We start from the raw sequence: 1,153,433 nt of genomic DNA, 5'->3' as shown, positions 1-1,153,433 counted from the left end.
TTGCAAATCATTCAATGTGATGCATCAAATCAATAAGAGAAAGGATAAAAACCATAAGGTTATTTCAATAGATGCAGAAAAAAGCATTTGACAAAGTACAACAACATCCATTCATGATAAAAAGCCTCAACAAAGTAGGTTTATAGGGAATGTACCTCAACATAATAAAGGCCATAAAAACTCACAGCTAAGATCATATTCAACGGTAAAAACTGAGAACTTTTTCCGTATAAGGTTAAGAACAAGACAAGGATGTCCATGCTCACCACTTTCATTGACCATAGTACTTAAAGTCCTAACCACAGCAATCATACAAGAAAAAGTAATAAAAGGCATCCAAATCAGTAAGGAAGAAGTAATTTTCATTATTCGTAGATGACATGATACTGTATGTTGAAAACCCTAAGGGGATCCCTGGGTGGCGCACCAGTTTGGCACCTGCCTTCGGCCCAGGGCACAATCCTGGAGACCTAGGATCGAGTCCCACGTCGGGCTCCCTGCATGGAGACTGCTTCTACCTCTGCCTGTGTCTCTGCCCACCCCCCCTCTCTGTGTCTCTCGTGAATAAATAAATAAAATCTTTAAAAAAGAAAGAAAACCCTAAGGACTCCCAAAAAACTGCTAGAACTGATAAAATAATTATATAGTCAATTAATCTTTGACAAAAGAGGCAAGGCTATGCAGTGGGGAAAACAAATTGCACTGAGATAACTGGACAGCTACATGCAAAAGAATGAAGCTAGACCACTTTATTACACCATTCACAAAAATAAACTCAAAATGGATTAAAGACCTAAATGTGACACCTGAAATCATAAAATCTAGAAGACTGCATAGGCAGTAATTTCTCTGACATTGGCCATAGCAACATGTTTCTAGGTATGTCCCAGGAGGCAAGGGAAACAAAAGCAAAAAGTAACCATTAGGAGTACTTCAAACAAAAAAGCTTATGCAGAGCAGAGGAAACAATCAACAAAACTAAAAGATTATCTACTGAATGGGAAAAGATATTTGCAAATGACATATCCAATAAAAGGTTAGTGTCCAAAAGATATAAAGAATTTACACAACACCAAAAAACTAAATCATCCAATTACAAATGAGTGGAAGATATGAAGAGACATTTCTCTAAAGAAGACATACAGATGGTCAACAAACACGTAAAAAGATGTTCAACTTCACTAATAATCAGGGAAATGCATATCAAAACCACAATGAAAAAAAAACCACAATGAGATTATCACCTCATTCCTGTCAGAATGGCTACAATCAAAAACATAAGAAACAAGTGTTGGTGAGGGTGTAGAGAAAATGGAAATCTTACGCACTGGTGATGGAAATAAGAACTGGTGCAGCCACTGTGGAAAACAGTATGGAGGTTCCTTAAAAACTTAAAAATAGAATTACCATATGATCCAGTAATTCCACTACTGGGTATTTACCCAAAGAATACAAAAACACTAATTCAAAAAGATATATGCGGGGGGGAGGAGCAAGATGGCGGAAGAGTAGGGTCTCCAAATCACCTGTCTCCACCAAATTACCTAGAAAACCTTCCAATCATCCTGAAAATCTATGAATTCGGCCTGAGAATTAAAGAGAGAACACCTGGAATGCAACAGTGAGGAGAGTTCGCGCTTCTATCAAGGTAGGAAGACGGGGGAAAAAGAAGTAAAGAAACAAAGGCCTCCAAGGGGGAGGGGCCCCGCGAGGAGCCGGGCTGAGGCCCGGGCGAGGGTCCCCAGGACAGGAGAGCCCCGTCCCGGAGACGCAGGAGCTGCACCGACCTTCCCGGGCAGAAAGGGGCCACAGGGAGTTGGAGCAGGACCCAGGAGGGCGGGGATGCCCTCGGGTTCCCTGAGACAGTAACAGAGCAACTGCGCGCCCAGGAGAGTGCGCCGAGCTCCCTAAGGGCTGCAGCGCGCACGGCGGGACCCGGAGCAGCTCGGAGGGGCTCGGGCAGAGGAAGAGGCTCCGTGCGGAGGGGGCTGCATGGTTCCAGGAGCAGCTCGGAGTGGCTCGGGCGGCGGCGGCTCCGCGGAGGGGGTTGCGCGGCTCGGGAGCGCGAATCCAACAGCGCAGGCTCCGGAGCACAGGGCGCCGGGACACAGCCCAGGATCCCGCCTCCCCCCGGGACAGGCAGAGGCCGGGAGGGCCCAGGACAGCAAGGACGCTCCTGCCGCGAGCTGAGCAGATCAGCGGCCCCGCCCCGGAGCCTCCAGGCCCTGCAGACGGAGAGCTCCGGAGTTCCAGCGGGGGCTGAATCCAGGTTTCCTGAGCTGGCCCCGCCACTGGGGTTGTTGCTCCTGCGGTAAAGAACCCCCACTGAGCCCTGCACCAGGCAGGGGCACAGCAGCTCCCCCAACTGCTGACACCTGAAAATCAGCACAACAGGCCCCTCCCCCAGAACACCAGCTAGACTGACAACTTCCAGGAGAAGCCAAGGGACTTAAAGTACACAGAATCAGAAGATACTCCCCGGTGGTTCTTTTTGTTTTGTTTTGTTTTGTTTTGTTTTGTTTTGTTTTGTTTTGCTTTTTGATTTGTTTCCTTCCCCCACCCCCTTTTTTTTCTCCTTTCTTTTTCTTTCTCTTTTTCTTCTTTTTTTTTTTTTCGTTTTTTTTTTTCTTCCCTTTTTATTCTCTTTCTCTTTTCTTTCCTTCTTTCTCTCCTCTCTTTTTCTCTTTTTCCCAATACAACTTGCTTTTGGCCACTCTGCACTGAGCAAAATGACTAGAAGGAAAACCTCACCTCAAAAGAAAGAATCAGAAACAGTCCTCTCTCGCACAGAGTTACAAAATCTGGATTACAATTCAATGTCAGAAAGCCAATTCAGAAGCACTATTATACAGCTACTGGTGGCTCTAGAAAAAAGTATAAAGGACTCAAGAGACTTCATGACTGCAGAATTTAGAGCTAATCAGGCAGAAATTAAAAATCAATTGAATGAGATGCAATCCAAACTAGAAGTCCTAACGACGAGGGTTAACGAGGTGGAAGAACGAGTGAGTGACATAGAAGACAAGTTGATGGCAAAAAGGGAAAGTGAGGAAAAAACAGACAATTAAAAGACCATGAAGATAGATTAAGGGAAATAAACGACAGCCTGAGAAAGAAAAACCTACGTTTAATTGGGGTTCCCGGGGGCGCCGAAAGGGACAGAGGGCCAGAATATGTATTTGAACAAATTCTAGCTGAAAACTTTCCGAATCTGGGAAGGGAAACAGGCATTCAGATCCAGGAAATAGAGAGATCCCCCCCTAAAATCAATAAAAACCGTTCAACACCTCGACATTTAATAGTGAAGCTTGCAAATTCCAAAGATAAAGAGAAGATCCTTAAAGCAGCAAGAGACAAGAAATCCCTGACTTTTATGGGGAGGAGTATTAGGGTAACAGCAGACCTCTCCACAGAGACCTGGCAGGCCAGAAAGGGCTGGCAGGATATATTCAGGGTCCTAAAGGAGAAGAACATGCAACCAAGAATACTTTATCCAGCAAGGCTCTCATTCAAAATGGAAGGAGAGATAAAGAGCTTCCAAGACAGGCAGCAACTAAAAGAATATGTGACCTCCAAACCAGCTCTGCAAGAAATTTTAAGGGGGACTCTTAAAATTCCCCTTTAAGAAGAAGTTCAGTGGAACAGTCCACAAAAACAAGGACTGAATAGATATCATGATGACACTAAACTCATATCTCTCAATAGTAACTCTGAATGTGAACGGGCTTAATGACCCCATCAAAAGGCGCAGGGTTTCAGACTGGATAAAAAAGCAGGACCCATCTATTTGCTGTCTACAAGAGACTCATTTTAGACAGAAGGACACCTACAGCCTGAAAATAAAAGGTTGGAGAACCATTTACCATTCGAATGGTCCTCAAAAGAAAGCAGGGGTAGCCATCCTTATATCAGATAAACTAAAATTTACCCCAAAGACTGTAGTGAGAGATGAAGAGGGACACTATATCATACTTAAAGGATCTATTCAACAAGAGGACTTAACAATCCTCAATATATATGCCCCGAATGTGGGAGCTGCCAAATATATCAATCAATTATTAACCAAAGTGAAGAAATACTTAGATAATAATACACTTATACTTGGTGACTTCAATCTAGCTCTTTCTACCCTCGATAGGTCTTCTAAGCACAACATCTCCAAAGAAACGAGAGCTTTAAATGATACACTGGACCAGATGGATTTCACAGATATCTACAGAACTTTACATCCAAACTCAACTGAATACACATTCTTCTCAAGCGCACATGGAACTTTCTCCAGAATAGACCACATATTGGGTCACAAATCGGGTCTGAACCGATACCAAAAGATTGGGATTGTCCCCTGCATATTCTCAGACCATAATGCCTTGAAATTAGAACTAAATCACAACAAGAAGTTTGGAAGGACCTCAAACACGTGGAGGTTAAGGACCATCCTGCTAAAAGATAAAAGGGTCAACCAGGAAATTAAGGAAGAATTAAAAAGATTCGTGGAAACTAATGAGAATGAAGATACAACCGTTCAAAATCTTTGGGATGCTGCAAAAGCAGTCCTAAGGGGGAAATACAACGCAATACAAGCATCCATTCAAAAACTGGAAAGAACTCAAATACAGAAGCTAACCTTACACATAAAGGAGCTAGAGAAAAAACAGCAAATAGATCCTACACCCAAGAGAAGAAGGGAGTTAATAAAGATTCGAGCAGAACTCAACGAAATCGAGACCAGAAGAACTGTGGAACAGATCAACAAAACCAGGAGTTGGTTCTTTGAAAGAATTAATAAGATAGATAAACCATTAGCCAGCCTTATTAAAAAGAAGAGAGAGAAGACTCAAATTAATAAAATCATGAATGAGAAAGGAGAGATCACTACCAACACCAAGGAAATACAAACAATTTTAAAAACATATTATGAACAGCTATACGCCAATAAATTAGGCAATCTAGAAGAAATGGACGCATTCCTGGAGAGCCACAAACTACCAAAACTGGAACAGGAAGAAATAGAAAAACTGAACAGGCCAATAACCAGGGAGGAAATTGAAGCAGTCATCAAAAACCTCCCAAGACACAAGAGTCCAGGGCCAGATGGCTTCCCAGGGGAATTTTATCAAACGTTTAAAGAAGAAACCATACCTATTCTCCTAAAGCTGTTTGGAAAGATAGAAAGAGATGGAGTACTTCCAAATTCGTTCTATGAGGCCAGCATCACCTTAATTCCAAAACCAGACAAAGACCCCACCAAAAAGGAGAATTACAGACCAATATCCCTGATGAACATGGATGCAAAAATTCTCAACAAGATACTGGCCAATAGGATCCAACAGTACATTAAAAAAATTATTCACCATGACCAAGTAGGATTTATCCCCGGGACACAAGGCTGGTTCAACACCCGTAAAACAATCAATGTGATTCATCATATCAGCAAGAGAAAAACCAAGAACCATATGATCCTCTCATTAGATGCAGAGAAAGCATTTGACAAAATACAGCATCCATTCCTGATCAAAACTCTTCAGAGTGTAGGCATAGAGGGAACATTCCTCGACATCTTAAAAGCCATCTATGAAAAGCCCACAGCAAATATCATTCTCAATGGGGAAGCACTGGGAGCCTTTCCCCTAAGATCAGGAACAAGACAGGGATGTCCACTCTCACCACTGCTGTTCAACATAGTACTGGAAGTCCTAGCCTCAGCAATCAGACAACAAAAAGACATTAAAGGCATTCAAATTGGCAAAGAAGAAGTCAAACTCTCCCTCTTCGCCGATGACATGATACTCTACATAGAAAACCCAAAAGTCTCCACCCCAAGATTGCTGGAACTCATACAGCAATTCGGTAGCGTGGCAGGATACAAAATCAATGCCCAGTAGTCAGTGGCATTTCTATACACTAACAATGAGACTGAAGAAAGAGAAATTAAGGAGTCAATCCCATTTACAATTGCACCCAAAAGCATAAGATACCTAGGAATAAACCTAACCAAAGAGGTAAAGGATCTATACCCTCAAAACTATAGAACACTTCTGAAAGAAATTGAGGAAGACACAAAGAGATGGAAAAATATTCCATGCTCATGGATTGGCAGAATTAATATTGTGAAAATGTCAATGTTACCCAGGGCAATTTACACGTTTAATGCAATCCCTATCAAAATACCATGGACTTTCTTCAGAGAGTTAGAACAAATTATTTTAAGATTTGTGTGGAATCAGAAAAGACCCCGAATAGCCAGGGGAATTTTAAAAAAGAAAACCATATCTGGGGGCATCACAATGCCAGATTTCAGGTTGTACTACAAAGCTGTGGTCATCAAGACAGTGTGGTACTGGCACAAAAACAGACACATAGATCAGTGGAACAGAATAGAGAATCCAGAAATGGACCCTGAACTTTATGGGCAACTAATATTCGATAAAGGAGGAAAGACTATCCATTGGAAGAAAGACAGTCTTTTCAATAAATGGTGCTGGGAAAATTGGACATCCACATGCAGAAGAATGAAACTAGACCACTCTCTTTCACCATACACAAAGATAAACTCAAAATGGATGAAAGATCTAAATGTGAGACAAGATTCCATCAAAATCCTAGAGAAGAACACAGGCAACACCCTTTTTGAACTCGGCCATAGTAACTTCTTGCAAGATACATCCACGAAGGCAAAAGAAACAAAAGCAAAAATGAACTATTGGGACTTCATCAAGATAAGAAGCTTTTGCACAGCAAAGGATACAGTCAACAAAATTCAAAGACAACCTACAGAATGGGAGAAGATATTTGCAAATGACATATCAGATAAAGGGCTAGTTTCCAAGATCTATAAAGAACTTATCAAACTCAACACCAAAGAAACAAACAATCCAATCATGAAATGGGCAAAAGACATGAACAGAAATCTCACAGAGGAAGACATAGACATGGCCAACACGCACATGAGAAAATGCTCTGCATCACTTGCCATCAGGGAAATACAAATCAAAACCACAATGAGATACCACCTCACACCAGTGAGAATGGGGAAAATTAACAAGGCAGGAAACAACAAATGTTGGAGAGGATGCGGAGAAAAGGGAACCCTCATACACTGTTGGTGGGAATGTGAACTGGTGCAGCCACTCTGGAAAACTGTGTGGAGGTTCCTCAAACAGTTAAAAATAGACCTGCCCTACGACCCAGCAATTGCACTGTTGGGGATTTACCCCAAAGATACAAATGCAATGAAACGCCGGGACACCTGCACCCCGATGTTTCTAGCAGCAATGGCCACGATAGCCACACTGTGGAAGGAGCCTCGGTGTCCATCGAAAGAGGAATGGATCAAGAAGATGTGGTTTATGTATACAATGGAATATTACTCAGCTATTAGAAATGACAAATACCCACCATTTGCTTCAACGTGGATGGAACTGGAGGGTATCATGCTGAGTGAAGTAAGCCAGTCGGAGAAGGACAAACATTATATGTTCTCATTCATTTGGGGAATATAAATAATAGTGAAAGGGAATATAAGGGAAGGGGGAAGAAATGTGTGGGAAATATCAGAAAGGGAGACAGAACGTAAAGACTGCTAACTCTGGGAAACGAACTAGGGGTGGTGGAAGGGGAGGAGGGCGGGGGGTGGGAGTGAATGGGTGACGGGCACTGGGGGTTATTCTGTATGTTAGTAAATTGAACACCAATAAAAAATAAATTAAAAAAAAGATATATGCACCATTATGTTTATTTTAGTATTATTTACAATAACTAAATTACCGAAGCAACCCAAGTGTCTCTCAATAAATGAATGGATAAAGGAGAAGTGGTATATATATATATATTCAGCCACAAAAAAAAAAGGATGAAATCTTGCCATTTGCAACAACATGGATGGAGCTAGAGAGTATTATGCTAAGTGAAATAACTCAGTCAGAGAAAGCCAAATATCATATGATATCACTCATATATGGAATTTAAGAAACAAAACAAAGAAAAAAAGGACACACCAAAAACCAGACTCTTAAATAGAATAAACTGATGGTTACCAAAGAGGAAGTGGATGGGAGGATGGGAGAAATAGGTAAAGTGTACGTTTATCATGATGAGCACTGAGTAATGTATAGAACTATTTAATGAGTATATTGTACACCTGAAACTAATATAACACAGTATCTTAACTATGCTGGAATTAAAATTTTAAACCCACACACAAGGAAAAAATGACTGGCAGAGGGGGGCTAAAGAAATATTTGGAGACACAATGACTCTCATTTTTTTAATTTGTTGGAAACTATAGAACAACATTTTCAAGAAGCTCAACAAATCCCAAACTCCAGAAACACAACAAAAAGAACATCAAGGCATATTCCAAATTCCTGAAAGGAAGAAACAGTCTTAAAAGTAGCCAGAGATTTTAAAAAAAAAAAGACACATTACTTAAAGGGGGAAAAAAATAAAAGGGGGAAAAATAAAGATTACTGTACACTTATCACTGGGAACAATGTAAGGTAAAAGACAGTGAAGTTCTGAAAGTAAAAACTAATTAACTATGTATTTATTTATTTAAAGTAATCTCTACACCCAACACTTGGATCTATGATAAGACTTCTTAACCTGGGTTTATGGATGGGCACATGTGCTTTATTGTGTGTATGTTTGGAAATTCTAAACAGTAGCTCTCCTTGGATTCTCAAAGGGATCTATCACACTATGAAGATAGGAATCAATGAATACTAACTAGATAAACTCAATGAATACTAATTAGATAAAGCATTGGCCATGGCAGATTTTAATTACTGAAAAGTTTCTGCGTGAGCTCCTCGGTGCTAAGAACCATTCCCTACCAATCATTATGTCCTCAATATCTAGCATGCTGCTTGACACCTTATCAGAGTTTAATAATTGTTGGCTAAAAAATAAATACAAACATTCTTAAGCAGGTGTAAAAGGTAACTTAAAGTCTGAGGAATCTCTGACTACTTTCTTTCCCATGTTCCTTCTGCCCATTCCCAAATCCAATAAGTCAACTCTCCAAAATCTGTTCTAATGATAGCAGTTACATCAGTCAACTCTGTTGGTTCCAAGTGCCTTAGTCCAGATCTTCAAAGTATCACTGACATTTCTACTTGGTTCTCTTTAGTCACACCTCTGAAAATACTGCTTTGCAAATATCTTCATGCTCAACAGTTTCCTGCTGGTCAGGTTAAAGAACCTAAGTCAGACATTCAAGATCTTTCACAATCTAGCCTCCATTTGCTCCCCTTTAGGAACTTTCCAATCCAATCAAACAGATCTAGCTGTGGTCTCCTAAACATACCTCATGCATTCCCTTGTCCAGGGTTTTGTTCACCACGCTCCTTCCATCTACAAGGAGACGAAATCTCCTACCACCTCCTCTTAAATCAGCTATATTTATCTCCTATGGTTCAAGCTCAAGTCCCACCTCCGTGAAATCTTTGTTCACTCTACAATTCATTGCAAACTTCTATCTCCCATCAACTGCTGGTATAACTTATTGAAAGTTTCATTCAGGACACCTGGGTGGCTCAGTCAGTTAAGCATCTGCCTTTTGCTTGGGTCATGGTCCTGGGGTCCTGGGACCAAGCCCCCACATCAGGCTCCCTGCTCAGTAGGGAGGCTGCTTCTCCCTCTCCCCACATCTGTTCATGCTTGCCTCTCACTCACTATCTTTCTCTCTCTCAAATAAATTTTAAAAATCTTTTTAAAAAAGTTTCATTCATTTAAATCATAACAAGTCACACTGTTACTTCATTTCTATATGCTCTGTCTTTCCAACTAGATTGTCAGCTCTTGAGAGCCAGTACATAATGCCTTAAGCTTCTTTGTATTCCCAAGACATTAATTACTTTACACAGTGGATCCTAAATAAGTGACTGTTGATGATGATCATGATAATGATGACAATGATATTTAGGATCTTTTCTTCTTTGTGTTTGCCAACTTTGAAAAAACAGTTTGTTTTTTTTACTTGTATGTAATGTAGGAAAACCATTCATATAATTCCTCCTGCAAAGATGACCTAGTGTTAAACAGAAAGGGGAACATTAATGCCAAAGAGATCAGTTATGTTCTATAAAAGGAGAGTGTGGATGAATATGCTACATACAGGCTGAGCGAGACCTAGGAACATGAATTTATTTTTATTTCATCTTGTTTAGACAGGGAGTTAGAAGGGGGTCCCTGATGTCAGTCCATATTGTAAAGATTCAGTATAAGACCGGCACAACTTTTATAACACCGCCTACAGCTGGCAACCCTGTAATATAAGATAACTAGGGCTGACTAACCTGTCTAATTTTCTGTGCTCATGACTAAAGGTTACATTTTTTCATGATAGGAAATCCTGAAACTTCGGTATCCAAGTTTTAATTATGTTGCTTTTGAACCATCTCCATGATTACAGAGTGGATTGTACTACATTGTCTCATTGACACAGATGCTGTCATCATTGCTATGGTACCAATTTGACTAGCGGACTTAGGGACAGAGAGCAAGATGCCCAATATTAGAAAATGAAATTGCTATGGGAAACCAAGCCTTCTCATTGACCATCAAATTCACTGAGATTCCTTTCACATCTGCTCAGCAACTCTCTGCTTGTTGTCTAAACCAAGTGGGGAGCATCACAACAAAAACAGTTGCCTCTCACCTTTGAAATATATGCAGAGTGCCATAATTAGAAATTTATTGTTCATCAAATTATGCCTCCATGTAGGCAGGTTTGTGTGTGTGTGTGTGTGTGTGTTTAGGTTTTATTTATTTATTTGAGAGACATAAAGAGAGCATGAGGAGGGAGGAGGGGCAGAGGAGCAGGGAGCCTGACACAGGGCTCGATCCCAAAACCCTTAGATCATGACCTGAGCTGAAGACAGACACTTAATCGACTGAGCCACCCAGGCGCCCCCATGTAGACAATTTTAATGCATTTTAGAGAGTTATGTCCTGCCTGTTTTTCAGTAACTTTTTCTGTTTCCTAGGGCCACTGTAACAAAGTATCACAAATTGGGTGGCTTAAAGTAACAGAAATTTAATCTCCTCAGTAATGGAAGCTTGAAGTCTGAAATCAAGATGTTGGCAGGGTCATCTTCCTTCTGAACCTTCTAATGGAGACCCCTTCCTTGGCTCTTCCACTTTTTGGTACCCCCAGGCATTCTTTGGTTTGCAGAAGCATAACTCCAATCTCTATCTTTGCATAGCCATCTTCTGTGTGTGTCAGGGTCCCTTCTCTCCTTATAAAAAAAGCAGTCATATTAGATAAAAGCCCATTGTACTCCAGTAGGACTTCATCTTAACTTGGTTACATATGAAAAGACCTTATTCTCCAAATAAGGTTATATTCACAGGTACTGGAGGTTTGGACTTCAGTGTATCTTTTTGAGGGACACAGTTTAACCCATAACTGTAGTTATATATACATAGTTATATATATCCTCACCACTCTTTGCTGAGAAAAGTACATCACAGTTCTATAACCTGATTCTTATTTAACATAGTATTTTTCTTCAGACCTCTGAGAGGAATACTTTTGCATATGTCAAACAACTTGGACTCCTTAGAAGTGTTTTATAACTGCAATCAAGTGCCACATAACTGCACAGAAATACAGTCCCAGGACCTACCCAGCTTACTAAGAAAACACTTCTCAGATAGAGGCTAGTACATAGTAAGCAGGAAAACAACCCCCAAAATAAGAACACTTCATGAGTTCTTCAGTTTTCAAAGTCCCAGTGCTTGTTGCCAAATAAATTCTAATAATATATGTTTTTTCACAATAAATGCTTTTCCCCTGGCATAACACTTTTTACAGGTTAGTCAAATAAGATTTTTTAAAAAGGCAAAAAAAGTGATGATTCCAGAAATGAAAGTGTTTGCAGAATGATTTTTTTATGGAAGCTGTAATGTCTACAGCAATATCTTTGATTTCCAAGTAGTACCAATAGGTGTTTGACATGAAGTTACTTTCTCTTAGACCAGATGAATATGAGCAGTGTCCTTAAAAATCCATTTTATAAGCCCAAGGGATAAGAGATCTGACAAATTTATCCTCCTCATTCTTTATAATTTGTCTTTCTACTTATATCCACAACATATACCTGGAAGAGATTCTAAAAAGTAGAGCTACATTGCAACTATACCAACTGCTTTTCCAAATCTTCCTTACCAATGAATACAATTTCCCCATCACAGTAATGTCATTTAAGACTTAAAACTAAATATCCACTGCATTTCATTGCAATGTTAAGAGGTAGCCAACAGCAAGATTTGTTAGTAAGCTTTGAAAGTCAGATCAGACATCAAAAAATTACACAGGCTTATAACAGAGTAACCCTGCAGGCACATACATGTTAAATGAAGAAAAGTCATTAGAGAAAAAAGGTTAAGAATGAATTTAATTAGTTAGAAGCAACGTTGTTAACTGTAAACACACAAGTAGGTCTCTATAGGAATTAAGTCAGGATTCACTACAAGTATTTGTTAAATGAAACATAGACAAATACACGTGTGTCAGACCAAAGGCAAGGGCTTTACCCAGCAGAATGAGGGAAACTGCAATCCGAACATTGTTCCTCCAAACTAAAGCAATGTTTTTTTGAGCAGTAATGTTCTAACTGGTGGATTATGAGTTCCAGAAATAATATTCCAATAGAAAACTAACTAAAGGGCAGCCTAGGTGGCTCAGCAGGTTAGTGCCGCCTTTGGCCCAGAGCATGATCCTGGAGTCCCAGGATCAAGTCCCGCGTCGGGCTCCCTGCAGGGAGCCTGCTTCTCCCTCTGCTTGTGTCTCTGCCTCTTTCTGTGCCTCTCATGAATAAATAAATAAAAAATCTTTAAAGAAAAAAAAAAGAAAACTGATTAAATGTACCCTCTGAGCACTCATTTATTGCTCTGATAACTGGAAAGCAAGAAAATACTCATATTTTGCAGATGCCCCAGAATGCTAATGTCAGCAAGATAAAACCCTTGGTGTTTGTGCATAACAGGCTGAAAGGGTGAGTTCTCATATATGAGGAAAGGAGCTATGATCTGAATCTAAAGGAGTTAATGTCCTCTCCTCTCCTTGCTGAACACATGAAAAAAAAAAGAGTCAAGGGAAAGAATGAAGCCAAAATACAATGAAGAATAAAGAGACTATCTGGATCTGCTGAATGCTCTTATAACTTCTACATTCAGAAAATCTATTGCTTAATCTGTGAACTCAGTGAATTCAGCTCTACACATTTGAGTGCCTACAGTGCCCAGTACTGCTAACATATATCAGAAAAGTCCAAGTAGAGGTAAACTGCAGGTACCACAGTTAAGAGTGTGTCTGTCATATTTGAGAAATAGTGAAGAACAGGAATAGGAAGCCGGCATAGAATGATCGAGGAAAAAGAAAAGCAGATGATGAAGTTAAAAGAGACAAGGAACCAGATCCTGTATAGCCTTGTGGGTCACATATACCACTGTAGAGTTTTGAGTAAAGAAATGCACTAGTAAAGCAATCACTCTGAGAAAAGACTATAAGGGGCAGCATGGAAGAAGGGAGAACAGTGGGGAACTTAATGCAATAAATGCAAATAATAGATGATGGTGGCTTGGACTGGGATGATAGTGATAGAGAGAAAAAGTCAGATTCCAGAATGAAAGAAAAAAAGGAAGAAAGAAAGGGGGGAGGGGAGGGGGAGAAAAAAATCAATCAATTGGGGGTAAAGTCAACAGAATTCTCTGATGGACTGGATATAGTGTATAAGAGGATATGAGGCAGAGAAGAATCAAGGTGAACTCCAAGGTTTTTGGCCTGACCTAATAAAAAGGAAGTATGGAGTTGGTATTAAATTATATGCAGAAGACTGTTAATGGAGCAGGTATGAGGAATGGGTGGTGATCAGGAGTCCTATTTGCAGCATATTAGTTTTGAGATGGTTATTAGATATCCAAGTAAGTATGTCAAGTAGGAAGTTGGATATACAAGCATGGAGTTTAATGAAGAGATTCAGACAAGAGATACACACTTGGTAGATGAAAGCACATGTAAGGTATTTAAATCCATGAGACTGGATAAGACTATCAAGGGAGTAAGTATAAATAAAGAAAAAGAATCCAAGGACTAAGCTTTAGTCATGCCAAAGTCAAGAAGTCAGAGGATGATATGGAACAACTAAAGGAGACTAAGAAAGAGTGGCTAGTAAAGTAGGAGGAAAACAAAAAAGGTGGACTCTATTGTTATAGAAGCTGAGTGAATAAAGTGTTTACAAGCAGAAGAGATACTGAATTTGTGGCAAACGCTGCTAATAGATCAAGTGAAATGAAGACTGAGAATAAAACACTGAGTTTGAAAGAAAGAGGTCATTACCATCTTGTGAAGGACAATTTAATGGAATGGTAGGAGTGAGAGCCTTTCTGGAGTGGGCTCAAGAGAGAAAGGGAAGAGATGAATGGAAGACAGCTAATGTAGACAACTGTATGAATTCTTATGTAAACAGGAGATGGAAAATGGGATGGTAAGTGGGGTCAACAGAAGACTATTTTTTAAAAGATTTTTAAAGTAATCTCTGTACCAAATGTGGGACTAGTACTTGCAACGCCGAGATCAAGAATTGTACGTTCTACCAACTGAGCCAGCCAGCCAGCCAGCCACCCTGGAAGACAGTGTTTTTAAAGTAAGCTCCATGCCCAACATGCAGCTTGAACTCATGCCCCAGGAGTCTATTTTAAACTCAGAGGACTAAACCATGTCTGTTGCTGAAACCATGTTTATGTTGCTGAAACTGATCTAGAAGAAAAGAAAAAATACACGAGGGAGAAAGAATTGCTAGAGATGTCCCTGAGTAGGTAAGAGGGGCGATAGAATCTAATGCAGAGATGGAATGGTTGGCTTTTAAAGCAATGGAAATTCATCTTTAGTAACTAGAAGGCAGAAAATATGAGTACACATGAATGTATGTGGGTAGATGTTTTGGTAGAAGTCTGCAGAAGTTTTCTTCTGATCGCTTCAATTTTCTCAGTGGAGAAGGAAACATGAACATTATCTGAGAGGGAACTTAAGGGAGGAGGTGTTGGGTGTTTGAGGAGAGAGGAGAATGTGTGAACAGTCATCTGGGAGAGTGGGTGCACAAATGGACTAGAGAAAAGTAGTGAGATTGTTAGGTGGCACTAAGGACCCACTTGAGGTTCATGAAACCAGTCAGCAAGGCTATGTGTTTATCCAGCCATGTTCAGCCACAGGTGAATGCGCAGAGAGGGCAGCATTGCATTTAGCCAGTATTATGGTTTTGCCATGTGAGAGATGGATGCAAGTGATTTCAGGGTATCTACAAGGACCAAGAAAATGATTCAGCATGTAAATTAAGGTGGGAAAGGCAGGAGGAAAAGATATGAGATAGGTAAGGGATAGTGAACCTTAGCAGAGCATACCCTCACTGGACTCCTGATCCCAATCCCACATCTCAGAAACAGAACTGAAGAAAGGGAAGACGAGTCAAATAAATCATGAGAGTTTTATAAATGACCTTCAACTTATAGAGAAATGGAATGAAGTGGCACACTGGTCCCCATGGGACGTCAGCAATGACAGCAAAAACCATCAGGATTCATCACCTTTTCCAAAGCAGTCTGTTGAGATGAGGAAACAGGTCAAAGCCCACACTAGTGAAATACATCCCTGAGTGGATAGGGGGGCCCTAACATGTTTAACAAGATCCTAAAAGAGAAAGTCCTCACCACAGGTTTTTCTGCAAATACTGCACCAGCCAAGCTCTCCACCAGTAAACACCACCTCAGCTAAAGAAACTTTCCTCTGGCACTGAGGCTACAGAAACCACTATCCAGAGCTATACCTTAGCATGGGACTGAGGTTTAAAAGATGGACCTAGGTAACGCAGGAATGGCATCAAAGACCACCATCACTTCCTACTGCAGAGTAAATAAAAGGTTTAGACAAAGTTGCCAATAATAAAAAAGAGTGAGATGTAAAATTACAAAGCAACTATGCAAGAAAACTCTGCAGAAAATGAGAAAAGAAAGGGAAGAAGGGGGACTGGAATGGAAAAAAAAACTCAGCAAATTTGTAGGAAAACAAAACTTAAAAAACCAAAGCAGTGTTTTTATTTTTTCTGGAAATACTTCATGCTAATAAAAAAAGGGAGGGCATAAAACAAGAATTAAAATATAAGACAGAGGAGGAGGGGCAAGATGGCGGAAGAGTAGGGTCCCCAAATCACCTGTCCCCACCAAATTACCTAGATAACCTTCAAATCATCCTGAAAATCTACGAATTCAGCCTGAGATTTAAAGAGAGAACAGCTGACACGCTACAGTGAGAAGAGTTCGTGCTTCTATCAAGGTAGGAAGACAGGGAAAAAGAAATAAAGAAACAAAAGTCCTCCAAGAGGGAGGGGCCCGCGAGAAGCCGGGCTGAGGCCGGGGCGAGTGTCCCCAGGACAGGAGAGCCACGTCCCGGAGAAGCAGGAGCTGCACCAACCTTCCCGGGAGGAAAGGGGCTCCAGGGAGTTGGAGCAGGACCCCAGGAGGGCGGGGATGCCCTCGGGCTCCCTGGGACACTAACAGACACCTGCGCCCCAGGAGAGTGCGCCGAGCTCCCTAAGGGCTGCAGCGCGCACGGCGGGACCGGCGGGACCGGAGCAGCTCGGAGGGGCTCCGGCGGCGGCTCCGCGGAGGGGGTTGCGCGGCCGGGAGCGCGAATCCAACAGCGCAGGGCCCGGAGCACTGGGCGCCGGGACACAGCCCAGGATCCGGCCTCCCCCGGGACAGGCAGAGGCCGGGAGGGCCCAGGACAGCAAGGACGCTCCTGCCCCGAGCTGAGCAGATCAGCGGCTCCGCCCCGGAGCCTCCAGGCCCTGCAGACGGAGAAGCTCAGTAGTTACTGTGGGAGTTGAATCCAGGGCTCCAGAGCTGGCCCCGCCACTGCGGTTGTTCCTCCTGCTGCCTCCCAGGGTAAACAATCCCCACTGAGCCCTGCACCAGGCAGGGGCAGAGCAGCTCCCCCAAGTGCTAACACCTGAAAATCAGCACAACAGGCCCTTCCCCCAGAACACCAGCTAGACGGACAAGTTCCAGGGGAAGTCAAGGGACGTAAAGTATACAGAATCAGAAGATACTCCCCTGTGGTGTTTTTTTTTTTTTTCTTTTTTTTTTCTTTTTGATTTCTGTTTGCTTCCCCCACCCTTTTTTTCACCTTTCTTTCTTTTTCTTTCTCTTTTTCTTCTCTTTTTTCCTTTTTTTTCTTCCTTTTTTCTTTTTTCTTTTTCTCTTTTCTTTCCGTCTCTCTCTCTCTCTCTCTTTTTCTCCTTTTCCCAATACAACTTGTTTTTGGCCACTATGCACTGAGAAAAATGACTAGAAGGAAAACCTCACTTCAAAAGAAAGAACCAGAAACAGTCCTCTCTCCCACAGAGTTACAAAATCTGGATTACAATTCAATGTCAGAAAGCCAATTCAGAAGCACTATTATACAGCTACTGGTGGCTCTAGAAAAAAGCATAAAGGACTCAAGAGACTTCATGACTGCAGGATTTAGATCCAATCAGGCAGAAATTAAAAATCAATTGAATGAGATGCAATCCAAACTAGAAGTCCTAACGACGAGGGTTAACGAGGTGGAAGAATGAGTGAGTGACATAGAAGACAAGTTGATGGCAAAGAAGGAAACTGAGGAAAAAAGAGACAGACAATTAAAAGACCATGAAGACAGATTAAGGGAAATAAACGACGGCCTGAGGAAGAAAAACCTACGTTTAATTGGGGTTCCCGAGGGTGCCGAAAGGGACAGAGGGCCAGAATATGTATTTGAACAAATCCTAGGTGAAAACTTTCCTAATCTGGGAAGGGAAACAGGCATTCATATCCAGGAAATAGAGAGATCCCCCCCTAAAATCAATAAAAACCGTTCAACACCTCGACATTTAATAGTGAAGCTTGCAAATTCCAAAGATAAAGAGAAGATCCTTAAAGCGGCAAGAGACAAGAAATCCCTGACTTTTATGGGGAGGAATATTAGGGTAACAGCAGACCTCTCCACAGAGACCTGGCAGGCCAGAAAGGGCTGGCAGGATATATTCAGGGTCCTAAATGAGAAGAACATGCAACCAAGAATACTTTATCCAGCAAGGCTCTCATTCAAAATGGAAGGAGAGATAAAGAGCTTCCAAGACAGGCAGGAACTGAAACAATATGTGACCTCCAAACCAGCTCTGCAAGAAATTTTAAGGGGGACTCTTAAAATTCCCCTTTAAGAAGAAGTTCAGTGGAACAATCCACAAAAACAAGGACTGAATAGATATCATGATGGGACTAAACTCATATCAATAGTAACTCTGAATGTGAACGGGCTTAATGACCCCATCAAAGGCGCAGGGTTTCAGACTGGATAAAAAAGCAGGACCCATCTATTTGCTGTCTACAAGAGACTCATTTTAGACAGAAGGACACCTACAGCCTGAAAATAAAAGGTTGGAGAACCATTTACCATTCAAATGGTCCTCAAAAGAAAGCAGGGGTAGCCATCCTTATATCAGATAAACTAAAATTTACCCCGAAGACTGTAGTGAGGGATGAAGAGGGACATTATCTCATACTTAAAGGATCTATCCAACAAGAGGACTTAACAATCCTCAATATATATGCCCCGAATGTGGGAGCTGCCAAATATTTAAACCAATTAATAACCAAAGTCAAGAAATACTTAGATAATAATACACTTATACTTGGTGACTTCAATCTAGCTCTTTCTACCCTCGATAGGTCTTCTAAGCACATCTCCAAAGAAACGAGAGCTTTAAATGATACACTGGACCAGATGGATTTCACAGATATTTACAGAACTTTACATCCAAACTCAACTGAATACACATTCTTCTCAAGTGCACATGGAACTTTCTCCAGAGTAGACCACATACTGGGTCACAAATCGGGTCTGAACCGATACCAAAAGACTGGGATCCTCCCCCGCATATTCTCAGACCATAATATCTTGAAATTAGAACTAAATCACAACAAGAAGTTTGGAAGGACCTCAAACACGTGGAGGTTAAGGACCATCCTGCTAAAAGATAAAAGGGTCAACCAGGAAATTAAGGAAGAATTAAAAAGATTCATGGAAACTAATGAGAATGAAGATACAACCGTTCAAACTCTTTGGGATGCAGCAAAAGCAGTCCTAAGGGGGAAATACATCGCAATACAAACATCCATTCAAATACTGGAAAGAACTCAAATACAGAAGCTAACCTTACACATAAAGGAGCTAGAGAAAAAACAACAGATGGATCCCACGCCCAGCAGAAGAAGAGAGTTAATTAAAATTCGAGCAGAACTCAACGAAATCGAGACCAGAAGAACTGTGGAACAGATCAACAGAACCAGGAGTTGGATCTTTGAAAGAATTAATAAGATAGATAAACAATTAGCCAACCTTATTAAAAAGAAGAGAGAGGAGACTCAAATTAATATAATCATGAATGAGAAAGGAGAGATCACTACCAACACCAAGGAAATACAAACGATTTTAAAAACATATAATGAACAGCTATATGCCAATAAATTAGGCAATCTAGAAGAAATGGACGCATTCCTGGAGAGCCACAAACTACCAAAACTGGAACAGGAAGAAATAGAAAACCTGAACAGGCCAATAACCAGGGAGGAAATTGAAGCAGTCATCAAAAACCTCCCAAGACACAAGAGTCCAGGGCCAGATGGCTTACCAGGGCAATTCTATCAAATGTTTAAAGAAGAAATCATACCTATACTACTAAAGCTGTTTGGAAAGATAGAAAGAGATGGAGTACTTCCAAATTCGTTCTATGAGGCCAGCATCACCTTAATTCCAAAACCAGACAAAGACCCCACCAAAAAGGAGAATTACAGACCAATATCCCTGATGAACATGGATGCAAAAATTCTCAACAAGATACTGGCCAATAGGATCCAATAGCACATTAAGAAAATTATTCACCATGACCAAGTAGGATTTATCCCCGGGACACAAGGCTGGTTCAACACTCATAAAACAATCAGTGTGATTAATCATATCAGCAAGAGAAAAACCAAGAACCATATGATCCTCTCATTAGATGCAGAGAAAGCATTTGACAAAATACAGCATCCATTCTTGATCAAAACTCTTCAGAGGGTAGGGATAGAGGGAACTTTCCTCGACATCTTAAAAGCCATCTACGAAAAGCCCACAGCAAATATCATTCTCAATGGGGAAACACTGGGAGCCTTTCCCCTAAAATCAGGAACAAGACAGGGATGTCCACTCTCACCACTGCTATTCAACATAGTATTGGAAGTCCTAGCCTCAGCAATCAGACAACAAAAAGACATTAAAGGCATTCAAATTGGCAAAGAAGAAGTCAAACTCTCCCTCTTCGCCGATGACATGATACTCTACATAGAAAACCCAAAGCCTCCACCCCAAGATTGCTAGAACTCATACAGCAATTCGGTAGCGTGGCAGGATACAAAATCAATGCCCAGAAGTCAGTGGCATTTCTATACACTAACAATGAGACTGAAGAAAGAGAAATTAAGGAGTCAATCCCATTTACAATTGCACCCAAAAGCATAAGATACCTAGGAATAAACCTAACCAAAGAGGTAAAGGATCTATACCCTAAAAACTACAGAACACTTCTGAAAGAAATTGAGGAAGACACAAAGAGATGGAAAAATATTCCATGCTCATGGATTGGCAGAATTAATATTGTGAAAATGTCAGTGTTACCCAGGGCAATTTACACGTTTAATGCAATCCCTATCAAAATACCATGGACTTTCTTCAGAGAGTTAGAACAAATTATTTTAAGATTTGTGTGGAATCAGAAAAGACCCCGAATAGCCAGGGGAATTTTAAAAAAGAAAACCATATCTGGGTGCATCACAATGCCAGATTTCAGGTTGTACTACAAAGCTGTGGTCATCAAGACAGTGTGGTACTGGCACAAAAACAGACACATAGATCAATGGAACAGAATAGAGAACCCAGAAGTGGACCCTCAACTTTATGGTCAACTAATATTCGATAAAGGAGGAAAGACTATCCATTGGGAGAAAGACAGTCTCTTCAATAAATGGTGCTGGGAAAATTGGACATCCACATGCAGAAGAATGAAACTAGACCACTCTCTTACACCATACACCAAGATAAACTCAAAATGGATGAAAGATCTAAATGTGAGACAAGATTCCATCAAAATCCTAGAGGAGAACACAGGCAACACCCTTTTTTGAACTCAGCCACAGTAACTTCTTGCAAGATACATCCACGAAGGCAAAAGAAACAAAAGCAAAAATAAACTATTGGGACTTCATCAAGATAAGAACTTTTGCACAGGAAAGGATACAGTCAACAAAATTCAAAGACAACCTACAGAATGGGAGAAGATATTTGCAAATGACGTATCAGATAAAGGGCTAGTTTCCAAGATCTATAAAGAACTTCTTAAACTCAACACCAAAGAAACAATCAATCCAATCATGAAATGGGCAAAAGACATGAAGAGAAATCTCACAAAGGAAGACATAGACATGGCCAACATGCACATGAGAAAATGCTCCGCATCACTTGCCATCAGGGAAATACAAATCAAAACCACGATGAGATACCACCTCACACCAGTGAGAATGGGGAACATTAACAAGGCAGGAAACAACAAATGTTGGAGAGGATGCGGAGAAAGGGAACCCTCTTACACTGTTGGTGGGAATGTGAACTGGTGCAGCCACTCTGGAAAACTGTGTGGAGGTTCCTCAAAGAGTTAAAAATAGACCTGCCCAGCAATTGCACTGTTGGGGATTTACCCCAAGGATTCAGATGCAATGAAATGCCGGGACACCTGCACCCCGATGTTTATAGCAGGAATGTCCACAATAGCCAAACTGTGGAAGGAGCCTCGGTGTCCATCGAAAGATGAATGGATAAAGAAGATGTGGTTTATGTATACAATGGAATATTACTCAGCCATTAGAAACGACAAATACCCACCATTTGCTTCATCGTGGATGGAACTAGAGGGTATTATGCTGAGGGAAATAAGTCAATCAGAGAAGGACAAACAGTGTATGTTCTCATTCATTTGGGGAATATAAATAATAGTGAAAGGGAATATAGGGAAGGGAGAAGAAATGTGTGGGAAATATCAGAAAGGGTGACAGAACATAAAGACTCCTAACTCTGGGAAACCAACTAAGGGTGATGGAAGGGGAGGAGGGCCGGGGGTGGGGGTGAGTGGGTGATGGGCACTGAGGGGGACACTTGATGGGATGAGCACTGGGTGTTATTCTGTGTGTTGGTAAATTGAACGCCAATAAAAAATTATTTTATTTAAAAATAAAATATAAGACAAAAACAGAGAAGATAAACAGAGGAACCAAGAAAATAAAAATTAAAATGGTCCTAATACAGATTATAAAAAATAAATAGGAAATGACAAGAAAACAGAATCAATTGCTGGAGGAAAGATTTGAGATTAATGAAAGTGGGTAACTGTCCAGATCCCAATTCCAATACATGGGCAGGAGGGGTTTCCTAACCACCACCAAACAATTCTCCTAACACTGAGTATCCTGCAATTCAACTTAATTCTGACATTATCTCCCCAAAGAGAGCATCAGATTCCACAGGTTAAAGGCTCCATCCTACAAGATTGTTCTCATTCCCACTACTTCAGATGCCAGTTGCCAGTCCAGGTTGTTATCTGTACTTCTGATCCAGTCGCTATAAAGCAGAGGTTCCCACAACTTCCTCCTTTGGGTAGGTTAGTTTGCTAAAGCATCTCACAGAACTCAGAAACATTTTACTTACTAGATTACTGATTTATTACAAAAGGACAAAGATCAGGAATGGCCAGATGGAAGAAATGTATCGGGAAAAGTATGTGGGAAAGGACATAGAGCTTCCAACCCACCTGGGAGCATAATTCTCCCCAAATTCCCTCATGTTCACCAATGCAGAAGCTTTCTGAATCTGGTTATTCTGGGGTTTTATGGAAGCTTCATTACACAGCCATGACCAATTAAATCATTAATTGGCAAATGATTCAACCTCCAGCCCCTCTCCATGCCCCAACATCAGCAGGGGTGGGACTGAAGATTCCAGCCCTCTAATTACCAGGTTGGTTCCTCTGGTTGTCAGCCTCCATTCTTAGGTAATCTATGGGGATTCCAAAAGTCACTATTAATTTAACCATAACACACCCTTATAACTCTTTTCACTTAAGAAATTCCAAGGGTTTTAGGAGCTTTGTGCTCCAAACTGGACAAAGACCAAATATATATATTTCTTATTATTGTTAAAAAAAACACACACACACACAATAGGCCCAAGGTGGAGTCACTTGCCTCTAGGACAGCAAACCAAGACTTAATTACAGTTCAACTTCTCCAGGAGTACAATTCTAAGTTAATCAGTCTGGAATTTTCTGACCAACACCAATAAGATCATCTGTCATATGGGCCCTCTCCACTCCCCAAAGATGAAGTATTGACATGGTAAGACCCATTGCGATGCCCCCTAAGGTAAGGTGACCTTGCCAGATACAATCCTTTCTCTTTTTTTTTTCTAATAACTGCTTGCCCCACCCTTCTTCTTAATAAAACCTTCAATTTTGTACAACTCAGAGCATCACTCTACTTGCTTGGTGGAAAGCTGCCTAATTTATCAATCATTTAATAAAGCCAACTAGATCTTCAAATTTACTTGGTTGAATTTTGTTTTTTAACATTATAAATCATGATATCACAGTGTAGGTATGGGAAAAATACATTAAACAACTAAAGAAAAGATAATAGATATGAAGGACAAATAAAGATGGCCCAACAATTGAGTCTTTGAAATAAGACATATTTCCCAGATAGAAAAACCGGATTTTCCAGCCAAAAGGGTACATTATATACCAAGAAACTCTGACACAATGCAACCAGCATCAAAACATATTCCGGTGAAAGTAATAAAACTCAACTATGAAAGGGGTACCTTGTTGGCTCAGTTGGTAGAGCATGAGACTCTTGATCTTGGGGTTGTAAGTTTGAGCCCCATGTTGGGTATAGAAATTACTTACAAATAAAATATTTTTTTAAAAATCTGGGACACCTGGGTGGCTCAGTGATTAAGCATCTGTCTTCAGCCCAGGGCGTGATCTTAGAGTCCTGGGATTGGGTCCCACATCGGGCTCCCTCCATGGAGCCTGCTTCTCTCTCTGCATGTGTCTCTGTCTCTCTTTCTCTCTTTCATGAATAAATAAATAAAATCTTTTTTAAAAAATCTGAACTATGAAGAAAAACTATTTAGGTGTCCAGGCAGAAAAAAACAAGTTATCTACAAGGAGGGTAGGGAGCAGTGGAGGAGTGGGATTCTTTCTGGTCTTGGACTCTTCCCTGGAAACTTTCAGTGCTAGTAGAAGACAATCCTAAAGAAAAGTACATAGGACTCCAAAATGCCTACCCCAGACCAACTGTTCAAGTATAAAAACAACAGGCAGATATTCTCAAATATGAATAAATTAAAAACTTGGGAAATGTAGCCCTAATGAGCTCCTCTCAAAAGAAGTACTATTTGATAATGAAATTCACCCCATCAAGGAGGGAACCTAATGAAGATCACACAACCAGATAAGGTAATGGGACAGTAAGCATTGAATCCAATTAAACATAAAATTTAAACTACTGGGGTCCCTGGGTGGCGCAGCGGTTTGGCGCCTGCCTTGGGCCCAGGGCATGATCCTGGAGACCCGGGATCGAATCCCACGTCGGGCTCCCGGTGCATGGAGCCTGCTTCTCCCTCTGCCTATGTCTCTGCCTCTCTCTCTCTCTCTCTCTCTGACTATCATGAATAAATAAAAAACAAATTAAAAAAAATGTAAACTGAGGGAATTGTGACTTTAAAAGAACATGTAAACATTTATAAGCCTTGATGACATAAAACCAATACAAGCAGCAAAACAGATGTGGAGGGAAGGAAGTGAGATAAGTGGTAAGAGAACTAAATATTGGGATGCCTGGGTGGCTCAGCGGTTGAGCATCTGCCTTTGGCTTAGGTTGTGATACCAGGATCTGGGATAGAGTCTTGCATCTGGCTCCTTGCAGAGAGCCTGCTTCTCCCTCTGCCTATATCTCTGCTTCTCTCTGTGTCTCTCATGAATAAACAAATGAAATCTTTAAAAAGAGAAAGAGAGAGAGAACTAAATATCTAGTCTTTTAAGGTGGTAAGCTCATTCATACTGTTAAAATTAAAATATAGAGTCCTATAACAAATAATTACATCAATCTCCTAATGATCTTTAAAATCTATTTTAACCTTAAAGGGATCTTTTGGGAACCAAGATCTCATATGGCAAAGAAAGTTTTATCTCACGTTCAGCAATTTCTTCAGCTCTATTTTATTTTTCTTGTGTTAAATTCAGGAAAATAAAATCTAATATTTTTTATTATTAAAATAATGACATGCTTCTATATGACCCAATTCTTTTAAATTTGTTTCTATCTGCACACCTACACATCCATTCATACTTCTATCTTTATAGAGAGAACTATCTATAATAATGGCTACAAAGTGTGATAATATCATTCATTTCTGAGCACTGAGATTGCAGATTTTTTTAAAATATATTCTTTATATTTTTTTATATTGCTTGAATTTTTATAGCTAGCCTATGTCATTTTTATATTATATTCATTCCTATTAAAATGAATTAGAGGGTCAATCTATGATAAAATGGAAAGGGAGAAAGACAGCCAAATATTTATTTTTGACCCTAAAATGAGGCTTTCACTGCAAGTCTTCCATGTCAGAACAGTTTTACAGGGTCATCACTTAGGGCAATTTCCAATTGATTTAAGTTATTGAACATGTGCTGCCTGTACTGTTCCAACATGTAATTCTTTCTCCTCCTCCTTGTGGTAAAACAAACTGTGGCCAAGAGAACACTTGACAGAAGACATAAACTATCTGGTGAGTTAAAGGGGCAACCAAGGCTTTTATTGTTTGCAACAGTGGTTTAGGAGCTATTCATAGATAGAAAGCAAAAGGATCCTAGTGGCAATAGCTCTGCAAAACTCTTGCAGTCTGCTAGAAACTATGGTAACTGTCCTGGCCTTTTACCATTCAACATACAAGAGCATACCATGTGTCATTAAATATAGCCCAAAGTAGAGCCTGAGAGAAACAACACCTATTTAGATGCAGGCAGAAACAGCATAGTTCTGAGGTTCTAGGTCAAGTGATACAAGATCATTTTTACTTACAGACTTACAAATCCAGAGATTACTAACCCATTGAAAATATAATAAGTCTGTGTGTCCTATGGAAATATTCACCAGACTCGGAATCAAGTTCCTCCCCTTGAAAACCAGTCAAGTCTTGCTCTCAGGATGGGACCAGAGATCTTTAGAAAAGAATTTTCCTTATAGATCTTGGATACTAGCCCTTTACCTGATAGGTCATTTGCAAATATCTTCTCCCATTCTATAGGTTGTCTTTGAGTTTTGTTGACTGTTATCTTTTGCTGTGCAGAAGCTTCTTATCTTGATAAAGTCCCAATAGTTCATTTTTGCTTTTGTTTCTCTTGCCTTCATGGATGTATCTTGCAAAAAGTTACTGTGGCCAAGTTCAAAAAGGGTGTTGCCTGTGTTCTCCTTAGGATTTCGATGGAATCTTGTCTCACATTTAGATCTTTCATCCATTTTGAGTTTATCTTTGTGTATGGTGAAAGAGAGTGGTCTAGTTTCATTCTTCTGCATGTGGATGTCCAATTTTCCCAGCACCATTTATTGAAGAGACTGTCTTTCTCCCAGTGGATAGTCTTTCCTCCTTTATCGAATATTAGTTGACCATAAAGTTGAGGGTCCACTTCTGGATTCTCTATTCTGTTCCATTGATCTATGTGTCTGTTTTTGTGCCAGTACCACACTGTCTTGATGACCACAGCTTTGTAGTACAACCTGATCTATAAAGAACTTATTAAATTCAACAGCAAAGAAACAAACAATCCAATCATGAAATGGGCAAAAGACATGAACAGAAATCTCACAGAGGAAGACATAGACATGGCCAACAAGCACATGAGGAAATGCTCCACATCACTTGCCATCAGGGAAATACAAATCAAAACCACAATGAGATACCACCTCACACTAGTGAGAATGGGGAAAATTAACAAGGCAGGAAACCACAAATGTTGGAGAGGATGTGGAGAAAGGCGAACCCTCCTGCACTTTTGGTGGGAATGTGAACGTGCAGCCACTCTGGAAAACTGTGTGGAGGTTCCTCAAAGAGTTAAAAATAGACCTGCCCTATGACCCAGCAATTGCACTGCTGGGGATTTACCCCAAAGATACAGATGCAATGAAACGCCGGGACACCTGCACCCCGATGTTTATAGCAGCAATGTCCACAATAGCCAAACTGTGGAAGGAGCCTCGGTGTCCATCGAAAGATGAATGGATAAAGAAGATGTGGTTCATGTATACAATGGAATATTCCTCAGCCATTAGAAACAACAAATACCCACCATTTGCTTCGACGTGGATGGAACTGGAGGGTATTATGCTGAAGGAAATAAGTCAATCAGAGAAGGACAAACATTATATGGTCTCATTCATTTGGGGAATATAAAAAATAGTGAAAGGGGATTAAGGGGAAAGGAGAAAAATGAGTGGGAAATATCAGAGAGGGAGACAGAACATGAGAGACTCCTAACTCTGGGAAATGAACTAGGCGTGGTGGAAGGGGAGGTGGGCCGGGGGTGGGGGTGACTGGGTGATGGGCACTGAGAGGGGCACTTGATGGGATGAGTACTGGCTGTTATTCTATATGTTGGCAAATTGAACACCAATAAAAAATAAATTTATAAAAAATAATAATAATAAAATAAAATCATGAAAGATGTAAAAAAGAAGCTATAAAAATAACAGAATTAGCCAGTAAAAAAATTGAAGAAAGATTAAAAGGTAACAGAATGAAGTAATGAAATAGGAAACAAACAATATAGAGAATTGGGGAAAAAAAAGAATTAAAAAAGAAAAGAATTTTCCCAACCAAAAACCTGCAGAAACCATAGAGAGTTCAGATCTACCCTTTATCTAGGTTCCTCTAATGTTAACATCTTGCATAACCACAGTATAATCATCAAAACCAGGAAATTAAGATTAATGAGATACTATTAACTACATGCTGTATTCAAGTTGCACTACTTTGTTCACTAATGTCCTTTTTCTGTTCTAGGATCCCACCTTGCATTCAGTTGTTATTTCTCTTCGTTCATCTCCAATCTACAACAATTCTTCAGTCTTCATTTGTCCCTCATGACCTGGACACTTCCAAAGACAACTAAACAATTATTTTGCAGAATGAGCCTCCATTTGGGTTTGTCCGATTTTCCTCATGGCCAGGTTAAGGTTACGTGGTGGTGGCATGAATGCCACAGAAGTCATGTTGTGCCTTTCTTAGTGCTCGTATCAGGTACATCATGCCCATGTGTCTCATTAGCTGATGTTAATGCTGAGTACTTGGTGTAGGTGGCTTTTGATTGGTTTCTCTACTGTCAAGTTAATATATTTTTCCCTTTGCAATTGATAAACACCTCTGGGATATTTTGAGACTATACACCAATATCTTTCCTCAAACTTTCACCTACTGATTTCTTTGAATCCATCAGTGGATCATACAATAAATAATTATCACTATGGTGTTTACCTAATGGTGGTTTTGTATTTTGCTCATTCACTCTACATGTATTAACTGGAATTCTTCTATAAAGAAGAATTATCCATTCTTTTCTGTTATGCACTGGTTGCTTGTGTTCCTCTAAAATTCATGTATTGAAATCTATCCTCCAATGTAATGATATCAGGAAGTAAAGCCATAGGGAAGTAAATAGACTGAGATGAGTCATGAGGAGTTAGTGCTCTTTAAAGAGTCAAGAGAGAGCTTGCTGCTCTCTTTCTGCCATGTGAGGAGACAAGTTAGAAGTTTGCAAACCGACCCCCCGGCCCGCCCTGCAAAAAAAGGAGTTTGCAACCCAAAAGAGGTTACCAGAACTTATCAGAACTGGACCATCTTGGCATTCTGGCTTTGAGTTTTCACTCTCCAGAAAGGTAAGAAATCAGTTTCTGCTGTTTATAAGCCGTACACTTTATGGTACTTTGTTATAGCAGCTCAAGGAGACTGAGAGACCTACCATTTATTCATTTAATCATTTATTTATATCAGTATGGACAAATGGATATTTTTATATTTGGGACCAGACCCAGCCCACAACAAGAAGTGCACCATTGCAGATAATTGGACTGAAGGAAAACATGGCTCAACCACAAGGCACATGCAACATACACATAGGAGACATCCCTGAAGCATCAGGTTCTGGTAACAGGGGATGTTGTGCACTGCAGGGCACTACAAGACCTCTTCATAAGGCCACTACTTTCAAGAGCAAGAGACGTAGCTAATTTCCTGAACACATAGAAATAGACACATAGACACATAGACAAAAATGAGGAGACAGAAGAATATGTCCCAAATGAAAGACCAGGTCAAAATCACAGCAAGAAGCTAAATAAAAGATAGATAAGTAATACGTTTGACAGCGAATTTAAAGTAATGGCCACAAAGATACTTACTGGAGTTTAAAAAAAAAAGAGTGGAGGACTTTGGTGAGACCCTCAACAAGCAGATGCAAAACCAAAAAAAAAAAAAAAAAGAACAAGTCAGAGGATGAAGAACTAGATAACTGAAATTAAAAATACAATAGATGGGGACACCTGGGTGGATCAGTCAGTTAAGCATCCCACTCTTGATTTCAGCTCAGGTAATGATCTCAGGGTAGTGAGATCAAGGCCTACATCAGTCTCTGCACTAGGCATGGAGCCTGCCTGAGATTCTCTCTTTCGTTCTCCCTCTGACCCTCCCCCTGCTTCTCTCTATCTTAAAAAAAAGAGTAAGCAAGAAAGAAAGGGTGCTTAAGACTGACGCTCCTGTCTTTTTGTACTCTAATTTCAAAAGTGACATCCCATCACCTCTGCCACATTCTTTTCACCAGAAACAATCACTACATCTCGTCCATCTCAAGAAGAGATTACACAGAGTCACCTGGCTGGCTTAGTGGGTGAAGCATGCAACTCTTGATCTCAGGGTCCTGAGTTTGAACCCTACATTGGGCATAGAGTTTTCTTAAAAAAAAAAAAAAGGAAGGGATTGCACAAGGGATGTAAAGCCAGGAGGCAGGGATCACTGGGGGCCATCTTGGAGACTAGTAACAGGTCAGTTCTCTTCTCACCATACCCTTCAGTGTGGTTATATTATTCATTTAAAATATGGTTAGGTTCATTTGTTACTACTTGTATTCCACCAATTGGGTTCTCCCTCCCACCCATCTTGGTTGATTTTAATTATCACTCATTTTGGGCTGGGTATGCTGAACATTTCCACCATTCTAAGAATCAGAGCCATACAAAAAGATAAACTCTAAGAAGTGTCACTGCCTCCTCATATCTACTGCCTCATTTCCATTCTTCTCTTCATTCCATCGTTTTCTCATCCAGACCCTATCTCTTTAGTTTCTGATCTATCCTTCCTATATCCATTGTACAAAGGAGTAGGTCTCTGTACATTTTCTTATATCTCTTTCTTCCTTACATGATGGATAGCATAGAAGGATAGATTTCTGTGCTTTGTTTTTTCACTTAAGCACCTGGGTGGCTCAGTCAGTTGGCTATCCAACTCTTGATTTTGGCTCAGGTCATGATCTCAGGTCATGGGATCAAGCTCAGCATTGGCCTCAGTGCTGAGCATGGAACTTGGGACTCTCTTTCTCCCTCTCCCACTATCCCTCTCCCAACCTTCTATTGTGCTCCTGTGTGAATTTTGTCTCTCTTAAAAAGGGGGGGAAGATACAGCCTTGAAATGATTCCAAATCACTTTATGACAAATCTCCCTCATTTTTTATAGCTGCATAATATTCCATTGTATGGATGTGCCACAGTTCATTCAACCACTTGGGAAGAAGAATTTTTCACTATCCCTTTCTGACCAAGAAACATTCCACAAATATTTATTACTTAATTTTTAAGTAATAGCTAGGGAATAGACTGTAGATCAGAAAAGCAAAGTTTTAATTCTCAGTGCCTGATAAGGCTCAAAAGCAACTAGAATCTCCACACTCTGCTGACAGTGTTTTCTGAAAACAGAAACACTATTTTGAAAGCAGGATAAAAATATGTAAGAACTATCTTCTTTGACTCACTAATTCAACTTATAAGAATTTACTTTAAGAAAATGATTTAACAGGGATAAACATTGAAGCAGAAGAATATTCACAGAAAATGTACAATTCTCAGAACCAGAAAAATAAATGTCCAATAAGAAATGGCCTAAGTTGTTATGATTCATCAATAGAATATAATTGCACTAAAAATAATCAATCAAACCATGCAAATAGGAAAGGTTTTAATATATTAAGTGAAAAGGTAAAATACACAATAATTATAAGTGCAATGTTGCCAAATTGAATACAGTAGCTGCATGCAGCCACACCAAAGTAAGTTGATGCTGGGAAGAGACTGCCCGGTGAGTACATTTCCCAGTTCCTCTTGCATCCTTGTAGAGCCATGTGGTTGAGTTCTAGCCAATTGACCTGTGTAGAATTTATGCCAGTGGCCCCCCTGCTTGGTCCACACACATGTCCCATGTGGTTTCTTTCCTTGTCTGCCAGCTGCATGTCAGTAACAAGACATCATGTATTGAAGATGGCAGATTCTGTGAGAGTCCCTGAGTATGAGACAGAGCCTCATCCCTACCATTAACAATTAGGCTTTAATAATCAAGGAACAAATATCTACTGTAATAAGTCAGTGAGCTATCAGAGTCTGATTTGAAATTTTCCTTAATGCTAATATTTTACCATCTGTTATAATAAAAAAAAAATAACATACCTCTCCAATCTGTAGGAAAAAAACTTAAAAAAAAGAAAGTGAATCATCAGTATTCCTTCCTATAGTAGTTCACCAGGAAGATGGTCAACAGAAGCCAAATGCCCACTGTACAGCTGGTTATACTCAGCAGAATCTCAGAACACTCCCAGATAAGGGCTAGGAAGTGTATTTATGTTACTCTGGCTCTCAAAAGGCTGCACTCACAGGGCTGCCACAGCCAGCAGGAATACAATCATCTAGGAAGCCAAGAATGTCAGAGTTTGGGGGCTATAAAAGATGACTAGCAATATATCAAAACATCACCTTAATCCAATTGTTCAAGCAAAGATGTATTAGACAGAACAGCTGCCTGGGGCCTGTCGGAGATCAGCTGACCCAGACCTCCAGACCCTGACAAAAGAAGGCCACGGGGCTGTATATCATCAACCTTAATATTTGCAACCACATCTAAGAACAGCTTTGCTTTTCATGTTAGAAGTCCTGCTACCAGTTTGCCTCTTGTGATTTTGTGCTGACTGTGCTGGTGGCTTACTAGACATTCAGAAGTCAAAATGTGGATAAGCCAAAGTAAATTTTAAATATTTTAAATTTCCTATTTATTATGGTGTTTTGACAGCCTAAAAAACCTTTCTTGCTGGAAAAAATGGTCGGCCCCTCCTAGACTAGCTAATTCTTAGAGATAATAAAGGGCCAGCCAGAAGCATGCCTTTGATATGCAAACCAACTAATGTAGAGCCATTTCTCCTCTGTCTGGTCCCTACACCCCAGGAAACAATATTCCTGTGCCTTAATCACCCCACAGTAAGTGGCCAGACAGCTAGAGATCATCTCTACTGCTCAAAGCCCATGAAAGATATTCAAATGAGCCAGTCCTAAACTGTTCACCCTTCCTTGCCTTTCCCTCAGAAACCCAATAAAGGCCTCACATAAAACTTCCCTCAACTCCCACTTTCTGCCTTCTGACTACCTGGTGTCCTCATGTGGCCCTATGTGGTGAGTGGTGACTCCTGTCTCTAGCACATATAAGCATAAAAAATTTTATTTCCAAAAAAATATATATTTCCCTGAGCATCCCCTCCGCCTCCCCTTTTGACCACCTGACTGACCATTTCATAACAGAATACAAACAAGGAGCCTATGTCCTTTAAAAGCCCAGATGAAAGCCCACTCCCTTCAGAATACCATCCCCCACCTCCAACCCACAACTATAGCAAGGGGGAAAACCCCTGACACCTGTGAGCTCTTAGAATTTATTTAGTGTGTATTATGCTGGTTATAGTGACATAAGTATCCATCTCGTAGCCCTTCTTGCAAGTTCCTTCAGAGCAGGGACAATATATGTTTTATTTATCACTCATCCCTCTACCTTCTCATCTCATGGCCTAGAAAAGGGCCACACAAGTTCTCTGTGCTTATTCATTGCATTTGAAATAGATTTGCAAACACCCAATAGTTGATACATTTCAACTAGAAAATGCTGTCACTTTAGTAAGCCACTAATCTCAAGATGCTGGTGTGTTGATAAACACAACAAATTAGGGGCACCTGGGTTGCTTAGTTAAGCGTCTGCCTTTGGCTCAGATCATGATCCCAGGGTCCTAGGGTTGAGCCCCACGTTGGGGCTCCCTGCTCAGCAAGGAGTCTGCTCCCTCTCCTCTCCACTTGTGCTCTATCTCTGTTGCTATCCCTGTCTCTGTCTCAAATAAATAAATAAAATCTCTAAAAATAAAACAAACAAAAAAACAATAAATTATTCATTTGTCTTAACTTAGGGAAATTTCCACACAAATGTCTCTCCTGATTAAAATGGCTATACGAGTCAATTCTAGACTAATTAGAAGTATCTAATAATATATTTCTTTTGCATTTAATACCAAATAGCTGATTTGCCTGCTTTTTTCCCCTGAGGTAACCAGTTGTGCACATAAACAGTTATTCAGCCTTTCCCCCTGCCTTATATCAGTATAAGAAGAACTCTCCTTGGGGATCTCTGGGTAGCTCAGTAGTTTGGCCCCTGCCTTCCACCCAGGGTGTGATCCTGGAGTCCCGGGATCGAGTCCCACACTGGGCTCCCTGCATGGAGCCTGCTTCTCCCTCTGCCTGTCTCTGCCTCTCTCTGTGTCTCTCATGAATAAATAAATAAAATCTTAAAAAAAAAGAAAAGAAAAGAAGAACTCTCCTTTATTGTATCTATTATAACATTGGTAACCTGTAAAGTGTTGCTAAACTCTCAACTTACATAGTTGTGGGGGAGCAAATTTTGCCACCCTAAAGATACACCTTTTTGGCATATTGATTATGTTAAGCAGCTAATTTTTTAAAAACAGCAGACACAGCAGAAGCTCTGAAAACTGAGAAGTTACCTCTTTTATAGAGGACATTTATATGTATAAGGGAAATCTCCATTTGTAAGGATGTATCAGGGAGAGGGGAATGATTCAATTTCTCTCTTCAGTCATCAAGAGAGAAGGCAATGACTTAAATCTGCCTAACAACCTTACCCTTGTTTTCTGTGCTTTTCCAGGTCACTTTTCATAACTGACTCCCCACCCCAACAACTTCTTTTGTTTTTACCTGGAGATGGTATTTAAGGTGATGGCTTCAGCCATTTTGGGGAGTTACTCAGTTTTCATGGGTCCCAACCATGTATACAGGACGTACACATGTTATTAAGCTTCGTTCACTTTTCTCCTAGTAATCTGTCTCATGTCAATTTCATTCTTAGACTAGCCAGAAGAATCCTGAAGGATAAAGGTAAAATTTTCCTCTCCAAGATAGTCTTCCTTAAAACTTAGATAATGATTTTATGTCCATTTTGCAGATAGAAAAATTCAGGCTCAAAGAAGTCAATTGATTTTTTTTTCTATTCCACGTGGTAAGTAAACGACAGTACTAGGATCTGAACTCAATTCCATCCAATTCCAAAACCCACTAGGCCAAGACTTGTACAGGGAGAAAACAAACCAAACCTGTATCTCAGTGGTTTCTTTGTGTGGAGCAGGTCCTCTCCTTTAAAAGTAGCAGCTGGAACTGCAGGGAACACAGTCCAGTAGGCTGGAATTTAAATGGGCATTAAGTCTGATGGAGTCATTGAATAGAGAGGGAAGGGACCTCATTAGTCTCTAGGAAAGGCACAAATAGTGTATGTTGGGAGACTTCCAGTTGTGGTGAACTGAACCCATACATGGTTCCATCCTAAACACCATAAAATGAGAATAAAAGACTAACTATAGTATATGTGTACAAGACACAATGCTATTTTAAAAAGGAACATTCAGAAAACAAAATACATTCCTATGGATTAAATATTAATAGCAGAATTTGTTTTAAACACCACAGAAAGGTTGGAAGCTAAAGTTATATAATCTGATATCCTTAATTGAAGATTGGCTGGCAAGGTAGGCCAAGGGCAGGGGGGAGGCTTAAAATGGTTCATCTTTAAAAATAGCAGAAGCACTCAAGTAGTTGTCAAAACAAATGACCACTGTCATAGGCCTCTCCTGACTGGTAGCACAAGAGTCTCTAGAGAGCAATACTATCTTATCTCTATGTCCACAGTGTCTAACATTGTTCTGTCAATTCCCCAGACACAAAAACAGATATTCAAAAAGATGATCTCTCTTCTCCTGGCTCTAATACCTGGCCTTACTTTGACTCGCTCAGTTTAACCACTGTCCTAATGACTTGATCTTAGTGAAGAACTTCTCAAGGCACGGACCAGCAATCTCTGGCACCACTAATTGTCTCACCCAGGTAAAACACAAATCCATTTTCCTACAAGAAACCTATCCCTATAAGATGGAGACCTAAAACCCCAATATAACACTAGCCTTGAAGGAAAGCATTGATATCAGTTTCAATACAGAATTGTTGTATCTGGAGTGTGTGCTTGGGCCAGCAATATAACTGAACCTATGTTATAGAAAGGTTGGGTGTCACAGAGTTTGTCTATAACAGAATACTATAGATTTTTTTAAAGATTTTATTTATTCATTCATGAAAGACACAGAGAGAGAGAGGCAGAGACATAGGCAGAGGGAGAAGCAGGCTCCCCATGGGGATCCCGGGACTCCAGGATCACACCCTGAGCTGAAGGCAGACTCTCAACTGCTGAGCCACCCAGGCGTCCACAGAATACCATAGATCGAACAGCTTAAGAAACAAACATTATTTCTCACAGTTCTGGAAGTTTGGAAGTCCAAGATCTAGATGCTGGCAGATTTGGTTCTTTCTACCTTATAGACAGCCACCTTCTTTTCTCACTGTATCTACACAGGGCGGAGAGAGAAAGCTCTGGTACTTCTTCCTTTACTTATAAGAGCACTAATCCTATCATTGGGGTTCTACCCTCATGACTTCAGTTTATCATAATTACATCCCAAAGGCCCACCTCCCAATATCATCACATTGGGAGTTGGGGCTTCAATATATGAATTTTGAGGAGACACAAACTTTAATTCCATAAGAGAGTACTCCTTCATTTACTCTATGCAGAGGCAAGAAAATCTCATCCTTTACTCTCCTTCTAGGATAGAGAGAAGACAAATTTTTTATGTTTATTTATTTATTTAGTAACCTCTATACCCAATGTGCGATCAAGAATTGTACGCTCTTCTAACTAAGCCAGACAGGTGCCTGGAGAACAGTAGATAAATTTACAGTCAAGACATTTTAATTCTAAGAGCTTGGGTTAGACTAAAATTATTTTTGGAGAGTATTCCACACTATATCTCATACAGATCACCTTATTCAAGGAAGATTTATCTTTCTCCCCTCTTAATGCAATTATAACCAAGCTCTCAAATTAAAATGCATAAGAATATGGATGACAGTTCAAGAATTTAATGCTTGAGTGAGATTGTCCTCATTGATCTTGCTTTGCAATGTAATAATGGGGTCAGACCATGTACATAAGAGACCACACATAAAGTTCATGTTGAATCATGGTTCGTAACAGTCTCTGACTTCTCTCCTAAAATCTCAACCAGAGAATAGATAGTTAAGAAGGTTGTGGAAGTTATTTGTTGTTTTTTGCTTGTGGTGAGATACATTTTATCTCTTAGAAAATGAAAAAATTCCAATTGGTGTCAATGCTGTCTTCCCTCTCTGTAAAAAAAAGATGCTTCCCAAGGACCACAGCAGCTGCATTCACCAATACTGCCCTGAACAGAGCTATTTGAGGGAGGAACTCACAGAGTAAAAAGAGGATTAATAAAGATTTTATTATCAACTTATAGTTTCTGGAAATCTTCTTTTTGAGGTTTCAGCGTTCAAACACAGTTGGCCATTTTGGTTTTGTCTTCCACTGTAACATAGGAAATAAATGAGTCCCCTTAGTTTTTTTTTTTGTTGTTGTTGTTGTTGTTGTTGTTGTTGTTGTTGTTTGGTTTTTTTTAGAGATTTTATTTATTTATTCATGAGAGACACAGAGAGAGGCAGAGACATAGACAAAGGAAGCCCAATGTGGGACTTGATACCAGAATTCTGGAGGCAAAGGCAGACAGACACTCAACTGCTGAGCCACCTAGGCGTCCTTAGTCCCCTTAGTTTTTATTTGACTGGAATCAGATGTAATATTAAAAATATTTAACAATCTGTATCCTACAAACACTCAACAATCAGAAAAGATGTGGGCTTGAGGGCTAGACTTAGGTGGTACTCGATGTTCCTTGCTTCACTAGAACTTAACTCCTTAATTGCTAGATGGGAGAGAGGGGGCAATGGTTGAGAAGGTTTGTCCTGCTCTTGGAAAACAGCTGAATATAGCCCTGACTGGAACTAGAAGTTAAAGTACTCAAATTGACCTGGCCGACTTCAGCACAGCTAGAGTGTACAGAATTACCATCTCTACTGGTGGAAGGTAAGGCATGGCCATAGCAGTGGCAGTAGTAATAATTCTAGTAGTAACAAAAACAGCAGCAACAGCAATTAAGCTGCTTAAGCAATTGAGCAATTAGGCAAGTAAGAGCCGGGCTTATCTATTATCTCTAATCATCAAAATAAACTTCTAAGACAGGTATTACCTATAGTCTATAAATAAGGACACAATGCTTCAGACACTTTAAGTAACTTGCTCCAACTCACATAGCTAGTTGCATAACAAAGCCAAGATTTGTGGCCCAGGATTCTCAAGCCTATGTTACTGGCTCCTCCTATGAAAAAAAGAAAAGACTGAGGCTATCCACCGGAAGGCTCACATTTCACAACACTTCTGACACGTGCTTATACAACTTATTATTCTATAATAAGTTTCTGCTATGAAAAAGCAAAACTATAGTTCGACATGGAAAGGTTTATCTGTAAGGATTAGAAAGTTTCACCAGTAAAATTTTAGAGAAGGAAAAAATGATAAAACAATTTTTTGGATGCTAAGTCATTCTATTTTTTTTTTCATTTAAAGATACAGGATTCAACCACTTTAAGGCAGCCAAAGTTCCCCCTTTCTACTAGCCTCTAGTAATTTCCACAAGAATGGGTAGATGGTGGACTTGATTGACAGGTATTCTAACATTTTTCTCATAAGTAATTCATGCTCATTTTTAAACTTTGGAAAACACAGAAAAATATAAAGACTGAGAGTGGATCCCTGGGTGGCGCAGCGGTTTGGCGCCTGCCTTTGCCCCAGGGCGCAATCCTGGAGACCCGGGATCGAATCCCACGTCGGGCTCCCGGTGCATGGAGCCTGCTTCTCCCTCTGCCTGTGTCTCTGCCTCTCTCTCTCTCTCTCTCTCTCTCTGTGTGACTATCATAAATAAATAAAAATTAAAAAAATAAAATAAAAAAAATAAAGACTGAGAGTCACCCACAATCTCACTGCCCAAGGATAACCACAGTTGACATTTTGATATATTTTCTTCCAATCTTTTTTGCTATACATGCATACACACATACACACACACACACACACACACACACACAAAAATTGAGATCACTTCTATATATATTTAAAAACTAATTATTATATTATGAGCATTTTCTTACGGCCATTAAAAATTCTGAGAAACAAAATTTAAAGCTTTCTTAATACACCAACCTACAGATGAAGCATAATTTATTTAACCATTGCCCTATCTTTGGAGAACAGCAGGCCTTGTAGGAAATAAATGGTTATGTAAATAACAGGACCTGAATTAAGTGCAGAAGATTAAGAACCCCAGGTTATTCCTTGGTCCCTGCAAGTTAATAGAATCCAGGGAGGCAGGACAATCAAATGCAGTATTTTCAGCCTTTAGAAGGATCCATTCATATGTGTATACATTCAGCCTTTTTTCTGCTGATGTGTTATGCTGACAGGTGACCCCAGAGCAAAGTGTTTAAGACAGAGGCTCCTTACCAAAATGTGAGAGTCACTCTTATACATGTGTCAGAAACTGCTACCAGAGAATACAACTTATGGGACTTAACTGGGCCCATCAACACCCAGCTTCTGTCTGAGAAAGCAAATCAAGGTTTTATTCCCCAAATTCATGATATTTAACAAATATAAAAATTTGAGCTGAAATCATTGTCAATTATTGATTTTGTTATTTTTATCCTCTGAGTGATGGTCCAATTTTAAAAGAGTTTTCTGGCTCCAGAATGCATAAATGATGATGCAGTTATACATACAAAGAGGCACCCATTCTTCTCAAGATATATTATTTAAATTCAAAGAAAGGATTGCATTTCCAGTGGTTTTGACTTGTGGAAGATTTTGTGATTACCCATAGATCAGCTGGATTACAAACAGAACAGCTCACTTAGGAACCAAAATAGAGCTGAAACACTCTCATGGAACAATGTTTTCAAAGGATGGTAAAAGAGAAACAGCCAGCAGCACACCAAAGTGCACTGTTGTCATTGGAAAGGAACTGTCCAGCCAAGGACTACATTTCCTAGTCCTTGCATCTATGTGGGGCCATGTGACTAGTTCTGGCCAATGGAATGAAAGCAGAAGTAGAGTATGAACCACGTCTGGACCGTCAAGCATTCCACCCTTGCACTTTCTTTCCCTAATCCAGTAACCATGGAGGTTCATATTGAAGATGACAGCCTCACAAGGTGGAAGGAGACTGAAGAAGGCTGCCTATGACAACGGATTTGCCTGGAACATCAACATTAGATTTTGTATGACCAAGAAATAAACATTTATTGTGTTAAGCCACTGTGATTTGAAAATTGTTTGTTAATGACTTGATCTGGGAGAGACAGAGCATGGAAAAAAAATAACATTTGGCTGAAGCATCTTCTTTCCAGACACATATCCAAAGGCAAGAGAAACAAAAGCAAAAGTGAACTATTGGGACTTCATCAAGATAAAAAGAGAAGGAGAAAGAAACAGTCAACAAAACTAAAAGGCAACCTATGGAATGGGAGAAGATATCTGCAAATGAAAAATCAGATAAAGAGCTAGCATCGAAGATCTACAAAGAACTTACCAAACTCAACACCCAAAAAACAAATAACCCAGTCAAGAAATGGGCAGAAGAAATGAACAGAGATTTCTCCAAAGAAGACATACAAATTGCCAACAGACACATGAAAAAATGCTCCACATCACTCATCATCAGGGAAGTACAAATCAAAACCACAATGAGATACCACCTCACACCAGTCACAATGGCTAAAATTAACAAGTCAGGAAACAACAAATGTTGGCAAGGATGTGGAGAAAGGGGATCCCTCCTACACTGTTGGTAGGAAAGCAAGCTGGTATAGCCACTCTGGAAAACAGTATGGAGATTCCTCAAGAAGTTAAAAATAAAGCTACTCTACCCCCCAGCAATTGCACTATTAGGGATTTACCCCAAAGATACAAATGTAGTGATCCAAAGGGGCACCTGCAACCCAATGTTTATAGCAGCAATGTCCACAATAGCGAAACTGTGGAAAGAACCGAGATGTCCACCAGTAGAGGCAATGTGATGTGTACGTACACACACACACACACACACACACACACACACACACACTGGAATATTACCCAGACATCAGAAAGGATGAATACCTACCATTTACATGGACATGGATGGAACTGGAGGGTATTATGCTAAGTGAAATAAGTCAACCAGAGAAAGACAACTATCATATAGTTTCACTCATATGTGGAATATAAGAAACAGAGCAGAGGATCACAGGGGAAGGAAGGGAAAATTGAATGGAAAGTAATCAGAGAAGGAGACAAACCATGAGAGACTCTTAACTCTAGGAAACAAACCAAGAGTAGCTGGGGGAAAGATGGGTAGAAGAATGGGGTAATTGGGTGATGGGCATTAAAGAGGGCACGTGATATGATAAGCACTGGGTGTTATATGCAACTGATGAATTACTGAACTCTACATGTGAAACTAAGGATGTACTATATGTTGGCTAATTAAATTAATTAATTAATTATTTTTTTAAATGAAAAAAATGGAGACTATTATCTCTCAATAAAACTTAGGGGGGAAAAGATGGAGAAGACCACAAATGGGGGATTAAGGCAAGGAGTCAACAAAGCACCAAGGATCATAGAGAATAAGCTGAAGTTCCAGAAAATCAAGATGGTAGAGGGAAGTCTAAAATCAAATTTCATTTTAATATGACACAGGATTTTGATTTGTTCTGTGGCCTTCATGACCAATGAAACAATAGTTACAAACATATATTTCTGTCAACAAGCACTGCTTCTTTGGTATTCAAACCATTTCTGTTCCCCAAATAATCTTCTTTTTTGATTGATGAATCTTTGCTCTTGATTTTAGGTCACATTCTAATTCATTGGGTTCTCTTGAGATTTTGGTTACTGAAGCAATAAAGGCATAAAAAATAGTTTGAGATTTCATTACACAGATTAAACATGTTAATGAAAGCTTTTTGATTCTAAGCAAGATTATTCAGGGATTTTTAGTCAGCTATAGATTTTTCATAGCTCTGAAAACATTTGCAGTGACAAGAAGCTGCACCAATCTGTTTACTGTTATCTTGAGTGTTAAATGCTCCTTGCATAACTCTTCAAGGATGAAAGTGTGTTTAATTGCTATAAACTGTTAAGCCCTTGCCTTCTGTAACCCACCTCTGCTGGAATTGCTGAGCTTCATTTCAGCCCACATATGTATCTATCTGTTTCTTTCCATCTATCCATCCATCCACCTACACATTTTAAGCTACCTACTTATCTATAAATTTTCAATCTATCTTTAGGTCCTAAGTGTGATAATGAGCTAAGCAGGGAATATGCTAAACGTTAAAACAAATCCTGACTAGGACTCAGTCATATGGGAGCCCCAGCTACACCAAAAGATGGGATCAAGACTGTGTCTTGCTGCCCTCATATGATCCCAGGTCAGCCTGGTACATACTATATCCACTGGCCTCTCAGTTCCATACAATCTATGGGCATTATATATCCTCAATACCTGGCTCAGAATCTGGCACATTGTAAGTGCTTGGTAAATGTACATTGAGTAGAACTAAGTTCTGAAATGCCCAGTTATAATTTTCTAAGAATGTTTTCTGAATTGGTAGTCTTTTTGCATGGGCTTCTGTCCCAGTTTCCTACTAGGCCTTAATATCACCTCTGTAAACCAGCCATACCATACCTATAACTTATCAGGCCTTTCCTATAAGATTTTAAACCCTGTCCTCAGTGGATCCATCTATTGCTTGAGGACCTTCTCCAAAAGAACCAAAACATATTCTCTACTTGATTTAAAAGCATCACCCAATCCTGCCACATGCCCCCCTCCAACCCACATATGTTCAGCTGGAATTTTAAAGATTTCCATATAACCTTTGGCTAAAGAAGAATTCACCCCACCCCATGAGATACTGCACTTGCCTTTGCTGGATAGCCATACCTTAGGAACGTAGCTTATAACTCTGGTTTGTCTCTTAACTTCCCCTACTATTTCCAATGCTTCTCCCTCAATATCTGCTCACTGAGAAGGGTCTAGTAAGTCCCTCAACATAGTCCTTTCATTCCCCTAACCCCAAGGTATTGCCTAAAGCTGGCTGAATAAACCTTTCACATGACTTCTGCTACTTATCAGAACGGAGGTTTGTCATATATAATAAACTACACACATAATTAGAAACTATCAGAAAGAGAAAACAAGAAAACAATCTTATTTATATTTGCATCAAAAGGAATAAAATATTGGGATTAAATTTAACAAAGGAGGTGAAAGGCCTATACACTGAAAAATATAAGACACTGATAAAGTAAAAACAGAAAAATAGTAGAAAGATATTTCATGTTCACAGATTGGAAAATGCTATTAAAATGTTCATACTACCCAAAGCAAGCTAAAGATTCAATGCAATCCCTATCAAAATTCCAATGACATGGGACTCCTGGGTGGCTCAGTGGTTGAGCATCTGCCTTCGGCTCAGGGCACAATCCTGGGTCTAGGGATCAAGTCCCTCATTGGGCTCCCTGTAAGGAGCCTGCTTCTCCCTCTGCCTATGTCTCTGCCTCTGTCTCTCTCTCTCTCTCTCTCTCTCTCTCTCTCTGTTTCTCATGAATAAATAGAATCTTTAAAAAAAATTCTAATGGCATATTTCACAGAACTAGAATAATGCTAACATTTATATGGGACCTACATAAAAAATCCTGAATAGCCAAAGCAATCATGAGAAAGAAGAACAAAGCTCGCTATAGCACACTCTCTGATTTCAAACTATACTACAAAGCTACGGTAATCAAAACACAATGGTACTGGCATAGGAACAGATATACAGATCAATGGAACATTAAATGAGAGCCCAGAAATAAACTTATGCATACAAAAACAATTAATTTATGACAAAGGAGCCCAGAACATACAACAGAAAAGGGACAGTCTCTTCAGGAAATGATGTTAGGAAAACTGGCCAGCTACATGCAAAAGAAAGAAACTAGACTACCATTTCATACCATACACAAAAATTAATACAGAATGGATTAAATACTTGAATATAAGACCCAAACCATAAAATTCCTAGAAGAAAACATGGGCAAGAAGCTCCTTGACATTGGTCTTAGTGACGTTTTTGTGGTTCACACTCCAAAGGCAAAAGAAACAAAAGCAAAAATAGACAAGACTACATCAAACTAAAACCCTTCTGCACAGTGAAGGACCCATCATCAAAACAAAAAGGCAACCTACTGAATGGGGAAAGATATTTACAAATCATGCATCTGATAAGAGATTAATATCCAAAACATATAAAGAACTTATACAACTCAACAACAAAGAACTCAAAAAATAGGCAGAAGCTCTAAATAGACATTTTTCTAAAGAAGACCTACAGATGGCCAATGGGCACATAGAAAGATTTTCCACATCACTAATTGTTAGGGAAATGCAAATCAAAACCACAGTGAGATCCCACCTCACCTGTCAGATGACCATTATCAAAAAGACAAGAAATAACAAATGTTGGAGAGGATATGGAAAAAAGAGATCCTTGTATATTATTCATAGGATTGTAAGTTGGTGCAGCCACTATGGAAAACAGTATGGATATCCCTCAAAAAATTAAAAGTAGAATTCCCAGGGCTCCTGGGTGGCTCAGTGAGTTAAAAGTCTGACTCTTGGTTTCCACTTAGGTCATGATCTCAGGATTGTGAAATTGAGCCCCACAGTGCAGAGCCTGCTTGAGATTCTTTCTCTCCTTCAGCTCCTCCCTCTGCTCACATGCAGTCATTCTCTCTAAATAAGTAAATAAAATCTTCAGGGCACCTGTGGCTCAGTTGGTTAAGCACCTGACTTTGGCTCGGGTCATAATCTCAGGGTCCTGGGATCAAGCTCCATGTTGGGCTCTGCACTCAGCATGGAGTCTGCTTGTCTCTCTCCCTTTGTCCCACCCACTGCTTGTGCTTTCTCTCTCTCTCTCTCTCTCTCTCTCTCTCTCTCTCTCTCTCTCTCTCAAATTAATAAATAAAATGTTAAAAATAGAATTCCCATATTATTCAGCTATGCCATTACTAGGTAATTATCTGAAGAATATGAAAATGCCAATTTGAAAAGATACATGCATGCCTGTGCCCACTGAGGCATTATTTACAACATCCAAGATAGGGAAGCAACCTAAATGTCCATCAATGGAAGACTGGATAAAGAAGATGTGGTGTATCTATACCTTGGAATAAAACTCGGCCATAAAAAAAAAAAAATCTTGCCATGTGTGACAACACACATAGAGCTTGAGAGCTTTATGCTATGAATTAAGTCAAAAGGAGAAAGACAAATACTGCATGATATTACTTAGATGTGGAATCTAAAAAACAAACATACCAACAAAAGAAAAGAAAAACAAACTCACAGATATAAAGAAGAGATCAGTGGTTACCAGAAGGGATAGGTGCTGGGAAGGTGGGCAAAAGGGATGAAGGAGGTCAATTTGTAGGGTGATGGATGGTAATGACACTTTAGAGGATGATCACTTTGTAGCATATTCAAGTGTCAAATTTTAATGTCCAACTGAAACTTATATAACTTTTTAAAACTCTCAGACAGCCCGGGTGGCTCAGCAGTTTAGCGCTGCCTTTGGCCCAGGGCATGATCCTGGAGACCCAGGAGCGAGTCCCACGTCAGGCTCCATGCAGGAGCCTGTGTCTCTGCCTCTCTCTCCCCCTCTGCCTCTCATGAATAAATAAATAAATAATCTTAAAAATAAATAAATATATAAACTCATGTACACATGCAGAACGATAAACTTTAGCTGAAAATAACTAAATTGATTTGGGGATAAGGAAAATTTTGATAAGAGACAAGGGCAAATAGAAAAAATATATCAGAACTTTCTAAAACTCATCAAGACATGAACCATTGAATGTCTGGCAATAATACAACCAAAACCCCCCAGAACAAAACATTTCATCATTTCAGTTTCCACACTGTGCATGCCACAGTGAGATCTAGAGGTGTAAAGATCTAGAGGTGTCTTTCCTTTCTATCACATTCTTTTTTTTTCTATCACATTCCATTTAGAAGTCTAGCATATGAATTAGCAAAATGAATCTCTCATTCTCTGTTATAAATCATATAAGATAGTCCATGATTAAAAATTGAGATGTGTGATAACCAGAAAAGTAGTGTTAGGCTGTACCTCGAAAGTCAACTAAATAAATCCATAACATTAATTCTGAACTCTTCTTGACAATTGCAACATAAACCAAATTATTAATGATATTATTGCTGATATGCTACAGTTCCCTGGTTAGTGACACTAAGTCATACTCCTCACATGTACATTCACCAGGAAATAGTCATAATGACTTTTAGTACAGCCCTGAGTTATCATTAGTGATAATCATGATGACTGCATTCAATGTTATTGACTACATGAATGATACTACTATTATCAAATTAGACTGAAGGTCTAATGGGGAGAAGGAAAATCCTTTCAGTGAGAGGCCCAGAGCTACTTACAGGTTGCCAGTACCTCCTATAAATTCTGATCCTATGAGGTGGATAACCTAAGAGGTGATAAGTATCCAATTCCACAGACACTCAGGCCCCTGGTCTGAGTGAGAATGAAGAATAGCCTAGTACTTCCCATATGCATTAATTAGCCAAAGCTTCCAACTTCCTGGAGAGAGACCCAAGAGAGCTGGCACAGGAGGTACCCAATAAACTGGTAAAGATCCAAGTCTTCAAGTCAATGTTACTAGAATAGAGATCTTGCCAGAAATTCCAAGTCACAGGCTGTCAGAACAGGAAGAGCTTGTGCTCATGCAACTGAAATCATCCATCAAAGCCAGGGTGGGGCCAGGTTGAGAAGTCATACTCATCTTCACCAGAACACAGCCAAGGACAAGCATGTGCCCATTTCCTTTTTTCCATCCCCACACCGAAAGCCTTCACTTATTTTTTTATCTTATACTGTTTTATTACATCACTTCAAAATCCTTTTTTGGATAAAGCAGAAATGAAAGGACTAAAATAATGGTCAATAATTCACTGGCTTTGCTTGCTGGTGATTCTTGGTGCTGTTAAAGGCCTCCATCAGCCTTCCTTCATGGTGACACCTTGGCTATCTAAAAGAAGCTTAAGTGAGTCACCATTAATCAATCATTGATTTGCACATGGACATTTCTGGAGAACTGTTCTGATCAGAACACAAGCCATCTGATCCCAGCTAGCAGTGGTCTCTGAAGAGAGAGATGTCCTGCTTAGAGAACTACCCCTGTGCTCCTGGTTCCCAAAGACAGTCTCAGATTGTAAGAGCTGACCTGGACCAAGAAGCACCCCTACCATTATATGTCTATTAGGTACTTCTATCTTTTTAAGTAACTTAAACTAGAATCATTGAATATTTGAATGCTACCTATTTCCAAAAGGATTAAGCACATTCAACACCTGTGTCTAATTGCAGATAAAAGTGGATGGGGGAAAGAAAGGTTAGTGGTTTTTGGAATTTTCTCTTAAAGCCCTGTCAACACATGCAGAAAGGTAAAGAAACTTCAGCTGAAAATGACTGAATTAATTTAATGAGAAGGAAAAAGAAGATTCCTCCACACTCTTAACCACATCATGCACTGTACCCTATGCCAACACAGAATATCTACCAGTCCATAGACATACTCTTCATTTTCTAACTCCACGCTTCTATGATGTTATTCCTTCAGATTCACAATTTTTTGAGCACTTTGTACCATCTCATCTAATCTTCGTAACTAATCTGTCAAGGAATTGGTATCATCACCCCTATTTCATACATGAGAAACTGAGCCTTTGAGAACTTTAGTGACTTGCCCAAGGACACATTCCAGTAAGTGGCAGAGCTTGAATTTGAACTCAAATCTTCTGGTTCGGAGTCCTGTATTCTTCCCACTACACCATATAGCCTTCCTTGGATACGAAGTCCCTTCAACTGCACCCCATTCCAAATTTTCACCTGAAAACTGAAAATATCTTTTGAATATCTTTTTAAACTTATTTTTAAGTGAGTTCCACACCGAGCAGGAGCCCAATGTGGGGCTGGAGGCTCACAACCCTGAGATCAAGACCTGAGCTGAGATCAAGAGTCAGCCACCCAACCAATTGAGGCACCCAGGGGCCCCACAAACATCTTTTTTAAGTGTCTGTTTCAAAGACCATCTCTTCCATAAAGTCTTCAATGATCATCCAATCCAAAAATTAGCTCCCCTTGCTCTGAGTTCTTTAGTATGTTTTCTGTGAATTCAGTCATTAACAACTGAGCAGCTACTGTGTGCTATCTTCTATGGCAGATGCTAAAGAAATAGCACTGAGTGACATAAAGAATACTAATCTCATGGGTCATACATTTTTATAGTATTTATCCTAAAATCATTGAATGGTTACTTTAAATTTCATGTCATCTAAGCCCTTATTTTACAGGGATGCCTAGCTGACTTCGTTGGTAGAGTATGTGACCCTCGATCTTGGAGTTGTGAGTTCAAGTCCCATATATGGTGTAGAGTTTACTTCAAAACATTTTTTTAATTAAAAAAAAGCTCTTATTAAAAAAAAAAAAGCTCTTATTTTACAGATGAGTAAACTCATACACATGAAGCCCAGTGTCATGCCTTTATAAGCAAGGCCCAGACTATAGGTCTCCATCCATGCTTGTCATCAACACTGTGTCCATAGCTTCTTTTCCCTAATAGGCTGTCATCAACTTGAGGGTACTATATCTTAATCACCTCTATATGTCCTGTAGCATTAGCATAGGCAATCCAAAAATGGGTCGAATGTGTGATAATGGTAGCAAACAAGAAAAATGTATTATGTACACCATTAGATCTCAAATGGACAAAAGGGCTAGATATTTAACAGTTCTAAAGTACATTACAATTAAAAGTATCCCCCCAATCATTCCTCAGCACAGGAGCTTTCATAAATGACAGATGCACACTGCAGAGCTAAGCTTATGGAAAGGATCACATATTTTTAGAAAACATTTTCTATTATGATAACCTGTAATGTTTTCATTGTTTCCTCTCTTAATTTCATCCCCAGAATTACAAATAGGATACTAATTTCTAACTTTTCTAAAGCCTACATACCAATCAACTTCAACCATGAAGAAGTTACCTAAAATAAAAAAGCAGAAAATTCCTTGAAACAGCCAACATAAATTTTATAAAGTATAGACACTAGAGAAATACACTGCATTAATTCTGTAATGTTTGTTCATTCCATAGTTACTGAGTGTTCGTGCCTTCTCTGTGCCAGCAAACAGAAGGTGGAAAAGGTCAGCCAGAAGTAGGTGTAGGGGCTGCTTTTAAGCACTAGGCTTGAGCAATTGCAACTTGCATGAGGCAAAAGGGCCCACAGTGATCACTGAGTGAATGCAAACGGGCTCATTAAGCAACCTAACCTGAAACAGCCATAGGTCCTAACTGACAAATTACAACCAGCCATAGTTCCTAAGATTACCAATACAGGGAAAATTCCATCCATTCCCATACTCGCTCATTCCACCCTATAACTGTGGTCCCTCACCACTGCCTCATTACAGACAGTCTCTCCTTTGCTGTCCTGCCCACTGCTCCTTTGTGGTATATTCAATAAACTTCTATCTCTTGTGTTCTGCCTTAGGTGAATTCTTTTACCTCCCACACGGCTGGGCCTCCCCACCCAAGCAGGTCACCCCACAGTAAGCTATTCCATCCCATCTCATTGACCCCTGGAATTCCAACAGCCACAAGCATACATATGTCATAAATGCCAAAGAACACACACAGTGTTGATCTATGGATTATGGTACTTCATGACATTTGTGAAATGTGTCATATATAAATACACTGTGCAAGAAAACCCAGGCTCCTTTGTAGCAGCAGCTAGGTAATGATCAGGTAATGGAGGGTGAAAGAAATATTCATTAATCTTTCTGTATTTAAAAGGCAAAAGCATTACCTTTGTGTGAGTGAAGGCATTTTGTTACCATGACACTCAAATTACCTCCCCTTAAATTTTCAGCCTCTGAACAGAATGTTTGTGGATTATTTTTCACCACCAGGGGGAGGTTAAGACAAGGAAGTCCTAAAAATGTCCAAGTCTTCCCCAGAGGGGCTGAGTCTTTTTGCAGAATGACTGATTGGCTCCCTTTAGCAGCATGGTCTAATTTCGAAAGGTCAGGAAGTAGTGTTTTGCATTTAGTGAAGCAACAAAGTTGGGAAAAACAAAAGTGACAAGAAAGAAACCCTTTCAGCTGGACTGGCCCTTGCAAAATGGCTTCACGGTGAAGAGCTGAGGGAGAAACAGCAATTTCTGCACCATTGCACATTGACAAGAAATATTGGAGGGGGGACTAGCTGGCTCAGTCTGTGGAGTGTGTGACTCCTGAGCTCAGAGGCGTTGAGTTCAAGCTACACAGTGGGTAAAGAGCTTACTTAAAAACATATTTTTTTCTTGCCATGAAATCACACTGGGCATATATTTGCAATGAGAAGACATCTACACTTCAACTCAGAGCTGAGTGCTTACTCTTCCTTGCAATGAAAGTGATGATGTAAATGCATCTGTCATTTTTTTAAAGGTTTTATTTATTTTTTCATGAGAGACACACACAAAGAGAGAGAGAGAGAGGCAGAGACACAGACAGAGGGAGAAGCTCCATGCAGGGAGCCCGACGTGGGACCTGATTCCGGGACTCCAGGATCACACCCTGGGCTGAAGGCAGGCGCTAAACTGCTGAGCCACCCAGAGATCCCTTCATTTTTGTTTTTATGTGAAAATCATCATGGATAAATCCAACTCTTTGGCAGAACCAGGAGGATAAGTGGAGGGTGGCCAACAACCCCAGGGCACCTGCCACTGAGGTCCAACAGAGATGGGCACAGGAGGCCTAGGAAGGAACATACCACTTAAGATTCTCCCGGGGAGGCTGAGTAGCACACTGTGAAGCTTCCCTTCCCCTTAGCACTACACAGAAGAACCACCAGACAAAATCACAACCAAGGGGAGAGAGGGTACTTCTTTGAAAAAAGCAAATCCTGCCAAATCATTTGCATCTCCTGAAAGACAAGAATAGGCCCTGCAAAATCCAGGGAAGTCTAAGTTCTAACATGAACTTGTGTGACCTTGAACAAATCACATCCACCTCCTCCCCACTCCCAATTGGTCAGTTCCTCTATCTGCAAATTGAGGAAGGAGTATGGCCTAGGCAATCTCTAAAATAATCTCCCTCGGTCCTAACACCCTGAGCTCAATGATTCAATTGTCAGATTGAAAATGCAGAAGTGCCATTATCTTCCCCAACTAAGGTTAGCACATTTATTTGTTTATTCATCATAAGAAAGATGGGCCAACTATTATAACAATGATGCGTCAACCCTCCCTCATGAACTCTGCTCAGTGTCTGACTACACAACTATATTGAAGAACAGGGACACTTTGGACTTCAAGCTGGCTGCAGGATGCCTCTCTAGGAGAGAACTGTTGTTCATTTAATTCATAAAACATGCTTGGTTATGACCATGAGCTCCTAGGCAGAGCCTGAATGGTCTAGGCTGAGACCAGCTTAACAGCTAAACTGTTCTCCATAAGAAACAACAACAAAAAAATGAGGTGGTTAGAAAAAAAAGGCCCTGGAGAGGGAGAGAGAAGGGGCAGAGGCCGAGCAACACAACGGACAACTGAATCACAAACATAAGTGAGGTCTGAAGAGTGTCTCACAGAGGCAAGGGTTGCAGATCAAATTTAACTGGACCTTATATTTTAATTTCAGGTGAACATGGAATAACTTTTAGTATAAATACATCCCAAATGTTGTCTGGGACATACTTAAAAAAATTCATGGTTTATCTGAAGTTCAAATTTCACTGGGTGCTCTATATTTTTAGTTGCTAAATGTGGCAATCTGACCAGAGCAGAAATGATAAATATTTTAAGAATTTCAGTTTGAGGTTGTTTAGCTGTACTAAGAGTGTTAATCCTTCTCTGGGCTGTCACTAATCCATACCAAACATTTGAGTTATCTAGAGAAAGGTACCACTTCCTCCCAGGACCCAGCTGGAGCACAGGGCTTGGTGAGTCGCTCATGGGCTGAATTTCAGTCCCCACTCGCCCCTCAATCCTGCCTCCTTTCCAGGTCTTCAAACCTTCAGAAAAGCATACTCCACACAGCTCTAAGTCAAAGGTTTGGGATGTAGTGAAGCCCTCCCCCAACCCAGTGCAGAATTTTCATGGAGAAATATCAGAAAAGAGAAGCAGGTTTACTGCAGGAGATAAACCTCAGGGCAAAGAGCAAAGATTCGGTGGCCGTCAGAGAAGGATTCAGGGACACCTTAGTAAAACAGTCCTCGGCCCTCACCAAGAATCCCCAGAGACAGCGGAGGTGCTCTAGGCTACCCATTTGTATTGGGTGGGATCAGAGTCCGCCACAGGGATAGGGTGAAACCTGAAGATGGGAAGATTTGGGCCTATGAATGTGACTCTGTAACTAAAGATTAGGGAAGTCGAGTTCACGAGGATTTATAGACCACAGAGAGAGAGAAACCCCAACTCAGACTTTAAGACTGAGGTCAACTGTTACCAGCTGTGTGAAGCTTTTCCTGATGGCTCTGGGCAAATTTATTCCTTCTTTGTGCTCCACTGTTCTGCACCTACCACTGTTAAGCCACAGGAAAAGAAACCACCAGAATATACCGTGTGACTCTCTCCAACTAGACTATGAGTTTGAAGGGGAGCAGAATGTGTCACCCCAAAAGATGTTTCTTTGGCATTATGGATTATCTTGAACTGGTTATTTTTAAGAAACAACAGACATTGGATAAGCTATGAAAACCTGCGGAAGTGACCCTTTTGTGAAAGGATTTTACATTTATAAGAGAAATCTCCATTTGTAAGAGTGTCTCCCCCTCTCAGTACCTGGAAGAGGAAGAAGACTAAATCTCTAGAAACTCTTACCAAAATAGAGAAGGCAGGACTTAAATCTGCATAACAACAGACATAACATAATCTGTTATGTTGTTATGTTGTTATGTTGCCCTCCTTTACTGTGCTTTGCCTGAAAATTTCCCACATCTGGCTCCCCTCCCCACTCCCAACGCCTTTTGTCTTTAGTTGGACGTGGTATTTAAAGTGATAGTTTGGGCTCTCTGGGGGAGTTATTCAGTTATCCTGGCAATCTCCCATGTATACAGTGTGGTGTTAAAATGGGGTATCTGTCCGATTGGTTGGGGGCCCCCAAATGCAGAGCGATGATCATATAGAAGCTAATGGTGGGGGATCCCTGGGTGGCTCAGCGGTTTAGCACCTGCCTTTGACCCAGGGCATGATCCCGGGGTCCTGGGATCGAGTCCCACATCGGGCTCCCTGCTGCTCCCTCTGCCTGTGTCTCTGCCTCTCTCTGTGTGCCTCTCACGAATAAATAAAGAAAATCTTTTTTAAAAAATAAAAAAAGAAGTTAATGGTGCAGAAGATTGAAAGGATTCACCGGAGGCAGACCAAAGGGGATAGAAGTTTATCGCATACACTACAAGGAAGCTGTGGACAGGCCAGCAGAGGAGAGGCTGTCTGCCACCAGGCAGGGGGTGGGGGCTGTATTTTAAAGGAGGAAGATGAGGACATATGACAACATATGGAATTGTCCCTTTTTTTGGGTAACTGTGCCTGGTTGTAAGTAGCCCATTGCTCAGTTAGGGTCTATGGATATCTTGAGATGGGTCATCTGATGGGCTTTTTCGACATTCCATTGCTCAAGCTTGTTTGCCTGAAAGCAGCCTCTATATACTGGAGGTGTAGATGGCATTAAACTTTTTCTTCAGGGATGGGGGGATCAGGGTCTCAGCCAACAACCTAGAGGCGTGCAGGGAAAATTATTTTTCCTCCCCTACAAGTTCTGTGAAAACAGACTGATTTATCCTCTCATTAATTTTATAGCCCCAGTAACTGGCACATATTAGCCACTTGATATACTTGTGGTAAAGAGAAAAGATATTCTGAGTTTGAAATTAAGACTGTAAAGACAAAATAATAATGGTCTTCATATATATAAAGGCTTGTACAGTTGTTTTCCATGTCCATAGAGGATGAAACAAGACAACAGACATTTCAAATGCAAGATGAGTGTACTAGGTGGTAAAGAAGCAACTGGATAATCAGCCACTGATGTGGGCTTTTAAAAATAGAAAAATTGTTTTTAATTTATTTAGTCAGTTTAGTATGGTCCTATCTCATCATCTCCTGCAGATCTAGAATCCTGTTGCTCATAACTCTGAATTGGAAGTACAGTGGAAACAACAGCATTATGGTTTCCATAACCCAGTAGGGTAATTCAGTATTCAAATTGTAACAATATGCTAATGACCAGGAGAGCTGACACTCTGGAAACTCAAACAAGACAATGTAACCCAAAAAGGAAAACAGGGGAGGAGCAAGATGGCGGAAGAGTAGGGTCTCCAAATCACCTGTCTCCACCAAATTACCTAGAAAACCTTCAAATTATCCTGAAAATCTATCAATTCGGCCTGAGATTTAAAGAGAGAACAGCTGGAATGCTACAGTGAGAGGAGTTCGCGCATCTATCAAGGTAGGAAGACTGGGAAAAAGAAATAAAGGAACAAAGGCCTCCAAGGGGGAGGGGCCCCGCGAGGAGCCGGGCTGAGGCCGGGGTGAGTGTCCCCAGGACAGGAGAGCCCCGTCCCGGAGGAGCAGGAGCTGCACCAACCTTCACGGGCGGAAAGGGGCTCGCAGGGAGTTGGAGCAGGACCCAGAAGGGCGAGGATGCCCTCGGGTTCCCTGGGACAGTAACAGACACCTGCGCCCTGGGAGAGCCCCACACCCCGCGGCCGAGCTCCCTAAGGGCTGCAGCGCGCACGGCGGGACCCGGAGCAGCTGGAGGGGCTCGGGCAGCGGCTCCGCGGAGGGGGCTGCGCGGCCCCGGGAGCAGCTCGGAGAGGCTCGGGCAGAGGAAGAGGCTCCGTGCGGAGGGGGCTGCGCGGTTCCAGGAGCAGCTCGGGGGGGGGGCTCGGGCGGCAGCTCCGCGGAAAGGGTTGCGCGGCCCGGGAGCGCGAATCCACCAGCACAGGCTCCGGAGCACAGGGCGCCGAGACACAGCCCAGGATCCCGCCTCCCCCCGGGACAGGCAGAGGCCGGGAGGGCCCAGGACAGCAAGGACGCTCCTGCCCCGAGCTGAGCAGATCAGCGGCCCCGCCCCAGAGCCTCCAGGCCCTGCAGACGGAGTTCCTGCCAGAGCTGAATCCAGGTTTCCAGAGCTGGCCCCGCCACTGGGGCTGTTCCTCCTGCGGCCTCACGGGGTAAACAACCCCCACTGAGCCCTGCACCAGGCAGGGGCACAGCAGCTCCCCCAACTGCTAACACCTGAAAATCAGCACAACAGGCCCCTCCCCCAGAACACCAGCTAGACTGACAACTTCCAGGAGAAGCCAAGGGACTTAAAGTACACAGAATCAGAAGATACTCCCCGGTGGTTCTTTTTTTTTTTTTTTTCTTTTTGTATGTTTCCTTCCCCCACCCCCTTTTTTTTCTCCTTTCTATTTCTTTCTCTTTTTCTTCTTTTTTTTTTGTTTTTTTTTCTTCCCTTTTTATTCTCTTTCTCTTTTCTTTCCTTCTTTCTCTCCTCTCTTTTTCTCTTTTTCCCAATACAACTTGCTTTTGGCCACTCTGCACTGAGCAAAATGACTAGAAGGAAAACCTCACCTCAAAAGAAAGAATCAGAAACAGTCCTCTCTCGCACAGAGTTACAAAATCTGGATTACAATTCAATGTCAGAAAGCCAATTCAGAAGCACTATTATACAGCTACTGGTGGCTCTAGAAAAAAGTATAAAGGACTCAAGAGACTTCATGACTGCAGAATTTAGAGCTAATCAGGCAGAAATTAAAAATCAATTGAATGAGATGCAATCCAAACTAGAAGTCCTAACGACGAGGGTTAACGAGGTGGAAGAACGAGTGAGTGACATAGAAGACAAGTTGATAGCAAAGAGGGAAACTGAGGAAAAAAGAGACAAACAATTAAAAGACCATGAAGATAGATTAAGGGAAATAAACGACAGCCTGAGAAAGAAAAACCTACGTTTAATTGGGGTTCCCGGGGGCGCCGAAAGGGACAGAGGGCCAGAATATGTATTTGAACAAATTCTAGCTGAAAACTTTCCTAATCTGGGAAGGGAAACAGGCATTCAGATCCAGGAAATAGAGAGATCCCCCCCTAAAATCAATAAAAACCGTTCAACACCTCGACATTTAATAGTGAAGCTTGCAAATTCCAAAGATAAGGAGAAGATCCTTAAAGCAGCAAGAGACAAGAAATCCCTGACTTTTATGGGGAGGAGTATTAGGGTAACAGCAGACCTCTCCACAGAGACCTGGCAGGCCAGAAAGGGCTGGCAGGATATATTCAGGGTCCTAAAGGAGAAGAACATGCAACCAAGAATACTTTATCCGGCAAGGCTCTCATTCAAAATGGAAGGAGAGATAAAGAGCTTCCAAGACAGGCAGCAACTAAAAGAATATGTGACCTCCAAACCAGCTCTGCAAGAAATTTTAAGGGGGACTCTTAAAATTCCCCTTTAAGAAGAAGTTCAGTGGAACAATCCACAAAAACAAGGACTGAATAGATATCATGATGACACTAAACTCATATCTCTCAATAGTAACTCTGAATGTGAACGGGCTTAATGACCCCATCAAAAGGCGCAGGGTTTCAGACTGGATAAAAAAGCAGGACCCATCTATTTGCTGTCTACAAGAGACTCATTTTAGACAGAAGGACACCTACAGCCTGAAAATAAAAGGTTGGAGAACCATTTACCATTCAAATGGTCCTCAAAAGAAAGCAGGGGTAGCCATCCTTATATCAGATAAACTAAAATTTACCCCAAAGACTGTAGTGAGAGATGAAGAGGGACACTATATCATACTTAAAGGATCTATTCAACAAGAGGACTTAACAATCCTCAATATATATGCCCCGAATGTGGGAGCTGCCAAATATATCAATCAATTATTAACCAAAGTGAAGAAATACTTAGATAATAATACACTTATACTTGGTGACTTCAATCTAGCTCTTTCTATACTCGATAGGTCTTCTAAGCACAACATCTCCAAAGAAACGAGAGCTTTAAATGATACACTGGACCAGATGGATTTCACAGATATCTACAGAACTTTACATCCAAACTCAACTGAATACACATTCTTCTCAAGCGCACATGGAACTTTCTCCAGAATAGACCACATATTGGGTCACAAATCGGGTCTGAACCGATACCAAAAGATTGGGATTGTCCCCTGCATATTCTCAGACCGTAATGCCTTGAAATTAGAACTAAATCACAACAAGAAGTTTGGAAGGACCTCAAACACGTGGAGGTTAAGGACCATCCTGCTAAAAGATAAAAGGGTCAACCAGGAAATTAAGGAAGAATTAAAAAGATTCATGGAAACTAATGAGAATGAAGATACAACCGTTCAAAATCTTTGGGATGCTGCAAAAGCAGTCCTAAGGGGGAAATACATCGCAATACAAGCATCCATTCAAAAACTGGAAAGAACTCAAATACAAAAGCTAACCTTACACATAAAGGAGCTAGAGAAAAAACAGCAAATAGATCCTACACCCAAGAGAAGAAGGGAGTTAATAAAGATTCGAGCAGAACTCAACGAAATCGAGACCAGAAGAACTTGGAACAGATCAACAAAACCAGGAGTTGGTTCTTTGAAAGAATTAATAAGATAGATAAACCATTAGCCAGCCTTATTAAAAAGAAGAGAGAGAAGACTCAAATTAATAAAATCATGAATGAGAAAGGAGAGATCACTACCAACACCAAGGAAATACAAACAATTTTAAAAACATATTATGAACAGCTATACGCCAATAAATTAGGCAATCTAGAAGAAATGGACGCATTCCTGGAAAGCCACAAACTACCAAAACTGGAACAGGAAGAAATAGAAAACCTGAACAGGCCAATAACCAGGGAGGAAATTGAAGCAGTCATCAAAAACCTCCCAAGACACAAGAGTCCAGGGCCAGATGGCTTCCCAGGGGAATTTTATCAAACGTTTAAAGAAGAAACCATACCTATTCTCCTAAAGCTGTTTGGAAAGATAGAAAGAGATGGAGTACTTCCAAATTCGTTCTATGAGGCCAGCATCACCTTAATTCCAAAACCAGACAAAGACCCCACCAAAAAGGAGAATTACAGACCAATATCCCTGATGAACATGGATGCAAAAATTCTCAACAATATACTGGCCGATAGGATCCAACAATACATTAAAAAAATTATTCACCATGACCAAGTAGGATTTATCCCCGGGACACAAGGCTGGTTCAACACCCGTAAAACAATCAATGTGATTCATCATATCAGCAAGAGAAAAACCAAGAACCATATGATCCTCTCATTGGATGCAGAGAAAGCATTTGACAAAATACAGCATCCATTCCTGATCAAAACTCTTCAGAGTGTAGGGATAGAGGGAACATTCCTCGACATCTTAAAAGCCATCTATGAAAAGCCCACAGCAAATATCATTCTCAATGGGGAAGCACTGGGAGCCTTTCCCCTAAGATCAGGAACAAGACAGGGATGTCCACTCTCACCACTGCTGTTCAACATAGTACTGGAAGTCCTAGCCTCAGCAATCAGACAACAAAAAGACATTAAAGGCATTCAAATGGGCAAAGAAGAAGTCAAACTCTCCCTCTTCGCCGATGACATGATACTCTACATAGAAAACCCAAAAGTCTCCACCCCAAGATTGCTGGAACTCATACAGCAATTCGGTAGCGTGGCAGGATACAAAATCAATGCCCAGAAGTCAGTGGCATTTCTATACACTAACAATGAGACTGAAGAAAGAGAAATTAAGGAGTCAATCCCATTTACAATTGCACCCAAAAGCATAAGATACCTAGGAATAAACCTAACCAAAGATGTAAAGGATCTATACCCTCAAAACTATAGAACACTTCTGAAAGAAATTGAGGAAGACACAAAGAGATGGAAAAATATTCCATGCTCATGGATTGGCAGAATTAATATAGTGAAAATGTCAATGTTACCCAGGGCAATATACATGTTTAATGCAATCCCTATCAAAATACCATGGACTTTCTTCAGAGAGTTAGAACAAATTATTTGTGTGGAATCAGAAAAGACCCCGAATAGCCAGGGGAATTTTAAAAAAGAAAACCATACCTGGGGGCATCACAATGCCAGATTTCAGGTTGTACTACAAAGCTGTGGTCATCAAGACAGTGTGATACTGGCACAAAAACAGACACATAGATCAGTGGAACAGAATAGAGAATCCAGAAATGGACCCTGAACTTTATGGGCAACTAATATTCGATAAAGGAGGAAAGACTATCCATTGGAAGAAAGACAGTCTCTTCAATAAATGGTGCTGGGAAAATTGGACATCCACATGCAGAAGAATGAAACTAGACCACTCTCTTTCACCATACACAAAGATAAACTCAAAATGGATGAAAGATCTAAATGTGAGACAAGATTCCATCAAAATCCTAGAGAAGAACACAGGCAACACCCTTTTTGAACTCGGCCAGAGTAACTTCTTGCAAGATACATCCACGAAGGCAAAAGAAACAAAAGCAAAAATGAACTATTGGGACTTCATCAAGATAAGAAGCTTTTGCACAGCAAAGGATACAGTCAACAAAACTCAAAGACAACCTACAGAATGGGAGAAGATATTTGCAAATGACATATCAGATAAAGGGCTAGTTTCCAAGATCTATAAAGAACTCATTAAACTCAACACCAAAGAAACAAACAATCCAATCATGAAATGGGCAAAAGACATGAACAGAAATCTCACAGAGGAAGACATAGACATGGCCAACATGCATATGAGAAAATGCTCTGCATCACTTGCCATCAGGGAAATACAAATCAAAACCACAATGAGATACCACCTCACACCAGTGAGAATGGGGAAAATTAACAAGGCAGGAAACAACAAATGTTGGAGAGGATGCGGAGAAAAGGGAACCCTCATACACTGTTGGTGGGAATGTGAACTGGTGCAGCCACTCTGGAAAACTGTGTGGAGGTTCCTCAAACAGTTAAAAATATACCTGCCCTACGACCCAGCAATTGCACTGTTGGGGATTTACCTCAAAGATACAAATGCAATGAAACGCCGGGACACCTGCACCCCGATGTTTCTAGCAGCAATGGCCACGATAGCCAAACTGTGGAAGGAGCCTCGGTGTCCAACGAAAGATGAATGGATAAAGAAGATGTGGTTTATGTATACAATGGAATATTACTCAGCTATTAGAAATGACAAATACCCACCATTTGCTTCAACGTGGATGGAACTGGAGTGTATTATGCTGAGTGAAGTAAGTCAGTCGGAGAAGGACAAACATTATATGTTCTCATTCATTTGGGGAATATAAATAATAGTCAAAGGGAATATAAGAGAAGGGAGAAGAAATGTGTGGGAAATATCAGAAAGGGAGACAGAACGTAAAGACTGCTAACTCTGGGAAACGAACTAGGTGTGGTAGAAGGGGAGGAGGGCGGGGGCTGGGAGTGAATGGGTGACGGGCACTGGGGGTTATTCTGTATGTTAGTAAATTGAACACCAATAAAAAATAAATTAAAAAAAAAGGATAAAGGAAAACATCAAACTGCCACTCAATAAGCGACTCTAAGTATCTACTTTGATTCAACTCTGAACTTCACCTTTAAGATGAGAGAGATGCAATGGACTCTTGAAATGCCCCGCTAATTTAGTCCTGTTGACTAATCGTCTTGGGTTAATTTTGGAAATGCTGGAACTGTCTGAACTCTCATATGAAAAAATTGCGAATAGAAAACTAGAAAGGAGAAAGGAAGGACAGGTCAATTCTCAGAATAATATTGCTAATGGTGATGATGAGAATTTGTGTGCCCTACAAAAGCTCACAGGCCTCATTCTCCCTCTTTCGTTCACATTTGACGCTAAAGAAGAAACACAACAAGGCTATGCCCATCCTAAGTGGGGCTTTTGTGCCCATCCCTCTTCTAGGACTTTATCCTATTAATTCTCCCTTTTCCTCACCCTCCTTCTTTCCCCTTTCAAATCCTCCTCCTCTGGCACCCTTCCCTTGGCCTACACCCATGCTCAGTTCCCTCCCAGGCTAAACTACTCTTCTCTGCATCTTCCAAGCAAATCTGACTCATCCTCACCAATATCCGTTTCTCCTCTTTACTTCTGACTCCCATGCAGCCAGGTAAACTCCTGTGGTTAGTTCTGGCCAATGAATTGTGAATGGAAGCAACATGTCATTTTGGGACATACGCTTAGAAGAGCAGTGTAAAATGTTCATGCACCTTTTCCTTGAAGCAGCAACGAAAGAGACATCATGTTCCATAAGGCAGAGTAAGATTACGGAAGCTTCTGTCAGCCCAAGTCAAACAGAGACCTCTCCCCTGGCTTATGATGGTACAGTATGAGTGAGAAATCAGCATTTCTGAGAAATGGGCTAAAAAACACTGAAATTTAGGGTTTATTTAGTGTAATATTACCCAGCTAATCCTGATGAATACATATACATGTCTGCCTCTATGTCCAAATTTCCCCTTTTTATAAGGACACCAGTCATATTGGGTTAGGACCATTCCTACTGACCTCATTTTAACTTGACTACCTCTGTAAAGACCCCATCTCCAAATAAGGTCACACTCTGAGGCACTGGATGTTATCACTTTAACACAGGAATGTTGGGAAGACAGTTCAACTAAGAATACTTCCACAGTGATTTCTTTCATCTATTCGGTGGCTTGAAGGATCACTTCTGTGAATATAACCCATCAATCTTGGCCTTGACCTCTCTCCCAATCGCTAGTTCCCTGATTTAAAACAAACAAACAGGGATCCCTGGGTGGCGCAGCGGTTTGGCGCCTGCCTTTGGCCCAGGGCGCGATCCTGGAGGCCTGGGATCGAATCCCACGTCGGGCTCCCGGTGCATGAAGCCTGCTTCTCCCTCTGCCTGTGTCTCTGCCTCTCTCTCTCTCTCTGTATGACTATCATAAATAAATTTAAAAAAAAAATGTTTAAAAAAAAAAATAAATAAAACAAACAAACAAAAAAACAATATTGTGAACCTATGATTTCTCAGGTACATGTTGAGCAAGCCAAGTCCATCTCTACTCAAAGCTAACACAAACTCGTTACACATCTAGCTACAAGGGGAGGTAGCGAGTGTAGAGACAGGGAGTTACTATGGCCGAGTTAAAAAAGGGTGTTGCCTGTGTTCTTCTCTAGGATTTTGATGGAATCTTGTCTCACATTGAGATCTTTCATCCATTTTGAGTTTATCTTTGTGTATGGTGAAAGAGAGTGGTCTAGTTTCATTCTTCTGCATGTGGATGTCCAATTTTCCCAGCACCATTTATTGAAGAGACTGTCTTTCTTCCAATGGATAGTCTTTCCTCCTTTATCGAATATTAGTTGCCCATAAAGTTCAGGGTCCACTTCTGGATTCTCTATTCTGTTCCACTGATCTATGTGTCTGTTTTTGTGCCAGTACCACACTGTCTTGATGACCACAGCTTTGTAATACAACCTGAAATCTGGCATTGTGATGCCCCCAGATATGGTTTTCTTTTTTAAAATTCCCCTGGCTATTCGGGGTCTTTTCTGATTCCACACAAATCTTAAAATAATTTGTTCTAACTCTCTGAAGAAAGTCCATGGTATTTTGATAGGGATTGCATTAAACGTGTATATTGCCCTGGGTAACATTGACATTTTCACAATATTAATTCTGCCAATCCATGAGCATGGAATATTTTTCCATCTCTTTGTGTCTTCCTCAATTGAAGGCAAAAGAAACAAAAGCAAAAATGAACTATTGGGACTTCATCAAGATAAGAAGCTTTTGCACAGCAAAGGATACAGTCAACAAAACTCAAAGACAACCTACAGAATGGGAGAAGATATTTGCAAATGACATATCAGATAAAGGGCTAGTTTCCAAGATCTATAAAGAACTTATTAAACTCAACACCAAAGAAACAAACAATCCAATCATGAAATGGGCAAAAGACATGAACAGAAATCTCACAGAGGAAGACATAGACATGGCCAACATGCATATGAGAAAATGCTCTGCATCACTTGCCATCAGGGAAATACAAATCAAAACTACAATGAGATACCACCTCACACCAGTGAGAATGGGGAAAATTAACAAGGCAGGAAACAACAAATGTTGGAGAGGATGCGGAGAAAAGGGAACCCTCTTACACTGTTGGTGGGAATGTGAACTGGTGCAGCCACTCTGGAAAACTGTGTGGAGGTTCCTCAAACAGTTAAAAATATACCTGCCCTACGACCCAGCAATTGCACTGTTGGGGATTTACCCCAAAGATACAAATGCAATGAAACGCCGGGACACCTGCACCCCGATGTTTCTAGCAGCAATGGCCACGATAGCCAAACTGTGGAAGGAGCCTCGGTGTCCAACGAAAGATGAATGGATAAAGAAGATGTGGTTTATGTATACAATGGAATATTACTCAGCTATTAGAAATGACAAATACCCACCATTTGCTTCAACGTGGATGGAACTGGAGGGTATTATGCTGAGTGAAGTAAGTCAGTCGGAGAAGGACAAACATTATATGTTCTCATTCATTTGGGGAATATAAATAATAGTGAAAGGGAAAAGAAGGGAAGGGGGAAGAAATGTGTGGGAAATATCAGAAAGGGAGACAGAACGTAAAGACTGCTAACTCTGGGAAACGAACTAGGGGTGGTAGAAGGGGAGGAGGGCGGGGGGTGGGAGTGAATGGGTGACGGGCACTGGGTGTTAGTAAATTGAACACCAATAAAAAAATTAAAAAAAAAGTGTAGAGACAGGGAAAGTACACATATCTATGGGAACCTATGGCAGTGGGATCTACCCTAGTCTTGCTCCACATTTCTGACTGCCATTTGGAGATCTCTGTTTACATGTTCAAAGCCAGGCAAATCTCCTTTTTCAAATGAATGACTGCAGTTTATTTGTCTATTCCTATGAGTGACCCTACTCATCTAGTCACCCAGGCCTACAAATGTGCTGTCATCTGTTGCTTCTCGGCCTTATTTGCAAAAATCACAAGTCAAAGGTAATTTAGCTTCCCAATACGTCTATAAGTCCTGCCTCCTCTAGTCTACTGCTACTGCCACCAGAGTAAGTCAGCCCCACTTCCTCTCTTAGACTACTGTAGTAGCCAGCTGCCTTCCACACTTCCAAGATATTCTATACACTATCATCCAACTAGCATTATGAGTAATAGCTAATCTGGCCAGCAAATGGAGTTTACCCCAACCTATTGTTCCAGCTTCATTCCCTGTCACACCCCTCCTTTACCTGGCACTCTACCTGGAAAGTGACTAATGCTTTCTAATAGCTTTCCCTGCTTTTATTATCTGCGACACTATATTTACTGAGAACATGGAATGTAATACCCATTTCCATACTTTCCTTACTCTACTTGGAGTGTCCTGCACTCAATACATACAGCTCAGTAAATACTTCAAGTGTGTGATGTTCTATGTTTTACAAAGGATATCATATCATTAATCCTCAAATTAACCCTTCAACCTAAGCACTGCATTTGGCAGGAGTCTCCTAATCCCAGAGCACCCCAAAACATACAATTTCTGATGCTTGTCAGCCCTGGGCTAACCTAACTGGGCCAGGAAGAGAGGAAAGACTGTGATTCTAGAGCTTTAGGAGCATACCCCTCACCAGTGAAGCATACCAGGCCACGCAGAAGGCAGCTATGTCCATGGAATGACCTGTGACACCTGTCTCAGCAGCCTGCAGTTTGCTCTCTCTGCCTGCTCCTTTATGCTTATCTGGCTTCTAGCTAACAATGCCCTTCCAGCATAGTGACCTCTTTGGTCAATTTTGTGGCTCTTGATTATCCTGCTTTCTTTCCCAGCTATACATTTTTTTAAGATTTTATTTATTCATGAGACACACAGAGAGAGATAGGCAGAGACAGGCAGAAGGAGAAGCAGGCTCCATGCAGGCAATCTGACGTGGGACTCGATCCCGGGACTGCACGATCACACCCTGGGCCGAAGGCAGGTGCCAAACTGCTGAGCCACCCAGGGATCCCCTGCCAGCTATAAATTACCTTCACCTTCCAGGATCAGAACTTCCTGAGACTCAGTTCCAAGATACCATTTGGCTTGGCCCGAGGACCCTTTAACTGGGAATCATAGTTCTTCTATCCCATTCCAGAAAGCTCATACAACTGTGTGCTTGGGTCTGAGCAATAACTGAAAAACAGCTCCCATCTTGTTTTAGCATGAGTAGTATAGCTTGAAAATGCCTGGGTGCACCACTTTCTATCAATCATTCCTAAAATCTTGGGTCCTATTTTGGAGGGATGTCAGGACCTGAAGTTGATTAGTCTCTTAGCAAAATTCCCATGTTTATTGACCACAGAGGGACTATGAATGGATTCCCCCACTGTGTGTGGTGTCCTTACCGCCCTCCCAGCATAAAGCTCCTTGCTGGTACTTTTTCTAGGCTGAAAAGGGAAAGTATAATCTGTTTTTCCCCATTCTCACCTGCTAAAAATCCTGTCATGCTTTCGTGCTTCTCAGATGGGTGATAGGAAGGTCTTGTCTAAAGGGCTTCGGAACACTAATCCAGACAAATGGCAGATCTGGTACCAAATTGTTTGCTCTGTTTCTCCCCTCAGTTCCTGAACAAAAAGCACAGGACCATGAGGATACTATTTTCTCTTTTATTCCATAAATAAGGATATCTCCCAACTCTGCACTAAGTGCAGGGATTCCAGAGGTTGCCATGCTCAAGTACCTCACAGTACAGTAGAAAAGAGCCAAACAGAGCCTTTTTTATTATGATCATTCAAAGCAGGCATTTTCTTACATTTGGGAGAAATGTAATGTAAGCCCCTGCTCAACTTTTTCTCATCAGCTTCTCCTTTTTTTTTTTTTTTCTTTTTTTACAAGAGAAAATGAGAGTTTTGTTTAGGGAATTTTGCGTATAGATCTGGTGGGCAGAAGATAAAAGATTTTTATGGCAGTGGTTTATTATAGCCTTTTCTTTGCAGAGATTATTCAGCCATACACAATATCCCATTCACAGGAAAGTTTGCTTAATTTTCTCTTTCCTTTGTCTTGTGGAAACCGTATCATCAGGTAACATGAATGTGAAAATGTCCCACCTCCACAAAGAGATCACTTCCACACACTGTGCTTAGAGCAGAATTAGAGGTGAGATCATGCTAGAGAAGGAGCACAAAAGGCCAGGCCTAGTATCTGGCCCAGGCTGAGAAGCTGAGGTCACAAAAGATTTCTTAGACGTGATGCTTGAGCCAAAGCTGAACAATTAGGAGAAAGGGAGGGGAGTGAGTTAGGCTAAGAGAACCATGGTGGAGGAGGGCCTCATTTCAGGTAGAGCAGAGTGGGAGCAGTGTGATACGGGGGTAAGGCACAGAGCACCTAAAGATTATTATTAGCAAGGGATGGGAGATAAAGCTGCATGGTCTACTGAGTCAAGTCACTAATGATCTATCTTTACTTCCTTGGCAAACAGGAACAACAACATATCTACAAATTATCTACATCTGAGGTCTTCAGTGACACCAGGGAATATTTTTCCTCATACTGCTATAAAGAATTTCTCTTTCTCCACTAAGAGAATAATAATATATCCCAAGTATGCTAATATCATTTGGGAGCCGCTTTAAACAAATATTTTATTTTATTTTATTTTATTTTATTTTATTTTATTCTTTCTTTCTTTCTTTCTTTCTTTCTTTCATTATTTATTTATTTTTATTGGAGTTTAATTTGCCAACATATAGCATAACACCCAGTGCTCATCCCATCAAGTGCCCCCCTCAGGGCCCATCACCCAGTCACCCCCACCCCCCACCCACCTCCTCCTCCACCACCCCTAGTTCGTTTCCCAGGGTTAGGAGTCTCTCATGTTCCGTCTCCCTCTCTGATATTTTCACTCATTTTCTCTCCTTTCCCCTTTATTCCCTTTCACTATTTTTATATTCCCCAAATGAATGAGACCATATAATGTTTGTCCTTCTCTGATTGACTTATTTCACTCAGCATAATATCCTCCAGTTCCATCCACCTCGAAGCAAATGGTGGGTATTTGTCATTTCTAATGGCTAAGGAATATTCCATTGTATACATATTTTAAAGGGTAGTGACAGTCAGTGGGTCTCCTTTGAAAATGCAGAGGCCCTAGTCAGTCATTAAAATCCTTACAAATTAAAAAAAATAAATAAATAAAATAAATAAAATCCTTACAAATTAAAACAAAAAGAAAGCAAAACCCTTAAAAATCAAAACCATGATAAAATACCACCTCGCACTGATCAGAATGGCTAAAATTAACAACGCAAGAAACAACACATGTTGGCGAGGATAAGAAGAAAGGGCAACTCTTGCACTGTTGCTTGGAATGCAAACTGGTGCCGCCATTCTGGACAACAGTATGGAGGTTCCTCAGAAAGTTAAAAATAGAACTGCCCTATGATCCAGCAATTGCACTACTAGGTATTTACCCAAAGGATACAAAATTACAGATCCAAAGGGGTATGGGTACCCCGATGTTTATAGCAACATCATCAACAATAGCCAAACTATAGAGAGAACCCAAATGTCCATCAGCTGATGAATGGATAAGGAAGAGGTAGTGTGTGTGTGTATATATAGCCCACCAGGATAATCCAGAACAATCTCATCTCCAGATCCTTAATTTAATTATATCTGTAAAGACATTTTTCCAAATAATGACATGTTCGCAGGTTCTAGGGGTTAGGGCATGGACATATATTTGAGGGGTCTACCATTCAACCCACTATAATAGTGTTTACCAGAAGTGGTATCCTCTCTTTTTCTTTTCCTGATTGTGAAGTTGATATCTGTTCATTACCAAAAGTATAGAAAATATTTTAAAAGGCACAAAAATAAAACCCATCTTTATTTCTACAACCCAGAGGTAGCCAGCGTTAACAATTTGAAAAATTACATTCCAGACTTCTGTGAATGTATGTACATATTTTACTAGGCTCCTACCATACTTATGATTGTGTGATTTGCTTTTTTCCTAATTACTAATGTATGGTGAACATCATCCCATGCCATTCAATTTCTTTTTATAAAGATTTTTATCAGCTATATAACATAAAATCATATGGCTATATCATAGTTTAGTTCTGTACTCTTTGACATTTGAGCTGTTCCTATTTTTTCAGTGTTATAAGTAACACTAATATGAGAACATACATGCCAAGGTATTTAAAAGAAGATCTAGGTTATATGATACAAAAGGATATTGATTATGTATGCTGTACACTGAGCTTTAGAGTAGTGTACACTGGACTTGCACTCAATGAAGTCAGAGTTAGGCCAAGGATCTGGCCTGGAGCTGGGAAGCAATCTACTCCTCTTTCTTGAAAAAAATGCCTCATTGTTCAGCTTCATTTCCTGCCACTCCCTACCTTACAGGGTTTTTTTTTTTAATGTAAATTTTGTTAGTTAACATAAAGTGCAATATTAGTTTCTGGAGTAGAGTTCTGTGATTCATCACTTACATACAACACCCAGTGCTCCTCACAACAAGTGCCCTATTTAATGCCCGTGCCCCACCTAGCCCATCCCTCACCCACCTCCCTCCCAGCAACCCTGTTTGTTCTCTACCGTAAAAGTCACTTATGGCTTGTTTCCCTCTCTCCTTGTTTTCTTTTTCCCCTTCCCATGTGTTCCCTTATTTTGTTTCTTAAACTCCACATGAGTGAAATCATATGGAATCTGTCTTTCACTGACTTATCTCACTTAGTATAATACATTCTAGCCCCACTCACATCATTGCAAATGGCAACATTTAATTCTTTTTTTTAAAGATTTATTTATTTGAGAGAGATTGTGTGAGCAGAGGGAAGGGGACACAATGAGGGAGAAAATCTCTAGCGGACTCTCCGCTGAGCATGGAGCCTGATGCAGAGCTCTGACTCTGAGATCATGACCTGACCTGAGCCAAAATTAAGAGTTGGATGCTTAACCAACTGAACCACCCCAGCACCCACAGATTTCATCCTTTCTGATGGCTGAATAATATTCCATTGTATGTATATACCACTTCATCCATTCATCAGTTGGTGGACATTTGGGTTCTCTCCATAGTTGGGCTATTATCAATACTGCTGCTATAAACATCGGGGTACACAGACCCCTTTGAATCTGTAATTTTGTATCCTTTGGGTGAATACCTAGTAGTGCAATTGCTGGATCACAGGGCAGTTCTATTTTTAACTTTCTGAGGAACCTCCATACTGTTCTCCAGAGTGGTTGTACCAGTTTGCATTCCAAGTGATACAGGAGAGCTTGGTTCTTGTCTCGCGGAGTCAAAGAATGAATCCTGCAGAAACAGGACAGTGAGTAAAGGGATAGAAATTTATTAAGCAAAGATACAGAGAAAGCTCTCAGGAGTGAGAGGGGTCCTAACAGGGGTGCCACTGAGGGCTTGTAGTGGCAGTCTTTTATTGAGAGCCTAATCAGGGAACCTAAATCCTTTTAACATAACTATTGATATCACCATTGAGTAAGGACTAGGGATAACATCTTTAATGTCTTTTAGACATCTTTTGGAGTCTGATGATTTTTTTTTATTGGTTACAAGTAGCTATTATAACAAGACACCCTCCCCACATACACCTTAGGGCAGGGTGGTCTGGTTTGTTCCCTTATCTCTGGTTTCCTTATCTACATCAGCATTTTGGGGATTTTTGTGAGCCTGCTTCCTTGGCCTCCTACCTAGTCCTGCCTAGCCCCCTTTGTCCCTAACTCACAAGCAACAATGCAAGAGTTCCCCTTTCTCCTTATCCTCGCCAACATGTTATCTCTTATGTTGTTAATTTTAACCATTCTGATCAGTGTGAAGTGGTATCTCATTGTGATTTTAGTTTGCATTTCCCTGATGATGAGTGATGTTGAGCATATTTTCACGTATCTGTAAGCCATCTGGAGGTCTTCTTTGGAAAAATATCTATTCATGTCTTCTGCCCATTTCTTAACCAGATTATTTTTGGGGGGTGTCAAGTTTGGTAAGTTCTTTATAGATTTTGGATACTAACCCTTTATCAGATATGTATGTCATTTGCAAATATCTTCTCCCATTTTGTAGACTGCCTTTTAGTTTTGTTGATTGTTTCCTTCTCCGTGCAGAAGCTTTTTATCTTGATGAAGTCCCAATAGTTCATTTCTGCTTTTGTTTCCCTTGCCTCAGGAGACCTATCTAGTAAGAAGTTGCTATGGCCAAGGTCAAAGAGGTTGCCGCCTCTGTTCTCTTCTAGGATTTTGATGGTTTCCAGACTCACATTTAGGTCTTTCATCCGTTTTGAATTTATTTTTGTGTATGGTATAAGAAAATGATCCAGGTTCATTCTTCTGTATGACATTGTCCAGTTTTTTCAACACCATTTGTTGAAGAGACTGTCTTTTTCCATTGGATATTCATTCTTGCTTTGTCAAAGACCATAGAGTTGTGGGTGGTTTTTATTTTCAAGGGCGGGGGTAATACAACCATTGCCTCTTTTTAAATCTTATTAATATTTTATTAATGCTTACTTTTTTATAATGCTTACTATCTTATCCAGCCATGCAAACCTTCTTAGTGAAGTAGAAATACTGCTTCTTAAGCTCCATAATAAAGCCTGAAATGAACAGCACTAGAAAAATCTACCATGATTTTTTAATTTCCATATTTGAGTGGAGAAATATTTGTACCTAGAATAGAATAAATGGAGGGTAGGAGAGGGGCTGTGGGTAAAATGAGCAAATACTGAAGTGTTTGAAAAGCTATTTAGATGTCTGAATAACTAGAAAAGAGCCCTCAGATTGACGTGAAAGGAAACCCTTATGTTTGAATTACAAGAAATCAATGCAAGCCTATCTCAGAGTCTCATGTAATAAGGAATACAAAAAGCCTCCAGACTGTTCATTAAGGAAAATGAGTATTGGCTGCAGAAGTCCATTCTTGTGCACAGTCAGCCTACTTTTTGAGGTGACAGAGGAACTACTAAGTTCCAATCCACTCATATTCATAATTTCTAGGATTACTGTCATAGAATTTAAGCCCATAAATTGACTGCTCTTTCTGGTTTGGCATTCTGCACTTTTAAAGTGAGAAACTGCTTTTAAAAAAAAAGTAAAAGGTGAATCTTGATGTTATCTCTGCATCTGAGTGGCACAAGTGGACAAATCTGATGAACTCACAGAAGTGACAGTGACACACTAGCATACACAATTTCAAAAACTATGTTGAAAGTTCATTTTCATCACTCAGATTGACTACAATAATAATTTACCAAAAATAATTTTTAAAAATCCAATCCTTGCTAAGAGACTTGCTAAGAACTTCAGGAAAACACATTTTAATCCAAACGATCAATTTATTAACAGCAGCTTCTATTATCATGCAGACTCATACAGCTCACTACTTTCAACACTGAGTGTGGACACAACAGTATGAGCACGTAGCCCTTGGACTGGCCAAGAATGCTCTGTTAGATTTGTTCCATTCAGTGCTTTCTTCATTCATCAAATATTTGCTATGTCCACTACCAATGACCTCAAAATCTAATAAGAAAGGAAACACACAAATTAAAGTATCCAGCCTGCTAGGCACAGTGAGAATGGTAGGAGCATAGAAGAAGAGCAAATACCAACCCTGGCTAAAGCACCACCAAGAGGCTCACTTCCAGGGTCTTACCATTTGACATGTCATCTCAGCTCCTCAGTGTCTAGGTCCTTCCCAGCTTGGCTACAGAGCTACATTTAGTTTTTATTTATATTGTGCTTATTGGAAAACATGTATTTTTCATGCACTAGCTCATGTAATCCTCACAACCACTATTTGAGGTAGATACAAATTCCATTTAATGGATGTAGAGAAGTTGAATTAAATGACCCAGCTTGGCCTAACCCCAGAGCTCTGATTTATGCCACTTCACCATGCTGTCTCTCGAATTTTAAAAGGGAGGTGGCTAATAGGGCTAAAAGGTACAGAGAGGTTGACCAGAATAAGAAAGGGCCTTTGAATTTAATTATTAGGAAGCCATAGTTGTGCCCATTGTACTAGTGTGTTAGGGCTCATAACAATAGTACCAACACTGGGTGGCTTAAACAACAGAAATGTATTGTCTCACAGTTCCAGAAGCTAGAGTTCCAAGATCAAGGTATTGACAGGGATGGTTCTTTCTGAGAACTGTGAGTAAGAATCTGTTCCTTGTTACTCTCCAACCTTCTAGTAGTCTCCAGTGTTTCTTGGCCTATAGATGGTCTTCCCTCTGTACATGTCTGCCTGTGTCCAAAATTTCCCCTTTTTATGTGGACGGCAATCACATTGGGTTAGGGCCCACCTTAAAGATATCATTTTAGGGCACCTGGGTGGCTCAGTTGAGCATCTGCCTTCAGCTCAGGTCATGATCCCAGGGTCCTGGGATTGAGACCCACATCAGGCTCCCTGCTCTGTGGGGAGCCTGCCTCTCCATCTGCCTCCCTCTCTCTCTCATGAATAAATAAAATCTTTTTTTTTGAAGAATGTGTCATTTTAACTGGATTACCTCTATATAGATTATTTCTAGTCACAATCTGAGGTACTGGGGGTTAGGACTTCAACATGCCTATTTTGAGGGAACACAATTCAATCCACAACACCCACTGAAGGAGCACTCTCAGCTCAGTAGCAAGTACAGAAAGCAGACTAAAAGCAGATAAGATCTGGGATGTGTTATGGTCACAGGCATTGGCTGGGGTCCAGTGGCAGCTAGAGAATGTTTTCCAGGTAAGAGAAAGGCCCCAGAAGAAAAAGAAAACTTCAAGAACTATGAAGAGAAGGTACAAGATAGAAAAGAGTCCTGAAGGGAATGGGAGGAGGTGGGAGTTGTCAGAAAGAAGGGAGGATTCGATTTGCCAACATATAGAACACCCCCCCACCAAAAAAAAGAAAGAAAGAAAGAAGGGAGGACACCACGTCTGAAACAAATGAGAAGGGGAGAGAAGATCTGGACAAGTGATAGTTATGTGCATTTCTGAAGACGGCTTCATCACCTATGCCCAAATCTTATCCCAGATTCTCCAGAAGCCTGCCTATTTCTTCGGTAACTTGCAATTATAGCTTTATAACTTTTTAAAAGTTTTATCTACCCCTTGATAATTCTCAGGTACTACTTACCACTTGATACAAAGTATCACAGGATGTTTCCCTTAGTTTCTTAAAAAAAAAATGTTTGAATGATTGAGTGATGGATCTAAAGAGAAGGAGACTAAATAACCAGGCCTTGTCTCTACTTAAATCTGAACTCCACACACTATTCTGCATGGCTGAGGTTAAACAGGAGGCAAAGGCCAGTGCAGACAGACAGACAAGGAGAGAGCACTGAACAACAGTGTCAACAAAGCCAAAACCTGAGTCAAGGCATGTGACAAAGACGAGTCCTCCATTTGCAGCTGTGCATACTCCAATCAATAAGAGGACACTCAGAGAAAACAGCGGCAACCCCCACCCCATCCTCCTTTCCTGCTATGGCAAGCAGGAGTTAATTAAGCGTGGGACCTCAATAATACCTCATCAGATAAAGAGAAATTATAATTAATGAAAAGGATGTCTTATTGCCTAAAACTGCAGTATTTCAACCTAGTTGTCAAAATTGGAAGTGACTAGATGAAGTGCAAGCATGCGATGGGCATTTTTGAAAATGGATGTTTTGGACACAGTGGTGACTGACCTGCCACCAGGGCTCCAGAGATTCTAGTGGTGCTTTATGGAGTCAGCCCTGGTGCTGCTAACCTAGAACTTGGTAAAGTCTGGCTCTTGCCACATCTTAGCATATTCATTTCGACAAATTGAGAAAGCTATTAGAGAAACTTGAAGTGCTTTCCCCAGGATCTTTTTAGCAAGGCAGTGCAAGGGCACAGAGTGTGACCCAAAAGCCCCCTGGGTGCCATGCTTGCCTTGTAACCAGGAACAACAGTGGCCTCAAGAATACAACACAGAGGCACTCTTAGTACTTCTCTCTTCCATCACAATTTCTCTTGGATTCATACACATAGTACATATTTATGGAAAGAGTTTATATATAGCTTACCTGCCTAAGAGCATGAGTCATTCCATATAAAATGTGGTATCTTATAATTGAGCACATACCCTATACTCTTTATTCTTTCACTAATTTGACAGTTCTCATTTGAAATTAAAAGCTCTCTACCAGCACCTTTTGTTTCTGTGTGTGCATGCATGTGTAATAACCAAGAGAATATTTCAGTATTTAAATCAAAAAGAGCCCTAATTCCGTAAGTCTATCTCAAAAAGAAAATGAAGGTTTCAGGAGCACCTGGGTAGCTCAGCGGTTGAGCATCTGCCTTTGGCTAAGGTCGTGATCCCAGGGTCCTGAGATCGAATCCCACATCAGGCTCCCCACAGGGAGCCTGCTTCTCCCTCTGCCTAGGTCTCTGCCTCTCTCTGCGTGTCTCTCATGAATAAATAAATAAAATCTTTTTTAAAAAATGAAGGTTTCAGAAAATCTGACACGCTCAAATATTAAGCCCTGTCACTACCAGGTATAATCCACAGAAACAGATTTTTGAAGCTTTATATCAAATTATAAAAATTGTTATGTAGTCCAACGGCTATACTATCTGTTTATAATTCAAGTATTTTATTTTCAAAGTAGGGTTCACAAGAAGAAACAAATCCAAGAGACAATGCCTGTGGACTAATTCAATCAGACCATTCACTGCTTTGCTTTCTTTTTTCCCCTCTCCTCTTCTCCTTTTGGGAACTAAGAGGCAATTAGTGCTGTCTCTATGCGCTCTGGTTAACCATGGAAGAACTCAATTCAGAAAGTCCAACTGTTGCTCACTCACGCCAATTAAAGGGCTCTGTGCTTAAATCTGCTCCAGGCCATCTTTTAGAAATGAGTCTTTCGGACCAAAATTCTCAGATGGGAAAAGGCACTGAAAATTAATTAGTACTATTCCTAGGTACCAGCAAGGATGCTGCAGTGCCACTGTGCTTTAGGGAAGCTCACCTGGGACTTAAAGGTATTCTCAGAATTTGCACCTGCTCACTGATTTTCTAAATTGATTCTTACAATTGACAGATACTGGCAGGCAAGTTGAGGGAAGGTAAAATTCAAAGAGCAAAGAACCAAAAGTGGGGCTGAGTGTTCAATTCGTAATACACATGGCCTTGACCTTCTGCTTCAGAAGACATTTGTATATCAAGGATAGCTCTTCAAACAAACAGGAATATGGAATCAGCCTCCATGCTGTCACTGATGACATGACATTTAATGGTGGCAGACAGGAAAAACAGCTTTTGGGTCCTCTTCTGTGTAACCTGTTGTTGAATGTCAGAATAAACGATGTCAAATGTCCAAATGGTTAGTCTCTCTTGCTTCATGCTGACCTTTACATCCCTATCCTACCCCAGTCTATCCCCAAATTGAAAAAAAAAATTGGCAAAGTACTAAATTGACCTGTCATGATGATGGAATGCAACAATGTCTTAATTAAAACACACTGCATTTACTAGAACAAAAAGCGGTTCCATTACAATAGTTGTTTTGACACAGTCTGTCATTGCCCACTATCTTTGCCATCTTGTAACCAAATTATCAGGGGATTATCTTCCTCCAAACTTGAAAAATAAGTGAGAGTCCCTTTATACGTAGTACACTCTGAAGTCCCTCCACCAAAGACTGAATAGAGTGATGGACTCCCGGAACCACATTTTGTTCTGCATTTACTCTGTCAGGACACACTTTGGGTTTCTAAGATCACCTCACTGTCATCTCTATTTTAGTCACCTTTGCCAGCTCTTCCCCATCTCCCTGACCTTTAAATAATAGAGGGCCCTAGGGCCCAGTCATTGGACATCTCCCCTTCTCTACACTTAACTCTCTTGGTAATCTCATCTGTCTCATGTCTTTATTCTATCTATCTTTAGACAACTCCCAAACATATATATTTTTTCTGAAGCCCAGATATGTGTATCCAGCTGCCTCAATAGTTCCACCTGAATATTGAACAGGCATCTCAAATCTAACATGTCTAAAACCAAAACAAGAATTTCCCCTAAAACTTGTCCCTCTTCAATTTTCCCATCTACATTAATAACAATCCCATCCTTCCTGTTGTTTAAGCCAAAACCTTAGAGTCATCCTGACTCCTCTCATTTTCTTACACCCATACTTCATGTATAAGAAAAGCCTACTGGCAATACCTTCAGAATACATGTAGAAGTCCATCATTTCTCACTCCCTCCGTGGTTACCACCCTGGTATCGCCACCATCATCTCTGCTCTTAACTGCTATAAAAGCCTTCTCAGGGTTGCCTGGGTGGCTCAGCGGTTGAGTGTCTGCCTTTGCCCAGGGCATAATCCCGGAGTCCCAGGATCGAGTCCCACATCAGGCTCCCTGCATGAAGCCTGTTTCTCTCTCTTCCTATATCTCTGCCTCTCTCTCTCTCTCTGTCTCTCATGAATAAATAAATTTTAAAAAAAGAGCCTCCTCAATGAGCTGTTATAGCCCATGCTTCCTGACATGTTTTCAATACAGCAGGCCGAGTGATCTAGGTAACACATGTCATATCATACCCCTTTTCTGTGCAAACTCTGGCGTTGGTTCCCAACTTCTTCCAGAATCTAGGTTCAAATCCTTGCAATGGATTATAAAACCCTCCATGATCCTGGACCTCCATGTGATCTATGATTTTGTCTCCTACAATGTTCCACCTCCCTCACTCAGCTCCAGTCACCTGGCATTTCATATAACTGTCTATATGTAGGCCTAGCTCAGAGTCTTTGCACTTGCTATTCTCCCTCTGCCTGGAATGTTCTTTCTCCCAGGGGTCTGCATGCATCACTCCCTCAACTACTGTAAATCTTTATTCAAATGGCACCTTATCAGGGAGGCCTTCCTTGGTCACCCAATTCCAAATGTCACCTTCTCCTATATACCACAGGTATACTCCCTGTCCCTCTATGTTCCTTTATTTTACTTCATGGCACTTTTCACCAACATACTGTATGTTTTATTTACTGTTTTATTCTGTCTCCCTTGACACTTGAATGTATATTTTTTTTTTTTTTTAATTTTTATTTATTTATGATAGTCACAGAGAGAGAGAGAGAGGCAGAGACACAGGCAGAGGAAGAAGCAGGCTCCATGCACCGGGAGCCCGACGTGGGACTCGATCCCAGGTCTCCAGGATCGCGCCCTGGGCCAAAGGCAGGCGCCAAACCGCTGCGCCACCCAGGGATCCCTTGAATGTATATTTTATGAGATCAGAGAATTATTCCTATCCTACTTTTTCTTTACCTCTAGGTCCTAGAATAGTACCTACTGCATAGTGAGTGCTCAATAAACACTACATGAATAAATGAATTTAAATCCCAAGGCAATAGTAAATTCAGAATAAAATAAGGCTATTAAAGTAGCTATACACTGAATAAAAGGTTCACTCAGCCAATTATTTGGGGAACACACACACACACACACACACACACACACACACCTTATACCAGTCAGCAATGAAGCAACAGAGACAAGAAAGGGTATGAGGTGGCTGAGAAGAGGTGTTTCCAGTTCTGAGGTCACTACTAGGGAAAAGGCAATTTTGTAGGCCTAATGGTTTATAAAAATAACTTGCAACACTTATGATGAAGCAGTATTGACAATTCAATTAACCATACAAAAAAGGCAGATTCAAGGGCCTCTGGGTGGCTCAGTCAGTTAAGTGTCTGACTCTTGATTTTGGCTTAGGTCATGATCTCAGGGTTGTAGGGTTGAGCCCCATGTCAGGCTCTGAGCTCAGCCCAGAGTCTACTTGAAATTCTGTCTCCCTCTTCTTCTGCCATTATTCCCACCTTAAAAAAAAAAAAGAAAGTCACCCAACCTCTGGCTGAAAACTTTTCATTTTGCTACATCAAATGAATATAATCAGTTATAAACAGTTACCAAGCCTGATTATTTTTTCATCTGATAGTTCATCATCAACAGAAAAACAGATGAGATTCAATAGAAGGAAAATGATCAATGCTACAGGAGGGAAATGTGGTTTACTAATGAATTAATAATCATGTTTGTCATTTCTACTATAAAGCCTTGCCTTTCTCAGTACTCACTTCTGTCATTTGAGTGGGAAAGCTATTGTTGCAAGAATTTTTCTTTAAATCAAGCATTTCATCTCAACCTGCATTTTTTTTTACTTTTTGATATTTTTCTTTCTAGACCTATTTTACTGTGTCAGGACCTCTCAGATGAAAGCAGAGTTCAAGGTCAGTTGCTATATACAAGTCTAATTAAATATTTGAGAAAAAGGTCTTTTGATCCAGCAAGATTTCATGTTCATTTCCTATCTAATATACTAAAAAGTGAAATGTGGGGGCTTAAAATGGCTGAACTAAGCTTGTCCACATAAACCCAGCTTCTTGGATGGCACTATAGGATAAAGGCAAGAACATTAGCTGGGACTCAAAGTCTTGGTTTCCATACCTGTAAGACAGATAGTTACTCTTTCCCCTACCTCAAAAGATTACTATGAGATCCAAAAAGAAATGAATGGGAGTGAGCTCTGTAAATTTAACAACGCTGTCCATATATAAGCCAAACTACTGGGAGAACTAGGAGAAACTTATTTTAACTTGATTCTCAAGATGGAGGAGCAAATGGAATTGTTAAAATGTAGAAACTTTTGACTCCCCTTCCCAGAATAAAGTGCTTTAAAAAGCAAAAGAACATCATTGTGTTGAATCACTAAAAAATTCCTTTTATGTTTCATCTGCTATGATGTATTATCTTTGGAAGCAATATGATGCTTCTCTTCTAAAAATGTCACAACTTTGAGGATAATAATTTAAGAATTTTAGACAAGCCAATGAATGTCTCTTAGAACATCCTTTCTGAAAAATTATCAAGTACAAATCCTTTACCCTCAATCATGTCATAACAATTGATAAACCAGAGTGGTTGGCTGCCTTATAATTGGCTATATCCTACCAATGCGGTTCTTGATTCTAGAACGCAGGGAGGCAGCAGCTACTTTTACAAGGATCTGAGATAGATATTGAAAGCCAGCTACTTATACAGCACTATTTTCTTATATGTCAAAAACTTTATTATCTAACTTAGATAGAATGGGGTCCTCTCTGCTCCTTTTATCCACATAGTCACATTATGCACCTCATTTTCCCCAGGCTCCTTTGCTCATTTGCAGATTCTTACACAGAGAAGATGCTAAATGATTATCATTGCATCCTCCAGCTTGAATTCATAAATAGATAAAGTACAACTAAACACATTTCTGCAGCTGAAATAGGAGAGTAGTTACTTCACAAATCATTCAGTACTGCAATCCAAGTCTCAAAACCATAAAATGAAAAAGGCCAATCCTCATGCTCTCAGTTACTGAACTCCAGCAAACCCATAAGTAAGGTTAGTCAGTTGTACCTCAACATCCCAGCTCTGCAGCCTTCCTTGATGTCTTTACTTGCTCTACTCAAATAGAATATTCAATTATTAGTAGTATCTATTAATAAGTATTCCATTCCATTCTCTTTGCCCTCTACTTATCATCAGGCAAAAATAATTGATAATAGGTGCAGATTTTAGTCCCCACCCTAGTATGATATGTAATGGACAGGAATGAAGGAGTTAGGATAGAGAAGCACCATTTATTTTATCAAGTACCTACCAACTGACCAGCAGTTTACAGACATTATCTCACTTATTCATATTCATTAATTTATTTCCAAGTAACTTATAAATGTCAGACAACCCAAAATAAACACACCAGTCAACATTCCTACCTCCATGCAGGATACAATCAAGTTTAAGAAACAGACATTTAGGGGTGCCTAGCTGGCTCAGTTGGTAGAGCATATGACTCTTGATCTTGAGGTTGTAAGTTTAGGCCCCACATAGGGCATAGAGCTTACTTTTTTAAAAAAGTGGTCTTGGGATGCCTGGCTGGCTCAGTCAGTGGACCATTGACTCTTGATCTCAGGGTCATGAGTTCAAGCTCCATGCTGGGTGTGGAGTCTACTAAAAAAAAAAAAAACAGATGTTGAGAATAATCTCACAACTTCTGCATCCGGGTAGAATACAATAAATCACAGTAAATAAATACTCTTGCTGTAACAACTAATTAAATATGGATACATTACAAAAATCATATTTAAATGTCTGAGAGAGTTTCAGTTACTATTGGACTAGATGACTCTAAAAGCATATCGAAAATGTATATAACCATTTCAAGCCCCTACACAAAATAAATAAGGGGAGTCCTTGACACAGAAGAAAAGGATCCCAAAAGGAATGTGGAAACACAGGAAGGAATAAAGAACACAAGAATGGACTAATATGTGGGTAAATATTGACTTCACAAAGTAATAATAACACTGCCTTGTAGAATTCACATTGAATATCATCAAGAATATTAATAACAAAATGACAACAATAACAGAAGTAAATAGAATTTACAGGCTCTAAGGTTATGTGGATTATGCAAAATAAAAATTTGTATTCCAATGAAATAATTCATAAATGCATGTTATAATCTTTAGACTAACCATTAAGAGAATTACAAAAATATATATACTGCAAATTATAAGAAAAAACCAGCACAATATATTTTTATGTTAACCCAAAAGAAAGTAAGAAAGGGTAATAAAGAGATGCCTGGGTGGCTCAGTCAGTTAAGCATCTGCCCTTGGCTCAGGTTGTGATCCTGGAGTCCCAGGATCGAGACCCATGGTCAGGCTCTCCGCTCAGTGGGAAGTCTGCTTCTCCCTCTGCCCCTCACCTCTCTCATGCTCTCTCTCTTCTCTCTCTCTTTCTCTCAAATAAATAAAATATTTTTTATAAAGGGTAATAAAAAGAATATAAAATGGATGGGTCAAGATGGAAATGAACAATAACATGATATATATAAACTCAGTCACATCAGTAATTACAATAAATGTAAAGGGGCTAACTGTTCCAAGTAAAAGACTAAGATTATAAAACCAGACAAAACAAACAAAAACAAAAACACAATTATACACACTGTTACTAAAACCAGATAAAGACATCACAAGAAAATAAGGCTACAAACCAATATATCTTATGAATATGGATGCCAAAATTCTCAATGAAGTACTAGCAAAGTAAATTCAGCACATATAGAAAGGACTATTGGGGCAGCCCAGGTGGCTCAGCGGTTTAGCGCCGCCTTTGGCCCAGGGCCTGATCCTGGAGACCTGGGATCGAGTCCCACATTGGGCTCTCTGCATGGAGCCTGATTCTCCCTCTGCCTGTGTCTCTGCCTCTCTCTCTGTGAGTGTCTCTCATGAATAAATAAATAAAAGCTTTAAAATTAATTAATTAATTAATTAATTTTTTAAAAAGGACTATACACCATGACCATAAGAGATTTATCTCAGGAATTCTAGGCAATTGAATTTTGAAAACTACACAGGGTGATGTATGGAAGTGCTGAATCACTATATTGTACACCTAAAACTAACATAATACTGTATATTAACTAACTGGAATTAAAATAAGAACTTAATTTAAAAAATAAAAGTTAATGTAATAAGCCATATTAATGTATTAATATAAGGGACAAAAATCACCTGATCATCTCAATAGATGCAAAAAAAAGCATCTGACAAAATCTGATAAAAACACTCAACGCATTAGGAACAGAAGACAACTTTCTCAACCTGAAAAAGGACATCTATGAACACCTACAGGTAACATCATATTCACCAGTGAAAAAAATATAAATGCTGTCCCCCTAACATCATGAACAAGACAACGACATATGCTCTCATTTCTTTTATTCAACATTTTGCTGGAGATTTAGCCATGGCAATTAGGCGGAAAAAAAAAAAAAGAAAGAAACAAAAGGTACCAAGTTGAAAAAGAAAATATAAAACTATCTATTCACAGATGACGTAATCATATAAACCCAAAATCCTAAGAAATCCTGCCCCTTCCCCCCAAAAAACCTATTAGGGCATCTGGGTGGCTCAGTCAATTAAGCAGCCAACTCTTGATTTCAGTTCAGATCATGATATCAGGGTCCTGGGGTTGAGCCTCACATTGGGCTCCACACTCAGCAGGGAGTCTGCATGAGGATTCTCTCTCCCTCTGCCTCTCCTTCCACTTGTGTATAAGTGTGCACATTCTCTCTCTCTCTCTAAAATAAATAAATGTGTTTTTTAAAAACTGTTAGAATATAAGTTCAGCTAAGTTGCAGGTTAAAGATTACTATACAAAAATCAGTTGTGTTTCTATATACTATCAATGTACATTCTGAAATTAAGAGAACAATTTCATTTATAATAGTAGCAAAAAGAATAAAATGCTTAGGCATAAATCTGTCAAAAGGAGTGCAATACTTGTACACTGAAAACTACAGAACATTGTTGAACGAAATTAAGGAAGACCTGAATAACTGGAAAAATTTCCCAAGGTCATGGACTGGATAAATTAACATTGTCAAGATGGCAATACTCTAATCGGAGAAGGACGAACAGTGTATGTTCTCATTCATTTGGGGAATATAAATAATAGTGAAAGGGAATATAAGGGAAGGGAGAAGAAATGTGTGGGAAATATCAGAAAGGGAGACAGAACATAAAGACTCCTAACTCTGGGAAACGAACTAGGGGTGGTGGAAGGGGAGGAGGGCGGGGGGTGGGGGTGAGTGGGTGACGGGCACTGAGGGGGACACTTGACGGGATGAGCACTGGGTGTTATTCTGTACATTGGCAAATTGAACACCAATAAAAAATAAATTTATTTAAAAAAATAAAAAGAAACTGTAAAAAAATAAAAATAAAAAAAGGAATTAAAAAGTGAATCATAATATACTTTATCTTCTTTTAAGATTTTATTTATTTATTCATGACACAGAGAGAGAGGCAGAGAGAGAAGCAGGCTCCGTGCAGGGAGCCCCATGTGGGATTCAATCCCGGCACTCCAGGATCACACCCTGGCCTGAAGGCAGATGCTCAACCGCTTAGCCACCCAGGCATCCCAACATGATAGATTTTAAATACCAGGCAATAAAATATTTAAGTTTAAGGCAGGGGGAGGAGAACAAAATATAAATAAGTACCAAATTTCTTATAGTATCTGGGAGTAGGATAGAAGTTTTGATTCACTTTAGACTTTGATAAGTTATTCATGTATGTCATAATTTATAGGCTAATAGCTAAATGGACAGAAAGAGTACGTAACTTTCTAACTGGTAAAGGGAAAATGACAGAAAAAATAAAAAATAATTGAAAGACGAAGAAAAGGTCCCAAAAATACTATACGATAAAATGAAAATTTTAATCCCAAATATATTCATAAATACATTACATATGAGTGGTCTAAATGTTACAGTTAATAGACAAAAACCGTCATATTGGATTTTTAAAAAACCAATAGTGCAGGGGTAGTAGTATTTTGATGAGATTGAGAGTCAAAGAGATTCAGAGAGAATTTGCCCAAGTTCATCTAGCCATTAAATAGCAAGGCTGAGATTTGAACCCAGGTCGTCTAACTCTAAAGTCCATGCTCTTTTCACACCTACATGCTGCCTCCTCAAACTTTGGCTGCAATCAAATCCATAATCTTTGATTTTCTATGCACCAAGTCACAAGCCTACATCTCAAGCTAAGATATGAAACTCCACTATTTGTCTTATAAGTACCAGTCAGTTGATGGTCAGACTTTTTGGTCACTAGATGGGCTGATACCTTGATGCATTTCTTCACATGTAATAAACAGTTTATAAAGTTCTTTTTTTTAAAAAAAATAGTGATCCTAATACAGGATCTACTTTTCATTATATATATTTTAAAGATTTTATTCATTTATTCATGAGACACAGAAAGACAGAAGCAGAGACACAGGCAGGGAAGCAGGCTCCATGCAGGAAGCCCGATGTGGGACTCGATCCCAGGACTCTGGGATCACACCCTGAGCCGAAGGCAGACACTCAACCGCTGAGCCACTCAGTTATCCTAGTTTATGAAGTTCTATTCATTCACAAGGTTCTCTTCCACGGATAAAGAGCAGTTCACAAAACATTTTCACATCCAATCTTTCATTAATCTCATCACTATTATGAGGTATATATAGCAATAATCACCACCATTTTTATAGATGAGGAACCTAGGATACAATAGAGTGATGAATCTTTCCTAAGGTCCTACACAATTAATAAGAGTTGCAACTTGAATCCATGTCTGTTGTCCCAACTGTCTGCCTTGATCTCCTGAACACACCCAAAATTATGAGACCTGTCAGTAAATGGTATGTAAGAGAAGCTATTCCAACTCACATGAAAGGTCTTTGAAGAAAAAGATAGTTGCTACCTATAATTAGAAAAATTACTCTTTTCCTGTTCTTTCCATGATACTAAAATGCCTCCATCATATCACAGAGATGGTCAAGTATCCATCTATGCACAATGATCTAAAAGCAGTGCAAGTTCAGACAGGGGCCATACAGGTCCTCTACAGTGAGCTAGAGGAGTGGAGAAGAAAGCTTGAATAGGCAAAGGTCTGGTCTCTGAATAAGTGGCCAACAGTCCACTACATATAACTCAAAGGCTCATGGGGCTCTAGGACTCTTAAGAGGGGCCAGCTTCGACAGGCCAAGGCAGCTGGCAGCACTCATCAGCACTGCAGAACTGGAAACTGAGCAGCTGAGATTGTTCTTAGCTAAAAGACTGAGAAGTGATGAGCAGCTGAGATTATAAAGGCTAACTCCAGGCTCCAGGGAAAGAATGGGTAAAGGAGAACACAGCCTAGTTTATGACAGTGGAGAACTGGTGGGTCAGGTGGAGAAAAACTAGGCAATAGCCCAGTCATATCACCTAACTGGGGGAGAGGGGTTTCACCTCAGGCATAGTGAACGTAAAGCTGTAGCAAAAGTAGGTCCAGGCCTCACCTGATGGTAGGGATGGAACTTTTTTTTTTTAATTCATGAGAGAGAGAGAGAGAGAGAGAGAGAGAGAGAGAGAGGCAGAGACACAGGCAGAGGGAAAAGCAGGCCCCATGCAAGGAGCCTGATGCGGGACTCAATCCCGGGACTCCAGGATCACACTCTGGGCTGAAGGCAGGTGCTAAACCACCGAGCCACCCAGGGATTCCCCAGGATGGAACTTCTTAACCTCTTTTCTGCCTCAGGGCTGGTTGGGACGGAGTCCATAGGCTGGAGGCTGGGGAAGGCAGAGCATGGCAACCAGAGCCATCTCTGGGCTGAGAGAATTCTCAGTAGTTCCTTGAATAGAGGAAAATAATATGGTTTCCCTACAGAATTTGATATATGGAAATGGAACAATTCCATTCCCACTGTTATGCCCTGTAACATAAACTCATCTTTAAAAATCATGCAATGATTTCTAGGACATACCTCCATCATTTCTTGGGGCTGTTTCTCTTGGAGAAATGCAAGAGAGTGTTTTGCTGAGACATAATGCTAGAAGCTTTCTTTCCTTGAGCTAGGCAAGACCCAGAGAGAAGTGAAAAGGATGAGATGAAATTGTTCCAGCAAAGCCCCCTAAAGATTATCATTCTTGGCATGAGATTCTCTTGCCCAGCTCTGCACAGGTGAGCTCTTTGGGATTTTATCTTCTGGGTATGCTGGCTTGGCTTGCTAACCAAGAGGTCATTTGACAGCAATAATTATTTCCCAGATATACTGCAGCATGAGGGTTACTTGTTTTGTGGATGGCTAAGCAAATCTGGAGAAGTCTAACACATCTCTTCCTAATAACTCAGTTGTTCCAATACCATTTTCAGTAATTGCTTTTTCAACCTCAAAAATACAGAGTAATTTGTTAACTTTAGTATTCTTTGTATATTTAATCATCATTCTCATTCCATAGGCTTTGGTGAAGAAAAGTAAACTGTTTATATTCAAAAGCTCTTCTTTATGAATTAATTAGAACTGTTCCCCTTTCACAGCCCTCACTATTCAAGCCTCTGAGCTATCTTGCCCAGGAAAGTGTATTGTGGGAATTTCTCAGGACCACCCTTTGATGTATTCCTTTGAGCCATAAGCATGCTCTGAGAACTGGGTCTGCATTGAATTCTGAGCCATCCTCTGATCCCATTTTGAAGCCACAGAGATCAGAACTGGTGGCTGACAAAGACTTTAATCAGAGCTTTTAACACGCGCAGATTTCTTCCAACTGATTATGTCACATTATAGAAAAACTGAACAAATCCGTTTCCATAGAAGTTATTATGGTCCTTGCAAATTTGTGATCACAACCAAACTGTCTTTAGTGGGATCTTTGAATGGATCCACATAAATTATGGCCTAGTGAGTGGAGGGTATTATTTCTACAGTACAACATGTGGGTGAGGTTCAGAAATAACCTCAGTAATTTTGTCTTAACAATCACAGAGAGGCATGAAGGTGGAGCACAGAAAGCATAGATTTGGGAATCAGACAAACCTGGACCCAAGTTCTGATTCTGCCGTTTCCTAGGTTTAACTTTTTTTTTAATTTAAGTTCAATTTGCCAACACTTAGTATAACACCTACAGTTCGTCACATCACATGCCCTCCTTAATGCCTGTCATCCAGTTACCCTACCCTCCCACCCACCTCCCCTTCAGCACCTAGGTTTAACTTTAAGCAAATTAACTCATCTCTCTCAGGCTCAGTCTCCCTTCTGTAAAGTAGAGAGAGCAAAACTACCAACTCTACAATGTTGTCAGGATGGAAAGAGAATAAGAATGTGAAAAAGGCTCTGGTATAAAGCTCATATTTAGCGCATTGCTGATACATTTTTTAAAAGATTTTATTTATTTATTCACGAGAGACACAGAGAGAGAGGCAGAGACACAGGCAGAGGGAGAAGCAGGCTCCCCGTGGGGAGCCCAATGTGGGACTCGATCCCGGAACCCCAGGATCACTAACCAAGCCAAAGGCAGACACTCAACCACCGAGCCACCCAGGAGCCCCAGCATTGCTGATACATTAAATATATCTTAATGATTCAGACTCTGTAGTGAGTTATTCACACAGCCTGTATTTTAGCCAATCCCAACTACCTGGGAGGCAGAAATAGTGGTAGTGGTACCAACAGCAGTTGCCTTTTATTGAGTTATTTATGTAATTCATGTATATTGCTCTGCTAAATACCTTACACTCGTTATTTTATTTAATCCTGACAACTCTAAGAGGTAGGTGTCAACAGAGTAGCTTATCACAAGGATTCTGAAATGAGAAAATTCTAGATTTGAATTGTGGCTCCCCCAATAACATTTGTGTGCACTGGACAAGCAATAGAACCTAATTACAAACTGTCAATTTCTCTCACCTGTCACAAACATATCATTCCTACTTCATGGGGCTGTTGCTAGGATTTAAGGGGTTAGCGTATATAAAGATCCTGACACCTAACAGGTGTTCAACATTAGGCTTCCTTCTTGCTTTATAATTTAATAAGGCATGGGCAAAAGAAGTGTTTATATTACCTTATCCTTAAATTTAAAAATTAAATCAAGATTTGTAAAAAGCAATATAGTAGAGAAAAAAAAGAAAAATCAAGCCATCTCAGAAAGAAATCAGAGGTTTTTAGCTTAGCTTTTTCCAATATTAGTCCTGAAAAAGTGCTAATTTTATTTGAATGTGGTATTATTTCTCAATTTTATTCACTTGACAACAGCAGCTGCTTCAAAATTCTTCTCTGGGGTCGCGGTTACTGGAAGAAAGTGTATTGTGACATTTAAACAAACCATTTTTAGAGGCTCCATTTTGTCCAAAAAGAGACAATATAGATGTCAGGCAAGTAGAGTTAGACATTAATTTAATGGCAAACTCCATCTTAATGGTAACATGTCACAACTATCAATTCCCAGAAAAATTTTAATTGGCCTTTTCCTAGGAGGAAAATAGGGTACAGCTCTTAATAGCAGTTTAACAAGCTGCCTCTGCCACAATCTGACACATTCCCAATGTGCACAAACTCATTTCCTCAGCTACTCACCCTTGCTTACTCCATACCTTTTTCCTCTCTCTGACTTCTTTCATCCGCTCGCCCCTGACCTTTCTAACTTCAAATCACCCTCAGCTGGACAGATAATCTCATCCATCCAAACTGTAAGCCTTGGCTTCCCTTCTGGCCAAATGTTTCTTTTTTTTTTTTTTTTAATTTTTATTTATTTATGATAGTCACACACACACAGAGAGAGAGGCAGAGACACAGGCAGAGGGAGAAGCAGGCTCCATGCACCGAGAGCCCGATGTGGGACTCGATCCCGGGTCTCCAGGATTGCGCCCTGGGCCAAAGGCAGGCGCCAAACCGCTGCGCCACCCAGGGATCCCCTGGCCAAATGTTTCTATCCTCTCCCTGTGTGGCATAGGCTGATAGCAACCTGCAGGATAGTACCCTTCTTCAATTCATCTGGCTACATAGAAAAGTCTGCCCATATACTGGCCCTGTGCACGACTTCTCAAACCTGTTCTACGATAGCTTGCAAACAGCCTTGGATTGACAAGGATGATTACAAGAGGGGGACTAGCAACTCAAGAATCATCCCTTCAAAGAAGCCTGAATTTGAGGGCAAATAAGATTCTTAAGGAATAAACCATCCTCTTAGGGTTCCTCCATCTCTCTATTTTTACCACTCCTCCTTGCATTGTACCAGTTCTTGTTTAAGATCAGTCCCCGAGTTAGGTGTCTCTCATGTTTTGTCACCCTCATTGATATTTTCACTCATTTTCTCACCTAACTCTGGGAAATGAACAAGCGGTAGTGGAAGGGGAGGTGGGCGGGGGGTTGGGGTGACTGGGTGATGGGCACTGAGGGGGGCACTTGGCGGGATGAGCATTGAGTGTTATGCTAAATGTTGGCAAATTGAACTCCAATAAAAAAAATTAAAAATAAAAAGATCAGTCCCCACTACCACCCCAACCTAATGCCTCCTAACTCTTCAGCACCTAGCCATTTGCATTAGTACTCCCATTAGCCAAGGCAAGTGACTGCCACAAAGGAATGATCTTTCTGACTCACTACCGAACATTTCGGTAGCTTTTGTGGGTTCAAATAGTTCAGCACAACATCTACCCTTCCATTTAAGAAAAATGCTTTGGCTTCTATGGTCACAGCTGCAATGTTCACTTTGAGACTTCTATAGAATTCAAACAAGTTGTTTATATCCCTCCTTGTTAAGGACTTAAGGTAGCTTACTATATGTACAATATGATATACTGTATTTCATGATAAAATAAAAATTATAAATAAAAGGTCAGGAAATCAGGGCAAGGTTTTTTTTTAAAGGTAGAAAGGTAAAAACAAGGCCAGGAGTAAAGTTAGTACACAAAATGTCTACTGAAAGTCTGGAAAACTTGCTAACAGCAAGCCACAAAATTGGTCAGCGTGAAGGAGGAAAAGGAGTTACATGATTTACAGTGCCTTCGGGAAATAAGCCAAACAAGAGAAGTACAAGTAGTCCTGGTGTTGAGACCAGACATTACATTACACCCTCTACAGCAACACATTTCACAGTGCTTTTTCCTATAGTATCACTCGCTATAGGCTGATGATTTCAGGCCAAAGCACAACCCTGCCAAAGCACTTCTACAGGGAGGCAGAGTGATTGGACTCAGGTAAGCAGATCTATGAAGGTCTGGCTTAGAGAAAGATTGTAGAATTTCTAGAGGAATGGCCAAAAATGACATAATATTTAGGTAATTCTCCGTAAATATGGTTCCTACAACAGATTTGGTTTTTAGCATTAGCAAGTCCTAGGAAATGTTCCCTGACAAGTCACTGAAATGGAGCTCTTTTAGACTACCAATTAGGCACAGAATCATGTGCTTTAGCAGTGAGTCTAGCTATAGTAAATCAAATACTCATGTCAGTTATTTAAAAATATATATATAAAATAATCATAAAATCTCTAACCTAGAACAGCATAAATTCCTGATATATACTTTAAGATGAATCACAAAGTGTGGCTGATCAATAAATCCTAAGGATCCCCATGATGCCCTCCTCCTAGTATCCACCTTCTTGTATAACACCTTCACCCAGAGTGTGGGTGGAACCTTGACTTGTGTCTAAGTGATACAAATGACCAAAGTGATGGGATGTTACTCCTGTGATTAGGTTACATTGTACAGACTTCATTTTGTTAGCAGCCTGGCTTTAGAGACTCCTTGCTGGCTTGATGAAGTAAATGGCCATCCTGGGAAAACCCACATAGCAAGAAACTGTGGGCAGCCTCTAGGAACTGTGGGTGGCCTCTAGGACTTGAGGGCAGCTGGCAGTCAATATGAAGCCAGGGGGCCATCTGTCTTCAAAACCTCAAAGAAATGAATTCTGTCAATCAGCTAAGTGAACCCAGAAGCAGATTCTTCCCCCAGTTAAGTCTCCAAATGACTACATAGCCTGGTTGGGACCTTGACTATCACCTTGTAAAACCCTAAGAAGAGGACCCAGCTAAGGTACACCTAGACTACTGACCCACAAAAACTTTAAAATAATAAATGTGTGCTGTTTTAAGCCATTAAGTTTGTGGTAATTTGTTGCACAAAAATAAGTATACATAATATAAGATAGACTTACTCTAGAATGTATGCCAAAACAGCAGTTCATTTGTTAATTGTAAGACAGTTAGATGATGAGGACTACCTGCCAAAAATAAAAATTTTGGTTTTAGAATAAAATACAGAAAATCTTTCTGGCTACAAATAGATAGCATGGTTAGTTGATTAAAGTGTTTCCTGGTTTCTGCCAATATAACCATTTCATTTTCTATTGGCTGTGTCCCGCTGGACGCAAAGCACCATTACTGGGTTCTAGGAGAGCAATAACAGGAATAAAAGCCAAGATCCCATGCCCTTGAAAAACTCACAAGCTGCTCAGGGACACCAAACATATAAAATGAAACAACTTACAAATACCAAATAATATATCACTACTAAAGCAAATTAATGAAGATGTAGAGAATTTAATCAGAAAAATAAGAGGCATTTTAAAATTTGTTTCCATTCAGCTTTAGGTATTTCGGGTGCTTACATCTGATTGTGGATAAGCTGTTCTAAGGGTTTTGTCCTTGTCCTCAAACAAGAACACTACGCTGTGCCCATTATCCCCCAATTCTTCCAATGCACTCTAGAAAAGAAGCTGGCTCATTTTGTCATATCAATGATGCAAAGTTTGTCTTCCCTCACACTTGCTCCAGAGCAGAGGCAATAGGGGAAAAGCTGAGGTTTTATGGACCTTTTTACTTCTTAAGCACCACTATATCTGAGTACATAAGCTTTCGAAGTTTTATTCCTAAGAAAAATCCATGCTCGTTACAAAAAATTAAATTATAAACAAGGAAAAAGGGAAAATAAAAACCTGTAGCCTAGCTTAAGAAAAACACACTTTGAAAACTTTGGGGTACTCTACTTCCAGAGAATATGGCTGAATAGGAGGATCCTAAGCTCACCTTGTCCCAAAAATACACTAGATAACACGCACATCAGAATAAATAACCCAGAAAACAACCCAAAGAATGGCAGAAGAGAGTCTCCATAACTAAATGTATAGAAGAGGCAACATTGAAGAGGGTAGGAAGGGCAGAGATGCAGTTGGAAGCTAAAAGGACCCACAGGACTGTCCATGGGAGGGAGGGACATGGCAGGTACAGAAAGGGTAGAGAAACAGATCCTCACACCAGGTACCCCAGGTGTAGGGAACCCACACAAGGAAGACGAAGCCCCATAATATCTGGCTTTGAAAACCAGAGGGACATAATTTCACAAATTCTTACAATCAGCAGAACTTAACACCTGGAACTTTGAAAAACAGGAAGGCAAGAGGATACTGAGTCCTCACTCTTAAAGAGAGCACAACAAACAGCTCCACTGAGATACAGCATAGCAGCAGCAATTTGAGAAACACACAGGGTATGTCAGAGGGAGACTTATTTACTCATCTCAGAGAATGTGCTGGAGGGGCAAGGATCTTTAGGAGACTTGTTCAGGAACAAAGGAGCCAGCAGGTACCATTTCCCTCCCTGTCCCCCAAGCCTAGACACATGGACACGTGCAGGAACCAGCACAGTATGAAGACTCTCTACCTAACCTGCCAACAGCACACCCTATCCCTCTACTCTCCTATAGATCTGCCCCCTCCAATATGCTTTTCACCAGAGCCCATCCAAAAATGGTGCCCAGGTCCGGCAGTGTGCAAGCAGCCCCAGCAGGGGCCAGCCTCACTCTAAAGTGATTTTGGCTCCAGGGAGAGGGAAAAATAACCACACACACCAGTCCTACTGTAGCCCCAGCAGTGGGCTGGGGGCAGATATCAGGTCAGACTGCAGGCCTGACTCACCAATGAAAGATCCACAGGAGACAACACAGAGAAAGAACCCTGCAGTTCAATGCTACTGCATCTCTGGCAATGATTATAAGCAGGCAATTTACCAAAGAAGAAACCCAAAAGTCTGAAAAGCATAAAAAGATATGTTCTAATTCATAGTAATAAGGCAAACATCAATTAAAACAGTAAGATAGCACTTTCTCTTTTAAACTATCAAAAATTATAAAGGATGATAATGCTAAGAATTGGCATGAATGCGCAGTATAGAAATCTACATGCACTACCAGTGGGACTGTAGATTGGTGCAGCCAATCTGAAAAAAAATCTGGCAGCATTTAGACAGATTAGGAATATGAATATCCTAAGATCCAAACATTCTGCCCCTGAATATACATCCCAAGTAAATTATTACATTATTCCAGAGGGTACTCATAAGACAGTGTCCATTGTGGCAGTATCTGGAAGCAAGGTGTTTTGAGCAACCCAGATGTCAATAACTGGGAGATTAGGGGGAAAAAACTGGTATATGCACACCATGCATCAGTTAGAAGCATTAGACTAGGTGACTGCATAGCAATAAAAAATGAATCTTAATATGAAGGCACTAAATTTTAAAATGTAAGAAATACAATGATATATGTAATACACACCCATTTGTATAAATTCAAATATATGCAAACAGAATAGGGTGTTCAATAATAAACTCATGTGTACAGAGTCCACTGATTTTTTAACAAAGATAGCCAGGTAATATGTGGGGGAAAAGATAGTCCTATCAATCAATAGTACTGGAACAAAATCCGTATTTGTAAAGAACAAAGGATTAATCTTAAATATTAACCTCACTTCATACTCAAAATTTATTCAAGATATATCATAGGAGCACCTGGCTGACTCAGTCAGGAAAGTATGCAACTCTTAATTTTGGTATTATGAATTCAAGCCCCACATTGGGCGTGCAGATTACTTAAAAATAAAATCTTTAGGAAAAAGAGATGTATCATAGACTAAAAAATGAGCTAAAACTTGATAGCTTTTATAAATTCAAATTAATGTTCTCAAAATGGAACGTTTACCCTCCCAGAGGTACCAACAGTTCAAAAAGAACTTCATGAGAAAGCAACGTTTATCACAAATGAAACAAATGGAGTGTTAGTTTTCTATTGTCACAAAACAAGCTGCTATAAACTTAGTGGCTTAAAAGAATATCTCTTTATTATATCACAGTTCAGTAAACAGAAGTGCAAGCAATCTCAAGTCTCACATGGCCAAAGCCAAGGTGTCAGCCAATCAAGCTCCTATCTGGAGGTTCTAGGGAATAATCCACTTTCAGACTCATTAAACTTGTTGACAGAATTAAACTTCATTTGGCTATAGTACTGAATTCCTTGATTTCTTGCTGGCTCTCAGCCAGAAATGGCTCTCAGCTCCTAGAGAACACTCCTTGGTCCTTCCACGTGCTCTCCTCCCCAACCCCAAATCTTCAAAGCTACCAATGCTTCCCTGAATCTGTCGTGTACTTTGAATTTAACTTCTTTTGCTAGCAACTAGAGAAACCTCTCTGCTTTTAAAGGATATACCTAATTGGGTCAGGGCCACCCAGATAATCTCGAGTCATAACATCAACTGATTTGGAACTTCAATTACCAAAATACTAGTACAAAGGATCTGAAAGCTAAATTGGAATTGGAATCACAGTCCAGAAAAATTAACCAGAACATGCACGCTAGGCCTAACAGCTGACTGCCTGCTAAATAGGACCCAGAGTCTACTAACATACTAGATAAAAAGTCCAGGAAACAATGGAAAATTATTCATTATACAAAGAACCAGGGAAATCACAACTTGAATAAGATAATCCAGTGACACCAACACTGAAATGAATCAAATGTTGAAATTGCTGTCATCATAAGAACATTTCAACAATCAATCACAGATTAGGTTAAAAATTTTTGAAAGAGTAGAAAACCTCAGCAAAAATGTACAGGTTATAAAAAGAAGAAGAAAATGGAAATTATAAAGCTGAAAAAAAAAACAAAAAAACTCCAGCTCTCTAGATGGGTTCAAAAGTGGAGTGGAGATGACAGAAGATAAAATCAGCAAACTTCAAGAGAATGCAATAGAACTCACCAGTGAACAGAATTTACTTGATAAAAGAGAAAATACAGACTAATAAAAAGAGACTCAGAAACCTTCTGGACAATAAAATAGATGGAAGATTCATATCATCAGAATCCCAGATGCAGAGGAGAAAGAAAGTTGCGCCAAAGATATAATAGCTGAAAATTTCCCAACTTTGGCAAAAGAAACAAACTTACAGATTCAAAACATCATATAAATCCCAAACAGTATAAAGCCAAAGGAATCCATGCCAAAATGCATCATAACTAAACTTCTGAGAACTAAAGACAAAGAAAAAAATCTTGATAGCTGCCAAATATATTTGATACATTACCTAGAAGAGGAGCAGTTTGAATGACAGTAGACTTCTTATCTGAAACCATGGAGGCCAGGAAAAAATGGCACAACATTTTTCAAGTCCTGGAAAAAGAAAACTGTCAACCATAAACTCTATATCTGTATCTACAGTCTATATTCTATATAGTGAGACTAATGTTTAGGAAAGGAGAAATAGGGACACCCGGGTGGCTCAGCAGTTGAGCATCTGCCTTTGGCTCAGAGTGTGATCCGAGGATCCGGGATTGAGTCCCACATCAGGCTCCTTGCATGGAGCCTGCTCCTCCCTCTGCCTGTGTCTCTGCTGCTCTCGTTCTCGCTCACTCTCTCTCTTCCTGTGTCTCTTAGGAATAAATAATAAAATCTTTTTAAAAAGGAGAAATAAAGGTATTTTCAGACAAAGGAAAATGGAAAGACTTTGCTCTTAGGAGACCTATCCTTAAAAAAGGGCTAAAGGAAGTTTTCATTTTATTTTACCTTTTTAAGATTTTATGTATTTATTCATGAGAAACACAGAGAAAGAGGCAGAGACAGAGGCAGAGGGAGAAGCATATAAGCATGTATATGTATGTATATATACACACACATATATTCATGAGGCTATCCCTCTCCTCATGAGTTTCATAAATCATATATGATAATTAAAAAATAATGCCATCTGGTTATCAATACAGTGACATTTAAAAGTGGGGAAAGTTAAGGAACCAAAATCAAGGTAAGGTTTGAAAGAAATCAAACCTTATTTCTGTGACTGTGATAAGTCACATACATATATTGTAAAACCTAGAACAACAGCTATAAAATGACACAATAAGATACACTTGAAAATTATAAATAAATCAAGATGGAATTCTAAAAATGTTTCAAGTAACCATAAAAAGCAAAAAAAAGAGAAGGAATGACAACCAGGGTTGGAGTGGAGAATACAAATCATAAAATGGCAGACTTAAGCACTAACATATCAATAATAATCTTTAGTATAAATGGTCTAAATACACCAAAAGGCAGAAATTGGCAGAGTGGTTAAAAAAACATAACCCAACTAGATGTTGTTTATAAGACACATGTTTCAAATTCAACATATGTAGAAAAAAGTAAAAGAAGAAACATACTTTATACAATTATTAATGATAAAAACAAGCACGAGTGGCTACATTAATATCAAAGTAAAAATCAGGGGTGCCTTGCTGGCTCAGTTGGTAGAGCATGTGACTCTTGATCTCAGGATTGTGAGTTCAAGTCCCACACTGGGGGCAGAGCTTACTTAAGAAAAAAAAAAGTAAATACCAGAGCAAAGAAAAAAAAAGTGATGAAGAGGGACATAGAATGCTAAAAGGATTAATCTACCGGGAAATCATGAAGATCCTAAATGTATATACCAAAAAGCAGAGCCTCAACACACATGAAACTAAAACTGATCAAGCTGACAAGATTTAACAGCCAAATCCCAAATTACAGTTAAGGACTTCAACACCCCACTCTCAGCAACTGAGAGAATTGCTAGACAAAAAATTAGTAACACAGATCATTTGAACAACACAATCAACACTCTACCCAGCAGCAGGATGCCATCTTTTGTTCAAGAGCCATGGAATACTCACAAATATAGATCATATTCTGGGCCATAAGACAAATTTAAAAAACTTAAAATATACAGTGTATTCTCTGACAATAATGGAATCAAACTAGAAGTCAATAACAGAAAGACAACAGGAAAATATCTAAATATATGAAAACCAAACAACTACCTTTTAAATAAGCCATGTGTCAAAGAGGAAGCCTCAAGGGAAATCCAAAAATACTTCAAACTGAATAAAAATATACATTAATTTTGAGGCATACAGCTGAAGAAGTGCCAAGAAAGAAATTTATAGCAGTAATGATTACTTTAGAATGAAAAAAGATTTCAAATAAACAATCTACATTACTATCTCAAGAAAGCACAAGAAAAGAAACCAGAGCAAGCAGAAAGAAGGAAATACTAAATATCAGAGCAGAAATCAATGAAATTAATAGAAAAACAGCAGAGAAAATTAAACAAAAAGGTGGATCTTTGGGGGAAAAAATCGATAAAATTGGTAAATGTTTAACAATACTGACAAGAAAAAAAGAGAAGAAACAAATCACCAATATCAGGAATAAAATAGAGACGATTGCTACAGATCCTACAACCATCCAATATAAGGGAATACAAAACTACAAACAAGTTTATACTCATAAATTCAACAACTTAGAAGAATAGACAAATTCCTTGAAGACAACAAACCGGCAAAGCTCAAACAAGATGAATAAGTTGAATAGCCCCACAACCATGAAAGAAATTGAATTTGTAATTAAAAAGTTCCCCCAAAAGAAGTCTTCAGAACCACATTGTTTCACTGGAGAATTCTACCAAACATACAAAGAATTCACTTCAACTTTACATAAACGGTTCCAGAACATACAAATGAAGGAGCATTTCCCACCTCATTTTAGGAGGCTGTTATTACCATATACCAAAAACAGGTAACAAAAGAGAAAAGAAGACCAATATTACTAATGAAATTACATGAAAAAATCCTCAACAAAACAATAGCCAACTAAATCTAATGATGTGTAAGTATGTATATACCATGACCAAGTGGGATTTTCCTAGGTATGCAGACCTGGTTTGGCATTTGCTAGTCAATTATGATAATCTACTATATCAAGAAGTTAAAAAAGGAAAATGCTATGATCATATCAATCGATGAAGGAAAAGCATGACAAAATCCAGTATCCATTCATGACTTTTAAAAAATCTTGGCTCGGCAAAGAGGAGTATTACCCTCAACTCAGTAAAGAACATCTAGAAAAAGCCTACATCTAACATTGTACTTAGTGTAAAAGACTGAATACTTTCCCCACTAAGACCAGGAACAAGACAAGGATTTTTTTAATTAAGTTCTTTCATTTTAATTCCAGTATAGCTGACATAAAGTGTTATATTAGTTTCAGGTGTACAATGTAGAGATTCAACAATTCTGTACATTACTCAGTGCTCATCATGATAAGTGTACTCTTTAATCCCCATCACCTAGTCCATCACCCCATCCTCCTCCCCACTAGTAACCATCAGTTTGTTTTCTATAGTTAAGAATCTGTTTCTTGGTTTAAGACAAGGATTTTTTTTATCTCACCACTATGATTCAACATAGTACTGAGAATTCTAACAATTACAGTAGGATATATATACATATGTGTGTGTGTGTGTGTGTGTATAGCATACACATTGGAAATGAAGAAATAAAACTATACCTATTTGCAAATAATTGAAATTGCAGATTTCATCATGAAAACCTCAAGCAGTCTGCAAAAAAGAAAAATAAACTCCTAGAACTAGAAGTGATTTCATCAAGGTCAGAAGATACAAAATTAATGTGTAAAAATTAGCTGCATTCTTATTTACTAAGAAATAATATGTGAAAACAAATTAAAAACTATTTATGGGACGCCTGGGTGGCTCAGTGGTTGAGCATCTGCCTTCAGCTCAGGTCATGATCCCGGAGTCCTGGGATCGAGTCCCAAGTCAGGCTCCCTGCATGGAGCCTGCTTCTCCTTCTGCCTTGTCTCTGCCTCTCTGTGTGTCTCTCATAAATAAATAAATAAAATCCTTTTTAAAAACACAGTATTTAAAATTACTCCAAAGAAGATGAAATAGCTAGATATACACCTACCAAAGCATATACAGTTCACCCTTGACAACCCCTAGGTGACAACCCCTAGGGGTTGGTACCCCTAAGCAGTTGAAAATCCCTGTATACCTTTTGAGTCCCCCCAAATTTAAATGGCCAATAGGTTACTTCTGACTGGAAGCCTTACAAACAACATAAACAGTTGATTGACACATATTCTGTATGTTACTTTTCATATGCTATATTCTTACAATAAAATAAGCTAAAGAAACGAAGAAAATCACAAGAAAACATACATTTACAGTAAAGAATCCATGTATATAATAACAAAGTAGCAGAAAGAGAAACTAATACCATTTAAAAGTGCATAAAAAATAATAAAATACCTGGGAATAAACTTAACCAAAAAGGTGAAAGACTTATACTCTGAAAACTATTAAACAGTTGTAAAAGAAACTGAAGATGACACAAACAAATGGAAAGGTATTCCATCATGGATTGGAAGAATTAATACTGTTAATTGTTAAAATATCCATGTTACCCAAACCAATCTACAGTCAATGCAATCATTATCAAAACACCAACAGCATTTTTCACAAACCTAGAAAAAAAATACCAAATTTTGTATGGAACCACGAAAGACCCAAAATAACCAAAGCAATCTTGAGAAAGAAGAACAAAGCTAGAGATATTACAATCCCAGATTTTAAGACATACTACAAAAGCTGTAGTAATCAAAATAGTATGGTACTGGCACAAGACAGACACAGAGGTCAATGGAAAAGAATAAAGAGTCCAAAAATAAACCCACAATTATACGGTCAATTAATCTATGACAGAGAAGGCAAGAATATACAATGGGGAGGAGACAGTCTCTTCAATAAACTGTGCTGGGAAAACTAGACAGCTACATGTAAAAGAATGAAACTGAATCCCCTATTAACACTATACACAAAAATAAACTAAATAGATTAAAGCCCTAAATGTGAGACCTGAAACCATAAGAATCCTATAAGAGAACAGTCAGTAATTTCTCTGACACTGGCCATAGCAACATTTTTTCTACCTGTGTCTCCCAAGGCAACAAAAACAAAAGCAAAAAGTTATTACTGGGTCTACTTCAAAAGAAAAAGCTTCTGCATAGCAAAGGAAACCACTGAGAAGACAAAAAAAAAAACCTACTGAATGGGAGAGGATATTTGCAAATGATATATCTGACAAGGGGTAATATATACAATGTATAAAGAACTCATACAACTCAACACCAAAAAAAAAAAAAACAATCTGATTAAAAAATGGGCAGAGGACTTGAATAGACATTTTTGCAAAGAAGACACCCAGATGGCAAATAGACACATGAAGAGATGCTCAACATCACTCACCATTAGGGAAATGCAAACCAAAACCACAAGAAGACATCACTTCACACCTCGTAGAACAGCCAAAATCAAAAAGACAAGAAACAACAAGTGCTGGCAAGGATATGAAGAAAACTGAATTGTTTATGGGAATGTACATTGGTAGAGTAACTGTGGATAACAGTATGGAGAGTCCTCAAAAAAGAGTCCTTAAAACAGAAATACTATAGGAATCAGTAATTCCACTATTGGGTATTTCCCCAAAGATGACAAAAACACTAATTTGAAAAGATATATGTACCTCTATGTTTATTGAAGCATTATTTACAATATCCAAGATACGGAAGCAACCTCAGTATCCTTCAATAGACAAATGGAAGGGGGCGGGCAAGCTGGCGGAGGAGTAGGGTCCCCAAGTCACTTGACCCACCAACTGACCTAGATAACTTTCAAATCATCCTGAAAACCTAAGAATTTGACCTAAGATTTAAAGAGAGAACAGCTGGAACACAACAGAGAGAAGAGTTTGTACTTCTAACAATATAGGAAGGCGGGGGAAAAAATAAAAAAGAATCTAGTGGGGGAGGGGCCCCTGAGGAGCTTGGCTAAAGGCGGGGGGGGGGGGCAGGAGCCTCGGGACAGGGGAGCCCCACCTGGGGAAGTGGGAACTTTAAATCTGCACTGGATTCTTCCCAGAGGGAAAGGTGCTCGCAGGGAAACCAGGCAGAATCCAGGAGGGGTGCTGGAGCCCCCAGGTTCCCGGGGTCACTAACAGGAGAAGCGCCCCAGGGAGAGCACCCACCCGGTGGGCTGAGCACTGTAAAGGGCTGGAGCGCACCCAGCGTGGCCCTGGGAGCAGCTCAGCGGCGGCTCTGCATGGAGGGGGCTGTGCCACACGGGAGCGGGATTCCAGCAGTGCAGGCCCCGGAGCCCAGAGCAACGGGGGACACGGCCCAAGATCTAGCGCTCCCCCTGGGACAGGCAGAGGCCGGGAGGGCCCAGGACAGCGAGAATGCTCCTGCCACCGGGAAGCCCTGAGCTGTGCATGTCAGCACCCCCACCCCCAGAGCATTCAGGCCCCTGCGGACTGGGAGCTGTGGGAGTTACTGCTGGAGCTGGCTCCAGGGCTGGGGAGCTGGCCGCCTCCAGGGGATTTGTTCCTCCTTGTGTCACCCTGTCCCTGGGGTGGAGCGGGGCCACCAGGGAACAGGGGCCTCAGGGGACAAAGAGCTCCCCCTGAGCCATGCACCTGGCAGGGGCCGGGGCAGCTCCCCCAGGTGCGCATACCTGAGAGTCAGCACAGCAGGCCCCTCCCCTAGAGACCAGCTGGAAGGACAGGGGAAGAGCAAGTTCTTTACCAAGCAGTGCTAGAAAGCTCTAGGGGAAGTCGAGGGGCTTACAGTGTATAGAACCAGAGGGTACCCCTCCTTTTTTTTCCTTCCTTTTCCCAGTACAACTCATTTTTATATCAGACTGTAAATTTCCTATTTTTTTCCCACCTTAACTACAATATTTTACCACCTCTTCATTTTTAAGATTCTTCCTTTTTGACTTTCATATTTCTACAATTACAGGTCTTAGATATATTTTCCACTTCTAGATTCCCTTCAACACACTCAACTTAATTTGGGGAGATATACAAGATATGTATTTTTGTTTTGTTTTGTGTTTTCTGTTTTCTCTGCCTCATTTTGTTCTACAATGGTGGAAGTTAATACCTTCTAAAACATGACCAGCATGCACCTGAACCAAGTGGTATACCGTGCTGTTCATTCTGTGAGATTCCTCATTCCCATTCTGCCCCCCTCTTTTATCTCATTTATGTTTTGGTGGTCAATGGTGCCCTCTACAAGTATTTCTGGTTTACCTAAATTTAGGACAAATCATCTTCTAACATACATAATTTAATATACTCAGAAACAAGAGGATCACCCTCTAGAACCCCTCAGGTACACTACATTCTCTCTCCACTACAACTTCTTCACCACCACCATCTCCCAGTTCCCCCCCTTTTTTTTCTTCTGCTCTTTCTTTTTTTTTTTTTTTTCTCCTCTTCTTTAGGATTCCTGGCCTTTCATTTTTTACTAATTTTTCTTAAATTTGTTTTTCACTTTAGTGGTCCTTTTATTTCATTCTGATCTTTGTTTTCAATTTCTGGGCTCTGACCTCGGCAGAATCATCTAGAGTGAAATTCACTTAGGTCGTGATTGATATTCTTGACTCAGCCTGCTCATACAGCCACTCTGCACTGAGAAAAATGACTAGAAAGAACTCACCACAAAAGAATCAGAAACAGTACTCTCTGCCACAGAGTTACAGAATTTGGATTACAATTTGATGCAAGAAAGCCAATTTAGAAGCATAATTATAAAGCTACTGGTGGCTCTGGAAAAAAGCACAAAGGATTCAAGAGACTTCATGACTGCAGAATTTAGATTGAATCAGGCCGAAAGTAAAAATCAATTAAATGAGATGCAATCCAAACTGGAGGTCCTAACGATGAGGGTTAATGAGGTAGAAGAACAAGTGAGTGACATAAAAGACAAGTTGATGGCAAAAGAAGGAAGCTGAGGAAAAAAGAGAAAAACAATTAAAAGACCATGAGGAAAGGTTAAGGGAAATAAATTACAGCCTCAGAAGGAAAAATCTACATATAATTGGGGTTCCAGAGATTGCCAAGAGGGACAGAAGGCCAGAAAGCATATTTAAACAAATCATTGCCGAGAACTTCTCTAATTTGGGGAGGGAAACTGGCATTCAGATCCAGGTGATAGATCCCCCATAAAATAAAAAACACATTCAACACCCCGACATTTAATAGTGAAACTTACAAATTCCAAAGATAAAGAGAAGATCCTTAAAGCAGCAAGAGTCAAGAGATCCCTAACTTATATGGGGATAAATATTAGGTTAACAGCAGACCTCTCCACAGAGACCAGACAAGGTAGAAAGGGCTGGCACGATATATTCAGGGTCCTAAATGAGAAGAACCTGCAGCCAGTAATACTCTATCCAGCAAGGCTGTCATTCAGAATAGAAGGAAAGAGAGAGTTTCCAAGATAGGCAGAAACTGAAAGAACATGTGACCACCAAACCAGCTCTGCAAGAAATATTAAGGGGGAAGCCTGTAAAAGAAAAAGGAAGCCCAAAGAATGACATGATGACACTAAATTCATATCTTTCAATAGTAACTCTGAACGTGAATGGGCTTAATGAACCTTTAAAAGACTCAGGGTTTCAGACTGCATAAAAAAAGACCCATCTATTCTCTGTTTACAAGAGACTCATTTTAGAACTAAGGACACCCACAGCCTGAAAATGAAAGGTTGGAGAACCATTTACCATTCGAATGGTCCTCAAAAGAAAGCTGGGTTAGCCATCCTCATATTAGGTAAATTAAAGTTTACCCGAAAGACTGTAGTAAGAGATGAAGAGAGACACTATATCATACTTCAAGGATCTATCCAACAAGAGGAGCTAACAATCATGAATATTTATGCCCCGAATGTGGGAGCTGCCAAGTATATCAATCAATTAATAACCAAAGTAAAGACATACTTAGATAATAATATATTTATACTGGGAGACTTCAACACAGCGCTTTCTGCAAATGACAGGACTTCTAAGCACAACATCTCCAAAGAAACAAGGGCTTTAAATGATATACTGGACCAGATGGATTTCACAGAAATTTACATAACTTTACATCCAAACGCAACTGAATACACATTCTTCTCAAGTGCACATGGAACTTTCTCCAGAATAGACCACATACTGGGTCACAAATCAGGTCTCAACCGATACCAAAAGACTGGGATTATCCCCTGCATATTTTCAGACCATAATGCTTTGAAACTTGAACTCAATCACAAGAAGAAATTTGGAAGAAACTCAAACCAGTGGAGGTTAAAGAGCATCCTGCTAAAAGATGAAAAGGTCAACCAGGAAATTAGAGAAGAATTAAAAAGATTCATGGAAACTAATGAGATTGAAGATACAACTGTTCAAAATCTTTGGGATACAGCAAAAGCAGTCCTGAGGGGGAAATACATCGCAATACAAGCATCCCTCACACAATTGGAAAAAACTCAAATACACAAGCTAACCTTGCACCTAAAGGAACTGGAGAAAGAACAGCAAATAAAACGTACACCCAGCAAAGGAAGAAAGTTAATAAAGATTTGAGCAGAACTCAACAAAATAGAGACCAGAAGAACTGAAGAACAGATTAACAAAACCAGGAGTAGGTTCTTTGAAAGAACTAATAAGATAGATAAACCATTAGTCAGCCTTATTTAAAACAAAAGAAAAAAGACTCAAATTAATAAAATCACAAATGAAAAAGAAGAGATCACAACGAAACCAAGGAAATACAAACGATTTTAAAACATATCATGAGCAGCTATATGCCAATAAATTAGGCAATCTAGAAGAAATGGACATATTTCTGGAAAACCACAAACTACCAAAACTGGAACAGGAAGAAATAGAAAACCTGAACAGGCCAATAACCAGGGAAGAAATTGGAGCAGTCATCAAAAACCTCCCAAGAGCCGGGATGGAGCCTGCTTCTCCCTCTGCCTGTGTCTGTCTGTCTGACTCTCTCTCTCTCTCTCTCTCTCTCCCTCTGTCTCTATGAATAAATAAATAAAATCTTAACAAAAAAATAAAACCTCCCAAGACACAAAAGTCCAGGGCCTGATGGCTTCCCAGGGGAATTCTAGCAAATGTTTAAAGAAGAAACAATACCTATTCTATCTTTAGATAATTATCTAAAGAAAGATAGAAAGGGTTGGAATACTTCCAAACTCGTTCTCTGAGGCCAGCATCACCTTAATTCCAAAACCAGAAAAAGACCCCACCAAAAAGGAGAATTATAGACCAATATCCCTGATTAACATGGATGCAAAAATTCTCAACAAGATACTAGCCAATAGGATCCAACAGTACATTAAGAAGATTATTCACCATGACCAAGTGGGATTTATTCCCGGGATGCAAGGCTGGTTCAACACTCGTAAAGCAATCAATGTGATGGATCATATCAACAAGAGAAAAAACAAGAACCATATGATCCTCTCCATAGATGCAGAGAAAGCATTTGACAAAATACAGCATCCATTCCTGATCAAAACTCTTCAGAGTGTAGGGATAGAGGGAACATTCCTCAGCATCTTAAAAGCCATCCATGAAAAGCCCACGGCAAATATCATTCTCAATGGGGAAACACTGGGAACCTTTCCCCTAAGATCAGGAACACAACAGGGATGTCCATTCTTACCACTGCTATTCAACATAGTCCTAGAAGTCCTAGCCTCAGCAATCAGGCAACAAACAGAAATAAAAGACATTCAAATTGGCAAAGAAGTCAAACTCTCCCTCTTTGCCAATGACATAATACTGTACAGTGAAAACCCAAAAGATTCAACCCCAAGATCACTAGAACTCATACAGCAATTCGGCAGTGTGGCAGGATACAAAATCAATACCCAGAAATCAGTGGCATTTCTATACACTAACAATGAGACTGAATAAAGAGAAATTAAGGAGTCAATCCCATTTACAATTGCACCCAAAAGCGTAAGATGCCTGGGAATAAACCTAACCAAAGAGGTAAAGGATCTATACCCTAGAAACGACAGAACACTTCTGAAAGACATTGAGGAAGACACAAAGAGATGGAAAAATATTCCATGCTCATGGATTAGAAGAATTAATATTGTGAAAATGTCAATGCTACCCAGGGCAATTTACACATTCAGTGCAATCCCTATCAAAATACCATGGACTTTCTTCAATTAAAAAAAAATATACAAAAAAATAGACAAATGGATAAGGAAGCTGTCACACAAAGGAGTATTAGGCAACCATAAAAAAGGATGAGGCTGTACCGTTTGAGACAACATGGATGGACTGAGAGGGTATTATACCAAGTGAGATAAGTCAGACTGAGAAAGACAAATGCCATATGATTTCGCTCATAAGTAGAATCCAAAAAAAATAAAATAAAATAAACAGAAAGGAAATCAAACCTATAAGTACAGAGAACAGACTGATGGTGGCCAGAGAGGAGGGGGTTTGGGGTTGGGTAAAATGGGTAAAGGGGAGTGGGAGATACAGGCTACCAGTTATGGAATAAATAAGTCACGGGAATAAAAGGCACAGCGTAAGGAATACAGTCAGTGATACTCTAATAGTGTAATAGTGATGTACCAGGACAGATGGTAGCCTCACTTACAGTGAACATAGCATAATGTATAAATGTGTCAGGTTTCTATGCTGTACACCTGCAACTAATGTAACATTGTGTGTCAACTACATTAAAATAAATAGTTCACAGGGGCTCCTGAGTGGCTCAGTCAGTTAAGCATCTGACTACAGCTCAGGTCATGATCTCAGGGTCCTGGGATCAAGCCCCAGGTCAGCTCCCCGCTCAGCGAGGAGTCTGCTTCTCCTTTTGCCTTCCATTCTGCCCTCCCCTCCCCACACTCACACTCACACTCACGCTGTCTCAAATAAATAAAATAATTTTAAAAATCTGCATGTAAGTGGACCTGTGCAGTTCAAACCTGTCTTGTTCAAGGATCAACTATATAAAATCTGCATGCTAAAAATTACAAAATGCTGATGAACTAAATCAAAGACCTAAATAAATGGACATACATGTTCATACCACATCCATCAGCTTGAAAACTCAACACAGTGAAGATGTCAATTCCCGCAAATTGACATGCAGGTTTAATGTAATCCCTATCAAAACTCTGGCAAAAGTTTTTGTAGTTACAGGTAAGATTATTATTAAATTCACATATAAAATGTCATGTGAATATGTTATGTAAATAACTAATGTAGTTATGTAAATAACTAATTTTGCCACAGAATATTGAGTCTCCAACAAGACTCACCACAGCTTCCTGCTTCAGTGGTGCTTGCATAGAAATCAGGGCTCATCCCCCACCCTGGCAGCTGTTCAGAGCCAGCCCTCCCCTATCTCCTCACAGAGCCAACAGCTGGTCCCAAAGCCCCTGTTGCCACTGCAGCACCATGCAGCCACAGCTGCCAGCCACTGCCTCTCCTCAGCAGCTGCCATAATGACTGCACCCCCCTTGCAGGTGCACCAAAACTACCATGAGGACTCAGAGGCCACCCGCAACCACCAGGTCAACCTGGAGCGCTTTGCCTCCTAGGTCTACCTGCCCGTGTCTTACTACTTTGACCACAAAGATGTGGCTTCAAAGAACTTTGCCAACTATTTTCTTTGCCAATCTCATGAGGAGAGGGATCATGTGAGAAACTGATGAAGCTGCAGAACCAACAAGGTGGCCAAATCTTCTTTCAGGATACCAAGAGGCCAGATGGTGATTACTGGGAAAATGGGCTGAACGCAATGCAATGTGCATTACACTTGGAAAAGAGGGTGAATCAGTCACTACTGGAACTGTACAAACTGGTCACTTAATAAAAATGACCCCATTTGTATGACTTCATTGAGACTCATTATCTGATGAATAGGTGAAATTCATCAAAGAACTGGATGACCATGTAACCAATCTGTGCAAGATGGGGGCTCCTGAATCTGGAGAGTATCTCTCTGACAAGCACACCTTGGGAAACAGTGATAATGAGACCTAAGCCCTACGCTGTTTTCCCACAGCCTCGAGAGTGAATTCCTTGGTCAGCAAGGCAGTGCATGCATGTTGGTGTTATGTTTACCTTTTGTAGAAGTCATACCAAAACATCTACTCAACTTCTTTCATTTGTACCATTCCTCCAAAATAAAGTAATTCGGTATTCCCACCAAATAATCTTGCCATGCAATATTCAAGTGGGAGAAATCACTCTACCAGATATAAAAGCTTACTATGTAGCTATAGTAATCAAAACAGTGTGGTGTTGGCAGAGGGATAAACAATGGAACAGAATAGGAAACCCAGAAATATACCCAAAACAATGGAACAGAATAGAAAACTAGAAATATACCCAAATCAATATAGTTAACTGAGTTGTGAAAAAAAACTGCATAAGCAATTGAACAGAGCACGGATGATCTTTTTAACAAATGGTGCTGGAGGAATCAAACATCCACAGGAAAAAAAAATCAACCTAAACTTGACATCTTATAAAAACGAACTCAAAACAGAGCACCAGAATAAATCTAAAACCTAAAATTATAAAATAGTTTATAAATGGGAAAGATTAGCAGAAGAGTTCTAAATGTGGACACTAAGGGAAGATCCATTAAAAAATGATACTGAGGGGTACCTGGGTGGCTCAGTGAGTTAAGTGTCTGACTCCTGATTTAGACTCAGGTTATGATCTTGGGGTCATGAGATCAAGCCCTGTATCAGGCTCAGTGTTCAGCAAGGAGTCTGCTTGAGATTCTCTCCATCTCCCTCTGCCCCTCCCCCAACTCATATATGCTCTCTCTAAATAAATAAATAAAATTTGTTTTAAAAAGATAAATTGAATTTCATTAAAATCTAAAACTTTGGCTATGTGACTCAGTTATGAGGATGAAAAGGTAAGCTATGGTCTTAGAGACAGTATTTGCAAACCATGTATCTGAGAAAGGACCCGTATCTTTATCTTTTTTAAATTCTAAATTTGAACAGTAAAATATCAGTCTCATTGGGAAATAGGCAAAAAAATGAACATATGGGCAGCCCCAGTGGCACAGCGGTTTAGTGCCGCCTGCAGCCTGGGGTGTAATCCTGGAGACCTGGGATCGAGTCCCATGTCAGGCTTTCTGTATGGAGTCTGCTCTTCCTCTGCCTGTGTCTCTGCCCCCTCTCTGTGTCTCTATGAATAAATATTTTTTTTAAAAAATGAACATACATTTCACTGAAGAGGACATATTTATAGTAAGTAAATTATAAAGTGTTTAACATCATTAGTCTTGGGGAAATACAAATTAAAACACAACGAGCTAGCACAACACACCTATCAAAGTGTCTAAAGTAAAAAACAGTGACAATATGAAATGTGGCAAAGATGCCAAGAAACTGGATCATTCACTCATTTCTGGTGAGAATACAAAGTGATACATCCATTTTGGAAAACAGTTTGGCACTTGATTAAATGTTAAACAACCAGGGCTGCCCAACCAAATTGCTTTTTGAAAATGAAGGTAAAATAGTTATAGTTTCAAATACAAGTTGAGAAAATTCATAAGAAGACCTATGCTATCAAAATAATTAAAGAAAATTATTCAGAGTGATGAAAAATTATAACAGATTGAAATTTGGATTTACACAAAGAAATGAAGAATATCGGGCAGCCCCAGTGGCTCAGCGGTTAGCACCGCCTTCAGTCCAGGGTGTGATCCTGGAGACCCAGGATCGAGTCCCACGTCGGGCTCCCTGCATGGAGCCTGCTTCTCCCTCTGCCTGTGTCTCTGCCTCTCTGTGTGTGTGTGTGTCTCATGAATAAATAAAATCTTTAAAACACACACACACACACAGTTCTTAAATATTTAAATTTAAAAAAAAGATTTATTTATTTATGAGACACACATGAGAGACACACAGGTCTCTCTTATGAGAGACACAGAGAGAGAGAGAGAGAGAGAGAGAGAGAGAGAGAATCGCAGAGGCATAGGCAGAGGGAGAAGCAGGCTCCACACAAGGAGTCCGATGGGGTACTAGATCGTATGTCTCCAGGATCACACCCTGGGCTGCAGGTGGCGCTAAACTGCTGAGCCACCAGGGCTGCCCACATACATATGTTCTGAGACAGGGTCCTCATATTTCATATATGAGTACATGGCACAACAAAACTGATCAACTCATTATGAGGAAGAACATAAAGGATTCACCAGGTGACTGGGAATGTAAGCACTGGAGTGTTTTAAGGTAGATAACCAAATGACTTTGTGACTTTGTTCTCTCTCTTTTTTTTAAGGTTTATTTATTTATTTGAGAGAGGGGGAGCGTGTAGAGGGGAGGGGCAGAGGGAGAAAGAGAGAATCTCAAGCAGACTCTACATTTAGCTTGGGGCCCAACATGGGGCTCCCTCCCGCGACCCTGAGATCACGACCTGAGCCAAAACCAAAAGCCGGGCACTTAAGCAACCAAACCATTCAGGAGCCCGTCCCTTTAAACTACATGACGTTAGTGCTCCTGGACAAGGATAAAGACGGATCCAACGGGTGAATTTTGCTGCCACAGCAACCGTAGCCATTATATCCCACCTTGTTCCGAGGATGTGTCACTTCCGGCTTCAGCCTCCAATCAGCCACAGTGACAGAAGCCCACAGAATCAGAGGCGAGCTTTAAAGATGAACACTGCCTACACTCTTAACCCAAGAGGCCACTGGAAATAGCCCAAAGACCCACTGAGGGAGATGGACACTGTTTCCCAGAAGTAAATACAGCTCAACTTGTACTTTGGAACAACTGGTCAACCTTGCTCCTTGCACAATTCATCAGCAAAGGTTAGGCAGCGCCTGAATAGGATCATGGCAGAAGCATCGGGCCTCGTCACCGTCTGCCTTTTAGGATATCTACTCAGTGCCGAATGTGCAGGTTGGTTTCCTTTTTAAAGATACATTGAGTATGCTTGTCTTCTAGCTGTAGAAATGCCTGGTGCTATCTTCTCCACTAACTAACGGTTACAGAGTTTGACAGCAACGTTTAAGATTCTAGTCGTCAGCATGTGGGTTGGTAAGTACTGGTTCTCTGGTAGCTGTGCCTTCTTTATTGCTAAAACTAAACAGATTTACAATGCTTACGATATCTTTCCTTTTTTTTTTTTAAATGGACACTGTTAGGCAACGTGATCCTGCTTGGAAAACAATCTCCTTGGTTAAAGAACACTAAGAGTGGGGAAAATGTCTTAACCAGGAAACAGCAGCATGTGAGGAACTCATTAAGTCTGTCGTTTTGGGTTAACCTACCACTTTGAGATCAAAATGGCGTGTGTCACATTACAGCCACCAACATCGGTTTTATTTACACAGTTTGATTTTAAGATATCTGATGTGTTTCTAAATTTTAGAACTGAACCTCTAATTTTAACAAGCCTCTAAATTTAAATAGCCATAAAATCATATACCTACGATTTTAAGTTTTACTTAAAATGAGTTTTTCATTATGAAGCTGTTACTTATTCCTAAAGTTTTTCATGAATTGGGAAAAAAATTATTTTCTCTCTGATTCGAAACATCTCAGAGAAAAAAAAAAAAGAAACATCTCAGAGTTAATACACAGGGAAACCCAATACTCACTTGAGCAAAACAAGTCCAAAAATTGACACAAGCAGTAGGAACTTAGTTAATGCAATAATGCACTTGTTTTTTTCACTTCAGTGACTTTATGCACTTCCCAAAGGAAGGCACCCAGGGAAGAAATTACCCCATTTAGGCAAACAGTGTGTTCTCACAGGAAGCATTTATCACCCTTACTTGTCAACCTACTATAATCAAATCTAGTAGCTGACAGTGCCAGGATCAGGGGTGCCAACCCTAAGGGTCCCCGGAAAGCAGACTGGCTCCGTATTGCCCACTCCAGACATGATGTCAGACTGAAATGCAGAAATGATGATATGAGAATGCAAAGGTTAAATCAAAGTGGCCAAGTGGGTAGAGTGAAGAAATAAAGAAATGTAGCTGGAAAATTCACAAAGTAGGACATAAAGCTAAGTCTTTACACATATCTCATCAGTGTGAGATCTAGGAGGACAAAAGATCCAAGCCCTTCCTTCAGGATAAGTGGTGAGATAATGGACATTTCAAGAGGGCTACTGCTCCCCTGAAGACCTCACATGTTGAAAAAAAGTATACATATGGCAGGCGGTGGGGGCGGGGGGGGACTAGGATTTCAGCACTGGGGAAATAATGGCTAGAAGAGATAAACCCCGAAGAGAGGCTAAATATACGACCCTCAGACAATACTGAGGCGAAAGGCAGTCTGATTCTGGAGTCACTGTAGTCAGAGATAACAGGCCCTTGAGGAGAAAGCCAGGGGAATTTCCCAAAGGATGGCCAGTACTAATGCAGCACTCTCTTCTGCTCTTCAGCTGTCACTGGCTTCTAAAAGCTGTTTCTGTGAATGACTTACAGAGATGTTACATTTTCATGACTGCTGCCCTTAGGTATTACTTGCATTGGTTTAGAATTTTGAAATCAAAATTTCTGTGAAACCAATTCAGTTTTATAAGGTGTATGGGCTGAAGAGGTCTTTCATTCAGAATGAAGACATGAAATGAATGAATGAAAGACAGCTTCAGTCCATACGCTTTACAAAACTTCACAAAACTGAGCAACTACTATGGTGCCAGGTACCGGGGTGAGATATTAGGGGCACAGGGATAATCCAGATTCCCTCTTTGACCCAAAGCACCATGAAGTCAGGGGAGAGATTTCAATGTAATAGGACAAAGTGTGAGCCAGGTACTAAAGGACCATAGAGAGAGCAATACATTAACTGGGAAAACACTTGACAGAGAGTATCTTTGGTTGGATCTTAAAAGATGAATAGGTTCACTCTTCTTAAATGTCTGATCTAGGGCATTCTATGCAAAGAGAATCACATGTGTGATCCACAAAGAATGTGAGGTCTTTCAGGAACTCAGGATGTTTGGAATATTAAATATGACAGGTGAGGTAGGATAGCTGACAGGGTCAGGTCACCAGATAATGAAGCTCTGAAATGGAGGAATCTGGACCACAGAACCCAATTATTGAGTCATCAGAAGTGTAGGGGCACCTGGGTGGCTCGGTTGGTTAAGCCTCTGCCTTCGGCTCAGGTCATGATCCCAGGGTCCTGAGATCAAGCCCCAAGTTGGGCTCCCTGTTCGGGCTCCCTGCCTGGCTGGGAGCCTGCTTCTCCCTCTCCTTCTGCCATTCTCCTGCTCGTACTCTCTCACACATGCTCTCTTTCTCCCGAATAAATAAATAAAATCTTTTTAAAAAGAAGTGTGAATGGGAATAGCACTGATGGCTGATCTAGAATGCTCAGTCTGACAACATTCTCTTTTTTTTTACTATTTCTTATTAAGTTTTTTATTTCAATTCCAGTATGGGTAGCATACAGTATTATATTAGTTTCAGGTGTACAACAGAGTGACTCAACAGTTGTATACATTATGCAGTGCTCATCCTGGTAAGTGTACTCTTTAGTCCCCCCCCCCCCATTACCTATCAGCAGTCTGGCAACATTCTAATGAACCATTTGAGGAAATGATGGCAAGACTTGGGAGACTGTTCTGAAACCACTACAATCATCTGGGGAAGGCATGAGGGCCTGAGCCTGGCCATTAGCTTCTCTGTGCAGACAGAGAAGAGGAAAAGGAATTCAAGTGACATTAAGGAAGTAGAAATGATGACTTAGCCATCTGGCCATGGAAGGGTAACAGGTTCAGAGAAGCGTGGAGAGTACGTCTTGGGCATCTAACGTGATCACAGGACACGGCATAGTACCTACAAGCACGGGCTATGCCATCTGACTGCCCAAAGTCTAAATCCTGGCTCTGACACTTGAGTATGTTACCTGGGCCAAGTTACTTAACCTCTCTGAAGTCCCATTTTTCTCACTTACAATGAGAGGACAGGATCTATCTCATGGGACCGCCGTGAGGATGGAATGAAATAATGGCCACAAAGCACTGGGCATGGTGTCCAGCACTTCAGAAGCAGTAGATAAACATCAGCTCTGATTAGTTGCAGGACAATATACAGTTAGGGAGCTAGAAAGAGGATCTGGAACTCAGAAGATGTATCTGACCAGAGATGGGTATTTGGAACCCACTGTTGTAGAAAGAGCAGTTCCAGCCACGTGTGTGAGGGTGCAGGGAGTGAGCACGGATAACGTGGTGGCTAGTGCTGGGCTGACTGTGGTGAGGGCTCAGAAAATGGTGTTGAGAGATTCAGGGCTGGACCAGGGGGAGGCAAGCAAAGTACATGGAGCATGAATGTACCTGCCTGTGCACGCTGAGAGACAGTGTCTCTTTACGTTTTGTGCCCTAGATGCCTCGTTTACCTTGCCCCAGTCCTGGCCCTGGTAAAGACGTATGGCATGAACAGGCTGAGGCAGGACCCTGAGAGCACTCTGAACATTTAAGGGGAGGGGCATACAACTAGGAAAGCATTGGTTCAAGCAGTGGATGAATAACAAGAGTTAGAGCAAAGGGAAGAGCCAGCAGAATGACTTCATGGGAAGAGCACCCTGGAAAGAGAGAGAGAGAGAGATCAAGCATTAGAAATGTTTCAGAGCGGAGGCAGGACCCTGAGGGCACTCTGAACATTTAAGGGGGAGGCGTACAACTAGGAATGCATTGGTTCAAGCAGTGGATGAATAACAAGAGTTAGAGCAAAGGGAAGAGCCAGCGGAATGACCTCATGGGAAGAGCATCCTAGAGAGAGAGAGAGAGAGAGAGAGAGAGAGAGATCCAGCATTAGAAATGTTTCAGAGCAGTTGAGAAGTAGTACATAAACTCAAAACTATCCTTTAGGAAGTCATTGCTGATCCTGACAATAGTCATTTCATTATATGGACGGGAGTGAAGAAGGGAAAGAGCTACAGAAAAGTGCATTAAGGCGCTAAAGGGAATTGAGAAACGGGAAGGCAGGCCAGCATGAGACAAGCAGGGGGGGAGAGAGGACCAGTGTACACCACATACCATGTACACATATTATCCCACCACTCCTATATCAACAACATTGGGAGGTAGATTTTCTTATCATACCACTGTTTTTGCATTTGATCAAGTTAAGCTTCCGAGATTATGTCACTTGCCTAACGTCTCACGGCCAACAGGTGGTAGATAGATTGTACAAATCCGGGTGTGTCTGACTGCAAACCCCTGTTTTTCCACCCAGCTGCACTGTAACTGGATGCAAACGTAGATGCTATAGGCAGGGAGCCCAGGGCCAAGCAAACAAATTGCCAAGCAGAGGGGAGGGCCTGGCGGGGAGGCGGGAGGCATCACGGTGTGATGGGCCCACCTGCAGCCTGGTGATTTTCTCTCACAGCGCTCAGCTGCCTCGGGAGGGCAGACAGGCAGATGGCTGCACTGATCTAGTGCTTGGAGTTGCAGGGTATCGCAGCACAGAGGAAGAAGTGTAGGGAATTGAGAACATTGGCAAGAGTTGAAGAGAAAAAGTCTAAGCTAAATTCAGGAGGAAAAAAGAGTGAAGTCCAAGGAGACTCGCAGACCAAGAGAAAAGTGAGGTTTGTCAGGGGACTCGAAGTCTCCACAAAGTGAACAGCTGCAATGAAAATAAGGGAATATGATTTAGTTCTTCTTCTCCTTCTCCCCTTCCCCTCCTCTTTCTCTTCCTCCTCTTCCTCCTGCTTTTTTGAATTCATGAGAAAGCAGGCCCAAAATGCCTGGAAAGTTCATCTTTTTTTTTTTAAGACTTTATTTATTTGATAGAGAGAGAGAGAGCACAAGCAGGGGAAGCTGCAGAGGGAGAGGGAGAAGCAGGCTCTCCATCGAGGGAGCCCAACATAGAGCTCGATCCCAAGACCCCAGGATCATGACCTGAGCCGAAGGCAGACGCTTAACTGACTGAGCCACCCAGGAGCCTGTGGAAAGTTCATCTTATAAGCACTCTGTCCTGTTGAGATGGTAGCAGATAGTCCCTTGAAGAAAGGAACAACTCCAGCAACTTCTTGGGTTCCTGCTATTAATTATAGATACAGATATGTTTTCTAGATCTATCTAGAGAGACATACGCAGAGACAGAGAGTGAGCTTTGAATGTGGGGAGAGAGGGAGGGAAGGAGAGAATGAGGTTAGAGACCTCAATCCTCCAGAGTTGGGAGTGTCCCCAAAGGCTAGGCAGTCACAGCCTAAGTCAGTCACATTCCTGAATCCCAGAGAAAGACTTACGTCATTGGAATTCCCCTAACACATGCCAACCAAAGGTGTTGTGAGTCTGAAAATAAATTAATGCAGTGGTTTTTCTTTAACATCCAGTGAGAGACACTGGGGTTGCATTTGCAGCTGGACTACAATTATGCTTCCGTTCTTCCAAGAGAAATTTGTTGCAGAGTCATTTGGGCAACCACATCGTGCGAACACAGCCCAGCCAGGGTGATGGATCACCCTGCAAGGATCTGCAATTAGCTATTTTCAAATGATGACAAAGTGTGAAGTTAACTGCTTATTTGAGAACTTTCTTTTTCATCCAAAGTAAATTCAAATGCGATTGAAAATCTGACCTTTCATTACTGGAGCTCTCTTGACTAAAAGCCAAATTGAATTTTAATTCCTAAATCTCCATGTGTATACAGTACCATGAAGACATCACAGATTTTGGCTCTGTGCCCTGAAGATAAATTGGCTTTGGGATTACTTGGATTAAAAACAAAGCCTTTCTTAAGAGATGTATTTAATTTTCATGATGTTTTCTTTTTCCTAAAGCTAAAGAATAGTTCTTTTGAATTTCAGTTTTTCTTGATCGTGAAAATGCCACCAAAATTCTGAGTCGGCCAAAGAGGTATAATTCAGGTAAACTGGAAGAGTTTGTTCGAGGGAACCTTGAGAGAGAATGTATAGAAGAAAAGTGCAGTTTTGAAGAAGCACGGGAAGTTTTTGAAAACACTGAAAAAACCGTGAGTATTTGTGCGTAATGTTCTTCAGATGCAAAGTACAGAAAACTGAAAAAAGAAACTTCTCTTTGGAATTTTAAGATATCTATCCATATATATGTATTATAAATATTATAAAAGGCAAGGAATTAAATCCAAAATATTTTATTTTTTTTCAGATCCAAAATATTTTAGATACTACCACTAACTTGTCCTCTTTTTCTTTACAGACTGAATTTTGGAAGCAATATGTTGGTAAGCAATTAATTTTTTCCTCTAGCTGGTATAGGAAACATTTGAGAATTAGGTATCTTTTCTCTGTGTAAACATACAATATATTAAACTCTGTCAAAAGAGTTGGACTCTTTTACCCAAGACTCGATGGTGATATATGACAGGTTTATGCCAGCATGGGCGATACCTGCTGGCACATCAGCCGACTCCTCCCTAGGGCTTCAAAGAGACATTGCTGCAGCCCAAGCAGCTGGAAGAAAGAAACTAGATGACTGTATCTGGGGACTGAGTGAGAGTTTGTGTCCTCGGTTGAGAATGTGAAAATGCTGACCAACTTAAGTGTTTATTGCTTAGAAGTCTTCCTCCTTTATGATGGCCTACACAGCCCCCCATGATTGTCCTGGCCCTCAGACCCTCTCCTCTGCACACGTGGATGGGGAGGAGGGGGCCAGCCATCCTGGCCTCCCAGCTGCTCCCTGCACACTCCAGAATGCTTCTGCTTTGGTCTCGGATCTGACTGTTCATTGAACATGGGATCTCTTTTGCCAGGTTCCCCCCTAGGCTCACTCCCCCACCTCTTTACCCAAACGTCACCATCTCCATGAAGCCTACCCTGATCATCTCTTAATACTTCCACCTGCCACCCTGTAACCCCATCACCTAGGCACTGCAACCTCCTCTACTATTTTTCACAGCACTTTTCACCATCTGAGGTAACATTTAATGAATGCTCTTACTTATACTATTTATTATCTGTTTTCCCTGCCTCATCAGAATGCAGGTTTCATACTGGCAGTGGCGCTCAAGTGTTTTGTTTATTGATGTATTCCCGGTATGTTGAATACAGAAGCGCTGAGTAAATATTTGTTGAATGAATTGACCAAAAGGAGGAAAAGTAAAAACTTTCATGAGAACTAAGCTTTAAAACGAATGTAAAATCCAGCAGCAGGATTTTGAGGCAGCAGAAGTTCCACAGGTTGACTTATCCAAGACCATCCACAGGGACAGATCCTGGACAGCAAATCCACTGAGTTTCAGCAATTTGAGATCTAGTTCTATTTTCCAGTTGCTATTCTGGAACACTATTAGACTTGTCCACACTTGAGAAACTCATAACTTCTCCACTTTTCTTTTTAAATCCTAAGGGAGAATGAGGGCCTCTCCATTACATTTACTTTCTCTGACTTTCCTTATTGGTAGTAATGAATCCTACCATGTCAGTTCTCTACTCTGGTATTCCCCCTCAGTTAGTCCAAATGAATCTTTTTATTTTCTATTTCTATTATATTTAAAACTTTACATCTTGTGATATATATTTTTTAAGATTTTATTTTTTAATTGATCTCTACTCCCAACATGGGGTTTGAACCCACAACCCCAAGATCAAGAGTCACACACTCCACTGACTGGGGCCAGCCAGGTGCCCCTTGTGATATATTTTTAAAAGCCATTCAATTTCTACTCCCGCACCCCCAAAAAGATCCTGGCTGTATTTAAGTTCCCATGACTTCCTGATTGTCCCCCCTCCCAGCAGGGGTTGGTCAGGACCCTGTAAGAACCATATTTTGAAGGTAAGCCTCCTGCCTTCTAGGTCACAGGCCACATTGTTTACTGTACGTGGGGCAAAGATATCTCAGGGACATCAGGGGCAGGATTCTTTTACTACTGCTTCATCCACCAAAAATTGAGAACAAAAAAGCAAAATAAAAATAACTCCATGCCTCTTTTCACTTGCAGCCAAGATTCCTAACCACCACCACCCCCCGCAAATAACCGATGCTATTTCTTACTGTATGGGCTGTCACACTCTGCATGGTGCAGGCCCGTCATGCCTGCCTTATTCTCTACTATCAACAAGGACAGAGTCTAGTTGAAGAAGAAAGATCGTCCAAGTACATTAGCCAGCATCTGTCCAGCACTTTACAGTTTACAGAGTGCTTATCATATTTAATCCTCACACCAACCCTGTGAGAAAAGCATTATGTACCTCATTTTACAGAGGATGCTGAGGCTCAGGGAGGCTACAAGACTTGCCAAAGGTCACCCAGCTGGGGAGTCACGGGGCCCAGGAGAGAACCCAACTTCTCCAACGGGCAAGCCCTTGCTTCTCACTATCACTCCTCCCGGCCTTCAGAGCCAGATGCAGTGATTCATTAAACAGCCACCCAACAGCCTTAAACAGGAATCTCTCGCTTGGCAAGGGCTTGTCCCTTGATGTCTTTGACCCCTACTGTCTGTAGCTTTGCCTGAGCCCAAAGTACACACAGACAAGCACCCAAAGGAGGGCTATATGCAGCTAAAATGATACTCATTTTAAAGATATGTCTCAGCAAATGAGTTGCTGTGTAGCTGGCTGCAAGCCCAGACCCTTTCAGTGAAACATCCTAAATAATTCAGATATGTTGGTCTATAATATAAAGTGCAAATGTGGCTCGTTTTTTAGACCAGTTTGAACATCAATAATAATAAACCAGAGATAACGTATTTTGTTTTCACAGAATTGGAACAAATTGAACTATCTGTGCAAAAGCACACTGGATCAAGGGGCAGAGGGGACAAGGTCTAATCTTTCTAGCAAGCAGATTTTCCAGAGAGGGACTATTTCTGAGAAAGGGATGTGAGCCCTTAGTCAATGGGACCGGGACGCGTACTGCTGACCAAGAGTATGACAGATGAGCTAATCCTCTCTGTAGGGCAGCCACATCGACACACTAGATGGCACGGAGTTTTGCTCTAAAGTTGGACTAATAATTAGAAATTCCTCTTTCATCATCCCCTTCTTCCTTTTTCGTTCATTCTTATGTCATCCTTACCTCTTCTTCTTGCTGACCTAGCTCTTATTTTTCCTTTAGGGCTGTTTCTCTTAGCTCAAAGTGTGTACCAGTCTCCCTTCTGGTTCTATTCATCCCTTTCTCCTGAAGCTTCCTTAGAAGTATGGATTGAGCCAGAGCTTTCAGAAACCAGACTTAAAGGTTCCCTTCTCATCCTGACCCTTCCCCGCTTGCCTATTCCTTTGTCCTGTTTTCTTATCATCAGTGTCTTCAAAGGCTCTCAAGAGCACTGTAAACGTACAAACTTCAGGAAAGGTAGAAAGGAAACACAGCCAATCTATATATAAATAAAGCGTATCTTCAGAACCTTCTCGTTTTTTATTCTTTGTGGTAAAGGCTGTTTCTCACCCGAAACTAATATAACACTGTATGTCGACTAACTGGAATTAATTTTAAAGAACTAAAAAAAAATTTTTAAATAAAACTTAAAAAAAATCTCTTAAATAAAAGTTGCTTCTCACTTTACCATACCATTTGGGACCTAACTCATAGACAGCAGACTATCTTCAAGCAGTGAGAGATGCTTTTGGCATCTCTTCTATTGTTCTGAACCATTGCTACATACTATACTTTATAGAATTAAATGATACCAGAAAGAAGTAGATGCATTTGCTACAAGTTTAAACTGCCAGTTCCTTGAGTGGAAGTACCATATGCTATCCAGCTCCGCATGCTCTGCAAGACCTGCCATAGCAGGCTCTGGTAGGACATAGTGATAATCATCGTTAGAGTCATGTGATTTGATTCAGAACTAACCTGTCGTCATTCTAGAAGAAAGGAATGAAAACCCTTCTCCCCCTGTGCTCATATAGTACATTTCTAACCTCTGACATTCTTCTCAGTCTTCCTCTTCCCTTGGGTTGCATAAACTACATGCATGCCTTCCTCAGAGCAATTTCCTAGGATAGTAGCCTAAGAACCTCTGTTTGGGTTGCTCTTAGAAACTCTGGAAGAGGGGACCCCTGGGTGGCTCAGAGGTTTAGTGCCTGCCTGCCTTCGGCCCAGGGCATGGTCCTGGAGGCCTGGGATCAAGTCCCACATGGGGCTCCCTGTGTGGAGTCTGCTTCTCCCTCTGCCTATGTCTCAGCACGCCCCCTCCGTCTCTCATGAATAAATAAATAAAATCTTAAAAAAAAAAAGAAACTCTGGAAGACAGGGGCATCCCATAATCAACAGCGTCAGCAGTTCTGACCCTAAAATCAGGCTCCCCTCCCCAGGAATCTGCACACAGAGGCATTCTAAGCAGTTTATTTGCTAATTCAACTTCTTAACCTATTTCAAAGATGGAGATCAATGTGAATCCAATCCATGTTTAAATGACGGTGTATGCAAGGATGACATTAATTCCTATGAATGTTGGTGTCGAGCTGGATTTGAAGGAAAGAACTGTGAATTAGGTAAGTGGTCATTTTTTGATTACTCATGGTTCCATGTTTCCCTGTGAAACTGGATGAAACTGGAAAATGCAGTATTTATATATCATAATTTTCTCTTAAAAACATATTCTTATTGTGGTAAGGAACACTTAATGGAAGATCTATACTCTTAACAAATTTGGAAGTGTACAATACAGTATTGGTCACTCTAGGCACTGTGTTGTACAGCACATCTCTAGAACTCCTTCATCCTGCATAACTGAACCCATATACCCACTAAACGGCAGCTCCCCCTTTCCCCTTCCCTCAGCCCCTGGCAAGCACAATTATATTCTCTGTTTCTATGTGTCTGCCTATTGCAGACACTGACTCAAATAAGTAGAATCATGCAGGATTTGTCCTTCTATGACTGACTCATCACTTAGCATCATGTCCTCCAGGTTCATCTGTGTTGTTGCATATGACAGGATTTCCTTTTTTAAAAGGCTGAATAATATTCCATCGTATAAAGCACATACTTTCAAAGCTTATAAACATTCATCTGGTCTGTGGTCATAGTTTCTGGGATGAGTTCAAGAAACTACAGTAGGAGCAATAATATTTGGTTGCTAATATCAGTTGGTAATGATGCTCCCCTCACTTATTAATCCTCAATACAACCGTATGTGGTCAGTACCATTATTATCCTCATCCTATTCAGATGAGGAAACTGTAGCTCAGACAGGCCAGAAGCACAGAGGCAGTAAATGATGGAGTCAGAACTTGAACTTCAGCTTGACCAAAGCCCACACTTCTCCATTCACAAAATGCAAAGAAAATCGAACCCATACAATTGTCTGAACTCATGACTAAATCATTATCAACATAGGCAGTGGATGTCAATGAAATACAGAACTGAGATATGAGGAGGCCAGTTCTCCATAAAACAGGCACTTCTCTGCACATACTAACCACTTCTCATGTTAAATTTGTTAACAAAACTCAGAGCTCACTCCTGAATTTGACTTATATGGATTACATTGAAAGAGTTACACAGCAAATCTAGGAGCACTGTACATCTTTTCTCTCATAGCCTAGAATATTCCCCCCCTGGGATTTTTGGCAATTGGAGCAGTAAATCCTAAGTTCTTCTCCTACTTGCTTATTATCTCTGGATGCAAGATTACTGGTATTATGTTTGTGAAAGGCACACCATGCTAATGACAGATTCTCTCTCCCCTCTGAAATTCCAAAAGAATGGAGATGCAATCCTAGGGAAAGAATTCAATAGCACAGGCTACCTGACTAAGGGCAAAGAGTAGAAAATTAGCAGGACTCTATTAATACTAGCAATTCATCTGACATACAGATGAAAAAGGCATAAAACAAAATGAAACTCAGCGGCTGTACTTGTCCTATAGAGAAAGGAAGAAAAGTCACCCGTAATGTTCAGAAATCTTTTCGGTACTAAAGAGAGCTCCACTGATCATCTTCCTTTGAGATCCAAAAGATAAAAAAGAATAGAAGATAAGAAAAGGAAAAGCAGCAGGGCAAAAACATTTAAAAAGAAAGAAAAGAGTGGATGCAGGTGGATGAACTGGTACCCCTGGCTTGAATTCCCATTCCCTTAGATTTCCCAGCATGGGGGCAAACCAATGCCTGGGTTACCTTTCTTGTGGGTGTGGTAATTCGCTGAAGATCTCTGCAGTGCTACTTTCATCTGAAAGGTTCTAATTTCAAATTTAGACTTACGTAGATAAATCTGATCCTGCTATTATGGAAACCTACAGAAATCTTTGGAGTAGTTACTCATTATCAGCTTAACTAATATAACCATTGGAGCTGAGGGAATGAATAACTCAATTAATCTCAGTTAAAAACGTAGGCCACATTGTAGAATTGAAAATAACATTTAGTGAGCCTGCTCGGCTCAGTCAGCAGAGTATACAACTCTGGATCTTGGGGTTGTGAGTTCAAGCCCCCTTTTGGGCATAGGGCTTACTTTAAAAAAATAAAATAAAATTAGGAGCAATTAAAAAAATAGTGTTTAGCATTAAATATTCCTAAATGTCTTTAGTTTAAAATAAAGACACTTTAATGAAGGAGAATTACCCTGAGGAAGGTAAATACAAACACAGAGGTTTTGCTACTCACGTGAAGCTATGGGCCACACAGCAGAAGTGGTAAGTCTACAGCTGCCACCACCTCAGGCCTCAGATTCCCCACATTTTGGTTTGGTAAGGGGCTCTGCAGTTGAACTGCATCTACCATCACATCTGGCCTCTAGGAAACATTCATCTCCCCCAGCCTCCCAGATCAAAGTCTAGAAACATCCCCTTGGTGCAAGTCAGAGACAAAGCGGGAATGCTCTCAAAATTCTTTTTATCTCAGACACTAGAGGAAAGCAAAAGCATATACAAACTCCCACTTAAGCTGTTGCTTCAAATTGATCTACAGATTGACCTCAAAGGCTACTAGATAGCAGTTCATAGAACACTGAAGCCCCAAGCTTCTTGCCTCACCTTTGTCTTGGGGGAAAAAACAGGGAGATTTCCAGTGTTAAGATCTTGTTATTTTCCTTTGCCCTTGCTCATCAGGCTCTTCTCCAGGAGAAAGAGGTACAAACATTCAGGGCATGCTTTCTAGTTAAAAGAATAACAACTAATTGGCTATTGTGTCCCTTTGGTTAGAATAATGACCACTGTATGTCCCCATTTACACATCACATCTGAGGCCTTTCCAGACATAACAAGATCTGTAAGGACTTGGGTCATTCTGTCACCTCTAAAGAGTACAAGAGGCATCTACCCACAGTAAAATAGGATAGAGAGGGAAAAAAAATCACAAGTACATAAGCACTTTTTCCGCTTTGGTAACACTCCGTAAACACCACACTCCTATTGACTGAATATTTCTGTGGACTGGAGAAAAGAAAATATCTTGAGTTTAGCTGAATACCAGCATATTCTATGGTAAGCTTGTTAAATAGAACATCTCTTGTCCAAGCTTTGGTTTTCACATCACTGAATACAGGAGGGAAGATGAAGAAGGCAAAGTAAAATAAACAGAACAGGATAACTTTGGTAGTAGGCATGAGTGGAATTACAAAAAAGTGTCTGGGCTAACATAAAGGGAAAAGAACAGATGCTTTGAGAGGCTCAACAGATATTCTAGGCACAGAGACTGGCCCCAGGACCAAGGAGAACCCATACCCAACACAGTGCCTGACATCTAACTGCTCAATAAAGCATGAGTCCCATAGTGACTGTTCCTTAGATCCTAGACTAAGGACCTCTCCACTGGAATTCCCTGTGCTATTATTTTATTTCCAGAATCCTGAGTCCTTTATCTGAGAGAAAAAGACTGCCAATTTGGACAGCAGTATTTCCCACTGCACACACAACCCAAGCCATAAAGAAAAGTGACAAATGAGGAAAATGGTGGACAGGTCTAGTTCCTTTAGCCAAAGACACAGAATCAGAATTGGGAAAGCCACACTGAGTTTATTCATTCCCATTGTGCATGCCCTGAACCAAACCAAGCTGTACCTACCACCTACCTCTGTTAACTTACCACAATCTCATATTGACTGAACACTCTCTACAGGTGGTATTTGATTTGGCTGAACACTTCAGTATTGCTTTGTAACAACAAAATGATAACCAATAACATGAAAAGAGCCAGGGATGTTATCACCATGAGTAAGGAGAAAGGTCTTTTAAAAAATAAATACGAAGGACCAAGTGCCATCTTTTTGGCTCATGCACTTAGAGGATTACTGGAAGCAAAGGTTAAAGCTCAGGCTGGTTCCTTTGCCTACCTGGCAAAAGTTGATTTGCCTCCCCTCAATTCCTAAAGTGTCAGTAAGGAACATGAGCAAATTATTACATTAACCTATGCTAGCCTATATAAAATAGAATTAGAAAATTTAGATCTGACACTCAAGAATCTATAATATACTCCAAAACCATATAGTCACACGGTTAGCCTGGATCCCCTCCCCCCTACACACACACACACACACACACACGAGTCTGTGACTCGAGCTCATTTAGTAGGGTGCGTAAACCTAGGGAGCAAGAGTAAGGGACAAGAGAGTGAGAGCAGAAAGGAGAACTCATAGAAAGAGTCCTCTCTCCTCATCTGCAACTGATTGCTAGGTCTCCTGGGACTGTTTTCCAAGGAGCCATAGGAATTGGCCTCGGACTGTCCATCTGCAAGGGGAGAAGGGTGAAAGAATTTGTCCATCAGCATCTGTCTCCCAGTGGTTGAAAGTTTAGCCAAGGGGCTGTTAACTCCCCCCACATCTCCAGGTTGTACTCACTGGGGCATCCGGAGGGGTGATACGGCATCCCATGCCTCAGCATCAACAGGGAAGTGCCACATAGTGAGTGGGGCTCATAGTGCAGATAGGAGCCAAGGCAATCTAAGGTTACACCTGTATGAGGTCAGGAGAAGTCGATGCAGAGCTGATGGCCACAGTGCTGGCACAGACACTCCATGAGGCTGAGAGAAACTAAGGTGGCACGTAGGAGGTGTCTAATAGTCACTCATTTTCAAACTTTCCATGTTCTCATTATACCAACAAGTGAGCATTTCTGTTGTTGAACAGGTAGGTAAGGGGTAAGGTATCTCCTATTCATAGTGTTCCTGTGCTGCTCTAGAGACAGAAATAGGTCCAAGGGCAGAGCCTATTTCTCTTAACTCAACAGGTCTCAGCTGGCCAGCCCTGAACCATGCTACTTCCTGTTATTGAGACTGCATAGGAGAAGCAAAGGGAAAGCACAGTAATCAAAAAAATACAAAATAAGATGGCAGGAATAAGCCAAATATATCAGAAATCAGAATTAATGTAAATTGAGATTAATGGCAATTTTCAGTCTGGAGTTAAAAATCGAATTGTAGGGATACCTGGGTGGCTCAGTGGTTAAGTGTCTGCCTTTGGCTCAGGGTGTGATCCTGGAGTTCCAGGATTGAGTCCTGCATCGGGCTCCCTGCGTGGAGCCTGCTTCTCCCTCTGCCTCTGCCTCTCTCTGTGTCTCTCATGAATGAATAAATAAATAAAATCTTTTTCAAAAAATCAAATTGTATGCTGTTCACAAAAGAGATACCTAAAATAAAATTACACCAGGAGGCTAAAATTAAGGGATATAAAAAAATTTTCAGGTAAAAGGTAACAAAAAGAAACTGGTGAAGCAATCTTAATATCAGACAAAATAGAATCCAAGACAAAAAGCATTACAAGAGACAAAGAACAACACTTCATATTAATAAGGGAGATTATATAGGAAAGTACAGAAAATGTGAGCCACTAATGCTCATCATTGCCCACACATAATGTCTTTGGCATTTAGCCACCTTAAAGGACCTGATTTCATTCTCTTGTGTGGATATATACCCATATCAGCCAGCTTCAAGTGTGTTTAGATAAACTGGATTATATTAAAATTATGAATTTTGGTGGGGCACCTGAGTGGCTCAATTCATTAAGCGTCCGACTCTTGATTTCAGTTCAGGTCATGATCTCAGGGTCATGAGATCAAAACATGCATCAGGCTCCACACTCAGCAGGGAGTCTGCTTGAGATTCTTTCTCTCCCTGTCCCTCTGCACACCCTCCCGCCACTTGCTCACTCTCTCTAAAATGAATCTTAAAAAAAAAAAAAAAGCTATGAACTTCTATTCAGCAAAATATACTATTTTAGGACAAAAAGGCAAGTCAGAGTGGGAGAAGAAACCTGCAATACATATGTCCAAGAACTGGAACTCTCACACACTGATGGTGGGAATTTAAATATGTACAATTATTTCAGAAAACTGCTTGGCAATATCTACTAAACCTGAACATATGATCCATAATTGCACTCATAAGCACATACCCAGTATTCATGCATATGCTACCAAAAGATACGTATTAAGAATGTTCATTAGAGCATTATATCTAAGAGCCAAAAACTGGAAACTCAACTATTCATCAGCAGTAAAATGCATACAGACAGTAATAGTCGCACAATGGAACACTACACAGCATGCAAATGAACCACTGTTGTTTACAAATAACACGGATGAATCTCACAAAGGGTTAAATGAAAGACACAGAGGAGTGTGAGCTGCTATTTATATAAAGTTCAACGACAGGCAAATTCACTCTCAGGATTTGGTAATGGATGGCAAGTTTGGAACAGAGGGCTAGTGTGTAGTGGTGGAGGGGGCATTGGGGGAGCTTCTGGGATGTGGATAATGACCTATGCATTGATCCGTTTAGTGTTTAAACAGGTGCACACACTTTGTAAAAATTCACCCTGAAGCTTTGGGGACTTCTCTGAATATATCCTATCCTCTCATAAACAGTGTCTTAAAATTGCAGTCTAAGATTTAGTGAAAGTAGAAGACCCAAACCTTCAGTTTATGCCAAACCAAACATATTACTGCCATTTTTATACCTTATTAAGATTTTTTTAAGATTTTATTTATTTATTCATGAGAGACAGAGAGAGAGAGAGAGAGGCAGAGACACAGGCAGAGGGAGGAGCAGGCTCCATGCAGGGAGCCCGACGTGGGACTCGATCCCGGGTCTCCAGGATCACGCCCTGGGCTGAAGGCAGGCACTAAACCACTGAGCCATCCAGGGATCCCCCCAAGAATTTTATCTTTCTTTCTACTCTCAGCTCAAGGCTCCCAAGCCTCTTTCCATGAATGCCCCCTGCTTACACTTGACCTATACATGAGTCACTGGTTTCATGTACTCTTGAGAAATGCATGTGAAATGATGCTGTTACTGTTGATTTTGCTTTCTTTCAGATGTAACATGCAACATTAAGAATGGCAGATGCAAGCAGTTTTGTAAATTGGGCCCCGATAACAAGGTGGTTTGTTCCTGTACTACGGGATACCAACTTGCGGAAGACCAAAGGTCCTGTGAACCAGCAGGTCAGAATCTAATAAAGTTTTTTTAACACTCTCCAAACCTATATTTGAACCTTCAGTATTTTAACTAGTTCACATACTTTCATAAACCCTGTTTGTTTCTACTTCCTTTTAAAATCATAGAACAGATTAGTAGCTTGAATTGGACAATTTTTCAAATTGCATCATCATTTTATTTATTTATTTATTTATTTATTTATTTATCATCATCATTTTAAATAGAAGTTCTGTAATTGTTCTCAGTCTGAATTCTTTTCCGTGTCCTTTTTTTTTCTTTTAGACCATGAAGCAATCAATTTATGAGACCTCTGTATATTTGTAATTCATCAAGTCAAATTACTATAGTAGTCGCAGACCATAAAAGACACATAAATGATTGACTGATAGGCTTCTAGTACAAGGAATGGCAAATGTTAAGCATGATTGTGTCAGGGTGTGACTGGCTTACCCTGACAAAGTTATTTCCTATCCTTGGGTCTCGGGCTGAGTTTACACACTTGGCATCAGAACAGTTCTGACAATCATCTGTTTCAAGTTGTGCCAGGCTGACCAACACAGTCCATACAGCAGTGGACAAAACAATGTTTCCCAGTCATGTCAACCAGGCTACCGTGTTGACAGCTGACTAGTATATTCAGAACATCTCCACTCCACGCTCCTATTGCTCTTCTCTGAAATGAAGCAATAGAAACTTTGATTAAAAAAATTTTTTTAAAGTAGTCTCCGCAGGATCAATTATATTTGATAAATGAGGGGCCCTTTTGAAGCAAACTAGATATAATTTCTTTTGCATTTTCAAAGCCTGATATTAAATTGGTACATTAAATCATGCACCATTCCTCTGTAACTGGGTTCGATACCTATCTCACCAAAGCACCCGGCAGAGGAAATTAAAGAAAGGACAGAAGCCAAGAGTGTACATGCTATTTCAACTAAAATGAAGAGACTCTAATGCTTCAGGGACCTAGCCACCCATCCTTCTGCCTAGTTCTTCACATACACTGCTTCACAGCTTGCCCAGCTCCGGAGAAAAAGATCTATATGTTTTAACCTTCAAAATCTAACTTCCAGTGTAGACAGATGGCATAGTAGCTAAACCCTTATGAGCCCTTCTATGTTAGATAGGAAAAAAAAAAGAACTGAGAACCACCTCCAACTATTAAGTGTTATATTTGAATATAGCTTTATCTTTAGCAGAGTAAGTAGGCCAAACCTAAAATAAACTTTCTTGCCTTTCAATAGTAATGGTCCCTTTTCTCCAGCCATTGTTGATGATGTATATTTATACATAAGTATTTTGAACTAATTTCCTGTTTTCCAACCACATGCTGTCTTCATGATACTTTGCTGCAGCTGGTTGCTATAGAAATGTCTGTTATAAGGAATGTGACTAGAAGGAAAGTGAGAAATGAAAATGAAATGTGAGGTGACTTTGCTTGACTACAAATTTCCATTCTGGTTGTCCCCAATGTATCAGTAGACAATTTCTTGTCTTTAGGAAATAAACTGACCCAAGGTTAAAAAAGGTGGCCAGTTCCCATGTGGATGTGGCTGTGATAATCATATTAGTAATTTCTTTGGTTAAAGGGTTTTTTTTTAAGTTTAGTAATCCCTACACTCAAAGTGGGGCTCAAACTCATGACCCCCATATCAAGAGCCACATGCTCTTCCAACTGAGCCAGCTAGGCACCTCAACAATTTATTCAGTTAATACTTAACCAAATGAAATAATTAAATCATGATTTCTTCCCAGCATATCCCTAAACCCACCTTGGAGTCTAGAAAGCATTCTAGTCTACAAAAGAAAGCCTGGCTCACAATGAACCACAGAAGTCCCATTTACCTAGTTCTAAAGTTAAAGTTACAGGGCAACAGTCATCAGAATACCATTTAAGGACAGTACTTGGGAGTAAGACTTTTTAGTAAAGAAACAAAACAAAGTCATTAGACTTTATAAAACTCTTACAAAATTTGATTCTGGAACACCTATTCTATTTCCGTGAAGATGATGGATTCCTGAGCCAAATGTTCTTTTCATGAAGGGTTTGAAAACTTTCCATGAAAATAATGCAATTAACCTTTTAGTTTGAGACTATATTCATTGATTAGATTTTAAAAATATTGATGGGCCTGCTTCTCAGAAGTGACAAGGATAGGCCTCATTCTCGATTTCTGTAATACACGTTCCGCTTGCCAATGAAAAATATCAGAATACTAAATTTTTTCCCCATCTTTCTAGTGCCATTTCCATGTGGAAGAGTTTCTGTCCCTCACATTTCTATGACACGCACCCGTGCTGAAACTCTTTTTTCCAATATGGACTATGAAAATTCAACTGAAGTGGAAAAAATTTTGGATAACGTCACCCAACCGCTTAACGACTTCACTCGAGTTGTTGGTGGAAAAGATGCCAAACCAGGTCAATTCCCTTGGCAGGTACTCTATATTAATGGTGTGTCAAAACTGGAGCCCAGAGGGCAAGGGACAGGCCAGGTGGGGGCTGAGTCTAGGGCACCAGACAGACCTATTGGGGCGAGGGAAGTGTTTAGGCAAGTTTGAGCACTAGGCAATATGAAGAAGCCCTCAGTGGTGGAGAGCGAGTGAACCAGAAGTCTGGGGACAGCTACCAGACAGGGTCAAGGAGAGTCTGACACCAAGAAAAGCATAGCAGGATTCCAGACATGCAATTGGGAAGTCTAGAAGTGAGGTCACAGATACTGGGGTTCAGGGTACTACTTCAGCTTGTGGGAGAACTGGTGAGAGAAAATCTCCAGGTCCAGAGAAACTGGATTATTTTGAAGGGATTTTTAAAAGGACTCACATAGGAGTAAAACAAGAACTGGGTTACTGGAACTAGGGTCTGAAATAGGGGCTTGACCCAAGGCTCAAAGTGTGCTAGCATCAGAATCACCTGAAAACTTGTTAGCAATGCAAATTTTCCTGCCATACCCCAGATCTACAGAAGCCCAATCTCTGGGGGGATGGCAACTCGTGTGCTAGTTAACAAGCCCTTCCGGTGATGCACACTACAATTTGAAACCAAAGGAACCAAACCATAAACTCATGGTACCTAGTCCCACATTTCTCCAGGTGTGATCTGCAAACAACCCACATGAGAATCAACTGTGCACATGTCTGAGGCAACAACCAAGAGCTAGATCTGTAGCAAAATTTGTAATTGACCTACAGCTAACGTTTAAGTGATTCCACCTGAGAGAAGTGGGGCCCAGAGGCAAGGAGCCAGGCTGGTCCTTATATAAAGTGGTGCCATCCAATAACGTAACTACCAACCACATGTAGCTATTTAGATCTAAATAACTACCCTTAAGTAAAATTAAAAATGTATCTCAGTCACACCTGCCACATTTCAAGTGCACAAAAGCCACATATGGCTGGTGGCTATGGTACTAGACAGCACAGATACGGAACATTTCCCTCATTGCAGAAAGTTCTATTGGACAGTGCTTATAATAGTTTAGTCTAACTAAAAACTCCCTAGTAGCCACAATCATATATTTTGTGACTATTTCAAGATGCTTCACTCCAAAATATTTTCTCTACTGAGGTCTGAACTTTTGCCACCAGGAACCAGTAGCTTCGAAGATTTTTTAATCATCCAACCAGTAACGATTTAAGGCAGGATCAGGTAAATGTCCCAGGTTTAACACCACTGGAATTCTCTGACACTATGTATCTACTCAGGATTCTTGAGAATGCCTGACATTTTCCAATATAATGGATAAGATACTGAACATGTACCTGGGGTAGGGCTTGGCACAGACACGGTAGAGAACGGTACTGAAGGGAGATAGACCATCACAACCAAGACTTTCCTTTCCATTCTCTTACCTTAGCTCTGCTTTTAGGAATATTTGTCGGACTTGATCTTACAGCCAATAAAATACACTGTGTGTTTCTTTATACCTCCTCTCTCTTCTATTTAGGCATCCTACCAGCGCTGCTTCCTTCATCCACATCTTTATTCTCTCTCATGACTCTTCATAAGACTGACCTTCTCCACTGACCTTTCCTTGAACAATTGCTGCTGGATACAGCCACTCTAATTATGCTTTCATTCTATTTAACATCCATGTATCTAATTCTATCAAATTTTACTATTTGTGTTCTTGTGCACTCTCATTCATTATGTATCCAACTTCCATGGATAGGTGGTTGGAAAAGATCCTACTTTTTAATAATTATCTTCCTTGTGACTGTGGGACATAAAGTAGTCCCCAGAGTGGAGGATCCACTAACCCAGGGGTGTTTTATTAGCTAAAAGATGACTCCTCTTTAAAAAAAAAAAAGCCCCAGGATTAAAAAAATATATATATCCCAGGATGCACACATTGCGGGCTTAGCATTGTCCCCTTGTCAACCCAGAAACGAAATTGGCAAAAATACTTCAATAAGAGCTAAAAGGCGATGAGGGTAATAAAGTCTCAATTGAGTCACATAATCTTTCCATTCTCCACCCACCCCCGTTAAGCCAGATGCTTGCCAATATTTTAACAACACAAGTCTTTCCTAATAGGAATTTCAGTTACTCTAGCAAGCTTTTTTTTTTTATTTTAAGCAGAAGAGACCATTAGATGATGGTTGCAGTTGCAGCAGTAAGGAAGAGGATAAAAATGATACACATCATTCCAAATCCTTTCATGTCCCCCTCATTGCACACTTATACAGTTAGTATACCTATTGACTCTTTCCCATCAAGCCTAGTTAAGATCATCTAGAATGTTCAAGACCACTCATGCACATGTTCACTCCCTATTTCATCCACATAAAGTAGGCACAAAGCACTAAGTTTTAGTCTTTTCCAAAGGTGAAGAGCTGAACTACTTTCTAGTGTACTTGAGGAAGACCCTGTCATACTTCTGCACTGTTTCCTTCCCGCCCAAGAGCTGTCTCTCCACACCCACCTCTACCCACTTTCTCACAAAAGGTTCCTGATTTTCAAAACCAGGAGATAAACTGAGTGTACAAAAGTCACTTTCAAAGATGAAACAGGAAATGAAACAAGCCAGAATCTGTCATTTGTGGATGAGCCAGCTCCACATCCCGGCTTATCCGCAAGGTTTGATACTTGACTTGATTTATACTGGATTTGATTGCAGGCAAAGCATCAAGAGAAAGCAAGCAACAGCTGGGGTTTCCATGGCCAAACAGTAATTTATGGCTCGGAAATATGGAACAGCTTAGGAATATTACCCAGATAGGATTCCAAATTTCCATGCTTCCCATAAGGGTGGGGGGCAGGAGATAAAGCAACCACCTGCATGAACAAATCGCGGGAAGGACAAAGGGAGGTCACTTTCATCAGGAGTAATGAATGGCATCAAGCTGGAAAGGTTTAGGGCGCTAAGGAAAAGGTCTAAGTCAGCTGTTTGCGAGAGCCAAGGGGCCACAGGGGAAGGGACAAGGCGACTTTTGCTTTGAGGGCTTATGGGTCAAAGTTGCAGGCAGGCAGATCCTGGCTCCGGATAACAAAGCCACAGTGACTGTGGGGGGCTGGGCAGCTTTGGGAGGAAACTTTGAACAAATGTTTGGTGAACTGTTAACTTGAAGAGCTGGGGACAGCACGGGCCTGATAAACCCGTGGGGAGAGCGTCCACGGCCTTGGTTCGTCTGGTAGGAGATTAGAGCAGGCCAGAGGACCACCGCCCCCCCACCCAGGTTTGAGACCCTAAGGAGTGAGGTTCGCCTTCCCCGAGCTCGAGGGTGGCCATGGCCACGTTCAAGCCTTACCTTATATTCGAGGACTTTCAGCTTGCGGGCTGGAGGTGAAGCCGCACTGGGCCTACCCCCCCATCTTCCCATCTCCCCCCCACTCCCAGGTCAGGCCAGGCCCTGACGTGTCCCATAACCCCTTGGCCACGCCCCCACGCCTGGATCCCTAAGGCTGCAGGCACGCAGGTGGACTCACCTGACCTCTAACCTCCCTGCAGTAGTGGAGGCCTGGTGGAGGCCAGGAGGCCAGATGAGGGCGGAGGGCTCAGAGCCCCTGGAGAGTGCAAGGAAGAGGGCGCAGGGACTCTGCACGGACATTTGAGGATCCTGGAAAGGAAGCCCCAGGGCAAAGTGCACTACATAAGGACACAGGATATTTCCTAGAGTGACCACCTCCTTAGAGTGCAATACTAAAGCCGGACTCCAATTTCATACAATTACGTAGGGAAGCCATGAAAACCTTTGAACCTTAGAAATAAAAGCAAAATCAAAACACCTGTACTACCAGATCACCTTCATCAACAGTCTGAAAGAGAGATTTGAGAAAGCAACACCCCCGTCCTGGACTTTCTAAAGCTTTAATTTGGTTTTGGGCCTTTGCCCTTGACCCTGTCAGCCCACAATTCTGAGCACGCAGAAACTTGCCCCAAGAGGTCTCCCACCTCTTCTGTTTTGGGGTTGGATCTGTCTGGCCTTGAATGTGAAGTATTTTCTGGTCTTTCTATTTTCTATTTTACCATGGGCTTCAGCTGTGTATTAGCCATAGTTATTCTGCATTTAATAATTTGGAGATCATTCTAACAGATTGAAAAAATGGAATGCAATGGAAGCCAAGTGGTGAAGCTTTCCTTAACCTGTGTATTAGGTTGTATCACATACAATTGCCAATATTCAACTGTTTTAACCAGAAAATTGTCAGAAGAAGTAGTCTGTGTATTCCTAATTCTGTTCTTGGCCTAAACAATCTTTATTTTTTTTATTTTATAAATTTATTTTTTATTGGTGTTCAATTTGCCAACATATAGTAACACCCAGTGCTCATCCCGTCAAGTGCCCCCCTCAGTGCCCGTCACCCAGTCACCCCATTCCCCCACCCACCTCCCCTTCCACCACCCCTAGTTTGTTTCCCAGAGTTAGGAGTCTCTCATGTTCTGTCTCCCTTTCTGATATTTCCCACTCATTTTTTCTCCTTTCCCCTTTATTCCCTTTCACTATTTTTTATATTCCCCAAATGAATGAGACCATATAATCCTAAACATCTTTAAAACATCTCAACATCTTCCCCAGTCTCAGCTTTTCTCAGCTTTGGTCTGAAGCTATCAGTAAACATACCCGAGCTTTTGACCTGTACAGCTACCCCAACACACCCAATCCTTTCCATTGATTAGGACACACCCCTATGGCAAACAGCAGGCAGTTACCATATGTATGAATCAGAACTTTTTCTTTCTTTCTTTTTTTTTTCTGTAAAGGGGGAAGGATTGGGAGAAAGATTTTATATGAAGGGCCTAAGACTGTAGACATGTCCTTACTTGGAAAAAGTAACCCTCAAATGATGAAGTTTCAATTAAGAGAAATAAAAACATGACATATGTACTCTCACTTGGCCCCACACAGCTATTTTGGACAGAACATTTAGATTATTATTCTCTAGGATGGTTTGATGAAATCTCTTTAATGAATAGTCTAGTTAACCATTAAAAATCGAAAATGGAAAAAAAAAGAAAGAAAAGAAAGAAAGAAAGAAAGAAAGAAAGAAAGAAAGAAAGAAAGAAAGAAAGAAGATGAGCATCTCTTCTGTGCCCAGAAAAATGAAATCGGGCCAATGGCTGGGTGAATCACACCTGTGGGCATAACAACCTGTATATCATGCAGAAACAGTTTTGCTTTTTTTTTAATTTTCTTTTTTTAAGATTTCATTTATTTATTCATGAGAAACACAGAGAGAGAGGGGCAGAGACACAGGCAGAGGGAGAAGCAGACCATATGCAGGGAGCCCGATGTGGGACTCAATCCCAGGTCTCCAGGATCACGCCCTGGGCTGAAGGCGGCGCTAAACCGTTGAGCCAACCGGGGCTGCCCAGTTTTGCTTTTTATATGAGAGAGAACTAGTATGCAAACAGGAAAAAAATTGTTGTTTTTTTTTTACTGTAAAATTGGAGGTGACTACGTAGAGAGAAAAGAGTTTATTGAAATCACAGGGGAAGGCCAAATTCAAGTTAAAGGTTAGGAAGAGAACCAACAGGGCAACAGCTACTACTCTGGGCTGGCATTATCAATGAGCACCATCAGAAGAGCTATGTGAATGTGTATTTTGTAGATGGATGTGGGTGTTTGCTGTGCATCTGTGTATGTGTCTGAAAGAGAGAAAGCAGGCTCCTATTAGGATAGACAAACATGAAAAGGGTTGACAGATCAGAACTTGGATGCCTTGCTCAGAACATATGCTTTCCCATTTTTCCCTTCATTTTCCAAAGTGATGTCTTACAAGAGCTTGTCCTCGGCCAAGCTAACAGCTCATCCCCAAATAGCTCATATTTAGATAGCTGTGATCCTGTGGTAGCCAAGCAAACATTCCAAAATCTAGTCATTTGTAATATCTTTAAATGCAAATATATGTTAGGGCTTTTTCTTGGCAAAGATGTTTGCTAAAATTTCTAATACCAATCAGGGATTGGCGGGGGGCGGAGGGGGGAATGCTCTCAGGCTTAAAAGAACACAATCATATTTCTCAGCCATCCACCAGAAAGGAGTAGAAGCTCCAGGCAGCAAGTCTTTGGCAGGAGTCAGACTAGCTACATCATAGTCTCTGTGCCCAGGGGCTATGGATATCATTCAGTCTGGCCTAACCAACCCATTAAGCTGAGAGATGTCCAGGCACCTCTAATACAGAAGAAAAGCACCGTTCTCTCATGCATGTGAGTTTGTAACTCCAGTTACCCGAATGGATGCTTTCAGATGTGACCATCAGGACCCATATAGGACAGCGCTACCCAAACTTACTGAGTGATTAAAAATCACTTGGGGTCAGGGCCAGCTTCATGAGCTTGTAACCAGCGCACCTGCATGAGGCCTTGTTTTTGGAAGGGTCCCAAATTTGGAGTTTAATGCTTTGTGTTTTGGAACTCAAGTCTGATGAGACAATGGAGCAGCCATGCCCTGGAAGCTTGGAACCTCTCCCCTACCTCCTAGGGATGGATTCTTGACTTCCTACTCCCTTGTCCCCCGGTTCCCTGGCTGGGCCTGCCTCTTCCTCCCCATACCTGCCCAGTGACTACTGCCACCCTCAACCCAGGGCACGTAACATACTCCCCTCCTCGTCCCCAACAGCTATCACAGGTGCAGGGAGGGCTGAGGTTGGGTGTACACAGTCTATGCCATTTTGGGAGGGGACATGGCCACAGAACATCTCAGGACCAAAAGTTTGTCACAGTTCATTTGGAGAATGAATGGTGGGGGCAAGCCTCTTGCCCACCTCCGTTTTAAGTACTGAGCACATCCTGGTATGGATGTTGTAATCCCTTGGGAATCATGCCTCCACAATTAATTACTGCAGCAGGCCAGTGAGAAGGGAAGACTGACTTACCTTCCTCCATGCGGCATGGGGCTGGTGGGAGAGGGGACCTGGCAGCCAAGGGCCTTTGTGCCAGCCTGCCAAATCACAGGGTGCAGCTCCTGGGCACTCTCCCAGCAAATATCCCCCATGCCTGAGGAAGCATGACATTAAGTAGTAAAATTTAAAACTCAGTCAGTTAAGCATCTGACTCTTGATCTCAGCTCAAGTCTTGATCTCAGGGTCATGGGTTCAAGCCCCATGTTGGGCTCCACACTGGGCATGGAGCCTACTTAAAAAAATTAAATTAAAAAAAAATTAAATTAAAAGAACACCCATGGTAGATTGCAAGAGACCACAGAAGAAAGGAAAAAAATTGTATTGAAGGATTTTCAATGGCATGTTTCTTCCCAGCTTTTGAACAAGGGGTCTCGCCTTTTCATTTTGCACTGAACCCCACAAATTATGTAGCCAGCTTTGTGTGGACTGAGCACTTTTAAAATGTAAAGTCACCAAGCCTTGGAAATTCTGAACCATAATTTCTCAGACTTAATTATGCATAAGGATTTTCTGGAGCTCTTCATTTCCTTTAGTCACACCCACCAAATATTCTATTTAAGTTCGGGCAGGAGTGCCCTCAAATGATTTTATAAGCATCCCAGATGATTCTATTGCAATTAATTGGTCCACCAACCACACTTATGAGCATAGGTTCTCAAGCCAGGCAGACTAAGGTTTGCATCCTAGCTTCACCACTGACCTTAGGGGAGTTCATGTACCTATCTAAACTTCGGTTTGCTCATCTGTAAATGGATATATTAATATCACCCCACATTATTAAATGTACATAAAACACTTAGCATAATGATTAGTGCATAGTAAGCAATCAATAAATGTCCAAAACCATTAAGAAGACTGTTGAGTCTGGAGGGTGGCTACATGGGTGTTTATTATATTATTATGTGAGATTTCCTACATTTTTACGACTTTTTGAAATAGGCAGCAACTAGAATGAGAAAGAAAGCTAAAGTGTGGAAAAAGGGGTCAGAGGCTTGCAGTGAGTCGACCCCAGAGGTCTCCTGGTAGGAGGCCAATGCTTCAGTGTCTAGGACTTAGCAGACATTCAGTAAATTGAATTCAGGACAAGGGTGGCTCAGTTGGTTAAGTGTCTGCCTTCAGCTCAGATCATGATCTCAGGGTCCTGGGATCAAGCCCAACATCTTGCTCCCTGCTCAATGGGAAACCTGCTTCTCCCTCTACCCCCTGTTTGTGCTCGCTCTCTCGCTCTCTCTCTCTCACTCTCGCTGTCTCTTGTTCTCAAATAAATAAAATCTTTCTAAAAAATTGAATTCAGGACAAAAAGAATCTTCACTAGAACATGCCCCTAGGACCTTCTCAAATTCACACTTAAGGGCATTGACCATTCTCTTTCCTTAGTTTAGAAATGGATTTATGTCTGAGACTAGGTGTGCTTTAGTCAAAGGGCAGGAGTTCCTAAGAGCCAGTCGGCTCCTGCGTAGGGTTTACCAAATGTTCAGTGCGCCCTCTGGTGTCCATACTTCTCAACTTTCTTCCTGAAGAGGCAGCCCAGAGCCTCGGGTACACTGGAAGTGAAAATCTCCAAGCTGATCTAGATAGGTGGTAAAAAATATTCATTGTCCACTCTGCTCATACAATAGATGTACATGGGGGTGACTGGGTTACGGGCACTGAGGGGGGCATTTGATGGGATGAGCACTGGGTGTTATTCTATATGTTGGCAAATTGAACACCAATAAAAAATAAATTTATATTAAAAAAAACAATAGATGTACAGATGAAAGAATGGATTGGCCTCTTCTTTAAGAATGCCCAGGCTCAGACGCCTCTGTCCACTTTGCCCGAGCAGCTAAGTGGTCCTCACTGCCCGGAGGCCCGTCAGCACGGCTCTTATGGGGGGCAGTGGTCTCAATTCATAGTTTGAAAAGGGCTTTAAGAAGACCTCAGTGGACAATCAATACTTTTTCTCTTCCAACTCACCCTGTGGCAATATTTCCCCACGCAGGGACAGAAGACTCAATAATAACTCTGGATCTAGAGGAGTCAAGTCAGTGTGTTTCGGAATTTACCTGCCATATTCCCATGAAACAATGTGTGCCCTCAGACAATCTGACTCACCTGGAAAAGGAATCCAAGGGCCCCAAATCACCAAAAGAAGCCATTCCCTCCTATCTGCCTCCTCTAGAGCTCCCCCTGGCTCTCATTGCCCATCCTCCTCAAAATAGTTACAGAAATGGCTTTTTTGATCACGCTCCAGAAACACTAACTCATGTGCAAAGCTGACACTTTCCAGAAACACTCCGGTCTGCCAGCACCTAGAGTCCAATCCCCACCCCCACCCCCCCCCCCACACACACACACCCCTGCCTATCAACAGCACCTGTATTTATTTTGTTCAGGATCAAACACATTATGTAAGAAGTTTCATAATCTTGTTTCCACAGGTCCTTTTGAATGGGAAAGTTGATGCATTCTGCGGAGGTTCCATCATCAATGAAAAATGGGTGGTAACTGCAGCCCACTGTATTGAGCCTGATGTTAAAATTACCATAGTTGCAGGTAAATAAACCAAAAAAAGGATAGGAATCTGCAGTATTTACTAGGTCTTCTGTATGATTGGCACATCATAGTTTCCTGAGGTCTACTAAGTTGGGCTAATGCTAGAGGAGCCATATTTCCAGAACCTAACTTCTTCCATCCTCCAAGCCCCCTGTAGTTCTGTTGGTGTGCCTATATCAACACTCATCTCACGGGGGTACAATTATGTATGCTGTGTGCATTTCCCCACCAGACTGAGCCTTCCCCAAAGCCATGTCCTATCATTCACCTTTGTATCTCTAGTGCCTGGCACAACCTTTGAATGAATGGCCAAATGAATATATGATCTGTGCTCAAAAAAAGTGGTCAAAATACTTGATATTAAGAATGTCTAGGGTAATTCATGACAGGTAGATTCATTACCACTTGAACAATGTAAGATTTGCAACGGCATGGGAGACCAAACCAGCTCCATGATGGTCCCAAATGGTTTTTTGGTCTGAAATGTATGCATTGGCCCTCATTACATTTTACCAAGATTGCGCTTGTGGACACTTGGCTGCCAGTTAATTCAGTGATACCAAAAACCTTGGCAAATACGTTTATGTGTAAGTCTACCTGTGACTGAAGAGAAATTTATTTTCCATAGGTGAGCATAACACCGAGAAGAGGGAACATACAGAGCAGAAGCGAAACGTGATTCGCACTATTCTTCACCACAGCTATAATGCAACTATTAATAAGTACAACCATGACATCGCCCTTCTGGAACTGGATGAGCCCTTAACGCTGAACAGCTATGTAACACCTATTTGCATTGCTGACAGGGAATACTCGAACATCTTCCTCAAATTTGGGTCTGGCTATGTGAGTGGCTGGGGGAGAGTCTTCAACAAAGGGCGATCGGCTTCAATTCTTCAATACCTTAAAGTTCCACTTGTTGACCGAGCCACGTGCCTTCGGTCCACGAAGTTCACCATTTATAACAACATGTTCTGTGCTGGCTTCCATGAGGGAGGTAAAGATTCATGCCAGGGCGATAGTGGGGGACCCCATGTCACCGAAGTAGAAGGCATAAGTTTCTTAACTGGGATTATTAGCTGGGGTGAAGAGTGTGCGATGAAAGGGAAGTATGGAATATATACCAAGGTGTCCCGGTATGTCAACTGGATTAAAGAAAAGACGAAGCTCACCTAAAGAATAATGTATTTCCAAGGTTGACACGTTTAGGGTAGAAAATGGACAAGGTCCTTTACTAACTAATCACTTTTTTTATCTCTTTAGATTTGACTATATACATTCTCTGAATACTGCTTTTTCTCTTTCTGGGGAGAAATCTATCTAGAATTCCTATTTTACTAGACTAAGTGAATTAGAAAATGTAATCACTACGGGAATGTACTGTGATGGGAACTTGTGACCACTCCCACAGGTCTAGCCCTTGGCACCATTGTGAGGTTAGGTTATTCCTCCTGCCCGTCAGGTGTTAAGTTTCTCCACTGGGGCAACTCTCTGATTCTCCCTCCTTGGCAGCATTCCATGTTCCAGACCTTTCTTACCTTTCCCATGGAAATCATCAAAATGTGTTAGATCTACATCCAGGATATTTGATCTAGTTCATAACAAGTCTAACACCTCACTTGTTAAGGAAGAACACAGGAGCAACTGACAGGTTGCAACTCACCAGAAAACACTATTTCCTTTTCTGTATGCTTATTCCTGCTTCCTTTATCTCTTCTGTTTCCTAATCCTGAAATCAGTGTCTCTCTTTCTCTTTCTCTCTCTCTTTTTCCTACAGAGGTTTAAAGGAGGGAAGGGACACATCATGCTGTTTTACTACTGTCCACAGTTATACATGTCTATCAAACCCAGACTTGCTTTCAGTTTGGTCTTTGACTTGCTTTTCGGAGCATAGGGATGAAGCCAGGTGCCTGAAGCACTTGCAGGAAAATTTGTCTGAAAGAGTCATGTTACTGAAATACATGCATCGTGGAAGGAATGACCGACCCATCAGAATACGTCCAATAAGCATTTGTAATTGTGTTGTGATAGAGGTAACTAAGAAGAGTGACATCAACTCCTGCGTCTCATCCCCCATGTGAAAAAACTGTGAACTAAAAGAGAACAGCCAGTGTGCAACGTAGAACTAGTAGAGTCTTCAAGGAAGAATTCATTGGTGGGTCTCCAGTACTGGCCGGAGCTAAGGAAGAAGTTGCCCTAGACCAAAGAACATGAGCACCCTGTCTCTTAAACTAGCATGTCCCCACAGTGGAGAAGGATGTACTGGTGGCTTAAAGGCATGAGTCAGGGGTGTCTGGGTGGCTCAGTGGTTGAGCCTTTGGCTCAGGGCATGATCCCAGCGTCCTGGGATTGAGTCCCGCATCAGGCTTCCTGCAGGGGGCCTGCTTCTCCCTCTGCTTATGTCTCTGCTTCTCTGTGTGTGTGTGTGTGTGTCTCTCATGAAAAAAATAAATAAAATCTTTAAAAAAAAAAAAAAGGTATGAGTCATTCCAGTGAGCCATCTCACTCCCCCTTTTCTGGTTTCAGGTTCTCTAGGCAACCTTTTGATTATAATTAGGCCTTCCATATTGAATTTTCTAAAGAGTTGCTGACCAACCTCTGCATGTACTTTAGTGTGTTAGGCTGGCTCCCTTTATGAATTAATAAACTGTTGTTCTGGTTGATACTGTAGCTTTTTGTGAATGTGGCTGATGTGAATCAGTCATCCCACATGTTGTTATATATGAGACTACTGACAAAATCATGTTTGGGACCACTTTGACCTGACCAAGCTGCTGCCTTCACCTCACCCCCAGCCAGGCATTTACTTTAGTCCTTCAAATATTAAGTACCAATAAATGTCTTTTCAAATTTCTCACTGTTTCTCGTTGAATCACTCACAGAGAAGTATCGCAAACATTACGTTCAGCAGGACACTGAGCATAACACGTCCAAGTGCAACACGACACATCAGAGTTCTGATGCTCTGCTGTCACCTGGCCTTCCTATGAGGCACTGTGTCCTGTGCCCGGCAGAGGACAGTGGTCTGGATCCACCTACGACAGAACTGAGTTTAAATAGCCATGGATACGGCCTCGGATAAATCACTCCACATTTGGGGCTCTAATTTCTCTGTTTGTACAATGAAGGAGTTTGACAGGATGCTCTCCAAAGGGCCTGGTTGACCTGAACAGTCTGTGATTTCATGATCTTTCATTCCTTCACCCAGCAAATATTCAAGGACTGATAACTGTGTGCCAACTGCCAATGTGCTCGTGAAATTTGAATCCACACTTATGTATTTTGTGAGTTAACTAAGATAATGTATATAAATTGCATTGTCTGTGCGTGCTACATTACTACCCAGAAGAGGCTCAACAGACGTTAGCTGAATCTGAACCTGTGTTTATTCCGGAGTAGGAATTAGTCTTGTATTATCATGAAGAGAGGCCATAATAAATAACAATAATGAGTGGGATTGAGGTTTCCCGAACAAACAAAGAAATCAGTTCTGCTATTGTGAGCTAAAGGAGAGAAAGAGGAGACAGGACAATTGTCAGCCTTAGGTTTGAGGAGGATACTGATTCATGCATGAAAACCCGTTACTTCAAATATGAATGACTAAAGGTCTCCAGCCCCAGCACTCCCATAGTTGGTAAAAGTGAGCCATTGTGGCCTGGTTGCCATGGAGATCACCCCTTACAAAGGCAACAATGGGGAGTGGCTGTACACCTCCTGTGATTGGTCTTCCCTGTGGCAGAGAAAAAAGATCCTGGCCCCATAGAGATCCGAGCCACACTTCTCCTTTCTCCCATGAGCTCAGAAATAACAATTCACCACGAGCCACCACTACACGTGTGAGACCCTCCAGCCCACCTGAGAGCCAGGGACTTCAGAGCCAGGGCCTTGCTAGACTCTACCTAGGGCATTTGCAGGCGCCATGGAAGAATCATTAGTGCTTTCAAAATCACTGTAGCTACTTAACCTAAATGGGCAGAAACACGCTGCTGCAATATTGGAAGTGACAGTTGAAAATAGAGCTCTTGCTGAGGGAAGAAAAGCGTGTTAATGCAGTGCAGTCATTGTAACTTGCTGCTTAAGTAGCACTGGTTTTGGTTCTTCTGAAGATCAGTTGTTTTGTGATGGTAGGAACAGAGTCCCATCCAATTTGCTCTGTCAAGAGAAAAAGAAAGGGTTTTCTCCCCTACTCTTCTAAACCCTGAAAGACCAGCTCACAAAGTCATTTTATTATCACCTCTAAACTTCTGAAGGCTTGCAGTCCAACTGAAGGACGTCAGAGCTGCAAGGGCCCTCAGTCACCGTCAAAATCACTCTGCCCATTTAACACATGGGGAGATGGAGGCCAAGAGAAGGCCTGGCCCGGAGTGACATAATGGCAGAATCAGGACTAGAACTCGAGTCTCCCACCCTGAACCATGAGGGAATACAGCGCTTCCAGTTGGAGCACTGCCCATTTTCAGGGCAACTGGGGTCTTCCGCACTGGTGGCCATCCTTTCAGCAAACCCGAGACTGCAAATCGCCTAGAATTCCTACTAGTGATGCTCTAACTGACCAGCAGGTGGACCAACTCAAGACCAACAGGTAGTCTGGGAGGCACAGTGGCAGGCAAATAAGACCGTGGAGCGGCAGCCACCGGCTCCTAGCAGGCACTCGGTAGCACATGTGGAACAAACATGCAGAGCCGGGGTCTGGCTTTGAGCCCAGCTGTGAGCACTGGGCCTGCCAGATGTGACACTTGACTTCCAGGGCAAGTCTGTCAGTGTCATGTGGCGCCCAGGCGTGCCGGCAACATTTCAAGGCGGTTCACTGCAGCTGGGCCGGCTAAGACATGTGGCACCCGGGGACAGCAGGCCACTCCAGAAGCTAAGCATGCGGCGCAGCCGTGGCAGGGTCAGGAAGCCGAGCTCAGCTGCTGGCAGGCCTGTCTGGGCAAAGCACTCAGGAACCACGGCTCTTCCTGAATCGGAAGCTAACGCCATCCCGAGATCTCATGGTTAAAAGCCACAAAAATCAATATGTTCTGCAAACTCTGGAGGCTGTGGGAGGAGTCGTGGGAGGCAAAAGACTGTGGAATCCCTGCCCTTTCAACCTGTCCAGGGACACAGACCACTCTACTCATTTTCTCCAACAGTACTTTCAAGGCAGACCTTTTTTTACCCTATGCTGGAAGTTAAGGCTTGTCTGGAGATTCCCAGAGTTATCCTAACCTCTAGCAGAAAGGAAGAACAGCAGATTTTCTTATATATGGATGAAGAAGCAATGGCTCCTGGAACTGGGCCAAAGCATTTTCTCCACAACCTCACAGAATGACACTAGTAAGTTATAACAATTTAAAAACTCTGCGCGGAGAAAAGGGAACCCTCTTACACTGTTGGTGGGAATGTGAACTGGTGCAGCCACTCTGGAAAACTGTGTGGAGGTTCCTCAAACAGTTAAAAATATACCTGCCCTACGACCCAGCAATTGCACTGTTGGGGATTTACCCCAAAGATACAAATGCAATGAAACGCCGGGACACCTGCACCCCGATGTTTCTAGCAGCAATGGCCACTATAGCCAAACTGTGGAAGGAGCCTCGGTGTCCAACGAAAGATGAATGGATAAAGAAGATGTGGTTTATGTATACAATGGAATATTACTCAGCTATTAGAAATGACAAATACCCACCATTTGCTTCAACGTGGATGGAACTGGAGGGTATTATGCTGAGTGAAGTAAGTCAGTCGGAGAAGGACAAACATTATATGTTCTCATTCATTTGGGGAATATAAATAATAGTGAAAGGGAAAATAAGGGAAGGGAGAAGAAATGTGTGGGAAATATCAGAAAGGGAGACAGAACGTAAAGACTGCTAACTCTGGGAAACGAACTAGGGGTGGTAGAAGGGGAGGAGGGCGGGGGGTGGGAGTGAATGGGTGATGGGCATTGGGTGTTATTCTGTATGTTAGTAAATTGAACACCAATAAAAAAAATATCATTATAAAAACTCTGCCCTACAAAATTTGTTTGGCTTAAACGTCAAAGCCGTGACAATTTGTTCTTTGATGTGATTGTATTTCCAATTTCTTGTTCATGTAAGATTTCAATAAAACTAAAAAATCTATTCAAAAAAAAAAAAAGAATGACACTAGTATTTCGAACTCCCGGCCAGATCACTTTGCTCTGGTAGGACTTTCCCTCTTGATCAAGGGAAGGATGGAAATGGGAGCAGAGATATTCCTGAATCCAAAGACGTCTTTTCCAAAGGCTGCTTTAGGGGCACCTGGGTGGTTCAGTCGTGGGTTAAGCATCTGCCTTAGGCTCAGGTCATGATCCTGGAATCCTGGGATCGACTCCTGGGATGGAGTCCTGGGATCAATCCCTGCATCGAGCTCCCTGCTCAGAGGGGAGTCTGCTTCTCCCTCTGCTCCTCACCCCAACTCATGCTCTCTCTTGAACTCTCTCTCTTAAGTAAGTAAAATCTTTAAAAAAAAAAAAGTTGCTTCAGCACAGCATTAAATATGAGATCTTAATCTATAAAAATTTGCTGATACAGTAAATCTCCTGAATGCTGCCATTCGTGAACTTTTAGAAATGCTGTGAAGTGGCTTAAGCACCGACCTCATAAAGATAAAGGGATCCCATGATTTACACGTTACATGCTTTGGTGAACATTTATATGTAAAAATCTATTTTCCTCTTGGGATATATGACAAAAATAAGCGTGCGTTTTCATGATATTAAAATCAGCTCTAAAAGAAGCCAAATTAAGATTGCAACAAGTCTCTGAGAAACAGCACATGCTTGTTAAATGAATGAACCAATATATGAATGAAATGGGAGGAAAAAAAGCTACTACTGACCACATCAATGCAAAACTCAGGCATCCAAGGAAAGAATGAGATCATCATCCTGACCGCATAAGGGATTATGCTGTAGCAAGGAAGCCAGACCCACACAGACCTTCTACAACCATTTCCTTCCAAGGATATAGAATTAACACTAACTTCTAGAAAATGTAAAAAAGATTAACCTAGAAGACTATGCTTATAGCCCTGGCCTGTTCTCCTGTTAACATTTCTTGCTGTTCTCCAGAAGCTGGCCTTACCCTTCATCTGTGCTTTGTATCCTCATTTAGGTAGGTATTTTGTCGTTGTATCTTGTTTCTATAGAGCCAGCTCTGGGCTTTAATTTGGATTTTAAAGTATTATATCCGAATCAAACTTTTGCTCTTGGCCATAAGGGTTTCATTTCTCCCAATTAAAATACGCCTCCTATATTGCTCATTGTCCAAACACGCTTCCATATACTGTTTCTAGTCCTAGATGATCTTGCTTCAGATCAGAATCTCTGTTTCCTTAGTTTAGAAAATGTAAATTTGCGTCGTAGATATCCTAAAAGAACAGCTACACATTACATAAGGAAATCTTATGAAATCTTAGCATGTTCTCGTAAGAAATTTTACTGAGCACTTGCTGTGAGCCTAGCACTGTGTTTCATCAAAATATCAGTGGTATGCTGGAACTTGCATACTCACAAATGCCAATTTTGCATATCTCTTTCCAACTCCCAGTACAGTGACCTCATGTCAGGGGCTTGATATCTGCCAGGGTAGGGATATTCACACCAGAGATATTAACAAATAATACAAATACATTTGTTTTTGTTTTTTTCCGTGAGAGAAAGAGAGCACACATGTCAGTAGGGAAGGACAGGAGAGGGAGAGAGAATCCCAAGCAGGCTCCATGCCCAGCACAGAGCCTGATGTGGGGCTGGATCTCCTGACCCTGAGATCATGACCTGAGCTGAGATCAAGAGTCACATGCTCGGACAGCCCGGAGGTCTCAGGGGTTTAGCGCCGCCTTCAGCCCAGGGTGTGATCCTGTAGACCCGGGATCGAGTCCCACGTCAGGCTCCCTGCATGGAGCCTGCTTCTCCCTCTGCCTGTGTCTCTGCATCTCTCTCTCTCTCTCTCTCTCTCTCTGTCTCATGAATAAATAAATAAAACCTTAAAAAAAAAGTCACATGCTCTTCCAACTGAGCCAGCCAGGCACCCCATTTTGTTTTTTAAAGAGACTCAGTTGTTTAACATTTACTAACATACCAAGGGGCACATTCTAATTATTTGACTAAAAAGTCTTCAGTTTTACAGTCCTGCTACTCATTTATTGCCATGAGTGAGCACTGAATAACACTGTGAATTAAAATATAAAAGTTATTTAAGGAAGGATAGTGTTCACAAGTCAGAAATATTTTTAAAAAATCAGGTGATTAAAGTTGTTCTCAGATAGTAACAGGCAGTTATTTTATGTTGTAGAATAAAACATTTCTGTTTTTAAGATTGTATTTATTCATTTGACATAAAGGAATTCAGAGGGAGAGAGAGCATGAGCGGAGGGAGAGAAAGAGGGAAGGGAAGCAGTGTCCCCACCGAGCCAGGAGCCCGATGTCAGGCTTGATCCCCGGATCCAGAGACCATGACCTGAGCCTAACCATCTGAGCCTTCCATGTGCCCCCAAAATAAAACACTTCTTAAATGCAAATATTTCTCCTATAGAACACATTCACACATTAGGTCGACCAAGTTTTATTCTATGGTAGCTTCCGGCTGGCATGTTAGTTCATAGTAATTTGTTAAGATATTTACAAAGACTGTGGAAAAGGGTTCTTGACTGTTATTTTCAGCCAGTATGTAATATGAAAAAATATTCCCAGAGATGTATGGATTTCTATAACTTTGGTGCAGGGCTTCACTACATTTCAATCACCAGGGGATAAGACATTATATTGTACTTTTTCAGTACTGAATTAAAGTCAGCATAGTTTTCTACAGTATAAAATGTTTAGGAAAAAAAATGTTTAGGACACATAAAAATGTATAGAGATTAATATCATGAACTCCCAAGTATGAACACCCATCCACTCCTCTCTCTCTCTCCCCCTACTTTCAGAGATACTACCATCCTTAATTCGATGTTCATCATAATCTAGCATATACTTTTAAATTATCCATTAAAAGTATGCATTTTGCATATTTTAAAACTTTATATGAATGCTGTATCTATCCCACAGTCAGTTTCCTGTGAGAGTCATTGATGTTGATAGCAGAGCTCTAGATCTTCACCCCCTCCCCAGGTCTTTCATCTTAACTTCTACAGTATTTTGTTGTAGAATATTCCATAATATTCCATTCTTCTGTTCGTGGTCATTCCTGTCGTCTCCAAATTTTTTACAATGCTGCTATGAACATCCCAGCACACGTGTCCTTGAGCATGTATGTGTAGGTTTCTTCAGGGTAGATGTTTAGCAATGGGACTGCTAAGCTATGCAGTATTCATTTCAACTTCACTTAGTATTAGGAAATTGTTCGCCACTGGTGCAGCCACTCTGGAAAACTGTGTGGAGGTTCCTCAAAGAGCTAAAAATAGATCTGCCCTATGACCCAGCAATTGCACTGCTGGGGATTTACCCCCAAGATACAAATGCAGTGAAATGGCAGGACACCTGCACCCCAATGTTTATAGCACCAATGTCCACAAAAGCCAAACTGTGGAAGGAGCCTCGGTGTCCATCGAAAGATGAATGGATAAAGAAGATGTGGTCTATGTATACAATGGAATATTACTCAGCCATTAGAAGCGACAAATACCCACCATTTGCTTCGACGTGGATGGAACTGGAGGGTATTATGCTGAGTGAAATAAGTCAATCGGAGAAGGACAAACATTATATGGTCTCATTCATTTGGGGAATATAAAAAATAGTGAAAGGGAATAAAGGGGAAAGGAGAAAAAAATGAGTGGGAAATATCAGAAAGGGAGACAGAACATGGAAGACTCCTAACTCTGGGAAACGAACTAGGGGTGGTGGAAGGGGAGGTGGGCGGGGGGTGGGGGTGACTGGGTGACGGGCACTGAGGGGGGCACTTGATGGGATGAGCACTGGGTGTTATTCTATATGTTGGCAAGTTGAACACCAATAAAAAATAAATTTATAAAAAAAAGAAACCCAATAAAATGTATTGGATTAAAAAAAAATTGTTCGCCAAAGCACTGCACCAATGTATGCTCCCAGGAACAAGAATTTTTCTTGCTTCATCTCCTCCCCAACACTTGGTATTTTCAGAAATATTGGCAGATTTTTAAGTTACTAATATTTGTATGTAAAATGGCTGCTTTGCACTGAATTCGGGTATTCTGAAACTAATTGTAAATATATAGATAGGTATAGTACTGTATCCTCCCCTGTGGTCAGTAAAGAGATCATTTTAGCTTCTTTTCTTTTTTAAAGATTGTATTTATTTATTCATGAGAGACACATAGAGAGAGGCAGAGACACAAGCAGGCTCCATGCAAGGAGCCCAATATGGGACTTGATCCAGGGACTCCAGGATCACGCCTTGGGCCCAAGGCAGATCTGTTCAACCGCTGAGCCACCCAGGCACCCTCATTTTAGCTTTAATGACAGACTCCAAAATGTCCACTCTGGTCAAAGAGTTGCAGTTTACTTAGTTAAAAAGATTTTTGTGGTTCTCATTTGATTTCTCATAGTCATGTGAAAGAGCGTATTCACTATCAAAGTGAGATTAAAACTTAACTGGAGTAATACTGGGCACATCAAGGTTTTTTTCAAGCTTCAAATCTTTAAAAGATTTTATTTATTTATTCATGAGAGACGCAGAGAGAGAGAGAAGCAGAGAGACGGGCAGAGGGAGAAGCAGGCCCCATGCAGGGAGCCCAATGTGGGACTCGACCCGGGGTCTCCAGGATCAGGCCCTGGGCTGAAGGCAGCACCAAACCGCTGAGCTACCCTTGCTGCCCGCCCCCCCCCCATTTTTTAGAAGAAACAGACATATTTTATTGCATTATTACATTCAAAGCTTCAAATATTTGACTTTCTCTTCAGCTCCACTGTGGTATTTTAAGATTCCATTTATTTTTTTTTTTTGAGAAAGAGAAATAGAAAGAGAGAGCTAGAGAGAGAGAGCACGAGTGGGATGAGGGGGGAGGGAGAAGCAGGATCCTCGCTGAGCAGGGAGCCTGACATGGGGCTCGATCCTGGAACCCCAGGATCATGACCTGAGCCAAAGCAGACGCTTCACCAACTGGGCCACACAGCTTCCCCCCTCCCTCCATTGTGGTATTTTAATTTGTTCCCCAGCCTATTGTTCTTGTTTGCTTATTTTGGTAGTAATCACATTAGTGAGTCTATCTCACAAATATGTAGATGAAATATATCTTTGAGACGGTGTATATTTGATTTTGTTGGGTTTGAGGAACGTTTCATTTAGCTTAAGGAGTATATCTTCCTGAAGTTCAACTTCCTTGGCTGCTCTCAATATACATAATAGTCGGGACACCCGGGTGGCTCAGTGGTTTGGCATCTGCCTTCAGCCCAGGGCGTGATCCTGGAGTCCTGGGATCGAATCCCATGTCAGGCTCCCTGCATGGAGCCTGCTTGTGTCTCTGCCCCTCTCTGTGTGTCTCTCATGAATAAATAAATTAAAAATCTTGGGATCCTTGGGTGGCGCAGCGGTTTAGCGCCTGCCTTTGGCCCAGGGCGTGATCCTGGAGACCCGGGATTGAATCCCACGTCGGGCTCCCGGTGCATGGAGCCTGCTTCTCCCTCTGCCTATGTCTCTGCCTCTCTCTCTCTCTCTCTCTCTCTGTGTGACTATCATAAATTTAAAAAAATAAATAAATTAAAAATCTTTCAAAAAATTTTTTAAAGTAAAAATAAAAATAAAAAATCTTTTTTAAAAAGTTATGTAATAGTCTTATTTGGTGGACATATGCTGAAACTATCTCCTCAGAATGTAATGTGCTAATTCGTACATATGAAATGAGGTGATCAACAAATATCAGGTAGGCCCTCACTAAATGTCAAGGAGAACTTAAGACTTGAATACGTCATGAGCTTTAATATGTAAGATACATTTTGAACTAAAAAGAAAAGCATGTTTTCTTTTGAACAATATAAAGGATTTAGGTTTTCTCTTTAACGCTGGTTTGTTCCTAAGTATTTTGCTGTCCTTGGGCAAGCTGCATGAAACCAACTGCAAACTGACCATTCCAAATCAATGTACAGAAGTGTACTAAAATGTAATGAAAATAACTTGCTTTCACAATTACTTGCTTGCGACTTGATTCATTAAGTACTCTCGAGTCCACAGCCCCCATGGGAAGCAGGTTCCTGTGTTCTAATACCTATTAATAATAAGCATTTTTATTCAGAGAATGTCTATTGAGTGAAACTGGATTGATTTCTGACTAAGCCCCAAACAAAGTCACTAATTTCTCTTCAAGTGGAGCATTTCTTATACTCCATTACACTAACAAAAAATATACTCAGAGAAGTTCTTTCTGCTTAAGAGAACACTGTAGCCCAGATGTCAGGGTAGCTTTCCTAACAACTCTCTAGCATGATTTGGACACAGTTTTGGAAATGTCAACATTAACATTTCACTGGAATACATATTTTAATTTTCAAGAAGCTCTTTGGAGATAGATTAACTTATTAACTAGTTCACTGATGACACTTCCTCAAAAGAACTCAGAATAAATGTAAGACAAAAGAAATATTTAATTCTGCTATGGGATGCTCATTGACACATCTGAAACATTCTGTTTTTAAAAAAATGGAAGATTGAGTCAAACCGACTTGATAGATTTTTGTTCCTTTTCTATATTAAGCCCCAAATTCTAGCTCCCTCACAGGCTGTGTAAGAGATGAAGTCTGGCAACCAAACAACGAGTCCTTTGCAAAAGTAAGCAATGGTTCAGAATACAACCGCAGATACAGAGGTGCTTTCCAGGTTTCCTTGGGCTCCATCATATGGAAGCAGACTGTTTTTCAATGTGTAGAAATATCCACTCATAAATATAGCTATCCATTCAACCCCTGAAACCTCATTTACTGTTATCCTACAAATTTGGGTGAAGAAAATTTTGAGCAAAACATTTTACCTTAGTTCTAGTTAGATCTCCGTCTGTCTCTCAAGAGAATCCTGAAGGATGGCTGAAGGTAAATATCTAATTTTTTCCAATTTTGCTAGCATCATTTATTAAACAGTCCCCAGTTCCCCAACACATAATGCTACATTCAATATCGCAGCAGATTCCATATATGTAAGATTCTGTTTCCGGTTTCTCCTCTGTTCCACTGTATTTGACTATCATTGAGCTCATTCTCATTGTTTTATTTATGATGGCATTATGACGAACCTGAAGGTAAACATTTAACTCAAAATACTTATGTGCCTTTAGGGTGTCACTAATGAATGAGAGAAAAGGAGGTTTCAATGTATAATTGATACTAAGCTGAAAAAAAACACACGAATAAATTTAAGGTTGAATATTTTTAATGTGGAATTAACACAAGTACATTTACATTGTAAGTACATTTACAACGTAATTAAATTTTGAAGACATAAAAGGAAATTGCTGCTATGTTTTATAGTAACACACATTTATAGCCCAATAAAATTAATACAGTGCGGTTCCATATACAAATACATATACAAATGTAGCATTCATTGTACAGTGATTAAGACATTAAAAGACTATAACTGTATGTTTGAATCCATAGAACTCAGTATTGGCTTAAAGGATTAAAATCTCTAGTTTGATATCATAAAATTGAAACATTTTGTGCAGAGGGGCATCATCAATCAAACATTTTATCTCCTAATTCTGTCTTCTAACCACAGGATCAGCACGCAAAAGAAAATGTTCTTTAATGCCATTTTGTTGTTGTTGTTGTCATAGAAGCATTAAGTGAACTATCAAATATATGGACATTTTCATGAGTGAGTTATAAATCAACCATCATAAATTCAGCAAATTGGACATAAGAAGAGTTATAATTTGCAGGTACCATTGGATAAAATACAATTAGTTTGCCATACAAACTGTTACATCAAATGATACCACTGGCATAAACTATGATCTTGACATGACACACAAACCCATTTAAAAGATAAATTTATGTATAATATAGTGTTGTTTATTTTAAAACCAATAATCAAAAGACATGCGCCTAATATGCCAACTTGACAGTAAAACTCACAATCCATGATTCAAAAGGCAGCAATTTCAAACCATTGTCTTCAGTGGTCCATAATATAAAATACTCCAAGCATAAATTCAACGCTGCATGCAACAACTTGTCCTGTGCTTTAAAACAAGTGATCACACTTTTTACATACTTAAAGGAAAGACATCTATACACGTATTATCAAAGAAAAACCCTAGGAAGAGACACAATATAACTTAAAAACACCTCTGCCAGAATAGGTTTTTCTAGAAAAGGCAAAAGCAACTCAAGACACCGGAAAGTAGAGCTTTGTTACAGGAACACCTCTTGTGTAAATATGAATATTTAACTTAAAGCTGTGATAGGTGTATCTAAATTTCGATGCATAAAATGTAAACTTCAACACATCCTAACTACAGGATTTTTGGCTTTGGATCTTTCCAGAACCATAAACAGCTCTGAAAACCCTAAATACCAGTCAAAGTGCAAAAGAGGTCCTTCAGAACATATATCCCTTTGGTACATTATAGTCCCGTAGATAACAGAAGTATATAATAGAAGAAACTATCAACCAACAAAGGGTTTAAAAATCTCTGATTATCTCTTTTCTCTCTTTGGATTTTTCTTTTGTTTTGTTAGTGAAAAGTCATGCAAAAATATCACAGGTAAAGCTTTTTACCTGTAAATGTTCAAAATAATTGATTTCTGGTTTTGAGTTGGAATCTGAATGCATGCCATGAAAAACCCTACTGGGAAACGGGAAACAAAGTTAACACTGCACTTTTCACCTGAGGGGAACAGAAGGTGTGAAGGTGGATCTTGAAAGAATGAGACAAACTGTGAATGACGAAGTCCTCCTCAGTCCTGAGGAAATTCTGTGAGTGTCATGGGCAGCATAGATCATCCTGACTCTTGTGCTGTTTATCTGTAACACTTTTAAGAAATATAATCTAGTTCACACCTCCAAAGGAAATTTTATTTTTAAAAGTCTATTCATTCTCCTTTAATTCAAGGGGAACTTAGTTTCCTTGTGTTACTCAGAGCAGCATCTACAAAATAATGAAGAATGATGTTAATACTCAGGTGACTTTTAAGGCCCAAACTGTTGGTGCTAGGATTTCTAACACTAACACTAATGGGGGGATTCAAAAGGTTCATCCTAAATTCAAAGGTGACGTCTTTTGGTTATTTGACTATGAAAGTCATCATTCTGTTACAAAATTATTTCTTAAAGACATCTATTTCATGGAAGCAAAATAAACAATTCACATCTACAATTGGATTTCATAAATGTTATATGACTTATGTTGCGTGTGTATAGAGAACAGGAAACTTGGTAAGCACGTAAGTATCAGAGAGACTTTTACACCGTATTTGCCAGTTTTCAAATAAGATAGTCTGATATCTATTTTTAAACCTAAATGCTACTGACAGTTGCATATGGGGTCAACTGTAATTTCCTAATCCACTAATTGGCACCATTCTAGTTTTGTGGGAACCACAATATCCTATTTTGCTCTATGCAGTGTATGAGAGTAGATCTCAATCAAGACCACTTGATATTATAGCATCCAACAAAAATCTAACAATAAGATTAATTTGTCAAATGACTTGAGTCATAAATGCAATAAAGGGATTGTATACTTTTAAAAGATCTTAAGTCAGAACGTTCTAGAGAACAGGAACCAAGGGGACCTAGCCCTTGATCTAGTAGCATTGCCACGCTGAGAGTAATAAATGCTTTTGATGCTGATGATCTATTAATACATTATATTTCTACCCTCCCAATAGCACTGAAAAAAAAGGATCTTGAAACACAGTACTGGTGGGAGAAAATAAAAATGACTACAGAAGAATAATGTGGGTTTTTTTCCCAACAAAAGTGGATATGTTAACAAATATATAGTAAGTTCTTCTCCGCCTGAAACATAAGCATGGGCCCAAAGCAGAGTTAAGTTGTTGTTTTGACATGCGCTTTTCAAGGGGTAGTGATACACAATCTACTGTGACTGGTTGCAGTAATGGAATCGCTTCCAATTAAAACTAATCAAATATGTAATTCTACATGCCCCACATTACAGTTAGCTAAAATATAATGTAATTAACTTTGTCCTGAATTAAGCAGGAAGACATCTGGCTCTACGTTTACATGACAGTACAAGTTATGGAAAACCTACAGAGTCTTCCTATATTATCTAGAAGTTAGATGAATACACTTGGTGTTTTCAGTTTTGAATCTTGGAGACCTGGGCACAAGAAAGGCCATTATTTTCTAGTACACACATGGCTCTGTTGGTTTTTTTAATTGCTTCATAAAAAACCATTTATATACGTTAATTTAAACAGCTTCTTGAACACATACTTTAAGTGACTCACACATTTCTTCTCTGTCATTAATCATTTAACTAAGCATAAAGCAGTTAGCAGAAAGCTGGCCATGTTTACTTTCAAACTTCACTTTTCAATGTAGAAAATGAAATCTGAGGGAAAATGTGATTCGTTACAACTATTTAACTTCTGAAAGCATTCATAGTGTTACTATCTTAGATTTTATCTTATTCTAGCAGATATAATTTTTTTTTAGAGAGGGAAGCGGGGAGGGGAAGAGGGAGAGAGAGAGAGAATCTCAAGCAGGCTCCACGCCCAGTGTGGAGCCTGACATGAGGCTCGATCTCACCACCCTGAGATCATGACCTGAGCCAAAATCAAGAGTCGGACGCTTAACCCACTACACCACCTAGGCGCCCCCAAAAAGTTATAAATTTTTAAAGCTGTAAATTGCTCAATTCAGCATGTGCAAAATTTCTATTTGCCTGACACTCTCCATTTAGAGTTAGTGCTTTTTCAACCTTATATAATACAAGAAAGAAATTGTTAGCTGCTCAAAGTAATGAAGGGATTGTCCTGCGCTTTTAGAAGTTTTGACTCTAGGTTTTATGTTTAGGTCTATGATCCAACTCAAATCACTTTTTGTATATGGAATGAGATGTAGGGATGAAGGTTCATTTCTTTTTCCATCTGGATACCCAATTGCTGGAGCACCATTTGTTAAAACCACCTTCCTTTCCCCATCCAACCGACTTGGTACCTTGATTGAACATTCATCGATTATGTATATGTGGATCTATTTTAGAAATCCCTAGAGTTTTCCATATTTACTCCCATAGCACATTGCATTCATTGCTGTAGCCTTATAGTAAGTCTTGAAATCCGGTATGTAAGTACTCCAGATTTTTGAGATTCCTCTGTTCTGGATTTTTTGCCTTTCCATATACATTTTAGAATAAACCTGTATTCCTTTTTCCAGAAGGGGCTGCTCAGATTGCATGTACTCTAGAGGTCGATTTGGGGACAATGGATTTCTTAACAACACTGAGATTTCCAATACTTAAACATAGTCTCTCTCTCCCTTTTTTAGGTCCTGTTAAATGTATCTCAGCAGTGATTTGTGATTGTTAGTACAGAAGCCTTAGACATCTACTGTTAGATTTATTCCTATTTATTTTACAGTTTGTAATACTAATGTAAATGGTATTAATTTTTGAAATTACAGGGTTTTTTTCAGTTCTTTGTGGCCAGGATATAGAATTACACTTTATTTTGTATAATTATTTTATATACTATGGCCTTATACAGTTTACTTATTACTTCTAGTAGGGTTTTTTTGTGTACAGATTTCTTATGGTTTTGTACATATATGTGATTTGCTAAGCATGACAGTGTTGCCTCTTCTTTTCATTTTGTTTTCTCTCTTTATCTTGAGCTAATGGCACTGGCTATAATAGAAATGGTGACAGTGAGTATCCCTGGCTTGTTCCCAATTTCAGGGCAAGAGCCTCCAATATTTCACAATTAAGTATCATATTAGTTGTGAGTTTTCATGAGTATACATCATCAGATTGAGGAAATTCCCTTCGTTCCTCATTTGGTGAGAATTTTTATCATGGAGGGGTATGGAGTTTCATCAAGCGTTTTCATGCATCTATTGAAATAATGACATCATTTCCCCCTCTGCTATGTTAATATGGTAAACCACACTGATTTTTAAGCATGTAATACAAGTATTTAAACATCCAAAGTGAAATAATTCAAATTTATCTTGTGCTTTTTTTGTCCCACGTGTTCTTTGGAGGTATGTCATTTAACAGCCTGATATCTACAGATAACAATTTCTTTTTTTTTAAGTAGGTTCTGCACCCAATGTGAGGCTTGAACTCATGACCCTGAGATCAAGAGTCACATGCTCTACTGAGTGAATCAGATACCCCCAAATATCAATTTCTACTATAATACTTATTTTTAAGACTTTATACAATTGCAATCTTCTGAAATGTATTGAGACTTATTTTAACGACACAGCATATGATCTACCTTGGTGAATGTTCTGGGCTTTTTTTAATTGCTTCATAAAAAACTATTAAAAGTAATAGTTTATTCTGCAGTTGTCGGGTGTAGGTTTTAAGTAAATGTCAAGTAGTTCAGACATGTCAGACTCTTCTGATTACTAATTATCTAAATAATTCAGCAGTTCAATAATTAAGTAATTCAAAACTGGGGTTCCTGGGTGGGCTCAGTCAGTAAAGCATCTGACTTCTGATCGTGGCTCAAGTCTTGATCTCAGGGTTGTGAGTTCAAGCCCCACATTAGGCTCCACACTGAGCAGATGCTTACTTTAAAAAATAATAATTCGGGACACCTGGGTGGCTCAGCGGTTGGGCGTCTGCCTTTGGCTCGGGGCGTGATTCCGGATTCCCGGGTTCGAGTCCTGCATCGGGCTCCTTGCACGAAGCCTGCTTTTCCCTCTGCCCGTGTCTCTGCCTCTCTCTCTCTCTGTGTCTCATGGATGAATAAATAAAATCTTTTAAAAAATAAATAATAATAATAATTCAACAACTAGTGTAGAAAAACTTTGAAAGGTAGTCCAGATTTAGGGTTGACCCTATTTGTGGGGTTCCATGTGTCCGGATATTTATATTGAGCCCTGTCACCTGTGGATTTCATTTCATGTCATAAATGAAATTCAAAACCAAAAAGGTTACTTTTGGTATATTAGATTCATTTCAACACAGTGTACCATTACCCAGACTTTTAATACAAGTAATACAAGTCTAAAACTAGGAATTCAAAGGAAATATGTGCACATGATAATAATCTTGTTCACAAGTCTATTTTGGTTTTGTTTTTTTTTGTGATACCTTTTTATAGATAGCTCAATATTACTTATGGGGAAAATGTCCAAGAATACTGCTTTATTTCAAAATACAGAAATTTTATGTATTAAGGGCTGGGTTAATAGAAAAAAATATTAGGTTAGCACTCATTGCTTCATACTACCTTCATACATTAAGCCTTGGACATAGACAAGGGTGTGTGTGTGTGTGTGTGTGTGTGTGTGTGTGTGGTGTGTGTGTGCACACGCATGCATAGCTGAAAGCTACCCTAAGGAAATAACGTGCTCTTAGAACTGGCTGAAAACACACTGGTAAAGCATTCTGAGACATTAAGGCTGGTACCTTAAAAGCCTATCATCAGTATTCAGTTCTGAAGGATCTCTTACAAGACACCACCATATCTGACACTCTCTTCCATAACTATCAGCCTTGTAGGGAAAAGTTTAACATGTTTTAAAAATCTTTCTTCATTAATTTAAAACTATTAAAGGAAAATATTCAATCCTAGCAAACATAATAGGCTTGCAGTTCTATTTCTAAGCGCTGAGAAGTTCTTACCCCATGCCAATTGCATCCTTGGTGGAGCTTTAAAATTTTTAGCCTTTAAACAAAGAGTATACAGTCTGTTCATATTATACCTGTAACTTTAGCATTCCGAAACCTATAGTCACCAATTAAAATCTGCGAAGTGTTCCCTGGAATCAGACCTTCTTTTCTTCTGTTTAGATTTTTCACCAACCTAAATAATAAATGAATTAGTAGCCAACAATGGTAATATAAGATTATAAAAACAAATACACTGCATTGCAGTTCAAATTTTCACAAAGCTATCGCATGTATTCAATGACCTTCATGACATTGTTCTTGAGTCCTTTGAGTAACCTACAAAGGACTTAGGTTACTAGCAAAAATGGTTATTACTTTAATGATCCGTCATTACTTTTCACCCTATGTGTACTCTTTCACCCTTTGGGTCAAAGTACACGGTCACTGTAGCACTTCACTTAAAGTTATTGACACAATGAAGCCAGAATTATTTCATATAAAAATTCCAAAAGATTTATGGAAGCTTTATTCAGTCCTCTTCCCAACAATATTTCCTTCCTGCTTTGGGTCCTCTATAATTACGTAGTATATTTGGCAGAACCATCTTTGCAATTGGTGCTGCATGAAGTCAAATGCACAAGAATAGAATGGTAAGACTAAAATGTCAATATTTGAATTGATAAAGAGAAGGGTGGCTATGTTATAAAGTAGCAAAGCATGGTTCCTGGCACATAGTAGGCATTCGTTAAAAATGTGATGAATTAATGAATGACTTAAATGATCAAATGTAGTATGATCTGTAGCCATTACAAAGCCAGATCTATTCGCTGAAATGTCTGAGCCAAAGGTAAACCACAAGAGCATGCAGACCCATAGCATTTCATTCTTTCAAAGCATTTTTCACTCACCAAAGGTTAACATCCCTTTCAGTGAGCTATATAGGCATAGCTGAAGCAATGAAAATGAAACATTGATAAGAAATGTGATATTTCTGCTTCTTGAGACTGTATAACAAAGATACAAGTAAAGCAGAACATTTGATTAGATATCCACGTGCCCCCGGCGGAGGTCAGCATAAGCACTGAGAACACACCTACCATTGACCTTCAGCATCTTCATGGAGAAATTGAATGACATCTCCATTTCTAATCAGGAGGTCTTCTGGGCCTCTCTTCCTACAATCTGCTAGGGCTTTGTATTTGCCTGGAGACTGTAAGGTTGTTTTGAAAAATGACATTACAAATTTGATCGTAAAACAACTTGCATAACTGCATGCTCTGTGACATGAAGAATTTACTCTTGACTTCAACGGTAATAGTGGTGGCTATAGCAGCTTAGGGGAGAACAAGCAAACATGGAGCAGTTTGTGACCGGGGAAAAAAACAGAACATGTGTTTATTTAACCTGAAGAATTCATTTTTATTTGTTAAAAGAGAATTACACAAAAAATGACAGAGCACGACTAATCTAACTTATATGAATTATACGCATAAACCCAGAAAAAATCCAGTATGAAAATAATTTTTAAATACTGTTATTTGTAAACTGCTCTCATGGAAAATTTATCTAGGCACATATCAAAGGCAGGGCCCTAAAACAAAGACCGAGTAATGCCCTCAAAAGGATTTCTGGGATTTGTATCAAATTTTGCACAGGTAAAAATAATAAACACAAAAGCTTTGCAATGAAATGCAATCAGAGAAGAAATAATAATGTTCAAATCCAAAAATATATTTTCAAAGATTTTATGTTTTTTTGATCTTTTTAAAAGTAAATTTAAATTTAAAAAAATGTTCTTCAAATCCTTGTGTCGAGGGCTGACTTTGAATAGACTGCAGCGAGGGAGATGCTCTGCTAGGTACGAAACCCCTGACCCAGAAGCAGGTCCTCTACCCATGGTTAGCACCAGGTTCCCCACCAACATGTGTTGCCCGACCTGCGAGGGGGCTGCCCCCTTGCCACTTCCCCCTTTACCGGGATGAGGGGCTCTCCACAGGGGACTGGACCGGTCCTCATGCGACTTGGGGCACTTCATGCCATGCAGGTCGCACCTGCAGCCAGACCACCAGCTAGACTGCAAGACCAGTCACGTGAGGCCAGCCCAGGCCAGCCCAGGCACTGCAGCACTTCTGTATCCTTCCTCTTGGGCGGGATTCTTAACATTTTATTTTTAAGTGATCTCTACACCCAACATGGGGCTAGAACTTACAACCCTGAGATCAAGAGCCGCATGCTCCACCAGCTGTGCCAGCCAGGTGCCCCAAGTCCAAAAGTATTCTGAGATGAGTTTTTTTTGTTTGTTTGTTTTTTAGCACAGTATCTTACGCATTAAATACATGAGCTTAAAAAGAGTACCATAGCTGGGCACTGAGGAGAGCACGTGATGGGATGAGCACTGGGTGTTATATTGTATGTTGGCAAATTGAATTTAAATTTAAAAATGTAATAAAAAATAAAGAGTACCATAACTAAAAATATTTTAAAAGAAAGAATTACGTAACGTCGATTCCGTGCACATGCAAAGGAATTAGTCTGAAAACAATATGCACATCACTTGGGCTTAAAGGACTTTTGAGCAGTACTTGTATGAAATGGGCTGAGGAGCAGGCTGGGAAGAGCTACTTGCCATTTAACTTCGCAGCTTCATCAAATTAGGAGAGCCATCTCTGACACAGGACTCTCCAAGGAAGGCAGCACCCACTCTTTCTTAGTTTTTGACTTGATAAAAATGAGGCTAAAAGAGCAGCTCATTCCAACCTGTTTTGCTTTTTTGTTTTGGGGGTACCCTGGGGGGTGGTAGGGGTGGTAGTATATAGAACGCACTGTGTTGCTTTTTTTTAAGACTTTATTTATTTATTCATGAGAGACACAGAGAGAGAGAGAGAGAGGCAGAGATACAGGCAGGGGGAGAAGCAGGCTCCATGCAGGGAGCCTGATGTGGGCCTCGATCCCAGGTCTCCAGGATCACACCCTGGGCCAAAGGCAGATGCTCACCCGGGTGTTGCTCCTCTGTATGTTTTCTTTAGCAGCACAAGTCAGGGAATGATTGTGAGAGGAGAGAGTTTATGGGGTTTTCTACATTCCCATCCCCTATGATTAAAGCCATCAGTTCTGCATATTTGCATTATTTTCTGACACCATAGCTGGGAAAATGCTTACTTAAGACCTTGCCGAAAACATTTAAACCCAAACTGGCTTCCTCTGATTTTTTTTGGCTCACATCCGAACAACTACCTCTCCCATCCTCAGATAATATTCATTAAAGACACTGCCAAATACATATCACGGTCACTGTATTATTAAGAGAAAGAATATTCTGTTACTTTTTAAAAAGAAGCATTCCAGAATGGATACTACATGCCATCACTTCCTAACGCCAACATCAGAGCTGCCAAACTGAATTTGTTCCGCTGAAGGGCACCAAAGAGCATTCCCTTGCAAAGCAACATTCCCTTGCAAAGCAGCATTCCCACCCTCCAAGCTGCCGACTTCAAAAAATTGTAGATACTCCCTAAGAACCTACTGGGCTCCTAACCACACTGCGCACGATTTCTTCTGTAAGTTACTTTTACTCTAAAGCAAACCCCTTTAGTCGTATGGGGTGCTCCCTTGCTCTGTTCTGCTGATTTGGTGTCATTAACACATGTTCTGGAAGCCCACAAAAATACATTCTCAAGACGTGATCCAATAGTTTCATACCTGTAAAGTTTATTCCCTAGCTTTTCCCATCTGGAATCTAAACTGATTCTTAAAGTATATCTGACTCTCCTTTGTTCTCTGACTTTAACTCCTATGCTTAGATTGGAAACACAGTGGTGAAGTTGAACTAAAGATCAAACTGGTCGATGTGTGGAGAGACTTGGCGTGATGGACCATTTGTCTCCACTTCGGGAGAAGCACCATGTATAGACAGCTCAAACCAGTTCTACCTACAGAGAGAAGCGGTAAGACTGGTTTCAAATCTTTTGACTATGAAATCTACCTAATGATCTCAAGGGTATGGACAGAAGATTGCCCCCGCGTGCCTCCCTACTGTGTCCATAATATGGCCCCAAGAGTTCTTATTTACTTATTTGAACTCGCCATTACTAACCATTAGGGGCCTTTCTTCTTCTTCATTGTCATCATAAGAAGCATAGAAATAGCTGCTGGGCCATTCCTCGGGGTCTTCAGAGATCTCTGCAGGTGATGACATCTGCGCCCAGACTACAAGAAAAACATGGAGCAGGGCAGTTACTTAATGGTGCTGGTCCATCTCAGGGAGAGAAGTAAAACTAACTGTTAACAATCAAGGCTGAAACCATCAATGGTCCAAGAACAGTATCTTTATACAATAAAACCTCTGACTAGCCTGTACTAGTTTAGAATTTCTGATATTTCAGAAAGGGCCCAGAATGTCATATACCCTTTTTACTTTTTAGGATGGTTTCAGGTTGGAGTTGATGGGACAATTATTAAAAATAATAAGTTAAATAATGTTCCAGGGAATATTTACCCTTTCTTTTTTTAAATGATTTTATTTATTTATTTATTTATTTATTTATTTATTTATTTATTTGAGACAGATTGAGAGAGAGGCAGAGCCACAGGCAGAGGGAGAAGCAGGCTCCTCTCAGGGAGCCCCATGCGGGACTCGATCCTGGGACCCCGGGATCATGCCCCGAGCTGAAGGCGGCGCTAAACCACTGAGCTACCCAGGTGCCCCTATTTACCCTTTCTTAAAGAAAATAATTCCTTCCCCAAAATTTTTTCAAGGGCATTTTTATTACTCAAATAGCACTTAGCACACTCTACCAGATAATATTATTTTTGACTTGTCTTAACTCTCTTATTAGGCAGAGACCATGTGTTATGCTTTGTATGTCCTCTAAGAGCCTAATGCATAACAGGTGCTTAATTCATAAAATATATTGAATTGATAGAGATTAAGCAGTCTAACCTAAGCAGAAAATTAACAGACTCTCATCTTGGCCACACTAAACTATTCGGGTTATCTTCAAAAGTCATGTCAACTTTCCCTGACTTGGTTTCCTAATCTGTCAAATGAAGACATTGGTACTAGGCTCTCTCCTGACTGCTCAGGAGGCCACAGCATAGGTGACCCGAGGGAAGTGGATTTCAGCTGAACAAGATTGTCATTACTTGTTTCTCTTCCACTAGTAGAGAAGTATGGACCGTCCTATCTAAGTATCGAGTATCAGGCATCTGTTGAGCATTTCTGGTACACATTTCTCTAGGAAAGTCTGTGCTGTTTATCCAGAGCTGTTTAGGTGCTTCTACAGCACCTCGCACTTCTCTGTTATAACACTTACCATATTTAATTTTAATCGCTTGTTGAATTATCCTTCTACCCTCCTGGTTTCATATGGATGGCAGCTGAGTGTATCTTAATTACACTGTATGCCCAAAGCTTTGCACAATTCCAGGCACACAGGCCATGATATATTTGCTGACTTAAAAAACTTGTTTGAAATCAGCTTAAATGAGATAATTTGCAAAAGAAAACTAAATATTCCAGCTGTAAATGACTCTTCTCTATGCATTACAGCTATGGCATATGTGTTTTATTCATCTCTGTACTATGTAGAAGGAGTTCCCACACTTGAGCATGCATCAGAAAGAATCACTTGGAAAACATGTGAAATCACAAATGGCTGGGTCTCACTCCCAGAGGTTTTTGTTTTTGTTTTAAGATTTTTCATTTGTTCGTTTGAGAGAAAGAGCACATGAGCAGGGGGTAGGGGCAGAGGGAGAAGCAGACTCCCCACTGAGTGGTGAGCCCACTGCAGGGCTCCATCCCAGAATCCTGGCATCATGACCTGAGCCAAAGGCAGATGCTTAACTGACTGAGCCACCCAGGTGTCCTCCTCCCCGAGTTTCTGACTCAGAAGGTCTGGGGCAGACACAGAGAATCTGCCTTCCTTAAAAGTTCCCATGTGATGCTGATGCTACTCGCCCAGGTACTGCTTTGACAACCAGCCACCTGCAGTACCCACCAGAATATCTTGCATATGCATCAGGGAAATACAAATCAAAACCACAAGGAGATACCACCTCACACCAGTGAGAATGGGGAAAATTAACAAGGCAGGAAACCACAAATGTTGGAGAGGATGTGGAGAAAGGGGAACCCTCTTGCACTGTTGGTGGGAATGTGAACTGGTGCAGCCACTCTGGAAAACTGTGTGGAGATTCCTCAGAGTTAAAAATAGATCTGCCCTATGACCCAGCAATTGCACTGCTGGGGATTTACCCCAAAGATACAGATGCAGTGAAACGCCGGGACACCTGCACCCCGATGCTATAGCAGCAATGTCCACAATAGCCAAACTGTGGAAGGAGCCTCGGTGTCCATCGAAAGATGAATGGATAAAGAAGCTGTGGTATATGTATACAGTGGAATATTCCTCAGCCATTAGAAACGACAAATACCCACCATTTGCTTCGATGTGGATGGAACTGGAGGGTATTATGCTGAGTGAAGTAAGTCAATCGGAGAAGGACAAACATTATATGGTCTCATTCATTTGGGGAATATAAAAAATAGTGAAAGGGAATAAAGGGGAAAGGAGAAAAATGAGTGGGAAATATCAGAAAGGGAGACAGAACATGAGAGACTCCTAACTCTGGGAAACAAACTAGGGGTGGTGGAAGGGGAGGTGGGTGGGGGGATGGGGGGATGGGGTGACTGGATGTCGGGCACTGAGGGGGGCACTTGACGGGATGAGCACTGGGTGTTATTCTGTATGTTGGCAAATTGAACACCAATAAAAAATAAATTTATTAAAAAAATAAAAATAAAATAAAAAATAAAATTAAAAAAATAATATCTTGCATATGGAAAACAAAAGAGCCTTATAAAAATGGATTAACTCTGTTTTCTTTATACGAAGGTAATAGGTAGATTTTCCAAGTTAACAGTGGGAGAAAACAATGTGCACAGCCACGAGTCTCACGTCCCTAGGACCGTTACACATACCTGTATTGGCTTCAGCCTGAACCGATGCAATTGCCTCCCGGACCTCCACCATAGTGCCACTGTGTTCCGATTCAGTTTCTTCGGCACCCATAAAAGATCCATGCTGCCTCCTGAAACAGTAAATGTGTAAAAATAAGTGAGCTTTTATCCAGTTTAAGAATAACAAAAAATTAAAAATGGCATTTTTCCACTGATTACCGGGGTTAAGAACATGCTCTGAGAATCATTCAAACAGAGCTGATTTCCCCCTTAAGTCTGTAGAATGATAGTTCATGATATAACAAAAGCTTAAATTCTAGGATCCAAGCCAGCAAGGTCTCTTTTTAATATGCAAGGAGAAAATTACTGCCTTCTGGACCCACAGCAGGTATATTGTTTAAAATTCCTATTGTGTGCTGTATTATATACTTGAAATTTGCTAAGAGGTAGATCTTAAGTGTTCTCACCACACACAACACACACAAAAGGATGGTTGGGATTAATAACTCACAATGCATACATGGATCATATCAAGTTTTACTCTTTAAATATCTACAAATTTGGGGATGCGTGGGTAGCTCAGTGGTTGAGCGTCTGCCTTCAGCTCAAGACATGATCCCGGGATCCGGGATCGAGTCCCATATCAGGCTGCTTGCAGAAAGCCTGCTTCTTCCTCTGCCTGTGTCTCTGCCTCTCTCTCTCTGTGTATCTCTCATGAATAAATAAATAAAATCTTTAAAAACAAATATCTATGAATTTTAAGTGTCAACTGTAATTCCATACAGTTGGAAAAATGTAAACAAAAAAATCCCATAAAAAGAGGAATTTATTGGTTCATGCAACAGAGTCTAAGGACTAATGCTGAATACATACAGATCCAGGTGCTTAAGCAACGTCATCAGGAATCTATTTCAGCATTGCTTTTCCACTGTGTTCGTTCCCGTTCCCTGCTGCCCTGTTTCCCCCAGTCACGTGTGTAAGGAGAAGTGGCCCTAGTAAACCTAAGCTCATAGGCTTAATAGAACTTTTCATTTCAAAGGAAAAAAATATTAGGAAAAAAAATATTGGAAAAAAAAACTATTCCTTCCCAATAGCTCCCATAAAAGTTCTGGCGATGGCCATCACGGCCTCTGTTGGTCTCCCATCTCCATCCCTGAACTAGGAGAATATCCATACCTCCTCTCTGATTGTCATATGGGCTGAACAGAACAGAGGAGGTTCTTTAAGGGAAAGTCAGAAAAATATTTAAAAAATCCCTGCTGCTTGCCAGATGATCTTTTAACCTCAGTGTATTAGGTAAGGTGTATATAAATGATACTGAAATTTTAATTTGATTAATACTGTTGGGTTGTTTCATCTACTATAAAGTCAATTACTATAGGAAATCTAAAGACTTTCTTTCCATAATCTATCACAAAAGATTGAGTATTGTGACTCTGGAAGATAAAGACTTCCACTGGGACTTTTAAATGATTTTCCTAAAGCCCCAGATGAACCAGCACTTTGATCTTGGTTTTTAGCTACCTTTAAAAGATAATATGCAACAAAGAGAAAAAGAGCATTTTTATTATATTTTAAATTTTATAAAAGATTATATTTATCTATTTCAGAGAGAAAGCGAGCATGAGCTGAGGGGACAAGCAGAGGAAGAGGGAGAGAGAGAGGGAGAAGCAGACTCTCCACTAAGCAGGGGGCCCTACTCAGGGCTCGATCCCAGGACCCTGGGACCATGACCTGAGCCAAAGGCAGACATTTAACTGACTGAACCAGCCAGACATCCCTTTATTTAAAAAAATTTTTTAAAGAATATTTTCGGGTCACCTGGGTGACTCAGTTGGTTAAGTATCCAACTCTTGATTCTGGCTCAGGTCACGACCTTAGTGTCATGAGATTGAGCCCCATGCCGCTCACCACAGAGTTAGCTTAAGACTTTCTCCCTCTTTCACCCTATCCCTCCCCTTTCCCTCTCTCCCTCCATCCCTCTCAGAAAAAAAATATTTAATTATTTTTAATAAACCATTCAATGATCCTTGTATCATGCAGATGACACTGTATGGTGAATTTCTGTGCAAAGGCTTTGGAATCAGTGTGGGGATTCTTTCTGCATATATGCACGTGTTCTATGGGCAGCTCTGCCTTTTAGGATTCCTAGAGGCAAATATGAAGACATCTCCAAACCAGCAGCAGTGCTACCATTTAGGACTGCTACCTTCCTCAAAGACTTCATGGTTGTATGCAGGCACAGTTCCCTCCCCAGACCCATACCTCCTCTCTGATCCATACATAGAAAGAGAAGCCAAGTTGCCAGCCAGCTGTCTCCATCTAGGGACTATGGAGCTGTGGGCCAGCAGTGCCTGCCAGTCCTTCATCATTCTTACAACTCTCTTTCTCCAATCAGATTGAAGGTGACCAAAAATATTTTGAAGAGAAAACCAGGAGTGCAGCCACTTTTCACCTACACATCACTCCCCCTCAGAATATACCGAGAACAAAGCATTTGTAATCATGCTTAAAAATTAGCCCAAACTCTCATATTATTTTTAACATCAAGGAGAACAATGGGATAACTGTTGAGGACTGTCAGGCTCCAAGTGTAAGGATAGAGCTGAGAAGATGATGTGTTTAAGGAATTTGATGAGTAATTGCTAAAAGGGAGGGTAGTTTCTGTCTCTGAAATACTTGATCATGACACTGTCTCCTGTACATACAAAACCCAGAAGATTGCAGGAGTGATATTTCTTCAAGAATAATCACTTACTCATCATTCTGCTGAGAAGAAAGCTGATCCTGTTCCATTAAGGGATTATGCTGCTTTCGTTTTTTAACTGTGGATTAAAACAAAGCTTATGGAAGCATCATTGAGAAGCCACACTTCTTCCTTGGAAACCAATGTCCTTCACACATGCAAGTGCCCCCACACACACACACACACATAAACAACATTCCCATGAGAATTAACCTTCAAACGTGTGAGGTAACCAGAGGAAAGGCTGGTCTGGATTTAAAATATGGAAAAGGACTGAAGTATGTAATATTTTATCCAGAAATTCAAGTTTATAACTATAAACATCATCATTCCAACACCACCAAGCAGTGACGCCTTAAGGTCTTTGGTAGAGTTGACTCCTGAGAAGGGTTCAGAATTAATTTAACGCAGTTCGTTTGCTATAGTACTTTGCAACTGCTTCTCAAGCACCAGAGTTCACTTTCTAGTGTAAAGTTCATTCTCCAAAAGAGTTTAAACAACCCCTTGAATATTGACTTTCTACTAATTAGTTTAACAAACCCTTTCGTTATAGTCTAAAGTAAATATCGGCCCCATTCCCTGTACCAACTATCACAAAACCTAAGTCAATGATCTGTCACTGTACTTATTCTGAAATTACCTGTCATAAGTTCCTGTTGCTTCAACAAAATACTTCTTATTTCTTTTAACCATGTCATCTTCACATCTACGTTCGGAGCCTAAGGATGTTTGAAAGGGGGGAGGGGGAGACATGTTTCCTTTGAAAAAGAACCCTTTCTAATGAAACAAATGCAACTATATATATCAAGCATGATCCACATCCTAAACCAGTATATTCAAACTGTACCATTTTGCTTCTGAAAACTTCTAAGAAGCAAGTTAAGTAGCTATCAGTGAGATGACGTAAGAGTCAAAACCAAAAACAAAAAACAAAAAACAAAAAACAAAAAAAAAGTCAAAACCATTTTGAACCCTTAAAAAACAATGCTCAGAGAAAAACTGGAACATAACCTAACTTCATTTTCCTTTGTAGGAGGGTCCTTTTATTTATTTATGTATTTATTTAATTTGGTGGGTCCTTTTTAAAACTATAAATGCTTTTATGTTTAATTTCAGTAAAATAAAACAAGTTCTGTTTCAGAAAAGACAATCTGCTATAATCTTGATAACTTACAAGTTTGTAGAAGGATAGCAAGAAGTCCTACATCTAAATCAAGCCAAGAAAATATATTTTTATGGATTCTAATCACCTAATGCAGAATTACAACAAAGAAAAAACACAGAGTACTCTGGACGTTCACATTGTCACAAGTCATGATACAAATACAAATTTTCTCATTCCTCTCCTCTTCTCTGAAACAGGTTGGGCCCTTATAGCACATTAAGCCAGAGCTTTAAGCATATTCTTATTTTGATCTTTTTCATAAGATTAAGTGTACTGTTGAGGCTATTTTTCAGAGACAATGATCAAATGTGACCTGTTATATCCCTGTGTCTCACAATCAGAATGCCAAGCGCAAGAGGCACTCAGAACCATTATAAACCTGTAACTCCAGAAACTTGATGGGGACAGAGATGCACCTGGCATGTTCTTGGCTACTAGCTAGAGTTGGTAAGTATCCTGGTGTGGTTGTAAAAATTCAAAGCCCTAGAAAACCTCAGCGGCACATCTCAAGTTAGAGAAACCACGTGCAACTGAAAACTGAATACCTGTGTCACAAAGAATATTAAATAGTATTTAAGTGACCTGCAGGAAAGGAGTGAGAACTTTTATAATAATGTAACCAAAATTATGCATGTTTGCAAAACTTAGACTTTCATGTCTTAATGCACATTACGGTTTCTAAAATAACATTTCAATGGCAGGGACACCTAGGTGGCTCAGTGGTTGAGCGTCTGCCTTTGGCTCAGGGCGTGATCCTGGAGACCCGGGATCGAGTCCTGCATCGGGCTCCCTGCATGGAGCCTGCTTCTCCCTCTGCCTATGTCTCTGCCTCTCTCTGTGTGTTTCTCATGGATAAATAAATAAAATCTTTTAAAAAAATATTTCAATGACCAACCTGGACAATATAAACTTCTTCCTTGCCAGCATACCAGATTTCAAATTTGCGATTATCTCCTTTTACATATTCGGTGATGCCAACTTCATCCATCTGTAATAGGTCAAAATTTTCATGAGCATTTTATTTGGAATATGCAATTACATTAAATCCACCCCTGTCATATTCTAAGTGAGCCAGAATTTCTCACTTGGCAAAATGCACATTTTAGATTCAAAGAATATGAAATTATAAATATAATCACAGACCTATTTAACTGTTTTCACTGAACCATGCACTTACAGTATAAGTTACATGCTCCATTCCAGTGATTGAAACATATGTTACGAATCTGAACATCCAGCTACTCCCCCTAAGATTGAATCCTGTTATAAATTAACTGCACACTATTAAAACAAATTATCATGTCAGACACAGGACTAAAAATAATTAGACACCAATAAAAAAGCGCATACAAAATTGAGTTAAATCACTGCTTTTAAAAATCATTTGTCAGATAAGTTTATCTTAGAGATCATTACTTATCTCTATAGAAGTTTTATAAGTGAGAAACATCCAATTTATGTGGTGGAGGGGAAACCAGCGGGGTACACAAGGCTCCCCTCTATTTCCACCAACCTCTCAGCTTCCCTAGAAAACAAATGATCTGACATAGGAGAGTGAGATGTTCTTGAAGCCAGTGAAATTTTTATATGCGATATCTCTTCCTTACCACGATTTTTCTTTTCCATATGATTATGCAGAACACAAACTCTTCCATTTGTGCTGTGCTGCTCATAGCTTGGTTAATTCCATTTTGAGCAATTTCCCTCCCTCAAACACACATTCTCTTTCAGTCTTCTCCTGCCTTGTCTTTTTGTTCAATTCCAGTCTAATTATCTAAAGGAATATCTCACTCTCTGTTCCATTTACAAGTCCCCCAAACGGCCCTAACTAGAGCAGATAAGCACTACAAGTACTGCTAGTGAGATCACATATCAAGAGAAAGAAAAGGGATTGTGCTCAGAAATGAAATGAGATCTATACTCACAAGAATCTCTGACACCTACCCTGCATGTAGTCAGCAGTGACTTCCAGAATCTCCAAAAATATCTTCATATTCCTACTCAACCGCTCTAGCTAAACCTACTTTTGCTCAAGCATCAGGATTTAAGATAAATAATAATCTCATGTTCAATCTCTATTTCAACACACACTTTTCCTTCAATATCGTAAGCTGGATGGCGTGTGGAGCTCGAGTCTGAGAGGCCTGGGAACTCCATCTCTGCCTATTAGGAGCTCTGTGTTCTGGTGCAAAGTGTTTAACCTTTTTGAACTGCATTTTTTTTCAACTATAAAATGGGAAGAATACCTACTTCACAGAGTTGATTAAAGGACTAAATAGCTTGCATTAAATGCCTAGATCATATAATGAGTTTTTTCTAAGTATATGACTTTGTTTTCTAAACTTTCCCTTATTTGAACCACAAAACAGTTTTGTGATTTTTTTTCATTGCATACATATAGCACATCATTATGGATTAAATGAACTTTTATGAGTTACCCTGGAAACCTAACCATGATGTCTATCAGACAATATTGTCCTGAGTTCCAAGCAACTCACACTTAGTTCTACTTGAATACAATCCATTTGTATTTTGTGGATGTATATATTTTCTCAAATAACAAATGATAAGGGTTTTATTGAAAGGCTTTTAAACATTATTAAATGTTACTATTCAATGAAATGTTTACTATATCATGAAATTCAGTTTTCTAAAAATATATATTTTATTTATTTATTCATGAGAGACACAGAGAGAGAGGCAGAGACACAGGCAGAGGGAGAAGCAGGCTCCATGCAGGGACCCCGATGCGGGACTCGATCCCGGGACCCCAGGATCACACCCTGGGCCGAAGGCAGGTGCTAAACTGCTGAGCCACCCAGGGATCCCCCTGAAATTCAGTTTTAGACTCTAGAGGTAGTTGAAGGTCTAACTATATGAGTATAGTTATGTAATATAGTATATAATACATATTATATATAAGAAAATAACAAGGCTGATTCTATAGTCATATCCTAATGGTAGCCTCTGCCACATTTCACATTTTCATTCATATTTGTGGTAGCTATGAGTCTCAATGTGTCAAGGGTTGAGGACTCCAACTTTCAGTCTAATTTTTTGTCATCAAGGCAGTGTAAAGATGTCAAATGCCTTGTTAAAAGTCACCTGGTGACTCAACAACTCTGGGATTATGACCAACAACTACCAATCTGAAGACTTTTATTTATATCTCTGGAATAGAGTCTACTTCCTTCTTGGGTCAGTATCATTTTAAAAATTGATCTTGAATCACACTAACAAAAAATATAGCTAAAGAAACTAAAGTGCTATGAAGCAGTTAGAAGCAAGATACTGGGTATAAACCAGTAATGTGGCTATATCTTAAAAACAGTTTCAGAGACAAGAATAGAAAGAAAAAAGAGGATTATATCAGCATATGATTTATGAAAATTGAACTAGATGTGCACACAGAACATGAATATACATTTAACCAAAACATACAAACTGAAGGATATACATCAAGTAAATTAGAATGGTTGTTACAGGGGTAGAGAGGAAATTAAGTGTGGAGAATAATGAAGGAAGGAAGGAATAAAAGAAGGAACAAATGAAACACAAGGCCTTCCAGCATGGCACAGTCATTAAGGGCATGGACTCTGGAACCATCTGCCTTGGTTTGAATCTGTGCTGCACAGCATGTCTACATGCTCTTAGACAAATTACGCACTTCTCTGGAACTTGGCTTTCCCATCTTCAAAATGGGGTTAATAATAGTTCCTACTTCATATAAGGTTGCTATGTGGGTTAAATGAGTTGACATTGCTATTTATAAACATAGGACAGTTTCTAGCAAACAGTAAGCACTATATGTATGTTTATTAAGTCAAAAAAAAGATGATGATAATGCATGAACTGAGGAATGTGAAGAACTCAAATCTCTGCATCTGACTGTGACCTTCGGGCCTTTCCTTTGCATAGAAGTGGCTGACTTAAAATATAGCACACAATCATCAGGCCATGGGGATCTAGCCTCATAGGATGAAGTCAAGACAACAGTCCAGTAAAAGTGACAGGGAAGTGGCTCAGCGGTGGAAAGCATTCTGCATCCATCCTCTCAAGCAAGGAGAAGACTCTGAAACCAGTAACCCCAATGCTCATGTCACACACTGACTAGTATTGCTAGCCATGATTTAATCCTGGAATCTCACAGTAGGAAAGCAAGAGGGTCAGCAGAGTGAGGCTCAAGAAATAGCCAAATTTCCATCTTTCTCTGTCAGCAGGATCACCATTTTCCTGGTACCCCTGGTCTAAATCTTTGCAGGCATCACTGAATAATCTTTTTATTAAAAATGCTAGGCCATTCAAATGGTAAATGGTTCTCCAACCTTTTATTTTCAGGCTGTAGGTGTCCTTCTGTCTAAAATGAGTCTCTTGTAGACAGCAAATAGATGGGTCCTGCTTTTTTATCCAGTCTGAAACCCTGCGCCTTTTGATGGGGTTCACATTCAGAGTTACTATTGAGAGATATGAGTTTAGTGTCATCATGATATCTATTCAGTCCTTGTTTTTGTGGAATGTTCCACTGAACTTCTTCTTAAAGGGGAATTTTAAGAGTCCCCCTTAAAATTTCTTGCAGAGCTGGTTTGGAAAACTGTGTGGAGGTTCCTCAAAGAGTTAAAAATAGACCTGCCCTATGACCCAGCAATTGCACTGTTGGGGATTTACCCCAAAGATACAAATGCAATGAAACACCGGGACACCTGCACCCCGATGTTTATAGCAGCAATGGCCACGACAGCCAAACTGTGGAAGGAGCCTCGGTGTCCATCGAAAGATGAATGGATAAAGAAGAGGTGGTCTATGTATACAATGGAATATTACTCAGCCATTAGAAATGACAAATACCCACCATTTGCCTCGACGTGGATGGGACTGGAGGGTATTATGCTGAGTGAAGTAAGTCAGTCGGAGAAGGACAAACATTATATGGTCTCATTCATGTGGGGAATATAAATAATAGTGAAAGGGAATATAAGGGAAGGGAGAAGAAATGTGTGGGAAATATCAGAAAGGGAGACAGAACGTAAAGACTGCTAACTCTGGGAAACAAACTAGGGGTGGTAGAAGGGGAGGAGGGCGGGGGGTGGGAGTGAATGGGTGACGGGCACTGGGGGTTATTCTGTATGTTAGTAAATTGAACACCAATAAAAAATAAATTTAAAAAAAATGCTAGGCATGGGGCACCTGGGTAGCTCAGTCAGTTAAGCATCAGCCTTTGGCTCAGGTCATAATCTCAGGGTCCCGGGATCAAGTCCTGCGTCAGGCTCCCTGCTCAGTAGAGGGGGATCTGCTTTGCCCCCCTCCCTCTGCTCTGCCCCTCACTCATGCTCTCTCTCTCAAATAAATAAATCTTTTTTTTTTTTAATGCTAGGCATTATTGGGAAACCAAAGGAAACAAATCAGACTGATTTTTGTTCCTTCAAATGTCAGGTATTGTTTCTTTCCTGTGTCTAATAAGTCACCAAGCCTGTCTGCCTACCTTCCACAGAAATGTTTCTTGCATCTATCCTACCGTTGCCACAGTAACCATTATAGTTTGAATTCTCATGACTTGGTCCCATCATACCAGTCCCTCTTTAATGTACTTTAGAAGCATTCTGTTGCCCATTATTGTGACAAATTAAAGGTAAAAAAAAATCAATACACACCAGAGATACTACATCAGGTATTGACTAGGTCACTCCACAAATAAAAAGTTAACCAAATGCATTTGGGTCCAACATGCCTGTGGAGATCAAGTCTCTTCCCCAGAAATAGATACACGGACAGCAAGCGATCTAAACCCCAGATGAGGTCAGCTATACAATCGTGGTTCTCAGTCAATGCTTACTAGAGATATACAAGACCAATGGAGATTTTGGGGATGTGGAGGTGGGTTGCTAAGAGCAAAGGAGCAACTGGGTATTTGTTGTAAAAACAGCAAGTTTTAAGGAAACGTTGTGACAGCAGGGAAAGTTGGCAGTAGAGAAAGAAGTCCAATACATAACTCTGGGCAGGAACTTTATTATGAACAGCATCGGACTGTTGACCTTCTGGGAGAATTAAAAGCAGGGCCTGCTTATCTGGTAGACTCCTGAGTCAAACACCTCAGAACACATTGCTTGTCCTCTTTATCACTGCTGCTGAAAACATTAGCAATCCTCAAATGGTTTGCTAACCTTTTTTTATGAAATGCTCATAAAAAATGACTCAAATGATAGTAGTTGGGGAATTGACATGCTAGTTTTCTCTACTCTCCAATTTTGCTATAACCAGTATTATACTGCCTTTACACTTTATTTTTTATTAAAGATTTTGTTTTTAAGTAATCTTTACACCCAATGTGAGGCTCAAACTCACAACCCCAAGATTGAGAGTCTTGTGCTCTACCGACCGAGTCAACCAGGTGCCCCCTGCTTTTACAACTTGAAACTTGAAAGGTAAAATTACCTAGGTGTAAAAACTAAAACTACCAAACTCACCAACTACAGGCTTGTATGAACTGGAAGTTCCTCTTGTCAAATGTCAAAACCAGCTGGGAATATCACTGGACTGCCAGTGACTCCCTCAAACAATACTGACCTCATTGTAATACCAAGCTGTATTTAGGACAAAAGGACGGTTTGGTTATAGAAGAAAGTGATTTCAAAGGACAGGATGGATGTGGGCAAGATTCTGCTGTGGGTGGCTTTGGACACTCAGGAGGGCAAGGGGTAAGGAATAAAGGAGGGATAGAAAAAGAAAGGTGGAGAAAGGTGGGAATATGCTAAGCACAAAAGTTACCCACTTAAAAAAAAGTTACCCACTTTAAATTGCATTGGGGAAAAAGACCAAACTCTTTCCTCATCTCTCCTGTACAGTAAAGGCTCCCTGCTACCAAGACCATCAACTCTACCCAGTACCACTGGTAAAAGAGTACTCATGGGGTTATGGGTAACATCCCATAACTTCAGACTGTGCTCTGCAGGACACTAGGAAGCTGCCTTGGGGACTGCTTGGTATTGGAATGAGAGAGGAAAGGAAGGAGGTAAAGCTCTGCCTTCCCTCACTCTTATTTCAAAAGTTATGTGTTGCCTGATTTCAATATAACACCTCTACTTAAGATTTTGGACAGCCCCAGTGGCGCAGCAGTTTAGCGCCGCCTGCGGCCCAGGGCCTGATCCTGAAGACTCAGGATCGAGTCCCGCATCGGGCTCCCTGCATGGAGCCTGCTTCTCCCTCTGCCTCTTTGTCTCTCTCTGGGTCTCTGTGAATAGATAAATAAATTCTTTAAATTAAAAAAAAAAAGATTTTGTGGGCTGGAGGTGGATAAAGCAGGTGAAGGGGATTCCAGGGTACAAATTTCCAGGTATAAAATAAGTCCTGGAGATGTAATGTGCAGCATGGTGACTGTCACTAACAGTACTCTATTGCATATGTGAAAGCTGCTAAAAGAATAGATCTTAAAAGCTCTTATCACAAGGAAAAAAACTGTAACTGGGTGTGGTGATGGATGTTAACTAGATTTACTGCAGTGATATATATTTTGCAATATATACAAATATCACAGCATAATGCTGGACACCTAAAATGAATATGATGTTGTATGTCAATGACACCTCAACAAAAAGATTTCATTTAAAAAAAAGGATGTGAAAAAAATAAAAATTAAATAAATAAAAATAAAAATAAAAAAAGGGATGTGCAATCAAAGTATAAAACCCACTCATCTCACTTGAAAGGGTGTACCAACTTTTACATTATATATATATATGTGTGTGTGTGTGTGTGTAAAATAACATTACATTACACAATTTAAATGATCTTACTTTCAAACAGTGCTTAAAACTGTATGACGGGTATCTATCAGAGCCTTCTCCACTTTCAACACGCCTCTTACAGAAAACAATGGCTTTTTCGTACAGGAAGAGATGCCGCTGCATTGGTTTGAATCTAGCAAAATCCTTCATTTTTGTAGCACCTTTCTTGTGTCCAATCCAAACACTGAAAGCACCCTGCATTACCATCTTGCCCAGTTCATTTAAGTTTCCCTACAAAGGAAAATCGACAGTCATCAGTACAAGGCACAGCTACATTCAGACCCCTGACATCAACATTAGACTGGGTGGCTTGAGCTGCTAAAGCCCTGAAATGCAATTTGTACAGTTTCTAGAATTTTATTTATCAGAACTTTTTACATTAGAACAGGCCATGTGTCACACAGGCACAAAATTACGGCGTGAGCAAGAGACAGGAGAGACCTCCTTTTCCCTGGCTCCTGTCTTCCTGCAGAGGTCTTTCAACTAGGGTAGCTCCCCCCATCTTCTCAATCTGCCTGGCGACTGGTGTCTCCCAGTGCAAGCATTACTTTACTCTAAAGACTTGATTTTTTTTCTTCTGAATTTGTCTCAGACTAAGGCAAGCAGCAATTCTAGGACAACACATCTCCTTAGAAGACCCAAACATTTCCTTCAAGCAGGAAATCCCAAGGTTGGAGTTGGGTGTAGGCTCACAAGGACAAGGGGAATATCACAAACTCATTCGGCTGCTGACCTCAAGCCAATTCTCCATTTAGCACTGTCAGTAATAATGCTGACATTTGGATCTCCATTTTCCTCTTTTTATTTCTCAATTGGTTCCAGGAGACAAAGAAAGAAGATCTTGACATGCTTGCCCACAAAAACTGCAACGATCACTAAAATTTACTCACAATATAGCCATTTATTGCAATCTGATGCATAGAGTCATTAACCGACTTCAGTAAATCCAGCATTGTGTCAAGCGCTTCCTTTAATTGTTCAAACCCAGGGCAGCCTTTGCTATATTTCAGTAGCTCCTGTAATTACAAGTCAAGAATTAAAATTAATATCAAGCAGATATTAACAGCTGAAGAAAATGAATACATTTTTGGCTAACATGCTCTCAAGGAGGAATCCAAAGATAATGCCACTTCTCGAGTAGTATCTTTCATTTGCTATTTGTCATAGTAAGAAGACTCTATTTTAAAAACTGTGTCAAAAAATTTGGGAAGATTAAAAAAATTTTTTTTTAAATTGGGAAGAAATGGAATAAGGACTAACACTATCAGGTAAAGGGCACTCAGTGTTCTTGGAACTGCAGAAAAACAGCTATTAGGACACATGAGAGGTTGATTTTTAAGGTAGTCACACATGCAACAATTTGGTTTTCTCATTTTGCAGAGGCCACAAGACATTGTGCTGATACTTAACGTGACATTGTAGTAACCCTTTCACTGGACATGAGAGGTGTGCCACCTTCGGCTTTCATTGAAAGGGCACTTTTGGAAATATAGTCACAAACTCCAAGAAATATTTGTTTGGTTCTTCTTAACGATAGTAAGAGTTCTGCACTCATTACACATGCATCAATGTAACCTGAATCAGCACAGTAAGGCGAAGGAGCATAATAGTGCCAGGTCCAGCCTTCCTGCTCACCTCCTACCTCCTCGCCAGCCGCTTCCTTTTTAATGGCTCTGCTACCTCTGACCCACAGAAGTAAGTAAAGAGAGAAACAAATGCTTCATGTAATTACCTTTAACAGTAACTGATATTTAGTGATTCGCTGCACGGGTTTGAGTAAATACGAATCCAGACCAAGTCTGTGCTTTAATTTTCTTTGACATTCCTGTCATTGAAATACAATTATCAATAAATTTAAATTAAGACATGTACCTGTGAAAATGGCAAGTGTTCACTGATTAGACCCAATGCATGCAGGTTTCTTACAAATCAAGGAAAATCAACCAGGAAAACCGCTACTTCCATACGGCGTGGAAATTGTAAGCGGCCGTGAATATAAAAAAAAAAAATATTGTAAACGTTATTTCAAGGGATTGGAGTGGTAGAAAGGGCAAAAATTTCAAATATGTTAAGTTTTTACATAAAAATGTACACTGATGTGGAAGGGTTAAAAGACAAGAAAACAATGAATGGCCAGAGATGAACATGAGTAACAAAACATGACTGCAAATCTAAGAAAATGAACAAAAGGTTCAGCTCTGCAGGCCGAGGCCCAGAAAAGAAACAGGTTGTACTGAATATAAATCAAACTGGGCATGAGAAGGAGTTTTTTTTTAATATCACAAGAAAAATATAGACCTCATCAACCGATGCTATATTTCATCTGATTATGGGCTCACTGCCACGATAAATAGAAGGGTCATGACTTTGGGTCCTGGGAACGTTCTAGGGTTCATAGCAACAGCAAGATGGGGACGATTAGGATGAAATGTGCGTGTAAGAAATACAGAACACAAAGAGAGTAGGAGAGGATGTACATGTGTAAGATCCAGGACCTGCCTCTGCCTAGGGGAGTAAAAACTGCTATCCAATCTGATTCAAACAGAGGGGGCACCAGGATGGCTCAGTCAGTGGAGAATATGACTCTTGATCTCAGGGATGTGAGTTTGAGCCCCACACTGGGGGTAAAGATTCCTTTTAAAAATCAAATCTTTAAAGAAAATTCAAAAAGCAACGTGTGGTTAACGATTTTGGAGTGATACATGCATTTAGCTCTCCTTATTCATGAAACCCAACTATAAATGAGATTTAAAAGTTATTTTTGCAAGACAAAACTGAAAGTTACCAAGATGGGAGAGGAAAAACCATCAACCAAATATGAAAAGTGAAAACCAAACTGACAAGGGATAAACAACTGCGCACACCAGAGAAAAGTCAGTCTCAAGATGGCAGAGGGAAAAGCCAAGGAACAATTCAGTTTATTTTATAGAATCGTGTCCCCCTCCTCTCCACAAAGACTCCAGAACGACAGACGTCAAGTACCTCTGAAAGTGGGAGATGAAGGTGGGTTTGAAAAAATACGGTTGTTTAAAGTCTGTCCAAGAGGTAGATACTGGGATGGGGGTGGGGGGCGCCCGGGTAGCTCGGTCAGTTAAGCATCTGCCTTCAGCTCAGGTCATGATTCGGGGGTCCTGGGATAGAGCCTCATTTGGGGCTCCCTGCTCCATGAGGAGCCTGCTTCTCCCTCCCACTCTGCCCCTATCTCCCACTCATGCTCTCTCTCTCTCTCTCTCTCAGATAAATAAATAAATCTTTAAAAAAAGAAGTAGATAACAGGGGCAGTGCGGGGAAGAAGTAAGTAGATACTAACAAGTGTTGGTGAGAGTGTAGAGCAATCAAGACACCCTCATTCACTGCCAGCAGGAATGTAAAATGGTGCAGCAACTTTGGAAAACAATCTCACAGTTCTTCAGAAAGTTACAGAGAGTTACCAAATGACCCAGCAATCTCACACCCAGGTATGTGGCCAAGAGAAATGAAAACATATGTCCGAGAAAAACTTGTATACAAGAGGTGGAAAAGAATCAAATTACCATCCATTGATGAATGGGCAAATAGAACATCAAACACCCATACAATGGAATGAAGAATTGATCCATGCTACAACATGGATGAACTGCGAAAACATGATGCTAAGTGAAATCCACAAAACACAAAAGATCACATATTTTATGCATCTATTTATATGAAAGTTCAGAACAGGCAAATCCAGAAAGATAAAAAGCTTACTAATTGCAGAAGGCTGAAGGGGTTGGGGGCATATGGTAGATGATTACTAAAAGGTATGCATGGGGTTTTTTTGGAGTATGAAATCGTTCTTAAATTGGCTGCAGTAATGGTTGCACAACATTGTGGACACAGTAAAACCACTTAACTGCACATTTGAAAAGGGCGAATTATATGGTATTTTAACTACATCTCAATAAAGCTGTTACAAAAAAATTAAATGGGCTAAGAGTTTTTTTTTTTAAAGAGAGAGAAAAAAGAAGGGAGAGAAAGAAGGCACCTGGTGGCTCAGTTGGTGAAGCATGCAACTCTTGATTTTGACTCAGGTCATGATCTCAGGATTGTGGGATCAAGCCCCATAACAAGCTCCATGCTCAGTATGGAGTCTGCTAGAGATTGCCTCCCCCTCTGTGCCTCCCACGCCCCACTCACATACTAAATAAATAAATCTTTATAAAATGTTTACAATGGCATATTAAAAAAAAAGTAGAGAAGGCTCTCAAAAATCCACACTACTATGCACAACTATGTGGCTGCCTCTCCCTCTGGATAGCAGAACAGATGTGTATCTAAAAAGAGTAAAACATAAGGCCTTTGAACTAGGGAATACCAGATCCAGTTGAAGACAGAGTACCATACTGAAAGCAAAGAGATTACTTGAATATTTATGTATCAAATTAAAGACTCTCACCCTTTTCCCCCAACTTGGCTACCAGAACATTGACAACCAGATCCTTATTCACCAGGTAGCAGACTGGGGAATCTGACCAGCCTGAGAAAGAATATCTAAAGATATAGATGTGGGGATTCCACCAAGGAAACACCTTGACATAATCACTCAACAGTGAGAACCATGGTCAATTAATCCACAAGTGCACAAGATACTTCCAATGAACTTTTTATTCTAGTGCTTTCTCTTAAGATAAGTGGACAAACAAATATCACTAGACATTTGAGGAAAGTATCTAACATGAGTGACAGGAACAAAACAAAGAAAAAGAAAACACAAAACCAATCTAAAGACAACAGAAATCATGCAAGAAGGAAAAAATTATACTTAAAAGGAAAATCTATTATTATTACTCTCATATAAATAAGTGAAGATACTGAATTCATGAAACAAAAACAGGGATCTACTGAAAGGAACATGGAGAGAACAAAAAAGGGTACAGGCTCTTCAAATTGAAAAACTTAATGGTGGAAACAAAACCCTCATTAAAAGGACTGAAAGATGAATTCCAGAAAACAGAACAGGACAAAAAGCCAGAAAATAGGAAAGATAAGAGAATTAGAGGACTGGTCAAGGACATCAAACATCTCTACAATAGGAATTCCAGAAAGAGAGAATAGAAAAAATACTGGAGAAAACCAAAGAAAAAAATCCAACTAAGTTTGGACAAGAGTTTCCAAATTCAAAGGGATCACCATAAGGCTAACATAATAGATGAAAATAGTGCCAACGTCATGGCACAGCGCTGAAATTTCAGAACCCTAAGGATAAAAATGTTCCCATAAGCTTTCAGAGAGAGGACAAAAATGGGTTACACAAAGGATTAAAAATCAAAATGGCATCAGATTTCTTTTTTTTTTAATTTTTATTTATTTATGATAGTCACAGAGAGAGAGAGAGAGGCAGAGACACAGGCAGAGGGAGAAGCAGGCTCCATGCACCGGGAGCCCGACGTGGGATTCGATCCCGGGTCTCCAGGATCGCGCCCTGGGCCAAAGGCAGGCGCCAAACCGCTGCACCACCCAGGGATCCCTGGCATCAGATTTCTTAACAGCAACACTGGAAGCCAGAAGACAAATTCTAGGAAAATGGTTTCTTATATAGAATTCTATACCCAGCCAAGCTAGCAATCAAGTGTTAGGGTAGACTTTTGTACACATGGAAGCTCTCAAAACTTTTACCTATCAGGCACACTTTCTCAGCAGACCTACTGGAGAATATGTTCCATAAAATAAGTAAGTGAAATAAGGAAAAAAAATATGACACCAAGGAAACAGGAGAGCCTATCCCAAAAGTTATATTCATCAAGATCCCAGGTTGTGGGACCTGTGCAACAGGTCTAGTGAGTCTCAATGAACAGATCAGAAAAATCCAAGAGAGATTAATTCAAAATAAAATTCAGAGAAAAGGGAGTATGTTTAATACACTAAGAAGAGATTTATGTAACTCTCATTACTAGGAGAGTTTAGAGTACATTAGGGGAAAGTACCTAAAAAATTAAGTGAAGGGCGCCTGGGTGGCTTAGGTGGTTAAGTACTCAACTCTTGATTTCAGCTCAGGTCATGATCATAAGGTTGTGAGATCCAGCGGTCCATGCTCAGTGCAGAGTCTGCTTCTCTCCCCCTGCCCCTCCCCCCACTCATGCACATGCTGTCTCTCAAAAGTCATTAAAAATAAACAAAATTTTAAAAAATTAAAAATTAAGTGAGTAAAAATGATAATTACAAGAAAAACAAAAAGGATGGAAATGCAACCATCTTATATCACAGGATTCATCTGAGCAGAGGAATTACATAGTCTTAATAATTTAACCTGTATATCTATACAACTAAACTTATAAACATACTGAATGTTTTGGAGGAAAAGGAGTATATGTATGTATCCAGTGGTGAGACGGGGCAGTGAAGAGGGCTAAAGCAGCAATATAAATATGTTATTTGGAAACACGGAGGTAAACAGCAAAGGAAGTCACTAGCATCTGTGAAGCAGCATATATATTTTTGTACATGTGCATATGTGTGCGCACATGTGTGTTTTGTGGCAGGGTCAAATTGTTCTCTGATATGTATTATATATAACTTAGAATAGAAAATGAATTTTTAAGAAATATCCCAGTATATTCTAGAAGGACTATATACAATACCTGAATATACTATACCTGGAAAAAGGCGCATTCTGAATACTTCTTCCAAATTGCCTCTGATCTGGGTTTATTCTGACAGTATTTTGCATACATCTGAAAATTATCTTTCTGTGATAAAAAGCAAATTCAAATGTATTACCAATTTGTGAACATATACTTTTCTTACCAAGAAAGGCTGAGCAAAAAAAAAGAAAGAAAGAAAGAAAGAAAGAAAGAAAGAAAGAAAGAAAGAAAGAAAGAAAGGCAGGCTGAGCAAGAATGAGTGCAGCCAAGCATTATAGGGAATGTGGCCTAAAGGCACTGGCAGCTGGGCAGGATCCCCCTTTGTACTCCAAGAAAAGCATGCCCACCAGACTGAGTAGAGGGGCATAAATTATCCCAGTAATTTCATAACTTTTACTTACTCAGTCTTAAAGAGAGAGAAAAGCCTTCTCTGACTGAATCATAAAAACAGATGAATTTTTCTCATAAGTATGAGCTAATAGGGTACAAAGAAACATGCTCTTTCCATGTTATTATTCTCTCATTTCCCTAGTGAATGAACTTGGAGCTAACTTCCAAGGTCCTTGGTTCATCACTGGGATATCATCATCATATCATAACCCTGCTAGGCATCTGCCCATGTTATTCTCTCTGCTTGGAATCATCTCTCTTTGACTCTTTAACATGCTTCTCATGAGTCATCTCTTCTAGAAAGCCATCATTTATACCTCCTATCTACATAAGATGCCCCTCTTCTCAGCTCCTACAGGATTCTTTGTATCTCCTTGATATAGTACAACTCACACTCTATACAATGATTTTTCCCTCTTTTTCTATGGTCTTGGTCTTGCTATCCACATTGCCTAGCACAGTGCTTGATGTATAGTAAGGGTTCAGTAGATGGGTACTGAATGAATGAACATATTGACAGGCATTTATTAAACCAATACTGGTTGCCAATAAACTCTGCTCACCTTATAAGAGATACAAAGATATATAGGATATGGACCTTGCCTCAAAGAGTTTTACATCTAGTTGGAGACAGAATTCATAAATATGTGTAAATGTATAGCAAATGTAAAATCCCCAATGAGTAGCAAAGACATGAAGTACTACAAGAGTCCAAAGGAAAGAGACTGATGTTGCTTACGGAAGTCAGGGAAGAATCTGGCTATCATTCAAATGTGTTTAAAATCAGAATATACTGGGAAAGGTAATGACAAACAATTTTTTCTTAACCTTATATTCTGAGTCCATTAACGCTCTGTGGGATAAGACATCTATTCGGAAGCTTTCAATGATCACCATTATCAAATTGATTCTCAAATCAACATGGAACTGATTTTTCAGGAAGAGGAAGTAGATAAGCAAAGAATATTCTAAGAAAAAATTCTAATGGAGGAGAGTATGATTATAAAGCCTGGGAAGTCAATTGTTCTAAGCCTTCTCTTGAGACATGGAGAAACGAGCCTCCCTGAATGATCTCGTAGAATAAAAAGAACAGACAGCCCTCTGTTTCACAAAGTTCCTGTGACAGATACTCTGGTGTCTGAAAGTCAGACCACATTTGATTCTGACTTTACATGCATTAAAGGGGAATTCCATGGCATCTTGGAGGCTAAAAATTAACCAAACCAAGAATGGTTGTGTGAAGATGATTCCGAGTCTCACATCTTCCTAGCCAGAATGGTCCCTGGACTCCTGGGATCATCCAAAGGTCAGTGGTCACAAGCTGAGCCATTGAAGCATTTGATACCACAGAAGACAATGGCCATTTGCATGCTCTAGATACTCCACTGCAACAACTTCTATAACAAAACTTGGTTTAACATTAAAGACTTGCTGGAGTGATGTGTCTCTTCCAAAAACATAAAGACATAAAAAACAATACCTAAAAAAAAAAAAATACCTACTTTGTCTTGAAATCTGGTCCTATAAAATAAGCTGCTATTTTAGTGGCCCATATTTATATATTTTAAAATAATAATTAACAAACCCTTTCCAGGAAACAAGGTCCCACTCTTTCTGGAGCATCAACGCAATCTTCCAGACTGTTCAAGAAAATGCTGTGAAAATTTCAAAGAAAAAAATAATTTTATGTGAAATATAAGCCATTGGTCAATAACCATTTAAATAATATGATGAAAAAGAAAATTCAATTCAGTAATTACATACTTGTTATGGAATTCATATATTTCTGCCATATTTCCAAAGAGAATATCTTTTTTATTTCTCAGAAGAGGTGGCATAAGATCAAACATCTCAGGATTATCCATCTCGGCTCTATAGCCCTACCCAAAAGAAATACATTTATTCATTAAAAAAAATATTCACATTATCATTTGTTTGGGCCACCAAACTACAGATACAGCAGAATGTATAGGGGATGAGTGGGTAAAGCTGTTGGTAACTTTAACAATCAAATCTTCCAGTACCCAAAGTTATCCATTTTTTTATATTTTATGTTTTTATTTTTAGAAAGCAAGACAAGGGAATCATGGTTTCCCACTCAACAGATAGAATAAAAGTGATTCTCTGGCCTTAGGGATAGCTTATAATGTAGGGAAACAAAATAGAAACCAAGCATGAAAAATTATATTACAGGTCATTAACCTCTCCTTAAACTGGCAATAAGTGTTTAGGTTTTTCAGACCAAATTAATATTATGACCTTTGTATCAAATGAATGTTTTTCTCCTACTTTTAGTTCTTTACATCACAATCTCTAAATAGCACCCTGGGAATAATTATAACAATCTGCTGGATCTGGATCTCTAAGAAGATAGCTTATCTCGTCTATAATAAAATCTGAGTTCCACAATTCTCACTACTCCAGGAGAACCTGAATTTGCACATTTCACACGCATGCAGCCTCAAACAATGGGAGAAATATCGCTGCTGGCTTGTGACAATCAGGGAAAAAGGCAGAAAGAGAAGACTCAAGACCTCCTAATGAATGTAACAGGAGAACATTTGGGCCAAGATGGGAAAATATATTTTGAGTCACTTACCAACAAAACAGTAAACAGCTCACGAACATACACCCTCTCTGTCTGTATCAGCTCATTCAGGACATGGCTAAAGTGAAAAGGCAATATTTAAATCAGTTATTTTTTGCTTTAGAATTGTATTGTGACCTTTCAAATCATTCTCATTATAAATAGTCTAAGGCAAAAATTGTTAATGCGTAGGAACTACCAATGGTTTTGGTTTTATCATCAAAATACAAAATTAATTATATGGTTTCTAGAATAAGTACCACCCACAAGACTCTTTAAAATACATTTAGAAGAAAGGAAAAGGGCTCAGGACTTATTTTTAAATAAAAAAGCAACCCACTTTATTTCTATCTGACTAAGCTTAAGAATCAATTTACTGGATGCCTGGGTGGCTCAGTGTGTTAAGCATCTGCCTTTGGCTCAGGTCATGTTCCTGGGGTCCTGGGATCGAGCCCCACATCGGGCTGTCCTGTTCAGTGGGGAGTCTGCTTCTCCCTCCTCCTCTGCCCCCTGCTCCAGCCCCCAGCTCGTGCTTGCACTCTCAAAGAAATTTTTTTAAAATATTTTTTTAAAAAAAGAATCAATTTACTGAAAACTCAAAAGTGTATTCTTAAAAGTTTGGTAAATTTTTTTGTAGGTCAGTGGGGGAGAGCACAGTTTCTCTAGCTCTCTCTCTCTCAAAAAAATAATGACATTAACATCTTAGGCCCAATTTTCCCTTTTTCCAGTAATGTTCTGAAATTTTCCAAGACATGAAATGGATTTATTATACTGGTTTCCCTAAATATAGCTCATACCTATACTCCTGTAGTAATTACTTTATGGTCTCTTTAAAATAAAATACATTTCCTTCCAACGTGATTTCTAATTGACATCGTATTTAAAATTCATCTCCTCACTCTCCAATATGGGTAACTCATTTAATTTAACGTCTACCTTTATCCTCCTTTTATTTTTACATTTTTAGGCATTAACATTATTTGAATATCTATCTCCATACAACTCTAGGATATAAAATTTTAAAGGTGGATATTCTTGGGACGTCTAAGGGGCTCAGTTGGTGAAGTATCCAATTCTTGGTTTCAGCTCAGGTCATGATCTCAGGGTCCTGGGATCAAGCCCTGCCTCAGGTTTCATGCTCAACAGGGAGTTTGTTTCTCCCACTTCCTCTACCCCTCCCCTCGCTCATTCTCTCTATATATCTCAAATAATTTTTTTTAATTTGTGGGGGTTTTTTTTGTTCTTACCATTGAGTTGTAAGAGTTCTTTTTAAAAATTTATTTATTTACTTACTTACTTCTTTATTTGACAGAGAGAGAGGGAGAAAGCAAGCAAGCAAGCAGGGGAAGGGGCAGAGGGAATCTCAAGTAGAATCTCAAACAGATTCCATGCTGAGCACAGAGCCGGATGCGAGGGTAGATCTCACAACCTTGAGATCATGACCTGAGCCAAAATCGTGAGTCAGTCACTTAACTGACTGAGCCACCCAGGCACCCCAAATAAAATCTTTAAAAAAAAAAAGATGAAGATTCTTATGTCTAGAATAGAAACATAATTTTATAAAAGTAAACAAAACAATGATTACTGTTAACATTTATAAAATAACATTGGATATCAACCCTTGTAGTTTTTGAAACACTGTCTCATGCACTTTTACAAAAGAGGAAATGAAGATTCTGGAAAACTCTAGTTAATTTTCAAGTCACACAAACAAAGCATAGGTTAGCCAGGCCTAATTCCAGGACTTCTAACACCTCATCTAGTGTTCTTTTCATCCCACCTAACAGAACCCCATTTTGTGATTTCAAAATACAAGCACATTCGCCTTTAACACTGAATCAGAGATTCCTACTGGTAGACGTGTATATGAGTGTATGTCAATAAAGAAAAATACTTCTGTAAAACATCCAAGCTATTGTCATTGTCCAAACTGGAGGATTGACCAGAACTTCTCTTCTCCCGACAATCATGCACCACTTCAATCTGAAATGATGAAAATAAAAGTTAAATTAGCATCTATGTAGGTATAGTTCTTCTTGAAGGAAATCTAGGTCAAATTAAGTTTTCTCTAGGTCCTGTGTAGATAACTTGAAAAATAACCCTAGGATTATTTTTTTAGAAATACCTTTGATATGTACTCATAAAAAATTATTTGAGTTCCCAAAGAGGACAGACTTAAGGTACTAATTCAAATTTATTTTACGCTTGGGTGACTCAGTCAGTTAAGCATCTGACTCTTGATCTTGGTTCAGATCATGATCTCAGGGTCATGAGATGGAGCCCCAAGTCGTGCTCCACACTAGGCTGGAGTCTGCTTAAGATTCTCTCTCTCCCTCTCCTTCTGCCTCTCCCACCACACCCCACCACCACCCCACCACCCCTGCTTTAGAGCACACTCTAAGAAAAAAAAAGAATTTATTTTACATATTAAGTAATTTCTCATTTATTTGGCATTTGGGGGGAGTGAGGTTAATTTATAAAAAGTTTAATTTCTAGATAACTAAAGCTTATTCATTGAAGAAAAAAACCCAGCTTTTTAACCTTAATGATTTTTAATGGAAATTTTCTAGGAAATATTACATGATTCCTTGAGTTCTCTAACCAAGGCTACACAACATCACTGACCCTCTTTCTAATGATTCAGTGGTATCATCAGGAACATGAATGATGTGATAAAATCTTTTTTTTTTGATGTGATAAAATCTAATAACTTGTAGGTAACTGTCTATTCTTTCTTAAAATGGCTGTAACCTGTTGATGTCATCTCTGCTCTCTGCCACATGTTGGCTTTTGCTACAAGTGACTTCCTAGATCCTAACCCACCATCTTATTTTTTTTATTATTTTTTTTTATTTTGAAGACTCTACAGGAATTGGACTGGCCTACTGAGTCAGCTACATGAGATCCGTGATGGTTATTTGTTCTTCAGAAGCCTTAGAAGTATCTTCTAGGGATCCTGGCTGTATTGGACTTTGGAGACTACAAAATGCCTGAACTCCAAGTAAATGTAGCATTACTATGTAGAGCCCAAAATGAAGTACAGGATCTGTCAGCTAAAAAGCATTTCCACAAAACATCACAAACACATCATGTGGAAAGGCACAAACATTAATTGACTACTTCCTATATATTATGCGGGCACAATTATAGGTACTTAACACGGATCATAGTATCCAACCTTCCCAGCAATTTAGCAAGCTATGGCATACTTATCCTCACTTTATATATGGGAAATCAGAGGCTCAGAGAAGTTTAGCAACTGGACCAAGGTCACATACCTAATAAGTGATGAAACACAGTCAAGCTCATGGTGGCCACCATTATGCTCCCTCCTTAAGAATATGTTTTGATTTGCTCTATCTGAATGTACCAACAGTTATCATTTTAATACTATAACACAGGTTGATAATGCTGCATAGTTTTTCACTCATCAGATAAGTATGCATCATTTACTCCTAGCAAGTTTCTGAAATACAAGTTTGGAAAGTTTCGAAACATAAATATTTATGTTTAAATGCCTAAGGATTGTGCAAATTGACTTGAAGTGGAAGAATGTGTGCATTTTGGAACTGGGTTCACCAGCTAGAAATCTCCCCAAGAAAATGTACAGACCCACAGCCTATTTTTCCCCTGGGATATGCAAATGGAATAAATCCACGTAGAGGAATGTTAAGGTGTCATGAGTGGAAACTGGAACCGAAAGACCTGTTAAGACTAGGGATAGGACACTTGGGTGGCTCAGTGGTTGGGTGCTTGCCTTTGGCTCAGGGCATGGTCCTGTGGGTCCCAGATTGAGTCCTGCATCCGGCTCCCTGTGAGGAGCCTGCTTCTCCCTCTGCCTGTATCTCTGCCTCTCTCTCTGTGTCTCTCATGAATAAATAATAAACTCTTTAAAAAAAAGACTATGGAATTTGGTACTCAGCCTATTTCCTTCTTGAAAACAGAAGTTGTAGCTGGACAACATGATAACCAGGCATGATATATATCAGTATAGGTCACTCACTAGCCTGCCAATCATGATATACAACACTTAGAATGCCACCATATGCCCCGCTTTATTTGAAAATGCTTCCCAAATATAATCTTATTTTTATACTAACTCTATGATGAGGGTGTTCTGTTATTATCCTCATTTTGTAGATAAGGAAGTGGAGTTCCAGAGAACTTACCCAAGATTATATGCCCAGTAACTGACGGAGTTGGGATTAAAAGCCAGGTAGTCTCTACAGTTGCTCAACAATCTCTATCACTGCTATACTACCTCTTGGATATCTACCTTCTTGTCCTTAGTTACCATCAAGAAGACACAAGGAAAATGTAGGGCCCTACAGCTGTGATGGCTACTCTGCAGATATCAGAATATCATGGAAAACTGAGAAGGAGACTGGTATCTATCAAGAAACTAATAGATGTCTTTTTTGAGCCCAGAGTACGGACCATTGGAACCTGTCCTTCGTCCATGTTTCATACTTGCAGGAATGTAATCAATTATGAAAGAAATCTTTTGTAGAAAGGTGAAATACTTATTTAAGTTTATTGAGGTGGGGTGGAGGAAAGAGAAGCTGGGACGTATAGATGTTTTAGAGAAATTAATTCTGAACTTGAGCCAAGACTTAAGAAACTGCTCATGCACCTGGGGATATGCCAGCACTGCAATTAGACCCTGCGCAGCAGCAGCTTTTTCTTTTAGATTAAATAGGCTTTCGAACACACAATGTTGGTTTAGTGGATTAAAAATATGGTTGAGGCCTCCATACCAATTCTGCAACTACAGCAATAAACTCAATTTTGAATTAATTAATGGTATTTACTTTTAAGTTGCTCTGATTTTGTCTCCAAGTCTTCTTTCCTAGTAGAAAAATATGAAAGAGGAATTTCAAACCAGAATTAAAATCAACACTTTTAATTAAAATGCATGCATGTTTATTAAATAGAGAGCTATGAATATTCTAACATATTTATATTAGTATTTTTAAATCACACCATACAAAACAGTTGAGTGGTTAGTTTCATCTATATGATTTCAACTTCTTATTGAGCACCATTTTGCCATGTATTCACCCATTCTCTGACTCATCAAACATTCACTTGATTGCCAAGCAAGCACGAAGGTTAAGTGTTAGTATTCATAATTATTTGTAGATTTAGTATTCATTTTGACATATAAGCATTTAATCAGACTGTAGCTCACAGACTAACTATATCAAAAAGAGTTCTAAAAAATCTGAATGTAACTAATAATTAGAGCATCTAACATTTATTTGGCACCTACTACATGCCAGACAGCTCTAAGCCCTACACATCCATTTTGGTTTTTCATCCTCAAATCAACATTAACACATAAGTACTATTTCCATTCCCATTTTATAGATAAGTAAGTGAGGTTAGTATCTTGTCCAAGAAGCAGAGGCAGTGTTCAAATCTGCGTAGTCTACTGTCAGAATATGCGCTTCTAACAACTATATAAAACAATTCCGAGGCATATTAAAATGCTAAAAACAAAACAACTTCATCAGAATTCCAAGCTTTAATCTTTCTGTTCTTCCTGTTTAATCTCTCCTTTTCTTTTTTTTAACATGTTGAAAGTGAAGTTACCTGTCTTTTTTGTAAGTTTGTTTGTTTTTAGTAATCTCTACATCCAATGGGGGGCTCAAGCTTACGACCTGATATCAAGAATTGTAGGCTCTTCTGACTGACCCAGCCAGACACCCCTCCTTTTCTTTGTTTAATCTTTTCTGTTCTGTTTACAATGGGTGAGCCCCTATATTATTAAGGAAGGAGTTGAATGTCCCTACAAACCCCAGGGCATGGTCCAGTGTAAGACTAGGTCATTCACATTCCTTATTTTCAGAGTTGCTAAAAAGGCTGCCACTCACACAGGCTGCACAGGTCTCATCTCTCTATGCAAGAAATACACTTTTTGCCCTTTCCTCCTTGGTAGGAACTGCTGCAAGGCACAGTCAGGGAAAGGCTATGCTGTTATGTGCTCTAAATTTTATACTTCACTTTAATTATTTAAAAATATATTTTAGGGTTGCCCAGATGGTTCGGTCAGTTAAGCATCTGCCTTCAGCTCAGATCATAATCCTGGGGTTCTGGGATCAAGCCTGGTGTCAGGCTCCCTGCTCGGTGGGAAGGCTGTTTCTCCCTCTCCCTCTGCCCTCTCCCCTGCTTGTGCACACACTCTCTCTCTCTGTCAAATCAATCAATAAAATCTTTTAATATGTATATTTTAGGGGCCCTTGGCTCGCTCATCAGAAGAGCATGCAACTCTTGATCTTGTCAGGCCCCACGTTGGGTGTAGAGATTACTTAAATAAATAAACTTTAAAAAACTTTTTTAAAAGAGTGAAAATAAAAATATATTTCACAGGGGCTCACACTGGCCCAGTTAGTAGCATATGCAACTCTTGATCTAAGAGTCATGAGTTCAAGCCCCATGCTGGGTGTGGAGCCTACTTAAAATACATACATACATACATACATATATATGTATGTATTTTAAGTACCGAATATAGCATAATGTATAGAGATATTGAATCACTACGTTGTACATCTGAAACTAAAGTAACCTTGGTGTCAACTACACTCAAATTTTAAAATTTTTTAAAATATTTTATATCCAAGTTTTATGTTATAAATCATATGTGTAAATATATAAGTTAGACTTAGTGGCATTTACCACATAAAATCAATTTCTCACTAAAAACTGATGTTTACCACTTTAAAGACACCTGATACACAGAGCTCCAAACTTATTTATAAAGGTAACTGAGGGAGCCTTACTAATTAGCTTTACTCATTAATTATTTGCAACTCTATTAAGAGCTGAAAAAGGAACATATGCACAACTCATGAGGAACGCAGCTTTTTCTGAAAAGCAAGGTAGAGAAATTCATTCTTTGAATGACATAGAGATATCTACAATTATGGAGCACCTGTACTATATGCGAAGCTCTGTGTTTGGTGCTGGGACAAAAACATGAACTGCACACAGTCCCTGTCCTAGTGGAGTTTACAGTCTACCAAAAGAGATGGCTTGTTACCACACAGCATGATCACTCAACCAAAAGGGGCGCCCAGGAGTGGCCAAGGTGGGCGAGCTTACCTGAAGCAGGTGGACTAGGGACAAGAAATGTGATGGAGGAAAAGAAGCCAGCAGAGGGGAGAGGGAGAGGGAAGGGAATAGTGTCCCAGAGAGAGATCGGTATGGTAAAGTCCAACAGGTAAGATGAGGCATTTGAAACAGAAAAGTAGGGAACCGGGGAGACAGCTGCAGTTGTCAAGGCAACAGGTGACATTAGCCTGGATGAAGGTAGTGGCAGCGAGCAGCAGCGGTGAGGATGGAAAGAGGTGGATTCTGTGACTGATTAAGGGGGGGGGGGCATTTGTGCAAAGGGGAAGCCAGTGTCCCAGGCGGAGACGAGCGGGGGCATGACAGTACTATTCACTGGGATAAGGAACCCAGGAGGAGTTTGCAGGAGAGGCTATCAGGTGGGGGTACGTGTGCAGTCTGCGCTGCGGTAAGAAATTCAAGGCCGCAGATGGTAAACGCAGGTCTGAAGCTTATGAGAAAGATGCAGACTAGAGCTAGTTTTGGGAGTTCAAACTACACTTTACCCCCCACAATGTTCTTCACTAACTTCCCTCTGTAGTAAATATTACTTCGGATGTTAAGTGGCCAACTCTTGATGTTGGCTCAGGTCCTGATCTCAGGATGGTGAGATGGAGCCCCGAGGGAGGTTAGGGTTCTGTGCTCAGCGTGGCGTCTGTTTGAGATTCTTTCCCTCGGCCCCTCCCTCTGCTCCTCCCTCTGGTTGCACCCCACCTCTCAAAAACAAAATAAAATCTTTTTAAAATATAATTCAACAAATATTTACTGTTTCCTGCTAGTTGCCAGGCACTGTGGTAGGTACAGGATTCTGTTTGATGTAAATTAATAAAAATAAACAAACAAAAACAAACAAAACAAGTTTGACTTATTGTAATGAAGATTAACACAATTTGATTTGACCAAATCTTATATATTTGGCCTAGCAATTAGAAGTCTTAAAGAACTATTTAGAGCTGATTGTTATAATCCCCATTACTCACAGAGCAATAGGGTAACATAAACAATGCAGCATAAATGATGCTTTGATTTAATTTAAAAATGATGCTTTTAAGTTATATAAATGATGGAAAATCATTTATCCATCCACATCATTTATTCAGTCAGCTGCCTTCTTCCACATAAATACATTAGGCCATCTTAAATTGAAGAAAATTCAAGCTACTCCCAACAAGTAGTTGTGTGTGGATGACACAAGAGTCCCTAAAATGAAAGAAAGCTTCATTTTTAACATTGCGAATTGTTTTTCTTGGTTTCTTTTTATGAGTGATCATTTGATGAGATTGAGTTTAGAACCATAAGCTACTTTTCACTAGCTTGTCATTTTCCAAGGTAAGTTTAACGATGAGAGAATATGGATGATTGTTATGAAAAAAGGGAGAAAGTTAATTATAGGCAAAATTCAAGAATGAATTGCTGCTGCTTTTTGGATGTCAAACTGGTTTTTCGCATGTACACGAACTCAGAAAATGTACCGAAGAAAAGTAATAAAGATGGGTACCTCTGGAAAAAAGTTTACATGCTTGAAAGAAAGAGTATCCAACTCCCACTGCAGAAAAAAAGTGTAATGCCATTAAATAAGAATATCAGAAAGGAAAAAAATAAAACAAAATGTACTTCTCGTGATTAATGCCTTCAGAGGAGCTGAGCTTTTTAGAGGACTACAGACCAAGAAACCTTTGTCAGATGGGTGGTCTAGTTTATGCAATACTTCTTATACTTAATAAGCTTTTTTTCTTTTGGTCTTCACAGCAACACTTTCAAGTCAGTAGGAATAGTTATTCTTATTTGACAAACAAGGAAACTAGGCTAAAAGAGGCTAAGTGAACCGTCCCAGCTCACACAGCCAATAAACAGAGCCAAACATCTAACTGAGGTCTGTCTGCTGCTAAGGAATAGAAACCTATCCTATTTTTATTCTCAGAGCTGTTGGTTTGTATTCCCTTATTGGTTTGGGGGGGTTTGTTTTATTCTTTTGCCCAGTATCTTCTTGGTCAATATTCTCCACTTAGGGCACTGTTCATAGTTTTACTTGTGAGTCTATTTTTATTTAAATAACTGTTAACTACCTAATGTTTAGTGTCCCAGCTTAGTGACATGCTTTCGTCACCTCGTTTTCGTGACCCAGGCTGGGCCTGACTGAGGTTTTTATGCTCCTTATGCTTGGTTCAAGCTTTCTCTGAATTTCAAAGCACTTCCCACACATTAATGAAGTCTCTGATCCTCTCAGATCAGATAGACCAAATGCGTCCCAGGTCCACTCGCTCAACTAACTTAGTGCCCCAGAAGCCAAATTAATCTTCCCTAAGAGGCCCTGGCCCCAGACACAGCTCAAGGGCAACTTTGGGCAATAGAATCATCTTACTTCCAGATTAGTTCACCACCACATGCAGGAGAGTTATTTTATCCTACAGAATGTAGAATGGAAATGGATATCACATGGTTAAGGCAGGTCTACAGAGATTAAAACAAAATAAGTGGACTCTAACAGTTAATTACTAGCAAAATTATTCTGTTGACCCACACTTACTTAGAAAAGGCAATCCATTCTATTATCTAAGCCACTCACTTACTAGAAGCGAATAAGAACCAAATAATAATTTATCCACGTAAGTTATAAATATGTGTGTGCATATGCATGCATGTGCCCATGTGTACCAAATTCATACACTTTTCTCCACCTTCTGAAGAAAGGGGTGGGTTTGATGCTTGTAAAATGTTCACACTCATTGCATGGTTCACAGTCTTCAGTCCAGATTTTCTTCATTCTCTACTACACTATATTACTACTATGTTTTACTATTGTATGATAATCTGGACCATGACTCATGCCTCGTTTAACAGTTTAAATGGGACCAAAGATGCTTAAAGATGCTAAAGACTGAAGAATGCATTAGGTATTTACATCAAGAGGAATGATCAACAGCAGAAAAAGAAGACTTTTAAAAAGTGAATGTAAGATACTTTACCATGTTTAGGTGAAAACAGTGATGTTCTAGATCTGATCAAATTGTCGGAAGCAGGCACCACAAACTGGACTGGCTTCACGTGCTTATCTGTCAGGTTCCTGAAACCAGCTTGTTGGTTCTCAAATACACTTCGGATGTGCTCCAGCTTGAGTTGTACGGTCTGCATTTGAACCTGCGGATTGCATGAGACTCCTGAGAAATATTTTCTGAATTGGGGTCATGACAAATCTTATTACATTTCTCAGACTCAGACGGTCAAAAAAGTAATTTAGAGCTTAACGTATAACTAGAAAACATTAGGAAAGCAACAGAAAACAGATTAATGTGCTATCTTCCCACAGTCATAAACCCAGAAGATCTCAACCTAAACAGCTTGAAGAAATTTCTCAAGTAGTCATGAAATAGGTCACTGTGTAAAGTGCTTTATTTACCCTGCATGGCTGGAAGGCATAACGGCTGGAAAAGAAGGCATGTTTAGCACAAGAAAGCCACCAGTTAAGCCCCATTACAGATGTTTGTTACGTGTTAGCCTGCAGGACACTCTATCTTTCCGGGTCGTAAAAAGCTCCTCCTAGACCCTCCTAGATGATTTGAGGCAGTTAGAGATTAGCTTGGTTGCTTCCAGAGAAATCACTTAGTTATTGCTCTGGCCACGTTTCTGATTTTCTGCGGCATCCCCTAAGATCTGCAGCTAAGCATGGTTTTAGATGCTGTTCCAAACTTAAGAGTCAACTACACATTTTGGCAATAAATAGCATCACAAAAGCTCTTAACTACAATGTGGGGAGAGTGCTTCATGACATCTCCAACACGGTGGATCTGAACTGACCCACAGATCTCTCTACCTTGTTAATACCAATGTCTGCTTGCACCCCTCCCCCAAGAAGCCTGAAATCATTTCTTTATCCCTTCATTCTCAAACTGAGTAGGAAAGCCAGATCTGTGTCCACACAGCATCTGTTGGTTGTAACTGCAGCAGGAAGACAAGACATTTGGAGTAGAACGCTCTTGACACAGGCCCAGTATTCTCCTAGAATAGCTTTAGCCCTTTCTCTAAGGATGCGCAAAACAATGTATGTGAGATCTCCTAGTATGTTGAAAAGAGTTGAAAAATAATGGAGTCACAGCTCAAAAAGAACTTATTCTTCATTATGTAGCAAGCATAAAGCCTTGGGGGGGAAAAAAGCCTTGGGATGCTTTTTTTTAAAAGTCTATCCATTTAGTCATTTTTAAGTAATCTACACCCAATGTGGGGCTTAAACCAGTAACCTTGACATCAAGAGGCACATGCTCTACCAACCGAAGCAGCCAGGCGCTCCAAGCCTTTGGATTCTTGGATGCTTCACAGGGGTACTAATATCACCCCTCATCCTTAAGAGAAGCATGTAACTGCAATTTGACATAAAGTTAGCTGTGAAGTAGTAATACTCTTGCCAACACTACTGGAATTACAGTTTTAAAAATATATTCATTTGAAAAAAAAACAGCCTCTTACCTTGAGTTCAGGAGATAAAATTACATCAAATTCATACTGTAGGGTATCAGGATCATAATTTATAAATGGCAAAGCCATTTCAAGAAAATTTTCAATGTCTCGGAGGGCTTTCTGAGCATCTTCTTTAGACTGAAACTTATCTATTTCCTGATTAGCTAGAAGGCATTCTCCTTCATCACAGCACTGACGAGCCTGATGAGCAAATCACACACACACATACACAAAACCATGAATGAATAAATAGAAATATGTTTGTCCTTTTAGGAGTGTTTACCAGCCCTGGCTTCTGTGAATCAGAGTTGTTTTCAGAGTTGTTAAAAATAAAGATATCTGGGTTCTGCCCCCAGAAATTCTGATTCAGTAGCTCTGGGCCTTAAGCCAGGCATTTAGATTTCTGCAGAGCTCCACAGGTATTTCTGATGCACAGCCAAGGTTGGGAAGCACTGTATTTATTTCATAACAAGGAATTCATTCTGCAGTAAAGAGTCTGACCGTACTCGCAACACTAACACTTCAGCTGCATGCTATTTTCCAAAAATCAATAAGTGAAATATGAAAACGCCTCGCAAAACACAAAGTGTAATATAAATGCATAGTGATTGCCAAGGACAAGGATAAAAGTTTCCTTGCCAAAGAAGGAGATGAACTGATTAAAATGTTCATGTTCAGATACAATGTCTATAAATGATATCCTCATTTTACATTCCACTTCCAAGGCCAGATCTCCCCTTCGCTGCCTAATTCTGAAAGGGGCCAGATCTACAAGCCACGGAGGAGTATCTTCCAGTCACTGTTTAATTTCTTATTGCGGTAACTATGAAATGTGGAAGGAGTTCTGGCTTTAGCAAAATGCCTCTAGGGCTTTGAAAGGTGCTCTGACTGCAAACTATCACCAGAGGAGAGGATTCAGGGATGTGCCCAAAATAGAAAGGAAGCCATCACAACTGTGATCTCAATATTCAGAAAAGAAGCCAGAATGCTTATAATACTAGACTTGCCATGGATACTGCAAAGGTACCCGGACTAAATAAACATCATCAAAGTCAATGCTTCAACGTCTTACAAATTTAATTCCAAAGCTATCCCAGGCAGACCTTTATCCTATAACCTTAAAAAAAATTATCTTCCTATTCAGAAATGTACCAGGTCTCATGACACTACCTGCTGCAGCAGCTTATGCATTTTGAAGATCCTGCTGAGCTGTATCCTTTTGGCTTTGATCTCATTAACCAAAATATCAGAAAGGTAACGTAGCTCATTGCACCTCTGGCAGATCAAATCAAGTGCGTAATGGTGATTTGCAGCAAGTCTGTGTCCGTGTAATATCACAAACCGGGCCTTTGCTAACAGATCCTAATTGTGAGAAAGAAGTAAAATAAGAACCGTATGATATCTGTTCAGAGAGAGGAGGGGAAACAAGAAAGCGATTGAGAAGCAAATTGGTTTAGCGAGGCAGAGAGAATGCCAAAAATATGATTTGATGTCATACTTGTGCAGGCTGCAAGAAAGCTTACAGTTACAGTCATTAGCTAGAGCAGTGACGCCACGTATTCCTGGTAACAGAAAAAGAAAATTAACTGGCCTGCTCAGAGTGTGGATGAGGTTGGCTTCTCCTGGTAGGTACAGATTGAGAACAGAACTGCATATATCCAAAGAGGAACACGGGAGACAAATGAAAACTCATGGGTTTCCTACCATCTCAGCTTTGGAAACGTCATGAGTCATCGTCTACCTGGCTGCTTTACATACACGAAGGGGTCTCCGAGTCAAAGGTGATCTCAGCAGCCTTGCCTCCATTCTATCAACTACTGGCATCCCCCCCTCCACCCTGGTCCCCCACTTGCTTCCCGACGCAGTGCCTGAAGCAGTAGGTGGTCAGAAAATATCTGTGGAAGTAAAATAAGAAAATCTAAAGCCCATAATGATGAAGTGCCCAGCCTGCCTGACTGGAGGGAAACCCAGAGTTAAAGTAGGGAATTTTCATTGTTTGGTTTTTGTTTTTTTACATTTACCCTGCCATGAATTCTTAAGGACTGGGTTCCAGGAGCTCAGGCTCCTTTCCTTTGGTTCTCACAAAGTGTGCTCCTCTGGGTGGGCAGGCTGGCACTTCAGTTGAACCCAAGTCCCTTTCTCTTTAGCTTCCTTCTTTAAAAAAAAAAGATTTTATTTATTTATTCATGAGACACAGAGAGAGAGAGAGGTAGAGACACAGGCCAAGGGAGAAACAGGCTCCCTGCAAGGAGCCCAATGTGGGACTTGATCTCAGGACCCCTGGATCACGACCTGAGCCAAAGGCAGACACTCAACCACTGAGCCACCCAGGAGTCCCAGGGAGTTACATTTTTAAAATAGGTATAGTTTCAGATTTGCAAAATGAAAAAGTTCTGGCAATCTATTGCACAACAATATGACTATAGTTGACACTACTGAAATGTACACTTTAAAATGGTTAAGATGGGGGATGCCTGAGTGGCTCAGTCCATTACACGTCCAACTCTTGGTTTTAACTCAGGTCATGATCTCAGGGTTGTGAGATCCAGCCCCACGTGGGGCTCTGTGCTGAGTGTTGGAGCCTGCTTGAGATATTCTCTCTCTCCCTCTGCCCCTTGCTCCAGCTCCCTTTCACTTTCATTCTCTCTCAAAAAAAAAAAATTTCTTTTGAATGGTTAAGATGATAAATTTCATGTTATGTGGGGTTTTTTTTGCCACAATTAAACCTAAAAAAAATTTAAAAACAAAACAAAAATAGCAAACAAAAACCTCCAAGCTTCCTTGTTTCCAAGCCAGTTTGCCTTCTCTTTCTACTATGCCACAGAGGTTTATAAACTGCCCCCAAATCACAACGACCTACAAGCATAATTCTAGAGCTGTTCACCACAACTGCTGCCTCTCACATATTGTTTTTATTTTTAAAAAAGATTTTATTTTTATTTATTTGAGAGAGAGAGCATGAGCAGAGTGGAGAGGCAGAGGGAGAGGAAGAAGCAGACTCTCCGCTGAGCAGGGAGCCAGACATGAGGCTCGATCCCAGAACCCTGAGATCCTGACTGGAGCCAAAGGCAGAAGCTTAACCAACTAAGTCACCCAGGCTAGGTTCCTTTCCCTCAAATTTTAGATGGTTACAGTATTCTCATAAATCTGTTTGCAGGGAATGCACCTTAAAAAACGATGGCCTTGTTCTCACATACAAGACAGAAGAGCAAAGGTGGTTTGTTAACTATTAAAGCCATGAGTCCAAGCCTTTAAGACCAGTAAAATGAAAATTGTTGGCTGTTTTGATTACTTATATAATCAGATATCCCAGGTACTGTGCTAAGTGTTTAACCTACAACATCTAAAAGAATCCTCATAATCATTCTGCAAAGTAAGTCACTTCATCCCCAACTTAGAGATAAAGACATTGAGGCTTAGAAAATTTAACCAATATACCCCAAGATCACACAGCTAAGTAAGACTAAGCAGATTTATCTATCTGAATCTATGTTTGGTTCAACTGTACAGCCACATGATAGATATTTAAGGAATTATGCTCTTGTATATTTCCATAATTTCCAAGTACCAAATAGCATTTTTTAAAGATTGTATTTATTTATTTGAGAGAGAGAGAGAGCACGAGCAGGGGGGACAAAAGGAGAGAGAGACAAGCAGATTCCTCGCTGAGTGGGGAGCCTGATGTAGGGCTCAATCCCAGGACTCTAAGATCATGACTTGAGCCAAAGTCAGATGCTTAACCAACTGAGGCATAGAGTGACCCCCAAATGGCATTTTTGATAGACATTTTTCTAGCTTCTTCAAAAGGATTTATGCCATTGTTCCTAATGGTGGACCTGAAACCATTCACATCATGATCTCTGAGGCTACCTATTATAACCACTTGCCACATCTGCAGTGTCACTTCTGGCTCACACTGATCAGAAAAGAATACAGACCAGTATTAATACACCAATTATACAGACTATTGCTATGAAAGGTGGATCATAAGGGTTGATACTACTGAAAAACCTTAAGATGTAACTACTAGAATAAAGAACATCTGATATGTAATCTTACCTGAGAATTTTCATCTAAGTTTTCCAACTTTTTTATTTTTTGTTTTACTTGACCTATGTTCCCGGTTATATCTGCCAATTCTGCTTGTTGGTTTAACATAAGTTCGACTTCACTCACAAGCTATGAATAGGAAAAAAAAAAAAAAAACAACACACAAGTCTTAAAAGCATATATATGTCACCATGAGATACAGATCACATCAGTGAAATTCCAATCCAAGACAAACAACAATACTGATTAGAGGCTACAATGATTTGAAGAAACAATATAACTACAGGACAAGAATTTAGTATGGGTGCAAATTAACATATAAGTGCAGGCACAATGTTCAGGAAGAGTGTTATTTTTGCATGTATGCATTGGGGAGGAGGGAAAGACAAATATCTGGAAGGGCCAAGAGCAACTCGGCCTATTCTTTCTTTAAGGAAGATCTCACGGAGAGCATCACATTTCAAAATCTGTTTGAATCACAAGACAGAAAGGGTTGGTGGTCCCTGAGCCCCATGTCCAGAGCAAATGAAACACCAAGCAAGTAAGGAAGTCATGGGTGGAAAACAAGCTGGCCACATGCAAGAGAAAAAAGTAGTGAGTTTCCCTTGGACCTGGTAAAGTACTATGAAAGAGACTGCAGGGAGCTTGACCATGTGTGAGTTATTTCCCAGAAGCATCCAACTAGAAGGTACTTTTTTAAATCTTGAAAATAATGTATAATTAAACATGATTTCACTTCATGTATCAGGCTTTTCATAGAAATAAATTACTAGATCGGAAAAGAAAGGTTTTTGTTAGATCGTATTAACTATGGTCAGTATAGGTATATGGTATTTAAAAAAAAATCAAGAAGGAAGAGGGTATTATTTCCTTGGAAAGCTAACCCATAGTCTGAAAGCATTTTATATGTAAAATAAATTACAATAATAAACATCAGGGTGAATGGCAACTTAGTGCTAACTTCTATGTTAGCACTTAAGTGCTTTCTCATAGGAAATTAGTAAGCAAGAAAGACATCTTGGGGAGGTGAGTGGGGGGATGGGGTAACTGGGTGATGGGCATTAAGGAGGGCACATGATGAGTACTGGGTGCTATATGCAACTGATGAATCACTAAATTCTACCCTTGAAACTAACCATATACGGTATGTTAACGAAATTGAATCTAAATAAAAAATTTTTAAAAAGAAAGACATTTTGGCAGGGTTCACTCACATTGGCCCCCTTTTCATCTCTCTCTGGGTATAAATGGGCACCTCGTGAAACTCTATTTCTGGTGATCAAGGAGTAAGAACCTCTGGCATAAAGAAAAAAAATATATAGAAAGGAATGTTTTAACTGACCTCTTGAAAATCCTGCTCAAACTTCCATAGTTGCAAATACTGCTCCATTTTTAGTTGGTGTTTTTCCCAAAATCCATCAAAAGCTATCTCCATATCATGTACTTGAGTCAGCAATCTTAACAAAGAAAAGTCGTTAGAATTCCTTCACAACAACGATTTGTTTTGTAAGTTTGTATATAAACCTGGTCTGGACATTAAGACTTATAGGAAAAAAAAAAGACTTATAGGCAAAGTCAGAGGCCATGACACGTGGCCCATGAAGAGACCGTAGATATCCACAGAAGCTCTTTTACAAACAAGCTAATCTGTGACACAAGTAGGGAAGGTGGTCTCAGATTCCCAGAAGTCCCGGAATATTTTCCACGCTTAACTGACTGCAGCAAAATGCATAATTCCCTTTCAAAAGTATAAAATAAATAACTCTAAACCAAAAGGAGAATACTCACTTATTAACAGTTTGCCAGTCACCATTTATTTGGTGGTGGTGTTCAAGCCTTGAACTGGCAGCGTCTTCAATGCCAGGCACTTCCAGACTTGTGAGGAGGATTTTTCCTTCTTTGGTTACAGCTGTAATATCATTCTATAAAAAGGCACAATGGGATGAATTAGCCTGCTACTACCCTAATCTGAGTGACCTAAAGAGAAGGAAGCATACACCCACAGCATGCAGAAGAGAAACAGCAGTTCTAGAACGTCCTTGACTAAGTACATCAGTACCACAGAACCCAAAACCCATGAGGATCTCCAAGAAGCCTCTGCCTGTTGAGGTAGATGTTGCAACCACTATTTTTATAAGGTCTTTATAGGCAGAAGTACCTCATGCTCTATCTGTAGTCTCCTTCTCTTACTGATAGAAAGTTCTAATTTATTCTATTCTACTAATATTTTTTAATGTGCTCCAATCAAGCAGTAGTAGCATAATGAGAAAGCATACAGTTAAAATAATATTTAGTGCCTTTTCAGATATAGTCAGATGTCTTTCCTACTAATTCTTAATTAATTGTTACCAATCACTGCCTGCCATGAGGATTATGTTACTTCATGTTTGGATTAATTAATTTGTCATGAAGCATATGTTTCTTTCTATTCAGAAGGTCTTAACCTTGGTGGGTAGATTCTTCAGGCATCTAAGAGTGATCTATGACTTCCTTCAGGAGATCCAAGGATCCTCTGAAATGTTAAGCAAAAAATTCAGGTGTACGTGTATTTGTCTGGGAATGGGTTCCAAGACACCACCACCGATATGAATGAGAACACAGGCGTTAAGAGCGAATGTTTATGAAGTACCAACTACATGCCAAACACTGTTGTACAGACATCACATACTCCATTTCATCCTCACAGCGACCCTGCAAGGTATGAATGTATCAACATCAACCTCACTGTGCATGTAAGGTAACTCCAACTCAGAGAGAGAGTAAGCTAGTTCTCCAATCACACAGCTCAGGAGGGACAGAGCTTTCTTTCCTGGAACAGTTTTACTTTTGGATTATGATTCCAAATATCAGTTTCTGTCCTCTTCTTTCTTTGAAAATGTCACCTCAAAAAAAAAACTAAAATAAAAAGTCACCTCTACATAGAGCTTGTGTCTGTGAGTGCCCCCCACAAGCCTATCATCATGTGAAGGACATGGATTATTATTTTTTAAGATTTTATTTATTTCTTTGAGAGAGAGAGCATGAGAGAGAGCGAGCATGAGCAGGGGGGGTGGCAGAGGGAGAGGGAGAAGGAGACTCCCCACTGAGCAGGGAGCCCAATGTGGGGCTTAAACTCAGGACCCCAGGATCATGACCTAAACTGAAGGCAGAGGCTTAAGAGACTAAGCCACCCAGGTGCCCCTGAAGGACAGGAATTATTATATAGGGTTGCCTGGTACTTCTTTAGATCCTTCTTTCTTCTTTCTTCCTTCTTCCTTCTTCCTTCTTCCTTCTTCCTTCTTCCTTCTTCCTTCTTCCTTCTTCCTTCTTTCTTCTTCTTCTTCTTCTTCTTCTTCTTCTTCTTCTTCTTCTTCTTCTTCTGTCATTCTTAAGCTTTCTGGGGAAGGTGAATCCCAAAGTACTTGGTGATTGTCTGAAGTGTGACGGAATCCTTCACAAGCCAACACTCCAGACCTAGGGGCAGGAGGGCAAAACCAACTTGCCACCTAAGGTCTACTGTACAAAACATCAAAAACTAGTACTCTGGCTGGTGCCTGGCTGGCTCAGTTGGCAAAGTGTGCAACTCTTGGTCTTGGAGTCATTGAGTTCTCTCTAGCTTTCCAAATGAGAGGGTCTTCTGAGAAGATGAAGAATATGCGTTGACAACGAGGACTATGGATTTCTTCTTCTTAGGCACTCACAAACTATTCTATCAGCAAGGAAAGAACTTTTCAAGATAACGTACCGTTTGCAAAGAGGGCATTTACTTCCAACATGTCCAGGATATCCTCCCCTTTTGTCTCCCTACCCACCAAGCAGTGTGAAATGGACAAGCACTGAACTAACCTCTCTAGAAAAACAAAGGCCATGGATGACTTTTCTGTGTTGACTCTATCAGACGTACCTTTAACATGTGATACCTTTCAGCACGAATGGCAAGAATTTCTTCTATTGAGGGAATATCATCTGGTAGTTCTGTCTCAGCCAGTTCAGTTCCAAAGGACTGTAACATCTGAGCCATTTCTTTCACTGTGAGAGCAAAATTTTCTATAGCCTGCAAAGAGCCAGTGATCCTTTTAGTTCCATGGAAACTGCCAGTACACCAATACCTGGATCAGTAATTGGATTTACTTTTACTTAGCTTTGACAACACACATATACTATGACCTTTCTTCTGCTAAGGAAAGTTGGCATTGCTCTTGGCCATCAACTCTAATTTTGCACCTAAGCCTCTATGAAACGAATGTGAGGTGAAGAGTCTTCTTGAATGTCTTTTATCCAAACTTCTGTACTTATTTCTTGAACAACCTTGAAAATGATTTTTTTTAAGTTTATTTATTTTTTCTAGTAATCTCTACAGCCAAGGTGGGGCTTGAACTCATGACCTTGAGATCAAGAGTTGCAGGCTCCTCCAACTAAGCCAGCCAGGCCCCTGAAAACAATTTCTTAAAGATGTCATGTACTGAGAAATTTGTTTTCTGCCTCTGTTTACACCTATCCCATTAAACTCTGCAACTGTTAAACTTTATACTAACTTTATACTAACTTTACTTCTAAAGAGGTGACAACATGGAACCCACTCAACATTCCTTTATTATAGCTTATGAGCAAGCATTAGCACTCCAAACACAGCAATGGACAAAGGTGATGGAGCAACATAACTAGTCACAACAATTCATTCAGGCAGAAGATTAAGACTCTGTTGCCCTCAAGTGTCAAGTAAGGTTGTGCTGTTGATTGTTTCCAAAATAAATTACTCAAAAAAATGGGGGGGGGCAACATGTAGAGACCATATAACCCCTATGTGTACCATGTAGCTCAAGGTTATCTGCTCTTTTATTTACAGTTTCATAAGTTACTGAAGGCTAGACACCACTAATTTTGACAATACACTTTCATGTGAGTGAACAGAACTGCTGAATGACAAATAAAAATGAGGAAAATAGAATCCTGATTTAATTAAATGTCATTTCATTCAGAAGGGTTCCCTAATCTCCGGGATTTGGAATGAAGATTCTTATACCATAAATTCACACCTTGAGGCACAGGACCCTTGCCTGTTTGTAAATTTCTAGAACAGAAGAAATCTCTGCTACAAATCTAACTGCCTCAGAAGCATCACTAGAATGAGATTCATAATAGCACTTGCATTTTTTGAGGGCTTCTGATCTCATTTAATCTTCCAAATATCCCTGTGAGCTCAAGTACTATTGTTTCCACTTTACAGTTGGGAAAACTGAGTCAGGAAGGTTAGGTAACTTTTTAAGGTTAGACAGCAAAAAATCAGCAGTGCTAAGATCTAAACACAAACTCTTTGTTTCTTGGAGTTACTAGATGGCCACGGGAGGGGGTGGGCAGAGCATGGTCTCCTTACTCCCTAGGCCTCTCCTTCAATTGTCATCCTCTGTGATTCATCATCAGTTCTAGATATTTCCTATGAAAGAAAGTCAAGATGTTGAATTATATGTGCTTGAAACCTAGGAGCCCCAGAAATCTGTTTTTCCCAAAGAGGAAAAAAATTCTAGAACTAGATTTAAAGGCTAATATGAACTATATAGGCTCTACAGTAAGGGCAAAAGCAACATACATTTCTGAAGATGATCCATTCACTGTGGCAGTACTGCAAGGTGCCGCCTAACTCAGGGGTTAATTGCTTGTCATCAATGTATGTCAGCAAATCACTAACTGAGCTCAGCATAACCACCTATATAAATAAGCAAGAAAGATACTGTTAACTGCCCTTCATGGCACCCCTCCATTCAACTGTACAGTGAACTTTAGCATTCATTAGCACAAAGTAGCTCTTATAAATGGTTCTAACAATTCTCTCCTGTACATCCCCCCCACACACACGTATGCACTACCTCCTTTAAGTAATAACAGTTTTCATTTACAAAACATTTCTCTCCAAAGCAAAATTAATCTACATAGAAACCCAAATACCTAAATCTCCTTGATCTAACATTTTGCACTATTAATGGTCAACCTTCTGAAAGAAGAATGTTATGCCTACAACAAAGCAAGAGCGCTTTATGTAGTAAGCTATAACTTTGGGGGAGGGAATGATCTTTGCAAAAGCATCAGAATTTCTGAGGACTCTCTTCTTAACCCTAAAAATGCATAAAAATAGCTTTTTAAAAGAAGGTCATGGTACTATGAACTAGTTCAGGATGTAAGTTCATGGGAGTCAAACACATAAAACACACACTCCATTTTTTTTTCTAAAAATAAAATGTCTGGAGGGTATTATGCTGAGTGAAGTAAGTCAGTCGGAGAAGGACAAACATTATATGTTCTCATTCATGTGGGGAATATAAATAATAGTGAAAGGGAATATAAGGGAAGGGGGAAGAAATGTGTGGGAAATATCAGAAAGGGAGACAGAACGTAAAGACTGCTAACTCTGGGAAACGAACTAGGGGTGGTAGAAGGGGAGGAGGGCGGGGGGTGGGAGTGAATGGGTGACGGGCACTGGGGGTTATTCTGTATGTTAGTAAATTGAACACCAATAAAAAATAAATTAAAAAAAATAAATATAAGAACAGAAAAAAAATAAAATAAAATAAAAATAAAATGTCCAGATTTTGTACACACACACACACACACACACACATATAACACATGCCATGTCTCTTTTTCAAAATGAATTGCTTGTTACAAACTGATGAGACTATTCCTTTCTTTTAACAACAGAAGCAGAAGACTTTCAGGCATTTCAAGTTTATAGTCTGGGAAGACAAATTCTTTTTCTTTTAAATGCTTTGTGAGCACAGGTAAAACATCAACAGTGTGGTACAAAGCCTTCATGAAAATTAAAGAGATAAAACGTTTAAATAATATACTCTTACTGGTAATTTGAGCATGAAGTCTTCCTGGCTAAATCGAAATCCAATGTCTGTGAAAGTTCGTTGAAGAAAACTGGTAGGACGCAGAACCAAAACTAGGTGCAAGTTCCCAGGAAAGGAAACCTACAGAAAGAAGCAACACGGGAAAGAAAGGAAAAATTGTCAAAACGTGGACTCAACTGAGCATGTAGGCAAAAATATGTAAAGGAAACTCTGAAAGTAATAAAGGCCACCAAAGGGACAAAACTTTAAAAATGGGTATTGATACAATCTAAAAACATGGAAACAGAAATAAAAACTAATGTAAGGTCATCAGATCAGACCCTTGCGATGTCCATGGCATGGCATTTTCTCACACGAAAGTAATTCCTGAGTTACAAAGAATTCTAATTCTTAAGCTTCATTTTAAAGTTAGTCATTTGCACTGGAATTGCACTTATTCCCTGGGAAACAGAATTAGGAGGCAGGCTCCTAGGATAACTCTAAAAGCCAAATGAAGCTTCAACACTGCATGCTTGCACTAAACAAAGGAAGAAACCTGTGCTGTGGAATCATATTTTTATTTTCATCCTAGCAACGTTCACGGAGTTACCGTCTACTTGTTCACTCCATGTGTTTAAGTGCATGATTATCATGCACTGTTAGCATTCGGTGTACCCAGATTAATAAGATGTAGTCCCTACCCAGCTTGCAAGAAAGTGACAGCGTAATAGTGCAATCCATTAGTATCATTAACTCTATAGCCCAGGTTGATCAGTGAAGCAAAGGAATTAGAATAATATGCAACAGTAAGTGGGAGTACAGAGCATCCTACACCTAGGAAGGTTGAAATGGTCTCTTTGAAGCATAAAAAGGAATTAATAGCATTAGAATGTCATTCTGATGCACCAATGTTTCCCCAGTTTCTAGAATACTGACATGCAGTAGGTGGTCAAGAAATAATTGCTAAACGATGAGGAGAGTGCTATGCAAAATTAGTGAGACCTAGAACAGTATGGCCCAATATTAATAATAAACCACCACATATCAAATGTGTACTGTGTCCAGTATTTTGCCAACATAATCATAGTTCCTCTTCATAATAATCCTATGAAGCAATTAGGCTACCCTCTTTTACAAAATAAAGAAAAAAAGAAAAAAAGAAAAAAAAAAGGCTCAGAGAGTTTAAGTATGATTTGCCCCAGCTGGTGAAGTCTTAATCTGCACCTGGGGTCTGTGTTCTTACTCAATGTACACTACCCCCATCTCTTCCAGGCATCACAGTCAGGAAAGGTAGAGGAAAATGAAGCTGGGGAGTGTAAAAATGAGACTTGGTGCTAGAAAGATGGGCAGGAACCAGATCAGGAAAGTCCTTGGGTTTTTCCCTGGAGGCAAGGGGGAGACTCTAAGAGGCTTTAGGCAGCAGAGCAATATAATCAGATATATGCGTTTTAGAAGGATCACTTTGGTTCTAGGAAAGGACTGGATTTGGACAAGAGTGGAGACAGATGAGTTAGGAAGCTGGTACAGTAATCCCGACCAGGGATGAAGAGTTTCTGAACTGCAGGAAAAGCTGCAGCTATGAGGGTAGGATTTAGGAGGTGCAATGTGCAAGATATGATGATATAATATGTCTGGTAAGAAAGGAGAGGCTGGACCAGTCGCTCGAGTAGCTGGGTGCATGGCACGACCCTTGCTGACAAGGGGAACATGGGAGAGGCAGGGTTTTTTTTTTTAATTTATTAAATTTTTTTTAGTAATCTCTACACCCAACATGGGGCTCAAACTCATGACCCTGAGATAAAGAGTCGCATGCTCTTCAAACTGAGCCAGCCAGGCGCCCCAAGAGAAGCAGGTGTTATGGAGGGGGGTAAGATTCCCCATTCCTGGACCCATTGGGCTGGAAGGGTCAGCAGGAGATCCAGATGATGTCCATCAGACAGACGTGTGTACGAGTCCAGAGGGAAACAAGTCTGGCCTGGAAATGTTGGGTTGGAAGTCATCAGCCCCCCAACAGCCGACTAAAACATAACAAAGACAAACATGACAAGAATGCTTAAAATAAAGCCACTGTTCAGGCATGCTAGACTACTAATAATGGAACAAAACTATAAAAGAAAAATTAATAAGATACGGTGGAGATGGGATATGAGGGAACTCTGCACTTTCTGTGCTCAATTTAGCAAAGAAAATCTACTCTAAAAAAAAAAATCTATTGAGGTCCCTGGGTGGCTCAGTCAGTTAAGCGTCTGCCTTTGGGTCAGGTCATGATCCTAGGGTCCTGGGGTTGAGCCCCACATTGAGCCCCACATCGGGCCCCCTGCTCAGCGGGGAGTCTGCCTCTCCCTGTGCCTCTGCCCCTCCCCCTGCTTGTGCTCTCTCTCTCTCAAATAAATAAAATCTTAAAAAAAAAAAAAGTCCATTGACAAAAAGTAACTTTCATTCAGGTATAAAACCTAGATTCTCAGGAAAAACACATTTAAAGCTGGGGGTGGGGGTCGCCTGGGTGGCTCAGTCAGTTAAGCCTCCAACTCTTGATTTCAGCTCAGGTCATGATCTCAGGGTCTTGGGATGGAGCCTCGTGTTGGGCTCTGTACTCAGTGGGGAGTCGCTTCTCTCCTTCTTCCTCTCTCTCTGCTCTTCCTGCTCTCTCTCTAAAATAAATCTTTTTTTTTAAATAGGGATTTTTTTTCTCTCTAAAAAAAAGTCAGGAGGGGGAGTGCTTGGGTGACTCAGTTGAATCAAGCCTCTGACTCTTAATTTCAAATCATGATCATGGTCATGATCTGAGGGTCGTGAGATCAAGCCTCGAGTAGGGCTCTGCACTGGGCGTGAAGCCTGCTTAAGATCCTCTCTCCCCCTCTGCTCCCACTCTCCACTTGCTCACGCTCTCTCTCAGAAGTAAATAAATCAATTAAAACAAAACCGGAGATTTTTTTTAAGATTTTATTTATTTATTCATGAGAGACACAGAGAGAGAGAGAGAGTGAGGCAGAGACACAGGCAGAGGGAGAAGCAGGCTCCATGCAGAGATCTCAATGTGGGACTCGATCCTGGGACTCCAGGATCACGCCCTGGGCCAAAGGCAGCCGCTCAACTGCTGAGCCACCCAGGGATCCCCCAAAACTGGAGATTTTTAAAATTCAATTTGAAGGGGGCACTTGGGTGGCACAGTCAGTTAGTTAAGGGACCAATTCTCAATTTCAGCTCAGGTCATGATCTCAAGGTCATGGAATCAAGCCCTTCACCGGGCTACACACACACACAGTCTGCTTGGGATTCTCTCTCCTTCTCCCTCTGCCCCTCCTGTTTGTTCTCTCTCTCTAAATAAATAATTTAAAAAATCAATCTGGGGTGGCTCAGTTGGTTAAGTATCTGTCTTCAGCTCAGGTCATGATCCCACGGTCCTGAGATAGAGCCCCACATTGGGCTCCCTGCTCAGCAGGGAGTCTGCTTCTCCCGTGCCCTCTGTCCCTTCCCTCGTTCATGTTCTCACTCTCTTTCTCATTCTCTCTCTCTCTCAAATTAACAAGTAAAACCCTTCTAATATTTTTCAATTAAAAAAAGATTCAATTTGATGGGTGCCTGGCTGGCTCAGGCTCTTTAAAATCAGTTTGAGTTGGTAATAAAACATCAACAGCTAAGTGGCAATGAGAACCAGAGCAGGAAAAAGGACTGAGTGGGAGACTCACAAATAGGTGAAAGAAAAGAGGTTAAATTTAAATCACTAAATTAATCAATGATTGTAAATAGACACAATTGAGGATGGGATGCCCTCATAAAAGAGACCCTAGAGAGATCCCTCACCCCTCTGCCATGTGAAGACACAGAGAAAAGACAGCCGTATATGAACCGGGAAGCAGGCTCTCACCAGACACCAAATCTGCCAGCACCCTGATCTTGGACTCCCAGCCTCTAGAACTGTGAGAAATAAGTATCTGTTGTTTAGAAGCTAGGCTGTGGTACTGTTATCGCGGCCCAAACAGAGATAGACTCTTATTAGTGTTAAGATTGGCTCCAAATGCGTGATCCTGGAGACCCGGGATAGAGTCCCACGTCGGGCTCCCTGCATGGGGCCTGCTTCTCCCTCTACCTGTGTCTCTGCCTCTCTCTCTCTCTCTCTGTGTCTCTCATGAATAAATGAATAAAATCTTAAAAAAAAAAAAGATTGGTTCCAAATGAGAACTGTTATCTTTCTACATGACCTTGCCCTCCCAACACACAGTGATGAGTAGTGGGATGAAAAACTGATGCAAGTAGGACCAAAGTCCTGCCCTGGGATTTTTCAGACTAGTGCTGATGGATAGAAACTTTGAGGGTGCACTTCCAGAGCTACTGGCAGCTGTGACCCCTGCTGCTGGAGGAAGCTCATCTCAAAGAACAAACCCAACATGGATAGAGACTTGGAAGTAGAGACAGAGAGTGCCTCTGCTATGTAACTAACGTGGATCTTATTGTATGTTGAACGTGAGATATACCTACTATAGTTACTGTATGAATGAAAATAATGAATATAAAGACATTCCGTAAACTCTAAAAAAAATAAGACAGTTTTTAAATTTTACCTTGGATTCTTGGATCTAAAGGCAAGTGGGTTTAGGTAGAAAACCTTTGGGATGTCGATAAAGGCTTGCTTGGGGGAGACTCTGACTGAGACTTGTAAGAACCCTGGACGTATTTTTAGATTGAGAGCATAGATTCTACTTCTACCCCATTCACTTGAGGAGTTAACCTTTCCTTCTTCTTCTTCCAACAGGTAAATTCCCAGAATCATTATTATACTTACCTGTCTTGACCCAGCTTGCCTTTTCACTTTTTTATCCTCTTCAATGAAAGTACCCTACCTTCGCCGACACTTCGAGCAAAATTTGTTTTATTCTTTCATAGACTCTAGGTTGACCTGGTCTCATCATCTCTTTCTCTGTGATTTTCCTTAACGTCCTATTCTCTGGTATCGTATAGGAAATCTCTAGATCCAAGGCCTAGGGCTGATCAACTTAAAGCCTGGAATACTCACCCACCTCCCAAATTGTCAGGGGGTACAGAGCAAAAAGCAGGGGGAGGATACTATTAAAACAGAGAAGGCCATGTGGCAACTCTCTGCCTGAGGTAGGGTCCTGGTCTCTAGCCTGCCATTCCTAGAAGAGCTAGGTTGTCCCAGCAGCGAGGTCCAAGGACAACTGGTTACATAGCAGGGAACAAAGTAGAGAGGAAAGAAAAGTAGAACCACTGTCCACAGAATCCACAGGAAAGCAAGTACAGGCAGGGTTTGGGGGTATTCAGCTGCTTATAAGTCAGAGATTTTTATGTTAACTATTTTTTTTAACATTTTAACCATTTTATTTACTTTTTAAAGGTTTTATTTATTCATTTATTTTGAAGTAATCTCTTACATCCAACGTAGTGCTCGAACTCACGACCATGATATCAAGAGCCACACACTCTTCTGACTGAGCCAGCCGGGCACCCCTGTTAGCTGTTTATTAAATCAACTATTGCCTATGCGATCGATGCCTGGGTGGCTGAGTCAGTTAAGCGCCTGCCTTCTGTTCAGGTCATGATCCCAGAGTCTTGGGATTGAGCCCAGCATCAGGCTCCACACTCAGTGGTAAGTCGGCCTGTCCCTATCCCTCGCCCTTCCTGCTCTCGCTCGCGTGCTCTCTCTCTCTCTCAAATAAATAAAATCAGTTATTGCCTATATTTGATAAAGTGGTTTATCCCAAACATTAACACCTGTAAAAAATTCTTCTAAAGATAATTCTAAATTCTAATCAGATCATTCTTAAGGAAAATTTCCTGATTATTTTATCATACATTCTCCCTCCTTAATTCCTTCAAAATGTTTAGTGATTCGCTTGTCACAAAAAGCCCAGAAAAATTAGCATTTTTAAAGAAAATGCATTATCAAGGATGAAAACTTCAGTTATTGCCTGTATAATTACATTTACAATGTTTTTCATTACACGATAATTTTAGAATCTTTATTTTGCTACCATGCAGATCTTCCTAGAACACATGAGCTCTGTTAAACTAATAGCTACTCTCAAATTTAATAGCCATTTGGAGCGATAAATACCTTGTAGGCAATAGCTATGCAACCACCAAACAGCTGGGTAGCACTCAAACAACTTCACCTGATTGGTCAGTTATTTTTTTTTAGAAAATGAAGTCATACAGTTCAGACCAGGTATATGGTTTCTATCCCTCACACCCATTAAACACCATGTGCGAATATAGTGGATTTTTCACCCTCAGCCCCATTTACTTATCCCAAACCTAAACAAGTGCTTGCCATATTGTATAGTTCCAGCAAATCTACAACCTCGCATGAATGACTATATTCATAGCTTTCTCTAGCAAAAAAAAAAAACAAAACTACACAGATGCAGCACAGGGAATACAGAAAATGATATTATATAGTTATATGGTGACAGACAGTAGCTACACTTGTGGTAAGCACAGCATAACCCAAAAAGTATCAAATCACTATGTTGTACACCCGAAACGAACGTAACAATGTGTGTCAACTATACTCAAAAACAATATTTTTGGGACACCTGGGTGGCTCAGCAGTTGAGCGCCTGCCTTTGGCCCAGGGCGTGATCCTGGAGTCCCAGGATCGAGTCCCACATTGGGCTTCCTGCATGGAGCCTGCTTCTCCCTCTGCCTGTGTCTCTGCCTCTCTCCCTCTCTGTGTCTCTCATGAATAAATAAATAAAATCTTAAAAAAAAAAAGAGAGTGAAAAGAGAGTAGAATTTCTGGTTTTGAAAGCTGCAACACTGCAAAGCAAATATCCACAGGCTTGGAAATAGAAATCATATATATAGATCATATTTCACAGAAAAGAATAGTATTTCCATATGAAGACTTGGATCTTGATGTTTCTGTTTCTCTGGTTGAACAGTGAAGAATACAATGATCTCTGGGGAAAAGCCAAAAAGTCTAAGTATTTCCAGAAAGAAGATACTAAGATAATGAAAGGTCTAGACTGGTGCTGAACAATAGTATTTTTGGCAAAGATAACGATGATGGAAACGTTCTCTTAATCAGTGCTTTCTAGTACAGTAGCTACTAGCCATGTGTGGCTATTGAGCTCTTGAAATGTGGCTAATACGACTGAAAAGTAAATATTTTAAATTTTAATTTAAATAGCTACATATGGCGAGTGGCTAATGTAATGGACAACAAAGATCTAGACACCATGACATATAGAAATTTCCTGAAAAAGAAGAAATGCTTACTTTGGATAAGAGAGACTTGAGGAGGGATCCCTGGGTGGCTCAGCGGTTTAGTGTCTGCCTTTGTCCCAGGGCGTGATCCTGGAGTCCCCTGCATGGAGCCTGCTTCTCCTTCTGCCTCTCTCTCTCTCTCTCTCTCTCTCTCATGAATAAATAAATAAATTATTTTTTAAAAAAACAATACTTTTAAAGTTGTTTTTTAAAGATTTTCTTTATCAGTAATCTCTGTTCTACCGTGGGGCCTGAACTCACAACCCAAGATCAAGAGTCATATGCTCAAAAAAAAAAAAAAAAAAAAAAAAAAGAGTCCTATGCTCTTCCAACTGAGCCAGCCAGGTACCCCAAATACAGAATTTTTAAAACACACACACACACACACACACACACATTTATATATACTCAGGATCTCTCCAAGACTTATGGTAGGGGAAAGGAGACTGGCTAGACAGCCAAGGGTGAGAATGTTGCTTTTTATTGAAAGCCCTATTATGAGAATTATGAACATGAGCATTATTATGACATTGTGCTAAGTACTTTACATACATTAGGCTCCATTTTTATCCTCATTTCACAACTAGGGAAATTGAGTGTGGTAGGCAAAATAATGATGTCCACGTCTGAATCCCTGGAGCTTATAAATATGTTACTTTATAAGGCAAAGGGGACTTTGTAAATATGATTAAGGATCTTGAGATGGGGAGATAGTCTCGGCTTATTGGGGTGGGAATAATGTAATCACAAAGATCCTTATTAAGCAAAGAGGGAGGCAGGAGAGTCAGATAAGATGTGACAACAGAAGCAGAGGTCAGTGATGCAGGGCCATGAGCCAAGGAATCCGGGCAGCCACTAAAAGCTGGAAAAGTAAAAAAAAAAAAAAAAAAAAAAAAAAAAAAAAAAAGGATTATCCTTTAGAGCTTCCAAAAGGAACACTAACTGCCCTGCTAACACATTTCTTTTAGCCCAGTGAGACTAATTTTGGACTTCTGATCCCAGAACTGTTAATAGGATACATCTGTGCTGTTTTGAGCTGCTAAGTAAGCTTGTAGTTAAGTTGTTATAGCAGCAATAGGAAACCAATACACTGAGAACTTCTAGCTTGTGAGAGCCAGACTCTTTCATGGGCTAGGATTGAAAAATAAAAATATGAATTTTTTCATTTCAGCTTCCCTTCCCCTGGAGAAACTCCTAATAGATAGAAAAAGGTGCAACAGGAAGAATTTGGAGAAGCATGAGCAAAGATGGTACAAGGATCAGGTTCAAGGTCAAGAGTCTAAACCTGAAACCTACAGCAAAGGTAACAAACATGAATGCCTACCGTGTGTTAGGGGGATGGCATAAACACGTACAGTAGGCAGGGTGTAATCACAAGACAGCCTGAATGAGGTAGAAAATGACAACTCACACTCTTCCCAGGTGATGAGGAATAATAGGAAATGGGGGGGATGCTGGCGAACTGGAAAGCATCGGGGGTTGGGAGAGGGAGGGCCCTCACTAGCCAGTTTTGGCTAAATGTGAGATGGAAAGGTGGGCTTTGTCAAATCACTGATTTCTCAAAAGAAGCCAGAAATCCAAACTTATGTGAAACCTCAGGATTTTTAAAGAAGGTAAACAAGTTCAAAGTTCCTTAAAAACAAACAAAACACATGTTTGTGTTTAAACACATTTGTCTAGGGGATGCCTGAGTGGCTCAGTGGTTGAGTGTCTGCCTTCGGCCCAGGGCCTGATCCTGGAGTCCCAGGATCAAGTCCCACATCGGGCTCCCTGCATGGAGCCTGCTTCTCCCTCTGCCTGTGTCTCTGCCTCTCTCTCTCTCTCTCTCTCTCTTTCTCTCTGTCATGAATAAATAAAATATTTTTAAAAAGAACAGATTGCATGTACTTGAGTGCGCATACACATAGGTATACAGAGGGCCTTTTTTCTATATGCAGATATTTGTCTACAAGTTTCAAGACAACCCATTTTAAAACTGGTGTTTAAATGAACAAACAGCCTATCGCCTATCATAAGGAGTATCAGATGCACATATCTCATAGCAAAGATAACTCAAGACCACTGAGCTTTTCCATTTCAGTTTGGGGATACAGTGTTTCTAAATTCTTTGGTATGCTGCTTTAAGAATCTCTAATCTGTATGGTTATATAAACATGAAAAGGCACAATTTCTATTTTCTCCAAAATCAAACCCTGCATATTTAAGACCATAAATCGCTTTTGAGAACCTGTCAAAAGAGCAAAAGGATGTGGGCAAAGGTCAGCCTTATTTTATTTTTATTTTTATATTTAAAAAAAGCATGAGAGAGGAAACAGCATTGCTTTTAGCTTCTTGCAGGCATTTTTTTGGGGGAGTTTCAACATGTGACTGCTTAAAGGCATCTCAGTAAAATGAGTATGCTTCCCATCTTCACGGGGCTCAGAGCTATTTCTGCAGTCACGGTGCATGGCCCCATCCCAGCCCTCCCCACCACTCCGCAGCGGCTCTTATCGGGTCTTCAAGTGAATGGACACAGAATTAGCTATCTGTCCCCTTTTCCGCCTGGAGAAGATTTATTCCCTTCCCAAGCCTACCCTCACATTCTCCAGTTACATGGCCCTTATAGCAGAAGGACAGCAATCACAACAAAAGGCATAAACCCAATGCATTATTTCACTACAAAAGTCTGGAAATTAACCTCATTTAACTCCTTTGTGTCATATCTAAGGGAAGCAACTCATATGCCCTACACACACTTGTCCGTTATTCTAGTTATTTCTTTCAAAATGTTTTATACGTCATAATAAAAGTTCAGTTCCTTTACTATAAAACAACTTATATGACCACAGACTTTTTCTTTCTTTCTTTCTTTTTTCTTTCTTTTTTCTTTCTTTCTTTTCTTCTTTCTTTCTTTCTTTCTTTCTTTCTTTCTTTCTTTCTTTATCTTTAGGGCAAGAAAATGCAGTAACAGTCAGAGGGAACCATTGACGGAAAGCCTAGGGCATACGTGCCAGGCTTGGGATGTATATTATCCTACGTAGCCTTGGTAACATTGCAGTGAGGTAGGTATTTGTGGTCTTTTTACACATGAGCAAAGTGAAGTATGGAGTGGGGCAGGAACCAATATTTGAGCTAGTGAGTTGTGGCCCTCAGGCCTACGTGAATCCTAAGGGAAAGCCCTTTCCAAGACATGTCACACTTTCCGGGACAGGTACTTAACGTAGATTGAATGCACACTCAGACTTGCTGCCTCACATTTAGGAATGACCGGACCTTAACATCTACAAAATGGGACAAATGTTAATGGTCAAAACCAATGGCTGGAAACAATTTAGCATCGTCGAGCCCACTGAACAGAGAGCCCACTGAACATAATCCAATATGGCAAGAGAAAGAATGTTGAGTTGTAGGCATGGGATTGATCTTGATAAGGTCCAAGCTCCTCAGAATACACTGGGGAAAATCCCATGACCTCAAACCAATGTCATGAACTACTTCCACACTCCTCCCATACCCCACCCTTAAAGAGTACAGGAGGTAGGAGTTACCCCACAGACCACCCAACAACTTGCCCCGTGACCTCAGGGGCAGAACAGGCCTGGGCAATACTCCTTCCTTGAGGTTTGCCCTTCTTGTCACGTATCTGTTCTCATCCCCTCCCTCCCAATGGCCACAGTCATTGCAATTTCCACCAAGTAACGGGTTTAGTTCTCTCTTGGGACTTTAAATCCACTGTCTCATCCTCTCAGGTGCTACCTATCATAGTCCCCAAATCAGTCCAACTCCAGAGACCCCGCAAGGTCAAACCACTGCATCACCAGTGAGTTTCATATTTTTCACTCTGGTCAAGCCTACCCATGTAAACAGAACAAATGTATCTTCCACTATAGTTCTGGGCTGTGGACTTAATCCAATAAATTCCATTTTAAGGTATGTATTCTTAGGGGCCACTTAAAGTAATTCACTTAAGAGAAAAATGGAGGACAGAAACAAAGAAATGTAACACAAACATATGATCTTGCTTCGGGTCCAAACCAATGTGGTCTTCGTGAAGACTTCTTCACCACCTAGAACTTCTTTCATAAGAGTTATTTACGAACATGTCCTACCTTCTCAAACTAGATTGAGAGCCCTTTCAGCTCAGGAGCCATGCCATGGTGACCTTTGTAATCTATACTGTGTGCAGCACACACAGTAGTAGACTAGATGGGTATATTCAGTGAGTACTTGTGTGCTGTATTTATTTGTGTGTATATTAACATATGTGCATATAGATGAAACTGAGTTTGGCCCTGAGAGACCTATGTGTATAAAAGAATTAGGAACTTTCAGAAAGCATATATCAGTTACTTTTGACAACAAAAGTACCAATGCCAGCTGCACCTAATACCGCAACGCACAGACACAGGCATTTCTTGTGCACTATAAATTGCCTGCTAAAAGTCTGAAACTATTTGTTCCTATAGTACAAAATCATGCATAGAGCTGCAGGTACAATTCTGTCAAAATAAAAAGATCCATACCCTAAACTGTAATCTCAAAAATATGATTCTGTCCTAAAAGCTTTATTAGAAAATAAATTGTTTACTCACCCATTGATGCCAACCCTCATTCAACAACAAGAAACTCTTAACTGGTTTAGCTCCCTTATCATTTTTCATTCCAAATGTCATTTTTTTCCTAAGGCTGATTTTTACTTTCTTATGTTTGTGTCTGTTGTCTCGATTTTTTTTTAATGAGCAAGTATTATGTTTTAAATCATAACATCAATAACGGTAACTTAAGTTCTCAAAGAAAAAGAGTGGCATTTAAATCCTTGTTGATGACCAGTCGTTAAATTAGCTAGTGTTCTTTCACATGTCCCCCAAATATATCTAAATATCACTTTAGAAATTTGCTGAGAATTGAGTATACATGTGAGCCAATGAAGAGAAAATTTAGCTAGAAAAGTGTTTGAGGGGCACCTGGGTGGCTCAGATGGTTAAGTGTCTTCCCTTCTGGCAGCCCGGGAGGCTCAGTGGTTTAACACCGCCTTCAGCCCAGGGCCTGATCCTGGAGACCCAGGATCAAGTCCCATGTCAGGCTCCCTGCATGGAGCCTGCTTCTTCCTCTGCCTGTCTCTGCCTCTCTCTCTCTCTCTCTCTCTCTCTCTCTCTCATGAATAAATAAAATTTTTTTTAAAAAGTGTCTTCCCTTTGGCTCAGGTCATGATCCCAGGGTCCTGGAATCAAGCACCGCATGGGGGGGGGGGTCCCTGCTCAGCGGGGAGTCTGCTTCTCCCTCTCCCTCTGCCCCTCCTCCCACTCATGCTCTCTCCCTGTCTCTGTCTAATGAAAACAAAAATCTTTCTTTAAAAAAAGTATCTGAGGGGATCCCTGGGTGGCTCAGCGGTTTGGCGCCTGCCTTTGGCCCAGGGCGTGATCCTGGAGTCAGGAAGTCCCGGGATCGAGTCCCACGTCGGGCTCCCTGCATGGAGCCTGCTTCTCCCTCTGCCTGTGTCTCTGCCTCTGTCTCTGTGTGTGTGTGTGCGTTTTTCATGAATAAATAAATAAATTGTTTTAAAAAGTGTCTGAAATCTATCTGAAAGAAGAGATCTCTAAATTCTAGTCTATAATGAAAAAGCGGGTCACTTCCCCCCCTCCTTAAAAAAAAGTTGTCAACAGGCTAGAATTCTGCATCTTTAAAGTTTGAATCTGGAGAACAAATGAAATCCGGAAGATTTCAAATCATCCCACTTAAAATGTTTCACTTGAACACCCAGGAACACCCAGGAAGGGCTGCCTTTTCAGATTCTGATGAAGTCGCCTCCAGACCTGTCCATGATCTCATACCCTACTTGACCATGGTGAAAGAAAGCAGGCGTCTCTTTGTTAGAGATTATTTTCGCTGGTGGCTTAAAGCTGCTCTGCCAAACGATTCAAGACTGTTCATATGGTCTTAAACAAATAACAGGGCTAAAGAGGCTTCCTCATCCACCCGACCACATTTAGATTCCGAGATCACATTCAACCTCCTTGACTCCTTTACGTTTCCCGGTCAATACCACAGTCATCGCATCAATGCAATTCATGCAAATACCAGTCTCCATTCCCTCCATCTGTCCTTAAAAGCCCCGTGCAGCATCGGTGTGCGCTATAGCACCATATGCTGCAGCATCCCTGCACTTGAACTTGGGGATGTCGGCTTTCCAGGACTGCAGGCAGAGCCCTTACCGCATTCCTCCTGAACCTCATCTTGCCTCTCGGGGGAGTTGCCTCTGCCATCTCGCCTATACACAAGAACACTCTTCTTTTCCAATTGTCAACGCGACATTGATGAAATACGAGCTGCTTCTTGGGTCGTATCTAAAAGCGGCAGCCAAAAATCTCTATCAAACAAAGCTCCCGGAGCTGCTTCCATTACCACCGTGGCAGCGCTGCAAAAACCCCACTCTCCCTGATTAGTCAGCTGACCGAGCCTTCCCGGCTGCTCATTGTCATTCAGACTTGACACGGTCCCCCGACTGCTTAGCCAGATTGCACCTTGGAGACTAGCTCGTGCTGGGCTGCTGGAGAGAAGATCCAGAAGATCGGCCCGTCCTAAGAGTGAAGGAAGGAAAAGGAACACACACACACACACACACACACACACACACACACAAAGACTCTCCTCCTAGGGGCTTGATGGGACTGGCTTTCTCCTCTGTGCAGTTTGATTTTTAAGGTGGAATGCTGAGAATCTTTGTGAAGGTAGTATTAACCCATATCTTTATTCTGGTCCCACCCCGATCGGGAACTTAAAATTCACTTCAGGATTTGGTTTGGGTTTTTTTTTGTGTGTGTGGTTGTTAATTGTTAATTCAGAGTTTAAGCCTTGTGGAAGGTTGATATTGTGAGATTTTGATAATGATCGAGAAAGAACACACAAACTTTCTAATATGGATAGGATTCTCTCCCAAATGGGACATTTCCCCAAATTGTAGAACTGAAAAAAAAAAAAAGAATCTTGTCTCCCGGGGCTCCTGGGTGGCTCAGTTCATTGAACAGCAGTCTCTTGGCTTCAGCAGCTCAAGTCATGATCTCAGGATCCTGGGATTGAGCCCCACTTGGAGCGTGGGCTCAGCCCAGTTTGCTTGGGATTCTTTTGCTCTTCTTCTCCCTCCCCCTCTGCCCCTGCCCCTGCTTGCGCTTGTTCTGGCTCTAAAATAAATTGAAACTTGATGGTATGAGCACTGGGTGTTATTCTATATGTTGGCAAATTGAACACCAATAAAAAATAAATTTATAAAAATAAAAATAATAAAATAAAATAAATTGAAACTTTGTAAAACAAAATCTTGTTTCCCATCATTTATTAAAAAGTGTAACCCAGGGATCCCTGGGTGGCGCAGTGGTTTGGCGCCTGCCTTTGGCCCAGGGCACGATCCTGGAGACCCGGGATTGAATCCCACGTCGGGCTCCCGGTGCATGGAGCCTGCTTCTCCCTCTGCCTGTGTCTCTGCCTCTCTCTCTCTCTCTGTGTGACTATCATAAATAAATGAAAAAAAAATTAAAAAAAAAAAGTGTAACCCAACTGCATAGTTTGTTTTGGAATTTACGAATTAAGGTCTTCAAATTGAGTTGTATGATTAATTTAAAGATAATTGTTTAAAGTAATATACCAAAGATAGTTACATCTATCTACACAACGGCAATTTATACCAGAAATCCTTTCTGAATACGACTTTTGCCCTTGAAATTTGCTTGCATTCAATATTTATCTTCTTTAATACTGGGACACCTGAGTGGCTCAGTGGTTAAGGTCCCAGGGTCCTGGGATCGAGTCCCACAGGCAGCCTGCTTCTCCCTCTACCTATGTCTCCGCCTCTCTCTCTCTCTCTCTCTCTCTCTCTCTCTCTCTCTCTCGGTGTCTCTCATAAATAAATAAAACCTTTAAAAAAATTTTTAAGAATTTATCTTTAATGCAAACACTGCCCAATGGCTAGCATTGGTTGAGGTGTAATCGATGTGCTGGAGTACGAGTATTGAAGCTATACCACAAGTAGAAACATTTTACATGCCAAAAAGAAACAACACTTGTTACATGTCATCATCAATGGTGACCCCAATCTTGCTTAGCACCATCGATTTGGCAGTTAAGACAATGAAAGGACCCCGAGTGTCAAGCTCTATGATGAACATGGTTCATACTTTCCCACTGAAAGACCATCCCTGGGGAGGGATGCCTGGGTGGATCAGCAGTGGAGCATCTGCCTTCAGCTCAGGGCGTGATCCTGGGGTCCAGGACTGAGTCCTGCATCGGGCTCCTTGCATGGAGCCTGCTTCTCTCTCTGCCTGTGTCTCTGCCTCTCTCTGTGTGTCTCTCATGAATAAATAAAATCTTAAAAAAAAAAAAAGACCATCCCTAGGGAAACAGAAAGGGGAGCTTTGCCTCCCAAGAAACAAATCATCATTGCTCTGTTGACCCCCCCATCAGTAGGATCAAGACCAAATCTTCTATTTTGATTTTAGAAAAAATAAGACCTGGGCAGCCCGGGTGGCTCAGCGGTTTAGTTCTGCCTTTGGCCCAGGGCATGATCCTGGAGACCCGAGATCGAGTCCCACGTCGGGCTCCCTGCATGGAGCCTGCTTCTCCCTCTGCGTGTGTCTCTGCCTCTCTCTCTCTCCCCCTCTCTGTGTTTCTCATGAATAAATAAATAAAACCTTAAAAAAAAAAGAAAAAAGAAGACCTGCTCCAAGCGGCCTATTTGATTAATAAAAATAAGACCTTAACAAAAACTAATGCCATGTGCCAAATGGTCACTCAATGAAAATTAATTTAATCAAGCAGATAGTTTTGGCCAAAAGAAAAAAGCTGGGCTGTGTAATAAGGAAGGTTTTATTCTCACAAGTGTTATATATTTAGTATAGAAGAATCATAAACTGAAATCTCAATAAGCCCAAGGATGGATCTTAAAAGTCCAGAGCAAGGTAAATAGCTTTTACTTAACTTTGCCCCATTGGCAGGGCTCAATGGTACATCCTGGGCAGATTTGCTCTCTCCAAAAGGATTTTACTTTTTTTCTGAAAAACACTGTATGTATTTGTCTATCCACAAGTCATTTGGAAAAGGATAGAAAGCAGCAGGTGGGAAGTGCACCAACTGAAGTTCATGAAAATTCAATTCTTGCTCCGCCTCTTTTTGTTACTGAGCTATTTGACCTTGGATCCATCACAAAACCTTCCCCCAAGTGTGTAATTCCCTCATTTATAAGACAATTATAATAATACCCACCTGCAGGACTTAATCAGGAAATAGAATCAACATTAATAAAAGTGAACACTTTTGAAAAAGCAAAAACATATTAGATGAAGTCAAGGTTTTGCTATTTTATTTTAGTAACTTGTGTAAATTTGGTGTTCGCTCTTCTCTCCATTGCTTATCATTACACACTTCTGTTAAGGACATAAACAAAAAAACCACTTTGCTGATTTGCTCAAGATGAAGAACAATTCAAGCTGGGTATGAAAATAATGATCTCATACATTTTATCACGTGAGTGCCAGTCTATTTCTTATGCCCGTTAGCTAGGTTAGTATAGCAAAAAGAACACTGGCTCAGAAGTCCAACAACCTAGATTTCTGTCTTGCCTTCACAGCTAAATCAACTTCCTCTGGTGAGAGTGGCCTCCCGTGTCAGTCAGGAGACAAAGAATTTCTGATGATTGATGATGTTGGACTTGCAAAGAAAGAAATACATTGATTCCGGGCTACTCTGCTCTGACAGAGGAAGTTAGCCCCATGGTACCTCTATAGACAGCCCCAATCTTGCCAGCTCAGTAATATATGGGTTCCTCACCTCCCTCCTCCTCTATGAAGAAGTGTCAGATAATGCCACTGTAATCCAGATGAGCCTAATAATCTGAAAGATCACCTTGGCTATGTGCAGGGTGGCAGCTCTCATATTTTTCTCTTAGGGAAACGGTTTTCTTTATCTAGGTCTTGGGAAGCCGGGGGCTAGATTCTGAAAGGGGAGATAAGTCATATTGCAGTTGAGTCACTTCCCTACTCTATCTTAGGGGGAGAAATGTCTAGAAAGACATATATCGAAATGTTTAAAAGTGTTTTATTTATGGATGGCTGAATTACTAATTATTGCTTTAAACTTTCTTTTTTATACTTTTCCATATAGAGTAAGTATACAATAGAGCTATTTCCATTTTAAAAAAAAGCTCCCATAAAAACTTGCCTTGCTCTGAAAGGCATAGGGAACCATGAGTCTCTTCTCACTCATCCCTTGAATCACTAACTACTCATTCTTTCCCATTATGTTTTATTTTGGATGAGTTGTTTAGCTCAATCTCCTCTATCAACACTTCTTCCCACTTTCTCATCTCACCATCTCATCTTTTTTTATTGTTTCCATTGTTGTTTCCATCACTTTTATTGTCTTCATTGTCTAGTATCAAAATACTCTGCACTCCCACAAACAGAAAGTATCATGTAAAATAAAAATAAAAAGTTACAGTAGAATGCATTGGTGCTTACTGAGATTTTCTGGAGAGAAATTTTGAGAGAAGACCACGTAGCCAATCTTCGATCAAGAATAATGGTAAACCGGGAATCAGATCCATTTTGCCTGCAAGATAAGAGGATATCATGTTTTTCTTAGTAACTACCCAAATTTGCTAGGTTGTGTCCTTAATTCTGACTCTTTTTTGTTTACACTTGATGTCTTAACTGAAGATAAATTTGGATTGGGAAAGCTATCACAAAGTGCTACACTGGAAAACCAATTTAATTCCATGTTCTACTACTCAATATTTAAAATTTCTTTTTTGGCACTAACATCATTCTTTTAAATAGTCGAATGATAGCATAATGCAGATAGTTCACTAAAATGAATTTGGCATACTGCAATTTCAGGTATGAGAAAACCTTATAGACAGCTACCCTCCATGATATCAGATTTAACCTTTCATGGTAATGGATCAAGATCCAATGATCCATCCATTCATTTATTCACTCAGAAAAACACTATTAAATATAGGTTTCTATGTCGTCTGCTCCTTGAGAAGCAGTTTAACGAATAATAAAACTTTTATTTGCCCTAAAAAGACCTAAAAGACTTTCAAGCTTTAAGGGATACACTACAAATTCAGTTTTCTGTGACTTGATTTTTTTTTGTTCATAAAACTCTTCATATTTTTATCATTGTAGATTTGTGGCCTCTTAGTCTTCAGGGTTAATAAATGGAAAATGTCTCCTTTAAAAATTTTGTTTTCAACCTAAATATAATCTTCAGGGATCCCTGGGTGGCGCAGCGGTTTGGCGCCTGCCTTTGGCCCAGGGCGCGATCCTGGAGACCCGGGATCGAATCCCACATCGGGCTCCCGGTGCATGGAGCCTGCTTCTCCCTCTGCCTGTGTCTCTGCCTCTCTCTCTCTCTCTCTGTGTGACTATCATAAATAATTTTTAAAAAATAAATAAATAAATAAATATAATCTTCAAGGAAGCTTTTGAAACTTACCTTTTAAAGCATTCTAGCCTCAAATGATTTCTAATATCAAGAAGTTCCTCCTAACCAATTCCAATATCACTTTTGAGTCTATTTAACATTTGGTCTTCATATTTTACCCTTGGAAGAATAGCTACCTTCACTCTGGGCTAGAGGATTTCCTTTTAGGCAAATCAAAGGCTTAAAGTATGATCATTTTCAACCTACATTTTTCTTCAGGAAGGCAAATATTTCTAGACTCCCGATTTTGTTTCCATAGATCCTCAGTATAATTTTTATAGCAATTTAGGTAGCTGTCGGCTTTCCCTTGTAAGTTTTATTTCTTATCTACTCTGAAGAGGAGTCTTATAATCACTTACAATAATAACAGTCACACTAAAAAGAAGCCATTTTTCTGTTATTACATTAAATTGGGTATCCAACACATAACAAATCGAAAAACATGTAATGAAATGCTATACCTTGCAATAGATGTCAAATAAGTCAGCACCTTTGCTATCACTTCTTCTGGTACACATCTGAAATTACAATTTTCTGGAAAAGTAATGATCCAAGCATTATCCTTTCCCCGGCCACCTAAAACAACACAAAAATAAGTCAACCAATTTAACAATTCACATGACTACAATGCAAGAACTGAGGATTTGAGAGGGGCAGCTTGGGGCCAATGTAACTTTTATAAGGATGATGGTCTCCACAAAAATCAAAATGGCACCATGCTCCTGACTAAGTCAAAAGAGTAGCTAAGGGACACCTGGGTGGTTCAGTTGGTAGAGTATTTGACTCTTGATCTCAGAGCCTTTTTTTTGTTAAAGATTTTATTATTTATTTATTCATAAGAGACAGAGAGAGAGAGCAAGAGGCAGAGACACAGGCAGAGGGAGAAGCAGGCTCCATGCAGGGAGCCCGATGTGGGACTCTATCCCGGGTCTCCAGGATCACACCCTGGGCCGAAGGCGGTGCTAAACCGCTGAGCCACTCGGGCTGCCCTTGATCTCAGAGTCTTGAATTCAAACCTCACACTGGGTGTGGAGTCTACTTTAAAAAAAAGAAAGAAAAAAGTAGCCGAGTAGTTTCTAAATGAAAACAGAATGTAAGAAAAAAAAAAGAAAGAGAGAAAGCAAAATAAGTGATTATAGTCAGAAATTTTGATGAAATGAATATAATAAATATAATTAAAAACACAGCTGACCCCTCATATTGGACAACTGAGGATACTGGGAAATAACTGTTTCTATACCAATGCTATGGGCCTAAATTCAAACCAGGTGATTTGATATAATCAACCATTTACAGCTATGGTGAGTCTGAAAGAATACAGGATATAAGCTACAGGAAATAAGTGATGTTCTAATGGATTTGTGAAAAAAACAATATAAGCAGTAATAGCAACAATCGTATAGGACTTTTACTAATGCAAAGAAACAAAGACCATAAATTCTCTTTGGGTTAAGATTCAGCATGCACCCTATGCTACAGCCCTCGACACAGCCCAGAGGATAAGGAAAATTGAGAATTAAAGCCACCTAAGTAAAGGGATGAGCCATATAAATGTTTACGGTCCCACTGTATAGACGACCCAACAACTGAGCACAGAGGATGTGCTCAGTAAATATTTAGTGCTAAATGGAAGTTTAAGGATTATTTTAGGAAAGTTATTAGGGAGGTCTTTGAATTAAGCTTGCTAATAGAAATTTTTTGATAAGTTTAGTTGTAATTCTCATTTGGCTGAATTTAAGTGAAAAAAGATGTAAGGATATGAAAAAAATTCAATGTTCAATAAAAATATGACAATGGCAGGGCACCTGGCTGGCTCAGTTGGAAGAGCATGTGACTCTCGACCTTGGGGTTGTAAATTCAAACCCCACGTTGGGTGTAGATTACTAAAATAAATAAATAAATAAATAAATAAATAAATAAATAAATAAATAAATAAATAACTTTAAAAAAATAAGACAATGGCAAAGGAGATAAAGTGAACTGAAAAATAACCCAAAAGAAAGCAAAACTGGAGGGGAAAAAAAAGAACTAATGGGACACATAGAGAACAAATAGTAAGATATATCACATTAAATATAAGTAATCTTGACATCCCAATTAAAAGTTAGAGATGATCAAATTGGATAAAAATGTCCAAGGCCCAACTATATACTATCTACAAGAAACACACTTTATTTTTTAAATATAATTTTATTTTAATTTTTATTTTTTTTTAAGATTTTATTTATTTATTCATGAGAGACACAGAGAGGCAGAGACATAGGCAGAGGGAGAAGCAGGCTGCCTGCAGAGAACCTGATGTGGAACTTGATCCCAAGACCCCGGGATCATGACCCAAGCCAAAAGCAGATGCTCAACCACTGAGCCACCCAGATGCCCTATTTTTATTTTTTTAAGTAAGCTCTACACTCTATGTGGGACTTGAACTCAGAAACCCAAAATCAAGAGTTGCATGCTCTACCAACTGAGCCAGCCAGACACCCTAGAAACACATTTTAAATATAAAGCACAGGGACGCCTGGGTGGCTCAGCGGTTGAGCATCTGCCTTCGGCTGAGGGCGTGATCCTGGAGTCCCAGGATCGAGTCCCACACCAGGCTCCCTGGATGGAGCCTGCTTCTCCTCCTGCTTATGTCTCTCTCTCTTTCTCTCTCTGTCTCTCATGAATAAATATATAAAATCTAAAAAAATAAATAAATATAAAACACAAATGCATTAAAAGCAAAAGGATGGGAAAAGATATACCATACTACTATTAGTCAAAAAGAAGTTGTCTAATTTTAGACAAAATTGATTTCAGAGTCAGGAATATAACTAGATATTAAGAAAATCATTTGATAATCAAACCAGGGCAAATTCATCAAGAGTATATAACAATCCTAAATGCTTATGTACCTAATAACGGAGCTTCAAAATACATGAAACAAAAACTGATAGAAGTGCAAGGAGAAACAGACAAATCCACAACTTTAGTCAAAACATTTCACTACCGGGGTACCCGGGAGGCTCAGTCAGTTAAGCATCCAACTCTTGGTTTCAGCTCAGGTCATGATCTCAGGGTCCGGGGAGGGGGCCCTGTGTTGGGCCCTGCGTTCAGTGGAAAGTCTGCTTAAGATTCTCTCTGTCGACTCCTAACTCTGGGAAACAAACTAGGGGTGGTAGAAAGGGAGGTGGGCGGTGGGTGGGGGTGACTGGGTGATGGGCACTGAGGGGGGCACCTGATGGGATGAGCACTGGGTGTTATTCTGTATGTTGGCAAATTGAACACCAATAAAAAATAAATTTATAAAAAATTTAAAAAAGATTCTCTCTCTCTCTCTCTCTGCCCCTCTCCTACTCACATGTGTGCTCACTCTCTCTCCCTCTAAAATAAATAAATAAATCTCAAAAATGTTTTTGATGAAAATAAAAAATAAATTTCACCACCTCTCAATGACTGATAGAATAAGTAGACAATTTGCAAGTAGACAGTACACCTGAGCAACAATCTTAACCAATATGACCTAACTGACGTTTCTAGAACATTCCATTCAATAAAAGCCGAATATACATCCTTTCCTAATGCACTTTGAACAAAATCAAATTCATTCATTGCCTTAGTCTTTACCAAGGGAAACATGAAGGAGAGTTCCCATTCCCAAGTTAATTTTTTTTGTATCAAACTAGTTCAAAGTATTACATCAAATCATAAATCTTTTAGGCTATGAGAGTAGGATGAAGATTATCACGGACAATGGCAGAATCCACCCAAGAGTTTCAAAGGAATTCAAGGGAGAAACTGTATAACTCTAAACCAAGAGATATAGCAAATCATTAAACAAAGGGCTTCTACAGGTAGAGTATATTAAAGAACTAGTAATATATAATGGGGGTGCCTAGCTAACTCAGTTGGTAGAGCATATGACTCAACCTCAGGGTTGTGAGCTTGTTGGGCATAGAGTTTACTTAAAATAAATATATAAAGGGCACTTAGGTGGCTCAATGGTTGAGTATCTGCCTTTGGTTCAAGTCATGATCTCGGGGTCCTGAGATCGAATCCCGCATCAGGCTCCCCACAGGGAGCCTGCTTCTCCCTCTGCCTATATGTCTATGCCTCTCTCTGTGTGTCTCATGAATAAATAAATAAACTCTTAAAAAATTAATAAATACATATACATAAAACAAAAAATTATATATAACACATAATTCAACATATATATATAATATTTAATATAACAGACTTGCCAAGCAAGCTGGTAAGCACTCTAGTTAAAGACAGAACCAGCCAGCACTTAGGAAAGCTATACCTATCAAAGGAAAGAATGCAGGTTCTTATAAGGGTAAATGATCATTGCTTAATCTCTAAACTGTTACTACCACTGAATACCTACAAGTGCTGTACTAGATAGTAAATTTGTGAGAAAAGAACGAGAGGTGTTTATATTCTAAATTTGGAGGGTTTAATTATTTTCCCATTGGAAACGCTTCCTTCAAAAGAAACAACTACAGGGACGCCTGGGTGGCTCAGTGGTTGAGCATCCACTTTGGCTTAGGGCCTGATTCCAGGGCCTGGGATCGAGTCCCACATCAGGGTCCCCACAGGAAGCCTGCTTCTCCCTCTGCTTATGTCTCTGCCTCTCTCACTCTGTCTCTCATGAATAAATAAATAAAATATTTAAAAAAAACAAAAGAAGCCACCACAAAGAGCAGGTAAAGAAATTGTAGCAGAGGTCTGGGTGGGGGAACTAGCCTTGAGGGTCATTCTATATATATGGAACACAGTTTGAAAAACACTGATGAGCTTCAGTAAAATAACCCAAATCTCAAGAGTGACGATATGTCACACATTTATAGCACTTATAAAGTAAAACATAAAGCCACATTAATTAAGTCACCACTAATTCATAATTACTGTTAATTATAATCATTAAAGCAGAGGTCAGACGAAAGTGTCCAATTAGGATCATCTATAAAGTAAATGCTTGTTTAGTAAACTGAGCATGCTGGTTGCACTTCAGGAGCAATAATTAAACTACTTAAAAGGAGTAAGATCATTTCTTGTACTCTCAACATCTAAGAAGCACTCATTTTCAAGCAAACGACACAGACTCATAAATTGCCCCTACCTGTGTACTCTAATAATGTTTACCGGTATAGTTCCAATTAATACTTGAAAGTCATTTGCTGGTCTTTAAGCAGAACTTTCCCTAGATTTCTGAATGAGTCAAAAAGAGAGGTATGATGGGGGATCCCTGGGTGGCTCAGCGGTTTAGCGCCGCCTTTGGCCCAGGGTGTGATCCTGGAGTCCAGGGATCGAGTCCCACGTCGGGCTCCCTGCATGGAGCCTGCTTCTCCCTCTGCCTGTGTCTCTGCCTCTGTCTCTCATGAATAAATAAATAAAATATTTTAAAAAAAAGAGAGAGGGATGGTTCACCAATTACATCTCTAAAAAGAAGTAATGCTATTGAGCTGCATTACTCACAATAGCCAAAAGGTGGAGGCAACCCAGGTATCCATCAATGGATGGACAAACAAAATTTAGTATATATATGTAATGGAATATTGTTCAGTCTTAAAAAGGGAGGAACTTCTGACATATATTGATATATACAACTTGGATGGACCTTAAGGTATTATGCTAAGTGAATTAATAAGCCAATCACAAAAAGACAAATCCTGTATGATTCCACTCTTATGAGGTACCTACAGTAGTGAAACCCCCAGAGACAGAAAGTAGAATGGTTGGTTGCCAGGAGCTAAGGCAAGAAGGGAATGGGGAATTATTTTTTAGTGGGTAGACAGTTTCAGTTTTGCAAGATCAAGACTTCTGGAGATGACCAAGATGACCAAAAAAAGAAGGAATAACAGTCACATCACAAAGGGCCACAGTCACATGCAGCCTACTTGTAGCACCAACTGTGCCCATTACACGCCCAAGGATAAAGCCATCAAGAAATTTTTTATTCAGGGACACTTGGGTGGCTCAATCTCTCAGTTTCAGTTCAAATCATGATCTCAGGGTCCTGGGATTGAGCCCCACATCAGGCTCCCAGATCCGAGGGCAGTCTGCTTGAGGATTCTCTCCCTCGGCCCCTCCACCCAGTCATACACACACTCGTGTACAGGCTCTCTCACTCTCTCTCAAATAAATAAAATCTTAGGGACACCTGAGTGGCTCAGCAGCTGAGCTGCCACCTTCGGCCCAGGGCGTGATCCTGGAGACCTGGGATCCAGTCCCACATTGGGCTCCCTGCATGGAGCCTGCTTCTCTCTCTGCCTATGTCTCTGCCTCTCTCTCTCTCTCTCTCTCTCTCTCTCTCTGTATGTGTGTGTGTCTCTCATTGGTAAATGAATAAATAAATAATCTTTTTAAAAAAAGTTCATTACTGGGACCATAGGAAAAACTGTTGCCGACTGGGGCATTTCCAAAGTGAAGATCTTCTAGGCCTATGTGCATTCCAAGCTGTCTGTGGGCTACATGACCATGCAGACTGAACCATTCACGCCAACGTAATCCAGAATCACTCTCCTGAAGCACAGAAGGACCCAACACTACCACCCTCACCCCGATTTAGACTTGCAGGTGCCATCCCACCACCTCCACCAAAGGCCCTGTAAGGAGCTAAGTCCTTAAAGACTGAAGAAAAACTGTTCTCTGAAAAAAAATAAAATGGAGATTATACTTTTAAAAACCAGTTAAGATGGTCACTTTTGGGACGCCTGGGTGGCTCAGTGGTTGAGCGGCTGCCATCGGCCCAGGGCGTGATCCCGGAATCCTGGGATGGAGTCCCACATCAGGCTCCCTGCATGGAGCCTGCTTCTCCCTCTGCCTGTGTCTCTGCCTCTCTCTCTCTTTCTCTGTGTCTCTCATGAATAAATAAATACAATCTTTTAAAAAAATAAAATAAAAATAAAATAAAATGTTATACAAATGCACATACACATACCAATGCATATATACAGATATTAGTAAACTTACTTTATCAAGTGTAAATGAAACTCTAAAAAAAATAACTCAGTATGTGCTCTTAATTAGAATGACTTGACGGCATTTATAAGATACATTTAAATAGGGATCCCTGGGTGGCCCAGCAGTTTAGTGTTACCTTCAGCCCAGGGCATGATCTTGGAGTCCCGGGATTGAGTCCCACGTCGGACTCCCTGCATGGAGCCTGCTTCTCCCTCTGCCCGTGACTCTGCCCCTCTCTCTGTGTGTCTCTCATGAATAAATAAATAAAATCTTTTTTTTTAAAAAAAAGAAACATTTAAATAATCAGAGCTATGGTGGTGGAGAAAATCGCCAAGAAGTCCCCTCAGTTGTTACCCTCTCTCTCAGCCTGCACCCACCTAGATGAATTCTACTTGCACCTATCATGGATTCCCAAAGGCATGCCTGAAAGTCAAATGTACAAAGGTGGTAAGATTGTTTTCATCATGTATCTAAACACATTCAAAAGCTCTATTCTCCAAATGTCTATTTGTTTGGCCACTATGTGCACAATGCATAAATGTTTATTAAAATAGTGCTTCTCAGCATGTGACTCGATCTCGGGGTCTTTGGTTCGAGCCCCATGCTGTGTGTAGAGATTACTTAAATAAATAAAAACTGAAAAAAAAAAGAAAATAGTGCTTCTCAAACTGTGTGTGTGTGTGTGTGTGTGTGTGTGTGTGTGTGACTACTTCTATAATAAGGACCGCACTCATTTTGCTAAGAGACTCATACATTTATCTGGTCTAAATATATGAAAAGTCTGCTTACCAGACAAGAAGGCGATATCTTGCATTAAGAAATGACTGATGTCCTTTGCACGGAGAAGCAGCTCAGTCTCTATGACAGGCGAGAAGGGAGAGAGATGACATGCATGTTAGAACACAGCTGGGAGCATCCACCTCATTCCTCATTATGCTGCAAAGAACCCTGGGGGCCCTGCAGACGCACTGCTCACCTCCTCTCTGCTCCTCTCAGCTACACGGCAAGGAAATCGCACTCTTGAAAAGATCACTGGGTAAGTAAGACCAGTGTCCTAGCTCTCGGAATCTATCCCTAGGACATAAACTACTCTCGCTCACCGGAAAGCCAGGGGCAAAGGTCCTAACCCCAGGACATCTAGATCTATGTAAAGGGTAGATGGTCACATGGAGGCACCAGAGCAGCCTGCCTTCTACTTCTGACAATGCCTTTCATTCTGCAAAGTTTACTAGTGGTTACAAAGCACTTCTCAGATCGTTTATCTTATTGGATTCTTAAAATAACCCTGAAGAAGGTATGTCTTATCTCATCTCCTAAGTCAGGAAAAGTCAGAGAGAGTAGAGTGGAGTGGTGAAGCACGTTGCTTGGGAGCCAGACAGAGGGACTGAAATCTCTGCCTGTTGCATTTCCTGGCCATACAAACATGTCCTTCCCCAATCAACCGGGCACAATAATATCTACGTCATTGGGTGCTGCGCCAATGAACTGCAAACCAACTGGCATGATAGTTGGTGTTCAATAAGCAACATACGAGCTTGTCTTTGATCACAATGGGTAGAACAACATCCGTGCATTGCTCCATGTGTTTTAGATGCTCCAGCTCGCGTGTTAATTTGTAATGTTCCATTCCAGTGAACGCTACAAGAGCCAAAAATCAAAGCCTACTACCTGCCTCTGGTCCATGAGCAAGGGTAACTTTTTAAAGAAAACAGGGCATCAAACAAGGCTATTTTGGATTGCTGGTTTTAATGCCTGTGGTTCCACGTCTCTTATAGAAGCCATATTTCCCACTGCTCTCTGATACAAAGGGCCTTCAAAGGCCTAGTAGCTGGTGGTGTCAGGCTGATGACACATTACCCTCCTTAGTGCTCCTCAAATCATACCATATGGATGCTGTTTACCAGAAGTAATCCTGCTCAAGGGCATTAGAAAAACAAGTTCTCAGCAGGTCCACAGTACACAGAGTAATGGATATCTGCTACACAGTGACCCACCCCTCACCTAAATACTCCCTATTTCAAAGACAAAAGAAATTGAGTGACAATTTTCATAAGACACAAGCCACTGGGTTGCCTGGGTGGCTCAGTGGTTGAGCATCTGTCTTTGTCTTGGGTCATGATCCTGGGGTCCTGGGATCAAGTCCCGCATTGGGCTCCCCACAGGGAGCCTGCTTCTCCCTCTGCCTGTGTCTCTGCCTCTCTCTCTGTGTCTCCCATGAATAAATAAATATTTTTTTAAAAAAGACACAGGCCATTAAAAATCTGCAATTTATTGGGATGTAAAACTCAATTCCTAAAAATGTCTTGGAATTAAGGAAAAGAGTCAACTCCTGAAGTGCCCCACGCCAAGCATGTGCATGTACATTTCCAAGCCTTCCCATCCAGACAGCTGAATAGTTATTTTTTTTAATGCTACATGTTTCCTCAGATAAAAGAATGTGGTTGTGGCAGCCACAAACATGGGTTACACACTGACATTTTTAGGGATGGAGACATGGAACAAGGTGGAAAATGGGGGTGATGCAGAGAAGTAGAAGTCTCTCTGCCCTTAGAGGCCTGCAAAAGTGGCAATGCCCCACGTGTCCCATATGATTTAAATGAGATGGCATTAGACATTAAAACATTCCTACATAATAGGACCAAAATTTCCCCCCTGTGCTGAGAAATAGGAAGATCTCCCAAGATCAATCAGTGAATATTATGTCAGATGGCACTTCTGGAAGTACTAATAGCTACAATTTGATTCCTCCCATTACCACTCAGGCACTTGCATAACTATGGAAACCGTGCGCATCTACTCTACAATTCTTCAATCCTGTCACATAAGGACCTGGACCCCAGTGCTGGCTTAGCCACCGAGCAGCTCTGTGATCTTGAGCAAGTCACGCCCCAACACTTGCCCCACTGTCCCCCATTGCAGAAGTGAGGGTCATTCAGCAAATGCTTTCTCGGGCCCCTTACATTCGAGGAGCTACAAGGACAGGTAAAATCCAGAATTACAAGGAAAACATACTGATGTTTCTATTGTAAAATGTCTCCCACAACTGTGCTCAGAAAGTCACATCACCATACTAACAAAAAAGGAGGAGATAATGGTTGAAAGAGAAGATGTCGTTACTTTAAGAGAGAGGGGAGAGAAGACACAGGGGTTACCTGTGCGTAGCCGCACAACACAAGGTGAGATGATTGCTGAGAAAAAGGAGAGTGAGAGAAGTGGCTTTGGGCAAGGTGGACACTGGGTGACACCCTGCTTCGTATCTGACCCTCTTGAATTTCCACACATCTTGCCTCCTGAAATATAAAGGTGAGGACAGATCCAATTTATCATGTTCCTCTTGCTGACCCTTTAACCTCTTTTAATCTGGGCACGAGAAATAAAAAGCCAAGATCACCAAAGCTGGATCAAGTTTACACACAGCATGTTGCTCGTCGAGCAGATTCATATTTGACAGCAGGCTTGTCAAGCCGACCCTCGTGAAAGCTCAATGACTCGCAAACCAGGGGCATGTGCTCTTCTTACTTTGGACTAGTCGCTCAACCGAAGAAATGTTGGTTGGGAAGCCCAAAGAAGGGCACTAACTCAGTAGGCAATCTGACAGACACCCTAAAAACATCCCGATGGAGCAGCTCTTTGACTCCGCTGATGAACCACATAGGTGTAGAGTCTAATGCAATCACCTTCAAACTGCAAGCAAAAGACCAGAAAAGTGCTTGCCAATTCATTCATTCCATACATGATTAGGAAGCAAAAGAGACCAGCTTTTACTGCCTCGACCATAAATCACAAACTCATTAGTAGTATTTCTTTTTTAAAAGATTTATTTATTTATTTTAGAGAGCGAACAGGTGAGAGAGAGCACAAGTGGGGGGAGGGGCAGAGGGAGAGGGAGAACTGACTCCCTGCAGACTCCCCACTGAGCACAGATGTAGGGCACCATCTCATGACCCTAAGATCATGACTGGAGAGGAAACAAAGAGTCACACACTGAACCGACTGAGCCACCCAGGTGCTCCTAATATTTCTCTTTTAAAATCAATTAGTTCTTTTATAGAAGATAGTTGTACAGGGGTACCTGGCTGGCTCAGTCAGTGGAGCATGCAACTCTTGGTCTCGAGTCGTGTGTTCAGGGCCAATTTGGGTGGAGAGATCACTTTAAAAAAAAAAAAGACTGGGGCACCTGGGTGGCACAGTCAGCTAGGTGTTCAACTCTTGGTTTCAGCTTGGGTCCTGATCTCGGTGTTTTAAGATCAGGCCCTGTGTAGGGCTCACACTCAGCCTGGAATCTGCTTGAGATTGTCTCCCCCTCTGCCCTTCCTGCTTGTGCTTCCTGCTTCTCTCTCTCTCTCAAATAAATTAATAAATCTTTTTTGAAATTTTGTGTAAATGCAGAGAGAATTCAAATATGAAGCTCAGAATTCAAATATGAAGAATTTAAAAGTCCTAAAAGGTATAGAAATAAATAATATATTCTGAATGGATGGTTCACAGACATTTAATTAGTTGATTCATTTTGGTTGTGTCACTTGCAGAGATGGAGAACACTTGTCACCTTGATACAAGGTGTCCTTCATAGTTTGTAAAGATTGAAACACTGAATATTAAGCATACTGCCACATTTCCCAGCACACACACACACACACACACACACACAGTGCAATTTCTTGGGCTAGGTATGGAGTATGAATACCTATTTGATCATGTACTCTTTTGGTTTGTTGGTTGGTTGGTTGGTTGGTTGGTTGGTTAATTGGGCAGTTGGTTCACTGGTTGGTTGTTTTTTTTCCCCTCAGAGAGAGAAGACAAAGCAACAGAGATAGCTATACAGACTCCATGTGAAGAAGCATTTTGTTCTAAATGTCAGAACTCTTTGTAGATGAAATAACTGCCATGGTAGGTACAGAAAGGAGCCCTGCTCTATCACAGATAGTGTTTGAACAAAGCTCAAGCTGCTCTGTGGTAAGGAGGCTAGTGAGGACAATCAAGTGAATAGTAGGGTTGGAATAAATAATCTATCACGTCCTACTTCAAGAGTCTATGCCTCTATGATGTGACTATTATTACCATTCCAAGGAATTTAAATTCTGTTTATCAACTCCTATAGAGAAAACAATAGTTTAGAAAGTAACTTGAGGAGTGCTTATGTGGCTCAGTCGGTTAAGTGTCCAACTCATGATCTCAGCTCAGATTTTGACCTCAGGGTCATGAGTTCAAGCCCCAGGATGGGTTCTACAATGGACTCCATGCTGGGTGTGGAGCCTATTAAAAAAAAAAAGTTAAGTAAGTTGGTATCTATAAGCATTCTCATTTTTTAAAGATTTTTATATTTTTTAAAGTAATCTCTATACACCCAGGGCCTCTGGTTGGCTCAGTCAGTAAAGCATTCGATGACTCTTGGTCTCGGGGTTGTGAGTTCCAGCTTCACATTGGGCATGATGACTACTTTTTAAAAAAGAAAAAGGAAATCTCTATACCCAACATGGAGCTTGAACCCACAATCTTGAGGTCAAGAGTCACACGCTCCACTGACCAAGCCAGACAGGTGTCCCTGTAAGCATTCTCATTTTATAGAAAGCATTTTTACTCTAGATTCTGGTGTATAACAGCAATAATTCCAATCCTTGAGCGTTATTTCACTGTGATACTCTCATGTACATTTATCCTTTCTCTGGGGTTTCTGTTCATATCAATAGAATAAAACAAGTTTGAACCATGCTGCACGCACTTCCCATTCTGTCTATGGCTTAAAGAGCTATGGCAAACAAAATGCTGCAAAGGGGAAATAACTCTATATTCTCAAGTTTTCCTAAAAATAAGAAGCAAAAATGGAGCTCAGATTAAAATAGAATAGAGGAAAGTGGGGGCACCTGGGTGGCTCCGTTGGTTAAGCGTCTGCTTTCAGCTCAGGTCATGATCCCAGGGTCCTGGGATCAAGCCCGATGTTGGGCTCCCTGCTCAGCAGGAAGTCTGCTTCTCCCTCTGCCTCTGTCCCTCTCCTTGCTTGTGGGTTCCCTCTCTCACTCTCTCAAATAAATAAAATCATTTTAAAAATAAAATACTATACAAGGGAAAGTAATGGAAACATCAACCAGAGGGATAACAGTCTCTTCTATGGCCATCAACCTACTGCCACCACCAGCATGAAAACAGAGGGGAAACGTGTCAGATATGATTCATGATACTTATCATTTGCTGATCACCTACTACTTGTCAGGCTCAACATAGAGCACTTTCTATGCATTTGCTCTGATCTCAACAACAATCCTCCAAGATGGATATTAAAACCCTCACCTTACAAATGAGGAAACAGGCTTGGAGAAGCATCCATTCACATTTATTCATTCAAGAAATTCACACTAAGCAACTGTCAGGCACCAAGCACTGTTCATACCCACGGGAGAATCTAGTAGCTTTAGAAGAAGCTTTTACGGTATCATTTATTTGGTCCCCTAACCTTCTTCAGACAATCTAAAATCTGCCCTCAGAAGTATACTCAATTAGCTCTAATGCAAATTACTAACTAGATATGCCTCCATAACCTCCCATTTTCTTCCAGGAAGAGTTTTATTCCAAACTGTATCAAGAATGTTTATAAACAATCTTTTGCAAGAAACTCCATCATTTTTACAGTTTGAAATCCTTAACAATGATGGTTACTTTTAGCAATCAACTCTTTGAAAGTTCCCTATTGCTGATGTGCAGAACTCAGATAAAATTAGGTTTTGAGTCCTAAATCCTGTTGCAAGCAGATGGGATTCTACGAGTGTAATTTTTCCCTTTCAGTGTGAAAGGCAAATACACTATCCATCTGTAAGCAGTAATGACTTAGCACGTGCAACAAACTGAAGTGCTGTCTTGACTTGTGTTATGCTTTAAAAAGTGGAATAAACAAAAGGGTGATTCTGAAACAATCACAAAATGAATTCCCATTACACCACAGAACAAACCATATCGTACTTTGTTCTGCAATAAAGGTACAGTATGAAAGACTCACATAATTCTGTACTAACAAAAGAAAACAAAGATTCATGCTAAATCCTTCTGCTAACAATGTGCTGGAGCCTCCTTCCAATCCACTATAATTCAATTCACCAAGCATCTACTGGTTTTTTATGTGTTCCTCCCTGCTGGGTGCTACAGCCTATTGGAACATAAACAGTGTCACACCTTAAAAAGCTTAAAAATTAAGAGAAGATATGACAACCGGCCATAAAATACAGTACACAGTATCTACTATAAGAGAAATATACAGTACAGGGCATGGGGGATGAGATTATTGCATCTAAATTGAGCAAGTGAAAAAAAGGAAAGTTTCATAGATGATGTGACATCTGAGCTGGGCCTTGAAAACTGATTAGGATTCAAATACATGGACAGGAGAATAGAGGACATTCCAAGTGCCAATGCAGGAGTTGGTGAAGGCACTGGGGACTATATGTAGCCTGATGTGATTTGAGCTGAGGGCATGGGATAGTCCAGCCACAGCTAGAAAGCAAGACTAGAAGCAAAAAGTGGAGAACTCTGCATGCTTCCAGAAGAGGTGAGCAGTCTTCTGAAATGCTTCTGATCCAGGATCATTGACTTAGCACAAAGATATTTTCCAAGCAGGCAATTCTTGTAATACCACAGCAGGGATATAGAAACTGGTAGATTCCATAATCAATTAGCTACTAACCTATGGTAGAACCTCAGACAATTCACTGAAGATCCACATGATGCAGGTTGTTTATAAGTACCTACACAACAAAATGAGTGGGAAGAGAAAGGTAAGTTTCTTTTGTAATGAAAGTCCCTCTTTTGTGTGTTATAAACTCCAGATAAAACTTGATTTGTGTACTATTCTAAAATGCTTATTTTTTTTCACTATTAACATTTTTAAAATCTAGAGATATCTTAGCTTCGCCATCACATTTTCATTTTTCCATCCCAAACAAACCGTGAGAGACTCTTAACTCTTGGAAACAAACGAAGGGTTATTGGAGGGGAGTTTGGTGGGAAGGTGGCATAACTGGGTGATGGCATTCAGGAGAGCACATGATGGGATATGGAACTGATGAATTATTAAACTCTACATCTGAAACTAATGAGGTACTAAATGTTGGCTAATTGAATTTGAATTATTTTTAAAAACCCTATATTAAGTATCTTAACATATCAATTACAATCATGAAAAAAAATAAGAAATTACAAAATAAATTCCCAACCTCTTTGTGCTTGAGATAAATAAACACACACACACACACACACACACACATCTTTATTTTTTTTAATTTATTTTTTATTGGTGTTCAATTTACTAACATACAGAATAACCCCCAGTGCCCGTCACCCATTCACTCCCACCCCCCGCCCTCCTCCCCTTCTACCACCCCTAGTTCGTTTCCCAGAGTTAGCAGTCTTTACGTTCTGTCTCCCTTTCTGATATTTCCCACACATTTCTTCCCCCTTCCCTTATATTCCCTTTCACTATTATTTATATTCCCCAAATGAATGAGAACATATAATGTTTGTCCTTCTCCGACTGGCTTACTTCACTCAGCATAATACCCTCCAGTTCCATCCACGTTGAAGCAAATGGTGGGTATTTGTCATTTCTAATAGCTGAGTAATATTCCATTGTATACATAAACCACATCTTCTTTATCCATTCATCTTTCGTTGGACACCGAGGCTCCTTCCACAGTTTGGCTATCGTGGCCATTGCTGCTATAAACATCGGGGTGCAGGCACACACATCTTTAGATTTCATGACTATCATTTAATTTTTTTTTAAGTAGGCGCCATGCACAATGTAAGACTTAAACTCGCAACCCTGATAGATCGAGTCAGATGCTCTACTGACTGAGCCACCCAGGTGTCCCAACAACTGTCATTTTAGATGTCATATAGTACAAGGTAATGTGGCATGGTAAAAGAAATAAAAACTGTCCATTCAATATGATGTCAACTATATACTTCAATGTTAATAGGGTTTTTCTTCTGGACCATAAAATTCACTTTGGGGGCATATTTTCAACATTTCTTTTGTAATGACCAAGTTCACTTTTTTTTAAGACTATTTTTAAGACTATTTTTTAAGAGCAGTTTTACGTTTACAGCAAAACTGAGGGGAAAATAGAATATAGAATATATATATATATATATAAATATATATAGAATATACCCCTTATTCCTACGTATGCAGTCTTTCCCATTGTCAACATCCTGGACTAGAGTGGTACATGTCACAGATGAGAGGACTAAACTGACACATCATTATCAATTGATTTTTAACAAAGACAAGAAAATTCAATGAGGAAAGAATACTCTTCAACAAATGATGATGGGACAGCAGGATATCCACATTCAAAAGAATGAAGTTGGGGGGAAAAAAGAATGAAGTTAGATTCCTACCTTATACCATATACATAAATTAACTCAGATCAAATTTTGAAACATAAGATCTAAAACAATACAATTCTTAAAGTATAGGAATAAGTCTTTGGGGGGGGGCAAGCTGGCGGAGTAGGGTCCCCAAGTCACCTGTCCCCACCAACTTACCTAGATAACTTCCAAACCATCCTGAACACCTAGAAGCTGACCTGAGATTTAAAGAGAGAACAGCTGGAACACTACAGAGAGAAGAGTTTGCGCTTCTTCTAACAAGGTAAGAAGACGGAAAAAAAAAAAGAATCCAGTGGGGGAGAGGTGCCTGCAAGGAGCCTCAGGACAGGGGATCCGCGCCCCGAGAAGCAGGAACTTTGACTCCCCCCATCCCCTGACTATTACAGGGAAATCAGGCAGGATCCCAGGAGGGGACTAAACCACAAGAAGAAATTTGAAAGGATTTCAAACACGTGGAGGTTAAGGACCATCCTGCTAAAAGATGAAAGGGTCAACCAGGAAATTAAGGAAGAATTAAAAAGGTTCATGGAAACTAATGAGAATGAAGATACAACCGTTCAAAATCTTTGGGATACAGCAAAAGCAGTCCTGAGGGGGAAATACATCGCATTACAAGCATCCATCCAAAAACCGGAAAGAACTCAAATATAAAAACTAACCTTGCACCTAAAGGAGCTGGAGAAAAAACAGCAAATAGATCCTACATCCCCCCCCCCCAAAAAAAAAGATCCTACACCCAGCAGAAGAAGAGAGTTAATAAAGATTTGAGCAGAACTCAACGAAATCGAGACCAGAAGAACTGTGGAAGAGATCAACAAAAGCAGGAGTTGGTTCTTTGAAAGAATTAATAAGATAGATAAACCATTAGCCAGCCTTATTAAAAAGAAGAGAGAAAAGACTCAAATTAATAAAATCATGAATGAGAAAGGAGAGATCACTACCAACACCAAGGAAATACAAACGATTTTAAAAACGTTATGAGCAGCTATATGCCAATAAATTAGGTAATCCAAAAGAAATGGACACATTTCTGGAAAACCACAAACTACCAAAACTGGAACAGGAAGAAAGGGAAAACCTGAACAGGCCAATAACCAGGGAGGAAATTGAAGCAGTCATCAAAAACCTCCCAAGACACAAAAGTCCAGGGCCAGATGGCTTCCCAGGGGAATTCTAGCAAACGTTTAAACGTTTAAAGAAGAAACAATACCTATTCTACTAAAGCTGTTCTGAAGATAGGAAGGGATGGAATACTTCCAAACTCATTCTATGAGGCCAGCATCACCTTAACTCCAAAACCAGACAAAGACCCCACCAAAAAGGAGAATTACAGGCCAATATCCCTGATGAACATGGATGCAAAAATTCTCAACAAGGTACTAGCCAATAGGATCCAACAGTGCATAAAGATTATTCACCATGACCAAGCGGGATTTATCCTGGGGATGCAAGGCTGGTTCAACACTCGTAAAGCAATCAGCGTGATAGGTCATATCAACAAGAGAAAAACAAGAACCATATGATCCTCTTCATAGATGCAGAGAAAGCATTTGACAAAATACAGCATCCATTCCTGATCAAAACTCTTCAGAGTGTAGGGATAGAGGGAACATTCCTCAGCACTTAAAAGCCATCTACAAAAAGCCCACAGCAAATATCATTCTCAATGGGGAAACACTGGGAGCCTTTCCTCTAAGATCCCAAGACAGGGATGTCCACTCTCACCACTGCTATTCAACATAGTACTAGAAGTCTTAACCTCAGCAATCAGGCAACAAAAAGAAATAAAAGGCATTCAAATTGGCAAAGAAGAAGTCAAACTCTCCTTCTTCGCAGATGACATGATACTGTACACAGAAACCCCAAAAGACTCCACCACAAGATCACTAGAACTCATGCAGCAATTTGGCAGTGTGGCAGGATACAAAATCAATGCCCAGAAGTCAGTGGCATTTCTATACACTAACAATGAAACTGAAGAAAGAGAAATTAAGGAGTCAATCCCATCTACAATTGCACCCAAAAGCATAAGATACCTAGGAATAAACCTAACCAAAGAGGTAAAGGATCTATACCCTAGAAACGACAGAACACTTCTGAAAGACATTGAGGAAGACACAAAGAGATGGAAAAATATTCCATGCTCATGGATTAGAAGAATTAATATTGTGAAAATGTCAACGTTACCCAGGGCAATTTACACGTTTAATGTAATCTCTATCAAAATACCATGGACTTTCTTCAGAAAAGAGTTGGAACAAATCATCTTAAGATTTGTGTGGAATCAGAAAAGACCCTGAATAGCCAGGGAATATTGAAAAAGAAACCCAGAGCCGGGGGCATCACAATGCCAGAGTTTAGGTTGTACTACAAAGCTGTGATCATCAAGACAGTGTGGTACTGGCACAAAAACAGACACATAGATCAATGGAACAGAATAGAGAACCCAGAAATGGGCCCTCAACTCTATGGTCAACTAATATTCGACAAAGCAGGAAAGACTATCCACTGGAAAAAGGACAGTCTCTTCAATAAATGGTGCTGGGAAAATTGGACAGCCACGTGCAGAAGAATGAAACTAGACCACTCTCTTACACCAGACATGAAGATAAACTCAAAATGGATGAAAGATCTAAATGTGAGACAAGACTCCATTAAAATCCTAGAGGAGAACACAGGCAACACCCTTTTTGAACTTGGCCACAGCAATTTCTTGCAAGATACATCTATGAAGGCAAGAGAGACAAAAGGAAAAATGAACTATTGGGACTTGATCAAGATAAGAAACTTCTGTACAGCAAAAGAAATAGTCAACAAAACTCAAAGACAACCTACAGAATGGGAGAGGATATTTGCAAATGACCTATCAGATAAAGGGCTAGTATCCAAGATCTATAAAGAACTTATTAAACTCAACAGCAAAGAAACAAACAATCCAATCATGAAATGGGCAAAAGACATGAACAGAAATCTCACAGAGGAAGACATAGACATGGCCAACACGCACATGAGAAAATGCTCCACATCACTTGCCATCAGGGAAATACAAATCAAAACCACAAGGAGATACCACCTCACCCCAGTGAGAATGGGGAAAATTAACAAGGCAGGAAACAACAAATGTTGGAGAGGATGTGGAGAAGGGGGAACCCTCTTGCGCTGTTGGTGGGAATGTGAACTGGTGCAGCCACTCTGGAAAACTGTGTGGAGGTTCCTCAAAGAGTTAAAAATAGAACTACCCTATGACCCAGCAATTGCACTGCCTGGGATTTAGCCCAAAGATACAGATGCAGTGAAACGCCGGGACACCTGCACCCCGATGTTTCTAGCACAATGTCCACAATAGCCAAACTGTGGAAGGAGCCTCAGTGTCCATCGAAACATGAATGGATAAAGAAGCTGTGGTCTATGTATACAATGGAATATTCCTCAGCCATTAGAAACGACAAATACCCACCATTTGCTTTGACATGGATGGAACTGGAGGGTATTATGCTGAGTGAAATAAGTCAATCGGAGAAGGACAAATATTATATGGTCTCATTCATTTGGGGAATATAAAAAATAGTGAAAGGGAATAAAGGGGAAAGGAGAGAAAATGAGTGGGAAATATCAGTGAGGGTGACATACCATGAGAGACTCCTAACTCTGGGAAACAAACAAGGGGTAGTGGAAGGGGAGGTGGGCAGGGGGTGGGGGTGACTGTGACAGGCACTGACGGGGGCACTTGACGGGATGAGCACTGGGTGTTATGGTATATGTTGGCAAATTTAACTCCAATTAAAAAATATACAAAAAATTAAAAATTTAAAAATAAATCTTTGGGACTTTGCATTAAGCAAAACCTTCGTGTATATATATGGCATCAAAATCACAAGCAATTGTGATTTGCTTTTGTCAAAATTTAAACTTTTGTACTTCAAAGGACACTAACAAGAAAGTGAAGACAATCCACAGAATGGGAGAATGTATTTGCAAATCATTTATCTGTTAAGGAATATGTATCTAGAATACATAAGGAGCACTCACTAAACAATAATAATACAAATAACACAACTAAAAATGGGCAAAGGATTTGAATACATATCTCCAAAGAAGATATAAAAATGGCCAATAAGATCATGCAAAGATGCTTGACATCATTTAGTCATTATGGACATGCCTATCAAGACCACAATGAAATACCACTTTACACTCATAATCAAAAACAGACAATTACTAGTGTTAGCAAGTATGTGGACAAATTAGATGCCTCATACACTGTTCATGGGAATATAAAATGTTTTAGCCCCTGTGAAAAACAGTTGTGCAATTCCTCAAAAATCTAAATGGAGAGTTAGCATATGACCTTGCACTTTTATTTCTAGGTGTATACCCCACCACATGAAAACTGGGGTGCCTGCCTGGCTCAGTCGATGGCATGTGCAACTCTTGATCTTGGGGTGTGTGTTCGAACCCCAAGTTAGGTGTAAAGATTATGTAAAAATAAAATCTTTTAAAACATGAAAGAACACAAATATCCATCAACTGAAGAATGGATAAACAAAATGCGGTATATCCATACAATGGAAGATTATTTGGCAATAACGTAATGAAGGGCTGACACATGCTACAGTATGGATAGATCTTCAAAATATTTTACTAAATGAAAGAAGTCACAAATTTTATTATTTCATCTATATGAAATATTCAGAATAGGCAGAGAGAGAGAGAAAGAGAAAATAGATTCACGATAGCTTATGGCTGGGGAAATGGGGCATTTGGAGGCATGATGGCAGAAGGGTACAGAGCTTCTTTTAGGAATGATGAAATGTCCTAAAACTGATTGCAGTGATGGCTACACAAGTCTGTGAATGTGCTAAAAACACTGAATTTTACAATTCAAATGGGAAAATTGTGGGGCAAGTGAATTGTATCTCAATAAAACTTACAAAAAAGAAACGAACGGAATAATTAGTATTTGTAAGAAAATGTCCATTGGAGCAAAGGATGCACCTTTGCTCCTTCTCCTTCCTAAGGACTATTTAACCATGAAAAACAAATAGAAGAAAGCTCATCTTTTGGAAATACATGTTAGGGGATCCCTTGGTGGCCCAGCGGTTTGGGGCCCGCCTTTGGCCCAGGGCATGGTCCTGGAGTCCCAGGATCGAGTCCCACATCAGGCTCCCTGCATGGAGCCTGCTTCTCCCTCTGCCTGTGTCTCTGCCTCTCTCTCTCTCTCTGTGTCTCTCATGAATAATAAATAAATCTTTTAAAAAATGGAAATACATGTTAGGGAAAAAAAAAGATGAAGGTTATGCATAAAGATAAACCATAATGACACGGTGGCTATACTTGGGTTTTATCTTGGGTGATGTATCCATATAAAATTCTGATTTTTTTCACAAAAATATTTCTTATAGAGGTAATATAGCACATTACTTCTGAGTATGTGCTCCAGGGACAAAGTGCCTGGATTCCAATTTCAGCTCTAGCACTTGCAAGTTGTATGACCTTAGACAATCTGCTTCAACAGGTGCCTCAGTTTCCTTTATTGGTAAAAGGGGGAAAATGATAGTACCTGTTTCACAGGGTTATTGTAATGAGTAAATTTTTTAATACAAAGACTTGGAACAGGGTCTAGGATATGGTAAGTGCTCAATAAATGTTAAATTGTTAAAGAATTAAGAAAAAAGAACATTGTAATGTTAAAGATTTAGTGCACAAGTGAGCATTTAGGAAGTGGCAGACAATGATGAGAATTAGCAGCATGGTTCTGCAAAGACTTAAATTCTCACCTTCCCCAGTCACAAGTGCGCTAGAGCCAGAATACCACTTCCATTTTTTTTAAAGATTTTATTTATTCATGAGAGACACAGAGAGAGAGGCAGAGACCCAGGCAGAGGAAGAAGCAGGCTCCCTGCAGGGAACCCAATGTGGGATTCGATCCCAGGACCCTGGGATCATGACCTGAGCTGAAGGTAGATGCTCAATGACTGAGCCACCCAGGGGCCCTACCACTTCTATCTTTTGGATCATCTGCAGATAGGGGAATAATAGGTCATGGTTCCCTGTCTTCATCTCAGGTCTTGAATACAAGAAAATCCCTAAAATCTCATCTTTGAACATAAAAACTTCTTTCAGGACACCTGGGTGGCTCAGTCAGTTAAGCATCTGCCCGGGGTTCAGGTCATGATCCCAGGGTCATAGGATCGAGCCCTGAGTCAAGCACCCTGAGCCATGAAGTCAAGCCCTGTGTTGGGTTCCACGCTCAGTGTGGAGTCTGCTTAGGACCCTTTCTCCCTCTCCCTCTGCCCCTCCCCCCACTCATGCTCTCGTCCTCGCCCTCTCCCTCTCTCTCCTCTCACAAATAAACAAAATCTTAAAAAAAATAAGACTTGAACTTTCAAGTTTAAAAAACACAGAGGAGGGCAGCCCTGGTGGCTCAGCGGTTTAGTGCCACCTTCAGCCCAGGGCGTGATCCTGGAGATCCGGGATCGAGTCCCACATCGGGCTCCCTGCATGGAGCCTGCTTCTCCCTCTGCCTGCATCTCTGCCTATCTGTGTGTGTGTGTGTGTCTCTTGTGAATAAATAAAGAAAATCTTAAAACACACACACACACACACACACAGAGGATCTTCCCTTATTGGTAACATAGGGAACTAAAAATCCTGAAAAACCTTCCCGTTACAAAACACAAAAGCATGGTGGGAAAAATGAAATTAAATTTCGTTTCAAATGTATGGCTAAACTGGCAGGAAGACAAGGAAATCCTCAGAGGCTAAAACCATAGCAAGGGTGCATATCCCGAGAGAGGAGCCAACTGGCATCTGGCATCTGGCAGTTCCCGGGTGACTTAGAACTTGGTTTGAATGGTCATGCGCTGGTGAAGATTCAAAGCCTACAGCATTGGGAATCAGATCAGAGAAAACACAGAATTTCTGTACCACCTGTGGATAGCATAGAACTTCTTATATAAACAGAATACAAGTGGTACAAAGCCTAAAAGACCAATAATTTAGGCTACATTAAAATCAAAATTTTCAAAAAAAAAACAAACAAAAATCAAAATTTTCTTTCATCAAAAGGCATCGTAAAGAAAATGATGAGCTAAGCCATAAATCATGTGCAGATATTTGCAAAGCATACAGAGAAAAGCAAATAGCATCAAGGATATGTGAAAGATTAGAAGTCAGTAAAAAAAAAAAAAGACAAATCACCCCATAGAAAAGTGAAAAGAATTAACACAAACGGGCATTTCACAAAGAAGAAACATTTAAAAAGATCCTTGATTGCATTTGTAATGTGTGAAATGCAAATCTCAAGGACAATAAGATAATCTTTTATCCCAACCACTTAAGTAACAATTTTTAAAAATCAACATTGGCAAGCACCTAAATTGTGCAACAACAGGAGCACAGATAGGTTTGGGTTTTGGCCTTGCCGCAGATTTTTCTCATGAAGCATGCATTTTTGAAAGACCACCTTAATTAACAATTGCTTTAGTGCTTAACGGTAAGAGAACAAATCAGGCGGAGTTTTTACCCTGATAGAACTGAAGGGTAAATACAATGACTTGATACAGTCTAAAATGGAAGAAAAAAAAATCAGTGAGACGGGGCAACAGAGACCAAAGGAACTCTGAGGTTGCTTTAAAGACATGTATAGGGTCGGCTGGGTGGCTCAGCGGTTGAGCGCCTGCCTTCAGCCCAGGGCCTGATCCTGGGGTCCCGGGATCGAGTCCCACGTCGGGCTCCCTGCATGGAGCCTGCTTCTCCCTCTGCCTGGGTCTGTGTCTCTCATGAGTAAATAAATAAAATCTTTTTAAAAAATAAAGACACGTATAATGTCATATCAAATATTTGAAAGCGTGGCCTGAGTACCTACTACGCATTCAACGTCGTCTGACCACTGGGTTTACACAGCACATAATAATCAATAGGTTCCAATTCGGGGAAGACCGTCCACAGATCTCGCTTGTCCTCAGATACTCAAGCTTTTAATCGTGCTTGGAAGGAAGGAAGCGTGGGACAATTTTACCCCCAGTAGCACGAAGTGGAACTCTAGGGGAAGATGGGAAATGAAAAGAAGAAATGAGAGGAGGAAGGAAAGAAGAGAAATACAAAACAGGTATCCACATTTCAACACGTTAGGCCTCGTTCGTGTATCTATCGGCCACTCTCATCACTCTGTATTTCTTCTTTCAACAAATCTTTGTTAGATTCCTACCTTGTGCCAGGCTCCACGCAGTGCTGGGGACGCAGAAATCAGTTAAGACACTGGCCTGGATCCCACAGGGCTCTTCTGGGAGCAGGAAGCAGTTAGAGCCCAGAGTGGGGAGTTAAACAGAATTGAGCCCAGGGTGCTGGGAGCACACTGAGAAAGGACATCCAGCACTAGACTGATAAAACAGATCACATGTAAGAAGATAATAAGAAAATAAAACCACAAACAATTGGTTTGATGCCCTAACCTATGCTGAATGGTATCTCTTGGGACTTGGGCAGCCCGGGTGGCTCAGCGGTTTAGCGCTGCCTTCAGCCCAGGGCCTGATCCTGGAGACCCGGGATCGAGTCCTGCATTGGGCTCCCTGCATGGAGCCTGCTTCTCCCTCTCCCTCTGCCTGTGTCTGTGCCTCTCTCTCTGTGTGTGTCTCTCATGAATAAATGCATAAAATCTTTAAAAGAAAATATCTCTTGGGATCCCTGGGTGGCACAGCAGTTTGGCGCCTGCCTTTGGTCCAGGACGCGATCCTGGAGACCCCGGATCGAATCCCACATCGGGCTCCTGGTGCATGGAGCCTGCTTCTCCCCCTGTCTGTGTCTCTGCCTCTCTCTCTCTCTCTCTCTCTCTCTCTCTCTGTGACTATCATAAATAAAAAAATTTTTTTAAAAAAGAAAATATCTCTTGGGACTCAATATCAGCATATCAGTTTCAGGTTATGATTCTAGGTTATCCAAGATCGATGGCCTCTGACCTGCTTCCAAGGAGAACCACCCGGCAGCAGGCTGCCTCACCTTGTCACGGGTCAGACAGACCTGTGGGTGCTGCAAATGAAGGGAAACTTCATTTCTGTGATTTTTGCAAACACCGATGTTCATGTGTTTATTATGTGCCCACATATAGTACACAAATGTGAAATTTTTAAGTATTGCAGTTAAATTGGCTCGTTTTGAAAGCTTCCTCTTCCATTTTTAAGATCACTTATAAAGTCAACATGCAGTATAAAGAAGCCCACAGTGACAGGAAAAAGGTAAAAACTGCAGTATGGAGCCTCTTCTTACTCTTCCAGCACTAAAGCTCTTTGGTGTACCTTAAATTTGATCATGTATCCTAACATTTGCAGCCCCTTCCTTAGTCAACTGCACTCAAAAAAGTAATGAAAGAGAACAAATTTACAGTCCCCAGAAATTGACATCAATCTTTGCTGATGCCAGGACTACGGTAAAAGTGCTTTTTTTTTTTTTTTTTTTTGAAAGTGCTTTTAAAAATGTATTGGCATCATCAAAACTATACAATTGTTATAAAAAATAAATGTCTTTGAGGGGCACCTGGCTGGCTCCATCAGCAGAGCATGTTGCTCTTGACCTCAGGGTTGTGAGTTTGAGCCCCACGTTGGGTGTAGAGATTACTTACAAATAAAATCTTTGAAAAGAAATGTCTTTGAGAATTAGTTTCCTTGGATACTTCTGAAAGCACAGTTACACAAAACCTCATTATACAACTGTAAATGTTCCAATGTATTCCTTAACAAAAGAAATTTGGGGAAAAGGCATGTAAATCAAAGGAGCATCATCACTCTGTTCATCCAAATTCGATTCAGTACCCACAGTGCAAGTGATCAAGGAGATGTGTGGACGTGAGCTGAAAGACAAAATTTGACGACCCAACCACTACAGCCACTGCCACCGCTAGATAATTCTGAATACGCTAGCTTAGCGATAGGTAAACGTTAGCACTAGACTCCTTTAAAATTTTTCTTTTAACTTCAGGCCTTTCGAAAGCAGCTATTTAAAGCACAAACTATAAAAGTAGACAAGATGACCCACTAATGTCAGAACTCTCAATATCCATGTAAACATACAACTAAATGCCAGATCTCCTATTCCATGGCTATTCATCTCTTCTTGGGTTCAGAAAATCTGATTTTCAAACACACAGCATCCGCAATGGTAAATCCAATTAAAATTACTTACTTTAGCTTATAAGGCACACAGAAGAACACACAACATCTGTTAATGGTCCTTGGACTGTGTTAACTAAGGAAGCGAACCTGACCCTCTTTTGTAAACTGTCAAGTGCAAAATGGCAAATAAAACTGGGCTGGCTGCTGCTTTTTGCTGTGATTAATCACATGATCCAGCTTGCAAATGTGAACTCAAAGATGTCGCTCAAATGCACATATTACTTTTAAGTGTCATCAAAGAGCCAAAGAATATCTAATCACACCATTTCATTTTAAATAGAGGAATTATTATTTAAAATCATTCCCTATGGTTTTCCTTATCAGACTGTATATTGAACAGCTGAACAGCTAATGCTTCAACTCAATAGTGGCACAATGGTGCAAATGAAGGCTTGAGGAAGAGAAGACCCAGTGTCCCCGATTGTGCAGTGAACTGTCCAGCTGACAGCAGCAGCAGATGCTGACCTAGCCAAAGTATATTTGAAAAGGCAAAAAGAAAGAAAGAAAGAAAGAAAGAAAGAAAGAAAGAAAGAAAGAAAGAAAGAAAGAAGAAAGAAAGAAAAGGCAACTAACCACTACCAGACCACACTTTATGGCCACAAAGTTATTTAAATTTAATATTCCAGTAGCATCTAAAAGCATTCTATTTTGCCTATAGACGCTTTACAAAGAGAGTCATTAGCAACTTACTAAAAATGAAGTCAGTATATTATATTATAATGCATATGAAATACTTATATAACATATATACACATATACATATCCAAAAAATATATATGTAACTTAATTTTAAAACTTGATTTCTGTGGCACCTGGGTGGCTCAGTCGGTTAAGTGTCTGCTTTGGGCTCAGGTCATGATCCCTGGGGCCTGGGATAGAGACCCCATTGAGTTCCCTGCTCTGTGGGGGATCTGCTTCTCCCTGTCCCTCTGCCTCTTCCCTTGCTCGTTCTCTCGTTCTCTCTCTCTCTCCCTCTCTGAAATAAAATATTTAAAAATAAATAAAATAAAATAAAATAAAATAAAATAAAATAAAACTTGATTTCCAGTGAAGAAAATGTCACATTGGGGATCCTGGGTGGCTCAGCGGTTTTGCGCCTGCCTTGGGCCCAGGGCATGATCCTGGGGACCCGGGATCGAGTCCCACGTCGGGCTCCCTGCATGGAGCCTGCTTCTCCCTCTGCCTGTGTCTCTGCCTCTCTCTCTCTCTCTCTCTCTCTGTCTCTCATGAATAAATAAGTAAAATGTTGTGTTAAAAAAAAAACAAAAGAAAGAATGCATCATTCTCAGGCACCTGGGTGGCTCAGTGGTTGAGCGTCTGCCTTTGGCTCAGGACATGATCCCAGGGTCCTGGAATTGAGTCTGGCATTGGGGTCCCTGCAGGGAGCCTGGTTCATCCCTCTGCCTGTGTCTCTGTCTCTGTGTATGTGTCTCTCATGAATAAATAAAATCTTTTTTTTTAATTTTTATTTATTTATGATAGTCACAGAGAGAGAGAGAGAGAGAGAGAGAGAGAGAGGCAGAGACATAGGCAGAGGGAGAAGCAGGCTCCATGCACCGCGAGCCCGATGTGGGATTCGATCCCGGGTCTCCAGGATCGCGCCCTGGGCCAAAGGCAGGCGCCAAACCACTGCGCCACCCAGGGATCCCATAAATAAAATCTTTATTTAAAAAAAAGCACATCATTCTCAAAAACAACAGCTTCTCCATGGGTTTACTTAAACTATGAGCCCACTGAGACAAAACTGGACAAATGCTTTCTTTGTGCCGAAAAGATGCAGCAGCTTCTTTGTGCTCTATGAAAGGAAAAGGTTTAAATAACACAACAGAATGGTTTCATGTATTCTGTTGCCTGTACTCTTTGCATCAAAAATTTCATGAGGGCCACCTGGGTAGCTCAGTGGTTGAGTGTCTCTGCCTCTCTCTGTATCTCTCATGAATAAATAAATAAAATCTTTTAAAAAAATTTTTTTCATAATGAAATCATTTAAAAATAAACACATTCACATGTAAGCCACCGATCAACATACAGGGTATAATCCTGGTTTGGTGATATACCTAGATATACGTGGATTCTTTAATTGTTCTCACCAGTTAGAAATAAGCTCCCTGAAGGCAGGGATTTTTGTCTGTTTTGTTTACTGAAATGTCCGAACAGTGTCTAGCCCATAGAAGGTGATAAATAAATGTTTATTGAATTGAATAGATATATCTATGTCCATAAAAATTTTCCTATGGCCACAACCCAGAACTGTTAGTAGTGCTTTCCTCCAGAGAGTAGGACTGGGCTAGGCACGAGGGTGACTTTCACTTATTAGTTTATGGGCATATGTTCTTTAGACGTTTTACAAAGATCGTGTATAAATAATTTAATTTAAACCCGGGTGCCTGGTGGGCTCAGTCAGTGGAACAAGCGACTCTTGATCTCAGGGTTGTGAGCTCAAACCCCACACTGGGTGTAGAAATTACTTAAAAAAGGAAAAGCTTGGGACGTCTGGGTGGCTCAGTGGTTCAGCTATTTGCCTTTGGCTCAGGTTGTAATCCCTGAGTCATCCAGGATCTAGTCCGGCATCAGGCTCCCTGAGCCTGCTTCTCACTCTGCCTAGTCTCTGCCTCTCTGTGTCTCTCATGAATAAGTAAATAAAATCTTTTTTTAATTTTTTTTACTTATTTATTCATGAGAGAGAGAAAGAGAGAGAGAGAGAGAGAGAGAGAGGCAGAGACCCAGGCAGAGGGAGAAGCACGCTCCATGCAGAAGCCAGATGTGGGACTCGATGCCAAGACCCCAGGATCAGGCCCTGGGCTGAAGGCTGCACTAAACCGCTGAGCCACCCGGGCTGCCCCAAAATCTTTTAAAAAAATTTTCCGGGGATCCCTGGGTGGCGCAGCGGTTTAGCGCCTGCCTTTGGCCCAGGGCGCGATCCTGGAGACCCGGGATCGAATCCCACGTCAGGCTCCCGGTGCATGGAGCCTGCTTCTCCCTCTGCCTGTGTCTCTGCCTCTCTCTCTCTCTCTCTGTGACTATCATAAATAAATTTAAAAAAAAAATTTTCCCTCCATGTATTGGGTTTCTGAATAATGAATTCCTGAGACTGTGATTGTCAGGCAGGCTGCCCAGCCAGTGGCAGCTCCTGCTGCTGTATTAGGAAAATTCCCCATCTCCATTGGGTGGTTTTTAATCAGAAGGGGATGTGGGGAGGATGGAATAGCTTTCCATGGCCTTGCTCTGCATTGAACACCTACTGGACACCGGGGAGACCCGAGCCAAAGGCAGATGCTCAACCACCAAGCCACCCAGGCGTCCCACAAGGAGGGAAATTTTGAGAGGCACTGAATCATTCCAGAAAGAGAACTACACATAGGTGGTGATTTGCTAGAAGTAAAAATGGGGATAAATCAATGTTTTTTTTCCCCATCTTCAAGCAACAGCACAGCTGGCCTAAGCTTACCTGTCCAGGCCCTAAGGGTCTATTTCCTAAAAGGCATCTCCTGCTACAGGGACGTGGATCACACGCTGGACTGACAGAAGATCTCATTCAGCCTGGAAAGGTCTTTGTAGATTCCTAGTCAATGTGGTACCCAAAAGGGAGCAACTCACTTCCCAATGCTGCCCCATCCCGGTCCCACAGATCTGCATACCCAGTGCTGATTCACAAACACTAAGGCAATTGAGTTAGTGACTCTATTTCCCTGTTTTTGTCTTCACCTGTGCTTTTGTTTTTCCTTGGAAAAATTCTTGTGCATATTTACATTTGTGCCTCTTAAGCTTTTAGCAGTGTCTCCAGAATAAGGGTCCTAATAGGAAGGAGTTAATATATTGTAATCTTTCTAAACGCATGAAAAACTACAGATGAATAACCATCCAAAATGAGCGTTGAGAGGCCAGAATGCATCATAGTAAATAATTCCCGAATACCTTAAATGTGAATACCCCATATTTAGGGAAACCTCAATTTGTACAACTATAAAAGTGAAGTTCAGACAGTCCCTTAATTGATCTACAAATTCAATGTAATTCCTGGCAAAATCCCAGCTACTTTTTCATGCAGAAAAGGACAAGCTAATCCTAAAATTAATATGGAAATGCAAGGGATCCAGAAGAGCGAAAACAATCTTGAAAAGGACAAACGAAGTTGAAAAATTCACACTTTCTGATTTCAAATTTTAGTACACAGCTACAGTAACCAAGACAGTGATACAAGTATAATGATAGACTTAGGGACAAATCAGTGCAATTAAATTGAGAGTCCAGGGACATCTGGGCGGCTCAGTTGGTTTAGCATCTGCCATCAGCTCAGCTCAGGATCCCAGGGTCCTGGATCCCAGGGTCCTGCTCAGTGGGGAATCTGCTTCTCCCTCTCCTGCTCCCCCTACTTGCACTCTCTCACTCCTTCTCTCTCCCCTTCTCTCTCTCTCTCTGTCAAATAAATGGATAGACTCTTTTAAAAAAATATATTGAGGGCAGCCCTGGTGGCGCAGCGGTTTAGCGCCGCCTGCAGCCTGGGGTATGATCCTGGAGATCCAGGATCGAGTCCCACATCGGGCTCCTTGCATGGAGCCTGCTTCTCCCTCTGCCTGTGTCTCTGTCTCTCTCTCTCTCTCTGTGTGTCTCTCATGAGTAAATAAATAAAATCTTAAAAAAAAATAAAAAAATATATTGAGAGTCCAGAATATACCCTTACATGGTGGTCAACTGACTTTAAAAGCCAGGGTGCTAGGACATTTCGGTGGGAAAGAATATTCTTTCAACAAACGGTTCCGGAAACACCTGGATATATGCACATGCAAAAGAATAAACCCCTAACTCACATAACACACAACAGTCAACTCAAAATGGGTCAGACCTAAATGTAAGAACTAAAACTATAAAACTCCAATGAAAACATAGGTGTGATTTTGTGACCTTGGATTAGGCCAGTTTTTCTTATATAGGACACCAATAGCTCAGGAGACAAGATTAAAAAATAAGCCAACAAGTACATAAAAAAGTGCTCAACAGTAACTAATCATCTGGAAATTGCAAACCAAAACCACAGCGAGCTCTCTATCACCTCACACCAGGCAGGATGGCTATTACCAAGAAATAACAAGTGTTGGGGAAGATGCAGAGAAAGGGGAGCCCTTGTGCGCTGCTTGGCGGGAATGGAAATTGCTGAGGCCACTGTGGAAAACAGAATGGGGATTCATCAAAAAACTAAAAATAGAACTAGCATAAGATGCAGCAATTCCACTTCTGGGTATCTATCGGAAGAAAACAAAATACTAACTCAAAAAGATATCTGGCACCCCCGTGTTGATTACAATAGCCAAGATATGGAAGCAACTGGAGTGTCCATCCACAAATGAATGGATAATGATTTAGATACAGATACAGATACACACACACAATGGAATAAATTCAGCCATAAAAAGGAAATATTGCCATTTGTAACAACATCGATGGACCTTGAGGGCATTCTGGATGATCTCACTTATATGCAGCATCTTAAAAAAAAAAAAAAGCCAGCTCATAGATACAAAGAACAATTGATGGTTGCCAGAGGGTGGGGGTACGGTGTAACAGGGGTCAAAGCGGCTTCCAATTACAAAATAAATAAGTCCTGGAGATCTAATGTACGCCATGGTGACTATAATTAATAATACTGTATTACATATTTGAAGATTGCTAAGAGAGTAGATTTCAAAAGATGTCGTCATTAGAATAAGATTTTGTGAACTATGTGTGGTGACTGATGTTGACAAGAGTGACCGTGATCACTGTGCAATATATACAAACATCGAATGCTACAGACCTGAAATGAGTAATGTCATATGTCGTTTATACCTCAGTTAAAGAACTGAAAACACAGACCAAACAAAGAAAAAGAGGGAAAAACTAGGTAAATTTGACCTCAAAGTTAAAAATGTTTTGTGAAAAAAAAATAATAAAAAAAAATAATAAATAAATAAATAAATAAATAAATAAATAAAAATGTTTTGTGCCTCAAAGGAAACCATCAAGAAAACGAAGATAGCCCACAAAATAGGAGAAAATATTTACAAGTCAAATATTTGGTAAGGATTGTGAATAAGGACTATATAAAGAACTGTTACAACTAAACAGTAAAAAAAAAAAAAAAAGGAACAGCCCAATTTGAAAATGGGCAAAGAATCTGCATAGATATTTCTCCAAAGAAGATATACAAATGGCTAATAAGCACATGAAAAGGTGCTCAACATCACTAGTCATCGGGGAAATGCAAATCAAAACCACAATGAGAAACCACTTCACACCCACAGGGATGGCTAGAATCAGAAAGATTCACAAGCCCTGGGAAGAAGAAATTGGAGCCCGCACAGTGAAGGCGGGAATGTCAAATGTTACAGCCGCTTCGGAAAAGTCTAAGAACTCCTCCAGAGATCAAACACACACCCACTGTACGACCTAGCAACTCCACTCCTAGATATATGCTGTAGAGAAAAGAGAACAGATGTCCACACAAACACTTGTATGAGAAGGTTCACAGCAGGGGCGCCTGGTGGCTCGCTGGTTGAGCGGCTGCCTTTGGCTCAGGTTGTGATCCCGGGGTCCTGGGATCGAGTCCCGCTTCGGGCTCCCTGCTCAGTGGGGAGCCTGCTTCTCCCTCTGCCTGCGTCTCTGCCTCTCTCTGTGTGTCTCTCATGAATAAATTAGTGAAATCTTTTTTTTTTTAAAAAAGAATGTTCACAGCAATATTATTCACGACAGCCAAAAAGATGGAAACTCAAATGTCCATCAGTAGAAGAACAGATCCTTAGACTATGGTACATGTCCATACAACGCAGGAATATTCAGCCACATAAAAGAGTGAAATGCCACATGTCATCCATGCTCCGTCACGGATGACCCTTTAAAGGTTATGCTAAGAGAGAAAAAAAGCCAGCAACAAGAGACCACCTGTTACACGTTTCTAGTTCTCTGAAACATCCAGGATGGACACATCTGGAGAGGTAGGAAGTGCTGTATGATATTGGCTGCCAGGGGCTACTGGTGTGAGCTGTGGGGCAGAAATGGGGAGTGCCAGGTTTCTTCTCAGGGTGCTAGGAATGTTCTTCTGGCAAGGATTGCACAACTCCTCAGTTATACTAAAAAACCACTGAAATGTATACATCAAATGGGTTAATTGCATGGTATGTGACTCACATCTCAATAAAGCTGTTTTTTTTAAAAAAAATACTTGAAATAATACTTGAATTGAAAAAATACTTGAATTGGGGGATCCCTGGGTGGCTCAGTGGTTTGGTGCCTGCCTTTGGCCCAGGGCCTGATCCTGGAGTCCTGGGATCGAGTCCTGCTTTGGGCTCCCTGCATGGAGCCTGCTTCTCCCTCTGCCTGTGTCTCTGCCGCTCTTTCTCTCTCTCTCTCTCTCTCTCTCTCTCTCTCTCTCTCTCTCTCTATATATATATATATATATATATATATATATAATAAATAAAATCTTAAAAAAGAAATACTTTAACTGGGAGCATCTGGCTGGCTCAGGCTGGCTCAGTTGGAAGAGCACACGGACTCTTGATGTCAGGGTCATGAGTTCCAGCCCCATGTCGGGTATAGAGATTCCTTAAATAAACAAAACAAAACAAAAAACTTGAATAGGATCCTGGTTCTCTCACTGGTTCTCTCATTAACAAAACTCTTTCCTGCTCTTCCTTGCTAGGAATCAACCTTGTTCCCTTTGCAAAATAATGCCCCAAAAACCAAAATCATGCAAAAATTTATCTGAAAACAGAGTAGACACACACCTCCATAAAGTTTCTGGCACGTAATTTTCCAGAGACAGAACACACATACGTAAATTTAAGTGCTGCTAAAAAGTCTGCTTTCCCAGCACCGGCAATGTTAACAACTAAGCCAACTTCTTTCTTCATGGCCGAGATCACAATATCATTACTAAATATTTGAAGGAAAGTCGGAGAGAAGATACTCGATCTTTAAGAATAAATTTCAGGGGCAGCCCAGGTGGCTCAGCAGTTTGGGGTCGCCTTCAGCCCAGGGCCTGATCCTGGAGACCCAGGATCGAGTCCCGCTTTGGGCTCCCTGCATGGAGCCTGCTTCTCCCTCTGCCTGTGTCTCTGCCTCTCTCTCTCTCTCTCTCTCTCTCTCTCTCTGGGTCTCTCGTGAATAAGTAAAATAAAAATCTTTAAAAAAACAAATAAAAATCTTAAAAAAAAACAAATTTCAGTATATTAAAAGTTCACTATGCTTGCTATCTGGGGTATCTTGGAAAAACCACGACTCAACTATTAGATAAGCCCCAAACTTCACTGTGAGTGTAAAATTGTCCTTCCTTCCAATATGCCAGCCGCCCTTGGTCTTTTCCATTAAATATAACTTTCTAAGGAAAATTAGACCATATATTGGAAATGACAGGAGATAAATGAATAAAGGTTTTCTCAACTGGAAAGCAACAGCGGCCACTTCATATTTCCATTGAAGGACGAATAAGATGGGAAGGGATTCATCTACAGCACAAATGTAAACTGCAAAACCCTAAACTCCGGATTTCGTGAACCCAGAAAGAAGGATCAGTTACCACTGAAGCTGTGGCTTCTCTCATTGGAGAGCTTTGAACACAGATCTCGTCTTCACCCCCAGGCCTGGGGGGGCTCACTGCTTCCAGGCTGTGAGCAAAGGAACATGATGAGTCAAAATGACCTGTGAGCCAATCCGACAGCACAAACATTTGACCAAAAAAACCACAGGACGGTTTTGTGTGTCGAAGCACTGCTTCTACTCTGTGCTTTTCCTCCTCCCCACACAGATGTTGCTTTGGAGAGAGGTCACCCATAAGCCTTCGTGGTGGGACACAAACAAACGTCTCTTTTGACTGATCTTTCCTCTGCCTGTACTCACTCATCCAGGCTTCAAATACCACCTAGAAGCCTGATGGCTCCCAAATCTGTCTGCATCCCAGGTCCCTTCCTTAAATGCCAGATTCCTGTAGCCAATTGCCTACTTGACATCGCCACAGGGAGATCTGATGGGCACCTCAAAGTTACCAGGTCCCAAACCCAACTCCGGCTCCTCATGATTTTTCCCACAAACCTGCTTCTGCCACGTCTCTGTCTCCATTGGTGACAATTCCTGCCATCCTGTTGCTCAAGCCAAAGTGCTTAGAGCCATCCCTGACTGTTCAGCTTTCTCTCATACCTTATAACCAAACCATGAGCAAATCCTTTTGGCTCTACCTTCAAAATACATCCAGAATCTGAGCTCACCACCTCCAGTACTACCTCCCTGGCTCAGGCCTACATCATCAGTCCTAACTGGCCTCCCTGCTTCGGCCTTCATCTGACTTTTGGCCTATTCCCCACACAGCATCCAGAGGGATGGGAGTCACTCCTTTGCTCTGAACCTTCCTTTAGCTCCTCATCGGACTCAGGGTAAAAGGCAAAGTCCTTGTCAAGTCCTATATGATCCAGACTTGTTACCTTTCTAGATTCATCTCTGTCTGTCTGTCTCACACCACACACACACACACCCACACACAGAGGAATGCAAACCCACTGCTTCAGCCTCGCTGGTACCTCTCCTGTCACTTGGCCTTGTCAGTATTCTCTCATCTTGGGGTCCTCACACCCAAAGTCCCCTCTGCCCGGAACACCTCTGATGTCTCACTTGCTCACCTCTGTTAGGTCACCTTCCTAGTGCTCGAAGTAGTCAGCCGGTCAGATCCTTAAATTTGTCATATACATACAATGAGGGGATGATTTGGATGAAAAACAAATAGGAGAAAGTGCTGGGACGCTGGCCTCCTCCCCTCCGTGGCAATAGAGAGGAGAAACTCACCATGGCAACCATCAGACAGGAAGCATCTCCCTTCAGGGGCTGACCTGTGCTTCTGCCCCAGGGTGGGTGAGGCAGGTGAGGCAGGTGAGGCGCAGTCTTTGCTATAATAGGGACATTTGGGACACCTGGGTGGCTCAGCGGTTGAGCGCCTCCCTTTGGCCCAGGGCATGATCCTGGGGTCCCAGAATCGAGTCCCACATCAGGCTTCCTTGCATGGAGCCTGCTTCTCTCTCTGCCTGTGTCTGCCTCTCTCTGTGTGTCTCTCATGAATAAATAAATAAAATGTTTTTAAAAATAGGGACATTTGCTTTCCTTGGGGGCAACCTCTAAGACTGAAATGCCTCCTCATGCCAAGCACTTGCAGGTACACCCTAGAAATGCAATGGATAAGATGCATCTTGGTTTCCTGATAGATTTTTGTTAAAAGATTTGTTTATTTGAGAGAGAAAGGGAGAGAGAGAGAGAGAGAGAGAGAGAGCGCAAGGGAGGAGCAGTGGGAAAGGGAGAGAATCGCATCAGACTCCCCACTGAGCACAGAGCCAGACTGGGGGGCTCGATCTCACGCCCCATGAGCTCATGACCTGAGCAGAAACCAACAGTCGGTCCCTTAACCGACTGAGCCCCCCAGGTGCCCCTGCTGATAGATATTGAACAAACTTCTGCGTTTATTTTACAACTTCACATACTGTAAATATCTTGATTTACAAGAGAACATAGGTTTTACTGATAACTTCTTCAACATCCTCAACTGTCCAAAACAAAATGAAAAACTAGAAAGACAAATTAAAAGGTTGTCATGCCATCAGAATAGATGGCACAGAGTCCATGTACCAAAGCTCACATACATTAGTAGGCGTAGACCCCTCACGGCCCTACTCAGGCTCTACTTACTCACATTTTGCAGACAGTTGTAACAGGCTGGGTTACCTCAATATCTCGATGCCTTGCTCAGAGCAACACCTTGGACGGGGCAAGGGCGGAGGGCCCAGAGGCTGAGGCACCAACCGCTGGTGGGAAGAAACAGGTTAAAACAGCAGCAGCAAGAAATGAGAGCTCAACTGGGTGTTATGCTATATGTTGGCAAATTGAACTCCAATTTAAAAAATTAAAAAAAAAAAGAAATGACAGCTCACAGAGAGGGGATACATGAAAAGATTAGGAAAACAGGCATCACAAATTAAGAGGCAGGACAGTCTGTCCCCAGCTTACCATAGGGACAAACAGCCCTCCGGACTTTAGGAGCCCTGGAGGCAGCACTATAGACAGCACCCTGAAATAACTAATGCTATTGCGGGCACAATCTTGAGTCATCAAGCAAAGATGCAATTATTACCAGGTTTGGGAGTCAGGAGAGTAAATAATCTCTCTGAAAAGCTTTCCACCCAAAATGGTTACAGGTTTGGGGACTGGATGGGGGGGGGGGGTAGCGGTTATCAAGCTCCAGAAGTGCTAAACCTCAGTTGCCCTGAAAAACCAGATAAGCCCACCGACTCAGAGCACCTGGTTGCCTGCTTGGTAAAGGACGCGCTGTCGGTGGCATACATGCGCACACCACACTGCAAAGTCCGCCGAGGAACTCGTGTCGTGCTTTTTTTTTAAGGTTTTATTCATTTATTCATGAGAGAGAGAGAGAGAGAGAGAGAGAGAGAGAGAGAGGCAGAGACACAGGCAGAGGGAGCAGCAGGCTCCATGCAGGGAGCCTGATGCGGGACTCGATCCTGGGACCCCAGGATCATACCCTGGGCCAAAGGGAGGTGCCAAACTGCTGAGCCACCCAGGGGTCCCCGTGTTGTGCTTTACACATCTTCTAGAGCTAAACTCTTACAAGATAAACCTTGCAGCAAACACATTTTCATAACTACTTATCTGCGTTATCTGAGGTTACCTTAGATCAGCAGAGCTTGCATTCTTTTGTCCCATCCGGAATGTAAAACATTTTTCTTTTTTCCTCTTTTTTTTTTTTTTTTTTCCCATCATCAGGTAAGAAAAGTGTGCGTGTGTGTGTGTGTGTGTGTGTGTGTAGGGGGGACCTTTATTTGAAGGCAAGTTCAAAAGGTAATTTTATAATAAATGGGGGCTACTGCTACGCTAGACTTTCTCAGTTATCAAGATGACCCATATGATAGGTGCCTTCAAGGAAAGAACTTCGACGAGCTTCGGTGCCAGGGTGGATGCCACAGATGAGAGCAAGAAAGAAGGGACGCCAGGGTGGAAATGTGTCCACCCTGAAGACTCAAACAGAGGCAACCATTCCCTCTCTGGCTGCCCCCCAGCAGATACTGCACAAGCACGTGTAATTCGGCTTATTACACGGTACCATGTTCCCAGCAGCGAGCAATTTATAAATGATCATTATTGTGGGCAGCCCGGGTGGCTCAGTGGTTTGGCGCCGCCTTCGGCCCAGGGCGTAATCCTGAAGACCCGGGATCGAGTCCCACGTCAGGCTCTCTGCATGGAGCCTGCTTCTCCCTCTGCCTGTCTCTCTCTCTCTCTCTGTCTCTGTCTTTCTCTCTGTCTCTCTCTCTGCCTCTCATGAATAAATTAATAAAATGTTTGAAAAAAATAAAAATGCTGAAAGGCAGAAAAGTACTGCAAGCCCGTGTAAAAACAGCACAGCAACCGGTAGTATTTAGGTGCCTTGGATTCCCCACGATGGCCAGGCCACAGGCACCTGCCAACACGCAAGAGCCTTCAAGAATACGGAAAGATGAAACTCCACGCAACTACAGAAAAAAAGAGAAGTCACTGGCTGTAGAAGTGTCAACTTGAGGGATGCCTGGGTGGCTCAGTGGTTGAGCATCTGCCTTCGGCTCAGGGCCTGGTCCCAGGATCGAGTCCCACGTTGGGCTCCTCAAGGGGAGCCTGCTTCTCCCTCTGCCTGTGTCTCTGTCTCTCTCTGTGTGTCTCTCATGAATATAATTTTTTTAAAAAATGACAGCTTGTCTTTGAGAGCACAGCTAACTTAATGTCTGTGATACACGATACATTTCTCCTATGGAGATTTCTTTTCTGATCCCTCAGGAAGCTGCAGAGGGTAAATGGGAACAAGACACAAAGTACCTTGCACTTTCACCGAGCTGCACAGGGTTCGGGTGAGATCTTTTTGTGGCATCCAAAACCCATTTCAGTTGCTTCAGACCTGAAAGAGTTAGGGTCCCATCACCACACTCCCACGTAACGATTTATCACGTGTACAAAAGACTACTGACCACCTCAAAGGCCAAACAGGCAAGCCCCCCAAGTTCTGTGTTATCAAGATGAGGACGAAGATGCGGAGATAGCAGCCTTGACCGGCTTAGTCTGGTCAAGTTAAAAGGGTGTGCATGGGGCAGCCTGGGTGGCTCAGCGGTTTGGTGCCTGCCTTGGGCCCAGGGCGTGATCCTGGGGTCCTAGGATCGATGGAGCCTGCTTCTCCCTCTGCCTGTGTCTCTGCCTCTCTCTGTGTCTCTCATAAATAAATAATTTTTTTTAAAAGGGTGTGCGTGGCCTCCTTGGATTCGTGGATGATTCCGAATAAGGAGGAATATTTGGAACGTGCGCTGTGGCTCCCCGATTTGCAGAAAATTGCCAAGTCTGTGCTTTGGGTGCGCAACTCCCGCTGCAAGGCTTAGCACCTGCTCAACCAGAACCGGGACGGACGGGAGCGGAGGCAGGGCCGTGGGGCACCCGCAGTCCGGTCGAGCCTTGGGCCCCGGAGCTGCGCCGTGTCCCGGGGCGCCCCGCGCCCGCGCCCGCACGGTCCCACGGCCACGAATCTCCCGGGAGCGGCCCCTCGGACCAGGCGAACGGCCAAGTAAGTCCACGTCCGGCCGCGCGCCCCCCTTTCCCCAACCGCCGCGGCGGCACTGGAAGTTTGGGGGAGTCCGTTGCCTGTTTTCGTCCGTCCCGTGAGACCAACTAAAAACTTCTGCCTTCGTAGCGAGGACCGGGCGGCAGGAAGCTCCCGGACGCAGCTGCAAGGACGCGGCTCGGGGCCCGGCGGCCGCGCCGTTGGTGTCCCCCCCGCCAACGCGGGGTCTGGGCCCCCCGCGTGACTCACCGCCGCCCCGCTTTCCCGGCCCGCAGGGACGCCTAGGAGGGAGCGCAGCCGGGACAGGCTGGCTCTGGGCCGCGGAGGCGCCCCGGGAAGCAGCCGCCGGCCCCACCTGGCAGGTGCCGCACGGCAGCTGGGGGGGCGGGACCCCGGCCGGGCAGCGGCGGAGACCTCCGCACAGGCCCCCCGCAGCGCCGCCGCCGGCCGGGGGCGCCCCGGCGCTGGGGAAGGATGTGGGGGGGGGGCGCGAACCCCGGGGCGGGGGCTCACCTGCGACGGACCCCGCTTGCCGGCGGCCCGGCCGGCCCTCGCCGTCCTCCTCGGGGCGCCTCCCGCGCCGCACGGGACCCCCGGACCCCGGCCCGCGCCCGCCCCGCCGCATCCCGCGGCCCCCGGGGGGGGGAGCCTGCCGCCCGCCGCGCTTGTTCCGCCCCAGCCCGCTCGCGGAGCCCCCGGCGCTGGAGGCCGGGAACGTGCTCGGAGTTTGGGGCGCCGCCGGGGCAGCCCCTCGGGGTGCGCGCACGCCCCCGCCTCGGCTCGGCCACGCGGAGGGGACGCGGGGGCGGCGGAGCAGGGACGCGGTGGCCCTAAGGGAGAAGCCCCGCAGCGACGCCCATCGTCAGCCGAGCCGAGGCCGGGCGGGGGGCGGCCTGCATTCCCAGGGTACGCCCCCCGGGGTTGGCCGCGGGGGCGGCGCCGGGGCGCCCCGGGGTCCGAGGGGGTCCGTGCTGCGGCTGGAACGCGCCCCGCACCCCCAACGCGCGCGCACACGCACACCCCGATGTCTCGGGGAGGCGGAGTCCCTTGCCTTCCGGATCCCGGATTCTCAAAACGCTGGGCTCCTAGGAAGCACCCGGTGTAGACGCCCGGCGCTCCATCCCTCGGGCACCTGGGAATCCTGACGCGCCTTAGCGAGAGCACAAGACCGGGCCCCCAGGTGGCTCAGCGCTTGGGCGCCTGCCGCAGGCTCAGGGCGTGATCCTGGGGTCTCGGGATCGAGTCCCGCATCGGGCTCCCTGCGTGCAGCCTGCTTCTCCCTCTGCCTGTGGCTCTGCCTCTCCCTCTCTCTCTCTCTCTCTGGGTCTCTCACGAATAAATACATAAAATCTTAAAAAAAAAAAAAAAAAAAAAAAAAAAAGGAAGAGCACAAGAAAACAGGCGACAGGAGGCGGCCCCTTAAAGAAGCCAGGTGGGAAATCTGCAGAAGCCAGAGCTCTTGCGTTTCCCCAAAGCGCCCCCAAAATGCGGGGCAGAGGAGAGATGGGGTTCCACAGGGAGCAGGGCCTCGGGCGCCCTCCCCAGGAGCCTGCAGCGACCGAGGAGGGGCCAGGGAGGGGGGACACAGGGGGGGCACAAACACTGTCCCAGGCTGACATCCAGTCACTGCCACGGGGATTCGCCCCCTTTTTGCCTCAGTGCCAGAAGTCTTGCTGGGAATTGTGAGCGCCACTTCTTTCTTTAATCCTGATCCTCTTCAAAACTTTCTGTCGGAGGGGCTCCTGGGGGGCTCAGGGACTGAGAGTCCGCCTTGGGGTCAGGTCGTGACACCAGGGTCCGGGATCGAGTCCCCCACTGAGCTCCCTGCATGAAACCTGCTTCTCCCTCTGCCTGTGTCTCTGCCTCTCTCTGTGTGTCTCTCATGAATAAATAAATAAAATTTAAAAAATTCCACCCGGGCTACACTTGTTGATCTTTTACAACTTTATTTTAAGTTAAAAAGAAATAAGAACAGCAGTCTATAAAAGTACTGCCTGACTATAAAGGAGGATATTTTTAGAACCATCGGGTAGAGAAGGCTTTACTTAGCATAGCAAAAAAAAAAAAAAAAAAAAAAGCATGTAAGCCACATATGGAAAGATGCCTGCTATATTGTCAAGTGAAAAAAGATGCAAAACAATATTTATAGTGTGATCTCACATTTTTAAACACTACACATGTGACACATGTGACACCTGGGCGGCTAAGCAGTTGAGCATCTGCCTTTGGCTCAGGGCGTCATCCCCGGGTCCCGGGATCGATTCCCGCATCGGGCTCCCCGCATGGAGCCTGCTTCTCCCTCTGTCTGTGTGTCTCTGCCCCACCCCCTGTGTGTCTCTCATTAATAAATAGATAAAATCTTTATAAAATAATAAAATAAAGACTACACTGTATAAGCATAGAAGATGGTTAGGAAGGATATAAACAGCTAACAGTGGTGAGCTCTGGAGGATGAAATTGGGAATCACTTGGTTGCAGGGAAGCTCTTGCTTTTTGCTTTATAAGTAAGTATGTTAAATTTTTTACAAGGGCCAATTGTTTTTTATTTTTATTTTTGTGACTCATTTTAAAAGATTTTTTTTAAGATTTTATTTATTCATGAGAGACACAGAGAGAGGCAGAGACATAGGCAGAGGGAGAAGCAGGCTCCCCACAAGGAGCACAATGCAGGACTCAGTTCCAGACCCCAGGATCATACCCTGAGCTGAAGGCAGATGCTCAACTGCTGAGCCACCCAGATGTCCCTGAAATTCATTTTGAAAGAAAGAAAGAAAGAAAGAAAGAAAGAAAGAAAGAAAGAAAGAAAGAAAGAAAAAGAAAGAAAGAAAAAACTAAGTTTAGGTTCAGAAATCTATTAAAATTAATAATGAAAGTGAATCTTCTAAATATAAAAGCGATAGAAAAATCAATAAAGGAAAAAGTCAATGAATTGACAAAAATTTCCAACTTCTATGATAAAGCTCATAAAGTCAAACCACAAATGGAAAGTTATTTACAAAGAAATATAGCAATCAAAAGAATAATATCCTTGGGGTGCCTGGCTGGCTTAGTCAGTAGAACATGCAACTCTTGATCTGGGGGTGGTGAGTTCCAGCCCCACACTGGGGATAGAGATTACTTTTAAAAAATAAAGAAGAGGGGCCCCTGGGTGGCTCAGTGGTTGAGCACCTGCCTTCAGCTCAGGCCGTGATCCCAGGGTCCTAGAATAGAGTCCCACAACCTGCTTGTCCCCCTGCCTATGTCTGCCTCTCTCTGTGTGTCTGTCATGAAAAATAAAATATCTTAGAAAGAAAGAAGACTATCCTCCAAGGGATCCGGAATAGCCAAAGCAATCTTGAAAAAAAAAAAAAAAAACAAAGTTGGAGGACTCACACTTCCTGATTTCAAAACTTGCTACAAAGTTGCAATAATCAAAACAGTGTGAGACCAAAGTAAGAATATACTTTATAGATTAGTGTAATATAATTGAGAGTCCAGAAACAAACTTTTTCATCTAGAGTTAATTTTTTTTTTTTTTTTTTACCAGAGTGCCAAGACAATTCAATGGAGAAAGAATTTTCTTTCCAACAAACAGTACTGGGACAACTGGATATCCAATATTCAAGAGAATGAAGTTGGACCCACAGCTTACATCATATACAAAAAGTATTCAAAGTAGGGGTGCCTGGGGTGGCTCAGCTGTTGAGCGGCTGCCTTCAGCTTGGGGCATGATCCCGGGGTCCCGGGATCGAGTCCCACAATGGGCTTCTGCCCACAAGGAGCCTGCCTCTTCTTCTGTCTATGTTTCTGCCTCCCCCTGTATGTCTCTCATGAATAAATAAATAAAATCTTTAAAAAAAAGTATTCAAAGTAGATCAATGACCTAAATGTAAGAATTAAAATGACAAAACTATTCATGACCTTGAATAAGGTATAAATCTTCATAACCTCGAATTAGGCAAATGGTATCTTAGAGATCACACCAAAAGCACAGGCAACAAAAGAAAAACTAGATAAACTGGATATCATAAAAAAATTTACATTGTGCTTTAAAGGACATTATTAAGAAAATGAAAACAAAACAAAAAAAAAAGAAAATGAAAACACAGCTCACAGAATGGGAGAGAATCTTTATTTTTTTTAGAGATTTAATTTATTTATTCACGAGAGAGAGAGAGAGGCAGAGACCGAGGCAGAGGGAGAAGCAAGGTCCATGGAGGGAGCCTGACGTGGGACTTGATCACGGAACCACGGGATCACGCCCCGGGCTGAAGGCAGGTGCTGAACTGCAGAGCCACCCAGGGATCCCCATGGGAGAAAATCTTTAGAGATCATATATCTGACAAGAGTCTAGTGTCCAGAATATATAAAGAACTCTTAGAACTCTAAGATAAAAAGACAAACCAATTTAAAAATGCGCAAAGGATTTCTTCAAAGATGTATAAATGGTCAAGAAATATATGGAAAGAGAGGCACCTGGGTGGTTCAGTTGGTTAAGTGTCAGACTCTTGATGTCAGCTCAGGTCTTGATCTCAGGGTCCTGAGTTTGAGCCTCATGTTGGACTCCATGACCTGTGGAGCCTACTTGAAAAAAAAAAAGTATATGGAAGATGCTCTATATCCTTAGCCATCAGGTAAATGCAAGTCAAAACTACAATGCAATACCAGGGGTGCCTGACTGGTTCAGTCGGTACAGCATGCAGCTTTTTTTTTTTTTTTTGTAAGATTTTTTTTTTTTAGGCAATCTCCACATCCACCATGAAGCGGCAAACCTACAACCCCAAGATCAAGAGTTGCATGCCAGGTACCCTGAGCATGTGGCAATCAATCTCGGGATTGTGTGTTCAAGCCCTACATTGAGTGTAGAGATTACTTAAAAATAAAATCTTAAAAAAACTACAATGCAATACCACCTCACACCCACTAGAATGGTTATAATAAAAAAGACAGACAGTGGGACACCTGGGTGGCTCAGCAGTTGGGTGTCTGCCTTCATGTCAGGGCATGATCCTGGATCCCAGTATCAAGTACTGCATCAGGCTCTCCCTGAGGAGCCTGCTTCTCCCTCTTCCTATGTCTCTGCCTCTCTCTGTGTGTCTCTCATGAATAAATAAATAAATTTATCTTTGTGTATGGTGAAAGAGAGTGGTCTAGTTTCATTCTTCTTTAAAAAAAAGACAGTAACAAGCATTGGTAAGAATATAGAGAAAATGGAACCCTCGTTCATTGACAAGAATAAGATATTTCAGTCACTGTGGGAAACAGTCTGGCAGTTCCTCAAAAAGTTAAATATAGAGTTACCACATAACCCTGGCAATTCCACTCTCAGGTAGCTCCCCAAGAGGAATGAAAACCTGTCTACACCAAGACTTGTACACAAATGTTCACAGCAGCATTATTCATAAAAACCAAAAGGCTGAAACAACCTAAATGCCCATCAAGAGATGAATGGTTGAACAAAATGTAGCATATCCATACAATGGAATATTCTTTGGCTTTAAAAAAAGGATGAAATTCTGATGCATGCTACAATATGGATGAGCGTTGAAAACAATATGCTAAAGTGAAAGAAGTCAGTCACAAAAGACCACATATTTTATCATTCCCTTTATATGAAGTGTCCAGGATAAGCAAATATATAGAGACAAAAAGTAGAATAGTGGTTGCCAGGGAATGGAGAGGATGGAGGGATTGAGAGTAACAGCTAAGGGTATTAAGAGTTCCTTTTGGGCAGCCCCGGGTGGCTCAGTGGTTTAGCGCCGCCTTCAGCCCAGGGTGTGATCCTGTGGACCCAGGATCGAGTCCCACGTCGGGCTCCCTGCAGGGAACCTGCTTCTCCCTCTGCCTGTGTCTCTGCCTCTCTCTCTCGATCTGTGTCTCTCGTGAATAAACAAAATCTTAAAAAAAAAAGAGTTCATTTTTAGGGTAAAGAAATGTTTTAAAATTGATTGTGCTGATGAATGCTCAACTCTGTAAATATACTAAAAGTCATAAATTGTAGTTTAAATGGATAAAATGTATGGTATTTCAATTTTATCTTAAAAATGTCAAATAATATCCTTAACATGTAAAGAGTATTTATAAATTAATAAGAAAATGCAATGGAAATGGTAAAAGAAAAAATAGGAGCAGATAACTCTCAGGAGAAAGACGTTAAAGATCAAATATGTACATACATATGTATATATGTAAATGTTTGCCTTCTATGATAATAAAAATTAGAAATCCCAAGATATCAAAAAAAATCCCAAGATACCATTTTCCACTCATCAAATTGGCAAAGGCTTTTAATATTCAACACTGGTTAATGTGGCCAAGAACTTTGATGCATCACAGGAGTTGGTACGACTTCTGGAAAGCAATTTGGCAATCAGTATTGAGAACCTTAAAATGTATTGAGAACCTTAAAATGTACGTATCCTTTGACTCAGCAAATCTCCTTTGAGGAATTTCCCCTACAGAAATAATCAGCTCTCGCGGGCACCTGGGTGGCTCAGTGGTTGAGCATCTGCCTTTGGCTCCGGTCGTGATCCCAGGGTCCTGGGATCAAGTCCCACAACAGGACATCCCCTGCATGGAGCCTGCTTCTCCCTCTGCCTGTGTCTCTGCCTCTCTCTCTCTCTCTGTGTCTCTCATGAATAAATAAACAAAATCTTTTTTAAAAAAGAAAGGAAGATTCAGCTATTTTGGAAAAGATTTATATACAGGGATGTTTTCTACAACATTATTTATTATAGTCCCAAATTGGAAGCAACCTACATGTCAAAGAATAGCAGGATTAGTAAATGATACATTTATAAATTGAATTATTAAGCAGTTAATAAAAATGACATGCCCCTGTGGTGATGGAATTGTTCTATATCCTGACTGTCTCAATATCAATATACTGGTTGTAATATATAGGTTTGCAAGGCGGTGTCATTGGGGGAAACGGGGTAAAGAGTATATGATATCTCTCTGTATTCTTCCCTACAACTGCTTCTAAATCTGCTATTATCATTTTTTTAAGATTTTATTTATTTATTTGAGAGAGAGAAAGAGAATGAGCCGGGGGAGGAGCACAGGGAGAGAAAGAAGCAGACTTCCTGCTGAGCCGGAAGCCCAATGCAAGGCTTAATCCCAGGACCCAGAGATCATGACCTGAGCCTAAGGCAGACGCTTAACCATCTGAACCACCCAAGTGCCCTGGAATTATCTTAAAATAAAAAATCTAGGGGAATCTAGCTGGCTTAGTCAGGTGAGCATTCGACTCTTGGTTTCAGCTCATGGCATGATTTCAGGATCATGAGATCCAGCCCTGTGGCAGGCTCTGTGCTCAGCACAGTCTGCTTGGAATTCTCTCCCTCTCCCTCTGCCCCTCTCCTCCCCCCCTCACTCATCTGCTCTTTCAATAGATAATATATTTTTTAAGATTTTATTTATTCATGAGAGAGAGAGAGAGGTAGAGACACAGGCAGAGGGAGAAGCAGGCTCCATGCAGGGAGTTGGACGGGGACTTGATCCCCGGGTCTCCAGGATCAGGCCCTGGGCTGAAGGCAGCACTAAACCGCTGAGCCACCCGGGCTGTCCGATAATCTATTTTTAAATGACATTTTAAAAAAATATTTTATTTATTTATTTGTTTGTTTATTTATTTATTTATTTATTTATTTATGAGAGACTGAGAGAGAGAGAGAGCATGAATGGGGGAGCAGCAAAGGGAGAGGGAGCCCAATGCTGAGATCCTGACCCAGGACCCTGAGATCATGACCTGAGCCAAAGGCAGACCCTCAACCAACTGAGCTACCCAGGCACTCCTTAAATGACATTCTTGAAGAATTTTTAAGAACATGAGAAAGTGTTCATGAGATATCATTGATTGGATTCTCTGTATGCAGCATGAATAGGAAGTATAATCTCAACTACATGCCACTCTAAGCACTGAAAAAAATTTTGGAAGAAACATTGAGTGGATAGATAGACAGACAGGTGGTATATAGATAAATACATAGGCAAATTGATAAGAGTGAGAAGATTGGGCTAGCTCCTTCTGTGTCATGGATGGTTAATTATGCCATCATTAAAAATTATTATCCCAAGTCCATTGGAGAAGGACAGACATTATATGGTCTCATTCATTTGGGGAATATAAATAATAGTGAAAGGGAATAAAGGGGAAAGGAGAAAAAATAAGTGGGAAATATCAGAAAGGGAAACAGAACATGGAAGACTCCTAACTCTGGGAAACGAACTAGGGGTGGTGGAAGGGGAAGAGGGCGGGGGGTGGGGGTGACTGGGTGGCGGGCACTGAGGGGGGCACTTGACGGGATGAGCACTGGGTGTTATTCTGTATGTTGCCAAATTGAACACCAATAAAAAAATAAATTTATTATTAAAAAAATTATTATCCCCTCTGTGAAGCTTTGTCACATTCTCTGAGCCGGATGCCTTCTCTCATGTCTCTTTGTCCTGTCTCCTTCACACTGATTCTCATCATGTGTTGTAAGTGCTTGCAGGTCAGTCATCTGGATAGGTTCTGGGGTTCCGAGGACAGAAGAAATGTTTTATTAAGCCCCGTCTTCCTGGGCCTGCCACAGAGTAGGCTCTCAAATGTGGGTTAATCAAGTGGGTAGCTAAAGCAGTAATGATGAACAGTCTTTTAATTTTACTGTGGACCCTTATTCGAAAGACCACTAACCTCAGGGCTCTCAGGGCCTAGAAGAAAATGCAGCGATGACTGACTCAGTATTGCCCAGTCTGCAGAGTATATCGCTTCTCCACACCGAGTTGTTCTACAGAGCAGTGCTGCGGCCCTTGCTACAGGCCTTACAGTAGAACTAACGTCTTTGGAAATAAGGTCCTTTGGGATTTCATTAATGTCCTTGGATAAAAGCTAAGCCTGAACTAGACTTATAACAAATTCCTTTCTCTAGTAACAGCGATTTGAAAAAATGTCATCCCATTTATCTGAATTCAGAAATCTCATCCCTCCTACGTAGAACAGAGGGAATTTGAGTAACAGGAAATATTCTTTTTTTTAATAATAAATTTATTTTTTATTGGGGTTCAATTTGCCAACATACAGAATAACACCCGGTGCTCATCCCATCAAGTGCCCCCCTCAGTGCCCGTCACCCATTCACCCCCACCCCCCGCCCTCCTCCCCTTCCACCACCCCTAGCTCGTTTCCCAGAGTTAGGAGTCTCTCATGTTCTGTCTCCCTCTCTGATATTTCCTACCCATTTCTTCTCCCTTCCCTTATATTCCCTTTCACTAATTTTTATATTCCCCAAATGAATGAGACCATATAATGTTTGTCCTTCTCCGACTGACTTACTTCATTCAGCATAATACCCTCCAGTTCCATCCACGTTGAAGCAAATGGTGGGTATTCGTCGTTTCTAATGGCTGAGGAATATTCCATTGTATACATAGACCACATCTTCTTTTATCCATTCATCTTTCGATGGACACCGAGGAAATATTCTTTTACTATAGCAAATTACACACAGGCTTTGAGAAACTCAGACTATGAGGATAAATTGGAAATGTAGATGTTAACTACTTGGGACAAAATTTGAGCCAGAAGTTAAAATTTGAAATCACTACTTCCCAATTCTTTACTTTCTAACTAGGACTGCCTCCTTATACGCCAGCCATGATGAGTTTCAGCCTGAAATTGAAATAGAAATAGATGTTTTCTGCTGAATTTCTATACCACACATTTATTAGTTTTCTGCTGAATTTCTATACTGCACATTTATTAATATTTATTTATTGAGGTGAATTGGAACTCAAAACTGGCATCTGAAAAGATGATCAAGTTGAATAGCCTGATTTTAAGAAAACCACTTTTTTTATTTAAAGATTTTATTTATTTATTCATGAGAGACACACAGAGAGAGGCAGAGACGCAGGCAGAGGGAGAAGCAGGCTCCATGCAGGGAGCCCGACATGGGATTCGATCCCGGGTTTCCAGGATCATGCCCTGGGCTGAAGGCGGGCGCTAAACTGCTGAGCCACCCGGGCTGCCCAGAAAACCACTTTCACCAGGGTGATTATATAGTTCAGATGAGGATAAGAGTAGTACAAGTAATAAACCCCAATTCAGGTCCATAATTATACATACTACCTTTTTTCTCAAAAATATATATTATTTAATAAACAATGACCAGTGAAAAATACAAGAATGTTATTTATTTCATATAATGCCAAATTTAAAGATCCAAATCTACAAGATTAGCAGGACATCATTTTTTTTTAAGATTTTATTTCTGGGGTGTGGCTCAGGTTGGGAATCTCAGGGTCATGAGATTGGGTCCTGCCTCAGGCTCACACTCAGCATAGAGTCTGCTTAAGAGTTTCTCTCCCTCTCTCTCTGCTCCTCCTCCCCCAAAATAAATGAATAAATCTTAACAAAAATTTTTTTAAGATTTTATTTCTTTTTTTTTAAGATTTTACTTATCCACTTGACAGAGAGAGAGACAGAGAGAGCACAAGCAGGGGGAGTAGGAAAAGCAGACTCCCCACCAACCAGGGAGCCCGACATAGCGTTTGATCCCAGGACCCTGGGATCAAGAGCTGAGCCGAAGGCAAAAGCTTAATGACTAAGCCACCCAGGTACCCCAAAGATTTTATTTCTAGATTCAACAACAGGGCAGCCCTGGTGGCTCAGCGGTTTAGCGCCACCTTCAGCCCAGGGCGTGATCTGGAGACCTGGGATCGAATCCCATGTTGGGCTCCCTGTGTGGAGCCTGCTTCTCCCTCTGCCTGTGTCTCTGCCTCTCGTTAATGAATAAATAAAATCTTTAAAAAAAAAAAAAAAACGAATCCAACAACAGGGGCGCCTGGGTGGCTCAGTGGTTGAACATCTGCTTTTGGCTGGGGTCATGATCCTGGGGTCCTGGGATCAAGTCTCCTATCAGACTCCCCTCAGGGAACCTGCTTCTCCCTCTGCTTATGTGTCTGCATCTCTCTCTCTCTCTCTCTCTCTCTCATGAGTGAATAAATAAAATCTTAAAAATAAATAAATAAACCCAACAACACCCAACGTGGAGCTTGAACTCACAACCCCAAGATCAAGAATCACACCTCCTCTGACTGAGCCAGCCAGGCACCCCAGCAGGTCACCATTTTAATCTGAAATAAGTGGAGTTGCTGTTATTAATAATAATAAAATTTATAAATGTACCATCTTCATTTTCATACTTCATTCTTTTTTTTTTGTAGGTTCCACACCCAATGGGGGGTTTGACCTCATGACCCTGAGGTTATGAGTCCCACGCTCTCCCAACTGAGCCAGCCAGGTGACCCCTCACACCTCACCCTTATTGGCACTTCCAAATACATCTTCATTTGTCATCTCACTTGGTCCTTCCAACAAACCTGTAAGGAAGATCCAATTTATTTACTCCCACTTTCTAGGTGAGGAAACAGGTTTTGAGAAACTGAGAATTGCCGAGGTTCATACAGTTAGTCTGTAGCATAATTAGAACTAGACTATACATCTGTCAACTAAGTTTTAGCATTTTTTAAAAATACTTTTTATTTTATTTTTTAAAAGATTTTTTTTTTAATTTTAGAGAGTGAGCAAGTGAGTAGGGGGAGGAGCAGAGGGGGAGGAAGAGAGAGGAGGAAAGAATCTCAGGCTGCCTCCACACCCAATGTGGGGCTTGATCCCAACACCCTGAGATCCCAACACCCTGAGATCAAGATCTGAGCCGAAACCAAGAGTCAGACACTTAACTGACAGAGCCACCCAGGCACCCCTAGATTTTATGTTTTATAACTAATCTCCACACCCAAGGTGGGACTTGAACTCTTGACCCCAAGATAAGAATCACATGTTCTAGGACTAAGCCAGCCAGGTACTACAAATATTAGCATTTCTTTTCTTTTCTTTTCTTTTTTAGATTTTACTTATTTATTCATGAGAGACATAGAGAGGCAGAGACATAGGCAGAGGGAGAAGCAGGATCCCTGCCGGGGGCCCCATGCGAGACTCGATCCCAGAACGGGGATCATGACCTGAGCTGAAGGCAGGCGCTCAACCACTGAGCCACCCAGGCATCCCAAATGTTAGCATTTCTTAAGTGAAAACCATCATGCAAATGAATTGTGGTTTTCAAATCTGGAGCTTGAAAATATTATTCCAGACCAAAATTCTATATTTCTCAGGCTTCCTCTCTCATAAAGGAATGTTAGTGTACTTACAAAGTCTCAAAAAAAAACCCAAAACAAAAAAACCAAAGTCTCATCTCCCAGAGCACCTGGCTGGCTCAGTTGGAGGAGGGCATGGTTCTTGATCTTGGGGTTGTGAGTTTGAGTCCCACTTGGGTATTGAGATTACTTAAAAATAAAATCTTAAAGAAAAGTCTTGTCTCCCAATCCATGAAGAAATTTACCTATTAGTGATTGCAATGACAGCATCAAATATTCTAGTATTCTAGTATACAATGCTTTTTTTTTTTGGTAACCGCTTTATTGAGATACAATTAACTTACCATCCAAGCCTCCCACTTAAAGTATACCATGTTTTATTTTTGTTTTTTGCTGGCACATTTTATTTATTAAAAAAGCTCATGGGAGGGGCCTGACTGGCTCAGTCAGTAGAGCATGCAACTCTTGATCTCAGGGTTTTAAGTTCAAGCCCCATACTGGGTGTATACATCACTTAAAAAAAAATAAAATCTTTTATAAAGAAAAGAAGGGGACATCTGAGTGGCTCAGTCGGTTGGGCATCTGTCTGCCTTCAGCTCGGTCATGGTCCAGCAGCCTGCTCCTCCCCCTCCCTCTGCCTGCAGCTCCCCCTGCTTATGTTCTCTCTCTCTGTCAAATAAAATCCTTTAAGAAAATTTTTAATTAAACAATAAAAAATAAAAGCAAAAGAAGCCTCATGGAGTAGGATCAATGGTTTTAAGCATACTCACAGAGATGTTCAACTAGCAAAATATTTTCTTAATTTTTTATTTTATTTTTTATTTTTTTTAGTGAACTCTACTCCCAATATGGGGCTCCAACTCACGACCCAGAGATCAAGAGTCCCATAGCTCTATCCACTGAGCCAGCCAGGCACCCATAATAATTTGATTTTAGAACATTCATCACTCCAGGGGAGCCTGGGTGGCTCGTCGGTTAGGCGTCTGACTCTTGGTTTCGGCTCAGGTTGTGGTCTTATGGGTTGTAGGATCAAGCCCCATGTCGGGCTCCTTGGTCAGTGGGGAGTATGCTTGAAAGATTCTCTCCCTCTGCTCCTTCCCACTCTCTCTTCTCTCAAAATAAATAAATCTCAAAGAACCCGAATATTTAATCACTCCAAAGAGACCCCCATAGCTATCACTTCCCAAGTCTCCCATCACCAGCAGCCCCAAGCAACTGCTCATCTACTTTCTCTCTTTATGGATTTCCTATTCTGGATATTTCCATGTAAGTGGAGTCATACAATATGTGGCCTTTATTTCACTTAGCATAATGTTTTCAAGGTTCATCAACATTATAGAATATGTCAGTACTTCATTCATTTTTCAAAACTATTTTTAAGTATTAATTTATTTAAATAATCTCTACAGCCAACATGGGGCTTGAACTCAGGACCCTGAAACCAAGAGTCTCATGCTCTACCAAATGGCCAGCCAGGCGCCCCAGGATTTCATTCCTTTTAGGATGAATAATATTCCATTGTATGGGTAGACCACATTTTGGTTATGCATTCATCAGTTGATGGATATTATACTTTTTTAATTTAATTTTGAAACCTTGATATTTTTGTCCTAACAAAATATTTTTCTGTTTAGAACACTCCCATTTAGGGATCCCTGGGTGGCGCAGCGGTTTGGCGCCTGCCTTTGGCCCAGGGCGCGATCCTGGAGACCCGGGATCGAATCCCACGTCGGGCTCCTGGTGCATGGAGCCTGCTTCTCCCTCTGCCTGTGTCTCTGCCTCTCTCTCTCTCTCTCTGACTATCATAAATAAATAAATAAATAATTTTTAAAAAAGAACACTCCCATTTAAAAAATCTAATCTTGAGATGTTCGCAGAGAAATATATCCTGCCTTAAAACTTCAAACCAGAGATACATTAATTTTCAAAGCATTTTGATAACCTCTCTCCTCTGTGTAAATCCTTCCAATGTCTCTCATCGTTAAAATGACGGAGTCTGGGTTACCTGTGAAGTTGAGCATCTTTTTCTGGTTCCTGATTATGTGTCTGCCCTCTCAGGATCTATTTGTACTCTTGTCCCTCTGTTTTCCTCCATGCTTTTCACCCAAATCAGTTCTCTTTTCTTAGTGTCCTATCCTTCCTCCTCTATGAGGATTCATCCTACTCAGGGGGCACCCGGGTGGCTCAGTTGGTTGAGCATATGACTCTTGGTTTCAGCTCTGGTCCTGATCTCAGGGTTGTGAGATCGAGCCCCAAGTCAGGCTCCATGCTCAGTGTCAGGTCTGCTCAAGATTCTCTCTCTCCCTCTGCCCCTCCTCACACGCGCGCATGCTCTCTCTCTCTCTTTCAAAATAAATAAATAAAATCTTTTAAAAACTATTCTACTCAGAACCTTCTTTCTCAGCCATCCTAGCTGGAGGCAGTCAACCCAGAAGGTCAGAACGGCCTCATCTGAGCCTCCCCCAGGAGGAACACAGGTTTTCATTCAGTGAAGAAGACAACCACATATCTCACTTTTTAATAAAATAGTGATATTTAAGGGAATCCCTGGGTGGCTCAGAGGTTTAGTGCCTGTCTTCACCCCAGGGTGTGATCCTGGAGTCCCGGGATCGAGTCCCACATCGGGCTCCCTGCATGGGGCCTGCTTCTCCCTCTGCCTGTGTCTCTGCCTTTCTGTCTCTGTGTCTTTCATGAATAAATAAATGAAATCTTTAAAAAAAAATAGTGATATTTAGGTGTGACTTGCAATATCCTTGCAGCTGGAAGAGAATTTCACCGTTTCTAACAAGCCATGGAGCCAGAGTCCTGGGATGTCAATGAAAGCCTGGACAGTCCGTAGCATTGCTCTGGGTCTCAGCCACCTGGCCCATCTCTGTTTCTGGCTATTTCTATTGTAGATCCCTCCTAGGCCTCTTGTGGTTCTTAGGATGCTGGGGACAGTCCTTCCCTTACCTCCTTCCTAACGTGAGGCCAGGGCTATTTCATGCAAAAAGTAGCCTGGGTGGTGAAGCTGCAGATGAAACGTGCTATTTATTTCTCTTCTGTTCTGAGAGGCCACACTATTCTTGTTTAAGACTTTTTTAAAAATCCACAAAGGGCAGCCCGGGTGGCTCAGTGGTTTGGCACCTGCCTTCGGCCCAGGGCATGATCCTGGAGACCCGAGATCGAGTCCCACGTTGGGCTCCCTGCATGGAGCCTGCTTCTCCCTCTGCCTGTGTCTCTGGCTCTCTCTCTCTGTGTGTCTCTCATGAACAAATAAAATCTTAAAAAAATTAAAAAATTAAAAATCCACAAAGATGAAGACAATGGGCAAGGCTCTTTGAAAGGAGAAGAGATCTTAATGCAATTTGAAAAAGTCAAAAGTTGGTAAAGGCATGATTAAAAGCGAGAGAGCCACGGAAACAGGTGGAGATGGAAGGGAGCCAGCGAGCCCGGCAAGCCGTGGGGCTTGGCCATAGCAGGCCCGTCTAGGGTCAGAGTGAAAATCAGGCCGAAAATTCGGGAGCTCTGTTAAAAGACTCGGTGTGGGAAACACCTCTACTGTCTGCCCCCCTCCCCGCTGCACACCGCACCCCCGCATTCACACAGCGCTCCTCCCTATCCCCAGGCAGCACAGATCTTCTGTGGGCCAATCAATTGAAAGGACCTCAAAAAAAATTCCAAATTCTGCTTTGTAGTGGTCTAGAAGGATATGATTCTTTTTTCTTTTTTATTTTTTTAGATTTTATTTATTTGTCCATGAGAGACAGAGAGAGAGAGAGAGGCACAAACACAGGCAGAGAGAAGCAGGCTCCATGCAGGGAGCCCCACCCGGGACTCGATCCTGGGACCCCAGGATCAGGCCCTGGGCTGAAGGCCGCGCTAAACCGCTGAGCCACCCGGGCTGCCCCTGATTCTTTTTTATTTTTAAAGATTTTATTCATTATTTATGTATGTATGTATTCATTTATTTATTTATTTGAGTGAGAGCACGGCAAACACTAGCGGTGGGGAGGGGTAGAGGCACAGGGAGAAGGAGAGCCCTGCTGGGCAAGGAGCCGATGCAGGGCGACCAGCAGGGGGACATGCAGGGGGACATGCAGGGGAAGAAGGAGACCGCCCCCCCCTCAACGGCTGAGCAGAGAGCCCAACGCGGGACTCGATCCCAGGACCCCGGGATCAGGACCTGGGCCAAAGTCGGACACTCAACCGAATGAGCCCCCCGGGCGCCCCCATATGACTCCACTCCTTTCTCCTCGTAAAGCAGAGGCTTCCCGTCTTCTGGCCCGTCCAGTAAGGCCCACGATCAGTTCGCAGCCCCTCCTGGGAACGCCCCTAAACCTGCGCCTCTGTTTTAAGTGTTGGGCAGGCTGGCAAGAACCCCTAACTGTGGAGGCGAATTACCGTGACAGGGGCTTTTCTATGTCGCTGTGGCTCAGGAGATTGTTCTCGATCAAACACGAATCTGGGCGTTGCCGCGGGGTGTTTCGCAGAAGGGGCTAACATCTGGGCAGCCCGGGTGGCCCAGCGGTGTAGCGCAGCCTGCAGCCCAGGGTGTGATCCTGGGGTCCTGGGTTTGAGTCCCACGTCGGGCTCCCTGCATGGAGCCTGCTTCTCCCTCTGCCTGTGTCTCTGCTTCTCTCTCTCTCTCTCTCATGAATAAATAAATAAAATATTTTTTTAAAAAAGAATAAAATCTTTAAAAAAAAAAGAGAGAACTCTTGGAGCTGAAAATGACTGGCAAAACTTTAAAGATTCCATGAAAGGGCCAATTTTAAGCTGCCAACTCGATGTTACTGCTCGCTAGTTGGGAGGACAGGCCCAGGATGGGCTCTCCCAGGTGGTCTGGGCTGCTTCCAGGACACCACGGACAGGCGCAGGTAGGCTGACGTTCTGGAAGCTGTGATGTGCCAATCAGATCTCCCTTCAGGAACGAAGCATTTCTTCTCCCATCTGTTGAAAGTGCAGCAAGATAAAAGTGCTCAGCTGTCAGCCCCCTGTAGGGGTTGCCTCAGCTGAAAAGAGCCACCAAGAGCCACCAAGGTCCTGCCCAGGGCAACCCATATTCAATGTCCAAACAACACAGGGTACTAAGGTCTAGGGACCACACTGACAAATGATCTAGACTTCTGGTGGGGTTGGATGAGGAGACTTTACACTTTGACTTCCCCCTCTGGTCAATCATCTTCTCTTTTTTTAAGATTTTATGTATTTATTCATGAGACACACACACACACACACACACAGAGGCAGAGACCCAGGCAGAGGGAGAAGCAGGCTCCATGCAGGGAGCCCCATGTGGGACTCGATCCCAGGACCCCAGGATCATGACCTGAGCCAAAGGCAGGTGCTCAACTGCTGAGCCACCCAGGCACCCCCATCTTCCTCCTTTTAGCATACCTCCTGTATCGATTTAACGTCTGATGCTGTGAATTGTAGTCATCAAATGACAACAAAGAGGAGAATGAGGAGCAGGTGTAGGAATTTTGAGGCGAGAAGGGAAAGGTACGAAATGCTGATTTGAAGGTGGAAGACAGGGTTTCTAAGAGAGTAGTGGGATTGTGTGTCTTGAGAGAAAAGGGACTCAGAGAATCAATTCCGGAGTCCTGATATCACACAGGAGCCCAAGAAAGAAAAGACAGAAAATGAGGAGGAACGTCTCCAAAAAACAGAAGGAATAAAAATTTTCTAGAACTGAAGAACATGAATATTTGTATTAAAAGGGCTCATCAGGGGTGGATGCATGGGTGGCTCAGTGGTTGAGCGTCTGCCTTCAGCCCAGGGCCTGATCCTGGAGACCAGGGATCGAGTCCTGCATCGGGCTCCCTGCATGGGGCCTGCTTCTTCCTCTGCCTGTGTCTCTGCGCCTCTCTCTGTATCTCTCATGAATAAATAAATAAAATGTTTGAAAGAAAAAAGAAAAGAATATCTCTATTTGGACAGCTACCCTGTTATATTTTTCATGAACTTTAATTTTTTAGGTTTATAGAATAGTATAGAAAATACTGCTAGGAATGAATGGTGTGGTTCTGGTTTTAATATTCCAATAAATGAAAACAATGGTGTCATAAAAATGTAACAAATGCTCATCATATCCTCTTGGAAGACTGTCCTCAAACCTATTTTTCTTTGCTCTCCGGGGCTGTGCTTCCCAGCCACCTTTTAGGGACCAAAGTGGTGTCCAGGCATGTTGGTTCTGAACAAATGTGTTGAGAATGAACTGGACACAGTGAAAAGGTCTTTTCCCCACTGAAAACAAATAATTTGGTGTCCTAATTTACAAGCCAATCTTGTGTAGGTTCAAGCAGCATGAAGCCGTTTCTCACGTTCTACTCACTATAAGGCTCGGATCCAAGACCCTAGGACCCCACAGGGACCCCACCATGTGCAGCCATCCCACAAAGCCCAACAGCAAAGAGCCAGCTGACCTGATCTGTTGCACCAGTAACCCCAGTGTTACTACTGGTGAAGCCCAAATCCAGAATTGGGAAATCCCTTCCTTCCTTTCCTTGAGGTCCCTAACTATTGTAGAAGACACCTGAAAGGCAGACAAAAAATCAGCAAAGAAAGTTGAAGCGGGTCCCACGGTCTGGATGTGTGGGGACACTTCACAACAGGTGTACTGAGTCCAACAAACCAGTGGCCCTAGAACTGTGGGATTCTGGGGAACAGGAGATGACTGTAAGACATGGAAGGGACCAGAATTATTTTTTTAAAGATTTTATTTATTTATTCATGAGAGACCCAGAGAGAGAGAGGCAGAGACACAGGCAGAGGGAGAGGCAGGCTCCACGCAGGGAGCCCGAAGTGGGACTCGATCCCGGGACCCCAGGATCAGGCCCTGGGCCGAAGGCAGGTGCTAAACCTCTGAGCCACCTGGGGATCCCCAGGGACCAGAATTCTATCCATGGTGGGTAGACTATTCCAGGACTGACCCACTCTTGCCTAAATCCATTTCTTATCCGAGTCGAAGGCAAAGAAACCCTTCCCACAAATGTTTGTCCTTAAGACAGTCGCTGCTCATTTTCTGTCTCCTCAGCCGAGAGGCACCAAGGTCCATGGCAACCTGCCTCTCCGCCTCCTCTGAGAGCAGACCCATGCTTGCTCTTACCTTCAGATGAAACACGAAGATAGATTTGGGGAAATGTTTCCAAAACCGACCTGCTGTCAGCAACTAAAGACTTGGAGAAGCCTTGACTTGAAGCAGAATCCAAAATAATTTTATGAACTATACACTGCATCGCAGTAAAGGAAGGGGCCTACGATTGTTTTATTTACAAGGACAACATTGGGGAAATGGAGCTTCCATTCAAAAGACTTAGCCTGCCAGGTTCAAAGTTAAATATTTTTGCTCAAAATGAATAAGGGGCTGGAACAGGAGATTTTTACTGTAGCTCCTAAACTTACTGTACATATATGGACACATACACACGGATATATACCCATATATATACACCCCTAAAGGCTTTTTTTAAAAAAAGATTTTATTTATTCATGAGAGAGAGAGAGAGAGGCAGAGACAGAGGCAGAGGGAGAAGCAGGCTCCGTGCAGGGAGCCCGAGGCAGGACTCGATCCCAGACCCTGGGGTCACGACCTGAGCGGAAGGCAGATGCTCAACCGCTGAGTCACCCAGGCGCCCTTATGACTGTCTTAACATTTGCTTTTGCCTCATTTTATTGTAAGAATACAGTACAAAATACATATAACACATAAAATATATGCTAATTGACTGCTTATGGTATCAGTAAGGCTTCCAGTCAACAGCAGGCGATTTGCAATTAAATTTTTGAGAAGTCAAAAGTTACATGTGTATTTTCAACCGTGCAGGGCAGTGGGTGCCTCTAGCCTTTGCATTGTTTGATTCAACTGTATGTGAAATCAATAAAATACCACACAACGATTTCAAAGAGATGATATATATCTGAATTAATTGACATAGGAAAGTCTTCATGGCTTTTCTTGGTTAGAAAAATATATATAAAAAAAAAGAAAAAAATATATATATACACACATAAAATTGCATATAAAACATGATTCAATTTATATAAAATTATACATATGTATGTAGATGTGTGTATCTAAGTTATGTGTACATATGCATGAGAGATATTTGTGAAGAATATAGTTAGCTGGGGAGGTGGGACATTAAGCGAGTCTCTTATACTATTAGGTATTGCGAGATTTTTTTGGAAGATTTTATTTATTCATGAGAGACACACAGAGAGAGGCAGAGACGGAGGCAGAGGGAGAAGCAGGCTCCCTGCGGGAAGTCCGATGGGGGACTCGATCCCAGGACCCTGGGATCACGCCCTGAGCCAAAGCCAGACATTCCACCACTGAGCCACCCGGGTGCCCTTGTATTTACATTTTTTTGATTATGAGACTAATATGTGCTCATTGTAAAAGATTTGCAAACTACGGAAGAGCATAAAAAAAAGGAAAGCAAAACCCAGCTTCAATCATGTTGTTCAGTGACCACCATGGTTAATATTACAGTGTTTTTTTCCCACTCATTTTGAAATCATACTGTTTATAATTTTGAATATTTTTTTTTTACCAAGCATTAAAGCAGTCTCATTTCCCAGTGGCAATAGCATCTTAATAAGTGTGAAGAAAAACATGTCTGGGCTTTCGATATCAAACTAGTGATGAAATTAGGTTAACAGATTACATGTGTACAATCTGTTCTTTCCTATCTCTGTCATTAAAAATTTCACATGGACAAAATTATATTTTGCATCCCACGGGGATAATCAAGGTAAAAAAATGAGATTGAAATCCCAACATTGGATTATGCAGACCTTCTTTTATTTTTAGAGGGGGAAGGGGCAGAGGGAGAGAGAGAATCTTAAGCAGGCTCCACGCCCAGCACGGAGCCCAACACAGGGCTCAATCTCATGACCCTGAGATCATGACTTGAGCTGAAATCCCGAGTTGGACACTTAACGGACTGAGCCACCCAGGTGCCCCAGGCAGTACTTTCAATCAAATAGGAGATTTCATATAATCAAAAGGAAGGTCTTTGGGAGGGGAGTATAAAATATGCCATCAGTGAACAAAATGTTACACCTTTTGATGACATTTCAGTGATTGACAAGAAAGTTAAAATTACTATTTAAATTTTATATATAAGCCAGTTTTAAGGCATGAAAAGAAAACAAGATAAAAATCTGTCATCCCTTTCTAGTTGCAAAATCATTCAATAGAACAGATAATTTAAATGTCAGAAAAAGGTTTTTCAAAAGCTTCCAGAGATATTGACAAATTGTATAAATAACCTTTGCTTCACTAATATTTTTGCCATTTAAGACATATTCTTACTTTATTAAAAAAAAAAAACCTGAAGTCTTTACATCAGTTTTACCTGTTAAACAATAGTACTATTCAATTAAAATTCAAAGCAAATTTATATTTAGATTTTAATAGTACATGTTCATCCTTAAAGGTTATAATTTGTTTTAAATAGCACAGCCATCTGTCCTGTGATGGCTCACATGAGTTTAATTATTGGAGAATTCTAAGTGAAATTTCTCCCACAAATATGTACCCTGCTGAACTGTATTGAAAACACGAGCTTTGACTCTGATACTTCTTACAAGGAAATTACACTCTTTTTTAAAAGATTTTATTTATTTATTTATTTGTTTGTTTGTTTATTTATTTATAAGAGAGAGAGAGAAAAAGAGAGAGAGCACAAGCAGGGGGAGGGGCAGAGGGAGAAGCAGACTCTTCACTGAGCAGGGAGCCGGAGGTGGGGCTCGATCCTGGGACCCTGGGATCATGACCTGGGCTGAAGGCAGACACTTAACCCCCTGAGCCACCCAAGCGCCCCTGGAAATTACACTCTTGAGTTCACCATTTGTTAGTATTATAAATTATTAGTGCCTGTCACCTTATATACTCATACATTCTATCATATATTCATAAAGCAGTTAATACTTCTAGAATTTTCCCATTCATGATTGTTGACCTGTTATTGTAATGAATATATATCTGTACACAATTCTCAAAATGTAGAGTTGCTTAATGAATTGCAGCTAAGCCAAGTTACTTACTGTTTTTTTTTTTTTTTTACTTGCCGTTTTTTTAGTCATCTGTACACACAATGTGGGCCTCGAAGTCACGACGCCCCGAGATCAAGCGCTGCGGGCTTTACTGACTGAGCCAGCCCAGGGCCCCGCAAAGTTAGTTATTTTGAATCAGTAACTAGAGTCACATCTTAAAATGCGCCTATCAAATGTACAGACATCACAGAGCTTGGGGGTAATGTTACTACTAGAGATTCTAGAATTCAGCTTTGAGCGATCTCAGCCAGTTTATTTTTTTTAATAAATTTATTTTTTATTGGTGTTCAATTTGTCAACATACAGAATAACACCCAGTGCTCATCCCATCAAGTGCCCCCTCAGTGCCCGTCACCCAGTAACCCCCACCCCTGCCCCCCTCCCCTCCCACCACCCCTAGTTCGTTTCCCAGAGTTAGGAGTCTTTATGTTCTGTCTCCCTTTCTGATATTTCCCACTCATTTTTTATCCTTTCCCCTTTGTTCCCTTTCACTATTTTTTTATATTCCCCAAATGAATGAGACCATATAATGTTTGTCCTTCTCCGATTGACTTACTTCACTCAGCATAATACCCTCCAGTTCCATCCACGTTGAAGCAAATGGTGGGTATTTGTCATTTCTAATGGCTGAGGAATATTCCATTGTATGCATGGACCACATCTTCTTTATCCATTCATCCTTCTATGGACACCGAGGCTCCCTCCACAGTTGGGCTACTGTGGACATTGCTGCTATAAACATCAGCCAGTTTAGATTAAAAACCAGTATAATTAATGTGGTAATTAATTAATTTTTAATGTTTTCTTAAAGTGTATTTATTTATTTTTAGGGCTTATTATTTTTTTTTAGTCAACTCTATACCCAACCAGGGGTTTGAACTCATGACCGCAAGCTCAGGAGACACATGGTCTTCGGACTGAACCAGCCAGGCTCCCCAGTGGTGTCAAATGTACAGTCATCACACTGTGATATGATTTTTATTTATTTATTTTAAAAGATTTATTTATTTGACAGAGAGAGAGAGGGAGAGCACAAGTAGGCAGAGGGGCAGGCAGAGGGAGTGGGAGAAGCAGACTCCCTGCAGGGAGCCCGGTGTGGGGCTCGATCCCAGGACCCCGGGATCATGACCTGAGCAGACAAGTCAACCACTGAGCCACCAGGTGCCTGCCCCCCTGTGATACAATTTTTAAATGAGCTGGTGTGACCTGGGAAAACCAACAAGACATAAAACCTGGGTAAATTAAAATGCCCTGAATTTATGCTCCAATAGCATTTGTACAATTATGGGATGGAGGGTGTGGTGGGTTGAATGGTGGCCTCCAAAATATACGTCCATGTCCTCATCCCTGGAATGGGTGAATGCGACCTTATTTGGTAAAAGAGGTTTTGCAGATGAAATCAAGGATCTCAAGATCATCCAGGGTTCTCCCTGTGGGCTCTAGATTCAATGACAAATCTTATAAGAGAGATAACAAAGAAACACAGGGAGAAGAGACCATGTGAAAGTGGAGGCAGAGATTGGAGGGCTGCAACCACAAACTTCTGGAACCACCGGAAACTGGGAGAGGTAAGATTTCTTTATTTCAGAGAGAGAGAGAGAGAGCACAGGCCCGCGAACGGGGGGACGGGCAGGGGGAGAGGCAGACGCGCCACTGAGCACAGAGCCAAACGTGGGGCTCGATCCCACCACCCTGAGATCATGACCTGAGCCGAAACCAAGAATCAGGTATCCAACTGACTGTGCCACCGGACGCCCCACTGCAAGGAAGAATTCTTATAGAGCCTTCCGAGCGAGTGTTGTTCGTCAACACCCTGGTTTCAGACCTGTAGCCTCCAGAACCATGAAAGAATACGTTTCTACTCTTGTGGTTTTGGGATTTTTTGAGTGGGCTCGATGCTCACCATGGAGCCCAATGCAGGGCTTGAACTCGTGACCCTGAGCTCCAGACCCGAGCTGAGATCAAGTGTGGTTGCTTGACCAACTGAGCCATCCAGGCACCCCACGTTTCTACTGTTTTGTTTTTTTTAAGATTTTATTTATTTGAGAGAGAGAGAGAGAGGAAGAGACACAGGCAGAGGGAAAAGCAGGCCCCATGCAGGGAGCCCGATGTGGGACTTGATCCTGGGTCTACAGGGTTACACCCTGGGCCGAAGGCAGGCACTAAACCGCTGAGCCACCTGGGCTGCCCCCCTTTTTTTTCTTTTTAAAGATTTTATTTATTTGAAAGAGAGAGAACACAAGCAGGGGCTGGAGGCAGAGGGAGAAGCAGATTCCAAGCTAAGCAGGGGGCCCAATGCAGGGCTCGATCCCAGGACCCTGGGATCATGACCCGAGCCGAAGGCAGATGCTTAACTGACTGAGCCACCCGAGTGCACCTGGACTTTGGTTTTCTTCTATGTGAAATTAAGGGGTTGAATTGGATGCTTCCCCAAAGTTTATTTTTGGTTACTTTCCATTCGAAGGTTGCATAAAAATATTGATGTTTTACAAGTTCTTAGTATGTGCTAAGGCTAGGAGCTGTGCTAGGTGTTTGAACATGCCGGGTCTCATACGATCCTCTCCACACTCGGCGTAGGTATGTTGACCCCATTTTACGGATTAGATCCCCGGGAGACCGTGACTTGCCCAAGGTCCTACGATCTGTACTTGGCCGAGCTGAAGCTTGAACTCAGATCGCCCTGCGTCCGGTACTCTTGCCACTATGTCACGCTGTGTCCGCTATATCGTACTGACCCTCGGCCACACCTGGACGTAGCAAATCATAAAATTCAGTGTCACATCACTGGTTGGAAATCACTTACCCGGGCAGCCCGGGTGGCCCAGCGGTTTAGCGCCACCTTCAGCCCAGGGCGTGATCCTGGAGACCCGGGATCGAGTCCATGTCGGGCTCCCTGCATGGAACCTGCTTCTCCCTCTGCCTGTGTCTCTGCCTCTCTCTCTCTCTCTCTCTCTCTGTGTGTGTGTGTGCCTCTCATTAATAAATAAATAAAAATCTTAAAAAAAAAAAGAATAAAATCTTAAAAAAAAAAAGGGAAATCACTTACTGGGCAACATGAACTGTCTCAAACGCACCGAGGAGCAGAACGTTTCCGAGCCATCCAAATGGTTGTGTCAAAGCCTATGTATTAAAGTCCATAAACTTCATTCAGAAAAATCCTCAGGAAGGAGAAAAAAAAGAGCCAAGATCCCTCAGGGCTTTCTCCCCGACAGCCTGTCCCTCATCACAGTCTATGCAGTGTCTAATCTCATCTCTGAAGAGGGGGGTAAGCCGGGGGCTGCTCAGCAGCGCCCGGGGAGCCTGGGACAGCCCGGCTTGTTGGGCGGTGGGGCTTGCAGCAGAGAAGCCAGAAAGAAGAGGGGCGCCCTGTGGAGCTGCCCCAGGAGGCCAAGGCAAGTGGCGACACCTTAGAATTCATGCAAGAGAGGCTGGGCACGGGCAGGGGTGGGAGAGGCCTGGAGACGGGCTTCCTGGGGCGTCGGGGTGGGAAGGGAGCTCAGCGCAGCCCGTTCTGATGCGCTCGCTCACTTGCAGGTTTGCTCAGTCACGTGCTCTGATTCAAAGAGCAAGCGGGGGCGGGGGAGGGGGGTTCAGGGAGGAAAGTGGGCGCAACCTCCACACGCAGCAGAAAGTAGTAAGAGGCGACAGCCGACAATGAGAGCAGGCGAGGTGTCAGGCGGATGATGGAAAGAAGGCCAGGATCCTCTTAAAGCCAAGCACTGTGGAGACGCACAAATGTGGGTACCATTGTGCCTTAAAAACTATTGGTTTTTTAAAAGATTTTATTTATCTGAGAGAGAGAGAGAGAGCGAGCATGATCGGGGGAGAGGCAGAGGGAGAGGGAGGAGCAGGCTCCCTGCTGAGGCTTGATCCCAGGACCCCGAGATCATGACCTGAGCCAAAGGCAGATGCTTAAGCGACTGAGCCACGCCGGCGCCCCCAGAAAGATGACTTAAAAAAAAAAATTACACGAAAGGCAGCCTGTTAAGGAAATGCAGCAAATGCAGAGGGGAGGTGCTCAATAAATACACTTAAAAATAAATTTCTGGGGGATCCCTGGGTGGCTCAGCGGCTTAGCGCCTGCCTTTGGCCCGGGGCGCGATCCTGGAGTCCCGGGATCGAGTCCTGAGTCGGGCTCCCGGCGTGGAGCCTGCTTCTCTCTCTGCCTCTCTCTGTTTCTCTATCATAAATAAATTTTAAAAATCTTAAAAAAAAAAATTCTGATGGTGCCCAGCACCCATCCTCCTGGGCTGCCTGAATAAATGAGTGGCTGAATGAATGAATGAAAAGTGTCCCTCCTGGGGTCCCCCTGTGCTTAGGGGTACCCTACAGCTCCCGGAGCTAGGGCGGTGTCAAGGAGCTGCAGAGGGGAAAGGGCACCTCCCTGGTCCTCAATCATGGGCCCGGCTGCATGGCGTCCCCTACAGCCAGGGGGTCTCTGGGTCCTGCCAGGGTGAGGCTCAAGGTCTTCTCCAAGGCTCAGGAGTCCTCTCTGCCTGGACGCACCCCGCTGTCGTCCTCTGCTTCTGGCGTCTCCCCGAAAGCGCACAGGCGCCGCCTGCACCCTGCCCTCCAAGAGCCGGGCCCATTTCTCCTCCCGGCAGGGTGCGGACAGGCCTGGCACCAGGTCCCCTTCCAGGGCACCGTGCGCCCGCGATCCCCTTTCTCTCTCCCCTGCGACCCTTCCACCTTCTTAACCATCTGCCTTTGGGACACAAAAGCCAGACGTACGCGCAGGTCACTGTTTTTCTGGCGCTATACATTTTTAAGGTGATGAGCTGGGGCTGTCCTTTGCATAGGGGGGAAGGCGAAGAACATTCTCCCCAGGTATTAGCTTTCTCTCCCCTCTGAGGTCAGAGCCAGTTGGGAAACAGGCTCGGGCATCACTCAGAGATAAAATGTGTGCATTCAGCACAAATTCGTTAAATACCACTGACCAGGCCAGCACTGCTGTAGGGCACTAAGAATACAGCCGCACTGGGGCGCCTGGGTGGCTCAGTCCCAGGGTCCGGAGATCGAGGCCTGTGTCGGGCTCCCTGCTTCCCCCTCTGCCTCTGCCTGATGCTCCTCCTGCTTGTGTGCTCACTCTCTCTCCCTGTCAAATAGATAAATAAAATAAGATTTTATTTATTTATTCATGAGAGACACAGAAAGAGACACAGGCAAAGGGAGAAGCAGGCTCCATGCAGGGAGCCCGACACGGGACTCGATCCCCGGTCTCCAGGATCACACCCTGGGCCCAAGGCGGGCACCAAACCACTGAGCCACCCGGGCTGTCCGATAAACAAAATCTTAAAAAAAAAAAAATACAGCAGTGCCCAAAGTGGACAAAATAACCATTTACTATTTGCAGTTACATTTTATTTTCATTTATTATTATTTTTTATGAAGTTGCATTTTAAAACTTGGCCTAGACCGAAATCCAAATGACCTTCCCCCAGCTGAATTTATCCATTTAGTCAGAGACCTAGTGGCTGAGAGACTGAAGCCACCTCTTCCACCTGCCAGTCTGGTTCCCTACCCGCAATGGGCTTCCTGCGTGGAAGATCCAGGAATGGAGAAAAAAACACCTAGTAGCCTGCAAGCTGGAAGCTCTGAAAGAGAAAGGGCCATGGTGGGCTGAACACACACAAACACACACACACACACACACACACACACACACACACACACACACACACAGAGAGAGAGAGAGAGAGAGAATAAATATCCCCTCTCCGGGCTCACCAGTTGGCTAGAGTGGGTGGAAAGAGCAGCAGAAACTCTATTCCAGGGCAGCCCGGGTGGCTCAGCAGTTTAGTGCCACCTTCGGCCCGGGGCGTGATCCTGGAGTCCCGGGATCGAGTCCCACGTTGGGCTCCCTGTATGGAGCCTGCTTCTCCCTCTGCCTTTGTCTCTCATAAATAAATAAAAATCTTAAAAAAAAAAAAAACCCTATTCCATGTACTTCATAGACAGTGAGTTCCTATTTTATGGCTGGAGGTCAGGAAACTTATTCCCTTTGCAATTAATAGTGCAGCTTTTTATGCAGACCCTTGTGAATTGTTTTGAGTTCTGAATAAGATGTGGGTGAATTTATCTAGATACACTTACTCTTTCATTTAGCTCTAGTTTATAAGCTCGTGGGTTTTAAGATTTTATTTATTTGAGAGAGAGAGAGATAGTGAGAGAGAGTATGAGTGGGGAGAGGGAGAAGCAGAGTCCCCACTGAGCAGGGAGCCCGACACGGGGCCTGATTCCAGGACCCTGGGATCGTGACCTGAGACGAAGGCAGACGGTTAACTCACTGAGCCACCCTGCGGCCCTAAGCTTGTTTTTTCAATGCCCATGAGTCTCTATGGTTACTAAATGGGAAGGCTGTACAAGGGCCTTCTACTTCCATTAATCTTGCGTCCCTAAAACAGTACCTGTATCACACTAAATATATTGTAGGAGTTCAGATTAGTTTCTTCACATTCATTTTCTTCATAGGAGAGACATAAAAGGGGACATTTATCAAGTGGCTAAAATCTAGCTCCTTAAAGTTTTATCTTTTATGTTTATAGACAAGTATATGAAATTTGTTTTATTCTTTTTTTTAGTGTATGAAATTTGAATGTGGCTCCTTAAATCCTTGATGTGCTAGTTCTTTTTTTTTTTAAGGTTTTATTTATTTATTTGACAGAGAGAGCATAAGAGGCGAGGAAGGGCAGAGGGAGAGGGAGAAGCAGACTTCCTGCTAAGCAGGGAGCCCGGATGAGGGGCTTGATCCCAGGACTCTGAGATCATGACCTGAGCGGAACGAAGGCGGATACTCAATGGAGCCACCCGGGCACCCCGAGGTGCTAGTTCTGAGCCTATTTTCTCTCAGAAGCATTCCTCACCCTTCCCTGCTCTGCTCTGTACAGTTAGGGATAGGGATGACCCCCTCAAACTGTTTCCCAGGCTTCTATGTTAGCTGGCTTCCAGCTGGGTCCAGCCAACGGAAGGCCCTAGCTGGAGGCTTGGGGGCAGGTGGCCGGGGCCCGGGTGTCTCTACCTCAGGCTGCGTCTGAACCTGTGCTGTGGTTCCAGCTGCTGCAGACAGGCCCACCATGACTCCCATTTCTTTTTTTGTTTTAAGATTTTATTTATTTATTCATGAGGGGGGTGGGCAGAGGGAGAAGCAGGCTCCATGCAGGGAGCCTGATGTGGGACTCGATCCCGGGTCTCCAGGACCACACCCTGCGCTGCAGGCAGGTGCTAAACCGGCGAGCCACCGGGAATCCCCATGACTCTCTTTTCTGTCAAATGACCAGGCCATTGGCTCCAGGATCTTCACCTCCTCTGTGTCCCCTCAACCCTGAGTGGTTCTGGCCTTCTACTCTAATCTCTGGATTGCTTTGCATAGAGACCCAGTTGGCTTTTTAGCTCAGCGAAGATGTAATTCTCTGTATTAAGTTCCATTTATTTTTTTACTTTTAAAGATTTTTATTTATTTGAGAGAGAGACAGAGAGGGCAAGAGAGAGGGTAGCAGGGTCGGGGAGGGCAGAGGAGAGGAAGAAGTGGACTCCCCGCTGAGCAGGGAGCCCGGATGCAGGGCTTGATCCCAAGCCCCCAGGATCATGACCTGAGCTGAAGGCAGACCCTTAACCGACTGAGCCACCCAGGTGCCCTATTTTACTTCTTAAAGATTTTATTTATTGGAGATAGAGTGGGGAAGGTCAGAGGGAGAAGCCGACTTCCCGCTGTGCTGGGAGCCTGATGCAGGAGGACTCGATCCCAGGACCTTGGGATCAGGACCTGAGAGGCCAAGGCAGACGCCTAACCCAGGCGCCCAAGTTCCATTTATTTTAAATGCATGTAATGGTAGGTTTTCCAGTTTGGAAAACCAGTTTGGACCTGGACTGATGCTTTTGGCTCGGTAACTATCTTCAGATCACGAAGATCTGCATCGAGCGGGGAGAGTGTGACTCAATTACCAGCGTGAAGAACCTAGCGACTGCTTGATTTCTTAAAGGTGCTCCATGAAAGCCGTGTTCAGCGACCTGCCGTCAGATGGTCTACGCAAAAAGTGATCCTTGGTGTGGAACATAGTGGGTTCAACCAATTCATACGGGTTTCTTTAATACTAGATCTTTTGTAGACTTTACTGTTCTAGTATGCCTCGTAACCTGTCCGATCGGGTACAGCCACATGTGGAGCTTCCAGGGCTATTTAGCCAGGGAACCCACTTTCTCAAGGAACACCTAATAACATTTCCCAGGGCTCTAAGGTTTCCAAACCCAGTTTGGAAAATGCTGAGTAACAATAATCTCAGGCAGGCTTTGGATAGGAGTGGGGTAGAGTCATTTCAGATGGAGACTGCTGGCCATATTCTCATGTTCTTGTGTTAAGTGATGTATGTACTTTTTTAAAAAAGATTTTATCTATTTGAAAGAGGGTACGCAAATGGGGAGAAGGGTGGGGGCAGACGGAGAAAGGCAGACTCCCCACTGAGCAAGGAGCCAGATGTGGGGCTTGATCTCGCAACCCAGAGATCAGGACCTGAGCTGAAATCAGGAGCCGGTTGCTTAACCCACTGAGCCACCCAGGCACCCCAGGGATGCACATCCTGTAGAGTGGGTACAGGTGGCTCACCTGATGCCTCATTATTAACATTGTAGGAGCTGGCTTGTATTCTCACTCAGATGGCAGGAAGCAGGGGTAGGATAAACCTTACCTGGGAAACCCCGAATGACTATACTGGAGGGAAACCCAGTTCAACACCATCAGATTTGATGAAAGGGAAAACCCAGGCCTGGGGCATTCTTTTCTTTTTTAAAGACTCTATTCTTGGACAGCCCGGATGGCTCAGTGGTTTAGTGCCGCTTTCAGCCCGGGTGTGATCCTGGAGACCCGGGATCGAGTCCCACGTCGGGCTCCCTGCTTGGAGCCTGCTTCTCTCTCTCTCTCTCTCATGAATAAATAAACTCTTTAAAAAAAATAAAGACTCTATTCTTAAGTAATCTCTCCATCCCACGACGGGGGTCTCAAATCCACAATCTCGAGATCAAGAGCCACATGTTCCACCTTACGGAGCCAGCCAGGAGGCCCCCAGGCCTGGTGCATTTTGAGGCTGCCCTTTTCCAGACTAAGAGCAATGGCATGGCCCCTGTTCATGGTTTCATTTGGGGTACAATGGCATCCGGCCCACAGGAAGATTTGCTTTTGGGTCATTCTAGACTCTGCAGGACATGCTTTTGGGGTCCTGGACAAACCAGGACAATGCCAGAACTGCATTGGGTCAGACCTGGGTTCAGTCCTGATGGACCAGGGAAGATAATGAGCTCATCTGAGCCTCAGCTGTTTTTTAAAAAAGATTATTAGAGAGCGAGCGAGCATGTTGGGGGGGGGGAGGGCAGAGGGCGAAGCAGGCTCCCCCCTGCGTAGGGAGCCCGATGTAGGGCTCTGTTCCCAGGACCCTGGGATCATGACCTGAGCTGAAGGCAGGTGCTTAACCCACTGAACCACCCAGGTGCCCCTGAGCCTGTTTATGGGTAAGAATCTGGAGTTTAATGATCTCCACATAGGGCTGTGGAGATGAAGTGAGGTATGTAAAAGCATTCCACCAAGTGTCATACAGATAATAGCTAACAGTTTTAGTACTCTACAGTCAGCTCAATTTAATGTCCTGTCTCATTAATATTTTTATGTTTTATTGCATTCTTTCCTTTTTAATTAAGCTCTACACCCAACGTGGGGCTTGAACTCATGACCCCAAGATCAAGTTGCATGCTCTACCAACTGAGCCAGCCAAGGGCCCCCCCCACCCCAATCCTTAGAATTTTAATTACTGGTCAGTTACTGTGTAAAATTACCCCAGTTCTGGCCATGCGTTCTTATGGTTAATATTAGTAATTAGCACTAATATTGTGATGGCTTGCTTATTCATGCCACCAGGGGTGGTATAATGATGGAGATAGCGTCCTGGTTAAGTGCACGGACTCCAGCAGAACGCCTAGGTTCAAAATCTGCCTCTATTGGGAATGCCTGGCTGGCTCGGCTGACGGAGCACGCAGTGACCTCGAGCCCACGTTGGGTGTAGAGATTACTTAAAACCACCGCCACCACCTGGAACACCTGGGTGGCTCGGTTGGTTAAGCATCTGGCTCTTGATTTCGGCTCAGGTCATGCTCTCAGGGCTGTGAGAGCCCCAGGTTGGAGCTTGAGACTCTTCCCCTCTCTCTCTCCCCCACCTCGTGTGCATTTGTGCATACTCTAAAATAAATCTTTAAAAAAATAAACTGGTTCTCAGGTAGCCCTGGTGGGACCGCTTAAAGGTTGCTTTTCTCCTAAATGCTGTTATTGGAAAAACAGTTTTCTTGACAGTTCTCTTATTTGTATCCATCTTTTCTCTCCACTTCCCCAAGAGTCCATAGAAATGTCTTTCTGGAACAAGGGCCCCTTGCTAAGATCAACCAACCTTCCAGGCTTGCCCAGAACTTTCCTAGTGTCATGACCTGGAAGACCTTCCAGTCCCCGGCTGAGATGGTGTGGTATGCTGAATACCTGCCCTGCAAAGATGTGCATGTCCTTCCTAATTCCTATAAATGTCACCTTTCCATGGGAAAAGGGACACTGCAGATGTGACTTCACGATCTCAAGATGGAGAGATTATCCTGGATTATCCACACAGATCCCATGTAATCACAGGGGGAATGCAGGAGGGTCAGATTCAGAAATGTGACCATGGAAGCAGAGAGCAGAGATTTGAAGATGGATCAGGAAGGGATCATGAGACAAGGAATCACATTACCTTGTTTTTTTTATTTTATTTGAGAGTGTGTCAGTGTGTGTGTGTGTGTGTGTGTGTTTGGGGGGGGGGTCGCGGGAAGGGGGAAAGGGGGCAGAGAGGGAGAAACAGACTTCCCACCGAGCAGGGAGCCCAATGTGGGGCTCAATCCCAGGACCTTGAGATCATGACCTGAGCCGAAGGCAGATGCTCAACTTAGTCAGTCACCTGGGTGCCCCAGCACATTACCTTCTGAAAGCTGGAAGACAAGGGAGCAGAGCAGATCTCCTCTAGAGCTTCCAGGAAAAACATACCTTGATCTTACGACTTCCAGAATTGTAAAAGAATACATTTGTGTTGCAAAAAAAAAAAAAAAAAAAAACTGGCTCTACCACTGTGACCTTGGTTTGTGACTCAGTTGTCTTACCTGTCAAATGGTGAAATGTTAGTACCTACTTCATAGGACTGCCTGAATTATTATTTTTTTCTAAAGATTTTATTTATTTATTCACGAGAGACACACAGAGAGAGGCAGAGACACAGGTAGAGGGAGAAGCAGGCTCCCTGTGGGGAGCCCAATGCGGGACCCGATCCCAGGACCCTGGGATCACAACCTGAGCCAAAGGCAGACAGAGCCACTGAGCCACCGAGGCACCCCAGGACTGTGTGAATTATTAAAGGCATACTTATATTCATAGGTAAGTCAGTGCCTGGCACACAGTAAGTGCTGTTTAAGTGTTAATATGAGTAGTTGTAACTTTAGCGGCTTTATTGGCAGGAAATACATCCTGGCAAATTGACGAAGAGACCACAGAAGCAGCAGGCAGTTTAACCATGAACATCCTTTGCTTCTTTCCACACGAAGAGCCAGGGCCAAAGACCTTGTGGTCCACCAAGAGCTGTACTATTCCTTTTAGCTCCTGGCACTTGCTCCTAACGCCCCTGAGACGAGGACCTGCTTGATTGATGAGCAACATTTCTGCAGCATGATAGATCCACATACTAGGAACCGAGCCCATGTTCCCTTGCCCCTAAATTGCTGGGGAAAATGTGTCAAATTAATTTTACAAAGTTGTGAAATGATTAGTCCCTGTTTTTTTCTGACTGTCCTCAGCACTGGGTCCTTCAAGCTTCATTAGTATGCAGCTAGCACTTGAGCGGGGACACAGGCACTGAATAACCATAGTGATAACCTCGGCCCCTAACCTTTCCATGTGCTGCTTGTTTGAAGGGGCCAAGCCACCCAGCTCCTCACAATGCTTACTTTATTGGCCAATCCTGGGTAGACTCAGCAGTGAGGCAGCTCCCACAAAGCTGGATGGGGGAAGGAGAGGAAGCTTGCACAGACTAATTAAATCCAAGACAGTGGAAAGAATCTACCATAGTGACATCTATAAAAATTTGGTAAATGACAATTATTCATTAAAAAGATCAAAGCCGGGGATCCCTGGGTGGCGTAGCGGTTTGGCGCCTGCCTTTGGCCCAGGGCGCGATCCTGGAGACCCAGGATCGAATCCCACGTCAGGCTCCCGGTGCATGGAGCCTGCTTCTCCCTCTGCCTGTGTCTCTGCCTCTCTCTCTCTCTCTCTCTCTGTGACTATCATAAATAAATAAAAATTAAAAAAAAAAAAGATCAAAGCCCTTAATATAAAAATAGCAATGATTTCTTCCGAATAATGATATTTTACAAGGCATTTTTTTACAAGGCATTTTGGATCTCTTTACCTCATTTGATCAGCCCTCACCCCCACGACACCATTTCAGGAGTGAGGAAGATGGCTCGAAGTGACAAAGCTGAAACTTTAACTCAGATCTCACCTCCAAATACTGCACATTTCCCACTTACCAAAAAATAACAAGGAGACACCTGAAACTAATATAACGTTGTACGTTAACTATGCTGGAATTAACATAAAAACCAAACCAAAAAATAAAAATACAAAGGAAATTCGCTAAATGTAGGTCAAAGGCTTAGTAAGATCAAAGGCTACAAAAACACAGAGACTAAAGTGTAAAAATGTAATGCAACCAGCTACTGTGGGGAAACTTTAACAGTCAAGGACAGCAGTGTTTTCACAAGGTCTTAGGCGCAGACTGAGCAACGTTGGGAGGTGGCGGGGAGGGGGGCAGGGAGAGGCAGGTGTACACACACACCTTTGGACCAAATTTCAAGCCACTGTAAAACTGCTGCATGTTTGGATTCTTTTTTTTTAATTTTTTATTTATTTATGATAGTCACACAGAGAGAGAGAGGCAGAGACATAGGCAGAGGGAGAAGCAGGCTCCATGCACCTGGAGCCCGATGTGGAATTCGATCCCGGGTCTCCAGGATCGCTTCCTGGGCCAAAGGCAGGTGCCAAACCGCTGCGCCACCCAGGGATCCCGTGTTTGGATTCTTAAGACTCAAATGATTTCAATGAGATGGAGACACTGACCACGTATCACACTACCTCCAATGTGTGGGCAGCCGAAAGCACACCACCAAGTACACACTAGGAGACTTTCAGTATGTATTTACTGTTTTGGCTGAACTTTAATCTATGCAGACAGGCTCATTCCAAACCTCCAGAAGAACTACAACCTCTCCAAATTAGGTTCTGCCCTAGAATGCCAGTTGAACACATATAGAAACAGGCAAACAGGAAATTAAAGACTATTTCCTGTCACCATACTGCTTCCGTATTTTTATGTCAAACTGAGACCTTTCCAAAAAAGAGGCTAAAATATCAATCATATCATACCAAAGTTTATTGATACATCAAACAAAAATTTCTGTAATGAAAAAGGCAAGTTGCATTCATAAAAGATGGCATTCACAGTCATTATAGAAAGCAACGACGTAGATGTAAAAAATTGCTTAAGTGAAAAATGTAATACTGCAGTCCCGTTTTGCAAGCTGAAAAATGATTTTGTTAACACTTGCATAAAATCTGCACATTTATATACTGCATGTTATTAAAAAATTCCATCACTAAATTATGAATTTTGCAAATTTAGGCCTACATTTATACTGTTGCTGGTGTAGATGTTGTAGATATGGAATTTATGTTTTACGTTTAGTAAGTTACACCTTCAAACAATGGACAACAGTTGTGAAAATCACAAGGACACCTTGATAGTTCAAAGTTGTTCAAATGATGGGTCTATATGATCCTGTTATTACATTTTTCCACTTTCTCGGTCACAAAATAAGGTGGTTAGATTGTAGTGCTAGGAATACTGTAGGACGGCTTACTTCGAGTTATTACATCTGCTAACCCATGCTAGCCATTTTTTAGCTCATTGATAAAATCTCCTTCATAAAGGAAGTCAGGTCCCTTTCAAGATCTAGGCCATGCTCATCACCATCATGAATCTGAGCTGCAGCATAATGTGTAGCTGAGACAGGACTCTAAATCCCCCTTAGTCACCTTTCTTCCTGGCTGTAAGGAATTTTATATGCCACTGGTTACATTTCCACTACCCTGGATATTCTGATTATGGCAGTCTCCAATGGTTTGCATTACATGAGCCTTTCTCTATATTGAGCATCTCTCATTTGTATTCACAGTCCTTAGAGTACTTACGTAAAACAGCAGTAACCACAGCAACAACTGTAACAAGAACAACTAAAGACACCAAAAGCTTTTCTGGGTCTGATTTTTTAGCTCTTTGGAGTAGGCAAAGAATATAGACGTTGCATTCAGTGGATCACCTCTAATACGGGCTACCGGAACACAGCACACTTGGGTAAGCTGTGAATGACACCTAACAAAATACTCGAAAAGTAACACTGATAGAGGAGAACAAATGAAATAATGAAAAAGGGTCAGAACGCTGGAATGGTTTCTGATGACTGAAATTATGTCCTTCCTTGAACTTAAGAAAAATTACGCCTAAACATTTACACAAAATAGATACAGAGGAATCAAATGTGCCACACGGACCATATAAATACACCGGTAGAGACTGAATTCAAGACTTTTCTAAATCAAGGTACAATATAAACACTAATAGTAGTATGGGCACGTCAGAAAGACAACCAAAAGTGGAAACCGCTAGGAAAACACTGAAAAAAAAAAAAAGTAATCTCTATGACCAGCATGGGACTTGAACTCACGACCCCAAGATCCAAGAGACGCATGCTCCACCGACTGAGCCAGCCAGGCGCCCCCTGAAAACATTCTTTAAGAGCCCATCTCAATCTAGTAGTCAAATGTAGCCATTTATATCCAAAAAAAAGTGTGTTTGATTTTAACATTTAATAAAGACATTTCACATTTATTTTTGTTTTAGGTGAACTCATCAGGAGGCTAAAGCCTCCTTCTAGTCCAGTAAGTTGAGGACTTTACTAAGGTGAATGTCATGGTTTAAAGTCAGATCACCACCTAACCATGTTTGATAAGAGAGAAAACATTCATGTTCAGTCATGGCTCTGCAGGCTGAATCACTGTCTTGGGATGGATCCCTCCTTCGCAAATTGGCAAGTTAAAAAAAAAAAAAAAGTGCTGCATATATATACCAATGCAGCCTCTTTCAAAAAATAACCATTAACAGTTTGAAATAAGCTATTTTTTACCCTCTCTACGAAAATTATAGAAGACTGATGTTCGGATGGCTTTATTTTTATTGTAACTATGGCTTTGCCTATCTCACCTCAGATCCCAGTAAAACTAATATTGGAAAAATCTGTTATATCTTAACTCTTTTGAGGGGCTACTTACACTTACTAAGTGATTGGAAATGTTTTATTTTCAAATCTAGTAGCCACATACCCATTAAGTGAGACTAAATTCAGAAGAACAAAACTAAAATAAGTAATTGTTTTGATTCTCACAAAAATATCTAGGATGAACATTCTTTCCACATAAGGGTTCAAGGTATTTTTTTGGCAAGGCAATTCTATGAAGACAAAATTAGCATGTGGGTGAACAGAAAGGATTAACTATTCTGATGCACTGATACCATTTAGTCTTCTTGTATTTTCAAGTATTCCTTTCACATGTTTGAAAAAAAATAATTTAAGATTATCATTCAGCAGGAACAAGAAATGTGATCCAAACAGCCTATTTCTTCTGCCAGGCAAAAAAAGTAATATTAGCAAAGTCTATTCATTCCCATTGTATGACTTCTACTTTATACTATTATATTTAGATCCATTCAGAGTTCATGGGTTAAAGGAGCACCCATTTGGTAGTTATATTATTCTATCTAAAGCCAGAAATTCTAATTATTCGTGCTTTCAACTTTCATATGATTCATAACTTAGAGCTTTGGCCATAACGGCTACTTAACAATAACTGTAAATGCTTAAGAGAGTCATTTGGTATTTTAATGGACATTGATCCTGAACCCCCAGACATCAGAGAGTGGTTTAACTTGTTGCATATTGAGTATCCTGAGATGATAACTTTTTGTAGTTGTTTCTTCCTGCTTTCTTTTTTAGCTGTAATCACTGTCAATATGCTTGTAGGACAATAACATAGGCAGTTCAAGATTCGGATTCTGAAAAATTTAAAATATACAGAGTTAAAAGGTTTATTTTAACAATGATGTGAAGCCATCTGTTTAGCATTTTCAAAAATAAATCAAGTAGTAAATTTTGGTATGAGAGTAAAGGAACTATCTTAGAGTGCCAAGTTTTATTCACATGCAGGGGAAAAAAAAAAGGGACACAATAACCAGATTTTAATCCCTTCTTCATTTGTTAACTGAATAGATTCAGACTTGCTTTGTGCTTTTGGATTGCTCCAGGGCTCTCCTGTCATTGTCCCCACAAGGACCCTCTAGTCTGTGTGCTCCTTGAAAATAGGGCCATCTTCGTTTCATCTCCAGCATCTAGTGTAGCATCTGGCGCATAGCAGGTACTTGGGACATGGTGCATGAATTAACTATTGTTTTTGAGGATGCGTAAATTTTGACAAGAGAAAAATCTCAAGATATCCTCAACTTTGAAAGACTGGTGTAAAAGTATTTTTCCTTTGTTGGAAGAAACATATTTCTTCCTCATAATGCTGGAATTCATTTTCTTTTTGGTAGATCATGTATCTATGAGTCAACTGACACTTCTGTTTTTCTTATTCATCATTTTTTTTTTTTAAGAAAAGTGACCACAGAAACTTTCCTAAATCTGTAGATTCTTTGCTGTCCTCTGAACATTTTCAAATGCTATTAACAGGGACAGTGTGTGGTAGGCCAACTGATCACAGAATCTCAATCAGGGATGTTGAGAAGTGGACGCCTTCTGTCCTGGGAGGGAGCCTAACTTTAATTCTCTACTCTCAAATCCAACCTTTTAAGACACGAGTAGTGGAGGGTCCTGAAGGGGTATGCTATTTTCTTCCCCTATTGGTGCACTTTCCTTGCCATGATTGGACTAGAAGTCCTCTAGACTACATTCCATTTCTTTCATATTCCCTTATTTTCCTAAGAGTTCAGGTAGCAGGGTCACGGTGACTGACCCTAACCAAAATATAGTTGCCATTCACACTGAGAGCTTAGAAAAGGAGTCACACAGTGCTTCTATCAAGGGACAAACTCAGTGGCCGAACTACTCGCCAAATGTTTTCCCTGGGAGGAAAAACTAATGCTATGTGCAAAGATATTTCTGGAAGAAATATACATTAAAAATAAAACAACAAAGATAAAACTTTCTCAATTCTACGTTCCTAGTCCTATGTTATTGTAGGATTTAAGGCCCTGGAGAGGCCAAAAGCAGAAGCAGTGTCTGCTACCCAGCCTAGTCTCCCAAACCACAGCCCAAGCTAAAGAAAGCAATCCAGGGGGATACAGAATTAGCTGGAAACAGTATAGTTAAAATGCACCATACAACCTAGGACAGGGCCATCTGGGATAAAAGGGTCAAAGACTTTGAAGGCTACCAGGAAGCAGATCATTACAGAGGGAAGATAGAAACACGTGAGTCGCTCAAACACAAGATGCTGACTGGGGCAAACGGAGTCTGCTTCCAAAACAACAGCGCAGGTGCAGACTGTGATGAACTGTAGGAGATAGAAGAACCAAAGTATCCATTCTATTAGCTTAATTTTCATTCTTTGCTGAGAGGTTGGGGAGTGGACAGCTGATGAAAACGTGGGCCTATGAGGAGGACTCACACTTGTTAGCTCCAAAGAGAACTGAACTGCAATTTCATTCCTGATGATCATTAATTTTTATGTGTGCATGAAAGACGGCCCTGCCCTAAGCTGTACTGAGTTTTTTCCAAGCTGGTAAGCTTATCAACTTCATTCACGAATTACTCTAAATTTCTACAGGTGGATAAGAGACCTCTCAAGGTCTGAGATGACAGAGGCCCCTGTGGTGGGAAACAAAATACACACAGAGGAGTCATTCTGAGTTCAAGGATTCCTCCCAACTATTTTTTGGGGGTAAATGAAACAATATAAAACGAATTTGCTCATTTATGGGAAAATCAATTCTGAGGCATTCTACATAATTAGGCCAGTATCCCCCTGAATAGCTGGGAAAGATTTTACCTTTACCTCTGAAAGTTGAAACATTTAGCTTGAATAAAACTTGACATTAAAAAAGGTGATTAGATTTGTTCATGAATTTGGGGGATCAGACATTTACAAGTACATTAAGTGTATACCTGCAAACACACAGACACAGCACATGAAGGTACAAAGACACTGGATTATTCTCACATAATTCCCAAAAGAACATGCAACGCTAAATCAACTTGATGTTATACAGATGCAATTTTGGAATATTTATTTTCAATTTTCTCAATGATCTTTTTAAAATCAAAATTGTATTTCCTAATCAGTATTAACGAGCACTTTCACATGATGGCACTGCCATAGCAACTTGCCCCTTACAAATTCAATGTAATTTTGTTACCCTCTGAGCTCTGCAAAATGCCTGGAATTTTATTTGAGGGCTTACCAAATTTGAAATAGAGATTTTCCCATATTCCAAGGAATGCATCTTTATATTTTTGTAAAGAATCGTTATAAAGTTCACCACACCAACAGCAGAGAAAATTTAGAGAGTGGTATTTTCATTTTTTTCTTTATAATGCTGTTAATCTGTTTCTTTAAAAGCCAGCCCGCTCGTGTAACACTAGGTACCTGTTACAATATATTAGATTCGTCTGAGAATGTTCGTAAAAGAAGAGGTCTGACTGAAGGTCTGGCGGATAATGAGTCAGATGCCCTTTTACAGCTCAGATTTCTCTGTAATAGTGAGGTAAAGATACTTAAAGCATTTGAAGATTGCTTAACCTACCTGGTGATAAAAATGTAGAAGAAACAAATCATTTCCTATAAACTACTCTTGGCCCAAAGTACAAATGGTTACACTATAGCAAACGCATAACATTTCAATGAATACATTTAAAGACCTAAGAAAGTCTCCAACTCGAATTGAATCATTTTCATGGGAGAAGTATGCAGATATTAGTAGTATATGGCAAACAGGGGTTTTTGAGATGACACCGGTAGGTTATGCGGTAGATGAGTCAATGTGGTTTGATTAGTGAACCTTACCATCCTTTTGGTGAACACCTCTGAGAGTTGTGCTGGTGCTGTAAGTGTATTGAACAAAGAGAAATTTGTGCAAGACATTCCCATCTTGGTGAACAGACTAGCTCTGACACACTGTGGCTTCTACTGCGTGCCAGGGATCAAGGGGACTAGAGACTTATGGTCCGAGTGTTTGAAAATCACTTCCTCTCCAGTGTGACATTTGAGAAGGTGAACAAATGATCAAAGGAAAATGACAAAATACTCTTCAATATTAATAGAAGATATAAAAATGAATAATGAGAAGTAATTTTGCATAAGGAGTCAGAAAATGGTGTCAAGCAAATGAGAATGCAAGCAAGTTGGTACATTAAGAAAGGAAATCACCTTATTCACTCCAAGAGAAACTGTGATTGCTGGAAGTTTGAGAAAGCATGAAGATAGTAGATGTTCCTGAGGAAGGGAGGCGTTTCGTTACCTTGTTCACAATTGCACATAGGGTGGAAAATTGCAGTAGGAAAAAGAGAAATGCAGAAACCAAAAAAAAAAAAAAAAAGTAAATATTCTCTGAAATGTAAGACATTTAAAAAGAAACCTGGAGAATTCGAAGTCGAAATGACATGTTAGTTTTGAAGGCATTACTTTCTGAAGTAACAGTCGAGTTAAGAGTTAGGAATAGTCTATATTATATGTGCAAACTACTATTTCTCTGTTTAACAGTTTAAAATTATTTTGTTTATGGGAAGATTAACTATTTTGAATAAAATAATTTTAAAATAGGCTTCTCATTAAAATAAGGCTTATTTCTCATCATTAATTCACTAACCTACATTGTTCAAAATCCATCGGTCAGAGACCTGTGTCCAGGGTCCATCACCAATCTAATCTCGAAGGAACTCTCTCTTCTATCCAATCGCACAGGTACAGTATGAAGGGACTGATTATTCTTGGGCAGTTATAGGTTAAAAGCCTAACAAAACTAACACAGTGGGAAGACATCTGGCTAAGCCACAGTTCAGTCCCATGTACCACTTGGACCAATGCTTAACTTCCTTTATTCTAACATAATTTGGTTGGTTTCCCCCCTTTTTCTTACAGAGACCACTTTAAAAGGGTAGGCTAAAGAGCTATGCATTTCTCCTGTAACATGCCTAGAAAAAATAAAAATTGATAACTTAACAGCTTAATCAGAAAACCCAACAGGTTATTGTTTTTCCTTCTTACCCAGGCCTCATTTTGGTATTGCCCACATAAAACAGAAGATGAGTGGTCAACTATGGGGATGAGTTTAACAATTCTGCTAATTAAGATTACCCATATTATCTACTTAGTGACTAATGAAAATAGGTCTAAAAAAAGAAACCAGTTGAAGTATCATACGTATCTAGCAGAATCTAATAAACAATAAAACTTTTAAAGGCAAATACTTTATGACTTATTCATACAGGTTTAAACATAACAGTATTTTTTCCTATTCATATTTTATCTTAAATAAAGTTGGCGACATGCAAATAAATTACTGATTGAATAAAGCTAGAGAGACCTATAGTTTCTAAGGAAAAAATAATTTTAGATTGTTCTGTCTTTTATTTTGTGGGCAAAAATCTCACGACAAGATTAACATGGTACCGATTTCCCCAACCCCATGTTTAATATACGAGCCTAATTACTTAAGACTGTAACTATAAGCACATTTTTGGTGCACTCAAAACCTTATATCCAACCGTCAGAGATAAAAGCACCTCTACGAAGCAGAAATTTTAGGGGTTAATAGATTAATTTATAAAGGGAAAAGAAAGGGAATTGAAAGTACAGAAGGCAGTAGAGAGCATGGGAAGAGTATCTAAAGCAATCAAAAACGGATATAGCCAGCAATTGGTGGGTGGGGGGGAGGAAAGAAGGGAAATAATGAGCTAAAGAGTATGAAATTTCCACATTCCTTTGCAGTCATCTAGAGAACTTTGACACCAGCTCAGGCTCAATGAGCAGTATGTCAAAGAGGCCAATGCATAAAGGTCCATCTCAACAGCCACAAATGTTAGGATTCAACTTTTTGTCTAATCCAGTTAATGGGGCTATTACCCTTAGAACCCATGGTTGTGACACTGTCAGAATCGCAAGAGTAATAGTCATCCTTGGCAATACTGTAGCTACGAGGGTAAGTTGTATTCTCCAAAAATTCCAAAGTGCTCTCTCTGGGAATTTTGCTCAGATAGCTGACATTCTTCCTTTTCCTGTCAGTCACTCTGAAAGGGCTCCCTCCATATTGGCATGTTTCTTCTTGTCTGTGCAGACATCCCATGCTAGGCAAGGCCATGTTGCTAGGTCCACTCCCCTTAGATCATAGTGGTCCAGGGTCTAATCGGCAAAGTCAAGCCTCCCTCTTGATAGTGAGAAAACCTACATAAATGTATGTGGACAAGTCCTCCATTGGAAATGGGAAGTGGTATTTACTACTTGGCCAGAAAGTTCAGGTGTTCCTTCACTGATTATGGGAGAGCCCAACAATGGTGCTTAGAGGAGATACAACTTTTTGAAAGATCAGAAATCCTAAATTTTAAATTTCTTTTGAAGTGGTATCGTGCTGTTCCATTGTTCATCGCTCAATGGCAGTTTCACCGTATCACATCAGCAGCGTGGTCATGTAGCTTTTGTCAATGTCTAAGCTAACGAAAAGCCATCTGATCCTTAATGATGGGATTTTAGGTAAAAACATTAACCACACTGCCCGAAAAGATAGCTGGGGAATAGGTAGCTTAGACTAACCTTTGAGTGAAATGACCAGGGAACCCAGTTTCGAAGAAAGCAGAATTCTTCACAACGCTAACATCAGGACAGAACTCAGCTGGGGTGGAGGCTGCCCTACCAGCCTTTCTACTGGTGGCTTCAGGAGGTAGTGGTGACTTGAAATAGCTCAGATGTGTTACAACACACCAGATCACTGAGTCTGCTATGCTGCTTTATACCTGCTTACAGAAGTGCTCCGTATAAATCCCCTTTATAACTTAACTGGAGTGAGAGCTTCCCGTGAGCTGGGTCACATCTGAGTCATCCCTGAACTACCGACACCTCGTATAGTAGATAACTTATAGTGGACCCTCAGGCCATGTGTGCAGCACTGAATGGAAACTAACAGAAGGCTGCTTCTATAATTGTTAAATGTAAATGGCTTAGCTTTTTTTTCAAATGCCAGAGACATTTTCACTACCCACTGCTGAGTTCCCTTCTGAAAGCAGCTGCCAAGACCTATATGAGGACAGCACAGGCAGGTATTTCTGGCTATGTGCACAAAGGATCCAAGATGCTTATTGGCTGAAGTCCAGGGGATTTTCTACCTTAAGGTAGGGACACACCCTGTACCCCATTAGGGAGCCTCTCAGGTATGAGGCTGACCCAGTGCAAAAGAATCTTTAGCCTCTCTTTAAAAGCGAGGCCAATGCCTTAGTGAAGGGTATTAAAACCAAGTAGGAAGTCACCCAGGATGTCAGATTGTTTGCTGGTGATGAAGATATTCTTTCTCCTTCATCTTAAAAGTGGCCTCTGCCTCTTTGATCCGGCCAACTAGGGCCTTATATAAACAGATGTGACATCAGAATAGCCATGGCTGCCTTGTTTCGGTTGGCCTTTATGCATTCATATGCACGACTTTGCTCTTGCATTTTCTCACAAGGGGAAAAAGGAGGAGGAGGTAGTGCCGCTGAGTGCCCACAACTCTTGTCTCATCTGCAACTCTCAAAAATCCCATAGAGTCTGAAAAACCATTTAGCTTTTCAGACATTGGATGTAAAGAGAGATGTTCATCAGTAGGCGGTTCAACACATGTTCTGGTTCAATGAGGGTAGGAATGATGAATGAATGATTGAATGAATGAAGATGATTATGGAAATTTTCCTGGTTGTTGTAGCACACCAGCATGCCAAGCTATAGCACAGACACTAGAATTCCTCCTATCATGGACATACCCAAGGCAAACAAATTTCATGCTGAACCTCATGCTTTCAACAGAAGTTCGGAATCTACTGTTTGCATGGAAAGAGAATGTTTTATGTCTTTATCTGTGAAAGCCTCCCTCCACTTAAGTAATGTAAAGGTCACCTCCAGCCCGTGTCTAATTCTTTTTTTTTTTTTTTTTTTTAAAGAAAGGGCCTAAGGAAGAGCTGGTATGTTTGAAGGTTTTGATTTCGGAGATTTTTGTATCATCTTTAGAGCATGAAGCTGGGTGTGAGCCATTACTTAGCTCCATTAACCCAAATAAGAAAAACATTTAGGAGCATCCCCAAAGTGTACTCCCAAATAAGGGGAATAGAAGAGCACCTCAGAGATCCTTCCCAAACAAATTCTCTATTATAACATGGCACCAAACCATTTCTTCCAGTGACATTTTTTTTACTTGGCTTGATACAAATTGCCACTTAAGGCATTCTGGGGAAAACCTGTTATATCAACTTGTTTTACCCTTGTTCAACTGATATTAAGACAAGTAAATGCCACTTTCCAAAGCATCCCAAGGCTAAACATCAGGCTGGAGGGAGTTAGTCAGGGATCTACTGGAAGGATTCAAGAATAGACAAAGGCAGTCTTAGCTAGGTTAATGTTATTGGGTCCAGTGCCACCCACAAGGCATGCAGAAGCAGTGAGTTAAGGCCAGTTCTGACCACCTTAACTGTACAGTGATTGGCTTTGGATACCAAGAAGCAATGTAGCTTATGCCATTGGTAATCTATTGCTTTTGACTGGGGCTGATAATGACTTATTGATCATGAAGGTCTTCCTTAATATATGTAGTCACTGAAGATTTTCTCATTATAATCATTTTAGTTTCCTACATCTACATGATACCAACCACTGGATCCTATCAAATCAATAGGCCAAAACCCCAAGTCAGACAAACCAGCTTTGTGGTAAAAGTGGTTGGCAAATTTGATCGAATAGGTCAGGTAGATTGTTTCCTGAAGATAATGCTTTGGGGTGGCCATAAGATCGAGCTGGTGTCAACAGGATAGAAATAGGGTTTTGTTAGGCAAAGCAAGGTTAAGTGTTGGCAGGAATATGACATATTTCATTAACCTGTTGGTCAAAATTTGTCAGAATTTTTCTTTTCCGAGCTAATCTACCCCTTTAACTTTAAAGGCTTTTTAGAAATGTTTACAAGATATTAGACAATGCAGGGCCAAGCAATTAGGCTGGCAGAGGGTAATAACTTCTCATTCCCACAGGAGATTTACAATTTAAGCAGCAAAAATAAGAACACACTCATAAAACAATCTTCGTCTTTACAAGTGTGTTCAGGAGGGTAAGGATGCAGAAATCACATCCAGGGAATTCTCTTTGGTTCAAATATACTGCTGGAAAGACAGGGCTAGAAGCAACACAGAGATTAAGCAGCACTATAATTAAAGGAAGGGGAAGGTTTGAAAGAAGCAAATTGGGATTATCAACTGAAAAAAAAATCTGCAAATAACCCACAGGGAAATTTCTAAGGTTAAAGCTGGAATGTTGGTGTGGAAATTCCTGGTGTGAAAATTCTAGGCTAAAAAAAAAAAAAACACCCCATTTTTTCCATTTAAAATTCCATATGGAGCATATGAGATACTCCATATGGATTGCTAAAGGTCACATAGAACACTATTAAGGAATCTACTTACCACCTGCATTGGATAACGAAGTTTTTACTATACTTTTTATGCAGAAGAAGAAATTAAGTGATGAACCTGTAAGGAGGGGTTTAACATGCTGTAACTAATGCAATTCTCTAAATAAGGTTCTTAGTTCATGGCAGATACTGAAGCCCCTTCCAAAAATCAACTTAAAATATAAACTTGGTTCTTACCCTGGCACTTCTTCTTCTTACATTCTTTAATACTATCAGGAGAATCTCAGGGAAAAGGCTGATAAATATTAGAAGAACTATGGCCAACCATGTAGATACAGAAGAGAGCATTTGAGCAAATACGAAATACATTCTCTGTTGTTTGAGAAAAGGCCTAGAGTGGAAAGAAAACACAGAATGGAAAAAAAAATCAGTTGCTGTCATAGGAAACAGATGTGTAATTCAAACTATCTTTTGTATTGAAAAGGACTCTTCTAATTATACACATTAATAGAAATAATTTTAAGAATATCCCAAAAATACTGAGCAGATTTCATTTCCTAAATGTTTAGGGGAAAAAGGAATGATAATTAAAGGGGGAAAATGACAATAAAATGCATCTGACTTGAAAACAACCAAGCAATCAACTTTAAAACTGCCAACTGGAGAATATTTATTTGCGTTAGAAAATACTGGAGCTTCAAAGATATTCAAGAGATATGGTTAATTTTTCTGCTAATAAGCATTTTACTTTCTCAGCTGCTCTGTTAATATGAGAATGGACTGTGCTCCACATTCAGAAATTTATTCATTTTATTTTTTAAAAAAGATTTTATTTATTTATTTGACAGAGAGGGAGAGAGAGAGAGAGCATGAGCCGGGGGAGTGGGAGAAGCAGACTCCCCACTGGGCAAGGAGCCCGACGTGGGGCTCCATCTGGGATCAAGCCCTGAGCCAAAGGCAGATGCCCAACCACTGAGCTACTCAGGCGCCCCCACATTCAGAAATTTAAAAGACATTTTTTAAAAAAATTTTATTTATTTATGATAGAGAGAGAGAGGCAGAGACACAGGCAGAGGGAGAAGCAGGCTCCATGCACCGGGAGCCCGACGTGGGACTCGATCCCGGGTCTCCAGGATCGTGCCCTGGGCCAAAGGCAGGCGCCAAACCGCTGCGCCACCCAGGGATCCCTAAAAGACATTTTTATAGCCACCTCCTCCAATCTACGTAGGTAAAGCTAGAAAGGACTGTCGAGTGTCTCTATCATTCTTATTCACAAATATATACCAAGTATCCAGTGTGTGCCAGGTAAGTTGACAGAAGAACACTGCTAATAAGACATTAAGTCTTGGAGTCCAGGAATCTAGAACCCCTTGTTCTGATGCTGGGTTTCATTTCTAAGTCATCCACTGAACTGGTTTGGTGGCCATAGAAAAGCACATCCAGTTTCTCCGAGCTGAACCACAGAGAAGCTCACTAGGTTGGGATGCACAACAGACTTTCCTTGGATTAGGAGCTCTAGGCAGATAGCTGTTTTTCTCATTTATTAGATTACACACAGGGCTCACTGAAGATAAACTGGTTTCTCATTAAAAAAATTGATGTTTGTGCACTCTTATGTAACATAATAAAATCAAGCTTTTGGCTCTAGGTATATGGGGACTAGAGAGAGTGTGGATAGGAAGTAAGCAGAACAGTGAGGTGGAGAAATGGATGAGGTCTGGGCCACAAAAGGTTTTCTAGAGTCCCTACCATCCAAAAAGGAATTCTCCAGAACTCTATCTACCCTCACTCTAATTTTGAAGGGGACCCTGACTCATCTTCTGGGCAGTTAACTGACCATAATAAGGGTCCAGCAGACAACTAGTCATAGGGTATTCCACACAGTACCTACAATACTCTGTGATTAACAGCTCTAGATTTTTCTTCTCTTTTCTATTTTTTGTTTCCCCTGCCCTGCAGCTCTAGATTTTTCTTTATTTTGACACTTATGGAGCTTTACAGGGGAATGGTAAAAAACAAAAGATATTATTCTTGGATTGGGTTTGGAGCTCAGAAATCCTCATTCTCACTGCTAATCCCCAAAGAGGGGTATGTCACAATGCCTCAGGGTTGAATGTATCCAGAGATATTAGCTGAAACCAGCATTCAGCTGAAATATTCCAGTTTGTCATATTTTACTGATTGCTTTAAAATATAAATTGTATATTCATGTAGTAGCTCAACTCATCTCTACTTAAGGATAATAGCACTACAGGCAACAAAACAAAAAGATAGACTTCATTTTTAGTTAAGTAGCACTAATGAACAAAAACAGGTATGACAATGTCTCAATCATTGAAAGGATTTATTTTATCAATAAGGAATAGTCTGTGGCAAGAGAAACTAGTTTGCTAGAAACATTTTATTCTTGTGGAAATTTTGCATCAGTTCAGATGCTGATTACACGGATTCATAAACAGAACTATGGTCCTCGGGGCACCATATTTCAATGGTATATTACATTTGGTTAATCAACTTGATTAATTTGTATATTATTAAAGAAAACTGAGACTTCTGTCAGCTTCACTGCTTCAATGTAGGTGCCCAATAGATGCCGTGATGACACTTTTTGGAACTGCTACTTCCTTAAGTGAATAAGTGTTTCATATTCCTATTTCTTAAAGCTTTTATTATTTATTTGTTTGTTTGTTTATTTATTTTTAAAGGTTTATTTATTCATTTGTTCACGACAGACATAGAGAGAGAGAGGCAGAGACACAGGCAGAGGGAGAAGCAGGCTCCATGCTGGGAGCCCGACACGGGACTCAATTCCGAGACTCCAGGACCGCACCCTGGGCCAAAGGCAGGCACTAAACTGCTGAGCCACCCAGGGATCCCCAAGCTTTTATTTTAAAAGCTTTTCAGAACAGTAAGGAATTTTTTTCTAATTAAATCTCAAGGGACAATAAACACAGCCTCACAGCTCTGTGATAACATGCAATGTTCTGTATGTATGATTTTGCTCAAACCAGCCAAAAAATGTACTCCTAGAATTTCATCCTATGGCTTCCCCTAGCCATGCCCTCTGCTGCTGGCATCCTTGTCAAGAGAAACTACTGATTGATGAATACAAGTACAGTATCTAAAAACAAAATATAGGGACACCTGGGTTGCTCAGCAGTTGAGCATCTCCCTTCGGCATGATCTTGGGGTCCTGGGATTGAGTCCTGCATCGGGCTCCCCGCAGGGAGCCTGCTTCTCCCTCTGCCTATGTCTCTGCCTCTCTCTCTCTGTGTCTCTCATGAATAGATAAATAAAATCTCAAAAAACAAAAAACAACAAAATATAGGCCTTTGGAAGTAAGGAACAGAGAAGACATTTTAGCTTATTCTCATGCCTTAGAACTCTCCCAATCACAGCTTATGTGTCCCTCTCACTAGAGTCTAATCTCCTTGAGGGAGGAGCAGTATTCATCTGTTTCCCAGAGTGTCTCAAGAAGAACAGATTCTGAATAAACATCTATCGAACCAAGGTGCAATCAATGACCTTTAAGGCCACTCTGTAGAGTCTGCCTTTACCTCACCCAAAACAACAAGATGGCGATTTTAAGATCTAACCTTCTGAATATGAAGTGGTATCTATTCTCTCCCTTGAGCACATGTATAGTGACAAGATTGGCAGTAATGCACCATAAGAAGAGATCAGACTCCAAATGAATAATAACCTAGCTCTTGGCCACTATATCATATAGAGTTCACAGGATGAGTATTTCCACTGGAAATCACATGGAAGGCCATGCTGGAACTTGCAGTTTCACTTCACAGACAGATGTTTATATACCTTCAAGTTGAAAGATATGGACAGGGGCTACTAGAAAGGAGGACTTTTGAATAACTCGTGTTAAGTTGATACACTTGCATTTGAAATCTTACCTGAAATTAGTAGCGTAATTACTAGCCTGGCAGTAACTTCCAGTCCATTAATATTGAAGACCTACCATCTTATAGAATCACACTTTAAAAATATAATTAATGCTTGCACAGACAGTGTACATATACATATATCTACTGTTATTTACATGTTACTCACACATGTGCAGCTGCTTACCAAATAATTCCTCCCCAGAAGAATGAGAAAAATACATAAAAGGCTAAAGAACCCCAAATCACAAAGTGATTTATCCATGTCCAGAAACGAGTATCCAAGGCGAGCTGAAAAGATACAACACAAAAGATTTAAGGATGGGTGCAAACTACACAAGCAGTTAAGTATACTATGCTCTCTGAGAACCTGCATACCATCTGATACCGATGGGAGGATCTAGCTTGGGTCAGGCAACAGAAGAACAGAATCCAGACTTTTCAAAGAGTTAAGTTCTGACCGAAGAGGACAGGCTTAGAGGGATGGTCAAGCAAGTTAACTGCTGGGTATGGGGCTGCAGATGCCTCACTACGGAAGGAAGGGCAGGCATCGAGGGGATGGGTTAGCTAGGAAGAGTGGACAAACTATACAAAGGAGTCTTGATAGCTCAATTTCAACAAATGGGGATGATGAAATGCAAAGGCAACTACCTCTACACACCGCCACCACGTAGCAATGAATCATGGGCCTGACTATGTAGTGCGCCTTTCAATTACAAAACCTTTATCTAATCCATTAAATTAACAACATTTTCAATTGCCTTAGATTTTAATCCCTCCGTGTTTCTGCCAGGGCTGGTTGTTTCTTTCTTTAGATTATGGCACTTGGGATATTCAAATACAATCTAAAAATAAAAAGTATGGTCTGTTCTGCTTGTTTACAATTTGTGGGCCACATGGACTAATATCCACGGCATTTCATATTTGAAGAGGAGGTAGTGTCTCTGTGTTTTTGTTTTTTTTTTTGTTTTTATTTCCTGCTGTGACACTCTGGTCCTTGATTCTCTGTTATAAGTTTCTCATTCATAAACAGGATGTTGAGAACATTGTTAAGGTAGACCAGTCTTGAATTCCCACCTCTGGGCTGCTAGGGTTTTCTCTAGCAATAATACCCATCCAAAGATGAGAGAGTGAATGTCTTTTGAGGGCCACATGAAAGAAGCTGCAGTAAGGCCAACTTTAACTATGGAGGCCATTGGAAGCCCTGGGGCCATATGCAAGACCAGGGAGAAAAAAGGTGGGGAGGCTTCAATTTCAAATCACAATCCTGTGAAACATAATAATAAATAGCAACAAGCAGTATCTATCATTCTGACCACATTCTATGTGCCAGACACCACTCTAAATGCTTGCTGTGTATCCACTAATTGACTTCCCACCAAAAATCCTAACAGAGGAAGGTACTACTTTTATCTCCATTTTATAGAAGAAATGAGGGCACTGAGAAAGGAACTCACTTGCCCAAAAATATCAACTAGTAAGTGACTAAATGGAGATGAATTGTAACATTCTCTTTTGCAGTCCTAAAATATTACTTAAATAGTAGATGAAAAATGCAAACATATGTTAGTTCTATTTGGCATGAGAAATGAATCAGGAAAAAAAACCTTAAAGGGGAAATGTTCACAGGTTCCTTGTCAATCATACTTCTGGAATTCTAATTTTGACCACTGGGCATACTGGAATTCATTTACTCATTCTTGGATCCCATGTGAGATATTTATTACTGGAACAATCATCAAAAGAATTTGATTATGCTTTCAAATATAAGAGAGTCCCAAGTCATAAGTCTCAAGGGTGGAATTCGGCAAGGCTTCAGAGTATATCATTAATGCCAATGATTCTTGTATGTTACCTGCTGTATACTGTTACGTGTTTCATCACTAATATGGATAAATTTCAGTGATAAATGCATTAAATAAACCTTCATCACTACTAAGCTCTTTTGCACAAGTTATCTTGCTTATGGATACCTATTCAACTGTCTTTAGTACCCACATTCCTTTGAAGCTTGGTGTTTGTAAACAGATACATAATCTTAAAAACTATTCAAGTATTTAACATGGAAACACATATACACACTCAGCCTATTTATATACTACTTACACTATCTTGAAAGAAGAAACAGATTTTCAACGTAACTATGGTGGAAGAATTTTTTTAAAAAGGAAACAAATTAAAAAGGAGACAATATTCTGGAAAAAACAGATCACAAATAGCATACAAATGTCTAAATATCTAATATCATACATATTTTAGTAACTATTCAGACTTGAATGACAACCCTCAATGAAAGACCAAAAAAAAAAAAAAACCAACAAAAAAGAATAGTGTGAAACCAGAAAGTACTACAAAAATGGTGTTAAATATATTTGAATAAATAAAAATCTAACCTTCAGAGTTACAGTGAATACTAAGACTGTGAAAACAATGGTTCCAAAAGTCCAGTTTCCATACACCTGAAAAACATTGAACAATTACATGCACCATGAATACACAAGCCTGCTTAAGAAAATAAAAAGGCAAATTTAATCTTGGGTGTAACCTCTAAAGATTTTTGTATAAAATACTTAGGGAAGTATCTGATCAAAGGATCAGGCCCCAATACTGGATTTTATTGTGACCCTAAATTTTCCTGGACAGCTACAACACACTTGTGGTTGGTAGGGTTTATTTCCATTACTCCATGTAGTACCAAACAGGGAGCACACTGGTGTAATAAACGCAAAACAAACCCCCCTATTCCGCTACCAGTAATGTTCATCAAAACAAGTCCTTTGAATGATTCCTGTCTCTAAAGAGTCTGATATGGGCTTTCTCTGTAATAAAGAACTAAAGCTCTCAAATGAGGACTAATTTCTCGACAAATCAACTCACATTTTAAAAACAGAGTCTAATTTCTGGCTGTAAATATTAGAGCTGTCAGTATGTGCACATCAAAGAAAAGCAGATAGCATGTATAAATCCCTAAGTATGGCAATGAATGGCACATATGCTTACCAAATGCTGTCAAGATCTGAATGCATAACATTAAAACAGAAAATGAAATGTAAAACGTTTTAAAAAAATAATAAAAAAATTAAGATTCACAAAAGCAACAAAAGGATTTGGTCAAATTATACATGGTATTCTGTTTAATTGCTGATAGCAGTTTTTACACTTGCTATAATTTTAGCAAACATTTAGAAGGATGGTGACATATACAGTAAAGTCTAATTTGGTTTTCGTGAACTCAAAATGGGTGATGAATGAGACACAGGCTGGGCTGGAGCTCCCTACACACCCAGAGTTTGCTGAGCAAATGAATCACGTCAACAGGAATGCAGGAGAGTACCCACCTGCTCTGCAGCAAACTCTTTATTTTATTATTTGTTAAAAAGATTTTATTTATTTATTCATGGGAGACACACAAAGAGGCAGAGACATAGGCAGAGAGAGAAGCAGGCTCGTCACAGGGAGCCCGATGCCAGACTTGATCACTGGACCTCGGGATCACACCCTGAGCCAAAGGCAGACACTCAACCACTGAGCCACCCAGGTGTCCCATGCAGCAAACTCTTTTTAAGAAACAAACCATCAGCGTTTTATCATTTATGTGCTCAATAAAAATAAAATAAAAAGTGAAAGTCACAGAATCAAACCCCTTCTTACTGATGGGCAAAGTGGACTTGGAAAGTTTAAGTGACTGGCCTGCAGAGATGCAGTGGGTACTGTCCTTGACCAGTGCTACATGTGCCCACTTGAAGTACTACATCTGTATTTCCTCAACAGTTACTCAGTGATTAATAATTTTTTATAGGTAACCTCTATGCCCAAAGTGGGGCTCGAACTCATGACCCTGAGGTTGAGTCACAAGCTCTACCGACTGAGTCAACCAGATACCCCCAGTGTTTAATAATTTTAAGGGATTCATACTAAGCTGACTTTTGTTTTTTTGTGTTTTTTTGGTATATTTTTTAATTGGAGTTTGATTTGCCTACATATAGTATAATACCCAGTGCTCATCCCATCAAGTGCCCCCCTCAGTGTAAGCTGACTTTTGTTAGTCCAAATTAGTATATGCGCTGCCAAAGCGAACACATTGTTAGTCCAAATTAGAAAGGTTTTGGACTGTAATACCTAATTTCAAAGTGTCATTCAAATTCACTGGGCCTATTCCTTCTGTAGCAGATATTGACTGTGTAGGTTCTGGACACAGTGTACTCAGTAAATTAATTTTTAACCTTAGGTTTGCCTCACGTTATAATTATAAAGAACGAGTAACCATTAAACAGGAAGCCCAGAAATAGCAAAGAATGAACGTAGTGAAGGCATAAGTGAAGTGGCGGGCTTAATTTTCACTGTATGGCTATGGGAAGACCTCACCCATCAGCAGTTCTCTCCTAGAACACAGCCAGGGGGAAATCATCCCAATGCACATGCTGACCTACATAGTCGCTTGCTAGGAAGGCACTGGTAGGATTCATGCAGTCTTTCTGGAAAACACTAGGCTCCCATGTGGAAGGAAAGGAGGAAGAGAAGGGAATTCCGTCGCTTTATCTATTGGGCAAATACTGCAAAGATGGTGGCGACCCCCTTCAACTCCAAGTATGAAAGGCCACTATACATAGGAACTGAGTGGGGCCGGATTTTACTTTTAAAACAAGAGAAGTCTTGGGGTGCCTGGCTGGCTCAGTCAGTAGACCATGCGACTCTTGATCTTGGGGTCCTGAGTATGAGCCCCACATTGGAGGGTAGAGTTTACTTAAAAAAAAAAAAACAAAAAAAGAAAAGTATAGGGGTCTAAAATCTGAAGTCCTAAGAACTCTGTTCATCTATTCATCTATTAAAAATTACAGCTAAGTTAAGCCTCTAGAAGGCTTAACATAACTATGTACATAAGCTTTCTAGTTAGCCATGCACACACAAAGGAAGTGGTTTCTTACTTCAGTAATTCCATCATTCTAAAAAAGTTCTAAGAACTAAATACTGTACCTTAAGAAAAAGTTTACAAAATGATTACAGCTGGATGATGTGTATGATAAATCCAGTGCCTATAAAAAAAAGAGTAAGCCATGCTTATTCTTATTCTAAGAGATAATGAAATATTTTTTACCTTTGCATTTTCTTCTAGGGATGAAGTCTGAAAAAGAAAGTAAGTCCCAAAGAAGAACACTGTCCCTTCAAACGCTGCTAGAAACGTCCAATATAAGAAGGGTCCCAACTGTAACATGGCATTGCCAGAAATTTTCCTATTGAGAAGTGGGGGAAAAAACACCGGTTAATGAATCTCTGTAGGCTGTCTAGTTAAAGAGACGGTAAAATGTCAGAGGGCACACAGATATGAGCAGGTTATAATGAGGAGAGGTAGCCCTGGGGCGTGGAGGGCTATACTGAGCCACAGTTTTATCTCTATGCAACCGCCTCAAGATGGATGCATTGGAGAAATAGTCAAAGCACTAAGTTTAAAATTCTGGCCACTGACGACGATAGCATCATCAATAATAATTAGCTCCCATTACTGAGTACTTCTTATATGTCAGTAAACTGGGTTAAGAGTTTTATATATATTGTCCGTATCTTAAAAAAATATTTTATTTATTTATTTGACAGCACAAGCAGGAGGAGCAGCAGGCAGAGGGAGAGGGAGAAGCGCAGGGAGCCTGATGCAGGGCTTGATTCCAGGACCTCGGGATCATGACCTGAGGAGCTGAAGGCAGATGCTTAATTGAGTCACCTAGATGCCTCTATGTATTGTCCATTTTTATCCACATAAAATCCACGTGAGTTAAGTATTTTTGTCAGTCCCGTTTACAAATAATGGGCCTTGAAAAGATCTGTCATGATGGTTCCCAAGCTATGACGCACATTGGAATCACTTGGGGATCTTTAGAACCACTCATGCCTGACTCCCACCTTCCTCATGCTGATTTAACTGGCTTGAGATGTCACCTGGGCATGAGGATATTTTTGAAGCTCCCCAGGGGACTCTAATGTGCAGTAGATTTTAGAAACCACTAGTGTAGTAGCCTGCCAGAGTTCATTCAGTTAGTAAGGGGAACTGCTGGTATACAATCACAGATTGACTTGACTTCAAATCACAGCATATGCTCTCAACCTAGCTGCCATGGCTTTTCCGACTACAATTGTTAAGATATTTCTTTTCATCAAGATTTCTTCTTAGAAATGAAACCTTTTTTAGGTGTTGGGTACCCTTTATATTTTTTCAATTGAGTCAAATAGTGTTTCAAGCTATATAGTCATGTTTTCATAAACGGTAGGTAGATCAAAACTTTAAAATCTGTTAAAATAACACAATCTTCTTGCTACAAGTTAGTGTGTTAAATATGGCTACTAATTCTAATGGAGCAGAGCCACAGAAAGATGGGTTTATGCATGGAAATCTTTTGGTCTATTTCAAATTGCCTTAAAAAAAAAAAAAAAAAGAATCCGGGCAGCCCGGGTGGCTCAGCGGTTTAGCACCACCTTCAGCCCAGGGCGTGATCCTGGAGACCCTGGATAGAGTCCCACATCAGGCTCCCTGCATGGAGCCTGCTTCTCCCTCTGCCTGTGTCTCTGCCTCTCTCCCTTTCTCTCTCTCTCTCTCATGAATAAATAAGTAAAATCTTAAAAAATATTAAAAAATGAAAGAGAATCTTAAGCAGACTCCATGCTTAGTGCAGAGCCTGACGAGGGGCTTGATCTCATAACCCTGAGATCATGACCTGAGCCAAAATCAAGAGTTGATCCCTTAACCGATTGAGCCACCCAGGTCCTTCTCAAGTTGCTCTTAACATTTATCGAAAGGTATCTAATCATTCATATAGCATGCTGTTGCCCATACTATACAGAATGTCACTTGGCTTTATCGAGTAACAAACACCTTTATAGGAATGCCTGGGTGGCTCAGTGGTTGAGTGTCTGCCTTCGGCTTGGGACGTGATCCCAGAGTTGCGGGATCAAGTCCCACATTGGGCTCCTGCATGGAGCCTGCTTCTCCTCCCTCTGCCTGTGTCTCTGCCTCTCTCTGTTTCTCATGAATAAATAAATAGAATCTTTAGGGGAAAAAAAACACCTTTATAATGTAAATGCAACTAATCTCTGTTCACCTGGTATTGAGTACTGTGGGGGTTTTCTGAAAACATGGCAATCATGCAACTTTTACCTGATTTCCAGATGCATGAAAGAATTTGAAATTCGGGGGATGCATAATGCAACGTGTTGCTGTCTGCCCTAGAAAAACTGCAGGAGCAAAGAGGTGGCTGCTTCTCAGAAACAAGCTCTCCCCACAGACAGTAAGTCACATTCTCAAGGCAACTGGGAGCCACAGGGAAGGCACCTTCCTACAGATTCTTGCAATGAGTGCCCAGAAACCGCCCAGCCAATGAGGCTTTTGCAAGCCACTGAATTTGGGCTGAGGCAGGACTGGATCCTGTCTTTCTAGACTGTCTCATAGCCAACATGAAGGAGAATGTGAGAGAAAATGAAGATTCAGGGAGCAGCTGCCTTGCAGCACAGGCCTGAGCACCTCCCTATGATGGGAAGCGGAAGGTGTACTGGAACCTTTCTTTTGCATTTTTTAAAAAAGATTTTATTTTTTATTTACTCATGAGAGATGCAAAGAGGCAGAGACATAGACAGGAAAAGCAGGCTCCCTGCAGGGAGCCTCATGCCGGATTCGATCCCAGGACTCCAGGATCACTACCTGAGTCAAAGGCAGACAGTCAGTCAACCACTGAGCCACCCAGGTGCCCCCTTTCTTTTGCCTTTAAAAGCTGAAGAAGAAACAAATGATGGCTCTTCCCTCTGTAGAAGAACTACAGTTTACTATTTAAATTTCTCTTAAAAGCAGGAAAATATCCAAATACATCGTTTCATGTCATAGTATTTGCAAAGTGCCCAGGTCACCACATCCCTGAAGGTGAAATCTGTAAATAGGCACAGGCTGTCATCAGTAATACTAGGTGGTATAGCTGCAGAGAGGGCCCCATAGATGACTAGGGCTTCATGCTTCCAAAGGAATAATTGGAGTAGCAGAGTGATCACCAATATAGGGACAGGCTGAGATCAGCGTCTCATCAGAGCAGGGAAGAAGAAAAGCTGCATTTCGAGCTGGTCAATAGGGGAATGCCATGGCTTTTTCACTTATGCAGGTGTAGCAAGTATACCTTTAGGGAAAATCATTCAATAATTTGTGACCTATACCTGTAGTTCCCTAACTAAAACATGGACACCCTTAAAATAATTTGTCCTCAACAGCTTTCTTGAGATTTTCAACATTCTTGATGTATGAAAGCGCTCAGCATAGCCCTGAAGTCATGCGCAGGAGGGTGTTAGAATAAGGTTAACAGATGCCATCTCATTGAAAACTATGTGCCAGGGACTGGTTTAAGTTGTTTTACATGTAGTCACTCATTTAATCCTCACAAAACCCCATTATTAGCTGCTACCATTACCCAGATTTTACTGATGGGCAGGCAGTTAGCCTGGACTTTTGGTGGGACTGAACGTGAGGGATCTGCTCCCTGCCCCCAAACCCTGCGTCGACCAGAGCAGCTGCACTACTGGATTTCACTTTAGTTGTCTGGAGACAGAACACTGCTGCTCAGTGTTTGAAAACCACCAGCCAGCTGGAAAGAGCATGGGGCTAGTCATCAGGGGGCCTACATTCCGATCTTGGTGTGGCCTTTAGTTTCACCATGTGTCTTTAGGTAAGTCATTTCTGGGCCCTGGTTCCTCATTTTAAGAAAGAGAGCATGGGAGCGGATGCTCTGTAAGATTTCTCCCAGGGTTTCTAGGATTCCCCTCTAGATCTAACTATCCCCTTGCTACGAATACAGGGAAAAGCAGAACATGTTAATGCCACAAGAATGCAATCAGCAAACTCCAGATTGGGGTAAACTCTACAAGATGAATGACTCAGTTTTGTCAACAAATAAATTTCTGGGTTAACCTACAAGTTAAAACAGACTCAAGAAGCATATTAGCTAACTACAGTATATGGACCTCATCTGGATTCAAACAAGCATGCTATAAAAAGAAATGAGTCAACTAGAGAAATCTAAACCTTGATTGGATATATGATAATATATATTATGGACTTGTTAAAGTTTTAGGTATGATAGGGTACTATTTGTTTAAGTCCTTATCTTTAAGAGATACTTAATAGTATCTCTTAATAACTTAATAGTAACTCTATAGTTACTGAAATAACTATTTTATATAATGTTTGGTATTTATTGCAAAGTAAGTCTGTAATAGAACAAACAGGGTTATTAATGAAATAGGATAGACCCAGAATTGATAATTACTGAAGCTGAGTGATGAGCATAGGGAAGTTCACTATATTAATAGTATTTTTGTTACTACTGTGTATGTTTGAAATTTTCCATTTTTCCATCTTTAAAATAATGACAAATTTTGTAAAGCTGGTTAAGTCTAACAATTGCTTAATGTAAGTTTTATGAGTCATACTGGTTAAAGAAATCCCTTAAATTTGTGCACCTTCACTTCATACAAATAAGCCACCTAAGTCGCTGTACTGCAGTTGCTACCCACTGTTTAGCAATGCTTGTCATCTGCTATAAATTAACATTTTCATCCTTAGGTGTATGCATAACTTAAAAAACACCAATTAAATCATACGTTAAACAACTGGCAAAGTTCCCCACCCATAGACAAAAGCATCCATTTCCAACTGACACAAAATGCATATAATGGCTCTGATGAGTTCATTATTTTCTTCAGCAATATAGTTTTAGAATGGAGCTAACAAAGTAGAGGCCATGCTTCTAGGGCAGTTTAAGAGAAAGTCTAGGAGCACCTGGGTGGCTCAGTCGGACAGGCAACCAACTTTTGGTTTCAGCTTAGGTTGTGATCTTGGGGTCGTGAGGTCGAGGACCACATTGGGATTCAGGCTCACTGCGGAGTCTACTTCAGGTTCTCTCCCTTCCCCTTTGCCCCTGCTCTCACTCAAGTGTGTGTACACACTCTTTCTCTAAGATAAATAAAATCTTAAAAAAATAAGAAAGTTTACCATAATATCAGTCCAACCCATTATAGGTAGGAATCAATATTCTATAAACTACCAAAAAATCTTTGTGTATTGCCTTTTTCTTTCTTTCTTTCTTTCTTTTTTTTTTTTTTTTTTTTTGGTAGTTAAAATAGTGTGTCTTCCTGTGAGGCTCCAGAATTCTATGACAATGGAGGTTCAAGTTTTAGGAATTAGTGATTTTGAACTAGATGATTCATACACATTCATGGACAGGACCTACATCTAAGACATCTATCATTTTCCTATTGAATAGTCTGGTTTAAGTACCTAAAATTCAGAACAGAACCATGTAATCGAATCAGGTTGGCAGTTGTGTCCTTCCTACCTGTGGATGAAAGAAACCCACAGTTTTGAAGGTCTGAAGTGGCTTTTAACTGTATGTTCTACTTACATATACAATCGGGGATCTGAGGTCAGAGTGTCAATATTGATATGCTGTTCCAGGAGACTGTAGGCCAGGATTGGCAAGGATGTGAAGCAGATGTTGTACATTGTCAGGTAAGCGGCATCATACAGTGGCTGAAATGACAGACAAAAGAAAAAGTGCACGTGTTTGGAAAAAAACACAAGCTAAAACAAGACAGTTTCCTTTCATGTTCGTTGTGATAGCAAAAGAAGTTTATAAACAAGGTCACTCTGATAGCTGTAGAAAAGAAACTAACATATTGTGGTGCATATTAATAGAGCCTCCCTTTTTGTAGGATCTTATTCAGAATGTATACACGCGGTAAGGTCTATTTCTAACAGGTATTTGCTAACAGATTTTGAAAAGATTTTTCAGTGAACAAAGAACAATTAAGTGTAAGCCTGGAACTGCATAGGCAGTGGTCAGCCTCTGTCATAGTGGGCTCTTTTGTTAATATTTTACATAGTTTTAAATATCACTATCACCTTCTCCAGGCTGTATTTATGATATTGAATGTGGCCACTTACTAAGGATTTAAAGGGATGTATTTGCAAGACCAAAGCTAAATATATGTACACAGGCATGACTTCCCTAGGTTCCAGACCATAATTTCCACCTTTCTGCTGGTTGTCCCACAGGCATCTGTTAACTCAAAATGTCTAAAGCCCAACTCATTAACGTTCCCCTTAAATCTTTCTCCCATGGTCCCTACCTCAGTGAACAGTGCCCACAATGTTGCAACCCTACTATCGTTCTTGGTGCCTGGTACCACCTAGGTGCTCGAGAAATATTTTGAAATTAGCAATTCTCCTATGTCACTAGCCATTTCTTCTTGGGTCTCCTATTCTGCCCAAGCCCTTAGTTGGGAGTGTTCCAGCACCCACTGTTTGGGATGTCATACTCACTTTCTAGGTGATCTCACCAGTCCTGTGTTTTAATACCATACATTCACTGAACATTCCCGAATATTTATCTTTGGCCCAGACCTGTCGCCATGGACCTAGTTGCCCACTTATTACCTCTTGGAAATAGATTTCAAACCTACATCTGGAACTGAACTCCTCCTCTGACCTGCCCTTAGCTCCAACCTGCTCCTCCTGAAGGGTTCCCCATCTCAGGAAAGGGCAACTAAATCTTGGTGATTAGCTAGAATCAAAATCTTGGATTCATCCTTGATTCTTCTCTTTTTCACACTTGCATCCAGTCAATTAAGAAGTGTTTACTGGCCCTGCCTTCAGATATATTCAGAATCAGATCACTTCTCGGCTCCTCCAGTTACCACCCTACAAGCTTCCTCAGTGGCTCCCTACTTCTCCCCTTCATCTACAGTCCATGCAATGGCCTGAGTAGTTCTGTGAGAAAATAAGTCAACTCAAGTCACTGTTTTGTTCAAACTGTGCAGTGGATTCTTTTTATCTCTGAAAGTTAAAAGGCTCCCACAGAGGAGTGGCTATATAGTCCCACTGGATCTGGCTTCTTCTACCTGTCTGGCCTTATCTCTTAGATCTGTACCTTCAACATGTCAGGCACACTCTTGACTTAGGACTTCCTTGGAACTGGCTGTTGCCCCTGCCCGGAACACTTTCCCTTTACTCCCTCACTCATAAATATCAGCTCAAATGTCACCTTTTCAGAGAGACCAACCTTGATCCCAACTGCCGCTCCCTTTCTCATGGGCACATTTCCCCTGTTATCTTGTTTCTTTATTTTTTTATTTTTTTAATTTAATTTTCTTACAGTACTAGTCATCTTTTTATTTTCTGTTTTACATTTATTACTTTTGCTAGTTCATTTCACATTAGAATTCAAGTTCTGGGTGGGTAGAGATTTTTCTTTATTGTATTGACAGGTATAGCCTGAGAAACGCAAGGCAGCCCCTGATATCCAGAAGCTGTCCTGGCACTTACAATTAGGCACTGGTATTCGCCTGTCGAGTAAAACTTCAATGAGTAACAACATCAAGCAAGGCTATTCTTTTTAAGATTTTATTTATTCATGAGATACACACACACACACAGAGCGAGCGAGCGAGAGAGAGAGAGGTGCAGAGACATAGGCAGAGGGTGAAGCAGGCTACCTGCGAGGAGCCTGCTGTGGGACTCAATCCCCAGGATCATGGCCTGAGCCAAAGGCAGATAGATGCTCAACCACTGAGCCACCCAGGTGCTCCTCAAGCAAGGCTATTCTATGACCATGACAGATCAAGATAAGAACAGGACTATTACACAGAACACGGAATATGAATATTGTTCAAATCACAAAACTAACAAATATCCCTGTCCTGGCGAATATGGGTGACTGTTGTTTCTTGACTAATGACAGTGGTAGCCTCCTAGTCTTCAATCCTCCTGGTGAGATATACTGAAATGCTTAGTCATAAAATTACTCCCACTTAATTGAGAGCACCCAATCTAGATAAAGCACCCTCATCCTAAACCTTTCCCCCAAATGATTCCATTTAAGCCAAAATCGTATTTTTTTAAAGGATTTTATTTTTAAGTAATCTCTACAGTCAACTTGGGGCTCGAACTCACAACCTCAAGATCAAGAGCTGTACTCAAGTCTACTGACTGAGGCAGTAAGGTGTCCCAAGCCTAAATCTACGATTTTTCTAATACTCTCTTCCTGAGAGGCTCCGCTGTTCCTTATGTTAGTTTTGTTAATCTGTTCTGGTTTTTTTCTTTCTATACCATTTATTTCTGCTGTAATCTTTATTATTTCCTTTCTCTTGCTGGCTCTAGGCTTTATTTGCAGTTCCTTCTCTAGTTCCTTTAGGTGTAAGGTTAGATTATGTATTTGAGACTTTTCTTGCTTCTCGACGTGGGCCTGTATGGCAATACACTTGCCTCTGAGGACAGCCTTTGTTCCATCCTAAAGGTTTTGGACTGTCATGTTTTAATTTTCATTTGCTTCCATGTATTTTTTTATTTTCTTCTCTAATTTCCTGGTTAACCCATTCATTCTTTAATAGGATGTTCTTTAACCTCCATGTATTTGTGGTCCTACCAAATATTTTCTTGTGGTTAACTTCAAGTTTCATAGCATTGTGGTCTGAAAATATGCCTGGTGTGATCTCAGTCTTTCTGTACTTTCTGAGGCCTGTTTTGTTACCCAGTATGTGATCTATTCTGGAGAATGTCCCATGTGCACTCTAAAACAATGTGTATTTTGCTGTTTTAGGATGAAATACTCTGAATATATCTGTGAGGTCTGTCTGGTCCAGTGTGTTATTCAAAGCCCTTGTTTCTTTAGGGATTCTTAGAGGATCTGTCCATGCTGTGAGTAGGGTGCTAAAGTCCCCTACTATTATTGTATTATTATCACTGAGTTTCTTTCTATTTATTATTGATTTATATATATGAGTGCTCCCAAGTTGGGAGCATATTTACAATTGTTAGATCTTCTTGATAAACCCCTTATTATGATATAATGCTCTTTTTTTTTTTTTTTTTTGATATAATGCTCTTTCCCATCTTTTGCTACAGTTTTAAAATCTAGTTTGTGGGCAGCCCGGGTGGCTCAGCGGTTTAGCGCCGCCTTCAGTCCAAGGCATGATCCTGGAGACCCAGGATCTAGTCCCACGTCAGGCTCCCTGCATGGAGCCTGCTTCTCCTTCTGGCGGTGTCTCTGCCCCTCTCTCTCTGTCTCTATGAATAAATAAATAAATAAATCTAGTTTGTCTGGGTGGTACAGTCAGTTAAGTGTCCAACTCTGGTTTTGGCTTGGGTTGTGATCTCAGGGTCTTGAGATTGAGCCCTGTGTTGGGCTTGGTCATCAGTGCAGAATCTACTTGGGAGTCTCTCTCATTCTCTAAAATAAATAAATATTTTTAAAAACCTAGTTTATCTGATAGAAATATGGCTATTCTGGCCTTCTTCTTTTGATGTCCATTAACATGACAGATGGTTCTCCATCCCGTTTTTGTATTTTTTTTTTTTAGAGAGAGAGAGAGAGAGAGAGAATGTGCACAAATAGGAGGAGAGAAGAAGAGGAGGAAAGAATCTTAAGCAGGCTCCATGCCCAGTCCAGAGCCCCAGTAGGGCTCAATCTCACAACACTGAGATCATGACCTGGACCTAAATGAAGAGTTAGTTGCTTAATGGACTGAGCCATCCAGATGTCCCATCCCCTCACTTTCAGTTTGCAGGTATCTTTAGGTCTAAAATGAGTCTCTTGGGGGATCCCTGGGTGGCTCAGCGGTTTAGTGCCTGCCTTTGGCCCAGGGCAGGATCCTGGAGTCTTGAGATCAAGTCCCACATCAGGCTCCCTGCATGGAGCCTGCTTCTCCCTCTGCCTCTGCCTCTCTCTCTCTCTTTCTCTGTGTGTCTCTCTCGTGAATAAATCTTTTAAAAAAAATAAAAAATAAAAAAAGTAAAACGAGTCTCTTATAGGCAGCATATAAATAGATCTTGTTTTCTTTCTTTCTTTTTAAATCCATTCTGTTACCCTATGTCTTTTGATCGGAGCATTTAGTCCATTTACATTCAGAGTGATTATTCAAAAAGATGAATTTAGCGCCACTGTGTTGCCTGTAGAGTTGGTGTTTAAGGTGATGTTCTCTGGTCCTTTCTAGACTTTGTTGCTTTTGGTCTCTTTTTCTTTTTCTCCAATGAGTCCCTTTAACATTTCTCACAGGGCTGATTTAGTGGTCACCAACTCCTTTAGTTTCTTTTTGGGAAACTTTCTCCTTCTATTCTAAATGACAGCCTTGCTGGATAACAAATTCTTGGCTACGTATTTTTCCCATTCGGCACATTGACTATTTCCTGCCACTCCTTTCTGGCCTTCCAAGTTTCTGTGGACAGATCTGTTGTAAACCTGATCTGTCTTCCCTTGCAAGTGAAGGACTTTTATCCCTCTCTCATTTTCAGGATTCTTTCCTTGTCTGTATTTTGTGAATTTGACTATGATATGCCCTGGTGATGGTCAGCTTTTGCTGAATTTAATGGGAGTTCTCTGTGCTTTTTGGATTTTGAGGTCTGTGTCCTTCCCTAGATTAGGGAAGTTTTCAGCTATAATTTATGTGACTAAACCTTTTGTTCCTTTTCCCCTTGCTTTACCTTCTGGGACTCCTATGATACGAATGTTACTACGTTTTAATAAGTCATTGAGTTCCCTAAGTCTACCTTTGTGGTCTATTATCTCCCTTTCCCTCTTCTTTTCAGCTTCATTATTTTCAATAATTTTATATTCTATATCGCCGATTTGTTCCTCTGCTTCGTCCATTCTTCTTTTGATGGCCTCCACTTGGGATGCATCTCAGTTATAGCATTTTTAATTTCAGCCTGACTAGACTTAAGTTCTTTTATCTCTACAGTAAGGATTCTCTGGTGTTTTCTATGCTTCTTTCAAGCCCAACTTGTATCTGTATAATTGCTGTTTTAAATTCTAGTTCAGACTTCTTACTTTTATCTGTACTGATTAAATCCCTAGCTGTGAGTTCTACTTCCATTCTTTCTTTTGGAGTGAATTTCTCTGTTTCATCATTTTGTCCAGAAAAGAATGAAAACAAATGCCCACAAAAAACAAAACAAAACAAAACGAAAACAAAGGAAAACCACCAAAATAAAAAATCTCCCCCCAAAACCTAGATCCTGGGTGTGTTTTGGTGTGCTTATTAAAAGAATCTAGATCCCAAAACAAAAAACTAAATAAATAAAAACCAAAAGAATACAAAAAGATAAAGTATATATAATTTTTAAATTAATAAAAAAATTGAAAAAGGGAATTAAAAAAATAAGACAATATATGAAAAAATAATAATAAAAAAAGAATAAAAGTAAAAAGGAAGCTAGATTCTATTTTCCCCAAGAAGCGATGCTTTGCAGCCCTCTATGATCAGTAAACTTGGTGCAAGCAAATTGTTTGTGCTGGTCTTCTGGGGGAGCAGCCTGTTGGGATGATTCTCAGGTGGACTTGTCCTAGTGGAAATGAGCCTCCAGGGATCAAGGGGGTGGGGCTTGGTGTAGGCAGCTCCAGACTTACTATGTGGTGCTATTTTGCTCCCTGAAGACTTTCAGCGCTGATGGGAGGCATGAACATGGTGGTGCCCCAATGTCTAGCCCCAGAGCTCAAAGTCCCCACCCCCAACTCCTCAGTGAGCCCTCACAGAAGCAATCACTCGTGTCCCTGATCCCTGTTAGAACCCTAAATTCAACTGGTCTGTGGTCAAGCTTTTTTATTTTTTAAATCTTAGGCGCACGACTGGGTTTTAAAACTCCAAATTTTAGGGACTCCTGCAGCACATATCTGCACTGTTCCTCTGGGGGAGGGTCTTGCCACATTTTTGCTGCTTGCCAGCCCCTGCCAGGAAAGTGGTAACAAAACCGTGTAGGGGTTCAAAATTTGTAGCAAAACAGAGCAGAAAGCTGGCACCAAGACTCACTGTTTTCACCTGGCTTCCATGCTCCTATGTCTAGGAACACTGCCACTTGGTCTTGAGACCCAGGGGATCCTCAGACCAGTGTCACTCCTGGGATTCAACCCCACTTTGTCACCTGTGCACTGTTAAGCTGGGCACATCCACCACTGTAGCAGGCTTATAAAAGTTCAGATTTTTGCTTGCCGCTTATAATACTTTGTGGTTGCCTCTGTAAGCAGGCTCCCTCCCTGCCACCTTACCCACAGCTATTATTGTCCCCCAAATCAACTATATGTACCTCCAACCTTCCAAAAGGTGATCATTTTTCTACTTGTCGACTTGCAGTTTTTGTTCTCTCAGACCTCTGATTGATTTCTTGGGTGTTCAGAATATGACAACTATCTAGCTGTGTTCAAGAGACAAGACATGCTTAGGGTCCTAAATGCTCCACCATCTTAACTCCTCTTCCACAAAGATTTAAACTCCTCAAAAATCGTCTACTGAATTGAAAAGTATCCCCAAATACCCAAATTGGTGCTTTGTTCCTTTTAATTCTCAAGGGAGAGGATTAGTTTGTTGGTGCACAATACTATATTTTCATTGGAAACGATCTCATTTTCACTAATGAGAAAATTGAAAACAGCAAACAAACAAACAAACAAACAAAAAGACTGCCTGGTGTGTAATTAAGTCTTGAATTTCATTCAAACAGAAGAAACATCAATCTACTTTTGTTCCACTATGGTACTATGATGTTACATGAGAGATAATTATAATTCTTAGATGCGTAATTAGGAGACAGTGTCCTCAAAACAAACAACAGGTTTAGTTGATAATAGTGTCCTATTAAACCTGCTACAAATATTTTCCTTTCACATAGGAAAAAGACCAGTATTATCCTAGCTTCGCTAAAGAAAGAGTTGCTGTCTGCTTAAAGAATCGGAATCCTGGGCAGCCCGGGTGGCTCAGCGGTTTAGCACCGCCTTCAGCCCAGGTCGTGATCCTGGAGACCCAGGTTTGAGTTCCACATCAGGCTCCCTGTATGGAGCCTGTTTTTCCCTCTGCCTGTGTCTCTGCCTCTCCCTTTCTCTCTCATGAATGGAAAAAAAAAAAAAAAAGAATCTGAATCCTGGTCCTATTTCTCCATTCTCCGTAGCTGGCTCTCCAACTTCCAGGGTTGCAGAGAACATGTGACGTGGACCTGAATTGAAAAGGGCTGACCAACTGTGTGTGCTCTAAACATATTTGTGATATGGGCGCTATATCCAGCAGTAGCACAAGGCCGAAGTTAAAAATAAAGCTACTGCACGGCACGCTACCACCTCAGACAGACCTTCTTTTTACCGGACACACTTTTCCTCTAAGATATCTGATAGCTCCCTCCCTCCTCTCCTTCAGCTCTCTGCCCAAATGTCACCTTGAAGAGAACTTTCCAGATCATCTTCTATAAAACAGCAGACTTCTGCATTCACACTCTACCAGTTTTTAATGCTTTGCTTTTTCCTTCAGAGCCTTTATCAGTACCTGACATATGTGTATGATTGCAGGCTCTCCCCCTAACACTACACTGTACTGTGAGCTCCATGGGGTAAGACTTTGTTTTGATCACTGTTCTATGCCCAGCACTCAGCCTGGCATACAGTAGGCACTCAAGAGACATTCAATAAATGAATGAACCTACCAACTGAGCAACAGAGGCAGCCAAACATCAACTCCTATGGAGACCTCAACAGCTAATGTAACCTAACCAGACCCCAGACAGACTGGGGCCTGAGTCTCAGCTGGCTTTATAAGGAATAAGTTCCTTCTTCATACAACTTGCGAATACAGTGGTTTCAAATTAAAAACAATGCTTTAACCAGATTAAGACAATTTCCATTTAGCACTTTGCTGCAAAACCGGAAATGTCTTTTTAAATACTTGCACTCATTCATGGAAGTGAGAACTTTGATCAGTAGTAATCTGAATGCTCAAAGCAGATTTATCAGAATTTATAAAACTCTCTGTAACTAATACTGTTAGTTTTACATACAAGAAGGCTGATGGCACTCAGTAGATGATGAATTCCTAAAGCAACCTGTGGAAGTGGCATCACGGGTGTGATGACACAGTACTGACATAAAGGAGAACGCACCAAACGAAAAGGGGGCAAGTTCTAGGGAAAGAGAGCAGTCACTTCCCATTCAGAACACGTCATCTTAGAAATACTACCAAGAAAATGAGAAAAAAGATCGCTTCCTAGCAGGAGGAGTGAAGCAGGCCTTGAAATTTAGAAACTTGGTCTCTAATATCTGTGATAATGCTACCATGAGCTCAGCTTGGCAAAATCACTGAATTGCTCATAAATTAACTACAAAATTTCTCAGTAATTGAGCATCACAGCTCCTGTATTTGGCTACACTTCCACGAGAAGCAACAAAGAGCCATTTCAGTTGTTAAAGCTATAAATGTGTATGCCTACCCACCACTTCTGTATCAAAAGAACACATATCTTCGTTACGGAGTAAGAGATGTTCAGGAGACAAAAAAGGGCAAAAACTGTAATTGCTCAAGCAATCCAAGGCTTTATCCAGGGATCACAGCTTCTTAGCCAGTTGAAAGATCAACATTTTTCTAGAAAATCAACCCGAGAAACTGCAAAGGTGTGAGATTTTCTTTGATGAAACATTAAGCTACACCATTTTAGGATTATTGGGAAACATGGTTTGCATTGATTAAAAGAAATACTCTTAAGGTTATCTCAATTCCAACAAGATGTATCAAATAACTTTTAAGAAGAAAGTAACAATACGTACATTACTAAAGCAAAGACATAAACATTTGCTATTGTCAAAAACCAGGGCAAGAAGATTAACTATTGAACTAAAAAATAAATAAATAAATAAATAAATAAATAAATAATTCATTCTTTTACTTTGAACATGCCTCTCTCATCACTACAATCTAATACAAAAAAGGTAATTTATTAATAGCCAACGTAAAGTACATAATAATAAATAACTAGGGAAACAAACCTGTTGTGAGAATCCACAGAAGAATTGGTACAAAAATTGTGGCAAGATGAAACAAAGGTTCTGGAAAAAAATGTAAAAAAGGGTTAATGTTTTCACTTTAACTTTCTAAACTAACACAGGATACTGGACTCCAAATAGTCTATAGTCAATCCTAAGTCCTTCTAATATCATAAATAAATCTCCATTAGAGTTGTAAGCAGACAACTCAAAAGACAAATGATTAATTCATATTAATACCCACTTTTGCCTTACCAAGCAGAAGGAGGATCTCACTTTATGAGAACCTTTTGCTCTTCTTGAGAGAAGAAATAATCTCATACAAATACAAACATCTAGGTATTACCCCTTAAATGCCAATTTGATTCGCAAAATCAATGTAAGGTAGACTGACATAAAGCTCAAAGTGTACATTTAAAGTCAATTAATGCCAATAAACAGCCAGGATATTCTTATAGTATATGTCAACACTAACAGTATCAACTAATGCTTTACCACCTTTGTTTCTGCCTCATTAAACAATCAACATATTATTATTGACCACCTATTCTATGCAAAGATGGTATTGTGGGTGATACAAAAACAGGACAAAACTTCTTACTTCTACAGAACTTATTTAATTGGGAGAATACTAAAAACAAACAGGAAAAAATACAAGCCGAGAATTCATAAGGCAGGAAAAGCGACCAGGTAGGACTATCAATACTGAAATTAATGTCTTCGGGCAAAATTATCAGAACTAGTATTTTCAAATGAGTGCTATCCGTCAAGGGTAGGATGCAACCTTAGTTCAGTGCTGCTGTCACTTGTTCATAACGTCTCTGGGTAGCCCTTCTAGAGCCCATTTTTGGGCTATGTCAGAACATCAGTCTCTTTCCTTCTGTCTCACATTCTCACTTCGCTCATTTACCAGGCTAGGAGTCTCAAAACTTGTTTTTAAAAATCCAATGCATCCTCGAAGGATGAACATCTGCCATAGCTGAGGATACTTAGGCGAATATACTACAGGTTCTGGAGGATGTTCAAGAAAAGTGCTATATATATGTTGAGTAAGCCCTATAGCATCAGAGTGCCAGAGCTCCCAAGGTCATCATCTTGATGATAGGTACACTCATGGGTACACATCAGTTTTGGTAGGATGCAAAAATATACTTAAAAATTGAGTGCGCTCTGAGGTTGGAAGAGGCAGTACTCAGTGAGGATCATGAAGATGCTTTGTGGGAAGGGGAAGTCTGACTCTCACAAGAATGTAAGTCCCATGACAACTGAGACTTTGCCTATTCTATTCCATTATGAATCCTCTGGTTTTAAAATGGTTCTTGGCACATGCTAATACATTCAAACACATCTGTTGACTGAGTGAATAAAAGAATTAGAATTTGAACAAGGGGGATCCCTGGGTGGCGCAGCAGTTTGGCGCCTGCCTTTGGCCCAGGGCGCGATCCTGGAGACCCGGGATCGAATCCCATATCAGGCTCCCGATGCATGGAGCCTGCTTCTCCCTCTGCCTGTGTCTCTGCCTCTCTCTCTCTCTCTCTCTCTCTCTCTCTGTGACTATCATAAGTAAATAAATAAAAAAATTAAAAAAAAAAAGAATTTGAACAAGGTGTTAAGGATGGCTAAGATTGGTTAACAGTAGGAACCAAGGCAACCTTATATTTTAAACATATAAGGTAAGACAGGGTCAGACAGGGGGGTGCCTTAAAAGACAAACTAATCCTTAGACAATGGAGAGTGATGTTTCTGGAGGACCAGTTAAAAAGTGGCATTTTCTAAACATTAACTTGGCTGAATTACGCAAGGTAGATTGAATGGAGAAAGAGAAGGCAGGAACACCCGTCACTGAAGCACTCCAGGAGTGAAGCAATTGTTATTTGAAGATGCACTGACAAGGTAAGAGGAAGGTAGGTTTTTCAGCTCAGCCAAAGAGGGTTGAAAGTATTAGAAGTCATCTTGGGATAAAAGGCCGTAGTAGAAAAGGAACACTGCTAAGTCAGTAGCTAAGATGACCATGGGCACAGAGAGCCTAATGAATATGGAGGGTATTATCTACACAAATAATCCCCTAAATTTGGGACAGGGATAGGTTAATTACTGACCACTGGTAAACAGCCACTTTAATTCTTGTTTTGTTTGTCTTAACAGAGCATTCCTTCCATCTGGTGGTAGGTGCTTGAATTGCAGGCCAAAATCTTAAGGAAGGCAAACCAGGCCTCAGGAGTAAGATCAGAGTGTTAGGCAGATATGCACAGCAAATCTTCACGGGCTCCCTTACTAGGGGAAATTAAGAGAGAGTAACGACCTGTCCCCAAGGGGGGCTGTGAAATAGAGTGAGTCCAAGGCCTGACAGACTAAGTGTGATGTACAAAGAGTCCTGGACTGAGAATAAGTAAACCTGTTGTGGGAATCTAGCTCTGCCATTTTTGAGCTGAGGAGGAAAAGGCAAGTTATGCAAACTCTCTGAGCTCTGCTTTCCACATATTTTCTTTTAAAGATTTTTTTATTTATTTAGTCATGACAGACACAGAGAAAGAAAGGCAGAGACACAGAGACACAGGCAGAGGAAGAAGCAGGCTCCATGCAAGGAGCCTGACGTGGGACTTGATCCCAGGTCTCCAGGATCACACCTTGGGCTGAAGGCGGCGCTAAACCACTGAGCCACCTGGGCTGCCCATGTATGGCTTTAAGAATATTAAAAGCTAGTTAATTAAGATCTGGGATTGATCACAGAAAACCAGCACACAAAAAGTTGCTGTGCTTCGCCTTTCTGAAATATAGGGCATGAAATCCAAATACCGTAACAGTTTCAATCATTTAATTTGCACATGAACTTGGTAAGATATCTACAAACTAGAATCTTATTAAGAACTTTGGTAAATTCTTTTTTTTTTTTTTTTAAGAACTTTGGTAAATTCTATCCCCTGGTAGACACAAATGGGTAAGCAGGCTCAGTCTAATGTGAACTCTAATGCTCAGTGATAAAAGAAAACCTCTCGATTCGATGCACTGAGCAGGTTACAACACTGCTTCTATGTTATTGGTCCAAAAAGCATAACCTCAATCTAATGATAAGTGAACTTTAGACAAACCCAAACTGAGTGACATTCTACAAACTGGCCAGTACTTTTCAAAAATGTTAAGATCATGAAGACAAAGAAGATAGGAGTACGCCAGTGTAAAGAAAACGAAGACACCTAATCCTGGGAAACGAACAAGGAGTAGTGGAAGGGGAGGTGGGCGGGGGGTTGGGGTGACTGGGTGATGGGGCACTGAGGGGGGCACTTGGCGGGATGAGCACTGGATGTTATGCTCTATGTTGGCAAATTGAACTCCAATAAAAAAATTTAAAAAAAAAAGAAAGAAAAGAAAATGAAGGAGGTATGACAGCTAAATGCACTCACAAGCCTGAGATGGACCACAAGGATTATCAGTGGGACCTTTGGCAAAATTGCAATACTACATATGGACTAGTTAACAATGTGCCAATTAATTTCAATTTATGGATCTTGACAGCTATGTCGTGTGTTACCTAAGGTGCTAACAGTAGACAAGAATATATGAAAATCATTTTACTAATTTTGTGACTTTATTTAAAGACTGAATTTATTTCAACATGAAAAGTGAAAAAAACTTTAAAAACTATAGTGAACAGAACATAGGACAAGAGATCAAGTTCTGGTCCATGTCAGCTTCAAATGATTTTCATGCTTTATTTTTTTTTAAAGATTTTACTTATTTGAGAGAGAGAGAGAGAGAGAGAGAGAGAGAGAGCGAGAGCAAGAGAGAAAGAGAGAGAGAGAGCGCGCGCGCGAGAGAGCAAGCATGCGTGCACAAGCAGGGGGAGCAGCAGAGGCATAGGGAGAAGCAGGCTCCCTGGGGAGCAGAGCACCTGATGTGCTGCTCAGTCTCAGGACCCTGGGATCATGACTTGAGCTGAGAGTAGATGCTTAATCCACATACTTTAGACCTTACATCACCTTCCCGTATGCCAGGGACATTAGGCATAAAATGAGTTAGGCTTGTATTATTATTTTCATGGCCTCCAAATTGTGCTCTGAGGAATCTCTGGGCAAGACAAGGAGGTTGAGCAAGGACACAACCCTGAAACCATAATCCTTCAATGAATGCAATTCTGCTATCTGCTTTATCTGTAGAATTTCAATTGAAAAGAGGACTCTGCTACTAAAAAGACTAGTTCAGAATACTGTTTAGGATAAAAAGGGAACGAACTATTGATATATGTTACAACATGGATGAAACTCAAAAACATTATGCTAACTGAACCAGGCCAGACACAACAGAGCACATATGATTTTATTTATATGAAGTTCTAAAACAGGCAAATCGAATGTGCGTACTGCATAAATTATGCCTAAATTTATATATTATATGTTGTAAGTATCACTATATATTGTGCGGCAATATAACTCAGATTAGTCATTGCTGCAAGGCAGAGGAGACTGACCGGGAAGGCTCACATGGGAATGTGCTGGGATGATGGTTACACGAATGTAAACATTCGTCAAAATGGAACTATACACTTTTAGTGGGTACATTTTATTGTATTTAAACTCCAAGAAAGTTGACTTAAAAAAAATTTCATCCCAAATTGCTGCATTAAAAGGAATTTCTAGTTTCTTTTTAAAAAATATTTATTGGGATCCCTGGGTGGCACAGCAGTTTAGCACCTGCCTTTGGCCCAGGGCGTGATCCTGGAGTCCCGGGAAGGAGTCCCACATCAGGCTCCCTGCATGGAGCCTGCTTCTCCTTCTGCCTCTCTCTCTCCCTGTGTTTCTCATGAATAAATACATAAAATCTGGGATCCCTGGGTGGCGCAGTGGTTTGGCGCCTGCCTTTGGCCCAGGGCGCGATCCTGGAGACCCGGGATCGAATCCCATGTCGGGCTCCCAGTGCATGGAGCCTGCTTCTCCCTCTGCCTGTGTCTCTGCCTCTCTCTCTCTCTGTGAGACTATCATAAATAAATAAAAATTTATAAAAAAAAATACATAAAATCTTAAAAAAAAATTTATTTGAGAGAGAGTGCATGTGAGCAGAGGGAGGGGCCAAGGGGCAGAGGGAGAGAGAAAAGCTCAAGCAGACTCTGTGCTCAGTGCACAGCCCGACACAGGGCTCAATCTCACAACCCTGAGATCAGGACCTGAGGCAAAATCAAGAGTCAGACACTTAACTGACTGAGCCACCCAGGTGCCCCAGGAATTTCTAGTTTCTGATTCATTAGATAAATCACCTATGTTTTGTAGGCCACAAATCTTGTACTAAGATAGCAAAAGAACTGTGAAAAATAGGAAGAAAATCTTATGACCAAGCTGAGTCAATGCTGGGTTAGATGGTGATAAGTCAAATTACAAATATTTTGTTACATACCTTATAGAAGAAATACTGTACAAGGTGTGCTATTCTCACATAATATAGATGTCCATGAGCCAAGAGCAGTTTCTTTAAATGTTTAAACTTTGGAACAGCATAATCGCTATTCCTGGCTGCTTGGCGGCCTTCTTTGCCTTTAATACCTGAAAAAGAAAAGCAACCCTCTTGATTTATTATTTTCACACTTTTAATTTCCTTACGTGGCACAGTTCATGCATGTAGATTTGTTTTTTAACCAAAATATGCTGTAACAGTGACAATGAGTCTTAACGAACAAAAAGTAAAACTAGGTTTAGATGGTAATTACTTGTTTATAACACAATATAAAATGATTAACTAGAATCATTGTTTTCATCATTACAAGGCAAAAATTATCTTAAGGAAAAAACTCAATCTGAAAATTATTTTAAAGGCACTTAGTAAGTGCTGCTAGACAACGGACCTGGGGTTTGTGGTCTAGGAGCTCAGAACAGAAGCATTACAATGAGATGAGGAAGTCTTCTCACTGAATGGAACTCTAAGTAGTAGCCCAAGTATTCCATGAGGTCAAGCAGCTTTGGCCATTTCCATATGAATAACCAATGTGGAACACTGAATGGGGTTACTTCCCAATGGAAAGAATCTGGGAATCCAAACTGTAGTAATAATAATTCCCAAGATACGAATACTATTATTTTCTCCCCTCAACAAAACAAAACAACCCAAAACATCTGTTGGGGCGTTAGGATTGCTGCCTATCAGCAGCCTGACGTAGGAAAAAAAAATGGTGCAGGCAGTAGAAAAAGCTGTTGTTGCATGCCAACATATACATTTGACACTACAGCCCAAAGCACCCATAAATATTGCCATGTGGAAAACCAGCCAACCAATTATTTCTTAGACCCAAACAGTTAAGAATCTCAGAAGATATAGTGCAGCAACATAAGCAGGCGATGTGGCCAGGGGCAGAAAATCAATAAAATTTCATGCATGCTGTCAAAGTGAGAGCTAAATGATCAATTGCACTGCCAGTAGGTTTGGGAAATTCACTTCACTTGGCTAATATAAAAATATCCTCTAACTTTGTATTGCTACATTCCCACCAAGGGTAGGATTTTGGGATGGACATGTCAGAGGATGATCTTTATTCATTTAATAATTATCATTCCTAAATTAAAATTCAAGATGAGTAACCAAAACATTCTCTCTAGAATATAAGATCACTCTACCTACAAACAATACTGATACCTTATAGCCGCCATCTCATTAGGTGGTTCTTACCTATTCCCACATGGGATTCCAAGATCATGCTAACATCATTGGCACCATCACCTATCGAGAGTGTTATTGGGCTGCCTTTTAAATTCTTCACCATTCTGACAATCTAAACATTAAATACAAAAGAGGTGCAGAGAAGGTCAAAGCAGAATGTGAGACTACTACATTGCAGGTATATGCCTCATTCACACTTGCCAATGGAGGCTTTGCACACAAGCAGAAAGGTAGTTTGTGCATATATGTACGATAGCTTTGAATTCTCAGAGGTAAAAGAACACAGCTTTTCAAATATAACACCAGTGCCCATTTTTTTTCTTGGTTCCAGGCATATACGAAGTGTCAGAAAACCTTGTCTCCTACCTATACCAGAGGCTAAAGTGTTTCCCCCTCTTTTGTCATCACTCCACGCATCCTTTCAGATGACATGTTGAGTGTGACAGTGAAGACCAGAAAGCTCATTTGAGGTAACATGCATAGGGCTACTGGAATAAGAGTGGGAAGTAAGAGAACAATGCTTCTAGAACCTCTCCAGCTCTCTTCCCTACAGACCCAACCATTCCCTTCGGTGCATTCTCATATTCCCAGGGTCTTCCCTAATGGCAAATTCTTACACACATCCAGCTGCCAAATAAACTATGAAATCTCCCAAACCCAATATGATTTAAACTCTTGGGCAGGTTATCTGTGTTTTTAAATGGGGGCATCTTAATGGTGGTGGGATCTGCGGAAACTTCCCTGAGCTATGTGTATAATGCCAGTCACTATTCTGAACGTCTCTTCAAGATGTGTCAAGGGCACAATGCAGCTCACAGCTGTGCTCATGGCAGGTACCGAATAAAAGAAATCTTCTGCTGGAATCACTTGTGGAAGTCTACTGGGGGAGCAGCTGCCCTCCCACCACCCTATGTTTTAGACAATGACTGCTTTTCATGTCCCCCCTCAAACCCTTCTAGAATCTGGCAGTTTTAAAAAAAGTGTATATAATGCAGAAGCTAAACTAATGCCTTGCAGAAATTCTGTCCTCAGAATTGCTTTCAGCAGTTAACATAAATAAGATCCATTTTCAACAATAAGTGATTAAAAATAATTGACACGAGGCTAAGCCACCCCATAGTTTTTTCTTTAAACAAAATTTAGCAGGTTTTAGTTGTACTAAGTAACATATAAAAACCAACATCCAATTCCATTGAACACAAAAACGCTGTTATTGTGAAATGCCAGCTTTCCCCTATTCCATTCCCTCCCTCAACTTGGTTCTTTTCAGAAATTTTTAGAGACTCTTAGAAATAATCTGTAAATAAGTGAAAGACAAAATTAAAGACCTTGAACTAAATGTGTTTTTGATGGGCTACATAATCCTGGTTAACCTCACTGCACCTGTAATACTAGTAAAGTCATAATTTGCACCTCAAGAAAGAAAAATTGCAGCCAGGAAAGGTCTAGGGAAGGCAATAAAATTATCGAGGGTGACAGCTTGTGCATAAAAATATAGGTTAAGAATATTAAAGGTCATCCTTGTGGAAAGATAAAAAGACATATAGTCATGGACTATAACATCATGAAAGATTTAGATAGATAAACATGTTTTTTTTTAAAACTGTGCCCTGGGTCACCTGGATTAAGAACTTCTCAACCTCTAAGACAGCTTCATGAGAAAGAAATCAATTTGCCAAAAACGATTTATCGATCAACTACAACTGCACACAACACAATGTGCAAACATCCAAGAAAAGACAGAAGGCTGGTCACACACCTTAAGAAACATGTCATGGAAAAGTAGAGATAGGGAATAAGTAGGGGAATATTAGGTAATCAGATTAACAAGAAATGCCAACAGTGTGAAGTATCTGTGCAAGGGAATACAACACTGTCATCTAAGTTGTCCACCCAAGAAAGCCCTGGATGCCAGAGAAGGGAGAGGAGACTACATGCCAGAGTAATCAGGAATGATTTTACAGAAGGAAGGGTAACTTTATCTAACTGATGAAAGATGGTTAAAGATTTGCACGGATGGGGAAAAGGGGCTTGGAGGAATATTCCAGAGAGAGGGAGAATGGCATGATCCAAGGCACACGCCCAGGTTAAGTACAATATATGCTCAGAAGACAGACTGACTTGACCAGATCAATGAGTTTTCATAGAGGGGGCATGGACAGGTGTACCTGGGCCCAGATCAACAGGCAGTGATATTATCAAAGTGGGAGCGAGGTGTAGGAAGAACAGGAAGAAAAAGCAAGGCTGCAGGCAAAGAGCCAAGTTAGGTGGCTAGCTACAGGCCTGTGCCTGTGGGATGCCTGGATGGCTCAGTGGTTGAACGTCTGCCTTTGGCCCAGGGTGTGATCCCGGGGTCCTGGGATTGAGTCCTGCATCAGGCTCCCCATAGGGAGCCTGCTTCTCCCTCTGCCTATGTCTCTGCCTCTTTCTCTGTGTCTCTCATGAATAAATAAATAAAATCTTAAAAGAAAAAAAAAGGCCTGTGCCTGTAAGGAAAGAAAAGATGAAAAAGACAACATACTCGAAAATGGACAGAATTTGGTGACTGATACCACATGGGAGGGGTAAAGCATGGGGGAAGTCAACACAGATTTCAAAGTTCTGAGTCTAGAACGCTAGAAGGACAGTGAACTCAGTAATTGCTGCAGAAGACAAGGAAGATGATGAGCTGTAAAGAAAGCTGAGTTGAGCTGATAATGACACAGCCAAGGACATGTATCCAGTAAGCAGCTGGAGAAGTGAAGCAGAATCCCAAGTATCTGGATTAGCATTGGTGGTTCAGTGGTAGAATTCTCGCCTGCCAACTATCTGGATTGGAGAAGTAACTAGAAAAACACATACATGAAAAAAACAAAAAAACAAAAAAACAAAAAACAAACAAACAAAAAAAAAAAAAAAGAAAAACACATACATGGACATGACAGAGGAGTAGGCGATGTCCTGGAAGATGGGACTAGAGCAAAGGAAATAAAATAGATCCAGGATTGAACTACAGGGAGGCTCCATATTCTGGGTGGGAAATGCAGTACAAGGTCAGGAATTCAAATAACTAACTGCCTGGGTAGCAGAGTAGCTGGAATCCTAGTGAGCAATTTGAGCAACAGACAATCAACGTAGGAAAAATGAAGAGAGAGACTGTCTCGGACTAAAGGGACAATTTCTATGGATGTGGTTCTGGTAGGATCTACTTCCTCAGCTGGAGCTAACCAAAGCTCTGAAGGTTGAAGAAAAAAAAGAAGAGCATGATTGTGGTGGTGATCAAGAGTGAAAAGAAAGTAGACTGAGACAATGCCCTAAATTAGGGTGGGCTGTGTGTGCACGTGCGTGTCCATGTGTGTGTGACGTAGGGAGTAGGGTTTGGATAAAGGACGAACCAAAGACACAGCCATTCCTTGAGTCTAGAGCAGGCAGCTGAAGAAAATGGAGAAGCAAGAGTGACACATGTGAAAGAATACAGTGCACAGAGCAGTGAAAAATCTGTAAGAGACTCTAAGGGTCTTGGTACCAAGTGCAGAAAAGCAAGGTGAAGCAGATCCACATGGGCTGGGGGAGCTGGAGACAACAGCATTTGGGAGGTGGCCATGGAATTGGGTTTAATTATGAGTAAAACTTCTGTTAGGCCAAAAGGAATTCAGAAAGAGTTCCAGATGAGGAAGGCTTCGGAGGTTGTGTGAGCCTGGCAAGTGGAAGGGACACACAGGGAGGAACCACCACCAGGAGTGGAGAGGATTCAGGCTGGCCATGGGAAGGACAATGGACACAGAGCATGTGGAGACATGGTAAGTGCCAGCAGGGGCGAGCCCATGTGCCAGAGTCACCTGCCCCTCGTCCTCATAGACTAGGAAACCATGACAGCATCCGAGTGAGAACATATAATGGGAGAAGTGGTGTTTTAACGAGATTAACTGGGGAGCGTGGCAAGAGACTGGAGGGGGAAGGGCAAAAGCCAGGAGGCTAACGAGGAGCCTGAATCACAGAGTCGGTGTGAGAAGTCACTGGGCTCAGGCTGGCACGGAAGTGAGACTTACAAAGATGCCCCAAATGAGATCTGTGACAAAAGGTATAGGGTCAATGGGGCGCACCGACTATATACAGAGTGGGGGAGAAGAGACGGGTCAGAGATAGTCTGGTGACGTAGGGAGCAAAAGAAACGTGGCACTGGTGACAAGATTAATGAAGACAAGTGAGAGAAATGGCCCGAGGGAGAAAATGAGAAGATCTGTCTTGGACACTGGAATTTAATATGACGGGGGGGGGGGGGGCGGGGGGAGTCCACGTGGAGCTGTCTAGCAGGCAGCTCAAGGTAGATTTCACGGAGAGGCAAAGTCAGTAGCAGAGACTATCAATGAGAGCCCCAGAAATTCCTGTTTAGAGACAGGCTCTAAGTGAAAAGCAGAAGGAAGACTTAGCCCCAGAGAAAAATGATAATTAGTGAGAAGTGAGAAGATGAAACAAAATAAAAAGGCACTAGGTTGCCAAGTAGGACAAAAAAAAAGTCAAGATGTGGACCAGAGACAGAAAGTAAGGCAGGAAAGTTCTAAGGAGGATATTACTGATGGCCTTAAATGCAGCAGAGAAACGAGGGGCAAAACACAAGAAGGCGCAGCAGATCTGGCAAGGAGGCTGCTGCTCTCCTCTAGGAGCCCCAGGGGGATGGGAGGAGAAGAAGGAACACACAGGGCTGATGTAACAGGGGAGCGACGAGCGGTGCTACGGGGGCAGCCCGCGCCAACCACTCAGGAGAGAAGCGTGGAAGGCAAGGAACAGGACACCCAGCTCGAGGGGACAAGAGGCACGGGTTAATTCAAAGTGCTGGGCAGACCTCTGAATCTGACCGCAAAGAAGCAGCAGCCTGCTTATCCCAAAAAGATGGAATAAGGTAAAAAGGGCTGCGTGAAGAAAGAAATTAAAAGTGAACATTTGCACACACATGTATAGAAATGCCCGGAACGGAACATGAACCAATAGCCACTTACCTGGGCTTTCTGTAATGGTGCCATCCGACAGCAGAGCACTGCAGTGCACTTCATGCATATCTGTAAGAAAATGCTTTTGTAGTTGTTAGAGCTGGAGTCTTGACTAGAATTTAATATGAGTGACAATGTGGAGCCATCGATGATCAATCCATATTCCTGATGTTCTGTCCATGCTCTGGAAAAGAAAAACAATGCTGTCATTGAATCTCCTATACATTCCTATTTAGAAACCTGATGTGTGTGTGTGTGTGTGTGTGTGTGTGTGTTTAAGATTTTATTTATTTATTCATGAGAGACACAGAAAGAGGCAGGGACATAGGAAGAGGGAGAAGCAGGTTCCTGGCAGGGAGCCCGATGTGGGACTTGATTCCTGGACCCCAGGATCACGCCCTGAGCCAAAGGCAGAGGCCACCCAGGTGCCCCAGAAACTTGATGTTTTTTAAAACCACAAAGAGGAGGGTCTCACATAAGAGTCATCATCAATCTGGTTCCTGAACCTATAAGCTGTAAAGAAGCAACTGTCTGATAATGGCACAACAGAGATTTTTTTCCATGACATCTTTGAGACCCAAGTTGCCCATATAGATTCAAAGTTCTAAAAGGTATAAAAATAATGGACATTTAGCAGCCAGTCTCTGTAGGAAACTCAAGGTGAATTATAGAAATTACAGATCAGTCAGTCAGACTCTGGGATGAAGACAGACCATCAGTCTGAAAACTGCTTAATGATACAGGAAAAAGACAAAATGGCTTTGTCTACAAATCACAGAAGACCTTTTCCTGAACGACAAAGCCTGTCAATAGACCTGGCTTCTCAAAAATGATGGGGCACCTAAAAGACATGGTGTTCATTAAAAAATACCATATGATAATGATATATGTTCCTTAAAGAAGTATCATTTTATACTGGATTAGTGCTTCTCAACCATAGCCTTCCCACTAGACTTATCTGGGCAGCTTTAAAAAATGGCCCATGCCTGAGGTCTATTCCCAGACAAATTAAATCAGAGTATCTTGGGCAGTGCTTGGTTATTTATAGGTCTATGTTTCAGAAAGCCCTGTAGGTGATTCTCATGCATAGCCAGGACGACTAAGAGATATTGGGTGCCAGGAAAGACAAATATAACAGGTGCCAAGTGCTTAAGAAAAACATATGGGAGGGGTGCCTGGGTGGCACAGTTAGGTCAAGCGGCCGACTCTTGGTTTTGCCTCAGGTCATGATCTCAGGGTCATGAGATCGAACCCCACATTGGGCTCCATGCTCAGTCTGCTAAGGTTCCTCTCTCCCTCTACACACGCACCCCGACCCCCGACATGCATGCCCCCTCTTTGTCTCTAAAATAAATAAATCTTTAAAAAAAAACATAGAAAACATAGGAGGGAGAACTTACAACCGAGAAAATTCTACCAATTAATATTTCATTTTTTTTGTAATTAAGAAGAAAACAGTGATTAAGCCATTTTTACGCAGGGAATCTTGGATGCCATTTCAGCTCCACTGCTGCGTAAGTATTAGACACAGCACGATGTCATCATTATTGATTCATTTGTCTAATTTTAGGCTTCCTGAAACTTAATGTTTAAGGGAATCTTGTGAAAATTCCTGAGACTTTTGTTCAAGTGTTGATTCTGACTCACTAGGTTTGTGGGGGGACAGGAGATTCTCCCTTTCTGACAAGCTCCTAGAACTAATGGAGCTGCTGTTTTATGGACCAAACGTTTCAGGCCTGAGAGTCCAACATGCCTCCTCTTTCCTTTATTCCATATTCCCCTGGTGTATTCTAACACTATAGTATTTTCTACTTGTCCATATTCTGCTTCATCATTTTATTTTATTTTAAAGATTTTATTTATTTATTCATGAGAGACAGAGGAGGGGGGAGAGGGAGAAGCAGGCTCCACGCAGGGAGCCCGACGTGGGACTCGATCCCGGGACTCCAGCATCTCGCCTTTGGCCAAAAGCAGGCACTAAACCACTGAGCCACCCAGGGATCCCCTGCTTCATCATTTCAGAAGCATGTTTTGTTCACTAATCAAAGAGAGATCAATCACATGTTCTCCTTTGCTTGTCTACCCACAGAGCTAACTTAATGTGCAGAGAACGGTGGCTCAGTATCAATTAAGCGATATTTATAAACATCAACTCTAAGTAGGACACATGAAAACAGTGGGAAGGATCATGAACTAATCCTTCCCTGGAGAACAGGAAAAGCTCCTTGAGGTGACCGAAGTATACACGAGAGAACACACGCAAACAAGATATGAGATGGCTCACGTCCAGACAGAGCTTGGGACAATAAATACACACAGGAAAGAACAGTGGAGCTGAAAGCCAGGGCAGAATGAGGTGACGGGAGAGAACGTGCACCATGGTGCACGAGGACAGCAGTGGAAAAGGTCACTGGAGGCCTTTTATGTGGCCTCATTCTGTGTATAATGGAGAACCACTCGTCCGGCAGAGGGACTTACGGGATTCAGGGCATGAATTGCTGGGAATTTGGAGTGGAGCACTCATGGTGAGAAAGGAAACCTGAATAAGGCTTGATGGCTGATCTGAAGTGTGAGGGACAAAGAAGCAGAAGCTGACAAAAGTGATTCTGGGTCTGATGCTTATATAACCCGAGGGAAGTCTGTGCCCAACTCCAAATAGATGAACTGCAAGAGGGAATATTTTGAGATGGGGAGGTAAGTTTTTCATAAGCCTCAGCTTTTACAAAAGTGCCCGGGAGCTGCTGAATGTGCTATGGGCTGAACTGTGTCCCATGCACCCCCTGCTCCTACTCCCCTGCAAAGTCCTATGTTTAAGTTCTCACCACCAGTTGTGATGGAGCCTTTTGGGAGGTGACATGGTTTAAGTGAACTCATGGGGGTGGAGCCTTTATGATGAGATTAGTGCCCTTAGAAGAAGAGATACCAGAATGTCATCTCTGTGCCATGCAAAGATGAGATGGTAGCTTTCCAGAAAGAGGGGCCTCAACAGAACTCGACTCTACTGGCACCCTGACCTTGGACTTCTAGACTCCAGATATATGAGAAATAAGTTTCTACTGTTTGAGCCACCCAGTCTATGGTATTTTGTTATGTTAGCCACAGCAGAGTAAGACAAATGGACAAGTAAAATATAATTTGAACTGCCTTTATACATACCATTTGGCTAAAGGAAGGAAACATTTATGACAGGCAACTAGTAAAACCATGTTTAATGCTCACTGATGCCCAAGTGCCAGAAGAACAACAGCTGGTTTAAAATTGGCCATAGCCTCATGAATGCAGGGAAATCACTTGTAGAGCTTGTTTAAGCACCAGAGACGAGGATCCAGACAGAGCACAGCTGTTAAATGCATGGGCTCTGGAATTGGATAGACTTGCTCTACCTGTTATTAGCTGTGTGATCTTGACTAAGTTACTGCATCTGTCTGAGCCATACTCTATCCGTAAAAATGAAAAAAAATAAGATAGCCTTGCCAGGTTGTGATGAAGATGAAATGAGAATAATTCTATAAAATGCTAAATGTGGATCCTGACACAGAGAGTATACTCAAGAAATGCAGAGTATCATCATCTAGGGGTCTTTGGATTTAGTGTAGGCACATCCTATAGCATTCCAGAAGAAGCAACTGATTTGCTTATGGCCATAGTAAAGTCCAGCAACTGGTTTAAAGCCTTGGTCAATGATCTCTGGGCACTGAATTATTCTGCATCAGTGGCTTTCCTTGAGACCTTTAAGTTCTACAAGTTCTTCCTAAGCAGCTAGTTGAAAGCAGAGTTGAAGTGGCCATGTTATTAACAGGCATTTGGTTCTCTTTGGAGTTCTGGTGCGTGAAAATCTACAGAGGAAATGGCTCCAGGACTTCAAATTACATGGAAAATGCTACAGAGACTGGTTTCATTACATTCAATTTAAGAGACCACAAAAAGGAGCATTTTTTTCTTGACATGGATCAGGTCAGAGGATCAGGGTTAAATACTCAAACCCTAAACATGAAGAAACTGAACTACTTTTCTAAACCTTGAGAAATATAGGATTTTCTTTTAAATTAAAAGGGTGGTGGAAAGTACTAAATAATATTAAATGACCTCATTGGCTAAGTCCTTATGAGTTTTAATAACTCATAAGGATAAAACATCTGCAAACAAAGAATGATAAATCATAGAAAATGGAGCCTTCTGCATAAACAGCTGTGATTTACATTTGTACTCATGCCTAAATATAAGAAACTGATGCACTTTCTTACTTTTTAAGGCTTCTAGTACTTTTAGGAAAATCATGCAGCAACTTCTTACGATATTCTATCAACAATTCATGTAATCGATCTTCTTTCCTTTCACTTTCTTCGATCGTTTTTGTAGTCAGTTCCAAGAGCTCAGTGCTGGTTTGGAAAAGGCGGCACGCATAGCAGGTGGATTTGGCCGTCTCCATCTTGTCCCCAGTAAGCACCCAGACTTTCAGACCTGCTGCATGCAGAGCTTCAATGGTCTCAGCTGCTTGATCCTGTAGCCTGAGAACACAAAGGAAACCTTGTTATCCTTAAAAATTCTGGATAGAGATTCTGCAAGAAGGCTTACAAAAGAGAATATTTTTACAATTCACACAATTACAGAGTCCTGACATGTTATCAGCTGGTTTTCTCATATATCCTCTACTCTTTCTGAGCATGTTCTCTCTGACATAGTTTTACTTACTAAAATGAATTTCGAACAACGTGGTCTGGAAAAATTAATGACATCTCTTTAAATAACTGGTATCCAATGCTAGAATGGAGAGTCATACTCTTAGCTAAAATGTTCATGAACTCACCAAACATTCTTATTCACTGTCACTTTAATGTAATTCATTATATTTTATATCTCACCATACAAATACTTAACATGGTTCAAATTGGAAAGAGCCAAACACATTCTAGTGAGATACCAAGGGAAGTTAGTGAATCTCCATTGCTGAGGAGCTTTAAGACCAGGAAAGCCAACCATCCCAAGAGAGAATTTAAGCATAAATCTGAAATGTAAGGAAAGTAGAATACTTTCTTTGAGTTCCTATCCACCAGAGAATAACAAAGAAATTAGACTAAATGAATCCTATTAAAATTTCAAAAGCTTCCAATGTGGATGTGGATATGTGTGTGTGTGCGTGTATATATATCTATAAAAGCTTCCAATGTGTATGTGTACGTGTGTATGTGTACGTATGTAGGTGTATATATACATACATACACATATGTATATATGTGTATATACATATACATACGTATATATATGTATATGTGTGTGTATGTGTTTATAACTTTTTGTTAGGTCTCATAATTTGCATTTATAATTTCTTTAAACTCCTAAAATACTAAGAGTCTAAAATGTCTTCTTTCAGGTAGATCAATGCTGGAACCTTACAATCATGTTTTTTGGTTTTTAAATTCATGAAAGAGAGAGAGAGAGAGAGGCAGAGACACAGGCAGAGGGAGAAGCAGGCTCCATGCAGGGAGCTCGACATGGGACTCGATCCCGGGACTCCAGGATCACGCCCCGGGAGGAAGGCAGGCGTTAAACCGCTGAGCCACCCAAGGATGATCCCCCCTTACAATCATGTCTAGTGGAGCTCAGCCTGAAGAATTAAAGCAAATTATTTGAAAGTATGCGAAAACATGGTCTAACCTGTTGAACGAGGTTAGACTGAGTTCATGTTGTTTGCTCTGACTTGAATTTCCTTTCTGCTCATTTCTGTCTGTCAAAATCTTACCAATTCTATCAGGTACCAGCTCAAATGATGCCTCTAGCACAAAGCTCTCAATATGTCTATTTCATAAATATCTGCATAAATAAATGGATGGCTTTGTAAACATTCAAAAGATCTTAGAGATGACAGATTCATTCTTCTAAGCTACAAATATTTGACTTAAAAAAATCATTCCCACCTAATGAAAATGTTAAACTTTAAAAAAAAATCATTCCCACAAATAATTCAAAGTCTAATCTATCAACAGATGTGAACAAAAAGATTTCAAAATTTGAGAATCAATTACCAATCTGGACAAATACCACCCTAAATGACAGGTCATTAAAATAATAAGAATATCATTTGTAATTACTTGTCTTCCACTGCAGTGGCTCCAATCAAATTCATGTTTGTCTCAATATCATCAAAAACCTTTTCCATTTTTTCTTCTCTGTCTTGTAAGGCCATTTTTGCCTCTATGAGCTGTCTGTTAATTCTTTCATAATCATCTGGAGCAATTTCTTTGAAGGCTACGCAAAGTGTCCGGTACCCATCCTAGAAGCAAAGTAGGAGATCTCTAGTTATCCAAATAATTGAAAAAAAAATCCCACACTCTCTTTAAATACTCTTGCTTCACTGTACAAAAGAATCTGATACATGTTTAGTTAAAAAAACACTAACAGATTGCAACTAAAAAAGTAACATTCAATTAGGTTCGGAATAACAAAATAATAGCTCTTAGAGAAAAAAAAAAGCAGAACATAAACCAAAGATTCTTGAAAAGTCTTCAAGTCTGCAAATTATGAACAGAAACTTGCTCCAGGATTATGTTTTACATTAAACAAGGAAGACAGTATTACTAAATCCCTCAATATAAAAATAGACCATAAAGTAAGCTAAAATTTATTTAAACATTTAAATAGCAATCCCATAAAATAGCCATCTTCAGCATTTCTAGAGGGATATATAGACTCACCATTGCATTACGTTCCACATGGGCTTTAGTTAACTCAATTTCATGATTTTGCACCCTAGGGAAAACCGCTGAATCTGCTCCTTTACAAAAGAGAAGTATGTCTCCTAAAATAAATAAAAAAACAATTACTCAACTTAGAATTTTAAGACTGGTATTGGGATTTTAACAACAGACAACTTTTTTTTTTTTTTTTTTTTTTTTTACAACAGACAACTATTAAAGTGGCCTCTCTCACCCAGCTGCTTAATATCCTGAGTCTGCCTGCAATGCTCACCCAAATGGAATGGGACATCTTGACCTTTACTACTATAGGACAATGATCACTACCCTTTAAGACCAATATGGATACAAGTAATAACTCAGAGTATACAAGTACCTCTGTTAAAACATACTTCCTTTCAGTGAATCATGGAAGACTGTACTTATGTCAAGTAGTTGCTTCTGAGTTCTCTTTGAAAATATTGTCAAGCATGGCTGAAAGGGCAAACATGGCATCTACAGATGTCAAGGACCAAACTCAAGTACAAATGAGATAAAATCATCTCGAATGAACTACAGAGGTTGCTTTCAAAACAGCAGCTGGGCAGTTTTTCCTGGAAACTTGAAAAAAAGCACTGTAGAATGCTAGTACAAGTATGGCTTTTTATTAGTCTATGCATTCAGCAAAGTAGTCATGACTGAGCATTAAGAAAGACACTTCACATTATAAGGCAAAATGCTGAGTTCAAGAAGTTAAAAAGAAGCACAGCTCTGAGGTCAAGGCCCTTGGCAGACCACTTGCCCAGACATCACACCATTTGCAATAGAATGCATATGTGCATATGTAACTTAAGAACACCAAATATTTCAAATATTAAGTGGTTTTCTTTTCTAATTTTCTCTCACACATCCATAATGTGTTTAAAAGTCACAAAACAAAACAAAAAGTCACAAAACAAATCTGGCATTCACATAATGAAATCAATGTAATGACCTAGCAATCACACCAAAAGTATGAATCAAATGGGGGATGTTCCCTCAACGGGCTGTCTATATCTTCTCATTCTCACACTAAGGAGTTTGGGATCGATTTGACACTAAAAAGTAAATTATCAGGATATAAAATCAAGGAAATTTTGAATAACCACCTGGAGACAACCACAGTCTCTATTTGACACACACACACACACACACACACACACACACACACACACACAGAGGCATCTGGGAGCCCACGAATAAGGCAGGAGTGCTCCCCCATGGCTCTTACTCAATCTGACCAGAAGAGAGCCACCATGGCTCCTCCAAAGGACATGGGGGAACCCTAGGATGGTGGTACTGGTTCCAATGCAAAGGGCATGCTTCTTCACTCTATCAAAGAGCCTAGCATGCTGGAATAAAGCCAAAATACCCTTTCCCAGCAGTCTGGCCCTCAGTCATCCCTAGCTTGCCCGTTCCCCGGAAGTGTTAAGCAGTGGGGAATGGGGTAGGTAGGCAGGAAGATCCAGCAACTCTCTACACTCATGAATCTCACTGCTAGTTCAGTTAATCTCAAACCATCCAAATGTCCTGGGCTGCTGCATGTAGACATTATTGGTGATTGGTCAGGACCATAACTATAAAAAAGTCCCATTTTCAATTTCTGTTTGACACTCAGGACTGAAGAGCACAGCTCAGTTTCCAAGAAAAAGCATAGACTGTCACATGAGGGGTTCTGCCCCTGACAATTGGGCAAACTGAACATATGTGCTTATATAAATACATCAAGGCATACACAGAAGTTACTGCCCTGCAGGACTTTGGGCAGTCATCTATTACTACACGAAAAGTTTTCCTTACTTAAAATAACTCATCAACATACAAATCTACAAGTGGAAAGAGAAAAAAACGTCAAGTTTTTAAAACGTATGTATACCTGCTTGAGTCTTCACAATTACACTCATACGACGACGGACAGAATCGAAGTTTAAGGTGTGAAGAAGTTCATACCTTTATGAGGAGAAAAATGAGAAAAAGAAAATACCTAGACCACGCTGGGAAAAACAAACCATAGAAACATCTTGAATAGAGTTCTCTCCTTTTGGTAACGGCTGCTGGCCGTGTGCACAACTGGAACATTCCATTGTGTCTCTTTGGTTAAGGGAGATCTACATCCTCCCATTAGATTACTGAAAATGGTTAAGGAGAGAGTGAGTACATAGGAATGGCAGACAAAGAGCTGCCCAGCCAGGCCATTTTGGAGGAGTCTAGAAATAGTGCCCTTCTGCCAATTATTTTAAACATTAATGGGGTGCTTATTAGGTGTCAACCACAACACTACGTACTGGAAAACAGACATGAATCTGCCCTAGTACCTTCCCTCCAAAGGCTCATCGTGTGATAAGGGAAGCAGAGGGTAATGAGATGACTGTCTCTCAATCTGCCATACACTATCATAAGGGAACTCACAGGGAAGATGTGAAAGCACAGAAGGAAGATATCTGAAGGAAGGCTTCCTGGAAGAGGCAGTGCCTGGGCTGTATTCGGCAGGAGTGACATGATGAAGAAGGGGTGTCATGGCATTCTGAGTAGAGAAAAGGGCATGTGCAAAGTAGTTCACTAAAGCTTGAAACTTAGTTGATAGGGGCACAGCCAGAGGGGTAAGCACAGGCTGGGAGCTGAGAACATTGTGAGCCATTGCAGAGATTTGGAATTTTATCCTAAGAGCAACGGAACTCCATTGACAGTGGAATGGTATGATCAGATTTGTGCTGAGCTAGTATATCAGATGAAAGAATGCAGAAGGATAAAAATTAGAGTTGATTATTACAAAAGTGTGGGGAAATACATTTTGACAATAAACAACTTGGATGCAAGTATTTGACCTAAAAATATTTACCATGAAACCTATTTTTGATGGGAGTGAGGTCACTGGTTCTGGGATGTGTATATGAGTAAATAAGAGATCTACATGTAGCCTATCATTTGGTGTTGACCAGATGGGGGCATTATTGTGAACTGGCTAGAATCTGGACTCTAATAATGATTCTGGGCTTCTGGGAGTCAGGCCAAAGGGCCTTCCGCCTGGCTTCTAAGCATCACTTCCCAAAGGGGCACATTCCCCAAACACATCTATACCTACCACAGGTTTCTGAGGTGGGTCTCATGAGATGCTAGGGGTCAGAATGGAAGTCAGATAAGGTAATTACATTTCAAGTTCAGATGAAGGAATTCAATTAATCACAGAGCCTAATTAAAACCTGCTATTAAGCCCAACGTGGTTTTGTTCGTTGGGATCTCTGTAGGAAAAACACCAAAACACTGGTGCATCAGGGGACATGCCCTGGGGCTCACACTTGAGCACCAAGAACAAGACGAAGTTTCTGCCCCAAAGCCACCATGATTGGCCGAGCTTGCAATCCCAGAGTGACTGGCTGCGTTCTAGGCGGCAGAAGGTCTCATGCGTGTTTATGGATTTTTCTAGCAGCATTGTGTTGGGAGACCTAAAATTGGCATCTAAGTTTCAGAAAGAAAGTCCAGGCAGACCCTCATTCAGGCTACTGGCCCCGTATGTGAACCAAATAGGAATAACTTCCACCTCAAGTCCCAGTTTGTATTATTCTATGAAAAATATCTTCTACTCCAACTATATTTACGTAAAACTCCAACTGGGAAACAGCAGAGTCTTAGGCATTTATAGATGTAATAAGTTTCCTTTGCTGCCCTTCCTAAATCCATCCAAGGTTGATGGTAGGGTTAAGACGTGATAAACATCAAACACACAGTGCTACTTACTCTTCTATTTCCTTTCTTTGGTTCTCTATTCTCATGTGGCCATTCCGAATTCCTACAAATGTGAACCCATACCTGTCAAAAACAACAAAAAGACCTTTGTGTATCTCTTAAGAACAATTAATTTTCCCTTGCCCTGGGGTTCTGCATACTTGGTTTACTGTTTTTTCTCTCTTATGTGGAACAAAATCTCAGTCTATAACTAGACTTGCCTTTAATGGCTAAGAGGGTAGCAAAGAGGAAGTGGAAGCCTAGTCACGACTTGTGATCAAGAGGCAATTTGTAATTCCAATTCTGTAGCAAACATATTGGGTGACCTTTTAACCACTTAATCATCTCAGGCCTCAAGGGTAGAACAGGACTGTCAGTAACAAAATGACGTCAAAATTGCTGAGAGCACTTCAGAAATAACATGTGTTGTGCAAAAAGTGGCCACGGTTATATAATTTGCAAAATCCGATATGAACATTTGGACTTCTGGTTGGCATGCATAAATAGTCATGCAAGTTACATCTATGCATTGCCGTTTCCTTTTTGGTCTTAATTGGTTAGGTTTGGGGAATTTTTCACAAACTTTCAGATAAAGCAGTTCGGCCTTTTATTAAAGAATATTTATAAGATAAGGTTATTGAAGCAAACAGAGAAAAAGCAACCCTGGTTCTCCAGTGTTTTCACTTTCTCAGAAGTAAAAGTGCATATTTTTTTTAACTCTTCAAAAATGCTAATGTATTTCTCTATAATGTATCTCGGGGTTGATAAAACAGCCTTATTGAGGTATGACTGACATGCCAAGAACTAAACATATTTCATGTGTGCAATTTGAGAAGCCTGGACACATGCAAACAGCCATGAGGTCACTGCCACAAGCAAGGGAAGAGACATATCCCACACCTCTCAAAGCTTCTCTGTGTCCCACTGGTGTTCTGTTTGCGGTACAGAACTTGCTTACCATAAGATCTACCCTCTTAACAAATTTCGAAGGGCAAAAAAGTGTGTTGTTAACTACCGCTACAACGCTGTACAGATCTCTTCAATTTATTCACATAGCATAACAGAAATGCTTACTTTTTAGCTCCTTTCACCAAAGCAATTTCATCTGGTGAAGAGGACATGTAAGTTAATTTGGCTGATTCTGTAGGTCCATCAACAGCATCATTTGTTTTAATTTCTACAGTATGACATAAACACAAGGCACGCAGAAAGAGCTCTTCTCGGTTCTGTTGAACAGTAACAGAAAAATGACTCAATTATTTTCCCTTTGATCACTTGGTAGTCAGCGAACAGAGAAAAGGTATTAATGTGAGAAAATGTTATAACCTCCAGCAAGCTGAGTAGCAGAAAGTTCTAAATCCCTAGTACTCAAATGAGCTATATATCCTCCCTTGTACCTACCGGCAACCCTGGTTCTCAGCTAACATACCCTAGGGGCTGTGTTAACTCATTCAGGCTACTGTAGTGCCACCTAATACTAAATCAGTGAATTCTTTATGGTCTAAAAGAGTTCATTCAGGATCTAATTCAGAATCTGGCAATGGCTCAGGTGCAGGGAGACTTGGGTTCATTTAACGTTCAGACACTCCTGGGATTCGAGTGATCTGAAAAGACTTCGTTCTTGGAGCAGCACATTATTTTCAAAGACAAAGCATAAAGAATTATGATCATACGGACAGGCCAGTGAAATTTTTACCCAAAAGCCATTTCTCCCAATCTTCCCTATCTATACATTCTACTTATTTGCAATTTCCAGAGGTGTTAGTGAAACCAGAAAGTAGAAGTCAAAAGAATGAGTAGTCATTCTCAAGTCTATGTCATGCATCTGGATTCTTCATTTCTACTACATGAAGTTAACACATGCACACATAGATTGATTTTTCAAAGTAAAATGGTAATTCAGAAAATGCCACCTTATCTGCTTTGTCAAAATATGTTAAGGGTCCATCAGTTTCAGAGAGTCCATCAGCCTCCTGAGCTACTCCTTTATACTTGTGCCCATCTATGCAGCACTCAATGAATTCCATGCTATTTTCCGTGAGTGTTCCGGTCTTGTCCGTAAATATATAATCCACCTAAAAACAAGGACACAAACATAGGCAGATTTATCTCCTTCAGTGAGATTCATTTTTCATTCAGCTGTAAGGCAGGGCTCTTTTCTTACCCACAGCAAAGCACTCTTTCTCAGACTTCTCATCACATGTCAGGTAATTACAAGAGCAATCTTATGAAAGGAGTGGGAAATGAACAAGTATTTTATTTTTATTTTTTATTTTTTAATTTTTATTTATTTATTTATGATAGTCACAGAGAGAGAGAGAGAGAGAGAGAGAGAGAGAGAGGCAGAGACACAGGCAGAGGGAGAAGCAGGCTCCATGCAGGGAACCCGACGTGGGACCCGATCCCGGGTCTCCAGGATGGCGCCCTGGGCCAAAGGCAGGCGCCAAACTGCTGCACCACCCAGGGATCTCTTTTTTTAATTTTTAAAAAAGATTTTAATTTTAGGTAAACTCCACACCACATGTAGGGTTCAGACTTGGCCCCAAACTCGAGAGTTGCATGCTCTGCCGACTGAGCCAGCCAGGTTCCCCTAGTTTTTTAAAAAGGCACTGAAATAGTAATAACACACGTCCAAGGTAGACACATTCAAATACAGAAGATTAAGAGAAAAGAAAAATGTGGCTATTTTATCAAACTAAGAAACTTTCAATTTATTACTTACCTGTTTTGACGTAGAGGTTCTAAAATAAACCTTAATTTTCCAAGTGGGAAATAAGAATATACCGACTACTTATTACATATATACACACAATATTTTGGTTTTTTTTGCAGGGAAGAACATTTGATTTTCCATAATTGATTTTATTCTAAATTTTTATTTATTTATTCATAAGAGACACAGAAAGAGAGAGAGAGGGAGGCAGAGACACAGGCAGAGGGAGAAGCAGGCTCCATGCAGGGAGCCCAACGTGGGACTCGATCCCAGGTCCCCAGGATCACGCCCTGGGCTGAAGGCGGCGCTAAACCGCTGAGCCACCCGGGCTGCCCACACACACAATATTTGACAGGAATTTAAATTAAATGGGATATAACAAAACTTTTCCTTGAAAAGTAAAATTTCCTATGAATACACTGGATTGAAGTAAAATGTACTGTTATATAATGCAGACAGAACCCCAGAATACAAAAATAATAATCAGGGAAAATAATGTTATCAGTTACTTAATTAGGAGGCAGATTAAGTCTATAATGTTCAAAAACATAATTGAAGTTTCTTTCCATATACTATGTATATTCTTAGATACTCCTGAAAAAAGTTCCCAAGTTAAAAAACACCCAGAGTTTATAACAACAGGTTAAAGTATAATATAAGCAAAAGAGTATAATATGAGCATACTTTCATAAATAATGGAAAAAATAAGCTATGAAATAAATTCTCCATGCAAAATAAACCATTTTGAGCATTTCCATTTTATCTCAGTTTTTATCTCTTCTATTTATAACATCTGGCTTTTGGAAACCCACAATTTTATCTTCCTTTTTGGCAATTTATGCTTAAATAGTTAAAATTATGGGCTGACAGGAACAAGCATAAGCACAAGATTAAGGTTTTCATTATGTAAGGGAGAAAGAGATGAACTCCAGCAGTACTTGCTTTCTAATTATTTTTCAAAGCTTTTCACGGTAGCAGCACTGGCACAAATATAGCATTTCAATCTTCCTTTTTTTGCTCTGTTAGCCAGCCAAGTTTGAATTCTCTCTTTAAATTAATCCAAGTGGTATTATTCCTGTATCATCTAGATTTTTCCAGTTAAAATAAAACTCTGTGGGGCTGTTTTCCTGATCAAAATTATTTACCTTCATTCTCCCCTGAAGGTGGTCCTGGATTACTACACCTCCTACACTTGGAGGAGCATTTCCCTATCTAGAAATCTTTTATAAATGTCAAAGGTGGTGGTTTAAAAATATACACAGTGCAACTGTTTCCCTATATATAACATTTTGTGCAGTATGGATCTGCATACAATAAATTTTACAGGTACAGGCCACCAAACTATACCCTAGCACAGTAATTATCAAATCATAGCGTGCATCACACTCACTTGGAGCACTTGCTAAAAACTCCAATCTCTGGCCTCTATTCCCCAGTTTCTGATTCAGCAGCTCTGGGGCGGGGCTAGGTAATGTGCATTTCTAATAAGTGCCCTATATTTGACAGAAGGAGGAAGGAGAAGGTCAGCTGTTACTAAAGAGTATTCTTATATTTGAAGGAGGAGGGCTAAAGAGTGAGAGGCTGCTGCTTGCCTAACTCTCAACAGGCTAGTGGGTTTTGAGCCTACTGGAAAGACTCTTTCTCTATTAGCAAACTCAAACCCATCATTTCATGGATGCAAAGCCTAAAGTGAGACAGCTATTCTAGGGTAAAAAGAGCCCTGAACTAAAGGTTCATGAATGCATGGAAATGCCTATTTTGTAGGTCAAAATTTTTCATATCGTTCAACCTAATAGAACATGTGGGTTGGTGTCTTGGCTTCACCACCTACTAACTCTGTTACCTTGAAAAATTCTCATCTCTGTAAACTTTAAATATTAACCTTAATTGACCAGGCCTGCTGCACAAGGCTGTAAAGTCTGGAAAATAAAGCACAATAATAAATGTTTATAAACAATAAGGTATCATATAGACGCGGACTGTCATTGCTGTTGATATGACCAAAATCACACAGTAGTGGACTCTTTCCATCATTTCACATGCCCTACTTTTCTGATCAATTATGATCACATTGCCATAGTTAGGCACAACATGTGCGTTCCTTAACTGAATGGTGATCAACTTGAGGGTTTCTTATTTATTCTCATTTACTCTGTAGTAATAATCTCATTCTTAATAACATATTCTTCATATACAGGTTAAGTTCAATACATAACAGCTGGACTGAATTCCTAGAATCAGAGTGTATACCCAGACACACCATTAGGCATAGCTGAAAGACTTGAAGGGGATACAAGCAGGAGGCTACACCAAAATAGCCTCAAGATGAGCTGAAACCATTTAGTTGCCTAAAAGACTGATGCTTGATCATCAAGGACTCCATTCTTTTCCAACTGAACTGAGCAGTCTACTTCTTTTTTTTTAAGATAGACTGATTGATTGAGAGAGAGAAAGACAGACAGACAGAACGAATGGGAGGGGCAGAGGGAGAGGGAGAATCTCAAGCAGACTTCATGCTAGGCACAGAGCCCAACATGGGTCTCGATCTCACAACCTGAGCCAAAACCAAGAGTCAGTTGCTCAACTGACTGCTCAGGCACTCCCACTTCTTTTTTGTTTCTCAAGTCAAACACTGTCCTTACAAAGCTTTATGTTTTTTAAATATCAGCATGGGTCATTTTTTTTGTAAGTACGTTCCACGCCCAGCACGGAGCCCACATGGGGCCCAAACCCATGACCTTGAGATGAAGACCTGAGCCAAGACCAAGGGTCGGATGCTCAAAACTGACTGAGACATCCAGGCACCACTCAGTGTGGGTCATTTTACAAGACATTAAGCAAGTATCTGCAATGGTATTGATGGGAACTAACTGACACTACTTTTTGTAACATAAAAAGTCCTACGGATCTGAAATTATGACTCATCAAGGAGGAAAACTGGTTACACTTAATTTTGTGTGTACTGGTCCATTGAATGCTAAACGGCCTAGGAAACTATTTGAAGACTTCTTTGCATTTTCATTCAGGTAGTTTCCTCACATATAAGCTGATAATGAAGGCAAGTTGTTTTTATACCATATAAACTAAAGTGGTGGTCTGGCTATTAAGTAAGCGATTTGACTAAATGACAATCACACCCAGCAAGGCAGGTTTTGGTAAGGGAAAGAAGTGGTGGCTGAAATGAAAACTGTAGTTTCTTTTCACTGATCAAATTTACCAGATCATTACCCAAGACACTACTTTACTTTGTGCAGTGTGAATACAGCCTGGATGATAGAAACAAGATTACATTCCTATAGGTGACATGGAATTTGCCGAGGTGGGGACCTGAAAGACAAAAGCATCTCATTTAGTGGCACCTGGCCCGGATATCCCGCCTGTCTCTACTGAGCATTAGGAGCCACATGCAGAATGACGGCCATTCTATCTGCAGTGTCCTGGGGCTATTGCCACGTTCATCCCTTGGTAGGTGAATCCAAGAGCCAAGCATTGGATCTAAGAATAGGCAAGATTTCCTCAACTAAATCACCTGGGAAAGTTCACCAGAGGGGGCTTGTAACTCAGTTTTTGTTTTCATGCAACAATGTCGCAGATGGCTATTTTTATTGGGACTCAAGTCCTTCTATTCAGACAGTTCTGTTCCTGGATAAAAACCTCTGGTTTCAAAAGGGTAAGTAAGGTGAGCTGCGGCAGCTGAAGTCACCTTCAAAAGAATCTTCTGGGAACAATATCTAAGGGAAAAAGCATTTGTTCATTCATGTCTTATTCTATCCTCAGTGACTCAGTATCTCTGTGGGATGCAGATTCCACAGTCTGGGATGCTGGAGTCCTGCAGTCAGGTCTCCACAAAATGATATCTGGAGTGTCCTTTCACCCTTGTAACTGTACTTGTTAAGATGGTGCCTGGGTCCAGGCAAGACTGGGTAAAGAACAGAAGGAGTGAGGGCAGTGGGGCAGGGGGCTACATTCAGGAAGACAGTTGTGAGGCGTAGATGCAACTCGGCACCATTTCAGACAAGTGTGAGGCCCTGGTCCAGCCGCACAGTTCCATTCACTGCATTTGCATCTCCCAGTCATAGAAATGACATTTCCACAGCCTTGACATTCTAAATACCATGAGAATTAAAGGAGAGCCAAGAAATTCCCTCAGCTTGTGAAGATCATTACACGACACACAGTAAATTCAGACAAAGGGAGAAACTTTCTCAATACCGGTAAGTCATCATGTGAAGAATTACAGCAAGACTGCACTGCACTGCAAAACAAACGCACCTGGGTTAGAAATGAGGCCACAGCCGGGCTGCACTGGTATTATGAAGCAAAAAAGCATTTTCAGGAGTACATGCCCTGACACTGTGCCTTCGTTTAGATTCCTGCCCTCGAATAAACAACCCTGCTTTTACTAGGAACGTCTCCTGTCTGATCAGAAATGTACCAAGAAAATGTCAATAGGACAACTCTGGTCAAATTTGTTTATGGAACAAAATGCACTTATAAAATAGTTTTATTTATTACCCCATCATCTAGCACCAAATGGTAACAGATGGTGATGGAGACTAATAACTATATGTATGTGTTCCAAAGCAATAACCTATAATCTGGGCAGCCTGGGTGGCTCAGTGGTTTAGCGCCACCTTCGTTCGGCCCAGGGCCTGATCCTGGAGGCCTGGGATCGAGTCCCATGGCGGGCTCCCTGCATGGAGTCTGCTTCTCCCTCTGCCTGTGTCTCTGCCTCTCTCTCTCTCTCTCTCTCTCTCTCTCTCTCTCTCTTTCTGTGTTTCATGAATAAGTGAATAAAAGCTTTAAAAAAAAAAAACAACTATAATCTAACTACATCGCCAGGTGAGTTTTAAAGAAAATTTCTGTAACATTTAATTGAATATATATCGGGATACTCCTCAAAAATGTCAGCAAAATAATTAATGTTTCAGCTATGAGAACATTGCTTGTCTTCATTACACGCCTGCATAAAGGAATATTTGAATCACATTTTTTTTTTAGATTTTTTCCATTTCTTTGACAGAGTGAGCAAGAGCATAAGCTGGGGGAGAGGCAGAGGCAGAGGGAGAAGCAAGCTTCACGCTGAGCAGGGAGCCCGACGTGTGGCTCAATCCCAGGACCCAAGCCAAAGGCTAGCACTTAACTGACTGACCCACCCAGGCACCCCTGAATCCCATTTCCAAATGTGAAATTTTCACATAAATTGGTAATCCAGAGTACAAGAAGAGATACTTTCATTATATTAACTTAAGTAAAAATGCATTCTAACCTGACCAAGTTCTTCATTAAGGTCTGATGTGTTAACCAGGGCTCCTTCACGAATTTCTTCATCATAAAAGTCCTTATCCCATGAAATGAAGAAGGAGCCCAAGAATTTCTGCATTTCTACTGTGACATACATGGATACAGGAATAATAAAGTTGAACAGAACCATAAACGACAGGAAGTCAGTGAACATTTTCAAAACCTGAAACAAAAGAAATAGTTCATGCTGATTAGATGCACAGTTCTATCAAACAAGAACAAAATAAAGAATTAACTTTTTTAATTTCAATGCCAAAAGCACTGCTGTTGCTACAAAGAAAACTTCCTAATGATATTATACCGTTGGCCAAAATTCTTATCACAGTACATGAAAAGAACATTTAAAAATACCCTCAATTTTATCATTATTCTTCAGTAAAGTACCTTCTGACTTAACACGTTTTCACTTCCTTAAATTCTCTGCCCTCTCCCAATATGAATGTAGGATCAAAGTTTCTATGTAGGCACCTGAACATATTTTTTATGTTCCTATCATGATGTATCACAAGCTCATATACAGTCATGTGTCAGTGATTCTTGCTCAGTTGTTTAAAACTCTTAACTAAAGAGCTAAAAATAAGCACAGGTGCCTAAAGTAAAAGAAAAAAAATACTATAAAACTTCTTATGTATCTAATAGCTTAGGGCTACCATACAACCAAGAGAAAACCAGGAAGTTAGCAAAAGGTATCATTATCAGAGCAACATTTCAATTAAGGGTGGCCTTGGTCACAAAATGCTAGTTAAAATTTTTAACAAGAGTTAAAAGTTTCGGCATAAAACGGATTACCTTCAAAGTTTCCCGCTCTTTTTGAGTCTTTTGATTATACCACGGTTCATCATTATAGGGAGTACTTTGCCAAACATACTTTAGAGTAGTGCATACTGCAGCTTTGGTCAGTAAGATAAATAAATACACGATCAGGAAGGCATTAATGGATCTGAAAAATAGGATATTGTGGATTTAAAAGCTATACAATTATTTAAAATATCAACCACGTATAAATTAAACTGTTCAGTTTCCTCAAGCTTCTCCTGTGTACAATGTGTAACCACAGCACAAGCCTGTATGTATGAACCTCAGTTATCACTGCAGAAGCATTATTCTCAGGTGGTGAAATAGAAAAGCTAGCCCTGACTTGTTTGTTGGTCACCAATGCTCCCCAAAGTGCAGGGGCTGACTAGCTTCACACACTTTCTTTTAAAATAATAAGGCTCCCAAAAAGCGACTGGAAACACACATGCATACACAGTACCTACACCTCAACCCTTACAGAAAGAGTAGGTTGTTTCCATTTCCCGAAATCCTAAGGGTTTGCAGTAGAGGGTGGGGGAGCAAATGTGAAATCCTCAAATCTAGTATGGATTCTTTGAATCTGAAAGGCTGTCACTGACACATGGATATCCATGGTAACAACACAGTGAGGTCCATGCCATAGCAATTGGCTAGATCTAGCAGGAGACTATTATCTATGTTGTTGAACTTCCTTACACACAGCCACCAGAGGAACCCAAACCATTATCCAGCAGCAAAAGGGAATAAATTTATATTTCAACTAAACTTTGCCCCTGAATAGCGACACAAGCTTAGGTAAGTCACTTATCTCGGAGACCATTTCTTCATCTGTGAAGCAGACAGGCTAATACGAATTACTCTGCGGAGCTGCTCAGAGGATTAAACCAAACCAGACATACAAATCACTGAGCACAATTCTGGAACATAAAAAGTGCTCAGTGTGGTAGCTGCTATTATAATTGATGTTGTTTTTTGTGCTGGCTGTTATTCGGAATTACTAAAAAGTAACTATTTCACAGTTCAATCCCTACTAAAAAAATTGTGGTGCATGCTAACTTTTCAACAGCAGAACGTTTCTGAGATTTCCCTTGGTAGTTCAGAGCCATTTTGGTTTCCATCCCAGTGTAAACAGCAACTCCTAAGGAATAAAAGAATACAATGAAAACTAGGTTACAAGTCTGACTGCCAACCACCTCCCCAGCAAGTTGGATCTATTCATTTTTTCCATCTATAGAAGTAGGTATTCTAAACCTTAGTCTAGTCACCAGGTGACTAGACTTATCATTTATAAGATCATTTTAATTCTACATACTATATTTGTCATACTTAAAGTAAGCTTGTTTACCATCTTATAAATGCCTACCACCTAAAAATAGGCTTAGACTGAGTGGCAGTTATCTGCAATGTCCAATTTTTAACATGCACTATTTATGCACAGGCTTTACAAAGCATATTTCTGATAAATAAATCTTAAAAATGGTTCACCATATATCTTCTTTGTATTTTTTAGTGTAGCTCCTTTCAACAAGAGATTTTCAGGTCCCAAAGACCTAAATAAAAAAATGAACACAGCTTATCCAAACAGCCCAATAAATACAGCATCATCAACTCTGGGGATCTATTTTGCCCTAACACATCTATCTCCCAGGGGTTCAGAATGTATCTTTCCACTTCTATCCTATGCTTCCTCCACAGGATGAGCTGAAAGAGCTTTCCCTCTGAATCGACTTGAGGGTACAGCACAGATGGAAAGCAGAGCACGGGAGCAGCCAGCAACACACAGAGGTAACGAGGTGCACACAGAGAGAAAAGGATTCTGAGTCCCAGAGAGTGAGAAACAGGAAGAAAAGGTGACAAATAAAAGACTGGGAAAGCAACCGTCAAGGTGGGAAAGCCACACTGACATATTTAGAGAGAGTAAACCCATCTTTTGGGCAGTCATTGGGCATCTGGCATTTAAATTCCTTTTGAGCATGGCTATAAAGGGCAAGTGGGAAAATCGAGGTAATTAACTGGATGATAGAAGAGGGAAGAAAACATCCCTTTTTATATAAATTGCTTTATTATAAATGATTAGCTTTTCATTTTACTTCAGTCTAGGTAATTCTCTCAGCTTTCACTCTACCACCTTAGCCCTCAATTACTCTCCATTAGCCACCGTTCTCCAGGTATGCTTCCAGTAGAGTCTGTCACTGTACAACCAGGACCAAAGAGCACAGAGCCCAGAACAGATCTGGGAGCATGAGCCCAAGTGCCTGGAGCGCTGTGATTCTGGAAACCCTCAGCATCACTTCCATCCACACTCAGAGGCCCTATCAATCCCAAGGTTAGTTACTTAAGACTCACTACTGGGATACCGGCTAGTTATCTGATAGTTAATCCAGGTTTATTAACCTTTACATCCCTTTCTATAAAGAACAGTACTGGGGTATTTAATGGGCTTTAAAGGGACATATACCCGCCTCCTCCAGGAAAGGGCAGATTGAAGGAACAACAAACTAACCTGGCATCGGCCTCCAGACTATTACTATAGATACTGATTCGCCCAACAAACCTGCAAAACAGAACATAATGGCAAATGTGTCTTCCTTATCAAGGTAAAATCTATATGCCACAAAAATGGGAATGAATCAAAATACAAATCATATCAAAGATTTAAGACCGAATGAACTACAAAAAGCCATTATGTTTCTGAAGGGGGGAGGAGAGTTATGCTGAAGAGGCATGACATTTTCATATGATTTTTAAAATAATATTATGGATTATAAGAAATAAAAATTTTCAATCGATTTTTAAACTCTAGTGGGCATTGTGCATGCACACAACATCACTGTTCATGTATATGTTATATAAATAATTAACCTCTATTTTAGATTCATATGAAGAAAGGTTTCTGGTGCTAAAACACTACTTTCAAAACCCTTAGGTTCAGTGGTTCTTTCACTTGTATATGCATCAGACTTGCTGGAGTGCTTATTAAACTGGGGGTTTCTGAGCCCCATCCCCAAGCTTATGGTTCAAGTGAGAATTTGCATTTCCAACAAGTTCCCAGTGGATGCTGCTGTTGACCCAAAATCACCCTTTGAGAACCACCGCATTAGTCTTAGAAAGCAAACATTTGATTGCCATTTTGGAAATTTCCAGCCTGTGTCTTTCAGCTGGTCTCAATACTGAGCTTGATCTGATCACTTAATATGGCTGGGCACATGATAATCTGTGTTTCTCAAAAATGCGGCAAAAAGGCCTAACTTTCCTTAACAAGAGAGTTGTGAGTATTTTATAATTTGCATTATCATTGTTTTTCAGAAAAGCTGAACCATTATTATTAGATACATTAAGTATGATGATCTGCTCATTTAATCACCACATAATCTCCATTGTGCCAGTACTGTGGTAGGTGCTGGAGACACATTAGTAAGCCAGAAAGATATATTCCTTCCACTAAAGGCAAACAGGTTAACAGGCAAGTACAGTGTCACCATGAGGGTGGTAGAAGTACAGGTATTCTGAAGACACGAAGCAAGGGCACTCAATCTAGTCCAGAGAAATCAGGAATAACCTTCCTTGCCCTAAAACTCCCCTTTGAAAAATGTAGGAGTTGCCATATAAACATGCAAAAATGTATATTAGGCTCTAACATGGGCAGAATTAGTCACTCCTTTTTCTGTGATTCCATGGGCCTTTTATTCTATTAGCCTAGCTCTAATAAATATTTTAACTGCCTTGCAAACTCTGAGCTCCTTGAAGGCAGGAACAGCTGTTTTATGGTCCCACTTCCTACTATCAAGGTGGATACAGAAGGAAGAAAAGAGGAATGATGGGAAGCAGGGAAGGCATTGTTCTCATAGTAGGAACAAACACTTTGTTTTTCCACTACTGTGCGTTGGTGTTAAGCCACATCCAACCATTTGGTCTCCCGTTATGACCAACAGTATTCATTAACAAGATGCCTGGCATGGGTAATTGATGCCATCTGTAACAGGGCATAGAATGAGATTAATTGGCCCACGCGGGGATAAAACTTGTTACTCTACCCTCATTAACAGCATGCTCTAATCAACCAAACTAACCAGTCTTAAAAATCAAATGCCAAATTTTTGACAACCCACAATGACTGTTAATCAGCAAATCTACTCCAGAAAGCCTAAGTATAGTAAAATAGAGGAAATTACATAATTTCATGGCTCCCTCACTTAACTGTTTACTGTAGACAAAAAACCAGCCTATTTGCAATACTCAGTTCATCATGATCATCATAAAAAAGGATAGTGCATGGCCCCCATATCCCCTTCCTCTCTCTCATATCCTCATCCTCATGTGGGATGATACAGTGGTTTATTTTTGTCTTAATGAACTCTGATTAATGCATGAATCTGATAGATCAGCCTTATGGGATAACAACCTTAAAATTTGATAGATGGTTATGTTTACAAATAACAAAAATAAAAGAAAAATCATAAGTAAGGTGTCTGGACCTACAGTGATTTATCTTAGGCTGGTAGTGAACAAGGCTGATTTGATTCATTTCCCCGCCAGAAGGGAAGAACAGCTCATAAAAACACGAATGAAGGAGGGCTGCTAAGTGGTGGGTGTTTCTTTGCAATACTGGTGGCAAGGAGAAGCAGAGTCAACAGACTATTAGACAGCTGTAAAACGAAACCAGGTGATTCTTACTTGTAGAGGTCAGGTTGAGGCTGCTCACATTCAATTGCTGCTCGGAGGGTATCAATGGATTCGGCTGTATGTAGTGCAATGGTATCACGTACTGCATAATGTGTCTAGATGAAAGCAGAAGAAAAAGCAAAAACAAGAAAAAGTGATTCTTTTCATAATTGTACACCCACCTTATTCCAGGAACACAGTATGTTTTGGTAAGAGGCTCTGGCAGCATAATACAAATATTGATGCACATTTCCCACTAACTAAATTTTACGGTATTATTATTCCTCAAATATATTACAAATAATTAGAAAGATAACCCTGCTGCAAAGGGATTCAAAGATAATGAAAAAACTAAAAGCTTTTCCTGATAGTGACAGCAGAGAGAATTCCATTTGTAGCATGCATATCCTTAACTGAAAACCCAATGAAAAATTTAATCCATTTACTTTTTCTTCTATTTATAGAACTGAGACCTATTATTTTGTTCACCATAGACTATGGTGATATCAATGTAAACATATGAATTGAGCATTAGTAACCCTCTGTGTCATAAGAAGCCTAACATTTTGCCAATAGGAAGAAAAAATTCATTAGTTTCATTACACAAATAGCATAATTAGTGATCTTAAAAATGATCAAAAAATGATCTAAAAAAATCCTCAAAGACGTTACATTTCATATGAAGAACAGTGATAGGATGTGTCTTGCTTTAGTCAGAAAGAATACTAGAGTATACCATGCACTTGATTTACTCGGAACTCAAGGCAGATTCCAATAAACCCATTTATAAATTATCAAAAGAGGGCTAACACAGACTCCAAGACTGTACCACTTACGCAGAAGGGAAAGATGTTGCATGCTCTTTTGGGAATATTACGGAACTGCCTGAGCTATATTTAAAACTATCCCCTGATTCTGAAGACCTATGTACTTTTAGTGGATTTGATCAGATCAACTTAACTGAAAAAAGAAATCACTTAAAGGCTTTCTTCCTTTAAACAACTTTTCTTCCTTATTAGGGAATCTTTAGGTAGATTTCTTGATTTTTATCTTGACATTTCCTCAAATTTAACTTTGTTTTTGAACAGTTTAAGTGCACTAGTTCATCACCATGCCCTTGAAGTACAGAATTAGTCATCCAACAGGCATTTCAGTTCCTGTTTCACATACTGATTCCTGGTTCTCGACTCCAGATGGAATTAACAAGCAGAGAAAAGCCCTCAAGGATACACATAGAGGTGAGCACATTAGTGCCCTTCCTTAAAGACTGCATATAGAGGATGCATCTCCATGCCCTGTGGAGCTCTGGACAAGGGCCAAGAACTAACTGCTAGAAAGTACCACGGAAGTAAGTTATCCTCCAATATGAGCAAACTCACTTTAGCTCATTTATAATTCTTCCCAGTTGCAATGAAACAAACATTTGCCAAATAAAACCCTAAGGTTTTTTTTTTTAAAAAAAAGCAATCAAACTACTCCAAGGTAGAGTTTCTATATGCCATGAATAGACATTTTTAAAGAAAATATTCATCACTTTCAAAATAAAAATAGATCAACAGAGTACATGTAAGTTATTTTTATAGTTCCATAGTTTAAGCCTCTAATGACATTCATTTTAAAAAGCCAAAATAAAACATCAAATGGGGTATGTCAATAATAAATGAAGCAGTGCTACAAAAAATGTAGTGGCTTTTATCTGGGGCATGGATTTTCCTCACCGAACACCAACCTCTTCCCTAGAGTTGAGTAATTGCTTGGATCGGAAGTTCAAACACAATTACATAAAAGCTGCCTTCAAATACAAAACTTGCACAAATAGGAAAAAAAAAAAAGACTGGGGGCAGTGGGAAGCAGTACTGTATGATTAACTATCCTGAGCTCAAAATGTTTAGGCAAGGTTTACTTTCCATTACCTTGCAATTGGATTCCCCATCAAGACTGGCTGTAGTAACATAACAGGTTCCATCACTAGTGCAGGATGATAGAAGAATAAGATCACAGGGGAAGGTTTCGTCTGCCTGTACTTCTACTACATCACCAACCTAGTATAGAGAGAAAAACATAAATATTTTAATTCCAAACAAAGCATTCATTACATCTCATACTAAAGCCAAAAGAGTAGCAAAAGACCTCTCCTGCTATTAGGTTCTCAGCGTCCTATGCCACGTGAAAGATGATGAAAGAGTATTATTCAGCATTCAGAATCCTCCTTAAGGTCACAAGGACTTATTGATGCAATCAGATTACCTTACTATTGAACTTTAATTTCAAATAACTGACTTCAGTACCCAGGGACTCGTTTGCTCTCTGAGGTTTTCATGCTACTGTGTTCAATAAGATAATGACCATTATCACTTCATGAACGAATCAAGAAAGTCTGCATGTCTCAACCTGAGCACTTCCTTAACACTGGGCAGCCACTGTCCTGCTCTGCATCACACATATTTCAATATGCTTTGCCTTCCATGTGCTAACAGCTATTATTGCTGGGTGCCAGTTCCCTCTTCAGTGCCGGGAAAAGGTTAGGTAACTGGAGAGGCATCTATTTTTCCCATAACATTTGACAAAAAAAAAAAACAATTTTTAAATAGGTCACTTTCCAATAATCTGCTATCAGAAGAACCCATTAATATAGTCATGAGAAACTATTTCCTATCAGAAAATACCCAAAGCTCGAGTATAGGAAAATCATGAGAAGAAATCATGAACCATTTCTGGTGCAGATAATTTAATAATGTAGGGAATAAATCATAAAGATTAAGAGGCAGGACTTTTTAAAAAGATTTTATTTATTTATTGGAGAGAGAGAGACAGAGAGGGAGAGAGCACAAGTGGAGGGGGGCGGGGAAGAGGAGAGGGAGAAAGACAAGCAGACTCCATGCTCAGTGGAAGCCCAACTCTGGGCTGGGCTTGATCTCATGACCCTAAGATCATGACTTGAGCCAACATCAAGGGTCAGACCCTTAACTAACAGAACCACCCAGGTGCCCCAAAAAGTAGGACTTTTTAATCTGACTTTATGTTCCAGCTCTGCCACTTCACTGTATGAGCTTGGGTAAGCATCTCAGATGATTCCAACTCCCTCACAGGATTGGTTTGAGCATGAAATGAGGACACAGGTAATAAAGTGGTTAGCAAAGTACCTGGCACATATTCATCATTTGATAATTATTACAAATATACTGCAACTACATTAGTCTGAACCTATGAATAGTCATAATAGTTCAGGGGAAGGATATAAGAAATCATCCAGAGTTCAGTGCTTCCCAAACTTTTCTATACTGTGGCACATATAGAAAATGACAAGTATCAGTTTTATACAGCATCTCCGATAAAGGGAGGGAGCTGCTCGTGGCAGAGGACAACCCACTTTGGGAGAGTCAATACCTAGCAGCACACCAACCTGGACACACTTGGTTGTGAAATGCTGAATAAATGACACACCTGTCTCCTATTTGCTATAGGATTTGGCAGATAAAAATGAGGATTTCAAGACCTATTAGGGAACAATTTGATTTTCTTGCCAATCTTAATCAGCAGCCAAGAGCAACAGCATCAATAACTGAACTAATTTGTAAATAATATCTTGTTGGATCTTTCCTTCCTCACTTACATAAACACTTATGTTGCTTACACAAAACTACAATCTATGATTAAATACACAGAAGAGAAATAACAAAATCCTAAATCATCTTAGACAGAGGAAACACTCATTAAAGGCTGGAAGATGATTCTTAGGCACCAATAAACAAAAACCACAAATAGACCATTTATTCTACGACATTTCTGATTTGCTCAGATGTGAACTATAAAGGTCCCTGTACCTGCAGTGCAAGGTAAGGCTGGTGAGATGGACAGAGGGCGGGTCTCAGAGAGCTGGCAGGCTAGGCTCAGGGGGTTAAAGCCTTCCCCTGAAGGCAAGGGGGAAGTAGACGGGGCTTTTAAAGGAAGGGGACAACAGGGTCCACTTAGACCTTCAACTTAGGCTCTGTTTCAATTTAGCATGTTAAAAGTAGTAAGAGAACATCATCACGCTTCATGATGAGTATTAGAAAAAGCCCGATAATCTACAAAAATTATGATTTTTTTTTTCTTTTAGTTCATTAGAGAGCTGAGGTTGCGAGGCAACCAAGTGAACTGAATTTCAAAGGCTGAAAAGTCCTTCTGAGGAGAGAGGAGGAGAAATGAGATGGTTGACAGTTCACAAAGCACAGGAGCAAGAGATGACTGCCAGCAAAGGGCAGGAGAAGAAAACAATGTGATTGTGAACCAATTCTTAAAGGTTTGGTAGGAGCTAATGTGATAGTTTTGGATCTGCAAACCTGAGAGAAGAGATAATAACCACTCATCATTTCTTCCTTACAGGCATCCACTGGGTGCTCAAGAGAAAACACAAGGGCAGGAGACCTGCAAAAGCCTTCCCTCACAGGGTCAGGAATGTAGGCTGTGACCATACAGAGAGGCAGAATATGCCGGAATTATGCATGGACCCTTCTCTCATTTGAGGCAAAAGCTGTCTATGTCTAGGAGAAAGGCAAGAAACCCTCCCTGGTCCTGTCTTAGGAAAACCTCAGCACTGCTAAAGAGACGTACAAACACCATCCGCTGCTGGGCATGGGACAGAGAATCCAGGGACATGGGGGCCCTACCACTAATAAAGGCAAAGTTCAACTGCCAATGGAGGTGGGGCGGGAGTATCGAGACAAAGTACTCACTCCTGAGGCAAAGGTGCGTAAGCCCTGCTTAATACGGACACTGGAGCAGCAGAACCAAGAAATCACTCTGTTCCTACCAGGAGCCCGGCAATGAGTAACAGTAAGAAACAGCAATTTACTATTGTTATAGTGGAAGAGAAAAGGCAGAGAGACACATCCACAGGCTCAGGGACACAGGACTTGCTGGAAGCAGACAGTGGAATGGGAATACTGAGAAAGGCCCTCTGGCAAACCAGGCCCTACACAAAGCCCGAGACAATGGCAATTGAGCACTCCTGGAATTGGAATTTCCAGCTGGGTATCAAAAGTAGCAATGGCTACAACAAAAAAACAAAGCCAGCTCATCTCTCGACTAGACTGACTTCATGTTCACATTAATGGGCTGATAAAAGAGGTGTGCCCATTTCAGATCATCAATACTATTTACTTTGGTCTCTAGCATTTACATACAATGACCAAAATTCAATTTAAAAAAATACAATACACGTAAAACACAAGACAAAAATGACCTAACATCAAGATATAAAGGAGTCAGCAGGATAAGTCCCAGAAATGTTGAGATTGTGGATTATGAAACAGGCATGTAAAGATAAAAATAGCTATGGTTAAGATATTAAAGTATTTAGTGCAAAAGGCAGACAACATACATGTGTAGATGAGGAATTTGGGCAGAGATGGAAACTACCAAAAGAGGCACAAGAAAAAGTTAGAAAAGAAAAACATAATATCAGAAATAAAGATGTCCTTCAATGCGTTTATCAGCAGACTGGATATAAAAAAGGAAACAATCAAAAAAAAAAAAAAAGGAAACAATCAGAAAACCTGAAGAAACTCTTCCAATATTTCCAATACCAAACCCATACTCTCTTCCTTACAAAGAACTGTGCATTTACCTTGGAATTCCTCAAGTCCTGTTTGTAGGCTTTCTTCTCTATATGCTAGGATTCAATCCAGTCCCATAGGCTTCATGGGCCATCTATGTGTTGACAAAATCCAAATTTCGACTGCTCACTCAAACATCTCTAAGTTCCAGACCTGACAATTCCATCTGGATGTCTAACAGATATCTCAAAATTAACATGGCTAAAATGGAATTTTTTTATATTCCTTTTACTCCTACATCTGTCACTAAACCTATTCTTCTCCCAGTCTTCTCCATCTTAATAGCCAGCATTTTGTTTCATAGTTCTATGTAATTCACCCAGTTGCTCAGGTGAAAACCAAGACTATCTTTATTCTCTTTTGCTCTTTTTCTCCCTCCCTGCATCCAATACATCACTAAGTCCTGATGATTCTACCTCCAAAAAATATCCTGCATATATCCATGTATCTCAATCATGAGACAGGTTGTGAGCACGAACTCTACACCCAAACTTGTTTTTTTTTTTTTTAAGATTTTATTTATTCATGAGAGAGAAAGAGAGAGGGGCAGAGACACACAGGCAGAGGGAAGCAGGCTCCACATAGGGACTCCAGGATCACACCCTGGGCTGAAGGCGGCGCTAAACCACTGAGCCACCCGGAATGCCCCCCAAAACTTGTTTCAAACCTAGGTTTTCCACTTCCTGGTCATGGACAACTTTCTTTATCTCCCTGTGCCTCAGTTTTATCATTTGTAAAGAAGGAATAATGAGAGTACATACTTCATAAGACTCTTATAAAGTAAGGATTAAATCAGTTAATAGAGGGACTCCTGGTGGCTCAGCAGTTGAGCCTCTGCCTTTGGCTCAGGGTGTGATCCCAAAGTTCCAAGATCAAGTTCCATATCAGGCTCCCTGTGAGGAGCCTGCTTCTCCCTCTCCCTATGTCTCTGCCTTCTCTCTGTGTCTCTCATGAATAAATAAATAAATAAAATATTTTTAAAAATAAATAAATAAATAAATAAATCGGTTAATAGAATGTGAAAGGGAACGCCTGACATATTAATATTATATATAAATGTTAACTACTTTTATTATTGTTATCTACTACTGTCATCCTAATATAGGCTCTTGGCCTCTTCTGCAAGTCACTCCCTGGCTTTGAATCTCTTCAAAAAATTTCCACTGCAGAGGATACACACCAAGTTACTCTCTTACTCAACAATAGTCTGCCCACTTCCCCAGGCAAGCAAAATCAAACATTTGGATACTTTTGGTTTATAGACATTTCCTGCCACACACAAATATTCCAGAAAGGGCCGAATCAAACAGCATTTCACACAATAGCATCAACTGATTTAATTAAGATTATACCTGGCTGAGATCAGCCTCAAGGCAAAGAAGCCTAATGAACAAAGATAGAAGATGGGGGGGGGGGGCGGTGGTCTTATCTTCCTGAAGGGATAGGGGGTAACAGCAAAATCAGAAAGAGGAAACGAGAGAAAGGGAAAGATGTGGGAACATTTACTTGCGTCGCAATTTTACTTAGTGCCCTGGGAACAATAGATTTAATGTAATGAATCGTTTAGGCTGCATTTGGTTCTTTAGGCTACATTTGGTTCTTATGAGTAATTTCTAAGACCGGTTTGGCAACTTCAGATCCTAACCACTCTAGTTGAGGGTCTTCCCCTATGGAATGCAGGAAATGCAGAAAAGCAAGAAGGGTGATAGACATTCTATGTCAATCTCAGGTAACTCTCCCACCCTGTAGCCTTTTTCTCATTACTATAAGAAGATGCAAGACAATTACCTATCACTGTGGTTATGGAGAACTTATATCCAATTCCTAGTGTTTAATAAATAATTCGGCGCTGATAATACTTGATAAAGTACTAGGAGGACAGTATCATTTTTTAATGACTTCATATCACAACCCTGAAACCACTCAGGAATGGTATCTTCACCTACCCTCTTCTCTTTCTGTTCCAACCTATCTTCTTCCCTTGTTCTGGACAATTTGATTTCTATTACCTTTCATATTTTAATATGTATTCATATAGAAATATTCCTTTAAAAATAGTATCTTGGAAGATCAATAAGATCAACACATCCTTAGATAGACTATGAAAAAAGACTCAAACAGCTAAAAAAGACATTAACATCTGATGCCACAGAAAAAAAAGGATTTTAACAGACTACTACAAATAAATGCCAACAAATAGGATAACCTAGACTAAATGGGTAAGTACTTAGAAACATACAACCTGCCAAAACTAAATCACAAAGATATAAAAAATCTCAACAGACCCAAAACTAGTGAGACTGAAGCAGGAATCAAACCCCCCCCCCCCCCCCAGCAAAAGAACCTCTAGGGCTAGATGACCTCATAGGAGAATTATGCCAAATATTTAAAGAAGTAGTAACACCAATTCTTCTCAAACTTTTTTGAAGAATTGAAGAGGAGGGAACACAAACTAGTTCTGTAAGGCCAGAATTACTGACACCATTTTACCAAGAAAAGACAGTATAAAAGACTACAGAACAATATCTTCAATGAATATTGATGAAAACTCCTGAACAAACACTACCCAACCAAATCCAACAGCACATTAAAATGATCATACACTGTGACCATATGGGATTTACCCATGGGAATGAAAAGATACATACAAAAATCAATCAATGTAATGCAACACATAACAACACACAAAAGCTATATGATCACCTTAGTCAATGCAAAAAAAAGCAAAGCATTTGGCATAAATTCAACACCCTTTCATGATAAAAACACTCAATGAACTAGAAAGAGAAAAACATGACCTCAAAAGAAAAAAAGCCATATGTGAAAAGCCACAGGTAACATACTCAGTGAGGAAAGAGTGAAAGCTTTTCTTCTAGTATCAGGAACAAAGCAAGGATATCCACTCCCAGCATGACTATTCAACATTATACTGGAAGTTCTAGCCAGAGCAATTAGACAAAAAAAAAAAAAAAAAAAAAAAAAGGGATCCCTGGGTGGCGCAGCGGTTTGGCGCCTGCCTTTGGCCCAGGGCGCGATCCTGGAGACCCGGGATCGAATCCCACATCGGGCTCCCGGTGCATGGAGCCTGCTTCTCCCTCTGCCTATGTCTCTGCCTCTCTCTCTCTATCTCTGTGTGACTATCATAAATAAATAAAAATTAAAAAAAAAAAAAAAGCGCATACGAATTGGAAAAGCAGTAAAATTATTCTGATTTGCAGATGACATATTATTATACATTAAAAAAAAAAAAACCTAGATTCGGGACTCCTGAGTAGCTCAGCAGTTGAGTGTCTGCCTTTAGCTCAGGGCATGATCCCAGGGTCTCCCATCAGGCTCCCTGCGAGGAGCCTGCTTCTCCCTCTGCCTCTGCCTCTGCCTCTTTCTGTGTGTCTCTCATGAATAAATAAATTAATCTTTTAAAAAAACCAAACCCCTAGGTCTTACACACAAAAACCTGTTAGAATTAATAAATGAATTCAGCAAAGTTGCAGGATATAAAATCAACACTCAAAATCAGTTACATTTTTATACACCAACAACGACCATCCCAAAAGAAAATTTAAAGACCATCCCAAAAGAAAATTTAAAAAGTAATCTCTAGGGATCCCTGGGTGGCGCAGCGGGCCTGCCTTTGGCCCAGGGCGCGATCCTGGAGACCCAGGATCGAATCCCACATCGGGCACCCGGTGCGTGGAGCCTGCTTCTCCCTCTGCCTGTGTCTCTGCCTCTCTCTCTCTCTCACTGTGTGCCTATCATAAATAAAATAAAAAATAAAAAATAAATAAAAAATAAAAATAAAAAGTAATCTCTATTTACAAAAGCATCAAAAAAGATAAAATACTTAGGCATAAACAACCAAAGAAGTTAAAGACTTGCACACAGAAAGCTACAAAGCATTGCTACAAGAAATCAAAGATAATAAAAATAAATGGAAAGCCATTTCATGTTCATGAATCGAAGACTTAAGACTGTTTAAGTGCCTATACCATTCAAGCGATCTGCAGACTCAATAGAATTCCTATCAACACGCCAATGACATATTTGCAGACATAGAAAAAATCCTAAAATTCGTATGGAATCTCAAGGAACCCCAAATAGCCAAAACAATCTTGAAAAGCAAAAATAAACTTAAGGAGTCTTCATACTTTCAGATTGCAAAAGTATTACAAAGCAACAGTAATTAAGACAGGATGGTACTGGCATAAAGACAAATCTATAGATCAATGGGGAGCCTATAAATAAACTCTTGCACATACATATGGCAAAATTATTTTAACAAGGGTACCAAGACTATGCAATCAGGAAAGGACTGTCTCTTCAACAAATAGTGTTGGGAAAGCCGGACACTCACATGCAAACAATGAGGTTCGGTTCTTACCTTACACCACATACAAAAATTACTCAAAATGAATTAAAGACCTAAATGTAACAGGCATCTGGGTGGCTCAGGTCATGATCTCGGGGTCCTTGGATCAAGCCCCATGTGGGCTCCCTGCTCAGTCGACTTCTCCCTCTGCTCCTCCCCCACTCATGCTTGTTCTCTCTTTCAAATAAATAAAGAAAATTGTAGGAAAAAAGACCTAAATGTAAGGTCTAAACTTTTTAGGCTCCTAGACGAACATAAAGGAAAAGCTTCAGGATATTGGATTTAGTAATGATTTCTTCGATATAGACCAAAAGTACCAGAAAAAAAATCAACATTAGAAATGGGAATATATCAGTGTGCTTGGGTAGCTCAGTTGGTTAAATGTCCAACTCTTGGTGTTAGCTCAGGTATTGATTTCAGAGTCATGAGTTTAGACCATGTGTTAGGCTCCATGCTGGGTGTGGAGCCTACAAAAAAAAAAAAAAAAGGAGGAGGAGGAGGAGGAGAAGGAGAAGGAGGAGAAGGAGAAGGAGAAGGAGAAGGAGAAGGAGAAGGAGAAGGAGAAGGAGAAGAAGGAGGAGAAGGAGGAGAAGGAGGAGAAGGAGGAGAAGGAGGAGAAGGAGGAGAAGGAGAAGAAGAAAGAAGAAAGAAGAAAGAAGAAAGAAAGAAGAAGAAGAAGAAGAAGAAGAAGACGACGACGACGAAGAAGAAGAAATGGGAATATATCAAACTTAGAAACTCTGCCAAAGGAAACAATCAACAGAATGAAAAGGTAACCTATGGAATGGGAGAAAATAGGATCAGAAATCATATCTGATAAAGAGTTAATATCCAGAATATATAAGGAACTTCTACAACTCAACAACAAATACTTCAGTTAAAAAGTGGGCAAAGGATCTCAATAGACATTTCTCCAAATAAGATACAAATGGCCAAAAAAGCACAGGAAAAGATGTTCCACGCTTCTTCTAATCATTTGGGAAATGCAAGTCAAAACCACAATGAGGTATTTCACAGCCATTAAGATAGCCACCATCAAAAGAATAGAAACTAAAAAGTGCTGAAGAGGATGAGAAGTTGAAATCCTCGTACACTCTAAGTGCTTTAAGTGCAAAGGTAAAATGATACACCCATTATGGAAAACAGTATGCAGGTTCCTCAAAAAATTAAAAACAGAATTACCATATGATTAAGAAATTTTATTTCAAGGTATTTATTTAACATAATTCAAAGCAAGATCTCAAAGAGTTATTTGTACACCTGTGTTTGTCACAGCATTATTTACAATACTAAGAGGTGGAAGCGACCCGAATGTCCATCAACAGATGAGATGATAAAGAAAATGTAGTATATACATAAAATGGGATATATTACATAGTCTTAAAAGAGGAGAATTCCTGTCATATGCTACAACATGGATGAACCTTGAAAACATTATGCTAAGTGAAATAAGCCAGTCACAAAAGGATAATACTGTATGGTCCCATTCATAGGAAGTATTTCTCGAAAGCAGTCAGTCATAGAAACAGAAAGTAGAACTGTGTTTGTTTACCAAGGGCTGCAGGCAGGTGCAGTTCATGTTTAATGGGTATGAAGTTCTAGTATTACGAGATGTAAAGATACTAAAGATCTGTTGTACAACAACGTGAATATATAGTTAACACTACTGAATTGTACACTTAAAAATGGCCTGGTTGGCTTAGTCAGTGGAGCACGTGACTCTTGATGTGGGTTTTGTTGTTGTTGTTGTTGTTGTTTAAAGATTTTATTTATTCATGAGAGACAGAGAGAGAGAGAGACACAGGCAGAGGGAGAAGCAGGCCCCATGCAGGGAGCCCAACGTGGGACTCGATCCCGGGCCTCCAGGATCAGGCCCTGGGCTGAAGGCGGCACTAAACTGCTGAGCCACCCAGGTCGCCCTGATGTGGGGGGTTTTGAGTTCGAGCCCCACGCTGGGTGTAGAGATTTTAATAATAAAATCTTAGGGGTACCTGGATGGCTCAGTTAAGCCTCTGACTCTTGGTTTGAGCTCAGGTTATGATCTCATTGGGTCCTGAGATCAAGCCCCACTGTTGGACTCTGTCCTTAGTAGGGAGTCTCCTTGAAGTTTCTTTCCTTCCGCTCCTCCCCAACCCACTCCCCCCAAAAAATAAATAAAGCTTTACAAAAAATAAAGAAAATCTTTTTTAAAAAATGGTTAAGATGGGCTCTCTTGGGGCCCCACTTTCAAAGTGGCCAAGAAGGAATAACAAAGGGCTGTGGCCATGTGCAGTCTATTCATGGCACCAACTGTGCAGCTACCTGCCCAAGGACAAGGCCATTAAGAAGTTCATTATTCGGACCTAGAGACTGCCCCCATCAGAGGCATTTCTGAAGCGAAGGTCTTCCAGGCCTGTGTGCATCCCAAGCTATCTGTGGGCTACATTACTGCACGGGCTGCACCACTGGCAGCAAGGACGTTGGGCATTGCTCTCCTGAAGCACAGAAGGACCCAACACCACAACCCTCACCCCAATGTAGACCCGTGGGTGCTACCCCACCACCTCCATCAAAGGCCCTATAAGGAGCTAGGTCCCTAAGGACTAAAGAAAAACTGTTCTCTGGAGAAAAAAAAAACTAAATGAAATGGAGATTATACTTTAAAAACAATGGTTAAGATGGTCCACTTAATAATATGCTTTTTGATCACAATAGCAAAATGAAATTTAAAAAACCAAATCGTATTTTAAGACTGGGATAAAATATTTGTAGAAGACATATCTGATAAGACTGTTATCTGAAATGTTAAAAAAAAAAAACCTTTAAAACAAGAAAATGAGCACTCTCGATTATATAATGGGTAAAGACCTGGATAGACAACCTCATGAAAGAAGATATTCTGATGTCAAGGACACATATGAAGAGATGTTGAATACCATTTGTCATCAGGGGAATGCAAATTAAAACAAAATGAGATACCACCACGCACCTATTACAATTGCCAAAATCCAAAACACTAACAACAAATGTTGGCCAGGATGTGGAGAAACAGGAACTCTCATTCACTGCTGATGCAAATGCAAAACAGCCAGCCTCTTTGGAGATAGCTTGGCAGTTTGTTAGAAAACTAAACATGCTTTTATGCTACAATCCAATAAGCACCCTCCTTGATGTTTACACAATTAAGATCTTATGTCCATGCAAAAACCTGCACATAAATGTTTATAGCATCCTTATTCATAATTGCCACAATTTGGAAGCAACTAAGATGTTCTTCAGAAGGTGAACGGATACATAAACTGGTACACCTAGACAATGGAACATTATTCAGTGCTCACAAGAAATGAATCAAAACATGAAAGGATATAGCGTAAACTTAAATGCATACTGTTAACCTAAAGAAGCCAATCTGAAAAGGCTGTATACTGTATATGATTCTAACAGTATAATATTATGGAAAAAGCAAAACTATGGAGAGAGTAAAAAGTGGTGACCTGGAGTTGGAGGGATGAAGGGATGAAGAGGCAAAGTACAAAGGATGTTTAGGGCAGCGAGACAATCCTATATGATACTAATAATGGTGGGTACTTGTCATTAGACATTTGTCTAAGGCCACTTAATTTAAAATAAGAGTGAACCTTAATGAAAACTATGGACTTTGGATGGGATGAGCACTGGGTATTATACTCTGTGGGCAAATTGAATTTAAATTAAAAAAAAAAAAAAAAGAAAACTATAGACTTTGGGTGACAATGATGTGCCAGTGTAGGTGGATTCAACAAAAATACCACTGCTGATAGTGAGGGAAGTGTACATTCATGGGGAAAGGGAGTATGTGTGTATATATATATATATACACAAAAAAGCTGTACTTTCCTCAATTTTGCTGTGAACCCAAAACTGTTCTAAAAAGTAGTCTATTAGTAATTAAAAATCTATTGGGAACAAAAAAGGTTATTTGATGTGGATAAGTCTAAACTCTTGACTAGTATCTTAAGTAATCAACAATGATTAATTTGGATAAAAAATAACTTGGCTGCTAGTAAAAATAATATCATGGAACTCTCCTACATTGCTGGTGGAATGTAAAATGGCACAGCTGCTGTGGAAAACAACTTGGTGGTTCGTGAAAAAGTTGAACAAAGAACTACCATTTTATGGGGGCACCTGGGTAGCTCAGTGGTTGAGCGTGTGCCTTTGGCTCAGGTCAGTGATCCCGATCAAGTCCTGCATCAGGCTCCCTGCAGGGAGCCTGCTTCTCCCTCTGCCTGTGTCTCTGCCCCTCTCTGTGTCTCTCTCATGAATAAATAAATAAAATCTTAAAAAAAAAAAGAACTACCGTATCATGTAGCAATTCTACTCCTAGGTATGTATCCCAAAGAATTGAAAACAGGTGTTCAACAAAAACCTGTCCATGAATGTTCATACTAGCAATGTTCATACTAGCCAACACATGGAAAAACCCCCAAATGTCCATCAACTGATGAATGGATAAGGAAAAGATGGTATAGCCATATGATGGAATATTTAACCATAAAAGGCAAGAATTACTAATATTGCCACAATAAGAAGAGATCTTGAAAACATTACATTAAGTGAGAGAAAGCAGACACAAAAGGCCACATAGTATCTGATTCCATTTATATGAAATAATCTAGAATAGGTAAATCCATAGAGACAGAAAGAAGATTAGTGGTTGCCAGGGCCTGGGAGAGGGAGGAATGTGGCCTGACTACTTAATGCCTATGGGGGTTACCTTTTGGGGTGATGAAAATGTTCTGGAACTAGATAGTGTTGATGTTTGCATTACAATGTGAATGTACTAAATGTCACTAAATTGTAATTTTAAAATGCCATGTTTTTAACGCAATAAAAAAAAGAATGAACTACAAAAATACCTTGATTTTTTCACTCTCTTTTCTCACTCTCTTTGCATTTTCAATAATGTAAACAGTACTCTTGTTGACTTCGTTGTCAGCTCTGTGTCTTAGCCAATCCTCATATCCCTAGAACAAAAATAACTACAGTCAAGCTCACATAATGCAATGAAGTTGTTAATAAATTTCAATAGCCCCCTCCATGAGTCACCAGTAGATATTTATACTTATAGTATTAATCTCAACTCAGAGTGCTAAAGAGACAACATTGTACATTTTTACAGCCAAAACTAAGACATGCTTTTAAAATACCCCTTAGGTAAACAAAAATCTTTTACTGTGTTAAAAGATTTCTCTATTCTACAGATAAGTATCAATGAAAACACAAGCATCAGAAGAACCTTAATATTCTTCAACTGTAAAAGGCTATGATTTATTCTTCTAATTCTACTCTTACTCAAGTTAATGTTAATTTCTCTACTTTTTAATTTGACAATTTTTTTCTGGGTTTTATTTTCTTACAGCTCTATCACTTAAAAATATTCTTCCGTAGCAGATTGTTGAGAGTGATCATCGCTGAGGAAATATAATTTCTCCCCAGGGATAGAGAACAGAAAAGGCAAGTTAGGATTACTTTGGCAGAGAATCCATGATAAGTTTTGGAGGTCAACAGTTAAACTTCTCCACTGACTTGGTAGTTAAGGAAACTGTAAATTGGTATTCATTTTTTAGAGTTGAAAGTAATCAGGGAAAAGTCTAATGGCTCATTTTAGTTTGGGTTTTTGTATGAAGTAAATTTAAGCCAAAAGAACTAAGGAACTAAGGAAGGAGGATGTTCATTTGTTTGAGCATGACCTCTTCTCCTTTTTTTACAACACTTTGCTTTTTTTCCTTATAATAATGTACCTTTTCAAATATAACTGTTTGAAAATCTCTTGATCGCCTTCCGCTTTTTTTTTTAACCAGTGCTATATTCATTCCTGTTCTGTCCCTCTTTATGACAATGCTAGGCTATCACTTCCTGTGGCACTTTCTGTGATGTCAGTGAGCAAAGAAAAGCCCTAACATGAACTAGTATAGGGAGTAAAATGAATCAGTAAGAGCTTTTGTAAACCATACAGGCTATTCTTGGAGCCAGCAATTCTATGATGTTAAAGAAAAATAATCCTAACAGCCTAAGGGAAAGAACATTCCAAAAGTCTTTATTTAGCAACCAAACACTTGATAAAATATTCTTGCAGTTCCTGGTAGGCAAGATAGAAGACCAGATAACCCCGGAGAGGAAAGGTAACCTTGTTCAAAATACCATTAAGCAGACCTTCTTTTTCGAAGTTCTTTAGGATACTTCTAAAGCTCTTTGGTGAATAGCGTCTAAAAGTATGTTTGCAATTAGTCAGGTCCTATGGACAGTCCCAGTACACAACAAACACTGCTAACTCACCTTTTACCTCGTTTCCCATTTCCACTTTCAATTCCATGTGGAATTTTTCAAGTGTACTATCATATAAAATGGTCAAAATACTTCAAAGACATCGGCATAGAAACCATGGTAATTGTCACCTTTGATGAAAAACAAGAACAAAAGTCTCCTCTGCCTACCACCCACTTCGGCAGTCTCAGGGAAGACAACAAAGTATTTATGCTTTTGAGTTCTCTGCTTTAGGCAATCATAACAAAAATTCATGAGAATGGGAGTTTTCAAGAAAGATCCACCACCCCGAAAAAAGACTTATGCACAGTAAAAATTCACCTCTCATTTCCTAACTGAGCTGTACCTTCTTCTTTCTTTTAGGGTTATAACCCCACAAAACAAATACTGGGGGGAAAAGGGGCAAAAGAAAATAAAGATGCACCTTACAGTCATTTTCATGTTTTCCATAGGAATCAAATATAAACTAAATCCATCAAAGGTGCTGCCCACTCTATATAAATATGAAAAAGGACCTTTGACCTTGAAATTCAAACCGGAAGGGACTGACACACAGGCATAATTGTAAATAAGAAATTTACCTGTTTGATGGCTGTAACAGTTATCACAAAGAAAAGTGGAAGTCCACTGGTAACTGGGCTAGTTGGTGTGTCTACTGTGACCTAGGTAAAGAAATTAAATTGAATGTAAATTGAAAACAAGCCATTCGCTTGCATGCAGGACTCATATGTTGCAACCATTTCAGGCAAAAATACAGATAAAACATACTCTGGTAGCAGGGTCAATGTCAACTTTCATTAAAACAAAAGCAATCCACAGATCATTTAGTTTAAGGAAACAGTTCTAATTCAGGCTTAGTTTTCATTCCAATTTGGATTAACTTCTTCAATGAAATATAACCAATCATTTACCATCTCTTTGTTGAGTACCATTCTTTCAGGCCCTGTGCTAGAATCGGCTAGGCTCTAGAGATGTTGCTTTAAATAAGATAGAGAATAGGCCCTGCCCTTGTAAAGCTGGCAGCTTACAGGAAAACGTAGACATTAAAACAAGTGACAATGCTGAAATCTAAAGAGTAAAACAGAAGTGAACTAGATGAAGAACGGTCTTTCAGGCAGTAGACAGCATATACCATGTCTCTATGGTAGGAGGGAGGGGGGCACAAGTGAAGAAATAAAGGAAGCCAGAAGCCAGAGAGTGTGGTATAAGCTGGGGCTAGAGAGGGACACAGAGGCAAGACCAAGGAGGGCCCTCTGGCCAGAGTTCATTGTTTGTCCCACAGCAGGAAATAACAGAAGCTTTTAGGCAAGGAGGGGTCACATGAACAGAACTACATTTTGAAAAGCTCATTCTCCCTGGTTTGTGCAAAACAGAACAGAAGCGTGAAGGTGGGGGTGTTCATGTAGGAGGCTACTGCCATAATCCAGGTAAAAGATGATGGCTTGGGCAAGGGGAGGCAGCAGTAGACATGGAAAGAACTTCCAGAGATATTCAGGGGTGAAATGGTAAGAATGGCAAGGGACTTCTTGTCAGAGTCATTAAAGATGACTTTTAAGTGTCTGGTCAACATGACTGGGTAGATGTTGTCATTTGGTGAAACAACAAATACTGAGAGAGAACTAGACCTGAGGGGCAAAAGACCAAGAGTTCAACCTGCCCCCACAACTCTCTCTCATCTCTAATCCCCATCCAGGCGGGTCTCTGCCTCATACCCTGAGTTAGAGACACAGGCTTTGACATGGCTCTGTGCCTTCATGCACGACCTGATATACCAATTTGGCATTCTTCATCAGTACGCTTGCTCTAATCTTTAAGGCTTAGTTCAGATGTCATCTACTCTTTAAAGTCTTCATACGCTTTTCCTGGTTGGAAAGACATAATAACTTCCACCGTGTCCCCATAGCATGTTGCTTGTGCTACTTTCAGGACTTTGTACCACATTAAATTAAATGATTACATGACTGTAACATAAATCCCTTAAGGAGAGAAAAGCCGTATCTTGATCTTCATGGTATCTGCTAGAATCTTTATTATTTGGAATACTGCAAGGCACATAGTAGGTGCTTGGTATACATTCACTGAACCGAAATGAACTGTGCTGCATGCAACAAATAGTGACTCTTCTGAGCCTGTGTATGCAGTTTATTTTATCCTGTTCTGTAAGATATTTTACCATGGATCTAGAGTAGCTCCTTTTCAAATGCCCCATCATTTAAGACTGAAATTAGCTCTTTCCCATATCACAACCCAGATTAGTTTTAAGTAGCAGGACTAAATTAAATTACAGTACCATTTACTCAAAGACTCAAAGTGGATAAACAGAAGCACTTAACATTAACAAGGCATTTGAGCAATTTCATTGGGATGTTTCTGCTTCGTTTAAAAAATGAAATGACAAAAAAACAATACCCTTCCTGTAAAACATTTTCTGGGGGCAATTTCAGCGCTGGAAAACTTGTAATAGCTCATAGACTTAAAGATGGAAGACGCAATTTAAGATGTCTAAAATTTAAAATACAAAACATTAAAATCTTTAAAAAAAAACAAAACATTAGCAGGAACACAGAGAAGATCAAGTCTACCACGCTTTCGCACTTAAAAATAAATGAATGAGGAAGAACAAAACTGGCATCAGGAACAAAAGCGATAAATTTTCAATTAAGCTGAATCTGGTGTTTAACAAAGTAAAACTATTAATTTGAACTATTTTCAATTTTAAAGATGCCATTGCATTTAATGGTACACAGTATATGTCCTTCTAGGATGAACAAAGATATGAAATCCATGAAAGTTTTTAAAGAAAGTTAACATATTCTCAACAGGTTTTCTACTAAAAATTCTACTTAAGAAATAAATAAAATCATACAAATCTTAAAATGTAATATTAGTACTTTAAAAAGTTTTATTAAAACAAACCCCAAAACATCTTTTTAGACACAGGGCATTTTAAAGTTAGAAACGGACTGAAAATTTATTTGGAGTAATTAAGTTTCTCAGAGGGCAGTGGCTGTTTATGGAGCTCTTACCTGCACGAGGAAAATGATGAGAAAATAAAAATTTGCAATTCTTCTAAACTGTTCAAATAGATTCTTTGGGAGGAAATTCCAAAGTGTATACTGTATAGGAGGAAGAAAAAAAAGAGTATTATTAGGAAGGAAACTTGAAAAATCCTAGTAACAACTCACATGGGCCAGATTATCACAACACTTTGAAAACAGGTTAAAACCCAGATCACACACACACAAATAAGCATATACTTAGAGGTATATACCTTATAAGCAACAAAGTTTTCATTTGGAGTTACTACAATTGGGCCATCTAGACCCCAACCTTTGCTTTCCCTGACCTAAATTAGGTTCCTTGTTAGGTGTTCTCATGCCATCCTATACTTCCTTGATAATACTCGTGATAGTTTATATAGTAGACACTCAATAAATTAGTCGGATGAATGAATGAACAAATTAATCCCTCTGGCTCAGCTAACAATTGGAGTCTGGATCATCATCAATACAAGTCTGTCCCTATCAGGACCCACCCCCACCACCCCCTCCATCATAGTTGAGGTGTACACACACCTCTCGGTCATAGAGGGCTTTCACTTTAATCAACAAAATACCACCCTGGGCTTTGGTAACTGGTAATAGGTTAAAGGTTCAATGCTAAGTAAGTACATGGGCAGGAGAAGAAAACTCTTGGGCCCACCATCAAATCACATAGACTTTCTCACTACTATCTTTTTTTTTTTTTAATTTATGATAGTCACACAGAGAGAGAGAGAGAGGCAGAGACATAGGCAGAGGGAGAAGCAGGCTCCATGCACTGGGAGCCCGACGTGGGATTCGATCCCGGGACTCCAGGATCGCGCCCTGGGCCAAAGGCAAGCGCCAAACCGCTGCGCCACCCAGGGATCCCTCTCACTACTATCTTAAGCTCAAGGAGAGTCATTTAAAAATCAGTATAAGAAGTTACACTTTCCAGCTATCTTAATAAAGACCAGAAACCAGAAAGAAAGAAAAGTTTCCTAACCTAAAAGATCTAAATTTATATTTAATGATCTCTACCACAAATATGGTGAGAAAATACACATTTAAATTAGGTGACTGAAAATTAATTAATTAATTAATTAATTAGGTGATTGAAGGGCAGCCCTGGTGGCGCAGCGGTTTAGTGCCACCTTCAGCCCAGGGCATGATTTTAAAAAAAAAATTAGGTGAATGAAATGCCAAAGTTGCAGATCATGACACACGTACGTGAATTTATTGCTAACCTTTCTTTAAAAGGCTTATGGGTTCAAGATTCAGGGAATCCTAAGAAAATGAAGATAGAGGCAAACATATCCAGTAAAGGAGATGCATTGCAACCAAAAGCTAACCTAGAAGCTTCCCCCCAGGATTGATGGGAGTGCCCCAAGGAAGCCCATGTAAAATGAAGTACAAAATTAAAACGAGATACCACCTCACACCTGTCACAATGGCTAGAACAGAAAACATAAACAATAGGTGTTGTCAAAGATGAGGAGAAAAACAAACCGTTCCCCTTGCACTGTTGGTAGGAATGAAAACTGGTGCAGTAACCGAAGAAAACAGTATGGAGGGTCCTCAAAAAGTTAAAAATAGAACTGCCCTATGATCCAGTCCTCATACTATTGGGCATTTACCCTCAAAATACAAAACACACTAATATAAGGGGATACATGTAGCCCTATGTTTATGGCAGTATTATTTATAATAGCCAAATTATGGAAGCAGGCCAGGTGTCCATTGATAAACAGATAAAGAAGAGGTGGCATATATACACAATGGAATATTATTCAGCCACAAAAAGGACAAAATCTTGCCATTAGGAATACCATAGATGGAGCTACAGTATAATGCTAAATGAAGTAAGTCAGAGAAAGACAAATAGCATGACAAATAGCATTTTACTCATTTGTGTAGTTTATGAAACAAAACACAGGTAAAAAAGAGAGAGAGTCAAACCAAGAAATACTCTTAACTGTAGAGAACAAACTGCTGGTTCCCTGAGGAGAGAGGGTTGGAGGGATGGGAGAGCTAGGTGATGGGGATGAAGGAAGGCACCTGTCATGATGAGCACAGGGTGATGTATGGAAGTGCTGGATGGCTACACCACACACCCGAAACTAATATAACACCGTATGCTAACTATGCTGGAGTTTAAAAACTTAATAAACAACAATGAAAAATGAAGTACAGAATTGTGTGGATATGCATCAGTTGGGGGAATAGAATCCACTTTTTATTAGGTTCCCAAGACAGCTTATAACCAAAACCAAAAGGGATCAAAACCACTGGTCCAGTCACTTCGAAGCTAATGTAGTCCAGGATCAGCACTTAACTGTCCCCAATGACTTAAGATCAATTTTCTAAAACAATAAGCTAAACTCCCACAACAAGCTAACAGCTGAGCTTCTGGCTTGTTGACCTTCTGTTCCCTAACTAAGGGGTTTTCAATTAAACAAACAAACATCAGGGACTGTTAGAGTCCTCTGTGGGGTGTTAACACATCAAAAGGGAACATTTCTGTTGTTTCTAGGCCCCCACTGTTTGTTTACCACTGTTTTAACTTATTAAATGAACTGCTTCCTTGGGGAACTCTGATTATTACCACATAATAGTTACCTATTCCTATATGCCCTCTTCTTTCTTTTATCAGCTCATGAGCTGTTAAGTCAGGGAACATATCACAAGCCCCCTTAGCACAGCTGCCTAGAACAAGAAATCCTAATCTTAAGTCCTGGCTATTTACTCCACTGCTCATTACCAATGTGAAGCAGAATTTTCTCTTTTTGAAAGTGCCACTCTTTCTCCCAGAAATTCAAGAGTAAAGGGAGTAACCAGAACATCACCACACTAGGATCTAGTAACTTAAGCTAAAAAGGCACCATCCAGGGAGTTTGAAAAGATTCAAAGATATCTCCAATAAATTCTACTGATGAACTGAGTTTTAAAATAAGGGAGAATGCTAGCGTAATTTTAGTCTTGAAACTTCAATTCAAGACAGTCTTTCACACAGGAGTTCTAAATTTAACCTGGGCATACCTTCAAAGAGTTAGGTGGAGCTCACTGATTCTTAACCCACTGAAGCACCTTCAAGATTGAGGCTCAGAATTTTTAAAGAAAAAACTGTGTAATGGGGAAATAAATGATGAAAACAAAACATCCTATAGATCCTAGCAGTACGTAATCAGTGCTCTTTTTGCTACAGAAGGGGATTTCCAAATTTCGTATCAGCTACAAAATTCTGGTGATTCCCAAAGGTTCCTGCTGACTGTATTTGAGTAGGAAGGCTGCAGAGAACAAGTTTTTCTATAGAAAGTATTGTGCTTCCCAAAGAGGAAAAGAACACTAATTTTATCAGTCAGTAGAATTTAAAGCAGGTCAAAGTGTTTATCTTCAGTGTTCCCTGCATTAATAAGACCTATTCCCAATGTTACACTGGCATTACTGATGGCATTTGTAAACAAAAAGCACCCATTAAGAGAAAAGTGATTTCTATTACGAAAGAGTTAAATAAGGAAATCAGCACTTGCTACAGAGTTGGAAGGCAGTTAACATATGCTATAAATTGTACATTTCTTCAATTAAAAGATTCTGGTAAAAATAACAGACAGCCAAAAGACAAAGTGGAGAAGGAAACATTCAAATTATGGAAATACTGTTCTCTCCAGAATGGACCCAAAGGCCTCTTTTAAAGAGAGATGACTCCACATAATCAAAACACACGAGACGGAGGGAATCACTAGTACTGCTCAGGATTGTATAATAATTCTAATCACAGAAATATAAATTAACAGTACCAGCTACCACTTCCTGAGTCATTTCTATAGGCCAAACACAGTGTTTAAATGCTTTTTGTGGATTCCTTTATTTGATCCTCACCACAATCCTCTGATGTAAGTACTGTTAATATCCCCATTTGACAGATAAGAAAATTGAGACACAAAGTTTCAAAGACTTAAATTCAAACCCAGGTGTTCTGTCTACAAGGATGAAACTCTTTTTTTTTTTTTGAAACTCTTTACTATTACACTGTACATACACTATCCTCTTCTAATTATTGATTGTATTAAGATTTCATGCTTTTTCTGCAGCTAGTATAATATCAATTCCTCTTTTTCTGCTCTAGAGCTTTTATGAAAAAGCAGACCACTGGTAAACTAGATGACTAGTAAACTGGAAAAACTGTAAGCATGTAATATTTACAGAGAAAAGAGAGATATTAGTCTATCAATGTAGAAATGTTCACTTCTTTATTCTTTTTTTTTTCACTTCTTTATTCTTATTTTGAAAACATATATACAGATACAGAGGGATATATATATGCAAATCTGTTCAGAAACAATCTTTGTCCCATGAGCTCTTGACTATTAAAAAAAAAAAGATCCTAATGCATTGTTTGGCCTACTGGAAAACTGAAGCTTGATAAAATAGGAGAAATATTATATTAAATATGAAAAGATTTGACAATTAAATAGAGTCTTCTAGGTCTTTTGGAATGTGAAATCAGGAAGTTATTTTACAACAAAATGGTTATCATTAGTTCAACAAAAGTCACTTTACCATCAGTGTGTTACATTATCATCTTCCACATAAAACACTATGGAAAACAGTAATTCCCTAGAAAGTGTTTTATATCTTACTTGAGGCAAAATAAGAGAGAAAACTGAAAAAGGAGCCCCAATACCACAATGCTGTGAAAGGGCTCTTTATTCTGAGCCACCAGATCTTATAAAGCAGATCTGTTCCTGGCTTTATCACTAACTCTTGCTTGGTGATCATGGCACTAACTTAATTTTTCCGGGTTTGCTATCTCCTTCTGTAGAGTCAGCAAATTGAACAGATAATCTCTCAGGATCTTTCAGTTCTCCAAGTCTATGATTCTGAGTCAAAGGACAATTCACTATCCCAGGCATAAGTATAAAAACTTCTGGCTGAGGACAGATTTTCTACCATAAGGTTAAAGATGAACAGGAAATAGACATTTTATCCAAATACATTCAGAGTGTTCTATAAGCCAATAGATACATGCTCATTAAGCAACAGTTTTCACTCATTCTGTCCATATTTTACATGTTAATCTCCTAAAACAAGACAAAGTGATACTTTTTTTTTTAAAGATTTATTTAATTTATTTATTTATGATAGTCACACACACAGAGAGAGAGAGAGAGAGGCAGAGACATATGCAGAGGGAGAAGCAGGCCCCATGCACCAGGAGCCCGATGTGGGATTTGATCCCGGGTCTCCAGGATCGCGCCCTGGGCCAAAGGCAGGCGCTAAACCGCTGCACCACCCAGGGATCCCCCAAAGTGATACTTTTTAAGAAAAATAGCCTTTTGGTGGAATAATTACCACAGTTGGTAGATGGTACAGGTGTACATTCATATATGCATATATAAATACACCAGCTTCCTTGGAAGCATAAATAAGTGCATTATCTGGCTCACTATATGAATCACTACATGTATCTATTGAATTAAAAAAAACAACTTACCTTAGATGAGACTATTCTATTATCACAAAATCTTTGTGCAATGTAAGCTTCTGTTTCTGAAACTGGATGATTGCCAACAAACACTGTGCGTGTACCAACTCTTTTCTCTTCTCCAGCACACTGACCAAGAGAAAGGGGGGAAAAGTCAGTTTCTTACCACATTTGTCCATGCTTCTACTGAGTTCCAAATTCTTGCCTAAGTACCAGGGAGGGGAGAAAACCTTGTTAGGCCATTCAAACTCCACTAGGCTCTTAGTTGCTGACTTACTAAAGATTAGCTTGAGACAACTCTTCTGAGGCCAACCCTGCTATTTTAAAATGTTTAAATTAAAAGAAATCCTAGAAAAAGTTTTACTGCCATTTTTATTTCTTACACAAAATCTCAACCATCACCATCATAGCAACACACTCCCTTAAAAAAGTCAGATTGGGAATATTTATTTATCATACAACAATTGGAGACAATCTTGCCTTTTTTGAAGACAATTCCTTACCAGAGGACACAAAACAGAATGCAGATTACTTCTAAACAGAAAATAATTACTTGTAAGTACAGAGAAACGGCTGTCTCTAATGATGATCAACTATTTCTTCAAAGAAAAGTTGTAGTTCTTTGGTTTTAAAGGAAAGACATCCTTTGTGATTTCTCAGAGCCTACTGTCAAAAAGTCCCATTTCACACAATATATCTCTAATGCCCCTTTTACATTTTAATTTTTTATTTATTTTTTTTAGAGAGGGAGACAGGGATGGAGAGAAGAGAGAGAATCCCAAACTGGCTCCACGTCCAGCACAGAACCCAGTGTGGGGCTTGATCTCAAAACCCTGGGATCATGACCCCAGCCAAAATCAAGTTGGTTGCCTAACCAAATGAGCCACCCAGGTGCCCCTCACCTTTATATTTTTTAAAAGTAGTTTCGCTGAATCTAAAAGTTCCAAGGCTGAGTTCCATTTTACTGCACATCCTTTTATTTCACTGAGACTTTACTCCATTTTTTCTTTTTAAAGATTCTCCAATAAATTTATTTTGCAAACTTTTGTATTTTGTTTTATTGGCTTACAATGTTACAAAGAGAAAAATATATATAATTTTGAAAGCTGAACTACTTATCATTTTAACATGAATTCAGATACCCTTTAGTTTATTTCTAGTTGACCTTCAAATGCAGCAGCTCATGAGTTTAGTGTTAAGTATTCTTACCACCCCATCGTACCCTGTCACTGAGTCAGAGGTTCAAGATGGAGATATATATACAAAACGCATAAACACGCATAAATAAGTCTTTTATGAAGTAAACAAATCTTCTCTAATGTAAATAACGGTTCCCTTTTAGAACTTTCTATATCCAGTTCAGGCCTTTTCTGAAATTGGGATATTCACACTTATTAGTGTTTATCTCTTTGCAAACTCTAATTCTTGAGAGCAGCATTTTTCTTATTGATCTGAAAAGAATGGAGTATGGAAGGTCAAACAGGAAAAATCACCTCAAATGATCAAAACAGAAGAGGTCTGAAAAATATTTAATAGTGCTGGAAGAAAAATTTTAAGTACAGATTCTATTGAAAACATTGATAGGCAAAGGAATAGCTTGGGATCATTACCAGAAACTCAGATTTTTTTTCAGTTAATTAAAACCAAGCATTAGTTTTATTTAGGAAGATACATTGTCTTTGAATTAAGAATGAAAGGATTGTACGATTTAATTTCTATATAAATGACTGTTTGAATAAACAAAACATCAATATAAACAGTAGTATAGCAAGAAAATAAATTTGGCAGAAATAATTACTCAACCAGTAGCAATAATTAAGACAACCATTTGAAAGTTCTATATACCAAGAATGAAAAAAATGTTACAAGATTTTACAGCATACAACTGAATTCTAATTCATTACTATTATACTTCTTTCTTCTTCAGTATTAATGAACTGACATATCTCCTACCAATTCACTGTGTTTATTATGTGAACCATCACATGCAGGAAAGTCTTAGAATGCCAACACCTACAATAAGTAGCTTTAACAAGACAAAAATCTTCAATGTTTATTTCTTTAATGTTTATTAATCCCAAAACCACTTTGTGATTTTCCTTTTGAATTTTAAGTTTAATCAAGCTTGGGGCAACTGGGTGGCACTGCCATTAAGCGCCAGACTCTTGGGTTTCGGCTCAGGTCATGATGTTAGGGTCCAGAGATAGAGCCCTGCCACAGGCTCCCCGCTCAGCCTCAAGTCCACTTCTGTTCCTCCCTCTCCCTCTGCCCCTCCCATCCTGTGCTCCCTCACTCTCTCAAATAAATCTTAAAAAAAAAAAAGATTAATCAAGCTATTCTGTTTTTTTTCTTTGAGAGGAATGGACAAATTGCAAGGTAACTAAGTAGTGCAAGTACACTAAAGGCAGGCAATAACTGAAGCCATTCTGAAACTGTGAGCTGAGTAGAGCCGTAATGATCTTGGGACTGGGTGCTGCTTTAGATCTGGGAAGCTGCACCATCCTTGCCAGCAGCGACCACTCCTCTCTGAGACCCACTGCTCTCCAGCTGAGCTGCCACGCCTCTACTTTGTTTTCTTAAATCAGGGTAATACACTTTTAAAAAAAAGATTTTATTTGACAGAGTGAAATAGAGCACAAGCAGAGGGAGGAGCAGAGGGAGAGGGAGAAGCAGGCTCCCAACTGAGCAGGGCACCTGAGGTGGGGCTCCATCCCAGGATCCCGGGATCATGACCTGAGCCCAAGGCAGACTCTTAGCCAACTGCGACTGTGCCACCCAAGCTCCTCGGGATAATAAACTTTCTTATAACCCACTGAGCTACCTAGGTGCCTCTGGGATTGTTTCCTTTGATGGTAGTGTATTATCATGTTTGAGACAACCATATATTTAACTCAAAAAAAAAAAAGATAGGAACTAATATCCACATATTTCTATTATTTTTTTAAAAAGAGAATTCCCTAACCCAGAAAGTTTTGAAGTATGTAGGCTCAAAGATTTTCCTTCCATTTGATGATATATTTAAAAGTCAAAGATGTAATAATCCTGACCCCGAAGTAATAATTTTAAACAAGACTACTTAGAGACTGCAAAGTTCTCCAAATGTCTGTTTGGATGTATTTCAATCTGAATTCCTGTACCTTATATTGATATTAGAAGGTAAATGATTTTTTAGTTTAAAAAAGTAAAAATCAACCAAAAGTATACATAAGACCTCTTGACTCATGATTTTCATTAAAGCTTATTAAATAGTTATTTACTGGGGTACTGCTTTCAAACTCTGTATGGAATCAATCAAAAAGTAATTGGGGGGATCCCTGGGTGGCTCGGCGGTTTAGTGCTGCCTTCAGCCCAGGGCGTGATCCTGGAGTTCCAGGATCGTGTCCCAAGTCGGGCTCCCTGCATGGAGCCTGCTTCTCCCTCTGCCTGTCTCTGCCTCTCTCTCTCTCTCTCTCTCTCTCTCTCTCTCTCTGTCTATCGTGAATAAATAAATAAAATCTTTAAAAGAAAAAAGTAATTGGGATAAATTCAAGTAGGAGATATTTAGGAGATTTTATATATGTATTTATACATATAAATAAATAAAAGGGTTATGTGTGTCTGTATAGATACATAAAAAATATATACATCTATATAAGTGTATAGATAGATATAAAGGGGTAAAAGGGTAACTTCTAGATTTCTACCCTGGCATGGATGAACAGATCTCTATCCATGGCAATGTGGAAAAAGTATTTGTGCTAGACAGCTTAGCTGATTACCCACTTGCCAAAAGACAGGGCATTAGAACTGACTGTATAAGGTCCTTCTCATGCTAAGACTGCATGGTAAATTTTCAAGCAGTTCCTGGTTATTGTTCCAATAAACAATACTTTTATCAGAATGGCAGCTATAGGAGCGCCTAGGTGGCTTAGTCGGTTAACCATCTGTCTGCCTTCCATTCAAGTCACGATCTCATGGGTTGTGAAATCTAGCCCTGCACTGGGCACCCTGCTCAGCAGGGAGTGTACTTCTCTCTCTCCCTCTGCCCCTCCCCCATGCTCATGCATCCTCTTTCTCATAAATGAATAAATAAAATCTTAAAAAAAAAGAATGGTAGCTATATACATTTTGATTCAGGGATTGACTTCTTTGTTTGCAACTGTTAATACAAAATCTGACATACCTTACTGATAAGAGCACTAAACTTTCCATAATATCCGTTTTGCAAAATGTAAACAGAAAGTTGAGTACACCTTGCTAAATAAAGTATAGCTTGTTCTGCTTCTGCTTCACCCTTACCCCCACCTGTTCCAAGTTATGGTGTTCACTGTAGTCTCTACAACAGACCTGAACCTTATAATGTATAGATTTGAATCACAGAAATTGTCAAATTACTTGACAATTCTGTATATACATATGTATGTACATATACATACTGCAATTTACAACCCTCAACATTTGTATGATTGTTTTGTTTTTCACACAACCAAGAAGAGGCTATAGAGTAAATAAGGAAGAGTTACCTTTTATGTCAGTTCTCAGATCATTCTACAAATGGAAAGGAGGAAGGAGAAAAGGAAAAGAGGTAGAGGGTCAGTGAAAGAGGATGTTTTCTGCACTGCTAATATAGATTGTTCCCCTCGATTAACAGTGGCCACTGATTAACTTCAAAACAAAAATGAACTAGTAGTTCCCCAATTCTGAATGGTCTTCAACTTTCTTCTCTGGCAGGTAATAGCATTCCAGACAACAAAAGGAAAGAACAAGCATAACACAATTTTCCAGGCACATAATATTTTTATCAATTCCCTACATCTGAATGGCATTTTACAGTTTTACTAAGAGCTTTCCCCATACATTATTTCTCTGATCACTTTCAAATAAGGCCTGTGTGACTTCTATCCCTATTTAAGTTGGAGAAAATGGATTGAAATTGCTGTGTAGGCTTGGGAGGGTGGGGGAGGAGATCCTGGCAGTGATCACTGTTAGATGATGAAAGAGGGGTCTGAGAGGAGTTGTATAATGTCCACTCCTGAGGATTTTTTTTTTTTTAAAAGAACAAAGTCTCTTCAGCCCAGGCAAGTTTGGATTTGCAGCTACCTGTGACTGGGGCTGGAGTGTGGTGAAATAGAGGACTTTTCCATGCCTGCTTCACCCTAAAATCTGAAGAACCAGCAATTTCTGGTGGAATTTGCTCTAACTTATAACATTGTTTAGTTTGCATAGAAATGGCAGCGCTGAACTCATGCATAAATTTCACTGTACTTTTCCACTTGCTGCCAATGTGGAGTGTTAAAACAGTGGTTTTGGGTTCCTGTGATTGTGAATAATGTGGGTACCTTAGCCAGGGCAGAGAAACTCCAAATAGGAATCATAAAAACATTTCTCTTTTGGATGGCACATGATGTAGTCTGGAGTGGGAGTGTATGATTCCTGCCACCTCAAAATGAATTTTAATTCATTAAGAGTCCATCCTGTGTTGAACTGCTTCCCATCCAAATGTCCTCAGAAATGGCATTTTAAAAAAGCTGACATATGCTGGCACAGATTCTATTTTAACAGCACATCATACACTAGAATAAAAAGTATGGAAAAATATTAAAAAGGATATTTATAATATATGAGTTAACAGAGAAAGCAATTCAATTTTTTCCCTCAAGATAAAAGCCACCCCTTTGCACTCTTGATTTATACTTCCATAGTATAAACTGAATACTGTAGGGGGAAAAAAGGTTAAGTAATTTATACCAAAATATAATGTCTCCATAAAAATCAGCAAAATGGCACTGTTATTCAACTACTACCATCTTAAAATCACATGCCTTTGCTGGTCATAACACATAAAAAGCTGTTGAAAGTATAATTTGTTTGATTACCTCTAGACCAGTTACTCAATAAGAACTGAGAGAAAATAGAGACCTCAATATAAGGCTATCACTATAAAAGCTGGCATAGAATCTAAAACAGAGCTCATGTCCCCATCCTTTCCAGGTGCTTGCAGACTTAAAATTTATTACTTAGTTATAGATCAGTTGTTACTAATTCTGGCCACACATTGGCTTTAAACACAACACCAATGACTGGGTCTTTTATTTAATACGTAATTTTTTCTGGAGGCTCCCCAGGTGACAATACTACTTTGCAGCCCATGCCTGTGAAAACTGCTATACAATCTTTTGCTTTGAGTAAGTGACTGCTGTTAACTAAGATCCTACAAGCTTTTAGAATACCAGCCATAATCCCACATTTTAAGAGTCAGTAAAATTTAAACAATTTGCTTTTCAAAGCATACAGATACAAATAGCCCTCAAATAATGCCCTCTCCAATCACTTTAAGCTACTCACAAAATGAGATTCTCCTTCAACACTTATTTTGCATGTGGTTAACCTACTATCAACTATTTATATCATAGATAATAAGAATTACAAGCCCTGATGTAATGCAAAGCCACTCAGGTTATCAGCAAATCACTACTGATGTCATCCCTGGCAATTACAGCATAGTTTTTACTTATTTTTATATTTAAACATTTTTGAAAGTAGGTTCCATGCTCAATGTGGAGTCCAACATGGGGCCTGAACCCACAACCCTGAGACTGACACCCAAGCCAAGATCAAGAGTCGGATGCTCAACCCACTGAGCCACCCAGGAGCCCCACGGCATTATTGTTACTGGTCATCAGACTGCTCTTTGTGAGTTACTAAAGCAAATATTAAATATTTCCTCAGAAATGAACAAAAACTAGTTATTAAAATTCTGAAAACCTGGTAATGATTTATTTTTAAAAAGATTTTATATATTCACTTGAGAGCGAGAAACAGTGCACAGAGGGAGAAGCAGACTCCCTGCCAAGCAGAGAGCCCAATGCAAGGCTCCATCCCAGGACTCTGAGATCACGACCAGAGCAGAAGGCAGATACTCAACAACTGAGCCACCCAGGTGCCCCCTCCACCCTGGCAATGATTTAAAACTGTTCTCTGCACCCCAGCCTCAAAGCTATTTTCTTTTCTGAAGCACTAGAGTTTTTGAACAGCATAATCAGTCTTTAAAAGGCCAAATGAACTGAAAACTGAATGAACTAGCATTTCATCAAAATTTCAAGCATCTATTAAAATGCTCCTAAAACTCAGTATTTGTGTTCTAGGGTTGGAGGGGTGAGCTGCAGGGAAGAGGGCACCACAGTGCCAAGGAACATTTCCAGTGTATTAAGCCTCTTGGTTAAAATTGCTACAATGTATTCAGTGGTCGCATTGCAGAGATTTCCAAGCCCACTCCATTATAACAAGCCAAGAATAATCTTGATGTTTAATTATCAATTATAGTCAATTATCAATTATAGTCATAACTCTAAAAGGAGCCCTAAAATCGCACTTTTCAGATTTTGCTTTTATGGCATCTTCTTAAGTGATTAAGCTGTCTCTCTCCTTTGCCAGGCGTAGTGAAGCAAGACCAGGACAAGACATTTTTGTGTCGTCTTGCCTTTAAAGCTTAATTATGGTCATATTAACCGAAACTCTCAAACACCTGATCAAAAGACAATTGAATATTCAAAGTACATCCCTAGACACAAAGATTGTCTCTAATTAGGCACTACCTGATGGCAGCACATTTAATTGAATAGAATCTGCTATAGGAAATGGATATTAAACCCCACAAAACCAAAAACCTAAATCAGAGGTGCCTGGGTGGCTCAGTGTGTTTAAGTGTCTGCCTTTGGCTTGGTCATGACCTCAGGGTCCTGAGATCAAGCCCCAAGTCGGGCTCCCTTCTCAGCAGGAAGCCTGGTTCTCCTTCTCCTTCTGCCCCCCCCCCCCCCCCCCCAGTGCTGGCTCTCTCTTGATCTCTCTCTCAAGTAAATAAATAATCTTTTTAAAAACACCAAAATCAGCAATACAATGCTTAGAACTTAGGTAAGAAAAATTCCTTGCTTGGAAGCTCAAGAGTTAGACTTTGATTATCTAAATGTGATCCACTGAGCAGTTTAATTTCACCAGGGACAATCAATTCTAAGTGTTCTCATTCTGTTCCCCATCCCCAACATGCCTTTACTCCAAATACCTCAGGGCTATGGAAATGTGGCTCTAAAGATGAAATACAGCTGTCTTTAGGGCAGGTGATAATTATAGATCAAAAATGCTGTTAAGCATTTAGCGATTTAAGACTCTAACAAGAATTTTCTTAATGATTCAGAGATTCTTCCATTTTTAGAAAGTAACCTGAGATTCTTAAAGTTTTGGAGGAGGCTCAGCGACTCCACTTCCTTGTGGACAGTATTTCTCTTACCCTAGAGCCTGACAATATGCACACAAACTTAACTAGAGATGAACTGAGCATACAGGTCTATAAGGTTTGAGATGTTACTTTTCACTTTCACTATCCATAGCTACACACCACTTTGCATTCCAAACACTTAACAAACTTAAAAAATCTATATAGAGAGGCACATAACTTGTAGAGGATAAAAACAACAGCGAGGCAACTGATAATCCGTTTACCATAGCCCTCAGGAAATGGATAAAAATGCATATGCAAATAGGAAGCAACAAGGCCCCAAGACCTCAAAGCCCAACCTGGTAGAGAAGATCAGAATAAAAGAATAGATCACAAACCTCAGAGGCTGGAGGGAAAGATGGGACCAGCTGCATACCGACAGGTGAAAATTTGCTAACACAATGGCAGCTAAATCGCAGAGAAAATGCTGCAGATTATCAAGCAACTTGTACCAACCCCTGTGATCCTTGTAAAGTTTCTCAGAATTTGGGAAGTCAGCCAACTGTGGCTTGCAAGTTTCTGTATCTCCAAGGGAGGCGGCAAAAGAAGCACTAGAAGACTGGTTTGTTACTTAAGATTTTGAAGCAGCACTCTGGTGTCCTGGCCTCTGTTAAGACACCATATGACATCTTTTTTGTTACTCTTCTCCAAACACCTGATTTGCCTTTGTGACTTCTGATTTTAAAGTAGCATTTTAGAATATTAGTTTCTTGCACCACATGGTATTTTTCTTATCTTGTAAAGTTCTTTTCTAACCCATGCCTGCAATGGATACACCATGACAAGAAATGTAACTAAGAAAATCACACATTTGAGAAAGTTCATTTGAACTTTGGGTTCTAGTCAAGTAAATAAAGAGAAAGATATACAATCTAGGCATTCGCTATGATACACTGAGTCACCCCACCATAAGAGCGACTACTACTGTACATTGAAGCTTCAAAAATGTGTAGAAAAAAATATATATAGCCTAAACAGATGGGTTTTGTGGGGAAGTCCCTTAGGGATAGAGGATTTTTTTTTTATCACCTTTTAGAGATCTCACAGGTAAGGAAGTTTTATCTTAGCAGCAGTTATACCTAACAATGGCAAGGAAAAGAACCACTGAATATTAGGGTGAAAGATGCCTTTACCAATATCTACCTAAAAGAGCAAATTCTCATCCAAATATCACTTTCTAGGTCACCAGAAAATAATTTTCATTACAATGTATGAAGAGATCAACTCCAGCCAGAGCAAAAAAATATATTGCAAAAGAAGTGTCTGAAGTCCCAAACGGGGTTTTATCTCCCATTTCGATAACATCATTAGAAAGGTGATAATAAGTTTCTAGAAAGGTCTAACAGTTCAAATGTATGCTGGAGTATGTTCAGTGAGTGAAACCAAGGAATGGATCCCCTCCCCCAGTATCGTTAAATATCATACAGAAAGCAAACTAGCTAGAAAAAAATTGTTCAGGATGTATGTAATTGGTTTAAATAGCACACCCAGGCTATACCTGTTGTTTTAAAATCCCTAACAAAAGAGGTAGGTAAAAAAACAAGATTCCATTGTGGAGGAAGGCTGAGTTGAGTAACCAAGAAAATAAGGAGGAGGGGCGCTGAGTTGTGAGTCAAGTCTCACAAAAGGTAGCCACCTCTTCAGTGAATTATTTCTAGCCTTCCATTCAACCATGTTCTTGTGGCAACTTCTGGCTCAAATAACAATGACTTAAAAGAAGTCTGTTCTTGAAAACAGCACCTTCCCTTTCAGAGAAGGCTTTTAGGGCAAGGTTTGGAGGGAACAGGAGAAGCAATAAAGACATGACCCTTGGAAGTACTGTTGATACCTATGTTCATATTATACACCTTATAATGTATCTATGGCTTAGGTGAGCCTCCACTTTCTTAACAGTAAAAGAAGGTCACAGAACTTAAAAGACTGCTTACTGTAGGATTAACAAAACACCCAGAGATCACTTTAAAGGACTGTAAAGGCTATTTACTTGAGAAGAGGATGAAGCTTGCAGATACTAACCAACTATGCGAATATTAAAATTCCAGGAACTGGGTCAGCAGCCCGGAACTAGGTAATGGCCTCAACATAATTCAGGTATAAATGTATTATTTAGAGCAAGAAAGCTTCTCGCCCCACAGAAGAGGCATAGGCCATTCTGAGGTCACCCCTACACAAAGGGGCAGGGTGAATTATGGGCCACTGACAGAGAGTGCTTGGCTGAAAACACTGTTCCTTGGTATGCATGAAAAGGACTACAGTTGGCAAGGGAAGTTGACAGGTGGCCTGTCTGACCACAAGTGAGGAGTCCCCTGGAGTCTGTTGTGTATAACATAAGCCACCAGTCCTTTGGAACTGCTGATCTGACATCATGGATATAAAATTAGCAAACCATTTCTCCTTTGTGGCAGAGCACATGGTCACTTGGGGACTGTACTACAACTACTGATGCGTCTCTGTATCTCCCTTCTCTCCCCCCAGAAGCTTTGGATTCGAAGCTGCTGTGCATTATAAAGATTGGGTGCTCCTATAAATTTAACAGGTGACCTGTAATTACTCCTAAGACATGCTTAAAAGATTCATCAGAAATTAGCTGTATGTTTGAAGCATAATGTAGAAACTCTCAGTATATTGAAGACCACATCAAATATTTATTTATGGCTTCATTATTTATGGGTATTATTATTTCTGTATAATAAAAATTGATTTGTGAAAAAAAGAATTTTAGGAGGAGGAGGGGTGGGGGGGGAGAGAGAGAGCGAGAAAGAATGAATGAATCTTAAAGTTGGGCGTGGAGCCTGACAGAGGGCTCCATCTCACAACCTTGAGATCACGACCTGGGCAAAAATCAAGAATCAGACACTTAACTGACTGCACAACCCAGGCACCCTGATTTGTGAAACTGTAATACGCCTTCAGGTAGTAGCAACTAGGAATGCCACACTGTAAGACAGACTGGGAAGATCAGAATATATCACACCAAGTTTCTCCAAACTGCATTACAGGGGAAAATAATGAGGTTCCTCAGAGAAGGGGAAAGGCTGCTCCTGTAATCCTCCCTCTTGTGCAATGCTATTGCCATTTTTTTAAAGATTTATTTATTTATGACAGAGTAAGAGTGAGCTCACACGAGGAGGAGCAGAAGGAGAGAATCTCAAGCAGACCCCGAGCAGACCATGGAGCCCGACATAGGGCTTGATCCCAGGACCCTGAGATCATGACTTGAGCTGAAACTAAGAGTCAGATGCTTAACCAATCGCACTATCCAGGTTCCCCTGGGCAAAGCTATTCTAATATAGTTCTTCCTTCTTCACCATCAGTAATATCGGGAAGGCACTCAAGAGTATGAGGTGAGATAATTGTTAAATTTGTGACAATTCTCTCCACGTATGCCAGAAATAGATAAAGAAAATTAAGTGTTTGGCCATGATCCCAAGTGGGTGCTTCTGCTTCTAAGGCTTAATTATGAGAGGCAAGAAACCAGGAGATCTTGGTTCTAATTGCCTTCTACTGATTAGTCTGTGTGCGTCTTGGGGAACTCTGAGAATTGATGTCTTCCTGGGTAACTCAAGGAGAGCTGGACTAAGTAACCTAAAAGGATACAGGGGAATTGGGGCCAGATTTCCAGCAATAAAACATGAAATGTGGTTTTGGATGTTGTATCATTTGCCACCTGTTTCAGCCCGGACCAAAACAAACAAACAAAAAAACTGTTCAAGGATAGGAAAGAAGGACACCTGGGTGGCTCAGCAGTTGAGCGTCTGCCTTTGGCTCAGGGTGTGATCCTGGTCCCGGGATCGAGTCCCACATTGGGCTCCCTGAGAGGAGCCTACTTCTCTGCCTCTCTCTCTGTGCCTCTCATGAATAAAGAAATAAAATCTTAAAAAAAAAAAAAAACACTGGGAAAGAGATTACCTGTTTGAAGAGAAAGTAATTTTCAAACGGATACATATGAGAAGATAATGTACTCAGGATTAAATTTATTCATAGGCTTCAAAGTAGAAAAGGAGGAAAAAATAAAAGAAACAAAAAGTCACAAAGACCAAGGGAAGGCTCATGTGCCCCAAGGGTGCTAATTTTGGTCCACTAAAAGGTACATTAGCTTTTTGGGGCTTTATGGATGCCCATTTAAACCCCCACAGTGTCAAATTACTTAACAGTAATCTTTACATGCGAAAAAAAATAAATGCGTTCTCAAATGTGCCTGTTACCCAAGGGAAACCGTTTATTCTGATAAAATAGAATGAACTTTTTGTCCTGGCAGTCAGGGTACAAACAACCTCAAGTTAAAACAGGTTAGGATTAACCACCATAAGAACAATTTTAAAAATTAATGAACCACTTAGAATTACAAATTTTACTTGTACAAAGGTTTTTTTTCACTATAAAATGAAACACATGCAGAGATATAAAACCACTCAAAAGAATTTTTATGAGAGCAGACACATTCAGAATGTATGACTTCTAAAAAACAAGCACTTCTTACACCAAAGGTCATACCACCCCCAGACCAACATTTTTTTTTGTTTTTAACCAAATAGGACAAACAGTAGTTTGAGATTCTGTTCAAGTACATGATTGAAAATAGCAATGAGCAATTTCCAAAGCACACACAGGGGGTATTTGGAACAATTATAAGAATTTTACAGCCAACATTAAAAATACCTGGCAAGCTCTGAACAGGAAAAATGCTTTCAGCTAAATCATGAAACAGCACAGTGGTTGTAGCATTAAGTGATTGTTGCTCAGTGGAACACAGCAGATTAGTCATGACGAGTACTTGATAATTAAATGTGCACAAAGACTCAATTCTCCTGATTGCAATGCATTTCACTCTACTTCACATTGTTATAAAAGCCATATGTGTATGCAAATGTGTTAATACATTTTTTAAAAAGATTTTATTTATTTATTCATAAGAGACACAGAGAGAGGCAGAGACATAAACAGAGAGAGAAGCAGGCAACACGCAGGAAGCCCAATGTGGGACTTGATCCCGGGACTCCAGGATCACGCCCTGGACCAAAGGCAGATGCTCAACCACTGAGCCACCCAGGTGTCCCTGTGTTAATACATTTCTAAGTCTATTCTTATTCTACTTTGGAAACTCAGATATGATGTAAAACCTAAACACAAAGAGAAAACAATCACAGCATTAGTTAAATGGCAGAACCCGGGATCCCTGGGTGGCGCAGCGGTTTGGCGCCTGCCTTTGGCCCGGGGCACGATCCTGGAGACCCAGGATCGAATCCCACGTTGGGCTCCCTGCGTGGAGCCTGCTTCTCCCTCTACCTGTGTCTCTGCCTCTCTGTCTCTCTCTGTGTAACTATCATGAATAAATAAATAAAATCTTAAAAAAAATAAATAAATAAATGGCAGAACCCAATAGAATAAAGATGATTCTCGAAGGTTAGAAATTAAAGTGCATCTGCATATTTTAGCATTATTACTGAGAACCAATTAATTATGGTGGACTGATGACTGTGGATGGGCAGGAAAAATCTTACAGTGTACTCGAGTATTCTAAGATGTCCTGCTTCTGTACCTGTTTGGTTCCCAGTCATTTGCCCTAGACCAAAGGCAAGCAGGTACATTTCTTCTCTGGATGCTGGGCATAGTTAGCTTTAAAAAAAGACAGTGAGAGAGAAATAAAAGGAAACAGCAAGGAAATGGGTAGAAATATAAATGTGTCAAACCAAAAGAAAATTACCTGTGATGAGAACATTCTGCTCTAAGATTGCATGGGGCTTCCTCATCATTCTCCATGCAATTCTCAAAAGACATCTTCAATAGAAGAGGTTTTAAGCAACACATAGTTACAGAAGAAAAAGATTTCTTTAGATGTCAAGATTAGTCTTTCAGACCTCATATTCGATCCTAAAAATGGTAAGAAGAAAAGGTGGGGTTCTCCTAAAACTGGCAAGCTTTTCTTAGAAGGCAATGTACCAGAATGATGTTGGACATTGATTTTGATTTTATGGATTTATTTTTTAATCTTTTAAGATTTTATTTATTTATGCATGAGAGACAGAGAGGCAGAGACAGGCAGAGGGAGAAGCAGGCTCCATTCAGGGAGCCTGATGCAGGACTCGATCCCGGACTCTGGGATCACACCCTGAGCCTAAGGCAGACGCTCAACCGCGGAGCCACCCAAGTGTCCTGATTTTACGATTTAGAACCCATTTCAGTCCAGTGTGCATGCACCTTTGAGCTTCACTAAAACTTTTCATAATACTGAGCAACAATGTGATGAGGTATCAAAGAATGAAATATTCAATGTGAATAAGGGGAGGTTCATTCATGCATTTAATTAAGATTTTATTTATTTATTTGAGAGAAAGCATGAGGAGGGGGGCAGAGGGAGAGAGTAGACTCCCGCTGAGTACGGGGGTAGGGGGTGATCCCAAGATCCGGAGTTCAGGACCCAAGCCAAAGGCAGATGCTTAACGACTGAGCCACCCAGGTGCCCCTCATTCATGTATTTTACAGGTAACATTCTTTTGGAATGGCTAGAATTTTAAAAAGACACAGAAAATAAAAAGTACTGGTGAGGATGTGAAGATATTGCAACTCGCATATACATTGCTGATGGAAAGAAATATAAAATAGTTCAGCCTCTGTGGAAAACAATTTGGCGGCTCCTGAAAAAGCTAAACAAGGAATTATCAGGAGCCAGCAATTTTACTCTTATATACATGCCCCAAAAGAACTGAAAACAGGTGTTCAAATAAAAACTTGTGCATTGATGTTCATAACAGCACTATTTACAATATAGTCAAAAGGTGGAAACCACTCAAATACCCATCGTCAGATGAATGGATAAACAAAGTATGGTATAGCCATACAATGGAATATTACTCAGGCATAAAAAGGAATGAATTACTGATATATGCTACACAACATTATGCTACTTGAGAGAAGCCAGACACAAAAGGCCACATACTGTATGATTCCACTTATATAAAATATTCAGAATAGGTAAATCCATAAAAACAGAAAGCAAGTTGATGGTTGTCATAATGATGAAAATGCTACAGAACACGATAGATTTGGTGGTTTCACATGTGAATGTACTAAATGCCACTGAATCGTTTTTAAAATTATTAATTGTATGTTATGTGAATTTCACCACAATCAAAAGTAACACCTGTGCTTCACAGCAGGTCCCAAGGCAAAACTGTTAATACAGTTGATGCCTTCATTCAACCAGCATCTACTAAGTCCCTATTATGCAAGATACTGTAGATAAAGTGGTAAATAAAAAACTGACACCATTTCTGCCTTTGGGGAGCTTGCAGTGTAGTGGGGGAGACCAGATATTAATCAAATACTCAGACAAATTAGCTAAGTATCAGGAATGATGTCTGCGCAGTGGTCTGACAGCTGCCCCAGCCAGCACCACATGATCACCACACACAACAAGCCTGCTCAGATCGCTTCTCTAAGTCCTGCTTTAATAGTTTCCCACTGATTTTAAAATCAAAAACTAAAATCCTTACTCTGACCTGCAAGGTCTTGCAGAGCCAGGTCTCTTCCTCTGCTTCTCCAACCTTTTCCTGCCCCAAGCTTCTCCGCTTATTTTCTCTGTTACAGCCCACTGGCTTTCCTTCCATTCCAGATGAGCCCCAGGCCCCTCCCAGCTCCAGGGTTCCTACTCCACATCCAACATTCTTCCATCTCCCCTTTACCTTCTTAACTTGTAATCACCTTTCCGATCTCTCAGCTGTCACTTACACCTTTTCTCCAAAATCTATGTCTGCTACAGAGAATTTACAATGAACAAAGCAAAAAGAAAATCTCAATTCAGCTTTTCAAAAATCCATAATTCCAAGTCTCCCCAAAAGTCTCCTCCAACATTCTGCCAAAGAAATCCTTTGTGAATTCCTTGATTTTGCAGAAAGTGTGTTTTTTTGGTAAACCTTTTGATTAGTTTCAATAAAAACAAGGCAATGATTGTGACAACAAGAACTTTGTATAGTCTACTGACACGAGCTCATTAAACATAATTTAATGCGACTGGTTATGGTGATACTTTGTTAACTGATTTATATACACTTCAGAAAATTTTATGCAGAGCAGTATTCAGATTCATCATTTCCAGTTGATTAAACAGTTGATTAGAAATGGTGGTTATGGTCATTTCTGCTAAAAAACAAAAAAAAAGTCAGGCATCAGGCCACGAATATAATCCTCAATGTAATATTGTTTCTGCGAAGAAAATCAGATTATATTTATATTACTTTGACTTCCATGAATATAACCTGCCATAATGTACAAGGACAAGTTGTAAAAGGTTTTCGGGGGGGCCCATCATCTAGCTAGTATGCACTATGGAAGAGCGGGTAGGTCCAGGGCAAACACAATTGAAATCAGCCAGCCATGCACAGTTCTCCTTTCAAGTCCACCTCATTTAATAATCATAAACTGGGGCAGGGTATTTTTTTGCAGCATTGATTTCTCTGCAGGAAGAGCAGAGAGAAATATCACTGACATATAGAAAGTCCCACACAAAAATGACTCTGCTAAAGCCGTCAAAGGACATTTATACAATATTAAGATTATCCCTGTGCTTCTGGGAAATGAAAATAAACTGCATCTTAAAAAACAACACCTCAAGGATTAACTGATATCATTTGTATAGTATTTAAAACAACAATTTGTAATGAAGCTTGCATAAAGGGTTTACTAATAAATACGAAAACAACAGCATGTAACCAGCACCACTATTTCTTGGATAACTTCCAGTCTTAAAGAACACTACCGAGAAGGAAACACAAAATCCAGATATCCTACTCCAAGGAAAAAAACAGAACTCGTTTTCGTTTTTTCAGTAGTTTTCAGGTCGATATGGCTGTTGGTACAATGGGCTGGGAAAGAAACCTATTTGTTCAAATGAAACTTCAAATAAGAAGATTAAAGCCCAACATTCAAGAGTAGCACAGCCATAAGGAAACTCCTTTTATCAATATTCAAAAAACAACCTAGCAAATTTTCTCCCTTCAGTTTTTGCTATTTCTATGCCGAGACTACAGTGGATCTTTTGTAGAAAAACAACTCAAACACAAAAGTGGCATATTTCAAAGTTTTCAACCATTCTGTTAGCAGAAAAGGCAAAAGGCAAAAAGCAAAAAAATAAAAATAAAAAATAAATAAAAGGTTAAATGCTTTGGAACGGACAAATAATGGAACCCACGTAAGATTTTTTTTTTTTTCTTAAGTGGTAATTTTCCCGGGGGTGCCTGCATGGCTCAGTTAAACATCTGCCTTTGGCTCAGGTCATGATTCTCAGGGTCCTGAGATTAAGCCCCTTGTGGGGCTCCATGCACTCAGCAGGGAGTCTGCTTTTCTTTCTCCTTCCACCCCTTCCCCCCCACCCCGTCATGCTCACAGATAGATTAGACAGAGAGACAGATAGATAAATAAAGTGGTAATTTCCCTAAGGAAAATCCTTTTTTCTTATTACCCCTAGCTAACTATGTTTCTGAGACTGGGAAATCTCAGGTTATAACTCAAAAAAGATGAGCCCTGGCTCCCAGGGGCCCCACACAACTTTCACTCTTTCACCACTTGCCACCATGGGAGGTCATTTGTCAGCAAGCAGAGGCAGGCTGGAGTACACTTCAATCACTTAGCTCCTTTGTCCTCCATGTTACCTCTTAGCTGGAGTTGTCCTGACATATAATCTCATGAAGTTAAAACAAATAATAATAATCTCATGAGGTTGACCAAAGAACATGAGTGGGACATAAGCGAAGGGGGCATATAAATCCATCTGTGGCACAATGCTAAGTAAACACCGAAGTAGGAAGGAAGAATAAGGGTTGCTGAAATGCAGAGGCTGACTAGGGCCAGGGAGAGTTAGTCTAGGAAGATTTCAAGATTAATGCATGTCAGAGTCTTGGGGAACTTTGGCTTCTTTTAATCCAGACTGTGATTAAATTCATTTTCAAATCTATTGTGTATTTCACATGTGGAGCATGCTCCAAAACTAGAATTTGGCTACAATGACAAGAGGATTTTATCTTTAGTCACATACTGTGCTTGGTTTCAGGGTTTCTCTAACACAACCTGACCTCTGTTAACCATTCCAACCAGATGTTCTACTAGTAATCCTGTGCAAGAAGGCTCTGCTCCTACCAAACTGGTCTCCTTCCTCATTTTCTAAGTATCTCAGTTTATTCCCAACTGCTGCTCCCCTGGACTGAAATTACTTGCATGAGTCTCCTTGAAAGTAAACTGAAGGCTCAACTATGCCAAAGTCAGCAGTCTAATCAAGAGACCCCTGTGACATGCACGGCTGTAGGTACATAAAATGGGCAAACCTTCATATATTGGCTTCCCCCTCAAGGTGATTAGCCACTGGTTCTTGGACCTCTTTATCTTATTCTCTTAGTATACATTTGTGATTTGCTTCCTCGATAAGGATAAGCAACACCTAAGGGTGTTACAGAGATGAATTCTGTAGATGGATAGAAAAATAGATGGAGTGACAGAAGAATTACAGACAGATATGGCTCATTTGACTAAACAGCCTGGCCCCCAAATCAGCATATTATTTAGAGCCAGTTGAGATCATCAAGGATCATCAAGCAATGAACTGAGACAATATAATTTGATCAAGGCTAGAGTCTCAAAGTCTAACCATCTCCTATTTTCTAATAGGTGTACTTTTGCTGTTCAAAAATCAGAGGCACTCTGACACTCTTAACTCTAATGACCTTCCTTCAGAGAGGCTGGCAATTAACGAGTGGTTTCAAAGTGATGAGGAAGGAAGACAAGCATAATGGATAGGTGGGTGGGTTCTGGCGCCAGATATCTGGGTTCAAATTCTAGTTCTGCCCCTTACTAGCTAAGTAACCCTGGGCAAATTCCTTAACCACATCATGTCTCAGTTTCCCTATCTGTATAAAAGATGATGCTGTTGATGATTATTTATGAGACAATTAAGAGAGTACCTTCAAACACTAAATACTCAAATATTAATTGTTGTTATATAGTAAATAGCAGATTCCTTTGCTGCCATTAACCAGTTGCTTCCAACACAGATAAAACATGTCTACATAAAAAAAGATGTAATCCTAATACAAATAACTGAAATATATCTGGAGGGTTATTATACTTGCAATACAGTGGCGCAAATGAAATCAACGTGAACATTTTCATAACCAGAATAAAAAGAGAGATACAATCTTTGTAAAATGGAAGAAAGCACGCTTAAAATATCAAAATGATCATGAATATTTAAGTGACCTATGCTACACTGACCAGATAATACTTAATTACCATATAAGCATAAGACAGAACAGTACATCGTGTCTTTACTCAGGATTTCAATGGACCTGGGAAACCTACAGGTCATTCACAATGCTTGCAAAAAGAACTAAAGCCAATTTCAAAAGGTTCCTCAAAGGTTATGGTAAATGACTCCGCTTAGGGTTGGAATTCAGGGAGTATGAGAGAGCAGACGGCTCTGGCTTAAGCACTAGGTTGAAAGCAGAAATAAACAGCAAGTGTAATTAAATGTACACAACGGTGAAATAGCACATGGCTCTCCAACACCTGCAGTGCAAGGAAGGCTGGGTGCCGAGAAGGAAAGCACATACACAAGCAGACAATGTGAATAAACCTCCCATCTTGCCCTTTACTTAGTAGCATCCTAACTAAAGGGGGAGAAGGAGGTGGTCAGAGCAGTGAGCTGCTTGGACAAAGAGAGGGCTACAGGCTTAGACCTGGAAACAGCTGGCCTCACACATTCACCTTCTCCCACTGTTCCTTTACACAAATAATATGTGCAGAGGGGGAGATCCCCTAAACCAAAGGCCTATTCTTTCCTAAACTTGAAACAAATATTTAAAAAGCATCAAAAGAGCCAGGCACAGTGATAACTATCATTCCTATGTTATACTTCTGCTTTTAAGAGATGTAGAGAAACCAGGGCGCCTGGGTGGCTCAGTAGGTTAAGCGTCAGACTGTTGGTTTTCAGCTCAGGTCATTATCTCAGGGTTGGGAGATGGAGGCCTGTCTAGGGCTCTGTGCTGGATGTGGAATCTGCTTAAAATTCTTTCTCTCCCTCTCTATAAAAAACAAAAAAGGAAGAGATTCAGATAAATCACCATAAATATTTCTTTTTCATTAGTGTGTTTAAGTTAATCTTTACAAATCTTCGAAATCATTTTTAAAACATGCTTATGCTTGCCAAATAAGCTGTCCCATTCATTTTTGATGTCTGAATGGATTTGCTTTGGGAATAATTAAGAAAGAAACTCCTACAGCAAGAGAAGTTGTAGGCTACTGTAGATTGCTCAGTCTGTTGTGTGATAACCTTTATCATATAAATTTCATTTGGGGGCACCTGGGTGGCTCAGTCAGTTAAGCATCTGCCTTGGGCTCAGGTCATGATCCTGGGGTCCTGGAATCCAGCCCCATGTCAGGAGCCCTGCTCAGCAGGGAGCCTGCTTTCTCCCTCTCCGTCTTCCCTCCCCCCACCCTGCGTCCTCCCTGTCAAACAAATCAATAAAATCTTAAAAAAATTTTTTTAAACATATGAATCTTTGAATTTTAATGTGACCTTCCAAAAGTTAAGCCTGTCTTCTATGCATTTATATTTAAAGGTTTATAGTAAAGGAGTATATAAATCGCTTGACCTCAGCCTCTAGCTATTACCTGGTATATGACAAGCCAGAGAAAGATTAGCTTTCTTAGGTAATACCCCTCCACCTGAATTCCTCAACAGCTAAATTGTAAGATTTTGTGGTATCAGTGGCTATAAATCTCAGTAATAATCACCACTGGACTTAGTTTAGTAGACTAAACTCTATCTGATAATCAGGATTAAAGAGCTAATCAAAACTGGCTTTGTAAATGTTTAAGTATGGCTGAGTTCAGCAATTGCCCATGGCATAATGCAATCCACCAAGTAATACCTAAGGTTTACTTTTGCCATCACTCTTTCTTTTTTACTTATATGAATAAACACCCAACCATTCAGTTGCTATAGTGAAAACAGGATTTGGGCTCTGATGGTGACCATAAAATACTATAAAGTAAATTCCTTCACTTACTCCCAGGAATAAACATTTAAAATTTGTTTAAAAATATAATAATAAGTAATATATACAAATAATTTTATATAAATTATGTATAAATATATATTTACATACAAATATATATATAACTATGCAAGATGAACATTAAGCCTTAAATTTACACAATGTTAAAAATACTTTACAATTTTATTTTTATTTATTTGGAGAGAAGAAAACACGAGCAGGGAGAGAGGGAGAGAAAGAATCTCCAGCTGACTCCTTGTGGACCACAGAGCCAAGACAGGGCCCGATCTCATGACCCTGAGATCATGACCTGAGCCGAAAAAGAGTTGGGATTCTTAACTGACTGAGCCACCCAGGCGCCCCAAATTTACACAGTGTTGAATGTCAATTGAATTTCAATACATTTGGAAAAAAATAAAATTTCAAAGGAACACAAAGTATACTGTAAGATTTGGGCTGCGCTGCTAAAACAGCGGGTTTATTGTTATAATTGGAACAAAGCAGACTCACATTAGTTAAAATAAATGTCAGGGTTTGGGGCAAGAAACACATAAACTAGAACTCTAGTCTGGCTCAGATCCAAACAGCATTTGCAGAGGGAAAAGACTGATAGGAACAATTGCCAGGTACTCCTGTGGCACTCTGGACTATTCACGTGGCATTTCTTGCAGATGTCTACCAAAAAATTTGGGAACCCTCAAACCAATTACTTCAACTCAGGACTCTCATCCAGCTGCCCATCCTCATCCTCCTACTGCTCTGTCCTCCTCTTCTCCACCTCCTATTCCTAACTCGACTGTTCTCCTTCCCTCCCTCTCTCCTAAATCACTGATTAAACCGTGGGCCGTAGAATCTGCCACCCTTGTTCAAACTTTCTAAATCCCGGGGTCCTGGGATGGAGTCCTTGCAGGGAGCCTGCTTCTCCTTCTGTCTGCATCTGTGTGACCCCAGGATCAGGCTCTGAGCCGAAGGCCGACGTCCAACCGCTGAGACATACAGGTGTCCCCAAACTCTCTATGTCCTTAACATCAGAAAACCTTCCCTACAAATACTTGGCTTCCCTAAGACTGGCTTTCTTCTTCTTCTTCTTCTTAAAATAGAATCATCACTTGTATTGACAAGTTAGGGTCACAATGGACAGCTTCCAGAACAGAAATAAGACAGTCCCAAGACAAAAGAATGTAAAACTGCAGCAGACAGGTTAATACTCTTTAGTCTCCCACACCATTATCCATCCCAACCTCTTCATAATCTTTCTCAAGGGCAGCCATGTCCTCATGGGCCTCAGAAAACTCTCCTTTCTCCATGCCCTCACTCACATTACCAGTGAACAAAGGCACACTTGGTATATATCAGGTCAAACTTATAGTCCAGGTGAGCCCAGGCCTCAGCAATGGCTGTGGTGTTGCTCAGCATGTCAACAGCTCACTGTATTTTGGGAGACTGGGCTCTCTTCTGAAGACTTTCCCAGAGGGGTAGGAGTCAACCTCCTCTTGCCTCACCATTGCTTATACATGGCCCAGTAATCCAACCTCATGAAAAGTCCTTCCACCCCTGGGGTTCTGGAGATACAAGATTTTACCCCTCTTTGTCATGGATATCATGTCTCCTGAACATTTCCATTCATTCTTTAGGGTCACTGGCAGCCTTTCCATCCCATCTCCCGCCATCATCCTACGAAATTTTAATGTTGATGTGAACAACCCACTCCATACTCCTTTCACAGTTCTTGGGCTTTTCTATCTCTAGTGACCTTTTACTATGCTTTATTATCTCTATCAACCAGCTCTCTAGTCACAAAGTGACAATGACTGGACACTTTGAAATTTGGCGTTTAGTCTTACTCTCTAGGCCAACTCTTGCACACCGTTGGAAATTCCATCATTCGGGATCCCTGGTGGCTCAGCGGTTTGGTGTCTGCCTTTGGCCCAGGGCATGATCCTGGAGACCCGGGATTGAGTCCCACATCAGTCTCCCTGAATGGAGCCTGCTTCTCCCTCTGCCTGTGTCTCTGCCTTTCTCTGTGTGTGTTTCTCATGAATAAATAAATAAAATCTTAAAAAATATATTTTTAAAAAAAGGAAATTCCATCATTCATATGGACAAGTCACCCAGAAACCTAGATTTTCAAGTCCCAGGCTTCTTTTACTCTAAGATCTTCACCTTTGCTCTACTTTAGCCAACTACTCTTTAGACAGACCTAGGATTTGTTATCACCTACTGTTTGACTTCGGACACCTCAAAAAACAATAGCTCTCTCAGCCTTTCAGCTCTTTCACTTCCACTACAAAAGCTCTTTAAAACCTCTAGTCTCTTGATCCCATCCTATTTGTCCAATTCCTTACCTTCACTTCCCCTATGAAGTCTAAACACCATGCTCACTCATGGAACCTATTCTCTCAATAGCCTCCTCATTCCTCCCCAAACTGGGTTTCTGCCATGATTGACCTACAGAGCCCTAAATCCAGGACCAATCTCAGAAACTGCTTTCTTTATTCCTGCATGAAGGAGTGGAGAACCGTTCTGGTAAAAGCACACTAATGTGAAGAATGATGCCATTACAAATTCCTCAGCGTCACTCCACAAACCTACTCATCCTTGTTCACCTCACTCTCCACTTACACTAAATGTCCGAAGTTTCATGATTTCTTAAGTACCCTACCACACTCCTCTCTATACAGGAGACCTTGCTCCTACCTCCTTTAAAAATTCAGGATCATTTTGTGGGCCTTTCTTCACCTTTCCTTGTATGTACACATCACCTTTCCCCCCTCATTCCAGAAAAAGGAATCTCTTCTGCTGGAGTGCTTCTCCCTATGTTCTTGATCACCATGTTGCCATCTTTTTTATCAATAATGATCCCATATCCCCTATATTGTCAATCACTTCATGTCTACTCTCTCTCTTCCTATAGTTCCTTAGATTAAGTATGTTAGGGTCCTTATTTTCTTAAACACACAGACACACATACTTCACACACTTTCCTTGACAGAGAACCCTCTTCCAGCTTTCTCCCTCTCCTTCCCTACAAAGGCTCAGTATTAAAAGTAAAGCTCCTTTAGGGGAGGGATTTTTTTGTTTTGTTCACTAGCATACCACTAACCTAGAGCAGGGCCAGGCACAGAGTAGGAGTTCGATAGCTGTTGAATGAATGAGTAGTGCCCTCAAAAGAATACTAGCACTGCATCTACTTTCTCACCTTCTCTTCATTCTTTCAGCTCTCTGTCAGTAAACTGGTTTCTTCCTCCAAACTCCCACAGCTCTTACATTCCCACAGCTCTAACTTGTACTCCCGCAGCTCTAACTTACATTCCCATAGCTGTAACTTGTGAAATTGAAGGGACAATTCCTTATTTGACCTCATACTGACACTTTTAAACAATTATCTCCTTTTTAAGATTTTATTTATTCATAAGAGATGCACAGAGAGAGAGAGGCAGAGACATAGGCGGAAGGGAGAAGCAGGCTTCCTGTGGGGAGCCCAATGCAGGACTCCATCCAAGGACCCCAGGATCACAACCTGAGCCATGGCAGATGCTCAACCACTGAGCCACCCAGACGTCCCTATTATCTCCTTGGAAGACTTTCCTCCTCTGCTTCCATGACATCACACCTCCTCTTATCTCTCTGGACATTCCTTTTAAGTCTCCTTTGCTAATCTATTTGTCCAACCCCCCATACTAGGTTACTAAATGCTATTTCTCTAGATTCAGCCCTCAGCTCTCTGTCCACCATTCTGCATGCTCTCTATGTAAACTAATCTACACACATGGCTTTAATTATCGTCTATATGCTGATGACACCAAAAAGAGGTGTAGATCTTTAGCCCAGACTTCTCTTCTGAGCTCTACACACATAGGAAAACAATGACAACCACTGGCAATTTCGAAGGCTTACATTCCAAAGTACAATTCTAAGCTCTTTACATGTATATTTACTCATTTAGTACTCACAACCAACCTATTAGGAAGGTACTATTATTCTCACCATGTAAAGGTGAGGAAGTCAAGGCACAGAAAGGAAAGCCACTTGCTCAAGGCCACACAGCCAGCTAGTGTGGTAGAGCTCATAAACAGTGCTATGAGTCCTTTTTAAAACAACAGCTTTATTGCTATATAATTTACATATCACAGAATTTGTTTAATGATGCAACAATTTTCAGTATGCTCAGAGTGTTGTGCAACCATCCCCACAATCTAATTTTAGAACATTTCCTCTCTCTTTCTTTTTTAAAGATTTTATTTATTTGGGGTGCCTGGGTGGTTCAGATGGTTAAGTGTATGCCTTCAGCTCACATCATGATCTCCCAATCCTGGGATCGAGCTCTGTGACAGGCTCCCAGCTCAGTGAGGAATCCACTTCTCCTCCCTCTGCCTCTCTCTCAGAGAGAGAGAGAGAGAGAGAGAACACAAGCAGGAGGAGCAGAGAGATAGAGAGAATACCAAGTAGACCCCATGCTGAGTGTGGAGCCCAATGTGGGGCTTGATTGATCCCAGGACCCTGAGATCATGACCTGAGTCAAAACCAAGAGTCAGATGCTTAACCAACTGTGCCACCCAGGTGTCCCATAATTCTAAAACATTTTCACCACCCCAAAAAGAAACCTGGTACCCATTCACTAGCAGTCACTGATATGAATACTTTTTTCTTTAGTAATATTTTTAAAATATTTGTTTATTTATTTGATTGAGAGAGTGAAGGGAAGGGCAGAGGGAGAGACTCTTCAAGCATACTCCCGACTGGGTGCAGAGTCTGACAAGGGGCTCAATTTTATGACCCATGAGACCTGAGCTGAAACCAAGAGTCAGATGCTCAACTGACTGAGCCAACCAGGCACCCCATTCTCATTAATCTTTACACCCAATGAGGGGCTTGAACTCACAACTCTGAAATCAAGAGTCACACGCTCTTCCAACTGAGCCAGCCAGGTGCCCCCGATATGAGTACACTTAAGCTTTTATTTTAGAAACTGAAACTTTGGGACATCTGGGTGACTCAGTGGTTGAGTATCTGCCTTTGGCTCAGGGCATGATCCTGGGATCAAATCCCACATTAGGCTCCCAGTGGGGAGCCTGCATCTCCCTCTGCCTGTGTCTCTGCCTCTCTGTCTCTCATGAATAAATAAATAAAATCTTTAAAAAAAAAGAAAAGCTGAAACTTTAATTACATTCAAGAAACTAACACCATGTTAAGCCAGTTAAGACAAAAATGGTTTCTTTTTAAAAAATGTACATATATTAGCTTTCACGATACAAAAGATTATTTTTTGTATATTTAAAAAGGGAGTTTTCTACCAGGATCAGACTTATGCATATGCTACAACAAATTCAAACACAGAAGAGCTAAATATTCGTATAACTAGAAAATATTACAGCCTTAATGTGTTACCAGAAGAGAGACACACTCAATCCTCACATGAGTAACAGTGAAAAGGAGAATATCTTTAGTAGACTGAAAAATGACCTCTCCTTACATACACAATTTTACACGATGCATGTGTCTAGTTACATGAAAAATGAAACCAATTGTTTAAAGGCAGAAGAGTGTGTAAATGGCAATTATCAACTGCAAATATGATACAAAGGAAAAGAAACTGCTTAAGAGAATAAAATGCAAAGGCTTTTTTTAAAAAAAAACAGAAGAGTTCATTAGCCTTTTAATGACTATAATTAGCGAAGGTAGTTCTATGCTGCTTCAGGTGTAGAGATGTAGCAAGAGTGTAACTGTACTGTGGACCCCAGCCTTGTTTACCCAGTGACTACAAAGCACTAATGAGTGATTTTGGTAAATCTAATTTACCATTTGAAGACTTGGGAAAGACCAAGAAAGAAAAAGCAATAAAATAGGTATATAGTTTATAAGTGACAGGAGAAAAGAATCACCACTAAAGAAAAGCATCAGTATCTAGTTTTATGAAACAATTCTTTCACATGTCTTATTTCTGGCTCTTCCCTTTCATATAAAATGTGTTACTTCAAAGTAAATCAGATTCAGATCGCAGAACTCCTAGTATCATTGAAACCATCATTGGTATGAAAGGGCTGCTCTTTATTCCCATCTGGGATGAAGTATGATGGGGATGAACTCATCTACTTGGAGACCTACAGACACTTTGCTCAAGTCAACAATCATTAATTGTTGACCTACTAGATTCTACACTAGGTGCTGGAGACTAGAGAGAAGACGACGTAACCCCTTACCTCACAGCTACGTAGGGGAGGATATATATATATCTAATAAGGCACAGTATCAGGCTAGAAGTAGCACAACATGGATTTAACAAGATTTTCTGTCTTGGGACCAAGTTCAGACCCCAATTTTTGTTCTAGGAAACATGGTGAGTGGAGCTGCAAAAGTTATGTGAGTCATGGGAGAAAGAGATCCATTCCAAAGGAAGTGGAGAGGAGGGAAAGGGTGAATCTGAGGAAGCATGACAGTAAGCCTTCACTCACTAATTCAGCTATTCCAAATATCTTGAAATTAAGTACCTATTATCTGCCAGGTCCAGAGAATATGAAGAATAAGATTCTGTGTAATCTTTCAAGGAGTTTTCAATTTAGTGAGTATAGAAAACAAATACTGATATTGCATGCTGACAAGTGGAGATAGCAGTAACAATAATGGTTGACATCTATTAAAGATTTATTACTGTGTGCCAACTACTGTCCAGTGCTTTTCATACATATTAACTCCTTTACTCCTTTTTATGAAGATTTATTTGTTTATTTATTTATTTATTTATTTATGAGAGAGAGAGAATAGAGGGACAGTGAGTAGCAGACGCCCGCTGGAGCAGGGAGCCCGACATGGGGCTCAATCCCAGGACCCTGAGACCATGACTGGAGCCAAAGGCAGATGCTTAACTGACTGAGCCACCCAGGTGCCCCTAACTCTTTGATTCCTTATGACAAACCTATGAAGTAGGTGGCTCTTCATTTCCCCATTTTATAGATGAGGTAACTGAAGCACCAAGAGCTATTTATAGGACTTCTGCATCAAGCGGCTAGAAAGGAACAGAGCCAAGATTCGCATCCTGACAAATTGACTCAAGCCTACAATCTTAACCCCGATACCACACTGTCTTAAACAAATGCATAAATCAAGAGCACGTAATCCTGGATAACAATCATCACAGCAAAGCTATGAAGTAGGTTTTATCATTCCCAGTTTAGGGAGGAGGAAATGGAGGTGCAGAGGGGAGAACTAAATCACTCAAAGTCTTCCAGCTAAGTAGCAGAGCCAGAATACAAATTGGAATCGGCCATAAATCTCTTTCTCTATTAGAAATGTCAGCTGTAACCAGACTGGAAAAGTAAACCACTGTGTGTATAGTTTTTCCAGAGTAGCAGCATCACACTGAAAACACATTAGAATTTTAAAAATGCCTTAGGCACACGGAACCTCAGGGAGTAAAGGCAGCAGCATCTGTGTCTGCATTAAACGGTTAGCACAGAAACTAGTAATTCTTTTTTTTTTTTTTCAGAAACTAGTAATTCTTAAGGACCAGCAATACACACTGTGCCTTGATTTGTTTTGATAAGAACAGACACCCCTGGAGAAGACCAACAGGACAAAGGATTATCACCACGGTTTTGTTGGTGGTATAGATGGATCTGTTGTAATTACACTGTGTGCTGCACAGCCACTTGTTTGGGAACAAGAATTCTGTTATGTATGGACTTTTAATTTTAAAGTGATTTTACCTATGAATTCTACTACTTGGGAAAACATATTTGTTTTCATCATTCCTGAGAAGCATATTAAAATAGCACTCATCAGGGCCACACAGCAGCCTGAGTGGTACATAATTACTAAGATATTTTATTCAGATGTAAACAACTGATGATACAGATAAATACCGCTTCAGAGCAAGAGAAGAAACTAGGAAGATTGTATTAAGGAGAAAATACTACAGTTCCACAAATTGGTGCAGCCCCAAGAAAAAACTTCCCTCAAAATATTTTGAAAGGAGAAGTATCAGCAAAATAGTATTTTAGAGTAACTAAAACATATGTAACCATGTTGAAGATTCTTTGCATATCTAAAATAATTATGCAGTTTATATTACATAAAATGAATCACAATGTATGTGTGATATAAACATTATAGTTTTGGAGCTATTAATTTTTAATTTATACATGGAATATCCTTTCCAGTATATTTTTAGGATTTAACTTCTTACAAATACTGCTACAAGTTTTTGGACTTTAAGAAATGCAAGTTTGTTTTTACTTTGTGCCAAGTTTTGAAAAATAGCAGAAACTTGCCGATCAGGACAAATTATCAACATCTGAGATGAACGACTATAGTACACTTTCTTACTCAAGTACGTGTATCACAGATACAAGACACTGGGAATCAAAAACACGTTGGGTCAAAGCCCTGGCCCTGTCTCTTATTAACAAGGTATGTCGTATTTGGCAAGTTACTAACAGCTCTCTACCTCAGTTTTCCTATATGTAAATTGGAGCTATACTTACATTCCTAAAAGGATTAAACAAAATAACACACGGATAGTGCCTGACCCATACACAGTTGGCACTCAGTAAGTGTTAATTTCTATCACCACCACCCACGTCTCCATTTTCTGGGGAGAAAAAATTAAATACTACTTTGCCAGATGGAGCTTAGTACACACACAGTTCCACTTTCCAAAATACCAAGATGAATAGTTTCCTGCCTTTTCAGCATCAGGTTTCGAGTAAAAGAGTATTTGTCTATTCTGACTAGATGCCTGTCTTTACGAGCCTGGAACAACTTCTTTCCTACCTGCAAAAGATGGACGGCTTTGAAGCTGGTGAAAATGAATCGAGTTAAAAAGGACCTCAAGAGAGACAGATCCACTAGCCCAAGCCCAGCCTGGAATTCTATTATAGCATCAATACTCCTCAAAAACTGAAGGGGCTTTTAAGCTCAGACTCTGAGTGGGCTTACTACTCTAATAAAAGCCAAAGTTCAAACGTTCCCATTTTTGCCTAAAAGGTTTATGGTTTTCCTTGAGGTACTCCTATATCTAAACACAAACTGCCACAGTAATGATTAAGAATCCCAAACATTAATATAAGGAAAACAAAATAGTTTCAATAAGTGTGTTTTAATACCATTCAAACATTTATTTCACAAAGAATTATTTGATACTTTCAAGTGTACAATACCAGACCAGGCTCTGGAAATGCAAAGATAACATGTTGCTATAGTGAGTATCTCTCTAAGGCCAACACCCTAAGAGAGGAGTAACAGTAATACTTACCGAACACTAACTATATACCAGGTACTCTTGTAATATGTTATAAAGACCTATTTAATCTTCATGACAACTTTGCAGTAAATGTGACTATTAGCTCCATTTTACAGACTAGGAGACTGAGGCATAGAATAATTATGTAACCTGTCCATGGTGACAGATAAAAGGTCATGAGCAGGAATATGAAGTCATCTGTCATCAGCCAGTCATTCTGGCTCCAGGTAGTTCTCTTTTTTCTTTTCTGAGAAAGAGTGTGTGTGCATGCACGCAGAGATGGGGGACGAGGAGAAAGAATCTTAAGCAGGTTCCATACCCAGTGCGGAGCCCGTGTGGGGCTCAGTCTCACCACCCTGAGATCATGACCTGAGCTGAAATCAAGAGTTGGACACTTAACCGACTGAGCCACCCAGGTGCGCCCAGCCAGTACACTCTTAACATACATTCTCCAAGACAGCTGAAGTAAACATTCTTTAAATCATTCAACAAATCTTCACTGAGTACTTACCATGTACCTGGTACTGGTTTAGGCTGAGAGAATAGGACAGTTAACAAACAAACAAAGATCACTTCCCTTGTGGAGCTTGTATTCTAGTAGGAGAAGACAGGCAGTAAACAAGTATACAGTATGGTAGATAGTAATAAGTGCTAAAAGGAGCAGAAAATCAAAGACGGGAAGTGTTGGGGGTGGTCACAATTTCAAAGGAAGGCCTTGGGGGGACCTCATGACTGAAGGAGGGGCTCCCCACCTTGCTCACACACAGACACAGAGAAACTAAGTGAGTATTTCCCCCATGGCTGTAGTCTAAAAACTCAAAAGGTAGTAGTGAAGACAGGCACTCAAACAGATCATGATGATCCAGTGTGGTGAATGTAACTTCAGAAGAGCTCCAGGGAAGAGGGGGCGAAATGGATGCCTAACTCAAAACCAATTAGGGGGTGGCAACAAATTACTGAATGTGATGCCTGAAAATAAGTCTTACAAAGATGAGTAGGGGCTAGACAAAGAAGCGAGAGGGAAGATCTAGCAGAGGATCCAGTATGTGAAAAGGCCCAAGGACAGGTGATGGCGTGGAGTGAGTGAGTGATCTACAGGAGAAGCAGGGCGAATGGTAAGGCAGGCCAGGGGCCAATAACCGCACTGACCTCAGCACAGACTGCCCAGGGCCTGGACCAGAAGCTGCTGCTGTGAGTATGGTAAAGAGGAGATGGAGCTGTTAAAGCAAAGAACCTATCGCACTTGTAGGTCTATTGCTTGGATGATGAATGAGGGCATGATCTACTCACACAGGGAAAGGAGAAGGACCAGACTTGTGAACAGAAGTAGCAATGAGCTGTTCTGGACACAGTGCTGCTTCTCAGGGGCCTAGAGAAAAGCCAAATCGACCTCTGCAGTAAGCAGCCCCAAAAAGGGGTCCATAGCTCAGGAGAGGACTGGGCTGGTGAAGAGACAGATTTATTCCTCACCTGCTCACATTTGGCAACTGAGGGCATGACTTTGCAGGAGATCACACCACAAAAAGAGACAAGGACAGACCTTTTAGAACAATGTTTTAAGGGCTTTCTATGGTTTTATAAACCTAGACAACATATATAACCCACACATTGAAGGTGTATATAATTCAATGGTCTATATATAGTATGTTCAAAATTGGGCAATCATCACCACAGTTCAGTTTCATAACATTTTCATGCCCCAAAATCAAGCTCTGTTAACTTAGCAGTCACTCCCCACCACCCCCCAGCCTCAGGTCATCCATAATTTACTTTCTGCCTTTTCTATAAATGGAATCATACACTCTGTGATCTTGTGTGTTTGGCATCTTTCACTTAGCGTAACGTTTCCAAGGCTCATCCCATGCTGTAGCAGGGATCAGTACTTTGTTCCTTACAATATCCGTTGTATGAATATACCACATTTTATGTGTGCATTCATGAGTTGGTAGACATTTTGGGTTGTTTTCACCTTTTGGCTATTATGAATAATGCTCTTATGAACATTTATGTAAAAGTTTTCATGTGGACATATGTTTTCACTTCTCTTAGGCATATATCTAGGAATGGAACTGCTGGGTCATTATAGTAATTTCATGATTACCTTTTTAAGGAACCAGCAAACTGTTCTCCACAATGATGCACCATTTTGCAATCCAAATAACAATGTATGTGGGTTCTGATTTCTCCACATCCTCACCAACACTAGTCATTTCCCCTCTTTCTTCCAAATGGGTGGGTGGGTGTGAAACAGTATCTCATAGTTTTGATTTGCACTTCCAGAACAACTAATGATGTTGAGTACCTTTTCATGTATTTTTTTGGCTAGTTGTATATTTTCCTTGGAGAAATGTCTATTAAAATTCTTTGCCCATTTTTCAATTGGATTATTGTCTTTTTATTGTTGAACACTGTTTTAGAGTCTTCACTCTGATTCTTACTACCCTGTGGGACCTTGAACAAGTCATTTAATCTTTTTCTAATCAGCTACCTCCCTATTTTTCTTAAAGATTTTATTTATTTATTCATGAGACACAGAGAGAGAGGCAGAGACATAGGAAGAGGGCGGAGAAGCAGGCTCCATGCAGATAGCCCAATGTGGGACTCGATCCTGGGACTCCAGGATCACACCTCGAGCCAAAGGCAGAAGCTCAACGGTGAGCCACCCAGACAACCCAATTACCTCCCCCCCTATTAATTGGTAATAATAATAGCACCTAACCCAGAGTGTTGTGAGGATTATATAATGTTGGTGACCATTAAATGACAGCTATTACAGTTCAAAATAATATTTAAACACAGTTTTAGATATATATGTTCAAGTATGTGATGATGGTTCTTATTTTTATTGTTCCAAAAGTTCTTTTTACACTGGTTTTATTTTCTTTTTTTCTTTTTTTTTTTTTTTAAATTTTTATTTATTTATGATAGTCACACACAGAGAGAGAGAGAGAGAGAGAGGCAGAGACATAGGCAGAAGGAGAAGCAGGCTCCATGCACCGGGAGCCCGACGTGGGATTTGATCCCGGGTCTCCAGGATCGCGCCCTGGGCCAAAGGCAGGCGCCAAACCGCTGCGCCACCCAGGGATCCCTGGTTTTATTTTCAAATTATGAATGATCAAATAGAACTATCAAAATAGAAACTTTTAATAATATCACTGGTCCAATAAATAAAATATAAATAAAAATGTAGAAGAATGTTTAACAGCATTGTTTGTAAAAAAATGAAATAAATAAATCCAAATGTCCACCAGGTAAGTACTATTTAAACTAATTATGGAATAGTCAAATAATGGACTACTGTGCACCTATTAAAATATATGAGCAGATTAATATGTACCAATGAGATCATCTCTGACAAATATATATTAGGTGAAAAAGAAAATTGAAAAATATGATATACAGTATGATACCAACTGTACAGAAAAAAATACATGCACATGTGTGTATTTATACTCAAACATAAATACAATCTGAACACCTAGACAAAAAATGTAACGCCATTACGTATCTCTGGGAAATAGGGCTGCAAATGAACCAGTAATGGCAATCTTTTTATACATTCTAGATTTTTAAAAAGATTTATCTATTTGAGAGACAGAGAGAGAGAGAGATAATGAGCACACTCTCTCTCACAGTGGGAGGGGCAGAGGGAGAGGGAGAGAATCTCCAGCCAACTCCCCACTGAGTGCAGAGCCTGAGGCAGGCTGATCTCACCACCTGAGCAGAAATCAAGAGTCAGAGGCTTAGCCACCCAGGAGCCCCTATACCTTCAAGTTAAAAAAAAAATGTTTAACCACATATAATACTTTTCCATTTAAAAAAAATCCTGATTATTAACTGCCAAAGAAATTTTTCTCAAACATATCTATCCTAGTCACATAAAATGTAAATTAAAGAGACAAGCCCTGAACTGAAAGAAATCACTGTTATTGGTTTCAGGATTAGATAAAAATTGATCTAAATTTTATGTTACTAATAAAGTACACTTTAATCTGTGCTTGGCTGACACAACTGGAGTATTTTTAAGACAACCCAAGGAATTAAAATACAGGAGTGATATCTTTAAACAACTAAAAATGGATTTTGACCACAATAACTTTCAAAACAGCAGCAGCATCTGAAATGATCAACAGTAAACTTGATGTAGACTATGACTCCCCAAATCCCAGGTAAAAATCCATCTGTGTAATAGTTCCTATGATCTATCAAATACTCTTTTCTTCTCCTCTGTAGGTTTCCTGTGGTTCTAATTATACTGTCATCTAATCTGTTCTACAACAATTTTAAAGGAAATTTCTACTTTCAGAATTTTCCAAGAAAGACAAGAAAAATGGGGTGGAATAGAGGAACTTGATCTTCAATTGCTTGAAAAGTATTATACTCCTATAACCATACAATATAATCTTCTAAGTATTAGTTACTTCGGGACAATTAACTTAAAAACTTGATGGGAGGAAAGAGTGAAGGGGGGCTTCAGTGAAAAAGTGGGGCTTTAGCTTTCATAATCAGCACTTTTAGCATACACTGCTTTGCCTTGTCCAAAGCATTCCCAAATAGACAATCTAATTATTTAAAGTTACTGAGCATAATGGATTTTTTAGTCTGATGCAGCAATTTGCATGAATTCATGTGACCAGAAATGTGTTTATTTTCCAAAGAAAATGACCTCCCAAGAGTAAAGGAACCACCCAGCAATAGGGCTTGATTTTCTTTTCAGTGCAGCTTTCTTATCTGCAGGTTGCCAAATAGGAATCTCTGTAGTTGTTTTATACAGCAGGGCGGACCTCAAGTGCTTTAAGAGATACAATCTCACATTGTTTAAGGCATGCTAAATTCTATTTAAAATGTTTATGGCTTTTTGTTTCAACAATGAGTACATGTTTGTAAATCTGAATTTGATTTGTAATATTTTTTTAAAAGATTTTATATATTTATTTGAGAGAGAAAGAGAAAAAGAGCATGAGTAGGAGAGGGGGGGCCAAGGGAGAGGGAGAGGGAGAAACGGACTCCCCACTAGGCAGGGAGCCTGAAGCATGGCTTGATCCCAGGACCCAGAATCATGACCCACGCCCAATCGACAGAAGCCACCCGGGCATCCCTTGATTTGTAACATTTTTTATCTAAAAAATCAATAGCATGACAATGGAGATGAATGGCGTACTCTCTCTCTCTTTTTTTTTTAAGATTTTATTTGGGAGAGAGGGAGAGAACAGAGGGAGAGTCAGAGGGAGAAGCAGGGGATCCCTGGGTGGTGCAGCGGTTTGGCGCCTGCCTTTGGCCCAGGGCGCGATCCTGGAGACCCGGGATCGAATCCCACGTCGGGCTCCCGGTGCATGGGGCCTGCTTCTCCCTCTGCCTGTGTCTCTGCCTCTCTCTCTCTCTCTCTGTGACTATCATAAATAAATAAATAAAAAATTAAAAAAAAAAAAAAAGAGGGAGAAGCAGACTCCCTGCTGAGCAGGGAGCCTGATGCAGGGCTTGATTTCAGGACTCCAGGATCAAGACCTGAGTGGAAGACAGATGCTTAACCAACTGAGCCACCCAGGCACCCCAATGGCATGCCTAAACATAAAAGCTGACTGGCTCCATCATAAAGACAGAAAGTAGAGTGGTGATTAACAGAACTTAGAGGGAGGGGAGAATGGGGAATTATCTAATGGTACAGTTTTACAAAATAAAAAGAATTCTGAAAATGGATGGTAGTGACCGTTGCAAAACAGTATGAATGCACATAATGCCACAGAACCATACATTTAAAAGTAGTTAAGACAGTAATTTGTTATGTGTACTTTACCACAATTAAAATAGTTTTATAAAACTAAATTGGTTTGTTTCTGAAGCATTACCAAAAAAACAAAAAACACTGATTGGCTCCAAGGACACTGGGGTTTAAAGTACCCCCAAAGAATCCTGAACCAAGGATTACTATGATTCCAATTCCTTGAGCCTGAAGACCATTAACAACAGAAATAGAGTGCAGTTGGGCAAAGCTTGTCTGGATAAATTTCCAGCTCTGCTCCTAATTGTGACTTGGACAACTTATTTAAACTTTGAGCTTCAGTTTCCTTCTCTGTAAAATGTGGAAAATAATAGTACTTAAACCTCACCAGGGTTTTCTTTTTTCAAAAGATTATTTATTTTTTTTGAGAGAGAGCATGTGCACACACACATGTGAGTGGGGGGAAGACCAGAGGGGGAAGAAGAGGGAAAGAATCTCAAGCTGACCCCCTGCTAATTATGGAGCTGGATGTGGGGATATGCAGGGCTCAATCTCACAACCCTGAAATCACAACTTGGGCCAAAAGCAAGAGTCAGATGCTTAACCGACTGAGCCACCCAGGCATCCCCCCTCATCACCAGGTTTTACTGAAAGAATACCTGTCGAGTACATATGACACTCAGTCAACTTTAGCTATTATTAGCAACCATGTGAATACACAAAGTTGATTTTCCCACACTGGAGAGAGAGGGGCATTCGTGCTCATTTTGGCAAAGGTGTTAAGAGGACAAGTGGGTGTGTATGGCTGTATATCAACACTCGGTGCTGATTCCAAGCGTTCTCCCCAATGGCTGACCGCTTATGGGGATATGTGGGCTCTAAGTTGAATCCAGGTTTTCTCAAAGGATGCTTCTGAGGAGGTCAGCAAGAGAAACCCCAGGGAACTTGGTCAAAATGCAGAGTCCTCTGTTCCAAGCGAAACCTAGTGAATCCCAGTCTCTGGAGGTAAGTCTTGGGAATCACATCCATAACTGGCTCTCATCAGACAAAATGAGGGGAAAGGGAAACCAAAGGGGATCTGGCTCCACAGTAAGGCTTCCTAATTTCTCTTGCTTTGATTAACTTTACTAGCAGATGGTACATGGATCTTGACATCTATTTCCATGACCAGCCAAAATGTCTTGTCTAATTTAATTTTTCTTCCCTCTCTTACCACCTCCCCCTCCTCCTCCTAATCTCATTCTTTGATGGAAAAGCATACCAGCCAAATTTAGGACTCAATCCTCTTACCATCATACCACTTTCATTACCAGTTTGTTTACTTCCATTGTGGGAAAAGAAGATGAAACCAAATGTCATGTACTCAGAATAAAATTGCACAAACTTAGGTATTATAATATCCATTTCTAGGATCTACCTGGTTTCTCAGTTGGCCACTAAAGTCTTGGTATTGCTCTCTCCTTGACAAAGAAAAGTACCTTTGAAGAACTTTCCTCAGGGTAAATAAGACACCAACCTGGGGATTCTTTTGAGAACAATGATAATAATCCCAGAGCATTATTAACCTAAAGAGCATCCTGGTTTTTGGGGAAGTGTGGAATTTTCTTTAGAACACAAGAGGACAAGTTTAGAAAATTAAACAGGAAAAGTCACAAGTTGTCTCTGAAATGTTTTTCTCTGAGAAGTGCTTCTAGTTCATTCTTCCTGTCAAGCAGCCTTATACATTTTACCTGACAAGAAAACACAGTATTTCATCTGCAGTATCAGGAGCTGACAAAAGAGCCAAACTGTCTGCCATCAGCCACTAAAACCTTCCCTAGTGTTTAGACTATAACAGGAAGTAGGGTAGTCTGGGAAATGAAACAAGAATAACAATACATAACCTTGAAACCCTGCCCCCAACCTACTAGGAAAAGTTACTAATAAAGTATCAACTGGAAGAAAACACCACAATCACTTTTCTGACAAGAGGAACATCAACAAAAATGGTGTTTTTTTCTTGAAATTATTACATATAAGTGATCCTAGAGAAAATTATCTCCAGACGCACCCTACCAGCCACACCAAGTTTTTTCAAGTTCTCTTTCTAAACAAAGCAGAACCTGAGGCAGAAAGTGCAGCTCAAATTCCTAATACAATGAAGTTCATAAAAAGAAATCTAAGCTACAAGTGATAACATATTTGCATCCAGAGCTTTACTGCAGGAATAATAATATTACCTACTTCAAAGAATTTGTGAGAGGATACTGGGAGATAACTGTGTGTGAAGTACTTTATTTTAAGATTATTTTTAAATTTATTTATTCACGAGAGACACAGAGAGAGAGAGGCAGAGACACAGGCAGAGGGAGAAGCAGGCTCCATGCAGAGAGCCTGATGCAGGACTCAATCCTGGGACCCCAGGATCACACCCTGGGCTGAAGGCAGGCGCTAAACCACTGAGCCACCCAAGGATCCCCTGTGAAGTACTTTAAACAGCACCTCGCATTTGCTAGAACTAAAAATGTTAGTTGCTGTCATTGTGGTTAGTTTTAAGAAACAATTACATGCAATAAACTTTAACACAACCAAACATTCTAGATTAATCTTGGTGATTTACTGAAATGGAAAGTTGACTTTCAAAACCAAGCCTGGGTGGCTCAACTGGTTAATGTCTGCCTTCAGCTTAGGTCATGATCCTGAGGTCCTGGGATGGAGCACCGTGTTGGGTTCCCCACTCAGTAGAGAGTCTGCTTTTCCCTCTCCCTCTGCCCCTCCTCCCATTGGGGCTTTCTCACTCTCTCAAATGAATAAATAAAATTCTTTAAAAAAAATTTTTTTTAAAGCTTTAAAAAACCCCATTCCTGTACTGGCATTCTTCCACATTGTTGTTTCTTTAATTGCTTATACTTGGATTTCCTTTTAGTGCCTCAAAGGGAAATTAAGCAAGAGCAATTAACATCAATGACTGACCATTTTAAAAGACACAGTTTACCACCTTGCCAAGCACAGGTTGCATCATTTGTGGTGATAACAACCTTTAGGGTGGCAGCTTTAGGCTAAATAATACATGTGGCTGAGAAGATCCACAGGTCAACACAAGAGCAATCTCTTTGTATGTGGCTCAGTGAGAATCATTGACCAGGCTGTGGCCCATTAACCACAAGCTATGCACACCTAATGACAGTACAGCTGACAGGGTCCTGAACAGAAGCAATTTTGGAAAAGAGGTATAAAGAAATTAAAGAATTGACTAGAAGAATCCAGGGAGATGATAGGTAAGGCACTTCCACACATGCCTCACAAAAACCCACTGTGCTACAACTGGGAACACATTATCTTATTAAGAGGGAACACGGAAGGGTAAAAAGAACAAAGAGTTCTACATTTCTAGTCAGGCTGCTTGGGTTTGAACCCTGGCTCTACCCCTTGAAGGCTTTATGACTTTACCTTCCTTAACTTCGCTAAGCTTCAGGTTCCACTGAAAATATGGAGAGGAGTCAGTACATAATGCCCACATGGGTCTTCACACAGTGCCTGGCACACAGCTGGCACTCAATAATTCCTAGTTGTTACCATGAAAACAATAAAAATGGTGTGTAGGTAGCCAGAAAAGCGCACAAAGGCCTATTTTTACCAATAATGTGGTCAAAATAGCAAAATGGTGACAAAGAAAAACACCAATAAAATCAAACACTAGAAATATTACTAACAAAATAAAATCTTTTCTTAAATGTGTGTTTACGGGAATATCTAAGGAAAAGCAAGCTTGATCATACGATAAAGTATATATATGATTTCTGTGTCAATTCTGAAGACAATCTGACACCCTGAAAGAGCTTTAAAGGTCAACTTCATGGGGCACCTGAGTGGCTCAGTGGTTGAGTGCCTGCCTTCTTTGGCTTGGGTTGTGATCCCGGGGTCCTGGGATTGAGTACCGCATCGGGCTCCCTACAGGGAGCCTGCTTCTCCCTCTGCCTATGTCTCTGCCTCTCTGTCTCTCATGAATAAATAAATAAAATCTTAAAAGAAAAAAAGGTCACCTTCATGGATTCATTCATTCACCTAACATTTATTGAGCATTTGCTATATACTAAGCAACGTTAGTTATCAGAGACTATGATAAATGGTAAAAACAGAAGCATGTGTAAAATGCTGCAATGGGCACAGAGCCACAGCGGTGAAGAAGATTCATTCTGGCCCAGGTATGTCCAAGAAGGGAGATCCAAGACAGCTTCAAAGAAGAAAGACATTAAGAAAGACATTTGAGTTGGGCCTAGGACTTCATCAGGGAATAGGAAAAAGATAACTCCAGAAAGGGAACAATAGGCGCAAATACCTGGAGATATCTAGAGGCATCTGAGAATAATGGGAGCCTGTGAATAATACAGTATGGCCAGAGACTAGGGTATTGGGGAAGGAAGGAGTCATGGAAAGGAGGCTCCATGGTAGGCCCAAGAAAACCGGAGAGGAATTTCAGCACCCTTAGGCTTTAGCATAGAGATAATCGAATAGGGTGAGACCAATGTTTTTAAAAAGCACCTTTCTGATAAAGAACTGCAAGAAAATACTTCAAAGGTCAGGATAGGGCACCTGGGTGGGTTAAGCGGCTGCCTCTTGGTTTTGGCTCAGGTCACAATCTCAGGGTTATGAGATCAAGCCCTGCTCTGGCTCTGAGCTGGGCATGGAGTCTACTTGAGATTCTCTCCCTTTGCTCCTTCCTTCACTTGTGAACATGAGGTTTCTCTCTCAAAATAAATCAAGTCTTAAAAAAATTTCAGGTTAATAGTCATTTTGAATGGAGGGCAGGTTTATGATTGTGATAGGGCACCTGGAGGAACTTTTGGGGTGACTTCAAGGTTCTATTTTTTTATCTGGATGGAGATTTAAAGTATGCTTGCCTTGTAATTTTTAAGCTACCAACCAAATATGGTTGTTTGGTTTGTTGAGTCCTTGCATAGCTTTAGAATTTAAAAAGCTGGAAAAGACGACACCCTCTTACACACTAGAGTCAGACTGAGGAAAAGAGGGAACTAGAATGAAGATAAGGAGAGAAGGTATTTATTGCCTCTAAATAAAAGATGATGAGGGCCAGGGCAAGGACAGTGGGAATGAGAAGGAGGTAAAGCCATTTGAGACATTTCATAAGACTTGACTGCCAGAGGATTAGAGAAGAGAAAAGTAAGTTCAGATTTGGACACATTGATATCTTTGGGACTTCAAATACAATACTTTCCTCCCTTTTAAATATATGGCTTTCCTTTGCCTTGGTACACATCTATTGATAGTAATATTCTATTCCCTATCACTCATAATTCATTCCAATTCATATTTTTGGCTTTCAAGTAGAAAAGCCAGGAGTTCCTGATCTAACAGCAAGACTTGGAAGAAAGGAGGAAGATGGTTGAGAGAGGTGTGTATAAACACACATAAAGGGGAAGCTCTTTGGTGAAATTAACAAGTGTTAATAGTGAAAGACAGAAGTAAATGAATAACATCCCAAGTGAACTATTCTACTAAAATGGAAAAGATACGTAAGGCAAAGGCTAGTAGGTCAAAACTTCCCAACCTGATCAACAAATGTCAGGGAAGGGAATGCATCATGCAACCATCTTTTTTTTTCCCCCCCAACATGCCTGGGACATGTTAGTTATAAGTTACCTCAAGAAGAATAATAGAAATCCGAAAGTGAGAAGAGAGATCACTGAGAAAAAGAGGTATTCCACACCAGGTCAGAGTACAGTGGAGGAGCAAGTGCTTTTGCTCATGCGTAAGCCAAAATGAACTGTCCTCATTTGAGAGAAGAGATGGCTATCAGCAAGTGTGTGTGTTAGACCAATTACAGAGTGGGCACGCCTGGTTGCTTTATCACAGAACAGGCACTCACCAAATGCACGGAGAACCAACTTCGCTAATACAGAGAAATATTAAGATTTTACCCTCCGACCCCCGCTTCTATGGCATAATAACAATAAAACCTAGCTACCACTTATTGGATAAAATACTCTATGTCAAGCACCGCCTGAGCCCTTAGCATGAATTACCTTGTGGAATCCTAACAGCAAGCCTGTGATGGGGTTGCCATTACTCACCCCCACATTGCAAATAAGAAACTTGCATCCCTTCAAGTGGAAACTCTGGAGAAATAAGATGTGAAAGAGGCTGCACAGGACGGACATGGACCAGGACAAAAAGGAGCGCCTGCTTCATACGTGGTCCAACCCAGGTCACCAGGGTAGAACACTACATTAGGGATAAGGGGCAAAGTCTCTAGTTGCTGATACAGTGATTTTGTAGGACCTTATCTCCAGCATGGCTCTGTCCTCTGGCGACATGTGCTGGTGGCAGGCAGTTAGTGGTACGGAGGTTTGGGATTCTGGCCAGTTCTGTTTCTTTCCATCAGCAATATGACCAACATCTGGCAGTCAGCAAACATCAAGATGAATGAGTCTCCACTAATTCGTACGTTACAAACTAGAGTGTCAAAATTGGTCAAATTCCATTACAGAATTACAGTTCAGCTGCAATGAATACTAAATCCATATGAGCCATTAGGTGGGACTTTGAAATCTCTTCGCTCTATGGAAATTTCTATTCTGGTAGTAGTTGTATGAGATTTGATCTTTATCACACTTTTCCTGGCAGCAGTAAAATTCCATTTCCATCAACTCTGTTTCCTCTCAGGAAAGAAGTCTCTCAGGAAATATTCAAAACATTGTTCTCAACAAACTTCTCAAATATGAATCATTTTCAAGTGCCAGGAAGATATTCCTTCCCCCACTGTTTTTGCATCATAATATACTTTCCCTAAAATGACGGTTTTTGGACACATTTGCAAAGAAGAAAAAGAATTCTTCATTCTTCCCCCAATATGGCTTTGCTCAAAGCAATTCACTTTCCCTCAACTTACCTTCTCCAGATCCAAAGGAGGATCTGCTTTATTCAAGTTCTACCAATTCATTCATTCAACAAATATTTCCTGAGCACCTACTAGGTTTTTTGGTCCTGTAATAGGTGGTAGGGGTTCAAATAAGGGTATTAGGAATTAACCGGCAGATATTAGGGGATGGTCATTGTAGGCAGTGGGACCATCATGTGACATGCTGACAACTTCCTTCAAGGAGATGCTTCCAAGAAGAGGAAACATTTAAGGCCTAGAGAGAGGAATTAAATGGAAGAAGAAAGGTGTTTATGGAGGCCAGGAGGAAGGCCTCCAATTACAGGGAGCACAAATGAGCTGCTGCCTCAGAAATTCATCCCCAACGTCTGTGCTGAAGCCATACTTCTAACAGGCTGCACCTGACCAGTGAGTGAGTACAGCAGGGATAGGACTCCCCTGCCTTGAATTACCCAAAGGCTTTTCCTAACCTTCCTTCAAGGAACCTTCCTTCAACCGCACAGCAGCCTACAAAGTTTCTGCCTAGGCTACTCTCTCTTCTCTTCACTAGGGGTCAGACTTGCATCATGGACTAATGGCACTGCCATCCTTTTCATCTCCCTCTTTGTGGTCTTTTCACACAGGTGGTGGTTTCCCTCAATAAAAATCCCTTCCAGTTTAATCCTAAAATTCTGCTTCTCAGAGGACCCACACTAACACAGCATTCTCCAGAGCAGCCAGCATGAATAAACATTCAGAGGCATGAAAACTCATGAGTTGCTCTGAGTATCCTAAGGAGTGGTATGTGCCTGGAGCTTGCTGTGGAAGTATGGGGATAGAGGGAGAATAATCTGGGTCAAATCAGAGAAGGCCTTGTATGTCGAATAAGAAACCTGGACATGGTCCTCTGAGAGGGAACCACCAGAAAGTATTACGAAGGGAAAGGGTATGTGTTTTCAAAAGATTGTTTTACTGGCAGAATGGAGGATGGACTGGAGGAAGCATAATATGGAAGCATCTCTGGGTAAGCTTCCATCTTGTCTGCTAGCTTGTGAAGTCCTAATAAGTAGAATCATATTTTTAATATTTTTTTAATCTCTTTGCTCCTGTAACGATTAGAATAGTGTTTAACACAAAGCAGCTACTCAAAGAAGCCCCAGGAAATCTATCAGGTTGGGTCTCTCCTTACTGTCCAACATTTTAAATTAAACCACCTTTTAAAAGTTTAACAACCAGCCTTTGAACATTTCTCCTTGAACACTGGAACTCTGCCTAGCCAATCTAGAAAAAGAAAGTTACATGTATGAAGGGTAGAAGTTACTCCCCAAACTCTATCCTCCACTAATTAGTTATCTCATGAACTCTCTTTGAAGCCCGGCATCTAATCACATTTGTTGATCCTAATTGTAAGGACAAAGGTCATTAGATATTTAGTTTTTGACTGTTTACCAGGTCAACGAAGTTTAGAGTCACATCAGGATCAAGGCCCAGAGGTCTTATGCAAAGAACACTGAGCAAAAATCAGAATTAGGTTTGGGATACTGGCGCAATATCTAATGGTATTCTTTGAGAAAACATACTGCTAAGGTCTATTTTTTTTCATCATAAAGTAGAAATAAGACCTATTTTATTTTATAAAGTGAAAATTAAATAAGACGTGCTCAATGTGCTTTGAAAATAGTGTATGTTAAATATTGTACTGTCACTAATTTATTAGCATGGTAGATGTCAAGGTAGGAGTTCTTACTCCCCACCCCCCAAACAAACAAAAGGGCAGCAGGAGGAGCCTTTTGGAGATGATGAATATGTACATTATCCTGATTGTGGTGATGATTTTAAGGGTATATGCATATATTCAGAACCCATCAAACTGTGTACATTAAATATATATGGTATTTTGTATAATGATCACACTTCGATAAACCTGTTTAAAAAAGACTAATGGGTGGGATCCCTGGGTGGCTCAGCGGTTTGGTCCCTGCATTCAGCCCAGGGCATGATCCTGGAGTCCCAGAATTGAGTCCCATGTCGGACTCCCTGTGTGGAGCCTGCTTCTCCCTCTATGTCTCTGCCTCTCTCTCTGTGTCTCTCATGAATAAATAAATAAAATCTTTTTAAAAAAGACTAATGGTTACCTATTCTGATTACAATAACACCAAGCAATGGTGTGGTATTATACAAAAATTCCCAAAATATGATAGATTTTCCTTTACTTTCATCTGTCAAACAGCACTTTTAGTTGGAAGGGTACTGCTAGGAAATCCAATAAGAATGAGAATCACTTCCCAGAAGCTATGGATTGCTGGAGCTGGAGCCAAGAGCCGTCCTGAGGTCCTGGACACTGAAAGGTCATTTGATGATGGCCTGATGCCCTTCCTTAGACTCAGCCATTTTTCTTATTGTAATCTCCCTGACTTGACTGATGAAAGCACAGCTCTTGGGCCCTACTTGTGATAACCAAAACAACCTTACTGGAAAAAGGAATCATTACCTTCAGTCTGAGTGGTTTGTGTAAGTTAGAAAAGGGAGTTTCAATGATTCAGAAACGGTCAGATCTGCAGGAGCTAAGACTAGAGCTAGCTATACATGGTTGGTTGCCCATGTAAAATGAAAATGGCATCTCCAGTCCTCTTGGCTGAGACAATCACTTCTAGACCACACAAAGACACACAGACACAAAAGTGTGCCCACACTCATTTCCAGAGCCCAAAGCATTCCGCTGTACCTTTTAAGCCTTTCAAATTTGCAAAATGATTTAGTAAATTGGTATTGTTTTTTGACTTAGGGAGGAGGGAGGTAAAAAGTACAGGAAATTAAGTCCATTTTTATTAAAAGGAACTTGCTTTAGGCTATTTTGGTAAAAGAACTAAATAAACTACAGAAATCATTCTAAGTCCCATTTGGCCTTTTCCAAACCCAAAGTAATTATTTCCAGTTATAAAGTGCATTTCATGGTAAGAAATCAATAATAAAATAATAATGATAGTAACAGACTCCACTATACTGAGCACATTCTATGTGCAAGGCACTCTACAAATATCATCTGTATTCCTCATAACAACCTTTGCTAACAGTTTATACTTCAGATTTTTTTTAAAGATTTGAGAGAGAGAGAGAGAGATGGCATGCACATGTGTGAGCAGGAAGAGGAGGAGAGGGAGAGAATCTCCAGCAGACTCCCTGCCCGACGCAGGGCTTGATCCCACAACCCAAGAGCACGACCTGAGCCAAAATCAATAGTCAGATGCTTAACCGATTGAGCCACTCAGGCGCCTCTACATTTCAGATCAAAAAAAAAAAAAAAAAAAGTCTCAGACAAATGTGACACAAATCAAGTAAATGGCAGAGCTGAGCTATAAATCAAGATATCTAAAAGCCCAGATTTTCAAATACCAATAGAAGGTGGTAGAACATTTCTCCCTCTCCTAATCTCCCTCTCCCACCCTCCCTTGTCTGTCTCCCCCCAGCCCCCCATATGCATTCATTAACAGAGGCAATATAATCCAGAGGGCTAATAAGGGTTTTACCAAACAAACCTCCATTTAAGTTCTGACCATAACAATTTACTGCAAGATTTCAATGCTACAAATTATTTGCTGGGCCTCAGTTTCCCATTAAATAAGATTAAACTGGGATGCCTGGGTGGCTCAGTGGTTGAAGGGTCTGCCTTTAGCTCGGGTCATGAACCCAGGGTCCTGGGATCGAGTCCTGTACCAGGATCCCATGGGGAACCTCCTTCCTCTGCCTATGTCTCTGCCTGCCTCTGTGTCTCTCATGAATAAATAAATACAATCTTAAAAAATACATTAAATTGAATTAAATAAATGTACTCATTGCCTAGTACAAAGACACTTGCTGTATTTGTTGCCTGTCCATTTGCTGTTTTGATAGCTTAAAGATCAAATGAAGATGAAGAAAAGCACTCTACCTGTATTGTATTATAGGTAAGGTTAGAACTTCTCTTAATAAAGATGGAAGTGGGGGCAGCCCAGGTGGCTCAGCGGTTTAGCGCTGCCTTCAGCCCAGGGTGTGGTCCTGGAGACCCGGGATCAAGTCCCGCATCAGGCTCCCTGCATGGAATGGAGCCTGCTTCTCCCTCTGCCTGTGTCTGTCTATCTGTCTGTCTCTCTCTCTGTGTGTGTCTCTCATGAATAAATAAATTAAATCCTTAAAAAAAAAAGATGGAAGTGATTCTAGTGACCTATAAAACACACATAGGATTAAGGAATTGTCAACCACTTTGTGGCACCTAACTATGATTTTTATCTATAAAATGTAAGAGAATAATATATAATGGTCACACGGGATATAGTCTAGGAATGCAAGTTTGGTTCAACATTCCTAACTCAAGTAATGTCATCGACAATATCAATGAAGGAAGAATATCCATACATTTATACAGATGCAGAAAAAGTATGACATTCATTCAACAGCCATTCGTGATTTTTAAAAATACTCAGGTAATTAGAAATAAAAGGTAACTTCACCATCCTGATAAAGAACATCAATGAAAAAACCTACAGCTAACCCATACTTACTGGTGTTAAGATTGAATGATTCCCTCCTAACATCAGAACTATACAGGGACCACACTTACCACTTGTATTCAACATCATACTGGATAGAAGTCCTAGCTAATGCAGTAAGGGACAGAAAAAAAATACAGATAAAATTGGGGAGGAGAAATAAACCTGTCTTTACTCACAGAAAACATAACAAAGTAGAAAATCTAAAAGAATCTACTAAAAATTAATCGATCTAATGACATTAGCAAGGTTAGAAAATATAAGATCATTCTACAAAACTGAATTTTGTTTTTTTTTTAAGGACTTTATTTATTCATGAGAGACACAGAGAGAGGCAGAGACATAGGCAGAGGGAGAAGCAGGCTCCATGCAGAGAGCCCAATGTGGGACTTGCTCCCGGGACTCCGGGAGCACTCCCTGAGCCAAAGGCAGATGCTCAACTGCTGAGCCACCTAGGCGTCCCTGAATTTTGCTTTTATACATAGCAGTGAATGACTGGAGACTGAAATTTTTATAAGCACCATTTGCTATATGGCACCAATAAAATATGCAATACTCCAGGATCAATTTAACAAAGTACTATAAGATTTATATATTGAAAACTATGAAAAATGCTGATGAGAGAAATGAAAGATGCAAGTAGAGTTACATATTCATTGGATCAGAGGACTCAATATTATCAATATTGTAATTCTCTCCCAAATTAATCTATAGATTCGATTCAACTCCAATTCAGTATTCAATTCAACACTCAAAATTCAAGAAAGCTTCTTTTTAAGAAATTTAGGTGATTCTAAAAGTTATATAGAAAAACAAATAATCTAGGACAACCAAAGCAATTTTGAAGAAAAAAAAAAAGTTGGGGCAGCCCCTGTGGCGCAGCGGTTTAGTGCCGCCTGCAGCCTGGGGTGTGATCCTGGAGACCCGGGATCGAGTCCCATGTGGGGCTCCCTGCGTGGAACCTGCTTCTCCCTCTGCCTGTGTCTCTGCCTCTCTCTCTCTCTCTGTCTCTATGAATAAATAAATACAAATCTTTAAAAAAAAAAAAAAGAAAAAGTTGGAGGCTTCGAACTCACTCATTTCAAGACTTACTATTAAACTACAACTATTCAAAACACTAGGATATTGGCAAAAGAATAAACCCTTAGATCAGTGGAACAGAGCGGACAGTCCAGAAATTGACCCACACATATACAGCCAATTGATTTTTGACAAAAATGTCAACTTAATTCAATAAAGGATAGTCTTTTAGTCTTTCAATAAATAATGATGGAATGATGGGGTATACTTATATTTCAGTGAACCTCAACCCAAACCTCACTCTATACATACAATTTGAAATTGATCATAGATGGAAATGTAAACCCTAAAGCTAAAAAACTTCTAGAAAAAAAAATAGAAGCAAATCTTCATGACTTTGTATCTGATAATCATGTATAGGACAGAAGAACATGAACCATAAAAGAAAAAAAATGATCATTTGAAATTCATCATAATTTAAAACATTTGCTCTTTGAAAGACAGTTACAAAATAAAAAAGCAGACAAGCCAGACTGAGAAAAATATTTACAAAACAAATGAGATAAAGGGCTGATAACAAAAATATATATAGAACCCTTAAAACTGCATTAAAAAAAACCTAAAAGTTAATAGACACTTGCTCAAAATCATTAGTCATGAGGAAAAATGCAGAATGAAATTACACTAGCTATGTACTAGAATGTCTAAAATTAAAAAAGACAATAACAAGGGTGTCAAGGATATGGAGCAACTGGAACCTTCTATTGCTGGTAGGAATCAAAAACAGCATAGTTTGACAATTCCTTACAATGTTAAATAAACACTAATTCTAAAACCCACGCATCTCATTCCTTGGTTTTTACCTAAGAGAACTATCCACACCAAAACCAAAATATAAATGTTTATAGCAGGGCACCTGGGTGGCTCAGCAAATGAGCATCTGCCTTCAGCTCAGGTCGTGATCCCAGGGTCCTGGGATCGAGTCCAGCATCAGGCTCCCCACAGGGATCCTGCTTCTCCCTATACCTATGTCTCTGCCTCTCTCTGTGTCTCTCATGAATAAATAAATAAAATCTTTTTTAAAATGTTCATAACAAACAAGTTTTTTCATAATAAAAAAAACTTAAATTACCCAAATGTCCATCATGGTGAATGGATAAACAAATTTTGATAAGTTCATATAATGGAATTCTACTCAGCAATAAAAGGCAGCAAACTATGGATAAATGCAACAACATAGATGACTCAAAAGCATTATGTTAGGGGCACCTGGGTAGCTCAGTTGGTTAAGTTTCCAACTCTTGTTTTCAGCTCAGGTTGTGATCTCAAGGTCTTGGGACTGAGCCCCATGTCAGGCTCCATGCTCAGTGGGGAGTCCCCTTGGTATTTTCTCTTTCCCTCTCCCTCTGTTCTTCCCACCTCCCCTCCATCTGCTCACACTCACTGGCTCTCTCTTAAAATAAATAAATAGGGGATCCCTGGGTGGCTCAGCGGTTTAGCGCCTGCCTTCGGCCCAGGGCGCGATCCTGGAGTCCCGGGATCGAGGCCCACATCAGGCTCCCTGCATGGAGCCTGCTTCTCCCTCTGCCTGTGTCTCTGCCTCTCTCTCTCTCTCTCTCTGTACTCTCATGAATAAATAAATAAAATCTTAAAAATAAAATAAAATAAAATAAATAAAATATTTTAGGAAAAAAAGCATTATGTTAAAGTGAAATAAGCAAACTCAAAGGCTACACATTTTGATCCCTTTTATGAAACTCTAGAAATGATAAAACTATTTATTATAGAGACAGAAATAAGAGCAGTAGTAAGGAGGGGGTTAACTACAAAGGAGCATGAGGGAATATTCTGGGTGACAGAAAACTCTATTAACTTGATTTCAGTGGTGGTACAACCTATAGAATTTTGTCAAAATTCATAGATTTGTAAATACCTAAAAAGGGTGAATTTTATTGTATGTAAATTACGCTTCAATAAACCAGAAAAAACAAAACCAAAACTGCGTACCAGGCCATCAGGTATGGCCATGTATTTTAGGCAGAGATCTACAACTGATCAAAATGAAAAGTGCTGAGTTTTGATCGTCAGTTTAAGAATCAGGATTAAAGGACAGAAAGACAGGGAAGACCGACAAGTTTCATGACAGTTTTGTCTGTGTGTCTAACTGCTCATTGACATAGTTGTGTAAAAAAGGGCTTGGGTAGGAAGGTGATAAATGTGTAATTTAGGACCAATGTACCCCATTTGCTACTTATTTGAAACAAATCAACTTAAAATGATAAATGGCCACTAACTGTCCCTACCGACTGCTTGAATTTGTAGATGACTCACTTAAAATGACTGCTTGAGGAGACAAGAACGTTAAAGTACTAATTTTCTTCATTTTACAACTGTTCTGATTTACAAGAGCAGAGAAGAAGCACTTCTATTTTATGCAATTTCTTTGTCTTGATTAGAATTTGTTAGATTCACTCACAGTAGAAGCTTATCTTGGCAGCAGAGGCTGCAGGGTGTGAGAAGGTGAAGAGTTGTCCAAAAGCCCCAAAGGGCCTTTTTCCCTGTTTGGTAGGCTGTTCAAGTGATAGTTGTAGGCAGGTTGTCTAGTGGTGGATAAACCTGTGTGCAAGGTCCCAGGTTTGTAGGGAGCTACTGTCAAAACAGTGGTAGGAGTCTTAAGTAGCATTCTCAGAGCCCAAGGCAGACATAACTGAAAAATAAACTACAGAACACTTGTCTTCATTTCTTCACTCATTTCTTCACCCAACAAATATTTACTGGCTGCCCATTCTGGCACAGGCTTTGTTAAGGCTGAAGACAGAGATGAATTCCTGGCCTACAGTAGCTTGCAATCTGCTGGTGGGCAGTGGTAGGGGTATATCAGGTGCAATAGCAGTCAACAGGCCAAAGTGCACCTGAATTGAAGAGGAAATCTAGAGTTTTGATTTATTCCTCCCATTATCTATCAGCTCTCAGAGCCCAAGAGTTCACCAAGAAGATAAAACTGGCAGCCATTCCAAGGAGCAAGAACAGCATATACGACAGAAATCTAAGTAAGCATGACAGAGCCAGGAAACTGCACAAAGTTCTGGGGCACTGAGAATCTGGTGAAAATGGTGTATGAGACCAGAGAGGTAGGCACGAACCAGGAAGGGTGAGGGCTTTTTGTAAGCTGTGCCAAAGGGTCAGATGTTAGTTTGAGGAAGAAGCAACATGAAGCCGATTAACAGGGGAGTAACAAACCAAGATTTGCATTCAGAAAGATGATTCCAAGAGCAAGCCAAGAATAGACAGAGGCAAAAGGTAGATGCAGAGGAGATCCACCTTTCTTTTTTTGGGGAGTTGAAAAACTGGTGGTGGATCAGGAAGATGGTGTTGATTGAGGCAGCAGAGAGAGGTTCTTCACAAACCCAACCTTCAGGCATCAAAAAGAAATGCCCCATTCTCCCACCCATGGTCATCTCTAGCTAGCAATCATGATTGTTTCTCTCTTTATACCCCACTAGAGTAGCATTTCCCTAAGGACAAGAATGGTGATACATACAGACACACATACTTCCAGGGCCTAACAACAGATGTTTAGTAACTGTGTTGACTGACTGACTGAATGAGTAAATAAATGAATGAACTGATAGTCTGGGCCCCAGAAACCATTAGGGGGCTGTTGTCAAATGCCATTGATGGGTTATGTTGGAAATTGATAAGCTACCCATTACATGGAAAGTTGAACTGGGTATCTTTGGAAGTCTCTTCCAATGTGAAGATTTTATGATTCAAGGCCCCTGCCCTGTGAAAGTAACAAGTGACTGAAAAGGGGCCAGGTGAGATGTTTTAAAGAAAGCTAAAAAAATTGGTCCAATGAAAAATGTCAAGGGGTGAGTTTGTAGTATCAGGAAATAAATAAGCTAAAAAGCAGACAAATTTTTTTATAGAGACCATACAAAAAGGAAACTGTCAAAATTAAGCTTCTGAAGTCAGTCAGCATAGTACACGTCAGGCCCCTCCATATCAGAGGGAGGGAATATCAGGTGCTTGGAGCGTAAACTCAGAAGCAAGGTCTAGAAAGAAACGGAAGTAGGCAAGGGGGCATAATTAGAAAAGGAAGAGTAGGTAGCAATAGGCAGAGGTCCACATAAGTGAGCAGTGAGCACCAAGATACTGAGCAATGAGAAAGCAGACAGAAGATGACAATAGGGAAAATCTGGTAAAAAGCAATTACTAAGCATCAATATCACCAATGGTCAGCAAAGTCCCAATGACAGGCATGGGTCTAGGCAAAGCTCAAGTTCCCAAGAGGCTTGGCTAAAAGAAAGCATACTCCTATGCTGGGGTACTGCCCACTGTACCCAGAAAAGGACTTCACAGGGGTGAAAGAGAATAGGGCCCAGTTTCTGGCATGGAAATACAAATCCAGTCTTAATCATAAGGAACTAGGCAAGAGAAGCCTTACAAAAACCTAAGCACACAAAGTCAGAATGAGACTGGCAGACACACTGACCTGCTGAGCTAAGCAGCTTAAGGTTCCTGAAATTCTCCCCAACTCAGGACAGGCTGGGGCCCAACTGGTTCAGGGCTGACCCGTCCCAACTCTGTCCACTGGAAAACTGTGAAGACATGGAAGTCAGCAGGCCTCAGAGCCCTCCTAACATCGGACAGCATGGGGCAAGGCCATAAGCAGAGAATACCAATGAGACAGAGAGACAGTGTGTCACATGGGAAAGAGCAGCGAAAAGTAATTACAGAATTCCAATTACAGAGATCTCTTCTCTACTTTCTCCACCCACCACCACACTGCCCTAATCCAGAATACATTTCTTAAAAAGCTCTATGGCCCATAGGTATTACACAGAAATCTATTCATTTTTATATTTACGGCCATACCTAGAAAAAAATAATTATTAGGCATCAGTTCCTTGGTCAAGACCCATGCCCCCAACTACATATACAACGTTTTGTGGGAAGATCAGATTCCCACTACATTTTTTCCTAATGTACCATATCATGATCACGGATGATCATGAACATATAATTGAGGGGACAGCCCATACTGCTACTCTTATTTCCCATTCTGAACCACAGACTTACACATATCCTTAAGGGTTTTAAGCAACACTCTGGCCTATCTACTCTCACTGTACAGATAAAAGTCTGAGGACCACTGAGGAAAGTTATATGAAAAACTGCCTCAAAAATTACACAAAAAAACTAGTGGTGGAGCCAGCAATAAAACTTCGATGTCTTTACTCCTTCCATGTTTGCAGTGTCAACAAATGTGGTAGAGATGCCAGTCATTAGGAAGCAAACTTGAGTCAAATGCAATCCCATTCTTATTTTTAACCCTTCCCACTGAGCTCACACATAGCCCAACAGAAAACCTCTTTTCATCTGCACAGACGTTCTTTGATACATGACAGAGTAGAAATCCACTAGAGGTTACACAGTTTAGATTATCCAACTCGAAAGCAAGAGAAAGCCTCAAGCAACACCATCTGATTATGAGATTTTGCTGCTTTGGAGAATTAATCAAATTCATCCTAGAGGCTCATCTGCTGCATGATACACTCATTCCTTGATATCGACACTCCCTAACAAATTTCAACACAAGATGTGCTGGTGACTTCGCTTCCTAGTACTTTCTGATCTTCATCTGTTACTATGACTAGCATTTGAAGCAATGTAAATAAGCAGGAGGTTGCTTGATTCCTAATATCTATATAATCCTTTGTACTTATATGAAAGCTGGGAAGATAGAAAGGGTCTCATTTACAAAATACTTTTCACTGTTACTTCTGAATATAATATAAATGAAAAGAGAAGGTGAGAAAGTCTAATAACTGGCAAATCATGAATAACTGAGTTGCTGTAACATTTGAAGAATGTGATTTAAATTATTTAACAATATTCATCTGTAATCAAATAGAATTTTGTTGACAACTTGGTATATTTAGAAAAGCTAAACAAATATATATTGTACACCAAAAACTTAACCTTGACCCACTTTTGTTACCTAAAAGTATATGCTGTTCCTTAAGTACAGTTTATTCTTCCAATTAGTGGGCCCTGAATAAAAAAACCTAAAATTGGGACACCTGGTGGCTCAGCAGTTGAGCCTCTGCCTTTGCCTCTGGAATTCTGGGAGTGAGTCCTGCTTTGGGCTCCCTGCATGGAAGCCTGCTTCTCCTCCCTCTGCCTATGTCTCTGCCTCTCTCTGTCTCTCATGAATAAATAAATAAAATCTAAAAAAAAAAAAAACCACCTAAAATTTACCTAAAACCACATTTTCTTTAACTCACAATAAATTATGTTGAACAAATAAGTGAAACGAGCTATATTCATCTCCAGAATCACAGAGGTAAGAAAAAAAAAATCAATGAAAAATTTCTATTTTAAAAAAAGAGTAACTCTGTGAAGAAACTTAACAAATACTACCCCAGCCAGGTGATCAAGTTGATACCATCAGCGACAAGTCATGCTGATACTACACATGGTGGATATGATGCAATGAGAACAGCCCTTTACTTCTCTAGCCTTCTTCTAAAAAGCCATGACCCACATCTTACCTTGAGGAAAACAATAGACAAATCTTAGTTGAGGGATATTCTACAAAGTCCCTCATCAGTATTCTTCAAAAATCTCAACATCATCAAAACCAAGGAAAATCTGAAAAACTGTCACAGCCAAGAGGAGCCTAAGGAGATGTGAGGACTAAATATAATATGCAATCCTGGAACAGAAAAAGGACATTAGGGACAAACTAAAGAGATGAGAAGAAAGTATGGACTTTAGATAATATCAACATTGGTTCATTAATTATGACAAATATATCATACTAACTAAGATAAGATACAGGGAAACTGCGTGTGGGTATATATGCAAACACAAAGTTCCTGTAGGGGCACTGAGGTGGCTCAGTGTTTGAGTATCTGCCTTCAGCTCAGGTCATAATCCCAGGGTCCTGGGATCAAGTCCCAGTCAAGCTCCTCGCAAGGAGCCTGCTTCTCCCTCTGCCTGTATCTCTGCCTCTCTGTGTCAAATTTTGAAAATGAGTACTGGATTCTTACATGTAGCGAACAGATGCAGTATATAAAAGATATTAGACGGTGACGTTGAGAAATTAAGTGTAAACCCAAACACTAAAGCTAACACTCTCCCTTTTTGGCATCTCTCTCAAACTCAAGGAGTCCTCTTAGACCATATTAGCCTGAACTTACATTAATAAATATACGCAGCAAAAAAAAGTCCCCAATTTTTCTATCTGCCTTATGGCAAATGTGTTTTCGGTCACATGAAATGTACTGAATCAAAATGAGGCATGCTGCTGGTTATCTTCTCTACTGAGGAGTCAAACCAGAACCTCAAAACTATTAATAATGTACTAAAGGTTAACTTCAGCAAAAAGCTAACTGTTCACTTCCTGTGTGCCTTTCCTTCTGGAACCATCTTTCTGAGAAGTGCTTTAAGTGTCTGTCAGAAGCCAAGCACATGAATTAGGGATGGAAGGGGAGCTGACCCTGGTCATCTGTCTTGGAACAAGTACTATCACTTGCTTTAATTCCTCTTCCATCATCCTTTGCTCCCTCTGAATCTGGTGATATCTAGGAGCGAACTTTGTTTATGACACACGCTGTATATCATTTGAAGAAGCTTTGTGTTTATGTGAAGTAAAGCAGTGTTCTTTTTCAAAGCTCTCAGTTCTTAAAATATCGGAACTTGCAAAAAACCACATGCAGGGTAGTCATTATCCCTTCAGATCAATAGCTCAGTCACTGCTATGAGATATTAAAAAAGGAGTTAGGGAGACAAGCAAATCTTTAGAGTTGCCATCTATTCTGGCAAAAAGCAGCATAGTTGAGAGGCACAAACATATTAAAACCCATTTTAGCAAGTGAGTTCTTGCCAAGAAAAAATCCTGGACCACTCTGTCTACCTAAGTGTTTTCACAGTGGTTTGAGCTAGCCGGCAATTAAATTCTAGGCACAGTTACAGGCAAACAGAGGCTTGGAGGTTGAGGAATGAGAGTGGATGTGGGCAACAGCTGGACACGGAGCATTTGCAAAACACATTAACTAACCGCCTCCAGCACAAATATTCACAAAAATATTCATTAATGTTACTACATCCCTTCACCAACTGAATACACTTCACAATTTGAATAAGAATTTGAAATGTAAAAAAAAAAAAAGAATTTGAAATGTGTCAGTTGCCTATACCTGTCTCTGATTAAAGTAAAACTTAAAGGGAGATACCACAAAATAATGGAGAAGATTCCGCTCAGTAAGAAGTATGCTATCTGGAAACTCACATTTAAAAAACAATCTATTGGGGACGCCTGACTGTCTCAGTCAGGAGAGCATGTGGCTATTGACCTTAGGGTCATGAGTTCTCACCCCATGTTGGGGGCAGAGTTTACTTTTTAAAAAAAATCTCTTAGGGGCGCCTGGATGACGCAGTCAGTTAAGTGTCCAACTCTTAGTTTCAGCTCAGGTCATGATCTCAGGGTTGTGAGATTGAGCCCCACGTGCCCTGCATCCCCTGAGGTGGGCTCCTCAGCATGGAGTCAGCCTGAGATTCTCTCTGCCCCCACTGCCTCATGCTCTCTCTCAAATAAATAAATAAATCTTTTTAAAAATATCTCTCAAAAAAAAAATATCTCTCAGAATACACTTAGTGACTTATTTCCAAAGAGTTTAGTATGGAAAGGAGAAAAAATTAGTAGATTTACAGTAACAGAATTTGGTAAACACTCTTTAGACAAGTGATTAGGGTCAACACCAAGAGTGATTAAGTCATGTTGAGGATATGTACCCTTGATATGGTGTGATGAAAATGGTACTTCATCTCTTCAGTCTTTCTCCCAAAATGCAACAGCCCCAGTCTAATCATAAGAAAAACAGACAAATCTCAATTGACAAACATAGTATAAAATACCTGACCAGTACTGCTTAAAATTCAACATCATTTAAACCAAGGGAAATCTGAGAAACTGTGGCAGCCACGAGGAATCTAAGGAAATATGGTACCTAAACGTGATGCAGTATCCTGGGTAGTATCCTAGAACAGAAAAATGATATTAATGGAAAACTGAAGAAATATAAATAAAGTATGGACTTTAGTTAATAATGTACACATACTGGATCGCCTGGGTGGCTCAGTGGTTCAGCGTCTGCCTTTAGCTGAGGGCGTGATCCCGGTGTCCCGGGATCAAGTCCCGCATCAGGCTCTTCACAGGGAGCCTGCATCTCCCTCTGCCTATGTCTCTGGCCTCTCTCTGTGTGTCTCTCATGAATAAACAGTCTTTAAAAAATAATAATAATATATTCATATTGATTCATTAATTGTGACAAATTGTAGATTACTAGTGTAAGATGTTTATAATATAGGAAACTACACATGGGATATATGAAAACTGTACTATCTAAGCAACTTCTGTAAATCTATAAATATTCTAAAATTTAACGATCTTAAAAATATTTTAAAAATCTTTTCTTGATTTTCTCCCATCCCCATTCAAATCTTGTTCTTCTGGGCAGCCCGGGTGGCTCAGTGGTTTAGCACCGCCTTCAGCCCAGGGCGTGATCCTGGAGACCTGGGATCGAGTCCCCCATCGGGCTTCCTGCATGGAGCCTGCTTCTCCCTCTGCCTGTGTCTCTGCCTCTCTCTCTGCCTCTCACGAATAAACAAATAAAATATTTTTTAAAAAAATATTGTGCTTCTAACCAATTATCAGAAAGACAATCAATGAGCCTTGGGCATCTACTGTGAGAAAAAAAAAACCTGCCATTAATTTTCTGTGGGTCACCTAATAGTCATCGGGTGGGAATGGTTTGTCAAAATTGTGTCCTGGAGTCAAACAAGGAGCAAATTTAAAGACAAAGGCAAGGGGCACCAGTTGATTAAGTGTCTGCCTTCGGCTCAGGTCATGATCTCAGGGTCCTAGGACTGAACCCTGCATTGGGCTCCCTACTCAACGGGGAGTTTCCCTATGCCTCTCACTCCTGCTCATTCTTGCTCTCTTTCAAATAAATAAATAAATAAAATCTTAAAAAAAAATAAAGGCAAAATCAAGGACGAGTGACCTTTAACAATGCAGTCAATCTATCAGCAGTTTGATGGTGTAAGCACAGCCCCAGAATCTAAACAAAGCCAAGAATATGCACATCCAAACCTTGCTAATACTTCGAAATGCTTTAAATAGAGGTCTAGAAACTACAACCTAAGCTTTAGCAAAAAATTCTTTTAACCCTGTGTAATAAACATTTTAAAAAACAATTTTAAAAATAGAGCTCCAACACTGGAATCATGGGCAGCATCAGTTTTACAATCATTTCCTGGATTTGGATGGCACTAGATAAAAGTTGGATTCAGAGAGGTGAAGGTTGGAAAATACTATGTAATTTTTAAAGTCCAGGTTTGGGTTGATTGATCAAGTCGGCCTTGTTTACATTTCAGTGGACCTCTGAAGACATGAACTGATAAAATGGCAGGGGGGTGGGGGACAGCTGGAAAGTAGTTTCTTACTGGTTGGTCAGAAATAACGTAACTTAATTTCAAAATTGGTTTAAAACAGCACTTCATATTTTAGCCAGTCTTCAGTTAATATATTTATAGATCACTGCTTCTTAAACATTCTTATGCATCACCATCACCTGGAAAGTTTGATGAAAACACAGGTATAGCCAGTCCCCACCTGAGATTGTGATGCACTGAGTCAGAGGCCTCACAATTGCATTTCTGACAGCTTCCCTGTGATGCACATACTGGTCTTTTCTCAATATTCCAGCATTAGAGGGCCTATGATCCTAAATAAAATTCAAAACCAAATCTAAATGATTTGGGAATTTTCTGCTCTTTTTCTTTAGCAACAAGTATTTTTTGAACATTTAATCCAGCGCTCAGCATTATCCTAGACACTGACTCTACACATAGAGCAGCGAATAAGTAAAGGCACACGTGCCCTCTTAGATCTAGTTCTACAGAGGGAGGCAGCTAATAACCAGTTCCAAGTCTCATTATTTTTTTTTAAGATTTTATTTATTTATTCATGAAAGACACAGAAAGAGGCAGAAACATAGGCAGAGGGAGAAGCAGGCTCCCTGTGGGGAGTCTGATGTGGGACTTGATCCCCAGGACCCTGGGATCACGACCTGAGCCCAAGGCAGATGCTCAATCACTGAGCCACCCAGGCGTTTCCTAAGACTCATTATTAATTACAGCTGCAGTTCTCCCTCTCCCTCTGCTGCTCCCCCTGCTTGTGCTTTCTCTCTCTCTTTCTAATAAATAAATAAAATCTTTAAAAACAACAACTGCAGAAAGACCTACTTAAGTACAAGGGGCTATGGCACCCTGGGAGACTGGGTGACCTGACCTCAGAGGGGATAATGGAAGGCTTTTCCTTAAGGAAGTGATGGCTGAGCTTAGTTCTGAAGGAGGAATAACAATGGGGTGTTTGGGGAGAGGGTTCTACACAGTGGGAGCAGTGTGCAGTAGGAGGACAGAACCCTGAGGGAAGGCCAGTGGGACTGCAATGTACAAGGGATGGGTCAGAGGTCAGAGATGTTGCACAGGCAGGCAGAGCCTGGCAGACATGATAAGAAGGAGTTTAAATCTAACCCTCAGTGTGAGGGGAGCCACAAGGGAGTCTTAGCATGAAAATGACTTTAATGTAAGTTAAAAAAAAAAATCAGTCTAGCTGCTTTGCAGAATGGATTCAGAGTGCCCAGGGTGGATCCAAAATATATCCAGGAGGCATACTGTTAGAATTTGGTGATGGCCTGCAGAAGATGGAATGAGGGAGAGAATGAAAGACTCAAGGTAACTTCTAAGACTGTATAACACACTATGGAATGATTAGCAGTGTTTTCCAATGTGACTTGTGCTTTTCTCCGTGCCTAGGAAAAGACGACTCACAAAAATAAACAGGAGGATAACAGATCAGATGCTTCCCTTTTCTAAGAAGGGAAAATGCCTTTTGAGAGTATTATCTATTAGGCTCAAAGTGAACCTTATTGTCTCCTTTCACTCTTCTAGAAGCAAAGACTGACAGGGCTAGTCCTCTCATTTAGAAGAGCATTTAATTTTTACCTTTTTGCATGGCATTTATCGCTTTTTGCCTCGTATTTTTGTTACATATTCTATGTATCTTATTTCCTTTTTCCAAACTGTAAGTTCCCTAATGAAAGATAATAATCACTACAGCAACAAGAAATTCCAGAGATAATCGATGTCCTGAAATCTAGGGGTGCTGGAGGTGGGAAGGGGATTAGAGAAAAAAACAGGCAGAAAAGCCTTTCCTTTTGTCCCATTAACCTAATGGGGTGTCCTTTAAAAATGGTGCACAGGAGTACAAGGTGCTCATGAAGTATTTTACATTGAAATATACTTAAATCACCACTGGAATATAATGAAATAAAATAGAAAAGGCTTGCAAAGCACTGCTTTCTGTATCTGGAAGAACAACTAAGTAACATTTGGATGACCAAGGGGGAACATGGAAAATACTTCCATTCCTTTTAATGTCACCACATCCTTTAAACTGCACTGACAACAGCTGACTAAAACGAATGAAAGTTCTAGAGCGGACTCAGATCATGAATAATTTGGACTCTTAGAAAACAAAAATTCACCACCCACCCCCACAAAACCCCCATAAAACAAGTATGTGCAACATTCCGAACTGAGTGTTGCAAAGGGATCTTAGTTCCTTCCTTCTTAGGGAGCTCAGCTTACCTGAAGAGCCAAGACAAAACCCCCTAATCCAAAATCTGTGACAAATGCCTCAGTCCAGGTCCTAGCATTATAATCCATCAATCCGGCATTCACTGGATAAGACCTTCTTGTACTGCTTGCTCTAAGTGAGATTGGCATAATAGTGCTCTTCCCTAACTACTTTCAGATAAGGCCTCTGGATTCGAGCATGTTGAAACCAGCCCCGAGTTACGGGAGGCCTTATAACAACAACTCGGAATGGTTTTTCTCACTCACGCCTTTATCCGAATGGCAACTTCTCAGGGAGGCTTTTCTTTGTCATCCTGTGAAAAACTGCAACCTCCACCACCTGACACTTCCTATCTTCCCTTCCCTGCTTTCAGTTTCCCTTTATTTTTTTTAATTTTTATTTATTTATGATAGTCACAGAGAGAGAGAGAGAGGCAGAGACATAGGCAGAGGGAGAGGCAGGCTCCATGCACCGGGAGCCCGACGTGGGATTCGATCCCGGGTCTCCAGGATCGCGCCCTGGGCCAAAGGCAGGCGCCAAACCGCTGCGCCACCCAGGGATCCCTCAGTTTCCCTTTATCACTCATCACTAACATACAAGATATTACATTATTCATCTGGTTTATTGTCTGTTTCCCTGTCTCCCAACTGTCCTCTCCGTCCAAATCTCTTCTTCCATTCTTCCTGAACACTTGGGTTTTCAGCTAGAAACTCCATTTTGTGTCTCCCTTGCAGCAAGGGTGGGCTGTATGAAACAGATTTCGCCAAAGGTTATGCGTGTAAGGGTGATTTGTAAACTTCACTGGTCATTTTCATAAAGAGGTTTGCACAGAACCCCCTCTTTCCTTCTAGCTGGCTGGAACTCGAAAATTAACTGCTGACAAATGCAAAACTGCCCCATTAGCCTGGGACCCCAAATGACCCAACGCAACAGAGGCTGTCTCTTTCCTCTGGGCTAAGTACACGCCAGAGAAGCAAACGCTTACCTTTTCTGGTTTTGGAGCTCTCTGCTACATTAGTTTACCCTTTGCCCTAACAACACTCTCCCACATAAAAATATACGGTCAGGGGCGCCTGGCTGACTCAGTTGGTAGAGCATGCGATTCTTGATCTGGGAGTCATGAGTTCGAGCCCCACATTGGGGGTACAGATGACACACACAAAAATAAAATCTTGACAAAAAAACAAAATGTAAGGTCCATGGGGGGCAGACGTTTTTGTCTGTCTTGCTCACCAGTCACGAGCTAGTAGAATAGTGCCTGACACCTGGTAGGGTACTCAATAAATATTTATGAATCGATTATTAAACAGACTTTATTATCATTAATTACCCTTCCACATCTCCCAGTCACTTTCATAGCTTCAGCAGATCCAGATTACAAGATTCAAAGTGCTCCTGAGACCATGACCCTGAAGTTGCTATCCTCTATTCGCTGACATGTCCCCACTCCTCCACTGAGTGTGCCCTTTAGCCCCACAAGTCTTTCAGTTTCCCAATGTGCCGGGCTCTTGCCTAACTCCGGGCCTCCGAACAAGCTGGTTCTAATACCTACTCCCAAGCCCCTCTGCAGAGAGAGTCCTTCATTGCTTCAGTTCTCTGTTCAATTCTTACCTCCTCAGACAGAACTTGTCAGCTACTCTCTATCAAAAACAAACCTTCTTTTATTCATTTTACTCACAACTTATGAAAATGAGTATAGTATTTGTTGGCTTTTTTTTTAAAGTTGTATTTATTTATTCATGAGAGACACACACAGAGAGACAGAGACACAGGCAGAGAGGGAGAATCAGGCTCCTTGTGGTGAACCCTATATGGGAATCGGGATTCTGATCCCAGGACCCTAGGATCACACCCTGAGCCAAAGGCAGATGCTCGACCACTGAGCCACCCAGGTGCTCCTGTTGGCTTATTTTTAAGTTGTCGATTAGATTATAAGCTCCATAAGGACCCAAACTAGTTCCATTTTTACTCACCACTTGGTTCCCAGGGCTTAGCACAGTGGTGGGCTGGTCAGAAGTCAACAAAGGGAATGAATGCACTAAAGATACTGAGTGTTTGTTTTTAAGTATTTTGAGGTAGACATGGGTTAAAGCATATGTAGCTCTCCATAAATGCAGTCTTCAAATGTCCTGAACTACCAGCCTGACAATAACGTAAGTCTCTATGGAGATATAAACCAATCACATTCTGGTAGGCTTATAAGTGTTAGAAGGATTATCATTCCTCCCTTCTACTACGAGTTTTTAGTTGCCAACAACCAGGTAGAATTTGAAGTGACTCCTATTGATTGGTATGATGGGCCAAGAGCAGCTTTTACCAGGATATCCAATTCACCCACACACACACCCACACCCACACCCACACACACGAATACAAGTATAGCTGGACAAATCTGAGTAAGATTGGTGGCTGTTATCAATATCAATACTCTGATTTTGACATACTGGTTTCGAAAGATGTTATCATTGGGAGAAAGTGGGTAAAGGGTACACAAGGGATCTCTATTATTTCTTACAACTGCGTGCATAGCTACAATTATCTCAATACAAATTTCAATTTTAAAATGCCACTTCGACACAGAAATTCTAGGATGCTGCAGAATTCAACTAGGTATGTTTCTGAAGAAAACAGGAAGGAAAGGGGTGGAGAAATGAGTGAAAGAGAAGTCAAGTAGGAGCGGACATGAAACTTCACAGTGGGAAAGATTACTACATTACACTGCAATGTCTGAAAATATAAGCACATATGCTCATAGTCTCCTTCAAGTCACAATGACAAAGAATAAAAGGTTGTTCTGGAAAACCTAGTTCAAGCCCTTGCATTTTAAAGATCTGAAAAATGAGGCTCAAAAAATGATTTGTAAAACTTTAAAACATTCAGGAAAAAAAAAAGAGACTAGCTTTTCAGTTTTTGCAGAGCTAAGGATCGCTTAAACAAGATACATAAAGCACTAACCGTAAGGAGACTGAAATTTTAACTAGGTTAAAATTAAGAACTTATCAAAAGTCACCAAACAAAATAGTAAAAGGACAAGTAACCAACTGAGACAATATCTGCAATAAATAAAAATAAAGGATTAATAGCCTGAATATGAAAAGGACTCAGTTGTAGGTCAGTCTGAAAAAGATAAACAACCCAATAGAAAAGTCAAAAGACAGAAGTATTTCAAAAGGGAAACATAAATGGCCCATAAACATATGCAAAGATGCTTAACTTCATCAGAGAGAACACTGGCAAAAAAATAAGAAGTCAGACAATACCAAGTGTTGAAAAATATGAAGCAAGAGGAATTCATGCATTGCTAATGGGAGTACACATTGGTAAAACCACTTTGGAAAAAAATTTTACCTCTTCTTGTACAGCTGCACATTTCAAGACCTGTCATTCAGTGTGCATGTCTTCTTATATTTATGCCCAAGTGTGTGTTTGCATGTGTTATGTGCAGCCTATACACACACATACATGAACTCACAGAGGAAAAACCCATTATAAATATACACCAAAAGACACATTTTCAGGGATCCCTGGGTGGCTCAGTGGTTTGGTGCCTGCCTTCAGCCCAGGGCATGATCCCGGGGTCCCGAGGTCGAGTCCCATGTCGGGCTCCCCGCATGGAGCCTGCTTCTCCCTCTGCCTGTGTCTCTGCCTCTCTCTCTCTCTGTGACTATCATAAATAAATAAAAATTTAAAAAAAAATTTTCTGATCTTAAAAGAAAAAAAAAAAAAAAACCCTGCAAACAACCTAAAGGTCCAGTCCCCTGACAGAAGAATGAATAAATTCCAGTATATTTCCAAATGACTAGCAGTGAAAATGGATGAACCATACATAGCTTTGTAAAACCTTATAAGGAATCACAGAAATACAATACCGAATAAGAAAAAAACACAGTCTATCATTTCTATAAAGTTCAAATTAAAAAAACAAAACAGGGACGCCTGGGTGGCTCAGTGGTTGAGTGCTTGCCTTCGGCTCAGGGCGTGATCCCAGAGTCCCACATTGGGCTCCCTGCATGGAGCCTGCTTCTTCTGTCTCTGCCTCTCTCTCTCTGCATCTCTCATGAATAAATAAATAAAATCTTTTAAAAAAAGCAAACAAAACAATATACTATCTAGGTTTGTGTACATATGTGTTAAAACTTTTTTAAAGCAATGGAATGACCCCTATTAATAGTTAATTGTTATAGAGGGGAGGAAGGGGAATGTGGAAGAGACGGAGATGAGACAAGAAAGTGACACATAGAATTATATTGGCAATGGTCTAATACTCAAGTGGTAGATATATAGGTATTCATTTTATTATTATGCATATATTTCATATATATTCTGTATGTACCAAATATTACATTTTACAAAGATAATTTCTTTAATATGGAAGTGATTTTCCTAAGACAGTACTGCTGGTGAATGGAGGTACCATAACAGAAGAGTTTCCAGTGCCATACCGAGAAAAATTCCACAATGCTAGGTGTATACTGGGAACTAAGGAGATAACTGTTACAGCAATGTGAATTTCATGACTACTTTATTAATTCCAAACATGTATCCTCTAAATCCATTAATACCTTTCGACTGATTTCATTTGATTTTGATTACATTGCTTTCGTTAGTATCTTTGATATATGTCATATGTAATATGCCTAAATTTGCACAAGAATATTTTAATTGCACTGCCTTATATTTCAAAACAGGGATATATATCCTACTGATACTTTCCATTAAGGTCCAGGGCCTAACCTAAATAAACAAATGATTAGGACTTTTAAAATAGATTTACAGAATTCCATTTCATGAAACTGCTCCCTTGCCATGGCTATCATCCTCTGGTTGAACCACTGGCTGTAAGACACAGCAAGTGCTGAATTCTACTCCACTATACTGTTGGTTCTAAAATTCATACATACGAATTGTTTACTTACTTACTACACCCTACTTTTTTTTTATTTTAAGATTTTATTTATTTATTCATGAGAGACACAGGGAGAGGCAGAGACACAGGCAGAGGGAGAAGCAGGCTCCAAGCAGGGAGCCCGATGTGGGACTGTTCTTGGGACTCCAGGATCACGCCCTGGGCCAAAGGGAAGCCCTCTCAACCGCTGAGCCACCCAGGTGTCCTACCCTACAGTCTCCTAGCAGCTGTCACTCAGCCAATCCAAGAGCTGCCTCTCTACTATTGTTTAGCTAATTGTGTTCCTGAGTACAGATGAGTTAAGAATGTCCTTGGGAAATGTCAGGTGGCCAGTCGCAAAAAAGACAAGGCTGGTGCTCCTCAGCAAGTCTGCTCATATTTTAGCATCACCAAAAATGCTCTTCTCCATTAGAGCTGTTAAAGGTTAATATAATCAGACTTGAACTTAATTCTAGAACATAGTACTAACAAAGACACAGGTCTACATTTGATCCCCAATCATTCAGGTCAGTGTAAAGCCAAAAAGTACAACCACTTTCAAAAGCCAATGAACAAACAGCATGAACATTGTTCATTGTTCCCATTGTTCCCATTCAAAGTATAGACAATTTAGTCTACACTCAATTAAGAAACTGAAGTTTGGGGTGGAGTACGGTCAAGTGCGCGATCAAAAGATGGAGCCCTGAGGAATAACACTGATAAACCCAAAAGAAAACATTTAAAAAAAATTCTACTAAAAAAAAAAAAAATTCTACTGAAGGACTGTGAAACTTAAAACATATACTGCAAAATTATATAGCTAGGAGAGAACTTATAGATGACCCAACAGCCCTCACAGTTCACAGAGGAGGAAACTGAGGACATAGATGACAGAGCTGGGCCCGGAATTCTGTATTTCTGAACTCCCATTCACTGAATAATCTTGGACAAGCCACCTGCCCTCTCTCTGTCACTTTCCTCTGCTATAAAATGAAGAGGCTAGACAACTGGATGGTTTCTAAGACTACCAGTTCTAGTACTTGCTGAGCCTTTACAGACCATGTAGCAGTCTAAGCCTCTCATTTTATAGATGGAAAGTGTAGCAAATTGGTTATTTATGGTAAAGCCTTTCATTCCTGATATATATACACTTTAGATCGTTCATTCATCTTCACATGATCACATAAGTGTGATGGTTAAGGGGTGCCTGGATGGCTCACTCAGTTAAGTGTCTCCCTTTGGCTCAGGTCACAATCCCGGGGACCTGGGATGTAGCCCCAAATCAATCTCAAGGCCCTGGGGTCCTGGGATAGAGCCCCAAATTGGCCACGCTGCTCAGCAGGGGGGCTGCTTCTCCCTCTGCCCCTCCCTCTGCTCATGTGGTCTCAAATAAATAGATCTTTAAAAAAAAGGCATGATAGTTAATTTTATGCATTATTTTACTGGGTCATGTAGTGCCCAGATATTTGGTCAAACATTATTCTGGGTGTGTCTGTAAGAGTATTTCTGGATGAGATTAATGTCTGAATTGGCAGACAGAGTAAAGCAGATTGTCCTCCATAATGCTAGTGGACCTCATCCAATCAGTTGAAAGCCTGAAGAGAACAAAAAGACTGACTATTCCACTCCCACGACTCCCCCCCCACCCTACCCCCCTCAGTAAGGGGGAACTTCTCCTGCCTAATAGCCTTTTGAACTGGGAAATTTGGTTTAACCTGCCTTTGAACTGAAACACTGGCTCTTGGATTGGAACGGACACTGTCAGCTCTCCTGGTGCTCAGGCCTTCCCACTCTGACATAACTACACCATTGGCTCTCTTGGGTCTTTAGGTTGCTGATTGCAGGTCTTAGGACTTTTCAACTTCCATAATCATGAGTCATTTCCTTAAAATAAGTTTATACACACACACACACACATATATGAAGTCTTAATATAATATGAAATTTATTTGCATATATACATATAAATAACGCTAAACTTTTTTTTAAAAGATTTATTTATTTATGAGAAACACAGAAAGAGAGAGAAAGAGAGAGAGAGAGAGAGAGAGAGAGAGAGAGATAGGCAGAGACACAGGCAGAGAGAGAAGCAGGCTCCATGCTGGGATCCCGGCAAAGGATTCCATCCTGGTCCCCAGGATCAGGCCCCGGGCTGAAGGCGGCGCTAAACCGCCGAGCCACCCAGACTGCCCAACATTAAACATATTTACATATACGTAAACACACATGCACACAGAGCCTGTTGATTCCGTTTCTAATGCTTGTAAGGCACTCAAAACAATGCCAGGAACTTACCACTCTGGTTTTAGCTGTTATTATAATGATAAAACAAGATAACTTACAACTAAATTCTACAAACCTGCAACCTATCAATGAAGCCAAGGACCAGTAATTCAAGGCACTGACTGGAATAATTATTTCTGCACACAGACAGCATCTAACAGAACACAAATGCCTATGCTGAAGGTAGAACAAAAAATAAAAAAAAATAAAGAAAACCCATTTCAGAGGTGCCTGGGTGGCTCAGTCAGTTAAGTCTGCTCAGGTCCTGATTTTGGGGTCCTGGGATAGAGCCCTGAGCGTCAGGCTCCCTGCTCAGTGGGGAGTGTGCTTCTCTCTCTGTCCCTCTCCTTGCTTGTGCTCTGTCAAATAAATAAATAACATCTTTAAAAAAAAAGAAAATCCATTTCAAATTTTGATCCATATAAAATAATAAGATTATTTCCATCCTCATGTATTAAGGGCTTAAATCAGGCGCTGAGGCATTAGTGACACAGCAATAAGCAAAAATGGTCACAGTTCTTACCTTCATGAAACACTATGTAGAGGGCAAGTTGACACTAAATATATTAGCAAAAGAATTTAATATACAAATGTAAAGTCAATTGTGATAGGAGTATAAAGGAAAGTTTCATGACGCTATGAGAACCTGGAAACCTGGCATTGTCTGAGGGAAGGACAGGGACAGCTTCCTTGGGGAAGTGATGAATAAGCTGAGGTCTGAGAAATGATTAAGAATTGAGGCAATGACTACCACAGAGAAGTTTACCAGACAAGAGGAATAATATATACGAAAGTCCTATGGGACACAGACACAAAAAATGAGGAATATTTTTTGCAGAAATAGAAAAATCCATCCTGGGGGCATCTGGGTGGCTCAGTGGTTGAGCACTTGCCTTTGGCCAGGGTCTGGGATCATTGGGCTCCTTGCAGGGAGCCTGCTTCTCCCTCTGCCTATGTCTCTCTCTCTCTCTCATGAATGAATAAACAAATATATATTATATATATATTATATATAATATACATAATAATATATATAAATATATATATTTTAAGAAAAACCCATCCTAAAATCCATATAGAACCTCAAGAGACCCTAGATAGCCAAAACAACCTTGAAAAAGAACAAGGGCACCTGGGTGGCTCAGTTAAGCTTCCAACTCTTGACTTTGGCTCAGGCCATGATCTCAGTGGTAGGACCAAGCCCCACGTCAGGCTCCATGCTCAGCATGGAGTCTGCTTGTCCCTTTCCCTGTGCTCTTCCCCTCTGTTCTCTAAGTAAATAAAATCTTAAAAAAGAAAAAGAAAAAAGTTGGAGGCCTCATAGCCCAAAACTACAGTATCGAAACAGTGTAGTACAGGCATAAAGACAGGCAAAAGGACCAATGGAATAAAATAGAGCCCAAGAAATAAACCCTCATGTATATGGTCAAAAAGATCAAGGCCTCTCAATGAGTAAAAAAGTCTTTTCAACAACTGGCACTGCAAGAACTGGATATCCACATGCAAGAGACTGAAGTTGGATCCTGATCCTTACCTTAAACCATATACAAAAGTCAATCCAAAATGGAGTAAAAACCTAAATGTAAAACCTAAAATGATAAAAATTGTAGAAGGGGCAGCCCAGGTGGCCCAGCGGTTTAGCGCCGCCTTTAGCCCAGGGTGTGATCCTGGAAACCTGGGATGGAGTCCCACACTGGGTTCCCTGCATGGAGCCTGCTTCTCCCTCTGCCTCTGCCTCTGCCTCTCTCTCTCTCTCTCTCACAAATAAATAAATAAAATCTTTAAAAACAAAAAATTGTAGAAGAAAACATGGAGGAAAAGCTTCATGACACACTGGATTTGGTAATTATTTCTTGGATATAGCACTAAGAAGCCCAAGAAACGAAAGCAAGAAGACATACAGGACATCAAATTTAAAAACTTCTATGCACCAAAGGAAACGATCAACAAAGTGAAAGGCAACCTGGGGAGTGAAAGAACATATTTGGAAATCACATACATGATTAAAGGGTTAATATCTAGAGTATACAAAGAATGGCTACAACTGAACAACAAAAACCCAAATAACTTGGTAAAAAACTGGCAAACCACTTTGAGTATATATTTCTCTAATAAGATAGAAATGGCCAAAAGCACATGAAAAGATGCTTAACATCATAAGTCATCTGAGAAATGCAAATCTAAACCACAGTGAAAAAGCTCTACACACCAATTAAAATGGCTCCTATTTAAAAATGTTGGTTATGGGCAGCCCGGGTGGCTCAGCGGTCTAGCGCCGCCTTCAGCCCAGGGTGTGATCCTGGAGACCCGGGATCAAGTCCCACGTTGGGCTCCCTGCGTGGAGCCTGCTTCTCCCTCTGCCTGTGTCTCTGCCTCTCTTTCTCTCTCTCTCTCTCTCTCTCTCTCTGTCTCTGATGAATAAATAAATAACATCTTTAAAAAAAAAATTTTTTTAAATGTTGGTTAGGAAGTGGAAAAAAAAAAGGAAGTGGAGAAGTTGGAATCCTTCTGCAATAGTGATGGTAATGTAAAATGGTTCAGGCTGCTAAGGAAAACTTCAGAGGTGCCTCAAAAAATTAAATATAAAACTACCATATGATCTAGCAATTCTATTTCTGGGTATATAACCAAAAGAATTAATAAAATCATTATCTCGAAGAGATATTTGCACACCTTTGTTAATAGCATTATTCATAATAGTCAAGAGGTGGAAACAACTCAAATATCCATCAAATGGATGATTGGATAAACAAATGTGGTATATACAAACAGCCTTAAAAAGGAAGTCCTGTCACATGCTACTGCATGGGTGAACCCTGAAGACATTATGCTAAGTGAAATAAGCCAGTCACAAAATATAGTAAGACTCCATCTATACGATGTATCTAAAGTAGTTAAATTCATAAAACAGAAATTAGAATGGTAGTTGCTAGGGGCTTGGGGGTAGGAGAAGGAGGAGGGAGAAATGAAGAGTTGTCAGTTTATTTTTTTTAAAAGATTTTATTTATTTATTCATGAGAGACACACAAAGAGAGAGAGAGGCAGAGACACAGGCAGAGGGAGAAGCAGGCTCCATTCCATGCAGGGAGCCTGACATGGGACTCGATCCCGGGTCTCCAGGACCACACCCTGGGCTGAAGGCAACGCTAAACCGCTGAGCCACCTGGGCTGCCCAAGAGTTGCCGTTTAATGGGTATAAAGTTTCAATTTTGAAGATAAAGTTCTGTGTTATCTGTTGCACAAGAATGTGATTATACGTAACACCACTGAACTAAACACTTAAAATTTAGGATGGTATATTTTGTTAGGTGCTTTTTACCACAATTAAAATCTTTCTTTTTAAAAAAAAATTTTTTGGGACGCCTGGGTGGCTCAGCGATTAAGCGCCGGCCTCCAGCCCAGGGCATGATCCTAGAGTCCCAGGATCAAGTCCCACATCGGGCTCCCTGCATGGAGTGTGCTTCTCTCTCTGCCTGTGTCTCTGCCTCTCTCTCTCTCTCTGTGTCTCTCATGAATAAATAAATAAAATCTTTAAAAAAAATTTTTAGGGGGGTGGGAAATCCCTGGGTGGCTCAGTGGTTTGGCGCCTGCCTTCAGTCCAGGGAGTGATCGTGGAGTTCTAGGATCGAGTCCCACGGGCTCCCTGCGTGGAGCCTGCTTCTCCCTATGCCTGTGTCTGCCTCTGCCTCTCTCTCATGAATAAATAAAATCTTTGAAAAAAAATAAAAATTGTTGAAGATTATTTTAGTGGGGGGGAAGGGAGAGAAAGTCAGAAAAGCATCTTAAGCAGACTCTGAGCTCAGTGTAGAGCCCCATGCAGGACTCAATTTCATGATCTTGAGATCATGACCTGAGCCAAAACCAAGAGTCGGATGCTTAACCAATTGTGCCACACAAGCGTCTCCAATTTTTTTCTTTTAAAAAAAGAAGTGAGGAAGAGCTGTGGGGAAGTTCGGCAGTTCCTCAAAAAGTTAAAACACAGAATTATCATATAACCTACCAATTCTATTCCTAGGTACATATACCCAAGAGAACTGAAAACATTATGCCCACAGAAAAACATGTAGAAGAATGTTCAAAGCAGTAGCATTGTTCATAAAACCAAAACTTGTAAATATTCCAAATGCCCATCACCTGATCAATGGATGAACAAAGTGTGGTGTATTCGGTGGATAACAGAGCCACAGAAAGGAACAAAGTACTGATCCATGCTATAATATGTATTAGAAAACACAACGCTAAATGAAAGAAGTCAATCATAAAAGAGCAAATATTGTATGTGTTCATTTACATGAAACGTCCAGAATTGGCCAATCCACAGCGATAGCTGTCAGGGTCTGGGGGGAGAGATTGGGACTAAAACCTTATAGATACATGCTTTCTTCCTGGGTCATGAAAATGTTCTGAAATCGGACTGTCATAATGGTTGCACAAAATAGTTAATATACTAAAAACCACTTAATGATGTATCACTAAATCCTATACCTGAAACTAATAATATACTGTATGTTAATTAGCTGGAATTTAAATAAAAATTTGGAGAAAAAACCCTTAAAAAACCCCACTTAATGGACGCCTGGGTGGCTCAGTGGTTGAGCATCTGCCTTTGGCTGAGGGCGTGATTCCAGGTCCTGGGATGTGCTCCTGCATCAGGTTCCCCACAGGGAGCCTGCTTCTCCCTCTGCCTATGTCTCTGCCTCTCTATGTCTCTCATGAATAAATAAATAAAATCTTTTTTAAAAAAACACTTAGTGTACACTTTAAAATGGTGAATTACTGGGGCGCCTGGGTGGCTCAGTTAAACGTCTGCCTTCAGCTCAGATATTGATCCTGGGGTCTCAGCTCAGATCATGATCCTGGGGTGGTGGGATCCCATGTCAGGCTCCTTGCTCAGCAGGGAGTCTGCTTCTCCCTCTGCCCCTCACCCCACTTGTGCTCTCTCACTCAAACAAATAACATCTTTATAAAAAAATAAAATGGTGAATTTGCTATGTGAATTATGTCTCAATTTTTAAAAGTGAACAAAAATAAACAGTGAAGAAGAGTACAAGCTGATACTGGTCAGGTTTTCATCCAGAGCAAAGTCACTGAAAGCTTTGAGATGTGCATTTGTAAAAGATCCCTCTGGTGCCATGTGGAGGATACACTGGAGAGGGCGAGAGTGGATGAGATCATCTATTCCAACGGTCCAGGTAGGTGACAGTGGCAGCTTGGACTTGGATGGCAGTAGAGGTGGACAGATTTGAGAGCTCTTTCAGAAACAGAACCAACTGGGGTTTTGGTTTTTTCTTTTTCTTTCTTTCTTTCTTTCTTTTTTTTTTTTTTTTTTTGCTGTGAGATTAGATGGAGAAGAAGGGAAAGGCAGTATTAAGGATGACTCCTAGGTTTCTAGCTTGGACAGCAGGTAGAGGATTGTGTCATTTATTACAAGAGGAAGACAGGAGGAGAAACAAATATGAAAGAGGAGAGATGCTGATGACTTGGACTAGAGTAGCAGTCGTGATGATAAAAAGAAAAGTGGCATCAACAACGTGTGGTGATATGCTGGTTAGGAGGGAATACGATTAATTCATGTCCTGGTAAGGCACCATGATGTCATCAAGTGTGAATGTCTATTAAGAACCATGTTGTCAAACAGAAGTGTTACTGTAAGGAGTATGTTTCTGGACCAAGGCCTGATTCCTCAGCTTTTTAAATCCAGTCATTCCTTGGAGATATTGCAGGGTCATTTCCAGAGCACAAATGACCATCAGTACTCAAGATAATAATCTACCACAATGTCCTCACATAGTGAAAGTCTCTGAAAGTATGCACTCATGATGTAAGTAGGACACAAATAAGCATATACTAGAGGAAGCAGCGTCTTGAAATATTACCCTAGATGCTTCCACCCCAGTTCCTACCCAATTGTTCCTTCACCCCATCAGAAGATTGACGACCACCATCTTTGGGTGATGGATTTCAGAAGAGAGTCCTACAGGAAGATTCCTGTAGCTGTTGTTTTGAAAATCACAAGCTGCCTCACGTCCATTTTTACTTTTCCCTCTCTTAAAGTCTAAATTTCACCACAACAAACATAAGGCATCGAAGACCACGGTTTTGGTCTTTGTTCAGCATTTGGAGTTGGAACCCGTGCCCTCTACATTGACTGATTCCACTGCTCAAAGGACCATAAGCAGTAACTTGGCCCAATTGCTCCAGTAATTGCTTCTTCATGAGGTCACATGTCCCTAAAATTCCATGAACTTCAACACTCTGGGTCTCTTACCACCCGGTTCCTATGCTACCTCTTCTATGAACCCCTCCTCTAGCCACAGCTGAGTGAGATTCAGCACTCTCTTCTCAAGTTGGTCGCACTTACTGTGTGTGCCTCTTAAAAGGACAGCACTGGGACAGCCTGGGTGGCTCAGCGGTTTTGCGCCGCCTTCAGCCCAGAGTGTGATCCTGGAGTCCCGGGATCGAGTCCCACATCGGACTCCCTACATGGAGCCTGCTTCTCCCTCTCTCTCTCGTGAATAAATAAAATCTTAAGGGAAAAAAAAAAGGATAGCAAAAAAACAAAAAAACAAAAAATAAATAAATAAAAATAAAATAAAATAAAAATAAAAATAAAAAAAAAGGATAGCACTGACTGAAGACCAAATGCCTTGCAAGGAGGCTCATCTTGTATGTTATCTTCTAACAGACTGCAAGCTACTGGAGAGCAGGGCTGTGCCTTACATACGTCTATCGCACAAGTTAGGCATGAGAGTTCAAAGGAAGCCTGTGATTCATATGAATGTTTTCAGAAAAGAAGCCAAAGTAAATTTTGCACTATACTAAGGATCCCTTAATCCATATTATTGCAAACTACATTAATTGTGAAGCTTAAAGAACAACCCCGCTGCTTACACAACAGGTGTATCTTACATAATCTGCTCTACCCAGCTGTTACTTATTTGTGACAGTTCCCTCCTGGCTTCTGCTCCCTGTTGATCTGTAGGATTACTACATCTTTCAGTATGAGTTCCTGATTTATTCCTTGCTCAAATCATAAAACAATTATTAATTTTCCTTTCTGATAACACCAGAAAAAAAAAAGGCTAAAACTTAAGAATAACCAGAGAAAAAAAAAAAAAAAAAGAATAACCAGAGATATCCCTGGGGATTTTCATGACTGTAAATCTCAAAAAAAAAAAAGGAATCCTGGACTAAGGACACCTGGGTGGCTCAGTGGTGTGAGTGACTGCCTTTTGCTCAGGTCTGCCTTTGGCTAAGATCATGATCCCTGGGTCCTGGGTCAAGTCTTGCCCCCCCCCCCCCATCGGGCTCCCAGTAGGGAGCCTGCTTCTTCCTCTGCCTATGTCTTCCTTCTTCCTCTGCCTCTCTCGGTCTCTCATGAATAAATAAATCCAATCTTTTTTAAAAAAATTCCTGGATTAAAACAGTATTTATAAATATTGCCATAAAATTCAATTATTAACCCAAGAATTTTCCTTTTTTTCTTTTGGCAGTTTTTCCTATATAGTCATCCTTGACTAAATGCTCTTCAGTATGCCTGCATTTGGAACTATATCACCTCCCACCCCAAAATTTTTAAATCAGCTGCCTATGAGCTAACAGCCATGTATAGAATGTGATGGAAGTAATGATGCAAATGAGTGTTGAGACTATGGGTAAATGAATGGAACAAGGAGGGGAGGGGGTAGTAACAAAAATCCAAAAGTCAGGAAAGAATGAAAATCCACGAACTTGGTGATGCTCCAGAGAGGAAACCAGCAAGTGTTGACGCTAAACTGGCAGAAACATCAATACTTCCTGGCTCCCCCACTGAGCGCATCAATTTACCAGCGGCAGGCTGCTCTTCTGCTGCAAGTGACAAAAAGTGAATGCATTCAACAGTATGAAAAAGAATGACCCATAATCCAGAAGCATGGCTGTGTGCAGCAAAGAAAAGGTTGGCAGTGACTGCTGGGAGCCTCAGTCTCAACTCTGCTGCTGATTAGCTTAATGACCACGGGCAAGTCATTTCCCTTTGTTGAAAAATACCCAGATTTTGTATAATGCATAGGAAAGAGTTAACATAGCAGGCCTGAGACTGCTATTCTTAAAAAGGCCTGCTTACAAAGCTGGTACCCAGCTGGGGATTTGGATTTTGGGAAGGTTCCCACCACCTTAAATGGTAAGAGTAGCTAGCTGTGCCTAAACTCTTGGTACAAACAATATGGTTTACGCTAAATCCTGTTTTCCTACTGGGATTCTGGAATTTTAGCACGTACCAGGCAGAGGGGGTCTACATGACCAGGTCCCTCTAAAAACCCTGGGCATGGAGTCTCTAATAAGCTTCCTTGGTAGACAACATTTTACACAAGTTATCACAACTCGTTGCCGGAGGAATGAAGTCAACCTGTGGGACTCTAGTGGGCGAGGACCGCTGGAAGCTGCACCTGGTTTCCTCTAGGCTCAGCCCCATGCACCTTTTCCCTCTGCTGACTTTGCTTTGTATACTTTTGCTCTAATAAATCATAGTTGTGAGCACAACTATATGCTAAGTCCTGTGAGTTCTGCCAATAAGCCATCAAACCTGGGAGTTGTCTGGGGGACCTCTGACACTACGGGCATAGTGTGGAACAGCCTACCAAATACTTTCCCAACAACCTTGTGAAGTAGGTATTATTACATTCATTCTATAGGTGAGGAAAAAGTAAAGTTCAGAGAATGTACACAGAAAATAAATATTTGTGTTTATGACATGGGTTTTCTTAAATTTTAGTGAATTTCAGAACCATCTGGAGTGTTTGCTAAAAATGCAGTTTTTCTGGGACCTATCACCTGAGACTTGGATTCAGTAGGCTGGAGTCCTAGGAATCTGTTTACAATAAGCAACCCAGATGATTCTTATGCAAGCAGTCCAAAGACTACATTTTGATAAACACACTGATGTATACGAACCACAGTGCCCAATTTCCCAAGCTGGGCAGCAAATGGCAGAACTACAACTTGCACCAACCCTTTTAACAAGGCAGAGTCTCCTTTCACAACAAAACTGCTTCTATCCCTTAAATGCTACAGTTCCTCTGGTCTGCTGTCTTCTTGCTACAGGTATTCACCCAACTAATGGCAATGAGGTGCAACCAGGAAAGTATTTTACATTCTGGTCACCAAATACTAAATGATGTCCTGAATTAAAGTAATGCACACTTACCAGGGAACGTCAAGATACACAGCTCTTGAAGAATTAACACCGCAGCTTTGTTTTTCAGAAAAGATTTGATGTGCTGGTGGCAACAGATAATATAAGCTTATGAATGGTATTTAACAAAAAAATATAAATTTGCTTATAATTTCAGAAGTTGAGGACAGTATATTAATTGTAGCTTTTTATGTATGGCCAAGGAAGGGGAAGGTGCTAAAGATAATCTTTTAAATTAAGAAAATAGCTTCATGTGAACGCTAAAGATTTTGATTACTTTTTAAGCAGGCATGAAAGCCTTACTTTTTTTCTGACCATTTTCACTTGTTATTACAGATTCAAACTCAACAATTCAGTTCAAAACCATACAGGAAGTATTTATTGAGCACCTACTGTTTACTTGATGCTACACCAGCTGCAAGATCATTCTCAAGATTGTTTTGATTTTTCTAGGAAATACCAAGGCAAAGACTAGAAACATACAGCCACCGTAATACTTTAACATTTAATGAAGGAGCCTAAAAAAAAAAAATCTGCTTGAGCAGTGTAGGCCTCACTAATCCTCCTATACTCTATTAAATATATATGGGGCAAAAAAAATTGATGACAATCTGTATTTTACAAATACAGATTAACTTCCCAAATCTGGATATCCACAGTCCAACATCTATAAACCAGATAATCAAGAAGTCAGCCAAACCAGCAATCCATCTATATACACTGCAGTTATCTAGGGGCTGTCTGCCAATGTGCTGGCATAGGGGAACCCACACCCATATCTGCAGTGCTGAGTGCTCATTCATCATTAAACTGCAGTAGTGTTAACATATGCTGCAGTCATGCTAATGTTTGTTTTACAATCACCACTGATCCACCCTTATACCAAGCCAAGAAGGTTAAGAGTTAAGTGAACAGAAATAAACTTGAAAACAGCACCTAATTCACTTATGGAAGCCCAGAAACTCCCTCCACCCAATCAGAAAATTCCTCTCAATCTCAGAGTCCAGATGCAAAAGATTAATCCATATAAAACACTACAGATGTACAGGAAACTCCACCTCCTTGATGGAAAAAAACTAGTATTTTTATTTTGCACCCCATGCTTTCACCCTCTTTCGGGAGAACTGATCAACCATGTTAGACAAGCAATCAGCCTTGATGATTTTTCCCACAAAACAGTATATGAATTCATTCATGGGCTAGTTCTTTGCATATCATCCAGACAGAGGGAAGTTAGTCAGTCATGGCTTTCCCAGGGGCCACATGGGCCATCCTTTACCTCCCAGAACCCACTGCCCATTTGGTGGTTAACTGGTAGACTAGATAAGGAAACAGGCTCGTCTGGACAGCTGCATCAATATGAAAATGGCCAGCTCTACCTGCCCAAATTTCACCTCTGCTAAAAGTTCATTAGCACTGGAAACTACCTGATTTGTAGGCACTCAATATTGCCCACTAATAAAGGGCTGAATATGAAGAGTAGCCATAAACAGGAGCAAATGATAAACCTTTATAGAAGGTATTTAGAAGACCTTTAGAATTATATGCTTAATTTAAAAAAATCAGGAAAAAAGGACAGAATTTGTTATATAATTTAATAGTAAGTAAGTAGTATTTATTTCAAGTAATAGTGACTCATCCCTAAAAGGTTTCCCACCTTACACAGAATGAGACTAGCATCTATTTGCAAAAGAGCAGTTTGCCATGTATAGGTTATATTGAAGGGTCAAACGCAACAGATTCCTTTTTATTTAAAATCCAAAAACCAGGGCAGCCCAGGTGGCTCAGCAGTTTGGCGCCGCCCTCAGCCCAGGGTGTGATCCTGGAGACCAGGGATCAAGTCCCACGTCAGGCTCCCCGCGTGGAGCCTGCTTCTCCCTCTGCCTCTCTCTCGGTCTCTTGTGTCTCTCATGAATAAATAAATAAAAAGCTTTAAAAAAAAAAAACCCAAAACATAAAAAATAAAATAAAATCCAAAAACCATAAAATAACTAAGATTTTGCACTCTATTTTTGGTAGAAAGAAAAACGATAAGCATAGAACAGTAACTTAATTGTGAAAATCAAGTTTCATGGTATGTTATAAATGTGTTAGAGACAGTGTAATCACCATGTCCTCCTCTTTATCTATAGCTGTGTATGTAATAATAATTAAGGCCTCTCAAGACAGGGACTTGTCTTGCTCACCCATTTGTCCACAGGGCCTATCATAGTACCCTACACATAGTAGGTGTTCCGCGAATATTTGTTGAATGAAATAAAGCTCTGCAAGATCATGAAATGACATAACCATCTAAGAAAGATTATACTATGGTCAGTATAGTTTAGGTACTAAGTGTATTTATTCTAACACTTAGAAAATTGGTAATCAGTATATGATATACACCAATGTTTAGGTTCTGATCTCTCAATTCGAATGTGTGTGGGGGAGGGGAGGGGAGGTCCACCACACCAACAAGCAATTCTCAGACCAAACACCAGCTGTGGTGTCTTAAAATTCAACTCAATTCTTTTTTTTTTTAAGATTTTATTTATTCATATGAGAGAGAAAGAGAGAGAGAGAGAGGCAGAGACGCAGGCAGAGGGAGAAGCAGGCTCCATGCAGGGAGCCTGATGCGGGACTTGATCCCGGGACTCTAGGATCACGCCTTGGGCCCAAGGTAGACACTCAACCCCTGAGCCACCCAGGGACCCTGCAATTCAACTCAGTTCTGAAAGTATCTACCCAGAGGTAGCATCAGATCTCCCCAGCTAAGGGTTCAGTCCTACGAGACTGTCCACACTTCTCCTCACTTCATATGCCAGTCACCAAGGCGACATTACTGTCCCTGCTTCTGACCAACCAACTGCCAATGGGAGGTTCCAAAGACCCCCATCTTGGGTTTCAGCCACCAGACCCAAGTTTACAACCTCCTCCTCAGGTTCTACTCATTTGCTAGAGCCACTCACAGGACTCAGAGAAACATTTTAGTAGATTCCTAGTGTATTATAAAAGTGTATAACACAGGAAGAGCCAGATGGAAGAGAAGCATAGAGCTAGGTCTGGGGAAAGGGTGCAGGGCTTTCATGTCCTCTGCAGGTGCACCACTATCCCAAATTTCCACATGTTCCCCAACCTGGAAGGTCTCCAAATCCTGTCCTTTTGGGTTTTTATGGAGCTTTCGTTACTGAGGCATGACTGATTAACTCATTGGCCACTGGCGATGAAACTCAATCTTCAGGCCCTCTCCCCTCCCCAGAGGTCAGGGGGTGGGGCTGAGAGTTCTAACCTTCTAATCACAAGGCTGGATCCCCTGGCAACCAGCCCCCAACCAGAGGCGCTTTCCAAAAGTCACCTCATTAACATAACAAAGGACACCTTTATTGCCTTCACCACAGAAAATTCCAAGGATTTTAGGAGCTCTGGGAAAGAAACCAAATGTATAGATACATATATCTTCTGATAAATCACAGTATCACACCCAATTAACTAGAACTCATTCTTCATAAGGAATTTGCTATAAATATCATCGCCTATAAGTGATAGTTATTATTTATGTGAAACACATAAAGTTGTTCATTCAAAAACTATTTATCAAACTCCTACTACGCACTTGGCGCATTGCTAAGTGTTTCTGCCCCCAGCAGCTTTCAGACTAGGGCAGCCTTTCTCAAATGGAATTCCTCATCTGCGGATGCAAGTATAGGGGACAAATTATTATACACAATGAATGCCCTAGGGCGTGAGAGCTTAATTCTTAAAAAAAACTGGGATGCCTGGGTGGCTCAGCAGTTGGGCAGCTGCCTTCGGCTCAGGTCGTGATCCAGGGGATCTGGAATCGAGTCCTGCATCGGGCTCCTGCAAAGAGCCTGCTTCTCCCTCTGCCTATGTCTCTGCCTCTTTCTCTGTGTCTCTTGTAATAAATAAATCTTTTTTTTTAAGATTTTATTTAGGAGAGACACAGAGAGAGAGAGGCAGAGACACAGGCAGAGGGAGAAGCAGGCTCCATGCAGGGAGCCCGACGTGGGACTCGACCCCGGGTCTCCAGGATCAGGCCCTGGGCTGAAGGCAGGTGCTCAACCACTGAGCCAGCCACCAGAGATCCCTAAATAAATCTTAAAAAAAAAAAAAAAAAAACTGATCTAGGGTGCCACACAAGTTAAAAGGAAATTACAGAAAGATTTAAAAAAAAAAAAAAAAGGTTCCTTTTAGGGGCACCTGGGTGGCTCAATGGTTGAGCTTCTGCCTTTGGCTCAGGTCCTAATCCCGGGGTCCTGGGATCTGGCTTCACTGTCTGCCTATGCCTCTCCCTGTGTGAATAAATAAAATCTTAAAAAAAAAAAAAGGTTGCTTTTAGTAAGGTCAAATTCAACTGTTAAACCTAGCCATGTATGGGTGGGTGAAAGGATGGGTGAAATAGATGAAGGGGGGGGGGATGAAGAGTATACTAATCTTGATGAGCACTAAGTAATATATATGGTACACCTGAAACTAATATAACACTGTCTGTTAACTACACTGGAATTAAAAAAAAAAATAGCCCAGCCATGTATGAACTACCTGGTAGGAGCCAAGATGCACAGACTACTTGTAAGGCTTGTGTGAATGCAAAAATACACACATTTGAAAAAATTTCTAAAGATAATAAAATGAACTCATCAATATTTTCCAAGCTCAGCAACGTCAGGCCAAGGTTTTTAGTAAAGTGAAACGGGGCAACAAAAGCTTAATTACCCTGATAATTAAAGGAGGAAATGGAGACTCTTCTTGCTTCAAAAAAAAAAAAAAACCCAGCAATTACTTGAATTATTTTATTAATTACCTCCGATACTGCTTCACTAGACTTGCCTTGGACTCAAAGTAATAAATTAGCTACCGATTTAATTAATTATTTTTAATATTTTGGGTCTTATTTTGAATTTTCATTCTACCTCATGCAGTCTAATTGCCTTCCAGTCCTGGGCCTCTTTGATTCGACGTTTTCTGTGCGATAGTACTACATGCTGCATGCTTCGTGGAACCAAAGCAGTTTGAGAGCTTCTAGAATCAGAGACAAATTTCTTCCAGGAATTCACATACTCACAATTTAAACTTTCATTTATCAATGACCCAGAAATTCATGCCTGTTTAATATCTGACAAATGACACTGACGGCATCTACTTGGCCAACTCCCCCGCATCTACTTAAAGAATATCTTATTTTGAATCTTTAGCATGAAGTAATGTCAAAAAGGTCGAAGGTGGGGAGGGCACCTGTCTGGCTCAGTTGGTGGAGCATGTGTTGCTTAATCTTGGAGTTGTGATTTTGAACTCCACGTTGGGTGTGGAGATTAAAAATAAAACCTTTGGGGATGCCTGGGTGGCTCAGGTCGTTATCCCAGGGTCCTGGGATGGAGTCCCACATGGGCTCCCTGCATGGAGCCTGCTTCTCCCTCTGCCTGTGTCTCTGCCTCTGTCTTTCTGGGTCTCTCATAAATAGGTAAATAAAATCTTTAAAAAATAAATAATAAATAAAACCTTTGGGAGGAGGAATTCTTGTCGTTTAGACTCTCATTACGCCTTTAAACCCATGTGAAAATCCTACTGTAATCATCAGGAACTTTATGAAGAGTGAAAGGTTAACATAAAAATCCCTGACCCCTAAATCTCAACTGGTCCAGACTTCCAAGTAAACATGCCTTTAAAGGAAATAAATTGTACAGACAAAGCTACTCTTTTTTATTTATTATATTTATGGAAAATGGAGATGTTGATTGGGAACAGGTGGTGCTTTTATTATACTCAGACACCCAACTCTTAAGTCTTTTAAGACACCCCCTACATGCCTAAACCCTAAAATCCTACACCAAATCCACCAATTTCTTTCTACCTCAAAACTGTCAAAAGGAAAAGTCTTAATTCATTAGAAAAAAAAAAAAAAGAAGTCAAGTCAAGGCCACATCTTTAAGAAAAACAGTGAAGCACTATTTCTTTTAGCTTGAAATTGGAGAACCTAGGGAAATAAATGGCATTTTTTAAGACGATTCAGTAAACCCTACTGAGCCATAGAAGATGATGCTACTCCCAAGAGAAATTTACTTCCCATGTCAGGATTAAAATGTAAAGCCCTATCCCAACATGTACCTAGTTTTCAGTGATCAACAGATAAAATCAACACCACTGTAATTCATATCATATTCAAAGTCAACTTTAGACATATATAGGCACACAAAAAAAGACAATTTGAAAGGAATTCACAGACCCACTTCTGAAATATGAAAGCCATCATAAGACAGCACACAACTTGAACTGTATCTACATTGCCGTGTAAGTCTCAAAGTCCAACCTAGATCTTAAATTGTAGCCTTCTAGTGATTTAAATGGGAGTGCTCTTCAAATAATCTCCACCAGGCAAAAGATGAGGACAGCAGACTTACTGATCTAGGGGGGAGACAATTTGCCTCCCTCCCCAATTTGGAAGTCATTCTTTAGCAATGAGTATTCAATATTTCACATTCAGTCCAGGGGTTTGCAGATTAATCCCTTGCCCTATGCCTACAGCTCAGATACAACTCCTGAGAACCTTCCAGCTTACTGCACTGGTACAAATTCCCAAGACTTACCATAGTCATGGTTGCGCAGGAAAATGCAAGCAGTCGGGTATTTCAGACGAACAATGAGGTCAAAGCTCATTTCAGTGTGAGCGTAAGTGATTCTCTGCAGAGATCTTGGTCGAGGATGCAAAGTACTAGCCTCAAACCTGCAGGCTGGCACCTCAACAACTGCTGCAAATTCTACTGCATGCCCTAGCTTCCTGGGCCAGCACTGCTTAATTACCAGACTGATACAATGCAGATCACTCTTAGCAAAAGAAAAGCAAAGGGGGCTTTTTTGGCCAATTCTTGGGTGGTACGGTTTCAAATGTTCGAATCCTCGAAAAAAAAAATTGGGGATGTCAGCATCTCAATTTTAAAACAATGAATTATTAACCAGAGTCCAGTTGCTTTCGACTATTTAAGTGCCAAGTGAAAAGATTATTCTTCTCCAAATATTACGATTAGCTCTTTGTCACTTTTTCCTTTTTTTTTTTTTTTTTGTCAGCACCAAACAACACTCCAAGATCACAAGAATCTATGTGAAATAGAACTATGAAGTACAATGGTTTTGTATCTTCTCAGGCTAAATGTGAGAAACCAATTTTAGTCACTTTCTCTAGCAAGGCATTCAGTACAAGCCAATTCCTATAGATTTCAAGATTCTTGCTATGTACAACCTCTTTCGCTCTGTGCCACAGGTAACCTGCTCCAATTTCATTAAAACAGGTTTCTGGGGGAGGTAAACATTTAGAAAAACATGAATATAGCACTACTGTGATGATATCTTCAAAAGGGATGTGCAATTATTTCTTTTAGTCGGGGTTCATTTGTGAAAGTTTCAAAGGCAGAAAAAAACGAGAGCAAATTCACCCGACGCCTGAAAAATGTTAGCAATGCTTCGATTGGGAATAGTCACACGAAAAGGGCCAAATCGACAAGTTCTCAGACATGTATTTCAATGGAGCGCACGGCACTGAACCATTTTTCTGAACGACTGAAAAAAAAATCAAAATTTACAGATGAGCCCTTTCTTTCACATCATTGGCAGAAATAAAATCCTATTCCCGCCACCTCATCTTGCAATTAAGGAAGTTGCTACAAATAGCAGCACACAAGTAAATGGTCCCTGCCTTGCTCCATTCTTAATGTACGCTCTAGGAGTAAACAGGTTACTCAAAAAAGTCAGTAGCCAGAAATTCGCTTTTTCCCTAACGCCAGACTCCCACGGAAATGCAGCTCCGCTTTTCGGGGGATCTGGAAGGGGTGATCGTGGACGGAGGAGTGCAGCCAGAGCCTGCCTTTTCTCACGGGCTCAAGGTCCGGGGGTTCCGTGGCCGCTGAGGTTTCAGAAGCGGCGGTGCAGCCTCCTCGCGTCGGCACATCCACCCAACCCACCCTGACGATCGCCCTCGCTTTCATTAGACCCCAAAGGTGAGCTGCTTAGGCGGGGGCTCCAAAGTTTGCTGGGCCTCTGGTCAGCCGACCCCCGCCCGGCCGATCCCGGGCAAGGCTGAGCCCTGCCCAAGCCTGCAGCTCCCTCACTCCCCAGGTCTTTTTTTGGGACACAGTGACAGGTCTAGGTTTACCTCCATGTGCTCGTGGCAGAGGAAACAAAAGAAAGCAGCCTCCCTGATAATAAAACGCCATGTTCGACTAATTGGCAACCCGAGGGGCCCCCGGACCGGTGCCTCCGGGAACCCCACCACCATCGGGGCCGAGGGCGGCCCCCGTCGGAGACGGAGTTTGTAACGCCCCGGGAAGCTCGGGCGAAATCGTCCGGGGGGAGGGGGACGCCGGGAGCCCTACCTGCCTCCCCGCCCCGGCCGCCCGGGCAACGTGGTTCAGTTAAACCCTAAAGGGGGGGGGGGGGGGTGCTGTGGTGGCTCCCAGGGCTACAATGATCCTTTCACGAAATTGCTCCGAGGGAGCCGGCGAAGGGCCGGCGAGCAAGCCGACCGCACGCGTGGAGCCGCAGCGAGTGTACTTACAAAACGATTAAAGCTCCGGCGGAACATCGCGACGAAGGCTGCCGGGCGCCGAGCTGGGCTCTACTGAGCGGTCCGGGAGGGCGCCGTCCACGACTCACACTGCGGCGCGGGCCGGCGGCGTGGGGCGGGCGGCGAGGCGGGCGGCCCCGCCACCGCCTGCCCTCCTGGCTCTGCGCGCTCCCCCGCCCCCCAGCCGCCCGCGCCCTCGCGCCCGGCGCCCGCCCCGCCTCACTCGCAGCCCGCCCCCGGCCCGCCCGTCCCGGGGGCGGCCGCCCCGCCGCTCCCCCTGCTCGGGCCCCCGGCCCGCCGCCCCGCCGCTCCCGCAGCAGCCCGCCGAGCAGGCGAGCCTGGCGCGCGGGGGAGGGATGGCGGAGGAGCGCTAGGCTCCTCCCGCGGGGAGGGGGGCGCCCCAAGCTCTCCGCCTGCGCCGGGCTCGGCACCCCGCCGTCTGCGCTCTTTCCCGGCGCAGCGCCACCGCCCTCCCTCCCCGCCGGCCTCGGCGGCCAGCCCGCGTGCTTCCGCCCCACTCCCGGCACGGGGGACCCTCCCGGGGCACCCCGCGCCTCGCCTCAGCACCGCGCTACTCCCCCGGCCCGGCCCTAACTCCACCGCGGCAGCGCTGGGCTCGCAGCCCCTTCTCGGTGCGCGGCGGCCGCTCCGCCCCGCGCTCTCGTCCCGGAACCGGGCTGGGGAACCACTGTGCAGTCCGCCGGCCCGCCCCGAGCACGCGAGGCAGCCGGGCTCCCCGCTACGCGGCGGGGAGGAGCCAGGCTCGCAGGGAGGAGTGGGGACGGGCAGGCACCGTGGGGACCCCAGCGCGGGCAGGGCGGAGCGGGGGGACTAGTTATGAAAGCCGCCCCCTCCTCATCTGCAAAGGTGCGGGTGTCCCCACGACCCTGGCTCCGCTCCCACCTACGCGGCTTTCCCTCCTCCACTTCTTTCTCCCGTCCTGCCTCCCCGCCTAAGCCGTCTTACTTCCACTTTCTCTATGAGGTTGTAAAGTCGGGCTTTGTGTCGCTGCTGCTGCGCAGCGGGGCGGGATTTCCCTGCCACCCCCCCGCCCCAAGCCCCTCCCCCTGGCTCCCTCCTCCGCGCATCTCCCAGAGCATCCTGGGAGTCGTAGTCCGACCTGCCCCCGTTCCGCCTCGTACTGCGGGCTGGGAGCTCCCCCACTCGCCCGGACCGGGTTTGCCCGGAGGGTTGAGGGAGGAAGCGGCAGAGACCGCCGGGCCGAACCGCGGATCTCGCGCCGGCTGGCTGTGGCGGCCAGGAGCCGCCTGGGAGATCCCCGCGGTGAGACCTGTGAGGAGGACAAACGAGGCGAAGCCGCGAGTGCTGAGAGCCTTCCCTAGGACGCAAAATTTATGCTCCAGGAAACCCTCTACCCTCTCGGCTCCGAGGTTAGAGCCGCAATTTGTGAGACTTTAAACATGAAATATAAAGTTTGAATCCAGAGTTGCCACGAGACCGGGCGTCCCAACCCCCGCCTCTCCCGGTTTGCGCCGCCCTTTTGGCTCGTCCCGAGGCTGCTGGAGAAGAACTTCCAGATTCCTCTATAAAAGTAAAGATGAAATAAGTGGAGAGTTGAGAAACGTGTACTCGAGCCTCCTGCCGCGCCACATTCCCCCAGTTTAGAGCTGGGGACAGGGTGCAGCGACACCACGGGCCTCCCCCTCGTGAAGGTCGTGAAGGGCCTTTGCTGCTGGGCACAGGCGCTTCTTCTTCTCCTCTCTGGGGTCTAGACTCATTTCAACAGATCTTTCCTGGGCATTTTCTTGGCACCAGACACTGTGCGAGGGGCCGGACACGCGACTTCTTAAAAGACCTCCCCAACGGGGTGGTTGCAATCTAATCCGGGGGACAGCGACGTGCAAAAACCACGTTTGAAAGCAATGGCTGCTAGAATAGACTCCAAGTGCTGGGGTGTAAATAGAGCAGAGCGACACTGCGTCTGAAAAGGGGCTGGGGGACGCTTTCCTGAAGGCCCTAGAGTTTGAGCTGGACCCTGAAACCTGGGAAGGCGGAGACTGCACTGGACCTTGAAACGTGGGAAGGTTTTAGAGGGTGTGACCAAAGGAGCCCAGTGGGCAAAGTCCAGGCCGAGGGCGAGGGCAGTGAGAAGGCTCAGGGTAAGCGAAGAAAAAGAACACGGGTCGCGGCGGACGCCCGGGATGTGTGGGCGGGGCGGCCCCACTGAACATTTAAACCCCAAAGGATCTTCAGAAACACCCTATGAAGTTTGAACTTGAGTCTGTGTGAGCAGTGAGTAGCCCATCCCCAGTGAAGTGCCAATGCAAGAGACTTGAGGTATGTTCCTGAACTGTCTCAATTGCCAAGAAGAAATACTTACGATTGGAAACATGTCCGGTTCTTTCCCTTCTATGGTTCCTTCCGGTTTGTTCACACTCGAGGCTAGATCGAATGATTTTGTAAGATTTATGTTAAATGTATACTAATCAGATATTAGGATATTTGATTTTATTGGCAAAATGGATCTAAGGTTTTGCTCTCTACTGTTTCAAAGATCTATTTTCAAATAGAGTTTATTTTCTGGCTTTACTTTATTGAACACAACAACTAATATAATTTGATTCACTAATTATTTGTTGAACACCTACTATGTGTTCAACACCCGCCAGCCAGGTGTCTCCCAAACAGATCAACTTTTTAAAAAGCTAGAAAAGGAGGGGCACCTGGCTGGCTCAGCTGGTAGAGCATGTGACTCTTGATCTAGTAGAGTTTGAACCTCCTCCCACCCACATTGATGTTGAGGTTACTTAAAAAAAAAAAACGCAGGCAGTACCCGTGGCCCAGCGGTTTAGCACCGCCTTCCGCCTGGGGTGTGATCCTGGAGCCTCGGGATCGAGTCCCACGTCAGGCTCCCTGCATGGAGCCTGCTTCTCCTTCTGCCTGTGTCTCTGCCTCTGTGTGTCTCTCGCGAGTAAATAAGATATTTTAAAAATTAAAAAAAAACACACACAATGGGGCAGCCCAGGTGGCTCCACGCTTTTGGGCCACCTTCAGCCCAGGGCCTGATCCTGGAGACCTGGGATCCAGTCCAATATAAGGCTCCCTGCATGGAGCCTGCCTCTGCCTCTCTCTCTCTTTCTCTCCCTCTCTCATGAATGAATGAATGAATAAATAAATAAAATCTAAAAAAAAAAAAGAAAAAAATTTACAAATAAATTAAAAATTAGGGAACTAGAATTTTATTTTGCAGTATTCTCTCACACACCATCATGTATTATCTCATATGCCATTGTTGTTGTCCTGCTTAATAGTATAGCAGTATTGTTGGTCAGATTTTCATTTGTTATTGTAATTCTGCTATCTCTACGTCCTAATTATTTCATCACAACACCTACACTCATGGGTCCGGACTAACTTGCCTGACTATAAAAATGCAACCCACACAAATCAAAATATGCTCAGCAAAACATGAAATTTATGCAAGGCAATTTCTTCCCATATCCAAACCCAACTTGAAATTACAGTTCCTCGCATAAGCACCCTCTAGAATTACTTTTCCTTTGTGAGCTTCTTTAAGACAAGAAGAAATTATTTTTCTTCTCTTCAGTACCTCTTCACAGTTTCCAAAGAAAACCTAGGTGTTGTGGAAAGCTGTTGTCAATGACTATGAAAAGAAAACCCATCAGCCAGCATTTTTCATTTGGCCAACTGCATAAACAGAACTGCAAAAACTAACTTCCTCTTGCCTAAACTGTCAGAACCCGTGGTATATAACACCAACTCTTGTGGTGTATCAGCTGACTGCAGCAGAAGCCCCAGTCTCCTGCAGGCTGGAATCCCGAGGAAGCAATCTCCCGTCCTTATTACCGTCTTGACTACACAAAATACTGACTATCTGAAAAAGGGAAAGTGTTCTTCCCCCACCATTTCAATTCTGCTGCCCCATTTCTATGCAAGCCCCTCAGAAGCCCTCCTCTGTTGCTTCCTTTACTCTTTGCCACCTTTACCTCAACCCCTCAGAAATCTCACCATGGCAAATAGGCAGAACGACTGGTAGGGCACAGGACGAGCTCCACACTTGGGAAGGAGGGGAGCAAACTGCTCCCAGGATCAGTCAGTTAGTTGGTCAGCGATTCATGGATCCAGCAGGAAGGGAATGGTGAGAAGGAGACGGTTTTTCCATCTAATACTAAAAAATGAAAAAAAAGAGAGAGGAAAAAATTGAGGCTGTTATATCAGCATCTAAATCACTGCCATCAGCAAGTTGAAGAAATTTAACTGTTTCTGCTGAGCTTTCAAACATACTTCATAAGACTACCTTTTGCCCATTTGAAATTTCTTTCTCCCTTCCAAGTCTGCCCTAACATTTATTTTTTTCCTGACACTTATATAAAACTGATTTTAATCCATATCTTCGTTTTAAAAATTTTATTTGTTTATTCATGAGAGACAGAGAGAGAGAGGCAGAGACAAAGGCAGAGGGAGAAGCAGGCTCCCCGTAGGGAGTCCTGATGAGAGACTCGATCCCTGGATCCCGGGATCACGACCTGAGCCAAAGGCAGATGCTCAACCACTGAGCCACCCAGGTGCCCATATCCATATCTTCCTAATTATTGGCTCTCTCCAATTCATTCTGCACACTGCAACCCCAGAAATCTTTGGAAGACAGATCAAGTCACTCCCCTACTTAATGACTTTTCAGTAGCTTCTTACACCTTAGGATAAGTCCCAAATCTTGCATTAACATCACCCACAAGGCCCTGAATTCTCTGACCCCTGACTTCCTTTCTAGCATAAGGTAGGCCTACTTTCCCTCTCAGTTACCAAGCTCCACCTCACTGGCCACTTTTCATCCCTTGAGTTCCCAAAGCGCCTTTTCCCCTGACAGCTTTTGCACATGCAACCATCTCCACTGGAATGCATTCATGGACTTTGCTATTCATCCTTCAGATCTCAGCTTAAATGTCACTTTGTCAGATAAGATCAGGGCTCCCTGTTGTAGTGCTCCAAATAGCCTGTATTAATTACATCGAGGGCACTGACAAATTCGGTTAGTAATCATGGAGAACAGCAGAAGTCCAAAGGGATTGTGGATGATCTAATGTTGTTTTGCTTTTCAAAATGGAGAAGTAGGTTCATTCTAGTAATCATGAAACCAAAGGCATGCAAGCTAGAACTGACTATTAAAAGGATGGGGTATTTTAGTACAGTGGAAGAGAAGAGGCAATTTCTAGGAACCACAATGAATTCACCGAGATACAGTCTGGCCTTTAAGATTCTGAGAAAATTATTTCTAATTCAGAATTCTACATCCTCCCAAACTATATTGGGAGGATAGACAGAGAAAAGGTTAGAGACAGAAGATGATATGGCATAAGAAGAGTGAAATTTAATCTTCCATAATAAATCTTTAAGTCAAAATATATCAGTATAGTTATATTATTTAGAAATAAGGAGGTAAACACCAGAAGAAGCAGCTAAAATAATGAAAAGTATTTGCCACTAGGAGCATAGACTGAGAATGGAAAATAATAGGATAAGAGACTTACTTGTTTTCTCTTTATGAGTCTTATAACTAACCTTTAAACTATGAGCATGCATTATTTTCATAAAAAATAAAAAGTCTGAAAATACAAACAGCGTTTGGACGTGTAGACAGGAAATAGGAGAACATTCTAACCAAGATAGAAGGCACTGATGTAGAGGTGAAAATATTCTAGTAAATGGTAAGTAGACTTGCCTACAGGAGCAATGGGTCCATGTTGAGGAGTGGTAAATGATATAAAATTTAAACCTCACTTCTCAGGAAGTGACCAGAATATACATTCCATCCTATAAGAGAGTAAATCAAGAAAGAGGAAGTCATGAGATCCAGAAAATTGGATAAACATAAAAGAGAGGTGAAGGGAATTCCCCAAATGATAATGAAAGAAAGTTTAGGTAGACAGCTGTGTGGCACATCTAGAGAGCAAGCAGGCTAGTGTAGAGTGGTAAGATGGAGGGATACAGGAGGGATGTCTCTAAAGAAAAAATTTTTGAAAATTAACTGATAGATTACCTGATATGTTTGACCATGTGGAGAATAGTATTCAGAAAGGTTTTACAGTTTTATGGGAAATTAGTGAAGAATTAGTGATTAATATATAGAAAATAAAGCCAACTAAGAAAAACCAAGGCAGTTTGTAACTAGGAAAAACTGAAAGTTGCACAAAAAAGTAAATGGGTCTGGGACACCTGGGTGGCTCAGCAGTTGAGTGTCTGCCTTTGGCTCAGGGTGTGATCCCAGAGTTCCGGGATCAAGTCCCACATCAAGCTCCCTGCATGGAGCCTGCTTCTCCCTCTGCCTATGTCTCTGCCTCTCTTTCTCTGTATCTCTCATGAATAAATAGATAAAATCTTTAAAAAAAAAAAAAAGTAAATGAGTCGTGGTGATAAAATGCTACTTGGCTCCAAAGTGAAAGACATTTACATAGCCATCACAATGAAAACACTGTCTTACTGATTACCAAATTGCAACTCTTTTGTAGTATGAAGGGAACACAAGTTGGAAAGAATGGTGTTATAAGAGTCTAAATCTGTATCTTTCATAATAAGAAGGCAATAAGTACTACCTAAAAATTGAAAGATCAAGAAACATCAATATATTACGTAGATATGCAGAAGCAAACACTAGAAGAAATAGCAAAAATTATTAAAAGTGGTTGCTTTAGTAGTACAGATCAGAAGTTGAGAGAGATGGAATAAGGATCTGCTTTTTTTTCTTTTTTTTCTTTTTTAAAGATTTTATTTATTTATTCATGAGAGACATAGAGAGAGAGGGGCAGAGACATAGGCAGAGAGAGAAGCAGGCTACATGTAGGGAGCCCGATGTGGGACTTGATCCTGGGACTGCGGGATCATGCCCTGGGTCAAAGGCAGGCGCTCAACCGCTGAGCCACGCAGGCATCCCTGCTTTTTTTCTTTACAAGTCTTATTAATTTTTTTAACTTTATGAATATGCATCACTTTCAAAAAGTAAAAATTAATAAAAAGAGTAAATAGCATTTTGAATGGGTAGAAAGGAAGGAGAGCATTCTAGCCAAGAGAAACAGTAGTCAGTAGACATCCCCAGCAGAGTATGGGTTCACAATGGGGAGTAGTGAAAGATAATTTTAATAGCTATCATTTGTTGAGTACTTGCTATGTGTCAGGTACTGTGCTAAGCACTTTATATACATTATCTCATTTATTCTCACTGACCCCCTATTGGTGGCACTATTACTGTCATTTTATAAATGAAGAAATGGAGAGGTTAAGGAACATGCCCAAAGTCACAGCTAGAAAATAGCAGAGCAGAGAGTCAAAAAGATCCTTTAGACTGCAAACCCATACCCTTAACCACCATATTTTGAGGATATAATCAACAACATTTGATCACTGATTTAATTTATAGGATGAAGGAGAGAGGTGAAATCAAAATGCCTCTAAGGAATTAAGTCTCTGTGAGTGGGAGAATGGTGTTAGAATGGTGTTTATTCATTTTAACAATTGACTACATCCAGGTAGCATGATGAAGCTCTAGCAATGAATGCGAGTGATGTGATCCACATCTCATAGAGCTTGCCATCGGTCATATATGGGAGAATCATTTGTGGGAACATCAGTGGAGAAAATTGTGAGTTCAGTTTTAACTATGTTGAAGTAGCAATAGAATGCTCGAAAATGTCCAGTATGCATAGAAAATGTGGTATTAGAGCTTGCTATAAGATGCTCTAAACGTCAGAAATCTATCTCTGGTCAAGGGAAATCAGACCTAAGAGAATCTATTTCATTTAATGCTTCAGAAACCCTGTGAGTTTTAGGAGTGCATTTTCAATGGTAGTTGGGCCTGAAGCCAGATTGTAGCTTATAGGTATAAACCATTCATTCTCAAAGCTTGATGGTTTAAGAAGGAAAAGAGATTGTATGGTAACTAGGAGGGCCATCAGGATAAGCAACTTTTTTTTCTTTTCCAAATGCAAGGAGACCTATATACGTGTGAAAGCAGAGAGGGAAGGATTCTGTAGAAAGAAGCTAAGGATTTCAGAACTAGAAGATAATTCAGGAAGCAGGGTGTGAAATGAGGTAAGGGCATGAGGCTCAGGTTTCAGGGGTGAGGAGAGACCCTTTTTCCTCTAAGGAAAGAAGGCCGAGAGGGGAGAGAGCAAATCAAACGGTCTTAGATGAAGAGGATGCCCGGGAGTGAGCATCTGTTTCTGAGTAGAGCTTAGGTTTTGTGAGAAAGGTCAATTGTAGAAGGAGGTGGAACCTCCTAAGGAATCAAAGAATAAAATTTGAAGTTCAGATCTGAAAGTTAGCAAGGCTTTTGGGTACTCAACAGTCCTATTTCACTACTTTCTACTATTTAAAACAGTTGCAGATTGAACCATCCATCAGTCTTCCTGATCGCTTAATTCAAATTTTATCTCACTCAGGCTAACATTTAGGTACTAAGACTCAGGCAGGATGCCATCAAAATCCATTAAAAATGGCTCTCTTCTTAGCAGTGATAGTGATGCAAACTCCCCTTAACAATCAAATCCAACCTTGAATTAATTAATATCTCTGTTGGTGTCTGTTTTAAGTCATATAGTTCTTATTGGCTCACTTTCTAACATTTTTAATTTCATTTGGCACTCCAGCAAGTATTTAGTCTGTCCTACTTGAAAAAGTATTTGCCATTTTGCTTTCATTTATTTCTTGTCACAGGATATAACTATAATACACCAACATGCACAAAACGTAACAAACACAAGAGCTTCTTGAGGGCAGGGCCATGCCTTATTTAATCTGTATCCGTTTCAAGGGAAGAGTGCGATACATTATTGAAGCTCAAGAAATGCTGACAAAGGAATGAATGATAATCTGTGTGCTGTTATGGGGAGAGCCCTAAACTGAGATCCAGGAGATGTCAATTCTGGCTGTTATCTAGAACTTCCCTTGGACCAATCACATACATTCTCTGGACCTTATTTTTTCCATGGGAAAATGAGGGAATTGGATGATTTATTAAATTACTTCTAACTGGGACGCCTGGGTGGCTCAGTGGTTGAACGTCTGCCTTCGGCTCAGGGAGTGATCTCGGGGGTCCTGGGATCTAGTCCCACGTTGGGCTCCCAGTAGGGAGTCTGCTTCTCCTTCTGCCTATGTCCCTGCTTCTCTCTGTGTGTCTCTCACAAATAAATAAATAAAATCTTAAAAAAAATACTTCTAACTTACGAATTTTACATGCCATTTTTAGCAGATAAAATTTCAGATTTCCAAGTGGCAATATTTAGATTGCTGTTTGAAACTTGTTCTAAGTCCCAACTAACCCACCAGTCACTGCCTGTGAGTCAGAGTAGATCTGCACCTCAGGTCATTTCTGCTAGACATAATAGACAACCCGATCTGCTACTCAAAGCTCTGTCTACTGGGAAGATTTCTCTTCCCTAGTATCTTTCTGGGGTACCTCATGGTGGGGTTGTAGTGCTTCAGTCATCTACTTTCAGATGGTGCCAGGTTAGCTATGCAAAGTTATATGTAAACCAGGCTCATGTATTTTTCTTTCTTTTTTTTTTTAAAGACTTTTAAGATTTTTTTTTTAAAAGATTTTTTTTTTAAGATCACATCCCGATGTGGAACTTGATCCCAGGACTCCGGGATCACACCCTGAGCCAAAGGCAGACGCTCAACCACTGAGCCCCCCAGGCATCCCTCATGTATTTCTTTTTTATCTTAAGTCATTTGGTCATAGGTAACTTACCACGAGGCCACAGATTTGGGTTGAGTAAGGGGCAGCAGTATGGCAGGGGGATGTGCTGTGGGAGTCTGGGCCACCTGTGCATGAAACTGATATATGCCTTCAGTGCCTACTTAGGCTGTGTCACCAGCAAGACTCCAAGATCTGATCTCTACTGCTCACCTGCTTGTACCCACCAACCTTTGTCCCATATTTTTCCTTAAGTTCTTCTTTCTAGCTAATCTCTTAACAAAAGACCCAAAGGGCATATAGCATCCTGTGGTGGAAACCAAAACTACCCCTCAAGCAATAGCAACTGCCCAAAGAGTTCCAGTCAGCCCAGAACACTCAGACCACTTTGAACTTAACTCCCAACTCCACCTGCGCAGATGGGCCGTGGAATGATCCATGGAATGACCAACAGTTATCTTTACCTCAGTATAATACTAAAATCTCCACCCAAGGAGGAGCACAAGCCTCATTTACATAACATACAATGTATGTATAGGCATGTTTCTTTAAGCCTCACGTGCCACCTCATGCCCGCCTCTACATACAACAACAAGGCTCCCCTATCTAAATTTTCATCCTAAACCTAAATAAAAGGAACCCCTTCTAAATAAAAGTCATTCCTTGTGATCTCCTTATTAGCTGCAAATCAAGTTTCCCTTATTCTACCACCACTTTACCTGATATGGCTCCTGTGACTCACTAAGGAACAAATTTGTATTAGTTCATTACAGCTCCATCTCACATATACACCTACCACAAGATGATGGAATAGTTCTCAGCACACCAGACTTAATGGCCAGGCAGATTTTTTTTTTGTAATAATAAATTTATTTTTTATTGGTGTTCAATTTGCCAACATACAGAATAACACCCAGTGCTCATCCCATCAAGTGCCCCCCTCAGTGCCCGCCACCCAGTCACCCCCACCCCCCGCCCTCCTCCCCTTCCACCACCCCTAGTTCCTTTCCCAGAGTTAGGAGTCTTCCATGTTCTGTCTCCCTTTCTGATATTTCCTTTTTTTTTTTCCTTTCTGATATTTCCTACCCATTTCTTCTCCCTTCCCCTCTATTCCCTTTCACTATTATTTATATAATGGCCAGGCAGATTAGATGACACTGTGATGGGCAGCCTTTGTCTTTATCCTCACTTAGTCAGGCATTCAGTCTCCCCCAGAAAACCATCAGCAAACTAGGAGATTCTTCTCCAAAGGAGAGCTCCCAGCAAAATAGGAAATCAATTGAGGTGAGCCAGATAAACATCCCAACAGGTATGTACTAGACTTTCTCAAATTCCCATGCCTCTCATTTTCACACTGTCTTTTCCTAGCTCATACCTAAGGAGCCCAGGGCTCTTCTGTAATCTTCCCTTATGAATAGAAGAATAAGATCTGATAAACCTCTTCAATCTAAGAATTTGGAGACTTTTATTTTTTTTAATTTTTTTTTAAAGATTGAATTCTTATTTATTTATTTATTTATGATAGTCACACAGAGAGAGAGAGAGAGAGAAAGAGACATAGGCAGAGGGAGAAGCAGGCTCCATGCACCGGGAGCCTGACGTGGGATTCGATCCTGGGTCTCCAGGATCACACCCTGGGCCAAAGGCAGGCGCTAAACCACTGTGCCACCCAGGGATCCCTGGAGACTTTTAAAAGTGTTTAGATGTTTATAAAGAAGCACATGGAATGAGCAATGCTGAACCAAAGTAATGAGTCTATGGTGATGGGATTTAAGTATCAATAGGTAAACTATTTGGGTGTGTAGTGAAGTTTCACTCGCTCCCTGCCTTTCAGATCACACCTTGTGACTGCCAACTACTCTGGCCAATACCTTCTTTAGAATTGTGGAGAGAGCCAAGTGTCCCCTCTGCCCCAGTTGGCCTACCTTTTGATATTCAGTACCTCCTTCTTACTCCACCCTCCTTATACCATACTACCAGACCTATGTTTTATGAAAATCTTCCTAACCAACCCTGGGTTGAACAGAGAACACTCACCAAAAAGAAAGAAAAAGATTAAACCCAGCCAAAAATTACTTACACTGTTCATTTCATTAATATTCAGAGTAAAGCAGCTTTCTTCTCTATGTATGTACATAGATATAGATTGTCCAGAATCACCCAGGCAACCAGATAGAGTATGGACTTCAAAGGAACAATGGTCTTGTCATTCTTCACAAGAAGTTAATTAGCTCCTCTCCTCCAGAACACTTCTAAGACTATGATTGGTAATGTCTCAACTCCTGCTCAGCTATAAAGTCATAGTTAATAATTAGTCTGTTTCTCTGGTAACTGTCATTTCATGACTGCTGGGCAATTGCCTATCATTAATTGTTGTTTTACTGTTACCATGGGTCAGGCATACTTTCACTGACCCTCAGGCTTCTCTGTAGCATGTTTTAGCCAGGTCTAATCACTATGAGGTTCCAACAGACACATTCCCCTCCCCAACCCAACATGGTTATCCAAATGAAATTCAGTTAGAGGAATAGAAAAATTACAAAAGGGTTGATAGATCAATGGACCAAATGTGTATATTTGTCAGGCAACAGTTTTCCTTTTTAAGTGCTCACTAGATCATTATCTCCTTTGGGCTGCCTCCATCAATTATTTCTCAGTCTACCTGCAAGTTCCCTATAGGGCAGGACTCTTGATGATTGCTGTGATTCACTCTAATTTAGGGATAGTGCTTCCTGGATGGTGTATTTGTAATATGTACAGAGTCCCTGATATCAGCAATTTTGTGTTTAATAGAGAGATGTGAGAGTATTTCATTTTTTGGCAGTCCACAAAGTGCCATATTTGTCAACAGTGAGTCCTTTTCTGCCTCCATGCTGACCTTGGTTCTTGAGTTTGGCCAAGAAAGAATTCAGAGCCAAACTCTCAAGTAAGCAAGAGTTTAATAGCAGGAAATGAGAATACACTCTCAAGATGGGAGTGTGGGTAGGCACAGAGATGCCAACTGCACTGGGGGTCAGGATTGTCTTTTTTGTGTGTGTTTGCATAGCTTATGGATCATAGCTAGTGTCATCTGACTGAGGTTGTTTCCAATCATCTAAGGGACTCCTCCTACCGGTTGGGAGGGGAAGGTTTTGGCCCTATATGGTCCATGTCTGAACTGTCATAGCACCCATGAGGGTGGGGGGGTTGAAGGGTCAAAACTGCAATATAAATGTTTTTTTTTATTATTTTTTTTATATAAATGTATTATAATGAAACCATAGGTTGCTGTAGGGCAGTGGTTATAGGGAACAACACATGCATAACCCCTCCCCACCATATTTCCCTGCTGTTTGGAACTTGGTTTCCTTTTAATCAGTTGGAAAGCATTTGTTTCCTGCTCATATCTAACTAACTACCCACTCTATCATATTAATATTTGTTGTTGTTATTAATTATTGTTATTTAGTGGGGAAATCAACATTCTTTGGTTTAAACTAAAGCTGTCTCAGGAATATATGGCAATTTCTCTAATCAGCTTTTGTTCTTGGCCCAGATCATAAACAATATTCATGATCTTGAATGTACAGAGAATTTATTTATAGCCTTGACATACTTTTCCATGAACTGTTTAAATATCAACATAGTCCAAACGAAGCCTGCCAGAAAAATAAATGATTTTATTCATTTCTGTCCGTGACCTTCCATAGAAAGAAATTAAGTATTACATAACTATAAAGAACTGATAGAAACAGGCAAAAGTTCAACAAACTGTTGTGATTGATGAAATTACATATATTTTGGGTTTTTCTGTGTACCTTATATTTCCTTAATGTACTTACACAATGACCTTTCGCATATTTTAGAGGAACATGTATGCTTATTTCAATTTCTTCCTCAATTGCAGGGATGGCAAATATATGGCACATATGTTGCTACTCCCCGCTCTCAAGTTCATAGCAGACAATGCTAGTCAATCTTGGTACTTTTTGTCACTGAATTTTGAAGTAATCCCATGATCTTTTGCAATCCAGCCCTCTACACAGCTATGTGAATAGATCAGAGTGATCACCTGAGATGGAAGCCATTTGTCATTCTTGTTCACACCATGTCTTAGTTGAGGATCAGTGGTGACAAGGAGTACAAACTCGTTCAAACCAGTTTAGGAAAGGGACATTTACTATAAGAATACAACAAATATTACAAATGTCTGGACTATGAAGGACAGCCAGGTTATAGAGTGATTGGAACTAGAATTGGCAAGCAGAAACAGGTTGCTTACTCTTTCTCTCAGCGACTGCATAGTGTTTCTCTCTTCTATGCTTCTCTGTGTCCTTTTTCTTTTGACTATCATCTACCTTCTACCTAACATGCCTTCCCAGCCGTACTCTACATGTTATTTATTTTTTAAAATTTTTTTCTACATGTTATTTAATTCAAGCATCCACATAGTTCTCTCACTAGAGTCTGTCTCTCTTACTGAAAATTCTCAAGAAACCACATCTGATGGCCGACCAAGTTATGGGCTCCTAGGAGGTCAGTTGTCTACTTTTGGTTCTCCAGAGTTTAGAGGAATGGAATCACATTGTTGGAAGGACTGTCCCTCTCAGAAGCTATAAGCTTCTCCAGCATAAACCTGAAGAAGTTGGCAAATTGACTAATCTGCTTACATGTATTCTCCTATTTGTCCTTCCTGAGCAGTTGCCAGATAAAACAAGATGCCCAATTAAATTTGAATTTCAGGTAAATTGTGAATATTCTTTGACATATGCATGCCAAAAAATTATTCATTGTGTATATGAAATTCACACTTAACTGGGCATCCTATATTTCGTAATTAATTAATTAATTAATTTTATTTATTTATTTATTTATTTTTATTATTATTATTTTTTAATTAATTAATTTTAAAGAGAGAAAGAGAGCATGAGTGGGGGGCAGGGTAGAGGAAGAGGGGGAGAGAGAAGCAGACTCCCCACTGAGTGAGGAGCCTAATGTGGTGCCATGTAGGCCTCCATCTCATGACTCTAAGATGATGACCTGAGCTCAAATCAAGAGTTGGCTGCTTAACCGACTGAGCCACCCAGGCGCCCCAGCGTCCTGTATTTTTATTTGCTACATCTCTCAACCTTATCCCTGAGTCCTCCTCCTTTAGACTCACTCCTTGAACTGGTACAGTGATATTTTTCCCGTAAGTCAATAGCTGTTACCTTGGAGTGTGGATAAAAATCCTAAAACTTAAAAATATCTCTATTAGAGATTCAGTGTGGCCACAGCAATAGTACAAGTTTAGAATAGTGCATGTTTTACTATTATTGGCTCTATTTTTGAAGACTTGCTATTTTCTTTCAGGCTAATTTTAGTAGAGCTTTTTTTTGGAGGGGAATGGACTATCTCTTCCACAGAATAGAAGCTGGGGGCGTCTGGGTGGCTCAGACAGTTAAGAGTCCAACTCCTGGTTTTGGCTCAGGTCATGATTTCAGAGTCAGGGGATCCAGCCCCACCTCAGGCTCCTTGCTCTGTGCTCAGTGCAGAGTCTGCTTGAGGTTCTTTCTCCCTCTGCCCCTCCCCCACCTTAATCAATCAATCAAGCAAGCAAATCTTTCCTTTTTTTAAAAAAAAGATTTTATTTATTTATTCATGAGAGAGAGAGAGAGAGAGAGAGAGAGAGGCAGAAACACAGGCAGAGGGAGAAGCAGGCTCGATGCAGGGAGCCCGATGTGGGACTCGATCCTGGGACTCCAGGAACACGTCCTGGGCTAAAGGCAGGTGCTGAGCCACCCTGGCATCCCTCAATCAAATCTTTCAAAAAAAAAAAAGAAGAATAGAAGCTGTTCAGAGGCAGAGTCTAACTGATATTATTTCTATGTATATCACTCAATAGTGTTTGGAGCAACATGAATATATAACAAATGTCACAATTTCAAAAAATAACTTTACTGTAAGAGTTTCTTAAAAGAAGTTGAAGTAGTGTTGACCAGGGCTTGTGACTCTTGGGTAGGATTTGTTTAGGATATTTAGGACTGCTCATTCCTTTTCAATAACCAAATAAAAAACAATGCACTGGTAACAGAGGACTGATTTATTCATTAGTGGCTGGCTGAAGCCCAATAACCTAACACAGTGTGCCATTATGAGGTTGATTGTAGATGCCACTTACACTTTCCAAGTAGGAAGGGGGCCTCCAACTTTACACTAGAATTGTAATCTTGGGGCCAGCCTGTATATTCACATATGGAGAGAGCGAGTGTCTACTTGTCCAACTAGAACAATGAATGAGGACCCCAGAGCTTTCTCACATACCTATTCACAGATTGTGCAGAGAGCATGGCAAACACGAATCACTGTTCAAGGCAGTGACCTTGTCTATGAGTGCTGAACTCTGACCAATCAGATTAGTCACTCCTTTTCCTAGGGGGAGGAGTCAGTGCAATTGATGGGGTGTAAAGGATACCTTCCTCCTTAGCACTCCCCTCATATTTTGTTTGATTTTAACTATTTTTTAGGCAATAGCAATCTCTTTTTTAAATATTTTTTTTTCAATTTTTATTTATTTATGATAGTCACAGAGAGAGAGAGAGAGAGGCAGAGACACAGGCCGAGGGAGAAGCAGGCTCCATGCACCGGGAGCCCGATGTGGGATTCGATCCCGGGTCTCCAGGATCGCGCCCTGGGCCAAAGGCAGGCGCCAAACCGCTGCGCCACCCAGGGATCCCGCAATCTCTTTTTTAAGATTTTATTTATTTACTTGAGTGAGAGTACATGAGCGGGGGTGGGGGAGAGCAGAGGGAAAGGGAGAAGCAGACTCCCCGGCTCAGCAGGGAGCCCGATATGGGGCTTGATCCCAGGACCCTGAGATCACGACCTGAGCCGAAGGCACTTAACCAACTGAGTCACCCAGGCACCCCCAGGCAATAGTAATCTTCGCCATGTAGGTTAGTTTCCTAGGACTACCATAGCAATGTACCCATAAACTGGGTGGCTGAAACAACCAAAATTTATTCCGTCACAGTTCTAGAGGCTAGAAGTCTGAGATCAAGGTGTCAATAGGGTCATGTCCCCCTCTGAAGATGCTAGGGAAAGATCTTTTCCAGGTCTCTCTCTCAGCTTTTGGTCATTTCTTGACTTGTAGCAGCATAACTCCAAACTTCACATGGCACTCTCCCTGTTTGCTTGTCTAGGTCCAACTTTCCCCTTTTTATAATAACACAGTAATATTGGATTAGGAGCCCACTCTACTATGACCTCATCTTAACTAATTATACCTGCAATGAACTTATTTCCAAATAAAGCCACATTCTAGGGTACTGAGGGTTAGGACTTCAACGTATGAATTTGGTGGAGAGGCACAATTCAGCCTATAAAGGTATTCCATCATTCATAAACCATGTATCTCTTGTGGCATCTCCTGGATTTCTTTCTCCTCTTATTTCAATACTTCTTACAAAGTGTTTTGATGTAGACTGTTTGTGTGGCAGACCACTGAGGCCTTATATACTTGAATAAAACTTGATCCATATTACCGCAGATATGACAGAAGCATACACCAAAATGTAAGCTTTAGAAAAAGAAACTAACAAACTCTGGCATACATACAGGACCCATGGGATGTCATAGTCACACATAAAATATTTTTTCTATCCCATCCAGCATTGAGTACCCACGTAGTGAATAGGGGAGGTGTTCTTTGGGAGACTGGCTACAGCATAAAAGAGGTTTAAAGCTCTAGTATACCATAAATCTCGATTTTAGACATGTATTGTTTGGTGCATGGTAACAGCAAATGAAACAAGAAAAGTGGCTTGATTTAGATTATGGTATTTCAGACTGGTTTGCTGACAGTCTCCTAGGCTAGCAATTGTGATATAGATCCTGAAATAACTTACTCATCCATCACTTCAATTTTTAAGTGGGTATATAATATGCTGTTATTATTTTCTATAGTAACCACAAGAGATCAGCATAGAAAGCTTTATTTTCAACAATTCCACTCTTTGTCACTGCTGTTCTTTGAACAAAACTAAGGTTTATAAAAGAGACTTGTTTACACAACAGAGATATATTCCTTTTGCCAACAACTATCACTTTCAGAAGCTGACTGCCTTTATTGTTAATAATCTATAATATCTACCATTAGTTCTGTAGTACATGAGAATTTTATTTAACTTTGTAGTGAATACCTTTTTATTTATTTAGATGAACACATGGAAAGTAAAGGTAGGAAGCTCAGCCACATTCTTGTATTCCAGTTTGTAGCCAAGCAATTTAATATTGATTTTCATATTGATTGATTGATTGATTGATTTTTAAAGATTAAAAACAATTTTTAAGTTATCTCCACACCCAATTTGGAGCTTGAACTCACAACCCTAAGATCAAGAGTCACACACTCTACTGACTGAGCCAGCCAGGCACCCCTTGATTTTCTTATTTTGCAAAATAGCAGAGAGATATAGTCCACTCTTAATATTTGTAGGACTACTTATTCTAGCCATTCCACATCATAGGCCTTTCTCTCTTCTTTTACTCTTTGCAGTTACCTGCCTTTGATCATTTCAAAAAGTTATTAAAAAATAGTCCATTTTGCTAGGAAAATAGGTGACTAAGGGAAGAGATTGATGATAGAAGATATATATGAATTTTTATTAGTAGAAATTTCTACTATTCAGAGAAAAATGGCTATATTGTTTCTATATTTTATTTTTTAAAGTAAAATACATGTGACATTTATCACAATTTATTTTTTCTCCTTCTGCAGTCTTTTCAATGTGTTATTTTGATTCAGGCATATAAGGGGATAATTCTAAACAAGTAGAGCTATCTGAAAGTTCTTAGATGTAAGCTATAATTAGCCCCTGCTTATTTCAAAAGTGGCCCTTTCTATGCATTATATAAATAATTGCAAAACTAATTAATCATGCTTAACTCTTGTTTTCTAAGGTCACAGCAGCACAGGAATAATTGAGGGTTGTATATTGAGTTACAATTAAGGAGATACTTGGCTGAAGCTCCAACAGAGCTTTTTTCTGACTTCTTTTTTTTTTTCCTTTGCTGCTTTTAATTTTATAGGGAATGCATGCAGTATGGTGGGGACTATAGGATTTGGGGAACTGATAAAGCTGAAGATTTTTCCTAAGTCTCTGTTTGACAGTACCATAATCATCCCACCTGTGGTATATCACTTCTTTCTGGCCATTTAAAGATCTGTGATCCCTGGCACCATGCCATGCTCTTCTGGCCTCCCCACCACTGGTAAAAAGTGGTCTTCTTGCCAAATGAACATTCCTTCAGCTCTTCACAGCTCCCCCTTCCCACAGGAGGGTAGAAGAGAGGATATTGAAGCATCATTTCAGCTCCATGATTTTATAGTTTCAGGTAGAAAATATATGTGAGCAATGTTTGAAATCTAACCGTTTAGTACCTTTTTTTTTTTTTTTTTAAGTGATGGGCTTCTAGAAAGAGCTGTACTAAATAAAAGGAGCCAAATATAATTCATGTCAGTCCCATAGCCAGGAGCAAGGTATGAGTTTTGGAGATGAGTGTGAGAAAGGCAGATTCAACAGAGAGTGGGGATAGCCAGAGAGGGAAGTCCCATATTTGAAACTGACTTCACAGGGTCTTCTGGAGGGAGAATGGAAATGTATGGAAGCCCTGGGCCCATTGAGCATATGACCCTGGCCTGCTGAACAGCAGAAAAGAAATAAGAGTGAGAGAGAAGGGAAGTGTAAATAAAGTACCATGAGAGATAAGACAGTGCTGCAAGAAAGCCAGGAAATAGAAATATGGACTTTCTTACTTAAATCAGGACATTTCCAAGAAGTACTAAGGACTATCTATTGCAATGATAGAACTTACTTGAATTTTTAGCTTGGGCAAGTTTCCACTGGTAAATTTTTTTTTTTTTTGGTTCAAGTTCTTTTCTGACTCACAGTACATATTTTTATTACTTATTCTATGCTGGCTTTATGTGTGAAGCCCCCATTAATGTATTAGAATTTTACATATTGAATGAGCTTCAAATATTCTGCAGACTACTACTCTATAATTATTTTTAATTTTTAAAAAATATTTTATTTATTTATTCATGAGAGACACAGGGAGAGAGAGGCGGAGACAGGCAGAAGGAGAAGCAGGCTCTATGCAGGGAGCTGGATGCGGGACTCGATCCTGAGATCCTGGGACCCCAGGATCACACCCTGAGCTGAAGGCAGGAGCTTAACCGCTGAGCCACCCAGGCATTCCTCCTGCTCTATAATTATTTTTTTAAGATTTTATTTATTCATGAGAGACACAGAGAGAGAGAGAGACAGAGGCAGAGACACAGGCGGAGGGAGAAGCAGGCTCCATGCAGGGAGCCTGATGTGGGAATCAATCCTGGGCCTCCAGGATCACGCCCTGGGCTGAAGGCAGCGCTAAACCGCTGAGCCACCGGGGCTGCCCCCTACTCTATAATTAAATGTGGTTTAGAAAGGAGCTACATACTCATGCACTGTGTCCTTAAGATATCATTATCATTGGTTGTCACTGCCAGTTGGTTATTTTAATTATATATTAATATTCACAGATATTAAAGTATTACAAATCTCTAGGCTTCAAAATGGGAAAGCTTAGATTATTTAGTTTTGCCTACTAAGACGTTGGTTGAATTTAAACTGAGAACCATACAATTTCAACTTCTACTATTTCCAGGCTACTAACAGCTCAGATTAACTCTAAAATCATTGCATAATATGAAGCCAGATTATCCAGTGACATAATTTTGAAAATTTAACCTTAGATGCTGTCAAACGCTGATCAGATCATCTGAACAGAGCAGCCGTTAAAAAAAAAAAAATAGAGAGGGAGACAAACCGTGAGAGACTCCTAACTCTGGGAAATGAACAAAGGGTTGCAGAAGGGGAAGTGGGCGGGGGGTTGGGGTAACTGGATGATGGGCACTGAGGAGGGCACTTGATGGGATGAGCACTAGGTGTTATATGTTGACAAACTGAACTTCAATAAAAACAAATTTAAAAAAAACTAGGAGGCATGCCTCAGTGGCTCAGTGGTTGAGCATATGAATTTGGCTCGGGTCTTGATCCCAGGGTCTTGGGATTGAGTCCTGCATCAGGTTCCCTGCTGGGAGCATCCTTCTCCCTCTATGTCTCTGCCTCTCTCTCTGTATCTCTCATGAATAAATAAATAAAATCTTTAAAAAAAATTAGGAGATGGATGGGGAAATTTGAATACTGACTGGATAATTGTTATTGAGGAATTATTGTTAATTTTTAGGTGAGATACGGTAGTGTGTGCATGTACTTTTTAAAAAAAGTCATCTCTACACCCAGCGTGGGGCTCAAACTCACAACCCCATGATCAAGAGTCACATGCTCCACCAACAGAGCCAGCCAAGTGTCCCTGTGTATGTATTTTTAAAAGTCATCATCTTTTAGAGCTATAAATGGGAAGGGCAATGAATAAAAGTATAAATAAAATAAGATTAGCCACGTAATGATTACTATTGAACCTGAGCAATGCTTATATGGGTGTTCATTATACTACTTGCTCTATCTACTTTTGTATATGTTTGAACTTTTTAAAAATAGTAAACAATTTAAAATTTTAATCAGAAATTTCACTTGTATTTGTGAATTTTAAAAAGACCAGGGTTTTCTTTTTTTAAATTTTTTTTTATTGGAGTTCAATTTGCCAACATATAGCATAACACCCAGTGCTCATCCCGCCAAGTGCCCCAATCAGTGCCCATCACCCAGTCACCCCAACCCCCTGCCCACATCCCTTTCCACTACCCCTTGTTTCCCTGAGTTAGGTGTCTCTCATGTTTTGTCACCCTCACTGATATTTTCACTCATTTTCTCTCCTTCCCCTTTATTCCCTTTTACTAGTTTTTATATTCCCTGAATGAATGAGACCATACAATGTTTAAGACCAGAGTTTTCTGGGATCCCTGGGTGCCGCAGTGGTTTGGCGCCTGCCTTTGGCTCAGGGCGCGATCCTGGAGACTCCGGATCGAATGTCGGGCTCCCGGTGCATGGAGCCTGCTTCTCCCTCTGCCTGTGTCTCTGCCTCTCTCTCTCTCTGTGTGACTATCATAAATAAAAGTTTAAAAAAAAATTATAAAAAAAAAGACCAGAGTTTTCTAACCCAGGAAAATTTTAACCCTTTATAGTTTGTCTTTTAAAAAATGGCAGTAGGAAATCAAGTTATAGCTCCCACAATGCTTTTTATTTATTTTGATTTATTTTAGTTTTGTTAACATGACCTAATTTTATTGAATTCAGTATTTCTTTTTTTTTAGTTGAAGAATAGTTGACATATGATATTGTATTAGTTTTAGGTGTAAAACATAGTGATTGCACATTTACATACCTTATTAAATGGTCACAACAATAAGTAGCAGTCAAGGAGACTGATGTTAGAAATGGCTATCAGGAGTTTCCCTAACTCCACCAGAGCTAAGCACATAACAGCCATTTCTGCTAAGCACTGGGCACTACAGGAAGCCAGTCTTAAATTGTGAGGACTGTGTATAAACATTAAAATATAAACTTGAGAAAAAAAAAACGTAATTGGGTTGAGACTTCATTTAAGGGCTAATCCAAGGGAAAGAGGAGTCCAGGATACCCATGGTTTGCATGTGCACATGTGCTTGTGGTTTCCTTCCAAGTGACCAGATCTAAGTAAGATACATCAAAAGAGCCTTTTGCCTCTAAAATTCAATAATAACAGTAAAATCATTTGTTATGTCATACATTTAATTAGTATTTTTTAAATAAATTGCTTCCAAGATGGATAGGGCTAATCTTAACAATTGCAAATAGATGTTCAGCTATCGGTGTTTTAAAGGATGATGAGCATAAAATAGTTGGTATAAGTATGCTTCTTAACAGGTGGTTTTTATTTTTATTGAGTCTTTAATTTTCTTGGGCATCTTTAAGGATGGCCTCATTGCATTTTATGTTGCAAATAATGGTTACCTCCCTATCACTGTCATCACTGTCATATGTCATCAAATCACTGCTACTCATATTGCCACAGAGTGCATTGTCTCTGTTATCTGCCTTATGAAAGAACTTGGAAAAGGATGTTGCTTCACTTGGAAAAGGTGAGTTTTGAGCATTTCCATTCATTGCCTCAGAAACATTGACCAAAGGCTCAGAAGAAGCTCTGCAAACAAGGCATTTTTCCTTACAGCATCGGCAAGGCTTGATTAATTGAGGCCTAGATAATATGCATGCCCTATCGGTACTAACTGACCTTTTTAGATTACGATATCTGGGAGATTTGGTTAATTTCTGAAAACTGGATCGCCTGGGTGGCAATTTTCGCTTTCGTGGACAAGATGGCTTTGTTGGCCTGTCTGGATATTGTAGATGGTCTGGCCAAGGTGGCTTCACTGCCTTATTTGAATAGGATGAACAGGCCTGACCACCTAGCTTATGGGCATGAGCTAGCTTATATTGCTTTTCTAGACTGTGTATTCTATATGACTTTTCTGGGTAGGATGACTTCAATTTTTTTGGTTGCCTTGATGGCCTACATGACTTTTCTTGACTTGATGACTTGTTTAACTTTTCTGTACTAGATGATAAACATTGCTTTCCTGGATATAAGGGCCTGATTGACTTCTCTGCGGTGGATGGCATGGATGACTTTTCTGGACTTGAGGGCCCAGAAAACTTATCTGTACTGGGTAACATGGCTTGTTTTTCTACACTGCATGGAGTGGCTATCTTGGATTGACTGAGTGATATTTTGGATGATCTGAACGGCTTGGCTGTCACATCTTCTTTCTTGAACCTGAAAATAATAGGAAATTTGGAATAAAACAGTTTAAAATAAAAGAGTAATATTGCTATCACCAGAAAACACAGGCTACCATGTCAGTTTATATTTTTTCATCTTTTTTTGGCTCTAGTGGGAAAATTGAACACAGAATTGGAGTGTGGTGAAAGCCATAATTTCAGTTACAGATATGAATGCATGCTGAATACTTATTTTTCTTGAGAATACTTTTATGATTTTAGACACATTAGATAACCAAATAGCCTGCATATGGAATGACACAAAGTTGTTTCAAGTCTACTGTTGAGAAGAAGAGGGAGTATTTCACTTATTCTAGAAATTAAACTTTAAGAAAAGTTGCAGGTTGATATGCAACTCATACACAGCTGTCACAACTTGTCATAAGGAAAGAATAAACTCTGAGACTAGAGTCACTATGACCATCAAGTTATCTATCCATGCATATTTATATCCACAATATTACTCTAGAAATAAAGGGACAGAGCACTGGTGTATTTTAGTCAGCAGTCCTTATACTGTGAAATTTTTAGAGAACTGCTATATGAGGGCCAGCCTGATCCTCCTATAGGAAAGGCAGGGAGTTGAGACAATGAGAACAACAACAGTGAATAATTTTTCATGCTGTTATGCTTTAAAATGGTAGAATATCCAAAATGTTTTATTATTTTTGGAATGCAGAGACCCAGCTCTCTCTCTGCTTCTTCTTTTTTTTTTTCTCTTTTCAAATTATTTCTTTAAATTCTAGTTGGGTAACATACAGTGTAATATTGGTTTCAGTCTCTCCCCTTCTTTATTCTCCCTGTCTTATTCAGATAGTCAAGCCCATTCTTTTCCTAGACTCAATTTATGATGAAATTAATAGCTTGGGGCTCAGCTGAACCCTCAGCAGGAGAGAGCTTTAGAATATGCTAGAATTGATCATGTACTTGAGAATATTTAAGAGCTGATACTGTTGAAGTGAAGGAATCCACCCAGAAGATGAGCTCTTTAGCAATCTGGGGTTAACATTAAGTCACCACAACAACAATGAAACCACCACTACATGTATACACACACCTTGCATTCTTAATTTAAGAATGTAAAACTTACGTTCCGGCTTTGGGTGCATCGTCACTCATACAGTTGTAATGAAGAAAACAAAAACAGGTAAAGACAAAAGATGTGATCATAATGCCAATTACGATAATGAGTAGACGTCTCCTGACATCGTCCATTTTATTCTCCACTGGTTCACCGTGCTTAGCTCCTGTCAAAGAGATTGTTTCACCAGAAAATGTGTTAGGTAATCCAGTTTCCTTCCATTTAATAATGGTTTATCAGTAAAGATCAAAATCAAATCTTTTCATCAATGATTTTTTAAAGGAAGATCAGTGTTCCACTGTCATTTTCCTCCCTGTATCACATTCCGAGCCACAGTATAAAAAGCAATATAAGCTAGCTCATGCCCATAAGCCAAATCTGGGAAGCATCTCCAGCTAATCAGTGCAATTACCTTGGTTACCTCTGCATTATGACTTGCTCACCCCATTACCTAGGATTTTAAGTGTATGTATGTCTTGCACATGTGAATGCACTTGAGTGTTAATTTTTTTTTTAAAGATTTTATTTATTCATGAGAGACCTAGAGAGAGAGAGGCAGAGACATAGGCAGAAGGAGAAGCAGGCTCCCTGTGGGGAGCCTGATGAGGGACTCAATCCCTGGAATCCAGGATCACTCCCTGAGCTGAGGCAGACATTCAACTAATGAGCCACCCAGGCATCCCTTGAGTGTTAATGTTTGTGTGTGAATGTGTACGGTGGGAAAGGGGACAGGACAAGAAAAACTCTTGTTGAAGCCCACTATATGTTAGGTACCATGCCAAATTAGTTGAGGGCAGGGGTTGGTGGATTGGGTGGGGAAGGGGAGTAAAGGCAGACAAAATGTCTATTTATGCTTCTATGTTACTTGTATTTTTCACACAGAGGTAAACTCTTAGATGTTTTCCTAGAAATTCTTAAAGACCTATTAGTGGCAACATTCAAGAAACAGCAGATCTCTTAAACATAGCTTGTCTAATTAAGTGCTCAAGTATATAACATAATAGATCCTAATTTCTGAATTTTAAGGTTAGACACATACCTGTAGTAGAAGATTCATCACTTTGGTTTGTATTTAAACAACTGTTTGTCCAAATGAATAAAAGTAGGACACAAATGAAAAGATTCATGTCCAGGGATTTGTTCAAATGTCTCTTCTGCCAAGGAGACTCCTGTATTTGATATGGTTCAAGCTTGTTCTAGTTTATGACATCATAATCATTTTGTGTCATAGTCTGACAACATAATCTCACCATGGAGATGCCTGAACTTCTGTGTATAAGCAACATCAAATGAGGGATGCCTGGGTAGCTCAGCAGTTGAGTGTCTGCCTTTGGTTCAGGGCCTGACACCGGATTCCTGAGATTGAGTCCCACACTGGGTTCCTTGCATGGAGCCTGCTTTGCCTCCCTCTGCCTGTGTCTCTGCCTCTCTGTGTCTCTCATGAAAAAATAAGTAAAATCTTAAAAAAAAATCAAATTATTTTTAAGTTTATTTCTCCATATCAAATATTCTATCAAATTCAAATAAAGAAGTTTGTGGCATTATTAAAAGCACAGAGGGAGCTATTTAGAGAAGATAGGGAAAATGGGATTGCATTAGGTATTGAAGAACTGTTTCTCCTTATTAAATGGTAAGGAGGTACTTTTCAGCCTTGTAGTAATTCTTTTTTTTTTTTAATTTTTATTTATTTATGATAGTCACACAGCGAGAGAGAGAGAGGCAGAGAGAGAAGCAGGCTCCATGCACCGGGAGCCCAACGTGGGATTCGATCCCGGGTCTCCAGGATCGCACCCTGGGCCAAAGGCAGGCACTAAACGGCTGCGCCACCCAGGGATCCCAGCCTTGTAGTAATTCTTAAGTGTTATAGGGGTTAAACCATCCTGGATATAAGTCTATAGGATTTTTTTCTTAACAAAATTAAGGTATTTTAAAGCAGTAGTAGTTAAAACAGTATGGTACTGGCATAAAAATAGACACATAGATTCAATGGAATAGAACAGAAAAACCCGGAAATAAACCCACAATTATGTGATCATCTAATCTTTGACAAAGGAAGAATGAATATACAATGGGAAAGCTGGACAGCCACATGCAAAAGAATTAAACTGTACCACTAACTTTCACCATACACAAAAAGAAACTCAAAATGGATTAAAGACCATTTAGAGACCTGACACCATAAAAATCCTTGAGGAGAGCACAGGTTATAATCTCTCTGAGGCTGGCCATAGCAACACTTTTCTAGATATGTCTCCTTAGGCAAAGGAAATAAAAGCAAAAATGAACTACTGCGACTACATCAAAATAAAAAACTAATGCACAGTGAAGGAAACAATAACCCCCCCCCCAAAAAAAAAGTTTCAGAGTGTCCCCAAACTATTCTTTTATGGTACAGTAACTCTTTGTTTTTACTTAAAAATAAATTGTAATGGTGTGCCTGGGTGGTTCAGTTGGTTAAGCATCCGACTTTTTTTTTTTTAAAGGTTTTATTTATTTATTCATGAGAGACACAGAAAGAGAGAGAGAGGCAGAGAGAGACACAGGCAGAGGGAGAAGCAGGCTCCACGCAGGGAACCTGATGTGGGACTCGATCCTAGGTCTCCAGGATCATACCCTGGGCTGAAGGCGGCGCTAAACTGCTGAGCCACCTGGGCTGCCCAAGCATCCAGGTCTTGATGTCAGCTCAGGTCAGGAGCTTGGGGTTGTGAGATCCAGCCCCGTGTCAGGCTCTGCACTGGGCTGGGCGTGGGCCTGCTTAAGATTCCCTTTCTCCAAAAAAAAAAAAAAAAAAAAAAAAAAAAGATTCCCTTTCTCCCTCTTCCTCTGCATCCCCCCATTGTAATGGTTAGTGAAGGCCAGTGAAAATAATGATGTCTGTAGTTAATATAAGGCTCTGAAGATTAGAACTCGGTGTTCTTTTTTTAAAAAAAGATTTTATTTTTAAGTAATCTCTACCTACACCCAATGTGGGTCTCAAATTCACAATGTACAAGTCCCCAATACACTATTTGAAAGTCAATTTAATATTTTAGCAAAAAATGGATATTACTGAGGGAATGGGTCTCATCAATTTTCCTAAGCCACAGTATGCACTTACAAAATTTAAGTTTTCAAATAAAATAATTAAAATTAATTTTTCCCACCTCTTATACTTCAGTAACAATATTTTTTTCAGTAGCCTTATTTATCTGTCAGAAAAAAAAAATTAAGATTTGGATATCCTTTAACTTTTTTATTGAGCTGCTGCTAATCGTCAGGCTAAAGCTCAATCCAATCATTCATTTATTCAACAAACATTTATGGAGTGCTCCTATAATGCCAGATACCATGCTTAATGCTGCAGATCCCAAAATAGTCAAGATAAATATTTCTGTACCCATGGAACTTATATTCAAGTAGAGGATACAAGTAATTACAAGATAGTGTGTAGAGAGCTATATTAAGACTAGGCACAGTGCTTGGGGAGAGAAAAATCATTCTAACAATAATTTGAAAGAATGGAAATATATGGACTTGAAGTTCAGAAGATGGATTCAGGGTGGGGATCATCAGCATCTAGAACAGGGCTCCTTAATACTTTTTGTGTCATTGGCAGTCTGGGGAAGCCTGTGAACCTTCTCTCAAAATGATGTTTTTAAATGTACCAAACAAAATGCATAGGATTATAAATGAATTATACTGAAATAGTTGTCAAATACAAAAATTGTGATGTGAAATATGTAATTATTGACTCATTAAATAAAGAGATCTAGCAGTGTATCTAATAACTACTATATACTGAAGTAATAAGCATAAATAATATTTTGAGATATTTGTAACAAGTGTAATATATTAAACTATATATGATTTTCTAAAGATTTTATTTATTTGAGGGGATCCCTGGGTGGCGCAGCGGTTTGGCGCCTGCCTTTGGCCCAGGGCGCAATCCTGGAGACCCGGGATCGAATCCCACATCAGGCCCCCGGTGCATGGAGCCTGTTTCTCCCTCTGCCTATGTCTCTGCCCCTCTCTCTCTCTGTGACTATCATAAATAGAAATAAATAAAACTTTAAAAAAAAAAGATTTTATTTATTTGAGAGAGAGAGCGAGAGAGAGAACACGAGCAGACAGGGGAAGCAGAGGGAGAAATACACTCCCTGCTGAGCAGGGAACCTAATGTGGGGTTTGATCCCAGGACCCTGGGACCATGACCTGAGCTGAAGGCAGATGCTTAACCAACTGAGCCACCACCCAAGTGCCCCTAAACGGCATATGATTTTTAAAAATTTATCTTAAGTATATGATTTCTAATAATGGCAATGTCACAGACACTGGTTTATACTACTGTGGTTTGTTGCCTACATTCATAATTGGGAGAAATACTAAATTTTCATTTAGTGAAATGATTGGTGAAATTAAAAATTTCAATTTCAATTTCATTTAGATTGGTGAAAATAAAAATATGTTTTTACTTGTTCAAGTTTACAAATTGTCTGAATTTATGTACCCAAGTCAGAAACCCATTCTAGAAGCTAACTGAAGCCCATAGGAATGGATACGATCAACCCAAGGAGAGAAGGTAGAGAGGGAAAAGTGCTCAGGATTAAACCCCAAGGAACGTCAACATTTAGAAATTGAGTAAAGGAGGATGATCTAGCAAAGAATATCAAGAAATACCATATGATTTCACTCATATGTGAAATTTAAGAAATAAAGGAGCAAAGGAAAAAACGAGAGAGGCGAATGAAGAAACAGACCCTTAAGGTTAGAGTACAAACTGGTGGTTGCCAGAGGGGGGAGGAAGGGCGATGGGTAAATAGGTGATGAGGATTAAGAGTGTAAGTTGTGATGAGCACCAGGTGATGTATGGAAGAGGTGAATCACTATACTGTACACCTGAAACTAATATAACACTACATGTTAACTAACTGGAATTTAAATAAAAATTTAAAAAATAGAAGAATTGGCAAAGAGGTAGGGAGGAATACCAAGAAAGTATAAGGTCCTAGAAACCATGAGAAGAGAGTTTTTTAAGATATATGGGGTAGTCAACAATGAAAAATACTATTAAATGTCTGAAAAGAAAAAAAATGTCTGAAAGGAAGTTAAAATGGATTTAATAATGAAAAGGTTATTAGTGACCTTGGCAAGAGCAGTCTTTCAGTGGAAAGTTAGAGCCAAAGGCCAGATTTCAGTGGGCTGAAGAGTAATTGAAGCTGAGGAAGTGAAGTTTGCTAGTGTAGACAATTCTTTCAACTTTGACTGCAAAGGGGGAAGATAGGACGGTTGCTAGAGTATGGTAGACCTAGGGAGGGCATTTTATAAAATGGAGAGGCCCAGCTCAATTAAAAGCAATGTCCACAATAGCCAAACTGTGGAAGGAGCCTCAGTGTCCATAAAAAGATGAATGGATAAAGAAGATGTGGTCTATGTATACAATGGAATATTCCTCAGCCATTAGAAATGACAAATACCCACCATTTGCTTCGACGTGGATGGAACTGGAGGGTATTATGCTCAGTGAAGTAAGTCAATCGGAGAAGGACAATCATCATATGGTTTCACTCATATGGGGAATATAAAAAATAGTGAAAGGGATTATAGGGGAAAGGAGAGAAAATGAGTGGGAAAAACCAGAGTGGGTGACAACACATGAGAGACTCCTAACTCTGGGAAACAAACAAGGGGAAGTGGAAGGGGAGGTGGGCGGGGGGGGGGGATGAGATGACTGGGTGATGGGCACTAAGGGGGGCACTTGACGGGATGAGCACTGAGTGATATGCTATATGTTGGCAAATTGAACTCCAATAATAATAATTTAAAAAGCTGATGAGAAAGAGCTAGTATGGGGGAAGATGTTGAAGCCACGGAACAGAGAGGAGATAGAGCCAAGCTCCTTAGGAGGGCAGTATAGAATGTAATAGGGAAGCCTGGGTTGGCTCAGTGGTTGAGTGTCAAGTCCTGCAAGGAGCCTGACACAGGACTTGATCCTGAGACCCCAGGATCATGCCTTGAGCCGAAGGCAGATGCTCAACCACTGAGCCACCCAGGCGTCTCCAGATTAAAAATTTGTGATCTGATACAGAGCCATTGAAGATGGGAGTAGGGGTGGGAATAAGGGGCTGGGGGGAGGAATTTGAAGAATTTCTCTCTGATAGCTTCTGTTTTCCTAGTGAATGACAAGGGAACTCATCCTTGAGTTCCTCAAGGGGAAGGGGCAGAGTTTTGAGGACCTGGGAAAGTTTTGAATAGTTGCTGTGGAGAACAGAAAGCCTGAAGAAACTCTTCGAGGTGGTATGCTTGAGAGTTTTGCCCTTTCTTTGGCTTAATGAGAAAAATATGTTTCTCTTTAATGATAAAGTTATTTCTATGGCAGTTGATATGTTTATTAAGCTAAAAAATTAATGAGCATAATGAATACTACTTGGGAAGTAACTAGGGCTGCTACATAATGTAGCATTCAACTTTCTGAAAAGTTTTCCCTGACAACCATATCCTGTGGCTGTATAACTAATGGACTAGGACATACTATTTGAGGAATGGACTCATCTTGGAACTCTGCAGTCTAGGCCCTTACAGCAGGATAACCACAACACTTTTGCTTGGTAGATGCTCCAGTCTCTCTTTGTTAGCCTGTCTTCTGCCTGCCCTAATTTCAGCTTCATGTGTGAATGAGGACAGTCTACTTGTAGGAGATTTTCCCTGAGAGGTGTGTGTGGTTGGAAGATCCTGTGGCAGTGGGGAAAGCACAGTGCATTTTCCCCAAGGGACTGGCTCTTTCAATTTTGTATGGCATGACAGTAAGTTCTTCTCAAACATTTACTGAGGGCTTCTATTTTTTTTAAGATTTTATTTATTTATTTGACAGAGAGCACAAGCAGGGGGAAGGGCAGAAGGAGAGGGAGAAGCAGGCTTCCTGCTGAGCAGGGAGCCCCATGCGGGCTTGATCCCAGGACCCTAGGATCATGAACTGAGCCCAAGGCAGATGCTTAGCTGACTGAACTACCCAGACACTCCTATTGAGGGCTTCTTATGTGCCATTGGAGTTTCGGTGGTAGAGACAATTGAAAGGAGTGGGAAACAGACATTAAACAAAAACAAGCAGTGATAGATACTATAAAGGTTCTGAGAAAGTCAATGGCAAGTTTGATTTCATCAAGAGGGTCAGGGGAAGCTTTCCTAAGGAATAAACACTGGGGCAGAGTTCTGAAATATGAGTGGGAGCAAGTTAAGAGAAGATGAAAAAGAAGAATGTCCTAGGTGAAGGAGATCCATATGCAAAGGCCCTGTGATGGGATAGCAGCAAGTTGGAAACCCCAAAAGAAGCTAAGAGACTGGAGGCTAGAGAAGTTTGGGCCTTGTAGGTCAACTTAAGTGCATTGCACTTTATTCTAAGAACAGTGGGATTTCATTGAAGAGTTTCTGACTTAGAGAGTGACATAATAAGATTTGTATTTAAAAAAAAATCACAATGGCTGTTGTATGGCGAATAGATTGGAGGGACACAAGTGGAGAAAGTAGTATGATAATTAGGAGGCTGTGACAGTGGTCCAGGTGATAGGAGATGGTGGCTTGAAGCATAGTAGTGGTGATGAAGATGAAGAAAAATCAATGAATTTGAGAAATATTTTGATGGTGGGTGGGACTTGATGGGTTCTCTATGAGGCATGATATAGAGAGAAGTATCAAGGTCAGTTATTCATTCAGCAAAAAACTTGTCTATTACGTGACAGGAAGCTTTGTGTTAGGCACAGAGCATTCAAAAAGACATAGTCCCTACCTTCAAGGAGCTTGAAATCTAATGGGAGAGACAGATAGGTAAATAGCCAATCACTAGGTAGCACAGGTGTGTAATGTCATACATGTGTGATGTCACAGGTTACAGTGTAACAGGAATACACAAAAAGAATATTCAGAGTGGGGACCCCTGGAGGAGATGACTATCGAGCTGAGATGTGTTTTTTTTTTAAGATTTTATTTATTATTTGAGAGAGAGCAGGTACACACACAAGCAGGGGGAGGGCGGAGGAGGAAGGAGAGGGAGAAGCAGGCTCCCCTCTGAGCAGGGAGTCCAACAGAAGCTGGATCCCAGGACCCCAGGATCATGACCTGAGCCAAAGGCAGCCGCTTAACCGACTGAACCACCCAGGTGCCCCTCATTGTGGTTATGGTTTGCATTTCCTGTTGATTAGTGATATTCAGCATCTTTTCATAGGACTGTTGGTCATCTGTATGTCTTCTTTGGAAAAATGCCTATTTAGGTCCTCTGCCCATTTTTTGATTTTAGTTTTTTTAGTTTTTTTGGTGTTGGGTTACATAAGTTCTTTATGTATTTTTTTATTTTTATTTTTTAATTTCATTTAAAAAAAGATTTTATTTATTTATTCATGAGAGACAGAGAGAGAGAGAGAGAGAGAGAGAGAGAGAGAGAGAGACACAGGCAGAGGGAGAAGCAGGCTCCATGTAGGGAGCCTGACCTGGGACTTGATCCCAGGTCTCCAGATCACGTCCTGGGCCCAAGGTGGCGCTAAACCGCTGAGCCACCTGGGCTGCCCTATATATGTATATATATTTTTTTTTTTAAAAAGATTTTATTTATTTATTCATGAGAGACACAGAGAGAGAGAGAGAGAGAGAGAGAGAGAGAGTCAGAGATATAGGCGGAGGGAGAAGCAGGCTCCATGGAGGGAGCCTGATGTAGGACTCAATCCTGGAACCTCCGGATCACAACCTAAGTGGAACACAGATGCTTAGCTACTGAACCACCAGGTGTCCTCTTTATATATTTTGCATATTAACCCTTTATCAGATAAATCATTTGCAAATATCTTCTCCCATTCAGTAGAGTGCCTTTTATTGTTGTTGTTGATAGTTTCCTTAGCTGTGCAAAGGCTTTTTACTTTGATGTAGTCCCAGTAGTTTATTTTCGCTTTGGTTTTCTTTGCCCAAGGGGACATATCCATAAATATATTGCTAAAGCTAATGTCCATGAGATTACTGCCTATGTGATCTTTTAGGAGTTTTATGGTTTCAAGTTTCACATTTAGGTCTTTAATCCATTTTGAGTTTATTTTTGTGTACGGTATTAGAAAGTAGTCCAGTTTCATTCCTTTGCTTGTAGCTATCCAGTTTTCCCAGCACCATTTATTGAAAAGATTGTCTTTTCTCCATCATATATTCTTGCCTCCTTTGTCATAGATTAAATGGGGTTTCTTTCTGGGCTCTTTATCCTGTTATATTGATCTATGTGTCTATTTTTGTGCCAGTGCCATACTGTTTTGATTGCTATAGCTTTGTAATATATACTGAAATTTGGGCTTGTAATACCTACACCTTTGTTCTTCTTAAGATTGCTTTGGCTATTAGGGTGTTTTGTGGTTCTTAGAAATTTTAGGATTATTTATTCTAGCTCTGTGAAAAATGCTATTTGGTATTTTCATAGGGATTGCATTGAATCTGTAGATTGCTTTGGAAAGTATGGACATTTTAATGATAGTCTTCCAATCCATGAGCATGGCGTATCTTTCCAATTGTTTCTGTTGTTTTCAATTTCATTCATCAGTGTCTTATAGTTTTCAGAGTATAGGTCTTTCACCTCCTTGGTTAAATTTATTCTTAGGTATTTTATTCTTTTTGGTGCAGTTATAATTTGGATTGTTTCTTTAATTTCTCCTTCTGTTACTTAGTGTACAGAAATAGAACAGATTTCTATATATTAACTTTATATCCTGCTTTATGGAATTCATTTGTTCTAATTTTTTTGGTGGAGTCTTTAGGGTTTTCTATATACAGTATCACATCATCTGCAAATGGTGACAATTTTACTTCTTCCTTACTAATTTGGATACCTTTTATTTCTTTTTCTCGTCTGATTGCTGTAGCTAGGATTTGCAGTATTATGTTGAAAGAAAGTGGTGAGAGTGGACATCCTTGTCTTATTCCTGATCTTAGAGAAAAAAAATTCGGTTTTTCACCATTGCCTGTGATGTTAGCTATAGGTTTTTCTATATATGGCCTTTATTATGTGAAAGTATGTTCCCTCTAAACTATGTTAAGAGGTTTTTTAAAATCATGAACAGGAACACCTGGGTGGCTCAGCAGTTGAGCGTCTGCCTTGGGCTCAGGTCATGATCCTGGGGTCCTGGGATCGAGTCCCACATTGGGCTTCCTGCATGAAACCTGCTTGCCCCTCTGCCGATGTCTCTGCCTCTCTCTCTCTCTGTCTTATGAATAAATAAATAAAATCTTTTAAAAAATAAATCTTTAAAAAAAATCATGAACAGATTTTATATTTTGTCATATGCCTTTTCTGCATCTACTGAGGTGGCCATATGGTTTCCATTCTTCCTCTTGTTAATATGAGGTATGAGATTAATCAGTTTGTGAATATTGTACCATCCTTGCATACCTGGAATAAATCCCACTTGGTCGTGGTCAATGATCCTTTTAATGTATTGCTGATTTTGGTTTGCTTTTATTTTATTGGGGATTTTTGCATCTATGTTCATCAGGGATGCCAGCCTATAGTTTTCTTTCTTTCTTTCTTTCTTTCTTTCTTTCTTTCTTTCTTTCTTTCTTTCTTTCTTTCTTGTAGTGTCTTTGTCTGGTATTAGTATCAAGGTAATGCTGGCTTCGTAGAATTAATTTGTAAGTTTTCCTTACTCTTCTATTTTTTTGGAATTGTTTGAGAAGAATAGATATTAACTTTTATTCAATGTTCCATATAATTCACCTGTGAAGCCATTTGGTCCTGGACTTCTGTTTGCTGGGAGGTTTTTGATGACTGATTCAATTTCATTATTTATATTTGGTCTGTTCAAATTTTCTGTTTTTCTTTTTTTTTTTTTTTTTAATTTTTTTTTTAAAATTTTTATTTATTTATGATAGTCACAGAGAGAGAGAGAGAGAGGCAGAGACACAGGCAGAGGGAGAAGCAGGCTCCATGCACCGGGAGCCTGATGTGGGATTCGATCCTGGGTCTCCAGGATCGCGCCCTGGGCCAAAGGCAGGCGCCAAACCGCTGCGCCACCCAGGGATCCCAAATTTTCTGTTTTTCTCATTCGATTTTGAAAGATTGTTTCTAGAAGTTTATCCAATTTGTTGACATACTATTTTTCATAGTATTTGCTTATAATTCTTTGTGTTCCTGTGGTGTTGGTTGTTATTTTTCCTCTTTTATTTCTGATTTTTTAAAAAGATTTTATTTACTTATTCATGAGAGACAGAGAGAGAGAGAGAGAAAGAAAGAGAGAGAAGCAGAGACACAGGCAAAGGGAGAAGCAGGCTCCATGCAGGGAGCCTGATGTGGGACTCGATCCTGGGACTCCAGGATCATGCCCTGGGCTGAAGGCAGGTGCTAAACTGCTGAGCCACCCAGGGATCCCCTATTTCTGATTTTATTTATTTGAGTCCTCTCTCTTTTTTTTCTTGAAGAGTCTGAAGATCTGTCAACCTTTTTAATCTTTTCAAAGAACCAGCTCTTGGTTTCGTTGACTTTTTTTTTTTTAAGATTTTATTTATTTATTTGTGAGAGACACAGAGAGGGAGGCAGAGACATAGGCAAAGGGAGAAACAGGCTCCCCATGGGGAGCCTGATGCAGGACTCCATCCCAGGACCCCATGATCACCACCTGAGCCAAAGGCAGATGCTCAACCAGAGCCACCCAGGTGCCCCATTATTGACCTTTTCTATTGTGTTTTTAGTTTCTAATTTATTTCCATTTTAGTCTTGATTTCCTTTTTTTCTACTAACTTTGAGTTTTTTCTTCTTCTTCTTTTTTTTAGTACTTCTAGCATAAGGTTAGAGTATTTGAGGTTCCTCTTGTTTCTTGAGGTAGGCCTGTATTGCTGTAAACTTCTCTCTTAAAACTGCTTTTGTTATGTTCTAAAGATTTTGGACCATTGTGTTTTTATTTTCACTTGTCTCCACATAATTTTTTTCCCACATAATTTTTATATTTATTCATCCACCCATTCATTCATTCATTTATAAGTAGGCTCCACACCCAACATGGAACCCAACCTGGGGCTTGAACTCACAACTCTGAGATTGAAACCTGAGCTGAGAGATCAAGAGTCAGATATTTAACTGACAAAGCAACACAGATGCCCCTTTTCCATGTATTTTTTTATTTCCTTTTTGATTTCTTCATTGACCCATTGGTTGTTTAGTAACATGTTGTTTAGTTTCCTTGTGTTTGTGTTCTTTCCAGTTTTTTTTCTTGTAATTAATTTCCAGTTTTATGCCATTGTGGTAAGAAAAGATGCTTGATATATTTTTTTAGATGCTTGATATTATTTCAATTTTCAATAGGCAATATCTTAAAGCCAATATTTCAGAAATAGCTTCCAAATTAATTTGAATATTAACATAATATTCACAATAGCTACAGAAACACTTATCTTTTTTTTAAAACATAGGTACATATTATTTTGTTTGTAGGTTTACATGACTGGCATGTTAGAGAAATTCATTTCACTTAAAAATCCTGGGGTATGGGGCTGCCCAGGTGGCTCTGGGGTTTAGCGCTGCCTTCAGCCCAGGGCGTGATCCTGGAGACCCAGGATCCAGTCCCACGTTGGGCTCCCTGCATGGAGCCTGCTTCTCGCTCTGCCTGTGTCTCTGCCTCTCTCTCTGTGTCTCTCATGAATAAATAAATAAAATCTTTAAAAAAAATTCTGGGGTAGAATTTTGATTAAAATTGTGCATAATAGATGTACTTGAAAATCCCATTTGTTGCTTCAGATTTGTTATAATTGTTGCCAGACTGTTGGGGATTTACCCCAAAGATACAGATGTAATGAAACGCCGGGACACCTGCACCCTGATGTTTCTAGCAGCAATGTCCACAATAGCCAAACTGTGGAAGGAGCCTCGGTGTCCATCAAAAGATGAATGGATAAAGAAGATGTGGTTTATGTATACAATGGAATATTACTCAGCCATTAGAAATGACAAATACCCACCATTTGCTTCGACGTGGATGGAACTGGAGGGTATTATGCTGAGTGAAATAAGTCAATCAGAGAAGGACAAACAGTATATGATCTCATTCATTTGGGGAATATAAATAATAGTGAAAGGGAATGGAAGGGAAGGGAGAAGAAATGGGTAGGAAATATCAGAAAGGGAGACAACATAAAGACTCATAACTCTGGGAAATGAACTAGGGGTGGTGGAAGGGGAGAAGGGTGGGGGGTGAGGGTGAATGGGTGACGGGCACTGAGGGGGGCACTCGACGGGATGAGCACTGGGTGTTATTCTGTATGTTGGCAAATTGAACACCAATAAAAAATAAATTTATTATTAAAAAAAAATTGTTGGGATCCCTGGGTGGCGCAGCGGTTTGGCGCCTGCCTTTGGCCCAGGGCGCGATCCTGGAGATCCGGGATCGAATCCCACGTCGGGCTCCCGGTGCATGGAGCCTGCTTCTCCCTCTGCCTGTGTCTCTGCCTCTCTCTCTCTCACTGTGTGCCTATCATAAATAAAAAATTAAAAAAAAAATTGTTGCCAGAACTAGGCTGATGCCCAGTGAAGCACTTGCCTCTGGCACAAAATTTAAGGGGTGCTCAAACACTCAATAATACAGATAAATAATATTTTAAAATAAAAATTAATCCAGGGCAGCTCCGGTGGCACAGCGGTTTAGTGCCGCCTGCAGCCCGGGGCGTGATCCTGGAGACCCTGGATCGAGTCCCACATAGGGCTCCCTGCATGGGGCCTGCTTCTCCCTCTGCCTGTGTCTCTGCCTCTCTCTCTCTCTCTCTGTGTGTCTCTATGAATAAATAAATAAAATCTTTAAAAAAATAAAAATCCAAAAAATCCATTACATACAAAATATCAAACATTTGAAGTAAAGACAAGATCTGATCCTGCACTTGTTGCCTAGTTCTTTCCTTGCAACTTCATCCTGCAGGGTTATCCTTATCTTTGTCCACTTTAGCAACATTTTTTTTTAAAGATTTATTTATTTGAGAGAGAGGGTGTGGGAGCCTCAGGGGGTGAGGGGAGAGGTGGGGAGAGCGGTAGAGGGAGGGGCAGAGGGAAAGAATCTCAAGCAGACTCCCTGCTGAATGAGGAGCAGGACTTAGGACTCCATCTCACAACCCTGAGATCCTGACCTGAGCTGAAATCAAGAGTTGGATGCTTAACCAACTGAGCCACCCAGGTGTCCCAACACTTTTTTTAAAATATCCTTGGCCACTTTAAAAAGCAGAGGGGCAGGGTCAAGGACTCAGCCTGTGCTTCCAAACAGGGCTTTGTCCTCAAGACCCCTAGAAATCTCTCTAGGTTGTCTGCCCCAGGGCTGTGCTCTTGGGCTCCTGTTTGATGATTATCTGTCAAGAATGCCTCTTCTGCTTTCTTTTTCCTTGGCTGTCCATTGCCGAACCCTTGCCACTTTCCTGATTTCTCCCCTTTTATCTGATTGTCTTGCTCCCAAAGTCTGGCCAGCATTGTTCCCATTGGAATTAGTAGTACCCAAGCTTGTCCCAGCTCCCACCAGGCAAGTTTGAATCCTCTACTTTTTTCCTGGTGACAGGAGGGAACAACCGTCTGTGGTTTCCACCTTGTGGCTTTCTACTGCCCTCCTCTGGGCCTTCATCGCCAGTGCAATCCCACCTCGGGCTTTGCATTCTTTTCCCATTTGATTTCCTTAATTAAAGAAATAATATATGCACCTCATAAAAATTTCAAGCCACACAGAGGTATTTCAGCATCCTTTATCCCTTCGGTTCTTCTGACCCCTTGAAAATTGTTCTAAATGTTCCCTATACTCGTGGCCTGCCAAGATACCTGAAATCTTCGTCTTTATTTTAATTGCATTTTAAAATTGCATGAGGAATATATTAGTCTACTCTTGTCATGAAAAATAAAAAATACAGAAATATGTAGAATAAAGAATTATAGAGTCCTTTCCTTTACTCTCTCACTCTTTTGCCATTCTAGAGGTAATGACTCAAAGTTTCATGTGTACCTCTGAGATCTTTTTCTACACATTTATGTACATATCATGTACATACTGTACTACACACACATACTAAACATAAATGGGATCACTCTGTAAGTATTGTTTTTCGGGGTTTTAAAGTTTACACAACTGTTTGTACACCCACATTCCCAGTAGCATTATTCACAATAACCCAAAGGTGGGAACAACCCAAATGTTCATCAGCAGTTGAATAGATAAACAAAACATGGCATATGCATATGATGGGATATTATTCACCCTTAAAAAGGAATTAAATTCTGAGACATGCTACAATATGAAAGAATCTTGAATATATTATGCTATGAAATAAGCTAGTCACAAAAGGCCAAGTACTGTACTCTCTAATTGTATGAGGTACCTAGAATAGTCAAATTCATAGAAACTGAAAGTAGAATGGTGGTTACCAGGGGCTGGCCAGAGGGGAGAATGTAAAGCTATTGTTTAATGGGTACAGAGTTTCAGTGTGGGATGATAGAAAAGTTCTGTAGATAGTTGCACAGCAGTTTGAATGTATTTAATACCACTGAATTGTGCATGCAAAAGGGTTAATGGTAACTATTACATTATGTGTATTTTATCTCAACAAAAAATAGAAAAGATTGCATAGGATGCTTGGGTGGCTCAGGGCATGATCCTGAGGTCCCAGGATTGGGTCCCACATCGGGCTCCCTGCGTGTGTTTCTCCCTCTGCCTATGTCTCTGCCTCTCTCTCTGTGCCTCTCATGAATAAATAAACAAAATCTTTAAAAAAATAAAATAAATAAGATCTTTTTAAAAATTGCATAACTAGTACCTAAATGATTTTCTTGTAAAAGACTCATGTAAACATCTACAGTGTAAAGCACAAGTGACCCTATTGGCCACTTTCACTCCTCCATCTTATTCTGCTTTCCTGAGGTAATGGCTTTCAAACAGTCTAGTGTGTGTCCTTTCAGTTCCCTTTTTTGTGCATTTACATACATTACAGAGCTCAGGTCTGGGGCCAGCCTGGGTTAATAGGGACTTCTGAAAGGGGGCTACACTGAGTATTAAGTTAAATAACACATGTATAGCAGATAATACCCGTGACATTAAAAGCGGAAAGCAGAGACTGAAGGGAATTTGAGGATGGGAGCCAGAAAGGGCAGCAGAGGAGCACAAGAAAGACAAGTGAGTGGCTGCCAATCAAATCTGGCATTCATAGTTATGGAAAAAAAATAGAGGAGATATACAAGGAAACACAGATTGAAGTATGGTAATAAAGGAGAATGTAATGCACTACTCTCATTACAAGACAAATCAAGTAGACACAAAATTATTAAGAGATAGAAGACAAACAGAGTCGATCTTATATATGGAACTTTATGCCCCCTGTTTTTTCTCACACCATGATGACTTTTTTTTTTAAATCTGCTTCCAACAGAGAATCCATTATATTGGAAAAGTACTTTTCCATACCTCAATGTGGTCCTGATAAGGTCCAGCAATCATAAAATTCTTCCCTCTAAGCCATAAAGGTAGGCAGGTGGCTCAGGTTAGACCAGTAATAGTTATCTATCTCTGGCTGTAGTGATTGGTTTGTGCTTGGCCATATGACCCAGGAAAGGCCAATCACAGGTCTTCACCCAGGTTTTTCAAACAACTTCAACTGCATAGGATGTGAATTCAAAGTTGCCTGTGCCGTGGCCCCCATTGGCAGGAGTAAGCTAATTTCAAAGAATAAAACTGTCATAAAGAGAAACATAAATATGAATTATGGAGAGAGTTTTCCAAGGAGAGTCACAATTCCCATTGTTCCTGAGGTCACTGCATCCCTGCCTTTCTGGTGGTTTGATTATATGTATCCATATATTCCCTCTTTTGTTTTGCTGATTGGAATTGGGTTTATGTCATTTGCAACCACAAAATTTTGAACTAATATAAATTAGGGTAAACAGTATGATAATACTGTTCCTGAGCTATACATTTCTGAGGGGTTCCTGAGCTATAAATTCAGATCAGTAGGCCAAAGGCAAGCCCAACATATGCTTGGTCTCAGGACAGTAGTCCTCTGCCCCACCTCCATAGCATAGGACAAGCTAGTGAGTTAGAAGAAGACTGAGGCTAGTGTTCGCTGGACTTTCAAATTCCTCTTACCAGTGGTTACCAGCACACTTCCTCTTGACTCGAGCTTTTCAGAAAAGAAGGCTGTTATCAGCTTTCCCTCCTCATGCTCCTATGCTTTAATGGTAAGACTTTCCTGCCAGTACAAATACATGTGTGTTCTCTCCTACACACACTCACAACATGTGTCCAAATGTATACCCTCAAGCGTCTTCGCACATACATAAACACATGACACCTCAGGTGAGAACTTGTAGGAAGTATCTGTAAGGCTGGAATTTATTTTTTGTTTTTTTGTTTTTTTGTTTTTTGAATTTATTTTTTGTTTATTTTTTGATATTATATGCCTGTTAACGTGCTCTAGTTATTATCATATTAAAGAGTGAAGAGCAATTTTGATCTCAACTGCTTGTCCAATCTCAATTTATTCAGTCACAGACATTAATGAAATTGCAAAGATTGTTTTCTAGAAGGTCTTGAACATCCTCAAAAGGAGATCTTGACAGTCCAGTGTGCATTTAACGGTTCTTTGCCTGTTCTGCCATCGTGTGGACAAGGAACACAAATGCTACATGAGATGATGACTGACGTTCATTTGAAAACAGTTCTAATGACTAGAGATATTTTTCCCTTTAGGAGTGGAGAAGGGGAAGGACACTTGGAGAACATATGAGTCCCAAATCAAGGAAGATTGACTGCCTTTACTGTATCTTTACAACCAATTCAGGCTAGAGGATTTGCTCATCTGAACACAGTGTCCCTCTGAGGAGCTACCATTCAGTGCTACTGGGAAGAATACTCAGTGCCACTTCGCCACTCAGTGCCAGGCGAAGAATTCCTAAGTAGTCTTCTCAGGGGTCAGCTGGGTAGGCATTATCGTTGCATTATTTTCATTTTCAGATGAACTTAGTGAGGCTTGGAATGGCTGAGTAGCATGCCCCAGTTCCCAAAGCTAGTAAGTAGCAGAGCCAGGATGTTTTGAAAATAAACTGGGAGTATAGGGGAGGGAAATATAAAAATAAAAAAAAAATTAGTAGGCCCTTACATGCAAAGGAATATAGGTGATTTATATATAAACTGTGAAGTTAAATAATAAAATGAATGCTCATGAATGCACTAACTTCAGAGAAGAATACCATCAATGCCATTGAGGTTCCCTGGGTGTCCTTATGCTCCTACCTTCCTGCCCCTAGATCCTGACGTATTTTCATTTCCTTGAATTTTGTTAACATTTTGTTTCCAGAAGTATGTGTCCCTAGTTTTGCTTAATTCTGAAATATTTTGAAACAGAAAGATATTTTACATTTCCTCTGTGACTTCCTTTATTCACTCACAGTTGCTTCTGACTCCATCTATGTTGCTGTGTGTATTTGTAGTTCTTTTTTCACTGATGTTTAGGTCTCTATTAAATGAATGTAGCAGAATGTAAGCACCCATTCTCTTTTCTCTTGTTAATGGACACTTAGCTTGTTTCCGGCTCTCTACTGTTCCATCCAATGTTGCTATAAATGTCCATGTACCTGACTTTTGGTGCATGAGTAGAAGAGGTCCTCTAGGGATTATAGCTGGAGGAGAATGGCTGCATGATAGGAAATATAAATACTCAACTTGTTTTTAAATACTCAACTTTTACATGATAATCTAAATTATTTTCTAAAGTGGTTGTATTAATTTATATTCCCACCAGAATGTATGAAAGTTTCCATTGGTGCAGATCTTTGCTATCATTTGAAGTTGCCAGAACTTTAAATTTTGGCTAAATTAGTGGGTGGAAAATGTATGCCAGAGTGATTTCTAGGAGTTTGTAAAATTTGTGTGTTTTCAAGTTTATTGGCATGAAGCTGGATCACTGGATAAGGCAAAGAGACAGAATTCTAGACAGAGGGAACCGCTTGGGAAAGTATCTTTGTCTATTCAAGTTGCTGTAACAAAATACCAGACTAGGTGGCTTAAAAAAAAGAAATTAAAAAAAAAAAAAAAAGAAATTTATTTCTCTCAATTATGTGAACTGGAGTCCAAGATCAAAGTGCCACCATGGTTGTGTGAGGGCCCTCTCCCTGGTCACAGTCTTCTCATTGTATCCTCACATGGAAAAAGGGACTAGGGCTCTCTGGAGCCTCTTAAAGAAGATCTCTAATCTCATTTATGAGGGCTCCACCCTCATGACCTAATCACCTCCTAACACCATCATATTGGGCATTAGGATTCCAGCATATGAATTTTGGGGAAACATAAATATTTAGACCATAGCAGAAAGGGTTCTCAGTCAGGAAAGAGGTTAGTGCATTTATAGAACAGAAAAAAAGTCCCTAAAATGGAGAATAATGAGTTTGACCCTGCCTTGTTAGCTAATTTCTTGGTACCTCACATCTTGCCTGACTTGATCCATGGAATCTGCCAGAACCCACCTGCCAGTCCTGACCAGCTCTCAATTATTGCATCATCTAATATGGTGAAATTGTGTTTTAATTTTAACCAAGCTAATTCAAACTGGGTCTTAGCTTCTTATCTTTTATCAGATAGCTTTAACATTTGGATGAACTTCTAGAAGTTTATTTCAAAATATCTTTCTTACCATTCCATCAATAGTTCATTGCCAATTCTTTGATCATCAAGCAACTTTTTATTTATTTAAAAATTTATATTTTTAAGTAATCCCTACACCCAACATGGGGCTTGAACTCACAACCCAGAGATCAAGGCTTGTAAGCTCTACCGACTGAGTCAGTTAGGCGCCCCTGATTATCAAGCAACTTTAAAATGGATTTTTAAAAAAGATTTTATTTATTTGTTCATGGGAGACAGAGAGAGATTGAGAGAGAAATTGAAAGAGAGAGAGAGAGAGAGAGAGAGAGAGGCAGAGACACAGGCAGAGGGAGAAGCAGGCTCCATGCGGGGGAGCCCGACATGGGACTGGATCCCGGGTCTCCAGGATCACGCCCTGGGCTGAAGGCGGTGCTAAACTGCTGAGCCACCCAGGCTGCCCTAAAATTGATTTTTGAAATGCATGTAGACTCTCACATGAGGTTCTGAAAGATGTGTGAGAATGAATTTTCAGTAATTTATTTTAGGACTAAAAATTATCTTTCATTTCTTGGGCCCAGAACTGAGAGAGACCCTGTAAACTCAGCAGCTATGAATTATGGTTATTTTTGTTCTTTGGGAGATTTAGGTGCTGGTTGAGTGAGCCTGATGGTCTAGCTCAGATTTTCCCCATTGGATTGCAACAATTTAAACATAAAAAACAGAACCCAAGATAAAGACTTTAATGATTGTGAACTAAGTGATGTTTGCCTTTGGCTCTCTATGGTAGCCAGATTTTCATGATGGCCCTCAACAAACCACACTATCTGGTATTCGTGTTCTTGTGCAATCCCTGACACATTGGCCTGAGGCTGGTGCTAACCAGTACAATGCTATGGAAAGGATACTGTGTTGGTTCCAAACACAGTCTTTTTTTTTCATTCAACATTTTTTCCAGCTTTATTGAGATATAATTTGACATATAACACTGTATAAGTTTAAGGTATACGATGTGTTAAATTTGATACATGTATATATTATGAAATGATTACTGCGAAATAAGATTATTTAACATAGCCATCACTTCACATAGTTACCTTTTGTGTGTTTGTGGTCAGAACTTTTAAGATTTACTCTCTTAGCAACTTTCTTTCTTTCTTTCTTTCTTTCTTTCTTTCTTTCTTTTTTTTAGCAACTTTCTAGTATACAGTACTGTTAACTATAGTCACCATGTTGTACCCTAGAACTCCAGAATTCATTCATGTTATAACTGGAAATTTGTGCTCTTTGACCACTTTCATCCATTTCTCCCATCCCTATTCCTGCTCCTGGCAACCATCAATCTACTCTGTTTCTATGAGGTTTTTTTTATTCCTCATGTAAGTGAGAGCATATAGTATTTTTCTTTTTCTGTCTGGATAATCTCATTTATCATAATCCCCTCAGGCTCTATCCATGATGTCATAAAAGCTAGGCTTTCCTTCTTTATGGCTGGGTAATGTTCAATTCTCTCTCTCTCTCTCTCTCTCTCTCTCTCCACTTCATCCATTCATCTGTCAGTGGACACTTAGATTGTTTTCATGTGTTGACTATTGTAAATAACACTGCAATGAATATTTGTTTGAGATAGTAATTTCATTTCCTATGGATATATTCCCAGAAGTGGGATTACTAGATCACATGGTAGTTCTATTTATAATTAAAAAAAATTTTTTTTTAATTTTTATTTATTTATGATAGTCACACACAGAGAGAGAGAGGCAGAGACATAGGCAGAGGGAGAAGCAGGCTCCATGCACCGGGAGCCCGATGTGGGATTCGATCCCAGGTCTCCAGGATCGCGCCCTGGGCCAAAGGCAGGCGCCAAACCGCTGTGCCACCCAGGGATCCCTATTTATAATTTTTTTGAAGAACCTCCATATTGTTTACCACAGTTGTATCAGTTTACATTCCCACCAACAGTGCATGAAGGCTCTCTTTTCTCCACAGCCTCTTCAGGATTCTCTTCTCTTTTCTTATCTTTTCTTTTTCTTATCTCTTATCTTTTTGATACTGGCCATTCTTACAGGTGTGAGATGCTATCACATTTTGGTTCTAATTTTCATTTCCCCAATGTTTAGTGATATTTCTCACATTTTTTAAAAAGATTTTATTTATTTATTCATAGAGATGCAGAGAGAGAGAGAGAGAGAGAGGCAGAGACACATGTAGAGAGCCCAACACGGGACTCGATCCAGGGTCTCCAGGATCACTCCCTGGGCTGCAGGTGGCGCTAACCTGCTAAGCCACCGGGGCTGCCCTATTTTTCACATTTTCATGTACCTGTTGGCCATTTGTGTATCTTCTTTGGAAAAATGTCTATTCAGTTTCTTTGTCCATTGTTAAATGTGATTTTTTTTTACTACTTAGTTGTATGAATTCCTTTGTATTTTGGAAATTAACCCCTCGTCAGATAGCTAGTTTGCAAATATTTTCTTCCATTCCTTAGGTGATCTTTTCATTTCGTTGATTGTTTCTTTTGCTGTGCAGGAAATTTTTATTTGATATTGTCTCACTTGGTGATTCTTGCTTTTGTTGTTTGTGCTTTTTGGTGGTATATCCAGAAAATCATTACCAAGAACCAATGTCAAAGAGTTTTGTCCCCATGTTTTCTTCAAGGAATTTTGTTTTCAGGTCTTTTTCTTTTTAAGATTTTATTTATTTATCCATGAGAGACACACAGAGAGAGGCAGAGACATAGGCAGAGGGAGAAGCAGGCTCCTCTCGGGGAGCCTGATGTGGGACTCAATCCTGCATTCCGGGATCACTCTCTGAGCCAAAGGCAGATGCTCAACCACTGAGCCACCCAGGCATCCCACTGTTTTCAGGTCTTACATGTTAAGTCTTTAATTCATTTCCAGTTAATTTTTGTGAGTGGTGCAAGATAGGGGACAGACCCAGTTTTTAAGAGGACTGGCCTTTTCTGCTTCCTGTTTCTTCTGATTCTCAGTTTGGGGAACCCCGAGCTAACATGTAAAATATCTAGCTACCTTTCTGTAGAGACCATGTGGAAAGGTCATGTGGCGGGGAGAGGCCCTGAGATCAAATGGAAAGTCCAGTTTTATCAGGTCCCAGATAACTCCAACCCTGTCATCACATGACTGCAGCTGCATGAGAACTCCAAAGTGAGACCAGCAGAACTTCACAGCTAAGCTTTATAAACCCATGGAACCATGATAGATCATAGGATGGTGATTATTTAGAGCTACCAATTTTTTGTGGTTTGTTATGCTAACCAAAATAGCAATCAGTATGTAAGAGTCTAGACCCAGTTCTACTTTGTGTTTGTGTTGGTTGGGGGAAGAGAGGGGTCCCACACCACCAACCAATTCTTGGGTCCCACACCACCCACCCAGCTGGGTGTCCTATAGTTCAACACAATTCTGAGATGATCTACTCAGAGAGAGTGTCATATTCCCCAGGTTAAGGGTTCAGTCCTGCAAGTGCCTCTCACCACCAATGTAACTACACTGATGTGAGTTCGCTTATTGGTGAGTCACATGTGGACACTACAGTAGGTGGAGTGGTTACACAAGGGAAACGTGATTTGCAGCAAATAAGGAGATCACAGAGAATGACTTCCATAGCTATGACTCCCTGAGCAAGGGTGAATGGGTTCCTTTTATTTAGGGTTAGGATGAAGATTTATTTTTTTAAAAAGGTTTTATTTATTTATTCATGAGAGACACACACACACAGAGGGGCAGAGACACAGGCAGAGGGAGAAGCAGGCTCCATGCAGGAAGCCCGATGTGGGACTCGATCCCGGGACTCCAGAATCACGCCCTGGGCAGAAGGCAGGCGCTAAACTGCTGAGCCACCCAGGCATCCCAGGATGAAAATTTAGATAGGGTAGCCTTGTCGTCTTATGTGGGGGTGGGCATAAGGTGGTGCATGAGCCTTAAGGAAATATGCCTATACATACATTGTGTGTTATGTAAATGAGGGTTGTGTTCCTCCTTGGGCAGAGATTTTAGTATTATAATGAGGTAAAGGTAACTGTTGGGTCACTCCATGGGTCATTCCACGTCCATCTGTGCAGGTGTGAGTTGGGAGGTAAGTTCAAATGGTATGGGGTTCTGGGCTGACTGAGATTCTTCATCAGGGAAGTCATTATAGCTTGAGGGGTAATTTCATTTTCCATCACAGGATGCTATACCCATTGAGTCTTTCATCTAAGTGAAGAGATAAGCTGGAAAGAAGAGCTTAAGGAAAAATGTGGGACAAAGGTTGGTGGGTGGAAACAGGTGAGCAATAAAAGTAAGGTATTGGGGTCTAGCTGGGACACAATCACAAGTACAGATTATTACCTGGACTTCTGACTGACTGTCATAAACCAGAGGTTCCCACAAATTCTTCCTTGGGTTTGATTAAATTGTTAGAGGGGCTTCCAGAATTCAGACATTTTACTTACTAGATCACTAGTTTATTTTAGGTTTTTTTTGTTTTGTTTTGTTTTTTAATGTAGACTCCATGCCCAACATGGGGCTTGGACTCACAACCTTGAGACCAAGAGTCAGTGTTCTACTGACTGAGCCAACCAGATACCCCAAAATCACCAGTTAATGTTAAAAGGATACAGGGCAGCCCTGGTGGCTCAGCAGGTTTGGCGCCACCTTCGGTCCAGGGCGTGATCCTGGAGACCCGGGATCGAGTACCACATCAGGCTCCCTGCATGGAGCCTGCTTCTCCCTCTGCCTGTGTCTCTGCATCTCTCTCTCTCTGTGTCTCTATGAATAAATAAATAAAATGTTTAAAAAAATAAAAGGATACAGGTACAGCCAGATGGAAGAGATGCATAAGACAAGGTATAGGGAAAGGGCATAGAGCTTCCAAGTATGCCACTTTTCCCAAATCTCTACATATTTATCAACCCAGAAGCTCTCTGAACTCCATTCTTTTGGGCTGGGAACTTCAATACGCAGTGATGACTGATTAAATCATTGGCCATTGGTGATTGTACTCAATCTCAATCCTCCCTCCCTTCCCGGAGGTTGGGAAGTAGACTAAGTTCTGACTCTCTAATCACTTGGTTAGTTCCCCTGGGCAAACAGCCCCATCCTTAAGTGCTTTCAAAAAGTCAACTCACTAATATAAATACAGTTGTAGTGGAAAGGGAGTTATGAATAATAAGACACCGATTTCACCTTTATGGCTCTGAAACTATTTCAGGAACTGAGGATAAGAGACCAAATATTATGACAAAAGATGGTCTCATTGCTCTTATCGCTTAGGAAATTCCAAGGGTTTGCGGAACTGTGAGTCAGGAACTGTGGATGAAGACTAAATTTATATGAGAAATATATTTTGGCCATCTGAACGAACAAATATATATTTCTTAAAACCACAATATTATGACATGTGAAAGTGGAGTGCTGACATAACAAAAATTGAAGACATGTGGCAGCCAGCAAAAGCTGCAATGGCCTTGTAGAAGCTGTTAGTGAAGGCTAAAGGAAACATTTCTTTTTTTTAAATTAAAATTTTATTTATTTATTCATGAGAGACACAGAGTAAGGCAGAGATGTAGGCAGAGAGAGAAGCAGGCTTCATGCAGGGAGCCTGATGTGGGACTCAATCCCAGGGCAGTGGGATCACACCCTGAGCTAAAGCCAGATGCTTAACCGCTGAGCTGCCCAGGCGTCCCTGAAGGAAACATTTCTTTTTGGGATTTCTTAGCCAAGAAACATGAAGTCTACCCTGCTGGAAAGGCCACCTGGAGTGAAGAGGCCTTGAAGATATGAGAAGGAAAAAGGCCCAACTTTTCCAACCAGGACTTCAAATGACTGCAGCCCAGTTATCTTGCTATCTAACCACAGCCAAGTCAGAAACCCAAATGAGTCCAACAAAAGAAACGCTCAGCTGATCCAAGTTCACTCATAGAACATGTGAGATAATAAAATAGTTGCTGTTCTAAGCCACTAAGTTTTAGGGTTGTTTGTCATGCAGAATAGGTAGGTGAAATACCTCTTCTGGCTTCTGGCTTCTGGCTTTCATTGTGCATCTGTTCCTCTAAACAAAATGACCTCATGCTGCCGTATATCTATTCATGACCCATAGCCCTAAAGTATCTCTGTATAAAATAAAAAATGTGAAAACAAATAAAAAAATAAAAATACAATAAATGAAAAATAAAATAGAAAAATTTGATAATTTAAAATATTAAAATATAAAGGCTTTGGCAGTGCCACAGATAATCATTATCAGTCAGATGGCCTTTACATCAAATTCCTGCTTAAAACTCGGGTAGGTTATTTAAGCATTTGGTAACTTTAATTTGTCCATCTGTCAAATGAAGTGTCAAATGGCAAAAATACCACAATTTAGTAATGAGTTTGATGTTCTTTATTTAAGGGAAAACAATCCATGAATTAGGGGAATACAGTGCTTCATAAGTAGTGGAGCACTCTTCCCCAGGGATTTTGGGCAAGAGTGACTTTTATGTTAGAATGTTAGAAGAGGCAATATAGAAATAGCATGACTGGCTTAGGATTTCCTCGTAAGCCTAAAGGTCCTGTTTTCTAGGGTAAGGTGAACTAGCTAAAGCTGAGTTGGAAGATTGTGATAAGTTTATGTTAGGATTCCTGGAGAGTGAGGCATTCCCCATAAATGTAGGCTGACTTAGGTTTAGATTTATGATGTGGACCAGTCCACTGGGGTAGCCTCCATTTTGTGGGTTTTGATATACAAATTTACTTTACTAGGGCAAAATGGTGCCTATCTCTTCCCAGGTTTCTTATGTGGATAAAATAAACATAAACATCCTAATCACTTTAAAGCTATGAAATAGGAGCTCCTGGGTAGCTCAGTTGGTTAAGCATCTGATGCTTGATTTCAGCTCAGGTCATGATCTCAGGGTCATGAGATAGAGCCTCATGTCAGGCCCTGTGCTGGGCATGGAACCTGCTTGGGATTCTCTCTCCCTCTGTCCCTCCCCACTTGTGTGCGCTCTCTCTCTCTCTCTCTCTAAAAACAAACAAACAAACAAACAAAAAACTAAACTAAAAATAATAAATAAAATAAAGCTGTAGGAATGAATAAATGTCATTTTAAAAACCTATAAAAGGGGATCCCTGGGTGGCTTGGTGGTTTAGCACCTGCCTTCAGCCCAGGGTGTGATCCTGGAGTCCCGGGATGGAGTCCCACATCAGACTCCCTGCATGAAGCCTGCTTCTCCCTCTGCCTGTGTCTCTGCCCCCCCATCTCTCATGAATAAATAAATAAAATCTTAAAAAAATAAACCTAATAATATCAATGTAAATGGTCTAAATGCTTGAAATAAAAGCAGAGATGGTCATATTGGGTGTAAAAAAAGCAGGATCTAGCTAACATTCTGTTTATAAGACACCTACCTTATTTATTTTTTATTTATTATTATTTTTTTTGATGCTCTGAAGCTTATTTACTTTTTAAATTACAAAGTTTTTGTTTTGTTTTGTTTTGTTTTGTTTTTCTAGAAAGAGAGGGTGGTGGAGAGGGGCAGAGAGAAAGGGAGAGAAAGATTTTTTTTAAAGGGATCCCTGGGTGCCGCAGCGGTTTGGCACCTGCCTTTGGCCCGGGGCGCAATCCTGGAGACCTGGGATCGAATCCCACGTCGGGCTCCCTGCGTGGAGCCTGCTTCTCCCTCTGCCTGTGTCTCTGTCTCTGTGTGACTATCATGAATAAATAAATAAAATCTTTAAAAAAAAATAAAGATTTTTTAAAAAAATTTTTATTTCTTTATTCATGACAGACACAGAGAAAGAGAAGCAGAGACACAGGCAGAGGGAGAAGCAGGATCCATGCAGAGAGCCCGACACAGGACTCGATCCAGGGTCTCCAGGATCATACCCTGGGCTGAAGGTGGCGCCAAACCACTGAGCCACCCGGGCTCCCCGAGAGAAAGAATCTTAAGTAGGCTCCACACTCAATGTGGACCCCGATGCGAGGCTCAATCTCATGATCCTGAGATCATGACCTGAGCCAAACTCAAGAGTCAGATGCTTAGCTGACTGAACCACCCAGGTGCCCTAGAAAACCTACTTTAATTATAAGGAGAAAAATAGATTAAAAACAAAAGGATGGAATAAGATAAACCATGATAACACTAATCAAATGAAAGCTGGGATGGTTATATTAATATCAAAGTAAATTTAGGACCAAAGAATATTAACAAAGGTGGATAAAGTTGCTTTGTAATCATGGAAAGGTCAATTCTTCAAGAGGAAAAAATAATCCACTTATGTGCCTAAAAGCAGAGCTCCAAATTTATGAAGCACTACCAAAGGAATAGCAAGGAGAAATAAAATTATAGTGGGGAATTTTAATTCTTCTTCAATTATTGATGGAACAATGAGATGGAAAATCTGGAAGCATGTAGAGGAATTAAACAAGCCATAGCCAACTTGTCCTAATTGACATTTATAGAAGATTCTACCCAACCACAACAGAATACACAATCTTTTCAAGTGTCCATGGAATGTTTACTTACATAGAACATATATCATGTCACAAAATAAGTCTTAATAAATTTAAAAGGATTTAAACCATGCTCTTTGACGATAGTGGAGTTGAACTAGAGATCAATAACAAACATGTTCCTTGAAAATCCTCCATATATAAATAACATATTTCTAAATAATACACGGGTCAAAAAGATATCAAAAGAGAAATGGGAAAGTATTTTGAAATGAGTGAAAATGAAAACATAGCATACCAGAATTTATAGGATGTTACTAAAAAGTGGTGCTGGGGGAAATTTATAGCACTAAATGCCTATGTTAGGAAAGGAGAATGGTTTCAAGTCAATGAACTCAGTTTCTATCAGAAGAAACTAGAAAAAGGAGAGCAAATTAAACTCAATATAAGCAGAGGAAAGGAAACAATAAAGATCAGAGCAGATGTAAATGAAATGTGAAATAACAATAACAATCAAAACAATAGAGGAAAAGTCAATGAAACCAAATGCTGTTGATTCTTGAAGAAAATCATTAAAATTGATAAACTACTAACCAGACTTATCAGAAAGAAGAGAGAAGACACAAATGACCAATAACAGGAATGAGATAAGTCATATCACTACAAATTCCTCAGGTACTAAAAGGATAATAAAGAAATATTACAAAGAAATGTATGGCTGTAAATTCAACAACGTAGAATGACACAAATAACCAAAGCTCTACCAATTATTAGATTGGAGAATTCAAGGCTAAGCACTGGTTTCTTTGTAGAATGGTAGGGTTGTTGTGAGGAGTAAATCAAGTTCTTAGCTGTTATCATCATCATCATAATAATAATAATCATTTGGAATTCAGACTTGTACAGCAAATGAAGATCTGGATGCAACTAAGAAGAAACCATGTGATCTATGATCAGCTACTTTAGGAGCTGTTTGATTTTTTTTTAAAGATTTATTTATTGGGCAGCCCGGGTGGCTCAGCGGTTTGGCGCCCCGTTTAGCCCAGGGTGTGATCCTGGAGACCCAGGATCGAGTCCCGCATTGGGTTCCCTGCATGGAGCCTGCTTCTCCCTCTGCCTGTGTCTCTGCCTCTCTGTGTTTCTCATGAATAAATAAAATATTTAAAACACATACACACACACATACACATAGTTCTTAAATACTTAAATTAAAAAAAAAGATTTATTTATGAGACACACATGAGAGACACACAGGTCTCTCTTATGAGAGACACAGAGAGAGAGAGAGAGAGAGAGAGAGAAAGAGAGAGAGAGAATGGCAGAGGCATAGGCAGAGGGAGAAGCAGGCTCCTCACAGGGAGCCCGATGTGGGACTTGATCATGGATCCCGGGATTTCGACTTGAGCTGAAGGCAGGCGCCCAACCACTGAGCCACCCAGGCATCCATAGGAGCTGTTTGATTTGGTAAACCACTCCCTTTGGACTCTGATCTTGTTCAGTCTTCTCTTTCTATCTAAAAAATTTCCATGGCCACTTGAGAGTTCTTACTGGTATCTTGTGTATTAAAAGCCTGACTAATCATTATCAGTAAATTGTGCTGATAAAAAAGGTTTGTCATTTAAAAAACTGGAAATTTCAGGGATCCCTGGGTGGCTCAGCGGTTCAGTGCTTGCTTTTGGCCCAGGGCGTGATCCTGGAGACCCGGAATCGAGTCCCACGTCGGGCTCCCTGCATGGAGCCTGCTTCTTCCTCTGCCTGTGTCTCTGCCCCCCTCTCTCTCTTTCTGTGTCTCTCATGAATAAATAAAATCTTAAAAAAAAAATTGGAAAATTCAATAATTCAGAATACCCAGGGAAATATAATTTTTAAAGCATTCTGTGTACATTCCTGGAGCCTAGAGTGGTAATTAAAATTCATTCAAAATATTTTGCTAACCTCTGACCCAAGTATAATTTAAGACACTACAATAAATGATCAGGTGTGGGTTTGTTTGCCTGCTATATCTTTTTTTAAATTTTTTAAAAAAGATTTTATTTATTTATTCATGAGAGACACAGAGAGGGAGAGAGGAAGAGACACAGGCAGAGGGAGAAGCAGGCTCCATGCAGGGAGCCCGATGTGGAACTCGATTCCGGGTCTCCAGGATCATGCCCTGGGCTGAAGGCGGTGCCAAACCGCGGAGCCACCCAGGCTGCCCTGCCTGCTATATCTTTTTTCAACTGGGACTCCTCAGCTGAACATAGAATACAGACATCTTTGAGTGGTTATCTCCTTATTTTCTCCCAAGGAGAAATGACTAATACCACTATAGATGCATAGGAGAAAAGTTAATTCATTACATAGGTTGGATGTCTTAGGGATCAGGGCTTAATTTCCTTGCAGAACTCCAGTTGAAAAATGTTGATTTATAGACATGAGGCAGTATCCACCAACCTCACAGGGATGCTCTGAGGATTATCAAGATAATCAAGATTATCAAGTCTTAAACTTATGAGAAGCAAACTTAATGTTGTGCTCTAAGATAACGTCAAGTTTCTGATTCATTATGATTTGACTGAAAGTTTAAAAAATGTTAATTTTGGGGGAGCACCTAGGTGGCTCAGTTGGTTAAGCATCTGACTTTTTTTTTTAAGATTCTATTTATTTATTCATGAGAAACACAGAGAGGCAGAGACACAGGCAGAGGGAGAAGCAGGCTCCATGCAGGGAGCCTGATGTGGGACTTGATCCCGGGACTCCAGAATCACACCCTGAGCTGAAGGCAGATTCTCAACTGCTTAACCCCTCAACCACTGAGCCACCTATGCATCCCAAGCATCTGACTTCTGATTTCAGCTCAGATCGTGATCTCAGGGTCATGGGATTGAGTCCCATATCAGGTTCCGTGCTCAGTGCATGGAGATTCTTTTTCTCCCTTTCCCTCTGTCCCTCTCCAGCTCATGCATGCATGTTCTCCTTCCCTCCCTTCTTCTCTCTCTCTCTCTCTCTCTCTCTCAAAAACTTAATTTTTAAAATAAACTATGTTCACTATTTTATTTAGTTTTGAAATAATTTGCTTATTGTAATAATTTGTTCAATGGTTTTGCATTGTTCTTATCTCTCAAATTAAAAAACAAATCTTTTTCTCCTTGATAGAGATGGCACTGTTTTGTTTTTTTTAAATATTTAATTTATTTATTCATGAAAGACACACAGAGAGAGGCAGAGATGTAGGCAGAGGGAGAAGCAGGCTCCCCGCAGGGAGCTTGATGTGGGACTCGATCCCAGGACCCTGGGATCATGACCTGAGCCAAAGGCAGATGCTCAACCACTGAGTCACCCAGGTGCCCTGAGATGGCACTGTTTTTATTTTTTAATTTTATTTCTAGAATAATTTATTTACTTTTAATTGAAATATAGTTGACATACAATATTATATCAGTTTCAGGTGTACAACTTAGCGATTTGACGTTTATATACGTACAAAATACTTATAATGATAAATAAGTACAGTTACCGCCTGTCACCAAAGTTATTATTATTTTTTAAAGGTTTTATTTATTCATTCATGAGAGACACAGAGAGAGAGCGCAAGGCAGAGATATAGGCAGAGGAAGAAGCAGACTCCATGCAGGGAGCCCAATGTGGGACTCGATCCCCGGACTCCAGGATCATGCCCTGAGCCAAAGGCAGATGCTTAACTGCTGAGCCACCCAGGCATCCCTGTCACCAAAGTTATTACGATGTTATTGACTTTATTCCCTATACTGTACTTTACATCCCCATGATTTATTTATTTTATAACTGGAAGTTTGTACCTCTTAATCTCTTTCACCTATCTTGTCCATCCCCTCACTTCCTTCCCCTCTGGAAACCATAAATTTGTTTTCTATTTATGAGTCTATTTCTGTTTTGTTTTGCTTTTTAGATTCCACATATAAGTGAAATCACATGATATTTGTTTTTCTCTGACTTATTTCATTGAGCATAATACCCTTTAGGTCTGCTCATATTGTTGCAAATGGTAAAATCTCATTCTCTTTTATGGCTAGGTATCATTTCATTACTCCCAACTATTGGCTATTGTAAATAATACTGCAGTAAACATAGGAGCTATGTTTTTTTTTTTTATTTATTTTTTATTTTTTTTTTTTATTGGTGTTCAATTTACTAACATACAGAATAACACCCAGTGCCCGTCACCCATTCACTCCCACCCCCCGCCCTCCTCCCCTTCTACCACCCCTAGTTCGTTTCCCAGAGTTAGCAGTCTTTATGTTCTGTCTCCCTTTCTGATATTTCCCATACATTTCTTCTCCCTTCCCTTATTTTCCCTTTCACTATTATTTATATTCCCCAAATGAATGAGAACATATAATGTTTGTCCTTCTCCGACTGACTTACTTCACTCAGCATAATACCCTCCAGTTCCATCCACGTTGAAGCAAATGGTGGGTATTTGTCATTTCTAATAGCTGAGTAATATTCCATTGTATACATAAACCACATCTTCTTTATCCATTCATCTTTCGTTGGACACCGAGGCTCCTTCCACAGTTTGGCTATCGTGGCCATTGCTGCTAGAAACATCGGGGTGCAGGTGTCCCAGCGTTTCATTGCATTTGTATCTTTGGGGTAAATCCCCAACAGTGCAATTGCTGGGTCGTAGGGCAGGTCTATTTTTAACTGTTTGAGGAACCTCCACACAGTTTTCCACAGTGGCTGCACCAGTTCACATTCCCACCAACAGTGTAAGAGGGTTCCCTTTTCTCCACATCCTCTCCAACATTTGTTGTTTCCTGCCTTGTTAATTTTTCCCATTCTCACTGGTGTGAGGTGGTATCTCATTGTGGTTTTGATTTGTATTTCCCTGATGGCAAGTGATGCAGAGCATTTTCTCATGTGCATGTTGGCCATGTCTAGGTCTTCTTCTGTGAGATTTCTGTTCATGTCTTTTGCCCATTTCATGATTGGATTGTTTGTTTCTTTGGTGTTGAGTTTAATAAGTTCTTTATAGATCTTGGAAACTAGCCCTTTATCTGATATGTCATTTGCAAATATCTTCTCCCATTCTGTAGGTTGTCTTTGAGTTTTGTTGACTGTATCCTTTGCTGTGCAAAAGCTTCTTATCTTGATGAAGTCCCAATAGTTCATTTTTGCTTTTGTTTCTTTTGCCTTCGTGGATGTATCTTGCAAGAAGTTACTATGGCCGAGTTCAAAAAGGGTGTTGCCTGTGTTCTTCTCTAGGATTTTGATGGAATCTTGTCTCACATTTAGATCTTTCATCCATTTTGAGTTTATCTTTGTGTATGGTGAAAGAGAGTGGTCTAGTTTCATTCTTCTGCATGTGGATGTCCAATTTTCCCAGCACCATTTATTGAAGAGACTGTCTTTCTTCCAATGGATAGTCTTTCCTCCTTTATCGAATATTAGTTGCCCATAAAGTTCAGGGTCCACTTCTGGATTCTCTATTCTGTTCCACTGATCTATGCGTCTGTTTTTGTGCCAGTACCACACTGTCTTGATGACCACAGCTTTGTAGTACAACCTGAAATCTGGCATTGTGATGCCCCCAGATATGGTTTCCTTTTTTAAAATTCCCCTGGCTATTCGGGGTCTTTTCTGATTCCACACAAATCTTAAAATAATTTGTTCTAACTCTCTGAAGAAAGTCCATGGTATTTTGATAGGGATTGCATTAAACGTGTATATTGCCCTGGGTAACATTGACATTTTCACAATATTAATTCTGCCAATCCATGAGTATGGAATATTTTTCCATCTCTTTGTGTCTTCCTCAATTTCTTTCAGAAGTGTTCTATAGTTTTGAGGGTATAGATCCTTTACATCTTTGGTGAGGTTTATTCCTAGGTATCTTATGCTTTTGGGTGCAATTGTAAATGGGATTGACTCCTTAATTTCTCTTTCTTCAGTCTCATTGTTAGTGTATAGAAATGCCACTGACTTCTGGGCATTGATTTTGTATCCTGCCACGCTACCGAATTGCTGTATGAGTTCTAGCAATCTTGGGGTGGAGACTTTTGGGTTTTCTATGTAGAGTATCATGTCATCGGCGAAGAGGGAGAGTTTGACTTCTTCTTTGCCAATTTGAATGCCTTTAATGTCTTTTTGTTGTCTGATTGCTGAGGCTAGGACTTCCAGTACTATGTTGAATAGCAGTGGTGAGAGTGGACATCCCTGTCTTGTTCCTGATCTTAGGGGAAAGGCTCCCAGTGCTTCCCCATTGAGAATGATATTTGCTGTGGGCTTTTCATAGATGGCTTTTAAGATGTCGAGGAATGTTCCCTCTATCCCTACACTCTGAAGAGTTTTGATCAGGAATGGATGCTGTATTTTGTCAAATGCTTTCTCTGCATCCAATGAGAGGATCATATGGTTCTTGGTTTTTCTCTTGCTGATATGATGAATCACATTGATTGTTTTACGGGTGTTGAACCAGCCTTGTGTCCCAGGGATAAATCCTACTTGGTCATGGTGAATAATTTTCTTAATGTACTGTTGGATCCTATTGGCCAGTATCTTGTTGAGAATTTTTGCATCCATGTTCATCAGGGATATTGGTCTGTAATTCTCCTTTTTGGCGGGGTCTTTGTCTGGCTTTGGAATTAAGGTGATGCTGGCTTCATAGAACGAATTTGGAAGTACTCCATCTCTTTCTATCTTTCCAAACAGCTTTAGGAGAATAGGTATGATTTCTTCTTTAAACGTTTGATAAAATTCTCCTGGGAAGCCATCTGGCCCTGGACTCTTGTGTCTTGGGAGGTTTTTGATGACTGCTTCAATTTCCTCCCTGGTTATTGGCCTGTTCAGGTTTTCTATTTCTTCCTGTTCCAGTTTTGGTAGTTTGTGGCTTTCCAGGAATGCGTCCATTTCTTCTAGATTGCCTAATTTATTGGCGTATAGCTGTTCATAATATGTTTTTAAAATCGTTTGTATTTCCTTGGTGTTGGTAGTGATCTCTCCTTTCTCATTCATGATTTTATTAATTTGAGTCTTCTCTCTCTTCTTTTTAATAAGGCTGGCTAATGGTTTATCTATCTTATTAATTCTTTCAAAGGACCAACTCCTGGTTCTGTTGATCTGTTCCACAGTTCTTCTGGTCTCGATTTCGTTGAGTTCTGCTCGAATCTTTATTAGCTCCCTTCTTCTCTTGGGTGTAGGATCTATTTGCTGTTTTTTCTCTAGCTCCTTTCTGTGTAAGGTTAGCTTTTGTATTTGAGTTCTTTCCAGTTTTTGAATGGATGCTTGTATTGCGATGTATTTCCCCCTTAGGACTGCTTTTGCTGCATCCCAAAGATTTTGAACGGTTGTATCTTCATTCTCATTAGTTTCCATGAATCTTTTTAATTCTTCCTTAATTTCCTGGTTGACCCTTTTATCTTTTAGCAGGATGGTCCTTAACCTCCATGTGTTTGAGGTCCTTCCAAACTTCTTGTTGTGATTTAGTTCTAATTTCAAGGCATTATGGTCCGAGAATATGCAGGGGACAATCCCAATCTTTTGGTATCGGTTCAGACCCGATTTGTGACCCAGTATGTGGTCTATTCTGGAGAAAGTTCCATGTGCGCTTGAGAAGAATGTGTATTCAGTTGAGTTTGGATGTAAAGTTCTGTAGATATCTGTGAAATCCATCTGGTCCAGTGTATCATTTAAAGCTCTCGTTTCTTTGGAGATGTTTTGCTTAGAAGACCTATCAAGTATAGAAAGAGCTAGATTGAAGTCACCAAGTATAAGTGTATTATTATCTAAGTATTTCTTCACTTTGGTTAATAATTGATTTATATATTTGGCAGCTCCCACATTCGGAGCATATATATTGAGGATTGTTAAGTCCTCTTGTTGAATAGATCCTTTAAGTATGATATAGTGTCCCTCTTCATCTCTCACTACAGTCTTTGGGGTAAATTTTAGTTTATCTGATATAAGGATGGCTACCCCTGCTTTCTTTTGAGGACCATTCGAATGGTAAATGGTTCTCCAACCTTTTATTTTCAGGCTGTAGGTGTCCTTCTGTCTAAAATGAGTCTCTTGTAGACAGCAAATAGATGGGTCCTGCTTTTTTATCCAGTCTGAAACCCTGCGCCTTTTGATGGGGTCATTAAGCCCGTTCACATTCAGAGTTACTATTGAGAGATATGAGTTTAGTGTCATCATGATATCTATTCAGTCTTTGTTTTTGTGGATTGTTCCACTGAACTTCTTCTTAAAGGGGAATTTTAAGAGTCCCCCTTAAAATTTCTTGCAGAGCTGGTTTGGAGGTCACATATTCTTTTAGTTGCTGCCTGTCTTAGAAGCTCTTTATCTCTCCTTCCATTTTGAATGAGAGCCTTGCTGGATAAAGTATTCTTGGTTGCATGTTCTTCTCATTTAGGACCCTGAATATATCCTGCCAGCCCTTTCTGGCCTGCCAGGTCTCTGTGGAGAGGTCTGCTGTTACCCTAATACTCCTCCCCATAAAAGTCAGGGATTTCTTGTCTCTTGCTGCTTTAAGGATCTTCTCTTTATCTTTGGAATTTGCAAGCTTCACAATTAAATGTCGAGGTGTTGAACGGTTTTTATTGATTTTAGGGGGGGATCTCTCTATTTCCTGGATCTGAATGCCTGTTTCCCTTCCCAGATTAGGAAAGTTTTCAGCTAGAATTTGTTCAAATACATATTCTGGCCCTCTGTCCCTTTCGGCCCCTCGGGAACCCCAATTAAACGTAGGTTTTTCTTCCTCAGGCTGTCGTTTATTTCCCTTAATCTATCTTCATGGTCTTTTAATTGTTTGTCTCTTTTTTCCTCAGTTTCCCTCTTTGCTATCAACTTGTCTTCTAGGTCACTCACTCGTTCTTCCACCTCGTTAACCCTCGTCGTTAGGACTTCTAGTTTGGATTGCATCTCATTCAATTGATTTTTAATTTCTGCCTGATTAGCTCTAAATTCTGCAGTCATGAAGTCTCTTGAGTCCTTTATACTTTTTTCTAGAGCCACCAGTAGCTGTATAATAGTGCTTCTGAATTGGCTTTCTGACATTGAATTGTAATCCAGATTTTGTAACTCTGTGGGAGAGAGGACTGTTTCTGATTCTTTCTTTTGAGCTGAGGTTTTCCTTCTAGTCATTTTGCTCAGTGCAGAGTGGCCAAAAGCAAGTTGTATTGGGAAAAAGAGAAAAAGAGAGGAGAGAAAGAAGGAAAGAAAAGAGAAAGAGAAAAAAAAGGGAAGAAAAAGAAAAAAAAACGAAAAAAAAAGAAGAAAAAGAGAAAGAAAAAGAAAGGAGAAAAAAAGGGGGTGGGGGAAGGAAACAAATCAAAAAGCAAAACAAAACAAAAACAAAAACAAAAACAAAAACAAACAAACAAAAAAAGAACCACCGGGGAGTATCTTCTGATTCTGTGTACTTTAAGTCCCTTGGCTTCTCCTGGAAGTTGTCCGTCTAGCTGGTGTTCTGGGGGAGGGGCCTGTTGTGCTGATTCTCAGGTGTTAGCAGTTGGGGGAGCTGCTGTGCCCCTGCCTGGTGCAGGGCTCAGTGGGGGTTGTTTACCCCGTGAGGCCGCAGGAGGAACAGCCCCAGTGGCGGGGCAGCTCTGGAAACCTGGATTCAGCTCCGGCAGGAACTCCGTCTGCAGGGCCTGGAGGCTCCGGGGCGGGGCCGCTGATCTGCTCAGCTCGGGGCAGGAGCATCCTCGCTGTCCTGGGCCCTCCCGGCCTCTGCCTGTCCCGGGGGAGGCGGGATCCTGGGCTGTGTCCCGGCGCCCTGTGCTCCGGAGCCTGCGCTGGTGGATTCGCGCTCCCGGGCCGCGCAGCCCCTTCCGCGGAGCTGCCGCCCAAGCCCCTCCGAGCTGCTCCTGGAACCGCGCAGGCCCCTCTGCACGGAGCCTCTTCCTCTGCCCGAGCCCCTCCGAGCTGCTCCCGGGGCCGCGCAGCCCCCTCCGCGGAGCCGCCGCCCGAGCCCCCCGAGCTGCTCCGGGTCCCGCCGTGCGCGCTGCAGCCCTTAGGGAGCTCGGCGCACTCTCCCGGGGCGCAGGTGCCTGTTACTGTCCCCGGGAGCCCGAGGGCATCCCCGCCCTCCTGGGTCCTGCTCCACCTCCCTGGAGCCCCTTTCCGCCCGGGAAGGTCGGTGCAGCTCCTGCTCCTCCGGGACGGGGCTCTCCTGTCCTGGGGACACTCGCCCCGGCCTCAGCCCGGCTCCTCGCGGGGCCCCTCCCCCTTGGAGGCCTTTGTTCCTTTATTTCTTTTTCCCCGTCTTCCTACCTTGATAGATGCGCGAACTCTTCTCACTGTAGCATTCCAGCTGGTTTCTCTTTGAATCTCAGGCCGAATTCATAGATTTTCAGGATAATTTGAAGGTTTTCTAGGTAGTTTGGTGGAGACAGGTGATTTGGGGGCCCTGCTCTTCCGCCATCTTGCTCCTCCCCCGGAGCTATGTTTATGCCATGCTTACCACAAGTATGCATATATTCTTTCAAATTAGTTTTTTTGTTTTCTTTGGTAGATATTCAGAAGCAGAACTCCTGGATCATGTGGTATTTCTATTTTTACTTTTTCGGAGGAAACTTCATACTGTTTTTCACAGTGGCTGTACTGATTTGTATTCTTACCAGCAGTGCCTGAAGGTTCCCTTTTCTCCACATCTTTGGCAATACTTGTTATTTCTTGTCTTTTTGATGCTAGCCATTCTGACTGGTGTGCAGTGATATTTCATTGTGTGTTTTTTAAAGATTTTATTTATTTATTCATGAGAGACACAGAAAGAGAGAGGCAGAGCCATAGGCAGAGGGAGAAGCAGGCCTCCAGGGACTCAATCTGGGTACTCCAGGATCACGCCCTGAGCTGAAGGCAGACGCTCAACTGCTGAGCCACCCAGGCGTCCCTTCATTGTGGTTTTGATTTACATTTCCCTAATGATTAGTGGTGTTGAGCATCTTTTCATGTGTCTGTTGGCCATCTATATGCCTTTTTGGAAAAATGTATTCAGGTCCTCTGCCCATTTAATTTTTTTTTTTACTTGAGTATAGTTGACACAATGTTTCTTTAGTGCCAGGTGTACAACATAGAGATTCAACTTCTTTATATGTTATGCCATGCTTACCACAAGTATAGCGACCATCTGTCACCATACAACACTATTACAATATCACTGACTATATTCTCTATGCTGTGCCTTTTATTTCCATGACTTATTCATCAGATTGTTTTTTGGTGTTGAGTTGTATGAGTTCTTTGTGTATTTTGGTTTTTTAAAAGATTTTATTTATTTGAGAGAGAGAGCGAGAGCAAGTGCAAGCTAAAGGAAAGGCAAAGGGAGAGAATCTTTTTTAAAAAAAGATTTTATTTATTTATTCATGAGAGACACAGAAAGAGAGGCAGAGGGAGAAGCAGGCTCCATGCAGGGAGCCTGATATGGGACTCAATCCCGGGACCTGGGATCACACCCTAAGCTGAAGCCAGATGCTCAACTGCTGAGCCACCCAGGCATCCCGAGAAAGAGAATCTTAAGCAGGCTCCACTCTCAGTGCAGAGCTGGACATTGGGCTCTATCTCACCACCCTGAGATTGTGACCTGAACCGAAATCAAGATTTGGCTGCTTAACTGACTGAACTACCCAGGCACCCTGTTTGTAGATTTTGTATATTAACCCCTTATTGAGTATGTCATTTATAAATATCTTTTTCCATATGGCAGGTTGCCTTTTCATTTCACTGATAGCTTCCTTTGCTGTGTGTGTTCACTATTTTAAAAACTGGAAACATCAATAAAAAATATTGCTCAGAAACACACCACCCAGAGATAGTCAAATTAGCATTTAAGGTGAATATCCATCCTGGTTTTGAGAAATCAAAAAATATATATTAAATATATTTAATTGTATTTATTTAAGAGAGAGGGAGAGAGCATAAGCATGAGCAGAGGGAGGGGCAGAGGGAGAAGCAGACTTCCCAGTGAGCAAGGAGCCCAATGTGCGGCTCGATCCCAGGATCATGACCTGAGCCGAAGGCAGACGCTTAACCACCTGAGACACCCAGATGCCTCTCTATATATTTTTAATACAACTGATACCCTAGAAGGTTGAAATTTAAGAATAGTTTTCCCTTAACATCATTCAGCACATAGACTTTTGAAGATGAAAGGAATTAGGAAGAGAAAACTGAGATCCAGGGATTGGAAATGATTTGCTCAAGGCAGGGCAGAGCCAGACTGTAGACTTCTGCTGCGGAGTCTAGACAGATTTTTTGCTCTCTCTTCATTGTGCTGTCCATCATTGGAGGTCAGTTAACTTTGGGATTTAATTGGATATCTTTTTCCTTAAAATATCTTTCTCTTTTCCTGTCAAGTATGCTTAAGAGAAATTTGCTGGAAATTAGGGGGAGAGGGAATTTGGTTAACACACTGTTTAAGCCCTAATATCATCTGTTCATTCAAAACAGCTTTTGAGAATCTGGTTAGTTAGATTTTTTTTTTCTGGCTCACTTTTTTTTTCCCCTCAGAAATGTGGATTGGAAGGTCAGACATAGTGCTAGTGAGTGAAATAGGCTTAATTGCTTTATAACATGCTTTTAATTTAATGTTCAACAAAGGCCAGTTACCCTACACGCAAATCAATAAACAAGCAACCAAGCTGATTCTCAGGCAACAAAAAACACTGCTACTGGCCTGGTTTCCTAAGCACAGTCTAATGCAATTTGAGATAACCTTGAAGCTTTACACAAGTCTTATTGAAATAGCTATTTTGAAATAGTTTGGAGCGGCCTGTAAGTGATTTCAGGTAGTTTATAAATTGTGTCAGACATCTCAAAGTGCCTTTCCAAATTCTGACCGTGTTTAGCAAGAGTTGAAGATCAAGCTCAGAAATACGTGGGTGGGTAATAACAAAGACGGTGGGAAGGACTAAAACTGTGTGGTTTAAGGGGCACCTGGAAGGCTTTCTTGTCCAAAAAGCTCTTCCTCATCATATGTCAAGTGCCTGAAATTCTTTCATTATCGGCTCGAGCCATGCGACTAAGCAACTGCTTTAGTGGGGATTAGTTATGGGAGCCTAGGTGAGGAGACCCAGAGGGGGCACAATGGCTGTGAAGGGCAGGTGGCTTCAGTAGGTGGTCCCCTCAGGTTCTTTCCAGCCTTGTGGAGACAAAGGTGTAGTGGCTTTTGTCTAAAGTTTATTTTCCTTCTAAATACAGTTTGCTTCTAAAACAGATGACATCTTTCTTTCCAGTGGAGGTTCACTTTGTTTAACACGCAGTTCTCACATACTATGTAAAAATGTGATGCTTGTAACTCACATTGTTCAAATGTACTGCTCCACAAGTCCAGTTTTGGATTTGAGTTTGCTTAAAGTGAGAACTATCTTAAAATTTAAAAAATGAATGCATTTTAGTTAAAGAGAATATTCTTATCCCCATCTGAATGACATATATTTCAAAACTTTTATTATTATTATTTTTAAAGATTTTATTTATTTATGCATGAGAGACACAGAGAGAGGGAGAGAGAGGCAGAGACACAGGCAGAGGGAGAAGCAGGCTCCATGCAAGAAGCCTGACGTGGGACTCAATCCTGGGACTCCAGGATTACACCCTGGGCCGAAGGCAGGTGCCAAACCACTGAGAAACCGAGGGATTCCCTATTTCAAAAGTTTTAAATTGTCCTCCTAAATCCTTAAAGCATCAGAACAAAATCTATCCTTACAGCAGTGATAACAGCTGTGTCCTAAGACTCACCTTCAATAGTGAGAAAGTAGTGTCACCATCCAAAGCATTAGGATGTGACCTGTACTCTGTTATAACTGCATTTTAATAATGTACATCCTTCCATATCTGTCTTCACTCAACTTTTTTTTAAAGATTTTATTTGTTTTCTCATGAGAGACAGAGAGAGAGGGGCAGAGACACAGGCAGAGGGAGAAGCAGGCTCCCCACAGAGAGCCTGATGAGGGACTTGATCCCAGGACCCCAGGTTCACAACCTGAGCTAAAGGCAGATGCTCAACTACTGACCCACCCAGGTGCCCCTCTTCACCCAACTTTGATGTTTCCTTACATTGTGAAGGCATGGATTTTAAATGATGCATTAAAAAATGGAATCCTATGGCAACTTTGCAATACATTTGCAATTTTTCTCCATTTACGAAAATAATATTTTATGTATTTCAGTAAACTTTCATGTTGACTATGCAGAAAAAGTCACATATACATATCCTTATATATGTTAGACTTTTTATTTTAAAATTATTTCATTGCTGTGTAAAAAATAATAAAGCAAGAACAAAATAAAAAAATAATGAGTTGGGGTGCCTGGGTGGCTCAGTTGGTTAAGCATCTGCCTTTGGCTCAGTCGTGGACCCGGGGTCCTGGGATGGAGCCCCTCATTAGGCTCTTTGCTCAGCGGGGAGCCTGCTTCTCTCTTTCCCTCTGCCTGCCACTCTCTGCTTGTGTTCTCTCTCTCTCTGTGTGTGTCAAATAGATGAATAAAATCTTTTTAAAAAAGAGAAAAAAAGGAATGCCTGGGTGGCTCAGTTCTTTGAGCATCTGCCTTTGGTTCAGGGTGTGATCCCGGGGTCCTGGGATTGAGTCCCACAGGAGCCTGCTTCTTCCTCTGCCTGTGTCTCTGCCTCTCTCTCTGTCTCTCATGAATAAAGAAATAAAATCTTTTTTTAAAAAATTTTTACCTATTTATTCATGAGAGACACAGAGAGAGACAGAGAAGCAGAGACACAGGCAGAGGGAGAAGCAGGCTCCATGCAGGGAGCCCAATGTGGGACTCGATCCCGGGACTCCAGGACCATGCCCTGGGCCAAAGGCAGGTGCTAAACCGCTGAGCCACCCAGGGATCCCCAATAAATAAAATCTTTTAAAAGAGAGAGAGAGATAAAAGGGGCACCAGGGTGGCTCAGTTGGTTGAGCGTCTGCTTTTGGCTCAAGTCGTGGTCCAGGGGTCCTGGGATGGAGCCTGACTTTGGGCTCTCTCCTCGACAGAAGGCCTGCTTTTCTCTCTCCCTTCTCCTGCCAGTCCCCCTGCTTGTGCTCATGCTCTCTCTCTCTCTCTCTCAAATAAGTAGGTAAAATCTTTAAAAAAGAGAGAGAAAATATGAGTTACAATCTAAATATGTTCATAATGTCTGATAGTGCAGATTTAAACTAATAATGAAGATAGGCAGAATGAACTACTTTAAGAAAATGAATATAAGAATAGTGAATGTGCCAGTAAGGTGCTTGTGGTAGTTGAAATTATGCCATTTGTAGACCATTAACCAAGATGCTGTGTTAGAACAGTGACATTGTGGGTTCTGTTTCCCCTCTGCTTTCTGAGTTTTCTTTTAATGCTGTTAGAACTTTTTTTTTAAGATTTTATTTATTCATGAGAAACAGAGAGAGAGAGAGAGAGGCAGAGACACAGACAGCGGGAGAAGCAGAGGGAGAAGCAGGCTCCATGCAGGGAGCCCGATGTAGGACTCGATCCCGAGTCTCCAGGATCAGGCCCTGGGCCGAAGGCAGCGCTAAACCGCTGAGCCACCCAGGCTGGCCCTGTTAAAACATTTTTGTCAGTAGCTATACTTGTATGTATGTATGTATATCCTACTTTGATTAATAAGGATACAATGATATTGTTTCTGCAAATTATAATTTTAAAAAATTGTCAGCAGGGAGACATTATGATGCAGTTGAATGAGGACTAGTTTGAGAAATCTGGGGACCTAGATTTTAATCCCAGCTCTGCTACCATGGTCAAGTGATATCCCCATTCTGTGCCTCAGTTTCTCCATGGATAAAATGAAGAGGATGGGCAAGATGGTCTTCAAGGTCTCTTTTTCAGCCCTCAGTTCTTTTTTCTGTACACGTATTTATTTTTATTTTTTTTGAAGATTTTATTTATTTATTCATAGAGACACACACAGAGAGAGAGAGAGAGGCAGAGACACAGGCAGAGGGAGTGTTGTGCCCAAGATTGCGAATCCGAGAAACCACCGAGGAGCCGACACCGATGCAAACACACGAGGGTTTATTTACAAGCTCGAGCTTGGGTCCAAGTGTACCTGACACAGCGGAGCAGGGACTTGGACCCCGAGAGGCGTAGCAGCTTTATAGGGGCCAGTGGCCCATGGGATACACAGAAAGTTGCACAGTCATGTTGGTCCACACGCAGGTGGCCGATTGAATTACATTTTACCCTATAGTATCCATTTGAGCTGGCCCATTATTTGGTCAGAATTGGCGGCAGTTTTGGCGGGCACAAAGCAGGGTTACATTGTTATGAGCCGATTTCCGATTAGGGGATTAGGGTGTGCCCAGCGGCTCGACTAGGGTGGGGCAGCGCCTTAAGCAATAAGCAGGTCATGTGGGGGTCATACAGGAGGTGGCAGGTGTAGCACAAAATGGAATCAGTTCTGCTCTGCTTGTCCAGGGGTAGGGGATTTTTGTTAAATTTCCTGGGTCCCACAGGAGAAGCAGGCTCCATGCAGGGAGCCCGACGTGGGACTCGATTCCGGGTCTCTAGGATCACACCCCGGGCTGCAAGCAGCGTTCAACCACTGAGCCACCGGGGCTGCCCTCTGTACATGTATTTAATGATCACTCAAAATACTTAAGATTTTAAAAGGTCAATATAAGTTTAAAGACTGTCTCTACCAGAATTTTTTTAAGATTTTTAATTTATTTATTCATGAGAGACACACAGAGACAGAGAGGCAGAGACATAGGCAGAAGGAGAAGCAGGTTCCCTGCGGGGAGCCTGATGCAAGACTCGATCCCAGGACCCCAGGATCATGCCCTGAGCAGACATTCGACTGCTGAGCCACCCAGGCGTCCCTACCAGACTTTTTGTTTGTTTGAGTTGGAGCAGGAAACTTAATGCCATCTTTCTTACAGCTAATGCAGCCATGCCAGAGCAGCTCTGACAATAGGCAAATACCATAGTGGAAAGAAACAATTGGTTAGGGCCTTCTGTTTATTGCACATACCCACTGAAGAAACAATTGGTTAGGGCCTTCTGTTTATTGCACATACCCACTGTTTATTCCCATAACACTGCAGAAACAGACCAGCAAAGAGGGCAAAGGGGACCCATGTGTAAACATCAGCAAGCATTTGCTCATAGAAGAAGAGGGACGTGGGACTGGGCGTGTGACTAGATAAATTCCACATAAAAGCTGCCTTCTTTGTCAGTAGTATGAAAGGTGTGGGCTTTCAGCCCCAGTGCTGACACTGAGAAACTTATCTGGGTTTAACTGCTGGGAGAAGGTAGATAGAAACCTTTCATTTACGGATAATAATATATTTTTTAAAGATTTATTTATTTATTTATTTATCTGAGGGAGAGAGAAAGAGCAAGCATAAGCAGGAGGAAGGACAGAGGGAGAGGGAGAAGCAGACTCCCCACTCAGCAGGGAGCCTGATGTGGGTCTTGATACTAGAACCCCGGGATCATGACCTGAGCTGAAGGCAGATGCTTCATTGACTGAGACACCCAGGTGCCCCTAAGGATAATAATATTAAAGTTGGTTCTCTGTAGTCAAATTCTAAAATTTAGGTGGATGGGCACCTGTGTGGCTCAGTTGGTTAAGCATCTGACTCTTGATTTTGGCTCAGGTCATGATCCCTGAGTTGTGGCATGGAGCCCCATGTTGGGCTTCACACCTAGTGTGGAGCCTGCTTAAGATTCTCTTTCTTTCTTTCCCTCTGCCCCTCACTCCCCTCACATGCATGCTCTCTCTCTAAAAGAAATTAAGTTAAAAAAAATAAATAAAATTCAGGTGGAAAAAAATGACAAAGTGTGCTATAAACTGAGTATGGTAATCACATTTGAACTCCTTTCATCGATGAAGAAAGGGTTTATATTTGACTTTTTAAAATTCTAAGTGCCTTTAAACAGATGGGGTCAATTGTTTTTAACTTTCTATTTTGATATAATTTCAAACTTAAAGAAGGGTTGTGATAATAGTAAAAGAACCCCTCTGTATCCTTTTCCAAGGTTTTCCAGTTATATACATCTTCCCCCTGTGTTAATCCAGATCCTCTGAAAAGCAGATGTTAATGAAGGATTAAATGTGCAAGAATTTTATTAAGGGAAATGCCTGTATGAAAGGAAATAAGGAAGGATCTTGGAAAGTCTGAGAGTGTCATCAGACTGCAATGCAATTCTGACTCTGGATGGAGACTAGGAGAAAAATTTGAGTCAAAATTATAGATTACTGTCTGAGCTGAGAAATTCCCTCCCTTTAGGGAGTCTTTGAGCCAAAGTCAGTTGACAAAGGAGTTCTGCTCACTTGGTCCCACTAAGTCATCATTGATAGTGGCCAGTGGGAGGTGTGGCCTTGGTACAACAACCTCCCATGGATTAAAAGTATAGCCGCTGAGGCCCTTAGTTAATTATGTTCCCTGTAGTAGGACGTCTGTGAGGTACACTCCTTTATTTTTTTGTTTTTTATTTTTATTTTTTGTATATTTTTTATTAGAGTTCGATTTGCCAACATATAGCATAACACCCAGTGCTCATCCCATCAAGTGCCCCCCTCAGTGCCTGTCACCCTGTCACCCTATCCCCCTGCCCAACTCCCCTTCCACTACCCCTTGTTTGTTTCCCAGGGTTAGGAGTCTCTCATGCTTTGTCACCCTCTCTGATTTTTCCCACTCATTTTCTCTCCTTTCCCCTATAATCCCTTTCACTATTTTTTATATTCCCCATATGAGTGAAACCATGTAATGATTGTCCTTCTCTGATTGACTTATTTCACTCAGCATAATACCCTCCGGTTCCATTCACATCGAAGCAAATGGTGGGTATTTGTCATTTCTGATGGCTGAGGAATATTCCATTGCATATATAGACCACATCTTCCTTATCCATTCATCTTTCGATGGACACCGAGGCTCCTTCCAAAGCTTGGCTTTTGTGGACATTGCTGCTATAAACATTGGGGTGCAGGTGTCCTGCCATTTCACTGCATCTGTATCTTTGGGGGTAAATCTCCAGCAGTGCAATTGCTGGGTCGTAGGGCAGATCTATTTTTAACTCTTTGAGGAACCTCCACACAGTTTTCCAGAGTGGCTGCACCAGTTCACATTCCCACCAACAGTGTATGAGGGTTCCCTTTTCTCCACATCCTCTCCAACATTTGTTGTTTCCTGCCTTGTTAATTTTCCCCATTCTCACTGGTGTGAGGTGGTATCTCATGGTGCTGTTGATTTGTATTTCCCTGATGGCAAGTGATGCGGAGCATTCTCTCATGTGCTTGTTAACCATGTCTATGTCTTCTTTGGTGAAATTTCTTTTCATGTCTTTTGCCCATTTCATACTGTGTCCTTAAAATAAGCTAGAAAATACAAAATATTATTAAGAAAATCATGAGAAGGGAAAATACATTTATAGTACTGCACTATATTGACGTTGTATGTTTATGTTTTGTGTTTACAATATGAATCATATGTCAGTACCTACATCAGTATTGGCTATTTTTTTAAAGATTTATTTATTCAAAAGAGAGAGAGAGACTATGTGTGGGCAAGTGGGGGGAGGGGCAAAGAGAGGAGAGAAGCAGACTCCCCGCTGAGCACAGAGCCTGATGCAGGGCTCAATTCCAAGACCCTGAGACCATGACTTGAGCCGAAATCGAGTGGGATACCCAACTGACTGAGTCACTCAGGCACCCCAATATTGTCTTATATGATGCAAAACACTGTAGATATTATATATATTAGTAACACTGCACATTCAAAATGAAAAGATAATATGAAAAAGAAATTTGTATTTTTTTAAAGATTTTATTTATTTATTTATTCATGAGAGACACACACACAGAGAGGGAGAGAGAGGCAGAGACACAGGCAGAGGGAGAAGCAAGCTCCATGTAGGGAGTCTGATGTGGTACTCGATCCTGGGTCTCCAGGATCATGCCCTGGGCTGAAGGCGGCGCTAAACCGCTGAGCCACCTGGGCTGCCCAGAAATTTGTATTTTTTTTACTGGTATAATTATTCATTCATCAACAATGAAGCAGCAGCAGTATTATTGCTTTCTGGTAGCCTAATGTAATTGGTACAGTTGCTTCATGGCAGCCTAGCCTATACATTAATGAGTGAATCATTATAAAATTTTTATGACAAATAAAAATGACCATTATAGTCATAGTCATAATATAGTAGTGGAAACACTGTTACATTTTAAAATAAAGCCACTTTGGTAGTTTTTTCGATTATGAGACATATTGTACAGTAATATAATTCTTTGAAAGCAAAGTTACAAAACAATAAGCAAAATAACATTAATTTTCTGTTAAATATGACTCACCTTATGCCTATGTAAGGATACATACAGGTCTTGCACATGATATTCCACATGAAAACTGCCATGCAGTTATTAGATTTTTCATATGAAGACACACAAATACAACAGATAAGTTTATTAACTATACAGCCTGATGATTATTTACTATTCGTTCAGTGGAAATGAATCATTATAAAGGTCTTCATCCTTGTCATCTTCATGTTAAGAAGGCTGAAGAAAGTAGAAAGAGGAGGGGTTGGTCTTGCTAGCTCAGGAGTGGCAGAGGTGGAGGTAGAAGGGGAGGCAGGATAGGCAATCATTTGGTGTAACTTTATGGAAGTATATTGTGATTTCTTTTTTTTTAAGATTTCATTTATTTATTCATGAGAGACACACAGAAAGAGGCAGAGACACGGGCAGAGGGAGAAGCAGGCTTCTGCGGGGGAACCCAATGTGGGACTCAATCCCAGGATCCCGGGATCACACCCTGAGCCAAAGGCAGATGCTCAACCACTGAGCCACCCAGGTGTCCCTTTTTTCTGTTTTTTAAAAAAAAGCCTGATGCAGGGCTTGATCCCAGGACCCCGAGATCATGACCTGAGCTGAAGGTAGATGCTTAATCAACTGAGCCACCCAGACACCCCATCCTTCCAGACTTTCATGGTGTTCTCTCTATTGGGGTTCTCTTCCATACAATTGAAAATCCTTTTCACAGAGTACTATGTATAATGAGCCTTAAAGATCTGTACAAACCCCTGGTCTAGAGGCTGAATTAAAGACATTGTGTTTGGGGGCAAGTAGGCAACTTCGATGCCTTTGGTGTTGAAATCATGGGGTTTTCTGAGTGGTCAGAAGCATCGTCCAATATCAAAAGAACTTTAAAAGGAGTCCCTTACTGGCAGGGTACTTCCTAACTTGAGGGACAAAGCATCAGTGGAACCAATCCAGAAAAGGGGTTCTCATTGTCCAGCCCTTCTTGTTGTACAACAAAAAGATTGGCAGCTAGTGTGTATCTTTTCCCTTCAAGGCTTGGGGGTTAGCAGCTTTATAGATAAGGGCTGTCCTGATCATAAACCTGATTGTGTTTAAACAAAACAGTAGAGTTAGTCTGTCCCTTCCTGCTTTAAATCCCATTGCTTGATTCTCTTTCTTACTAATAAATGTCCTTTGTGTCATTTTTTTTTCCAAAACAGAACACTTTACTCTGCATTTAAAACCAGGTCAGGAAGCTATCGTTTCTCCTCAATGATGTTCTTAAAGGTGTCTGGGAACGTGTGCTGCCTCTTGGCTGGAGACACCGATTCTCCTGTTATCTTCACACTTTTTAAGCCAAACCTCTTTCTAAAATTATCAAACCATCCTTTGCTGGCATTAAATTCTCCAGCTTTAGATCCTCCACTTTCCTTTTGCTTTAAGTTGTCCTAATGACTGTTTTTTCTTGAATCCTATTAGAGTCTATAGGTATGCCTTTCTTGTAACAATCCTGCACCCACATAAAAGCTATATATTCTTTTTTTAAATAAAGATTTTATTTTTAAGCAACCTCTGCACTCAGTGTGGGGCTTCTTCCAACCCTGAGATCAAGAGTCACATGCTCTACCAACGGAGCCAGCCAGACGCCCCAAAAGCTGCAATTTTTTTTTAAAGTGGGCCATTTTACCTATTATGTATGTATGAGGAGTTTTTTTTTTAATTTTTATTTATTTATGATAGTCACACAGAGAGAGAGAGAGAGAGAGGCAGAGACACAGGCAGAGGGAGAAGCAGGCTCCATGCACCGGGAGCCCGACGTGGGACTCGATCCTGGGTCCCCAGGATCACGCCCTGGGCCAAAGGCAGGCGCCAAACCGCTGCGCCACCCAGGGATCCCAAAAGCTGCATTTTTGACACAAATTAAAAAGTTATTTCAGAAGAAGTGCAAAGTTTTCATGCCTGTTGTCATAGCTGCAGTGATGACTTCACAAATTTCCTTTACTTGCTTCCTTTTTTTTTTTTTTTTTTTACAGTCGTCCTTATGCTAGATTCATTTATGTTGAAATGGCGGGCCATGGCAGCGGCAGACCTCAATTTATGGTATGTATCAAGCAATTAAACTTTTTCTTGTTATGTCATGACTTTTCTCTGCTTCTAGCAGCACTAGTGGCATTTTGTATGGGTCCCATGGTGTTATTTAAGGTTTATGGTATTGTACTAAACATGATGGAAAATACATGAGAACTGTGAAAGATCACTTAATTTTTTAAGATTTCATTTATCTATTAGAGAGAGAGAGAGAGAAAACAGGTACACACCAGTGTGGGGGAGGGGCAGAGGGAGAAGCAGACTTCCTGCTGAGTGGGGAGCGCCATTCAGGCTGATCCCAGGACCCCGGGATCACAACCATTGCCAAAGGCAGTTACTTAACTGATTGAGCCACCCAGGTGCCCCAAGAGATCACTTTTTACTGCTATATACAATTTACTGGAAAGACAAATTGCTCATGTAGAGATAATTAGTGTCACATGGCATTTTAAGCATACACTCAAAACATTTAAGGTCGGGATCCCTGGGTGGCGCAGCGGTTTAGCGCCTGCCTTTGGCCCAGGGCGTGATCCTAGAGACCCAGGATCGAGTCCCACGTCGGGCTCCTGGTGCATGGAGCCTGCTTCTGTCTCTGCCTCTCTCTCTCTGTGTGACTATCATAAATAAATAAAGATAAAAAAAAACATTTGAGGTCACCACAATAGCAACAGGAGGTGACTATGAAATTATTACAGTAGTACAGCATGTAGTACTGTGAATTTTTTTAAAGATTTTATTTATTTATTCATGAGACAGACACACACACACACACACACACACACACAGAGGCAGAGACACAGGCAGAGGGAAAAGCAGACTCCAAGCAGGGAGCCTGATGCAGGACTCAATCCTGGGTCTCCAGGATCACGCCCTGGGCCGAAGGCAGGCGCCAAACTGCTGAGCCACCCAGGCTGCCCAGTACTGTGAATTTTATGCAGTTACAATTTAATACTGCTTCTTAATAAACATAGTGTTACATTTGTTTCAGGTGTACAATATAACGATTCAACATTTCTATACATTACTCACTGTTCAATAAGTATACTTTTAATCACCTATATCTGTTTCACTCTTCCCCCACCTTTCTTAATTTTTTCTGCGAGTTTCTTCAAATTGACACAAATCTCCAGAAAAATTTTCAGTATATTTATTGAAAAGAAATTCATGTGTAAGTGGACCCATGCGGTTCAAACCCTTGTTATTCAAGAATCAACTGTATTCTCTATGCTATACATTACATTCCCATGATTTATTTATTTTTTATCTGGAAGTTTGTACCTCTTGATGTCCTTCACTTATTTTGCCCACCCCCAGCCCCCTCCCCACTCTGGTAGTCAACAGTTTTTTTTGTCTGAGTCTGCTTCTGTTTTGTTTTGTTTACTTGTTTCTTTTATTTATTAGATTCCATATGTAAGTGAAATCATACAGTATTTGTCTTTCTTTGACTTACTTAGCATAATATTCTCTAGGTCCATATCCATGTTGTCACAAATGGCAAGATTTCATTCTTTATTGGAGGTGTGTAATATTCCAGTGTGTGTGTGTGTGTGTGTGTGTGTGTGTCCCACATCTACTTTATCCATTCATCTATTGATAGAGACTTAGGTTGTTTCCATAGCTTGGTTATTGTTAATGATGCTGCAGTGAACATAGAGGTGCATATATCTCTTCATATTGGTGTTTTTGTTTTCTTCAGATAGATACCCAGAAGTGGAATTGCCAGATCATATGATAGTTATTTTTTAACTATTTGAGGAAGCTCCATACTGTTTTTTTAAAAAATATTTTATTTATTTATTCATGAGAGACATACAGAGAGAGGGAGAGGCAGAGACACAGGCAGAGGGAGAAGCAGGCCCCATGCTGGGAGCTCGACGTGGGACTCCATCCCGGGTCCCCAGGATCATGTCCTGGGCTGAAGGCGGTGCTAAACCGCTGAGCCACCTGGGCTGCCCTCCATACTGTTTTTCATAGTGGCTGCATCACTTTATATTCCCACCAACAGTGTGGGAGCGTTGCCTTTTCTCCACATTTTTGTCAACACTAGTTATTTTTTCTATTTTTGATAACAGCCAATCTGACAGGTGTGAGGTGATAGCTCATTGTGGTTTTGATTTGCGTTTCTCTGGTGATTAGTGATATTGAGCATCTTTTCATGTGCCTGCTGGCCATCTGTATATCTTCTTGGAAAAATGTCTATTCATGTCCTCTGCCCATTTTTAATTGGATTGTTCTTTTGATATTAAGCTGTTTAAGTTCTTTATATATTTTATATATGAACCTCTTATTGGATGTGTGACTTGCAAATACGCTTTCCCATTCAGTAGGTTGTGTTTTCATTTCATTGATGGTTTCTTTTGCTGTGGAGAAGCTTTTTAGTTTAACGTAATCCCATTTATTTTAGCTTTTGTTACCCTTGCCTGAGGAGACTGGTCCAAAAAATATTGTTGAGACTGATGTCAAAGAGCTCACTGCCTTTGTTTTCTTTTAGGAGTTTTATAGTGTCAGGTCTTACATTCAAATCTTTAGTCTATTTTAGTTTATTATTTTTTTTACATGGTATAAGATAGTGGTCCAGTTTCATTCTTCTGCATGTACTGTCCGATATTCCCAACACCATTTATTGAAGAGGCAGCCTTTCTTCCATTGTATATTCTTGCCTTCTTTGTCATAGATTAATTGACCATATATGCTTGGGTTTTTTCTGGGCTCTCTATTCTATTCCGTTGATTTATGTGTCTGTTTTACATTATTTCATAAAGTGAGAGAGAGTCAAAGCAAAAAAAAAGTAAAACGGTAACATCCAGTTAATTAGGTGGTATGATTATAGGTGGCTATTTTTCCATTTGCAGCATTTTTCTGTATGTCTGAAATATAATTAATTTGTAAATGTAACGTCTATAAAATGTTTCTAAACTGGAATACTGGAATACATTATACAAATGTTAGACTATTACTATTATTAATATAAATACTGCCATTATTCAGGCAGTATATGGACATACCTTGATGTAATAAGTCAGGAGACAGCCAAGGTGTAATGCAGGTACATAGTTCTAATGTTCTAATTTCCAGTCAGCTATTTCTTTAATCACATGTGGATAATGAAGGGTGATTGAGCAAAAAATAAAATGGTCCCAACCTGGAAAATTTCACTTAATGCTGGAAGTAGCAATGGAGAAAACTTGAAGATCAAACAAACACCAATACAATTTTCCATCCTTAAAGTCTGGCTCAGCTCTCTCCTCCTCTATGAGCCCTTTGCTGACCACCCTTCATCCCAGTCAGAATATGCTTTCCTATACTCTTGCAGCATTTCATCACATTACCTTTTTGTGAGTTCATCTCCCCCACTGGACTATGAAACTGAAAGCAAGAATATTTCTATTTCACCTCTTATATCCCCTGCTGAGAAGATCCTTCCTCACCCATATTTTAAGCCTCAGGTCAGGTATCTCCCCTTGTTGAGGAAGTATTTCCTGGCTCACCTAATTTAGGTTAATCCTCCTCCTCTGTGTTCCCATATAACCTTATGCTGACTTCTGCCTCAGTGTGTATTACACTGAATTATTATCCCATGTTTATCTTTCTCTCCATGGAGACTCTGAGCTCCTTGAGGTTAGGAACTGTGTCCTCAAGTGTCCAGCAAAGGGATTGGCCCTTTCAATAATGGCATATTGAACTGTATTTAGTTAAATAAAGAAAATATACTAATAATGCAATTAAAAGTCTTAATCTATACATATGTAGCAGATGCTATGGCTGGGTTAGAGTTGAGATATAGCTGATGTGTGGAGTTGAGTTCTAAGTGTCATTATTAATCTGGTTCTGAGTATTGAAGCACCTTTAAAAAAAACCTTGTAACCCAGCGGAGGGTTTATACAGAAGTGACACTTTTCCAAATTATAATTAACAGAGGAGAGTAACAATTTTGTAATGCTGGTTTGTTTTTGTCCATTTTTCTCAAGCCCTATCTGATCAGCTGTTTAGCAGCAAGAATACACTAGCCGGTTAAGGTAAATATCTATTCCTGTTAGCTTTGGAATAATATTAACTAATATTTATTAAGTACTCAATAAGTTCAAAGGAAGATAAATATTTAGATATTCATATTTCATCCTTCCCAAAGTATCTCCCAAGTACTATTATTACTTCATGTTAAAAATGAGGAAACTGAGACCAGGGATTAAGTAACCTGCTCAAGTTACTCAACACTTAAATTTGAGTAAAGCTGATTACAGAATCAATATTCTGAAACATCTTTCCCATACTGCACTTTCTTTTTTGGGTGCCTGCCTTGCTAGGTCAATGGAGCATGTGGATCTTGATCTTGGGGTTGTGAGTTTGAGCCCCATGTTGAGTGTAGAGATGACTTTAAAATAAAACCTTCAGGGAAGCTCCTGTGGCTCAGCAGTTTAGCACCACCGTCAGCCCAGGGCCTGATCCTGGAGACCCAGGATCGAGTCCCGCGTTGGGCTCCCTGCATGGAGCCTACTTCTCCCTCTGCCTGTGTCTCTGCCTCTCTCTCTCTCTCTCTGTGTCTCTCATGAATAAATAAATAAAATCTTAAAAAAATAAAACCTTCAGAAAATACTGTACTTTCTTTTTTAGATGTGTGGTCAACAGACTCTAAGATGGCCCCCAGTGATCCCTGTCCAGGTAGTCACTCCCCTTGTGTGTGGGCTGGCTTAAGTGACTTATTTCTAACCAATAGAAAATGACACAGTGATGAGATATTACTTTTGTGATTAGGGTACAAGAGATTGTAACCTCTGTCTTTCTAGCTGACTCTACGTTTCTGGCTTTGATGAAGCAAGTTGCCATGTTGAGGAGTCCAAGGAACTTAAAATGGCTTCTCGCCAATAGCCTAGCTTGAAACTGGGTTCTCAGTCCCACAGACAATGATAAAGAAATGAATCTTGCTAACACTCATGAGTTTGGAGCAGATCTTTTTCTAGTTATCCTTCAGAAGGGAACCTAAGCCCAGATCAACACCTTCATTGCAGCTTTGTGTGAAACTCTGAGGCAGAGGACCCGGTTAAGCAGTACCTACCCTGACCTACAAAAATGGTGAGATAATAAATGGATGTTGTTTAAAGCTGTGAAATTATGAAAAATTTTAATGCAACAACAGATAATTGATATGGCCATTAAAAATACCAGTAAAATTGGGGCACCTGGGTGGTTCAGTCAGTTAAGCATCTGCCTTTGGCTCAGAGTCCAGGGATCTAGCCTTGAGTCAGGCTCCCTGCTCAATGGGGAGCCTGCTTCTCCCTCTCCCTCTGCCCTGCTCCCCGACCCTGCTCATGCTCTCTCTCTCAAATAAATAAAATCTTTAAAAAAAAACTAGTAAAAAATACTAGTAAAACTAAGTTATATGATAAATATCGCACTTACATGAATTTACTATGTTATGCACTGCTTTAGGTGCCTTACATGTATTAATTCACTTAATCCTCCCTACTATGCGGTAATGTAGGTACTGTTACTACCTCCATTTTTTTTAAAGACAGAGAAAGAGGTTGGGAGAGGGGCAAAGGGAGAGGGAGAGAGAGTCTTAAGCAGGCTCCATGCCCAGCATGGAGGCTGACGTGAGGCTCAGTCTCACGACCCTGAGATCATAACCTGAACCAAAATCAAGAATCAGATGCTTAACTGACTGAGCCACCCAGGCACCCACTACCTCCATTTTCTAGGTGAGAAAACAGGAGGTACTGAGGTTTTTAGTAACTTGCTCACACGTTTATAAAATGGCAGAACTTGGATGTTCATCCAGGCATTCTGGCTCTGAGAATCACACACCTCAACCACTCTGCTATATTGATTCCAATGTCATACTTTCTGAAAAAGATGCATGAGAGAACTTGGCTGCTAAACCTTAATTAGAAATGTTATTCATGAACATGTATTTTGGAAGCATAATGTCTTAAAAACAGATATCATAAGGAAATCTATTTTTATCTGTCACACTTTTAACAAGTAAGGTCTTCCCAAAGGTAACCAGGGAGTATGAAGAGATTGGTATCTAAATGTACGAATCTTTGAACAAACTCTTGGATATGTTATCTCTTCTAATCTAACTCAATGCTCTCAACTAAGAATGATAGGCTCTACTGCAGTTTACTCCTGAAATTCATATTATACTGGAGATAAAAATGGAAATAATTTACATATTAGAATCTTGGTGTTTCATATTTAGTGCTGGTAGTTGGGAGAAGAGGGGAGGCATTTGTATTCCAAACAAAACACTGAGGTTGAAAACAGGATAAAAGAGAGAAACATTAGCTTGGCCCTGGGAAAGTTATACATTATCTCCGACATCTTTCCTAGTATAAATATCTTTATACTAAAAAACACTTGTAGTCACCATAAATAACATCTATTATTAGACTTCTGTATGATGGAGAATTTCTGGGTAGCTGGCAACAATGGCATCCACCTAAGGCCCAATATTTCAACATTTCTTCCAAAAGCAATATAGAACAAAAAGAAGAGAAAAATAAAACTACACAAAACCATGCCCTCACCCCTAAACTTGAAGAAAAAGAATATGCAAACTTCAAAATAAGTAAAAGGAGAGATAACACAAAATTATAGTGTTATGTCTCATGTTTCCTTGCCATTCCACCTGCCTTCTTACTAGGTTTTGAGCAAGGATGATTGAGAAAACCTGAGGGAAAAACAGAAGAAGGAAGATAGCTAAAAAGCCTAAAGTTATATAAAATCCACCACAGGTAAGACCAAGTTCACCCTAAATTATTTTATTTTATTTATTTATTCATGACAGAGAGAGAGAGAGAGAGAGAGAGAGAGAGGCAGAGGGAGAAGCAGGCTCTATGCAGGGAGCCCGACATGGGACCTGATCCCAGGTCTCCAGGATCACAGCCCAGGCTAAGGCGGTGCTAAACCGCTGGGCCATCAGTGCTGCCCTCACCCTAAATTTTTTAAACCAGGTAGGTAGAACAGAGCATAAACTACAGGAAAGAAACTTACAAGCGTGTGATTTGAAGGGGCCATCTTTGAAACACATAGATTCTGGGAAAGAAAAAAAAGGAAAAAGCAACGGAGAATAACCCTTTGTCAAATGAGTGGTGAAGGGGAAAAGAAAGCTAACGTGACGACACAGAACCACAAAATCAGAGAGCGCATGGATTTTCCCCCATCACAGAACCAAAAACACCAATTTATTAAATATCTGGACTTTGTTATGCTGACAGAAGAGGGCGCCATTAAAATAGGAATCTCCTAAAAAACCACAATATAACAAATGAACAGCAGCAAGAAGATTAGCAGATCTATACAGAATTGTTGCTGAGAGAGAAATTTATAGCACTGACTACTTAAAATAGGAAGGAGGAAGGACCTCAACTCAATAGTCTAAGTGACCACCTCAAATAAACTAGAGAAAGAATAAAATAAATCCAAGGCAAGTACAAGAAATGAAATAAGAGCAGAAATAAATGAAATTTAAAATAAAAAAGCAATAGAGAAAATCAACAAAACAAAAAAAGAATTCTTTGGAATTTTCAATAAAATTGACAATGCTCTAGCAAGACTGAAAAAGACAAAAAGAGAGAAGATACAATTTACCAATATCAGATATTAAATGGGGGATATTACCAGAGATCCTTCAGCCATTAAAGAATAGTAATGCAATACTATAAACAACTCTACTGACATAAATTCAAAAAGAGGGATGAAACCTGACCAATTCCTTGAGAAATACAAACTACCAAAACTCACACAATACAAAATAGATAATATGCATAGTGAAGAATAAGAATAATATGAAGAAATTAGATTTGTTATTTAGAAGCTTTCGCGAAGAGGGGCACCTGGGTAGCTCAGTCAGTTAAGCATCTGACTCGATTTCAGCTCAGGTCATGATTTCAGGTTCATGAGATCGAGCCCCAAGTGGGGCTCTGCACTCAACAGGGAGTCTGTTTCTCTGTCTCTCCCTCTTCTTTTCCCTCCCCCTGCTTGCACACTTTCTCTCTCTCAAAAATAAATAAATACATCTTTAAAAAATAAAAAAATAAAAGCTTTCATAAATTTGAACTTAATCATTTCACTGGAGAATGCTACCAAATATTTGAGAAAAATTAGTATCAATTCTGCACAATTTTTTTCCAGAAAATAGCAGAGGGCAGTACACTTGCCAACTCATTATATGAAGTCAACAGTACTCTAATACCCTAGTAACAAAACCAGACAAAGGCAGTATAAAAAAGGGAAAAGCAATGTATCTCATGATCTTAGATGCAAATTTTCTCAACAAGTCTTTACAATTCTTTTTTTTTAGATTTATTTATCTATTTGAGAGAGAGAGAGAGAGAGAAGAGAGAGAGAGAGAGCAAGCAGGAAGAGGGGCAGAGGGAGAGAGGGGAAGCAGACTCCCTGCTGAGTAGGGAGCCCAATGTGGGGCTTGATCTCAGGACCCTGAGATCATGGCCCGAAACCAAGAGTCAGACATTTAACCAACCAAGCCAGGCACCCTTCTTTGCAATTCTGATATAAAAAAAGAATTATACATCATGAATAAGTGGGATTTATTACAGGAATACGAAGCTAGGTCAATACTGGAAAATCAAAGTAGTTCTCCATAACAGGCTAAAGGAGAAAGATTGCACAATCATATTGATGCAGAAAATGCATGTGACAAAATTTGACACCCATTCATAAGCAAAAAATAAAAATTAGAAAATTAGGTATAGAGAAGAACTTTCTCAACCTGATAAAGGGTCTAAAAATTTTGCAGCTGTCATGATACTTGATAGGAAAAGATTGAGTGCTTTCCCCCTAAGATCAGGAGCAAGACAAAGATGTCTGCTTTCTCCACTCTTTTTCATCATCATAGCAGAAGTCCTAGCCAGCTCAATAAGGCAAGAAAAGGAAATAAAATGCATACATATGGGAAAGAAGAAATAAAACCAGTTCTTTATTTACATTTTTATTTAAATTCAATTTGCCAACATATAGTATAACACCCAGTGCTCCTCCCATCAAATGCCCTCCTCAGTGCCCGTCAACCAGTTACCCCATCTCCCTACCCACCTCCCTTCCGCAGGTTGCCCTTCCGCAACCCTTGGTTTGTTGCCCAGAGTTAGGAGTTCTGTTTTTAGATTACATGATTGATTATCTATATAGAAAAGGAGTCTAAATAAAGTTTGCAAGGGTGCCTAGCTGGCTCAGTCAGAAGAGCATCAGACTCTTGATCTTGGAATTGTGAGATTGAGCCCCACATTGGGCATAGAGATTACTTAAATGAATAAATAAATAAATAAACTTTTTTAAAAATTGAAGAAAAGTTTGTAGGATTAATGAGTGAGTTCAGCAAGGTCATAGTGTACAAGATCCATACACACAAGTCAATCATATTCCTATATACTGGCAAAGAACATGTGAAAATGAAAATTTAAAAAATATGCCATTTAAGTCACTCCAAAAAATTGTAATAGTTAGATATAAATCTAATAAAACAATTACAGGATCTGTATAGTGAATGCCAAAAATTTTTAAACACAAATGAAAGAAATCAACTGAATAAATGGAGCAATGTAATGCATGTATGGATTGGAAGATTCAACGTGGTAGAAATATCAGTTCCTCTCAAACTGATCCATAGGTATAATGCAATTCCTATCAAAACTCCAACAATATATATTGTAGATATAATCAAACTTATTTTTAAAACTGTATGAAAGGGAAAAAGAATTAGAATGGCTAAAAAGAAATAAAGTGGGAGGAATTCCTATTTTTAAGACTTACTATATAAATACAATAAGTAAGACAGTGTGGTATTGGCTGAGGAATAGACACATAGATCAATGGAATAGAATACAAAATCCCAGAAATGCTGCAACACATACTCTCAGTAGATTTTTTTTTGTTTATTTAAAAAAAATTTAGTATAAAATTCAGTAGTTTTTAGTAAATTCACACAGTTGTGCAACCATTATCATTATCTAACTCCAGAACATTTCATCATCCTGAAAAGAAATCAGGTACTCATTAGCAATCATTCTTCATACTCTCCTTCCCCCATCCTCAGACTCTGGCAATGATTAATTTACATTCTGTCTCTAGAGATTTGCTTATTCTGCACATTTCAAATAAATGGAATCCTAAAATATGTGTCTTTTGTGTCTAGCTTCTTTCGCTTAGCATTATGTTTTCAAGGTTCACCCATGTTGTGCATGTATTAGTACTTCATTCCTTTTTATGGCTGAATAATATTCCAAAGTATTCCATTTTGTTTATCCATTGATCAGTTAATGGACATTTGCACTGTTTCCACTTTTAGCTATTATGAATAATGCTGCTATGAACATTTGTGCACAAGTTTTTGTGTGGGCATATTTTTTGAATTCTCTTGTGTGTGTATGTATATACATATATATATATATATTTCTCTCTATATATATATATACATGGAATTCTCAGGTCATATAGGAACTCTAATTTTTTAAGTAACTTTTAAGTAACTGTCAAACTTTTCCAAAGCATCTACAGCATTTCACCGTCCCACCAGCAGTATATGAGTGTTTCAGTTTCTCCACATCCTCACCAACACTTGTTATTGTCCATCTTTTTGTAATAGGCATTCTAGGGGATATTAATTGTTATCTCATTGGAGTTTTTAAAAATATTTTATTTATTTATTCATGAGAGACACACAAAGAGACAGGCAGAGACATAGGCAGAGGGAGAAGCAGGCTCCATGCAGGGAGCCCGATGTAGGACTTGATCCTGGGACCCCAGGATCATGCCCTGGGCTGAAGGCAGGCACTAAACTGCTGAGCCACCCAGGTGTCCCTCTCATTGGAGTTTTGATTTCCATTTCCCTAGTGACTAATGATATTAAGGTTTGGGTTTTTTTATATTGAGTTTTTAAAATGTGCTTATTGGTTATTTCTCTATCTTCTTTGGAGAGATGTCTACTCAAATCCTTTGCTCATTTTTCAATTGGGTTATTTGTCTTTTTATTATTGAGTTGCAAGTGTTCTTTATTTTATTTATTTATTTTAAAAAATATTTATTTATTCATGAGAGACACAGAGATAGAGAGGCAGAGACACAGGCAGAGGGAGAAGCAGGCTCCATGCAGGGAGCCTGATGCAGGAATTGATCCCAGGACTCCAAGATCACGCCCTGGGCCAAAGGCAGGCACCAAACCACTGAGCCACCCAGGGATCCCTAAGAGTTCTTTATATATTCTTGTCAGATGTATGATTTTCAAATATTCTCTTCCATTCTGTGAACTATCTTTTTCACTTCCTTGATGGAATCCTTTGAAGCACAAAATTTTTAAATTTGGTGAAGTCAAATTTATCTATTTTTCTGTTTTTTTACACTATGGTGCCATATTAAAGAAACCATTGCTTAGTCTAACTAATTTTTGATAAAGGATCAAAATCAATTCAGTGAAGGCAGGATATTTATTCATGTCCAGTGAAGGATATTCCTTTCAACAAATGGTGCTGGCAAAATTGGACAACCATAGGGAATAAAAAAATAAACCTCTATGTAAAGCTCACACTATGTACAAAAATTAATTCAAAATGAATCATATATTTAAATGTAAACATAAAGCTATAAACATTTTTACAGAAAATATAGAAGAGTATCTTTGGAAAATAAGGTTACATGAAGAGTCTTAGGCATAATACCAAAAGAACGTTACATAAAATAAAACAATAAGTTGGACTTCATTAAAATTAAAGGACTTTAGGGGTGCCTCAGTTGGTTGAGTGTCCATCTTTTGGTTTTGACTCAGGTCCTGATCTCATGGATCATGAGGCATCAGGCTCCACACTCAGTGGGAGTCTGCTTGGATATTCTCTCCTTCTGCCCCTTCCCGCACTTGCATGTCCTCTCTTTCTCTCAAATAGATGGACAAAATCTTTTTTAAAAAATCAAAACACTTTGGCACTGCAAAAGACCCTGTTATGACAATAAAAAGAAAGTTACAGACTCAGAGAAAATATTTGCAAAACATATCAACAAAGGTCTTAATACTAGCATATATAAAGAACTTTCAAAACTCAACAGTAAAAAAAAAAAAAATCCAGTTGTAAAATGGACAAAAGACATGAACAGATATTTTACTAAAGAAGTGATACAGATAACTAATAAACATATGAAAAGAGATATTAATGCAAAGAAAGAGTGGTTGAATAAACTATGTTACCTCCACAAAATGGAATACTGTGCTGCTCTAAAAAGCAGTGAAGAAGTTCTGTGTGAACTGCTTTGGATTGATATGAAAAATATTAAGTGAAAAAAAGTTCAACAGAATATCTGTAATATGCTATCCTTATATAAGAAAGAAGATATAAGAAAATACATGTTTGTACTCATTTATGAAAAAAAAAAACCAGGAAGGATAAACCAGAAACTAAGGAGATCGGTCACAGAGTAGGAAGAATGTAGGAATGAAAATGGGATAGTAAGGATGGAAGAGAGAGTGACACACATCAGAATATATCTTTTTGTATGGCTCTGGTTTTTATTTTTATTTTTTTGCTGTAGGCTCCATGTCCAATGTGGGCTTAAACTCACAACCCTGAGACTAAGAGTTGCATGCTCTACTGACTAAGCCAGCCAGGCACCTGTGGCTCTGATTTTTAGAATCATGGTAATGTTTCACATTATTCATCATGAGTGGATGCTGAAGTCATGCTTTTTTTTAAGATTTTATTTATTTATTCATAAGAGACACAGAAAGAGAGAGAGAAAGAGAGAGGCAGAGACCTAGGCAGAGGGAGAAGCAAACTCCATGCAGGGAGCCTGATGTGGGACTCGATCCCAGATCCTGGGATCATGCCCTGAGCCAAAGGCAGATGCTCAACCGCTGAGCCACCCAGGCGTCCCTGAAGTCATGTTTCTAATATAATTTTTCCTCCACAGTTCTTCCTTTAAAAAAACTTTTTTTGGGGAACCCCAGGTGGCTCAGTGGTTTAGCACCGCCTTCAGCCCAGGGCGTGATCCTGGGGACTTGGGATCGAGTCCCACGTCAGGCTTCCTGCATGGAGCCTGCTTCTCCCTCTGCCTGTGTCTCTGCCTCTCTCTCTCTGGGTCTCTCATGAATAAATAAATAAAATCTAAAAAAAAAAACTTTTTTCAGATCGTAAAAGTAGTATAGGGTACAAAAACGTTCATAGCAGTATTATTCATAATAGCCCCAAAGTGGAGACAACACAAATGTCTACTAACTAAAGAACAGATAAACAGATGTGATAAATCTATACAAGGGAATATTAGTCATTAAAGGGAATGATGTGGATGAACCTTGAAAATATTATCCTAAGTGAAAGAAGCCATTCACAAAAGGCCACATTTGAATAGCTCCATTTATATGAAATATCCATAGTAAGCAAATCAGTAGAGACAGAGAGTACATGCTTGTCATGGGCTGGTGGGGATAGGAATAATGGATAGTAATGGCTTAAAAGGACACGATTTTTTTGAGGGTTATGACAACGATCGAAACATTTAAAAAATAAATAAATGAACATTTTTAAAAAGATTTTATTTATTTGAGAGAGAGATAGTGAAAGAGAGCATGAGCAGGGGAGAGAGGGAGAAGCAGGCTCCCTGTTGAGCAGGAAGCCCAAGATGGGGCTCGATCCTAGGACCCTGAGATCATGATCTCAGCTAAGGCAGATGCTTAACCCATTGAGCCACCCTGGCACCCCATGACAATGTTCTAAAATGGATTTTTGTGAATTTTGCACAACATTGTGAATACACTGAAAACATAATTTAATCGTATACTTTATTTTTTTAGTCGTATACTTTAAATAGGTGAATTTTATGGTATGTGAATTATGGTTCAATGAAATTGCAATAAAAATTAGTCATTGCTCACTGTCTTTTAGAATCCAATGTTGCTATTCAATACATTCTTTGAATGTGACTTTTTTCTTTTTTTAAAAAAAGATTTATTTATTTATTTATTCATGAGAGACAGAGAGAGAGATAGAGAGAGGCAGAGACACAGGCAGAGGGAGAAGCAGGCTTCCCGCAGGGAGCCCGATGTGACTCGATCCTGGATCCTGGGATCAGGATCTGAGCCAAAGGCAGGCGCCCAACCGCTGAGCCACCCAGGCGTCCCTGTGACCTGTTTTTTCTTTGAAAGTTTTTAGAATCCTCCCTTTATCCTCAAGGTTCTGATATTCCACAGTGATGTGGCTTCATGTATTGTTTCACTTATTCTTTGTGATGGATAGCACTCGGTTGGCCATTTTAATATGGAGAGTGATATCTTTCAATTATGGGCAATGCTCGATGATTTCTTTGATTTCCTCCCTTTTATTTTCCCTACCCTTTTATTTTGGAAACTTCTAGGAGAGGCAATATGATTAATGTTTAAGTGCAATATTTTTAAGCCAGGCTGCCTAGGTTTAGATCCTGATTTTACCACTTAACTAGCTATATCACCTTGTACAATTAGCTTAGCCTTCCTGTGCCTCCCCCCAACCCCAAATCGGTAAAATCTGGATGATAATAATAGCATCTCTCCCATAAGGTTGTTGAGAGGATGAAATGTGTCAGTCCATATAAAGCACCTATGGAAGTAATAAGCACAGCATTTGCTATTACTATTCTATTAGTTCAATGTTAAGCCTGGAAAGATCCCCTAAACTTCTTATAATTTTTTCTTTGTATTTTCCATCTCTTTGGTATGTTCTTCCTTTCTTCCCTTCTTTTTTCTTTTTTTTTCCTTTTGGGGGAATTTTCTCTTTCTTTGTATATTTTTTTATTGGAGTTCAACTTGCCAACATATAGTATAACACCCAGTGCTCATCCCGTCAAGTGCCCCACTCAGTGCCCATCACCCAGTCACCCCATGCCCCTGCCCACCTCCCCTTCCACTACCCCTTGTTTGTTTCCCAGAGTTAAGAGTCTCTCATGGTCTGTCACCCTCTCTGATATTTCCCACTCATTTTCTCTCCTTTCCTGGGGGAATTTTCTATCTTTATCTTCCAACTCTTCTATTTTAGCTATGATATTTTTAATTTTTAAGACATTTTCTTGTCCTAGAATACTCCTTTTCTTTTTTTAAAAAAAAAAGATTTTATTTATTTATCCATGAAAGACACACAGAGGCAGAGACATAAGCGGAGGGAGAAGCAGGCTCCTTGTGGGAAGCCTGATGCGGGACTTGATCCAGGACCCTGGGATTAGGACCTGAGCCAAAGGCAGATGCTCAACCACTGAGCCACCCAGGCATCCCTAGAATATTCCTTTTCTATATATAGCATTCTGTACTTTTGGTCTGAGTAGAATGCCTTCTCTTATCTCTAATGAAGATATCAAATATAATGCTTTAAAGTTTTCTTCTGCCACCTTCATTGTCTGTGTCCTCAGAATCCCTTTGATTCTATTGTTTGTCTGTTCTCTCTCTTTAGAGTTGGGAATTTTCTTCAAATGTTTGATGACCATAAGCTGATATATAAGCTTCAGATGTTAGTATCTTGGATCTTTTCTCTGGACCCATTCCTTTTTTTCCAGAGACTTCTAATCTCTCACCTAGGGGTAGAAGGTGGGGTGGGAGACATATCTGGGTGCTGACAATCTGGGAGCGGGATGGGAAACAGGAGAGTGTAGGTCCTAATTTGTCCATCCACCCTCCTTCCTCCATTTTGAAGCCTGGAACTTATACCAGCCTTCTCCTGGACTGTTGGTTCAAGTCTGTGGCTTTTTTGTCACTAGAACATCAATTTCAGGTTTCTTGGATGTGGAGGTTGGTGAGGGATACTGGCCAGGCTCTGAGGGAGGAAAGGGGAAAGGGACCTGAGGGCTCCATTATTTGTATTTTGACATTTAAAAATCCTTCAGTAGGGGATCCCTGGGTGGCGCAGCGGTTTGGCGCCTGCCTTTGGCCCAGGGCGCGATCCTGGAGACCCGGGATCGAATCCCACATCGGGCTCCCGGTGCATGGAGCCTGCTTCTCCCTCTGCCTGTGTCTCTGCCTCTCTCTCTCTCTCTCTCTATCATAAATTAAAAAAAATAAAATAAAAAAAAAATAAAAATCCTTCAGTAGTTTGAGCCCTGTGCTTCATCCCTGTTTTCCACTGTGTCCTATGCCTCCATGTTCTGAGCCTCCTCACATCCTACAGGCAAGCAGTTTACCTTCTGCTTTGTCTGCCTCTGCAGATGCTCAAGCCATAGTGCCCTCTATACTGTTTTCACAATTTTTGAAAGCCTTCTATTTGGCTGTTTCCTCTCCTGTTCTCTTTATCCATGTGCCTATATGTGTATATTTGTAATTACAGAAACAGCTCTATTTTTAATTTTAAAAATTTGAATTTCATCCCTTCAAATCTGTTCAGGTTAGATAGCCTTTCCTCTGGGGCGTCTGGATGGCTCAGTTTGTTAAGCATCTGACTCTTGATTTCTATTCAGGTCACTATCTCAGGGTTGTGAGATGGTGCCCTGTGTTGGGCTCTGCACTGGGCGTGGAGCTTGCTTAAAATTCTCCCTCTGTCTGCCTCCAACCCCCTCTCCCTCTCCAAAAAAAAAAAAAAAGTCTTTCCTTTGCCTTTTGGTGAAAACTCAAACTGTCCCAGTGATTTTCTGATCTCTTTTTGAGTTAATGTCTTTTTTTTCGTTTTAGTATCATGTTTATGGGATTTGGGGGAGGAAGGGGAGAGGAGAAATGCAGTTGAATCATCACATTTAACCATATGTTCCTATATTGTATTGTATTACTTTTTTTAGATTTTATTTATTTATTCATGAAAGACACAGAGAGAGATAAGGGCAGAGACACAGGCAGAGGGAGAAGCAGGCTCCCTTCAAGGAGCCCAATATGGGACTCTGATCCCGGACCTCAGGATCACGCCCTGAGCCAAAGGCAGACACTCAACCACTGAGCCACCCAGGTGTCCCTGTATTACTTTTCTTTTTTTTAATTTATTTTTAATTTTTTAATTTTTATTTATTTTTTTCTGTATTACTTTTCTAAAGACACTTTTAATGAACTATAATTCACATACCATAAAATTTACCCATTTAAAATTATACAAGGCAGTGATTTGTAGCACATTCACAGAGTTGTGCAACCACCACCAGTATCTGATTCCAGAACATTTTGGTCACCCCCAAAAGACACTCTGCCCTTTAGCAGTTTCTCCCATGTTTCCCATCCCCCTCTCTCAAGCCCCTGGCAAATACTACCCTTCTTTCTGTATGTACTAATTTCCCTACTCTGAACATTTCCTATAAATGGCATCATATGATATGTGACCTTTTTGGTCTGGCTTCCTTCTTTCAGCATGTTTTTGAGGTTCATCCATAATGAAGCCTGCATTACTACTTCATTCCTTTCTATGGCTGAATAATATCCTATTGCATGGAGATGCCCTACTTTGTCCATTTTTCAGTTAATGGACATTTGGGTGGTTTCCACTTTTTGGCTATTACGGATAATGCTGTTAAGAACAGTAATTGTGGGGATCCCTGGGTGGCTCAGCGGTTTGGCACCTGCCTTTGACCCAGGGTGTGATCCTGGAGACCTGGGATCGAGTCCCACATCGGGCTCCCTGCATGGAACCTGCTTCTCCCTCTGCCTGTGTCTCTGCCTCTCTTTCTCTCTGTGTCTCTCATGAATAAATAAATAAAATCTTTAAAAAAAATTAAAAAATTAAACAAAAATTAAAAAAATAACAGTAATTATATACATTTTTGTGTTGATATATGTTTTTAATTCTCTTGGGTATATACCTAGGAGTGGAATTGCTGGGTTACATGGTAATTCTATCTTTAACTTGTTGAAGAGATACCAAACTGTTTTCCACAGCAGCTGTGCCATCTTTCCTTCCCACCATCAGTGTATGAGGACTCTAATTTCTAAGACATCTTTGCTAACTTATTATTATTATTATTATTATTATTATTTATAGTTGTCCCCATGGATATGTAGCACTTATCTCATTGTGGTTTTAATTTAACAGAGATTAAATGATGTTGAGCTTCTCTTCATCTGCTTATTGGCCATTTGTAGATCTTCTTTGGAGAAATGTCTATTCAAATCATATACCCATTTTTTTTAAAGATTTTATTTATTCATGAGAGACACACACAGAGAGACAGGCAGAGACACAGGCAGAGACAGAAGCAGGCTCCATGCAGGGAGCCCAATGTGGGACTCGATCTCGGGTTTCCAGGATCGCGCCCTAGGCTGAAGACGGCACTAAACCGCTGGGCCACCAGGGCTGCCCAATATACCCATTTTTAATTGGGTAATTTATCTTTCCATTATTGATTTGTAAGCATTCTTTATGTATTCCAGATATAAGTCCCCTATCTGATAATTTGCAAATATTTTCTCCCAATCTATGTGTTATCTTTCACTTTGTTGAGTGTCCTTAAAAGCACAAAAGGTTTTTAGTTTTAATGAAGTCTCATTTACATATTTGCATTTTGGTTCTGTGGGCAAATGAAACGATTGCCTAATCCAAGGTCATGAAGATTCATACCTGTTTTATCTTCTGGAGTTTTTTTTTTTTTTTTACATTTTTTTATTGGAGTTCAATTTGCCAACCTATATAGCATAACACTCAGTGCTCATCCCGTCAAGTGCCCCCCTCAGTGCCTGTCACCCAATCAGCCCATCCTCCCACCCAACTCCCCTTCCACTACCCCTTGTTTATTTCTCAGGGTTAGGAGTCTCTCATGCTTTGTCACCCTCTCTGATTTTTCCCACTCATTTTCTCTCCTTTCCCCTTTATTCCCTTTCACTATTTTTTATATTCCCCAAATGAATGAAACCATATAATGATTGTCCTTCTCTGATTGACTTACTTCACTCAGCATAATACCTTCCAGTTCCATCCACATTGAAGCAAATGGTGGGTATTCGTCCTTTCTGATGGCTGAGGAATATTCCATTGTATACATAAACCACATCTTCTTTATCCATTCATCTTTCGATGGACACTGAGGTTCCTTCCACAGATTGGCTATTGTGGACATTGCTGCTATAAACATTGGGGTGCAGGTGTCCTGCCATTTCACTGCATCTGTATCTTTGGGGTAAATCTCCAGCAGTGCAATTGCTGGGTCATAGGGTAGCTCTATTTTTAACTCTTTGAGGAACCTCCACACAGTTTTCCAGAGTGGCTGTACCAGTTCAGTTTCCCACCAACAGTGCAAGAGAGTTCCCCTTTCTCCACATCCTCTCCAACATTTGTTGTTTCCTGTCTTGTTAATTTTCCCCATTCTCACTGGGGTGAGGTGGTATCTCATTGTGGTTTTGATTTGTATTTCCCTGATGGCAAGTGATGCAGAGCATTTTCTCCTGTGCATGTTGGCCATGTCTATGTCTTCCTCTGTGAGATTTCTGTTCATGTCTTTTGCCCATTTCATGATTGGATTGTTTGTTTCTTTGCTGTTAAGTTTAATAAGTTCTTTATGGATCTTGGATACTAGCCCTTTATCTGATATGTCAATTGCAAATATCTTCTCCCATTCTGTAGGTTGTCTTTTAGTTTTGTTGACTGTTTCTTTTGCTGTGCAGAAGCATCTTCTGGAGTTTTATAGTTTTAGCTCTTATATTTAGATCTTTGATTCATTTTGAGTTTATCTTTTATTCATTTTGAATATGGTATGATTTAAGGGTCCAATTTCATTATTCTGCTTGTGTATATCCAGTTGTCCTAGCACTTGTTGAACACACAACTCTTCATATTGAAGGGTCTTGGCATCCTGGTTGAAAATCAATTGACCATAAATGTCTAATTTTTTTAATGGAATATGATTCTCATCTTAAAATTATATAGCAATCCAATCATGGTCATGTTGAATATTAGAGTAGAATATACAAGGTCTCAAAATATTCCTCCTATGACTACTTTCTCTGGAAGCTATTGGAGGTTGTACTCTACTGAAATGAGAGAGTAAACCAAGAAAAAGGAAGACACAGTATAAGATCCAGGAAACCAAGAATCCAACTCCAGGGAATGATGAGAAGTCCCAGGAGTACAGTCATGTTCCAGGCCATAAGATAACTGGCTTAGTTTGTAGCAGGAGAACAGAGAGCTGAGAGAGGGCAATCTTCAGGGGGAATATGAAACCAGCAGATTTCAGATGGGTTGGAGTATTTGGAAAAATTATTGATAGGTTTTTTACAGAACTATTTAAACACTTGGATAAAAATAGCACAAGAATCTTGGGGCACCTAGGTGGCTCAGTTGGTTAAGTGTCCAACAAAAAATGAAATACTGGGATGCCTGGGTGGCTCAGTGGTTGAGCATCTGCCTTTGGCTCAGGGCATGATCCTGGAATCCCGGGATCGAGTCCCACATTGGGGTTCCTGCATAGAGCCTGCTTCTCCCTCTGCCTGTGTTTCTGCCTCTCTCTCTCTCTCTGTGTCATTCATGAATAAATAAATAAAATATTAAAAAAAAAGAAATACTGAAGCACTTATTAACTTTGGGGAAGAAATTTAAAAAACTAACGATAATATGCTAAGACTAACAATAATATACTACTTTGCTTAGCAGTGATCAATAATTACGTAATCAATAATCATATAAACTTGGCTACTCATTTTTTTTAAAGATTTTATTTATTTATTCATGAGAGACACAGAGAGAGAGAGAGGCAGGGACACAGGCAGAGGGAGAAGCAGGCTCCATGCAAGGAGCCTTGATGTGGGACTCCATCCGGGGTCTCCAGGATCACACCCCAGGCTGATGGCTGCACTAAACCACTGCGCCACCGGGGCTGCCCTTGGCTACTCATTTAACCAAGAATTGTGATAGATGGATTAAGGGAAGTGAAGGATGTGGCGTTGTGTGTGAGAAGTATAAGAAAGCTAAATTCTTAACTATTATAAAAGAAAGTCAATAGATAACATCTAAAATTGTTAAATACATAGCTATTTAGGCATAGTATTTAGATTATATAATATATAAATCAGAAAAATAGTTGAAACTATAAAAAAGTGTTGCTTCCTGTGAGGATGATGGTGAATGGTGGAGCAGGGAACTGCTGTTATTTGCTATCAGCCATGCCTCAGTATTATTTTAACTATGTGTATGTATTACTATGAGAAAAAAATTATTATTAGTCTTTAATTCCCAAGAGGTCAGGAACCAAGAGATCACCCTCTCATAACGTGGCAAACAGCAAACCTAAACTTCACCATTGGTTTTCTGAGCTTAGCTTCTACATGGGTGAAGTACGTGGCAGAGAGGACAGGGCCTTGAGCCTTCTAGATGCCAACCTCTGATGATGTGAATTATGCGTGCAGGTGGCTTTCAACTGGCCAGCTAATTTCTGCAATATAGGAAATGACTGTAATTTCTGTTTCTGCATCTGGTCTCAAAAGAGAAAGTGGCCCCAATTGCCTATTGAATTTATGGAGATGAGATCTCAAGTATCTTTGGATAATTGTTGGATGAAGGGACAGGCTTTGCCAGAAAAGCAATTTTAGTACTTCCCCCTCTCATAAGGTACTTTGAAACAATTTTTCTATTTAAAAAATTTAAAGTGCCATATCTTAAAAGTCTCCTTTCTTGCCTATAACTAACCGGTTTCTCTTTGTTAATTCATTTTAGCTTTAATTTTAGTTTACAATTTCACCAAAACAGGGTTCTATATGGCAAGCTTCCTTTCTTATTTGCCCTGCTTTATTGTTATGTGTTTGTCTTTCTACCTATGTCCCACATACATCTCCTGTTCTTGATCATTATGTTTCTGTGCCTGTTTTTCTATTCCTCATCTATCTCTTTCATTACCTCCCTAAACCCCCTTTTTGTGGTGGTTGTTTTGCTTCATACTCCCACATTTTTCTCTCCATTGTCCATTCATTTAAGAAGTATTCATCGAGCAGCTATAATATGCATTAAAACATGACACTCCCTTAGACACAGGCTCTTAACAGTCTAATTGAGGTGACATACAAATGATGAATAGAAATAGTAATTAACTATACTTAATGATGTAATGACAAAATTATTTCTATACACGATGAATGCTACAGGATTAAAAAATAAAGGTAATACATGCTCATTGTAGAAAATTTGCAAAGTATAGAAAATATAAAAAAATGAAAATTGAGTCAGACTGGCTGGGTTGGAATCCTAGCTCTACCCTTATTAGCTCTATAGCCTTGGGCAAGTTGCTTAACCTCTCTGAGCCCTACTTTCTTCACCCATTAAATGGGGATAATAATATTACTTCCCTACCTCAGAGGGTTAATAGGCTTAGCACCGAGCCTACTATATTAAAGTGGTAGTAGTTGCAGTTGTCATTACCATCACTGTCGGCTTTTTGGTATATGGCATTTAAATCTTTTTTTTTTTTTTCTGACATATGACTCTTTACTGTGCTTTAACAGGTTTTTCTCTATGTTTTCATTCTTTCTCCTAGATTATGCTTTATCTGCTAAGCTTATTAATGTTATTTCCTCTTCCTTTGTTTATCTAATTTCTCCTTTTTCTTTCTACCTATTTTTATTCTTTCTTTCCCATTATTTGGCAGTAGTCAGATGGGCAAGAAATATTTGCTGCTACAAAGTACAGGTACTTTGTTAAGTCCCAGGGAGATGGGGAATAGGAGGTGAAGAAATTCATTCTTTTTTTGATAAACTTGCTTAAATAGGGGGTCAGCCCTGATATAGGAAACAAGAGAACTGGACTCTAGTCTCTAGCTTTGTCTCTTCCAGCTAGTGAGAACTCTAGAGGCCTCACTTTCTCATTTGTACAAATGGGTACATGAATCTACTTCTGTCATTAAGCTGTGGATCATGAATGTGGATGAGCTTTGTAAACTAGACACATGGGAAAAATTACAGGTACTCTGGTTTAGGGAGAAATTGGTTCCTACCTTCTTTATTGAGTGGGCAGGGCAGCTCATTTTTATTTTTTATTTTTATTTTTTTCATTTTTATTTCTTTTAAATAAATTTCTTCTTAAAGAAGATAATTTTAATTAGTCTTCTTACCTTCACTCACTTTGTCAAGAATAGTTAAATCTCTGGTCAGAATTACCCTCAAGCCAGACTCGTTTAATATACTAAAACAGCTAAACATTTGATGTTATGAATACTGTTATTATAGAAATGAAAATGCTGCCCTCTGCATAGACTTAGCTGGAACCCCCCACCTGCTTGTCTTCTATAGACAATTAGAATTCACTAGCCCTTGGCCTGGACTGATGAATTAATGTATTATGTATTTAGAGATTTTTTTTTTTAATTTTTATTTATTTATGATAGTCACACAGAGAGAGAGAGAGAGAGAGAGAGAGAGAGAGAGGCAGAGACACAGGCAGAGGGAGGAGCAGGCTCCATGCACCGGGAGCCCGATGTGGGACTCGATCCTGGGTCTCCAGGATCGCGCCCTGGGCCAAAGGCAGGCGCTAAACCGCTGCGCCACCCAGGGATCCCTGTATTATGTATTTAGATTGGAGATTCATTTTCTGCAACATTTTAAAAGCAGAAGGACCAAGGGAAATTAACATCAGCTTGGATTTTGCCAGATTTTAAAATGAACTTTTTCCTCAGGATTTGAGAAAACCAAATAAAATTTCCTCATTATTTTTGTCATCATAAAAGTGGACCCTATTCATATGTCTTAGATTTTGCTTTAAAATACCCAGAAGAGGGGATCCTGGGTGGCTCAGCGGTTTGGTGCCTGTCTTTGGCCCAGGGCGTGATCCTTGAGTCCCGGGATCAAGTCCTGCATCAGGCTCCCTGCATGGAGCCTGCTTCTCCCTCTTCCTGTGTCTCTGCCTCTCTCTCTCTCTATGTCTATCATAAATAAATCAATAAATCAATAAATCTTTAAAAAATACCCAGAAGAATAAAATATTGAAAGGCTATATCAAAAAAAAACCAAGGCAGGGCAGCCAGGGTGGCTCAGCAGTTTAGTGTTGCCTTCAGGGAGATCTGGGATCAAGTCCCACATTGGGCTCCCTGCATGGAGCCTGCTTCTCCCTCTGCCTGTGTCTCTGCCTTTCTCTTTGTGTCTCTCATAAATAAATAAAATCTTTTTTTTTTTTAAAAACAGAGTTAATGTTTATTAAAGCTGGTCATGGGGGTTAATTATACTATTTTTCTACTTTTGTATACATTTGAAAATTGACATAATGAAAAATAAAAACAAAACAAATTAAAACAAAGAGACCATATTCATTGTTTGTTGCAATGGTTTCCATAGGCATTTTCATGGCCTAAGAATTTTGGTTGCTAAATTGGGGAATCTATAAAATCATGTAGAATTTTGAATTTTCCCATCCATTTCAGATTTGCTTTTATTTTATACAGAAGATCTCATGAGGGATATGATTGCTTTTTGTTGTTGTTACGCAGACAAGGGAACTTTGTGGTCAAGTGACTTGCCCAATGTCACATAACTATCTAGTACTAGAAGATGGACTAGAAACCAGGCTTCCTGACTGACATGCTAGAGCTCATTTTATACAAATGTTGAAAGTACAAAATGATACCCAATTAAGTTTGAATAAGTCTCCTATAATTGCTGGAATATTTTGTTCATGTGACACCAGCATATTTTTATATAAAATTTTAAGTTCATAAGGGCCCAATGATGGGTGAGGGGATGAGAAGCTGCAATTTACCAAACCAGACACTGTTTTAGGTGTTTTATATTCATTTAATTACCCCCAAATCTTTAGGTTTGAGTCCTACCTCCTCCTAAAGTGCTTAACACAGTATCCAGAATATACCAAAATTATTAAGTAGATTATTTCTTTTAAAAAGGTAGGGAGGAAGATACCTATTAAGACTTAGGAGAGAACCCAAATCCTTCAGAGAACTGTCAACTATCTGGCATGGCTGTCTCCAAACCCTCTGCTCTATTCTTACTCTACAGTTTATGATAGTCACCTTATTTTAATAACAGATGTGATCATGTGAATTATCTGCTCAAAACTCTACAATGGCTCCCTACATATCTCCAGAATCTTTGTCAGCCAAAAGCAAACCATTCTCAAATTTATTGCCAAATTTGAAGCTTTGCAACTCTCTGTAGAGCATAAGGATAATGCTATATGAAATATATGTTGGTGATAATTTAACAATTCAATGAATGTGATATTAAAAATATATCCTTGGGGCACCTGAGTGGCTCAGTCAGTAAGTGTCTGCCTTTGGCCCAGGTCATGATCCCAGGGTCTTGGGATCGAGCCCCAGGTCGGGCTTTCTGCTCAGCAAGGGATCTGCTTCTCCATCTCCTCCCTGCTCTTGCTGTCTCTCGCTCACTCTCTCTCAAATAAATAAAACCTTTTAAAAACCTATAAAAATATATTCTCATATCTCATATTTCACATCAAAATTAATTACAGGTGAATAAAAAAGGAAACCATAAAAATCTGGATCAAAAATTAGAACTATAAAAATGTGAATATCCCATTTCTTTATAGAGGACATACCAAACTTAAAAGCAATTGGAGAAAAATTGTAAAAGAGACTATTAAAATATCTGACAATATAAAATGAAAAGCCTCTATGTGTCAAATATAAGAACAAGCTTGGAAAAATATTTGCCACAAGTATGAGAGAAAAAATAATGTCTTTAATATCTAAAGAGCACATACAAAATAATAAGAAAATACAAAGGCTCTCAATGGGAAAATGACATTAATGAACAAGTCACAAAAGAGGAAATGTGAATGGCTAATAAACATATGAATAAATGTTCACCTGCACTAGTAATCAAAAATGCTAATGGAACAACAAGAGACCAATTTTCACCTATTAATTAGCAAAGATGATAAAAGACAATACTCTGTGTTAGCGAGGGTGCCATAAGAAGGCCATTCATACTCTGATAATGGGAGGGTAAACTGATGCAGTCTTTTTGGAAAGCAATTTGACAATATGTTTCAGAAACTAAAATATAATTTTACCCTTTGACCCATAGTTCCACTGTTAATAGCAATCACTCCCCAGGAAGTAAGCCAAGATCTGGACAAAATTTATACAAAGAGAGGCTCACTTATAATAACCAAATTGTCAGTCAACCTAAATGTCCAACAATGGCCATGTGGGTAAATACATTATTGTATGATCTTTTTTTTAAAGATTTTATTTATTTGAGAAAGAGCACGTGCATGCAAGTGAGGAGAAGCAGAGGAAGAGGAAGAGGGACAAGCAGATTCCCTGCTGTGCAGGGAGCCTGAGGCTAGGCTCCATCCCAGGACCCTGAGATTATGACCTGAGCTGAAACCAAGAGTGGGATGCTCATCAACTGACCACGCCATCCAGGCACTCCTATTGTGTAATCTTAACATAGAATATTTCATGTAGCTATTAAAAGTCGTGCCTGTGGGGACTATTAAATGACATGGAAAATGCTTGTTATATAACGTTTCGAAATATAAAGAGTTTATATCACTGTACATAAATGTTCTCACCTGTGTAGAAAGAGATATAGATACATAGAAACAGAAGGAAGAAACCTTACTGTGATAGGTATCAAGGAGAGGCAAGATTATGCTTGTATTTATGCATGGCAAATTTTGTTTTACAATTTTTTTACAATAGCCATGTATTTTTGTTACTTAACATAATGGATGTTTAGAACAGATGCTACAGATTATAAATAAGCCCTGTTATCAATATTTAACTTCTATTATTATATTAGTGTGTTTGATGTCCAGCAGATGGAGCTGCATCCCTTAACATTCAGCTCAAATTCTCGGAATATTAAAAACTACAGCCCCATTTTCATGTTTTGTTTTGTTTGAAGGAAATCCCTTCTATACCCCTAAGGGTTTTGTAAAGCATATGTTCTTAAAAAAAAAAAAAAGCATCGCGTTTAAAATTTGTTTTGAGAATTTCGTGAAACCCCTCTGAGATAATTGGAGACACCCTGGGGTGACACAAAAAGCAGGACTATGTAATGGATTTGGGGAACTAGGGAACTTGAGAGATTAGCTGATTGTGTAGGGCCACACAGGGAGTCAGGGCAAAGCCAGGAAAAACAAGTTGAGGGTCCTGTTCACTGGGCTTCATTTGCTGAGTAAAGGCATGGTAGGAAATTGTATTTTGATGAATAAGCACACAGGGTTAGCATTTCAGCATAATTTCAGAATTGATGTTTTCGTTGGTCCTTATCACACATTTAGGGTGGTGATGAAAAACACTGGCTCTGGAGTTAGAAAGACCTGGATTCCAAACCTAATTCTACAACTTCCTAGCTGTGTGACTTTGGGCAAGTCACTTCATCTTTAAAGGCACAGAAATAAAATAGAGTAAAAAAAAACCCTATTCCGAGGGTTGTTATGAGAATCCAACAAGATAATGCATGTAAAAGTGTTTGGCATAGTGCCTGGCACATGGTAAGTACAAAGTAAATGTTAGCCACGATTAACATCCATACATTTATTCAACACACATTTTGGAATACTAACTATGTGTCAGGCCGTGGGCTCTGCACTTGTAAAAGAAAGAAAACACACAGTCCTGCCCTCTAGGAGTTTTGGGACGGGATAGATACTATGTGGAAGCAGCGGTGTGAGAGAGCTTGGAACCAGGATTTCTGGGTCTCTATCTGCCCTTGATTTATTTGAAGCCTCAGATAAATTACTTAATCTCTTGTTTTCCTCGAGGTAAAACAAAGGGTTTGGATGATGTGATCTCTGAAGTATCTTTCAGCTCTGAAACATTCTATGACTGTATTTCAAAGAACATTATTGAATAAGATCAAATCGAAGTTATTATCTTTCAAATATATTCACATTATGCAGTCTCTTCTCTGGAGGTGTAAAATTCTCATTGTTAGGTAAAGGTCCAAGGGAAAATAGAATGATTACAGTGGAGGCTGGAGAAGACACCCATCTTTGAGAGGTTAGTATAGACAAAAATCGGTCTTCAAACAATATATGGAAATAGTACCTTGCAAAATATCATATTTATGGTTAGTTTAGTTACCAAAGAATACAAATGGTTAATTTCCATTTTCACAAATGTCACAGGGCAAAATTTTTGCCTTTGGTATTTTCAAATGACAACAAAATGGTTTTCCATTATTACAGTGCATTTGTGTGTGTGTGTGTGTGTGTGTGTGTGCACGTATACACATGCATGTGTGTATATGAGCATGTCTGTGCTTGGGGATAGGTTTACTTTTGCTTTCCTGATTTTATTCAGCTAATTCAGTGAGTGGCAAACTTTTTCTGTGAAAGGCCAGATAGCAAATATTTTTGGGCTTTGTGGGCCACATACCATCTCTGTTGCTGCTGCTGCTTTTTCTTCCTTACCTCCTCTTCCTTCTCCTCCTTTTTCTTCTCCCAAACATTTAATAACAAAAACCATTCTTGGGGACACCTGGGTGGCTCAGTGGTTGAGTGTCTGCCTTCAGCTCAGGGCATGATCCCAGGGTCCTGGGATTGAGTCCTGCATCAGGCTCCCTGAGGGGAACCTGCTTCTCCCTCTGCCTATGTCTTTGCCTCTCTCTCTATCATGAATAAATAAATTTAAAAATCTTTTAAAAAATTCTTAAATTCCAGAGTGTACAAAAACAGACTAGGGATTAGATCTGACCTACAGGACATAGTTTGATGGCTCTCATCTTAAATCAAAGTTATAGTCTCCTGTCTCTACTGGTTTGGTTTCATAGGATCTTTCCATTCCTGCCCCATCCCACCTCACTCAGGGTCCAGGTTGTTTCTCACTCTGGCCTTCTTTATTTGTTCTTATACCTCTTACCCTGATTCTGCACCCTTTTGGCCTTCCATCTAATTTCCTTTACGCTAATTCCAGTGACACTCTGGGCAACAGTGCCACTCTAGCAGGAAGCATTACCCCGAACCAAAATGGTGGTGATCTAGTCCAACAGGTTGACTGCTCCATGGACAGGGACTTGTCAACACACTGGGGCCATGAAACAATTTGCCAGGTTCCCTAACCATGGTTATGTCATGGACTTAGTTTCTTCCTAGAACCAAGCGTTTTATTAGTCTGCAAATACTGAACATCAATTATGTGCTTGGCATTGTACTATAGACCAGACATTACAAAAAACAGCATGGTCATGGGTATGACCCTCAGAGAGTTTACACAACATAATGAGGATAATGGACATGGAAACATTTCTATGTAATCATGCCAGAATTTTTGTGTGATATTGTAAGAAGTACAGGGTGCTGTGGGAGCACAGAGGAAGATTCCTAACTCAGACATGGAGGTCATGGGAGGCGACACCTGGAAGAGGTGACACCTAATTGTTGCTTCTAAGTAGGAAAGATATATGGAGCCCTAAATGAGAGCTACCAGAGTGGCAGGTACTCTAATGTCCTTCACAAATGGCTCCTTGAGCCCTGCTTAGACTTTTGCTAACAGTAATCCTGTGCAATCTGGCCTTATTCCTTTGGACTGAGGGTCTGGTTTCAATCATACTTCCTAGACTCTGTTCCCCAGAAACATTACATTAACAGCCCCCTGACCATGTCCTCACATCCCGAACACTGGCCCTAAACTAATCCTGAAGGTCCACGTCTTCCAGTTAAGGCGCTGTTGCTTAAGTGATTGCAGTTGAGCAGCCAGTTGGCAAGAACAGCGATGACCAACTTTCTCAGCTTTCGATGATTAATATTGATCCCGGCAATGACTATTTTCAGATATTATGCATTAGCCTTGTTCAGTGTGCTAGGTTGGTTATAAAGGAGGGAAGAGTAGAGCATCCGAGTTTAAGTGGGTATTTTCTATACGCAACATTTTAACTTTAAATCTGAGTCCCCAAGAAAATTGGTCAGAAAGGGTCCTCTTACTCTTCATTAACTACAAAATGAATAAAAGGATCTCCTCCTTTTGTGCCCCCTCGTGCAGGGGCTTCTTGGGAGGTATGTTAGCCTATTCATATGTTAATTCTGTAGAGCCCTCAATCTTTTCACAGAGGCCCTGTACAATGAGAGGGGAGTCTGCATATTTCAAAAGAGCAGCATATGCTCCTTAAGGTGAACGCGCCATATAACACTGCAGGGGAAATACAGCGCATTATTCTTTGCCCCTTTGCCGAGAGAGTTTACAAGCAACATTTGGAAACGGATGGCATTTCTCTATATAGAGATTGAATTTGACAATTAACCATGATTTTTTTTTTAATTGAGAGATGCAGGTCTTCTAAACTACTTTCCTTTTTTTATGTAAATAAAAAAAATTAAGAGAAATGAGAATTCCAATTCCTGGAAAAGCCCCCAAAGGGCCTTTCCCTGAAGCTGTTTAACTGTTCTTTTCAAAATGAATTCTCCTCAGAAAAAATCCCGAGCTGCCAGGGAAGTGGACGAAGTATATAACTTAATATTTGAAATCTCTCTTGTTCTTTTTTTTTCCATTATTAAACCTAATGCGTCCTATCACAAGAATGCTTGATGTTTAGGTTATAATTTCAGATATGCAAATGATTCATTAGTCGAGTATTTGATAATCATATTTCAAAAAACTTCTGATAGACATTAATTGCTTCTTCTAGAATTATATTCTAGTGCTCAGTAATGACAAACACTGTGTATTAATTTCACATGTATTAGAAATAATGATTAAAGTAAAACCTATTTGATGTAATGACCATTAGTTCAGAGCCGTTGAACGATGCTTCATGGCTTAAGATGAATAATAATGGCCTATTTTTCATCAGACAGATGTTCCATCTTATTGTAAAAAGAAGTTACGTCATTGAAATAGAAAATGTAAAAGAATTAGAATATACCATATCACTAAGCTTGATTAGCCAAATTGAACAATTAATGTTGGAAAAGCATTAGCATTCGCAAGGCACTATGAGCTGTTTTCTTGTTTTCTACGGGATCAATTTTGAAGAATGTTTTGCACAAAAAAATGTTTAAATTCAAGTAAAAATCCATAATAACATGGCCCAGGTTTACATGGACTATGAAATGATGCAGTGCCAAGCCACAGTTTTGTAAAACTAATTTTCTTTAAATTTGAAAAGCAACTGTTAACAGTGTTTGTGTCCTGAATGGGTTTTTGGCTGTCTGGGAGACAGGAGTGCGAAGGGGACTATTTATATTATACTTACTCTTCACTCTTTTTTTTTTTTTTTTTAATTTTTATTTATTTATGATAGTCACAGAGAGAGAGAGAGAGGCAGAGACATAGGCAGAGGGAGAAGCAGGCTCCATGCACCGGGAACCTGACGTGGGATTCGATCCCGGGTCTCCAGGATCGCGCCCTGGGCCAAAGGCAGGCGCCAAACCGCTGCGCCACCCAGGGATCCCTTCACTCTTTTTTTCTTACCTTTTGTGTCAAGTACCATATACATGTGTTACCTATTTTAAAATAATTTCATTATAAACAATAACAACTTAAAACCGTTAGCAAAATGGGAAGGTAGCGATAGAAGCTACCAACACAGACTTTAGAGTCATGGATGCACATGCACATGCATGCATGCAGGAGCGCTCACCTGCACACATACCCTACACTTTATACATACAAAGCCGTTCATTTCCCAGTTCTGCCTCTTTCTAGTCATAAGGCCTTGAGCAGGTTGCTTACCTTTTCTAAATTAAGAGAACCTGCCTAAGTGGCTTGACATGATGATTTAAATGGGTTTTAATATGGCACCTGGCACATGGTAAAAGTGCTCCATAAATGTTGTGTGGCATTATTTTACATCATAGTAAAACAGTCTTATCTGATATAACTGTCCCCAAACATCTATTGCTTTTCTTTTCACAGTGCCAGCATTAGAATCATGGCTTCTTTGTAGTAAAATTTTTAAAAAGCCCTATGGCTTTTTCAGTTAGACTACTATCATCCTCCCAATATCTCTCCTCCTCGTGAAAACTTCACTTCTGATTAGTTGCAGTGCTTAGAATTAGAACCTAGGTCCCTGACTCCTGGTCCAGTGCTCTTTAGAAGTCCTTTTAAACATAAATCTTTTTCAGCCAAGTTGGCTGTCTTAGATACTGTTGAACGCCCTGACCTTGTCAAGAAGACTGACTTTGCTGAGGACTTCATCTTGAATACAAAGGAGGAAATTCCAACAGCGCTTGCTAGGCAAGACCTAGTGCACCCTGGTCAAAGTTCCTGCTACTCTGTGGTCACCCTAGCATCTTCCATTGTACTGAGGAGAAGAGACTGGCTGAGAGCAATTCTCCATGTGTTTTCTAGATGTTCTTTCCCTCAGTTATTCTCCACATGGGATCTAAACACAAAACAGCCACCTGGATGGCTCAGTGGTTAAGCATCTGCCTTCAGCTCAGGTCGTGATCCTGGGGTCCCGGGATGGAGTCCCACATTAGGCTCCCTGCATGGAGCCTGCTTCTCCCTCTGCCTGTGTCTCTGCCTCTCTCTCCGTGTCTCTCATGAATAGATAAATAAAATCTTAAAAAAATAAACACAAAACAAGTTTCCTTGATATTCTATTCAGCTTTTCAGTGTCAAAATTTACCACAAAGAAATTTGAATTTTTCAGTGTTTCCAATGTCCCCTGGGAATGAAAGCACTTTACCCTGGTCACTTTGTCTTCTGGACATGTAATTACCAAAACAGGGAACAGGTGATCTTAAGATAAGTTGTTAAAAAAAAAAAAAAAAAAAGATAAGTTGTAGAAGTGTACTTCTGAAATAGATACCAGTGTCAGAGTCTGGGAAATCTTTGACGAAGTCAAATGTAAGCTAGTCAGATGAATTGTTCTTCTTTCTAGACCTGCTGTTTAGTGGGCCATCTGGGCAACCTAGGTAGGATTGGGGCTGCAAATAGGGGAGCAGGTGCCTTTCAGTGCAGCAGCCACTGGGACAGGTCTTGGGTTGGGCCAGGAGGCGGCAGCAGAGAGTAGGCCTATGCATGAGCCAGGCAAAAGCCAGGGGTGGAGTAAATACCAGTGAGACCTCTGCGCAGAAGGGTGTAGGATTGTCAGCCAAATGGGTACAAGAGATGCTTAGAGAGCTAGAGGCCCATTGCCAGGTCACGGGGAGGAAACTTCCTGAGGGCAAATGCATCAATTGTAGAGTCAGAGCCCATCCAGTTTAATGGAAAGCCTGTGAGCTTGATTGGAGTCAAATGAATGTTAGTGTGAAATAAGACTCCAGCTTGGGCAGGTTAACATCTCTGAGCCTCAGTTTCCTCACGTATGAAAGGGGAATAATAATAGTACTTATATTATAGCACTGTTATAAAATAATTCTGGCATAAATGGAACAATTAAAAACCATATAATAATAACCACAACTACCTGCTGCTGTTCCAAAGGTAACTTTTTTACAGAATGAGGATTTGAGGAGCCACTAGTTAGAAACTTCTGAACAGGAAGTTTAATCTTTATTCTTCTGTCAAGCTTCTCCTTTAACATCTTAATCAAGCAGGAGTAACCAATCTTAACTTTTTTTTTTTTTAACTTGGAAACATTGAGAAGAGAGTTACTGAACATATATATATACAAAGTTATGGATTTGGGCTAGCTCTCAGGAGAGCAGTGGTTCAGCCAGGTTCACATCAATGATCCCACCTTTCCTCTTTCATTCTTCTTTCCTATTTTCTACAACCCTCTCCTTTCACCACTGTGTTCAAGGCCTTAACTCTGGTGTGTGCTATTGCATTATATGGTCTGTATAATTGCATTAGGTAATTCAGGAGTGTTTACACTCTGAAAGGAGCTGGGGGTGCCCACCGGAAGAAAATCACTTCCTTAGTGTGCCTGAAAAATCAGAGACACTCCTGCTGTGATATGATCTGAGGGGTTACTCCAAAATATTTCCCCACCCCAGATTTTTCAAAGCCCATCCCTGGCTGATCACCTTACCCCAGAAGGCTGAGCATATTTTCCAAATCACAAATTCTGATCCAAGGTTCAAAGGAAGGGTTCTTTTGCCAATTCTAGGTGTGAATAACAGTCTAGGAGGCAGTATTTGGCCACGGATATCTGGAACTATATAAAAATTTACATTTTAAAAATTATTATTTATTCATGAGAGACACAGAGAGAGGTAGAGACATAGGCAGAGGGAGAAGCAGGCTCCCTGTGGGGAGCCCAATGGGGGACTCGATCCCAGGACCCCAGGATCACAACCTGAGCTAAAGGCAGATGCTCAACCATTGAGCCACCAAGGTGGCTTTTTTTTTAAGATTTTATTTATTTATTCATGAGAGACACACAGAGAGAGAGAGACAGAGAGAGAGAGAGAGAGAGAGAGAGAGAGGCAGAGACACAGGCAGAGGGAGAAGCAGGCTCCATGCAGGGAGCCCGATGTGGGACTCGATCCCGGGTCTCCAGGATCAGGCCCTGAGCTGAAGGCAGTGCTAAACTGCCGAGCCACTCGGGCTGCCCCCAAAGTGGCTTTTTAAAAAAAACATTTTATTTGTTTGAGAGAGAGAGAGAAAGAGCACTAATGGGGGTGGATGGGTAGAGGGAGAGGGAGACACGGATGCCCTGCTGAGCAGTGAGCCCAACGTGGGGCTCAATCCCAGGACCCCATAATCATGACCTGATCAGAAGGCAGATACTTGACTGACTAAGCCAACCAAGTGCTCCTGAGCACAACTTCTTATGGATGCCTAAGACCTGTGTTTGAGGAACTGTCAATTTTTTTTCCCTCCAAGCATATCAATATGAAGTTCTGGCATATTTTTAGGATTTATGCATCTGCAGAACTGAGATATATGTGGACTCCTACTAGAAAGTTCTAGTACTTTCTTTCAAGGAAAATAATTCTTGGGGGTGCAAGTTCAACTGCAATTTATTTTCCAAGTGTACTAGTTATCAGACTGGCAATTAGGGCATTGCATTTGCTTCATGATGATAAATAAATCATTATTTACTTCACGAAAGACTACATGATCCGATAGTCAGAAAAACTCCTTTAGTTTAAACTGTCTAGATTTTTTTTAACCCCTAAAATGTGGTCCACTAGATAGATATAGACAGGGAGGTAAATTATCATGTTTTATCATATTTTTAAAAAGATTTTATTGTTTTAAGTAATCTCTACACCCAAGGTGGGGCTTAAACTCATAACCCTGAGATCAAGAGTCACATGCCCCACCAACTGAGCCAGCCAGGCACCCCCATATTTTATAATATTTAAAAATTCACTATGGGCCAATAGCTTATAGGACTTTCTTTTTTAAAAAAGATTTATTTATTTATGAGAGAGAGTGGGTACACAAGCATGCATGACAGGAGGAGAAACAGAGGGAGAGAATCTCCAAGCAGACTCCCCATAGAGCAAGGAACCCTACTCAGGGCTCAGTCCCTTCATCCATGAGACCTGAATGCAAACTAAGAGCTGGATGCCCAACCTACTGAGCCACCCAAGTGTCCTGCTGATAGGACTTTCAGTAAGTTTTTTCGTTTGTTATCTCCTCTATGAAGCTGTGACACTGTCCAGGCCTCTATCCTTCATTGGACTTAAGTGATTATTTACATGCCTGATACCCCCAGCTGCTGAGATCCTTCAGGGCAGATGCTGGATTTCTTTCATCTTCTTGTCCACAGGGTCCAGTGCTTGGCCTAGCATGGAGCAGACACTCATAAAATGTTAAGTGAAACCGTAATGAGGACATAAAATGTTTTCAGTTCTTTAGGAGAAAAATAAACTATCCACCTAATAGCAAAATCGCATATCATATTTAATTTCAGGCAGGCCATTATAATTTTTTCCTGAGATCAGATATTACTAAAACTACAAACTTTTTCCCATACCAAATCAGTTTCAACTCTAATCTCTTATGCAGTATGCCATCTGATTGTATGTAACCAAAGAGCTTCATCTGTGGAGTTGCCCGTCAAAGGGCAGCCAGAGGCAAAATTGAGAGGTGGATAAGGTCTATCTTTGACTTTACCAATTTCCCCTTTCATTAGCCTTTATTTATTTATTTTTCATTAGCCTTTAAATATATTCTTCCACTGTAAGAATTTATCGAGTTCTTACTGTGTACCCAGGATTTGGCTAGAGATCACAGCAAAAGTTAGAGAAGTCAAGGAAACAGGCCTCACCAGCCCAAAACATTTAGAGAGAGATACATGATGTGGGACTAAATGTAGATGCTGAATTGTTGAGGTGCAGATTCTAAGTGCTGCAGGGAGTCAGAGGGAGGGGGTGAATTATGATAAAAGAGCATTCTGGGAAGGCTTCCTGAAGGACATGGAGTTGGAGCCTCAAAGATGAGGGGAATCTAACAAAGTAAAGGGCAAGAGGAGTATATTCCAAGGAGGGAGCTTGGTGTAAGCAAAGACCAGGAAGTAGGAATGAGTTGTGCATGCCTTGTGTGCAATAAAGTGGCTGCCCAACAATGGGGTACCTCTTTGGTGGTTCAAAGTCAAGGCTTGCTGATGAGGAAGGCAGGAAATGTGAGTGGCAAGCATCCTGGCTGAGTCACAGGGGGTTCCTCAGCCTTCTTACTCCTGCTTTCTTTTGTACCTTTGCACTATCTGCATTTAAATTGTAGAGTAAGATGGGTGTGGTTGTTACAAAGTTCTTAACAATGACAGATTTCCTGGTCAGTACCAGCTGTTTCTCCTAGCCAGTAATGGCCCCCAAATGCCTGGATAAGCTTGCTGGATATAGAAGGAGATGGGACTGGCTAGAGCTTGAGTTTGGAGAGGTGGAGGGAGCCAGATTATAGAGAGTTCAAGACCCTATTAGTAGAGTTTAGATGACAACAACATATTTTTATGATGCTTTACACTTACACCTTGTCTTTTTTCTCCTTTTATTCTCAGAAGAACTCTATAGGGTAGTCAAGGAAGATATTTCTATTTCTATTTTCATAGATGGGGAAGCGGATCTTAGCTTCTAGGTCTATTGCCCTTTATGGGCTCACAGGCAAGTTGAAAGAGGCCAACATGTAAACATATAATTTTAATAAGCACTATAATTATTCAAAACCCCTCAAAAAAGTGGAATCCCTGAGCTTTGGTATGTGGGGGCCTTGGATAGGCATAGGGGGAGCAATATTTGCCCTAGAACTGCCTAGAACTAGTGGGTAGTGCTAGGACAGCCAAGTTGAGAGACAATCTCCTGGGAAGATGCCAACTCAAGGTCAATCATCCAAATGAGGCATCAATTCAGACAGGCTGGGCAGAGAGGGAGAATCTGCATATGAGCCAATGGGATCAAAACAAAGAAAACCAGATAAGAAAAGGAGGGTTAAAACAGGTGGGTGGGGGGCAGAACGTGGAGATATCCTCTGAGTTGTGGAGGGCAACTGCAATAGCCATTAAATGATTATTGTGGTCTTGGTTGTTTGTGGTGAGGTGTCATTAAAAATTAAAAATTCTGATGGAGCCTAGGTACCAACATCCCCTCAGGCCTCTCTTCCTGCCCTGCTAAGGTAGTTAGCTACTGTTTTCCTACATTTACCTGCACAAAAGCATTGTTGTGCTCTAAAGAATACATACCTTCCCAGGAGTTTGAGTTGAATGATCTAGCCTCACAGAAATTTTCAGGAAGATCTCAGGTGGTTGTGGGGGGATTCCATGTTGTATACTAAACTGACCTGAGTTTCAGAAACCCAGGCATTTCCAGAGTGATCTCCCAATATATCTTACATATTTGCATAGCTATTGTGTCTGGCCTCGATATCTACCATCCTCCATAACTATGTGAATTTCTAGGCCAAGTGGCTGAATTAATGTACAATTAAAGAAAGCAACTTTATTAGTCAATTTAGGCTCATGGGTGTGCCAGGGCATTTGCTGAGTTCCACTCCATACTGCAACCTGGTCCTCACTTTAGAGTGTTTCTTATCCATTTAAAGCTCTAGGTGTAGGCCTCTGGACTAAAATAATGATAGTCTTAGGTACTCAAGGCAACTCCATGGACCCAGCTCAGATTCACAGAGGCAACCCAGTTAAAGGAACCATTAAGATGGATGTGTATCTAGCATTCCATAAGTTGTGCTATTCTATAACACATTGTCATTGTTTCCTTTTAGTTTTTAGCCTCTCCTGGCTTGAGTTCTATGATACAACTTTCTTATGAAAAACTTAAATCCTCTATTTCATGCCACTTTTCTGCCAGCTACATTGTTGATACCTCTGTAAATCCAACCTCATGTAATAGCCTCAAGCCAAGGGTCTTGGATTTTGATGAACTGCTTTCAGATATGAAAGGGGCAAAAGCATATCCCTATCTCCACTGTGATTGTACAATAGATCTGGGACCAAGATAGTGGACCTACCAAGCAAGTTCATTCCCACTCCAACAGGTGGCAATGATTCCTCAGTGCCTCTACTATTCCCAAGAGTAGCCTGCTGCTTCTACAGAGCATCATTTTCTTGGACCAGCTGTGGGACACTGAGGCCCTTACACAAATAGACCATGGAGACCCTTCAAACTCATCTTTAGCAACAGGTTGTTAAAAGGGATGCTTCAAGGCCTTGGGAGTTAGGAAGCTCTTCTCAGCCATATGACCTTTTTCCTCAAACATCTCAAACCCCTTCCGTCCCATGGAGCCTTTGCATTTACTTTTTTCTTGATCCAAATTGTGCTTTCTTTCTATCTTCATATGGCTGGCTCCTTATTATCATTCAGGTCTTCTTCAAAAGAGCCTCCTTTGATACCTTCACTAATATAGCTCTTCACACATATATCATCATCACTGTCTTTGCATTTACACCACTTAAATTCTTTTCATAACACAGCTCCATAAACTTATATACATATTTTTTGTTCTTTATTCATGGCCTGATTATTTAATAGAATCTAAGTTCTGTGAGGTCAAGAACTTTGTCATATATAGACTGTTTCTAGCACCCAGAACAGTGACACACAGTAGGTATTTGGTATTTTTTAAATTTATAATTATTATTGCTATGACTATTATTTTCATTTTTATTATCAGGTGGACTGAAGGAAGGTATCAAGGAAATGAAAGTCACAGTAAGATTTTCCCTATCATCACTGACTGCTATCCCAGTCCTGAGGACAGTGAAAAAAAAGAAAAAACAACAAAAAAAAAGTCTGAGCCTTGTGTGGTAGCTTCAGGATGTCATGTACCGGCCAAAATAGAATTCTTAGAGTCCTGTCCTGGGTGCCCACCAACCTTTATGGGACTCTTTGTGACTTATTGTCTCCTTAATCCTGTGAACAGCTAATTTTAACATGCCTCAATCTGCTCCTTCAAGTCTCTATAATTTACATCACCTATTTAACAAATTCACCTCCAAATTCAACCCTTTCACAAGTCACTTCATGACTTAGCCTTAAATGAGACTTGGTTCTGGGGCACCTGGATGGCTCAGTTGGTTAAGTGTCCAATTCTTGATCTCCGCTCAGGTCTTGATCTCAGGGTCATGAGTCCAAGGCCTGCATTGGGCTCCATGCTGGGCATGGAGCCTACTTAAAACAAAAATAAAAAAGAAACCTGGCTCTTCAGAGACCATCACCCCAGCTATACCTTGAGCTGGCTGTGGGTAGTAGTGTTCCCATATTTCATGGAACAGCAGGGCCAGTTTGTTCTTCACTCTCCAAAGCCACGTTCAGCCTCTTGCTCCTCCCCCCACTCATAAATAAAAACAACAAATAACAATAACAAAAAACAGAAATCCTTGCTCCTTTTGAGACATAAGCCAATCTGTTTAACCTCTCATTAACCTTCCTTGTTGCTGCCATCTACTGGTCTCCTAGATACTCATCTGTGGTCACCAATGACTTTAGCAGTAGGCCTTTTCTTTCCCTCTAACCCCAATCTTACCTTACATTGTTGCTGAACTCAACAGCCATAAGAACAACCTACCCAACACCTTGATCTTGAAGCTCTTTTACCTCCGTCTCAGCCACCCACATCTCCCATCTCATTTCGCAACTTTTCAGGACCCGAAATTTCTTCCACCTAGAGGACCACAACTTCAGACCTTCCTCTCTGGCTACAACTTCCTACCTTTTCAGTTTACTCAATTTTATCCACTGCCTCATTTTCCTACTTTCTCCCATTTTTACTTTCCTCTCCATCCATTTTACATAATATGGTCCATTACCATAATTACTCTCTTGTCAAAATTCTTCATGACACTATTGCCAATATATCAAACTTGTTTGTGCAGGGGTGGGCCTCGGGTGAGGTTAATGAGCCTTTCCTGCTACCTCTTCTTCCCCACCACCCAAAAATGTAAGGAGGCACACAATGTCAGGTGCCAATTGTACACTTGCATGACCCTGAGAATTAGTGCCTCCTTACATTTTGTGCCAGGAGAGGTGGGGTGTGGGAGGGAAGCTCATTCAGCTCACCCTACTATCTAGGAAATTCCAGAACCTGTATGAAGTCAATTAAATTACCCACTTTCTTTATACCCTTCCTGGATTGGCTGAGCACTGACAGAAAAAGTCACACAACAAGGTAAATTCATCCCACTGTAAATTCATGATTAGTCATCTCAAGTGGGTCTTCAAATCTGGCTTAGCAATTCACCCATTTCCCACTCTGAACAATAACTATTTTAAATCTTTTCCGCTTTCCTCAAATGTCTGACCCTACTATTCACCTTTATCTTCACTCTCAAGTGATAACTCATCTCTCTCTCCTCACAGAAAATAGAAGCCATCAGATACAACTCTCTTTAAGTCTCTACAGCCATATTTATAATCTTGACTGCATCCTTTTCCCATGTGAGGATGATGTGTTATCTTTTTGCCATGATCTATTTCCCCCCTCCTTCATTTTCTGGCATCTTATTTCTTCCTCCGAGATCAGACGAGATCGGGCACGTTCAGGGTGGTATGGCCATAGACATCTTATTTCTTCCTCTATCTAAAATCTCTTCTTATCACCTTCTTCCCATCAGTATTTATCTATTTATTTGTTTAAAAATGTTTTTTTTTTAGTTTTTTTAAAGATTGTATTTATTTAGAGAGCACAGAGGGAGAGGGAGAAACAGATGCCCTACTGAGCAGTTAGCCTGACACAGAGCTTGATCCCAGGACCTCAGAACCATGACCTGAGCTGAAGGCAGACACTTAGCCAACTGAGCCACCCAGGCACCCCCCCGCCCCATCATCTTTTAAACATGCACCCATCTTTAAAAAATATCTTTAGTCACATGTCTCTCTACCAGACTATTGCCTCATTTCTCTGTTAACTTTCACAGCTAAACTTATTTTTTTATTTTATTTATTTATTTATTTATTTATTTTTTTTTTTTAAACTTATTTTTTTAAAAGATGTATTTGGGCAGCCCAGGTGACTCAGTGGTTTAGCTGCCTTTAGCCCAGGGCCTGATCCTGGAGACCTGGGGTCAAGTCCCACATCGGGCTGCCGGCATGGAGCCTGCTTCTCCCTCTGCCTGTGTCTCTGCCTCTCTCTCTCTCTTTCTGTGTCTCTCATGAATAAATAAAGAAAATCTTTTAAAAAGATGTATTTATTTATTTATCAGAGAGAGAGAGAGAGAGGGAGAGAGAGAGAGTAGGGAAAGGGGCAGAGAGAGGGAATCCCCAAGAAGACTCTCTGCTGTGCACTGAACCTATCCCATGAGATCACGTCCCATGAGATCATGACCTGAGCTAAAACCAAGAGTCAGATGCCCAGCTGACTGAGCCATCCAGGTCCCCCACAGCTAAGCTTATTTTAAAACATTTCCCACCCTTTCCCATTAACACTCACCCCTCCATCAATCACAGTCTTCTCTTTGCTCACTCCACCAACCACCGTCAAGAAACTGCTCTTACCAATGATCTCTCTTGTGAAAGTTAATAGAAACTTCCAAGCTCTCCCTTACTTGAATTTTCAGCAGCATTCAACATTATTAATCAAGTCCTCCTCAAAATTTCCTTCCCTGGTCTTCCACCACAACATACAATTCTGGATTTGCTCATATTTCTCTGGATTTTCCTTTGTATTCCTCGTGTCAATTGTCTATTGACAGGTTGTTTCTAGTCTGTTTTTATATATAAAATATTACCCTGCCATAAAAAAGAAGGAAATCCTGCCATTTGTGACAACTTGGATGAACTTGGAGGGCATTATGCTAAGTGAAATAAGCCAGATGGAGAAAGAAAAAAAATAACTATGGGAGGTAAAAAGATGTGTTTACTAGCCTTATTATGTTCATCATTTCACAATATATACATAAACTAAATCATCACATTTGTACACCTTAAACTTATACAAAGTTATGTGTCAATTATATTTCAATAAGTTTGGAAAAATATTTTAAATTTATTTTTCTTCACCTTAAAGTCTTGGAAGTACTAGTGGTTCTTAACTTTGCCTCCATAATAGAATATCTGAGAAGCTTTTAAAAATTCTGGTGCCCACACCAATATAATCCTAATCTCAGAGTGGGATCCAGACATTTGTGTTCTTTAAAACTCCCCAGGTGATTCAATGTGCAGCCAGGGTTAGAAACCACTGGTTTTGAGCCTAAGCATTTCTCAAATTTATACATTTCTACCTTTATTACCACTAGTATCTCTCACCTGGATACCTGCCACAGCTTCCTAACTGGTCTGCTTCCAGCTCTTCTTGCTCTTCCATGCCATTCTGCACTAGGAAGCATGTGACTGTGTAAATGACTTAATTCTGTGTGCCTCATTTTCCTCATCTGTAAGTAGGGAAAAGAGTATTCAATTCATGGCGTTGTTGTGAGGATTCAATGAGTTAATGCATGTAAAGTGCTTGCAACATGGCCTGGCCCATTGCAAAGGCTCAATAAAATGTCAGTTATTAAAATGTAAATCTGATCATATCACTCTACTTTTTAACACCGTTACAATAGCCTCCAAAATCCTTAACATTTCTTCCAAGCTCTCACCAGCCTCTCACTTACCTCTCCAGCCTCACCTCAGATTCAGGACTTCCCTTCTTGTAGCCCACTTTGCCTTGCAATGACTTGCTCAGTGTAAGTCTTCCCTACTAGAATTCAAGCTCCATTAGAGGAGGGGCCTACTCTATTGGTATTCTAATGTACCCGTATAGGTTCTAGCACATGGGACTCACTCCAGAAAGTTGATAAAATAAATGAAGGAACAAATTAATTGATAATAAAAAGTGAAGGCAAGGCTTGGAAGGCCAGGGAATTGGTGAAAGTAGTTTTCTAACACTGCAGATCATTGAAGCTCACCTGGGGAGCCTATTAAAAATACAACTTCCTGGGGTGCCTAGAAGTTGGTTGGCTCAGTTGGAAGAGCACATGACTCTTTATCTCAGGGTAGTGAGTTAAATCCCCACATCGGATGTAGAGATTATTAAAAACAATAACAACAACAACAACAAATAAACCTAAAAAAAGATACAACTTCCTAGCCACACCTAGTGGGGTAGGACTCTGAGAGTATTTGGGAAAAGCTGAACAAAACATTTCATTTTCATGTAATATATTTACCCATCTGAAAAATTGACATTCTATAGACGGACAACAAGGAAGAGACCCTACTTAACTTTCAATTATGTGAGTTTTATTCCTGTGGCTACAGTTAGAGAATCCCATCTAGGCAGAGGATGCATTTATTGTAGGAAGGATCCAGTATTCAGGCAGACATTGAAGCATTTATTATTAAAAGTTCACATGAAGTAAAAATGACTTCCCAATTTAGTCTTCAAAAGAGTTGAGCTCATTTTCCTTTAGGTGGCTATAACTTTGCCACCTATCTTTGCATACTGTCTAATAATTTGCAGAGTTTAGACCTTCATGGTCTCACAAAAGCTCCTTAAAGTGAGTACTTAAGACTTTTTACCCCTGTTAACAGATGGGGAAACTGAGGTTTTGAGAATTGTTAAGAAACATATTTTATCTGTGATTAACTTACTCTCTCAGAACCTGAGACTGGGATTGAATCATTTTCTTTCTCCAACATCCATCACAAGATTGTTGTTATTGTGGTTATTACCATAGTTATTATTAGGTCTAAGGAATGTTGCAAATTCATGTTACTTTACTGAAGTGATCCTGAAAATCTTGCTCCACAAGGTCAAACAGGAGTGAGAATCCTGCTTACCCTCTCATAGACTAGTCACTGAGCAGGGATTGTTAACAAGGCAATATTGTACCCAAAAGAGGAGAACATTGGTTTTGGGTGTTGAAAAAAGTCACTTTATGTGTTAGAGCACAGATATATATACAGCACATTAACAGATATACAGTGTATTTGTGCTATTAACATTTTATGAGGGAGCATTTGGGGGGAAAATATCTGAAAATACTCCTTGGGGTAGGGATGGTGGTAATGAAAATAAAAGTTGGGCCACTGATAGAGGGCTGGGGTAGTTCTGCCCTTCAGAAAGGCTTAAGAAAGACTGTTCAATAAAGCGCTTTTATAATTTAGTTTGCCTCAGCACCCCTTTGAAGAATAATTCCTATGAAGAACATGGCTGGGGAAATGGCTCTGGATCTGGCTTCCATATTTGCTCTCCTGCAGATCCCACAGCAGGCACATCATCCCAGGCCTTGTTCAGAGGTCAGGCCTGAGGCAGTTTGCCTGGGTTTGAATCCTGGCTCTGACATATACCAGGTGGGATACTTTAGGTTTGGGCAACATGTTGAGTCTCACTGAGTCTCACTTTCCTTATCTGTCAAATGTGGCTCATAGTAGTACCTACCTCTTAGGGTTCTTGCCAGAATCCAGGGAGGTAATGTCTCTCAAGACATTGGAACAGTGTCTGACACCCGGTAAATGCCACCTAAGTGAACAACAGTGCCCAGGGCATAGTAACTGCTACCCAAGTATTTGTTAAATTAAACAAACAGCTCTAGGTAAGCCATTCTCCCACTGAGCAAACATTTCATGCCTGCTACATTGAAGACATTGTGATGTATGCAAGGGGCATGAGGCATGTCAGAAGTAAAGCCTACTTTCAGGGATTCTACTGTCTTTCATGTGGGTATGGGTATGAAAATAACTAGGATGTAAAGTCACTAGTGTGTGTATAGTTATGAGTGGCACTAATACTCTACAAAATGAGAGGGGGAGAAACATGTACAGCAGGGATTATGGAGAAAGCCTCAATTAAAGAGGCGGGATTTTATTTAGGTCTTAAGGACATCATAGACATTGTAGTAGGTGGTGATGACTAGAAATAAGGTGGCAAATTATTAGCTGAGTAAAGAGAATGTAAAAAGGCTACGAGGGGGGAAAGCCTAAAGCATGTTTAGGGAAAGGTGGTTAATCCAGTTTCACTATAGCATAAAGTTTGAGCATGGAAGTAGGAGAAAAACCCAGGGGTGCAGACTGGAGCCAATAATGATTTCTGTAATAACTTTTTTAGCTTTTATTTATTTATTTATTTATTTATGAGATAGAAAAAGCAAGAACAGGAGGGAGGGTAGAGGGAGAGGAAGAAGCAGACTCTGGGCTGAGCAGGGAGCCTGATGCAGGGCTCAGTCCCTGGGCCCCGAGATCATGACCTGAGCTGAGGTCAGCTGCTTAACTGACTGAGCCATCCAGGCACTCCTGTTAATTTTTTTAATATTAGTTTTTCTCAGAAAAAGTGCAGTGTTAGGACACCAGGATCTGTGTCCGCCTTGTTATATGCTGTATCCCCAGGGCCTAGCACAGTGCTTAGCAAAGAATGGGGTCTCAGGAAGAATATGTTAAATGAATGAATGAATGACAAATGAACAAATGAAACAAATAGCTTTCAAGAAAAGATCTGGAAATAAAATTTGGGCCATGGCATCAGAAGAGAGAAGCTACTGAAGGAGACAAGAATGTAAGATTCAATTTCTTAGAGATAAGCTAGGTCTTTGGAAAGTACTCAAAACCTATGCATCAAAAAACAAAGGAAAGTGAAGGTCCTTTGCCCAGGAGCCTAAATCCAAAATGAGTTTTTAACCCAAACCCACAGGCCAGAAAGAGAAGGAAAGGGAAGAGACAAATGTAGGCAGGCAGCTGTCTGCATGATCAGCAGAGCTGGTGAGAAGTCTATTGGAGCCATAGAGGGGCAGGAGGATTCATTGGGCGCAGCATAGACCTTAAGAGCCATTACTGGGAATGAGACTCCACTGCCTACATGGATGCAGTGGGAATTTGAAGCCAGGAACCTAGACAAATTCAGTAAAGCTTGGAGCTAGTTTGGAGGGCTTCTTGAAGATTGATATGCATGGGCCCAGCAGTGGCCCAGGAAATCCACTGCCACCAAGCCACAAGACTCATGTTGGCCTGAGGGCAGGGGGCACACTGGGTGTACAGAATTTAGATTATAAGCATGAGGGACTTGGTGGTGAGCACAGCAAAAACTGGGGGAAAAGGAATGCTTCTGCTTTTTCATCAGTTGTTGTTCCCTGTTTTTTTTTTTTTTTCCTTCTAACAAGAAAGTTCCTATTTGGATGGGAACATGCATTGGGTACATGATTATGTCTGAAGTCAGATTTATATATTTTTTTAAATTTATTTTTATTTTATGATAGTCACAGAGAGAGAGAGAGAGGCAGAGACACAGGCAAAGGGAGAAGCAGGCTCCATGCACCGGGAGCCCGATGTGGGGATTCGATCCCGGGTCTCCAGGATCGCGCCCTGGGCCAAAGGCAGGCGCCAAACAGCTGCGCCACCCAGGGATCCCTGAAGTCAGATTTATAAACACGCTGTACACCACAAGTCAAATTTTGTGTAGTGTGCTGGAAACCTGAAATGATGATAAAGTCAGGTGCTTCGGAAGCAAAAACAGACTGAGATTTTTTGCCAGCTTTTCCACTTCCTACTTGTGGAATCTTGGGCAAATCCCCAGGTCTCTCTGTGTCTCAGTTTCATCATCTATAAAATGCAGATAGTAATGGCATCTATCTCATAGGGTTGTTGGAAGGATTAAATGATGTAATGTTTGGCACAGGTTTGGTATGTAATAATTAGGTGTTGATCCCAACCCACAAAACCTCTAAGTTAGCTGACCTGCAGAATAAAGGACAGAACAACTGTGCCTTATCTGAAACCACAGAGCCAAAAGCATCTTCCATAAAGGGAAAAATTTATAAATTGGACCTCATTAAAATCCAAACATTTATCCTGCAGAAGTCCAAGCAAAGAGAATGAAAAGACAGTCTACAGTCTGGGAGAAAACATTTGCAAAATATATATCAGACAAGGGAGTATGAATTCACAAGATAGTAAAAGCAAATATTCAATCAGAAATTGGACAGAAGACATAGCAAGGATGTGGAGAAAAAGGAACCATCATGCACTGGTGGTGGGAGTATAAACTGGTGTAGTCACTGTTGCAAACAGTACAGAGGTTCATCAAAAATTTAAAAATAGAAATAAATATCAACTTCCCGGGAAGATGGCCGAGTAGGAGGATGCTAGGCTCACCTTGTCCCATGGAAACACCTAGATAACACCCACATTAGTGGAAGTAATCCAGAAAATGACCTAGAGACTGACAGAACAGACTCTCCACTGCTAAATATAGAGAAGAGGCCACAGTGAAGAGGGTAGGAAGGGCGGAAACCTGGTTGAGTCAAACTGACAATGCAGATCTGTCTGTAGGAGGAAGGGATGCAGAGGGCACAGAGAGGGAGAGGAGCAGACACTATAAAGGCACCCCAGGCACAGGGGAGCCACACTGGGAAGACAAACCCTGGTAACATTTGCCTTTTAAAACCAGAGGGGCCTAACTTCACAAGGTCTTACATTAGTGGGGCTTAACAGCTAGAACTTTAAAAATCAGACGTCTTATTTCTAGGACAGCCAGAGGGCAATAGGAAACTGAGTCCTTCCCCTTAAAGAGATAGCATAACAGGGATGTAAAGCCACTAGTGTGTGTATAGTTATGAGTGGCACTAATACTCTACAAATTGAGAGGGGAGAAACATGTACAGCAGGGATTATAGAGAAAGCCTCAATTAAAGAGGTGGGATTTTATTTGGGTCTTAGGGACATCATAGACATTGTAGTAGGTGGTGATGACTAGAAATGAGGTGGCAAATTATTAGCTCAGTAAAGAGAATGTAAAAAGGCTACGAGGGGGGAAAAGCCCAAAGCATGTAAAGTGACTAAGAGCACCCAGGAAAGAGATTTATTTACTTATCTCAGAGCATGTGCTAGAAGAGCAGGGATCTTTAGGAGATGTCCCGAGAAAAGTAAAGCTGAAAGCATCACAATTCCACACTTGAAGTTGTGTTATCAAGGTGTAGTAATCAAATCAGTATGGTACTGGCACCAAAATAGACACAGATCAATGGAGCAGAATAGAAAATCTCAAAATAGACCCACAATTATATGGTTAATTAATCTTTGGCAAAGCAGGAAAGAATATCCAATGGGAAAAAGACCATCTCTTCAACAAATGGTGTTGGGGAATCTGGACAGCAATATGCAGAAGAATGAAACAGGACCACTCTCTTACACCATACACAAAAATAACTGAAAATGGATAAACACCTAAATGTAAGACCTGAAACCATAAAAACTCTGGAAGAAAGAATAAGCAGCAATTTCTCTGACACTAGCCGTAGGAACATTTTCTAGATGTGTCTCCTGGGGCTAGGAAAACAAAACCAAAAATTAACTGTTGAAATTACATCAAAGTAAAAAGCTTCTGAATGTCAAAGGAAAAAGTCAACAGCACTAAAAGGCAACCTACAGAATGGGAGAAAAGTTTGCAAATGGCATATCTGATAAAGGGTTATATCTAAAATATAAAAATGAACTTACATAACTCGACACCAAAAAACAAATAATCCAATTTAAAAATGGGCAGAAGACATAAACAGACATTGCTCCAAAGAAGACATCCATCATCAGGGAAAAACAGGGAATATCACATATCATCAGGGAATACAGGGAAAGCAAAACTACAATGAAGTATCACCTCACACCTGTCAGAATGGCTAAAATCAAAAACACAGGGGCGCCTGATGGCTCAGTCAGTTAAGCATCCAGGATCCCAGGGTCCTGGGATGGAGCCCCACATTGGGCTCCTTGCTCATCAGAGAACCTGCTTCTCCTTCTCCCTCTGCCTACCCCTCCTCCTGCTTGTGTGCATGTGCTCTCTGTCAAATAAATAAGATCTTTAATAAAATAAAATTTTATTTAAAGATCTTATTTATTTATTCATAGAGACAAACAGAGAGAGAGAGAGAGGCAGAGACACAGCCAGAGGGAGAAGCAGGCTCCATGCAGAGAGCCTGACGTGGGACTCGATCCAGGGTCTCCAGCATCATGCCCTGGGCTGAAGGCGGCGCTAAACAGCTGTGCCACCGGGGCTGCCCAATAAAATAAAATTTTAAAAAAAGAATAAGTATTGGCAAGAGTGTAGAGGAAATGGAACCCTCTTGAACGGTTGGTGGGAATGGCAACTGATGCAACCACTGTGGAAAACAGTATGGAGGTTTCTCAAAAAGTTAAAAATAGAACTATTATCTAGTTATCGTGCTACTGGGTATTTACCCCAAAAATATAAAACACTAATTCAAAAGGACACATGCACCCCTATGTTTATTGCTGCATTATTTACAATACCAAATTATCGAAGCAGCCCAAGTGTCCATCAATAGATAAAAGAATAAAGAAGATGTGATAGATAGATAGATAGTTAGATAGATAGATAGACAGAGATAGAGATATAATGGAATAATACTCAACCACAAAAAAGAATGAAACTTTGCCATTTGCAACGACATGGACAGAGCTTGAGAGTATAATGCTAAGTGAAATAAGTCTGTCAGAGAAAGATAAATACCATATGATTTCACTCTATGTGGAGTTTAAGAAACAAAAGAAATGAGCAAAAGAGATACAAATCGAGAGAGAGAGAGAGAGAGACAAGTGAAAAAACAGACTCTTAGCTACAGAGAACAAACTATGGTTACCAGAGGGAAGGTGTATAGGGGGGTATGGGTGAGATATGGAATGAGGATTGAGGAGCATACTTGTGATGAGCACCGGGTGATGTATGGAATTGTTAAATCGCTACATTGTACACCTGAAACCAACAAAACATTATATTTTAACTATACTGGAATTTAACGTAAAATTTTTTAAAAGAAGGGTGTATGGCTGGCTCAGTTGGAAGAGCGTGTGGCTCTTGATCTCAGGGCTATGAACTCAAGCCCCATGTTGGGTGTAGAGATTACTTAAAATCTTAAAAAAAAAGATAGGATCACATGGGGTGGTACCCAGCCATAAAAATGAATAAAATCTTGCTATTTGCAATAGCATAGATGGACTTGGAAGGTATTATGCTAAATGAAATGAGTCAGACAATAACAAATATCATATTATTTCATTTATATGTGGAATCTAAAAAGCAAAGGAAACAAACAAAAAGACAGACTCTTAGATACAGAGAAAAACCTGGTAGTTGCAAGAGGGGACCTGAAACTAGTACAACATCATATGTTAATTATACAGGCACCCCAGGCACAGGGGAGCCTCACTGGGAAGACAAACCCCGGTAACATTTGCCTTTTAAAACCAGAGGGGCCTAACTTCACAAGGTCTTACATTAGTGGGGCTTAACAGCTAGAACTTTAAAAATCAGACGTCTTATTTCTAGGACAGCCAGAGGGCAATAGGAAACTGAGTCCTTCCCCTTAAAGAGATAGCATAACAGGGATGTAAAGCCACTAGTGTGTGTATAGTTATGAGTGGCACTAATACTCTACAAATTGAGAGGGGAGAAACATGTACAGCAGGGATTATAGAGAAAGCCTCAATTAAAGAGGTGGGATTTTATTTGGGTCTTAGGGACATCATAGACATTGTAGTAGGTGGTGATGACTAGAAATGAGGTGGCAAATTATTAGCTCAGTAAAGAGAATGTAAAAAGGCTACGAGGGGGGAAAAGCCCAGAGCATGTAAAGTGACTAAGAGCACCCAGGAAAGAGATTTATTTACTTATCTCAGAGCATGTGCTAGAAGAGCAGGGATCTTTAGGAGATGTCCCGAGAAAAGTAAAGCTGAAAGCATCACAATTCCACACTTGAAGTTGTGTTATCAAGGTGTAGTAATCAAATCAGTATGGTACTGGCACCAAAATAGACACAGATCAATGGAGCAGAATAGAAAATCTCAAAATAGACCCACAATTATATGGTTAATTAATCTTTGGCAAAGCAGGAAAGAATATCCAATGGGAAAAAGACAATCTCTTCAACAAATGGTGTTGGGGAATCTGGACAGCAATATGCAGAAGAATGAAACAGGACCACTCTCTTACACCATACACAAAAATAACTGAAAATGGATAAACACCTAAATGTAAGACCTGAAACCATAAAAACTCTGGAAGAAAGAATAAGCAGCAATTTCTCTGACACTAGCCGTAGGAATATTTTTCTAGATGTGTCTCCTGGGGCTAGGAATACAAAACCAAAAATTAACTGTTGAAATTACATCAAAGTAAAAAGCTTCTGAATGTCAAAGGAAAAAGTCAACAGCACTAAAAGGCAACCTACAGAATGGGAGAAAAGTTTGCAAATGGCATATCTGATAAAGGGTTATATCTAAAATATAAAAAAGAACTTACCTAACTTGACACCAAAAAATAAATAATCCAATTTAAAAATGGGCAGAAGACATAAACAGACATTGCTCCAAAGAAGACATCCATCATCAGGGAAAAACAGGGAATATCACATATCATCAGGGAATACAGGGAAAGCAAAACTACAATGAAGTATCACCTCACACCTGTCAGAATGGCTAAAATCAAAAACACAGGGGCGCCTGATGGCTCAGTCAGTTAAGCATCCAGGATCCCAGGGTCCTGGGATGGAGCCCCACATTGGGCTCCTTGCTCATCAGAGAACCTGCTTCTCCTTCTCCTTCTGCCTACCCCTCCTCCTGCTTGTGTGCTTGTGCTCTCTGTCAAATAAATAAAATCTTTAATAAAATAAAATTTTATTTAAAGATCTTATTTATTTATTCATAGAGACAAACAGAGAGAGAGAGAGGCAGAGACACAGCCAGAGGGAGAAGCAGGCTCCATGCAGAGAGCCTGACGTGGGACTCGATCCAGGGTCTCCAGCATCATGCCCTGGGCTGAAGGCGGCGCTAAACCGCTGTGCCACCGGGGCTGCCCAATAAAATAAAATTTAAAAAAAAGAATAAGTATTGGCAAGAGTGTAGAGAAAAAGGAACCCTCTTGAACTGTTGGTGGGAATGGAAACTGATGCAACCACTGTGGAAAACAGTATGGAGGTTTCTCAAAAAGTTAAAAATAGAACTATTATCTAGTTATCGTGCTACTGGGTATTTACCCCAAAAATATAAAACACTAATTCAAAAGGACACATGCACCCCTATGTTTATTGCTGCATTATTTACAATACCAAATTATCGAAGCAGCCCAAGTGTCCATCAATAGATAAAAGAATAAAGAAGATGTGATAGATAGATAGATAGTTAGATAGATAGATAGACAGAGATAGAGATATAATGGAATAATACTCAACCACAAAAAAGAATGAAACTTTGCCATTTGCAACGACATGGACAGAGCTTGAGAGTATAATGCTAAGTGAAATAAGTCTGTCAGAGAAAGATAAATACCATATGATTTCACTCTATGTGGAGTTTAAGAAACAAAAGAAATGAGCAAAAGAGATACAAATCGAGAGAGAGAGAGAGAGACAAGTGAAAAAACAGACTCTTAGCTACAGAGAACAAACTGATGGTTACCAGAGGGAAGGTGTATAGGGGGGTTTGGGTGAGATATGGAATGAGGATTGAGGAGCATACTTGTGATGAGCACTGGGTGATGTATGGAATTGTTAAATCGCTACATTGTACACCTGAAACCAACAAAACATTATATTTTAACTATACTGGAATTTAACGTAAAATTTTTTAAAAGAGGGGTGTATGGCTGGCTCAGTTGGAAGAGCGTGTGGCTCTTGATCTCAGGGCTATGAACTCAAGCCCCATGTTGGGTGTAGAGATTACTTAAAATCTTAAAAAAAAAGATAGGATCACATGGGGTGGTACCCAGCCATAAAAATGAATAAAATCTTGCTATTTGCAATAGCATAGATGGACTTGGAAGGTATTATGCTAAATGAAATGAGTCAGACAATAACAAATATCATATTATTTCATTTATATGTGGAATCTAAAAAGCAAAGGAAACAAACAAAAAGACAGACTCTTAGATACAGAGAAAAACCTGGTAGTTGCAAGAGGGGACCTGAAACTAGTATAACAGCATATGTTACTTATACTTCAATAAAAAAAATTGGACACAGACATGAATAGTCATTTTACTGAGGAGAATATGCAGGTGGCAAATAAGTACATGAAAAGATAACCAACATGATTAGCTCAATGTCATTAGGAGGAAATTGCAAAATGACTAAAATAAAAATAAAAATTAGCAAAAAACATGAAATATTGGCAAGGATATGGAGAAACTGGATCACTTGTACATGGCTAATGGGAATGTAGTGGGAATGTGAAGTGGTACAGCCTTTCTGGAAAGCAGCTTGGCAGTTTCTTTTAAAAAATGAAGATGCAGGGGATTCCTGGGTGGCTCAGCGGTTTAGCGCCTGCCTTCGGCCCAGGGTGTGATCCTGGAGACCTGTGATCGAATCCCACATCAGGCTCCCTGCATGGAGCCCGCTTCTTTCTCTGCCTATGTCTCTGCCATTCTCTCTCTCTCTCTCTCATGAATAAATAAATAAAGTCTTTTTTTAAAAAAAATGAAGACGCAGCTACCATATGATCTAGTAATTTTACTCCTGGGCACTTGTTCCAGAAAATGAAGATTTATGTTCATGTAAAAACTTGTTAACACGAGTGTTCATATCCCGTTTATTTATAAGAGCAAAAAACTTGGAAACAGCTCAGATGCTCTTTAATATGGGAAATCCACCATGGAATATGACCCAGCAATGATACGAGTGAATTATTGATATATGGAACAATCTGTTTGACTTGCTGGATGATTATACTAAGTGAAAAGAGTCAATCCGGGGACACTTGGGTGGCTCAGTCAGTTAAGCATCTACCTTTGGCTCAGATCATGATCTTAGGGTCCCCGGGTTGAGCCCTGTGTCAGGTTCCCTGCTCAGTGAGGTGTCTGCTTCTCCCTCTCCCTCTGCCCCTCCCCCTGACTTGTGGTCTCTCTCTCTCTCTCTCTCTCAAATAAATAAGTAAAATCTTTAGGGAAAAAAGAGCCAATCCCAAAAGCTAATACTCTATTATTTTATTTATATAGCATTCTTATAATGACAATAGTATAGAAATAGCAAACAGATTAGTGGATGCTAGGGATTAGGAATGGGGTCTGGGACCTGGAAGGGGGGGTGCATGTGATTGCAAAAGGGTAACAGGAGGGATCTGTGTGGTGAAGGAACAGCTCAGTATCTTGACTGCGGTGGTAGATACATGAAACTACATATGTGATAAAATTACACAGAACTGAATACATACATTATAAATGAATACAAGTTAAACTGGGGAAATGTGCATAAGAGCAGTAGTTGGTACTCATATCAATATGTTGCTTGTACTATGGTTCCTAAGATGTTACCCTTGGGGGAGCCTGGGCACAGGGTACATGAGCTATCTCTGTATAATCCTTTTACATCTGCATGAGTATCCACAATGATCTTAATAAAAATTTCAATAAAAATATAAACAGTGACAGATAAACTTAATTATAAAACTAAATCTGAAAGAAAAAAGAAATGAGAGAGAACCTGTAAGTTGGGCAGGTAGTGGTAGAGCTCTTCTAGCAATTACTGCCTGGAGGACCATCCATGTAAAGAAGCCTCATCTGGGCTGGTGGGACAAAGTCTCATCAGTGTGTCTGCCCTGCATGCAGGAGGAGGAGTCCTCAAAACAAGTGCTACATATTTGCCACCCATTCTATGAGGAGTGCATTTCTAACCATGATGGTGTGGCACTATGACATCTGGGGTCAGGGAGGAGTTTTGAGGCAGTGGGGCCTGGTTAGTGCTCTACAAATAGCACTGCTGTAGACCACTCCCTACAAATTTAATTAAGGTCCCACTAGTGATTAGGCTTTTGCTACTCACTAGGCCTTGTGCTAAGTGCTTTACATGAATTAACTTATTTGATCCTCATCACAGCCCCATTGCTGACTTTTGAAACTAGGCTTTCTGGTGCCCAGATGCCTTAACCCTAGCCTATTATTAGGTGTTCTGCTTACCCAGTAGGTCCTCAGCTGATACTTAGTTCTTCCTAGAGCAGCTCAGAGGTCCTAGGGCTCTGAGCATCCCTCCGTCTCAATCATCTGCCACCTGTGATCCAGAATTGCTGGCCAGTTAGGAAGTGGCTAAATATGACTCTGCAAGGATCCTGGGCTCCCTCCACACATAACATCCTGTGGTCACATAGCAGTGCTATGGGGCAGGGATCTTGAGTAATGATAGTTGACATCTGTGGCACATTTACTAGGTGCTATGTCAAAGTGCTATTGTCATCCTCTCATTTCATCCCCACCAGCATCCTGTGAAATTGGTAGGATTCCCATCCCCCTTTTTCTGATGAAAGAGACCAAAGTGAATTTGCCCAAGTGCACAGAGAGCTGGTTAGTGGAGAGCAGTGGTTTGCATCCAGGTCTGGCTGCTGAAGCAGCCCATGATTGCACTCAGGGGTCTGTCTAGGGCCTAGATAGGGGTCAATAAATGAGTGATAGATGAATGAAAGGGTACTCGGTAAAGCCTGTCCTGTGGCAGTGCTAGCAGATCTCAAGATAAATGTTCTGAAATTAGGTAGCAAACCAGTCAAGTGGGGTAATGGGGCATGATCCCAGCTTACACTTAAAAGGCTCATCTCCTCAAAGAGAGCACCAAGGAAAGAGTTGTTGATGTCTGTTGAGCACATGCCCTGCACCTAGTACTGGGCCAGGGACATTTGGGGGTACATAGCAAGGATGGATGAAATAGGGCCCCCTATTTTAGGAAACAGTGTTATTAGGGAGGCCACTGTCAGTAGTGAATTTTATGATGTGTACCTGTTTCCATTTTGTGGGTCCCCACTTATTCCCACCTTCTTGCCTCTGATTGCAATCTAGGCCATGCCTAGTATGTGTTTCCATGACCTACTGCGTCTCTGGGGGTGGGACCCAAAAACCTGGTTTAATGAACCTTCCAAGTATTTATGATACACATTCAAGTTTGAGAGCCACTGATATATATATAAAGGGCCTAGGGTATAGCTGCTACTTCATAAATGGTGGAGATGCTTATTTGGAATGGTTCTGATACTTTGTAGAACTGACTAGTCAAGAAATTTTAGCTCCTGAAAAAGATGATGTGGACTTTGTTCCAGTTGCTCAGGATCTTCCTAGATTTAGCACTACAAGTTTCACATCCTGGAAACCCCCTAAGTCCTAGACAGCTTATCATCTTACTGGTAAGATTATACTGGTAAAAGACAGTATAATACATATCCATGTGTTTCCCAGGGTTGCCAGGATGCCATTTTGCCCCAATTTTATAGATGAGAAAACTATGACAGAGAGAAGTCATACAGTCAGGAAGAAGGTGGTGGTGTCAAGACTCAAATCCAGGTCTGTCTCACTCCAGATCCTATCTCTTAACAATTCCTAGAAGTAGAATTGTTATGTCAAAGACTATATACAATGAAAAATTTCTGACTCTGTTGCTGAATTGTCTCAGAAGCATAACACATATTTTTATGCACTACTGTGTATTTGTGTATATATTAACACAATGTATATATGACAGTAGTATATAAAAATATACATTTTCCCCATAAATCCACCAGCTGGGCCTTACAAATCTGTTTAATCTTTGCCAATCTGATAGGCAGTCCTCATGTTATTTTTGGATGTACATCTCTTGAGCTTGTCTAGTGCATTCAGTTGGACAGCAGAGCTGAGTGTAATTTGAGACAGGAAATTGAATGAGGCTCTCTTGGCTTAGTGTGAACTTCACTGAAATAAAGTCCTGATGCATTTCAGATGCTTTTGGGGGCACCATCAAAGATGCATATGTAAAAGCCTTGTGAGGATGAATGTCTCATCTCATTAGTCCCAAGCAGACACCAGGATTGGAGAGGCCACTTTGTTGAAGAACCTTGCTGGACTTCTCTGAGCCTCCAATGACATCTTCCTCTTCCAAGTTGTGGTTACACTTCTCTTAGGGATGGGCTGTTTAATGTGTAAGCTCATTAGGTCACCCGGGAGAACATGTGGGGGTTTAGGTCACACACTATATCCCTCAAAGAGGTGGTAGACGGGAACATTTGAGCTGTGACAAAAATAGAAGAGGGCAAAGGAATTCAAAAGCGTGAGGTTGAGGGTAGGTATATAAATGTTATAAATGTTGAGTAGCATGCTAATAAGTAAAAAATGGAAGCTGTATTCCTGGATAGAGTCCACAAGGTTTTGTGGCTGAGGTATGGGAAACACAGAGGTGGAAGGAAAAATGGAAAGGAAAATTAGGAGTTTAAATTCATACAGCTTAGATTCTGAAGGGAGTAAGGAAGCCTTGAGAAAGAATGGAAGAGGGGAGGAGGAACTATCTCACTTGGCTGATGTTTAGAAAAAAGGAAAGTTCCATATGCCATCCTCCAAGGAGATACCAGTTTGCATGGTTATGGATTCCCTGTACCCTAAATGTGATAGCTTTCTGACATTATTGCCCACTTGGCAGATTTCCCCCAAGTTGACTCTGGGCAACTAGCATGGATCGGCACTTTAGCAGAGAGGAAACACAAAATCTTTCCTTTTTAGAAAATTTTCAACTCTATTGAGCTGCAATTTATATACAATAAGATTTACCTATTTTAAGTGTATCATTGGATGACTTTTAGTAATTGTATAAAGTCATGTACCCACCACTATAATCAAGTTACAGAACAGTTCCATGACCCTAAGGAAGTTCCTTGTGCCCTTTATACTCTTCCAAGACTCCTGATCTTAAGCATGCGCTGATTGGCTTTCTGTCACTGTGCTCTTTTGTGTTTGACTGTTTTACTTAGCAAAATATTTTTTGAGATTCATCCACCTTGTTGGGTCTATCGGTGGTTTTTTGTTTTTAATTGTACTGTTCATCTCTTTATTAGTTGATGCACATTTGAATTTTTTCCAGTTTGAGATTATTATGAATAATCCTGCTATGAACTTTTGAATGTATGTCTTTTCTGGATATATATTTTTATTTCTTTTGGGTAGATACCTAGAAGTGGAATTTCTGGGTTGTATGTTAAGCACATGTTTAATTTTTATTTATATATATTTATTGTGTATATATGTTTATATACTTATTTTAAAATCAAATGGCAGGACTATATATATCTGTGCATATATATAGAGAGAGATGTGTATGAGTGTATGTGTGTATATATACGTATATACACACATGTAGTCTTGCCATACTATTTTGGTCACAAAAATACTGGTTACAAAAATACATACTGATTACAACCACTTTGGATTCCCACCAGCAATTTCTATGAGAGATCCTATGCTCCACATCTTAGCCAAGATGTGATATTGTCAGTCTTTTTAACATTAGCCATTTGAGTAGGTGTATAGTGATGTGTCATTGTGGTTCCAATTCACATTTTCCTTATGAGTAATGATACTGAGTATCTTTTCATGTGTTTATTGGCCATTCACATACTTTTTTTTGTCAGGTGTCTGCTCAGACATTTTGCCAATTTTTAATTGGATTATTTGTCTTTGAGTAATAGGAAATATTTATATACTCTGGATACATGTCAGATATATACACATATATATATATATATATATTTGCAGGTGTCTTCAGGTGTTTATTCTTGTCTGTGGCTTGCCTTTTTATTTTCTTAATGCTAACTTTTGAATAGCAGAAGTTCTAAAAATTTTTTGTGATTATTTATTTATTTTTAAAGATTTATTTATTAAAATATTTTATTTATTTATTCATGAGAGACACACACACAGAGAGAGGCAGAGGCAGAGGCAGAGGGAGAAGCAGGCTCCTAGCAGGGAGCCTGATGCGGGACTCAATCCTAGGACCCCGGGATCCCTACCTGAGCCAAAGGCAGACACTCAACTACTAAGCCACCCACGTGTCCCAGATTTGTTTATTTGAGACAGAGCATGAGCAATGGGAGGTGCAGAGGGAAAGGGAGATAGAGAATCCCCAGCATACTCCCCACAAAATGCAGGGCCTGACATGGGGCTCAGTCCCACAACCCCAGGATCATGACCTGAGCTAAAATCAAGAGTCAGCTACTGAACTGACTGAGCTGCTCAGGCACTGCTTATTTATTATTTTTAAGTAAACTCTACCCCCCATGTGGGGCTTGAACTCACGATCCCAACATCAAGAGTTGCATGCTCTACCAACTGAGCTAGCTAACAATTTTAAATTTTGATGAAGTCCAATTTGTCCATTTTTTCCTTTTATGATCTATGTTTTTATGTCCTAAAAAATCTTTGCTTACTGTAAAGTCTCAAATTTGTCTCCTATTTTTTTCTTCTAGAAGTTTCATACTTTGGGTTCATACATTTAGGTTTATGTATGAAGTATTCTGAGTTAATGGTTTTTGCTGGATAAAAGGTTGAGGTTGATTTTTTCCCCAAAATGAGTACTGAGTTGTTCAGCAGCATTTGTTTCAAAAACTGTCCTTGTTTTTTATTTCCTTTTGTTTTTCTTGTGTTTTCTCTCTATACTTGTACTTTTATGAGCTAAGGGTCTGTTGTCTCCATCTGCTAACAACCCTCTAAATTGTAAGTGAAAATGCTATCATTGCTTGAGAAATGGTACTTCATTGTAAAGAAAATCAGCAATTACATTTAACCATGGTATTAGTAAAGTTTTATGGGCGTGGAATCCATGCTACCATATTCTCTGTGGTTTGTTAGGTCCTTGGAACTTTAGAAAGATGAAAAAAATCTGAGGTTTAAGTAACAGAATTTGAAAGATGTTGAAAAGTCTTTATCAGTTCCAGGGCATGGGGTCCGACTCCAAGTAAGCACCTGAGTGAGGCTCCTGTAGCTGGATGGAGCAGGACAGAAAAAAGGGTGTATATATAATTTGGGATTTAAGTTTTCCTGAGAAGGGGGGTGCCTGGCTGGCTCAGTTGGTGGAGCATGTGACTCTTGATCTCAGGGTTGTGAATTCAAGCCCCATGTTGGGTATAGAGATCAGTTAAAAATAAAATCTTTTTTTTTTTTTAAAGATTTTATTTATTTATTCATGATAGTCACAGAGAGAGAGAGAGAGGCAGAGACACAGGCAGAGGGAGAAGCAGGCTCCATGCAGGGAGCCCGACGTGGGATTCGATCCCGAGTCTCCAGGATCGCGCCCTGGGCCAAAGGCAGGCGCCAAACCGCTGTGCCACCCAGGGATCCCTAAAAATAAAATCTTAAAAAAATAAGTTTTCCTAAGGGAACAGCTAAAAGATTGTTCATTGGTGCTGTTATTTTTCTTTTTTCTTTAAGATTTTATTTATTTATTTGGGAGAGGGAGAGAGAGAGAGTGTGTGTGGTGAGGAGCAGAGGAGGAGGGAGAGGAACAAGTAGACTGCACTGAACACAGAGTCCCACATGGGGCTCAATCTCACGACCCTGAGATCATGACCTGAGCTGAAACCAAGGGTCGGATGCTCAACCAACTGAACTACCCAGGTGCCCCGGTGCTTTAATTTCTCTCAGGGAGTAGAAGACAGATTTGGTAAAAGTATTATAAAATTTATTTTTCAGGGATCCCTGGGTGGCTCAACGGTTTGGTGCCTGCCTTCCAACCAGGGCGTGATCCTGGAGGCCCAGGATCGAGTCCCACATCGGGCTCCGTGCATGGAGCCTGCTTCTCCCTCTGCCTGTGTCTCTGCCTCTCTCTCTCTCTCTCTCTCTCTGTCTCTCATGAATAAATAAGTAAAATCTTTAAAAAAAGTTTATTTTTCAAATGTAATGGTAAATTTGGTATATTTTCAAATGCCATGAATATTATCCAGTGTATATTGGTCTGATCTAATTTCTTAGTCATTGACTATAAATATGCTTCTATGTATACACACACTCAAACACACACACACACACAAACACACATGCTCACTCAGAACCACAGTTAAACTCACTGTCATCCTTAACCCATTTTTTTGCAAAAGATGGTAAATAACTGGCTATCCAATAAGGGGACTGCTTCAATAAGTTATAGTATATTCAGTAGTCATATAATAGAATATTATACAGATATCAAATAGACTGTACTAATATAGAAAGTTACCTATGCACATATGTATATATTAAATGCTTATATGTATCTCTGCATCTACTGAAATAAAAGCAGTTGTAAAGCTTTTTGTACAAAGAAGGTCACTATGGCATTATTTGTAAATGATAAATGTAAAAATATAGTAATAAAAGTGTCCACAAATGGGAGGCTGATTAAATAACTATGGTATACTCATACATGGGGATATCATGCTGATGTTAAAGAGAATGAAGTAGAGGGGCACCTGAGTGGCTCAGTTGGTTAAGCATTCAACTCTTGATTTTGGCTCAGGTCATGATCTCAGGGTCGTGGGGACGGGCCTTGCATTGGCTCCATGTTCTGCTTGTCCTTCTCCCTGTGTTCCTGCTCCTGTGATCTCTCATTCTCTCTTAAATAAATAAATAAATAGATAGATAAATAAATAAATAAATAAATAAATAAATAAATAAACAAACTAAAAAAAAAGGAATGAAGTAGACCTACATGTTATGTTTGGGATCATCTCCAAAAAATACTAATATGTGAAAAAAAGAAGTGAGGAACAGGTTAATGTGAAAATTATGCACCTAGCTGTATATGTGTGTGTGTGTGTTGCTTAATCTGAAAATATATATTAAAAATGTTTAAAAATGCTTGATTTTGGCAAGGAAGATATGGTGTCTAAAATTGAGGGAGACTTACTTTCCTGTATATAGCATTTTTTCTATCTGAATTTTGTAACCATGTGCACATCTTACCTTTTTCAATGAAAAATGCCTTCTTCTCAATATCTATTACCTAGAATTGAGATCTATTTTTATACTGTGTTGGGAGTTTGAATTTGGGAGATGGAAATGAATCATTTCCCTATCTTTGACCCTAACCATGTAGCTAACCTTTCACCAATCTTCTGATTCTTGATTTGAGGGAATACAGGATAACATAAGGGAGTGGAAGGGCAAAAAAAACCCAACAGAATACAGAGTTAGGAATAGCATCCTTGGCTGACTTGGAAGTTAAGGATATGTGAAAATTTATAAAGGAAACCTCACTAAAATGAAATTAGGAGGCCAGAAGGGGGAGCTCTCAGGCCCTACCATTAGTTATCAATTGCAGACCCCACAGAAAGACATACCTTGCAAATAGATACTCCTTTAGCTCCAACTTGGACTACACTGGTTAGGAGGAAGAAAGGTTTTCACCTCTCCTAGCAACAGCCCAGCAAATAAGAAATTGTCACAGTTCAGCCAATGAGAAGCCACTATACTTTACGAATTTACACCAATGGACTTTTTTTTTTAAAGATTTAATTTATTTATTCATGAGACACACACACAGAGAGAGAGAGAGAGAGAGAGAGAGAGAGAGAGAAGCAGAGACACAGGCAGAGGGAGGAGCAGGCTCCATGCAGGGAGCCCGACACGGGACTCGATCCCAGGTCTCCAGGTCTCCAGGTCTCCAGGTCTCCAGGATCACACCCTAGACTGAAGACGGCGCTAAACCGCTGAGCCACCGGGGCTGCCCACCAATGGACTTTTTTATTTATAAGAGCCTTCCCAACTACCCCCTTTTCTCAGTAAGAGAGCTTTCTTCTTTGTTCGCTGGACTTGCCTTGTTTTTGCAGTTCTCTGCTATTCCTGAATAAACCCATTTTTGCTGGTAAAATAGCTGACAGCTTTAATTTTGAGGTTAACAGGTACTACAAGTCGATCCAAAGCACCTAGTAATTCCAGACTAATAATATGCAACATGCTAAACCATTCATCCTCACCTATCTTTGGAGACCCCCAAGAATATTGGGTGTAATTTAGCTTGGTGGCTATTGAACCTTGCCTTAATCAGAATTAAAATATCCTCTGTTTTTATCATAGTTATAACCTAAATACAGTTTTTAAAAATTTGAACAGTATAGAAGAGAAAGAAAAGTTTTTTGTTTAATAGCTAGTTTCCAGCCTCCAGAGGTAACCACCCTATTTCTAGTTGAGTTTTTAGTTTTTAGTTTTTCTTATGATTAATACTACTACTCTAAATAAAATGTTTCTATTTCTATTTCTTTATCAATTTTATTTTTTTTTATTTTTTATTTTTTTAAATTTATTTATGATAGTCACACACAGAGAGAGAGAGAGAAGCAGAGATATAGGCAGAGGGAGAAGCAGGCTCCATGCACCGGGAGCCCGATGTGGGATTCGATCCCGGGTCTCCAGGATCGCGCCCTGGGCCAAAGGCAGGCGCCAAACCACTGCGCCACCCAGGGATCCCTCTTTATCAATTTTAGACAGTATTTTTGACTTTCAAGAAAGATGAAGGATTTAGCATACTTACTCCACTTCCTTTATCTACTTCTGATTTTCCCAAAATTTTATTAGTTATATTTTTATGATATTCAGGACATTTTAGTAGTTACTTTTATAACTTTAAATACTATAATTTTTATTTTTGGATCCATTAATTCTAGACAATATTTATCAACACTCATTTCAGACACTTTCCTACACTATCGCTCCTCCCACTGCTTCTGACTTTTATAATATTATGTGTATATTGCTAAGCTTAGAACAACTACTGCCAAAAAACAAAACAAAACAAAACAAAACAAAAACAAAACAAAACAAAAAAAGAACAACTACTGCCTAGGTTCAAATCTCAGCTCCACCACTTGTTTTCTATGTAATCTTAGGTGTAAATTATTGAATGTCTCTGTGCCCTCAGTTTACTCAACTGTCAACTGGAGATGATAATAGTAGTATCTACTTCATTTGGTTACTATAAGATTAAATTTCACTTAAATTGAAATAAATATTTCAAAGTACTTAAAGTAGCATTTGGTACATAGTAAGTGCTTTTTAAATGTTAAGCTAGACAATAAAACAGCACAATTAAAAGTAAAATGAAATGTCTTTTTACAACTCAAATTAAATCTTCAGTATGGGCCCCCGGGTGGCTCAGTTAGTGAAGTGTCTGCCTTCAGCTCAGGTCATGATCCCAGGGATCAAGCCCCACATTGGGCTCCCTGCTCAGTGGGGAGCCTGCTTCTCCCTCTTCTGTTCCCCCTGCTCTTGTTCTTTTTCCTCTCTCTGTCAAACAAATACATTTTTAAATTTTTAAAAATCTTTAAAAAAAAATCCTCAGTACGCTTTATCTATAGCTTGATTTAAAAAAATATAACTAAAATGCAAAAGACATGAAGAGATATTTCACCAAGGAGGATATATAGGTAGCAAGCATATGAGAATATGTTCAATATAACGAGTTTCACAGAAACATAAATGAAAACCACAATGAGATATCACTATATGTCAGAAGAACTAAAATTAGTGAGAATAACGAATGCTGGTGAATGTGGTAAAACTTGATCATTCATACATTGCTGGTGGAAGTGTCAAATGGTACAGCCATTCTGGAAAGAGTTTGGCAGTTTCTTTAAAAAACTAAATATGCAAGCACTATACAACCCAGCAATTGTACTGCTGGGCACTTATGCCAAAAAAATGAAGCTTGAAGTTCATGCAAAAATCTGTACACAAATGTTCAGAGCAGCTTCATTAATAATAGCTTTATTCACCAACTGGAAACAACCCAGATGTCCTTCAACAGGTGAATGGCTAAACAACGTGTGGTACAGCCATATGAAGAAATACTACTCAGCAATATAAAGGAAGGAGCTATTGATATAGGCAACAACCTGAATGGATCACTAGAGAATCATGTTGAGTGGAAAAAGCCAATCCCAAAAGGTTGCATTTATAATATAAATGATATTATAAATGATCACATTTATATTATTTGCATACATTCTTGAAATCATAAAATCATAGAAATGGAACAGTTTATTGGTTACCATGGCTCAAGGAGGGGAAGGGATGGGAGGAAAGAGAGTGTGACTATACACAACAACATATCTTCTGCATCTGGATTGTATCAATGTCAATATTCTGATTGTGATACTGTTTTACACTTTTGCAAGATGCTGTTGGGGGAAACTGAGTAAAGGATACACTGTATCTCTATTATTTCTCACAACTGCATGCGAATCTTTACTTCAAAATAAGAAGTTTAAAGTACCGGAGCAACAGCTTTCCCAATATTAACTTCCATGTAAATATTATTCACAGCAGGACCAAGTAATATGTTTAGACCTACAGAGAAAATAAATGTAATCATATGGCTGTAAAACATCGCTGTGGGTAGGAGAACATTTCAGGTGTCAAAGTCAAATGGATTATCTTTTCTTACACTCCTTCAATAGCTCAAATGATGCCACATTTTAGCACGTTTCCTATTAGAACTAGAATCATCATACAGCTTTTTGTTCTCCTTAGAGTTTCTAATTGTATTCCATTGTCAATCAAAAGCACACAGAAACAGCTTCTGGTTTCTTAGTGATATAGGTTGATTATAGAATTTGCATCCATCTTAAGGATATTCTTTACTGAACCCTTTGACTTCTTGTTCTAATTACGACCTAATGCTTTCTTGGTCAGTTTAGCAGTTGTCATCTTGGGATTTCTTTTATTGCTTTAAAATACAAATTCCCAGGCAGCAGCACAGACCTATTTAATTGGAGTTTCTTTTGGTGAGGTACATCTGGGATATGTGCATTTTTTAAAAACTACCCCCCAGACGATTTTGCTGATCAGATTTGAGAATTCCTCTAGCTAATCCTTAGAGTCCTATAACTAATATTAGTAGTAGTAATAATAGATACTGTTTTTTGAGGATTTGCTATGTTCTAGGCATTGTTTTGAGAGTCCATGCATGGTCTTATGTAATCTTTACACAAACCTGTGAAGTAGCAGCTATTATTATCCCTGTTTTAGAGACAACTCAGTATCAGAGAGAGAAGTTAAATCACACCACTTCCAAGCTCCAGAGCCAGGATTAGAACCCAGGTTTGTCTGGCAATAAAAATTTTGGATTTTAACCAACAGACTATGTTAATTTCAAAATGGGTAGACTCAACAGCCTCATGGAAAACATCTAGAGGTAAAATGACTTGGTGTTAGAGCACAGGTAAAAGGACTGTGTATTGTCAACTAATTCTACAGCTAAAACCTGGCATCTTTTAATCATTTAAATCAATTAAGTAAGGTCATTCTTGTGAGATACTGTAAGTATGAATAATGGACTATGGATCAAATGGGAAGCCTTTAGCAATTTCTTTTGAACTCTGATTATTTTGGATGATATAGAAACAATTCACAAACCTTACCAATAAAAATCTTAAAAGTTTTCCCATGTAAGCATCTTTAACAAAGGTTGCATCTATGGGTTATCTATGACTTTCTCCCCACATTTTCTCGGGCTCCCATTTAGATGGATAATTAGGGTTAGCTGTACTAATTTCTGAGCATTTGAAGTGGAACGCTTAATTTAATAGTTAGGAGAAATAAGAATAGCCTCCAAATGGCTTGATCGCTTGGTAGCTAAATACTTGGAATCATATATTTTTTTCTTTCTTTCTTTCTTTCTTTCTTTCTTTCTTTCTTTCTTTCTTTCTTTCTTTCTTTCTTTCATTTTACAAATACCAAATATGACTCAAAACTATTCACATTTCAGAAGCACGCCCTAGTAGCTCTTATTCTGATATGGATTGATCTCCAAGATCTCTCAGGTTAAAAAACAAAATAGTATGTATAGTATGCCACCATTTATATAAAAAAGAGAGGGGCACATATTTCTATTTGGTGATAAATACATTAAAATATCTAAAAGGATACATAAGAGGAAACAAAAGAAACATGCCCTAGTAATGGGCACAGAAATCATGTTTAAAATCTAAATTTAAATTGTTAACGAAATGTGCAAAACCACTACACACACACATAATGGAATAGTGAATTTTGTGCTACATTAGACCACTGTCTGCTTTCATACTGTATTGGTTGTTTTCTTCTGTAATTTAAAAACCCAAACCAACTCTGCTAATTAAGCTCTCCCTGGCCAGGAGCTCACTTGGATCCCTGACAGTCCCTAGTTAAAGCTTAGTTTGTAGTTTTTGACAGCAAACCAAGACCCTCTTGTTTGCTTCAGGAAAACTGGCTGGTCGTAGTCCCTGGCATTATTTTAGCGGTACCCTCATTCCAACAAGTTACCAATCCTCTTGACCATGACTTAGAATTGTGCCAGATTTTTCTTGGTGTTTGTTTGTTTGTTTGTTTGTTTGAGACAGGTAGTAGAAGTCGTAATGAAATTATTGTTAGCTTGCTTTTAGTTTATGACAAATCTCGAAAACAGGAAATAAGGTGGTATATTGTGATGATAAAGCAAGGGTAAAAGCAACTAAATCAAATTTACTTGAACCAATATGTATATTTTTGGCATATATCTTAATTCTTCCATTTATTACTTCTTAATTGGTCCACAACTCAGAAGGTGAAAAACCACCACAGGCAAGTGACATTTTATGAAATGAATTGCTTAAAATGGGCTTGCTGTGATACTGGCACTGCATATGAATAGTATCTAGTATTATTGTATCACAATTTTACTTATTTTGGTTGGCATGTTTGGAAATAGGCAAAAGTCTGAGTGAGAAAGTATTAGTACTTTTATTATTAAATGCACCTCATCTCCCTTTATGTGACTCCTCACCAAAAAAGAAATGGCCTAAGAATTTTCACCTGCCTGATATGATGTTTGTCAGAAGTCTTATAGGACTTTGATTTCATAGGTATATTACCCAAAGTAACTAATTTTTATAACCCATGTCCCTTAAGGAGCCCAAAACTAAGCTCAAAGGGAAACCACAAACCTTGCAAAAACTATAGAAAGATTCCTTCTTTCCCCTCTATGGTATCCTGGTGTCACTTAACTAAAACTCCTCAGTCTGTGACCTTGAGAAACCTAGAGACTAAATAGGAGGAGTAGAGTATTGAAGGTCATTCCATCCACCACTACCCAAAAAGGGGAGCAAGAATTCATCATAACAGGTAAGTATCTTTATAATTATGGCAGATGGTGATTGAAGCAAAGGCAATTCAAAAGGAGAGACACGAGAAAGCAATAATTTTGAATGTTTGACATTTGTTTTGAAACTACCTTACTACCCTATACCCTTTACCATCTGTCTGTTATCCCTCCCAACACCCACCTCTGTCTTCCCACAGGGCTCCATTGTCTGCAGTTCCTGTTTCTCAGGGGCGGAGCTGTGGGAGGCAGCCATGGGTGCCATAATAGGCACCTGCGGCCAGCACAATGGGCTGTGGGTGCTTGTGGGAGAGACAGATTGATGTATTGTGCATGGGGGAGGAGGGCTGTCACTTGAATCCATGTGAACCCAGGCTTTAGGGGCAAGGGAGATTGACAGCTTTTGTAGGTTGCATTTCTTTTTCAAAGCTTGGCTTTAATAGACAGTAAGTTTGGGGCCCCAGGCTTTCACTCCCATAATTCTAACAGGGCAATCACGAGCATTCAGCATTTCTTTTTACCCCCCTTGTTACGCATTAAATGATTTCAGTAAAGGAATGTGCAGCATTAATTAGAATTTGTTAGCAGATACCAAGGGGAAAAGTTTCTTCACAACAACTATAGGAGGTGTCATTTGTACAAAGACTTTTTTGTTTTCTTTCCCCATTACATTATCACTGCAATATGTAAGGTAGTGATTCTTTTCATTTAAATTAAGTGGAAAGCTACTAAATCTTGTTTTATTCTCCAAAAAGAATAAGGTCCTTAACACTTATCTTTTAACTTCTTTCATTTCCTAAGGTTGGTGTTTACTTTTGCTTTCAATCCGACCCATTTACTGATCTGTGTGGTTGTGTATCCAGTTTTGTGTACCATTTAGCTCTGACAATTACAGGCAGCCCACTACTGATATATAAGGATTGTTTCAGGTGAAAATAGCTACCAGTCATACTGAAAAGCATTGACACACTGGGGCCCTTTTTTGGTAATGGGACACTGAGAAATGGCAAAAATTAGATTCCCCTAAGTTTGTGTCCTAACTTATTTTCTAAAACTGTTTTTCCCTAGTTGATATTTAACCTTCGCCATGACATCAAATTTATGGAAGAATGGGGCAGTGGCCAAGGAGTATTTTTTCCCAAAGAAAACTCATTCCTAAACCATGTCAGCACAGTATTTTTAAACACCCAAAGTCCCCCCCACCACCACCACCTCAAACACACACACACACACACAGAGCATCGTTTTCTTACAGCTAGTTAAAATGATCTTAGGGTTCTTTTTTGGTTGTATTTTGTTACTATTATCTATTCTGATTTTTATTCCTGACATGGAAAAAAATATGGGAACAAAATTAATCTCAGATAGGATATTTTGTAAATGTACTCTTTGCCATCGAAGAACTGATAAAGCGTCAAAAAATCTTGGTGCAATTTTCCTAACATCTCTCTCGTATAAAATCATTTTCTTTGTAGAAGGAGTTGGAGGCTAATTGAATTAGAATTTTCCCCATTCATTGTTTTATTTAAATGTGTTAAGGGCAATAGTGAAAAATATTAGAAGTCTACCATTATTTCTCAGAAAGAACATATTCCCACACAGTTGTCTGGCTCTGTCTATTATAATAATTTGGTGCAATGGTTTTAAAAGTAGTGGGGTGATAATAATTAGGGTGTGCGACACAGAAATTTCAATGCTGGATTCAACATTTCACCATGCAGGGCATGAAAATTGCCGACTGGGGCTAGTCAGCTCTAAGTACTAATTAACTAATTAATCAGGTGCTGAGACCAACTGAATGGAGGATACCAGCCAGACAACTCAAGCCCAAGCAGAGGGTTGTGCTCTTTCAAAGACAGTGCAGTCTTTCTTCTTGGTTTTTAACCCAATCAGAAATGAGGGGAGAAAATAGGATATGGTGTCCTACTGTCAGTCATTTCAGTCCAAGGTCTTTACTTAGAGAAAATGAAATAAAAACATGTGCCTCTGATGATAACTGTGAGGCAGCGTGTGCAGAACAACCCCCAAAGCTCTGGCAAACTCAGTATCTCCTTGGCCATGAACTATTTCGGGGCTGGTATATGTGGGTGTGTGGGGGAGGAGGGGGATCTGCCTTCTTGGGAGTTTTCTACAATATATTTTTTTAACATCGGAGACTGAGAGATGGATTTCTCCTTTTGGGCTGATGTTAGGTCTTTTGCCTCATCCCTCGTTTATGTAAATGAGAAGAGTCCAATTACACATATGGAAAAAGGGTTTAATGAATCGTGAAAAAGCCTGGTTTGCAGAGAAAGGGCACAATCCCCTCTTCTTCTTCTTCTTCTTCTCTTTTATATTTAACTTAGAAACATGTATTTCTTTTTAGGAAGATGATAAAGCTTAATGATTAGATCATTTTATTTTATATACTAATTCTCATATTTGGGAATTCTTAAACATATTTTGGTAGAAGATTCAGCTTCCTGTATAAGGCTCTATGGATACCTAGCAAACATGGTCAACAACAAAAACTGTGAAATTCTAACTTTCTTCCTAATTTAAAAAAAAAATTACATGTTAGTTTCTCCCATTTTTGATGTTATTCTTAGCTCAGTGATAATGTTTTTTTCTCTTAACAGTTTGCTTTGGAACTGTGTGCACTAAAAAAGAACTGCATCATTATAAGAGGGTTGTTAATGAACCCAAGGAAAAGACTTTAGTATCACATAGGTTTAGCTTAATTTTGAATTTATCATGATGTTTTACTTAGCTATCATTTTTTGGGTGTTGGGTTAGGTAAGATCTTTTTCTTTTCTTTTCTTTTCTTTTTTTTTTTTTTTGTCCTGAAAGGCAGTGAATTTTTACAATAGAGCAGAGAATACGGTGTTTGGGATTTTATTTTCCTATTTTCTCTCTCCTTACTTCTTCATCTTAGAATTTTCAGTAGTTGAAAGGAGACCAAAGAGAACCCCAACCCATTTTTTTTTTTAAGACAGCAAAACGTTACAAGAATCCTTGGGGGGGGGGGGAATCAGTACCATTTCTGATGTGACTCTTAGAATTTGGTTAAGCATGCAAGCAGCCCAGAAGAGGTGCTTTGCAGCGACAGCAGGAAAGTTCTACATCACGGCTCTAAGTGCTTTCCAGGGACTTAATTCAACAACCTCATTTGGCACTTGAGGAAACTGAGGCCCAGGAAGCGGGGGGTGGGGGGCAGAGTTCTATTTTTTTCCTGTACAAAATACTGCGTCGAGCAGCGGGCGGCCCTTTTCGTGGGTACGTCCTGTGTAGAGGGCATTGCTGGGATTCAGGGTGCCTGCCTATTCACGGGGGCCGGGATCTTCCCACTTTACCCCCACCCCGGCCCACCCCACCCCCCGGCCTTCCCGGATCGGCGCCCTGGATGTGATCGACACCATGAAGTTGCCCCATAATCCTCTCTGGCAACATAGGATGTAAAATTTGATCAGCTCATTGGATGAAGCCGACAAGTCTCCAAAATGTGTGAAAAGGGGGCCAAGAGTAGGCAAGCGCCGCGTTGAGGCAGCGCTGCGGCCGGTCCCCCTGCGAGCTCCTGGTGCGGCAGCCGCGGCGGGGCGGGGGCTGGGGCCGGGCGGCGGCGGCGGCGGCGGCGGCGGCGGCGGCTGTAGGGAGGCCGCGGCGCCCTGGGGGGGCCCTCGGAGCGGACCGCGGGGCCGGAAGGGGGCAGCAAGGCGGCGCCGGCGGCTGCGGAGTCCTCCGCCGCGTAGCTGGGGGCCGGGCCGGGCGGGGCGGGGCGGGGCGTGCACCGGGGCCGCGGGCGGCGCGCGCCGGAACAGTTGGCCTCAGGGCCCCGCCGCCCGCGCGACCGCCCGCCGGCGCACGCGGAGGAGGCGGCGGCGGCGGCGGCCGCAGGAGGAGGAGGGGAGCCCCGAGCAGGAGGTGAGGCGGAGGTGCAGGAGCAAGAGGCGGCGGCGGCGGCGGCGGCGAGCGGCGAGGATGGAGGAGCCGCCGAAGGAGGGCGAGGCCGAGGTCGCCGAGCAGTGGTTCTCCAAGTGGGAGCGCCAGTGCCTGGCCGAGGCCGAGCAGCAAGAGCAGCTGGCCCCCGAGCTGCGGGAGGAGGCGAGCGCCGAGGCGGCGGGGCTCCGGAGCGAGCAGCAGAAGCTGTGGCACCTCTTCCAGATCTCGGCCACCGCCGTGGCCCAGCTCTACAAGGATGCTGGGTGCCAACAGCCAGAACTGTCCATGTGGGACCCCTTCCAGAACGCGGCCATGGCCGTGACCAGTCTGTACAAAGAGAGCGGGGACGCCCACCAACGAAGTTTTGACCTGGGCGTCCAGGTGGGCTACCAGCGGCGCATCCGGGATGTCCTGGAGTGGGCGAAGCAGGGCCGCAGCACCATTCTCCGCGAAGACCTGATCAGCTTCCTGTGTGGCAAAGTGCCCCCCGCGCCTCCCCCGCCGCGCGCCCCGCGGACGCCCCCGAAGCCGCCCGCCGCGGCCGCCGGCCAGGCCGCGGCCCCCGAGCCCGGCTCGGCCGTGGACGTCGACCTGCAGCCGTTCCACGAGGCCATCGCCGTGCATGGCCTGAGCGGAGCCATGGCGAGCATCAGCGTGAGGTCCGGCGCCCCCGGCTCCCCGCCCCAGGCCAGCGGCGTCGCGGGCGCGGTGCCCGGCGGCGGGCGCCGGAAAAGTAGCTTCCTCGACGACGACTCGAGCCCCTTCACCTCCGAAGAGCAGGCCCCGCGCCCGGACAGCGGGGGCACCCGCAAGCGCACCTCGGCCCGGTGCGGTGACAGTGTCACAGACTCCCCGACCGCCAAGCGCAACCGGATGCTCTGAAGCACGCGGCGCGCGGGCCGCCGGCCGCCATGACAGTGGGAGCAGCCCGGCCGCCGCGTGACGATGCGCCGCTCCGCCTCGCCCTTCCAGAGCCTCACAGAGCTTTCTGTCACGTTTGCCTACCGAGACTTTTAAGGTGTTCCACAAGAGCCCACGTATGACTCTGACTTTCCCCGAAATATGATTCTAGCAGCGAACAAGCATCGTGTAGTAGTTACCAAGATCAGGACAAGCGGACGGATCTGCTCAAAGCGGGAGCCTGGTTGATCTTGTTCACAGTCCTGTTCCTTAGCACCTAGCACACTTGCTGGTGCCCAATAAATGTTTGTTGAATGAATAAATGTGACCTTCTTTAAACGTCTTGAACGGGAAGGACTAACAGGTGTTTGACTTGGTTATAGGATACTTTTCTCCTCTGTTATTTGATTCTGTGCTTTAACCATTTTGCAAGTTACATTTGATCGAAATGTGAAACTTGGAGTTGCTATTTTCCCTCCACTTGGCCATGCACCTAATTTGTACAGAGTATGCGAGTGACGCACATTAGGCGGTGTGGTTTTTTTTTTTTTTTTTTAAGTAGCTGCTTATGATGGTGATGATTATGTGATGGTGTCAAGGGCTGCTGTGATGGTTGGACAGGGAATACTTGATATGGAGTCAATTCAGTGCTCTTGAGGAAAATTAGGCCAACGATTGAGATCCTGAGACCAAAGATGGTGTTCCTGGTGGCCCAGTGGTGCTCCCTTTTCTTAGGAATGTATAAAGTCCCTTATCCTGCAGTTTCAGGTTTTTGGTGATCTCTGTTTTGAATTGGAAGACGGAATAGTCAGAATGAACTGGGTTTTATTTAAGGATATAGCATAATATAACTAAAAGAGCATGAGCTTTGTATTACCAAGGACCAACAGTAAAATCCCAGTCCCACAACTATGCTGCATGATAATTGGGCAGATCACTTAATGTCTCTTGACCTCAGGCTTTCATCCATGAAATGGAGCTGTGTGTCTCCTCAACTAGTCTTGAGGATAAGATGACGTCTGCAATCTAGGTACCTAGCCCAGTACTTACCACCTAAAGGTACTCAATAAACGTTCTCCCTTCTCTATGAATAGAAGCCAGTAAAACATTAAAATCCTGTATGTTAGAAAAGCAGGAGAATCAATTTAGAAGTCAGAAAGTAGAATCTCTGTGTTTGAACAGGAGACTACTGTTCTAACAGTTGAAACTTGTCTAAATATCCCAGATTTTGTATTTTAAGTGTGTTTAGCTCATAAGTACTCAGGATCATCATTCTGCATATTAGAGCAGCCTTGGAGTTCCTGAAATTGCCTGAGGGGTACGCGAGACAACTGGACTTATGAAAGATCTACCTCCTCAGGCCTGAAAAATAAATGGGGAGGGGGTAAGAATGGAAAGGATTTGAAAACGAATGTCCTAGAGACACCCAAAGGGCCAAAGTGGTTCTGAAGAGAGGTGGGTGGAGTGGAGATGAAAGAGAGTAGGTGTGGAGGCACAGGAGGGGTCAGTGAGGTTATGGAAGGGGTGGGAAGAAGTTAAAAGGTACATATCTCTCCCAGGCTCTTTTTCCAAAACCAGCATATAAAATAATTGTAGATAGATGAGTAATACCTTGCTTTTAGGTTCATATCAGGACATTGCTTCTGTTTCATTAGCATGGCCTTTGGAGTAGATTTGTACTCAACTAATGCATTGAAATAGGACAACAAAATGAAGTGAATTCCCTGATAGAATAAAAATTTGCTCTTGAGGCACTCTACAAGTACTTACAGAGGTACTGCTAGGTCCTGAGAGGGGATGTAAACAAAAAAAATATCCTTTTCCTCAAGAAGCACATCCTAACTTGGAAGACAGATTAATGTAGTGAAAAAAGCAGTTCCAATTGTAGGGAAATCACCTAAGGACCATGTGGAAGAATTCAGAGGACAAAGGCCCTCTTTGCCCAGAGGGACATTCCTTCTGGAGGAAGCGGCATTTGAACTGGGGCCAGAAAAATGTGTAGAAAGAGAGGGCACGGGGAATACCAGTAGAGGAAGGATATCTGACAAAGTTTGAGAAGGAGGGAACCCGTTAAGTGTTTTCAGGGGATCACCAGAACTAGATAAGAGGAGGCAGGGGCCAAAGTATATTTGAAGGTCTTAAATACCTGGTCCAGTACTTTTTTATTTTTTAAAGATTTTATTTACTTACTTATGAGAGACACAGAGAGAGAGAGGGAGGCAGAGACACAGGCAGAGGGAGAAGCAGGCTCCATGCAGGGAGTCCAACGTGGGACTTGATCCCAGGACTCCAGGATCACGCCCTGAGCCAAGGGCAGGCACTAAACCGCTGAGCCACCCAGGCATCCCTGGTCCAGTACTTTAGATTCTAGCCTAGGGCAGAGGATGATACCACGTCCTTTAGGAAGAGAGCAGGACGTCTGGGTGTGCAGCAGCAGTAGCATGGGACACTGCAGCAGGGATAGCACAGGGTATCCCTGTAGGATGTTCTTACTGGGGACATTGCCTTTTGGTTAATCACGGTTGTGGCGGTGTTTATCTTGACAGGACTTTCTCTGGGAAGCCTCCTTCCCTTCTATCATTCTTCCTGCTTCTTGTGTTCCAGAGCCCTCCTCCGGTGGAATCATCGGGGCATTAGGGGCTGCAGGACTGACTGTGCAACCACAGTTACTTTAACAAGTAGATAAGGAGAGTCGTAAGAGGGCACGTCAGCATGAGGAAGGGACCTCATTCGTCTTGTTTTCTTCTGTAATTCCCAGTGCCTAGCACACTGCCCAATCCATATGGGCACACAGTGAATATTTATTATTAAGTGAGTGGATGAGTAAGCCCCCATCCAAACTCAGGCATAGCTACCTATTTCCTTTCTCCCTTTCTGTTTACTTACTGCCCAGGAAGGGCACCTGAAGCCCATGCTCTAATTTCTAGGTAATTTCTCCTCTGCGTGTCTTTACTCTTATTCCTAACTATTAGAGTCAGCTTTTTGAAAAGTGGTCTCATGACCACCTCCCTTGAGAATATACTGAGTTATGTATGAAATTAGCAGCTCCACGTGAGTTCAAATCTCAATAGGAGAATCCCTGAAGTGACCTGCTTTCTGGAGGGGGCCTCAGTGATTGTGATGCAGAGTGAAGTGTGAAGCCGCTATGCCTCCATTGTGAGATTTGCAATTGTTTCTAGGAGCCAATTTTTTTTTTTAGATTTTATTTATTCATTCATGAGAGACATGGAGAGAGAGAAAGAGGCAGAGACACAGGCAGGGGGAGAGGGAGAAGCAGGCTCCATGCAGGCAGCCCGATGTGGGACTTGATCCCGGGTCTCCAGGATCACACCCTGGGCTGAAGGCAGGCGCTAAACCACTGAGCCACCCGGGATGCCCCAATTTCTTTGTATATATACACACACACACACACACACACACAAACACACACACGGATATATGTGTGTATGTATCCTATATTGAAAAGCCTAAGAAGTGGCTGTTGAGGCAGTTAGCAATCCTATGACCCTAACGTGATGCCACTGGCATCCTGCCTTCCACGGTACTGTGGTTAGAGAACCATAGACAAGTCTGAACCCAAGGGACCCCATTGTGAGATTTGTGATTGATTTAAGGAGCAAATTTAAAATTAATCATTGATGGTGAAATTTCTGTGCCCGCTTAAAGTGATTCTCTCCATTTGTACTTATTATCTTTATCATCACTTTGCATCTCTCTTTTTTGTAAGTTTATTTAAGTAATCTCTACACCCAACATGGAGCTTGAACTCACAACCCTGAGATCAAGAGTCGCACTGAGTTCAGTTCTCCTGACTGAGCCAGCCAGGTGCCCTTAACTTGGCATATCTCATAATATATCTCATAAATTTTCCTTCTAGGAGAAAACAGTGGAAAACTTGTTATTAAATGAAATCTCATTGGTGTCCTTTTATAGGCCTGAGAAAAGGCTCTGATTTCCTAACTTCTAGCTGAGTATTTTATCCATTAGACCACTGCTTGCTAGTCAAATTTCCTTCTGAACTGAGAGTTAGGAAACATTGCAGTGAGGTTGTTTTGCCATTTATGAAATGATAATTGAGTAGGGGCTCAGGGGAGGATTGTTGATCAGCCGGGGCCTTCATGGAGGTTGACAGACTTCCTCTAGTAGCAAATGCATGGTGGGATCCTTCCTAAATTCTGAACCAAGAGGGACCTTAGAGATCATCTAAGGTAGCGTCAACTATTCAGTTTACAGATGGGATAACTGAGCTCACCAGAGAGGGCTCAGTGACTTACTGGTAAGACTAATACCCCATAGCAGGTTCCAGTCCATTGTTCACTGTGCCTCCCTGAGATCTTTTAATTAATATGCTGATGATTGACTAAGGCTAGGAAACTTGTATTGTAAAGCCACTCTGGCATAGTGAGCATACTATCTTTACAGCGTTGTGTTTATTTGGGGGTAGTTGTTGGCCTTGTGCATTCAGGGAATACAGGTCACTCCTTACCATCACTGCACTGCAGCCACCAGCCAAACTGGACTACTCCAAGTTTCCTTTCTATCATCTCTGGCCTCAGGCCTTTTTAATCTTCATACCTTCCTCTCCCTTCCAAGTTGGGGTTAAATGCCTCTCCCCAAAGTTCTCAGTTTGGACTCATCAAGGAATTATCAGTTTGTGTCTTTTTGCCCCACTAGACTGTAAACCATGAAGTCTCATCCCATCGGAGTCTCTTCCCGGGGGGGGATGTATGCACATATCCATTACTTCACTTGTAGGTTAAAAAGACATTCAACATTATACCATACTTTTATACTTTTTAACAAAACAATTATTTTTGTCATAAAATTATACTGTGGGCAGGAAAGCTCGAAATAAAACTTTGCAGGAGCACTTTTATTCTAGGGGGCATTATATGTGCTTCCTCAAAGAAGTGTAGCACATCATAATAAATAATCAACATTCCTCCTCATTTGTAGGTACGATTGTAGTGTGTCAGGCATCATTGGCAAGCCCATAAGATCTGGGTTTAAGTTTTGACTTTCCCCATATGTGACTTTGAGCAAGTCAGCCCTTTTTTTCCTTTTGGTATATGAAATAAAGGAGTTAGTTATGTTAGATGGTCTTTAAGGTCTCCACGAGCTCTGGCACTTTCTGATCTGTGATTTAATTCAATAGACAGTGGTAGCGATTACCTTCTTTCTATGATACTTTCATTCTGATAACCTAATGTCTGACTAGCTGAGTCCCTGTGAGCCCCTTGGAACAAGGACTCCCAGGCTTAGCTCTCTCTTTTGGTTTCATCTTCCTCCACAGGTCAAGAATTAAAAAAACAAATTTGAATGCTTATGGGGCCTTTGACAGGCAAATGCCCCCTTATTCAGGCACTATTCTTTTTCAAAAATAATAAGTTGAGCAGTAGGCTGTTACACAGAGAGGAGTTCATAGACTCATTGGACTACGAGGGGGACCTGGAAAGCCACCCAGTTTACCTGCCCCAACTCTGGTGAGAACTAGAATGGAAACCATCCTGGATCCATGACTTACTGTCTTCATCTTAAACATCTTTTAGGAGAGTCCAAAGCCTTCTTCAGGAGCTACCAGGCAGGTCTTTCTGAAAACGAGCCCAGATTCCTCAAAAGATAGCCTGGTGTGCTGTTTTCTTTCTGTTGTTACCTAACTGCAAGCTAACTGGCTGTCCATCTCGGTGGAATAATCCTGCATTTTTTTAAAGCTTTGGTGTCCAAACCTTGGCTTTAGACATTTAAAGCAATCTAATTTTCTCATTCTCTTTCTCTCTCTCTCTCTCCCTCCCTCTCTTTCTTTTCCACCCTTTTGGTTGGATATAGTACCGTGTATTTCTATGATTCTCAACACTGCCAAAAAAGCCCCACATATGGCACATATTATATAGTATGTTTTATATTTACCCTCCTACCCCTAATAGTAATAGAGACTCTGGTTGCAAATTTCTCATTCTTCTTGAAATCCCAGGCTTTCTTGACACCAGTACCCAATTTTGTGTTTAAGTGTGAATATCTTAAATATCTTAAATTGGAAGCTTATGGGAAAGTTGGGGGAAATGTTAGATCGTTAAGAAAATCATGTGCTGCACCACGTGGGAGCCTCTTAAATACAACTTTGGTGGTCATGACCCTGGCCAGAAGGGGAAGCCTGTGATGTCACCCCTTCCCCGAGTCCCAGTTTCACGGATAGTATCTCTGAATGGAATTGTCTGAGGGAGATTGTTCCTTGTGAAAAGTTCACATGATGGAGTTTGAAGAGCTTGTTTCACTCAGAGCCCAGCAGGACAGAGTGGTTTGGAATGCAGCATTCAGAGTGTTCTGTTTGGCTGAAAGCTGTCACAGGGAACAAGTACTTAGCAAACAGCATGAACAAGGATTTGAACTAGAAAACGAGAAGGGCCTTGACAACATTGTAACAGTGGCTTGTCTCCTCAAAAACTGCTCAGTCGTACACAAGGTGATAAAGAAGACTAAAAAAATACATAAATACATTGGGGTCTCATTCAAAACAACCCAGTATAAGAGTGTCCTAATATGGGTAAAGTTTGAACAGAGGTTGCCGGGTCACTGTGACCATCTCCACTTTACTATATCTGATTGGATTTTTTACCTCTTTTAAGGCAATAGCCTCAGACTAAGTCTGTGCCTACAGGATGTCCACACAACCTGTTGAAAAATAGATCGATCAATCAACTGCTTAGTCTGTTTTCACAATGCCAAATGCCTGGGTCGAATGTTCTTCTTTTTATATTTAACTGAATTAACTAAATAGACTTGTTGATAGTGGTCTTGGCTTTTCATGTTTTAAGTGGAATTTGTGTAATTTAACAGGGCTGCTCTTTCAGTATTTACATTCCCTTTGATTAAAAATCGGTTCTTCCTAGATCTTTTTTTTTTTGAGGTATAATTGACAAGTACAAATGAAAGATATTTAAAGCGTACAAGGTAATGATTTGATGTACTTACACATTGTAAATGCCTCCCGCCCTCCCCTGCCAACTCTTTAATAACCAGTTCTTCCTATTTCTTAAAATCTCTTTTTAGTACTCTAATTTCAGGTGCTGTCTGGTGCTTAAATCTTTGTGTATGATAAAATGTAGCTACCACAGGTGTGTGCAATAGTCGAAGGGTCTGTTATGATGCTATCTCCAGGGGCAATGCCACAGGAGCCCTCCTGCTTAAGGTGAAACATGGATAGAAGGACAGTATTTATTTCAGTGAGGGTTAAATTTATACCTCATTCCCCCCCCTGTAACGGCTAGTGCTCTAGCAGGGATCCTGTAGTTGTTATATAAAGGGCCAAGAGAACACAGTATCCACCCTCAATACATGTTAATAGACTCAGTGGAGAGCTTTAGCGTTGTGTATGGACATACCCTGGTTCATTGACTTCAGTTTAAAAAGAGATCAAATCCAATTAGACAACCTCTTCCAAATTCAATTCACTTCAACAAACATTGTTAAGATGCAAGGCACTGTGCTACCTCATGCAAAGCATTTGGATTTTATTTTACCTTTTCGGTTTGTTGTGGCATCATGTCAGCACAAGTCAAGTTGGTAAGTATTGAGGTTTTGTTCAGAAAACTCCAAGAATGCCTTTTCTCATTATGACTCCTGAAAATTATAGAATTGAAAGGCCTTCATCTGGTACTCCTATTTCTTGCTTGGATGCAGACTCAGGTACTTCAGAGATGAAGACATAATGTTGTATCAGTGCTTTAGCCCTTTAGTTTTTGGGGTCCTGTTGGTCTCAAGAAGAGTTAATGGATGTGCTAATTATTAGTATTTAGGTTGTTTTAATGATAGATTCTTTTCTGGAGGGTGGTTTCCAATTTTAGTGCTATTCAATGGAAACATAATGCAAGCCATGGGGCACCTGAGTGGCTCAGTTGGTTAAGGGTCCAACTCTTGATTTTGGCTCAGGTCATGATCTCAGGGTCCTGGGATGGAGCCCCTTGTCAGGCTCCCTGCTCAGAGGGCAGTCTGAAGATTCTCTCCCTCTGCCTTTACCCCCCACTTTCTGTCTCTCAAATAAATAAATCTTTAAAAAAAATAAGGGCAGCCCCGGTGGCGCAGCGGTTTGGCGCTGCCTGCAGCCTGGGGTGTGATCCTGGAGACCCGGGATCGAGTCCCACATCGGGCTCCCTGTGTGGAGCCTGCTTCTCCCTCTGCCTGTGTCTCTGCCTCTCTCTCTCTGTGTCTATGACTAAATAAATAAAATCTTTAAAAAAAAATAAAAAAATAAAAAAAATAAGTAATGCAAGCCACACGTGTAATTCTAAATTTTCTAGTAGCCACATTGAACAAGTAAAAAGAAAAAGGTGAATTGATTTTAATAATGTATTTTATTTAACCTAGTATATCCAAAATATTTTCATTGTAACATGCAATCAATATAAAAATTACTGATGAGATACTTTATACTGTTTTTTAAAACTTGTTCTATGTCTTGGAAATTTTATGTGTTTGTATTTATTGTGTACCTTGAGTCAGTCTTGGCACATTTCATGTGCTCAGTAAAGTACATGTGGCTAGTGACTCCTGTATTGGAAAACACTGTCCTAAATGGCCCTAGCCTCCAAATGGGATGGAACTTATGATAACTCAAGCACACTGACTTCCCTTGAGGGATTCAACAACCATACTCAGCTCCATCCAGAATGTGAATTCCTATTGTCAGATCTGGGATCATCAACTACTTTGCTTCATGAACAGTAATTGTGATTTTTATGTTAAGTACTATTTTTTCCATTTTTTCAAAATATGCCTACAGTTACCTCTTACTCCGTGGACTTGTTTCCTAAATTACAGGACTCAAAAAGAAGGGAACCCCTTAAAGGTTGAAATAGTTTTATAGCACAGAAAAAAGGAAATACTTCTCTTAACAGTGAACGTATGATTCTCATTACCTTTGACGATCGGCAGTACTTAATTGAGCAACTACCATATGTAAGGCAATGTGCTAGATGCTGTGAAAGATATATAATGATGACCAATACATGGTTCCTGGGACGCCCGGGTGTCTCAGCAGTTGAGTGCCTGCCTTTTAGCCCAGGGCGTGATCCTGGAGTCCCAGGATGAGTCCCACATGGGGCTCCCTGCATGGGACCTGCTGCTCTCTCTGCCTGTGTCTCTGCCTCTCTCTGTGTCTCTCTCTCTTCTTTTTTTTTAAAGATTTTATTTATTTATTCATGAGAGACACACACACACAGAGAGAGAGAGAGAGGCAGAGACACAGGCAGAGGGAGAAGCAGGCTCCATGCAGGGAGCCCGATGTGGGACTTGATCCCAGGACTCCAGGATCACACCCTGGGCCAAAGGCAGGCACTAAACCGCCGAGCCACCCAAGGATTCCCCTCTGTGTGTCTCTCTTGAATAAATAAATAAAATCTTTTTTTAAAAAAAAAGACATGGCTCCTGACCTCAGGAGCTTAGATTATACTCTTGTGGGTGAGGCAGTACACAAGAATATGAATATATATGCATGTGGGCACATGCACATGTGTGCGCATGCATCGTGCGCGCACAGACACTCCAAGATAAACCTTTTAGTGAGTGCCATACGGGTGGCATACCACTTGTATTAGGGGCACACACTAGAGAAAGTTTAATTCCAACTGAAGAGATGTAGGAGCTGGTTATGGAAGAGGTTAACTGAACTGAGCCTTAAAGGATCAAATGTTTTCAAGTCAGTTAATCTAATGAATTACTCTCAACATATTATACAGAATTAAATTTGAAATCGATCCTAACAGAGTTGAAGTTCACTGATCACCTGGGGATTTTCTGCACTGAGTCAGTCTCAGGGAAATTATTTTCCACCTTCATGATGTGCCCCATGGTTGCCAGTGTCAGAGACTCCACACAGGCTAAGTTAGCTCTGACTGAACATGGCTTTTCTGGCGTTCCCTGACTACGTTGATTTCCTTTTCAAGCCAGGGCTCCAACCATAGGCTATTTGATTAAAATTATGTACTTTGAGGTTAGACTTTCCTGTTATATAGCTACTGGTTTTCATTTCCATCATTGGCTTTGGAAGGGGGAGTAGGAAACATTTAATTAATTGTTATGATGAATTATCAGCTTTATTTGTTGAGCATTTTACAGTTTACCAAGTGTTTTTGCATAGATAGTAACACTTGATTCTTATGGTTTCTTTATCTGACACCAGTACAGGTAAGGAAACTGAGGCCGAGAAAGGTATCCTGGTTTGACCACAGTCTTTTGGCTAGTAAGTGCTGGAGATGAATTCAGCCATGGTCTTCTGACTTCCTGGCCAGGGTCCTTACTTTGCCTTTTCCCTTTCCCTAAGTCCTATCCTTCAAGTGCTGAGAGATAAGAATATGTAGGCTGGCTCTCTTTTAAGAAACTTAATGAACAAAAAAAAAAAAGAAAAGAAATTTAACGAACAAAAATCCAACCACTAACAATAGATAAATTAGGGGTTATTCACACTGCAAAACAATTATCCCATTGGTTCAAAAAGTGAGCTCCTCTGGAGGGGTTACCATACAATTTCATTTACAAAAATATCTTATGGGGATGCCTGGGTGGCTCAGCGGTTTGGCGCCTGCCTTTGGCTCAGGGCGTGATCCTGGGGTCCCGGGATCAAGTCCCACGTCGGACTCCCTACATGGAGCCTGTTTCTCCATCTGCCTGTGTCTCTGACTCTCTCTCTTTCTGTGTCTCTCATGAATAAATAAACAAAACCTTAAAAAAAAAACCCAAAATATCTTATGCTCGATAGCTAAGGAGGGCATTTCTTAGGTGAAGTAAAGTATACATAGCCCCATGGAGCACGTAGTTCTTGAAGCTGACAAGAGTATTTTCTTCATGTCAGTTTTCTATTTCCAGAAATGTGTTCTAAAACCTTTGAAATCAGTGCAGAATTTCAAATTGAGGAGTTTTTTTCTTTTTTTTCCTAGGAAAATACTCTTTTTCATACTCGTCAAGTTTCCCAGGATGGAACGTGTTTTATTTTCCCAACTGTAAAGTAAAAAGTAAAAACCGTTGCTCTGTCTTTAGGAAATTTCACTTCTAGCTCCTTGTTTTGGTGAAACTCCTTCTAGTTCTGTTTTCAGTGGTGTTCTGAAGAATCATCAGCCTTAACAATGGTGTGGAAGAATCAGATCTGACATACAATGCAACCAATTAACAAGAAAACCCTAGAAACAGCAAAACCTACTGGCATGGGTCACAACCTTATATATTCCGTATCTTATTACCATTTGATATACATCGAGATGAGGCAAATAAGCAATTTTAATGGGAGAGAAATGAAACTTCGGCTGCATTAACTATTGACCTATAACATAACAAGAAATGTTATTCATTTTCTTCAAAACTGCAATGTTAATGTATGGTTTTCATTGGAAAATAAAGATCAGCAGATAACTACGAAAATTAGGGGAAGAGATGTACTATTAAAATGCTATGTGATTGGATTTCACTAAATGCAGTATGGTTACCTAAAAAGAACCTTCTTCTTAATTGAAAGCATTTTCAAATGATAAAAGGTAGAGTGCTGAGTAAATAATTCTGGGAAGTTTCTGTTCTGACACATAGAGGGTTTATGTGCTATTTGACCTCTTATTAGCATTCCCTAGCAAAATCCACCTCCCATATTTGGAATTCCTGGAAAGGTTTTAACTGAAATTATAGTATTTTTCTGCCCAAGAAAAGAAAGCAACATGTTTAACACAGAAGGGACTGTGGATGTAAGTTAGACTAAGTCCCAGGGATGTACCCTGTGATAACATGATTCACCTCCACTTTGATTCACATATTTATTGCTGGAAAAATTTCATATAAACTGAAAATTGTACACCAAATTTTGCTGGGGAAGGAACACTGAACCAGGAGTTGGGAGACTAGGTTGTCAATCCTAACTTGCTCTGTCTTCTCTGGGCTTTAGTTTCCTCATGTGTAAAATGAGGGGAAGCACTATCTTTCTTTTTTTCTCTCTAGCTTTATTGAGGTATAATTGACAAATAAAATTGTAAGATATTTAAAGCGTACAACCTGATGATTGTATATACTGTGAAAGGGTTATGTATATACTGTGAAAGGGTTCCCCCCACCTCATCGAGTTAATTAACACATCCATTACCTCACTTATGTGCCTTTATTTTTTATGCTGAGAACATTTAAGTTCTACTGTCTTAGGTAATTTCAATTATACAATATGATGTTATCAACTCTAGTCGCCGCATGTTATCAACTGTTGTCACAGTGTACAACCTCTTTTTTATTTTTTAATTAATTAATTAATTTTTAAAGATTTTATTTATTTATTCCTGAAAGACACACAGAGAGAGGCAGAGGCACAGGCAGAGGGAGAAGCAGGCTCCATGCAGGGGAGCCCGATGTGGGACTCGATCCCAGGTCTCCGGGATCATGCCCTGAGCCAAAGACAGACTCTCAACCACTGAGCCACCCAGTGTCCCTACAACCTCTTTTTTAAGCTCTAAATTCTACCTCTTCTTTGCTTCCATGCTACTACATGCAATACACTACTTATTCCTTGGTCATGTGATGAACAATCCTTCAGGTTCACAATTGGAGTAAAAATGCTGCTTTGGAGAAACTTGCCATAGTAACTAAATTTCCATTGAGAAAACAGAATCATGAAAGGGCAACATTTCCTATGTAGTCTTATCCCCCAGATGCCCTTGGACTATATGGCACTTGCATATATTAGTGATGCAAATCTGGGAGAAGAACAAGACCAAGATGTTATGACCAAGACACTCAATTTGCATTGGAATGTCCCATGCAAACAGCACATCAGAACTCATGAAGTGGCATTTGGCTTGAACTCTTGGAAGGCATGCCAATCTACAAAGAATCCAAACGGCAAATGTTGGGATGAGAGCGGTCCATTGTTCTTCTCTAAATGCAACTTGATACTGAATCTGAAGAGATTGGAAAAAAGTATGAATTTGATCATTTAACTAAAGTCATTTCCTCTCTGTGGGCACCAGTGACCTCATCTATAATACAAGGGCATAAAACTTGGACATAGACCTTCCAACTCTAACATTCTGTCTTTCTGTTTGATTTTTTTTTTTTTTTTACAGGAGTGGGTTTAACACTTGTGTTGGAGGGAAACGAGAAAGCAACTTCTGAGTTGAGAGAGAGTTCTGAAAGAATCAAAGGTTCGAAGATAGACTTCACTGCATTTCCAGTTTTGTCCACTGTTTGTTGCCGTTTTTCTCTCAGGTTAAAGGACTAACAAAAGATACTATATGTCCCTGTGTGTTAGTGGGGTATTAAGCCAGTAATGAGAAAAGTGAGTTCTGGCTTTTGGACTCCTGTCTCCATCTCTGTCTTCCTTTTCTGGCCTCTGGTCATCTCATTGCCATCTTGCAAAGCTGCTGCAAGGATCAAATACATTATCATGTCTCCTAAACTCTTGCTGTTCAGAGAGAGGGCAGGGTGCTAGTGACATGAGGGCAAAGTGAATGCTGCATTACCAATTTTATTTATTTAACTTAACAAAAACTTATATAAAGCTAATTTTTGCCAGGTATTCTTCTAAGAGTTACAAATATTAACTCACTTAATTTTTATAACATGGATTTTAAATTAGGACCTAATACCATCCCCTATTTTTACAGAGGAGGAAATCGAGGCACAGAGAGGTTAACTATATTGGCCTAAGGTCACACAGCTGGTAACAGCAGAAATTAAAACCCAAGCAGTGTGGGGCATCTGGCTGGCTCAGTTGGTGGAGCCTGTGATTCTTGATCTTGAGGTCATGAGTTCGAGACCCATGTTGAAGGTAGCGATTACTTTAAAAAACTAAAAACTTTAAAAGCAAAACAAAACTAAAATCTAAGCAGTCTGGCTCCACAATCTATGCTTTGAACCTCTATGCTCATGGGATACCAAGTTGTCTGGTATAATTTCTCCATGTGCCTAACTCTGAAAGTGCAGTAGGTTTTGTGAATAACCTGCAGGCCTCAGCAATTGGACAGCCCCATGGCCTTCCCAGTCCTGACAACCTGATTTAGACCTAGATCCCAGGAATGTTACATTTCCCCAGTCCTGGGTTTACCACGGTCATACTCTTTCCACCCTTCACACACTGGGATTTTGTGTTCTCTGAGCTCTGTCCTATAGGTTTTCCTAAGTTCTCAGACTATCTACAGAATAGCAGATGTTCCTGTAAGCCTGTTGGTTTATTCAAATAGCCAGTAAATTGAATGAGGAAAGACAGTCACGTCAATAATAGCTTTTGTTTATTGAACAATTACTATGTGCTCGTGCACTGAGATAAACTCTTTGCATGCGTTATCTCATAATCCTCCCATTAAACTTATGAGATGGCTTCTGTTATTAACCTCATTTTACAGATGGAAAAAAGCAAAGCTCACACAGGCTGAGTAGCTAGCCCAAGGTCACACTTTTAAGTACCCGGTAGAGCCAGAATTTTGAATTGGGCCTTATCTGACCCAAAGCTCTTGGGTTTAGCAATTACTTTATACTGCCTCTATCATTTTTCTAGGACTATCCAGCCAATTCCACATGTACATTCTCCAGCTGTTTGTCCATGTGATTATTGATATGCTCCATTTTGCCTTATCGGGTCACAATTTTAATACAAGGATACCATTCTCCTATAATATCACAAACTGTTTTGGGATTATAAGGGAGTATTTGCCTTGGCCATAACTGGGCACCCTGTGTAATGGATCTTCACAAGGGTCACCTTGTCTTAGAGAAGTTATGAAAAGAGACCGTGAGAGGATTTAACTAGGCCAAGGGGATGAGGACATGCCACATATACTCCTGTGGATTTTTTGAAGGGGAAACTTGGGTCTGCTGTTGCAGTGGACCTGGATAGAAAGGGAATAAGAATGTCATGAATAAAATATAGGAATTGTTATTATAACAGATGGAAACATCTCTTGGGCTTGTGATTATACAATATTCTCCCCTTTTTTTCCTGTTTGGAGACTAAATGATTGCTGTTCTCAAATGCGGTTTGGTTTGAAAGCAACTGAGACGATAGATACTAAAGCTATGGATGATGCTAAAATTATCCATACAAGAAGGCTAAATTAACCAAACCATACTTTAAACCCCATTTGACTTTATTAATCTTTGCAACTCAAGTGACACTCCCAATCAGAAGGGATTCTCTGTGCCTTGGGTCTGACTCTAATTGCCAGTTAATAAAAATTCCAGTGTATCCTTAATCAGCCAATTAACTGACCTAACAATTATAATAGGGAGAGAAGGCGGGAGGGGTCGAGACTGGGAATAACAAGATACGCCAAGGTGGAGTAGAATTCTTCAGAGGTTAATGGTGGACACTCTTTAAAGTAAAAGGATTTTCTTCTACCTTGATAGGTTCCTGTTTTTCTTTCCTTTCTGTCTTCCCTGATGTTTGTAATTGTTGGAACTCCTAATTGGCTGATTAGCTAATTACGAGAAGGGGTGGAGAATGGCTTAAAGATGTATAGAGTGTGTATTTTTTTTTAAAAAACATGGTTCTTTATTCTCTGAAAAAATATTTATCTGAAAATAGTTCACTGCAGTTCATTATTATATGAAATTTAGAGCATCTTTTTAACTGTCACAGTTGCCTCCTAATTTATAAATCCCATAACCTTAACATGTAAAATGAGATTGAAATATAAGATAAAATATCTGACACTCGGAAGCCAGTTTATTTTTTTACTTGAACATATGCGTCTTCACAAAAATTTTAAATAATGGTAAAACAGAAACTGTCGTAATTCAAATACTATAATATTGGGGCAGAATTATGCTTTTATTTGTACGCTGAAAATTGTAGTACATCAGGAGTCCTGCAAAAAGTGTACAGGTAGGTAAAATGCTCTTCTAAATTATCATTTACCATTTTACAAATATTCTCAGAAGTTGATAAGAAAAACAGTTGAGGATAAAAAGAACCAATTTTGCTCCAAGAAACTCTCAGTTGCTGGGGTTTTCCTTGGCAGATGCAAGCACATTGTTTTTTATATATTTGCTGACGGTAAATTATGGAAAGCTGCCAGAGGAAGGAAGCTCAAGGTAGATCTGCTGAACCTGCTCAAGCCCCAATCCCAGAGTTGTAAAGCACTCTTTAAGATTTATGAATTATATGTAATAATTGAGTCCTTTTATCACTATCTGTCTAGACTTTTGTCACTGGGGTATGGAAAGAGAGCATTTTAGAATGGGAAGGAAACTTAGAGATCACCTACTTCTGCCTTCTGGTTGAACAGAAGAGGACTGAGTCCCAGAGAGGGGAAGAGACTTACCTAAGGTCTCAGGAAATGTTCTTGCTGAGCTGGGAGCAGGTCTCCAGATTCCCAGTCCTGTGTTGTTTCCTTTCTTTCTATTTTACCTTTAAAAAAAAAAAAAAAGATACAGAAGGCCAGGGGGCAAATGCCAACCTCCATATTCTGTTAGAGACTGTTATAATGCAAAATATGTTGCATTCCGAGGCTGGTTTCCTTCATATTTTAATCATTCCTCCATGGGCAACTCAGAAGGCATATGTCTTAGTTTTATTCTTCTGAGTCCCATCCCTCTTTCACTAATGCATTATTAACATGTCTTCTTCCTGTCCTGAAATGTTCTCAGGGGGAATAACTGGATCCTGATTTTGGAGGTGGAAATGACTGTGGGATCTATTCCTTTTAGTCTGATGGCTAGGAAGTGCTGCCCTCTCAGTTCTCCCAAGATCCTGCCTAAAAGGATTGTTCAAAAATAGTTCTCTTAGGCTGTTGTTAGAAATTCCACTCGGCCCTGCAATGTATAGGTATCTTGATTTTTCTGTGTCTTTTCTGTTCAGAGGGAGAGGGTGTTTGTTTTTTTGTATTCTCAGCTTTTCGTTGTGTTTTGTTTTCAATCTTTAGGCTTTAAAATTTATTTGTGTAGAGACTTCTCTTATTTTTCTTACTGAGGGCTAGTTTCCCTTGAGCTTGTAAATTGCTTGTAAATCAAGATCTGATTAGGAAGTAATATATTCATCTGTAACTCCTGCATAAAAGTTATTCAAGTATTGTGACAAAATAAGTGTTGTTTACTTTATACATTTTCTGCAAATTCTAAAGATTTCGTCTAACTTAAAGGCTCTCATGGAATCTCGGGGATTGTGGCTTGCCCACTGAGAGTATAAAGGCTTGCTAAATTAAGTTGATTTGCCTGTGAAAGAAATGCTTCCATTATTCATGTCAGAAGCCTGTCACATCAAATTGAGGGAGTAGAGAAAACCCTTTTTTATCAACATTTAGAACCAAGAAAAACCAACCATTGAGGGCCTGAATTTCAATTGGGGAAAAAGTCAGGCTGAAAGCAGGGTTCAAAAAAAAAAAAAAAAAAAAAAAAAGAAAGAAAAAAAGGGCTGGGTATTTGTCTAATGTTGAAAATCAGTAGAGGAGATTGATTTAACTTTGGCCGAAACTTTTTATATAGACAGACAGAATGAAACTTCTTAAAGCAGCAAGTAGTACATACAATCTTGGTGTCTTTCATGTGTAAACTTGTCAAAAGTAGTTAAGCTAATTCAAATTTAAATCTCCTTGAATTCCTATTCTTGGACACTTAATTTGTTTATTTTAAAGGATTTAGGAATGCATTTCTTGGGGGTTACTTTTCAAACGTCGATGAATGTATTTTGTTTTTCAGGGTTCAAGATGATAGGCTCTGGTGTGTGATTAGAAGTTATATTAATAAGAGAAGGAAGACAGGCTGGTCAAGGACCAGCCCCCCCCGCCCTTGTTTGTATCAGGTATGTGGGCATTTGTCTCCCTGTGGATGTATTGTATACATGCACACGCACGCGCACACACACACACACACACACACACACACACACACCTAACTTCAAATGAAAAACAGGTCATTAAGAGAATAACAGAACTTGGAACAGTAAGGGGAGGACCATTTCCCAAGACAAAATATCCTCATGCAATTTTAGTTTAGGAGGATTCTCTCGTGTTTGCCAGGATAGTTGACTTTGTTAAATTTTAAGTATTTGAAAGACAATTATAACATAGGAAAAATTATTTATTTATGTGATGAAATCTGATTCTCACTTTTTTTTTGCAATATTTGATTTCTGTTAGCCTATGCATTTCAAGTGGTTGCATGCCCCAGTGAAGTCAATCACAAGAACAAAGTTTCTTACTTTTGTGGAATTAATCCTTACCAGCCCTCCTTTACCTTGAATATGTCTCCACCATTATTATCCAAGTGATACTCTTCTAATAGCAATTTTTATCTGATTTACAAAAAACATCTTTTGGGCTACTGAAAAATGTTGAACATCATTTTCTGTATTTCTTAGATACATTTTTGCAGCTTTTAACCTAAATTTCGCACCAAGAAAATTGCTCCAAGAATAAAAAATAGGGCAGTTTAAACTGTTTGAAGGGATTCCTGCTTCCCGCCACCCCCCTTCTTAAAAAATGAGGCCTGAAATCCTGTTAACGAAGAGGACTGAATCTTTTTCTCTTTTTTTTTTTTTTTGGTGGGAGGTTCGGCAGCACTTCAATCCTAAATTGAATTTTATGCTTAATTGATATTTGTGTCTAGTGGAAATAAGAGTTGGTTTGTGGTGCTCCCGTACAAAAGTAATTACTTCTCCGATTGACTGCAAATATGTGCAGGTTGTAGATGGGGGGGCAATGAATGAAATAGAGAGGCAATTGTACTGTGGAGGGCTGGAGAAGACAAGGATTAATGGTGAGCAGAATTGTAGTTTGGTGTTCTTTCAGGAACGTTACAATCTCTCTGAGAGTGAATGCAGCTAACGAGGAACCTATGGGGCAGAGGGCTGGAATGGGGTGGAGGCGGGGTGTGTGGGGGGTTGTGAACTGGTAAAAACAGAGAACCATGTCAAAGGAGGAATTGAATGTCTAACTTATGTGTATTTACAAAAGTACAAAACAAACAAAATAACAACAACAAAAAAAAAACCTTTCTAATTTGACCTGTGCTTTTTTTAGATCACGAAACCACCAGAGGTCATTGCCTATTGTGCAAAAAAACCAGCCCCTACTGGCTGGCTGTTTCCAACCATCAGAATATAGATTATTGTCTGGTGAAGCAATCGAAATGGGTATGCAACAGGCACTGAGGATGGCCCTAGTGAACTCCTCAAGTTTTACATTGGATTTTCCTCTCAGGAGAGGTTATCGTTTTTTAGGCAATTTGCAAATGCTGAGAGTGTTGGTTTTTTTTAATGAATGCAATTTGAAATATGTAGAATCAGGAAATGATGGCTTGTTAGAACTGGGAGATGTTTAGGAGTTGGATAGAGTTAACCAAGTCTTACAGATGAGAAAACTGGAACCTCGAGGGGAAAAGGAACACAGTTAGCATCAGAACCTTGTTTTTTTCATCCCCAGGTTAATGAAATTCTCACTAGTTTACGCAGGACTAACAGGTGCAGTTTTCCTCCACTTGCCCAAAAATACTGAGATGGACCATGTTAAATAGAATTTAAAGACCTCTGCAACTCCTAATCCCAGAGATAGCCATTTACAGCTAAGTGTATTTCTTCTGCATTCCTCTCCCCTAATACAAATATAAGCATCATTATTTTACCTTGGGTTTTTCACATTTTCATGCTTGTTTCATATATATATATATATATATTATATATAATGCATAATATTTTTCTCCTCGTGATCCAGGAGATCTTCCAATGTATATTACTTTTAGTCAATATGATTATAATAATTAATACAGATACATTATCAAAGCACATGGACATTGCAAAAAAAAAAAAAAAACCCTGCAAAATCACATGCAACAGAAAATGAAACTCTCTCCACCTTCCCCAACTTTATAACCCTATTCCACTAAATTCCCACTAATAGCTAGTGTATACCCTTCAAGCTCTAATCACAAAGTGCCCACATTTAAAATTTATTATAGATAGGGGATCCCGGGGTGGCTCAGCGGTTTAGCACCTGCCTTTGGCCCAGGGTGTGATCCTGGAGTCCCGGGATCGAGTCCCACATCGGACTCCCTGCATGGAGCCTGCTTCTCTCTCTGCCTGTGTCTCTGCCTCTCTCTCTCTCTCTCTCTCTCTCTGTGTCTCTCATGAATAAATAAACTCTTAAAAAATTATTATAAATAGGGATCAGACTTTGCACAGAACTCTGTAATTTTATTTTTTCACTCCATAACATCTTGTGAACTTTTTTTATGTGAGCACAAATAAATCCACCTTACCTTTTTAAGGGTTACATAAAATTGAATTGTATTGATTCTGATGAAATTGAGTATCCTTTTTTTTTTTTTTTTTATTGGTGTTCAATTTACTAACATACAGAATAATACCCAGTGCCCGTCACCCATTCACTCCCACCCCCCGCCCTCCTCCCCTTCTACCACCCCTAGTTCGTTTCCCAGAGTTAGCAGTCTTTACGTTCTGTCTCCCTTTCTGATATTTCCCACACATTTCTTCTCCCTTCCCTTATATTCCCTTTCACTATTATTTATATTCCCCAAATGAATGAGAACATATAATGTTTGTCCTTCTCCGACTGACTTACTTCACTCAGCATAATACCCTCCAGTTCCATCCACGTTGAAGCAAATGGTGGGTATTTGTCATTTCTAATAGCTGAGTAATATTCCATTGTATACATAAACCACATCTTCTTTATCCATTCATCTTTCGTTGGACACCGAGGCTCCTTCCACAGTTTGGCTATAGTGGCCATTGCTGCTAGAAACATCGGGGTGCAGGTGTCCCGGCGTTTCATTGCATTTGTATCTTTGGGGTAAATCCCCAACAGTGCAATTGCTGGGTCGTAGGGCAGGTATATTTTTAACTGTTTGAGGAACCTCCACACAGTTTTCCAGAGTGGCTGCACCAGTTCACATTCCCACCAACAGTGTAAGAGGGTTCCCTTTTCTCCGCATCCTCTCCAACATTTGTTGTTTCCTGCCTTGTTAATGTTCCCCATTCTCACTGGTGTGAGGTGGTATCTCATTGTAGTTTTGATTTGTATTTCCCTGATGGCAAGTGATGCAGAGCATTTTCTCATATGCATGTTGGCCATGTCTATGTCTTCCTCTGTGAGATTTCTGTTCATGTCTTTTGCCCATTTCATGATTGGATTGTTTGTTTCTTTGGTGTTGAGTTTAATAAGTTCTTTATAGATCTTGGAAACTAGCCCTTTATCTGATATGTCATTTGCAAATATCTTCTCCCATTCTGTAGGTTGTCTTTGAGTTTTGTTGACTGTATCCTTTGCTGTGCAAAAGCTTCTTATCTTGATGAAGTCCCAATAGTTCATTTTTGCTTTTGTTTCTTTTGCCTTCGTGGATGTATCTTGCAAGAAGTTACTCTGGCCGAGTTCAAAAAGGGTGTTGCCTGTGTTCTTCTCTAGGATTTTGATGGAATCTTGTCTCACATTTAGATCTTTCATCCATTTTGAGTTTATCTTTGTGTATGGTGCAAGAGAGTGGTCTAGTTTCATTCTTCTGCATGTGGATGTCCAATTTTCCCAGCACCATTTATTGAAGAGACTGTCTTTCTTCCAATGGATAGTCTTTCCTCCTTTATCGAATATTAGTTGCCCATAAAGTTCAGGGTCCACTTCTGGATTCTCTATTCTGTTCCACTGATCTATGTGTCTGTTTTTGTGCCAGTACCACACTGTCTTGATGACCACAGCTTTGTAGTACAACCTGAAATCTGGCATTGTGATGCCCCCAGATATGGTTTTCTTTTTTAAAATTCCCCTGGCTATTCGGGGTCTTTTCTGATTCCACACAAATCTTAAAATAATTTGTTCTAACTCTCTGAAGAAAGTCCATGGTATTTTGATAGGGATTGCATTAAACGTGTATATTGCCCTGGGTAACATTGACATTTTCACAATGTTAATTCTGCCAATCCATGAGCATGGAATATTTTTCCATCTCTTTGTGTCTTCCTCAATTTCTTTCAGAAGTGTTCTATAGTTTTGAGGGTATAGATCCTTTACATCTTTGGTGAGGTTTATTCCTAGGTATCTTATGCTTTTGGGTGCAATTGTAAATGGGATTGACTCCTTAATTTCTCTTTCTTCAGTCTCATTGTTAGTGTATAGAAATGCCACTGACTTCTGGGCATTGATTTTGTATCCTGCCACGCTACCGAATTGCTGTATAAGTTCTAGCAATCTTGGGGTGGAGACTTTTGGGTTTTCTATGTAGAGTATCATGTCATCGGCGAAGAGAGAGAGTTTGACTTCTTCTTTGCCAATTTGAATGCCTTTAATGTCTTTTTGTTGTCTGATTGCTGAGGCTAGGACTTCCAGTACTATGTTGAATAGCAGTGGTGAGAGTGGACATCCCTGTCTTGTTCCTGATCTTAGGGGAAAGGCTCCCAGTGCTTCCCCATTGAGAATGATATTTGCTGTGGGCTTTTCATAGATGGCTTTTAAGATGTCGAGGAATGTTCCCTCTATCCCTACACTCTGAAGAGTTTTGATCAGGAATGGATGCTGTATTTTGTCAAATGCTTTCTCTGCATCCAATGAGAGGATCATATGGTTCTTGGTTTTTCTCTTGCTGATATGATGAATCACATTGATTGTTTTACGGGTGTTGAACCAGCCTTGTGTCCCAGGGATAAATCCTACTTGGTCATGGTGAATAATTTTCTTAATGTACTGTTGGATCCTATTGGCCAGTATCTTGTTGAGAATTTTTGCATCCATGTTCATCAGGGATATTGGTCTGTAATTCTCCTTTTTGGCGGGGTCTTTGTCTGGCTTTGGAATTAAGGTGATGCTGGCTTCATAGAACGAATTTGGAAGTACTCCATCTCTTTCTATCTTTCCAAACAGCTTTAGGAGAATAGGTATGATTTCTTCTTTAAACGTTTGATAAAATTCTCCTGGGAAGCCATCTGGCCCTGGACTCTTGTGTCTTGGGAGGTTTTTGATGACTGCTTCAATTTCCTCCCTGGTTATTGGCCTGTTCAGGTTTTCTATTTCTTCCTGTTCCAGTTTTGGTAGTTTGTGGCTTTCCAGGAATGCGTCCATTTCTTCTAGATTGCCTAATTTATTGGCGTATAGCTGTTCATAATATGTTTTTAAAATCGTTTGTATTTCCTTGGTGTTGGTAGTGATCTCTCCTTTCTCATTCATGATTTTATTAATTTGAGTCTTCTCTCTCTTCTTTTTAATAAGGCTGGCTAATGGTTTATCTATCTTATTAATTCTTTCAAAGGACCAACTCCTGGTTCTGTTGATCTGTTCCACAGTTCTTCTGGTCTCGATTTCGTTGAGTTCTGCTCGAATCTTTATTAACTCCCTTCTTCTCTTGGGTGTAGGATCTATTTGCTGTTTTTTCTCTAGCTCCTTTATGTGTAAGGTTAGCTTTTGTATTTGAGTTCTTTCCAGTTTTTGAATGGATGCTTGTATTGCGATGTATTTCCCCCTTAGGACTGCTTTTGCTGCATCCCAAAGATTTTGAACAGTTGTATCTTCATTCTCATTAGTTTCCATGAATCTTTTTAATTCTTCCTTAATTTCCTGGTTGACCCTTTTATCTTTTAGCAGGATGGTCCTTAACCTCCATGTGTTTGAGGTCCTTCCAAACTTCTTGTTGTGATTTAGTTCTAATTTCAAGGCATTATGGTCCGAGAATATGCAGGGGACAATCCCAATCTTTTGGTATCGGTTCAGACCCGATTTGTGACCCAATATGTGGTCTATTCTGGAGAAAGTTCCATGTGCGCTTGAGAAGAATGTGTATTCAGTTGAGTTTGGATGTAAAGTTCTGTAGATATCTGTGAAATCCATCTGGTCCAGTGTATCATTTAAAGCTCTCGTTTCTTTGGAGATGTTTTGCTTAGAAGACCTATCGAGTATAGAAAGAGCTAGATTGAAGTCACCAAGTATAAGTGTATTATTATCTAAGTATTTCTTCACTTTGCTTAATAATTGATTTATATATTTGGCAGCTCCCACATTCGGAGCATATATATTGAGGATTGTTAAGTCCTCTTGTTGAATAGATCCTTTAAGTATGATATAGTGTCCCTCTTCATCTCTCACTACAGTCTTTGGGGTAAATTTTAGTTTATCTGATATAAGGATGGCTACCCCTGCTTTCTTTTGAGGACCATTCGAATGGTAAATGGTTCTCCAACCTTTTATTTTCAGGCTGTAGGTGTCCTTCTGTCTAAAATGAGTCTCTTGTAGACAGCAAATAGATGGGTCCTGCTTTTTTATCCAGTCTGAAACCCTGCGCCTTTTGATGGGGTCATTAAGCCCGTTCACATTCAGAGTTACTATTGAGAGATATGAGTTTAGTGTCATCATGATATCTATTCAGTCTTTGTTTTTGTGGACTGTTCCACTGAACTTCTTCTTAAAGGGGAATTTTAAGAGGCCCCCTTAAAATTTCTTGCAGAGCTGGTTTGGAGGTCACATATTCTTTTAGTTGCTGCCTGTCTTGGAAGCTCTTTATCTCTCCTTCCATTTTGAATGAGAGCCTTGCTGGATAAAGTATTCTTGGCTGCATGTTCTTCTCATTTAGGACCCTGAATATATCCTGCCAGCCCTTTCTGGCCTGCCAGGTCTCTGTGGAGAGGTCTGCTGTTACCCTAATACTCCTCCCCATAAAAGTCAGGGATTTCTTGTCTCTTGCTGCTTTAAGGATCTTCTCCTTATCTTTGGAATTTGCAAGCTTCACAATTAAATGTCGAGGTGTTGAACGGTTTTTATTGATTTTAGGGGGGGATCTCTCTATTTCCTGGATCTGAATGCCTGTTTCCCTTCCCAGATTAGGAAAGTTTTCAGCTAGAATTTGTTCAAATACATATTCTGGCCCTCTGTCCCTTTCGGCGCCCTCGGGAACCCCAATTAAACGTAGGTTTTTCTTCCTCAGGCTGTCGTTTATTTCCCTTAATCTATCTTCATGGTCTTTTAATTGTTTGTCTCTTTTTTCCTCAGTTTCTCTCTTTGCTATCAACTTGTCTTCTAGGTCACTCACTCGTTCTTCCACCTCGTTAACCCTCGTCGTTAGGACTTCTAGTTTGGATTGCATCTCATTCAATTGATTTTTAATTTCTGCCTGATTAGCTCTAAATTCTGCAGTCATGAAGTCTCTTGAGTCCTTTATACTTTTTTCTAGAGCCACCAGTAGCTGTATAATAGTGCTTCTGAATTGGCTTTCTGACATTGAATTGTAATCCAGATTTTGTAACTCTGTGGGAGAGAGGACTGTTTCTGATTCTTTCTTTTGAGGTGAGGTTTTCCTTCTAGTCATTTTGCTCAGTGCAGAGTGGCCAAAAGCAAGTTGTATTGGGAAAAAGAGAAAAAGAGAGGAGAGAAAGAAGGAAAGAAAAGAGAAAGAGAAAAAAAAAGAAAAAAAAAGGGAAGAAAAAGAAAAAAAAATGAGAAAAAAAAAAAAGAAAAAGAGAAAGAAAAAGAAAGGAGAAAAAAAGGGGGTGGGGGAAGGAAACAAATCAAAAAGCAAAACAAAACAAAAACAAAAACAAAAACAAACAAACAAAAAAAGAACCACCGGGGAGTATCTTCTGATTCTGTGTACTTTAAGTCCCTTGGCTTCTCCTGGAAGTTGTCAGTCTAGCTGGTGTTCTGGGGGAGGGGCCTGTTGTGCTGATTTTCAGGTGTTAGCAGTTGGGGGAGCTGCTGTGCCCCTGCCTGGTGCGGGGCTCGGTGGGGGTTGTTTACCCCCTGAGGCCACAGGAGGAACAGCCCCAGTGGCGGGGCAGCTCTGGAAACCTGGATTCAGCTCCGGCAGGAACTCCGTCTGCAGGGCCTGGAGGCTCCGGGGCGGGGCCGCTGATCTGCTCAGCTGGGGCAGGAGCGTCCTTGCTGTCCTGGGCCCTCCCGGCCTCTGCCTGTCCCGGGGGAGGCGGGATCCTGGGCTGTGTCCCGGCGCCCTGTGCTCCGGAGCCTGCGCTGGTGGATTCGCGCTCCCGGGCCGCGCAGCCCCCTCCGTGGAGCCGCCGCCCGAGCCCCTCCGAGCTGCTCCTGGAACCGCGCAGGCCCCTCCGCACGGAGCCTCTTCCTCTGCCCGAGCCCCCCCGAGCTGCTCCCGGGGCCGCGCAGCCCCCTCCGCGGAGCCGCCCCCGAGCCCCTTCAGCTGCTCCGGGTCCCGCCGGGTCCCCCGTGCCCGCTGCAGCCCTTAGGGAGCTCGGCGCACTCTCCTGGGTGCGCAGTTGCTGTTACTGTCCCCGGGAGCCCGAGGGCATCCCCGCCCTCCTGGGTCCTGCTCCAACTCCCCGCGAGCCCCTTTCCGCCCGGGAAGGTCGGTGCAGCTCCTGCGTCTCCGGGACGGGGCTCTCCTGTCCTGGGGACACTCGCCCCGGCCTCAGCCCGGCTCCTCGCGGGGCCCCTCCCCCTTGGAGGCCTTTGTTTCTTTATTTCTTTTTCCCCGTCTTCCTACCTTGATAGAAGCGCGAACTCTTCTCACTGTAGCATTCCAGCTGGTCTCTCTTTAAATCTCAGGCCGAATTCATAGATTTTCAGGATAATTTGAAGGTTTTCTAGGTGGTTTGGTGGAGACAGGTGATTTGGAGACCCTACTCTTCCGCCATCTTGCTCCTCCCCCGAGTATCCTTTTGTTTCTTGAGAGTTGGTTGGTTTATTTTATTTTATTTTATTTTTATTTTTATTTTTTACTTTTTATTTTTTACTTTGTTGGTTTCTGCTGTGAACTCCCTGTTGATGGTTTTTCTGTTGCTGTTATTTCAAAATTGATACATAGAAACTTTCTGCATTGTGTAGCTAGTAACTGTCATAAACATTGCAAATATCTACTCCTGTTTGTCCTTTTTTTGCATATTTGTTTCTGGTGTCTTTTTAATTTCTATACAAAAGTTTTAAGTTTTGACGTACGTAAGCAAAGCTGTTAGGTTTTTCCTTGTTATTTCCTGGCCCTGATGTCAAGCAAAGAAAGACCTTCCAATCCATGATTAAAAACAAAACACAAAAATATCTCTCCTTTCTGGGGTAGCCCTGGTGGCTCAGCGGTTTAGCGCCGCCTTCAGCCCAGGGCCTGATCCTGGAGACCTGGGATCGAGTCCCACATCGGCCTCCCTGCGTGGAGCCTGCTTCTCCCTCTGCCTGTGTCTCTGCCTCTCTCTCTCTCTTTCTCTGTGTCTCTCATGAATAAATAAATAAAATCTTTAAAAAAAAAAAAATCTCTCCTTTCTTCTGATACTTGCATGGTTTTAAGCCTAGGCAAGGTTCACAGTAATGATGTTAGATCTCATGTTCTCACCACACACACACACACACACACACACACACACACACACAGAGGTAACTGGGAGATGATGGATATGTTAATTAGTTTGATTGTGGTCATCATTTCACAACATATACATATATCAAAATATCATATCACACATCTTAAATATATGCAACTTTTGTCAAAAAGAACTTTAAAAAATAGCACGGGTATTGAAGTAGGAAAGGCTATGTTTGAGTCATTGCTCTATGAATTTCCAGCTGTGTAAGCTTAGGCAGATCATTTACCTCTCTGTGCCTTGATTTCCCCATCTGTAAAAAGGGCTTAAAAATAGAGTCATTCCAAGGATTAAACAAATTAATGATTGTAGGGCAGCCCCGATGACTCAGCGGTTTAGCACTGCCTTCAGCCCAGGGCCTGATCCTGGAGACCTGGGATCGAGTCCCACATCAGGCTCCCTGCATGCAGCCTGCTTCTCCCTCTGCCTGTGTCTCTAACTCTCTCTCTCTCTCTCTCTGTGTCTCATGAATAAATAAATAAAATCTTTAAAAAAAATTAATGATTGTAAAGAGTCTAGCCCAATGCCTGGTACAGAGTAAGTCCACAGTAAGTTACAGCTATTATACTTATTTAAAATGTCTGTGATAAATCTGTAATTTATTTTGTCTATATTTTGGAAAAAAATGGAATTCTGAGTGGAATTACATTAAGCTCATAGATGATCTCTGGAGTCTAACATCTTTACCAAATTTAGTACCCCATGCAAGATTTAGGTCTTTTTTGTGTACTTCTCTGGGACTTTATCATTTTCTTGGTATGGGTCTCATACTTTTCTTATTATCTCTTTTTTTCCTGGGTATTTCATAATTTTTATTGTTTTTGAGAATGAGAGTAATTTTTATTGATATTGTGAATAAGATTTCTCTTTTTGTTACACCTACCAATAGGTTGTTGTTGGTATGATGAAAAGTGACTGTTTTAATGCAAAGCTTATGATTGGCCCCCTTACTGAACCCTTTATTAATTCTAATAGTTTATTTTCTTATTATCATGTGTTCTCCCTTTTAAACATTTATTATTCATTTCCTTTTATTGTCTGATTGCATTAGATAAAAGATTGAGAACAATATGGAGGCAGTGACATCCTTGTCTTGGTTTTGGTTTTAATTTTTATAGAGCACTGACCTTTATCATGCTATTGCCTTGGTTTCTGATACTGTTGTTATTGATAAAGATGTTTCTATTCTTACATTTCCCAGGTTTTATAATCAGGAATGGCTATTGAAATTTATTAAATGTCTTTTTGTCACATAATGGGATGACCTTTTAATTTTTTTAAAGATTTTATTTATTTATTTATTTAGAGAGAACATGAGGGTAGTAAGGGGCATGGAGGCAAACAGACTCCCTGCTGAGTGCAGAGGCCCGATGTGAAGTGGGGTTGACCCTGAGATCATGACCTGAGCCAAAATCAAGAGTTGGATGCTTAACCAACTGAGCCATCCAGGTGCCACATGATCTGTTTATTTATTTATTTTTAAAAATCTCATTAACCAGTTAATGCAATGAACTTATTTATGTTAAACTATTCTTACATTCCTAAATTAAAGACCTATTTGGGTATAGTGTATTGTTCTCTTATTGCACTACTGGCTTTGATTATATAAGCATTTACATTTGTGAGATTGGATTCGTATTATCTTTATCAGATTTTGTTTTGTTTTGTTTTTAGATTTTATTTATTGATTGATGAGAGACACAGAGACATAGGCAGAGGGAGAAGGAGGCTCCCTGTGGGGAGCCTGATGCAGGACTCAATCAGAGGACCCTGGGATTACGCCCTGAACCAAAGGCAGATGCTAAACCACTGAGCTACCCAGGTGCCCCTCTTCATCAGGTTTTGGAACAAGTGTTACAAAATCTTCCAAATTTATTGAATAAACTGTTTTCCACAATCTGGAATAAATTATATAACACAACAATTATCCATTTCCCAAACATTTGAAGAATGCAAGATTTAAAACAATTTTTTGGTGATAGATGTTTGAATTCTTCTGTGATTATTGTTCTACTTTATAGTATTTGTTGCTTAAGTTGATTTTGCTAATTTATGGTTGCCCAGAAAATGGTCCATTTTATCTAGTTTTCAATGGCATAAAATTGTGTGTACTGTTTTCTTTTACCTTGGAAAGTTTCTTCTGCATCCACTTTATCATTTCTTATAGTATATGGTTTTGTTTTGTTATCTAGTCACTTTGTTTTTCTAAAGGAAGTCATTGATTTTACTAATCATATCTTTTATGTCTTTAAAGGAATATATTAGTTTCTGTTGAATTTAAACTGATTTTGTCACCATACTTTGTTCTGGCTTCCCAATTTTTTTTCTAGTTCATTTTTAGTGGAATATGTAGCTTATGTACTTCCAGTGTTTCTTCTTTAACAGTAGAATAGTTTAAGGCTATCAGTTTTCCTCTGAGCCTGATTTTTATTGCATCTTATATATTTTGATCCTTTTCTATGGTCTTCATATTGTCTGTAATTCAGTTTTGATTTCCTCTGAATGGTTAAAAATTCACACTTACTTTTTAATACTAATTTCTTGTGTTACTTTTTAAATTGTGGTCAGGCAATACAGCATGTAAAGCTTTAGAGTTTTTAGCTTCTCCCTGAGGCTGATTAAAGTGTTCTAGGTGTTGTATCTTTTTCAGAAGTGTTCTAAGAATATTTGAGAAAACATTGTCTTCAGGATATAAAATTCTTTTTACATTAATTAAAAATAAGCTTACCCAATGTATAAACATTTATTTATTACATATTTACTTGACATCGTAAAATTCTGAGAGAGGCCTCTTAAAATTTCCCATATGATTATAGGTTTATTAATTAGCTATGTATTTCTAATATCTTCTTTGTAATTTTACCCTTAATTATTATGAAATATCCCTTTATGTCTCATTTATCCTTTTGGCTTTATAGTCAACTGTGTCATTAATATGGCCTCCTGTGTCCATTTTATTTGCTTTTGCCTGGTATATCTTTTCCCATATTTTATTTTTCACTCACTCACTTATTTATTTATTTATTTATTTATTTATTTATTTATTTATTTATTTATTAGATGATGGGAGAGACAGAGGGAGAGTAGAGAGAAACTCTTAAGCAGGTTCTACACACAGTGTGGAGTGTAAGGCAGGGCTTAATCTCACAACCCAGTGATTATGACCCAAGCCAAAATCAAGAGTCAGACACCTAACCCAATGAGCCACTCAGGTGCCCCCTCTTATCTCTTATTTTAACGACTGTCCTTACTATATCAAATTACTTTAGGTATTCCTCTGGTGAACAATTGATAGCTAGATTTTAAAAATTATTTTACTTAGTCTGAGAGTTTTTGTGTTTCAATAAGGAAAATTGGCACATTTGCATCTATTGTAATAACTTCTTTGTTCCCTATTCCTTCTATCTCTTAAAAAATATTTTCAGTTTAGTATGATTTTCTATTGTTTCCTTAATTTTATTTTCTCAATTTTGCTAGAGCAAACAAGTTTCATACTGTCCAGTTTTTTATTCTTTAGTTAATTAAATGTTCTACTTCAAATTTCTGTTCTATCATTTTCCTTTAAATGATTAACAACATACTTGAATCTATATTTCTGCATTAATTAAAAAAGTTAAACGGTAATTTTGTCTCTCCTTCCCACTTCACCCGACAAGATGAAAAAATTATTATACTTTTACTTTATTTCTTATTCCCTCTCTGTGGTATTGGATTAATCTGGAAAATGAGCTCTGGATTAGTATTGTACTTTCCCCTTATGTTATAACTCTATTTCAAGAAATACATTTTTTCTTTTTTTTTAAGATTTTATTTATTTATTCATAGAGACACAGCTAGAGAGAGAGGCAGAGACGCAGGCAGAGGGAGAAGCAGGCACCATGCAAGGAGCCCGATATGGGACTCGATCCCGGGTCTCCAGGATCACACCCTGGGCTGCAGGCGGCGCTAAACCGCTGCGCCACCGGGGCTGCCCAAGAAATATATTTTTAAAGGATTTTATTTACTTATTCATGAGAGACACAGAGAGAAAGAGAGGCAGAGACACAGGCAGAGGGAGAAGCAGGCTCCATGCAGGGAGCCTGGCGTGGGATTCGATCCTAGGTCTCCAGGATCACGCCCTGGGCTGAAGGCGGCGCTAAACCGCTGAGCCACCTGGGCTGCCGTCAAGAAATACTTTTTAACAGAGGCATTACACTTCCTGATCACATGATTAAGAGTGATTTGTGTTTTAAGTTTACTGGTTTATTTGCTTATCACTATTTTTATTTTGTCTTTTGCTTTGAGGTATTTACTTATATTTGAGATCATATTAGCCAGACTTAATAGCTAGAGTACATCTGTTGAGTAAATTTTTTTCAAAGATTTATAGAGACAGTGTGCACCTGCAAGCTGTGGGTAGCAGGCAAGGGATGGAAGGAGAGGAAGAGAGAGAATCTAAGCAGATTCCCCACTGAGCATGGAGCCCACCCTGGGGCTCGATCCCCTGACACTGAGATCAACCCCTGAGCAGAAACCAAGTCAGATGTTTAGCTGACTGAGTCACCTAGGCACCCCTGTGAGTGAATTTTTGACCTATTGCTGGGAACTTGGGTAAAACTTTTTATTATATTCACTTCATCTGTGTTAGAAACATTTTATTTTTTTATTTTTATTTTTTTTTAATTTTTATTTATTTATGATAGTCATACAGAGAGAGAGAGAGAGAGAGAGAGAGGCAGAGACATAGGCAGAGGGAGAAGCAGGCTCCATGCACCGGGAGCCCGACGTGGGATTCGATCCCGGGTCTCCAGGATCACGCCCTGGGCCAAAGGCAGGCGCCAAACTGCTGCGCCACCCAGGGATCCCTGTTAGAAACATTTTAAAATAAATTATAGACCTAATGCTGCTTCACCTGTACATAATTTCTATATGTTTTTTTTTTAAACAAAAAGGACATTTGTTTTCTGCACAAGTGCAGTGCCATTAGAGTTTTTGTTGTTATGACTAATGCTACTGTGAACATTTGTGTATGAGTTTTGTGTGTGTGTGTGTGTGTGTACGAGTTTTTGTGTGAACATATGTTTGAATTCTCTTGGGTAGATACCTAGGAATAGAATTGCTGGGTTTTATGGTACCTCTATGTTTAACCCTTCTAAGAACTACCAAGATGTTTTCCAAAGTTGCTGTACCATATTACATGCCACCACCAGTGTATGAATATTTGCATTTTTCCACATCCTCTATAACACTTGTAATTGTTGTCTTTTTAAAAAGATTTTATTATTTATTTGACAGAGAGAGAGTACAAGCAAGGAGAGGAGGAGAGGGAGGGCCCTGGGATCACCACCTGAGCTGAAGGCAGGCGCTTAACTGACTGAGCCACCCAGGCTCCCCTTAATTGTTGTCTTTTTGATTATAGCCATTCTAGTGAATGTGAAGTGGTATCTCATTGTGGTTTCAATTTCCATTTCCCTGATGACTAATGGTGTTGAGTGTCTTTTCATGTGCCTGTTGTTCATTTGTTTATCTTCTCTGGAGAAATATTTATTCAGATTCTTTGTCCATTATAAAAATTGAGTTATTTGTATTTTTATTACTGAGCTGTAATATTTTAATAAATACTAAATCTAAGTATTTCTGTTTTAGTAACAGATTAACAATTAACAAAATATTTCGATTTTGAGAAGGCCTACTTTATTTTTTCTTTTCTTACAGTATTGATGTCCAATGTAAGGAATCCTTGCCTAATCCAAGGTCATGAAGATTTATATCTGTTTTCTTTGAAGAATTTTGCAGTTTTAGTTCTTCCATTGTGATCTTTCATCCATTTTTAAAAGATTATTTGTTTATTTGGGGGGGGTGAGAGAAAGAGAGCATGTGCACGCAGGTGGGGTGAGGGGCAGAGGGGCAGAGACAGAGGGAGAAGCAGACTCCCCACTGAGAAGGGAGCCAAATGTAGAGCTCAAACCCAGAACCCTGGGATCATGACCTGAGCTGAAGTCAGATGCCCAACCAACCACCCAGGTGCCCCAGTCTTTCATACATTTGAGTACTTTCTGTATATGGTGTTAGGTAGGGATTCAACTTCATTCTTTTGCATGTGGATATCTAGTTGTCACAGCAATCTTTGTTGAAAAACAGTTCTTTTTCCTTTGATTGTCTTGCCACCCTTGTCAAAAAATCAATTGACCATGGACATAAGGGTTTATTTCTGGACTCTCAATTCCATTGATCCCCATATGTATCCTATGCCAGTACTATTCAGTGTTAACTCCTCTAGTTTTCTGAAATTGGAAAGTGTGAGTTCTTCAACTTTGTTCTTTTTAAAGATTATTGTAGCTATTCTGAATTCCTTCTATTTCCATATGAATTTTAGGATCAGATTTAGATTCTCTGCAAAAAAAGCCAGTGGGGATTTTTGGTGGAGACTGTGTTGAATTTGCAGATCAATATGAGGAGTATTGTCAGCTCAATAATATTAAATTTCCCAATCCATGAACAGGGGATGTCTTTTTATTCATTTAGGTCTCCTTTGATTTCATTCAATGATTTCTAGTGGACATGTCTTGCACTTCTTTTGTTAAATGTCTAACTATTTTTTGATGTTATTATAAATGGAATTGTTTTCTTAATTTTATTTTTGGATTGTTCATTGCAAGTATATAGAAATTCAATTAATGTTTGTATGTTGATTTGTATCATACAAGATTTCTAAACTCATTATTAGCTCTAGTAGCTTTTTGGTGGATTCTTCATGGCTTTTTCTATGTGAGATCATGTTATCTGCCAATAGAGGTGGTCTTAACTCTCCCTTCCCAGTCTGGATGCCTTTTATATCCTTTTCTGGTCTAATTGCCTCCGCTAGAATTTTACTAGAAGATTGAATAGAACTGGTGAGAGCAGACCACCTTGCCCTGTGTTGTGATCTTAGGGAGAAGGAATTCAGTCCTTCACCATTAAGTATGATGTTAGCTGTGGGTATTTCCCCTTCATTTAATGGAAAATTCTTTTTCTCCACTTTACATATGCAAGTACAGACCACTAAGTTTGAGAAACACTTGTAACTTTGTGACTCTATGCTTGCTCATGATAAGATTGCAAGCAGCGCAGAGAAGGACAAAGCACAAGACTTGAGATGTTAAGCATCCCTGTGATGCTTTCCTCACATCACTCACACATGTAGAAAATGGGTCCAAAAAAAAGGTTTTTTTTAAGCATTCACTCTCTAAGGCAATAAAAGTGTCATTCTTTCCCCTAACCTTGCCATTAAAGAGTTCCACGATTTTTATGGCCATCCCACAGAAGAACAAATTTCCAAATTTGAGAAAAAGGAGGAGAAAACAATTGTTTGTCTCATATATTTTTTCACCTCTGTGAGGTCTTCCAAAATGGCTTTAAAAAAATCCCACCCTCTTTTGAAAGTGCTAACCCCCACTTTAGAACAGCATATAGTGAAACTATATCACCTATTCCAACCCATGAGACATATATTAAAAGAAAAAAATTAAAGCACTATCTCTTGCAAACCCCAACAAGTCATACTAAATATTCAGTGCAGGCAAACAACTCCCAGAAAAAACCAAGAGACTTTCATTTTCCTTGAAGGGTTTACATCCTTGAAAGCCATTTTGCTTCTTAAGCCTGGTGTCCTAGCAGACTAGCCATGAGCTTGTAGGTGGAACAGTTTCTGGTGCCTCCCTCTGGTCTTTCTTTTCTTGTATTTCTAAAGCCTATCTTCCTTCATCTGATTTTTTTCCTTAACTATAAAATTGTTGTTCTCTTTGTCCAAGAAAGCAAATACCAGTCTCATTATTCTGCAGTTTCCCCCTTTATAAAAGGAGATCAAGGCCAGTCATCATTCAACTCAAGACAATTGCTGCTGTGAGGAAATGTAAGGACCAGGCTTCCCAGAGCCTCCAAATCTCTAAGAGAAGTGAGAATACATCTTTTTACTGGTTATTTGTCCATTTAAAAATTTTGACAAATTTTAATTTTTCAATCTGCCAGAGGCCATGTATAATCTCTAGTCCAGGTCCAAGTGGAAAAGGCTCAATTATCTTTTAAAGTGAATTTAAAAGTAAGTTAAAAATTCTATATTTACTCATATATTTTCCATTTCAAGTATCCTTCATTCCTTTGTGTACATCCAGATTTCCATCTGGTAACATTTTCTTTCTGCCTAAAAGACTTCCTTTAACATTTCCTGTATTCCAGTTCTGCTGGTAATGAATTCCTTCAGCTTTTGGATACATGAAAAAAGTCTTTATTTTAAAAAGATTTTATTTTGAACAATTTCAGACATATAGAGAAGTAGAGTGAATAGCTCAATGAACACTCATATACCACCATCTAGATTTAACAGTTGTAATAATTTCAGTATAGTTGCTTAATCTATTTTTGAAATATTTCAAAATAAATTACATACATCATATTTCACCCCTGCATATTTTTACACGCATCACTAACAAAAAGGACATTTTTTCCCCTGCCATTATCACATCTAACAAAATTAACAATAATTCCCTAATATCCTTTAACGTCTAGGGTGCATATAAATTTCCCTGATTGTACCAAAAATGAGTTTTTATAGCTGGTTTATTCAAACCAGATTCCAATCAAGGGTCATTTGGTGGTTATAGCTTTTAAGTCTCTTTTAATCTAGAACATTCCTGCTGTCTCTCCACCCTTCTCCCCCCATGTGTGATATTGTGATTTATAATAAAGAATATATAGTCGGTCTTCGTCTCTGTTTCTGGCACAGCGCTCCTAAAAACCCTTGGGATTTCCAAAGCAAGAGCAAAAAGGTGTCTTTTGTTATGTTAATAAGGTGACTTTTGGAAAGCACCTAAGGATGGAGACCGGTTGTCATGGGAACCAACCACGTGATTAGAGAGTCGGAACTTTCATTCCCACCCCCCACACCTCCAGGGAGGGGAGAGAGGCTGGAAGTTGGATCAGTCACCAATGGCCAATGATTTAATCAATCTTGCCTATGTAATGAAGCCTCCATAAAAACTCACAAGGACTGGATTTGGAGAACTTCCAGGTTGTTGGAGATCTGAGGAGAGTGGCATGCCTGGAGAGGGCATGGAAACTCTGTGCCCTTTCCCCAGACCTTGCCCTATGCATTTCTTCTATCCAGCTATTCCTGAGTTATATCCTTTTGTAATAACCTAGTGACCTAGTAAGTAATATGTTTCTCTAAATTCTGAGAGCTGCTCTGGGAAATTGATCAAACCCAAGATGGGGGTCATGGGAACATTTGATTGATATAGTCAGTTGGTCAAGTACTGGTAACAACTGTAGGGATGGGGATGGTCTTGTAGGACTGAACCCTTAACCTGTGATATCTGATCCTATTTCTGGGTAAATAGTGTCAGAATTGAGTTTAATATAGCACACCCAGTGGTGTTTGGAGAGTTGCTTATAGGATGTGTGGGTGAACCTCCCATCCCACATATGCATTTAGTGAGCAGAACACAAAAGATCATACATAACATTGATTTCTTTCAGATACCAAGTCAGCTGCCCTGTGGAATGCCCCACTTTCTGAGTTTTTCTCATTGTTTCCTCATGGTGTTGTTTAACTTGTTATTTTTTTTTAAAGATTTTATTTATTTATTTGAGAGAGAGAGAGTGAGTGAGGACAAGTTGGAGGAGAGGCAGCAGGGAAAGGGAGAGGGAGAGAATCCCAAGCAGACTCCCTGATGAGTATGGAGCCTGATGTGGAACTCGATCCCGTAATCCTGAGATCATGACTTGAGCTAAAATCAAGAGTTGGACACCCAACTGACTGAGCCACCTAGGCACCCCTAACTTGTTATTTTATCCCCTGTATTTCATAAAAAACTATATTAGAACTAAGGGCTTGATCTGGTTCTGGTTAAATATTTTTCTGCATGAATAATTCAGAGGTTATGGTGTACACATCAAGGGGCACATAGTAAATGGCTCATAAGTACCACTATCAATGATAACAAGATTCAACAGTGGATTTAGGTGGTGACAGACTAATTATTCCATTGTAACATTTTCTTCCTAGTGATTAACACAATCAGTGGAGTGATACTTTGGCATCATGGGAATATCCAGTTTTCCATCAGTAATTTACCCCAGTGGTTTATAAATCCATTGATTTTGGCTTGAATCTATTATTTCATTATGGCCAGGAAAATGGTGATATTTTTATTTCTATCATTCCTTCTTCAGTTATTAGTTGACAGTCTTCTGGAAGAATTTTTCCTCATTGACTGTGTTTGTTAGGGTTTTTTTTTTAATGCTCATTTTTATTAGAAAGGGTCTAAATTGCTCAGTATTGTTGACCTCAGGAGACCCAGGTGGGGGTAAGCTGACAGGTGGTTAGTGGACAAAAGTGAGTCTTTCTCTCACTCAAAAGTGAGTCCGGTTGTAACTAGATTACTCTGAGTACAGAGGGGGAAGATTGAGAGCCTTATAGACAGCATCCTTGATCTGCCTTGATCTTCCCATTGGAGGCCTCCTGTCAGAAAGGTAGATGCCAACTCTGAAGCTTTCCACTGTGCTTAAAGGTGACCAGCTGGTGTTTTATTTCTTCCCATGCACAGAGAAGTACAACTACTTCTTTTCATTTGCCCACTATGGCTTGATTTGTTTAGGCACTATGTAAAGTGCTTTGTGTTCACTGACTCAACGAACAGTCACAACAACACTTTGAGGTAACTATTATTTCCACTTTAGAGATGATGTAATTGGCGCTCTGATGGTTTAATTAACTTGCCTAGGATCATATAGCCAATAAATAGAACTGGGACTCAAACCCATGTCTGTAAGACTCCAAAGTCTATGCTCTTAATTAATTGACTCTGTAAGATTTGGGGGAAGGAAAAGACCATGACAGAAGAACCAAACCTATACTTGTTTCTTTTTTTAAAAAAAATATTATTAAAGTGTAGTTGACATAGAATGTTATATTGATTTCAGATGCACGCTTGTTTCTTTTGAGGGAAGTTCACTGGCTTGTAGTTTCTTACTTGGGAAAGAACATGGAACAGTGAAGGGAGCCAGCAATTGGATCCTAGTTATTTTTGTTAAGACATTTAGTTGTGAGAGCAAACTACATTAGAATGGACATCAGAATCCATGGAACAGTTTGACCAACTCACCCACAGCAATAACTTGATTCAGAGAATTGAGTGCAAATGAGATTCTCTGTCATTAATTAAAGCAGTATATGGCCAGACTCATCCTCTCTTGATGAGAGTGAGAGCCACTCTCTCTTCCTGACAGAAATCATGGCTGTTAAGAGTGTGCTAGACAATTACATCTTCTGATTTTCACTGATTTTCTCCTTACTTCTGACTTTAAAAGTTTTCAGGAAGGACTCTGATAGATTCAGCTTGCTATAAGTGTACAACCATGTTAGATTGTAGTGACTTCCATGGGAACTATTTAGACTAAGGGGAGGAGTGATTCTCTAAATCCAAGGTGGGGGTTACTGGTCCTAGCAGGGAAGGTACTATTTATTTATTTATTTTTTTTATTTTTATTTATTTATTTATTTTTTTAAGGTACTATTTAAAAATAAATAGTAGCTGAGGTCAAGGGGGGAAAAAGCCAGCCTTCTTGGGCAAAGAGATGACAAAAAAAAAAAAAAAACCTCCTTTCTTTAAGACTTTGCATCAAGTGACTGGGGAAGGGGAAGGAATGAGTGTTGTGCCGAGAAACTAGAAGCCAAAGGGCACCTGGACGGCTCAGTCAGTTGAGTGTCCAACCCTTGATTTCTTCTTATGTCATGATCTCAGGGTCGTGGATTTGAGCCGCATGTCAGGCTCTACACTCAGTGGGGAGTCTGCTTGGAATTCTCCCTCTCCCTCCTATTCCCTAACTGACTCGCATGCATGTGCATGTGTGTATGCACACACACATGCTCTCTCTCTCTCTCTCAATATAAAAAAAAAACTAGAGGTCAAGCCATACCTTCACTCATGGGACCTGAGAGTTTATTTCATTTTCCCAATAGTCTCAGTTTGGTAAGTGAAGTCATCATTATCTCCATGTAATAAAGCCTTCCCAGTCTTCTTGGGCAACGAGATGACAGTGGAGACTTCAGCTTTTTTGTGTTTTTAAGACTTCTTCAGTTTTTAAGTGACTTGCAACCATCCGGTGGGAGAGGTGGGATTTGAATGTGACTCTGTGTAAACTATGTGCTTAATTGTATCCCTAAAGTATGTTCTGAATGAATCAGTGAGTTTCTGGCCTCGGGAAAGTCATCTCTGCCCTAAATGAGACTTTACTTCCTATTTGTGTGCTTTTTAGTAAGGAGTGTGAAGTATGAGATGCAGACCTTTATTTTCTTTTAAGAGTACTGTGGTGACCACAAAAGACACCTCTCAGATCTCTGACTTCAAGGAGCCTGATTGAATGATGATCTCAGTCGCTAAACTCTGTAATCCTCCACTGCTTTGCATGAGACCAATTTTCCCATGAGCTACTCCCAACCAATGACTGAATTCACCAAGGATACTAAAGCAGACCCACTTTTGGGAGATACAGAACTCCTCTAAAGGGTGACTTTGGCTCCAGAACTTTCTGTTGGTCTTGTTGGAATTTTATTAGAAAATTAGTGTAAGACTTTTCATACTCAACCTTCCTTCCTTCCCTCTACAGTGTTAGATAGGTATTACTGTCTGACAGCTCTTGAGCCTCTTCTGGCTCTCTCCATACACATAGTGTATTTTCCCTTGTATATATTTTCTTCAATAAATCCCTCTTGGTATCTTCTCCTTCTTGGTGGACCCAGACTAACAAATACCTATTTCCTGTTGCATTGAGACTTCTCCAAGTAAATAATATCTGGAAAAAGCCAATTAAATAAATGGATAATGCAAAAGATAGACTGCCAGAATGGAACTGTTGAAGAAAGACAAATGGCCAGTTTATTGTATACTTTGAATAACAATTTTTTTCAGGTGATGGTGCAATTATAATTTGGTTATGGGTACTAAATTAATATGCATGTTAGCAACTCCCAAAAAATAGTTTCATTAAAACACTTATTTGAAAATTGGAACAAATATAATACCTTTGGGTTCGCACAAATCAGAAGAAACATGAATGCCTCTTGGTTGGCACCAATTCTGGAAAGATTAAAGATGAACAAAGGCCAGAACTTTCTAAGTAAGGATACAGAGAATTATTTTTCATGGTTAAAAGAGTTCCACAATAAAAGACACTTTTCTCTCTTCTGGGTTAAAGAAAGTAACTGTGTGTTTAGACTTTAAGACTGGATTCTATGTATTATTACAACTTCTAGGCAGCTGTAAGGTGAGGGTTTGGAAAGAAGAAGAGGGAAAGGGGAAGGAAAATGTAATATAAATGTCTGATGATGCATTTGGAAAGGATCTGAACATCAAATACTCTACCTACATGAATTGGTAACATTCAGATTTTAAAAGCTTATTATAAAATCACCTTAAATTTCTCAGTAGCCACATGTAACAAAGATATACTTGTTCCCAGATACTTAACATTTTAAATATTCATAGAAAATGAAATCATGAAATGTTAATTGAGTGCCCTACTGTGTGCATAGGAGTTTGCAAGGAAGCAGGAATATTGCAGAGAACAAGATAGATACAGAAAGATGTTTGTGTGACATTCTTTACTTGTCCATGGCCCTGCTGTGCTATCTCTGTACTTAAGAAAAATGGAAGTTCGCAGTAGAAATGTTCAATTAACTGTTAAACACCTTCGCCAATTAAGATATCATTTCCAAATCTGATGGATGAGTTCAAAATATCCAATTCATTCTAATCATCAGGCGGAAGAACAGTCCTACCCTCAAGGAGAAAAGAGCAGATAAACATGTAAATGAACTCACAAATCTTTTAGAAGTACTCTGCCTGGAATGACCGAATATTAATTTACAAAGTTTCCATCTGTTAAGTGATGAGCTGAATTATAGTGAGCAATGCGACATTCAATGATAATATAGTTATATTTTATTTTGTAGCACATTTAATAAATACTAGATTATAAGTGTAAAACACTGAGGGCATAGCTAGAATAAGAAAAACTCTGTTGAATGTCCATCCAAGGACTAAGTCCTATAGCTAGCATAAGCCTTTGCAAGAACCACAATTGCTCATCCAAGTCTTTTTTTCTATGTGGTGTTTGCTTTTCTTCCCTTATAGTGTCTCTATTCATATGCAGAGTATAATCTTAGAACTTAAGTTATAAATTACCAATGCCAGAAAAAGCTTTCCCTGACACTTAACCCTTGCGGATGACAATAAGGACTACACCGTGAGGACTTCCAACTACAGGGAGCATAAAAGACCGAGAGTCCCAGCTGCCATGCTATGGAATCCATCTCCAGGTTTGCATCCAAGCCATGTTTTCCTGGGGTGCTCCCAGTGAACGATTCAAACATTAGGATGACTAAGGTAGACTTGCTCCTGGGACACGTGGCTCTTCTTAGTGACTTTGGTTTAAGGAGTCCCCACAATAGCTTTGTGACTTCCCTTAGGCTGCACGGCAGTCTAGGGTGCTACCACCCAATCTTTTCTCCCTCTTTTCTTCATTCACGTCAGACTTGTATCATGGTCTGATGACTGTCCCTGTGTTTATCTGGCTTCCTCCCTGTATTCTCTCATGTAAGCATTCCCTTTAATATAATCCTTGCTCCCTTAATCCTGTCTTGGCCTCAGCTTTTCAGAAGGCTTGAACTAATGCAACCCTCCCTTCTCTGAGGTACCTCTACAATTGTCCTTATTTTAGTCTTGAGTGGACACTTATTTATTGTTTTCACATCTGTCTTCCATATTCTATTGTAACCTCCTTGAAGGTAGGGTTTATTATGTCTCATTTATGATTTTTATTCTTGGTGTTTAGCATGCTTTAGGTACATTATCAATATTTGTCAGGTGAATGGTGGATGAACGTATGAAGACAGAAGAGTTGTGAGGAGCCACTCAGAAAAATGTGATTTCAGATCTTGAATTTGTTGCTTTAGTAGCCATGCAACCTTGAGCAAGTACATTCTACCCCTTTTTCCTAATCTACTTTCTGTTTCTATGGATTTGCTATTCTGGACATTTCATATGTACCTTACATATTTGGCTTTTTTCAAGTAGCATGATACAGTCATTCTTTTTTTTTTAAGATTTATTTATTTGAGATAGAGAAAGAAATAAAGAAAGGGTACATGTGAATGTGAGTGGGGAGAGGGACAGAGGAGAAGGAGAGAGAGAGAGAGAGAATCTCACGCAGACTCCCCTCTGAGTATGGGACCCAATTCAGGCTTGATCTCATGACCCTGAGATCATGACCTGAGGTTAAATTAAGAGTTGGACGCCTAACTGACTGAGCAACCCAAGCACCTTCGCATGATGCTTTCAAGGCTCACACATGTGGTAACATATATCAGTACTTCATTATTTTTATGGCTTAATAGAATTCCATCTTATGGATAGATCGCATTTTGTTTGTCCATTCATAAGTTTATGAATATTTGAATTGTTTCTACTTTTGGCTATTATGAATTATGCTGCTATGATCATTTGGGTACAAGTTTTTCTGTTGACACATGTTTTCTATATATATATATATATATATATGGCAGTTCCAGAATGTTAAAGAAAGACAAATGGCCAGTTTTTGTATGCTTTGAATAACAACAATAATTTTTTATATTATATATTACTAGGTTATATGGTAACTTTATGTGTAACTTTTTGAGGAACTGTCAAATTTTTTTCCAAAGCAGTTAGAAAATATTATATTCCACTAGGAATACCAATTTCTCCACATCCTTGTCAACACTTGTTATTTTCTGTTTTCTTTTTATTTAACTGTAGCCATCATGGCAAATATGAAATGGTATCTTGGTGTGCTCTTGATTGGCATTTTCTTAATGATAATGAGCATCTTTTCACATACTTATTGGCTATTTGTATATCTTCAATTCAGATCCTTTGCCCATTTTTAGTTGGGTTTTTAGTCTTTTTATTGTTGAGTTGTGTTGTCTATATCAATTTTTCTTTTTTTATAATTTTTAAAAAGATTTTATTTATTTTTTCATGAGAGACACACACAGAGAGGAAGAGTCACAGGCAGAGGGAGAAGCAGGCTCCTCGCAGTCAGGATCCCCTGAATCGGGGATCATGCCTTGAGCCGAAGGCAGACGCTCAACCACTGAACCACCCAGGCGTCCCTCTATATAAGTTTTTCTTAAATCATCAACATGATATACAAATATTTTATCCCATTCTGTGTGTTTTTTCATTTTCTTTATACTGTTCTCTGATCTACAGAAGCTTTTAATTTTGATGAAATCCACTTCATCTAGTTTTTCTTTTGTTGCTTGTGCATTGGATGCCATGTTTAAAACAAAGCTGCCTAATCCAAAGCCCTGAAGATTTATGTCCATGTTTCCTTCTAGGAGTTTTATAGATTCAGTTTTAAAGTTTAGATTTTTAATCCATTTGGGGTTAATGTTTTTGTATGGTATGAATTAGAGGCCCAAATTTATTTTTTTGTATGATATCCAGTTGTTCTAGCACCTTTTGTTGAAATGACTATTCTTTCCTCATTGAATGCACTTGGCACCCTTGCTGAAAATCAATTAATCATAGGTATGTGGCTTTATTTCTGGATTCTCTATTCTATTTCATTGATCTGTATGTTTATCCTTCTGCAATACCGCATAGTATTCATTACTGTAGCTTTGTAATAAATTTTAAGATTGGGAAGTGTGAGTCTTCCAACTTTGTTCTTCTTTTTCTTTCTTTTTTAAATAAAGATTTATTTATTTATTTATTTATTTATTTATTTATTTGCTTGAGAGAGTGAAAGAGCTCATGGAATGGAGGGGCAGAGGGAGAGAATCTTCAAGCAGACTCCCTGATGAGTGTAGAACCTAACATGGGGCTTGATCTCACAACTCATGAGATCCTGACCTGAGCAAGAGACAGGATGTGGGGCTCAATCCCAGGACCCTGAGATTGTGACCCAAGTCAAAGGCAGACACCCAACTGACTGAGCCATCTGGGCACCCCAGTATTGTGGTTTTTTTTCTTTTTTCTTTTTTTTTGTTTATTCATAGACACACACACACACACACACACACACACACACACACAGAGAGAGAGAGAGAGAGGCAGAGCCACAGGCAGAGGGAGAAGCAGGCTCCATGCAGAGAGCCCGACGTGGGACTCGATCCAGGGTCTCCAGGATCACGCCCTGGGCTGCAGGTGGCGCTAAACCACTGCGCCACTGGGGCTGCCCAGTATTGTGGTTTTTTAAAAGATTTTATTTATATATTTGCTTTTAAAAAAATTTTATTTATTCATGAGAGACACACAGAGAGAGGCAGAGACACAGGCAGAGGGAGAAGCTCGATCCCAGGACCCCGGGATCATGACCTGAGCCAAAGGCAGACACTCAACTGCTGAGCCATCCAGGTGCCCCTTATATATTTTTTTAGAGAGAGAGAGTAGAGGGAGGGGCAGAGGGAGAGACTCTGTGTGGAGTGCAGAGCCGGAAATAGGGCTCCATCCCACCACCCTGAGATCATGACCTGAGCTGAAACCAAGATTCAGATACTTAACCAACTGAGCCACTGAGGGACCCCTATTTTGTATTTTGTTTATTATCACTCTTTATTATTTTTTCCCTTTTTTTTTTGCTCTGAGTTTAATGTGCTTTTCTTTTGTAATTCCTAAGGTGATAGGTTAGGTTAGTGATTTGAGATCTTTCTTTTTGTTTATTGCTGGTTTTTATAGGTATAATCCTTGTAGTCTCCCTGTATTTGTTGCATCCTGTAAGTTTTGTTATGTTGTATTTTCATTTTCATTTATCTCATTGTATTTTCCAGTTTCCCTTGAATTTCTTCCTTGACCCATTAGTTATTTAGAAATGTGTTGTTTAATGTACACATGTTTGTGAATTTCCAAATTTCTATCTGTTGCTGATTTCTAATTTCATCATTGTGGTTGGAGAACATTCTTTGTAGGATTTCATTTTTTATTTTTATTTATTTATTTATTTTTTTTAAAGTTTTCAGCGATTCTTTTTTTTTAATTTTTATTTATTTATGATAGTCACACACACAGAGAGAGAGAGAGAGAGAGAGGCAGAGACATAGGGAGGGAGAAGCAGGCTCCATGCACTGGGAGCCAGACATGGGATTCGATCCTGGGTCTCCAGGATCGCGCCCTGGGCCAAAGGCAGGCGCCAAACTGCTGCGCCACCCAGGGATCCCCGGATTTCACTTTTTAAAAAATTTACTGAAACTAGTTTTGTGGCCTAATATAGTATATCCTGGAAAATTGTTCACATGCACTTAGAAGAATGTGTATTTTATTGTTGTAAATAAAATGTTCTATATAGGTCTGTTAGGTTTAGTTATCTTCAAGTTTTCTATTCCCTTGCTGATATTCTTTCTGGCTAGTCTATCCATTACTGAAAGTGGGATACCAAAGTCTTCAAATATTGTCGAAATGTCTATTTTCCCCTTTAATTCTGTCAGTTTTTGTTTCAAATATTTAGTTGCTCTTGTTTAGTGCATAAATGTTAATATCTTCTTGGTGGAATGACCCTTTTATCATATAATGTTCTGTGTCTCTCATAACAATTTGTGTCTTAAAATCTATTTTTACATTGCCCCATTTTTAATAGCTAAGCATTGTATTTTTATTTTTTATGGTTTTTACATTATTATTTTAATCACCCAGAGCTCATCATAACAAGTGCACTCCCTAACCCCTGTCCTCTATTCCACCTATCCCCGACTCCATCCCCTCTGGTAACCATCAATTTGTTCTCTATAGCTAAGTGTCTTGATACTTAGCTTTGGAGCACCAGGCAGGCTCAGTCAGAAGAGCGTGCAACCCTAGTTCTTGGGGTTGTGGGTTTAAGCCCCATGTTGGGTGTAGAGATTACTTTAAAAAAATAAACTTTAAAAGATTCTCTTTCTTGGTTTCTCTCTTTTCTCCCTTGTTCATTTTGTTTCTTAAATTTCACATATGAGTGAAATCATACAGTATTTGTCTTTCTCTGACTTATTTCACTGAGCATTATACCCCCCAGTTCCATCCATGTTGTTGCACATGGCAAGAGTTCATTCTTTTTTTGGCTGGATAATATACCATCACACACACACACACACACACACACACAGACACCACATCTTTTTTATATTTGGGCTGCTTCCATAATTTGGTATTGTAAATAATGCTGCTATAAACATAGGAGTGCCTGCATCCCTTTGAATTAGTGTTTTTGTGTTTTTTGGTAAATACCAGTAGCACAATTACTGGATTGTAGGATGGTTCTATTTCTGTTTTTTTGAGGACCCTCCATGCTGTGTTCCACAATGGCTGCACCAGTTTGCAACCCTACCAACAGTGCACAAGGGTTCCTTTTTGTCCACATCCTCACCAACACCTGTTGTTTTTGTGTTTTTGATTTTAGCCATTCTGACAGGTGTGAGGTGATGTCTCGCTGTAGTTTTGCTTTGTATTTCCCTGACAATGAGTGATGTTGAACATCTTTTCATGTGTCTGTTAGCCATCTGGATATTTTCTTTGGAAAAATGTCTATTCATATCTTCTGCCAATATTTTATTTTAAAGATTTTATTTATTTATTCATGAGACACAGAGAGAGAGAAAGAGGCAAAGACATAGACAGAGGGGGAAGCAGACTCCTCGCAGGGAGCCCTATGAGGGACTGGATCCCTGGACCCGGGATCACACACAGCCAAATGCTCAACTGCTCATAGCAGACGCTCAACTGCTGAGCCACCCAAGTGTACCCTGCTAATATTTTAATTGGATTATTTGTTTTTTGGGTGTTGAGTTGTCTAAGTTCTTTATATATTTTGAATACTAACACTTTTTTAGATGTTATTTGCAAATATCTTCTCCCATTCTGTAGGTTGCCTTTTAGTTTTGTTGATTGTTTCCTTCGCTATGCAGAAGCCTTTTATTTTGATGTAGTCTCAATAGTTTATTTTTGCTTTTGTTTCCCTACCTCATGAGATGCATTTATAAAAGTGTTCCTACAGCCAATGTTAGAGAAATTACTGCCTGTGCTCTCTTCTAGGATTTTTATGGTTTTAGGTCTCACATTTGGGTCTTTAATCCATTTTGGATTTATTTTTGTGTATTGTGTAAGAAAATGGTCCAGTTTAATTTTTTTGCATGTTTATGTCCAGATTTCTCAACACGATTTGTTGAAGAGACTTTTTATCCCCATTGGATATTCTTTCTCACTTTGTCGAAGATTAACTGACTATATAATTGTGGGTTTCTTTTTTTAAAGATTTTATTTATTTATTCATGAGAGACACACACAGAGAGAGATGCAGAGACACAGGCAGAGGGAGAAGCAGGCTCCATGCAGGGAGCCTGACATGGGACTCCATCCCGGGTCTCCAGGATCACACCTTGGGCCACAGGCAGCGCTAAACCACTGTGCCACCGGGGCTGCCCTCCTTCTGGATTTCCTTTTTTTTTTTTTTTTTAATTTTTATTTATTTATGATAGTTACAGAGAGAGAGAGAGGCAGAGACATAGGCAGAGAGAGAGAGAAGCAGGCTCCATGCAGGGAGCCCGACGTGGGACTCGATCCCAGGTCTCCGGGATCAGGCCCTGGGCCAAAGGCAGGCGCCAAACCGCTGCGCCACCCAGGGATCCCTCTTTCTGGATTTCTATTCTGTTCATTGATCTGTGTCTATTTTGGTGGTAGAACTATATTGTTTTGATGACTACAGCTTGGTAATATTACTTGAAGTCTGGAATTGTGATGCCTCCACCTTTGCTTTTCTTTTTTAAGATTACTTTGGCTATTTGGAGTCTTTTGTGCTTCCATACAAGTTTTAGGATTGTTTGTTCTAGTTCTTTGAAAAAATGCTGTTGGCATTTTGATAGGAATTGCATAAATGTATAGATTGTCTTGGGTGCTACAGACATTTTAACAATAGTTTTTTTTTCAATCCATGAGCATGGAATGTCTTTCCATTTCTTTTTGTCATCTTCAATTTCTTTCATAAGTGTTTTATACTTTTCAGAGTACAAGTCTTTCATCTCTTTGGTTAGGTTTGTTCTTAGGTATATTATTATTTTTGTAAATTTTTGATGGGATTATTTTCTTAATTTCTCTTTCTGCTTCATTTTTGCCATATAGAAATGCAACATTTCTGTAGATTGATTTTATGTCCTCCGACTTTACTTAATCCATTTATCATTTCTTGCAGTTATTTGGTGGAGTTGTTAGAGATTTCTTTTTTTTTAAAGATTTTATTTATTTACTCATGAGAGACACAGGCAGAGGGAGAAGCAGGCTCCATGCAGGGAGCCCGATGTGGGACTCGATCCCAAGACTCCAGGATCACACCCTGGGTTGAAGGCAGTGCTAAACCGCTGAGCCACCTGGGCTGCCCCAAGAGATTTCTATAAATAATATCATGTCATCTGCAAATAGTGAAAGTTTTACTTCTTCCTTACTGATTTATATGTCTTTTTATTCCTTTTTGTTGTCTGATTACTGTGGCTAGGACTTCCAGTATGTTTAATAGAAGTGATGAGAGTGGACATCCTTTTCTTGTTCCTGACCTTAGGGAAAAGGCTCTCAGTTTTTCCCCATTGAGGATGATGTTAGCTGTGAGTTCTTCATATGTGGCCTTTATTATGCTGAGAAATGTTCCCTCTAACCTTACTTTGTTGAGGGTTTTTATCATAAATGGATGTTATACTTTGTCAAATGCTTCTTCTTCATCTGTTGAAATGATTATATGGTTCTTATTCTTTTTTATTTATAATTTTTTAAAGATTTACTTTAGAGAGAGAGAGAACAAACATGTGAGTGGGAGGAGGGGCAGAGGGAGACAGAGAGAATCTCAAGCAGACTCCATGCTGAGCCTGGAGCCCGACATGGGGCTCAATCTCACGACCCTGAGATCATGACTTGATCTGAAATCAGGAGTTGGATGCTTAACTGACTGAGCTACCCAGGCACCCTGGTTTTTATTCTTTCTCTTGCTGATGTATCATGTTGATTGATTTGTGAATATTGAACTACTTTTGCAACAACATAGGAATGAATCCCACTTGGTAGTGGTGAATTATTACTTTAATGTATTGTTGGATTCGATTTCATAGTATTTTGTTGAGGATTTTTGCATTTATATTCATCAGAGGTGTTGGCCTGTAGTTCTTTTTTAGTGGTGTCTTTATCTGGTTTTGAGTCAGAGCAATACTGGCCTATAGAATGAATTTGGAAGTTTTTCTTCCTTTTTCTTTTTTTTTGGAACAGTTTGAGAATAGGTATTAACTCTTCTTTAACTCTTTGGTAGAATTTGCCTGTGAAGCCATCTGGTCCTAGACTTTTGTTTGTTGGGATTTTTTGATTACCAGTTGAATTTCTTTTTTTTTTCTTTTTTCTTTTTTTTTTTTTTTTGCATCAAGGATTTATTTTTTTTAATTTATTTTTTATTGGTATTCAATTTGCCAACATATAGAATAACACCCAGGGCTCACCAGTTGAATTTCTTTGCTGGTAATCAGTCTGTTCAAATTTTCTATTTCTTCTTGTTTCAGTTTTGATAGGTCATATGCTTCTAGGAATTTATCCATTTCTTCCTGGTTATCCAATTTGTTGATACATAGTTTTTCATAATATTCTCTTTTAGTTGCTTGTATTTCAGTGGTGTTGGTTGTTATTTCTCCTCTCTCTTTTGTGATTTTATTTGTTTGGGTCCTTTCTCTTTTTTTCTTGATGAGTCTGGCTAGAGATTTATCAATTTAATTTTTTTTCAAAGAATCAGCTCCTGGTTTCATTGATCTGTTCTACTGTTTTGTTTTGTTTTTTGGTTCTATTTCATTTTTTTCTACTCTAATATTTATTATCTCTTTCCTTCTTCTGGTTTTAGGTTTTGTTTATTGTTTTCTTCGTAGCTCCTTTAGGTATAAGGTTAAGCTGTTTGAGATTTTTCTTGCTTCTTGAGTTAGGCCTATATTGCTATAAACTTCCCTCTTAGAACTGCTTTTGCTGCATCCCAAAGGATTTGAACCATTTTGTTTTCATTTGCATTTGTTTCCATGTACTTTTAAACTTTCTTATTTTATTTCCTGATTGGCCTATTTATTGTTTAATAACATGTTATTTAACCTTTATGTATTTGTTTTCTTTCCAGATCTTTATTGTGGTTGACTCTAGTTTCATAACACTGTGGTCAGAGAAGATACATGGTATGATTTTGATCTAAGTTTGTTTTGTGGCCTAATATGTGATCTTTTCTGGAGAATGTTTCATGTGCACTTGAAAAGAAAGTGTGTTCTGCTGTTTTAGGATGAAATGTTCTGAATATATTTGTTAAATCTATCTGGCTCAACATGTCGTTCAAAGCCATTGTTTCATTGTTGATTTTCTGTTTAGATGATCTGTCCATTGATATAAGGGGATGGTAAAGTTCCCTACTATTATTTTGTTATTGATACTTTATGTTATTAATTGTTTTATGTATTTGAGTGCTCCCATATTGGGTTCATGAATTTGGGATTCCCCTTTATGATTATATAGTATCCTTCTTTGTCTCCTGTTGCAGTCTTTGTTTTAAAGTCAATTTTGGCCAATACAAATATTGCTATTCTGACTTTCTTTGGCATCCATTTGCGTTATAAATGTTTCTCCATTCCCTTACTTTCAATCTGCAGGTGTCTTTATTTTTTCTTAAGATTTTATTTATTTATTTGAGAGAGACAGAGAGTGAGAGAGATACCAAGAGAGAGCACAATCAGGGTGGAGGAGAAGCAGGCTCCCAGCTTAGCAGGGAGGCCAATGCAGGGCTTGATCCCAGGATCCTGGGATCATGACCTAAGCTGAGGGCAGATGCTTACCCAACTGAGCCACCCAGGAGCCCCACTAATATACTTTATAGATTTTCCAATTCTCGTTATTGCATGTAAATGGAATTATACAATATGTAGTCTTATATGAATGACTTCGTTCACTTAGCAAGATTTTTCCAAGGTTCATGCACGTTGAAGCATGTATGAGTAGTTTATTCTTTTTATTGCCAAATAATATTCCATTGTATGCATAGGCCACATTTTGTTTATTCATTTATAATTTGATAGATATTTGGATTGTTTCCAGTTTTTGGCTATTATAAATAATGCTTCTATGAACAATATTATGCAAGGCTTTGTGTGAACATGTGTTTTCAATTTTGTAGAGTATATACTTAGTAGTGGAATTGCTGAGTTACATGGTAACTATGTTTAAATTTTCAAAGAACTGTCAAAATGTTTTCCAAAGTGGTGGCACTATTTGACAATTTCACCAGCAATATATGAGGGTTCCAATTTCTGTACATTTTTGTCAAAGCTTGTGTTTTTTACCTTTTAATTATAGCCATCCTTTTGTGTTACAGTGTCATCTCTTAGTGATCTTGATTTGCGTTTCTCTAATGACTAATAATGTAAGCATCATTTCATGCTTATTACCTACTTCTATATATTCACTGGGGACGTGTATATTTAAATTCTGTTCTAAAACAAAAACTTAAAAAAAAAAAGCTTAGACCAACGTTCTACAGATCTGTGATATAAATGACTTGCTCTTTTGGATTTGGTGACTTGCCCAATGACACACAGTGGATCAGGGGCAGAGATTGGCCCCCTACTACATGCAGCTCTCTATTACCTTTTGGTCCAGCAAATTACTTAATGTAGCTTACTGTCGTGGGGTGCAGGATCAAAGGCTATGTACACTGGCAGACCTAGGTTACATCTTGGTTCCTCCACTTCCAAGCTTTGTGACCTGAAACAATTGAATTAAGGTAGCTAAGCCTCAGTTTCCTTCTCTGCAAAATGGGGATGCTAATAGGACTTGATGTCCTAAGGATTAAATGGTATAATGTATATTAAGTGCCTGGGTATTTGTTTACAAAGGAAATGATCATCTACATAGAATATTCTAAAGGACTGACAAAAAACCTTTTGGAACTAAAAAGTGATTACTCATAGGATGTAAGGTTAATATATAAAAGCTATTGCTTTCCTATAGACCAATTGGAATTAAAAAATTAAAAATCAATACCATTTACAATATCACTGAAATTCAAATTCTCATATATAAACCTAGTAAAATACTTGTAAGATCTTTCTGATGAGAGAAATTTAAAAAGATCTAAATAAATGGAGGGATTATCTTATGTTCATGGTTTGAAAGACTCAATATTATTAAGATCTAATTCTTGACCTATAGATTTCAACTTGACCTGTAGATTCAATGCAATCCCAAACAAAATCACGGCAAACTGTAGATATAGACAAACAAAAAGGTATAGCAAAAGGCCTAAAACCGCCAACAAAATACTGAAGATGAACAAAGTTGGATGACTCAGGCTCCTACAGTAATCAAGACAGTGTGGTGTTGATGAAAGGATAGATAAATAGATTAATGGAACAGAATAGAGAGCTCAGAAATAGACCCAAATATAAACAACTATTCTTCGACAAAGGAGCAAAGGCAATTCAATGGTGAAAGATAGTCTTTTCAACAAATGGTACTGGAACAACTAGACATCCATGAAAAACAAATCCTAGTCACAGACCTTGTATCTTTCACAGAAATGAACTCAAAATAGATCATAAACCTAAATGGAATGTGCCTGGCATGAGGCAAGTGCTCCATCAATGGTCACCATGGTTATTTGGAACGGTTCTGATGCTTTCTTGAGTTGGCTGGCCAAGAATTTGTGATGTTTGAGGGAGGTTGAGGGGGCCTTCTAAGCAGCCTGGGTTTCCTGTAATGTGACGAGAGGACCATCTGCATCCAGGAGTCACATGGGGTCTTTATTACAAAGGCAAATTCCTGGGCCTGATGCAGACTCAGACTCTCTGTGCCTTTTGTGTTTTTTTGTTTTTTCTTAAATAACACCCTCTGGTGATTTTGATGCAGATTAAGGTTTGGGAATTTGGGGTGTAGAATTTAGCTCTGATATGGAGTCTGTCACCACTTGAGTTCAAATCGCAGTCCCACCAATTGAATTGCCATGGTGTAATGGAAAGAGAAGGCTCTGGATTCAGAGGAACCTGGCTTTAATTTCTGCTTCTGCCCCTTATTGACATTATGACCTTAGGCAAGGCACCCTCCTCTGTGAGTATCAATTTCTCTTTTGCTAAACGAGGAGAGTAAATTAGTGGTTCTTTCCTCCAAGGCTTGTTGGGAGGTTTAAATGAGATAAAGCCTGGCCTTGTGGGTATTGTCCAGTGTCAATTGAATTACATCTGAACAGCCAGCCAGAGGAACGCAGTAGAGTGGGGAAGAAGGAAAGGGAAACAGAGTACTTGGATGGTTGTAAAGGAGCTGTGGAGGTGGAACCTTGGGTAGCCAGAGCACAGCGAGTGGGCCATTCACAGTGTTGCAGGACCCAAGGAAATGATGCTGGGCAATTCCGTGGTTTAGCATCCTTTGGAAGCTGGGTGCCTGCTCTCAGACACTAATGGCCCTGATAGTGGAGATATTTGAGACCTGAGTGACTGCCTGATTTCTGTCTTTAGAGTTTGAAAAGCCAGTCATAGACCATAAGTATCCCCTTCAAGAACTGGCATTTTTTAAAGGAAGCTTGTTTATAATGTATACTCTTGGCTTCTTCAAGATGAGAAAAAAATTCCTGAGCCCCCTCTGCTGGCTGTACTGCAGAAGAGCAAGTGGGGAATTACCAGAATGATCTCTAAAAGCATTCCCACTTTGACCTGGACATAGAGACACCTACACTTACAGAAACAGAGAGCCACATGCAGCCACATGTCCTTACACATGGATCATACATGAAGACATGCACAAGCACATACTGACATAGCACACAACCCACACTTGTGCTAGGTGGTTGACCATACCAGCTTAGGCCTCAGACCATTTAGAGCTATGCAATCCTGAGCAGGTTTCTTTCCTTTTTCTCCCCAGATTTACTGAGGTGTAGCTCACAATATAAAATTGTATATATTTGGGGCACTTGAGTGTCTCAGTCGGTTAAGTATCTGCCTTCGGCTCAGGTCATAATCTCGGGGTCCTGGGATCGAACCCTACATCGGGCTCCCTGCTCAGCAAGGAGTCACTTCTCCCTCCCCCTCTGCCTTTCCTTCCAACTTGTGCTTTCTCTCTCTCAAACAAATAAATAAAATATTTTAAAAATAAAATTGTGTATATTTAAGATGTACAACTTGATGATTTGATATACATATACATGTATGAAAGATTCAACACAATCAAGCTACTTAAAATATCTACCACCTTACATAGCTATTGTTTTCTTGTTTTTAAGTTTCTTAACTTTTTAATTTTGTTATTTTAAAATGTGTGTATATACAAACATACTTATAAGTCTAGCTATGTGTATATTTTTATATGTGTATGCATATCTGTCTATATCATAATGTATGAAAAGGGCCTACTTGGCACATAGTAAGCACTTGGCAAATGAAAATTATTATGCTTTTATTACTGCCAAATTCAAGCTTTCAGAGCTTCAATTTTACTAATCTGTAAATTGTGTAAATTGGGAGTATTAACAAATGTTTATATGGTGCTTACTAAGTGCTAGGCACTGTTTTAAGTGCTTTCTATGTATTTTTTAATTTAATCCTCACAACAATCTTATGAAGTAGGTACTATTGTTACCCTCGTTTTGCAGATGAGAAAAATGAATTTCACAAAGGGTAAGTGACTTGTCCACTCATACAGCTAGTGTGTGGAAGAGCTGGGATTTGAATGCAGGCAGCCTTGGATCCAGAGAATGTTCTTAAACAGTAAATTATATCTGCCTCATGAGTAAGATTAAATTGGAAAAGTAATTTAAGATGTTGTAGGAAAATTGCTTAGCTAGGCACATCATAAACACTCAGTAAATACCAACTATTATTATTTACATTTCAGCCTTGCCACACTTACTAATTTGGTCTACATAGACATACAGATCTTCCTCCACTTACAAAGGAGCTCTATCTAGATAAACCCATTGTAAGTTGAAAATACTTTTTTATTATTCCTTTGGAAGGGGGAAGGAGCAGAGGGAGAGGGAGAAGCAGAGAATCTTAAGCAGTCTCCATGCCCAGCATGCAGCCTGACATGGGGTTTGATTCCACAATCCTGAGATTATGGCCTCAGCTGAAATCAAGAGTTGGATGCTTAATCTACTGAGCCAGCCAGGTGCCCCAAGTTGAAAATATTCTAAGTGGAAAATTCGTTTAATACACCTAACCTCTGAACACATATGAATGGATTAATTCATTTAGTGTAGTTATGTATTTAATGATATTTATTGAGCACACATTACATTATGTGAGTGGAGCTCTTTGAAGAACCAGGGCTAGGGCATTGAACACAACAGACAAATAATCCTTGACCCTGTGGATCTGACATCCTAGTGGATGAGAAAGACGAACAAGATTTAAAAAAGAAAAAAAGCCACTGTATTGTTGGTTAGATAGTGATCAATGTTCAAGAGAAAATGTAGGGGATAAAATGATTAGGGGGTTTACATTTTAGGTAAGGGTGGCCAAGGAAGGCCACAATGGTGGGTTGGGCCATGATCAGAAAGGAGGTGGTTAGAGGTGGTGGGTTCTGGATACATTTTGAAAGTAAAGCCAACAGAATCTGCTGATGGATTGGGTCAGGGTTGTGAGAGAAAGAGAGGAGTCTAGATGATTCTAAGACATCTGGCGCGAACACCCATAAGTGCAATTACCATTAACAGCTGGTGAATACTATAGAAGGAGCTGATTTACACTAGAATATTGGAAGCTGGGTTTTGAACACGTTAAGTTTGAGATGCCAATTGGATGTCCACATGGAGACACAAGTATGTACTTGAGTGTGCAAATTTGGAGTTCAGGGAAAAAGTTTGATCTGGGGATAAATGTATTTGTGAATTGTTGGAGAATAGATGGTTATTTAAAGGCATAAGACTGGATGCAATCACCAAGGGAGTGAATATAAATAAAGAAAAAGCTCAAGCACTGAGCCCTGAGGCAACCACAAAGTTCAGTCAGAAGATGAGAAGGAGCCAGCAAAGGAGATGATTTTTCAGGAAAATAAGAAAAGAGAGAGGATAGAGTGTGGTGTCCCGAGAGCAAGTGAAGAAGGGGTTTCCAGGACCAATCAATAAAGCCATCGATTGATCAATATTGCTGACGAGTCAAATAGCATGAGGAATGAAAACTGAGTCTTGTATTTGAAAATGTAGAGGTCACAGGTGAGCTGGAAAAGATTAAGTTCAGAGTGGAGTGCTGAGAGAAAAAGCCTGATTGAAATAGATTCAAGAAGAAATGGAGGAAAGGCAAACAGGGAGTAAAGATAACTGCTGAGCAAAGGGATGGAGCAAAGAGTTGGAGGGAAAGTGAGGTTGAGAGAGAATTTTTTTTTCATTGAGAGAAATCCTGGCGCGCTTGTAAGATGATTGGAATGGTTCAGAATTGCCGGATCGAGTAGAGGGGAAAGTTAATGATGGAGCGGAGTAAAGGAGGAATTAGCTGAAGGCATGGCCTTGAGTGGGTAGAAGGAATGGGACTGAATGCACAGGTGGAGAGCCTCCTAGCTGAGATTAATCTCCTAGTAACAAGAGAGAAAATAGCATATATGGGCAAAGATGCTGAAATGCTCTCAGAGAAACAGGAGGCGAAGTCATCAGCTAAGCATAGGGGTGGCATTTAGAGAAGAAAGCATGCTATGTTCTTCAAATAGATTTTCAAAATAAATGGACTTAGAGACTATAATATGGTTTGGGGGCAAGTTTAACATCCCACCTGAGATTAATAGTTATGAATTTATTATTTTTTATTATTTTTAAAAGAATTTATTTATTTATTAATGAGAGACACACAGAGAGAGAGACAAAGGCAGAGACACAGGCAGAGGGAGAAGCAGGCTCCATGCAGGGAGCCTGATGCGGGACTTGATCCCGGGGCTTTAGGATCACACCCTGGGCTGAAGGCAGGCACTAAACTGCTGACCCACCCACGGATCCCCCAATAATTATGAATTTATTTTATTTAATAGTTATGAATTTAAAGTGAAAGCAGAGAAATCATTGTGATTTTTCACCAACTCTGTTCAGGTAGGTGCAGGCACAGAGAAGATAAAAAATGGGATTTAACTAGGATCATTGCTATATAAGTGCCACAAAAGATTCTAATATGTGACCAAAATGATGTAAGGTGGGTAAGGAGAAGAGAGGGCATCAGATAGGTAGACAGTGAAAAGCTGGTAGGATCAATGAATTGGAAGTCTCACTGGGTTGACAGATTCCTGGATTTGTAGTGTAAGAGGGATTGAAATGAAAACATTGGGAGGGGGTATGATCAGGGAGGGTGATTATGATATTGAGACTGTGAACAATCTGCAGTTACTGATCATGGCCAGGCCTAAGTGTAGTTGATTAGAAATGGCTATAAGTTCTTTTCAGCTCCTCCTATCAAAACTGGAGTGCTTCCATGTCCCTTGAACCTGGACTGACCCTGTGACTTGTTTTGACCATGAGAAATTTCGAGGAGGAGGTGATGATGTATTATCTCTGAGCCTCAGCCTCAAGAGGCCTGGAGACTTCTACTTTGCATTGTAGGTATGCTGCCACCGCCACGTTAAAAACGAAAAACAAAGAACAAGTGCTTTAAGGATAAAAGATCACATGGAGAGAGCTCAGCCAACCCACCATCAGGGGCATGAGTGAGCCCAAGTGAGAGCGTAGAAGAACCAATCTATGGAATCATGAGAAATAATACATTGTAGTTGTGTTAGGCCACTAAGTTTTGGAATGTTTTGTTGTGCAGAGCAGATAACTAACACATAAAAGTATACCTTTGGGAGTGAGTGGCGAGATAAGGTCAAGGATGCAACCGTCGGAGGGGTGGAGTTCAAGGAACTGAGAAGCCAGGGTGTGGGAAGAATCATCTGTTTGTATTTTGAAATTGCCAGGAATTGAGGCAGGAGTAATGTTGGAAGGAGTGACAGTGTGCCAGGAACGAAAAATCTTCAAGAAATGAGTGGGTGTGATTTGCAGCAGTATGGTCTGATGAAATGAGATCCCAAGCTAGAGATTTCTATGCAGCTGGGTGTTTTTTATATGTACACACAGATATATGTAAATATTTATGTGGATTTTGTACACACATACAGATTTATGTATAGATATCTCATAGACGTGTTACAGATCTGTGTGGACAGATACACCAAGCAAGAAAATATGCACATAAGCACACACGCAGTTATACACCTAAATCTCTACACATGTACAGGTGTTATGCAGGTACCTATGAACTCAAGCCACATGTGCACAAGCATGCACCCACATAAGCATTCATAGAAACACACAAACCTAGTGCATACAAGCATTTACACAAATGCATAGACACACAAACGTGGGCATACATTGAACAAATACAGACATCCAAATACACTGCCTCACTCAGAGAGATGTGCAGAGAACCTGCGTACGCAATGGTAGCATGCAAATGTCTAGACGCATGTCTTCATCCAAATGTCAGCATGGACACATGGGCATTGATACACAATATGTACACCACACATATGTATAACCATAGAACATTCACACATGTACACATGTACCTGAACACGTAAGCACACATTCAACAGTTATATCCACACATTCACCAGAACAGAAACACACACACATATACAGATATAGGCACTGAAACATTTGGGGCCAAACACAACACATTTGACCACACACACGAGCACATACATACATATTCATGTAAACATATGAGTGTATACACATATATGTACTCACGGCCCATGGAGGCCCCAGTACCACCAACGCACTCATGTTGCTTTCGTTATATTTTGAAAGTATTTTTAGATTCAGGTTTGTGTTCTGCTTGTGTTTACCAATCTGTATAGCTTGTATATAGCTTGTATTCCAACTATATAGCAGCCGCTGGACTCCTGCTTCTTTGGGGCAGCAGAGAGAGCAGACCCCTGAGCTTGTAGAAATGCAGTGGGAAGTGAGGCTGGACAGGTAGTACCTTTGTGCTTGTAGTAGCATAGCTTGGTGGCTAGAAGTATAGATCTGGACTCTAATAAGACCCACTTACTTCTGAATTCCTACTGTTAGCTCTCCCTGTTGCTTATGGCCTATGTCTTCAGAGATCCCTGGGAGCAGAAAGCGTGGCTTGAGGGGACAGGCCACATGGAACAGATAAGTATTGTCCTTATGTGGTGGAAGAATGGGTGAAGACAGGGCTTGGAAAATTCAGAATAAAGGGGAATTTCTGGTGGGTAGGCCTAAGTGAGATGCTTCCATTAGAGGCCTTAGGTAACAGGGAGCCTAAGACAGAGCTAGGGTTCTTCAAAGCCCTCTTCCGAAGGCCAGCTCATAGGCTCCCAGTCTTCTTCTGTTCCTGGTACTGCTGTGGGGGATGGACACTGAAGGGAACAGCTGTCCCTGTCTTACTAATTGTCCCAGGGCCGTGGTGGATTGGAACACAGGCCTCTTCCAAGGCCCTCTACCTTTTAAAAAATTTGAAAAAAAAAGGAAAAGATCATAAGTGTACAGCTCAAAGCATTTTTACAAAGTCATATAATTGGGTGAGCAGCACTCAGATCAAAAAATCATAAAATGACTAGCACCTCCAAAATCCTGCACTTGTTCCCTTTCAGTCACTCTACCCCAAAGATAGCCTGGTTTCTAACAGCATAGAGTTGGTTTTCACATGTTTCCAAATGAAATCATATAGCTTATTCTCTTTTGTGTCTGGCTTCTTTTACCCCAAGAGGGATGTCTGTGAGGTTCATTATTGTCGCATAAATCAGTACCTTGTTCTTTTTTATTGTTGTATCGTATTCCAGTTTGAAGATGTACTGCGCTTTATTTAGTCACTTGAGTTGATTCACTAGTTTGGAGCTGTCACGTATATATACTATGAATGTTATAGTACATCTTTTACTGAACAGATGCCTCTACCTTATTGTTTATTTCTAAATTTTCATCCTTTATAAGAGGGCCACCTTCAGTTAGATAAGCTCTAGGCTCCACAAAACATGGATCGTTATCCTGCCCAGGAGCCAGGCTTTTTGAAATTTACCAAAGGCTGTACCATGGCACAACTCCAAGGGATAGCATTTTCATGCGTTGTGCATGACTGGCACCCCTAGGGCATAATACAATGGGTCCGGTGTCCCCTGGATTTGTGCAGTGGGCAGCTCTCCACCACTTTATTTCCCATCTATTCTCAGGAACTGGGAGATGGTTAATTTCACTGAACTCAGAAAGACCTTTTGTCAAAATCTCTTATCCTTTATGTCCTTTTTGATTTTGAATCATGGGCACAGAATCACAAGAGCCATGGGTCAATCTAAGCAGTGCCAACAACCCATCAGCTAATTCTATGGGAATAATAAAAAAGAACCCAAACAATTACAGTAGGTGTTTGACTTTATAGAAACCTAATCATGGAGCTCTTGTTTGTTTTTTTTTAACCCATTAAGAGCTTCTTCAGACGTTCGGTAGACACATTTTAAGTCTCTTCCAGCCCCTTTGGACAGTCAGCAAAGGAGAAACAAGTGGGTTTTGGAAAGGGAGGTTTTGTCTAAAGCAAGGCTCTAGTTTCTCTTTCTGCCCTAAGTTTCTAACGTAAAAGTGGGGAGTATGTTCTCTGAAGGCAGACTGATCTTCTTGCAGTCTCTGCTTGGCGGGTTCTGAGCTGGGCAAGTGGCACAAGCTCTCTAGGTCCCAATTTCTTCCTCTAACTCTTTCCTGCATTATGGGTCCCCCTGCAAGGGGACAGGAAGGGGAGTCATAACCACAGGGGACTAAGCAGCCTCCTCTACCTATGGCAAAGAGAGGGTGGCAGATCCAGAAACGGAGTACGACTACCCAGCAGGTGGGCAGAGGAAGGAACTCATGAATTCCTACCTGCTGAATGCAACAGGATGCGTCTTGTTTGAGCCATTTAGTGTCTTGGGGCTTTTGCAATGGGACAGAGCACAAGGTATGAAGCCTTGAGCAAGTTTACAAAGAAGCTTCTCCCGGGGACCCAGCAAGGGCTCTGTAGTTGGACAGAACTAAGTTCAAGTCTTGGCTTTGGATATCTTACACTCTGAGCCTCAGTTTCCTTATCTGGAAATTAGAGAAGAATAATTCCTGTCTCACAGGGTTCTATGAGGATTAATAAGACCATACATGGAGAAATGATACCTTTCACCTCATTTCCTCAAGTGTTTTCAGATCTCTGAGTTTCTGCCCAATGCAGTGGTCCTGAACCACATCAAACCCCATACCCCTTGGATAGAACACCTATTTTGTAATGACCTCTTTATCACTCTGAAAATAAATGCATTGATAAGATAGCCCCTTACTGCTCAGAGTTTGGCTCATGGACCAGCAGCATCATTGGCATCATCTGGGAGCTTGTTAGAAATGCAGAATTTTGGGCCAATTTTCAGGCTCACTGAATCAGATTCTGTATTTTAACAAAATCCCCACGTGGTCTATATGCACAATATAGTTTGAGACCCATTTTGATAATATACTTACACTCCTAATTAAATATAAAGAAACAAAATAACTATAATATAAAGGGAATATAGAATGAAAGTAATTGTAATAAAATTTTTTTTCCATACACAAAGGCTCATACTCAACTATAGTATAAGATATAATGAAATAGTTGGATGCTTCCACCTACATGTAGACTCAGTGTGAAGGTAAATAGCTCTGCCTGCAGAGCTGGTGTGTATCCGTGACCAAATTACCAAAATGCCATAAGATTATCACAGCTGGTGATGGTTTTTAAAAAAGATTTTATTTATTTATTTGAGAGAGAGAGAGGGAGCACACAAGTGAGAGGGAGGGACAGAGGGAAAAGGAGACTTCCTGCCGAGCAGGGAGCCTGATGCGGGGCTCAATCCCAAGATCCTGAGATCATGACCAGAGCCAAAGGCAGACACTTCACCGACTGAGCCACACAGGTGCCCCTCACAGCTGGTGATGTTTTGAAATGGTGGGCAGCTTTTGGTAAAGTACTGAACTAAACAAAGTATAGTGTGATCTTTCCTGGGTGTATGTACCATTGCATTCCTGGAAAATGCAGCATCTATTAAAACCAGTGTGTATGTGAGATGGAGTTAGGTTCAATATTCAAATAGTTATAAAAAGGGTTTCCCACTACACGAAAGCTTGATGAGACCTTCAAAAGAGATGTGTGAGACCAATGGGAAAAGAATAGTTTCTTCAATAAATGGTGTTGAGACAAATGGATATCCACATGTGAAGGAAGAAAACAGGACTGCTGTCCTACACCACTCACAAAAATTAACTCAAAATGGATTAAAGACTTAAATCTAAGACCTGAAACCATAAAACTCCTAGAAGAAAATACAGGGAGAAAACTCCTTAACATTGGTTTTGACAATGATTTTTTGGATATGACACCAAAATCAGAGGGCAAGATGATGATGAGAGGTTAATATCTAAAATATGTAAGGAACTCGGGTACTGAGGAGGGCACTTGACAGGATGAGCACTGGGTGTTATACTATATGTTGGCAAAACAAACTTCAATAAAAAAATAAAAGAACTTACAGCTTAATGTTGCCATAGCTTGGGCTAATAAAAATAGTTTTCTCGTAAAAAAATGATAAAATATGTAAGGAACTCATATAACTCAATAGCAAAAAAGCCAATCCAATTGGAAATTCAGGCAAAGAACCTGAATAAACATTTTCCAAAGAAGGTATAAAACTGGCCAATAGATGCATGAAAAAGTGATCAACATTAGTAATCGTCAGGGAAATGCAAATCAAAACCACAATCAGATATTATCTCACACCTGTTAAAATGGCAATTATCAAAAAGGCAAGAGATGAGTGCTGGTAAGGGTGTGGGGGAAAGGAAACCCTCTTATACTCTTGGTGGAAATGTAAATTGGAACACCCACTATGGAAAACAGTATGGAGATTCCTTAAAAATTAGAAATAGAAGGGCACCTGGCTAGCTCAGTCAGAAGAGCACAAAAGTCTTGATCCCAGGGTTATGAGTTCAAGCCCCATGTGGGGTGCAGAGATTACTTAAATAAATAAAACTTTAAAAAAACTAAAGGAGAACCCGGGTGGTTCAGTTGGTTAAGTGTCCAACTCTTGATTTTGACTGGGGTCATGATCTCAGGGTCGTGGGATTGAGCCCTGGGTTGGGCTCTATGCTCAGCACGGAGTCTGCTTGGGATTCTCTCTCTTCCTCTACTGCTCCCCCCACTTGTGTTCTCTCTCTCTTTCTCTCTCAATCAATCAATAAAATGAGAAATGGAACTACTCATGATCCAGCAATTACATGATTAAGTATATATGTGATGGAAATAAAATCAGTATCTTGGAGAGCTATCTGCACTCCTGTGTTCATTGCAGCATTATTCACGATAGGCAAGATATGGAAACAACTTAAGTGTCTGTCAGTAGATGAATGGATAAAGATTATACAGTGGAATATTATTCAACCATAAAAAGGACATCTTGCCATTTGGTCCAAATGAACGTGGAGGGCAGGCTGCTAAGTGAAATAAGTCAGACAAAGACAAATATTATATAATCTTACTTATATGTGGAATCTGAAAAAAAGCCGAGCTCATAGAAACATAGAGTGGTGGTTACCAGGGGCTAAAAGGAGGGGGAAATGGGGAGAGGCTGGTCAAAGGGTACAAACTTCCAGTTATAACACGAATAAGTTCTGGGAATGTAATATACAGCATGGTGACTGCAGTTGTATAGTTGATTGTATAGTTGAAGTTTGCTGGGAGTAGATTTTAAATGTTCTCACGAAAGAAAGAAAGAAAGAAAGAAAGAAAGAAAGAAAGAAAGAAAGAAAGAGAAAAGGTAACTATGTGAGGTGATGGATGTGTGAATTGACCTGATTGCAGTAATCATTTCAGAGTATATACATATATCAAATCACCATGTTTGTACACTTTAAATATATATAGTTTTATTTATGAAGTATTCCTCAATAGATCCAGGGGTGAAAAAGATCATGTGTGATGTGGGGCAGTTCTTTGTCATTTGAGGTTGCGTCTGGTTTCCTGGTCTCTGACTACTAAATGCCAATAATGACTCCCTTGGTCACTGTAGCAATCAAAGGTGCCCTCCAGTTTTTCTGGTGAATGTTCCCTAGGGGACGGCAGTGCCTAGAGTGTCAGAATGGAGTGGGGTCCCAGGGAGCCTTCAGAGTGTCAGAATGGAGTAGGGTCCCAGGGAGCCTTCTGACCAATCCCTAGACTTTTTTTTTAAAGATTTTATTTATTTATTCATGAGAGACACAGAGAGAGAGGCAGAGACACAGAAAGAGGGAGAAGCAGGGTCCATGCAAGAAGCCCAAAGTGGGACTTGATCCCGGGACTCCAGGATCACCCTCTGGGCCAAAGGCAGGCGCTAAACCGCTGAGCCACCCAGGCGTCCTACCAATCCCTAGACTTTTGAGATGGGAAAGCTAAGGCCCTTTCTGCCATATCCCTTTCTCTAGAGAAGGTTTTTCTCTTACTTAATGTTTCTTCTCAGTTTTGTGTCATATGTTGAATAAGAATAAATATTTTTTGTGTTTTATGTAAGTGTAGCTTACCTGATTTACAAATGAAGAAACTGAGACTCAGAGAAAGGATGGGACTTGCTTGACAGATTAATTTGCTGAGGTCCCTGTCCTGATAGGGTTTCCTATAGGTCCTTACAGTTGAAATAAAGTTGTTAATAATTCCGTTCTCATTTCCTTCTTCTCTTTTCCAGGTAGGTATTCTCTCTTCCGTTGACCATATCCAAATCTATCCAAAATGGTGGCGCAAATGTTGAAAATTAACATTTCTGCAATGAAATATGCAAAATTTTGTTTATTCATGAGAGAAACACACAGAGAGAGACAGAGGCATAGGCAGAGGCAGAAGCAGGCTCCCAGCTGGGAGCCTGATGTGGGACTCTGTCCCAGGACCCCAGCATCACGACCTGAGCCTAAGGCAGACACTCAACCCAGGTGCCCCGAAATATGCAAAATCTTAAGTAGATTCCCTTGCTATGGGATTTTGCAGATTGTTTATTACTTATGTAGAAGCTCATTTATTGCCAACTCATACTGCACAGGGGTTTTATGGATGCCTTGCATTGGCTCGTACTTGTCTCCAGGTCTTTATGAAGGCAGTTGGTTAATTGAGAATGCTACAGAGGACTCAGATGAATGGAGACTTGAGTCCTTGCTCTATCATTTCCCAGCTGTGGGGCCTTCGGACAAATGAGTTAACCTCCCTGAACCTAATTTACCTTCTCCGTTAAAATTAAGAATAGGGTAATTAATTCCAGTAACTCTCTCACTTTCGCAAATAGGCCCGGATGCTTCATACCACTGAGCCTCTTGCTTGTCATCCCCTCCCCTCATTATGCTGGAGAACTCCTACTTGTCTTTCAAAACCCTGCATGATGCATACTTTTCTGAGGCTCTTCTCCAAGCTCCACCCCCTCAGGCACTTTGGGCTCCCCCAGAATTTCTTTACAGACTTCTATTTAACCCTTAACTGTTGTGCTGAAATGACTGGTTTACAAGACTGTCTCTTCCACTGAACCATGAGCTCCTTGAGAGCAGGACTCTGTCTTACTCATCTTTGTAGCCTCGGTGCATAACTCAGTGTTGGCTCAGAGTAAGACCTCAATAAAGCTGTGTTTGAACATCAATATCAATTACTATCACTATCACTTTCCTTACTGGCACCTGTCATCTAGAACCATACCATTTGTTTTAACACTAAGTCATTTTCCTACTGATTGCTCTTGAATTGTTTCATAGATGTAACCCTGGGGTCCCCAACATGACTAAATTCCATAAGAGCAGGAAATTCTTGTATTTCTTTTTGTGTAGTGCCTAAGCACACATAGTAAGTTATCAACCACCACGAGTTAGATTTTTTAATTTTTTGACAATCATTTTATTTTATTTTAATATTGTTTTTAGAGAGGGCTAGAGGAGAGGGATAGAAGGAGAGAAAGATTCTTTTTTTTTTCCTTTAGAGAGAAAGAATCTTAAGTAGGTTCTATGCCCAGTGCGGAGCCCAACATGGGGCTCAATCTCATGACCCTGAGGTCATGACCTGAGCTGAAATCAAGAGTCAGACACTTAACTGACTGAGCCACCCAGGTGCCCACAAGTTTGATCTTGAAACAGCACTGTGCTATTGGGTTGCCACCATTTCAATGGTATTGCACTGACAGCAATTTTCCAGAAAAATAAGAATCTGTACTCAGGTAGAAATGATCTCTTAGGTTAGGGGATTCTCTCTTCCACTCAGCTAGTGATGGTGGATTTTATTATTACATATGAGCACCAGCAAAATTGAACTTGCTTGGTATTTGGACTCTTGCCTAATGTTGATTCCATTTAGTGAGCACAAACACCCTGATTATACAGGCAGTTATTCCATTTTAGAGATTGATATGGACAAAAAGATATTAGAACATATAGTAAAGCATTGAGAGGCTGGTCCATTGAACTATTGAAGGATTTGAACATTTAATGAATGAGTAGTTTTATAAATTATTGAATCTGAGCATCAAAAGACATTCTAAATCTTTTTTTGCACTTACAAATATTTACAGATCTTTTAAAGATCAAGTCTGTCATTATCAATTTCTGTGCTGTATATTGTCAATATCCACAGTGACCCCAGAGGAGCCTGTGCTGGCAGGAGTAATGCTGTGGTATGTTCAGCTCTGCTGGATCTCCATAGAGGGGGGCTGGAATGCCTTGTGGAACAATGCCCTGGGCTCCCGAGAGCAAAGAATGAAGGGCAGTCTAGTTTGATAACCACATTAAAGCACTACCAACATCTGTTCAAGCCAAAGACAACACTATCTCTAGGAATTAACCTTCTGAACCACTGAATCATTACCCTCAGCAGAGCGAAAGTTGGACAACAAGAGCCTATTTGTCAGTGGTTCCTCAGAGAGACGTGGTAAGCCATATTTTATTGCAAACAGCGTGAGAAGGCCTGGCTTGGCTTTATACATTTTAAACACAGAATATATTTATGTGGGAAACAAGCAGACAATGAATGTAAATAAACTTTTGATGATACCTTGTAGCTTTCAGCATTTATCCCATTCCAGAACAAATGGACCATGAGGCATTGCCCCAGAAAATAGAAGTTCCTGGATTTGTACTTAAATGTTTCTGTCTTATTTTAATGAAACAGTAGGTATCAATAATGAGAGTGTCAACAATGTGCAAGATATACTTCACATTTGCACTAATAGAAAAATTGCAACCCTTTGCTGAAAGTAATATAATTCACTGTGTCAAAGTAACTAGTTGGATGGGCTTTATGTAGCTGCATCAGATGGCGAGGGAGGCAAGGAGGATGGAAGGGGAAGATCTAATGAGAAAAAATTTTAGAACAGAAGCAAGAATAGAAAGCCTGTCATTAAGACTTTAGAAGACTCTGGAATTTGGAGGTGTCTTTCTTATAATGAAGACTGGCTGCAGCTTCTACTATGATAGGTTTTAAGCCTTCTGCCACACTAATTGAAAAATCCATGTCCAGCTTTTTTCTGATATATTTTTTTTTATTTTTTAAGTAGGCTCCACGCCCAGCATAGAACCCAATGTGGGGCTAGAACCCATGACCCTCAAATCAGGACCTGAGCCAAGACCAAGAGTCAGATATTTAACCCACTGAGCCACCCAGGTGCCCCAGTTTTCGGATCTATTTTTAATTGCAGTAAGCCATCATTATAGATATGAGGCTTTTTATTTTTATTTATTTGTTTTTTAAGATTTTATTTATTCATGAGAGAGAGAGCGAGAGAGGCAGAGACACAGGCAGAGGGAGAAGCAGGCTCCATGCAGGGAGCCTGACGTGAGACTCGAACCCGGGTCTCCAGGATCATGCCCTGGACTGAAGGCGGCGCTAAACTGCTGAGCCCCCTGGGCTCCCTGATTTGAGGCTTTTTGGAAAGTAATCTCGACCCAATGTGGGGCTCGAGCTCACAACCCCAAGATCAAGAGTCACATGCTCTACCAACTGAGCCAGCCAGGTGCCCCAATAGACATGAGGCTTTTATGCTAAACATGCCACAGAAGTGTGAGATTAAACTGACCTGTAGGGGGCGGGGCAAGATGGCGGAGGAGTAGGGTCCCCAAGTCACCTGTCCCCACCAACTTACCTAGATAACTTTCAAATCATCTTGAAAACCTACGAATTCAACCTGAGATTTAAAGAGAGAACAGCTGGAACACTACAGAGAGAAGAGTTTGCACTTCTAACAAGTACAACTCGTTTTAGCTACTCTGCACTGAGCAAAATGACTAGAAAGAAGAACTCACCACAAAGAAAGAATCAGAAACAGTCCTCTCTACCACAGAGTTACAGAATTTGGATTACAATTCGATGTCAGAAAGCCAATTCAGAAGCACTATTATAAAGCTACTGGTGACTCTGGAAAAAAGCATAAAGGATTCAAGAGACTTCATGACTGCAGAATTTAGATCTAATCAGGCCGAAATTAAAAATCAATTAAATGAGATGCAATCCAAACTGGAGGTCCTAACGACAAGGGTTAATGAGGTAGAAGAAAGACTGAGTGACATGGAAGACAAGTTGATGGCAAGGAAGGAAAAAAGAGAAAAATAATTAAAGACTATGAGAAAAGGTTAAGGGAAATAAATGACAGCCTCAGAAGGAAAAATCTATGTTTAATTGGGGTTCCAGAGGGCGCCGAGAGGGACAGAGGACCAGAAAGCATATTTGAACAAATCATAGGTGAGAACTCCCCTAATTTGGGGATGGAAACAGGCACTCAGATCCAGGAGATAGAGAGGTCCCCCCCCTAAAAATCAATAAAAACCGTTCAAAACCCCGACATTTAATAGTGAAACTTGCAAATTCCAAAGATAAAATCCTTAAAGCAGCAAGAAGCAAGAGATCCCTAACTTATATGGGGAGAAATATTAAATTAACAGGAGACCTCTCCACAGAGAATTAAAAATAGAACTGCCCTACAACCCAGCAATTGCACTGCTAGGGATTTACTCCAAAGGTACAGATGCAGTGAAACGGCAGGACACCTGCACGCCAATGTTTACAGCAGCAATGTCGACAATAGCTAAACTGTGAAAGGAGCCTCGGTGTCCATCGAAAGATGAATGGATAAAGAAGATGTGGTATATAAATATATATACAATGGAATATTCCTCAGCCATCAGAAACGAGAAATACCCACCATTTGCTTCAATGTGGATGGAACTGGAGGGTATTATGCTGAGTGAAGTAAGTCAATTGGAGAAGGACAAACATTATATGGTCTCATTCATTTAGGGAATATAAAAAATAGTGAAAAGGATTAAAGGGGAAAGGAGAGAAAATGAGTGGGAAATATCAGTGAGGGTGACAGAGCATGAGAGACTCCTAACTCTGGGAAACGAACAAGGGGTGGTGGAAAGGATGTGGGTGGGGAGATGGGGTGACTGGGTGACGGGCACTTGAGGGGGGTCCTTGACGGGATGAGCACTGGGTGTTATGCTATATGTTGGCAAATTGAACTCAGTAAAAAAAATACAAAATAAATAAATAAATAAACTGACCTTCATCCTTAGATTAGTGCCTGAGACATATGTATTTTATTTTACACTTATAAAGTATTTATTGTGCACTATTTTACTTATTTTTTTGCTCTGCATGATTCTGAAAGAAACATGTTAATAATGTGTGGTAACTGGCATCATAATTGCTATAAAAATATTCCCATTTTTTGATGATTCAAAATATATAGATTACCCATATATAGACTTTATATATGCTATGTAGTCTGCTATATGTAGTCTATATATATAGTCTATATATGTATATATACCAAATATTAAGTACATATATATGAAATACATACAACATATACAAAGCCTATAGACTTACTTTATTGTATAAAGTAAGACAGAGTGAAATGCTAGGGTTGTGGCTAACTGTCCTCCCCTTCCTGGAAGTCATCAAGTCTGTGTTGGGTCTGGATAGAGAAGGCTGTATTGGGAAATACCACCCTTGCAGTCATCTTAGTGGACCCCCCTCCCCATACAAGTATGGAGAAAGAGTTCAGTTTCAGTTCTAGCCTCTAAACTTGATCTGGATAGCCGATTGTAATGGTGGAAAACATAACTATGCTGTGGGAGGCCTGGAACACAGCAGGTGTTTAATGAAGGTTTGTGAGTGAGCGAGCAAGCGAGTGAGATAAAACTTTGGATGCAGGATGCACTTGCTCAATGGTTCTGCCAACATGGGCCATGGACTCAGGGTTCCCCCCTTTAAGGGGGTTTGCAAAACCAAAAGTATTTTTATGATAATACTAAGACTTTCTATGCCTTTTTCATTGTGTTGACATTTGCACAGAAGGTGCAAAAGCAACAGTGGATAAAGCTTCTGACATGTTAGCATGAATCAAGGAAGGGGCACTACGCTATGCTAGCAGTCATTGTACACTTCACCACCACTCACGGGTGAAAAAAGCCAGTTTTAAGAATGTCCTTGATGAAGCAGTACAAAAAATATTCATTTTATTAAATTTCGGCTCTTAAGTACTTGTATGCAGAAATCACTTCTGCACACTGAAATGTAATGGTTGTCTTGAGGGAAAGCATTTGTGCAGTTGTTTGAATTGCATACTGAATGAGCTACTTTTTTTTTTCCCCATGGAAGACCATTTTTTTTACTTGAAAGGACAACTGATGGAAAAACTATGGTTATTCAGACTTGGACATTTGGCAGATATTTTCTCAAAAATGAACAAAGTAAGTCTGTCATTACAAGGAAAACAGCTGACAGTATTTGTTGCCAATGATGAAATTGGAGCTTTCAAGCAAAATTAGAATTTTTGGAAAACTGTGTCCACCACTATTTGCTTGACAGTTTCCCAGTAGTGAAACAGTTTTCTGATGCTACTAGTGATGATATTAACAGATGTGATTTTTTTAAATATTGTATAATCAAAAGTGTAAATATTTGGAAGATCTTCACAACTCAGAAATCAGTATTTTTGAAATGATCAATGTACAATATTATGATATCATGCACAAATCAAAGATTAATGCAAAATACAAGACAGGTGCCTGGGTGGCTCAGTCAGTGGAGCATCTGCCTTTGGCTTAGGTCGTGATCTCAGGGTTCTGAGTTCGAGGCCCAAGTTGGGCTCTGTGCTCAGCAGGGGGTCTGCTTCCCCCTCTCCCTCTACCCCTTACCCTGCTCATGCTCTTCCTCTCCGTCTCTCTCTCTGTCAAATAAATAAATAAAAATTTTTAAAAAATACAAAACAGATCAGTGGACTTTGGTATAACAGAATATGTAAAGTTCATTGATATGATTTCAAACTCCACATTGCAGATGACCTTTAAGAAACTATCACTTTCTGAGTTTTGGTTTAATACCAAAGAAGAATATCCACAATTGTCTCAAAAGGTAATTAAAATGCTGCTTTCTTTTCCAAAAACACATATTTGTGTGAGACTGGATTTCCTTCATATACATCAGTAATAATATATTGCCAGAGATTGAAATTAGAAGCAGATATGATAACTATGAACTATCTGAAAAAGAAGCAAAGTAAACAATCCATCATTTATAATAGCATCAAGTATAATAAAAAACTTAGGAATAAATTTAAGAAATTTTTTACTTGAGCTTTATTTTTTTTTATTTTATTTTTTTTTATTTATGATAGTCACAGAGAGAGACAGAGAGGCAGAGACACAGGCAGAGGGAGAAGCAGGCTCCATGCACCGGGAGCCTGATGTGGGATTCGATCCCGGGTCTCCAGGATCGCGCCCTGGGCCAAAGGCAGGCGCCAAACCGCTGCGCCACCCAGGGATCCCCTTGAGCTTTATTTTTAATTAAATTAATTAATTCTTGATTCCAGTATACTTAACATACACTATTATATTAGTTTCAGGTGTACAATATGGTGACTCAACAATTACTCAGTCCTTATCATGATAAGTGTGCTTTTAATCTCCATCACCCATTTCATACCCCCCAACCTCTCCTCTGGTAACCATTTGTTCTCTGTAGTTAAGAGTCTGATTTTTGGTTTGTCTCTTTTTTCTTTTATCTTTTGTTTTGTGTTTTAATTAGGAATAAATTTAACTGAAGAGGTGAAAGATCTGTACACCAAAAATTGTAAGATGTTGATGAAAGAAGTTGAAGGAGACACAAATAAAATGGAAATATATCCCATGTTCACAGATTGGAAGAATTAATATTGTTAAGATGTACATAATCCTCAAAGCTATCTATACATTCAATGCCATCCCTATCAAAATTCCAATGGCATTTTTCACAGCCATAAAAAAAAATCCTAAAATCTGTTTGGAACCACAAGAGACCCTGAACAGCCAAAGCAATCTTGAGAAAGGAGAACAAAGCTGGAGAAATGACAGTTCCTGATTTCAAACTATATTACAAAGCTGCAGTAGTCAAAACAGTATGGTACTAGCATAAAAACACACACGGACAAATGGTACAGAATAGAGAATCTAGGGGTAAACCCATGTGTATGTGGTCAACTAACATTTGCCAAGGAAGCCAAGAATACTCAATGGGGAAAGGATAATTTATTTAATAAATGATACTGGAAAAACTGGAATATTCATATGCAAAAGAATGAAACAGGACCCCTGTTTTATGCCACTCACAAAAATTAACTCAAAATGGATTAAAGACTTAAATATAAGGCCTGAAACATAAAACTCCTAGAAGGAAACCGAAAAAAAAGTTCCTTGACATTGGTCTTGTCAATGATTTTTTGGATATATACCAAAAATGCAAGCAACAAAAGCAAAAATAAACAAGTGGGACAACATCAAGCTAAAATAAAAAGCTTCTGTACAGAAACAATAAAAAAATGAAAAAGCAACCTATGGAATGGGAGAAAATATTTGCAAATCATTTCTCTGATAAGAGGTTAATAATCCAAAATATGTAAGGAATTCATACAACTCAATTACAATCACCCCCCGCCCCTGCCCATAATCTGATTTTTAAAATGGGCAGGGGCTCCTGGGTGGCTCAGTTGGCTGAGCATCTGACTCTTGGTTTCAGCTTGGGTTGTGATCTCATGGGTCATAGGATCAAGCCCTGCATCAGGCTCCCTGCTTTAAGATTCTCTCCCTCTGCCCCTCCCCTACTCATGCGCACACCCACTCTCTCTCTCTCTCTCTCTCAAATAAATAAATCTTCAAAAAAAAAATGGGCAGAGGACTTGAATAGACATTTTTCCAAAGAAGATATACAAATAGCAAACAGATACATGAAAATGTGATCAACACTACTAATCATCAGGGAAATGCAAATCAGAACCATAATGAGATATAGCATCTCACACCTGTCAGAATAGCTGTATCAAAAAGACAAGAGGGGCACCTGGCTGGCTCAGTTGGTAGAGCATGTGACTATTGACCTTGGGGTCGTGAGTTTGAGCCCCACGTTGGGTATAGAGATTACTTAAAAAATAAAATAAAATAAAATAAAATAAGAGATAATGAGGACTGGCAAGGCTGTGGAGAAAAGGGAACCCTCATGTACTGTTGGCGGGAATGTAAATTGATACAACAACCATAGTAAATGTATGGAGGTTCTTCAAAAAATTAAAAATAGAACTACCATTCGATCCAGCAATCCCACTTCTGGGTATATATCCGAAGGAAGTGAAATCAGTATCTTTTTAATTTTTTTCCCGGTCGGCACGCCCGCTTTATTATTATTATTATTATTATTATTATTTATAAATTTATTTTTATTGGTGTTCAATTTGCCAACATATAGAATAACACTCAGTGTTCATCCCATCAAGTGCCCCCCTCAGTGCCCATCACCCAGTCCCCACCCACCTGCCTTTCTACAACCCCTTGTTCGTTTCCCTGAGTTAGGAGTCTCTCATGTTCTGTCTCCCTTTCTGATTGAAATCAGTATCTTGAAGAGATATCTGTACCCCATATTCATTGCAGCATTATTCCTAATATCAAGACATGGGAACAAACTAAATGTCCATCAATGGATGAATGGATAAAGAATACATATGATACACATAAATCACATATAATATTATTTAGTCATAAAATAGAAGGAAATCCTGCCATTTTTGACAACTGGGATGAACCTGGAGGGCATTATGCTGAGTGAAATAAGCCAGACGGAGAAAGGTAAATACTGTATGATGTAGTTTACATGTAGAACCTAAAAAAAGATGAACTCCTAGAAACAGAGAGTAAAATAGTGGTTGCTAAGGGCTGTGAGGTGAGGGAAATGGGGAGACATTGGTGGTCATGGATACAAGCTGCCAGCTATCAGATGAGTGAGTTCTGGGTATTTAATGTATAGCATGGTGACTATAGCTCACAATACTGTTATTATATACTTGAAAGTTGCTATCAGAGTAGATCTTAGATGTTATCACCACACACACACACACACACACACACGAGATTTATGCTTTATCGTGGTAATCATTTCACAATATGTGTATGTATCAGATCATCAAGTTGTACGCCTTAAATTTACATAATGTTACACGTCATTTATATCTCAATAAAGCCTGAAAAATAAATAAGTTTCAGAACAAAGAGAAGCAGATAAAAGAATCCAGCTGTTTTCTATTAAGCCAGGTATTAAAGATATTTACAAAAATGTAAAAAAAGCCACTTTTTAAACTCACTTTTTTTTAAGGATTTTATTTATTTATTCATGAGAGACACACACAGAGAGAGAGGCAGAGACACAGGCAGAGGGAGAAGCAGGCTCCATGCAGGGAGCCTGATGTGGGACTTGATCCCGGGTCTCCAGGATCATGCCCTGGGCCAAAGGCAGGCGCTAAACCACTGAGCCACCCAGGGATCCCCTAAACTCACTTTTTAAAAAAATAGTCAATTTTCATAAAATGTGTTAACATGTAATATATTTATTGTTATTTTAAGTAAATTAATAAATATATTTTAAATATCCATTTTAACTTCTAATATAGTGCCTGTAGAAGTACAACCCACACAAAACCTCTTTGAAATTGTCAATAATTGTTAAGAATTTGAAGAATCCTTGAGACCAAAAAGTTTAATAACTGCTCTTGTCAGTGGTTCTCAAAGAGTGGTCCTGGACTATCAGCGTCACCTAGAAACTTGCTAGAAACACCGTCCACTCCAAACCTATTGAATCAGAACCCCTGGCAGTAGGGCTGAGCACTCTGTTTTAACCAGTTCCTTGTGGTGGTGGGGTTCTGATCCTGGCTGAACTTTAAGAACTGGGCTTCAAAGTTGGACTTGCTCTGCACCAAACCCTGGCCCCGCCTACTGATCAGTGTCTATAGTTACCTTAAGGTCTGATAATTGGAGATGGTTGGGAAGCTGACTTCCCCAGCCGAGTGTTGTAAACTGGCGTTTGCTTCAAACTCATAAACAACTTTCACCCTAGTCCTCCATTACTTGCACCGTAGTCATTTAGGTGAGCACCACCAGGGAACTTGCCAGAACATCTAAGTAGTACCTTGGCCGGGGAGAGGAAACTGTTGGTAGAGCTTTAAGAAGTAGCATATAGCATTATGCCTTCGTTTTGGCCCCTACCCCATATGTGTTTCTACCACAATTCATTTTTTTTTCCATTTATTTATTTTAGGGGCATCTGGGTGGCTCAGTCAGTTAAGCATCTGCCTTCAGCTCAGGTCATGATCCCAGGATCCTGGGATCAAGGCCTTCATAAGCCTGCTTTTCCCTCTCCCTCTGCCATTCCCTCCGCTTGTACTCTCTGGCTCTCTCTATATATGTGTCAAATAAATAAATAAAATCATAAAAAAAGATTTGTTTGAGGTGGGAGGAGAGGGAGAGAGAGAATCCTCAAGCAGATTCCCCGCTGAGCGCAGAGCCTGCCTCGGGGCTCCATCCCAGGACCCTGGATCATGACCTGAGCCGAAATCAAGAGTCGGCTGCCTAAATGACTGAGCCACCCAGGTGCCCCTCTACCACAGTTCTTAATTGAGCTCATTTTCAGAAGCCTGAGATCAGAATAAGTTTTGTAATATTGTTGACATCATCTTTTGCCACGCCCTGGTTCCATTCCTGACACTGGGCACTGCCGGAGCAAACTCCGGAGGCCCTAGAGCTGCCCAGCATTTGCTTCACCTGGCCTTTGGTGGCACCGTTCACAGTCTCTGCAGTGCCTTGTTCATTTTTTTTTTAAAATTTTTATTTATTTATGATAGTCACAGAGAGAGAGAGAGAGAGAGAGAGAGAGGCAGAGGGGGAAGCAGGCTCCATGCACCGGGAGCCCGACGTGGGATTCGATCCCGGGTCTCCAGGATCGCGCCCTGGGCCAAAGGCAGGCGCCAAACCGCTGCGCCACCCAGGGATCCCTCATTTTTTTTTTTTACAGATTTTATTTATTTACTCGTAAGACAGAGAAAGGCAGAGACATAGGCAGAGGGAGAAGCAGGCTCCCTGCGGGGAGCCCGATGTGGGGCTCGATCTTGGGACCCTGGGATCACTACCTGAGCCGAAGGCAGGTGCTCACCACTGAGCCACCCCTTATGCAGTTCCTTCACTGCCCTGTCTTCAAATTCCCAGGGCTCTGGATGATAGCATTGAGTCTGGCTTCTATCTAATCAAGAAAATGGATTGACCTACTCGCCCAGTTATATTCCCAGCTATCTAAGCAAAAAAGCTGGGTATCATCCTTAACTCTTTACTCTCCATCACCCTCCACCTCCAGCTGCTGACAAATCCTGCCTATTCTGTTCCCCCCATCTCCCCCTTCATCCATTTTTCCTTCCTTCCTTCCTTCCCACACGAATCGCCCAGAACTCATTAGAGTCAGCCGAGTAAAGCGGTTAAGAACATGGCTTTCGGAGTCAGATTGCCTGAGTTTGAATCCTACCTGTAGGTGCGCCGAGCTCCCTAAGGGCTGCAGCGCGCACCGCGGGACCCGGCGGGACCCGGAGCAGCTGAAGGGGCTCGGGCGGCGGCTCCGCGGAGGGGGCTGCGCGTCCCGGGAGCGCGAATCCAACAGCGCAGGCTCCGGAGCACAGGGCGCCGGGACACAGCCCAGGATCCCGCCTCCCCCGGGACAGGCAGAGGCCGGGAGGGCCCAGGACAGCAAGGACGCTCCTGCCCCAGCTGAGCAGATCAGCGGCCCCGCCCGGAGCCTCCAGGCCCTGCAGACGGAGTTCCTGCCGGAGCTGAATCCAGGTTTCCAGAGCTGCCCCGCCACTGGGGCTGTTCCTCCTGCGGCCTCACGGGGTGAACAACCCCCACCGAGCCCTGCACCAGGCAGGGGCACCGCAGCTCCCCCAACTGCTAACACCTGAGAATCAGCACAACAGGCCCCTCCCCCAGAACACCAGCTAGACGGACAACTTCCAGGAGAAGCCAAGGGACTTAAAGTACAGAGAATCAGAAGATACTCCCCGGTGGTTCTTTTTTTGTTTGTTTGTTTTTGTTTTTGTTTTTGTTTTTGTTTTGTTTTGCTTTTTGATTTGTTTCCTTCCCCCATCCCCTTTTTTTCTCCTTTCTTTTTCTTTCTCTTTTTCTTCTTTTTTTTTTTTTTCGTTTTTTTTTCTTTTTCTTCCCTTTTTTTTTCTCTTTCTCTTTTCTTTCCTTCTTTCTCTCCTCTCTTTTTCTCTTTTTCCCAATACAACTTGCTTTTGGCCACTCTGCACTGAGCAAAATGACTAGAAGGAAAACATCACCTCAAAAGAAAGAATCAGAAACAGTCCTCTCTCCCACAGAGTTACAAAATCTGGATTACAATTCAATGTCAGAAAGCCAATTCAGAAGCACTATTATACAGCTACTGGTGGCTCTAGAAAAAAGTATAAAGGACTCAAGAGACTTCATGACTGCAGAATTTAGAGCTAATCAGGCAGAAATTAAAAATCAATTGAATGAGATGCAATCCAAACTAGAAGTCCTAACGACGAGGGTTAACGAGGTGGAAGAACGAGTGAGTGACATAGAAGACAAGTTGATAGCAAAGAGGGAAACTGAGGAAAAAAGAGACAAACAATTAAAAGACCATGAAGATAGATTAAGGGAAATAAACGACAGCCTGAGGAAGAAAAACCTACGTTTAATTGGGGTTCCCGAGGGCGCCGAAAGGGACAGAGGGCCAGAATATGTATTTGAACAAATTCTAGCTGAAAACTTTCCTAATCTGGGAAGGGAAACAGGCATTCAGATCCAGGAAATAGAGAGATCCCCCCCTAAAATCAATAAAAACCGTTCAACACCTCGACATTTAATTGTGAAGCTTGCAAATTCCAAAGATAAGGAGAAGATCCTTAAAGCAGCAAGAGACAAGAAATCCCTGACTTTTATGGGGAGGAGTATTAGGGTAACAGCAGACCTCTCCACAGAGACCTGGCAGGCCAGAAAGGGCTGGCAGGATATATTCAGGGTCCTAAATGAGAAGAACATGCAACCAAGAATACTTTATCCAGCAAGGCTCTCATTCAAAATGGAAGGAGAGATAAAGAGCTTCCAAGACAGGCAGCAACTAAAAGAATATGTGACCTCCAAACCAGCTCTGCAAGAAATTTTAAGGGGGCCTCTTAAAATTCCCCTTTAAGAAGAAGTTCAGTGGAACAGTCCACAAAAACAAAGACTGAATAGATATCATGATGACACTAAACTCATATCTCTCAATAGTAACTCTGAATGTGAACGGGCTTAATGACCCCATCAAAAGGCGCAGGGTTTCAGACTGGATAAAAAAGCAGGACCCATCTATTTGCTGTCTACAAGAGACTCATTTTAGACAGAAGGACACCTACAGCCTGAAAATAAAAGGTTGGAGAACCATTTACCATTCGAATGGTCCTCAAAAGAAAGCAGGGGTAGCCATCCTTATATCAGATAAACTAAAATTTACCCCAAAGACTGTAGTGAGAGATGAAGAGGGACACTATATCATACTTAAAGGATCTATTCAACAAGAGGACTTAACAATCCTCAATATATATGCTCCGAATGTGGGAGCTGCCAAATATATAAATCAATTATTAACCAAAGTGAAGAAATACTTAGATAATAATACACTTATACTTGGTGACTTCAATCTAGCTCTTTCTATACTCGATAGGTCTTCTAAGCAAAACATCTCCAAAGAAACGAGAGCTTTAAATGATACACTGGACCAGATGGATTTCACAGATATCTACAGAACTTTACATCCAAACTCAACTGAATACACATTCTTCTCAAGCGCACATGGAACTTTCTCCAGAATAGACCACATATTGGGTCACAAATCGGGTCTGAACAGATACCAAAAGATTGGGATTGTCCCCTGCATATTCTCGGACCATAATGCCTTGAAATTAGAACTAAATCACAACAAGAAGTTTGGAAGGACCTCAAACACATGGAGGTTAAGGACCATCCTGCTAAAAGATAAAAGGGTCAACCAGGAAATTAAGGAAGAATTAAAAAGATTCATGGAAACTAATGAGAATGAAGATACAACCGTTCAAAATCTTTGGGATGCAGCAAAAGCAGTCCTAAGGGGGAAATACATCGCAATACAAGCATCCATTCAAAAACTGGAAAGAACTCAAATACAAAAGCTAACCTTACACATAAAGGAGCTAGAGAAAAAACAGCAAATAGATCCTACACCCAAGAGAAGAAGGGAGTTAATAAAGATTCGAGCAGAACTCAACGAAATCGAGACCAGAAGAACTGTGGAACAGATCAACAGAACCAGGAGTTGGTTCTTTGAAAGAATTAATAAGATAGATAAACCATTAGCCAGCCTTATTAAAAAGAAGAGAGAGAAGACTCAAATTAATAAAATCATGAATGAGAAAGGAGAGATCACTACCAACACCAAGGAAATACAAACGATTTTAAAAACATATTATGAACAGCTATACGCCAATAAATTAGGCAATCTAGAAGAAATGGACGCATTCCTGGAAAGCCACAAACTACCAAAACTGGAACAAGAAGAAATAGAAAACCTGAACAGGCCAATAACCAGGGAGGAAATTGAAGCAGTCATCAAAAACCTCCCAAGACACAAGAGTCCAGGGCCAGATGGCTTCCCAGGAGAATTTTATCAAACGTTTAAAGAAGAAATCATACCTATTCTCCTAAAGCTGTTTGGAAAGATAGAAAGAGATGGAGTACTTCCAAATTCGTTCTATGAAGCCAGCATCACCTTAATTCCAAAGCCAGACAAAGACCCCGCCAAAAAGGAGAATTACAGACCAATATCCCTGATGAACATGGATGCAAAAATTCTCAACAAGATACTGGCCAATAGGATCCAACAATACATTAAGAAAATTATTCACCATGACCAAGTAGGATTTATCCCTGGGACACAAGGCTGGTTCAACACCCGTAAAACAATCACTGTGATTCATCATATCAGCAAGAGAAAAACCAAGAACCATATGATCCTCTCATTGGATGCAGAGAAAGCATTTGACAAAATACAGCATCCATTCCTGATTAAAACTCTTCAGAGTGTAGGGATAGAGGGAACATTCCTCGACATCTTAAAAGCCATCTATGAAAAGCCCACAGCAAATATCATTCTCAATGGGGAAGCACTGGGAGCCTTTCCCCTAAGATCAGGAACAAGACAGGGATGTCCACTCTCACCACTGCTATTCAACATAGTACTGGAAGTCCTATCCTCAGCAATCAGACAACAAAAAGACATTAAAGGCATTCAAATTGGCAAAGAAGAAGTCAAACTCTCTCTCTTCGCCGATGACATGATACTCTACATAGAAAACCCAAAAGACTCCACCCCAAGATTGCTAGAACTCATACAGCAATTCGGTAGCGTGGCAGGATACAAAATCAATGCCCAGAAGTCAGTGGCATTTCTATACACTAACAATGAGACTGAAGAAAGAGAAATTAAGGAGTCAATCCCATTTACAATTGCACCCAAAAGCATAAGATACCTAGGAATAAACCTCACCAAAGATGTAAAGGATCTATACCCTCAAAACTATAGAACACTTCTGAAAGAAATTGAGGAAGACACAAAGAGATGGAAAAATATTCCATGCTCATGGATTGGCAGAATTAATATTGTGAAAATGTCAATGTTACCCAGGGCAATATACACGTTTAATGCAATCCCTATCAAAATACCATGGACTTTCTTCAGAGAGTTAGAACAAATTATTTTAAGATTTGTGTGGAATCAGAAAAGACCCCGAATAGCCAGGGGAATTTTAAAAAAGAAAACCATATCTGGGGGCATCACAATGCCAGATTTCAGGTTGTACTACAAAGCTGTGGTCATCAAGACAGTGTGGTACTGGCACAAAAACAGACACATAGATCAGTGGAACAGAATAGAGAATCCAGAAGTGGACCCTGAACTTTATGGGCAACTAATATTCGATAAAGGAGGAAAGACTATCCATTGGAAGAAAGACAGTCTCTTCAATAAATGGTGCTGGGAAAATTGGACATCCACATGCAGAAGAATGAAACTAGACCACTCTCTTTCACCATACACAAAGATAAACTCAAAATGGATGAAAGATCTAAATGTGAGACAAGATTCCATCAAAATCCTAGAGAAGAACACAGGCAACACCCTTTTTGAACTCGGCCATAGTAACTTCTTGCAAGATACATCCACAAAGGCAAAAGAAACAAAAGCAAAAATGAACTATTGGGACTTCATCAAGATAAGAAGCTTTTGCACAGCAAAGGATACAGTCAACAAAACTCAAAGACAACCTACAGAATGGGAGAAGATATTTGCAAATGACATATCAGATAAAGGGCTAGTTTCCAAGATCTATAAAGAACTTCTTAAACTCAACACCAAAGAAACAAACAATCCAATCATGAAATGGGCAAAAGACATGAACAGAAATCTCACAGAGGAAGACATAGACATGGCCAACATGCATATGAGAAAATGCTCTGCATCACTTGCCATCAGGGAAATACAAATCAAAACTACAATGAGATACCACCTCACACCAGTGAGAATGGGGAAAATTAACAAGGCAGGAAACAACAAATGTTGGAGAGGATGCGGAGAAAAGGGAACCCTCTTACACTGTTGGTGGGAATGTGAACTGGTGCAGCCACTCTGGAAAACTGTGTGGAGGTTCCTCAAACAGTTAAAAATATACCTGCCCTACGACCCAGCAATTGCACTGTTGGGGATTTACCCCAAAGATACAAATGCAATGAAACGCCGGGACACCTGCACCCCGATGTTTCTAGCAGCAATGGCCACTATAGCCAAACTGTGGAAGGAGCCTCGGTGTCCAACGAAAGATGAATGGATAAAGAAGATGTGGTTTATGTATACAATGGAATATTACTCAGCTATTAGAAATGACAAATACCCACCATTTGCTTCAACGTGGATGGAACTGGAGGGTATTATGCTGAGTGAAGTAAGCCAGTCGGAGAAGGACAAACATTATATGTTCTCATTCATTTGGGGAATATAAATAATAGTCAAAGGGAATATAAGAGAAGGGAGAAGAAATGTGTGGGAAATATCAGAAAGGGAGACAGAACGTAAAGACTGCTAACTCTGGGAAACGAACTAAGGGTGGTAGAAGGGGAGGAGGGCGGGGGGTGGGAGTGAATGGGTGACGGGCACTGGGTGTTATTCTGTATGTTAGTAAATTGAACACCAATAAAAAAAAATAAATAAATAAAGTAAAAAAAAAAAAATGAATCCTACCTGTACTAATTTCTTACCGTGTCACTTGGACAAGGTTCTTAGCTTCCGTAGGCTTCAGTTTCTTTAAGCATTATGATGCTAATGGTTTGTACCTTGTAGGACTGTTGTTACAGGAATTAAGCAAGACAATTGTTAGATGCTTGGAACTGTGCCTGGCCTCTCTATTTCATTTAACAAGCACTTCCATGTGCCCTGCCCTGCTCTAGGGTATACAGTAGGTAAAATTAACAGTGCTCTAGTTCAGGTCCCAATTGTGTCTCCTGTGGTCTAATGCCATCTTTCTCTCTACTAGTCTCCCTTGCTCTGGCTCCTTCCAACCTACTCACCGCCCAGCAGATAGAGGAATCTCCTCTAAATCTCAATTGGATCATGTTTTCTCAGCCTTCAATGTCTTCCATTGTCTACAGGATAAAGTTCAGCCTCTGCCATGGTGAACAAGTTCTTCCTGGGTGCTTTGTGATCTACCCATACCGATGCGTGCTTCCAGCTTCTCTCCCCATGTTCCCATCATAGTCTTCTTCTCCCTGTTAAAGTACCTACCACTTTCTTGTGCTAATTCCTTGACAGACCTATTTCTACAAATGGACTTGGAGATTCTTTAAGAACAAGGACTCTTCTACTAGTCCCATCTGTGTTTCCGGGGCCAGTACAGAAACCAGCTAAGAGAAAATGGTTCACACTGTTTGTTGGAACACATAATGAGTAAACAAATGAGTTGCCTTTTTAGGCCCCATCTCCTTGGAATTCTTTCTCAAAACTTAATGGAACGTGTGGATTTTCCTGGGCCAGCCCAGACACTGAACATTTTCTCATGCAGGAGTCCTGATCTTAGCCATGAAGGAGAATCTTCTGAGGAACTTGTTATAGGGCCAATTCCTGGGTCCTCTTCCCTGGGAATTATAATTTATAAAGTATGAGGAAGGGCCTGAAATGTATATGTTAACAAGATCCCCCTGGGTCTGTGATCATCAGCCCAGTTTAGAACTCACAGCCTTTAGGGGCTCCAACTCCCTCCTTTTACAGATGGAGGAACTAAGGCCTCGAGATTACATGATTTGTTCAGTATTTGTCACATAACATGTCAGTGAAAGAGCTGGGATCCACTATACCAGTGTCCCCTCCTGCAATTTGCCCAGAGCAACACCATTTTTATCCACTCTATTGATGGAGTTCGGTAAAAAAGGGATTTGTTTTGTTTTGCAGTGAGAAAAGGTGCAACTTGAGGATCCTTATGTTCTAGCATGTTCACTGCCCTTGCTGGAGGGCTTCTTACCCACACTGATAGCAAGGCCGGGGGTACAGGCGGCTAAGCACTGAGCAGAGGTGGGAGGATCTGGATTCTCTTCCAGCTTTGTTGCCACAAGGCTGTGTGGTGGGGGACGTCACTTCACTGTTTGGGTCTGAGTTTCTTCAGAAATGGGCATGGCCAGGTCCACCCTGCTTACTGAGCAGGGTTCCCTCTTGGCTAATATGTTCATTTTCTCCATAGAGCCAAGCACAGGGCCTTGCCCGTGGCAGAAGTGGCCAGAGATGTTTAGAGATTGAACGAATGCATGTATTTGGGAACTGAGAGAGTTCTACGAACGTCAGCTATTCTTGCTAATAAATCCAAAAGCTCCAGTTGCTCGGGCCGAACAGGAACCTGCTTCAGAATGGTTCCTTACGGGACCAAACCACCTTAACAGACCTTTGTTTATGAATGTGAGAAAAGGACAACTACTGACCAGCCATGTCTACAAGATGTCAAAAGAGCCAGCTAATTTGGTCGATTCAATGAAAAAGCAAGGCCAACAGTATTGGGCATTGTGCTTCAAAGGAAGCTAAGTGGCTCGGAGCCTTTTCCATTGCTGCTCACTGGCTTGGCGTTATGTACACACAGCTATCCTTTCAGTTTCCACAAAATGGCTTATTTTCATTTCTGAAATGGCAGCCACGTGGGAGCCTCCGGTTGCTGTGGAGAAGGCAGGGAGAGGCCCAGCTGGTTGACAGCCACCAGGCTCCTCCAGCCCTCCGCTTTGCCTTGGCTACTGTTGGGAGGCGGGAGTCCAAGGTTTTTATAGTTCCTCTCTCGAATTAGTGCCCGCAGACTCTACAGCTATGAACATGCAATTAGTCTTTGTTTGTGCACAAAAGGGAGCTTGACCCTTGCCCGTCTTTGATTGGCATGTACAACTCTTGTAGCTACTTACCTAAGGCCCTCTCCGAGGAGCACAGCGTCTTGTTCCTGCACCTGCCTTCAGCTTTTCGCTTTTGTGACTTGTTTCCCATAATATTCGGCCCAACATGCGGCAAGGTTGCAGGGATGAAGGCGTCATGCAGGCACAGTAAGATTTCTTGCTTTGCAGGGAGGTGGGGGAGTAGGTGGGAGGGAGGTTTGAATCCGCAATCTGAGTTTTGGATAATTGCTGAGCCCCAAAACACTTAGCAGGAGCCCAAAGAACTGCTTTTTCTTAATAAATGAACACTTTGCTTGCTTTCAAAAGCAGACCTCCCATGTCATGGAAAACAAGCTGTATGCACAAAGCTTTACATTTCTCTCTCCGGTTCACCTGCTTTCTTACCAGCATAGAAACTTTGTAGTTGTTTTGAAAGACGACTGCTCTGAAAGACATGCAATTATTGTGGTCAGAAAATTTCTCTCTAAACCAGGCTTTCCCAGGTACTAGAAGGGTATTTATTAGCAGCTTGAATGAGTTAAATACTGTGGGGATGGATTGCATTTTCAATAAACGTTTTTAAGGAGCCTTATTTGTTTTCGGCATACTCATTTCTTACTCACCGTGCTTAAACATGCTGTGCCATATGACGATAAACTACTCAGCTGTGGCACTTGGGGAAAAACTCCAAAACATATCTGGTTTGAACTAAAAACCATCTCAAATTCCCAAATCTGCAGAGATTATTTAATAGATGGTTCAGAACAATATTAGCTGTTCCTTTTGGGGTGGCCGTTTAGGTTCGGGCAAGGTACTAGTTGCTTTATACATTTTTTGGGGGAATCTCTATGTTTTTTTTTTTATATTGGAGTTCAATTTGCCAACATATAGCATAACACCCAGGGCCCATCCCACCAAGTGCCCCCCTCAGTGCCCATCGCCCAGTCACCCCAACCCCCTGTCCACCTCCCCTTCCACTACCCCTTGTTCGTTTCCCAGAGTTAGGTGTCTCTCATGTTTTGTCACCCTCACTGATATTTTCATTCATTTTCTCTCCTTTCTCGGGGGGAATCTCTAAAACAGCTCTCCACGTTGGGCATTATTGTCTCCAATTTATAGAAAACTGTTGTTCCAGAGATGTTAGGAGACTTGACCATATTTGTTCAACTGCTGAGAGGCAGAGGGGAGATGTGGGTTTGTTCCTCCAAGGATGCTGCTGAGACCTTTTAAAACAAACAAACAAACAAAAAAATACACTAGATTTTACACGGTCAAGAGTTTTGTCTTTCAAGGTAGTCAGCCTGGGGACCTAGATGTACTTTCCAACAACTTGACTATATCATTGTCTTTGGGATGCTACTTGTGAGCTGATTCGTGCATTGTGTAGGGACATCTGCCTCACACCCTCTTATTCACACCGTACTGTTGACCGTCTTGACCTTGCCCAGTTTGATCATGTACTTTTTCATGAAACCTGACTTCCAGTCACTTTTGGCTGTTTTCAAAAATTGCCAACTCCGATGGCAAGGATTGGCCGAAATTGAGGACATTCAGAAGAAAGTGCTTCCAGTTCTAGAGATGGTTCTAACATAAGTATTTGTGCCCAAAATGGCTGTGACATTATGGTTGGCATAAGCATGTATATTTCCAGCCTTGCTCTGAATGTGTGAGCGCTGATGCGCTTAGGGTGGCACGGAATAGTAAATAGGAGTTTGCCCTTTGGCCCTGTGCTTCCTGAGTTTGAATCCTTTCTCCACCAGGTTATTAGCTGCATACCTTTGGGAAAGTTATTTACGTGCTGTAATATTAGTTTTCTTGCCTGTAAAGTGAGGATAATAATAGTGTCTACCTGAAAAGGCTTGCTGTTTGGATTTAATAGTAATATGTGCCATACCCTAGGTACACAGTAAATGCTCAATAAATGTTAGTTTCCTATGCTTGCTTCTTCTGCTGAGGTGCTTGGTGAAACAAGGTCTTTCTGTTTATGGTCTGTGACTCATAGAAGGTTAGTGCTGGAAGGGCCCTTTAAGATAATCTTACCCAGTAGTTTTTAAACTTCATTGTAACAGCAGCATCTGTAGTTCAAAGGAAAACTCAGATGGAACTGAATAACTACAACAGCCAGAGTGGAGCTCCCAGGTTAAGTGGGTGGGTCAGAGGTGGAAGGGAGCAGAGTCCCAGTATTCCACATTCTGCTTTACCTCTCTCCCTGTTTGAATTGTGTTGGCACCAGTGAATACTACTTCTCTACCCTTCCAACATGATTTTCAAATCTTTTTTTTTTAAGATTTTATTTATTTATTCATGACAGAGACAGAGAGAGAGGCAGAGACACAGGCAGAGGGAGAAGCAGGCTCCATGCAGGGAGCCCGATGTGGGACTCGATCCCGGGTCTCCAGGATCACGCCCGGGCCGAAGGCGGCGCTAAACTGCTGGGCCACCGGGGCTGCCCCCAACATGATTTTCAAGGGAAGTCCTACCCACACTTTAAAGCTCTACTTAAATGCTAAAACCTCCACAATGCCTTGCCAGAAAGAGTCAGCCAGAATAAATCTCTTCTCTTTCAATTCCCCATCAGCAATGTGTCTCTGTTTAGCAAAATTTGCCTTTTCTTACTTATTTTTATCTATCTATCTATCTATCTATCTATCTATCTATCTATCTATCTAATCTATCTATCTATCATCTATCATGTATATAACCCTTAGTAAGTGCCAGGAACCATTCTAAGATTTGTATAAATAAATTCCCTTAATCCTCTGTATATGTATTCTTTACACCAAGTTTTTTAAGGCCAGGCCCCATGTTTTAAGTATCTCTATGTCCCCCACATTGGGGGTTTACATATAGGAAGCCTTCAATTACTACTTATTGGGTTGTTAAATAAATGACCACAGATAAATCCAAATCATATTCAGGTCTAAGAAACCAAGGGAAAGATTCCCAATAAAATGTATTCTTTGCTTTTTCAAAGTCATCCTCTTAAAAAGTAACTTGAGACACTTCACAAATCCAGACCTCATTGATTTATGTCATGGCATGATGTGCTTGCCTGATTTCTTAAGCAAATATAGCCATTCTAATCCTCCTTTGGCCCTTTCTCCATCACTTGAAGGAAAAGGAGGCAGAAAAACTATCTTCTACACAGTTAATGCCTGAAAATATGCAAGCAATCTGAAAACCTCTAGACTAGATTCTAAAGCATGCCCACAATAAAAAGCAGAAGTTTGGGTGAATGTTCACAAATATCTGTTTTAGAAAGTCAACTGAAGAAACTAGCAATAAGAACTTTATTTAGAATCACAGAAATGCTATAGTTTATAATAGGGAAGAGTGAAGGGGAAATAATTAAAGAAGGCTTAGAAAATATATTGGGTCAAATTCAAGTGAGGAAAAAAACATAGTGAATAGTGGGAAAATGTGAGAAGTTCGGGGCTGTCTTTCTTCTGACATTAATATGTGGGGTTACTTCAGTAGCTAATTACCAAGCAGATTTAAGATAGAAGTCAGGGTGATCAGATGCCACAGGGCTTACGAAGGAGAAATTTGTTTTTAAATAATATGCAAACATCTTAAATCTTATGTATTTAACTTTATATATTGCCTCAGAGTATATAAGATGTACAGAAAACATTATTTTGGATTCCAGAAATATAAGGAAACGAGGATGCATAGATTTTTAACTCATACTTTTGTGCCTTGCAAATGGTATTGGTCAAAGATTGATCATCAGAGATGAAGCTTGTAGGATTTTTTTTTTATTTAAGGTATAATATCAACATTTAGAGGAGTGAGTCCTGCTGTGTTTGTTTTTACAAGGGTTAGTCCTATTACTTAATAATCATTCAGTATTCAATTCTTTTTTTTTAAGATTTTATTTATTTATTCATGAAAGACAGAGAGAGAGCGAGAGAGAGGCAGAGACACAGGCAGAGGGAGAAGCAGGCTCCATACAGGGAGCCTGACGTGGGACTTGATCCCGGGTCTCCAGGATCATGACCTGGGCCGAAGGTGGTGCTAAACCACTGAGCCACCCGGGCTGCCCTCAGTATTCAATTCTTAACTGATGATGAAAAAGGAAAAAAGCAGGGCTCTGATGATGGTTGCAATCTCCCATTGTAAAGCCAGTGTAGAAATACTTTCCGTATTGTGGATCTGGGATCAAAACTTGGGCGGTGCACATTTGATTTTGGCCATCATCAAGCCAGAGCTTGGAGGCTATACCATCTTGTGAAATGACAAGTCTCGAAGAATCAAAAGATGCCAAATTCTGTGCAAACGGGTTGGTTTGTGCATTTTTAAGGGAGGGGGGCTGACTTATATAATGCCACCGCAGACTTGAAGCTGCTGATTTTGAATGAGATGACAGCTCGAGAAAGAAGAAACTGTGCTTTGAAGGCAGCAGAAAAGACAAATAAATTGTTTGGTTAACTCTTATTCCTGCTAGCAGGTAATGTAACATTTAGAGGGAAAAAGACAGCAAAACTGTTATCTTTGGGATAAATTTTTAAAAATATCACCAGTTGATTGTCTTCCTACAAAATCGTCTCAAGTGTTCTAGGTGAAATTCCCCAGTGAAGCCCTTTTGAATTCTGTGGCCTCAATAGTATTCCTGCCCGCCCCCCCCCCCCGAATTTGTTGCAGCAAACACGAGGAGACATTGTAAGGCAGGATGAGGGAAGGCTCTGTGATAGACCGTCTCCTAGACTAAATACAGTTTTATGGGGTTGGGTTCTGCATAATCTGTAAAGTTATGTTTTACATGCTCTTTAGACACATTTTTTTGTACCAATAGATCATTTGTGGTTTGTGGCTGTTTCCATAACAAGTTTGCCATTCTGGCTCTTCTCCAGAAATGTGACCTCTTGATGCACCAGTGGTCCTCATCTGTGTGGCTGCACCTTGGTGTGTCACAATCAGTTGGGAATTGGATTGCAAGTAATATGATCTTACTGATATGTAAGAGTCTGGAGTTGGTGAATGATTGCCCCTTTTAGTGAATTAGACCTAGTCTAAAGTCATCCTTATGAAAATGTTGCTGTCATTCACTTGCATTCTGATATGCTTGCCTGGTTGGGAGAGAATGAGGTGGGAATTTGCATAATGTCACTTAAGCTTCTGGGAGCCAGGTCTGTATGGGAGCGTCTTCCATCCTGTGTCCCAGTGGATCTAAGGCTGAGATTGGCCATGCTCTTCCGTTGTTTCTATGAGAAACTCAGATATGAATTGGAGCTCCCTTCCAGGATCATAACCTCCCCCCAGGCCTGCTTGCTTATCCGCTGTAGTGCCTCAGCAACTCCTAGAGAAATTCAACAAGGGCTTACGCTAACTATGGGCAATTTTAATCCTTCAACTCCATTCAGAGGGATGAATAACTGAGGCCGTTCATTTGTTCAGTCACTCAACAAATACTCACGGAGTCTTTTTTTAATGTACCAAAGCACGACTTCATAGGAGAGAATTTGCATCTGGTGACACTTCAAAGATAAATTGGATCTCGTTAGTTTGAGAGGAGGGCATAGCATGAACAAAGACAGTGAGGGGGAAATGGAGTTTTCACAGAAGAACAACAGTCCAGAGTGACTGAAGGCCAGGGAATTTGGAGAGGTATTGGGGTATGTAGCTGGATAGTTTGGAGGGATCCTTCCAGATGGCTCAGGGACCTAATTCAGCCCCCAGTAATTAGAACTCAGAAGTGACTGTATTGCTTCTCTTTGTGATTTCCATTAATCTGTCACAATATGTACCCAATAAATTCCTGCTAACACAGCTGAATGTGAGTCTTTCTGTCACATGGAAAGATTGTCAGCATCCCTGGTCCAGTTTTGCCCCCACAGACCCTGGCTCTTGGGTATGGAGCTATTTTTTTAAAAAAAATTGAGATAGAAGTCACACACTTTAAAGCTTACTCACTTAAAGCGTACAATTCAGTGGTTTTCAGTGTACTCACAAATTTGTGCAATCTTCAGCACAATCTATTTCCAGAACATTTTCATCAATCCAAAAATAAACCCTGTACTCCTTAGCAGTGACTGCTCAATCCCCCACCCCTTAGGTAACTATGATTCTATTTTGTTTCTTTAGATTTACCTAATAAATATTTTAAATGTTTCATATAAATAGAGTCATACAATATGGAGTATTTCTGTCTGACTTCTTTCACTTATAATAATGGTTTCAAGGTTCATCTATGTGATAGCATGCCTCAATACTTCAGTCCTTTTTTGACAGACTACTATTCCACTGCATGGATATGCTGCATTTTGTTTATCTGTTTGTCATTTGATGGACATTTGGGTTGTTTCCACATTTTGGCTGTCATAAATACTGCTGCTATGGACATTTATGGACAGGTTTTTGTGTGGACGTATGTTGTCATTTGTCTTGAGTATACACTTAGGACCGGAATTGCTAGGTCATATGGGAACTGTGTTAACTCTATGTTTAACTTTTTGAAGGACTGCCAAACTGTTTCCCAGAGTGACAGCACCATTTCACGGTCCCACCAGAAATGTGTATGACAGTTCCGATTTCTCCGTATCCTTACCAACACGTGTTACTATCTTTTTTATTAAAGCCTTCCTAATATGTGTGAAGTAGTATGTCATTGTGATTTTGATTGGCATTTTCCTTTTTTTAAAAAAGTTTTATTGATTGAAGTAATCTCCATACCCAACGTGGGGCTTGAACTCACAACCTCAAGATCAAGAGCATGATTAATGATGTTGAACATCTTCATGTGCTTATTGGCCATTTATTTATCTTCTTTGGGAAAATGTCTAATCAGATTTTTTGTTCACTTTTCAACTGGGCTGTCTTTTTTATTTTTGAGTTACAAGAATGCTTTATATATTTTGGATACTAGACCTTTATCAGATATATGATTTATAAATATTATCTCTCATTCTGTGGTCTGTCTTCACTTTCTTGATGGTATCCTTTGGAGCACAAAACATTTTAATTTTGACAAGGTCCAATTTGGCTCTTTTTTTTGTTTTGTTTTGTTACGTGTGAGGATGAGCTGTTTTAAAGGAAAGAGCAGCCCATGGAAATGGCCACTGGCCAACTGGGGTTTGCTAGGGGTTGACATGTGGTTGGAATACCTTTAATCCTATTACTGGATTTAGATAACATTTTAGAATTAGATAATCACTATCTAGTTGTCAACATTTCTGTTGTTAACTTGGTGTATATAGGGGCCTGGACAAGAATGAAAAGACTGTCATCTCTGGGTCTCTGTTTTAAATGCCCCCAGATTGCAGGACTAGACTAGAAACCTGAGGGTTGGGGAAGAGCAAGGGCATGTTGCTGCACTTAACAGCAGCATTGAACCCAGGGCTGATTTCTAACTTAACTGTTTCAACCTTTGGCCTTGATTTGAATCACATTTGCACTTGAACATAAAGAGGGCCCCCACTTGTAAGATTGTAAGGAACATTTTAAATTATGAAAGTGATTAAAAATTGTACACAGCTTAAAAACTGAGAGAAAGCTGTTGGCAACTCTAGCTTGAGATCTGGTTGTATATAAAACAGCAAAGCAATTCTGAAGTTTTAAAAAGTAAGTTCAGGGGTGCCTGGGTGGCTTAGTTGGTTAAGCGTCCAACTCTTGATTTCGGCTCAGGTCATGATCTCAGGGTCCTGAGATGGAGCCCTGGGTCGGCCTCACACTGGGTGTGGAGACTGCTTGAGATTCTCTCTCTCCCTCTCCCTCTCCCTCTGCCCTTCCCCAGTGCTTTCTCTCTCTTAAAAAAAAAAAAAAAAAAAAGCAACTTCATGGTTGGGGAGGTGGGGGGTGAAATAGGTGAAGGGAATTAAGAGTACACTGACGGGGCAGCCCGGGTGGCTCAGCGGTTTAGCGCCGCCTGCAGCCCAGGGCGTGATCCTGGAGACCCTGGATCCAGTCCCACGTCAGGCTCTCTGTATGATGCCTGCTTCTCCCTCTGCCTGTGTCTCTGCCTCTCTCTGTCTCTATGAATAAATAAATAAAATCTTAAAAAAAAAAGAGTACACTGATGATGAGCACTGAGTAATGCATAGACTTGTTGAATTACTAGACTGCACACCTGACACTCATATAACACAGTATGTGAACTATAATGGAATTAAGCTTTTTAAAAAAGTGAGTTCATGGTTGTGCTGGGTCGATCTTTGCTGATTTCTGCTCTTGAGGATTTCTCTGCCTCTGAGCACTTTCCTCAGGGAATCTTCAGCTCTCACAGTTGGTAGGAATCTTGAAAGTCATCTAATCCAAACCCCCATCCCTCTTTCAAATCTGTTCTCCAACAATGAGTGGAATGTGGCCGAGGAAATGCCAGTAAGAAGAATGAAGGGATGGGCGGCTTAAAGATGCTATGCCTACTTCACAGGCTAAAGGAAGGGAGAGAGATGAAGTGGGGAAGAGGGTTGAATGAGAGCAAAATAAATCGGGTTTGTAAAGTCTGAGGAAGAAGCCCAGCCTTTGAGATTTAGTTGTGTCAAAAGATATCATTTTCCCCCAATTCCTGCCAGTTATACCTAATCACTCTCTTCTCTGGGGATCCTGTCCCATTTTATGAATTCTGTTCTAGTGCTGGTCACGATGTAGTCTGTGAATATATTTGTGTGTCCTTCTAGATCAAGAGCTCCTGGAGAAAAAAGCTATGGCCTCACTTGTCTGTGTAGCCTTTCCAGTGCCTGACCTAGCGACTCAACTGGCAGCATTGTGACATGGTGACAAATAGGAGCTTTAGGGCCTGTCAGGGGGACTCTTGGTTTCAGTAGCTCCAGATTGGAAATCCCTACCTGGCTTTGACCTGCCTCCTTGCCTTTAGGCAAGTCATTTATCCTGAGTCAGTGACCTCATATGTACAATGGGAAGAACAGTAGCTCTTCTCTCTGAGTTTATTTTTTTTAAACCTTTTATTTTTTAAGTAGGCTCCCTGCCCAATGTGGGACTCAAAGTCATGACCCTGAGATCAAGAATCCCTTGCTCCAGTGACTGAGCCAGCCAGGAACTCATTCTCTCTTTGAGTTTTTTTTTTTTTTAAGATTTTAATTATTCATTCATGAGAGACACAGAGAGAGGAATTTTAAGGACTATAGCTGAGCAGAGTTCTTGCTGCTTGGCAAATGATTGTTACTGAGACTTGGATTAGCAGGCCTCCCAGAAATGCTTGCTGGGATATTTGTGTGGGGGCAGGTGGAAGAGCCACGGACCACGAGGCACTGCTCCAGCTGGCTGCCTGTAGAGCTAATGCTGTCCTTAGTTCTTGAGCCTCAGAATGGTGACTTTCTGACTCTTGTCAACTGGACTAGCCAGGTTCAGCTAACTTATTAGTACCTAGCTCTGTTGTAATGCAGACTTGTTTGATTTGGTTTACTTGTCCCTTAATCTGGGGTGACAGATTGGGTTTCACCAGCATTGCACCCCGGCTGCTACCCGAGGAAGAGACAGGTGGCATTCATCCTAAGGAGTCAGGACGCAAACTTGTGTTCCTTGTTCCCTTCCAGAGCCTGACTACGGATAACTTTTACCTCTGGGATCCTTCGGTAGGTTTTCTCAGACAAAATGACAGCTACTTTGTCATTGGTAATCATACTCAAAACTGTGATTGCCATCAGGAATCATTTCCTCAACAACTGGATCTGTGCCTGTGCTCTGCTACCCCTTAAGGGGAGAGGAATGAAAAAAAAAAAGTGGGGGGGGGGAGGAATGAGAGAGATAGTCTTATGCCAGGAGAGCATTTGGTCTGGTGTGGGAGACAGTGTGGTGAGTGTTGTGGTGGGGGAAGCACACAGGGTGTCAACGGGGGGCACAGAGGAGGGGCACCATTCTCATCCTTGGGACTTTTCAGAAACTTCCTGAGGAAATGTTTCCTGATCTGAGTCTTGAAAGGGAAACCAAGTTATTAGACAAAACCAAGAATGGGAATTCAGCCCAATTAAAGGAAGAGAAGAGTTTGACTACAGTGTAAGATGTAAGGAGAGTAGCAGAGTGAGATAATAATATTAATAACAACAGCAATTCTGTTATTATACTCTATATACAATACATGTATTATTAACATTAATATAATATATTATTGATTAAATATAATACTAACTTACATATTACTGTTATTATAGCAGATAACACCTAGCACTTGCCACGCGTCAGTCACTGTTCACTATTTAATGATTGATAACTCATTTATTTTTATATTTTTTAAAGATTTTATTTATTTATTCATGAGAGACACACAGGAAGAGAGGCAGAGACAGAAGCAGGTTCCATGCAGGAAGCCTGATGTGGGACTCGGTGCCCTCAGCCAACCGCTGAGCCACTCAGGCATCCCTGATAACTCATTTAAATGTCCAAGCAAAACAGCTAATAATTTTAATGGCTAAAATTTAATGAGCACACGTTGTACACCAGGCACTAGACTAAATGGTCTTAATGCATGATCTAATTTAATCCATTTTTTTTAAAAAAAGATTTTATGTATTTATTCATGAGAGACACAGGAAGAGAGGCAGAGACGCAGGCAGAGGGAGAAGCAGGCTCCATGCAGGGAGCCTGACGTGGGACTCGTTCCCAGGACCCCGGGATCATGCCCTGAGCCGAAGGCGGATGCTCAACCACCGAGCCAGTCAAGTGTCCCTAATCTAATCTTATTTTATTCCTAGTATATAGACTAGGCAACTGAGCTTCAGAGAGATTTAAGTCATGAACCCCAGGCCACATAGATCACAAATATCTGAGCTGGGATTTGAACCCCAAGACTGATTCTTGACCACTAGGTTACAGAGAAGCAGCTGTTCCCTTTCAGTGCCTGTTGGACAGACACCACTATGGTGAAAAATGATCCCACCTTAGGTAAGATTGCCTGGATGCTAATTCAGCCTCTTGGAATTCTTTCTGGAATAAGGCAGGTTACAATAAAATAATGTGCACCCAAATGGATCCTGAAGCCAACACAGAGCTGAAAATTGATTACTTCTAAAGAAGGATCTCTCTGTGCAAGACTTGACAGGGTTCAGAAAACATTATTGGGCAGAATTTCTGCCTCCGTGAGAAGATCTGGGGTCCTGTTAGGTCTGTTTTAGAAACACCGTGAAGCCCGTCTAGCCAGAGTAAACAGAGCATCACAAATTGGGTTCCAATGCCAATGGCAAGGAGCTCTTTGTGCAAAAGGGCTCAATCTTCCTTCCAGGCCATGGAAAGCCAATTTCCTGTCTGGCAAAGCTTGACCTAGGTTGCATCCAGCTGCACTCCTCTGGGACTTGTGATACCACCTCTGCAACTTTGATTGTGTCTGTGGCTTCAGCTCTGTTTGCTTTTATACCTGAGTTCTGGCCCTGGCTCTCACATCCATTAGCTGTGTGACTGTGGGTGTGTCCCTTAACCTCTGAACTTTCCTCACCCATCATGTGGAGTTATTGGTTCTCACCTCCCTACCTCTCCAGATTGTGGGGGATAAAATGAGGTGATATGTGGGCCGAGGCTTAGAGAATGAAAAACATGAAATGAACATAAGGGGTGATTCTTATCCTCTGTCCATTTGGCTTGTCTCCTGCATTGACATTTTAAAATTCATTACGGACAGGAATATAACTTTCTCCTGACTTTTGGGAACTTGAGAATAGGAGTCTGTTAGTTTTGTTGAGCATTTGCCCAGAGGCCATCTTTGTGCTTCTGGCAACCTACTTTATTAGCCCTTAGCAGCTGTGTATTTCTTTCATATTATTATGATTTTATTTTGTAGAGTTTCTAGAGAGTGCTTCAACCCCCTGCCCTGCCCCGCCCCTGCTTCCTTTTGAAAATAGTGGCTCTTGGTTGTCCTCTGAGCTCTTGAATAGTAGCAAAAGCCCCAAGCAGGCCTGAGCAGACTCCTTTCACTTGTGTGGGTGAGCACACTAATGGCAGTAATTAATTGCGCGGGGCAGGGCTTTGTAAACTAAGGACAAGTGAGTGAGTCATGGTACACAGGCTGACCCCCTCACCTGGGCAGCCTCTGAGGACACCTGCCTCAGATCATTAAGGCCTCTTGCCCAATTGAGTCTGACCGCCTCTGCTGGTGGGAGTGAACAAAGCCAAGCTTTTACTAGCTGGAGTGCAGAGATGAATAGAATTAGGCTCTTCGGCCAGGCCTGGCCCAGACAGCTGCTCATGCAAAGGGGTTTCAAATGAACGTGTTTCTATTTAGAGCGTGTATGTTTTGATTGAATTTGAAGAAAAGCATGAGGTGGCTCCCCCTTTGGAAAACAAACTAATTATGTACTCCCGTGTTGTCTGGTGGTTGGAAGCTGGACATGTCCACAACAGCACTTCATGGAAAGAATTTTCTTCCCTGTTGAACGTGAGACTTGTCTGCAGGACCACAGCTGGTGCTTTTGCAAAATCACATGGCTAGTGGATTAAAAGGACCCTGTAGGGAAACCTTGAGCAGAGTAAATGTTCTTTTTTTTTTTTAATTGGGACTACCACTTCATAATTTTTGTGTTCCATTAATTTGAATTGGTACATGTTGGGTTTTCCCTGGAATCTGGATATAGGGTCGGGTCTCGTAAGGTGATTTGTTCTGTGTGCAGTTGAAAGGGTTCCAGGGAGGCAAGAGCTGGTGGACCAAGTGACACCCCAAGGCAGTTATTGGACTGAACCATTTGCATTTCCATTCAGGTCATGCTGTCTCGGCCAAGCTGTTGACTTAGCGCTGTTTTGACTTGGGTGGCTTTGACTCTTCCATTCAGGCTTTAGAAACATCATTGAGTTAACAGGCCACACACCAATTCACCCTTCTCCCTCCCTACTCTTCAATCCCTTTGTGTTAGATAAGGAGGCCTTTCCCTGCTACAAAAAGGTAGCAGGCCTAAGTTTCCATGAGCTCTATGCCCCTTATACCACCCCCAATTTAGTCTTTGTGCAAGGCTGCTTTTGTTTCCCTCCAAGAATTAAAAGTTAATTGATACCTCAAATGGATGTTGGTCACAAAGCATTTCGCCATCCAATGCAGTCCTGCATCCCATTAGATTAACCCTCTTCTTCAGTTCATTGTAAATAAACATCCCACCACAAAAAAAGCTTACCTACCTGAAGAATTGTATTCATTTGGGTTCTGCAGTAGGGCTAAAATTCTATGACAATGTCACTGGGTTAATTAATTTAGATTAATGACTCTTGGAGTCCTGTTTTCCTTTGCCGTTCCTATTTGTCACAGACTGCTGAACAAGTATTTCCAAATGTCTGAATTTATCAGGCTATCCAGAGTTCTTCCAGAGATGGGTAGTCATCTCAGCCCTAGACCTCTAATTGCAATACTGAAAATCCTCCTAAATGAATCAAATGTTGGATCCTGATGTGATGATCCAATATAGATGGGCTGTACATTCGTATTGTTCTGATAGTTTGTTTTCAGAGAAGAGAAATATGTAGGTTCTCTTCCAAACATGGAAGAAAAACATTTTCAGGGGGTCAACTAAAGGTGCAGTGGAATTCACCCAATTAAGTTGAGAAATACAGAAATAAAGGACATACTTATGTTAGATTTTGCAGTTACTCCAGAGTATGCAAGAGTGTACACCAGTGTTCTGACCTGTCCTGGAAGAATCTGGGTTTTAATAAGGTGTTCTGGAATTTTGGGGTTTAGATATGAGGAAGTTATCACTAATGATAAACAAACCTTCCCCATTAGCTAGTTTTTGTTAACTCTTAGCTAAGGCCACACAAATAGAATAATTTTTGCTGCCATTAGAAACATGGGTTTTCTTTTTCTTATAGGCTAAGCTAATCATTAATTCAGTAACATGGTGGAAGGGCTTGGTGGGCATTTAATATACACTTAATCAGGGTTCCTATTTCTATTCCAGATGGTCCCACCTGCCACATAATGTTTCCCACACCTTGTGGCGTATCAAAATGAAACCATGACTTCTCCAAAGAAGTCATACAAATGGCCAAGAGGCACATGAAGAGGTGCTCAACGTCATCAGTCATAAAGGAAATATAAATCAAAACCACGATGAGAGATTATTTCACACCCATAAGAGTAGCGAAAATGAAACAATCAGATATAGCGAGTGTTGGCCAGGACATGGAGAAATTGGAGCTCTCTTACTTTGTTGATGGGAATGTAAAATATGGTGTAGCCATTTGGGAGAACAGTCTGGCAGTTCTTCAAAATGTTAAACATAGGTTACCACATGACCCAGAAGTTCCACTTGTAGGTGAAACCCAAGGGAATGGAAAGCATATGTCTACACAAAAACTTGTACTCAAATGTTTAAAGCAGCATTATTCATGAGAGCCAAAATGTGGGAACAACCCAATTGTCCATTGATGGATGAGTGGATCAACCAAATGTAAAATATCCTTACAGTAGAATATTATTCAGCCCTGCAATGGAATGAAGTGCTGATACATGGTGTAACATGGGTGAATCTTGAAAACACTGGGCTAAGTTGAAGAAGCCAGACACAAAAGGGCACAGAGAAAAGCAATCTTTTGGGCAGCCTGTGGTTTAGCGCCTGCCTTTGGCTCAGGGTGTGATCCTCGAGTCCTGGGATCTAGTCCCACATCAGGCTCCCTGCATGGAGCCTGCTTCTCCCTCTGCCTGTGTCTCTGCACCTCTGTGTGTGTGTGTGTGTGTGTGTGTGTGTGTGTGTCTCATGAATAAATAGATTTTAAAAACAAAAAAATTATTAAAAAAAGAAAAGCAAAAAAAATATCTTTTGCCTACTACATTCAAGGTATTATGAATAACCAAAAAAGCCAAAAGCAAGAAAATATGATTTTCCTTGCAATGGGTACTCAAGGGCTTAAGGGTGTTTCAGTGACTCAGTACTTTGGTTTATATTTAGATGAAAGTAAATTGGTCCTTATTAGTTTTCTAAGCCATCCCCAAAATTCTAGTTGTATTTTGTATTTTGAAGTTTTCTGGCTCATTGGTTCAAGTGATGGAGTAAGGGCAAGCTGGTGGGTGGAACTTTTTAGCCTTTGTAACAAACATTTCCTCTGAGTTGCAGTCAGGTCTGTCAAAGCTCAAAGCTGGTGGTGGGAAACATTTAGACTTGCATACTGAAATGTTTAATTATAGAACAAATATTTCCTTCTGAAAGGAGAATAGCCACCTGCACTTGTATAGCTGAAGACTTAAGCCATTTGGAAATATCAGGTCCTCCTTTCCTTTGGTACCAACCTCTCCTTGATCAGAAAAATAAGCAATCCTGTCACTGTGGCCCAGAAACTGAAGGGAGCGGTATGCCCAGCCCACTGATTACTTACCAGTAAAGATAGTGACTCATGTTTTTGAGTTCTTACCAGGCAGCACTATACTAAATGATTTGCACCCGTCATTGTTAAATCCTCACACCTCGATCAGATAGATTTTATTATCATCTCTACAGGTGGTGAAGCTGAAGCACGAAAAGATCACACATCTACCAACCTGAGATTTAATGCCATGACTGTGATGCCAGAGTCCTGCCCTTAGCCACAACAGTGTTATCATGCGCCTTAGCTTTTCAGACTTCTCAATTTTTTAAATGCATGGGATTCCTATAGCTCTGTGACTATAGCATTGATGCTCAATTGGGGGTGCTTTTGTCCCCCAGGGGATATTTGGAAATATCTGGAGACGGTTTGGGTGGTCATGACTGGGGTTTAGGGTGGGAAATGCTACTGGCATTTAGTGGGTAGACATCAGGAGATGTCAAGGGTGCTGCTAAACAGGGCAGTAAGAGGACCACTGGACAGCCCAGGTGGCTCAGCAGTTTAGCACCGCCTGGGGCCCAGGGTGTGATCCTGGAGACCCGGGATCGAGTCCCACATCGGGCTCCCTGCATGGAGCCTGCTTCTTCCTGAGCCTGTGTCTCTGCCTCTCTCTCTGTGTCTCTCATGAATAAATAAATAAAATCTTTTTTTATAATAAATTTATTTTTTATTGGTGTTCAATTTACCAACATACAGAATAACACCCAGTCCTCATCCTGTCAAGTGCCCCCCTCAGTGCCCGTCACCCAGTCACCCCCACCCCCTGCCCTCCTCCCCTTCCACCACCCCTAGTTCGTTTCCCAGAGTTAGGAGTCTTTATATTCTGTCTCCCTTTCTGATATTTCCCACACATTTCTTCTCCCTTCCCTTCTATTCCCTTTCACTATTATTTATATTCCCCAAATGAATGAGACCATATAATGTTTGTCCTTCTCCGATTGACTTACTTCACTCAGCATAATACCCTCCAGTTCCATCCACGTTGAAGCAAATGGTGGGTATCTGTCATTTCTAATGGCTGAGTAAAAAATCTTAAAAAAAAAAAAGAGGACCACTAACAGCGTCACGCTGAGCCACTTTGGCACTGCAGACAAAAGGGAAAAATCAGCAAGAGCGATCCTGCCTTCTTTCAGTTTTGACATTTTGTTTATCGTGGATTTTTTGGCATCAATTTTGATCTAAGAATATATTAAAGTAGTATTTTTTTTAAAATTTTTTTATTTATTTATGATAGTCACAGAGAGAGAGAGAGAGAGAGAGAGAGGCAGAGACACAGGCAGAAGGAGAAGCAGGCTCCATGCACCGAGAGCCCGATGTGGAATTCGATCCCGGGTCTCCAGGATCGCGCCCTGGGCCAAAGGCAGGCGCTAACCCGCTGCGCCACCCCGGGATCCCTATATTAAAGTAGTATTAATCCTCGTTACTAAAATTTTTGGTGTCCCCTTACATTTTGTGCCCAAGGCAAGTGCCTCCCCCTGGCCCTGGCCCTGGCCCTGGCCCTGGCCCTGCGGCTAAACATTCTTCAGTGTATAGGACAGCCCCCAACGCCAAGACTTATCTGGCCCCAAATGTCAGTCTTTTTTTTTTTTTTAATAATTTTTTTAAAGATTTTATTTATTTATGAGAGAGAGAGAGAGAGAGGCAGAGACACAGGCGGAGGGAGAAGCAGGCTCCATGCAGGGAGCCCGACATGGGACTCGATCCTGGGTCTCCAGAATCAGGCCCTGGGCCGAAGGCGGCGCTAAACTGCTGAGCCACCAGGGCTGCCCCCCAAATGTCAGTCTTGCTGAGATTGAGAAACATAGACTGGAAGCAGTGGAGGGATTTTCCCCATGGAAAGGCAAAGAGCATAAAGGGAAGCGCAAATACCAAGCTATTACTCCAGCCCGGGGACTGCCAGCCGTTCCTCTCGCACAGGTGTCGTCTGCCTCTGCCGCCCGCCCCGGGCCCCCAGGCTGCCCTGCCCTCCAGCACCCGAGCTGTCATCTCGCTGTGAACTGGGTCATTGAACTGCGCTTGCACATGCTCGCAGAAACCATGCAGCAGGTTGCTCCAACTACACCCGCGTAGACCCGGGTGGTTGCCCCCAGCCACAGAAATAGGTTTCAGATCCTCTGCTGATAAATTTGGGGGCCGTTTTGCTAAAGAGCGTGGCTGATGGCACGTTGGGGGCCGCGGGGAGACACGGTCAGTTGTTGCCACTCAGGTGCTCCAGACTGTCTTTCCCGATGTCATGTCCTACTTTGACAGGAGCGCTAACCGGGTTTTATTTTATTTTATTTTTTATTTTTTTAAAAGATTTTATTTATTTATTAGACAGACAGACAGACACACACACACAGAGAGAGAGAGAGAGAGAGAGAGAGAGACAGAGACAGAGACACAGGCGGAGGAAGAAGCAGGCCCCATGCAGGGAACCCAACGTGGGACTCGATCCAGGGACTCCAGGATCACGCTCTGAGCTGAAGGCGACACTAAACCGCCGAGCCACCCAGGGGTCCCCGCTAACCAGGTTTTAAACCACACAGCTGTTCTGTTCTCGGCAAAAACGCCCTGTCCCTGCTTCTTGCTGCTCTGAGCAGGAAAGGATGCGGCGGGGCTGCAGGGACTTGCTGACGGCCTGAAGTTCAAATCCCTCCTCCTCTGTTTAGTAGATGCACGACCTCGGCCAAAGCAGGTAGCCTCTCTCGGCCTCGGTTTTCAGGGCCAGGCAGGATAATATCATGTAGCCGTAGCCGGTGGAGGCATTAGGGGGAGAACGAAATGTGATAGGTTGTGTAACCTAATACTCACTGAAGGTTAGTTCTGTTCCCTCCTGGGAAAAGTGTATCAGGACAGGTGAATTTTATTCAAAGGAAAGGCTTGGTGGTTCTGATTTTTCAGACATAGAAAAACGTCTTACTTCTCTTGGGAGAAAAATAAACTTGATTTCATCATCTCGAGCTGAAATAACGGTAGAACGTCAGAACCTTGTAAAGTTCTTAGAAGATTTCACCATACAGATCCATCCGAACATCACTTTAAGGCTAGCAAGCTGTTAATTTATTTGTCCACTTTTTCCTGAAGTAGATCTTTACCTTATTCCTAAAGCCATCTGGGCTGGTTTAGCTGGGCCAGAACCCAGAGCTAATGAGGCCAAGGTGAGGGCTGGATCCCCATGGGGAGCAGTTAGCTCTGCTCCCGTCTTTGGCCCGACCCTGGTCCCCTAACCCTACCAGCTGGCTTTCTACCATGTGTTTGCTCCAAGGGGGGTGAGAAGAAGAGTGTGGCTGTGGACCCTCACTACCAGCAATATAGCTGAAGGCCTGAGTGTTTGTGTGAAAAGGCTGCATGAGAAAACCGATTCCCCAATTCCACTGGGCCTTGACGACAGATGATCAGCATTGATGGTCATATAAAGGCACCGATCGCAGTACAGTTTATAATTATTTTCTTCCTAATTTATCTCCTTTTCCTGAATGACTGGCCCCATCAGAGAGTGGCAGCCACTTCCTGATGCTCCGACATGGTCCTTGGTCATTTAAGGCTGCATAGCTTATGCCTGCTGTTGTCAGCAATGCTGTGGCAAGAACCTTCTGTGAAGCTTGCAACCAAGGTTAAACATTGGGAAGAGGCTCTTGTTAGTAGCATCCCATTACTGTTGCTATGATACCTTTGGTGCGTTGACTACAAAGCATCAACAAAAAACCTCCTGATCCGAGGTGGAGGCAGTTTTTCATGTGGCTTTTGATTTGTCTTCTGTTGCATGTGTGTCTTTTAAAGGGCATTTGCTGACCCATTGCACCCGTATCACAGAACAGCACATGTTTTACCATTTTGGTTGTAAACAGAAAAATTATCCACTCAAATCCCCAGTAAAGAGATGGTTTCTCCCAGGACTTTTTACCTGTCTCATTCATTAGTCTCAAAACAGGAATGAAACCAATGTAAAATTATATCTCATTTGCACTCTCATCTTCAGTGTTTTACGCGCCTTCTTCGCCTTTTGGAAGCATTTCTGGTAGCACCATACGTAAAAACAGAAACTATATTTTGTACGAATACAATTATATACAGTTCAGGTAAAGAAATGTCAGAGGGAAGACTAAGAACATTTCCGGGCATGGCTATTTGTTATGGAAAATTTCCAGCATGTAAAAAAGTAGATTAATACAATGAACCCTCGGTACCAATCACCCAGTTTTCATGACCATGCTTGTTTCATCTCTCCCCTAATCTACCCCCCTTCCTAATTATTTTGAAGGAAACTTAAGATATCTCATTTCACCCATAACTATTTTTTTAAAGATTTTATTTATTTATTCATGGGAAACACACAACACACACACACAGAAACAGAGAGAGAGAGGCAGAGACACAGGCAGAGGGAGAAGCAGGCTCCATGCAGGGAGCCCGATGTGGGACTCGATCCTGGGACTGTGGGATCACGCCCTGGGCCAAAGGCAGACACTCAACCACTGAGCCACCCAGGTGCCCCTCACCCATACCTACTTTAATAGATAGTGCTGCAACATAAAGATGTCAAGAACATTTTAAATAGATTTGAAAAATGGCAGAAAATCATGTGATGGGGGAAATATCTTGAGTAATGTTGGCTCTCCTGGTACCACATTTTTTGCATCACAGACTTAAAACCTGAAGAATTGATTGAAGAGAGCAGAAGGGAACAGGATGTTTGGGAGCCCTTAGAGGACTGTCACGAGATAAAGCAAAGATATGGATAGCAAGGTGGGTGATCCAGAAGAAGTCTGCCACCAAGCTGTCCTGCAGACTGTGGCTGGGAAGAAGTCAGAAAGAAGAGTTGGGTCAATGATAGGAAGAGCAGCTCATCCAAAGGAGTACACCAAGTGAGGGGTGCCTGGGTGGCTCAGTCGGTTAAATTGTCTGCCTTTGGCTCATGTCTTGATCTCAGGGTCCTGGGATCAAGCCCTATGTCAGGCTTCCTGCTCCTCGGGGAGCCCACCTCTCCCTGTCCCTCTGCCTGCTGCTCCCCTTGCTTGTGCTCTCTCCACAAAATCTTTAAATAAATAATAAAATCTTTAAAAAGAAAAGTAGTAAACCAAGTGAGATTTGAGCAGATTGCTCTTATTTCTTTAAAAGTGACCCTGAGGTGGTGGAAAGGGAGGTGGGCGGGGGGTGGGGGTGACTGGGGGACGGGCACTGAGGGGGGCACTTGATGGGATGAGCACTGGGTGTTATGTTATATGTTGGCAAATTGAACTCCAATAAAAAAATAATAAAAATAAAAAATAAAAGATAAAAGTGACCCTGAAATCATCATAACGGTTGCCAAGATCTCGTGAGCACTTACTATATACATTGTACAGTTTGTGGATTATCTCCTGTAATCCTCAAAGTGTCAGCGCTATGTACTGTTCTTGTCCCCATTTTATAGATGAGCAAAGTGAAGCCTAGAGAGGTCTGAGGGCGGGGCTGTGATTCGAATGTAATCAGCCTGACCCCAGTGCCATGTTTGTAACTACCGGTCTGCCTTTCAACCAGCTTTGAAAGCAGTAGATTAAGGGTTCAGTATAGCTGTTTTAAGACTTCTGTCTTTGACCAGTGAGATTTAGAAAATGGATAGTCTTAAATTCGTGGGCACTGAGCCTTTTGTGAAACTCAGCTAAAGCTCATACCTGGTGATTTGGAGCACATGCCTCCATTCATTCATTTATTCATTCATTCAGCAAACAGTATGTGAGCAAGACACTGTGCTATGCCTGGACCATTCCTGCCCGGGTGAACCCTTGAGTGTAAACTCTTTGCTTCAGTGTGAGTGTACCTCTTTCAAAAGTGAAGAATGCCAAAATTAAAGCTTGAATGCTCAGTCATTTGAACTCTCGGCTGTGAGTAACAGAGACATTCATTCTGTAGTTTAGGCAAAAAGGAAGAATTTATATAGACCCTGGGGTTCTCAAGGAACCCAGGGGATAATGCAGTTGGACTTCAAGAATGACCTGGGGCCAGACATTGGGTTAGTGGTTGGGACTTTTCTTTCACTCCCTCTCGTCCCTGCCCCTCTCTGCATGTCAACTTGAATCTTTCTTTCTCTGCTCCCCAGGCTGCATGACAGTAGATGGCTATCCCTGGCATCCGCATTGGCACTATAGGTCCAGCTACTCAGGTTAAGCCCAAGTTTCTCTTCGTCTCAATTGCAAATTCATAGTCGGCTGCCCACAGTTGAGTCAGTCACCTGTGGTCAAGGGATGGGGGAGTCACACTGTACAGACATGGCTGCTGGTAGCCCCCCTCCCATAACCCCTCCATGAAGAAGGTGGGGTAGTATCCAGGGAAGGAAGGCAGGGGGAAGGCCAGTAAGACAATCTAATAGGCATTCAATGAAGAAAATGGTAACAGGGGATCCCTGGGTGGCGCAGCGGTTTAGCGCCTGCCTTTGGCCCAGGGCGCGATCCTGGAGACCCGGGATCGAATCCCACGTCAGGCTCCCGGTGCATGGAGCCTGCTTCTCCCTCTGCCTGTGTCTCTGCCTCTCTCTATCTCTCTCTGTGTGACTATCATAAGTAAATAAAAATTAAAAAAAAAGAAAATGGTAACAAATACTATAGAAGCACATTAAAATACATGTATTCTAGTTTCTAATACTTCTTTTTAAAAAACATTTATTTATTTTTATTTATTTATTTATTTATTTATTTATTTATTTATTTATTTATTTATTTAAGGGAGAGAGAGTGGGCCAGGGGACAGAGAGAGAGGGAGAGAGAGAATCTTTTTTTTTTTTTTTTTTGAGAGAGAGAATCTTAAGCAGACTCCCCGCTGAGCACAGAGTCCAATCCCAGGGCTCCATCTCACGACCCTGAGATCATGACCCGAGCAGAAACCAAGAGCTGGATGCTTAATCGACTGCACCACCCAGGTGCCCCTCTTATACTTCTTTCTGAGATGGAAATTAGGAAGCCAACAAATCAAATAATACTCAAATATCTGCCATTTGTCCACAGGCACAATCATGACAATTATTATATAACATGTATCCCACAGTATCAAATGACTTGTCTTGATTCTAGATAGAAACATTTGAAGTCTATCAGTTGGACTACCAAAAGAAAATTCTCACTGAGTACCTCCCATGGCCAGTGGAAACTTTTTCAGTTTTATTTCAGGTACCTAAAAGTTTCTAAATTGGAGAGAGAACTTTGAAACCTTATGCTTACTCAAGTTCTTGAGACTGCAAAAGGAATTTGCTTTTTACTTTCTGTACTTTTGGCAGTTAGGAGAATACAATGAATGCTACATGTCCCTGAGCACTGGTAATTGTGCTTTTAAAAATAATGCTTCCAGTTCCAAATTATACTCAGAATTAATCCCATAATACTCAAAAAATGCATTGCATTCTTATAGTGGGTGCCTTTTTGCTTTTAGCATTAGCTAATATGTCACTGTGCCTCACAAATAACACTGCCTATTGTATACTTGACTTTGCGTGTAACTGTGTGGTTGAAAGTAAGAAAAATCTTTCCTAGGTGGGGTGGTGATTTTCAGCTATTTAATTCAGTTTCACACTCAGTGAAGGAGAATGCTAGCAGTTATAGCAACATTATTATTGGAATTGGCCCGACTCATCAATGGCCTCCAATATTTGGCCAGTGAGACCTGGCAACAGTTGTGAAGATGCAGGCTACATGGAACTGAAGAGCCTGTCTGCGTTTTTCATTCCTTCTTGGGGAAGATGCAGCTTTTGTCAGAAGAGGGGGAGGCTCAACTCCTCAGGAAGGCGCTCTGTCCAAAAAGAAGCTGACTTTCTAGTTTAGACTCATGAAAAGTCATTGAGGGGATGCATGTAAATAAGAATTGCAGGGTCAATCCATCTGTCTTTAAGCCAGAATGATGCTTAACATTCCAGACCATGGCCTTCTGCAAACCACCAGAAGCCTCTTCAAAGGCCACCCCTGCCCTGTTCCCACCCTGCTAGCACAAGGGGGAAAATCCATCTTGAGATCTTTATTTTTTTTTTAAGATTTTATTTATTTATTCATGAGAGACAGAGAGAGAGAGAGAGAGAGGCAGAGACATAGGCTAGAGAGAGAAACAGGCTCCATGCAGGGAGCCCGATGCGGGACTTGATCCGGGATTCCAGGATCACGCCCTGGGCTGAAGGCAGGCACTCAACCGCTGAGCCACCCAGGCGTCCCCAATCTTGAGATCTTTAATAAGAACAATCGATAACCTTCTTATACTGCTTTACCATTTACAGATCACTTCCATGGGCAGCTTCTCATTGGATTAGAACCATCCATTTTACAGAGAAGGCTATTTGGTGTAAGAGAGAATACGCAACCTCTCTGTGGTTCCAATGCCAGGAAGTCACAAAGCCAGGACTGAAATCTAGGTCTTTGGCCCCAAATCCTGTTCTTTCCCAAGCATACACAAATGGCTTCTCTCATAGGTATGTATAGTTGGGACATCTCCAGGCCAAAGGATACCATGGCTTCTTGTCTCAAAGGAACTTGACAAGATTTAAGGACAGTTGTGTAGAGCAGGGATAAGGAAGTTGCTGTGTCATAGCTCCACGTCTAGCAAACGGATTACCACAGTTAATGATACATTAAGATTCCTCACAATTGCATCAAAAAACACACTTTGGAACTTTCGGGAGTGATGTGCAGGAGAAATAGAGCCTAGTCTGATAAGACGTTTGAAGACCTTTATTAGTATTTACTTACCTAGCTCGTGTTCCTGTTCTCTGAACATACCCCCACCTCACACTCCGGAAAAAGTAGGAAGGACATTGGGAAGTCCTTCCTAGCATTTTTTAAATACTTGATTTTGTTCAGATTTGTCCAGACAACAGATGTAGGCATCTGCTTTGGGGAAGTCTGTAGAATCACCTTTATAAAGTGAGCTCCATTTTATGATTTTAAAATGACTTGATTTCTAAAACCTTGGCAGTTTTCTCTAGAGGCACAGCAGTATTGTGAAGGGAGATCAGCCTGTCGTCCTAGAGTGTTTTTCTTACAGGGTTGTGTTTGCTTTTCTGTTATTCTCTGTCTTGTAGATGCTGCTGCAAAGCTATTGTTTATCTAATTTTCAATTATGAGCATGAGTACATTGGAGACTTATAATTATTTTAACTCCTCCCGTACAGATTCCTAACTAGAGATACTACCGAGGACACAGCCAGGACATGCTGTTGAACATGCTGTTGAGCCTCTTTTAAGTTTATATAAACACTGAATATAAATATCAACCTCACTGCACCCCCCCCCCTCTGGAAAGGAAAGTTCTGGTGCTTATGCAGTCAGAATTTTCTACATAGAAATCCGAGTGAAAGAGGACAAGATTTTAATGGGTGATAATAGTTGCATTATGGCCAGTTAGTTGCCTCTTGATTGTGTAGCAGAGTGAACTCTTTGCTTGATACATTCCCACCTGAACCAAACACTGTTATCTTCCTATTTCTTACACCCTTTCCCACTCACCTGGAACCGAACACTTCCCTTTGTTGTATCTTATCTAAGAACAAGGAAATGCCACTAGCTACAGGTAAATATGACCTTTGTGAACTAGCAGAAATGTTCCTCAATGGAATGGCTTGGAGCTCTGGTTTCCAACATGAGATTCATTTCAAAGTGGCCTAGTCAGAGTTTATACTTAACCATGGATTCCTTTGGAGTTGCTGGTGGTTTGTTGAGGCAATTGTGCCTAATGCTAGTAAAAACTGTATTACTTGCATTTATGGAAGTTTTGTTAAAATTTCTTAAAACAAGGAGTCAATACTATAACATTGAAAAAAATATAATTAGTTGACTTTGTGATAGAAACTAGTGGTACTGACTGCTAAATGGGGCTTGAACTTATAGCCCTGAGATCAAGGCCTGAGCTGAGATCCAGTCAGTCACTGAACCAACTGAGCCACCCCAGTGCCCCTAAATGGATATTCTTTATAAAATATCATCAGGGGTGACTAGATGGTTCAGTTGGTTAAGCATCCTACTCTTGATTTCGGCTCCGGTCATGATCTTCAGGTCATGAGATCAAGCCCCACATCAGGGGGGCTGAGTGTGGAGTCTGCTTGAGTCACTCCATACTGAGTGTGGAGTCTGCTTGAGATTCTCTCTCTCCCTCTCCCTCTGCCCCTCCCTTATGCTCTCTGTCTCTGTCTTAATAAATAAATAAATAAATAAATAAATAAATAAATAAATAAATAAATAATTTTTAAAAAGTCATCAAATACATATATTTAGGAAGTTGTAAAGACAAATTATTGTATAAAAATAGGTTTGCCAGAACATACACAGTGCTTAGTTAAATATGAATATTAGATAAACAATGAGTAATTCTTTTGTTTAAGTCTGCCCCATGCAATATTTTGGATCCACTTACACTAAAAAATTTTTGGTTTATCTGTAATTCAGATTTAACTGGGCCTCTTGTATTTTTATTTGTTAAATCTGGTAAGCCTAGTAAATAACACCTATTTCTCCATGATATGAAACCATCAGATCAAGTAATTCTTAATACACAGCTCAACTGAAACAAGCCTGTTAATAATGGGCAATCGACTGGAAAAGAGTATGTTTCAGCAGAATATCTATTAGTCTATTTTACAAATAATGTTAGAATTTTGTATAACGAAGTATATGCTTTGTATTCATTCTTAGAGCTCAAGGATCCTATGTTGTAATTAACCAATTTCTAGTAGACCACCCTGCCTTCTCATGTATGGATAACACTAGAAGGAGGTTGCAAATAACTAAAGGGACTAAATAGTTGATATATATCTGTTTTGTTGTTGTTATTTATTATTCTTATTCTTAGCAGCAGCAGCAACAATAACGAGGACTCACTATATGCCAGGCATTGTACTTGTAATGCCTTTTCTCAGATTGACTCCTTGTAACAGCTTCCTGAGTAGGATTTATTATTATTCTCCTTTTCAAGATGATGATTCTGTAGCTCAGAAAGGTTATATAATTAGCCCAAGAGCTACTTGGCAGAACAAATTCTAGAATTCTAAGTTTCTGATCACTCTGCTGAATTCCTTCTGTAAATGACTAACTCTGTACAGAGGTATCTCAACTTAAGATATGGGCCATGCTTTCACTTAAGTATCCATGGTATGGATTAATGTTGGAAAATTCTGCCTTGAGTTTTCAGATCTCACAAATAGTATAATAATACCAACTTAAGGACATTGTAGTTTGAGAATCGAAAACTGTTGAGAAGAATTTCATCTCATCAATTTCATTAATTTTATTTCGTACCTCATTCCAGAAAGCATTTCAAGCAACTTGATAACTTTTGTGCTGATTTATTTTCTGTTAAGATCAGGTTTTTAAAAAAATTTTGTTGGGAATGCCTACTCAGTCATTTATTTAGCAAATGCTCTGAAAGCATTGCTGTGCTTGACTCTTGCCCTTAAGGAACATCACCTGGTCTGGGAGGGAGATAGTTAAAACAGAATCATGGCAAAGTCGTCTCTCAAAGACTTGGAAATCATCCAGAGATTAAATCTGTTCCAACATAACCTGAAACAAGAAGAAAGACAATCGAAATGATTTCCACCCATCCCTGACCCAATTCAGAAATTACCACAAGTCTTGTGTTTTGCACTTTTCCTCTGAGCTCAGTGTTAGCACCCTCTGGGCTTCCCTCCCTTCAAGGAAGAACTGGCTGCACTTTCTCAGCTGCCCCTTTTGTCACCTGATCTAGGATAAAAAGGAATTGGGAACTTTTGATGACTGCTCCTGCAAGGCCACATCTGATGGACTGCCCTCGGGTGGGAAGATGAGCCTCTTGATGGATAACCTCGCTTAACCAGATGGCCTCCCCATTAGATCACATTCAAGATGTACTGGCTCCCATGCTTCCTCCGTGAAATTCCACAGAGTTAGAAGAACTCTAATTTTCTGGATGAGGATACTGAGCCTCAGAAAAGGGAGGGGACATGCTAGGGGAAACAGCTAAGCAATTATAGAGTCAAGACTAGAACCTGGGCCTTCTGGTTTCCAGCCAAAAAGTCCTGGTTTCATACTGTTGAGCTTTGTACTGTCTTCAAACTGAATGTGGTCCTCACGGTCTCCTCTTTGGTCTAGAAACAGATTCTGTGGGGTGTCTCATAGAATGTAGCCATCATTTGCCACGACCAGACGCATGCCCAATGAGAGTCCTGAAATAAATGACATATTCTCTCAGGTCGGAAAGCTGTCACATTTCAAGGCACACATTTGAAGCATAAACTAACAGCTCTTCCCCCACCAAAACAAAGCAGTTAGTAGTTTGTTGTTATTCCTGGGGAAACATCTTTCAAAACATGGTTTTTGGAGTTCTCTGAAGGAAGAAACTGGAAAGTTGGGGACAGAGGCATAGTAATAACCAGGTACAAGAAGTGGCATCCCAGAGGGTGGATTACAACCGGGCAGCTCTAATAATACCCGAGTCACTTCTGTTGATTGGGAAAGAGGAAGATGGATTTCTCTTTAAAGGCATTCTCATTCTTTATATATGTGTTCTAGGTAATAGCATTTGATTCCTGACTTTATCGAGCTCTCTATGAATAAACCAGAGCTGTTACCAAACTGTTTGAAAATAGCCAGCCAGAGAAAAAGGCAATCAGCACAGTTATTTGGTAATGCATAGAGACCGAGCTGAATTTGTGTGGCATTTTGTAGATCCTGCTTTGGTCAGGGAAGCCAGGATCAATAATTAACATTTCCCAAATGCTTTAAAATTATTCATTGATCACAATAGCATGTCTGCAAAGATATTTCCATATGAGAAGCATAAGGCTCTGATCTGTTTAGATCAGACCACCTGGTCCCCAATTGGCAGCCCCCAATTTACAAATGAATCATGTCATGTTCCAGACGTTAGTATGTGAGTCAGTTGGAAACCTTGAGCATGTTTTCACGTAGAAACAATATTATTTATGATGGTTTGTTTTTTTCGGCTATGGCAAACACTCTTGCCCTTCATTTACACCAGGGGTTGACTTCCAAGTTTATTTAATCATGGTGTAATTGACAGGCAAAAGTGTCACCAGTTAGCCTAGCAAACTAGAGGTGTGAGATCCCTATTTCTCAGAAGATAATGACAAGAAATTAGTGTGTGGGTGCTGTGATTCAGATTGCAGAACTCAAATCTACCTACCCAGAACTTAAATCCCCCAGAATTGCTCTGTCTCTATCATTTCTTATTTGTAAAGGGTTGAACTAGAATAACCTGTTGTGGTGCAGTCAAGAGGCAGCTGCTGTGGGGAGACCTGGCGCCTGAGCAGCCGGCCTTGAGAATTCTATGGTAGGGCACTGCCACTCATTGGTTCTGTAATATTGGACAAGTGACCCCTGTCCCCTGAGTGGTATTCAGGAAAGTAGAGTAAGACCTGTGGGGGGGGATGTATTCCTGGTGTGCTTTGGTTCAAGCCGATGTCCCATCCCCGGCTCACTAGTTCTACCTGGAGAAGGGGGTGAAGGAATGAAAGAGGACTCAGGAAATAACAAGGTGTTCAAGTTCCTACTTTTAAAATTAGAAATATATATATATGAATATAGAAGTAATATGTGCCTATTGTAAACAAATTGTGAAATAGAAATATTAAACAGAAGAAAGTAAAATAATAATAATAATAATTTTACCACCCACAGAAAACTAACATTAATATTTTGGTAATTATTTAACTAACATTAAATAATTTTTCTGTTTGTGAGCAAGCACACACCTTTTAAAAAGTTACAATGGGGGATCCCTGGGTGGCGCAGCGGTTTAGCGCCTGCCTTTGGCCCAGGGCGTGATCCTGGAGACCCGGGATCGAATCCCACATCGGGCTCTCGGTGCATGGAGCCTGCTTCTCCCTCTGCCTATGTCTCTGCCTCTCTCTCTCTCTCTCTGTGACTATCATAAATAAATAAAAATTAAAAAAAAAGTTACAATGGGATCCTACTAATATTGTTGGATGACTTCAAAAACTCTTAATAATAGCATATTGCTGATTATTTTCCGTGGTAAAAAATATGGGTCTACTTATTTCAAAAGCTTAGAAAATTTATAAGTAAATAACTATAGATCCACAGGAGCATTTTCAACCACCACTTGGTAACCTATTGTATGGAGAAAGTGTCATTTGTCTGACCAGTCCCCAACTCCTTTTTGATGCGCCATACAGACTTCCCTGCTTGGTTTATGCAGGCCCTGGAGAGCTATTGTTAGTATCTGTTCCCAAATTCACATTCGGTGGGGTCACACTGGTAGCTTAAAATGGCCACCCCGGGTGTGCTGACACCACAGAAATGAACAAATGCTACAAATGGGGCTGTTTCTTTCTCTCACTGCTGGGAGAGCTGGTTTACTAGCACAGCACAGAGCGTGCCTCAGCTCACTCTCTGCCCTCACTTTGCCTAGCTCAGCTGGTCCTGTGAAGGGGGATGCTTGGGAGCAAAGGAACCAGCAACAAATAATCACAGTAACAACCAGTCCTCAAACGTTGATAACAGACCCGTCTGTGGTTAATGCTCCCATCACAAAGTACAGGCATTGTATCCTAACAATGGTGCGTAAATAAATAATAATAAGGTTTTGGAGGCCAAGTGTTTTGGCAAATAAATTAAAGCTGTGTTATCTGTTAACCCAGTACCAAGTTTCTGATTGAATAGATTACAGATGAGTAGCCCAGCCAGCAAGAAGGAGCATCTAAAAGAAGACCACAAATGGTGGTTTTGCTTTTTGTTTGGGATTTGTGTTGTTTCTGCCGGGGAAAGAATGCTTACCAGTAGAATGGCTCCTGTGATCCCCAAATGATTGTTGTATTTATGTGGGACTTTAAACCCTGTGGGTGCAATACCGAGGATGAGGGCTGGGACTCTTGGGTTCTTCTTTTCTGGTCAGGGCAAGACTTACTTCTAGTTTTTGGAAGGGGTAGAAAAGAGGGCCAAAAAAATATGGGACTTATTACCCTTTGGGATGCCATAGACATGTCACTTCACTTCAAAAAGTGTGTTTTGCTTTTTGCTGGGACAAAGCAGCAAGGATATAGTGTTATAGGACACCTCATTAATCTCAGGGTTGTTACCTGCATCAGCTCATGTTTCTCTGTCCCTGACACAACACAGTACTTAGGGTGTCTCAGAAGCTGTGTTTTACAACATTCCTTTCCCTTATTCCCACATCACCTTTAGCAGCGTAGTGTGGGGGTGAAGTGTACCCGGAACCTGACACATCCGGGTTCAAAGCCCAGCCCCCCCACTTATAAACTATGTGACCCTGGCCATGTTTCATCAGATCCACTTTCTGCCTCAGTTTCTTTAGACATAAAATGGGACGATAATGGGCCTGTCTTGTGAGAGTCAATTGAAATGATGCGTATCAAATGCTTATTACATTGCCTGGCACTTAGCAAGTCTAGTACCATCATAATTTTCCTGTATCGGTCTAGTTCTTTCCATCCATCTTACAGAAACGCTATCAAAAAGACTCTCCTGACTACTCTCATGTGCCCCTGCCTAGGTGATCTTTGAAATGACTCAGCCCCTGCTTTAACAAAACTCATCTCCTGCTAAGCACCACACACACTGCCTAGTTCACCGGAACATCAGCTTTTTCTCATGAAACAGATCCTAGAATTTGTCTCCAACCTCCTTATCCTTCTAGGCCGGTGTCCTCCGAGAGTCTCCCACAATCCCCCCAGCCCACAGTGCTTTCATAAACTCACATAACTGATGTTCTCTAATTCTGTCTTCCTCTCAGGATTACCCACTTGGCCCTAACCTGTGACAGCTCTGGAGCTGCTATAACAGACTTGCATCCAACCCCCATGTCGTGTGATAACTGCTCCAGATTCGGAAGGCACAGGGGCAAGACCTACATCCGTCCACCCGTGTGTTGGAAATAGGTTTGCCAGATTCAGCAAATACAAATACAGGATTCCCAGTTACATTTGAATTTCACATAAGCAAAAGGTGATTTTTTGGTATGAGTATATCCCCAATATTGTATGGAGGAATATTTACACTAAACATTATTTATGGGTTATCTGGAATTCTAATTGAAAAGGGTATCCTATACTTTATCTGACAATCCTATGGGAATTGAGGAGAAAGGAGAAAGCAAAAGATCTGCGACAAATCCTGTGTATGCGGGTCCTCTGAGAAAATTGACTCATTTAATACTCACCTTTTAACTCATATCGTCACCTGGGTTCTCTGTCTACCAGGGCTAAAGTGTACAGTTGTGCACTGGGCACTCACAACATCATTTTGTCTTCATCATGTTGATATCAAGACATTTATTTTTAACCATTTTCTGGCAGATGCCAGTAAAGTGTCTTAATCTAACAATATCAATATATTTTGACAATTTGTTGGAAGATGGAATTAAGCATCTCAAGGAAGAGGCACCTTTTTCTGGTTTACGCTAAGGGGTCATATGGCCAGTGGTAACCCAGTCCCCATTGCAGATTAGCTATAAAATGTGCTACAGGATTTTTTAAACCATGAGTTGTGACCCATTAATGGGCTGGGAAATCGTTTCAGTGGGTCGCAACCAACATTAGTGATATAATGATGATGATGATAATGGAATAGAATATCAGAATGTATTCCACACAAGAAATGTGTTGTTAGAAGTTGTGATTTTATTTTACATGTTTTTGTCTCCTGTATGGTGAGAAAAAATATATTTTTGATTGTCTCTCACTGTCAGAAAGGTTTGAAAAGCACTAAAATGGTGGTAAAAACCTTGAAATCTTGAGATCAGATCAGGGTACAAATTCTGGCTCTGCTACATGAAGCTGTGTAACCTTAGGCAAATGACTTGACCTTTCTGGGCCTTGCTTACCCCATTTACAATTCGGGGATAATAATTGTGCCTGCCTCAAGGGTCGCACTGAGGATTTGATGAATTAATCCATGCAAAGCACTTAGCACAGGGCCTGGCATATAGCAGGGGATCAATGCAGTTTTTGCTGTTATTATCCATGATCGGTCCAGAGCTGCGAGGGTTGGGACAGACAGACTCACCAACTGTGTGAGCAGTGACAGCTGACAGCCAGATGTGGAAAGAAAGAGAATTCAGAATAATGCAAAAGCAGATGAGGTACAATAAAGGGTGTTCATATTGATGACCCTGAGTCATCAAGAAAAGGTTAAATGATGCCCAGAATGTTCCATTGAATAAAACAAACTCGTAATACGTTTAGAAGCCTCTTCCAGTGCAAACTATCCAAATAAATAGGATGAACACTTAGCAGAAAATCTCAGTTAATTGGGCGATCAATTTATATGGAGTTCTGATTCCACCAAAGTTCTGGTTCTGCTGTATGTTCGGATAAACGAGATATTCTAGTCCTGTATTTTTCCTATAAGCAGATCTTGACTCCCAGGTAGGTTGCAGGCTCTCTGAGGACACAGACTGAACTTTGCATTCCTTCTGGATCCCCTGCAGAGTCCGCATGGGGTCAGCACAAGGCTGTTGTACCTAGGCTCCCTATTCCCCAGGCTAAAATGTGGGGGCAGTCCTCCACCCCATATGCAGGATCCTTCTGCAAACTGGATCCGGTCCTAGCCCACACTGTGGGGGGAGGGGTGGTGGTTTTTCCTTCGTCTTGCTGCTAGCTTGCTTTGGGAGATGAGTGATGGCAGCACGGATATTAAGTCTGCAACTCTTCTCTTTCATAGGCATGTTGCTGCTTGTTAATTCTTGCTAGATGCTCACCAGGGGTGTGTGTGTGTGTGTGTGTGTGTGTGTGTGTGTGTGAGGGGGGTGAGCATGCATTATGACTTGAGAGCTTTTTATTAGACTAGTGTTTTAAAATTCTTTTGAGTATGAACACCTCTTGTTAAAATAGCAATCATCTTTACCAAGCAAATCAAACAGCTAATCTTGGGGACCACTTGATAAATTTTTAAAAATTGGTCAGTAATCACTTCCAAATCCATGTTGGGTCTGCGGCACAGCAATGCAGTATTCATTTAGAAAGACCATGGGTTCTCTCCAAGCATGGACATGTGTGAAAGCTGCTTTTTAATGTTTGCTATTTTCATCCACCCTCCCAACTGCCACAATGATGATGGTTGTACTCTTAGAATGTAGTGGTTGAGAAAAAACACTTGGGCAAAAAGCAGCTAAGAATCTAATGGCACTTTAAATGAATCAATCATAGCTACATCTATCTACATTAAAAATAGCACACATATGAACTAGTCACATTTTTAAATATATTGCTCTGCTAGTTCCCTGTACTGTTATTTCTTTAATGTCAGAAAGGGAGACAGAACATAAAGACTCCTAACTCTGGGAAATGAAATAGGGGTGGTGGAAGGGGAGCAGGGCGGGGGGTGGGGGTGAATGGGTGATGGGCACTTGACGGGATGAGCACTGGGTGTTATTCTGTATGTTGGCAAATTGAACACCAATAAAAAATAAATTTATTATAAAAAGAGATTTTATTTATTTATGAGAGAGAGAGAGAGAGAGAGAGAGAGAGAGGCAGAGACACAGGCAGAGGGAGAAGCAGGCTCCATGCAGGGAACCCAATGTGGGACTCCATCCAAGGTCTCCAGGATCAGGCCCTGGGCTGAAGGAGGCGCTAAACCGCTGAGCCACCCGGGCTGCCCTATACTGTTACTTCTTTGCAGTTGCATGACTTGTCATTATTTATTCATTTGTGGACTCCTGTTCCTCTGTGGCTGTCTCCTCCCCAACTCTGCGAGCCCCATGAGATCAGGGACCACGTCAACTTCTACTCACTCTTGTTTCTCCAAGGCTCAACACAGTACCTGCTACACACTCATGAAGTATTTGCTGAATGGGAGGAAAGGTTAAGTTTCTGAAGGTCTTTGAACCCCTGCTATTGCCTTGTTGTCACCCAGGCTGCTGTTAGAGGATGCAGGGGACTTGGTTCCACTTAAAAAAAATTGCTAAATGTGGACATGGATGGCAGCCTTGCTAATGCAACTTCTGGGTTTCTCTGTGGCTCTAGTGGAACTAACCAAAACTGAGCTTTGCTGAAGTTCTCCAGAGGCAATAGGCCACACACCCCCAGGTGAGACTGAGTACACGTGGGTGTCAAACAGTGTCTGTAGGATGTTATTCAGCAAACATAAGTACAGTGTGCTCCTGGGAGATGGAACAGGGGACCTAAGTTAGTCACAGAGGTGAGGAGACGCTGTTTGAGCCAACGACGAGAGGATATGCATGAGAGCTACCTGGGCCCTGAAGTGGGGAAGAAGGGAGTGTGCTAGAGGGATGGAGAGAAGCTTGGCGATGCCCATCGAGGGTACTGAGGGGAAATCATTGGCCTCTGAGACAGTTTCTAAATCTTGAGATGCAACTCTGACATTACTAAGATGTAATGTCCCCTGAGGGGAATTGTCAGGTTCAACTTGTGTAAAGTAAACGAATACATAAGTAGACAAATAAGTGAATGTTTTTCTACTTTTCATCCCATTTGAGACATATGCCGGTAACATCTTGCTGACCATCCTGCATATTTGCAGGTACATATGTGCCCATGCATGCACGGGTGCACACACACACACACACACACACACACACACACGCACGCGCAATTTTACCTAAATGGGACGATAGAATACAAGTTTTCACTCTGCACATCGTTCTTTAAACAATGTGCAGCCTTTGCTTCTTACATTCCATACTGTCCCTGCAAAGGTAACTGATGTGAATAACTGTCCATACCTCCATACATGCTTGCATAATCATATTTTTAAATTATTCTTTATTTTTATATGTATATATATATATATTTTTTATTGGAGTTCAATTTGCCAACATATAGCATAACACCCAGTGCTCATCCCATCAAGTGCCCCCTCAGTGCCAGTCACCCAGTCACCCCTCACCCCCCGCCCACCTCCCCTTCCACCACCCCTTGTTCGTTTCCCAGTGTTAGGGGTCTCTCATGGTTTGTCACCCTCTCTGATATTTCCCACTCAGTTCCCCTCCTTTCCTTTATAATCCCTTTCACTATTTCATATATTCTCCAAATGAGTGAAACCATATGATGATTGTCCTTCTCCGACTGACTTATTTCACTCAGCATAATACCCTCCAGGTCCCTCCACGTCGAAGCAAATGGTGGGTATTCATCATTTTTAATGGCTGAGGAATATTCCATTGTATACATAGACCACGTCTTCTATATCCATTCATCTTTCAATGGACACCGAGGCTCCTTCCACAGTTTGGCTATTGTGGACATTGCTGCTATAAACATCGGGGTGCAGGTGTCCCGGCATTTCACTGCACCTGCATCTTTGGGGTAGACCCCCAGCAGCGCATGCTTGCATAATCATAGAGGACATTTACATTACACACAGATAAGGGATGTTTTGGACATTTAGCGTAGAACAGTGGCATGCTAGTAAATATACTGCCACGCCTTGCCTTTCTCACTCAAGAGTCCACCATAGAGACCACCTGAATCTGTTAAATGGTGATATAAAAGGCTATGGTTTGGTTGTGCACTTAACTCAGCCATACCTCTTCTCACAAACGTTCCCTCCACTCCCAGTGATTTTCTTTTCTTTTCTTTTTTAAGATTTTTAAAATTTGAGACTTAGAGAGGTAGCAAGGGAGAGCATGAGCAGGGGGGAGAGGGAGAAGCAGGGAGAGAGGGAAAAGCAAGCTCCCCACTGAGCAGGGAGCCCAATGTGGGGGCTCCATCCCAGGACCCTGGGATCATGACCTGAGCCAAAGGCAGACACTTAACTGACTGAGCCACCCAGGTGACCCCCCTCAGTGCTTTTATTTCTATGTAATAGATTCCCAAGAGTGCCATTGCTAGGTTGACGTGTATCTATATTTTTTATTTTAGTAGATAATACCAGATTCCTCTTCAGACAAGATATAAAGATTATCTTTTTTACCAGCGATATATGAGAGTATACTTTCTCCAACATTTCAAGCATCCACTTTGATAAAAAACAAATTTAGGACAACGCTTCAATTTGTGATTAGCTATTTGTCAGCTTAAATTATGAAATACTCTTGAATATGAAAAACAACTTGAGTATATTCAACCTCAAGGCCAGAGCCCTAAGTAGGAAGATGCTTTGACTTTATCCACTTTATCTTATTTTTTACATGTGATATATAATTTATTTCTCATGAAACCTGTGAGATCAGTACTATTATAATCCAATTTTCAGATAGGGAAACGGGCATGGAAAATACATACAGTTAAGTGATTCAGTAATTGGCCAATGGTCATAGCATTTGGGTATGCACTAGACCCTGCTCAACTGGTTTGGTTTGCCATATTTTTGTATCTTTACTCTCTTTCACTTACTTCAAGAATTTTTCCATTTGTTCATTTATGTTTAAATTTTTAGTAATTGATTATCATTATGCATTATTTTTAATGCAAATAATAGTAATGGTGAATGGTAAACAATAGTAATAGTGGATGTCTAACAATTTGGGTTAGTAATAAAAGATGTCTAACAATAGAATTTATATTTAGGATTTTAAAAGTTATGTTTTTAATTTCAAAAATAATACATGTTAATTTCCCCAAAATAGATAACTAAAACAATTATCCACTTTATCTTAATGCAACTTGGGTGGATAATAAACATAGCTATGGGTTGCTAAGAGCTTCTGCTATATCCAGCATTTACAAAGCACTCTCATTTAAACCTTAGACGTATGAGGAGATTCTCTTATTACTTTCACTTTGCAATGTAGAAATTAAGGAACAGAGAAATTGAGAAATTTACCAAAAGTCACATAGCCAGGGATCCCTGGGTGGCGCAGCGGTTTGGCGCCTGCCTTTGGCCCGGGGCACGATCCTGGAGACCCGGGATCGAATCCCACGTCGGGCTCCCGGTGCATGGAGCCTGCTTCTCCCTCTGCCTGTGTCTCTGCCTCTCTCTCTCTCTGTGACTATCATAAATAAATAAAAGTTAAAAAAAAATTAAAAAAAAAAAAGTCACATAGCCAGGAAATGACAGAAATGGATTTAAGTTCGGCATAGGACTTCTAACTACAACAACAACAACAAAAAAAAAAAAAAAAAAAAAAAAGGACTTCTAACTACAGCGCCACTAGACTTTGATAGTGTGGATGCCTTTTTACTGCTGTAGGTTTAAGGCCAGGCCTGATATTTGTAGAAGTGCACCTTTGCTCTTTATAGAGATAATGAAGAATAATGAGGGGCTATATTATGTTTGGATATATCCCCTTGTTTGGACCAGGGCAATTGGATGTGGGTGGCTCTGTCTTGCAACCCTTGAGAGGGTCAAGTCCCTCCTGAGGGGCACAGAGTGTCCCCTCAACCAATGAAGGTCATGGTCCTAGGATGAAAGGCTAGAGGTGATGTGTGCAGTAGGCATTGGGGGGCTGGATTTTTATCTCCTCTCCCCAGGCGGAATTTCTGTCATTCAGAAACTGGACATCTTTCCTGAGATATTCCTCCTCCACAGCCACTTTGTTGCCATAACCTTTCCAGTCATTCTTAGCAAAATAAGGCAGGTTTCTGGGGAATAAGTATTAGGGCAACTAATCGCCAGGCCTCAAGTGTGTTTTCGTCCCTGCAGCTCTGTTTCTGTGCTGACAGGACCAGATCGGGATGCGTTCTTTAATGTCACTGTGATAGCACAAGTACTTATGCAAATAGATTCGCAGAGGCCATTAATTTCCTCGGTACAGAATTCCAGCCAAATCTTCCTCATGAGAGTGAAGGACACATTACAATTCTACCCCAAGAGATGCTTACAAAGAGTTAATCAGATGCAGATTGGTTCATCAAATAAAGGGAATCACTGATATTAATGCTTTGGCTGGAAATTGTTTCACCTTGAAAGGGTAATCATAACTATCATTTATTGAGCACCCAGTAAATAGCAGGTGATTTACATACATTATCTCATTTGATCTGCACCACAGCCCTAATGAGGTAGGTACCATCGCTGTACCCATTTTGCAGATGAAGCAGTTGAGGCTGGAAGGTTAGGTGGCTTTCTGTCTAAGATCATACACTGAGGAAGTGATAGAAGCTGGGGTTGGACACCAGTAGTTTCTCAGCCTTCTGTAGCCTTCTGCTCTGCTCTCAGCCTCCTCAGGCTTCTGGAGCCATTCCTTTTTCAGAGACAGTTGCATCTGAGCATCATCACAGATATTAGTGACTACAGTTTCCACTTATGCAAGACTTACCATATGCTAGGCACTTCACGTCTATCCAATCCAGTCTGAGTGACTCTTAAACATGTGCTTTTAGTTTTTTATTCTCTATCACCCCATCTCTAGAGGTGAAGTTTTTCTATGCAGAACAAAATTACATGCTTATTATTTGCCAAGATGACTATTTTCACATAGAGCATCACGGATGGGTCTTGTCCTTGAGCCTTATAAAACATAAACAGACTTAGCCACTTGCTCTTGTCTCTCAGCCCTAAGGAACATTGCAGAAATTAGACCAACAGATCTGTTGGCCAAAGTCTTCAAGGGAGAGTCTTCTTGTGGTGAAAAGCAATGATGACCACTGAACAGTTTAGAGTGCAGTGGTGGGTAGTGGGAAGACGCCTGATTTCCGAGACAGAACCGCTAAAGGCCCAGCTCTCCCATCTGTCAGCTGTGTGCCCTTACATAAGGAAATGTGCAAAACCTTTGTGAGCTCACACTGTGTAAGAGAAGATCAGCATGGGAATTTCCATGTCCCTAATCGATCTTTTTCATAGCAAAACCAAAGGCTGCAGACCCCCAAATCTTGCCTTAAACCTCACTCCCTTCTGCCTACTGGACTCTAGTTCTCTTTGCCGATTTAGTCTGAATTGCCCACCATATAGAGTAGTCAGTGATAATCAGTCCTGAGTGAACATTAGAATCATATGGGGAGCTTTTAGAAAAAGTTATAATTGCCAAGCACCCAATGACAGATGATTTATATATACTATCTTATTTGATATTCATTACAACCTTAATGTAGAAGATGCCATTATTGTGTCCATTTTACAGATGAGTAAATGGGGCTTGTTCTCTCCCTTTGAAAATTTGATTTGACACAGGTCTCAGAATTTAGGATAAAGCTTTGCAGGTCATTTGAATAGTAGCCAGATGTGAGAGACCTTGACTGAGAGACAAAGGAGTCTTGTTATGGGCTGAATATTTGTATTCCCCCCAGTTCATATGTTTAAGCCCTAACCCCCAATGTGATGGTATTAGGAGAGGGGTGCTGTGGCAGGTAAATAGATTTAGATTAGGGCATAAGTGTGAGACCCACTCATGAGACTCACAGTGGGATTAGTACCCTTATAAGAAGAGAAAGAGCTAGTGTACTCTGGGCACACACTGAGAAATGGCCATGTGAGCACACAGGAAGAAGGCAGCCATCTACAAACAAGGAAGACTTTTTTTTTTTTAAGATTTTATTTATTCATTCATGAGAAACACACAGCAGGGGCAGAGACACAGGCAGAGGGAGAAGCAGGCTCCATGCAGGGAGAGCGACATGGGACTCGATCCCAGGTCTCCAGGATCAGGCCCTGGGCTGAAGGCAGCGCTAAACCACTGAGCCACCCGGGCTGCCCCAGGAAAACGGTTTTTACTAGACATCAAAGCTGCCAACATCTTGATCATGATTTCCCAGCTTCCAGAACTGTAGGAAATAAGTGTCTGTTGATTAAAGCCACCCAGTCTGTGGTATTTTGTTTATAGCAGCCCGAACTGATTAAAGCAGGTCTGAATCCTAGCTATACAATAGATCACCTGAGTAGCTTATACAAAATCCATATTCCTGGGCCAGACTCTGGAGGCAGTGGAAACCACAGAGTTGGGTAGTAGAGGACACTATGTCTCCAGAGACCGCTGCTAAGATATGACTCATTGGAGAGGAGAAGAGACTTGCCCACTGCCAAATCCCTACCGACCCTCTTCATTAAGGGCCACAGGAGCATTCTACTTGAACTTTTGACCTTGATTTTTGCTCTCCTCTAATCAATTCTTTACTGTCACAAGAGTGATGTTTCTAAAACACAAAGCAGACATTATTACTCCTTTACTCAAAACCACCGAGGTGCATTTCCATTTCTAGAAAGAGAAAGATGGAATAGACATACTTTCCCCTATTCCTTCTGCTAATATCAGCTAAAATTCCTGGACATTAGTTATAAAATAAATGCAAGAAGACACTGAAAGGTGGAGAGCAGAAGCCAGACCAGCTAGGAACCTTGGGATGTGAAGAATGACATGGTGGTGAGGTCTCTGGATTTTCTTGTTGACATATATATCCCGGACTTGGAGCTGAAGACAAAAAACGTACCAAAATCTGGAATGAAAGAGGGGATGTCACTAGAGAACCAATAGACATCAAAAGGATAATACAATTATGAACACATACATTTGACATTCAAGATGAAATGGACCAAATTCTTGGAAAACAACAACAACAACAACAACAACAACAACAACAAAACTATCACAAATTACCCAATGTGAAATAGATAATCTGAATAGCACTGTAATTATGAAGGAGATTGCATTTGTAATTTAAAACTCACAAAAAAAATGTCCAGAGTCAGATGATTTTTTAAAAAAGATTTTTATTTATTTATTCATGAGAGACAGAAAGAGAGAGAGAGAGAGAGAGAGGCAGAGACACAGGCAGAGGGAGAAGCAGGCTCCATGCAGGGAGCCCGACATGGGACTTGATCCCGGGTCCCCAGGATCACGCCCTGGGCTGTAGGCGGCACTAAACTGCAGAGCCACCAGGGCTGCCCGGGTCAGATGATTTCACTTGAGAATTCTAACATAGGTTTTTTAAAAAAATCAATAATAATTCTTCATAGACTTTTCCAGGAATAGAAGAGAAAGGAACATTTCTCAAATCAGTATACAAAACTGATTAATCTGATATCAAAACCAGGCAAAAAAAAAAAGGAAAGGTAAAGACTGATATCTATCCTGGATATAGATGTAAAAATCCTTAACAAAATATTGGAAAGTAGATTTCGAGAATATATAAAAAACTAGAAACATATACCTTTGCCACATAGAGCTTATTTTAGGGATTCGAGGCTGGCTCAACCTTCAAAAATCAATTATTGTGATCCATCACATCAACAGGTTAAGGAAGAAAAATCATATAAATTGTAGTAAAAGCATTTCACAGAATCCAATTTACTTCTGATAAAAACTCTCAATAAATAAAGAACAGAGGGCAACTTCCTTAACTTGATAAAGAGCAGCTACAAAACTATAGCTAACATCACACTTAATAATGAAAGAGAGAATGCTTGTCCCCAAAGATTGGCAATAAGGATATCTGCTCTCATAACTCTTATTCAGCATAGTGATGGAAGACCTATCCAGCTCAACAATGCCAGAAAAGAAAATATAAGGCATACAAATTGGTAAAGAAAAATATCTGTTTGTATTTGATGTGATGATCTACATAAAAATTTTCAAGGGATCTACAGAAAAACTCCTAGAACTGAAAACCAAGTTCAAAACAAAAAACAAAAAACAAACCAAGTTCAAGTCACAGGATACAAAGATGAACTTACAAAAAGATGTCAGCAAGATGGCAGAAGAGGAAACTCTAAACTTTCTGTATCTCCATGGATCCACTCTCTGTGAGAAATCCAGAAACTAGTTGAGAGGCTCCTACACCCCAGGCAAGTGCCACATTAAAACTGGCAGGAAAACATGAGACACTCCCTCGCCATAGTCCCCAGCACAGCAACATAGGGAACTCCCAGCTCTCAGTCTTCCTGGAGAGGGAAAGAGCTGGACTGTGCTTCAACTGTTCCAACTTTTCTGGGTGCTGCCCAACAAACTGGCTTCTCTCTCACAAGTCTCAGAGCACTGACAGGGCTTCAGGTGCTAAAACCCTGGGGGCTACAGAGAAGGAAGGTGGTGGTTTGAACTCACATGTATCCACTTGCCACAGCTTCTCACCTCAACTCAGCACAGAGCAAGTGGACAAAAATTCCTGTTTCTCTCTGAGGAGAGGAAGAGTTGGTCTACGTACCCAACATTCTAACTTATCTGGCTGTTACCCAAAAAAAGTGGCTCCTGTCTCTCCTGTATTGGAATGCTGAGTGGACCCAGCATATTCTAGATCCCAGGAGCCTACAGAGAATAATGGCAGCAGTTTGGACGAATGTGTGGGCACTTACACAGTTCTTTCCCTCAGCTTCATCAGAATAAGCAAGCTAAAAACCCCAGCTTCCAGCTTCTCCTTAGGGAAGGAAAGAATTGGACAGCATATCTAACATCCTGATTTTTCCAGGTACTGTGTGAGGGACTGGCTTCTGTTTCCTTTCTCAGAGTGCTCTAGGACTTGGCATAGGCTAGACCACACATAACAAAGATGGCCATTTGAATTCTCACGTGGGCACTCACCACTGCTTCTCCTCCTGCTCAGCACAGAGCACGTGGGCAACCCCCCAACTTTTACCTTTTCCCTGGGGAGGGAAAGAGTTGTACTGAATGTCAATCATTACAACTTTTCTGGTGGCTGCCTGAAGGACTGGCTTCTGTTTCACCTGTTTCAGAGTGATAATAGGACCCAGCGTATTCCAAATGCCCAGGGTTACTGACAACAAAGACAGTGGTTTGAACTAGCACGCTAGTACTTGCCATAGCTCTTCCTCTCAGCACAGAACAAGTGAGAGAAAACCCCCAATTCCCAGCTTGCCAATGAGGAGGGAGAAAGTTGGAGTGCACATCCAATGTTCCAGCTTCTCTGAGTGCTACCTAAGGGACTGGTTTTTGTCTCACCTGTCTTAGAGCAGTGATGGGACAGACCTGATATACTCCAGATGTTTGGGGGACACTAAAAGCATAGACAGTGGTTTGGACCGTCATAGAATCTCTTTTTTTTTTAATTTATTTTTTATTGGTGTTCAATTTATTAACATACAGAATAACCCCCAGTGCCCGTCACCCATTCACTCCCACCCCCCGCCCTCCTCCCCTTCCACCACCCCTAGTTCGTTTCCCAGAGTTAGCAGTCTTTACGTTCTGTCTCCCTTTCTGATATTTCCCACACATTTCTTCCCCCTTCCCTTATATTCCCTTTCACTATTATTTATATTCCCCAAATGAATGAGAACATATAATGTTTGTCCTTCTCCGACTGACTTACTTCACTCAGCATAATACCCTCCAGTTCCATCCACGTTGAAGCAAATGGTGGGTATTTGTCATTTCTAATAGCTGAGTAATATTCCATTGTATACATAGACCACATCTTCTTTATCCATTCATCTTTGGATGGACACCGAGGCTCCTTCCACAGTTTGGCTATCGTGGCCATTGCTGCTATAAACATCGGGGTGCAGGTGTCCCGGTGTTTCATTGCATTTGTATCTTTGGGGTAAATCCCCAACAGTGCAATTGCTGGGTCGTAGGGCAGGTCTATTTTTAACTGTTTGAGGAACCTCCACACAGTTTTCCAGAGTGGCTGCACCAGTTCACATTCCCACCAACAGTGTATGAGGGTTCCCTTTTCTCCGCATCATCTCCAACATTTGTTGTTTCCTGCCTTGTTAATTTTCCCCATTCTCACTGGTGTGAGGTGGTATCTCATTGTGGTTTTGATTTGTATTTCCCTGATGGCAAGTGATGCAGAGCATTTTCTCATATGCATGTTGGCCATGTCTATGTCTTCCTCTGTGAGATTTCTGTTCATGTCTTTTGCCCATTTCATGATTGGATTGTTTGTTTCTTTGGTGTTGAGTTTGATAAGTTCTTTATAGATCTTGGAAACTAGCCCTTTATCTGATATGTCATTTGCAAATATCTTCTCCCATTCTGTAGGTTGTCTTTGAGTTTTGTTGACTGTATCCTTTGCTGTGCAAAAGCTTCTTATCTTGATGAAGTCCCAATAGTTCATTTTTGCTTTTGTTTCTTTTGCCTTCGTGGATGTATCTTGCAAGAAGTTACTATGGCCGAGTTCAAAAAGGGTGTTGCCTGTGTTCTTCTCTAGGATTTTGATGGAATCTTGTCTCACATTTAGATCTTTCATCCATTTTGAGTTTATCTTTGTGTATGGTGAAAGAGAGTGGTCTAGTTTCATTCTTCTGCATGTGGATGTCCAATTTTCCCAGCACCATTTATTGAAAAGACTTTCTTCCAATGGATAGTCTTTCCTCCTTTATCGAATATTAGTTGCCCATAAAGTTCAGGGTCCACTTCTGGATTCTCTATTCTGTTCCACTGATCTATATGTCTGTTTTTGTGCCAGTACCACACTGTCTTGATGACCACAGCTTTGTAGTACAACCTGAAATCTGGCATTGTGATGCCCCCAGATATGGTTTTCTTTTTTAAAATTCCCCTGGCTATTCGGGGTCTTTTCTGATTCCACACAAATCTTAAAATAATTTGTTCTAACTCTCTGAAGAAAGTCCATGGTATTTTGATAGGGATTGCATTAAACGTGTATATTGCCCTGGGTAACATTGACATTTTCACAATATTAATTCTGCCAATCCATGAGCATGGAATATTTTTCCATCTCTTTGTGTCTTCCTCAATTTCTTTCAGAAGTGTTCTATAGTTTTGAGGGTATAGATCCTTTACCTCTTTGGTGAGGTTTATTCCTAGGTATCTTATGCTTTTGGGTGCAATTGTAAATGGGATTGACTCCTTAATTTCTCTTTCTTCAGTCTCATTGTTAGTGTATAGAAATGCCACTGACTTCTGGGCATTGATTTTGTATCCTGCCACGCTACCGAATTGCTGTATGAGTTCTAGCAATCTTGGGGTGGAGACTTTTGGGTTTTCTATGTAGAGTATCATGTCATCGGCGAAGAGGGAGAGTTTGACTTCTTCTTTGCCCATTTGAATGCCTTTAATGTCTTTTTGTTGTCTGATTGCTGAGGCTAGGACTTCCAGTACTATGTTGAACAGCAGTGGTGAGAGTGGACATCCCTGTCTTGTTCCTGATCTTAGGGGAAAGGCTCCCAGTGCTTCCCCATTGAGAATGATATTTGCTGTGGGCTTTTCATAGATGGCTTTTAAGATGTCGAGGAATGTTCCCTCTATCCCTACACTCTGAAGAGTTTTGATCAGGAATGGATGCTGTATTTTGTCAAATGCTTTCTCTGCATCCAATGAGAGGAGCATATGGTTCTTGGTTTTTCTCTTGCTGATATGATGAATCACATTGATTGTTTTACGGGTGTTGAACCAGCCTTGTGTCCCAGGGATAAATCCTACTTGGTCATGGTGAATAATTTTCTTAATGTACTCTTGGATCCTATTGGCCAGTATCTTGTTGAGAATTTTTGCATCCATGTTCATCAGGGATATTGGTCTGTAATTCTCCTTTTTGGTGGGGTCTTTGTCTGGTTTTGGAATTAAGGTGATGCTGGCCTCATAGAACGAATTTGGAAGTACTCCATCTCTTTCTATCTTTCCAAACAGCTTTAGGAGAATAGGTATGATTTCTTCTTTAAACGTTTGATAAAATTCCCCTGGGAAGCCATCTGGCCCTGGACTCTTGTGTCTTGGGAGGTTTTTGATGACTGCTTCAATTTCCTCCCTGGTTATTGGCCTGTTCAGGTTTTCTATTTCTTCCTGTTCCAGTTTTGGTAGTTTGTGGCTTTCCAGGAATGCGTCCATTTCTTCTAGATTGCCTAATTTATTGGCGTATAGCTGTTCATAATATGTTTTTAAAATCGTGTGTATTTCCTTGGTGTTGGTAGTGATCTCTCCTTTCTCATTCATGATTTTATTAATTTGAATCTTCTCTCTCTTCTTTTTAATAAGGCTGGCTAATGGTTTATCTATCTTATTAATTCTTTCAAAGAACCAACTCCTGGTTTTGTTGATCTGTTCCACAGTTCTTCTGGTCTCGATTTCGTTGAGTTCTGCTCGAATCTTTATTAACTCCCTTCTTCTCTTGGGTGTAGGATCTATTTGCTGTTTTTTCTCTAGCTCCTTTATGTGTAAGGTTAGCTTCTGTATTTGAGTTCTTTCCAGTTTTTGAATGGATGCTTGTATTGCGGTGTATTTCCCCCTTAGGACTGCTTTTGCAGCATCCCAAAGATTTTGAACGGTTGTATCTTCATTCTCATTAGTTTCCATGAATCTTTTTAATTCTTCCTTAATTTCCTGGTTGACCCTTTTATCTTTTAGCAGGATGGTCCTTAACCTCCACGTGTTTGAGGTCCTTCCAAACTTCTTGTTGTGATTTAGTTCTAATTTCAAGGCATTATGGTCTGAGAATATGCAGGGGACAATCCCAATCTTTTGGTATCGGTTCAGACCCGATTTGTGACCCAATATGTGGTCTATTCTGGAGAAAGTTCCATGTGCGCTTGAGAAGAATGTGTATTCAGTTGAGTTTGGATGTAAAGTTCTGTAGATATCTGTGAAATCCATCTGGTCCAGTGTATCATTTAAAGCTCTCGTTTCTTTGGAGATGTTGTGCTTAGAAGACCTATCGAGTATAGAAAGAGCTAGATTGAAGTCACCAAGTATAAGTGTATTATTATCTAAGTATTTCTTCACTTTGGTTAATAATTGATTGATATATTTGGCAGCTCCCACATTCGGGGCATATATATTGAGGATTGTTAAGTCCTCTTGTTGAATAGATCCTTTAAGTATGATATAGTGTCCCTCTTCATCTCTCACTACAGTCTTTGGGGTAAATTTTAGTTTATCTGATATAAGGATGGCTACCCCTGCTTTCTTTTGAGGACCATTTGAATGGTAAATGGTTCTCCAACCTTTTATTTTCAGGCTGTAGGTGTCCTTCTGTCTAAAATGAGTCTCTTGTAGACAGCAAATAGATGGGTCCTGCTTTTTTATCCAGTCTGAAACCCTGCGCCTTTTGATGGGGTCATTAAGCCCGTTCACGTTCAGAGTTACTATTGAGAGATATGAGTTTAGTGTCATCATGATATCTATTCAGTCCTTGTTTTTGTGGGTTGTTCCACTGAACTTCTTCTTAAAGGGGAATTTTAAGAGTCCCCCTTAAAATTTCTTGCAGAGCTGGTTTGGAGGTCACATATTCTTTTAGTTGCTGCCTGTCTTGGAAGCTCTTTATCTCTCCTTCCATTTTGAATGAGAGCCTTGCCGGATAAAGTATTCTTGGTTGCATGTTCTTCTCCTTTAGGACCCTGAATATATCCTGCCAGCCCTTTCTGGCCTGCCAGGTCTCTGTGGAGAGGTCTGCTGTTACCCTAATACTCCTCCCCATAAAAGTCAGGGATTTCTTGTCTCTTGCTGCTTTAAGGATCTTCTCTTTATCTTTGGAATTTGCAAGCTTCACTATTAAATGTCGAGGTGTTGAACGGTTTTTATTGATTTTAGGGGGGGAATCTCTCTATTTCCTGGATCTGAATGCCTGTTTCCCTTCCCAGATTAGGAAAGTTTTCAGCTAGAATTTGTTCAAATACATATTCTGGCCCTCTGTCCCTTTCGGCACCCTCGGGAACCCCAATTAAACGTAGGTTTTTCTTTCTCAGGCTGTCGTTTATTTCCCTTAATCTATCTTCATGGTCTTTTAATTGTTTGTCTCTTTTTTCCTCAGTTTCCCTCTTTGCCATCAACTTGTCTTCTATGTCACTCACTCGTTCTTCCACCTCGTTAACCCTCGTCGTTAGGACTTCTAGTTTGGATTGCATCTCATTCAATTGATTTTTAATTTCTGCCTGATTAGCTCTAAATTCTGCAGTCATGAAGTCTCTTGAGTCGTTTATACTTTTTTCTAGAGCCACCAGTAGCTGTATAATAGTGCTTCTGAATTGGCTTTCTGACATTGAATTGTAATCCAGATTTTGTAACTCTGTGGGAGAGAGGATTGTTTCTGATTCTTTCTTTTGAGGTGAGGTTTTCCTTCTAGTCATTTTGCTCAGTGTAGAGTGGCCAAAAGCAAGTTGTATTGGGAAAAAGAGAAAAAGAGAGGAGAGAAAGAAGGAAAGAAAAGAGAAAGAGAAAAAAAAGGGGAAGAAAAAAAAACGGAAAGAAAAAAAAAAGAAGAAAAAGAGAAAAAGAAAGGAGAAAAAAAGGGGGTGGGGGAAGGAAACAAATCAAAAAGCAAAACAAAACAAAACAAAACAAAAACAAAAACAAAACAAAACAAAACAAAACAAAACAAAACAAAAAAGAACCACCGGGGAGTATCTTCTGATTCTGTGTACTTTAAGTCCCTTGGCTTCTCCTGGAAGTTGTCCGTCTAGCTGGTGTTCTGGGGGAGGGGCCTGTTGTGCTGATTTTCAGGTGTTAGCAGTGGGGGAGCTGCTGTGCCCCTGTCTGGTGCAGGGCTCGGTGGGGGTTGTTTACCCCGTGAGGCCGCAGGAGGAACAGCCCCAGTGGCGGGGCAGCTCTGGAAACCTGGAGTCAGCTCCGGCAGGAACTCCATCTGCAGGGCCTGGAGGCTCCGAGGCGGGGCCGCTGATCTGCTCAGCTGGGGCAGGAGCGTCCTTGCTGTCCTGGGCCCTCCCGGCCTCTGCGTGTCCCGGGGGAGGCGGGATCCTGGGCTGTGTCCCGGCGCCCTGTGCTCCGGAGCCTGCGCTGTTGGATTCGCGCTCCCGGGCCGCGCAACCCCCTCCGCGGAGCCGCCGCCCGAGCCCCTCCGAGCTGCTCCTGGAACCGCGCAGCCCCCTCTGCACGGAGCCTCTTCCTCTGCCCGAGCCCCTCCGAGCTGCTCCCGGGCCGCGCAGCCCCCTCCGCGGAGCCGCCCCCGAGCCCCCCCGAGCTGCTCCGGATCCCGCCGGGTCCCGCCGTGCGCGCTGCAGCCCTTAGGGAGCTCGGCGCACTCTCCTGGGCGCGCAGTTGCTCTGTTACTGTCCCGGGGAGCCCGAGGGCATCCTCGCCCTCCTGGGTCCTGCTCCAGCTCCCCGCGAGCCCCTTTCCGCCCGGGAAGGTCGGTGCAGCTCCTGCGTCTCCGGGACGGGGCTCTCCTGTCCTGGGGACACTCGCCCCGGCCTCAGCCCGGCTCCTCGCGGGCCCCTCCCCCTTGGAGGCCTTTGTTTCTTTACTTCTTTTTCCCCGTCTTCCTACCTTGATAGAAGCGCGAACTCTTCTCACTGTTGCATTCCAGCTGGTCTCTCTTTAATTATCAGGCCGAATTCATAGATTTTCAGGATGATTGGAAGGTTTTCTAGGTAATTTGGTGGAGACAGGTGATTTGGAGACCCTACTCCTCCGCCATCTTGCTCCTCTCCCCCGTCATAGAATCTCTAAGCAGTTTTTCTGCTTTCATGAAGATTTTCTACTCTAAGAGACCCATCTATGAAGACTGGGAGAAGTGGGATTTTTCCTAATGTATAGGTATCAACACAAAGAGTCAAGGGAAATGAAGAAACAGGAGAAATGATGCACGTGAAGGAAAAAGATACAACTCCAGAAACTGACTTTAATGAAACAAAGGTATAAAATTACCTGACAGAGAATTTAAAATAACCACTATGAAAATGCTCAATGAACTAAGGAGAACAATATACATACAAAGTGAGAATTTAAACAAAGAAACAGAAAGTTTAAAAAGAACCAAACAAAAATCTTGGAACTGAAGAATACAATAACTGAACTGAAAAATTCAGTAAAGGTTCTATCTACAGTGGAATAGATTAAGCAGAAGAAAGAATCAGTAAACTCAAAGACAGGTAATTTGAAATTATCCAGACAGGGGAGCAAAAAGAAAAAAGAATGAAAAACATTTAAGGGACGTATGGATCACCCATCAATTGGAGCAATATATGTATTATGAGACTGTCAGAAGGAGAAGAGAGAAAGGACCAGAAAGCAATTATTTAAAGAAATAATGGCTGAAAACTCTCCAAGTCTGAGGAAAGAAATGAGTATCCAGATCCAGGAAGCCCAAAAACTTCTAAGTAAAATGAATCCAAAGAAACTACACGCAGACAGATTATGATCATATTGTCAAAAGTCAAAGACAAAGAGAGAATTTTCAGAGCAGCAAGAAAAAAGTGACTTGTCATGAACAAGGGAAACTCCCATGAGACTGTCAGTGGGCTTCTCATCAGAGACCTTGTGGGCCACAAAGCAGTGGGATGACGTATTCAAAATGCTGAAATTTTAAAAACGTGCCAACCAAAATACTATATTCAGTAAAACTGTCACCCAGAAATGAAAGAGAGGTACAGATTTTCTCAGACTAACAGAAGCTGAGGAAGTTCACTACCACTGTACTTGCCTTACAAGAAACGGTAAAGGATGTTCATGTTGAAATAAAATGATGCTAAACAAAAGCACAATAGCATGTGAAAGTATAACTCATCTTTATAGACAAATACAGAATGCCATATTACTCTAACAGTGGTGAATAAATCATTTTTAATTCAAGTATAAAAGTTAAAGACAAAAAAAATAAAAAACAACTATAACTATAAAAGTATGTTAATGGATAATATAAATGGACAATATAATAATGAATGTAAGTAAACATACAACATAAATGGGTGTAAATTGTGACATCAATAACATAAAGTATAGGGATAGAGTAAAAGTATAGGGTTTCTGTATACAATTGAGGTTAAGTTGTTATCAGCTTAGACTGTTATTACAATATGATTATTTATTTAAGGCCCATGATAGTCACTATGAAAATACCTATAGAAGTTACACAAAAAGAAAAGGGAATCAAAGATAATTAACACAAAAAAGGTAATGAAACACAAAGGAAGACAGCAAGAGAGAAAAGAAGGACAAAAGAGATAGAAAACAATGAACATAGTGAACATAGTAGATCCTTCCCTATGTATTATTTAAATGTAAGCAGATTAGATTTCCTAATCAAAATCCATAGAGTGGCTGAATGGATAAAAAAAAAAAAATAGATCCAGGGCAGCCAGGGTGGCTCAGTGGTTTAGCGCCGCCTTCGGCCCAGGGCCTGATCCTGGAGACCCGGGATCGGGTCCCACGTCAGGTTCCCTGCGTGGAGCCTGCTTCTCCCTCTGCCTGTGTCTCTGCCTCTCTTTCTGTCTGTGTATCTCATGAATAAATAAATAAACAAAATCTAAAAAAAATAGATCCAACTACATGTTGTCTACAAGAGACTCGCTTTAGATTCCAGGGCATATATAGGCTGAAAGTGAAGGGATGGAAAAAGAGATTTCATGCAAATGTTAACCAAAAAAGATAAGGTCAGCTGTATTTATATCAGGCAAAATAGACTTTAAGTCAAAACCTGTCACAAGAGACAAAGAAGGACATTATATAAAGAAAAAGTCCCTCGGCTTTGTGGCTGCCTGGGGTCTCTGGCCAGCCTTCCTGGTTGGGCAGGCTAGAGGCTATGCTCTCCAGGTGTACACAGCTTCTGACTTAGCTCTCTGCCTCAGCACAGCTATAGGATGAGCTCTAGGGCTGCTACTGACTGTTAGCTTGAGACCCAAGCCAGGCAGATCTGCCAACTGAGCTCTCCGACCACGTAGGTACAGTGGTTTGGCTCTGCACACAGGCAGAGCCACTTGAGTATTGCTGCCAATAGGAATGTGGTCCGTCATCTTGAAAAAAAAGAAGGAATGTGCCCATCAAGGTCTGTGGGCTCATTCCTCTGAGTACCACCCCTTCTCCATCTCCCCAGTAGTCCAGTCTCAGCGACTCCCCCAGTGATCCTTGTGGGGCAAGATCCAAGTGGGCCTCCCAGGGTGCATCCTGCAATGCTGGGGAAGCTGGATGTCCACCTTGGGCTCTCTTTTTCCCAGTGGAGAAACCATAGGCCCAAGGGGATCCTCTTGGTGTCACACTGTACTGTCCTGGGAGAGGGCGATGCAGTCCAAACGAATCCTTTCCCCTTTCCCTTCTTTTTTTGATTTTATGTTTTAAAAAAGATTTTATGTATTTCTTCATGAGAGACAGAGAGAGGGACGGGGGGCCAAGAGAGAAGCAGGCTCCATGCAAGATGCCCGACATGGGACTCGATCCCAGGTCTCCAGGACCACATCCTGGGCTGAAGGCGGTGCTAAACTGCTGAGCCACCTGGGCTGCCCTCCCCTTTCCCTTCTAATACAGTTTTTCTTACTCTCTGTGATCCAAAGGTGGTACTTCAGCCTCACCTCCTGGTTCTGGAATTTTCAAAAAGGTAATCTTGTCCGTGGATAGTTATTAATCAGTCTTTTTGTGAGGGAGACTAAAGTCAGGAATGACCTGTTTGGCCATCTCGATCCTATCCCTCCCTCCCTCCTTCCTTATATTTTTCCCTCCCTCCTTCTCTTCATTTCTTTGGACTACCTTCTTATTTTCCGGTGCTTATAAGATACTCCAGTATTCTCTTGAATGTTTCTTCCCCCAGTTCTAGAATGAGCCATTTCTCCAGAGAGCAATGCTTCCTTTTATTGTTCTTTGTTCCAAGCATGTGATTGCTTCTAGGTTCTCTAAGTGACAGAGCAAGGAAAGATATGTGTATGTGCTAACCTGTGTATATATGCATATTTATAAATATTTCCAAGTGCAACTTGTCACTTCTTGCTTCAATTCTGCAGTCTAGAGACATCAAACTGCTCTGATCTTACCTACACTTACTCTGGTTGTCACCTCTGGGCTCTGGTTTGTGCTGTTACCCTGTTTTTCCCTCTTCAGGAAGCCATCCCTGACATATCCAGCCTGGATTCCAATGACCTTCATTTGTGCTCCCATGACACACGTGTATCCCTTTACCACTGCACTATTGTGCAACGTTTCAATGACATCCTGTCCCTCTCCCTCCTCAATAGACTGTGAGCAACCTGTGGCGAGGGACTGGGTCTTATCAATGATGATGTACTCAGCATTGGTCTCAGGGTTTGTGTGTTCACCACTTCTCACAAAAGAAAGTGAACATTCACTGCCCAAGTGCATCTAGATTTGTTCATGCGTTGATTCCTTCAAACAAGGAATTGTATTTATTTGAATCAAACAGTTAGTTAAATTTATTTTTAACCTATTTTTAAAAACTGAGCTGGAGAGGAGCGCCTGGGTAGCTCAGTCGGTTACGCTCTGCCTTCAGTTCAGGTCATGATCCCAGGGTCCTGGGATAGAGCCCTGCATCAGGCTCCCTGCTCAGTGGAGATCTTGTCTCTCCCTCTCCCTCTGCACCTCCCCCCACCCCCTACTCTCCACTCCCCACTAGTGCTCTCTCTCTCTCTCTCTCTCAAATAAATAGAATCTTTTTTTAAAAAAAAAACTGAGCTAGAGAGGTGTTTTGGCACTGCTTAACTGGAATTTAATTACAGAATTTAGACTTTCAATATTAGCAGAGACAATGCAAAGGTAAAATTAGTCTCAAAGGAATGAGAGCCCATTGGACGTGTTCCAGTTTTCCTCCTCCTCACGTGATGATACATACCTAGTTAACAAACAAGAAACCCAGTTCTTCCTCCTCCATTAGCCCTAAACATCACCATCTCCTATGTCAGGCTTTAGAGAGGGCTTTGCCTGGATGTTATTAATGAAAAAGATAGATCCTACCTTCTTTCCACAACTTTCCAGAGTGTAGCTGTGCAAGAGGTCCCACTTAGCCTTTGCCTTTTTTACATTTTGGAAATAGAGCTTAGCATTTTTCTTTAATTTTCGATCAGTTCTGTAAATATTAATACCAACTAATGCAACAATATTCTCTTATGTGTCATGCTGACTGCTGGCTTGACAAAATCGGAGATGGCTCCAGCCAGTCATTTTTGGTTGGAAGGATTCCGTTCTGAGCCCCCCCTTCGCTGAAGTAAAAGGGGTGTGCAATTATCTGCTTTAATGATAAGCCTGGGATTGAGCTGGGTCAGAGATTTGGGTACCTGCCCACTTTCTCACAACATCAGGAAATAATCTCTAAACATGCTGGCCTGGATTTCCTCTAAAGTTAGCTTGGCATAATTGTATTTTTCAAACCAAAACATATTGGGGCTATTTTAACTCTGATATTGTGACTCCAGGAATACTATTGAAAAAGATATTTTGAAAGCCTCTTTTTTGGAGAGTTTTATCTTGTGCATAACTGATGAGACCAATTTATAATACAAAAGACTCCAGCAATCAAATACCAACAATTTTTACTCAAACAGTTCTCCGTGTAAACTTTCCTTTGTGAGAACTGATGAACAATAGATCACTGTGTAGGAATCAACAGTACCAGTGAGCAAGAATCAGTTTATTCTTATTTTTAGTAGAATCAAAAGGTAAATCTCTTTCGAATGATTTATAGATCTGTAAATTATATGTCAAAATCAGCAGGATTTTGAGAATACCAGTGTGCTGTTAATAAATGACTGGTGCTCTGCCAAAGCAGGACCTATAACAGGAAAGGCATATCTACCATCAGGATTTTGCCTTCAAAAGCTACATTTTAACTCCTACTTTAAATAACTCCAATTGAAGGAAACAGATTGGTATAGTAGAAGTGTGGGTTGTGTTTTGTGACTGGCCATCATAGTTTGGCCCTTCTGGGAATGTAGGAAAAAAAACCTAGCTTTTTAAATAAAGCATCAAAATCTGCAAGCTTTTGCAGGCCAATGGTTAATTCTAATATGAAATGACTGAAAGGTAGGTTACTCAACCCACATGACTCAGGTAGGGGGTGTGTGTATTGGGCAGGAAGGAGTGGAGAGTAATTACAGAAAAGCATAGTATGTCAATTCCTTTCCATGAGCTTCTCTTCTTAGCTCCTTCTAACATTACTTCACCAAATTCTGCTTTCCGTGACTTTACTTGTATTGTTCTCCGCTCATGTCCCATCATTCCAGCCCATGCCTCATCTCAACAACTTTAGTACACAACTATGATAATAGTTATGCATCTAGTGAACAATGTACACGTGTCAAACTCTATGGTAGACACTTTACACACATGATGACATTTAATCTCCACAATACATTGTAAGAATGGTGGAGGGTAATAGGAGTAGGTTTGGAGAAAAAAGCAGGAAGCAGATCAGGTAGGGACTTGATGGCCACAGGAGCAACTTAGATTTTATTCTGAATGGGAATTCATTGGAGGGTTTTAAGCAGAAGAATGATATAATCAGATTTGCACCATGAAGTGAACTCTCTGAATATCTGATAGAATGTTGACTGGGTCAGGAGCAGAAGCATGAAGTAGTGAGTAGTTATTGAGTAGTTATTATTAGTGACTACTCACTATTATCATTAGTGAATAGTTATTGAAATGATCCAGACAAAGGAGAATGGTATCTTTGTCCATAGAGGTAGTGATGGAAGTGGTAAGAAGTGCCTAGATTCAGGGTATATTATGAAGAAGAAAGAGTTGGCCATTCTTGCTGACGGATTTGATGTAGAGTGGTGAAGGAAAGAGGTTTAAAGGTGACTCCAACCTAAAGGATGTTTTTTTTTTCTTTGCCTGAGCAACTGGGTAGATGGTGGTGCCATTTACTGTGGTGAAGAACACTGGAGAAGGATTTGGAGTGAGAGTGAAAATCAAGAGTTCAACTTTAGGCACATAAAGTTTGAGATGCTTATCATATACCCAGAGGAGAGGTCAGATAGATAAGTGGATATATGCATCTAGAGCTCAGGAAAGTTTACTACACTTTGCTCTGTGTTGGGGGCTAGAATATTAAAGGAAGCTGTTAACCTAGGGAGTAGAAGACCAAGGAAAAACTTTTGTTATAAGCAACTGAATCAAGTTGCCACTGGCTTAACAGATCTTCAGTATTATTATATAATAATAATAAGTCCTGACAATATGCAATAAGACCTGGTTCTGGACTACAGTCCTGGGAATCATGTAGGATCAGCACAGAATGCCGATAAAAGGAAGCATGGAGCATAGACAGGATGGGAAAGGAACAAAATTATATGCTATTCAAATGAGTCTCCACACAAGGATTTTAAAATACATGAAAAAGATTGGCACTAAGAAAGACCACCATGGAAATAAACAATCAGAATGTGAATTCATTCAGGATGAAATGATTTTCTGGAAAAGCCCATCAAAGATTTTGTTAAGTATGATGGGGATGCTCAAAGAAGTATACAAATAACTTTAATTTTAAAATAGCAGGAAATTAAAGGGCTGCCTGGCTGGCTTAGTTGGTGGAGTGTGCGACTCCTGATCTCAAGGCTGTGAGTTTGAGCCCCAAGCTGGATGTAGAGATTACTTAAAAATAAAATCTTTAAAAAATAAATAAAAATAGCAGGAAATTATGGAGCAAACAGAAAATAAACAAATGAAAGATGAGACCAGATGGATACGAAAGAACCAATTAGAAATCTTGGAAAGGAAAATAAAGTCATTTAAATGCAAACTTAAGGGAGTATATACTTGGGATTGGACACAAAAAAAGAAAATAGCAAAGTGACAGCACTGAAGAATGCCAAATGTAGCACAAAAAGAGAAAGATATTTTAAAAAATATAACAGTGAAGAAAATGGACTATATTGAGAGGAATTCCAGAGATGGTGAAGAAGATTGCAGGGAAATAGTATTTGCTGATATAATAGAAAAGAATTCCAGTCTTGAAGAAACACCCGAGTCCTTAGTTCCGGAGTGTACTTTGGGTATTGAGCAGGATAAATGAAAATAATAGCTAGGTGCATCAAAGTAGAACTGCAGAACATTAAGGATTAAGATAATACCTTAAAAACTACCAAAAATAAAAGACTGATTTGAGTTTATTTTTTATTTGAGAGGGGAAGAGGCAGAGAGAGTCTCAAGTAGACTCTGTGCTGAGTGCAGAGTCCAATTCTTTTTTTGATGTTTAAAGAAATGTAAAATTAATACTTCAGACAAAATAAATAATATTGGACTGTTCAGTTTGTAGTTATGCTAAAATCTGTCATATTCAGTAGTATAAAATCTGTCATATTCAGAATTGACAATTCTAAATAATTTTAGACTGTGTCAGAAAAAGGTGTAACTTTATATGTCCTTAAAATATTAGGGATAACCAGTTAAAAAAAGAAATAGTTTCTATAGCTTCAAAATTTAGAGAGGAAAAAATATATAGAAAACTTTCTAAGTCCAACTAAACGCAGGAAAGGAGAAAAATGAAGCAAAGAAAGTGATGCTAAACAAAAAGCATGATATTTCTAAAAATGTCAGCAACCACTATAAATGCGAACAGATTAAATTTAGTTATGTAGAAGAGACTGTCATATTATTTATGAAACAAAGTCAAGCTATATGCTGTTTGCAAGATACCTAAAGCCAAACCAACAGAACACTGATATTAAAAACATACAGCAAATATATGCCATCTAAATTTTAACCAAAAAAAGCTAGTGAAGCAAAATAATATCTAACAAAATAGAATTTGAGAGAAAGTATGTTAATAAAGATAAAGAGGAACAGTGCTTAAAAACACATTAACTAGATGTAATAACGGACTTGTATTGTCCTAATAACATAACCTTGAAGTATGGAAAATAGGACTGTTAGATATAAAAAGAGAATTTAATAAATCCATAATTACAGTAGGAGATTTTCGCATGCCTCTCTTCAAAAATGGAATGATCAATTGGATAAATGTCCAGGAGAGAATCCAGAATTACTCAGCATCTTAAGAACCAGAGAAAATTTCAACTCTCATGGGAAAAGATGATCAACGGATGTCAAATGCCAAGATGATACAGTTGTTGAAATTATTTGATAAAGATATTAAAAGCAGCTCTGAAATGCTGTAATAAGAAAGGGGAAATGTTTTTGAAATAAATGGAAAGACAAAGAAAAATCTCAGCAAAGAAGTAGGAAATATAAAGAATAAACAAATGGAAATTCTAGATCTGAGAAATACAATAATTAAAATATAAAAACTCACTGCTTGGGCTCAAAAGTAGAATCAAGATGAGAGGAAAGAGTAAAAGTTCTTGAAGAAAAATCAATAGGAATAATTCAATCTGAACAAGAGAGGAAAAAAGGTATCTAAAAAAATATACAGGGGTTTAGGGACCTGTGGAACAATTCCAAGTCTAACACTCCTATTATCAAAATCTCAGGCGGAGAGGAGTGTGTGGGACAGAAAACATATTTGAAGAAATAATGACTGAAGACGTTCAAAATTTGGTGAAAGATATAAACAGGGAGATTACAAAAATTCAGAGAAACTCTAACACCATTCAGAATAGAAAAAAAAAGGATAAATTAGGCTATATCAAAGTTAAAAATGTTGGTTATGAGAAAGACACTGTTAAGAGAATGAAAAGACAAAGTACAGCCTGGGAGAAAATATTTGCAAGTCACATATCCACCACAGGACTCATAGCCAGAACATGTAAAGAACTTTGAAAACTTAATAATAAGGGAACAAGCCAATTTAATAAAAAGGGCACAACTTTACAAAAGAAAATATATGTATGGCAACTAAACACATTAATCATCATAGAAATGTAAGTTAAAAAAAAAAACACACCAAAGCTGGGGGCTCACAATGCCTGACTTCAAGCTATATTACAAATCTGTGATCATCAAGACAGGGTGGTACTGGCACAAAAACAGACACATAGATCAGTGGAACAGAAGAGAGAATCCAAAAGTGGACCCTCAACTCTATGGTCAACTAATCTTTGACAAAACAGGAGAGAATAACCAATGGAAAAAAGACAGTCCCTTCAATAAATGATGTTGGGAAAATTGGACAGCCACATGCAGAAGAATGAAACTAGACCATTGTCTTTCACCATACACAAAGATAAAGTCAAAATGGATGAAAGACTTAAATGTGAGACAGGAATCCATCGAAATCCTAGAGGAGAAAAACAGACAACAACTTCTTCAACCTAAACCACAGCAGCTTCTTGCAAGACACATCACTAAAGGCAAGGGAAACAAAAGCAAACATGAACTATTGGGACTTCATCAAGATAAATGGTTTCTGCACAGCAAAAGAAACAGTCAACAAAACTAAAAACCAACCTATGGAATGGGAGAAGATATTTTCCAATGACATATCATATAAAGGACTAGTATCCAAGATCTATAAAGAGCTTATCAAACTCAACAGCCTAAAGGGAAACTATCCGGTCAAGAAATGGGCAGAAGATATGAACACATTTCTCCGAAGAAGACATACAAGTGGCCAACAGAAACATGAAAAAATGCTCTGCATCACTTGCCATCACGGAAATACAAATCAAAACCACAAGGAGATACCACCTCACCCCAGTGAGAATGGGGAAAATTAACAGGACAGGAAACCACAAATGTTGGAGAGGATGTGGAGAAAGGGGAACCCTCTTGCCCTGTTGGTGGGAATGTGAACTGGTGCAGCCACTCTGGAAAACTGTGGAGGTTCCTCAAAGAGTTAAAAATAGATCTGCCCTATGACCCAGCAATTGCCCTGCTGGGGATTTACCCCAAAGATACTGATGTAGTGAAAACCTGAGACACCTGCACCCCGATGTTTATAAGCAGCAATGTCCACAATAGCCAAACTGTGGAAGGAGCTGAGATGTCCTTTGGCAGATGAATGGATAAAGAAGATGTGGTCTATGTATACAATGGAATATTCCTCAGCCATCAGAAAGGATGAATACTTACCATTTACGTTGACATGGATGGAACCGGAGGGTATTATGCTGAATGAAATGAGTCAATAGGAGAAGGACAATTATCATATGGTTTCACTCATGTGGAATATAAGAAATAGTGTAAGGGATCATAAGGGAAGGGGAACTGAATGGGAAAAAATCAGAGGAAGACAAACTATGAGAGACTCTTAACTCAGGGAAACAAAGTGAGGGTTGCTGAAAGGGAGGTGGGTATAGGGATGGGGTAATTGGGTGATGGGCATTAAGGAAGGCACGTGATGCAATGGGCACTGGGTGTTATATGCAACTGATAAGTTATTGAAAACTACATCTGAGACTAATGATGTACTATATATTGGCAAATTAAATTAAAAAATATAAGTTAAAACCACAATGGGACACCATGACTCTTATATTAGAATGGATAAAATTTTAAAAGATCGCTTCCATATCTTGGCTTTGTAAATAATGTTGCAATGAGCATAGGAGTGTGTGTATCTTTTCGAATTATTGTTTTCACTTTCTTTGGGTAAAAAGATATGGAAGCAACCTAAATGTCCATCAATTGGTGAATGGATAAAGAAGATGTGGTATATATATGGATATCCCATACATATATATTCCATAAACATATATACATATGGATATACATATATACCTCAATAAGATTTTTCTTTTTTATAGCTGAGTAATATTCCAATATTCCATTACTCAGCCATAAAAAAGAATAAAATCTTGTCATTCATCACAACATAGATGACCTAAAGCGTATTATGCTAAGTAAAATAAGTCAGAGAAAGACAAATACCATATGATTTCACTTATACGTGGAATCTAAAAAACAAATGAACAAACTAACAGAAATAGACTCATAACTGTATAGAACTGGGGATTGCCAGGCGGAGGGGGTGGGGGATGAGAAAAAATAGGTAAAGGGGATTAGGAGGTACAAACTTCCAGTTATAAAATAATTAAGTCGGGGCAGCCCAGTGGCTCAGTGGTTTAGGGCAGCCTTCAGCCCAGGGCCTGATCCTGGAGACCCGGGATCGAGTGCCACTTCAGGCTCCCTGCTTGGAGCCTGCTTCTCCCTCTGCCTGTGTCTCTGCCTCTCTCTCTCTGTGTGTGTGTCTCTCATGAATAAATAAAATCTTTAAAAAAAAAAAGAATCTCTGGACCAGGGGCACCTGGGTGGTTCAGTGGTTGAGCATCTACCTTTGGCTCAGGGCATGATCCCAGGATACTGATGTGGGATCAGGCTTCCTGCAGGGAGCCTGTTTCTCTCTCCACCTTTGTCTCTGTCTCTCTCTCTCTCTCTCTCTCTGTGTGTGTGTCTCTCATGAATGGATAAATAAAATGTTTAAAATAAAATAAGTCATGAGGATGAGAAGTACAGCATAGGGAATATAGTCAATAATATTGTAATTAACTTTGTATGGCGACAGATGGTGACTATATTTATGGCGAGCATTGCATAATGTGTAGGGTTGTTATAGATTTAAACTAATATAACATTGTATGTCAACTACAATTTTAAAAAAATAACAGGAGTGTGGTAGAGAAAGGATAAGACAGAACCAAAGGTAAAAATGGATTTACATTCAGGAAAAAAAAGATTGATCATGTCAAGTGGTGAGAATGTAGAGGAACTGGGACTTTCATACACTGCTGGTGGTACAATCACTTTGAAAAAAAAGTTTGACAGTTTCTTAAAAAGTTAAACACCTGCATGTGTTCTAGCCATTCCTAGGTGTTTACCCAAGAGAAAGGAAACCCTATATTCGTACCTAGACTTGTACATGAATGTTTCTAGCACCTTTCTTGTAATAGCTAAGCACTGGAAGCAACCACCTGTTTAACAACAGGTGAATGGACAGTGTGTGGCTAAATTTTTTTTTGTGGAATACTCAGCAATAAAAAGCAATGAACTACTGATTTACACAGTGTAGGTAACTCAAAATAATTATACCCAGTGAAAGAAGGTAGTCACAAGAGGATGTTCTCTGGGATTCCATTTATATAAAATTATAGAAAATGTAAACTAATGTGTAGTGATAGAATGAAGATTAATGGTTGCTTGGGGATGGAGGTGGTGAGGGGGAGGAGGGATCATCAAGAGGCATGAGGAAACTTTAAGGGATTATAGTTGGATATATTCACGATTGTGATTTGGTGTGATGGTTTACCAGATGTTTATGTATATTGAAACTCACCAAATTGCACATTTTGAATTTACGTAGTCTACTTTTTTAGTAATCTCTACACCCAACAAGGGGCTTGAATCCACAACCCCGAGATCAAGAATCTCATGCTCTTCCAACTGACCCAGCCAGATGCCCATATGGAACATTTTATACATAACTATCACTGTAAAAATCATAAGGAGATTTTGAGATCAAAACACGTGCAAAGGTTACAATTTAGGCAGCTACTAAATCATACAACCGATCTAAGATGTTATTTTGATTTTTAATGTAGTATTAAAATAATGAACAATTAAGGAATGCATTTCATGTTTAAAGATGTTTATGCGGTGCCCCGGTGGCTCATTCGGTTCAGCATCTGCCTTCAGCTCAGGTCATGATCTCTGGGTCCAGGAATCAGGGTCCTGGGATCAGGGTCTGCATATGGTCCCTGGGTCAGGCTCCCTGCTTGGTAGGGAGTCTTCTTCTCCCTCTGCCCCTCCCCTGCTCTTGTTCATTCTCTCTCTCTCTCTCAAATGAAAAAATATCTTTTAAAAAGATATTGTTTAAATTCAGGAAAATATTTATTTTCAAACAAAGTAAAAGTTTCATTACACTCTAAAACTTTATTCTTTGAATTGCACTTTGCTTCACCAATTTAGACGTCAATAAAAAAAATTGATTGCATGGAATCTCAGCCGAAGTAACTCAAGTTGGTCTTTGTCTTTATAATCACTGTGCTATAATTTTAAATTTAGAATCTACTTTTAAAATATGGATTATGTGGGGATCCCTGGGTGGCTCAATGGTTTAACGCCACCTTCAGCCCAGGGCATGATCCTGGGGTCCCGGGATCGAGTCCCACGTTGGGCTCCCTGCATGGAGCCTGCTTCTCCGTCTGCCTGTGTCTCTGCCTCTCTCTCTCTCTGTGTGTGTGTCTCTCATGAATAAATAAATAAAATATTTTTAAAAATATGGGTTATGTGTATTATATATGGCCACAGGGATCGCAGTCTGGAAGTGTGCTCAAAGCAAGCTCAAATGATTCTAAATGGTTAAGAACTTACTTTAGAAAAGAACAGCCTCTCCCTGGGACCAACTATTTGACAAGAATTTGTCAAAGTAACTTCCTTGTAGAATAAGATGATTATTAAAACATGCATTCTAAAAATTGGCTAATTTGGACCTTACATATATATTAAAATTTAGAAATGGTTGATTATGGTGCTAATAAAAACAAGATTGCCTTTTACTGGGTTTTGTTGTTCTTATATTAAAATTCTCTGTGGACACTGTTTCCTCTTTGTTTTTTGTTTTGTTTTGTTTTGTTTTGTTTTTTTGCTGTTTCCTTTTATTGCCTGCAGGTGGGCAGACCATTCCCACTGCCCTACCCATGGTAGGCCATTCCTCCACCCAAACCTTCGTAACAAGAAAATAGCCTAATTAATTGCTCTTGCATTTGTGGCCTCCAAACACCATTATTTTAGTGTGTGGGGGTGCTGTTGGTGACTTTCTATAGGGTGAGATTTTGTCTCTCTGAAGGCCTTTGGTGGCTTACAGCACTGGGTGGGGTACAATGCACACCACAATGGCATACGTCACCCGGAGGTGGTTAGGTGACCTGAAGGTGCTTTTGTTGTCTACTGTTTTAGGAGGAGTGTCATTGTCACCCACCACGCATTAAACCCTCTTCCCATCTGGGTTCTGGCAATCTCAGCTCTGACTTTGTGCCCCGTCTCTACACCAAACACACATAGAACCACCAAAGCTCTTTTTCTTCTTGCCTGTGGGACAAACTGCTGAGAATATTTGTGTTTAGTTCTCAGTCCTCATGCAGTCCTTATCCCCATGTCTGGCTAACTGTGGACCTGCCAGTCTGGCCCCCAACCGTCCAGGACCTCACCTCCCTCTCTACTCACATGCCTGTCTCTTCATTTTTTCCCCTTCATCTGTCATAGACACACAAACACATTGCCTTTTCACAACTTGTTGACTTTCCTTTTATCAATCTGTGTACCCTGTTGCTCCAGATTTGATCTTTATGTGTTTGACCAGTTCTCCACAGCTGCTTCAGAAGATGCAAGGTTTCTAGCCCATGCTTGGCATTTGCTAGCTGTACAGGATGTTACTTGGAACTTTTGGATTTTCCAGTGCTTCTTATTCCCTCTCGGCTCATTTTCATTTTGTTTCTCACTCAGCTTGTGGTAACAGATGAATATCGTTGGCCTTATTGCTGTGTTAGGCATTCTTAAGGAAGAAGGGGATGCTCGAGGAGTTTTTTTTCTCAAATTCCTTTGAAGAGGTCTTTTTGGCTTTGTGGTTTTCTTCTGCACCTGGAAAGGCAATGGAGTGAGTCAGCATGGGATTTGTTTGGGGGAAGAGAATGGGAATGTATAGGAATGGGGCTCCATGAGTAGAGATGTGGGTTGAGGAAGGGGTTTGTGTCAGGCAAGGGTAGGGCAGGGGGCTTGGGGAGATCTCTGGGGAAGAAGAAGAGCATGAGTAAGATCATCTAACCTTGCCACTGGCTCTGGGCTTTGGTCGACAAGAACTCTTCTTTTTTCTGATTCTTGGGGCTGGCTGTTTCATGCTTTTGTTTGATTGTTTCATACTTGTGCTAGTCTCCTCTGGTGCACAGATCTTACCAGCCATGTTAAAGCCTCTCAGTGGTCTGCCCCAGGCCTGCTGACCAGTGAGGAGCCACGCCTTCAGCTTTGTTTGGTCATCAGGGAGATCCCCTAGCCAACGATTGTGTTGAGGTGGCTTGGGCATCACAAAGCACTGCTCATGACACCTCTGTAGGGGCAGGGAAGACAAGATGCTACAGTTGGAGAAAAGGGGTATTTCTTTAATAACCCCTAAAGATCCAGCCCAAAGTGACCTGCTAACCCTCCATATTTCCCCATGGTCAATTCTAGTGGGTCATATGGCAGGGAGAGAGTGTTTCCTCCAAGACATTCCCCACAGCCGCCTCATTCAGTGGTTCATTCTGTTCTCTCCCATTCTTTACCATAACCTACCATTTTGGATATCTTAGCCTAAAATCTCTCCAAGGTAATGCGGTCTTCTTATTTAATTTTCTGGGGAGATATGAATCATTCCACTCTCCTCTAGCAAATTTCCCTTTTGTGTTTGCTTTTGTATGGCTCATGAACTAAGAAAATTTTTTAAAACATTTTTAAATGATTGGGGAAAAATAAGAAGGAGAATATTTCATGATGTGAAAAGTATATGAAATTCAAGTCTCAGAGTCCATAAGTAAGGTTTAATTAGAACACATACACTCATTCATTTAAATATTGTCAATGGTTACTTTCACCTACCACAGGGTTGAGTAGTTGTGACAAAGACTGTACAGCCTGCAGCATGCAAGGTATTTACTAACTACTAACTTTACAGAAAAAGTTTGCCAACTCCTGCTCTTTTCTGTTCCATTGATCTATTTGCCTAGCCGTATGCCAATACCACACTGTTTTGATGACTGCAATTTTATAGTAAGTACTAAAATGAGCTAGTGCAGCTTATTCAACTTTGCTTTTTTTTAGAGCCCTTCACATAGTCATATAAAATTTTATATATTTTTTATTTTTTTCAAGATTTTATTTGAGAGAGAGCGAGAGCGAGAGAAAGAGCATGAGTGGGGGAAGGGGTAGAGGGGTGGAGAGAGAGGGAGAAGCAGGCTCCCCGCCAAGCAGGGAGCCTGATGGGGCTTGATCCTAGGACCCTGGGATCATGACCTGAGCCGAAGGCAGATGCTTAACCAACTGAGCCACCCAGGTGCCCCTATATAAATTTTTAAATAATCTTTTCTGTAACTGTTAAAGCCTGCTGTGATTTTATTCTGATGGTGGCGAATTTATAAATCAATATAGGGAAAATTAAAATATTAACAATGCTGGGACTTTTGATCTGTGAACATGTATCTCTCCATTTATTTAAGGTTCTTAATTCCGGTCCACAATGTGTGTCAATTTTCAATGTACAGCTCTTACACAATTTTGGTTAAATTGATTCCTAAGTATTTTATATTTTGAACTAGTATTCTTTTAAAAGATTTTACTTATATATTCATGACACACACACACACACAGAGAGAGAGAGAGAGACAGAGAGGCAGAGACATAGGCAGAGAGAGAAGCAGGCTCCATGCAGGGAGCCGATACGGGACCCCAGGATCACGCCCTGGACCGAAGGCAGGTGCTAAACCACTGAGCCACCCAGGGATCTCCCTTAAATTAGTATTTTTGTATTCTTTGGGTAAATACCAAATAATACAATTGGTGGATTGTAGGGTAGTTCTACTTTTAACTTTCAAGCACCCTCCGTACTCTTTTCCACAGTGGCTACACCAATTTGCATTGGTGGAAGTGGAAGAGGGTTCAACAGTGGAAGAGGGTTCCTTTTTCTCAACATCCTCACCAATACCTGTTGTTTCTTGTGTTGTTTATTTTAGCCATTCTGACAGGTATGAGGTGGTATCTCACTGTAATTTAGGTACGTCTCCTGAGGCACGGGAAACGAAAGCAAAACATCAAAATAAAAAGCTTCTGCACAGCGAAGGACACAATCAACAAAACTAAGAGGCAACCAACAGAATGGGAGAAGATATTTGCAAATGACTTATCCAATAAAGGGTTAGTATCCAAAATACGTAAAGAACTTATGAAACTCAACACCCTCAAAATGAATAATCCAATGAAAAAATAGGCAAAAGACATGAATAGACATTTTTCCAAAGAAAACATACAGATGGCCAACAGACACATGAAAAGATGCTCAACGTCATTTATCATCAGGGAAATGCAGGTCAGGATAGTTTTTTAAAAATAAAATTGCTGTGGGGCACCTGGGTGGCTCAGTCAGTTAAGCAACTAACTCTTGATTTTGGCTCGGGTCATGATCTCAGGGTTATGGGATCGAGCCCTGTGCTGGGCTCCACGCTCAGCATGGAGTCTGCTTGTCCTTTTCCTTTGCTGTTCCTCTCACTCCCTCCTCTCTCTCAAGTAAGTAAATAAAATCTTTTTAAAAATTAATAAAATTGTATTTAAAAAATATTTAATTTATTTATTCATTGGAGACACAGAGAAAGGCAGAGACATAGGCAGAGGGAGAAGCAGGCTCCCTGCAGGACTCCATCCCAGGGCCCCAGGATCACAACCTGAGCCAAAGGCAGATGTTCAACTACTGAGCCACCCAAGTGTCCCAAAATTGTTGTATTGATTTGCTAATATTCTGTTAAGAATTTTTTTAAAGATTTTATTTATTTATTTATGAGAGAGAGAGAGAGAGAGGCAGAGGGAGAACTAGGCTCCATGCAGGGAGCCTGACGTGGGACTCGATCCCGGGTCTCCAGGATCACACCCTGGGCTGAAGGCTGCACTAAACCGCTGAGCCACCCGGGCGTCCCATCTGTTAAGAATTTTTGCACCAATTTTCATGAGTGATTTTGGTCTGTAGTTTTCTTTCTTTTAAATTTCTTTGTCAGACTTAGATATCAAGGTCATGCTGGCCTCATAAAACCAGTTTAGAGAAGTTTTTGCCTGTATTTTCTGAAAGAGTTTGCCTAAGATTGGTATAAAATTTTTTCTTAAGTTTTTGGAGTGTTCTCCAGTGAAGCCACTGACTCTTGGAACTTTTTTGTGATAAGGTTTTATGTTTTGAATTGATTTTGATATTTGCATTATTAAAAGATTCCAGTCTTGTGTTAGTTTTGGTAAATTGTTTTTCAAAGAATTTTTCCATTTCGTCTAAATTGTTGAATTTGTTATCATGAGTCATGCATAATATTCCCTTTGTAGTTTTTAAGTATCTATAGCGTATCTAGTGATGCCACTTCTATAATTCCTGAAATTTGTAACTTGTGTTTTGTGTCTTTTTGTGTTGGTTACTTCTAGCTAGGCTTCTATCAATTTTATTAATTTTTAAAAGATTTTATTTATTTATTCATGAGAGAAAGAGAGAGAGAGAGAGAGAGGCAGAGACACAGGCAGAGGGAGAAGCAGGCTCCATCCAGGGGGCCTGATGTGGGACTCGATCCTGGGTCTCCAGGATCACGCCCTGGGCAGAAGGCAGGCGCTAAACCGCTGAGCCACCCAGGGATCCCCCTCAACTGTATTAATCTTAAAAACTACCCTACTTTTGGTTTTCTTGATTTTTCTCAAATGTTTTGTCTTTTCCTATTTTATTGATTTCTGTTCTTTGTCTCTTTTTCTATTTAATTTTGATTTACTTTACTTTCTTTCTACAGCTTCTCAAAGTAGAGTTTTGTATCATTCATTTTAAACCTCTTTTCTTTTTTTCTTTTTTTTTACATTTTTTCTTATTGGAGTTCGATTTGCCAACATATAGTATAACACCCAGTGCTCATCCCGTCAAATGCCCCCCTCAGTGCCCATCACCCAGTCACCCCATCCCCCCGCCCACCTCCCCTTCCACTTCCCCTTGTTCATTTCTCAGTTAGGAGTCTGTCATGTGTTGTCACCCTCTCTGATTTTTCCCACTCATTTTCTCTCCTTTCCCCTTTAATCCCTTTCACATTTTTTATATTCCCCATATGAGTGAAACCATGTAATGATTGCCCTTCTCCGATTGACTTACTTCACTCAGCATAATACCCAGAATTACTATTTACAACTGCTTTAGCTGCAACTCTCAAAATTTGATATATTGTGCTTTCTTACCCAGTTTATCTTTTAATTTCACTCATGATTTCTTTTTAAACCATGAGTTATTTAGAATTATGTTTCTAATTTCCAAATATTTGGAGATTTTCCATTTATGTTTTTGTTATTGATGTCTAATTTAATTCTACTGTGGTTAGAGAACAAAATTTATGATTTAAATCTTTTAAAATATCTGAAACTCATTTTATGGCCCAGAATTAGGTCTATCTTGGTTGGTGTAGGCCAAAGTTGGTTGATAGTAGTTTTCTTTTTTTTTTATTTATTCATGAGAGACACACAGAGAGAGAGAGGCAGAGACACAGGCAGAGGGAGAGGCAGGCTCCATGCAGGGAGCCTGACGTGGGACTCGATCCTGGATCTCCAGGATCACGCCCTGGACTGAAGGCGGCGCTAACCCTCTGAGCCACCAGGGCTGCCCGGTTGATAGTACTTTTCAAATGTTATGCATCTTCTCTGATTACTTTGTCTTCTCGATTTATCCATTATTAACAGAAGAGAGTTTAAATCTCCAGCTATGATTGTGGATTTTTCTTTTTCTTCCTTTATTTTCGTAAATTTTTGCTTCATGTATTTTGAAACTCTATTTTTGCATACTCATTCAGGATTGTTATATATTCTTGGTGCCTTAATCCTATTTTTATTAACAAATGATCCTCTTTATCTCTGGCAGTACTCCTTGTTTCAAAATCTACTTTGTCTGACATTAATGTAGCCTCAATAGCTTCCCTACGTTTCATGTTTGCATTGTATATCTCATTCCATCCTTTTACTTTCAACCTAATTGTGTTTTTATATTTCAAGTGTGATCTTGTTAAGAGCATATAGTTAGGGATGCCTGGGTGGCTCAGTGGTTGAGTGTCTGCCTTTGGCTCAGGATGTAATCCTGAGGTCCTGGGATCGAGTCCCACATCAGGGTCCCCTCAGGCAACCTGCTTCTCCCTCTGCCTGTGTCTCTGCCTCTCTCTGTGTGTCTCTCATGAATAAATAAATAAAATCTAAAAAAAAAAGAGCATATAGTTAGATGTTGATTTTTTTAGAGTCCATCAGCATCTTTTAGTTGAAGTGTTTAATCCATTTATATTTAATTGAATTATTGATATAACTGTGTTTAAGTCTATTCTTTATTTGTTTCCTAATCCCCCCTTTTGTTATTTATTTTATTCCTTCTTTCCTATCTTCTTTGGATTAATTGAACATTTTTTGTATTTCATTCTATTTCATTTCTTGGCTTTTTAGGAATAGATTTTGTATTATAGGTTTTTTAGTTGTTGTAAAGATTACAGTAACTAATCGCTAACTGCATTTTACACAGAAATAAGTTATACCAATTAATGTGTAATAATATTACAATAATTACACTTACACATCCCTCTTGTCCTTAGTGCTTTCATTGTCATATATTCTACTTTTACTTATAACTCAAAATACATTTTTGTTAATTTTTGCTTTCAACATTCAATTGCCTTTAAGAAATTTAACAAAAGAAAGAAAAATTGTATTTTGTATTTACTACCTATTTAACATTTCCAGTGCCCTTCATTGCTTACTTATATCTGAATTTCCATCTTATTATCTTTATCCTTCAGCCTGAAAAACTTTCCTTAGCATTTTTATAGGTTGGATGTGCTGTCAACAAATTTTCTCAGCTTTTGTCCTTCTAAAACTGTTTTTATTTTGCCTTGAGTTTTGCAAGGTATTTTTCCTGGATGTAGATTTTTCTTTTTCTTCCTTATATATTGACAGCATTTAAAAAATTTTAGCACTTTAATGATGTTATTCCTTGATTTTCAGAACTCCACTGTGTCTGATATGACACAATGGCTGATATGAAGCCATCTATAATTATTGTTTCTCTGTTCTTAATGTATCTCTTTTCCCTAACTGCTTTTAAGACTTTATCTTTGTAGCAGTTTGTTTATGGCGCTAAGTTTAAGTGAGATTTTCTTTTGGGAGGTCACTAATTTTCCTGGATCTGTGGGCTGCTATTTTTGGTCAGATTTCAAATATTTTTTTTCGACTTTTTCCCTTTTTAGAATTACAATGTCACATATCTTGGAGTCCTGGATTTTGCTCCAAAAGTAACTGAGCCTCTCAAATTTTTTCAGTGTTTTTCCCTTTTTACATCATTTAGGATGAATTTATTACCTATCTTCAAGTTCATTGATTCTTATTTCCATTATATTCCAGTTTACTGTAAATTTTTAAAAATCCAATGAATTTTTCATTTAAGTATTGTATTTTTGGGACTCCTGGGTGGCTCAGCGGTTGAGTTCCTGCTTTTGGATCAGGGCATGATCCCGGGTTCAGGGATCGAGTCCCACATCAGGCTCCCTGCTGGGAGCCTGCTTCTCCCTCTGCCTATGTCTCTCCCTCTCTCTCTCATAAATAAATAAAATCTTTAAAAAATAAAAAATAAAAAAATTGTATTTTCCAGTTCTAGGCTTTCCATTTGGTTGTTTTTATAGCTTCTGAATGTCTTCTGAACTTTTCCATCTTTTCATCTACTCTTTTCCTGTATACATTTTTTATTGATATAAAACTCATAAAACAGAATTATCTATCCTTTTTAAAGTGTGCAATTCGTGGCATCTAGTACATTCACAATGTTGTGTAACCAAAACCTCTACCTCCTTCCAAAATATTTTCATCACCCCAGGCAGAAACTCTGTACATTAAGCAGTCACCTTCAACTTCCCCCAGAACCTAGAAATCACTAATCTGCTATAGATTTGACTATTGCCGATAATTCATACAAATGTAATCATACAATATATGACTTTTGCGTCTGGCTTCTTTCACTTAACATAATGTTTTCAAGGTGTGTTCACGCTGCAGCGTGTATTAGAACTTCATTCCTTTTTATGGCTGTGTAATAATCCATTGTATTAATATACCATATGTTGTTTTTCCATTCAACAGTTGATGAAAATTTAGTTTGTTTCTACCTTTTGACTATTACATATAGTGCATCTAGGAATATTTGCGTGCAAGTTTTTGTTTTATTTTTTTATTTTTATTTTTTTAAGATTTATTTATTTATTTATTTATTTATGATAGACAGAGAGAGAGAGAGAGAGTGAGAGGCAGAGACACAGGCAGAGGGGGAAGCAGACTCCATGTGAGGAACCCGACGTGGGACTCGATCCCGGGTCTCCAGGAACGCGCCCTGGGCCAAAGGCAGGCTCTAAACCGCTGAGCCACCCAGGGATCCCAAGTTTTTGTTTTAATAAAACAAACAATGTACATTGTTTTATTGTTTTTGTTGTTATATACATAGAGTGTGGAATTGCTGGGTCACATGGTAACTCTATGTTCAACTTTTTGAGGAATCATCACACTGTTTTCTACATCATTTTACATTTTCATCAGCATTGTGTGAGGGTCCAATTTCTCCATATCCTTGCCAATGTTTGTTATTGTCTCTCTTTTTATTATTGGCATCTTAGTGGATGTGAAGTGGTATCTCACTGTGATTTGATTTGTATTTCTCTAATGTATGTTAAACATCTAATATGCTTATTGGCCATCTGTGTATTTTCTCTGTAGAAATGTTTATTCAAGTCCTTTGCCCATTTTTAAATTGAGTTGTTTGTCTTTTTGTTGTTGAGTTGTATGAGTTCTGCTTACTAGACCCTTATCAGATTTGTGATTTGAAAATATACTATCCCATTTTGTGGTTTGTCTTTTCACTTTCTTGATAGTGTTCTCCAAGGCACAAAAAATTTAAGTTGTGATAAAGTCCAATTTATCGATTTTTTCTTTTGTCGCTCATGCTTTCAGTGTCATGTGTCGAAATCCACTGCCAAATAGAAGATCATGAAGATGTGTACCTGTTTTCTTCTTAGAGTTTTATAGTTTTAGCTGTTATATTTGGGTCACTGATCCATTAAGAGTTAATTTTTTTATACGGTGGGAGACAAGCTTTCAGCTATAATATTAATTTATTTATTCAGATTATATCAGCCATTGCTAGTGGTTTCTTGGGAGGAAAAAAAATTTCCTTTATCTTGAGAACTGCCATAAGCTCCATCTTCTGCTGCTTAATTACTGCTTTGAACATGTCTCAATCCACTTGAAGAAGGAATAGCATCAAGAGCTCCAAAACCATTTAGTTTTACATTTGACATCTTCAGCCACCTAACACCAACCTACCTTTCCAGGTATATCTCCTGACTTTTCTCTAACTAGATCCTCTAAGCCAGGAAAAGTACCTGCTCATTGTCCATCCCTACCTCAAGCTCAACAACCCTTTCTTTTGTGTCTTACTAGAGGCTATGTCTGTCTCATTTATCACATCCAGCATCTAGCATGGTGCCTAGCACGCAATAGTGAAGTCACTCCTTACACATGAGATGGGTCCTAGAGTCAATATGCAAAATGAAAAGCACATAGAGTTACTTTTGATGATGCCTTAGGGAGGTGCCACAGCAGAGAATGACAGCCTTCTCTCAGAATGTCCAGCATGGCCAGCCTTTTTTTCAGTGTAGATACAGATCGCTGGGTTGTTCTTTTTGATCCTCAGTTTAAGTAGTTGGTTTGCACTTCCAGTTGGCCATACTGTATGAAAAACATATATCTTTAAACAAAAGGATGACACTCAGCAAAGCAAGCTGTTCACACTAGGAGCCTGAAGAACAGATTCATGCCTCTCATCTCACACTTGATCCGGGGTATATATTAATTGAGTGTAATGGTGGGAGGATTTGCCCATACTATTTAAACAGCTCTCTCCTACTGTGTATTGCTGAATTCATGTAAGTGAAATATGCCTATGAATGCCAATATCATAGACACTCAAAAAGTTTCTTTGCATGAGTGACTTAATTAATTAATGCTGTTCTCTCTACTTGAATGTCTTCTTTTTGTCTCTGCCTATCAAAACGCTATACATTTTTCAGAGCTGAGCTGATGACCCACTTATCCCCCCAGCAGGCTAATTATTTCATTTATTAGGTGTCTACTCTGTAGCAGACAATGCAAAACACCTTATATGCTTTGCCCTCCTTAAATCCTCACAGCAGTCCTATGAGAGAGGAATAATGAATATTTTTCCTGATTTAGGGATGAGAATACTGAGATTTAGAGAGGTTAGCTATCTTGCCTAAGGTAGGTATCATCTACCTTGTTCACTGCTGTCTCTTTAGGACCAAGCACAAGGTCTGGCATATAATACACACTCAACAAATATCTATTGACTGCATGGGATGACTGTCAGATTCTAAGCCTATATGATTAACTTCTCACCAGGGCTTCTTGACCTGTTTCAACTCATGGCCGCAGTCATACTTTCTTACTCTATTATCCACATATTGGCCCGAGGCAAGAATATCTTGTGAATCTTCTTTTGCTTTTAAATTGTATTACAAAACCTATAAGTATCTTAAATGTTTTTTTTCAAAATACATCTGCTCCTGGAGAGTCTGATATGCTTCTCAGCTCCTGTGATGCTTCCTCCTAACCTTCACAGTTCCCATAAGATGTAAGGTCTCTCCTACCCAAATAGCATTGAACCAAACATTGCTTTGTGTTCTGGGGGCTTGAATACACATTTCATTTTCTCCCTTAGGTAGATGCTAACTGACCAGTATCACTCTCCGAAACATTCATTACTGAACACCAGTCTTGACAAACTAAATGTCTCGAGATAGTTCTTCTGCCAACACATTCAGTACCTTGACAGTCTGGACCAAAGTATATGTCTGAGCCTTGCAGTCCTCCTGGTTTCTTTCACATAAAGGTCCTGCTGCCCAGTCTGAGAGGAACTGGTCAGAAGATGATCATACCCAAGTCTGCTTGGTCGGGGGAGGCTATTTTCTCTGGTAACTGGCAATTTTTGAAACATCAGAGATATGAAAAGTGCATTTTGCTGTTGACTGAATGTGCAAAAGAGAAGGTAGAAGAATGACTTCTTAAACATTGATGTGATTTATTTAGAGCTTCTGGCTTATTGATGATGCAGACATATCTGCTCTTATTGTTTCATGGAGCCCTGGATCATTCTGAAGTTCTGGTGTAGAAACATTTAGCTTTTATTAATTAGAAAAAGAGAGACACGGGCGCCTGGTTGGCTCAGTGGTTGAATGTCCGCCTTTGGCTCAGGTCGTGATCCCAGGTTCCTGGGATCGAGTCCTGCATTGGGCTCCCCATGGGGATCCTGCTTCTCCCTCTGCCTATGTCTCTGCCTCTCTCTTTGTGTCTCTCATGAATAAATAAAATAAAATCTTAAAAAGAAAGAAAGAAAGGAAAAGAAACAATGATAAGCTATCAACTACAGTCTTTCATCTTTTTTAAATAAGCAGGTTTGAGGTGAGATTTACAAACACAGAAATCATGGTTAGAAGGGACCATATAGTAAAAGGATCCAAGTTTCCATTCAGGAAATTATAAATGGAAAAATATTGTAGTAAGTCTCACTGTATGCCATGTCCTTTAAATGTATTAGCTCATTTAATTCTCACCACTCCGGGTTGTAGGTACTGATCTCATTCCTATCTGGTAGATGAGGAAATTGAGGCTTGCAGATTATGACTTGTTCATGATCATAACCTATAAAGGCAGAGCTGAAATTTGAATCCAGATCCAACTCTAGCTCCTGTGCTCATTTTATGATACCACACTGCCTCTCACTGGCCCTTATTAACCTATGATAGTAATAGTCAACAGTTGGGGCAGCCGGGGTGGCTCAGTGGTTTGGTGCCACCTTCGGTCCAGGGCGTGAGCCTGGAGACCCGGGATCGAGTCCCAAGTCGGGCTCCCTGCATAGAGTCTGCTTCTCCCTCTGCCTGTGTCTCTGCCTCTCTATCTCTCTCTCTCTCTCTCTGTGTGTCTTTCATGAATAAATAAAATATTAAATAATAGTAAACATTTATTGGGACCTCTGTGAGCAAAATAAAGGAAAACTAGATGCAGTACTTGTGCTTTATAGATAATAGCTACCATTTACTGAGTGCTAGCAATAGTAGTAAGGGCTGTAGATATAATAGCTCATTTCATCATCAAAACCATTGTGTGAGGTAAGAGTTATTAATATTCCCATTTTACACCTGAAAGCATTAAAGCTTGGGGGGGGGTGTTTAAAAGTAACTTGCCCACAATTACTCAGCTAGAAAGTTTCAGAGCCAGGTTTCAAATCTATACGTCAGTTGCCAGAGCTAGAGCCCGTATGTTGCTAGTTCAAATGTGAATATGTATAAGACTCAACCTGAAGAGGCTATTAAAATGTGGATTCTGGAAGCTCAGTCAGTTAAGCACCTGCCTTTGGCTCAGGTCATGGTCCTGGGGTCTTGGGATCCAGCCCCGCATTGGGCTCTCTGCTCAGTGGGGAGCCTGCTTCTCCCTCTCCCTCTGCCCCACCACCCAGCTTGTGCTGTCTGTCTTCCTCAAATAAATAATCTTTTCAAAATGTGGATTTTTTGGCTCTATCTCTGAGAATCTGATTGATTAAGTCCCTTTAAAATACTTTATTCCAGCATTATTGAGCTATAATTGACAAATGTCATAGAGTTGGAATCATACAGCCTTTTCAGACTGGCTTCTTTCTCTTAGCAATATGCTAACTATAGAGACAATAGGAAGATCAGCGATTGTCAGGATTCAGAAGGAGGGAGGAATGAATAGGTAGAGGCAGGGACTTTTAGGATGGTGAAATTATTCTATACGAGACTATGATGGTGAATACCTGACATTATGCTTTTATTAAAGTGCATAGAAGTATGCAACACAAAAGTGAACCCTAATGTAAACTAATGACTTTCATTAATCATAATGTATCAATATTGGTTTATCAAATGTAACAAATGTAACAAATGTACCACACCGATATAATTTTATTTAACGGCTCATCTATCTGAATAGTACTGACCTCACAGACCAAGTTGCAAAGTGTTTCCTAGGGTAGCAGTCTTCTTGGTTCTCCTCTTGACATAGAACCTACAGTTTTTAAAAAAGATTTTATTTATTTATTCATGAGAGACGGGGGGGGGGGCAGAGACACAGGCAGAGGGAGAAGCAGGCTCCATACAGGGAGCCCGACGTGGGACTCGATCCCGGGTCTCCAGGATCAGGCCCTGGGCTGAAGGCAGCGCTAAACCGCTGAGCCACCCGGGCTGCCCAGAACCTACACATTACCAGGGACCTGGGGTGGGAGAGATCAGGGCCCAGTACCCGTGGCCGGCTGTGCCTGGAATAGAGCTTCTGCCCTACAAATGCAGGCTGGCTACAGGAATGGACTATAGACTTCTCCGCTGTGCTTGCCTAAAATATTTTCTGTAACACAGAGCTGGGGCCAGCCCCTCCTAGAGAGACACCATGGCCCTAGAGTGAAAGCTGAGGGGAGACTGGTCCCTATTTTTCTGACTGCACCTGCCAAGAGTAGAGCTCTCAGAGTAATTTCTTCCAAAATCGTGCTGGTGGAGAAAGAACAGGTGATGATTCAAAGGCCACAAAGTTGCCTATCATGACTTAGCAGATTTTCTTGAATGTATTTGTCTCTGTTCTATGCCCTTAGGACAATTTTTGGAGACTTTAAGTGATGACTTCAAATAATGTTTTTCCAGGGACGTAGTTGTTTATTAGGGAGTCAGTAACTGCACTCCTCACTCAACCACTCTGGGAATCTTACATAGGATTTTAACTTCTGTTATGTTAGCAGATTCCCTCCCTTGCTGACTTGACTTCGAGTGGCTATGTTGTCAGGTACTCTGTGGCAAAGGCTATGTTGTCAGTTATGCTCTAGGAGCTGAGGGCAGCTCTGACTGAGAGAGAGAAAGCAACAAGAAACTGAGACCCTTGGTCCAAAGGGCAACAAAGAACTGGATTCAGTCAGCAAACACGTGAGCTTACAAATGAATACCCAGCTGAGCCTCAAGATGCAACCACAACCCTAACCCACACCTCGATTGTAGTCTTTGTGAGATCCAGAAGCAGAGGACCTGGCAAAGCTGTGTCACAACCCCTGACCCACAGAAACCGTGAGATCATAAATGCCTGTCGTTTTAAATTACTAAGTTTGGGATCATCTGTTACACATTGACAGAGAACTAATACGATGGCATAAAATAAAATATACAGGATCACGCATTATATTGGAATACAGTTATTATAACATTTTAAAGACAAGTTTGTGATATAAGATAATGCGTGCTTCTTTATTAATGCATTAAGTAACAAGATCTAGTCGTGGATCTAATATTTGCCACTATTTAAAAGAACTGATGAGCAGGGCACCTGGGTGGCTCAGTCGGTTGACTGACCCAACTCTTGGTTTCGGCTCAGGTCATGATCTCAGGGTCATCAGATTGAGTCCCATGTCAGGCTCTGTGCTCAGCTGGGAGTCTGAGATTCTCCCTCTCTCTCTCTCCCTCTACCCCTCCCCCTGCTCTCTCTCTCTCAAATAAATAAATCTTTAAAAAAATATAAAAGAACTGATGAGCATAACGTATATTTCAAGGTATCTGCAACAATAGTAATGTGAAATGAAACCATGTGTGATGGCTTTTGGTGACAGATTTGCAAGCAGTGTTAATACTACTGTGGAGTGTTGCCTACATTCATACTTGAAAGAAATGTTAAATTTTATTTAGAGGTTAGTGAAAATAAAGATTTAGATTTTCCCTCTCCTTAATTACAAAGGCACCCTGCATTCCATCCACAAAACCCCTAAGGTTAAAAACCCCTGATACAGACTCATTGTTTGCTAGAGTCCCCTGATGCCTGTCTTTTCTATTCCTGTTTAAGTAGCCTCTCTGCCCTAGGTCATCCCGTCTCCTTTCCTAATATGTCATCTGGAAATTTCCCTTCTTGACTAAACTTTTTTTAGGAGCGTGTTTGCACCAATTAATTGAAATTAATTACAACAAATTTAATATCCTTCAAAATTTTAAATGCACATAACTTGATCCAGAAATTGTTTCTAGAATTCATCCTGCAGGTGGACAAAGATATATGTAGAAGGATATTCATTACAATCTGCTAGTAATGCTAAACAACTAAATGTACATCAATAGCAATGTTGTATAAATTACCATTTACCTTACAATTATTAAAAAAGACAAGGAATTATATGTACTGCTACGAAATGATCTTTAGGATTTATGAAGCAAAAAATGCACGATCAGAGCACTAGGTATAAAAAAAAGAACACTAGGTATAGTGTGTTTCCATTTGATTATGCATAGAAGTTTTTGGAATTATATACAAAAAACATTAATACCGTGTACCCATGGGAGGCAAGAATAGAGACCTCAGAGTCTGAAACTGGAGGGGCATGTAAATTTCATTGTATGTGGTTCCCAAATTGTGTGCCAAGTTGCCCTGAGACACTGAAGGATAATTTAAAATTCAAGGCAAATGTAGTGATATTAGAAACTGTGAAATTGTAAAAACTAAAAGAAAAAATTGTAAAAACTACTTAGGCAAAGGAAGTTCATTGTTTCAGCATTAGATCATGACACTTTCCTTTCAATCATGTTATATCTTTGCAAATTTGAGTTTGGGGCAGTTGCTATGATAAACTAACAAATGACCCTGTTGGATCACCCAAAAGACACCCCATTTACATTTCAATTTATCTTCAGCCCAAAATGACTGAAGAGGCCCTGATAATATAGGTAAAAAGACCCAGAGGATATTCTTATTACTGGACAAGGGAAAACTTCCCAAAACCCCAGATAGTATTACTATAGGATTAAGGTAGATATCATCATCAATTTATGTTTTAGAAAACCAAGACTTCTTTAGACATTGTTAGTAGCATCTTTGAAAGATGCTCAGATTAAGGTAACACGATGTGATAATGGAGTAGGAATAGAGAGAGGATTAACATGCATATTTCTATTTTGGAAGCCATTAAGGGCTCATGGCTGCCTTTTGAGATAGAGCAGCTCAGTATTTCTGGCTCATCCCCTTTGATTGAAAGTGTTTTTACTGGACTGACCAGATTTCCTCATTGCTCTGTCCTCAGGCAGAGGGACTTCCTCTAAATATATTGAAGGAAACCAGGGGTCATGGTCTGGCTTCTTTTTTTCCCTTGAGACTTGTGTAGGGTGCCTAGTTCAAGGGACTTGGCTGAGGTCAGGCACCCATTAAGACTATGGCACAGCCAGGACTTCAAAGTAGGTTCTCTGGTCTAAGTTCAGTGCTCTATCCAGTCCATGTCACTGCCTCCATGTGAGAGCATGAGGGACTGAAGTTTCATGCTTTGACTAACTGTAGACTTAGGAAGTCCAGCCAACAGTGAAGAAGATCTAATTCTAAGATTTCTCTAATCCTCAGGTTCCTCACTTATTGAATGGGGTTGATCATACATATTCCATGGGATTTTGTGACAATTTAGTGACATAATTTAGGTAAAGCACTTTATGCAGTGTTCTAGCTCAAGGTACATATTCAGTAAACCTTGAGCCCTACTCTTGGCTAAGACCTTGATCTCTGGAGTCAGTGACACAAATTTCCAAGTTCCAGTTTTACTACTCACTAGATGGGTGACTTTGAGCTGCTTATTTTTTAAAATATTTTATTTATTTATTTATTTATTTATTCATTTATTCATGACAGAAGGCAGAGACACAGGCAGAGACACAGGCAGAGGGAGAAGCAGGCTCCATGCAGGGAGGCTGATGTGGACTCGATCCCGGGACTCCAGGATCACGGCCTGAGCTGAAGGCGGCGCTAAACCGCTGAGCCACCCAGGGATCCCCTGAGCTGCTTATTTAATGTCTCTGACCCTTGTTTTCCTCCTCTGTCTCATAGGATTGTTATGAGATGCAATGAAATCATGTATATGAGACAGCGAGTACAGTGCCTCTCACAGAGGAAGTAATCACCTTTAGTTTATGTTACATGATTATTAATGGTGGGGCTACTAAGAGAAGTTTAATGTGAGTCCCCTGCCTGGAGCAATCTTAACTGTTTATTTTTTTAAGATTTTATTTATTTATTCATGAGAGACACGCAGAGAGAGATAGAGAGAGAGAGGCAGAGACACAGGCAGAGGGAGAAGCGGGCCCCATGCAGGGAGCCCGATGCGGGTCTCGATCCTGGGACTCCAGGATCACGCCCTGGGCCGAAGGCAGATGCTCAACTGCTGAGCCACCCAGGCGTCCCAATCTTGCCGTTTAATGGTGAAAGACAACCCCTTGAACTTGTGACTGGGGTCCTTCATGTCCTATTTTTCCTCCTCTTTGTCTCCTGCACTCCGGTTAATCCCACGCACAAATTCTTCCTTCATACTCAGAAGTAAAGGGCCAACAGCACAGAACATTACTTCTCTCAGTAGGATTTGCAGTTTTCAAGGGACCAATGGTGTTAAGTCCCAGCCCTGGTTTATTTTATTTTATTTTTTCTTAATTTTTATTGTAATAAGATCTACTTTCTTAACAGTATGGAAATCTATACTTGGTCTAGAAAACATTGTCAAGTACATTGTTGGCTTAAATTAAGCTCTAATGAGTTCTACTTTGTTTCATATCTCTTTTCCTATATTTATTTTTATTTTTATTTTTTTATTTATAAATTTATTTTTTATTGGTGTTCAATTTACCAACATACAGAATAATACCCAGTGCTCATCCCGTCAAGTGCCCCCCTCAGTGCCCATCACCCAGTCACCCCCACCTCCCGCCCACCTCCCCTTCCACCACCCCTAGTTCGTTTCCCAGAGTTAGGAGTCTCTCATGTTCTGTCTCCCTCTCTGATATTTCCCACTCATGTTTTTCTCCTTTCTCCTTTATTCCCTTTCACTATTTTTTATATTCCCCAAATGAATGAGAACATATAATGTTTGTCCTTCTCCGACTGACTTACTTCACTCAGCATAATACCCTCGTTTCATCCACGTCGAAGCAAATGGTGGGTATTTGTCGTTTCTAATGGCCCAGCCCTGGTTTAGAGCAGAGTTTCTCAATCTTAGGATCACTACCATTTTGGGCTGGGTAATTGTTGTGGGGGACTTTCCTTTGCATTGTAGGTTGTTTAACAGCTTCTCTGGCTTCAACTCACTAGATGCCAGCAGTGCACCAACCCCCTTTACAGTTATGACCATTAAAAATATCTCTAGACATTGTCAAATGTCCCCTGGGAAGAAAAATCACCCATAGTTGATTCTAATCACTGGTTTAAAGGATTCTGTGAGGACATGAGGTGTTCCAGAATATCTTAAAATCACAGCAGGGATTATAAGTGTAAATGCCTACAGGAGCCAGGCAGAGATGGAAATGCAAGGGAACAGAGGAGTCCAATGCAATAAAGAGTGATGGGGCTTGTGGCAAACTAGAGAGTATATGCCATATCTAGAGTCATTCAAAAGCAACATTTAAAAAAATCTCTATGATCCAGACAAAGCATATCTGAAGTTTAAAATGAGCTGCCGGGGTGCCTGGGTGGCTCAGTCAGTTAAGCATGTGCCTTCAGCTCAGGTCATGAACTTGAGGTCCTGGGATTGAGCCCCTGCTCAGCGGAGAGTCTGCTTCTCTCTCTGTCCCTCCCCCACTCCCTGCTCATTTTCTCTCCCTCTCTCTTTCTCAGATAGACAAATAAAATCTCTTCAAAAAAATAAAATAAAAAATAAGATGAGCTGCCAGTTGGGATACCCAGATGTAGACTGCCCCTTAGAATGGCTCAACTCTGGCACACGCTCTCTTCATTTGATGTCCCCTTCCCATTCTGCTATTCCCCCCACCTCCCCTTTCTGCCTTCAAAATAAGGATGTCCCTAGATAGCCAAGCCATATTAGGTCATCCTAAAACACAAAATTAATTTTAAAGTCCACTAAAACTTCTCAAATACACATGTGCTCTTCAAATGAGCAAATTTCAAAGATTATCCCTTAATTTGAAGCTGCCTATACGTTCAGTGGAAAGGACAATGACATGTACTGAGTAGTAAAGGCAGGAGAGAAAAATCCGCAAAAGAACACCAGAAAAACAGAGATCAGAATGTTGACAGGGATTGTGTCTGCGTGGATTTCTTTTTTCTTCTCCATTTCTGCTTTTCTATATTTTAAAAAGTGGTTAATGTTATACTGGGAAACGCCTGCTCTTGAAAGGAGAGGGACTCTGTGCCATCCAGCGCTTGCTCAGGTGGGGAAGGTGTCATGAAATCAAATACATGATAAAAATTCCAGCGGCCAAGCTAGCCCTCCCCAACCCCGCACTGTTGGAGGCGTCGTGTCTGATGAATAACAAGAGAACCTGAAGTTCCCCGCGTGTGGTTATTAACATTAATAATAATTGGAACACTAATCTCTGCCCACCGCGTTCTGTTCTCTGGTTGCTTTCTGCTGCTTTTTAATGACGCGCTTTTGCTTTTTCCCATGTACTCCGCATTATACACATGCTGTACTGCTCTACCTTCCCTCGATTTATGCATGTCTCTAGCAGATGGTTGGGCCAGTCCACCTCCGGTGCTTGTTTAGCATAACAGAGAGCTCAACAACTGGGGCGGCTCACAAGGTTCAGCTTGCCTCTCTGGATCCTGGTGGGGCGAACACACTGGGTTAAGGCCAACACTTGCCATCTCTGACCCTACCTTTGAGTTTTCCTATTCGCTTTCTAAGAGTTGTTTTTCCTCTCCCTCTTTATTCTCTCCCCCTAATCCTTTTTCTCGGTGTTCCCTAATTTCTGTGAGACTTCCCACGGTGGTGGTAGGGACAAGGAATTTTCCAGAAAAAAAAAAAAAAAAGCCATACCGAAAATCCAGTATTGGGAGGCCCTGCTAATCTCTGGCTGAGTCTTAGTGAGGACTGGAGAGTGGTCTCTCACTTACCCACTCCTTTTCCCTGTCTAGAGAAAGATGTGCCACATCAACCATAGTCTTGTCAGCATGGTAGGATTTTTGAACCCATGAAGATATGAACCATTAAAGAAATTGGGGTTGACCTCGAGTAATACGCTTCTGGTCTTTTGAAGCATGTGGAGTAGTTCAAGTCACCTCCCAGGAGTTTGGTCTTCTGGCTGCCTCAATTCAGAGCTACATTTATCCCCACGCTCTCAGCACATTGCTTTTAAACTCCTGCAGGTCTAAGGAGTACTTACGGATGCTTACTATGACAAAACGAGCTTCATTTTTTTTTTTTTCACATCTGATCTGGGTCCTACGATCTTTTAGGCTTTTATGTATGAAGGACAAATTTCACCTTTAAGGACATCTGAGGAGTTGAAGGTTGTTATTGTTCTAGGATGTTACAATTTTTGCCTTAATGACTTAAGATGCACACAGCTTGAGATGAGAGCTGTAAAGTGCCAGTCTGAAGTTTGCTGTAATGTGACTTCCATGTGGATGAAAAAAAATTGATTTCTAATTCATAAACTATATCCCCAGATGCCAGTCATTACGGACTTTCCCAGTTTCAGCTTAAAAGTACTCTGAGCAATGTATTCACAGAAGGGAGAAAGGGGGTGTGCTTTCTTCTCACCCCCAGGTGAAGAAGGGAAAAATGGAACTTTGTGGAGAGGAAGCCAAGGAAACAGTTGGGGTGGTGTGATTGCTGGGGGAGGAGCCTGGGTAAATGGTGGTCCCCATATATTTTCAGGACGGCTCTTTTCTCTCCAGAGCTGGAGGAAAATCAATATCTTGTTTTCAGATGGGTAAATGGAGTCGTCTCTTTAAAGTGCCCCGGTCAGTTCACCACACGTCGGGCAGCTGCTGCTTTCCAGGCTGCCCCGCGATTCCCAGGCTAGGAGGATTGACAAGGCGATGATAAACTAACGTGCCCCCTCAGCTCTGGGTGTGCGCCATTGTTCCCGCAGCTGAGACCCTCTGCTGCTATTTGCTTTCTCCCACATACATTATTCAACAGCCCAGGAAAAGGCCAAGAACCTCTTTCATTCAGGAATTCTGTATTAAAATAATCAATTTCAAACTGAAGCCGGGAAGGCCAGCTTGCTACAGGGAGAGCCTATTAATAAGCCACCAGTCTTTTCCATTTGCATTGAACTCATGCTGTATTGTGGTAATATGGGATTATTTTTTTTTTCAGTTTCCTCCAAGAAACTAAACATCACATTGGTTCTCCTGCTCTTTCATAAAGAGCATGTAGAAGAGCTTCTTCGTTTGATCCCGTCATTAATAGAACACTAGAGGCCATATTTGTGCCTGCTACTCTGCACTGGCTAATTCTGATTTTGAAAGTACTTTAAAAAAGCCATTAACTCTCCATGAAATGTAGCAGGAAGAAAAGTTTTCAAGTGTTTTGTTTTCCATTCATTGGCCTTCCATTTCTTGTCTTGCCTCTCCTGCCCCCTGCCTCTAACCATCCCCCACATACACACACACACATATAGAAGTTGTGATATTGAAGCACCAAGCCCAAAAGTTAGAAACCTCACATATATAAGCCAGGATAAATTTTAAGTGCTTTTCAGCAGCACCATGAGATGCTCTCCCAAATGGGTGAGCTTTTCCTATTTGGTTAATAAAGGGTTAATCACAAACGCCCTTTTGTGGCTGCCTTTTTGTCAGAATTCTAAGTTTACATCAGTTCTTTTCCATGCCATTAAACAACTCAGTGACCAAAAAGTAACTATTAGTAATCACTATTATGTAATGGGCTCAACAAACATTTATTGAACACCAACTGTGTGTGCAGGAAGTCCTCAGAGCGTTGACTTGGGGCACCACGATGAAAGAGTTGTGATTCCCCAAGTGTCCCATGAAACATAGATTTTTAATAGGGTTGCCAGATTTGGCAAATATAAATACAGAGCCCTTAATTAAATTTGAATTTAGAGAAATAAATAGTTGTTTAGTGTAAGTATTCCTCTGTGCGACGTTTCAGACATACTTATACTGAAAGACTTCTGGGTATCTCAAATTTAACTGGGAGTCCTACAGAATATCTCAGAAGTCCTATTTTTTAAAAAGGAATTCTTGATGTAGTCTTGAAGGTTTTGAGATTGCTGTTTTCTTCTTCCCCCCTCACCTCCGAAGCTTAGACTAGAAATTGATTCACTGAAGACTTCGTTAATAGGGTTCATGTTAATCAAAATTTTACTTTTCCATGCAAGAGGCAGCTTTTTCAACAAATTTATCCAGGGGTCTTCTTTCATCTTTTTTCTTCAACAGGTGGCATAAAAGAAATACTTTTCAAATTTTTATGATAAATTATTTTTTTTTAAAAGTACTAAACTCTTGTCAAGTAATTCTCAGATAACTCATAAAAATATACATTCCTATCCCAGGAGTCTGTGGATTTTGTACAAATAAAGAAAAGTTACCCAGAGTAATTCACTGCGTATCTACACTGTGCCAAGGACTGCTGAGCATTAGCAAGACAAAGCAGAGGCAAGTGTATCCGTAGAAGTGCCCAGAGTATGGAGGCTCAATGAATAAGAGCTACCACTGACTCTGAGCATGTCCCAGCAGAGGAGAAACCCACAGCAGCAGTGCCTTGCAACTAGTGGTAGGGTCCATCCCAGAAGACAGAGGACTCAGTCAGCCTAGTTTCTGCAGAGTAGGTAAAGTTAGGACTTCCACAGCACGTGGCTGTTGTCTACAAGGATAAATCCTGGTTAATTCTGTAGGGGCAATCTAGGTGCCGAGGGAGCTAAGACACAACGACTGCCCTCCAGGAGCTCCAAGTGGAGTTGCAAAAGGCAGACATACAAAGACAAAATAGGTGTCAAGAGATTGGCCATAACGTCAGGCTTATTAATTACAGGCATACGATGTGCCAGGCGTCACGCTAAGTGCTTTCCATGCCTTGTTTCCTTTATCCTTATAATATCCCTTTGAGGTTCCCCATGTTCTTCTTTGGGGACTCAAAGGAGGGAGAGAACTCCTCTGAAAATTGAGTCTTTCCATGCAGCAAGTATATGATTCTCTTTTCAAATTTATCTAATTTGTCTGGTCCAATGCTAATAGTATGTTGATTTAATTAGATTGCAGTGGCTTTATAATGTGTCTGGATATCTAGTCCCACAAAATGACATTTTAATTTATTGTGGAAAAAGGTGATTTAATAAATGATAATACATCTGACGTCTTCCTAGAGGAAAGTAACATTGCATGGACACTATCTTCCAACATATATTAAAATAAACTGCAGATGAAGACTGAAATATAAACAAAGTAATAAAAATCTTGCAGGAAATTCCTGCAGACTACACAGACCAAGCAGGAGACAAGACTGGATACCAAGAAGCTATAAAAGAAAAGATGGACCTACCAGATACTATATGAATTTAAAACTTGTATATGCCAAAAGAAACTGTCAACAACGCCTCCAGACAAGTAATAGATTTATAAAATTATTTGTAACCCAAAGGACAGATAGAAGGTGTATCTACTGTATACAAAGAGGTCTTGCAAATTAAATAGAAGGGGTGAGCACCCCAAAATAAAGATCACAAAGGATGTGAAGAGACACATTCACAGAATGATAATCCAAAAGGCTAAGCAAATTTAGGACGAGATGCTCAAATTCCCTAGTGGTCAAATAGCCTCAGACTAAAGTAATAATGTGGTGTCGGGTTACATCCACCAGACAGGTGAAAATTATTTTTATTTTTATTGCTATTTATTTTTTTGTGAAAATTATTTTAAGAATATCAGACAGGTGATAGTACTTTTTCCTGAATGGATGTTGAAAGATCCTGCAGTATGCTTTACCTAGGCAATCCTGCTCCTGAGAATATGTCCCGTGGAAATAAAAGCACAATACACAAGTCTCTATATACAAGCACGTTTATTGCAGCATTGTTTGTGGACACGCACACACACCCCACACCCCCATTTCCCCCCCCTCTGAAATGAAAACAAAGAGTATGCTATAAATAGAGAGGATGCGTGAAAAATTAGTAATACAGTTGACCCTTGAATTACCTGGGGGTTGGGGCACTAATCCCCTAGGCAGTCAAAAATCCACATATAACTTTTTAATCCCCCCAAACTTAGCCTACTGTTGACTGGAAGCCTTATTGATAATGTAAGCAGTCAGTTAACACATATTTGGTATGCTATAGGAATCATATACTGTGTTCGTACAATAAAGTAAGCCAGAGAAAAGAAAATGCTATTTTAAAAAAGTCACAAGAGAAAAAAAAAACCATTAACAATACTGTACTGTATTTTTCCATAAAAAGCTGTATATAAGCCAGTTTAGACCCACGTTGTTCAAGGGTCAACTCTATACTAATGCAATGGAATATTATGCAGACATAAAAAATAATGAAAAAACCCCAAATAATGAAATAGAGCTTTACAAATATGCATGAAAATAAGATGCAGAAAAGTGTGTTAAATATCTCATTTTTATGAAATACATGTTTTAAGCTATGTGTGTAATTTGTATATAATTATTTGGCCAGGAAGAAAAATATGAGAGGACACATAGTAAGTCGTTACTATAGGTTAGATGGTTAGAGTGGAGAGGGAGATGGGGGAGTAAATAATGTGGGTGGAGGAGTGGGCCTGTACCAGGGGAAAATACAAAGATCATACTAAGGAAAAACCCCATGTATGTGTGTATTTTTCTTCTTTTCTTTTTTTTTAAAAGATTTTATTTATTTATTTATTCATGAGAGACACACAGAGAGAGGGGCAGAGACACAGGCAGAGGGAGAAGCAGGCTCCATGCACGAAGCCCAATGTGGGACTTGATCCTGGGACTCTGGGATCATGCCCTGAGCCAAAGGCAGATGCTCAACCGCTGAGCCATCCAGGCATCCCTGTATTTTTCTTCTTCACGAAAAGTCTAGGAATTCATTCTGCAACCTCTTTTTTGTGTAGCCTCAAAGAAGGTAATCATTGTTAGGTCTATTGCTGGTGACTGCAACTGTCAGCCTGCGTGCAAGGCCAGCTCCCTGGTGGAGGAAGAAAATTCCAGTCGCTGTGAGGCGGAACCTTCATTAGAGTGCGGGGACCATGGTTTTGCCCAAGACCACGAAAATGCAGAGGGTGCATCCGTCCACTTTAAATAATGCTCTTCAAAACTTAATTACTAGTTAGCAAGAATTGCTAGCTAAAATGGGAAGTTCCCCTGGTGTCACACATACAACCCATCCCTGTGTCATGTCATAAGTTATGGAATTGATTGGAAGGCTGTTCCTCTACCTCTATGCCAAAATTCTTCTGGAAACTGTGGTCTGTCTTTCAAATAAATCTAAGTAAGAAGGGGGCACCTGGGTGGCTCAGTGGTTGAGCGTCTGCCTTTGGCTCAGGTCGTAATCCCAGGGTCCTAGGATCGAGTGCCGCATTGGACTCCCCACAGGGAGCCTGCTTCTTCCTCTGTCTCTCTCATGAATAAATAAATAAAATATTTAAAAAAAAACATGACTAAGTAAGGAAATATATCCTCGAAGAGTTATAAGTTATCTATGCTGCATTTCTTTTTTTTTTAATTTTATTTTTTTATTCATGAGAGACACACAGAGAGAAGCAGAGACACGGGCAGAGGGAGAAGCAGGCTCCATGCAGGGAGCCCAATGTGGGACTCGATCCTGGGACTCCAGGATCACGCCCTGGGCCGAAGGCAGGCGCCAAACCGCTGAGCCACCCAGGGATCCCTATGCTGCATTTCTAATAACGTACTTGCAATGGGTAATGGGGAGCTTCCCATTCATGGTTCCTACAGCCAGGAAGGAGGTCCATCAATCCGATACAAAGATGCAGGATACAGCCATCTTCACCTCTCCAGGAAGAAATGACAGGAGCCTGAGCTGAGGCTTGGGCAGTGCGTGTGGAAAAGACTGTTTCTCAAAGCCATGTAAGTATTTTGAAGGGAAACTTAGATGGTACCATTTGTAGAAACAGACAAGTCTGGAAGAAGAGTAGGTTTAGGGAGGTGAGAGATTTTAGACTGTCCACAGGTGGAATTGGAGATCCATGCCAGTCATGGTGGCGGTAAAGGATGAGCAGGGACTTGGAAACATGAGCCTTGAACTTAAGAGAGAGGAAAGGTCTGCAAGAGAAGCCTCAGTTGCCAAGAGTCTAGAGAGAGAAGAAAAGAGGAGAGGCAGAGACTGCAAATGTCATGTCATGTAGGGATGGGTGGAGGAAGGATGAAGGTGGGACAGGGGGGACAGGAAGCCAGGAGATAAGGGCAATGTCTGCCACCAAAGCCACGGTTCTGTGAAAGAGCTTGATCAGCACTGGCACATGCTGCCTGCTGAGTGGAAATGTGGAGGACGGGTGGGAAGCACTTGGAGTAGGCAATTAGAAGTGATCATTCCAGAAAAGCATGTCAGTAATCCATTTGAAAGCCGGATGGTGAAGGTTTAAGGAGTAGTTGGTAAAGAGGCGGAGGCAGTGAATGTAGACCACACTTCCAAGCTGTTCAAGGTGAAAAGTGGTGGCAGAAAGAAGCAAGGTTAAGTGAGAGCCACTTGGGGTGGTAGGAACGTGGTCATGTTAAGGGTCGAGAGAGAGGGGCCACGTGAAGGGCGAGACAGAGCTTTAAAAGGAACATAATCAACTGATTGAATGATGTCCCTTGGCAGCAAGGGAAGCAAGCCTAGGACAGGGGAAGGAATACGATACAAGTTTCTTTTAAGACTTGGAGATGAGGAAAAGGACTGGTGAGTGGGAGGAAGGATGGGTGGATGGATGCAGAGAAAAACGTTTAAACAATGTTGATGATTTTTTATTTTTTTAAAATATTTTATTTATTTATTTATTTATTTATGAGAGACACAGAGAAAGGCAGAGACACAGGCAGAGGGAGAAGCAGGCCCCATGCAGGGAGCCCAACGTGGGACTCGATCCTGGGTCTCTAGGAACAGGCCCTGGGCTGAAGGCAGCGCCAAACCACTGAGCCACCCAGGCATCCTGATTCTTTTAATTATAAACAAAATACATGTCTGTTTTAGGGAAATTGGAAAATGCAGAAAGTTGAGAAGAAGATGGAAGTAACCTGTAGTCCCGTCACCCAGGGATAACATTTGGTTATATTTCCACGTATTATTTTCTACACAAATGTTTACTTTTGTCTTAAAAATTTGGGAGCCTAGCGTGTGATTTTGAACGCCCTCTCCTTAATTCTTCCTGAGTATATTTGAGCATTTTCTCATTCTTCTATATATTCTTTGCAAACAGCACTACGAATGGCCGCAAAATTGAAAGACTGTGACCCATTTTGTTTAACTATTTTTGTCTTAGTGAGCAGTCCTGTTGTGCTCAGTTTGTCCATGTTATAAATAATACCAGCATTCTTAGGAAGGATTCCCAGAAGATAGATGACCAAGTAAAGTTGTGAATTTAAAAAAAAATTTAATAGATTGCTTTCCAGAAAAGGTGTATCAATGTATACTCCCAGCAGGCTTAGTGAGGGTTACTGTTTCATCTCACCCTCACTAAATGTGGATGTTGTGATAAAATACACACAAACAAAAATGTCTTTCTAATTACTAGGCCAAAAACATATGTTATTTTAATCTGTATTTCTACTATTACATATAGAGTTTAACGTTTTAAATATCTTGATTAGATTTTATTTTTTATATGTATATTTTTTATTGGAGTCAGCCATTGATTAGATTTTTATATTTCATTTGTGTACCATCTACTTTTGGTCTTTCCTTTTTTTTTCTATTGGGCTGTAAGTTTTCCCTGCTTCCTTCTACAACCTCTTTACATAATCACAATACTTACAAACACTGTTACATTGTTTCAAAGCAAAAAAATCTTAGTTTTTGGTAGGTCTTTTAATTTTGTTTTTTGTTTGTTTGTTTTTTAGGTCTTTTAATTTTGTTCATTGCGTGTTTAATCTACAAAAGTTTTCATTTTGAATATGGTTGACTATATTATCTTTTTTCTATTTCTTTTATATTAAGAAAGTCCTCTCTAGCCCCAAGATATTTAAAAAATTCACTTTTATTCTTGTCTATGCATTTATGGTTTCATTTTTTCCACTCTCTAAACCACCTGAAATTGATTTTTATGTGAAATATGAAGAAGTGATCCAATTTTATTTATTTCATCATAGTTAACCAATTCACCCAACACCATTTGTACATTATATTTCATTTTCTTTCTGATTTGGGATACAACTTACTCTTAGACTAAAAAACATTTAAAGATGTGACGGTCTTTTTATGTATGGGCCACCATACATTCCTTTGATCTGTCTGTCGTTCAACTCTAGTTCTAGTGCTGCTTTGTTTTAATTACTGTAGCTTTAAATTGTGTTTTAATATTAGAAGATAATAGTTTCTCTAGCCTATTGCTTTCTAAATGAACTTAGAATCTCTCAAGTTCTCCTTATAAAAATCCTGCTGAAGTGGTTATGGCAATAGCATTAAACTTATAAGTTACTATGGGAAAAATCAACATCTTGGCCCTCTAGTTATATGAGGCAGCACAGGTATTGGTAAAGTGTTCAGCCTTGGAAGTCAGACTACTTGGGTTCAGATTCTGGCATTGCTATTTCTTAGCTGTGTGACTTTTAGAAAGTTACTTAATCTTTCTGTGCCCAGTTTCTTTTTTGGGAGGGGGGCCAAGGGGAGGGTCAGAGGCAGAAGGATAGAGAGAATCTTAAGCAGGTTCCGTGCCCAGTGCGGAGCCTGATGCAGGGCTTCATCTCACGATCCTGGGATCATGACTCAAGGCGAAATCAAGAGTGGGACACTTTACTGACTGAGATGTCCAGGTGCCCCTATGTTCCAGTTTCTTAATCTGTAAAATGAAAATACTATTAGTACTTACTTGTAGGGTTTGTGTACAGGTTAAGTAAATTAACACCTGTGTAAACAGGAACTTAGAACAGCACATGACACACAGTAAGTATTTTGTAAAAACTAAGTGTGGTATCTCTCCATTTATTAAAGTGGGCTGGGGCCTTTACGTAAAGTACAGGCAGTCCTCTCTTTGCATGGTTCTGATATTCACGATTTTCACTTACCATGATTTAATTAAATAACACCAGGCTGCTGACAACACGATTGAATTTCAGTCAACGTGGTGTATTAACTGAGTTATTGCATAAAGTACAAACTTAGGCTCTCTCTTCAGTCCACAAATTCACCATGTGAGTAACAAAAGCTTAGTGTCATTAGTGAGCAGTTGTATCATTTCTCTCAAAGTCTATTGGTGATTGTTCGCTGAGCAAAACTGTGTGGTTGTGTTGCCTCTTTGTCTCTCAGTGATAAACTCACATAACATTTTATAAAATGGACCATTGAAAGAATGAATTGGACAAGAAAGATAAAAAGTGCAGCAAAGAAACCAAAAGTGATATTGCTAGAAGCGAAACACAGATTAGAAACATAAGTGAGGTTAAAAAAGAAATAGCTAAACTTGGGAATTGGAGAGATCCTAGAAATGCAGCCCGAGAAATTTTTTAAAAAAGATTTTTATTTACTTATTCATGAGAGACACACAGAGAGAGGCAGAGACACAAGCAGAGAAGCAGGCTCCTCGCAGGGAGCCCGATGCGGGCCTCGATCCTAGGACCCGGGGATCTCGCCCTGAGTGGAAGGCAGATGCTCAACCACTGACCACCCAGGTGTCCCAGCCCCAGGGATTTAATGAGGGTGAAATTATTGACATAAATGGTGTTAGGAAAAGTTGTCGTGACAAAAAGAATAAAGATGTCCCAAAGACAGTGACACCAGCAAACATCCACATGTAGAGGGGATTCTTGGAGAGATTTCACCACACTGAAAGTGTGAAGGATAAAATGCAGAATGTTGATCCAGAACTTTAAAAGGAGTTTGCCAGTTTGTTAAGGTGTAGAACATATAGCTCGCTGGCTTGTATTGTAAGTTATGAGGAGAAGGAAAGCACTGTGAAAACTAACATTGGTAAGTTTATTACAAAGTAATGCAACATTTTTATTTTTTTTATTTTTTTAATGCAACATTTTAATATTCAGTGTTTCTAAGGTTTAAATGGCAGTGTACTACCAAAATAGTAATTTAATTTTTTCCCATTTCCTTATAAATTTATAATGGAATGGGCAGTAAGAGAATTTTTAGTGTTTTGATAAAAATTTGTAAAGGTCCTAGAACAATTGTAATTTTCTCCATGGATTATTAAGATTACTTTGCATGGTTTCAACATTTATGGTTTAGCTTTTGGTTCTGTATTACCTGGCTTGTAACTTTTTTCATATAGGCCATCCCATACACACATTTCTTTTTTTTTTCCAGACACACATTTCTTAGTAAGATTTTTTTCTTAGTTGTTTAAAATGTATTGTTGTTGCTGGAAGCTGGATTTGTTTTTGTTATTTTGTTTTTATTATTTCTAACAGGATATTGCTAATGAATAAGAAAGCTCTTGCTTTTTGTGTATCTACTTAGTGTCTGAATACTTTCAGCTCTTGCTATACCTAACAGATTCTCGGTTGATTTGGCGCCTGTCTCCTGGTAATTACGGCTCCAAATTTTACATGGAACAGGTGCATAAAAAAGATAAAATCAAAATAAAACAAAACTCTGGCTAACTCAGAGAGAGGGTTGCTTGCCTTCTTCTGTTTTGGGGCTAGGTCCTTGTTTCTGACAGCATAGGTCAGTGGGCTTGTTTCCAAAGCAGTCTTGATGGCATGGAAGATGACCCTGAGTTCAAATCTCCAATGGCCACATACTAGCTGTGTGATCTAAAACCTGCGTGGACTAAACCTTAGTAAGGACATTTCCCTGAGATAGAAGGATTAAGTGAGATACTGCGTATAAAGCGCCTCTCTGGGAGTTAGCACGAAGAACAAGGTCAATAACTGTTAAGTATTATTATTTTAGTATTATTATTTTAATATTTTTATCTTTTTGTATTGAGATATAATTGACATATAACATCATGTTAGTTTCAGGTGTACAACATAACAATATTTGTATATATTGCAAAATGATCACCACAATAAGTCTAATTTAACATCCAGCACCACACGTAATTACAAATTTTTTTCTCGTGATGAGAATTTTTAAGATCTGCTCTCTTGGCAACTTTCAAGCATACAATACAATATTACTAACTATGGTCTCCATACTGCATTATCATCTCCGTGACTTGTTTATTTTTAAAATTTTTAATATATTAATTTATTTTGAGGCAAGGAGGGGCGGAGGGAGAGGGAGAATATTAAGCAGACTCCACACCCAGCATGGAGGCCCAGGTGGGGCTCGATCTCATGACCCTGAGATCATGACCGGAGCCAAAATCAAGAGTTGGTTGCTTAACCGACTGCATCACCCAGGCGCCCCATGACTTGTTTCTTTTATTTTTTGACTTGTTTCTTTTATAACTGGAAGTTTGTACCTTTGAATCCCCTTCAACCATTTCACACCACCAGTCTGTTCTACGTATCTGAGTTCAGTGGGGTATATGTGAGATCATACAATATTTGTCTTCTCTGTCTGATTTATTTCATCTAGTATAATGCCCTCCAGGTCCATCCATGTTGTCACAAATGGCAGGGTTTCCTTATTTTTTAAAAGATTTTATTTATTATTTATTCATGAGACACACACACAGAGAGAGAGAGAGAGGCAGAGACACAGGCAGAGGGAGAAGCAGGCTCCATGCAGGGAGCCCGACGTGGGACTCGATCCCGGGTCTCCAGGATCACACCCTGGGCTGCAGGCGGTGCTAAACCACTGAGCCACCCAGGCTGCCCAGTTTCCTTATGTTTTATGGCTAAAATTCCATTGTGTGCGTGGGTATACCACATTTTAAAAATATTTTATTATTTTAAAAGTTATTATTACTTACAAACAATTTAGTTTTTCCTGGCCCAGCTGTGCTGCTTCGGCACCCACCCATGCTTTGTTTAAGGACTTTCTGCCAGGACTATGGCACATGGTTGGGTATGTTGCTGGTTTTCAATGTCATTGCATCTCTTTAGCTCCGTGGTTTCTTATGTATTTAAGTGAGGAAAGTGGCTTCTGTTTTTAACTCAGAAGTCAATAAGAAGACATCCTGAGTTGGAAAGAAGGGTCTGGCATAGATATGTCTTCTCTCATTCTTCCCACATTTATTTGGTTGATACAGCCTGTGAAGCCCATCTCTAGAGCCTCTTGTATCCCCCCACCACTCCCCTTCCCTTTCCATTCCCACTGTCTTACATCTGGACCTTGGCTTGCACTTGAACGTCTGTGATAGCTTCAATTTTATATTTAAAGATTTTATTTATTTAGAGAGAGAGTGTGTGAGCAGGGGGAAGGGGAAAGGGCAGAGGGCTAGAATCTCAAGGAGATGGTGCTGAGTGTGGATCCTGATGTGGGGCTCGAACCCAGGGCCACTAGATCGTGACCTGAACTGAAATCAAGAGTCCGTCGCTTAACCCACTGAGCCACCCAGGTGCCCCTCTGTAATAGCTTCTAAATAGATCTTTCTGTGAACAAGGGGTGGTAGAAAAGGAGGTGGGTGGGGGCGACTGGGTGACGGGCACTGAGGGGGGCAGTTGATGGGATGAGCACTGGGTGTTATGCTATATGTTGGCAAATTGAACCCCAATAAAAATAAATTAAAAAAACAAATAGATCTTTCTGCCTCTCTCTTCTGACTGCGGTTACCCAGACCTTGCATCAGGAAATTCTTTCTTCTTCTTCTTCTTCTTCTTCTTCTTCTTCTTCTTCTTCTTCTTCTTCTTCTTCTTCTTCTTCTTCTTCTTCTTCTCCTTCTTCTCCTTCTTCTCCTTCTTCTCCCCCTTCTCCCCCTTCTCCCCCTTCTCCCCCTTCTCCCCCTTCTCCTCCTTCTCCTCCTCCTCCTTCTTCTTCTTCTTCTTCTTCTTCTTCTTCTTCTTCTTCTTCTTCTTCCTCTTCTTCTTCTTTTTTTAGGAAATTCCTTCTAAACCACTTCCCTAACTTACCGTCTCACCATTGCTAATACCATTAGTAGCTTCACCTCCAAACATGCCCAGTTACTCCTCATTCTTCAAATACATCTGTGCTTTTCTGCTACCATGTGTACTCACAATTGTTCCTCCAGCCTAAAATTCTTGCCTCGTCCCACCTGCATCCTTTAAAACCCTGCTCATTGTCATATGCCATGCCTTCATGAAACCCTTCTTGATTTTTCTTTTCCTACCCTCTCCCTCAGAAATCAGAGCAAATAATTTCTTCTTCCGTGTTACAAACTTATTTGCTTGTACTTAAATTTTCCCTTTCTTAAATTAAGTTCTTCTTAGAAGTAGAGTAGATCTCCTGGGATGTCTGGGTGCTCACTCAGTTGAGCGTCTGCCTTTGGCTCAGTGGTCCTAGGATCGAGCCCCGTCTTGGGCTCCTTGCTCATAGAGGAGCCTGCTTCTCCCTCTCCCTCTGCCTCTCCTCTGACTTGTGCTCTCTCCCTCTCTCTCTCTCAAATAAATGAATATAATCTTTAAAAAAAAGAGAGAGAGAGAGAGAAGAAGAAGTAGAGTAGATCTCCATAAACTGAAAGTTTCTCAAGCACAAGAGCCATTGCCCCAGCATCTGGAGACGTCCTGGGGGATCTTAACATTGTATTGTATTTGTCTGCTTGCCATTCACCCATTTCCCCACTTGCCCCCCACATTTGAAGAAAGGTAAGGACGGTGTCTTGTTCACTACTGTATCACTGGTGCCTAATTGCAGAGCCTCGCACATAGTAGGTGCTCAATAAAAGCTTGTAGAATCAAAGAATAGCCCTCCTGCTTCATTGACCCCCCCCGACCCTGTGATTCGGGCCTCCTGTCTACTTCATCAGCTACTGCCACCGCTCGGAATTGCCTGCTTCACCTCTCAGATCTTGAACTCTGCAATGCCTGCCAATGACCGAAACTTTCCATATTTTGGCGGATTTTTTCAACCCCATTGCTGTGACTGATGGCCCCCTGACCTCTCCCTGTTCTTCCAGTCAGCCCCTCTGTGACTTCCTTCACCTCCCTTCTCAACTCAACATTCTGTTTCTGTTCTTTCCAGAGCTCCAGCTAGGGTGGGGTCACTGGGGCACAGAAATTTAGAGGGCACCGCATTTTTCTCCCACCACCTCTCTGGTCTCTGTTGGAAGCCTCACCCTGGCCCCAGGCCAGCCCCCTTGGCAGTCGCAGAGATGGATGGAGCGAGAGGCCCGAGGTCAAGGGCTGGGAGCGCACCAGCCAGGGGACCTTTTGTGCACAGGGCTGCCCCTCCCCCTTCCAAGAGCAGCTTCCATTGAAGAGAAGGCAAGTTTCACGCTTCTTGCCCCGGGCGCCAAAAATGCTGGTTAGGGCTCTGGTTCTGTCCTCCCTTCCCTCACCCCTTGACACTGTGCCAACCTCATGCTGCTTTCCCTGCTTCAGAGCTACAGCGAGCCCTGTCACTGGGCTTCCTGGGACCACCACCAGTTCCAGCCGGCTGCCCTTGGTAGATGCTTGATGGCTAGCTGCTCATCTGTCCTTTTAACTGCTAGAGGATGGATCTTGGGCAGAATTTGTATTGGGAATATTTTGTTGCAGGATGCAACACACACACACACACACACACACACACAGAACCTGAGAGTGAGCTGACAAGTCCCTCTCAAAGCCTCTGTTGCCTCATCTGTAAAATGGAAATGATAATAGTATCTACTTTATTGCATTGTTCTAAGGCATAAAGTGCACAGCAGAGTGCCCAGTACATACAGCAAGCACTCAACAGACATGAGTTACCTCCCTTGAGTTTTGAATTATCCTCCTGCATTTGCTCTTTCTAAGACTGTAGTGAGGATTACATCAAACAAACAAACAAAAAAAACTAGTGAACACACTTGCTATAGTAGGTTTAATAAATGTTAGTTAAGACCAATTCCAGAGGCCAGGCAGCAGCTCTTCTCCCCTCCCTCTCCCCATCTACACCGCACCTCCTCAATACTATCCCCATCAATGATCTGAAAGGCTCCTAAGAGCATTTCCCTTTCAGGATCTAGAAACTCAAAACATCTTGAGCTGATGCCAAGAATGTTCACTGCAATCAACTTTGTCTCTGTCATAAAGAGGCCAGCCTTGGGTTTCGAATTTTGCCGCTGAGTGTTGGTCTCCTCCTTGACTGCAGTAGGAGATTTAAGTGCAGTTGAAATCAAAGCCGTTTGATTCTATCAGTGGGTTTTTAAAACCCAGGGACATTTTTTTTTTTCTAGGGACATTTTTATCCATATTTTGAAATCTCAATCAACTGTAAGGTCAGAATTGCAAAAAAGGTTACTATAAAGTTCTTTACTCACTTTTACCCAAATGTGTTTCTTTTCCAAAGCCCAGCATTCTATGTGCATGTTCATTGTATGTTGTTTCCAGCTGACTTACCTTTAGAAAAGTCCTAGCCACAGGAAATGCGTGCCCTGGAAGTGACTCGGGCCCTACGAGAGCACATATCTTGCACACTTAACCGCCAAGGAAAGTGGACTCACAGCTCCACATGTGAACTAAACCAGGTTCTATTTTGCTATGTCTGGAAACACCTGATTCTGTTAACATTTTGCTTATTGTACAAGAATGATGTTTTAAACTAGCTCATAGCATTTTCGGAACAAAATATTTAAATTTTGATAAGGTCCAATTTTTCAACTTGTTTCCTTTATGGTTTGTGCTTCTGGTGTCAAGTATACAAATCTCTGGTCCCAAAGATTTTCCCCTATGTGTTTTTTTTTTCCCCTGAAAGTCATGTATTTTACATTTAAGTCTGTGACCCATTTTTGTATAAGGTGTGCCTATGGATGCCCATGTGTATCACTTGTTGGGAATAGTTTATTACCTCCATTGAATTGCTTTGCAGCTTTGGGAAACATCCGTTAGGCACATTGGTATGAATCTATTCCTGAGTTCTCTATTCTGTTCCATTGATCTATGTGTCTATTCTTTGGCCAATACCACACTGTCTTGATTATTATAGGTATAGAGTAACCCTTAATATCAGGTGGAGTGATTCCTCCCTCTTCTTTCTTCTTTTTATTCAAGATTGCTTGAGCTACTCTAGGGCCTATGACTTTCCATATAAATTTTAGAATAAGCTTGTCTGTATCTACCAATCCTTGCTGATATTTTTATAGGAATTGCATGAAATCTATAGATTGGTTAGGGAGGAATTGGCATTTTTACTCCGATGAGTCTTCCAACCCATGAACACAATATATTCCTCCATTTATTTAGGTGTTCTTTGATTTCTTTCATCAATGTTTTGTAATTCAAGTGCACAAGTCTGTACGTGTTTTGTTAGATATGCACCTAGTTCATTTTTATTTTTTTTTCTTTTTTAAATATTTTATTTATTTATTCATGAGAGACACTGAGAGAGAGAGAGAGAGAGAGAGAGAGAGAGAGAGAGAGGCAGAGACACAGGCAGAGGGAGAAGCAGGCTCCATGCAGGGAGCCTGATGTGGGACTTGATCCCGGGACTCCAGGATCACACTCTGGACCGAAGGCAGGCGCTAAACCGCTGAGTCACCCAGGGATCCCCTAGTTCATTTTTCTTAAAGTGATTGTAAATTATACTGGTTTTCCGTTTTGGTTTTTAGATGTTCATTGTTAGCATAAGGAATGCAACTGATATTTTGTGTCTTGTATCTTGCAACCTTAATGGATTAATTTCTAAGTTGCAAGAGTTTTGTATCAATTTCTTGGGATTTTGTATTTATACAATCATGTCATCTGCAATATAGTTTTATTTCTTCCTTTTCAATCTATATGCCTTTTATTTCTTCCTGCCTGTCACAGGGCTAGAACTCCTAGTACTATGTTGAGTAAGAGTAGTGAAAGTTGACATCATTGCTTTATTTTGAATTTTAGGGCGGAAAAGCCTTCAGCCTTTCACCGTTATGAATGATGTTAGCTGTGGGTTTGTAGAAGCTCTTCATCAAGTTGAGGTTGTCTTTCTTCATTCTTAATTTGCTAAGAGATTTCATTTTGTTTTTTAAGTTATGAATGGTAGTTGAATTTTGTCAACTGCTTTTTTCTGAAACTATTAATATGGTCATTTGATTTTTCTCCTTCAGGCTATTGATATAGAGGTTACATCAATTGATTTTTTTCATTGATTTTGGGATAGTGAGCCAGCCTTGGTTAATAAATTCCATTTGGTCACTGTTTGTAATTCTTTTTGTACGTTGCTGTATTTGAGTTGCTAATATTTTTATACATTGCTATATTGGAGTCAATACTTTTTGAGGAATTAAAGTTCTTAATGGATATTGGTCTGCTGTTTTCTTTTTTCTTTCTTTTTTTTGTACTAAGTCTGGTTTTCGAATCAAAGTAATGCTTGCCATAGAAAATGAGTCAGAAAGTGCTTCTTATTTTATTTTCTGAAAGAATTTGTGTAAGATTGGTGTTAATCCTTTAAATGTTTGGTAGAATTCTCCAATGAAACCATCTGAGCTTGGATATTATCTTTTAGGGGGAGTTTTTAATTAAATACAATTTCTTTAATGGTCATAGGACCAAAGAGGATGCCTATTTCAACTCCACTGAGGTTTGGTAAGTTGTGCTTTTCAAGGAATTGTTTCTATTTCATCTTAGTTATCAAATTAATGAGCCTACAGTTGTTTGTAGCATTCTCTTATTTTTCCTTTAATGGATACATGCTCTGTAGTGTTATTCCTGCTTTGTGCCGGATGTTGTTTGTGTCTTCTCTCTTTTCATCTTTCTCACTCTTTTATTGATTTTTTTTCAAAGAATCCATGCTTTGTTTCATTGATTTTTCTCTCCTGTTTTTCTATTTTCAGTTTTATTGATTTGTTTGCAGCTTTATCCTTTTCTTCCTTCCTTCTGCTTGCTTTGGGTTTATTTTGCTCTTCTTTTTTTAAGGTATAGGAATTTAGATGATTGATTTGAGATATATCTTACTTTCTCATATTAGCATTTAGTGCTATACATTTGCCTTTCCACACTGATATAGCTGAATCCCATATGTTTTAATAGATTGTATTTTCATTCTCATTCAGTTCTCTATATTTTATTTAGTTTTTAAAAAGATTTTATTTATTCAGTTCTCTATATTTTAAATTTTTTATTTGAAACTTTATGATCCATTGATTATTTAGAAGTGTATTGCTTAATTTCCAAATGTTTGGAAGATCTTTTGTTATCTTTCTGTTATTGATTTTTAGTTTGATCCCACTGTGCTCAGAGTATATACTCTGAATGGTTTCAGTTCTTTTTTTTTGAGAGAGGAAGAGAGAAAGCATGCAAGCGGTTGTGGAGTGGGATAGAGGGAGAAGAAGAGAGAGAACCCCAAGCAGGCTCCATGCCAAGTGTGGAGCCCCATTGTAGGGCCCAATTTCACCACCCTGAGATCATGACTTGAGCCCAAATCTAGAGGCAGACACTTAATCAAGTGTATACTTGACACCAAGAACCACCCAGGTGCCCCTAACTTCAGTTTTTTAAAGTAGCTTATAGTGTTTGAACACTGTGAGAAATAGCATTTTTCCATATTTCAGGCATTTGGGGAACAAAGTGCTGTTAAGAGATGCACGATTCTTTTTGTTGGGGGACCGGAGGTTATTACTTCATGAGTGCCTATTGCTCACTCCCTCACTGAGTGCTTTACATACATAATTTTGTCTAATGCTCTCAATAACCCTTTGAAGTCGCTACTCTTATTAACCCCACTTAAAATATGAGAAACCTGGGCAGCCCCGGTGGCCCAGCAGTTTAGCTCCATCTTCAGCCCAGGGTGTGATCCTGGAGATCCTGGATCAAATCCCACCTCAGGCTCCCTGCATGGAGCCTGCTTCTCCCTCTGCCTGTGTCTCTGCCTTTCTCTCTCTCTCTCTCTTTTTCTGTCATTAATAAATAAACAAAATATTTAAAAAAATAAATATGATAAACCTGAGAACAAGAGTTTAAGTGACTTGCCTAATTTCACTTGGTAAACATGGGATTTGAATTTTAGCCCTTCCATCCCGAAAACTCTTTCCACTAGAAAGTTACAGGTGAAAAAACTGGTAAGGACAGAAGAAATAAAGGGTAGTAGGAAAAAAAAAAAAGGGTAGTAGGGACCATGTCCTAGAAAAGCAAGCAGGCAACCAGTTATCCAATGTCCCTCTTGTTGCTACTTTCTATGATGATGTTTAGATACCTACATCAATTTGATATTTCATTTTTATTTTTTTTTTATTTTTTTAGATTACATATATTTTAATAAACTAGTATATCATAATAAAACAAAGAAGGTAACAGATTGCAAACAACTAAAACCTATGTCAAAGGTATTAACTTAAAAAAAGTATTACTGACATAACAGTGAAATTTTAAAGTGCCAATTTCTTGTTATCTGTTGTTCAATAATGGTACTTGAAATTTAAATAGATGACACATTATCAGGTGTCATAGTAAGTTAAAGTGTATTTTTAAAATAGATGTGTTATTTTGAAAACAACTTCCTAAGCCATTTTTTAAACTGTTTTATTTTGAGAATTAAAGAGAATTTGGCCTAATGGTTGTTTAAACAAATTCCTGTGCTAATAGCATTCTACCATTGTAAATATCAGCGCTCATAACATTACATATTTCAGTAAAAGTGAAAAAATAAAAAATGTTAATGACAATATCCTTTTTAAAATTTCAGTCTATGAAATATTTTCCAGTATTCTGAGCTTATCTTTATATTTTTGTGTCTTTCATGCCCTCCTTCCCCTTTCTGTTCTATCTGGACCCTCAGGGGATGGAGGATACTCACCCAAATGGGGAGGGTGAATCTCTTCACTCAGGGACTGATATTTGATTTTTAAAATCTTAATTCAGATGATACGGATTTTTGGGGGGGCCACATAATGTCAAATAATTAGTTTGATTATAATAACGTAGAGTTTAATGGCAAAGTGCCTTAAGATGTCTGTAGAATAGAGAGTAAAACACCTAGTCCCAAGAGTTGTAGGACTGAGATAAGGGATCTGAAAGTGTTTCACCATCAAGCACTATACAAATTTATGAGATTATTATGATGATAATAGAAATGATGCTAATGTTTATGTAGGAGCCAAGCCCCTGTTCATCATATAGAACAAATATTTTCAGTCTTGAGGCTACAGACCTCATGGGTAGGATTCTCTGAGGCTGTGTGTAAACAATATGGGAAGGTGCATTTGGGGGAGGGAGACTTATCATCTCCTCCCAAAGAATATTTGGAACTGACTAACTGCATGAGTGTATAAATGAAACGGGAATGGCTGACCATGTGATATACAAAATAGCACACAGTCACAGACTTCTGCATACTGAAGTGGTTTTGTCGGGTGCAGCCAACTTGATGAGGGTTTCTTTTCTTATCCCTAGACATGAATGGCCTATATGCTACTTCCCACCTGAACTGAGCTTAGCAAGAAGCATATTCACATGGCAGTGTGTATACCCGGATAGGAAGCTTCAGGCATTTTACAGATGAAACCATCCTCGTTAAGTTTCAATTTTGAACAGGTCTGTACATTAGCTAGTTAGGAACTGGGATATCTGGATTTGTAGAACGAAGAGGATTCTATACTTGGAGTGTTACCATGGAACAACTGAGGACACAGGGACTGTGAAATCTCTGCCACTGGTGTAAAAGCCACTCCCCAGCCCCCACCCCAAGAAGTGACCTTTACACTACAAAATTGGTCTAGACCAGGCAACACATTGTAAGGTGCACAGAGGAAGCTCAATGAATGACTCAGAATCCAGGCGATGAAAGAAGATTCAGGCAAAACTGGGAGAGATGCTATTTCTTTAGCCACATTTGGATAAGGAATGGCATAGCTCCAATGATAGGAGGTATTAGACATGATGTAAGAGCTGACCAGTTGGCATTTATGAGGCTTGAGTTAGCATGGCACAAAGCTGGACGTCAAGCACCTATGTTGGGATTGGGTCTCAAGACCCAGTCTGTATCAGACCAAATGTCTATCTGGAATGACTTGAAAGACATGAAGTGCAAGAGAACATGGTCATGGTCCCAGAGGAAAACCGAGATAGGTATCTTTGTAGTATCAGTCCTTGAATGTGAGGGGCTATAAGTTTGCCTAATAAAATACAGGATGACAATATGTCATGGGAAATACTATATATTATTTGTCCTTTATCTGAAATTCAAATTTAACTGATCATCCTGTATTTTTATTTGCTGAATCCGACAATCCCAGATGAGTGAAAAGCCATTTTCCAGGGACAGTACCTGAGGTAAGAAGACTAGTAATTCTCAGACTTTTCTTTTAGATAGGCCCCAAGGTGAGGCTTGAGCTCACGACCCTGAGATGAAGACCTGAGCTAAGATCAAGGGTCGGATGCTTAACTGACTGAGCCACCTAGGCACCCCTTTTTAAAAAATGTTTTAAGTAACTCTCAGACTTCAATGTACATACACATCACCTGAGAAGTCAGCAGGTATGGGATGGGCCTCAAGCACTTGCAGCTCTAAAATGTTCCCAGGTGATGCTGATGATGTTGGCTACAGACCATACATTAAACAGCAAGGGGCTAGATGTTTCAGTTACTGAGGCACCTTTCCCATTCCACAGTAAAAGTTCAGTCATTACCACCTAACTCCTCAAGCCCCAAGTGGAAGAATGTCTTCAGTTGTGTTGCAGATAGTGCCCAGAGGTGAAGAATTTGGAGTCCATATTGGGTGGACAAGGCAAGCAGAAACTCTAGCAGAATGGAGCAGTAACAGGATTCATTGTTCTAACCCTGTGGTTCCCAAATTGTCTGCACATCATTATCATCAAGAAATCTTTTAAAAATTCCAGAGCCCAGGCCCTCCCAGACTAAGAAATCACAATCTTTGGAGGGTGGGTGGGTTGGAAATGGGCATTAGTATTTTTGAAGCTCCCCAGGTGATACTTATGCGCAATTTGGGGAACCACTGTTCTAGTGCCAGTACTGGCAATGAGAGAACCTAGGCAAGAACAAAAAACGCTTTTATAGTTCCAAAAACTGAGCTGGAGGCGGGGGGATCCAAGTGGATGGGCCTAAGGAACCTCCGTTGGCTTAAAAGAAAGCATAAACTCTTAAGCAGTTATCAGAAAAGCTACTTTTAAGGCCCCCTCTTGGATGTTCTGATTGGTGATTTCTGGAAGCTCCAAGGCCTGACTTTGATTTATCACATTTCTAGTCTCTCTGGGACTGACTGTACTTTAAATTTTCCCAGTCACCCACACCTTCTGCCTGACATTGAGCACAAATATTTGGAACTGTGGCAAATCATCTGCTGATACTACTTGGACATGAAAGCATGTGAAAAAAATCAGCACTGTGTCTACATGAGGTAATTATATTCTCTCGTCTTGCTAAAACAAAACGAAAACAAAAATGTAAGAAACCACCTTTGCTTTCTACAGCACTGGCTCTCAAACTTGGCTGCACATTGGGATCGGCTGGGAAGCTGGAAAAATACTGATATATGGTCTTACCCCCAGAGATTTTTTTACTTAATTGATACAAGGTGCAGAATGGGCTTTGGGTTTGGGTTTTGGGTTTTTCAAAAGAGCCCTAGGTGGTTCTAATGTTCAAAGCATTTGAGTACAAGTGGGTAAAGCACTGGGGCTTGTTTTGTGTTCCCAAACCAGGAGTATCAACATAACTTGGGAACTTGTCAGAAATGCAAAATCTAAGGACTCACCCCTGGCCTAGGCATCTGGAATCTCTAAGGGTGGGGCCCACCAATCTGCTTTTTAACGAGCCATACAGGTAATTCTAATGCTTGCTCAAGTTTGAGACCCACTGTTTTTGGACTGCGATGCTAACTGTGCATCTGAAGGTAGGTTCTTAAACTTCCTCAGCAATTTCTGTTTTTTCAAAATGGTAGCCATATGAATGCACGCATTGCCAATTACTGATTTAATATCCTCAGTAGGTATATGTGCCTTACTAAATGAAGTAATATATAAGGTTAAAATGCCTTCACTGCTATTTTGCTACCATGTTCACTTTCATTCTCTCTCTCTCTCTCACACACACACACATAAGCACACACACGCACCCAAGTCCACTGCAATTGCAAAGAGAGTAGCACAGAAAGGGAAGAAAGGAGAAGAGGTAAAGCCTAAACAGAATTCTTAGTTTGAAGTATAGGCTCAGAGATAAATTAAAATTGACTTGAAAGAGTAATGCTTAGTAGAAGATGGACAGAAGGAGCAGCAAATGACCATAATGTTTACATGATATGGGGGGATCCCTAAGCCCGGTCTGTTTCTACCAATCAATGGTTCTTAGCCATTTCATCTTGCCACCTTTTGGCCCACACCCTGGCCCAGACGAAGTCTAGGAACTGTGGGTCCTATTTCCCAGTCAACTGCTCTTTGGTGCTTGGTATGATTTTTAAGCAAATCTCTTAAGGGGCTTACGGTTTCCCCCAATTTCAGTATGTGAAAAATATGAACCTATGCTTTTCCTATAGTCTGCCCAGGGGATCCTGAATCTTCCTGGCACTGCCAATCCTCTCCAGGGCTCCAACCACAGTGGGGACAAGAGATAGACTGCCGCTGTGCGAGAAAACAGGATACTTTACCCAGACTCAGGTTCCCTCTGGGACTGGAGAATCTTAGATTGTTGGGCGGGAGGGCAACAGACAAGGGAAGGATGTGAATGCAGCCACCTTTATCTTTTAAGACTCTCCTTTTTCCCTCCAGCCGAATACACATGCATGCTTTTTGTCCTTAAAACTTTGTAATCCTGAGCCTTCAAACCTATTTTGTGTCATTTACATAAAACATTAGACTTTGATGTAATTTTTATGAGCCATGGACAGAAAATAACTCCTTTGTAACTATTAGCATCAGGCTTGTTGGGGGCCTCCTCTAGACAGTTTCTAATAGAGAAGACCATGTAGACAATAGAAATTTCTGGCGAGTATAAACTTTATTTTTTATTTATTTATTTTTTCAAAGTATAAACTTTAGAGATCTTACTTTATGGACCAGGAAGATGAGGCTTAAAATCATCAGTTATTTGAAGACCAAGTTCTTAACTATGCCCCGTTCTGGAAGTATCTAACCCAAATGCAGACACTTCTCTAAAACTTTATTTTCCTCAAGTTCATTCTTTAATCATGAGCTCAACACATGCCTTTTGTAATGCTCAAACCACGATACAGGCTTTGCAAACCACGATCAAGCTGAGGGGCATCTGGGCTGTAAGCCTTCCCTTCCTGATGATTGTGAACATACCTATCAGCTAGTAGCAGGGATGAGCCTTGAAAAGGTATTGCCACAAGTCCCTCTGTTCTCTCTGTAAAAGTGTGATGAACAGTGTTTGCTATAACTGTAAACATGCTGTGTTAACTATTTGAATCAAGTCTGTTGAAGCCCAAAGTTTAGGATGATAGCAGCAGACCTGACATCAATGACTTCCTCTTTTGAGTGGGGATATGGCTCTGGCTCTTGGTATATAGTCCTCAGGATTGCAATCTTGAAATCTTTCCCTCCCATCCTGGAGGCACAACTTTTGGGAACTCCTTTTATCATCTATGGGAGGGGGTGGGTTGAAAGTCGCGTCTGTACGTGTTTTCTGTGCTAATCTGAGAGCTGGACTCAACCCCAGGACTTGGGTCACTTACACACAGAGATCTCATTGTGATGAGAGAGGAAAGTGGCAGTTCCTCAGCTGCACTTTGAAATTCTGCATTAAAAAAAAAACTCACTAAGTATTCATAAGCCTCTTATTTAATGAATGAATCCCTTTGTGTTTATATCCTTCACAACTCAGGGAACAAATAGGGTTTAGTTGCTAGAAAGTGAAAACTTCAAACTCATCAGAATGGGAGAAATAGTAGGCAATTTAGATGAACAGTGGAAATGACTCCATCCCAATCTCTTGGTACCTGCTCTAAGGGCATGCCCAACCAATGCTATCTTTTTCAGGGTCTCCACCTCCATTTTAGGGCATTCTCCAAAAAGGGGCAGCAAGATGTTGGCCAGCATAAATCCAGATTGAGTTGGTGATGTGCTCACCTGAAATCCAGAGACAACAGATCAACCCAGTGAGTTTTGGTAATTACCTATTGCTGGTGAATGGCTTGACTACTGTCTGCCACGTGCCTTCCTCTTGCTTCTTCCTCTTATATCTGAGATTGGCATTTACTTCTCCAGCATGAGTAAACCACTGAGGAAGCATTCTAAAGATCCAACTCTCTCAGAATAGATCCAAAAGAAAGTTCTGAGTTCACATGATTTCAAAATGGAAATGGGATAAATTCAGTCTTGGGTCCTCCCACTCATAAGGGTAGTTTCAAGAAGCTCTTCAATATTAATTAGTAAGCTGTGAATTCAGTTCTGTGCAATTATGATGAGCCAGTTTTTGGAGTATGAAAGAGCTAACTTATCGTATTTTTGAATTACTCATCTAGAAGCCCGAGTATTTTTGTATTTCCATATTTCTCGAGTAGCACTTAATTTAATCTTAGCCCCATTTCTTTCAATAAACCATTGTTGCGTCTCATAAGCAGCACAGCTTCTTCCTCTAACTCATCTCCCCGTGAAATTGGTTTAATGAAGCAGAAAGGTATGAAGCATTAGCAACAGTGGAATCCATGTGGTAGCACTTCATTTTTCAGAGGCACTCACATTTCCACCCTAATTTATAAAATCAGCACACAAATGATTTTTATCACGGCCATTACATCAGTATAAATTACTGCCTTTTTTTATAACACGGCAGTTAGTCAAACTGTTGAAATGATATCTATTAGTCAAGGATGGGGGGAGAGGTGGGTAAGAGTTAGTGAAAATGAGGGCTGATGGTTGTCTTACAGAAACACTAATATTAATTTACCATAATGAACACCGATGGGGTATTTTGCAAACGTACAGATGAAAATTAAATGCACAAAGTGAAGCAAATGGGTCAATTTGTTCAGGACAAAGAAGGGGACCTTCAATAAACAAACGGTGCTATATAGAGACAGGCAGCATGCAATTAGTCAAGCACTCCTCCTGTCCGGTGGGCAGGCCGCAGCCACCCTGGGCAGGAGCCATTGTGGTTCTCTCACGAGTGGGTGCCGTCATTTATCTCATTGTAGGAACTGTCATCCTGGTTTTGTGCCCTGCAGCCTTACCACTTCAAATCCATCCTGCCAGAGCCTCCTTGGAGAGTACTACCCACTGGCATCTCTTCTTTTCTCCATTTGCCACCTGGGTTGCTTGCTAGAACCTAGCTTCCCCCCTTTCAAGTAAGGCAAACCTCAGGCATCTGACCTCGCTAATATGGACACATGATCATTTGGGTGGGATTGGATGGATGGCTCCCTTTGCTCTGGCTGTGAGCAACAGTTGACTAAGCAAACAGTTTATGACTTAGTTTCTTTTGGAGAGATGGGATGGATGGATGGATGGGTATAGGATGAGTTTAACCTAAAAGAATGGCCCATGTACTTCAGAAGTAACATTTAAACATAAGCAATTTGTGTATGAATTGGAAGTCATTCCTGTGCATGGAAGGTGCGGTTGCTCTGGGTATACTTCTGTGCTGTGAATTCTATGCAACAGTAATTGAACAATATTGAAAATGCATTTCCTGGGGCGCCTGGGCAGCTCAGTCCACTGAGCCACTGCCTCTTGGTTTAGGCTCAGGTCATGATCCCATGGGTCATGAGATGGAGCCCCACTTGGGACTCTGCTGTCAGCAGGGAGTTGGCTTGAAGATTCTCTCTCTCTGTCCCACTCCCCACTTGCACATGTGTACTTTCTCTCTCTAAAACCAAGTCTAAAAAAAAAAAAAGAGAAAATGCATTCCCTTCTTTTTTTTTTTTTTTTTAAAGATTGAATTATTTATTTATTTATTTATGATAGTCACACACACACACAGAGAGAGAGAGAGAGAGAGAGAGAGACATAGGCAGAAGGAGAAGCAGGCTCCATGCACCGGGAGCCTGACGTGGGATTCGATCCCGGGTCTCCAGGATGCGCCCTGGGCCAAAGGCAGGCGCTAAACCGCTGCGCCACCCAGGGATCCCCATTCCCTTCTTCTTACTGGCTTCACTACCATCTACCAGTCTAACTTAATGAGAATATATAAAGTATGGGAAATTCTGAGTTCTATATTTAATGATTCATTCCATTAAAAATATTTCTTCAGGGGATCCCTGGGTGGCTCAGCGGTTTAATGCCTGCCTTCGGCCCGGGGCATAATCCTGGAGTCCCGGGATGGAGTCCCATGTCGGGCTCCCTGCATGGAGCCTGCTTCTCCCTCTGCCTGTGTCTCTGCCTCTCTCTCTCTCTCTCATAAATAAATAAATAAAATCTTAAAAAAATATTTCTTGGGCATGTGCTATATGCTAGGAACTAGGCTAGGTGCTTAGGATCCAGTGGCAAATGAACCTGCTAGTGGAGAAAGCAATCACTGAATAAATAATTCCAAGCAAGATTTATAGGGTTCCCAAAGTTGGTTGCGATTCCACATGGGTTTCTATTATCCCTTGTTACTCAAGGCCAGTTGTGAATTCAAGGAATATGAATTCATTGATCATAGTCAGTGACCATGTCTGTTTAGGTCTTGGTAATTCAGGTGCATACTGTTTTTTTTTTTTTTTTTACCAAATTTGGGATACTATTGAATGGTATCAAGTGACAACTTAACATTGATTTTGGAGGTCTGCAACCTGCAATGCCTGGTATTTTCAAAGAAGTGGTTCTTCAGCAGTTGAGACATAGATTGCAATGAAATTTGTCACCCTGTAAATACCACAACTATTTGCTTGTATTAAATGGGGTCAGTAGTTCACAAACCTAGCAATCTTAATATTAGATAAGCCAAAGTTAGTGTAATCCGCTTTGTTGACCTGTCCTCCATTTGTGTTTATTCTCCTGAAACCATTGAAGTTTCTTATGCTCTAAAACCAGGGTTGGCAAACTATGGACTATGGGCCAATTTAGGGCCACTTCTTATTTATTGCAGCATAATTTAAAATAGCCAAGACATGGAAATAACCTAAGTGTCCGTCAATAGATGAATGAATAAGGAAAATATGGTATATATACACAATGGAATACTACACAGCCATAAAAAGTATGCAAAGATAGTTTTATTGGAACAAAGCCGTACTCATTGATTTGTGTATTGTCTGTGACTACTCTTGTGTAATAGCAGTGTCATTGAGTCAAATACTATATGGTCAACAAAGCTAAAAATACTATCTGGTCCTTTTTTACAGAAAAAATATCCTAGCCCCTTGTGTAAAACTACTGACAGAATGTGACACTTTTGGTAAGGTACGTAAGGAATTAAAGTTACATCTCTAAGGCCATCATCTAAACAAGAGATCCTTCCTCTTACTTAGATGAGGACAGTCAATAAAATCAGGAGATGTGTGTGTGTATAAAATCACAAAGAATGGATAACTTAAAATCAAATAAAAAAGATTCTTATTCTATCATAGAACTTTTGATACCAAATTACACTATTTATTTTTAAGTAATCTTTACACCCAACATGGGTGAGATCAGGAATGGCATGCTCTACTGACAGCCAGGTGCCCCTCTTGCTTTTTCTAGGTTATTGTCCCCCTGTCTCTTGGCATTACTGATAGAAGCCCACAGCCTTTATAGAAAACCACTCTGCTTTCTTGATCCAAGCCTCTACAGTGAAACAATAGCTTCATGTGGACACCTGCCCTATGACCATACAAAGCAGATTTGATATGTGGCTCTGAACTTTACTAATTGTATAAAACTGGGCAGGTTACTTAACCTTTCTGAAACTCAGTGTCTTCACTTTTAAAGAAGGACAATAATAGGACTTACCAGACAGGGTTGTTGGGAGGAAGGAAAGAAATAGTATACATAAAACCCTTGGACCAATGCCTAGCACAACATATTGCTCAACACATGGTAGCTGCTGTCGATATTATTTCCCCATCCACTTCAAAGACCACTGCCACTGCTTCCCACGATTTTCCCCTCTCCTTTGCCATAATCCATGGTAAATATATCCTCTATTTAGGCTTCTGAGGGATACCCTGACTTCTTTACTCCAGGTGAGTTTTATAGCCATTTACTTTGGCCATCATTCTCAATGGTACATTTTAATTTTTTTCAACTAATATCAACTTTCTTTTTAGAGAAAAATGTGCTGAGTGATTTCATTTAGATAATATTCTTGAAATAATAATTTTAAAAAAGGAACAGATTAGTGGTTGCAGGCACAGGAAAAAAATAAATGATCAGAAACTGCCCCTGAGAAAGTTCAATGCTGGACTTCCTATACAAAGACTTTAAAGCAACTGTCACAAATATGCTAAAAGATCTAAAGGAAGCCATGGAAAAAAACTAAAGGAAATCAGGAGAACAATGTCTCACAAATAGAGCATATCAATAAAGAGATAAAAATTATAAAAATGAAGGAAATAGAAATTCTGGAACTCAAAAGCATAAAAACTAAAATGAAAAAGTCAAGAGGGGTTCCACAGCAGATTTAACCAGGAATAAAAAAAATAATTATAAAACATGAAGATAGGTCGATTGGGATTATCAAATCTGAGGAACATAAAGAAAAAATAATGAAAAATGTACAGAGACTAAGAAACCTGAGGGAAACCTTCAAACAAATGAGTATATTGTTAATAAGAGTCTCAGAGGAAGAGAAAAAAAAGGAGCAGAAAGAACTGCTGGTATAAACTCAAAGAGATCCACACTAATATGCATTATAGTCAAATTGTCAAAATAAAAGAGAAAGAGTAAAACTTGAAGTCAGCAAGACAGAAGTAAGTCATCATATATAAAGGGTACTCAATAAGATTAATAGCCAATTGATCCTCAGAAACCATGATGGGCAGAAGACACTGGTATGACATATTTAAAGTGCTAAAAGAGAGAATTATAAACTAAAAATTCTATGTCCCATGAAACTATCCTTCACAAATGAAGAAAAAATTAAGATATAACAAGATAAAAGCTGAGTTTTTCACTAGTAAACCTACCTTATAAGAAGTGCTAAAGGGAGTCCTCTAGTCTAAAATGAAAGGACACTGAACAATAATTAGAAAGCAAACAAAACAAATCAAAACTACAATGAGATACCACCTCACACCAGTGAGAATGGGGCAAATTAACAAGGCAGGAAACAACAAATGTTGGAGAGGATGCGGAGAAAAGGGAACCCTCTTACACTGTTGGTGGGAATGTGAACTGGTGCAGCCACTCTGGAAAACTGTGTGGAGGTTCCTCAAACAGTTAAAAATATACCTGCCCTACGACCCAGCAATTGCACTGTTGGGGATTTACCCCAAAGATACAAATGCAATGAAACGCCGGGACACCTGCACCCCGATGTTTCTAGCAGCAATGGCCACGATAGCCAAACTGTGGAAGGAGCCTCGGTGTCCAACGAAAGATGAATGGATAAAGAAGATGTGGTTTATGTATACAATGGAATATTACTCAGCTATTAGAAATGACAAATACCCACCATTTGCTTCAACGTGGATGGAACTGGAGGGTATTATGCTGAGTGAAGTAAGTCAGTCGGAGAAGGACAAACATTATATGTTCTCATTCATTTGGGGAATATAAATAATAGTGAAAGGGAAAATAAGGGAAGGGAGAAGAAATGTGTGGGAAATATCAGAAAGGGAGACAGAACGTAAAGACTGCTAACTCTGCGAAACGAACTAGGGCTGGTAGAAGGGGAGGAGGGCGGGGGGTGGGAGTGAATGGGTGACGGGCACTGGGTGTTATTCTGTATGTTAGTAAATTGAACACCAATAAAAAAATAAATTAAAAAAAAAGATATATTCAAATCTTAAAAAAAAAAAAAAGAAAGCAAACAAAGAAATAAGGTGGAGCAGTAAAGATAGTCATAAAAATAAATGGAAAAGAGAATAGTATTGCATTTTTGGTTTTAAATTCTTTTTTTTCCTATATGATTTAAAAGGCAAATATTTGGGGCTGGCTCCAAATGTTTGGAGGCTCAGTTGGTTAGGCATCTGCCTTCAACTTGGGTCCTGATCCCAGGGTCCTGGGATCCAGCCCCACATCAGGCTTCCTGCTCAGCGAGGAGCCTGCTTCTCCCTCTCCCTCTGTCACTCCCCCTGTTTGTGCTTGTGCTCTCCCTCTGTCAAATCAATAAATAAAATCGTTTTAAAAATTTTAAAAACTGGGACACCTGGGTGGCTCAGTAGTTGAGCGTCTGCCCTTGGTTCAGGTTGTGATCCCAGGGTCTAGGATAGGGTCCTGCATCAGGCTCCTTGCAGGGAGCCTGCGTCTCCCTCTGCCTATGTCTCTGCCCCTCTCTCTCTCTCTCTCATAAATAAATAAATAAAATCTTTTTAAAAACTAAAAAAACGAAAAGGTAAATGTTTAAAATTATTATAAGTCTTTGTTGATGGACACACAATGCCGATAGATAAAGTTTGTGACAGTAACATAAAGAGTGGAAAGAATTGTAAAGCAGCAGAATTTTGTATACTGTTGAAAGGAGGTTGGTCCTAATTTAAACTTAATTGTTTCAAAATTAAGATATTCATAGTAATCCTCAAGGTAACCACTGAGAAATAAACTAAAAATGTACAGAAAATAACAGAGAGGATCAAAATGGTACACTAGGGGGAAAAATCAGTCACAACAGAAGGTAGTAATGGAGAAATTAAGGAGTGAAAAAAAGTATCAGACCTACAGAAAACAATTAACAAAATGGCAAAAGTTAAGTCTGGTCTTATCAGTATTTATTCATTTTTAAACTTTTTAACAGTAATCTCTATGCCCAACTTGGGGCTCAAACTCAGAACCCCATGATCAAGAGTTGAGTGAGCCAAGTGCCCCAGTAATCACTTTAGATAAAATGGTTTAAACTCTCCGAACTCTCCAAGTAAAAGGCAGACATTGGCAGAATGGACAAATAAACATAGTTCAAATATCCAACCATAGAAGAGTAACTAGATTCAAAGACACAAATCGGTTGAAAATAAGAGGAAGGGAAAATATGTTCCATGCAAATAGTAACCAGAAGAGCTGGTGTGGCTATACTAATATCAGACAAAATAGACTTTAAGTCAAAAATTGCCACAAGAGACAAAGGATGCATTACGTACATAATTCATCAAAGGGATAATTCATCAAGAAAATATAGCAATGATAAACATATATGAGCTTAATAACAGAGCCCCAAAATATATGAAGGAAAAACTGATAGAATTGAAGGAGTAATAGACATCTGTACAATAGTAGTTAGTAGACTTAAATATCCCATGTCGAATAATGGATAGAACAAGTAGAAAATTAATAAGAAAACTGGAGATTGAACAACACTTTAAAACTAATTAGATTTAGCAGACATATATACAACATACGGTCTAACAGCAGGAGGAAGCAAATTCTTTTCAAGTGCACGTGGAACAATCTTTAGGGTAAGTTATACGTTAAGTCACAAGAGAAGTTTCAATAAATGAAAATTTTCAAATCATACAAAGAATCTAATCACACTGGGATGAAACTAGAAAGCAATAACAGGAGGAAAACACAAATTTCTCTAAATGTAAAAATTAACACACTCTTAACCATTGAGTTGCAAAAGAAATTACAAGTAACATTAGAAAATACTTTGAGATGAATAAAAACAAATAAACACACACACACAGAAAACACAACATACTGACATGTATTGGGTCAAAGAAAAGTCGTGCTCAGAGGGAAATTTATAGCTGTAAATGCTTGTATTATAAGAGAAGAAAGATCCCAAATCAATAACCTGACTTTACACCTTAAGGAAAAGAAGAGCAAGCTAATATCAAAAGCTACGAGAAGGAAGGAAATAATAAGTATTAGAGTGCAGATAATTAAAATAAAGAATATAAAAACAATAGAATCAATGAAATCAAAAGTTGGCTCTTTTGAAAAGATCAACAAAACTGAGAAACCTTTATTTTAGACTGATCAGGAAAACAGGAGAGAAGGTTTAAATTACTAAAATTATAAATGAAAGTGACATTATTACTCCAGACCTTAAAGAAACAGAAAGGACTATAACAAAGTACTATGAAAATTATATGCCAACAAATTAGATAACCTATATAAAATGGACGAATTTCTAGTGGCACACAAATTACCAAAACTGACTTAAAATAAATACGAAATATGAATTGACTTAAAGCAAGTGCAGAGACTGAATCAGTAAACAACATCCTAAAAAAAGAAAAGCCCATGACCAAATGGCTTCATTGGTGAATTCTACCAAATATTGAAAGAAAAGTTAACATCAATCCTTTTCAAACTTACAAAAAGTAAGTGAGGAATTAACACTTTCTAATGCATTCTATTAGGCCAGCATTACCCTGATACTAAAGCCATACAAAAACATCACAAGATGCTCGAAATCACTGATCATCCGGGAAGTGCAAATCAAAACTACAATGAGATATCAGATTACCCTGTCAGAATGCCTAAAATCAACAACACAGGAAGCAGCAGGTATTGGCAAAGATGTGGAGAAAGGGAAACCCTCCTGCACTGTTGGTGCAACCTGGTGTAGCCACTCTGGAAAACAGTATGGAGTTCTTCAAAAAGTTAAAATAGAACTACTAGGGCACCTGGGTGGCTCAGTCAGTCAAACCTCCAACTCTTGGTTTCAACTCAGGTCATGATCTCGAGCTCTGAGCTCAATGTGGAGTCTGCTTAAGATTCTATCCCTCTTCCTCTGCCCCTCCCCTGCTCACATGCACACTCTCTCTAAAATAAGTATAAGTTAGTGAATAAATTATTTAAAAATAGAACTACCATATGTTCCAGCAATTACACTACTAGATGTTTACCCAAAGAATACAAAAAAATTCTAAATCGAAGGGATACATGCACCCTGATATTTATAGCAGCATTATCTACAAGAGCCAAATCATGGAAACAGCCCAAGTGTCCATTGACAGATGAATGGATAAAGGAGAGGTGGTATGTGTGTATGGGGGTGTGTGTGTATACATAGATATACATATGTATTCACACCTACTCATATATTACTCAGCCACTAAAAAGAATGAAATCTTACCATTTGCAATGAAATGGATGGAGCTAGACAGTATTATGCTAAATGAAATAAGTAGTTAGATAAAGATGAATATCATATGATTTCACTCCTGTGAGGAATTTAAGAAACAAAACAAGTGAGCAAAGGAATAAAAGAGAGAGAGAGAGAGAGGCAAACTGAGAAACAGACTCTTTTTTTAAAGATTGATTGATTGATTTCTCATGAGAGACACAGAGAGAGACAGAGGCAGAGACCTAGGCAGAGGGAGAAGCAGGTTCCCACAGGGAGTCCAGTGCAGGACTCGATCCCAGATCCTGGGATCATGCCCTGAGCTGAAGGCAGATGCTCAACTGCGGAGCCACCCAGGCATTCTGAGAAACACTACTCTTAACTGTAGAGAACTGATGGTGACCAGAAAGGGAGGTGGGTGGGGAGATGGGTTAAATAGGGCATAGGGGTAAAGGAGTGTACTTGTGATGAGCACTGGGTATTGTATGGTAGTATTGAATCACTAAATTGTACGTCTGAAACTAATATTATACTGTATGTTAATTAACTGGAGTTCAAATAAAAACATTTCTAACTGGACATCACAAGAAAATAATACTATATACTAATATCCCTTATGAATATAGATATAAAAATCCTCAACAAAATATCAGCAAACTGAATCCAGCAGCATCTTAAAAGTTTAATACACCATAACCAAGTGAGGTTGATCCTAGGAATGCAAGAATGGTTCAACATATGAAAATCATTTGGTGTATTACACCACATTAATAGGCAAAGGGAAAAAAGCACATCTCAATTAACACTAGAAAGACATTTGACAAAACCCACTATGGTTTCATGATAGAAATACTCACAAACTAGAAATAGAGGAAAATTTGTCAATATAAAAGCTCTATATGAAAAACAGACAACTAATATAATGGTCTTTCAATGGTGAAAGACTGAAAGCTTTTCCCTTGAGGTCAGGAACAAGAGAAGGGTGCCCACTACTACTACTTCTGTTTAACATTGTACTGGAAGTTTTAGCTAGGGCAATTAGAAAGAAAAAAAGTGTTCATATTGGAAAGGAAGAAAGGAAAGTCAATTTTCAGATGATATGAAATTATATATAAAAAATCCTAAAGAATCCACAAAAAATTAGAGCTAATAAATGAATTCAGCAAAGTTGTATTATACAAAATCAATACCCAAAAATCTGTTAAATTTTCATACTTTAGTGCTTAGTCATCTTTAAATGAAATTATGAAGACAGTTTCATTTATAATAGCATCAAAAAGAATAATATGTTTAGGAATGAATTTAATAAAAGAAGTATAAAACTTATACTCTGAAAACAAAACATATTTGTTTTTTTAGATTTTATTTATTTATGTATTTATTCATGAGAGACACACAGAGAGAGGCAGAAACACAGGCAGAGGGAGAAGCAGGCTCCCTGCGGGAACCCAATGTAGGACTTGATCTCGGAACCCCGGGATCACGACCTGAGCTGAAGGCAGACACTCAACCACTGAGCCACCCAGGTGCCCCTTCAAAACATATTTGAAAGAAATTATAAAGACCTAAATAAATGGAGATGCCTCATGTTCATGGATTGGGAGACAATATTGCTTTAATGGTGACACTATCCAAGGCAATCTACAGCTTCAATGCAATCCCTACAAAACTTACAGTTATCAAACAGTGTGGTACAGACATATAGATGGACATATAGATCAGTGGGATAGAAATGAGAGTCTAGATTAATGTATCTATTGTCAATTGATTTTTGACAAGGGTGCTAAGTCCATTCAATTAGGAAATAATAGTCTTTTCAACAAATGGTTCTTGCAAAATTGAATAGTGACATGCAAAAGATTGAATTTGGACTCCCTAGTTAAGACTACATATAAAAATTAACTAGAAATGGATCAAAGACTTAAATGTAAGAACAAATATTGTAAAACTCTTAGAGGGAAATGTAGGATATATCTTCATATCATTGGATTTGGCAATGGATTCTTAGATATGACATCAAAACATAGATAACAAAAGAAAAAATGGATAACATAGAATTCATCAAAATTCAAACTTTATATGTTTCAGAGGGCACTATCAAGATAGTGAAAAGATAACCTAAAGAATAGAAGAAAATAGGGATCCCTGGGTGGCGCAGCGGTTTGGCGCCTGCCTTTGGCCCAGGACGCGATCCTGGGGACCCGGGATCGAATCCCACGTCGGGCTCCCGGTGCATGGGGCCTGCTTCTCCCTCTGCCTGTGTCTCTGCCTCTCTCTCTCTCTCTGTGACTATCATAAATAAATAAAAATTTATTAAAAAAAAAAAGAATAGAAGAAAATATTTGCAAATCACATATGTAAAGGATTTAGTATCCATAATACGTAAAGAGCTCTTATAACTCAACAACAAAAAGACAAACAACCTGATTGAGGAGTAGTCAGAGGACTTAAATAGATATTTCCCCAGTGAATATAAATAAATAGCCAACATGCTGGTAGTGAGAATGTGAAATGGTGTACTTGCTTTGGAAAACACTTTGGCTGATTCTTCAAAATGTTAAACATTGAATCACCATAGGAACCAGCAATTCCATTCCTACAAAAGAATTAAAAACATAGGGACGCCTGGGTGGCTCAGTGGTTGAGTGTCTGCCTTCAGCCCAGGGTGTGATCCTGGTTCTGGGATCAAGTCCCACATCGGGCTCCTTGTATGGAGCCTGCTTCTCCCTCTGCCTGTATCTCTGCTTCTCTCTCTGTGTCTCTCATGAATAAATAAATAAAATCTTTAAATAAATATAAGACTTAAGAGTGTATTTTAAAAAAAGAATTGAAAACATATTTAAGCAAATGAATGCATACAAATGTTCATATCAGCACTACTCACTTTAGCCTCAAGATGGGAAAGAATAACAAGTGTCTATCAGCTGATGAGTAGACAAACAAATATGGTATACCCATACAATTGAATATTATTTGGCCTTGAAAAGAAATGATATAGTGATACATGTTACAACATGGATGAACCTCTAAAACATGCTGATCAAAAGAAACCAAAGAGAAAAGGTCACATATTATATGATTCCATGTATATTAAATAATCTAGAATTGGTAAATCTATAGAAACAGAAAGCAGATTAGTGGTTTCCAGAGCTGGGGTAAGGGAGAATGGGTAGTGACTGCTTAATGGGTATGGGATTTCCTTTTGGAGTGATGAAGGTGTTTTGGAATTAAATAGAAGTGATGGTTGCCTAACACTGGGAATGTACTAAATGCCTTTGAACTGCATGCTTAAAATGCTTCATTTTATGTTATGCAAATTTTAAATAAATTTAAAAAGTGATCATGCTATGTGCCATGAGGAGAATGGATTTGAAAATAGCACGAATGGAAATGAGACCAGTTAGAAGGCTATCACAGTGGTCCAGATGAGAGATGATGGGGGCCTCAATTCAGATGCTGGCGGTAAGGATAGAGAGAAGCAGGTTGCTTCAAATTATTTAGGAACCAGCGTATACAGGACTTGGTGGCCAATGAGATGAGGTATGCATGGCAGCAGGCCCTGAGGATGTCTCCGAGGTTTTAAGACTGGGTACCTAGTCAAACAGCAGCACCATTGGGATTAAAACACATTTTACAGATGCACAATTAGGGAGGCCATTGGCTTGCCCACTGTCCCACAGTGAGCCAGTAAGGGAAACCTGTGCAGTACTGCTCTCCTGCTCTTCTGACTTCTGGTTCAGGAGCCTTTGCACATAATATAGCAAAGACGAGTACAGACTTTAAGAAATACCTGGAATATTTTCAAATAACTGCATAATTGAGATCTTATTTGCCTTCATTTTAATACCTGTGTTTGCAATTATGAAGTTTTAGCCATGACCATATTCTGATGTAAATACATCTCTCCTCTCTGAGCCCCCAGCGGCTGCCACCTCCCTTTATTATGCTTTCTATCCGGGACTGACAACCCTGAAAGGCCCTTCTCTCATTGACCTTTCCTCTTGCATCAGCACAACCCAGGAAATGTAATGTAGCTTTTCCTCTGCTCTCCAAAAACAATATAGCTGTAAGGGAATGAGTTTCTGCAGCTACCAGCTTTCTGGGGTTGAAATAGAGATGAGCCACTCAGAGCACCCCAAGTATAGGGATGAGTAGAAGAGGCTTTGGGCTTGGGGTTGGGGGCTGGGCAGGAGAAAGGAGACAAAGCACGTGACCCTATCATGGGGACCTCAGTCCCAGGAGGCAGTGGGGGTGGGAGCACAGCAAAACCTCAGCTGCTAGAGAGGAAGAGCCAAGACCTTTTGTCTCATAATGTATGGAAGAGTGTGCGCATGTATGTGATGATGATGATTAAATGGTACATGGTATCAGCGAAAATTGTCAGCACAGATGCTGATTAGGGATGCTGAGGAACTAATAGTATGGAAGGAAACTGGAAAAATTGGTCTGAGTGTGGAAAAGTAATACTAATTACAATCATTTATGCGAACTGCTTACCATTTATGACTAATTACCACCCAACACAATAACCATTAGGTATATCATTAAGTATGTGTCAGATTAACTTTGTTGTCAGTTTTATTTGTGATTAGAACAGTAAACTCTGCATGTATGCTTGCACTTAATAGTTTGTTGCTCATGCAAGCACGGCTGTCAGCTCACAATTTAAAAAAACATTATGTTAGGGCTGGAGCGTGGCAGGCTTTGAATTCCAGGCTAAGTAGTTTGTAGTTAATTTAGGAGGCAATGGGGAGCCCTTACAGGATAATCAACAGGGGAGATACATGATCAGTGCTGTACTTTAGGAATCACAGACTGGCAGGGCTGAAAGATTCCTTAGAGATTACTTACCCAGTGGTCACCATCCAGGAGGCATGGCAATCACACCGAGGGTTCTCGAGGGGTTGTCAAGATTTCAGAAAGACTACAGGGAGCCATGCACCTCTCCATAATAAGGCTGTACATTTCAACTGCAGCATGAATGTTATTTGTTTGGGGTTAGAATTAATCAAACTGGGGCACTGATCAGAAGCATTAATTGGCAGTTATGAAGTCTGATTATTTATTTTTACTTTTAAAAAGATTTATTTATTTCTTATTTTAGAGAGACAGAGAGAGAAGAGAGAGAGAGAGAGTAGGAGCAGGGGGAGGCGCAAAGGGAGAGAATCTCCAGCAGACTCCCTGCTGAGCACGGAGCCCAACCCTGAGATCAGGAGCTTGATCCCATGACCCTGCAATCAGGACCTGAGCTGAAATCAAGAGTCGTATGCCCAACCGACTGAGCCACCCAGGTGCCCCGATTATTTTTTTTTAATGGGAAAACAAGTTAATTGTTTCTTAGCAAATGAAAATTTTAACATTAGAATTTTTTTTTCTAATCATGGGCTCCACAAATTAAAAACAAAAGAAAAGGGGGTCTTGAGTCGTGAAAAAGTTGGGAGCCTCTTTACAATACAACCAATCCTTTCATCTCCAGATGGGAAAACAGAGACCGATGGAACTTGCCTTAGAGGAAGATGGACAAATGGATTGGACAGTACAAGTAGAAGGTAAGCAAAGTTAGATACCACAAAATCAGTTCCGTAGGCACTTGAGGTGCATGGATCAGGGTGGTACAAATTGGTTTACAAAGGAGAAGGGCAGATGGGAGAGAATCAAAAGGCAGTGCCACACAGGATCACTGGTTGGATGTGGGCAGAGAAGAAGAGAAAGAAGTTGAAGAGGACTCTGAAATTTCCAGTGTGGCTGAATGGAGCAATGATGGCATCATCAGCAGAAATACAAAAAGATGGAGGAAGAATTGGTTTTGGAGTAGAGGGGAATCATGAGTTTGGTTTTAGAATATATTGCCCATAACTTGTAGTGGTGAGTTTTCAAAAAGAACATGGTGATAGAAATTGGAAACACGTGGGTTTGGCTTTTGGTAAGGAATTTTTCTTTCTGACTCTCATTTTCCGTATCTATAGATTTGGGGCAATAATATCTACTTTGGGATTAGTGAGATGATTAAATGGGAGCATATACATAGAGTACCTAGCACAATATCTAGCATGTGGCAAGTGCTCATTTCTCTTCTCTGGAGGATGTACCGAGATAGAAATGTTTGAGAGGCAGTTAAGAAACAAGGAAGAGTTCAGGAGAGATATCAGATCGCAAGTCATATGTTTAGGATCCAAAAATGTTTTTTATTTATTTTCTTTTTAATTGCAAAACACAGATAGTGCTTTCTCAGGGTCCCTGGGAGGTGGATGTCACCAGGACATAATACAGGAGAAGCCAAGCCATACTTACTGAGAATTTGGGAAGGACTCCAAAGGAACTCCAGCAAAGGAACCCGAAGGAATGGACAGAGGGGGATAGAGAGCACACTGCCAATGAAGCCGAGGGAGGCAAAATAATTTGAAAGTGGAAGACGTAGTCCATAGGGTCAATTGCAGTAAAAAGATCTAGAAAATGAAGACAGAGATGAGGCCATTAGGAAGTCACTTTTAGAGACCTCAGGGAATTTGGGATGAGTTAAATGAGGGGTTAAGTAGCAAGTGAAGGTAGGTCAGTAGAGTCAGTAAAGAGAAAGGGACCCTTTCAACATGGACCATGAAACAAAAGGGAGAGATGATGGTAACTCAAGAGGAGCAGCCACAAGGGAAGGTCATTTCAGGCTACTTAAAACCTGAGCATGTTGTTGACCAAGGGAATGAACCGGTGGAGAATAGGCTGATTAGACAGGAGAGAGAGGACATATTTGTTAAGCAGGGTCTCTTAAGCTGTTATTCATTGGCAGCCCCAGGCCATGGTCACTTAAAAGATGTGCTTAGCGGAGGACCTAACGTTTAAGCCAAGAGAAGTCACCTGAGGTCAAACCAGAAGCAAGAAATCCCTTTGGAACGGTTTCCCTTTGCTTGTGAACAAACCACCCTAAACAAGGAGCTACTCTTCTCAGCGTGCAGGGTACCTCGCATGCTTTAGGGACTCTGAATTCTGATTATGGCTCCTTAAGGCAGAGGGCCCAAAATTCTGTCCCTTAGGGCTTTTTGGTGCAATTAAGCTTTAATGACAGAGTCATTCTTTTTTTTTTTTTATTGGAGTTCAATTTGCCAACATATAGCATAACACCCAGTGCTCATCCCATCAAGTGCCCCCCTCAGTGCCCACCACCCAGTCACCCTCACACCCCACCCACCTCCCTTTCCACCACCCCTAGTTCGTTTCCCAGAGTTAGGAGTCTCTCATGTTCTGTCTCCCTTTCTGATATTTCCTACTCATTTTTTCTCCTTTCCCCTTTATTCCCTTTCACTATTTTTTATATTCCCCAAATGAATGAGACCATATAATGTTTGTCCTTCTGACAGAGTCATTCAAATTAAACCTTCCTTCCTCTTTAAAGTATGGAACAAGACCCGCCTGTTTACTATTACTATTTAACATTATTCTGGACATATTGGCTGATGTAATTAGGCAAGAAAAAAATAAGTTAAAAAAAATTGGAAGAGAGACTTCTGGAATGGTGGTGGGAGAAGTTTGGCACATTCCCCCTGCAAAACAACCATTTACCCATTAGGGTAAAAATCATGTTTTAAGACACACACACAAATATTTAAAGTCTCCGGAAATTGTCTCAAGGCATAAAGAAAATGGAGAAATGTTTATTCAAGAAAATCTACTAAATCTTGGTAAGAAAAGTGAGACTCTGTGTCATTTAAGCCAAACCTGCTCCCATCCCCTACCCTACCCCAGGTCACTTATAGCAGCTCCGTCCCTAGATGTGGCTAAGAAGATGAGGGCTCCCTCTGCCCCAGATTCTAGTCCAGGGCTACTATTTCACAACCAGAAAGGCAGGCTCTGGGGTGCCTGGGTGGCTTAGTTGGTTAAGCATCCGACTCTTGGTTTTGGCTCATGTCATGATCTTGGGGTTGTGAGATTGAGCCCTGCGTTGGGCCCTGCACTCAGCTCGGAGTTGGCTCAGGGTTCTCTCTCTCTCCGTCTCCCTCTGCACCTCCCCTACTCATGCATGCTCTCTCTGTCTCTCTGTCTCTCTATTTAAAAATAAATAAAATCTTAAAAAATAAAAAAGGCAGGCTCATCACCCCAACCCCATGTTGCAGAGCCACTATTCAGGGAGCTGCAGCCAAGAGGACTGGTGCTCCCTTCCTGTATTCAGCTCCCACTTGTAGGGCAAAGGCTCTGCCCTTGTCATGACAGACTCCAATGGCTCTTGCTCCAACTCACCCATAGGTTGGTGGTAGGTTCCATGTTTGGAGGGCAAGCAAGCAAAAGAGATCGAGAGATGTCACCTCCGCAGCAGTGCCTTCTTGGAGAGCAGAAGTGTCAGGGAGAAACAGACCACTGCCCAACCCCGGGCAACCACCAGTCTACTTTCTAGCACTATAGATGTGCCTATTCTGGTTATAGCATATAAATGGGATGATGTGATATGTGGCTTTTGTGTCTGGCTTCTTTCACTTAGCATGATGTCTTCAAGGTTCATTCACACGATAGCATGGATCAGTACTTCATTCCTTTTTTTTTTATAGTGGTAAAATATGCATAACTTAGAATTGACCAATTTAACCACTTTTAAGTATACAGTTCAGTGGCATTAAGTATGTTCATATTGTTATGCAACCATCACCACTAACCATCTCCAGAATTTTTCATCATCTGTACCCTTTACACAATAATACCCAATTCTCCTCTCCCCCAGTCCCTGGTAATCACTATTCTACTTCCATCTCCATGAATCTGTTGGGGCTACTTCACGTATGCGCAATCATACAATATTTGTCTTTTTGTGTTTGGCTTATTTGGCAGAATCAAAGTCTAGTATATGGAAATATCACATTTTGTCTACCTATTCACCAGGTGATGGACATTTGGGTTATTTCCACCTTTTGGCTATTATGAAAACTGCTGCTATGAACACCTGTATACAAGTTTGTGTGTGGACATGTGTTTTCCTTCCTCCTAGGCATATACGTAGAAATTGCTGGTAAATGTGATAACTATGTTTAACCTTTTGAAGAGCTGCCAAACTGTTTTCCAAAGTGACTGCATCACTTTACATTGCCACCAGCAATGTGGGGTTCCAATTTCTGTCATCCTTGCCAACACTTGCTATTGACTTTTTAAAAATTATAGCAATCCACTGCTGGGGATTTACCCCAAAGATACAGATGCAGTGAAACGGCAGGACACCTGCACCCCAATGTTTCTAGCAGCAATGTCCACAATAGCCAAACTGTGGAAGGAGACTCGGTGCCCGTCAAAAGATGAATGGATAAAGAATCTGTGGCCTATGTATACAATGGAATATTCCTCAGCCATTAGAAACAACGAATACCCACCATTTGCTTCGACGTGGATGGAACTGGAAGGTATTATGCTGAGTGAAATAAGTCAGTCGAAGAAGGACAAACATTATATGGTCTCATTCATTTGGGGAATATAAAAAATAGTGAAAGGGAATAAAGGGGAAAGGAGAGAAAATGAGTGGGAAATACCAGAGAGGGAGACAGAACATGAGAGACTCCTAACTCTGGGAAACGAACAAGGGGTGGTGGAAGGGGAGGAGGGCAGGGGGTGGGGGTGACTGGGTGACGGGCACTGAGTGGGGCACTTGATGGTGAGCACTGGGTGTTATGCTGTATGTTGGCAAATTGAACTCCAATAAAAAAAATTTTAAAAAAATAGTGAAAGGGATCATAGGGGAAAGGAGGGGAACTGAGTGGGAAAAATCAGAGAGAGGGAGACAGGACATGAGAGACTCCTAACTCTGGGAAGCAAACAAGGGGTGGTGGAAGGGGAGGTGGGTGGGGGGATGGGGTGACTGGGTGACGGGCACTGAGGGGGGCACTTGACGGGATGAGCACTGGGTGTTATACTATATGCTGGCAAATCGAACTCCAATAGAAAGTATACAAAAAATAAAAATTAAAAAAATAAATAAAATAAAAATTATAGCAATTCTAGTGGGTGTAAAGTAGTATCTCATTGTGGCTTTGGTTTGCATTTCCCTAATGGCTAATGATTTTGAGCACCTTTTCATGTGCTTGTTGGCCACTTGTATATCTTTAGAGAAATGTATATTCAAATGCTTTGCCCATTTTAAAATTGGGTTGTCGTTTTTTATTATTGGTTTGTAAGAATTCTTTATATGTTGTAGAAACAAGTCTCTTGTCAGATATATGATTTGCAAGTATTCTCTTCCATATTGTGGCTTGTCTTTTCACTTTCTTAATGGTGTCATTTGAATCATAATAGTCTTTAATTTTAATGAAGTCCAATTTATCTACTTTTTCTATAGTTGTTTACACTTTTGGTGTCATGTCTTAGAAGCCATTGCCTAATCCAAGGTCATGGAGATTTACACTTATTTCAAAAATGAAATACGTGGGACTACCAAGAAGATAATCACATGGAAAAAGTTATCGAACTATTTGAAAATCTGTAATACAGTCTTATATAGAGATACAGATTTATCTTTATGAACTTAGTAAATAAGATCTATTGGTAGGTTTAACAACTATTATAATTTTGAAGTGGTAATGAACATAATGATATTTTGAAATATCTACAAGTCTAAAGTGATAGGAAAATATCTGTGATTTCTATTGGTGACCAAGTCATAGGTGTTGCTGATATTACTTTGGTCTGTTGCTTATACCATAACAAAAGGAACTGCTTAATCTCAGTCAGAAGTTAGTAGAAGTAAAGCTGTAATTTTTCCTACTCAAGTTAATAGGTCCTCTGACTTCTATCTGTGGATCCTAGGTTAAGAACACTTACTGTAGATGAAGTCAAAGCTCCAAATGAATAAGAATACTGTAAAATTTTGTTCAAAGGTGTTATTAACAAAGCAAGATTTACCCAAGAAATCCAAATGTTGAGTAATCAACAAAAAGGCAAAAGTTATGTTGAAATGATGACAGCTGACTTAGACTTAACTATTATCTACCTTGGTTGGGGACAATTAATTCAGTGTAGAAAAATATTTTGGTAGTCCCTTCCTATTCAAATGTGATCAACAAAGATATAATATTACTATCCTTTTAATAACTGGACTAATGGGATTCAAATTTTATCTAAATACTCTAATTCACTCTAATTCCAACTGAAGGTTGAAAACATACATAATTTACTTTCTGGTTGGATTTATTCAAACTGTTCTCAGAAGAGATGAGTTTGTTGAGGCAACCAGCTGCTCTGGACATTCTCAGGTAGAAAACTGTACTCAACTGTAACGGGGAAAAAATAGCAAATACTAGAAATAGATTACAGAAAAGAGTGTCTGAGGGAAAAATTAATGAGGGGTTATATTTCCTAGCTCGCTGGAAACAGATATCTCCCTCTAATAATCTGTTGATATGTTTGCTGTTATTATGGTTTTGAATAGGTAATGCATTTACATGGTTCAAAAGTCAAAGTGATGTAACAAGGAATCCCAGAAAAGGCTTAGGTCTCACCTATAGTACCATTTACCCTACCCCCCAACCCTATAGGCAATGATTCTTTATGATACGAAAGTAAATATCTGTGTTTGTACCCCTTTCTTACACAAATGGCAGCATACTATATATACTGTTTTGCATCATGCACTTTTTGCTTAATAGTATATCCTGGAGAATTTTCTATATCAGTGTAGTAAGAGTTTCCTCATTCTTTTTTACAACTGATGAGCATCCCATGGTAGAATATACATACCATTGTTTATTCCACCTATTCTGTTTGATAGACCCTAGAATTGTTTCAAGTCTTTTCTCTTAGTAGGTCTACTTTTAAACCTTTACACATTTTATTTAGAAGTTGCATTAGTTTAGACCCTTTGGGTTGCAAGTGGCAGGAATTCTATTTAAATTAGCTTAAATCTAAAAAATGGGATGCTTACTACTGAGTGGTAACTCATCCTTCCCTCCTTTTTGCCCATTCATACTAGCATGAAACCTTTGCTTTTACAACACACATCTGGCCTTTATTTCTCTTCTTTACCCATAAGCCCAGTACCATCCAAGTATCACTGCTTGGAATCTCCTTGATCTTTAAATCAAAAACAGAGTCAAGCCCAGGAGTCATAGGTCAATCTTATTATAAGGTGGCCATCCAGATGATTCATAGCATGCCTACATAAAGGTCTTGTTTAGATAAGCATCAAAACAACATAAAATTAAAATATTCTCATGGAGACCTCATCTTCTCCCAGAATCATTTCTGGAATTCCAAGTGGGGAAAACACTGGACTTCAGGATATGTTTTCGGGAATATTTTAGGTGCAAAACTAGGTGTCTTCTAACACCAAGAAAGAGAGAGTTTGATTCAAGACAAAAATAGGCATTTCTGAATGAGCAGACTGTTGCCCAGGGAGTGGGGATAATCTACACTTCAGATACATAAACAAGTATCTGCTAAATTTTGCTACCACAAGAAATCACTTAGTGAGTGGAGAAGTTGGCCTGGCCTGCATCAAAAAGATCATCCTATGCAGTGGATGGAGAACTTTTTTGAAAAATATCTTTTTTTATTTTATTTTATTTTATTTTATTTTATTTTATTTTATTTTATTATTTTATTATTTTATTATTTTTTTGAAAAAGACCTTTGAAAGGGCTGGAAAATAAGACCTATATGAAGAAAGTAAAATGAATTGGTGTTATTCAGTTCGGGGATGAAAAGGATGAATTAGAGTTGAATATATGAATCAAGATGAAGATCAGTTAATCTCTGTAGGAGGAAGAGAAGTGACCTTCACTTGCAGGTAGATTATGAATGAGGAAATGCTCTCTGATAATTAGAACAACAGCAATGGAAGAGGATTAGGAGTCCCTTTGCTTAAAGGTAGAAAAGCCACCATCTGTTTATGTGTGGAAGATGGCTGTCAAAGACTCTTGGGGCACTCCTTTTAAGCATACTGGTAGTGTCCATGGACCTCACTAAGGGTTGAGGTAAACTAGAAAGGAGCTATGCATACCTTTGGGGATTTGAATCAGTAGACCCAGCTTAAGAAAAGATTCACATCTCTTCCCAAAATCTATTTTAGCTGGTAAAAGATTTAAATCACAGGTGTGTCCATTTAGGAAATGGCTGGAACTCTTAGAAGAGAGAATAATGAGTTTTGCTGCTCTTAAAAGCAACTTGTGGGGGTGCCTAGGTGGCTCAGTTGGTTAAGCATTTGCCTTTGGCTCAGGCCATGATATCAGAGTCCCGGGATCGAGTCCCACATTGGGCTCCCTGCTCAGCAAGGCGTCTACTTCTACCTTTCCCCTGCTCCTTCTCTCTCTCTCTCCCTCTCCCTTTCTCAAATAAATAAATAATCTTTTTTTAAAAAGTGAGGCTCCTGGGTGGCTTAGTGGTTGAACATCTGTTTTTGGCTCAGGTCATGATCCCAGGGATCCTGGATCAAGTCCCACATCAGGCTCCCCGTGAGGAACCTGCTTCACCCTCTGCCTGTTTCTCTCTGTGTCTTTCATGAAGAAGTAAATAAGATCTTTATTTTTTTTTATTTTATGATAGTTACACAGAGAGAGAGAGAGGCAGAGACACAGGCAGAGGGTGTGCATGCACCGGGAGCCCGACGTGGGATTCGATCCCGGGTCTCCAGGATGGCGCCCTGGGCCAAAGGCAGGCGCCAAACTGCTGCGCCACCCAGGGATCCCAAATAAGATCTTAAAAAAAAAAAAAGCAACTGTGATAAGTTTCATGTTCTCACTTAATTGAATAAATGTCCTGGGGTTAACCTTATCTCAGGCTATTCTGCAAGGCACAGCTTGACATTGTATCTATTTGGGGTTTTATCCCCCCAACTCAATCCTTGTGCCATATACCTAGGGTGATCTTGTTTTCTGAAAAATATTTGCAACGTGTGGTTTGAGAAAAACATGCTTGGGAATAGTGGTTGGCTTATCCTATTTATACAGTCAAGATTTATTTACTCTGTACCTACTATATACTAAGCACTATCCTTGCTACTTGGAAAACAGCAGTGAATCAAACATGTAGAGTTTTCTGTCTTTGTGGAACTTACATTATTGCGAGGGGAGAGAAATGATAAATAAATATTTTAAATATTTATATTTTAAATTAAATATATTTTATAGTTTAAATTAAAATATTTATATTTTAAAACTAGGCAACTTGTGTAGTATGTTAGATAGTAATAAGTGCTACTGGAAGAAGAAAAGGCAGAGCCAGGCAAGGTGGATCAGGCATGCTGGTGTTAGGAGCAGGAAGCAGGTTGCAGGATTAAGGTGGGTGGTTAGCGTAGGTCTCTATGAGAAAATCAGTTTTGTTCAAAAACCTTAAAAATGCAAGGAAAGGTGGACATCTGTGGGGAGAGAGACCTAGGTCTATGGGACAGCCAACGGGAAGGCTTTGAGACAGGAGAGTGGTTGGTGTGTTCATAGAATGGCGAGGAGGCCAGTGTGGATGGAGGGGAGGGAGGAAGATCAAGAGTAGTAGTAGAGGAGGGGCAGATCCTGAGGGCCTTGTCGATCACAGGAAGGGCTTTGGCTTTTACTTTGAGGAAAATGAGAGTCACTGATATGTTTTGAGCAGGGCACTGTCAGATCCGATTTCTGCTTTTAAAAGATTGCTCTGACTGCTCTGTTCAGAATAAACTGCAAGGGAGTGAGACGTGTGGTTTCCATACCCATGGATTTACCAGAGTTTAGTTCAATAACAGCAGCACCCAACAACATGCTTCAAATTTCAGTTATCATCACATATTAACTGTGCAATTGCATGAAGTACAGATTGTGCTCATTGGTCTTTGCAGTCCACAGTTCACTCCCTAATAACGGATGCACATCCTGATCAGTGACCATTCCTGTCACTTCCTTCAAAGTCTGTTGGTGATTGGCATTGGTGATTCATGTTGTTTAGTTCGTGCACAGAGAGAGCAAAGCCTACACTTGTGTGTCACCCGCTCTGTTCACAGTGATAAACCCATATGACTGATAAAAACATACTCAAACAAAGGGAGGAATTGGCCAACAAAGATGAAAGTGCAGCAAAGAAACAAAAACATATAATGCTTAAAGTGAAATTCAAATCAAAGGTATATGGAGTTATAGAAGAAACAGCTGCCTGTGGGATCATGGCAATGTTGACACTGCCACCATTCGAGAGCTCCCGGATATGCAGAGGATCTTATGTAGAATTACACAGAGGAACTTCGTGAAGGTGAAGTTTCTAACATAAGTGAAAGTTGTGGCAAAAAGAATAGATTTTCCAAAGGAAGTGACACCAGCAAGAGGTCACACTGAAGGAATCCATGGTGATATTTCACAATATTAAGTGTGCAAAGGATAAAATGTGGGAAGCTGATCCAAACTTTGAAAGGAGTATGGCAATTCACCAAGGCATGAAAAGATGTTCTCTTGGTATTAGAAGTTATGAGAAGAAGAAGGCAAGCACTGTTAAGACTACCCTTGATATATTTCTTACAAAGAAATAAAGCACTTTGTCAACATTTCTAATGTTGTAAATTATAGTGTACTAAACAAATACGAGTTTCACAATTTTTTCATTCCCTTATATAATTATAATGAAATGGGCAGTGAAGTTTTTTTTAACATTTTGACAAAAAAATTAAATGTCAAAGAACAACTGCAATTTCCCCCACTGATTAAGATTGCTTTGCACTGTTTCAGTTGACCCTCATTTTCAACATCCTCCACTGCCACGGACAGCGAGGACTGCCGGTACTTAGTGATGACTAGATCTGGGCCTTGACGTTGGAAGTGAGTGGCTACAGTGAAGGAGAAGTGGTCTTGTAGTTGAAGGGTTTTTAGTGCTCCTTTTCAGTAGAAATTCTAGAACCCTCAACAGCTGTGAGAGATTTATATCAGTGACTCATTAATATAAGCAATCCAGCAGCCTAAAGCTTAGTTGTGTGAGAAGAGGTGGCAGCAAGTTCCCATACTCTCAACCCTTCTCTCTCTTGTTGCCACTGTACTGTAAAATGCTGCCTTTAGAGATTTAGGTCTTCAGGTTAAGCCTTGCCCTTCAATTGTTTAAAAAAAATATATGCCTCAAATGCTAACTATGTGAGGTTATGTATGTGTAAACTAACCTTATTGTGGTAATCATTTCGCAATGTATATGTCTATCAAGTACAAATAAAATATGGATGTGGAAAGACTGCTGTAGCAAGTAAGTGCACTAGGACATTACAGGTAGAAGGGTACTGAGGTTCCAAAAAAGGCATCTTTTTAGAAAAAGAAAATAAATTTGGCAATATGTAACAAAAGCCTTAAAAATGTGTGTTTCCTTTGACCCAGTCACTACCCTTCTGAGAGAGTCTGTCTGGAGGGAAGTAGACTAAAAATTATGCACAGACTTGTTTGTCATGTTATCATTTATAATGTTAGAAATAATGGTGGGGGGATGTGTAAGTAAATACAGTACATGCAAATGATGTGATATTATGCATCCCTAAAAATATATTTATAAAGATCGGGAATTTTCTTTGAGTCATCATGAAAATATCATGGGAAGAGTGTGTAAAATAATATAAATTGAAAAAATAAGAATACGAAACTGTATATCCTGTGTGATCTCATTACAGGTGCATAGAAAAAACTGGAAGAAAAGATGTCAAAGTGTTATTAAGATCCAAAGGGGCACATGCACCACAATGTTCATAGCAGCATAGTCCACAATAGCCAAACAAGAGCTGAGATGTCCACTGAATGGATAAAGAAGATGTGGTGTATTGGGCAGCCTGGGTAGCTCAGCAGCTTAGCACCGCCTCCGGCCCAGGGCCTGATTCTGGAGACCCAGGATCGAGTCCCACATCGGGCTCCTTGCATAGAGCCTGCTTCTCCCTCTGCCTGTGTCTCTGCCTCTGTGTCTCATGAATAAATAAAATCTTAAAAAAAAAAGATGTGGTATATAGATACACAATGGAATACTACTCAGCCATCAAAAAAAGAAATCTTGACATTTGCAAGGACATGGATGGAACTAGAGGGTGTTACACTAAGCACAATAAGTCAGAGAAAGACAATTATCATATGATCTCACTAATATGAGGAATCTAAGAAACAAAACAGAGGATCATGGGAGAAGGGAAGAAAAAAAAATAAAACAAGACAAAATCAGAGAGGGAAATAACCACAAGAGACTCTTAATCATAAGAAACAAACTGAGGGTCGCTGGAAGGGAGGTGGGTGAGGGGATGGGGAACTGGGTGATGGGCATCAGGGAGGGCACGGGATGTTATGAGCACCAGGTGTTATATGCAACTGATGAATTACTGAACTCTACCTCTGAAACTAATAATACATTGTATATTAATTGAATTTAAATAAGAAAAATAAATAATAAAAAAGAGTAATAATAAATAAAACTGTAACGATGGAGGGAGGTTATTATGATTACTTTTGAGTGTAGGAATTGTGGGAGATTAAAATGTATGAAAGAAATGTATGTTAATTTTTTAAAAAATAATAATGCGCAATAATACTGGCTCTGGAGCAGGACTGCAGACTAGCCGCATTGACCTTGGGTAGGCTCTCTAGCGTCTCTGCGCCTCTGTTATGTCATCTTTAAAATATGGGTAACAATAGTGTTGACCTCCTAGGGTTGTTATGGAGATTAAATGGGTTAGTACTTATAAAACATTGTGAGAGCTTCTAGTATATAGTAAGTGCCCAAGAAATGTCAGCTGTTAATTTATTGACGTGTGTACAGCTGTAAAATGAAAGCTTATTCTTTTACTCATTTTCTACATTTTCACTTGTATATACACAGGAATTGTGTATATACGTATGTATAGTTAACAATGAATACAATTAAACAACTTGCTGTATTCACTAAGCAATGTATCAATAAATTGTGAACCTTCTTGCACATCTGTAATGTAGATCTACTAACCTTCTGTGATGGCAACATTAGTGTTCCAGAGTATGTACTATATTTTATTTAACTATTTCCTCACTGATGAATATATATCTTATTCTCAAATACTGCTGCAATGATTCTGACCCTCTGTGTATATTTTTTCTGCACTTACATGAGTATCTTCAGAGGACAGATTCCTAGGAGTGAAATTGAGTCAAAGGATATTTTGCCGATGACATTGGCAGATATTTCCAATTTCTCCTCCAAAGAAGTTGTGCTAATTTATGAATACATGAGAATGCCATTTTGCCCAGCACTTCATCCCCTCTGGATATTATCAGTCTTTTAAAAATTTCCTGCCTTTTAGGCAATATGGTATCTCATCAGGGTTATAATTTGTATTTCTCTGATCACCACTCAGGTTGAGCATATTGTCTTATGTACATAGGTCCTTTGCATTTCCTCAACTGTGAATTGCTTGCTCAAGTCCTTTTCTGTGAGCTTTTCTTTTCTATTTATACTTCTCTATATTTAAAAAGAAAGAAAAATGTTTTCTATTCTTTAAGTAACCATGTGCTTCCTTCTTTATCAACCATACTAGCAAAGGAAAGCATTTACTCAATCCAAAAGGAGAATTTAAATGTATACATTTTGTTGAGTCTCTTTTGGGTGAAGGGAGCGGGGAAAAAAATCACCTGCTTAATTCTACTTTTCTAACCTAATATTAAATGACCTTCTTTTCATTCCTTGGTCCTCCACATTTGGGAGACCACTATTTGATCACTTCAAGTGTACCATGGACCTCTAGCACATTTGTCTAAGTCGCTGAAGACTAAACTTTAAAAATTTAACACAATAATTCTATAATTGTTTTTTTTTTAAAACTATCTTTGAGGTTGATCCAGAAGGAAGTGGAGAACTGCACAGTTATTTGATATATTCAGGCCCATTCTAACAGCCCATTCTAACTGTTCAGGCAGATGCATTTTTTTTTTCTTTCAGAATTCTTTCAGAATGACCTCATAATTGAGCTGCCCCTGTAGGCTCAGCATTGAGGAATAATGAGTTTTTGAATGATGAGGAGGTCATGTTTTGAAACAGAAGCAAATAGTGCTGATTATTTACAATGCTGCCATCAGGGGAATCTAAGCTAGAATGGTTAGGAATGCTCCTGTGCCTGGAGCTGGGGATGGCCATTGCCGAGAGTCCAGAGTGGCAGTGGCCTTTCCTAACTCTCCTTGCTCCCATTTTTCCCTTACATGAGTAACATGCTAATTGTTGGGTAGCAGAGAGGCCGGCCCAAGCTGATTAAAAAAGTTTGGCTTAGTGACAATTCAGTTCTATTTCTCCTAAATGATACTTCAGTTGTTTAAGGGAAAAAGGCATAGGTAGGGGAACTATCCTATCCTTAGTTATCACTAGTAACTTAGGCTTAGGGACCTCCCTGTAACCAAACATAGTATTTTTTTAAAAGATTTTATTTATTCATTCATGAGAGACAGAGAGAGGCAGAGACATAGGCAGAGGAAGAAGCAGGCTCCTCACAGGGAGCCCAGTGTAGGACTTGATCCCAGAACCCTGGGATCACGCCCGGAGCCAAAGACAGATGCTCAACTGCTGAGCCACCCAGGCATCCCAATAGCCAAACATAGTATTAACTGCAGTAAATCTGATGCCTCCTAGACCCTTTTCACTCATATTTTGTGTGAAAAGACCCGCAGATGCTTTCTGACATTCGGATTCAATGTCTTGACTATTAAATATAGTTTGAACATTGTGCATAATCTTGGATCCACCAGTGGGCAAGTATTTCCCTTAATCATAATTTGTATCAAGGGAATGTTATTTCAGGAAACCGATTCTTAGGCCTTAAAGATCATCAAATCTAGTCCCCCACTGAGCCTGGAATATCCCTTCCAGGTTTTTCTGTGCCCCTTACCTCCCTCTAAGTGTGGAGGTAGCCTCTTGTCAGCTCAGATCTCTCCAGTGATATGGAGATCACTGTCACATAAGACAGCCCAATCCATCTTGAATAGCTCTGATAGACTTTTCATTGGGTGGAAATTTTTCTTCTAGTAGATTCAACTCATTGATTCAATGGGCATCAAGAGCTGCCTTCCAGAATGGGTCTGAACTATCCTACACATCACAAACCTATAAATACCCCTTCCTCCTCTTTGCAAAGCTCCCCGATCCCCCTTCCCCACCGTTCAGTCTAAATATTCCTAGCTTTTGTGAATTTTCTTGTAAGAAGCCCCTGGCTTCTTCTCTAACTTAATCTCCTCCACATGGCCTTCTTTTCCTCAAACATGCACAACATATTCCTGTCTCAGGGTCTTTATCCTTTCTCTTCCCACTACCAGAAATATTCATCCCTCAGATAATAGCAAGATTTGTTTCCTTACGTCATTTTGTTCAAGTATAAGTTCCTTAGAGAGGCCTTCGCTGACCATTGTGTCTAAAAGAACCCCAGCCCCATCTCCATCACTATCCTTTTACCCTGATATATATATTTTTTCAACATGGCACCACTCCCTGAAAGATTATATATCACACTGGAGAATATTCAGTCAAAACTTAAAGCTCTTTATCATGAGTTCTTTTTGTGCTCAAGTGCAATATCATGTATTTACTGTATTGAATTCCATTGTGTTAAATTCTGTCCATCATTCTATTAAGTAAAATTATTTTTAGGATCTCAATTCAGTCATCCAAGATGCTGACTAGTCTTCCCAACTTTATGTCATATCTAAATCTAGTAAGTGGGCTTTCTATATATACAAATCATCAGTGAAATCATTGATCAAGAAAGACTTCTATAGCACACCACCAGCAGATTACTTCTAACTCAATGCCTAAGTAAGAGTCCCTACAAATGCCTGGGTGCTCTCCAGATTTTCCGCCCACCATGTTTCCATATTTACCAATCTGGAAACCCTGTCAAAGAAGGAATTAAAGTTACTCAAACATGCCTTGTTCTTAGTGAACCCATGTTGGGTCCCAAAGATCCTTCCTGGTATGGCAAACACTACAAATTCTATTTGGTTCACCTAAACCACCCCTTTACTATTCCATTTGACAGTCTTACTTGATATAAACATCATCACAAATTTATCATGTTCACAATCTAACTTTGTCATTTTTGAAAATGCAGGGTGGGGGTAATAGATTTTCTCAGTATCCCAGAATACACCCCTTGGAAGTGGTTGCTGGTTTTGCCTGTATTTAATACCTGCTCTCCATGCCTACCACACACCCTCTGCTGTTTTGTTTCTTGTTTTGTTTTGTTTTGTTTTGTTTTGTTTTGTTTGTCATACGAAGGTCAAAGGAGTAGAAGTACTCTGTTCTCTAACCCAGAGGTCTCCAAGCAGAGCATATTGAAAAGGTGCATGAGATCTGTCCAAGCGATGAGTTACCTCTCTGGTCCAGGAGCAGGGCAAGCAGATGTGAGGCAGGCAGGGGAAAGGGGAAGGGGATGGCAGTGGTAAGAAAAGTCTAATTAGGAATATAAATAATAGTGAAAGGGAATATAAGGGAAGGAAGAAGAAATGTGTGGGAAATATGAAAAAAGGGAGACAGAACATAAAGACTCCTAACTCTGGGAAACGAACTAGGGGTGGTGGAAGGGGAGGAGGGCGGGGGGTGGGGGTGAATGGGTGACAGGCACTGAGGGGGGCACTTGACGGGATGAACACTGGGTATGTTGGCAAATTGAACACCAATAAAAAATAAATTTATTATTAAAAAATCCGAACTAGACTTACAACACACACACACACACACACAAAAAAAAAAAAAAAAAAAAAAGAAAGAAAGAAAAAGAAAAGCCTAATTAGCAGCCCTGTTCACTTGTTTCTCCATTCTCTTGGCTTTAAATATATATATGCTGGGAACTCCTAAATTTATTCTCTAAACAAGGCCATGCCCCTGAATTCCACATGCATGTATATACCTCCAACTCAACATCTACACTTGAAATATCCAATAGATATCTTTTTTCTCTCTGTTTTTAAAATTGTAGTTGACATACAAGGATACATTATTTTCAGGTGTGCAACACAGTAATTCGACCACCCTGTATATTATGCTGTGCTCATCACAAGTGTAGCTATCACCTGTCACCATGCAATGCCATTATAATACCATTGACTATATTCCTTATGCTGTATATTTTATTCCCATCATTTATTCATCCAGAAGCCCAGACCTTCCATACCCCTTCACCAATCTTGCCCACCCCCCCCAACCCTCCTTCCTCTCTGGCAACCATCAGTTTGTTCTCTGTATTTATGGGTCTATTTCTGCTTTTCCTTTCTTCTTTTGTGTGTGTGTGTGTGTGTGTGTGTGTGTGTGTGTGTGTGTGTTTAGGTTCACCATACAAGTGAAATCATATGGTATTTGCCTTCTCTGAGTTTCTTCACAAGTATAATACCATCTAGATCTATCCATGTTGTCATAAATGGCAAGATTTCATTCTTTTATTACTGAGTAATATTCTGTTGTGTGTGTATACACACACATATCCACACCCCCCTCATATCTCCTTTATCCATTATCTATTGATGGATAGACTCAGATTCTTCCAAATCTAGGCAATTATAAATAATACTGCAATAAAGACAGGGATGCTTTAATTTTTTGAATTAGTGGGTTTTTTTGGGGGTAAATACTCAATAGTGGAATTACTGAGTCATATGGTATTTCTATTTTTGACTTTTGGAGGAGCCTCCATACTGTTTTTGACAGTGGCTATTCCAATGTACATTCCCATCAACAGTGTACTAGAGTTCCTCTTTTCTCCACATCCTCACCAACACTTGTAATTTCTTGTCTTTTTGATTCTAGCCATTCTGATAGGTGTGAAGTGATAGCTGATTGTGGTTTTGATTTGAATTTTCCTTTTTTATGTATATTTTATTGGAGTTCAATTTGCCAACATACAGCATAACACCCAGCGCTCATCCCATCAAGTGCCCCACTCAGTGCCCGTCACCCAGTCACCCCACCCCCCGCCCACCTCCCTTTCCACCACCTCTTGTTCGTTTCCCAGAGTTAGGTGTCTCTCATGTTCTGTCTCCCTCTCTGGTATTTCCCACTCATTTTCTCTCCCTTCTTCTTTATTCCCTTTCACTATTTTTTATATTCCCCAAATAAATGAGACCATATAATGTTTGTCCTTCTCCAGTTGACTTACTTCACTCAGCATAATACCCTCCAGTTCCATCCACGTCGAAGCAAATGGTGGGTATTCGTCGCTTCTAATGGCTGAGGAATATTCCATTGTATACATAGGCCACATCTTCTTTATCCATTCATCTTTTGATGGGCACCGAGGTTCCTTCCACAGTTTGGCTATTGTGGACATTGCTGCTATAAACATCGGGGTGCAGGTGTCCTGCTGTTTTACTGCATCTGTATCTTTGGGGTAAATCCCCAGCAGTGCAATTGCTGGGTCATAGGGTAGCTCTATTTTTAACTCTTTGAGGAACCTCCACATAGTTTTCCAGAGTGGCTGCACCAGTTCACATTCCCACCAACAGTGCAAGACGGTTCCCCTTTCACCACATCCTCTCCAACATTTGTTGTTTCCTGTCTTGTTACTTTTCGCCATTCTCACTGGGGTGAGGTGGTATCTCATTGTGGTTTTGATTTGTATTTCCCTGCTATTTATGAGGCCAGCATCACCTTAATTCCAAAACCAGACAAGACCCCACCAAAAAGGAGAATTATAGACCAATATCCCTGATGAACACAGATGCAAAAATTCTCAACAAGATACTAGCCAATAGGATCCAACAGTACATTAAGAAGATTCTTCACCACAACCAAGTGGGATTTATCCCTGGGATGCAAGGTTGGTTCAACACTTGTAAGACAATCAATGTGATAGATCATATCAACAAGGGAAAAATAGATGCAGAGAAAGCATTTGACAAAATACAGCATCCATTCCTGATCAAAATTCTTCAGAGTGTAGGGATAGAGGGAACATTCCTCAACATCCTAAAAGCCATCTACAAAAAGCCCACAACATATATCATTCTTAATGGGGGAAAAACTAAGAGTCTTTCCCCTAAGATCAGGAACACGACAGGGATGTCCACTCTCACCACTGCTATTCAACATAGTACTAGAAGTCCTAGCCTCAGCAATCAGGCAACAAAAAGAAATAAAAGGCATTCAAATTGGCAAAGAAGAAGTCAAACTCTCCCTCTTCACAGATGACATGATACTGTACTTAGAAAACCCGAAAGACTCCACCCCAAGATTGCTAGAACTCTTGCAGCAATTCTGCAGTGTGGCAGGATGCAATATCAATGCCCAGAAGTCAGTGGCATTTCTATACACTAACAATGAGACTGAAGAAAGAGAAATTAAGAAGTCAATCCCATTTACAATGGCACCCAAAAGCATAAGATACCTAGGAATAAACTCAACCTAAGAGATAAAGAGTCTATACCCTAAAAACTACAGAACACTTCTGAACGAAATTGAGGAAGACACAAAGAGATGGAAAAATATTCCATGCCCATGGATTGGAAGAATTAATATTGTGAAAATGTCAATGCTACCCAGGGCAATTTACACATTTAATGCAATCCCTATCAAAATACCAGGGACTTTCTTCAGAGAGTTGGAACAAATCATCTTAAGATTTGGTTGGAATCAGAAAAGACCCCGAATAGCCAGGGGAATATTGAAAAAGAAAACCAGAGCCGGGGGCATCACAATGCCAGAGTTCAGGTTGTACTACAAAGCTGTGGTCATCAAGACAGTGTGGTACTGGCAGAAAAGCAGACACATAGATCAATGGAACAGAATGGAGAACCCAGAAATGGGTCCTCAACTCTATGGTCAACTAATATTCAACAAAGCAGGAAAGACTATCTGCTGGAAAAAGGACAGTCTCTTCAATAAATGGTGCTGGGAAAATTGGACAGCCACGTGCAGAAGAATGAAACTAGACCATTCTCTTACACCAGACACAAAGATAAACTCAAAATGGATGAAATTTAAATGTGAGACAAGAATCCATCAAAATCCTAGAGGAGAACACAGGCAACACCCTTTTTGAACTTGGCCACAGCAACTTCTTGCAAGATACATCTATGAAGGCAAGGGAAACAAAAGCAAAAATTATTTGCATTTTCCTGATGATAAGTGATGTTGAGCATCTTACATGTGTCTGTTGGCCATTTGGATGTCTTCTTTGGTAGATATCTCAAGCTCAGTATGTCTAATATCAATGTTGATCTCTCTAAGGCATGATCCTCCTCCAATTTTTCCCATCTCAATAAATGGAATCAGTACTCACCTACTTATTCAGACCAAACATTGTGGAGTTATCCTTGGCTTTTATCTCTTTTTTAACATCTTTCATCTACCCCATCAAAGGTCTTGTAGACCCTGCCTTCAACGTATATCTAGAAAGTAACCCTGTCTGAGACACAAACATCTCTTACCTCTATTACTAGAGTAACCTCCACAATGGCACCCCTTGCTTGCATTCTTGTCTCCAATCATCTATTCAACACAGACTTATGAGAAGTCATAAGTCACTTGGTGCCACTTCTCTGCTCAAGACTGCTCAATAATGATCCATCTTAGAATAAAAGTCAAAGTTCTTGTTATAGCCTATGAGGCCCTCTATGATCTGGCTCTCCTCTACCTTTTGGAGCTCATCTTTTACTATTACCTATACTCTGAACTAGTTTCTTTCACCTTATTGCTATTTCTTAAAGATGCCAAGCATTATCTCTACATCAGAGCCTTTGTATTTTCTGAACTGTCTGCCTGAAATGGCCAGATATTTGCAGAGCTTGCCCTCACGCTTCATTCAGGTGTCTTCCCAATTGTCTTCTTGGCACCATAGCAGAAAGAACATATACATATACTCATTCCTGTTGGGTTACTCTCTGCCCCTTTACCCTGCTTCGGTCTATTTATCAATTATCACCATCTGACATATTTCTTTGGTTACTATCTGCCCCCCTCACCGGAAAAAAAGGCCTCTTTCCACTTAAAAATTCATGTTTAAAAATCTGGGTTTCTCTACGATTTCCAGTACAAATCCTCTGGCCGACTTAAGAATCTTCCCAAATTTTCCTCTATCCAGATCATTTATAGCTGCAGTCAGAGTAGCATTTCAGAGAGCTTCCCAACCCTCTTGAATTGTCTTTTTAGAGAGTCTCATACTATGGACTTGGACATCAGATTTTTCTCAGCCATCCCCCTTCTGGGGGTCAAAGACTTTCACTCTTTCTCTCTTTAGGTTTTTATCACTTCTACTTCCCAAATGATTCCCCCTGTTGGTTAGAATTAGGAGTAAAGCCACAGTCCCTCTAGTTGTTTTTTCTGGGCTTGGGAAATTGGCAGCACAATTTTAATAACTTTTCAGCTGCTCTGTGGTTATGTGGCCTATAACATCTCACATAGAATACCTATAATATCTATTCTCAGATTAAAAGATTTCCAAATCCATGCATTTCTTAAAAAATAATATTTCTTTCAAAATACTATATCATAATGAAATAATAAATATATAAACTATATGCATACATTTCTTTAAAATGATGTAAGTGTAAAAATAGAATAATCCATATTTGGATAATAAGATATTTATTTAAAATAATACATGCACGTGGTATAAAATCAACTAATATAAACACAAATTGAATGAAAACTAAGATTACTTCCTTTTTTTTTTTTTTAACTAGTTCTCCAGGTACTCTCCAGAGGCAACCACTTTTTCCCAGTGCCTTGTGGACCCTTTCAAATAAAACTGCATTATTTGGGGGAAATGATCCACACCCATTGCTTTAAAAGAAAGTCAAACAATTCAGAAACAAAAATAAAATTTAAAATATCTAAAATAAAATGACACTACCCAGAGGTAACCATATTAATATTAAAATCCCTCTAGACAAGGGGTCCCTGGGTGGTGGCTCAGCAATTTAGCATCTGCCTTCGGCCCAGGGCGTGATCCTGGAGTCCCGGGATCAAATCCCACATTGAGCTCTTTGCACGGAGCCTACCTCTCCCTCTGCTTCTCCGTCTTTCTCTCTCTCTCTCTCTCTCATAAATAAATAAATAAAATCTTTAGAAAAAAATAAAAATAAAATCCCTCTAGACTCAAGACATCTGTCTCTCCAATAGTGTATAAAGGGAACTTACTGTACATGTTATTTCATTTCCTGCCTTTTTCACTTAATGGAATGCCACGGGCTTCTTTCCATGTCAATACTTATAGATTTAAGTGAATGTTAATTTAATATACACTATGGCTTTAACTCTCCTTCAAGAAGATATGCTCCTTTTTAAAAAAGATTTTATTTATCTATTTAGAGAGAGCATGAGCAGAGGGAGAGAGAGAATCTCAAGCAGACTTTACACTGAGCACAGAGCCTGACAGTGGGGCTCTATCTCATGAGCCTGAGATCATGACCTGAGCCAAAATCCAGAGTTGGAGGCTTAACCAACTGAGCCACTCAGGCTCCCCAAGATATGCTCCTTTTAGATAGAGCAGCCCCTTCTGCCTCCAGGCTTTAGGCTTGTCCCACTAAATTCCAATGAGTACTGTGATCCACATGTATTGCCCCACATTAGACCTTCAGGTCGGCTTTGTGTATAACATAAGTCATAGAAATTCCAAGATCTAAGTTTTATTTCCAGTCACTTTTCTAATCATTATTCTCAAGCAGAATTATTTGTTGTTGGGGATCCCTGGGTGGCTCAGCAGTTTAGCGCCTGCCTTGGGCCCAGGATGTGGGCCCAGGATGTGATCCTGGAGTCCCAGGATCGAGTCCCACATCGGGCTCCCTCCATGGAGCCTGCTTCTCCCTCTGCCCCCCCCCTCATGAATAAATAAAATCTTTTTTTAAAAAAGAATTATTTGTTGTTAGGGCCTTCAGAATCATATTGAAGGGTGAAAAATTATAAGTAGGTCTCATGGAACAATGTTTTGGAGAAGTATTTAGGTATCACTGATTTTTTCTTAAGATTTATTCAGTTAGAAAGAAAGAGTGAGCAGGAAAGGCTCAGAAGGAGAGAGAGAGAGATAAAATCTTAAGCAGACTCTCTGATGGGCGTAGAGCCTGACTGGGGTGGGGGTGGGGTGGGGGTTAGCTTAATTTCATGACCCTGAGATGATGACCTGAACCAAAACCGGCAGTCAGACGCTTAGCTGACAGAGCCACCCAGGAGCCTCTCATTAATTTTTAACACATTTATTGAGCATCTATTATGTGACAAGCACTATTGTAGTGATGAACAAAAATCCTTGTCCCTGTGCAACTTATATTCTAGTGGGACAAGACAGTAACCAAAGATATGTGTCAGATGGTGATAATTGCTAAGAAAAGTGAAGCAGGGTAAGGGCATAGAATGACCACAGGGGTGGGCATATGTGTGTGCTGTTTCAGTGATGGTATTAGGGATGGCTTTTCTAATGAGAAGACAACTAGAAAGAGACACAATGAAGTGAGGAGCAAATCCTGCAACGATCTGGGGAAACAGCATCCCAAGCTAAGGGTTCAGAACATACAAAGGCCCTAATTTCAGGATATGCTCAACATCTTTAAGGAACAGCAAGGAGGTGCTTGTGGCTGGATCAGTGTGGGGAGAATGGTAGGAAATGAGATGCAGAATGAACCAGAAGAGGATCACCAGCTGATGTGAATAATGTCAGGCGGGTTCAAAGTCTCCAATGAGCCGAGGCTAGGAGGAAATGTCTAGGATGGACGCATGAGGCTTCATTAGTTATGTTCTGAGTATGAACAAAGTCAGGGGAGAGAGATCTTGCTTGGAATTGAAGGCACTATGCTTTCTTCTATCCTGTTGATAGAAGACAGGAACAGCAGAACTCCAAAGTTGTTGTCTTCTCTGAGAAAGACAATGAGCTTCAGACTGAAAAGGTTAGAAAAGAATTTTGGTCAGAGGCAGCAGAAGCCCAAAATTGAGATGAGAGTATAAGAGAACCCAAACTCATTTGAAACTCCTTGCCCAGATGGCTGTGTCCCCAGTGGAGAGAACTTAGGAAAGGGAGCTCATAGGCACACATACCCACACCCCCACACACTGAATGCCATGCTATCATGGCAGATTTTTAAGTAGGCTCCATGCCTGCCCAATGTGGGGCTTGAACTCATGACCCTGAGATCAAGAGTCACATGCTTTACTGACTGAGCCAGCCAGGAACCACTATCATGGCAGATTTTGAGGAATAAGACCAAATTAGAGAGGTCTATTTATCTATTAGATATTCAAATGGAGGTATTGGGTTGGAGGTATATGAGTGTGGAATTTAGGGGCATGGTCTTTTTCAGAGAATAAATTTAGGAGTTCCCAGCATATATTTATTTAAAGCCAGGAGAATGGAGAAACAAGTGAACAGGGCTGCTAATTAGGCTTTTCTTACCACTGCCATCCCCTTCCCCTTTCCCCTGCCTGCCTCACATCTGTTTGCCCTGCTCCTGGACCAAAGAGGTAACTCATCGCTTGGACAGATCTCATGCACCTTTTCAACAGGCTCTGCTTGGAGACCTCTGGGTTAGAGAACAGAGTACTTCTACTCTGACGTTCATATGACAAAAAACCAAAAACCCAAAAAGCAAAGACAGCGGAGGGGGTGTGGTAGGCATGGAGAGGAGGTATTAAATACAGGCAAAACCAGCAACCACTTCCAAGGGGTGTATTCTGGGATTCTGAGAAAAATCTACGGCAGCTACCTTAGCTGCTGGCAGATCCCCAGTCATTCCTTTAATTAAGCTGGACCTTTTATTGGTATTGCGAAATCATGACCTCTAGAGGGAAAACCTCACAAAAAAAAAGCGCTTTAGGGAAAATAAACCGTTCACCGAATCTGCTTTTCCAATTCAGGGAACTTCAACGAATAACCACAGAAAATATGAAAATCATGCTTCACTGTCTTACAATGGCTAGTTTTAGAGGGGAAAGAGGCAATAGGGTAAAAGAAGTGACACCTTTCCACACAGAGCAGAAGGAAAGGTCGCACCTGGGTCACGAAGTCAGTGAAGTGTCTGTTTCTTGGTTTTGGCCCAGGTGATGATCTCAGGGTGGTGGGATCGAGCCCCGCATTGAGCTCTGCGCCCAGCATAGAGTCCACTCTCTCCCTCTGCCCCTCCTGCTTGGGTGCATGCTCTGTCTCTCTCTCTCTCTCTCTCTCAAATAAATAAATCTTTTTAAAAAAAAGGTGGGGGAAGTCACATTACCTTCCTATTATGTATCAAGCACCGTGCTCTGCTCTGTATGTGCATTAGCTCCATAATTAATCCTCCCAACAGCTCTGGGAGGTAACAATTCTTGGACCTGTCTGTAACGATGAGAACGTGAGGCGCAGAGTTTAAACCACTTGCCCAGATGCATTTATCTAGTTACGAGGTGATAGAAACAGTAGTCCAGCCTGGATTCCCCCAAGACCCCAAAACCCGTGCACTCCCCTGTCTGAATGCTGCCCTGAGAAGGTACAGCAGAGAGATGCGGGGACCATGAGGGTGTAATCAGAGGCCACATCCTGGGGTTCTGGGATTCACAGTATTTATTACAGTTACCCACCTCTTTGAAATGTTGATTAGCTGTTGTTCCCAGTTTGTAGAGTGCTTTCATCCTTAAATCTTTAAAGGTTGGGGTTTTTTTCCCCTTAAATGGGACAACCACCATTTCACACCAAGCTGCAAACTATTTTCCACCCTCAGGCTAAATAAGCAGGAGTCGTGCCAGGTTTGGGTAAAGCCCAGTGGTGGCCCCTAGCAGGCCCCCCATTCTCCCAGTGGTAAAGGTTTAAATACAGATGTCCCTGGCTCTGCAGAAAGCTGTCCCATCTTTGCACTCCTAGGTCAGTGAGTCTCTGACCTTTTCCAAGGCCAGGTATATATGGCAGCGAAGTCATATTTGTACCAGAGGACCATGAGAACCTTGGAAGCAGGCTGGCCACAGTCAGGAGCGCGTGCTCCTTCACTTGTGCCCATGACCCCCCAACCAGGTGGTTCTAGGGCAACTTAAAGGAGGAGGTGACTTTAATTTAGTGGCAGGGAACCAACCAGTGCCACAACTTCACGGATTGTGTGATTGTTTGGCTGGTGGTTGGGCATCAGGGAGTGAGAGCAGGATCTGTATTCTGATGCGTAAAGCAGAACTACTCGTTCTGGGGTTTGTTGGGCCCCAGGAAGTTGCCTTCTCCCTTCCTTACCTGGGACCAAATTTTTTTTATTGGAGCTCAATTTGCCAACATATAGCATAACACCCAGTGCTCATCCCATCAAGTGCCCCCCTCAGTGCCTGGGACCAAATATTAAAGTGGGTCTGGCCCTCCAAGACCATCCAGTGGCCCCATCTAGATACACGCAGAATCATCTAAAGTCTTGATGGCATTCTTTCCCTCTGAAGTTGTTAGAATAAAGCAAGGGATCATATTTATCCCTTTTTATGCCAAGAAATCTCTCTCGATGTTGTGATTAATTTTCCCCTCCTCATACTCCCTCCCATAGCCCTTTGCTTGCACTTCTATTCCAGTGTTTCCCCAGCATCATCCTTATTAGCATTATTTATGTGCACGTCTGTCTCCTCTTCCAGATCATGAGCTCCTGGAGGGCAGAAGCTGTCGTTTATTCATCTCTATCCCCCATGGGCTGCGTGCAGGGCCCCGCACATCGTAAGCACTCAGTAACTGCTTGTTGAATTGAATTATTACTCTCCTCCACTGTTGTTGTGATTGGCATTCATTCATTTAGTCCATTTGCCCCTTAAGAATCTCCTGCCAAGACCCAAAAGTAAAGGCTCACAAGTACAAAGAGACACGTTTTTAACAGTTGATGGTTTTTGGTTGTTTTCTTTTAAATGGGCCCAAATGAAAAGAAACGTTTTCTTAGGTCTTGCCAGCCAGACAGAAAAGGTTATCAGCAGATTAAGAGAAGTGTTCTCAAACAGCATCAAGTGTCTTTCAGTGTGCCCAATGGGTGGAGAGCTTTGTGTGGCCGTGAAAGCGGGATAGAAGGCTACTTGGATTCATTCTGACATATGTCATATTTTCAAGAGAGGTGTTGAAAGCAGAGTCAAACAAACAGCCAGTCAAAGTGCCGCTCAGCGCGCTGGAATTGGCATGACATGAAAGTGTTAGTGAGCACCTCGGTGAACAAGGTTGCCCCCAGGTCTTCCCCAGGAGCTACTTGAAAAGTTGAGAAGTGTACGGGAGTTCTCATCACATAGCCACATTCCCTCCATTCCAGGCCGTGTAGCTGGCCTCCCGAACACTTTGTACCGACTACATTCTAGCTGTCAGGTGGAGTTTATCTTCAACTCGATGATGCTATCAGCTGAAAACAGCACATCTTTATAGTCTGACACATTTAGGAAACTCTACAGCGTATAAAGTGCAGATTCCTCCTGCCATGACTTGGAGAGTTGAAGATCTAGTATCTGTCAGTGTCAAAGGCAAGGGCTCAGGCAGGCAGGCAGGTGGGCGAGAGCAAATATTTACTGTGCACCCACCGTGTGCCTGGTCCTGGGCTAGTGGGTAGCCAAACGGACGTGGCACCAGCCCTTGTGACCTTCAGAGCTGTGGGAGCTGGAAGGGGATGGAGGTGGAAGTAGGGGAGGGGTGGGGAAGAGAGGTGGGGTGAGCATTAAAGAAGTAATTACATATATGATGGACCAATTACACATATAGTAAGAGCTCTGATGGAGATGCTAGGAGAGCCCATGAGAGAAAAGTTGGACTCGGTCCAAAGGGCCAGGGAAGGCTCTTCTGGGGGAGTATGGTTTAAACAGAGATCTGAAGGATGAGTAGGAATTAACCAAGTAGAATCTGTATGGGCCTGTAGGACGGGATAGTGTTTAGGGAAACGGGACAGCATGTTCAATAGCACTGCAGCAGACTGGGCCAGGACACATTTGAGGATCGGAAAGAAGGCCACCACGTTTGCAGCGTGCGGGGTGGGAAGCTGTCGGGAGTGGTGAGAGATGACTTTGGAGAAGTGAGCAGTTGCTGGATCGCACAGGATCTCATATTTGGTACCTTTTTATTTGGGGCAGTTGGGGGAGGAAGAACTAAGAAATAGCTTTCGAAGACTTCAGCAATTAAAAGGAATGGACTGCTGATATACGTGCTCTATAGCCTTAAAATATTATACTAAGTGAGGAAAACCAGTCAGAAAAGACCATGTGTTATGTGATTCCATTTATACAAAATGGTAAGAAACAGCGAATCTATAGAGGAGGAAATCTTAGTGGGGGTGGGAATGGGGAATGATGGCAAACAGACATGCGACATATTTGGGGGGTGATAGAAAGGCTCTAAAATCAAATCCTGGTGATGAGTGTACAACTCTGCTGATGCATTAAAAAACCATCAAAGCGCATACTTAAAAACAAATTAATTGAAAGTTTAAAAATAAGAAAAGAAATGAGCCTTCTGCTCCCATGGGAGGAATATGAGACACATTAAGTAGAAGACAATGAGACCCATAAACAACAGAGAACAGAATGATGATGGCCAGAGGGAAAGTGGGTGGGGGATTGGGCAAAATGGGTGAAGGAGAGTGGGAGACCCAGGCTCCCAGCTATAGAATGAAGAAGTCATGGGGACACAAGATAAAGCGTAAGGACTATAGACATCGACATTGTCATAGCAACGTGTCAGGACAGACGGTAGCCACACTTGGGGTGAACATAGCATAATATGTAAACGTGCTGAATCACTGGGTTGTCCACCGGAAACTAATGTAACAATCACGTGTGAACTACACTCAAATTAAAAAAAAAAATAGAAGGACCCTTCCTCCTGTGTAGCCTAAACCACGCAAAGGCTAGGCAATCTGGACTCCACTCGGTCTCTACGGGGAAAGGAGGATGTCTGTGTGTTTACTTGGTGCCTTTAGCTCCACATGGACAGTAGGCACAAACAGATTATATCTGCAGAGCTATGAATTGGGAGTGGGAGTGGTTGATTATTTAAGGGATGGCTGTCATCTTTGTAGGTAGGAGAGCAGAAGTGTCCATGACCAGTCATCGGAAGAGAGTTATTAGAGCCCAGTGAACATCTCTGCTTTCCAGAAGGCATACTCATGCATTGGTTCCTGGCCAGAAAGCCAAGGGAAGCTGGGCCATAAGAATTAGGAGGTAACTGCCCGTCCAGATGTTAGGGGGGCAGTGCCATCATTTACAAGCTTCTGTGGTCCCTTGGCCTCTTCCGAGGGCAGCCTCCATCTGTTAAGTCTCAGCAGCTTTCATGGTAATAATCACCTAATTGAGGAATTGAGAGTGAAATCAGGGGGAAATCTGCAGCTCATTCACTAGAATAGTGACTTCCCTGTACCTCGGACGGGAGACAAAAGATCATAACTGATTTCCTGCTCTTCCCAAGGGAACGGTTTCTAATAGTCTAAAGCAATCAAGCAACAGAATGAATTGGCTTTCCGACCCAACAGTCCTCAGGGAAAGCGCTATGAAAGGCCACCAAGTTGTTATATTTGTATAATTAAATCCAACACTTTGATCAATTTGATGAGGACAGTGTTGTCTGTTGCCGTTGAGATCTCTAAGCCAACTCTCTCCTCTGGCTCTGCTCACTCTCTAGCCAATGTTCCTAAGACACCAGGTCTGTGCCTATCTTGCTTTCTCTCCGGCAGATTTTGGAAAGACAAGGATGGAATTGAAGGAAGTGATAGGAATGCAAAGGGGAATAACCTCAAATGAGTTGCTGAATTGCAGGCACTCTCCATGACCAATCTGCTACTTGGTTGGGGCGGAGGGGAAACTTCCCTTGTGCCTTTCCCTGAAATCCATGTTGACTTGAAGGAACAGACCCTCTGACTTCTGTTTGCTCAAGTTAACAATGAAGGCCACACACACAACAAAAGGGGTGCGGTTGGACTAGACCACTATCTGTTGCTGGTGAGAGTTGCACGAAGGGTCTCTGTTCTGTCACTGAGGCACTCGTTGCTCCCTCTGCTTCTGCTTCCATCCACCCCCCACTGCCTGAAGAGCAGAACCACACCTTTTGGATTTACTGGCTTCTCCTCCTTGTCTTCCTTCTGACCATCTAGGAGGATACCAGGGGAAGAGAGCTAGATTCCTTATCACTTCTTGAATAGAATGCCAGAAGTTAAGAGTCAGAAGTTGGCAGCAGATAAAAAAACCAATTCCTGGTAGGATGACCTTGGGGAAGTTATTCAACCTCTGTAAGCCTTCCTTTCTTTATTTGTAAAATGAAGATAATAGAACCAACCCCACAGGATTGTTGTGAAACCAAAAATAGTTTGAAACCTGTCAGGGATTTCAGACACTTACCTGTATCACAGTAATTGTTGACTCTCTATTCGAGCAGCCACTGGATGAAGTACCTACTGTGTGTAGGCAGCGCTGTGGGGCATAGGGCACATTATGTGGAGTTTATCTGAGTGTATGAGAGGCAACATGGTGTAGTGGAAAGAATTTGAACTTGGACTCAGAAATCTGGGTTCAAATCACCATTCTGCCTCTGAACTTCCTGTGTGACCTCGGACGGGTTACATGAGGTCTCTGATCTATTTCTTCATCTGCAGCATGTGAGCAGTGACATTTTATCTGGCTCTGCTGGTAATTAAGTGACATAATGCACAATGAGAGCCTCACAAAATCTACCAAGGGTGTGTCTGTAGCTTAGGACATAAGGGATGAATACATGTAAGACTCCTTTTTCCTTCCTCAACCTCAGTCAACTTTGAACCTTGGGAGACACCGCAACCATACTAGAGATTGTGAAGATTGCCGAACCAATATTTTGTGCTAACGCATTATTTAAATGTCATGTTTTAGAGACCTCAGAAGGTCTTACAGGGAATCCAGAGCAACAAATTGTAAATGTTGAAAAAAGTTCATCTAGTTGTGCCACTCAGAAGAGGTTTGGCCTTGGCCAGGTCACCTCACCTCTCTCTCTGCTACATTCGCCTCATCTGTAAGGTGAAAAATAATTCTAGAATTTACCCCACAGGGTGGCTGGGAGCATTCAATGGAATAAAGCAGGGAATATGCTCCATCCAATGTCTTCCGCTTACTTATAGGTGCTCCATAAATGACAGCTAGTATTAATATTCAGGGAATATTAATATATTAATATATAATATTAATATTATATTAATAGTAATAGTAATATAATATATAATATTATATAATTCAAGCTGAGGAAAGTCCTCCCTCGTAGAATCAAGTATGTGTTTATCCAAATGAGCCCCTAGACAGGGATTCAGATGCATATTCAGAGATGCTTGTTTATCAGTGGTATGTAGAGAATGTTGTATATAATATAATATAATATAATATAATATAATATATTAATATTAATATTAAAATCAGAATAAAATTTCCAGTGTGTATCTTTTCTAATTGTTTGGCTGTCATTATCTTCTTTCCTTTTTGGAAGGAAAATCAGGCGATTTTGAACCATATCACTCATTTTTGGGGCTTGACATCAAAAACAAAAACAAAACCCCACCCTGGTCATGTCCTCCCACCAAATACACCTTCATGTCCCAGGCAAAGACAGATTCAGAGCTGACTGTGCTTGCAGTCGTGATGGCCTTGGACCTACGTGAGGCACAAGAGCGCTGCCGAGAAGATTTAGCAGGCAAGGATTTGAAATGATCTGTCCCCAACCTATCTAATTCTGGCTCTTTGTACCCAGTAAACCAGGGCAAAATGTGGATTTTTATCACTTGATTTGCAAAAATTCCACGACAAACATTTTCCATCCCTGCAGTATGTCTGAAACAGTGGCTTCATTTAGACGTTTTCCACTTTTATATTTATCTTCTCTCTGCTCATAGCTTACTGGAGGCTTTGTGGAGCACCCCGGTTTCTCCCTTTGATGAGGGGCCTGCATAATGAGACTCTCAGAGGTTCCTTCCAGCTCTGACATTATGCGTTTTTAGGGATGTCCCTGGGATTTTCAAGAATGCATGCAGTGGGGTTTCCTTAGTAAAGATCCTTGTGAAAGAAGGTTATGTCCACCTTTCCCTGTATAATCCCGTCGGAAACTTTGGGAAATCACCAGGAATAATTAACGCGTTCTGGATGACGCGTGCTTAGCTAATTGGGCTGAAACACAGGGTTGGTTAGCAAGTTGGCTGAGTGCCAGGTAGCAGGTGTCTGCATAGAGTCAGACTGATTCTCTTTTCAAAGAAGGGAAGAAGGCCTAGGCATGTTTTGTTTTTGAGAAACTTTGCCTGGGTTTTGCCCTATTCCCACCCTCATTTGAAACTGCTCAGGGCAAAAGAAAACCAAGTTTATTAGCACTAAAATAAAGATGATTTCTTTTTAAATGCAGTTTTGTTTCTTTTCACCACTTTCGATCTGGTTTTTAAGAAGTTGGTTCGTGTTTCTGCGTGTCTTTATTTATGTCTTATTATAATCAGAGGCACACAACCAGGATCTTTTGATAGGGTTTTGCCTTCAGGCCAGTTGGACCGGGCCTTTTTACAATGGAGATTACTTTTCCCAAGGTATTCCCAATGGTTTAACATTGTGCATTTCCAAATTAGTGTATCATTTGCACTTGTAGTTTAGCTCTTCAAACAACAGCTTTACATTATATTCACTTTCCCCCATCCAAACATCATAACATTTCTATTCATCATAAGCCCTCCAAGGGAAGGTTAAGGACGGCCAGTGAAGGGTACGTGGGTAAGCGTGGATATTTAAGCAGGATTTCTGGATCTTGTAAGTGGGGAACAACATTCTCTACATACCACTGATAAACAAGCATCTCTGAATATGCATCTGAATCCCTGTCCTAGGGGCTCATTTGGATAAACACATACTTGATTCTAAGGAGGGAGGACTTTCCTCAGCTTGAACAATTTGGGCCACAGAAACGTTCCCACGAGTTTCTGGCATCTCGCTGCAAATAACAGAAGTAACAGAAGCTCCCTTGAGTTAGCACTAGAAGGATTCTAGGAGTCCCACAGAGGCACATCTACTTCCATCTCCATTTCCAGTAGGGCTTCCTTAGGCATTCTCCCCTGGTCTGTATAAAATGCCTCCCAGTGTTCAGATGTGCCCAGGCTACTGTGTAAAAAGAAAGAATGTAATTTAAGAAAGGCTCTTGGTGGCATTGACTACTTTTTTAGAGAGAAAACAAAGTGGGAGGTGGTCAGATGATCCCTGCCTACTCTTCTAGCTCTGACTTACTAGGATCCTGCACGTATCTGGACATCTCTTAGAAGATGTGCTGTTAGGTACCAGGTTTCCTCAAATATACAGTTCTATCAGTGTGTTAGATTTCTTGAATCCCACCACATATTGGGCAGTAGTTGCAAATAACCTACGCCTGTACTAGTGGGACACATTTGTGGCACAAGCGAAGCACTGCAGCCTTCTCTTGGCGGCATCCATAACCACAGCTCTCAGAGTTGCCTCAAAATCCTTCTTGGAGTTGATGAATGAACCAACAAAATGTGGTATGCCCATACAATAGAATATTATTCGGCCACAAAAAGAAACGAAGTACCAGTACCATATGCTACAACACGGATGAACCTTGACAATGTGATGTGGAGTGAAAGAAGCGAGACACAAAAGACCACATATCCTATGATTCCACCTATGTGGTTGCCAGGGGCTGGGAGGAGGAAAGAATGGGGAGCGACTGCTTCATGGGTAAGGGGTTTCTCTTTGAGGGTCATGAAAATATCCTGAAATTAGATTGTGGTGATCAACACATAACTCAGTGAATATACTAAAGACATTCAACTGCACACTTTATAAGGGTGAATTTTTTTTTGGCATATGAATTAATGTCTCAACTTTTTAAAATCATTCCTAGTGCAGCACTCTAGGAAACCACCACTAGTGGAATTAGCACGTGTCCTAAATAAGTAGAAGTTTGCTGTTTAGCTTTTTAATTCTACTTGTTCTTGGGTTGAGACTCCCCTCTAGCTATCCACTATACACTTAGAGACCTCTGGGCCTTTGCTTCTACTAGAATTTTATTGCTATTTCTCCTCCCTACCTCCAGTACAAATGGAATACCCTCTGTGAAGCCTTCCCTAACTCCTTCTACCTCTATCCTCACCCTAGAACAATTAACCTCTCCCTTCTCTATATCCAACAGCACTTTGTGCCTCCCTCTGGCCCAGTCCATATCACAGTTGTATTGTGATCATCTCCTTAGTGCTCAGAATTTCCCTCCTGACTGTTGTCCTCACTTCTGAACCTATAATCCCTCCATAGTGCCTAGTCCAGAGTACTCTTCCCCAGAAAATGAATATAATATGGTCTCATCCCTCAGGATTACTAGGAAGAGGTTATTAGGAGACAGACACTCAACTAACTACAAAAGCACGTGCCCCAAATTAAACATTTAGATGTATGGGAGGAAAAAAATGATCGGTTCTGCCAATGGCAATCAAGGAAGAAGCCTTACAGGAGAGGGGACATCTAAAGTTAGCCTGAATGTATGAATAAGAACCCTCCAGATGGAAAAACTATGTGTGGTGCTGGGGCATGGGGAGATGACTTCTAATATTCCAGGTAGAGGAAATAACATGAGCTGGGACAAACGTCAAAGTTCATGGCACATCGTAGGACCTCACAGGCTGGTTATGACTGGCAACTGGAGAGGGTGGTCGGGGCCATAGAAAGAAAAGACCTCTTTCTGTGGGCAGTGGGAAGTCATCAGAGATTTTTTTTAAAGGGTGACATAATCAGATGTAAATTTCAGCATGAGTAAGAGGGGACCTGGGGTTAGACTAATATGAAGAGGCCACATAGGTCACTATTTCAATAGCCCAGGCAAAAGATAATGAAAAGCAAAAGTAGGGCAAGCTGCTGTGATATAAGCTGCCTATTGTGAGTGGCCTGAGACCCCTAACAATAGGGAACTAAGTTCTGCCAACATCCCCAGAGCTTGGAAGAAGATCCCAAGTTCCCGATGAGAATCCAAATGCCAACACTTGGATTCTAGCCTTGTGAGAATCTGGCCAGAGGACCCAGCCACTCCACGTGACTTCTAACCTTTAGTTCTGTGAACTCATAAATAAGTGTGTATTGTTGTAAACCACTAGGTTATAGTAATTTATTACATGGCAGTAGAAAGCTAATCTAAGATCATTCAGCATTCATGATTTAATTTACCATTTACCATTCGTGGTAAAATATTTCAGCAAATTAGGAATGGATAAAACTTCCTAGATCTGGTAAAGGCCTTCAACCCCAAAAACTTACAGTGAATATAAATTTGAGTGGTGAAATACTGAATATTATGTTGTTAACAATGAGGAAAAAAAGGGGATATCTGTTATCATCACTTCCAGTTGACATTGTACTTGAAGTTATAACTAGTGCACAAAGGCAAGAAAAAGCAACAAAAGACGTACAGATTGGAAATGAAGAAGTAAAACTGTCCTTATTTGACCAGCCATGATTGTGAGTGCAGAAAATCGTAAGGAGTCTACAAAATAGCTATACAAATGGGTAAATAAACTTAATCAGGTTGTAAGGTCAATAGACAAAAATCTATTGTATTTTTATATACTAGCAACTGATCTTTTGAAAATTAGCATTTTAAAAGTGATACCATTCACCATAGATGGCACTAAAAGCGCAAAGTGTTTAAGAATAAATTTACAAAGAATGTCCCAATGAAAACTACGTAGTATCACTGGGAGAACATTTTTAAAGATTGAAATAAATAGATATAACATGTTTGTGGATTGGAACACTCAATATTGTTAAGATACCATTCATGCACAAACTGATCTACAGATTTAATGCGATTCTATTTAAAATCCCTCTAGGTTCTTCTTCCTAGAAATTAACAAGCGGATTCTAAAATGTATGATAAATGCAAAAGGACCTAGAATACCCAAGTACAACTTTTTTTATTTTTACTCTTTTTTTTAATTCTTTTATTTCTTTATGATAGTCACAGAGAGAGAGAGAGAGAGAGGCAGAGACATAGGCAGAGGGAGAAGCAGGCTCCATGCACCGGGAGCCCGATGTGGGACTCGATCCCGGGTCTCCAGGATCACGCCCTGGGCCAAAGGCAGGCACCAAACCGCTGTGCCACCTAGGGATCCCCTATTTTTACTCTTTTTTTAAGATTTTATTTTTAAGTAATCTCTACACCCAGGGTGGGGCTCAAACTCACAACCGTGAGATCAAGAGTCCCATGCTCTTCCTACTGAGCCAGCCAGGCGCGCCCCCCCCCCCCCCCCGCCCCCAAGGACAACTTTTCTTTTCTTTCTTTCTTTTTTTTTTTTAAGGACAACTTTTCAAGAGGAAGAATTTAAAAAAAAAAAAAAAGGAAGAATTATGTTGGGAGACTTACACACCGCCCAATTTCAAGACTTACTCCAAAGGTAAATCAATCAAGACAGTGAGGGGTTGACCTAAGTGCCCGAGGGCTCTGAGGCACTCAAAATGCACTGTGTGGACATCTTTAGGGAAGAAAACATGAGCTTGGGAGTAAGATTTGGGGGCAGGTTTTAGCTCTGCTACTCATTGACCGTATAACGCTGGGCAAATCACTAGTTCACTCTGGGCACCCGTTTCCTTATGTGTCCAACATACCTTACTAACAATCCTTTATGAGCTTGAAAGAACATTGTAAGACACTACACTGCAAAGTGATGTGTAGTTTACAGACTACTGTCCCCATGTGAGGCTCTCCCCACCCGAGAATCTCAACTTAGAGCTGGATGGAATAGCAAAGTCACTCATGCCCCGATTTGGTGGTAGGAATGCCTCCCGCCCCCATGTACCAGGCATTCCTCAGTCTCATGAAAAGGTGATGTCTCATGGTCATATACTCAGAGGAAACTGAGTTAAGGGTTGTGTTACTTCGGGACTTCTCAGAGCCTTTGGTATGCCGAGGTGCACTGTGACTTTCTAAGGAGAGTGTTCGAGAATGAAGTGATTCCCAAACATATTTTACCACTGAATTGCTGTGTTCTTTCTTTCCTTCCAAACTAACCCCATCTCTTAAAATCTACGCAGAACATATGCTTTTAGGGAGTCCATCTGACAGCTGTCAGAGTAGGGCCCAGAGAGGGGAAGAGGCTCGCCAGAGCCATGAGGCTGGATACTGGTAGGGCCAGAACTAAAACTTGGCCTCCCTGATTCCAAGACCTCTTGCACACCAGGTACGCTACGTAGACTCCCTCTCAGCTCGCTTCATTCCTAAGTGACTTGAATGCAAACCGAAAAGCAAACAACAGGGAGTATTCTTGATCAGAGAGCAGAAAAATGCCACAGGAAACTTTCCTAGATGTCATCTCTCCTAAACGAGGCTGTGGTTATTTGCGCCCATCACTGGCTCATTACTGAAGCTCCAGTGTACTCATTAGCTTTGGAATTCGTAATGTGCCATGAAAATGATGCTTGTCAGTCAGCACAATCAAAGCAAATCACTTTTGGATGAGGTTTTTCCCCAAATCAATAACAGTTTTTTGGTTTCTGATTCAAAGGAAAAGGCTTCTTTAGAGCTAGGGCTATTTGCGGCCCACTTTCCACTGGCACCAAGCTGGTAGGAGCATGAAGGTGGCAGTTCTGAACTCGTTCATTAGAGCAGTGGTTCTCAGTGCGCGGCCCCTGGGCCGGCAGTCTCCGCATCACCTGGGAGCTTGTGAAAAATGCCAAATCTTGGGCCCCACCCCAGCCCCACTGAATCAGAAAGCATGGGGCGGGACCCAGCAGTAGGTTTTTCACCAGGCTTTGGGGGGTGATTCTGAATGCACACCCAAGTTTAAGATCCACTACGTTCGAGAAAATGAGTCAAAGGACCAGAAGGAAATGCTGTTCGAGTTCAGGTGTGAGACTCAGGCAAAAGACACATCTTGGAACAGCATGAACAACATGAAGGTCTTCCCTCCACCCCAACTTTTGGGCGTTGGAACGAAGTGGGGGTTAGGTAATAGATGAGATAAACACACAAGGTGCATTAAGAAATGGGAAGAGGGGTCCCTGGGTGGCTCAGTAGTTGAGCATCTGTCTCCAGCTCGGGTCATGATCCCGGGGTCCTGGGATCAAGTCCCACGTCGGGCTCCCTGCATGGAGCCTGCTTCTCCCTCTACCTGTGTCTCTGCCTCTCTCTCTCTCTCTCTGTGTGTGTGTCTCTCATGAATAAATAAATAAATAAAACTCTTAAAAGAAAAAAAAAGCAACAGGAAAAAATGAGAAGAGACCCAACGTAGAGAAGATGCACAGACACGAGAGGGTGGATGCAGACCAGGAAACGAGCCTGTTTGGCCAGAGGAAGCCTTAAGACCGAGAGAACGAGTGTTCTGATTTTTTGGTTTCGATCTGCTTGTTTAAACGACCTGTCTGCACACTCGGGGGCTGTGGGGCTGAGAATACCAGGGGCTCTCGGGAGAGTAGTGCGGCTCTCTGGAGGGAAGCCAGGAAATCCGGAGATGCTGTCTGCTTCTAGATCTGCCCCTCACTATTAGTGTGACCTTAAGGAAGTCACTTAACCTCTCTAGACTGGTTTCCTATCCTAAACTGTGAGAATGAACATCTCTGCCCGCTTTGAATGCTGGTGCTGGAGCTAGAAAGAACTTTTGAAATTGAAATCTCGGGCAGCCCGGTTGGCTCAGCTGTTTAGCTCCACCTTTGGCCCAGGGCCTGATCCCGGAGTCCCAGGATCGAGTCCCACGTCGGGCTCCCTGCATGGAGCCCGCTTCTCCCTCTGCCTGTGTCTCTGCCTCTCTCTGTGTGTGTGTCTCTCATGAACAAATAAATAAAATCTTTTAATAAAAAAAATAAATTGAAATCTCTCTTAATTGGCCCAGTCTGTGGTCTGAGCCCAGAGACGTGGACTGTGCTTGGATTTTCTGTGATAGAGTCCGTTAGTGGCCATCCCAGAGGAAAAGGCACTCTTCCTTTCCTGCTGGGGTGAGGTTATGCACCCTGCAGTGTGGGGGGTGAGGGGTGGGGGTGAAGGAAAGGAAATAAGGCTTGAGCAATTCAAGTGCAAGTGACCTCAGGGTGCACTGCTAGTCTTGGTGGCTTCTCCAGTGACCTTAGATGCAAATCACTGGTGCTTCAGAGCCTGGTCAATAGAGGGTTAAGGAACAGAAGCAGAGGCGTCCGGGCCTACCTGACTGTGGCCAGCTGGCCGCAGTGCATTCATTTCAGCGACTGCAAGGATGAGCAAGCGACAGAGCCCCGTGTCCCCTCCCCCACAGAGCCTGGAGAGGCCTACCTACTCGAACTAAACTAAAGAAATGGAAAAAATGAAAGACCCCGCCACCCACCTCACTGTGACACCATCCTCCCAGTGGATTCGTGCAGAACAATAAATACTGATTGCTAACATTTCTGGAAGAACTACTTTGCGTTGGGCATGGCTCGAAGTAGCTTCTGGGTGCTGGCCTACCAGGCGTTAATATGTGTGACATAAGTGTCCCAGATCTTAGGACCTGGAGAAATGTGGCGTTACATAACATTAGAAGGGCTGCTTTACCGCAGGACTTATGAGAGCCTCTGCTTACGCGCCCGGGTGCAGGGTGACTGTCTCAGGGCAGATAGTACGTGGTGATTCCCACGCTTACTTTCCATGGGACTGTTTCTGGTTTTTTGGTTTGTTTGTTTTCCCCCCAACCTGTGCACACCTCTTCAAATCTACACGGAACCTACTTATTTAACCCGTGGAGGTAGCAGCATTTGCTACCCCTATTTGACAGGCGGGGAAACTGAGGCTCAGAGAGGTCAAGTGACTTGCCCAAGGTCACACAGCGAGGACGAGGCAGAGCCAGGGTTCCGTCTTAGGCAAACTGCTGCCGGGCTGGCTCCTGACCACTACGCCTACCGCTGCTTTTATGAGAATAATAGCTAAAAGGTATACACAGCATTTACTCTGTGGCAGGGACTGCGTTGAGTGTTGTCCACGCATGATGTCATTCACCCTCTCGACAGCACTGGGAGGCGCAGGCTCCTCTTGTCACCCATCAATATGAAGCTGTTGAAGCTAGAGAGGTTGAGTAAGTACACCAGGGTCACACAGCCCGGCGAATAGTGCGATCAGAATTTGAACCCAGTTCTGTCTGGCTCTAAAGCCTATGCTCTTAACCACTAGGTGCTGCTTCTTCGTCTACTTAGACACTTTCATGATGCCCAGTGACTGATGATGACCCTTAGGTTACGTGGATCTGATGGTACCTCACGTTTCCCTAAGTGACTATGGCGGTGGAGGTAGGTAATTCGAAATAGGTTGCGAGGCAATGCCTCCGGGGAGGCCAAACAGGGATCATGAAATCTCTCGGGGTGTGTAGGTGCCCCACAGGAGCTCCTTCACCCCAGCCAGGGAGGGGCTGGCCAGGTGCTATGCCCCAGACTCCCAGCTGTCAAGCAGAGGCCTTGCCCTGGAATGAGGACATTTTGTGGGTGTTGGAGCACCCAGCTTGGAGATGGGCTCCTGTGCACCCCCTGCACTGGGGAGCTGCTCTCGTCTAACCGAAAGGCAACCAAGCCCAACCTGTGCCTGCTGTATACGCATCCAAAGCTGGCGAACCACTTGCTGTATCTGGTGGCTGGCAAATCCTGCTTCATGCGGGCTGAGCGGATTTTGTTTTTTTGTTTGTTTTGTTTTGTTTTGGGTTTTGTTTTGTTTTTTTTTTTTTGGCTTTAATATTTTTTTATTTATTTTTTATCGGAGTTCAATTTGCCAACCTATAGCATAACACCCAGTGCTCATCCCATCCCATCCCCCTCAGTGCCCGTCACCCAGTCGCCCCCACCCCCTGCCCACCTCCCCTTCCCCCACCCCTTGTTCGTTCCCCAGAGTTAGGAGTCTCTCATGTTCTGTCTCCCTTTCTGATATTTCCCACTCATTTTTTCGGGCTGAGCGGATTTTGAAGAGGGGAAGGAGCACGAGCAACTAAGAGAAACCCATTGCGCCCGCCCCAGGCACGTCTGAACACAGAGGGCAGACTCTGCTGTAATTTTGGCAGACCTGGCTTCGCTCCCCGTGAGCTTACAGGCTGAGGCCCACCGGGAAACGCAGGTGTGAGCGTAACAGGACAACCCAAGTCTTCAGCTCTATAGCTTCACCTCCCTTATGCTAAACATGATGAATTCACGTGCTCTGGTGCCCACTGAGAGTCCCCTAAAATAGTGGTCTCCGGGCAGCCAGGAATTGTATAGACTTGGCCTTTGCTCCAGCAAGCGCAGCTACCGACCCGCTGCAAGCCCACCGCTGAGATGGCTCATAAGTCAGTCAATCAGCATGTGCAGGCCCCAGGACACTGGGGATAAAGTGGGAAACAAGTCACAACATGGTCCCTGCTTCAAGGGGGACAGGTTTAGTTTGTGAGACAAACATTAAGTGGATATGACACAATTTATTTGCTTACATCATGAACTCCTCAAGGCAGTTAGAGGGCAAGCTCCCTCGGGTGTTTCAAATACCCACTTTCTGAGCTACCTGCGGGTGCTGGGTCTTCCTTGGCTCTAAGTCCCCAGGCTGTGGATTTGGCTACGGTCATCAGTGTTGCCCGTGAACAGTGAAGCAGTGAAGGCAGCTTCCTTTTTCTTAATTATTATTATTTTTTTTTATTGGAGTTCAATTTGCCAACACATAGCATAACACCCAGTGTTCATCCCATCAAGTGCCCCCCTCGGTGCCCGTCACCCAGTCACCCCAGCCCCCCGCCCACCTCCCCTTCCACCACCCCTTGTTCGTTTCCCAGAGTTAGGAGTCTCTCATGTTCTGTCTCTGAAGGCAGCTTCCTGTCGTGGCTCAGAGTGGCAGCATCCCGACAGTCCAGAGAGCTTCTCAGGTTATTTGGCAGAGGAGTTGACCCCCAAGGACCAGTAATCGGAGGACAGGGCCTAGTGCTGATTATCAAGCACAAAAACGAGGCCCTGTGACTTTATAAGAACCATCAAGGTTGGGCAGCCCGGGAGGCTCAGTGGATTAGCACCGCCTTCAGCCCAGGGTGTGATCCTGGAGACCCGGGATGGAGTCGCACGGCGGACCCCCTGCATGGAGCCTGCTTCTCCCTCTGCCTGTATCTCTACACCCCCCCCTCTGTGTGTGTCTCTCATGAATAAATAAATAAAATCTTAAAAAAAAAAAGAACCATCAAGGTCCAATGCAGTAATGGTGGATGATAGTACCAATCCCCCTTTATCTAGAGGAGGTGGTGGGGGTGCTCATGTCATTTAGGTCAGAAGTCAATACTCTCTGTTCATCTTCTACATGGTTCCCAGCCTTCTTTGCTGATTCCCTCTCTTCTGCTCGGGATTTGGTCTGTTTTCATCTTCTTTTTACTATATACACTCTCCCTAGGTAATCTCATCAAGTCTCATGACTGTAGATAGTAACATTTTTTTTGAAGAGGTGAAATTAGATCATTTTATTAAAAGTTATTAGCTTGGCGACTGACATTTAAGGCATGAATAAAGATAGAAATTATTTTTAACAAGAAGTTTAGAAGAGAAATACCAGTTTAACACAGGTAGTATTTTCCAATTGCTAGAGACGATGACGGGTCTGAGTTTCTTGTTTTGGGATCTCAAAAATCACATCTTCAGGGAAGACTTCTTTAAAATATTAGTTACAGGGCACCTGGGTGGCTCAGTGGTTGAGCACCTGCCTTTGGCTCAGGTTGTGATCCCGGGGTCCTGGGATCGAGTCCCACCTCGGGCTCCCTGCAGGGAGCCTGCTTCTCCTTCTGCCTGTGTCTCTGCTTCTTTCTGTGTGTCTCTAGTGAATAAATAAATGAAATCTTAAAAAAAAAAGAACTGAACATCTTTACCACTGTTTAGAAAATCTGCATGATCTGCTTCTTTCTCTATCACCTCATCTTGTGCCTCTGCTTCCTCTTATTTATCATATTCCTGCTACAGTGGCCTGTTTTCTGCCCCTTAAACATAGGACCTGCTTTCTAGCCTCAGTGCCTTTGCACAGACTGTTTCCTGTGGCTAGAATGCTCTTTGACCTCACACTTCCTGCCCGTTCTCCTGTCACTACCTCAGAGAAGCCTAGAGTAGATGCCTTGATTTTCTATCTCAACTTTTTACCTGTTTTCTTCATAGGTTGCATCCCAGTTACTTGCTTTTTATACATTTAGTGGATTTGGGTAGGGCTGGGGGACTCTGTCTTCCCAACTAGAATGAAAACCTCCTGGGGGCCACTACTGCTGGAAGTGGTACTTGGAAGTCAAAATATAAATTAATTTAGGAACAGTAAGTCACCTCCATCAGGCTTATTGCATTTGTTAAATAATTCCCAGCTTCATTAAATAACAGGCTCTTCTTCAGCATCTAAAATTGTTTAATTTACTCATGCTTGGTTCATTCCTAATGTTCCTGGAAATCTTCTATCTCAAAACATAATTTATGGCTATTTACACCTTCCTTTACTTGCTGTGAGAAATGATAAAGGAATTTTGTGAGTGGGGGCACCTGGGTGACCCAGTAGTTGAGCATCTGTCTTTGGCTCAGGTTGTGAACCCGGAGTCCTGGGATCAAGTCCCGCATTGGGCTCCCTACAGGGAGCCTGCTTCTCCCTCTACCCACGTCTCTGCCTCTCTCTGCGTGTCTCTTGTGATTAAATAAATAAAATATTTTTTAAAAAAAGAAATTTTGTGAGCGTATCAGGGTTGGAAGTGCCACTCCTTTCCCCTCATGTTAATGACTTTCAAAGTGCTATAATAGAGCACTCACTGGTTTTGCAGACAAATAGAAGTAATGGCTATAAATCTCAGCTCTCCCACTGACAAGCTATGTGACCTTGCAGATAAATTACTTGACTTCTCTGAGCCCTATTTATTTGGGGAAGATTTTTATTTATTAATTTATTCGTGAGAGACACAGAGAGAGGCATAGACGCAGGCAGAAGGAGAAGCAGCCTCCTCACAGGGAGCCCGATGTGGGACTCGATCCTGGGACCCCGGATCATGACCTGAGCTGAAGACAGATGCTCAACCACTGAGCCACCCAGGCATCCCTGAGCCCCATTTTCTACATAAGAGTAATAATACCTACTTCAAGGTGGTTATTTTAAAGATGAAATGAAATGAAATAAAATAAAATAAAGATGAAATAAAACTAGAGTCATATTAAGATACCTGGCACATAGTAGGAACTCAGTGAAAGTTCATTCTTTTCCCTGTGGGCTTAGTTAGCCACTAAAGAAAAGCATTACCTCTTCATTACTCTATTTTAAAATTATATTTCCTGGGCTACCTACTTAATTTTTGGTTTGGGGTCACATGGTTTCTTTCTAAACATCAATTTCACCCTCCAAATATGCAGTTTTGTCGCTGTGGCAGAGATTCTCAAGAAGGTGGTATGGACTTGAGCTAGTCCCCCAGAACGGGTTTTAGAATGTTTTTTTTTTTTTTCAATTGGTCTCAGAATTTCTTTTTTTTCTTCCTTTTTTAAAGATTCTATCCATTCATTCATGAGAGACCCAGAGAGAGAGAGAGAGAGAGAGAGAGAGAGAGAGGCAGAGACACAGGCAGAGGGAGAAGCAGGCTCCACGCAGGGAGCCTGACATGGGACTCGATCCCGGGTCTCCAGGATCATGCCCTGGGCCGAAGGCAGATGCCAAACCTCTGAGCCACAGAGGTGTCCCAGTTTTACAAGGTATTGACAGTGGCAGCATCCCTGAGGTAATTGGCCAGAGCCTGATGGGCTGGCTAGGTTCCGGCACATTTGCGAAAACTGTAGTATCAGCATCTAGGCCCATGACTTTCGAGGCATATTTTTAGATATGAGACCATCATTTTCAGAATGAATCCAACTTGCCTCATGAGGCTACAGAGCCTCTTTGACTACGACTTTCTTTTTGTGGGGAGTATTGCGGGAGCAAAGACCCTACCCTGACCAGTTCTTGGTAGGCCCTGTGGCCTGCTCTCAGGACTAGGTCACACTTTGGGACCATCTTGAACTCAGGAGTGGCCTTGAGGTTAAAAGACTGAAAAGCAGACATTAGAGGAGCTAATGAATGAATCCATGCTGGAAACCGTTTCCCTTGGGCCACAACTCCTGTCCACTTCATTCTCTTACCCAGTCCCCGATTCCCAGAGGCCTCTAGTCACATATGACAAATGGCTGGTCATCCAAGCAAAGTGACCTGCCATTCAATAAACCATATCTCAGCCAATTTAGAAGACAGCTCATTTTTCTCCTTAGGGATCTCTTCTCTCTTCATCTGTATGAATATCCCAAATGTGGTCCATTGAGGCCTTTACCCCTGCTGAGGGAAGACAAGCGCCTCTAACCTGCCTACAGGATCTTTCTTCCTTGTAGAAAGATCTTGGAAAGGCTCTAAAGGTTTTATTGCTCCAAGCTAGGCTTGGCCAAATTACTCACAAGTGCTGAATCCTCTTAGGGGTGTCAGCCTGAGGGAAGGAGACCTATTCAGACCGGGCCCTGCATTGAGACTGCCGACAAAGACCAATTAGTCTTGATTGTGCTGGCTGCATTTGGAAGGTGACTGCCCTCAGACCACCAACTCGTGCCACCAAAGTGCTCATCCCACCCAGGAGTCAGCTGCTTCCCCTCAGTTCCCACTCCAGCTTCACATGACCCCTGGGTCACATGCCTCTCTCTTGCCCTTGCTTTGGCTCCTGCCAGGTGGAGGAGAGTGTTCTCCATCCCAACCGCATGCTTTCGCCTCCGTCTGGAAGCTGGTCACGTTTGTATGATTGCCACGACAGAGGAAGTGAGCTAACCTTCCCTGCAGAAAACCCACGTGGCTTCATTTGGATCTCTTTTGCCTCTCCGTGGCCCACACTGTAAACTTCATTTGGAGGAATTCACATCTAGTCTTTAGATTATTCACCTCTTTATAAGTTCTGACATTTCTGTGAATGGAAGGGTAGTTAAGCAATGAGATGATGTCTTTTGTTGAAGCATCACGTACTGAGCACCCTACAAAGTACAATGCAAGCGTGAGGGCTTAGCCATTTAAGACACAGCTTCTGCCTCTGCGAGACCTCACTGCCCATAAGGAGTTAAAGCCAAGTACACAAATGACCGTGATAATGACAGTTGACTTTCTCGAAGCATTAAGAATGTGCTGCCTCCATATTAGGTGTCATACACACTTCACTTAATCCTCACGGGTACACCATCCTTTATCTGCAGTTTTAAAATGCAAAGCTTTAAAAACCCATAGCTGACGCATGGGGTTTTGGCCTAGCTAATTTGGCAGCAACGGTTGACCTGAACCTTCTCACGAACTGACGTGAGGCTACTTGTCGTTTTATCCCACCTCATGTAGTTATTCATTTGTTTCACGGTAGAAGGACTAAGGTGTTTGTTTTCAGGCCCTATCCCAGACCCCCTCGGAGGTGTTCTGTAGGACATAAAACATGCCCTGTGCTTTTTCAAAATCCCCAAATTTCTGAATTCCAGAACCACTCGTGGCCTTGGGATTCTTGGAGAAGGAAACTGTATGGTTATCGTGTCTAGTTCACCAATGCTGAGATTGGAGCTGAGAGAAGTCATGCGATTTTCCCATAATCACACGACCCGGAGGCGAGGCACCAGGATGCAAACCCAGTTTTGCCTACCCACTAGCCATACCCACTCTCATCGGAAGCTACCATTGAAGAGACTCAGTCTGAGGGCTTCAGGGAACCCCCGTTGGGGATTTAGTCAAAGCTGCAGGGGGGAAAGGGGGCAGGGCACATGTAGATCTGGGAGGAAGAGAAAGTACTCTAGCCAAGGAACATTCTGGGAAGTAAATAGGCAGCCCTGGCCAGGGAGAGGAGAAGCTGGAAATCAGAGGGAGAAGGTAAGGGAGGGCCAGGAGGACTGGAGTGAGGAGTTTTCAAGGAGAACCAGTTACGTTCCCCTTGCAGATCCCAAAGCACTTACTGGCCATCATGTCATTCTGTCTCCCTTCTGCCTCAGTGGGGCAGAGAACAGGCCATGAGCATCCTCATAGAGTTTGGCTGGCTCTGTTTTATTTGTTTTGATTTCACTGTATCTTAGTTTGTATTTTTTTTTATCACACAGAATAACAAGATGTGCTGAAAAGGCAGCTAAGAAAGTGAGCAATGGCCATAAACATCTATAGTAGAAGTATCTGTGCGGGGCTTTGTTGCTTCATTGTAAGCAGAGAGTTAAAATTTAACCAAGGAACTCATGCCTCACTGCAGCTGGCAGGGATTCAGTGGGAACCCAGCCGGCACCCCCATGATAACTCACAATCCCCTTCCTTCTGTGCTTCAACGACTGTTTCCTCCTCCTCTTCCTCCCTCCTCCTCCTCCTCCCATTCGGAATCCCACTAAAGGTCCGAGGGGAATACATCCATTACCAGGAATTTAAACCTAGAATCCAAATATGTTCTCTTTTGTCATGAATAATCAAAGTTCTAAATTGATATTTTAGAAATCAGGTCCAGTTCATGAGTAGTGAATTGAGTGTGTCTAATTACATTTTATAGTCATTTAACAGCTGTTAATAATGTAATTTTGTGTTATGCCCAATTTGCACTGAATTACTATAATGACACACATTGTATTTATTTTCCTTTTGGTGTAACAATAATCAAACACTAGGGAATCAACTTGGACATGGAAAGAAATAATTTATTATTTTCGTAAGTCTGAAGAAAAGAGATTTTTAAAAAGAAGAGTATGTCATAAAAACAAAAGTAGCTTAACATACGTGCATGGATAGCTTTCTCTGGCGTTTCTTTCCATAAGAAAAAAAAAAAAAACTAATGTCATGAACACAATACATTTGTTTCCCATCCAAGCCGGTGTTGTTTGATGTGAACCAAGTGTTTGCAAGTACACATTTGATTGACAAGCTAATGAGCTTCGTCCTCCCCTCATCCCCCCAAAAATATCCTTCTGGAAAGAAAACAAAGATTTCTGGCTTTCTGCTATATGAGTTAAAGAGACACAGCATTCATTTAGATAGACTCCCCCCCCCCCCCCAATTACACGTCCAGGGTGAGGCAAGAGGAGAGAAGCAGTGTAAAAACGGGAGGGAAGGCAATTTTGATAGAAGAAAAATACAAAACAAGCATTTCGCCCTCAGGTTAGAAGAAACTTCTATGTGACATCTTTATTAGGGTGAAGAGAAGGCTGACTTGGGGATGAAAGAAATTGCTAGATACATTATGAAAGGGCTGCTCTGGATTTTTCCACTCTAAGCACTTAAGAACCAAGCATGTGATATTATACCCATATGTAAGTGTTTTCTGCAACCCACATAGATCAATGTCCTTTATGTTTGAAATGAACTACAAGAGTAGAGCGGAAAGGAGTTCTCCCTGCCGGTGGCTGCCCTTACTCCGGCCAGGGCTTGGCCTAGCATGTTCTGCTTTGGCCCACTTGCCTCCTGGGACCTACGTGGGAGGAACTACAAATGGATGGGCCTTCTCTCCAGGAGAGTCAGAGTTATTTTGCAGTTTGTTCAGAGTAGGAGGCTAATTTCATCCCCATTATTGCTGGGGCCCCAGTGAATGGGGCAGTGGTGTACCAAGGGGGGGGGGGCTGCTGGTGGGAGAGGTCCACCCCAGGTGCAGGCAATAAGGGGGGGAGGGGTACATTCCCTGTGGGGAATTCAAAAACAATAATAAAACCGCCTAAAAGTCGGTCTGCTTTTCATGTTCATCATGTGCGAGCCATTCCAAACAATGTCAGTGATAAAATACTCCTTCCCGCAGGGTTGCATGCTCCCACGGCCGCCTCCCCCACTAGGCCATGCCAGTGAGGTGGGGGTGGGGGTGGGGTTGTGACCCCTCACGTCCTGGGAGAGTTACAGAGCCCTCAAGCCCTCCAGTCGGTGCCCTTTTCTTGTGACGGTGGCATCACTGTGTCATTCTGCAGCGGGCACCAGAGCCAGCCTCCTGATGGCCCTGCCCAGCAGCTGCCACTTCGTCGCCCCTGCTCCTTCACCTCTGTAAGGCTTTTCTCTCCATCGCTGTCGCTCTTGCCAACGTGCCAGTGAGTTCTCTCCCTGCCGATGTCTGCGGTTCTTGATTAACTTCCTAAAGGGTGTCGTGGCCCCTTTAGCTGATGGGGCCTTCTCTTGAGGGATTTAGGACAACTGGCCAAGGCCTGGCTTGAGGGCCTGTCAGTGGCACCACCTGATGTCTCACTCTGCCAACAATCAGCCACTGTCCCCCTGGCAAAGCTCATGGCCTTTGGCTATTTCCCACTTCGGGGTAAATCTTCTCCTTGCACCCAGTGCTATCCTCAGAGGCTGGTGGAGGGGGTGGGGGGATAGGCTTGAGGCTTAATTCTGGGCTCCCGGATACCAACCTCCAAAGGTCTCTTCACCCGGCCATTCCTTCAGGGCTGTTGTAGCACGGGGTTGCAGATTTGACCATGTCTATATGTCGTGGGGAAGGGGGTAGTGTCTATGCTGGAGTCAAGGAGCATGGAAACCTATGTAACCGCCCCTCTAATGGGATGAGCACTGGGTGTTAAGCTATATGTTGGCAAACTGAACTCCAATTAAAGAAAAAAAAAAGTCCCTCTACTCCATAGAAATACAGAGGATGAGTTATCTCAACACAGCCTTGCCCTGGATTCCCTGATGCACCTCCATTCCAACAGATGGTCTTCTTTTTCCTAATCTGTTTTTGGATCATGGGTCCCTTTGAGAATCTAATGTAAACCATGCACCCTCTCCTCAGAAAAGTGCACCCCTCTACATATGGTCAGAATTTTCAATGCCACTTAGTTGGGCTCAGTTATGAGAGTCTGTGAACCTCAGATTCAGAACTCCTGGTCTTGCAAGTCCTCCTTATCTTGCTGCCTCTCACTCCCCAGAAACATAACCAGGGTGATCTTCTTTTTTTTATTTTTTAATTTTATTTATTTATTTATTTATTTATTTATTTATTTATTTATTTATTTTTATTTTTATTTTTATTTTTATTTTTTTATTTGAGTTCAATTTGCCAACATATAGCATAACACCAGTGCTCATCCCACCAAGTGCCTCCCTCAGTGCCCATCACCCAGTCACCACAACCCCCTGCCCACCTCCCTTCCACTACCTCTTGTTCATTTCCCAGAGTTAGGTGTCTCATGTTTTGTCACCCTCACGATATTTTCACTCATTTTGTCTCCTTTCCCAGGGTGATCTTCTGCATTAGGCACAGGAGGCATGGAGCCTAGGGGGTTCACAGTAATTTTAGGGGCCCAATGATAATGTCTACTTAAATTTTAATTCCAGTGTAGTTAATGTACAGTGCTATATTAGTTTCAGGTGTACAATATAGTGATCCAGCAGTCCCATGTATTACCCGGTGCTCATCAAGACAAGTGTGCTCCTAATCCCCATCACCTATTCCACCCATCACTCCACCCACCCTCTGGTAACCATCTGTTTGCTCTCTATTGTTCAGAGTCTGTTTTTTGGCTTGACTCTTTTTCTTCCCCCTTGTTCATTTGTTTTATTTCTTAAATTCCACATGTGAGTGAAATCATATGGTTTTTGTCTTTCCCTGACCGACTTATTTCACTTAGCATTGTACTCTTTAGATCCAACAATGTTGTTACAAATGGCAAAATTTCATTCTTTTTTATGGGTGAGTAATATTCCTATATATATATATATATATATATATATATATATGCCACCTCTTCTTTATCCATTCATTTATTGATGAACACTTGGGCTGCTTCCATACCCTGGCTGTTGTAAATAATGCTGCTATAAACATAGGGGTGCATATATCCCTTTGAATTAGTGTTTTCATATTCTTTGGGTAAATACCTAGTAGTGTGATTACTGGATTGTTGGGTAGTCCTATTTTTAACTTTTTGAGGAACCTCCATATTGTTTTCCACAGTGGCTGTACCAGTTTGCATTCCCACCAACAGTGCAGGAGGGTTGCTTTTTCCCTGCAAGCTTGCCAACACTTGTTTTTATAGTTTTTTATTTTAGCCATTCTGATGGGCGTGAGGTGATAGCTCCATGTAGTTTTGACTAGCAGCTCTCTGATGATGAGTGATGTTGAGCATCTTTTCATGTCTGTTGGCCGGCCATCTGGATGTCTTCTTTGGAGAAATGTCTGTTCATTTCTTCTGCCCATTTTTCAGTTGAATTATTTGTTTTTTGGGTGTTGAGTTGTATAAGTTCTTCATATATGTCATTTGCAAATACCTTCCATTTGGTAGACTGTTTTTTAAATTTTGTTGGTTGTTTCCTTTGCTGTGCAGAAGCTTTTTACTTTGATGTAGTCCCAATAGTTTATTTTTGCTTTTGTTTCCCTTGCCTCAGGAGACATAACTAGAAGGATATTACCACCACCAATGTCAGAGAAATTACTGCCTGTGTTCTCTTCTAGCATTTTTATGGTTTTGGGTTTCATATTTAGGTCCTTAATCCATTTTGAGTTTATTTTTATGTACCGTGTAAGAAAGCAGTCCGGTTTCTTTCTTTTGCATGTAGCTGTCCAGTTTTCCCAGTACCATATGTTAAAGAGACTGTCTTTTCCCCATTGCATCCCATTGCATATTCTTTTCTGCTTTGTCAAAGGTTAACAGATCATATAATTGTTGGCTTGTTTCTGGGTTTTCTATTCTGTTCCATTGATCTATGTGTCTATTTTTGTGCCAGTACCATATTGTTTTGAATACTACAGCTTTGTAATATAACTTGAAGTCTGGAATTGTGATACTTCCAGTTTTGTTTTTTTCAATATTGCTTTGGCTATTCGGGGTCTTTTTTTTTTATTCGGGGTCTTTTGTGGTTCCATACAAATTTTAAGGTTGTTTATTGTATTCTGTGAAAAATGCTGTTGGTGCTTTCATAGGGATTACATTGAATGTGTAGATTGCTTTGGCTAGTATAGACATTTTAACAATATTTGTTCTTCCAATCCATGACCACGGAATATCTTTCCATTTCTTTGAGTCATCTCCAATGATAATGTCTTAATTTCTTCTAAAGTTTGAAGAAAATTGGTTACATCAAAGAAAATATTTTAACATACAACATATTAACCTTTATACCAAAGCAGTAGTAAAATATAAGTTTTAACACTTTTCATAGAGGAAGTAGCCCATAAAAAAAAAAGTGCCTAGGATCTGTGAAAGTCATAATGCAGCCCAGAAAAGACCAGTTGTGGCTTTGTGGAGAGGTAGGCTAGACTAAATTGTTGCATGTGCACACCTTTCCATGCAGGAAGACAAAGAGTCTGCAGCACTTTCTAAGTGGGCTGACGGCAGAGCCCAAGATTTGGAATTGGGGCACCCAGGTTCCAATCTTGACTTAGTTGCTGACTGCTTGTGGGACCTTGAACAAGTTATCTTACCTCTCATTTTCTTCATCTGCTAACTGAGGATAAACCTAAAAATTCTGCCTTGACCTCAAACTGGGGTCTAATACTCTGGATGTATAACAAGAAAGTAGATGCTAAAGAGTGCTTCATAATCTTTAGGGAACAAGAGATTGCAATTAACTGCATGATAATCACAAATTTGAAAAAGGAGTGATGAAAGCCACCTTGAAGTCGCTGTTCCTATTCCAGCTGTTGATGTTTCTCAGAGATCCCCATGACAATGGAGAGAGAGAGGACCCTAGAGGAATGTCTAGAGATACAAACCCACAGGCCAACTTATAAAATATGAATATAAAATAACAAAGCTAATTTTTAGGTAAAGGTGAAATTTTTCTGAATCTCGTGTTAAGTAAGTGATGTCATTCTAAGTCATCATCCTAGATGATTATACACTTTTCTTAGCCATGCTATCTGTTTTGGTAACTCTCTTTGTTTTTTTTTTTAAAGATTATTTATTTATTTATTCATGATAGTCACAGAGAGAGAGAGAGAGGGAGAGAGAGGCAGAGACACAGGCAGAAGGAGAAGCAGGCTCCATGCAGGGAGCCCGACGTGGGACTGGATCCCAGGTCTCCAGGATCACGCCCCGGGCCAAAGGCAAGCACTAAACCGCTACGCCACCCAGGGATCCCGATAACTCTCTTTGAATTGCCTTCTGATTTAGATTATAAAACCCATGCAAAAATCATTATTATTTGTGAAACTGGATTTAGAATTGGCAGATCTGCTTTCAGGCCTCAGCTCCGCTGCTTACCAGCGATGTGACCTTGGGCAAGTCACTTTGTCCCTCTGAGCATTAAGTTTCTCCTATATAAACTGGGAGTCAGACTGGATCAAAAAAATCCCAGACTACATGACATGGAAACTACCCAGTGACGAAGCTGCTTCTTTCTAGTTCATGTGTATCCGGACCACCTCTTTGGTGCCTATGCAGTCTTAAAAGCCTATCAATTTCCCTTAGGGCCTAGAGAGTGAGCACTGCTGGTGGTGACAGCAGAAGCTGCCACTGAGAGTTTAAAATCATGTGCTGGTATCCCTACAGGTGGATTCACTTTTGGTGCTGCAAAGACAACAGCTACCACTTCAATGATAAGGTTTACTTTTTCTACACATGGTACAGGAGGGCTTAATTTTGGGACTCCCTCTCAACCAATTGCAAGTACACCTTCTTCTGCCCTGTTCTCACTCAGTAACCCAATTCCAGTTACACATACTACAGGATTCATCTTCATAGCATCAGTTCCATCATCTCTTCCCCAGGAGGAACTAGATTTTCCTTAGGAATAAATGTACCATAGTTAAACCTGAGTAATACTGCTTCCACACAATCTACAGTGATCGCAGAGGACTTTGAGCTGGGTATCAATAACCGTATTAATGCTGTGGTCACCAGGGCCCCCACCAAACCAGGTGCCAGCATCCCCTCCTTTTGCTGTTGGCTCTACTACCAGATCTGCTACTTACTCTGTAACAACCACAACATTCTCATTTACCAGCAGTAGTGGATCTTAGCCTGGGAGCACAAATTCCAGTATTGTCTCAACAGGGAACGCTGCTCAACCAACAGCGTCTGCAGGATTACTCCTTGTTCCTGCTACCCAAGCATGGTCGTTCTCTGAACATAACAGAATTAAACTAGAAACCAATAACAGAAAAAATACTAAAAATGTTTTAAATCCCCAAACAGTTGGAAATTAACAATATACCTTAAATAGCTGAAAAGTCAAGGAAGGAACCACAAAGGAAATTGGAAAATGTTTTGAACTGAATGATAATTACAGTATTTTAAATTTTATGGAATGCAGCTAAAGAGGTTAGAGGGAAATCTATAGCTAGATTAGTGCCTAGATTAGAAAGGTAAACAAAGGTAAACAATGAATTATCTAATTTCTACCTTTAAAGCTAAAAACAGAAAACGTTAACCCCACAGTAAGAGTAAAATAGTGAAGGTAAGACTGGAATTTGATTAGAAACGACAAATACCCACCATTTGCGTCGACGTGGATGGAACTGGAGGGTATTATGCTGAGTGAAATAAGTCAATCGGAGAAGGACAAACATTATACGGTCTCATTCATTTGGGGAATATAAAAAATAGTGAAAGGGAATAAAGGGGAAAGGAGAGAAAATGAGTGGGAAATATCAGTGAGGGTGACAGCACATGAGAGACTCCTAACTCTGGGAAACGAACTAGGGGTGGTGGAAAGGGAGGTGGGCGGGGGGTGGGGGTGACTGGGTGATGGGCACTGAGGTGGGCACCTGATGGGATGAGCACTGGGTGTTATTCTATATGTTGGCAAATTGAACACCAATAAAAAATAAATTTATTTTAAAAAGACTGGAATTTAATATAAAAGAAAATGGACAATATAGACAACAAAATCAGATGTTTGGAAAGGAGAAAGTGAAATATTTGAACAGAGAATATTATGTACATAGAGCATGCAAAGGAGTCTCCAACAAACAGCTGTTGGAAGTATTAAGTAAATTTAGGTAGAAAACTCAATATTAGGTATATTAATTTTCTATTACCACATAACAATATTACTACAAACTTAGCAGCTAAAACACAACGTATATTTATTAGCTCACAGTTCCTGTGGGTCAGAAGTCTGGGTACAGCTTATCTGAATCCTCTGCTTAGAATCTCACAAGCGTGTTATCAAGGAATTGGTCAGGGCTGGGTGTTTATCTGGCAGTCTCAACTGAGGAAGAAGCCACTTCCCTGTAGACGTATGACCTTGGATTTGTTATTTAACCTCCCTAGAGGTTTATTACATCATCTGTGAAATGGGATCATAATATTTGTACCTAAGTACTAAATAAAGAATACTTATTATCAGTAATCTCCATGGTGTACTTGAAAATTTGGCTGAATAATTATGTATTTGTTTAATAGTGAAAGAGAATATAAGGGAAGGAAGAAGAAATGTGTGGGAAATATCAGAAAGGGAGACAGAACATAAAGACTCCTAACTCTGGGAAATGAACTAGGGGTGGTGGAAGGGGAAGAGGGCAGGGGGTGGGGGTGACTGGGTGATGGGCACTGAGGGGGGCACTTGACAGGATGAGCACTGGGTGTTATTCTGTATGTTGGTAAATTGAACACCAATAAAAAATAAATTTATTATAAAAAAATAAAAATAAAAAAATAAAAATAAAAATAAATAAAATAAAATAAAAATTAAAAAAATTAAAAAAAAGAAAAAAAATCACTGCCATAAAAAAAAAATTTGTATTTGTTGGTCACACACTTTCAGATTCTGGGCTTAAAATGCTGTAATATTTCAAGTATCATAGTAATACCTTATTACGTCACATAGTACTTTTTAAATGTTAAATTTGTGAAAGTTTTTAAAAAGCAATTAGCCAAGGGCATGTGGGTGGCTCAGTGGTGGAGCATCTGCCTTCAGTTTAGCTTGTGACCTTGGGGTCCTGGGATGGAGTCCTACATCGGGCTCCCTATGGGGAGCCTGCTTCTCCCTCTGCCTATGTCCCAGCCTCTTTCTCTGTATCTCTCATGAATAAATAAATAAAAATTTTTAAAAAGCAATTAGCCAAACAGTAGAAACCAACTGAGGGTGAACTCTCCTTTTCACTCAATGGTGTCTAAGTATTTGGGATTTGTTTTTCTCTCCAAAAAATATGTCATGGCTGCTAAGTCAAACCTTTAAAAAATGACATAGGGGTGTGTGTTACAGCTAGCCTACTCTCACAGCTATAACAATTCAAATCAAATTTCTATGGATGAAAGGAGAGACTAATTGCCAGACCTCCTTACCCGAAACTGCTCATTGTGTCTGTATTGTGATTTGATCTTCCTCAGTAATGGTAGAACTTTGGTAAATATCTTATACTACTTCAGTCAACTATAGTCAAACAGGTGAAGCTGAGAAGATATTTTCTGTCTCTCTCTCTCTCACCGAAATCAAACACCTGGTCTTTAAATTTTCACCTACTGCTGTATCATCATTTCCATGTGAGAACATCTTTTACTTTATTTCCAAGAGTAACATATCATTACAACCCTTCAGTGGCAATAAAGCAACAATTGAATATTAGTTTCCACCATTTCTATGGTAAGGGTTTAAGGTAGGAAGTATGCCCTTACAAGAGTTAGCTTCTGAAGGACTATATTGGGCAATCGAAACAATGATATATTGTTTTTTTTTTTTTTGGAACAGTTAAAGTCACCAAAAAAGAACTAGAGCAAACACGAGAATTTTGGAGGGATGCTGCACCTTTCGAGGCTGATGTGAAAGGAGTTGGTTGAGGAGACGGTGAAGATGAAAGTTGTCCCGAGTTTCCCCATGTGGTCTCCACAGTACGCAGAGGGCTCTGGTGGCACCAAAGCCGCCATGGAACACCTGCTCCACCTGCCACACTCTTTAAAAGTTTACTAAGATTAAAAGAAAGAATGGCCCTATTTCACAGGAGACATTAATGTCATCAGTAAATTCATTCACAGCACCAACTAGAGGCTGATCTGTGTTTTATCTTCAACTCCAACCTGCAAATGAGCAGCTTTTGGGTTACCTAGAAGAACTACATGGGCCATATTAATGGAAACTCCTCAGCCCTACATTGTCATTGCTACCTGCTCTGACTCTGTACATTCAAGCCAGCCCACCCTCTCCATGTCATATCCAGACAACAGCATGTAAATGCAAGAATTTCAGAATTGTTTTCTACCGTAACCCAATTCTCCTCACCTTATTCCCCAACTAGGTTCTGTTCTGTTCAAGTTCCTCATAGCTCCTGGTTCATGATGTTCTCTAATGGCTAAGGTTTGTAGCCATTTTTTTGTTTCTTTCTTTCTTTTTTTTTTTTTTTTTTTTTTTGCTGTTTCTGGCTATTATGAATAGGATTTTCTTCTTCACTTTTGGCCCCTGGGATTCAAACTATGGCACTAGTCTGACTGTTCTAGGTCTTGCGACATATCAGAAATCTTGTGGTGCTCCAGGAAAGTTCCCCACCTGATGGATTTGGCTCTAGGTGAGGATCTGGGAGATTGAATCCTGATCAAGTGAATAAGAGAAGATCTGGGCAAATACTGAGAAAGGATCGACGGTACCAGGACCTATTATTTACCTCAGAGTGGCAGACAATAGGGACTGTTCACTTCTCTTGCTGTTAAAGTATCAGCCTTCATAGCTACATTGCACTAGTCATGGGCTGCTAAAGATGGGAGCCATTGCCATGAAATGCCTGTAGTTGACTAATGGCCACTGCTTGCGAAAGTCTAGATGGCCCAGGTTTCTGGTTACTATGATGAGAACAACGTTGTCCTACTCATAAATTTCATCAAATCCTCCTCCTAGTTAGGAAACTCAGAATGTCAGTCGCACATCACTGTCTCTGAATAGCCTTCATTATGACATCCAGGCCCTCCCCCTACAAAGCAGATCCCCAGAGCAGAGGCTGTCACAAGCCAAGCTCAAGACTGTCCAAATTGTCATGTTGGAGATTCCCTCTTTGGAAACTTAGGCAAGTAGAACGCTTCCAAGTTGTTAGGAAGGAAGGAAGGAAGAACTCCTACACCGTGAAATATCACAACTTTAGGCCATGATGATAACTGTGGTCTCTAAAATGTGGTCACACGTGAGTTGTCCAGACCCAGAGTGAACATTGCTGTGCTGAGTGAAACCAGACTTCCTGTTGAAGGGCAGCCCCTGAGAAGGATTCCAGCTGCAGTTTTCCTTGCAGAGACCTCCACCCTCTAGCACGAAGGCTATCAGGTGTTGGCTTTACAACTGGACAATCGCTTGTCTCAAAACTCCCCAACATGCTGAGAGGTATTAGTGACCTTCTGGTGACCCCACACGTACCCTTCAAACTCAATTCCAGGACTTCTGACCTAGCATTAGGCCTTGGAATGATGCGAAAGAGAAATTGGATCTAGATGAAGGTAGTGTCAACAGAGAACAAGCGGCTTGTCATGAGGAAGCTTGCCCAGAGTAGGATAATCATCTAGTCTTTCGGGAGTGAAAACTAGAATATACCTGGATTTCTCCTCCTTACTAAATGTTGGAGCAGCGTTCATGATCTCTAATTCCATCTTCTGCCTACTACTTAGAGCAAATGCCAGTTAGGTGCCAACAAAGTGTTTAACGGTCTCACCAGGTTGTCATGCTTGTCAATGGGACCAACAGAACACTAAGGTCATCAACACCATTTGCAGTTCTGAGTCCTGTCCTGATAAACATCTCATTTGCTTGCTCTGATCCCAAGGTGCAGAAGACAGTCACCTAATTTGGAAAAGAAGGAGACAAAAGAGAGTGGTCCTACCCGAGGGCATGAAAGGTCTGAGTTGTAGAATACTTTGATGACATAGAAGAGCATGTGAGCTTGGATGAAAGGAGAAGGAAACAGGTATTATTTAGGTGGAGAGTGGCTAAGGCTGTGGGCTCTGGAATCTGAGACCCGGATTATAATCCTGACACTACCACTGACGAGCTGTGTGATCTTGGACTACTAACTCACAGTCTAAGTTTCCTCATCAAAGCCCAGGGATATAACTCTCTACGCTTTCCACTCCATTTTGCTATGAACCTAAAACTGCTCTAAAAAATAAAATATATTAAAAAGATAAACCCGAAGATAACAGTAGTAGCCTTAAAGGATTGTTGCAGAGACCACGTGCATCAGTTATTAGGTGATTGTCTCTCACCCTGCAACCCATCCATCTATACTCTGCTTTGTGATACTGGGACAGAACCCCACAAACCACATTTCTTTTCTTTTCTTCTTCTTCTTTTTTTTTTTTTTTTTTTTTTTTTGCCAGCTGGCTTTCTGGTAGGCTCTGCCCAGGGAGACATTAGAGGAAAGCTGCAAGTCTGAAGCAGGAGGAAGGGCTCTGCTCCTATCTGGGTGCTTCGTGTAGGTTTTATTTTCCAATGTATGTCACCCTGACCACAATTCTTCAGTCCAGCAGTTGCGGTTCCTTCTGGAAACAAAAGCTGAATCCAGCTTTTCATTTTTTCAGCACTTGTAGAAACAGCCTTTTCACACTCCTCTCAGAAACACCAGTTCTAGCCTCCTCAGAAATCAAGGTCTCAGCTCCACGGGGCCACTCTTCTGAGTTCAGAGTCAGCAGTACTCTCTGAGCAGAGCCCTCATCTCAGAGGTCTGAATTTCAGTTCCTTAGGGCTCCTGCTTTAAGCTCCCAAGTTTTAATAATTTCAGCCTCTTCTCTTTGTTCCCTGAGGCACAGCTGTGGCTTCTTGCAGTTGTTATCTATGTGACACCTTTAGAGTTCTCCTTTTACCTTTTTAGTTACCTAGGAAACAATTTTATTATGCCTAGGTACTAATTCTTTATACTACACTCTCTGTTCCTAAAACTGATGCAGTGTCTGTCTCCGACTGGACCCTAGAGATACCATATAACTGACCTTTACTGAGTACCTGCTATGTGTTAGGTCATGTTATAAGAATTTTACATGTTTTAACTAATCTAATCTCACTCCTAACCACTATGTTAAAATACTGTGAAGGGAATATCACAATGCCTGACTCATTGTAGGTACTCATTTAGTGTTAGCCACTCTTTCAGTTTGGATAATGCCTTAAACAGACCCTGAAACAAGGACTACTAGGTTGCAGGGCATTTATTGGGGGGAGGTAACTAAGTCAGAAATTGGGAAAACTGAGGCAGGAAGGGATAACAATAATCAATAATATGTGCATCAATGAGCAGGTTACTGCTATGGACAAGTGGGGCTCAATCCTACTGGGAACTCCCATTGAGAAGGCTAATATGACTTGCCTCTGAAATACCACATCAGAGCACAGGGAGGATGGGCATTTATATACCGTGTCACATCCCACGCGGGCATCAACTCCCCCACATTTCCAAGGCAGCCAGATAGATATGGGGCAAAGCATTAAGAGCATCTGCTAAAGCTATTATTATCCTTGTGGGTAGACTATGGACTAGCTATATAAAGGCCATGAAAAATGGTTTCCTAATACAGATCACAAAACAGACACAGAGGCAAGGGAGAAACTATCGACGATGTCTCTTATGTAATAGGCATTCGATAAGTGTCTGTTTAACTGAACTGTTGATGGTGAAATTCTGCTAGAAATGCTATTGAACAAGAAAATGCCTGGTAAAATTTTTCTCTTGAGTAGAATAGAGTATTTAATTCTAACCACCCTCCAAAAAAGTTAACTGGCTATTAGAATATAGCAGCAACCTTTGAGGATTGCTAGCATGTCACCTTGGAACTCAGTATAGTAAAGGAACTGGACACTCACATTCCAAGATGCTTTTTGTTTAAAGGTATATGGGATTATTTTTTTAGTATGGAAATACTGAAACATATTACATGTCATTCAGGGAAAGGTTGAAGGTAATAGGAAAGAGAAGGAATTGTGTCATGGAGCAGAAAGGGGATTCAGGGTACAAGAGAAGAAATTAGCCTGCAGAATTAATAAGACATACTTTTTTCATGAGATAGAAAAGAATGGAGTGGCTGAACATAAATACTGTGTGTGGTAGGGAAGAGGAAAACAGGGTTGAGGAAGTTGTACCGAATAGCTCCAATTTTCTTTCTCACTTAACAAGACTGAGGGTGAGGCAGAATGAAGGTGGAGGTAATAAGGTAGTAGTCTTAATTTTTATTTTTTTTTACTTATTTATGATAGTCACAGAGAGAGAGAGAGAGAGAGAGGCAGAGACACAGGCAGAGGGAGAAGCGGGCTCCATGCACCGGGAGCCCGACGTGGGATTCGATCCCGGGTCTCCAGGATCGCGCCCTGGGCCAAAGGCAGGCGCCAAACCGCTGCGCCACCCAGGGATCCCAATAAGGTAGTAGTCTTAAAGAAGATGCTGAGAGGAAGTCAGCAAGATGGCAAAATTGAAGGTCCCCTGCTCGTCTTTCTGTTCAGTGACATAATTTGGCAGCAGTCATGGACAAGAGTGCCTTTGGGGGAGTTTTGAGAGATCCAGCCACAGGCCAGGAGCAGTCATGTCCTCCCAGGAACTCGCCAAGAGTCATGTCCATCCCAGCCCCTGGAGGTAGGCCTGCCAATTTCTGTCCCATTGATGATCCTAAAAAGATCCTGTAATTCAGCTCTAGTTCCTCCCAACTGCAGCCCAGACACAGTCCTTCCTGCCCAGGGTTGGGGTAAGCAACACACATACATCCTTGCCCCCCAAGCAGGCCTGCTGGTCTCTGTCCAACTGCCGATCTTAAGGCAGGCCTGTGCCCAGCCCCAGCACCACCCCCCAGCCATGCTCTATGGGCAGTCTTGCTTGCCCAGGGACCTGCCAAGAGACATGTCTATAAGTTCCACAGGAAGTAGTCCCAATGACCTTGGTCTGATGGTGGAGCCTAAAGTAGTAGCCCTGTGACTTGTCACCAGCCCCTTTCAGCTGCAGTCTGGGGGCTGTCTTGCCTGCTTAGGGACCTGGCAGGAGACATGCTGCTCTGTGCTCACAAAGGTAGGCCTGCTAACCTACTGCAGTCTGACTGCAGATCTTGAAGCAGCCTGGTGACTAAGCTCTATCCCTACTTTGCCAAAGTGCAGGACCGGTCCTGCCTGCCAAGGAACCCAGCAGGAGGCACACCCATCCATGTCCCTGAAGGTGGGCCTGTAGACCTTGGTCCCAGCAGTGGACTATGAGTGTAGTGACTCAGTTCTAGCCCCTCTCAGCTGCAGTGCAGGGCCCCGCCCAATAAGCCCACCCTGTGACCTAGAGGGGGCCCTCCCAGGGACCCAGCAGGAACCACACTCATCTGTGCAGTCTGTTGATTCAACTGTGGACCTTGATGTGGACCCCTTGTCCCATCACCAGCCCTACTGCTCAAGGTCCTAGAAGTAGTTCCATCCTACTAAGGATCAGAATTCACACCCACCCAAGCCCCTGGTAACAAGTATACAAACCAAGGACCCCACTGTGGATCATGTAGCAGCCATGTGGTCTGGCTCCAAACTCACATGCCTGTTACCACGGAGGCAATGACATCAGCCCAGGGACCCATCAGAGGAAGGTCTTTACCTGCCAAAACCTGTCTGCAAAAACTAGAAAAGGGTTTGTTCTCTCAAATGCACAGATACCAACACAAGGCTATGTGGATCAGGAACAATCAGGCAAACATGACACCACAAAAGGAAACTAATAAAACTGACTCCAAGGAAAGGGAGATCTGTGAGCTGGTGACAAAGAATTCAAAACAGTCATCTTAAAGAAACTCCATGAGATGCAAGAGAACACAGACAGACAACTAGATGAAATCAGGAAAACGGTGCATGAACAAAATGAGAAATCTGAAAAAGAAATTTAAACCAAGAAATCTTGGAGCTGGAGAATATAGTCACAGAACCTAAATAAATAAATAAATAAATAAATAAATAAATAATAAATAAAGATTCAACATCAGAACTGATCATGCCAAAAAAAGAATTAACAAACTTGAAGACAAGTCATTTGAACTTAGCTAGTTAGAGGAACAACGACAACGACAAAAGGATAAAGAGTGAAGAAAGCACATGGGACCTATAAAATACCATCAATAAAATGAATATATAGCATTATGGGAGTCCTATAAGAAGAAGAGGGGAGGCAGAAAGATTATTCTAAGAAATAATGGCTGAGAGCAGGCCAAATCTTGGGAGGGATATAACATCCAGAGATATGTGAGGCATAAAGGACTCTGAGCAAGATGAACTCAAAGATTACTCTGAGACTCGTTCTAATCAAATTGTCCAAAATCAAAGAAAAGCAGAGAATTATGAAAATAGCGAGAGAAAATTAAGTCATCACATACAAAGGGAACCTATAAACTGTCAGTGGATTTCTCACCAGAAACCTTGCAAGCCAGGAGGGAGTGGGGTAATATATTTAAAGCGCTGAAAGAAGAAAACTGCCAAGCAAGAATACTAAGCCCAGCAAAGCTGTCCTTCAGGAATGAAGGAGAGATAAAGATATTCCCAGACAACAAAAGCTAAAGGAGTTGATCACCACTATACCTGGCATACAAGAAAGGGGAGTTATATTTGAAATGGAAGGATGCTAAGTAACAGCATGAAAACATATGAAAGTATAAAACGCACAGTTAAAATTAAGTATATAGTCAAATCCAAAGTACTTTAATACTGTAATGGTGGTATGTAGATCGCCTTTAACTCTAGTGTAAAAGTTAAAAGACAGGTGCCTGGCTGACTCAGTCAGTAGAACATGCAACTCTTTTTTTTCCCAAAGATTTTATTTTTTATTTATGAGAGACACAGAGAGAGAGAAAGAGGCAGAGACACAGGCAGAGGGAGAAGCAGGCTCCATGCAGGGAACCTGACGTGGGACTTGATCCTGGGTCCCCAGGATCACACCCTGGGCTGAAGGCAGCACTAAACCGCTGAGCCACCTGGGCTGTCCTGGTGTCACCTTTCAAAAGCAGTAACGTTCTGTCGAGTACTGTTAAAATCATTTAAGCACCACCCCATGTAGACAGGTGTCAGTTAATAAATTTCTATCTCAAAAGGGTTAGATAATAATTGTTTTTTGAGGGGGGGAAGGGGGAAGGAGAGAGAGAGAGAAGCTGAAGCACAACCCTGAGATCATGACTTGAGCCAAAATCAAGAGTCGGATGCTTTAATCGACTGAGCCACACAGGAGCCCCTAGATAATTGTTAAATAACTGATTGTGTAGATTAAAACATGCCCTGAGAGGATGGGTAGAAGAAATGGGCTGAAAAGGTGGGTTTAGGACCAGATTGTGAAAGGCACTGTGGTGGATTCATGCTAAGGGGTTAGGACTGTGTCTCACAGGCCTGGGGGAACCGGAAACTGGAGGAATCTGCTTCCTCCGAAGCCTCTCCAGTGAGTACGCTGGGCCTGGAGGCAGGATTTTTTTTTTCTGGCTGTTAATTGCTGTTTCAAACTATTAGTCTCTACCCTGACATTTTCCATTCATCAGTCAACTTCTTGGTCACTTCCCAACATTTATTGAAGACTGTGGGCCCTGACTCTCTGGCTTCCCTTAAACCCCACACTTTGTCCTTCTGATGGGGGATTCAATGTCTGTGGTGACAACTCTCCCACCACCCCAGCTGCTCATTCTCCTGACCTCATCTGCAGTGCCCTTCCCTACCCCCCACCCGAGCCAAGCAGCCACGGCCACAGTCATAGGCCTAGTTTGTTCTTCGTTTTCTGGTCCTTCGAGGGGTAAAATTAGGTTGCCTGAGATCTTTATTTTTTCTCATAATGGGCAATGATTGCTATAAATTTCCCTCTTAGAACTGCTTTTGCTGCCTCCTAGAAGATTTGCTATGTTGTGTTTCCATTTTGGTTGCCTCAAGATATATTTTATTTCCCTTTTGATTTCTTCTCTGATCCATTGGTTGTTCAAGGGTGTGTGGTTTCATTTCTACAAATCTGTGATTTTTCCAAGTTTCCTCCTGTTATTGATTTCTAGTTTCATGCCATTGTGGTCAGAAAAAGATACCCGGTACACTTTCTATCTTCAAATTGTTGAGGCTTGTTTTGTGGCCCAACATATGCTCTATCTTAGAGAATGTTCCATTACATAGGAGAAGGTGTATAGATTCTGCTGCTGTTGGATAGAATGTTCTGTATATGTCTATCAGGTCCATTTAGTATGAAGTATATTGCAAGTCCAATATTTCCTTATTGATTTTCCATCTGGAAGATCTGGCCATTGTTGAGAGTGGGGCATTGAATTCCCCTACTATTGTACTTTTGTTTATTTTTCCCTTAAAATCCACCAGTATTTCCTTACTATATTTAGGTGCTCCAATGTTAAGTGCATATACATCTACAACTATTATATCCTCTTGATTAATTGACCCTTTAATCATTATATAATGACCTTCTTTGTCTTTGTCTTTTGTTAGTTTTTGACTTAATGTCTATTTTGTCATGCTCTAAACAAAGCCAATGCTCACTCCATCATGCTGTCCTGCCCTAGTGCGCTGGGCCTTTCGGACCTGGGAACATGCTTCCTAGGACTTTCTCTTAGGTCCCAGCCTGGACACTGGAGCCCTGCTGCCCACTATCAGCCTACCCTGGTGCCCACGCTCTGCCCATTGGAGTACACTGTCACCTAGAGTTATTCCCACAAGGACATAGTAGTTCCAACCCCTGGGGCCTCCCAGGTAGTCTTGTTCCATTGCAGTCCACCGGTCTCCGCTGGCCATGTCTCATCATATGACATAGCTGAGCCAATGTCTTGTCTACGACCACGTCACGTGAACAGAGCTGTTGCTCCAACTCTTGCTGCCATCCTTGGCTGCCTCTGCAAAAGCGGGAGGCAAGAGAAGCTGGAGCTGGGTCAGTCAGCATGCTGCCCAGAAAGAGCCCGTCTGCCCTACCCCAGAATTGCCAAGTGCTGGACCTAAGCCAACGGGGGGATTTTCTGGGACAGCTTTCAAAAACAAGTTCAGTGCCAGCAGGGAGGAGACCAGTTTAGGGAACTAAGGTAAGTGGGGGTGAGCCTCCAGAATTGCTGAGCATGAGGCATCAAATAGAAAGAGCTAGAAGAGAGACTGCGTGAGGAAGCCAATATAAAACCAGAGATGAAAGGATGTAGAGAAAGGGCTGGCAAGTTCTGTTTGAGGTCCGAAGCCCAACAACTTGGAGTTCTCCATGGGAGCTTCATGTGATCTCACCAAATGGAACAGATCTATCAGAGCAACGGGACAACCTGAGTCCATCCCCAGAACTCGCCCATGCTTTGAGCATATTCCTTGTGCCCAGATGGGCTGTGGGCTCCCCAAGGACATTTTGGTTCCCTGCAGCCTCAAGACACCAGTTTCTGACATCTGGCCTTAGTACGAGATACAAGGGTCCTCTTAGAACAGGCACAGTGTTTTTCATGTGAGGACATCATGAGCCTGGAGAGCTTGGGATCCTTGGATCTGCCACCGGACATTCCCTTGGTGTGGATTTTGGCAGGAGGGATCCATACTGGGCAACAGTCCAGCGCACACAGTGCTGGCCAAAGTCCTGGTTCCCTGACCTGGCCCACTGCCCTCCTTGGCTATCAGACAAGGTTCGCAGAGCCCACAGACATCTGTGCCCATTGGAACAGCTAGGAAGCTGCAGGGTCTGGAGACACAAGAGGGTCCCTTTTGTCTCCCTCTGTCCTCACCGATGGCCTATGTCCTTTCCCAGGATGGCAGCTAGAGGACTGGCCTCTGACCAGAGGAATACAAAGCTACTCTTAAAGGGGTGGCCCAGTTGTTGGGAGCAAACACACAGGTGCACGTGGGTGGCTCTGACCCTCAGCCACGCTCCTAGATGAGGCCAGGGCTGTGAGCCAGGCCAAGGTAGCCATGTCTACATTTTGGAAGACATGACGATTTGGCTCCCAACCCTGTGTCACTGCTAAGATGTGAGCTCCAGCAAGTGTGCCCTTCTAACCACTTCCACTGAATCCTTAGCATGATCCAGTGCAACTTACACGTGGCGTTCACCTGTTGGTATGCCCACCCACATCGGGAGTTCCCAAGCATCTTTGAACCCTCCCCCTTATAGTCATCTCATCTGCCTTCTCTTTCCCTTGGACAGCTCTCTCCCGCAACCACACCACTCCTCGCTCTCTCCATTCTTCTCTCCACTTTCCTAACCCCATCCTATCTCCCAACACACACACACACACACACAGTTTGTCGAGGCCAGTGCAGTTGGGCCATCCCTCCTGAGAGCTATTTCTATTCCTCAGTGCCCTCTGTCCCGGAGTGTGGCTATGACCCTATAGTTCTGTACCTTCCCATCCCAAGTATGCTGGATACTTGGGATATGTAGGATATAATATCCTGTCTTTTAGGCAATCATGGATTCAGCCCTAGAGTAAGGGAAGCGGCCTTCAGATGGGTAGGATGCTTGGCCTGCCCACGTGCCTCACGATGACTCGTGCGGTCAACAGGGCAGCTTGGGTTGGTACCTTTGACAGAGGATGAAACTGGCCTGAGAGAGAGGTTAAAGGGTTTGTCTACACAATTAGCGACAGAAGTAGATATCAAGCCCTGATCTGGAGTTTCTCTTCTCTACGGTCACACTACATTGCTTCTCCAAAGACAACACCGACAAAAGTGTGGCCCAAGGACTTGGTGGCAGCTCCCGAACTGTTTGTTGCTGGCCCACGACAAGATAAGGAGCTTGTGCCAGAATGTAAATCAAGGCACTGCTTGCTTCATCACAACAGTCTTGCTAGGAAAATAAAAATCGGCTAAACTCAACAGTATCTTAACGATGCGGTCGAATTTACGTTGGCACAGACTCTCTAAGTCAAGGCCACCCCCATGCCCAGCAGCCCCGGTGCCAAGGGCCGTCCAGCGTGAGGCTGGACCTGTTGCAGAACTGGGCTTTGGCCCACGTGTAAGAGGAGTGGGTGGCCACAGGTGGCATGGTCGTGGAATGATCGCAGCCCTTCTGGGGCCAAAATGACCCTCCGCAGCCCCAACTTGGCCCAAACTCAAGCCTGGAAATCAGGGCTACTCAAACAGCCAGTCTGCAAAGGCTTTTGTTGCCTTTGTTTACCAAGTTTCCTCCCCTGTAACCCAGCTGTGCCAGTCCTGGGCCTGCGGACCCTGGAGCCCATTCCTAGCTTTTTGCGTGCATCATCATCATCATCATCGTTGAATGTGGGGGGGGCTGGAAGGGGCGGCGGTGGGGGAGGACTGACCCCTGCAGGGTGTTTCCCAGAGTGACCTCCCCCTCGGTCCACCCTGGAGAGGGAGCTGCTGGAGACAGAGAGGAAAGAGGAAGGGAGAAGCCGGGGAGTTTCTTCCACCTTCTTCTCCGTGTCCCACTTGGGGTGGCCAACTTGCCCCAGTTTGTCCAGGCCTCTCCTGGTTCTAGCACTGAAACTCCCACGTGTCAGGAAACCTGGCGGTTCGGGGAGACCCAGGAGGGTGGCTCCCCCCATCCCTGCTTTAAGTGGATTCTTCTGCAGGGACTGGGTCACTTCTGCGGCTCCAGCTCCTGCTGGGAAGCTCCCCTCTCGCCTAGTCCCCAAGCAAGTGGCACCTGTGGTCCCAGCTTGCTCTGGGCTCCGGAGCAAAGTGCCCTCCGGGGGTCCCTTGAGCTTCCCGCCACTGCCACTGTCCAGGTGGCTGCTTCATCCTTCCTGGTTTCTCAGCTCTGCCCTCACCTCGGTCACCAATTTCTTCTATCATCAGTTCCCACGGCTGCTTGCACTTCCAGCAGTTTCTGTTTTCCTGCTTAAGACCCTGAGCGATGCAATGGGGACAAGAGTAGGGACTCTACAGTGTTATCATGAGGATGAAATTAGTTAAATAAACCACTTTAGTGTAGCGCCTGGCACATGGTAATTGCTTGTTAAATGTGAGCCGCGTGGTGTGAAATAACATTTACGCGCACTTGCCATGTGCCAGGCGCCCCGCTAATCACTTTACGCCCATTGTCTTACTTAAGCCCCGTCGCCCTTCTACCTGGGTTAACATGTCCTTGAGTTCATTGCTTAGTAAACCTGTTTGTATTTCACACCTAGCAATCCCCAGGCTCTCCCGAGTCGCCCCCCTTTCCAACACCCAACCGTGATCGTTGATTTAGTGAGTGCTCTCTCAGCCTCTCATGGCACAAAGAGAGATGAGACAGTAACTTGCACTTGGTGGGCAGCCTCTTGGAGGTGACAGCTGGGTGCACCAGCTGATTTGTCCCAGTGGGGGGGGAGGGGACAGGGCCACCTCAGTGAGAGCAGCAGTGGGACAGAGTAGGCCCATCTGGGTTTGGATCTAGCTTCTGTAGGGCTACCTACCATAAGGAAGAAAGTCATTTTTAAACCCTCTCTGCCTCAGTTTCCTCATATGGCAAGAGTACTGTCTTCCCAGTACCTAGCCCATAGGGGCTGTTTGGAGGAATAAGTGAGTTAATGTTTTTAAAGGGCTTAGGGGGGGCAGCCTGAGTGGCTCAGCGGTTTGGCGCTTGCCTTCGGCCCAGGGCATGATCCTGGAGTCCCGGGATCGAGTCCCACGTCGGGCTCCCTGCACAGAGCCTGCTTCTCTCTCCCTGTGTCTCTGCCTCTTTCTCTCTGGATCTCTCATGAATAAATAAATAAAATATTAAAAAAAATAAAGCACTTAGGGCAGCGGCTGGCGTGCACTAAATACTATGCGTTCGTTAAGTAAGAACCAAGTCAATGAGGTGAGCCCCTTGTAGGCCGGAATCTACAGAAGGGTGTCCCTTGAAGGCTTCGCGAAGGAGGTGACTTTGGAACTGAATCTTGAAGAAATAGCAGAGGTTTTCTGGGTACAGGAGAAAGCACCTAAATCACAGGAAAAGTAGGCACACAGGCACGGAGTTGTGAAAGGGGCCTGGTGCGTGTGAGGAGCGATGAGAAGTGAGTAGCTGGAGTTTGGTGGTAAGAGAGGAGGCTTGGGATTTATTTGGGGATACGTGGGGCCAGGCCCTGAGTGACATGCTAAGGAATTTGGGTTTTATTCTGAGGAAGGGATGAGGGGGCAAGTAGAAGTCTTTTATGTTGGAGAGGGTGAAATGATCAGCTTTGTTTTGTGGGTATGTCACTCTCATGCTGGTATAAGCTTCCAGCTGAAAAACCCAGTGCAGGGGTCATAATAGATATTTATATATATATACCAAGTAGCCCCAAATTGGAAACAACCCAAATGTCCAACAGCAGATTGGATAAATAGTGTGGTATATTCGTACGATGAAACACTATACAGCACTGACCGAGAATGAATTACTGCTATAGGCAAAGAACACAGATGAATCTCCTAAGTTTAATGTTGAGCCGAAGAACCCAGACACAGAAGGGTGAATCCTGTATTTTTTTTTTAATTTTTTTTAAGTTTTTTTTTTTTTGGTGAATCCTGTATTATTCCATTTGTATTAAGTTCAAAAACAGGCGACATTTATCTATGCTGTTAGATGTCAGGATAGCGGTTTACTTGAGGGACAAACAGCGACACAGAGGGGACCCCAAGCAGGGTTTCGGGGCTGCTGGCGATGCTCTGTGTCTTGAACTTGACCTGGGTGCTCGAGCCGTGTGCACACACATCTCACGATCAAGTTCAAGACACAGAATACGTGTATACGAAAGCAACAACAACCACCTTTTTGGTGATGTATGACATACATACAGAAAAAATTCATTCAGCCCTGCAGAGATCCAACTGACCTCCGACCATACTGGGATACAGGGAGCCGTGAACACGGGGTGTCCTTACAAAGCTACCGCCCCTAAGAGAGACGGGCCCTCTTTTAAGTGTTGCCAGATGACCCCAATATTATGCCTCTGGATGCATTCAGGTGCAAATGGCTGGTCCGTATCACCCTCATGTGTTCCTACAGACCAAATTTCAAACACTTTAAACACTGCTGTAAGAAGAGACAGGAGGGACCAGGATTTGGGGTGAAAGTCAAGGGACACTTTAGCCTCGTCTGTAACGGTTCACATTTTTACACGGAGAGCGCCTTCTGGCATTCCTTGTATATTTACACTTAACCAGAAAAAAGGCACAGGTCAGCCTTGTCATCACGCGCCGATGGAGACTGCCGGATAATATTTCATTAGGATTGAAAATCTCTGGATCTGGATTCTTATCATTGCTCATTAATGGCTTGCGTTTCTATAGTGCCCTGTTGACTGACCCTTACACCAGAGGTTGATGGGTGGTGTCGGGAACAACATGCAGATGAGGAAACTGAGGATCCTGGAAGTTACATGAGCGGCCCCTTGTCAAACAACCAGTTGGTAGAAAACCAGGATCGTCATCATAGTCCACCGCCTTCGTTATCTCCTGCGTGGACACCTACAATAGCTTACTAGTTGTTTCCCAGGACTTCCTATGCTCCCTAGTAAGTTGTCCACCCCGAAACCAGAGTGATCTTTTAAGAATGCCATGTCACCCCTTGGCTCAATAAACTCTTCACTGGCTTTTTCAGAGATTGTAGGGTAAGGACTCAAATCACCAGCAGCACCTACCAGGCCCGTCATTGCTGGGCCCCACACGCATACCTCTCCAGCCCCATCACGGTGTGAGCTGGCCCCATCTCATACCACGTTCCTCTTTGTTCTTTATGCTCCAGTGTCCAGTCCCTGAAACCTGCCATACCCCCTGAGACCACAGGGCCTTGGCATGCACTGTTCCCTTTGATGTGGATGCTCTTTCCTTCCCCTCTTCTATCTTCTGCTCATCCTTGAGATCCCAATCGATGATTGCTTCTTCACAGAAGCCTGTATTGACCTCCCTGGGTGAGTTAAATCCTCCCATGACAGCCTCTCAGCGAGCCGTTGGCTCGTACTTTGATAGGCCTCACCACAGCTGTGATTTGCTACTTTTTTCCATTGTCTCTCCCCCTAGAACGGAGGTTCTGTGAAGGTAGGAATCTTGTTGACCCCTCTTTCCCTTAGCTCCGTGCCTGGCACACTGTAAGCTCTAGGTTGATAGCTAGTGAGTCCCTGTAGGAACTATATTGATTAACACCAGATAGATTAATTCTATCATGGAGTCTACACCCGAGTTCCAGCAAGTCCCACTCCTCTCTGAGCCTCAGTTTCACCGTTTGTACCATGAAAAAGCTGAGATCTCTGAAGTCTTCCAGTGCTAGATTATCCTCAAAGTGAGAGTCAGGAAACTAGCCTCCCTGTTTTCTCTTTTGAAGCTGGCTACAAAAATGAGACGAAAACTTCTCAAACATGTGACTTCGGCCTGGGTCACTTTCTATGCCTTCAACAGACACCTGGTGATGAGTGGACTTACCCAGTTAAGGAGCCCCATTCTCCCTGTTTCCCTTCAGAGTTATTGCAGTTTGAAGCTATGTTAGTCTTTTCAAGGAAAAAAGTAATTCCAAGAGACTTAACAAGTGACTGCCAGTGAACTTGAAAGGCAATTTTTGGAAAACAAAAGGCCATTTTTTGAAGAATCGTAGCAATTAAAAATAGGGGTGCTTGGGTGGGTCAGTCGGTTAAAGTGACTGACTCTTGATTTCGGTGCAGGTCATGATCTCAGGGTCATGAGATCGAGCACCAGGTTGGGGGTCAGGCTCGTCCTGGATGTGGAGCCTGCTTAAGATTCTCTCTGTCTCCTTCGCCCTCTGCCTCTCCCACTCTCACACATGGCTTTTTTTCCTTCTCTCTCTCTTTTTTTAAAAAAAGGAAGAAATCAAAATATAATTAGTAGTAATTGAAGACAGTATCATCTAAAGGTTTAGAGAACAAGCGTTGGCTTCAGACAAGCCTTGGCTCTGCTGAGTTCTTACTGGCTGTGTGACCTTGGACGAGTTACTGGAATCTGCTGATTTTCCCCCAACCTAATGGAAAACGGAGACAATAGTGGAACCCATCCCAGAGGATGGTTGTAAGGCTCGAAGGACAGGATATATTTAATCACATAGTTAAGTGCCTGGCACACTTTTCAACAGAGTGTGGCTACTCTAATCATAATTACTGCATGATAACACCTAAAAAGTTTCTTCAGTTCAGGCTATGAAGACAACTGGCAAAAGCATGGTAGTATTGCATGTTCCGGAATGGGGAGGTGGGGGGATCATTTCTTGTTAGGAGCCCAAAGATTTTACTATTTAAATATTAAAGAGAAGATTAAATTGAGGAAGTACATGGCAGGGGTTAGGAGCAAGCTTTATAGCCTCTCTGATCCTTGGCTTCCTTGTTAGTTAGTACAAGAGGCCCTAATCATATGACCAGGTTGCTGTAAATTCTTTTTTTTTTTTTAAGGATTTTATTTATTTATGAGAGACACAGAGAGAGAGAGGCAGAGACACAGGCAGAGGGAGAAGGCAGAGGGATGTGGGACTCGGGACTCGATCCCGGGTCTCCAGGATCATAACCTGGGTTGAAGTCAGGCGCTAAACCGCTGAGCCACCCAGGCTGCCCCACGGGTTGCTGTAAATTAAGGTCAAATGTCATCATGCCTGTCAAGCGCTGGGCGTGACCTGGCACGTAGTAAGCGCTCAATAAACGGGAGCCGCTGTCACCGCACTTATGGTTACTGTTGTCATTGTCGTTGTCATTGAGCTAGAGCCTTCGCAGCCCTTGGTGACCAGTTAGAGCTGCTGGTGGTGCATCCTCCACGCCGGTCCTCAGCGCTTCTGTGTCAAGGGAACTTCTGGGCCATTTAAAACACAAAGGCGAGGCGAGGCGAGCCCCCCCCCCCGCCCCCGCCGCCCCCGAAGTGCCCCGGATTTTCAAAGGGAAGGCCGGTGCTTGCAGGAAGCTGGGATGCCCGGGCATCCGGGGTGGCTCGTGGGGCGGCCCGCGCCGCGCGGCCCCCGCGGCCCCCACGAGCTCCCGGGGGGCGCGGGCGGCTCGCGGGGCGGCGGGCCCGGGCCCTGGAGGTGTTCCCAGGTGCCCGAGCCTCGCGGCGTTTTCAAGTGCTGGCTGCGGAGCTTGAAAAGGGCCCGCCGCTGGGCCGGGCGTTTTGTGTTTGCCAAACAAAGCATGAAGGGAGAGTGAGCAAAGGGGGCGGGCCGGGCGCCGCACAAAGGCGGGGGGCGGGCCCCGGCCGGGGAAATACAGTTCAGTGGGCCTGAATTGCCAGGCCGTCCCCCCGAAGCCCGGGGCTGGCCGATCACAGGCCGTGCGGGCCTAGCAAAGAGCGCCGGGCGGCATTGATCAGTCCCCGGCGAGGAGCGGGCGAGCGGGAGGCCGCCGAGGGGACGGGGCGCCGCCGGGGAGGGGACGCCCGCGGGGGGCCGCGGGGGCCGCGGGGGCCGCGGAGCACACGCTTTCCTTGGAAATGAAGGCATCTCCCGGCCTGAGAGGGCGCGCCCCCGAACCCGAAGGGCCAGGGTAGGAACGTCCCCCCCCCCCCCGCCCCCCGGTTTCGGACGCGGCCGCCACCAACAGATTGTCGCTTCCCCTTCCGCACGCGGTGGAGCCGAGTGGCCGCGCGGTCGCAGGGCGCCCCCCGCGCCGCTGCCGCCTGCGGTCCTGCGCCCGCCTGGCCGCGCCCCTCGCCGGGTCCGCATCTCCCCGGTGGCTGGCGCTGTGTGGTGGTGGCAGGGAGGGACAGATTGCACGGACGGAGGGAAGGACGCAGGCATGGAGGTGCGCTGGGACCGCAGCGGCCCCTGCTCCCTTAGATCTTGCCTAACGAGCATTTGGGACTGTGTTGGCATTGTCTCATTTGCACAAGATTAGGGGTGCCTTCTTTTTCCTATTTGGACCATCTCGTGTTTTCCAGATCGCTGAGCATGGTCACAAATCTTTTACAAGACTCGGGAGAACATCAAGAGACATTGTTCAGGGTAGAAATAAAGCAGCCCGAAGGGCCCGAAGGGGGACAGGGGGCAGAGCCACTTAGGGACGGTGACAGCCTGCAGCTCACGGGCACCCAGCTCTTCTCGCAGGCGCGGGCCACGCGCACCGTTTGCCACGCTCACCCCGCACCTCACCCGGGACCCGGCACACAGCATTGGACAAATAAGTGGCCGCGGCCGCTGCTGCGGGGACCCAGCGCCACTGACCAAGCGAAAGAGCTGAGGTTCAGAGGGGCCCCGGGGTGCGCGCGGCCAGAGCTGCAGTCGCCAAGCGCAAGGCCCGGGCTCCTTCCCCGCCGCCCCATAGGAGCCTGAAGGGCTCCTGCAAATCCGGGCCATTTCATTTCACTCCTCTGTGTTCCTTTCTGGGCCATCAGGCCCCAGATTTCCTTTCTGAAGACACAAGGTTTTGTTTGTTTTTGTCGTAATGACACACTCGGCATCATTAAGTGTCCGTGAAGAGGAATCTTTTAGTTGCATTAGAAACGTGGTTTGTGGCCACGGAGCCTTGGGAAACGAGGCTCTCCTAGTGGGGAGACGCAGGCTGCTAGGGAACCGGCTTTCTGGGGGTGGGGTTTCTGCATTCTCCAAGGCCCACGTTGGCGCTATTGCCCAGGCACAGCTAGGCCCCGTCTGAACGATTTGTGACTATAAACAGTTTGCATCTAAGCAAAGCGGTTCTTACCCAGAGAGACTTTCCCATCCAGAGCTCCTTCCCCGACTTGTGAATCGTAACTGATACAAAATACTTCCAACTTTGCCTTGATTTGAAGTTGACGCAGGGAATCAGGCCAAGTAAGGGATCAAAAGTATACTTTTTGATGTTAAGTCAGTACTGCTTAAACCGTTTTATAGGAAATCCTCGAAACAGTTTTGCACCATAATTTAGAGCAATTTCTTTTTTATTTTTATTTTTTAAAGATTTTATTTATTTATTCATGATAGACACAGAGAGAGAGAGAGAGAGGCAGAGACACAGGCTCAGGGAGAAGCAGGCTCCACGCAGGGAGCCTGCTGTGGGACTCGATCCCGGGGTCTCCAGGATCACACCCTGGGCCGAAGGCGGCTCTAAACTGCTGAGCCACCCGGGCTGCCCGAGCAATTTCTTAAAAAAAAAAAAAAAAAAAAAAAAGATGTCCTTTTAGTTTGTCACACTTTGTTATGGCACCTTTAGCAAACTAATATAACAAATATATTTCATCCATTAAAAAATAATAAAAATTAAAAAAAATTTTTTAAAAAAGATGTCTTTACGTTAATGTCAGTTTCTTTCCTCAAAAGTATCCTTTGCCAGGATTATATTTTCACTGGAAACATTCATCATAGTAATGAGTATCAGTCTACTACTTTATTTTTAAATTTAATTCTTACATGTGGTTTTGTGAAATTCTCAAATGTCACATGAAATATTTTTCATAAAAATGCACCACACTGATTTAGCCCACCTGTTTTGATGAACAATTTCTTGGCTTTAGTAGGAAAGAGGGCATGAATATTTCCTTGCAGTATTTTCCCTTCACTGAATAACCCGTGAAGGAAGGAAGACCACAGGATGGCATGACATAATTTACATACTAATTAGGTAGCTGGTGGAGGGGAGGAGTGGGTGTGGTCCTGACCAAGTTGCTCATCCTGCCCCAGGTCTGAGTTCACTCATCTGTCCAAATGCTGAGGGCTTTTAAGAGGCTAGAATGAGATATGCATGAAAAGAGTCTGGCACTGTAGGTGCTCAAGAAATGTTCATGTCTTTCTGCTACTCACAACAGCCACCACCATCCTCCTTTATAGGAAGGATCCCTTTTCTCACCTATAAAGTACGGATAATGACACTTACAATAAAGGTAGTACAGTATAAAATATTGACCAAGAAGAGCACGGGCTCTGGACTCAGACTGGATTTAAACCTCAGCTCCACTGTTAACTGTGATCTTGGGCAATTTAATCAATCTCTTTTCCCCCCATTGTACTCCTGTGTAAAGAGCAGATAGTCAGGGGCTGGCCGTAGTACCCATCACCCAGCATGGTTGTGAGTATTCAGTGAATTAATGCACTCAGCATAGAGCTTCTTAACCTTTTTATGGTTTCTTCTGGCAGTCTAAGCCTCTGGACCCCTTTTCAGAACAATAGCTTTAAATGTATACATATAATACTTTAGATTACAAAGGGGAAATTAGTTATAATGAAATAAAGGTATCAGTGTATTTTAAAAACAAACTTGTGTATATATGCTTCCTTAGTAGTGCATTAAATAAATAACAACATTTAGCAGGCTAGTATCTGCCACTATTTCCAAGTAAAAATGAACAAAATGGTATTGTGAGATTCCAGTGACTACAGTGTACTGTAAAAAAAATATTTTGGGGGGCTCTTGGTTGGCTCAGTCAGTTAAACATCTGACTCTTGATTTCTGCTCATGTCATGGTCTCAGGGTACTGGCATCAAAGCCCCATCCCTTTCTCTCTCTCAAGTAAATAAATAAATCTTTGAAAATATATCTGTAGGGACGCTTGGGTGGCTCAGGGGATTAAGTGTCTGACTCTTGATTTCAGCTCAAGTCATGATCTCAGGGTCTTGAGATCAAGCCCCTTGAAGGGCTCTGTCCTGGGCATGGAGCCTGCTTAGGATTCTCTCTCTGCCCCTCCCTCTCAAATAAATAAATAAATAAATAAATAAATAAATAAATAAATAAGTAAAATCTGCTCTTTATTTTTTAAAAAAAGTATCAGGGCACCTGCATGTCTCGGTCAGTTAAGCGTCTGCCTTTGGCTCAGGCCCTGATTCCAGGGTCCTGGGATCAAGCCCTGCATCAGGCTGCCTGCTTAGTGGGGAGTCTGCTTCTCCCTCTCTGCCCCTCTCTCTTGCTCAAGCTCTCTCACACGTGCTCTCTCTCACATAAATAAATAAACTCTTTTCTTTTAAATGAACTCTTTTTTTAAAAAGTGTGATATTTCTACCAGTGATAAAGTCACAGGTATTGCTAATATGACTTTGTTACCTACATTCATAATTGAAGAAATAATTGCTTTCAGTTAGAGATTAACAGAAATTAAGTTGTAATCTTTTCCCATCCAAATTTACAAACACCAGATTAAGAACAAAACTCTGATTAGCACAATAAATGCCAGCTATTATTCCGTTAGAAGGGTCTTGTGGATTGTGAAATAATGAATGTGACAGCCATGGCAAACATCAGGCGTTTGATACAGGGAAACTGTTTCAGTTGTTTTCACCTATCCTCCACTGTTGTTGCATGAAAGAAGCTATAGACATTGTTTTTTAAAACAAGTGTGGCTGTATTCTGATAAAACTTTATTTATAAAAACAGGTGGTGGGGGGGCAGGATTTGGCCCATGGGTCATAGAGTTTGCTGGATCTTGCATTAAAATGTTGTTTCCTGAGGAACATGAAATTCAACTTAAAATATTTCAACTTTTCTTTTTTTTTTTAGATTTATTTATTTATTTATTTATTTATTTATTTATTTATTCATGAGAGACACGCAGAGAGAGGCAGAGACATAGGTAGAGGGAGAAGCAGGCTCCCTGTGGGGATCCCCATGTGGGACTCACTCCCAGGACCCCCAGGATCACACCCCAAGCCAAAGGCAGAGGCCCAATCACTGAGCACCCAGGCACCCCTCAACTTTTCATGTCTTATCAAGTACTTGGCACAATACCCTAAGGGACGGACGGTGCTGTGAATATGCTTTCTGAAAACCAGAAATTGTTCTACAAGTGATAACTAATCAAAGCAAATTGAATTTTCTTGGCCTGTTACCTGTGATAATATCTAGACCTGCCTTGTTTATGAGGACACAGAGAAACATAAAGCCAATAACGAGGATGACATGAGTAATTAGAACCAGCAGCATTTTAATATGGGGGGGAAAGCAAATGACATGGAAACTATTAATGACAATATCACCTTGTGTCTGGAGCTTCCTCCAAGGAGCTATAACTATCCTGCAGCTGTTGCCTGCTTGGCACACTATAGATATTCAGTAGATGCTTGTTAGTTGATTGACTGTCCTCTCTGGTCCTCATGAGTCTCCACAGAAGAAGAGGAGCAAGCATATATTCATTTTGAAATCTTGTACTTCCATTGTACAATGTTTTGGTATTTCTAGGGTTGATAGAAAGAAAGTACACTTGATCTTAGCCAAAAGGCCGAGAAGCGATGATAGAAAGTTAAACAAGGTGAAATGAGGGAGCCTGGCTGGCTCAGTTGGAAGAGCATGTGACTCTTGACCTCGGGGTCTTGAGCTCCAGCCCCATGTTGGGTGCAGAGAGTACTTCAAATAAATAAATAAGCTTTTAAAAAAAGAAACCAAAATTAAATGGTTTGGGGTTCCTGGAAAAGGAAAGAATGAAAAGGAAAAATACTGGGATGGTTGCTCTTCGGATCAAAACATCTCAGGGTAGCAAACACTGTTGAGCAACTACTAAATGCAAGGTGCTATGATGAGCTAGAGGGAAAGGAAAAAAATATATCCATTGGCTTTTGCTCCTCTTACAAAGAAGTCAGGTCATGTCTCTATGACAGAGAAAGTGGTTGTGTTAGGGAATGAGAGATGACAGCGTAGAACTAGAGATGTTCTGTTCCAGCCAGCTGTGGAAGTAGGGTTTCTAGAGCTAATATCTCATGGTGCCCTCTTTTTCTGGCCCCAAGGCCATCTATTTCCTTTTTCCTGTCTTGCTTAGCATCTGACTTCAACTGGGGGTGGAGGGGGAGCTCCTTACACAAAAGCTACCATGACACTGTACGCAAGAGGTCCCACACCTTTGATGGATACGATCCGCCCCTAGACTGGTTCAGACACAAGCACAGCAGACTACAAGCAGCTCTCAGTGTATGACTTTAAACACATCCCCTTCATGGGGACAAACACTGCCAAGACTTCCATCTGGGTCCCAATACTAGAAACTGCCCTCAGCTGTAGGAATCCTCACCAGTGGTTCCTGCTTCCTCTGCTTGCCAGGGTGGGACTATCCCTACTGCATCTGCCAGGGCATCGAGGCACAACTGGGCTCTTGTCAGGTCAACCTATGGCTCTGGGAAATTTTTCTCACAGAAATCATGTTATCTGGGTTCTTGAGTTTTACAGCTGTCATATCCTACCTTTTCTGCTTTCTAAAGTTGTGGGGCCTGCCTCTACACTATGCGGCTAGCACCGCATACGGAAGTGGGCTGGGAATTCACCTCAGTCATCTGCACACCGTTCAGAGCTTTGGGCCAGAGCCATTTCACACTCTGCACTGGTTCCCACTCCTCCTGGCCTCATTTCTCATCATGAGTCTTACCTTTAGCTTCCATACCTCAGGTTCAGTATTGCTTCCTCAGCAAAAAGCACTGGTGAGCTTCTTTACTATCATCCAAATTCCTTTTACCCTGTGGGGATGGGGCTCAGTGAGGCACCCACAGGGCTAGGGTTGACGGTGAGAGTACTCTGGATATAGCTGCAAAGATGTCCAGAGCAAAAGAGTGTGCAGATAGTTACGAGTAAGTGTGGAACTCAAAGTCAATAAGCCAGAGAAGGACACGTGAATATGTCATGAAGCTAAGTAGGCAGAAAGGAGCTGTGCAGCCAGGAAGTGGAGAAAGTGAGACTAGACATTAGCATGTTGAGGAAGTGGATAGGAGGGCAAGCCTAGCTAGATACCTGAAAGGAGTGCATTATTTATGGCCAATTTGACCCTTCTTCCAAATAGGGCATGGTACATGGGAGAGGGCCAAGAGGGAGAAAGCCACTGAACCAGTCAAGGTAACTAACTAGTAACTAGTAAGGCTAACTTATACCGAGGTAACTACCCACCATTTCAGTGATTTAAGATAACACACGTTCTGCTTTGTTCTCACACTACCTGTCTTACGTGGGTCAATGTGGCTTTGTACCACATAGTCACTCAGAGACCTAGACTCTTCCATCTTGTAGCTACACTGTCAGGAACACATAACCTCTTTGCCATCTAGAAAAAGAGTTGTTCACTAGTGATCAGGTGCTCTGGCCTAGGACTGACTCATATCACTTCTGCTCATGATCCATTGGCCTGAATTAATCACATGGTCTTGCCCAACTAGAAGGGGTCTGGAGAATGTAGGGAGCTCACTGGTACTTGGTGAGCACTATTTGAGCTACAGGCAGCATTCAGACGTCAACAACTGCTCCGGGGCCTTGACATTGACAGAGCCTCTCCAACGGATGGCACTTTGGGTTTACTCCAGCCACACATGTGAGTCCAAGAAAATTAAACCTCAAATACAACAGCCCATCTGCTGGCCTCATATAAACTCTTCATATAAACACAACAAACTCTGAGTTTTAAATAGTTGATTCACAAATAGACTGAAAACTTGCCTATAAGTTGGTAATTGCCTTAGTGACCTCAACCTAGGATGGTCATGTGGTAAAATTGTGCAGTGAGGAAGGAGCTGTGGCTGTTTTTAGTAACCTCCTCCTCCCATGGTCCCTGTCCTAGTCACGGTACTACCATGTATTAGGGTACACAAGCCAGAAAACTTTCCAGCCATTTCTGCCACCAATCTTTCTCTCACTCACTAGACTTTGACCCCACTGACCTTTCCTCTGCCGCTCATGCACTCCAAGCTTGTTCTTGTCTCCAGGTCTTTGTGTTTGCTGTTCTCTCTGCCTGGCATACACTTCCAGTCTACCGTCATCTTTATTTAGCTCTCACTTACCTTTAAGGGCATAAATGAGCCACTGTGCACAGCATGGCCCACAAAGCATGAGATCACCACCATTGGCTGGTGATGCAGGGGCAATGACTAGGATGTGAGCTCTGTGAGAGCAGGGATCACTGTGTATCTCCTGGACTGTAGTAGGGGCTCAATAAATGTGTGCTGAGAGGATGAATGGCCTTAGCAAGTCACCAGTGAGGGCAGTAGAGAGTACCTCTTCTTCACTCCCATAGACTTGGAAAGGGATATCACACGTGACCTGTGTTTAACTTCAGCCTCAAATGGGGGAGTGGAAGGGTCGAAGTAGTTCATTGGGTTTCTTTTTTTTTTCAAGATTTTATTTATTTATTCATGAGAGACACAGAGAGAGAGAGGCAGAGATGCAGGCAGAGGGAGAAGCAGGCTCCATGCAGGGAGCCCGACGTGGGACTCGATCCCGGGTCTCCAGGATCACGCCCTGAGCCGAAGGTGGACACTTAACCACTGAACCACCCAGGCGTCCCTCATAGAGTTTCTTTCCATGCTTTTGCCTCCTTTGCTGGGTGAAGAAGTCAGACTGAGGAGCAGCTTCAGTGATTTCTTTTGACCATGTCTGGTGAGCAAAGAATTGACCACAGGTACCAGTGTTCAGGACCTAGAAGTGACAGACTGAAACCTTTCCTATTATTTCCTCTGGGAGATTTCCTTTTGATTGGTTCATTTCAGGGTCATGTACATTGTTTCAAGGATGTAGGTTAAGTTCAATGTCTGCCTCCTCCCCTTCCCCTCATTCCCTCCTCCACCAGACTCTAAATTTCATGAAGGCAAGGACTGCAACTGTTTTGCTCATCACTGTCCCCAGCATCCTAACAGTGGGCCTGGCACCTTGCAGGGATTCAGCCAATGTTTGCTGAATAAATGAATAAGGCCAGAGATAGGCTACCCTCAATTCCTGGTTTCTAAGCCATGTCATATCCAAAAAAGAAATCTGCTGTATTTGAACTATGCCTCACTAGTCTGTCCCTTGCTTTACTGTTGTTAAGTTTAGTTAAGGATCAAGCCGTACTGAAAAAACGTCACCTGGCAAGACAAGTTGATTTCACTTTGGTGATCTCATACTGGCCACAAATAGTGTCACTGTGATCTTAGAAACCAAAAATCCCATATAACTTTCAACATATTGAAAGTGGTATGCCTCTTAAACAATCCTTGGGTCAAAGAACAAATTGAAAAGGAAATTGAAATATGCCTTGAGACAAATGAAAATGAAAACATAACACCAACATTTACAGGATCAGGAAAAGCAGTACTAAGAGAGAAATTCAGGGGTGCCCGTGTAGCTCTGTTGGTTGAGCATGTGACTCTTGATCTCAGCTCAGGTCTTGGTCTCAGGGTCATGGGTTCGGGCCCTACTTAAGAAAAAGAGGGAAACTCATAGCAATAAAACACCTACATTAAAAAGGAAGAAAGGAAAAAAAAAAAGGAAGAAAGGTCTCAAACAATCTAACCTTATACCTGAAGTATAAAGAAAAGAAGAAAAAGAAGAAAGCACAAAATTATCAGAAAGAGGGAAATAACAAAGATTAGAACAGAAATAAATGAAATAAAGAATAGAAAGATAATTTTAAAAATCAATGAAATTAAGAGTTGGCTTTTTGAAAAGATAAACAAAATCAAGAAGCCCTTAGTTAGACTGACTGAGAAAAAAGGAGAGGACATAAATAAACAAAATCCAAAATGAAAGAAGAGACATTGCAACTGATACCACAGAAATAAAAAGGTTCTTAAGAGATTATGGTGAACAATTATATGCCAATTAATTGGGCAGCCTAGGAGAAATGGGCAAATACCTAGAAATACACAATCTACCAAGATTAAATCATGAAGAAAGAGAAAATGTGAATAGCCCTATGACTAGTATTGCATCAATAATCAAAAACCTCCCAACAAACTCAGGGAAATGCAAATCAAAACCACAATGAGCTCTCACCCAATTCCTATCAGAATGGCTAAAATCAAAACCACAAGAAACAACAAGTGTTGGTGAGGATGTGGAGAAAAAGGAACTCTCTTGCACTGTTGGTGGGAATGCAATCTGATACAAGCACTGTGGAAAACAGTATGGAGGGTCCTCAAAAAGTTAAAAATAGAATTACCATATGATCCAGTAATTCCACTACTGGGTTTTTACCCAAAGAATATACAAAAACTAATTTGAAAAGATATATATACCTCTCTCTATATATATATAGCATTATTGACAGTAGCCAAATTATAGGAACAGCCCAAGTGTCTATCAATAGATGAATGGGTAAAGAAGCGGTGGTATGTGTGCGTGTGCATGCACGCGTGTGCACACGCACATACACACACACACACACACACAGGAACATTAGCCATAAAAAAGGATGAAATCAGGATCCCTGGGTGGCGCAGCGGTTTGGCGCCTGCCTTTGGCCCAGGGCGCGATCCTGGAGACCCGGGATCGAATCCCACGTGGGGCTCCCGGTGCATGGAGCCTGCTTCTCCCTCTGCCTGTGTCTCTGCCTCTCTCTCTCTCTCTCTCTCTGTGACTATCATAAATAAATAAAAATTTTTAAAAAAAGGATGAAATCTTGACATTTGCAACACCATAGATGGAACTAGAGAGTATTATGCTAAGTGAAATAAGTCAGTCAGAGAAAGACAAATACTGTAGGATTTCATTCATATGTGGAATTGAAGAAACAAAACAGAAAAAAAAGATAAAAACAAAAAAAAACCCCACCAGACTCTTAATTATGGTTAATTAACAAACTGATGGTTACCAGAGGGAAGGTGGGTGGGAGGGAATGGGTGAAATAGGTAAAGGGGATTAAGAGTACAAAAAAAAAAAAAAAAAGAAAAGGGGAAAAAATCCTCTTAACAAACAAAACCCAGACAACTTCACAGGTGAATTCTACCAAACATTTAAAGAAGAATTAATGCCGATCCTTTTCAAACTCTTCCAAATAATTAAACAGGAGGGAACACTTTCAAATTATTTTCTGAGGTCGGCATTACCCTGATACCAAAGCCAGACAAAGACATCACAAGAAAAGGGAACTACAGACCAGTATCCCCGATAAATATAGATGTAAAAATCCTCAACAAAATACTGGCAAAGCAAATCAAACAGCATATTAGAAGGATCATACACCATGACCAAGTGAGATTTATCCCTAGGATGCAAGAGTGGTTCAACATATGAAAATCAATTAATGTGATACACCACATCAACAGAATAAAAGATAAAAATCACACAGTCATCTCAATGAATGCGGAAAAAGCATTTGATAGAATCCAACACACTTTCATGATAAAAAAAAAAAAACTCCCAAGAAACTGAATATAGAAGGAATGGACCTCAATAAAGACCATAGATGGCAAGCTCACAGCTAACACACTCAATAATGAAAAATCGAAAGCTTTCTCTCTAAAATCAGAAACAACACAAAGATGCCCACTCTTGCCACTCCTATTCAATATAGTACTGGAAGTCCTAGCTAGAGCAATTAGTCAAGAACAAGAAATCAAATCAAAACTGAAGAAGTTGGGCAGCCCGGGTGGCTCAGCGGTTTAGCGCCGCCTTTGGTCTGGGGCATGATCCTGGAGACCCGGGATTGAGTCCGCATCCGGCTCCCTGCATGGAGCCTGCTTCTCCCTCTGCCTGTGTCTCTGCCTCTCCCTCTCTCTCTCTGTGTCTCTCATGAATGAATAAATAAAATCTTTAAAAAAAAAACTGAAGAAGTTAAATTGTATCTGTTTGCCAATGACATGATCTTATATATAGAAAATCTTAAAGACTGCATTTTAAAAAAAACTGTTAGAATAAACAAGTTTGGTAAAGTTGCAATATACAAAAATCAACATTAAAAAATCAGTTGCTTTGGGATGCCTGAGTGGCTCAGCAGTTGAGCGTCTGCCTTCAGCTCAGGGAGTGATCGCAGGTCCAGGGATCAAGTCCCACATTGGGCTCCCCGCAGGGAGCCTGCTTCTCCCTCCCTGTCTATGTCTCTGCCTCTCTTTGTGTCTATCATGAATAAATAAATAAAAAATTTTTTAGAATAAAAAATCAGTTGCTTTTTAAAAAAGATTTTATTTATTTATATGAGAGAGAGAGAAAGCATGAGCTGGGGGTAGGGCAAGGGGAGAGGTTGAGAATCTCAAGCAGACTAGATGCTGAGTGCCGAATGTGGGGCTCAATCCCCCAGCCCTGAGATCATAACATGAGCCAAAAGCAAGAGTCACTCAACCAACTGAACCACCCGGTTGTCCCCAAAATCAGTTGCTTTTCTATACACTAACAAAGGACTGGGCAGCCCAAGTGACTCAGTGGTTTAGCGCCACCTTCAGTCCAGGATGTGATCCTGGAGACCCAGGGTCGAGTCCCACGTCGGGCTCCCTGCGTGGAGCCTGCTTCTCCCTCTGCCTGTGTCTCTGCCTCTCTCTCTCTCTGTGTCTCTCATGAATAAATAAATAAAATCTTTAAAAAAGAACTATGAAAAGGAAATTAGGAAAGCAATCTCATTTACAAGAACACAAAAAAAAATACTTAGCAATAAACTTAACTAAGGAAGTGAAACACTTGTATACTGAAAACTACAAAACACTGATGAAAGAAACTAAACAAGACACAAGCAAATGGAAAGCCATTCCATGTCAAGCATTAATAATGTTAAAATATCCATACTACCCAAAGCAATCTACAGTTTCAGTGCAATCTGTGTCAAAATCTCAAAGGCATTTTTTACATAAATAGAAAAAACAATTCTAAAATTCATATGGAACCAGAAAAGACCATGAATAGACTTTTCTATTTTTTTCTATTTTCTTTTTGTTAAGATTTTATTTATTTATTCATGAGAGACACAGAGAGAGAGAGAGAGAGAGGCAGAGACAGAGGCAGAGGGAGAAGTAGGCTCCATGCAGGGAACCCAACATGGGACTCGATCCCGGGACTCCAGGATCACACCCTGGGCCAAAGGCAGCGCTAAACGCCTGGGCCACCAGGGCTGCCCTAGTCCATCAATCTTGAGAAAGAACAAAACTGGAGGTATCACACTTGCTGATTACAAAATATAGCATAAAGCTCTAGTCATCAAAACAGTATGGTACTGGCATAAAGACAGACATATAGACTAATGGAAAAGAATAGAAAGCCCGGAAATAAATCCATACCTATATAGTCAACTGATCTTTGGCAAGGGTGTTAACAATAAACGATGGGGAGAGAGCTGTCTCTTTAACAAATGGTGTTGGGGAAACTGAGTATTTACATTCAAAAGAATTTTCATTGGACCCTTTCTTGCACCATACACATCAACTCAAAATGGATTAAAGATTCAAATGCAAGATCTGAAACTATAAAACATCTTGAAGAAAATACAGAGGGAAATCTTCATGACATTGGTCTTGCCGACGTTTTCATGGATATGCCACCAAAAGCGCGGGCAACAAAATAAGAAAGAAACGGGTGGGATTGCATCAAACTAAAAAACTTCTGCACCGGAAAGGAAACAATCATCAGAGAGAAAAGGCAACATATGGATTGGAACAAAATATTTCCAAACCATATATGTGACACAAGATTAATTTCCAAAATATACAAAAAATCCTTATAAGTAATATTAAAAAAAAAAAACCTCTGATAACCCAATTAAAAATGGGCTACGGGCTTGAATAGAAATTTCTCTAAAGAAGACCATGCAAATGGCCAACAGTTATGTATGAAGTGCTGAGCGTCAGTAATCATCTGGGGAACACAAATTGAAACCCCAGTGAGACATCACCGCACACACATCAGGATGGCTCTTATCAAAACAACAGAAGACGGGGATCCCTGGGTGGCGCAGCGGTTTGGCGCCTGCCTTTGGCCCAGGGCGCGATCCTGGAGACCCGGGATCAAATCCCACGTCGGGCTCCCGGTGCATGGAGCCTGCTTCTCCCTCTGCCTGTGTCTCTGCCTCTCTCTCTCTCTCTCTCTCTCTGTGACTATCCTAAATAAATAAATAAAATATTTAAAAAATATTAAAAAAAAAAAACAACAGAAGACAACAAATGTTGGCAAGAATGTGGAGAAATTGGAGCCTTTGTACACTGTTACTGGGAATGCAAAAATGATGCAGCCACTGCAGTATGGAGGTTCCTCAAAAAAAAATTAAAAATAGAGCTACTATATGATCCAGGATCCAGGGTGTTTATCTAGAAGATTAACTTCGGGATATTTATCTAGAAGATTTAAAATCAGTAGCTCGAAGAGATATGTGCCCACCTATGTTCATGGCAGCATTATTCACAATAACCAAGTTGCGGAAACAATCTAAATGTCCATTGACAGGTGGATGGATAAAGAAACCGTGGTATATATGTATAATGAATACTATTCAGCTTTCTAAAAAAGCAGGAAATTCTGCAATATTCGATAACATGGATGAACCTTGAGGACATTATACTAAGTGAAATGAGCCGGTCACCGAGAGACAAATGCTGCATGATTGCACTTACCTGAGGTACCTAGAGTAGTCAAATTCAGAGAATCAAAGAGTGGAATGGTGGTTGCCAGGGCCTGGGGCGGGATGGGGGGGAAGTGGGGAGTTCCTAATCAATGGGTGTAAAGTTTCAGTCTAGCAAGATGAATAAATTCTAGAGTCCTGCTGTACAACATTGGACCCAAAGGCAACAATAATATATTATACACTGAAATTTGTTAAAAGTAGATCTCATGTCCAGGGTTCTTTCCACAATAAAACAAAATAGGAATAAATAAAAATAAATATTAAAAAGGCCATTAATAAGTGATACACCTCCTCCTATGATCATGCCTGTGATGGTAATAGTAATAGTAATAACAGCATTAGCTGTCATTCGAGTGCTTGTTATACACCAGGCACCTTCCTAAGAGCTTTGGATGCATTGCCTCATTCAATCTTAGCAACTTGAGCTCCTCTCTCTCCAGGGCCTCAGTTTCCCAGGTAAGAAAATGAGACACAACCAGGTAATAGGGGCGGGGATCTGAGGAGGCAAAAGCTGCTGATTGATTCCCCTGTCTGGCTTCCGGTGCTGAAGGTAGGGCATTAAAAATACATCCCCAATTGGTTCAGTGCTGCCAAAAGGACATATATTCATTTTCTACTCACCGTATTGGAGTTGTTTTAAAAATAATTCCTGTGAAGGACGCCTGGGTGGCGCAGTAGGTTGAGCATCCAACTCTTGATTTTGACCCAGGTTGTGATCTCAGGGTCGTGGGATCGAGCCTACCCGTGCGGGGCTCTGGGCTCACTGCAGAGTCTGTTCGTCCCTCTCCCTTACCCAACCGCCCCATGCTCTCTCCCTCTCTCTCAAATAAATGAATACATAAAACCTAAAAAAAAAATTCCCTTGAGACATTATATTCCGGTGGGAAGGTATAAATGGAATAAATTTAGGAACTACTGGCTGTTTTCCCCCGCAAGAGGAGATACTTATATATTGACAGGTGGATGATTTCTTGAGGCCCATGGACCTGAACATCAGATGTTAGATTAATGGTCATGCTGCCTTCCCCTCCCTCCTCAGGCTCTTTCCTGAGAGGAAGATGTGCTAGACATGCCGTGGACACTTCCCTCTTGAACCTGCCTGTGTTTGTCCACCCCAGCCTTGGAGGCTTCTACGTGGTCATGCAAGCTGGTACGTTTGCAGTACCCGAATGGAGCCCTCTTGTCTCCCACTTCCAGCAGGGGATGGATTCGTTTTTGAGGCACCGTCTTTCGGTACTTCTAATTTGCTTGCTATGCTCTTGCATTTACCTTTTTTTCCCCAAAGCTTCCTCAAAACCCGTTTAAGAACCAAGACAGGGTGTATATGATATTTGGCTGCTAGAGATTTGGGATTGAAGAAGTCACCTGCACGACCCAGCATACCCACCAATAGCCTGTGGGATTAGCTTCTTTAGCTTCGTTTGGAACTGGGTACAGCTGACCTGAATAATGAAACAGGGGGCCCAAAGTTATGAATCCCCTCTGAGCATTGCTTCATTAGAATCCCCTTACAAAAAAAGAAATGGGACTCATCTCATCAGCTCGATTTTATGGCATCTGATTAGACCACTATTTTCTCAGCAGGTCTCTTTTCTTTAAACTGTTGACTATGGATGGCCTGCTGAATAGAATGAACTTTGGACCACTAAATTGCAGCATTATGGTTATTTAGTGTAATTTATGAAAAACGAGAGAAGCCATGATCACTTACTTCTTTTTGTTAATGATGTCTCCATTTATCTGAACAGGTATGGGTTTGGAACATCCCTCCCACCCCCGATACTCATCCTGGAACACTTCCCAATTAGAGACCCCAAAAATGTCCTTTGGAGGTACAAACTCCACAGATGATAAATTAAAAAATAGTGGCACCCGTGCATGAATTTATGCACATCCACCATCAGCAGCCTTTCAGGAAAACTATGCATTTTAACTGTGTTTACCTATTAAGTCCCTTCATTCAGTGTTTGACTTACGGTTCAACGAATTTGGTAAAAGCCTAAATGGGCTGTAATATATTGAATGGTGCATCACCATCTCTCTGTTTTGAGATGTGAGGGAAGGGGTTGAAATCATGTAGTATTTATTTCAAGCATCGTGATGATTAAAGTAGCACAACACGCACTCTTTGCTGGTTAGTAGGAAATCCACAGTCACACCTGCATTGCAAATGTACAAGCCATCATAAAACAATTGCCACTTGAATTTATAATCTTCCTGAATATTGACTTGTAGAAGCTGCATATCACCTCTGGCTAGATGCAGTTCTCTCAAACATCCAGTGACAGTGATGAAGATTGTGGGATGGTGGAGCAGCGAGCAAGGATGTGCACTTTGCAGCGAGCCAGAGCTGGATTTGCATACTGGGAGCCGTCAGTGATAGAACCAGAGAGATTTTTACTCTTCCTTTTTCCTCTCCTTGAGCCTTGATAGCTTTATTCGGAAACAGGGATGTGAATGCCTACCTCAGTGGGTTATTTCAAGGGTTCAAGGAAGGAACACGCGTAAAGCGCATAGCTCTGTACCTGATTCAGAGTGGGTGCTCATCAAGCGTTCCTGAACCTTCCCTTCTTCTAAGGGCGCAAAATCCAGATTTAGGGCTCAAACCCACTTCACCGTGTCTGTGGTCATCATTGGAAATCTCAGGAAATTTCAAAGTATTTATGTGTGCAATTTTACCTTCTCGCACATCGAGTTCCTAGTGAAGATTTGAAATGAGGATAAGGGTACCACAAGGATGCAAGCACAGTTCTTGGAATTGGTTTTATGCTAAAGGATTATGAGGGATTGTGTTTTTCCCTAAGGCAGCCATAACAAAGTAGTACAAACTTCCCCCGTAGTTTTGGAGGATGTAATTCCGAAACCACGGGTTTGGCAGGGCCAGGTCCCTCTGAAGGCTCCAGGGGAGGATCCTTCCTGCCTCTTCCTTTGGCTTGTAGCTCTATCACTCTGGGCTTTTACACTGATCAATGAATCAATTCCTATGTTTAAAAAGAAAAGAAAATTAAAAAAAAAAAGAAAATCTCAAGAAATTTCCCAAATGAAAGTACTTTTATTCAACCTTTACTTCATAAATTATATTAGCGTTAGGACATCTAGGAGGTGGGTGATAAGGTGGGTCCCTAACAGACTCACAGATCCCAGAGCCCAACTACAAAGGAGTTTCTTCTATGGCAAAGCTTTTCTCATCTTTTTGTTCAAAGGGACAGTGAGCATGGGCTGGATCAAATAAATAGTATTTCCCTTTGCCACTGGCTCACTTGGGAGGGATGATGAAGTTTGCTTGCCTTTGTGTGTGCCGACTCACATAACCCTGGCACCAACCAATATTCAGTATGTCTTTGTGTTTTCACACAAGCAGCACTGAAAAGTGGTTGGCTCCTTTTTCTTGGCTTTTAGAGGGATACCTGTAATGCTGCTGGTGCTCGTGTGCTGAAAACTGTGGCCTTAATAGAGAGGAGGACATGGAAGAGTGAGCATGGGAGAGGAGGCGTCTTACATTTTATCAATTCCTGAACGCTGGCACTCCATCAAGATTCTGCGGTTTCATCTCTACTTGACCACAGGCATGCTCCTTGAAAACTCTGTGTTTGAAGTTAAATTGGGGACAACTGATGGCCATGCTGCAATGACTAGTCCAATTCTCAATACAGTTCCCCGGAACGCTTTTACTTTCTCTCTCTAGATTCTCTTTTTACTCTCAACTCTTGAGTAGCTGCCGCGGAAGAAAAGTCCTGAAAAAAGCTTTCTGTGACAATGACTGGACCATATGGAAAGCTAGTACCACAGTTTTAATCTAGCTTAGCTGGTAATCGTTGTTGGTGAGATCTTCCATTCCTCTGGGCTCGCGTCTGTATTGGGCGGACTTCTGCTAGCACCATGCTGCCAGTTTCACCACACTCCATCTGGCTGGTGTAATGGGGCAGAAGAACTAGGCATGCCCACCCAGCACAGTCTCTCCTTTCACATTTGCTTGCCTGCCCAGAGGGTCCTTCCACGCACACTGCGTAAGCTCTGCACTAAGGGTTCAGCAGCCAGCAAGACAATACCTGGGTCCTTCTCTCCAGGAGCTGATACCATTTAGTGAGGAGTCAGAAAAGTAAATAAACAAGCAAAGACCATATAAATAGAGGGTGATAATCCCAGTGGTAGGGGAGCACCCTGGGAGCATAGAGGAGGTGCATCTTAACCATCTATCAACTGTATCATCAAATGTCAAGAGTCTGGAAGTTTGGGGCACCTGGCTGGCTCAGTCGGTAGCACATGCGACTTGTGATCTCAGGATTATAAGTTTGAGCCTCATGTTGGGTGGAGAGATTACTTAAGAGTAAAAAAAATCTTAAGAAAAAAGAATCAGGATGTTTAAAGTTGATAAACATTGATCGAGCAATAACCTGGGAGTCGCTCTTGCAGCACAGATGGTAAGCATGCCCTCTGGGTCAAGTCCTGTGCTAGGAACTGTAGATAGAAGGAAAAATAAGACACAAGCCATGTCTTTAAGGGGCTCACAGTCTAACAGGGAAAGCCTCCAAGTACACTAAGACTTTTGGTACAGTACAGAGATGGAGTCATGTATAAAGAACTGAGGGAAAACAGAGGAAGGGCCATTCATGCAGCCTGAAGGTCAAGGAATGCTACCCAGAGGAGGTAACTCCTGAGCTGATCCTGAAGGGATGAGTACGATTTAGCTGCTTGAAAAATATGGGCAAAGTCAGTCCCACCCAAGGGAAAGGCATGGTCAAGAGTATGGAGATTGGCCTGAGCGTGGAGTGTTGAGAGGTGAAGCTTGGATGATAAACAGGGATCAGATAATGAAGAACCCTATATGCCATGCCAAGGAACTGAGAAACTTGGACTTGATTCTGTGAAAACAAACAAACAAACTAGATGGGGATAAGACTAAAGGCAGGGGTATAAGCTGTGGAGGCCCAAGGGAGAGTGTGTGAGGGCCTGAGCTAGGCCAGGAAGAAAAGAAAAGACAACAGAGACATGTGAGCTGTTTGGGAGGTAGATGGATGGGTGACTGACTGGATGCGTGGCTGAGAGAGGGAGGAGTCTCTGATGACTCACCAGTTTTCTGCTTTGTGTCCTTCCGGTCCCAGAAATATAGGAGGAGCAGGACTGGTGGAGGTGGGAGGGGGATGATGAGCTCAATTTTGGACATACTGAATTTTTTAGAAATTTTAATTCGTGAACATACAGTGCAATATTGGTTTCTGGAATAGAGTTCAGTGATTCATCACTGAACACTAAGTGCTCATCACGAGTGCCCTCCTTAATGCCCGTCTCCCACCCCCCTCCGTCTATCATCCCTCAGTTTGTTCTCTGTCATTAAGAGTCTCATGGTTTGTTTCCCTGGACATACCAAATTTGAGGTCTCTCTGTATCATTCAGGTATGACAGCACCTTCCAAAGAAAGAAATTTTGCAAAGGAGATGATGCTTGCTATTTGCTCTTATTTTCTGAGCTAAACTTAGGGTGTGGGTAATGCAGTCATCTTAAATAGACAAAGAAAAGACATCAAAGCAGGCCTGAAACCAAGCACCAAGACCTCTACCAAGTATCGAGTGAAAAAATGAACCTCATCAGGCCCTCTCAACCTGCCCTGTGTCTCTCTAGCTGACGTTCCTGCCCTTCTAATGCTGAAGGTGTCTAAGTAACTGTGCTGCAATGGCCTCTAGGAAGGAGGTTAAATTGGCAAAATGGTCACAAAACCTACCTTTTTTTTTTTTTTTTTGGACACGCCTTGTGGCTTCTGTGGTGAATGAAAACCAAATAAACACAAACACAAAAGAAAGGTTGCAGGCCCATGTTCTTCTGAAATAATTTTTGAAGGGAAGAAAATAAATAACCAAAGCCTCTGATGTTACTTCTAAGATGGCACAGTTTGGGGCCTGAGCAGAGTCACCCTGTGATAACCATGGTTTCAGCGTGGCTCTCCTGGTCTCTTTCCCTGCTCTCTCTGCGAAGCTGTCTGCCTTCTTCTGTTAGTCTACACTAATTTCTGGCAGATTTCTCTATTGTTTTCAACAACCCTTAGGGTATCAATTGCTGCACGGTTTGATTCAATTCAATTCAGGCTGGGTTAGCTTCATGATGCAAATCTTTGAAGTTTGTTTTAACTCCAGCAGGGCTCTTCTTAGCTGGGTTATCTCTAGCAAACAATATGGCCAATGGTCTAGCTTGTGCCTCTCATAGAGCTACCAGCCTCCTCTTATTTGCTCACCATGAAAATCTCCATTGTTTCTAGAGTGCTCTTAGGTTTGAATTTCCATGTACTCTTCCAAATAAAGTCAGTTCCTTTGGGGAATGCTACAAAGCTTTCTGTTCTTATGAATGGACTCTTCCCCTGAGCCGTTGGTTTGAGCATTGGACAGGAATGGGAGCCTCTGGTCTCCTTGGCTTACCTCTCCCACTGTGGAACCTCTGCCCTATATAAGCTATAGTGGGTCAAGGTGCTTGGGATCCCTGTATTCTCTCCAAAATATATAAAGGACATATATAACTCAATAGTAGAGAGAAAAACAATCTGATTTTAAAATAGGCAGAGGATCTGAATAGGCATTTTTTCCCAAAAAGATGCATAGATGGTCAACAGGTACATGAAGAGGTGCTCAGCATCACTAATCATCAGGGAAATGCAAATCAAAACCACAATGAGATATCACTTCATACCTGTTAGAATGGCCATTATCAAAAAGACCAGAAATAACAAGTATTGGCAAGGATGTGGAGGAAAGGGAACCCTTAGGTGTTGTTGGTGGGAATGTAAATTGCTGCAGCCACTATGGAAAATAGGATGGAGGCTCCTCAAAAAAAATTAAAAATAGAACTGCCATATGATCCAGCCATTTCACTTCTGGGTATTTAGCCAAAGGAAACAAAAACATTAACTGGAAAAAATATCTGCGCTCGCATGTTCATCTGCAGCATTATTTGCAGTAGCCAAATATGGAAACAATCTAAGTGTCCAATGACAGATGAATGGGTTTTTTTTTTTTTAGATGAATGGATTTTTAAAAATGTGGGATATTGCGCCTGGCCGGCTTGGTCAGTGGAGCATGTGACTCTTAGTCTCAGAGTTGTGAGTTCGAGCCCCAGGTTGGGTGTAGATATTACTTAAAAATAATAAAATCTTAAAAAATAAAAAAATAAAGTAAGAATGTGAGATATTATTCAGCTATAAAAAAGGAGTTCCTCCTGTTTGTGACAACATGGGTGGACCTTAGGGCATTATGCTGAGTGAAAGAGGTCAGATGGAGAAAGACAAATACTATAAGGTCTCACTTATCTGTGGAAGCTAAAACAAAACAAAACAGATACAGAGAACAGTGGCTGCCAGAGGCTGTGGGTGGAGAGTGGGTAAAATGGGTGAAGGTGGTCAAAAGGCACAAACTTCCAATTATATAAAATAAGTAAGTTCTGAGGTTATAATGTACAGCCTGGTGACTATAGTTAATAATACTGCATTGTGTATCTGAAAGTTGCTAAGATCTTCAAAGTTCTCATCACAGGAAAAATATTGCAACCGTGTGTGGTGATGGCTGTTGACTTGTGGTGATCACTTTGCAATATATACACAATATCAAATCATTTGGTTGTGCACCCGAAACTAATGTTATACGTCAAGTATCACAATTTCAAAAAATTAAAAATAACAGCTAAATAAAAATTTGAAAAGAGATAACAATGGAGAAAGCAGATGGGCTACGTGGCTTTTCCATGGGTTTCCAGAATACACAAAATATGATCTCACAGATGACCAGGTTCCAACCCTGCATGAACTTCTTTGTGCACTGAGGCATAAGTAATAGTTGGATTCCAAAGTAATCTGGAATAATTTTGCACCTTTAAAACTATAATCCTTTCCAGAGACACCAGCAATGTAATTTTCACAAATGTAGTAAATCAATCAATCCCAATCTCTTGAACAGGACACTTCTTGTCCATTCTAAATCAGCTTGTGCCCGAGGAAGGAGACACAGGTAGAAGGAAGAGTGTAGCCTTATTACTGACTTATGATTATGGTGAGGCTTGACTCAGCTTGAGTTTAGTGACTCAGCTTCAGTTACCTCATCTGTACGTTGTCTGCATCAAATAAAAGAACTTACGTGAAAATTCTTAGTAGCATTTTATGAGAAATAAGGCCCAGAATGCTAGGGGATGTTTCATATGTCTTGAAATGGGCTTATTTTATGGAAATGATATACTTCTCCACCAGGGAAAAAAGGAAAGTTGCTTTTTGCCTAACAAACTTAAACTATGTGAAAAACTTGAAGACATAACACGGGTGTGATGAGCACTGGGCGTTATACACAACTGATGAATTATCGAACATTACATCTGAAACTAATGATGTACTATATGTTGGCTAATTGAATTTAAATAAAAAAAATAACACCGAACTTAATAACATTACTTTTAACACAAATGTGGCTAATAATTCAAAACTAAGTTGTATTCTCTCCAGAACTCAACCAAAAGGCTATGTTGCGTGCCTTAGGGTAAAGTGCGTGGACTCGTGCCTGACTGCTGGGGTTCAGATTCTGGATCAGACACTTTCTAGCTATGAGAGCTTGGGAAAAATCACATAACCTCTTCGTGCCTCAGCAAAGTGAGAGAATACTTTATGGGTTGTTATGAGGCTCTGATGAATTAAAAGATGTAAAGATGCATAGAGCAGTGCCTGGCACAGAGCAAGCACTCTGTAAGTGAGAGCGATGATGGACGTGATGATGATGTGAGCTTGGAGATTTGTCCATGTTGAAAGTTCTCACCCTGTCCCAAATCAATTCTCTCTGATTTCCTAAAAAAAAATAGCCTTCCTTTCCTCAGAGAGGCATTGTGGAAAGACTGTAGAGAAAATACCTCCAATGCAAAGCCATTGGTCATCTTGATGACCAATGTGAGAAAAGGCAAATCCGTTGTTCTGGGCATCAAGTCCCTGGAAATGTTGGAAGTGACAGCATGTCTGATCAAGTGATGCCATTCAAGACATTTAGCCAAGGGTGATGCTCTAGGATGAAATTAAAAAGGAAAATGACAAATAAACTGTGGCAACTAATCAATACATAGCCCAGTATGGAAGCTAATGTGGTCCGTTTCAAGAGCAGGACCTGGATTCTGCAGAGCCCGCCTTTTTGTAGACAGAATAGGGTTTTGTCATAATCATGTTGAGAATTGCAGAGATTAGTGCCCTGAAATCATTGTCATTGCGGTATGAATATTTATTTCTTTTGTGCTCCTTAATAGTTGGAAAATGAATGATAGATATGGAGATAGGTAGACAGGTATACAGTTGTTATTGGTGTGATCCTATTTCAATAGTGCAGTGGAAGAAATTCATTTGAAATTACACTGAATTTAAAATAGGGACGGAGAAAAAGACATCGACAGGGCTGTATGTGGATTCCAGATTAAACATAAAAGCAGAAGCCTATGCCTTTTATCTTCTGATCTATCTACCTTATAATAATTGTTACTTTATTTCGTTCATGGTGCTTAGGCACCAGCACCTCAGCCCCGTCTCCTCTTACAAGCATTAACATCCTCTGTGGCATAAAATCCCATATTTTCATCTTTTGCTCTGAAACTTAGTGGCCTCAGTCTTCTCCAGAAGAGATTGCTAACTGCCAACCAGAATGACTATAGGTCAGGCCACCAGCCCCCTCAACAGGCACCCGTGGGCTATGGGTTGGGGGTATTGAGCCCAGCACTCGGGTGACGAACCAGAGCCCATGGGCCCAATCTGGCCCACTGCCTGGTTTTGTAGTTGAAGGTTTATTGGACCACGGCCATGCCTGTTCATTACGTATTTCCCACGGCTGCTTTCCCACCACAATGGCAGGGTTGAGTAGTTGCAAAAGAGACCATGTGGCCCACAATGCCTCAAATATTTATTATCTAGCCCTTTACAGGAAGAGTTGGCCTACCGTTGCACTAGATGTGTTTGCACTTTACAGTGTCCTAACGTGTTTAAAGTTCCTGGGCAGGAGTCTAGAATAAACCCCGCAATACCTGCTGCCTTGATTTGTTCGCTTATAGTCAACTCTGAGCAGATGTGGCATGAACTACTGAAAGGGTGATTCTCGAAAGCAGCCCGAGAGGGTGTCCCTGGGAGCCTTTGCTTATTCGCTCCCTCTGCCTGGAATGTGCACCCCATTCCACCTCCTCATTCTTTCCCACCTGCCTCCTGTGGGGCCTTCACGATTCCAACCAAATGCAACCTCCTTTGTGAAGCCTTTCCTCACATCAGAACCCAGGCAAGTGGAAGCTTTCTCCAGCTTCCAGGGCTCATGGCACAGAAGCCCGCCACAGCTGGCTCCCAGGGGATTGTTGGCACACACAGACACCCCCATCTACTCCCCTGTGAACTCTGTAGAGCCAGCCACAATGTTGTATTTGTCTCCGTAACCCAGCCTTATAAGACCCCGTCGCTCATTAAATCTAGGCTCGTGTTTTCCCTAAGTGGTTATAGCACATCACCCCCACACCGCACACCTCATTGCTTGCGCCCCTGTTTCTACTCTTACCCTCCTGAGTCTGCAGCTAGAGTGGACTCCTCATGGGGTGACTCAGGTCCTGTCACTTCTCTGCTCAAAACTCTATGTATGCTGCCTGGGACTTGGAATAAAATCAAAAGGCTGACCATAGCCTGCAGGGCTCTGCACGACCTAATTCCCTGCCCGTGTGTCCACCATCATCTCTTACTGCTCTTCTTCTTGCAAGATGCATTCCAGGTACACTGGTCTCCTTGCTGTTCTCAAACATGCCAACTGGGCTCTTGCATCAGGGGTCTTTGCATTGGCTCCTCCATCTTCCTGGGATACTCTTATTCCCCGAAAGCTACGTAGCTTGTTCCCTTAATTCATTTGGGTCACTGCTCCAATATCACCTCCTCAAAGAGGCCTTCCTTCTTTGGAGGAGCAAAATAGGCCCTCTGCTGCACTGTCTCCTTAAAGCTGTAGTGCCTTACAGCACTTAGCACTTCGTGTTAGCACACCGTGTATCTACTGCTGTGTTGATTATCTTCCTCACCAGGCTCTAGGAGAGAAGGGGCACAGTCTTGTTTCCTGCTCTATCTGCAGTCTTGGGAATACGGCCTGGCATCTAGCAGGCGCCCCCAAACCATCCCTAGAATACAAGGGAGTAGAAGTCTGTCTGCCTGTTGGTCTGGCACCAGTACCACAGTGTTTTCATCATCTCCGTGTCATAACACGTGCTAATAGCAGTGTTTCATGAGTGAGGAGATGTGATAGGGAAAGCATGGGTTTAGGAGTAGATAGATCTTAGTTCAAATTCTAGCTGTACCAGATAGTAGCTCTCTTTCTTTTCTCAAAAATAAATAAATAGGGACACCTGGGTGGCTCAGCAGTTGAGCATCTGCCTTTGGCTCAGGTCGTGATCCCGGGGTCCTGGGATCGAGTCCTGCATCAGGCTCCCCACAGAGAGCCTACTTCTCCCTCTGCCTGTGTCTCTGCCTCTCTCTGTGTGTCTCTCATGAATAAATGGTAAAATCTTTTTTAAAAGTTGATCGAAAACATAAATAAATAAATAAAATCTTTAAAAAAATGTCTGTGAGAGTATAGCCCAAAATGTTAACAGTAGCCATGACTGGTAAGCTTAGGAGTGATTTCTTTTCTTCTTTATAATTCTGTGGCTTTCTGTCTGTCTGTTTCTTTTTACAGTGAGGTGCATGGTTTGAATCGTCAGAGAGAAAAAGGTCATTCACATTTTGAAAAAAATTGAAAATAAGACTGTGCCTTTCCCACCACACCGCACTGCCCATCTACCTTGGTGCTCAGGCAAGGATCAAACCTTGGTCAATGTGTCGGCAGGGGAGGATAGGCGGGAAAAGAAGGTAGGCAGTAACCTATTGTGAGGACAGGAGTGGAGCAGAACTAAACTCATTCTTCTGGAGGCCATTTTCCTTGCTTAGAACAGGTTGGAAAGAGGGCCCCTGAGTCTCAGCGTCCTTGTAGTATTGGCATCATACCTCGGAGTCACGTGCAGAGGACGAACTGCGAGTGCGAGCCCATGCCCAGTAGCATGGTAGTGAAAGGCACTCCCTGAACTGGGTAACCTGAGAGCAGATCCTAACTCCCACCCTAGTGACTGGTGGTCTTACCCTGTTTGAACCTCTATCTCCTCGTGTCTAAGGTAGGGAGAGTGAGTTTACTGTGAGGACCCAAGAAGCAAACGGCCTGCTGATATCTAGGAAGCACTGGGTTCGTTCCTGTTCACCTTGTGCCCTGCTTTGTACCAAGCCTGCACCCACCCCTCAGAATGGAGAATAAAGGGGAGCAGGAGAATAGTGCTGCTTCTAACTCCAGCCACATTTTCCTGGGCCTCGTTTCTAGGCAGTAGAGAGCCAGGAAGGAGGGTCAAGGAAGGTAGGGAGTGAGTCAGCACTGATTTTCTTTGTGTTGCTGGAACAAGTGTGGGAGGGAAGCCACGTCCCCGCCTGCCCACTGCCACTCCAGCAGCCACTGTACAGCAAGAAGCACTTGGCTGCCTGGAGGAGAGTGGGTAATAAAGAAGATGGCAAGGCCGCAATGTACGACATGAGCCAGCCGGGCAGTGGTGGCAGGAGAGCAACCATGAAGAGCCCTAGTGTTTTGTGCAGGCTTGTGTGCAGCTGGCGCCCGGAGCCTGATGGGATGAGTGCTGTGTCTCCCCAAATCACATTCCTCCAGCTCTATAGAAGCCTGAGCTGCTCATCAAGTTGAAGTGGATTTTATTGTTGTGGACACTGTTAACCACAAAACACAGTGAGTGCGGAGGCGGGAGGACTGTTATGTTCCCCCTCTGTGGTATTAAATGTTTCGAGTCGTGATAAAGAGGTTATCAGGATGAGTAAGAACCGCTCCCCCCACCTCTTGCCTGGGTGGCAAGAGGCCTGCAGTGTGCTGGGCTCCGGGGATGCAGACCTGAACACACCACGTGATCTGCCCTGGGGGAGCACTTAGAATGCCCAGTGTGCAGGCGGTCCCCCAAAAGGAGCAGTGACAATACCCATCAGGATGAGAGCAGCTCTACTTCCCACTGGAGGCATGAGCTGGGTCCTGCAAGAGGTCAAGGAGTTTGCACATGGCAAAGGCCTTGAAATAGGTGGCCCACAAGTGACAAGTGGGTCATAGTAACCTAGACATGTCTAGATGCCAGGAGGGACACAATCAATGCAAGATGGTGAGCCCAAGGAGTGTCCTTGTTGGGGCTACGGCAGTTAGAGTCAATCTTCTTAACTTGGGAGCGTTCAAAGCCCTACTACCCTCCCCCATGTCTGGCCCCAGTCTCCGTTTCCAACCTCATTGCCATTATGTGGCTCACTCCTCTAGCCCCCGTCCTACTCTATCCACATCTTACCAAATGTGCCCTGTATATTTCCCTGCCTCTATGCCTTTCCAGGTATAGTCCCATTCCCCAGAATGCTCTTCCCCACATCTGTCCAATCAACCGGTTATGGTCAAATTCCTCCTCCAATAAACCTGACCTCTTCCTTCCCCTTTATGCCCGGGACACTTAATACTTCTGTTAAGAACTTGACACAACCCAGGCAGCCCTGGTGGCCCAGCGGTTTAGCGCCACCTTCAGCCCAGGGTGTGATCCTGGAGACCCGGGATCGAGTCGCACGTTGGGCTCCCTGCACGGAGCCTGCTTCTCCCTCTGTCTGTCTCTTTCTCTCTCTCTCTCTCTCTCTCTCTCTCATAAATAAATAAAATCTTGGGAAAAAAATAACTTAAAAAAAAGAACTTGACACAACCTTGTACAGCCAAATGTTAAAAAACACAAACGGGGGAGTCAGGAGACCAGACTTAGAATTGCTTACCACCTGTGTGAACTTAGTAACTCTACTAATGCTTTGAGCCCTGTTCCCTCATCTGTATACTAGAAATAACAATAATATCTACTTACTAGAGTTATTCTTAGGGCTATATGAGGTATTACCTGTAAGTAATAGCCCCTGACATATAGCAAGCACTCAATAAATCATAGCAATTTTTGTACCAAGGCCCTATAATCCCCACCCTAAATTGTGAGCTGCTGGAGATCAGGGACTATTATTAATCTTTGTACTCCTCCTCTTTAGTTTAGTGACTAGCACATAGTAGGTGCTCAATAAAGTTTGATTGGACCTTGAATCATTGTCTTGAAGATATTGGGGCAATTCTGGGGGTACTCCAAAGCTCGGGTAGCTGATCTAGGATATAGCATAACCCTAAGAGTATAAGACCCATACATTGCCTACACTTACCAAACAGCCCCCAGAGTTGGGGAAAACCCCCTTGAGGGTTGAGCGGGGGCAGGTATATGTTTGAAAAGGCTTTTTTTCCAGGCTGCTAGTGGAATACTTGGAATTAAACTGGTATTAAACGAGTGAAACTAGGGGAATCCTTAGGGTAAAAGATCATCATAACCCCATCACTCGCTAGAACAGACATATGAATTGCCCATGAGCAGGTTAAAGGAGCACTCCAGACTTCTAGAAGAGATGACAAAGGAAATAAGCCACTGTGATCTGCTAGGAACAGCCCAAGGAGGTACTGGGGATGCGGGCAGACATGGAGGGGCAACCCACCCTTCTGCTGAGAACCGCAGGGGATCTTGATGAGGAGGCAGGTGGGGGCCAGTGTTACTGTTATTTTAAACACCACCTGAGTCTCTCAATGGGCCTGTATTGGGTGGGAGGAGACGAACAAGAGGGGGACAACCGCTGCCATGTGCTGTGACTGGTCACACTATTTTTTTTTATTCTATACTTCTAATTGTATTAATTAATTAATTAATTTGTTTTGTATATATTTTTAAAGATTTTATTTATTCATAGAGACACAGCTAGAGACAGAGAGGCAGAGACACAGGCAGAGGGAGAAGCAGGCACCATGCAGGTAGCCCGATGCGGGACTCGAACCCGGGTCTCCAGGGTCACGCCCCGGGCTGCAGGCGGGGCTAAACCGCTGCGCCACCGGGGCGGCCCTGTTTTGTATATTTTTTATTGGAGTTTGATTTGCCAACATATAGTATAACACCCAGTGCTCATCCCGTCAAGTACCCCCCTCAGTGCCCGTCACCCACTCATACAGGAATATAAAAAATAGTGAAAAGGATTATAAGGGAAAGGAGAGAAAATGAGTGGGAAAAATCAGAGAGGAAGGCAGACCATGGTCATACTATTTTATTAGGATTTCAACTCCTCCAGAAGAGACTTTTCATACTGTTCTTAGCTCTGATTCCTTCTTACTTCTCCACCCTTGTTTTGTCTTTGTGTCATTTTGTCATCTATTTTTTCCCCTATTGAAGTTGATAAATCTCTGTGAGCCACAACAAATTTTCTTTGGAATGATGCAAAGCATAAATAAATAATATTTTTAAAAAATACACAATTCTGGGGGATCCATGGGTGGCTCAGTGGTTTAGCGCCTGCCTTTGGCCCAGGGTATGATCCTGGAGTCCCGGGATCGAGTCCCACATTGGGCTCCCTGCGTGGAGCCTGCTTCTCCCTCTGCCTGTGTCTCTGCCTCTCTCTCTCTCTGTGTGTGTCTCTCATGAATAAACAAATAAGATCTTTTAAAAAAATACACAATTCTGTTTGATGCCCCCAACAAGCCTGTGACTTAGATATGATGGTCTTCAGAGAATACGTGGTTTGGGAAAGATTGAAGAGCTTGTAAGTATCTTCTGACTCCAAGCCCAATGCACTTTCCACCAACAAATGACCTGCTGAGCCCTTACTGTGTGCCAGTAACACTGGGTAAGACTCTGGGGATTGGGAATAGATTTGGTGCCAAGCACATTCTCTCCGTGCTGTGAGGAAAGCATTGCCATCAACACTGATCTACAGGTTGGCTCACAAAGCTTAGGTAACCAGATGCAGTCATAGAGGAGAGCCTGGAATCTGTCCCAACCAGTACTCATGGGACTCCCACCTAACAAAGGTAGGGAGCTCACTGGGGAGAGTATGAGAGACCACATCCTGCCATCTACTCAGTCTGCTGTTCTTCAAGTCCCACGAATCTGTAATAACAACACTAGTAAGAGCTTACATGCTTCGAACAGCTACCAGGTGCAGGTAGAGGACTAAATCCTCAAATTTCATTATCTCATCTAAATCTTCCTAATATTCCTCTGAGGCAGGTACTAGTTTGCTTCCTTTTCTCACTTCACTCCGTCTCCCTGTGTGATCTCATCAATACCCACAGCTACTTAGTATCTATCCTCAGATGGGTGACAAATGCTTTTATATAGCCCATACTTCTCTGAGCATGCCAGACCAGTATTTCCAATTGCCTACTTGGCTTCATACTTGAATTTTTTCATGCATTCATTTGGCAAAGATTTACTGAGCAGCTACTATGTACCCAGCACAGTTCTAGATGCTGAGGATTAAAATAATATATAAAATGAACAAAAATCCCTTCCTTGCGGAGCTTATATTCTGATGAGTCAAACACAAGAAGTGAGGGGAAAAAAGGAAACTATCTAAATAGTAAGAAGAGCTAAGGTAAAAAAAAAAAAAAAGTACGGCGGAAAAGAGAACATGCAACATTGGAGGAGTGTTGAAATTTTAGGTAGGGTGGAGGGAGAAGGCCTCATTGATGAAGTATTTGAGTAAAGGAGGTAAGGGGGGTAAGGGAGGCCAAATCAGCGTATCTCAAACCCAACCCCCCATTTTCCCCTCAAAACCTAATCATTTTCCAATCATCTCAACTTTAAGAAATGGCCCTAATATCTATCTAGTTGGTCAAGCCAGAAACATAGGCATCATCCCTGTCTCCACACTTTTTCCCTTCCCACACCTTTGTCAGCATATCCAACCCATCTGTCGGGTTGGGTTGGGTTGATTCTACCTGCTAAAAGCTTCTCTTGAGGCAGCGTGCATTTCCCCATCTCCGTTATCATGACCGTCAGCCGCGCCACCATCATCTCTCACCTGGACCAATGCAGTGGCCTCTAAGTGGTCTCCCTGCTTCCATTCTGGTCCCTACCTAACTTTTTGTCCTCACAGCAACCAAAATGACTTTTTAAAAACTCAAATCTGGGGGCACCTGGGAGGCTCAGCTGGTTAACCATCTGACTCTTCATTTCACCTCAGGTCTTGATCTCAAGGTCGTGAGTTCAAGCCCTGCGTTGGGCTCCACACTGGCTATGGAGCCTACTTAAAAAATTTTTTTTTACTTAAGATTTTTTAATAATAATAATAATAATAATAATAATAAATAAAACTCTAATCTGATAATGCTTTCACCTTGGTTAAAGTTTACCAAGGCATCGCATAGCTCTTATTGATAGGGGGAAGACCAAACTCTCGACCTATATGTGGTATGACACCAATCTCTCCAGCCTCATTTTATACCAGTATCGCCTCCCATGCACAAACACACACCGGCCACACTGGCTTTATTTGAGAATCTTAAGGCATGTTCTTTTTCTTTTTTTTTAAAGATTTTATTAATTTATTCATGAGAGACACACACAGAGAGAGAGAGGGGCAGAGACACAGGCAGAGGGAGAAGCAGGCTCCAAGCAGGGAGCCTGATGCAGGACTCCGTCCCAGGACTCCAGGATCACAGCCTGGGCCGAAGGCAGGCACTCAACAGCTGAGCCACTCAGGCGTCTCTTAAGTCATGTTGCCATGATGAGGCCTTTTACCATGCTACTCTTCCTTCCTGTAATATCCTTCTTCACCTGTCTTAAGCAGACCTCTCTTACTTAGTTACTATCCCCTTCAGAGCAGCCTCCTCTGATCTTGATTACAACACATTTTCCTGTTACAGGTTGTCATGACCCAGTAGATTTTCCCTTTCTAGCACTGTCATCCACATGATTTTACACGTCTATTCATAATATGTCTGTTTGATTATCATCTACCTGCCTCACTAAATTGTAATTCCACGAGGAGGGAGGTTAATATGCTCTTTATTGGATCTTCGGTGCCTAGAAAAGTGCTTAATACTCAAGTAGGTGCTCAACAAATGTTTATTGAGTGAATGAAAGAACAAATGAACAAATTACCGTTTCACAGATGAGAAACGGAGACTCAGAGACTCAGGGCGGTAAATAAAGTATATCACTCGAGCCCCCACAGCTAGTTGCTGGCAGAGCAGGGACTTGAGTGTAAATCTGTTAGCTTCCATCCCCCATATTTTTTCTCCTGCTTCTTCCTGACTTTTGAGTTTTATGTTTTTAACTTCATAAGTTACATGTGAATACATTCATGCTGTAAAAATTCAAACCATAAAGATTTGTAGAAGGTAAAAAGTTGGGACGCCTGGGTGGCTTAGCAGTTAAGCATCTGCCTTCGGCTCAGGGTGTGATCCTGGGGTCCTGGGATCAAGTCCCGCATCAGGCTCCCTGCATGGAGCCTGCTTCTCCCTCTGCCTGTGTCTCTGCCTCTCTCTCTCTCTCTGTGTCTCTTATGAATAAATAAATAAAATCTTAAAAAAAAGTAAAAAGTAGAGTTCCCCTGGCCTTGCCCCTCCTGAGGAGTACCAGTGTTAACATTTTGGTATCTATATGTCCAAGGCTCCCTCCCTGTTTGTATTATGTGCCTATATATCTGTATCTATACCTGTATCTATGATACACACATGTACACATGGATAAACATAGTTTTATTGAGTTTTGTTTTTTACATTGATGGATCATACTCGGTGCATCCTTCTGAGATTTCTGTTAACTTACCATTATGTTTTAGAGAGCTTTCTGATATCACTACATCAGCCTAGCACACTCCTTTGAGAATGCAAAGTGATACCGAAAATGTACAAGTGCCATTAGGTAATTATTTTGTTATCAAAAGAGAGCCAGATAATAGCATTTCAGTGTAGTTTCTTTAGTATATGTCATTGTGCTACATTTTAGGGATCCACAGATGAGGAAGACAGTTCTGGTCTGTATCCTGTCAGCATTGCGCTGGCTTCGGCAGCACATATACTAAAATTGTATCCTGTCAGCATAAAGCTAGGAGGCATGAGACAGCATGGCAGACTTATGGCAACAGAAGTAGCTTTGTGTTACCAGCTCCTATAATGCAAGGGCAAATGTGGGGAGGCAGAGCGTGGGAGATAGGCAAAGGCTAGATCATGTGAGGTCTTATTTATCACATTAAGGAGTGTGGCCCTTATCCTTAGGGCACAGGGAACCACGTAAGGATTGCTGGTTAGGAATGCTTTGGCTGTAAAGTAGAAAAGTCTGTGAATGTATTTTTTCTCAAATATAACAAGAAGTCTAAAGACAGGCAGTTGCTGGTTTTGGTTCAGAAGCTCACCAATGCTCTTGGAGCCCAGGCACTATCTCCATATTCATCATTGTGATTATGTTGGCTTTCACCCTCATGCTTATTGCCTCATAGTCACAAGATGGCCACCATGGCTCCAGGCATCATGTGCATGTTCAAGGAAGTTAAAAGGGGAAAAGAGATCATCTGTTCTCAGGAAAGCAAAAATTTCCCCCCAGAGCCCCTAGCAGATTGAAGCTTCTAACTCTGGATAGAATTGTGTTATATGGCCAGCCAAACTTCAAGGAAGGCTGGAAGAATGAGTATTTAGTATTTCTAGCTTCTATAACAAGGGCACATAATGATCAGGAATGGGTATTTAGGTACCCAGCCAAAATGATTTGCTTGACAGCAGGATTTTACTCAGGGAATTGGCAGGAACTGTATCAGGCACCTCTGCGCCTGCGGTGCCATTATAATTCCAAGAGATTTTTTTTGGCAACTCTGAAATGTTGGGAAATATTTCAGGCCTGAAAAATTGCATTAGCAATCAGTCTCATATGTATAACCTGATAGTATCTGTCAAGAGAATTCCTGGTGGTGGGCAGCCCGGGTGGCTCAGCGGTTTAGCGCCGCCTTCAGCCCAGGGCCTTATCCTGGAGACCTGGGATGGAGTCCCACGTCGGGCTCCCTGCTTGGGGCCTGCTTCTCCCTCTGCCTGTATCTCTGCCTCTCTCTCTCTATTTCTCTCTGTCTCGCATGAATAAATAAATAAAATCTTTTTTTTTTAAAAAAAGAAAGAGAATTCCTGGTGGTGTAGAAGGAATATATGATGCCCTTGTTAAAGTAGGATATTGCTACTTTCACCTGGAACCACCAAATTGTAGCTGTTGGCCTAAGGCTACCTTGAAAAGCCCATACTATCAAAGACACAGTTCTAAGTCTGCTCAGGAAGGATCTGATTTGAACTGCTTGAACTCATAGGACTGCATCTGCTGCCCTGCTTCACCTTTTGGCCAGTCTCACTTGGCACTTGTGTGTATGTGAGTCACCCAGACTTGTAACCTACTGCCAGAAAATGCCACTATCCCCCAAATAGGATGATCTACTGTAATTGGTCCCTATCTAGGCCCAGGAAGAAGAATGTATCCATTATTCAACCTGCACGTGCTACTCTCTTGAATTACAAAGATGAAAACAAATGAGATCCATAACCTATTTTTAAAAAGGAGGAAAAAAAGGGGGAAGTCAGGCTCTGCTGCAATCTCCTTGGCCTCAGTACTCAGCACTTGGAAGGTAGGGGACAGCTACTTCTTCCCATTCTTCTCTTGTCAATTCAGAGGGGCTCAGGCATTCATGAATCTGGACCTCTCCAGAGCAAAGATCCTTGATAGAGTCCATGAGGGGAATACTTTAAAAAATGACTTTTCGTATGGGGTTGGGGGCAATTAGAATAATTGACAATGTCTTTTGCCCTGTGTGAATGATTTAATCATTTATCCATTTACTCCTGGCCTGATCTCCCAAGAGCAAACCAAGGCAACCCCATCTTGTAAACCAGAATGTGGATGACTCAAACAAAGTATCCAAAGTTCTAGACTCCTTTCATTCCCAACTCCCACCCCTCCATATTAAGGACATATGGACCTTTATTTTGAGTTGCCCTTTTATCAAAATCCTGAGTAGAGAGTTGGCTAAGGCAATTTTTGCTCTGAGAAATTACCTTTAAAGCTACAGAGTTCTATAAAGGACAAGTCCATCCAGACCCCACCTCCATCCATATGTGTGACTATCAATTTTGACTTCATAAGTGACCTGTCCTATTTACATCAACCAGTGTTACTCCTTCTTTGCATGAATTACCCAAACTCATGACTACCTGGAAGTTCCCAATCACTATTAGAGCAAGGTCCCAAATGATATGATCTCCTGGCCTGGTAAAAGCCTAAGAATTTATCATTTAAAGAAGTGCCTCTGATTATTCTCATGTGTAGGCAGGTTTGGAAACTGGTAACCTAATGGTCACTCAGGGAAACTGGAAAAACGTCATGTGGTACAAGCTAAATTTCTTCCAGAAGGGACTACTCACCACAGAAGCATCCAGGTATGAGAACACCCCAATCCTGCACCCATGACATATCCCTTTATCCAGATGATCATCTAGGCAAATACTATGTTTTACAAAGTAGATTAGGATAAAATTAACAAATCTTTTTTCTGTCTTACTTTAGTCTTTTTTTTAATAATAACTTTATTTTTTATTGGTGTTCTATTTGCCATCATACAGAATAACACCCAGTGCTCATCCCGTCAAGTGCCCCCCTCAGTGCCCGTCACCCATTCAGCCCCGCCCCCCGCCCTCCTCCCCTTCCACCACCCCTAGTTCGTTTCCCAGTTAGGAGTCTTCATGTTCTGTCTCCCTTTCTGATATTTCCCACCCCTTTCTTCTCCCTTCCCTTATATTCCCTTTCACTATTATTTATATTCCCCAAATGAGGGCAGCCCCGGTGGTGCAGCGGTTTGGCGCCCCCTGCAGCCCGGGGCGTGACCCTGGAGACCCTGGTTCGAGTCCCACGTCGGGTTCTGCGTGGAGCCTGCTTCTCCCTCTGCCTGTGTCTCTGCCTCTCATTCTCTCTCTCTGTGTCTAAATAAATAAATAAATAAATAAATAAATAAATAAATAAAATATTTATATTCCCCAAATGAATGAGACCATATAATGTTTGTCCTTCTCCGATTGACTTATTACACTCAGCATAATACCCTCCAGTTCCATCCACGTTGAAGCAAATGGTGGGTATTTGTCATTTCTAATGGCTGAGGAATATTCCATTGTATACATAAACCACATCAAGGCAGGAAACCACAAATGTTGGAGAGGATGTGGAGAAAAGGGAACCCTCTTGCACTGTTGGTGGGAATGTGAACTGGTGCAGCCACTCTGGAAAACTGTGTGGAGGTTCCTCAAAGAGGTAAAAATAGACCTGCCCTACGACCCAGCAATTGCACTGCTGGGGATTTACCCCAAAGATACAGATGCAATGAAACGCCGGGACACCTGCACCCCGATGTTTATAGCAGCAGTGTCCACAATAGCCAAACTGTGGAAGGAGCCTCGGAACTAACAAATCTGAAGGAGGGGAGTGACATCATCGGATTCATCATATCACTCTCACATCTTCTAATGTCCCAAACTGAAGCTGGTTCCTGGGTCTTCTCAAAGTCTTCAGGATGGTAAAACCTGTTACCATCTTACCTTAAGTAAATGCATGTATACATATCCATTCATTTGACAAATATTTATTAAGTACTTACTATGTGTTAGACATTTTACCAGGTTCCAAAGATACAGCGATGAACAAGCTAGGCAAGAATCCCGTTCTCATGGAGCTTTCCCTATTTTTGGCTATCACCCTGTGTTGCCACATTCCTATGCAACCTTGAGAAAGAGCCCAACATCCACAACAGAAGTTTAGTAGTGCAAGTGAGCTCTGAAACCTGGTACAGTGGATTTGAGGGTGAGTAGATTAGAAGGGTGAGCATGTCTAGAAACCAGCCTCTGACATCACATGTGCTAGCATGATCTTTAAGATGGTGTGGCTAGCATAGCAGAGACTGCTAGCTCTTACCCAATATTTATTCACTCCTTTTATAATAACACTATTTAGCTGGGCACGTGAGCATCCAGAATGAAGACTGTATTTCCAGCCTCCATTGCAGAGCTAGGTTTGGCCATAAAACTAAGTTTTGGCTATTGGAATATGAGCAGAGGTGATGTGTGCAGCATCTGGGTCGTTTCCTTAAATAGAAAAGACAATTCTTACCCTTCCCTTTTTCCCCTCTCCACTGGCTAGACATCATGGTGAACCATCTTTGACCATACATACAGATAGAGTAATATCCTAATGATGGCAGAGTGCCATGGTACAAGGAACCTGGGCTCCTGCATAATTCAATGAGCAGTGTCACTATACTAGCCCTGGGTAACCTACCTCCAGATGGTCACATGAGAGAGAAATCAACTTCCATCTTGTTTAAGCCACTCTTACCTTGGGTTTCTGTTACAGCAACAGGACCTACATCCTAACTAATCTGCGTACTGTAAGAAACTCAGTTACCAGAATGCCAATAGATTCAGTGGATTGGTGAGGGCAGAACATTTATATAGTTGAGGAACATGTAAGAAGTGAGGAAGTAGAGACGGTGAATGTAGGCAACTCTTGCAAGAAGGTCATCTATAGGAGGGGGGACAGCTAGGGCAGTAGCTATAAAGGATGTTAGATCAAGAGAAGAATTTGGCCATGGTGGTATGGTGATGAGAAATTTGATCATGTTTCTAAGATTATTGGAAGGCTCCAGCAGAGGACATGAGATTGAAATACAGAGGAGGCGAGGAGAATTGATGGAAAGGAGTCCCTAAGGAGTCAGGAAGGTTGAGCTCCAAAACCCAGGTTAGGAAAGGGAGAGCCAGTTCTTCCAAGAGGGAATTGATAAGGAAAAGATAAGCATGGGAACAAGTGAGGAGAAGGCTGCTGAGGAATCCAAGGGATTTTCCTTGGGCAAGGTCATCTGCTGAGTGTGGGACATGGTGGTCAGTTCAGGGGCTTGCGTTTGAGTGGTAAGTTTTGAATAGTTGGGTAGGATAGGAAGTTGACAAAAAGAAAGGAAATTTCAGGCTGAGAGTGTGGGCCCAGATGATTTTGCAGTCCATGAATCTATAGCATTAGATGGTTTTTCTCTAGAAGACACTAATTCTAGAAACATCAAAAAAGTTAAAAGGATGGACGGAACACCTGGGTGGCTCAGCGGTTGAGCGCCTGCCTTCAGCCCAGGGTGTGATCCCGGAGTTCCAGGATCGAGTCCCGCATCAGGATCCCTGTAGGGAGCCCGCTTCTCTGCCTCTGTGTGTGTGTGTGTGTCTCATGAATAAATAAATAAAATCTTTTAAAAAAAAAAAGTTAAAAGGATGTACATTGCATAGGAGCAGAAAGCCTAAAAACCCAACCATGAGACCGTTAACACTCGTAACAGATACTATTAAAAAGAAGGATTAGAAAGCTAAAAGAACTCCTTCCAAAGATGAGATGAGCTTCTCCTTTCCCCAGATCAGGCAGGCAGAGTGCTGGGCTCCAAGCAATATCAGTTCATGCAACCCTCGCCACAGCGCAGAGAGCTAGGAATCACTAGCTCCATTTCATGCATATGAGATCTGCCTAGGTCAGGTCACATCAGTGGTGAGCCACAAATATGGAATCAGCCTTAGTTTTTTTCTGATTTTAAAGTTCATGCTCAGGGGCACACCTGGGTGGATCAGTAGGTTAAGCATCTGCCTTCGACTCAGGTCATGATCTCCGGGTCCTGGGATTGAGCCCCGCATCAGGCTCCCTGCTCAACGGGGAGTCTACTTCTCCCTCTCCACCCCCCCACCACCTGCTCATGCTCTCTCTCTCAAATAAATAAGTAAAATCTTTCTTTAACATTTTAAATAAATACATAAAGTTCATGCTCAAGGCCTTGAACAGACCTTCCTTGGATATCAGAAAATGATGATCTATTTGAGAGGCTATTTTCCAGCAGAAAAAGAAAGTAGCTACCTTTTATCTGAAACTTCTCATTAGTCTCATTTTGAAAGCCCACTTGTACATTCTGTCGGTTGGTTGTTTTCTCTCTAATGCACTCTTACCTAAGTTGCAGTGGATGACTTATTGCCAGGATATTTCTGTAATAGCCAGACTGAAGACTAAACAATAACAAAATACCCCATACATCTAGTTCTTTATGATGCCTGTAGTAGTGTTGTTGTTGTTGTTTTATTAAACTCATTATTTCTCAATTTTTCTTTGAGTGAGGCTAGAGAAGGAGAAGAGCTTTTAACAACCAACTATCCTCTACTTGAAGTCTATTTATATTATATTCGATTATTGCTCTACAGTCACTTAACACTCAATCTACATCTCTTTTGGTTAAATAGTTGGTGACTACATAGCTAGACAAATAACAATCTTAAATAAAGATGATTGCTTCCAAATAATCTGAAAATTTGTGGGAAGCAATTCTTATCCTCTGAAACTCCCCAAATGAGAAATCTCTAGCTCTCTGATACTCTTACACAATCCTATGATGAACTTTCAGAGAAGATACTATAATTATGCCCAGTTTACAGATGCGGATACTGAAGCCCAAATAGGTGAAGTGGCTAATGGAAGGGCATGCATACAGTGAGCGGAAGAGCCATGATTTGAACTGAGGTCTGTATACTTCTCAGATGTGAGCTCTTTTTGCCTCAGCTTTAAGAATGGGTAAAATTTCAATGTAAATTTCAATCTTGAAATGAAGTGTAAGTAGAAGAACTGCAAGTGTAAGCAGACAGTAGATCTAAAAGTTCTATTTTAAAAAAAATATTTCTTTTTTGAGAGGGGAGGGGCTGAGGGAGAGGGACAGAGAATCTTAAACAGACTCCGCATTGAGCACAGAGCCCAACTCAGGGCTCGATCTCACCACCCTGAGATCACGACCTGAGCTGAAACCAAGAGTCAAATGCTTAACTGACTGAGCCACCCAGGCGCCCCTGACAGTTCTATTAATGAGCTTCGCTGACTGACTCTTCCAGAGCACTCCAACCAACAACAAAAGAATATACATTTTGTTGAGGGCACGTGAAACATGAGCCAGAAGAGACCATATTTTGGACTATACAATGAATCTCAGTACATTTAGAAGGTTTCGAGTCATTCAAAGTCCGTTCTCTAATCAGAAAATTAAATTAAAAATCAATGATGAAAAGATCTCTTGAAAATTCCTAAACACAAATTGAACTCCAATAAAAAAAAAAGGAAACAAAAAAAAGAAAATCCCTAAATATTTAGACTCTAAATAACATTTTTAAAAAATGAACCATGGGTTAAAGAGAACTCAACAGTGCAATTAGAAAGTAGTTTGACGAACTAGGGGTGGTGGATGGGGAGGTGGGCAGGGGATGGGGGTGACTGGGTGATGGGCACTGAGGTGGGCACTTGACGGGATGAGCACTGGGTGTTATTCTATGTGTTGGCAAATTGAACACCAATAAAAAATAAATTTATAAAAAAAAGAAAGAAAGTAGTTTGAGGGCAGCCCGGGTGGCTCAGCGATTTAGCGCCGCCTTCAGCCCAGGGCGTGATCCTGGAGACCTAGGATCGAGTCCCACATCGGGCTCCCTGCATGGAGCCTGCTTCTCCCTCTGCCTGTGTCTCTGCCTCTCTCTCTCATGAATAAATAAATGGAATATTTAAAAAAAAGAAAGTAGTTTGAACCGTGCACATGAAAACACATTTACAAATTTGTGGGAAGCTGCTAAAGAAGTAGCTATGAGGGGATTTGTATAGCAGTAAATGCCTGCAGTAGAAAAGAAAAAAAAGAAGGTCTCAAATTGGTGGCTTCAATTTCTTCCTTCAGAAACTAAAAATAAAGAACAATGAGCTTAAACTGCATAGAACAGGCAAATACATCAATGGAACTGAATAAAGAAGGAGTTGGCACACTTTTTCTTAAAAGACCAGATAGTAAATGTTTTAGGATTTAGAACCTCTGTTCCAGCTACTCAACTCTTCTGTTTTGGCACAGAAGCAGCCATAGACAATATTAAGTGAAGGAAAGATATATGTATTCCAATAAAACTATTTATGGACACTGAAATCTGAATTTCATAGACACTTCGTGTGTCATAAAGTATTTTTCTTTTTCTTTTTTCAACCATTTAAGAATGTAAAGGTTGAGGGCCATATAAACACAAAAGCATCAGAAAAATTGTTAAAGGCTTGTGGGATAATTCACATCTCTATGGATCCTTAAATATGGCCACATTAGCTTGGAGGAATTTTAGGTAAGACATCCAGAATACTAGGCAATGAGAAGGGTGGGAGAGAATGGAATGAATCACTGACTGCTAGGGTGGCCGTACGGAATGACTTGAAGAAAACACCTTCTTTCTGCAATATGGGCCAACAGAATTGAGCATGGAGAGAAGGAAGGGTGGCAGGTCAGTTTGGGGAGCCTCTTTATGAGGTGTTAAGGAAAACCCCTTTCCTCAACCATAGCATCTTGGCCTTTCCAGCATCCCGCCTGCCTACCCTCTCCCCATGGAGGTGTCAGGAGCAGGGCTTTGTGATGTAAAGCCTCCACAGGGCTACCATAGGCTGGAGCAGTGCCTTGATAAGCAAACAAAGATGTAGGGTAGGGTTCCTCATTGCTCTTCAGAAGGTATATATAGGTAAGGTAGGAGACTTGGGGTAAACCACTGGGAAACCTCAACATAACACAACCACAAGTGCTCAGGAAAGGAAGAGGAAAATGACCCCATGTCAGTCCAGGCCCATGCCCAGACAGGGGAAAGGTCAGATGACCCTACTCATGGTCCTCTTTGTCCCCATTAATGCCTCACCCAAGAGCCCTACTCTGTCCTTGTCTGGCACAAACCTCCTCCTCAGCCTGCATCCCTTCTTAGGAATCCTCCTTCACTCAGTCTCCATCTCTTCCCCCAAATGCCCTCTGTGCTTTCCCTGTTGCCCTTCCACATGCAGAAGACAACCAAGCAAGTGGAGATGCCCCTGCAAATGTGTGTGGCCAAGAGATTCTCTGAAATATCTATCACCTGTTCAAGAAAGCACGCAAGAGAAACAAGGCCGACAATAATCGTCTGTTACATGTTGACTAAGGAACAGAATCAGAACCAAGAGATCCTGGAGAATTCCACCCATCCAAGTAATTCCCTGTGTGTAAGGAGGCCCGGAGACCTTGAACTGTTGGTCGCATCTCCAGAAGAGACTGTGAAGAAATGGTTAACCTTTTAGAGACCAAATCTTCACACCTACGCTGTATACCCAGAGTGATGATTAAAATTAAATCAATAAAATTGGAAAATAGAAGTATTTCTTCTTCTTCTTCTTCTTCTTCTTCTTCTTCTTCTTCTTCTTCTTCGAGAGGGAGAGCAGGGAGGGGCAGAGGAAAGGGAGAGAGAGAATCTTAAGCAGGCTCCATGGAACCTGATGCAGGGCTGAGATCATGATCTGAGCCAAAATTGAGAGCCAGACACTTAACTGACTGAGCCACCCAGGGGCCCCTTCCTCTTTTTTTTTTTTTTTTTTTAAGGGAAATGTTCCTGTTTTTCTGTGAATTTTCTGATGGGAGGGAGGGAAGAAAGGAAAGGAGCAGGTGAGTGAGAAGGAAGGGATATGGGGTCCTACAGGGCTGGGGGCCAGATCGGCAGGTCCACAGGCAGCCAGGCTTTAGCCAGAGGAGAAAGACAAGGGCTTCTTCAGGGCTGGGCATGGAAGGCACATTTTCTCAACACTTCATCCCATGGGCAAACAGGAAAAAGGACTGGATGTTTCTGCGTGTGTGTGTTGGGGAGAGAGCCCAGATGGGTTGAGATGTGATGTATGTGGGATGACAATATGACAATGACACTCTTTTCCAAAAGATGACAAAATCACCTCCCAGCCACCTACCTCATAGTGGTGTATGTTGTACCCCACCTGGTGCTGTAAGCAACTAAAGACCCTTAAGGACCCCAAAACTCACCCCACAGAAAGTCACTGACAGCACCCCACACACTAAAATAGTGGTGTCTGGAGGCCACAAACCCCACACAAATTAAGAAACTTTCTTTTTTTCTTTTTTTAAATTGAAGTGTAATTAATATACAATGTCATATTAGTTTCAGGTGTGCAACATATTGATTTTACAATTCTAAAAAAATAATAATAAAATTTAAAAAACAATTCTATGCATCATACAATGTTACCATCTGTCACTGTACAATGTTATTACAATATTATTGACTATATTCCTATACTGTACATTTTATCTCTGTGACTCATTTATTTTATAACTGGAAGTTTATACCTCTTTTTTTTTTTTTTTTTTTTTTTTTTTTTAAAGATTTTTTTATTTATTTATTCATGATAGTCACAGAGAGAGAGAGAGAGGCTCAGAGACACAGGCAGAGGGAGAAGCAGGCTCCGCGCACCGGGAGCCCGACGTGGGATTCGATCCCGGGTCTCCAGGATCGCGCCCTGGGCCAAAGGCAGGCGCCAAACCGCTGCGCCACCCAGGGATCCCGGAAGTTTATACCTCTTAATCCCCTTTACCTATTTCACCCACCCCGTAACCCACCTCCCCTCTGGCAACCACCAGTTTGTTCTCTGTATTTAAGAGTCTGTTTGAGCTGAGTGAAGTAAGTCAGTCGGAGAAGGACAAACATTATATGTTCTCATTCATTTGGGGAATATAAATAATAGTGAAAGGGAATAGAAGGGAAGGGAAAAGAAATGGGGAGGAAATATCAGAAAGGGAGACAGAACACGAAGACTGCTAACTCTGGGAAACGAACTAGGGGTGGTAGAAGGGGAGGAGGGCGGGGGGTAGGAGTGAATGGGTGACGGGTACTGGGGGTTATTCTGTATGTTAGTAAATTGAACACCAATAAAAAATAAATTTAAAAAATATATATTAGATCTAAAAATTGAAAAAAAGAGTCTGTTTGAGTCTTGTTTGTTTGCTCATTTCTTTTGTTTTTTAGATTCCACGTATAAGTGAAATCTTGTGATATTTGTCTTTCTCTGACTTATTTCACCTAGCATAATACCCTCTATGTCAATCTGTGTTGTTGCAAATGGCAAGATCTCATTCTTTTTTTATGGCTGAGTAATATTATATGTATATGTATATGTATTATATGTATATATGATATATATATACACACACCACATCTTATTTTTTTAAGATTTTATTTATTTATTCATGAGAGATACACACAGAGAAAGAGAGAGAGAGAGAGAAAGAGAGAGAGGTAAAGACACAGGCAGAGGGAGAAGCAGGCTCCATGCAGGGAGCCCGACGTGGGACTCGATCCCGGGTCCCCAGGATCACACCCTAGGCTGAAGGCAACGCTAAACCGCTGAGCCACCTGGGCTGCCCCACACCACATCTTCTTTATCCATTCATCTATTACTGTACATTTGGGCTGTCATTTGTATGTCTTCTTTGGGAAAATGTCTATTCAGGTCCTATGCTCATTGTCTAATTGGATTTTTGGGGTTTTTTGTTGTTGAGTTGTAGAAGTGCTTTATATATTTTGAACATTAACCCCTTCTAGGCTATACATTTGCAAATATTTTCTCCCATTCAGTAAGTTGTGTTTTGTTTTGTTTTGTTTTGTTTTGTTTTGCTTTGCTTTGTTGATGGTTTCCTTTGCTGTGCAAAAGCTTTTTACTTTGGCATAGTCTAATAGTTTATTTTTGCTTTTGTTGGCACTTTTGATTAAGAAGCTTGGGATGGAGCAGTGGCCTACCAAGGATGGGATAATGAGAGCCACCTACCCCAAGTGCAAGAGAGAATTTTAATACCAGAATTAAACTGAGTAAAATCTGGTCTCGTGTTTATTACCAGACATACACAATATTCCAAAATTAACCTTGGGAAGTCACAGGCCCTTAGAGAAGCTTAGACAGCCTTGAAAAAGAGGAATAACGTAGGAAGAATCACTTTTCCAGATAGAAAGACTCACTGTAAAGCTACAGTGGTCATGACAGTGTTGTATTGGCAGGAGGATAGATACATTGATCAATGGAGCAGAATAGAGAGGTCAGAAATGGGCTCATACAAATGAACCCAAGTGATTTTTGATAAAGGTACAAAAGCAATTCAACACCATTTTCTTTTTTGAAAATATTTCATTTATTGGGACAGCCTGGGTGGCTCAGTGGTTTAGCGCTGCCTTCGGCCCAGGGAGTGATCCTGGGGACCCAGAATCAAGTCCCACATCGGGCTCCCTGCAGGGAGCCTGCTTCTCCCTCTGCCTGTGTCTCTGCCTCTCTCTGTGTGTCTCTCATGAATAAATAAATAAAATCTTTAAAAAATAAAAGATTTTATTAATTTATTAGAGAAAGAGTGAGCATGAGCAAGGGTAAGGGCAGAGGGAGAAGCAGACTCCCCGCTGAGCAGGGAACCCAATGCAAGACTCGATCCCAGGACCCCGAGATCATAACCTGAGCCAAAGGCAGATGCTTAACCCACTGAGCCACCCACACACCCCTTCAACACCATTTCCAACATATGATATTGGAACAATTGGACATCTATAGATGAAAAGATATTAATATCTACCTCAACTTCACACCTTATGCAGACATTAACTCAAATGAATCACAAACTTGATTATAAAATGTAAAACAATAAAACTTACAGGAAAAGAGCACAATAGAAAATGTTTGGAACCCAGGGCTTAATTAAGATGTTTTAGATTTGATACCTAAAGTACAATCTAAGAGGAAAGGGGTTAATTGGACGTCATCAAAACTAAAAAGTTTTGTCTGGAAAAGACCCCATTAAGAAGATGAAAAACAAGCTACAGCCTGGGAAGAGGTATTTTGCACACCACATATCTGACAAAGGACTACTCTCTAGAATCTCTCTCAGAACTCACCAGTAATTGGGGCACCTGGGTGGCTCAGTGGTTGAGCGTCTGCCTTTGGCTCAGGTCGTGATCCCGAGGTCCTAGGATCGAGTCCCGCTTCGGGCTCCCTGCAGGGAGCCTGTTTATCCCTCTGCCAATGTTTCTGCCTATGTCTCTGCCTCTCTCTGTGTGTGTCTCTCATGAATAAATAAATAAAAATCTTTAAAAAAGAACTCACCAGTAATAAAAATAATAACAAAAATCCAATTTGAAAATGGTCTGGTATAGAAACGGTTCAAGTGTGCTCAGTAGCTGCTGGTGAGAAACTAAGCCCCATGAAGGCAAAGTGCTTTCTTAAGCAGACATTTCTTTTGTTCTCTAGTGAGAAGGACCTTTCTGCCAACATATGGATGAGATGTCCAGGGCTGTTCTGGGGTCAGTGAACATCCCTAACTGAGAAAGCAGTTGAAAACCAACCCAGAAAATTTAACATCAGCTCTCAATTCTGCAGAAGCTGGGCAAAGTGTTTTAATTCTTTTTATTTACACTAGATATTATCTATCATGTTGTATATTGTTATATGGATTACATTAATTGTAATATGAAATTATGTAAATGGTGACCACAGTTTTGGAGCAAGAATTAGAACTCATTGTCTGCCAGACACAAATGCAGTTACAGGAGTAGTGAGCCTCTGAACTCAGGACCAGCATTGTAGATGTTTTATCTTTCTTTATGTATGCATAGTGGTATTTTTTGAGCACCCACACACATACACATTTGAATTTTTAAATTTGTCTAGACATTCATTTTCATGAGTGAGTGGATATATCTCAGAACAAATTCTTTTTTATTTTTTTAAGATTTTATTTATTTGAGAGAGAGAGCACAAGCATGAGTAGGTAGAGGGTCAGAGGGAGAAGCAGACTCCAAGCTGACCAGGGAGCCCCATATGGGGCTCGATCCCAGGACCCTGGGATCATGACTCCAGCCGAAGGCTGACGCTTAACCGACTAAGCTACCCAGGCACCCCCCAAAACAAATTCTAAAGAATGTTTCATTTTGCCCAAAGGAAAGGGAGGAAAAATAAAGTGATGCTTTTCACTCCAGATGAAATACTGATACTCCCTAGCAGAGTTCCCAGAGTCATCAGCAAGGATATGGGACACATTTATTTTAAAATTAATTTTTAGCACTGTATGGAGGCAAGGACTCTGAGCTGGCAGTTGAGTGCCTTAAGTCTAGTCTAGGCTTGACCACCAACTCCCGGTGTGATCTTGATGAAATCCCATCCACTTGCTGGCTCTGCATTTCCCATCTGTAAGAGGAGGACTTTGGACTAGAATATGACATCTCTGATCCTTCCATAGAATCCTATGAGAGAGAGAGACAGAGAGACAGAGAGACAGAGAGACAGAGAGACAGAGAGAGAGTTTCCTTCCATTTATCTACTTGAGAGAATAAAAATGCTTTAACATTCAGGGTATATAACCCAAGCTGTTACATTTAATCTCTGCACAACTAAAGAAACACTCTTTCCTATATGTTTAGATACTAGGAAAAAAAAAAAGACTGAATAAATTCCATGGTCAATTATATGGTCAGTGAATCACAAGAGGAGCAGCTCTTGGAATTTTGCAGCTACTGGTAGATTCAAAGGACGTTGCTGAGAAGCAAGAGTTGTAGCAAGTAGTTTCCCTTTTTACTGAAACCTGGAAGGTGTTGCTAATATTTGGGACAAAAAATAGTCTAGATTTTATAATTTAACAACCCCTATGGAAATCAGATTCTGCGATTTCATGGACTTTCTAGATTTTATAATCATCATCTATGACATGCAACCATGTCTGTCTTGATTTCAGTCTGGCTCAGAGTTATTAGAAGAGCTAGCAACTCTGAACTGGGTGGCTGTGAGGGGTTGTGACTTAGAGGCGACTCTGCTGGTGGAGTTCTTATTCCTGAGGATGTTTTCTAGTAGCTCTCTAAGGACCTAGGTCTAACTATGTAAGAAGCTGACTCTTTCAGTCCTTTAAGAATCCTTCTTGGGACGCCTGGGTGGCTCCATTGGTTAATTGTATGCCTTCGATTCAGGTCATGATCTCAGGGTCCGGGGATGGAGCTCTGCATCAGGCTCCTGACTCAGCGGGGAGTCTGCTTCTCCCCCTCCCTCTGCTCCTCCCCCTTCATGTGCTCTTTCTCTCTTTCTCTCAAATAAATAAATAAATAAAATATTTTTTAAAGGAAAAAAAAAAAGAATCCTTCCCTGAAAAGAACTTCTGAGAGTGCCTCCATAGCCCATCTTGAAGAAGGAGCCCCAGCCTCTAACAGCAGCCTGCCCTGGTAGTGTGGGACCCTCACCATCTGAGTCACTTCTCTTTAGAGCTAACATGATTCCTTCGGGTTAGTGCTGAAATTCTGGGTCCTGGGTCAAGGGGCCTAAGAGCCCAGTGTGCTGGTGAATTTACTTCAGTGTGGGTAGAGAGTATGGTGCGGATATGAGAAGAATAAGGTTCTGATGACACGCCAGGAATCAAAAGCTTAAGAGTCCAGAGGTAGCTTATATAAATACACAGGATTGAAAGGTGAACCTGACTAGAAATCAAGGTCTCCTTCACGCTGTTGTCCAAATGAGGGAAATAGAACTAGAAGCAGGTATTTACTCAGTGATGGGAATTAGCTTTCTTTAATTAATTCTGGCTCAGTGGTTGAACATCTGCCTTTGACTCAGGGTGTAATCCCAGGGTCCTGGATCGAGTCCCACATTGGTCTCCTGCATGGAGCCTGCCTCTCCCTCTGCCTGTGTCTCTACCTCTCCCTCTCTCTGTGTCTCTCATGAATAAATAAAAATATTTTTTAAAAATTCTTTAACTCTAAGTGGCAATCCCAGTGTAATATATACATATATTACTTCTATACCCACTATATATGATAAATATAGATTATATATTTATATATATATAAATTATTATAGAGAAATTGGTATCATATATATTATATATATTTCATATCTCATATATATCATATGTATGCATAAAATTGGGCCTAGCTGGGCAGCCCTGGTGGCTCAGCAGTTTAGCGCCGCGTTCGGCCCAGGGCATGATCCTGGAGACCAGGGATCGAGTCCCACGTCGGGCTCCCTGCGTGGGGCCTGCTTCTTCCTCTGCCTGTGTCTCTGCCTCTCTCTCTGTGTCTCTCATGAATAAATAAATAAAAATCTTTTTTAAAAAATTGGGCCTAGCTACCTCCATAGAATAACAGCCAGGAAAGCTATGTCGGATGACAGAATCAGGACCTGACAATGCAAGCTCAACCGGGTAGCTAAATTAAATACTATTAAATTTAAGGTGAGTTGAAAGTGCAGTGCGCTTGTCCATGGACTTCTAGATAGATGAAACTTGCTCTCTGGAATGAGGAAGTGATTTCTACCTGGCTCTGCACTGGTCAAACCCCACCCAGGAGGCCAAGGATGTTCAACTCTGGCTGCTACCTTGGGCTGGTGGATGGAAAAGTATACATTGCAAATTTTTGTGAAGAGAGACACCAGAGTGCTGAAGGGTATCTAGAACCATCCAAATGAGAAACAGTTATATCATCTGCCAGAAAGGACACTGAGATATCCTCCGACATTCCCAGATCCAAAGAAGGTTGAGTGCCCCTGACTGAGGTAGACACGGTTGCCTAATTATTTAGCAAGCGCCATCCTGGGCGATGCTCTCTTGGGGGGTGGCTTACCTCCTGGGCTGCTGTGCTCTTTCATAGCCCAGGCCCTTCCATCCTCCCCAAACGAACTGCAACCGAAGTGCTGACAAGCTTGATGAAAGTGATCAAAAGTAGATTGAAACTCACTGTCGACAAGAATGTTCTTATGTGTGGCTGAGTTGAGGACATCTGAGAGTTTAGACATAGGGAACTGCTCTGAGCAAACAAGTTCCAAGCCCCTGGGAAATTGTCTTTCAACCTCATTTGTCCCAAAGAAACGTCCATCAAAGACTCGCTGTAGTTCTGTGTCTTGGCCTGCAGACTGGTACCCCCTCCAGACATGGTAGTGCTGGCTTGCTCACTGGTGGAAACATTCTTTGGATGGAAAGAGCCGTTTATGCTGGTGACAGAGGATCTTCTCATTTCTGGGGAAGACGCTTTAAACGTTTCTCTATCTCTAGGACTTTTCTTTCCCATCTCTTCCGTTCCTTTTTCATTTCCAAACAAGTTCTTTTTCAGCGAATGTGTCTTTACAATGAAGACGCAGAAGAGTGTTTTGTAAGACTGGTGAAATTTGGGTTCTTTCAGACAAGGAGAGTACATCGCTTTTTTTTTTTTTTTTTTTTTTTTTTTAGACTGCAGGAAAGTCGTGGCACAATAGTTGATCTCTTGGGACTTACGCTAGAGCTAGTTTTTTTAGTCTCGAGTTTTGGTTCACTTCTTTACCCTGCTGGTTGAAATCTCTCTTATGGGGACACCTGGGTGGCTCAGCGGTTGAGCATCTGCCTTTGGCTCAGGGCCTGATCTTAGGGTCCGGGATCGAGTCCCACATCGGACTCCTTGCGGGGACCCTGCTTCTCCCTCTGCCTGTGTCTCTGCATCTCCGTCTGTGTCTCTCATAAATAAATAAATAAATAAAATCTTTAAAAAAAAAAAAAGAAATCTCTCTTACAGACATGAGGAAGAGCGGGCGGTGTGACAACATCTGAGACATGGTAGAAAGTGGGCTGAGAAAGACAACAACCGATTCTTTTCTCTGTAGCAGGGCCACTGTGGCTTTCAGATGCTGTTAGACCCACAGATAACCTTAGAGAACGTCTCATCCTGCCCCCACATTTTATACCAGAGACCCAGAACAGAACTGACTCAGCTCAGTTCACAGGGCTAATGAAGTGCAGACCTCAAGTTGCCTGATGGCCCGTTAGGTACCCTTTCCACGGCACTGCAACCCCCACCCCCCATATGAAGAAATCACACATGTGCAATAAAGCAGGCCAATGACTCTATCAAGATTTGTGGTCTGAATGATAACGGCCACTGCTCCTTGAGTGCTTTATGTGTGTTATCTCGTTTATTGGGTTACAACATGTAGTAAGGAGTCTAACTCCATTTTTAACGTTTGATTACTGGCAGCTTTTATGCCTCACCACTCCCTTTCTAGCGTTCCCTGCATCTGGGCAAGCTGATAGGAAAGCTTGGGAGCCCCCTCCTTTCGTGCTGGCAGGAGACGCAAACCACATAAGCCCCTGCCCACGTGCGGGAGCCCTTACCTCTGCACACCCCCAACCATGATAAAACCCTGCCATTCTCTTTCCCTTGCTCTCTGAAGCCACTTTTGGATCAACTTGCAAAGTCTGCCCTGCTCTCCCCTGAAAAACCCCATTGTGTATATAATAAACCTTTTCATACCATCTCGGCGTGTGTTTGGCATCATCAGGCTTGACATTGGAACCAAATTTGGAATGGATGGCCACGATACAACTCTGACTGAGGTAGATGCTGTTATAATCAGCATTTCATAGATGACGTAACTAAGGCATAGAGAGGTCAAACTAATGCAGAGGCCACGAAAAGGCTTACAAAACTACAATTGCTTCTGAAAATAATATCCTGCTAAGATTTCATTTGAGACCTAGGAATATTTCTATGGCTTCTGTGTTGTTGAAATATAAACAAAGGATCTAAGATGGATCTCTGACTTCAAGTTAAAGTTCTTTCCCGGGATCACATAGCTAGGAAGTGATAGCGCTGGGACTGAACCCTGGGCCCTGAGACTCTGGAATCTACACTCCAAATGCCGCAAACTGAGATCTGTCTTATTGCAAAGCCTGTACTCTTTCCACTGCAGCAGGGAAGTAAGCCTGGGTTACATGAAGCTGTAGAAAGCTTAGTATATAATCATCCTCATCATCCTCACCATCCTCACCATCTTCATCATCATCATCTGTGTTAAGTTTTTAATTTAGTCTTTATTACGGTTCCGTAAAATCAACACCATTATTATTCCCACTTTACGGATAAGGAAATCGGAGGCTCAGAGGGGTTAGGAATCATGCCCAAGGTCACACAGCTAGTAAGCAGAGTAGCTGGCTTGGAAAGCTCCGTGGGGAGATGTACTAGAGGCCATAGCCTAATGTTCATTTGCAACATGGGCATTTTGGATGAAGGTAGCCTGTTCTGGGCACTGAGTGACAAGCCCTTTGCCTGCATCATCCCACTTAAACTGAGAGCAACGCCATAATGTAAGCACTACTTTTACCCCCATTTTACAGAAGGGCCACCTGAGTCTCAGAGAGGTGAACAAAGCCTGTTCCAGAAGAGCCAACTAATGGACAACCCTGGGGAGGAGCCGAGATTTGAAGTCCATCTGGTGGTAGTGCCCAAGCTCTGAAAGACCTACCCGCCGGCTCTGTAGCTTGAGCCCATGGAGGGGACACAGTATCTAGCAAGGACCTAAGCCGTATCTTTAGGGTTGGAGAGTAGGGCCAGCTGCCCCGGCCGGCCCTCCCCCCATCAGCACCTCTTGAGCTGGTGCCGCATTTTCCTCCTCAGCACCTCCTGTCAGATTCCTCGTTCTTGCTGATTTCAGGGACTGGACTGTCACCGGCGTCGCCATTGCTGCTGTAGCTCCTCAGGCGGCACATGCGGCAAGTCCTTGTTATCTCTGGGCAGCTCTTTCTGGTATGCTAAGGATTTATCCAGTAGAAGGGGAAGAAGAAGGAAAGGAGAACCTTCTGCTGGTGAATATCCTGGAGTCCAGAGCCCTGGAAATGGAAACCCACGTAGCCAGAAAGGAGAGGCCTGGCTGGCCCTGTGGAAAATGGAGGCGGTTACAACTGCCCTTGGGTGAGGGCAACCCTCCAGAGCCCCCCTCAGGGAGCCACAGACTCCCAAGGGCAAACTCGACCCTGCCACAAAAACCGAAAAGTGAACTCAGTTTCTTCAGGTTCCTTTCGCCAAGGTGAGAATGTGGTCCTCACCGCCTTGCCATCAGGGAAGTTTGCTTTCTCACAAGGTGGACACAGGGCGAGGGCCTCCATGGGCCCCGAGAGGCATGGAGAAGCATCGCCTGTCGTGAAACTTCCATTTCCCCCACCTTGAGTGGATCCTGGGTGTCACGGGTGGAGGAACCACTGGGAGCCTGGAAGTAGTGAAGGCACTTTGGTGGCAGCGGCAAGAGCCCTTGAGCAGGTGCGAGCAGGCCTAGCTAGGCTCATTCGCTTCCCCTGAAGAACAGCAGCGTGACCTCGGACAGGCCCTCTCCTCTCTCTCCTCGGGCCACACAAGTCTTTCCTCATTTGAACCTCAGCCACCTAAGCCCTTTTGTTCTTTTTTAAAAATTTCCCCCAGCACTGGCATTCTTTGATTTCATTGAAGAAAATGGCTAAGCTTCAGCAAGTGTTTCGTGGTGTGTGCCGGGCACTGCGCAAGTTCCTCGAATAGAGCAATGTCCGAAGAGCTTGGAGCGTACAAAGGCAGGGAGAGTCAGGGCAGGCGTCTCAGAGGAGGTGCCTGTGAGGCTGTGCCCTGAAGGACGAGGGGACCGAAAACTAGACCAGGCAGCGAGAGGAATGCGCTCTTCACCTCATCTGAAATTTTGGAAGGGCCGAAAAGAACCTAGTTCGTTTCTGGGAACTTGTAGGGAGGTGGGTCGTGGTAGGAAATGAAGCCCGAGAGTTCAGAAGCCAAGAACAGATCATGGAAGGCCTTGAGTGGCTCATCAACTGCTTTGAACTTTGTCCTGTGGGCAGCACCGGTTGTCAACAGAGGTTTTTTTTTGTGGCAGTGGAATCACATAATAAGATTGTTTTTGCAAGAATATCATTCGGGTCTCAATGTGGAGGATGGCCTGGAGTGGGGAGATACTGGGGGCCTGCAGGTCAGTGAGGGTGCTAGTGCTAGTGCAGGAGTTCTATTCCAGACCAAGGGCAAGGGCCCCCTGGTGGACAATGATCTCCACCTCCTGGTATTCGCGCCCTTGTGTAATGCCCTCCTCTTAAGAACAGAATATGGCAAAGGTGATGGGTTATCACTTCCAAGACCAGGTTATAGAAAGATTGTGACTTTCCATACCCACTACCATGTTGTGAGCTGCCCTATGCAGAGGCTCACGTGGCAAACAACTGATGTTTCTGGTCCAAAGCCAGCAAGGACCAGAGGGCCTTTCCACAGGCACTTGGGTTGAGCTGGGAAGTGGATCTTCCGAGGCAGGCCAACAGCCACTTCAGTGGCTTTGAAAGCAGATCCTACCCCGGTGGAGCCTTGTGACAACGGTACTCCCAGCCAACACCTTGACTGCAGCCTTGCGAGAAACCCCGAGCTAGCCAAGCCATGCCTGGATTCCTAGGCCACAGAAATGGTGGGGTCAAACTAACATAAGCATCTGTTGTTTTGGCCACTGGCAATTGGAGTGATTTCTTACATAGTAATGGGTCAGTAATACATGCCCCAACTAAGGCAGTGGGAGTGAAGAATGGCTGGATTCTGCAAATGGTAGGAAGTTGGGTTGGAGCGTGAGGGGAAAAGACATGTCCAGGCAGACATGGATGCTGTTTTTTTTTTGGATGCTGTTTAATTAGTGTGGAAAGTAGAGTAGAGAGCATTGCTTTGGGAATTAAAATGAGGAGTTAGTTTGGTCCTGTCAAAGTTTGGGGGTCCATGGGACGTCACAGTAAATATATTTCAAGAGGCAGGTGGACACAAAGGTCTGAGGCTCAGGAAAATCATATGGACTAGACTTGTGGGGTTATCAGTGTAGAGGTGGCTCGGGAAGTACAGGGACCAAGGCTAGAACTCTGAGGATATTCAACAGTTAAGAGACCTCCTTTATCATCAGATATATCAGATAATTGTGTGGGTTTGTGTGTGTGTGTGTGTTATTTATGTATATCTTTTCCCAAGCCATTACCTCCCACTCTAAAATACTTTTGCTTCCCTTTGCAGCTATTAAAGTCCCAGTTTTACCTCATGAAATACTCCAAACATTAGTGGATCTCTCTACCTTTCAGGTTTCCCAGAGCCCTCTCCAAATGGCACAAGTTCCAGTATAAAGAATACCCTGCAAATCCTCTTGATTTCCCACTGCTCGTCATTATTGGCAACACCTCTGGAGTTCATACACTTTCACACTTGGCCTAATTTATTCTTTTCAAAGAAGTCACATAAAATAACATAGCAGGAGAGCTTGTTAAAGGAAGAAATACAGTACATGGAAAGTCTAGAGGATGTCAAGTTGACCCAGAGATCTTTTTCAGGGGTTGGTGGCGGTGAGGGTGTTTCTAACTAACCTGCAGAATGTAAACAGAGCCTGCAGACAGACTGAACGACAGCTCTATCAGCTCTGCTGGAGGTGTTGACACCGCTATCCTACCCAGGGTGTGAGCACAGAAGCTTGTTACCATGCCAAATTTTGCTGATCTGCTTGGGGCTTTGACATTACAGATATCCTGTTCCTGCACATTGAGACTCAGAGAAGAATCTTAAAGTTAGAAGGCACCTTAGAGGTCTTTTTAGAATGGAGTGCACAGGCTAATCCTGACTGTTTCAAATTATGTACTTGCAAATAATCAATGGGAGTCTAATTGAGCAATTAATAAAGCAACACAGAAGTCTTTTCAATTGAGTGATATTAGTAGATAGAATTGGCTTTTATTACCATACAAAACCACACTAAATATGATGGAGCAATAGTTTGATTGAACAAAAGTGATGTGAATATGGGGGCGCCTGGGCTGGCTCAGTAGGAAGAGCATGAGACTCTTTTTTTTTTAATAAATTTATTTTTTATTGGTGTTCAATTTCCCAACATATAGAGTAACACCCAGTGCTCATCCCATCAAGTGCCCCCCTCAGTGCTGGTCACCCAGTCACCCCCCCCGCCCACCTCCCTTCCTACCACCCCTAGTTCGTTTCCCAGAGTTAGGAGTCTCTCAGAGCATGGGACTCTTGATCTCAGGGTCATGAGTTTGAGCCTCGTGTTGGGTGTAAAGATGAATAAAAAAAAAAAAGTAAATAAACTTCAAAAAATTGATGTGAATATGCATGATTGTGATTATACCCAGAATGATAGAGTACCAAACTATATATATATAACATATAAAACATATAAAACATATAACATAAAAATTCATTTTGGGAATGCCCGGGTGGCTCAGCGGTTTAGTGCGGGCTTCAGCCCAGGGCGTGATCCTGGAGACTCGGGATCAAGTCCCATGTTGGGTTCCCTGCATGGAGCCTGCTTCTCCCTCTGCCTGTGTCTCTGCCTCTCTCTGTCTGTCTCTCATGAATAAATAAATAAAATCTTTTTTAAAAAATGAAAATTCATTCTCTTCACTTTTAAAAGCTTAAGGACTGAGACTCCTTGTCTTGTGTTCTCCATCTCTGTTAATGCCACCTCCCTCTCTGTGCAACGTGAAACAGAGATTCCCATCTCTTCTTCCTACCACTTCTCATTCTTCCTGCCACTATACGCGATCAGGTCTTTCTCTCTTCCTAAACCAAAACGAAACAGCCTCTTGGCTAATCTCCCTGCCTCCAGTCTCTTCTCTCTGATTTGTCCTTCACACTACAGTCAGCTCGGTCTTTAAACAGCACTGACCGAAACGTTTTTGTGGTTGTCACCGGGTATAGGATCAAGGTGTAACACCTTTATGCGGCCACTTCCAAGCCCATGAGTAGGACCTTTCCCACCTCTCCAGGCTCTTTTCCCACACCATCTCTCCACCCCTTTTCTCTACAGCCGTGCTATTTAACCACATGAAGTTCTCTAACTCCAAGATATATGACCATCTTTTCCATGCTGTTCTATTAGCCTGAAATGTCCATCATTCTTTTTCTTCCTATTAAAGTCCTATATATGGTGTAAGCTTTAGCTTAAATGATCTCTTCCCCAGCCCCTTCTTCAGCTCTCTCACACCCCCTGGCTCTACAGCAGAACAGCTTCCATTTCATTCTGTCTCAAGAACAGTCCCTTGTTGACCTTGCCTCCATCCCTACACTGTGAGCCCCATGACTTCCTGTCGTCTGCAGATCCTTGCATACTTTCTGATGCGTAGAATACCTTAAAAAATGTTTATGGGGGGGGGAGACGCCTGGGTGGCTCAGTGGTTTGAGCCTCTGCCTTTGGCTCGGGGCATGATCCTGGAGACCCGGGATCGAGTCCCCACATCAGGGTCCCTGCATGGAGCCTGCTTCTCCCTCTGCCTGTGTCTCTTCCTCTCTCTGTGTGTCTCTCATGAATAAATAAATAAAATTTTTAAAAAAATGTTTATGGAGTAAATAAATCATGGGCTTTGACAAAGCTTTTCCCCGATGCAAGTTCCTGATGGTTTCATATTTAAATAAAAATTAAAGTTCAGTGAATGTTTTGAATAATAAATATTAGTAAATATTACACATGTTTTATTTTTGTTCATCAGAGATTTCCAAGATCCATATATGAAAGTATGTTAATAAAATCTAAGAGTAGGGATGCCTGGGTGGCTCAGAGGTTGAGCGTCTGCCTTCAGCTCAGGGCGTGATCCCAGAGTTCCGGAATCAAGTCCCACACTGGGCTCCCTGTTAGGAGCCTGCTCCTCCCTCTGCCTGTGTCTCTGCCTCTCTCTCTGTTCCTCCCATGATTAAATAAAATCTGTTTTTTAAAAAAATCTAAGAGTAAAATATACATGGCAATTTAAACTTCTCTAAAATTTTATTTACATTTCCATAAAGAATAACTGATTTATTTATTTATTCAGTTATGTAAAGATTTTATTTTTAAGTAAACTCTACATCCAATGTGAGGCTTGAACTCCCAACCCTGAAATGATTAGTCTCATGCTCTACTGACTAAGCCAGCCAGGTGCCCTGAAAACTACATATTTAAAAATAAATTAGATCTTAATTGCTTTTTTTTTTTTTAGCAGGAGCTTTTTTTTGTAATGAAGATTTCCTTTAACACACAAAGTGCAGTTGACCCTTGGACAACACAGGTTTGAACTGCACAGATTCACTTATATGCGGGTTTTTTTTTTTTCAGTAAGTACAGTACAGTACTATAAATGTATTTTCTCTTATGATTTTCTTAATATTTTCTGTTATATTTTTCTTAATATTCTCTTAATAATTTCTCTAGCTTACTTTATTATAAGAATAGTTACTTATAATAATTACTTATTATAAGAATATAATACATAGGACATACAATATATATGTGTTAATGGACTGTGTATATCATCGGTAAGGCTTCCAGTCCACAATAGACTATCAGCAGTTAAGTTTTGGGGGAGTCAAAAGATATATGTGCATTTTTGATGGCATGCAAAGGGGTAGGGGTTGGCACTGGAAGCTCCACATTATGCAAAGGTCAAATGTACTCACTTTTAAAATGAGTTTTGAACACAAGAACCTAATTGGAGATTTTATTTCAGTGTTTAGTAACTGAAAAGATTATTTTGTTTTTCTTGGGATGATGATTTGCCTTTTCTGCCTACCCTCCAACTGAGAAGAGGTTCGTGGTGGAGGTAGATAGAAACATAGTAAAACTTATTAAAGACAGATTAGGAAACAGTTACAAAAGTCATTGAACAGAGGCAGCATATCCAAATTCTAGTTCATGGACCCTGGCCTTAACAAGTTTTGTAATCTTGGTATGTTCATGTCCCCCTGGGCCTCAGTTTCCCTCTATATAAAATGACGGCGCTGCACTGGATGATTTCTGAAGCCTCTTCCTGCTCCAACAGCCTAGGTTAGAGGAATGCATTTGGGTTTGAGGTAGTGCCTGGTGTGTACAGCAGCCCCTGGTGCTAGATTGGTTGCCTCTCAAGCACCTCTCCTACCACCATCCACCACTGGGGTGTTGGGTTTTTACTTTTTTAAATAGCTACTTTATTGACATAATTCAATACCATAAAATTTATCCATGTAAAGTGTACATGGTTTTCAGTATATTCAGAGTTGTGCAACCATCATCACAATCAATTTTACATTTTTATCATTCCCCCAAAGAAACCCTGGACCCATTAACACTCGCTCCCCACTTCCTCTCAACTTTGTGTGTCTACGGATGCCTATGCTGGACACTCACATGAATGGAATCATACAATATGTGGTCTATTGTGACTGATGTTTTCAGGGTTCATCCATGTTGTAGTATGTATCAGTACTTTGTTTCTTTTTTTTTTTTTAATAAACTTTACTTTTCACAATAGTTTTAGATTTATGGAAAAATCAGGAGGATAATACAGAGAGTTCCTGTGACTTGCCATACCCAGTTTCCCTAATCACTAACATCTTATACTGGTATGGTACATATGTTACATTAATGAACCAATATTGATATGTTATCCCCAAATAAACTGCATACTTTGTTCATATTTCCTCATTTTTTCCCCCTAAAGTCCTTTTGCTATTCCAGGATCCTATCCAGGATACCACATGACATTTACATGACGTTTAGTAGGTCATGTCTCCTTAGGCTACTCTTGGTTGTGACAATTTCAGGCTTTTCTTGTTTTTGATGATAGTTTTGAGGGTTGCTGGTCAGATATTTTGTAGAATACGCCTTAATTAAGATTTATCTGATGCCTTTCTCATTATTAGACTGACTGTGGGTTTTGGGGAGGAAGACCACAGAGGAAAAGTGCCATCTTCATCACATCACATGGATGATACATACTATTGACATGACTTATCACTGTTGGTGTTGACCTTGATCTTCTGGCTGAAGTAGTGTTTGTCAGGTTTCTCCGCTGCAAAGTTACTCTTTCCCCCCTTTCCATGCTATTCTCTTTGGAAGGTAGTCACTATGAGTAGCCCACACTTAAAGGGTGGGGACCTACACTCCCACCCCCTTGAAGCCAGAGTATTTACATAAACTATTTTTTTACGTAAACCACTTAGACTTCTGCACTGATTTGTCTCTTCCCTTCCCCTCATTTATGTATTAATTATTTACATCAGTACGGATACATGGATATTTGTTGTATACTTATATTATAATTCAATGCTACTTTATTAACTTTTTTGCTCAAATTGTTTCAGATTTGGTTATTGGGAGCTATTTTAGTTGGCTCCTGTGTCCCTCTGACACATCTTCATCATTGTGATCCTTTCTTCCTTCCTTCCTTGCCTTTTTACTTACCTTTCTGTACTTTTTGGATGCTCCAGACTCATTTTGTATATTTCTGGCCCTAGTCCTAGAGTCAGTCATTTTCCCTAAGAGTCCTGGCTCTTTTCATTGAAGAATGATATTCGGAGCTAAGATCTGGATACTAGGTGTGCTTGTTCCTACTGGGAGGTCCTTGCTTCTAGGCCTTCTTATCAGTTGGCAGAGCTAGGTAATATACATATGTATACTAAACTGTACATATACAGCCACTCAATTCCTTTTTATTGCAGAAAAATACTCCATCATATGGATATACCACAGTTTATTTATCCATTAATCAGTTAATAGACAATTAGGTTGTTCTACTTTTTTGGCTGTTAGGTATAGTGCTGTTCTGAACAGTAGCATACAAATTTTTGTATAGACACATGTTTTCATTTCTCTTAGTTTTTCCTAGCAGAATAATTTCTGGGTCATATGGTAACTCAGTGTTTACTCTCTTGAGGAACTTCCAGATTGTTTTTCAAAGTGGCTTTACTATTTTATATTCCCACCAGCACCGTATAAGGAATCCTATTTCTCTACATCTTTAGCAACACTTGCTATTGCCTATTTTTAAATTACTATTCTAGCCATCCTGGTTGGAGTGAAGTGGTGCCCTCTGTGGTTTTGACTTGCACTTCTCTGATGACTAATGACGTTGAGCATCTTTTCATGTGTTTGTGGGCTACTTGTATATTCTCCTTGGAAAAATACCTGTTCAAAGCCTTTGCCCATTTTCAATGGGCAATTTTTTTATTATTGAGTTAAAAGTTTTCACGTAGTCTAGATACAGGCTCCTTATCAGATATATGATTTGCACATTTTTTTTTCTCCTTTGGGTTGTCTCTTCACCTTCTTGGTTGTCCTTTGAAGCAAAAAAGTTTAGTTTTGACCCAAGTCCAACTTGTCTGTTTTTTCTTTTGTGTCTATGTGTTTGGTGCCATATGGTTTATTTTTAATGGCGATGTCTTGTTTTGCTTCCTTTCCATAGCAAGAACTGGCCTCCGCAATGAGGAACATCACTTGTGATGGTGGAAAGTACAGAATCCGATCAGAGAGCATAAGTTCCTCCCTGAAAAGTCAACAAGCTGCCCACAAAGGTGATAATCATAACTAACACATACTGTACAATGGCTGTGTGCCAGACACTATACTTGGCTCTCAGAGCATCTTTTTTTGTTTTGAATCCTCGCAGCAGACCGGAGACATCGTTGTTCCCACTTGACACCTGAAGAAATTGAGACTCAGAGTAAGTCAGGTCTTCAAAGCCTACAGCTGGTAAGGAGTGGAGCCAAGGTGGCAAATTCAGTCTTGATTTTCATGGGCTTGCACTGATCCCATTAGTTACAAGCCCCCACAGCCCTCATTCCTTAAACATGCAGTAAACCCTCCACGTATATTTTTGAGAGCCTACTATGGAACAGGCACTGTGAACAAATGGTGACACAGTCTTTGCTCTCATAGAACTTACAGAGGAGGAGGGAGGTAGAGAAGAGAATCACACAAATAAATGTAAATTGACCACTGGGATCAGTGCTGTGAAGTAACCCAGTGCTATGAGAGCTTATAACAAGGAGAGCTGTCTTTTTCTGGAGGAAGGCATCAAGGAAGGCTTCCCAAAAGTGCTGCTAGGACTGAGACCTTCTGGAGGACTGAGGGAAAAGCTCAGGAAAGAACGTTCCTGGAAAAGGGAGCAGTGAGTTCAAAAGCCCCAAGGCAGGAAAGAAATGATATATTTTTGCTAGGTTTTATTGTCCGAGAATCTGCATCTTATGTACAGATTTGGGGAAATCCCACAAGATAAAAAAAGGTACTGTGCACAGCAATCTTTATCTTAGTCAATTAATGGACTTTAAAGTTGGTTTAGATGTGAAACTATCAGGAACTATGATTTATTTACTCAACAAACATTGCCCAGAGGAATCCTGGCTGGGGTTGAGGGAGGGAATAGTTGAGCTCAGAGAGCTGGGCAGGAGTTGGATCATACAAAGCTTTGGAGGAGTTGGGACACTTTTCCAAGAGCAATCAGTAGGCAGCCACCGGAAGGTTATTAAGAAGGGAGGCGACAATGATAGGATTTGTGTTTGAAAAGTGGAGAGAACTGTTCTATGGAGAAAGTGTGTAGAGGAGCAGTGGGGAGCGGAGTGGAAGCAGGAACAGGTCAGAGGCCATGGCAGTGGTCCCCCAAGAAATGTCAGTTGTGTGGATGAGGATGGTGGCCGTGGAGAGGAGGGACACAGCATATTGTGTTCCATCCAGCTGGTGGGGTGGGTACTCATCCAGCCCTTCCTTCACCTGGCCTGGGACCCAACCTAGGGGCTTACTTTCTGCCCCTCTCCCAAGAGGGTAACGAGGGTTGCTCAGGCTCCTGGGTTTATGTGCCTTCTGGTTCCTCAGTGGCCCCTGCTTCCCGCAGCCCTGGCTGTTCAGCTTGGCTCGCAAGGAGGTCTTTTTCTCCAGTGAGTGGGTCTGAAGAATGAAGGAGCCGGCACTAATCTGATCCTGCTCCTGCTTACTGAGGAGGGCGCTTGGCGGGAGGTTGCTCTGGTGCGCTCACTGCAGGCCCCAACCAGGAGGAGAGTGGGGGATTACTGCTGCTGGGGGCTCCCCGCCCCCTCCTCGCCCCCAAACAAATGAAGGGAAAGCTGGAACTTTCTTCGTTCACAAGGAGACACATTTCTGTATTTGTGACAGGGAGAGAATTATTTTTAACCTGCCTTTTCTGGTGATAACAGGAATACAATCCTATCAGAGCAAATTGGAAAGTATGAGAACATAAAAGGAAGACTAACCAGTATTCATCATACTACCCTGCATTTTTGCATATTTTTCCAGTTGTATATCCTTATTGTTAAATAGGTCATACATACTGAACGTACTTTTGTGTATCTTGCTCTGTTCACTTTGTGTTTTAAACATTTCCCTGTCATTAAAATCTCTCCACACACATTTTTTAATATCCGCAAGGAGGTCTTTTTTGAAAACATATTTTAAACAACCTCTTCCTATTCATTGGACATTTGGGTTGTGTAAGTTTTACCATTATAAGGAGTTCTCTGATGAACGTCTGTTTATAAATGTTGGTCTGTATTTGGGATGCCCTCTCCCCGTGTAGATTTCTAGAAGGGAGATTAATGAGGGGAGTTGTATGGAGAGGCCAGGGAAGAAAATCTCTATGTGGGATAATTCCCACCACAAGGTAGCTTTGTTCCTGTCAGCAGAAAGCTAAAAGATGGGCTGGTCTTTTCCACTGTGTAAGGACCCTGGGCTATGCACCTCACATCACCATTCACCAAGAGGTGGCTACGGGGTGTGTCCGGGTCAGGAACTACCTACCTCTTTTCTGTAGAGACCCGGCTGCATTATGAGCTTAAGAGGCAGCTGGGGCTGGGATTTCCTGGGGTTCTCTCCCTCTTGTGTGGATCAGAGAGCCCTTCAGGCCTGGGAGGCTGGTTCTTCAGTGCCCCAGCTTAGCGATCCTGAGCCCTTACGTTGCCCTTAGAGGCCAATTTCCTCTTGTAAAACAAGCTAGAAGAGGCAGGAGTTAGGGTTTGACGACCATGCAAGAGCTGAAACTTTTATTTCAAGTTCAATCTTACCAGAACTGGGATCTCCACAACAGAGGAAGGGGCAGTTATCCTGCAAGAAGTGTGTGTGTGTGTGTGTGGGAGGAGTGGGGGCAGGGAGGGGGTGCTCTAGTTTGAAAACTCTGGCCTAGGGGATGGAAGTTTCCCTCGGGCTCAGTTCCCTTCTCTTCCCTACTGCCGAAGTTAAAAAAGAAAAAAAAAATCTTCCGTGTATATTTAAATCCTCCAAATGTGCTGATTTGATGAAAAACTCTTTTTCTTAGAGACAATTTGGAAATCAGACAAGTGGAGCACAAAGCCATGGATGCTTAGAGAGGGAGTGAGCAGTATATGAAACCCGCTGAAAGGGTGACCCTGGCACTTCTAAGAAGGCAGCAGCACAATGGACTCTCCGAAAGAAGCAGCGTCAGTTTATTCCCCCGTTGGCACCGCCCCCTCAGTGGGGCGGAATTGCTTGTTTTCACCCTCCCTTTCCTGGAGTCATTTCAGACCAAACTTGTGTCCACAATTGCTAGCAATTTGAACCCAGAGTAACCTACGGCCAGGTATTTTACGGAGGCCCAAACACTGTGAAGGATATGAATAGGGGGGTGGAGATGACAAGAGAGTTTCCTCCCGCCCTGGGGACTTCGGGGCACGGGGCCCGACGGTGTGTGAGTGGGGTGGGGGGGCGGGGGGGGCGGGGGAGCAGTGAGGTTCGAGGCTCACCGACCTGGCAGCCTGTGGGTCTGCTGCAAGGACCGCGGCCTGGTGGGTGGTTGCAGCACCCAGCAGGCCGGAGGGGCTCCGGGTCTGTGACCCCGGGATGGGGAGTGGTGGGTGTGGTACGGAGACCTCGCCCGAACCCTGTCCCCCTGTCCCGACGCAGCAGGCCCGGGAGGAGTTCCGGGTGGAGGGCGAGGCGCGAGGGTCTGTAAATCACCGCCGGCCGCCCTCCCGCCGCAAGCTGCAAAGTAGGGGTTTGGAGCGCGGTGGGCTGGGGAGGGGGAGACCGTGCCAGCGTTTGCGGGGGAGGGGTGGCGCTGCCTTCTCTGGGAGACCCGACCTTTCTTGGAGAGGCGTGGTGAGCTTAGTCTCCGGGATCGGCAGTGATGTGTAAAAAGCGGGCACGACCCCCGAAGCTGCAGAAAGCCTCCGCCCCTCCCCCTGGGGCCCGCCCAGGCCCGCAGGTGAATGGCTGGCCCGCACAAAGGAAGCCGGTTGGAAATGTGGAATTCGGACCAATTTATGGGAGATTCTGTCGCCCAGAGTCCCAGCAGACCTCAAGCAAAGAAACCTGTGATCAAGAGTGGATGAGGATAAAAACAGTGCACCAGGCCAAGCTTATTGGAAAGACCGAGTTTAGTTATTCTGGGATAGCGAGGTAACAGGATTAAAGGGATTAAGGAAATCACCTCAAACAGCTGAGGAGGGGGTAAAAAAACACTGGTTCTATTTGTTTTCTTCCTAGGCCCCAAACAGATACACTGGGGCCGTGTGGCCGGGCGCGAAACGAAAGGCCTTTGGGGGGCACGGTGGAATGCCTAAGGGTCAGGGATTGCGGGGGAGGGGAGGGAGGAGGAGCAGAAAGCGGGCTCGAGGTTTGGGAGGCGACAGAGCCTCTTCTGGAAAACAAATAGGTGGTCCGGGTTGACAAGTCAAAAAGAAAAAGCCATTGGAGGAGTTTTAGGGATCTTTTCAAGTCTCAGATGTACTTTTTAAAACCAAACCTCCTAGAGGCGCCCGGGTGGCTCAGCCGGTTAAGCGTCTGCCTCCTCTCAGGTCATGATCTCGGGGTCCTGGGATCGAGCCCCACGTCGGGGGCTCTAGCTTGGTCGGGAGTCTGCTTCTCCCTCTGCTCCTCCCCCTCGCTAGTGCTCTGGCTCGCTCGCTCTTTCTCTCAATAAATAAAAATCTTTAAAGAAACGAAACAACCAAACAGCAAACCTTCCAGTGTTGAATGCTAGCTCCGCGGCTTCAGCCACCACGGTTGAAATGCGCTTATTTCCTGCCAGGGATTCCTGTAACCATCTATTTTTAATAGGATAATTGAGATTTCCGAAAGGTTTTCGTTTTGTAAATATTTCAGCCCCGGCTCAAGTGTCTTCCCGCCCCAGTGCACAAAGGTAAAGGTGTCCCCGCGGTTGGCCGGTCTCCGCGGCCGCCCCCCGCCCCCCGCCCCGCGTGGCTGCTGCGGCAGACACTCCTGCGGCGGCCGCTCGCCGCTATCAACAAGTGCGTGGCCGCGGGGTGCTCGCCCCGGTGAGCGGGTGTCGGCTCCCGGCACACGCTCCCGCAGGACCGACCGTTTGCTTCTTGGAGTTTACGTAGAAAAGACTGGGAGCTGGAGTGTTTGGGATTACCAGGAGTCAGAAAGCATTCCAGATCACGCTCGCCACCACCCGCCCCCCTCCCCCCGCCCCGGGACGGGACCGAGGCTCTAAGACCGAGTTGGTGGCGGTCCCCTCCCCAACCCGCACATAGTTCCAGGCCCGCAAAATTACCAAGACTCCATCACGTTGGTTATAAAATTTATTGATCTCTCATTTAGGAATTAAGAGTAAAACCTTGAAAAACCTGAAACAAAATAGCCCCTTCCCCAACCACCCAAACGAAATCCGAATACATTAGCGCGACGAAATATCAAACAGATCACGGCAGAAGTCACCAACTCAACAGCCTAAATGCGGACTGGACAGAAGCGGTCCCGCGGCCAGGGGCGGCGAGGCGGGAGACACACGCACACCTGGCTATAAATTAACATTGGCCTGAGCCGCCGCGCCACTGCGCGCGGTCAGCCCCCCCAAAACCCACAAGGAAAAGCCGTGCAACGCGACGGGGGGAGGAGGCGTTGCAGTTCTCAGGCCAGCCTCACCCGAGAGTACGTTTCTCCTATTCACTCACTCCTCGGCTAACAGTAAACTAACGCGACAACATTTTCAAATGCAACAGAAAAACCCAGGAACCCAGGAGGAGGAGGAGGAGGAGGAGGAGGAGGACGAGGAGGAGGGGGGCTGCTTTTTCTTTGCAAACATCACAGCGATTCCCAGCCTACAAAAGGGGAGGGAGGGGCAGCGGCGAGGGGGTAGGCGAGCTCTAGAAAGTCCCATTTCCGCTGCTCCGGACTTCTTTTTGCTTTTGTACAAAACCCGACAGCTACGGCAAAACTTTCTGTCCTCCCCATCATCGGTACAAGGCAACAGTCTCAGGCAAGCAAAGCTAAACAACAAGGCGTCCCAACTCGGGGGTGCGGGGCGGGATGGGGGCGGAGGGGCGGCGCGCGCAGGCGGGCGCTCAGATGTGGGTCAGCGGCACGGTTCCGTTGACGGCAGTCCCCGCGCCCTGGTAGTGCTGGTGTACGCTGTGCAGGCGGCCGCCGGGCAGCGGCGAGGCGGCGTCGGCCGCGTCCCCGCCGGGTGGCAGGTACATGCTGATCATGTCGCGCAGGTCGCCGAGGCACGCGCGCTGCGAGTGCGATGTGATGGCGGGCGGCGGCGAGCTGGGTTCGGTCTTCACCACCGTGCCCATGGGGCCCAGGCTCATGGCGGCGGCGGCGGCGGCCGCGGCGGCGGCGGTGGCGGGCTGCTGCCCGTAGGCGGCGGCCGCGGCGGCGGCGGCCGAGGGCGCCATGCCCCCGTAGCCCGAGGCGGCGGCGGCGGCGGCGGCGGCGTTCATGTAGCTCTGGGCGCCGGGCGGCATCATGGGGCTGTACTGCAGGCCGGCCATGTCGTAGCGGTGCATCTGCGGCAGCGCGGGCGGCGGCGGCGGGCTGCTCATGGTAGCGGGCTGCGCGTAGCCCAGCTGCTCCTGCACCAGCGAGTACGCGCCGTTGGCCCAGCCGTTCACGTGTGTGTACGTGTCCAGGCGCTGGCCCACGCCCACCGGGCTGCTGGCGGCGGCGGCGGCGGCCGCGGCGGCCGCGGCGGCGGCGGCGCCCGGGGGCAGCAGGCCTCCGGGCAGCGAGTACTTGTCCTTCTTGAGCAGCGTCTTGGTCTTGCGGCGCGGCCGGTACTTGTAGTCCGGGTACTCTTTCATGTGCACGGCGCGCAGTCGCTTGGCCTCGTCGATGAACGGCCGCTTCTCGGCGTCGGTCAGCAGTTTCCAGTCGGCGCCCAAGCGCTTGCTGATCTCGGAGTTGTGCATCTTGGGGTTCTCCAGGGCCATCTTGCGCCGCTGCCCCCGGGACCACACCATGAAGGCGTTCATGGGTCGCTTCACGCGGTCCTGGTCGCTGCCCCCGCCCCCGCCGCTCGAGCCCCCGCCGTTGCCGCCGCCTGCGGTCGCGCCGCCGGCTGCGGTCGCGCTGCTCTTGCCTGCGCCGCCGGCGGCTGCGGGGCCGCCTGCGCCGGCCGCTGGGGTGGGTGGCCCCACGGGGTTCTTGAGCTCGGTCTCCAGCAGGCTGTACATGGCCGGGGCGGGAAGAAGGTGCGCCAGAGTGGCGGGAGGAGAAGGCGCTCCCGGGGCTGGAGCGGCCACGGTGAAAAGGCCTGGGGACTCCGTCGGAGGGGCGCTCGGGGGCCGGCGGGCCAGCGGGTCAGGCGGGAAGGGCAGGCTGGCCAAAGTGCTCCGCGCCAAGTCGCCAGGAACCCGCAGGCTACTCGCACCTGATGCGACGTCTCGAGCTGGCCGCATTCGCAGTCTGGCCGGGCGCTCGCCGGGTCCCTTATATACCTGCTCGGATCCCCCGGGGTTGGGACTCGGTCCGCCCCTCGCCACCGGGAGGCCCCGTGATTGACAGGCTCACAGTGATGCGCCCTGGCCAATCATCACGGAGTCCCCGTTCGGCCCCACTGGAAAAAAAAAGTTCGGGGAGCCCTTTCGTTCACCCCCACGCCCCTCTTGGGCCCGGTGACGTGATGAGAGTTATTCAGGAGGCGGGAGTCCTGGAGAGCCGCTCAGAGACCACCAATTAGGGTCTCAAAAAGTTTGAAAGAACGAAACTCGAGGAGGTGACGGAGGGGGGAGGGGGCGCGCGAGCAGGACGGGGGGGGGGGAGGAGGCGCCCACGGGGTTCAGAAAACAACTTTGCAGCCGCATCTGGACTGAGCGGTGCCTGGCCCCGGGGCCACCCTGCAAAGCATCCCGCTGTCTGCGCGGAGGTCCTCCGACCGCTTCTGCTGCCAGCGCTAGGGCCAGCGGCATCGCCAGTCACCCAGGCGAGCTGGGGGACTCGGGACGCAACGGAGGCGTCCCGGGTTGCGGCTCCGCGAAGCCCTCCCTGGAGTCGGCCCCGGTCCCAGCAAGCCGCGGGCCGGGGCGCCAGGACCGAGCCGGGGTCGGGGCCCCGGGCCCCGGAGACAGGCCCCGGAACGGCGGCGCGCACGGGGGCTGTGAGGCTCTCCGCTGGCTGGAGCGAAGGCGAGCAGTCCGCCGCCCGCTGCCCGAGCCGTGCGGAGGCGCTCACGCGCGGTGGTGCGGGGAGTGTGTGGGGGGCGGAGGGGGTGAGCCGGCCTCGGCTCTCTCGCTCCAGGCCCCCGCTTGGCGGCCCCTTTTTGTCTCTGCTCTCTGGCCATTTCGGTTTTTCCAGTCCGATGCCCCTGAGGGGGAGGGTCGGGCCCCTTGGAAAATCCGTTTTCATGGCAACACGGAGCCTCTCCAAGTGAAAGAAAAGTTTCTTGGAGGTTGGGGGGGGGGGGGGACGGTGGCCGGAGAGGAGCCGAGGCCGTCCTCGGGGCGGACCGCAGGGCCCCCTCCACTGGCCGCGCACCTGCCGGGACCACTGAGCGCTGCTCTCGCTGCGCAGCCGCGCCGCCTCCCCGGGGAGCAGGCTCTGCTAACGGATTCCGTCCCTCTCCTTTTTTGTTTTACAGCCATCCTGGCCAGAGCCTCGAGACTCGGAGCGGGACACCCATTCGCATGTCATGTTGTCTGCCAAAGACTAGTGTCTCGGGAACTCCGGCCGCGGGGAGAGGGAACCCGGACAATCGCCTTCGCCAGTCTAAGCGAGTGGCACAGCGTTTGAAACTCCCGGAGGCGAGGGTGGGAAGGAGTAGCCAGCCAGGCAGAAGTGGCAGAGACTGAAATAGGGTGTCCGCGCAGTGTGGTCCCCTGCCCCCAGCCTCGTGGAAAGATGGGGAACCAAAAGAAAAGCGTAAATCCTAAGTGTGGAAAAAAAAATACAGACCCCCCAGGTTTTTAGCGCTAATGCAAAACCAAGGCGATCCTGGGGCACCTGCACGCTGGGACCTCCCCTCCCCCCTTTACTGCACGAATTTAAAAGTATGCCGTTGTGACTTGGGGGGGTGGTGGCGTAGAGCAGGCTAGCCCCCTCTGGGATGGACGGAGGCTGGCACTAGGATCCTGGCTCCCAGCCGGCATCATCTCCTGGAAATTTGGGGTCTCTAAACCAGCCCCTTAAGCTTGGGTTCCACCTGGGCTACGTTCTCTTGCTTTTCTGGCCGGGAGGAAGCAAATGTCCGCAGTCAGGGGCTGCAGTCGTTGGAATGGATGTACGATTTCGGGTTTTTAAAGTAAACTATCTGGAATGGTTCTGTGTATGTGCCGTATGTGTGGGCGCGCGCACGCGTGGGCGCGCGCACCAGTGTGCACACTTAAGCTGACACAGACTGGAAGACGTGTCTTAGGAGACGGAATGATTTGGCGATCTCCACCTGCACTTGTTTTTTGGCCAAACTAGCTGACAAAGTCCATTTTTCCCAGGCAAACCCACCTTCTCCCAAATCAGTCAATGTGAGGTAACCCTGCCTGCCTGCCGCCTTCCCCAGATGCCCTCTCGGGTTCTCTGGGCCTCCGAGGCTGTTGCTAAGTGAAGCGCGTTTTAGGAAACTACCCAACCGATGCGCGGCCTGGCGTCCAGTAGCCTGACAGATGTCAGGATTCTTTCCAAGTTTTAGGACCCAAGTAAGCCGTTGTGGTGACAGCGCCTGGGCTGCATATTTCCCAGGACGAGGGATGCGGTGCATGGGTCTGTCTGTACTCCTCCCCGCAGCAGAGGATCTAGGGGGCTGGTCACTGCCCCCAGCTGTTTGTCATTTGATCACGACTAGCCCGCGACTTAGGTGAGCTCATTTTCACGTTACAAGCAGGCGTCCCTCGGCCAGTATTGTGCCTGGACATTTTCTCCCACAGTCCTGCCTTCCCTCGGAGGCCGTGATGAAAACGGTCTCTGTGCCTGGTGGCTCTGGGGTGGTCTGCACAGCCCCAAGCAGGAGTCAAGCCGGATTTCCTTCAAAACAGTTCCGAGGAAACGTCCTCAACGCACCCTACCACTTCGGTAGTCGGCCGAGGTTACCACTGCAGGCTGGGGAGGCGGGGAGAGGCTGGAGGGAAACCCGTCCTCCAGGCCCCCGCCGGGCGGGGCGAGCCTGCCGGGGGTCGGGAGGGGTGTCGCGGCAGGTACTGGGCCCAGGGGGCCTCGATTCAGGCGGGGGCCGCGGGGAGGCAGGGCCAGCGGAGCCGGAATCTGTGTCTCTGACTTGAACTCTGCACGGGACGAGGAAAGCAAGGGACACAGCGGGATCCAGGGCCAGTTCTTTCCAACCTCTTCCGGAGAGGAGAGCGCGTTCGGCAGCTCTCTTGCCCTCTGGGGCCTCCGGGAACCCGTGGCGGCACACAGAGCCCCGGATGGCGGGCTGGGAACCGGGCCAAGCACCCCCTCCCCACTCCCCCTGCCCTCCCAAGAGAGCTCAGGCTCCCTCCGACTGGGCCTGGGGCTGGGGCTCCCAAGACCCAGGGCGTGGCAACAGCGCCGTTTGTTGGCTTCGGTTGGAAACTTCACCTAGAGGCGCCCCTTCCTGCCCTCCAGGGCTTCGAGGTCGCCCCAACCCTAGAAGGAGAGGCAGCCGATTTTGCGGCCGGGCAGACGTGGTGCTTATCCTTAGAGGGCTGCTTATCACAACACTCGGGGTCCCCGGGCTCTAGCGTCATGGCCTGGCGGGGCCCGGGTGCAGAGTGCGCTCATACTCTCCCCGTCTTCTGGTTTTGAGCTTTGGCAGAAATCAGGTGTCCCGAGGACCTCCTGCCTGCAAAGCATACTTGAGCAGTTGAGCCCTAGAGCTACCGGTGGGGTGGAGTAGGAGCGGGGCTGTCCCATCACTCGCGGGGGTGGGGCGGGGGGAGGCGATGATTCCTTCTCAGCTCCTGGGGGACCTTTTTCCGGGCCTCTGGCTCAATCAGGACCCAACTCTTGGAAGAGATGCCCTATGCATACATCTCGGGAAGGTGTGTCCGGTACCCGCTCTGGGGGCCAAGGCCTGGCAATCGGGTCGAGCTATCAATCGCCTTTTTTCAAGTGCAGCAGAGCCCAGGGAGCGGTCCGGTTTCGAGTAAGTGCAGAAAAACTTATCCCGCCGACCCTTAGACACGCTTAGCTTTCCAGAAAAAAAGAAAAGAAAAAAAGAAAAAGGTTTGCTTATCCTCTTTCTTCCTTCAGAACATCCCTTGACTATTTACTCTGGCTCCTAGCCAAGATTGTGTATTTAGGCCAGATTGAGGGCCTTGATCAAGAAATCAGAGGCTGGGGGCTGTCGTAGAACCATCGCTTATAAAAGGTTGGAAAAGGTCACCGGCACTCCAAGGAGATGGAAGAGACCTCTCCAGCACCTTCTAGTTCTCAAAGCATTCAGTTGGTTCCTCCTCCGCCAACCGCAGTACTGCACTCCCTGCTCCGCAGCTTCCAATGAAACACTTGTTCATACAGGTCTGGGAAGGAACTGAAGATTCTAGGCTGGTGAGTAGGTTGCAAACAATAACCTAGTTGACGCTCTCTAAGGAAAGGTTTTATTGGGAGCTACCGAGGTGTGTGGCGACATACTCCTGGAGGTACGAAAATGTCTCCTGGGTGCAGTACAACCGTATTCTGTTGCTCTTTGGTGTAGCTATTTTGGGGAGGGAGGGTGAACTTTTTAAAAGCGAGTTTCCGAATTTGCTTTACTTGGTTCGTTGAGCTGTACTTTGTAGACACACCGGGACTCCTCCTGGCCCACCGGTTGGCGCCCCAGGTGCAAAGACCCTTTGCACCCTCGCAGGGTGTGAAGATAATGACCAGCTGTCCTTTCCTTAGGTGCGGAAGCAACTACAAGGACTTTGACAACCTTTGCCTTCAGCGCCCTCTCTCCGACCTTACAGCCTGAAGGCTGCCGTCCCCCCAGAGGAAGGAAGGCCCTGCCCGGGAACGGGGTCCCGCTTCCAGAGGGTCTTCCGGGTCACTGCAGTCGACCTCTTTGCCGCGCCCCCCCGCGCCCCCCCCACCTCTCCGAGAGCGCTCGGCCCTTCCAGCCGCGGGACCGTACCCCCGCCGCGCAGCCTCCGGGAGCCCGGCACCCTGCGGCCAGGCCTGCCCTCCCACTGGGCCTGTCTCCTTTCCCGCTTCCTTCCGTGGCTGCAGCGGCGAGGCGGCCCGCCGGAAGCCAGGGCGGGGAAAACCAGCTAAAACTCGTTATCCGCGCGCAAGGTTGGCCGAGGAACTCCACGCGCTCATTCCGCCAGCGGGGCGCACGGGTGCACCAGGCCTGGCAGCGCTCCCGGGGAAGGGCGCCCGTCGCCTCCCGGGACCTCCCGGCGCGAGCATCGGCCCCGACCGCTGGGGGCGCAGGATGACGGCGGGCTGGGGGCTCGGGCGAGCGTTCTGGAGAACGTTGTAGATCTCGAGGCGGCGTCCAGCCCGTTCTCCCCTCCCCCCTTTTTTCTCTTTTTCTTTCTTTCTTTTCTCCTTTCGCATTTTCTTCGGAGAGACTGGAGAGCTGCGGACTTCGACGCGCGCAGTTCCGTCCTCTCCTCGGCCCGCTCTTCGGGCCGCCACCTCTCCTCCTCTCGCTCGACCTCCGTGGCGCGCCTACTGTGCGCCGCGCGGGAGCCGCCCTCGCGAGGTCCTCCGCGGCCGGCCCGGCCTCCACGGGGTCGCCGGCGTGGCGCGCCCCGCTCGCAGGGGCCACGCGCGTTCCCCGGGCGCGCGCGCTTTCCCGCGGCCGCGCCGAGCCGCGCCAGCCGAGCGGCGCCCCGCCGGGCCCCCGCGTGCCCCCGGCGCCGCCGTCTCAGAGCGGCGGCTGTTCGAGGCTCCGGGGCCGCTGCTCGCGACCGAGAGCCGGGCGGAGGACGCGGCCCGGGGACAGCTAGCGCGCCGCCGCTTGCCAGGTATGGAGGTCGCCTGTCCTCAGCGCGGGCCCGCGGCCAGACGGGGCGACCGAGCGAGGTCTGTCGGGAGGCCTGGCCGCGCGGGCGCTTGGGCGCCCAGGCCGCCGTCACCCCAATTCCATTTCTCCGGAAAAGCGTCGCCGGGTTACGACCCCGAGGCTTTTCCAACGTGATGTTTGTGTAATTAACACCGTCTCCCCTTGTTTCTGAACATATTTCCTCCCCCGGCACAGCCCAGCTTTCACGCGAAAAAGCAACGGGAAGAACGTCCCAATAACCCTTTCTAATGGGAAAAAACTGCCCCTTTTGTGGAATGGTTTCTTTACAAAGCCAACAACCAACCTTATTTTCTAGTTCCAATGGCTATCCCTTTATGAGTTATATTATTAAAGAAATCCGACACTAATTGTGCCGATTTAACTTGTTAATTAGTTGCAAATAAACTATTCATTAGTGGTAAAATAAAATAAAACCCATGTGCCTAGATATCATTCCACATTCACATATTGTAGTGTCTGCATAGCATAGGCATACTAAATTAAGTTCCTAAAAGGTTTCTCCTCAGGATAAATAATTAAAATATATTCTACTTTAATTGACATTATAGAGGACATAAATGAGCTTTTCCTTTTAGAAAGAAATAGCCATTTCTAAATAAAGCTTGCAGTCTGGAGAATGGAGGCTTCAGCCAAATGAATAGTCATTACTACCTTTTCAACGACGTGGGCCTTTTGATCAGAAAAGAAATTAGCTCTAAAAAACAGACAATGGAAGCCTGCCCTGCAATAGGAAGAAAATTAGACGGCCAAGGCTCTTCACAACACCTATTTCTATAAACCATAGAGCTCCTTGCTTTTCAATTACAGCTGTTCATTTCATATAAGGAAAGGGGAAAAACAGGCCTCTAATGTAAACTCGCTTTCAACATAAAGCTTTGCTCCTGGCACACAGCCAGGCTGCCTACTTACTATTGTTTTTAGTCCTCTCATCAATTAGCTAATACTATATATTTTAAATGACTCTGAGGGTATTCACAGACTCCCTCCCCCTTCCCCACCCAGACAAAACCCAAGCTGGACTCCCATGAAAAGGCTACCATTCGGTGCACAGACACTTAAATGTATAAAGTTTAATGTTTTTATTGTTCCCCAGAGAAAAACCATATTGAAAACCCTGCTTTGTTTTTTTCCCCTATATTTCTTAGTTCATTATTGAAAAACCCAGACGAGGTGATGACAGGGGAGGGACATAAATGAGCAGCTTTCAGTATTGTTTCTAATTGTTCACAGAGCTAAATCCATCTCCAGATAATTTTTCTGTGCCTTTTAGACCACGATTTGGTTTATACATCTTTGTTTTTTAAAAATATGGATTTTGAAATTTCCTAACCCCATTGGTTTGGTGTCATTAGATATAATTTCATTTAAATAATTACAAAGTCTTCATCAGTTGGTGAAATTATCTGGCCTGCAAAAAGAAAAAAAAAATCTCGTTTGTAGGGTTTGCTGCAAAATAAAACCTTCAACATACATGCAGTAATAATATGAGGAAAATATTTGGCAGTAAGACCAGAGAGTCTTACTAAGCTTTTGGATGCATGTTCTAGAAACATCAAAATAGAGTTACAGGCCGCCGGGAAGGCTTTGCTTCTTTTCAAATTAGAGTATTTGTGTGTCTGATCTTTATAAACCTCTATGTAAATTCCTTGGAGAATTAAACAATAGTGGAATCCTATAAGGTTGGCCTGGGAACATACTGTTTAGAGTTGTGCTCGTAAGAGGCCTTAGAATCATTTTGAAAAGTTCAATTAAAGATAATTGATTCATTCACTATAAAATAAAAAAAATATTTTTACATGACTACAAAATCACTTACATAAAATAACACAATAACTGGACTTATCTCTGAGGAATGTCATTCCTTTTATCCTTTAAACCACTTAGAGATAGATAGTCTGCCAGCATAGAAGGAAGGAATGGACAAGAGTAGAGCCACTAGGATGGCTATTCAAAGAATTTCTATAGAGCAATTACAAAAAAATGTTACCAAAATGGTTCTTATGCCCGTTTTCTGCATAAGTTCCTTGTTGATGTTGCTTCCGTCTGACGGCTTCCTACCATAATTTTTTGATATCGAGTACATTAGTGTATTTGCCTTTTGCTTTTGAGCATTAACTTTTCCTGCTGCTTTGTTCAGAGGGATGTCAGAAGACTTACCAAAAGCATTTTTGCCAAAGAGCACAGACTTGCTACATCCTTGGCAGCCTGAAGAAGGGACTCTTTCTTGGCAATGAAATCCCTTGATTCTCTCTACCTGTGGGTTCCTACAATAGAGGCTAAAGTCTTACAATGCAAGTGTGAGACTGTTCCTCTTATCTGTTGCATGTGAATAGTGCCTGTTTTCAGAAAGAATTTTACAGAAGCTGGGGGAAATTGCCACCTTCAAAAGGTGAGGTTTAGTAGCAGAGGTCAGCAATGTGTGGTTGCATATCAATAACCTGGAAGTTGTCTAGACTGAGGGCTGCAGGAGTATTTTGTTGGGTCTGGTTTTATGTATTACAGCATTTAGCTTTCATTTCGGAAGGAGTAATCAAGTATGTTATGTTCTGGGCAGTTGGATTGAAATCTGAGGGAGTACCATAACTGGCAGCAAAGATACCTGAAGCTTTAACCGCAGCTTTGGAGGGGGACAATATGTTCAGGACAAGAATATAAAGAAACTTTTCTCAGGATGTTGATATGAAATAGAGCCTGTTTATACTGTCTGTATGGTTTGGGCAAGTTTTTTTTTTTTTAATTGGGGTATGATTGACATATAACATTATATTAGTTTCATGTCTATAGCATAATGATTCGGTTTTTGTTTATATTGCAAAATGATCGCCATGATAAATCTAGTTAACATCCATCACCACACGTAGTTACACATCTTTTTTCTTGTGATGAGGACTTTTAAGATCTACTCTCAGCAATTTTCAAATATGCTATACAGTGTTATTAACTATAGTGGGCAAGTTTACTAATCTCCATGAACCTCAGTTTTCTCATTCTAAAGGGGTGGGTAGTCAGGCCTTTTTCACTGAGTTTGGGTGGAGATTCAATGAGATAATACAGTTGAAAGCACCTGGCATTGGTTTTAGCACAGAGCAAGCGCAATTAAGAGTTGTCTTGTTTTTCAGCTAGGCTTTCTTATTCTCCTGAAACAGGATTGAAAATTCCTCTAGTGTGGAGGGAGAGGGAACCATGCCACTTTTCTTACCCCTTACATGGCTTTGCACAGATGTTTGTGGAATGAATCATAGTCCTTGAGAAAGTCCTTTTTGAATGAAAGAAAAAAAATGAACTAATTACTCCATGGTTCCAATTCTGCATCATGGTCTCCCACATTTGGCACTGTCACTTGAGATTGTTCCTGTCAAGGCTCTCTAGAGAGCACTCACTGAGATGATGGGGGCTTTGGTTTGTGACAGAGGGGCCTCTTGTGTTTTAATTCTGAGATAACATAAAATATCCTTTATAATAGAGACATACTTGCTGTTAAAAATATACAATTAGTGTTATATGGATCTTAAATCTTTTATTTTTGCTTAAAATGTTTTAATTTTTTTTTTCTTTGCAAGTTCAACGGAACGTGTATTCTTTCTATAGATTGCATCAGGAGTCGTGTTGTATTAGGAGAGAAGTCTTGTTCAGATTTCATGGCTTTTATATTTTTTCCAAGGTCTCAGAAATAGGCACAATTGTCCAAGCCAAATTAAAAAAAATGAATAGTAGTACTTATCACCTGCAGAGATTAACATCTTATCCTTTCTCATAATGACTTCTAAAAAGACTTAGAGAATTCGAAAACCATTTAATTTAATTTTTATTTTTTAGAGGTTTTATTTATCTGTTTGAGAGAGAGTGAGTGAGTGAGAGAGAGAGAGCTTGCGTGCAAAAGCCAGGGGAGAGGCAGAGGCAAAGGCAGAGGCAGAGGGTTAGGGAGAAGCAGACTCCCCACAGAGCAGGGAGCCCAGTGCTGGGCTCTATCCCAGGACCCTGGGACTGTGACCTGAGCAGAAGGCAGATGCTTAACTGAGACACCCAAGTGCCCCTACAAAAGTCATTTTTAAATAAGTAAACTAGAGGGACGCCTGGGTGGCTCAGCAGTTGAGCATCTGCCTTCCGCTCAGGTTGTGATCCCGGGGTGCGGGATCAAGTCCCACATCGGGCGGGCTCCCTGCATGGAGCCTGCTTTTCCTTCTGCCTATGTCTCTGTCTCTCTCATGAATAAATAAATAGAATCTTTAAAAAAATACGTAAGTAAACTAGAGACTTCAGTTCAGATTAAGACTAATTCTGCGGTTAGTCTGTACTGTTGGATTTGAAGAAATATCTAGCATAAGACTTGGTTGATTCCTAGTAAAATTCTAGCTGAGAGACTAGGTAGGGCTCTGACAGGTAGCGATAAAAGTGCAGCACAGAGGAATGGTTAGGAGCCCAGAGCTGGGTTTGAATCCTGTCCCTGGCCCTTAATAGAAGTTAAGCTTCTTTGAGCTTCAGTTTCATCTATAAAAATAGGAATTGATGATACTTACCCCTTGAAGTGATTGTGGAAAATAAACAAGATTATGTAAATATATATTGATTTCAGTGTCTGGTACATAGTCATGGGACTCAGTAAATCTTAGATTCTCATCATCATCATAGCAACCTCGTGAGCCATGCAGCACAGATGTGGGCAAACTTATTTAAAATGTACAAGACAAGGAAATAGTCTTAGAAAGATCAAGGGACTTGTCCAAAATGGTGGATCTTGTTGGCAAAATCATGCAAGGAAAGGATTCCTCTTGACCCATGTCCATTTGTCTTTTCACCAAACTACAATTTGCTTATACTTTGGTAGCGATTGTATTGGATTGCACAGCATACAGTGTTATTGTTATTGTATTGAGAAACATGTTATTATTTCCTCTTGTATTTAAGTAAAGTCCCTAATGATGGCCAGATGTCTTAATAAACAGTGACAAATGGCAGAGAAAGAATGAGGAGGGACCCTACATCTAGGTTGTTTCCCCAGGGGAGGGCTGGAGAGAGACATTGCCAGTTCCCAAGATGCACTAATTAGAAACATTAAAATCGACACTGAGTCAGATTCAGGATTAAATAGGTAAACCAATATGCTAGCATGAGCTTCTCAGACAGTGCACACTAATCTCTCATGGCAATGCTTATTTCCTTTCATTCTTAGAAGTTAGAAGAATCTCATATTTTGTTCATCAGCCCTACAGGTGGACTTCACATTGAAAGTCATAGCAAAGCAGTTTGATGACTGATGTCACCAGCAGGGACATCTCACTTTTCCCAGTGTTCAAGTTAATCTCTTGGCTTGGGGCAGCCCGGGTGGCTCAGTGGTTTGGCGCTGCCTTCAGCCCAGGGCCTGATCCTGGAGTCCCGGGATCGAGTCCCACGTCCGGCTCCCCGCAAGGAGCCTGCTTCTCCCTCTGCCTATGTCTCTGCCTCTGTGTGTGTGTGTCTCTCATAAATAAATAAATAAAATCTTTAAAAAAAAATCTCTTGGCTTATGTCATACACATGCAAAGATGGGTTTGCCAAAGGTCCCAGGAAATTGTAATGATGGTGACCATTTATTGAAACTTACTATAGGCGGACACTGTACACAACCTTTATAGATGTTATTGTGTCTGTTTAATCCTACCAGCTGTCTAAGGTGACACACACAGTGACAAACTTGAAGATTTGATCTCTCTCCAAATGAGGGATTCTTTCCTCTGCACTGACCTAGGAGGGCCTGGTTCCCTTGTTGCGTGATTTTGGACAAAGCCCCTTCCTCTCTCTGTATCTTACTTTTCCTCCGAGAGTGGAATGAGGGGTTTGGATTAGATGCTTCCTTTTTTCTAAAGTAGTCTCCATGCCCAACATGGGGCTTGAACTCATGACCCTGAGATCAAGAGTCACATGCTCTACCAACTAAGCCAGCCAGGTATCTCTGGCCCTTTCCCTTGTAAGATTTTGAAGATTCCAAAAGTTCTCATATGCCATTTTTAACACTCTGTAAACTGAAGTGGTCCTTGATTTTCTTTTTTTTTTACACTTGTTTTTATTTAAGTTCGATTTGCCCATATATAGTATTAACACCCATATATAGTATTTGCTCATCCCATCAAGTGCTCTCCTCAGCGCCCATCACCCAGTTACCCCATCCCCCTACCCACCTCCCCTTTTGGACCCCTTTGTTGCCCAGAGTTAGGAGTCTCTCATGGTTTGTCTTCCTCTAATTTTCCCACTCAGTTCCCCTCCTTTCCCTTATAATCCCTTTCACTATTTCTTATATTACACGTATGAGTGAAACCATATAATGTTTGTCCTCTGATTGACTTACTTCACTCAGCATAGTACCCTCCAATTCCATCCACGTCGAAGCAAATGGTGGGTATTCATCCTTTCTGATGGCTGAATAATATTCCATTGTATATATCCACATCACTTGCCATCAGGGAAATACAAATCAAAACCACAATGAGATACCACCTCACCCCAGTGAGAATGGGGAAAATTAACAAGGCAGGAAACAACAAATTTGGAGAGGATGTGGAGAAGGGGGAAACCCTCTTGCACTATTGGTGGGAATGCAAATTGGTACAGCCACTCTGGAAAACAGTGTGGAGGTTCCTCAAGAATTTAAAAATAGAGCTACCCTACAACCCAGCAATTGCACTACTGGGTACTTATCCCAAAGATACAGATGCAGTGAAATGGCAGGACACCTGCATCCCAAATTTTATAGTAGCAATGTCCACAATAGCCAAACTGGAAGGAGCCACGATGTCCTTCAACAGATGAATGGGTAAAGAAGATGTGGTCTATATATACAATAGTCCTTGATTTTCTTCAGAAATGGCTATTCTCCTAGATGGAATAGTGAAAGTTATCAGCTCCACCACCTCTGGCAGCAAGCAAAACCTTGTAGAAGTAGAACCAAGCTAGGAAAGCTAGATTCCAGATCTTTATCTACAAGTAAAGGCATTCCAGTCTGCTGTGGGATGGGGCAGGAGGAAAGCCTCGGGGGGTTGCAGTACATATGCAATGTTTTTATTCCTCTCAAATTCATATGTTGAAGCCTGACCCCCACTGTGATGGTATTTGGAGGTAGGGCCTTTGGAAGGTAATTAGTTCATGAGGATGGAGCCCTCATGGGAATGGGATTAGTGCCTTCATAAGAAGAGGCCAGAGAGCTAGCTTGCTCTCTCCCAAGTGCAGATACAATGACAAGTCAGCAGTCTGCAACCAGGAAGAGGGCTGTCACCAGAACCCGACCATGCTGGCACCCTGATCTTGGACTTCCCAGTCTCCAGAACCATGAGAAATAGGTGTCTGTCATTTAAGCCACCCAGTCTATAGTATTTTGTTATGGCAGCCTGAGCTGCCTAAAACAGGTTTGTAGAGTAGGGGGATTGAAAGGTGACCCAGAGCAATCAGGTATTGGCAGCTGCATACTCTGCATCTTACATGGGCTTTGTGGGGATTTCAGGAAGAGTAAGAATTCAGGGATCACGTGCCTGCCCCTTTCTTATCTCTTTAGCCTCACTGTTTTTTCCTCCTACCTCACCTTGCCTCTAATGCACTGTGAGGAATTGCTTCCTTAGTGTTCTTGATCAAGTTCTGCTCTTTAAAAAAAAAAAAAAAGATTTTATTTATTTATTCATGAGAGACGCAGAAAGAGGGGCAGAGACACAGGCAGAGGGAGAAGCAGGCTCCCTGATGGGAGCCCAGTGTGGGACGTGATCCCGGGACCCCGTGATCGCGGCCTTAGCCAAAGGCAGACGCTCATCCCCTGAGCCACCCAGGCATCCCTCAAGTTTTGCTCTTTGCCTTTGTCTTTACACATTTGCCTCCTCTACTTGGAGCTCCTTCCCTAACAACCCCTCTTCCTTCCATTATATGACCAGATGCTACTCAGGCTTCAAGATTCAGCTCCAGTCCCATTTTCCATAACATCTTTCCAGATTCTTCCCCAGCCCCAATACTCCAGGCTGGGTTAGGTGACTTTCCATGATGCTCCTGGACGGACCACCCATGTGTTTATTCTCTCAGAGCTCCATACAGTTTAATTGCCTTCTGTTTATCTGTCCATCTTACCTCATCACTGTGAATTCCCTGAGGGCAGGGACCTTCTTCCTTTCTGGTTTCTTCAGCACCAGCCCAGAGCTGGGTGCATGGGAGGGGCTCAATCAGTGTGTGACGGCTAGAAGTGATTAGGACCGTCCATGGTAGACACTGAAATGGGTTTTCATAGAGCCAAATAACATTTGGATCCTGCCCACAAGGAACTCTCAGCTCAGTAAGAAGTAGCTGGTCATCCAGGAAGCAGGTCTGGCATGGCTTGTGGGGCTAGGAAAGCATGAGACATGAAGGCATATTCAGGAATGTAATGCTGATTGGCCACAGGCTTCCTGCTAACCTTAACTCCCCTACCTGTATGCATTGGGTGCCGTGGCCACTCTACTGATTTTATCCATGGAGGTGGGGGGGAAGGGGACAAGGGGCTCATATGGCTGTATGTCCCATGTTCCCTTTGCTGAACTATATGCCTCAGCACGGCCTGCATCTGTGGGGAGAAAGAGGATCCTTCCCTTTGTTACAAAAGCATTCGTGAGGGGATCCCTGGGTGGCTCAGCAGTTTAGCACCTGCCTTCGGCCCTAGTCGTGCTCCTGGAGACCTGGGATCGAGTCCCATGTCAGGCTCCCTGCCTGGAGCCTGCTTCTCCCTCTGTCTGTGTCTCTGCCTCTCTCTCTCTCTCTCTCTCTCTCTCTCTCTCTGTTTCTCATGAATAAATAAAAAAATAAATAAAACCATGCTCTCACTCTACCATCCTTTAAAAAAAAAAAAAAAAGCATTCTCGATTCACCAAGCCGTGCACCTAAGCAGCTGTTTGCACTGAGGAAGCGCCTTGCTCCTCATTTGCGTGGTGGAAATTACATGGTATAATTAATTGGTGGCACTGATGTTTTGGGTCTCAGAATGCCTAGAACAGTGGATACCAGTGTGCATTGGAACTTCTTAAACCTGGCGCTGTCATCCTGAGCCAGTCCTCAAACTTGCAGCCCTAAGGATGTTTGGGACTATAGGGAAGAGGTGTTCACTCTGTGCTGATAACAGCAGGAATGTCAAAACTGGAGATGAGAACTAGGAAGAGTGCCCGCAGTAATCTCCACAGACTCAGGTATTTCTCTCCTCGAACTTCACATTAGTGCTGAGAGTCAAGAACAGGCCCTAATTAAATTGGAGGGAAAATATTCTGAGTTCAAGTTTTACTTAATATGTCATTTAAATTGTATGAGTCTCAGTTTTCTTTTTTTTTTTTTAAAGATTTTATTTATTTATTCATGAGAGATACAGAGAGAGAGGCAGAGACACAGGCAGAGGGAGAAGCAGGCTCCATGCAGGGAGCCCGACGTGGGACTCGATACCGGGTCTCCAGGATCACACCCTGGGCTGAAGGCGACGCTACCCGGGCTGCCCTGAGTCTCAGTTTTCAAATCTGTAAAGTAGAGCTCTCGGGTTGTGTGTGTGTGTGTGTGTGTGTGTGTGTGTGTGTGTGTGTGGTATCCCTTAGCTTGACTGCTGTGGCCTCCCAAGGTAGAGGATCACGTTGAACGAATGCTTCTCAGTTTGTTATAAGCCTTTGATCAATCATCAGATTCTTCGAATGATTGTCTTTGCTAATTTTGACTCGTTTAATATTTGCCACTCCAGAAGATAGACTTCTTCAAGCCTTTCCCAAAGTCGCTAAATCTCTCTGAAGTTTTTAGCAGGGGAGTGACATGGTTAGATTTGTGGATTGGAAAGCTCCTTCTGGCTGTTGAATTTAACTCCCTGAGTGAGTGGTATTAGTTATGATGATGCGTGTGAAAACTCCTGGTATGTACTCAGTAGATCATTTTGGTTGTTCTTGGTTTTTTAAAGATTTTATTTGTTCATGAGAGACCCAGAAAGAGAGGCAGAGACACAGGTAGAGGGAGACGCAGGCTCCATGCAGGGACCCCAAGGTGGGACCCGATCCGGGATCCCGGAACCCGGGGACCCTGGGACCATGCCTGGAGCCAAAGGCAGACGCCCAAGCCCAACCGCTGAGCCACCCAGGTGTCCCGATCATTTTGGTTGTTAAATTGTTTCTTATTAGCTCAAGCATGACCTTAGGGGAAATCACTTCCTGACCCTGGGTCTCAGTTTCTCCAACTGTAAAATGCAAGTGATCTATTTGTTTTGTTTGTTCGTTTGCTCATTCGTTGGTTCATTGTGATCTTTGGTTCTCTCCTTTCTCTTAGTGACCCTCAGCCTATACAACCTGGGTTCTCCTTCAGTCTATTTCATTACAGCTTTACTATCTCTCACCTAACATAATTTCTATTTGGTTTTGGGATTTCAATTAAGTTTTTAAAATATGTAATGGTATTCTCTGAAAAGAGGCAGTTATAGTGGGTGGCCTCCAGGAAGAACTCTGTAAATGAGAAAGCAGATCCCATTTTAACAGACTTTGTGGTTGTCTTTTGTCCTTATTTTAGTAAGTTACTCCTTACTTTTAAGGAGGTATACACAAGGTTCAGGCAGAGATAAGAAGTATTATCTAACATCATAAACTTTTATTATGGTAGGAAGGAAATAATTGATTTCTCAGCCATTTACAGTTCTATTAAGTCAAGCAGCTAAGCTGATACTAGTTTTGTCAAATGTTCATTTTTAAAAATCAGTTATTCTCTGCCTTGGAAAGTGTAGGGGAGACAGATGCTGCTCTCCGGGAGCTCAGTCTGTTAGAAGAGTAACAAACAAAAGCCAGCCTCTCCTGAGGGCATTTGCAAAGGTATCAGGTGCTGTAGGACTAGAGGGAGCAAGCCATTTTGTCTGGGATGTTTTAGAAAGGATTCTTGGAGAGGGTGGGTTCTGACTTGTGAGCCATGCTTTGAAAGGCACAGATGTCAAGTATCCCTGATGAAGAAGCAGCTAGTACAAAGGCCCCTGGTTGGGATAGTGGAAGGTATATTTGGGAAACAGTAAGACCAGTGTGGCTAAGAGCTAGAAGGCACCATGCTGGGAGGTGAAAGTTGGGGCTAAATTGTGGAGGACCTGGAAAGCCAAACTGAGGAGTTTGGCTTTATGCTCTGTGCATTAGGGCTCTAGGAAAGCTGTTCCCAGCCTGCCAGCCTTAGATAGGATTTGCATACAACCTGTCAACAATACAGGAGAACAATCATTGTGGTGAGGTTCAAAATCAGTTATTCAGGGATCCCTGGATGGCGCAGCGGTTTGGCGCCTGCCTTTGGCCCAGGGCGCGATCCTGGAGACCCGGGATCGAATCCCACGTCGGGCTCCCGGTGCATGGAGCCTGCTTCTCCCTCTGCCTGTGTCTCTGCCTCTCTCTCTCTCTGTGACTATCATAAATAAATAAAAATTAAAAAAAAAAACAAAAACAAAAAAACAAAATCAGTTATTCATTGTAATGGAGAAATTTGGGCTTTTTTCATTTTTTTTACATATTAATAAAAAATGAAATGCCTTGGTAAGTATGAATGCACAACAGAGGCAACGTGAAGAAGCTGTGAGGCACTGCCCCCAAAAGCCAGAGACTGGAGTTTGAGCACTGGTGTGGTGTTGGGCCCAGTGTACCTGGGTCAAGTTACTTCCCTTCTGTGAGCTTCTGTGTGCTCATCTGTGAAAGGAGGATGAACATTGCCTTCTCAGATGGTTGTGTTAATCAAGTGATGTAATGGAGATCTTTTTGTTAATTCTAAAAAAACTATCTGTAAATGAAGAATTGTGGTTTTTTTTGTTTTTGTTTTTTTTTATGTTTCAATGAAGCTACATTCCAAAGCAGAGATTCCTGCAGGCATTTCAGCCCATTTAGCCTCGGGCCAGTGCAGGGAGGAGTTACCTCCCACTTTCACTCCCCCCCCCCCAGACCCCCTTGCCTCCTTAGTTTTTTTATTTTGTACTCCCCCACAATCAACCCAGCTTTAACATTTTTCCCCAGAGTAAGTGATCTTTGAACCTAATTGTGTGGTCCCACTAACCAATTAGCTGTAGAGCCAGCCTTCCTTCCTTCCTTCCTTCCTTCCTTCCTTCCTTCCTTCCTTCCATCCTTCAGTCACTCTGTGTTATTGCTGTATACAAGACACTCTTCTAGGCACTTAGAATACATCAGGGAGCAAAACAAGTCTGCTCTTTGCGAGCTTACATTCTATTGGTGTGTACGTGGTGGGGGAGAGGCAATAAATAGTGAAATATGAGAAAGTTAAATGTGTAGTATAAGAGAAGTTGATAAATGCTATGGAAAAAAATAAGGCAGGGTGAAGGGGGTTGGGTGTGCTGGGTGTGGAGAGCAGTTTACAATTTAAATGGAAAAAAAAAGTTATGTAAAAGGACTTTGTAAATGGTAAAGGCCTAAACAAATGTTCAAGATTTATACCTTTAGGCAAGTTTAAAACTGCCAAAATTGTCTGCATCTTTTTGTAGGATCCTCTCACTTTAAGAAACTTATTTCATTCAGTCATTCTGGTGGATGGGGGGAATGGGTGGACTAGGCAATGAGTATTAAAGAGCACACTTATGGTGAGCCTTGAGTAACATATAGAAATGTTGAATTACTATATTGCACACTTGAAACTAATACAACAATGTGTGTCAACTATACTGGAATTAAAAAACTTAAAAAATCAATCAATCATAAATAAAATTTTTAAAAAAAAAGAGAGTGCCTGGGTCACTCAGTCAGTTAAGCATCTGCCTTCAGTTCAGGTCATGATCCCAGGACCCTGGGATTAAGCCCCACATGGGGCTCCCTGCTCAGCAGGGAGCCTGCTTCCCCCTCAACCTAGCCACCTCCCCGCCCTTCTTGTGTAGGCTCTCTCTCAAATAAATAAATAAATAAATAAATAAATAAATAAAATCTTTGAAAAAGTCAGTCAATGTTTATTGGATGCTTGCTTGACTAAATTAATAAATGCTGATGATAATAATAATGATAGCTATTATTGTGGCATGTCTACTGTGTTTTAAGCATTATTTACATAGAATATCATTTAATTCCTATAATAACTCAATAATGTAGGCATATATTCTCAGATGAGCAACACTTAGAATGTAGGCAGCAAGTCTCATAAAGGAAACCCTTCTTTGTGAAAAGCAAAAGTGGAAGAAAATGGCTTTGATGGGGACTATTAATGTCTTTCAAATTGGTAGGGTAAGCTGTTTACCAAGTTCTGGCAATGTCCTCCTTCCATTGCCTTTGGTGCCATTGCTTTATCAGAAGTCTCCAGTGGATTCAAGATATGGCTGTTTTTTTGTTTTGTTTTAAATCTTTGTTTTTTTGTAAAGATTTTATTTATTCATGACAGACACACAGAGAAGGGCAGAGACACAGGCAGAGGGAGAAGCAGGCTCCCCATGGGGAGCCCAATGCGGGACTCGATCCCAGGATCCCGGGATCACACCCTGAATTGAAGGCTGATGCTCAACCACTGAACCACCCAGGCGTCCCAGAAACCCTCAGTTTTGTGAGGTGAAGTCATGTGCCCCTTCATTAGAGAGGAGCAGTATTAAGGAAATTAAATGAATGGTTGAACCTTTTAGCTTTTTTCCATTATAACTACTAAGTTAATAACAAGTATAGCATCATGTCCAAGTTGGAAGCCCTAAGAAAGAAAAGCCTCAGCCTCTAGATTGCATAGCAAGTAGCTAATCAGCTAAGAGGAGATGAGGATGAGGGACTTGGAAAATGTAGAATTGGGAAGATGGGCAGATGAGAAGTCCTGCTCATGCTTCCAGGCCACACTGACCTGGGTTCAGTTAGGAGAAGGACCCAGTTGCCTCTCCATTCCTCCCATCCTCCATTCCCCAGGCCTCCCTCCCTTCCTCCTTCCCTCCTTCCCTTCAGGTGCTACAACACACAAAGTGTCTGGTTGTTGCCGTTGTGGAGATCCAGCTAGAAATGACGCTTTGCTTTCGGCTGGAGAAACCAAAAATAACCAGAGAGTAGGCTATTAAACCCGGCCAGTTCTGCTCTTTCAATTTATAGCTCTTAAATCCACGGTCTCCTTTCTGTACCCAAAGCCACTGCTTTTACCACCTCTTTACTGGTTTATTAAAAAGAGCTTCTTAATTCTACTTCTTTCTAATATCCAATTTAGCCCTCTTATTTACCTGTTTTGAATTACTCAGGGGCTATCTACCTACTGTAGAATAAAGTGAGACTCTTGAACATGGCATGTGAGGGTCTTCTTGATTTGATACCCAGCCTGCCTTTCCCTTCTTCCTTCTAAGTTATGTGACCAGACCTTTCTGTTTTAGTTCCAGCTTTAACTCCTCCATCCAGGCAACCATCCCGGATCCCCTGGCATGGTTCTATGCTTGGTGGGTTCTGTATATAACCTGTATGTCACGTTGCTTTAATTATAGATTTTCCTAATTGCTTGCTTTTCTCTGCACAGTGTTTCAAGTTACTTGGGACAAACGTTATTCATTTTGTATGCCAACGGTTTTATTCCTTTGGTTACCACATCCAACTATGAGTCACTTACCCCTCTTGTCTCCATTGACACATCTTGCATCTCTCTGGCACACATCATTTATTTCTCCTTCCCTTGCATTCCTTTTCAGTTCAGTTCACATCATTCACCAGGCAGCGTGGTAGTTTCTGGAAATAGGAATGTACAAAAGATACAGTTGCTGTTTTTGTGGGTCTCACAGTCTAGTGGGGGAGACGGCAGGGGACAGACGTGCAGTCTGTAGAGCCTGCAGATAACTTTGGAGTGGCCCCAGGGAATGCCTTTGCTCCAGGTCTTCAGCAGGAACAGCTCTGCTTGGTTCTTTTATTCTCAGGATTCTGTAGAAGCTTTTGTTTGGGTGGGAGGCAAAGGGATTCCACTGCAAAACAACAATTGTTTGGATACCATTTTAAAGTAAGAAATACTGTGTTAAGCACTATACAAACAGTATAAACAAAAGAGACAGACACCCTGTCTTCTTGTTTGGCAAAAGTCAGTTTCCTTGGTAAGCCCCAGCCATCATGTTGACACTTACAAGGAGTTTGGAAGTAGGTGGGTGAGTGCCTTTCTACCTGTTTCACACCATTTTCTACTTGCCCCCCCACCTCACTGAGTGAATCCCCCCCCCCTTTTCACCAGTATATATAATTCAGAGGCCTTTAAACTTTGAGAGAGAGAACATTTTAGCTACCTTAAAGCAGTATGTTACCCTGAGAAAAGTTGTGCTGAGTTCCTTGTTCCTGGAGTGATGTTAGTGGCTCCCCCCCTTTTTTTTTTGGTGACAGTTAAAGCATTTTGTGTTGACCTCAGTGAGAGCCCTGACCACAGTGTGATGCCATTGCCTGTTACATATTTATATTCCCACTCCCACAAGGGAATGTGAGCCTCTTGAGGGCATGGCCTGTCTGTGTTCTCAGTGCCTTAGAGTACGGCAGTGAACAGATGTTTATTCAGATTTGAGGAAGGAAGGGAAGAAATTTAAGGGGGGCGGGTTTCAAGCGGAGACGTAGAGGAAAATCTTGACCACAGAGTGCCACCCATTTCCCAGCACAGTGCCTGGGAGATGATCTGTACCTGAAGAGCTGAGTGAAAGGGGAATGGAGAAGTATGTCATGAGGAGAGAGGAGAACATGGGCCAAGGCATTCAGAGATTCTACTTCCAAGCCTTCTGGTTGACTTTTGAGGGGAAGTATTTCTCACTTCCTGGAATTACTTCTCTATTAATTACTAGGCCTGAACTGAGAAGGGGCAGCTTGTCTTTGAAAGAACGTCTTAAAGGGTTTTTAGGATGATACTTTAAGAAAGGGTTGAACGTGGCCTTGGAGAAACTAGCGTTTCTGGAGTAAAAGCTCAAGGTTCTGAGATACTTTCACTTAAGAGTTTATTTACCCACCCCTCATCCCCATCTCCCCCAACTCCATACCTTTCCAGGAAGCCAACACTGGATGTGATGGTGTCTTCACCTGTCTAACTTGCTAATAAGCTCATGTTTGAATCTACAGCCTTGTGCTGAGAAGGGCAAATCTCTTCAACATTTGCAGCCATGATTTCATGCCACAGGAGAAGAAAATAGTTTTTTTCTAATTCTGATGGATTTAGAGTGACATTTTAGTTATTAATATGCAGCATTAATCTAGTGATCTCTAGTTATTAATGTGCTGCTTTATTTATTCTGCTTTGGCCACCTTGATGATAACTTTTGATTTATCCAGGGAAATGACTGTTTTATTCCCCACCCCCCAGTCAAATTTTCTGCAAACTTTAGATGTGAGAGATATGCAAAAATGCATACCTATCATTAGGAAAATGTCTTCATTAACACATAAACAATGGTTCGTTCTCCACCAATGTGTTAATGTATGTTAAACCCATCTATTGACATGCAAATTCTAGTTTGCTCACCCCGGGTTTTACCTGCCCCACTCGCCACGAAGACCTTTGAGGAAGCCCTCTTTGAAAAAAAAATGTTTCTAGTTTTGTGTCCCGTGGTTTCCCTAATGGGCAGAATTTCTACTAGCAATGGATCTGTAGGATTACTAAAGAGATGAGGCTTCTACCGAAAGAAGTGCTTGCTTGATACAGGAAAAATCATTCACTCTTGTTTTCATGACATATTACACAATCGAATTTTATTAACTGTGCTTATCCTGTGAGCATCCAAGGATGTCTACGGGGAATCACAAAGGAGACACTATAGAAATCTAAATAAGCCTGCCTTCATAGTTAGTGCACACCAGAACCAGAAGATGAGAATATATCTTTATTATTGGCACTCAGGCTTATTTCATTTATTATCAAAACTGGGCAAGAGACCAGCTTGGACCGATGTGCATTTGAGCACATGGCTGTTTGTCAGATGGGCCACTGAATCTACTCAACTGCTGTGGCTGTGGGGTTGGAGAAACAGGGAAACTTTTTTTTCAGAAATGCTGTCACTTTAGCAGAAATTGACTTGTCTGGACAAGGCAGTTTGTTTGCTTTTATTGTCCTGAAACTACTCTCTGACTCTTCAACTTGTCTTAAATGTTTGATTAAACACTGGGAGAATTGTCAATATCACTCAACTTCTAAGTCATTAAACATCCTAATCCTTCACATTCCTTGTGGCTGAGGCCATTTTCTTTCAGATTTCTCTCAAGCGGTCGCGGGCTTATGTCAGCTGCCAGGAGGGAGGGTTAGAGCCTTTACTTTGGCTCTTGCAGTCTGGTGATCATCCTCGTAGAGCTTGACTAGAGATTTACCACTCACTGATCACTGAGTAAAAAATAAGCAAAGGTTAACACATTCTGAAGCAGATGCAAACCCATGTATGTAGTTGCTTCAGAGCAACCCTGGTTTACCCCAGTGTGTTCCTGCCTGCGTCCCCCAAATATACACGCAATGGAAAAACTTCTGTCATCTTCAGTCGAGATCCCAGTTGTTGAAACTGGAGAAATTAATGTATTCCCTTGAGCCCAAACACCTGTTCATCCTGTATCCCCTACCACGAATAATCAGTTCTCATGATTATGATAGGCCTGTTGAGAAAATTGCCCATCTTCTTATTATAATTTTTATGCATACTCAAAATGAATATTTAAACTGTGATTTGTCAAGAGCTATGTCCAGTTGTTAGGTTTGCACAGTGGTATGTGAGTAGGGCATACACAAAAATGGGATTTGATATAAAAATAAAATGCTTGGGATTTCTCAGTCTCATCCTAATGAAATGCCACGAGCCATATCCACCCCTCCCCCCCCTTACAACACTCCTGGTCACAAATATATGCTCGAGAAGAAGATAATTATCATAAGACATCTATATGATTACAGATTACTCGATTGTAAATCCTTCTTTGGCAAAATGACTTGATTGATTTTGGAATTTGAACCTCTTTGTGACACAGCGCTTAGAAGTGACCATTTCAGCGAAGGCAAAAGGGGACTTGGGCACACTCAGAAGAGTGCTGCGTAAATAAGGAGAATCACACTGAATTGCCAAAGATTATTTTAATGGCTCAAACCCCTTCCTGTTACAATAATTACAGGAACATCTTTAAGCTCTTCTCTGAAGAACTTGTGAATTGAAATAGAAAATGTTTTAATGAATTTAAATTATTTAAAAATTTGTATTAGAATTTTCAAGATGAGCGATTTCTGTGTTTCTCTCCTCTGTTCATTAAGGATAAGCAGTCTTTAATGCATTTTCCTTCTATAATATGCATATTATTTACACAATTATGTATAGCATTGTGTCACTTGAAAATACACCTCTTCAAGATGACTGAGGCATCTCGGGTTGTTTTAGGCAAAATATGCATAAGTCAATTTTCTAAAAGGCTACACTTCAGAATAACAATATTTTTCCCTTTTTGAACTGCAAAAAAAAAAAAAGAAAGACGGTCTAGCTGTAATTTCTGCTTGTAAGTATAGCTAAGTGGTGACAAATATCAGACTATTTTACACATCAGAGGATAGTGATGCATTGGGTTTCCTGATTCTGAAAGCCCCATCAGTGGTCGCAATGGAAATGAAGATTTCTCTCAAGCACCTGCCTGGAATGGAAGTCCTTCTGACAGACTGTGCATAACCTCTCATTAAATCAGCATGCAGAGGACTAACCAGCAGATGCTGCTGACATGAACCCAGATGTAATCTCTTTAACCTTGTCCTGTAAGGCGCATACAAGTCGTGACCGGGGAATTCAAAGTAAATTAGGTTTTACGTGAAAGTCTATAATCTAAATTCAATTTGATTAAAGCGATGCCCGATTTGTGTTTGTAATGAAATATTCCATTGCAGCCATGAGCAATGGGTTTTTTTTTTATTTGAACACCTAAGTTTATTTTTCACATCCAGATTTTTCTTATTTTTATGCTAAGATGGCCAGTCTTCCATCATTGCCCTGCCCTCACCCTCTTAAAATGGGAGAAACTTTTAAAGGAAGATGTAAGCAAAATAACTGTCAAAATAATCCACCAAGAGGGCAAATGTATTATCTGATTTCAGGAATTAATGGGAAAAGGGTCACTTAACAAGTCTAAATGTAGTTGTTCTCTATGTTGGTAATATTTTCTTTATATTTCATATCTGGGCATTATCAGGCTTATTACACATAAGCCTCATCCTGCAACTATTTTGGTAAATTAATCATCCTCGTCAACACAATTTCTCATGGAAATTCAATCAGCCATTATAAAACTCATCAGTCACTACCAGATTTCCTCCTCTGTTATGTTTTTACATTTCTTGTTCCTTTTCTAAACTTTCTGGTTTTCACTATGTGATTCCACCTTCTGTGGATAACCTAGAGAGTTTAAAACATCTTGGCTTCAGCTATTTTTTGAGCTGGGAAGTGAGTCGAAGGAAATTTTACGATTCATTTCTTAAAGCTGTGGTTTTTGTCTTTAATGTCTGTACCCTAGTGCCACAATCATCAGGGGTTTGAATGAGCTAAAGCCTAGGAGACCCCATCTCCCTCCCCTCATAGCTGTCACCCAGAGAGATATGCTGCTTGACCTCAGTGTGGTCCTGAGAAGCTGGTGCAGATGTGGGTGAGATGATTGCTATCAGGGAATTTTAGGGACACACTCAGGAGGGAGAAACTGAGAGAAGGCAAGTAGTGTTTATAGTGTGGGGCCCCCATTGCACTTCTGGGTAAGTGAGCACTGACTTCTAAGAATTGCTCCTGATAGTGATTTGTAAAAAAGTTGGTTGTTGAAAATGAGAGCATCATTTTGCTCTTTGCTGTCCTAACCTAAAGCATCCTCCCTCAGGCAGTGCATGAAGCATCCTGGAAAATTGGAATGCAGACTGCATTGGGAATCCAGAGACTGGAATTCCAATACTGTCTCTTACCTTTTGATAGCCAGGTGTGTGGCCTTGGGCCAGTCACTTTCTTTAGATGGACATTTATGCTACTTCACATATATGTTGCTCATCCTTTTTAAAATTCATTAATTGAATTTTTAAAAAAATTATTAAGGTGTAATTTACATTCAGTAAGGTGCTTAAATCTTTCTTTTAAAATTTTTTTAAATGTTTCATTTATTTATTCATGAGAGAGACAGAGAGAGAGGCAGAGGGAGAAGCAGGCTCCATTCTATGCGGAGAGCCTGACGGGGGACTCAATCCTGGGTCTCCAGGATCACACCCTGGGGTGAAGGCAGCACTAAACCGCTGAGCCACCGGGGCTGCCCAAGGTGCCTAAATCTTAAGTGTAGAGAAAGACTGATATTTATTTATATTTAAAGATTTTATTTTTAAGTAATCTCTGAATCCAGTGTGGGGTTCGAACTCACAACCCCAAGATCAAGTTGCATGCTCTACCAGCTGAGCCAGCCAGGTGCCCGGAGAAGAACTGATTTTTAAATATTTATACACCCATGCAGCTACCACCCACATCAGGCTGTGGGATGTCCCCAGTACTCAACAAACTACCACGTGCCCTCCAGCCACTCTTTGAACTGCTGTCAGTTATTGAAATTTGAGCTGAGCATTAATATGTAAAAATCTTGATCTCAGTTACTGACTCTATTTGGAATACCATTCACTCAATAAGTGGTTAATAAAATTATGCATTTGTAAGTATTCTTCATTATATTTATTTTAATGTTATATATACTTAACGTTTATTATATTTTTTACATAAATCTATAAATATAATTTATATAAATATGAAAGTGTATGTATGTATATAGACATATATGTTTTTTCCTTTGGGATTTACTCTGGTTTTTCTCCACTACTTAAGCAAGTGGAGTTCCTGAGTAGCCTATTGCTCCCTGATTCCTAGACTAGTCTGACTGTGAAGTCAAAGCCCAGAGGGCCCTCCTGAGGCACCTGTGAGCCCAGCGGTCGCATCAGAGCCAAGATTCCCCAGTGCTCGACTCACCATTTTAGGGTTCAATCTGGTATCTGGGAAAAAGGCAAAAGGAACTGTTTTCACATGTGATACTGGGCATAGTATTAAACCGGTTCACGATGGAATAACGATATGTAGTTGATGTAATGCTTTAGGGGTTTCTAAAGCATTTACTTCTACATTACCTTCTTGAATCTTTGCAGCCACTCTGCAACACCAGTGCGATTCCCTTCTTTTGCAGAGGAGGCTAGGACAGCTCAGTCAAATGACTTGCTTGGGATCACACAGCTAGAAATGGAGGCATTTGAATTATAGTTTAGGTTGGTCCAACCTCAAAGCCACCTAACACAGCAGTAAAAGCTCTAGAATCTTGGCCCTGTGTTCCAAAATGCCAACCTTTCTCCTCTTATGTATTTTTCCCGCAGGAAAATGGCCTACGTGAGTTCCTGTTTCTGTTTTTCCCTTTCTACCTTGCATGGCATAGTAGTTTTGTCAGTTGTTGGGCCAATGAGATATGGCAGTGGCAGCATATGGTCAAATGATTCCATAGGGAAATTATCCCAGAGCTGCTGTAGAAGGAAATAATTAGTATGAACTGGAAGCAGTGTCCAAGTGAGGCACTGGAGTCTGGCCTCATACTCAGAGGAGTAACTGGGGGTTTGTGGACGGGCCCCCAGATATTACAATGCCCAGCAAAGGAGGCTGCCCACTAGGATGGCTATCTGCTCTGAGTTTTCTCTCCTGTGAGTGACGTGCTGGGAAGGAAGACTGTCTTGAGCTGCCCTGTCCAGTAAGATAGCTACTAGTCGCATGTGGCTATTTCATTTTTAAAAAATTTTTATTTATTTATGATAGTCACACAGAGAGAGAGAGAGAGGCAGAGACATAGGCAGAGGGAGAAGCAGGCTCCATGCACCGGAGCCCGACATGGGACTCGATCCCAGGTCTCCAGGATCGCGCCCTTGGCCAAAGGCAGGCGCTAAACTGCTGCGCCACCCAGGGATCCCACATGTGGCTATTTCAGTTTCAATTTTGATTACTTCAAATTAAATAAAATTGAAAAATCAGTTCGTTGGTTGTACTAGCCACATTCCAAGTGTTCCACAGTCATGTGGTTATCATATTGATCAGTTCAGATATAGAATGTTTCCATCATTGCAGAAAGTTCTGTTGGATAGCAGTGGTCCAGACCAGTGATAGCCTTCATCCTATATGTTCAGAATTCTCACTGAGCAGACTTAGAAAAGGTGTATCCCAGACTCCCTGTGAGCCTCTGTGGATTCTCACCCTTTACCCCTACTCCCTCCTTTATGTCCACTGCTTTGCATCCAGGTAGCCAGTGCCTCAGGGAAGAACCTTTTCCTAGCTTTGGCTCTTTTCCTTGAAGATAGAGGCAGATCTTGTGTTTCAGAAGAGGCAACAGTCTGTTATCTTTGTTGCTAAGATAGAAAGAAATCCAGTCTTAGTGAGTCTTGAAAATGGGACAAGAATATCCGGATTTCCACTTGAATTACATTTCTCTTCGCCTACCTTTCCCCACTTTCATTGAACAAGGTAATTTCTTAGGAAATTACACGCTTAGCCAATATGAGACTGACTTCCCCTCTCCCAGTTAGGTCTTGTACATTTGCAGCTTTTGGGGAGAAGGTCACTGGGACCTTTTGAATTTTGGTCGTAGGGTCATGAAAATCTTTTGCATTTTGAGAGAGAAGGTCACGAGCACCCTTGAATCACCTTAAATGTGAGGACACAGTTTCTGTTTGTTTGCAATGCCAATAGGGATTTTCACTCTTAGAATGGCTTATTAGTACCAGGAATTAAACCCTTTTATTAACGGCAAGACATCTTAAAACAATCACTAGTCATTGTTAAAGTAAAGAACAGCTCATTATTTTTCATATCTTAAAGATTGGACCCTTCACCATGATTAATAAAGGATAGTTGTTATCTGCTTTGGTCACAAAAATTCATGTACAAAAGAAACACTTTGGCAAATTAAAAGTAAAATGGTAGCATGAACACTTGTATCTGTGCTGCTAATTAAAAGACTTAACTTATTAGGGTTTGGGGGGAGGAGGAAAAAAGAAACAAACAAGTATAATTTGCCAGATTAATTTTATGGTCTGTTCTATTTAATCAAACTATACCTTTTAGTGAAAATGACAAATCTGAGTTGTCAGAATGTGGTAGATAAGGAAGATAAAGGTCATATATTTTAATGTCACAGAAGGTCTTATTAAAGGAACCTTAATTACATTAGGTACCTATGAAACATTAATTAAATACTGTCTGAAATAATTAGGTCTAAGTTACTGATGGTTTAATTAAACTCAGTTTCTTATTTTATAAGAAAACTAAAGGTCCAGTATCTCTGTCGGCAGCATAATTGATAGTATGTCAAAAAGGCAAATAGTAACCTTGACCAACCACAGAAAGAGGGTGATGTGGCTCAAAGGGCCTTGTGTGCACTGACTATTCTCCATAGTGGCCCATGCTGCTTCTCTGCTTTTGGGTAACAAGATATGGGTGCCCTCGTCTAGGGGAAGTGGATACGGTACAAAGCGAATCCATCATTAGGGGCTTGAAAAGTTTGTGCCACATGTGCAGAAAGGTGAGATGCCTTCTATGTACGTCTTTGCCTTTTTAGAAATACATCTGCCTTTTGTTGCCTCTGCACATTGTTTCTCAGAAATACTAGGCACCTCTTCGGACCACTTGTAGTCTGCACAGAGGGTATCACGACATTGAAAAAGATTGCTCTCAACTCCACTCCCATATTTTTAGTACTTTGTGTCCTAAAATTTGTCTTCTTTTGTTATATGCTTTGGCAGTTAAGAGCATGGGCTTTGGAATCAGACTGCAGGGTTTGAATCTCAGCTGTGCCACAGCTCTGTGACCTTGAGAGAGTTACTTCTTTGGATGTGTTTCCTCATCTGTAAAATTTTAGAAGTGTGGTTATGAGGATAATACTTTAACGTATAATAAAGCATTTAGCACAAGTGAAAAGTACATGGTGAGCCTTAAAAAATGACACAGAACATTCTGTGGTCTACAGGATCATGAGAATTTGAGGCCCAAGTTGAATTAGTTGGATGTAGGTGAGTCCAAGTGGAATACTAGTGTAAAAGAACTTGGAATTTGCCAGAAGAGAAAAGGATGCTACAAAAGCAAAAGTGTAGCTGGAGATTTTGTGGGCTGATGATTCAAAACGAGCTTCAGATTTGTTTTGTATTTGTTTTTTGGAGTTTCAGACTGACCAAGCCATCTCCTCTTCTGTGGGGAGGACACACTGAGGGTTGGTAATTTGGGTAGAAGACAGCTGTAGTCCAACACACCACACTCCAGGACAGCCAGCTCTTCTCTCATTTTTAATGAGACAGATGTTATCAGGATAACAGTCTTACCGTTTTTAAAGTGCTTTAGCATATATTATCTTATTTATTTCTCTCAACAGCCCCGTGGGGCAGGTACTACCAGTAGTCCCATTTTACACACAGGGGAAGTGTGGTGTAGAGACGTTAAGACACTTGTGTAAGCTCACACTTACCTCTGGGGATTTAGAGTCTGCAAGCTATACTTTCTGTTCCTGACACCAGCCTTCCTGAGCTCAGCCCCACATGTGTGTGTGTTTGTGTGTGTGTGCGCGCGCGCGCGTGCACACACATGCGCGTTCAAATATGAGGTGGGGGGGGTACCAAGGCCGATGGACTCAATTTTACCAGTTTTTAAAGGCTTGTATACAAGGAGGAAGACGGGGAGGGAAAGGAAAAGGAGAAGCAGGAGAGAATAAAGAGGAAGCAGCAGCGGTAACAGAAACTGAATGTGACCTGAAAAGCCTGTTTAGTGTCTGGCCCTTAACAGAAAAAGTCTGCTGACCCCTCTTTAAGTGCACTGCTTCTCAAACTTTGATGTGCATAGGAACCCCCCCAGGGCAGGGGTGGGGTCTTGTTCAAATGCAGATTCTGACTCAGTGGATCTGGGCAGGGCCTGCAATTCTGCATGTCTAACACACTCCCATGTGATACTGGTGATGCTGGTCCTAGGACCACACTTTGAATCCTAAGGTTGTGCCTCACTCCAACTCCATGCCCCTAACCACGCTCTTTACTTGCCGGAGCGTGCACTAATGGCCACTTTCCATTTATCTGTATCCTAAGGAATTTAACTTCTTTCCAGTGTTCATAGCAAGAAAACTTTCAGTAATTCATTTTTAAAACATCCTGGATCCTTTTCCTTCCAAATGATGATGACTTCTGTCCACTACCTCGACTGGTTGGTCAGCTTCCTATGCCAAGAGTGGGGTGCACTGATGAGGGGACAGAGGAATAAGACTTAGTCTGTGGCCTCTGGGAGTATCTTGTTGAAGCCCACCCACATTGCTTCATCTGGGCTCAGTTGTCCTCTTTCTTCCTGCCTCTTAAGCTGCAAGTTCCATTTCCATAAGTGTCTCCCACAGAGACCCTCTTTTCCCTTCACCTTGGGTTCTTTTTTTTTTTAAGATTTTATTTATTTATTCATGAGAGACACAGAGAGAAAGAGAGGCAGAGACACAGGCAGAGGGAGAAGCAGGCTTCACGCAGGGAGCCCGAAGTGGCACTCGATCCCGGGACCCCAGGATCACACCCCGGGCTGCAGGCGGCACTACACCGCTGCACCACCGGGGCTGCCCTCACCGTGGGTTCTTATATCCTCTGTGGACTCTGGGTGCTTCCTCCGGGCTCTCCAGCCATCTGCTTTGGCCTCTTCTTTGCTCCTTTCCTGGCCCATGTCTCACTTTCCTAGCAGGACCTTTCTTCATTTTCCTTTGCTCATTCTGTGGTATGGTGGTCTAGTCCATTTACACACAACTCATTGTATAACTCAGCACCAAGCCTCAGCAATCTGCTTTATTTTTTTTAGGTATTCCCTATGCCCATTGTGGAGTTCAAACTCACGACCCCCAGATATAAAGTCACATGCTTCTCTGTCTGAGCCAGCCAGATGCCCCAGGAATCCGATTTATTTATTTATTTATCTATTTATTTATTTAAAATTTATTTAGGGACACCTGGGTGGTTCAGTGGTTGAGCATCTGCCTTTTTCTCAGGTCATGATCCTGGGCGTCCTGGGATCGAGTCCAGCATTGGGCTACCTGCAGGGAGCCTGCTTCTTCCTCTGCTTATGTCTCTGCCTCGCTCTCTCTGTCTCTCATGAATAAATAAAATCTTTTAAAAAGTTTATTTATTTATTTATTTATTTATTTATTTATTTATTTATGAGAGAGAGACAGAGAGAGAGAGAGAGACAGCGTGCATGTGGGGGCCGCTATGGCGAAGGGGAGGGGAAACTGACTCCCTGCTGAGAGCAGAGTTTGATTTAATTCAGGGCTCCATCCCACAATCCTAAGATCATGACCTGAGCCGAAATCAAGAGTTGGACGCTTAACTGACTGAGCCACACAGGCACTCCAGGTATCTGCTTTCGAAAGAGAGTGGGAGCTCCTGGCTGGCTCAGTTGGTAGAACATGTGGCTCTTGATCTCAGGGTCATTAGTTCTAGCCCCGTGTTGGGTGTGGAGATTACTTTTTTTTTTCAAGATTTTATTTATTTCTTCATGAGAAACACAGAGAGGAGAGAGAGAGGCAGAGACACAGGGAGAAGCAGGCTCCATGCAGGAAGCCTGACGCGGGACTCGATCCCAGGTCTCCAGGATCATGCCCTGGGCTGGAGGTGGCACTAAACCCCTGAGCCACCATGGCTGCCCTGGAGATTACTTTAAAAAAAAAAAAGAGGGGATCCCTGGGTGGCGCAGCAGTTAGGCGCCTGCCTTTGGCCCAGGGCGTGATCCTGGAGACCTGGGATCGAGTCCCACGTCGGGCTCCCTGAATGGAGCCTGCTTCTCCCTCTGCCTATGTCTCTGCCTCTCTCTCTCTCTCTCTCTTTCTCTCTCTGTGTCTGTGACTATCATAAATAAATAAAAAAAAAATTAAAAAAAAAAAGAGGGTGAGCTTCCCCTTCCAAAGTAGGCCAGTTTCCTCCTTGTTTGAGTCTAATCTATTTAGATACCAAGCACAAGGCATAGGACTTATTCCATTTCTGTTTCACACAATGCTTTTTTTTTTTATTTTTTTTCTTTATTTATTTATGATAGTCACACAGAGAGAGAGAGAGGCAGAGACACAGGCAGAGGGAGAAACAGGCTCCATGCACCGGGAGCCCGATTTGGGATTCGATCCCGGGTCTCCAGGATCGCGCCCTGGGCCAAAGGCAGGCACCAAACCGCTGCACCACCCAGGGATCCCCACACAATGTTTTATAAATTCTGAATACGTATTAATTACATATATGCCACAGCCATCACTTAGTACAGTAGTTGGTCCTCAGCAATCTTTCATAGTTCAAAGAAGGTTAACATTCTTGGCTAGACTGGAGCGTAGCAATCCTTACTCCACAGAGAATAAGTTTTTCTGACTGTCATCCTACTAGTTAGCCTCCAACTTTGGCCTCCACTGCATGGTCCATCTTGCTGTTGTACTTTTCGTTTATTCTAGAAGTCCTGTCATTGTAGCTGAATGGATGGCATGGGCCCAGAAGAGTTAAGTGTCACTTTTTACTATAGTCTTATCCTTCGGCCTCTAACCCCATCAATGCCAAACATCTCTCAATTTTTTCTGTTTTGCACCCATTAAACAAGCCTTCCCATTCACCATGTGCCCCATTTCCACACTGATTGAAAGAGAATCATGGACTGTGAACACTGGAACAAATTCAGCTGGCTATGACTGCTACAAAATAAGGGCAAAAACTGAAGCCCAGAGAAGAGAAGTACTTTGCCTAAGGTCACACAGCACATAGTGGCAGAGCAAGACTAAAATCCTCACCAATCTGGAAAGAACAATAGGTGAGGATTTCAATCTTGCTAAATCTGTTGATCATGCAAAGTGCTTCAATTTGAAAAATCGTTGACGTGCTAGACAAATGTGAATGCCTATGTTTTTTTTAAAACTTACTGTACATATACACTTTACTAATAAAGCAGAACAGTAGTAATCTTCATGTTCCCATTTTTTAACACACAACTTGGCCATCATTAACTTTTGTGGCTTGCTTTCTTCACAGCAGATCTAATTCCCCAGCTAATCTTCCACAGAACATATTTTAAAAATAACTTCCTCTGTTTGAAGACAAAAGACTTGGGAACCCCCAGTGGCTCAGCGGTTTAGTGCCACCTTCAGCCCAGGGCACGATCCTGGAGACCTGGGATCGAGTCCCACGTCAGGCTCCCTGCATGGAGCCTGCTTCTCCCTCTGCCTGTGTCTCTGTCTCTGTCTCTCTCTCTCTCATGAATAAATAAAATATTTTAAAAAAATAAAAAAAAAGAAAACGAAAGACGGCCTCTTGAACCAAATATATTTGACTTTTTAACTATTGATAGTAGTAAATATAAATGGAAATCTAACAACCTCCTGCCATGAAACCTCCAAACCCAGCGAAACCTTCAGGAAGATGGTGAACCTAAAACTAGGGAAGAAAGAAATTTAAAAGCCATCCAGGCTACCATGCATCCAAGTGTTTGCTCCTCTATGTCTAGTCAACTTAATCCCTCTCTGCCATCTTCAACTCTTAGGTCCTTTGTTTATCTCTCAGTGAGGCCACATATAAGGGGAGAAAAGCCTGAGGATTCTGAGCTGTGCAGTGAAGACCTCAGTTTCTCCGCCTGGTCATTAGGTACATAGGATGTGTGAGAAATAAGTCACAGTTTAGAAAATGCTTCATTTTAAAAAGTAGTGATTTTTTTTTCTTTCAAAGTAATTATATTTGATTCCAGTGAAGAGCTCTATTGACTATTTCTTTTTTTTTTTTTAATTTTTTATTTATTCATGATAGGCACACAGTGAGAGAGAGAGGCAGAGACACAGGCAGAGGGAGAAGCAGGCTCCATGCACCGGGAGCCTGACGTGGGATTCGATCCCGGATCTCCAGGATCGCGCCCTGGGCCAAAGGCAGGCGCCAAACCGCTGCGCCACCCAGGGATCCCTGACTATTTCTTTCATACAATTTTATTTTGCTTTCTACCAATGAGAAAACAAAGTGTGGGGGCCAGGGAGGGAGTATATTGTTTTTTATTGCTTTGTTCAAGTGGAAACGTTCAAAGTTAGATCTTTGATTTACCTTTTTGGGTTTGCTTACAGCTCAATATGGATATAAATTGCAGTCATAGTCTGGTCAGTGACCTCACAAATGGTAGTCATGGATTGATTTGCAAAAGCCAAACAGATTTTTTTAAGGAATAAAATAATTAGGTGCTACACTGCGCTGTGGCACACATGGTCTTTTATTTTTATTTTATTTTATTTTATTTTTTCACATGGTCTTTTATTTGCACATTTGCCTTTACTCAAGCTATGTTAAATCCGAAAGAGATACGTAGATCTTTGATAATATACTTTAGAAATCACCTTTAAACTAGGAAGTGGCTGCAGGTGTCTACTATGTCACAGGTTGGTCAGAGACCCTGTACCTTCACATGCCAACCAGAATGCTATGTGTTATTACCTTGGATGGCTGCTCCTCTGACTTGGGATTTGATCACAAAGCCCTTTGATGCTTTTTGTGCTATGTCCACAGTGAGGTGCATGCACCCAGAGACTCTGTCAAGGGTTCTGGGTTTGAGACAAAGGGACCACAGCAGAGGAATGGATGAACTCCAGAAGTCTGATGGCTTCGTAGCCAACTTAACAGACTATGAGATACCTTGCTCTTTCCCCCTTCCTGGCAATATTCCTCCAAGATATTAGCATGTCTCTTCATTCACAAAGAAGAAGTTTGTAAACCAGAGGTGTTCTTTCTTTTATTCCCTCCCTGTTTCCATTTCTCCACTCATATTGCCCCACTGGCGACAGGCTAAGGGCCCTTGTTTCTTCTCTTTTTCTCTCAAGTTAGATATTGACATGTTTGTTTGCCTGGAGTAACTCAGTCCCTGTGGCTCCTACTCCATGCGGTGTGTTTGGATTCAAGGGAAGACTGCTTCATCTTTTCTAAGCCAGCCACCCCGGAGATGAGCATATCACACAAGCTGAGTTAACCATAACAGTTCCCAAAGCAATAGGAAACTTTCCCCAGAAATCCTCCTTTGGGGGTTTTAATGCTAAGATATGCAGGCCCTTATGATTTACCTTGATATGGAATACAGAGCAGTTAAGCAACTCAATGCAATTTTTCATTTGAAGTAACAGAAATCTTAAATAAAAGTTATCTGGAGTCAGTTGCCTGTCCCCTGCTGGGACCTTGTTTACCTGAGGGTGGAGAAAAAAGGCCCATTCTGAGCTCAGGAGTCCTCTAAAAGGCCCATTCTGAGCTCAGGAGTCCTTTGCAAAAGCAGGAAATTATATGCTGGCAGTTTTTAGAGAGGACCCCTCAGGAGGAGAAAAAAACCAGCACTGGGGAAGAAAGGCAGTTCCAAATCAGCATATTCATGTTTCCTTCAAGCCTGGCAAAAAGAAAAAAAGAAAACCAACCAAAGTGGGCCAAACCCCAGGTAAATGTAACCCTCCTCACAGAGCCTTAACCCTTAACACAGCAGGTAGGTAGTTTGATTAGTTGTCACTACATAGTGTTGAAAAGCATCCCCTCTGTGAGGGCTCCAGCAAAGCTAGAGGGGCCTGTGGACCTGGCTGGACCTGGCTGGACCGGCCAGAGACCCCTGGTCGGGATGACTAGGTGTACCCACATCCAGCCCGGAACCTCTAGGAGGCAGCTTTTCTCCTGAGAGCACTTACCTGCTGTCCTGCCCATTTGGCCATAAAGATCTTTCCTAAAAAGAGAGTGGCCAATGAATTATGGAGCAGGAATGTAATAACTAAGGTAGAAATGTGTCCTGTTATCAGTCACACACATTCAAGCCCAGCCCGGGGCAGCACAGCAGACAGGACTATAAGCTCTGGGATCTTCTCATTCAACCAAGATTGCTTCATACAAAAGTTGACAATGCCTGCCTGAAAGCCATTGTTGATATTCAACGTTTTTTAAAATAGCTGAACAGACTAGACAATAAGGCACGACAGAAAACTTGGACAGGAGGCTGGCTTGGAGTCTGGTTTAAGAAAGAAACATGCTATTAAAAGTAGGCAACAAACACATTTCTGGATGTTTAATTTATTTGAAAATAAGAATCAACTTTACCATTCATTTATTTTCCTCCTCCAAAGCAACAAAGACAAGCAGAACTCAATTTCAGTTGCTCGTTAGGGTATCTCTCCAGTCTTCCTTTTTCACAATGAAATTCTCAGGCATAGCAACGCTATGATCCTCCTGTTCTGTTTGATGAGGCAGGGAGGGGGCTAAGAAGGCGCCTTAAATGGCCTTTTATAAAGGAATTGGAGCATTTAAATGTGTCCTAGGGCTATCACAAAAATCATTCGTCCATTCTTTAATTCATTCAGCAAATATTTTTTGAGTGCTCACAATGTGCCACAGGTACACAACAGTGAACAAGATCCACACAGACCCTGCTGGGGTCACCATCCTCCTCCCCGTTTGCCTGACACTCCTGGTTTTAGTACTGGAAATCCTGCCTCCCGGGAAATCCATCAGTTCTGGGAAAGCCGGGGTGGTTGGTCACCCTGTCTGCTTCCTGGAAGCTAACAGTCCATGGATTTCTAGGAAAGGTAGGGTTGAGTCTTGGTACCAGACTTGCTCCTTCTCAACTCTATGATCTCGAACAGGATACTTACTTCACTGGGCCCCAGTTTTCTTATTTATAAATGAGAAAAATAATATTGACTTCAAAGAGTTATTTTAAGATTAACTGAAGTTTGGTTATTGATTCTATGGGAACTGACTGCAGTGACAGCTTTACAATCAACAACAAAACAGGGAGATGTAGCTCTAGCTGTCCCATTGGCTCTGCAGATAGGAAAGGCTGCTCTATGCTTTGCTGAACTGGAGGAGAACCTGCCATAATCCTGGCTGCAATATCTTGTTACTGGTGTGTAGATGAGGTGGGTTCTCAGGGCCCCAGTGCTTTGTTGGGGAAAAGGACTGACCCTCAGGGAGAGGACCAGCTGGTAGTTTAACCACTTTGTCTGCTGGCAGGTGCAAAAAAAGGAGGGGGGCACAAGTACCTTATTCTTAAAGTGGAGACTTAGGCTAAAAATGAAAGCATGGTGGGATGCCTGAGTGGCTCAGCTGTTGAGTGTCTGCCTTTGGTTCAGGGCGTGATTCCAGTCCAGAGATCGAGTCCCACGTTGGGCTCCCTGTGAGGAGCCTGCTTCTCTCTCTGTGCCTATGTTTCTGCTTCTCTCTCTGTGTCTCATGAATAAATAAAGAAAATCTTTAAAGAAAATGAAAGCTTCGAATTGAAAGAGGGACACATATAATCTCACATTAACCCCTATTCCTGCTGTGGGTAGCTTTTCACCTTCCTTCTTTAGGTGTCTCATAAAGATTCCTTTTTATTTTTGCCAAGTTCCCTTTCCCTTACCTATACTTTGTAATTTTATTTAATATTATATATACATACATGAGCATGTATTAGGCACTCAGCACATACCAGGGACTGGGATGCTTAGGGGAAGCAGATTTTGTTTCTATCCTCATAGAGCTGACAGTCTAGTTGGAAACACACACACATACACATGCGTGCGCACGCACACACACACACACGGTTTTTAAAAAAGTTTTTGATTCCTCTCTCAACTGTCTCACTTTTTAAAAAGTAGCTCTGAGGTGTTTAAATTTTTCCTGACTTCAAATATCTCCCCTTCCCCATCTGATTTAATTTTACCTTCCAACCCACACATACCATCTTGTTAGGAAGAACTAACCTCATAGGCACTACTGATGGTGGTGCATCATATTGCAAGCCAACGTAGCCTTTTTTTTTTAATGTTTTATTTATTTATTCATTAGAGACGCACAGAGAGAGAGGCAGAGACACAGGCAGAGGGAGAAGCAGGCTCCATGCAGGGAGCCTGATGTGGGACTTGATCTCGGGACTCCAGGATCACACCCTGGGCTGATGGCAGGAGCTAAACCGCTGAGCCACCCAGGGATCCCCCAATGTAGCCTTTATGATTGAACTTCGTTCTGAAGTTCAACCTCCTAATACTGTAGGCTATCTAATTAGTTGGTAATAATGCCATTTTTAGAGCTTGTCAGGGGAGAAAGACTCTTGATCCCCAATCCCCACTTCTGATGTACAGAGAGGAAGGGGGCAAATTTCCCACCCCTTTTGAACTGCTTGAATAGATAACCTCCTAATCTCTCATCAGCAAGTTAAAGAACTAAGTCCAAATGGTGCTGAAAGAGTATGACAGCATGAACTTTGGGTGTGTGCTTATTATTAATTCAGCCTTGTTGGTGGCCCCATGCTTAGTAATGTGGGGCTCACAAAGGGAGGAGGAAGGGGAATAATGTTACAAACTGGCCAGAGAATTGGGGTTAATGCTTTTTTTTAAATTTTTTTTTAATTTTTTAATTTATGATAGAGAGAGAGAGAGAGAGAGGCAGAGACACAGGCAGAGGGAGAAGCAGGCTCCATGCACCGGGAGCCCGACGTGGGACTCGATCCCGGGTCTCCAGGACCGTGCCCCGGGCCAAAGGCAGGCGCCAAACCTCTGCGCCACCCAGGGATCCCCGGGTTAATGCTTTTATAATGACACCAGGATGGTATGGCTCTTGTGCCTTTCATTACAATAACACACTTGCCGAGCACTCCCACATGGTGTCAGGGACTTTTCCCATGTTGGTCATTTAATATAAAGATGTGTAACATCAAATGCTGCTCTGAAGGAGCTTATGATTATGGGCCAGCACATGGACCTGCAAAAAAGAAGCACGAGGTAGCATGTAAAGGATGCTCTGAGAGGCACAGGCCAGAAGGTGCGATAGGACTTGAGGAGGCAGGAAAGCATCAGGGAAGTCTTCATGGGAGCCACCCGTTCAGTGGTAGAAGTGGGCATAGTGTGTTTGCAGATCACAGCCTTGTTACTAGAAAATCAATGATCTCCCCCTGCCCCAATTTCTTTTTCTTTTTCATTTTATTTTATTTTATTTTATTTTATTTTATTTTATTTTATTTTATTTATTTTATTTTTTGCCCCAATTTCTTTTACATCTTCAGAAAAGCCATTTTGAGTCATGATCAGCTTCTGCATTATGCTTTTCTAATTTACTGTTATGGTTACGGGCAGCTCATGAGCTTGTGTCCATCCTCAGTATTTTTCTACCTCTTTGCCCACCACGATCTCCATGTGAACTACACTTCAAATAGAGGCTTTGGAAGTTCTTTTACAACTTTTGGTGACACCCGTGTCTGTAGTTTTCATCATTATCGACTGGTAATGATTTGCATCTTCTTGTGTTTTTTTCTTCTTCCAAGCACTGCATAAATTGGCAATGGTTAAGTACAAGGCAAGGGCAGAAGTCAAAATGACCTTTTTGATCACCTTTTCTATCACGTAATAACTGTAGCATTACTGCTATCCTATCTGTGATGTTCTGGGTGCTTTATATACACCGCTGTAATTTTTATACCATCCCTATAAATCAGGTATTATACCTGCATTTTATAGATGAGGAAAGGAAAGCACAGAGGGGTTGTTAACTGGCCTGGGGCCATCCAGCCAGTAGAAGGTTTACAAGAACAAACACTACTGATATATTGTTAGCAAAATTCATAGAACAAGCTCTCTTGGTATGATGGAAGCTCAGTGACTCTACCAACTTTATTTTGACTAACATAGACTATTTAAGTCTATGTTTTCACCTATCTGCAGTGGGAAAACCTGGATATTTTCCATGTTTGGGTTCAGCTTCTCAAATTCCTTGGTAGGAGGTAGTTTGGCTTACTGCCACTTCAGGAGTGCTATCTTGGGTAAAATTGTATTTTGTCTTTTTAAAAAAAGATTTCATTTATTTATTCACGAGAGACATAGAGAGGCAGAGTCACAGGTAGAAAGAGAAGCAGACTCCTCGCAGGGAGCCAGATGTGGGACTCAATACCCGGACCTGGGATCACACCCTGAGCCCAAGGCAGACGTTCAACCCCTGAGCCACCCAGGCGTCCCTGTATTTGGTCTTTAAAAAAGATCCATAGGTTGGCTCTCCACTGGGCTCAGATGTACCTCATTCCTCCTGCATGTTGCCCATGATCTCCATGGCAGAGCCAGGTCTTGTGACTTCACATACCATGCATGCCATTTTCTGGGCATGGACCCCTCAGTTCTGCCACTATACCAGGACTCTCTCAAATGTCATTTTCTGTCCTAATTCCAGGCCAGGACAGTGAGTAGCTGGGCCTTTTAGAATGTCTCTACTTGCAGCCTGCAATTCATAATTGTAAACCATGGTCAAGGAAAATGCCATTCTTACCTCTCCCTGCCCTTTGGTAAACATGAGTCTCAGCTCAGCCCCTTAGACCCTGCATTTTAGGCCAGTGGCGAAGACAGTCTATTTCTCTACGGGAGCTAACCACGTTCTTCCAAGCTGCTATTTTGCGCCTGGGGATGACTGCATTCTTTGTTTTAAAAAAATATCTTATTTATTTATTTATTTGAGATAGAAAGAGAGAGAGAGAGACAGAGAGAGAGAGAGACAGAGAGAGAGAGAGAGACAGAGAGAGGATGTGAGTGGGGGAGGGGCAGAGGGATGGAGAGAGAGAGAGAGAGAGAGAGAGAGAGAGAATATCTCAAGCAGGCTCCACACCCAGCACAGAGCCTGATGTGGGGCTCCATCCCACGACCCTGAGATCATGAGCTGAGCAGAAATCAGGAGCCAGAGACTTAACCAACTGAGCCACTTGGGCACCCCGTAACTGCATTCTTTAATGCTGCCTCAAGGAAGGAAAATGGAAAGGGGGAGAAATGTGCATGCATTTCTCTGTGGATTCAGAAAAGGCCTGCATTGATTCAGAAAAGTACCTGCAGCTGATGATGTTGGAACATTGGAGACATTTCCTGTTTATTATGCTGGTAAGAGGGGGAGCCCAGAAAGAAGGGGGGGAAAGCATTTTGTGGCTACATTTACCTCATTCAAGTGCTTGGGATTAGGCAAGAAATGTAGAGAGGCCACTTGGCATTGGGAGCCATAATGAGAGCCCTGGGAGCGCCACAGCCTGAGTTGGATCTCGTGGGGAAGGAGGCAGGCTCTTTGCATTCCTAGGCCCATATTTAACCCTTTCTCAGCTCGTGGCATCTCGGTAATTGCTTTCCTTTTTTCTCTTCCACCTGTTCACAGAAGATATGGCGTCAGGAATTTTTAATACAATTTCAGAATGACCCTGAAATTGTGTGGTGTCTGGGGTCACCTCGTGAAGTTCAGAGGAAAGACCGGCAGTCTTCTGGGGAATTCCCAAGAATTGATTTATCTTAAGGAGATGGAGATAGGTGTGTTGCTCACACCTGACCCTATTGTATATTTCCCCCATCCCCTCTGGGATGAACACTGAATAATTAAAGTATTGAATAATTAAGAAGGAATCCCTCATGTTCCCTTCGGAGTTCAAAACAAGGACATCTTTTCCATTCTGATTGTTCTTTGACTTGGCCTGTCCTATTTAACTAACCCTTTTTTTCTGCTTCACACACAGGGACATAAGGATTGGACCAAACTGGGATGCCTGGGTGGCTCAGCAGTTGAGCTTCTACTTTCTGCTGGGGCGTGATCCTAGTCCAGGGATCGAGTCCCGCATCGGGCTTCCTGTGAGGAGCCTGCTTCTTCCTCTGCCTATGTCTCTGCCTCTTTCTCTGCATCTCTCATGAATAAATAAATAAAATATATTTTTTAAAAAGAATTGGACCAAACTTGTAACTCAACAAATATTTATTTTTTATATATATTTTTAAAGATTTTATTTATTTATTCATGAGAGACAGAGACAGAGAGAGAGAGAGGCAGAGACACAGGCAGAGGGAGAAGCAGGCTCCATGCAGGGATCCTGATGTGGGACTCGATCCTGGGACTCCAGGATCACGCCCTGGGCCGAAGGCAGGCAGGCGCTAAACCACTGAGCATCCCCTCAACAAATATTTTTTGAGTGTCCACTCTGTGCTAGTCATGTTCCTAGGGGCTGGGGTACAATAGTGAACAGAACAGTTTAAAACACTAGTTCTTGTAAACCTTATACTCTAGTTGGGCAGAGACAGACAATAAATACTAGTTTAAATAAATTAGTGAAATATATGTGGTTCCCCTCATACCAGCCTGAGGGTACAAAGAGACACTGAATCCTAGTTTAGAGTCACTCTGGGCCTTGCGGCTACCACGTAGGTTCCTGAAACCCCTTGAGTACTTTTTGTTCCTTAGCACACCACCAGTTTTAACTTTTGAACTTCTTGGCACAGTCTGTTGCTGTGACCCTCATGGGTTACATGGCTTAGTGCCTTGCCACTCTACAGCCTGTATCACTGCCACCACCGATGTCATTCTTACTTACTGTGGAACCATCTTTTTTGCCTGTGCATGAGGCTGATCATTGACCCCTGCCCACATTGGGGCAGGGACTTTTTTTGCAGGCAGCTGGGGTCTCATCTGCCTAGTCCCAGGTACAAGGTTACCCTTCCCTTTCTGTATCTTCTTGGGGCAGCTTCCGACTTTGATCCTTTTGGCCAGATTACCACTTCTCCCTACATCCCAGGTTCAACCCTTACCTGTGACATAGTATGATTAGTGTTCCAAATCATGCTACTTTATAATTATAGGTAGATATCTGTTACTTTTTGTTGGTTCTTTTAGAAATCAGTCATTATAGGGTCACCTCGGTGGCTCAATTGGTTAAGTATCCAACTCCTGATATCAGCTCAGGTCAGGATTTCAGGGTCCTGGGATCAAGCCCTGCATCAGGCTCCATGCTCAGCAGGGAGTGTGACTGATGACTCTCTCTCTACCACTCCCTCTGCTGCTCACACTTGTGCTTGCACATGTGCATGTGCACTCTCTCTCTGTCTCAAATAAATAAATCTTAAAGAAATTAATTTTATTTTCTAAAAGTAAAAATAATCTATGTTCACTTAATAGAACTTGGAGCTAATAGGCACATACATAAAATGAAACCATCGCTGACAATATTAACACTCAGAAATACCTTACTGGCACCAGGGCCAGTTTCCTGGATGCAACCTGTTCAGTTACACAGGGTTCAGTGCTTAAAAAAACCCCACACTTGGTTTAATGCTCTGTTGTTGCTGTCTTGACATTCTTTTATTTTTTTTTAAGATTTTATTTATTTATTCATGAGAGACAGAGAGAGAAAGAGAGAGAGGCAGAGATGCAGGCAGAGGGAGAAGCAGGCTCCATGCAGGGAGCCTGACGTGGGACTCGATCCTGGGTCTGCAGGATCAGGCCCTGGACTGAAGGCAGCGCTAAACCGCTGAGCCATCCGGGCTGCCCTGTCTTGACATTCTTAGTAAGTTTTGAACAGGAGCTACACACTTTCATTTTTTTTTTTTAAGATTTCATTTATTTGAGAGAGAGAGAGAGCATGATCAGGGGGAGAGGCAGAGAGAGAGGGAGAAGTAGACTCCCCATTGAGTGGGGAGACCAATGTGGGGCTTGATCCCAGGACCCTGAGATCATGACCTGAGCTGAAGGCAGATGATTAACCGACTGAGCCATCCTGGTGCCCCACGTTTTCATTTTGTACTAGGTCCTATTAATTATATACTTGGTCCGATCTCCTCTAACATTCCTATTAATTATGTACTTGGTCCGATCTCCTCTAACATTATTGGTATATCTCTTTCCAGCATTACCTCAATCCATGTGTTGGTTTTATTTTTTTTTCATTTATTTTTTAAAAAGATTTTATTTATTTATTCATGAGAGAGAGAGAGAGAGGCGCAGAGAGAGAGACAGAGACAGAGACACAGGCAGAGGGAGAAGCAGGCTCCATGCAGGGAGCCTGACACGGGACTTGATCCCAGGTCTCCAGGATCACGCCCTGAGCTGAAGGCGGCGCTAAACCGCTGAGCCACTGGGCTGCCCTGTTGTTCCAATTTTAATATAAGTGCTGTGGAAGCAAGCACTCTCAGGTATTTTTAAAGAGATTTTACTTATTTATTTTAGGAGAAAGAGCATGCTTGCATGAGCAGGGAGAGGGGCAAAGGGGAGAGAGAGAGAAAGGGAGAGCATCTTAAATAGACTCTGCACTGAGCATGGAGGCCAATGTGGGGCTTGATCTCACAGCCCTGAGATAATGATCTGAGCAGAAACCAAGAGTCAGATACTTAACCAACTGAGCCACCCAGGTATCCCATTCTCAGGTGTTTTTGAAAGAGGTGTTAGTGGTCTCTTAGGGATGGAATTCAATCTGTTCTCCAGGTTTCCTGTGTTTTCTGACATCATCCAGAAACTGGGTCATTGGGTTTCCTGTGCTGGGATAATGAAGGCTTTGCTCCATCAGCCTGGTCATGGTATACTGCAGAAAGTTAGAGCCTGGAACTTTACATCCCAGAATTCAGATCTTGATTTTCAGTTGTCATTCCTGACCCATCCTCTCAGCCATCAACACAACTTTAAACACAATTCTTGTTGGACCTTTGGAATTCAAGTAAGTTCTAGAACTGGGCAGTTCCCTAAAAAAATTGCAAATCCCCCCACTTTGCAAATGAAGACTCTAGACCAGAAGATAAAGGCTCAAAGATTCTGAGTTTTTAAAAAAGATTTTATTTATTTGAGGGGGGTGGGCGGGACATGAGCAGAAGGAGAGGCAGAAGGAGAGGGAGAAACAGACTCCTCTGCTGAGCAGGGAGCCCAGTGTGGGCTTGATCCTGGGACTCCAGGATCATGACCTGAGCTAAAGGCAGACACCTAAGGGACTGAGCCACCCAGGTGCCCCAAAGATTCTGTTTGTAACTATGGAGACAGAGGTGAGATTTGAGCCTAGTTATCTGTCCATGGATGTTTTTGCTTCATTAGTATTCAACAATGTTCAGCCATCAAGGTGGGGGGTATGCTACCTTTCTTGAATTAACCTAAGAGCTTTTTGAAAGTGGTAAGATCAGTAAGTACACAGATCGTGATGGTGTTTTGAAGGCATGTCTATGCCCTTGTTCTTTGTCCCTGATCATGGGGAATACAAAGGTGGGGTAGAGGGATAAGCTGTTAAATTCACTCCTGTTGAATCAGCCTGCTGTATCCCTAGTGAAAGACAGTGCTCTTACAATACCCAACAGACATTGGACAAGGAAAAGGAGTCGGTTGTTCATTGGGCATTAAAGATGCTTCAAATTCTCTCACTCCAAAACAGATTTTAGCTGCTGAAGACAGAAAAAGGATGGAAAAATAGATTGTCCTTGGCTATGGGTATTAGGGGAACAGGTTTTTTTAAATTAAGTTTTAAAAAATATTTATTTATTTATTCATGAGAGACACACAGAGAGAGGCAGAGACAGGCAGAGGGAGAAGCAGGCTCCCTGCAGAGAGCCTGATGGGGGGGGGGACTGGATCCTAATCCCGGATCCCAAGATCACCCCCTGAGCCAAAGGCAGACACTCAACCACTGAGCCACCCAGATGTCCCTTAATTAAGTCTTTAATTTTAATTCCAGTATAGCCAACAGTGTTATATTAGTTTCAGGTGTACAAAATAGTGATTAATAATTCTAGACATCGGGCACCCGGGTGGCTCAGCAGTTTAGCGTCGCCTTAAGCCCAAGGTCTGATCCTGGAGGCCAGGGATCGAGTCCCACGTCGGGCTCCCTGCATGGAGCCTGCTTCTCCCTCTGCCTGTGTCTCTGCCCCCCCCTCTCTCTCTCTCTGTGTGTCTCTCATGAATAAATAAATAAAATCTTTTAAAAAATATTCTATACATCGTGCAGTGATTAACATGCTAAATGTACTCCAGTGGGTTTTTAAAATTTTCCCGTTTTTTAGAAGTTCATGTTATTATCATGATCTTTTTAGGTAGTTTTATAGACAAAGGGATGCTTTAAAGGGGGAAAAAAAAGCCAAGCATGTTTGAGTGTTTTTTTTTTTTTTCATTAGTATGCATGTTAATGATGACTAGGCAAATTACTTCCTTGACCTATAGTCCTTATCTGTCTCTCTGGCCTCCACATCCCACGAACATTGAGAGGAAGGACTATTAAAGTAGTTGGCCTGTGGAATAGTGTACCCTCTCCAAAACATTCTTTGGCCCCAGAAACTATTTTGTTGCAGTGGTTCAACTAGATGCTAGAGAAAGTGGAATTTATTCTCCCCAAATATTTCAATCTGTGGAGCTGCAGTTTTTCCTTCTGTGCCCGTAGCCATGTGACTGGACATGGTAGTGACTGCCAAGCAGCTCTATTGGATGTTGAAATTTAGGATATGTGAGCATTCAGGCCAGGCTTGGAAGAGTTTATTGGCACTGAGCCAAGCCTGCTTACCTGGTATGAACAGGGGTGAGGACATTGCCATGAGCCAGGCAAAACACAACATCAGGAAGGCAGGTGGCCCACATACAGGCAGGGCTCAGGCTCTGGGCTAGGGTTTGAGGGCAGGCATCTTTCCCTGCAAAAAGAGACCATTAGGGCCTTGCCTTGTTCTCCAGATTTCCAGAGTGAAGTACTGAGCAGGCCAAGATTGAGACTGAGAGCCAGGGTTTCAGAATAGAGATCCAGCTATAGGACTGATGGTGGAAATTTGGGGTTGACAGTAAGATGGAAGGCTAGTTTCTAACATAGGGGCACAGGATTAGTAGGCTTGGTTGCAAAAGCTGACCTGATGCCAGGTCCCCCAAAGATTAAATAGAGTGCTTTAAGGCCACTGTGACTAAGGGCTGTGACACTGGTTAAGAGCTTCAAGCAGGGGTGAACCTGCAAGTAGAGACAGTGGTTTGGGGAGGGGGGCTGCTTGGGCAGAAAACTAGTCAAGTTGTTACATGCTTGCAGGAAGCATAAGAATGATAGGAATTCACATAGGTCTTGAGAAGAGTAAATTATTTTATTTTAGAAATAATTTCATCTTCTCATTGGTCATTATACATATTTATATACACATCCATAATTCTATCATTTATTGGTGTTTGTACCCCAAATCCTCTAATTAGAACCTAAGCTCCTTTCTTTGCATAGTACACATTCTCCTGAGGGTTAGTGTGCTAAGCCACGTGGCCACCTAGAATTAAATACTGTTTTATTGCAGCCTATGGAATAATAGGTTTGCCTAATATTAAAGGTTTTCTCTGTCTCCTTCAGAAGCCTCTCAATTCACAAATTCAAGGTAAACCTGTTTTCTTCAGCATAAAGCTTTACTCTTTGTTAAGCTTTAATAGACCAATGTGACCCTGAACTGCGGACTCTAAGTTTTCTTTATCTGTGCTCTTGGTTGGGTTAGCCACAGAGGGGGAAGGTGTGGAGGGAGCAGGGAAAGAGAGGTGGGGGAGGGAAGGGAAGAGGCACTGTGGTTCCAATAAAAAATAACCATTATGTGCAACGAAAGAGTTTTTCATACCTCAGTTTATCCAGCCCACACTGAGGCAGTAGTCCTGGTGAGCAGTGTAAGACTCACTGTGATGTGTGTGATTCTGGGATCAGGTTTCCAATCTATCCAGTCCTGCCCCCCCCTCCACTTCTCTGAATGGAACCTGCCAAGGGTAGGTGAACTGTGGGGGCTTCTCTCTAGTTAGCACCTGCCCCCAGTCAGTTGTCAAGTAACATGGTACAAAAAGAGCTTAGAGACCCATCCTGGAAAAAGGAATCTTTCATGATAATCTGTTTATTCAAGTCAAGCAACAACAAAAGAAAAGACCTAGAAAGTTAAGATTTCAGTGGCCTGGGTGCTTTGCCTGGCTGGCTCAGTCAGTAGAGCATGCAACTCTTGAACTTGGGGTTGTAAGTTTGAACCCCATATGGGCGTAGAGATTATTTAAAAATAAAATCTTAAAAAAAGAAAAAAAAGATTTCAATGACAACTTCCCCTTGGAATAGAAAATATTTAAGCTTTACGTGAAGATATCTGGTGTTGTCATGGTCATCCTGGTGCTGTTACGTTCAAGAGCTGTGCAACTGTGATGTCTCTGGGCCTTAGTTTCAGTAGAAGGTTGCTTACGATAGCTGGTTCACCGGAGGGTCAATGGGATGACATGAGAAAAAGCCTAGCACAGCACCTGGCACACAGTAGGCACTCAGCAATTTTCCTATTTATAACGTGGGCATGGATTGAAGCTTCAGCCCTCAGACAATTGCCATTCTTTACGGGGCTGTGGCAGGACCAGGTGGGACCTGATTTTAGAAAATGCATGTGCAGAGTCTGGTAGACAAAAGCCCCTTTTCAGCTCCTGCTTCAAGATGACCACACTCCATATGGCTTCACCTGCTGCGCACTGTTATAATTGCAATCAGAATGGATCTCATTAGGGTTACAATGGCCCAGGAAAATGAAGAGTGGTTACCATAGCCCACTCCCTGGGTCTCCCAGCCGGGCGGTCAGAAAAGAAACAGAGTCGAAACGTTTCCTGTAATTACAGTCCCCAACATAGCACCCCAAGGATATTGGGAGCTTAATAAATAGCCTTTGAGAATTTTTCTGTCAAGTGTTTATTACAAATAAGTGGGGGTCTGATTCATTGGCAATGTACATACCCCCGCCTCCCTAAATGACATAGAAACAAGCTTGGTTTAACGGGACCAGTGCAGAAGGAAGTAGGGAGCAGTAGCTGCATGCTTCCTGCGTGGACTTACAAAGACTTCCTAGTTGGATTAAGTGAATTAATATCTATTTATAATGGGTTTATAGCAGTGTTTGTCACACAATAAGTGCTATCCGGTGTTTGCTATGATTAAAAAATAACTCCCGCTACACTCTGTCTGTTAATCGATTACAAATGGCCACTTTCTCAGTTTCAGGGTGGGTAGGATGAGAGCAGGCACAAAAATTTACCTTTGGGAGATATTCTAACTTTGTCAGATCATGTGGAAAGGACAAAATGGGTGTGGATCATTTAACTCTTCATTGACTAATGGTTTGGTCCTTGTACCATTTGTCTTTATATCAGTTTGATTTCTTTTCTGGGCAATTTATCTGCAACATGGGTATCTACAACCAAGTGACAGTGATATCCTTTGGCTAGGAGCTATGATTTTTTTTTCTAAGGAGAAGGAACCTAGCACATGATTTAGTCAGTCATAATTTTTTTCCTGGAAAATCAACAATAAACTCTCAAAGCAATAGCACACATATGATTTAAATAAGATTTAATAATGTATGCATACTTAATGAAAGATAGGCTATAGATATATACATATATATTTCTCTACCTGTCTATTATATTAATGATTGAACTGTGACTGTTAAAAATTTTGCCTTATGTATCTGGTGTTCCTTACCAGAATTAAGTAAAAAATGTCCTTCACTCACCCTGAACTTTTTATTGGAGGCTGAAACTTGTGCTGCTGTGCTCAGCTCTAGTTCTGGCTCCATTTTGGGTATTAATCGCTGCTTTAGTATTAGAAGCCCTCATGGTACCTCTGCCTGGCTTACTTCTCAGAGAAAAGGCCTTAATTTGCTTGCTCAGCTATTTCCTTTCATTCTTAACGCTGCCTGTGCTTGCTGCCGCCTCCTCTTATGTTTCATTTTTGTTCCAGGAAGAGATGGCTTTTCATTTCTCTATGAGTGGTGAGTGTCCTGGATGGGCCTATCTGCATGCAGAGCTCTGGAATTCTGTGATGTGGAGGCAGATCCCTAGGGTTCTCTTTTATGAAGGTTCTTAAGCCCCTTGGAGAAGCAATAAAGAGGCTTTTGGCATTGATACTTGGGTTCCAAGGACACTAGGATTATAAACTTTCCCTATTCCTCTCACCATGCACAAAGAAGGGATGGGGGATGAAGGAGATTTCTCAGGAAGTCAAAGAAGTCAGACTGAGATGGAGGAGAATTGAAGGGCCCCAGAGCCATTTGGTGCCCTGGTAGAGAGTTGATCTGTAGAGGTGGTATGGTCCAAGGGGAGGCACATGGAGGTAGACACCGCTAGCCCAGCTGTGTGGCATCAGTTGCTCCTTGGCATATGGAACTGTCCACCTGAAGAGGCATTGGAGGAGCTATGACCACTTCTGGGCCAAACCTCCTAAGGTCAATTGAGAGAGCTATCATATAGGGAAGGAAAAAGTCAGCTTCCACATGGAACAAGGAGAGAGAGGATTGTGGGTCATAGGAGCAGAGTCAGTCTGTTACGATTGCTGCAACGGGAGCAGTGGGAATGGCAGAAGCAATAGCAGCAGTGTTATGAAGTAGACCAGTGGTGGTCCTAAGCCTGAACTTAGATCAGCTACATAGTCCAGAGGGAAGCATTTGGGCAGCAGAGAGCTGGTGGACTAGAAGAGTGGGTCCAGGGACATAATGGCGGACTGCTTTTAACAAAATTTTATTGAGTTCCAGTTGTGTGCCAAGCACCATTTAAAGTCAGATTCCACGAGGCACATCATGTTTAGTTGTCCCGTTTGGGAGATGCTAAGATTACTTAGTTGTTTCAGATAGTGACAGCCTGATCCATCCACCCAGCAAACTGTTATGTAATGATTTAAGTGGCCAAAGACCATCTTTGCCTAGGAGTGGGCTAACTCATTCCTTTATTTTTTTATTTATTTTTAGAAATATTTTATTTATTTATTCATGAGAGACAGAGAGAGAGAGAGAGAGAGAGAGGCAGAGACACAGGCAGAGGGAGAAGCAGGCTCCATGCAGGGAGCCTGATGCAGGACTCGATCCTGGGACTCCAGGATCACACCCTGGGCCAAAGGCAGGCACTAAACCGCTGAGCCACCCAGGCATCCCTAACTCATTCCTTTAAAAGTCAATCCTGGGGTGCCTGGGTGGCTCAGAGGTTGAGCGTCTGCCTTTGGCTCAGATGGTGATCCCAGGGTCCTGGGATTGAGTCCTGCGTCGGGCTCCCTGTGAGGAGCCTGCTTTTCCTCCTGTCTATGTCTCTGCCTCTCTCTCTGTGTCTCTCATGAATAAATAAATAAAATCTTTTAAAAAATAAAAAAAATAAAAGTCAATCCTGCCAGAGCAAGATGGCATGTGTGGCCACTTGGCTAAGAGTAGGGGCACTTAATAAAAATAGCCACAGTATCATTTTGCATACAATAGAATAAATAATGCTTCCTTAATAATATCATACACTCCATAGACAAATTTCCTTGATTGTTTAAAAAATCTTTTGTTTTAGATTTGGTTTGTTAGAATCAGGTGCAATCAAGTGTGTCTGGGTGGCTCAGTTGGTTAAGCATCTGCCTTCAGCTCAGGTCATGATTCTGGGGTCCTGGGATCGAGTCCTGCATCAAGCCCTGCATCGAGCCCTGCACCAGGCTCCCTACTCAGTGGGGAGTCTGCTTCTCCCTCTGCACCTCCCCCTGCTCATGCTCTCACTTTCTGTCTCTCTCAAATAAATAAATTTTTAAAAATCTTAAAAAAATACAAAGAAAAGAAAGAAAGGAAGGAAGGAAGAAAGAAAGAATCAGGTGCAGTCAACACATTGCATTTGGTTGGTATGTCTTTTAAGTCTCTCTTTAAGTCTCTCTCAACCTAAATGCCACATTTTCTTTTTATTATAATAGCACCCCTCCACTCCATTTCTTTATGCCATTTATTTGTTGAAGAAACTTTTTTTTTTTTTTTTAGAATTGTCCACATACTAGAATTGGCTGATTATATCTGTTGGTGTTGTCTAACTGGTTCCTCTGTATTCCATACTTCCTCTAACTAGGCAGATATAGAGGCCTGATTAGATTATTATTTTATTACTATTATTATTTGGAAAAATAATTTCATAGTACTGGTGTATTTCCTATTTCCTATAATTATTAGGAGGCACATACTGTTTGCTCAACTTTTTAGTGATGTTAACATTCATCATGGGTTTAAGTGTTGGCAACTTGATCCATTAATTATAAATTTCCTGTCAAGATTTCACCTAATGGTTTGATAATTGGTGATGATCATTTCCTAGATCCATTATTTCGTACTCTGTGAAATGGTGATTTTCTAGGTCTGTCATCCTTTCTGCATTTATGGGCAGGAAGTTTTCCATGAAGAAAAAATTCTCCTTATAACTATTTGGTTACCCTGAAATGAAATTCATATAGGGAAGGCATGCATGATAGATGCTTGATTCTTTCCTTTTACTTAACAATTTTCAAAATAATGGATAGGTGGCCTAGTAAACTCCAATGGTGAGAATGGGAGTTTTTTTTATTGAAGTATAATCAATATACAATGTTATATTAGTTTCAGGTGTACAAGATGGTGATTCAAATCTATACATTATCCAGTGCTCACCACGATAAATCACCATACAATGTTATAACAATATTATTGAGGGCAGCCCGGGTGGCTCAGCAGCTTAGCGCCGCCTTCAGCCCAGGGCCTGATCCTGGAGACCCGGGATCGAGTCCCACGTTGGGCTCCCTGTATTGGGCCTGCTTCTCCCTCTGCCTGTGTCTCTGCCTCTCTCTCTCTCTCTCTGTGTCTCTCATGAATAAATAAATAAAATCTTAAAAAAAAAAACAATATTATTGATTCTATTCCCTGTGTTGTACTTTTCATCTCTGTGATTTATTTTATAACTGGAAATTTGTGAAACAGTTTTGAATTGATGGCTTTGTTAATAATCACTATTTTTTAATCCATTGAAGTATTTTTTTAATTTAAAAAATTTTTTAAATTTGTTTTTTAAGTAGTCTCTACACTCAATGTGGGGCTGGAACTCACGACCCTGAGATCATGAGTCACATGTTCTACTGACTGAGCTATCCAGGTGTCCTAAGTCACTGTTTTTTTGATGCTCAAATTTTCTCATTTTTGGCTAGTGGGAGCTCCTTAAAGTTGATTTTTGGTTTATTTTGACAGATAGTATTGGGGTTTGATAGCTTCCTTGCTTACTGGTGAAATAAGATGTTACAGACCCATCTTGAACATTTATTGCTCTAATCTAGGATCAATCATTTCTCCAAGGAGACTTGGCTCCTTTTGGGAGAAAATGCTATTTAGACACCACTGTCTGTATTTTGGGATGCTCATTGCCACTGGGTTGTAATTATTTCTAGGCCTTTTCAGTGAGCTTAACTAGGTATTATGTGGTTTTTAGAAAGAGAAAAATGAATCGTGAATTTATACTGATGTTTCTGATTAAAATTAAGGATTACAGGGTTTTCAATTAATTTATTTGATTTTTTTATTCATCTCTCTGCTATTTTTCTGTGGTATTAAATGTGTGAGTATGAATATGTAGATGTACATGTGTCTCAAATTAATAATACCAATATTACTGCAATGTGACTAATCTATACTGTTTTCTTCATATTTATCCTGTTTGGGTTTCACTTTAGCATCTTGGATCTGTAAATTTGTGTCTTTATTGTATTTGGGGGAATTTTAGTGATAATTCATCAGATATTCTTTATGCCACATTTTCTCTTTCTTCTTCTTCTGGAACTCCAATCACACTTGTCTTAGATTTTTTAAGGCATTTAAAAATTTCAGTGAAGGAATGATGCATGTTACAGATTAATCTTTACTTATCCCCACTTGGTTTTTCAAAGAATACCATCATTTCAACCCCCCAGTGAACACAGCACTTATTTCTTTCTTCCCCTTCTAATTTATTCCAGATTTTCAAGTGTTTTCTTCAGTAATGATGCTTTCTCCTGCACCTCAGGTCTGCTGTCTGTCTCCGTAGTAGCTAAAGACTCAATTAGGAGCACTGTGCATTTAGATGTCAAACTTTTCCACTGTTTAGATTCTTCAAGTTTTTAAAGCAGTAATTCTATCACAGATAAAGCTTCTGTTCTCACAGATGAATAGGTCTTATTTTCTAAAGAATATGTGATTGATTTACAAGTTTCAAGGAGAATTACAGCCAAAGCCTCAGGATCTGCATGTTTATCTTCCAAAAGCATTAATCCTTTTAAAAAGGCATTCATTGATTGTAGGACTCCCAACTGCACTTTCCACATGCTCAGTTTTAGCCATTCACACATCAGCTTGCTCAGCTCTTGATGATAACAACATTGGGCCTCCAAATTTTGGGGCCAGGCTTTGCCTAGGCTCTCAAAGGCTCCCAGCAGAGACTCCAACTGGAGCTCCTCTTCCTTCTCATTCCCACCTTCATTTTTGGTTGTCCCAATGCCAGTGCTTTCAGGTGAGTTCTTGATAAGAGGTATGACAATGTCAGAAAACTCCTGGAATCTGTTCTCTTTGGTGGCCTTCAGGACATCTGCTACATAGGTAGTTGCTATGATCTTATCGTTAAGATTCTCTTTGCAGGGCAGTCCTGGTGGCTCAGCGGTTTACCACCACCTTCAGCCCAGGGTATGATCCTGGAGACCCAGGATTGAGTCCCACATTGGGTTCCCTGCATGGAGCCTGCTTCTTCCTCTGCCTGTGTCTCTGCCTCTCTCTCTCTCTCTCTCATGAATAAATAAATAAAATCTTAAAAAAAAGATTCTCTTTGCAACACTCCTTCAGAACAGCGTAGAGAATTTCATTTGTGCTGAGTTGATTGGGCATGGGCTTTTCCAGCTCTGTACTGCAAGCTGTCACCACACTGGCAATGGCTTTTAATAGCTCTTCCTTCCGTGCCCATGTTCTTCCAGCTAGGCCTTGCTGTAATGTGGTCAGTATCATTCCCAGATAGGGAGGTATTAGGGAGCTGGTTTTGCAGTTGATGCCATGGCAATTGCATGGTTTTCGTTTTCCAGGACTGAGACTGCAAAGCCTTCTGGGTAATGGCAGTCAATTCCTGCAGGTATAACTGAGAGCCACCAAAGGAACCAGGTACATTTTCCTGCCACACTTTAGTCCATAAGTTATACTCTTCCTTTCTTACTTCTCCTCACCAGCATTTCATGTATGCCCAGAAATGCCAAAGGCAGGACTTTTATTATTATTATTATTATTTTTAAAGATTTTATTTATTTATTCATGACACACACACACACACACACACACACACACACACAGAGGTGGAGACATAGGCAGAGGAAGAAGTAGGCTCCATGCAGGGAGCCTGATGTGAGACTCAATTCAGCATTCCGGAATCATGCCCTGAGCTGAAGGCAGACCCTCAACCACTGAGCCACCCAGGCATCCCAAAGGCAGGACTTCTTTGGCATGATTCTTTAATATATCAGGGCTGTATCATCCAGTAGCATCCACAGGTCACTGAGTTCTAGTCATTAAAAAAGTAGAAAACCCCTTTACTAGCTGTACTTCAGTTTGATAATTCCTGTTAAACTGTCTTCAAGTCCACTGACTTTCCATTGTCAAACCCATTCTGCTGGTAAGCCCACCTAATGATTTTTAAAGTCTCATATATTGTATTTTTAGTTTTAGAATTTACATCTGATTCTCTTTCATAGTTTGTATTTCTCTCTGAGATTTCCTATCTTCTCTGTCCTTTACTTATTGGACATAGTGATAATAATTGCTTTAAAGGTTTTACCTAATAATCTCAACACCTGGGTCATGTTGGAGTGAGTCTCCATTGATTATACTTTCTTTTGTGAATGGGTCATATTTTTTCTGGCTGGCATGTTTTCTCTTATATATTCTGCAATTTTTCTCATATATGTAAATGAAGTGTGTTTTCTTTTCTTGGATACTTTTACGATTTTCCTATTATAACTGGTTTTCAGATTTTGATGTGTCTTTGTCTGATTTTCATTGTATATATCCTGCTTCAGATTCTTGGAGCCTTTCAGTGTGTAGTTTAGAGTTTCTTTTAAATTTGAAAAAAATTTTTCCCTTCAGATGTCTTCTCCTTCATTCTCACCCTTTTCTCCTTCTGATATTCTAAATACATGTATATCTAACTGCTTGATACTCTTCTATAGGCCAAAACTATTCATTTCTTTTTTTTTAGAGTTTCATCTGTTTATTAGAGAGAGAGAGAGTACATGTGCATAAACAAAGGGAGGTGGGATCCCTGGGTGGCGCAGCGGTTTAGCGCCTGCCTTTGGCCCAGGGCGCGATCCTAGAGACCAGGGATCGAATCCCACGTCGGGCTCCCGGTGCATGGAGCCTGCTTCTCCCTCTGCCTATGTCTCTGCCTCTCTCTCTCTCTCTCTCTGTGTGTGTGTGACTATCATAAATAAATAAAATTTACAAAAAAAAATTAGGGGATCCCTGGGTGGCGCAGCGGTTTGGCGCCTGCCTTTGGCCCAGGGCATGATCCCGGAGACCCGGGATCGAGTCCCACATCGGGCTCCCAGTGCATGGAGCCTGCTTCTCCCTCTGCCTGTCTCTCTCTCTCTCTCTCTCTCTCTCTCTCTCTGTGACTATCATAAATAAATAAAAAAATTTTAAAAAAAATTAAAAAAAAAATAAACAAAGGGAGGGACAGAGGGAGAAACAGACTCCCTGTTGAGCAGAGAGCCCCATGCAGGGCTCAATCCCACGACTCCAGGATCATGGCCCAAGCCAAAGGCAGACACTCAACTGACTAAGCCACCCAAGTGCTCCTCATTTCCTTTTTTAAAGATTTTTTTTTTATTTTAAGTAATTTCCTCACCTAATGTGGGGCTCGAACTCACAACCCTATCAAGAGTTGCATGCTCTACTGACTGAGCCAGCCAGGTGCCCCAATTTCTTTTCTTTTCTTTTTTCTTTTTTAAGATTTTATTTATTTTGAGAGTGAAAGAGAGAGAGAGAGAATGCATGAGGTGGGGGGGAGAAGCAGAGGGGAGACAGAGGGTGGAAAGAATCCCAAGCAGACTCCACACCCAGCACAGAGCCTGACATGGGGCTCAATCTCATGATCCTGAGATCATGACCCAAACCGAAACCAAGAGTCAGATGCTTAACTGCCTGAGCCACCCAGTTGTCCCTCCCCACCTTTTTTTTTTTTTAAAGTAATCTCTACATAGGCCCAATGCAAGGCTTGAGCTCATGACCCTGAGGTCAAGAGTTGCATGCTTTACTGACTGAGCCAACTGGGTGCCCCTGTTCATTTCTTTTTAGTGTATTTTCTCTCTGTGTTTCAGTCTGGATAGTTTTTATTGCTGTCTTCAAGTTCACTGATCTTCTGTGGTGTTTAATTCAACAAACTTCATTTCAGGTATTGTATTTTACAGCTGTAGACATTCTATTTTGGTCTTTTTATTATCTTCCCTTTCTCTCCTCATTATGTTCATGCTTTTTTTTTTAATAAACAGTATTTGATCTTACTTAAGAAGTGTTTCAAAGTTCTTGACTGCTAACTCCTTGTCTGTCAGTTCTCAGCTTGTTTCTGTTTCTATTATTTCACTGCTGCTTCTCATGTCTGGTATTTTTTTAAAAGATTTTATTTATTTGTTTGAGAGAGAGAGCACAGAGGGAGAAGGAGAAAGAGACTCCCCGCTGAGCAGAGAGCCTGATCCCAGGACCCCAGGATCATGACCTGAGCCAAAGCGGATGCTTAACCGGCTGAGCCACTCAGGCGCCCCATGTCTGATATTTTTTGATGAATTGCTTGACATTGGGATTTTTATGTTGTTGAATGCTAGATTTTATGTATTCTTTAAAAGTCATGCAGTTAATTTACTTGTGTATCAGTTCAATCTTCTCAAGGCTTGCTTTTTTTTAAAAAAATTATTTGAGTACAGCTGGCACAGAATGTTGCATTAATTCTGAATGTATAGCATAGTGATTCAGCTTATCTCTACATTATGCTGTGCTCACCACAAGTGTAGCTACCATCAGTCACCACACAACACTATCACAATACCATTGATTATATTACCTATGTTGTGCCTTTCATTCCTGTGACTTATTTATTCCATAACTGGAAGCTTGTATCTCTCCTTAACCCATTTTTAAAAAAGATTTTATTTATTTATTCATGAGAGACACAGACAGAGGCAGAGACACAGGCAGAGGGAGAAGCAGGCTCCATGTAGGGAGCCCGGCGTGGGACTCGATCCCTGGTCTCCAGGATCACACCCTGGACCGAAGGTGGCGCTAAACCCCTGAGCCACCCGGGTTGCCCTCCTTAACCCATTTTGTCCATCCTTCTGTCCTTCTCCCCTCTAGTCAAGGCTTGTTTATAAGTTTTTTTAGAGATATTTAAAATAGCATTTATTCTAGGGCTAATTTACCTTTACTATTAATGGGTTACCTTTATAGATTCTTGTTCCCTAAAAGACCCTTTGCTTTGGATTTTCAGAAATTAAAATGATTCTCCAAAAAAAAAAAAAAAAAGATTCTCCAATCTGTATGAACTCTGAAAATTCTTCAGCTTTTAGTTACTGGTCATTCTTACACTTTCTCTCAGTGTAGAATTCTTTTTTTTCTTTCCAGTGTAGAATTCTGAAGCTGTTTTTTTGTGTTATTCCCTCTTCCAACTGCTTCAACCTCTCAGAATTCTGATCTGTGTCTCTTGAAGTCAGCAAGTCCTCCATGCTCTGCTTGTGTTCTCCTTACCCCATTCCCCACTGTGGTCTACATGGTGCCTCCCTAAGAAATCAAGGGTAATCATAGGGCTTATTTTGTATCCCTTCTCTCTTTGCAGGGATCACAATCTTGCCTGCCTACTGACCAGTGACTAAACACTTTGTTTTATTTATTTTGCACAATTTTCTAAATGTTTACAGCAAGAGGACCAATCTAATTCTATTCCATCATAGCTGGGAGAATTCATGTTTTTTTTTTTAAAGATTTATTTGAAAGAGAGAGCAAAGTAGCAGAGGGAGGGGCAGAGGGAGAGGGAGAGGGAGAGGGAGAAAGAAAATCCCAAGCAGGCTCCCCACTGAGTGTGGAGCCCAATGTGGAGCTCAATCTCAGGATCCTGAGATCATGACCTGAGCTGTAACCAAGAGTTGGTTACTCAACTGACTGAGCCACCCAGACGCCCCTCAGGACAGTTTTTTAGATGTAATCATGTTGTTATGGTTTACTCAGATGCCATCCACATAGAGTACAAAGTGAATGTCTGGGGTTGTGCAGCATAGCTTCCCTTGTGTACATCCAGTCTGTTCTTCTAACTGCTGCCCAGCATTTTTTAAAATTTTTATTTATTTATGATAGTCACACAGAGAGAGAGAGAGAGAGAGAGGCAGAGACACAGGCAGAGGGAGAAGCAGGCTCCATGCACCAGGAGCCCGACGTGGGATTCAATCCCGGGTCTCCAGGATCGCGCCCTGGGCCAAAGGCAGGCGCCAAACCGCTGCGCCACCCAGGGATCCCTGCTGCCCAGCATTTAATTTACATCCACCATACATGTCTATCCTCCCTCCCAGTTGAAGATCCTCTCCATCAGTGGGCTAAGTATGGCAGATTCTTCTCAAAAATCTCTGTGAGTTTACTCATAGAAGCTCACAAAAGGTGGTTAATTTTCAGAAATTGTGCAAAACTGATTAAGACAGTATTATATGTTAAATTATGTATAGTTACAATTAGATAAGTCATAGCAAAATCAAAGGTTTCCTGATAAATATATTGAAAGCCTTAAAATTCTCTCTGTCTCACAGGTTTTTTTTTTTCTCACAGGTTTTTGACATGTGATGTTTTAGTTGCCCTTGAGTTCTAAGAATTTCATCATTTTATGATTTACCTTTTTAACCCAGTATTTTTATGGTTTTATAGTAATCTGTCACTTTGCAAACATATGAGAGTACTTTTTTCTCTTTCATATCTGTCAGACTTATTTTCTAATTTACTTGATATATTTTTAACTGGTTGCATAATTTTATTTTTCTGGAATTAGCAAATTGCACTTTTTGAATGGACTCAGATCATGGAGACAAGGTTGGATTAGGGCGTAATTGATCTTATGTTATTTGGCCAGGTAATCTGAGCTGAAAAGATTTAACACTTAAAAGGTGAGATCTTGATTAGTTAGAGGTAAAGTTGAATTGAATTACGCATCCTTACCATGTGATGTTCCCAAGGAAGAATAATGGTAATAACTTACATGCGCTCTTTGCCTCATTGTTGATAAAACCACTTTTACTGCAGTCTTCCCAACAGCCTGGTGAGGTAGATAGGAAGTCATTTAACCTCTGACTTCATCTGTCAGACGGTATTAAAAATACTTCCAGACCACTGTGGATTGCTGTGAGGATTAATTAATTAGAGCCAATAATCCTTTCTCTCACTTCCTCAGTGGATTGTGGTGTTCAGTGAGATAATGGATATGAAAACACAAAGGCATACTGCCATCTGAGCAATTATTTTGGTAGTAGGAACAGTCACTTGTTTCTACTCCCATGTTTCTCTATGTGTAAGGCACATTCAGAAGAAGCTGGAAAAAGATACCGTAAGTGAGCATCAGCTCTATGACAGGTACCTGATATATGTGCACCAATTGGTTAGATACCAAGAGACCTAACTGGCACCAGGGACATCTTCTTGGGTATGCAAATTATGCAGTCACATAGAGCCCCCACTCCCAGGAGGGCCCCATACTTGTTTTGACGCTTTGCTATTGTCTTCTTAAAATTCATAATAATGTTATTTTTGATCTGTGTTTTGTAACTGAAGTTTGATGAAACTATGAATCATGTGCATGAACAGTGGAGATATGCTGGGTGATACCATGTACACTCGTGTGCCCAAGTAGACGGTAATGTGGGCACAAATAGGCCTTCTGTGCAGTCTGGGGGATATGAGGCCCCAAGGTGGTCAGGCTAGGAACTGGGTCCAGATTGGTGCTGTTGATGGTGTGTGGTAGGAGCCATAGCTGCAGGAGACAGTAGGGATTCCACAGTGCGGAAGTAATGGGGCTCACAGTGGGAGATGGGCTTGCCTGGCTGTCCTTGGAGCTCAGTCCTGTGGGATTGACACAAATATTAACTCTCCAACCTGAGTGCTGGGACAAGAACTGATTGTACTTAACCATTAAATTTGGTCAGTAAATTTTTACAAAATAAAAGTATACACATGAAATTGTAATAACACATATATAAAAGAGCTATGAGAAATCTTGAAAGAGTTTAGAATCTCAGGTTTTGAAAAATGATGCAGCATTGCAAAGCAAATACTCAGGTTTAGAAATATAAATTAAACTTAAAGATCATCTTATTCAACAGAAAATAACGCTGTTTTTATATGAAGCTTCAAATGAACCAATTATTAATAAGGAAGATTATTTTTATTTTATTTTTTTAAAAGATTTTATTTATTTGTTCATGAGAGACAGAGAGAGAGAGAGAGAGAGAGAGAGAGAGAGAGGCAGAGACACAGAGGCAGAAGCAGGCTCCCTACAAGGAACCTACATGGGACTCGATCCCGGATTCTGGGATCATGCCCTGAGCCAAAGGCAGACAGATGCTCAACCGCTGAACCACCCAGGCATCCCAGGAAGATGATTTTTAAATTCATTTTCCTTGTAACCGAATATACAGCAATAGAGCACATAAACAGGAGAAGCCACTTTCACTTTGTTGTACAACATCCCCACGAGTTACAGAAAACATCAGAGGAAAAATGAAAATACTTGTATAAATGCACATTTAAAATTAAATTCAGGTATGAAACTGGAATGTAAGATGAGTTAAATCTTTTTAGAAAAATTGTTCTATGAGAATCATCAATTCTAGATGCGCTAAAATTTATTAATCTCAGTGTTGCCACAGGCCATAAAATACTCTTATCAGCTCCAGTAATGGTTGCATCAGCAGGAAGATCCTTCTCTAAATTTGAAATTATCAAATTATTTGCCATCTTGCATTTGCCAAGAAAGACTGATGGTACTTTCAGTTATATTGATTGAAAATGAATTTGCCAGAGTATAAATTTTGATGACCTAATAAACAAATTTCTAGAAAACTCAGCCAGAAAAATGTGCTTTATCAAGGTATCAAATTAATTAAATATTAGTATTTGTTGTGTTATATAACATTATGACACCAAAATTATTTTTTTGCTGTTTGTAAATTTATGTTGTCAATCATTGTGGTAGACAAAATAATATCCTCTACTTCAATACCTACACCAAAGACATCCATGTCCTTAATCCCCAGAACCTTGTGAATATGTTGCTCCATAGGGCAAAAAAACTTTGTGATTGTGATTATATTCAGGGCCTTGAAATGGGAAGATTGTCCTGGATTATCCAGGTGGACTGAGTGTCATCACAAGGGTCCTTATAAAAATGAGGGAGGAGAGAGTATCCAAGATGTGGTGAGGAAAGAAGAGAGGACAGGGAGAGTGAGAGAGATTTGAAGATGCTATGCTGCTGTCTTTGAAAATGCAGGAAGGGGCCACCACCTAAAGATATCAGTTGATGGACCTTGGGTTCTTTCCATAATAATGAAATACTTTTAAAGGAAAAAGTTATATATCTTAGTACCTTTGATGGCACTTTCCCCTGCTTTTTGAACAAGGGGCTTGCATTTTCATTTTCCACTGGGCTCCACAAGTTATTTACCTGGCCCTACTTTTGGGACACTTTGGGGGAACTGTGCAGTAAGCAGTTTGAAGCTCAGGAGAGCAGTCTGGTCTCAACATAAAGACTGGGAAACTGTCAACATGTTAGTTGTAACCTTGAAAACAGGTGAAACCTCCCAGAAAGAGTGAAAAGAGTAGTGATCCTGAGCCCATCCATTCCAAATTATATACACACATAGAGCTTACTTGCTTGCTTGTTTGATTTTTGGTCATTTCTTGATCTACAAATGGGGATAATGTTTTATACATACTTTTCATATACTGGTGCTTTTACTTCTGTGAGATAAATTCCTAGGAGTGTCTCGGATATGCATTTCAAAAAATGAATAGTAATTTTCATTTCCAGTAGCAATGGATGGGACTACTCACTGTTACTTTAATTTGCATTTCTTTGACTGCTGGTGAGCATCTTCTCAAATGTTTACCAACCATTTGGATTTCTTCTGCTGAGAATTGCTTGCTTTCCTATATGCTTTCTCTCCTTTTATGCCTGTCTCTCTTTTTATTTTTTTTAAAAAGAATATCTACATCCTGGCCAATACTTGTATTGTCAGTTATTTTAATTTTAGCCTTTCTAGTGGGTGTGAAGTGGTATGTGATTATAGTTTTAGTTTGCATTTCTGTGATGACTAATGACATTGAGGACCTTTTCACGTGCTTACTAGCCATTTATATATCTTATTAACATATTTTGAAGTTCTTTGATAATTTAAAAAATATAGATATTAAGTCTTTTACTCTCATAAGTGTTTAAAAATATATGTGTATGTAGGCATATATATATTTAACTAGTATATCAGTTGTGTGTTAAATTTGTTTAGGATATATTTTGCCATGTAAAATCTTTTTTTCCATTGTGGAGATACATGTATCTATATATCTATATATCTATATATATGTATCACACACAGAATTTACCTTTTTTTTTGAGAATTTACCATTTTTAAGCACACAATTCAGTGGCATTAAGTACATTCACATTATTGGGCAGCCATCATCACTATCCCTTTTTAAAAAAATTTTTTTTAGATTTTATTTATTTATTTATTTATTTATTTATTTATTTATTGAGAGAGAGAGAGAGAGAGAGAGAGAGAGAGAGAGAATGGCTGGGACACAGGCAGAGGGAGAAGCAGGCTCCATGCAGGGAACCTGACATGGGACTCAATCCTGGATCTCCAGGATCACACCCCAGGCTGTAGGCGGCGCTAAACCGCTTCGCCACCGGGGCTGCCTTCACTATCCCTTTATAGAACTTTTCCATCATCCCAAAATGAAATGCTGTACCCATTAAAAATGATTAATTTTTTTAAATAGTCAATAGGACTTTTTTCAAGTGTCTGTTCTTCCAGTCGTTTTTTTTTTTTTTTTTAATTTTAGTTAATTAACATAGAGTGCAATATTGCTTTCTGGAGTAGAATTCAGTGATTCATCACTTACATACAACACCCAGTGCTGATCACAATAAGTGCCCTCCTTAATGTCCATCCCCCATCTAGTCCATCCCCCACCCACCTCCCTCCATCAACCCTCTGTTTGTTCTCTATCGTTAAGAGTCTTTTTTTAAAATATTTTATTATTTATTCATGAGAATACACAGAGAGGAGACACAGAGAGGCAGAGGCACAGAAGGAGGGAGAAGCAGGCTTCATGCAGGAACTCGATCCGGGGTCTCCAGGGTCACTCCCTGGGATGAAGGCAGGCACCAAACCGCTGAGCCACCCAGGCTGCCTATCGTTAAGAGTCTCTTATGGTTTGTTTCCTTCTCTCCTCTCCCCCATCTCATACGTTCATCTGTTTTCTTTCTTAAATTCTTCTTAAATTTCTTTAAGTTCTTAATTTCTTTCTTAAACATATGAATATTTATCTTTCTCTGACTGACTTATTTCACTTAGCATAATATACTGTAGCTCCATCCATGTTGCTATAAATGGCAAGATTTCATTCTTTTTGATGGCTGAATAATATTCATATATATGTATATATATGTGTGTGTGTGTGTATATATATATATATAATTTTTTCCTTATCCATTCATCAGTTGATGGACACTTGGGTTCTCTCCATAGTTTGGCTATTGTAGAAAATGCTGCTACAAACATTGGGGTGTATTTACCCCTTTGAAGCTATATTTTTGTATCATTTGGGTAAAAGAGCAATTTCTAGATCATAGGGTAGTTCTTTTTTTTTTAATAAAATAATTTTTTATTGGTGTTCAATTTACCAACATACAGAATAACACTCATAGGGTAGTTCTATTTTTTTGGGGGGTAGTTCTATTTTTAATGTTCTTCTAGTCTTTTTTTGGGGGGGGCAGAGACCAAAGGAGAGGGAGAGAGAGAATCCTAAGCAGGCTCCACACCCAATGCAGAGCCCAATGTCAGGCTCTATTTCATAACCCTGAGATCCTGATGTGAGCCGAAATCAAGAGTTGGATGATTAACCGACTGAGCCACCCAGGCACTCTGTCTTCTAGTCTTGATTAAAAAGCTTCCCTGCACTTCTAGGATATACATATGATTTCTTAGTTTCTTTTTGTACCAATTATTATTTTATTTTTATGTCTAAATATTTGATCCACCTAGAATTCATTTTCACGTGGTGTGATGGAGGTCACAACCATTTTCTTCCAAGTGGAGTACCAAATATATGTGCCAGTGCATACATTAAGTAAAGTATCCTTTTTGTATTGAATTGAAATATTGCTTTTGTCTTAAACTCTGATGAATTCTAGGATCTGTTTCTGGGTACTTTATTACACTGATATAGTTGTCTATTTCTATGCCAACATCATATTGTTTAGATAGAGTTTAATATTTAATAAATCCTAGCTCATCTTTCTTCTTCATAATTTTCCTGGAAATTCTCAGGCATATATATTCCCATGTGGATTTTAATATTAATTATTAAGTTAAAAACACACAAACTTATTAGGGTTCTAATGGGTATTACATTATATTTATATATTATTTTTGAGAGAATTTACATTTTTATATTATTTGCTTATCCAAGAAAATAGTGTATCTTTCTATATTTTCAGATTGAATTTTATGCCCTTTAATAAAATTTTTATAATTTTCTTTATCTAGTTTCTGTACTTCTCGTATTTACTCCTAAGTTTATATGAATGCTATTTTTTTTATATGAACGCTATTGTCAATGAAATATTTTCTCCCATTTCCACTTGATTTCTTTTCTTTTTTAAAAAAGATTTTATTTATTTATTCATGAGAGACACACACAGAGCGAGAAGCAGAGACACAGGCAGGGGGAGAAGCAGGCTCTATACAGGGAGCCTGACATGAGACTCGATCCTGGGTCTCCAGGATCACATCTTGAGCTGAAGGCGGCGGCGTTAAACCACTGAGCCACCCGGGCTGCCCTCCACTTGATTTCTTTTGCTTAACTTAATATATATGAGATTCATCCATGTTCTTGTTCTATAAGTCATTTATTCACTTTGTGAGTAGTATTTCTGTGTATTTAATGTATTACAAGTTGTTTATCCATTTACCTGTTAATGGACATTTTGCAAATATGAATAAAACTGCTGTAGGCAACATTTTACAAGGTTTTAAAAACATGGATACATGTTTACATTTCTCTTTGGTAACTACCTAGTTGTGGAAGTTCCTCTAGATGTGTTTAATTTTATAAGAAACTACCAAACTTAAAAAAAAAAAAGTTTTATACCGTTTTTACACTCCCACCAGCAATGTAGGAAAATTCCATTTGCTCTACATCCAGGTCAACATTTCATATTGTCAGTCTTTTTAATTTTAGACATTCTAGTGGGTGTGAAGTGATATCTCATTGTATTTTAAAAATTAATTTATTAGAGAAAGATTGAGAGTACGGGAGCATGCTCATGGGGCAGAGGAGGGGTAGAGGGAGAGAAACTCAGGTGACTCCATGCTAAGTGCAGAGCTGATGAGGGGCTCAATCCTTTGACCCTGAAATCTTGACCTGAGCTGAAATCCAGAGTTGGACACTTAACGACTGAGCCACCCAGGTGCCCCTCTCATTGTTGTTTTAAATTGCATTTCTCCGATGACTGCTGCTGTTGAACTCTTTTTCATGTACAAATTGGCTGTTTGTTGGTCTTCCCTGGGAAGTGTTGGAAATCTTTTGCTAATTTTTTAAAGTTGAGTTGTTTTTTAATTATTATTTTTTTGTCTTTTAATTATTGATTTGTTAGGATTCTTTTGTCAGTGCTTTGTCAGTTGTATGTGTTGAGAATGTATATATATTTTTAAAGATTTTATTTATTTCAGGCAGAGAGAGAGAGAGAGAGCGCGCTTGCACGAGCTGGGGGGAGGGGCAGAGGGAGAAGCAGACTCCCTGCTGAGCAGGGACCCTGGGATCACAACTGAGAACTGAGAACTGAGCCCAAGGCAGATGCTTAACTGATTGAGACACCCAGGTGCCTGCACTGAGAATGTTTTTACCCATCCTGGGAGAGTTGGTTTTCTTAACCATGTCCTGAGAAGAATAGATGTTTATAGTTTTCCATGACTTTCAATTTATTTTTTTTTCTTTGATGCTTTACTGCCTTTTGTATTATTGTTAAGGAATCTATCTACTTCAAAGTTGTAAAGATACACACCAATTTTTTTCTAGAAGCATTATGGATTTAGCTTTTATATTTAGGGCTATGATCTGTCTCAAGTGAATTTTTTAAATTAAGACATAATTCGCACACCATAAATTCAGCATTTCAAAGTGGACAATTCAGTAGATTCACAAAGTTATTCAAGCATCACCACTATCTAATTCCAGAACATTTTCATCTCTCCAGAAAGAACCCTGTACACATTAGCAGTCACTCTTCATTCTCCCTTCTCCTCAGCATTTGGCAACTGCTATTTTCTGTATCTATGGATTTGCCTATTTTGATATTTCATATAAACATGATCATAGAACATGTGGCCTTTTATGTCTGCTTCTTTTATTTAGCATAATGTTTTCAAAGTTCACCCATGTTTTAGCATGTATCAGTACTTGATTCTTTTTTATGGCTGACTAATGTGTTATATGGGCATACCACATTTTGTTTATCCATCAGTTAATGGACATTTATGTTGTTTCCACTTTTTAGCTAATGTGAATAATGCTGCTCTGAATATTTTTGTACAAGTTTCTGTATACACATATATTTTCCATTCTTTTGGGTGTATACTTAGGTGCAGAATGGCTGGATCATATGGTAACTCCATGTTCAACCTCTCTTCTTTGTGTTGCCATGGTGCCTTTACAAATAGCAAAAAATTGTATATGTGTGATTTTATTTCTGGGCTCTATATTTGATTCTATGTTTATATTAATTTTTTTTTATTAAGTAAACTTTACCCCCAACGTAGGGCTCAAACTCATATAACTCTGTGATCAGGAGTCATATGCTCTACCAACTGAGACACCAGGCACCCCAGTCCTGTGTTTTAATTTATAGATTCTATGCCAGTAGCACTGTGTCTTGATTATTGTAGTTTTAAAGTAAATACTAAAATCAAGTTGTATGTATTTTTTCAACTTTCAAGATTGTTTTGCCTATTTTATATCCTTTGCACTTTCATATAAATTTTAGAATCCGCTTGTCAGCTTCTGCCGAAAGGTCTGTTGAGATTTTGATTGTGATTGCATTAGCTAAATTTGGGAAAAATAGACATCTTAATGGTACTAAACCATCTAATTTTTGAAATTGGTATATATCACAGTTTATTTAGGTCTTTTAAAAATGTTTTTCTTAGCAATAGTATTTCTTCCTTAAATGTTTGATAGATTTGACCAGTGAAACCATGAAACTCACTGGTCTTGAGCCAGGAATTTTCTCTGTGGAGCATTTGCTTTTGCAAAATCAGCTTTGTTGAAGTGTAATGTATAGTAAAACTCATTTATTTTAACTGCCTAGTTCAGTGAGTTTGACTAATAATGTCCTGTGCAAACAGAGTTTTACTTCTTCCTTTCTAATTTCTGTGCTTTTTATTTTATTTTCTTGCCTAATACCCTGGCGAGACCCTCCAATACAGTGTTGAATTAAAGAGGAGAGAGCAGATATCTTTGTCACTTCCTTGATCTGGAGGGAAAAACATTTAGTTTTTCATTGTCGGTATAATGTTTACTTTTTTTTTTTTTTTTGTAGAAGGCCTTTATCTGTTTAAAGAAGGTTTTTTCTTTTTTTTTCTTTTTTTAAGAAGGTTTCTTCTATTCTTAGTTTTGAGAGTTTTTTTTTTTATCACGAATGATATCTGAATGCTATCAAATGCTTTTTTAGTATCTATTCGGTTGATCATATAGTTCTTTGTCATTCTCTTAATATAGTGCCTAATGCTGAGTAAATTTCAAATATTAAGTCTATCTTGCATTCCTGGAACAAACCCCTTTTGACCATAATATACTAACATTTTTATGTATTGCTGGATTTGATCTGCTTCAATTTTGTACATCCACGAGGAATATTGCTATGTAGTTTTCTTTTAAAGTCTTTGGTTTTGGCATCAGAGTAGTGATGGCCTCATAAAATAAGGTGAGGATGTTCCCATTTCTTCTGTTTTCTGGCTAAAATTATGAGAAATGGCAAATCCTAATTTTGGGCAAGGTTTGGAGTCCCTGGAACTCTCATCTATTGCTGGCATGAGTTTAAATTTATTCAGTCACTGTTTGGCAGTATCTACCAGAGCTTAACATGCATCAACACTATAACCCAGCATTTTAATTCCTACCTATACACTCAAGAGAAATTAGTATATGTCTGTCAAAATATATGTCAAGAATGTTTATAGAAACTTTATTTATAATAGCAAAAACTGAAGCAACCTACATATTCTTTAAGAGGAGAGTAGAGAAATAAATTGATATACTCATTAAATGGAATTTCACAGAGCAATAAAAAAAGCCAACTACTGATACATGAATATGGATGCATCGGAAACATAAATGGTTAAAGAATCCAGGCCCAAAGAAAACACTGTATATGATTCCATTGATACAGAGTTCAAGTATTGACAACACTAATGTATGGGTTTAGAAATCATCATGATAAGCTCTGAGTAGAGGTGTATTTTGACTCTGAAAGGATCATGAGGGATTCTCTTGGTGATGGTAACATTTTATTTTATTTTTTTTTACTATTTTTTAAAAATATTTTATTCATCCACTCATGAGAAACAGAGAGAGAGAGAAGAGAAAGAGAGAGAGAGAGAGAGAGAGGCAGAGACACAGGCAGAGGGAGAAGCAGGCTCCATGAAGGGAGCCCGACGTGGACCCGATTCTGGGACCCCAGGATCACGCTCTGAGCCAAAGCAGATGCTCAACCGCTGAGCCACCTGGGCGTCGCAATGGTAACATTTTATATCTTCCCCTGGATGTTGGTTACACAGGTAAAAATTCATAAAGCTGTACATTTAGGATTTAGGAGTGTTACTGTATGTGACTTATATTTCTAATGCAATAAAACATTAATCCTGCTCAGAAATATCAGAAAGGGAGACAGAACATAAATACTCCTAACTCTGGGAAACGAACTAGGGGTGGTGGAAGGGGAGGAGGGCTGGGGGTGGGGGTGAATGGGTGACGGGCACTAGGGGGGGCACTTGACGGGATGAGCACTGCGTGTTATTCTGTATGTTGGTAAATTGAACACCAATAAAAAATAAATTTATTAAAAAAAAAGAATTCAGTGAGCCCTTCTCATCTTGCAAAGTTTATTTTTCTTAGGGGAAATTTTTTCTTCTGTTAATTACTGCTCCTCTTGCATGTTCTTTTTCTTCCTCCTAAAATTCCTTTTATTCATGGGTTAGGCATTCTGAGTCCATTTGTTTTCTAAGACCCTTTTATATTGTTTTGTATTTTTCTTCTATTATCGAAAGATTGCATCTACTCTCTCTTCCAGGCATCTGATTTTTTACTTGACAAGCATATCAGTTTCTCCTTCAATTTATCTGAAATAACTGAATTTTAAAATTTAAATATAGTTTCTTTTGTCCTGAAAGTCTTTAAAATATTTAATATTTCTAATTGGATTGTCTTAACTGCACATTTTATTTTAAGTAATGATGATCATTTTTCTCTTCTTCAGAGCAGATCTGTTTTACTGGAGAGTTACCTGTTGGCAATATTTTATTCTTTCACTTTCTGGATGTTGTAGTCCCTTAGGTAGCAAGGTGACGATATAATTTATCATCCAGACTTGAATGCATATGGGGACTATTAATAATTACACTGGTATCAACAAGGGCTGTCTCATGGTAACCAGAATATATGGCCACCACACCCTTAGATGCCAACTTACGGCTTGTGTCTCTGGTTTAGATACTGGAGAATGATGAACAACAATAATCATTATAGTGATGGGAAACTCAAAATCTTGGTCCCTGGGGATAGTCCATGTCCTCTATATGGCAAGCTGCGAGGCTCCAGTCATTCAGGGTGCAAGGACCAAAACAGAATCTCAAAAATGTCAGTGTCAACAGAAAATCCAATTAGATCAAGGGTAGAAAATACTTACTGAATTCATAGTTAAGAGATATCAGTCTCTTTATGGAGAACAGTTTCTTTTTTTCTTTTAAGATTTTATTTATTCATTCATGAGAGACACACACACACAGAGAGAGAGGCAGAGACACAGGCAGAGGGAGAAGCAGGCTCCCCACAGGGAGCCTGATGTGGGACTCGATCCCGGGTCTTCAGGATCAGGCCCTGGGCTGAAGGTGGCGCTAAACCACTGAGCCACCCAGCCTGCCCCTGAAGAACAGTTTCAATAGTGTAGTACGGCACAAAAGCTATCTTGTAGTGGATTTTAGAATGAATGAGATGTTAAAAACTTAGATGCCAAGTGTAGACTACATATTTTTCCTTTGAAGGTGAGAAAGGATGGTGTTAAGGACACAGGTGAGGCTTTGGTCTTGAATGGGAGGAAGGACACCCTATTCCTTGAAAATGGAGATAAGGATAAAGTATATCAGGCCTCTTATGAGTTAAGTAGGCTTACATTTTATTTTATTTTATTCTATTTTATTTTATTTTGTTATGATTTTATTTATTTATTTATTTATTTATTTATTTATTTATTTATTTATGAGAGACACAGAGAGAAGCAGAGACACAGGCAGAGAGAGAAGCAGGCTCCATGCAGGGAGCCAGATGTGGGACTTGATCCCAGGACTCTAGAATCACACCCTGGACCAAAGGCAGGCATCCAAGTTCTGTGGCCACCCTGTTCTCTTCCCTATAGGCAATGATGCTACTTACTTCTGTAAAAACTACAGAAGAATAAACAAGAAGTAAATAGCATCATTGTGTGTAGGGAGGAGAACTGAGTAGCTGCAGAACTTTACAGTTTTTAATGACCCCCACCAGTCTGTTATATGGATGTACCACATTTATTTACATTATTCATTTATTATTGGGCATTTATATTGATAAGAAATTTTCATTGTTATAGATAATGCTTTTTTTGTTTAAGAAATACACTTCAGTAAAATATTTCTGAGCTGTTTTCTACAGCTCTGATAATTTTCATAGACTATATTCCTAGTATTCCTAGATGCGTATTTACTGGGTTAAAAGCTTTTGGTATTTTAGAATTAATTGTTAGGTTCTTGGTACATACTAACAAATTGCTTTCCAGAAGGATTGTGACAGTTTACATTCCTATTAGCAATGTACAAGTGTGTCTGTCTCACTGCCTCCTTGCCAGTCTCCCCAACAATACTTTTTTTTTCTTTTTCCAAAGTAATAGGCTGAAATTTGTATCTCAATTTTGTTTTAATACATACTGATTAGATTATGACTGTACTTGAGTATTTTTTCATATGTACACAGGCCATTTTAATTTTAATCTTTGCATGCCTTTTATTTTTCAATTTATTGATTTGTGATAGCTCTTTATATTGAAAGGATATCAATGCAAATATTATTTCCCTCTATATTATTGCTTCTTTTTTTTAAAAAAGATTTTATTTATTTACTCATGAGAGACAGAGAGAGAGAGGCAGAGACACGGGCAGAGGGAGAAACAGGCTCCATGCAGGGAGCCCGATGCGGGACTCCATCCCGGGTCTCTAGGATCATGCCCTGGGCTGAAGGTGGTGCTAAACCGCTTAGCCACCGGGCTGCCCATATTATTGCTTTTTAACTTTATTTATGATGGTTTATTTGTAAGAAATTTACATTTACTAATGTTAAATACATTACTCCTTTTCTTTATGCTATTTTCTTTTGAAAGTTTCTTAGATAATCTTTGCCTATCAATGGGGTCAGTTAAATACTAACTAAATACTTTTCTTTCTTATGGTTTCATTTTCTACTTTTTTGTTCTGTAATTAATTTAAATTCTTTTTAGTATAAGATGTTATGTTAAATTCAATCTAATTTTTTTCAAAGATAACTGTAATTGTTCTTTGGTTAGTTAATGCTGTGACTATGGTTGCATAGGCTCAAGGTCATAGTAAAAAACAGTACTTTTAAAGAATGTAATTAGGATGGAAAACACTCAATATGTGGTAGTAGGGTGAATCTTTTGAATGCTGATCCCTCCAGGCTGAAAAATGCAAAAGGCATGTATATGAGGCCTTCCCTCATTTGAAGTGGTAAGTTAATCACTTTTTGCAGACTGAATTCTCTGGTTTCCTCTGTAGAGAGAGTGACCAGGGAGGAAACTGAGATGTAGAGTTGCTGCAGTTTGTGTTGTAACCAAGGATGTCCAGTAGAGGGAGCAAGTGGGGGTTGAAATTCCAGACCAGGCTTTACTTTTTAATGGTTGGGGTTGTGTTTTTTTGGGGAGGGGTACCTTTTTCTATTTCACACAAAGGAACCTTAGAGTTTGGTGGCAGGGTCCACTCATTTGTATCCTTGATCGTCTTATATTCTTTGCACTGTTTTTATTTGTTGGTTCAATAGTAAAGTGAAAGCAAACAAAAATCAGAATAATGATTCTTGCCAATTTTGAAACTTAAATGGCCTTTGTAGTCTATTTTAGCTAATTTTCCAAAATATTTTTTTGAATTATCATTTTCCCCTTGATTTGCACTGCAAGCTTTATTTATCACTCCTCTCCCAAGAAATATCTTTACCTTGCTTCCATTTTATGATAATAGAGGATCATTTTGAAAAATTCTAGAAATACAAAGAATTGCGTCTACCTGTCAGAAACAGCCACTGCTAACAATTTGTTGTATATACTTCAGAGCTTTCCATGTATCCGTAAATAGATATTGCTTTTATTATATATTTATATAGCTCTATCTATCTTTCTATCTATCCTGACTGGCATTTATATGTGTTTAGTTCTTTTTTTTTTCTTTACATGGATTACTTTATTTTATTTATTTATTTTTATAAATTTATTTTTTATTGGTGTTCAATTTGCCAACATACAGAATAACACCCAGTGCTCATCCCATCAAGTGCTCCCCTCAGTGCCTGTCACCCAGTCACCCCCACCCCCCGCCCACCTCCCCTTCCACCACCCTTCGTTCATTTCCCAGAGTAAGGAGTCTCTCATGTTCTGTCTCCCTTTCTGATATTTCCCACTCATTTTTTCTCCTTTCCCCTTTATTCCTGTTTAGTTCTTTATTACCATAAACCATCTGAAATGGTTATCCTTATACTTGCAGTCTTCATATGATGGGGTTCTTATTTTCTTAGTATAAATTGTTGGACTCGAAATTGCTGGATCAAAGGGTATGCCCATTTAAAGTTTCTTTTTTTTTTTTAATATATTACCCTCCAGAATGGTTGTACTAATTTATACGTCTACCAATAATATAAGAGTATGTTTCTTTCCTTATTCTCTTGCCATCACTGGTTAACATCATGCTTTTTAATCTTTATCAATCCGATAGGCAAAATGGATATTAGTGTAAAGGCAAAATGGTTGTTAGTGTAAACCTGGTGCTCAGTAAACACCTCTTGAATGATAGTGGTTTAATTTTTATTTATTTAATTATTCCTGAGTTTGGCCATCTATTCCAGACCTCTGAAAACTTTACCTGTAAAGGGCCAGATGATAAAATATTTTAGACTTTACAGACCACCAGGTCTCTGTTGAACCTGCTTAACTGAATCGTTGTGGCACGATAGCATCCATAGACAATGTGTAAGTGAACATCTGTGACTGTGTTTCAGTGCATACAGAAACAGGCAGCAGCCAGATTTGACCCACAGATAGTAGTTTGCTCACCTCTGATCTATTCATATGTTTGATGGCTATGTAGAATGCTTTTGTGAACTGCTAGTTTGTATCCTTTATACCTTTTGAAAATCGAGGTTTGTCTTTTTCTTGCTAATCTGAAAAAATTCTTTATTCTGTTTGGTCACAAAGTCACAATGCTAGCCCTTTGTTTTATTTTGCAGATTTTAAAAAAGATTTATGGATTTATTTGAGAGACAGAGAGTGAGCATGCGCAAGCGGGGATGGGCAGAGGGAGAGAGAGAATCTCAAGCAGACTCCCTGCTGAGCATAGAGCCGGACATGGGGCTCCACCCCACTACCAGGAGATCATGACCTGAGCTGAAATCAAGAGTCAGACACTCAATGGAGTGAGGCACCCAGTCATCCCTGCAGATATTTTTGCCCAGTTTCTCATTTGTTTACTAACTTTGCTTATGGTCTCCTTTTCTCTATAGATATTTTTATTTTTTATGGAATTAAATCTGCCAGTCTTTTGCTTTATAGTTCCTGGGTTTTGTATCATAGTTAGAAAGGTGTTCCTTACTCCAAGATCATAAAAATATTCTCTTATGTTTTATTCCACTGCTTTTCTTTTAATTTTTTTTCATGACAAGGATATCATTTTATTTTTAAGAGGACAATCCATCATTTATCCACCAATTTGAAATACCATTTTTATTATATACTGAATTCCCATATATGTACGAGTCTGTTTCTGAACTCTGATTTTTCTGATTTATGCCTTACAAACTATTTTTGTGTTATTTTATACGACATCTGTTTCATTACGTTTTCTAATGCATTGCTGCTTGCATAAGAAGTCTATTGAGTTTATATATATATGTATATTACTGATTTTTTTATTGTTTCTAATAGTTTTTCTCTTGAATTTTCGAGGCTGTCATATCATTATCTGCAGATAATGATAATTCTGCCTCTTCTTTTTCAAAAGAAATACCTCTTATCTTGTTGCACTGGCTAGAATTTATATGATAATGTTGTATAATAGCGGAGATAATGGATATCCTTATTGTGTTCCTGATTTTAATGAGAAGGGCTCTTGTGTTTCATTGCTAGGTATGCTTGATGGTTATTTTTGATAAATATTCTATCATGTTTAGGAAGATTTTTTCTATCCCTAGTTCATTATTTTTTTTCAAAATAAGGATGGATGTTGAATTACCGAATGCTATTTTGCCATCTATTGAGATAATCATATAATTTTTCTCCTTTAACCAGCTTATGTAATACATTATGTCAATAGATTTTCTAATATTGAGCCATCCTTTTTCTCTTGAGAGGAATCGACTTGGTCAGAATGCATTCTTCTTGTTGTGTTCTAATATATTGCTGGATTACATTTGCTAATGTTTTATTTAAGATATCGATATTGTATTCTTAGAGAGGTTCAGTGTGACAATAATTTCCTGTCTTTGTGTTTTGTCAAGTTTGGTATTAGTTGTTTGCAAACCTTGTGAAATGGGAATGTTTCTGTGCTCCCAATGATGTAGAAAATTATATAGTTAAAATATTAAAATGGTATAGAAAATACCTGTTCCCTGAGAGAATTGTAAAAATTATATATGAACTATTGTGGACCTAGTGCCCTTTGGGGGAATAGATCTTTGTCAACCTATCTCCAATTTCATATTTAGTTTTATTCATTATAGGTATTTCATTCTTTTGGTTGCTTGTAATGACTATATTTTCCTAGAAAATTATCCACTTTATCTAGATATTCGAGTTTGTTGGCAGAAACTTATACATACTGTTCCCTTATTTTATGTGCTGGATATTGTGCAGTGGTTTCTGGCTTTCATGTCATACTCAGTGGCAAACAAGACAGTTGAGATGCTTGTCCCAATGGAGTCTCCATTTTAATGTTGTGTATTTGTGTTTTCTTTCTTTCTTTCAGTGTCTTACTAAGTGTCTGTTTTATTGATATTTTCATAGGAAAGACTATTTTATTTATCTTTGCTGTTCTTATTCCTAATTCATTAATTTCTTATTTTTTTCAGTGTTGTATTAAAAACATTTTTTTTGTGGGAGTTTTAAAACATACTTAAAAACAGAAAATACTATAATGGACTCCCATGTATTTTATCAGTTATATTCAATAATTATTAACTCATGGCTAATCTTGTTTCATTTATATCCATCCCTAAACCACTTCATTTTTTAAAGCAAACCTCAAACATCTTATCGTTTCATCCACAAATTCTTCAGTAATAGTTATCTAATAGATAAATTCTCCTTTTGAAAACATAACAATACCATTTTCACTCCTAAAAATTAACAATAATTTCTTTTTTATTTTTTTATTTAAAACAATTTTTATTTATTTATTCATGAGACACACACACACACACACACACAGAGAGAGAGAGAAAGAGAGAGAGAGAGAGAGGCAGAGACACAAGCAGAGGGAGAAGCAGGTTCCATGCAGGGAGCCTGATGTGGAACTTGATCCCGGGTCTCCAGGATCATGCCCTGGGCTGAAGGTGGCGCTAAATTGCTGAGCCACTCGGGCTGCCCTCTTTTTTTCTTTTTTAATAAATTAATTTTTTATTGGTGTTCAATTTACCAGCATACAGAATAACACCCAGTGCTCATCCCGTCAAGTGTCCCCCTCAGTGCCCATCACCAATTCACCCCCACCCCCCGCCCTCCTCCCCTTCCACCACCCCTAGTTCGTTTCCCAGAGTTAGGAGTCTTTATGTTCTGTCTCCCTTTCTGATATTTACCACACATTTCTTCTCCCTTCCCTTATATTCCCTTTCACTATTATTTATATTCCCCAAATGAACGAGAACATACACTGTCCTTCTCCGATTGATTTACTTCACTCAGCATAATACCCTCCAGTTCCATCCACTTCGAAGCAAATGGTGGGTATTCATCGTTTCTAATGGCTGAGGAATATTCTATTGTATACATAGACCACATCTTCTTTACCCATTCATCTTTCGATGGACACCGAGGCTCCTTCCACAGTTTGGCTATTGTGGACATTGCTGCTAGAAACATCGGGGTGCAGGTGTCCCGGCGTTTCATTGCATCTGAATCTTTGGGGTAAATCCCCAGCAGTGCAATTGCTGGGTTGTAGGGCAGGTCTATTTTTAACTCTTTGAAGAACCTCCACACAGTTTTCCAGAGTGGCTGCACCAGTTCACATTCCCACCAACAGTGCAAGAGGGTTCCCCTTTCTCCACATCCTCTCCAACATTTGTTGTTTCCTGCCTTGTTAATGTTCCCCATTCTCACTGGTGTGAGGTGGTATCTCATTGTGGTTTTGATTTGTATTTCCCTGATGGCAAGTGATGCAGAGCATTTTCTCATGTGCATGTTGGCCATGTCTATGTCTTCCTCTGTGAGATTTCTCTTCATGTCTTTTGCCCATTTCATGATTAGATTGTTTGTTTCTTTGGTGTTGAGTTTAAGAAGTTCTTTATAGATCTTGGAAACTAGCCCTTTATCTGACACGTCATTTGCAAATATTTTCTCCCATTCTGTAGGTTGTTTTTGAGTTTTGTTGACTGTATCCTTTGCTGTGCAAAAGCTTCTTATCTTGATGAAGTCCCAATAGTTCATTTTTGCTTTTGTTTCTTTTGCTTTCGTGGATGTATCTTGTTTATTTATTCAAGAGGGAGACAGAGAGAACACAATCAGGGGGAGAGGCAGAGGGACAAGCAGACTCTCCACTGAGTGGGGAGCTGGGCACGGGGCTTGATCCCAGGGTCTCGAGATCATGACCTGAACCAAGTCAGCTGCCTAACTGACTGACCCATCAAAGCACCCCTCTTTATTCATTTTTTTAAAGTAAACACAGGCAGAGGCTGGTTAGCTTAGTTGGCTAGGATGTGGTACTGATAAAGTAAGCTCTGTGCCCAACTTGGGGCTTGAACTCATGACCCCAAGACCAAGAGTTGCATGTTCTACTGACTCAGCCAGCCAGATGTCCCTAACAATAATTTCTTACTATTATTTGTTATCAAGTCAACATCCAAATTTCCACAGTTGTCTCATAAATGTCTTTTAACTAACGAATCAGGACAGGGTCCACAAATTGCATTTGGTTGACAATTTCTTTCCCTTTCTTACTTTTTATTATGAAAAATTTTAAACATATGGAAGAGTAGAATAGTACAATAAAAATTTGTATACCTTTTACCAGATTCAACATTTGTTAATATTTTACCATATTTGCTTTTCTTGCTCTTTTTATGCATATATATATGTTATTGTACTATTTTAAAGGAAGCTGTAGACTTCCTGAGTGTTCAGCATATTTGAGTAATAAAAACAATCTTCTACTACCTATAATGCCATTATAATTATTAATATTAGTTCATAAATATACTCTAATTTAATTATAATTAATATAATAGATAATCAATATATTAATTAATCTAATTAATTATATAATCTAATATCAGCTCATATTCAAATTACCACCACTTGTCTCAACATTAAAAAAATTATCATGATTATGTTAAAAGACACAGATGCCAACTTGAAGGGGCTCCTACTGGCTAAATCAAGGACAATTTGATCATCAAAATAAATAATGAATAAATTAAAAGTATGATGAAAAATGGGATATTTACATAGTTTCAGAATACCTCTCCCACTAAAAGCTTACCAATTACAATGGAAAAAAAACTTTAGAAAAGAGAAGCCTGGTCAATCCTATACTAAAAAAAAAAAAAAAAAAAAGGAAAAAGAATGTTTTTATTTTAGCCATTTTTTTCCCTGAATAAAATGCTTCTTTTGTCTTTATGAAACTATACCAATTCTCTTATTCCTCTTTTTTTCCCTTGCAGTTTATTTGTTGAAAAGACATGTGTCCTATAGAGCTTCCTACATTCTAAATTTGTCTGCCTTGTCTATTAGCACAAGCATTTTTTTTTAAAGATCTTTTTTTTTTTAAAGTAATCTCTATACATGACTTGGAACTCGAACTCAAGGCCCTGAGATCAAGAGTTGCATTCTCCAGTGACTGAGCCAGTCAGGTATCCCAACACAAGCATTTTTGGCTTTAATTTATACCCTATTTCTTGCATAATGTAGTCTGAAAAAAAATCAGTTAAATTTAATATAGCACCATTTAAAAAATTTTTTTATTGGAGTTCAATTTGCTAACATATAGCATAACACCCAGTGCTAATCCCATCAAGTGACCCCTCAGTGCCTGTCACCCAGTCACCCCCACCCCCTGCCCACCTCCCCTTCCACCACCCCTTGTTCGTTTCCCAGAGTTAGGAGTCTCTCATGTTCTGTCTCCCTTTCTGATATTTCCCACTCACTTTTTTCTCCTTTCTCCTTTATTCCCTTTCACTACTTTTTATATTCCCCAAATGAATGAGACCATATAATGATTGTCCTTCTCTGATTGACTTATTTCACTCAGCATAATACCCTCCAGTTCCATCCACGTCGAAGGAAATGGTGGGTATTTGTCGTTTCTAATGGCTGAGGAATATTCCATTGTATACATAGACCACATCTTCTTTATCCATTCATCTTTCGATGGACACCGAGGCTCCTTTCACAGTTTGACTATTGTGGACATTGCTGCTAGAAACATCGGGGTGCAGGTGTCCCGAATATAGCACCATTTTAAAAATACTTTTCATAATGCTAAAGTTTCAACCATATCTGAAAGTGGATGGAATAACACTGTTTTTTAAACGTTAGTTTTGTTTGCTATTTCATTTCATTTTATAATTTTTTAAAAGTGAAGTATAATTGCCATAAAACATTATATTAGTCTCAGGTTTACAACAATATGATTTGATATTTTATACATTTTGAAATGATCACCACAATAAGTCTAGTTAACAGCCTTCACCTTGGAATAACACTGTTATAATGTGCTTCTTTTAAAAATTATTTGGTTATTAATCACTTATAGATCTGTTACTTTCTAAGATATTAGTCTCTAAACCAGTTGGATTTTCAAGTCAGTTTGTGTTTAGATATGCTGAAATCCCTAATATTTGGACCAAGGGAATACTGCATTTGCTAACAAATTAGGAAATGAGTTCTGCAAGCAAATGACCCATTGTATTCCTATTGGCCAGTACTTAGGTCCAACAATCATTTATTAGGTTGTTTTTGGCAAATTATATAAGTCTTCGGGGTCAGGTTAACCTGGGGCAACAGGTTAATATTGATAACAGTACATGATTTCTTCTCTGGCCTTTTAATATGGACCAGGGAAACCTTATAAACAATAGGCAAAGAACAAATAAAAACACATATGACTGATGAGTACTTCAAATATACCTCGTCTTCTTTTCACTTAGAATCTTTTTAATCACTTCTAATTCTCTCAGCTTTTAAGTCTGAAACATATTTCAAGTTTAATTCCAGTTTAGAATCCTCTTAAGGTGAAAGTCACTACTCTAACTGCATTGTCATATATTTGTTTCTTGAAAAGTGCATTTCACATTCATGATCACAAATTTTTCCAATAGTACCATAATGGAGAGTCAACTTTGAATACCTACAGAGGACTTTTGTATCACAGGTCATCAGTCTCCTTTGTGAACAAATTCAGGAATGGAGCTTATTTAATTTTGAGATTCCTTTGAGAAAAAAAAAAGAAAATATAAAGTTATACTTAAATTTGGTATGAAATGAAAATTTATTTAGAATGAGACTTCTTTTTTCTGAGATATTTTTAGGAAATTTACCAGATTACATACTGATACTTTCTGATTGCACTTTATTGCTACCTAGGACACACCATAGGTGTGTAACTCCCAGCACTCATGGGCTGTGCACGTGAGGGGTGCTAAGTAAGCCTCAAACTGCACGTGGAGCTTGACCATAAATCTTTCTCAGTGCCAGATTGCTTAGCTTCCAAGTGCAGTGGACTTGCAATATGATTGATTCAACTTTTGCCGTTGTAGTTCAGGTGAAAGGTGTCATGGGTTTTTGTTTGTTTTCACAACAGGGCTGTTGCAGGGGTGTAAGAGCAGTCACACAAGGCTCTGGGCTCAGAAGGGCCCTGTGCTTAGGGTTCAGTCCTTAATGGTCACCATGTTGAAATTCTTAATTTTATCTTTGAGTATGTGTTTTGTAAGTGAAATACAAGAGGACAGTGGAGCACATGCCCCTCCCTCCTCCCACCACATCCCTGCAACAGATTCTTGGTGATCTGCTCCCTGCCCCTTGGTGTCCTGCTCTTTCATTTTTTTTTAAAGATTTTATTTATTTATTTCTGAGAGATACACAGAGAGAGAGAGGCAGAGACACAGGCAGAGGGAGAAGCAGGCTCCATGCAGGGAGCCCGACGTGGGACTCGATTCCTGGTCTCCAGGATCACGCCCTGGGCTGCAGGCGGCGCTAAACCGCTGCGCCACCAGGGCTGCCTTGTCCTGCTCCTTCAATTCTTACTCGTCACATTCTTCCATCCCCACTGCCCGGTTGGTGCCTACTGCTACCCTTTGTGGAGGTAGCAAATAAACTGGGTCAGTAGGAGACCCAAGTTAGGCTGTCACCCTTCACTCAATGTGGTGGCTTGGACCTGGGTTCAGGGAGGCCCAGGGTTGGGCACGTGTGCCCTGGAGCATCTTGGGGCAGGGCAATGAGGAAGCTGTTTTGCCCTGGGTTAGCAGAGCCACTGTGCATTCAGCAGGTGGCTTGGGAGTCTTCTCCCCCACTCCTAAGCCAGGTACCTTTGGTGTCCTGCCACAGAGGTTGCAACCTTTAGAGATTGTCCATCTGTTTTGGGTTGGAGCTATCTGCCTGTGGGAAGGGAAGATCTACTACCACATTTTCTTTTTGCACTGTGCCATCCAAATTGTATAGCCAGCCTTGACAGCAGTGAATTAATACTCTGCCCTGGGACACCTGGCCGACTCAGTCAGTGGAGCCTGTGACTCTTGATCTTGGGATTGTGAGTTCAAGCCCTATGTTGGGAGTAGAGATTACTTAAAAATGAAATCTTAAAAAAAATACTTCTCTGCCCTTCTATATGAGATGAGACTGTGTTACCCTATGGATCCAAATGGCTGGAATCTATCTATCTAGATATATCTATATATCTATATATTTATATATCTATATATATCACACCAGACCATGAGGTGGGGAGGTAATGTGACCACAAGCCAAAATCAATTAAATGTTCTTTGATAAAAACAGTGGAATTCAGATGCTTGCCTGAATTTAAGCAGTGTTTTTTTAAAAAAATGTTTTGGATATGCTCGCAAGCCCTTATGAGATATTAGGGGATTGGAAATATAGGTGATAATTGGAAGGTTGGATATAAGATATAGGTGATTTTTAAAAGGTGGAAAATTTAAAATTCTCGGGAAAATGAACTAGTTCCTGGTAAAATAAGTTATGATAAAAATGAGATAGATACATATATCTGACTATAGACTGTGTCTAAAATAAATATTACGAGAGAAAAAGGGGGTGAATGGGTAGCTCAGTCATTTGAGTGTCCAAATCTTAATTTCAGCTCATGTCAAGATCTCAGGATTGTGAGATTGAGTGGGATTGAGTCTGTTGGGCTCCTTGCTCAGCAGGGAGTCTGCTGGAGATTCTCTCTCTCTTTCTCTCTGCCTCTCCCCTCCCCCCATACTCTCTCTTTCAAGCAAATCTTTAAGAGATTTAAATCTTTTTTATAATAATAAATAAATCTTTAAAATGAGAGAGAAAAAGGATGCAGGTTAGTATATGATCTCATTATGTTATGGAAAGATATATACCACATTTCATTACTTGTAATATTTTTCTCATTTTAATATCTCTGAAATCTTTAGTGTCTTTGAACTGCTTCTTGCTATCACCAGGTGATAGTTGTGTTATAATTTGCATTCTCTGAAGATGCTCAACAAAACTTACAGAATAGGTGTCAGCAGCATGGAATAAAATCACAGAGACACCAGTGGAGCACTTTAGCTCAGAAGAAAATATTTTGAGGAAAAATAGAGTCATCAGTGACTGACTGAAAATGTGATTCCGAAAAGCTGGATTCTGAATAAGTACAATCTAGAAATACTGCAACTGATTTATTTCATTTACCTTTTTCTTTTGATGCATGTACAAGAAACATCTACATCTAAATAAGTCCAAAAATCTCTGACGGTAAATATAAATTACTGATAACAAAGCATTATGTCGTCATTAATTAGTATTTTCTAGTGGTGCATTAAATAGTGGACATTTTATAATCTGGAGTGTTTTAGAGCCAATCAAATGCAATAATTAAAATGCAAATTAAAATGTAAAATATATATTTTTACACATAAAATATATACATTTCTTGGAGGACATGTAAGACTCTGATCTGGGAATTAGATGAACCAAAGCCTGTCAGGAACATTGTCAATGAATAGAGGTGAGTTATTAAAACAAATAATATAAAATGGACTAGGAGCTCATGACTGACTTTTCCTGTATTGTAAATTAATGCAAATTGATCTTTAAATCAATAATACTGGTCTCACAAGTTAAGCTTAAAATCTCTTTCACCCTAATGTAAAATGATAATTTATTGGCGGGGGGGAAAGAAGAAGAAAAAAGATTAAATTTGAGGGGAATCATACCTGTCCTTAGAGAGATTATTGACCCTACTGTGAAATGCACTCTCACACTTGACCATGTCCAGACTGGGGAGCAAAATTCTGCACATCTCGGCTGGAGTATCTCGGGGACTTTTGTAGACCTGTGATTGGCTTTTAAGCTGTTTTCCTCGAACTCTCCCCTCCACTAATAAATGAGCTTGGTTTATATTCATTTTATGTATTACAGTTATACATAAGATGTTATTTAGGAACAAAATAAACATTCTACTTCTTTGCTAAAGCAGTATTGGACAGCTACGCCTACATGGGCCGGTGTTGCAGGGAGACAAAAGAAGGGATGATTAAAGTCAGGAGGTGTCACATTTGTACCTTGGAAGACAGAGTGTTTGTCAACTCTGAAGCCTAAAGGGCTTGCTTAAGAGAGGTGAAGTAGGTAAGCTTCGAGAGAAAGACACAGAGGCGTGTGTTAGATGTCTTGGATCAGGCAGGGATCAAGCTTGTCAACAGAGCCTTGTCCAGGGTGGTCCTTTTAGTTGTTAATCCTGTCCTTGTGGACGTGACACTGCCACTTCAAGGAGCCACAGTGAGCTGGACAAAAGCAAACTCTTCTCGCAGTTCCTGGCATTTACAGACTTTGGGGATTATTAAGTCTATTTAGTTCAGATATCACCTCCCCTTTGCCTTGACATTGTGTGCTTACTCATCAGTGAATGGACCAGTTTGCAATTCAGAGCGCCGGGATGAAAAGGCCTTGCTTTGAAGTCACCCAGACTTGGTTTATGGTCCTGACAGTGAGGAAGCTGTGTGTGGCCTTGGGCGGGTCATGTGACCTTGGAGGCTCAGGTTCCACATCTGTAAATTGGCCATGGTCCTCCCAGCTTGCTAAGGCTGCTGTGGTGGTGAAATGATGGAATGTTTGTAAAGTGCCTCCGGTACATCAGACACTCAGGCAATAGCACCGTTCCTGTTGTTGGGGGAATACACATGAGCTATTGCCCATTTAATTTCCTGGGCTGGGTGGCAGCTAAATAAATGAAATGCACACATAAAAACTGAATTGCATCACCTTTGTGAAAATTTGGCATTCCTCCTCTGTGATGGGCTTACCTCTTCCCTTTCCTGCCGGTGCCGTCCACCTTTCTGTCTGTCTGCCCGCTGCATCCGTTCTCCACCTCCTAGGATCGTCGTGACGATTAAAAGGGGCAGTGAGCACTGTAGCAGACCAGTGGGCAAATACTAGGGCTCGTCAGTTGTTAGCTATTCTCAGCAGACAGCCCCATTTTACTGAAGAGGAAACTGAGACACACAGAGGTTAACGTGGCCCGGGGGTACGTGGCTGATAAGTAGCTCAGACAATTTGAATCCAGATGGTCAGCTTCCAGCACCTGTGCCCCTAATCGCTGCACTACATGACCTCTAGTTCAATCTGAACCCCTGGTAAAGAGACTCAGCTCTTCACAGGTGTTGTTTGGAGAGAGGTAGAAATTTTAGCTCGGTGCCAAAACCACTTGCTTATTCGTAAACGACTGAAGTAGCAAGTCACCAACTGAGCCGTGATCTTGCTTGTGTGCACAGCCAAGGCAGTACTGCTACTGCAGCTGAGCTGGCCATTATCCCCACCAGTGTACCCCCTTTTAGGCCTTTCTTTTTGTTCTCGGGTGAGGTCTTTTTTTGGGGTCCTGCCCGCTCTGAAGGTTGCTGCCCCAAGGCAACAGCTTTCTTCCTATGAGACCGCCCCACACAACAAATCTCCGTGTGAACGGGTACACAAAAGAGGTCTGGGAAAGAAGTGGCTTCAAATGCTCTATTGCAGTGCTCGGGCAAAAAGACTAATTGGCATTTTTATTCCAAAGGGGGAAAATTGCCTAATAGCAAGAATCAGCGAGTACGACCACGCATGCAAACTGTTCATTCTTGTTTCAGCTCAAAGGCGTCAGGTGCGGGCAACAGCTCTTGTTTGCTCAGTGTTTAGTGTGGTAGCGATAGGCTGTTGGGGTTGAAATTCTGTGTACAGGCCAGTGTAAATCACTAAAGAATTCTATCTTCTTTCTGTTCCATCTTTTTATTTCAAAATATTTTATACCACCGACAGTACATGAAGTTAAACCACAGACTGCCATCACCTAACTACAGTAAATGTGCAAAATGGGGTAGAGAGTTTTGCAGTCTTCTGAACATATATTTACTGTAATCTGACTAGATGATTTAGGACTTTAAGGCAGTACTGAAAAATTGGTTGCTTTTTTGAATTGAGTGCAAAGCAGATGGCTGTGATTTCTACCTTAATTCATCCAGTTGAGGGGCACCTGGGTAGCTCAGTTGGTTAAGCATCTGACTCTTGATTTTGGCTCAGGTCATGATCTCAGGGTCGCGAGATCAAGCCCTGTATTGGGCTCCATGCTAGGCGTGGAGCCTGCTTAAGATTCTCTCTTCCTCTCCCTCTGCCCCTCTCTCTCTCTAAATATATTTTTTAAAGATTTTATTTTTATTTATTCATGACACACACACAAACACACACACACACACACACACACACACACACACACACACACAGAGGTAGAGACATCAGCAGAGGGAGAAGCATGCTCCATGCAAAAGCCTGATGTGGGACTTGATCCCAGGACTCCAGGATCAGGGCCTGGGCTAGAAGGCGGTGCTAAACCGCTGAGCCACCTGGGCTGCCCAAATTTTTTAAAAAGATTTTAGCTTTTTATTTGACACAGAGAGAGAACAAGCAGGGGGAGTAGCAGGCAGAGGGAGAGGAAAAAGCAGGCTCCTCGTGGAGGAGGGAGCCTGATCCCAGAACCCTGGGATCATAACCTGAGCTGAAGGCAGATGCTTAACTGACTGAGCCACCCAGGTGCTCCTAAAGAACACTTTTTTAAAAAGCCTTAATTCATCTAGTTGACTAGTTGGGAGTCAAATGTTACAGAAGCAGAACCCAGGAGGGGTAGAAGTGGAGGTGAATGAGAGTAATGGAGCTAGGCTGTTAGTGGCAGAGATTTTCCTCTGGCGCATTAGGGAGAAACTGACTTTTTACAAATATGCCAACTTATCTGATTCTTTTATAAAGGGTGGGAGTGGGCAGCCCCGGTGGTGCAGGGGTTTAGCGCCGCCTGCAGCCCAAGGTGTGATCCTGGGGACCCGGGATCGAGTCCCACGTCAGGCTCCCTGCATGGAGCCTGCTTCTTCCTCTGCCTGTGTCTCTGCCTCTCTCTCTGTCTGTCATGAATAAATAAATAAAATCTTTAAAAAAAAAATAAAGGATGGGAGTAAATAGAAGGTATGTCCCTGCCCGTAATTCCCCTTCATGACATGTCATCCTGCAGCTCTGGCCCAGATGGGGGCCTCCTAAATGTGAGGCCTAAAATAAAGGTTTCAGCTAAAATAAAGGTTAGAGGATGGCAGGCCACATGGGTTGCAGATGAGATTATGTCCTTAGCATCTGACGTGACTTCAAATACAGATCTTGTTCAAACATTGTCATGTATCCAATGGCTTGGTCTTAGATTTACGTGGTTCTGCATTCATGCTGTTCTTTCCACTTGAAAGGCCCAACCTCACCTATTTTCCACCCCATTTTTCCATGTCCAAATCTACCTCTCCTTCAAATAACAGTTCAAAACCCAAATTTGGATTTGGGATCCAAATCCAAATCCAAATTGGATTGGATCCAATCCAGACATTGTATTCTGCAAGCTGGTGATCATCTCTTTTTCTTGCATCCCTGAAATGTATTCCTTGTATCTCTGTCAAGATGCTGGCTACTTTTTACTGTGACACCCTTGTGGAGTGGGCTGCCATGTTTGCTACTAGAACCATAAGCTCTGGATCCTTCATAGTGTGCCTGCACAGGGCTTGGCTCAGAGGATGGGCTCAATATGTGTGTTGAACAAATGAATGAATGGTTGGATTTCAGGGTGAAGAAAAAGGCCTAAATGCTTGATACTGATATAGATTCGGTTACACCTGACCAGCCACTGGGAAGGTGCCCACCGCCTCCGAGACTTGATTGGGCTGAGCAGAGGAGAGTTGGAAGCTTCAGCAAGATTCCTTCCCTGTTGGCATAGCCTGGGATTTTCCACTCTGTTGCCCTGCACTGCCCGGCCCTTCAGTGCTCAGGATCTCCTGAGAAAAAGAGTGGTGTTACATGAAGCAAAAAGGAGCTGTCACCCCTCATCAGAGGCATTTTTTTTCCGTGCCAGTTACACATGGCATTACATGTGGGTCTCTGAAAAAAGGGTTATGTAGACCCAGCTTCTTCTCTCTGAACACTGCTCTGTGCAAACACATGTACAGAGGAGAGAATTAAACCTTCTAGCCTACATATGGATTTATAAGAAAGTGTTGATGTTCGGTTGTTGAAAACCTATTCAGGGAAGCAAGTTCTGGATCTTGCATCTAAGTGCAGGTACTGGATTCTTTTTCATTTCTCACAGGTTCTGCTTTCTTCCTCTTCTCACTGAAGAAAACACTTTACTAGTGCTGGCATCCTAGGAGTGTGACTTCGCTAAAACCCTGGAGGGTGAGAATTCACTTTCTCTAGGGTTAAGAGAAACAGGTTGCAGACCAAAACAGTGTCTTGAGATTCGTTAGAGGGGAACTTTTGCGTTAAAAATGATCTTGAGGGGCAATTGGGTGGTGCAGTCCGTTAAGCGTCTGCCTTTGGCTCAGGCCATGATCTCAGAGTCCTGGGATCAAGCCCTGCATTGGGCTCCCTGCTCAGCAGAGAGTGCTCTTCCCTCTGCTCCCCCCGCCCCCCCCCGACTTATGCTTTTGTGCACATGTGCTCTCTCTGTCTCTCAAATAAATAAAATCTTTAAAAAATGAAGATATTTAGGTGCACTTGGGTGGCTAAGTTGGTTAAACATCAGACTTGATTTAGGCTCAGAGTTGTGAGATCGAAGCCCACCTTGGGCTCTGCTCAGTAGGGAGTCTGCTTGAGAATCTCTCTCTCCTTCGGCCCCTCCCCCTACTCCTACCACATGCTCTTTCTCTCTTTCAAAATTAAATAGATAAATATTTTTTTTAAAAAGGAGATCTTTAGGGGCACCTGGCTGGCTCAGTTCGTAGAGCATGCGACTCTTTTATTTTATTTTTTTGGCTTATTGTAATTTGTTTATATAAATTTATTTTTTATTGGTGTTCAATTTGCCAACATATAGAATAACACCCAGTGCTCATCCTGTCAAGTGCCCACCTCAGTGCCCGCCACCCAGTCACCCCCACCCCCGCCCAGCTCCCTTTCCACCCCCCCGAGTTCGTTTCCCAGAGTTAGGAGTCTCTCATGTTCTGTCTCCCTTTCTGATATTTCCCACTCATTTTTTCTCCCTTCCCCTTTATTCCCTTTCACTATTTTTTATATTCCCTAAATGAACGAGACCATATAATGTTTGTCCTTCTCTGATTGACTTACTTCACTCAGCATAATACCCTCCAGTTCCATCCACGTCGACGCAAATGGTGGGTATTTGTCGTTTCTTAATGGCTGAGGAATATTCCATTGTATACATAGACCACATCTTCTTGATCCATTCATCTGTCGATGGACACCGAGGCTCCTTCCACAGTTGGGCTATTGTGGACATTGCTGCTAGAAACATCAGGGTGCAGGTGTCCCGGCATTTCACTGCATCTGTATCTTTGGGGTAAATCCCCAACAGTGCAATTGCTGGGTCGTAGGGCAGGTCTATTTGTAACTCTTTGAGGAACCTCCACACAGTTTTCCAGAGTGGCTGCACCAGTTCACATTCCCACCAACAGTGCAGGAGGGTTCCCCTTTCTCCACATCCTCTCCAACACTTGTGGTTTCCTGCCTTGTTAATGTTCCCCATTCTCACTGGTGTGAGGTGGTATCTCATTGTGGTTTTGATTTGTATTTCCCTGATGGCAAGTGATGCGGAGCATTTCCTCATGGAGCATGCAACTCTTGATCTTGGAGTTGTGAGTTTAAGCTCCATGTTGGGTGTAGAGATTACTTAAAAATAAAATCTTAGGGTGCCTGGGGTTGCAGTTGGTTAAGCCTTCTACTCTTGGTTTCGGCTCACGTCATAATCTCAGGGTCCTGAAATTGAGGCCCACATCTATGCTCGGCAGGGAGTCAGGTTCTCTCTCACTCTCTCCCCCTCACCCACTCTCTTTCTCTCTGAAATAAATAGATCTTTAAAAAATAAAATCTTTATACAAAATCTTTAGAGAAAAAATGGATATCTTCAGAAATCAGTGAAAAAAATTAGAAGACAGCATTTCTTTAGATGATATATGGTGTCTGCATTAGGAGAACTTTGTAATGTAGTGAATAGAACTGTGTATGGGGCATCAGAACACCTGAATTCTAGCCCCCCTTCTGCCATCCACTCTCTGTGAGGGAGCTGGCATGTTGCTTTTACTCTCCTCAGACTTAATACTCTGTCTCTAAACTAAAGGGTTAGACTACATCATCTATGAGTCTATGTACTTCACATAAAGTAGGTGTTACCTGACTGGATTCTCATTAATTATAGAATGCATCTTCTTCATTCCAAGGGATTTGGTGGGGGACTTTTTGTCTTTTTGTTTCTCTTAAATTTAAGAATGCCTGTAGAATATTTTGGCTTCCCTTCACTGGTTTGATATTTGTATTCTGTAGCCCCGAAGCAATTTATTACAATAGACTTTGCTGTGTAGGTTTTTTTGAGGGGGGTATTTAAAAAATCTTTTTTTTAAAAGATTTTATTTATTTATTCATGAGAATACACAGAAAGGAGAGAGAGAGGCAGAAACACAGGCAGAGGGAGAAGCAGGCTCCATGCAGGGAGCCTGATGTGGGACTCGATCCTGGATCTCCAGGATCACGCCCTGAGCTGTAGGCGGCGCTAAACCGCTGAGCCACCGGGGCTGCCCCAAAAATCTTAATTCCAGTATAATGAACATACAGTGTTATATTAGTTACTGGTGTACAGTATAGTGATTCAGCGATCCTGTATATTACTCAGTGCTGACCATGATAAGCGTACTCTTAATTCTCTGCACCTATTTCATCCATCCCCTTACCCATCAGCTAAGTGGGGTTTTATTTCATGTAATATAACACAGAGAAACCTTTCTTGGTTTATCATAATTTAACAATATTGGACTACCTATGCTTTTTTCCAAAATTTGAACACCATTAATGGAAAAAGAGGCCATAATACCTTCTTGCACTGTTCAGTTTGTAACAAAGAACATTTGGAAACTTTTTCCAGGGTAGGTGGACAGGTGATGATCCTGTGCTATTGCTCCTAGAAAGTACTTGGTAAATTGGTGAATTATGACACATTTAGATGGTTTTTGAGTCTACCTTACTGTCAAGGACAATCACCTAGAATTCAGTTTCTGTCAGAAATATCCACTAGTTTTTTGTTTGTTTGTTTGTTTGTTTTGTTTGTTTGTTTTTGGTCAGAGGATTTTTTTTTAAGATTTTCATTTATTTATTTGAGAGAGCATGAGAGAGAGTGAGCAAGCAGAATGGGGTGGGGGTAGAGGGTAGAGGGAGAAGCCAGCTCCCAGCTGAGCCGGGAGCCTGATACAGGACTCGGTCCCAGGACCCTGGGATCATGACCTGAGCTGAAGGCAGATCTTTTCTTTTAAATAAAGATTTTATTTATTTATTCATGAGAGACACACAGAGAGAGGCAGAGACATAAGCAGAAGGAGAAGCAGGCTCCATGCAGGGAACCTGGCATGGGACTGGATCCCGGGACTCCAGGATCACGCCCCGGGGCTGAAGGCAGACAGTCAACCACTGAGCCACCCAGACGTCCCTGGCCACCATTTTAGATGTTAACTAGTCATTTGGTACACCTCCCAAATAGCTTTGAAACCCTGGAAGATATGTAAGCCAGCCAGCCAGCCAGCAAATGTTTACTAAGCTCTACTCTGTATCAGACACTGTTCTAGTACAACAGCAAACAGGTTAGAATCTTTGACCTCATAGGGTTTACATTCTAATGAGGCAGTGGGGGCAGTGGGGAGATAGACAATAACCAAAATAAAGAAGAAAGCATATAGTATGTCATATGCTAGTAAGCACTCTGCAGAAAAATAAGGCCAGGAAAAGGTGTAGGGGATGGTGATGGTTGAGACATCAATTCTCTATTTGCTTAAACTATTTTGGAAGAACTGACATTTGAGGAAGTATGAAGTGTGGCTCCAAATGTGGCTCTGGAGCCAGAGTTACTGGGTGCAGATGCAGGCCCCATTGTTTACATTGTGTGACTTTGAGCGAGTTATTTCCACTTTAGGGGCCCTAGTAGTCTTTGCGCTTGATTTTTCCTTCTTCCTCTAGATCGTCATTTTGCTCACTTGTTCACTTCATTTAGGCCCATGCTCAGGTCTCCTTATGAGAGAAGCCTTCCTTCACTACACTATTCAAAACAGTATTGTCCCTCCATCATTTCCTTACCCTTAATATGCTTAAAAAGTGATAGTTATTGAATCTGATGCTCCTTTTTTTTTTTAAGATTTTATTTATTTATTTATTTATTTGACAGAAAGAGAGAGAGCATGAGTAGGAGGAAGGAGTAAGGGGAAAGGGGAAAAGCAAGGGGAGAGGCTCCCTGCTGAGGACTCCAAGATCATGACCTGAGCAGAAGGGAGATGCTTAACTGACTGAGCCACCCAGGCGTCCTGATGTCCCTTATTGGAATGCCTAGCCCCATAGATGTGTTTCCTACTGGGTGAACAAGTCCTGCTTTGGGTTCATTTTAAATCAGTCTCTTGACCAATTTTAAGTGATATCACCTTTTTTAAGGAGTCCAGGATTGAATTTATGAGCCTGGATTTCTGCATGAGTTTGTATGGTTTGCTCTGACACTGGCTCTCGCCTCCTCTGCCTTTGCCTGTGTGGACTGAAGAATCCAGATATTTGGAGCAGATCCTCAGACCCCCAGACATTTGCCACCCTCATCTCCCTTCCAAGGTCACTATTTTTTTTGGTGGTTCTCTATGTGCTGCATCAATAGGGTTCAGGTTAGGAGAACTTTCCTAAACTCTATGTTAAGATAGAGTTAAGATATGTGCCACCAGGGGATCCCTGGGTGGCGCAGCAGTTTGGCGCCTGCCTTTGGCCCAGGGCACGATCCTGGAGACCCGGGATCGAATCCCACGTCGGGCTCCCTGCATGGAGCCTGCTTCTCCCTCTGCCTGTGTCTCTGCCGCTCTCTCTCTCATTCTCTCTCTCTCTGTGTGTGACTATCATGAATAAATAAATAAAATCTTTAAAAATAATAAAAAATAAAAATTATTTCATCATAAATACTTTTTAAAATTAATTTCAGGGATAGAATTTAGTGATTCATCAGTTGCATACAACACCCAGTGCTCATTACATCATGTGCCCTCCTTTATGCCCATCACCCTGTTACCCCATCCTCCTACCCACCTCCCCTCCAGCAACCCTCAGTTATTTCCTAGAGTTCAGTCTCTTATGATTTGCCTCCCTCTCAATTTTCATCTTTTCTTTTCCTTCCCTTCCCCTATGTTCATCTGTTTTGTTTCTTAAATTCTACATATGCATGAGATTATTTGATATTTGTCTTTCTCTAACTGACTTGTTTAGCATAATACCCTTTAGTTCCATCCATGTTGTTGCAGATGGCAAGAATTCATTGTTTTTGATGGCTGAGTAATAATCCATTGTGTATATATACCATATCTTCTTTATCTATTCATCTATCGATGGACATCTGAGCTCTTTCCATAGTTTGGCTGTTGTGGATATTACTGCTATAAACATTGGGGTGCATGTGCCCCTTCGAATCACTATGTTTGCATGCTTTGGACAAATACCTAGTAGTGCAATTGCTGGGTCATAGGGTAGCTCTATTTTTTTTACAGATTTTATTTATTTACTCATAGACACACAGAGAGAGAGGCAGAGACACAGGGAGAGGGAGAAGCCTTCCTTCACTACACTATTCAAAATAGTATTGTCCCTCCATCATTTCCTTACCCTTAATATGCTTAAAAAGAGATAGTTATTGAATCTGATGCTCTTCCTTTTTTTTTAAGATTTTATTTATTTATTTATTTATTTATTTATTTATTTATTTAACAGAAAGAGAGAGAGCATGAGTAGGAGGAAGGAGCAAGGGGACCTACCCTGCACACCCCACTTGCCCACTGTGAACGCAACAGAGAAGGTCTGGGTTGACTTCCCCAAGCTCTCCCTCTTTCCAGGCAGGAGTTGAGGCAGAGATGAAAACCTCTATTGATCACTCTGACTCTCACTTCACCCTAAGTTTTGTCACTTCAGAGTTCATCTAATTAGCTTTAAAAATGAACTATTTTATCAACAGACTGGGCCCTAAAGGTATGTTTGCTTCTACAGGGCCTTGTAAAGTTTCTTGCACACAGTAGGTGCCCAGTAACTGTTTGCTAATTGAATGAACCAGCCAACAAAGAAATGTGTAAGTGAAGGTTAAAATCTTACTATTCAGTTTGACTAACTTTTCATGCCCATCAGGCCACTTCCTGAGCATGCCTTGAATGAGCTAGTTGCTCTAACATTATGTGGATGAATTTGAGTTTCTTCATAAGTAGCTTCCTGATGCTGCTCTCTTTCTGTCAATCTGGAGAAAGTCAGTAGGCAAGCCCAATGGAGGAGATGATGTTTCTTCTCTGCAATGAGTTCTTCACCTCGGCCAGAACCTTAAGCAGAGAGTTTTGTTCTTGTGTCTATATTGCTGTTCATATGTGCCTCATTCACTCATTCAACAAATACTTATTGAGTTCCTACCATGTATCTGGCACTTATTCTAAACCCTAGAGATAGAGCTTTGAACAAAACGTATGTGGCTCCTGTCCTTATGTCTGCTTAGAGAGACAGACAATAAACACACTCAAGTAAGTAAATAAGGACACTGTCAAAAGTGGTTAAGTACTAGGAATGGGTTGATGGGATTGAAAGTGATTGGGAGACTACTGTGGACTGTGGTTAAGGAAAGCTTCTGGGAGGGAGTGACACAGGAAGATATGAATGAAAAGAAGGAAGTAATCACGCAAAGATCAGAAAGAAGAACATTACAGGCAGAGGGACAAACTAAAGCAAAGGCTTTATTTATTTATTTATTTATTTATTTATTTATTTTATTTAATTTAAAGCTTATTTATATTTTTTAGTAATCTCCATACCCAACGTGGGTCTGAAACTCAACACCCCAAGATCAAGAGCTGCATGTTCCTCCAACTGAGCCAGCCAGGCTCCCCCAAAGGCTTTATTTAAGATGTAACAGAGGAATACAAAGAAGATCTGGTGGCTAGACTATAGTGGGTGAGGAGGAAATAATAAGTACTGAGGCTGGTGAGCTAGGTGGTAGTCAGATCACAAAGGAACTTATACTTCATGGTAAGGAGTCTAGATTCTATACTAAGTGTGATGGGAAACCATTGAGGGAGGTGCCTCAAGCAGAGGAGTGACATGATCACATTTTTATTTTGCAATGATCCCTGTGCCCACTATGAGGAAAATGGCTTATATAGGGACAAGATTGGGAATAGGGAACAGGTTAGGAAGTTATTAAAGTAGTCAAAGCAATAAGTGGTAGCTCAGGCAAGGGTGGTAGAAGTGGAAGTGGCAAGAAGTCAGGTTTTGTAGGTATGTTTTGAAAGTAAAGCCGTAAGGATGTACTAATGGGTTGGTGCTGGAATTTGAGGGGAAGAGAAGAATAGAGTAAATTCTTTTTAGCTTGAGCAACTGGATGGATGGTGATATTATTTAATGAGAAAGGGCAAAATGGTAAAGAATTTATTTAGATAGGGCATGAAGTTTTATTTTGGTCTTCTTAAGTTTGAAGTGTTGAGATATCCATGTGGAGGTATTGTCTGGTCATGTTTTAGGTATGCCTGCACTGGACAGGAGAGAAGTCAGAACTGTGTCTTCCACCTAACTCTGGGAAATGAACAAGGGGGAAAGGGAGGTGGGCGGAGGGTTGGGGTGACTGGGTGACAGGTATAGTGGGGTACCTGGCAGGATGAGCAGTGGGTGTTATGCTGTATGTTGGCAAATTGAACTCCAATAAAAAAAGTTTAAAAAAATTTTAAAAAAAGAACTGTGTCTTCATTCATTCACTTAGGAATATTTGTTGAGTGCCTACGATGTGCTGGACACCAATGAGGTCACTAGAGATACAGTGTTGAACAAAACAGTCTCGGCTCACATGGAGCTCACTTTCTAGGGAGTGATTTCAGACTGGAAGAAACAGAGAAGCATATAAACAAGACCAATTCAGAGTATGATAACTGCTATAAAGAAAATAAAACAGGGACGCCTGGGTGGCTCAGCGGTTGAGAGTCTGCCCTCGGTTCAGGGCGTGATCCCGGAGTCCCGGGATTGAGTCCCATATCAGGCTCCTTGCATGGAGCCTGCTTCTCCTGTCTCCGCCTCTCTCTCTGCCTCTCTCTGTGTCTCTCATGAATAAATAAATAAAATCTTTTTTTAAAAAAAGAAAAGAAAACAGGGTGGACCCTCTACAGAGGGTCTTTCTAGAGTCTTAACTCTTTCTTTAGTGTCAGTGTTTTATTTACTAACAAGAGTCACAAGAATTCATTTAGTACTGCTGTGTTTTAAGCCATATGCTGAATCTGATCCCGGAGAGATGAAAAAAAGATACAGATAACCTTCAGCCTCAAGGAGGCCAGTGTGGCAGAGGAATCCTGTGCATAGCTAAGATACAGGGCAAAATGAAATGAGTGCTTCCTACAACAAACAGTAGGTTGTGAGGCTTTCTTCTGGGGGAATTAGGGAAGAGTTCCCCAAGGAGTTAGAATTGGGCTCACACATGGAATGGACAAGAGTGGACTTGGTCATCCCGATTACTTTCCAACCTGAGAGTCTATGATTCTGCAGTGGTTAGAGTGCTGCGAACCAGATCACTCCCTTTTGTCTTTGAGCCATCTCTTCTGCCCTCTGCAAAGCTGTTCACACAATTAAACTGTAACCTCCTCTGGCCAAGGTAAGCCAATAAAATCTCTGAATAATCACAGATTCCAGGTTGTACGGTAAAAGCAATAAAATCTCACCATTGAGTATTTCACAAAAGATGTTCCCTGTGTTTGGTATGGAGCCAAGGGTCCTGCAGCAAAATCTGGAAGACTCACGTTTGTTTCTGCCTAATAGTAACTAAGACAGGTGAGCTTGAAATCTTTTTTTTTTTTTTTTTTTGAGCTTGAAATCTTGAGCTCGGTTCTTGACCTTGCTTCGTTGAGGGTGATTGGTCATGAAATCACTTGTGAGAGTGTATTTTGCATTTCACAGATGTAATGGTTTCTCTATTATATTGACCACATGTTGCAGAAGGAAGCATCAGTTACAACATGGTATTTTATTTGTGGGGCCCTTGTGCTCCTTGAATTTAATCTGTAAGCTAGCATGGCCATGGTTGTTGGAGGCCAATAATAATGAACTAACCTATTCTTTTTTAAAAGAGTGTGAGTTTTGACTTTAGAGTGTGAAAAACGTACAGTTTACAGCCTTTGTTCAGCTTAACACAGAAGTATGGTTCTATCTTCATTCTTTCAGGGCTTCCAGGCTATTTCTATTTCTAGTACCAGAGGAAATGAAATTTATTTGGCCTGATGTTTCAGCCTAATACCTGGGTCTGGCCTCAGCTGCCCTTGTAAATGGCCTGCAGATCCCTGCCTTCTCATTCTCCCAGGTTCTATTGTTGAAATCTCTTTCCCTAGGCTAACTTATTAGATTGCCATCTTTTCATAGATTCTTAAAGTTGAATAGTGTTTTTCTGGAGTATCCCAAGCTAGAGAACTTCACTTTCTAATTCAACTGGTACTGCTGATAAAGATTGTAGGTCAGAGAAGAGAAAACCAAACTGATCTTTGTTAGTATTTTTCCTCAGCAGCAAAAATATGAAGCAATTTGTATTGGAAACTCTTTTTCTGGTTCTTTCTTCATCCCTTCTTTCCCAAAAATGCATAATGCTATTTTCTAAAGAACTGTATATAAGTTACCAAGCTCAGACCTTGAGGTAGAACATCAAGGCCAAGAAATTTAATTGGAAGTCAGTGGTATAATCCAGTGTTCTCAAAAACTTCTCAAAATCAAAATTAATTCAATAAAGTATGTTAACTACCACTTGGTGTGTGTGTGTGTGTGCGCATGCACATGCGTGTGTAGTTAGTAGAAGAAGGAGTTGATGAGCAACTGACCATACAAAGATGGAATTTTAAGACTCAGACAGGTGAAGGGTTCTGAGAGAAAGATGGGAGAAGAGGAGAGTTAATAGTGGGGCTGGAGGAGGTGGGACCTTTCCAGAGTGTCACCATCATTAGTCAGACCTGCTCTGGGCACCCTTGCTTGATTTCAGAGTAGGCCTTGTGGGGAGCCATGTCCTTTCTGCAGTCTTTCCTTCTAAGCTCCCCTTGACTATTATTGTTCTTCTCCTGGAGTCATATTTTGGAGCTGTAGACCTGGTGGCTCCTTTTCCTATGTGGAATGTTTACTAAAGCAACACGTCATGGGAACTATTTGTGTGCCTCTCTTTATGACAACCATATTGGAGCGTGGAAGAGCATCTTTTGGGAGAGAGCTCAAAACACCTAGAAACCCCTATCTTACAGGAAGACAACTAGGCAAAAATAAACCAAACAAACCTAGAGCTAGAGATTTTGTAGTTCTTCTTTCAACTCTATGGGGGAATAAGTGAAATTGTTTATTTCTTTCCAGGTTAACTGTAAGAAAGAGTAACTGTAAGCTCTGCTTTAAAAGACAATAGGCTTGCTCAAAAGTTGCTTGAAAAGAGTTTTTTCTTGGACAATAAGCATCCTAATAAAAAACAAGCTATATGCAAATAAAGTCATTTCTGTTTCTGGAAATCACGTTTATAAGCACCACAAATACATTTCAATTGATAAAGGAAGCAGTAGGTAAAAATGTGTAGTCAAATACTTCCTGTTCACTACCGACATATACATATTTTTCTAGTACATTGCTCAATTGTGAAATCAGGGGGAAAGCATGTAATAAACATTTTTTGCAGCAAATTTTAGTAAAATATCTGTAAAAAGAAGACCAAATATACCAATGTTGAATATTACAATGTATTTGATTAATTTTTTCTTCTTTTAATACAAAATTGTCAGATAATCTTGTCCTGCAAAAATACTACATTTTAAAATTCAGTGTGGTGCTATCAGGCACCCCCGGTCTCTTCGAGCTATAACTGGTACCGAGCTCGTGCTGCTTGTCAAAATTTAATGAGAGGGCCCGTTCTAAAATAATTGAATTTTCATATCAGAACGAACCAGGATTACTCAGACAATAAAATTGCTGAGTCCTGTACTGTTACCGGCAAATACCTTTTGCTTTGCTCATGAAATCAGTATGTAAATGTTCAGGGTTTGTATTTAAGGCATCTTAGGCATTTGGAGTTGTAGTACTAGCAATAATTTCAAATGGTGCCGGTGATAAGTAGCTGGTTTTTTATAATGTTCAAAGTGTAATTTGTTTGGTGAATCAGGATAAGCATTTGGTTTATATTTTATATAAATGTTAATGCATTTGCAGTTTAATTATGTTTCTTAACTTTTAACATTTCAGAAGTCAAATTTGAAGACTAGTCCATCAGATTGTCTTGCTTTCATAACATTCTGAAAAATGGGAGCACCCCTATGCAGTGAGTTTGAAAAGTAAGAGGTGCCTGTGAAGTTCATGATGGTATGTTTTGGGAGCTAGGCACACTGATAATGAAGTGGAAGAAATGCCATGCCTTAGGTGTGCCCTCCCCCATAACATGGAGCTCTTGGAGACACAGCTTTGGACCCAAGAGCCCTCTATCAACAGCAAGGAAGACACCTCTGGGGATTGGCTAATTTACTTCTTTTATGGTAATTGAGTTGGAGAGCAACTATGAATAAAGTAGTATAATTTCAGAAATTAAAGTGGGTTTCTGTAACAATGCATGATCGAGGGTATCAGAACAGAAATGAGCTCTTTCTGGTGTGGGGTGGAAGTTGGTTTAAGAAGTTATCTTCCATATACTCATTTTAAAAATGGTAGATTTTTAGCCTTTAAGTGAATGTGTATCCACTCAAAGAGTTAGTTTTGTAATTTGCACGAGATAGCAACATTTGTCCAAACCGTGATTTTTTTTTTCACGTCCCCTTCATGACATGGCTTGGTTTAGAGGGAAGAGGATTAGATAATGCAGCCTTAGAGGCAAAAGAGCTAGCTTTTGCTTTCTTTCCCATCACAGACTGTGAAGATCATCAAACCACAGCGCATAGGCCAAATATGGCCTGTTGCCTCATTTTATAAATAAAGCTTTATTGGAACACAGCCACACTCATTTATTCATGTATTATCTATGGCTGCTTTCATACTACAATGGCAGAGTTGAGAAGTTGGAACAGAGACCATATTATGGTCCACAAAGTCTAAAATATTTACTATATGATTCTTTATAGAAAAAGTTTGCAGACCCCTGATTTAGTATTAGCTTTGGGCAGATTACTTCTCATTTTTCATTGGGGGTGGTGGTGATGGTGATGGGTGACGATGATAGCTAAAAGGTACTGAGCGCCTACTGTCCCAAGTGTTTTGCACCTATATGGTCACTTAACCCTCACAGCAACCCAGTATTACAGCATTGTTGCTATCCTCCTTCTGCATCTAAGGAAAAGGAGAAATGGATTGAGTTACGTGTCCCCGCTCACTTAGCTAGTGAATGGCAGAGTCAAGGAAAATTGGCTCAAGAACTTTATGCTCTTTTTAATTTTTATTATGGAATTTTTCTTTTTTTCTTTATTTTTTTTAAAGATTTATTTATTTATTTATGATAGACATGGGAGGGGGCAGAGACAAGAGGAGGGAGAAGCAGGCTCATGCCGGGAGCCCCACGTGGGACTCGATCCCGGGACTCCAGGATCGCGCCTTGGGCCAAAGGCAGGCGCTAAACCGCTGAGCCACCCAGGGATCCCCGAATTTTTCTTTTTTTTTTTTTAAAGATTTTATTTATGTATTCATGAGAGACAGAGAAAGAGAGAGGCAGAGACACAGGCAGAGGGAGAAGCAGGCTCCATGCAGGGAGCCCGACATGGGACTGGATCCCGGGACCCCAGGATCACGCCCTGGGCCGCAGGCGGCGCTAAACTGCTGCATCACCAGGGCTGCCCTATTACGGAATTTTTCAAACATACATAAAATTAAGGAGTGTAATGAATCACTAAGTACTCACCACTCAACTTCAATAATTAATAAGATGTTGCTATTTTTGTTTCATCTGCTACCCCTCACCATACCATACCTCCCAAATATTTTTTTAACCTTGTGGGGTAAATCTCAAACGTCATTTGATGACATCTGCAAATAATTCAATGTGTATCTCTACCAGATAAACTTTAAAAAATGTAACCAAAGCACCATTATGATAGCTAATAAAACTCACAGAAATTCCATAATATTGTCTAATATCCAGTCCGTATTAAAATGTTTCTGATTATCTAAAGTTTTTTCATCAACTGATTTGTTTAAATCATTATCAAAAATCTGCCATTGCATTTAGAAATGATGTTACTATGTTTCTCTTTATAATGGCCTCTACCTTTTTCTTCCCTTACTCCTGCCATTTTTTATTTTTTAAAAATGGATTCATTTGAACTATGGAATGTCCCACATTCTGGATTTGAGCAATTGCTTCTTTTTGGTACAGTTTAACCTGTTCCTATCTTCCTGGAACTGTTTTTTTTTAAAGATTTTATTTATTTATTCATGAGAGACACAGAGAGAGGCAGAGACACAGGCAGAGGCAGAGGAAGAAGCAGGCTCCATGCAAGGAGCCCGACGTGGGACTCAATCCCAGGTCTCCAGGATCACGCCCTGGGCCGAAGGCAGGCGTTAAACCGCTGAGCCATCCAGGGATCCCCCCGAAACTGTTTTTATACTCACGAGTAGATGATGTAGGTGATTGATTAAATTAAAGTGTGTGTGTGTGCACACAATCACATTTTTGAGACCTCTTCATAGTTACTGATGTGTGCTTCTTATTCTATCACATCAGAAGTCACATGATGTCTGGATGTTATTGCTAAAGAGTGATTCAGGTTTTCCTCAATGGATTCAAGTGATGTCAGCCTGATCCAGCCTATGAAGTTGCCCCATCAACTTTTCTCCTAATGGTTTTATCATCGATTAGTGATTGTTTCCTAGATCCATTATTTCATTGAGAATTGCAAATTGGTGATTTTAGGATTTTTTTTTGTTCATTCATAGAGAACTTTCCCTCCTCATCTATTTGACTGCTCTGAGGTACAGTTTATAAAGGAGAAGCAGAATAAATGCCTAACTTTTATTCTTTATTTAAGAATTTTTATTGTGATGAGTGTCTTAGCAGCTTCCAGGAGTGGTCGCTGATTATTTTAGTATTGTGGATTTTTAAATATATTTTGTTTCCATAGATTATAGTAAATGTTTTTCGATGCTTTAATTGTCCCATTTTGGGCCTAAGGAAGCTGCAGTGGGCTTTTTGACATGAGCCCAGTGATCTTTGAAAGCGTACTTGCTTTCTGGCCCAACAAGATATACCAGGGCATTTTGCACATTTCATTTCCCAAACCTGGAATCAGCCAGTTCCCCAGGAAGTTCTGGTTCCTTTGGCTGGGAAATGTCACTCAGAAATTACAGTTTTAGTGCTATTCACGCTACTACATGGTCACTGCTTCTAGAGAATAATAAATCATGAGTCTTTTTTTAAAAGAGAGAGTAGGGGTCAGGGAAGAGGGAAGGAGAGAGAGAATCTTAAGCAGGTTCCATGCTGAATGCAGAGCCCAATGTGGGGTTTGGTCCCACCACCCTGAGATCATGACCTGAGCCAAAACTATGAGTTGGACGCTCAAATGACTGAGCCACTCTGGCATCTCTTAGTTTCCAACTTAAGTATAATATTTCAGATTTTTTACTTAAATTCTTTGATTTTGTATTTGAGTCTCTTTTTTCTTATGCTGAGAATTTTGATTCCTAGTGATAGCATACTTATTAGCTCTTACAATTTATGTAAGGTAATTTAAAAATAACACTTACCAATATTACTATTAACAGTAAGATAGTCTAAGTTTTCTACTCTCTTAACTCTTTGCTGAATGGCCTCTCAGTAAAATGGGAATTATATTCCTGGACCTACCTGAAGTTTGTGTGTAGAAGTGGGTGATCTGTTGAGGTCCTTCCTTCTGTGAGATTTCTTATAAATCAATTTGTTTTTAAATCGTTTCAAAAATGTGTGAGATGGTTAAAGTGCTTGTGTTTGAGCTAGCAGGTCCCAGTTCCAAGTTCTTCACTTAGAAGTCACAATGATCTTTTGGTGTAAGAATATATACCCCTGCAGATACTATAAGGCAAGCAAACATCACACAAAAAGCTAAATTTAGGAATAATATAGGATAACTTACATATTGTGTATTGCTTTCTGATATATAAACCTCTTTCGTATATGTTGTCTCATTTGACCCTCATATCTCCCCTAGGTGGTAAGTACCACTATTATCACTGTTTTCCAAATGGAGATCAGAGGGATTAAGTACTAGCCTGAAGTGGAATCTTCTGCCACTATGAGTCTGAGGTCTTTGTATTCACAATCTAACATTCCTTCTCATACATCAAGATAGTCCACAATAGCCCAACTGTGGAAGGAGCCTCAGTGTCCATCGAAAGATGAATGGATAAAGAAGATGTGGTCTATGTATACAATGGAATATTACTCAGCCATTAGAAACGATGAATACCCACCATTTGCTTCCACGTGGATGGAACTGGAGGGTATTATGCTGAGTGAAGTAAGTCAATCGGAGAAGAACAAACATTATATGGTCTCATTCATTTGGGGAATATAAAAATTAGTGAAAGGGAATAAAGGGGAAAGGAGAGAAAATGATTGAAAATATCAGTGAGGGTGACAAAACATGAGAGACTCCTAACTCTGGGAAACGAACAAGGGGTAGTGGAAAGGGACATGGGCGGAGGGTTGGGGTGACTGGGTGATGGGCACTGAGGGGGGCACTTGGTGGGATGAGCACTGGGTGTTATGCTATATGTTGGCATATTGAACTCCAATAAAAAAGGAAAAGAAAATAATAAAAAAAGAAAAAATATTCCTGTGAAGTAACCTGAACTCAAAATGTATTTTGTCAAAAGGGAAAATTAATCCAGTTTGATGAGCAAGTTCTGAATTCGATATGCTTTGTGTAATACTTGGTCCCGATGCTACATACCATCTTTCTGTTGTAGTTTTGTGTTCCTGTGCTAATTTTGCATACGTCCCTGCTCAGGAGTCTGGGGATCAGACTGCATTCTATCCCTGTTTTATGTCAGCTGGTATTTTCGTTATTTTCATCTTACTTACTTTCAAAATTTTCCCTCCTTCCCCAACTTTTCCAATTGTTGAGGTCCTTTATTTTTTTTCTTGCTTGCTTTCTGGGAGTTTTGTTTAACAAAAATGAACTTCTAAACAAAACAAAACAAAACAAAAAAACCCCAAACAAACAAAAAGATAGTCAATATGTCTTAGGATGATGTCTGCAGCTCAGTTGGGGTGGTCCTTTTTAATTTCTCTGGTACATTCTCTTGAGAAGATCTAATGGTCCTTTCCTTTGATAGCTCTTAGGTGGTCAGGTGCATAGCCCAAGGGTGGGAACTTGAATACCCCTCATTTTTAATGTTTCCATTACTCCTCCTTTCCCATCTCAGCTTGGCCATTTGAGTTGTTTGAAGGAGGAGGAGGAGATCTGGTGAAATTTCTTCCTTCAACTCAGGATGTAACTGCAATAGCCATGCCTGACCTGACAAACAACCACTGCCAGGGTCACCTTCCACTTCTCCTCCATGTGCCAATGCCACTGATAGGCATTGTAAGGGAACATCCTACTCTTTTTTTCTCTGCTGTATTAGATGGAGAGTTCAAGTCATTTCATAATGGGGATTACTCAGCCGGAAAATAGCAATAATTTTTTCAGTGTTACCCAGACCTACTAGTGCTAGCTTATTTCTCCTCAAAAACTTCTTGTGTGTTGATTTCAACTGTAGCTTCCCTGAAATTTATGAAACCTCAGAGAAATATGTGCATTAACCACATAATATAAGCAAGTGCATGAAGTAGAGGGTCTGTATTCTACTAACATCCTCTAAGGAGCTGAAGAGTGTCTCAATTGGACCAGAAGGGAAGAACATTGGAATGTTTGAGGATCTGGCACATCTGTTTATGCTTATCGTTTGGGCATGATAGAGAAGAGATAGAAGTATCTCCACCATGTGTACCTGCCGACCCAGGTGAGCCGTCACTCTGGAAAGCAAGAATTGTTATTTACCTCACTGTGTCAGCACCTGCCACTCACACTCACACTCCTAATTCTCACAAGGGATCTGGAAGCAGAATGTTTGGGTTCACATCCTAACTTCACCAACGTACACCTTTGGGAAAGTTATGTAATCTTTCTGTGCATCAGTTCTCTTATCTGTCAAATTTACCTGCTGTGGTTGTGAGGATCAAGGAGTTAATTTCATAGTACGTAACGCAGAGCTTGGCACAGAGCAATCACTCAACTGTTGGATTGTAGTATTTATCATCGATATTATTATTGATTACTGTCATTATCATCATCTTCATCAAAGTAATGTATTATCCCATATAGTGATGCAGATCACCAGTAGCAGTTGGACTTTTTATTCTCCCATTTTAGTTACTTCATTAAAAAGTGTGTGTTTTTTTTTAAATAATGAGCATCAGTTAAAAATGTGCCCCCCTAGTCTTCCAACAGCCTCCAGATTATCCTCTCTGCTCCTACTCTTCAGGGCTTCAACAACATCCTCAGCATCCTCTTCCTAAACCTCCTTTTACAGTAAAATGCCTCAAGAAAATGGTTTGGATTCATTCTTTCCAATTTGTCTTCTCCCCTTCACACTTGAACCTACTCTAGCGAGGTTTTAACTCCTACCAGTGAGAGTACTGTGGTCAGTGTCACTAGTGACTTCCATATTACCTTCAGACTGCCACCTGTAAATCAGTGGCAGGGTGCTCCACATCTGCTCCTCTATCTCTTCTCTATCCACATAGTGTATTTCAGTGACCTCATCCAATCCTTGGCTAAATATTGCCCAGGTTGTGAGGCCTTGTCAGTTAAGGCTGCCCCTTGCATTGCCATCCTGCCTTTCACTTGTGTGGATCCTGCAGCCTTTTCCTACTTTCTTCCACTCTGCTCTCCTCAAAACCCAGCCTCCCCTCACCCCTTACCTTGAGCAGAGGCCCTCACTTTATCTGGAGGATCCAAGCCCCTCAAATTTCTTTCCTGCATTTTCCTGAACTTGTGCCCTCCAGAATCACCGATGACTTCCTCCCTGGCCAAATCCAATGGCTTGTACATTCTTTTTCCATAACCTCAAAGGTTGCATTTATTATTTTCTTTCAGGGTGAATAAGACTTGGACATTGGTGGTGGTTGGGGGTGGAGAGAGATGTTCAACAGTCATTCAGCACCCAGCCCTGTGGATACATTTAGGGGTCAGAATATGTAAATAAACAAATGAAACTAAGAGTGACCTTCATTCATTCATAAGCTCTGGTCATCTTAGAAGTGGTACCTATGGGAGGATATGACAAGATGAGTAAGACAGCCTTGACACAGGCAGCTTTTTTTTAAAAAAAGATTTTATTTATTCATGAGAGAGAGAGAGAAGCAGGCTCCATGTAGGGAGCCCGACATGGGACTCAATCCCAGGTCTCCAGGATCAGGCCCTGGGCTGAAGGTGGTGCTATACTGCTGAGCCACCCAGGCTGCCCGACACAGGCAGCTTTTGATCTAAGGAGGCTGATGCATGATGCATCGTAGGAGGCCAAGCAGCAGGTGAAGAGCAATTTAAATGTAGTAAGTGGTTGAGAGGACTTTCTTCAGACTCAGTCAAACATAAACTCAAATCCTCTTTCTTACCAGCTTTGTGACCTTGGACAGGCTATTTCACATCTCTGAGGCTCAGTTTTCTCATCTGTAGAAAGGGGATGATGGCATATAAACTTCATGGGGTCTCTCTAAGAATGAAATGATCCGGTGCATGTAAAGTGATTGTACACAGCAAGAACTTGATGAGTGGTAGTTGTAATCCTCTTTATGAGCAAGACCTGTTATTGTTTCCTGACTCTTTTATGCACTGGTATGGATATCGTTGTCAAAGCTTGGATCTTTATAGGTGCTGTTAGCTTTTGTTCTTTTTTCTTCTATTCTTTGATCCCAACCCCTTTGTCTAGAACAGTGCTGTCCAATACAATGGTCAGCAGCCACTTGAAATGTGGCTGGTCCTAATTGAGAGCTTAGCATGCAAAAAAAAAAAAAAAAAGTAAACTACTTCATAAAATATTAACATTTTGTCTAAATTGATTATACATTGAAATGACAATTTTTGGATATATTTTGTGAAATAAAAAAATACTATTAATTTCATGTGTTCTTTTTAATTTTTTTTGTTCAGTGTGACTGCTGGAAAATTTCAAAATACGTATGGGCTTGGATATGTAGCTTACGTTGCATTTGATTGGACAGCACTGATCTAGAAGCCACATTTCCTGGGTCTAATTAATCTACCTTGGGGTTTGATGAGATTCTTATCATGCCTCTAGACCTAGTGCTAGTGACTCTCTCCCCTTTTCTCCCTCATTGCCTCAGGCAGGCAGCCAGCCATCCCTGCTACTCTGTCCTGACCCTATACGTGTAAGTTGTACTGACTCCCATAATCCCCTGCCCCTAAGGAGCACTGAAAGGAGCCAATGGCTTCTCCTGGGTTATTGGTGGATTTTCCTTCTTGGTCTCCTCGCAGCATTTAGCTCACCCCTCTGCTTCAGCAATGCACATGTTGGTTTCTAGTTAGAGATTTAGAGACTCGCTGATGGGCTCTACAGTTTCTGGTTTACCTGTGGTCCCCAGTGACCAGGGTAGCGTCTTGCAGAAACTGTGTGCTTATTAAGTACTGCAGGCACAGCGGATCACTCTCAGGCTGTGTTTCCTGCTGCCAGCTGCTCCCAGCAGTCCCATCCTAGTGTTGCATGACTTCCGGTTTCCCGGTGAGATTTCCGCCAGGCCTGTCCTTTACCTTGCCTGCAGCCAGATTCTCACTGTCACTGTTGGGATGCCTCCTGCCCGCTTTGCAGCGTGGGCTGCCTAAGCCAGGGCACAGCGGGCCTGGCAGCCGTTCCGGCCTTGCGGCCTTGCGGTGGGTGTCAGGGGGAAATGGGTGAGCTGCCTCAAAGGGACAGTATGGCCAGTGTGTGGGGAGCAGCAATAGGCTGCCTTCTGCCTTGCCTGCAGGGGCCTTGCCCAGTCTGTTTTGTGATGGGCATCCTTCCAACTTTGTGGGTGATGCTGCCATGTTATTTGTGGTGGGTAAATGATGCACAGAAAGCAGAGTGGGTAGAGCCTTGGCAAATGTGGGTTTCCTAGCAACATCATTAACTAAGATGGACCACCATTCAGTCAGCTTTGCCTCCCGTGGCCCGATACCATGGTGACACCACACTCTCTCTGGCACTCTGTAAAACTTGCACTTACGGTTCTCTGTCTTTAGAAGGACTGGGGAGAAAGATCACTTAGCAGTGTGCTGCTAAGAAGCTAAAATCGATGGCAAATTTCTGCTTTCTTCTTTCTCCCCCGAGGCCTTTGACTGTGTGCTTTGTATAATTTATTTCCTGGAGATGGACAGCCTCATAACCTTTTCATCTTATAAATGTAGAATTTTCCTGAAGCATCCCATGTCTCTCTCTTTTTTTTAATCCCATGTCTCTCTTAATCATGGTGGCTGAGAGGAAGAATTTGTTTACACTGATGAAAATGTATAGTATTTATTTGCCTTAGATTCTATCCATTTTTAAAGAGGGAATCCAATTCCCATTGAATTCCTTGTCCGATGTCCCGGGAACTGTCAAGGGGTGTTTGACGTGTGCTTGTGAACTACTTTTTCTGACAACTGCTTGGCATCTGCCATTTTCCTCCGTCCTGTCCTGGGCCAACTACTATAGTGATTACTTTTTTTTTTAAGATTTTATTTATTTATTCATGAGAGACACAGAGAGAGAGAGAGAGGCAGAGACACAGGTAGAGGGAGAAGCAGGCTCCATGCAGGGAGCCCAATGTGGGACTCAATCCTGAGACTCCAGGATCATGCCCTGGGCCGAAGGCAGGCGCTAAACCACTGAGCCACGCAGGGATCCCCTACTATAGTGATTCCTAAACATTATCCTGTTCATAAACCCTGACATTTTCTTGCCCATGTTCATTTTTCACACTTGTCCTAATTATCTGGGAGTCAGCACATTTAGCCTATCTTCCAACTAAAGCTCTTAGGACAACACCATGGCTCAAACCCCTGTGACATAAGAATAAATGCCATCACAAAACCTTTAAAATGAGGTTAAACAGCAAAGCCTTAATAGAAAATGAAATATCCTTAGCATTAGAGGGGTAGTTGCTATAAAGTAGTCATAAGGCAAGAAGAGGGAGTAGTGGGGCAGTTCTTCTAAGAGGTTGTAAAGAAAGTATCCTAGCCAGGAAGTTAGGAGACTTGTTCTCAGCTCCCATTCCTCACTTTCTCCTCTCCTCCTCTTCCTTCCCCTCCTCCTGATTCTCCTATTATGATAGTCCAATCACTCCACAACTCAAGTTTGTCGGGGCTAGGCCTTGGGACAATCTGTCCCATATTCTTAGAATAATGCCCTTCTCTCCTCTTCCAAACTGACTTACTAAACTTGGACCAAATCTTAACACACCAGCTCTCCTTCTAATGCAACAGTTATTTAACAAGAGGCTACTGAATCCTTCAGTCAACCCTTGGTAGCTTTGGCCCTATTGGCCTTCTAGATAGGCTGAAGCTGCCAAGCTCGGATGCTGTGCCACTGTTGTGGAGTAAGGCCCAGGAACTTCTTTTTGTTAATATAAAAATTTATTGAAGTATATTCAAGAAGATCCAAATTAAGAAGATTCATATTGATAGAATATGGTCATGAATCAGAGAAGTAAACATTTAAACATAATAATTATCTATAGATTCAATATAGTTGAAAAACAACAGGTTTTTGGTTTTGTTTTCCCAGCTTTGAGATTAATACTTGACATCTAACATTGTATACAAGTCAGGTTTACAGGATGATTTGATATGCATATGTATTGGGAAATGATTATCAGAATAAGGTTAGTTAACATAGCCATCGCCTCACATAGTTACCGTGTGTGTGTGTGTGTGTGTGTGTGTGTGTGTGTGGTGAGAACATTTAAGATCTAATTTTTCAAAGAAGGGCTTTCCACTTAGACCCGTTTAAATCATTACAGGTTTTTCCCCTATTTGAAGCTGAAATCTATTTCCCTAACACTTGGTCCTAGCTCCTGTCCTCTGTAGCCAGACAAAATTAACAGACCATTTGCCCTTTGTGATAGTCCTTTAACACATTTGAAAATAGCTTTCAGAGCCCTGTAAGTATCTTCTTTCCACTAGTTTTCAAAGCAGTTTTCTTTACATGCCATTGTCACTCTCCTCTGTGCGTTCTCTTGTTTTATAATGCCCTGTTTATATAGTGAAGCTCAGAAGTAAATCCAGTTCTCTAAGCATGATCTGGCCATCAGGAATGAAGTGGGAATGTCATTTCTCATGGTCTGAACTCTAGATAGGAAATGCAGCATCTTTTGTTTTTTTAGGAGCCCTTCAATGACATTCCCTTTCTATAATCCTGCCTTCTAGGATAGAAGCTAAGAACTTCAAACACCAGTCACTCATTCCCCCCAGTACTCCTTGCAAAAGAAGTGGGGCCTCGGTGGGGTCCTGGATGACCTACATGGCCACATCCTCACTGTGATGTCCATCCAACATTCATGTCAACAGCAGCTGCAGCGTCCACACTGTACATACTGGGCTCGTGGTGTGATTCTGGCTGCTGTGGTAGCAGTTGCCAGGTCCCCCTTTTTCCGACTATTTCCCTAATGGCTAATGATGTTGAACATCCTTCCTGTGCTACTTGCCATCTATAGATCTTCTTCAGTGAAATGTCTCTTTTGAGCCTTTTAATTTTTAAAAAAATATATCACGGCCTTTTTAAAATTTTAAAATATTATTATTTATTTTATATTTATTTATTATATATATTATATTTATTATATATTTTAGTAATTTCTACACCTAGGGTGGGGCTTGAACTCATGACCCCAAGATCAAGATTTGCATGCTTTTCTGACTGAGGCAGCCAGTACCCCTTTATGCTTTTGGTTAGGAGTATACCATAGAGGGATGCCTGGGTGGCTCAGGGTTGAGTGCCTGCCTTCAACTTAGGGCATGATCCCTGGGTCCTGGGATCGAGTTCCGCACTGGGTGCCCTGCAAGGAGCCTGCTTCTCACTCAGCCTGTGTCTCTGCCTCTCTCTCTGAGTCTTTTTTTTAAAGATTTTATTTATTTATTCATAGAGACAGAGAGAGAGAGGCAGAGACACAGGCAGAGGGAGAAGCAGACATCATACAGAGAGCCTGATGTGGGACTCGATCCAGGGTCTCCAGGATCATGCCCTGGGCTGCAGGTGGCACTAAACCGCTGCACCACCGGGGCTGCCCAAATAAAATCTTAAAAACAAAAAGAAGTATACCATAGAGAGGGGCACCTGGATGGCTCAGTCAGTTGAGCATCCAACTCTTGACTTTGGCTCAGGTCATGGTCTTAGAGTTGTGGTATTGAGTCCTGCAGTGGGCTCCATGCTCAGTGGGGAGAGTTTGCTTAGGATTCTCTCTCTTCCTCTGGCCCCCACCACTTGCAGCATTCTCTCTCTCTCACAAAAAGAAGTATACCATAGAGATACACCATTTTCTAGTTGGATTATCTGCTTTTTTAAACTGCTAACTTTTGAGAGTTTTTATATATTCTAGATTCTTGTCTTTTGTTGGATATATTTTCTCCATAGATTGTCTTTTCATCCTTTTTACATGGACTTTCACTGAACAAAAGTTTTTCATTTTGATGAAGTCCAATTCATTGATGTTGCCTTTTATGAATCTTGCTTTTGGTGTTAAGCATAAGAACACATTGTCTGGCCCTAGATCCTGAAGCTTTCCTCCCATTTCTTTTTCCTCAAAGTTTTGAAAAAATTTTTTAGAAGTTTTCAGACATTTTCAAAAGTTTCTATAAATTTATCCTAAAAGTTTTAGTTTTACATTTTACATTTAAGTCTCTGTTCCATTTTGAGTTAATTCTTGTATAAGGGTTAGGTAAATGATTTTTCTAAATATTTTATTTATTTGAGAAAGGGAGAGAGAAAGAGAGACAGAGAAAAAGAGAGACAGAGAGAGAGAGAGAGTGAGAGAGAGAGAACAGAGGGAGAGGGAGAAACAGATTCCTCACTGAGTAGAGAGCCTGATGCAGGGCTCAATTGCAGGACCCTGAGATTATGACCTGAAACAAAGGCACATATTTAACCTACTAAGTCACCCAGGAGCCCCGGTCAATAATCTTTTTAAGTTTATTATTATGACTTTTTTGCCTATGGATGTCCAATTACTCTAGCACTATTTTTGGAAAAGACTATCATTCCTATTATGCCTTGGTCAAAAATCAGTTGGGCACATTTGCATGAGTTTATTTCTGAGTTCTTTATTCTGTTCCACTGATCAGAGTCACACTGTCTTGATTACTGTAGCTAAATAGTAGGGCTTAATATCAGGTAGAGTGATTCCTCCTTCATGATTCTTTTATTATTCAAGATTATTTTAGCTATTCTAAGGCTTGTGCCTTTCCACATAAATTTTATAATAAGTGTGTCTATTATCTACAAAAAAACCTTGCTGAAATTTTTATGGATTTGCATTAAACCTATGTATTAATTTAAGAGTTGATGGCTTTAGTATGCTGAGTCTTGCAATCTATGAACACAGTATTTTTCTCCATTTATTTAGGTTTGCCATCTTAATGGGTTGTCATATATATATGTATACATATGATCCCACGACCCTGAGACCATGACCTGAGCTAAGATCAAGAGTTGGATTTCCAACCAACTGAGCCACCCAGGAGCTCCTTTTATTTTTTAATATAAGCATTTAAAGCTATATATCTTCCATCAAATAGTGCCTTACCTGAAATCCTTAAATTTTGATATTTTTCATTTTCATTCAGTTCAAATATTTTCTAATATCTTATGTGATTTCTCCTTTGACCCACGGATTATTATTATTATTATTATTTAAGATTTTATTTATTCATTCATGAGGGACACAGAGAGAGAGACAGAGACAGAGACACAGGCAGAGGGAGAAGCAGGCTCCATGCAGGGAGCCCGATGTGGGACTTGATCCCGGGTCTCCAGGATCACGCCCCGGGCTGAAGGCAGGCGCTAAACCACTGAGCCACCCAGGGATCCCCTGATCCACGGATTATTAAATCTGTGTTGCTTAATTTCTGAATATTTAGTGTTCTACATAGTTGTTCTGTTTTTGAGTTCTAATTTAAATTCATTCTTTTGGCTAGAAAATATACTCTGTGTGATTTGAATCACTTGAAATTTACTGAGAATTCTTTTATGGCCTATAATATGGTTTACCTAGATGCATGTTCCTGGTATATTTGAAAGGTATATATATTCTGCAGTTGTTAGGTGGAATGTTCTATGATGGGAAGGTTTTTTTTTAAGATTTTATTTATTTATTTGAGAGAGAGAGATGGAGATCAGAGTGAGAGAAAGCACTAGCAGGGGGAGGGGTTGGGGGAGGAACACAGAGAGAGGGAAAAGCAGGCTCCCCAGCAAGCAGGGATTCTGACATGGGGTGACATGGGGCTCGATCCCAGGACCCTGGGATCATGACCTGAGCCAAAGGCAGACACTCAACTGACTGAGCCACCCAGGCGTCCCAGCTTTTGTTATCTTGTGAATCAGTATACATGAGAGAGGAATGCAGATTTGTGGCTTTATACTGAATTAATAAGCAATATATTACTGTGTGCACTTTTTGAAAAAGTGCATATGTAATATAAAAGTACTAGGAAATCCAGAGTAAAGAAATAATTGATCTTGAATTGGGTTAAGGAGGAAATTTTCTTTTTTTTCTTTTTAAGATGTATTTATTTTAGAGAGAGTGTGCGAGAGAGTGTAGGAGGAGAGGAAGAGGAAGAGAGAGAGAATCTTCAAGGAGACTCCCTGCTGAGTGGGCGCTTGATCCTAGGACCATAAGATCATGACCTGAGCCAAAACCAAGAGTCAGCCACTTTTTACCAACTGAGCACCCAGGTGCTCCAAGGAGGAAATTTTCTAGAGAGGTGAAAGTCACCAGCATAGGGGGAGCTAAGTCTTCAGTAGGTTCATCAATACTTCATTCCTTTTTATTTCTGAGTAGTACTACATCATGTGGACATACCACAATTGGCCTATACACCTCCTTTTTGGGTTGTTTCCAGTATTGGCTATTATAAGTAAAGCTTCTGTGAACATGTATATATAAATCTTTGTGTGGACATTTATTTTCCTTTCTCTTTGGTAAAAATCTAGGAGTGGAATGGCTGGATCATATGGTAGGTGTATGTTTAACTTTTTAAGAAATGCTCAACTATTTTCCAAAATGATTGTATCATTTCATGTTTTAACAAGTAGTGTATGAAAGTTTCAGTGCTTCACATCCTCCCCAACACTTGGTATGGTTAGCCTTTTCAACTTTAGGCATTCTTATAGACTTGTTGTATCTCTCATTGTGGTTTTATTGCATTTCCCTAACAAAAAATTATGCTGAGCATCTATTCATGTGACTTTTTTGCTACTGTGTATCTCTTTTGGTTATGTGACTATTTAAATCCTTTTCCTGGGATGCCCAGGTGGCTCAGACGTTGAGTGTCTGCCTTTGTTCCAGGGCGTGATCCCAGAGTCCTGGGATCGAGTCCCACATCGGGCTTCCTGCATGGGGCCGGCTTCTCCCTCTGCCTATCTCTCTGCCTCTCTCTCTCTCTCTCTCTGTAATTCTCATGAATAAATAAATAAAATCTTTAAAAAATAATAAGTCGGGGCAGCGCGGGTGGCTCAGCGATTTAGCGCCGCCTTCAGCCCAGGGCCTGATCCTGGAGACCCGGTATCGAGTCCCGCATCGGACTCCCTGCATGGAGCCTACTTCTCCCTCTGCCTGTGTCTCTGCCTCTCTCTCTCTCTGTTTCTCTCATGAATAAATAAAATCTTAAAAAAATAAATCCTTTTCCTACTTTTTATTGGATTGTTTGATTCTTTATTACTGGGTTTGAGAGCTCTTTACACATTGTCAGTACAAGTCCTTTATAAATATGTGACTGGCAAATATTTTCTCCAGGACTCTAGCTTGTCTTTTAACTCTCTTAATAGTACCTTTTAAAAAAAGATTTATTTATTTGAGAGAGTATGTGTGTGCAAGTATGCACATGGTGGGAAGGGCAGAAGGAGAGAATCTTCAAGCAGACTCTTTGTTGAGTGTGGAACCTGACACCGGCTCGATCCCATTACCCATGATACCATGACCTGAACGGAAACCAAGAGTTAGACATTCAACTGACTAAGCCACCCACCCAGCCCTTAATAGTGCCTTTCAAAGATTAGTTTATTCGAATGAAGTCTAATTTATCAATTTTATTTCACTACTAGATTGTGCTTTTTAATGTATCTAAAAATTGATCAATAACTCAAATTAATAAATATTTTCTCCTTTTTCTGGAAGTTTCATAGTTCTAGGTTTTACATTTAGTTTTGTGATCCATTTTGGTTTAACTTTTTGTATGGTGTGAAGTATGGATCAAAATTTATTTATTTATTTTTATATATGGGTATCTAATTTTTCTAGACTCAGGTGTGTGTGTGTGTGTGCGGGTAAGCTTTATTTCTACTCTCAAACTCTTACTACTTTGCATGAAGTCCTCATCCCTAATCTCAGAGATGGCAGAAACTGTAATAAACGACCCACGCCCTCCACAACACAGTGAATGCTAATGTCCCACACCCCTTTGGGGAAGGGCGCTTACACTACATACTTTTGGAGACACCCCAAAGGTTGTCTGGCGCACTTTGGTATAGAAAGGATTTGGTCCAATTTCTTCCTGGCTCAGGATAGTAAAAGGCACATAGAGTTGGTTGCTCAGCTCCTCGGGGTAGGTGGAGCAGAAGGTAGACGGGGTCTGGGACAGAAGGGCAGACTGTGGGTGTGGGCTCCGGGTCTGGACGACAGAGGTAGTTGATCCTGGGTGGCTGCTGGGGTGGCTGAGGGCAGCCCGAGTGCTCAGGCCGCGTAGATGCTGCTCTGGTGGTTTTCGTCTGCCCAGTGCACCAGCTCGCTGCTCTGAAACCATAGCTGGCTGTCCCTTGGGGCCCCCTCCACGGAGTCGCTGGCGTGAATGATGTTCCTGCTGATGTGGACGCTGAGTCCCCCGATGGTGCGGGGGCGGTCTCAGCTGAGTCGGTGTGCCCTATCACGGTCCTCGGGGAGCCGACCACATTGGGGCCTTCCCAGACCATGGCCACCACGGGGCCAGAGGTCCTGTAGCTGATGAGGGCTGGGTATAGGGCTTCGTCTGCAGGTCATGGTAGTGCTCAGCAAGGACTCTGTCCGGCGCCTGCAGCATCTTCACCCCCACTGGCTTGAAGCCCCTCCTCTCGAAGCGCTGGATCACACCCCCCACAAGCCAACGCTGCACCCCATCTGGCTCCACTGCAACCAGGGTCCGCTCTCGAGTCCAGGAGGACCCTCCCGAGTTGGGGCGTGAGCAGGCTCGGCCCGGAGACCCGAGGGTCACTCAGCAGCCCGGGCAGTGCGGCGCGCCCCAAGAGGCCCCCCCATGACCCCGGCCGGGGGGCCGCTGGCCGAGTGCGGGGAGAGCGCGGGCGACTGAGCCCCGAGGGCGAGGTGGGGGCCTAGACTCAGTTGTTGAAAGAAGTTTATTTCCCCTATAATCTTCCTTTAAATCTTTGTCTATAATCAGATGTCTGTATATACATAACATGCAGGTCTCAATTTTGTTCCATTGGTATATTTCTTTTTTTGGGAGATTTTATTTTTCAGTAATCACACACGTGGGACTGGAACGTCTGTCCCCAAGATCAAGAGTCACATGCTCCAGTGACTGAGCCAGCCAGACATCTCCTCCATTGGTACATTTCTGTCACTGTGCCGATACCACACTTTCTTCATTATTGTTGCTTTACTATAAGCCTTGGAATGAAGTAATGTAGACTTTCCAACTTTGTTGTTCCTTTGTAAGGTTCTTCTGAATATTCTAGATTCTTACATGCTTTCGATTTCTATTTAAAAAGTTTCTCTGGAATTTTGACTGAGATTGTGTTGAATCTGTCACTGGATTTAGGAAGAATTAACATCTTAACAATATCGAATCTCCCAATCCATGAGCAAGGTATATATCTCTATTTATTTCGTTATTTCATCCATTTCTCTCTACAGTACTTGTAGTTTTTAGTCTGTAGTTCTTAGTTTTATATAATTGTAGGTTCATATGCAGTTATTAAGAAATAACTCTGAAAGATCCCAGTCTATCTTGTACTTAGTTACCCCAATGGTAATAATTTGCAGAAATATAATACAACATTGCAATCAAGAAATTGACATTGATATATCTACAATATTCAGATTTCACCAGTTTTACATGTGGTGCATATATATGTGTGTTTATTTAGTTATAAATATTTTACCATATGTGTAGATTTGCATGAGGACCACCACAATCAAGATATAGAAGAGTGCCATCACCACAAGGATCCTTCCTATTACCCCTTTATACCCACACTCACTTTCCCCTCCTCCCAGTTTTGTAACCCCTAGTAACCATTAATCTATATCTCTAGAATTCTAATGGTTCAAGAAAGTTCTATCAATGAAATCATATTGTACATAACTTTTAAGGGATTTTTAAAAGGATAATTCCTTGAAGATCTATCCAGGCTGTAGTGTTTATCAGTAGTTATTCATTTTTTAAGTTTTTATTTAATTCCAGTTAGTTAATATACAATGTTATATTAATATACAATGTTATATTAGTTCCAGGTGTACAATATAGTGATTCACACTTCCATATATCACCTGGAGGTCATCACCACAAGTGCACTCCCTTAATCCTCATCACCTATTTAACCCCTCTGGTAACCATCAGTTTGTTCCCTGTAATTAAGAATCTGTTTCTTGATTTCTCTCTTTCTCTCTCTTATTTTTACCCTTTGCTTGTTTGTTTTGTTTCTTAAATTCTACATATGAATGAAGTCATATGGTATTTGTCTTTCTCTGATTGACTTGTTTCACTTAGCATAATACTCTCTAGCTCCATCCATGTTGTTGCAAATAGTAGGGTTTCATTCTTTTTTATGGCTGAGTAATATTCCATTGTAATATTCCACAACCCTTTTTTTTTTTTTTTTTTGGAGTCTGTAGGCTCCAAAAACTTAGAGCCCAATGTGGTGCTTGAACTCATGACCCCTGAGATCAAGACCTGAGGTGAGATGAAGAGTATGATGCTGACTGAGCCACTCAGGTGCCCCTAACCTCTTCTTTATCCATTTATCAATCAAAAGACACTTGGGCTGCTTCCATATCTTGACTATTGTAAATACTGATGCTATAATCATCAGGGCACGTGTATCCCTTTGAATTAGTGTTTCATATCCTTTAGGTAAATACTTAGTAGTGTGATTGCTGGATCATAAGGTAGGTCTATTTTTAACTTTTTGAATAACCGCCAATACTGTTTTCCATATTGGCTGCACCAGTTTGCATTCCCACCAACAGTACAACAGGGCTCTTTTTTCTCTACATCCTCATCAGCACCTGTTGTTTCTTTTGTTGTTGATTTTAGCCATCCTGACAGGTGTGAGGTGATATCTCATTGTGGTTTTAATTTGCATTTCTCTGATGGTAAGTGATGAACATCTTTTCATGTGTCTGTTGGCCATCTGTATGTCTTCTTTGGAGAAATGTCTGTTCATGTTTTCTGCCCATTTTAAATTTGATTATTTGGTTTTTGGGTGTTGATTTGTATTAGTTCTTTATATATTTTGGATACTAACCCATTATTGGATATGTCATTTGAAAATATCTTCTCCCATTCTGTAGATTGCTCTTTCATTTTGTTGATTGTCTCTTTCACTGTACAGAAGCTTTTTATTTTGTAGTCCCAATAATTTATTTTTGCTTTTTTCCCCCTTGCCTCAGGAAACATATCTAGAAAAAAGTTGCCACAGCCGATACCAGAGGTTACTGCCTTGTTTTTTCTAAGATTTTTATGGTTTCAAGTCTCACATTTAGATCTTTAATCCATTTTGAATTTTTAAAAAAGATTTGATTTGTTTATTTGACAGAGAGAGCACAGTTAGTTAACATATGAGGGGGAGCCAGAGGGAAAGGGATAAGCAGGCTTCCTACCGAGCAAGGAGCGCAATGCTGGGTTCGATCCTGGGGTCCTAGGATCACAACCCAAGCCGAAGGCAGATGCTCAAGCAACTGAGCCATCCTGGTGCCCCTGAATTTATTTCTTTTAGTTTTTAAAATTAAAAAAAAATAAAGATTTTATTTATTTATTTATTTGAGACAGAGCAAGAGCATGAGCAGGGGGTAGGGCAGGGGGAGAGGGAGAAGTAGGCTCCCTGCTCAGTAGGGAGCCAGACATGGAGCTCGATCGCAGGACTCTGGGATCATGACCTGACCAAAGGCAGTTGCTTAACCAACTGAGTCACCCAGGCACTCCTATTTTTTAATTTTTAAAAAATATTTATTTATTTATTTTAAAAGAGAGAGAGAGAGTACGAGCACAAGCAGGAGTAGGGGCAGAGGGAGAGGGAGCGAGAAAACCCTGCTACACATGGAGTCTGGTGTGGGACTTGATCCCAGGACCCTGAGATTGTGACCTAGGCCAAAATCAAGAGTGCAATGCTTAACCAACTGAGCCACCCAGGTGCCCCATTTTGAATTTATTTTTGTGCCTGGTGTAAGAAAGTGGTCCAGTTTCTTTCTTTTGCATGTTGCTGTCCAGTTTTTTCAACACCATTTGTTGAAGAGACTTTTTTCCACTGGATACTTTTTCCTGCTTTGTCAAAGATTAGTTGACCATATAGTTGTGGGTTTATTTGGGGGCTTTCTATTCTGTTCTATTGACCTATTGTCTATTTTTGTGCCAGTATCATGCAGTTTTGATTACTACAGCTTTATAATATAACTTGAAGTCCATTGTGATAGCTCCAGCTTTGCTTTTCTTTTTCAAAATTTCTTTGGTTATATGGAGTCTTTTGTGGTTCCATAAAAATTTTAGAATTGTTTGTTCTAGTTCTGTGAAAAATGCTCATGGTATTTTGATGGGGATTGTATTAAATATGTAGATTGCTTTGGGTAGTATAGACATTTTAACAATATTTGTCCTTCCAATCCATGAGCATGGAATGTCTTTCCATTTCTGGGTCATCTTTAATTTCTTTCATCAGTGTTTTATAGTTTTCAGAGTACAGATCTTTTACCTCTTTGTTTAGGTTTATTCCTAAGTACCTTATTATTTTTGGTGCAGTTGAAAGTGGGATTGACCCCTTAATTGTTCTTTCTGCTGCTTCATTATTGGTATATAGAACTGGAACAGATTCCTGTACCTTGATTTTATATCTTGTGACTTCACTGAATGTGTTTACTAGTTCTAGCAGTTTCTTGGTGGGGTGTTTTGGGTTTTCTTTTTTTTTTTAATTTATTTTTTATTGGTGTTCAATTTACTAACATACAGAATAACACCCAGTGCCCGTCACCCATTCACTCCCACCCCCCGCCCTCCTCCCCTTCTACCACCCCTAGTTCGTTTCCCAGAGTTAGCAGTCTTTACGTTCTGTCTCCCTTTCTGATATTTCCCACACATTTCTTCTTTTAAATTTTATTTACTTATTTTTAGAGAGAGAGAGAGAGCACATGAGAACAGGAGAGGGGCAGAGAATGAGAGAGAACCTCAAGAAGACTCTGTGCTCAGTACAGAGCCTGATGTGGGGCTTGATTTCATTACCCTAAGATCATGACCTAAGCCGAAACTGAATTGGATGCTTAACTGACTAAGCCACCCACACGCTCCTCGGGTTTTCTATATAGAATATCAAGTCATCTGCAAATAGTGAAAGTTTTACTTCTTTCTTACCAATTTGGATGCCATTTATTTTTTTTTGTTGTCTGATTGCTGTGGCTAGGACTTCCAGTATTATGTTGAAAAGTGGTGAGAGTGGACATCCCTGTCGTGTTCCTTCCATTAGGGGAAAAGCTCTTCTTTAAATGCTTAGTATAATTTGGCTGTGAAGCCATCTGGTCCTAGATTTTGTATGTTGTGAGTTTTTTGATTAGTGATTCAATTTCTTTGCTGATTATTAGTCTGTTCAAATTATCTATTTCTTTCTGTTTTAGTTTTGGTAATTTACATGTTTCTAGGAATTCATTTCTTCTAGGTTGTCAAATTTGTTGGCATATAGTTTTTCACAACATTCTCTTATACTTGCTTATATATCAGTGGTGTTGGTTGTTATTTCTTCTCTCTCCTTTGTGATTTTCTTTGAGTCCTTTCTCTTTTTTTCTTGATAAGTCTGGCTAGATATTTATCAGTTTTATTGATTTTTTTTGAAGAATCAGATTCTGGTTTCATTGATCTGTTCTATTTTTTTAGTTTTTATATCATTTATTTCTGCTCTAATATTTATTATTTCCTTCCTCCTGCTGATTTTAGGTTTTGTTTGTTATTCTTTTTCTAACTCCTTTAGGTGTAAGGTTAAGTTGTTTGAGATTTTTTTTTGCTTCTTAGGATATGCCTGTATTGTTATATATACTTCCCTCTTTGTTTTTTTTTTTTTTTTTTTTTTTTGGAGATGAAAATGATACTTCCCTCTTTGAATCACTTTTGCTGCATCCCAAAGGTTTTGGACCATTGTGTTTTCATTTTCATTTGTTTCCATGTACTTTTTAATTTCTTCTTTTATTTCTTGCTTGACCCATTCATAGTTTAGTAACATGTTATTTAATCTCCATGTATTTTTGGTCTTTCCACATTTTTTCTTGTGTTTTTAAAATTTTTAAAATTTTATTTTTAAAGATTTTATTTTTACTTATTCATAAGAGACACACAGAGAGAGAGAGGGAGGTAGAGACACAGGCAGAGGGAGAAGCAGGCTCTATCCAGGCAGCCCGGCATGGGACTTGATCCCTGGTCTCCAGGATCACAACCTGGGCTGAAGGCGGCGCTAAACCACTGAGCCACCCGGGCTGCCCTTTTCTTGTAGTTGACTTCTGCTTTCATGGTATTATGGTCAGAAAATATGCATGGTATGATTTCAATATTCTTGAATTTGTTGATGCTTGTTCTGTGGCTGAATCTGTGATCTATTCTAGAGAATGTTGCATGTGCACTTGTAAAGAATGTGCATTCTGTTTTAGGATTGAATATTCTGGATATATGTTAAATCCATCTATTCCACTCTGTAATTCAAATCCATGATTTCCTTATTGATTTTGTTTAGATGATCTGTCCATTGATGTTAGTGGGGTGTTAAAATCCCATACTATTATTGCATTATTATCAATTATTTCCTTTAGATTTTTTATTAACTGTTTTATGTATTTGGGTGCTTTTGTGTTGGGTGCATAACTATTTACTATTGTTGTTTCTTCTTCTTGTATTGTCTGTCCCCTTTATTACTATATAGTGTCCTTCTTTGTCTTTTATTAGTCTTTGTTTTAAAGTCTACTGGTTTGATATAATTAGACTTTCTTTTGACATATGTTTGCACAATAAATGTTTCTCTATCTCCTCACTTTCAATCTGTAGGTGTCTTTAGGTCTAAAATGAGCCTCTTGTAGGCAACATAGATGGGTCTTGCTTTCTTATCTATTCTGTTACCCTATGTCCTTTTTTTTTTTTAAGAATTATTTATTTTAGAGAGAGAGAGAGAGAGTGCAGGGAGGGGCAGAGGGAGATGGAAAGAGAGAATCTTTTTTTTTTTTTTTTGGAAATCGAGAATCTTTTTTTTTAAATTTTTTAAATATTTATGATAGTCACACACACAGAGAGAGAGAGACACAGAGACACAGGCAGAGGGAGAAGCAGGCTCCATGCACTGGGAGCCCGATGTGGGATTTGATCCCGGGTCTCCAGGATCGCGCCCTGGGCCAAAGGCAGGCGCCAAACCGCTGCGCCACCCAGGGATCCCACCCTATGTCTTTTGATTGGAGCATGTAGTCCACTTACATTCAAAGTAATTATTGATAGATATGTATTCATTGTCATTTTATTATTTGCTTTGTGTTGTTTCAGAAAGTTTTTTTCTGTTTTTTCTTATCTTTCTCTCTTTCATGGTTTGCTTATTTTCTGTAGTAGATATATTTGGATTTCTTTCTCTTTATTCTTTTCATATTTATTAGTGTTTTTGATATATGGTTACCATTAGGTTTATATATAGCATCTGCATATTGCAGTATACATTATGTTGATGGCTGTTAAAGTTTGAACCCATTCTTTACTCCTTTCCTCCCTATGTTTTAGGTGTAAGCTGTTATATTTTATATCTTTTTATTTTGTGAGTTTCTTGACTGACTTTTTTTTTTCAGAATTACTCATTTTTACTGCTTTTGTGTTACCTGCCTTTATACTGTCACTTTTGGTTTCTCCTTTCCAATCAGAGTCCCCTTTATTATTTCTTGCAGGGCTGGTTTAGTAATCATGAACTTTTTTAGCTTTTGTTTGTCTGGAGACTCTTTATCTCTCCTTCTACTCTGAATGATACCTTTCTTGGGTAGAGTATTCTTGACTGCAGATTTTTCCCATTCAGCATTTTGAGTACATCTTGCCACTCTCTTCTGGCTTGTAAAGTTTCTTTTTTTTTTTTTAATTTATTTTTTATTGGTGTTCAATTTACTAACATACAGAATAACCCCCAGTGCCCGTCACCCATTCACTCCCACCCCCCGCCCTCCTCCCCTTCTACCACCCCTAGTTCGTTTCCCAGAGTTAGCAGTCTTTACGTTCTGTCTCCCTTTCTGATATTTCCCACACATTTCTTCTCCCTTCCCTTATATTCCCTTTCACTATTATTTATATTCCCCAAATGAATGAGAACATATAATGTTTGTCCTTCTCCGACTGACTTACTTCACTCAGCATAATACCCTCCAGTTCCATCCACGTTGAAGCAAATGGTGGGTATTTGTCATTTCTAATAGCTGAGTAATATTCCATTGTATACATAGACCACATCTTCTTTATCCATTCATCTTTTGTTGGACACCGAGGCTCCTTCCACAGTTTGGCTATCGTGACCATTGCTGCTATAAACATCGGGGTGCAGGTGTCCCGGCGTTTCATTGCATTTGTATCTTTGGGGTAAATCCCCAACAGTGCAATTGCTGGGTCGTAGGGCAGGTATATTTTTAACTGTTTGAGGAACCTCCACACAGTTTTCCAGAGTGGCTGCACCAGTTCACATTCCCACCAACAGTGTAAGAGGGTTCCCTTTTCTCCGCATCCTCTCCAACATTTGTTGTTTCCTGCCTTGTTAATTTTCCCCATTCTCACTGGTGTGAGGTGGTATCTCATTGTAGTTTTGATTTGTATTTCCCTGATGGCAAGTGATGCAGAACATTTTCTCATATGCATGTTGGCCATGTCTATGTCTTCCTCTGTGAGATTTCTGTTCATGTCTTTTGCCCATTTCATGATTGGATTGTTTGTTTCTTTGGTGTTGAGTTTAATAAGTTCTTTATAGATCTTGGAAACTAGCCCTTTATCTGATATGTCATTTGCAAATATCTTCTCCCATTCTGTAGGTTGTCTTTGAGTTTTGTTGACTGTATCCTTTGCTGTGCAAAAGCTTCTTATCTTGATGAAGTCCCAATAGTTCATTTTTGCTTTTGTTTCTTTTGCCTTCGTGGATGTATCTTGCAAGAAGTTACTATGGCCGAGTTCAAAAAGGGTGTTGCCTGTGTTCTTCTCTAGGATTTTGATGGAATCTTGTCTCACATTTAGATCTTTCATCCATTTTGAGTTTATCTTTGTGTATGGTGAAAGAGAGTGGTCTAGTTTCATTCTTCTGCATGTGGATGTCCAATTTTCCCAGCACCATTTATTGAAGAGACTGTCTTTCTTCCAATGGATAGTCTTTCCTCCTTTATCGAATATTAGTTGCCCATAAAGTTCAGGGTCCACTTCTGGATTCTCTATTCTGTTCCACTGATCTATGTGTCTGTTTTTGTGCCAGTACCACACTGTCTTGATGACCACAGCTTTGTAGTACAACCTGAAATCTGGCATTGTGATGCCCCCAGATATGGTTTTCTTTTTTAAAATTCCCCTGGCTATTCGGGGTCTTTTCTGATTCCACACAAATCTTAAAATAATTTGTTCTAACTCTCTGAAGAAAGTCCATGGTATTTTGATAGGGATTGCATTAAACATGTATATTGCCCTGGGTAACATTGACATTTTCACAATATTAATTCTGCCAATCCATGAGCATGGAATATTTTTCCATCTCTTTGTGTCTTCCTCAATTTCTTTCAGAAGTGTTCTATAGTTTTGAGGGTATAGATCCTTTACATCTTTGGTGAGGTTTATTCCTAGGTATCTTATGCTTTTGGGTGCAATTGTAAATGGGATTGACTCCTTAATTTCTCTTTCTTCAGTCTCATTGTTAGTGTATAGAAATGCCACTGACTTCTGGGCATTGATTTTGTATCCTGCCACGCTACCGAAATGCTGTATGAGTTCCAGCAATCTTGGGATGGAGACTTTTGGGTTTTCTATGTAGAGTATCATGTCATCGGCGAAGAGGGAGAGTTTGACTTCTTCTTTGCCAATTTGAATGCCTTTAATGTCTTTTTGTTGTCTGATTGCCGAGGCTAGGACTTCCAGTACTATGTTGAACAGCAGTGGTGAGAGTGGACATCCCTGTCTTGTTCCTGATCTTAGGGGAAAGGCTCCTAGTGCTTCCCCATTGAGAATGATATTTGCTGTGGGCTTTTCATAGATGGCTTTTAAGATGTCGAGGAATGTTCCCTCTATCCCTACACTCTGAAGAGTTTTGATCAGGAATGGATGCTGTATTTTGTCAAATGCTTTCTCTGCATCCAATGAGAGGATCATATGGTTCTTGGTTTTTCTCTTGCTGATATGATGAATCACATTGATTGTTTTACGGGTGTTGAACCAGCCTTGTGTCCCAGGGATAAATCCTACTTGGTCATGGTGAATAATTTTCTTAATGTACTGTTGGATCCTATTGGCCAGTATCTTGTTGAGAATATTTTTGCATCCATGTTCATCAGGGATATTGGTCTGTAATTCTCCTTTTTGGTGGGGTCTTTGTCTGGCTTTGGAATTAAGGTGATGCTGGCTTCATAGAACGAATTTGGAAGTACTCCATCTCTTTCTATCTTTCCAAACAGCTTTAGGAGAATAGGTATGATTTCTTCTTTAAACGTTTGATAAAATTCCCCTGGGAAGCCATCTGGCCCTGGACTCTTGTGTCTTGGGAGGTTTTTGATGACTGCTTCAATTTCCTCCCTGGTTATTGGCCTGTTCAGGTTTTCTATTTCTTCCTGTTCCAGTTTTGGTAGTTTGTGGCTTTCCAGTAATGCGTCCATTTCTTCTAGATTGCCTAATTTATTGGCGTATAGCTGTTCATAATATGTTTTTAAAATCGTTTGTATTTCCTTGGTGTTGGTAGTGATCTCTCCTTTCTCATTCATGATTTTATTAATTTGAGTCTTCTCTCTCTTCTTTTTAATAAGGCTGGCTAATGGTTTATCTATCTTATTAATTCTTTCACAGAACCAACTCCTGGTTCTGTTGATCTGTTCCACAGTTCTTCTGGTCTCGATTTCGTTGAGTTCTGCTCGAATCTTTATTAACTCCCTTCTTCTCTTGGGTGTAGGATCTATTTGCTGTTTTTTCTCTAGCTCCTTTATGTGTAAGGTTAGCTTTTGTATTTGAGTTCTTTCCAGTTTTTGAATGGATGCTTGTATTGCGATGTATTTCCCCCTTAGGACTGCTTTTGCTGCATCCCAAAGATTTTGAACGGTTGTATCTTCATTCTCATTAGTTTCCATGAATCTTTTTAATTCTTCCTTAATTTCCTGGTTGACCCTTTTATCTTTTAGCAGGATGGTCCTTAACCTCCACGTGTTTGAGGTCCTTCCAAACTTCTTGTTGTGATTTAGTTCTAATTTCAAGGCATTATGGTCCGAGAATATGCAGGGGACAATCCCAATCTTTTGGTATCGGTTCAGACCCGATTTGTGTCCCAATATGTGGTCTATTCTGGAGAAAGTTCCATGTGCGCTTGAGAAGAATGTGTATTCAGTTGAGTTTGGATGTAAAGTTCTGTAGATATCTGTGAAATCCATCTGGTCCAGTGTATCATTTAAAGCTCTCGTTTCTTTGGAGATGTTGTGCTTAGAAGACCTATCGAGTATAGAAAGAGCTAGATTGAAGTCACCAAGTATAAGTGTATTATTATCTAAGTATTTCTTCACTTTGGTTAATAATTGATTGATATATTTGGCAGCTCCCACATTCGGGGCATATATATTGAGGATTGTTAAGTCCTCTTGTTGAATAGATCCTTTAAGTATGATATAGTGTCCCTCTTCATCTCTCACTACAGTCTTTGGGGTAAATTTTAGTTTATCTGATATAAGGATGGCTACCCCTGCTTTCTTTTGAGGACCATTCGAATGGTAAATGGTTCTCCAACCTTTTATTTTCAGGCTGTAGGTGTCCTTCTGTCTAAAATGAGTCTCTTGTAGACAGCAAATAGATGGGTCCTGCTTTTTTATCCAGTCTGAAACCCTGCGCCTTTTGATGGGGTCATTAAGCCCGTTCACATTCAGAGTTACTATTGAGAGATATGAGTTTAGTGTCATCATGATATCTATTCAGTCTTTGTTTTTGTGGACTGTTCCACTGAATTTCTTCTTAAAGGGGAATTTTAAGAGTCCCCCTTAAAATTTCTTGCAGAGCTGGTTTGGAGGTCACATATTCTTTTAGTTGCTGCCTGTCTTGGAAGCTCTTTATCTCTCCTTCCATTTTGAATGAGAGCCTTGCTGGATAAAGTATTCTTGGTTGCATGTTCTTCTCATTTAGGACCCTGAATATATCCTGCCAGCCCTTTCTGGCCTGCCAGGTCTCTGTGGAGAGGTCTGCTGTTACCCTAATACTCCTCCCCATAAAAGTCAGGGATTTCTTGTCTCTTGCTGCTTTAAGGATCTTCTCCTTATCTTTGGAATTTGCAAGCTTCACAATTAAATGTCGAGGTGTTGAACGGTTTTTATTGATTTTAGGGGGGGATCTCTCTATTTCCTGGATCTGAATGCCTGTTTCCCTTCCCAGATTAGGAAAGTTTTCAGCTAGAATTTGTTCAAATACATATTCTGGCCCTCTGTCCCTTTCGGCGCCCTCGGGAACCCCAATTAAACGTAGGTTTTTCTTCCTCAGGCTGTCGTTTATTTCCCTTAATCTATCTTCATGGTCTTTTAATTGTTTGTCTCTTTTTTCCTCAGTTTCCCTCTTTGCTATCAACTTGTCTTCTAGGTCACTCACTCGTTCTTCCACCTCGTTAACCCTCGTCGTTAGGACTTCTAGTTTGGATTGCATCTCATTCAATTGATTTTTAATTTCTGCCTGATTAGCTCTAAATTCTGCAGTCATGAAGTCTCTTGAGTCCTTTATACTTTTTTCTAGAGCCACCAGTAGCTGTATAATAGTGCTTCTGAATTGGCTTTCTGACATTGAATTGTAATCCAGATTTTGTAACTCTGTGGGAGAGAGGACTGTTTCTGATTCTTTCTTTTGAGGTGAGGTTTTCCTTCTAGTCATTTTGCTCAGTGCAGAGTGGCCAAAAGCAAGTTGTATTGGGAAAAAGAGAAAAAGAGAGGAGAGAAAGAAGGAAAGAAAAGAGAAAGAGAAAAAAAAGGAAGAGAAAAAAAACGAAAGAAAAAAAAAGAAGAAAAAGAGAAAAAGAAAGGAGAAAAAAAAGGGGGGGGTGGGGGAAGGAAACAAATCAAAAAGCAAAACAAAACAAAATAAAACAAAACAAAAAAAAAAAGAAGAAGAAGAACCACAGGGGAGTATCTTCTGATTCTGTGTACTTTAAGTCCCTTGGCTTCTCCTGGAAGTTGTCCGTCTAGCTGGTGTTCTGGGGGAGGGGCCTGTTGTGCTGATTTTCAGGTGTCAGCAGTTGGGGGAGCTGCTGTGCCCCTGCCTGGTGCAGGGCTCAGTGGGGGTTGTTTACCCCGTGAGGCCGCAGGAGGAACAGCCCCAGTGGCGGGGCAGCTCTGGAAACCTGGATTCAGCTCCGGCAGGAACTCCGTCTGCAGGGCCTGGAGGCTCCGGGGCGGGGCCGCTGATCTGCTCAGCTGGGGCAGGAGCGTCCTCGCTGTCCTGGGCCCTCCCGGCCTCTGCCTGTCCCGGGGGAGGCGGGATCCTGGGCTGTGTCCCGGCGCCCTGTGCTCCGGAGCCTGCGCTGGTGGATTCGCGCTCCCGGGCCGCGCAACCCCCTCCGCGGAGCCGCCGCCCGAGCCCCTCCGAGCTGCTCCTGGAACCGCGCAGGCCCCTCTGCACGGAGCCTCTTCCTCTGTCCGAGCCCCTCCGAGCTGCTCCCGGGGCCGCGCAGCCCCCTCCGCGGAGCCGCCGCCCGAGCCCTCCGAGCTGCTCCGGGTCCCGCCGTGCGCGCTGCAGCCCTTAGGGAGCTCGGCGCACTCTCCTGGGCGCGCAGTTGCTGTTACTGTCCCGGGGAGCCCGAGGGCATCCCCTCCCTCCTGGGTCCTGCTCCACCTCCCCGCGAGCCCCTTTCCGCCCGGGAAGGTCGGTGCAGCTCCTGCTTCTCCGGGACGGGGCTCTCCTGTCCTGGGGACACTCGCCCCGGCCTCAGCCCGGCTCCTGGCGGGGCCCCTCCCCCTTGGAGGCCTTTGTTTCTTTACTTCTTTTTCCCCGTCTTCCTACCTTGATAGAAGCGCGAACTCTTCTCACTGTAGCATTCCAGCTGGTCTCTCTTTAAATCTCAGGCCGAATTCATAGATTTTCAGGATAATTTGAAGGTTTTCTAGGTAGTTGGTGGAGACAGGTGATTTGGGGACCCTGCTCTTCCGCCATCTTGCTCCTCCCCTCTCTCGCTTGTAAAGTTTCTGTTGAAAAATCTCCTGCCAGTTTTATGGGTTTTCCATTGGAAGTTACTACCTTCTTTTGTCTTACTGCTTTAAAATTTTTTTTGTCACTATATTTTGCCAATTTCATTACAACATGTCTTTTTTTAAAATATTTTATTTATTTATGAGAGAGAGAGAGAGAGAGAGACATAGGCAGAGGGAGAAGCAGGCTCCATGCAGGAAGCTTCATGTGGGACTCAGTCCCAGGCCTGAGCCAAAGGCAGATGCTCAACCGCTGAGCCACCCAGGCGTCCCTAATTATAACATGTCTTGGTGGGGGTTTGCTTTTATTGTTTTTGATGGAAGTTCTCTGTGCCTCCAGATGTGGATATCTGTTTCCTTTCCCAGATTAGGGAAGTTTTCAGCTGTTATTTTTTCAAATAAATTTTCTACCTTCTTTCTCTATCTTCTACTGGGATTCCTATAATATGAATGTTATTACATTTGATAAAGCCATTGAATTCCCTAAATCTGTTCTCATTTTGCATAATTCTTTTTCTCTCTTTTGTTCTACTTGATTAATTTCTGTTTCTTTGTCTTGTAGGTCATTAATTTTTGTTTCTTTGCTTCTTCTGTCCTGCTGTTCATTCTATCAAGTGTGTTTCTCATTTCCTTTATTGTGCTCTTTATCTCTGCTATGTTATTCCTTATTCTGTGTGAAGGTCTCCCTCATGTCTTCTACTCTTTTCTCAAGTCCAGTGAAAATACTTATGATCATTACTTTAAATTCTCCATCAGGCATGTTACTTATATCTCTTTTGCTTAGATCTCTGGCTGTAGCCTTGTCCTCTTCGTTCATTTGGGATAAGTTTCTCTGTTTTCTAATTTTGTCTATGTCTCTGTGCCTGTTTCTCTGTGTTGGCAATGTCTCTTATTCTTAAGGGTAATGGCTTTATAAAAAATAGGTCCTGTAGTGCCCTCTGCTTCCTACGGCCTGGTGCTTCCAGAAGTGTCTCCAGTGTGTGTGCGTGTGCTCTGCTGTTTTGTTCTGGCCACTTTATCTTTCAGGCCAGTTATCTGCAGAGGCTCTCCTTACCTGTTGTGGATAGTGTTTGGTCCCAGTTGAATGTGGCATGCGTTAATTAAGTGTGCTCTGGTCTGTATGTGAAATGAGACCCATCACCACCACTGATGGAGCTGATGTTCCATAAAACTACCACATTGGGAGTCATGGTGTTAGCAGGGGTTTGGGCCAGTCTTCTGGGGGAGAGCACTCACCTGAGACAAGATGATGTGGAAGGGTGGTTACTTCGGAGTTTGGGGGGCAGGGTGTGGACAGGGTTTGTTATAAATAAGTAGTGAGTGTCTTCACTGTTCTGGTTCCCACAGATGGCCCTGTGCTTATACTGAGGGGTAGGGGAGGGAAATAGCCCCAGCCAGTTCCTTTGTTTGGAGGGGTCTCTCTGTGAATGCTATCTCTCTGGAATGGTCTCAGAGATGAGCAGATAATTTACCCACTATGTGCCCCAGGCACACTTTAGATCTCTGTCTTCATGCTTTATGTGTATGGGCTGTTTACCCTGCATTTTCTCTGAAAGCAGCCCCAATGCCCTCTGAGCTCTCCCAGAGCCAAGCGCACTTGACCTTTAAAACTCCAGGCTTTAAGCCCTGTTGGTTGTAGGAACTCAGGAAATTCAGCCCCTTTCACTTCCTTAACCAATTACTATGGAGACTCGTTTTCTCCATGTACTCCCCTGTGTGCTAGGCTATCTCTTGCCCTTCTCTGTGACCATGGCTCCCTCCCCACAGCAATGGCCATGATCCATTTCCCTCCCAATCCATTTCCCTCTTCATACTTCCTGCCTCTTCAGTGTGAACTCTTCTCTACATTTAGTTGTGTAGTTTTCTGCTGTTTTTCAGGTCAGTTTCTGGGGCATTTAGGATGATTTGATAGTTATCTAGTTGTATTCTTAGGATGAGGTGAGCCTAGGGTCCTCCTACTCAACTATCATCTTCCTAATCTCCCAGTAGTTATTCATTTCTTTATTGCTGAATAATATTACACAGCACCACAGTTTCTTTAACCATTCACAGATTGAAGAACATCTGGGTTGTTTCAAGTTTGGGGCTAGTACAAATAAAGCTGCTGTGAACATTTGCTTAAGTGTTATATATGAGCACATATTCCATTCTTTGAAATAAATGCCCGGAAGTACAATTCCTGAGTTTTATGGTAATGGCATGTTTAGCTTTGTAAGAAACTGCCATATTCTTTTACAGTGTGACTGTAGTACTTTACATCCCTACCAACAATATGTGAATGATATAGTTTTTCTATATCCTTGACAACATTTGATGATATCCCTATTTTTTTAACAGCTTACTGTTTTTAATGTATAATGCTTGAGATACAAGACAATGGCATCTAACATTGTTATATATAAAAGAGAAATCAAATCAGTCATCAAGGGCTCCTGAGTGAATGGCATCTTCATATCTTCCATGATTATCATCTCTGCTTTCTGGGTATAATTTAATAAGATCATCAATTCAAAGAATGGTAATTGTAGCTTCCATTACAAACTATATACCCATAACTTTTATCTATGATTGATTCAAATACTCCTGTTTGTTGTCACAAGGTTTACCATTGACTTATTAAGACATGTCCATTATATATATATATATATATATATATATATATTTTTATTTTATTTATGACAGTCACACAGAGAGAGAGAGAGAGAGAGAGAGAGAGAGAGAGGCAGAGACACAGGCAGAGGGAGAAGCAGGCTCCATGCACCGGGAGCCTGAGCGTGGGATTCGATCCCGGGTCTCTAGGATTGCGCCCTGGGCCAAAGGCAGGCGCCAAACCGCTGCGCCACCCAGGGATCCCGACATGTCCATTTTAGATTTTTGTGTTCTGGGTTTGGTGTCATTGTTTATCATTTTAGCCATTCTGATAGGTGTGCAGTGGTATCTAATTGTGGTTTTAATTTGCATTCCTTTGCTGACTAGAGATATTGAACAACTTTTCATTGCTTTTGTCATCTTCAGTTAAATGTATGTTTATATTTTTTTGCTTATTTTGTAATTAGGTTGTCTTTTGGTTTTGGTTTTGTTTTACTGTTGGGTTTTGAGAGTATGTTCTTGGGTATTCTGTTGGGTATTTCTGAGTATATTCTTCATGCAAACCTTTGTTGGATGTGTGGTTTACAAGTGTTTGTTTCCAGTGGGTAGCTTGTATTTTCACAGTCTTCTCAGGATCTTTTGAAGTTTTAAATTTTGATGAAGTCAAATTTATTAATTGTTTCTTTATTGATCATGCTTTTGATGTCAAATCTAGGAATTGTTTGTTTAGCCCTAGGTATTAGTTTTTCTCCTGTGCTTTTTCTTCAAAGTTTTACAATCTTTCATTTTACATATAGGTGCATGATCCATTTTGAATTAATGTTTGTATAAGATATGAGTTTTAGGTCAGAGTTTGTTTTTCCTAGAGAAATTACTTTTTTTGGAAGCTTCTAAATTATGAATTTAATTCCTTTAATGGATTATAGGACTATTCCAATTGTTTACTTCATTTCAGTTGAGTTTTCAAAACCATCCGTTCTATTTGCTGAATTTATAAGTGTAAAGTCATTTATAGTCCCTTACGATCCTTTTACTGGCTGGAAAATCTCTAGTGATGTTCCCCATGTTTTAGTCCTAATATTGCTGATTTGTATCTTCTCTTTTTTAATTTACCTAAAAATGTTTTTTAGAAAGAGAGAGAGAGAGAGAGAGAACAAGCAGGGGTGGGGGTGGGGGGCAGAAGGAGAGGGAGAGAGAGAATTGCAAGCAGGCTCCATGGCCCCGCACAGTGCTCAACATGGGGTTTGATCTTATAACCCTGAGATCATGACCTGAGCCAAAATTGAGAGTCAGACACTTAACTGACTGAGCCACCCAGGTGCCCCACCTTCTCTTTTTTAAAACCTAATTAGCCTTGTTAGAGGCTTATCAATTTTAATGATTTTTTTTAAAGAATCAAAATTTTCATTAATTTTCTGTTTTCTTCTTTTCAATTTCATTGATTTCTGCATTTGTCTTTATCATTTCATTCTTTGCTCTGTGTTTATTGTGCTCTTTTCTAGTTTCATGAGGTAGGGACACAAATTATTGTTTTGAGTCCTTTGCTTCTTGTTTCTAACGTAAGCATTCTTGCTCTCTCAGTACTACTTCAGCTGCATTCCACATACTTCAGTATGTTATATTTTCATTTTCATAGGCCCTGATAATAAACAAGATAAAAACAGTGCAAAAAGGCAGGCTAAAACAAAACTACAGACCAATGTATCAAATGACCCTGGGCACAAAAATCCTCCACAAAATAGTAACAAATTGTATCTACTAATGTATACAAATAATTATATACCATCATCAAGTAGGATTAATTCCAGATATACAAGGCTTGTTCAATATTAAAAAATCAATGTAATCTCCTGTAATGAGCAATATATAATTTAAGGAGTTAATGAGAAAAAAGCCTATTATATTTACCTGTTCTGCTGTTCTTTCTTTTCTGAAGTTCCAGACCTTCTGTCATAATTTTTTATTTAGACATCTTCCTAAAACCATCATTTAATGGTAACTCTTTTGGGGGAACAAATTCTTAGTTTTCCTTTTTCTGAGAATGTCTTTATTTCATCTACATTCCTAAAGCATATTTTCATGGAATATTGAATTTGCTGTTGATTTGCCCTACCTGGAATGTTTGTTGGGTGGAGGTGGCTCCTCTTATCACCGCCAAACCCATTGATGCTACCTTGGCGTGGGAATCTGAGTACTGTCTGCTTTGTCTGGACACAGTGTGAAAGAATTGTTCCCTATTTTGACCCCACTGAAACCAGGTTGCAGTTTCTCCACTAGGAAGACTAGTGGGACTGCTGGGTCCTATTGCAAGTTTATACTTAAGTGTGTAAGAAACTGCCTAAGTGTTTTGCAAAGTAGCTGTGCCCTTTTACATTTCTACCTATAGTACCTGAGAGTTTCAGTAGCTCCATACCTTCACCAACACTTGTAATAGCATTTGGATTTCTGTATGATATACTTAAAAAATAAGTTTTACCTTTATTTTTAAAATTTATAATAGGCCCGTAGGTAACAACAACAAAACTTGAATGATTCAATAGATTCTCATGTCCTTTAGTAGTTGTATTCTTTCAGAGAAAAAAAGTGAAAAGCAACCATAAGAAATTGCCTAGACCTACTCTTATCATCTTTACTCCCCTTCTTAAACCCAACCAGGCCCAGAGAAAGGACTGAGGACATGATTTCCTCAGGAGGAAATCCATTTCCAAGCTGGGAGTAACCGCTAGGTATTCCTGATGTCTCATGTCTATTGGTCTCATTTTTTCATTAGTACATCTCTTTCTGTGAATCTCTTTCTTTATGTCATAGTCTTTGTATGATGCATTCTTTATGTCTTTTTAAAGCTTTATTGAAATATAATTGACATGTGATGCTGTGTAAGTATAAGGCATATGATAATGATGATTTGATATAAATATATATTGAGAGAAGTAATTACCACAGTAAGGTTAGTTAACCCATCCATTACCTCACATAGGTACCTTTTTTGTGGTAAGAACTTTTAAGTCTACTTTCTTAGTAACTTTCAAGTGTGCAATACAGTATTGTTAACTGTAATCACTATGTTGTACCTTATTAGGTACTCAGAATTTATTCACTTTATAAGTGGAAGTTTGTACCCTTTGACCAACTTCACCCATCACCCTCACCCCCATGCCCCTGGCAACCACTAATCCACTCTGTATTTGTGTAAATCTGATTTGATTTTACTCATTTTCCTTTCCTATCTTTTTTTTTTTTTTTTTAGAGAAGGAGAGAACGTGAGTGGGGAGGAGCAGAGGGAAAGAGAATCCAAAGCGGGCTCCACGCCCAGCATGGACCCTGATGCAGGGCTGGATCTCATGACCCTGAGATCATGACCTCAGCCAAAATCAAGAGTCAGACTCAACCAACTGAGCCACTCAGGCATCTCTGATTTTATTTTAGATTCCATGAATAAGTGAGAACATACAGTAGTTGTCTCTCTCTCTAACTTATTTCACTTAGCAATAATGCCCTCAGGGTCCATTCATATTGTCACAAATGATAGGATTTTCTTCATTTTTATGGCTGAATAATCATCCATTGTATATATACACAACAGTTTCTTTATCCATTTATCTCTTGACAGACACTTAAGTTGTTTTAATGTCTTGGCTATTGTAAATAATGCTACAGTGAACATGAGAGTGCAGATATCTCAACAAGATAGTAATTTCATTTCCTTTGGATATATACTCAGAAGTGGGGTTGCTGAAAATGAATTATTGGGACTTCATTGAGATAAAAAGCTTTTGCGCAGCAAAGGAAACAGCCAAAACTAAAAGGCAACCTACGCAATGGGAGAAGATATTTGCAAATGTATTGTCATATAAAGGGCTAGTATCCAAAATCTATAAAGAACTTATCAAACTCGGGACACCTGGGTGGCTCAGCAGTTGAGCCTCTATTTGTGGCTCAGGGCATGATCCCGGGGTTCGGGATCGAGTTTCACATCGGGCTCCCTGTGAGAAGCCCGCTTCTCCCTCTGCCTATGTCTCTGCCTCTCTCCCTCTCCCTCTCTCTCTCTCTCTCTCTCTCATGAGTAAATAAAATCTTTTTTTAAAAAAAGAACTTGTCAAACTCAACACCCAGAAACTGAAAAATTCAGTCAAGCAAGGGGCAGAAGACATGAACAGACATTTTTCCAGAGAAGATACACAAAAGGCCAACAGACACATGAAGAAATGTTCAATATCACTCAGCATCAAGGAAATACAAACCAAAACCACAATGAGATACCACCTCACACCAGTCAGAATGGCTAAAATTAACAACTCTGGAAACAACAGAGGTGGATGAGGATGCAGGAAAAGGGGAGCCCTCTTACACTGTTGGTGGGAATGCAAAGTAGCATAGCCACTCTGGAAAACAGTATGGGGGTTCCTCAAAAAATAAAAAATAGAGCTACCCTAAGACCCAGTAATTGCACTACTAGGTATTTGTCCAAAGCATGCATAGTGATTCGAAGGGGCACATGCATCCCAATGTTTTTAGCAGCAATGTCTACAATAGCCAAACTATGGAAAGAGTCCAGATGTCCATCAATAGATGAATGGATAAAGAACATGTGATATATATACACAATGGATTATTACTCAGCCATCAAAAACAATGAAATCTTGCCATTTGCAACAATGTGGCTAGAAATTCAGGGTATTATGCTAAGCAAAACAAGTCAGTCAGAGAAAGACAAGTGCCATATGATCTCACTCATTTGTAGAATTTAAGAAACAAAACAGATGAACATAGGGGAAGGGAAGGAAAAAGAAAACAGGATGAAAATTGAGAGGGATGCAAACTGTAAGAGCTGCTGAACTCTAGGAAAAACAAATTGAGTGTTGCTGGAGGGGAGGTTGGGGGGTGGTGGTGGATGGGGTAATTGAATGATGGACATTAAGGAGGCACTTGATGTAATGAGCACTGGATGTTGTCTGCAATCGATGAAATACTAAATCCTGCCTCTGAAACTAGTAATACAGTATATGTTAATTAAATTGAATTTAAATAAAAAAAAATTTAAAAAGAAGTGGAATTGCTGGATCATACAGTAGTTCTATTTCTAATTTTTTGAGGAACTTCTGTATGGTTTTTCATAGTGACTGCACCAATTTACATTCCCACCAGCAGTGTATGACTGTTCCCTTTTCTCTACATCCTTACCAGCCATTTGTTATCCCTTTTCTTTTTGATAATATCCAGTGTAACAGGTGTGAGATGATATCTCTTTGTGGTTTTGATTTGCACTTCCTTGATTTGTGATGTTGGCCATTTGTATATCTGCTTTATTTTTAAATAAATTTATTTTTATTGGTGTTCAATTTGTCAACATACAGAATAACACCCAGTGCTCATCCCGTCAAGTGCCCCCCTCAGTGCCCGCCACCCAGTCACCCCCACCCCCCGCCCACCTCCCCTTCCACCACCCCTAGTTCGTTTCCCAGAGTTAGGAGTCTTTCATGTTCTGTCTCCCTTTCTGTGTATATCTGCTTTTGAAAAATGTCTATTCAGGGATCCCTGGGTGGCGCAGCAGTTTGGCGCCTGCCTTTGGCCCAGGGCGCGATCCTGGAGACCCGGGATCGAATCCCACATCGGGCTCCCGGTGCATGGAGCCTGCTTCTCCCTCTGCCTGTGTCTCTGCCTCTCTCTCTCTCTCTGTGACTATCATAAATAAATAAAAATTAAAAAAACATTAAAAAAAAGAAAAATGTCTATTCAGATACTTGACTCATTTTAAAATCAGATTGTTTTATTTGCTTGTTTTTTGCTATTGAGTTGTAGGAGTTCCTTATATATTTTGGATGTAATCACTTACCACATACATGATTTCCATGTATCCCAAATATTCTCTCCCATCCCATTTTCACTTTGTTGATCATTTCTTTTGCTGTGTAAAAGGTTTTCAGTTTGCTGTAGACCTACTTGTTTATTTTTGCTTTTGTTGCTTGTGCTTTTGGTGACATATCCAGAAAAATCTTTGCGAAGACCAATGTGAAGGAACTTTTTCCCTCTTTTCTACTAAGTTCTACAGTTTTAGATTTTGCATTTAAGTCTTTAACCCAATTTGAGTTAATTTTTGTGAGTGGTTTAAGGTAGGAGTTCACTTTCATCTTTTGCATGTAAATATCCAGTTTTCCCAGTTTCCCAGTTTTCCCAGTACCATTTACTAGAGACTATCTTTTCCACAATGAGAGTTCTTTTTTTCAAAAAAATTTTTATTGGTGTTCAATTTGCCAACATATTGCATAACACCCAGTGCTCATCCCGCCAAGTGCCCCCCTCAGTGCCCATCACCCAGTCACCCCAACCCCCCGCCCACCTCCCCTTCCACTACCCCTTGTTCATTTCCCAGAGTTAGGTGTCTCTCATGTTTTGTCATCCTCACTGATATTTTCACTCGGAAAAGGACAAACATTATATGGTCTCATTCATTTGGGGAATATAAAAATTAGTGAAAGGGAATAAAGGGAAAGGACACAATGAGAGTTCTTGACTCATTTGTCAAATATTAGTTGACCATATATGCCTGGGTTTATTTCCGGGCCCTAGATTCTGTTTCTGTGTCTATTTCTGCCTCTTTTTCTGTGTTTCTATAGAGGGGACAAGCTTATCCTTTTACTGTGGTATCAATCTTTTCAGCTATCCAGTTTCATCAATTTCATCTTAAATTATGCTTTTAAAGAATATCTAGATTGATGGGAATAATATTGTTGACTTGTTCATATTTTGAGATCCCTGAGAGCTATTTTGTGTATGGTGTAAAGAGGAAATACTACTCTAATTCATAAAATGAATCAGTATTCTCTCGTAATTTATTACAGAGAGAGAATTCTTATATCCTATCATGTATATTTAGCGAACAAATGCCTGAAAGTCTAGTTCAGAGTGAGCTTAGCAAAAAAGTGGAAATTATTTTCTTTGTTCACATCAATAAAGAAAATAAATCATTCCTTACAACTCCTTTAAACTGTGTGATATCAGATTTGGTAACCATCCCTCGCATCATGAAATTAACAAAATCTGAGAGAGGTCTAGGAAGATGCTAGTGGAGTAGGAGGACCCTAGGCTCACCGCGACACATGAATACAACTAGATAACTACCAAATCATCCTGAATACCCCCAAAATCAACCTGAAGACTGACAGAACTAATACCACAGCTAAAGGAGAGAAGAGGCCATGTCAAGGAAAGTAGGAAATGTGGAGATGTGGTTTAGGGCCAGAAACGGATCTTGGCCATAAAAAAAAAGAATGAAATCTTGTCATTTGCAACAACATGGATGGAACTAGAGAGTATTATGTTAAGTGAAATAAGTCAGTCAGAAAAGACAAATGCCATATGATTTCACTCATATGTGGAGTTTAAGAAACGAAACAAATGAGCAAAGGGAAAAAACAGAGAGAGGTAAACCAAGAGATAGACTCTTAACTATAGAGAACGAACTGCTGGTTACCAGAGGGGAGGTGGTGAGGGGATGGGTGAAATAGGGGATGGACATTAAAGAGTGCACTTGCTGTGATTAGCACCAGGTGACGTATGGAATTGTTGAATCACTATATTGTACACCTGAAACTAATATTACACTGTATGTTAACTAACTGGAATTTAAATAAAACTTAATAACAAACAAAAACAAAATCTGAGACATAAAATGTTGAAATTTGGGTTTCTTACTAAACCACATTCTTAAGGGTTCATATTCTATCTCTGGACAATAGTTCCCAGAAATTTTCTAATAGGGGTTTAGTAGGCTTCCTTCAGCAGAGTAGATAAGTGAGAGATATTCCAAGAATTGAAGAGAGTTTGCGAGCCCAAACCACATTCTACAACTATGGCTCACAGTTGTGGATTCAGATCCTAGAGCACCAATATCTGAGTCACTTTGGGCAAATCATTTTCCTTCTCAGAGATTCAGGAAAGAGCTTAGTGCTCTTTTTTTTTTTTTTTTTTACCTAGTAACATGGGATAATAATACTTGCCTTTTTTACAGGATTATTTTTGTGTGCAAAAGCATATAACTGAAGTGCGATGTTGTGTGTGTGTTTATGTATTCAAATGCTCTCCATGTGATGCCCATGTGGTGTGCACACTCATATTTTCACATCTAGAGTGTAGCCAGATTTGCTCACAGTGCTTTCTTTTTTCTTTTTGGCTCACAGTGCTTTCTGGTACATGAGATTCATGTCACAGAAGGTAACATGTGGCTGTAAGGGGAAAGGATGGATGGATGGATGGATGGATAGATAGATGTGATAGATCCCTGTGGAAAGAGGCCAGTCTGAGTCCCCTCGATAGAGGAGAAATGGCTCCAGTTGCTCTGGGGAATTGACATGGAGTATTCCTGCTGCATTCCCTTGCCATATAATAAGCTTTGTGGAAATACACCATTTACTGAAATGCACTCTGGCCTGGGTCTCAGGAATTTCCCACCCTTGCCTTTCTCTATGTTGTTACTGCTGGGGAAACTGTGTCAGAGATAGAATATTGGGCTCTACTTTGGTAATACCCAAGGAACCCAGAAATAAATTCCAAAGTCTCAGAAACAAGATGGTTGGGAGACAGAAACTCCAGTGTTGCCTAGGTAGGAGGCTCAAGAAGGCTTTTGTGCACATTTATGGTTTCAGGGACATCTGTCCACATAATTACTCACTCCCCTTTTCTAGCAAATACCAATTTCTTTTAATTTTGAAAACACTAAAAAAGACCTCTATGTGGAAAAACTTTTCTTTAGCTTTTAACTTCTACATAGAGTTGAATTCCAGTTCTAAATGGGAGCATAGGTGACAGAGAACAGTGAACACTTTTCCCACCAGTACTTCGAAGCTCATCTTTTCTTCTATATCTAAACCTGTTCCTCTTATCAACTTACCATAGACTCTAAACTCTGTGGGGTCATGAAAATTCTCTTCCCTATATTGATTGCTTAATGTTATGAACTTTGAAAAGTATTTTCATTTATATTAGCTCATCTAGTTCCTACCCCAGATTGATGAAGTTATCCTAATTTTTCTTTTGCTCTAACTTTTGGATTTGTGCCTTCCTATTATTCATTTCCCATAGCCACTCCTTTTCTCAGATCATTATTACCTCATCTGTATGGGCTCAGTGGCTCCTTTGGAGGACACTGACAATTGAGTTGCAACCATTCTGTTCTGAAATCTGACTTTTAGCTGTATCTGGAATGACTTCACATCACCTACTTAGAGGTATCAGGTCTCAAAGGCTGGTTGTCTTTTTCCTCCTTCTGGTATTACTGACACTTGAATATATACACACATATATGTAATATTTTCATTCACCAGATGTTCGTACGGAGATTCTGTGATTGTAGAAATGAAAAAGGCTTGAGTGGCTAAATGATGACCACAAAGGTGCAGAAGTCAGTGTTTTGCTTTGAGTTCAGCCATTCTGAACCTTTGGCCTCTGATAGTGGTTCAGTCAGTTAGCAGTTTTATGTGTCTCTCCTTAGGCCCAATCCCATTTCAATTTTGAATTTTCTTAGTATCACTTCTCTTTCAAAGCTATTTTGTACTAATATGTCATTGATATGTCAACTTATGACTTTTTCTTGTTTTTCATAAAAGAATGCTCATTGGTATGTATCAGCTGAAAGATGGTTTTTGTCATTCTTCGAAGAGGTAAAGGAGTCCCTAATATGGTCTCTAAGTCCTAAAAGACTTTAATGCTTCTTTGCTTATCTTTGATCAACTTGGTTATAGAACTCTAATTATATAAAAAAATGTAACTATCATAATGTCAACCACATTTAACCTTCTTGATATCCCATGATTCTTTGCACTAAGGGCACAAGGCCAGGTCTTTGCTGACTGCTTGATAACTGAATGAGTGATTATTCTCCTTGTTAATGGACAATGATATAGAAAACTCTTCCATATGTACAGAATATTAATGAGAAGCTGCACACGCTGAGATAAGACTATAAGATGCTGCAAGCAATCACTTATAAGAACATTATAAAAAATATTACTCGTCAAGGATGTAGCCAGACTGGGGGTCTCTGTGTGACGAATGAGGAAAAAGGCAAGACACATTCCTGCCCACACGAATGAGTAATTTGCAAACAACAGTGTTTCTTGTGATTTCTAATATTGAGTTTTCCATTAAAAATTTAAAAAGTACTTTGTGACATAGCATTGCAGATTTTGAAATGGGGAGGGGAACATCTTGCTTCCTGCCTAGCCCCTTTAATGCTTTCTCTGCCAGCTACAGTGTGTCAAAACATTTGTCCTTCATGATAAATGTCACAGAGATGACTGCTAGAGAAATTTCGACCAACCCCAAGAAACTGGTCTATCCATTTTGCTTTCATTTTTGAGTATTGTTTCTAATTGGAAAATTTAGGAAAACCATTCTTCTAATCTGTTTTTTTAGATGATATACCAAAAAAAAAAGAGGGAATGTTCATTGGATGTTTAATTCTCCACTTCAGTTCACTTGGGCTCTGTAAATAGGATCTCTGATTTAGTTCTAATAGATGCATGGACTGTCATAGCCACGAGGGGCTGAGAGACCATGTAAGCCTGTTTTTCTCAATTCAGTAATGTAGAGACCACTTTTAAAAGGGGAAAAATTCTTACTGACCCCCAGTGTCACTCAAATTATTTTCAGAATGCTATTAAAATAAGAATGTCATACTATAAGGGAAATGTGTAGTTTAACATGTATTTATATATATAAATATATATTTTTAGTAATACACATAAAACTAGGTATAAACTTAGAACATGTGTGATAATTGCCTTCTCCCACTCCTTTCTTGTAGTCAAAGAAGGACACCTGCATCATATATAGGGCTTTTGTTTGGCAGGAACGTATCTTTTGTCTAACACGTCCACCTTTGTGAGGTTTTTGTCTGGCTTTTAACAATCACAACAACACTCTACTTGGCTGCCATTCAACTGCTAACACAGACACATAAATGGGCAGGAAAATAGCATGGCAGTACTTCATTGTAAGAATATACCTTTGGAAACTTTAAAATAATGATCATAGTAATGGAAAAACAAAATTGGAATATTCAAATCACAACAATCTCCCCTAATACATCTGCAGAGCCTGGTTTGAGAAACATCAATCTAGACCAGTGGTCTTCTTTTACAGAAGGAGAACTGTTAATCAATGTCACAAGCCAGAAGTAGACCTGGAACCAGAAGCTAGAACTAAACCAGTTTCTTGACCTTTAGTACATTTTCTGCAAAGCAATACTGCTTTTATCTGTATAACTTAAATTTATCTCATCTAAGAGCAAAGTCAGAATAACACCACTTTGCGTTATCTCCCATGATGCTGGGAGTTTTACATCACTTAGGGACTCACAAAGTTTTGTCTATTTACAGTCATTAGCTACTTTTTTACTTGAAGTCTTATTTGTTGTGACCATAGAATTGATGCCTTACTTTTATGTTGATACTATTAGTATTCAATGTATGAGTAACAGGTGATAATAGGAAAAGTTTCTGCAAAAATACAGGTTAGGAAAAAAGATCAAGGGTCCTGGCTGAGGCATTGTGCATTTGGCGAAGGCAATGAGTTTAGATAGTTGGAATGGTGACAAGTTCTAAGACTTGTAGGTAGTTGTTATTATTGAGGTCCTAAAGTCCCACCTTTGGGGACAAAAAATCAAGGTTGCTAGATGAGGAGCTAACCACATTTCCTCCCTTGAGCTCCGTTTCCCTGTGTGTAAGATGAGGCTATAGGTGAAGTGATCTTTTAGACCTTTTAGCTCTGCTGTTACAGGATATAAATGAGCAGATTATTGCTGCCCTACCCTTTTTACTTTATTTCCCCTTGTAATTTGGTTCATATGATACATATCATATGAAATACGGTATATCCAAGCAAAATACAATTTGCTCTGAGATTTTCTTTGATGCCCTTAAAATCAGAGAGATAAAAATTGTTTTATGCTTCATCATTAGGTAGATAGATCACAAATTCAGATGGATTCCATTTTATTTGCTCTCCCTTCTATTTTATTTTGGTTCTTAAATTCAATTTAAAGTTTTGAGTGAAGTACCATGTTGTACATGTATAAAGGCAGAAATTACAGGAATAATTTGTTGTTGTCACCATCAAATGAAACATGCAGTGATGTTTATGTGGCACCTCGAAGGATGGATAGGATTTGGAAGGCCAACAGATAAAAATGGAAGGCACTTGAAGTTGGGGAGGAGGTTGAGTCGTTAAGCCTGGGATGTTTCTGAAATACTAAAGAACAAGGGAGTGGTGGAGAGTAGGGAGACAGGCAGTAGGACTTTTGGAGAGGAGCCAGGCTTTTGGAGAGAGCCTTGAATGGCAGGCAGAGGAGTTTGAATTGATAAGCAGGCCAAAGGATTCATCAGGGCTCTCTACTGCCTGCTTATAGATGTTCTCAGGGAAGCTGAGCGTTAAGTAATAAGTCCTGGTCTAATGCCTGTCACGTCAGTTTGTTTTGTTTCTTCTTTGAGGATGATGTGTTTTTTCCCCTCCTTTAAAATTCCCTTAGCACTTTGACCCCTCTTAAGGACTGCTTTGGGTGACCTTAAAAAACTCACTTGGGCTTTAGTTTCCTCATCTATAAAGTGAGGGCACGATGATCAGATGGTCATGATTCATTCTCGGTCTCTGTGTCCGTCTGTGTCTTTCCTAAAACACTCCAGTTGTGGCATAATCTCATCAGTGAAGTGTCTCACTACAGCAGCTATCATCTACCTTTTTGCAGGCGGAAAGATAGGTGTTGTTTGGGAAAACAACTGCAGATGACTCCTACCAACTTCATTAGACTCCATAAATTATAAAAGTTTTTCCCACTCTGGCATTCTGATTTACAGGTCTAGTTAATGACAAAAGAAGTCAATTTGGTGACTTTGGAGAGCACACAGGAAAAATGAATCATGTTTTTGAAAGTTATGATCCTTTTGGTTGCAATTAATGGAGTACCCATCTAAAAGTGGCTGAAAGAATGAGGACATTTTATTATCTCACATTCAGAGGTGGGTTGGTTCTAGAATTACTTAACTCAGTGGCTCAATAATGTCATCAGAGCTGTAGGTTTTTTTAATCTTTCTACTCTTTCAGTCTTTCTGTAGTCTCTCTGACTTCATGGCATCCTCAGCATCCTCGGGGTGATGGCGTCTCCCCTCTTGGTTGCAAAATGGCTGCAGCAGCTCCAGATAGCATATGTAGAAAAAAAACTAGATCTGATGAAGGGGAAGAGGGGACATTTCTTATTTTTCTTTTATTATATAGGAAAACCTTCCCTAGCCAACTTCCCTCAGGTTCCATTGGCCAGATGAGCGAGGGTCACACACTCATTCTTAGCTGCAAGAGAGGATTAGAATGTGTGTATATAGTGAGAGGTAATTCTGCCTGAATAGGAGAAAGGGGGAGGAAAATGGGTGTTGGGAAAGCAACTAATAGTGACTGCCACATATGTCCTTTTTCCAACACTTATCTTATTACCACCTCCCCCCTTCCTTTATGTAGCCGCTGGCTAATTAAAGCTAAGTATTTAGCATAAATCAGGGCTTTTGTGAATTATCTGAATAATTAGAGTCATTGTAAGCCCAGGGCCCTTATTTTATTTCATCTAAAAGTTTAATGATAAATGGGCTTCCATTGCCCAAAATGAGCTTCTCTGGTGCCGAAACCGGATGTAATTTTTTATTGAATTGGGCTTTAGGAAAATAACTTAAAATGTACAGGGATTGTGATAAAGAACAGCTTAAATTCTCAAAAAAAATTTTTTTTTGCTTTACAAATCTCCATCAGCTACCAAAAATAAGACCAGATTAAAGGGGTATGTGAATATTTAATGTAAAATTAGGAATATGTTGCTAAAAATCAGGAAAGAGTTTAGAGCTATGACCATGAATAAATTGTGAAATATCAGCTTACTTCTCTGCTACAACACTGACCTAAAGAAGCTTTTCTGTTTCCCCAGCAACCTCACAAGGCATTAGCTTGCTTCCCTCGGAGTAAATTAAATGTGATTTTCAAGTACTACACTTCATTATTTCAGAAATCACAATACCTTGCAGAAATAAGAACATTTCATAAATCATATTGGAGTTTATTTTTAAGCCAGAGGAGAGAAAGTATTTATTTGGGAATTTTTTTTCTTTTAAGTCTACTAAATTTCTAAAGACTTATAAATTATCTCTGTGATGAAGTGGTAAATGGGACATAGTATGTTCAATTTACTTGAAATACATTAGTGATTGCCCAATCATATCTTTTAAAAAGAGTTTTATTTACCAGGTACATAAGAAAAATAAAAACCACATCTCAAATGAACTACCTAACTTTATGATCAAAAGCTCCAGAGGACAAAATCGTATGAATGCTAATCACCCTTTTCTAAAGTCAAGTTCTCTTGTTCATGCATCCTATCACTTGCAAACAATGTTTCCCCAATCTTAGCACATATCTTATGTATGCATTTTTTAAAGATTTTATTTATTTATTTATAGAGACACACACACACACACACACACACAGAGAGGCAGAGACACAGGCAGAGGGAGAAGCAGGCTCCATGCAGGGAGCCCGACGTAGGACTCGATCCCGGTTCTCCAGGATCAGGCCCTGGGCTGAAGGAGGCGCTAAACCGCTGAGCCACCCAGACTGTCCATATGTATGTCTTATAGACACATGCACGCACCCACAAATACATGTTCCATGCAGCGTGGACCCAAAAGTGGTACACTCCAAATTTTGGTTATTTTAACATCTGAGATATCTCTATCCAGGTCATTTAAAAAAATTCTTATAACCGAAATTGACATAACAACTTATTTTTTAAACTATTTAATAATCAGTTTTTAAAAGGCTTTTGAATTTAACCTGTCTCTAATACTTAGCCCAGTCTGCCTTAGATAGGATTGATCCAGGTACATAACTGACTCCTTATTAGACTGTGAGTAACTTGAGAATGGGGAGAGTGTTCTGTTTGTGCACCATCTGTGGAAGCAAGCAAAGTGCCTTGAGACAAGTAAGTCAGCCTAATGGTTCTTTAATAAAATCACTTAGTATGTGGCTAGTGCTAGACTTTGCTTTGTCCAGAGCAGTGGTCTCCAGAGTGTGTTAGATAATCCATCCAGTAGTAGAAAGGAAATATTAAAACTTGTATCTGTTTTGATCTTAACAAGAAATAAATGGATCTTCAGTAATAGTTAATATGTGATTTGCTAGTAGTCCAAGCATATAATTTAATGCATATAATGAAATATGCCCATATTAGGAGCACATGCTCAGATTTTATCACTGGCAAGGTAGAGATGACAGATGTTTGGAGATCACTGCTTTAGTTGTAGAGTGTGCTAGTAGGTTAGATTCCTGATGTGGGAGGCACACTCTGTCCAGACCTTCCCAAACTGCTGACAGATGCCCCAGATTTTCCCACTTTACCTCTTTCTTTAGTATGGTCAGGAGTATAGACTTGGGAGCTAGTTAAATCTGAATATGAATTCCACTGTTGTAGCTTAGTTATATGACCTCGGATAAAACAGTTTACTTCTCAGTCTTCTCATCTTTAAAACGGGGATAAAAATGCCTGTCTTACAGGGTAGTTGTGAAAGTCAATAGAGTAACATATGGATAAAACTCAGCAAATATTAGCTGCTTTCACCATCTGTTAAAATTTTAAACATGTAAGCTATTGGATATCAGTCATCAGCATTCCTGCATAAATGAGTTTGGGATTCTTCTTTTTAAATTGTGATAAAAATACACATAACATAAAATTTACCATTTTAACCATTTTATTTTAAAGAATTATTTTATTTATTTATGAGAGATGCACAGAGAGAGGCAGAGACATAGGCAGAGGGAGAAGCAGGCTCCCTGCGGGGAGCCCGATGCAGGACTCCATCCCAAGACCCTGTGATCAGGACCCGAGCCAAAGGAAGACACTCAACCACTGAGCCACCCTGGTGCCCCATCATTTTAACCATTTTAAAGTGAAAAATTCAGTGAGTACTGTATGTCTTCCAAAATTCGGATGTTGAAATCCCGACCCCCAAAGATGATGGTATTAGGTGGTGGGCCTTTGGGAGGTGCTAAGGTCATAAGGGTGGAGCTTTTGTAAATGCAATTAGTGCTCTCATAAAAGAAGCTCAAAAGAAATGTCTAGGCCCTTCCACTATGTGAGGACACAGTGAGAAGGCACTGGCTATGAACCAGGAAGGGGGCCCTCATGAGAATACAGCTGTGCTGGTGCCTTGATCCCAGACTTTCAGCCTCCAGAACTGTGAGAAATGAGTGTCTGTTGTTCATAAGTTATCCAGTCTATGGTATTTTGTTATAACAGCCGGAATGGACTAAGATAAGTATTTAGTACCTTCACAGTGTTGTGTAGCCATACCACTAATTCCAGAACTATTTTACCACCACAAATGGAAACCCCATACCGACTGAGCAATCACTTCCTAATCCCTCTTTCCCCCAATCCCTGGCAATCACTAATCTGGTTTGTGTCACTATTGGCCTATACTGGACATTTCAGATAAGTGGGATCATACAGTATTTTTTAAATTTTTTTTTGGATTATGCAGTATTGTGGCTTTTATGACTGGCTTCTTTCACTTACATGTTTGCAAGGTTAATTCATGTGGTAGCATGTATCAGGACTTCATTCCTTTAATGGCTGAATAATATTCCATTCCATGGATATGCTACATTTTGTTTTTCCAACCATCAGCTGATGGACATTTGGGTTGTTTCCACTGTTTGACTATTGGAAATAGTTCTGCTGTGGACATTTGTGTATACATTTTTGTGTGGACATATGTCTTCAACATGTATATACCTAGACATAGAATTGCTGGATCATAATGGCTGGAGCTTGAACATTCCATCTGGGGTCTCCACATGGGAGGACATGAGGACCCTCATGTAAGTGGGACAGTCTGGGTAGAAGTGGGAAGAGAAGAGGAGGTGATCTGGGGACAAGGGGCTGGTGCTCCACTCACTGCCACATTCTGACTCAGCACTCCCAGGAATTTGAGAATTCCATATTTGAAACTGACCTTCTGCGGTGCTGCAGGTGCTGTCATTTCATTTTACCAGGAATCTCAGGGCACATTTTTTTAATCTTAAAATTGTATATTTTTAATTTAAATTCAATTTGCCAACATATAACATCCAGTGCTCATGACATCACATGTCAGGGCACATCTTTTTGTCCCGGGCATGTCTTCAAGGAGTCTTCCTCTTGTAAGATCCTATATCACAAATTCCTTCTAATTTTATCAATTAGAGGGGAGGGGTTATCAATTTCCATATCCTACTAGAAGAAGGAGCATCATCACATTGTTGGGGTGGGTGGTTGGGGGAGGATAGATAGCACCACCAACGAAGAGACTCATGCCTCTCCTCTCCTAGTTCAGTGAGTTAGCCATTTGGTAGCATGATCCATTATCTTTTCCCAAGCACAATGGCCTTGAAACAGGAGTTCCCTTGAATTCCAGCCCCAGGACTGTCTTTCAGAGACAGGTAGATAAGTTGGACAGTTCTATGTTGTTTTCCAGAAACCTATATATTTTTTAATTGAGTAAAACTGAAAGTCCCACTCTAGGAGCGCCTGGGTGGCTCAGTTAGTTGAGTGTCCGACTCTTGGTTTTGGCTCAGGTCATGATCTCATGGCTTGTGAGATCAAGCTCCGCATCGGGCTCCCTGCTCACTGGGGAGTCTGCTTGAAGATTCTCTCCCTCTGTTCCTTCATTCTTTTTTTTTGAAAAAAGAAAGAAAGGGCCACTCTAGCTATTATAAAATTAAAACTCTTCCCTGATAACTTCAAGCTGATATCTGGCTGAAGATAGGGACAGCAGAAGGCTTAGTTTGTTTCCCAGTCTCCTAGAGTCTTGTTTTTGCTTTCTGCACTCCCACTGAGGGTTACCGAAGTCACAAATTTTTGTTATTTTAAAATAATTTCCTATAATACAAGGTACCCAAACCATGGACTTATGAATTTGTAAATGTGAGATGAGATTCCCTTCACCTCCTCAGGATACTTCCTGAGTACTTCCTGCACCCCTGTGACCTTGAGGAATAATAGAGTGTCTTGGTAAGTGATGAGATGGCTTCCTCACAAATCAGCTGAGTCTGTGTGAGTCCTTTGTGGGGCCTGAACCTAACTAAGCCAGCCTTGAATGACTCCTTCATCCCTGATACTTTCATAAAAATTGTACTAATCAGTTGTTTTTTTTTAAAGATTTTATTTATTTATTTATGAGAGAGAGAGAGAGAGAGAAAGAGAGAGAGACAGGCAGAAGGAGAAGCAGGCTCCATGCAGGGAGCCCGACGTGGGACTCGATCCCGGGTCCCCAGGATCACACCCTGGGCTAAAGACGGCGCTAAACCGCTGAGCCACCCAGGCTGCCCATACTAATCAGTTGTTAATGCCAAAGACACACATCTTATAAAGCCAAACAAGGCCAAATACAAAGCAAGTCACCTCATTTAATTATTCATTGTAAATGTGTTTGGCCCCAGACCTCAGCTAAGGTATGGGGATCTAGAAGATGAAGGCATGAGTCTCTGCCTAAACTAGGAAGACCCTTCAAGATTATGTCACTTAACAGTTGTAATGCCTATCTTTGAATTTATAAAAGTAAGAATTTACAAGATCTGGAGCAAAACCAGACATAGTGTCTCATCGTTGCTGAACCCTGTGGAGCATCCCAAATGCTTAAAATGTCAAAGGAGGGAGAAACTCCTCCACAAGTACGAATTTGGCTTAGAGAGCATATGCTCTCAGGGCACTAAACAGTTTGACTCAGACAGCTACCTGGGTGTGCAATAGTTGTGGATGCCTTCCTCTACAGAGCAGTGGTGACTGTGAGGTCGTTACCATCCACATGCTTTGAGCTGTTTTGAATCTTTTAGTATATGTGCTGCTGAAGCGAGCACTGTTTTGAATCTTTTAATCTCTCTTTTTAAAATTTTTTAAAAGATTTTATTTATTTATGATAGACATAGAGAGAGAGAGAGAGAGGCAGAGACACAGGCAGAGGGAAAAGCAGGCTCCACGCAGGAACCCAACGTGGGACTCAATCCCGGGTCTCCAGGGCCGAAGGCAGGCACCAAACCTCTGAGCCACCCAGGGATCCCCTCTTTTAATCTCTTTTAAGTGTGCTGTATAAAATACGGTATTTGTGTGTGTCCCCTGTTCACAGAACCCCCCAGAAACAGTATTCTAGTGAAACTTGCTTCTGTTTGCTGGTGAACTATTGTTGAAGCCTCATGGAGTATCAGAGTGAATTCAGAGACGAGAGAGGTGCTTTCTGGCTGGGATAATGAGGAAAGGCTTCTGGACAAGATCTTGAAACCCATTGCACAAGTACAGGTGGAAGAGATGGGCCTAGCATCCCATGTGAAAAAGGGTCGGGGGGTTTTAGGCTATAGTTAGACCATGAATTAATATATTCCTTAATGCTTTACCATACTTATATTTGGGGAACTGTGCTGGAGAATTAAGCATGGTAATGCCCTGGGGATGCGCACAGGTTAGTTGGGGAAGATATGCTAATAGCTGTTAGAGGTGACAAACTATCACCTGTCACTGGAAGGCAATTAGGAAGGCCTGGAGCATAGGGCTCAAGACAGCACCTGGTGAGAATTGGCCAGAGGCCCAGTCATTGAGGGCCTTGTCCAACATTCTGAAGAGCTCATGCTTCATCATACGTGAGTCAAGAGTGCAGGATGTGATTGCCCAAGAATTTATCATTTTTCCTTCATTTCAAGGTGTCACCTGTTGCCTACAACATTTACATCAAGTGCCCAAGTGCCCAACACTTACATCACTGATCCAAAAAGATCTCTGTTGGAAAAGAAAGTGCTTTATATTAAGTGTATGCAGTTACTTCTCACTTTCAGACATTAAAATGTAACAACAATAAACCTCAGAATTGAGGAAATATGTGATTTGGTGTAAGGGTAAATTAATTGAAGTTTAGGGTCTGTAATGATGGAGATGTGGTTGCTTGGTGGATCATCATACCCTTGTGTGTGTGTGTGTGTGTGTGTGTGTGTGTGTGTGTGTCTGTGTTTTCTGGCTCATTTTAAAGGGACCATGTAGACAAACCACGCGCATTGGAAGAAGAGAGAGGAGGCTCCGGAGGGAATTCAGCATTTCCGAGGTGAAAAGGATGCAGGACTCACCTGTGCTCCACACTTCACCTGTCCCTGGCACCCCTTTGTCACTCTCAAGACCCAAGTTTTATCTGTTTTCTCCACTAGATTCTGAAGTTTCATGAGCTAGGGAGTGCTGTTTCCTGCCATATGCCTTGTGTCCAGCACACTGCTTGTGGCAAAATTTGGCATTTAATATATATTGAGTGAATGAATGAGTGAATGAGAGTCTGAGGCATAGAGGGTAGAGACAAGGAGTGAAAAACTACTGTTGGGTCTTGGGAAGGCTGGCATGTGCAAATGGCAATGTGCTGGTCTCCTAGGGCTGCCCTCATAAAATGAGGCCCAATAGGTATAGAAAGAAACTCTGGGGAGACCAAGTGGTCTCCAATAGAGAGAATTCTTATCTTCTCAGTCACCTAAAGACAAAATGGTTATTTACGTACTGTAGCAGTTTTTAACCTTATTTGGGGGCAATCGGATGAAAACGGTAGTCAATCTTTCAACACACAAAAAATGCACATATGTACATACAAGCAAAGCTTGCAGACAATATCAAGGGGTTCAACAAACTCCCTGTAGCCTGTTTGTGGACCTTACATTAAGAATCCCATTTCTGGGGCACTTGGGTGGCTCAGTGGTTGAGCGTCTGCCTTTGGCTCAGATTGTGATCCCGGGGTCCTGGGATCGAGTTCTGCATCGGGGTCCTCACAGGAAGCCTGCTTCTCTCTCTGCCTGTGTCTCTGCCTCTCTCTCTGTGTGTCTCTCATGAATACATAAACAAAATCTTTAAAAAACTCCATTTCCATCACTTTACAGTTAACACCTTCACATACATTATCTCAGGAATGATGACACTGTGGGGAAAATAAGGCTGCACACACAATGAAACCCAATGTGTAGGTGAAGAAAATGAAGCCCAGAGAGTTTAAGCCATTCACCCAGGGGTGTCAGATTCCAGCTTTCAGGGGCTCTGCAGGACTCTATTCTTGTTTCCATGTCTCCAGAAGCACTCAGACAGCCTAGTTAACCTCTTGGCTGGCAGAGGTGATGTGAGCAGTGACAGAGTGGTTGTGAAACACTTGACAAATGTATAAAATACAAGTCAGAAAGTGCTGTGTGCTTGTTTGCCATCAAAGAGGCTGTAGAAAGGGGATGGACTCTGGAGACAGGCTATCCAGCTTTGAATTCGATTTTAGCCACTTACTGGATGTGTGATCTTAGGCTGTTTAAGTTGCAGTTCCTTTATCTGTAAAATAGGGATAATAATAATATCTACCTGTGTTAGGGACAGGCTAAAATGGCACTTGGCAAGCACCCAATAAACTTTAGCTCTTCTCAATAAATTATAACTAGTGTTGAAGTAATTATTGTTATTATTTGAAGTAATTTTTGTTTCCATTCATCTCTAAGAAGGGAATCCTGTCCCTTGTGACCCATGCTATAAGCTGTAAGGGAAGTTTTCTCTTTCTGTAATCTGTAGCGTTATATTAATATGCAGTTTTATTTTATTTTTTAAAAACATTTTATTTATTTATTCATGAGAGACACAGAGAGAGAGGCAGAGACATAGACAGAGAGAGAAGCAGGCTCCATGCAGAGAGCCCGACACGGGACTCGATCCTGGAACTCCAGGATTATGTCCTGGGCCAAAGGCAGCCGCTCCACCGCTGAGCCACCCAGGTGTCCCTGAATATGCAACTTTAACACTGGACATTGGCCTATTTAAGTTTTGCTTTTTCTTTTGTGAGTAGGTGTAGGGATAAGAAAAATTAGCAGAAGTGATGACCATAAGTAGTATGATTTCAGTTGATAAGGAACCTTATATTTAATATTTGTATTTTGAAAATACAATTACATGCCCATGTTTTTCCCAATTTTTTAAAGAATTTATTTATTTATTCATGAAACACACACACACACACACACACACACACACACACACACACACAGAAAGAGGCAGAGAGAGAGGCAGACTCCATGCAGGGAGCCCGATGTGGGATTCAATCTCGGGACTCCAGGATCATGCCCTGGGCTGAAGGCAGGCGCCAAACCACTGAGCCACCCAGGGATCCCCTGTTTCCCCCAATTTAAAGCAGCCTCAAGAAGGAGAGAGGGTGCATACAATGCAGTTTCCCCTTCAGAAGTAAGCATTCCATTAAATTGGCTAAATGTTTAAAATATCTATAGAAGGTTTAGAGGTGTTTGTAGAATAAGTCAAGAATTGTCACTTTAGGAATGCTGAACATCAGGGGAGGATAAAGAGTGGGGTAGCAGCTAGTGTGATGAGAATTGTGTAAAACCCACAACTTCTGACATCCTATAACAAAATAGAAAAACCATTAGGCTTCCCTTGCTGATTTTGTCCTTGTCACTATTATTGTAAATTTCCTTTTCTGGCAGATAGTTCTTAGAATCGGAAAGACAGTTGGTAAATATGCACCTTCAGATTTATATGGCAGATAATATTTCAATTGCAAGTGGGCACAAGATGTTTTGACGACGTGACTTTAGGAAGGTTTATCTTATCATTTTCCAGCAATAGATATTTCTAAGTTTTTTTTTTTCTTTTCTCCTAATAAAAGCAGTTGGAATGTTGTTTGGTTCTATGTAGTCTTTGCAATTACAACCAACTCTATGTTTTTGTACACTGGTGAATTGTATTAGGCAAACTACCGGCAAAACTCATTTGGCTTAGATTCCAACTATCTTTAATTTTATTGGATTTGAGAACAATTGTTTTAGGTTTTGAATAATGTAAACTATCACACACGATGTCAAATCTGCTGCGTGATGCTGTATTTTTTTTCCTTCCAGACTGCAAATCTCTTGGATTTTCAAACTTCCTATAGCTCTCGCAAGGGAGACAGTCACAGGTGGAAAATTAATCCGTATTTTATAAAGGCCACACAAATGGAGTGGAGAGTTAGAACTCCAAGTGTGGTTACTAAAATGCTGACATAATTCTCATCTTTCTATGTAAAGTGAGGTGAAGAGTTGAGACAACTGTCTAAGAGTGGGGAAGTCCCATATTTACCTCAGTTCTTTTGTTGAAAAGCTGGCTAACTTCCTGCCTGGAGTGTCACGGTCTGGGCTCCCTTGATCAAGGCCAAGTTTACTTCTTCTGAACAATAAAGTTAATTCTCTGAATTCGTTGTCCTCTAGCTTTATTTCAGTACTTTATCTGTATGGTGGGAATACCAGTGAAGTTCATAATAACTGCCTGCATTTCTAGGGAAAATACAGTTAGCGGACATTTAGTATTTTAAAGCAACCGGTACAGTGATGCCTGAAAGTTCAAAGTTCTGTTGTTTCTGTTCGGTTTGGTTCTATTCTGTAGCATACAAAATAGCGAAGATATTTGGAATTAAAAGTGCCTGACTTTGGCCAATGTTTGAATCATCCTTGAGGCATTGTTGGTTATGTTTATGCTTTGCTCTGCTTTTGCTCTACTGCTTATGCTCCTCCATTCCTCCTGGTTTCCAAATAGTGGTTTTCTTTCCCCTCCCCCCTTTTTTGCATCACAAACAAAAGTAAAAAAGGGCTGGAAATTAGTAAGGATTAACATATACGCTTCTTCCTGCCATTACTTATGCAAGAGTAATAAAAAAAATAAGGTCCTCTATCTTTGTATGAAATGACAGGTGAAACGGTAAGTACTCAGTGACAAATGCCCCCCCTGCCCCGTGCTTGTCAAGTGGAATAGTGTTTCTTTACCTGAACGTAGTTAATTTTTCTGTCTCTGTTGCAATTGTTACACAGTAAAATCATTGTCTTATTTTTTTCTTTCTCGCCTCACCCAAATTTAGTCCAAATATTTTGGACAAAATTGGGTTTGTCCCTTATTCAGACACTAAAACTGTAGAGTGATGTGAGTGAGGCAGTTTGTCCAAAAGTTCCATATCCCTTTAGGAGATTCTAGGAGAGGACTGAAGGCACGATTTCCTTTTTCTTCAGTTTGAGGGGGAGATGTAGGGTAGGTTACTTGATCTATAGCAGGGAATCTTGTGATCTGTTGTGCCACCCAAGTTGGGAAATCAGTTTAATTCACTTCAGCTCTAAGCAATTCTGGAGAATGTGCCTGAAATAGCTGTGATATAATAGAATTGGCTGTACCTAGCTCGAGCCCCGAAAGGTGAGACAGTAGTCAGATAGCTACCCACCCACCTACAATCTGCTTCCCAAACTCAGCCCTGTGAACAATAGTATCTCTTCCCATCCCGGGTGCAAAAGACACTTGCCACTTGCTGAGAGACGATGTTTGCCCAAGGAAAGGGCCAGAGTTGGAGGGGTGGGAGGTCATTCTGGAGTCAAGATTATCCAAGCATCCTCTGCTTCAAGACTCAGCCAGGGATCCTGATAAGAGGGAGGAGATGTGGGGGAAATGTGGCGAAGGATTTCAAAAAGTCATCTTGCACTCACCTAGGCTGTTCCCGTGGCAGTTGATGTGGAGCATGGCACAGGTCTTAGATACTTAAGGTTGGGGGAAAGCCACATGGGGCTTTGGAAAGTGCTTGGCATTTGGGGTCACTGGGCTAGTACCCAAATCCCTCCTGAGTGACTTGAAGCAGGTCACTGCATCTCTCTCAGCCCTGCTAACTTCATAGTGCTGTGGTGAACATCTTACCCAACAATAAACATCAACATATTTTAAAAATATTTTGTCTTTAAGTAATCCCTACACCCAACGTAGGGCTCAAGATCAAGAGTCACATGCTCTGGGCAGCCCTGGTGGCTTAGTGCTTTAGCACTGCCTTCAGCCTGGGGTGTGATCCTGGAGACCTGGATCGAGTCCCACATAGGGCTCCCTGCAGGGAGCCTGCTTCTCCCTCTGCCTGTGTCTCTGCCTCTCTCTGTGTGTCTCTCATGAATAAATAAAGTCTTAAAAAAAAAAAGAGTCACATGCTCCACTGACTGAGCCAGCCAGGCACCCCTGCAAAGCATTTTCTAAAACCACAAAACACTAAACCAGTATTAATTTTTTGTGTGAGAGCTCAGGACTGTAAATGTAGAGTTGAGTCATCGATATAAATGTAAGAATGAAAGCCTGAGAGCAGTCTTTTCTAAGACTTTTTCTGTCAGTTTAAGTCCTTAGATCATCAGATTTTCTAAACTCAGATTTCTCTCATCATTTTTACTTCTTGTGTTGTTGACCTTCCCTAACGGTCTTTCCCCTTGATGGGGAATCTAGACCCTTCCCTTACAAAGCCGTAATCCTAGCAGGTAGACTCTACATTTATCTGTTCAAAAAGAGACCTCTGCTGTTCGGCCCTGCCACTCTGTCCTTTTACTGTGTGAGCCATCTCTTCCTGAGCCTCCAAAGTTAAGCTGAGGAACCAGCTAGCCCACCTGGCCTCCTCTGCCCTGATACCTGAAAGGACTTGGCCAGCAGTGTGGGGCGCCTGGGAAACAGGCACCAAAGAGGGGCTGGAACTCGAGGGAACTCCCAGTCATTCTTGAGTAACAGTGGCAAAGGTTGCCACCCCATTGCAGGCAGCTCAGGGACTGGGGTTGGGGAAGGGTGGCAGGTGTACACTCCCCCTATGGGCCAGGCTGAGAGCAAGAATGAAAATGAGAATGGAGGATTAAAACTATAGATCTTGGCTCTTCCGTATCTGGGACTTCAATCTCATAAATTTCAGAGATTATTTTCATCGGGTCACATAAATGATTGGGGGTGGGGGCAGGAGGTGCTGAAAAGTGCCAACTACAACTAGATTAAATTGTCTACAGTACGTAACTTGGAACAGCCCTTTCGTTTCAGACTGTAGCTTTCGTCACGTAGCAGGCAGTGATTGTCACGTTATTTTAATGTCAGCTTTCTGAAAACATCATAAATCCATAATGTAGACTAAGTTTTTAAAATTACTAAGCAGGGCGAATCTTCTGTACAACAAAACCAAACCAAACCTGGGGCACTCCAGTGAACGGCCAGAAAGGCAATAGCCATAAGGGTGGATGCTTAGAAATAAGTTAGAGGAATAGCTCTTCTATTCCCTGTCATTTTTATGTACTATGAAGATCCAGAGTGGTATTACTTGGCAGGCGGTATTATTTGGAGGCAGGTGTTAGACATGCAATTATCATAAAGACTCTATGAGGAAGATGACCACATGATACAAATTTATCTTTATTCTAATATAGTTTACAGAGTTTTTTTCCTGACAAATTACACTACACTTTATGGAAATGTAACATTTTGTATGAATGGGAAGGATAAGCCTGGTTGCATGCTAATGAGGGAGACAAAGTAGCCTCACTCTTATTTGCAACTGGCCCAGACCTTTCCATTAGCAAATTAAAATCTGTTCAAATTTATTTACTAATATATTAGGAGAAGCTTCAGGCTAACCCCTTGACCTATATTATATAGCAAACAACTGTAGCAGTGAAAATAATTAATAGCATGTAATGCACCTCCTGTTTATTTCTTCTTCATGCCCAAGGGTCAGCTGTATAGTGGGTATGCCATCTGCATTCGGTTACAAGGGTATATTTACTTAAAAATTATCAATTATAGTTTTAAATGGCTTTCCTTAATTGCAGCCTTCTTATTCAAGTGCGATACATATCATATGTATGCTTTGTGTTTATTTGTATATTATATCACCTGCTCCTGACCAATTCTGAGAGGAGCCTATTCATTTGAAAATAATGTCTCCTGAAGCCTGTTAGGTTGTTTGTGTTTACTGCATAATCACGAGAGCCATGGCTTTGTTCATCCTCATTATACCAATACCGAAGCGATTAGTAATGTTCACTTTATATATCTAAGGAGAAACCTTTTCTTGATTATTTTGTGGATCCTTGCAAGAGAGGTTTGGTTGCTAATGGACCTGAAATTTGCAATATGAATGTCAGAGTCTGCAAGTCTTCCCAGGGGTAGGTGAGCGGACTGGGCTTTGCTGACCTCTGCTGTCTATTTTAAAAGGCAATGGTGGGTTTTCTTGCTGCAGAGTTGTTTCAAGGCACTGTTGGGTGTCTCATTCTACTGAGAAGCTGCAGATTACAATTTGGAGCACTGGAAATGAAAAAGTGCTGTTGGCATAGCAAGTGCCTGTAGATAGTACCAGAATCACATGATCTGTGCCTGTCTTACCTAAGAGCCAAGCGCATGCACCTTTCACAAATACCATTCGAAATTTGGGGCCAGGAATTCTCACGCATGCAGTATTATCCTTTTGTTGCCTTCTTTTCAAGATCTTTATCAGAAAATTTCCTAATATTTCATTGGTTCAGAATAATATCCATGCTGGGATGGTTTTATGATGATAAGAAGGTCCTCCAGGTAAAAACAAGTCTCAGAGAGAAAGGGTGGAAATAGAAGTATAAGTTGTGGGAGTGGTTTGGGTGATTATTCTGATTGAGTAGCTGGGGGAATGGGACACTTCTGATTTCTACCTGATAAAGGTGAAAGGTGTATTTCCTTATATTTATGATCCCAGGGAATTGTATTTTCCTTTCTATCTCAAATCCTCCAGGTGAAGTTTTTTCTGGCTGTAGTCTACCTGCTTGTGAAACTCAGAAGCAATCATAAATTGGTGTGATAGAAAGTGAGGGCAGGTTCTTGGATGAACTCTGTAGCATCCATCATGTCAGTGTCTCCCATATTTCCAGATACCAAGAAGTAGAACTAAAGATGATTGTTATTTTTCTTGTCCGCACAAGCAAAATCCTGTCACAGGGTAAAGATAGGTGTGGCTCTATTTCCCATTTCCACCTAACCCAGGCTGGACAAATGCCTTGAATCACAACAGTCCCTTCTATTTGTGTAATATTCCAGGTCTCCTAAGATCTCCCAAATAACCCGTGGAGTGTTGGCAGCAGTTGTTATTGGCCTATTTCACAGGTGGGCAAACAGGTACAGAAATGAAGGGACATGGATAAAAGTCACTGGATGTAAGTAAACCTGATAGGCATAGAATAGCACCTGAACCCACAACTTCAAAGGTTCAAAGCCCTGAAAGGATTCTGAAAGAATAAATCCTTGTGAGATGCATATCACACACTAGCACCATCTTTTTTTTTTTTTTTTTTTAGCACCATCTCTTTCCCCGGTACCCCTATCCCTTCCATACTTTCTTTCCTTACCATCCTCCTACTCTGTTCCCCAAATTTTTGGCCAGTGCCTTTCGTCCTGCTTCTCTATGGCAACCACTACCAGCTCTTCCCTTGACTCTATTCCAGGCCCAGGGAGCCATGACATGTCCCTTCCAGGTTTGGATCCATACTTTTCCTCTTCTGAGGTGAAATTGGAAGACTTGCTTATCCTATGAGAAATGACTCTCTTGGTAATTAAAATACTGTGTTGGGATCCCTGGGTGGCGCAGCGGTTTAGCGCCTGCCTTTGGCCCAGGGCGTGATCCTGGAGACCCGGGATCGAATCCCACATCGGGCTCCCGGTGCATGGAGCCTGCTTCTCCCTCTGCCTGTGTCTCTGCCTCTCTCTCTCTCTCTCTCTCTTTCTCTGTGTGACTATCATAAATAAATAAAAATTAAAAAAATAAAATAAAATACTGTGTTGCTGCAATAAATGAAACCATTTTTGTCTGTAAAATTTAGCCCCTTTTCCCTTATGGCTCTCAGCTTCCTCTTGACTTGTAGGATTAAGGTCTCAATTGAGAGATGGCATAGGAATATAGGCTCTTAGGTTGTTCTTCGACATGTTGCAATCAGTCTTTGGATTATTTTGATTGAGTGCTTTCTCTGGAGTAATAAACTAGAGCATTCATTGTACGTAGTTCAGTGGTTCTTACCCTTGGGGCTATAGCAGGCATTTACTGTGGACTGAATAAATATAGCAAAAAATAAACATATTGTAGTTTTTTTTAATGCATGCAAGTACTGTTATGCTTAGTTCAATACAAATTGACTTTAAAATGTTACTGACTTTATAGTAGCAGTCCATCAGTTTCTTTTTCTTTTTCTTTTTTTTTAGTCCATCAGTTTCTAAATGAATTGGTACTACTCTTATGTGGAAGACGATGAAACATTTCAGCGTTAAAATAGCATCCTATTATTAAAAGAGAAACAGAGAAAGAGAAGAGAGAAAAAGCAGGAGAGAGAGTGAGAGACAGAACCTATAGCAAAAAGACAAAAAGAACTGAGCTGGAATTCAGAGGACTCAGTTTCTAATTGTGGCTCAGTTATAAATTCTGGATTCATTATTTTTTTTCTTCCAAATTTGTATTTAAAATCTAGGTAGTTACCATACAGTACAATATTGGTTTCAGGAGTAGAGTTTAATGATTCATCCCCTACATATAACATCCATTGCTCATCATAACAAGTGCCCTCCCTAATGCCCATCCCCCATCTAGCCCATCCCCCACCCACCTCCCTCCATCAACCCCCAGTTTGTTCTCTATAGTTAGGTGTCACTTATGGCTTGCCTCCCCCTCTCTTCTTCTCTCTTTTCCCCCCTCTGGGTCCATGATATACTGAGTGACTTGGAGCAAGTGAGTTGTTCTCCAGTCCTATGTTTTCCCAGTCTAATAAAAAAATTCATTATTAATAAATATTTACTGAGGTTCTATTATACTGCTGACATGTTTTCAGTACTTATCAATATGCCATTAATCAGCCTTTTAAACATTCACAGTGGCCCTGTGAAGTAGGTATTATTATCTCTTCTTTCAGAAAAGGAAAAAGAGGCAAACAGAGAAGGTATTTGTTCTTTCCTATTATTTTAGAATTTTTAGAGAAAGATCCTTACTTCATTTATAGTTCACCATGGCATGCAGTTAGGGTTTCAGTTAATTTTATTTTTCCCAGTAAAGTTGATTCTATGATTACTGTTGACTGAATCCTTTTATCACTTATTTTAAAATCAACCTTTATCATATGCTTAAATTCCTATATATACAGGATTGGCCCCTGGACTCTGTTCTGGTCCATTGATCTGTCTTCTGGGCCTATGCCATTTCACTGTTTCAATAACTAGCTTAAATTGTTTTGATGTTTCATAAGGCATGTGTAATTTCTTTATTTTTTCTTACTATTTCTAGACGTTAAAAAAATACAGGCCATTCTCCCCCATTATCTAATATCTCTTCTGGATGAATAATTAGACTAAAATCTTCAAGTTTAATGGGAAAAAATGCATTGCATTAAAATTAATTTGTGGAGAACTGACCTTTCCAGACCATGGTAGATGTCTTCATCTATCCTCATCATCTTTTATATCCTTCAGTAAAGTATTATTGTTGCATTCCTGTAGGTCTTACATATTTTATGTTAGGTTTATTTCTAGAGATGATTATTATTGCTATTGTGAATAGGTAGAGCTAGCTTTTGAGTGATGGGTAAAATTAGGATTTGGGGAACGAGATGGGTAAAATTTGGATTTGGGAAACAAAATTAGCATGATGGAAGGTTTATTGAAGCAAATAAACATGTAGCGTCTGGGAAAAGTTAAGGGTTAATTATTGGGTGGTAGTAGCTTTATGGGTGGGTCCCTCTTATCTCCAGGACAAATTTTACTGATAATAGTTTTCTTACCTCCTCGATAGGGCATTTAGGAAGGTTCTTGAAATGTGTGAGATATATGGAAATTAGTCTTCTAGTCTGTTGCAAAATTACCAGAATAGTTCATCGAGAACTGTTTAAATGTTAGATGAGCACATTCTGACACCTTGTGGTCATTTAGGGGTATATGTGATATTATAATTCCATTGGTTGAACCGAAGGCATATGGATTGTCCACAGAATCATATTTAGAGCTAAAAGGGAGGTTTAGAGATAATCTAATCCAATTTTCTTGTTTTACACATGAGGGAAGTGAGGCCCAGAGAACAAATGGACTCTTCCCAAGCTCACACATCTGCTTTAGCAACAGAGCTGGGATCAATTTTTCTGACTTCTTGCCTATTACTTCTTTTACTGTATCATGTTCCATTTGCTGATTTCCTACAATTACAGAAAAAAGGAACTAAAAATCAATACAATTTTCAATCCCAGAGTGATGTCTTTATATAATTTTGATGTCATCTATGAGGAACTTAAAATAATTTATGTGTATATGTGTTGGGGTAGTGGTGGTAGTGTTTTCTGAGGTTGGGAGGGAGGAGTAGGGCTGGCTTCTGCGTGTCCTTAATGCTGGCCCAGTTGTTAAGTCCTAAATGACTTAGTCGTTCTGACTCAGTGCAGTGGGTCTACACAACAGTTGAGTATCAGCGACCTAAGATATTTTTTAGGTCATTCACAGGGTTTTCTTAAAGAGGCCTACGTCTTCCAGCATGCCTGCTACTTTCAGTCTTGGAAGTATAGTCTTAGCCTGAATGTGGCATTGGCTTCAGAGCATAGCAGCTGGAGATTTGAATGTGCATTTTATTGCTCTGCCCAGATCTCTTTCTCCACACAGGTTCAGGGAGCACTTGTTTCATGGTTCCCATGTACTTTTTTCTGAGAACTCGGAAGAGGGAGGTTAGTGGGGTGACCTACAGCCCTATCCATTGCAGTCGATCTTGGGGCCACAACTCTCGACTCATCTCCCTCCTCCATTATCCATTCAAAATGCATCTCACCCTCAGTGACCGCCTCGGCAGATCTTGGTGGCTTACCTGGTGGTATGACCCATACCTCCACTCATGAGCACTCTGAGAAAGTGCTCTTGAAAATCTGCACTTGTCCATTCACAGTTACAATGGGGCAAGGGTAACCAAGTGGATCACATGAGTTTCACACATAATTCCTCCTGGCCTCCTTGTGTAAAAGCAAGACTGCCTTCTTATGCCGATAAGGATCAATTTTCTCTGCCAGGATCATGACTCTTCTTGTCTTGCTGGTCCTTTGGCATGAGGAATCCACAGTGCCCTGGCATCAGCTCTGACTTGTAGTTCAACAAGACCTTTGCTGTGTTCACTGGAGTGCGTACCCTTTGGGAACCAGGACCTCCAACCCTGCAGAGTTCAGGGTTGAGGGAATAGAAAGTATAAATTCTGCAGGTGGTCACTGAGAGTCATAGTAAGTGGGGCCAGACCTGCTTCTACTCCTTAGTTCATAATCCATTTATTCTTCCTAGTGAGGACACAGCACCATATTGAGGTCTTTAATTAATATATACACTGCATTTCTCAGGGTGGGACCCCATCTTTTCAGACCATTGTCTCCAAGCTAGTATTTCAGCTGTGTCTTTAGAAAGCCATTCCAGCACTCTCTCATCCATATCTTTCTCTGGGGCTGGCTGCTTTTGAATAGTATGGTATGTTATATAATGGTAGGTCCCATGGTTATGAGTCCACTCCCCCACTTCCTTCATTCTGAATTGAGTCTTCTGGTCCATGCCTGTGCATTCGGTAAGCCCCAGGATAGTGGTGCTGGCTGAGGCCCTGCTAGCAATAATAGAACATTCATTGCCGGAATGAGTATCTATCCCTGTGAATGTGAATTGTCAGCCCATCCAGGATGGGAGGGTCAGGTTATAGTCAATTTAAAACGAAGTGGCTAGTTACTCTCTTTGACGAGTAGTACCGTAGCAGAAGCACAGAGCTGGTCCCTGTTGCTGACAGTTTGGACATTGAGAGGTAGTGATAGCTAGTTTGGCCTTGGTAAGTGGGAGTTGATGCCACCTGGCCCATATACAGACTATGTCTTTGCACTGTGGTCATTCCATTCCTTTGCCCATCCTGACAGTTCTGGGCTGGCCAGTGGCAATGGAGAGCTAATGTCAACTGGTCAAGTTATTTTTCTACTTAATTAGTATAGCCTCCTAGTAAAATTTTAAATTGGGAGTATAAATCCTCCAATTTTGTTCTTTTTCAAGACTACTTTGCTCATTACAGGCCTGTTGCATTTTCATATACATTTTAGGGTCAGCTTGTCAGTTTTCTATATTTAAAAAAGGCCTACTGACATTTTCATAGAGATTGCATTGAATCCGTAGGTCAATTTGGGGAGAATTTCCATTTAATGATACTGCATCTTCCAATCCATGAAGATTGAATGTTATACCATTTCTTTAGGCCTTCTATAATTTCTCTCAGCATTATTTTGTAGTTTTTAACATACAAGTCTTACACTTGTACAGGTGTTTTTATCATGAGAGGCTTTTTTTTTTTTTGGTCATGAAGGAATTTTGGATTTTGTTAAATGTTTTTCTTATGTCTGTTGACATGATGTGTTTTTTTTTTCTTTATTTTCTTTTTTCTTTATTTTTTCTTTATTTTTCTATTTTGAACCAACTTTCATATCTGGAATAAATCCCATGGCCATGGCATATAGTCCTTTTTGTATGCTTCTAGATTCAGTTTACAAGAATTTGTTGGGCAGCCCAGGTGGCTCAGCAGTTTGGCACCTGCGTTTGGCCCAAGGCGTGATCCTGGAGACCTGGGATCGAGTCCCACACTGGGCTCCCTGCATGGAGCCTGCTTCTCCCTCTGCTGTGTCTCTGCCTCTCTCTCTCTCTGTGTCTCTCATGAATGAATAAATAAATAAAATCTTTAAAACAATTTTTAAAAAAAGATTTCTAAAAAAAAGAATTTGTTGAGGACTTTCGCATCTCTATAAAGGATATTGATCTGTAGTATTTTCTTATGATATCTTTGGTTTCGGTATCAGAATAATTTTGGCCTTATAGAACAAGTGAGGAAGTGTTTCCTCCTCTTCTGTTTTTTTTTTTTCCTAAGTTTGTGCAGAATTGCTGTTAATTCTTTCTAAATGTTTGGTGAAATTCACAGGTGAAGCCACGTGGGACTGGATTTTTCTGTATGGGAAGTTTTGGGATTACTAATCCAATCTCTTTTCTAATTATAGGTTGATTCAAACCTCCTATTCATTCTTTAGTCAATTTCAGTATTTTGCATCTTTCTAGGAATTTTTACATTTTATCCAAATTTTTAAATCTGTCTGCATATAGTTTCTCATTGTATTTTCTTGTAACCCTTTTAATTTTTGTAAGAGTAGAGGTGATGTCCTCTCTTTCATTCCTGATTTTGGTAATCCATATCTTCTTTTTTCCTTGTTTAGTCTTGCTTATGGTTGCCAATTATTGTTCATCATTTCAAAGAACCAGTTTTGGTTACATTAATTTTCTCTGTCTTTTTTTCTGTTTCCTATTTCATTGATCTCCACTTTCCTCCTTATTATTTCCTTCTTTCTTCATCCTTTGGGTTTAGTTTGTTCTCTCTCTTTTTTAAGTTGAAGTATAATCAACATACAGTGTTATATTAGTTTCAGGTGTACAACATAATGAATCATCATTTCTATACCTTACTCGGTGCTGGTCATGACACATGTACCTCTGATCCCCTTCACCTATTTCATCCATGCCCTCTCATGTCCCTTCTAGCAACTACCAGTTTGGTTTTTGTATTTAAGAGCGTTTTCTTGTCTCTTTTTTTCTTTGTTCATTTGTTTTGTTTCTTAACTCCATGTATGAGGGAAATCATACGATATTTGCCTTTCTCTGAATGACTTATTTCACTTAGCATTATACCCTCTTGCTCCATCCATGTTGTTGCAAGTGGCAAGAACTCATACTTTTTTATGGCTGAGTAATATTCCATTGTATATGTACCACATCTTTATCCATTCATCTATGGATAGACACTTAGGTTGCTTTCATATGTTGGTTATTGTAAATAATGCTGCAGTAAACATAGCGGGGGTGCATATGTCTTTTTGAATTACTGTTTTTGTTTTCTTTGGGTAAATACCCAGTAGTGGAATTACTGGATCATATGGTAGTTATATTTTTAATTTTTTGAGGAACCTCCACACTGTTTTCCACAGTGGCTGTACCAGTTTACATTCCCACCAACAGTGCAAGAGGGTTCCCCTTTCTCCATATCCTCACCAACACTTGTTGTTTTTTGTGTTTTTTCTTTTGGCCATTCTGACAGATGTGAGGCAATATTTCATTATGGTTTTTTTTTTTGCATTCCCTGATGATGAGTGATATTGAGCATCTTTTCATGTGTCTCTTGGCCATTCATATGTTTTCTTTGGAGAAATGTCTATTCAGGTTCTCTGCCCTGCTCTTCTCTTTTAATTTGTCAAGGTGGAAGCTTAGTTTCATGGTTTGAGATTTCTCCTTTTCTAATATGATGTTTAAAGCTATAAATTTTGCTCTACTTTTTTTTGGTCAGATTCCACACATTTTGATATGTTTTTGTTCTTGCTCAATTAAAAATATGTCCCATGTTCTCTTACAATTTATGATTTGACATTTGACCTATAGGTTATTTTTAAGTGTATTATTTAATTTCCAAATATTTGTTGATTTCCCAAATTTCCTTTTTTAAATTTTTTTCCCCAAATTTCCTTCTGTTGTTGGTTTCTAATTTAATTTCATTTTGATTGGAGAACATACTTCGTGTAATTTCAGTCTTTTACAATTTACTGAGATTTGCTTCGTGCTTGCCTAGTATATGATCTGTCCTGGAGAATGTACTGTGTGTGCTTGAAAATTCTGTTTTCATTTCATTTCAACAAACTGCTGTTGTTAGATGGGGTGTTACAGATACCAGGTTGAATTTGTTGATAGTGTTATTCTATCCTTGCTAATTTTCTATCAGTTATTGAAAGGAAAAGAGGATATTGAAGTCTCTATTTTTATTGAATTGTCTATTTTTCCGTTCAATTCTGTCATGTATTTTGGGTTGTGAAGTATGTGTATTTCTTTTACTTGTTATAGCTTCCTGATGAATTGACATTTTATTATTATAAAATGTTCTTCTTTATCTCTAAAATTTTTGTCTTAAAGTTGCTTTTGTGTGATACTAGAATAGTCACTCCAGTTCTCTTTTTCTTACTGTATACATGGTGTATCTTTTTCTATCCTTTTACTTTCAGTTTCTTTGTGTCTGAATCTAAAGTGCATGTCTTGGGGGTGCCTGGGCGGCTCAGTTGGCTGAGCGATTAACTTTTGATTTTGGCTCAGGTCACGATTAACTTTTGATTTTGGCTCAGGTCATGATCTCAGGGTCGTGAGATCAAGCCCTGCATCAGGCTCTGTGCTCAGCATGGAGTCTGCTTGGGATTCTCTCTCCCCCCACCCCATTCACACACACTCTCTCTCAAATAAATGAATAAAATCTCAAAAAAAAAAAGTAAAGTGCATGTCTTATAGGTAGAATTCAATTGGACTGTATTTTAAAAATTCAGTCTGAAAATATGCCTTTTGATTTATTTTTAATCCTCTGCAATTAATGTAATTATTAACATGATTGGATTTACCACTGCCATTTTGCTATTGTTTTCCCTATGTCACATATCTTTTTTGTTTTTCTGTTCCTCCTTTACTATTTGTTTTGTGTCAAATATTTTCTAGTATACCATTTTAATTCATTTATTGATTTTTTCTCTATATTTTGAATTATTTTCTTCATGGTTTCTCTGGGGATTACAGTATAAACCTTAATGTATCACAGCTGACTTTAATTGGTGCTAACTAGGGGATCCCTGGGTGGCTCAGTGGTTTAGCGCCTGCCTTTGGCCCAGGGCGTGATCCTGGAGTCCCGGGATTGAGTCCCGCATCGGGCTCCCTGCATGGAGCCTGTTTCTCCCTCTGCCTGTGTCTCTGACTCTCTCTGTGTCTTTCATGAATAAATAAATAAAATATTAAAAAAAATAAAAATAATAATTAGTGCTAACTTAATTCTAGTAAAATATAAACATTTTCTTTAATGTTGTTCCATTCCCTCACTACTCCTTTGTGGTATTTTTCATATATATTACATCTTTATATGTTATAAGCCCAACCATGCAATTTTATAATTATTATTTTATACAATTGTATCTTAAGGTAGGAGAAGAAAAGCGAAAAGTGTATTTATACCATCTTTATAACTAGCTACATCATTGCCTTTACCAGCTCATTTTTCTTTCATGTGAATTCAAGTTACCATCTGGTGTCACTTCTTTCAATTTGAAGGATTTCCCTTAAATATTTGTTGTAGGGTGGTGATGCTAATGATGAATTCTCTCAGTGTTTGTTTTTCTTGGAATATCTTTATTTCTCCTTTATTTTTGAAAGATGGTTTTCTAGACATAAGATTATTAGTTGATGATTTTTTCCCTTTCTTTCTGTTGTTTGCTGTGGCTCCCATTGCTTTCTGGCCTCCACTGCTTTTGACAAAAATTTGGCTGTTAATCTTAAAATGTTTCCCTATGTGTGATGAGTCTTTTTCTTTTCCTTCCTTCCTTTCTTTCTTTCTTTCTTTCTTTCTTTCTTTCTTTCTTTCTTTTTTCTTTTCTTTTTTTTTACTTCTTTTAACACTTTGATGATGAAGCATTTAGGTGTAAATTTCTGTGTTTATCAACTTGGAGTTTGTTGAGCCTTGTGGATATATATCTTCTTAGGGCAAGTAACCTCATACATATGTGAAGTCTTCCAGGACACCAGAGATATCTGGTAGCTTATCAAGGCTCATTATGGCTATTTTGTCTTTGTTTCTCTTTAAATTTCTGGCCGGCATGTTGCTTGTCCCATGCAGGATTGCAGTCTCAAGCAACTGTGATAATGGCCTTCTCCAATTGTTTACCACTAAGGTGTTATTTTTGTTAGCGACCCCAGGCTCTGGGCTTTTTCTCAAGTTAGGACCCTCTGGCCACAGGGCAGTAATTCTACCAGAGTTGGTTGCGGATAGGAGCTCAACATCCAAGACCCAAAAGTTCAGTCTGTTCTCTTATATAAATGCTTTTCAGTCTGTTGTATGCCTTTGGTCAACTTACAGAGTCCTAAAATGACTGCTTTTGACACCTTGTCCAGTTTTATCCTTTCCTTTGGGGAGAGGATTTGCTGAGCTCTTCACTATACCACTCCCACATTCCTGCTCCCTCCCGCCACCCCTTTATTCCTTTTTCTACCATCTCAAATGCTTCCTTCTTGTTGAATATTGGCCATGACGTTCTCCAGGCTACTAAAATACCCCCAGTAACATATGTGCACCCAACGAGATCCTCACTAGGATGTTAGATCTTGTGTCTTAAGAGAGTACTCCCAAGTCAATGAATTCCTGATTATTAAGTCTTAATTCCATCCCTCTGGGACAAACAGCCTCAGAATCCCATCTCAGGAATGCTCCCATGCATCTCATGGATCAT

The 1,153,433-nt window shown here is 41.0% G+C and overlaps 6 protein-coding genes, 2 long non-coding RNA genes, 1 other non-coding gene and 1 pseudogene across 25 annotated transcripts; 3 read left to right on the top strand and 7 right to left on the bottom strand.

Moving 5' to 3' along the window:
• The first annotated feature begins 109,909 nt into the window (after positions 1–109,909).
• Positions 109,910–142,298, top strand: F9 (coagulation factor IX). Its single transcript, XM_072816113.1, has 8 exons — positions 109,910–110,209; positions 116,078–116,241; positions 116,448–116,472; positions 120,566–120,679; positions 127,438–127,566; positions 129,803–129,999; positions 139,330–139,444; positions 140,073–142,298. Exons 1-8 carry the CDS (start codon positions 110,143–110,145, stop codon positions 140,618–140,620), a joined length of 1,359 nt encoding a protein of 452 aa, XP_072672214.1. The 5' UTR covers positions 109,910–110,142; the 3' UTR covers positions 140,621–142,298.
• Positions 142,299–152,766: 10,468 nt separating this feature from the next.
• MCF2 (MCF.2 cell line derived transforming sequence) lies at positions 152,767–253,182 on the bottom strand. 6 transcript variants are annotated; one of them, XR_012026749.1, is made up of 32 exons: positions 253,042–253,182; positions 236,241–236,309; positions 228,965–229,079; positions 227,534–227,624; positions 209,844–209,963; positions 208,583–208,699; positions 206,900–207,049; positions 204,805–204,938; positions 204,359–204,473; positions 203,026–203,145; positions 200,137–200,328; positions 198,976–199,167; positions 197,481–197,652; positions 196,013–196,060; positions 192,213–192,250; positions 189,296–189,384; positions 187,414–187,480; positions 186,579–186,694; positions 186,400–186,469; positions 184,437–184,529; positions 179,555–179,647; positions 178,713–178,838; positions 177,832–178,053; positions 170,940–171,032; positions 169,520–169,598; positions 168,892–168,958; positions 166,155–166,264; positions 163,269–163,381; positions 160,273–160,385; positions 158,130–159,368; positions 155,636–155,704; positions 152,767–154,507 (listed from the first exon to the last, which is right to left on the bottom strand). XR_012026749.1 is itself a non-coding variant. In XM_072818303.1 (32 exons), exons 2-31 carry the CDS (start codon positions 236,263–236,265, stop codon positions 155,661–155,663), a joined length of 3,225 nt encoding a protein of 1,074 aa, XP_072674404.1. In that variant the 5' UTR covers positions 236,266–236,309; positions 253,042–253,175; the 3' UTR covers positions 152,767–154,507; positions 155,636–155,660. The 6 variants fall into 6 exon arrangements, 5 of the variants coding, with proteins under 5 accessions (XP_072674404.1, XP_072674405.1, XP_072674406.1 ...); XM_072818303.1 differs by having other exon boundaries at positions 159,268–159,368; positions 253,042–253,175; XM_072818304.1 differs by lacking the exon at positions 196,013–196,060 and having other exon boundaries at positions 159,268–159,368; positions 253,042–253,174.
• Positions 253,183–304,215: 51,033 nt separating this feature from the next.
• On the bottom strand, positions 304,216–497,594 carry ATP11C (ATPase phospholipid transporting 11C (ATP11C blood group)). Of its 9 annotated transcripts, XM_072817184.1 has the most exons (32): positions 497,530–497,594; positions 489,770–489,929; positions 488,121–488,182; positions 399,533–399,652; positions 394,045–394,134; positions 391,600–391,680; positions 389,611–389,718; positions 376,684–376,812; positions 374,783–374,886; positions 372,612–372,662; positions 371,594–371,658; positions 371,165–371,246; positions 370,103–370,253; positions 369,279–369,476; positions 363,210–363,371; positions 362,371–362,522; positions 361,309–361,380; positions 359,450–359,523; positions 357,556–357,659; positions 356,953–357,134; positions 355,108–355,371; positions 350,873–351,047; positions 345,906–346,008; positions 344,643–344,788; positions 339,261–339,320; positions 329,871–329,998; positions 324,542–324,677; positions 321,840–321,905; positions 319,634–319,737; positions 315,785–315,938; positions 309,562–309,666; positions 304,216–306,973 (listed from the first exon to the last, which is right to left on the bottom strand). In XM_072817184.1, the coding sequence occupies exons 3-31, from the start codon at positions 488,130–488,132 to the stop codon at positions 309,565–309,567; spliced, it is 3,375 nt and encodes a 1,124-aa protein (XP_072673285.1). In that variant the 5' UTR covers positions 488,133–488,182; positions 489,770–489,929; positions 497,530–497,594; the 3' UTR covers positions 304,216–306,973; positions 309,562–309,564. The 9 variants fall into 9 exon arrangements, 6 of the variants coding, with proteins under 6 accessions (XP_072673285.1, XP_072673283.1, XP_072673284.1 ...); XR_012026532.1 differs by lacking the exons at positions 309,562–309,666; positions 488,121–488,182; positions 489,770–489,929; positions 497,530–497,594 and adding exons at positions 309,979–310,016; positions 315,600–315,665; positions 408,113–408,223; XR_012026533.1 differs by lacking the exons at positions 309,562–309,666; positions 488,121–488,182; positions 489,770–489,929; positions 497,530–497,594 and adding exons at positions 310,342–310,432; positions 315,600–315,665; positions 408,113–408,223 and having other exon boundaries at positions 306,892–306,973.
• LOC140628152 (uncharacterized) lies at positions 486,920–852,684 on the top strand. Of its 4 annotated transcripts, XR_012026535.1 has the most exons (9): positions 486,920–488,077; positions 560,564–560,630; positions 650,977–651,079; positions 683,741–683,795; positions 749,369–749,580; positions 823,834–823,950; positions 841,114–841,186; positions 851,276–851,365; positions 852,193–852,684. It is a non-coding gene; the product is annotated as an uncharacterized lncRNA (long non-coding RNA). The 4 variants fall into 4 exon arrangements; XR_012026534.1 differs by lacking the exon at positions 683,741–683,795 and having other exon boundaries at positions 852,193–852,679; XR_012026537.1 differs by lacking the exons at positions 683,741–683,795; positions 851,276–851,365 and having other exon boundaries at positions 852,193–852,680.
• Positions 508,166–511,513, bottom strand: CXHXorf66 (chromosome X CXorf66 homolog). The gene is made up of 3 exons (XM_072815968.1): positions 511,354–511,513; positions 510,324–510,480; positions 508,166–509,228 (listed from the first exon to the last, which is right to left on the bottom strand). Exons 1-3 carry the CDS (start codon positions 511,439–511,441, stop codon positions 508,343–508,345), a joined length of 1,131 nt encoding a protein of 376 aa, XP_072672069.1. The 5' UTR covers positions 511,442–511,513; the 3' UTR covers positions 508,166–508,342.
• On the top strand, positions 632,312–633,670 carry HAPSTR2 (HUWE1 associated protein modifying stress responses 2). The gene has a single exon (XM_072817632.1). It carries the CDS (start codon positions 632,467–632,469, stop codon positions 633,307–633,309), a length of 843 nt encoding a protein of 280 aa, XP_072673733.1. The 5' UTR covers positions 632,312–632,466; the 3' UTR covers positions 633,310–633,670.
• LOC140627181 (uncharacterized) lies at positions 782,179–782,930 on the bottom strand. Its single transcript, XR_012026054.1, has 2 exons — positions 782,712–782,930; positions 782,179–782,527 (listed from the first exon to the last, which is right to left on the bottom strand). It is a non-coding gene; the product is annotated as an uncharacterized lncRNA (long non-coding RNA).
• Positions 852,685–980,017: 127,333 nt separating the features above from the next.
• SOX3 (SRY-box transcription factor 3) lies at positions 980,018–982,130 on the bottom strand. The gene has a single exon (XM_072815410.1). The coding sequence runs from the start codon at positions 982,128–982,130 to the stop codon at positions 980,793–980,795; it is 1,338 nt and encodes a 445-aa protein (XP_072671511.1). The 3' UTR covers positions 980,018–980,792.
• Positions 982,131–993,501: 11,371 nt separating this feature from the next.
• TRNAK-CUU (transfer RNA lysine (anticodon CUU)) lies at positions 993,502–993,574 on the bottom strand. The gene has a single exon. It is a non-coding gene; the product is annotated as a tRNA-Lys (tRNA).
• Positions 993,575–1,098,746: 105,172 nt separating this feature from the next.
• Positions 1,098,747–1,152,805, bottom strand: LOC140627919 (nucleoside diphosphate kinase, mitochondrial pseudogene; annotated as a pseudogene).
• Between the last annotated feature and the right edge of the window lie 628 nt (positions 1,152,806–1,153,433).

The sequence above is a fragment of the Canis lupus genome, chromosome X, assembly GCF_048164855.1.
Source record: "Canis lupus baileyi chromosome X, mCanLup2.hap1, whole genome shotgun sequence".
NCBI lineage: Eukaryota > Metazoa > Chordata > Mammalia > Carnivora > Canidae > Canis > Canis lupus.
This window is presented reverse-complemented; position numbering and strand designations above follow the sequence as displayed.

Excerpts from the sequence above, each read along its gene's own strand:
- ATP11C (XM_072817179.1), bottom strand. The coding sequence starts at position 408,148 with ATGCAGCTGGTCCCATCTTTCCCTCCAGCCTCTGAG. Across the intron at positions 399,653-408,112 it reads CTTTCCCTCCAGCCTCTGAG|TGTGCTGGAGAAGAGAAAAG; the intron begins GTTTGTGATCTA and ends TCTCTTGGTCAG. Across the intron at positions 372,663-374,782 it reads CCTCAACCTGACCTCTACAA|GTTTGTTGGGCGAATCAGTA; the intron begins GTAAGAATCACC and ends TCTGTTTTGCAG.
- SOX3 (XM_072815410.1), bottom strand. The coding sequence starts at position 982,130 with ATGCGGCCAGCTCGAGACGTCGCATCAGGTGCGAGTAGCCTGCGGGTT.
- CXHXorf66 (XM_072815968.1), bottom strand. The coding sequence starts at position 511,441 with ATGAATCTTTTCATTTGTGTCCTACTTTTATTCATTTGGACAAACAGT. Across the intron at positions 510,481-511,353 it reads TGATGAATCTTCTACTACAG|GAGCTAAGCACGGTGAACCA; the intron begins GTATGTGTCTAA and ends TCTCTTTGACAG. Across the intron at positions 509,229-510,323 it reads GATGCACCCAAAGCCGGAAC|GTTCAAGAAAGAAGATGTGA; the intron begins GTAAGTTTTACA and ends TATTATTTTCAG.
- MCF2 (XM_072818303.1), bottom strand. The coding sequence starts at position 236,265 with ATGCAAGATATCGCCTTCTTGTCTG. Across the intron at positions 204,939-206,899 it reads AAAGGTATCACATGTTAAAG|AATGATATTACAGCTGTAAC; the intron begins GTACGTCTGATA and ends GCCTTTTTATAG. Across the intron at positions 196,061-197,480 it reads ACTGTTTTCACCTAAACATG|TGGGAGTTGGATACTCTTTC; the intron begins GTAAAGTATCTT and ends TTTTTTCTGCAG.
- F9 (XM_072816113.1), top strand. The coding sequence starts at position 110,143 with ATGGCAGAAGCATCGGGCCTCGTCACCGTCTGCCTTTTAGGATATCTA. Across the intron at positions 110,210-116,077 it reads ACTCAGTGCCGAATGTGCAG|TTTTTCTTGATCGTGAAAAT; the intron begins GTTGGTTTCCTT and ends TTTGAATTTCAG. Across the intron at positions 127,567-129,802 it reads AAGGTCCTGTGAACCAGCAG|TGCCATTTCCATGTGGAAGA; the intron begins GTCAGAATCTAA and ends CCATCTTTCTAG.
- HAPSTR2 (XM_072817632.1), top strand. The coding sequence starts at position 632,467 with ATGGAGGAGCCGCCGAAGGAGGGCGAGGCCGAGGTCGCCGAGCAGTGG.